The sequence below is a fragment of the Populus nigra genome, chromosome 6 (genome assembly GCF_951802175.1).
Source record: "Populus nigra chromosome 6, ddPopNigr1.1, whole genome shotgun sequence".
NCBI classification, from domain to species: Eukaryota; Viridiplantae; Streptophyta; class Magnoliopsida; order Malpighiales; family Salicaceae; genus Populus; species Populus nigra.
The window spans coordinates 24,504-1,116,799 of record NC_084857.1 but is presented as its reverse complement, the minus strand read 5'-3'; the positions used below and the strand labels follow the sequence as shown (position 1 = coordinate 1,116,799).

At 35.5% G+C, this 1,092,296-nt stretch overlaps 171 protein-coding genes, 13 long non-coding RNA genes, 1 other non-coding gene and 12 pseudogenes across 286 annotated transcripts in view; 90 read left to right on the top strand and 107 right to left on the bottom strand.

Annotated features, from left to right (window-relative positions):
* Positions 1-1,674: 1,674 nt before the first annotated feature.
* On the top strand, positions 1,675-4,607 carry LOC133696883 (trihelix transcription factor PTL-like). The gene is made up of 2 exons (XM_062119176.1): positions 1,675-2,364; positions 3,103-4,607. Exons 1-2 carry the CDS (start codon positions 1,886-1,888, stop codon positions 4,349-4,351), a joined length of 1,728 nt encoding a protein of 575 aa, XP_061975160.1. The 5' UTR covers positions 1,675-1,885; the 3' UTR covers positions 4,352-4,607.
* Positions 4,608-7,497: 2,890 nt separating this feature from the next.
* On the top strand, positions 7,498-8,107 carry LOC133696450 (cytochrome P450 77A4-like; annotated as a pseudogene).
* A 917-nt stretch (positions 8,108-9,024) lies between these two features.
* LOC133696031 (RING-H2 finger protein ATL38-like) lies at positions 9,025-12,557 on the bottom strand. The gene is made up of 3 exons (XM_062118046.1): positions 11,988-12,557; positions 11,267-11,364; positions 9,025-9,722 (listed from the first exon to the last, which is right to left on the bottom strand). The coding sequence occupies exons 1-3, from the start codon at positions 12,144-12,146 to the stop codon at positions 9,296-9,298; spliced, it is 684 nt and encodes a 227-aa protein (XP_061974030.1). The 5' UTR covers positions 12,147-12,557; the 3' UTR covers positions 9,025-9,295.
* Positions 12,558-20,009: 7,452 nt separating this feature from the next.
* On the bottom strand, positions 20,010-20,939 carry LOC133696021 (uncharacterized). Its single transcript, XM_062118029.1, has one exon. The coding sequence runs from the start codon at positions 20,815-20,817 to the stop codon at positions 20,242-20,244; it is 576 nt and encodes a 191-aa protein (XP_061974013.1). The 5' UTR covers positions 20,818-20,939; the 3' UTR covers positions 20,010-20,241.
* Positions 20,940-25,085: 4,146 nt separating this feature from the next.
* On the top strand, positions 25,086-26,027 carry LOC133696448 (beta-D-glucosyl crocetin beta-1,6-glucosyltransferase-like). Its single transcript, XM_062118636.1, has 2 exons — positions 25,086-25,278; positions 25,513-26,027. The coding sequence occupies exons 1-2, from the start codon at positions 25,086-25,088 to the stop codon at positions 26,025-26,027; spliced, it is 708 nt and encodes a 235-aa protein (XP_061974620.1).
* Positions 26,028-27,071: 1,044 nt separating this feature from the next.
* LOC133697946 (uncharacterized) lies at positions 27,072-28,319 on the bottom strand. Its single transcript, XM_062120783.1, has 4 exons — positions 27,858-28,319; positions 27,638-27,748; positions 27,475-27,555; positions 27,072-27,348 (listed from the first exon to the last, which is right to left on the bottom strand). The coding sequence occupies exons 1-4, from the start codon at positions 28,065-28,067 to the stop codon at positions 27,274-27,276; spliced, it is 477 nt and encodes a 158-aa protein (XP_061976767.1). The 5' UTR covers positions 28,068-28,319; the 3' UTR covers positions 27,072-27,273.
* Positions 28,320-29,765: 1,446 nt separating this feature from the next.
* Positions 29,766-34,787, top strand: LOC133696176 (uncharacterized). Its single transcript, XM_062118281.1, has 3 exons — positions 29,766-32,525; positions 33,486-33,796; positions 34,077-34,787. The coding sequence occupies exons 1-3, from the start codon at positions 30,238-30,240 to the stop codon at positions 34,460-34,462; spliced, it is 2,985 nt and encodes a 994-aa protein (XP_061974265.1). The 5' UTR covers positions 29,766-30,237; the 3' UTR covers positions 34,463-34,787.
* An 869-nt stretch (positions 34,788-35,656) lies between these two features.
* On the bottom strand, positions 35,657-44,041 carry LOC133696446 (pleiotropic drug resistance protein 2-like; annotated as a pseudogene).
* Positions 44,042-46,321: 2,280 nt separating this feature from the next.
* On the bottom strand, positions 46,322-51,264 carry LOC133696954 (uncharacterized). The gene is made up of 4 exons (XM_062119253.1): positions 49,796-51,264; positions 48,156-49,478; positions 47,144-47,258; positions 46,322-46,817 (listed from the first exon to the last, which is right to left on the bottom strand). Exons 1-4 carry the CDS (start codon positions 50,447-50,449, stop codon positions 46,582-46,584), a joined length of 2,328 nt encoding a protein of 775 aa, XP_061975237.1. The 5' UTR covers positions 50,450-51,264; the 3' UTR covers positions 46,322-46,581.
* Positions 51,265-53,539: 2,275 nt separating this feature from the next.
* On the bottom strand, positions 53,540-57,133 carry LOC133696168 (uncharacterized). 3 transcript variants are annotated; one of them, XR_009842632.1, is made up of 3 exons: positions 55,488-57,047; positions 55,106-55,317; positions 53,540-54,941 (listed from the first exon to the last, which is right to left on the bottom strand). It is a non-coding gene; the product is annotated as an uncharacterized LOC133696168 (long non-coding RNA). The 3 variants fall into 3 exon arrangements; XR_009842631.1 differs by having other exon boundaries at positions 54,434-55,317; positions 55,488-56,648; positions 56,801-57,048; XR_009842630.1 differs by having other exon boundaries at positions 54,434-55,317; positions 55,488-57,133.
* A 1,506-nt stretch (positions 57,134-58,639) lies between these two features.
* Positions 58,640-63,186, top strand: LOC133697549 (neutral/alkaline invertase 3, chloroplastic-like). 2 transcript variants are annotated; one of them, XM_062120179.1, is made up of 7 exons: positions 58,640-58,818; positions 59,483-60,329; positions 60,443-60,611; positions 60,708-60,919; positions 61,401-61,894; positions 61,980-62,028; positions 62,488-63,186. In XM_062120179.1, the coding sequence occupies exons 2-7, from the start codon at positions 59,580-59,582 to the stop codon at positions 62,812-62,814; spliced, it is 2,001 nt and encodes a 666-aa protein (XP_061976163.1). In that variant the 5' UTR covers positions 58,640-58,818; positions 59,483-59,579; the 3' UTR covers positions 62,815-63,186. The 2 variants fall into 2 exon arrangements, with proteins under 2 accessions (XP_061976163.1, XP_061976164.1); XM_062120180.1 differs by having other exon boundaries at positions 59,471-60,329.
* Positions 63,187-65,312: 2,126 nt separating this feature from the next.
* On the top strand, positions 65,313-67,948 carry LOC133696931 (serine/threonine-protein kinase D6PKL1-like). Of its 2 annotated transcripts, XM_062119230.1 has the most exons (3): positions 65,313-65,617; positions 65,699-65,957; positions 67,045-67,948. In XM_062119230.1, the coding sequence occupies exons 1-3, from the start codon at positions 65,383-65,385 to the stop codon at positions 67,838-67,840; spliced, it is 1,290 nt and encodes a 429-aa protein (XP_061975214.1). In that variant the 5' UTR covers positions 65,313-65,382; the 3' UTR covers positions 67,841-67,948. The 2 variants fall into 2 exon arrangements, with proteins under 2 accessions (XP_061975214.1, XP_061975213.1); XM_062119229.1 differs by having other exon boundaries at positions 65,313-65,957.
* A 3,405-nt stretch (positions 67,949-71,353) lies between these two features.
* LOC133696442 (histidine-containing phosphotransfer protein 2-like) lies at positions 71,354-72,885 on the top strand. Its single transcript, XM_062118632.1, has 6 exons — positions 71,354-71,425; positions 71,507-71,637; positions 71,756-71,824; positions 72,152-72,223; positions 72,339-72,411; positions 72,533-72,885. The coding sequence occupies exons 1-6, from the start codon at positions 71,354-71,356 to the stop codon at positions 72,572-72,574; spliced, it is 459 nt and encodes a 152-aa protein (XP_061974616.1). The 3' UTR covers positions 72,575-72,885.
* Positions 72,886-74,379: 1,494 nt separating this feature from the next.
* Positions 74,380-76,786, bottom strand: LOC133697029 (large ribosomal subunit protein P2A-like). Its single transcript, XM_062119346.1, has 4 exons — positions 76,375-76,786; positions 76,178-76,287; positions 74,866-75,083; positions 74,380-74,623 (listed from the first exon to the last, which is right to left on the bottom strand). The coding sequence occupies exons 2-4, from the start codon at positions 76,263-76,265 to the stop codon at positions 74,597-74,599; spliced, it is 333 nt and encodes a 110-aa protein (XP_061975330.1). The 5' UTR covers positions 76,266-76,287; positions 76,375-76,786; the 3' UTR covers positions 74,380-74,596.
* Positions 76,787-79,569: 2,783 nt separating this feature from the next.
* Positions 79,570-81,251, bottom strand: LOC133697846 (copper transport protein ATX1). The gene is made up of 3 exons (XM_062120655.1): positions 81,093-81,251; positions 80,458-80,533; positions 79,570-79,932 (listed from the first exon to the last, which is right to left on the bottom strand). Exons 1-3 carry the CDS (start codon positions 81,099-81,101, stop codon positions 79,760-79,762), a joined length of 258 nt encoding a protein of 85 aa, XP_061976639.1. The 5' UTR covers positions 81,102-81,251; the 3' UTR covers positions 79,570-79,759.
* Positions 81,252-86,829: 5,578 nt separating this feature from the next.
* LOC133696595 (cytochrome P450 94C1-like) lies at positions 86,830-88,544 on the bottom strand. Its single transcript, XM_062118818.1, has one exon. The coding sequence runs from the start codon at positions 88,391-88,393 to the stop codon at positions 86,894-86,896; it is 1,500 nt and encodes a 499-aa protein (XP_061974802.1). The 5' UTR covers positions 88,394-88,544; the 3' UTR covers positions 86,830-86,893.
* A 7,520-nt stretch (positions 88,545-96,064) lies between these two features.
* On the top strand, positions 96,065-98,335 carry LOC133696886 (GDSL esterase/lipase At5g03610-like). The gene is made up of 5 exons (XM_062119177.1): positions 96,065-96,284; positions 96,421-96,594; positions 97,204-97,475; positions 97,581-97,893; positions 97,990-98,335. The coding sequence occupies exons 1-5, from the start codon at positions 96,089-96,091 to the stop codon at positions 98,178-98,180; spliced, it is 1,146 nt and encodes a 381-aa protein (XP_061975161.1). The 5' UTR covers positions 96,065-96,088; the 3' UTR covers positions 98,181-98,335.
* A 2,871-nt stretch (positions 98,336-101,206) lies between these two features.
* On the top strand, positions 101,207-102,587 carry LOC133696000 (lignin-forming anionic peroxidase-like). The gene is made up of 4 exons (XM_062117996.1): positions 101,207-101,515; positions 101,616-101,807; positions 101,898-102,063; positions 102,164-102,587. The coding sequence occupies exons 1-4, from the start codon at positions 101,309-101,311 to the stop codon at positions 102,547-102,549; spliced, it is 951 nt and encodes a 316-aa protein (XP_061973980.1). The 5' UTR covers positions 101,207-101,308; the 3' UTR covers positions 102,550-102,587.
* Positions 102,588-104,667: 2,080 nt separating this feature from the next.
* Positions 104,668-106,212, top strand: LOC133695755 (lignin-forming anionic peroxidase-like). The gene is made up of 4 exons (XM_062117696.1): positions 104,668-104,993; positions 105,090-105,281; positions 105,372-105,537; positions 105,639-106,212. Exons 1-4 carry the CDS (start codon positions 104,787-104,789, stop codon positions 106,022-106,024), a joined length of 951 nt encoding a protein of 316 aa, XP_061973680.1. The 5' UTR covers positions 104,668-104,786; the 3' UTR covers positions 106,025-106,212.
* Positions 106,213-108,167: 1,955 nt separating this feature from the next.
* LOC133695863 (lignin-forming anionic peroxidase-like) lies at positions 108,168-109,655 on the top strand. The gene is made up of 4 exons (XM_062117831.1): positions 108,168-108,486; positions 108,579-108,770; positions 108,881-109,046; positions 109,144-109,655. Exons 1-4 carry the CDS (start codon positions 108,280-108,282, stop codon positions 109,527-109,529), a joined length of 951 nt encoding a protein of 316 aa, XP_061973815.1. The 5' UTR covers positions 108,168-108,279; the 3' UTR covers positions 109,530-109,655.
* Positions 109,656-111,036: 1,381 nt separating this feature from the next.
* On the bottom strand, positions 111,037-112,743 carry LOC133696441 (GDSL esterase/lipase At5g03610-like). Its single transcript, XM_062118631.1, has 5 exons — positions 112,680-112,743; positions 112,375-112,548; positions 111,735-112,003; positions 111,321-111,633; positions 111,037-111,227 (listed from the first exon to the last, which is right to left on the bottom strand). The coding sequence occupies exons 1-5, from the start codon at positions 112,741-112,743 to the stop codon at positions 111,037-111,039; spliced, it is 1,011 nt and encodes a 336-aa protein (XP_061974615.1).
* An 853-nt stretch (positions 112,744-113,596) lies between these two features.
* Positions 113,597-115,496, bottom strand: LOC133697965 (GDSL esterase/lipase At5g03610-like). Of its 2 annotated transcripts, none has more exons than XM_062120808.1 (4): positions 115,116-115,496; positions 114,816-115,007; positions 114,454-114,728; positions 113,597-114,248 (listed from the first exon to the last, which is right to left on the bottom strand). In XM_062120808.1, the coding sequence occupies exons 1-4, from the start codon at positions 115,183-115,185 to the stop codon at positions 113,733-113,735; spliced, it is 1,053 nt and encodes a 350-aa protein (XP_061976792.1). In that variant the 5' UTR covers positions 115,186-115,496; the 3' UTR covers positions 113,597-113,732. The 2 variants fall into 2 exon arrangements, with proteins under 2 accessions (XP_061976792.1, XP_061976793.1); XM_062120809.1 differs by having other exon boundaries at positions 114,816-114,998.
* A 2,316-nt stretch (positions 115,497-117,812) lies between these two features.
* LOC133697381 (protein SUPPRESSOR OF K(+) TRANSPORT GROWTH DEFECT 1-like) lies at positions 117,813-121,423 on the top strand. Of its 3 annotated transcripts, none has more exons than XM_062119870.1 (9): positions 117,813-117,967; positions 118,173-118,897; positions 119,024-119,129; positions 119,534-119,732; positions 119,845-119,913; positions 120,018-120,092; positions 120,191-120,289; positions 120,465-120,620; positions 120,945-121,423. In XM_062119870.1, the coding sequence occupies exons 2-9, from the start codon at positions 118,420-118,422 to the stop codon at positions 121,068-121,070; spliced, it is 1,308 nt and encodes a 435-aa protein (XP_061975854.1). In that variant the 5' UTR covers positions 117,813-117,967; positions 118,173-118,419; the 3' UTR covers positions 121,071-121,423. The 3 variants fall into 3 exon arrangements, with proteins under 3 accessions (XP_061975854.1, XP_061975856.1, XP_061975855.1); XM_062119872.1 differs by having other exon boundaries at positions 117,837-117,967; positions 118,351-118,897; XM_062119871.1 differs by lacking the exon at positions 117,813-117,967 and having other exon boundaries at positions 117,977-118,897.
* Positions 121,424-121,560: 137 nt separating this feature from the next.
* Positions 121,561-124,062, bottom strand: LOC133697382 (organelle RRM domain-containing protein 1, chloroplastic-like). 2 transcript variants are annotated; one of them, XM_062119873.1, is made up of 9 exons: positions 123,505-124,060; positions 123,311-123,408; positions 122,972-123,209; positions 122,790-122,887; positions 122,646-122,711; positions 122,331-122,420; positions 122,094-122,162; positions 121,909-122,015; positions 121,561-121,816 (listed from the first exon to the last, which is right to left on the bottom strand). In XM_062119873.1, exons 1-9 carry the CDS (start codon positions 123,822-123,824, stop codon positions 121,730-121,732), a joined length of 1,173 nt encoding a protein of 390 aa, XP_061975857.1. In that variant the 5' UTR covers positions 123,825-124,060; the 3' UTR covers positions 121,561-121,729. The 2 variants fall into 2 exon arrangements, with proteins under 2 accessions (XP_061975857.1, XP_061975858.1); XM_062119874.1 differs by lacking the exon at positions 122,331-122,420 and having other exon boundaries at positions 123,505-124,062.
* Positions 124,063-124,725: 663 nt separating this feature from the next.
* On the bottom strand, positions 124,726-128,932 carry LOC133696531 (uncharacterized). Of its 3 annotated transcripts, none has more exons than XM_062118744.1 (14): positions 128,301-128,932; positions 127,660-127,771; positions 127,338-127,450; positions 127,141-127,263; positions 126,822-126,994; positions 126,648-126,723; positions 126,245-126,331; positions 125,942-126,022; positions 125,820-125,852; positions 125,627-125,680; positions 125,485-125,526; positions 125,165-125,243; positions 125,009-125,079; positions 124,726-124,926 (listed from the first exon to the last, which is right to left on the bottom strand). In XM_062118744.1, the coding sequence occupies exons 1-14, from the start codon at positions 128,490-128,492 to the stop codon at positions 124,828-124,830; spliced, it is 1,335 nt and encodes a 444-aa protein (XP_061974728.1). In that variant the 5' UTR covers positions 128,493-128,932; the 3' UTR covers positions 124,726-124,827. The 3 variants fall into 3 exon arrangements, 2 of the variants coding, with proteins under 2 accessions (XP_061974728.1, XP_061974730.1); XM_062118746.1 differs by having other exon boundaries at positions 128,548-128,931; XR_009842694.1 differs by lacking the exons at positions 124,726-124,926; positions 125,009-125,079 and having other exon boundaries at positions 125,327-125,526.
* A 1,018-nt stretch (positions 128,933-129,950) lies between these two features.
* Positions 129,951-133,304, bottom strand: LOC133696285 (nifU-like protein 4, mitochondrial). The gene is made up of 6 exons (XM_062118435.1): positions 132,983-133,304; positions 132,434-132,595; positions 132,168-132,343; positions 131,508-131,611; positions 131,293-131,404; positions 129,951-130,309 (listed from the first exon to the last, which is right to left on the bottom strand). Exons 1-6 carry the CDS (start codon positions 133,197-133,199, stop codon positions 130,241-130,243), a joined length of 840 nt encoding a protein of 279 aa, XP_061974419.1. The 5' UTR covers positions 133,200-133,304; the 3' UTR covers positions 129,951-130,240.
* Positions 133,305-134,038: 734 nt separating this feature from the next.
* On the top strand, positions 134,039-139,655 carry LOC133697162 (uncharacterized). Of its 3 annotated transcripts, none has more exons than XM_062119563.1 (6): positions 134,039-134,565; positions 135,706-136,414; positions 137,267-137,636; positions 138,269-138,678; positions 138,777-138,989; positions 139,125-139,655. In XM_062119563.1, exons 1-4 carry the CDS (start codon positions 134,316-134,318, stop codon positions 138,317-138,319), a joined length of 1,380 nt encoding a protein of 459 aa, XP_061975547.1. In that variant the 5' UTR covers positions 134,039-134,315; the 3' UTR covers positions 138,320-138,678; positions 138,777-138,989; positions 139,125-139,655. The 3 variants fall into 3 exon arrangements, with proteins under 3 accessions (XP_061975547.1, XP_061975546.1, XP_061975545.1); XM_062119562.1 differs by having other exon boundaries at positions 138,777-139,001; XM_062119561.1 differs by lacking the exon at positions 139,125-139,655 and having other exon boundaries at positions 138,777-139,032.
* A 1,953-nt stretch (positions 139,656-141,608) lies between these two features.
* Positions 141,609-143,874, top strand: LOC133696944 (uncharacterized). Its single transcript, XR_009842772.1, has 2 exons — positions 141,609-142,796; positions 142,881-143,874. It is a non-coding gene; the product is annotated as an uncharacterized LOC133696944 (long non-coding RNA).
* Positions 143,875-146,475: 2,601 nt separating this feature from the next.
* Positions 146,476-149,261, top strand: LOC133695918 (uncharacterized). Of its 2 annotated transcripts, XM_062117895.1 has the most exons (5): positions 146,476-146,606; positions 147,216-147,478; positions 147,562-147,773; positions 148,067-148,331; positions 148,825-149,261. In XM_062117895.1, exons 2-5 carry the CDS (start codon positions 147,218-147,220, stop codon positions 149,119-149,121), a joined length of 1,035 nt encoding a protein of 344 aa, XP_061973879.1. In that variant the 5' UTR covers positions 146,476-146,606; positions 147,216-147,217; the 3' UTR covers positions 149,122-149,261. The 2 variants fall into 2 exon arrangements, with proteins under 2 accessions (XP_061973879.1, XP_061973878.1); XM_062117894.1 differs by having other exon boundaries at positions 146,536-147,478.
* Positions 149,262-153,999: 4,738 nt separating this feature from the next.
* On the top strand, positions 154,000-156,631 carry LOC133697431 (uncharacterized). 2 transcript variants are annotated; one of them, XM_062119969.1, is made up of 6 exons: positions 154,000-154,057; positions 154,131-154,298; positions 154,826-155,088; positions 155,208-155,419; positions 155,692-155,956; positions 156,195-156,631. In XM_062119969.1, exons 2-6 carry the CDS (start codon positions 154,175-154,177, stop codon positions 156,489-156,491), a joined length of 1,161 nt encoding a protein of 386 aa, XP_061975953.1. In that variant the 5' UTR covers positions 154,000-154,057; positions 154,131-154,174; the 3' UTR covers positions 156,492-156,631. The 2 variants fall into 2 exon arrangements, with proteins under 2 accessions (XP_061975953.1, XP_061975952.1); XM_062119968.1 differs by lacking the exon at positions 154,000-154,057 and having other exon boundaries at positions 154,118-154,298.
* Positions 156,632-156,912: 281 nt separating this feature from the next.
* On the bottom strand, positions 156,913-161,467 carry LOC133697429 (diphosphomevalonate decarboxylase MVD2, peroxisomal-like). Its single transcript, XM_062119967.1, has 10 exons — positions 161,110-161,467; positions 160,198-160,396; positions 160,010-160,073; positions 159,422-159,485; positions 159,240-159,320; positions 159,006-159,092; positions 158,529-158,686; positions 158,357-158,405; positions 157,610-157,734; positions 156,913-157,490 (listed from the first exon to the last, which is right to left on the bottom strand). The coding sequence occupies exons 1-10, from the start codon at positions 161,317-161,319 to the stop codon at positions 157,277-157,279; spliced, it is 1,251 nt and encodes a 416-aa protein (XP_061975951.1). The 5' UTR covers positions 161,320-161,467; the 3' UTR covers positions 156,913-157,276.
* Positions 161,468-164,240: 2,773 nt separating this feature from the next.
* Positions 164,241-171,019, bottom strand: LOC133697985 (uncharacterized). The gene is made up of 12 exons (XM_062120830.1): positions 170,575-171,019; positions 170,127-170,191; positions 169,918-170,023; positions 169,386-169,457; positions 169,202-169,261; positions 168,966-169,095; positions 168,701-168,885; positions 168,391-168,575; positions 167,632-167,759; positions 166,618-166,883; positions 165,640-165,883; positions 164,241-165,175 (listed from the first exon to the last, which is right to left on the bottom strand). The coding sequence occupies exons 1-12, from the start codon at positions 170,962-170,964 to the stop codon at positions 164,400-164,402; spliced, it is 2,607 nt and encodes an 868-aa protein (XP_061976814.1). The 5' UTR covers positions 170,965-171,019; the 3' UTR covers positions 164,241-164,399.
* A 2,112-nt stretch (positions 171,020-173,131) lies between these two features.
* On the bottom strand, positions 173,132-174,148 carry LOC133695628 (germin-like protein subfamily 3 member 2). Its single transcript, XM_062117540.1, has one exon. It carries the CDS (start codon positions 174,065-174,067, stop codon positions 173,417-173,419), a length of 651 nt encoding a protein of 216 aa, XP_061973524.1. The 5' UTR covers positions 174,068-174,148; the 3' UTR covers positions 173,132-173,416.
* Positions 174,149-181,900: 7,752 nt separating this feature from the next.
* Positions 181,901-183,485, bottom strand: LOC133697378 (germin-like protein subfamily 3 member 2). The gene has a single exon (XM_062119866.1). It carries the CDS (start codon positions 182,814-182,816, stop codon positions 182,184-182,186), a length of 633 nt encoding a protein of 210 aa, XP_061975850.1. The 5' UTR covers positions 182,817-183,485; the 3' UTR covers positions 181,901-182,183.
* A 138-nt stretch (positions 183,486-183,623) lies between these two features.
* LOC133697377 (ACT domain-containing protein ACR12-like) lies at positions 183,624-188,206 on the bottom strand. Of its 4 annotated transcripts, none has more exons than XM_062119862.1 (11): positions 187,933-188,206; positions 187,422-187,479; positions 186,477-186,599; positions 185,963-186,013; positions 185,775-185,869; positions 185,580-185,664; positions 185,359-185,418; positions 184,610-184,665; positions 184,379-184,484; positions 184,203-184,271; positions 183,624-183,927 (listed from the first exon to the last, which is right to left on the bottom strand). In XM_062119862.1, exons 1-11 carry the CDS (start codon positions 188,115-188,117, stop codon positions 183,865-183,867), a joined length of 951 nt encoding a protein of 316 aa, XP_061975846.1. In that variant the 5' UTR covers positions 188,118-188,206; the 3' UTR covers positions 183,624-183,864. The 4 variants fall into 4 exon arrangements, with proteins under 4 accessions (XP_061975846.1, XP_061975847.1, XP_061975848.1 ...); XM_062119863.1 differs by having other exon boundaries at positions 186,477-186,587; XM_062119864.1 differs by lacking the exon at positions 185,963-186,013 and having other exon boundaries at positions 187,933-188,204.
* A 3,512-nt stretch (positions 188,207-191,718) lies between these two features.
* Positions 191,719-201,876, top strand: LOC133696172 (uncharacterized). 4 transcript variants are annotated; one of them, XM_062118274.1, is made up of 16 exons: positions 191,719-191,874; positions 192,604-193,100; positions 193,378-193,621; positions 194,431-194,708; positions 195,308-195,475; positions 195,664-196,437; positions 196,575-196,669; positions 197,502-197,564; positions 197,645-197,733; positions 197,850-197,912; positions 198,629-199,294; positions 199,757-199,831; positions 200,042-200,112; positions 200,234-200,291; positions 200,571-200,790; positions 200,982-201,876. In XM_062118274.1, the coding sequence occupies exons 2-16, from the start codon at positions 192,688-192,690 to the stop codon at positions 201,626-201,628; spliced, it is 3,924 nt and encodes a 1,307-aa protein (XP_061974258.1). In that variant the 5' UTR covers positions 191,719-191,874; positions 192,604-192,687; the 3' UTR covers positions 201,629-201,876. The 4 variants fall into 4 exon arrangements, with proteins under 4 accessions (XP_061974258.1, XP_061974255.1, XP_061974257.1 ...); XM_062118271.1 differs by having other exon boundaries at positions 199,757-199,837; XM_062118273.1 differs by having other exon boundaries at positions 191,729-191,874; positions 192,658-193,100; positions 199,757-199,837.
* LOC133696173 (uncharacterized) lies at positions 201,814-205,263 on the bottom strand. Of its 2 annotated transcripts, none has more exons than XM_062118275.1 (5): positions 204,875-205,257; positions 204,219-204,351; positions 203,660-203,904; positions 202,755-202,926; positions 201,814-202,231 (listed from the first exon to the last, which is right to left on the bottom strand). In XM_062118275.1, the coding sequence occupies exons 1-5, from the start codon at positions 204,988-204,990 to the stop codon at positions 202,004-202,006; spliced, it is 894 nt and encodes a 297-aa protein (XP_061974259.1). In that variant the 5' UTR covers positions 204,991-205,257; the 3' UTR covers positions 201,814-202,003. The 2 variants fall into 2 exon arrangements, with proteins under 2 accessions (XP_061974259.1, XP_061974260.1); XM_062118276.1 differs by lacking the exon at positions 201,814-202,231 and adding an exon at positions 202,440-202,648 and having other exon boundaries at positions 204,875-205,263.
* A 2,327-nt stretch (positions 205,264-207,590) lies between these two features.
* Positions 207,591-209,530, top strand: LOC133696201 (uncharacterized). The gene is made up of 2 exons (XM_062118311.1): positions 207,591-208,334; positions 209,065-209,530. Exons 1-2 carry the CDS (start codon positions 207,791-207,793, stop codon positions 209,322-209,324), a joined length of 804 nt encoding a protein of 267 aa, XP_061974295.1. The 5' UTR covers positions 207,591-207,790; the 3' UTR covers positions 209,325-209,530.
* An 853-nt stretch (positions 209,531-210,383) lies between these two features.
* Positions 210,384-211,901, bottom strand: LOC133696635 (iron-sulfur assembly protein IscA-like 1, mitochondrial). 2 transcript variants are annotated; one of them, XM_062118875.1, is made up of 3 exons: positions 211,637-211,901; positions 211,233-211,350; positions 210,384-210,784 (listed from the first exon to the last, which is right to left on the bottom strand). In XM_062118875.1, exons 1-3 carry the CDS (start codon positions 211,809-211,811, stop codon positions 210,679-210,681), a joined length of 399 nt encoding a protein of 132 aa, XP_061974859.1. In that variant the 5' UTR covers positions 211,812-211,901; the 3' UTR covers positions 210,384-210,678. The 2 variants fall into 2 exon arrangements, with proteins under 2 accessions (XP_061974859.1, XP_061974858.1); XM_062118874.1 differs by having other exon boundaries at positions 211,610-211,899.
* Positions 211,902-214,176: 2,275 nt separating this feature from the next.
* LOC133697944 (argininosuccinate synthase, chloroplastic-like) lies at positions 214,177-218,206 on the bottom strand. The gene is made up of 10 exons (XM_062120782.1): positions 217,904-218,206; positions 217,749-217,807; positions 217,568-217,649; positions 216,947-217,076; positions 216,411-216,459; positions 216,077-216,259; positions 215,682-215,756; positions 215,411-215,596; positions 214,978-215,066; positions 214,177-214,875 (listed from the first exon to the last, which is right to left on the bottom strand). Exons 1-10 carry the CDS (start codon positions 217,968-217,970, stop codon positions 214,323-214,325), a joined length of 1,473 nt encoding a protein of 490 aa, XP_061976766.1. The 5' UTR covers positions 217,971-218,206; the 3' UTR covers positions 214,177-214,322.
* A 3,137-nt stretch (positions 218,207-221,343) lies between these two features.
* On the top strand, positions 221,344-223,295 carry LOC133697489 (ferredoxin, root R-B1-like). 2 transcript variants are annotated; one of them, XM_062120076.1, is made up of 2 exons: positions 221,344-221,635; positions 222,600-223,295. In XM_062120076.1, exon 2 carries the CDS (start codon positions 222,613-222,615, stop codon positions 223,078-223,080), a length of 468 nt encoding a protein of 155 aa, XP_061976060.1. In that variant the 5' UTR covers positions 221,344-221,635; positions 222,600-222,612; the 3' UTR covers positions 223,081-223,295. The 2 variants fall into 2 exon arrangements, with proteins under 2 accessions (XP_061976060.1, XP_061976059.1); XM_062120075.1 differs by having other exon boundaries at positions 221,361-221,635; positions 222,605-223,295.
* Positions 223,296-223,759: 464 nt separating this feature from the next.
* On the bottom strand, positions 223,760-225,438 carry LOC133697491 (replication protein A 14 kDa subunit B-like). The gene is made up of 3 exons (XM_062120079.1): positions 224,625-225,438; positions 224,184-224,459; positions 223,760-224,068 (listed from the first exon to the last, which is right to left on the bottom strand). The coding sequence occupies exons 2-3, from the start codon at positions 224,437-224,439 to the stop codon at positions 224,004-224,006; spliced, it is 321 nt and encodes a 106-aa protein (XP_061976063.1). The 5' UTR covers positions 224,440-224,459; positions 224,625-225,438; the 3' UTR covers positions 223,760-224,003.
* Positions 225,439-225,582: 144 nt separating this feature from the next.
* Positions 225,583-227,322, bottom strand: LOC133697490 (small ribosomal subunit protein eS25-like). The gene is made up of 4 exons (XM_062120077.1): positions 227,178-227,322; positions 226,995-227,069; positions 226,660-226,794; positions 225,583-225,871 (listed from the first exon to the last, which is right to left on the bottom strand). The coding sequence occupies exons 1-4, from the start codon at positions 227,178-227,180 to the stop codon at positions 225,758-225,760; spliced, it is 327 nt and encodes a 108-aa protein (XP_061976061.1). The 5' UTR covers positions 227,181-227,322; the 3' UTR covers positions 225,583-225,757.
* Positions 226,041-226,116, bottom strand: LOC133698074 (small nucleolar RNA R12). The gene has a single exon (XR_009842998.1). It is a non-coding gene; the product is annotated as a small nucleolar RNA R12 (small nucleolar RNA).
* Positions 227,323-231,619: 4,297 nt separating the features above from the next.
* On the top strand, positions 231,620-233,186 carry LOC133697907 (uncharacterized). Its single transcript, XM_062120733.1, has 2 exons — positions 231,620-231,815; positions 232,714-233,186. The coding sequence occupies exons 1-2, from the start codon at positions 231,710-231,712 to the stop codon at positions 233,067-233,069; spliced, it is 462 nt and encodes a 153-aa protein (XP_061976717.1). The 5' UTR covers positions 231,620-231,709; the 3' UTR covers positions 233,070-233,186.
* A 228-nt stretch (positions 233,187-233,414) lies between these two features.
* Positions 233,415-235,543, bottom strand: LOC133697908 (ribonuclease H2 subunit A-like; annotated as a pseudogene).
* A 543-nt stretch (positions 235,544-236,086) lies between these two features.
* Positions 236,087-237,093, bottom strand: LOC133697909 (uncharacterized). The gene is made up of 2 exons (XR_009842952.1): positions 236,279-237,093; positions 236,087-236,163 (listed from the first exon to the last, which is right to left on the bottom strand). It is a non-coding gene; the product is annotated as an uncharacterized LOC133697909 (long non-coding RNA).
* A 314-nt stretch (positions 237,094-237,407) lies between these two features.
* On the bottom strand, positions 237,408-239,556 carry LOC133697905 (uncharacterized). Its single transcript, XM_062120732.1, has 3 exons — positions 238,635-239,556; positions 238,171-238,325; positions 237,408-237,921 (listed from the first exon to the last, which is right to left on the bottom strand). Exons 1-3 carry the CDS (start codon positions 239,185-239,187, stop codon positions 237,667-237,669), a joined length of 963 nt encoding a protein of 320 aa, XP_061976716.1. The 5' UTR covers positions 239,188-239,556; the 3' UTR covers positions 237,408-237,666.
* A 4,815-nt stretch (positions 239,557-244,371) lies between these two features.
* Positions 244,372-247,698, bottom strand: LOC133696997 (vesicle-associated membrane protein 727-like). 4 transcript variants are annotated; one of them, XM_062119311.1, is made up of 7 exons: positions 247,541-247,683; positions 247,382-247,419; positions 246,714-246,932; positions 246,427-246,622; positions 246,219-246,339; positions 245,090-245,152; positions 244,372-245,003 (listed from the first exon to the last, which is right to left on the bottom strand). In XM_062119311.1, exons 3-7 carry the CDS (start codon positions 246,904-246,906, stop codon positions 244,860-244,862), a joined length of 717 nt encoding a protein of 238 aa, XP_061975295.1. In that variant the 5' UTR covers positions 246,907-246,932; positions 247,382-247,419; positions 247,541-247,683; the 3' UTR covers positions 244,372-244,859. The 4 variants fall into 4 exon arrangements, with proteins under 4 accessions (XP_061975295.1, XP_061975296.1, XP_061975294.1 ...); XM_062119312.1 differs by having other exon boundaries at positions 247,507-247,675; XM_062119310.1 differs by lacking the exon at positions 247,382-247,419 and having other exon boundaries at positions 247,541-247,698.
* An 820-nt stretch (positions 247,699-248,518) lies between these two features.
* LOC133696999 (uncharacterized protein At2g38710-like) lies at positions 248,519-252,555 on the bottom strand. Its single transcript, XM_062119314.1, has 5 exons — positions 252,173-252,555; positions 250,852-250,971; positions 250,198-250,312; positions 249,373-249,466; positions 248,519-249,067 (listed from the first exon to the last, which is right to left on the bottom strand). The coding sequence occupies exons 1-5, from the start codon at positions 252,274-252,276 to the stop codon at positions 248,862-248,864; spliced, it is 639 nt and encodes a 212-aa protein (XP_061975298.1). The 5' UTR covers positions 252,277-252,555; the 3' UTR covers positions 248,519-248,861.
* Positions 252,556-254,813: 2,258 nt separating this feature from the next.
* Positions 254,814-256,924, bottom strand: LOC133696475 (UPF0496 protein At3g19330). Its single transcript, XM_062118666.1, has 2 exons — positions 256,544-256,924; positions 254,814-256,453 (listed from the first exon to the last, which is right to left on the bottom strand). Exons 1-2 carry the CDS (start codon positions 256,641-256,643, stop codon positions 255,393-255,395), a joined length of 1,161 nt encoding a protein of 386 aa, XP_061974650.1. The 5' UTR covers positions 256,644-256,924; the 3' UTR covers positions 254,814-255,392.
* A 493-nt stretch (positions 256,925-257,417) lies between these two features.
* On the bottom strand, positions 257,418-260,028 carry LOC133696099 (uncharacterized). Its single transcript, XM_062118142.1, has 4 exons — positions 259,871-260,028; positions 259,682-259,771; positions 258,272-258,539; positions 257,418-257,866 (listed from the first exon to the last, which is right to left on the bottom strand). Exons 1-4 carry the CDS (start codon positions 259,911-259,913, stop codon positions 257,575-257,577), a joined length of 693 nt encoding a protein of 230 aa, XP_061974126.1. The 5' UTR covers positions 259,914-260,028; the 3' UTR covers positions 257,418-257,574.
* A 2,211-nt stretch (positions 260,029-262,239) lies between these two features.
* On the top strand, positions 262,240-263,913 carry LOC133696386 (uncharacterized protein At2g27730, mitochondrial-like). Its single transcript, XM_062118567.1, has 3 exons — positions 262,240-262,458; positions 263,024-263,107; positions 263,674-263,913. Exons 1-3 carry the CDS (start codon positions 262,312-262,314, stop codon positions 263,698-263,700), a joined length of 258 nt encoding a protein of 85 aa, XP_061974551.1. The 5' UTR covers positions 262,240-262,311; the 3' UTR covers positions 263,701-263,913.
* A 365-nt stretch (positions 263,914-264,278) lies between these two features.
* On the bottom strand, positions 264,279-264,992 carry LOC133696384 (germin-like protein 9-3). Its single transcript, XM_062118564.1, has one exon. It carries the CDS (start codon positions 264,990-264,992, stop codon positions 264,279-264,281), a length of 714 nt encoding a protein of 237 aa, XP_061974548.1.
* Positions 264,993-265,059: 67 nt separating this feature from the next.
* LOC133696385 (germin-like protein 9-3) lies at positions 265,060-266,171 on the top strand. Its single transcript, XM_062118565.1, has one exon. It carries the CDS (start codon positions 265,474-265,476, stop codon positions 266,092-266,094), a length of 621 nt encoding a protein of 206 aa, XP_061974549.1. The 5' UTR covers positions 265,060-265,473; the 3' UTR covers positions 266,095-266,171.
* An 840-nt stretch (positions 266,172-267,011) lies between these two features.
* Positions 267,012-267,772, bottom strand: LOC133696102 (germin-like protein 9-3). Its single transcript, XM_062118145.1, has one exon. It carries the CDS (start codon positions 267,770-267,772, stop codon positions 267,161-267,163), a length of 612 nt encoding a protein of 203 aa, XP_061974129.1. The 3' UTR covers positions 267,012-267,160.
* Positions 267,773-271,147: 3,375 nt separating this feature from the next.
* On the top strand, positions 271,148-272,812 carry LOC133696260 (transcription factor SRM1-like). Its single transcript, XM_062118399.1, has 2 exons — positions 271,148-271,619; positions 272,339-272,812. The coding sequence occupies exons 1-2, from the start codon at positions 271,207-271,209 to the stop codon at positions 272,631-272,633; spliced, it is 708 nt and encodes a 235-aa protein (XP_061974383.1). The 5' UTR covers positions 271,148-271,206; the 3' UTR covers positions 272,634-272,812.
* A 7,511-nt stretch (positions 272,813-280,323) lies between these two features.
* On the top strand, positions 280,324-284,516 carry LOC133696867 (cationic amino acid transporter 6, chloroplastic-like). The gene is made up of 5 exons (XM_062119154.1): positions 280,324-280,937; positions 281,015-281,234; positions 281,334-281,682; positions 281,795-282,029; positions 283,689-284,516. Exons 1-5 carry the CDS (start codon positions 280,553-280,555, stop codon positions 284,258-284,260), a joined length of 1,761 nt encoding a protein of 586 aa, XP_061975138.1. The 5' UTR covers positions 280,324-280,552; the 3' UTR covers positions 284,261-284,516.
* Positions 284,517-288,248: 3,732 nt separating this feature from the next.
* Positions 288,249-290,198, top strand: LOC133695619 (pentatricopeptide repeat-containing protein At5g04780, mitochondrial). The gene has a single exon (XM_062117526.1). It carries the CDS (start codon positions 288,353-288,355, stop codon positions 289,982-289,984), a length of 1,632 nt encoding a protein of 543 aa, XP_061973510.1. The 5' UTR covers positions 288,249-288,352; the 3' UTR covers positions 289,985-290,198.
* A 783-nt stretch (positions 290,199-290,981) lies between these two features.
* Positions 290,982-292,611, top strand: LOC133695739 (small ribosomal subunit protein eS17w-like). Of its 3 annotated transcripts, none has more exons than XM_062117673.1 (2): positions 290,982-291,117; positions 291,984-292,611. In XM_062117673.1, exon 2 carries the CDS (start codon positions 292,006-292,008, stop codon positions 292,432-292,434), a length of 429 nt encoding a protein of 142 aa, XP_061973657.1. In that variant the 5' UTR covers positions 290,982-291,117; positions 291,984-292,005; the 3' UTR covers positions 292,435-292,611. The 3 variants fall into 3 exon arrangements, with proteins under 3 accessions (XP_061973657.1, XP_061973658.1, XP_061973659.1); XM_062117674.1 differs by having other exon boundaries at positions 290,990-291,117; positions 291,987-292,611; XM_062117675.1 differs by having other exon boundaries at positions 291,033-291,117; positions 291,962-292,611.
* A 628-nt stretch (positions 292,612-293,239) lies between these two features.
* On the top strand, positions 293,240-301,354 carry LOC133697990 (pentatricopeptide repeat-containing protein At5g04810, chloroplastic-like). 4 transcript variants are annotated; one of them, XM_062120837.1, is made up of 10 exons: positions 293,240-294,189; positions 294,575-294,702; positions 295,140-295,280; positions 295,668-295,754; positions 296,275-296,428; positions 297,414-297,473; positions 298,496-298,924; positions 299,525-299,820; positions 299,999-300,128; positions 300,247-300,297. In XM_062120837.1, exons 1-10 carry the CDS (start codon positions 293,314-293,316, stop codon positions 300,268-300,270), a joined length of 2,325 nt encoding a protein of 774 aa, XP_061976821.1. In that variant the 5' UTR covers positions 293,240-293,313; the 3' UTR covers positions 300,271-300,297. The 4 variants fall into 4 exon arrangements, with proteins under 4 accessions (XP_061976821.1, XP_061976819.1, XP_061976820.1 ...); XM_062120834.1 differs by lacking the exon at positions 300,247-300,297 and adding an exon at positions 300,599-301,354 and having other exon boundaries at positions 293,244-294,189; XM_062120835.1 differs by lacking the exons at positions 295,668-295,754; positions 300,247-300,297 and adding an exon at positions 300,599-301,354 and having other exon boundaries at positions 293,243-294,189.
* Positions 301,355-309,351: 7,997 nt separating this feature from the next.
* Positions 309,352-310,269, top strand: LOC133697842 (transcription repressor OFP13-like). Its single transcript, XM_062120648.1, has one exon. It carries the CDS (start codon positions 309,482-309,484, stop codon positions 310,112-310,114), a length of 633 nt encoding a protein of 210 aa, XP_061976632.1. The 5' UTR covers positions 309,352-309,481; the 3' UTR covers positions 310,115-310,269.
* A 735-nt stretch (positions 310,270-311,004) lies between these two features.
* LOC133695631 (uncharacterized) lies at positions 311,005-313,169 on the bottom strand. Its single transcript, XR_009842507.1, has 2 exons — positions 311,984-313,169; positions 311,005-311,853 (listed from the first exon to the last, which is right to left on the bottom strand). It is a non-coding gene; the product is annotated as an uncharacterized LOC133695631 (long non-coding RNA).
* Positions 313,170-314,839: 1,670 nt separating this feature from the next.
* Positions 314,840-318,127, top strand: LOC133695876 (protein SMAX1-LIKE 3-like). 2 transcript variants are annotated; one of them, XM_062117843.1, is made up of 3 exons: positions 314,840-316,291; positions 316,388-316,643; positions 316,743-318,127. In XM_062117843.1, the coding sequence occupies exons 1-3, from the start codon at positions 315,099-315,101 to the stop codon at positions 317,856-317,858; spliced, it is 2,565 nt and encodes an 854-aa protein (XP_061973827.1). In that variant the 5' UTR covers positions 314,840-315,098; the 3' UTR covers positions 317,859-318,127. The 2 variants fall into 2 exon arrangements, with proteins under 2 accessions (XP_061973827.1, XP_061973828.1); XM_062117844.1 differs by having other exon boundaries at positions 314,843-316,291; positions 316,746-318,127.
* Positions 318,128-323,017: 4,890 nt separating this feature from the next.
* On the bottom strand, positions 323,018-325,478 carry LOC133697062 (uncharacterized). Its single transcript, XM_062119401.1, has 7 exons — positions 325,322-325,478; positions 325,102-325,201; positions 324,470-324,553; positions 324,068-324,107; positions 323,664-323,732; positions 323,460-323,569; positions 323,018-323,367 (listed from the first exon to the last, which is right to left on the bottom strand). The coding sequence occupies exons 1-7, from the start codon at positions 325,344-325,346 to the stop codon at positions 323,232-323,234; spliced, it is 564 nt and encodes a 187-aa protein (XP_061975385.1). The 5' UTR covers positions 325,347-325,478; the 3' UTR covers positions 323,018-323,231.
* Positions 325,479-326,131: 653 nt separating this feature from the next.
* Positions 326,132-333,254, bottom strand: LOC133697061 (exocyst complex component EXO70A1-like). Its single transcript, XM_062119400.1, has 12 exons — positions 332,857-333,254; positions 332,153-332,248; positions 331,439-331,644; positions 330,558-330,800; positions 329,896-330,034; positions 329,612-329,824; positions 328,885-329,090; positions 328,088-328,288; positions 327,899-327,998; positions 327,292-327,404; positions 327,063-327,209; positions 326,132-326,556 (listed from the first exon to the last, which is right to left on the bottom strand). Exons 1-12 carry the CDS (start codon positions 333,016-333,018, stop codon positions 326,439-326,441), a joined length of 1,944 nt encoding a protein of 647 aa, XP_061975384.1. The 5' UTR covers positions 333,019-333,254; the 3' UTR covers positions 326,132-326,438.
* Positions 333,255-340,133: 6,879 nt separating this feature from the next.
* Positions 340,134-342,528, top strand: LOC133696705 (nudix hydrolase 26, chloroplastic-like). Its single transcript, XM_062118970.1, has 6 exons — positions 340,134-340,398; positions 340,476-340,526; positions 340,913-341,005; positions 341,767-341,861; positions 342,082-342,196; positions 342,301-342,528. Exons 1-6 carry the CDS (start codon positions 340,147-340,149, stop codon positions 342,364-342,366), a joined length of 672 nt encoding a protein of 223 aa, XP_061974954.1. The 5' UTR covers positions 340,134-340,146; the 3' UTR covers positions 342,367-342,528.
* Positions 342,529-345,306: 2,778 nt separating this feature from the next.
* LOC133696069 (probable galacturonosyltransferase-like 4) lies at positions 345,307-346,353 on the bottom strand. The gene has a single exon (XM_062118103.1). The coding sequence runs from the start codon at positions 346,351-346,353 to the stop codon at positions 345,307-345,309; it is 1,047 nt and encodes a 348-aa protein (XP_061974087.1).
* Positions 346,354-347,841: 1,488 nt separating this feature from the next.
* Positions 347,842-350,405, bottom strand: LOC133696430 (uncharacterized; annotated as a pseudogene).
* Positions 350,406-350,446: 41 nt separating this feature from the next.
* LOC133696089 (uricase-2 isozyme 2) lies at positions 350,447-353,292 on the bottom strand. Its single transcript, XM_062118127.1, has 8 exons — positions 352,966-353,292; positions 352,298-352,390; positions 351,949-352,024; positions 351,612-351,721; positions 351,413-351,504; positions 351,063-351,236; positions 350,889-350,979; positions 350,447-350,742 (listed from the first exon to the last, which is right to left on the bottom strand). Exons 1-8 carry the CDS (start codon positions 353,170-353,172, stop codon positions 350,659-350,661), a joined length of 927 nt encoding a protein of 308 aa, XP_061974111.1. The 5' UTR covers positions 353,173-353,292; the 3' UTR covers positions 350,447-350,658.
* A 2,679-nt stretch (positions 353,293-355,971) lies between these two features.
* Positions 355,972-358,937, top strand: LOC133697193 (vacuolar protein sorting-associated protein 60.1-like). Its single transcript, XM_062119604.1, has 7 exons — positions 355,972-356,177; positions 356,314-356,465; positions 356,949-357,042; positions 357,561-357,632; positions 357,763-357,874; positions 358,118-358,275; positions 358,640-358,937. Exons 1-7 carry the CDS (start codon positions 356,109-356,111, stop codon positions 358,691-358,693), a joined length of 711 nt encoding a protein of 236 aa, XP_061975588.1. The 5' UTR covers positions 355,972-356,108; the 3' UTR covers positions 358,694-358,937.
* Positions 358,910-363,498, bottom strand: LOC133697191 (basic leucine zipper 6-like). 3 transcript variants are annotated; one of them, XR_009842835.1, is made up of 5 exons: positions 361,748-363,242; positions 360,643-360,718; positions 360,050-360,176; positions 359,644-359,913; positions 358,910-359,400 (listed from the first exon to the last, which is right to left on the bottom strand). XR_009842835.1 is itself a non-coding variant. In XM_062119602.1 (5 exons), the coding sequence occupies exons 2-5, from the start codon at positions 362,269-362,271 to the stop codon at positions 359,756-359,758; spliced, it is 885 nt and encodes a 294-aa protein (XP_061975586.1). In that variant the 5' UTR covers positions 362,272-362,422; positions 363,261-363,498; the 3' UTR covers positions 359,471-359,755. The 3 variants fall into 3 exon arrangements, 2 of the variants coding, with proteins under 2 accessions (XP_061975586.1, XP_061975587.1); XM_062119602.1 differs by lacking the exon at positions 358,910-359,400 and adding an exon at positions 363,261-363,498 and having other exon boundaries at positions 359,471-359,913; positions 361,748-362,422; XM_062119603.1 differs by lacking the exon at positions 358,910-359,400 and having other exon boundaries at positions 359,471-359,913; positions 361,748-362,422; positions 362,794-363,242.
* A 5,003-nt stretch (positions 363,499-368,501) lies between these two features.
* Positions 368,502-372,195, bottom strand: LOC133697483 (glycosyltransferase BC10-like). 3 transcript variants are annotated; one of them, XM_062120069.1, is made up of 2 exons: positions 370,561-372,193; positions 368,502-368,815 (listed from the first exon to the last, which is right to left on the bottom strand). In XM_062120069.1, exon 1 carries the CDS (start codon positions 371,611-371,613, stop codon positions 370,582-370,584), a length of 1,032 nt encoding a protein of 343 aa, XP_061976053.1. In that variant the 5' UTR covers positions 371,614-372,193; the 3' UTR covers positions 368,502-368,815; positions 370,561-370,581. The 3 variants fall into 3 exon arrangements, with proteins under 3 accessions (XP_061976053.1, XP_061976052.1, XP_061976054.1); XM_062120068.1 differs by having other exon boundaries at positions 370,566-372,188; XM_062120070.1 differs by lacking the exon at positions 368,502-368,815 and adding an exon at positions 369,088-369,488 and having other exon boundaries at positions 370,566-372,195.
* Positions 372,196-374,007: 1,812 nt separating this feature from the next.
* LOC133696427 (pentatricopeptide repeat-containing protein At2g26790, mitochondrial-like) lies at positions 374,008-376,994 on the top strand (annotated as a pseudogene).
* Positions 376,995-381,383: 4,389 nt separating this feature from the next.
* On the top strand, positions 381,384-384,585 carry LOC133696142 (dnaJ protein homolog). The gene is made up of 7 exons (XM_062118207.1): positions 381,384-381,558; positions 381,852-382,021; positions 382,504-382,678; positions 382,765-382,906; positions 383,018-383,294; positions 383,384-383,582; positions 384,034-384,585. Exons 2-7 carry the CDS (start codon positions 381,872-381,874, stop codon positions 384,357-384,359), a joined length of 1,269 nt encoding a protein of 422 aa, XP_061974191.1. The 5' UTR covers positions 381,384-381,558; positions 381,852-381,871; the 3' UTR covers positions 384,360-384,585.
* A 1,928-nt stretch (positions 384,586-386,513) lies between these two features.
* LOC133695957 (putative RING-H2 finger protein ATL71) lies at positions 386,514-387,536 on the top strand. The gene has a single exon (XM_062117944.1). It carries the CDS (start codon positions 386,804-386,806, stop codon positions 387,263-387,265), a length of 462 nt encoding a protein of 153 aa, XP_061973928.1. The 5' UTR covers positions 386,514-386,803; the 3' UTR covers positions 387,266-387,536.
* A 2,801-nt stretch (positions 387,537-390,337) lies between these two features.
* Positions 390,338-391,395, top strand: LOC133696084 (RING-H2 finger protein ATL70-like). Its single transcript, XM_062118121.1, has one exon. It carries the CDS (start codon positions 390,751-390,753, stop codon positions 391,246-391,248), a length of 498 nt encoding a protein of 165 aa, XP_061974105.1. The 5' UTR covers positions 390,338-390,750; the 3' UTR covers positions 391,249-391,395.
* Positions 391,396-395,241: 3,846 nt separating this feature from the next.
* On the top strand, positions 395,242-395,739 carry LOC133696422 (putative RING-H2 finger protein ATL71). The gene has a single exon (XM_062118611.1). The coding sequence runs from the start codon at positions 395,242-395,244 to the stop codon at positions 395,737-395,739; it is 498 nt and encodes a 165-aa protein (XP_061974595.1).
* A 791-nt stretch (positions 395,740-396,530) lies between these two features.
* On the bottom strand, positions 396,531-398,049 carry LOC133695729 (cucumber peeling cupredoxin-like). The gene is made up of 2 exons (XM_062117662.1): positions 397,633-398,049; positions 396,531-397,427 (listed from the first exon to the last, which is right to left on the bottom strand). Exons 1-2 carry the CDS (start codon positions 397,811-397,813, stop codon positions 396,964-396,966), a joined length of 645 nt encoding a protein of 214 aa, XP_061973646.1. The 5' UTR covers positions 397,814-398,049; the 3' UTR covers positions 396,531-396,963.
* Positions 398,050-399,059: 1,010 nt separating this feature from the next.
* LOC133696419 (uncharacterized protein At3g28850-like) lies at positions 399,060-400,746 on the top strand. The gene has a single exon (XM_062118608.1). It carries the CDS (start codon positions 399,318-399,320, stop codon positions 400,449-400,451), a length of 1,134 nt encoding a protein of 377 aa, XP_061974592.1. The 5' UTR covers positions 399,060-399,317; the 3' UTR covers positions 400,452-400,746.
* A 111-nt stretch (positions 400,747-400,857) lies between these two features.
* Positions 400,858-402,955, bottom strand: LOC133696418 (uncharacterized; annotated as a pseudogene).
* A 578-nt stretch (positions 402,956-403,533) lies between these two features.
* On the top strand, positions 403,534-407,147 carry LOC133696600 (uncharacterized). Its single transcript, XM_062118824.1, has 10 exons — positions 403,534-403,932; positions 404,032-404,182; positions 404,401-404,461; positions 404,554-404,686; positions 404,849-404,972; positions 405,081-405,137; positions 405,251-405,347; positions 405,731-405,938; positions 406,421-406,481; positions 406,757-407,147. The coding sequence occupies exons 1-10, from the start codon at positions 403,775-403,777 to the stop codon at positions 406,817-406,819; spliced, it is 1,113 nt and encodes a 370-aa protein (XP_061974808.1). The 5' UTR covers positions 403,534-403,774; the 3' UTR covers positions 406,820-407,147.
* Positions 407,148-408,017: 870 nt separating this feature from the next.
* Positions 408,018-409,972, bottom strand: LOC133697238 (uncharacterized). The gene is made up of 3 exons (XR_009842846.1): positions 409,773-409,972; positions 408,777-408,856; positions 408,018-408,184 (listed from the first exon to the last, which is right to left on the bottom strand). It is a non-coding gene; the product is annotated as an uncharacterized LOC133697238 (long non-coding RNA).
* A 418-nt stretch (positions 409,973-410,390) lies between these two features.
* LOC133697237 (uncharacterized) lies at positions 410,391-414,784 on the bottom strand. 2 transcript variants are annotated; one of them, XM_062119680.1, is made up of 5 exons: positions 413,866-414,001; positions 412,992-413,106; positions 412,586-412,741; positions 411,833-412,504; positions 410,391-411,694 (listed from the first exon to the last, which is right to left on the bottom strand). In XM_062119680.1, exons 4-5 carry the CDS (start codon positions 412,487-412,489, stop codon positions 410,657-410,659), a joined length of 1,695 nt encoding a protein of 564 aa, XP_061975664.1. In that variant the 5' UTR covers positions 412,490-412,504; positions 412,586-412,741; positions 412,992-413,106; positions 413,866-414,001; the 3' UTR covers positions 410,391-410,656. The 2 variants fall into 2 exon arrangements, with proteins under 2 accessions (XP_061975664.1, XP_061975663.1); XM_062119679.1 differs by lacking the exon at positions 412,992-413,106 and having other exon boundaries at positions 413,866-414,784.
* Positions 414,785-420,100: 5,316 nt separating this feature from the next.
* On the bottom strand, positions 420,101-421,752 carry LOC133696845 (uncharacterized). Of its 2 annotated transcripts, none has more exons than XM_062119127.1 (5): positions 421,221-421,752; positions 421,066-421,147; positions 420,894-420,960; positions 420,543-420,713; positions 420,101-420,448 (listed from the first exon to the last, which is right to left on the bottom strand). In XM_062119127.1, the coding sequence occupies exons 1-5, from the start codon at positions 421,438-421,440 to the stop codon at positions 420,218-420,220; spliced, it is 771 nt and encodes a 256-aa protein (XP_061975111.1). In that variant the 5' UTR covers positions 421,441-421,752; the 3' UTR covers positions 420,101-420,217. The 2 variants fall into 2 exon arrangements, with proteins under 2 accessions (XP_061975111.1, XP_061975110.1); XM_062119126.1 differs by having other exon boundaries at positions 420,528-420,713; positions 421,221-421,734.
* Positions 421,753-422,750: 998 nt separating this feature from the next.
* Positions 422,751-424,274, bottom strand: LOC133696859 (uncharacterized). Its single transcript, XM_062119145.1, has 6 exons — positions 423,914-424,274; positions 423,761-423,842; positions 423,606-423,672; positions 423,351-423,521; positions 423,197-423,257; positions 422,751-423,101 (listed from the first exon to the last, which is right to left on the bottom strand). Exons 1-6 carry the CDS (start codon positions 424,170-424,172, stop codon positions 422,929-422,931), a joined length of 813 nt encoding a protein of 270 aa, XP_061975129.1. The 5' UTR covers positions 424,173-424,274; the 3' UTR covers positions 422,751-422,928.
* A 5,623-nt stretch (positions 424,275-429,897) lies between these two features.
* LOC133697970 (uncharacterized) lies at positions 429,898-431,438 on the bottom strand. The gene is made up of 6 exons (XM_062120814.1): positions 431,054-431,438; positions 430,901-430,982; positions 430,746-430,812; positions 430,491-430,661; positions 430,335-430,395; positions 429,898-430,239 (listed from the first exon to the last, which is right to left on the bottom strand). Exons 1-6 carry the CDS (start codon positions 431,319-431,321, stop codon positions 430,058-430,060), a joined length of 831 nt encoding a protein of 276 aa, XP_061976798.1. The 5' UTR covers positions 431,322-431,438; the 3' UTR covers positions 429,898-430,057.
* Positions 431,439-439,597: 8,159 nt separating this feature from the next.
* On the bottom strand, positions 439,598-441,886 carry LOC133696472 (uncharacterized protein At2g39795, mitochondrial-like). The gene is made up of 4 exons (XM_062118664.1): positions 441,619-441,886; positions 440,730-441,067; positions 440,003-440,278; positions 439,598-439,878 (listed from the first exon to the last, which is right to left on the bottom strand). The coding sequence occupies exons 1-3, from the start codon at positions 441,787-441,789 to the stop codon at positions 440,098-440,100; spliced, it is 690 nt and encodes a 229-aa protein (XP_061974648.1). The 5' UTR covers positions 441,790-441,886; the 3' UTR covers positions 439,598-439,878; positions 440,003-440,097.
* Positions 441,887-442,285: 399 nt separating this feature from the next.
* On the top strand, positions 442,286-444,642 carry LOC133697260 (uncharacterized). The gene is made up of 4 exons (XM_062119721.1): positions 442,286-442,444; positions 442,547-442,823; positions 443,440-443,690; positions 444,075-444,642. Exons 2-4 carry the CDS (start codon positions 442,565-442,567, stop codon positions 444,432-444,434), a joined length of 870 nt encoding a protein of 289 aa, XP_061975705.1. The 5' UTR covers positions 442,286-442,444; positions 442,547-442,564; the 3' UTR covers positions 444,435-444,642.
* A 351-nt stretch (positions 444,643-444,993) lies between these two features.
* Positions 444,994-451,909, bottom strand: LOC133697259 (nuclear pore complex protein NUP1-like). Of its 2 annotated transcripts, none has more exons than XM_062119719.1 (9): positions 451,480-451,909; positions 451,059-451,105; positions 450,150-450,268; positions 449,691-449,883; positions 449,097-449,399; positions 448,923-449,015; positions 448,163-448,834; positions 447,360-447,898; positions 444,994-447,039 (listed from the first exon to the last, which is right to left on the bottom strand). In XM_062119719.1, exons 1-9 carry the CDS (start codon positions 451,778-451,780, stop codon positions 445,416-445,418), a joined length of 3,891 nt encoding a protein of 1,296 aa, XP_061975703.1. In that variant the 5' UTR covers positions 451,781-451,909; the 3' UTR covers positions 444,994-445,415. The 2 variants fall into 2 exon arrangements, with proteins under 2 accessions (XP_061975703.1, XP_061975704.1); XM_062119720.1 differs by having other exon boundaries at positions 450,150-450,265.
* Positions 451,910-453,621: 1,712 nt separating this feature from the next.
* LOC133696968 (calcium-dependent protein kinase 1-like) lies at positions 453,622-458,420 on the bottom strand. The gene is made up of 7 exons (XM_062119277.1): positions 456,744-458,420; positions 456,309-456,452; positions 456,060-456,212; positions 455,371-455,486; positions 455,013-455,180; positions 454,458-454,682; positions 453,622-454,036 (listed from the first exon to the last, which is right to left on the bottom strand). Exons 1-7 carry the CDS (start codon positions 457,552-457,554, stop codon positions 453,914-453,916), a joined length of 1,740 nt encoding a protein of 579 aa, XP_061975261.1. The 5' UTR covers positions 457,555-458,420; the 3' UTR covers positions 453,622-453,913.
* Positions 458,421-461,351: 2,931 nt separating this feature from the next.
* Positions 461,352-466,331, bottom strand: LOC133697122 (fasciclin-like arabinogalactan protein 17). 2 transcript variants are annotated; one of them, XM_062119495.1, is made up of 3 exons: positions 464,664-466,331; positions 462,488-462,608; positions 461,352-461,776 (listed from the first exon to the last, which is right to left on the bottom strand). In XM_062119495.1, exons 1-2 carry the CDS (start codon positions 465,967-465,969, stop codon positions 462,535-462,537), a joined length of 1,380 nt encoding a protein of 459 aa, XP_061975479.1. In that variant the 5' UTR covers positions 465,970-466,331; the 3' UTR covers positions 461,352-461,776; positions 462,488-462,534. The 2 variants fall into 2 exon arrangements, with proteins under 2 accessions (XP_061975479.1, XP_061975477.1); XM_062119493.1 differs by having other exon boundaries at positions 461,352-461,825; positions 464,664-466,327.
* Positions 466,332-467,135: 804 nt separating this feature from the next.
* LOC133696396 (ABC transporter I family member 6, chloroplastic-like) lies at positions 467,136-469,402 on the top strand. Of its 7 annotated transcripts, none has more exons than XM_062118579.1 (5): positions 467,136-467,577; positions 467,686-467,716; positions 467,854-468,047; positions 468,132-468,247; positions 468,469-468,536. In XM_062118579.1, the coding sequence occupies exons 1-4, from the start codon at positions 467,251-467,253 to the stop codon at positions 468,225-468,227; spliced, it is 648 nt and encodes a 215-aa protein (XP_061974563.1). In that variant the 5' UTR covers positions 467,136-467,250; the 3' UTR covers positions 468,228-468,247; positions 468,469-468,536. The 7 variants fall into 7 exon arrangements, with proteins under 7 accessions (XP_061974563.1, XP_061974568.1, XP_061974566.1 ...); XM_062118584.1 differs by having other exon boundaries at positions 467,686-467,736; positions 467,860-467,880; XM_062118582.1 differs by lacking the exons at positions 468,132-468,247; positions 468,469-468,536 and adding an exon at positions 468,942-469,402 and having other exon boundaries at positions 467,854-467,880.
* A 2,001-nt stretch (positions 469,403-471,403) lies between these two features.
* On the top strand, positions 471,404-485,009 carry LOC133696268 (ubiquitin C-terminal hydrolase 12-like). 3 transcript variants are annotated; one of them, XM_062118412.1, is made up of 32 exons: positions 471,404-471,576; positions 471,779-471,845; positions 472,087-472,231; positions 472,349-472,506; positions 473,839-474,104; positions 474,227-474,445; positions 474,540-474,648; positions 474,742-474,857; positions 475,204-475,302; positions 475,487-475,596; positions 475,771-475,845; positions 476,209-476,287; positions 476,372-476,518; positions 476,618-476,698; positions 476,858-476,977; positions 477,732-477,854; positions 478,273-478,350; positions 478,463-478,551; positions 478,626-478,734; positions 478,875-478,943; positions 479,044-479,154; positions 480,324-480,379; positions 480,469-480,646; positions 480,737-480,838; positions 480,925-480,996; positions 481,202-481,267; positions 482,977-483,042; positions 483,558-483,644; positions 483,807-483,923; positions 484,099-484,173; positions 484,267-484,353; positions 484,550-485,009. In XM_062118412.1, exons 1-32 carry the CDS (start codon positions 471,547-471,549, stop codon positions 484,589-484,591), a joined length of 3,348 nt encoding a protein of 1,115 aa, XP_061974396.1. In that variant the 5' UTR covers positions 471,404-471,546; the 3' UTR covers positions 484,592-485,009. The 3 variants fall into 3 exon arrangements, with proteins under 3 accessions (XP_061974396.1, XP_061974397.1, XP_061974395.1); XM_062118413.1 differs by having other exon boundaries at positions 472,084-472,231; positions 483,810-483,923; XM_062118411.1 differs by having other exon boundaries at positions 472,084-472,231.
* A 2,279-nt stretch (positions 485,010-487,288) lies between these two features.
* Positions 487,289-488,396, top strand: LOC133695852 (uncharacterized). The gene is made up of 2 exons (XM_062117815.1): positions 487,289-487,774; positions 487,866-488,396. The coding sequence occupies exons 1-2, from the start codon at positions 487,442-487,444 to the stop codon at positions 488,343-488,345; spliced, it is 813 nt and encodes a 270-aa protein (XP_061973799.1). The 5' UTR covers positions 487,289-487,441; the 3' UTR covers positions 488,346-488,396.
* A 586-nt stretch (positions 488,397-488,982) lies between these two features.
* Positions 488,983-490,262, top strand: LOC133696805 (steroid 5-alpha-reductase DET2-like). Its single transcript, XM_062119084.1, has 2 exons — positions 488,983-489,442; positions 489,545-490,262. Exons 1-2 carry the CDS (start codon positions 489,122-489,124, stop codon positions 490,013-490,015), a joined length of 792 nt encoding a protein of 263 aa, XP_061975068.1. The 5' UTR covers positions 488,983-489,121; the 3' UTR covers positions 490,016-490,262.
* Positions 490,263-490,898: 636 nt separating this feature from the next.
* Positions 490,899-492,218, top strand: LOC133696804 (steroid 5-alpha-reductase DET2-like). The gene is made up of 2 exons (XM_062119082.1): positions 490,899-491,515; positions 491,619-492,218. The coding sequence occupies exons 1-2, from the start codon at positions 491,186-491,188 to the stop codon at positions 492,087-492,089; spliced, it is 801 nt and encodes a 266-aa protein (XP_061975066.1). The 5' UTR covers positions 490,899-491,185; the 3' UTR covers positions 492,090-492,218.
* Positions 492,219-493,395: 1,177 nt separating this feature from the next.
* Positions 493,396-494,608, bottom strand: LOC133696345 (small ribosomal subunit protein eS28x). The gene is made up of 2 exons (XM_062118517.1): positions 494,484-494,608; positions 493,396-493,824 (listed from the first exon to the last, which is right to left on the bottom strand). The coding sequence occupies exon 2, from the start codon at positions 493,821-493,823 to the stop codon at positions 493,626-493,628; it is 198 nt and encodes a 65-aa protein (XP_061974501.1). The 5' UTR covers position 493,824; positions 494,484-494,608; the 3' UTR covers positions 493,396-493,625.
* Positions 494,609-495,576: 968 nt separating this feature from the next.
* LOC133696910 (inactive protein RESTRICTED TEV MOVEMENT 2-like) lies at positions 495,577-497,114 on the top strand. The gene is made up of 2 exons (XM_062119206.1): positions 495,577-495,972; positions 496,149-497,114. The coding sequence occupies exons 1-2, from the start codon at positions 495,858-495,860 to the stop codon at positions 497,024-497,026; spliced, it is 993 nt and encodes a 330-aa protein (XP_061975190.1). The 5' UTR covers positions 495,577-495,857; the 3' UTR covers positions 497,027-497,114.
* A 2,788-nt stretch (positions 497,115-499,902) lies between these two features.
* On the top strand, positions 499,903-501,110 carry LOC133696918 (uncharacterized). The gene is made up of 2 exons (XM_062119215.1): positions 499,903-500,051; positions 500,215-501,110. Exons 1-2 carry the CDS (start codon positions 499,952-499,954, stop codon positions 501,018-501,020), a joined length of 906 nt encoding a protein of 301 aa, XP_061975199.1. The 5' UTR covers positions 499,903-499,951; the 3' UTR covers positions 501,021-501,110.
* A 38-nt stretch (positions 501,111-501,148) lies between these two features.
* Positions 501,149-502,991, top strand: LOC133696417 (uncharacterized). The gene is made up of 3 exons (XM_062118607.1): positions 501,149-501,220; positions 502,019-502,280; positions 502,365-502,991. Exons 1-3 carry the CDS (start codon positions 501,149-501,151, stop codon positions 502,616-502,618), a joined length of 588 nt encoding a protein of 195 aa, XP_061974591.1. The 3' UTR covers positions 502,619-502,991.
* A 2,535-nt stretch (positions 502,992-505,526) lies between these two features.
* On the top strand, positions 505,527-506,677 carry LOC133696414 (uncharacterized; annotated as a pseudogene).
* Positions 506,678-507,666: 989 nt separating this feature from the next.
* On the top strand, positions 507,667-516,865 carry LOC133697924 (DExH-box ATP-dependent RNA helicase DExH3-like). Of its 2 annotated transcripts, XM_062120752.1 has the most exons (19): positions 507,667-508,064; positions 508,323-508,477; positions 508,596-508,683; positions 508,784-509,020; positions 509,195-509,290; positions 509,615-509,803; positions 509,935-510,094; positions 510,186-510,316; positions 510,911-511,081; positions 511,537-511,809; positions 512,301-512,495; positions 512,943-513,146; positions 513,797-513,866; positions 513,979-514,127; positions 514,311-514,619; positions 514,709-514,768; positions 515,109-515,261; positions 515,348-515,458; positions 516,111-516,865. In XM_062120752.1, exons 1-19 carry the CDS (start codon positions 507,822-507,824, stop codon positions 516,579-516,581), a joined length of 3,465 nt encoding a protein of 1,154 aa, XP_061976736.1. In that variant the 5' UTR covers positions 507,667-507,821; the 3' UTR covers positions 516,582-516,865. The 2 variants fall into 2 exon arrangements, with proteins under 2 accessions (XP_061976736.1, XP_061976737.1); XM_062120753.1 differs by lacking the exon at positions 507,667-508,064 and having other exon boundaries at positions 508,389-508,504.
* A 1,662-nt stretch (positions 516,866-518,527) lies between these two features.
* On the bottom strand, positions 518,528-520,193 carry LOC133697925 (phospholipid-transporting ATPase 1-like). Its single transcript, XM_062120755.1, has 2 exons — positions 519,406-520,193; positions 518,528-519,291 (listed from the first exon to the last, which is right to left on the bottom strand). Exons 1-2 carry the CDS (start codon positions 519,623-519,625, stop codon positions 518,915-518,917), a joined length of 597 nt encoding a protein of 198 aa, XP_061976739.1. The 5' UTR covers positions 519,626-520,193; the 3' UTR covers positions 518,528-518,914.
* Positions 520,194-520,425: 232 nt separating this feature from the next.
* On the bottom strand, positions 520,426-526,564 carry LOC133696092 (phospholipid-transporting ATPase 1-like). 3 transcript variants are annotated; one of them, XM_062118131.1, is made up of 8 exons: positions 526,331-526,564; positions 524,454-526,135; positions 524,034-524,343; positions 522,812-523,520; positions 522,607-522,730; positions 522,256-522,475; positions 521,060-521,518; positions 520,426-520,952 (listed from the first exon to the last, which is right to left on the bottom strand). In XM_062118131.1, the coding sequence occupies exons 2-8, from the start codon at positions 526,096-526,098 to the stop codon at positions 520,733-520,735; spliced, it is 3,687 nt and encodes a 1,228-aa protein (XP_061974115.1). In that variant the 5' UTR covers positions 526,099-526,135; positions 526,331-526,564; the 3' UTR covers positions 520,426-520,732. The 3 variants fall into 3 exon arrangements, with proteins under 3 accessions (XP_061974115.1, XP_061974116.1, XP_061974114.1); XM_062118132.1 differs by having other exon boundaries at positions 524,454-525,567; positions 526,331-526,563; XM_062118130.1 differs by having other exon boundaries at positions 524,454-526,564.
* A 6,270-nt stretch (positions 526,565-532,834) lies between these two features.
* Positions 532,835-536,869, bottom strand: LOC133697155 (vacuolar protein sorting-associated protein 36-like). Its single transcript, XM_062119552.1, has 9 exons — positions 536,158-536,869; positions 535,270-535,473; positions 534,995-535,088; positions 534,816-534,873; positions 534,595-534,664; positions 534,032-534,167; positions 533,847-533,931; positions 533,336-533,425; positions 532,835-533,219 (listed from the first exon to the last, which is right to left on the bottom strand). Exons 1-8 carry the CDS (start codon positions 536,803-536,805, stop codon positions 533,380-533,382), a joined length of 1,341 nt encoding a protein of 446 aa, XP_061975536.1. The 5' UTR covers positions 536,806-536,869; the 3' UTR covers positions 532,835-533,219; positions 533,336-533,379.
* A 181-nt stretch (positions 536,870-537,050) lies between these two features.
* Positions 537,051-541,481, top strand: LOC133697154 (uncharacterized). The gene is made up of 8 exons (XM_062119551.1): positions 537,051-537,282; positions 537,404-538,216; positions 538,562-538,668; positions 538,751-538,827; positions 538,923-538,992; positions 539,464-539,548; positions 539,635-539,697; positions 540,521-541,481. The coding sequence occupies exons 1-8, from the start codon at positions 537,208-537,210 to the stop codon at positions 541,214-541,216; spliced, it is 1,986 nt and encodes a 661-aa protein (XP_061975535.1). The 5' UTR covers positions 537,051-537,207; the 3' UTR covers positions 541,217-541,481.
* A 599-nt stretch (positions 541,482-542,080) lies between these two features.
* On the bottom strand, positions 542,081-543,913 carry LOC133696412 (disease resistance protein RPM1-like). Its single transcript, XM_062118603.1, has 3 exons — positions 543,101-543,913; positions 542,672-543,015; positions 542,081-542,585 (listed from the first exon to the last, which is right to left on the bottom strand). The coding sequence occupies exons 1-3, from the start codon at positions 543,911-543,913 to the stop codon at positions 542,081-542,083; spliced, it is 1,662 nt and encodes a 553-aa protein (XP_061974587.1).
* Positions 543,914-549,477: 5,564 nt separating this feature from the next.
* LOC133696849 (NADH--cytochrome b5 reductase 1-like) lies at positions 549,478-552,260 on the bottom strand. Of its 2 annotated transcripts, XM_062119132.1 has the most exons (9): positions 552,029-552,257; positions 551,802-551,943; positions 551,363-551,453; positions 551,195-551,272; positions 550,910-550,990; positions 550,710-550,799; positions 550,122-550,187; positions 549,909-549,995; positions 549,478-549,788 (listed from the first exon to the last, which is right to left on the bottom strand). In XM_062119132.1, the coding sequence occupies exons 1-9, from the start codon at positions 552,141-552,143 to the stop codon at positions 549,696-549,698; spliced, it is 843 nt and encodes a 280-aa protein (XP_061975116.1). In that variant the 5' UTR covers positions 552,144-552,257; the 3' UTR covers positions 549,478-549,695. The 2 variants fall into 2 exon arrangements, with proteins under 2 accessions (XP_061975116.1, XP_061975117.1); XM_062119133.1 differs by lacking the exon at positions 550,910-550,990 and having other exon boundaries at positions 552,029-552,260.
* Positions 552,261-560,138: 7,878 nt separating this feature from the next.
* On the bottom strand, positions 560,139-562,888 carry LOC133696834 (NADH--cytochrome b5 reductase 1-like). Of its 2 annotated transcripts, none has more exons than XM_062119115.1 (9): positions 562,659-562,888; positions 562,501-562,573; positions 561,989-562,079; positions 561,801-561,878; positions 561,515-561,604; positions 561,315-561,404; positions 560,714-560,779; positions 560,510-560,596; positions 560,139-560,393 (listed from the first exon to the last, which is right to left on the bottom strand). In XM_062119115.1, the coding sequence occupies exons 1-9, from the start codon at positions 562,771-562,773 to the stop codon at positions 560,301-560,303; spliced, it is 783 nt and encodes a 260-aa protein (XP_061975099.1). In that variant the 5' UTR covers positions 562,774-562,888; the 3' UTR covers positions 560,139-560,300. The 2 variants fall into 2 exon arrangements, with proteins under 2 accessions (XP_061975099.1, XP_061975098.1); XM_062119114.1 differs by having other exon boundaries at positions 562,432-562,573; positions 562,659-562,885.
* An 891-nt stretch (positions 562,889-563,779) lies between these two features.
* On the bottom strand, positions 563,780-564,933 carry LOC133697559 (uncharacterized). The gene is made up of 2 exons (XR_009842895.1): positions 564,608-564,933; positions 563,780-564,510 (listed from the first exon to the last, which is right to left on the bottom strand). It is a non-coding gene; the product is annotated as an uncharacterized LOC133697559 (long non-coding RNA).
* Positions 564,934-565,751: 818 nt separating this feature from the next.
* LOC133697558 (DNA gyrase subunit A, chloroplastic/mitochondrial) lies at positions 565,752-576,921 on the bottom strand. The gene is made up of 27 exons (XM_062120196.1): positions 576,400-576,921; positions 576,237-576,306; positions 576,080-576,145; positions 575,867-575,968; positions 575,421-575,465; positions 575,227-575,325; positions 575,000-575,086; positions 573,430-573,500; positions 573,227-573,335; positions 573,075-573,137; positions 572,657-572,722; positions 572,473-572,561; positions 571,228-571,276; positions 570,953-571,039; positions 570,554-570,647; positions 569,784-569,854; positions 569,589-569,678; positions 569,215-569,340; positions 568,933-569,090; positions 568,721-568,802; positions 568,475-568,639; positions 568,282-568,383; positions 567,389-567,525; positions 567,143-567,260; positions 566,982-567,036; positions 566,775-566,874; positions 565,752-566,286 (listed from the first exon to the last, which is right to left on the bottom strand). The coding sequence occupies exons 1-27, from the start codon at positions 576,816-576,818 to the stop codon at positions 566,160-566,162; spliced, it is 2,847 nt and encodes a 948-aa protein (XP_061976180.1). The 5' UTR covers positions 576,819-576,921; the 3' UTR covers positions 565,752-566,159.
* A 1,039-nt stretch (positions 576,922-577,960) lies between these two features.
* On the top strand, positions 577,961-582,771 carry LOC133695655 (uncharacterized). The gene is made up of 8 exons (XM_062117569.1): positions 577,961-578,719; positions 578,942-579,115; positions 579,223-579,321; positions 579,508-579,615; positions 580,114-580,245; positions 580,899-581,036; positions 581,513-581,746; positions 582,196-582,771. The coding sequence occupies exons 1-8, from the start codon at positions 578,222-578,224 to the stop codon at positions 582,592-582,594; spliced, it is 1,782 nt and encodes a 593-aa protein (XP_061973553.1). The 5' UTR covers positions 577,961-578,221; the 3' UTR covers positions 582,595-582,771.
* A 1,074-nt stretch (positions 582,772-583,845) lies between these two features.
* Positions 583,846-588,523, top strand: LOC133695656 (ethylene-responsive transcription factor WRI1-like). Of its 2 annotated transcripts, XM_062117571.1 has the most exons (7): positions 583,846-584,369; positions 584,464-584,546; positions 584,715-584,723; positions 584,842-584,930; positions 585,311-585,435; positions 585,530-585,606; positions 587,610-588,523. In XM_062117571.1, the coding sequence occupies exons 1-7, from the start codon at positions 584,170-584,172 to the stop codon at positions 588,278-588,280; spliced, it is 1,254 nt and encodes a 417-aa protein (XP_061973555.1). In that variant the 5' UTR covers positions 583,846-584,169; the 3' UTR covers positions 588,281-588,523. The 2 variants fall into 2 exon arrangements, with proteins under 2 accessions (XP_061973555.1, XP_061973556.1); XM_062117572.1 differs by lacking the exon at positions 584,715-584,723.
* Positions 588,524-589,024: 501 nt separating this feature from the next.
* On the top strand, positions 589,025-589,888 carry LOC133696408 (protein FAR1-RELATED SEQUENCE 3-like; annotated as a pseudogene).
* Positions 589,889-593,298: 3,410 nt separating this feature from the next.
* Positions 593,299-596,394, bottom strand: LOC133696653 (calcium and calcium/calmodulin-dependent serine/threonine-protein kinase-like). Of its 3 annotated transcripts, none has more exons than XR_009842712.1 (8): positions 595,453-596,394; positions 595,276-595,330; positions 595,062-595,172; positions 594,740-594,972; positions 594,354-594,561; positions 594,200-594,259; positions 593,581-594,112; positions 593,299-593,506 (listed from the first exon to the last, which is right to left on the bottom strand). XR_009842712.1 is itself a non-coding variant. In XM_062118899.1 (7 exons), the coding sequence occupies exons 1-7, from the start codon at positions 596,172-596,174 to the stop codon at positions 593,936-593,938; spliced, it is 1,566 nt and encodes a 521-aa protein (XP_061974883.1). In that variant the 5' UTR covers positions 596,175-596,394; the 3' UTR covers positions 593,299-593,935. The 3 variants fall into 3 exon arrangements, 1 of the variants encoding a protein (XP_061974883.1); XR_009842711.1 differs by having other exon boundaries at positions 593,630-594,112; XM_062118899.1 differs by having other exon boundaries at positions 593,299-594,112.
* Positions 596,395-599,358: 2,964 nt separating this feature from the next.
* On the bottom strand, positions 599,359-603,748 carry LOC133697998 (ETHYLENE INSENSITIVE 3-like 1 protein). 2 transcript variants are annotated; one of them, XM_062120851.1, is made up of 2 exons: positions 603,536-603,748; positions 599,359-602,048 (listed from the first exon to the last, which is right to left on the bottom strand). In XM_062120851.1, the coding sequence occupies exon 2, from the start codon at positions 601,867-601,869 to the stop codon at positions 599,890-599,892; it is 1,980 nt and encodes a 659-aa protein (XP_061976835.1). In that variant the 5' UTR covers positions 601,870-602,048; positions 603,536-603,748; the 3' UTR covers positions 599,359-599,889. The 2 variants fall into 2 exon arrangements, with proteins under 2 accessions (XP_061976835.1, XP_061976836.1); XM_062120852.1 differs by lacking the exon at positions 603,536-603,748 and adding an exon at positions 602,560-602,710.
* A 9,497-nt stretch (positions 603,749-613,245) lies between these two features.
* Positions 613,246-615,270, top strand: LOC133697562 (putative pectinesterase/pectinesterase inhibitor 24). The gene is made up of 2 exons (XM_062120202.1): positions 613,246-614,334; positions 614,454-615,270. The coding sequence occupies exons 1-2, from the start codon at positions 613,302-613,304 to the stop codon at positions 615,128-615,130; spliced, it is 1,710 nt and encodes a 569-aa protein (XP_061976186.1). The 5' UTR covers positions 613,246-613,301; the 3' UTR covers positions 615,131-615,270.
* A 40-nt stretch (positions 615,271-615,310) lies between these two features.
* LOC133697561 (probable pectinesterase/pectinesterase inhibitor 25) lies at positions 615,311-619,598 on the bottom strand. Its single transcript, XM_062120201.1, has 3 exons — positions 618,776-619,598; positions 616,242-616,599; positions 615,311-616,154 (listed from the first exon to the last, which is right to left on the bottom strand). The coding sequence occupies exons 1-3, from the start codon at positions 619,433-619,435 to the stop codon at positions 615,448-615,450; spliced, it is 1,725 nt and encodes a 574-aa protein (XP_061976185.1). The 5' UTR covers positions 619,436-619,598; the 3' UTR covers positions 615,311-615,447.
* Positions 619,599-620,884: 1,286 nt separating this feature from the next.
* Positions 620,885-622,084, bottom strand: LOC133697564 (uncharacterized). Its single transcript, XR_009842896.1, has 2 exons — positions 621,252-622,084; positions 620,885-621,160 (listed from the first exon to the last, which is right to left on the bottom strand). It is a non-coding gene; the product is annotated as an uncharacterized LOC133697564 (long non-coding RNA).
* Positions 622,085-622,664: 580 nt separating this feature from the next.
* Positions 622,665-627,385, bottom strand: LOC133697563 (type I inositol polyphosphate 5-phosphatase 10-like). 3 transcript variants are annotated; one of them, XM_062120204.1, is made up of 11 exons: positions 627,254-627,385; positions 626,555-626,637; positions 626,269-626,344; positions 625,588-625,672; positions 625,346-625,450; positions 624,682-625,210; positions 624,358-624,551; positions 624,147-624,255; positions 623,645-623,793; positions 623,315-623,562; positions 622,665-623,226 (listed from the first exon to the last, which is right to left on the bottom strand). In XM_062120204.1, the coding sequence occupies exons 2-10, from the start codon at positions 626,585-626,587 to the stop codon at positions 623,361-623,363; spliced, it is 1,482 nt and encodes a 493-aa protein (XP_061976188.1). In that variant the 5' UTR covers positions 626,588-626,637; positions 627,254-627,385; the 3' UTR covers positions 622,665-623,226; positions 623,315-623,360. The 3 variants fall into 3 exon arrangements, with proteins under 3 accessions (XP_061976188.1, XP_061976189.1, XP_061976187.1); XM_062120205.1 differs by lacking the exon at positions 627,254-627,385 and adding an exon at positions 627,003-627,188 and having other exon boundaries at positions 624,147-624,222; XM_062120203.1 differs by lacking the exon at positions 627,254-627,385 and adding an exon at positions 627,003-627,187.
* Positions 627,386-632,241: 4,856 nt separating this feature from the next.
* LOC133697450 (SUN domain-containing protein 1-like) lies at positions 632,242-635,876 on the bottom strand. Its single transcript, XM_062120000.1, has 2 exons — positions 634,619-635,876; positions 632,242-632,854 (listed from the first exon to the last, which is right to left on the bottom strand). Exons 1-2 carry the CDS (start codon positions 635,678-635,680, stop codon positions 632,549-632,551), a joined length of 1,368 nt encoding a protein of 455 aa, XP_061975984.1. The 5' UTR covers positions 635,681-635,876; the 3' UTR covers positions 632,242-632,548.
* Positions 635,877-642,547: 6,671 nt separating this feature from the next.
* On the top strand, positions 642,548-643,999 carry LOC133697996 (tRNAse Z TRZ4, mitochondrial-like; annotated as a pseudogene).
* Positions 644,000-645,933: 1,934 nt separating this feature from the next.
* LOC133696443 (ABSCISIC ACID-INSENSITIVE 5-like protein 2) lies at positions 645,934-649,209 on the top strand. Its single transcript, XM_062118633.1, has 3 exons — positions 645,934-646,081; positions 647,025-648,035; positions 648,875-649,209. The coding sequence occupies exons 2-3, from the start codon at positions 647,151-647,153 to the stop codon at positions 648,953-648,955; spliced, it is 966 nt and encodes a 321-aa protein (XP_061974617.1). The 5' UTR covers positions 645,934-646,081; positions 647,025-647,150; the 3' UTR covers positions 648,956-649,209.
* Positions 649,210-650,548: 1,339 nt separating this feature from the next.
* On the bottom strand, positions 650,549-652,497 carry LOC133695900 (polygalacturonase-like). The gene is made up of 4 exons (XM_062117873.1): positions 651,897-652,497; positions 651,375-651,664; positions 651,051-651,279; positions 650,549-650,939 (listed from the first exon to the last, which is right to left on the bottom strand). Exons 1-4 carry the CDS (start codon positions 652,338-652,340, stop codon positions 650,721-650,723), a joined length of 1,182 nt encoding a protein of 393 aa, XP_061973857.1. The 5' UTR covers positions 652,341-652,497; the 3' UTR covers positions 650,549-650,720.
* A 4,407-nt stretch (positions 652,498-656,904) lies between these two features.
* Positions 656,905-660,627, top strand: LOC133695982 (ABSCISIC ACID-INSENSITIVE 5-like protein 2). Of its 2 annotated transcripts, none has more exons than XM_062117977.1 (3): positions 656,905-657,084; positions 658,118-659,016; positions 660,298-660,627. In XM_062117977.1, exons 2-3 carry the CDS (start codon positions 658,132-658,134, stop codon positions 660,376-660,378), a joined length of 966 nt encoding a protein of 321 aa, XP_061973961.1. In that variant the 5' UTR covers positions 656,905-657,084; positions 658,118-658,131; the 3' UTR covers positions 660,379-660,627. The 2 variants fall into 2 exon arrangements, with proteins under 2 accessions (XP_061973961.1, XP_061973960.1); XM_062117976.1 differs by having other exon boundaries at positions 656,906-657,084; positions 658,006-659,016.
* A 5,595-nt stretch (positions 660,628-666,222) lies between these two features.
* Positions 666,223-667,059, top strand: LOC133696402 (GDSL esterase/lipase At5g03610-like). The gene is made up of 3 exons (XM_062118590.1): positions 666,223-666,357; positions 666,464-666,776; positions 666,875-667,059. Exons 1-3 carry the CDS (start codon positions 666,223-666,225, stop codon positions 667,057-667,059), a joined length of 633 nt encoding a protein of 210 aa, XP_061974574.1.
* Positions 667,060-667,879: 820 nt separating this feature from the next.
* Positions 667,880-689,093, bottom strand: LOC133695805 (uncharacterized). Its single transcript, XR_009842549.1, has 3 exons — positions 689,007-689,093; positions 688,746-688,903; positions 667,880-668,082 (listed from the first exon to the last, which is right to left on the bottom strand). It is a non-coding gene; the product is annotated as an uncharacterized LOC133695805 (long non-coding RNA).
* Positions 669,473-670,528, top strand: LOC133695803 (mitochondrial protein pet191 homolog). The gene is made up of 3 exons (XM_062117748.1): positions 669,473-669,882; positions 670,066-670,169; positions 670,270-670,528. Exons 2-3 carry the CDS (start codon positions 670,080-670,082, stop codon positions 670,411-670,413), a joined length of 234 nt encoding a protein of 77 aa, XP_061973732.1. The 5' UTR covers positions 669,473-669,882; positions 670,066-670,079; the 3' UTR covers positions 670,414-670,528.
* LOC133695931 (uncharacterized) lies at positions 683,949-684,604 on the bottom strand. Its single transcript, XM_062117910.1, has one exon. The coding sequence runs from the start codon at positions 684,442-684,444 to the stop codon at positions 684,118-684,120; it is 327 nt and encodes a 108-aa protein (XP_061973894.1). The 5' UTR covers positions 684,445-684,604; the 3' UTR covers positions 683,949-684,117.
* Positions 689,094-691,361: 2,268 nt separating the features above from the next.
* On the bottom strand, positions 691,362-694,763 carry LOC133695802 (ACT domain-containing protein ACR11-like). 2 transcript variants are annotated; one of them, XM_062117746.1, is made up of 10 exons: positions 694,410-694,763; positions 693,707-693,764; positions 693,486-693,611; positions 693,209-693,303; positions 692,891-692,975; positions 692,729-692,785; positions 692,377-692,432; positions 692,014-692,173; positions 691,815-691,883; positions 691,362-691,717 (listed from the first exon to the last, which is right to left on the bottom strand). In XM_062117746.1, the coding sequence occupies exons 1-10, from the start codon at positions 694,532-694,534 to the stop codon at positions 691,655-691,657; spliced, it is 894 nt and encodes a 297-aa protein (XP_061973730.1). In that variant the 5' UTR covers positions 694,535-694,763; the 3' UTR covers positions 691,362-691,654. The 2 variants fall into 2 exon arrangements, with proteins under 2 accessions (XP_061973730.1, XP_061973731.1); XM_062117747.1 differs by having other exon boundaries at positions 692,014-692,119; positions 694,410-694,756.
* Positions 694,764-695,636: 873 nt separating this feature from the next.
* Positions 695,637-703,899, bottom strand: LOC133695804 (uncharacterized). Its single transcript, XM_062117749.1, has 4 exons — positions 703,704-703,899; positions 697,929-698,009; positions 697,724-697,828; positions 695,637-695,955 (listed from the first exon to the last, which is right to left on the bottom strand). The coding sequence occupies exons 2-4, from the start codon at positions 697,995-697,997 to the stop codon at positions 695,914-695,916; spliced, it is 216 nt and encodes a 71-aa protein (XP_061973733.1). The 5' UTR covers positions 697,998-698,009; positions 703,704-703,899; the 3' UTR covers positions 695,637-695,913.
* An 896-nt stretch (positions 703,900-704,795) lies between these two features.
* LOC133695801 (tyrosine--tRNA ligase 1, cytoplasmic-like) lies at positions 704,796-708,129 on the bottom strand. The gene is made up of 10 exons (XM_062117745.1): positions 707,862-708,129; positions 707,608-707,758; positions 706,960-707,249; positions 706,777-706,873; positions 706,273-706,378; positions 706,096-706,178; positions 705,789-705,934; positions 705,549-705,654; positions 705,217-705,276; positions 704,796-705,063 (listed from the first exon to the last, which is right to left on the bottom strand). Exons 1-10 carry the CDS (start codon positions 707,954-707,956, stop codon positions 705,043-705,045), a joined length of 1,155 nt encoding a protein of 384 aa, XP_061973729.1. The 5' UTR covers positions 707,957-708,129; the 3' UTR covers positions 704,796-705,042.
* A 3,899-nt stretch (positions 708,130-712,028) lies between these two features.
* LOC133696800 (vacuolar cation/proton exchanger 3-like) lies at positions 712,029-716,841 on the bottom strand. Of its 4 annotated transcripts, none has more exons than XM_062119077.1 (12): positions 716,485-716,841; positions 715,850-716,116; positions 715,639-715,706; positions 715,500-715,528; positions 715,174-715,370; positions 714,846-715,058; positions 714,147-714,281; positions 713,451-713,567; positions 713,242-713,295; positions 712,956-713,072; positions 712,604-712,697; positions 712,029-712,461 (listed from the first exon to the last, which is right to left on the bottom strand). In XM_062119077.1, the coding sequence occupies exons 1-12, from the start codon at positions 716,485-716,487 to the stop codon at positions 712,445-712,447; spliced, it is 1,311 nt and encodes a 436-aa protein (XP_061975061.1). In that variant the 5' UTR covers positions 716,488-716,841; the 3' UTR covers positions 712,029-712,444. The 4 variants fall into 4 exon arrangements, with proteins under 4 accessions (XP_061975061.1, XP_061975064.1, XP_061975062.1 ...); XM_062119080.1 differs by having other exon boundaries at positions 712,029-712,455; XM_062119078.1 differs by having other exon boundaries at positions 716,620-716,841.
* A 3,421-nt stretch (positions 716,842-720,262) lies between these two features.
* LOC133696801 (mitogen-activated protein kinase kinase 5-like) lies at positions 720,263-721,674 on the bottom strand. The gene has a single exon (XM_062119081.1). It carries the CDS (start codon positions 721,562-721,564, stop codon positions 720,506-720,508), a length of 1,059 nt encoding a protein of 352 aa, XP_061975065.1. The 5' UTR covers positions 721,565-721,674; the 3' UTR covers positions 720,263-720,505.
* Positions 721,675-724,770: 3,096 nt separating this feature from the next.
* On the bottom strand, positions 724,771-728,408 carry LOC133697022 (uncharacterized). 3 transcript variants are annotated; one of them, XR_009842798.1, is made up of 3 exons: positions 728,069-728,408; positions 725,307-725,752; positions 724,771-725,054 (listed from the first exon to the last, which is right to left on the bottom strand). XR_009842798.1 is itself a non-coding variant. In XM_062119339.1 (2 exons), exons 1-2 carry the CDS (start codon positions 728,221-728,223, stop codon positions 725,417-725,419), a joined length of 423 nt encoding a protein of 140 aa, XP_061975323.1. In that variant the 5' UTR covers positions 728,224-728,408; the 3' UTR covers positions 724,771-725,416. The 3 variants fall into 3 exon arrangements, 1 of the variants encoding a protein (XP_061975323.1); XR_009842797.1 differs by having other exon boundaries at positions 728,137-728,408; XM_062119339.1 differs by having other exon boundaries at positions 724,771-725,752; positions 728,137-728,408.
* A 940-nt stretch (positions 728,409-729,348) lies between these two features.
* Positions 729,349-731,882, top strand: LOC133696398 ((R)-mandelonitrile lyase-like; annotated as a pseudogene).
* Positions 731,883-733,708: 1,826 nt separating this feature from the next.
* On the top strand, positions 733,709-743,797 carry LOC133696191 (D-3-phosphoglycerate dehydrogenase 2, chloroplastic-like). The gene is made up of 4 exons (XM_062118298.1): positions 733,709-734,448; positions 742,027-742,403; positions 742,508-742,618; positions 742,716-743,797. Exons 1-4 carry the CDS (start codon positions 733,806-733,808, stop codon positions 743,481-743,483), a joined length of 1,899 nt encoding a protein of 632 aa, XP_061974282.1. The 5' UTR covers positions 733,709-733,805; the 3' UTR covers positions 743,484-743,797.
* A 1,054-nt stretch (positions 743,798-744,851) lies between these two features.
* On the top strand, positions 744,852-749,348 carry LOC133697249 (uncharacterized). The gene is made up of 9 exons (XM_062119702.1): positions 744,852-745,141; positions 745,283-745,462; positions 745,549-745,624; positions 746,355-746,481; positions 746,654-746,768; positions 747,128-747,219; positions 747,318-747,387; positions 747,526-747,608; positions 747,998-749,348. The coding sequence occupies exons 1-9, from the start codon at positions 744,977-744,979 to the stop codon at positions 748,092-748,094; spliced, it is 1,005 nt and encodes a 334-aa protein (XP_061975686.1). The 5' UTR covers positions 744,852-744,976; the 3' UTR covers positions 748,095-749,348.
* A 4,112-nt stretch (positions 749,349-753,460) lies between these two features.
* LOC133696394 (pentatricopeptide repeat-containing protein At5g12100, mitochondrial) lies at positions 753,461-755,937 on the top strand (the record flags this gene model as incomplete). Its single annotated transcript, XM_062118574.1, has 1 exon — positions 753,461-755,937. A coding segment is annotated over exon 1 (2,436 nt), but the record flags the coding sequence as incomplete, so codon positions are not given.
* A 1-nt stretch (position 755,938) lies between these two features.
* Positions 755,939-758,239, top strand: LOC133696194 (uncharacterized). The gene is made up of 2 exons (XR_009842635.1): positions 755,939-757,630; positions 757,951-758,239. It is a non-coding gene; the product is annotated as an uncharacterized LOC133696194 (long non-coding RNA).
* A 79-nt stretch (positions 758,240-758,318) lies between these two features.
* LOC133696193 (exocyst complex component EXO84B-like) lies at positions 758,319-764,625 on the bottom strand. Its single transcript, XM_062118300.1, has 7 exons — positions 764,246-764,625; positions 764,035-764,132; positions 762,584-763,643; positions 761,566-762,081; positions 760,080-760,268; positions 759,859-759,995; positions 758,319-758,808 (listed from the first exon to the last, which is right to left on the bottom strand). Exons 1-7 carry the CDS (start codon positions 764,390-764,392, stop codon positions 758,646-758,648), a joined length of 2,310 nt encoding a protein of 769 aa, XP_061974284.1. The 5' UTR covers positions 764,393-764,625; the 3' UTR covers positions 758,319-758,645.
* Positions 764,626-766,695: 2,070 nt separating this feature from the next.
* Positions 766,696-768,669, bottom strand: LOC133695814 (ATP synthase subunit epsilon, mitochondrial-like). The gene is made up of 2 exons (XM_062117765.1): positions 768,376-768,669; positions 766,696-767,028 (listed from the first exon to the last, which is right to left on the bottom strand). The coding sequence occupies exons 1-2, from the start codon at positions 768,557-768,559 to the stop codon at positions 767,000-767,002; spliced, it is 213 nt and encodes a 70-aa protein (XP_061973749.1). The 5' UTR covers positions 768,560-768,669; the 3' UTR covers positions 766,696-766,999.
* Positions 768,670-769,193: 524 nt separating this feature from the next.
* Positions 769,194-771,798, top strand: LOC133697433 (uncharacterized). Its single transcript, XM_062119971.1, has 7 exons — positions 769,194-769,592; positions 769,680-769,745; positions 769,870-770,006; positions 770,111-770,148; positions 770,239-770,284; positions 770,819-770,983; positions 771,393-771,798. The coding sequence occupies exons 1-7, from the start codon at positions 769,297-769,299 to the stop codon at positions 771,566-771,568; spliced, it is 924 nt and encodes a 307-aa protein (XP_061975955.1). The 5' UTR covers positions 769,194-769,296; the 3' UTR covers positions 771,569-771,798.
* A 489-nt stretch (positions 771,799-772,287) lies between these two features.
* LOC133697432 (glutamyl-tRNA reductase-binding protein, chloroplastic) lies at positions 772,288-775,581 on the top strand. The gene is made up of 5 exons (XM_062119970.1): positions 772,288-772,964; positions 773,049-773,129; positions 774,483-774,587; positions 774,730-774,879; positions 775,190-775,581. Exons 1-5 carry the CDS (start codon positions 772,572-772,574, stop codon positions 775,427-775,429), a joined length of 969 nt encoding a protein of 322 aa, XP_061975954.1. The 5' UTR covers positions 772,288-772,571; the 3' UTR covers positions 775,430-775,581.
* A 551-nt stretch (positions 775,582-776,132) lies between these two features.
* Positions 776,133-777,053, bottom strand: LOC133696389 (uncharacterized). Its single transcript, XM_062118570.1, has one exon. It carries the CDS (start codon positions 777,051-777,053, stop codon positions 776,133-776,135), a length of 921 nt encoding a protein of 306 aa, XP_061974554.1.
* Positions 777,054-781,142: 4,089 nt separating this feature from the next.
* Positions 781,143-782,039, top strand: LOC133696388 (scopoletin glucosyltransferase-like). The gene is made up of 3 exons (XM_062118569.1): positions 781,143-781,395; positions 781,482-781,642; positions 781,728-782,039. Exons 1-3 carry the CDS (start codon positions 781,143-781,145, stop codon positions 782,037-782,039), a joined length of 726 nt encoding a protein of 241 aa, XP_061974553.1.
* Positions 782,040-783,029: 990 nt separating this feature from the next.
* LOC133695750 (exocyst complex component EXO70A1-like) lies at positions 783,030-785,908 on the bottom strand. The gene has a single exon (XM_062117695.1). It carries the CDS (start codon positions 785,307-785,309, stop codon positions 783,306-783,308), a length of 2,004 nt encoding a protein of 667 aa, XP_061973679.1. The 5' UTR covers positions 785,310-785,908; the 3' UTR covers positions 783,030-783,305.
* A 5,470-nt stretch (positions 785,909-791,378) lies between these two features.
* Positions 791,379-795,187, top strand: LOC133697120 (protein MANNAN SYNTHESIS-RELATED 2). Its single transcript, XM_062119490.1, has 6 exons — positions 791,379-791,774; positions 792,568-792,715; positions 792,852-792,919; positions 793,055-793,140; positions 793,820-794,399; positions 794,488-795,187. The coding sequence occupies exons 1-6, from the start codon at positions 791,673-791,675 to the stop codon at positions 794,764-794,766; spliced, it is 1,263 nt and encodes a 420-aa protein (XP_061975474.1). The 5' UTR covers positions 791,379-791,672; the 3' UTR covers positions 794,767-795,187.
* Positions 794,945-812,060, bottom strand: LOC133697119 (calcium-transporting ATPase 9, plasma membrane-type-like). Of its 6 annotated transcripts, XR_009842818.1 has the most exons (35): positions 811,254-812,060; positions 810,517-810,633; positions 810,394-810,433; positions 809,515-809,630; positions 809,294-809,425; positions 809,117-809,206; positions 808,852-808,921; positions 808,418-808,488; positions 808,238-808,321; positions 808,073-808,150; positions 807,924-807,995; positions 807,621-807,704; positions 807,446-807,528; positions 807,252-807,360; positions 807,124-807,179; positions 806,983-807,025; positions 806,794-806,877; positions 806,564-806,701; positions 806,305-806,370; positions 806,102-806,200; positions 805,513-805,623; positions 805,057-805,224; positions 804,602-804,661; positions 803,867-804,031; positions 803,649-803,765; positions 802,854-802,952; positions 801,054-801,191; positions 800,436-800,536; positions 799,378-799,423; positions 799,125-799,259; positions 798,842-798,949; positions 798,666-798,757; positions 798,142-798,348; positions 797,616-797,699; positions 794,945-796,628 (listed from the first exon to the last, which is right to left on the bottom strand). XR_009842818.1 is itself a non-coding variant. In XM_062119486.1 (34 exons), exons 2-34 carry the CDS (start codon positions 811,437-811,439, stop codon positions 798,243-798,245), a joined length of 3,264 nt encoding a protein of 1,087 aa, XP_061975470.1. In that variant the 5' UTR covers positions 811,440-811,785; positions 811,879-812,060; the 3' UTR covers positions 797,876-798,242. The 6 variants fall into 6 exon arrangements, 5 of the variants coding, with proteins under 5 accessions (XP_061975470.1, XP_061975471.1, XP_061975468.1 ...); XM_062119486.1 differs by lacking the exons at positions 794,945-796,628; positions 797,616-797,699 and having other exon boundaries at positions 797,876-798,348; positions 811,254-811,785; positions 811,879-812,060; XM_062119487.1 differs by lacking the exons at positions 794,945-796,628; positions 797,616-797,699 and having other exon boundaries at positions 797,876-798,348; positions 811,254-811,615; positions 811,879-812,060.
* Positions 795,429-796,938, top strand: LOC133697121 (LOB domain-containing protein 24-like). 2 transcript variants are annotated; one of them, XM_062119492.1, is made up of 3 exons: positions 795,429-795,655; positions 796,019-796,149; positions 796,524-796,938. In XM_062119492.1, the coding sequence occupies exons 1-3, from the start codon at positions 795,637-795,639 to the stop codon at positions 796,845-796,847; spliced, it is 474 nt and encodes a 157-aa protein (XP_061975476.1). In that variant the 5' UTR covers positions 795,429-795,636; the 3' UTR covers positions 796,848-796,938. The 2 variants fall into 2 exon arrangements, with proteins under 2 accessions (XP_061975476.1, XP_061975475.1); XM_062119491.1 differs by having other exon boundaries at positions 795,976-796,149.
* A 6,315-nt stretch (positions 812,061-818,375) lies between the features above and the next one.
* Positions 818,376-819,773, bottom strand: LOC133695864 (uncharacterized). Its single transcript, XR_009842562.1, has 2 exons — positions 819,102-819,773; positions 818,376-818,905 (listed from the first exon to the last, which is right to left on the bottom strand). It is a non-coding gene; the product is annotated as an uncharacterized LOC133695864 (long non-coding RNA).
* A 773-nt stretch (positions 819,774-820,546) lies between these two features.
* On the bottom strand, positions 820,547-822,653 carry LOC133697938 (large ribosomal subunit protein uL30w). Of its 2 annotated transcripts, none has more exons than XM_062120773.1 (7): positions 822,494-822,653; positions 821,937-822,118; positions 821,735-821,832; positions 821,592-821,649; positions 821,246-821,325; positions 821,059-821,161; positions 820,547-820,969 (listed from the first exon to the last, which is right to left on the bottom strand). In XM_062120773.1, exons 2-7 carry the CDS (start codon positions 822,114-822,116, stop codon positions 820,754-820,756), a joined length of 735 nt encoding a protein of 244 aa, XP_061976757.1. In that variant the 5' UTR covers positions 822,117-822,118; positions 822,494-822,653; the 3' UTR covers positions 820,547-820,753. The 2 variants fall into 2 exon arrangements, with proteins under 2 accessions (XP_061976757.1, XP_061976758.1); XM_062120774.1 differs by having other exon boundaries at positions 821,937-822,149; positions 822,494-822,648.
* Positions 822,654-824,866: 2,213 nt separating this feature from the next.
* Positions 824,867-828,135, bottom strand: LOC133696383 (probable LRR receptor-like serine/threonine-protein kinase At3g47570). Its single transcript, XM_062118563.1, has 5 exons — positions 827,921-828,135; positions 827,602-827,798; positions 826,705-827,507; positions 825,845-825,994; positions 824,867-825,001 (listed from the first exon to the last, which is right to left on the bottom strand). Exons 1-5 carry the CDS (start codon positions 828,133-828,135, stop codon positions 824,867-824,869), a joined length of 1,500 nt encoding a protein of 499 aa, XP_061974547.1.
* A 2,283-nt stretch (positions 828,136-830,418) lies between these two features.
* Positions 830,419-835,229, bottom strand: LOC133696082 (metal tolerance protein C4). Its single transcript, XM_062118119.1, has 13 exons — positions 834,709-835,229; positions 834,578-834,632; positions 834,048-834,180; positions 833,870-833,925; positions 833,411-833,525; positions 833,216-833,273; positions 832,991-833,109; positions 831,977-832,096; positions 831,753-831,854; positions 831,591-831,663; positions 831,310-831,377; positions 830,828-830,888; positions 830,419-830,749 (listed from the first exon to the last, which is right to left on the bottom strand). The coding sequence occupies exons 1-13, from the start codon at positions 835,001-835,003 to the stop codon at positions 830,625-830,627; spliced, it is 1,380 nt and encodes a 459-aa protein (XP_061974103.1). The 5' UTR covers positions 835,004-835,229; the 3' UTR covers positions 830,419-830,624.
* A 2,399-nt stretch (positions 835,230-837,628) lies between these two features.
* LOC133696873 (mannosyl-oligosaccharide 1,2-alpha-mannosidase MNS1-like) lies at positions 837,629-842,878 on the bottom strand. Its single transcript, XM_062119160.1, has 14 exons — positions 842,556-842,878; positions 842,383-842,430; positions 842,107-842,274; positions 841,670-841,782; positions 841,474-841,539; positions 841,157-841,328; positions 840,909-840,998; positions 840,470-840,594; positions 840,281-840,346; positions 839,680-839,788; positions 839,460-839,558; positions 839,000-839,080; positions 838,751-838,921; positions 837,629-838,222 (listed from the first exon to the last, which is right to left on the bottom strand). The coding sequence occupies exons 1-14, from the start codon at positions 842,715-842,717 to the stop codon at positions 837,983-837,985; spliced, it is 1,710 nt and encodes a 569-aa protein (XP_061975144.1). The 5' UTR covers positions 842,718-842,878; the 3' UTR covers positions 837,629-837,982.
* A 7,656-nt stretch (positions 842,879-850,534) lies between these two features.
* LOC133697672 (large ribosomal subunit protein eL42) lies at positions 850,535-853,027 on the top strand. The gene is made up of 4 exons (XM_062120392.1): positions 850,535-850,693; positions 852,315-852,494; positions 852,667-852,741; positions 852,831-853,027. Exons 1-4 carry the CDS (start codon positions 850,691-850,693, stop codon positions 852,888-852,890), a joined length of 318 nt encoding a protein of 105 aa, XP_061976376.1. The 5' UTR covers positions 850,535-850,690; the 3' UTR covers positions 852,891-853,027.
* Positions 853,028-853,751: 724 nt separating this feature from the next.
* On the top strand, positions 853,752-857,161 carry LOC133697671 (GATA transcription factor 28). The gene is made up of 7 exons (XM_062120391.1): positions 853,752-854,335; positions 854,669-854,764; positions 854,859-854,992; positions 855,164-855,295; positions 855,776-855,881; positions 856,605-856,679; positions 856,784-857,161. Exons 1-7 carry the CDS (start codon positions 854,009-854,011, stop codon positions 856,835-856,837), a joined length of 924 nt encoding a protein of 307 aa, XP_061976375.1. The 5' UTR covers positions 853,752-854,008; the 3' UTR covers positions 856,838-857,161.
* Positions 857,162-858,128: 967 nt separating this feature from the next.
* LOC133695843 (KH domain-containing protein HEN4) lies at positions 858,129-862,333 on the bottom strand. 2 transcript variants are annotated; one of them, XR_009842560.1, is made up of 8 exons: positions 861,629-862,333; positions 860,847-861,224; positions 860,149-860,400; positions 859,223-859,609; positions 859,022-859,098; positions 858,797-858,940; positions 858,580-858,691; positions 858,467-858,484 (listed from the first exon to the last, which is right to left on the bottom strand). XR_009842560.1 is itself a non-coding variant. In XM_062117807.1 (7 exons), exons 1-7 carry the CDS (start codon positions 862,205-862,207, stop codon positions 858,341-858,343), a joined length of 1,929 nt encoding a protein of 642 aa, XP_061973791.1. In that variant the 5' UTR covers positions 862,208-862,326; the 3' UTR covers positions 858,129-858,340. The 2 variants fall into 2 exon arrangements, 1 of the variants encoding a protein (XP_061973791.1); XM_062117807.1 differs by lacking the exon at positions 858,797-858,940 and having other exon boundaries at positions 858,129-858,484; positions 861,629-862,326.
* A 2,613-nt stretch (positions 862,334-864,946) lies between these two features.
* LOC133696316 (B-box zinc finger protein 32-like) lies at positions 864,947-866,244 on the top strand. The gene has a single exon (XM_062118479.1). The coding sequence runs from the start codon at positions 865,300-865,302 to the stop codon at positions 866,047-866,049; it is 750 nt and encodes a 249-aa protein (XP_061974463.1). The 5' UTR covers positions 864,947-865,299; the 3' UTR covers positions 866,050-866,244.
* A 1,513-nt stretch (positions 866,245-867,757) lies between these two features.
* On the bottom strand, positions 867,758-870,194 carry LOC133697008 (beta-glucuronosyltransferase GlcAT14B-like; annotated as a pseudogene).
* Positions 870,195-874,566: 4,372 nt separating this feature from the next.
* On the top strand, positions 874,567-880,327 carry LOC133697635 (uncharacterized membrane protein At1g16860-like). Of its 2 annotated transcripts, none has more exons than XM_062120331.1 (5): positions 874,567-874,931; positions 876,236-877,209; positions 877,936-878,091; positions 878,591-878,802; positions 879,731-880,327. In XM_062120331.1, the coding sequence occupies exons 2-5, from the start codon at positions 876,313-876,315 to the stop codon at positions 879,921-879,923; spliced, it is 1,458 nt and encodes a 485-aa protein (XP_061976315.1). In that variant the 5' UTR covers positions 874,567-874,931; positions 876,236-876,312; the 3' UTR covers positions 879,924-880,327. The 2 variants fall into 2 exon arrangements, with proteins under 2 accessions (XP_061976315.1, XP_061976316.1); XM_062120332.1 differs by lacking the exon at positions 874,567-874,931 and adding an exon at positions 874,939-875,520.
* A 1,472-nt stretch (positions 880,328-881,799) lies between these two features.
* LOC133697587 (kelch repeat-containing protein At3g27220) lies at positions 881,800-885,951 on the top strand. Its single transcript, XM_062120237.1, has 7 exons — positions 881,800-882,224; positions 882,493-882,660; positions 882,768-882,997; positions 883,298-883,468; positions 883,680-883,785; positions 884,256-884,462; positions 885,552-885,951. The coding sequence occupies exons 1-7, from the start codon at positions 882,003-882,005 to the stop codon at positions 885,720-885,722; spliced, it is 1,275 nt and encodes a 424-aa protein (XP_061976221.1). The 5' UTR covers positions 881,800-882,002; the 3' UTR covers positions 885,723-885,951.
* A 729-nt stretch (positions 885,952-886,680) lies between these two features.
* Positions 886,681-890,164, bottom strand: LOC133695896 (F-box/kelch-repeat protein At1g51550). Its single transcript, XM_062117865.1, has 2 exons — positions 889,071-890,164; positions 886,681-887,865 (listed from the first exon to the last, which is right to left on the bottom strand). Exons 1-2 carry the CDS (start codon positions 889,507-889,509, stop codon positions 886,880-886,882), a joined length of 1,425 nt encoding a protein of 474 aa, XP_061973849.1. The 5' UTR covers positions 889,510-890,164; the 3' UTR covers positions 886,681-886,879.
* Positions 890,165-890,884: 720 nt separating this feature from the next.
* On the bottom strand, positions 890,885-895,610 carry LOC133696277 (uncharacterized). Its single transcript, XM_062118428.1, has 9 exons — positions 895,167-895,610; positions 894,259-894,468; positions 894,026-894,128; positions 893,593-893,672; positions 893,429-893,506; positions 892,905-892,996; positions 892,324-892,435; positions 891,465-891,590; positions 890,885-891,375 (listed from the first exon to the last, which is right to left on the bottom strand). Exons 1-9 carry the CDS (start codon positions 895,419-895,421, stop codon positions 891,259-891,261), a joined length of 1,173 nt encoding a protein of 390 aa, XP_061974412.1. The 5' UTR covers positions 895,422-895,610; the 3' UTR covers positions 890,885-891,258.
* A 634-nt stretch (positions 895,611-896,244) lies between these two features.
* Positions 896,245-900,534, bottom strand: LOC133697632 (uncharacterized membrane protein At1g16860-like). 4 transcript variants are annotated; one of them, XM_062120323.1, is made up of 6 exons: positions 900,268-900,531; positions 899,957-900,157; positions 898,049-899,009; positions 897,576-897,731; positions 896,997-897,208; positions 896,245-896,758 (listed from the first exon to the last, which is right to left on the bottom strand). In XM_062120323.1, the coding sequence occupies exons 3-6, from the start codon at positions 898,934-898,936 to the stop codon at positions 896,566-896,568; spliced, it is 1,449 nt and encodes a 482-aa protein (XP_061976307.1). In that variant the 5' UTR covers positions 898,937-899,009; positions 899,957-900,157; positions 900,268-900,531; the 3' UTR covers positions 896,245-896,565. The 4 variants fall into 4 exon arrangements, with proteins under 4 accessions (XP_061976307.1, XP_061976306.1, XP_061976310.1 ...); XM_062120322.1 differs by having other exon boundaries at positions 900,275-900,531; XM_062120326.1 differs by lacking the exon at positions 897,576-897,731 and having other exon boundaries at positions 900,275-900,534.
* Positions 900,535-902,180: 1,646 nt separating this feature from the next.
* On the bottom strand, positions 902,181-907,060 carry LOC133697468 (uncharacterized membrane protein At1g16860-like). Of its 2 annotated transcripts, XM_062120031.1 has the most exons (6): positions 906,983-907,060; positions 906,664-906,867; positions 904,604-905,564; positions 904,146-904,301; positions 902,951-903,162; positions 902,181-902,633 (listed from the first exon to the last, which is right to left on the bottom strand). In XM_062120031.1, the coding sequence occupies exons 3-6, from the start codon at positions 905,489-905,491 to the stop codon at positions 902,441-902,443; spliced, it is 1,449 nt and encodes a 482-aa protein (XP_061976015.1). In that variant the 5' UTR covers positions 905,492-905,564; positions 906,664-906,867; positions 906,983-907,060; the 3' UTR covers positions 902,181-902,440. The 2 variants fall into 2 exon arrangements, with proteins under 2 accessions (XP_061976015.1, XP_061976014.1); XM_062120030.1 differs by lacking the exon at positions 906,983-907,060 and having other exon boundaries at positions 906,664-906,924.
* A 644-nt stretch (positions 907,061-907,704) lies between these two features.
* Positions 907,705-908,779, top strand: LOC133695704 (uncharacterized). The gene is made up of 2 exons (XM_062117632.1): positions 907,705-908,260; positions 908,377-908,779. Exons 1-2 carry the CDS (start codon positions 908,007-908,009, stop codon positions 908,582-908,584), a joined length of 462 nt encoding a protein of 153 aa, XP_061973616.1. The 5' UTR covers positions 907,705-908,006; the 3' UTR covers positions 908,585-908,779.
* A 3,085-nt stretch (positions 908,780-911,864) lies between these two features.
* Positions 911,865-913,601, top strand: LOC133695831 (uncharacterized). 2 transcript variants are annotated; one of them, XM_062117789.1, is made up of 3 exons: positions 911,865-912,392; positions 913,063-913,163; positions 913,293-913,601. In XM_062117789.1, the coding sequence occupies exons 1-2, from the start codon at positions 911,990-911,992 to the stop codon at positions 913,161-913,163; spliced, it is 504 nt and encodes a 167-aa protein (XP_061973773.1). In that variant the 5' UTR covers positions 911,865-911,989; the 3' UTR covers positions 913,293-913,601. The 2 variants fall into 2 exon arrangements, with proteins under 2 accessions (XP_061973773.1, XP_061973772.1); XM_062117788.1 differs by having other exon boundaries at positions 913,063-913,192.
* Positions 913,602-917,087: 3,486 nt separating this feature from the next.
* On the bottom strand, positions 917,088-920,737 carry LOC133695830 (uncharacterized). 4 transcript variants are annotated; one of them, XM_062117786.1, is made up of 9 exons: positions 920,535-920,733; positions 919,937-919,976; positions 919,651-919,807; positions 919,438-919,523; positions 919,108-919,254; positions 918,264-918,366; positions 918,054-918,166; positions 917,661-917,783; positions 917,088-917,403 (listed from the first exon to the last, which is right to left on the bottom strand). In XM_062117786.1, exons 2-8 carry the CDS (start codon positions 919,943-919,945, stop codon positions 917,691-917,693), a joined length of 708 nt encoding a protein of 235 aa, XP_061973770.1. In that variant the 5' UTR covers positions 919,946-919,976; positions 920,535-920,733; the 3' UTR covers positions 917,088-917,403; positions 917,661-917,690. The 4 variants fall into 4 exon arrangements, with proteins under 4 accessions (XP_061973770.1, XP_061973768.1, XP_061973769.1 ...); XM_062117784.1 differs by having other exon boundaries at positions 919,651-919,976; XM_062117785.1 differs by lacking the exon at positions 919,937-919,976 and having other exon boundaries at positions 919,651-919,936.
* A 2,360-nt stretch (positions 920,738-923,097) lies between these two features.
* LOC133697609 (uncharacterized) lies at positions 923,098-924,468 on the top strand. The gene is made up of 2 exons (XR_009842898.1): positions 923,098-923,236; positions 923,956-924,468. It is a non-coding gene; the product is annotated as an uncharacterized LOC133697609 (long non-coding RNA).
* Positions 924,429-930,423, bottom strand: LOC133697608 (mediator of RNA polymerase II transcription subunit 8). Of its 2 annotated transcripts, none has more exons than XM_062120283.1 (12): positions 930,171-930,423; positions 929,785-929,909; positions 929,532-929,656; positions 929,267-929,450; positions 928,941-929,048; positions 928,774-928,838; positions 927,994-928,281; positions 927,349-927,405; positions 926,416-926,625; positions 925,655-925,708; positions 925,210-925,270; positions 924,429-924,904 (listed from the first exon to the last, which is right to left on the bottom strand). In XM_062120283.1, the coding sequence occupies exons 1-12, from the start codon at positions 930,380-930,382 to the stop codon at positions 924,711-924,713; spliced, it is 1,683 nt and encodes a 560-aa protein (XP_061976267.1). In that variant the 5' UTR covers positions 930,383-930,423; the 3' UTR covers positions 924,429-924,710. The 2 variants fall into 2 exon arrangements, with proteins under 2 accessions (XP_061976267.1, XP_061976268.1); XM_062120284.1 differs by having other exon boundaries at positions 926,416-926,607.
* A 751-nt stretch (positions 930,424-931,174) lies between these two features.
* LOC133697892 (7-dehydrocholesterol reductase) lies at positions 931,175-935,945 on the top strand. The gene is made up of 13 exons (XM_062120715.1): positions 931,175-931,407; positions 931,866-932,088; positions 932,251-932,306; positions 932,536-932,638; positions 932,734-932,799; positions 933,166-933,279; positions 933,817-933,943; positions 934,121-934,221; positions 934,705-934,830; positions 934,918-934,982; positions 935,151-935,232; positions 935,315-935,397; positions 935,628-935,945. The coding sequence occupies exons 1-13, from the start codon at positions 931,316-931,318 to the stop codon at positions 935,692-935,694; spliced, it is 1,305 nt and encodes a 434-aa protein (XP_061976699.1). The 5' UTR covers positions 931,175-931,315; the 3' UTR covers positions 935,695-935,945.
* A 1,053-nt stretch (positions 935,946-936,998) lies between these two features.
* On the top strand, positions 936,999-939,599 carry LOC133695734 (uncharacterized). Of its 2 annotated transcripts, XR_009842522.1 has the most exons (4): positions 936,999-937,120; positions 937,266-939,006; positions 939,102-939,202; positions 939,268-939,599. It is a non-coding gene; the product is annotated as an uncharacterized LOC133695734 (long non-coding RNA). The 2 variants fall into 2 exon arrangements; XR_009842521.1 differs by having other exon boundaries at positions 937,266-939,202.
* Positions 939,600-940,864: 1,265 nt separating this feature from the next.
* On the top strand, positions 940,865-942,469 carry LOC133695733 (uncharacterized). The gene is made up of 3 exons (XM_062117667.1): positions 940,865-941,011; positions 941,146-941,329; positions 942,039-942,469. The coding sequence occupies exons 2-3, from the start codon at positions 941,176-941,178 to the stop codon at positions 942,302-942,304; spliced, it is 420 nt and encodes a 139-aa protein (XP_061973651.1). The 5' UTR covers positions 940,865-941,011; positions 941,146-941,175; the 3' UTR covers positions 942,305-942,469.
* An 834-nt stretch (positions 942,470-943,303) lies between these two features.
* LOC133697190 (V-type proton ATPase catalytic subunit A) lies at positions 943,304-950,435 on the bottom strand. The gene is made up of 20 exons (XM_062119601.1): positions 950,127-950,435; positions 949,320-949,446; positions 949,055-949,110; positions 948,912-948,968; positions 948,592-948,703; positions 948,459-948,496; positions 948,221-948,322; positions 947,849-947,905; positions 947,685-947,756; positions 947,492-947,593; positions 947,338-947,400; positions 947,124-947,256; positions 946,454-946,560; positions 945,764-945,958; positions 945,180-945,266; positions 944,925-945,029; positions 944,342-944,439; positions 944,151-944,229; positions 943,829-943,917; positions 943,304-943,725 (listed from the first exon to the last, which is right to left on the bottom strand). The coding sequence occupies exons 1-20, from the start codon at positions 950,202-950,204 to the stop codon at positions 943,611-943,613; spliced, it is 1,872 nt and encodes a 623-aa protein (XP_061975585.1). The 5' UTR covers positions 950,205-950,435; the 3' UTR covers positions 943,304-943,610.
* Positions 950,436-954,467: 4,032 nt separating this feature from the next.
* On the top strand, positions 954,468-958,180 carry LOC133697028 (probable mitochondrial adenine nucleotide transporter BTL1; annotated as a pseudogene).
* Positions 958,181-958,594: 414 nt separating this feature from the next.
* Positions 958,595-971,176, top strand: LOC133696623 (helicase SEN1). 5 transcript variants are annotated; one of them, XM_062118858.1, is made up of 23 exons: positions 958,600-958,858; positions 958,969-959,353; positions 959,778-959,894; positions 959,990-960,069; positions 960,310-960,456; positions 960,566-960,714; positions 960,813-960,943; positions 961,084-961,206; positions 961,299-961,372; positions 961,973-962,557; positions 962,679-962,790; positions 962,884-963,021; positions 963,536-963,686; positions 963,771-963,865; positions 964,059-964,332; positions 964,436-965,655; positions 965,820-966,222; positions 966,314-967,242; positions 967,347-967,412; positions 967,493-967,618; positions 968,491-968,735; positions 968,828-969,987; positions 970,446-971,176. In XM_062118858.1, exons 1-23 carry the CDS (start codon positions 958,737-958,739, stop codon positions 970,454-970,456), a joined length of 6,843 nt encoding a protein of 2,280 aa, XP_061974842.1. In that variant the 5' UTR covers positions 958,600-958,736; the 3' UTR covers positions 970,457-971,176. The 5 variants fall into 5 exon arrangements, with proteins under 5 accessions (XP_061974845.1, XP_061974844.1, XP_061974842.1 ...); XM_062118857.1 differs by having other exon boundaries at positions 963,536-963,865; XM_062118860.1 differs by lacking the exon at positions 970,446-971,176 and having other exon boundaries at positions 958,596-958,858; positions 963,536-963,865; positions 968,973-969,215.
* A 4,716-nt stretch (positions 971,177-975,892) lies between these two features.
* On the top strand, positions 975,893-976,892 carry LOC133697917 (protein SMALL AUXIN UP-REGULATED RNA 9-like). Its single transcript, XM_062120743.1, has one exon. It carries the CDS (start codon positions 975,960-975,962, stop codon positions 976,515-976,517), a length of 558 nt encoding a protein of 185 aa, XP_061976727.1. The 5' UTR covers positions 975,893-975,959; the 3' UTR covers positions 976,518-976,892.
* A 7,783-nt stretch (positions 976,893-984,675) lies between these two features.
* Positions 984,676-985,222, bottom strand: LOC133696315 (auxin-responsive protein SAUR22-like). The gene has a single exon (XM_062118478.1). It carries the CDS (start codon positions 985,145-985,147, stop codon positions 984,677-984,679), a length of 471 nt encoding a protein of 156 aa, XP_061974462.1. The 5' UTR covers positions 985,148-985,222; the 3' UTR covers position 984,676.
* Positions 985,223-987,263: 2,041 nt separating this feature from the next.
* On the top strand, positions 987,264-988,733 carry LOC133696065 (uncharacterized). Its single transcript, XR_009842600.1, has 2 exons — positions 987,264-987,730; positions 988,264-988,733. It is a non-coding gene; the product is annotated as an uncharacterized LOC133696065 (long non-coding RNA).
* On the bottom strand, positions 988,418-991,052 carry LOC133696063 (F-box protein At5g07610-like). The gene is made up of 2 exons (XM_062118093.1): positions 989,995-991,052; positions 988,418-989,853 (listed from the first exon to the last, which is right to left on the bottom strand). Exons 1-2 carry the CDS (start codon positions 990,019-990,021, stop codon positions 988,660-988,662), a joined length of 1,221 nt encoding a protein of 406 aa, XP_061974077.1. The 5' UTR covers positions 990,022-991,052; the 3' UTR covers positions 988,418-988,659.
* A 150-nt stretch (positions 991,053-991,202) lies between these two features.
* On the bottom strand, positions 991,203-992,089 carry LOC133696064 (uncharacterized). The gene has a single exon (XM_062118094.1). The coding sequence runs from the start codon at positions 991,904-991,906 to the stop codon at positions 991,460-991,462; it is 447 nt and encodes a 148-aa protein (XP_061974078.1). The 5' UTR covers positions 991,907-992,089; the 3' UTR covers positions 991,203-991,459.
* An 853-nt stretch (positions 992,090-992,942) lies between these two features.
* On the bottom strand, positions 992,943-998,588 carry LOC133696928 (pyrophosphate-energized membrane proton pump 2). 2 transcript variants are annotated; one of them, XM_062119227.1, is made up of 16 exons: positions 998,427-998,585; positions 998,290-998,331; positions 997,562-997,913; positions 997,093-997,296; positions 996,824-996,975; positions 996,576-996,723; positions 996,369-996,501; positions 996,051-996,223; positions 995,668-995,788; positions 995,156-995,343; positions 994,546-994,983; positions 994,287-994,451; positions 994,043-994,198; positions 993,852-993,963; positions 993,540-993,759; positions 992,943-993,361 (listed from the first exon to the last, which is right to left on the bottom strand). In XM_062119227.1, exons 3-16 carry the CDS (start codon positions 997,658-997,660, stop codon positions 993,262-993,264), a joined length of 2,409 nt encoding a protein of 802 aa, XP_061975211.1. In that variant the 5' UTR covers positions 997,661-997,913; positions 998,290-998,331; positions 998,427-998,585; the 3' UTR covers positions 992,943-993,261. The 2 variants fall into 2 exon arrangements, with proteins under 2 accessions (XP_061975211.1, XP_061975210.1); XM_062119226.1 differs by lacking the exon at positions 998,290-998,331 and having other exon boundaries at positions 998,427-998,588.
* Positions 998,589-1,006,369: 7,781 nt separating this feature from the next.
* LOC133696376 (WD repeat-containing protein 26 homolog) lies at positions 1,006,370-1,007,510 on the bottom strand. The gene is made up of 3 exons (XM_062118553.1): positions 1,007,487-1,007,510; positions 1,006,805-1,007,431; positions 1,006,370-1,006,528 (listed from the first exon to the last, which is right to left on the bottom strand). The coding sequence occupies exons 1-3, from the start codon at positions 1,007,508-1,007,510 to the stop codon at positions 1,006,370-1,006,372; spliced, it is 810 nt and encodes a 269-aa protein (XP_061974537.1).
* Positions 1,007,511-1,010,928: 3,418 nt separating this feature from the next.
* LOC133697477 (ABC transporter F family member 4-like) lies at positions 1,010,929-1,014,936 on the top strand. Of its 4 annotated transcripts, none has more exons than XM_062120052.1 (3): positions 1,010,929-1,011,138; positions 1,011,614-1,013,849; positions 1,014,523-1,014,936. In XM_062120052.1, the coding sequence occupies exon 2, from the start codon at positions 1,011,631-1,011,633 to the stop codon at positions 1,013,815-1,013,817; it is 2,187 nt and encodes a 728-aa protein (XP_061976036.1). In that variant the 5' UTR covers positions 1,010,929-1,011,138; positions 1,011,614-1,011,630; the 3' UTR covers positions 1,013,818-1,013,849; positions 1,014,523-1,014,936. The 4 variants fall into 4 exon arrangements, with proteins under 4 accessions (XP_061976036.1, XP_061976038.1, XP_061976037.1 ...); XM_062120054.1 differs by having other exon boundaries at positions 1,014,512-1,014,936; XM_062120053.1 differs by having other exon boundaries at positions 1,014,447-1,014,936.
* Positions 1,014,937-1,015,079: 143 nt separating this feature from the next.
* Positions 1,015,080-1,019,931, bottom strand: LOC133697478 (phytochrome-associated serine/threonine-protein phosphatase-like). The gene is made up of 10 exons (XM_062120055.1): positions 1,019,596-1,019,931; positions 1,019,094-1,019,240; positions 1,018,881-1,018,948; positions 1,018,422-1,018,479; positions 1,016,989-1,017,099; positions 1,016,788-1,016,838; positions 1,016,466-1,016,609; positions 1,016,280-1,016,375; positions 1,016,125-1,016,196; positions 1,015,080-1,015,506 (listed from the first exon to the last, which is right to left on the bottom strand). The coding sequence occupies exons 1-10, from the start codon at positions 1,019,674-1,019,676 to the stop codon at positions 1,015,423-1,015,425; spliced, it is 912 nt and encodes a 303-aa protein (XP_061976039.1). The 5' UTR covers positions 1,019,677-1,019,931; the 3' UTR covers positions 1,015,080-1,015,422.
* Positions 1,019,932-1,021,543: 1,612 nt separating this feature from the next.
* On the top strand, positions 1,021,544-1,023,547 carry LOC133696682 (mitochondrial intermembrane space import and assembly protein 40 homolog). The gene is made up of 4 exons (XM_062118933.1): positions 1,021,544-1,021,759; positions 1,022,622-1,022,653; positions 1,022,732-1,022,857; positions 1,023,135-1,023,547. Exons 1-4 carry the CDS (start codon positions 1,021,663-1,021,665, stop codon positions 1,023,315-1,023,317), a joined length of 438 nt encoding a protein of 145 aa, XP_061974917.1. The 5' UTR covers positions 1,021,544-1,021,662; the 3' UTR covers positions 1,023,318-1,023,547.
* Positions 1,023,548-1,024,920: 1,373 nt separating this feature from the next.
* On the bottom strand, positions 1,024,921-1,032,379 carry LOC133698026 (serine hydroxymethyltransferase 1, mitochondrial-like). Its single transcript, XM_062120885.1, has 16 exons — positions 1,032,141-1,032,379; positions 1,031,944-1,031,994; positions 1,031,775-1,031,861; positions 1,031,539-1,031,660; positions 1,031,369-1,031,445; positions 1,031,000-1,031,124; positions 1,030,347-1,030,439; positions 1,029,576-1,029,668; positions 1,029,263-1,029,460; positions 1,029,069-1,029,173; positions 1,028,145-1,028,210; positions 1,027,907-1,027,984; positions 1,027,595-1,027,706; positions 1,027,403-1,027,513; positions 1,025,372-1,025,540; positions 1,024,921-1,025,131 (listed from the first exon to the last, which is right to left on the bottom strand). The coding sequence occupies exons 1-15, from the start codon at positions 1,032,237-1,032,239 to the stop codon at positions 1,025,395-1,025,397; spliced, it is 1,563 nt and encodes a 520-aa protein (XP_061976869.1). The 5' UTR covers positions 1,032,240-1,032,379; the 3' UTR covers positions 1,024,921-1,025,131; positions 1,025,372-1,025,394.
* Positions 1,032,380-1,034,935: 2,556 nt separating this feature from the next.
* Positions 1,034,936-1,037,817, top strand: LOC133697663 (uncharacterized). Its single transcript, XM_062120377.1, has 6 exons — positions 1,034,936-1,035,515; positions 1,035,645-1,035,764; positions 1,036,089-1,036,266; positions 1,036,688-1,036,785; positions 1,037,217-1,037,278; positions 1,037,434-1,037,817. Exons 1-6 carry the CDS (start codon positions 1,035,015-1,035,017, stop codon positions 1,037,555-1,037,557), a joined length of 1,083 nt encoding a protein of 360 aa, XP_061976361.1. The 5' UTR covers positions 1,034,936-1,035,014; the 3' UTR covers positions 1,037,558-1,037,817.
* Positions 1,037,818-1,039,020: 1,203 nt separating this feature from the next.
* Positions 1,039,021-1,041,945, bottom strand: LOC133697662 (pyruvate kinase, cytosolic isozyme). Of its 4 annotated transcripts, none has more exons than XM_062120375.1 (5): positions 1,041,645-1,041,945; positions 1,041,427-1,041,558; positions 1,041,076-1,041,364; positions 1,040,249-1,040,710; positions 1,039,021-1,040,037 (listed from the first exon to the last, which is right to left on the bottom strand). In XM_062120375.1, exons 3-5 carry the CDS (start codon positions 1,041,337-1,041,339, stop codon positions 1,039,225-1,039,227), a joined length of 1,539 nt encoding a protein of 512 aa, XP_061976359.1. In that variant the 5' UTR covers positions 1,041,340-1,041,364; positions 1,041,427-1,041,558; positions 1,041,645-1,041,945; the 3' UTR covers positions 1,039,021-1,039,224. The 4 variants fall into 4 exon arrangements, with proteins under 4 accessions (XP_061976359.1, XP_061976360.1, XP_061976357.1 ...); XM_062120376.1 differs by having other exon boundaries at positions 1,041,427-1,041,496; XM_062120373.1 differs by having other exon boundaries at positions 1,041,076-1,041,558.
* Positions 1,041,946-1,044,867: 2,922 nt separating this feature from the next.
* LOC133696709 (transcription elongation factor SPT4 homolog 2-like) lies at positions 1,044,868-1,047,823 on the bottom strand. 2 transcript variants are annotated; one of them, XM_062118974.1, is made up of 5 exons: positions 1,047,442-1,047,823; positions 1,047,244-1,047,335; positions 1,047,047-1,047,102; positions 1,046,028-1,046,085; positions 1,044,868-1,045,067 (listed from the first exon to the last, which is right to left on the bottom strand). In XM_062118974.1, exons 1-5 carry the CDS (start codon positions 1,047,700-1,047,702, stop codon positions 1,045,001-1,045,003), a joined length of 534 nt encoding a protein of 177 aa, XP_061974958.1. In that variant the 5' UTR covers positions 1,047,703-1,047,823; the 3' UTR covers positions 1,044,868-1,045,000. The 2 variants fall into 2 exon arrangements, with proteins under 2 accessions (XP_061974958.1, XP_061974959.1); XM_062118975.1 differs by having other exon boundaries at positions 1,046,028-1,046,089; positions 1,047,442-1,047,802.
* A 5,357-nt stretch (positions 1,047,824-1,053,180) lies between these two features.
* On the top strand, positions 1,053,181-1,057,035 carry LOC133697174 (alpha-galactosidase 1). Its single transcript, XM_062119575.1, has 15 exons — positions 1,053,181-1,053,616; positions 1,054,311-1,054,369; positions 1,054,564-1,054,620; positions 1,054,723-1,054,757; positions 1,054,910-1,055,013; positions 1,055,111-1,055,186; positions 1,055,293-1,055,351; positions 1,055,471-1,055,536; positions 1,055,630-1,055,713; positions 1,055,800-1,055,864; positions 1,055,968-1,056,050; positions 1,056,142-1,056,232; positions 1,056,343-1,056,392; positions 1,056,488-1,056,628; positions 1,056,773-1,057,035. The coding sequence occupies exons 1-15, from the start codon at positions 1,053,399-1,053,401 to the stop codon at positions 1,056,863-1,056,865; spliced, it is 1,281 nt and encodes a 426-aa protein (XP_061975559.1). The 5' UTR covers positions 1,053,181-1,053,398; the 3' UTR covers positions 1,056,866-1,057,035.
* A 580-nt stretch (positions 1,057,036-1,057,615) lies between these two features.
* Positions 1,057,616-1,059,821, top strand: LOC133697175 (uncharacterized). Its single transcript, XM_062119576.1, has 6 exons — positions 1,057,616-1,057,969; positions 1,058,050-1,058,305; positions 1,058,393-1,058,452; positions 1,058,877-1,058,998; positions 1,059,098-1,059,169; positions 1,059,268-1,059,821. Exons 1-6 carry the CDS (start codon positions 1,057,647-1,057,649, stop codon positions 1,059,368-1,059,370), a joined length of 936 nt encoding a protein of 311 aa, XP_061975560.1. The 5' UTR covers positions 1,057,616-1,057,646; the 3' UTR covers positions 1,059,371-1,059,821.
* A 3,975-nt stretch (positions 1,059,822-1,063,796) lies between these two features.
* Positions 1,063,797-1,073,013, top strand: LOC133697495 (katanin p80 WD40 repeat-containing subunit B1 homolog KTN80.4-like). 4 transcript variants are annotated; one of them, XM_062120089.1, is made up of 18 exons: positions 1,063,797-1,064,440; positions 1,064,534-1,064,690; positions 1,064,949-1,065,079; positions 1,065,180-1,065,297; positions 1,065,423-1,065,649; positions 1,066,206-1,066,308; positions 1,066,850-1,066,920; positions 1,067,031-1,067,105; positions 1,067,199-1,067,430; positions 1,067,591-1,068,106; positions 1,069,763-1,069,822; positions 1,069,901-1,070,022; positions 1,070,911-1,071,045; positions 1,071,711-1,071,785; positions 1,071,903-1,072,015; positions 1,072,183-1,072,299; positions 1,072,385-1,072,453; positions 1,072,553-1,073,013. In XM_062120089.1, exons 2-18 carry the CDS (start codon positions 1,064,663-1,064,665, stop codon positions 1,072,614-1,072,616), a joined length of 2,256 nt encoding a protein of 751 aa, XP_061976073.1. In that variant the 5' UTR covers positions 1,063,797-1,064,440; positions 1,064,534-1,064,662; the 3' UTR covers positions 1,072,617-1,073,013. The 4 variants fall into 4 exon arrangements, with proteins under 4 accessions (XP_061976073.1, XP_061976072.1, XP_061976074.1 ...); XM_062120088.1 differs by having other exon boundaries at positions 1,063,798-1,064,387; positions 1,070,905-1,071,045; XM_062120090.1 differs by having other exon boundaries at positions 1,063,798-1,064,440; positions 1,070,920-1,071,045.
* Positions 1,073,014-1,077,235: 4,222 nt separating this feature from the next.
* LOC133696375 (ferredoxin-thioredoxin reductase subunit A2, chloroplastic-like) lies at positions 1,077,236-1,077,790 on the bottom strand. The gene has a single exon (XM_062118552.1). The coding sequence runs from the start codon at positions 1,077,788-1,077,790 to the stop codon at positions 1,077,236-1,077,238; it is 555 nt and encodes a 184-aa protein (XP_061974536.1).
* A 9,039-nt stretch (positions 1,077,791-1,086,829) lies between these two features.
* Positions 1,086,830-1,092,296, bottom strand: part of LOC133696553 (sphingoid long-chain bases kinase 1) — a 7,813-nt gene continuing 2,346 nt past the window's right edge. For both annotated transcript variants that reach the window (XM_062118770.1, XM_062118771.1), the window contains exons 7-10: positions 1,090,911-1,091,057; positions 1,089,897-1,089,996; positions 1,088,020-1,088,960; positions 1,086,830-1,087,374 (exon numbers count right to left, since the gene is read on the bottom strand). In XM_062118770.1, coding sequence (XP_061974754.1) covers positions 1,087,225-1,087,374; positions 1,088,020-1,088,960; positions 1,089,897-1,089,996; positions 1,090,911-1,091,057 — 1,338 coding nt within the window. In that variant the 3' untranslated portion in view covers positions 1,086,830-1,087,224. The remainder of the gene's footprint in view (positions 1,087,375-1,088,019; positions 1,088,961-1,089,896; positions 1,089,997-1,090,910; positions 1,091,058-1,092,296) is intronic.

Here is a 1,092,296-nt window from a genome sequence, read left to right as displayed (position 1 = left end):
ATTATTATTTTTAAAAGAAACCGTGTCTTCATCATATAAAATATGAGTATTAAATAAAAATAGCATAACATTTCAAATTCAATATAATTATTTTTATTTTGTTTTAATATTAGATTATGTATTAAAATTAGAGTAAAACATTAAGGCTAGTTTTGATTTTATCTTAATTACCCTATTTCCATGTCGCAACCTCTCTCTCTCTCTCTCTCTATATATATATATATATATATATATATATATATATATATATATATATATTCATTATGCATTGTAATATAAATACCCCGTTAACATGTATTTAATTAGTAACGAGACTAAAAAAGATTATTGGATTTATACAAAAGCAGAAGGCGTATATAAAGTCTAAAATTTTCCCTCAACAATAAAGAATAATTAATTTGAAGGTTACACTTTTCTTTTAATTAATTCCAATTTTTTAAGATATATATATATATATATATATATATATATTAACTAGTTGCAATTTTTATTGTGTGGTTATACCGAGGAAGGAATTAAAAGGTTCACATCATGCCCTCCTCATGGCAGGAACTTTCTGCATGCTGCTCGTATCTCTCTACCTTTGCTTGGATCCTCTTCATATATATGGTCACTGGTCAGTGACGCAAGATTCTAAGTGTGTGTTGAGGTGTGGTGGGCAAGCATGAAAAAAGAACATACCTTTCTCTTTCTCTTCCTCCCAAGACATTCATACAATTTCTTTTTACTGCTTCTTAATCAATATCACAATGCACCATGCACTGCCAAAATTTCTAGTTCCATACACAGCTAGCATTTCATTTCAGATATATATTAATTGCGGCAATAAAAGTTTTGAATGAAAATATATATAATATTTTATTCTTAATGTATGTTTAATATTATATATAATGATGATACGAGAAAAAACTAAATAATATAAAATACTAGCGTTTTCTAAACGCGGTCATATATTAGATGCTTTGTATACAGAATTTACTCATGATTAAATAAATTAAATAATATAAAACATTATCATTATCTACACAACAATTATTAAATACTTTATAGATGGCATTAACAAACATAGCCTAAATTCAAGTTAAACTTTCTCACTCCGGTATGGTTAAATCTAAAGAGTGTTGACTTTTGAATCAATAACTTAACCAATGATGACGAACAAGAGAGATTGACCCACCACTAAACTTGCAAAGATTGGAATGTGTGAATCTACTATACTATACTATACTATACTATACTATATATATTTATAAGTTTAATTATTAAAGTAGTATTTACAAAAAAAATCTTTTTTATAACCTTAATTTTTTAGATAATTCAAACCCAAAATATAAGTTAGTAGTAGCAAGCAAAATATAAGTTAGTACCCGAACCAACAGTCGGAGGGTTGAGCCAGCAAGCCATATGGCTTCTTCTAGGGCACCAAACTGATGATCATGTTAAGGACAGGAAGCAAAATGGTCGGTCAAAAGGTCAAATCCAAAACACTGTACACGCGTCATCTGATCAGAGCTCGAATAGTGGGTTATCATCCTCGTGTAATTCTTTGACATTTGTCACAATCTAGTTGGTCCATACACATTACGTAATGTTCTCCTTCTCTTTCTAGATAGAAAGACAGGGAGAAAGAGAAAGATTAATGAAGTAGCAGTGTTTCAACAAAAAAAAAAAAAAAACAAATGAAGTAGCAGTGATGAAAAGGTGCGGTAGACTCGGATCCTGTCTCCCCAAGAACAAAGTTCCAAATTTATCCATTCATCTAGCTTTATAATTTTAAGCCCCCCAACAAAAGAGAAAAAAAATCTCTCTTTCTCCTTTTCTTTCTCTGTCTGTAAGATTTTCTTGGTTTCAAAACCTAGGGGGAGGGTTGTAGAAGTAGCAGGAAATGAGTGAACACCACCACCAGTACGGACTGCCAGATCTCCGGCAACTGGTGGCCGGAAGAGCTCATTTTCAAGGAACCCAGCAAGGTAACGAGCCATTCTTTGTTCAAAGTAGGAATCTTGTACCACAAACACACCACTTTGAGTCCATTATGGTTGGTCATGAAGCAATGTTGCCTAGTGGTTTAGTCAAGCTTGGCGGGCGTCATCATGATCATTATTGCACCAATGCCACTAATATTATTACTAATAATACTATAACTAGTGCTACAATTGGGACTAGCAGTTCAGCTGGTGCTGGTACACTATACGGAGTAGAAATGGAAAATGCTACTGCTGCTGGGTGGATTGGAAATGATGGAGGCAATAATAGTAGATGGCCAAGACAAGAGACTCTTACACTTCTTGAGATCAGATCTAGGCTCGATTCCAGGTTCAAGGAGGCTAATCAAAAAGGTCCATTATGGGATGAGGTTTCTAGGTACTATGCTTTCTTTTTTTCATGCCATATAAATTCTACCGAATCCTTTTGTGTAATATCCTTTTCCTTTTAGTATTTCTTATTCTAGCTAGCTACTTCTTGCATTGCGCGCTGATACTGGATTAGGAAACCCTAATTTGGTTTTGTCATGAAGTGAACAATATGGATTTTTTCTTTCTTTTCTTTTCATTGTGTCAAGGGCTCAAGCTTAATTTGAATCAATTTGAATTGCTTATTTGATATTATCTTCTCTTGAGATCATTTTGTGATTTCCTTTTAATGGCCATTTACTGGTTTTTGATATCATAATCTCTTTCCTAATTAAGTTTCTGTTATGAACTTCCTGGGAGCAATTGGGGTATTGGAAGTGCTAGCTAGCTAATCTCTTCTTCTTCTTCTTCTTCCCCCTCCTCCTCCTTTGAGAGAGGTAGAAATAACTAGTTAATGAAGTTAAAGAGAGACAAGATCATAACTTAGTTGGTGGGATCTTCATTAATTACATGCCAAGAAGAATGTTTTTGACTATTTAATGCTTTAATTACTAAAAAATGATGGTCAATAAACTAATTAATAAGGATTTGTTTTTGTGTGATAGTATTATTAGTATAGACAGACACGAAATTTCTACCTAGGTTTTTCTTTACTTCGAAATTTGTACTTGTCTGCCTGTTTTTACATATAATACTGTTTCTTATTCTAGTAGTAATATTGAGTCACTTTGACTTTGCTGATAATCAGGATCATGGCCGAGGAACATGGGTATCAGAGAAGTGGCAAGAAATGTAGAGAGAAGTTTGAGAACTTGTACAAGTACTACAAGAAGACCAAGGAAGGTAAAGCTGGGAGACAAGATGGGAAGCACTACAGGTTCTTTAGACAGCTTGAAGCCCTTTATGGAGAACCCAGCAACCAAGCTCCAGCCTCGGAAACCCATTTTGCAAACAACACTCTTCTTTATCAAACTCCATTGAGCAACACCATCAACCAAGAAAGTCAAGAAACATTTCAAGAAAACAAGCATAGTGAAAGTCTGAGTTTCTCCAACACGTCTGAATTTGAGACTTCCTCGTCAGAAAACAATGATGATGACCTTTCAGCTATTGCTTACAACATGATGAACCGATCAACGGAAAAGCAGAAAGGGGTAAATGAGAGTCAAAGTCTTGCAGGGCCTAAAAAGAGTTGGAGAACAAAAGTTGAGGACTTTGTGGACTCACAGATGAGGAAGTTGATGGAGAAACAAGATGCCTGGATGGAGAAAATGTTGAAGACCATTGAAGATAGAGAGTATGAGAGAATGTGTAGAGAGGAAGAGTGGACAAAGCAAGAGTTGGCTCGGTTCGATCGGGAACATGAATTTTGGGCTAAAGAGAGAGCATGGATTGAATCTAGAGATACTGCATTAATGGAAGCCTTGAAGAAACATGCAGAGAAAGGATCGGGACTGTCATCGTCAGTTGAGCATATTGCAGTAGCAACTCAAAGGCACAACAACAACCAGGACAGCACTAGTGCTAAAAAGATTCAGAAAGACAAGTTCAACAACATTATATGGACCGAGCCCGAGATTCTAAGCTTCATACAGCTCAGGACTTCCATGGAATCAAGATTTCAAGAAAGTGGGTATTCGAATGAAGGACTTTGGGAAGAGATAGCAGAAGAAATGGCTAGTTTAGGCTATGATAGGAGTGTGGACGAGTGCAAGGAGAAATGGGAAAGCATGAATATCTACCTTAACATGACAACAGAGTCTAACAAGAAGCGGAAAGATCAGGATTTAAGGACCAACGATTATTTTCAGCTGCTTGAATCCTATAATGGCATGAATTCATCACCTTCTAATTCTTATTTGGGTACTCAAGTGAATGATAACAGCTGCTTTCAGGTTCAAATAAATGAAGGAGATCAGCAGCAGCATTTGTGGAATACTAACAAGTTTGACTTGAAGCTCAACAAGGAGAAGAACCAGCAAGTTTGGCACAAGTAATTAATAATTAATTAGATGATATTTTCAGTTGTTTTTCTTTAATTAGTTCTATAGATGTCAATTAACTTGTTAATCATGAGACTTAAGGTGGTAGCTATTGCCATATTGTGTGACATTTGGGGATGAGAGGTTGTTCATTTGTGTAAGTAAGAACTGACTAGGGAGTTTATTAGACCATGAAATCCATGTCTTTCGTGGCCAGAACATAAAGGCCTGAGGGTTTTTACTAAAAACAAAATAGATGGTTTTTTTTATATGGTTTTTTATTTTCTTGTTAATCATTTATTTTAATTTATTTAGGTTCTTAGCTTAGAAACTTGATTATAATTTCTTTTTAATTTCAAAAATGTTTGTATTTGAAAAAATATTAAATTAATATTTTTTTAATATATTAATATTAAAAAACTAGTCGATACTTATTAATAAAAAGTATTTGTTAACAGTAAAAAACTAAAAAGTTTTATGAAAGTTGAATGTCAAATTGTTTAAGGGAAGTTATGGACAGAACCTCCATGAGAATGATCTCATCATGGCCTGGTTTAGTAATAATTGACTGCTCAAGCTAACCTCCAAATTTTTTCGCTCTTTCATGGATTAATTAACGAGGACAAAAAAAAAATACAATATTAACTTAAAAAAAAATATTTTTTATTATTAAAGAACACATTTTCAACTTATTTTTATTCAAAATACTTAAAGAACACTCTAAAAACTTTGTTAAACTAATTTATAGCTTTCAAAAATACCAAAAATAAAAAAATATAAAATCCAAAATCAACTCAAAATAAAAAATTTTGTCAAGACAAAATCTTGTTTCTAAGTGTCTTCAAGGTAAAAAAAACCACTTAATCTTAACCTCCTAGTCATAAGGAATCTTTTGACACAAAAATCAAGCTTTTTGGTTGCCAAAATTTTCCTCAATGCAACTTTTTTTTAAGTCGGAATCCAACGATCCCCTCTATCTCGTCCACTAAAAAAAAAGAAAAATAAATTTTGATATCAAAATGTATTGTTTTAAAATTATAGGGACCAATTAAAACTAGATAATTTAAAAAGATAGAGGATTAAAATGAACTTTTCAAGTAAATTACCGACTTACCACCTATTTTACATGCTTTTATCACTTTAATTAGTCCATCTCTTTCAACTCAATCCTCACTCCTAAAAAAATATGTAATTTGACTCTAATTTAGGTTCAATTATATAAAAGAAAAGTTTAGAAATTAAATTGAATTATTTTAAAAAAAAGTCTATATTACAATCCATTGTGAGATGATAAATAGTAAAAAAAAAATAACTATAATGTTTTCTCTACCTGCTTTAATTTTTGTCAATTATATAATATATTAGTTTTATATTTTTAGGACTAATTTTTTTTTTTTACATATGTTTAGGTCTGAAATTAATTTTGCTCTTTTAAGGCAAAGAACATGAAATCTTTTTATTTTTGTTTTTTTAACTCACGAGAGATTGAATCAGTAGAAATTTATATTCATTTATTATATATCAGAAGTCAGAACAAGTACTATCTCCTAGGGTCGATGGCGTTGATCTGCCAAACCTTTACCAAGGGGAAAAAGAAAGAAAGAAAGCCTCCATGCTGTCCTTCACTGTTAATTGTGGGGAAAAAAGGCACATCCATGCCTTATCGATGAAAGTTATTAAAATTATATTGTTTTACTATTTTTTAAAAGTTAAATAGGATCGTGGGTTAATTCATAGACTTACCCGGTTTAATTTAATATTCAGCTCAGATCAAAATCAGCAAATAAAAAGATTTAATAATATTGCTTCAAATTAATGATGTTTAAAATTGTGTTACAGATCATTTCATGCAATGAAAACAGTATGTGGGACAATAATAAAAAAAAAAGCTTGGACATCAAAACAACCATCGTCAATGAACCTTCATCTCTCAAACCTTGTAATTTGATAAGACATGCAAACCTCCCATCCTTTCACCTAAACAGGACCTCAAGAAAATCCCAGGGTTGCCCTAGCTAGTGATGGATCAATCGACAATGATAAAAGAAAAGAACAAGTGACTGATTCCGCCATGAATTTAAAAGAGCACAGCTACTCAACTCGGTTCCTGTTCCTTGTCAAGAAGAGAGTGAAGAATTAAGGTTTGCAATGCTGGGATCTTGCCTGCCTACCAGCCCAATGAACTAAAATCGAGTATCAACTGTTCATGAAAAAACCTAACTTTACGCTTTGTATATCTACCCTATGCTATGCGATGCATACTATATATGATCATGCAAATGTCTCGTACGATATCTTGTAAGAGCTCGTGTAGTGGAATTGGATATCGATCTTCCCCCATCTCTAGACCCCACCTCTGAGGTCTGGGCCAAAAGTAGTGTGCAATCGCCTCGCCCATTATTACCCAAAGGCTCTTCTTCGGGAGCCTCAAAACTAGTTTTGACCTATCAATTATTATTATTTTAACATAATATCATAAGATTAAAGCACCGATAAATTCCCAGAAAACATATAGATTCATTTTTTACTTTTCTTATTTAATTTAAATTCTTTATAATCATCTTAACATGAGGCATCGTAGTTATTAACCCTCGAGATTGGAGAATTGCCAAAAAAAAAAAAAAGTGGACTATTTAAACCCATACGGAACCATCATTTTGTTTTGTATTTATTATTTAATTCGTGTGTTTTCTAATATGATGTAAAATATTTTTAATTAAAATATATTAAATTAATTTTTTTAGATTTTTTTTATTTTAACATCACCGTATTAAAATTATAAAAAAATATTTAAAAAAACATTAATTTAACAAAAACACCCATATAAATTAAAATATTTCCTAATCACCAAGAAAGCAACTAACTACTCTAAATTCCGTGGGCCTATAGGGCCTACTTTTTTCGGCCTTTCACTCCCAGCTAAATTGTGCTCCTCTCCGCCATGAACAAAAATAAAATAAATTAAAATGATTATCACCTATTATTTTTTTTCTTTTATTGACTTGGAACCATTGGCATACTTTATTATTATTATTTTCCAGTTATTCCCTCCATTGATTTTTTTTTTACTTTATAATTAGAATGTAAAAAATATTTTAAGATCAGTTTGATATATTGAGACTAAGTTTATGTTTTAAGACCAGATTATTCATATAGAATTTATGAGAATTTTTATTTTTCAAGGAAGGAAATCATCTCCAAGTAATGAAGAGCTTGTCACTCTTTGCTCAGAGTTCCTCAACGGCGGGACTGACACTACCGGTGAAATAAAATCAACTGCTGGTGACCGAAAAGTGGACGAGAAAGATGTAGAAAAAACGATGAGCATTTACATGCAGTAGGTGAAAGAATTGCCACGTAAACACCCTCCTACATATTTTGTACTAGCTCATGCAGAATTACCGAGCATACAACAATGGCAGGATATGATGATTTACCAATTAATGCAAATGTTGAATTCTACTCTCATGGAATAGGAGAGAATACAAAAGTTTGAACCAATCCCGAAAAATACAACCCTGATCGGTTCATGTCTGGCAGAGAGGATGCCGATACCACAGGAGTGACTGGGGTGAGATGCCTTTTGGTGTAGGAAGGAGGGTATATATGCCCTGGTCTATGGCTGGCCACTGTGCATCTTCACCTAATGATGGCAAAGAATGGTTCAAGAATTTGCCTATCCAACTTATAGCAAGTTGGATATCTGTGAAGTTGGAGTTTACAGTGGTTATGAAGAACAGCCTCAGAGCTATGGTCAAGCCTAGGGCTTAAGCTGTGACAGGTTAATTATATAATTGATTTCCTGCTTAAAAACGTTGGGGATTTATATAATTTGTTATGTTTGTATATGCTTACTGTTCTTTTTCATTGGTTGATTGATATTGGTGACTGTTGACATCATTCTTTTTTAATTTTATTGCCTCTTAGGCCAATACTTGGAAGTGAATCCGTTTACATGGGAAATTTAAGAATGGGAGTGCTTCCTCAATGTACTTTCTTTATATCTTCTCCCTGTCATGCCTATCCGATGGGCACTGAGATCTTTTGTTAGGTTAATGGAAACCAAAATAGTCACTTTCTAATCAGCATAATCATGATTTGTGATAAATGACACGAAAAGACATCAATTTCTCATTTTAAAAGGGATAATGGGGAGGGGGGCTTACCTTATCTTTCACCTTTCTGTCTTTTGTTGCCATTTAAAGGTTAACCCTACAGAAATATCTATGCATAGAAAGAATCTCATGAAGTACCTCCAAGGGTTGGTCCAGAAGGGCCTCCAAATCCAATTACGATGCTTCCTCTAATGATAACTCAATTAACAGTTTCACTTTTGTTTCACAAGGAGACAGAGAAGTACAGAACACAGAATGTGACTGTGATGCGTACCTTGAAGAAAACTACTGGCAAGACATAAATCTGGATAGAAAGGTACCAATAAGCAAGATCAGGTGATGCAGTCAAATCTATATCCTTGGCAGCAAATGAGCTGCGTAGTTGCTTTATACGAATGTGGGCATGTTAAAATACCTAAAGCAGAAGACATGTTGAGCATATCAGAATTGCATGCCCCACAAGAGTTGCATCATGTGCAGAATCCAATAAAAGAAACATCAGGCAGAAACGATGGGTTATCCATGTGTGTGTGTCTGTGTGCACATACACTGCTACACTAACACTGACAAGGATAGAGGAAAGTAAGAACTGCTATTGCATTGAACTATTCTTGATCAGATTCTAGTTTACAACTGAAACTAACAAAACTGCCAAGAACTCAACCATGTTGACGGGAAAATGAAAAGGAAGTGACTTGTGGAATATTTAGAGCAACGAACTTTCTGGGAGTTGTTCCAACGGCTTATGAATTCCAGCTTCTTTCACTCTAAATACTCATATTTGGACTCTCTGATATTGGAAATCCTAATGAATGCAGCTTAAAATTTGACTCTTCTGAAGGATTTAGGGATTTGACGGGCTTTCTACATGCTTGTCTCCTGTGTCTTTTGCAATCTGATTACTCTCGGTTAAGGGGGGTGAATTCTCCCCACATGCTTCATCACCATCAGATGCACAAAGATTATCTTGAATGGTGTCCATCCCATGGCTGTCGTCTGATCTTTGTGAAATCCCATGCCCAGTCAACAAATAGTTACAAGAATGGGAATCAAAGGTCTCTGTGCCATATTGAGAACGGATAGCTGAACTGAACAAGGGTTGCATCGCGCACTTCTTCTCGGGAAATTCACGCAATGATATTCGACACATGGGACAAGTGGAATGCTGTTGCAACCACATGTCTATGCAGGTCACATGGAAGGAGTGCCCACAGTAGGGGAGAATACGCAATATATCTTTGCCATGGTATTCTGCAAGGCAAACTGTGCACCTGCCACAGACAACAACCACAACTTGTTAACAGAAAAGTGTGAAATAGCAGGATACTACAAAACTGGCATGATGAACAAAACAAATCCCCAAGGACAGCGTCAACTAATATGCTGGCAGAGGACATGAACATGGTGCATTCAAAACCTAGCTGTAATCTGTCATGACGATCCAATTCCACGTCAACGAGAAGCAGGTTGTATAGCATGTAACCAAAAATATAACAAAAATAAAGTTAAAATTAAAGTAAAAATGAGCCAGTTAAAAATAATTCTGAAGAAAGACAGGCATATATCTGTGGGGATTTCAGCAACAAAAAAAAGAAAAAGAGAGGATAAAGCACCAGAAGTATGAGCTAGAATGTGTACAAAAGGTTCAGAAACTGAATCCGTTATGAAAGTTCTATAAAGGAGCAGTGTCACAAACTCAAAAGTATATTCATTTTTCTCGAAACTTTTTCTTAGCATCACACAACTAGGATTAACAAAAAGATGGCTTATGACTGGAGAAAAAATAACCATGAGAGAAGGTTTGGTTGTTTAGGAGTTGAAGCTTCATTTATGGGTGCACAGATACAAGCAGCTGCATGCCTTTTCAATTCAAATGAATGAAATTATTGGCACCCAAATTGAACTGATGAATTGTACTCGAAAAAGAAAGAGGAAAAGAAGGCAAGTTTGGGTCCTCCAAAACTGGAACAGAGTAAATCTTTTATTTCAGCAAATCTTTCAAATTTTATCAAGGTCAAGGCAGATTGGATTCCAAACAGGTCAGGGTTGCTTCCATCAATACTCAAATGAAGAAGCCAGCCCTTTTGAATACAGCTGAAACATTTTTTGTCAAGGGGTGAAAAAACAACCAAGAGCATCCATGGTCCAACTCCACTTAATTAGTAAAGCAACCAGACAATCATATTGGCAGCCCCAACTCAAATTCAATGTGCCTTGTAGTAACCTTTTCAATAGTTATTGACCAATCAATCAAGCTTAAGAAGACAGCATCTAAGTTAGAAGTATGGAAAACCGCAAGATGGCTAAATGAAGAATTTTTTGCACAAAGCAAAATTTGGCCCAGTCACATCAGTCCAAACATTTAGCTATAAAAGGTCTCAGAAAACCTCTCAGTCAAACAAAAAATGTAATTAAGAAAATCAAAATCACATAATGAGAAATAGATCCCAGCCCCAAACTCTGCTTACTCTAATCTAATATGAAGATAGCCAAAACTAGATCAAAGTCTCTATCAGAAGAGAACTAAAGTCAAGTCTTAATTCATAATTCATGGCATGAGAAATTATCAATCTTCACACCTCCCCATCCGGCTCTTCACCCCTTTCAAAATTTAAAAGTACAAATAGATGAAACCTTCCAAGTCAAAAGGCTTTTTAACACAATCATTGGCACTGCACATTCTTCATTGTTATGACAACTTAAGCTGATACCGGTCCAAAGACTATAAAAGTTATCTATATCATACAAAATCATTACATAAAACCCAATATAGAAAACACTAATAAGGAATTATAGCAGGGAAAGAAGAACATACTGAGCATCTTCTGAAGCCGAGAAAAGCTTATCGTTGTACTTCCTGGTTGGAAAGCTAGCTATAACTACAGGCTCAAGACCATGTACACCTCGTTCCAACTGTAACACGTGTCGAAGAATAACAGTCAAGCTCCAAGACAGTGACAATTACCCCATGAAACAAAACTCTTCAGCATACAAAAAAGTGAAGATTCCATTTTTTAACAAAAAAATTGAGACTTTTTCCTCCTTCACAATAAATATGGATCAGCATCACACATTAGTGTCCACTATGCCGGTTCCAATTTTTGCTAAAGACAATTAATTTGGTGATTTGCTTTCTATGTCCGCAATTAACATATCCAAATTTGAACAAACACAAGAAACTAAACCCAATTGAGAACCAAAAAAAAACTTAGAAGCTAAAATCCAACCAGCCCCACTAATACAATTACAAAACCAAAATCCATAAAAACCCACATTAATTTCCACAAAACTAAATGAATAATCATAAATATCCAAAAGGAAAAAGGAAAAGAAATTAAACCCAATTAAGAGATAAAAAATAAAAAATAAAATCCAAATAAACTTGCTCCACTCATACACTTCAAAAACCAAATACCAAAAACCAACTTCGATTTCAAAAACAAAAGAAAAAAAAAACATAGAAAACACATTATAACAATCAACTAAATATAGAAACAGTGCTGAAAACCAATGGAAAGACAAGGAGAGATGCTTACCATGCTAAGATCAGATCTGGAAGCAATACGAAAAGATCGTCTTGATGCATTTAACTGAATCCGAGCACAAATAAGACGAGTGCAAACAAAAACTATAAACATAGTGCTTACAGAAAATCCAATCACTGTCATTACCAAATTTATCCCTGAAGCCATCATTTTTAGACGTAAAGGTCCAATCTTTTTCACTCAATAATATTCAAGAACTCAAAATCAATAAGACCCTTTAATTTTCTCAATCCGTTTACACGATCCATGATCTAATTCTACACTTAGAGAAACAGCAAGTAATAAAGGTCCCGTCTTGAGACAGCAAATAGGAGTGGGAGTTTACAGTGTGATGATACATGTCTCTTCCTCTCTTTCTATGAAACGTGTAAGGAAATAAGAGAGGTAGTTATAAGAGAAGAAGCAGAAAAGTAACTGTCTGTTTTATTGTTGAAGTGAGTGAAAAGGAATCTCTTTTAGTGAGAGAAGATGAGCTCATGTTTGGTGTCGAGAGAGAGGGGAGGGCAGGGGAGGTGGGGAAAGTTCAAGGGAAGAGATTTATGGAAGATTACGGGATCTAATCATATCTATGTATGGATCGCGCGTGTGTGAATTTTTTTTTTAAAAACTCAGATGGGGATCGATTTTTTAAAAGAAAAACAATATACACACAAAAACAAATTGTTATTTTTTTTAATTTTTCAAGTGATGAATTAATATTTTTATTTTATTTTATTTTATTTTATTTTATTAATATATGTACTTTTGAACCAAATCATACGTAACGGCTACCCTCACTATTATGCTAAAGTGATGGTGTTGTTTATTTTTATGTTATTTTATTTTGAACTAATTGATTTTTTTTAATAATAGTATTTATGAAAGGTATAGTTTTTTTTTTATCATGAAAATGAGGTGATTTAAAACATGTGCGTTGAGAATAAGTAATTCATCACCATTTATCAAAACTTTTATGAAAAAAAAAGCCTATATATATAATTTTACAAATTGATATCTCAATCCGCAAAAATAAAATAAAATTATCACTCCCCTTGGAAATGCTCTTTTTATTATTGAGATTTTTCTCATAGCTCTTTTGTTTATTTAGGGTAGATATTTTTAATAATTAAGATATGTTATTAGGTCATTTTTTTATGGATTTAAAAGTATATCTTAGAATAAATTAATTTTTTAACGTTGATTTTAAGATTTAAACTTAGAAAAGAAATCTAGAGAAGAAGCATACTCCTAATTACAATAGCATCATAGAATGAAATTATATCTTCTTTTTTCAATTTCTATTTTTTCTAGGAAAAGAAGGTTTTTGCTATCCCTTTCTCCTTTACACAAGATATAAACAGGAGGAAATATATATGTCATAATAATTGACAAAGAGTCTTCCAAAGAAGAGGGACATGGTTACCCAGCAAAGGAAGGATATCTTATGCGAGGAGACATCATTACCTAACAAAGGAACAGTGAGGTCTTGGATTGGATGTTGTGGCAGTGTGTTTAATTTCTCAAGTCAACAACTGCTGGAGCTTGCTACGAAAATCTGCGAAAGGAACAAAGATCAATCAATTTATTTATTCATTTTTTGGTCGAGAAACCTTCAGATATATGCTTAATGCATAACAGGAACAACAAAAATCATCTGGGCTGTTCTTGCTCTCTGATGACAAAAGGGGCCGGGGGAATTAATAATATATAATTTACTCTCCAATCTATATTTCAATTAAAAAAGATATATATATATATATATATATATATATATATATATATATGCATGTAAGTATATCCATTACAATGACGTACACCAAGATATTTCATGTCAAGTTGCCAATTGATGAGGAAAAAGAACAGAAATTATTTTCCATTTTCATTCTCAAGATATTTCATGTCAAAGTTGCCAGTACTCTACAAAAGCTCCCATGTCAAAACCCTCCTCTCATCCACGTAAAAGATGGTGGAAATCTTGCTATACATGACAAGGAGTGATGGTAAGATCGTCGAGTTATTCGGATTTTTTCTTTTGGAGTCGAGTGGTTGGAAATATTAAATTAAATATCTGATCTTTTAAAATCAAGGCTAGCTAGGGTGAAACTAATTTGTGGGAATGGCGTGATATCCTGGTTGATGAAGTCAAGAGGCCATTTGGATAGAGATGTGTGGCATGAAAGAGACCATCTGCATAGGTTATGGCATTGGCTAGCTAGCCAGAGGGCTTTCAACAACCAAAAATCAAAGTCAAAAGAGAAAAATACAAACACACAAACACAAGTCCGAGTGGTTTGATTTCATGGTAATTTCATGTGCATGGTTAACTACCATTTTGATAGTGATTCCTAAACAATAAAACAATTATAACTTAAGCATCATGGAGAGGAGGAAAGGAAACTGAGATATAATTATTAAGTCAAGGATTTGTTCTGTTTTCTTGGAAGAAAGTACGTAGCAATATTCACACTTGTTATTGTTATTGGTGAAGATAATACTAGGTAGAATAGCTTTCAAGCAAACAAGGTATTAAAGTCAAAATTGTTATAAAATAATATAAATTAAATCTTAAATTTTATTTAATTATTTAAGTTTATGGATTGAGATAATTTTTTAACATAGTTTTAGAGATTTATTGATCGAATGATCATAAGTTCGAATTAAAAAATAATATAAATCATATTTTAAAATCTTACCTAATATTTTAATCATTTTGGGTTGAAATGATTATTTGACATATACTGTATAAAAAAAATCAAAAGTTCATTGATGTGAAAAAGAAAATTTGTTGATGGCAAGAAGGTTAACCGTCATAGTTTAAATTTTACTTCAGATTGTGAGTAAAATTTTCGCTTATTTGATAGCCTTGTTATAGCTAGATAGTATTAATCAGATCAACTTGTCGGATCGGATTAGGTTTTATAAAGTTATTTTTTAAATTTATTTTTATAACAGTTTAGAACAAGATGTTGGTAAAAAGCACAATGGATCAAGAGGTTTCTTTTCCTTTGTTTTTCCTCCATTGATTTTGATCTTAATAAACTAAAATTTAACGGGCCCAAAAATCCCCTAAAAAAATCTCAATGGACTCGAGATGCCACGCTCGAGCCTAGCTATTACCAAGGTGCATGGGCTCGGGCATCATAACCCGAGACTATGTTGGGTGGATGCCCAATATCGGGTGTGCTGGACATGCACCCCAACAGCCACATAGATCCAGGCTACCACACCCTAGCCCAGCTATTACCAAGGAGCATAGGCTCGAGCATGATAGCATGAGCCCAGGTTAGGCGCACATCCAATGTTGGGTGTGCTGCATGTGCACCCCAACACCCACTTGGTAGCCTAAGCCTAACGTGTTTGGGTATGAACAGTGCGTATAAATCTATTTTTCACATTTAATAGGCTCTGATACCTTGTTCGAATCCAATACTCATTTGAGAATTTTTCTAGAACCCCACGTGAGTCCCTTGATATTTTACATTGATCTAATACGTATTATTTTGAGTAAAATATAACTCAAAATATTACAAGGATGAAATCACACTTTAGCCCCTCTTCTCCATAAAAAGACAAAACTCATAAGTTATAAATATCTCTTGAATTCTTTAAACTCAAGGTTCACAAATCTCTTCACTCTTAATCTTTTTAGTATGTATATTTTCAGAGTTTATCTATGATCTATAATATCATTGAACTTTCTCTCTTTAAAAAAAATATTTAGTTAAGTATCTAAGAGTCTTTAAATCTACAAAAAAAATCTTTTGTAGCTATCAGCCACCTTGACTTATTTGACATCATCAACTACTAGCGACCAACGACCTAAGCTTTTTATATTAAGTCACCGGACGGATACTTTAAAAAAGGATAATAGATAAAATTACTTGAATTAAAAGATAAACTAATTATCCGTTATTTAAACTTTATTCTTAAACTACTTGGATATTTTAGAATTTTATCGGATTTTATAATATGAAATTGAAATGCTCATATATGTGTGTGTGATTTTTTAGTATCAAAGATCGTCCTATGAGACTAGCTATAAACACACGTAAAGTTACCCCAAGCTTCTGTAGATTTTAGATTGAGATTGAGATTATGAATCGAACAAATTTTTAACTTCACCTTTGCAAGTTGATCAAACTTGAGACCAATGGTACAAAAGGTGGTGATGGGAAAAAATATGTTAGTGAGATTCCTTTTCCATGTCAAGATTAAGAGTGGGTTTTGGTTTGGTAGTGCAGCGGCTTACTTTGCCCCTCATAATTTCTCTTACTTTTTTACTTTAATCTTTACATTTCATTTATTTATTTTAATTCAATCGTGATTGTATTGATTAATTCCTCTTTTTTTCGTTTTAGTATTTGTCTAGTTTTATATTTTAAGTTGATAGTTTATAGCTTGTAACATAGTTATTACATTTGATATAATTCATTAAATTGATTCGGAATTTAACTTAACTAGTCTATCTTTTTATAATATTATTATACTTTTTAAGAGTTCTCAATTCTATATAAAAAATATTTTGTAGCTACTACTCATTTTAATTTACTAAATATCATTAATTACTAGTTATCTAGAATTTTTATATCAAATCACTGAATATTTTTTATTGAAAAAAATTAATCAAATTATTTAAACTAAAAAATAAACTGATTATTCACTACTAGATGCTAGAATCCAACAAATTTTAAGTATTTTATACGTGATATTGTACAGATTTTCAGGATTTAAATTATGACCTTCAGGGATAAAAGGCAAGTGTTACCTTCATGGATCAGAGCACAAAATTATCCTTTCAGGAATAGAATCTTCAGGGAATATTTTTTAAATTGCTCAAAAGAAGCCTGGATAAAGAAAAATAACCCACATAAACTGTGACAAATTAATGATAAGCATGGAGCTCCACCAGCAAAAGCATCTTGTTTCCATGGAGCTACCTGCCCTGGGTCGTAGATGCCTAGGTGGTCTTTTCGGACATGTGGTTAAATGAGAAAGACAACCAAAATAAAAAGATCATTACCATGACTTGGATTTGAGAGATAGTGCCATTGCAATTTCCTTGATAGCTAGCTAGGTACCCATAAGTACAAGTTGGTGCCTGTCCCCATATATATATATATATATATATATATATATATATATATATATATATGATGATGATGATGATGATGATCCATGTCTGTCTGGTAAGTCATTAGCAAGATTATTAGATTACAAATATTATGGTTAAAAAGCTCAGAGTCAAGTTGTCAACTTCACCTTTGCAACTTGTTCAGACCACTGATACAAAAAGGTGGTGATGGGGAAAAAAATATGTTAGGGAGATTCTTTTTCCATGTCAAGGCACTAAGAGTGGGTTTTACTAAAAAAAAATTAAATAAAATATTATTATTTTAATAAAAATATTTTACTTGAATTAACTTAATAACTCGTAAGTGATCCAAATTCATGAGTTATTGTACTACGTCTGACATGTATGGTTTATACAGGAAAAAAAAACTCTAGAGAAAAGCTCTGGACTTAATTACTTGATTGCTTTATTATTTATTTTTCAAGTTTATCTTATGGGTTAATAATTGTTTTTCATGGATGAAAGTCCCGATTTTGGACTCACAGTGGAGGGCATACACTAGCGGTTTGATTACATGATTTGGGTTAAGATAACAAAACAAATTAAGAAAAATTACAAAAAAAAAAAAGAGAAAATAAATTAAATGATTGTCCTTCACTTGTCAAACTGTTAATTAATCCTGTTTTGAGAGATTTTTGATAACCCATTTATAATCTCAATTATCAGCTAGTTTTTCTCCGAAAAGTTTGTTTATTAAATAAAATTATCCTCTAAGTTCATGGCGGGGCTGAATAATAATACGCACTCATGAATAAATGAGCCCACTTTGATCGTGGATTAGTGTCAATGGAGGCATTGAGCCCACTAACGACTTTGATGTTTTCGTAGAAAGCTGTGCACACATGACTACTTCTACTTGTGGCATCATTGCACAATATATATATATATATATATATATATATATATATATATATATATATATATATATATATATTTCCCACAATTTTTTAATTTTAATTTTATTTGTTCTTGCTTCAAATACGTGCACAAAGTGGCTATAAATATCTCATAAAGTGCTAGTCATGTTCATGGAAGGAGTAACGGAGAGGAGAAGCTAATGATTCCAGCTTTTGCTTGGTACTTCTGCGGATCATTTTCTTCTGCTGAGAAAAACCCCAGGCGTGGTGGGCCTACGGAAATTAATGGGGTAACCTTGGTGCTGAGCTCTGCTTCGGGAGCTCATAAAGGTTTCCTCTTCGAGTCAATTTGTATTCAACATCGAGCACCGTGTGGAAAGGGCAGAAGCATCGAGCTCGGCGAAGTCTATTGACTCTTTGTTAATAATCCTTTCATCTTTTAGATTAATAATCGTCATTATGGTATATAATTAAAATATATATATATATATATATATATATATATATATATATATATATTATTTTTGAGTTGATCATGTTATTAAAATCCCGATCAAATGTACTTGGATTTCACCGGATATTCAATTCTTGTCCGAATCTGAATCACGATTTTTTTAGATTACCGGTTGTGCATGCGTATACCACGTAACCTTGCTGGTGTAGTTTTAAGGAAGCAACGCCGCCGAACTCGTCGGCCTGAGCTCAATGATAATTGAAGATAACCCTTCCATTTTCTAATCTCCTCGTGTTCAGGTGTGAGCTGGATTCAAAGAGAAATCTTCTCCTTTTGTCTTAATTCCATTTTGTGGTGGGGAAGGGGCTTGGCGGGGACCTCATCTATCCTATCCACAGCATGATTGTGAAGTTGTATTCTTGCTAACATTATTTAACTCCTAATCATCTTAACCAATCAAGGGATCAGGACGTTACTGGATTCTAAGTCAACCCTGTAACAATATTATTTTTGTGGTTTTTTTTTTAACAAAACAATGTTATTTTAAATAAAAATTTAAATAGAAATTAAAACAATTTTTATTTTTAATTTTTTTTTAAAGCTCAACATCTTATCTAGATTTAACCAAATCAATCGAGTTGCAATTTCACACATCGTGATGTCATGTTAGGTTTTTTTTCAAATTAATTTAGAGAACAACTTAAATTAGACTTCAAATTAGTCCACCTAACTAAAATAAGTTTAATATCTATACTTTACTTTTCTAGTTAATTTATAAATTAAAAAAATCACTTTATGTTAATAATAAAAAGGGTTTAGCATTTCTCGTCCAACTTTTATCCATTTTGCTTTGTTTAATTTACTCTGTTAATTAAATAAACTCAAAAACAGTATTTTGTTAAAACGAACGTTAGTTTTTTAGACAACCGTGTAATTTCAAGCTGAGACACATAACGGCTCGCTTTCCTTGGGCTTCCAATCATTGTTTTTGGTCCATAGCCCAACCATTCTTGGACCACCATGTCCTTGCTGTTGCTCTGTCGGGCTCAGCGTTCATTACAGGTTGTCCGTTTATTTCCTTACACGCCTTGTCAACCTTCTTCAGTCATGAATATATACCACAGTTTTTGTTTTTATTATTTTTAATTCTTAATTTATAAAGACTTAGTTTTTTTTAATAATTTTTAATTACTGCCTTGAGGTAAAAGAGATGAAAAAAAAATAAAAATAGTTAAAACAATAAAAAAATAAATTTATCGTGTATTTATTGTTTTGAAATATATTAATTTATTTTTCCAAAAAAATTTTATTTCATGTTTTTATTTATTTAATAAAAGATGTTTCTGTTTTTATTATTTTATTTTTTAATTCCAAAATAGTAACCAAAATCGAGTCTTAAACCAACTATATAAATTACTACATTTAGTATATTCATAAAATTTATTTCTCTAGTGTTATATTAAGTGAGAATGATTGGAGTGCGATAAAAAAAACTAATACCATCTCTCATAAATATGCAAGAATTTCTCAATCTAGTCGGGACACCAACTAGGTCTATGAATTTTGTTTCATGGATAATAAACCCTAAAAAATAATATAAAAAACCCCCTTATTATTGGCAAAGATTTCACAGTACACGAAATTTCTACAAGGCAGCAAATTGTGTAATTATTTCTACTATTTACAGCTATACATCGAGTAATTAATGAAATAACAAAATAATTTTATATCTTTAAACAAACTGTTTGCTGTTTACCCAAAAAAGAGAAGAAAAAGCAAATTGTTTGTTTTCAAACCTTGCAACAAAAATAGACTAGTAATAATCTATTTGATTTTTCCATCGTCACCAGATGTGCCACCACCCTTGTCAGTGCCACCTTGGCCACCACCGCCAGGAATCACCGTGCGAACCTTGAACCTCTCAAGCCTTAATGGCGATTCACCTCCATTTCTTGAAGGTATTCTTGGCGAGCCAACACTCAAGCTTCTCTGCAATGCCCTAGTCTTGACTTGACCAGGCTTTTCTATGGACAAATTAATGTTACCCCTTTTCTTGAACACCCCCAAAAATTCATCATGTAACTCCGGGAATAATTTCTTGAAAACTTCCCTTCTTCGAATAAAAAGTTCTCTAAAAAATTCTAGCAACATTAGCAACCTTGAATCAATCGAATCCCATGCCTTGTCTTGTTTTCTATGATAATGATCACTTATGTCGCCGTATTTTTGCTGGTACAGACCACTTTCCAATAATGACATAGTATCATATATCCCAAAAAATGGAGAATCATTTGAGCTTGATGCCATGGAGTTACTTGTGTCACACCTAGGATAACCATATTGATAAACATCCTCTTCGTGATGCGCCGGAGAAGCGTCACGAGAATTGTCCTCGGACATTACCTTAATGTTAGAAGGCTTTAAAATAACAAGATTAATAAGATTGAGCTAGATTGTGTAATGTTTGATGTTGATGAGAGCTTGTGAGAGATTGCTTTGATTTCTGATGAATGGCTAGTTAGGCCTTGTTCGTGTTTATATATATATATATATATATATATATATATATATAGAGAGAGAGAGAGAGAGAGAGAGAGAGAGAGAGAGAGGAGGGAGGCATGCTTGTTCAGCAATCAAGAATGAAAATATCAGATTTTGAAAGTTAGGACTTTGTCAAGTTGATTAATATACGCCGTGTTGACTATTTCTTCTCTCAGATAATTCTAGATACAGTGACTATGAACTAGGAAATCAAGTTCTGACAGCTAAATCTTGACCATAGTTCCAAAAGAAAATACCTGGTCAGCTATATATATTGTGAAGGGATTTTTCTAGGGTAGATTCATTAAGCGGACATGATTGGGCTGTATGGTTATATGGTAATTGGACCATCTGTCACGATAGCCTTTCATGGTTTCTTGAAGAAGTGGTCACTTGCAAGCAATATTGTCTTGGTCAATGGATTTGGTTTAGCTTGTATCATTGGGCATTCTTCACGTTTTGTTGACATTAAACGGCGGTGGTGATTGATGATGAACTGACACTTTCGATGATGGCTCAAGTCGGATTTAACCCAAAGGCAGCCTCTGAGAATTTTTGTGAATGCAGAAATCCTGATGGCAGATGGTTTGTCTAAAACTCGACCACAGAAGACTCGATCTTTTAGTATGAAAACCGTTGTTAAAGTTATTAAAAATCAATTTGGGTTATGAATTTAACATGTAAACCTAAATCAATTCAAAATAATATTGTTATAAAAAAAATTAAAATAATTAACAAAGTTATACTAAATCAACTTTTACCTAATTTAATTTAAAATTCATTCAAAGGAGAAAAATAAGATGAAAACTTTGTTGACAGATAAGAGAGGCTAGAACTGCATCATCGTTGAATTAAAATGGTGATCAAGACTTTTACTTTCACTAAAACTATTGAGAAAGAGAACCTGGGCATGTTGGGAATGAACAAAGAAGCTTCTTCTCTTTTTTTTTAGCAATGATGGGGACCATCGGCATCTCAGTATGTTCTTCGGTCATCCTTTTTCCATAGCTATAGATTATACTTGCTATCTTTTATTTTCTTGCTGTAATAATAATAATAATAATTAATTCTTAGGAAGCTTACACGAAAGAAAACGAGGAAAAAGGAAATTAAAATAATATATATATATATATATATATATATATAATGGAATTCAAGATGCTGAAGTTATTAAACCAAACTTCGGCCCAGGTCTCTTTGAACAAACCCTTGTTATAGGCTGTGTGTATATATAAAAAATTATTCTATAATTGATCTCGTTGATGTACATGGTGACTTGTAATTTAATAAATCCGGTCAAAATTAAAATAAATTTTTAAAAAATAAAAATAATATTATTTTATTAAAAAATAATATTAATAAGATCAATTAAAATTAACATATTTCAATATATTATACCAAATTAGATTTAATAATTATGTCATGTAGGCAAAATAATTCTGCAATTTATATAAGTAAGACCAGAACCTTGTTAGAAATTCTATTGTGAATATTTTTTATTTAATTATCACATCAATTTTCTGCGCATGTAGGCAAAAATATATTTGATGGGGGTCTATTTTAAATTTCTGAGTTTTAAATAATTTTTTATTCAACGATGATATGTGTCTTAAAGTTTGTGTGAATTGTCCAGTAATTCAAGGACCGAAAATAATCACATGTTTGATAAAAAAAATTAAACGTGTTTTTTTTTAAACATAGAAAACGTTGGAATAATTTTTTTTGGTACACAGAAGGCTTCCCTTATACACTGAATAAACCGGGAATATTTGTGAAACTTCACTATGAACAATAATTTTTTTTTAATTCAACTTTTTTTCCTTATATTTTTATTATTGTTTTTTTTTTCAATTTCATAATTATTCTTCTCAGTTACATCCATGAATTTTTTTAATAATCACCTAAATTATCTTTGAACTAAACAAATCAATTATATCGTATTAAAAAAACTTTCACACAATTTAATTTTAAACTCACGATATATAAGGAGTCGAGTCAAAATACTTTTTAAATTAATTTTATCTTTTTGTTCTTGAATTTTTCTTACAGGTCAACCAAATTACTTTAAACAGTCAAGTTAATTTGGTCACATCTAAACAATGTTAGGCCACGAATTAAATCATGGGTTTTTATGATTGACTTATTTGAGTCGAGTTTAAAAACAATATCAAATAATAATTTACAACCTAGATATTTTTTTTGTTATATTTAGTTGTTTTTTTGTTTTGTTTCACCATATAGTGAAACATGTCAATTAACTAGTATCTAACTAATTAATTGGATAACAAGAAAAAATAGTGTTTCAAAAGATCAAAAACCCATTCATTCTCTTGACAACCACTACATGTGAAGTCGACATCAAGCTAATTTATTAATTAACTCAATAAACCTGTACTTAATAATTTTTATTAATCCTTGCATAGGCATAGTTAATTATGAAGCATTATTTATCTTGTATATCACTATAATTTATACTTACACGGAATCTATTTTCAATTAAAAAAATGCTATTTATATCAAATTAAAGAAATTTAAATCTGAGTCTTGATTTTTAAATCTGAATCTTGATAATATTCTTTTTTTTTTAATTATCGTGGGTGTCCGGGCCAGCTTGCGCGTACCTCGACTAATCCCACGGGCCCTGAAGTTAACGACCATGTAAGCCTCCAGTGGCCATCATATGAGTAACCACAGGGTTCGAACCTGAAACCATAAATGGAGCAAATTTCTTGATCTCAAGCTCTTACCACTAGGCTACCACCTATATCTTTATCATCCTTTTATGGGGTTGTGGCCACAGAGCCAGTCCAAAAAGTCGTACAAACTACATCAATCACTTGTCAGGGATCAGGCCACAAGGGAATGCCCAAGGGCCAGATTTGAAATCAAGTTCATGGCCTTGCCAGTTTATTTTCGTGGGCTTTCTTTTGTGCTTTTGCTTCTCCTTCAATGTCTGGGCTTGCTCTTGCTCTCGCTTTCTTTCTTACAGCCTCACCAACCTTCTCCACCACCACATCTCTTATTATCCTTGCAATGTCCTCACTTTCGAAGCCTCCATTGTTGTTCCTGATCACCTCCATAGCCACACCAACACTCTCTACTAATGGCTGGTTGGAGCCCATACGCATATATAGCTACCATTATACAGCTGGTATATAATTCAATGAAAATGCTGGAGTTGGTGCCTATAACTGAACAAAATCACAGACAGACAAGTCTGATTTTAAAGCTTTTAAAATGTTAAAGAAACTAGGGCTTGCTATTTCTAGAGCCTCCGTGAGGGTTTCCATGAGATGGGGCGGTAGGCCTTTTGCGGTGCGGTAATGAGCAAGGAGATTCAAAGTTGGAAGGTGGAGTTCAATAAATTTGATTGCAACTTGAATATTCTAGACATTATTTAGGCCTCAAGAATTCGAGGTTTATAGGCATGGAACCAAATTATACGTGGAAGTTTCTCTCTGGATTTTTATTGGCTAGCTCTGGGAAAGGAGATACGTGACCATGAGCTAACTTTGAAACAAACATGGAAAAATTTAGAAATTAATTTAATAAAACAATGGTGACAAGTTGAGGGACTGAATTTAAAGGTTCTTAAGCAAGAACTAACTTATAATTCATTTCAAAACCTAAGGAGATTCTTGACAAGAAGGAACTTTCATAGAAAAATTTATACATATATTTGATTATTTTTTAAAACCTTCCAACGCGTTGCTGACATTAGATGATTAATTTGGGTATGCATAAACAAAATCACAGATAAGAAGGTGCCATAGGCGCCCAGAGGCTTATTAGCAAAATCAAGAAAGAGCACAAGCCTATAACTAATAATATATTGATGGATGCCCCAAAAAGGAGAGCTATTCGGGTTCTAATGTTTCCATGGTTAGCATATAGTCACTCACATCCCACATGGATGTAGCCAAGAAGCTTTCGAAGAGAAACTTTCATATTTATCTTTGTTCCACACCTGCTAACCTTGCCATATATATCAAAGAAAACCTATTGGAAGAAGAAAAGTACTTCTCTTCAATACATTTCTTGCACAACTTCATCTTCCATCATTGCCTGACCTTCCTCCTCATTACCACACAACCAAAGGCCTGCCGAAGCATCTCCTGGGAAACTTGATGCAAGCATTTGATAAGGCAAGCAGTAGCTTCTCCAACATTTTGACAACATTAAAGCCAGATTTGCTTATTTGTGATTTCTTTCAGCCATGGGCTCCTGCGCTGGCTTTATCACTGAATATTCCAACCATTCAGTTTGTGATTAGTGGCAATGAGTCAAATTCTGTTGCAGTTCATGCCCTCAAGAACTCAGGTAATCAGTCTGATCACGACAGTCTACTATTCAAGATTCTGCAAAAGATTTTCCGATAGTTAAAGACTGAATTCTTCAACACTTGGAACAATCCTCTAGCACAATGCTGGTCCGGAGTTCGGAAGAGATTGAAGGTAGATGCTTAGATGATCTCTCTGCTGTAGCCATGAAGAAGATTGTGCTTGTTAAAGGCCCTAGCTAGTTATCAAGAAGGTGAAAAAACTGAAATCACAGAATGGCTTAACAAGAAAGACACATCTTCAGTCATTTTTGTTTCATTTGGCACTGAAAATTATTTGTCAAAGGAGGAAAGAGAAGAGCTGGCACTTGGACTACTGCTTAGCGAAGTAAACTTTATATGGGTCCTAAGGTTTGCTCAAGGAGAGAAAATTAGTGCAAAAGAAGCATTGCCTGAGGGTTTCTTTGATATGGTTGGAGAAAGGGGACTGATAGTTGAGGAATGGGCTCCACAGAAGAGAATTTCGAGTCATCCTGGCATTGGTGGATTTCTGAGTCACTGTGGTTGGAATTCTGTGTTGGAGAGCATGAGATTTGGTGATCCAATAATAGCTATGCCTTTGTATATTGATCAACCTTTGAATGCTGAGTTTCTAGTGGAGGTAGGAGCTGGTTTGGAAATCAAGCGAGACAAGAACGGTATGCTTCAAAGACAAGAGGCACCAAAAGTGATCAAAGATGCGGTGGAGGAGAAAACAGGACAACATTTGAGAAGGAAAACCGGAGAGTAATTGCATAATAGCCTAGCCTGATTCGTATCCTGTTAGCTTTTTTTTAAAAATATATTGAAATAATATTTATTTATTTTTATTTTTTAAAATTTATTTTTAATATTAGTATATAAAAAAATAAAAAAAATTTAAACTTTTTTTAAAATACAAAAACAAAAAATCTAAGAAATAAAAAATACCACCACAGAGATGAGGAGGTAGTCAATGAGTTGTTGCAAATTTGTGGCGGATAACCCACAATCCTGTTTAGTTGGTCCAACTTTGTGGGGTAATAATTTTTCCATATTTGCTAATATATTTATTATGGCTGCAATCAAACTTAAATAAATTAAGGAAGATGCTGTTATTGCTGTTCTTGATTTGAAATTAGTTAATAAAACTCCCCTCTCTCTGCTATCTGGTTACTTTCCTCTAGCCTTCTTATCATACCTTTTACGAGAATATGTATCATTAAATTATTAGATTAACTAAAGTCAATTATTTTATTAGAATAATATTATTTTAAAAAAAATAAATCCTTAATGTTGATATATTTAGACTTAGAATGAGTTTAACCAGGTAAATTATATTCTCAGGTCAATTAGGATTTACTATATTAATATTTGATTTGATTCATCTGAAAATCTAGTCCGAATAAAGCTTTAATTCTTGAATTTTTTGGATTTTTTGAAATAATTCATCACATCAAACCAAGTTTAAAAACTATTCTTGGGTTTTTTGTAATATCCTGCCATAGACCAGAATACCGTGTTAGGGAAGATTTGGCAATCTTTTCCTTCTTCAAATTTGTGAAGAAGCAGGCAAGAGGTTTTGTGAAGGTTAATGCCACAAAAGCAATTACCATACCACAAAACCAGACCTGTTCCTTCTCTTTTTCTGACAATCAACAGAAGTAGTATACAGTTTATGGATTTGATCCTTCGAACAAGTGGTAAAATGTTTATGATCTGGGTACTGAATTTTGTCATTATATAATTTGTTTTATCGTTAGATTTTTGACCTCTCCAGATAATCTAAATTTAACTCGGTTAATATTCAGAACAGTTGAGAAAAAATAATCACATTATGAGAAGAAATCATGCCTACATGATTTTAGCACAGGGATTGTTTTCGGCCATTAACATGAACCAAGTTAAATTCAATAAAGAGACACAACATTATTGAATGAATAATGTTCCCCCAAAAAAAAAAGTTTATTGAGTTTAACACAATATCAGAGAGCTTGATTATACAAGGCAGAGATATCTCAGCGTATGGACTCCATGATCTTGTTCAGCTCTTCCAGCTTCTTCATCCTCTGTTTTTCACTCTCAGTCAGCAGCTGACAAGAAGGTAACAGTGAGAAAGAAGGAATAAAAGAAAAGAACTCAAAACTCAAAACTCAAAAGGTTTGGAGACAAGAGTACAAGTCCTGAGTACCGGTGGAAATTAAATTCTGAAACAATACCTCCATTAATGTGGCTACTAGCTGAGCCTTTTCTCTGTTCTTTTCGTTGAATGCTTCCAGGGCTTCTTTGTATTCTTTCTCCTGTTAGCAATCAGAACAAATTTAGATACCTTGTCCAGGAAGAAGAAAGCATGCAAAACATGGGAGCAACTGTTGCTTGCACCTTCTTCTGGCAGCTCTGGCCTAGAGGTTTCAACTCTTTATTTGCCATATCAATCTTCTTACGTGTAATTGCAACGTCTTTTCTCAAAGGGTCAGCCAGCACTTCAAGTTCCTGATCATACAAAAAAATAGGGCATAAAATGCTTGAGCATCAACTAAATTTGTTGCTTGTTATTCAAGCAGCACAGTTGCAGCATTTTCTTCCCTCATAACTAACTTACTTCCCAAATGTGTGTCAAGCGTCTTGTTTCTTCTTCGGCACGGCCTAATTGAAGTTCGACTTTCTCCCTCACCTCCATCTTCTTTCTCTCAATCTCTTCCTCTCTAGCTTGAAACTTGGATATGTCCAGCCTTGGAATCTCCTCTTCTTCATTGATCTCTTCTGTCGATAGCCTCCCACTGCCGCCAATATTACTTCCCATGTTTTTCATCTTTCACCACAGACTCAAACTACTCTAGAGTTTCTATGTTTGGCAGCGAAGTTCCACAAAACTCTAAAATGCTTAACATTCTTTTGTATCATCTCTCCTCGTGTTGGTCTCTTGCTTTTGCTTCAAACCTCCACGATCAAACTTGCTTCCTTTTCACTACATTCCTGAGAAAGCAAGAGCAAATGTCCCAAAATGCTCCCCAAGACTACTTGCTTCCTGTTGAAAAGATTTCAAAAAAAGCAAAGACAAGACATCCAAAGAATGGGAATTACTTACTTTATTCTAAGAGAATCAATCACCTATTTCCAAGTTTCACTAATTAGGATGCTAGCTTTCTTGTAACCCTAATGCTTGCTAGGTCAACGGCAAACTCTCCTTAAAAAAGGTGCTTTGCTGGGCAACGATAATGGAACTAAGGATCTCTACGGTCCTGTCTTTCTTCAGTATCTAGTAGTTAAGCAGTCAAATCCCAATAGAGAAACCAATATTTTTTCCTAGGCAGGTTAGTGATTGCCTAACAGAACAATGTTGAGGCGCACACAATGTATCTGCATGTGTAGGGATAAAAAAAAAGGAGAAGTTTGCACATAAAACTTTGCTTGAATGGAAAGGAACGGTCTCATGTGACTTCACATGGTTTTGCGGATTTTATGGTGTCTGTGTCTGTATCTGTATCTTACTGTCCCTCTTCTTTTCTGTTTATTTTGACGAAGCGTGTTTGGTATTCAAGTTGCGAGCAATTATTTTTTCAAATATTTTTTAATATAATATGTTAAAATAATTTAAAAGCACAAAATATATATAATAATAATAAAATATTAATGAAATATTTTTTTTTTTAAAAATAACATTCATAATTAAAAAACAGGTTGTGTTTTTTTTTTCCCTCTCTGTTATTTCACTTTCCTTTTATAGCCTCCCATCCCATCCTTTACCAGGCAGGGTCAGATCATCACCATTACATGTTCTTTTCAGCTGGTTAAGCCACGGGAGCACAATTTACTTTAAGCATAGCTTTTAAACTTAACTTCGAGGTGAATCCATGATATGTGCTGACTCACTAATGAGTTAGTGCTGTTTTTTTTTTAAAAAATATTTTTTAAAAATTTAATTTTTAAATTTTTTTATATTATTTTGATTCACTAATAATTTTTAAAAAATATTAAAAATATTATTTTAATACATTCCTAATTATTTATTTATTTATTTATTTATTTATTTATTTATGGTTTACATATATATTAATTGTTTTTTGTAAGAGGAAAACAGATGAGACCAAAGTGGTAATTGAAAGCCACGATTGCGTGATATGTTGGGTCAAAGTATTAAATAAAAGCTCGTGAAAAATAAATATTAAGAACCTGTTTTTGCTCGTGAAAATCTTTTAATTCCAAGATTAGGTAATTGAAATTCAAACCAAATCTATTAAAACCAATTAATTTTTTATCAGCATTTTCTTATAATAAAATAAAATAAAATAATTTTTTTAAAATAAAAAAAGTATTGTAAAACTATATTAAAAATAAATTTATTTTATATTTCCATTCTATTTTTTAAACAAAAAATTTTCGTTTATATACATGTATATATAAATTAATAATTAAAATAATAATCAAGTAATTAATTACTTTAATTATTCACTAACCCCACAAGGGACCAGGTAAAGGCAAGAGTGTTATTAAACAACGAAAAAATAAAAATAAATCCAGTAGACACTAGTGCAAAAAATTCAACACACATGTCCTTCAATCTTCTCTTTACCTAAACCTAAAAAAAACCGAGCTATTTCTCTATACATGACATGAAAAATTTAGAGAAGCAACACAGAATTTGATCAAAAATAGTCAAGAAATCAATCGTGGGTTTCTTTATTTTCAACAACAAAGAAAGGTTTGATCATTTTTCTTTGATCTCTCAATCATAGAAATCGAATTCCTCTCTGGATTTTTCTTTGACTGGTGTTTTCAATAGTTTTGGAGTGTTGCTAGCATAAATCTGCAGAAATACTTTACTGGGTTCTGTCTATTCCAGGGTTTGACTTTTTAAATTGCTTAGAGATTGAATTTTGGTGATTTATTGTGTTATGATAGATTCTATATGATCAAAAGCTTAAGGCTTTATATAGATATAGATAGCGGATTTGCTTTTTATCTCTTAGTAATTAAGAAAGATGCAGTCTAGGAAGCCTGAAGATTACATCGCACAGTCTCCATCTGCAAAGACACGTAATCAACATAGAACTGAAGTTGGACATGAGTCTCATCCTGCTCCTCGCCGTCACGCAGTGGATCGGTCTCCACGCGTGCAGCAGCGAAGGAGTTTAAGCCCTCGTAGGAAGGTTGAGGGTACTAGAAAGGTAGTTCATGGGGAGGGAAGGAGCAGCTCGACCGAAAGAAGGGACTCTAGTTGGCATTTGGGTGCAGGTAGGACTGAAAAAGTCCGGTCTGGTTCCCCACAGTACGCCCAAGAGCGTAAAAAGCCTCGTTTTGATGAGGGGGTTGTGCATAGGAAATACAGGCAAGTTGAGGAACATGTTGATGGTAAAAGTAATAGATTGAAGCGAGGCTATGGATATGATCATCATGCTGCATCTTCTAGAGCGAGTAAAGAGAAGGATTATCGTGATAACAGGGGCGTGGGTATTGATGGGCATGGCATGATGGGGCAGAAATCAGTGCCTGAGGAAGATGGTATGATAAGAGGGTCATATCGGGTGCCTCGAGATTTGGTTCCCAACTCAAATTATGGAGATACTGGATCACATATACAGTCAATGTCTCGGAATATGGATATTGGCCACTTTGATGATGAAGAACTTCAATTTCGAGAGACTATACCATCAGATAAGATTCAGGCCAGGAGATTTTACGAAGAAGGGGAAAAACCTATGTTTCATTCAAGATATGTTCCGTACACCAGGATGTCAGCTCCTCACTCTAAGGATTTGGAAAGCGCTCCTCGATATAAAGATTTTGCTGGTTCATCTTCTGGATTCTCAAGGAGTGAGTTTCCAGGTTCTTATAGAGAAGGCATGCCCTTAGCTGCTTCAGATGAATATCCAAGAAGCAGCATAAAACTCACAGAACCTACGAATTTTAACACATATAGGGAAAGGTCAGTTATGGACATAAGAGACTATGAGGCTAGTAAGAGAATTATGACAAGTTATCCGCAGGGTGCCTATAATCCTGAAAGGCCCTCGCATGATCATTACTTCTACTCCAAATCACAAGAAATTGTGGATGACAATCATGCATATCCATCTGACGATGTACACAGAATGATGTCTCCACCTTCTCCATTGAACTATGAGCATGCTCAAACAGATTTTGAGCATAGAGAATTTTCAAGAATGAGTATGCACCATGTTAGAGACAGGACTGATCACACTGATGGTTCCTTTATAAACGTGAGAAGGAGCACTGTATTTGACCATCCCACAATACAAAGGCAAGCACCCATGGAGAACCTTGATACAGGCAGAATACAAAACACATCAAAGCACAATGTGGAATATTTGGGTTCAGCATATACTCAAGTTGATCGTGGACAGGGAGAGTTACAAGATAATAGGAGATCTCATTCGGGTGTCACACAGGATCGCCAAGTCCCACATTTGAGACCAAATTATGGGTTTGGAAGAGATGCAGGTCCACAGTTTCAAAAGGAAATATTGCATGATCCTCCTATGCCAATATATGACATGGAAATGAAGAGATTTGCTGCCCAGAGGCAAAGAATGAGGGGAGAGCTTGCCTCGTATGAGCCACCAGATAAAGCATTCAACCGAAACTATGTAATGGAGGAAGAAATAAATAGGCATGACAGAAAGTACATTGTGGAGGAAGATATAAATAGGCATGATACAAGAAATATTGTGTCAAACAAAAGGAATTTACCTCAAGAATTTGAAGATCTTTACGAAAGTGGTGAGGAATGGGTAGATGAAGATACAGGTGCTTTACATGTGTCCAGGACTCGGAGGTTTGACCAGAGTGCATATAGAAATGCTAAAAGGACATACGATAGAGATAATTTTGGAGATTCTGCATCTGAAGACTGGTTGTCTTCTCAAGATTCCTCGGTGCATGCACAAAGGGATTTGATTAGAGATTATAAACCTGGTGCTAAATATATGAAGGGTCATCCGAGATCTGGTCCTTTAAGTTGGTATAACTCACACCAGACTGATAAAAAAAGTGTTCATAGACAGCATAGGATTTGGAAAAGAAATGATGATTATGGCAATGATGCAAATATAAATGATGATGACCAGCCAGAAGATTGGGTAAATCTTGGGGAGGCTGAACCACGTGAGGGCTCTGAGGAATTCAAGCAACTGGTGGATGAAGCCTTCTTACTGTTTTCAAAAAGATTAAATTTGAACACAGCAGTTCGAAGAAGATACAAGGAACAAGGAAAAGCTGGTAGTTTGTTCTGCATCGTATGTGGCAAAAGGTCTGTTTTCTTTTCTGTGATATGCATTTTTAAAGTGGAGAGCATTTCCATAATTTGATTCAGGAGTTTCCTAGTTTGTCCTACAGCGGGAATCAGGTGAGTTTGGCTTAACCCAAAAGACATGTTTTTTAGTTATTTCTGTGATATGTTACTATTACTTGCTGGGAATCCTTATGGTTTTTCAGTTATTTCTGTGTTATGTTACTATTACTTGCTGGGTAATCCTTATGTAAATGTTATTACTTGGTGAGAGGTGATTGGTCAGAGTAATTCTTTCAGTGAAAGTCACATAAATGATTGTTGTGTGCATGTTGATGGACTAAGAGTGATCAAGAATTACAAGTTCTGTTTGACAATTTTTTCTCTCTCTTAAGCTGTTGTTTGACATGGCATTTAAATGCCAAAAAAATTGGCAATATAATAACTATTAGCAAATGTTTATAATGTGTAACTGGATGGCACTACGCTGCTGGAAGCAGAAGAAGAATTCCGCTGGAGGTATGTTGTGTGTGGCTATTCTAGAAGAAGAAGGGGGTGCTATAGTTATGGATGTATCAGAAAGGGAAGATTGAGTTAGTTAGCTGGTCCAATTGGTCGGAGAAAAGGGGCTAACTGTTTTGCAGATTTTGTACTGCTTGGGGACATGTTAATTCTGTTTAATTGTAAGGCACTAGCACTTTATTTCTCAAAGAATGCCGATGTGATATTTGCTTGTTCACCTTGCATATGTTTTCGGTAGGCATGGGGTATTGTGAAGGACTTCATTTTCTTTCCATAAAAAGAAGCTTATTCTGTGCAACTTATAGAAATTGGCTTATGAAACATTAATATTCGTTCATGTTAATTTCTTTACTATACTTGTTGATGGATGTTATGCTTGTCCATCAAGTTCCTTTTGGCATTGTTGAAATATAGTGTGCACCCCACTGCTGTATGTTTACATGCCTGTACTTTTAACAGCTCATCAAAGGAGTTCATGGCTGCTCAAAACCTGGTACAGCATGCGTTTATGTCCCACAAGATTGGGCTGAGAGCGCAACACTTGGGTCTTCACAAGGCAATATGTGTTTTGATGGGATGGAATAGTTCTGTGCCTTGTGACGCAATAACATGTGCTCCTGAGATCTTGCCTGATGAAGAAGCTTTTGCTCAGAAAGAGGATTTGATGCTCTGGCCTCCACTTGTTGTCATCCACAACATTTCTATGTCAAACAACAACCCAGAACAACAGAAGGTCATACCTATTGAAGGGGTTGAGGCTTTTCTGAGAGGTAAGTCCCAATTTATTTGATTAGTTACTGAATTCAGTTGTGCTAAAATCAAATTTGAGTGGGGATGGATGTAAAGAACATCTTTCTAATGCTGATGAAGAAAAGATTGGTTTAAATTCAATTAGCCTTTGAACATACAAGGAAGAAGAACAGCATATATTTCATGTTTTAAATTTTTTCTGCACTATTTGAAGCAGCTGTATATTTAGGATTGCCAGCCTAACATTCTGTTTCACTTCTACTAATTCACTGCATCCCTGGGCTCTTTGCATAATGATAGGTAAAGGTATTGTTGGGGGTAAAATCAAGGTATGCCTAGGAAAACCTGCTGACCAAAGTGTTATGTTGGTAAAGTTTTTGGGAACTTTTACGGGACTCGGAAATGCAGAGAAGCTTCACAAATATTTTGCAGAGAAGAAACACGGGAGAGAAGAATTTGAGCATAACACATCCAACAACATTAACAACAGCAATAGTTTGGAAGAAGAAACTCAAGGAGGCCAGTTGGAGGAGCACCTACTATACGGGTACCTGGGAATTGCTGAGGACTTGGACAGGCTTGATTTTAATACGAAGAAGAGGATTCTAATAAAGAGCAAGAAGGAAATTCAAGAGCTGGCAAATGCTCCTGTTAAAACTGATGATAAGTCGCTGAATAATAGCTGATGACAAATATTGACTTAAAACATGGTGAAGCAATTCCAAGTTCCTTCAGGAGGAATCTTCTGTGAAAATGTTTCTCCATCATTATTTCTAGTCTATTGGTAGTGCAATACTACCTTAAGCAATGTGTGCATCTTAAGATTTGGAATATCTTTGTTGTGAAGACAGAAAATTATGTGCAAAAGTTATCCACCTTTATCTGTAGTCTATTGGTAGTCCAACACTAATTTTAATCTATCAATACAGATCTAGACTTGGAACATCTTTGTTATGTAACTCTTTCCTTAATCAGATATTACCTAATGGAATTCCATACCGTGTTTGACAATTCAATCTCTTACAGAAAATTTGCTATAATTTGTGGAGTATGAAATGCGTTGGAGTAGAACCGTTCCTTTTCTAAAAAAAGAGAGAAGATTAGGGCCTGCTCAGTTGCGGAAGACTCATTCTTGAGTGCATCTTTAAGTTCTGTGTCTTTTCCTGTCTTATCTTCTCACTCTGTTGTTCCTTTGGCAGCAAATAACCTTACACATTACATCATATCCAACAAAGTTGGACTGAGCTTGGATAGCTTGATTCGTGTTTCTTTCTTTATCTTTTTGCTGATTTATATGAAAGTGGAGTATATACAGGTCTAGGGCTACCACAACTAACTCACCACTACACCACTACTTCAAGGATTAGTCGTGTCAGATCATGCCAGTACAATTTGAGCCAAGTAGGCTCTGCCCTTTTTACCACACGAAGGAGAGAGAGTGGCTATCCGATGGTAGGAGTTGCACCCATGACTTGGAATGCCACGGGTTCACTGCTTAACCCCGCTCCTAAACCCTTCGGTGGTACACATTTGTTTAGGATGAACGTGACAGTGTGACATGAACTGTATTTCAGAAATTTACGAGTAAATCTATAAATCATCATATCAATACAAGTCGATCAATTTTTATTAAAATAATGTTTTTTTTAAGTTAACCTAAATTGAATAAAAATAAATATAATTGGGTGAATAAAAAAAATATAATTGAGTTAAATCTATTTTACCAGAGTTTAATTTAAAACCCAATTTAGATTAAACTTCGAATTACAGAATTTAGAATTTTTAGATCAACCGATTGGCCAGGATAAATTTAATAACTTTGGTTTTCACTGCCTTCCAAATGTCAGAAAGAAAATAAGAAGTTTTGAAACACAAGATGGTAGAAGAAAATTGCTGAAGCTTGTAAATAAACAGTAAAATTCTTGTTCTGCATTCAATGAAAATACAAGACATGAAGAAATAAAAAATTAAAGGGAGGCAAGCGAGTTAGCAAGCCACTGATAAATTTGTCCAGATTTCAGACACGACAGATTCTGCAAGATTCTTTCGAGACTCTCTCTCCTATCTTCTTTGGAAGTTGAGGTACTTGATTCCGTAGGCAAAGGTGAACAAGAAGAGTAAGACAAAACCGATATGGGCAGCTGCAACGGCTCCGAGGAAGTCATATTCAAATCCTATGTTGCCTCAAGAAGCACATTTACTGGGGTTGGACTGTCTTCCGGTACCTCGATTAGTTTTTTGAGGTTGCCCACCTGATAGGTTGGCCATAGATTGTCCAAGAGACTGGAGAAGCCCAGTAGTACCACCTCCACCAGATAGGAATATGCCGCAAACTAGAGTTGTCAGGTTTCAGTTTTTTTTTTTTACAATATCCTAGATAGGCATTAGGAACTACGTAAAAATTCGTCGGTAAAACACTGTTCTGGGGACGAGGACGCCAGACAACAGGTGGCAGCAATTTGGTGGCCAAGAGTGAGAGCGACAAGCATCATCCCGTAAAGAGTGAAGTACATGAAGGCAGTGAATATGAAGAAATAGAACCACAAGAAGTTCTTAATTTCCCATGAGAACTCAATCTTCACGTAGAGCAATATACTGTAGATCACAGTTTGGATTGCAACATAAATTCCCTCTATGGCAACCTGTAAGGCACAAGATAGGATCGGTTATCCATTTATAAACGTTTTCTGGTGTCCGCAAAAATTACACCAAAGTTTTAGCTTATTTTACCTGAGCAAATGCACAAGGCAGTTTGGAGTACATTCCAGCTGCTCTTTCACGGTAGAAGACTGTTATTTCTATCGACACGATTGACATCAGGAAGTGTTGGTGGCTCCGAGGAAAATGCCAGAAGAATACATTGCTCCAAGCAAATTGAACAGGTCTTGTTACTTGTGTCTGTTGACAAGAGTTTGCAAGTGCTTAAGATGGATTCAAATATTAACATTGACAGAAATCACATTCCTAGTGCTTATCCATTGAAAACATGGCTCCATTTTCCCAAAAGAAAAATTCGGTCTATACCTTCAGAAACTGTGCAGAATACAACAACCTGACTAGCTAACGGCAAGTTTATGATGTTCTTTCAATAAGCTTTTACTTTTATTTTCCAAAAATCTCTATAAGGTTTTGAAAAATCATTTTGTTGCTTGTCATCAATGAGAATTAACAGTAAGAAGAGAATCAAATATTACACAACTTACATCTTTCGCCCTTGGTTCCAGAAAATAAGTCCAAATATAAGACCAATAGCCACTGTCATGAACAATCGCATGGCATTATATCGTTGGTTCTTCCAGTAAGACCATTTCTGTTTCAAGAAGCATGCCTTGCATTGAGTAAAGAAATCCTGCGAGTATTGTGTTGGAAAGTAAAGTTCCTCAGATCCTGTTACTGGAGTGCTTAGTTTTTCAATTAGTTCCTGATTTGACCTGTTTCAGAAAGGAAATAAACTATAAGCAATGGTCATAGTTGAGAACTAATTTAAGGAACATTGAAAGGGAGAATAAGGGAAAAAAACAAAGAGGCAGAGATTGACAGGAAAGCATGAGTTAGTAGTACGAGATTCTTACCGGTAGAGTTTAGATTTTGCATATATTTCTGCGAAGTCTACATTAAGTTGAGCTTCAACTGCAGTTGAACTGATTTCCAGCATCCATGTAGCAGTATTATAACCATCTTTGATCTTAGGAACCTCTGGTACAGCCTGAAAGATGTTGTAGATATTAAATACTGGAAAACTTGTAAAAGATTTTAGCATTTGAGAAGCAATACTCACTTCAAAGTTCAAAGTATTCTATGAGCTTGTGAGACTCGCGACCAAGGGGTCCTGCATAAGTGACCTGTCCTCCTCTCTTCATCAGTAATAGCTGCAGAAGATAAAGTGACAAAAATAAACATGAAGCGTCGTTGCTTCAAAAAAAACCAGCAGAATCAGTATATTGAATGACCAAAACATATGACAAATTGAAATAACTCATCAAAAGCTTCGAAAATATCTATGCTTGGTTGGTGAACAGTACAGACTACAGTTCGGCCTGTATCTACTGTAACTGTACGCATAACAATTGCGGAAGCTCTAGCATCAAGGCCTGATGTTGGCTCGTCCATGAAGATGATGGATGGATTAGCAACCAATTCTACTGCTATAGTGAATCACTTTCTCTGCTCAGTCGACAAACCATCTATTCCGGGAAGTCCTACCATAGATTCCTTAGTAGGTTCAGCTCAACCAAATCCATGACTTCCTCAACAAACATCTGTAGCACAAAAGATGAAAACCTGCTGATCAATATTTATGGAGGATGCAGAAATAGCCATATGCATCAGAACTAAAGCAAATAGCTAATACTATGGAATGAAATGCAATTTTCATGAAGAAAAAATACCTTTCTTGTATCCTCTTTAATTTCCTTGGCGAGACGCAACAAAGCGGAGTACAGGAGGGATTCATAGACGGTTACATACGGAGAATGGATATCATTCTGCTCACAGTAACCGCTAACCCGAGCAAAAGTTTCTTGCTTCTATGGATAACCAGAAATGCTGATACTTCCTTCAATGTACCCTCCAGTTTTCCGACCAGCAAGAACATCCATCAAAGTTGTCTTCCCAGCACCACTAACAAGTTACACCAACCAATGCTGTTAGAACACCGGGCCTGAAAACACCACTAACATCACGTAACAGCTGGAGGCAATCCTCTTCAATTCCTTGCATTTTCATTTCCTGATAAATAGAAAACCTAGATTTCATTATTATCAACAAAAAGTTCACAATCTACTTGAATGATGAACTTCTCAATAAAAATTAAACGGACATCTCATCAATGATCTTTCATGATCTTTATATTTTCTGTTGTAAGTGATAGTACAAAATAGATTAGAGATATACTTACCATAGGCACATCAACATAGTAATTCACATGATTAAATGCAAGTGACAAGGGCTGGAAGGGCAACACCATTCCTCGTTGCTTAGGCGCTTGCTCTGCAACTGCAAATGATAAGCACAAAAATGATCAAGATAGCAGTTTTGCCACACTGATTGAATAGAAATCTTTCTTGAACATGATCATGTAGAAGTTATGCATTGATAGTAAACTTATGAGTCAGCTATATGGTCTTGAGTAGTGGAGATCAAGAAAAAAAAATTATTGGTGACATGGGATGAAGAGAAACAGCAGGTTTCTTTGCAGAAAGCTGTTGAAGTACAGTACAGTCTAGTTATTAAGTTTTATTGTTAAGAAGTGAACCTTTAGAGAATTGGGCAGCAGATGCTGTAGTCATTTCTAAGGCCTTTGCTGTTTGCTTTCCAGTTGAGGATGATTTCTTCGTAGTCTCATCCTCTTCCAGAATAATGGATTTAGAATCTCCCAGAGCTGCATTATTTCAAAAAATTTATTAAAGTCAATATTAAGCTTACGTAGCCAAAATAGATCAGTATCAGAGTTGATGGCTTACGATCCAAATAAGTCAGTGCTGCTACAAAAAGGACATTAAAAACCAGAGCAAATCCTCGAAGTACCCCAATCGAAATCCAATACCAATATCATTCCATGAACATGCCTCTCATTTTCAGAAGAACCTTTCCAACAGTGGGCTCAGAAAATGCTTTGTCATGATTTGGCTGCAGCAAGGAAAGACCACTTTAGTTCAGATAACAAGAAAATAAGGCACCATGGAACAATAAATTCATTATCAAACATTGTTAAGAAGTCTTACCACACTCCATCTTTCGTCGAGAAACTCTTTGAAGACTATGGCTTTCTGTCCATGCATCATGGGAGAAATATGGTAGCCCCAGATCATCCAGGGTCCAATATTATCTGCAAAATGATGTGTAATTTTTTTTTCATGTATGTCATAAATCTAAGCGTATGCAACTACTAGAAATAGAAAATGTACAGAGACTTACTTCCTTCAGCAGTAAGATACAGAAGTGTAATTAGCAAAAGGAAAAATCATTGTCCTTTGGAAACGATGAATCCAACGAGGACAAAAACTACCAGCAGTGTAAAGGTGCCAAGGGTGCTTGACACAACTTCTGTTCTTCCAACAGCAGCAATGAAATGGAAGAGCAACAGAGCCATCTGATGCAAACTGTAGAAAGCTAGAAATTGTTTGAAAAACCTTAACATTTGAAAATATGTGTTAATGAACATGACCAACACATTAAAACAGCTCAGTTACACATCCAAAATTATTGAAAGACAGTAGTCCATGCACGTACCTGCTAGCAGCAGGAGCTAAGCCAATGGTGTAATATGTGAGCAAGATCCATATCCCAGACTCCAACAAGGAGGCAGGGATCCTCAGCAGATATATTGGTAATGCAAAAGCCCATGCTGGATAGAACTTGAAATCCCCTTGTTTGAAAAATACAGGAAGCCGAGTCATAGTCATCGCCATCTCTGCCATCCCATTAAACATAACATTAATGAGACTAAAGAACAGTGCACCATAATATTTTCTTCCTTCTTGAGCAGTGCCAACTGTCATTTCAGTTCTTAAGAACACTGTCATGGCAATGAGTGCCATGATAGTGATCTGGGTTGTCTTGAATATATAGGCAAAAGAGTTGCGCTTCATTAATAATCACTCTCTCAAAAGCATGCCTTGTAGAGTTCCTTATTGGAGATTCCATACTCATCTTTCACTAGTGCAGCAGGATGGGCTGTAGATTTATCATAGGGAATTCGAAGTTTTTCGGAGACTTTTTGGCCTGTGTAGAAAGACTTGAAACAATTCACCAACTCAAGTGTCGATACATATCGATAAGGTCCGTTCCTTTTGCTCCAGTACTGCTCTTTCTTTGATGTTACCTCTTGCAAGAAATCTGCAACTCCTTTTCTTTCTGGGCACTTGAAACCAACACTTTCGAATAACTCAAGTACATCCTCACGTGGACCTTGGTACACAATCTGACCTTCTGAGAGTAAAATTGTCACGACATCATTTCCAAAAAGGATCAGAAGAAATAAACCCTTGAGTTAAGATTTATATTTTGGTTATGTATAATTATGTTATTTAACTTTGATTTTGAATTCATTGGATGTTAGAGTTTTGAAAATTTTGTTTTGAATTTGATTGATGAATTGATTAGAATATTATAATTTAATTGTTATGGATAATAGTTTATTTAATTGATTTGAAAAATTTTGAGTAAGGATGATATTTTTGAATTATAATTTGTTTAAATGATGAATTTGAGTTAACAATTTAGATATGTCAATAGGTGATCTATGGAAAAATCTAGATTTAAGGTTCAAGATGATAAAATTTCAGTTTGATCTCTCAATTTATGAGAACTACAGTTTAGTCCCTTAACTTTTAAAAAATTATAGCTTGGTCCCTAAAGCAAATTTCGAGATTCTAGACAGAATTGAGGATGAATTATAAGCAAAATTCCAACATAGTTATGAATTTATGACATTTTCAGTTTGGTCCTCCATTTAATAAAATTACAATTTAACCCCTAAAAACCTGATAAAATATCATATTGATCCCTCGCTATAATTTGTATTAACTATTGTATTAAGATAATCAATTTATATTATGAAATTAGTTATGTTATGTGAAGAAATTTGTTTTGTTTCTATAGGTGAAAAAGTTTGTATGCCTATATGGGATGATTTTTTGCTACAAGTTGATGACTCTCCCGACTAACTAAGATTCAAATATGATGTTCATAAAGACTAACACTATCCTCTCAATTATTCGTAAAAAATAAAATTACATCTAGGGACCAACTTGTAATTTTTATCATATTTTCAGGGTTCAAATTGTAATTTTATCAAATTGGAGGACCAAAGTGAAAATATCATAAACTCATAACTACACTAAAATTTTGCCCACAATTCATCCTAAATTCTGTCCAGAATATTGAAATCTACTTCAGGGATTAGATTGTGATTTTTCCAAAGTTCAGGGACTGAAGTGTAATTTTCACAAATTGAGGGACTAAGCTGAAATTTCATCATCTTCAACCTTAAACCCAGATTTTCCCATAGATCACCTACTGATCTACCAAAATCTCTAACTCAAATTCATTATTTAAATAAACCATAACTCAAAATCATCATCCTTACTAAAATCTTCAAAAATCAACTAAATAAACCATTACCTATAATAATTAACCCATAATATTCCAATTAATTTATTAATTAAATTCAAAACAAAACAAAATCTTTAAAACCCTAATCCTCAACAAATTCAAAATCAAAACTAAATAACATAATTATACATAATCAATGTTAATCTTACCTTAGGGCTTTATTTCTTCTAATCATTTTCTCTTTACTTGGTCTTTCCTTCTCCTCTTCTTCATTCTTTCCCACTCACGGTTTCCTCTCTCAAAAATTCAGATTATTTATTTATATTTATCAAGTTATTTATTCAATTACCACAATACCCCTCATTCATTTACATCTATTTTCTAGGTCTCCAAGGACATTGTTGACTCTTCCTATCAACTCTTTCTCTGTTATATTAAAATATTACAAAAATAATGTGATAAAAAAGGTCATACGTTTCGGGTGCAGGTTGCAAAAGAGAAATTATCATGGTAACATCCAGGATACGAACCATTTGCCTCATAAATTTGACAATTTGGAAAGTGGTTGAACTGTCCAGATCAGTTGATATTTCTTCCATGAAAAGAGCTTTTGCTGGTCCAGCCAACATCTCTCCTGTAGTAACACGCTTCTTTTGTCCGCCGGATATAACTCTTCTCATATCATCATCACCCACCATAATATCAGCACAGATATCTAGTCCAAGAATCTGTTGCAGTAACCTTATAAAGCTCCAGATTCCTGAACTATATAGTAAATGGTAGAGACAGTAACTGCAAGTGAAGTTAACAAACCTTGAGAACATATTCTGTAACTAGACTTCCTGGCCTGCGATAGCTGTCGCCTTCGTCATGAATGCATCTATCTCAGGATCTGGTTTTATTCCTGCTTCCTTTTCTCTCATTCACAACTCTGCCAACAATTCGTATCTAGCCCCGACTCCCAAACAGCGCGCCCTGAAAAAACCAACGTCTCTCTGTCTGTCATCTCGCCGTGATGAAGATCATGCTGGCTTACATAAGCACATGTTCTCTGAGGAACGAACTCGTGAAATTCATGTCCACAGTCGGTGACTTTTCCTGATACCTGAACAGAAAGTTACACGTGACTAAGCCAGAATTCTGGACTTAAATCTTACATTGATAGTTCATCCAGAATTGCTAACACAAGTAAGAGACTATAAGTGGAAGCAGAAACACAGCCTGAGCTCCTTATCCCTCTTCCCTGAAAGTGCCTGCAGCAATGTAGTTTTGCCTGATCCTGGAGGTCCTAGAAGCAGGGTCATTCTGAGGAAACACGAAATAACATAAACAGAATGAATGATCTACAAAGTTCAGGCAAGCTTTATGAAGATTCAATTAGTCCAAACTATTTCAATACAGATTCATTATAGAGAGAACCAACATGAATCTGCTAGTAACAAATAAACAGTAATACTGTGAAATCACATAGATGTACCTCATTGGTTTAACGATTCCGCTGGTTGGGCCAAGAACAAAGATTATTTTACATGTTTATTTTACAATTAATGTTCAATCGGTAGATTTAATTAAATAAAATGCAGTAAGTGCACATATAGCATAATGAATTCACTCTTCACTCTTCACTCTTCAGACCTTTTTTCTGCATGCTCTACATTATTAGAATCAAATAAGTTGTCTGCGGAAATAATTAAAATGACAGGAGGAACCACCTCTATTTTGTTCACGGCAACATTCACCAGAGTTGGAAGTGCCATGGTTCCAACATATGCATCTCCTTCAACCGACAAATGCTCGAACCGGACTTCAATCCTAGGAGCGTCAATTCCCACCCTGTTTAAACAAGTCAAGGTTTTCAACAAAAGAGAAATTATTTATACTGGAAATATCATAAACAAGAGTAACCATTGAGGAAGAAAGAGCCTGACCTATCAGTCCTTTCCCTCACCCTACGAAGAAATAGCTCATTATCCTCTTCAGCAATCACAGGTAGGCAGTCTCTCGATTGCAGCCCATCTAAGCTCCTCCTCATCTTCCTCTCTCCCACTCTTTTGAAACACGTCTCCTTGATTGACCCACACCTCGTGAATACTCGCTGAGGCCCAGTTCCTTTTACTCGCTGATGATAAACTCCTCATGCTCGGTGACCTTGTGCTCAGTGACCTCGTTGACCTTGCAAGGTTATGGCTGCCAGCAAAAGCCTCAGCCATGGTTTAAAATCTGTACTCTCAAGCTATTACAAAACAGCAAGATTCCTTTGAACTATACCAACTTTGTTAGGGTGCAAGAAGAACTTGCAAGGAGGACTTAAACATATGAAATTTTCAAGACTAGGCAAATCCTGAAGCAAACCACTTGAACAATGCTTCGGTTATATTTGGAGTTGATGAGCATGTAAAAAAAGGGTGATGATGGGTTGATTTCAGAAGGCATGGTTTGTATAGGTGAAGAAGATCACAGGAAAGGCAAGATAGTGACAGAAAAGAGTATGAGGGAGTTACAAGAAAGCTGAAAGATTTTGCACAAAAGGTATCCGCAATTTTGTCAAGTAACACAAGGATGGGATTATTACACATTTTTCTATTCTATGTCTTTGTATCCTAGGAAATCAAGACAGATTCCTGGTCTTCTGACAGCAATGATATGTACCTTTGCTTGTCGTTGAGTCCCATGACTGGAAACTTGGTGCCCTCTTAGCTGACAACTAGAATTCCAAAGGGATTGGCATATCCTCCAACTCTTCAATCACTTATTATTAAAGTTTCTCTTATCAAATTTATTTATCTAAATCCCAGTCATTAGCATTAATACAAAGCAGGAATCTACCTATAACTGGTGAAGGATATGAGCAGCAAACTCCAATATCAACCCTTTTTTGTTGTCTTTCAGGAAACCTACAAACAGAAACCCCATTTTCTCACTTTGACACCCAAACTAAGAATCTAAGACACCTGCATTGGGTACTTGGCAACATCAAAAATAAAATAAAAATGCCTGCCCTGAAGACTCCTTGCTTGTCATTGTGGCAAAGGATAAGGACATCATGAGCCAAGCATCAAATTATGTAAACTCATGATCATCATGATAAAATTAAGACCTGGCTGGTGTATAAGAATTGACGATTAAAGAGACAAAACAAAAGCTATTGGACAGTCCTGGTTCTTGGCCTAACCAGCATGGAACATGATGTAAAATGAACATGCATGAACGCAAATCTTTGTCGATCGTATGACAAGAAATCAACCCCTCATAGGCGACAAGCAGCTCGTCCACTAACCTCGGACTTGAAAGAGTTTTTTTATTTATTTTTTACAATTAATGTATCCTAGCTAGCTAGATTTCATACATTGAACATATGTTCAATCGGTCTGTTTTTGTGAAATTATGGGTTTCATAAAAAAATTATTTTTCATGCCCTTTACTTTAAAAATTGCGCTTAAAACTCTTCAAATTCTAATTTCAAACCTCTAAAAATATTCCCTTTTGAAACTCTGGTTAGTCATCCAAATGTTTAATCTATCTCATGACCAATTCCATTGTTTACCCTAATACCTAGATAGCCCTAACGTATGGCCCAAAAATTGACACAATATAGACTCAGGTATTGGACGTATTGGTAGAAGTAGACGGTGATTTTTAAAAAAAATTGTGAAACTGGAAAAGGAAAACACAAGCAGATGATTTGTGCAAGGCAAAAACATCATTATAAGGCCTGTGAAAACACTCACATGATAGGCTTTCAGGACACTAACATGGACCGTTGGCTACAAGGTCCATCAAAAAGCACAGTGACTCCACTGGTTCTTCAAAACAGTGTTCCATTTTCATTTTGATCTTTTGTTTTTTTGCTTCCAAGTACCTCAAGTTTATCTCACAACATATCATGAGTAGAACCAACTACGATCCACGTTATGTCCCGGTAAGCTCCAGCCAATATCAGATTACAGCAAATGGTCGCGATCAGGGTGGTACGAACTCCAAGAAACGTTGAACAAACCATAAAAGGGGTCATGATGATTCACCTAACCAGAGCCCATTCTTCGACGAACGTAAGGCTAATATCCCTGTGTGCTGTCTACGCGACAACAGCACCAGGGATCGCAATTCAAGCCTTGACCATAAGTCCATAACTCGTGTACACTAGCTTACTTGCCGGGACCAAAGTAGAAACTTGAAACGAAAAAAGTCAGGTGTTGACAAAAAGGGACCTTTTCTCCATGTGTGACCTTTTATGTTTCTCAGGTTCAATGGACCTTTTCTCCATGTGTGACCTTTTATGTTTCTCAGGTTCAATGTCGCAAGCATAAACAGAGAGCTAAGCAAACCAGAGACCAGAAAACATCCTCAAAGTATCATAGTGATCAATATGGGAAGAGAGACTAACCTGGCTAAATTGTGAATAAAAAATGTATCCATGGAGCATGGAGAAATCAGGGTAATGAAAAATGAACATTTCTTGACCAATATGCCAAAGATATGAGATTCGCCAGTAAGGTAAAAAACATTTCCTGTAAATTTCTCTCTTTTTTTTTGAATTTTTTCCAAGGACATCAACCAAATTCCCTTGTAAAAACATTTGGCGTGAGGTTTACAGATACAGAATGTACATTCAATCAAAATCTATACAAAATTACAATACTTAGGGTTGTCCTCCAAAGGCATCAAAAACAGCAATGGGGCTGCAGTCCTTCCCGTAGTAATTATTGGTTCAACTCAATTAGTAGTAGCAACAGGAATAGCCATTTACCAATCAATCACACAATTGGGTGACAGCAACATCAGTTGAACTGGCAACAAGAGCAGCTTCAGCAATTTTAAGTGCCATTGCAGCTTTATAGGTTGCCAAATCTGCATTCTTCATGAGCAACTGAGCCCTTCTACGCTTGAGGATGGCAGCTTCCAAAGATCTCTTCACTGAGTTTTCAGCTTCTTCGATTTTATGCATGGCATTAGATCCTTCCAAAGCATCTTGTTCAGCAGCCATTGCTGTTCAGCAATAGAATTACAGATGATAAAATGTTAATTTATGATAAATGACAGTGAAGTGGGAAGCAAACCATACAGTGTAGAGACTGAACAAAAATAATTATAATATACAACTAACAAACAAAAGAATAAACCTGAGAACCAGACTACAGTAATGGCCAGGACAAGAATCAGTAAAATACATCACTAGAAAATAACTTTTTTATTCAAATTCCTGGGTATCATTTGGTATGAAAATTCTCAACACATGCATACTTGACTAAGAAATAGAGTAAGTTTAGAGATGCGTTGACTACATAAAAAAAATTCTAGAAGAGAGATCTTACCTGGCAATAGACTTGGTTGTTTGCCTCTTCCAAATTGACTGGGAGGTCGTTTGAATGACCTTCTCTTACGCAGAACAGGTTTTGGAATCACTGGGGTTTTCTTAGCTTGATGCCCCTGGTAGCAAGGACCATCAATTTTGATCAGATCAGCCAATATAGACCATTACCAGACACAATTAGCATGCATGTAAAACAATAAATGCTGCAGGAGAGAAGAATGAGAAAGTGAACAGGAACTGACATGGAATTTAAAGTTCCATCTAAATGACATGAAAAACAACTAGCAAGAACGTCATGCTAATTTTACATCAACACACCGGGAAATTAACTTTTCACAACAAGCAGGTGGTTCAGGTTCTTGTAGCCACGTCAAAGTTGATGGGTAGTTAATTGTAAGAAGGCAGAAAATGTGTCACAACATTATCTTAATTGAAATAATTTATTTTCCATTCCTTTCAATTTTTTTCACCCAAATGATGAATACTATAGCTAAATGAATATCTTTCCAGCCTATTAGCAAGGCAATTGATGCCATAGTTGTGGCAAAGGGTTATTTGAAATAAAAGCTGGGTGCTTTTGCAGGTCAATGTTTTCTTACTATGGTTATTATGATGGAAAATTTTCACAAAGTTGCATTTTTTGCAACTCCATAATCAGTTGAAATCAAAAGCAAATATTAGCAATACAAAAAATTCACTGAATAGTATTGAAAATTCTATAGCCATGCCAAGCTAACCCCTCAAATGGCTAAAACATGATTCACCGATGCAAAAAAAGTCAAGGAAAATTAATAATTATGTGTGTATGTTGTGTGAGAGAGAGAGAGACAGATAATGACAAGGTAGGTTCATGAATTTTTTTGAAACTCCTCAATCTGTACTTGATGCAAAATTTACTTTAAAGATGTTACTGAGAAGTGAAATGATAGGATATTCAATTCAAACTGCAGATATCAAAGGCTACTGTTATTCAATTCCAACTGCAGATAGGTGAGACATAACAAAACATTTACCTGGAAAACTCGGAGCAACGGTGAACATTTCTGTTTCCGTTTTTTCATCCAGTAACTGTACACAGCTTCAGCCACTTCCCTCCTACCAAAATCCTTACAGTATTTTGCTGCTGCATTCTCATCAGTGAAGTCATCTGGATTGCAGTAATATGACTTCTCAAGAGCATCAATCAATAACTCAAAGTTATCCTCTGAAAGATGATCAGATTCTGCTAAAAAGTCATTATTATACTTCTTAAGCCATTCCTCATCTTCAGAATCCATGTCATAACTTGCAGTGCTCCTCGCCAAAGCTCTAGCTACCTCGTCATTTTTAGAAGAGATGTAAGCATACGGTCTTAAAAAGGGAGCACCACCACCATTCTCATAACCTAACACTTCTCGTACTCCAGGCACAGAAATGACCTTGGAAACAGAAGCCGGAACATTGCAATCAGAGCATTCCTTGTACAATTCCTTGAAAATGAACCAGTCCTGTCGGTTAGGGAATTCTAGCTTCCAATTGTCATCCCCAGTCCAAATTATATCATGAGTGAAACGGTTGGAAGCACAAGTCCTCATACTTTTCTGTGCCAGATGGGTGTATCGGGTTAACCCATCTTTCTTCACCACGAGCACCCACTCCCTTGAACCAGTGAATTCAAACATGACAGTGGCCCCTTCTATCCTGTAACATCTGTCTGATTCGGAAACCAGTATATTTGCAGAGCAGCTAGACATATTCATGTCCTTCTTCACTCCAACTGCAGCAGAATTCATCTCTTTGATGTTTGCTGCAGGGCTGCTTCGAATTGACCTTCTAAGTTTGTTCTTAGACACAACAGAAGAGAAAGGTATACCTTTTCTTCTACTACTAATCAAATCAGAAACCAAAGCACCACTAGCTTTGTGCAGGCCAGCTATGGCAGAATTTCTAGGTCTCCCTCTCCTGAGTGAGCTCCTTCTTTTCTGAATACCACGGGAATTTAATCCATTTCTGTACTGGGTGCTTCGACCAGCTAACTTGGAAGCTCTAACAGATGGATGTACAACTGCCTTACTCCCAGAATTATCAATTTCAGGCACAGCTGTAATTTTCAGAGCAAAATCTGTTTTCATGGTCGTGCATGATTGATCTACTTTACTTCCGCTCATCATTACATCATCATCCTCATCCAACGAGTTATTTACAGGTATGGGAGACAGAAATTTAAACCTAACAAACAAACTGAGATGCATGTGCACAAAACACGAAGGAATTGAAGAAAAATCCACAGAAAACATTGGCAGAAGCTGCCTGGTCCCAAAAAACTTGCAAATTCCAATTCTATCAGCGGAAAGATCCTGAAAGAAAAATTTAGAAAGGGAGAGGGGGTGAGAGCAATGTCAGGTAAGTATATATCATTCAAATTTAAAATACCGATCAAATCCTAAATTCAAAAACTTTCTTTTAACAACAAACTAAGCTAAAAGTCACTTATATTAAGCCGGATAGAATGAGCAGAGAGATTTGACACTTTCTCCTTCAAATGGTGGACATAACCGCACAAAAGACAGCCGTTATATAAAAAGAACCAACACTCACCCGCATATATATAAAAAGAAACAACTATACAACTTGGGCAGAATACGGCCATTATATAAAATGAACCAACACTTACCCGCGCAAAATGAAGTCCATTCGAGGCAAAAACACTGCTGATTGGCTCCGACAAGAGAAAATCAGCAAGTTCAGAGAGGCTCAAATTGACCCTCTTAATATACCTCAAAACCGAACTCAAAAAACAAGACAACCCATTACTACTACTAGAACTAAAATCCTCAACTAAAACAACAAGCTCAGGAGTACACACAAGACTCCCCGAACTCTCATCATCCAGACTCCTTCGCTGCCTACGTGAAAACTGAATCCCAAACTTCTTATCCTCCGAATCTTCACTCTTTTCACCACCAAGTCTCTTCCTTTTCCTCCTATAAACAATCCCAAACTTCTTCTCACTCTTAACCCTCTTAATTCTCTTAGGCGCTGCAATGGCAATAACAACACCAAGATCTTTCTTCAGTTTATCGTCATGGGCCCACCCACTATTCTCCTTGTACTTCAGATCACTATTTTTATTTTGATTCTTCGTCTGATAGTTGTTGTCGTTCTTGATTATAGTGTGGTACCACTCGTCGCCATCATTGCTTCTCCTGAGCTTGCCATCACCAGATTCCTGCCATAAACGCCGCCCAGACCTCAACACCCGAGCCCCATCAACTCCCTTAATTACCCCAAACACCCTCGTCGTCCTCCGCAACCCCACCGACGGCATTCTCGCCGTTCGGCCCCCGTTCAGACCTACCCTAGTCTCGATCTTCTCGCTCCTCAACTCACGGAGTAACCCCGAGTCCACTCACCACCGATTCACAAAATTCACTCAGTACTCTACTGGTAAAAAAAAAAAGTTTCGGTTCTCCTTGCGACAAGGTTCACGGTCCGGATAAAGAGGAGAAAGGAGCAGAAACGTCCATGGGGCCGCTCTACTCGCTCAGATCTAAGAACAATCGACTCACTGTGGTCCAAAAGAAACTGGGTTAACTCAGACTTGACTCGGAATCAGACCCCCACACGTAAGTAGCAGACAGTATGGTCTCAAAAACAAACAACATCGTACCCCAAAATTAAAATTAAACAAAAAAACTGATTCAGATTCACAAAACATAAAAAGCCCACAAACAACCCCAAAAAAAATTCTAAAAATTTCGGAGAAAACAAGAAGAAATCTTGTAAACAAAAGATGAGGGGTCTCTTTACAAAGAGAGAAGAAAAGAAGGGTTTTCTGTAAAGAGATTGAATCTTTCTTGAAAATAAAAGAGACTCACGTAAATCCTGTTGTTTTGTTGCGGTTATTGATGGTGGTGTTTGCTTGAGGGAGAGAGAGAGGGCATTTGTGTGTGTTTCTTTCTATCTCCTGGTGGGGGCTGGCTAGGGTTTATGACTGAGAAAGAAAGAAACATGAGGGAGGGAACCAACTCACCGACTTATCACTGCCGTTGGATTGAGAGATGGATGGTCGAGATTTGTTTTAAGGATCCGGATTGTTTGGTTCGAACCATTCGATGGGTTCCGGGATTTAGAGAGAGAAGAGGAGTTTTATAGCGGAGATGATATTTTGGGATTCATGATGAAATGACTTGAATGTCCTTGATGTTGTGGATGGTTTGAGAGGGAAATGAAAAAATTCATAGTCATTAGACGTCTGTGAAGAGGGTTACGCATTTAGCAATTGAAATTAAAATTGCTTTAAAAAAATTTAAATTTTTTATTTTAAATTAATTTTTTTATATTTTTATATCATTTTAATGCATTAATATTAAAAATAAAACAAAATTTATTTTAATATATTTTCAAATCAATAATATTTTAAAAACAACCATTTCCACAATACCAAACAAGCTTTCAATTTACATTATTTTTTATATTAATATGATTGAATTTAATCAAACTAGATTATTAAAAAATTTAAATAGAAATTAGATTTTTTTTATTCAAGTTAAAATTTAATTTGGAGTAGTGTTAGATTTTAGATTGTAAATTGTTTGGGTCAACTTTTCTAATCAAGGCAGCTAAGAAATGGAGTTTTCAAAGGGTGAGAGGTCAATTATGACGAGAAATACTTCCATGAATTTGAAAGTTAAAAAGAACAGGGTGGGAAAAATAGAGAAAATTACCTAACTATTTTATAATTTAGTTGTATTTATATTTACTTTTCATGTTTTTAAAAATTATAATTTATATCCTAGATTTTACTACATGTATTGTTTATATATTAAATTATTAATATAAACTATAATTTTTCAAATCCCAAAAAGAATGATTAAAAGAGTAATTTTTCCTAAAGAACATGAAATAGGAAAATACACGTTTTGAACACACGGTGCACAGCTTTTAGTAAAACAGACGCTAGATAATGATGAAGGGAGTGTAAGAGCGAGTGAAGGGGTAAATAGTAATTTTGAGTTTAAAAGCAATATAACTCTACCAACCATACGATGAAATGAACCCACCCCGAGCTTCTTTGTGAACATCGCCGAGCATTTCTAATATTTTTTTTATTTTTAAATTATTTTAATATATTAATATTAAATATAAGTTTTAAAAAATAAAAACCATTATTTAAGTATATTTTTAAATAAAAAAACACTTTAAAATAACAGCCTCTCGAGCCCGTAAAGGAAGTCAGTCCTTGCAAATTTGGACAGCTTTTAAGATTATCCTTGAGATCAAACTTGTCAACCAGATAATTAAATTATAGTAGTCAAAAGCTAACAGTACAGGAGTAGCAGTGGCATCCTTTTGTTGGTGCTTTTTCATGGGAGAAAAGGATCATGTAATGATTTATGTTTGGTTGTGGAACAGTAAATTGTTGTCTTAAACGAAACGATAACGAAGAAAATGATTTGTGCCACTTACAAAAACATACAGATCATGATGAACTGTAGTGAGTAAAATTAAGAGGAGCAGACTGTGCAGAAGTGATGGATTTGTGATGCTCTTGAGGAAGGTGCCGAGCCGCTGCCAATGTCGCCGTCACGGGGAAACTTGCGGCAGTGACTTACGGAGCACCACTTCCACCCTAAAATATGGCTAGTGGTTTGACGAGAGCAACAGAGCAATGAGCATGACATTAGTCATCAAGCATTAACTAATCTTAATCGCCTAATCTAATCTTCTCCAACAATTTATTAAAGCAACACAACAACGTTGATTTCTTCTCCACCATTTGACTGTTTATTTCTGCTTTACAATTTGTATTTAAAAGTAATTTTTTAATTGTTCTTCTTCGCAGAAAAAACTACCAAATTAATATTTTTTAAAAAAATTTATATATTAATATAAAAAAAAATATTTATAAAAATTGAAAATGACCATTGAACAACATTATGCACCCGGTAACAAACAGACAAAGGTTCTTATACTATTTTAATCTTAATATCATCTATATAAGTTATATTTCTTGTCATCGTTAAGATTCGACAAGTATCATGTTCATGTAGCATAAAATTTTCAATGAGATATATATTTTGATCCTTGATAGTTTTTTTTTAAAAAAAAAAAACTATTTACTTGCAAAAAAACCCTTAAATAAAAGTATTGTTATCACCATATTTTACAATAAATATATTTAATTCCTAAATTAACTTCTGACAATCAAATCATAAACTAGATCAAAATTAGTGAGGCAATTTTAAATGGGTGGATGATTTGATAGTTGTCTACATGACATGCTTCTCCTTTTTTATTCTTTTACTATATGGACCCGACCATGCAGACTACCCAGCCACAGCCACAACAGTCTTAACAATTCTCCCTCCTTTCTCCTTTTGATGAACACAATGGACCAAGACAAATCAAGGCGGTGTGGACCATGCGGTGAGAATTTTCAAAAAACTGAAGAGAAGGGTATCTAAATTCCCTCCCATGCTTCCCTCAGAATCCAATACAGATTTATTTATTTTCTAGTTGAAAAAGAAACAAGAATCTAACACACAATGGAGAAGGTTAAATTTGCACTGCATATGATGATTTTTCTCTCTTTTTGCTTGATTCAACCTACCTTAAAGGTTTGTTGGCACATCAGTGTCTCGCCTCCAAAGGGTCAAAATTGGCCCTAAACCAAAAAGGTTTACTTCATCTAAGGATCTAGGTAAATTCAATATACTGAGATGCAAAAAAATGTTAAGACAGTGAATAAGAAATGCATGAGATTTGTAAACAGCACAAAATCTATAATATAAGAAACATTTTCACCCTAAATTACAGCCTACTGGTTTGACACAAAGTCATCAAGCATTAGCTAATCTTAATTGTGTAATCTAATCTTCACCAGCAACCTATTTAAACAACACAACTATGTTGATTTCTTTTCCAGCATGTAATATAAGTGTTTGTTTTTGTGTTATAATCTGTTTTTTAAAGTATTTTTCATTTAAAAACGCATTAAATTAATGACATTTATTTGTAATGTAAGCTTTTACGCATCCCTTTATTTGATTTATTTAAAAGGATTTTATACCATTCTTATCTTAATATCATCCATGTAAGTTATATTTTTGTCATTATTAAAAATTGACAAGTATCACGTTCATGTAGCATAAAATTTACATTGATATACATTTTGATCCTTGATAGTTTTTAAATTTTTTTATTTATTTACAAAAATCCTTAATTACAAGTATTTTTATCATCATATTTTACAGTAAATATAATATAATTCCTAAATTATTTTTTAACAAATAAATCCTTACATATCAAATTATAAACTAGATCAAAATTAGTCTAGCAATTTTAAATGGGTGGATGATTTAGTAGTTGTCTACATGACATGCTTCTCCTTTTTGACAAAGCTTCTACTATATGGACCCAACCATACAAATTACCCAGCCACAACCACAACAGTCTAGACAATTCTCCCTCTTTTCTCCTTTTGATGAACATAATGGACCAAGACACATCAAGGTGGTGTGGACCATGCGGTGAGAATTTTCAAAAAACTGAAGAGAAGGGTATCTAAATTCCCTCCCATGCTTCCCTCAGAATCCAATACAGATTTATTTATTTTCTAGTTGAAAAAGAAACAAGAATCTAACACACAATGGAGAAGGTTAAATTTGCACTGCATATGATGATTTTTCTCTCTTTTTGCTTGATTCAACCTACCTTAAAGGTTTGTTGGCACATCAGTGTCTCGCCTCCAAAGGGTCAAAATTGGCCCTAAACCAAAAAGGTTGACTTCATCTAAGGATTTAGGGAAATTCAATGTACTGAGATGCAAAAAATGTTAAGGCAGTGAATAAGAAATGTATAAGATCTGTAAACAGCACAAAATCTATAATATACGAAACATATTGCATTTACTCATTTTACCTCGATGCAAATTGCAAGGGAAAGAAAGACTAGGGCTTGTTAAGAGACTTGGACTCTTTACCTTGGTGCTGTGGAAAGAAAGACCAAGACTTGGACTTGTTAGCTGCAAATTGATGTGTGCATGCCAAATTGCAGTAACCTCCCAATAGCATTGCACCGGCAAGAAAATTGCCACTATGGATCCACGCCAGTGAGATTGCCCGGTGTACACGCTAGAGCAGAAATACTTCGAAATCCGCATTTTGCTCTTCCAAGAATTTGCATAATGCTGCTCTGTGTTTTCTCAACAAATCAAATATTTGGATTCAGTTCAATATTGATCAAGGAATTTCCCTTGAACAAGAATCTACAGTGATTAAGTCAATAAAGTTTTAAGTATGAGCTTATATCTGCTGGTATCACATAGCTAATTGCAACAGAAGATAGAGTATCCGTCAACTTACCCAGCGCAAGAAGTTGACGGGGATGAGAGGCCATGTAAAGTGAAAGCACTCGCCGAGTCTAATGGGCACATACGACCCATTTCATTATTGCAGATGAAAGCTAATGACATCATCAACGAAATAAAATCATGAGCTTCCTCCAGATATTTCCAACTACAACAGGCAGCACTCCAGCTTGATCAGCTATAATTGTCTCAAAAATCTGAATGAGTGAGGTGATATTTTGATCGCCCTGTAAATAATAAATAAGCCTTGTACTCCCAAGTCCTAACCAAATCATTGGCTTATATTCATAACCATCCATAATGAAATCAGAGGGCATTTAGTTCTACATTATACCTAATATCTGGCCTTCCAGTGATGGTTCGTGAACATGGCACCCATCTTGATGAAATAAGCTCAAGTATGCAAATCTAAGAACTATGTCCTGAGTCTTAACATGCTAAATGTAGGACACGACACCCAATAACCATCAACTGTCATGAACATAAGCAAGAAAGAAGAGCATGAACTATTTTAGGATATTCAAGCGCCACAGTCAGCAGTAGTGGTCCTGCACGTACATGTGCTACTAAAAGCAGAATGAAACGACTCGGACCTTTTTCTCTTCCCCTGTACCAAGTTGAAAAGCACGGAGCAAGACTGAGATAGAACCCAAATTGTTCTTTAACACGAGCAAAGACCTTGATCAAGGATTCCCCCTTTCAGACCACTCCATCAACGACACTGCAACAAAGAAATCACTTCCAACTTGACAGAACATCAATTTTAGAAGCTTTCTTAACTTACATTAAACACCCATTTGTCAACTCCAAAGCGTAGCTTAGATCCCAGGTAGTTCTGACCTATCCCCCAAGCATTTTTCATGCTATAACTTATTTTCCGATCAATCAAAACTTAACCACAAAATTCACTGTAACATCCACAATAATCCAACCCTTTATGAAAACTAAGCTCCTATGCCATTCGGTATCATCCACGACACCTTATCAAACAAATCGACAAGCTCACAACTTTAACAAACCCAAATCCAGAATTACAATCAAATTCAAGAAACCAAACACATGCATCGAACTTGACATAGATTTTCGCTGACAGCATTGAAGCTGGTAGAAATCAAGATATACATGCCTTACACCATCCAAGATAAAAAAAACATCACTGTGTCATCAATTTTTCCAAAAAATAAATCAGATTATCTTGATACTTCAAGTTTCAACATCAACCCACATTGAATTTCACACAATCTTAAAAAAACAGATAAGAACATAAGGTAGTAATAAAATTACTAAACAACTGTAAAAAAGTCTAACCTTGAGCTGCCCAATTGGAAAAATCCTGCATATGGGAATTCAAAATGCAGGAGAAAGAGTCTGTTTTGGCTTAGCTTCTGATGTTTGAAGGTCAAGAAGCAGCAATCCATTTAAGCAATGAAGAAAGGTTTGAGGTTTGACAACTTTTTTTAAGGTGAAGACGAGTTCTATGAAGAGGAAGAGGGAAGCAATAATCTGTAGAGAGAGGAGAGAGGCTTCGACTTTCGATTATGAAGTTTATTGTTATTCCATGAATTGCGTTTCAACGGCATTTTTTAAAATTAATTTTTTTACATTTTAATTATTTTAATGTATTGAAGTTGAAAATAATTTTTAAAAATAATATAAAAATTATTATTTTGATATATTTATAAAAAAATTATTTTAAAAAATAAATATTATTATACTTCTCCACATCCATGTAATCCATTTTTATTTTTTAATAATTTTTATTTTTTTATGATTAAATATTTGAGTTTTGAAACAATTCATATTAATTTTTTCTTAAACCCGATCTAAGTGATAATTCAAATTAAGATATAGGTTATAAATTGAATAGGCTTGCCTGACTTTAATCAATTTAAATCAAAACGCTTTTAAAGATTTTTTTAAAAAAATCTAACAATTATTTTTTAAAAAAAATATAAAATTAAATTGGTTTTCTTTATGAAGTTAACTTTCATATAATTTAATTTAAATAAAATAAATTCAAACAGTCATTGAATTAACAAGCCTAGAGTTCCATAAAAATTATTTAGAAAAGTATTAATGGATTACACTCTTGATTCAATTTATAAGATAAAAATATTCAAATTGTTTATTAAAAATAAATAAACGATTCATTAATTAAAAAAGTGTCGATGCCATTGCCAGCTTGTAGTTGCAAACTTGCAATAGCATGTCTGGACTGTTTACAGGCCACATTAATGAAACTCGCTTACCAACATGCATGCAATAATAATGATATTTAAACAGCTCGTAATGTTTTTCTTATTCAATTTATTTTTTCAAGGGGTTTTCTCAGGGCAAATAATAATAATAATAATAATAATAATAATAATAATAATAATGCAGTGGGCTTGTGAAGGCCTGGATTGGCTAGTCAACAGTCCACCAACAAGCCTGTAACCATGGTATTTTTGTTTGGACCGCATGAAGATTTTGACTGCACGCGCGGAGGGAATGCTGGTGGCAGGACAAATGACGAGAACCAGGCATTCGCCCTCAACCATATTTCTCAAACTCTGAAAAAATCTGGTTCATTGGATCTATTAATCATTAAAAATCTAATTGAATTTTAATATTTTTATAATTTAATTTAAAATTCAATCCCAGTTCATTTCCAAACTGTCCAAATATTAACTTACATATCTAAAATTCGAACCCGGCTCTTATAATAACATATACAACAAATAAAGTTGAAAGAAAAAAAATAATACAATTTAAAAAAAAATATATGTCTCTATTTTTTTCTCAACACGGCGTGTACTTTTCTTCTCCCTAATAATAATGACATCTACAAAAATAGAAATAGAAGGAAGCTGGCCATGGTTATTTTAAATTAATATGATTATAATATTTTTAAGGTTAAAAAGTGATAAGATAATATTTATAATTGATTTCTCGAGGATTTTTCTTTTCCTCTAAGGAAATAAAAAATTTAAATTAATTATCCTCAATTACTATAATTAAAAAATGATATAATTTATACAGTTAAAATAATTCATAATCAGTTGCTTCAATTGTTGATTCTTAAAATAACGAGGAAAAAAAATCTGAAAATTAACTAACTAAATAACGGACAAAAAAGAAACGTAGGTTGAAGAACTATATAAGATTTTCTCAGCCGTGCTCAAGTTTACACAAACAACATAGACGTTAAACAACCACACAAAGGATTTGACAGTGATTGCTTCTCTCTCTTGTTTCACTTTTAAGCCAAAAGAGAGATATTGCGATATCAAAAAGCAGAAAACTCTCGTGCAACTAATTTATTCATTAGCTACAATTTTTTATTGGTAAGCGCTTGTTTGATAATTGTCTGTGCATGTTCTGCTATCTGGGTTTGTATCGTTGCCTTGTTCTCTTACTTGTTTTTGTATTTCTTGATCATAAACTGCTAAAAAGGCGAAGACCCATTAAAGTTCAAGCTTGTTTTTGTGGTTGTTGAGATTGATTACGTTTAAATATTGATCATTTTGCATGAATTTTGATTCAAGTTTGAATCTTTATATGAGTTTTGTGGAGATGGTATTGTTTGAGTTATGGGTGAGGTAGAATTTTTTTTTGGTGGATTTTAGAGAGGTTCATTGTGATTTTTTATTTATTATTATTATTGTAATGGACAAATGGAATGCTTGAAAGGACTCCCTTTTTTAATTTACATGGTTGGTTCCTTAGAAAACTTGGGGAAGAAACAAGATAATGAAACTTTCCTCGGATCACTATGTCTGGGTTTCAAAATGAAAAAAAGAAAAAGAAAAAGAATATTAAGCCGAGCTTGGTTTAAGTTTGTAGGATACTTTTTGCTATTGAGGATAAGGTACTGATGCCATGTAAAGTTCAAGTCTTTTCCTTTGTATGATGCATGTGTTTTAAGATTTTGATGCTAGTAAATTGACGATGGCTGAAATGATAACTATTGCATCACCGGAACACTTTCCAACTTAGTTTTTTATCCAGGTATCTCGAGTCAAAGCTGGGTTCTGAGACTCATCCTGATCAAAGGGATTTTAGGTCCAGTGAAGATTATTAATTTTATTTGATAAGCATATTGTTGATGGCAACTACAGAGGCAATCCTGCAAGTTCTGTCTGGGGCTGGTCCTTGCGTTTTTAGCTCTGACCCTTGTTTTCGCAGTTCAGATTTGACATTCTCTTCTAAACTCCACATAAAACGTGTAAAGAAAAGGTCCTCAAGGTGTATGAAAATGTTCAAGTGTTCGAATGTTCTGCAGAATGGTATAGGAAACCACTGGTTTAAGGGATTAGGTGATAGAGATCTGTCTGTGAATGCAACGATCAACAGATTGCAGTTTCTGAGGTGCAAAGGCCCTCAGGCAGAAAGAGTTAGTGGTGCAACTGAAGGAGGAAATGGAACATGGTTTGTAGATGGTGCAAATACATTAAACCTGAATGGGGTGGCGTCTGGTGAACACACTGACTGTTTTGGAGCTTGGGATGCTCAGCAGTTGACACGGGAAAAGGAGGGTTTTGCATCTAAAGGTGCCCTAAACCAGGAAAAGGAGAGTTTGGCAACTAATGGTGCGGTAGGAACAGGTAGAGATGCCTCTCCCAAGGTCAGTGTAGATCCTATTGAGGAAGAAGCATGGGAGCTGCTGCGGAATTCTATGGTTTATTATTGTGGCAGTCCTATTGGAACGATTGCTGCCAATGATCCTACCAGTTCTAGCGTGTTAAATTATGACCAGGTCTTCATTAGAGACTTCATACCTTCTGGCATTGCTTTTCTTTTGAAGGGAGAATATGATATTGTCCGGAACTTCCTCCTTCATACACTTCAGTTGCAGGTAATTTAATCATTGATTGTGCTAGCCCTTTTTTTTGCTGTGGGAAGCAGTCATTTTAAGAACTTCCTTTTTTGTTTGTTATCTGATTTTCTATAATGACTCCTTTATTGCAGAGTTGGGAGAAAACAATGGACTGTCACAGTCCTGGACAGGGATTGATGCCTGCTAGTTTCAAGGTGCGCACGGTTCGTTTGGATGGTGATGATGATTTTGCAACAGAGGAGGTATTGGATCCTGACTTTGGAGAGGCAGCAATTGGCCGTGTTGCACCAGTTGATTCTGGTAAATTAAATTTCTCACCATCGATTTTCCATTGAAGATCAGGTGTTTGATTGCTGACATTGCTGAAATTTTCTTATGTTATCATGCCAATATTAGGATTATGGTGGATTATTTTATTACGTGCATATGGGAAATGCTCTGGTGACCTCTCACTTCAGGAGAGGATCGATGTGCAGACTGGAATTAAGATGATTCTGAGGCTATGTCTTGCTGATGGTTTTGATATGTTTCCAACATTGTTGGTGACAGATGGTTCTTGCATGATAGATCGCCGTATGGGAATTCACGGGCACCCTCTAGAAATCCAGGTAATCAATTGTTGAGTGGTTTTCAGATCGTTTAGAAGAGTTTTTTTATGTTAAAATAGCCAGTAATCCATGGAGCAAGGGAGGTTCAATGAAAGAAGGGTCCCTGTGGGAAATTTGGATGTTGCCCATTTTTTTGTCAGGTGACTGTACAAATAGATGTCTTGAACCAATTCTGAAATTATGGAATCAGGATATGTTGACAAAATCAGGAGTAAGAGTTTGTAGGATTTAGTTGGTTGAAACCACTCTTTGGTAAGGCTGTTGGCTTAAATGCTTTTCCGGCAGTGGTTTCAAAGTTCATAAGATGAATTAACTATATCTTCTTGAGTGGTTGAAGGTGCTTGGTTTTCAGTTGAATAGATTAACAATCACCTAGTTCTAATTCTGCCAAGATTTGCTTGTATCAGACTGATGAGGATGCTGAGTCTTGGGAGTGGTTTTCCCAATCTAATTTCTGATATGATGTATTTTTCTCTTGTAGGCACTCTTTTATTCCGCCTTACTTTGTGCAAGGGAGATGCTTGCTCCAGAAGATGGATCGGCTGATCTCATCCGAGCTTTGAACAATCGTCTAGTGGCTCTTTCATTCCATATCAGAGAGTATTATTGGATTGATTTAAGAAAACTAAATGAGATTTACCGTTACAAGACCGAAGAGTACTCATATGATGCAGTCAATAAGTTCAACATTTACCCAGATCAGGTTTCTCCCTGGTTGGTGGAATGGATGCCCAACCAAGGAGGCTATCTTATTGGAAACTTGCAACCAGCTCATATGGATTTCCGATTCTTTTCTCTTGGAAATATATGGTCCATTGTTAGTGGTCTTGCAACAAGAGATCAGTCAAATGCGATATTGGATTTCATTGAAGCCAAGTGGTCTGATTTGATAGCAGACATGCCATTGAAGATCTGTTATCCTGCTCTTGAAGGTCAGGAGTGGCAGATTATCACTGGAAGTGATCCTAAGAACACGTAATGCCGCTACCTTACTAAAATTGATCTCATTTTTCACTTTCTTTCTATTTCTTCGAGTCATGAGTTGTTCTGTTTGATGCAGGCCTTGGTCCTATCACAATGCTGGTTCCTGGCCAACTCTTCTCTGGCAGGTTAGTGATGGTAGTGTAGTTTGTTAATCTTTTTACTGGTGAACATTTTAGTGAAAAGTAACAAATAATTAGAGAAGAAAACAAACTCGGTAAAAAGACAGAAATAAGCGACACCATTGGTAGTTTGAGTTTTGGTACACTAGTCATGCTGGTATGGAGTCATAAGAATGCTCGATTGATACTCCTATCTGATATAGTATTTGTCTGTGGGTCATTTGTTAGGCACATAACAGTTTCATACCCTTATCTGTTAGTAATGTCCCTCTGGATGACCATTACCATTGTTTGTCCATTATGTTTGCTCTTTTCTTTTCTTCAGAGTCCATTTTACATGCTTGGTTCTTTACAAGTTGCGAAGGGGTTTTGATAGCTATATGAATAAACAGGCCAGCTGAATGTTATGGCATTGGTTAGTAGAACTAGGACATATAATTTTAACATGTATAATACTCCTTTCAGCTGACAGCTGCATGCATAAAGATGAATAGACCAGAAATTGCTGCAAGAGCGGTCGAGATTGCTGAGAAACGCATAGCACGTGACAAATGGCCTGAATATTATGACACCAAAAAAGCAAGGTTCATTGGAAAACAAGCACATCTGTTCCAGACATGGTCAATTGCTGGGTACCTTGTGGCTAAGCTCTTGCTTGCAGACCCAAGTGCAGCCCGGATGCTCGTGATGGATGAGGATCCTGAGCTTGTCAGCACCTTCTCCTGCATGATCAGTACTAACCCAAGGAGAAAGCGTGGACAGAAGAATTCGAAAAAGACATTCATGGTGTAAATTACTGAGCTGTCTCTACGGAACTACAGAACCAGGGCACTTGTTCTCTTGATTCGAGAACTAATTATCAAAGTGCCTATTGGTACCTATAATGAATTGGTTTACAAAGTATAATACAAGTAATCAAACATCTTCTAATTCATTTGGACGAACAAGGTGAAATTTCAATCCCACCTTATTTTATGTACCGTAGTATTGATCTAGTAAAAATCATGTAAATAAATATGGAGCTATAGGATAATACTTGAAACCCTTGATGTGGATGGGACTTTGGTGATTGAATTTGCTTGTAACTTTTACATCATTTCTGTTTTCTTGAGAAACTGTAAGAGAAACAGATGCATATATTGAAGTTAATTAACTTTTACACTAGTTAATTATGTTCAGATGATCTAGGGCAAGGTGTGTCATCCTCTCATAAAATTGTTAAGCAAGCATTACATATATTGTAAGGTATTCTGCTAATCCTACTGGAACTGACTTGTGGAATACTTGTAATGTTAAAACTTTCCAATTTGCTGGAGATGGAGCTTTATTGCCTTATGCAAATATCACTGTGCAATGGATACAGGTTGGAAATGAACATTTAAATGCATGATATGTAGTTCAGCTTCTCTAGATCCCGAAAGATGACAATTGACAAATGCCCTTATCAGTACTGTCTGGACTCTGTCAACTAGGGTTTTTCAAATAGGGTTTTTTCTGCTTGTATTTGAGAACGTAATGCAAACTGTGTTTTTTAAAATTTGAATTTTTTTTATTTGTTTAAAATAAAAATAAAATTATATTTTCAAATCTTTTTGATGTGTTGATGTTAAAAATAATTTTAAAAAAATAAAAAAAAATATTATTTTAATACATTTATAAGTGAAATCATTTTGAACCGTTATTACTTTCACTATCTCACCCTTCAACTGTGTTTCAACAGGAGACCATGAGGAAGAGCAAGCTATTTGATTTAGTCTCTGTGTCAACATGTTCTAATTTGTCTTCATTAGTGGGATAATTTTTCAACTGCTGTCATTTTTCTTTAGGCCACAGGATTACCTGCTTACATTCCACCTCTTAGCTCAATTTTATGCAAACCAGAAAAAGAAAAGGTCGCGTGAAGCCATCAATGCTTGCTGGTCAGACTACGATTTTGTTAGCGAGCCGATTTGTGTCTTCATCGTCCATTAAGCAGTAAAAAGTGTCATTGTTACAGGCTCATTATATTGTCAACCACGTCCAAAGTACCTGAAGCAGGAGGAGCCTGCTTGAGCATCATATTTTCCACCTCTGTTGAAGCAATGATAAGGGCTAACATTGAATTTTGACTCTCCATAATGTGGTGAAAGATTATATAGGGTGGGCAAGGACTAAAGAAACAGTTCTTTCTACTGTAAATAATGCTCTTGAATTGTAGATCCCACAATTTTTTTTTTCTGGGAGAAAAACAAATGGGGACAAAAGGCTAAAAAAAGAAAATTCAACTAGAAGGGAGATCAACTTTACTGGATTCAAAGGAGCTTTTTGGTTTCTCTTGGCCTCATGTCCTACAGCTAAACAAGGAGGAGGCCTGATTTAGTTGGCAATTATGGTAGGAATCATTATAACTCAAGAATGTAATTACTCCAACAACAGTGTAAAAGAGTAAAAAGTTATTACTAAACAATTCATTGGCCTCTCTTTTGCTTTGATTAAATACATAATGCTTAGTGTATTCCAATAAATTTTGCAAATTGTAAAAATTTTAACCAAAAAAGATTGTTTTTTTTTAATTAACGTGGGTGTCCGAGTTAGCTTGCGCGTGCCTCGACTATCTCATGGGTTCTGAAGTTAACGACCATGCAAACCTCTAGTGACCATCATATTAACAACAATAAGATTCAAACATAAAATCACATGAGAATAAATCTCTTAATCTCAAACTCTTATCACTGAAAAAAATTATTTTTCAATCCAAGAACTATCCTAAACCAGATAATAACCAAATACAATGTTGTCTTGGCCTTTTGTTTTTTTAGCAAGAATTTATCTTCATGGTTTAAAATATAGTTATAAAACCTTATCTTAACAGGTTAATATGATAGTCCATGACTTAACTTGCTTGATTTTAAATTTTATTTTGAATTATTTTTTTATTAAAATAATATTTTTTTTATTTTAATATATATATATATATATATATATATCAAATTGATCAATAAAATTGTAAACAAATTAGTTTAATCTATTGTCCGAGTCTCGGCTAAATCAACCCTGTTCTTATAATGATGATTTAAACATGCCAACAACATATATAAATAAATTAATGCCATGTTAGCGATCTCAATACATTGGAATTATTTTTTAAGCACATAAACTAAGGTTAATGGAATATAAAAAATTATTTAAGCTGAATTTGGAATCCAGCTATAGTACCCTACATGGGACCCATCCCTCTCTAAAGAAGTCACGTGGCCCAAACCCATTTTTCCGGCCCATACTTCCCTCCTTCATTCCCTTCAAAACCTCAACTCTCTCTCTCTCCACACCCTCATTCCCAAACCCCAGTTGTCTGATCCACTTCCAACCACCATTCTCTCCATGACCACCACGGCGGCCTCCACCATGGAACCAAGCGCGGAAGATCTAACCGATGATCTTGATAATCTTAGTTTCACTTCCACCACCACTGCTGTTGAGACAAGACACAGCACAAGTTCAGGGTCCGAAACCACATGGACTACCTCAACCTCGAGCCTCATGTCAAACTCCTGCAAGCCCCATCATCCACCCCAATGTGATGAGTGCTGGCATGCAATTCAACGTGAAAACTGCGGTAACTCACCCTTAACCCTAGCTGATTTACGCTTTGTCCACAAATTAGGAAGTGGTGACATAGGGAGTGTGTATCTTGTAGTGCTCAAGGAAGGCAATGAGTGTCTTTTTGCTGCCAAAGTCATGGACAAAAAAGAAATGGCTACTAGGAACAAAGACAGTAGGGCTAGAATCGAGAGGGAGATATTGGAAATGTTGGAGCACCCATTTTTGCCTCCATTGTATGCCACACTGGACTCACCTAGGTGGTCCTGTTTGCTAACGGAGTTTTGTCCTGGTGGTGACCTCCATGTCCTCCGGCAAAGGCAGCCGGATAGACGTTTCGATGAAGCTGCCGCCCGGTATGTATGAGCAATGCATGCATGTATACATCCACTTAATATCATACCATGTTCGTGTTCGGCAGGCAAGGGAAATAATTTGAGTAGTTGCATTTGGCGAAAAAGACACAAAATCCGTGCATGATGAGAAATGATGGATAATCATAGTGGGGTTAAGTTTACTAATTGTATAAACCGTTGATTGCCTGTAGGGTCAGTGGGTAAATCCATGTGACATTCGGGTGCAGCCATTGATGTTGTGTGGACCATGGAACTTTTGGTGCGTGTCCCGTGCACTAGATCATAATAGAAGGCATGGCATTCATGAATTCATAAAAAGAAGTAAAAATTAGATCTCCCTTAATCCATGGCATGTTCCAGCTCATCATTTTTCTGGTTCTTGTCTAGTCAGAGAGTCCCAAGATATCATTTCAAGAATCAAATTCAGCTTTCCCCCCCATATCTTGCTTTAACTTTTCCTTTTTTAATATAATACCTTCATCCGAGTTTTCTATTTTATTATTATTGCTGTTGTTTTTAATCATTAAATCAGATTAACTTTTTATTTTTGTCTTAAGTTTGGTTAAAATAAAATAGACAGATACCAAAAAAATACAAAAAACATTTGAATAAAAAATCAACATTAAATAAATTTTCTGAAATAATTTTAGAGTGAGCATATAAAATATTAAAAACAAAAATTTATATTTCAAAATAGTAATTAAACGTACAATTATAATATTATTAATGATATCATTACTTAATAAAAAGCTTCAGTAAATATTTAGTTTAATAATTTTATTTTATTTTTATTTGAATTTAGAGTCTTTTAAAAGATATGGGTGATGTGATATATATTATAATATTATTTATAAAAATATTTTACATCTTGAAAACAACAAAAATATAATTGATTTTTTTATAATTAATACATAAGGAGGTTGAGAGAACTATCCGTTTTCTCTATCTCTCTTTTTTTTAATTAAAAAGAATATATAATTACTTGTGCATTCTCGTAACATGATATATAATAGTGATAATCTTTATAATTAGTTGTAGAATACTTGTATATATCATTAATTAATTAACTAATTTTTGTTGCTTTAAGGTTTTATGCATCAGAAGTTGTGGCTGCGCTTGAATACCTACACATGATGGGAATCGTCTATCGTGATCTCAAGCCTGAAAATGTTCTTATAAGATCAGACGGTCACATAATGCTTACAGATTTTGATCTCTCCTTAAAAGATGACAACTCAACATCAACCGCTCAGATTATTTCTGATCAAAACCCATCAATCACATCATCGACAAGTGATTACCCCTCTGATACATCTCAGTTTGCCACATCATCGTGCATTCTGCCCAATTGCATTGTGCCAGCTGTCTCTTGCCTCCAGCCAAGTAGAAAACGCAAGAAGAAATTCAATCAACGGGGGACCCTCGAGATTGTAGCGGAGCCAATAGACGTCCGGTCCATGTCATTCGTTGGGACCCACGAGTACCTGGCACCTGAGATTGTATCCGGCGAGGGACACGGCAGTGCCGTGGATTGGTGGACCTTAGGCATATTCATATTTGAAATGTTCTATGGTGTCACGCCGTTTAAAGGGACGGACCACGAGTTAACCCTGGCTAATGTCGTGGCTCGAGCCCTTGAGTTCCCCAAGGAACCATCGGTCCCAGTCTTCGCCAAGGATTTGATCACACAACTTCTCATCAAGGATCCTACAAGACGACTGGGCTCTACAATGGGAGCTACTGCGATTAAGCATCATCAATTTTTTGAAGAGATAAATTGGGCATTGTTAAGGTGTAAAACTCCACCTTATATCCCTCAGCCATTCACTTATAAAAACTTCATTGCCACCAATCATGGGAGCAATTCTATAGAACATTATTAGTAAGAGGATATTTTATTTTATTTTATTTTCATTTTTATTAGGGGAGAAAAGATGTGAAGAAGGAGCCGAATTTGATTAAATGGAAATATATTTCAGGTCTCCTAGAAATGTAATTGTTCTTCAAATTGTTTATATGAAAACTTTTGAGGAAAGCATGCCTTGGATACATGAAAGATGATTATTTGAAAAAAATAATGTCATTCTAATCTCTTGAGAAATTCAGGTCAGCCTTATGGACTTGTAATCCAAATCTTGTATCGGGTCATCATTAGAATAAGTTCTAGAGTGTATTATAATTAAGGTTCTATTTAAAATATTTTTTATATATATTAAAATAATATCTTTTTATTTTTAAAATTTATTTTTTAATATCAATATATTAAAATCGTGTAATAGCTAGCAAGTTATTTAGTATGGCAATGCATATGGAGTGAATGTCTTTAGATCTTGTTTGTTTTTGTGTTTTAAAAGTATTTTTAAAAAGATTAATTTTTTTAAAATTAATATTTTTTAGTGTTTTTAAATCATCTCAATGCGCTGATATAAAAAATATTTTTTAGAAAATAATAAAAAAATTATTTTAATATATTTTTAAGTAAATTATATTTTAAAAAACAACCACAATTATATTTCCAAACAACCCTCAAATTTGGGTTTTGTATTTCCTCATGCAAAAACAAATCACACCATGTGCATTGTTTTGATTACGTTAGGAAGAGGAGTAGTAGCAGTTCATTGAAATTAATCATCGGTGTTTGGTTTATTTATCTATTTTATCATACAGAGGTATATTAAGTTGGGTTTTTTATATCTAGTTTATTATGTAAAATGATATGACAAATGTACTATTTATTTATTTATTATTATAGTAATTTGAAGTTATTAAACTTGATTTGTTTTATAAATTGACTCGGTAAATTTAAAGTGATGTTGTTTAAGTTGTCTGGAATTAATTCTTTACTATAATTAAATTTAATTTTAATGTTATATTTGAATTCAATTGATAAATAAATTAATATTTATAAAAAATTTAAAATTTTATTCATTTTATTTTTTATATTGATATAATTTTTTTTCATTTTTTTTTCTTTAAATGTCTATAAAAAAAGAGATAAGTGGAAAGGTATTTTGAAAAAACTAGTTTTAACATTGAATCTTATTTATTTGGAATTGTAAATTAGAGAAGTTGACCTTTTATTTATTTTTATAATATTTTTTTAAATAAAATTAAAATGATATTATTTTATTTTTTTAAAATCAAATCAGATCTCACTTGTTTTTTACCTGATTATGGGTTGTCCCAGGTCTACTCCCACCCTATCTAATTTAAAAAAACATGTTAGACTAGATCCTAGGTTAAAGAATTAATACTTAGCTGGATTTAATAATACTATAAAAACTATTTTTGGAGGATAACTTTGCTTTAAAAGGACATTTTATTTGTAAGTTTTATTACAGCTGGACGCACGCTTAGAAAGAAACACCGTCTACGATTGGGCTTGGATTGGCGGCTCGTATAACTGAGGTAATAATGGGCCGCGCAGGCCCGTGCTTTTAGCTCTACATGGAAATGGCAATATTTAACTATGGTCCTCATATTTGTCGAAACTCTCATTCATAGTCTCTATTTTATTAGGTTATTTTTATACCATTGGTTGAACGAGAAAACTTGAATTTGATGAGTTTTGATCCCACATCGCTTGAAAATAGTCATTCCAATTGATTGATGATGTCTTAATTTATTTATATATTTAATTAGAAATTTCTTATTTACACACACACACACAATAAAGGATAAAAAACAATGGATTGATATGAACATGCAGTACTTGACTTTTATTGACTCATTTTTCAAAATTAATTTTCATTTATTATAATTACCATCATATTCATTCTTTTCCTCGTAGAAGACTTTTACATCTCTTAACTCTTTTCATTTTTTATTTTTATTTTACTATATTGATTGAATGAGAAATCTTCAACATATTTTTAATAAAAAGACGAAATAAATAATCTCTAATCTCATATTGCTAGGAAATAGTTATTTCAAATTATTTGTCTTGTAACGATAGATATATGATGGTGGACCAAATGCATTACTTGAAAACAATTATCTTTATTAACTCATTTTTCAATATTAAATTCCTTTGATTACAATTACCCCAAATCCATCAATTCATTTTTTTTTCACTTCAAATGATTTGATCATGCCTCTTCTTTAACTCTTTTTCTTTATATATAATTATTTTTATACATACTAGTTAAGTGATTTTTACTATATAATAAACGATAAAATTAAAAAGTTTTGATCCCGCATCGCTCAGAAACAATTTATTTCAAATGATTGATCATGTTTTAATTATTTTTTTAATTAGAAGTTATTTGTATATTTATAATAAATGATTAAAGATGAGTTTTGTCTTTAAAATAGTTATTATCGTTATCGACAGTTATTATTATTATTGACTCATTTTTTATAATTGATTTTCAATAATCGATTCAGTGGATAATTTTTAACTAATTTATAATAAACAACAATATTAATGAGTTTTGATCACGCATTGCTCGGAAACGGTTTATTCCAAATGATTTTATAATTTTAAAATAATATTCCATATTTTAGTTTATAATTTATACTAACCCTTAATAAATAAATGTTCTTAATTGCCATTTTCCTCTTTTCTAATGCAGTAAAAAAGCCTTATTTGTATATTTATAATAAACGATAAAAGATGAGTTTTGTTTTCAAAATAGTTATTATCGTTATCAACAGTTATTATTGTTATTAAATCATTTTTAAAATAGATTTTCAATTATCGGTTGAGTGAATAATTTTTAACTTATTCATAATAAACGACAATATTAATAAGTTTGGATCAGGCATTGCTTGGAAACGGTTTATTCCAAATAATTTTAAAATAATATTCCGTATTTTAGTTTATACTTTATAACAACCCTTAATAAATTAATGTTCTTAATTGCCATTTTCCTCTTTTCTATCAGTAAAAAAAGCCTATAATTAAGAAGTATTATCAATTCTTTTTACTAACAAAAACCACTTCCATTTAAAGCAACAAACCCTTTTCCATTGCTAATTAATTGCTGCAGTAATTGAAAGTAGATTGATTATACATGTCAAGAGCACCCTAATCCTTTGACACAAAAATCATCACACGCCCAATCCTTTGCTATTTCTTGCCAAATATGCAGATATGTCTTGCTTCATTTCAGATTTTGAGCGAGTCCATAACGCCTGTTTTGCCAGCACAGAAACACGCGAGAAAGTTCCACCACTTTTTGTCTTTGCCTTAACCATGGTTTTTTTTCACGTTATACAGCTCTGTCTTTATCTCTAAAATTGCATGCAAACTCAGACACAGTTACTCCTTGAACTACCTATATAAACCCCACTTATGTTACCTTTCATGCACCGCTCCTCGCTAAGATTCTCTCTCTCTCTCTCTCAATTTCTCTTTGTTGTTCTTTTGTGGGGCTAGCTTCTTCTCTTCAGCAATGACAGGCTTGGCAGCTCTTGAAGCTCTCACTGAGAAGCTGTACGACTTCATTCAGTCCATGGAAGATGATGTCTGTTTTTTTGTCTTCTTGGTACATTTTTATGTGTTTTTGATTGTCATTATGTTTATCAATTATCTTCTTTGCTTGCAGGGACTTGTGGACCATCATTTCAAAGATTGTTACAACTTGAAGGAGGCCAATGGACCCTTCCTGTTTATTGAGCTTCTTCCTACTTACATATCTGATTCTGAAACCACCTTAGAGGAGATGACTACCGAATTGTACGTTTGAATCTTATGCACATGCATGCAATGATTGTTCTTTCAGTTTATCTAAATGAGGTCTTTTTTTGTGTTTTATTACTGATTACAATTTTCTTTCTTCTTAATTTTCTTACAGGGATCAGCCTCTTGTGGACTTCAAACATCTCGAACAACTATGCATCAAGCTAAAAGGAGGGACCTCATGGTGATATAATTTATTCCATATCAATCCATTTATTGATTAGATCTAGCTTGCGTTGCATTAATTAATCATTATGAAACATGTTTAAGAATTTTTTGATTCCTTAATTTGTTTTTATCTGTTAGAAACAATCGTCTCAGCGTGCTTTGCGTGAAATGATTGAATTGCCTAATGAAAATTTTGATAGATAGTTGATTTGAATACCTTTAATAGAACTACCTAGCTTATGCATTTAGTGGTGCTGGGTCGGTTGTGTTCACTCATGGCTAATAACAGTCATCATGCTTATCATAATTATTTAGACTCGCTCTGTTCAATTTGGTGTTGCAGCCTTGGTGCGTGCCGGGTGGCGACTTCTTGTGGCGAATTTCGTCAGGCTGTTATTGCCAGAAACAAGGATGAGTATGAAATCATTAAAATTATGCTCCTAATGCAGTTTTTATTTGAAATTGCAATAGATATTAGTTACCATATCTGTCAGCCACTCACTTGTTGTTGTGCATTATCTGATTTGTAGCTGCCTCCTGGGGTTGGAGGTGATCAAAGGTGATTTTTTCATTCTGCATAATAAATTGGAGGCTTTCCTTGAGGTAACAGATATGATATTAGTTTGAGTTTGTGGATTTCCAGCACTATATTCGACGTAGAAAGTTATCAGTGACTTTTTGTATTAGTAATGGTTGTTGTTCCTCTGGGATTTCTCTGATGCAGCTGGAGAGGAGGATTGTGACCAATGACTACCAAGGTTGCTGAAAAGCACAATCTGGTGATTTTTCTGTTCTGCTATGATCTGCGGACCGTGTTTCCGAGTTTTCAATAATGAAAGCTGAAACTTAGTTTGCAGTCTGTTTAGAACTTGTCAGATTTCATTTCTAGTCCTGTTTGAACTTTCAGTTGTTGTTTGATGTCATGTATGTTTCCCTGGAATTATTGTGGGCATCTTTCTCTACCCTACGGGGGGAGTCCTGGAGCCACCGGTAATTTGCAGCGAACCTCTATGTTTCTCCTTCATTTGCTGTTCTGAACAAAGAAAATGGGAAGATTTATTATCTCCTCTAGTGGTTTTTATCATGTGGTTGTTTGGATTGTTTGTTGTCTTTTGGCTGCCAGAAGTTTATTCACTGGGGGTAATAGTTTAATGTAATGTTAAAAACTGGTTATCATGTTTAGGACAGATCAAGCAATGGTTTGAGAGCGAGCACCATCTCCTAAAGTTGTCATCCTGCTAGCCTTAACAGGATAGACAAAACCTTTATTTTGTCATCTTCTGGCAACCTACTCGTGTTTCTATGAAGAAAGACTGGACACACGAGAGGGATTTCTCACCTTACTTTCATTTTCCCGAAACTCTTCTGTGCCAAAACCATGGAGAATTGTCCCAGGTATAGTAGCAGCTCCTAGCCAGAACAAATCTCAAGTCGTTACAATTAGACCTATTCCGCCATTGATCTTGTCATGGCAATTAGACCTCGTAACAATTATCATTAAGCTTACCATGGCAGTTAGAACTTATTACCACAAGCTGTCAATTTGTTTAAGATCTGAAACTTTTCTAATCCATTTAGAACATGAAAAAAGAAAGAAAAAAAAAGGTGGCAGTCCGAAGAACATCTGAACACTTTAATTTGGACACTGAAGAACGCTGGGCGATAGACTAGGCTAACTCACTGCCATGGTTTAAGATTTTGGCTCCATTGGAACTGTGTATTTAGTTATTTGGGAGGGGAGAGGAGGAGAGAAAGAACGCATGCAATGGGGATTGGATTCTGTTTGGCGGAGGTTTGAAAATCTATGAAAGGACATCTAAGACCATAGAAGAATTCAACAAGGTCCATTACAGCTACCACTAAGACCTTTCAAAAACCTACACTGGTTTCTGACCAGATTAGACTGTTCAAAGTAATCATTTTTTTTTTGTTACAGGCTGTTCAAGTAATCTGATTCATACAGAACACAACTAAGACCTTTCAAAAACTTACACAGGTTTCTGGCCAGATTAGACTGTTCAAAGTAATCTGAATCATACAGAACACGATGCACCCTGAAACTCTAAACAATATCAGGGACCGATGAATGTTTCAACTCACAGTAATGAACAATTACAGGACCGCTGGTCAGTTTAAGTTTTGCCATGAGCTTGAAAGAAAGGTAAAATAAAAGGAGCTTATGCCGCAGAAAGATACAAAGCCGCATGTTCATAGTGATTAATAAAAAGTTGGCAGAAGATCATAGTGATTAATAAAAAGTTCGCAGAAGATCATAGTGATTAGACAACATAGCATTTAAAGAGCAATGCATTTGCTGCCCCGAAAAGGTAATCAAGTGGTGCCTTGTTATAGTTCATTGAATATTCTGAAAATCAAGAGTTGATTACTGGTATATGCCATCATTCTCATGAACAGGTATCGTCCTAAATTATATTTTGGTGCTGCCATTTTATGATTGTCGTGGGACGGGACCAACAGCATCTCTCGAAACAATCCAAAAAGAGATCAGATTGATAAATTTTCACAGGAGTTCTGCCATTTTTGTGTGAACTATAGCCGTTCATTTCATGCTATACCTCAACCGAAATTTTAATCTTTGATAAAAAGATCACGAACAAAAGGAAAAATATCACTATCCACAGTTAAAATCTCAGATTTTTCTAGCACACCTAGGGTTTTCTAGTCTCAAAAAAAGAAAATACTCGTAACCTGCATCCTGCAGAAGTAATGTTCTAAAGCTGTACTACAGCTGATCTGAAGAATAAAGTTTTTCTGATATCATAGTTCCTCAATCAAAGAGACTGAAGCCCAGATCCTGCAAGGAATGAAACATAAGGAACATCAGTGCATTAGCAATTAAATAATATTTGCATGCATAACAATAACCAGATGATCTACATGATGACCCGACTAGACATGAATGCACGAATAGAAAGGAGGTCCCAGATCAAAAGAATTGAAAATAGAGAAGTGGGATAAAAAAAATATATTCAGCAAAACAATTAGCTAGCTACTTGTAAATCTAGTAATCCGGCCTTAAGAAAGATGTTGACTTACATCATCTGTATCCTCTTTCTCTTCTACCTTCTCCTCTTTTGTCTCACCAGCAGCAGGAGCAGCAGCGCCATCAGCTGGAGCAGCCGCTGCAACAGCTTCGCCACCACCACAAGGCACAGAAGCTAATTTCTCCCTTCCAGCAGCAATAAGCTCAGTTATATCCTTATCCTTAACTTGAGACAAGAGTAGCTCAATCTTATCATCAGCTTCAGCACCAACTGCAAACCATACTTCAAAGCATTCAAAACCTCAAAAAGCCGAATTATTTCCATAAACGTCCAATTTGTCCTGAGTTTTGGCTTTTGTGACTGAAAATTCACATTTTGATTTTCCTTTCAAGAGAAAAGAGAAAGAATTCAGTTTTGACATACTACATAAAATTAATTAAAGAGATACATCCAATCCAAAAACAATCCAAAAAGAAAGGATTTAAATTAAGAAAAATGAGATTCAAGATACAAGTACAACAAAAAAGTTTAGGAAGAAAAAAGAAAGGTATTTTCGAGTGATATAATGTTTTTTCACTTGAAAATATATTAAAATAATTTTTTATATATATTTTTAAAATTTTTATATTAGCTCAACAAAATTACTAGGATTACATTAAAAATTATTAGTTTGATATATTTTTATATATAAAAAATATTTTTAAAATACAAAAACAAAATGAAGAAAGTATAAGGTAATTAATCCGCTACACAACCCAGATTAAGATTCAATTCAGAGTAGAACACAAGCATACAAATCAGTCCTATTGACCTAAATCAAGTTTCTTCGGACGGCACAATCCCCGTACCCCTTATGTCAAAACCCAAAAGCCACAAAACATACATTACTTTCAGAGCCTAAATGCCTTACAGTTAGATATATTCAAAGCACAAATCAGGAAAAAAAAAGAAAGAAAGATGAACCAACAACACAACCCGTTTTTATGCCTAATTTAGTAGACAAATCAACAAGCACGCATCCAATCTAAACTTTTCAAGCCATAACATACAACATCAACAAACAACTCATCAACAATATAGCATATCACATACAACATTGTGAAAAAAACTAGCTAATCCCCTGTTTTTGATCCCAAACAGGAAGAAAAAAAACTAATTTATAATGGGTTTTTAATTTTCTGGTCATTCTTTTATTCCCCGGAATAATATCATCCAAACTGAACACAAGATTAATTTTTTAAAAATCCCAAGATTTCTTATTAATTACTTGCCTTTCAAGATTTCTTCTTTAAAAAAAAACAAGAAAACAAAGATTTCATCTTTCAAGCCAAAAATGAAAAATATAAACAATAAAGAGCATATACCAGAGGCAAGAATCTTCTTGATATCTTCAGCAGAAGGGCTATTGTTGCCACCCAAAACAGCCAACAAGAAAGCAGCAACAGTCTTCATTGTTTATTTCTTTCTTTTTCCTCTAAATTTCAACAAAAGCAAACAAATTAGAGTATGATACAATAAGGGCTTGCCGTATTGCAAAGAAAAAGGCAGAGAAAGATTTTACCTTTGAGGGTTTTTTCTTTGATCTTCAGAGAAAGAAGAAAACCGTGTGAAAGTTAGGGTTTTGATGGGGTGTTAATAGAGTCAGGGTTAGGGTTTTATGATGCCTGGTTAGTCGTTTAAAGTAACTTCCTTTGCACGTTTTCCGCTATGCACAAGGACATGGGTTTTTTTTTTTAATCTTTAACAATGGTTTTTTATTTTTTAAAAAACATAATCAATGGAATAATTTGTGTCATTAATGCTAATTTTAATTACCAAATATTATTCTTGAATTCCCTTTTCAAGCATATATCTCATGACATTGAAAAAGGATTATATTTTGAATAAATGAATCTCATAAATTAAATTATTAAACTTTTTATGAAAATAAATAGTAGAAAAAAGTCGAAATAAATTATTTTATTGCATATGAATCTAATTTATTAATCATTTGTAGTTAAAGTAAATTTGAATAAAATTACAGTTAAACCTTTATAAATCAATATCCATAATAATAGTATGAAAACTTTTTAATTAATTGAGATATCATTTAAACTTTAAATTTAAGTTGATATAAAATAAAAATATTATTTAATCGAGATTACTAATTTATTGAATATCAATAAAAAAAACTAAAGGGAAGGCAATTTCACTACACACGCACACACATTTTTTTATTCATTACAACAATAAAACAACTGTTTTGCTCTTTCTAAAAATATCAACATTATTTTTGTTATAGAGTTATTTTGATATGGCTTATATTAAAAATTTATTTAGAAATATAATTATTATTTTTACAAGTAAAACAAATAAATTAATTACACTTGCAAGATGGGGCCGGCTTCACATTTGTTCCATGAGTTTCTTCTCCAATCCATGCTCCTAGTTTCTTCCCATAAGTACATTAATTTGGCTTAGATACATGCAATGATGCATCAAAATCAAATAATGCTTGATCGATCACATTCTTCGTTGACCTCTCAACCAGCGATATGATGATCTGCCCAAGTGATGTCCTTTCGAACTTCCTTGTTGTCTCCTTTCCTTGAGAAATCCTTGCAGGACGATGTAACAGAGATTCAGCAGCGATTTATTCAAACGTCAGAAGTTAAACACCACAACACTGACATTCCTCTTCACCTCCACCTTCTTTCTCGCGTCTCTTGAGTTTTTATCTTCCAAGCTTTTGAACAGCCTGCGTTTTCTTGTAAGAACAAAAAAGATCTGTGGAGTTGTGTGTGATATTTGGGGAAGACAAGCTACAGGCTGCAGCCATATAGAATTTGCAATTCCAGAGACTAAAAGGAGTTCAAAAGCGTTCATTTTACTAGTCCTAGCCCAGATATGACCTCTAAACGGGTCAAGCATACAAATCATTTTGAGTACTTTCGTGACTTCGGGATCCAGAGAAGAATACGTGAATATAATATAGTCATGCAAGAAAAATGAGATTTTCTATATATCTCTATATACTTTACCCGCAAATCGTCACAGTTTAGGTGTTTTTTTTCAACAAAAAAAAATAATTGTATACACAAACTTTTTTGGCATGTTTTTATAGTTAAAAAAAATTCTAAATAAAAATAAAATAATTTATATGTACATGTAATTAAATAAATCAATCACTATGTATGTTAATAAATGAACAAAATAAACGATAAATGATAATTAAAATAAAAAATCGAGATACATATATATATATATAATCTCGCAAGGCGGGATACTTATCCGATTATGTTAGCTACATTTGTTTATTAATATATTTTTATTTAATCAAAAGATAATATAAATAGACACACATTAATTAATTTAATAAAATAAAAGAGAATAATATTATACAAGCATGTACATATTAAAAATATTATCTGCAAATAAATTTTTTCTCCTCTAAAAAAAAAATTCATCTATACAAAAGATAAAAAAAAAAACTATAAATGAATAAGAAAAACCTTTTAAAAAATAAAATGCATAACCAAAAAATAATCATTACTCAAAAGAGACTCCATAAACAAAAAAAAAAGATATATTAATATGAATACAAATAAAATAAAAATTTTAAAAATATATATATAAAAAACATAAAAAAAAATTTAGAAAAAACACAGAAAAGGTCAGCACTATTGAGCTTGGCAAGCTAGGTTAGCCCAACCTGCTTGACCCATTTCTTCAAGGCTTGCACGCAAGCCTGCCTCGGGTGATTGAATCCTTATTTTTCTTTTGGCTACATTTAGGGTAAGTGACAATTTTTTTTTAAAAATAAAATTAGACGGTGCGTCGTTTGATGCTACCTAAATTCCCACCGTGTTGGTCAGGAAATCAGGCTTCAACTTTTTTGACCCAAAAACCCATGTTCGACTTAAAACACTTAAAAAACACCTTAAGAACCATAGTTTTCAGACCCGGCTCGATCCAAGGCCTGGGTCAATTTTTTTTAAAATCAAAACGACGCCGTTTTAGTAAAAAAAAATCAACGGGTTGCAACCTGATTTTGCCGGGTCACACCGGGTTTTCCCTTCCTCTATTTTTTCTTCAACCTGACCTGGCTCCAGCCCGGGATGACCGGGTCCCGAGTCGACCCGCCGGGTCAGGTCGAGTTTCAAAACTATGTTAAGAACCGTGATAAGCTTATTTCATGGCTTAAAAAAAAGAAATCAACATGAAATCAAAATTCAAACTAAGCTCATATATGTTTTTTTAAGGCAAAAAATACATCTAATATAAACTCCTCCTCATCAAATGAAACCATATAATATAAATATCAACTATTTTGATGACCTAAATCATTATCAATGGAATTTTTCTCTCTATTGCTAGAGTTCAACGATTTCTCTCTTTTCTTTCTAGCCAAGGATTGAAAAATAACAGAAAAAAAAATTATACCAAAATCAAACTTAAAAAATTTTGAGAAACCAAAATCATATAATTTAGTTATTTTTAAATTTCAGGGACCAAAGTGTATTTGTTGCCAAGACTTATAGCGTGCCACTCATGTTTGGCGCCTTTTCATTTCAATCCCTCTTCTTTCAACACCATTTTTTATTTCTAAGAAATCACAATCAATTAGCCTTTAATTAGAACTAAATTGCCAAAAAAAAAACCTTCAATTAAGATTAAATCGCTAAAAAAAAATTTAAGGCCCAAAACAAATTTTCGACAAGTACATAGTGCAACACATTGCAATCCATGGTGATTTGTGTGTGCGTAAAAAATGCCATGCGTTTTAAGTTATAGCATAATAATGATAATACATATAACCATATGAATGTACCAGAGAGATTATTATAGCTTACATCCAAGTAAAATCATGCTGGATATCCACAATCCACATCATGATCATAGAAAGCTCAACAAACTATAACCCAGTAGAACACAGTTCCACATAGTAAATATTGGTATTATCAACATTATGCAGCAGCCACGGTTTCTGCAGGCTTTGCGGGTTCAGCTGGTGCCTCTGCTTCCCAGAAGGCAGTCTTCTTCCCGGTCTTAGAGACGGTCTGAAGAACAGCATCTGGCTGCACGTTTCCTTTCACTGTGACTTTTTGCTCCTTCAAATCAATGTCATATGATTCCACACCTGAAGATGCTCACAGAAGAAACACTCTATTATCATCAAATTACAAAAAATATGAACCAAAGGTCTAAATATGAAAATAGCATTCGCTCATGGAATTTTAAGCCAGATTTGATTAATATTTCAAAAATCTACCTTTCATCTTTTTTTCTTTATTTGTTGATGAAGAGTAAAGAAGTGCATTGCTTTCTAATGTACAATTAGTAAATATCCTATTCTTCACAAATTGCAGATGCTCCGAAACCTCATCATACCAAACTGCTAACTAACCTACTCGCAAAGGTGCAAAATTCTGTAACCAATCTTTGCCCTAGTTCATTATCAAATAGACCATGAACACGATGTACACCTTGCCCTAAAATTCCTGGAACAGTACCTTAGCATCAAGGACTAAGATTGACAACCCAGCAAAGCCCATCCAAAATGTTTGGCCATTTCAATTGTTTGTGTGTGTGTGTTGGGAGAAAGACAGCACGGTCAACAAAGCTCCAGAGACTAAAAAGATCAAAAGCAAGGGCAAGAACAAACCTTCCATTTTGCCCAAAACCCTTTTCACAGCCCCAACACAGCCTTCACATGACATACCAACCTTGAGGACAACAGTCTGAAATCAAGCAAAATTGAAAATCATTACACATTCAAAAATCAGCAACAATCATAATGTCAACAAATCAAGAAGAGGGAAGGCAGCAAAAACCAAGACAAGCTCAAAAACAGGTGAAGACTTCAGTTAACATCCGAGCCTAGATAAATTTCTAACTCGTAACAATAACACAAAAAGAAAAAAAGCCACTTTTGTATCCCTTTCATCCTACAATTTTCATTCAACTATATCCAGAAATGATTCAAAACCACAGTTCCAGGTTCCCCAACAACAAAGCAGCAATCTTTCTCCCTCAAAAACTAGGTTCACAAAATTAAATTTTACACCTTTACCAACTTTTTTAACCATAACAGAATTCACTTAAATCCTCAAACAAAACAAAATGAACACAAACCCAATAACCCTAGAAAAGATTCAAACTTGAAATTCAACATGGCAATCCAAAATCAATCAAAGACTCATAAACATCCCATCACAAGTCAAAAAAACAAGTAAATAATACAATAAAAACACAGACTTTGCCATAAAAGATGAATCAAGAAATAAGAATGTTTGGTACCTGAGACATGATTATGGTATTACTGCTGTAATAAACAGAACAAAAAACAAGGAATCAAGAAGACAGAGAGAAGATTTTAAGTTTGTTCTTGATTATGCATTCTTCGAAGGCGTGAATTTATAGAATTTTTTTATGTGTGCGATGAATTCTTTTTTGTGTGGGTCCCGGCAACTATTTTTTTTAATGTCTATTTTGCTTCAAATTATCTACTTATGCCTAATTCCCCAATCAATTTTGATGTAATTTCTTACTTAAAGAGTTTTTTTTTTTTTTTTTTTAAGTTAGTCAACAGAAAATTATTTCTGTTAGATTAAAGAATTTATAAATATATTTTTTATGAACTCACAACCTAACCTAACTTAGATGCAAACAATGTTTTAAATTTTATTTTGTCTTAATATTATTTCAATAAAAAAAATTAACATTCGTGTTGTTCCTTTTACCAATTTGCGCTGATGTTGTGATGGTTTCTGTCCACAAAGAAAAAGGAGTTAGTTCAGTTAAATAGTTTTCTATATTTTTTATTTAATGTTTTGAATTTTTTTTTTGTTATAGAAGTTAAAATAATTTATTTTATATACAAAAATCAATCTCACATCAGTTTTAGTCAGACATATATATTTTAAATAATTTTTTCAAACCACAATTTAAAATATATTTTAAATCTAAGATTCTTCCATGGGTAGTATTAATATTTATTTATATTGTTTCTGAATCTAAGATTTTTGTGGAGGCACAGTTTTGATTCGGTAGCTGAACAAACTTTAGAAGAAGGCCATGTCTTTTTGTTGAGATATGGTATGGATTCCCTTTCAAGTTAAGGCAGTACAGACTCGTACCGCACATATTGATAGTACACCCATCCCCTCTTGCAGTACCAAATTCCAATCACCACCTCCATCTCCTCTTAATCCCGCGTTTAATCTTCCTACAATGCTGTTAAGCTCCGCATTATCAACGGCTTAATCTTTTTTTAGCCCGAACCCAACTTCAATTGAGTTTTAAATTATACTAGGCAAGACTTCACTTATATCTTTTTAATTGTTTTTTAAAATAATCTTAAAATAATGTTATTTTGAATTTATTAGGATTAATCTCACGAGGAAAGCCTTTTGTTTAGGCTGTCTATTTCCATGCCAAACTCGGACTCTTAACTGAGATGGGTAAAGCTCCGGGCACTATAGTTAGGAAGCATTTAAAAAGAGTTAATTACTGCTCATTAACTCAGGAGATAATATTTTTTTTTTGTTGAAATAAAATGTGTTTTTGTAATATACAGTGTTCCTTTTTTAGCGCATGATAAAATATTTTAGATAATTTTCGGTACTTAGGTTTTTTCTTTCTTGGAAATTGTAATAAATTAGGAGTTTAATATCAAAATGAATTTTTAGAAGAGAGTTTGATTCAAGGTAAATATTAAAAAACTAGTCGTAAAACCTGATTTGATTTTGACTCGGGACAAGAATCAAATCTAAAAAGCATTGTTTTGACAAAATAAAAAGTTAATGAATTAAGAGTTAGGTTTTGACGGGTTAGATATACATCAATTGAATCACGAATCATCTTAAATTTTGACTAAATCAACTGAATTTTTTTTCTTGTCAATTCGAACTAATACATTTCCTAAGTTGACTAGGCTTCAGATCCGACGAAGCAAGGCCGGGTTTTACAAGAGTGTTGAAAAATACATAGGATCTTGAGCTACACGTTAAAACATTTAACCCGATCTTCAACCACGCATTAGTAAATTACTTAAATTAATGAAGAAGGTGGCGTCCTCCATGATACATGGATGCATCACTCGATCGAGGAGTTGACCCTGTGGAGCCAGTATTATTCTGGGGAGGGGGAACAAAAACACTGCTGTAAACATGATAGATTGCAGGAATCGTCAAAATTCCACGCGAAGTGATTATTATTCTATGAATCATGACTCCATTGAAAAAGAAAAGAAGGAACTAATAACGGATAAGAACATGATGGGCGTGTCTGTATATACATAGTCTTCTTTTTTTTGTTGAAAAAACCATCTAAAAAAAAAAAAAAAAACCATTGCACTTGCATCACACTGCAATAAATATACGACACCTTGAGAGGGATCGTTGAGAATATGGTTGCCTGATGGTAAACTACAATGCTATTAAACCCATCTTCGCCGGAGAGGTCGACTCATGATATATGATATAATATATATTATTTTTTAAAAAAACATGGATGAAATTTATTCATTAGTCAATTGGTTAGATTTAGATGGCCTCAAAAATTAACTTGTAATTTGATTAAAACATATTATTTTAGATTTACTCAAATTAAAACGTTAAATCCATGATCCAAACCTTGAACTACCAAGTTTAATAACCTTGATAAATTATGAATCTGTATTAGTTAAAGTATCGAATAACCAATTCAATTCTAAATCTTAAGTTATTAGATGAGCTTTCAAGATATAATTTATATTATTTTTTATGTTTTATATATTTATCTTGGATCCTTGTACTAATACATATGCAACACTCTAATATTTTATGATTTGAGATTTGATTGCTAAGTAAATCTGTATGAATTTTATTTTTTTTAATCTTTGTTCTTACTGTATGCTATGCTATGCTATGCTCATTCTTTCAATCTCATTTTTCCAATCGGTACAGAGGCAGGATTATCCTCCTCTCCTCAATGCCCCTGCTATCATGTACTTTAGTCACTAAATGGGCCTCCATCACACGAAAGATTTCAGGTGCTCTGCTGCAGCTTCAGTTGCTGAATTTACCCACTTCTTGAGGCTCCAGCGAAGGTAGACAGGGCTTCTTCTTTTTTTTTTTTTTTTTTTAATATTGATATTAAAAATAATTTTAAAAAATAAAAAATATTAATTTAATATATTTCTGAATAAATAATATTTTAAAAATTAACCATTAATCGACAAGTAAAGTGAATTCGTTCATCCCTTGTGGTCCTATTATCCTACATGTACAAAAACACACGTGTCAGCTTATGACCACTGTATATAATGCTGTCTGCTGTACACAGTGGGAAACCTTATTGCTTAGGTATTTTCATTCGTTCAAAAGGATGTCTCGAGAATTCTTGTACAAGCCGGCCCGGTTTGAGTGACCCGCTCACTTGGCATCTGACTCAAACTAGGCCAGTGAGAATTTTTTTAATTAATTTCCAATAATAAAAGAAATAATATTGAAGATTTTGTTTGGCTAACTTTGAGAAATAAGAAAAGAAATGAACATAAATAATAAGATGAACCAAGCAAGGTATTTATTACAATATTGGAGAATCTAGAAAGCAACACTTTTCACAACACACACTTTAAATAAAATAATTTTTTTAATTTTTAATTAATAAGCACGCGCGCATACATACATACGTATGTGTATATATATATATATATATATATATATATATATATTGATTTTCTATTTCCTTAAAATCTTTCCAAGAAAAGCAGAAAAAATCTCACAGACAACGCAATGCACCAATCTTTTCTTTAGATTGTAGACCATGTATATATACTTGTGGAGAATTTCTAGCTACTTTTGCAATACGTACATCTCTCATTTAATATCTTTTCCTTTTTTTTGCCAATTATTATTTTCTAGGAGTTATGGAAATTAGAGGTGTCCAGGACGGATTGTCCACACTTCTCAGCCTTTTGTTGTCAGAAATAAATTTCCAGCCTAATAATGCAGCAGAAAGAGCAAATTACACTTTACACTTGCAGATCGATGCCTGGCAACTGGATGTGGGCTCTGCTCTATAAAATTCACAATTATATTGCAACTACCATTCTTCCAGCTAGCTAACTCGTACTAAACTCCAGACTGCCATAAATGTTTGATCCCATGTGCAAAATATGGGGTTTAGAAACATCTCCGGTGAACAAAAAGCAAACTTATTTAACCCACCGAGTAGAACGAGTTTAACCAGATCGTTTTCCACCCGATTTAATTTAGAACTCAGACTCTAGATTTTGATACAAATATATTCATCGTTTTTTTACTTTTTAACCAAAGCATTAATGGTGTATGTCAACAGATTTTTGGGATAGATTCTTCTAAAGCATTTCTCCATTTGTCCAAGGCAAGGCCAGGCAGAGGACTGTAAACACATGATTTGGGTGTGTACCTCGTATAGCATTTTTGAATTTTTATCCCTTCATTCATTTGAAGAAGACCTTTCTACTGCCATCTCAAGGAGATCTTTGCTAGCATGATTTTTTCTCTTCATTCGCCGTGACTTTTACAAGAGATTTGCTCACATTTTCTTCAAATAATTTGTTGTTTGAGTTTAACTGTGGAAGTTCAGCTGGGAATCTGGCTTCTTTCTAGTCAGGTATGTTCTTGTTCACCTCTGGCAAGAGATCATACTCTCTTACTCCTTTCATTTTTATTCCTGATTATTATTAGTCGAATGTTCCTTCGCTGGCACAAGAGATGGGTAAGGCTTTGAATGGTATCAGACCGAAGCTAAGGTGCTCTTGACTGCTACCCTACAATTGAAAATTAAATGGAGTATGTGATATGATCCCGAGATTTGCTGCCGTATAGCTTTTGATCTAGTAAAAACACATGGATATTACACGCGAGTTATGCTTATCTTACTGAGTATTTTTACTTATTTCACTCATCATATTGATTATTAGATTTATGAGATTTAATAATAAAGTACTAATGATTGTTATTCTATCTATAAGTATAATTATATGTACTTCAATGTTAATTTGGGTTCAGATGAATATATATGAAACTCTACCTGTAGAGCTAATTAGGTACCAACTTGCCTGAACAATTAAGATCGATGGTGTTAGTGTTATTGATTAACAATACTTAATTTATGGGATTAATGTTTCATTAAATTTATATGTGTTTATGGTAGTGATCTATATGTAAGTATCTTCATTACCCTCCTAGATTAGCTACCTAGATTTGATTTAATTTTCCAATAGTTTATTTACCTTTTTCAAAAAGAAAAACTAGATACACATGCACTGGTGGATTAGTCAGGGTATATATATTGTTGCTGAATTTGTACCCAGTTGATATATATTTGCCTAATTGATGGAGGGATTGGTTTTAAGAGTTAAAGCTCCTGGCTTGATGATGGAGTTGAGCTTGTGGGTGGTGGGTTAAAAAAGAAGAAGAAGAGAAAATTATAAGAAGTTGTCGATGGTTTGATTTTCTTTTAGAAGATAAACTATTTGATGTTTTCTGGGTTAAAATTTGGTTATATGAACTCTTCTATTAGTTTGGATGCAAAGAAAATAAAATGAAAAAAATGAAAATTTATTAGATTATGAACTGTTATTTGAGGGTCAAAATTAAAATAATTAGGGATATAAGTATATATATATTGAATATTCAGAGCCATTTCTCCTTGATGATAGTTATTTTTTATGATAACATGATTGATTGATTACCATAAAATGGCATGTAACCATATATAATATTTTATTTTATTTTATTTTTAAAAAATCGAAATATCAATGTTCGGATGCATTTTTGTTGTATTACTTATGAGAGAGATTCATTACGGAATGTTTGCCTTTTCTCAGTAGAGGTCAATATTCTAGGTAATTTTACAGGTTAAATGGTCGCTGTCATTCTTCTTCACTCCACCAACATACCTACACGGACATGCCATTTTAACACATCCACATGTGACTCTGCACCTCTTACTTGCACATATCTCCCAATGTCCCCATGTCTGAACCACGCAATGTGGCATAAAATGGCACCCATGAATCATACCATACATTGATAATAAAAAAAATACAAAAAAAAACATACAAAATATCATGCTGCAATGACCCTTTCTCTAATTTCTGCCTGAAGCCCACCACTTAGCATTGCAGTTAGGCCGGAATTGAACCGGGGTGAAACCTCCGGTGGTACAATTTTAATGTCAAACCTACGCACTACAGAAAGAGCTACAATTTTCATCTCCACAAGTGACATTTCCTTCCCCAAGCAAACTCTAATCCCGGCCTGGAAAACTGGGCACTTGAATGGACTAATTGGGCAAAATGTTCCATTTTCAAGCCACCTTTCTGGCCTAAATTCCATACAATCTATGCCCCAAATCCTTTCCATTCGACCCATTGCATAAGGATGGTAAGTCACCCGAGTCCCCCTCCTAACAAGAGTCCCATCAGGCAAGACATCATCTTCCATGGCAAATTTTGAGTCAAATTGCACTGGCGGGTATAATCTCAGGCTTTCATTAACAACCGCGTGGAGATAATGCATTTCCCTTATTTGTTCATAGCTTGCAGATTCTTGATTTGATGCCAGGACTCGGTTTGACTCCTCTCTGATCTTGGACACAACATTTGGGTGGCTTGCTAGCAGCCAGAAGAGTGTTGTCAGGGCTGAGGCCATTGTGTCACGGCCTGCCAAAATAAAGCTTGTCACGATGTCTCTCAAGTATCGATCATCGGTAATGCAAGCCATGAATCTTGATAGAAGATCTTGATTTGTAGAGAAACCTAACTTCCTTTTCTGCATGATGACCTCATCAGCAAGAATGTTGACAACCTCAATAGCTTCCTTGAGATTCTTCTCTGTGCCTATGTTGAAATACCTTTTGATCTTCCAAACTAACGGCAATGTTGCCATAGCCCTCTCTGCTGACAACTTCGATGCAAGATCGAAGGACTCAGCGAAAACAGAAATCGGCAATGATGATTCAAGACAACCGGGGTCTAACCCGAAAGAAAATTTACAAATGTTATCGAACGAAAATCGTCTGAAAACATCTTGTAAATCTATTAGGCCACCATCTGTACTCTTAGCAGCTGATGTCAACAGAGGGAGAAGGCGGCACTTGATCTCAGTGTTGACAATCTCAAATGCATAGTTTCGAATCGAGACGCTTGCAAGCTCTAGACTAGCCATTTTTCTTTGAAACAGCCACAAATCTCCATCTACATTGAAAATACCTTTACCTAGAAAATCACCAAGGATCGTAGAAAAGGGCCTGCCTTTTGGGTAGTTTTCGAATTTTGTTTTCAGAATGTACTCAACATTGTCAGGATTTGCAGTGATTGTGTTGCCAAGCACATGAATGTGAATCGTTTGTCTGGGAGAATTTTGGAGAAGGTGAGTGTACCAATCACAGATATTCTTGAACTCTCTTGACCATCCTGATAAGAGGTAATTAGTGCAAATTTCACAGTTGCAGCACCGGAATTTTGATCTTAGAAGATACAGCAGCACAAAGGTTACAAAGAAGGGGATGGTGAGAAAGAAAAAGGAATACCAAAGAGTAGCCTGCAAAGAATCTTTAGACTCCATTAATGTGGGAAGCTTACACCTCTAGTGGAAAAGAAGAAAAGAAATAGTGCTAGGCTGGTAGACTACTGGATGCCCTTTAATTTATAGGACTATCCCAACTCTGTGTAATTCATAACATCATTTTATCTTGTTCTTACATAATATTTATTAATTTCACAATATACCCCCAATTTTTATTTTTATTTTTATTTTTATTTTGGTCCCAGAAAATAATTTTTCTTGGGAGTTTCATGGAAATCACAGATTGCGATGGCTTTAAATTTGAAAGCAACTAAAGCATGATCTTTTCATCACTTGACCTTTTTCAAAATCATGCATGAACCAATTACAGCCTTAAAAGAAGCAAGCATTTTTAAGATAGAAATTGCCTGTTCAATTATCAAGAAACAGGCTATTTTATATATTGCTATGAATTGATGGTATCCATATTAATTTATATATAGGAAATTGGATTAATTTATTTGATGAATTATGTGAATTTTATTATTGTTTTTTCAAACAGATTAATTACCTAATTCATGCATTTTCCATATTCCCATTTTATTTAAAAAATGCCTTCATTTGACGACTAAAGATCATTCGAAGCTGATTTTTAAGATTTAAGACAAGATTTTATGACTTACAATAAGTAGAGAGACGATCAAAAAGTAATTGATAATTAGCATGATAGGTGGATCGCATTATCAATGATAAAGACTAAATTAGTCGTGGTTGCAGAGCTATTCTGATTTTTTTTATTATTATTATTTTTGTAAGTGGGTCATTTTAAAACTCATTAATTACTATTTCACTATCTCTTTTATATCATTCAAATCGTAATCTATCTTTAAATTTCTTGATATAATTAGAAATATAATATATAATATTCCATTTTCACATCACAATATATATATATATATAACTAATTTTGTATTCGTGTCATTAATAAAAAAACTAAGATAACACCATTATGTAACATGTTTCTTTTTTTATTTTTATTTTTATTTCAAAACAATAGCCAAATATTATCTAAGAGAATATTTTGGATATGTTTTTAGATAAATTATTCTATTATTCCAACAACATTGTTGGAAAAACATAGCAAATTTACCCATGATCTTTCTATTTTGAACATTTATATTCAATTATATCTCTCATCTCCAACATTTTCATAGATTCCAATAAGGCAAAAATATAACAAACAAAGACAATTCAATTTGCTTAATTATAAACCTAAATTTAACAGATTTAAAAATCTTAAAGGTCAACATCCTAAAAAAAACACCATGAGCTTAACATAGAGGAAGATCTCGGCTCTTATGAGCTCAATTTAGAGAAAAAGCTCAACGCCATAAGCTTAGTCTAAGAAAAGAGCTCAGCCTAAAATAAAAGCATAGTTCTCATGAGCTCACTCTTGGAGGAGAGCCCAATGTAATGGGCTCAACCTAGAGAAAAAACTCAACCCTTATGAGTTCAAACTAAGAAAAGATCTCAGTCCCCATGGGCTTAATCTTGGAGGAGAGCCTAATGCCTTGGGTCTAGCCTTAGAAAAGAGCTCGACATTTGAGAGTTCTCTATCTATCATAGGGGACCTTTTTATTGACTTGATGCATTTTGGATGATACTTTCCCTACACTCTTAGGTGTATAAAAGTTTTCTAAAGGCCTGCTATATTTTCATTAACATTAAGTTTTGTAAGGGATAGTGTATTAAAGTCTTGTAAAAGCCTGCCATATTTCCATCAACATGAATGTTAAGTAAGGAATAATATATAAAGAATCTCTTAAGAGCCTACTATATTTTCATCGCATTAATGTTTGTATAATGGATACTTATCTCTTATTAGAACTATCATAACACAGTCTAGCCCCTCATTTCCATGAAAGAACAAGACTCATGGGTTATAAATGCCCCATCAATTCTTTATACTTTAGGTTCACAATTTTCATTCCCTACTACATACATGTTTTCAGAGCATCTTTCTCTAAAATATCATTACATTCTCTCTATAAAAAGATATTTACTTAAACATTTAAGAGTCCCTAAATTTACCAAAAGAGATTTTTTGTAGGTATCGACCATCAACCACTTTGGCCTATCAGGCACCAGGTATCGGCAACCAGCTATCTTGGCTAGAGAAAATAGATCAGATTACTAGAATCAAGAGATTTGCTGATTATCCAACACATAAGGTTTGCTTCTATTTTACTTGAATTTTTTAGGACCTCGTCACTTGCCAACTATACAGATCTTCATGTCTTTAAATACCCATGAAATCTTGCTATCACATGTCATAAAATTTTTCTTTAATACTAAAAAAATATAACAAGGAACTTCTATTCATACCTTTATTCTTTTCATGTTATTAAACTCTATTAATCAAGCTATAATTTATAAATTTAGGACCCGCCATAGTTCTAATTTTATATCAAATTAGATTAGAGTTAATTTGGTCAAACCTGATTGACTAAGCGAGTCAATTCATAACTAAATCAATCCAATTAAAACCCTAATCAAACTCGATTTTAACTATTTTTTTTCTTAAAAAGATCTTAAGATGATATTTTTTTATTAATTCAGGTTGACCCGACCAATCTATTACCTGACCCTTAAACTGAATCATGAGCGTAGCATGGTTTTATAATTGTGTGTTATTCACACTATCACATGTCATATATAAAAATTGGATGATAGACTCTTTTCACATGAAAGAAAGAAAATCATGAATCATTGTAAAACAAATTCTTACCAATAACTTGAAATTATTAAACACGATACCTGAATTTTATATTTTATCGATGAGCTATTTTATTAGTATTTAGACACTAATTTTGTCGGTAAGACTTTTACTAACAAGATCATGGGCGGTTGGAAAAATTATCGTTCGTTAGTATTTTTGTTTGTATTTACTAATATTTTGATGGTATCACATGTCTAGTACTATTGCAAGTGTTATATGTTTTTGAATTGAACAAACACAATTTTAATAATTTTTTATATTTTTATATAAAGAACATTATTAAAAAGGTGTTCATAAAATATAAATGTCATTCCTTTGAAATTTAAAAACAAAAAAGATTTTCAATTACATTACCAACAACCGTTCCGACCGAAATGATAATATTTTATAATGCAATAAATTGCACATGTGAGATAGCACCGTCCACATTTGGAGTCTTCGAAGTTTGGAACCACAAACTTTAGAGTACATATATATATATATATATATATATGTATGTATAGCTCGAATATATCGCCTGGGATGAAGATGAAAGTCGGTTGGCCACTTGGCAAAATGTTTTGCATACGTCATTGTATGTGTAACGCTGCATAAACAAACACTCAACACCCATGTGCATGCTTGTTCTGTGTGTGGGGAAGTTTTGTAAGTGCCATAGTTGTCTAGTCAGTTCGGATAACTAGGTTATTGGATTTGGATTGAGTTTGACTCATTTAATATATATGAGTTAACTCATTAATATCAAATTCAATTTAAAATTTAATTTAAGTTATTGCTTCGGGCTTGTTTAATAACTATGTTAATTGCGTTGGATCCATCATCCGTGAGTCTTTTTGTCCTCCTACGTACCCTGAGGTTTGTGTAGTTTTGTCTCTGTATTTCTTTTATCTAAAATGTTGCTTCCTCCTGTTTAATCGTTTTTGCTCTTCTATCCGTTACCGTCAAAGACAACTTAAATTCCGTTCCACCTGCCTCTGAAAGCCGATATCATATGATGGCCATACTTGTGATGGGATGGATGGCGTTTCAATATTGTCCATTGACGGAAATTAAGGTTAAGCAGGGGGCTGCGATTAGGATAATAAAGAGCAGGGACGATATTGCACCACTAGCTTGGTGATGTAATTAAGTTAATTTATTCTACTATGTTAGTCATGGTCAAGAACTTCACATCATTTGCAAAAGCAAAAATGCTTTCGGCAAGGTAATTTTTTTTGTTTTTTCAAGAACTACTTCTGGTAACGCAATTGGTTTGTCAACTATATATATGCATTCTAGTGTAATTTTCTGAAAGCAGATTTTTTAGCATTCGGTTGGAACAGTCATCGAATAAATACGCTCATCTTGGAAGATGGAAGAGATGCACAGACACTTGATTGTAGGAAAACCATTCATTACACATGAATCTCTGATCTGTTCTTGATTTGCTAATTGTCAACAGCACATCCTATGTTCAGGCAGGATGTTTTGACACAAAAAATTCCTGATTGGGAGATAATTTATTTTTGCAGAGGGAGTATATATACAGTGGGTTACGCAGCCTCAATCATGATAGCGACAAGGATGGCTCCTCTAGAACGCTTGAAATTGAGATTGTCGTCTGGACAAGCACAGGACATCGGAATGATAGCACATACTGGGAAATAGGGTTATTTGTACGAGCGACTTCGTCGAGATTGGCTGCTCAAGAGTTGAGGGGAGAATCATTAATGTCATTTTCACCATGACAGGATGCAGAAGAAGGGTGGATTTCTCGTAAGTAGTTTCGTTATTTGAAGGTCCAGTTTCGCAGCAACTTCGATTACACGCTGCGTTAAATGTAGGCGTGAACTGTTTATTTTAGCTGCAGAGGTGAGAAGGGGGTCGAGGGTACGGAGGTCCCCTTGGTGCAGGGAAAATATCGAAGTCGTTTAAAAGTCGCTGTACAGGCCAGTTCATAGGCATCAGCAACTAAAACGTACGATAGAAAGAAATAGCCTGGAGAAAATAATTAAATCAAGCTTTTCAGTGGAAATGGTACCTTCTGGTGAGATGTGTGCAATTTTTCAGAAGATTAACTAACCCTTTCTTTTTTATTTTCCCCCTTTAGCGAATGAATTGCGGAAACCATGAGATTCGATTTTTGGCTCTCTGGATAGAGTGCTGCTGTTGTGATCTTATTGCCGTTCATGGGATTCGGATGTTTTTTAAATATTTTTTATTTAGAAATATATTAAAATAATATAGTTTTTACTTTTTAAAAATTATTTTTAATATCACCCCATCAAAATATTTAAAAACACAAAGAAATATTAATTTAAAATTAAATATAAAATAAAATAAATTTAAATTTTTTCAAAAATATTTTTGAAATACAAAAACAAACAAACAAACCTTTTAATACGTGATCTAACGATGATTTCATCATGTTTGAACAGTGCTTTTCTCATAGTAAGTTCTCCAAATAACAAGTAAGTGGGCATTTAATCTTACGAATGTAGCTAAATAGCAATCAATATTTTGGGATTATATTTCCTTAAATTTTGCAGCGGTCCACATGTGGGGAATCATTAGTTGTTATGGTGGATGGCTAATTGGAGCTCGCCTCCTCAAAGGCTCATTGAGTTTTTACCCCCTTAAATGCGCTGCCAGTTGGGGCAATATTATTTCTTAAAGAAATAATATTGATTGTTTATTGTATTCCTTTTCTTCTCTCGATTGCTTACCAGCAAGTTGTTTTTATTTTATTTGTTTTTATTTTAATGTAAAGACAAGTTTTCCTTGCACAGTACTCCATGAATTTAGTTGATGGGTATCATTTAAAAATAATATAAAAACGGTCCCACCCAGACACAACATATCTATGGTTCAATCAAATCACAAAAACAAACGGGTAGCAACTTTGATGCCCGCAAGCCACTCATTCGTTAACGAACACTTTCTTGTCATGACATGTATTTAATATTGTGGTAATTTTTGTGGTTGTAGTTTAAAAAAATTATTTTATAAAAATTATTTTTATTTGAGGTTAGTTTAATATTTATATATGTTTGGTTAAAATTGTAGCTGAATTTGGAATTGAACAATAAATAGTTTAATGTATTTGATTAAAAAATTATTTTTCAAATTAAGGTTATATCATGAAATAAATAATACTTTATATAAAATATTTTTTATTGTTCAATTAAACTATCTACAATTCCATCACGTATAAAATACATCCGACAAGGACTACAGTTTCCTTAGTTTTTAAGATTGCGATTAAATTCTGCAAATGTTATGTCATCAATTAATAATAAAAAATTTATTTTATTTTTTTTATTAGGCCTGACCTGATTCAATGCATTTAGCTTTGGACCGAACTCGGTCCGGCCGGAATCATGCATCACTGTTCACGTGAATAGTGGATGCATGCTCCACTGTTCACGTGAACAGTGCAGCATGGTTCGGCATTTTTATCCGCGCAAAGCAGCTCCTAGCTACTTTCCCTCCCCCTGCGTTTCAAACGCAAAAACACTGTGAAATCCATAAACAGTAAATTATGTTTTTTCCTTTATCAAACAGGTTGTATCTATATTTTAAATAAAATACAGGCACAATCTCATTACCAAACACTTTCTTGTCATGAACAATTATTTTGCATGCAACCAAAACCTATGAAATAGTAATCCAAGACCTCTTATTGATTATCTGGGTCATCATGTCACTATTTAAGCTATTAGATTAACTCATCAATCTCAAAATATGTTTTTTTTAAAATAAAAAGTCTTAAAAAAATCAAAATGACTTATTAATTTGTAGACAATAATTTAAAAAAATTACATAGAATTAATATGAAATGTTTTATCTAAAATATTTGACATGATCAGATATTAAATGAACATTATACAGATTTCATAGTTGATACACCAAACTTATCCAGATTAATGCTATCCTTATCACATACAATTGATTAGGACGGATAAAAATAAAATAACTGGAGTTAATCAAGCTGTTCTAGTTAAGAAGTGACAATGACTATCCCACTTTCACTAAATAATAATAATAAAAAATCCTCTATTGAACAAATTAATATAAAAAACAAAAAACCAATATGAACATTTATAATAGTTTTGAAACCCGCCCGGGACCCGGTTAACCCGAGGCTGAAACCGAACTAGGTTAATGAAAAAAATAAGAAAAATCATAATCTGATGTGATCCGGCCGACCCGGCAAAACCCAGTTGCAATTCATTAACTTCTATTTTTATTTTTATTTTTACTAAAATAACTTCATTTTTATTTTTTAAAATCCAGAACCTCAATCTTCGACCGGACACATGTTTAAAAACTGTGATATTTATGACTTGTTGGAAAACTAAAATCGGAGAAAGAAGGTGATTCGGTGACACCTTGGCTTCTGAGCTTGTGTATCTTACCAAAGCAGACTGGAACTCTTGGATGCCACGAAAATCCTAGGAAATCGCTTTGGCCTCATCAATACTGTTACATCGTCCAAATAATGACACATGGTATAGAGGCCGGGTCGTTAGATTTGAGCGCCAATGTTGATTTTTCTTATTGTTTTATATATATAGTTGGCCAATTAATTGAAAGACCGAAATATATAATTTGAGAAAACAAATAACAAAAAGCTATGTCCGCATGCTTTACAAGAGCGTTGTCTCAAGTGCAAAACTAAACTCTCTGCTCACAAAATTAATATATAGCTTTTGCAAGATTTATATATCAATTCGTTCATCAAATATATATATAGAACTAATTTAATTTAAATTAATCAACCACTAATAATAATAATAATAACAATACTTTTTATTTAAGATATATTGTAAATTCTTTTTGTTAGCTAATTAATTAGTTATCTCCATGTAAAGGAAATAGAATTAATTAATAGTGAGTTCATCTCGTTGTCTCATTGATTTTAATTAAAAGATCTATATATATATGCATGGTAAACTAAGATTTCATCTCGTCGAATAGGAATGTTAGATTAAAGAATGTTGGAGCCAAGCTTACTTTCTTTTCTCAAATGGCGGCTCCACAAATTAACCCTATATATAAGGACGACCAGAATCACTCCACATAAATTTCTTTCTTTCTTTCTTTCCTTCCTTGTTTTTGTTTTTCCGATGGAGGGAAAAGGAATTTTCCTGGTTGTTTTGCTTCTTTTTTCCCTCGTTGCTATTTCCACAGGTTAGACGATCGACTAATTCTCTTCTTCTTCTTCTTCTTCTATTTTCCTCTGTTAGTTTTCACGAGTCTTGAATTAACACATAACCAGTGCTTTCTGATGATAATTAACCATTCATTGTTTTCTTTGGTATTTCAGCTCAAATTTGTGCCGACGGCTCTCCAAAACTATTTGTTTTTGGAGACTCCTATGTTGATACTGGAAATTGGCCGAAGAATGTCAGGGGTCCATGGAAAGAACCTTTTGGCAAAACATTTCCCGGCAAACCAACTGGTCGAGCCTCCGATGGTTGTGTCCTGACTGACCATATAGGTGCTTAATGACTTTTCTCTCTTATGCTAATTTTCCTTGTTTTCTCCTTTTATTTTTCTTTAGAACTGAGAGAATATAAAATTATATTTAATTAAACCCAGCTTAATTTGACAAGTCAATCTGAAAATTATCTCGGTCAAGTTTATTTTATTTTTAAACTACAGAGAGCTGGCTGGGTGTTCAAATCTTGATGACCTGACTTCCGTGAAAATTCAAGTGAAACTTTGTTAAATCAATTCTAATGATTTCTTTTTAAATTTTTATTCAAAACATTGTTTTTTCTTAATTTTTTTTTTTTGCATCATTTCAGTTAAACAAGTTCTTTTTAAACTTCTGCAATCTCAAACAACATTGTTTTTTTTAAAAAAAAGTTTTCTGTTTTTTTGCATCATTTCATTTAAAAAAATCTCAAACAACTTGTTTTTGGGACATGCCTGGTTGATCCACCGATTTCAAGGTTGAGCGGCCAACCAGCTGCAACTCGACTGGGTTAGATAACTATGTATGGAAGTGTGGTTTTTCTAATACAATTATAAGATTTCAGTTATTAAATAATATTAACACATTTTTTCTCTTTTACTTTCATGAACTATATATATATATACGCAGCTTCGTTTCTGGGAATAGAATCACCTACACCTTATCAACTGAAAGATGCATCAAAAAATATTCAGCAAGGATTAAACTTTGCATATGGAGGCAGTGGTGTTTTCCCTTCAACATGGGCGAAATACAGCCTTTCAGTCCAGATCGATCAATTTGAACAGCTACTCGATGAAAATGAATATAGTCAATGTGACCTTGATAATTCAGTTGCTCTGGTTTCTACTGGAGGCAATGACTATTCATTGTATTCTGCGGCCAAAAAAGGTTCCAACGATGTGAGTAGTTCTTAATTACCCTAAATAAACTAAGTTTTACAAGTATTTTTTACGTTGAATATGTAGCTTTTTAACTTGTATTTTTTGCATTTTTTTACGTGACAGGGACTGCCTGCTTTCACTGAAGGACTTGTTCACCAGCTTGCTGCAGACTTACAACGTATTGCTCACCTTGGAGTGAAAAAAATTGTAGTGGCAACATTACCACTTCTAGGATGCTTGCCTGGACACATAATTCCACCAAATTCATATCAGAATTGCGATGAAGAATCCAACAAAAACGCCATGATTCACAACCAGCTATTGCAGAAAGCAGTAGAAAAGTTGAAAACTGATGATGGAAACAAATGCACATTTGTAATTCTTGATCTCTATAACGCTATGGTTTCTGCAATTGACCAATTCAGACAGAATGCAGGTAATTTTTGTTCATGATTTTTCAACCGCTTTTTTTTTTTTTTCATGCAACTCAAGTTAATGTTTGATTAACCTTTCTTCTTCCTACTTGTCACAGCAAATTCTGAGTACAAGAACCCCTTGCAGCCATGTTGCTCCAAGATTGTTGATTACATGTGCTCAGTGGAAGGAGTATGCACGAATCCCGAGTCATCTTTCTTTTTTGATCTGGGACACCCTTCGGACAATGGCTGGAATGCTATTTTTTCATTTCTGAAAGGTTCTCTTCACAAAGATCTAAAAGTTTGAGGATGGTTCCTTATATTTGCATACATTATATATAGTCCATCTGCGGTTTCATCCCTTATGATGGTATTCAATTTAAAAAATTGTCTTCCTTGTAATATTATTTCATACACTTAAATTATATAGTTGATTGAGAATAACTAAGAATATTGTTTAAACTTTCATGTCCAAGCAATTAGTATTTCTGAAGCTCCAAGAGATTACGCGGGAGATCATCACCTTGGATTTGTGATGAGATGACGCTTCTTGTACTTTAATAATATTAAATAGAATAAGTTAACAAAGTATAAATAGACAGATGGTGAGGTGTTATGATCCTAGAGTTTTCTCTTTAATTTAATTTAATCAGACTATGAATTAAAGAAAATTAGAAGATATAATACTCGAAAATAGTCAAACTCAAAATTCAAATCAAGTTGTGTTTCTTTACCCTTATTTTGTTTGGGAGTACAAATAAAAATTTGCTAAAATTTAAATTTTATTAGCAAAATATCTTCTGAATTAAAAATTATTCTGCCAATCTTTAGCTTTAAAAAAGCTAACATTCGAGTTGTCAGAGTGTAACCTGTCACTGAACATGAAATATTGAGCTTGTCTTACTATGGATATTTAGAAGCGTGGTTGTTATTATTTTTCAAATAATTTTTTATATTAAAATATGTTAAAATAATATTTTTTTTTTAAAAAATTATTTTTAAAATCAATATTTTAAAATAATTTAAAACATATAAAAAAAATTTAATTTTTTACAAAAAAAAATTAATTTTTTTTTTTAAAATACAGTTTGAAAGTGAAATATAAAACTCCCAGGACCTTCAAAGAAAGCAGGTAGTTCGACTTGCTGTGGTTGAATCCTTCTTCCAAGCTTCACTGTCCTGCCATTTGTATGTGTTTTCAGAGTGAAAAACCGATGTTTTTATCACAGAAAAAGTTTAGCTAATTAAGGTTGCAGAGTGGTTAACAATGGCTGTTGGAATTGATAGACGATTGATCAAGACGGAAAAGAATGCACGGGGGCTTGTTCCTTTAAGTTCAAGATAACATTAATAAACAAGGAGCACAAAAATAATAAGTTAAAGATCTAGTTTATTGTGACTGGATCTTCTCTTGAATCTAAATTTATTTTATTAATTTAATAATATATCTGCTTGATGATTTATATAATCTGTCTGTAAATCATTCATGGAGGACGATTAGGCACGTTAATGAAGATTTGGCTGCGTAGAAACTATGAAGTGAAATAATGAACACTTTCATTAATGATCACACTTTCTTGTCGTGAACAATTTTTTTTGCCTGCAACCAAAAACTATGAAATAGTAATCCAAGACCTAGTCTGGGATTAGTATGTTAGAGGATCTAGGTTACGAGGTTAATATTTTTAGTTACCAAGATCATTTAGATCAATTTTGTTTGGAAATATTTTTTTTTAGAAAAGATAAATCAACTTTAGATAAAAATCTTGATACAGTATTTTGAAATTACACCGCTTTCGTCTAAGTTTGATTGAATAAATATCCCAATCAAATTGAAATTGTTATAATTACAAGATGTGAAGGATCATCCCACATTTCTTAAGTAAAAAAAGTCCTCCATTGAATAAATATGTAAAAAAAAGACAACAAGAATATTTATGATTTGTTGAAAAATTAAAATTATCTTAAATAGAAAAAGTCCTCCATTGAATAAATATATATATATATATATAAAAGACAACAAGAATATTTATGATTTGTTGAAAAATTAAAATTAAAATTAGAGAAAGATGGTGATTTGTTGACATCTTGGTTTCTGACCTTGTGTATCTTAGCAAAGCTGTTTTTTTATGTTCATAATTCTTCACGTAAGATGGAACTCTTTTGACTTGGATGCCACTAGAAGAACCCTAGCTAGGTCCAAACAATGACCAGGTGAAGAGATTGGGTCATTGGGTTTGTTGGGTTTCCTAGTTAGTGGGCCAACAGTGAATTGTTGGGCAATTACTGATATTGTTAAATAAAAATATTCTGTACTTTAAATTAATTTTTATAAACTCTAATTAAATGGTATCTAGTACTAGTAGTCTATATTTGTACATATGGAAAAGATATGTTTAAATTTATTTTTAGTATTATCCACTTTATTATTATTAAATTTTATGCTAAAATAAATAAATAAAATACAAGAAAATTCAAAGTTGTATATCTTAATTTAGCTCCCACTAAAACACAGACCTTAATCACTATATTACTACGTTAAATACAGGTTTAACCTTAACAGCAAATAATTGCTCTACAAAATCTAAAAGCTAACTTTTTTTTTATCGTACTGCTAGTACGTACGAGAAACAGCGAAACTAGTTACTGATGAATTGGTCTTACTTGGGCTAATAAGGATGAGAGAGACCTAAATTGATGACTTTAGAAGACTCTTTCAAAATTAGAAAGCCTCGTACAGAGATCATTCTGAACACACCCAGCCTTGAGAATTTATGGGTTTACTTTATGATGCTCATGGCATTTTTCTCAACAAAAAGCTATGAAGGAGTAAACAAAAAAGAGGATGCTTGGTTCTTTTCCCCCGCCATTAGGGAGAAATTTCCAGGCATTTGTTAGAAAGAGCACTCTTTTTTCTTGCAAAAATATGGACAAATCATAAAAATTATCCTTAAATCATCAGATGGAGAAATTAAGATTATGGCTTTGCGGCTCTTGTCATAATTGTCCTCTTGCATATTAAAACGAAAATAAATATTTATGCCGCCTTGAGAAATCATGTAAGAAAATGATTTGATGACAACTTGGCTTAATTTGACAGCACATATATAGTAACTTACCAAAATTATTTATTTAATTAAATCATAGTCTAGAGTTGAAACTCTCAACGACATGCAGACATCAAAATTGGACCATGACAATACATACACGTTGTGTCGTGGCATAGGTTTTACCCGGACAAACCTTAGTATAATGTGCATGATCATGCTCTATAAATGGATGAGTTCCCTTGTATTCTTCTCCATCTTTCAATCTTAAGTCTAAGTCTCTCAATCCTAACATCTTGTGTTAAACTACACTAGCAGGATTAGCTAGATATTTTGTGTGTGTAAGAACTACTTAGTGTTGCAATCGAGGTTGAGAATACACGAAGAAATGGCAGTGAAAGTGGCAGCAGCTTTCATTTTTATGCTGTTTTTCTTGAGCACAGCATGCCAAGCAAAACTCTCCTCTGCATTTTACCACAAGTCGTGTCCTAATGCAGAAAGTGCTATCCGAACTGCCATCAGAACTGCAATTGCGAGAGAACGGAGGATGGCGGCGTCTCTCATTCGCCTGCACTTTCATGATTGCTTCGTGCAGGTATTTTGGAAACTATATATGGCAGCCATTGTTCCAGTCTAGTATTTAACTTTGATCTAGAAATTTACTCCATGACTTATTCCTTTTTTTTTTTTTTCAGGGATGTGATGCCTCGATCTTGTTAGACGAAACATCCTCTATCAAGAGTGAAAAGACTGCAGGAGCCAACAGGAACTCTGCCAGAGGCTATGAAGTCATAGATAAAGCAAAATCTGAAGTAGAGAAGATATGTCCTGGAGTGGTTTCTTGCGCGGATATCATTGCTGTGGCAGCAAGAGACGCATCTGCTTATGTGAGTATATAATCAATCCACCTCTTTATCTTTGTTTGCATTTCAAGTTACAAATTCAAGATCGTTAATTAGTTTTAAAAAATGTGGCAGGTGGGTGGTCCATCTTGGGCAGTGAAGCTTGGAAGAAGAGATTCAACTACAGCAAGTCCAACTTTAGCCATCACAGAACTACCTGCCTTCTCTGACGACCTGGGGAGGCTTATTTCTCGCTTCCAGCAGAAAGGCCTTACTGCAAGGGACATGGTTGCTTTGTCAGGTTGGAACTTGTAACCAACACACATAAGAAGCCTTAGTTATCATTATCATGATGATGAATATTAATTCCTGATGCTAAAATCATTCATTTTGTGATGCAGGTTCGCATAGTCTAGGACAGGCCCAATGCTTTACATTCCGTGATAGGATACACAGTGACAATAATATCGATGCTGGGTTCGCTAGCACTCGCAAGAGGCGTTGTCCACTTGTTGGTAGCAACTCAACTTTGGCTCCACTCGATTTGGTCACACCCAATTCTTTTGACAACAATTACTTCAAGAACTTGATGCAAAAGAAGGGTCTCCTTCAGTCAGATCAAGAACTTTTCAGTGGAGGCTCCACAGACAGCATTGTCTCAGAATACAGCAGGAATCCTGCGAAATTCAGCTCTGATTTTGCATCTGCCATGATCAAAATGGGAGACATCAGTCCACTCACTGGATCAGCCGGGCAGATAAGGAGGATTTGCAGTGCTGTCAACTAGTTTTTCTTTTTCTTGAAATCATTCGCTTAATAAAGTGTGCAGAGGCATGTCCTAATTATTTTATCAATTGTTCATTCTTCAAATTTGTCAAGTATAACTTAATAATAAAGAAAATTCGTTTCTTTGCTTATCATTAATTTTCGTCTTTTGACGGTCTTCATCATACCCTCTCATCTGGATCCTAGCTAGCTAGTACTCCTCAGGCCTTTGGCCTTTAATCACTGGAATTGATTGTTCAAGAACAAGAGAAACAAAAGATGGAAGAACGCGCATAGCTAGATTATTTTTGCCTTTCAATTTTAATGACGGGTCTCAGAGTATTCCACTTGGGTCCCCCTTGAACATGCATGCATGGCCCAATCAACCTTTACCTTCGAATTTCTGCCTTCAATCATGAAAATGAGTACCTTTTTGTCTTCATTATTTGTTTCAAATTTTAATGATGGTTTTTTATTGGGTAATATTTGCTAGATGGGGATGAATTATACCCCATGATTTTTTTTTATAGCGAGACCAAATTTTCAAGGAATTGAAAAAGTCATTGTCTGAATTATACAAATTTCCTAATCAGGTCTTTACTATAATCTATTAAATTGTTGTTAATGTTTATTTTAAATAGGTACATGACATCCTTATTATCACGAGACTCGCAATATTTATAAAATTGAAAAATATGAAAGAAAATTGAAAATTTTAAAATAAAACAAAAAAGGAAATGAAAACTTAAGATGTAAATATTATTATGGGAGGAAAGATCTCCGTTCAATTTTTGAAAATTTTTATAGATGGTTTCAATTTTTTTAGATGTTTCAATTTCTTACATTTTTTAAAAATTTATTTTTTTAATTCCATGTTTAAGAGATGTTTTTGCTTGAAAAGGGACAAAAAAAGATACGAATGTACAAGAACATGTGATAGTGAATTTTTTTTTAAAAAAGAATACATAGTAAAATATACCCACATTATCCCTATATACATAGTAATATATTAATTAAACTAAGATTTAATTAAAATTGAAGAGAGAAGAAATCAAAACACAAAACAATTATATATAAATTCAATCAATATTTAAAACAAACAAAAAAAAATTGACAATTAAAAGAAGGGAGCATTAATAAATAAACATTCCAATACTTGTAAGCATGAATAAAGAGACACAAGGCCGGGGTAGAGACGGAGAATACCAGTTCCCATGAGATGAATTCATTAGGAAAATGGTTAAGATATCACTTTCGAGAAATGACTTTTCTCCTTTGTATTTTTTGTGGTAAAAAGGCAAGAAATCAATTAAATATCTAACTTTTCTAATTAGGATCGATCACTGGCGCCAACATTTCATGTAGCTGCTGTGTAAAATCAGTTCTGATGACCAATGGCTGCGAAAGCTGTACACGCTGAAAATTCTGCCATTCTTGTAGTGAGCTAGTACAATAAGAGGGAAACTACTCAGTGAAGAATTGTTAGCACCTGGAGCTAGCGAGGATAGAGGGCTCAAGACCCACGACCTCTAGAGTCACTGGTCACTACTATTCTTTATAAAAATCCCTTTTTCAAATGTCATTTCTTTCAAAACACGTAACCTAAGAGAGTTGTTAACACACCTAACCTTGAGAAAAATCTTGGGTTTACTTATTCTCTTGGCATTTTGCTGACCAAACCCTATGAAAGAGCAATCCGAGGAGGCTGCTTGGAATTCTCTTGAAAGAAATTAATTAGTTGCTTGTAGCTATGGTTATATATCTACTTAAAGCAATCATTAGATGCCGGAAAAACTAAGGATATATAGGCATTGTGTTCTCTTGTCAACATTAATGTCGTTACGCTTATTAAGACAATATAAATATTTATGCCGCCTTGAAACTATTTCAGAGTAAGAAAATGACATGAAGGGAACTTGGCTTTTGACATACATATAGTAACTTAACGGATTTTTTATTTATTTATTTATATCATAGTCTAGACTCTTAAAGACATGCAGACATCAAAATTGAACCATGATTTACACGTTATCCCACATAGTTTTTACTGAAACAAATCTTAGTTAATTAATGAGCTTAATTAATCATGCATCCTCTATAAATGGATGAATTCCCATATGCATTCTACACCATCTTCTATCTTAAATCTCTCCATTCTAGCATCTTGTGTTAAAGTACACTAGCAAAATATTTAGCTAGACATTTTGTGTGTGTAAGAACTCCTTAGTGTTGCAATCGAGGTTGAGAAAACACGAAGAAATGGCAGTGAAAGTGGCAGCAGCTTTCATTTTTATGCTGTTTTTCTTGAGCACAGCATGCCAAGCAAAACTCTCCTCTGCATTTTACCACAAGTCGTGTCCTAAAGCAGAAAGTGCTATCCGAACTGCCATCAGAACTGCAATTGCGAGAGAACGGAGGATGGCGGCGTCTCTCATTCGCCTGCACTTTCATGATTGCTTCGTGCAGGTATTTTGGAAACTATATATGGCAGCCCTTGTTCCAGTCTAGTATTTAACTTTGATCCAGCAATTTACTTCATGAATTATTCCTTCTTTTTTTCAGGGCTGCGATGCCTCGATCTTGTTAGACGAAACATCCTCTATCAAGAGTGAAAAGACTGCAGGAGCCAACAGGAACTCTGCCAGAGGCTATGAAGTCATAGATAAAGCAAAATCTGAAGTAGAGAAGATATGTCCTGGAGTGGTATCTTGTGCGGATATCATTGCTGTGGCAGCAAGAGACGCATCTGCTTATGTGAGTATATAATCAATCCACCTCTTTATCTTTGTTTGCATTTCAAGTTACAAATTCAAGATTGTTAATTAGTTTTAAAAAATGTGGCAGGTGGGTGGTCCATCTTGGGCAGTGAAGCTTGGAAGAAGAGATTCAACTACAGCAAGTCCAACTTTAGCCATCAAAGAACTACCTGCCTTCTTTGACGACCTGGGGAGGCTTATTTCTCGCTTCCAGCAGAAAGGCCTTAGTGCAAGGGACATGGTTGCATTGTCAGGTTGGCACCTGTAACCGACATAAGATGCCTTTGATATGAATACCTTAACGTATCTTGATTACTAAATTCCTGATGCTAAATATATTCGTTTTCGGGTGCAGGTTCTCATACGTTAGGACAAGCTCAATGCTTTACATTCCGTGACAGGATTTACAATGCTAGCAATATCGATGCTGGATTCGCTAGCACTCGCAAGAGACGTTGTCCCCGTACTGGTGGCCAGGCAAATTTGGCTCCACTCGATTTAGTCACACCCAATTCTTTTGACAACAATTACTTCAAGAATTTGATGCGAAACAAGGGTCTCCTTCAATCAGATCAAGTTCTTTTCAATGGTGGGTCCACGGACAGCATTGTCTCAGAATACAGCAGGAATCCTGCGAAATTCAGCTCTGATTTTGCATCTGCCATGATCAAAATGGGAGACATCCGTCCACTCACTGGATCAGCCGGGCAGATAAGGAGGATTTGCAGTGCTGTCAACTAGTTTTTCCCTTTTTGCTTGAATTGTTTTTTTCGAGTGTGCAGGCGCCCCCAACTAGTTTCGATTGGAGGCCTGGTTGTTGTTGTCGTCGTCGTCAAGTGTGCATATGCATGTGTGATTTGTTTTTCTCGAATTGTCAAGTATAATAATTAAAGTGTGCAGAGGCAGGCACGTCTTAATTATTTTATCAATTGTTCATTCTTCAAATTTGTCAAGTATAACTTAATAATAAAGAAAATTCGTTTCTTTGCTTATCATTAATTTTCGTCTTTTGACGGTCTTCATCATACCCTCTCATCTGGATCCTAGCTAGCTAGTACTCCTCAGGCCTTTGGCCTTCAATCAGTGGAATTGATTATTCAAGAACAAGAGAAATAAAAGATTGAAGAACGCGTATAGCTAGATTATTTTTGCCTTTCAATTTTAATGACGGGTCTCTGAGTATTCCACTTGGGTCCCCCTTGAACATGCATGCATGGCCCAATTAACCCTTACCTTTGAATTTCTGCCTTCAATCATGAAAATGAGTACCTTTGTCTTCATTTTTTGTTTCAAATTTTAATGATGTTTTTTTTATTGGGTAATATTTGATAGATGGGGATGAATTATACCCTATGATTTATTTTTTATAGTGAGACCAAATTTTCAAGGTAGTGAAAAAGTCATTGTCTGACTTTACTATAATCTATTAAATTGTTGTTGATGTTTATTTTAAATAGATAAATGACATCCTTATCATCACGACTCACAATATTCATAAAATTGGAAAATATGAAAGAAAAGTGAAATTAAAAAAAAAACTTAATTAAGATGTAAATCATATTTTGGGAGGAAAGATCTCCGTTCAATTTTTGAAAATTTTTATAGGTTGTTTTAATTTTTTTTGAGATGTTTCAATTTTTTATGTTTTTTTAAAAAATAAATTTTATTTTTTTAATTCGGTTTTTAAGAGATGTTTTTGCTTGAAAAGGAAAAAAAAAACATATCTACAAGAACATGTGATAGTGATTTTTTTTTAAATACATAGTAAAATATACCCACATTATCCCTATATACATAGTAAAATATTAATTAAACTAAGATTTGAAATTGAAAAGATAAGAAATCAAAACATGCATTAATAAATAAACATTCGAATACCTGTAAGCATGAATAAAGAAACATAAGGCCGCCGGGGTAGAGACGGAGTACCAGTTCCCATGAGATGCATTGATTAGGAAAATGGTTAAGAAATCACTTTCGACAAAGGACTTTTCTCGTTTGTTTTTTTGTGGTAAAAAGGCAAGAAATCAATTAAATATCTAACTTTTCTAATGAGGATCACTGGCGCCACCATTTCATGTAGCTGCGCGCTGTGTAAAATCAGTTCTGATGACCAATGGCTGCGAAAGCTATACACGCTGAAAATTCTGCCATTCTTGTAGTGAGCTAGTATAATAAGAGGGAAACTACTCAGTGAAGAATTGTTAGCACCTGGAGCTAGCGATCGAGGATAGAGGGCTCAAGACTCACGACCTCTAGACTCACTGCTATTCTTTATAAAAAAATCCCTTTTCAAATGCCACTTCTTTCAAAACAAGTAACCTAAGAGAGTTCTTAGCACACCTATGACCTAACCTTGAGAAAAATCATGGGTTTACTTATTCTCTCTTGGCATTTTGCTGACCAAACCCTACGAAAGAACAATCCGAGGAGGCTGCTTGGAATTCTCTTGAAAGAAATTAATTAGTTGCTTGTAGCTATGGTTATATATCTACTTAAAGCAATCATTAGATGCCGGAAAAACTAAGGATATATAGGCATTGTGTTCTCTTGTCAACATTAATGTCGTTACGCTTATTAAGACAATATAAATATTTATGCCGCCTTGAAAATTAATTCATAGTAAGAAATAAATGACTCGAAGGGAACTTGGCTTTTGACAATACATATAGTAACTTAACGGAATTTTTATTTATTTATTTATATCATAGTCTAGACTCTTAAAGACATGCAGACATCAAAATTGAACCATGATTTACACGTTATCCCAAATGCATAGTTTTTAATGAAACAAATCTTAATTAATTAATGAGCTTAATTAATCATGCATCCTCTATAAATGGATGAGTTCCCATATGCATTCTACACCATCTTCTATCTTAACTCTCTCCATTCTAGCATCTTGTGTTAAAGTACACTAGCAAAATATTTAGCTAGACATTTTGTGTGTGTAAGAACTCCTTAGTGTGCAATCGAGGTTGAGAAAACACGAAGAAATGGCCGTGAAAGTGGCAGCAGCTTTCATTTTTATGTTGTTTCTCTTGAGCACAGCTTGCCAAGCAAAACTCTCCTCTGCATTTTACGATAAGTCATGTCCTAAAGCCGAAAGTACTATCCGAACTGCCATCAGAACTGCAATTGCGAGAGAACGGAGGATGGCGGCGTCTCTCATTCGTCTACACTTCAATGATTGCTTCGTTCAGGTACTGTTGCAACTTGCAGCAATTGTTCTACTCTATCTATTAACTCTGAGCAAGCACGTATTCTTCATGAATTATATTCCTCGTTTTTTCAGGGTTGTGATGCCTCAATTTTATTAGACGAAACCTCCTCTATTCAGAGTGAAAAGACCGCAGGAGCCAATAATAACTCTGTTAGAGGTTATGAAGTCATAGATAAAGCAAAATCTAAAGTAGAGAAGATATGTCCTGGAGTTGTATCTTGTGCAGATATCATTGCTGTGGCCGCAAGAGATGCGTCTGCTTATGTGAGTGTGTGTGGATGTGTAAATAATTAATTCATCTCTTTATTTTTGTTAGTGTTTCAAGTTACCAAATCATTATATCTAATCTATGATTACTCTAATAAATATCACAGGTGGGTGGTCCGTCTTGGGCAGTGAAGCTTGGAAGAAGAGATTCAACCACTGCAAGTCGAACTTTAGCCAACGCAGAACTACCTGCTTTCTTTGACAGGCTAGACAGACTTATATCTCGCTTCCAAAAGAAAGGCCTTAGTGCAAGGGACATGGTTGCATTGTCAGGTTGGCACCTGTAACCGACATTGCCTTTGATAAGAATACCTTAACGTATCTTGAATACTAAATTCCTGATGCTAAATATATTAGTTTTCGGGTGCAGGTTCTCATACGTTAGGACAAGCTCAATGCTTTACATTCCGTGACAGGATTTACAATGCTAGCAATATCGATGCTGGATTCGCTAGCACTCGCAAGAGACGTTGTCCCCGTGCTGGTGGCCAGGCAAATTTGGCTCCGCTCGATTTAGTCACACCCAATTCTTTTGACAACAATTACTTCAAGAATTTGATGCGAAACAAGGGCCTCCTTCAATCAGATCAAGTTCTTTTCAATGGAGGGTCCACGGACAGCATTGTCTCAGAATACAGCAGGAATCCTGCGAAATTCAGCTCTGATTTTGCATCTGCCATGATCAAAATGGGAAACATCCGTCCACTCACTGGATCAGCCGGGCAGATAAGGAGGATTTGCAGTGCTGTCAACTAGTTTTTCCCTTTTTGCTTGAAATGTTTTTGTCAAGTGTGCAGGCGCCCCCAACTAGTTTCGATTGGAGGCCTGGTTGTTGTCGTCGTCGTCGTCAAGTGTGCATATAAATGCATGTGTGATTTGTTTTTCTCGAATTGTCAATTCTTTTATGTTTTGAAGATTGAAGTAATAAAGAAGGAAAATTCTTCATTTCCCATCTTATTTTATCTGTTTACGTTTCCTTGACTTGAGTTATTTTGTTCCTTTTTTAAGTATACATTAAAAAGGATAATTTACAAAGCCATATAAATCCAGAACCATTAAGATTGGCGGCAGGAAACCAAAAAGCATGGTTACAATACCTAATTAATTCATCCCTGATACACTCCAAGGCTCCGGTCATGGATTGGATAAATCAACTCACAGGTTAGCTCAACTTTTGATTTTTTTAATAATACTTGACACGATGTTATTTTAGTTTTTAAAAAAATAGTTCAACGTGAAACCTGGTCAAATCCAGACTCTTGGTAAACGATTCAACCAGGTTTTATAACTATGAAACAAAAAACAAACAAGAGTAACAATACAATTAGCTCGCTAATGAACACAGGATTCAAAGCGCATAAACTCTGCGTAGCTTCAAGGAGATGGGGTTATGCTTTTTGTAAGCAAAACCATGGCTCGAATTGGGACCATACTCTTAACTTCTACATTGAAGAGTAATCACATAAGCACATATAAAGGCAAACACTGGCTGATTGTTCAAGAATCTTGGCTAATATACACCGAGAAGGCATGCCTTACATCACTCAACAGATTAATATGTTCAGTACCTGCAGCCTCTACAATTGACTAACTCAATCTTTACAGACATTGATTAGTTTCTTGTCTCAAGTTATCACCTAATTTTGTTATTTATCAATCAATCTTTTGCGCAACAAATCTAAAGGTCAATACTTTTTTGCAATTTTGCCAAAAAACCAACGATTTTATCAAGGCTCCATCCTTCCCTTTTCCTTCTTCTCTGCCTTTTGTGTCCAAAACTTAATACTAATAAAAAAAAATGTTTTCTGATGTTTCCACAGCATCTGGCCTGTCATACTGTTGTCAAATTAAGATGTTAAATTATGCAGTCATTATTATACAGCATCACACATTATCACATTTTTAAGGAATCAATTCACTTACATAATTGTCAGACATGACTCAGGGACTAATTTATTAAAGGGCTTGAATCATTGATCATTAGGTCAATTCACTTATTCTTTTTAATATTACCGAGGTGCAAGATGCGTCATCTCATCCCAAATCCATCATGATTATCCGCCGTAATCTCTCGGGACTTCAGAAATATACTAATTGCATGTACGTGAAAGTTTAAACAATGATCTTAATTATTCTCAATCAAGATATTATAAGGAGGACAATTTTTTAAATTGAATACAATCACAAGGCATGAAACTGAATATGGACTGTATATAATGTAAGACTTTGTAGTTGAATTAACGTCAAATATAAGGAACAATCCTCAAGCTCTTAGATCATTGTTAAGAGAACCTTGCAGAAATGAATAAATTGCATTCCAGCCATTGTCCGAAGGGTGTGCCAGATCGAAAAAGAAAGATGACTTGGGATTCGAGCACAGTCCTTCCGCTGAGCATATGTGCTCAACAGTCTTCGAGCAACATGGCTGCAATGGGTTCTTGTGCTCGGTATTTGCTGTGACAAGGAGAAAGAAGAAAGGTTAATCAATGATTAACTTGAGATGCATATAAAAAAAATTGTGGTTGAAAAAACATGAACAGAAATTACCTGCATCCTGTCTGAATTGGTCAATAGCAGAAACCATAGCGTTATAGAGATCAAGAATTACAAACGTGCTTTTGTTTCCATCATCAGTGTTCAATTTTCCCACTGCTTTCTGCAATACCTGGTTGTGAATCTTGGAGTTTTTGTTGGATTCTTCATCGCACTTCTGATATGAATTTGGTGGAATTATGTGGAGAGGCAAGCATCCTATAACTGGTAATGTTGCTACAACAACCTTTTTCACTCCTAGACGATTAATACGTTGTAGGTCTGCAGCGAGCTGGTTGACAAGTCCTTCAGTGAAAGCAGGCAGTCCCTATCATGTAAAAAAATGCAAAAAATACAAGTTAAAAAGCTAAATATTCATCGTAAAAAATACTTGTAAAACTATGTTTATTCAGGGTAAGAACTACTCACATCGTTGGAACCTTTTTTGGCTGCAGAATAGAATGAATAGTCATTGATTCCAGTAGAAACCAGAGCAACTGAACTATCAAGGTCACATTGACTGCATACATTTTCTTTGAGTAGCTGTTCAAACTGATCGATCTGGACTGTCAGGCTGTCTTTCGCCCATGTGGGGAAAACACCACTGCCTCCATATGCAAAGTTTAATCCTTGTTGAATACTTTTTGATGTATCTCTCAGTTGATAAGGGGTAGGTGATTCTATTCCCAGAAATGATGCTGCACACATGTATATTTCATGAATGCAAATGAGGAAAAAAATATGTTAATATGATTTAATAACTAGGTGACATATTATAATTGTAATAGGAAAACAGATTCCATATGACCCTACCTCTCAGGTAATAAAGTGGTCGAGTTAACCCTTAATCAACCCGATTCTATCTCAAAACAACATTGTTTAAGCTGTTCTATAAATTTCTTACACCGATAATGATCTTTATCGTATTTAGGTTATAGGTTGGTCGATTTAACCCCCCTACAGGCTAGTCCTGGTTTGATACATTTGGTTTTGTACTCTCTACATTCTACAAATAAAAAGAAAAATTAAAGAAAGAAGAAAGGAGCACATGAGAAAAGTCATTAAGCACCTATATGGTCAGTAAGGACACGACCATCGGAGGCTCGACCATTTGGTTTACCAGGAAATGTTTTGCCAAAAGGTTCTTTCCATGGACCCCTGACATTCTTTGGCCAATTTCCAGTATCAACATAGGAGTCTCCAAAAACAAAGAGTTTTGGAGAGCCCTTGGGACAATTTTGAGCTGAAATACCAAAGAAAAACAATGAATGATTGATTATCAGAAATCACTAATTATGTGTTAATTCAAGACTCAAAACTAATACAGGGAAATATAATGTAAGTATTTTGAGATAAATTAATCGGTCGTCTAACCTGTAGAAATATCAGCGACGGATAAAAGAAGCAAACCAACCAAGAAGATTCCTTTCCCTTCCATTGGAAAAACAAAGACAAGGAGAGAAAGAGCTTTATAAAATTGCAGTTATGGCGGAGTAGTTTTAGAGAACAATCATTCTTGTGTAGGGTTTCCCTCCGGGACTCTTGCATGGAAGATTTGAAGGTTGATGAGTTTGTAGCTGGATCACTCCAGCTATTAGACAATTAGGCACACTCTAAATTTGGTTCTTTTTGTCTTTTTTTGTGGAAACATCTTGTCAGAATGTTGTGGTTTCCTGTCATTGCCACTTAAAAACTGGTGTGCTTGCATGAATTTCATCACCAAATGAGGATTAATCTCTATCCTGTAGTGCCAACCTGGAAATCTGGTTTGTTTACCCTCTTAGCTGATAAATTATCAACGGGGACAGCTTCTTTGAGGTAATAATACAACTGGTTTGGAAGTAAAATATTTGTAAAGTTGAAAATTCTCTATTGCCATCCATGCAAGTGATTGTTTTTTAATGAAATCGTTCTTAGTTGTACTTTTGATTGTTGCATGTGATGTGGTATAAATTTTAATCTTAATTATATAAGGAATTGATAATAAATTTTTTATGGTTTAGGAGTGTTTTTATCAATTAATGAAAACCTTATAGAATTAGAAATCATCTATATGCTAAAACCAAGACATATCGTCTATAAATATATGTCTAGGCTTATTTTTTAGCGTGTCAAAGTGCGAAGTGCTACAATGATGGATCATATTTAAGATCTGGGTTTGAAAGTTCTCAAAATGTATTGATTCTATAACTATAGTATATGTGTGTGGGTGTGGATGTGTATCATTTAGTATATAAAGAAAATTGTGTGGCATCTAAATTAATCTGTAATTATAAAGGAGGAAAGAAATCTGAGAAAATAAATTATTAGGATATAAAGGAAAGGACAAATCACCTTCCTAGTAGCTAGATGATCTGATCAACAATCAAATCTTACAATATAATTTTCTTCTTATTATTATAATTTTATCCTAATCATCTGAAGATCCTAATAGAGTCGATGAAGTGAAGATTTCAGAGACGAATAGACTTGATGCCAACCATTCTGTGCAGGATGTACCATGTCCCAGAAGACAGACAACTCCGGCTTCTCGCATACCACATACGTCTTTGCCCCATTCTTGTCAACGTTTCCACATGAGTAGTTGCTTGTCACGCCCACACAACATGGCATAAGAAAACTCCTCAACTTCAAGTTTCCTGCAAGGCGTGCGGTATTCAATTTGGACATGAATGCAGTATACAGATCCAGTGTTTCGTACATGTGTTTTCCGCTCTCATTGTTCATCCTTTGTATTGCTTGCTGCAATTTCTGGTTGTGAAACTTGGAGGCAGTGTTCCAACTTTCACTGCAATTCTGATATGAAGAGAAGGCTGTCAATATCGGCAGGCATCCAAGAGGCTGCAATGCTGTTACTGCTATTTTTCGCACTCCGAAACCATGTATTCTTTTCAGGTTGGCAGAAAGCTGGTTGATTAGTGATGTTGTGAAGGCTGGCAAATCCTACAATATGATAACAAGATACTGTTTTCTTATATAGTTCTCTCAGAGTTATCATCCTGATTTTATTTTAACTGATTAAACAGCTGGTTAATAGATCATAAGTTGATGCTAAGAATAAATTAAAGATTGCGATTATGTTGTATTGCAGCAGATTACCTACCCTACCTCCGCAAGCTCCAAACAAAAGGTAGTTTACCAAACTCACCTGAAAGTTGCCATTTCTTTGAATATAAGCAGTGTAGTCATTGCCTGCTAGGGACACCAGGACAATGGAAGAATTAAGGTCTTGTTTAGTGTAAACTTTTTCTTCAAGCAGTTGTTGAAAGAAATCAATTTGGGTAGCCATATTTGGTGCATTGATGAATGTATCAAAGACTCCAGTTCCTCCAAATGCAAAGTTCATCCCAAATTGTAGACCAGATTTTTCTACAGTTTTTCTCCATGTGTAAGGGACTGGAGATGTTATACCAAGAAATGAAGCTGCAAACCATGAATTCCAAATATAAATTTACACTCATGTCACTCATCTAGGATTGAGAATTAATTCACTATAAAAAAAATGCCTACCTATGTAATCTGTCAAGACACGACCATCAGAGAATCTACCAGCTGGTTTACCAGGAAAAGTGAATCCATAAGGCTCTTTCCAGGAAGCTGCAAATTTCTCCCAGTTCCCGGTATCTGCATAGGAATCCCCAAATACAAAAAGCTTCACTGATCCATTGTCATGGTGTCCACTCACAAGACCTTCTGCAACAACTAAAGCCAATGGATTATAAGCTTATAATTAACAAAGCATGATTTTAAACAAAGAGGAAGAAAAAATAATCCCATCTATAAATTGCAAAAAAAATGTACTAATATAACCTGAAAACATTATGTAAGAGAAACAGAATAGGGCAAGCAAGAAGAGGATGAAGTGAACTTGTTTCTCCATTGAAGAGCAAGCAGTTGTTGAAGTATAAATGGAGTATGGGAGTGTATATATAATATATATGAAGGGAAATGGAGGAGATCAAAGTCACATTAATTTAAGGCATTTCTCTCTGCATAATTGACATGTGGAGTGTTCTATCTGGTTTCTGGCAAGTATAAACCAAGCTAAGCAAATGTTTGGTTGAACTAATTCATCAGTACTCTAAGAACCAAGTAAGGAAATTATGGACACTTTCTGTGAAAGGTTAGGATACCAGAGTCAAGACTATAGCTTTCTTTTCCTTTTGATCTTTCCTTTGTTGGTGGTGTATGCTAGCGTCTATCAATGAACATTTCCATTCAAAAGTTAAAATAAATTATATAATTTTTTAATATTTTTTTAAATAAAAATTATTTATACTTAAAACTTGGATTTACATCTTCTTAATTAACTATTCTTATGTTCAACAATAAATGAGCATTTATGGCATCATATAAGGTCTACGTGGCTTAATTTGCTTCTCTTGATGCTATAGGGTTCTTGTTATAGTTCTCTTGAGAGGCTAGAAATTGTTTGGTCTGAGCAAATTGGATGAATACATGAAATATTAAGAAATGTTCATCTTCGAAGGAAGTGAGGGGAGAACTTTTCCACCCTTGAGGGGATAAAATTTAGTAATTAGGGGCAAATGAGAATAGTTTTTACATTTTAAGGATCAATTTGCAAGTATTTTTTAAAATACTCAAGTCACCCATTCACACCCAAGTCTCCAGTCCCACCCCTGGAGTCTTCTAGTTACTTCCATGCGTTTTGTTTCTTCGGAGCTAAGTCATCTACAAGTATCGATTTTGAAGTATTGACAACCAGAGAAAAAAAAAAGTGAGATGTATCTTTTTTTAATTTTATTTACCAAAAAAGGGGGGGGGGGGGGGGGAGCTAATTCACACAAACAAATATATAGAGTGAGACTAGATTATTAATTTGCGATACCATACAGAACCGGTCAAATTTTTCTTGTACATAGAGGGAAGGTTAAAATGTTGCTAATATTTTTTTAAAAAAGAAAAAAATTTAAATCCTATGAGGATTAATCTGATATAACTCAATTAAATATACAGATTTAAAAGTAATTTATATAACTCGTAAAAATATAGTTTAACTAAAAAAAATTTAAGATGAAATCTTTTTTTATACTAAAATAACAACATATTAAAATAAATTGTGAAGCCTAATTATCAAACAAATCGATGTTGAAAAATGAAATTAAAAAGAAATCAATTAAAACATGACTTAAAAAAATAACCTGAGTTAATTAGTTAAGTCCGCAACCTGAGTCATAAGAGACTAAGATAATCTCATGGAAAGTAAATTAATTAAAAAAAGAGCATAAAAACAACCTGAGTTGATCCTCTAAACCTATGACCAGGATCATCAGACTAAGATAACCTTATAGAAAAAAAATTAAAAAACAACATAATATAACCCGATTTAACCTGAGTTAACATACCAAATTCACAACTTTGGTCATAAGATTGACATAATCTTATAGAGAGCTAATCAAAACAAATTATAAAATTCAATTCTCAATCACTCATGTTGGACCCAATATTTAATGATAAAATTTATAAAAATTTTAATTAAAAAATGAGCCAAGTGAACCCGGATTAACCCGTTAAACACTATTTTTGGATCATGAAGTCGAGATAACCTAATAAAAAAATAAAAATAAATCATGAAACCTTATTCCTAATTAAACACAAAATTAAATGATGAAATTCGAGGAAAAAAGTCAATTAAAAAAATTTAGTTAATTGAGTTAACCTATCAAACTTGCGATCTAAGTTATGAGATAGGGACAACCCGATAAAAAAAAAAAACTCAATGTTGAAGGACTCATAACTCAGATCATGAGACCATGATAATTTCTTAAAAAAAAATAAAAACAACACAATTTAACCGTGGTTAAAATATCAAAATCAACAACCCTGATTAGAAGACCGAGATATCCCCATAAAAAAAAAATTTAATAGATTATAAAGCTTAATTCTTAATCGATCCAGTGTTGAATAATGAAATTGGACAAAAAATCAATTAAAAATAAGACACAAAAACAACCCGAGTTTACTCGATGAACCCTTTAAGCATTATTCCCGAGTAATGAGACCGAAATAACATAATAGAAAGTAAATAAAATAAATCATGAAATTTAATTTAATCAGATATTAAAGGATGAAACTGAAAAAAAAAATTAATTAAAAAAAATCCTAGTTAATTAGGTTAACCCATCAAATTGGGTTAACCTGCTAAATTTATAATCCGTATTATAAAAATATGATAATTCAATAAAAAATAAATCTAATATATTTAAAAGTAAAGTTAAAAAAATATATTGATTGAAAAAAAAACACTATTTCAATAATAACATTATAGTAAAATTTTTCTCTAATTAATGATAAACAAACCACTTTTTTCACAAGAAATAAAAGAAAATATAATTTAAGAAAAATTAATGCATTTATATATCATTTAATTATTTTGAAAAAAAAACAAACAATAAAAAAAACATCTCTACTTTCTTGAAATAAATAATATCTAATTACTATTTTTTTTTTTGCTAGCTTTATAGTATTTTGCTTTCTGTATTTGAAAGCGACAGAACGATTTCATTTTAATTGGTCGGCTTTGCTTATCTATCTCTTAATCAACACAGATAATAAACAGAGAGAGACAGATGACAAAATAAAAAAAATGTTTACTTGACTACTAACAATAATCATCTCTTGATCAAAGCCTCAAGTTTCAGGTCTGTTAATGGGTTTTCTATTTCTTGTCTGTTCATTCTCTCTGGTTGATATTTAATTGCAAAGTTTGAGTCTTTTTAATGTAAACTGTATTGGGTTGGTGGAAACTTTTAAAAAGAATTGTATATCTCAAAACTACTGTAAAGGCTGAAACTTTGAGTGTTGGGGTTTTGAGATTTGATTGAATTATAGTGTTTTTTTTTTCAGGTTTTTTGCGTCCAAGTATTGGGATTTTAGATTCTGATAGAATTAGAGGGATGTTTGATGTTTTGCTTGTTTGTAAAGATGTTGTCCTTACCTTTCATTGGATCAAGTACTAGTTTTGATGTTGTGCTGGATATAGGAGATATTGAGGCTTAAGTTTAAGTATCATTGATTTGTGTAGGAGTGATTTTTTGGTGGGGAGTGGTGAAAGGATTATATATTATATGGTATTTTTAGTTTCGAGAACAAAATGTACTGCAATTTTATGGAGCATGGTATAGAGTACGCAAAACAGGCAGTTAAGGAGGACGATACTGGAAACTATAGTAAAGCTCTTCAACTTTATATGAATGCGTTGGAGTACTTTCAAGCACAATTGAAGTATGAGAAGAATCAACAGATTGAGAAAACAATTAGGGAAAGATGTTTGGGATATCTGAAGAGGGCGGAGGAGATTCGAGCTGTTCTTGATAATGGTGGGAGTGTGCCTGCCTCAAATGGTGATGCGTCGGTTGCTGCACAGCCAAAGACTAGTCCAAAACCAAAGGATGGAGGTGGGAAGGACAAGGAGGATCCGGAGAAAGCGAAGCTTAAGGCAGGGCTTGATTCTGTTATCATCAGGGAGAAGCCAAATGTGAAATGGAGTGATGTGGCAGGTCTTGAGAATGCCAAACTGGCGTTGCAAGAGGCTGTCATATTGCCTGTTAAGTTCCCACAGTTTTTCACTGGTTAGTTTCTTGGTTGTAATGCTCACAAAAGTGTTCTGCTTCCAATGTTATGATATTTTCTTGGGTAAAGATTCTATGTTTGACAATATTTGATGTCTGGATGTTATTCGTCTGTCACTCATTCAGGGAAGAGAAAACCATGGAGGGCTTTTTTGTTATATGGTCCACCTGGAACAGGGAAGTCATACTTGGCAAAGGCTGTTGCAACAGAAGCTGACTCAACTTTCTTCAGGTAATATATAAACCAAGATATCGTTACTGCCCAGATTACTAGCTGATGAAAGTTTCTTAAAAGACTATACACACATTGCATCCAGTGAGTGTTTGAACTTTGAATGCGTAAACAATATTAAAGTTTATCCTTATTCTCTGTTTTGATGGTCAATATATATAGATAGGTAGTCTTTGCAATTGCAAGCAATGGTCAATAATCGTTATCCAAGAAATTTGTAAAATGCTTGTGCAATGCTTGTGCATCAGGCAGGACCTTGAGCAAATGCAAATTCTACTCTTTTGTTAGATTTCAGTTTTATAAATCATAATTAAATCCCAATAACCTGGGCAGAATCTATGCCTTTCATGCTCTCTTTTGCTGATCAAAGTTGGTGACAACTCCCACATGCTGTCTTTATGCAGTGTCTCTTCCTCGGACCTGGTTTCCAAATGGATGGGTGAAAGTGAGAAGCTAGTTTCAAATCTTTTCCAATTGGCTCGTGATAGTGCACCTTCCATCATTTTCGTTGACGAAATAGATTCACTGTGTGGCCAAAGGGGTGAAGGTAATGAGAGTGAAGCATCTCGGCGCATCAAAACAGAACTTCTTGTACAGATGCAGGTACTTTGTGTTCACTGTATATGGATAAAGAACAGTGTCCTAATCTGCATTTCCACATAAACTGATAAGAGCACTGTCATAATCTTAAACTGAGGTTCTTGTCCCATTTCAGGGTGTAGGGAGTGATGATCACAAAGTTCTTGTTCTTGCAGCCACAAATACTCCCTATGCACTGGATCAGGTTAGAAAAACATCAGATTTTAAACTTCCTTGATTATGGACAGAAATATATCTATTTTCATCAGAATTACGTAGTTGGTAATGCTAATGCAAAATAAACCACAGGCTATCCGACGGCGTTTTGACAAGAGAATATACATTCCTCTCCCAGATTTGAAGGCAAGGCAACACATGTTTAAGGTATTGCCCATCAGAACTATTGTAGCCTGTTTTTTGACTTGTTGAAACATGTTCGTGTGATTCATGAAATTAACTTCCTCCTGTATGTCGACAAGCAGGTGCATCTTGGTGATACCCCTCACAATTTAACTGAAAGTGATTTTGAGAAGTTGGCTCAAAAAACAGAAGGATTTTCTGGTTCAGATATTTCAGTTTGTGTAAGTGTCAAGTTTACATCAGCCTCTGCCATATTTCAACTCCTATTCGTATATCCAATTTGAGCAAAATGTTTGAAAAGTTTTTTTTTTTTTTTTTTACATTTTCTTTTGTGAAAATTTAAAATAGTCAGGAGTTGCCTCTTTTTAAACTTGGTCCTGACATTCTCATTGATAGGTCAAAGATGTACTCTTTGAACCTGTTCGTAAAATCCAGGATGCTGAATATTTCATGAAGTCCTCTGATGGCATGTGGGTTCCTTGTGAACCAAAACAACGAGGAGCTGTCAAGACCACATTACAAGAACTTGATGCACAAGACCTTGCTTCAAAGGTATGGATTGAATAAAACACTATTACAGAGAGTTCAACCTGAAAACCATTCCCAGAAAATAGCACAACTATCGCTTCTGTGGTTGTACCTAGGAGACACTGTTAGAAATCTATAAGAGGAGAAATATTGTTCATTTTTGTTCTTATTTCGGGAACGTTCAACAAGAGGAACTGAGAGACATGTTATCATGATTCATGATTATACTCCCCCCTCTAGAATGGCTGGTTTCACGGGAAATTCAACTTAGTTTGTGACTTCTAGCTGCATGCTTCCTCTTCGGTGACAAACAATGACAACATATATTTGAAATCGATGACTTTGCAGGTCCTTCTGCCACCCATTACAAGAGCAGATTTTGATAAAGTGCTTGCACGGCAGAAGCCAACAGTTAGTAAAGCTGATCTCGAGGTGCATGAGAGATTCACGAAGGAGTTTGGAGAGGAGGGCTGATGACCTTAATTAAGTGGAAGCAAGTCTTTGATTAATCGATAAACACATGTTATACATGGTGCAAATTACCCATCTCTGGTGGCTCATGTTGGGAAAACCATGTCCCTTGTAGGCTTATGAAGTCTAGTGTTTCCTTTCTGCTCTCCCCAATTAGTTGGGCAATATTTTGAAAAAGAAAAAATGGGGCTACAAGGCGAACCAGACAGAATGACAGATCAATGTATGCAATGGTAGATGGTAAATGTATATACAATATTAGCATTATTTGCTATCCTCAACCCTTGATTTCGTGCATGTGTAAGTGCCTGTTTGGGAACATGCGCGATTTGGAAATACAAGTTGCTTTGCAGTTATGCCCTTGTTCCCAACAGGCCATAAGGCTATGGAAAAGCATGAGTATGACTACTTAATTCATTTCTTACGACTGTCTACAATGGCACAGCTAAGTACTCCGGCTTGCACAAAAAAAATAAAATGAAAACATATGCAGTAAAAATCAATGTAGTGACGACATGTTTATTATTTAATTACAAGTTTACAACGACAAGAATGACGAAATGACTATTGGTTTTGTGAACTGCGAATTCAATGAAAATGATACAGGTGACTGGCGAGCACAATAATTCACCACACATGGGTTGAGGCCTCCCCCCTCTATCTCATGCTGCTTGTCTTGGTCGACCCCTGCTGTATCTTGGTGGGTTGCTTTTGGCAACATCAACAACAATCATCCAGCCATTGATGATCTGCAAGTTGGGTTGCCAGAATGTAGGTCAGCCTTACCGCTTGGACAGTTAAAACTGAAATGAAGTGAAACAAGGACTCGTTTTACACATACCTTGCCATTCATCTCCTTGAGTGCTGAACTTGCAGCCTCCTCTGTGGTGTACTCTACAAATGCATAACCTTTGGACCTCTTTGAAATCTTGTCCATTATTATTTTAACTGTCAGGAATACACCGCCATTATTTTAAAGACTATTGCAACAAATACATGTCAACAAACAAAAAAGGCAAAGCATACCTTCAACAAGCTCACCAAAGCCCTCAAAGGCTGCACGCAAGGTTTTCTCAGACGTATAAAATGACAGACCTGCTCAAAATACAGATCGCCAAGCAATTAAATAAATGACAAAGCTAGCTAAATCAGGCATATGTGTATTATCCAAAAACTTGCGCTATCTAGCAGGTAGTATTTTACAAACAAAAAGCAAGAGCTGGAGAGCATATCATCAGAACTTGATTTAAAGATGCAACATACCAGTTATAAAAAGTTTTTTTGTTCTAACAGGAGTTATTTGACTAGCTTCTGAAGAATCTGATGGATTTGCAGAATTGATGAGGCTATCACCTGGAAACTACATGTTGTTAACATTACGGAAGAACCATTTGCCACGGAATAAAATTCTCCATCACATTAAACTTTGAAAATTGACAATTGACTTTTCTGAAACCTCAAATAACAGTATCATAACTTAATATCCAGCAGCAAATCCTGATGCTAATTTCATAAAACTTGATCGATGATTGCATATATACCACCAGCAATCCTAGTGCCAACAAGAAAGGGACACACCTCCATAATCCTTGTTTTCCGACTCAAAATCCTTATCTGGCAGAACAGATAAAACACCAGGAACACCTAAAAACAAGGAGGTGTGTGTCATTAAACAGAACAATAAAAGCAAACAAAATTTCACTTGAAAGGGAATTAACTAACCAGCTAGCTCCTGTGCACATTCCTCGTCAAGTTCACAACAGAACCCAAAATTCGATTGCCATGAAACATGATATATACACATTTGAGCATCCTTCTCACTGCAAAAGAAATCAACCTGTCACTTCCATAGCATGTAATAAATAGCAAGAAGATTGCATTCTCTCTCAAAAATTAACACTTACTATCCCATGACCTTGGTTAGTATTTGAGCATAATAATCAACCATTTGAGCCTTTGTAACAACTCCAACTCCTGGCTTATCAATTCTAACCAGCCAATGTTTCGTATTCCCAGAAGGGAACAACAACTTGCTTCCAATTTGTGGATTTGATAATGTACTCAACTTGACACCTGAACTATAATCTTTTTCCACAGAATTATAATCTGGGTCAGGCCTAACTGATAAAACCCCAGGCAACCCTACATCACACACATCCACAACAATTCAGAAACCTCTCAAAATCTACCATATGAGTATCATAATTCTCTACATATTTGGAGCCAAAAGAGAAGAACCTTACTGGCAAGTTCAAGGGAAGCATCTTCATCAATATCACAACAAAAGCCGAAATGAGTATCACAAGAAGCATCGTATATACACATTTGAGCATCTATTTCACTGCTCAAAACCAATAAAGCAACAGGTTTTAGGCCAAAAAACAACAAATACTAAAATGGGTCATCTATAAAAGCACAAAGGAACCAACCCACCAACCTGCCTAATGCTCTCTCTAGAGTCTTGACATAATAATCAATTATTTCTGGTTTTGAATTGACTCCCTTTGGAGGACTTTCCATTAGAACTATCCAGTGGTTGTTAGTTTTAGTTGAAGTTAAAGGTGTAGATGTTGATGTTGTTGTTGCTTTTGTTGATAGAGAAACACAAGAAATGAGAGAAGAAGATAAAGATTGGGTTTTTATGTGGTTCTTGTTCTTTTTAGGGTTGTAAAGTTTGAAAATTGAAGCTTTAATTGGGAGTTTTTTGGAAATGGAAGCGAGAGTGGTGGTGCATAATGAAGGTGAGAGTGTTTCCATGGCAGCCTCTAAGGTTTCATTACAGAACAGACCAAGCTCCTCTGACTATTGTTGTTTGCTGTTCAATGTCGTTGTAGCAGACGAGCAGTAGCAGAATCTCTATCTGTATTTTTTTCTTTCTAGGCGCTTTAGATGAATGATGGTCGTTGATTTGTCTCTGGTCGTTTTTAGGAGAATGTCAAGCAACGAGTCGTTCAGCTTTCATGAGCGAGAGAAGTTGATTTGCAAGTCATTGATGTCCATCTACGGACTGGGTTTGCTGCTACCCGTGCCACTAATTTTAATTCAAAATTAATATTTACGATGAATTTTGGATACTAAAATCTAACCAGATTTGGTTATGGATATTCTTCAGTTATCTATAACTTAAATTTGATATGAACTTAAATTCATATCCAGAAATTACAATTATATATAAAATTTAATATAAATGTATTTTTGTTTTAAGATCATTATTGATTTTCAAGTGAGTTTCAAGTAGGGTAGAATAATATCAATATCTAACTTTAAAACCTAACTGTTTACCTTTATACTCATATCTAGAAATTACAGTTATACATAAAGTTTGATATAAATATAATTTCATCAAACTTCAAGATCATCATTAATTTTCGAGTCGAGTTTCGAGTAGAATAACATTTATATACATTATTTTTTACCTTTAAATTTCATATGATAGTAGTTCTTGTACCAAGGTTATCACTTCTGGTTCGAATCTGAAGAAAGTTTAGGAATGAGATTTTCATCCTGAGATCTAGTTCGAGGATGACCAAAACTTCATGTCAATGAACAGTTTAGCATTTGTTTTAGGTTATCAGTAAATTTCCCGAAGTGCAGAGGTAGGAACATTGGAAATGTTCTCACGGAGACGAACGGAGCAAATTTTCACCAGGGAAGTTGCTTTAGGCAAAAAGTAATTGCATTAAACATGATGTAAGGGATATCTGGATATGTACATCATCTGGCCGTGAAGAATAAATGAAGTATCTTGTTCGGTACTCAGTTAACTTTCACCTAAAAGTGGTGCTTCAATTTCTTCCTCCGGGTCATGGCCCGACATATCGGCCGGCTTAAGCAGGCAAGCAAAGCATAAAGAAATCATCTGAGACAACAGAATAGTTCATGGTTAATTTGGGAGAAAAGGAGAAGAAGGGCGAGAAAGGTGAAGTTGTGCAAGGCCTTACCATGCTTACAGAAGCAACTATGATGCTGAAACCTTTACAGTTGAAAGGTGCATCACTAGAGAGGAACCATGCTGAAACAACAATTCATCAATGAGAAAGCAAAATTGAATGCTTGTTGTGGTAACCAAAGAAAGGATGTAAACACCGGCAACTCACAAGTCAATGGACTCATTGCAAGTGGGGATAATAAACTTGCTATAGATTGGACACCGGCAATAAATCCCTGCACTTTTCCCTGAAATAAACCAGTACTAGAACTTGTGAACAACGGAGACACGGATCATTCACAAATATGCAGACATTTGATAGCAGGTGTACATTTTATGAATGCATAGTTGGGCTCGTAGTGCTGACTCTAGCTTGAGCATTAAGAAAAGATGCTTCTTCCACCAGCGGAAGATGGGAAGTTTGTTCATAGGAAAGGATTAAGGGTGGAAAAAACTAAACATTCATGTTAGACTGCTGGTTTTGCAAACCTGATTCACTGAGCTTGATCCTTTAGAAATAACAGAATAAGTCTGCACGTCAAGAAATTCAGAACATAAAACAATGATTATTCAATGATGAATCCGGAAACCCTTTCTACCTGAGGTTCTAAAGTGGGATCATAATACTTACAGCAGGCTTCACGAGGACATAAATGGCTCCAAATGCGGCACTCAAGTATGGCACCTGCATCAGGCAATGAGAAATGTTTAAAGAACTTTGCATGCTTGTTTAAATAAAGCAATTTGGTGGAGGATTGGTTCAGGATTGAACTTCTTTTTTTCCATGTCATGTGAAGTTTAACTCTTAGGAATTAGGTATATACCCAAGATGCCCACGCCAAGCCATAAAGCAAACCCTGTTCAGAGAAAAAGCGCCTGTTATAATTTTCATTCTCTTTTCAGCATGTGAATTGGTTGCTAGGATGAGTTGGGAGTGGCAACTTACATAAGCTATTGATGCAAGTAAGGCTAGACATAATATCACTCCCTCTCCAACCAATGGACTGAGAAGAGGAAGCACCAAAATCTAGAAGCCAGCCACAAAACAAACATGCGTTATGCAAAAGAATTTTTCAAGTTCATTGACATTCCATAGAGAGCCTATGATGAGCTGAGAGCGAAGAGTAGATGAACCATATATAAACGTTTGATTTACATGTTGCCACTTTCCAAAGAAAGAAGCCCGCAATTTTCGTTGTTTAAGCACAGTTGTAAATGAAACCGCAGAAAGATTATCTCCACATCGCACCTGAGAAAAGATTGCACCAATTCCTACTGCTGACAGAATTTCCGAATATTGATTCTTGTTAAAACCAAACACTGCCTTCAGATAGAACTGCATAGGAAGGTGACAAGCAATCAGGGGATCTAAATAAACAGAGAACGGAGTAGATAGGCACCACAAAAGAAAATTACAAGTAGCCTTATGAGCAATTAGCCCACTGGTGCTATTAAATTAAGGTTGGTCCTCGGTTTCATAATGAGTACGCATTTTTCCATGCATAATTCATATGTTCAAAGATGTATTTTCCCATGATTTTTTTTTATCGCTTGCAGGTTAGCAAGTTGCGAATTCAATACCCTTGTTTTCCAAGGGTTTAATTTCTCTGATAATCAAGATTGAAATTAGGATTGACATGCAAGGAACTTACTAGTAAAACTGAGCTGATGCCAGACATTCCCAACTCATAGAAGAAGGAAACGAATGAAATGACTTTCAGTGTAGGACTGGAAAAAAAACAAAGGCAAGAGAATGTTACATTACTCAAAAAAACAAAAATAAAATAGCAGTACAAAATCAATGGATGTATTTGAAGAGTAAGTACCTTCTAAACACTACAACTGCTGCATATCTCATTGATTCATATCTTTTGCGAGTGACGTTTATTATCTTAGTCAAGAAGGTTGAATCTCGCTCCCTCTTATCAACCCGTTCAACTGTCTCAACTAGAAAGAAATACATATAAACTGAACCAAAGATCAAGAGAGCAATTGAAACCTGAAACAAAAAGCTTAATCTTATCAAATACTGGATGGTTACTAGTGTGTATATATATAAAAAAGTAAATAATAAAAACAAACTCGACAGAGGAGCATGACGAAACCATGCAGCTAGTGCTTGAAAAACTCACATATCCTACTTACCACAAAGATGTATTTCTCAGGGAGAAAACGTGCCAGAAGATTGCCTACGACATGAGAAGCAGAAAAGAAACCAGTGATCCAACTAAATGCTGTAGCCCTGTTTTCTTCTTTGATAATATCTGCCTATCAAAGGGATAAAAATGTGATGCCCCAGTATCCGTAACCATGACATTTTATTGATGGTCGATAACCCTTACCGCATAAGCAACAGCAATGCAGAAAATACTCCCTTGACTTAAAATAAATGAAATTGTCCGAAGCACATAGTACACATACACAGCATCCCTAGATTGGTTACAGGCAAGTACGGCTGAAACAATAGAACAAGCAAATAGAAAAGAAAATTAAAAATCTGCAGTATAATTTTGATTGCAGTGTGTATGTGTGAACTTTCAAATAAGCTAAGACCGCTGTTGCTTCGCTGTATATCCATAACAATGAATTAAGAATTAAAAGCAGGGTGTAAAAGACTTCCATAAATCCTAGCCTCTGACCAGAAAAGCTCAATATGGAACATACCAAAAGGGAACATGGATGTTGATACAGTAATGAGGAGAAGCGTTTTACGCCCATACTCATCTGCAAGCTGGCCTAGGAGTGGTATTACCACCATTTTGAAAATTCCCACCACCTACAAGCAAAAAGAATCATCACTTGCTTGATGAATTTAGATCTTGTTTCGTGATCCTCAGAATCAGTTTTAGTGCTAGGTGAAAACTACACACCGCAAATTTCTTCACCCGAGTTCTAATCACTCAAATACCAAGCCGTTTTAGCATTAATGATACACAAAATCATGATCATGCCCTGATTGGCTTAAAAGATTACGTTGGAAATGCAAACCAAAAAAAGAAACTCATAAATTTGCAAATCCTTAAAATTCGTGAATGAATCTACCTAGTATCCCTACGTGAATAATTCACTCCTTCCTCAAAAACCTTTGATTTTTCCAAAAAATGAAAATTGGGAAATTGGCAGTTCCCACAAACCCAGATAGCAAAGTATCTTAAGTTACAAAAATTAGTGCTTAATCAACTCAAAGCCCTAAAACACATAAAAGAATTAGAAAATTCAACGAACCCCATTTCCATTTCCTTGCAAACCAAACAAATTATAATTAAAAAAAAACAGTAAGCAAAGCAAGAATTTCCTATGTTTACCGTTTGTTGGAGACCACTGATATAAATAACCTCAGAGCAAGTAGTTTGACCAGGACATAAAGCAGAAGTGAGAACATCAACAAGAACAGAAACAGTCATTTCCTCAGCGATCCAATGAAAAAATAGTGGCAATAACAAGTGTACTAAAGGCCTAAGCTCTTTGAACCCAACTAGACAATTCTTAAACACCATTACTAATATTTCAAGAACTAAGCACTTTTCTTGCAAGAAACAAAAGAAATACTACCAGAAGTGGTGGGATGGATAATTGATGTCAGATCAGTGTTGGAGATCAAAGAAAGTGGAAGTTGACAATGATGTTTTTGACTTATGGTAGAGAAAAGGGATTAGTCCTCGTGGTATTTATGGGGTGACAAACGCAGTAAAGCAGGGGTTCTTGTGCTAACAACAAGAATTCTCGTGCTGGATTAAGGTTGTCGTGTGTTAAGGGCTAGTTTGCTTGTGATTGACGATGGAGTGCTGGTGTGGTGATATGACCATAGATCAGCCAACCTGACCCTTACTAGGCATTTGGCCTTGAAATATATTCATAAATTTATGAGAATTTTTTTTTCCATGTTATTTGATAGGGGAAAAAATCTTCCTTTAGGAGGGGAAGATCCAATATATAGCAGTGACTATTTTCACTCTTTAGAGTCATTGAACATTTATGTATTGAATCAATCATTATTAAAAAAAAAACTATATACTCAAAAAAAATATAGATAACATTCTTGAAATAGAAAAGTATAAAACAATGAAGACGGACCTTTATTATAAATCTACGAGATAAATCTATTATTATATTTTTTTTTATCTTTTTAATTAAACAAATATATTTTCATCTATTTTACATATATTTTTCATGTCTTGTAATAATGAACAAAAATAACCTTGTATATAAATTGACGATGATTGTGCTAAAAAAAGGACACCAATGAAGCATGATTCATGATAGGTTACTTCCTGGTCCCCTTGTAATCTATAAGGGTTAGGGGCTTTAATGAAGTTGACAGTTCAGTGTTGTGTGTATTAGAATAATTTTAGTTTGAGTCAACCCATTTTTATATTCATAAGCCAAATGCTCAAGCACGATAAAGCATCTTAGCTTTTTTGTTTTTGTCCTGGATAGTTCTTTGTTTTCTTTTATCCATTGTCCAGGAAAAGGAAGAAGGCAACCACAGCCTATTATGCTGCTGGCAAACATGGTTTGCTCGTCGTTACTTGTTTACGGTTTCTTGATTCTCATGTTATCATATTATCCAAGAGTTAATACATCAATAATTTGTTGCCTTGAGGGGAAGAGTCTGTTCCAGCCTCAGATTTTATTTTAGAGGTCAAAATATCCCGGTAGTTGGTGGTGAAGCATCACTCCTTAGTTGGCTGATGGCATATAATTTGTCTTTAGATGAGCAAGTCGCTTCACCGATTGAGTAGCTTATCGTCTTGAAGTTGAGTTGTTATTGCAATCAAACAATGAACAGGAGCAGATGGAGTTTTTCCACCAGGCCCTTATAGACAGACTCGAGAACAAGCCAGAAACAATTAGCTTAGCTAACATGACCAGCAAGCAATTCAAACCATCCCTCAACTGCTTTATGCAATAAATTTATTGATATCAATGGTAGTGGAAAATTGAAAGAATAGGAGTAGAGTACAAAAATCTTTGCATTGTTACAGAAGCACAAATTGAATGACAGAAACAAGAGTGGGTAGTGAACAGTTCCGCAAGATGTACAAGGCTCATACAGCTCTCACGTTCTTTACTCTTGCGCTATAATTATATTTAGTTTACATGAAAACAAAACATAAACTCTACCGATATCGAGTTAATTTGAACCCATGAACTTAATTTGCTCCTGTACAGAAGCATGCTAGAAGTTCTCTTGGATCGCCACGTGTACAACCATGTTATGAGAGGAAAAAAATGGGGGCTTCGACTACTCCATCTGACTGGTCAATGCTGCTTCATCATCTTCAGCATCTAATTCTTGTTCCACACCTTTCACCTGCATGCATAAGATTTTCTTGAGTAAATATAACAGGAATGCAGAGAGGAGCCAAGATGTGATTCCCACTTGTAAGTTTTCCTAGCAATAATAGCCAGGTAATTAAAAAATGATGTTAAGCAAACTCATGGGCAATGGCAATGTAAAGTAATAAAGCAATGGAGGTGGCAACAGTGGGATGAATATGGAACTCAAGAGCTTAACAAGCAAGGAAGCTAGCAGTTTGGAAGCACAGAGATTAAGGAGGACATGCACAAATGTGTATACATATGTTCCTGTATAGAGAGAGACTGGAAGAAGAAGAATCCCTTAGCTGCCAATCTAATGTTTCTCTTAATTTCCAAGACCCATTTAATCCCTTGAGTTCTAGACATTAGAAATAGTAGTACTTTCATCTTAATCCCTTGAGTTCTAGACATTAGAAATTGTAGCACTTTCATCTTTCTAAATGTATTTTTTTTAAAGACAAGACACGTTAATTACTTGTCAGCATGCACTTTAGAGCACAATAATATATCCAGATCACATCAGAAATAATAGCATCAACAAAATTTGTACTTAACACAGGAGAACACAGTTAGTGACCTGCAACACCAAATATCTTCAAGAACTAGTCAAGAATCGATTTATGCCATGGTCTTTTTCTATTATCCTAAAGCTTTATAATCAAGTTTTAATGCTCCTGCCAAACGAGCATTAGCCTGCTGGTAAGTGCTATTAACTTTTGAAAATACGCAATTTGTCATTGCACTAATTCTCAATGGGCTTCGTTCTTAATTACTGTCCCTACATGCTTAAGTTAATGTGTAGTAAACTCACAGACACAAATTACAGACATACAGACCAAAGTGAATTACTATTTGGCTGGTGGTGGATTTCCATATACCAAATTTTGAACTTTAGTGCAGAACCCTCTACAATGTCAGACAAAAGGTGTAATTTTGCATAGTTTAGAAATCTCAAAGATGATTTTCACTTTTTACCTCTGGTACATAATGCATCAGCATATTCTCTATTCCAGATTTCAAAGTGACAGATGAGCTCGGACAGCCACTGCATGCTCCTTGCATTTTCAATTTGACTATTCCAGTTTCCCTGTAGAGGGCAAACATACAGATTTCAATTAATGATAAGTAACAAAATAGATTGTTCATTCAATATTCTATGAACATGTTTAACCAAGAGAAGAGAAACCTACTCATCAAAACCCCGATACTCAATATCTCCACCATCGTCCTGCACTGCTGGTCGAATACGAGTCTCCAACAGCTCTTTAATCATTGCAACAGTTTCTGAGTCATCCTGCATTAGCAGGAGTTGATATTATCACATTGAGTGCTTAATGCTCTATTGAAATTAGTTTAAGATGATTAGAGAATAACCAATAAAATCCTCCAAAATCTCAGTTCTCTCTCCAGTGATAACCTAAACTATATTCAGCTATTTTACAGTAATCAACATCAGCAAATATCTGTTGAACTTCACAGCAGAAGAGTACAAAAGGGATGAAAAGCACCGTTCAATTACTCATAACTCTGATATTTGGGATGGGGGTGGCAAAAAACTGAATAACATAATACATCGATGTCGATAGAACCTCTTATATCAAACATCTGGATTTTCTCAACAGATACAAACCAGCACTACTCCTGAGCTAAACTCATTAAAAAGCGAATTGAGAGAGGGGGGAGTAGAAAAGTGAACATGAGTACACCTTTACTATAAGTTAATGCCCAAGGAGAACTTTAAATGCATAAGTACATGCCAAGGACCACCCAATATGAAATGCAAGCATAATCCTAAGAAGCAAGCTTCATTTTTTGTGTACAGCTGAAAAATCAGTAAACTAAAGATATACCTCACTAATAGCCGTGTCCTTCGCTGCAGCAGTTTGTGAGTCTAGAAACAATGGTTCTCCAGAAGAATAGAAGTCCATGATAGCTGCAAATATTTCAGGCTTTAGGAATTCCCAAGAAGCATCATCTGACTTAGTTATGGTGATAAAATCAGGTCCAAAGAAAACTCGATTGATACCTGTGAAAAAACAATACAGGGTATAGGTTAAAAAATTATAAACAATCATAGCATTACGTTTACCCAAGAACAAAACCAATTCAATCTTACCATCGATTCCATAAATAGCTTTAGCCAATGGAGAATTCATAGCTGAACGTGCATTTGGGAAATCCGCACTTCCTACATCCATCACCGGCTTCCCAGGATAAAACATAAGGGATGATGGATTTGGTGTGGATTGAGTTTGTATAAACATAGTCCTCCTTTGCCCTGTGCAAACCATCACACCTCAGCTTACTGAACTTCACCAATCTTTGATCAACACAGAATTAAAAAAACACTGTAACCTCTAAAGTTCATATCTTTACAGCATACCCCATAATTCTTATGTAAAATCAATAATCTAAGTGTTGTTATTTCGCAATAACTGCAACTAACTAAGCTAACTAACCAATAAAATACATATATTAATTCAATTCCTTCCTTAACTCGCCAAATCTCTAACAAACCATTTTATTACCACATTACAACAACATTATTAAAAAAAAAAAGACCCTTTACATATCTTAAAACAAATATTAACATAAAACATAAAAACTCAAACCACAAGGTAAAAATAACATAAAATAACAATAATTTCAATCATAATAGAACAACCTGTCAAAACGGTCAATTTCTCAGGATGCAAAGAAGAAGCCAACGTTTTCGAATCAGGGAAAGCACCACCGCTGCTGTGCCAAAACGCTGTCGTTGCTGATGAAACATGTATAAAGCGGCGAGGAGTCAAACGACATGTAGTGTTGATTTCTCTGCAAAGTCCGAAACTTTTTTGGTTTGATAGAGCTCGCGATATTAATCTGCCAAAACCCTTCATTATTTCTCTCTTGTAGGTTCGCTTTGAATGTGAAATGGATGCAAGAGATGCAAAGCTTCGAGCTTTTTAGTGGTGATGGTGTATTCGTAATAAAGTCGAGGAGTAAGGGTAGGTAAATTGAAAGCAGGTAAGGATCAGCAGCTTTGGCGGCAGGGGATTGGGTGGTTTTGGACCGTCGATTTTGAGATTATATATTGAAAATTTGGAGGTGTGGTTTGATCCTTATGTTTATTGAAATCTACTATTTTAGTCCCTTTGGATCAACATCTTTCTAGTGGTGCACTAGAAATCTACTAATTTAATTTCTTATGAGATTTTTTTTAAGAAAATATGTTATTTTTGTAAGTGGGGTTTTAATGGAAAATAGTTGAAAATAGTTAAATAACATTTTTCAATAAAAATTATTTATTTTTATGGTGACCCATATTCTCTCGGTCCTTGAATTGAATATAATAACTACATTATTAGCTGAAAATTTAGTTCATTTTTTCCCCAATGCAATGGATACAATGAAACTAAAATTGTGTTTTACTTTAAATAAAATTTTAAATATATCTGGTTAATTAATATATACAATACTTTTATATAAATTCCATTAATTTTTTTAAAAAAAACCTTAACTAATAAAAAAAATATAATTTATAAAAAAAATGTTTTTTTAAATCACTATCACAAAAACAGCAAGTACAATATCAAGCATTGTTATTTTCAAACTCGAAGCCAAACAGAACCCAATCAGATGAAGCATAACAGGTAACAAATATAAATAAAAACATGTAAACGCACGCAACGTAAAATTCTCTTCACCGATATCTAAACGCCACGTGTGACCCACAACATAACGTCGCTTGCACAAAAATCACACGCAATCGTCAAACCCTATCATCTATCTCTCTTTCTCGATCAAAAATTCTGTCCAAAAATATTCCCCAAAACACAAACCCTAACACTAACACTAACACACATGAAATCAAGTGATTCCCAAACAAAACCTAATAGATTCCCAATCGAACCCTAATTTGATGATTCTGACAATCCAATCACCCAAACTCTAACAATTGTTACGTATCTCTCTCTCTCTCTCTCACTCACTTTTTGGGTCTATTTGTTGTTGTCATGGAGGGCTCTGTGGCGGTGGATGATCTCGGAGCCCCCGAGTCATGGGAGGTGGCTGATTTGGACGAGACGATGAGTCGTTTGTTGCTTAATAAAGACTCTAAACAGCAAAAGCAACAGCCTCAAGACCAGCTCGCGCGCTCGGGTTCGGGTTCTCTCGGTCCGGGTGAGAAAGTAACCGATGATGTTATCAATCAGGTTGATCAGTTTCTTCGTGAGGCCTTGCAAAACCCTCGCGAACGGCTCTCAAGTGAGTTTTTTTTTTTCTAATTTTGATTAACATGTGTTAATTGTTTCATACGTTAGTTATGTATGAGAGCTGTGTGAGATTTTCCTTTTTGTTTATGCATGTTAACGGGTAGAGTAGCGAGTGATTTAGCTAAATTAGGTGGTGATTTAGTTGTAGTTGGTTTTTAATGGATGGGGTGGTGTTGATTTTGCTGGGTATTTCTTGAGTGATGGTGTTTTTTACTGGTTGTAACGTGGTTAATGTGTGAATTTCACTTGTGGATGATTATGGGTGAGATGGAAATTGTATGTCGTACCTTTGAAGAGAGCAATGCTTCTAGAGGTATGATGATGGCGGGGATATAAGAATGGGAAGATATTCTACTACAAAGCTTGGAGACGTTTGTGCTTAGAATTTTTCAGGTAGTTTTAGTCAGATTGCTTGAGAGAGGAGATTTGGGTGGATGATTTTCTTAATAATCAAACTGACTTGTAGGAAAGATTTATGAGTATTTGCAATGGAAAGCAAGTAAACTGGACTCAATAAAAGAAGTCTTGGTTTTGACTTGGTAAGAGTGTATTTAGCAGTGTGGTTGCTGTTGATTTTCAAATAACTTTTCATGCTGAAATGCATGCAATGATGTTTTTTCATTTTAAAAAAATTATTTTTGACATCAGCCCATCAAAACGATCTAAAACATACAAAACATATTAAATTTTAGCAAAAAAAAAAATTTGAATTCTAAGAAGGGGCGTGGCTGACCTACGGACTGCTTTTTTTTGGTCTGTGTGTTTGTGTATTTATTTATTTATTTATTTTTGGTCTGTTGTTGTTGTTGCCGTCCTGTTTTTATTTTGAGAGGGAGGGGTGCAGAGGAGATGGGCTGGGGTTTTCAGTAGAATGTTAAGTTGGTTTCAGCCCAAATTTGGGGCCTGCAGTTTGAATTGGGTTTTATCAGGAATTTAGATTTTTTTAGATGCAGTTGATAATGATCTTATGAGTTCCCAGTTTCTCTTTTTGCAAAAATCAGTATTATGAGAACTGTAGGGATGACCTGCTAGTTATCATCATTCACATTGTTTTTGTTTTCTTTATGTGATTTAAGTATTTTATATATCCTGCTTTTTCATACAAGTAAATTCATGTATATCTTCTATTCAGTTTTGCGGATGGAACAAGATGTAGAAAAGTTTATCCGTGATCCAAACCAACAACAATTAGAATTTCAGCAGTTGCCTACTTCATATTTAAGGCTAGCAGCACATCGTGTGGCACAGCATTACTCACTGCAATCAATGGTTTTGTTAGACAATAGTTTACCTGATGGCTCTGGTTCCAGAATTATTGTCCGCAAAACTTCTGACTGTAGCCTTCCCTTGATTCGCCTGGCTGACATCCCCTTGAGTTTGCCATCGGAAGATGGTGATGTTATTAAGGTTGCAATTAAGCAGAGACCACAGAAACGCTCTCAAATTGCCAACAATTCAAATTCAAATTCCACGAAGTCAAATAGTTCCAAAAGTGTGGAGGAAAGAAAAGAGGAGTACAACAGGGCACGTGCACGGATATTTAACTCTAGCAGTTCCAGCAGTGGTTCTACTGGGAAACCAGAAGGTGAACCAAGATTGCAGGATGGTTCCCAGCATGGTTCATTTGGCATATCAAAGTCAGAAGAGAAATCTGCTCCAGCGATTTCTGATTTAAATTCTGGGCGGGGTTTAATTGAATCATCCACAAGCAGCGGTAGATCAGCTAGGACTAGGATGGAGAAGGAGCCAATTGGTAGGTACAGACCAAACAACAGAGTTGCCATTTTTCGGGACCGTGAGGTTGAGCGTAAGGACCCCGACTTTGATCGAAGCTATGACAGGTATTCTGTCCTTGCTTTTCTTCTGCCATCTCTCTTAGTTTGCTTTATTTAGTCGGGATAAGTTCCCAAATCCTGTTCTATTCCTTTTAGTGTGGCATTTTTTAATCTTCTTCTTTGGCAAGGAATCTGTCACCTCACCTGTTACTTTGTTTGCTTGAGGCCCTGGGTTCGTGTCCACCACTTTCTTTCTGCAAGTCTGGTTGTTAAACTTCATAGGTAAACCTAAATGAGAAAAGGAAGGAATGTGAAGAAAAAAAAGGGTAAAAATTAATAATAAAGACCATTTGAACATAGAAAATTGATGAGAAATAGGTACATGTCCAAAGAGGGTAAAACAATGCTGCAAATTGTGCCAGAAATTTGACAGTGGATTAGTTTCACCAACAAAGTTAATCGGTATTGCACTTATTTAGATGTGCCATCTCTTCACTAATTTTGGCTTTATAACTTCTGTGGTAGGTTGAATTTTCCTTTTCTTTTCCATGTTTAAATGCTCAGTGCCCGTGGATTGTTTTCTGTGTGCTGTATGATGGGAGTTTCACCCTTTGCAATGTTTTGATAGAATTAGTGGCTTGTGGCCAATTAAAATGAGGATAGCTAGCTAATCCAACTGTGGTACTGTAAATGAGAGCAAGGGATACCTAATAGCATATACATTTTTAGCATTAAGTGTGTTTATATCCCTTATAGCTCAAGTCAGTAACCTGAGTGCCCACAGTTGGAGGTTGGAAATGACTGTGTCTGGTCTGAAAACGAATTTATTGTTCTTGCGATGTTGATTAGCTTACTACAGCAATGAACTTGATCTGTCTTTGTTGAGTAGAGCAAAATTATGATGAAATGTTCTTGCAGGTATATGCAAAGATTTGATCCTGGTTTTGGATTCAATGGGGGAGGACCTTATGCCATTCAGCCCATGTACACTCCTGCACTGAATTACAACACTGAATTTCCACAACTTGGGTCCACCCACAGGCCTCAGATATCTACAGAACACCAACCTCGGGCTCACCCTCAACATGTACCAGGACCCTGGGTTGCACCATCAACCCCTGCAGGGATTGGATATGGTCATCCTGATACCCATATACCACCATTTAATCCGAATCATGTTGGTGCACGTTCTGCATCTGCCATTTATCTGCATTCCTCTCAGTATCCATGTCAACACCCAGGAATGCCTTTTATCCATCCCCATGAACATGTTCAGCCTTTTTCACAGGTGTGCCAGTTAGGGTGGCTTTATTTTCCTGCTATTAATTGAAGTAATCTTTTCTTTTTTCTATGAAAGGTGTTTTTCAGTACAATAGTAGGAGGAATATTTATCATCAAACTTGTAAGATATTTCTCAAGTTTGATGATCTTAGGCTCCCTACATTCAACTTTCTACTCATTGATAGTATTTTCAAGAGAAATTACAGCGTGATGCTAGGTCACTACTTGAAACTGTGGGCCAACCATGGCTATTTTAAAAAAAAAGATTTTTTTATTAAGAGGAGAGAAACTATTTTGTTTCTTGATATGGCTAGATATACGTCCCTCACAATTGGTTGGTCAGTGATGGACCAGGTTCACCTAATAATTTCCCTATTTTCCATTACTTGTGATATTTCTGATCATCCTGTTTGACCAAAAAGATGCCTACTGCAACTTATGCAGGGTGCCTGAAATATCCTCTCTTCCCTCCCAAAGAGAGAAAGTGGGGGAAGTTTGTATCATTAATGATAAATATGTCTCAAAAAGTAAAAATGGTTTGGTGACTTGCATTGAATGCGATTAGTGCAGCTTCTGTTTTCAATTGTTTGATTTTGGTTATGGTATTGACTTCCTTTTACCATTTATGTGCTTGTACAGTCTCATCAACAGCAACCTGATGCAAGTTTTGGTTTAGCCCGGCCCCGTTGAGGGGCTTGGGCCATGCCTGCACCCTGCCAGCCAGAACTTTAGTTTGAAATATTGATGAGCTGATACAGCTGCTCATCATATCTGAATTGGCAGGAGTGCAGGCATAGAGAACCGAGCTGGATTGGAGCGGGCAATACTTCTCATGAACATCCCAGTGATCCATTCCACCAGTCTCGGTTTTGCTTGAGGGTTCTTCCATGTGGTGAAGGATGAAGAAGCTCAAGGGCTTGGCAGATCAACTAGTATTACTGGACAGGAGCTCTGTTTTGAGCTCTGTTTTGTCACTGATGATGATGAAGAATCAAATTAGGAAGAAAATTGGTCGGAGTTGTGGATGTGCGCGCCCAGTCTAATTGAAGGTACATCCCTTTGTCACGTTGCTCATGTTGTTTATCTTTTAGACTTGTCTACATCTTTTAATATAAGATAAATTAATTTGCTTTCCTCTTCCCTACAGACCATAAGGGCCAAAGGGGATGTGCTTGAAGGACATTTCTATCAGAGTTGGCATGTTTTTGGCTTGTCGCGGCTTGCCCCCTTAGAGAACTCTGATTACGCCTGACTGTGCTGTACACTTGACTTGCAGGAATAATGAAGCAATTCGCTTCATGTATTATAGGAACAGATCTTTTTGAACTGTAACAGCATCTTTGATTGCTAACTATGATGGGTGAAGTTACTTGTAATCTATTCCTGCTTCCTTGCATGTTTTATTCTCGTGTACCAAAAATTTACACTCGTTCTGGATGTATTTGATTGTTTGCCCAGCAATCTTATATGCTTCTACCATGCCGGAAATGTGCAGGCACTGATGCACCCATCAGAATGTGGAAGATTGTAAGCTTGTTGATCGACTATTCTCCCATTCAAAATTTTATGCGCACTGATCATGGCACGTGTGCTTAGCCACCCTCGGGGACGGGGAAAGATGGTGACAGTTTTGTAGACCATTAATGCAGCTGTTCATCTGTTGCGATCTGGTCTTTCTTTGCGAACCAAGCGCACCCTTGATCGGTAGGATTCACCATGCTTGAATCTTGTGGAGTGTGGATTGTCAGGATCGCAAATGCCTGGCTGCCATAGTTCGGACTGTCCGCAGCTGTGGTCTTCTAATGGTTGGATGAAAAAAAAGGACCTAAGCCAACGAGTAGCATCTATTTCTCCTCTCCTCTCTCGTCTGAAGGGGTCTTCCTTTGGAGCCTTTTCTCCGTAACCACCACCCATGAATGACCACGCTGGTAATAGTTTGTCTCGCCGTTTAAAATAACGGTCGTTAACGTAACAAGTGTATTTAATGGATGTGGTGTTTTTAATCAATGATTATTGGACTTGCCTAGTAACCTCTTAAAAGTGCTTTGCACTGGTCAAGTGTATTTTTTTTTCAAATTGTTTTAAAAATTAACCTAGTTAAATGTGTATCTGATTCAACTAGTTAAACACGAGTGAAATACGACTAGATAAACAATATCATTTGAGTTTTTTAAATAAAAAAAAACTAAAATAATCTCATGATCCAGTGACTCGGGCTATTAGCCTGTTTGATAACTATGCATTTAATGGATTTGGATCAACTTATTATTATTCTTATTATTATTATTATAAGAGCTAGTTATATAATGGCAAGGATTCATCTATAAAATTGATTTTTTAAAAGTTTTTGTATTAGGATTTAGGTTTTCATATTTTCACTTTTTTTTAATAGTTATGTTATGACATGTTTATAGCAAATCTGTTAGAAACAGAGTATATTAGTTTTATTTTTATTTTATACTTTTATAAATTACATTTTACATCTGTTATTATATAAACTACAAGATGAAAAGTGTAATTCATAAAAGTAATGTGAAAAGTGAAATTCATATCAAATTATAGAAAAGTTTTTGTAATATTTTTTTTTCTCTTTATTGTTTTGAGTGGAGAGATTAAGGTTGTTTTTGTAATTACAATTTAATTACAGGTTTAAAAGAAGTTATAAATGATAGCTTTTTCTTAAGTAAGATTCAGCTTTCAAGAGATAGTTTTTAGTGGAGGAGTCATATAAAACCATACAATAAACGCTAATAGATTGAAAGTGTGTTTGATTTGTAATAATAGTAGTTTTTTAAAGTGTTTTTTTTGTTTGAAAATACATAAAAATAATATTTTTTTTTTGTTTTAAAAAATTTATTTTTGATATCAGTATTTCAAAACAAATGAAAAAACATTAAAAACTAATTTTAAAACAAAAAAAATCAAAATTTTTAAAAACAACATTTGTACAGTAAAAACGAACACTTTCTTAGCATGCATGATGTCCCAACCACAGGACGTGACTGTGTTTTGGCGCCGCACAGGACGTGACTGTGTTTTGGCGCCGCACAGGACGTCGAAAAAAAGAACAAGATGTGGACAAGGGGACAGACATATATGGCCAAAGCTAGACAGTTAAGCCGCAAAACATTAGACATGCCATTTAAGAAACTCAACAGATAATTGCTTTCCTTCTGCTTCTGCCAGCTTGCTGTCACATGAATCTCGAAACCTTCCTTCCCTACTTCAGCTGCCTCCCGTGCTCACCCTCAGACCACACCCCTTAGTCTCTCCGTACTAAAAACACCCTTTTCTCATCTTGTTCCCTAAGCATCATCAGCTTTTCTTCCCGATCCTCATAAATTCTCATGTATCGAGATTAAATTCCTTTCTAAATTTAATTTCAAGTAATTAATGTCTATTTGCATCAATGTCGTTCACGAGAAACCTCGACAGGAGTTAGGTGATCCATCTACTTCAGCTGATGTATTCACGAGAAATTTCCCTCGAATCTTCGTTGTTTCTAAACCAGGGATACTAATACAGGCCAACACATGTAGATTTAAACACCTCTTCTTATAAGTTGCTTCCACTGGTACACAAATTTCACTTTTTCGTGCATCATGTTTACCAGACACATTCCTTTTACGTGCGTTGCTGTAACAAAATCCACAAGACCCTCTTTCTTTTGAATATGCCAGTGAAGATCCCATGAGCTATAGACGGTTAAAGACACACGTATAAAAGTTATTCTACGTGGAAAAGGCAGGCATGAGGGCTTTGCAGATGGGTGTCTGCTGTTTTGGGTGAACCATGCTGTCTTCAAATCCCTTGTTTTGTCTTGAGTAACCCCCCGTGGTATGTGTATGTGTATATATACATGTACACTTCTGGAATGATACGTATAATCATCCCTCTGATCTCTTGTATGCTCCTAATCTTAGATTCTTTTCCTAATAAGGCATACAGGTAGGTTTATCAAGTAGGCTTCTAGGTAAACGAATTAAATTCCCAACTCCTTGTCTCATAACAATTTGTATATAGTTTGGGCACCATCTTTGCTAATAATCTGTGTTTTTGCAATATTTTCAGGTGTAATAGCAGGTGTTCAAGATGGAAAAGCTAAACTCGCAGCTATACTTGCAGAACTGTTATATAATCCAACAGAATGAGATGCTAAGGAAGAAAGCTCAGCGGCTAAACCAAGAGAATCAGGCACTGTTGTCAGAGCTGAAGCAGAAACTCTCCAAGGCAAGCTCCAGTTCTACAACAAATCCCGTTAATTCTGACAAGCCCTGATTCGTGGATGTCTTAATTCAGTAATGCCCCCTCCCTTTTCTCCCCCTTTGTTCGTTGTGTGCAGAGCATGGAGTGCCTAGTTACATGTTGAAACTCTAGCCAGTCTTTATTTTTAGAGGAAAAAATGTGCTTGTGAAGATATATTTGATGATTGATATATGAAATCTTCTGGTCTCTCTTTTACACCAAAGTTGTGTCTAGGGTGAGCCTAAACACACAGCTTAATCTACCTGCAGCTTCTTGTCTATGCTTGAAAAGCTATGATAGGATACCTTGAAATACTTTTTGTACGTAATGTCTATATATCTTCCTTTGCGCATATCTCTCTCTTACACTGCAAGCAAAAAAGAGAGAGATTGATAACAAGTCCTGCTGCATTTCAGACCATTAGTTTTCTCCATGCTTTTCCATAAAATCTGGGTGTACTCCAGGAGCCATGTCAGTAGATACCGCAGATACAGAAGATTCCAAAATAAATCTTAAAATTTCTGTCAACAAAACTGATTGCAGAAAAGAAGCGCTAGAAACAGAAGAAGATAATGTAATAAAATAAAAATCTGCCAACTAAATTATACCAAGAAAAGACTGCCGAATAGCAAGCTTGATAGCCCCTTTTAGCAACTTTATAATGAGCCGGGTGTCCAACAATCTGTTTCATCGCCTGAAACTTGGTCAGTGCATCAGCTCCCTGAACTCAATATACAGCATTATATCATTCAATTGATGCATCATTATGATCTTGAATCGAAGTCAGATCGATGATAAAAAAAAAAAAAAAACCAACACACTTGCTATTGTGGCAGATTGATGATCTTGCACTTTTGCACCAAAGGAGAGCAGCTATCTAAATAGTTAGCCCATGAAAGTTCCATAACAAGAAAACCAGATGGTAGTGCCATGCTGCAATTTTCAATTTTTCCTTTCCTCACAGTACTAACTGGAATCTAAAGTTTCTTCTTGATATATGGTATAGAATTCAGCTTTTATTATCAAGGCCTTCTCCTATTATGGCTGCATAGCAAAGGAGCTACAGAATGTTTAAAGTTCAAGCACCGCAATGCTTTTTATCAAGTCCCCACATTATCTACTCAATAGATACATCAGATTCGTGTCATCAAGTGATTATAGCAAAACAAAAGGAGATACCTGCATAAGCAGAGGATTATGAACAGCCTATGAAGAAGATTAATGATGAAATGTGGTGCATATATATGGTTCAAGATGAATGGTGATTGTTTTATTCTTAACAAAGGTCTTTTTTACTTCAACAAGCTTGTGTGGAAAACGAACCATCGCTACTCCTCACAATGACATGTTCCTACTCTTCATTCTCATGAAGCAAGTCAAATCCAGCACCAATCAACCACTGCAACTCCACTTGCTCCGTACGTTAGCCATTGGATTTCATTTCCTTATAGAGTCAGAGCTAATCAACAACTCGATCACGTCTTCTTCTTCTTCTTCTTCCATGACATTAAAATGGAATGCGTGAGAGTGCAATGTGCGTCCTGTGCTGTTCATTCAACAGGGTTTTCGAGAATCCTTCAAGGGTGAGTGTCTCAGAGTCTACAACTATGTTCAGGAGTTTGCTGGCACGTTTCTACATTAGGTTGAATCAAACATGCAGGGCCTAGCTTATGCATATTGTAGAAGCCGCTCATTGGGTTGAATTCAATCGCCTCATCCTGATATCTGTCTCAGAGCTGTGACTTTTCCATGTATAGGTTCTAAAATGGTACATTATTGAGGGGGATGACCACCTACCAGCCTGTTGCATTGTTTTAAAGAAGAACCATTAAAAAAAAAAAACCCAACTAATGCTTCGTTATTTAGGCTTCTATACTTGTGATTGAAGGACAAGATTTTGATTATTGATGAGCAATTATTTTTGGTTGTTGGAGCAGGTCTATTTTGTTGAAAATTCACTACCCCAACTGAAACCTCCTTATCTGAGGGAGGAAGAGCCCCTCTTACATTTATTCTACAGCAACTTATTGTCTTCCACTCTGTTTTTGGATATGTTTTTTAAATAATTATGTGGTTATAAAAAAAAACATATGTGAAGTTCATCTTAAAATACAATAAAAACTTAAATTTATTTATTTATTTTTAAAGCTACTACATCATCACAAAGACACTGTTTATTTTTGTAGTTGAATTATATTTTTGAAATAAATTACTTATTTTTTTAATTTAAATAATTCTTTTATATTATTAATATCAAAAATAAATTTTAATAAACAAAAATTATTATTATAATATATTACCAAACAAAAAAATATTTTTTTAAAAAACCCAACTATTATCTAAAACAAGCAAAAATTTTGATATCTCACACCGGCCAAGTACATATACTCTGTTGGGTAGTGCGGTAAAAAATTACTTTTCAAAAATTTTAAAAGGTTTTTTTTTGTTGAATTAGTATGTTTTTGATGTTTTTAAATTATTTTAATATATTTATTTTTAAATTAATTTTTTAAAAATAAAAAAATATTATTAACATATTCTTTTAAATAAAAATTAATTTAAAAATAACAACAATCATACTTTCAAATAATATTCTGGTAATAAAAATGAAAAGTCATCGTCTTGACTTTTAAGATTCTTGTTGAAAAAATACATAAGAGTAGTCGGTGGGAAGAAAGTGTGGGCCCGCAACACAGACGGTACCTTTTTTGTTCTTTTTCTACGTCAGCTTTGAAATTTGAATGACAGAGATGGCTCACCTTCAGTTAAGTGACAGCAGTACCATCAGGATGAATTATTGTATATACTAGTTACGGGTCAATTTTTTTTACATAAAAAATATTAAAAAATTTAAAATTTAAAAATATTAGGTTTTTTTACAAAATTATACCCAAAATTCTTGGATATAGTTGTAACATCTAACCTAAAAATAATATTTATAATATTAATAATAACATTAAACTTGCATGATCCAAGTTTAAGCAGGTTTGGCTGCAATACCAGATCTAATAGCATGGAATGTAGATCTGGCTGCAAGGTCATGTCATAAAAGTGTGATAATTAAATAAATTAATTAAAAAAATAAAGGAAAAAAAACCATCAGAAAGAAAAAAAACAGATGAGAAAAAAGAAAAAAAACTGAATCAATTGGGTTAACTCGCTAAATCAGGTTAACTCATCAAACCTGGGATTCATGTCATGAAAATGTAATAACTAAATAAAAAAAATTAATATTAATGAACTAAATTTTTTTAAAAAAAGTTAATTTAAAAGGAAAAAGTAAGAAGAAAAATACCTACATAGAAAAAAACTAATGAAAAAAAAGAAAAAGATTAAAACTAAAGACATAAGCTTTTTCATTGTGGATTGCATCGTGCTATTCAAAGTAAAAGACTTAAAAAGAAAAAGGAAAAGGAAAAAAAAACAAAAGCATACGCCACGGGTTATTTTTTTTTCTTGCATAAAAAATATAAAAAAATACTAAAATTTAAGAGTGTTAGGTCTTTTTACAAAAATATACCCAAAAGCTTTGGGTCTAGCTGTAACGCTTAACCTAAGAATACTATTTATAATATTAATAATAACATTAAACTTGCATGACTTAAGTTTAAGTAAGTCTGACTGCAACACCGAACCCTAGAGCATTGGATGTGGGTTTGGCTATAAGGTTGTGTCATAAAAGTGTGATAATTAAATAGATTAATTAAAAAGAAAAAAACAAAGGAAAAAACCAATAGGAAGAAAAAAAAACTAATAAAAAAAAAGAAACAAAATCTGAATTAACTGGGTTAACCCTTTAAACCAGGTTAACCCGTTAAACATGAGATTCGCATCATGAAAGTCTGATAACTAAATAGTAAAAAATAATTGATGGGTTTACCCAAAATTAACTGGGTAAACTCGTCAAATCAAGTTAACCCGTCAAGTTCGGGATATGTGTCATGAAAATCTGATAATTAAATATAAAGAAATTTAACATTAACAAACTAAACTAAATGAAAAAATTAATTAAAACAAATCTGGGTGAACTCGTCAAATCAGACTAACCCATTAAACCCGGGATAAAAAAAATTCACTAAAAAAAACAAAAAAAATTAACAAAAAATTTAACGTTTCATTTAATTTTTAGTATATATTATAATATAATATAATAATAATAATTATAACATAATAATTATAATAATATAATATATTAAAAATGAGAAAGTGAAAGACGTGGGAAAACTACCTTTTAGAGTATTACTTAATCATGTTTCTTTATGCTTTCTTTTTTTGTTATATAAAAAAAATCAAATCTTCAGTTTATAAAAAAAAAATTAGAATTTAGTTAATTAATCTAGATTAGATTAATCAAATCATGTGTTAATTTATTGTATTATTTGAGTTTGATTAGATTAATTATTAATATGATTAAAAACTAAATCCATTATAAATTAAATTTTAAACCAACAAGTTATTAAGTTGATCAACAAATAAGTTTAATAATTATACTCAAAACTTTTTAATTAGAGAATAATATTAATACTAATTAAATTACAACTCCTTGACTCGTTTATATTTATTAACCATGTGTGTGTGCGCGCGCGTGTTCTTCCGCTTAGAAAATGTTTTTTCTTTTTCTTTTTCAATCGACCAACCGTTGCTTGCAAACTGCCAAATCGATGGCGTAAATAAAAACAGAACATAGCCTTTCTTGATTGATTCAGTAGAACTTCATTTCAGGTTCTTGCAGGTTCTCTCCTCTCTTTCTCTCCCACACACAAAACAGACATGGACTGCGTTGTTTTGCTTCCTGTTCTTCATAAGTAACCACTTAAGTTTATTGGTGTGGTATCTCCACTTCGAAATTTATAAATATTCAGTAACGTTTTTGCTTGACAAAGCAAATAGATGCCAATTTTTTTGTTCCGTTTAGTATTTGGATGATCTTTGCAATGACCGACTCATTTCTTCAATCTATTCTGGAAGCAGATAATATTTGTTCGACTTGTTTTAAGCTGAGCATGCCCTTTTCTTTTCTTTTGAAGCAGTGAAATTAATGGTCCGGATATGATTCTTAGAATTTCTTGTATTTCTCAGAAATTTATAATCATAGCCTTTCTTGATTGATTCAAACCTGATTTTCTCTGTGTTATATGATCTCTGTTAATGTTGGTAAAATGTGACAAACTTTTTTGTGGATTTGATCTTTGAAAAATGAAAAATCTTGGGGATAAATTATGGAAGTTCATCGTCAATTTTGTAACAATCGAATTTCTCTGGGCTGTCATCAGCGTGACTAAATTTTTCTCTGGTTTTTAAGTACAGTCTCTGGGTTTTTTTCTTCTTCTAATCTTTGCAGGGATGCAGAAGGAAATTAAAGCAGCTTTGCTTTTTGGGTTGGTGGTATGGGTATATCAGGCAACCAACCCTCCGCCTCCAAAGATTTGCGGTGCCCCAGGCGGCCCTCCTATTACAGCACCTAGAATAAAATTGAGGGATGGAAGGTATTTGGCCTACAAGGAGCATGGTGTCTCTAGAGAAACTGCCAAATATAAGATCATATATGTTCATGGCTTTGCCTCTATGAGACATAATACAATGAGCGTGGAAAAACTCTCTCCGGTATTCCAATATTTCTAAATCTTTGTGTTTAGCCCTTTTAAAGTTCCATTAGTCAAGAGATTGTATCATTTTTTGTTTGTCAGGAAGTTGTTGAGGAGCTGGGATTCCACCTTGTGTCCTTCGACCGGCCGGGTTATGGAGAAAGTGATCCACATCCAAAGCGAACTCCGGAGAGTATAGCTTTAGATATAGAAGAGCTTGCGGATCATTTAGAATTTGGATCCAGATTTTATGTGATGGGGTTTTCTATGGGAGGTCAAGTGATCTGGGGCTGCCTCAAGTACATCCCTCACAGGTGAGACTGTTTTCTTGCTGTTATGACGACAATTGTGCTTCTCTGGAGGATGTTCTGCCTGCTGTTTAAGATCTGGGATAAAGCATGAACATCATCCAAAAATTCAAAAATATATCAGAAGTGAGAAAATAAAGCATGCTATCTAAAATAATGACGAGTTCTTTTATTGGAGCATCAAGAATCTGCTGGATAATTTGTGCCCAACATAAACAATTGGTGGCTTTTTCTGCTTTGGCTCGTATCATTGTTTGGAGTTATTATATGTTTTAAGCTCGGTGCCCATGGTGCTGCAGGCTAGCAGGAGCAACACTAATTGCGCCTGTTGTCAACTACTGGTGGCCTGGCTTTCCTGCCAACTTATCAACAGAAGCCTACTACCTACAGCTACCTCAGGACCAGTGGACATTGCGTGTTGCTCACCATGCTCCATGGCTCACCTATTGGTGGAACACTCAGAAATGGTTTCCTGCATCGGCAGTTGCAGCCCGTAAACCTGAAGTTTTCTCCCGTCAGGATTTAGAACTCCTTTCCATGGTTACAGATGGAAGAATGAACATGGTACTTCGTTTTCTTTCTCTCTTTCCACATTACAAGGAAATGAACCATAAATCAAGTTTATCCTGACATATTTTGTGTCTCTGAAACTGGAGGCAAGAAGAAGATATTGCTAGTGAGAAAGTTATCATCGCATACACAATTTTTGCAGTGTACATAGAACCAGTCCGAGAGGCTTTGATCTTTTAACCAGGAGAGAACAGTAACTGGCCGGAATTCCAGTTATACAGGGGCTGCCTTAGAACCTTTTGTTTTTTGGAACTGGCTTGTGGAAAGATAAGACACTGCAGAACTTCCAATTTTCCTTTTGATATATTAGAAGCAGAAGAGTTTTTCGAACCAGAAGTTCTGGAGATCCAGTTAGAAATTGATTTAGATCAACAAATGATATTTGACTCTACTCTAAGAAATATTATTGGTCACATGCTACTTGATCCTTAGAAGTGCTTATGAATCTTCCCGCCTGATTTGGAATCTCTCCTTTCATTTTATGCAGCCACAAACAATGCAGCAAGGAAAATTTGAAACCATACATCGAGACATGATGATTGGGTTTGGGAAGTGGGAATTCGATCCCATGGATCTTGAAAATCCCTTTCCTGACAATGAAGGCTCGGTTCATCTATGGCAGGGTGATGAAGATAAGATGGTGCCTGTTAGCTTGCAACGATATATTGCCCAAAGACTTCCCTGGATAAACTACCATGAGATATCTGGCTCTGGACACATGTTCCCTTACATCCCAGAGACATGCGAAGCGATTATAAAGGCTCTTTTGCAGGAAAAAAACTAGCCCTCCTTCGAGCTTAGTTGGCGTCAGCATTTGTTTGCCTTTCTTCATAGGTTCATGGCACTGCATGTATCCTTGTTCTATTCTTAGTTTCAAACAATATTGCAAATAGATTGGATTACGACCCTAGTTCTATTCTCAAAGTTTGCTACCAGGGTTCACAGTTTTAACCGAACCCATATCCGCCCAAACAGATATTTCATGGATAGTTATTGATCGCTGCGGCAGGTTTGGATAAAACCCTAAAGGACAAAGTTAGGTTTCGGGCAAGTAATGAATACTACTCTACCCGACTTGAAACCTAACCCATACCCGACTCAAAATTTTATTGTATATTATATATATTTATGTCCGCATAGTTGATGAAAATATCATTCTTGTTATTAACTATTGTTCGGATAATAAATTTCAAAATGAATTCTCAAAATCAAATCGGATCGGGTTTATATCTCGACAATCTAGGATATGGTGACGTTCAGCAAGAACTGTGTCAGGCTGCTTCAGTAGAACTTTCCATGTTTTCAAGCATGTTCTTGTTTTTCATGAGCTAGCACTAATATTTATTTCGTTTATATGATCTTGCAGCAATAATCTTTCGTTTTCTTTTATCATAACAAGCAAAGCCACAAAATATCCAGAACCACTATCAACAGAACTCTATTAGCATAAGGTACATAAAGTGAAGGCATCAACATCTTCTTTCATGATTTCCAAAAAAGCCTCACAAACCAAAATACCAGTCTTTGAACTTTAAGATAAGATAGATAAATTATAAAAAAAACGTACTATTGCCTCTGGTGCTCTCACCATTGCTGCTACTGGACTGGTGGGCACATGGCTACTCCTCCTTTTGAATAAGTCATAGTGGTTTTTGTTGCCTTCTACGTTTTTATTGTTTGCTCACTCTACTACTGTCTCTTACTCATGTGGCTTGATTTTGTTGGGAGGGGTTTAGCTGGGAAGCAGAGAGAGCAAGAGATCGGAAGCCATAGAGATTGAGATACAAAGAGATTTAGAGAGAGAGAGAGAGAGAGAGAGAGAGAGAGAGAGATCTCGGGGGTTGAGAAGAAAGGAAACTTTAATATTTAGGCGTTTGGCATTGAGGTTGCGGCACCTCAGCCGCAAATATTAACGTTTGGTTAAGTTAAAAATCGAGTTTGGTTTTGGTGGGACCCACTTAAATTGCGGGTACAGCCACGGTTTAACAAAAGCAGAATTTACATGCTTCTGAGTGGATTAATTCAGCTGTTCAACTGTTCACGTGAACAGCTAGGAGGTGGAGAGAGAATTATAACAGAAGAAAAAAATACACCTGCAGTTATTATTAGCTTAACTAATGATAAAGGAAAGAATTAGAAGTAGTATGGCTGTAGTATGAGCCGGAAGCAGCATGAACTAAGGGAAACAAAGCTTGCCTTTGCGTTATTGTACTGGGTTTTTGCTTTAGAAGCCAGACTAATAAAGAAAAGCTCTTTCCTAATTGCTGCTATGCTTCTAACTATGAACGATAATTAAGTCGGGGTTTTTGAGAAACAAGGAGGTGCAGACTTCGCAGTACAGGAGAAACTAGAGAGAGAGACCTGCTTCTGCTTCCTAAAACAACGTGATACTATAGCAGAGTAAAGCCAAGCTGCAAGAACAGGACAACAACGAGTTCTGTGGAGGTGCTCAGTTGCAGAGGAGCCACTGTCACAGGTTGAATTAATGCCATGAAAGAGCTCACTGGGAAGGTCTAATTGGCAACCAGCAAGGTTGGATTGTTCAGGGAATGCAGGGATTGTTGTTGGTGGTGATGGGTTCGATTTGGGCAAACCCAAAAGGAGAAGAGGAAAGAGAGCGAGTAATAAAAGGAAAGTTATGTTGTTTAGGGACAATTCACTCTACACACACAAGTGAACAGTGTATAATAAATTAATTCACTGTTCATATAAATAATTAAAAATTTTAATTTTTTAATTTTTAATTGAGTTTTATTTGAAAAACCAGTATTTAAATTATTCAATATCACTATATAAATTAGATAGAGATCACTTAATGACGTAATATTTGAAGAATTTGATCGCAATCTCAATTTTGTTTTTGATTATATTTTATTTAATGTTGTTGCACGCTTAAAAAACCAAAAAAACTATAGTCCTTGTTGGATGTATTTCATACGTAATGGAATTCTAGATAGTTTAATGGAACAATAAAAAACATTTTATATAAAATATTATTTATTTCATGATATAATAACAATAATTAAATATATAATATTTAAATTAAAAACCATCAATATTAATATATATTTTTTAAAATTATTTTATAACCTCAATTTCAAAAACTTTATTAACCAAACGCATTAAATTACTTTTTGTTCGACCTCAATTTCAACCACAGTTTTAACCAAACATACATAAATATCAAATCAACCTCAACTAAAAATACTTTTTATAAAACAACTTTTTTTAAACCACAACCACAACAGCTACCACAATACCAAACACACTACCCTGGGCCGCCCAGAAAACATGGCAGACGTTCAAGAAGCCGTTGGCTCGCCCGGAATGGCAGGAATGAAACCGCCCTACCACCTCCTGCTGCTAGAAAGCGAAGGAGCGAAGTAAGGGCCGTGAATCTGTGTGTTGCTGCTTATTCATCAGAATGTGGCTGGAATTGAAGTGCGTTTCAGATGTTCCGTTCCTGCCTCATCGTCTTTGTCTACTGATTGCTGGGATTAAGCCCCCGCATAACTTTGCGCTCAGTTTTTTTTATGATTGAGTTTTTTTGGTTATATTTTTTCGCTTTTTTCAGTTCTTTATGGCCCACAAAAATTTGGCAATACACTGGGCCAAAGCCCAAGTGTTTTTGGCAGATTGGGCATATTTGGGCCCAAAATTACATAAAGGGGGTCCAAAGGTAAAGACCGGGACCCAACTTTGGTATGAAGATAATCACAAATCAGTGCTCTTGATTTGTCAAAACTTTCAATTTGGTTTCTATAGTTTAGTTTATTCAATTCGAGTTTAAAGACATTTAAAACACAGGTTTTAAACCCAATCGGAGGTCAAGTTTCAGGTTGACATGCCCCATAAAAGAGTCCAACGATGATGTGGTCGAAGCAGCAAATGAAAGGCATGCTTTGTATGAAATCTCCGAGCCCGCATTATAGGGTAAGTCATCTCCAAGAAACATGCAGTCGAAGAGCAAAGCCATCGGTTCTATCCTCAGCATTTCATTTCGTTTATATGTTGCGTCAAATTAGCGATGAAATACAATAAACCGTGTCAACTGTCAAGCCCTGATTTCTGACGAAAACAAGCACAGCTTTTGATCCGAGACTTGAAAAAGCCTAATTACTTTCTTATCGTTTATATGTAGCGTCAATATTAGTGATGAAATACAAGAAACTTTGTCAGGCCTGCTTCGGTAGAACTTTCCAGGGTCTCGTGCGTGTTCTTGTTTTTCATAAGCTAGTACTATTATTCATGTCTTCCTCCGAAGTTTATTCATATTTACCTTCTCTGTGTGGAGTTTAGGAATAGGACACCTTATCTTCTTAAACATGAACAGATTGGAAAGTTGCGTTTAGTAGATATAGACTCCACTGTTTTAGTTTCTGTAAGTATTTTTTATTTTTGCTGCAACGCTTAAATGCTTGCTTCATTTTCTGCTAAAACAGAGGGTATATATGTTTAATCCTTCCAATTTGCAAGTTGATTTCGACCATCTCTGATTTAGTTTCCTTCTGTAAATCATGCATCTACGAGGGTAGTCTTTCTTCATTGCTAGTGTCTCCAAACCCTTGTTTTAGATCGGCTTTTCTCGATGTTGCCTTCGATAATGTTGATACGTTTACAGCCTATTCAATGAAACAAATTTGTGTTGGATTTGATATAATGTAAAACCAGAAAATCTAGCTGCGTTAGAGATTAATTTAATCTGGTTAATGTCAGTAACAAATGACATGATACAACTCCCATTTTACTAGGGTTGCTCAAGAAGGTTGCGGTGGTCTTGTTTCTTGGGTTGGTGGTATGGGCATATCAGGCCACCCAACCACCACCCCAGAAGACTAGTGGTTCCCCAGGTGGCCCTCCCATTACAGCATCAAGAATTAAACCGAGGGATGGTAGGCATTGCCTACAAGGAGCATGGTGTTTCTAGAGAAAATACATTGACCATACATTATGATTTTTCTTTGTTCATGTACGCTAGGAAGGAAAAGAACAACCAATTGTTAGCCACTCCCTTTGGGTTTTTGATGGGGCAGTTGATGTTGGTCGAAGTCAAAGCTAATTAATGTTTTTTTATATTTTTCAAAGAGGTGTTTCACATTTATGTTTTTTATTTTTATGTTTCGTAAAACTATTTTTATCTTGAAATTAATATTTTGTATTATTTTTTTATAGTTTTAATATGCTAATATTAAAAATTAATAAAAAAATCTAAGAAAAATTATTTTAATATATTTTCAAATAAAAAAATTATTTTGAATAACATTATTATCAAATGAAATCACTTGTTTAAATATTGTAGAAAAGTCTAAATCATGTTTTTTTCTATAATTATTTAACATCCTTGATAAATAATAAGATTGATTCGATAATTTGTTGATATAAAATAAAATGGATGCCATGTTTTTTTTATTTATTATTTTGGATATTTATTCAGTTAAATTTGATTAATTTAAGGATTTAATATAAGACTTGATTAATCTAGTTAAATTTAATTAAGAGATAATTACAATGAATTTTTAAAAAACTTTTATGGAGAGCAATGTTGTTTTATTTTTATTTTTTCAAAATAACATTGTTGGAGTTGCTTTTTAAAATAGTATGTGATGATTCTTTTTATATTTGGGAAACATCTTTTTTTTATAATTTCCATCCGTGAACATGAGGTTTGAAGAAATGGTGGGGAGATCACAAGTCAGAGGGGTCTTTTTCAAACACAAGAAGTACGTACGTTTATCTTGAAGCTGGTCGAAATATTTTACTATTTATCTTTAGCTAACACTTTTCTTACCTTAGATACCCTTTGATCATTATCTACCAAGTGAAAATTTGACTATAAGATGTGGTGGAAGTCAGCAAGAAACTGCAGTAGCTGCTCCAAAAGAAGAAACTTTTCATTTTATTTTCTGGCAGGTTCCCTCTCCCTCGCGCACACAGTTACTGGGGAGGCTGTTAATTTCTCAGGTTCTTGTTATGTCTCCCTCTCAAGTTTCTTGATGTTTTTTACTCTCACAAGTATGAAGTATTAGCTACATTTGCAATGTAGAGTTTGAATGGATGGATATCTTATTTTGTTGAAACAATAGAGATAAGAAATGTAGTAGGAAGATACTTTACTGTTTTTATTTCTCTTATCGGTTTCATCTTTGAACGCTTGCTTAATTCTCTGCTAGAAACGGATAATATGATTCCAAGATGAGTATGACTGTTTCTTAATTTCCAAGATCTTTGGAGTAATACATATTTCCCATAAATTTATGAAGAGTCTTTCATGACTGAGAGTGTGTTTTGGTCTTTGTTAATGTTGATAATTAGCCTGTTAAATGAAACAGATTTTTGGTTGATATGTTGTAAAACAAAATAATTTAGCTGTGTTTGAGAATAATTTGTAACAATCAGATTAATCTGGGTCGATTATTGTCAGTATCAAGTTGATGAAATTTTCTCCAAGTTCATGGCCCGGCTTGTGAAAAAACTCTCATTTTTCCTAGGGATGCTCAAGGAGGTTACTGTGATCTTATTTCTTGGGTTGGCGGTATGGGCATATCAGGCCACCCAGCCACCACCTCCAAAGATTTGTGGAACCCTGGGTGGCCCTCCCATTACAGCGCCTAGAATGAAGCTGAGGGATGGGAGGCATTTGTCCTACAAGGAGCATGGCGTCTCTAAAGAAACTGCCAAAGCTAAGATCATACTTGTTCATGGTTTTGCCTCTACGAAACATGATATAATGAGTATGACAGAACCCGTTCTGGTAATTTATTTCTAAATTTATGTTTTAATGGAACTCCTTAAGGTTTCACTGGTCAAGAGATTGTATTTGTTGATGGAGAAATCTAACTTTTACCCCTCATTTTATGTGATGATTTTCAGGATGTTGTTGAGGAGCTGCGGTTGTACTTTGTGTCCTTTGATCGGCCAGGTTACGGAGAAAGCGATCCAGATCCCAGGCGAACTCCTAAAAGTTTAGCTTTAGATATAGAAGAGCTTGCTGATCATTTAGGACTGGGATATAAATTTTATGTGATGGGATTCTCCATGGGAGGCCAAGTGGTTTGGGGCTGCCTCAAGTACATCCCTCATAGGTGAGACTGTTTTACTTGCAAATCTGGTAAATTTGCTACATTGGGGATCTTCTGCCAACTTTCAGAATGCGGATGTTGCATCAAAAAATACAGTAATTTCAAAAAAGAACTCAATTGAAAGAAAGTAAAGCATGCTATGAAAAATAATTGTCAATGTTCTTAAGTGTATTCTAGTATCAGGAATCTGCTTGAGATTTGTTTGTGATATGTTGCCTCACAGTTCTGTCTGGTATTATTTTTTGCTTCAAATCATGTGCTCTTGTTTCTTCCAGGCTATCAGGAGCGACACTAATTGCTCCTGTTGTCAACTATTGGTGGCCTGGCTTTCCTGCGAACTTATCGGCAGAAGCATACTACCGACAGATACGACAGGATCATTGGGCATTATATGTTGCTCACCATACTCCATGGCTCACGTACTGGTGGAACACTCAGAAATGGTTTCCTGCATCAGCTGCTATATCCATGAAGCCTGATATTTTATCCCGCCAGGATTTAGAACTCCTACCCCTGATCGCAGAGAAGAGAAACAACAGGGTACTTCATTTTCTTGTTACTCTCTTTTTTTCATTACAAGGAAATGAATCACAAACCATGAGTATCTTAATAAATTCTGTCTGAAAGTGGAGGCGAAAAAAAGATATTCCATCATCTCATGCATAATCTTGCCATAGTCTGATAGGCTTTGTTTTTCATCCACGAATGGATAGTAACGTGCCAAAATTCTTATAAACCCTATCTCATTTGGAATTTTGTACCCTCTCTTTTTATGCAGCCACAAGCAACGCTGCAAGGAGTGTTTGAATCCTTACATCGAGACCTGATGATTGGATTTGGGAAGTGGGAATTTGATCCTATGGATCTTGAGAATCCTTTTCCTAACAATGAAGGCTCAGTTCATCTATGGCAGGGTGATGAAGATATAATGGTGCCTTCTAGCTTGCAGCGATATATTGCCCAAAGACTTCCATGGATTAACTACCATGAGGTTCCTGGTGCTGGACATTTATTCACCGCAATCCCACAGAACTTCGGACAGATTTTAAAGGTTCCTTTTCTGGGAAGGGATTGATCCTATTTGTTGTAGGGCTAGGTGGGTGAACAGTGCATCCCTGATTATGTTCAAACATTTTGTGTGTCTTTCTGCTGTACAAACCATGTGTCTGCAACTGAGATTTGGTCACGTTGCAAAAATGTTCTATTTCGACACTACATTTCACAGCTTAGCATTAGCTGGTTAGCGTTTCCATTAGATAGTCCAATGATGAAGTGGCTTAAGCTGCGAATGCGAGGCAGATCAGCTTTGGAATATCTAACACCACAGTATAGCCGAAAAAACCCAGCATGATAGCATGCCCGGCAAGCTAAAGAAAACAGAATCAAGAACAAACATAACAGGTAAATCAATAATTTATTGAATCTTTGGAGCCTTCAAGGGGAATTGTGTCGGGAATGCCAGCACACTGGCAAAAAATGAAGATAAATAACAAACATAACAGGTAAACCAAGAATTTATTGATTTATGACAGAAACTGATACAAAATGTCGGAAACATCATAAAAACTATGTAAGGCTAACAGCTGAAAGAACCTTAGAAGGAGCAACGGACAGATTATTCATTGTTGAGACCGATAACTTAAATGGACTGAAATATAAAATAAATTACAAATGCAAGGCAAAAAGCAGCATTAACTGCAAATTTGCGAGGAACAGTTGAGAGAATCACTTCACAGTAACCCTTAATTACTGCAAACAATCATCACAGTGGAAACACTTCAGGCTCACAGAAGTGTCCAACTCTGGTCAACAAGACTAAAAAGTACAGAAGTGCAAGAAAAGTTAAATGTGCTCCTAAGTTCATTTGGGCAGCCCAGTTTCAGGATGGAGAAGAGCCTGGCTTTCATCAGAGAGCAAAACAGGACCTCTACCAGGTTTCGTACAGATGAAATAACTGACATCTCCTTTGCTTCTCTGGGCATTCTTAATTTCTGGAGGTGGTGACAAAGCTTCCACATCCTTCATATCTTCAATCCCAGCATCTTTTAGTATGGACTTATCACCTATAACATAACTGAGGAAAAAAAGTTTGATTATTTGAAAACTGATTGATGGGGTTGTATAAATCATGCATAGCCTCCAAAACATTGCACCAAAATCCTTTTGTGACCTTGACATTGGAAGACAATATACCTGTTCAAATCAGCATCGGAACTTGGAGGGAAGTAAAAAAGCAGCTTCTGCAATAACTGGGTAGCAGCCTTTCTATTATGTGCAATCAGAACTGCATTGGGCCCAGCATCAAACGTATAAGCTACCTGTCAAGGAAATCTCATCATTAGCCAACCATTACACATTTGCAAACTGTGACAATTAGCTGGCAGGACCAGTAGGATTCTAACTATCATTTTGTTTCTTTTTTCTTTTATTTTTTATTTTTTATTTTAGGAAAATCAACAACAAAAGAAAGTGGTTGCAAGCATTAAAACAATGTTATGATAAGTCATTACGGATAGGTAAAATAGCACAAGCCACAAGTGAAAAGAAGCTTCATATTTGATGTGATGAAGTGATACATTTTCAGTTACAAAACCCAATACCAAATAAATTATCTCATGATATTTCAGCAACAGCAGGAAAGTATATCTGTACTTGAGGAACCACACAAGATCAGCTAATATTACAGAACACGTTTGCAAAAAGAACAAATGAAAACTAATTACTATAATTAGACAATTGAGAGGGCAATTTTATTATGTTATCATCCTTAAATCACCTATACAATCATCCGTGCCCCAAGCTTGACCATCATCTATGATCAAATTTTTGAAAAATAACGATGGTAATGCCATCACATTCTATCTGGAACTTGCTTCTAAGTTAAGCTCCTAGAATGTGGTGTATATAAACAAACAAAAAAGATAGCAAAAAAAAACAAACCTGAGGTGTTTCTTCTGAGCGATTCCATTTTTCAACACAGCTGATTATCCTGAAATATAGTCACTACATTAAAACTAAACTATATGTCTGGTGAAGGGCTCAACAGGCAAATAAATAAATAATTGATGAAGCTTAAATTTTCATGTCACATAAATCGAGAAACTTTGCTTGCCTGTGAGATGTATCATTCATGTAGAATATTGGGGGACATGTATCCAAGCAGACTGCATGGAACTGATTGCTATCTGCACAGGTTAATTGTGCAAAAGATCCAAAATCACGATTCTTTATGGCTTCTTCCATTTGTTTAATGCGTTTTGGTACAACTTCCTATTTAGTCCAAAACAGAAAGGAGATATTACCAAAAGTTAAATAAATTTCAAACAATTTCAGAATGCATTGATCAGAAGACAGCTAAAAAGGGAAAAGAGAGGATTAAATTTCATAGAAAATCTAAATCTAAACAGCAAGGAAAGGCAGTGTGCAAATCACAAAGCATGGTTATCATCCAGAATAGATTCAGAATAGGGCTCCAGCTCCATTTATGTCTAAAAATCTCAACTGCTAAGAGCACTTTTTGCAATTGAAGAAAGACAACTGCTTAAGAAGAGAAGTTGCAAGAAATTGAATTAAGGGCATTGAAAAGCACCTTAGCTCTGTGTTGCAAAAGCAAGCTAGTTTCAACACTGTCCCGCATTCCTGTGGTGCTACTTGTTTCTTTCTGCCGTGAACTTACCTGGAGAACAAAATCACAACTCTGTTTACTAAAACAACAGGACAAAGAAAAATCAAATTTATTTTCAGGACAGCTATCCCCAGAGTCCAGAGGTAACTCAAACTAAATTCAGACTAACAAGTTCTAAATAAGGGAAAAAACACATACCACAGCGATAATAATAACAAGTTCATCCCAGTGCTTTTCGTCTACAAGTTGAACAGCAAGGCTATCACTTCCATCCTCAGCCTTGTCATATTAAAAAACAATGCATCATAATTAATTGCTCAAAATGGGACAGAGCAATCTAATCAGAAGGCTCCATGGATAAACCTCAAAATCAAACTTACTTTTCCCATGATCCACTTCACAAATCCACCAAATAAACTGCGACAGGCACTGCCAGAACCTTGCCTGAAAAACAAAGCTTACAAAATATCAAACATTGCAAGAACCTTTCCAAGAAACAATGTTCGTAAAATATCAAATGTTAATAGCAACTAGCATGCTTGAATCACTCATATCTGAAAAGCCTTGACAGATTAAATTAAATATATAGCTCGGCTATAAAATAAGTAGAGACAGCACCCAATAAACCAACTTATCAATTACTTAAAGACAGCTCCCTATAAACCAACTTCTCAATTACTTAAAGATATCATTGTTATCAAATACTATCATTGATGTAAGCCAAGAACGAGCAATTAGGTATCAGCAAAGATGCATCTAGCCAGAATTCAAAATAATAAATATTTGTTGGTGGTGACAGCAGTATGAGGATATAGTGGAATAAATGAAACATGTAAATAGCAGCTGCATATGAAGAATAAAATTCTAGGGGAAAAAATGTTTCATGCTACTCAAAATTATTGACGTAAAGACAAAAAAAAAACATAAAACCAAGCACTTAAAATTATGCATATGCTATTAAGGTATACCTTGCAATAGCAGAAAGTTCACTATTGTCTTCTTTTGCATTCATCAGCTTTGCAAGGGCAAAAACTACATAAGAAGATAAAACCAGATGATGTCATGATGAATAAATTCTTCCAGTCCCATACAAGATTGCAATTGATAGGGGGGGGGGTGTTGAACATAGCAAGGAAAATTCGGGGAAAATGTTTACCAAGACAAGCAAAGCCAGCTGCAGAGGAAGCCAGTCCAGCAGCAGTAGGGAAATTGTTGTATGAAGCAACATGCACATGCAATTTCTCCCAATCCTTCTTTGCAATCTTGATACCCTTCTCTTCATCCTCAACATCACAAGCCTGGGCACGAATTTCCCTTAAACAATTTTGGTACCTGCCTCCAGAAAGGGAAATCTCCTACGCTAACCAGCAAAAACCAAATGTGCCATGAGTCAGCAGTGAGGTAGAGAATTTCAACACGAACCCAGCAACCATTTACATATTGCTTAGCAACAAAGAACCATAACTAGCAAATTGTCTCATTTACAGGGAAATTGAAATGCAATTAAATTTTATCCAATCTAGATCCATGTCTTCCTTTTCAATATCAAATCTTGTATCTGGTCTCAATCAATTTTTTCCTTTCCTCTCATTTTCTCAACAACCAAATAGGATGCAATGAAAAACACATCAAAGTTTTCCCTGATGATAAACCACAGGATTCTCAACACAACAAGTTAGCCCTCTTCCTCCCTTATGCTCATCATCCTTGATATAAGTACATGCACAAGTACATCACTACAACAACGCTACCACATGACTTTATGAACTACGTAAGCTGACATGCAATTCCAAAATCTGTTTAAACAGTACGGTTTCAAATAAAGAAATTCTCTGCTATGTTGACGTCCAATTCCGAAAAGGAAAGAGTTTAAGAGAACAAAATCTGACTGTAAAGCTTAATCCAGTAAATTCCCTTCTTTCCAGGTCCCAAATAACCATTAAACATACAAAACAAAGAGAACCCACAAAAATTCACTATCTAAATGAATCATTAAACCCACTGAAATCCCATTTCAAGAACTTCCACAGCAACCAAATTGAAACAGAAAAATGAGAAAAAAGACTACCTTTCCATTGAGCCACATCCGATCCTGGTCAAAACTAGGACTAACAGCAACAGTTGTGGTTGTACAAAGATGAGCCGGATCAAGAGTGACACTTATGCTATCATTAACAGGCAAAATCAAGGTCTCATCTCTCTTGCCCCAGTACTTTATCACAGCTATATTTGTTGGTGTCTGTGCAGTCACCATCCTCACCCATGGTTTCCCTGCCATTGATAATAATCCTCAAAAAGCTTCAAACTTTATTGAAAAAAGGCACCAGAACAGAGATCTGAGGATCAGAGGAGAGGAGGGAAGTCTGCAATATAAATAAGAGAAGAGCCAGTTAAGAAGCAGAAAATGGTGGCTTATTTGGCCTGTGTTCATGTTTGGACTTTGGACTTTCCAAGGTGTCATGCTTATTCAGAACTAATTATAAATTAGTCCCTGTAATTTTAGGATATTGATTTATTAGCCTTGTAGTTTCATGATTTATTATTAAATCGTCATATTTTAAAATCTGCTTGTCCTTTTGTCAATTGAATGTTCTCTTTCTATTTAGTTTAATTTATTTTTTTCTGAAAATAGAGAGAGAGAGAGAGAGAGAGAGAAGAAGAAGAAGAAGAAGGTGAGATAGAAAATTCTGATGAGAAAAAACGTGTTTTGGCAAAAAAAAAAAAACATGCTGCATTTAAGATAGTTAAGTTAGTCAATAGACTGTTTAGTTGTTTTTAATAGTATAAGGACTAATTGGTTATTTATGATAAACTATAGAGGCTAAATTGTAAAAGAGCTGGTGCATTAAAAATAGATTCTAGTATTTGTTTTTCCAGAAAGTCTTTATCTTTGAGTGATGAATTAGCAAATTAGGCTTTTATCATGTGCTATGTTGAAGATGATGAAAAACAATATTTTTTTTTAATTTTAAAAATAAAAAATTCATCTAACGATATGAAAATGTCAATTTCTCATTTTTTTTATTACCCTCTCCACTAGGGATATAAGAAATACAAAGATATTTAGCTGAAAAAATAAAAAATAAATCTATGAATAATCCAAATCTTAGTATAAAAGCTTGTTGATTATATCGATTGACCTGTTTGCCATGTTTTTGTATATATAAAGAAGGAAATTCATTAAATTAAGCACCCAAATTGGACCCAGATGCCGTGCAATTTCCACTGGTATTGTCAATAAATAAATAAATAAATAAATAGTGTGGTGAGGTTGGTGAAGGTTATAAATTTTTATTTAATTCAGATAGTCATGGAATTGTCACTAATCTTTGCATAATTTAATATTTTTCCTCCTGCTGTTGTTGCTTGGAATTTACGATTTTTTAATTCTTGTCTGATGCTTGCTTTCTGTTGCTTTGTGAAACTGAACAATTGGAAAGTGGGCTGGTAGAGGTGATTTCAGTGTTTAAATGGTTCATTTCTCTCTTTCTTTCTTCTGCCATGAATATAATTAATTAATTAATCTCTCTAGCAATTGATATACATATATTCAATTTTTATTGACCCTGGTAAAAAAAATAAATTATTAATTATTATTTTTATTATTATTAAACTTGACTTGAAATCAACTCAATACAAAATTTAAATCATAGATGGAAGGAGTTAACTCGAATAAACCTAAAAAATTTTAAAACTATCTTTTTTAATTTTTTTGAAAAAACAATAGAGAGATGTTTTTAGTAAATTTTAATTTGAATGATGAGTTAATCTAGTTTTCTTATCATCAAATTAATAAAAAAAATCTATAGATTTGATAAAATATAAAAAAAAAATTAAAATGTTGCTAGTTTGTTTAGGAGTGTGGTTACGGTTATTTTTTCAATTGTTTTTAATGCTAAAATATATTAAAATAATTTTTTTTATTTTTTAAAAATTATTTTTGAGATAGTCTATCAAAACAATTCAAAATATATAAAAATAATATTTTTTAATAAAAAATTGAATTTTATAAAAACATGATTACAGTCACATCTCCCAACGCTTTCAGAATTCCTGTGAAGAAATTAGATAAACTGAATAATTGCAGCCAAAACATTAGGCCACACCTTGAATAGGCATATTCAAATTTCAAAAGTCTTCCATATCCACTGCTACATTATCTCCAAGTCAAAGATGCGGCAAAGCTATAACAGCCCAGCACTCCAATATTGACTTACAATGTTGCTTATGTATATCGGTAACTGACCAAGACTTTATTCAACAACAAAAAAAAAATTATGGCTCCGTGTGTTTTGTGCTACTTAAATAGACAATTACCATGCGTTTGTTCTGTCTTATATAATGTTTTTTAAAATTAGCTTTTATTTTAAAATATATTAAAATCATATATTTTTATTTTTTTTAATTTTTAATATCAAGTCAAAATAATTAAAAAATACATAATAAATTCAATTTGATGTTTTTTCAATGAAATAAACTCAAAAACAGAAATTATAACACTTTCAAACACCGAATATTCTACTCCTTTGAAGACTTTCACCCTAAACACAAATGAAAATCCCAAGTCTTATTTATAGTTATCTGTCTAATTTAATAGGTTAATCTGAAAAATTTATCACTCGAAGTCTAAGTTAGATATGGTTTTAATTTGAATATAAAAAATATTGACTCGATAAAATTTAATTAACTCAATCAAGGTTTTAATGATATGATTAAACTAACCAAACTTAATCTAAATAGAACTAAGTGAACTCTAATAACTTTTTTAAAAACAGAGCAAACCCATGTTTTCTTGTTAAAAATAATTAAAACAGGTTAACCCCATAACCTATAAATTGACTCAAAGATCTTAACTCTTTTCCATACTAGTCCCTTGATCAATCTAACAACCATATTCTTAACTATTAATTGTCAAGTGAGTTAATGGTGTAGATTCATTAATGTTAGTTTGTTGATGGAAAATTTTGGTCAAGCTGTTCCGAGATGATGAACCCAACCTGAAATTTTAGGTGTCGGGCAAGATGAAAGCTTTGACTAGATCATGAGCTTGCAAAGGTTAATGTACAAAACAGAATTAGTGGACATCTGATGGAAGTGGAGCTAGATTTATAAGAAAAACTCCAATAACATGTGTTGTCAGCATGTCATACCAACAGAAAATATTGAGGGAAAGAAGAAAAACAAGCAAGCTGCTTTCTGGGAAAGTTAGACAGTTATCATTTTTTTTCTTTGATTGTTTTGGGACCATCAGTTCAACAGCCTGAAACATGAGGAAAATTTCGCATTGCATCACTCAGCTTGATCCTTTTTTGATTGTTACAAGATACAAATACATTGTCAACACTCCTATAATAATTCCTAATCAGAATCTGGATCGACATCCACAATATCAGGGAGAGAATCAGTTGATTGATTATCATCTTCAATAGCAAATGTCGTACCTTTCTGAGCACTTAAGGTTGTTGTGTTTCCATCTTTGGTGGCAAGCCCGTCACTTTCACCTGCCACAACGGCTTGCACTGATGCCATTTCAGTATCCCTGGAATTTAATGCATCATCTTTCGAAGCAAAACTTGTCAAGTCCACGGTGGTAACATTTGGATCACCAGTAATGGTAGGAATGGAGGCACCTTTGGAAGATTCCTGATGCTGCTCCATGGATTCTTGCAATTGCTGTGAGTCAACCATTGTTTCATCACCACACCTTATCTCTATGTCTGCACTAGCAGCTGCTGGCTCGTGCCCATTTCTCCGAGGACTTTTTGCACCTGATGAACCAGCCACGGGAATATTTTCTCCCTGTTGAACCCTTGGAGTTTCAGAAGGCCTTTCAGTGTCCATACTTTTACCCACTGGAGCCTCTGTTTCCTTGCTACTATCCAGCCAACTCTTATACAAATCATCATCTGAATCAGAAAGGCCATGTCCTGTGTCCTGCACGCCACTTGAAAATGGGTTACTGTGCTTCTGGGCAACAGAGTATATATTCTCTGGGAATCTGTGGTTAACTTCATTGAAGGAGCTCGCAGAGGGAAAATCAGCCAGCGGAAGTGCCCGGGGGTGTATAAGCACCTCCAAGGCTAGGAGTGCGTAGGCACAAAATTCAGATACTTTTGTTCCAATTTCTTGCCTGCCTACAAAAATCCAACATCCAACAAGATTAGCAACAGGTTATAAGCAAACCATAAGCATTTGTGAAAAATTAGCTAGGTTATCAGCAAGTGGGCTTTGTGATATTATCATGGTCTAAAGCATTAAATTGGGTTACAACTATGAAGGAACCAAAAAGACCAATCAAAATTATCCATAAAACAATGCTGCCATTGGGGCTTCTATCTAGAAACAAGAAGAAAAAGGTTGGAGCAGAACTCCGTGTATAGGGAAAGGGGGGAAGGTAGGGGCTTAGAGTAAAAAAATGACAGAGCAGTCATAGCACTTAATACAGCTAGTTTATCTTGAAATAAACTAAGCACTAAATAATAAACATATCACTTGAAAAAATAATTGAGGATCACAGCTATTCCATGAAGTCATCCTCAAATGCTGTTCACAGGATGATGGGAAAAAATTAAATTTCTATAAATTTGACAGGACTTACCTCTACGGAAAAGCTCAAGAGCAGGAGCTAAATGTGGGGGCCGTACACGAGAAGGAGAAAGGAGAGATGCCAAAAGTGCATGTAATGCTGCTAACTGTAAATCTGAGCATGTTAGGGTTGATTCATAGGGCAAGAAAGTTTTGCTTTCATCACTAAGCCATCCTTCTTTACAGGATTCTGTTGCAATAGTTATCAAAAGATTATCAACTTTTGAACGCCAAGACTCAGATCTCAAACCGCCACCCTGTCAAAAATTATTATAAATCTTTAGCACACCAATTAAGTCGACAACAGAAAGAAGCAGCCAAAAGCTAAATAAATGATTGTGGAAGCAAAGAAAAAATGCACATGATGGATACTTTTGGCTTTTCATAGTACATTGTAGAAAGGATATTGAAGATGCGCCTTATAACTCCAATATTACAAGAACATTTTATTTTGAGAGGGTACATCTTTCTACCATTAAAATGTGGGAGCAGTAATTTTCACTCACATCCATCAACCAACTCATTGCAAAAGGGTGTTTGGATGACAATTTTATATATTCTGGATAGTGATAATTTGACTCAAAGAACAGAGTACAAAGGGATTAGATATGGGTGGATATCTTAAAACCCATTTACTTAAATCTATGACAATTTTTTTAAGTCAGTGATTTAAGAGGACATTAAAGAGAAAATTGTGAGCTTGAGAAAATAATACTGAGAAATAAAAGGATTCGTTATAATCAAACTTAGTGCAAACATACCCATGACATTAAATGTAACACTTTGATGGTTAATGTATTTGGTAAGGGTTGACAAAAGCTAAACAGGTGAGCACCCATTATTGGCAAAAAGATTCGTAGACACTCAATCTATTTTGACCCTATCCCATGCTAAACCATTTTGCAATCCAAGAAAGGTTGGACTAAAGCACAAAAAGTCAGCAGCTTGGTAGAATATTAAGCACTCATCAAACAACATGCAATAACCATACCACAGTTAGAAGAGTTTCCAATGCCCCGAGTGCAGCTATCTTCACAGAAATTGCTGTTGGATGGTTCTTGGATGTTTCCACCTCCAAACCAATTCTGTCATGGAGCTGTTCAAGAGATCCAGTCGCACCATGCTTTCTCTTTCTGTGGAAAGGTGGCAGCAAAAGTTCGGATTTTGCATTTGCATGAAAAGATGTACCATCAACGATGGGATTTAAATCATGAAGAGAGCAGTTGACAACTTCTTGTGCAAGATATATCGCTATTCCTGATCAGAATATGACTGGAAGTTAGCAGCGGCACCACAAGTATTTCGATGAGAAACACTGGGTCTTTTAGAAAAGAGTTAATGGCTCAATGCATGAACAAAAGCTACTCAAAATGGAAATCCAGGGTCAAATGCTCACAAAATTTTTCATATGAAAATAGTGAAGCATGTTATATGCAGAGGGGGCAGGTTAACCATCCAACATCTTAATATGGAAACTTGAGAGAGCTTTCACAGAGACACTTTCAAGGCACACTTCCACACCGTTCTCTCTCCCTTGCTCTTCTTTTCTGTGAGCAACACATTTACACACATCGAGATGGGGGGGGTCATGCACACTCACACTCTTAAAGGGCCCTGGGCTTTTGTTTATGAAATATGGCCATAAAAAGGGGTGGAGAAAAGCACACATGCTCGAGTACAAGAGAACCTACCAACATATTTCCAAATGCACCAAATGGAATCAAAGAGAGAAGGATTTCCTACTGAATCTTATATTTTATCACATTATATGACAAGAAAATATCATAATATTGTTTCTTGTTCTGCCTTTCTTTCAAGAATCTGAAAGATTTTCCTGGTACTCTTAAGGACAATCAGTCCTGAACTTCAACCATATTTGACCATTGATGTATGATTTATTAGATTCTTTTAAATTGAAAATAACAACAAAATCTATATAGTTAACAACATAACAGATATATATCAGACAGGAAAGAGACAAATACTCTTAAAAATTGCTACATACCAATACCCATGGACATCAACAACAACTTTGTGATGGAGTAGACTTTTATCCTTAACTCTGGTAACTCACATCTCTTAAAATATTCTTTAACAAGCCTCACAATATATGCAGCATGTGGCAATAGTTGACTGCAAAATGGAAATAACATTATGTGAGATGGTGAATATCAATAATAACCAAGATTGATAATGAAAAGAACACTGTCAGCATTTACAGGTTCAGGGAATGGAAAATCACATTCTACATTTAGAAGACAGAAACCAAAATAACAGCAGGCATAATTAGTAGCACAGTGCACCACATAAAGTTCTGGAAAGTGCCAGAGTTTACACATGCATCCAACTAAATAGGACCCTGTTTTGGGTACTTAAAGCGATTGGATGGAAAGAACAAAGCAATGGACAGGAACCTTTTCCCCGACTTGTTCCATCAAATTAACAAGGCAAAACCTCCAAAAACTTTTTCTTCTTTTAAAGCTGTTGTCTTTAATTACTGCTCCGGATACTTAAGCAATGTGCTTCTTCAAGTTCAGGAACCATTTGGTCTTGAAAGTTGCAACTCAACGTAGTCACAGTCTAATCGAAGTGAACTACTTTTTTATACCTTCTCAAACCCAAAAGTCCAGAATTTCCCTACAACTTGCCCACAAAGAACAGTAGATAGGTTTGCCAAATCTGTTGTGATATAAACACAATTGTAGACCCGTTACAAAATACAGCACGGTTCCTCCAATTAGTGATGAGAAAATACTTTGTTTACCTGCGAATCCCCTTTATGACTGAAGCAAGAAGTTCCAAAGCATACGAGTGCAGAACTGGAAGTTCAGAGCAAATGAACTCTTGTTCTGCTAAAATCACAAAGGATGATGTGGTTGGTGACAATGAGCCATTGACCATCAGCACTCTCTCAACAAGGGCCAGTAATGAGCGAACAGGCACTGAAACCTGTTAATCAAACATACAAGATTGATTTATTTCCATACCCAGTTTCAGATTTAATTAAGCAACAATTAAGAATTCCTCTTATGATTAAAAATATGTCATAACAGTCATCAAGCACACAACAGTACCTGGACAGGATATGAATTTGTAAGCATTTCACAACAGCTAAGCATGAACATAGAGACACTACACAGCTTGGATCTCTTTCTTTCCTTGTCTGAGGTATCCTCTAACAACTTTTGACCCCATAAAGAAGGTGGAGGAACTTCTCCTGGCGGAATCAATAATCTAACAGCTTCATCCCATTTTGTTTCTGCAACATGTGCAAGCACATTTTCCACTTACCATCACTGAGACCAGCAAAAGCTCAACCAAGAAGGCATTAGCACATACCTTCCTCTAGACCGGTGAAGATTTCAGTTAGGTAACCATTTACCAATAACAGAACCTTCCTCATTGCTGAAATCCAGCTATCTTCATCTCCCTTTGATTTGGGAAGCAATGCTAGGCAATGAGCTAGCTTCTGGATGATGAAAATTAAACAGAATTTATTATGTTCATGTCCATGCCCTGATCTGCTTATCTTATCAGATCCCAGGGACAGTTAGAGAAAGGAAGGAAGGAGATACCTTCATCAAATTTACACTGAATTTTCCTGAAAATATTTTTGATGTAATAGCAGCTTCAACCTACAAAAGTACTGACATCATTATATCACAACACTTTATCCTGCCAGAAAAATATGTTTTTGCAATTGCTATCCAGTTAAAAATGCTACCTGGCTATCCCAGGATGGAGAATTATGGAACTTACACTTTCATGATGACGCTGAAGCGTAGCAGGAAAGGAAGATATAACAGTGCATAACAGATGAATTGCTCCTTCCTGCACACCTCTCACAATGAGGTTCGTATATGAAAATTCAAGTCAGAAAAAGAAGACTGCAAAATAAATCAACAGACAGCATCAATCCTAGAGATGGATCATGATCGTGACAGAGTGCTAAAATGCAACTTATAAGGTATCCATCAACAAACCCTAACCATAGATTGAGACTGATTTCATCCTCAAACTGAAACTAGAAAGTGAAGGGGATACTGCTTTGTAAGAGATCAAAATCAATCTCTTCAACTATCATAGATCGTGAGCGTGAGCAGATTGGGGTTTTGAAGAAAAATAAAGACACAGGTCTCAACAGAAAGGCATCAAATTATGTTGGAGGAAGGGAAAATGCCCTGGCAGCGGAAAGAATTGGACACCATTGACCAAAAAAAAATAAAACTAAAATAAATTAGCTTTCAGGAAAGCAAAACTTGTTGTGTGATGAATTAAAAACCCAGCTCACCAATACAGCCTCTGAACTATCCTCATTCAACAGCTTTAAAACAGGTTGAATGACTTTTCCAGCAAGTGAAGTCCCCTCCTTTTTCACATTTGGAAATCCCGCCAACCTATTTCATCAAAGACAATACCTTCACAGTTTATAACAATAACAATAGGTGGCACAAACTAAATCAAGTCCAGACCTCTCAAAAAGGGCTTAAAGTTTTTTACCTTGTGATCAAATCCGATATCGAGGTACAAGCAGCCACCTTCACAAACTGAGAATCCCCTCGTGACTGTTTAAAATATAAACATAACAATTCCAACATCAAATTAAAAGTTCCAAGCACAACCAAGTCTTTCTTTAAGAACAAGACTGATTTTACAAAAACCTTCCCCAATACCACATCCTGAAGTGGATTAGGAGCACCCACCAACAGCATCCACTCATACAATGGATGAAATTCCAAGGACATGCTTTTGCGAAGAATCTTTCAGTAAAATTAGCATCGAAAAAACTAAATTAAAAGCTCCAAACTGTAAAGGCTGAACTAAAGATCATTTCTTTGACATTCAAACAAGTATCATGTTCTTTCATTTCTCAAAATATTAAATAAAAAAAAACCAGAAACCCCATTTCAAAATTACCAACTTTAGTTCAAAATTCTTCTTGCAATACCTGAATATGCGTCAACATTTTATCAAACCAAGCAGCATAAGACCCCAGAAACCGGTCGGCATTACACTCTTGACACGTCACCCCCAACAAGCAAATTCCAGCCCAGCATTTATCTGGTGTGGTGGTGGTTTTACTGATAAGAGACAACAAGCGAGTGACCCAATCATTGACGGAGGACTTCCACCGTTCGATTTGTTTGTTGTTATCAGTGATTGAAGGCTCTGATAAGAGTTTGTGAGACTGAATGCAGGAGATAATACGGGAGAGTTTTGATGGAGAATCAAATGGGATTTTATCGTCGGGGACATCTTCTTTTAGAAGCGTACGGATCATACGAGGTTTTAATCCGACGTCGTACATGTCCTTAATCACAGTTTCTGAAGTCGCCATTTTCGAATGAAGCAAAGAGAAGACGAGAGGGGGTTAGGGTTTAAGGATTTTGGTTTTCATAGGGACGGAATTTAAGGGGGGGAAATTGTACAAAGTGGGCTTGAATTCTGGGCTGATATCATGGGCTACTTGGCTGACTAATAGGCACAATAATATAGGGCCTTGTGGTATAAAATATAAAACTTCATCGTTGCCGTATGGGGACAAGAACATGTTATCTTGTATTTACTGTTTAAAAAATTATATAAAATCCATTTCAAAACTATCTTATAAATATATTTATTTTATATTTATATTGTTTTTTCAATAAATATATTTTATTTATATTATTTAGGTAGGTTGTCAGATCCAAGGCGTCTGAGTCTGGTATGACTACCATGAAAATATAACTTTAAAGAATACAATTGAAAAGAAATAAGATGGCGTGACTTGTTAAAAAACTAAAAACCAAAAAAATAAACAAAACCTCCTCTCTTTTATTTTGTTCAGAAGGCCTCTTTTGAATAATATTGATTTTTTTTGTTATATGTTTAATTTTCGTAGAGGTTTTCCTAATTCATCTATGGTTTTGTTTTTATTTTTTATATAAATAAACTATGTTTTTAAAAATAAAAAATATTTATTTTTAGATGATATTTTTAATATGTGTAGCCTTACATGTTATTCTTTTTTTTTTCTTATTCAATCAATTTAATGTTCTATTTTTCAAGATTAAATATTTTGATCTACATATGTCTCTTGATTTTTCAAGTTTTGTTTTTAAGTGTCTCTTGATTTTTCAAGTTTTGTTTTTAAGTGTTATTAATAATTTTTTATTTATTTATTGATACACATAATTCTTAGTTTATTTAATTACATGTGTTGCATAAATTTTTTAATTTATTATATTTTTAGAATGAAACATATTAAAAAAACATGTATATATAATTTTTTATGACCCGCAGGTAGCCAGTGATCTTCTTCTATACAGGGGGAGGAGGAGGATAAATGCCTTTAACTAGTCTTTTGACGTTGAAAAACACCACCATTTATGTGCACGCATGTATATGACCTTCACGCCGGCTTGTCAAGGGTAACCAGCCCTTTCAACCACCAAATCTGAAGCATTGGATATAGTGTTTGGTAAAAAAGTGCTGAGACAAAAGGAAAATCCAAAGTTTAAATTACTACTCACACTGTTCTTAGTCTTCACAAGGATAACTGACGTTAATCTGGTGAAATAAGTTCGAACAAAAGCACTTAGACGGGAACAGTACGTTGCTGGAATTTTCCATGAGATTTTAACCTGAAAGTATGAAAACTTCTACTGTGGCAAGTGGTGAATTGCTGCATGGAATGTTAGTTGCAGAATCTGTATTGGCTATGCAGAAGTCTTGGACTGGATGGGGTCAGGAGCTGATGCAAGATATGGATCTGCTGTAACTGGAATGCGTGTATAGCCTAACAAATATATCCATGAATCAATAGACAAGTCCAATCGTAAGAAGAGGCCTAAACATTGTAGATACATAAACTTGATGGACAAGCTCATAAATTTTCTATACGAACAGATGGATCAAATTTGACTTTGCTAGCTTACTCTGTAAAGATCTCTAAAATCAATCCTGGAAGATAATGTTTCATCAATTTTCATTATTTTCTCGTTAAATTTTGACCTTTTGGCTGAATTTCAGATTTTGTGCTATTTTCCCATCTTATTATTTTCTTTTCCTGTAAAGGTCTTTCAGCAATAAAATTATGAATAAAATTCTTTTATCGAGACTTCTTTTTTTAATTCTATAGTTCTTATTCTTAGAAGCCAGCATGGATATATAATTCTTGATAACACCATGCACGGTATATTACTTGGGGTAAGCATCCAACGGAGGACCACATCAGTAGAGTCGGATTCAGCCATGATACTCCTTCCAAACATATATTCTCTCAACGCTTTCATAATAGCTATTAGTTTCAGTGAAGTCTTTTATCCCACAAGGTATCGAACACTGAACATGAATATTTTGTTTAAACTAATTAAGCCTTATGATACACTTGCTAAAATAGATTATCTGTAATCGTTGTTTTGTCCTTAATAGCGTATGGTATTTGTTCTTTAATAGTTATAATACAGCTTTAAGTGACGTTTAGTGGAATTAAACTTAACCGGCACTGTGAACTGACATAACGCTTCAGTAAATTTTGCAATACAGATGATCCATTAAAGCATTCATCAATTGCATTATTACAAGGCTGCTTCGGCGCGATCCACCAGAAACAACAACTTGGAACAGAAACCAAGCTACTAAACTTGATTCTGCTAATACAGCTTAAAACTTTGGACTTGCAAATACTTGCATTCAAATATAGCAATAGAGTCTGCTACAATCCCTTTATTTAATGTTTAAATTACCACTCACATGGTCTCGATCGATCGTCGGCAGGTTGATTGGCAGAAACTTATTGCTTTGATCAGCTAATTAAGGCCAGCTTCAGCCTTTCCACACAAATGTAACTTTCCCCTCACCTTGGAGATGTCCTCCGCACTCAATCCATAAACCTTCGCGAAAAGTTCTTCCTTCACTTCACATCCAAATGCCGCAGTTGGAAACATCGACTTTCCAGGATTTTCGCTGTTATAGATGCCCAGGAGTGTTCCTTGTATTTCTCCAATATTCTTATGGAAGTGCACTAGGCCCCTTGGAATTACAATCACGTCACCCTGTTCAATCACCTTAGCAAAAACTTTTTGCTGTGAATCAACAAACCCTGAATAAAATGTCCCCTCCAGCACACATACAGCCTCTGTTGCTCTTGGATGCGCATGAGGCAAAGCGAAACCACCAACTTCAAAATCAGCACGAGCAAGTGAAACACCTTGAGTTCTTAGTCCTGGAAAGTTGTTTACATTGACAGAAAGTACTGCTTGCCCTGTTTCGCTGAAATTTCCCGTAGAATTTAAACCGGAAAATATGAAATCTTCTACGGTGACAAGTGATGGATTCTTGCATGGGATGTAGGTTTCAGAATCTGTAACGGCTATGCAGTAGTCTTGGACCGGGTCAGGGTCAGAAGCCACAAAGCCAATGAAGAGAATGACAAACAAGATTCTCACCATTAAGGCCATCGTTTGGAGTCCTGCTTTCTTTTTCTTGGATTAGAAGCAAAAGTAGACTTTGATCTGTCGAATGCTCCTTAAATACTAGTATAGCTCTAGCGGTGCAACAGTACCCTGAACAACGTACCTCTATAGTTAATACATGTTTTAACCCTCGTGATTAATTTTGGGATTATTTAATTAATTAGTTTCCATGCATGCATCATAGCGACCAGCCTACATATAAGTTAAATTACAGCTTGCAAATCTTCTGGTTACCTGATATTTTATTTTTTGAATTGTTCGAGAGAGATATTATGTGAATTTCTAAATAGCAGGTCCAAGGCAGGCTGGCCGTTGGATTTTTTAATTAGATTAGAGTTTAGTGTAAACAAATCCAACCAACATGATTGCCTGTGGATAGTTTTTTTTATTATTATTAAATTAGAGCATGTGAAACACTTGAGTTTTTAGAAGGTTGTTCACATCGAGAGTAATGAATGCCAGCCCTGTTTCGCTGAAATTTCCCCAAGAAATATGAAATCTTCTACTGTCACAAGTGATGAATTCTTGCACGGGATGTGTTGGAATTTTTTAAAAATTAAACGTGGCTAACGGTTACATTTGAAATCAAATTTAAGGTGGGTTAAACTTAAGGTTGTTAAAAATGTTTTTTTAACTAGGCATGAAAAATATAATGTAAACTCGGATGGTAAAATTACAAGAAAATTTTTTAAACTAATTATATATTTATAATTCCAGTTAAAATATTAAATTATATTAAAATCTGATAAAGAGTGTCAACAACATTATAATCAATGAGTGATCTAAATAAAATGAGAGTGATAGATAATATGAATCAAGAAGTTAATGACATGAAGAAATAAAATATTTCATAATAAAATTTCTCAATACAAGGGGGATCACTGAATGGTAGGAAGCAAAGAGAAAATTTAGAAGCAGATAAAAACATAATGACTCCACACACTTTTCCATTTACATTAGCAGGTATAAATACAAGATTGAAAGGCTTGAGTTAAGCCTGAAATTCTGTTATTCTATAACTAACTACAAGCTATGAATTGTGAGCTGTACATGATTCAAACATTCAAATTAAACTTGAAGGAGTTGATTCTGTTGGATGAGGATTTTATGGAAGAGCTAATGACTTTCCTTATATGCCCCCGCAAGATGGAGGTACCGTCAGTAACACCAATCTTGGATCTTAAGGTTTGAAAACGGCGGCGTGGGAGAGGCTTCGTGAGTAAGTCTGCAAGCTAGTCTAAAGTATGAACATGATTGACAGTAATGCGACCTTACTGGACAAGATCAAGAACAAAAAGGAGATCGATTTCAATATGTTTCATGCGAGTGTGTTGTACTGGATTTAAGCTGAAGTGAGTTGCACCAATATTATCACAAAAAACTTGGGGAGGATGTTGTAGATGTAGGCCAAGTTCTGTGATTAAGGAGTGAAGCCACACTGTTTCAGAAGTGGTAGCAGCTAATGCTCGAAATTCAGCTTCTATAGAGGAATGGGATACAGCTCTTTGTTTGCGTGCAGACCAAAAAATTGGATTGGAGCCTAGAAAGGTGATAAATGCAGTTGTGGAGGCCCTTGTATCAGTGTTGGCAGCCCAGTCCGCATCAACAAAAGGGTGTAGGGTGAAGGGGTTGTTCTGTTGAATAAGAATCCCATGGAACATTGTTTGCTTGAGATACCTGAGGATTCGTTTCGCTGTAGTCCAATGACACATTGTTGGTTTGTGCATGAATTGGGAAAGCGGATTCACTGCAAAGGCAATGTCAGGTCTAGTCAGGCCAAGATATTGCAGTGCCCCAATAACTCTTCTATTCTCTGTGCTGTCGGCAGGGATTGAACCATCTGTTAAAACAAGTGGAGTGCTGGTTGACATTGGAGTGTGAATGTCTTTGGCCATATCCATGGAAGTTTTAGAGAGTAAATCTCGTATGTACTTGTGTTGTGAAAGGAAGAGGCCATTGGTTGTAGGAATAACTTCAATGCCAAGAAAAAAATATGGAGATGTCCCATGTCTTTAATAGAGAAGGTGTGACTAAGTTTGTTGATGATGCCAGCTACAAATGTGAAGGCATTTCCTGTGATAATAATGTCATCAACGTACACAAGACAATAGCATAGAACACTGTTAGAGGCATAGATGAGTAAAGAAGTGTTCGTAGCTGAGTGAACGAATCCAAACTGCAAAAGAGCATCCCAGAGAGCTTTGTACCACTGGCGGGGTGTTTGTTTCAGTCCATAAATTCTTTTCTTCAGTTTACAAACATAGTCAGGCTTTGATGTATCTTTGAAGCCTGGAGGTTGATGCATAAACACTGTTTCTTCAAGACTTCCATGAAGAAAAGCATTATTAATGTCAAGTTGCCGAAGTGACCAACCATTCATGGCATCAATAGAGAGGATTAAGTGAATTGTTGTTGGTTTGACAACTGGACTGAATGTCTGGGAATAATCAAGGCATTGTTTTTGGTGGAAGCCTTTAGTAACTAGACGAGCTTTGTATCGGCTGATGGTTCCATCAGAGTTTCTTTTCGTTCGAAAGACAAATTTGCAGCCTATAAGATTTGGACTGTCTGCAGGAGGGACAAGTTCCCAAGTTGCATGATTAAATAATGCAATGATTTTTTCAGACATGACATTGTGCCAAAGTGGATTTTTAAGGGCTTGATTGACACATGTTGGTTCAGCTGATTCATGTAATGGATGTGTGGTAGTGGTGTGAAGTTGTTTGGGAACAAAGATGTTGTTCATAGACCGAGTAGTCATGGTATGTTGCCTTTGAGATACAACAGGAGCTGGAATAGTTACCTGAACCGGTGAGACTGTTGTTGTAGTGTCTGAATTCAAGGTAGGGAGAGAGAGCTCTTCTTGAGGGGCGGTAGAGACTGGTGCTAAAGGAACTTGGTTGGCTGGTGTTACAATCTGCGGCAGTGGTGCAGAGAGAATAGGAGCGACAAGTATGGAAGACTCGGAAATGGACTGGTTTATGATGTTCTTCAGAGGATAAACATGTTCATCAAACGTGACATGATATGAGACATATAAACATTGAGTAGGTAAGTGTAAGCAAAGATAGGCACGCTGTGTAGTGGAATAACCAAGAAACACACAGGGGACAAATTTTAGCTGGAACTTATGTGTGTGGTAAGGTTTTAACGAGGGAAAACATAAGCAACCAAATGATCTGAGTTTGAGATAATTTGGAGCTTCTTTGAACAGAGTTTGAAAAGGGGAGCTGTGATGAAGAATAGGAAAAGGCAACCGATTAATTAGATAGGTTGCCGTTGGAAAAGCATAAGACCAAAAATAGAAAGGAAGATTGGCGTGACTGAGAAATGTTTTGCCTGTTTCAACTATGTGCCTATGGCGACGCTCTGAAACACCATTATGTTGAGGAGTGTGTGGAGCTATGGTGTAGGCTGATGCCGTGAAGAGTAAGAAATGGTTGAAGGGCGATAAATTCTCTGTCATTATCAGAGTAGAGATTTTTGATATTAGCATTAAACTGATTTTGAATCATTTTATGAAATTAATGAAAAATGATTTTAACATCAGATTTGTTACGAAGTGGAAAAAACCAAAAATATTTCGTGAAGTGATCAATGAAGATCACGTAATATTTATAACCTTGAATGTTGGTTTGTGGTGATGGTCCCCAAACATCGGTATATATTAAATCAAAAGGAGCAGAACTAGTGAGGCCATGTTTATGAAAAGGCAAGCAATGGGATTTATTGATAGAATAGGAATCACAAACATGAGATATAGAGGAATTGCTGGAAACTGGAAGAGAGAAGGAGGTGATCATTCTGGCCATAACTTTGGAAGAAGGATGGCCTAGGCGCTGATGCCAGCCATTTATTGATGTGCTTTCATGGACCATTGCAATAGGAGTTGAGGCACGGAGATGAGGTAGAGGATAAACACCATTCTCACACGGGCCTTGAAAAAAAATCTTTCTCGTCCTCTGATCTTTGATAAGAAAACAAGTAGGATGAAATTCAAGAAACACATTGTTGTGTTTGGTAAAATGATGGATTGAAATCAAATTTTAGTTGATGATTGGAACACAAAGAGTGTCTTAAATTTGAAAAGTGTGTTTAGGAAAAGGAAGAGTAATAGAACCTGAGTGGGTTATTTTCAGACCTGAACCATCTCCAATGAGCATTTCATCTGTGCCATCATATTCAGAATGTAAGTGCAAATTATATTTCTTGAGAGGTGATGTTATGGGATGCTACATAGTTAATGAGCCGGTGTTGATCTGGACTGGGAGAAGTAGTGGTGCAGTTAGTTGTAGCCTTCCTGGTGTGCAACTGAGGACAACATTTGGCAACATGGCCAAATTAATCACAATATTGGCATTTGGGGGTATATTTTTTATGTCTGAAATAGCGGGGTTGAGATTTGGAATCATATTTATGTGTGGCTGTATTCAGAGATGACCATGGTTGTTGTTTTTTTAAAACGAAGATCCTTACGCTGAGTGCTGTGTGCTGTGACAACCAGGGAAGGAGGATTAATGTCCAAGTGTTTGAGATAAGACTCATGACCTATAAGAAGGTCATGAAGTTCTTCAAACGATATAGAAGACTCGCGGGTACGAATAGGGGCTACCATTTCTCTGTATTCAGGACCTAAGCCATTGAGAACATAGAGAGTAATGTCATCATCAGAGAGAGGGGCATCAATAAGAGCAAGTTCATCTGCAATAGACTTGACAGAATAGAGGAATTATGTGACTGTGTGTGTACCACGCTGAATAAGAGTGAGATCCTCTTTGAGTTGCATAATTCATGTTCTAGAACGACGAGCATAAAGCTTGGTCAGTTTTTTCCAGGCTTGAAAGGATGTTTTGAAAGCGGCTATGAAAGGTATCACAGAATCAGACACCGAAGTGAGGATAGCATTCAAAATTAATTTGTCTTGTCGAAACCAGTGAGTATAAGCAACAGTAAGTGTTGCATCAGGATTCGTGGATGAAGGGCATGTGAGTGTACCATTGATATAACCATATAAGTTGTAGCCGAGAAGGAGTGACTCAAATTATGCATGCCAAGAGGATAATTTGTTGGTGTGAGTCGGGTAGTGATATGCTGGGTAGCGTTAATAGCAACAGGGAAAGGAGTTGAGGTGGCCATTTGCAGAAGCGTAAAAAAAATCAAAGGAAAACTCGTTGGAGAAAAGAGAGCTCTGATACCATAGAGAGAAAATTAAGAAGCAGATAAAAATGTAATGACTCCACACACTTTTCCATTTGCATTAGCAGGTATAAATACAAGATTAAAAGGCTTGAGTTAAGCCTAAAATTCTGCTATTCTATAATCGACTACAAGCTATGAATTGTGAGCTACCTGGTGACAACTTGGTTATTCCCATCACAGCAAATCCTAATGGATCCTTTTTAGGTTGCAAGTTAATGAGCCCCTGAACAATGTCTAATACGCTAGAACAAATTTAAATTAAAAATAATTACTCAACATTAAATAAATAAATAAAACAGTATAATAAAAACAAAACTCTTTTATGTGGCCTGAATCTTCGATTTTCGCATATTCTTAGCAGATTTCAGTCTTGATTTCAAACACTTTGTTCTCCCTCGTCTGGATGAATTACTGGGTCTACCATATATGGTTGGAAATATTGAGATGTCTAGTTTTCAGCCCAACTTGAATCGCAGCAAAATTCCACCTGTAGCTTCAGATATGTCCAAACAGTACACGAAGGTCTAGTTTTACAGATTCGACATGATTCATTTGGTAACTTTGACCATCTGAAATAATATGTTCTCAAACTCCATTTAACCTGAAAATTTACCACAATATAGTTTCATTTCTCTAGTGTTTCCCTGTAAGATTTCAGGTCGATCCAATATACAGTTTGAGAGATATATCCGATATCGCAAAACTAGTTAGCAGACATTTTAAGGCCAAATTTAGATCTAACTTGGTTCATATCATAAATTTAATAAACTCGCTAAATCATACTGATTTTACACGAGTTAAATTTAATTTTATTAATTTTGAAGTTTTTAATCTGATTTTATGCATTATATACATATTTACTCATATATATTTTTCGAGTAAACTCGCGAGCACTCACTTTAAAATTAAAACTGAGGAGAAATTTGAAGTCTTCTACAGTGACAGTGATGAATTCTTGTCTTGCTCGTGGGATGATGGTTGCAGAGTCGTGTTCAGAAGTCTCGGACTGGGTCAGGGTCAGAAGCCAAAATGACAAACAAGATTCTCATCATTAAGGCCATTTCTTGTCGTCCTTCCTTCTTCTTCTTCTTCTTCTTCTTCTTCTTCTTCTTGGATCAGAAGCAAGAGTAGGGTTCCAAGGACTTTCATCTATCGAATGAGTACTCCTTAAGCAGTACAGCTTCCACAGTGCCCAAAATGTACCTCAATATTTAATTCACGAGCAGATGGCACAAAACCATGTGATTTTTGAGGAAATTTGGACCACCTGGCCCATAATTATCGCTTTGATTTCTTGGAACTCCTTCTTGGTCAACACTATTTGTCTTTTCTACTGGTAAGCATGGACAGGTGCGTGATGCATCAACAGAACACAAATAATCAATATTACTTTCCATGTTCGATCCTTTGAAATGTAATCTCAAAGATATTAAACTAATAAAAAAATTAACAAATCACGTGTATTGTTAAGATCGATGTGGAAAATCTTTTCAGGATCTTGTTTTTCTGATAGATATTTTCTAGTTAAAATCGAGATTATATTTTATTTATTAAGAAGATATTTTATATCAATTTGATATATCCATCAGAGTTGATTCTTTTAAATGCTAGTTGGAAAACTTGAATTAAAAAAATAATGCAAACCATCACACTAATCTCATGAATTGTTTTATAATTAATACGCTACTTCAAAAATTAACAACCACCTTACCTTAGATACTAATGAATATCAATTAAAAATTATAGTTTAACTAATCAGGTTCTGAGTTTATTTTTTAAAGATTATTAATTCGAGTTTTATAAATTTTAGGGTCACTAAGACTTACATGATTATTAATATCAAAATCTATAAAATTAATCGAGATACACATAATTTAACCTAGATATTCACTTCAATCTGAAAAAATAAAAAAAAACAAGCTGGCATATCCAAGCCCTCAACCTTTCTCAGTTCTAACACGGAGACAACCTCTGCCGCTCGTGGACGCGAATGAGGCTTATTGACACCACCAACTTAAAGTTCAGCACGGCCAAGTGAAGTACCTTGTGTTTTAGGCCCGGACGGTTGTTCACTTAGACAGGAAAGGTTGCTAGGAATATTTTCCATGAGATTTGAACCCGGAAAATATCAAATCTTCTACCATGGCAAGTGATGGATTACTGCACGGGAGTGGAAAAAAACAAACCAGAACATAAAATGACAAGGTTTAACCTCCAATCTAGCATTTAACTCATCGCAGTTAACCTTTGTCACCATGTAAATAGATCATCATTGATAGAAAATTACTATGGAAACACATTTGAAATTTTTTATCATTGAACAACTTATCTTAGATAGAATATATATATATATATATATAGAATGATAACTATTTTTTTATTACATAACCAGCTACTAGAACCTCTAAAAAATATTTAGAATTTCTATTTATTATAAAATTAAATGACAACTATTTTTATATATTTTTACTTTTTTTTACACGTGACCTCATCTCGGTGTCCACATGCGACATGAACAAGTCTTTGCCCCCTACTCATTGAACTGGATTCGCAACTTTTCATGACAAGCAAGTTTGTTTGATTCAAAAGGGAAGCATCATTAGTTGGCTATCATAAAGGTGGGATGAGATGTGCCAAGAGGCTTTGATTTGATTCATTATGGAAATTAATTAAAACGTAGATCTAAAGATACAACGTTAATCAATTCTTCAACTAGTTTAGTTTATGTATAATCTCTGAGGATCCGCCAAAATTATTTCTACCAATCATTTCGATTCTTAATGTTGTGAAGTTTGAGAGCCCTGCTTGATCAGATCGAAAAAGGAACTACTGGTTTCAACATTACATGTTTTTTCTTAATCCGTTGAACCTAAGATCGAGCAACAGCTAGCCTTCAGTCTTTCTAACACGAAAGAAACTTTTTCCTCACCTTGGAGATGTCCTTGCCCTTCAACCCAAAAGCCTTCTCCAAAAGCTCTTCCTTGATTCCACATCCGAATACCGCAGTAGGAATCTTCATCGATCCAGGATTTTCGCTATTAAAACTGCCCACAATAGTTGCTGGTTTATCTCCAACATTCATCTGGAAGTGTACCAGACCCTTTGGAAACACCATGACCTCACCTTTTTCAAGCACTTTAGCAAAAACTTTGTTCTGCGTGTCGACAAATCCTGAATAAATCTTCCCCTCAAGCACATACGCAACCTCTGTTGCTCTTGGATGGAAATGAGGCACATTGACACCACCAGCTTCAAAATCTGCACGAACAAGTGACATGCCTAGTGTGTTTAGGCCCGGGAAGTTATTCACGTTGACAGGAATCGATGCTAGCCCCGTTTCACTGAATTTTCCATGAGATTTGATCCCAGAAAATATGAAATCCTCTACTGTGGCATCCGATGAGTTCTTGCAGGGGATGTTGGTTGCAGAATCAGTATTGGCTAAGCAGAAGTCACGAACTGGATCGGGATCAGAAGCCAAGGACACATAACCTTGAAGGAGAACGGCAAATAAGACTGCCACCATTAAGGCCATTGCTTATATGTTTTACAGCACTCTTTTCTCTTGGATCAGGAGAAGAAATAGTGTTTGAAGGACTTCAAAGATGGCCTTCACACAATAGAACAGTAAGCAAAATGTACTATACTTGCTACTGTTGAAGACTGAAAACCAAGTATAATATCACTGGTAGAGAATGAGTATTTGCTTGTTCACGTACATAATGGTGTGGATCCACACCTTTGCTTTACAACGAAGTCTGATTGATTGCTAAGGGAAAGAGTACCTAGTTGGCTATCATAAAGAGTGTTTACTTTTGGCTCTTTTTTTTAGGGTTAAATTGGTTAAAGATGAGATGATGAGCTGTTCTAAGGGGCTTAGATTCATTACGGGAAACGTATATCCAAAGACACAACATGACTCCATTCTTCCACTAATCCCTGTGCTGTGCTCCAGCTGCTACATTAAGAAGAAAAAAAAAGTTAATAAAGCCCCACATTACCCGCAATCCTATGCATGTCTTTACCAGGATCTCGGTCTAGAGAACACGCTGTCTTGAACAACAAATCAAGGTCATTAAACCCGGTCTAACCTAAAACTCAGATCATAAATGGATCAGTTAAACTAAACAGTATCTTCTCAAGGTTGGAACAATATCTTTTTTTATCCTCCCACGTGGTTTAATGGTTAATGGGTCACCCAGCCCATCAACCCCGGGTTATTGGTTTTAGATCGACTCGCCGACCCTTGGATCAAACGCTCAAGCCATTTGCGTGCATCTGCATCTGACACAGAATGCTTCTTCCAGAAATATAGAAAGGAGCAAAACAACGAGAGCATGAATTATTGGTTTCAACATTCCATGTTTTTTCTTTCGTAATTGGCTTGATCCCATTTTCCGGGTCGACAATAGCAGGGTTACAAGCATCTTTTCAGAACATCCCAGCTTGCAGTTATGGAACATGATCACATAATATCTTGAAACATACAATTCACAGGTACAAGAAACATGAGCTCAAAGGCGATGTGGTACGAGAAACGTTAAATTGGGTCTACAATCGAGAATGGCGGTTAACCTCTGGTACTAATAACTATCAATATCTGTTTCAGGCCTCCGAAGGTAGTAACGCAAACAGTTCACTAGGACCTGCAGATTCAAAAAAAAAAAGTGAATAAAGTGGTAGACATCATATGAAATTGAAAGTAAACTATGCTTGGGATCTTAAATTAATCTAGCTTTGTAAAGATACAGCATGTTCTTGTACAGATCTAGAAGATGAGCTCATATATTAATTAATTGTAGGATTCACTTTACAACTGTAGGAAAACAGGGAAAGAGAATTCGGAATCTATACATAGACCAAGAAAATGTTGTTTACTCCATAATTATCAAACAACCATTGTTGGAACCCAACTAATTACCTGAGACAGGGAGCTGGTCAATGCTGCCCCTCTGTAGCTGACATGAAATTTGTCTTTGGCAACTAGTCCCTGTGAGATGACAAAGATAAGTTAATTAGAAGAGAATGCAAAACTAAGATTCACCTGATGGTGTGTGTGGCCTCAGGTTGGGGAGAGCGAGTGAGTAAGAGAGAGACCTCTGTATCAATCTCTGCAGATTCGACATCAATATTGACATCAGCAATGATTTTGATTATTTCTACAAGTAATCCAGGTCGATCTGCTGTCTCGATGCAGAGCAAGCTGATTAAAAAAAAAAACTCTCAATTTAATCTGTCCCAAATGGTAGGTTATTAAAGATGAAAATTAAAAGAAGCACATATAACTTGTGAATTAGAATACTAATAAACGTTAAAACAGAAGCAAACCTCCTCTTAGGTCCGTCTTCTTTGACATGCACATGAGTTGTAATATCAACATCAAGCTGCCATAAAGGAAATTGTGAATATAAATTCAAATTTTGTAAAGTCTACTGTAGCACATGCAAGGCATCTACTAATCTAAGAACAGATCTTCACCAAAAAAAACTTGATTTAGATGCTAATGGTGGAGATTCAACAGAATATATACTTCAATCAATGCAATAACCAAACCTGACAGAAGCAAATACACCATATTAATCAATTAAAATAAGAGAAGCGTCTGTACAACATAACTTAATAGCATGCCAACTGCAATCAGAGAGCATAAAGACCCTACAGTTCGATAGCTGAACGGCAATTGAACTTTGCTAGGATATAGTTCAGGGCACACCACAACAGTTACTCAATATGTGGACAAATTATAAATGTCAAAGCAAACAGGTACACAAACCGGAAGCTTCATGCTTCAGTTGGCTCTCCATGACAAAATTTAATAATATTTAGTATATATATGCACCAAATAAAACAATATTAGTGTGTGTGATTGATTTAGCACATGTGCGCAACTGATCTTGTTGCAATGGCAGACAGGCCTCTGTGATGCAAATATCCAAAATATAGAAGATCAGATGAGGATAAAACAAACCAAATCAATCTGACAACAAGTTCATTAAGCTAAAAATAAGCTTTCATGACATCCTGCTCTCAATTATAATGACACGCGCACGCACACAAAGAGACTGGTATAGAAGCACCTTTTTCTCTGGAGCTTTTATTCCAAAAGCCTCACCCATAGCAAGTCGCTCACTAGATTCCTAGCGAGAAGGCAAACAAAGAATAATATATCACCATGAGAAATGTAAAGAAAATATAACAGAAATATCTCTAATATCTACCCACAAAAGGCCAAAAAAAAAGAAAGAAAAGATGAGGAAGAAGAAAGTGATAGACCAGGGTATCAATTCAGCATACATACTGGATGGTACTTCAAAAGATTGTTGATGATGGTAAGTCGAATTCTCTCTAGCATATCAGGATCTTCAACCTTGCGACCAGTGTCCCTGGCATAGCCAAGATCAATCTCTAAATGCTAAGACTTCCAGTAAAACATTAACACAGGGTAATATCTGATCCAAGTACAGGGCCAAAATATATTTAAAAGAAAACTCACAATCGTGTAATGAAAAACTTAGTTTGTTTGACTGGTCCATCAGTGAGAACAGTTCCCTTTGCCACATCCAATCCCAAATGTTTCAGGGCATTCATCTGTCCCATGACAGAACAAAACAAGTTACAAAACCTCCAAATATTTTCAAGCAGCACATCTGATATTAGATGAAGGCAAATGCATATTTTTACTTCTTGAAAATAGCAGTCATATGCAGGCATTTGGAGGTACCCCTGATGGTCCTAAATACACGAGACTAACGTTAAGCAGTGGCTTTGGCTCAATAATCATCAAAGCAATTGGAGCATCTCTGCTTGTTGAATTCTGATATACAATAACTATTTTCAATATATATGAAGATTACACTGCCTCAGAAGCAAGTCCCTTCTGGCATTTCAAGGAAATTGAGCTAAGAGGTTGCTTCTGGGCCGCCTCATCTTCAAAAAAATTCACCCTTCAAGGCGATAACTCCCATCTCATGTATAATAATAAGAAAACTGAAAGATCATTTACATGACACCTTTACAGCCCATCCTCACATGAAAGACAATCAAAAGGCCAACTATGTGATGGTGGTGGGTTTGGGATTAGAGGAGGGCTAATCATCTTCCGTGTAGCCTGCACTTTCATTTTGGTGTTGGCAGTGTTGGGACTAAAAAGATTCAAGACCAAAGAGGACAGAGTCAGTTAAAAAAACTACTTCACCGTATCAATAAGAGCTCCAAGACGATCTCCAAAGCTGAGTTGCACAATTGTTGCATCAGAATCTGAATCTTGATCTATCAGAACTACTGGCATGGGAACTGAATCAGCATCCTGCTCAGATTTCTGAAATTACTGTTAACTTGTAAATTTCACAGCAAATTCTAAAGCCACTTGTGAGCTATTGCATACATTTCTGCTACCGATTATTAACATATGTAAGTCAACTTCTCAGTTCCAAATGTTTCATTCACACACACACACACACACAAGCATGAAAAATCTGATATTGAACTCTATCTACAGCAAGGTCCGAGTGATGAAGAGTTCAATTGGACACTCAAAACTCACAGAAACAATATACTTGAGTTGAAAATACCAAAACCAAAACTCCTGGTTTTGATGAATTGCAGAAACTATTATTAGTCCATGCTTATAAATTTCATCAAATAAAGACCAGGATTAAAAAATTAACCCCCAAGACCAGTAATAACTCAACCTGCAAAACCATGTAAAAATGCCTTTATCGAACTTCTTTTGTGAACCCCGTGGACGAAAACCACCAAGCTAGCAAAACAGTACATAGAGGGAATAGACATCAATATCCCCTAACCGAATCAGAATTTTTCCAATCAGAGAAAAAAATCCAGAAAATCATGACTGCGGTGAGAATTATCAACATTATTTTCACTTTCACCTACAGGAACATTGACCACACAAGACATTTATCACAATAAATTCCACTTGCAGGAACTGTTTCCTTCAACAATTAATCAATCCTATAAACAACATATATGTATGTATCAAATACAATCCTGCTTACATGATGACAATGCTATACTAATTACCCTACTTAGATTCATTCAATAATATCTCAGGGCAATCAACAATAAAATAGATAAAACTACATTCCACGCACGAGATGGCAGGAGGAAAAAAGTAGCTGACCAGTGAGGTTGAACTTGCCGATGCATTCAAATCATTGACCGAAGCATATAAAATGTTCCTGCACAACACTCAATCATCGATAAGCAACGAGAAACACAAATTTCCGATCAGCTAAAAAACAACTTAAAAGATTATCGTATTTTCATGAGTTTAAAAAAAACGCAGAAACGCAGATAAAGAAAGGGAGTAACAGATTGATAACTGAGTCTTTGATATTTATATCTAAATTTATTAGAGTGGAAAAATAGCACAAAAAAACTAAGAAAAATATCCACTGTCGCTTGCTTTCAATTTTTAATTTCTATAAACATAAAAAAAAAACTCCAAACTGCATATTAAAAAAAATCTCAATGTTTCTCGGTAAACAAACAGACCGCTAGAATCAGTATTAAAAAATAATAAAAAACGACGAGAAAAAAATGAAGCTAACAGGAAGTAACAGATTCTCGGAAACCAGTGTCGGTGTATCCAAACAGGGAATACGAGAGAATCGGAGACTTTTTGAGCTTACTTTTTCCTCGAGGAACCGATTACTCCAATTCCAAGCTCGGAAAATTTGTTACGAATCGGAGAGAAAGTGAAAGCGGACCGCTCATGAGGAGAAATGATTAGAGGAGTCGAATTGAAATCTTTAGATCCATGGGGAATTTGAGAGGGTGAAGAAGAAGAAGAGAGGAGACTGTTAGCGAAGGCCATGGAAATAGTTAGAGAGAGAGAGAGAGAGAGATCGTTTTTTTTTTCCCGTATTTGTTATGGCTTATGAGTTATGAGTGTCTGTTGATGATTGCGAGGGGGTTTTTATTTGCAGGAAGAGGAAGGTGAGTGAGGGTGGCGTCAGTTTGGTGGGGCCCATGAGTGGTACGCCAAGTAGGATTGCGCGTGTAATGGGGTAAGCCAAGATATTAGGGGAAACTTCAGTTTCGCACCCTTACATGTAATAACTTTCAATTTCAACCCTTATTTATTAAATTTTTAATTTATTTGTTTTTGCTTTTGCTTTTGATTTTATGTTATTGAGTAGACTTGTCGGGCAACCTAACCTTAATAAACATACTTAGAATGACTAATGAAAATTCTATTTTAGATTTTTTATATATATAAAAAGTTACTTATTTTATAATGTTTGATAGAGTCAACTAGAATATATGAATAACTTGGATAGTAGTCACTTAACATAAATATTTTAAGAGCATGTAAGATATATTTATTAATTATACATTATAAAATGAAAATTGCTTCATATTAATAAAAGATCCTAAATACAAAATAAAAATTATTTAAAATTCTACTTATCAAATATACATAAAAAATATTAAATATTTTAAAAGTTTCTATTTATAATTTTATGGAATACTCCAGTCACCTTGAGTCGGTCGTATAAGAACATTTCAAACACGAGTCAAGACAGAAAAAAAATGGAAAAGTTGCGAGTGGAACTGGAATTTTTGGAATTACCTGCTGTAAGGGTGATTTAAGTTTTTAAATACAAGGGTATAAGTGGAATTTTAAGGAATATATAGGGGCAAAAACAAGTTTACCGAAGATATTATTTTGTTTTGGGCGGCTGATGTAGTGTGGACTCTTGTCTGTGTGACGGTGTGAATAACCGTTGACGATGAGGAGACCAGGATTTCACAAATCAATGGTATCATCAAACGGACGTCAAGATTTGCTGTTTACTACGCGGATGAAATGGTTACGGGTAGATAAAATACCATATTGGATGATTAACAATTTAACATATTTATTTTCATGCATGTTCTAGATTAAAAAAGTCAACGAGTATATTAGAATGAAAATGTGTTTGTATTCGTGGGAAAAATTTATGGTGCGTGATAATACAAGGACGAGAGGAAATAAAATTCAAGATGTCCTTAAAATCATAAAAATATTTTAATTTATAATTTTCTTTTTTTTTTCTTATTTTTATCTTTATCTCTTTATTAAAAATAAACCAAATTGATTAAAATTCAAGAAATAGCTGGTTTGATATTATAACATCAGTTATTTTTTAAAGTGTTTTTTATTTTAAAATACATTGAAGTAATATTTTTTTATTTTATGAAATTTATTATTGACATCAGTATGTCAAAATAATAAAACATCAAAAATATTAATCTGAAACAAAAAATAATAATTTTTTTTTAAATATTTTAAAATGTAAAAATAAAGATGATCAACGGTTGTAATCAATCAAAGTATCAATAACTTTAAAAGTTAGAACATGCAAAGATAACCTGTACAATACCATCCCAGAAAAGTCAAAAACAAAGGTTAGTGATGGTATGTTGGAGGTGTTGTACAGAGTTCATTGCTTTGTTTTTCTTCTTCAATAAATCTCATTTTCTCTTTTCATCGAGGTAGTGTGGAGAGAAACCCATAAAAATATTAAAATGATATTTTTATATATTATTTTAAAAATATTAAATTGATAGTTTTTTAAAATATTTGAAGCTAGTTTTAAAGGTATATCCAGTGAGAGAGGCTGGTAAAGAGCTAAAAATAAAAAACTAATTTTTTTAGTTTTCTTTCCTTGATTTGATAGCTTCAGGTGAATAACTAAAATGATTTTCCGATAAAAAAATAGTTATTATTAAATATTTATCAAAATAGACAAAAACATTAAAATATGCCATTTTAAAAAAATTCTTTCATTTCCATGACCTTTCTCAATGTTTTTCTTAAAAAACAAAAAAATTAATATTAAATATATCAAAATATAAATGGATTGTTAGGATAGCCTTTTCTTTTCCCGTTGGAATGCTCGTAAAAAAAACATATTTATACTATTTAAAAAGTTGTATTAACAATTCAATTTTTTCTAGATAGATTTGTCATCTAGATGCTAAATACCAAAGTAGTAAAAAAAAACACACTAATAACAGCAGCCAAAAAGTACCTTTTACCATTAAAAAATAATAGAAAAGTGTAAAAAAGTGCATTACCAAGTATACTCGTGTTAATTTGTACGGAAAAGAAATTATTATTTTTTAAAAAGAATTTTAAGAATGTGTCTTCTATGTCGGTCCAATAAATCATAACAGGTAAGAATGAAGAATTTATCTATCCAAGTACCTTTTAGGTATGCTGACTGCTAAATTAGTTTCGGATAACTCTTGGTTCAAATATATGGACCACGTCCAAGGTTAAAAAATAGTTTTAATAACTTTGAAAAAATTTATTATAAGTCATACTGCAATTTATTTGTTTTGAAATTAAAAACTCATCGACTCATTTGAATAAAAAAAATTAAACAGAAAACCATGATAAATGAATGGTGAAAATTGATCATTGTCTTGATGTAGAAATCCTTGTAATATATAAACACAGAAAAAATTATATAGAAAAAATTATACAAAAGTCCGCAAAGAATTCACACACACTAATGGGCATTATATTTCCAAGATCAATATTTTTTTTTATCTAAAAAAAAAATAACGTGAAAAATAGAAAAAAACACGGCTACATGGAAAGTTGTTACGGTCAGAACGACACTTTATTAGAATGGAAAATATCATTCTTTAAAGTAAATTCACCTTTCTTGTAATAGGATGAAATTTAAATTCTTAAAAGATTTAGATTTCTAACAATAATAGTAGTAGTAGTAGTTTTATACTCGCCTTTATCCCCACATTTAAATTATCATTATTTAAATATATATTTATATATTAGAAAAAAACTGACCAATACCGCAGCTCAATGCGGCAAATTTTCCAGCGTCAATCTGAATATAAACATATGCAATATCAAAGACTAGCTTATAAGCTCTCCCCGCACACTCTCTACCAAAATTTCCAAGACTTGCATGGTTTCCTTTCATTTTCTCTGTTCAAGTTCCAAGAAACCACCTCATTGGGGTACAAGTGAAACGAGCAGCCCTTCCCGTAAACTCAACCTCTCATCCCATCACAAATCCCAAAAGACATCGCCCACAAAAGCTCAAAGTATTAGATTCATGAGGGGGTGGTGGTTTCAATGTTATAATCTGTTATTTATTATTAATAAATATTAAATTGATGTATTTTTAAGTATATTTAAATAAATTTAATATAATGTTAAAAATAAAAAAATATATTTTTTAAAAACAACGTACAGCGCAAACATACCGATCATCCCACGTGTCACAAACAAACAAAAAGAAAAAAAAAGTGAGTGAAAATAGTACTCTCTCTCTCAAGGACAACAACTCCTTTCCTTCCCCTTCCCTCCTCTCTTCCCCTATATATTAGCACGTTCGCAGGGCCCACCAATACAAAACAAAAAAAAAAACCCCTGATAAACGGCCCTGATATAAGCGGCACCGTTTTCCTTTATATCCCCAAATCAAGCACGCCAATCCCTAAATTTTTTATGCGGGACCCTCACCATTCCTCTCTCCGAAAAAAATCCCTCCTGTCCTGCTTATCTCTCTACAATTCGATCTCTCACGTAATCCAATTACCCTTCAATGGCGGTACGTCGCGACTGCGTTTCGCCACCTCATTACCTGCGTGTAGTTTAATTATCTTGTTTATTGCACATTTCTTGTTTGAATTTCTTATTTTTCTTTCAAGAACCCTAATTCTGGTTTGCTTGAATTGGGGTTTTTTTGTTACAAGAGTTTGTTTTATACCTACCAGTGATTGAACGAATGTGAATTTGATTAATTTGATGTTATTAGTTGAAATTTGAAATTTGGTTTTAATTTGATGAATCACAGTGTTTGGCGTGTTTAATTGGTGATTAGAGGCTTAATTATGAGTGTCATTGATTTTCGAGCTACTAGCGTACTTAATTACTCTAGAATATTGGGTTTTTGTGGCATTGATTTTCTTGTAAAGTTTAAAACTGTGAAAGCTAGTTCCTTTTTCTAACTGGGGTTTAGCGTGTAAGTGGTAAAATGGTGAAGAATTTTACGCACTGAACATGTTTAGCTTCAGCTCTAGTTGAAATTATTATTTTTTTGTAATTTTAATTTTGGGAATTACAAACAAGCGATTGGTGGTTTTTTGTTAATGTCTTTTTTATCTTTTCTTTGAAATTAAATTTTAATGTGCTATTGAATGAAGAAACTTTTTAAACGGGCTTTGACTTATTGAAGTTCATTGGCATTGTAGATTCGACAGCTGGTTTATAATTTTGGTGGTAATTTGTGATTTTGTCAAGCCATTCTTGATTTTTCATTGTTGAATGTCTGCTTTAGAGATAGTTGCTGGCCTTGGTGAAATAAGCAGCTGAGGAAGAAGTTTTTTTGTAGAGATGAGCTGGTTTTTGTGGGTTTGAGAACATGTCTGGAAATGCGGGTTATAAGCTGAGTTCGGCTAGTCCGGAGGAATTGGGTTTTACAGGTAGCTATTCTAATGGGCAGAGGGGGAGTTATCCTAGTGGCAGTTTTGATAGGTCTGGAAGTTTCAGTGAGAGTCGGATGTTCAGTTCTGGGGCAAGCACACCCCGGTCTTCTGCTTCACCAGCAAGGAGTATGGCCCCACTTGCTCCATATCTGTCGTTGGATCCAGTTACAATGGGGGATCAAACATATACTCGAACGGGTGAGTTAAGGAGGGCTTTTGGGATATCTCTAGGGAGTGCTACAGAAGATAATTCTTTCGGAGCTGCTCATTCAAAGCCCCCCCATGCAGTGGATGCAGAGGAACTGAAGCGGATCAAAGCTGATGTATATGATGACAATCAGAAGGCCAGGTAATTAATTGTCTTTAAAATTGTTGTTGATGGATGGATTTCTCATCGTTGGCCTTCTGTATCCTTTCTTCTATTTAAATTTTTCTACAGTGGAGTATCTGTCATGCATATGAAGTTATTTCCATGTGATGGAAGATGATCTTTTATGATTGTCACCGGGTTTGGAGACTGGGCCGAAAGTTTTTCTTGTCTTTTTTTAATTAAAAATAGGATGTAATGACTTGTCATAGGAGCATTTTTTTCTCTGCTGAAGACGAAACAAATTTTTTTGTACCAGGAATAGAATAAAAATGTGGAATGGATACTTGATAAGATGTCACAAATTCTCAGAAGAATTAAATTCAAAGAATCAACAACGAAATGAGATGCCAATGAATGAAAGATCAGTTGGTTCAAACTTTTTGAAGGTAGGAACACAGATTCATCGAAGCCCTTCAGACCTTGGGACTCAAAGATTAGAGGACAGGACTAAGACTCCTGTTTTGAATAAGCGAGTTCGCTCTTCTGTAGCAGAATCAAGGGTTTGTGCACAAATACCTCCTTTAGATTTGTTCTTTATACCTGTTTCATGTTTCAGTTATGATCTTGTGAATGTTACATTATTCTGTTTATAATCCAAAAGTGTTTGTATCAACATGCTTATAAGAAGGGGTGTTCTCATCTTTGTACCTGCTTAAAGATATATTCCTATATATTGAATTCCTTGAGTTCTTTCTAAGCTATAAAGTGATGTGTTATTAGTATGCGAGAAAAATGAGGCAGTCACATATTCATTTACTCTAAGGGGTGTTTAGAACCAAGGAACCAGTTCAGTCTTGTTCTGAATTTAGTTTGGACTATAGTTATTTGATTTCTTTTTTCATGAAGATTTTTTCTGCATCAGAATTTCTTTTTCTGCTGTGCATGCATGATGTGTGGGTTTACAATAATGGAGAATAATGGTTAGACACAACAGCAAGGAGAAAGTAGCAGTAGAGGTTCTTGAAGATTTTAAATTCCTATAAATAACCAAATAGCCCTTCACAATATACATCTGCCCCTGGTTGAAAACTCATGATAAGCAGATTGTTGAATTGTTATGGAGGTCCCCATTTCCTCTTAAGATTAACATGGTAGCGTGCTTTAATTTGCTTCATCTTTCTGTAAATTTCTACAATGTTCAATGGGTATGTTTACTCTCTTGAGACATTAAAGTTCTAATACTGCCTTGATTGTTGTTGTTTCCCATTGTTGTGTGAATATCTGTTGTTTAGTAAAGGCACCGATATTACCTCATTAATTGTATTAATTAAGTATGCTTGTTTTCCTCTTTCCTCTCTGAAATCTCTAGGCTGATGGCCGAAGCAATACAGTTCCGAGGCAGCCTTTGGTCATGGGAAAAGACAGAGAAATACACAGGGATGGTGGTGAAGTTTCTGATCTTGCTGAAGAAAAGGTCCGTAGGCTACCTGCTGGAGGGGAAGGGTGGGACAGAAAGATGAAAAAGAAACGTTCTGTTGGTCCTGTTTTTACCAGAACTATAGACAGTGATGGGGAAATTAAACGAGTGGTGCATCATAAGTTTAATAATGAACCTGGTCTGCAGTCTTACGATGCCCAAGGCTTCAGGTAATTTCTTCATTAATTATGTACCATTTGTTTGTAGACGGGAATGCTTTACATGTCCAACTTAACAATGCAAATTAGTTAGTTCTGTATAGTATTATTAATATGACTTCCAAGTTTTGCGAGTAATTTCCAATATTGGCCTTCCATATTCCTTGGTAAATGGCCTTGTCCCAGATGATAGTAAGATACTCTTTCAAGAATGAACTGACCCACTTGAGCTGAAAACTGAAACTTGTAATTATGCAAGCTAAAGGGCTGAAGGTGTAATTATCTCTTGTAGATGTCCTCAATGGCCAATGGCCATCTTGTGTACAGAGTGGGATCATTTGCTCATTCTACTTTACTTGCATCAAAGTAGTGGAGGTCCAGTTCCACCTTTCGCTACCAAACAAAATTTACATTTTTTTTCCCAATTGAATTGGAAACATAATGAGCTTGGGTCTTGCATGATCTAAAAGTTAATTCTTATTTTTTACTGTGTTATTCCTTCTATTGTATTTACTGTATTGACTCTTTGTGAAATCATGAGGTGTTACGCTTTCTGTTTTGTTTGCACATGTCAAAGAATACTTGGTACGATCATGAAAGTCCTCTTGCAGGTCAGGATCTTTTATTGGGATTAGTGGCATCAACAAGGCAGATGGCATTTCAGCATCTGCTAGTTCAAATGCCCGTGCCATTTCCAAAGAATCAGAAAAAGTTTCTTTGACAAGGGATTTTGCTGCTGGCGTGAATAAGGAGCGGCTTGTAGTGAAAGCAAACAATAAGTATGTGGTGATTGACTGATTAATTCACTTTTTAAGTTCAACCATGCTGCTTTTTGGTACATAATAACTTGCATATACTAGGTTATGATGTAATGGTGATGCAAATCCATTTAATTTGTTCAATGTTTCAGTATGTAAGCTCAATGTTCATTTTCTGTGTGTGATGTATCTGTAACCATGCTATTCAGGGTAAATATTCTGGAGGACAATAATCATACAGTGAGCCCAAGTCCAGTCACAAAAGGAAAGGCTTCCAGGACACCTCGAACCGGCTCAGTAATGGCAGCAAATGTATCTCCTAATATTTCTCGTGCGCCTGGGGCCCTTGATGGCTGGGAACAAACACCAGGTATAACCAAAGGCAATTCTGTTGGGGGGCCTAATAATCGCAAGCGTCCCCTGCCTACAGGGTCATCATCTCCCCCAATGGCTCAATGGGTTGGTCAGAGACCGCAAAAAATCTCTCGTACCAGAAGGGTGAATGTAGTGTCTCCGGTCTCTAACCACGATGAAGGGCAGATGTCATCAGAAAGAGGACATATTTCTGAATTTTCCACTCGAGTGAGTTCTGCTGGGATCAATGGGACACCTCTTGCCAAGGATGTGGTTAATGGAACCAAACAAGTTAGAGTGAAACATGAAAATGTTTCATCTCCATCAAGATTATCTGAAAGCGAAGAATCTGGTGCTGGTGAAAATCATGAGGGTAAGCCAAAGGAGAAGGGAACAGGTAGTGGTGCTGTAGAGGAGAGATCCCTGAATCAGAATGTTGTTCCTTCTCTGTTGCTTACAAAGAAGAATAAAATGCTCAATAGGGAAGGCACTGGTGATGGCGTGCGGAGACAAGGAAGGACTGGTCGGGGTGCATCATCTTCTAGGATTAGCATTTCTCCAATGAGGGAGAATCCAGCCTCAGCCAAACCACTTAGAAGTACAAAGCCCATATCAGACAAGAGCGGAAGGTGGCGAATGTTTTTTTCTTAATTAGTTTTTTTTTTAAATGGGAAGAAATGACATGTTTATACCTGTGTGTACTAATTATTACTATTTTCCAACTAAGTTAAAGCATTGATACATTTGAATCTATTTACTAGTTCAGCAAGACAGGCCGTCCTCCTCTTAAGAAAATAGCAGATCGCAAGGCCTTAGCTCGTCTTGGGCAAACACCAATAAGTGGTTCCCCAGATTCCACAGGTACGCTCTCAAAACCTTATCTTTAAGTTTCTTACAGACTGTAGATTCCCTTGGAGCTATATTACTTTAGTGTGGCTGTAACAACTAGATAATGTACAAAAAATTGATGATTGCTTGCAAGTATTTAGCTTTACAGCAAATCTGGTAAAATTAATTTTCTTTCCCACTCTTTGGTTCTTTTTTGTTACCACTTAATTCTCATCATGTAATATGAGAAGAACACCTGCTTTTACCATGCACATGGCTTTGATGGCAAAAGTTAACATTGACTTTGGTGGCAAAGCACATTGATGTGCTGTTCTGAATATGATATTTGAAGGTCTCATTATGATTTTGTGAAATATCTAAGAAAGTTTTATGACAACTAGGTTTGAACACACATTCTTAAGGCACAAACAAATGAAGAGAATTGAGAATACACTCAAGGCAAAAATGGGAGAAATGCAAATACAGTGGTTTGATTTCCCTTTTAAGTTAGCATTTGTTACGTGATAGGCATTGATGCCTTGGGCTCACCACACTCATGTTCATCTGATTTTTAGTGGGCCTTGTATCTCTTAAATCCCAATTCAACAGAATAACCTGGTTGGTTTAGAGAGCAAAAATTGAAGACTTCCAAATTCTGTAGCCCGTTGATTTGATTTTCCATAAATATGAAAACAACAATCTATCTAGTTTTATGCTGTTTGGATTTCTCAAATGATGAAAGTTGTCAAGATTATTATAAGCTTAGTGAAGAAGAAGCCTTATTTCCATATCTTTTAATTTATTGTCGTTTGCTAGATTTCTTTGTAATCACTGGTTTTTTCATTTTTTTTGTTTGATTTTTAAGGCGAATCAGATGATGATCGGGAAGAACTCTTAGCTGCTGCAATTTTTTCTTGCAATGCCAGCTGTAGGCACTTTGACCTTATGCCTTTTGTTTCCTTCTGCCAGCTTTATATGGGCATTCTTCACAAACTTTTGCTTTTGCAGATCTTTCCTGTTCTGGTTCTTTCTGGAAGAAAATGGAGCCAGTTTTTGCTCCCGTCTGCTCTGAGGATTCATCCTTCTTGAAACAAAATGTAATTGCTACAATCTGCTGCCAGAAAGATGATCTTAGTTCTGCTTTGAGTTATATTGATCATTTGAAAAAACTAACCTTTTGTTTTTCTGTTTTCTCATCTATGTTCGGGGTCAGTTGAAATCTACTGAGGATCTTCAGAAGAGATTATCTGAGATGTTTGGTCGTAGCAATAATTCGGTAATCTAAGAGTGGTTATATTATTTCTTGTCAGCATACATATGACAAGTGTTGCAAACATGTGTTTGTTCTCTCGCTTCCATTTTAACCTTGCATTTTTTTATTTGCACATAAGATGACAATTGTAATATTGCCTTTGACTCGTGGTACCTAATATTTCAAGTATCTGTTAAATGTAAAATCCATCCTTGACTACAGTTTACACGACTAGGATGGTGCACCAGCAGAGGTTGTTGTGTTTTTTTATTTTTTGAAATCCCTGAGATGCTTCACTGCAAGCAATGATAACAGCGAATTTCAACTCTTCCGAGAGAAACGAAACCTATTGCAGAATACTACTGGATTCATTACTTTAATGGAAGGATGCTGCAATTTATTTAATGTTTTCCACTCCCAACTGCGAGATATTTTTAATAAAAATCCTTGTGTTTGACAACTTGAAGCTAATACGATTTCTCTGATATACAAGTTCCATTGTTTTCAAGAACACAATTCATTTTCGTTATAATTTATGATGTGTTCTTATACTGTTTGTTTATGCCATTGAGTCTGTCCATGAACCACTAGCAACTTATTTATTTGTGGCACCAATTCCCAGTGTGTATGCACGATAATGTTAAGGGAAAAAAGAGAGAATAAAAGAGAATGATAGAGTCTTAATCCTTTCTGCAGTTTACTGTTCCTCATCCGGCACTAAATCCATCTTGTTTCTTCAGGGTGATCTTGTGCTTGAAGAAGATATTCCATCTCAGCTTGTTCATGAAGAAAGTGAGGAAAACTTGCAGGAACAGGATCAGCCAAAAAATTTGATGAGGACTTCAGATTTGGTAAATCCAGATCAGGACAGTAGTGCTTTATGTGGAGGCACAAGAAGAAGGAACAATGTTACTCCACTGTACCAAAGAGTGCTGTCTGCTCTGATTGTAGAAGATGAGTCTGAAGAATTTGCCGAAAACAGTGGAGGGAGGAATATTTCTTTTCAATATACTAGAGATAATTCTCCTGGTGATAGTTACCTCCCTATTGATTTTGAGCCTGGGAGCACAAATGGCATTGATTTTAATTATGAATCCATGTTGAGTTTTCAAAGTCAGAAGCAATCTTCTCTTGATGGTTTTTCTTGTAATGGAAGCACTACTATTAATGGGATCAGTGGTTTTCACAAAAATTCCTATAATGATTATTCACTGCAAGGAAGTAATGGATTTATGCACTTGAAAACTGGAATGTTCCCTGGGCTTTCCGAGAATAATGATGAGAAACCAGCTATACATTCAAATGCCCTTGGCATTGCCGCCTATGATTGCCAATACGAGGAACTCGACCTGGAGGATAAACTCTTGATGGAGCTGCAGAGTGTTGGTCTATATCCAGAAACAGTGGTAAGTTCTATTTCACAAGTCTTTGTCTATTCCTTGAAATTATAATGTAATTCAAAAGGTCTGAATGCTTGGTATTTTGAGCATGCAAAAATGCACCAAAAAGAATGAAATAAAATAATATGTCCTGGTACACGGTACTCTCAGAAAATCAATGTTAGAAGTCTTTGAATATGATGTCCCCCTTCTGAGAACAATGTATGTTCTCTCCAGCCAAATGAACCACATCAGACAGGAAGGAAATAGCTCTACTTGTTAATAAATCCTGATCATTTTCAGATTAGCCATATGCTCTGTCATTTAATGAGTCTTTGCTAAATAGATTCTTTATGTATTTGCCAAATATCCCCATATCCCTTTATGAACATGTATGCACACAGACATCACTAAGCTTGTTTTAGGGTCAAACACCCCCCCCCCCCAACCCCACCCCGGGGTCCTAAACACGCTGGTGCTTTCTTGCAGCCTGATTTAGCAGATGGAGAGGATGAAGTAATCAATCAAGATATCATTGAACTTCAAAAGAAACTTCATCAAGCAGTTAAGGTTCTTAAATTCTTTTTCCTTTTAAGCGTATCAATTTCCTGAAAATGTTAATTTGACACTTTTTCTAAGCATTTTCTTATAAACTTCTTAAATATAAAAGCAATTGCATTTTTTCACTCATTTCTTTACTGCCACATTATGTTTTTCATATGCTGCTAGGGTATGAATTTTTTTGAGTGTGTACAATTTTTATCATTTGTATAGGTTGGTAAGAAGGAGGAATACTTGGACAAAACAACTAAAGCAATCAAGGAAGGAAGGGAAACACAAGGATGGTAAGATACTCTTTTTTATATCTTATTATGTTAGGCTTTCAACTTCCCAGAATGCACATCAACCGTTGAAATCATTTCGTTGGATTTTACTGATTATGAGTATTGTGTTGTTGATTTGCAGGCCCCTTGAGCAGGTTGCAATGGACAGGCTTGTTGAATTGGCTTACAGAAAGCTGCTGGTATGTTGTTTATCTCCCTTGCAGAATTCACATGTTTGATTGGCAAATGATATAATATAGCTGCCAGTGTATAGTTTAGTCCCTTTTCTTTTCTTTAGTTATCTGTTGATTCTTTTATTTTTACCATGTATCTTATGTTTGTTCCTCCTTAATTGAAACTGATTCCTATTTTAAAGTCTTGCTGGTGGTTCCATGCTCGCAATTTTATTTTTGTCTGTGTGTTTCTGAATTTACCATGATGCATGGCCCATTTGACATCCCCTTGACTAACTTTGACAGGCTACTACTAGAGGAAATAGTGCTTCAAAATTTGGGGTCCCTAAGGTTTCAAAACAAGTTGCCTTGGCTTTTACAAAGAGGACTCTTGCTAAATGTAGAAAATTTGAAGATACAGGCAAAAGTTGTTTCTGTGAGCCCCCCTTTCGAGATGTCATTTTTGCTGCCCCTCGTGCAAATGTTGCAGAGTCCACAAGTTGCATTCAGGATCCAGGGGGATCAGGTTTGCCATTTTTCTGCACGCATCATTAGTGATGTAGTTTTATGATGTTTCGCCATATTTGCTTCAGTAAAAGGCGGCCTTGGATCAATGAATGATGCAGAATCCTGTTCAAAAGGATTTGCCAGCCCTTAAATTTAATATAGTAACTTTCCACCCTTTTGACTAAACGGGTTTGCTCTTTTTTTTTCCAGGCTCTGTACCTGGTAGAGTTGAGAGGCACGATCTTTCCAATGATAAATTTGGCAGGGGTGCATTAGTTGACCAGGATTTTGCCAGGAATGGACCAATATTGAACAGAGGGAAGAAGAAGGAATTGCTGCTTGATGATGTTGGTGGTAATGCTTTATTGAAAGCCACATCATCTCTTGGTAATACTCTGCTGGGTGGAGCCAAGGGAAAGAGAAGTGAGAGAGAAAGGGACAAAGATGTTTTAGCCAGAAATTCTGTAACCAAAGCTGGTCGCGCCTCTCAGAGCAATATCAAGGGTGACCGTAAAACAAAATCAAAGCCCAAGCAGAAGATTGCTCAGCTATCAACTTCTGGAGATGGAATTATCAACAAGTTCAAAGAAACAGGTAGCAATAAGAAAAGGGAAGCTGGAGCAACATCCAATGGTTCAAATCCTGTAGATTCAACTAAAGAAAGCAGGGGAACAACACGCATTGCTGAGTTCCAAGGATTAGACCCTATAGAACTACACGATGGCAATGATTTTGGTGACACTCAGGATCTGAATAGCTTGTTTGATGGGTTGCCAGAAAATGACTTGGTGGGTGAAATACTGCTCGACGACCTGCCCCTTCAAATTCCCATGGACGACCTCTCTATGATTCTATAAAAGATAGTACAGTGTAAATTTCCCAAGATTAAGATAAAATGACTGTGCCCTTTGCCTGGAACCAACCTGCTAATATAATTTATGTCAGGCGAATTCGCACTTGTAATTATGGTCATTCTTTTTGTATACTTCAGTGGGGTAGTCTAAAGGAAAATATGGAAAGAAATTTTGTTTTTTTAAGACAATTTATCCTGTAATAAATTATTCTATATAGCCTTGGTTTATTTGAGATTCATCATTAATGCAAATATCCAGTCAGACTCGAGTTTTTACATGAAAATACAACTGGGCCTGCTGCAGGATCGATCACAGTCGTTGGATGCATCAACGAGGTTTTCATTAAGTTGTTCACACATGATTTGTTAGGACTTGGAATCAAGCCTCCCTCGATGAAAGATGGAGACAATCTGAGCATATGTCCTGCTTAGTTAGCCTTTCTTCACCATGTGAAACGGGGATGAGCTGTTCTATGATTCGAGTGACAAATGCTACATTTGGAAGATTAAGACCCCTGTGATACTCCTCTGCATCAAACTCTGCTTTGCTTATTGTCCTCTTGTAATTTTCTGTAGCAAATCTTGGATGACCCCTAGCAACTGCCACCTGCAATTTTCCATGAACACCTATTAGTCGAGCTTAGGATAACACAATCCCTGACCCGATTTAGTGGTTTGCACCAAGCAAGTGAAACAATATTGCCGGTTAGTATTCAAGTTGAAACAGTGTTACATACTAGCCTTACTCATGGCAAACATGGTTCTCAATTCATGAATTATTATCTAACCAATTGATGCAAGTGTCCAAAATAGAGTTTGGAGGAAGCCAAGCAAATCGTAACTTTCTACCAGTTACATTGAAGAAATAGCCAAAAAGAAATGCTTTTCATATAATCAACTGGTCATTAACAGGCTAGTGTTTTCCCTAGGCGTCTCTATCTTCATTTTTCAATTACATACAGTTGAGCATGTACATCCTTCCTTTCATAGCTTGCTGGTACCGAGATGCTTACAATTGTGCCACCTTCAACAGGGTAAACATATTATACACCTCTTCATAATTTCAAGGGTGAGAAGTTCAGTGAAAGGAATATGATTAGAAAAGAAACACAAACAAGGGAGAAGCTTACCCAATGTCTTTCTGGCAGCTTGAAAAGCCAAAATCTCCACTCTGTCAATGGCTCCCCATCCACTTTAACAGATATGTTGGTCCAGTTGGTGTGATGAAATTCTACTTTGTCCACCCCATATGCCAGTCCATTCCCTACAGCTTTGACAAATGCTTCTTTCAGACACCAGTATCTACAGAAAAGTATTGATCTTCTTGTTAAGCATGTTTGACTCCTTCCTTTTAACTTGAATAATTAGCATGTACAAAACTGCATCTCAATTTATTAATTGCATTGATAATTACTGGTGCTACTGTTAATAACAAAAGCACCAAAAGTAAAGCCTTAATGAGCAATTAAGCAACACAGAGAAGAAACTTCATGAAGTTTGCTGAGAAGGGAAATTATATCGGTAACTTATATTCTATACCCTGTTATGAAAGTCTCCCCGTTTCACAAAAGATTAGTTCAGATAGATATGATGACGATAAATAAACTTATAATCTGTAAAGCCTAATTTGATAGACAAGGTTCCTTTGTAACAATGGAAGAATTAACACATGGTTAATATGCTAATATCAACTTGATACATAAAGCTGATATTAGTATAGTAACCATTCATTTTATGGTTGACAAAAGAGAGAAATTAATGTTTTAGACTGCAAGCAATTGGAGTGTCAGTGTTGCAAAATTCCTGTTCTTGTCACTGTATTTCTCAATCCTCTGTGCAACCAAATGGACTGTAATCAAGTTTCTAGAGTTTTGGGCTGCTCAAACCATTCATTAGTTCAGTATTGGGTGATTCTCTTGTAATTGTTGACTTCAATATTATATGACAACTGAGCTTAAGAAATAAAATGCGGTAAAAATAGATCAAAGCAGTATCAAGTTCTTAAATGTCTACAAGGAGATAAGCATAAGCATACCTGTAAAAATCCACCAAAATCTCATCAGAGGTTCCAGTATTGATTATATTATCCCATTCCAAACTTGAAAAGTATGAAGAAAAGTTTTCAATAAATTCTGGAACCGACTCTTTCTCGGGTTTGATACAACAAACAACATCCACCCCCACAAGGCACAGAGGTTCAGATGCTATTGCCACATAGTCACCGTGGTGGGATACATTGAAATTAAAATTGGGAAACTCCACGCCTACTTTACTACATTCCTGAGAACAATGGACAATTTGCAAAACATGGTTATAATTCTGGAAGTGCATTTAGAGGAGAGCAAAGGAACAAGACTCGTGACACGGAAAGAAATGCATAAATATTATACTAAGCTGTCGTCAACATAGAGACAAAAAGAAATAGAAGGTTTACATTAGTGTATTCCATTTATGAAACTCCACGATAGATTAGAATGAACATCTCTCTCTCTCTTTTTCTTATTTAATCAAAAAATTATGCATGATCCTCAAAAAATCACCAGATTGGAGTTAAGAAACAATAACAACATTATGATCTTTGGTCATACTCATACCAGATAGGGTTTCCCTTCGAATGTGCGTTTTATGACAATCTGATTGTATGGAATTCCTAAAACTTCATGTATAAGTGCATATTGAAGCAACCGGCTCACAAGCGCCTGTTTTCTATCTCCCATCCTTAAAAACCTTATGAAAGTAGAGATGCATTAAAAAGGTTAAGTAATCCCTTATAACTTATAAGCAACTCAAACATTAATCATCTTTATTGATTGAAAAATCTATACAACCACACGTATCTATCTATCTATCTATCTATATATCTTTTCAAACCAAAATTTCCAAGATTTTGACAAATGGGTTTCAGAAATAAAATGATGTCTTGGTATTTATAGCTTAAGAATTTATTTTCTTCCTGCAAATTTTCTCAGCAACAAAAAATAAAAAGATCATCAATCCACAATTCTTTATCTATCATCAAAGCTCAATTATCTCCTGCCAGGTTCAACATTGATAAGATAATTCACCCTTTCAACTACTGACAAACGCAAAAGATCACTACTTTGAAGCCTCTTTAATAACCTTTCTCGTTCTATAAAATCTAAAATCAAAGACGGGATAACCCCAACAAACCAAACCAAGAAAGAAAGACATTACAATCTTCTTGAAAATACATTAGTAAAAAAGAGAGTTTCTTGAAATAACAAAATACCTGGTGATAGAAGAACGTTCATGCTGAGGAAGAGCAGAGAGAGCTGAGGAGAAGTCATGGGGAGTTGGGTTCCACTTTGATGTGTCCACCAACCATCTTTTTACTCCTTTCTCCATTATTATTATTACCACAGCACAGGAGACAGGGCAACTCTACTTTTGTTTTAGCTCTCTCAGTACTCTCGTACAGTATTTTTCGTTAAAAGCTACGAAGCAGGGTTTTTTTTCAAAGCTGTAAGAGGAGAGGAAGGGTGGCCGGCAAATTTTTTTATGGGTTTGTACAGGCTGGTTAATGACGAAAGCTTTGGAATTTCGGCTCAGACCGGTACATGCCGGTCTAAAATAAAACCCGATTCGATGGGATATGCAGCTGGGGTGGGCTGTGATGCTCGTGATGTCCGTCCCGTCCCGTCGTCGCTATTTTTATATAAACAGTTTTAAAATTATTTTGAATGAACTAAAGTAAACAATAATTTTTAGCAATAATTGCAAAAAAAAAAACTTGTGTTTTTATTTTTTTGTTGCATTTTAAAAAATTACACTTTATTTTTTGATATTTTTATACTATATATTAGGATAATTTTATTTTTAAATTATTTTTTAAGCGTTTATCTAACACGGGATGTAAAGTATAATTTACAACTGAAAAATAAAAACAAAATTAAATTACAAGAGGTTAATTTTGTAATTATCCTTAACTTTTATTATGCATGGTATGTTAAATATATTATATATAAAAAAAACAAATTTGAAATTCACAAAGATATGGTCATGGAGAAATTTGACTTGACATTACTTGAACCAAATAATTATTATTTTATCAAGGTATTAATAGTGGTAAAAAAATTTATAAAATTTAGATTGAAAACAATGTTTTTAAGACCTAACTTAGAGGATTAGTCGTAAACTAGCAACTCAAAGCCTGTTTTGATGAGGTTTTATGTCAAATCAATTTATTTTATGAAAACAATATTATTTTTTATTTTTTAAAAAATCAAAACCCAGGTCAAGCCCACTTACCTGCTGGATGATCCACACATTCACAATTTAATGTAGTTGAGAATTAAATTGACAAACAAATCTGTCGAAGTTGTGTGGTTTGAGCATGAGCATGGTGCAATTTCTAGACTACCTGGGTGGCCAAACAAGACTCTACGAGGAACATGTCACCTTCATGTCGACTTTGCCCATACGTTATCTTCAGTTTTTTTATTGCATAGTTTAGGGCAAAACTTGTGATGTTTTTCGGAGTTTGTTGTCCTAACCACTGTTTTTATCCTCCATCACACCCAATTTCAGCTATAAAATGCTGAGCAAGGAAAATAGGAAGATGTCGATCCTTCAATTACTGAAATGAAGTACGTGAGGCTTCATAAGTGCAGGCTCGATCAGGATGACTTGCTGTTCCCTTCGTCGGAACCCGGTGATCGGAGGGGAACAATATGTGACCAAGAAGGTGGCCAGAAGATACATGAGGTGACGGCGAGATTCGTGGAAGCTATGCAGAGGGTCATCGTGGCCGGGGATCAATGGCAGAAAAAGAAACAACCAGCTAATGGCAGTGGCAATGGTGGTGACCAGATCAAGAAGTTTGATGGGACAAGCAACACAGGGATAAGTGGGTCTAATTGAATGAAATTCAAGAACTTGTACCTTTATTTTTATTCTTATTAAATGTTCTTAATATGATATTTCCAAAGGATAAAAGGGAATAATACCCTTATCATCCCAATAACTGCAAGAAATTCTATTTTATTTTCTTTATTTGCTTGCCTTTTCAATAAATAATAGGTTGAGGATGATTTATTTATGGTAAATATTTCTCACAATATAGAGTGTGAATTAAACCCATGTTTAAATTGAAAGTGCGATGTTGATGCAAGTTTTTTCTTTTGATTAATATATAAAATAGATTTACAATAAATTCTTTTAAAATTGAATATTCATATGTTAAAGATATTCCAAAAATACTTGCAATAGAATGAATAAATGCATCAGGTTAAATTAAAAAATAAAAAGATTTATACAAGTTTTTGTCACCACTTTATAAAAATATCATTAGGAATGCTTGTGACCCAATTGGTGAAATAGTTGTAAAACAGAAATACACACTTTAAGGACTAAGTAACAATGCTTTAAATATATAGAGGACTAATTTGTCATTTCTTGATAAAAAAATATTTATCCAATTTATTTGTTTTACCTGGTAAAAGTTTTATTTTAAAGTAATTTTTATTTAAAAATATATTAAAATAGTATTTTTTTTATTTTTTAAATTTATTTTTAATATCATAATTAAAATATATAAAAAAAATAACAAAAATAACAAAACGTTCAACGAGAACACTAAAAAGACACTTAAGAGAGTATTTAAAAGTGTGGTAATAATTGTTTTTTAAAATATTTTTTACTTAAAAATACATTAAAATAATATTTTTTATTTTTTAAAAATTATATTTGATACCACAATTAAAAAAAAAATCAATTGACAACACTAAAGAAACATTTAGGGGTGTTTAAAAATGTGACAGCGATTGTTTTTCAAAGTATTTTTCACTAAAAAAAATATTAAAAAAATATTTTTTTTATATTATCATATACAGCACAAAAAATAAATTTAAAATAAAAATAAATAAATTATTTGAAAAATAATTTTAAAATAAAAAAATAAAAAATCTAAGAAAATATCTTATGAACCGTGATCAGTCCTTTTACTTTTAGTTCTGGACCGAAGAAACTGCACTGCAATTTCTCTTTTCACTAAAAACATTATATCTTTTACCTTTACCTGCCTTTCTTGATATCTTCTCCCTCAAGATCCTTCCCCGGACCCTAAAAGCAACAAAGAATCCATTGAATGCCACTCAATTCTTGATTTCATTTTCATGTTTTCTCCTCAATCTTGCAGAACCAAAAGATGGGTGTAGGTATATCAGTCTTGCTGGGGTTAAAAGCAACAGTGTTGTTCCTCATCTTTGTATCTCTTCAAAATCTTGATTTCACTTTATCGTCATTACCATTCTTGTATGCCTCATTAGTATCATTACTGGTATCACTAGCTTCTCATCCATCAATCAATCTCCCTATGCTTTTATCCAAAAACCCAGATGGGACTTTTCCTATTTGGTCTCTTATAATTTTTAGTCCGTACTTGTATTTTGTTAGATTATTTTCATTTCTACGTAGGTTTACTAGTGGTGAAGAGCCTTATAGTGAGATTTGTGAGGGTGTTTATGTTGGTGGTTGGCCTTATTCAGTTGATAAGTTGCCACCTGGTAATCCTGCTATTATAGATTGTACTTGTGAGTTTCCAAGAAAGGAAGAGTTTAAAGGGCATTCTTATTTGTGTCTTCCAACTTGGGATACCAGGGCACCTCAGCCTGGAGAGATTGAATCTGCTGTCAAGTGGGCTTGCAGAAAAAGAGCTCAGAACAGGCCTGTTTTCATTCACTGTGCTTATGGTATGATTTGATTGTCAAGACCTGTCCTTTTCTTATATATATTACATGGGGGGGGGGGGTTGCTATTAGACAGTTTTTCTGCATTTTGTGTTGTTAATTTTGTATTTTGATTGACTGTAATTGTTTGATTTTGCTGTGCTGAAATCCCTTTTTTGCGAATCATTTGATGCTTGCAGTCTGTTCTTTCATATCATAGTAGTGGTTTACTTGCAAATTGTTTTATCTAGGTAAAGGTAATCAGTAGTGAAGTGTTAGCATTTTTGTGATTGCATAGATATATGCAGAGCTTCAGGTGTGACCTTTACCCGTCTAATTTGCTAGTCGCTTGTTTTAGTTCCAAGCCAAGGCTGTGTGGTTATCTGAAGAGATTTTCATATCATAGTACTATGTAGTATGTAAGACATTCCTTCCTGTGGTATCATGATTCATGAACAACCTTGTAACAAAATAGATCCTGGTTATCAAAAGTGAAGAAAATAAATGAAAAATTCATCATTTTTTGATATCGATCAATGATTTGTAGGATTATAGTTAATGTAAGTTGTTATTAGAAATTTTGGAATGCATTGCGGTCTCATCATACGATGGCTTCATCACTACTTAGGGGCATGAGATATTGATACTTTCTTATTCTGTTCATCTGATGGCCTTATTATTTTCCTTGAAGCATCCCATTTTTGGTTTATCTATTTGCATTTGTAGCACAACTAATAGCTTATCGTCCCTTTAGGTCATGGAAGAAGTGTTGCTGTGATGTCCGCACTGTTGGTGGCCCTGGGCGTGGTGGAAGACTGGAAAAAGGCTGAGCAGTTCATAAGAGAAAGACGACCTTGTATTTCAATGAACTCTGTGCATTATAATGCCTTGGAAGAATGGTCAAAGCACCGGTTATCCAATCCTAAGGGAAATGAAGTGAACACAAGTTCTGCCATTCTGTCAACTGCGTCTGGACGCTCACGATATGATAGGCCAAAAAACAGAAGTGATTAACATGCATCATTAACGCGCTGCAGACTATTATTCCATGTAGCACACATGTGGCTTATAACACTGTTATTCCTTTTCCCGTGTGATTAACTTATTAAAATCTAGCTGTGTGGTACTGTTTGGATATCAAAATGTGATCTGTGGACATAATTGTTTGTGTTGTTGACTTGCTACATCAACTGTGAATGAGCGTTGAATTTGAAACTGAATAGGGGGGTCTTGAACTACAAAGTGTAGACATTTTCAATCTTGATGCTTGCTGGTGCTATTAGCGAAAAATTATGATTTCCAATTACGTTTTTGATATTTTGATGTCAGAGTCAATTTCCCATTTTATTTCCCCGTGTTTTGTAATGCATAACGGCATATTTGAAAGTACTGTGCTGCTTTTCTGCTTTTGCCCGCCCCAGGTTTGGAACTGGCGGGCTGCTGGTGGCAGTTTTGGCTTGGGAGGGTTATCCGAGGTCGAAAATCTTTTAGTTCAATGTCACGTTTGCCAGCATAATGAAAATAGGTTTAGATATTCCAATAACTTTCAGTCCCTTAATGTGTTAGCCGCCTCATCTGATAGTGTAATTAACAATGTAGGTACTGAAATATAGCCGTTTGCAACCACCTAACCCAAGAAGAGCCTACTGACAGTTCTGCAGTGGTGGCATAGCAGGCAGTAGTCATGTTAACTAAGTTTCAGGAACTATAGCTATAATAAGCTTAGTCAAAATCTTCGAACGAGCCAAAGTACAACCGCCAGAAAAAGCTTTAAACAACTATTGAAACTTGGCTGTTTCCTCTCTTCAGCATTTCCTGGCCATGAAGCCTCCCATCTCCAGTGTGAATTTTAATCAGATCCAAGTATCACATTGCACTGATTCAACCTGACTTCCACACCCGCACACAAGAAAATGGCTCGAGGAGTTAATTCTAACGTGTATTCCTTGCACCATTCACAGCAGAGATATAGGCTATTCAGCAAGATTTACACCCAAACATGAGTGGTTTGAAACCAAACAGACATTTTAGGTGCCTGGGATTTCATGACAAAAAATAACTGCACCAGGCATGTTTCACAACAATGAAATTGTTCAATATACGATCAAAATAATCGACAAAGAAGAGTACACCATTTCTCTTATGTCAAACGAAGAATTTTCAAACTGCTATAGATACAAAAAATTAGAAGATCTACACCGTTGAACTCAACATACAAGAGATAATCCTCATAGTGTACACTACAAATTATCCAGTATCCATCTAAAATGAGAAAAAGGAATGCTGATTACGTAAATTTGATTGCTTTGGTATCGTTGTCACCGGTACAGTCTGATGTTATTATTTGTTCATGCACCTGAAATTGTTCTTAACTACCACCACCTTTAGCGGTTGTTGAACTACTTCTTGTCATAAACGACTCTCCACAACCACACTGCCCTTTGGAGTTGGGATTGATGAAAATGAACTCAGATCTGCACAGGTTACAAATAAAAGATACCCATTCAATACAGGCAAAAACAACAAATCAAAAGGATTGAATCATCATTCTTTCGAGAGATGGGGGATCGGGGCAGGGTGGGGTGCCATGATTTTTCCTCCAGCACTCAAATCTGAAATTAATTGGCTCAAAAACAACAATGCAAGCCTAAAAATAAACCACATCCTCAAATGCATCAACATGGGGACATTTGATGTCAGCTACAAAATTCAACTGCCAACTGCCTTCACAAATGGAGCTAATTTGCGCCATATTAGGGGGGAAATCACGATATACACAACGGAAATTCAAGCTAAGAATTCCGAAAAGGGGACAAATGCTAAGAATTCCGAAAAGGGGACAAATCATGGGCAACATATACTCTAATGTATGTATTACTACTATACATGCAAAGAAATTCAACCTCAGAAATTAACCTTTACCTGAGCTTGTCATCAACAAAATCCATCTTGGTTCCAATAACATGCATCAGCGCCTTTGGGTCAATCAATATCTTCACCCCTTTATCTTCAACTAATTCATCAAATTTCCCTTTCTCATCTGCACATTTCAATCAAAACACACAAAAATTAACAAACTTTCCTTCAAACCCAAAAAAGAAACCATTTCCCAGAATCCAAATTAATCACAAACCAACATTTCCAAACCCCAAAAAAACCTAACTTCTCAAATCAAACCCAAAAAAATCTCAAACTTTATAATTATCCGATCAAATCCCATCAAACCAAAACTCAAAAGTTTCAATCTTTATAATTTTAATGAACCAATGAAACAAAAATTGAGGGTTTTATAGCAGAACCTGCATAATTAAGAGTGTATGACAAACCATTGCAGCCGCGAGCTTTGACGCCGAGGCGGAGAAAAGGGCGTTTGCGCTGCTGCAAGAGGTCCCGGATTCTGGTAGCGGCGGCGTCCGTCAAGCTTAGAACTTGTTTTCGGGCTGACGAACCTACCGCCTCCGCTGCTGCTGCGAAAAGTTTGGATGCTCTGGAAGCTGCCATTTTTCAGTGCTCTCCCTGTTTTTCTCTATTGGAAAAATCTGAAAAGTTGAGGCGTGTAAGGATCAAAATTTGATTTTGCATATTTTGTTGGATTTTGGGAATATATAGTTTTTTATGTAATAAATTATATTTAAAAATTTTAGAATATTAATTAACAAAAACTAAAAAAAAATATAAGGTTGGCCGTAGATTAAATGAGCAGTAAATCTACTGTACAGTTTTTTTTTATTTTTCTTCTTTCATCTTTTTATGCTTTAATTATATAAAATTAAACATTAAATTAAAATACAAAGAAAATATATGGCTTATAGTAAATATAAAATAATTTTTATTTTGATAAAAAACTTTATTAATCTTTTTTATCTTTAAACGAGAGAATGGAGAGAAAATTGTTATAAAACTATGAAATAAAGACAAAATAGTTGATTGTTGTGTTATTGATAATAAAATGATTAAATTTGATTTTAAAAGATTCCATTTAACAAGAAGATTTCAATAATTATAATTTTTTTTAAGGCATGATATGTTGCGCCGCTCAAGCTTGAACATTTGTTCTCACTTATTTTTTTTAAAACAAAGTCTTCAACATTGGATTTTTAATTAAAAAAAAGTAATTTTTTTTAATTTTATCATTTAATAATAGATTAATTTTGAATTGATTTTTATTTTATATATAATTAAAATAAAAAAATATATTATTAAACTTATTGAAATCCACAAATATTATTAAATTTTTATTTTATATATAATTAAAATAATAAAATAATTATAAAATAACTAATCCTTCTAAATTCATCTGGTTCAGTTTATTTCGACTTTGAATTAATATATATAAAAGCTTAACACTTTGGTAAAATGAAAAAAAAAAAAAAAAACCTTTTGTGTACAAATATATTCTTTAGCCTTAGCTTTAAAAACTCAATTACTTGATTTTTCTTTTTAGAAAGAAATTATTAAAATTAAAATAAACAATCATTTTTTTATCATCTTGACTTCATGCATAATGACAGGCGGAAAATTAGCGAATTTGAATTCTTTTTATTATTTAAGATTTCTTAGATTTTCGTTTTTATTGAAATAATTCAGAACAGGATGAATAATTTTTTTTCTCCACAAGAAAACCAACTTTAAATTCCCCAAACAGGGAAATTCGAAAATTATTTTGAATAAATAAATAAAGAAATTATTTTCTTTTTTGGACTCCTAATTACAGTCGGATTTCCTAATTCTACAAGGGTTAATTAAAATCACTCTTTCAAGCATTTATACAATTCAACAGCACATTGTGTTTCTTTGAATCTCTTACTTATTTATTTATTATAAACAAGCAGCTCGCTACGTTTTTTCTTTGTTATCTCTGCAAGAAATCACGAACTAATCCACGATGACAACACTCAAAGAGAACAAGGCACCGCCCGTAAAGAACAAGTCTTATGAGGAGAGGAAGCAAACCCTAAAGAAGAAAGCAAGTGAGCTTGCAACATTGTGCGACGTTCCTGTTTGCCTAGTCTGTGTTAATCCTGATGGCTCCACTGAAACATGGCCAGAAGAAGAGGAGAGGGTTGTTGATGTTCTCATGGCTTACAAAGCCCAAACAACATTAAAGAATGAAAGCAAGGTGAGAAGGGCACGGAGAAGGTTGTCGACAAGGCACCTCATGTTTTTGAAACTTGGGACACAAGGTTTGAGTACTTACCTGAGGAGTCTTTGGTGGATGTTTTGAAAATCTTGGATAGGCAGTTGCAGGTTGTGAATCGAGTTGTTGAGAAGGAGCAGATTGGGACGAAGAGAAAAATTTTGCAGGATGGAAGGAGGAGCAAAATGGTGCATGATGTTAATGATGATGGGTCTCAAAAAGCTGGTCTAATCACAAAAATTTTTCTTGATTCGGTTGGCTTGAACCTGACCAATTCATATACAGGAAACTACAGTGATATCAACAGTTTCTCGGGTAGAAATTCGGAGGGCAACAGTGATTTTGAGAAACCAGTGGATTTGGAGTTGCGTTTGTGATGAGATGGATGAAATTGGGGTTAAGTATAGAAACCTTGACAGCATCCATGCCGCATCCACAGTCAATGTTGTGGATTTTCTAGGCTAGGGTTTTTCTTCTTCTTTGAATGCCTTTCTATTTCTCCGTGTAATCTAAGTTTTATATTTTACAAGGAACGCACAATTCTCTTTCTAATAATGTATTGCCACATGCACAAGAATCCGATAACTCGTTTTCCAAACATGAATTACCTGCATCTTCACCAACACCATGTGAATGGCTGAAATTTTCATCCTAAACTTATCACCCTTCACATTGCCAGATCCACATCCCAAGTACCCTGCTTGTCAAACATGTGCAAGAGAATACATATAAGAGAAGTGGAGTGTATGAACCCCAAAACTTTTATATAAGAAAGTCAACATAAAAACTAATCCATCAACATGATTGCCTAAAGTACTGAAACAGCAGAATGAACCGGGATGACACTAGAACGGTCGACCACAAGAGCAATCATGTTAGATGCCCTTCTCTAGCATTGCCCTAACCCTCATTGGAAGACCATAGAGCCGAATGAATCCAGCAGCATCAGCCTGATCATATATCTGCCCACTCTCAAAGGAGGATATGTCTTCTCTATACAGGCTTTTGGGGCTTGTCCGGCTAACTACTGATACGGATCCTTTGTACAACTTAAGTCTGACTGAACCAGTTGTTGTCTCTGTGATCTTCTCCATAAATGCATCCATGGATTCACGCAGTGGGTCAAACCACCTGCCTGCATACACTAGCTCAGCATACTTGAGAGCAAGTGAATCTTTAACTTGCATTGTTTCTCGATCTAGTGTTAATGACTCCAGCTCACGTACAGCAGTGAAGAGAATGGTGCCTCCAGGAGTTTCGTATACTCCACGACTTTTCATACCAACAAGTCGGTTCTCAACCATGTCAATTCGGCCAATACCATGTTTCCCACCAATCTCATTGAGGCAGGAAAGCAGAGAAGCTGGGGAAAGCTTCTCCCCATTTACTGAAACAGGAAGGCCAGCCACTATCCCAATTTCTACATATCTAAAAGAATCAAGCACGTGGGGAAAAATGCAAACTTTGGGTTATAACTTGATCAATGCTGCTCTCAGATTAGTTGAACTGAGAATTTAACAAGGGACTCACTCAGGTTTCTCAGGTGCAGCTTCTGGACTAGTGGACATCATGTACATATCTTCCTTTGGCTCATTAGCAGGGTCTTCCAGAATGTCACCCTCGAGAGAGAGAAGCAGATAATATTTAGAAAACAAATTAACAACCGAATGACCAATTAAAGAATTTAAGCAGATAGTATTCAAACAAACATAGTGCATGTATATCTACAAAATTATAAGGTTTCAAGGTGTCTGCTAAGCATGAAAATCAGCAGACAAAGAAAATGAACAAGTGTGGGGAGGAAAAAAATTCGAGCTGACAGCAAAAGTAATCTTAATTGTGACTTTAAAATCAGCAAGTTGTTTTCTACCTCAACAAGCTTAACACATGACTTTCTGAATTAATATTATTTAACAACAACTTCAATTTTTCCTTGAAAGCAGTTTGAAGAATGAATACTAACCTCATGGCTCAGGTGCCACAAGTTCCTGTCCCTGCTATATATGGATTTTTTTGTCACTGGGACGGGTACGTTGTGCTTCTTAGCATATTCAATGGCATCTTCTCTTCCTGTGATATCCCATTCCCGCCAAGGAGCCACAACATTTAGTTCAGGATTTAGTGCAAAGAAGGTGAGCTCAAAGCGAACCTGAATAGATAAAAAGGCCAAAAAAGTTAACACTTGAAGGAAATGCACTAGTGTTGGTTAAGTTGGATTTATTTGTGAGGCATGCCTGATCATTTCCTTTTCCAGTGCATCCATGAGCAACAGCATCGGCTCCAACTTCTTTAGCAACATCTACCATGGCCTGTCACAGCATGATGTAATTAAAAATATGATGCTGAGTCACTGACATACTACAAGTGTCATGATGCAATGCACATTCTAGATAACAAAGAACAGAAAGTAGAGAAACACTCCACAAAACTGTGGGTATCTATACTTAATTAGATAACAGAAATTGCTTCTCTGAAACAATAAATTTGAAGTCAGAAGATGATAAAAGATCAGAAAAAGGCAAAACACACATTATTATCATGCATTACTGATGACTCAGTGTTTATGTTAATGTTTGGGGAAAAAAATCTACAACAAGGCAACCATGAAGCTCTTTGAGGAATAGCCAACCTTTGCAATAACAGGGCGTGCCATTGACGTCCCCAATAAGTATTTCCGCTCATAGATGGCACCTGCTCGCAAGCAAGGAAAAATGAAATCTCTCACAAATTCCTCCTGCAAGTCCTTCACCACTAACTGACAAGCACCACTAGCCTTAGCCTTTTGTTCCAAGCCTTCCAATTCCCCTACTCCCTAAAAAATGAAAAATCTATATCAAGCACATGTATAAATATGGGTACCATAATTGATAAAACCAGACAAAATGATTCGAAGGAGAAATAGTCGATATTCTTAAACAAATCAAATATTATGAATTTAATAATTTTTTCTACTATTTACAAACCTGACCAACATCAGCAGTGAAGCAAACAACCTCGCAACCATAATTCTCCCTGAAAGCACAAAATAATTGAAAAATCTATAACATGGGATGCTGGCAAAAAAAAAATTGTTTCAAAAGAAAAGGGCAGGCTAAAACACTGAGAAGCCGCAATGCATAAAGACATGAAGCAAAATAAACAAAGAGTAATTCTGCTAGTAAGAAGAAATGTGCCACCCACCCTATGGCATACAGATGACCTAGCAACAACATTCCCTACTATCTGGTTGAGCAAACTGTGCATCTTTTCGCCAACCCCAGATTAAACTACCAGGATGTCCCAAAAGCATGTGTCTTAATATGATCACACACGCATAAACAGCGCACACGTGCGTTTCCTTTGTACTTATTCTAAACACTATCATATGGAGCTAGTATAAAACTTCCATCCACGTTCCAAATTTTCCTAATTAAACAAAAACAGAAGCTTAAGGCTCATGAGCCATGAGCATCAATTAGTTAGAAAAGCTTAGTTATCAAACATAAAGCAAGAGGCATACCGTAGCCATGGGACAATAACTGAGGTGTCTAAGCCACCACTATAGGCTAAAACAACCTTGTTTAATTTTCCTCTTAGTCCTTTAGTCTTTGTAGCTTCAACTTTATCACTGGATGCTACTACTTGAATCCCTGCATATCAAGCTAGAATAAAACTACTGGATAAATAAATTACTACTACTTTTCTAGTGAAATGTATTGCATACATGATAAAACAGTTACAAAGATTAAAAAATGAAAAATAAAGGAACTCTAATTCAAAAACATAAAAAGTTCATATTTGGCCCCCATTAAAACTAAACTATCCACGTTAGCATCTACACTAATTTGGTTGCTTTAAGATACATAAGAGCAGAATCTTGAAAAAACTAAAAGACTTATCAAGATTCAACTATTGATTGCATTCCTGTCCAGTGTAAGAAAAGAAAAACATTGAAGAAATAAATCGCAATAAATTTTTCTAGTAAAACTTAGCATATACAAAACTCTACAATTTTAAAGAAAACCCGTTAAGAAGATTGAAAATTTAGAAATGATATTGAATTCCCATTCCAAATAGAACCAAATAACTTTAACTCGTCAAACATGACAAAAACCCAAAAAAAATAGCAATTAAACCTCACCTTTATTGCAATGAACTCGAAGAGCATTCCCTCTATTGCTCACAACTGCATCACCCTGAAGCTCACTCTTTCTAGCCCCCAACTGCAAACAAAGAGAGTATCAGAAACAAAAAGAACCCATCAATGCAAAAACTAAAAAGAGAAATCAACCAAACATAACACTTCAAAAGAAATGCTATACCTCTTGAAACAAAGCTGACTTCTTTGCAAAAGATACATTGTTACTACACAGAAACAAATCTGGCATACAATATCCAATCGTGTATATTAGTTTAAAGAAAATCACTCCAGTGTGTCAAAATCATCACAGAGACAGAAAAGGTGGGGAGTTCGTACCTCTCTTAGGGACATGAACAGAGAGATTGAGGGATGAAGATGATGATACTGCCTTCAACTGAGCCATCTCTTACTGACCCTTTATTTTTTGATGGGTTTATGACAACTCTCTATATCTCTCTCGCTCTCTGCTGCTGCAGCAGCCTTTTGCGTGTCTTGTGCTGTATGTGAAGACAAAACCTGTTTTGTTCAAAGTTTAGGGTTTTAAAAAAGCAGGGTAAATAGTAGTGCAAGAATCCGCACCCGCACCCGGTTGCTGACCGCCGACACCTTATGCGTTGATGGAGGGAAAATGGAATCTTGGACCTCTTAAAAAATTATTTGCTGCCTATTATGGGAGAAATCATTGCATTCTTACGAACCTTTTTTTTTTTTTTTTTGCCCTTTCATCCATGTTTTTCCATAAAATTTGAATTCAATTTGAAACGTTCATCTAATAGCATTTTTTGAGAGAATGATGGATAGTGTTTTTTAAGGTATTTTTATTAAAAAAATATTAAAATAATTTGAAGTTAGGAAAAAATTAGAAAATTTTAAATGTATAGTTATACTGTAATGTAATGCTAAGTCATCCCTAAGGTAATTTTTTATATATAACTTTAGTTTATTCGAGTGTTTGAAATTAATAATATTATAATAATCTTAACTATAAAATCTTAATTAATTTGATAGGTTGATCTACCCCTGAATTGGTTTAAGTTTACAAACAAATAATAAAATGATTAGCTCAATTGACCCGACCTTGTTAAAAACTCAAGTCAACTCAAAATAAAATATGAGTAAAAAACTCGTTAATTTTTTAAAAAATTATAAATTTTAGGTCAAACTCGTTGACTCTTCTGATTTATAACTTGAACCTTGTCTCGGGTCATATCTCAAATCAGGTTTTTAAATTATGATAATAATTATTTGTATTTATACATTGGCTTGGGTCAACCCATGTTGACCCTCATAACCTGTGACCCTGAGTCAGGTATTAAAATTACGATAATAATAACTCTTATCTTTACATTGATTCATGATCGGGACCTTACCTCAGGTTGATCCTCAAATCAAGTTTTTAAGTTATGATAATAATTATTTTTATTTAAGTTGACTTGGGTCAACTTGGGTTCATTCTCCTAATATACGATCCGAGCCTTACCCTAGATCGACCCTTGAATCGAGTTTTAAAATTACTATAATAACCACTTGTTTTTACGTTGACCTAGTCAATGGTCAACCAAACTCGTGACTTAGGCCTTACCCCACGTCGACTCAAAATCAGATTTTTAAACTATGACAATAATTTTTTTTATTCTCGCGCCAACTCGAGTCACCTCGACTAGTGGCTTGGGCCTCGACCACTGATCCAGGCTTTGTCCTCGACCAACCCCCGAATTAGATTTTAAAATTATGATAATAATTATTTTTATTTTTACATGTATTAGTTGGAAATTTTTGGAATTGGATGTTTCTTACAAAGATATTCTATGAATAAAAAATTAAAAAAATATATTGTATTTTAAGACACGTGACTCTTCACCTCTTGTTTTGAAAGTATAAAAAATCACTTCAAAATTATCTTAGAGATAGATTTATTTTCATGTCTCTGTCTTTTCAACAAACTACATTTTTATCTTCGTTGTATTTGTCTTTTCTATTTTATGACAGTAATCAAACACTATCTAAGAATTCTAAAATTAGGTTGACCACCTTTGGTATGGATAGACCTTTTGAAACACTAAAATTCCAAGCAATTTGGGCTGGACAAGGATGACTTTTAGAAAATAACTAAATATTTGACTCTCGCTTTACTACAAGTAAGATATTTTTTTTTAACAAAAAATTTTGCCCCATTGGCTTTTCCAAAAAATTTTTTATACTTAAAAAATTTTAAGCGAGAATCAAAAAGTTTATACATACATGTAATCAGATAAATTGAGAACTACGTGTGTTGATAAACGAAAAAAACATAAATGACAACTCAAAAAGTAAAATTGAAAAAATTGAGAGATACATGTAAATAAATATATTTAATATTACAAGACAAGATATTTACTCAGTTGTGCATGTTATATTTTTTAAAAAAAGTAATTTTTTTATCCAATCAAATTATAACATAAACATACGCCAAACATTAAATTGATTTAATAAAATAAAAGGAAAAAACATTTAATGCAAGGCTATGCATATTATAAATATTTTTTAAAAATATTTTTTATTTTAAAAAATAAAGTTCATTTGTAAAAAAGAAAAAAAATATACATTAATAAAAAAACCTCTTAATAAAAATTAAATCCATAAAAAAATAAACGGTTGCACAAACAAAATAAAATAAAGAAGAAATATTAATTTAAAAAATAAAAAAAGAACCATTAATTAAAAAAATAAAAAGAGAAGAAAAGGTCAGATGATATTAGGCTTAATAAGTCAAGCCTGCCAGTCTAACCCATTTGTTAAGGCCTATACAAACTAGGCCCTTGTTTTTTTTTACATATGGGGCTGGTCTTAATTTTTTTTATATAAAAAAACTAGATTATGCGTTGTCTGATTTTATCTAGATTCCAACCACTACAATGGTTAGAAAATTGAAGCATAATATATTTTTTTATCTAAAAACATGTTTTTTAACCCCCTTTCGACCTAAAACACCTTAAGAACCGTGACAAATTTATATATGGCTTAAAAAAAAATCCAAAAAAATAAAAAAATAAAAAATTTGATAACTTCTTTCTCATCTCTCAACTAGAAGCTCTAGAATAATAAAAAATAAACTTTTGTTCCAAAATTATTTAAAATATTGAGGCACATAAATTGTATAATGTGCGTTAACTTTTAACTTCAAGGATCAAAGTGTATATTTTATGAAATTTATAGCACGTCACCCATATTTGACTTTTTTTTTTTTTAGCTCCTTGTCTTTCAACTCCATTATTTCATAAAAAATCAAAATTAACCGGTACTTAACAATGATTAAATTGCCAAAGCAAAATTTGAGGGTAAAATTTAAAAAAAAATAAAAAGCTTTTGCATGGTCCATCTGTAATAATACATGAAGGGATGATCAATGTATTTCTACATAGTAAAAAAAAAGTACGATTTTTAGATTTATACTTTATGGTAAAAAAGAAAAAGAAGAAGAAGAGGAGAATCCAACAATCCGGCCTTTTAAAATAGGCAGTGTGCAGAGACGCAAGACTAGCAAGGAAGGTTGGGCTAAAATATTCAATATAGATGAGCCCAACACCGGTTGCTCTGGCCCTTCGTCTGGAGCCAGGAGGGCGCAAGAGAGAGAGGGAAACAAGTTCGCATTGTTTTACTCTTACCTTCATGCATATCTATAAAAAAAAAAGATGGAAATAAATTAAAGAGAAAAAAAAAAGTTTTTCATTTTTAGGCACATCAAGATCAAGAAAAGATTAAAAAAAGAGAGAGGGGAAGACCCATGATAGGGACCTATCCTTACCTACTCTACATTTCTGTTTTTATTATCTTGCGAAATTCCAGAGACCATGAGAGAATCCTACCCATATTCACTGTACCTGTAAGATGCAGTCCATCTAATAATAATGTCTCCCAAGAGTCACTCTCTCACCCGCACACAAATCTCAACTTACTATAAAACACTTCACATGTTTTTACACACGCCATCCTTTGTCTGAGTTTGGCAGGGCACCCTCCTCTTTTCTGGTCCCCTTGAACTTTCCGCCCTTAAACTTCTTTCTAGGTCTCATCGGTCAATTTTTCCTTGTAAGATCTCTTGCCTTTTGCTCTTCTTTACGAGGTGTCTTTATCTTCTTTTGTTTTTGTTTTTGTTTTTGTTGTATCTCTGATCTGTTATTGTCAGCTTTTTATATGTTCCCTTTTGATCTTGATATGATATGTAGAAGTTTCTTCGTTTCCTTTTTTACTGTTGTTGTTTGGTAAAATTCTGTATCTTGGATCCAGGGAACTTTATTTTTTCTTGTTTCGAATCGAAAAACGCAGTGAAAAACATGGTAATAATCTGTTTTAAGTCAGCCTAGTATGAGCAAATCTACTGGGGTGGTTTTGGGTTTTGTGTTGTGGATGACAAAATCTGCTGTCTTTAAAGTGGATGAAATCTTGTTATCATCGATTGTAGAAAAAGATTTTCTGAATTGCCTGTAATTTGTGGTCACGGCTAAATATTGTGGAATTATTCTGATGGCCAAGAATCAATTGTCTCTAATACAGCTTGTGAAGAGCACGATTCCTTTAAAAGTAAAAAAAACCATCGATTTTGCCTGGCTTGATGGTTTGAAGGGAATTATTTTCACTTTAAGCTCAAGGGTCTTTTATTTGCTCTTGAGTATGTTTCTTGCTGAGTAGACCTATTGATTAGTCATGAGTGTTTACCATATAGTTCTCCCTGGAACTATTTTCTCCGTGATCTAGAAATGGTGATAGTATCACCTTCATCAAAAAGATTTTCTTCGGGACATTCCCTTGTACTGCCCTTTTACGGTGTAGCAGCTATAGATCATTTATCTGACCGCACCTTTTACTGTTCGGACATTTTTTTACTCATGAATCAATGATAGAATCACATTGGATTCTCTCGTTTACCTTGGCAAGTATTGTGTCTATTTCCTGCAAGAATTACGTATTTGAAACCTGCGATGAGACTATTAAAGGAAAGAAAGCTATGCTTGACAGTAACTGATTATCCACTAAATTTTCTTAATTGCCCTAGTGCAGGTGGAAATATGTCAACCGCGAGACTTCCCACAACATGTATGATCAGAAGCGCACCCCCAAGTAAAGTTGCAAGCCCAAGCAGATCATGTGCCTTGATCAAGAGCCCGGGTGCTTTGGGTTCTGCAATGAGCGTATCTAAAGCATTTGGCCTGAAGTCTTCGTCCTTCAAAGTATCTGCAATGGCAGTTTACAAAGTGAAACTAATCATGCCAGATGGATGCGAGCACGAATTTGACGCCCCTGATGATACTTACATCCTTGATTCAGCTGAAAATGCAGGAGTGGAGCTCCCATACTCGTGCAGGGCCGGAGCCTGTTCTACTTGTGCTGGTATGATGGTTTCAGGATCCGTGGACCAATCAGATGGTTCATTCCTCGATGAAAAGCAGATGGAGAAGGGATACGTCCTTACATGCATCTCATATCCAACTTCGGACTCTGTGATCCACACACACAAGGAGGAAGACCTGTATTGAGCAGTGTAATGAGCATGCCTTGTTGCGCTTATCAAATAATGCAAGAACCTGCATTCATGGTAGATTGAGCTGGGGACTTCATTATCTGCCATTTTTACTACCTGGTTTGCTGTTTGTGTGTGTACTGTTATTTTTTGGACATGATCTCTAGTATCCCATGTCTTGAAAGCTTCATTTCAGTCAACTTGTGCTCAATGCGAATTGATTTTGGGTTTCATGCGGGTAATTATCAATGGACATCTACTCTAGATCACAAGGAAACCCGCCTATGCTTGATTTTTTTTTCAGGTGAGGCAATAAACAGGGACCATCCACAGGGGGAGCAAATGAACGTTTACTTTCAAATTCTTTTGCCATGAATGCATAGATACATCTAACAGAGTACAATGGCATTCAATTCAAGAATGATGATTACTGACATTTTTGAATTAATGTCACTCCCTAAAGGATCATCGCAGTAAATTGAACATCTGAGCGCCAAAACCTTATTGAGTTGGGAGGAGGATCCAATACTTGACCACTTCATGTACTGATTGGAATAATTAGAATATAAAAATTTGCCATATGAAAGTGATCTACATGTAATTAATATTCTAATTAGCATCTCTCATGGGAATTCCAGTAATCCAGCCCTTTCCTCTTTGAATCTTGATAGCAAAATAAATAATCACACAAGCCAAACAAAAAGACTGGACTAATGCCAAGTTCACTTAATTTAATATAAAAGAGTCAGCTTGCATTATCAGAACAGACAACATGAACCACCATGAGCAAATGTAGTTTCAGGCTAATACATGCCATGACACTCAAGATAGTTTTTTTTTTTAATCACAAACCCACATTAATCCTGGTCTAAATTATTACAACTTTCAATAGAAACAAACCATTGCTTGCCCACTAGTAAGCTGGCACAATGCAACTCCCTAAAGAAATAAAGCTTTGAATTCTCCATTTGCAAGTTTGCACAATTGATTGTATGAAGCAGCATCTGCAAAAAAAAAAAAAATTGTTCTTAATCCTTAAATGATGCAAACCCGGGCTACGATTCAATCGCTAACAGCAAAGAGACCAAGAAAGATTGGTCAGTGAATATAAAGTCGTACCAAACGCGTCGCCGAAGTTGGTCCATGTTTCGGCATGGACTGACTGATTGCCATCAGCAATACCAATTACTTCAACAAATTTCAAAGGAGCGATAACAGGCAACCCTTTTATAATCAACTGATGTTCATCAGTAGATTTTGCAGTCGTGTCTGCACCATCAGATTGAATGACTTGAACCACAGCTCGAACCCTTTTCCCAATGTACAGAGGCAATGACTCCCCGTTGACAAAAATCGAAGGGCTCGATGTATCCATGTTCTGATATGTAAAGATAACTAACAAACAACCCAGTTACTAATTTCCGAGGAAAATCACAACAGCAACATGTGGATCGACGAAGCTAAAACTAAACTGTTGAGAGATAAAATTGATCTTCAAAGGCGAGAGAAAAGAAACAATGAAAAAGAAATGAATCTTTCGAATGAAGTAAAGAGACTTACCTAGAAGATCGTAAACAAGCGAATGGATGATTCTGTGTCTGCGGAACAACGCGTAAATGAGAAGGAAATTTGTATGTAAAGAGTTCTTGAAAGAATAAAGGGCGGGAAATCTGACAGAATTTAGGCGGGAGTCTTTTAACTTCCAACTTTTAAGAAGTCTGACGGACAGATGACGGATTAGATCTCTTACGGGTGCCAATTGATTTTGAATTTTAAAGGTATAAACCCAGTCTATCTATCTGATGAATTTCGATAAATTCAAGACTTAAAAATTAAATTAGGCTGCATTTTTAAAATTTAATCAAATTCAGTTCTCAGTAACTTAGAACAAACCCAGTTCAAACATTAAAATACACTTTTAAAAAATATTAATTTAATGTTTTTTAAAATAATAAATAATTTTTAAAGCATCTAAATTCAAAAATAATATATTTTTTATTTTTTAAAAATTATTTTTAATGTTAATATATCAAAATATCTAAAATAATCAAAAAAATATTAATTTAATATAAAAAATAAATAAAAAAATTTCAAATTTTTTCAAAAACACTAAAACAATCAATCCAAATGTTTTTGATAAAATGCACTGCACGGTTAGAACATTAAAATACACTTTAAAAAAATATTAATTTAATGTTTTTTAAAATAAAAAATAATTTTAAAAGCATCTAAATTCAAAAGTAATGCCAAACACCCCATACCAAAACAAACAGGGATCCAGCTCGAAAGGCTTTAGATAAAGTTCCAAAACTACTCCGCAGGCAAGGCATGCAATCATTTCCCAATATCAAGTTGTTGTTTAAAAATATAAAGAACAGGGATCCTAAACCTGTATAATTCCGAATTTAGGTCTAAACTGGAAAAAGATTGGATCCTAAAAATATAATGTTAAGGCCCTCGAATTGGAGAACATAAAAAGATCCTGTTTAAGGTCTAAACTTGAAAAAGAGAACCCATATCAGTAAAAGTATTGGTAAAGTACGAGAATTTAAGCATGAAATTAAGTTCTGCAATGTAAGAAATAAACATATCAAAACTTCATTCCCAACATAACTGGTAGAGAGAAATGATAACGAAACAAAAATGGAACTAGCTTCCTCTCTATACTATGGAGAATGTCAAGATTCTGTCTCTTAGGTGTTGGTAGCCCTAGTGTAGATCTGTTGGCTGGCATGTGAAGAGACCATTCTAATAGATCCTCTGGCCATTAAATCCTTGATTGCTTTGCGTGCAAGAGAGCCACTAATCTGAAATTCAGTTATAAAACAAACCTGTCAATAAAACCAGTGCCTAGAGGATAAAAAATGATGACACCAAGATCATCACAATTTAGTGGAAGGATAAAAAATAAAGAAAGAAGAGCATCCTGGCTCAAGAGGCAGGAATCTAGATCATTTTGAAATGAAGGCACGCATGATGGATCAGAAGTGGCTGGTTATGATATCACATTGAATTATCAACGGGAATCCATCTTATTCATTTCATCTGCCATCATGCTCAACCGTCATTCAATAAAAGGACACAGAAAAGAAATATAATTGAAGAAACAAAATTAGAAGCAGAGCATAATTCAATGTCCGTAAGTCCCAGAATGAGACGTTGATGAATAATCTCAGGCTAATCTTCTTAATTTTCCCTTCAAAGAAAAGTGTTGCAGGTGAAAATAAAACTTCAATTGTAGGATGTTTTGTGTGCCAGAAGACAAGGAATTCAACAAAAGATTATATAACTTCACAATATCCTAATTGGTATCCGCATTTTGATGTTAACCTAGCCTTCGCGAAACACAAGAAAACATCAAATCAAAAGCTTTTTGGAGCAAGATGTGCCTCTTATGAAATGCACCAATCTATCTCAGCACAATAGAACCTCAATGGTAGCAGATCCAAATTAAATAAGTAATTTCCAAGAACAACAAAAGATTCATTCTCAATCAAAAAAAGCCTATAATAAAAACACAGAGCATAAAGGCTAATGCGAATAATTAAGACTAACAGCATGTGAGAAAAGTAGTGAAGGGCAAAAAGGAACACACCCTCAATCTGTCAGACAAGACAGAAGGAGTGATAAGCTTATACTTTGGAGCTTCAGAAAGTAGCTTATCGTATGTAGCTTGATCAAACAAAACCATGTTGTTCACCTTCTCCTTTTGCTTTCCCTTGCTCCATTTCTGCACATAAAACCCCAGCAAATAAGAACAAGAAAAAACACTACGCCAGCTATGTCATTAACACCGAATCACCAGTATCAAAATTCCCTAGAAAAGTCTTCTCTTTTTTTCTCATGTGCAATAACACCAACAAAAGAAAATCATTCAAGGCTTAAAACACTAAATAACCAAAAAAAAAAGGAGCCTGTGATTTGTTGTACCTTCTTCTTCTGCTTGCCACCCCCGGATTTTGCTGGCTTTGAAGACGGAGGAGGAGCCTTCTCCTTCTTTGGTGCCTACAAAAAAAACCCACAGATCAATGAATGAAAACATTATAAACTACCGTTTCGAATCCTGGAAAATTTAAAGGAATAGTGAAAGGATAGTGGTTTGGACATTGTTACCATGTTGAGAGATCAGAGATTAAATCTCTAGGGTTTCGAAGTCACAGATTAAGAGCAACTAGGACTTAGCGAAACGAAGATTTTCGGCTTCCAGAGAGTATTTATACGTGTGAGTTGCTAGGGTTTTTGGGTGTGTTTGGTTACTTGTTTTGGTACATTCTTGATCTAGGTTGGACACGTAGAAGGCAGTCTCAGTGGGCTTCATTCAGATTGGACTCAAGGGGTATTGGGCCTGAAAACCTCATTTATTTGGGTTATTTAAAACAAATGATTTTTTTTATTGTCAATGTTGTTTAATATTTGATAAAAAAAAAGCTGTTGATGGAATTATGATGAAAAGAGTTTTTTGCACTAGACCAAAGTAGAAGGACTGGATCCTACGGCGGACAATTTATTAATTTTTTATTTTTAATTTAAATCGATCCAATATTTGAATTACCTTATAGAATTGACGTGGGTTTGATAGATAAAATCGTTTCTTGTCTTTCTCAAAATATTTTAGATTATATTATTTTAATCCTGTATATATTTATAATTATTAAATATGATTTGTTTTGTTTGATTGATCTGAAAAACTTATTATTTAAAATTTAATTTGATTAGATTTTAATTTAAATTAGAAAAATATATTGATTCTATATAGCTGATCCAACCTCATCCAATCATCACCAATAATTTATATATACAAAATTATATTGTTTTAATAAAATATAATTGATATAGGTGGACCTGTTTCATCAATGATTAACCCACCAATACTATGATTTTGTTTGTTTTTGTGTTTTAAAAGTGTTTTTAAAAAAGTTTGATTTTTTTTATTTTTTCTTTACTTCAAATTAATATTTTTTTTGGTGTTTTTAGATAATTTTTATGCACTGGTGTCAAAATTAATTTTTTTTTAAAAAAATTATTTTAATATATTTTTAAGTAAAAAGTACTTTGAAAAATAATTGCAATCACATTTTTAAATATGCTCTAAGTGTGCACATTGCTTCTTTCATTCTCCAAAAACGAACTGATTATTAAAAACTTTATTGATACAAGGCCATGTTTGTTTCCTGGAATTTATTTTCCGGGAAATCACTTTCCAAACTTTCCTTTGTTTGTGTTGCTACTATGAAAGTTGGTCAACGGAAAACACTTTCCGGTCAACGAAAAACACTTTCCGGTCAACGAAAAATACTTTCCGGTCAACGGAAAACATTTTCCAGTCAAAGAAAAATTTGGTTTGGTTTCCAGGAAAGTATTTTCTCTTTTGACTGTGTTTGTTTTCCGGGAAACCACTTTCTAAACTTTCTTGTGTTTGTTTGCCATTAGAAAAGTTGGACAACGGAAAACACTTTCCAGTCATAGGAAAATTTGGCTTGGTTTTCAGGAAAGTGTTTTCCTGAAAAATTTGGGCGGAAAACACTTTCCGGAAGTTGTGAAAAAATTAGAAATATCCTTATTTGCTAATTATATCAAATTTGATCCTCAAACTTTTGATTGCTATATATAATTTGTTTTGAATATTTATTTTTCAATTTCATCTCTTAAAATTTAATTTTTATATTAATTTTGGTCTTTATTTTTATAATTGCTATTTGCTTTTTCCTTATCATTTTTTATTTAAATTTTTTATCTGTCAAATTTGGTCCTCGTTCTTTTGATTTTTACTTACTTTATTTGAAATAATTTATGAAATGTTAATTATTATTATTTTAATTTCTTCACCTTTCATTTTTTTTAATTTTTTAGATTTGATCTCTATTATTTTGATTATTATTTATTTTATTTGAGATAATTTATGAAATTATTTTTTTTTCAATTTCATTCTTATTCAACTTTTTAATTTGTAAGATTTGTTTCTCATTATTTTAATAAACTTGAAAAAATAAAACATTAATAAGTTATTTTCCAGCTCATTTTCCATAACATAACCAAACACTGAAAAATATTTTCCAACTTATTTTTCATTACATTACCAAACATCAAAAAATACTTTCCTGAAATTCACTTTTCCAAGAATTTATTTTCCAAAAGGAAACTACTTTCCTGCAAACAAACGGGGTCCAAGAATTAGTTTGAAAGACATCAAATCTAAAGAGAAATTGAACTTTATTGTATTATTCGAGGAGTTGTTTGAAGTAATGGTAAATATTGTTTTTTAAAATATATTTTGATTGAAAATATATTAAAATAATATATTATTATTATTATTTTTAAAAGTTTATTTTTGATTTTAACATATAAAAACGAGTTAAAAACATAAAAAATAATAATTATTTAAAGTAAAAAAAAAGAAAGAAAGAAGCAAACAGTGCCAAGAAAAAAAAGGCTTTAATAATTGGAAATTGGGTGTGGCACATCAGTTCCTGATGGCTGAAACTACCATGATAATACCATGTACCAATCGAAAGCAAAGAAGAAGAAGAAGAAGAAGAAGAAGAAGAATAAACCTCATCTCCACCACCATCTAGTGGCCTGGAAAGATAACCATGGTGAGACAAGGCAAGTCTCTGTCTGAAAGATTCGAGATTCGATCCCTATAACTCATGCCCCCTCGGGTTTGGTTTGGTTTAGTGATAAAAAATAAAACAAGGTTTAACGTTATCGTTTTAGAAGTATTTGGAAATATAATAAAAATTATAGTTTAAAGGTTTTTTTATTTATTTTTAATATCAAAACGATTTATATATATAAAACTAGCTTTGATACCCGCGCGATGCCGCGGGTCATTTTTTTTGCATAAAAAATATTTAAAAAAATTAAAATTTAAAAATCTTGGGTTTTTCTGAAAAGTTATACCCAAGAATCTTGGGTTTGGTTACAACACCTAACCTAAGAGTAATATTTATAATATTAATAATAAAATTAAACTTGCATGATCCAAGTTTAAGTGAGTCTGACTGTAACACCGGACCCAAGAATACTGAATGTGGGTCTGGTTATAAGGTCGTGTCATAAAAGTGTGATAATTAAATAGATTAATTAAAAAAAACAAAGAAAAAAAATTAACAGGAAGGAAAAAACTAATGAAAAAAAAGAAAAAAAACATTGAATTAATTAAGTCAACCTTTTAAACCAGGTTATCCCGTAAAACCTGGGATTTGCGTCATGAAAGTTTGATAACTAAATAGAAAAAAAAATGACTGGTTTACCTAGAATTAACCGGGTTAACCCATCAAACCAAGTTAACCCGTCAAGCCTAGGATACATGTCATGAAAGTATGAAAGTCTGATAATTAAATAGAAAGAAAATTAACTTTAACAAACTAAACTAAATGAAAAAAATAACTCGTCAAATCAGGTTAACCCATTAAACCCGAGATTCGTATCATGAAAATCTGTTAACTAAATAAAAAAAAATTTAACATTAACAAACTAAATCAAACAAAAAAAATTCATTAAAAAAAATAAAAAGAAAAAACAAAAGAAAAAAACAGTTATATAATATAATACAATATAATAATAATTATAATTATAATTATAATGAAAAAACATGGGGAAATTTTTTTTTAAAAAAAAGTGGGGAAAGCTAAAGCTAAAGCTAAATTCTCAACCAACTCAATATTGAAAAAATAAATTTAACAAAGATAATTAAAAAAAAAAAACATGTGGGGGAAATACTGTAGCCAAACAAAAACCATGTAAGGGAAACACTGTAGTAATCCATAGTAAAAAACCGACAAAGACTATCTTAAAAAAAAAAAGAAGTCAATTTTAGGTAAAAGAAATGAAAAAAAAAATACACAAAAAAGGAAACAAAAGCGAAAAAAAAACACGTGGGGAAAGCTACAGTGTTTTAAAGAAAAAGACAAAAAAACTAAATTTTCAACCGGCTCAATAGTAAAAAAATAAAATCAACAAAAATAATTCTGAAAAAAACAAAACAAAACAAAACAAAACATGTAAAAAATGACAATTTTGGAAAAAAAAATAATAAAAATAAAAAAAAACATATGGGGAAAGCTAAAGCTAGATTATCAGCCAGCTTAATATTGAAAAAATAAATTCGATAAATATAATTTTTTTAAAAAATATATGGGGAAACACTGCAGCAAAACAAAAACTATGTAGGGGGAACACTGTAGCAATCCATATTGTTTTTTTTTTAAAAACTACAAAGCTAAATTCTCAACCAACTTAATATAAAAAAAATAAAATCTACAAAGACCATTTAAAAAAAAAAAATTAAAAAATCATAAAAAAAAATATATGAGAATATTATAGCAATCCACAATGTTTTAAAGAAAAAAACTACATAGTTAAATTTTCAACCAGCTCAATATTTAAAAAAATTAGCAAAGATGATTTTGAAAAAAAAAATTTAAAAAAAAAGAAAAAAAAAAGAAGAAGAAATCAATTTTGGGTAAAAAAAAAGCAAAAAAAAAAAAAAAAAGTAAAAAAAAAAAACTGCTACAGTGAATATCCCACGCGTTTTAGAGTTCTTTAATTATTCCTTTCTTGCATGACGAGGTGTCTACTTTAGAAGAGAGACTGAAGTGTCAAAGGGAGGTTTCGGAGAAGCTATAGCTCTACAAGCACCTTTCATGCAGTACAAGGGGAAGATGGGATTGCTCCTTGGACTCCTCGTGATCACCAGCTTATGCCTGTCTGCATCTTCAACACCACTCGACGATAAGCCCTTCTTTCCAGGTATCCTTCTTCCGAGGAGAACAGAGTTTATATAGAGCCTGTGTTGATTGCCTAAATTTTTTATTAGTAGCCTTCAAGAAAGAAGAAACTTCTTGAGTCGCTGTTTTTGTTTTTTCGTTCGAGTAGAGAGCTAGTAAATTAAGGGCTCCAAGACGAGCCGGAAAACGCCGGAGTCCATGAAAGATGATGCTTGAGCGGGTGGGTTTGAGGAGAGATACGAGCACCAATTATTAATTTCCTGGCTAATAATACTTGGTCGTTTGTTTATAGGAAAGGTGTTTTTTTTTTCTTAATTATTTTGGAAAATTAGCCAATAAAAAAACATAAATAATGAAGAGGAGAAAGGGTGGATGGTTATATATTGCAATTTTAATTAAATTATTTTGGAGTTCATTGTTCATTACCGTTTGTGTAGTATGAATGTTTCAAGTCTCACCTCTGTAAGATTAAAAAACGATGTCTACATGACAATGTCATGATTAGCAAACGATGAATAAGAAGCTTGTAATCTTTTTTGCTAGCCACGTATAAGTTGGGACGAGTTAATTTAGATCAACTCACTCAATGTGGACTTTTTTTATTTGCCAAGGGAGGAACTTTGAATATGGCATGGCAAGAATTTTGCCCTTCCATCTGATCGGTGCCCTGCTGCTAAATTCCTGTCCCCCACCTATATAAACGGGCTCCTCCTGCATGCATGAGAGGAACCTCCTGCAAAATTCTTTAACGAAAATGGTACCCACAGTAAAGTCTGAGTCTAAGATCTAAGGGATTCTGATAGTTTTACTACCATTGACTTGACGTGGAAGTTTGAGCTTTATAATTCATAGTTTTATTCGTTAATCAATCCCTTGATTTTTTGTTTGCACTGAGAAAGACTAAACAGCATCCAGGACAGATCCTTTGCAGGAGAATAATCTGGGAGCTGCAGGCACACATGAACATGGCATCGGTAGCATTGACGATGATTCTAGTGAAAGAAGTGGCATAGTACACAGCAGCAAATTTGCACATGGCGGCTCAGCTCATGGAGGTGCACATGGAGGTGCACGTGGTGGCGGAGCAACTGGGGCAGCTGACAATGCAAATGGTGGTGGCGAAGCACAAGGAGGTGGAGCAGTCGTCCCGATAGTCATAGCAGGTGCTGCAGCTAATCACCGACCAAACAACCACCACAATGCTGGCAGCCGCCAAGTGAACTGCATAGTGCCTCCATTGATTACAACCACCTTTGTTTCTCTCATTGTACATTAAGCCAAGTGTAGATTGATCCATTACGCTAAAAGAAATGGTATTTGTCACACAGTTTCGGGCTGTGTTTGTAGCCTGCCTTGCTGTAATATACAAGTCTGTGTTTGTGCAGTTTGTACATCATGTAAAGTCAATGTGTTTGCAATTAGCTCGTGTAGCAATCACACCCAAGTGTGCGTGCTCAAGGGCTAGAAACATCCAGCACCGTCAGAGTCCGAGTGTAAATAGCCTGTTTCTCACCTAACCCTGAGGTAGTCCTGGATAGTTGAATGGAAACAGACCTCACCTCTGCATTTAAAGAAAACAGTTGATATGCACGACTAAAAAAAGGCAATCTCTGAAGGCCTCTTTTTAAACATTCCCATGATATTTCTACGTTAAAATTCATCCTTAGCCAGCAGGCTACATTCTAGAATCTGCATGCTTTATACTCAGTTAAATTAAACTTCTGTAAGAGATGCATGCTGGGATAGTTCTTCGATTCATTGATATGTGTAGGTATGGAATAAAACAGCAACCAAACTCCATTGCTAGAAATTAGTAAGTTGCTCAAGTTTACGAGCATGGAAAAACTTGCAGCGGCTTTTACCACTAGATTCAGTTCCTCACTTTTCCTCTTGGACGTTGTGACACCAAAACTGCTTGATTTTAGTTGCCGCTTCCGACTGCTACTACTAGAACCATCTTCCACTAATTTATCCGATTCCCTGCTTAAAAATAAAAAGAAAAATGTAGCCAAGTATGACACATTCAATAGCTTTACCCTTTTCTTCTTGTGGAATGGATTGCAAAGAAAACAGGAAAATGAAGTATTGGTAAATTCCACACAGCTCAGACTGCAAATGGCACCCATGAAAATACAAGAATTAATCCTGCTTTCTACAAACTGGACCATATTCATGTGCGAGTAACATGGAGTGCACCCTTCAAAGGCAACTGACTAAAGTTTTGTGCCTGTTTTGGCATCTCATGCAAAAGAGAAAAAAGAAGCAAGGAATTGTGAAGCAACATTTATTTTGAAGTGGGTCCGTCAAACTTTTATACTAGCAGGTTACACGTCTGGCTATAAACCTCAGACTCTCCTCCAGTCCAAGGATGAACAAGGCCCCAATAATCATAGATCATTCAAATTGACCTCACCCCTAAAACATTCCCTGGATGCAGTTATGACTGAACAAAGAAGTGATATTGCCACATTCAACTTCTGGTTTCTTTTAGTATCATGACCACCAAACAAATGCCCATCTCATTAAAAAAAGCTGAGATAAGTTAGTTCCTGTCTTCGGTTTTAGAGTTACATAGCACCTCACATCACGCAGCACAATGATGCAGCTGCAGAAGAAGGGTATTACTATGGGGAAGTAAAGAAAGGACCGATAATTGACCCAAGACATCAACCATGTTCTTGGAATAGGGTGTGCATGTACCCCAACTGAAGTGGACCAGTGTTGGGAACCCAAATACTGAGTGTTCGTGTTCGTGTTTGTTCCAACCAAGCTTTAGTTTCAGGATGTGCACACAACAATAAAACTAGATTCAACAGACCAACAGATAAAATTTAGAGGGTGAAGGTTATATTGCACATCAACAAGATGAATAGGCAATGCTAACCTCCAGGGTATCCAGATCCAAAATTCCTAGCCATGTTTTAAGCTGTTTCATCAAGTACCCATCCTCACAAGGCCCAATCTCTTGTAACCTACTTGGTTGAACGAAAGATAAACATATTGGCAAGAACAAATTAAGGGAATCAAATGGGTGGGAAATCACTACCTTTGCAACAATACTTGCTCCACTCACAACTGGATAAAGACTACCAGCATTCTTTACAACAACAAAGTTGACAAAAGGAAAACTTTCAGACAGTTTTATTCTATATATCTCAGGATCTCCCACTGTATCCACATAAACCTGAAACCCAATCATGTGAACGTGTAAGCATTTTAACTTCTATTGCAGCATTATTTAATGATAGTGATGCCAAAGCAAGTCAAAGAGCAGATAAACAAGGTTGACACAGCATCATATGTTTTATCCAAGATCTTATGCACATGAGTTCTAAGGAATAGAGGAAATTATCTATTTAACTGACACATCTTATTAGATGTTAAGGTTTAGTTGAGAAGAGTGAGATACAATGAGTTTGGATAAACATGCTTTTAGGGAAAAACCCGCCTCTTCTAAGTCAGAAAAAGTCTTACCTCGGTTAAAAGAACTCCCATGTTTAGCACCCTATTCACAAGGCCACTAGCAGAATCATGTGATATCTCAGTTAGGTTTATCTTATTCCTAGAGAGAGAAGATAAGAAAAACATTTAGATACCAAAAAGTCAAAGAATACCAGAAGAAATCTAATTACATTAGCTACTTACTTCTTAAGCATTTTAGCCGAGAGCTCCCTCGGATCAATAACATCAACAGCCCATCCAATTGATTCATTAGCCTTTAGATTTTCAAAATCACTCCTCCCTTTTCTCTTATTTTAAAGTCTTTGAATCGACAAGCAACAAAACAACAAAATGGCATCATCGTTTTTTTTTCAAAAAAACATTACATATTTGAACCCATGTATTGAAAGGGCACAAGTAGCTTATAATTGACATTGTTGATAAAAAAAATAATTCCAAACTCTCGAAATAAAAGCTAAAATGCAATCCTTCTTTTAACTTCAATTCAACATTATGCAACCCAAATTCCATTCAGCATCGCATACCATTTTTCAAGCTCTGATAAAAATCTAAATAAAAACTATTCCATTATTCAAGCTCTAGTCTACATAATTGAGGGGTACAAGCAGCTAATGATAGCCATTGTTGATAAAGATCCAAACTTTCAAATATAAAGATGAAGCAAATAATATTATTAAACATGGCACATTTTACAAAAATTCTATTAACCATCACATACCATCATTCTAGCTCCAGTTCAAAAGGAAATTTGAACTAATTAAACAAAAAAAAAAGACAAGACCTTTACAAGAAACTAGACAAAACCCAGATCAAAATTAAGTTAAAGAAATCAAAACCTGCAAAGCTGAGGGTAGAGAGAGTCTTCTCATATGAGCGAGCACAGTACAAGCATCCGTACACCATAGGTCCTGAAACAAGACAAACAATTAACCCCACCAAAAAAAGACTTCAAGAGAATCAAATGAAAACAAGAAAAGAAAACCCAGAAAGGAATTGTAAAGAAATGTGAAGCAAAACAAGTACGAGCAATAAAGTGCCAAGAACTGGAACACGACCAGCTTCATCTATACCCATAATCCAAGGCTTTGAGCCCACTCGGGGAGAGTTGATTCAGACCCCATTATGTATAGAGAAAGTCTTTTAGCCGCCACTAGAAGTAAACCCCTTCCCTTTCTCCGTGCGAATCTGTAGATAGACAATGGCGTTTGGCTCCCGCCAGAAATGAGTGAGAGGATTTTTCAGTCTTGGGCTAGGACTTGGGTCTCAAAAATGAAAAGATAGTTAGGATAATGTTTCTTCTTCTTCTTTTTTTTAGAACGGAGGCTAATTTCATCTTTTAGAGAAGACCGGTTAACATTTTCACTTGCAACCATTTATTAAACCCGGCTACCATGGTAGGTTGATCTGGTGAATTTTAATTATGGGTTTGAATGATATATTTTAATTTAAATTAATTTTGATATTTAACTAACTAAATTTAGATAATTTAATGATATGGTTTGTGATGCACTTAATTTTACAAAACTCGATCAAATCAAAATCAATAAGTTTTTTTTAATAAAATAATACTATTTTGAAAAATAAATAAATTAGCCCAGATTAACGAGAGGGGAAAAGAATCCCACAAGTTCTTCATCAAAGATATAGAAATACCTCTTGCTGTTCACATCATATCAAGTCACACCATTTTTTATTTCGAAACACATAAGAGATTAAGCAGGAGAAGTATGGCATTCACAAATTACAATTACCCTTCCTTCTACCCTTTAAAAGACAACAAACAATCAACCTTCACCTCACCAAAATCAAACCAGATATCGGTATTTGGAAGTCAGTTTGATCATAGACTTAACCAAGTCTCTTCCATAAACATGAAATTCCACCTCACTGAATAAGTTCTCAAAGGGATAGATGAACTCTGCAAACGAGGTGTTTTACAGACCATGGCCACGGGTAATCGATGAGGTGAAACAATTCTGATTCGACAGGTTTGAGAAGCAAGAAGTATGCCAATGAGTCCATCGGTGAAATGAATCTTGACTGTAATGTGTTTTCTGCTAAGTAATCTTTCTAGCATTCCATGAGAAACACCATGCTTTATGAGCCAAGCCTGGGGTCCAAGCGAAGTATGCCAAATAACATCAACCAAAAATGAAACTACAAGTCCTGCAAGTCTTTTGTCCGCTGTGATTCATCAAACTCCCAATTACTTCTCAATCCTTAACGGGACAAGGTTCCATTGCTTAAAAATAACAGTTTCGAAATGGCACCACTGGCCGCACAAGCCATAAAACAAATACCTTTTGCTTCAGCTATATAAGAGCACACGACTTCTTTTTTATCTCCATGAACATTAAGAAAAAACCAGCATTCCACTCTACGTACCATATCAATGTAGCTACTTCTGCACCCTACTCAATAATCCTGCGAAGCATGGAGGCCACGAGTTTTTCCTCTTTGCACCTTGTAATCAAATCCAGGTACTGCATGGCTTCTCGAGGGAGAAGACCTTCAATAAAAAAGCTGAACAAGTGCGAGTGAGTCCCTTGCATCACATCAATACATTGCTCCAATACCCTCAATTGCTGTTCTTTTCCCAGTTCCAGAGCCTCCATCAATGGTAATACATCTCGCTCCTCCTCCTGGAAGTGCTCTTTGCTATGTTCCTATCAGCACAATGGAATACTTCAAATTATTCAAGATATATACAGAGCTCAAGACACCTTATTCAAAAAAGGGACACGAGAAAAATCTCATACAGACACGGATACACATTATAACAGCCTAAGTAGCCCTGTAGCACTGATGAAACCAAGGAAGTTGTGGCAGTAAATTTGGCTTGCACTGCACTGCATAGATGGGCCAATTTTCTGAGAATCTTAAAGCCAGACATTAAAAAGTGATGGCAGTTATACCAGCAATGATTTGAGCCGAGTGGAAAGGTTTCGAAGAGCCTCTCGGTAGTCATTGCTCCCAGTGTCTAGAACTCCAATTGATTTCATGTCTTCTCTGATTCCATTCATGATGGGTAGGTCCCTTCCATGCTCCTCATTTGCAGCTTTACACAGCCCTGCATCATCACATTCAATTTGCAGATCATAAGCTTATTGCTGGTTCAATGATAAAGGATATACTCCGAAACAGCTTGCACGTCAATCAAGATTAAATTATTTTTTGGATGATTTTAAAAAGAATCCTATAATTATAAATTGTATAAAGAAAAATATAATAAAATTTCTGTCTCAAGAAAAAACTAAATTCTTTTTTCGAACACCCCGCATAAATACATTATATTAAAAAAAAATCAATAAATTCTCGACACTGGTGAACATATCTCATTGACCATGTGTACGGACTTAACTTGAACACGAGACCTTACCTCTCTCAGCCGTTTCGAGAAGTGGAAAAACCACACGCTCCTCCATCTGCGCGTGCTCAACCATGACCTCTAGCAACTGCGAATAACTCTTCCCAAACTTCCTCACCTCCATCCTCGCACTCCCCATAGTCGGATCACCATTCCTCCTCCCACCACGTGTCACCAAATCCTCACTCCACCACACCATCCTCTCCAAATGCCACACCACACTCCTATGTTGCGTCGCCACCATTTTAACCACCAACGCCACCGTTTCAATTCCCTCTTCCACCTTCACCATCAACGGCGGTTGCGGCAACTTCACATCAATGAACCGAACCATCATCTCTCGGGGACCCGAAACTGTTTCGGGCCCGAATTGGACCACTGGAATCGGGTCATTAGTGGGTGTAAATTGAAGCGCTCTAGTCTTGTAAAGAAGAGCAAGATGAAGGTAGAGAGTGAAAGAACTGGTGGGGTCACCGTATAATTGGACGGCCGGGGTTGATTTGATGAAATCACAAGGAGCTAACTCTGCCATTGATTGCTTTGAACTAGTAAAACAATTTCCCATCGTTACTTTCTCAAGGTTTTCTCAAGAAAACACAAATGGGGACTCAAATTTGGTTTATTTTTTGTGGGTTTTGTCAGTAACAAAGAGAGAAGAGTGGCGTGCAAGAAAAAGGGATCAAGTTAAACAGAGTAAAGTGATGGGTTGGTTAGAAAAAACAAGAAAGAGTTGAAGAGTAAAGTAGTTGAGGATGAAGGCAAGAACAAACTGAAAGTGACATTAAGAGAAGGATTTTTGGTTAAAGAAAGGCTCTCTCTCACTCTCCGTGTAGAAGCAAGAAAAGGATGCAGAGGGAGGCTTGGAGGGGAGGGTTTTCCCTCTCTTTTTTAGCAGAGTTTGGTGCGTTTGTCTCCTCTATCTTTTTGATTTGTTGTAATTTGGTCACTTTGTTAGTATTTTCTTTTATCATATATATATATATATTTTTTATCATGAACAGATATGATTCTTCTCTTATTCTATTACAAGTGTTTTTCGACAATAATTAACATAACCGTGGGATTTGATGATTATAAAATATTGAATATCAAACTAATATAAAATCGAAAACTAGGGGACTAAATAAATAAACGTTTTCCCTGAGTGGTTTGCTGGCTTTGATTCCCATGGTGTGTGGGTTTCTGACAAATTACATGAACAGCGATGTTACTAATAATTTTTCGTTGTCCTTTCGATTGGATTAAGAAATAGGAATTAAGAATGGTCGGCAGGAAGGTGACGGCAGGAAAGGGAAATTAGTGTTGGGGAATCTTCAATGGAGATTTGGATTCTACCTTTCGTTCATGAATTTACTGCAAAAATGGAAACTCCGACGTAAATAAAGTAATTGATTTTCAACTGTATTCATAATCAATTGATTACCCAATTCAAACTACATCAACCCTGAACCCCATCCGAACTGTTTTTGTTTTTCCTAAGCAATTATCTATGCAATCAAAACACACTCTTTTTTAAAGGGGATTTCATGTTTCATATTCTGATGGAGATTATTTTTTATTTAAAAATATATCAATAATATTTTTAAAATAAACATATTTTTAAAAAATATAAAAAAGGGAGCCGCCAACTCCCAAACAGGTTCTATTTTTAAAAAATAAACATATTTTTAAAATAAGTTGGGAACCCAATTGATAAAAAATACAAATAAAAATAAACTGGGACCCAATGGAGAAATGAGTAACAATGTAACATGCTGGGGACTAGTCGCCTTGAAGGAACTAGCCCAGTCATGAATTCAGTTACTTACTGCAGCCATGCAAGTGGAAAACTTTAGAAAACTTAAGAACATGATAATTTTGATAAGAAAACAAAGCTGCAGCAATAATACAGGATCTGAATCCTAAAGAGTTAAACATGTAGCTACTCCAATGCTATCGAGCTTGTAAATGCCACCCACATGGTGCGTGCTGGTCCAAATTTGAAGAGATAAAAAATAAATCCATGTTTTATTCTTGATGTTTTCGAAGAGATTTAAAACAAATGCAAGAATTGTCTTCGCCGTATGATCCAAAACTAGATGGGTTTTGAGGGAGATTTTGCTCCCATGGATTGATCACTGGCCCAAGATGTGGTCCTCTACAGTCGAAGGGTTTAATATTTTCATGAATGGATAATGGAAGTAGACCTAATTGACTGTATTTATGGTTATGGTTGCTGGCAGAGGCATAAAAAACCAGTCCATCACCATCACCATCACCATCACTTAATGCCATGGTTTGAAAGAATTGCTACGATTTGTGGTTTATCTAATTTTGTCTGCATTTTCTACAAGGTATTTTTACCCTGGAATCACTACCTTGTACAGTGATGATAGTGCTTAGTTGGCTCTGGAGTCTCAATGATTTTCTTCAAGTATTTTGAAAATATTGTCAAAATAAAAATGATGTTTTCTTGCATTGTTTTAACCCTTAATTAACACTATCAAAAAGACATATCGAAAATCATTAATTTAATGTTTTCTTAGGATAAAAACAATCTTTATTGCATCATCAAACACATACTTAGGATGTAAGGAATACATAGATATAAAACAGTAACCAAGAGTGATTGTTAGCTATAAAGGTAATTATGGTAATGTAATAGTTAAAATGCAGGAATTGGTGGTGTGAAATGCTACAAAACAAAAAAACACAGATATTGGTAATACACTAACATTGCAGGTAGTGGACCAATGGGCTCAACAAGGAAAGAAACTGAAACCGTTTTCCATCTCAAAACTAGTTTTGCTGGTTTTTTTCCAGTGTAAATGTTTGTGTTAACATTAAAAATCAATAATGTAACTACGATTTCTTGTCCTTTTGCACGTGTTTTGTCCCTTCTAGCAAAGGATTTGGCTCTCATGCGTTAAGTAACCCCTTCTGTGCCTATAAGAAACACTCCTTTGCCTGTTAGTGATTCCATCCTTCTTCATTTCCTTCTTGTTTTTATCAACTTTCTTGCGATTTTAGCTATGGAAGGCAATGGTTTCTCTAGCCTGAAAGACTTGTCGAAGTCCCCATCACACCCAAGACCAGACCTCGTGAGGTCTCAATCCATACCAGCAACATGGGGTTATGTAATTTTTTCGAACACCAACGAAACCACCAATATTGATGATGGTTTTTCTGACCTTTCTCTTGAAGAGGGTTCTTTATCCTCCATCAACTCTCTAGATGCAACATTACCGTATTCATCTTCCCCGCCACCATCTTGTTTGACTAGTCTTTCTGACGTGATGAGTGAAGCTACCTTTGATCAGAAAGAGGAGATCATGAATGTGGATGCAAGAAAGTACGTGGCTTTTGGGAATTCAACTAAGATAAAGGGATTGTTTCCTCCACCAATCTCTTGCCTGAGATTGTTTAACAAAGGTATGCCTTGTAGGTACCTCAATTATAATGAAGAAAATGACAGTTTTGAGCTTGAGGAGATAAAAATCCCCCAAGGAGACATTTTGCGTGCTAACCGCTCAGGTGGGCGTTTGAGACTAACCCTTGTGGTTTCCGATGATGAAAGCTCTGACATTGAAGAGGAAGAAGAGATCATGGAGGAGGAAGAGACCAGCGGCACTGTTGAATAGGCCTTTGTTGTTCTCTGTGTTCTTGTTTTTTCATGGTTGGTGTTAACTTTTTTCTTAGCAGACTCGCCTGCTGTTGTTGTTATTGTTAACCTTTTGCAGGTTATGTTGTCGTTGCCTAGCGCGAGTGTGGCATCTGTTTAGTTTCCTTTCTCTTTTTCCCAACAACTTTTTTTTTTTTTTTTTTTATGTGGGTCAAGAAAGAGTCGTTCTTGTGTTGTGCAACTCAAAATTGTCATGGTAGTTAAATTTCAAAAAAATAAAAATAATAAAAACCGTGAGCACTTTCTCTCCCATATTTTGTTTCAAATGAATTAGATGTAAATTAATTAACATCTAATCCCGCTAATTATTTTCTAGAAGCAAAGCAAAAACATGAAAATGGATGAAAGAATATATATATATATATATATATATATATATATATATATATATATATATATATATATATATATAAAGCATTAAAAATATGTAGAAACTTTAAAATCATGAACTCCTTCGCGCCTTTTTTAGAGTTTATTTGGTAGTATGGTAACGGTTGCTTTTCAAATAACTTTTCATGCCGAAATGCATACCAATAAATTTTTTTATTTTTAAAAAATTATTTTTGACATAAGTATATCAAAACAATTCAAAACATACAAATCATATTAAATTTTAACAAAAAAAAAATAAAATTTTTAAGAACACCATTTGCACCACGTTTCCAAATGGTTTCTTAGTCAATGGAGTTAGTTGATACGGTTAATTCATTTTGAATTACTTTAAAATTTTGAATTACTTTAAAAATACATCATGTATGATTTTTTATTGATTAATGTTTCAGAGACCTGATCCTTGTTGATACAGCTGTTTTGTTTTTAGTTACTTAATTTGCTATCATGTTATTTATCAAAAACTAATTTTTGATAAATATAAATATATCATCAAGTCATTATTAGTTAATTAATAGTGAAATAGGAGTTTATGATTTATTTTATTTTATTCTTGAGAATGCAAATAGGAGTTTATTGTCTCGTAATTAAATAATGAAAGGAGTTTTCGATCAATTTCAGGTTTTAATTAAGTAATCATGTTTAATTAGGTATATTTTTTGGATTTAATAACCTAGTGTTGGCGATGATTAATTAATTTATAGTCAACGTAAATTACTAAAGAAAATGATGGGGAATTACAAGACCATAGTGATGTCAAAGAAAGAATGGATAATTGCTTCTTAATTAAATATGCATATTCTACAATTATGGTAGGTCTAATTTGCTTATCTATACTAAGCAAAGGCACTCGTTACCAATTGAAGCAGGCAGTCCTGTAACGCAAATCTTTACCTTCCGTGAACGAAAAATTTTCCATCTTCGGCCTGTTAACCAGAGCACACCTCTACTCACATGGGAAATATGATAGCCGATGTTATTAAGGTTCCGTTTGGGAACGCGGCTGCGGCTGTGTTCTCAAAAAATTTGAATTTTTTTTTGTTAAAATTTAATATGATTTGTATGTTTTGGATCGTTTTGATGTGCTGATGTCAAAAATAATTTTTTAAAAATGAAAAAACATCGTTGGCATGTATTTTGGCACGAAAAGTTATTTGAAAAGCATGCACAATCACACTGCCAAACACGCTCTAAATCAGCATGTCGCCTCAGGTTCCGCCTTCAAAAAAAAAATTAAATGGAAATCAACCCGGTCAACTATAACTCGATTAAACCCTATTTGACTTTTTTTTCTTAAATAAATTCAAATCAATATCATTTAAAACAACATCGTATAGCATTAACCTCAATCAACCTGTACAACCCTTAATCCCTGAATTTTGGTCAGGATTATAGAACAAACCGAGTTTAATTACTTTAATGCTAGCTATATCCTAGGTTTGGTCGTAAAGCACAGGTATCGAAAGGACGGCGTCGCTTCTTTCACATCCTGCCGATTCATAAGATATCCGATGACGAGTGCGTGCCTATAACATGGCCCATTATTCTTCAATTTGGCAGGCATCATGCTATAAGTTTAAGTCCAATTATGTGCTGCTTGAGTGCCTTCAGTAAGGGCATGGCATCATCAAGAAAAGAAGAAGTTAAAGTTCCTGTACTCTTCATGACTCATTTCTTATTGGGCTGTAATGTCGTGTATGAAAGGGAATTCAGAGATTTATTTCACCTGTATATATATACACATGCAGTAAAATTTAATGTAAGATAACAGACCCGTACGATGCAATTCCCTCTACATATTATTATATCACCGAAGGCTGACTTGCTCATCGGAGGAGCTGATAGCTGATCGGATCCTAACCATCAATCAGGCCTTGCGCTTGGTTGGAGGTTACCAGAGGGTTCACGCCTCCTTATGCTGATCAACATCTAGCGCTCGTTGTGGGGATTCTGATGAAAAGCCAAAGCAAGAACCACTAGAACAAGTCAAGCAGCCGCAGTGGGTTTACGACAAACCAAAACCCTGCTCGGCCTTCAGTAGTGGCGGGGGAAGAGGGAATAGAAGATTTAGAATTGAGTATGGGTAATAAGAAGAGCTCCTCAATATTTCTTTGTACAACAAATTATAAAAGCTATAAAAGCAACTGCAAATGCTACTACAATAACCATCTTGCTACCCCAGCAGTCTAACATTTGAAACCTCCACAAATGGTCATCCACACGATCACAATCACTATAAGGACTGCTCCTCCCACGAGTAACTTCACTTTCAGATTCTGAAGCCACATCTTCCGTCGCAATTCCCTTCCTTGCCTCTGGAAGCTGTCAGCCTGCATTATAACATACAAGGACACAAGCACATTGTTACAAGGTCCCCCAAAATTGCTTTCAGAACTAACCAAGGAATAGCATGTACCTGGAACGAGAGGTTCTCTGTTTTATCTACCAAAAGTTCAATCCTCTCTCCACGGTCCAAAACCTGAAATTCATTGAATTAGGCACCGTATTCAACAAAAACTTGTTAGTCACTTAGCTGCTTGACTAAAGATGAAATTTAAACAATCTTAGTTTACTGCACAGAATATAAATCAACTAGCTTTGTATAAGAGTGGTTTAACTTGTTCCAGGTGATGAACAAACTTAACCAACTCCAAACCACTCAACTTGCAGACATGAAATTATCAATCGCATAATAGTAGCAACTGCAGTTGTCAATCTTAGCCACTGTTGCATGTCAACTATAAAAGTGGTCTCCAATACTTCATTATACAATGTAATTGATGCTTACAAACATAAAATTCTACATCCACAAACATCAAACCAGATCTTTTTTCCAGGTAAAATTACTGATCTCCAGGTAATGAACCTATGCTTGAATTTCAAGGTGAAAATGACACTATTGAGAAGATGCCTATTTTGATCTCTAAGTAGATTTAACAAGTGAATTCATTGCATGCTCAGCCCCATAAAGTAATAACATGATACGGTGTGTTAAAACATTGGAGAAATGATGGTTCAACTCTAATTAGGCCTTCTCAATAGTCACCAATTGCCAATCCATCTATGACTAGAGAAGTGCTGATGATAGTTATCCTATGCGGAGATAACATGCCATGATCCTCAATGGCTTGCACTAAGAAATGGCTTTCCTAAAGTGGATTAGATTGAGTGGAATAATATCAAGATGATTATCAGACAGGTTCACTTCACTCTTGACATTCTATCAAATAAGCAGTCAATACACATACACCTTGATGCCAAGAATCAACCGAATAGCAAGCAAATAGAGTAACACAAAGCAATTTTACACCTTCCACGTCCCCTCCCACCACCAAACAAAAGGAAGAGAAGAAAACCACATCCATACAAATACACAAGTAGTATATGCAAAAGAAATCAGACTCAACAGTATCCATTCATGCATAAATCTCCATCTTATTATGATGCTGAGAAAATACAGAACAGAAAGTATATTTTGTATTTGAATGCTAAACATGAACCGGTTTATCACCAACATTACTTTCAACAAAACATGAAACATGTACCTTATCAATGTTGTCCATCATAATCCCCTTGACCTCCGTTATCTGAGCCTTTAACTTGGAGAGCTTACTGATCTCTTCTGGGTGGTTCACGCAGTACTGCATATGCTCCTTGAGTCTTGGCCTGTTACACGAAAACAGAATATCAAAAATTAATGAAACATGCAACAACAGAAAACTTAAAATTTGAAATACACAGTACCATACACACCCAAATTCTCTGTCAAGATTGTAGGCAATGCTAAATCGGTCTTCAAACAAGTCATCATCGTCGTCGTCATCAGCTAGTGGGTGTGCCTCATTTTTAATACTGGCACCATACCGCTGATTAAAATCATCCTTCACTCGCTCAAGAAACACAAAAGACACACCCCTCCCAAGTGATTCATCAGCAACAACGAGAAAAACTGCACACCCAACACAAAAATCTTTAGCACACATTTCCCTATGGCAAGAACCTAAACTCTACATCAACGGCCACCAAGAACAAAACAATACCAAATCCATTATCAATGAGGAAGTTAAATGTGTGCCCGTCACTAGAGTACGTGTACTTGCTGCTATTTGAAGGAAGCTTCTGCAAACACTGAACAGCAATGGTACTAAAGTTCCCCGAATAAGATGTGTGCTCTGCTAGCACCACATTTCCCTTTGCCACAAAACTATATATCAAGCCTTTCTGACTACTCATCTCTCAAAATTATACCTTTAAAGTATCTATAAAATCAGACAACATTCAAACCTCAGCAACAAAACACAAAATTCTTATCAAGATTACAAATAGTTAAAAAAAAAAAACAGTTCACAAATTATTCTATTATTATAGATTAACCATAAAATTCATGCAACAAACATATCTAGTTGGCCACAAATACAGCTCCAACAGTCAGCAAAACCTCAGATTTAAAACGGAAACGTCAAATTCACATATGCAAACAAGTATCCATCTAATCTTAAGTGAAACCTACCTAATAGAAACATCAGTGTACAGAATTCATCCCTAACCCTGTGTTTGGCTACTAGAAAGGAAAAAAAAAAAAAAACGAGACAAGCGAAGAAACCGAAGGAATTCATTATCCAACAACCAAAACTTCGAAACCCATGTTTGGATTTTTCATTTAAAGAAGACAAAGAGTAAAATCACGCATTAACCACAAATTTTCTACCCGATTTTTCCTAGATTTTCTCAGCAACCAAACAGAATCTGTAAAAGAAGTAAGATTCTAGGTATTAGTTACAACACTAGACAGTTTGATTCAGTTTAAACGACAGGTTTTGAAAATCTACTTACTGATCTAATTAATTAGAGAGAGGAAGAGAAAGACCTGGAGTTTGCCGGGAGTGCAAGAATTTGTCACTTGAGCAACGTGGTGGAGAGGCGATGGTGTTTTTTGTTTGTTTGTTATTGTTGTTGTCGCTGTTATAGATTTATAAGTCTTGTGTAATTTTAAGAATTTATTCTTCAGAACTAAGAGTATGGAAAGGGTCAGCTTTATTTTAGTCCCTTTAATTTATAAATGTTCCATGGTAAAGTTCTGATCATGGTTATTAAGTCCTGCTTAGCTGGCTAATTGACCCGGTAAACTTGGAATCCGAAATTTGATTCTAAACCGGTTTATTAAACTCTGACTTGGTTAAATCCAAGTAAAATATTGAAGCTGATTAAATTAATTAACATGCCCTCCAACAACTAAATGGATTATAAAAATAGAATATCAATCCAACTCAATTTCAGTGGAAGGCTTAATTATTCTTTAAAATATTTTTATTTAAAAATATATTGAGATAATATTTTTTTTATTTTTATAATTTATTCCCAAGCCAAAATAATTTGAAAATACTAAGTAAATATTAATTTGAAGAAAAAAAAATTCAAATCTCTTCCAATGGCTGTTGTTGGCAAAGTATCATGGACCGCTAAGGGTTTTTTCTGTGCATCTTCTCCTACCCGTCCAATGAAGCTGAGGTTTTTTTTAGCCGATGGATCACTGGTTTGACTCGTGAAGCTTGGTTTTACAACTATAATGAAAATTTTTGAAGCTGATTAAATTAATTACTTAAAATGCCCTCCAACAACGTCCATGTATTTATATTCCATGATATTTCAGCACCAGCTCGTTTCAAATCCCTATCCGTATCCTTCTTGTTCGAATTCCCTTGTGATGCATTCAAACAAACACACCCAACAGTTTTCCCTGCTTAATTCTGATGGGAAATGCCATTCCACCCAGCCTAACTTCCTGTTATTGGAAATATTCTGCAGTAGCATCATAAAGCTTTGCTTTCCTTGAAAGGCGCACTCATAAACTAAACACGAAGAATTATAATTATAAAAATTGCCTGCTAGTAATGCCTTCTGCATGCAAGCAAAAGATAAAAAGAACAACATGGTAAATAAAAACAAAGGGATAGATTCAAGTTCTGATACAGCTTTACCAGAGAAGCTGCCCAACTTGTGAATGTCCTGTAATGAGCCACAGGAACTGAGCTCATCACCATGAATTTGAAGAAACCAAGGCCAGTTCATAACAATTACTGAAGAAGAAATGCTGGTGGAACAAGAACAAACTTATTCCACCCTTAATGATTCTTTTCTTTCAGGCCAAACCAGCCTTTTCTTTTTAGTAAAAGGCTTATTTGGATGAGTCAATAGTTGCCGGGCTTCACCCCATTAATAGCCGGGGCTGCACCCCTGGTTGCCCTGACATAGGAGACATAATCACTGTAGGTCAAAGTAAATAATGTGCTCTGGTAACGAGTCACTCGTATAGACTTTCGAAGTGACTCAGTAATGTGGCCACTGTAGCCAGCTTTGCGCATCAGTGAATCAATTGCCTCCTCTTTTGTCCAGCCTGAAACCAAAGTGGCAAAATATAATCAGGCCTTTAGACACAAAAAACATTTGTCGGTGGGTGCCAAGGCTCCGTAGGAATTAAATACGAAAAAATCTCCCATTCTATAACTAAATCTGCATGTCCTGGCTAAATTACCAGCATTAAATAAGAACACAAATGGCTAGGGTCACTATAATTGTCAGGGGATTAAGCTCCCCCATCCTCCGGAACTCTTTCTCCGATTGGGTTGAGTTGTTTGCTTCCGATAACAAAAAAAAAAGCTCAATCAAGTTAACTTAACATGCAATAAACAATGAATTTACCTTCATGGGCAGCCACTTCAGGCAAATAAGTGGCACTTCGCCTTACATTGTTATTAGGATCGGTAAACTCAATAATCAAACCATGTGTCCCAACCTGCAACCCAGACTAACATAATAAGTTGGGAAGGCAAGAAAATTGAACAGGGTAACTAGATTCTGTTAAAGGTAAAACTTGAAAGCATTTGAACAGAGAATCGCAGACAGGTTTACATTGATACAGTTAGTTTCTTCAGCACCAAGTATAAGGATTACTCGGTTAAAATTCATATGACTATTCAAACATTGCAACAGCAACACTGCTGATCAGTCCTCTCGACTTGAGGAGATGGGCCATAATGTGTATTATGAGCATCCAAACATGTTGTAGGCACTGGGGAAGCACTTTTCAGTGTAACTTTCAATGTTAGCTTCTATAACTTTGATTGATTTTGCAAAATCCTAATAAAAATTTGAAAAAGAGCCCCACAACAATGTATCTTTGGAAACTTATTTAAGGGAAATGGCTTGTTTGATAATCAATGATGGAGCATGCCATAATGAAGTTATAATTGAAATCTAGCAGCTGCCTAACTTTTTGTTTAGTCTGTCTTCTAATTTTGTAAATCTAAGGAGATACCTATCAACAAACCTTAGAGGTTCAGCAATTTAGATCAAAGTTCCAGAGTGTTAGAATTTTATTTTATTTTCAATTAAAAACTTTCTGACCACATGAAATGGAAAACATAACTGAGAACAATGCTATCCACAATAAAACTTGGTAGTTTAGCTGTTAGAAAACATCTTCACCCCAAAGTTCCAAGAGCTTAAACAAGTTAAAGCACACACCTCCCAATCAAGATAATTGTTGGCAGTTTCATAATTAGTCAGAATGGAAACTGTGCATTCCAGAGTAGGCAATTCTTTAGCTTGTATAGGAGGGAATCTGCGGTCCCTCAAAGCACTGCAAGACAGTAAAAATGAAATGTAGGAAGCCTCATAAGTATGTCATACCAGACCAAAGTCGCACCAACAGGAAACAGATTGACAAGAGATTTAAATATAACACGAGAAGGCATTTGTTACAAATCATTTTGTAATTTCGAATGAATAAAAGCAAGGTTGCAGGAACAAACCTTATAGAAATCTATTTAGATGGTTGATTCATCTCCTAATTTTTTTTCTTTGGGGTGAGGGGGCATGGGAAGAAACCTTGACTTACTGACACTTGACAGTCCAAAAGGAAAAGAGGGAAAATATTTGTTTTCCTCTGTACATGAACCCAAATCCATTTTTCACACGCTCTTGGACTAGAATGTGATTCAAGCAATTCCTAGCAATGGCAACTATAAGGATAAGCAAGGTTTGACAATTCATCAAAGGAACAAAGTGGCGATGGGCACAGAGGGTTATATGCTTTTTTTTACATGAAGGAGGAAGGAGGATCCATAATTCAACAGAATTATATATATCAGCAACATAATTGGATATAAACAGCAAAACCTTGTTAAAGCATAGTCCCGGAATCCATTAACCAAGTATCGAGCTTCCAAAGTCCCAATGCATCCACGTAAACGAGGCTCACCTCCATTGACAACTTTCTTCCAAGTGACAAACAATGGGCTGAAAACAGAATATTACCATGTCAAATATGACAGTGCCCAACATGGTTCTGGTGTGCATAACTGACAACAAATAAATCTAAGACAGCATTACAGAAACTTTTTTTATCACTTTTATGAATATGACACCTCTCAATAATTACAAAAACTTATCAAAAAATCATCTAAGACAGCATTCTCAACAAGTACAAACTTGTTAAAGATTATCCAACACCGAATTCCCATTAAGTAAAAAACTTCCTAAAAATCACTACTTCTATGGCACCTGACAAAGACGTGCCGAGTGTTCAGACAAACTATGACATGCCATCATTACGCAATAATGGTAAAGGCTGAGAGATTATTCAAGCTGTAAACACAGCATAACAACCAACAAATCTCAAAAGTTGATCTGTCAACATTCACCCAATCCATGCAAATAAGCAGAATGCAGACTTGAAACCTCAATTATCTTGGTAAATAAATGTAAAATAGTCACAACACAGTTGAAAAACAGCAATCTTGAAACATCAAAAAACTGAAGAGAGAATATAAAAATGCAAAGGAGCAAAGGTGCAGTTATATAAAATAAAAAATATATATCAACTGAACTCCACTAGACAATAGTTTGATACAGCTAGCTACGTGGAAGGTAGAATTTCAGCATTAAAAAAAAGAAGCCCTCTTCCACTGTATCTCCCAAGCATAAACAGAAAAATTTTAGCAACCTTGAAATTTGAATCTACATTTCACAAAAAAAAAAAAAACCTTCTATAACATAGAACCAGAATTTTCTTAAGATATAGCACTTCTGTAAGCTGTTTGATAGCAAAAATAATGAAAAACAAATCGCGTGATTTCAATGAACTAATCATAAAATCTACGCATGCATAGCACCATCTATGACAAGTACAGAGGAGGAAAAGAAAAATAACAACTCAAAAAGCAAAACTTCGCAATATCAACAAATCCAGCAAGCAAACAAAAACCCAATAAAACCTTCAAAACACAAACAGAATCCCACAAAATCAAGCAGCGTTTCCACTCAATCCAATCCCCAAAAAAGGCCCTGTTTGCTTCTGAAAGAAAATCCAAAAACGACACTAAAAAGTAAACCAGCAGGAACAAAACAATCCAAATTCAAGAACCCATTTAAATGCATTCACAAATACATGTATAAATTGATTAAAAGAGTGAAAAAGTTGGGCACAGAGAGGGATTACTGTTGACCCTCGTCAAAAGCAGCAGGAGGAGCATCATCAGAGTTGTAGTGAGCAACAAGAGTATCGAAACAGTACACAGCCATTTCCCTGTTTGCCGCCACCATGGTTTCTTCTTTCTTTTCTACCTTCCAACAATTCACCAACTCTCTCTCTCTCGCTCTCTCTCTCCAAGTAACCAAAGAGAGACAAAGAAATGATCTTTGATGGGTTAATACAAATAAATGAACGAAACAGGAAGACCCTTTTGGTCCCCTGTTGTAATGATTCAGAGAGAGAGAGAAGGATAGAACTAAAGGGATCTCTAATGGTTTTCTTTCTTCCTCGTATGGTGTTGTAGCAGAAGCAATCTCCTGTCTTGGAGTCTTAACATGAAAATAAAAGTTTTATTATAAAAAATAATAAAAATTATCAAATTTTACTCTTTTTTCTTTTCCATAACTGCCCATCCTTTCTCTCTTAAATTACCGAGGAATGATTGCTGTGTCGGTGTCGTTTCTGTTTTTTGTTGGAGGGTGTGATAGTGCCACCCATAACTTGCCAAGTGGAAACTCTTATTACTTAGTCTTCTTCCCCCTTATTTTTACTTTTGGATAGCAACGAAGTATTGCTTAATTGCTTTTTGGATAATTATGAATTATTATGTATTGTCTTAATTTTTTTGAATTGAGATTAAAGAAAAAGAAAATCTCGTATTAAAAAAACATAAAAAAATAGCAAGTGATGGACAATTGATCAAATGCGTTTTATATTAAAAATAAAAAATAAATTCAAATGCTTCTTTTGAGCGAAGAATTTCTTGTTACCATTGCCATCCAGGGGTTAAAGAGAATTGGCTTGATGGTGATTTTATGCAATTAGATGCATGGCTCGAGGACAACAACTGCCTAACCAGCAAATTCTTGCATAGAATAATACAAAATGATCATCCTTTTCTTTGCGTGACGTGAAACTTGGTCTACTTAAGGTCTAAAATAATCACAATCATGAAAGATACCCTAATCCAAATGCATTGTTCATCACGGATCTTGCCTTGTGTAGGAGGGAGATTGCTTGATCCAACAAGTTAGGGCAAATAAATAACAATGGGTGGAGTCGTTCTCCAACTATGATTCCCACATAAAGTCCAAAAGTTCCTTTTTTTACTTTCTTTTGGACAACAATGGAGAATTTTACCCGTCCCCATCTTTTCCCTGGGACACTGGCCATCGAAGACCGAGTAAAGGACTGGTTTATAAGTTTTCAAACATGAAGAACCAAGTTTTAACCGCACACAAATCCAGGGACTTGAAAATAATTCACTTAAGTGAAGGGGAAAAAAAAAGTCATCTGTTTAAGGAAGAGGCATCAAGGAACATCTTTTGAGCAGGTCCACTAGAAAGGCAGATTTGTGTATTGGGTTCCAACTACGCGCACAGACAAACATCTCTGCTCCCCAAACTTTCAAAGTGGAGAATAGACATGCCTAAATGGAGCACTGCCATGCTCACCGGAGGAGATTCCATAGCATGACAGTTTTCCCCTTCCCTTTAGGATTTTACATGAGAGATTTCTTCGAGAGCTAATCAATCTCAGACAATAACCACCACTTCAAATCTTTACTTGAGGGTTACATCAGAAACGTCGGAAATCTCTCGTCAGATATTAAGAATGATAGCACTTACAAATGAAAAGGAATGTTCTGGCCAAGTCAGTCACGCTTCCTCCTCTGAATTTCCTCCTATCATCAGAATCCAGAATCACAAGAATGGTGCTAGTTACTAGGATGATAAATCCTTCCCTGTTAATACAGTGAATGAAAGAAAAGGTATACCATGCCTCAAATTGCCAACCAATAGATAAAAGATAGAATGACCAACACCGTGAAAACCAAGCAGAAACGGAAAGCAAACACCAGTTAATACACTATTTCAACTACTACTCGAGGCAGAAGCATTGGGTCGACGGAGCACAGAAATTTGGATACACCTAGCATCCCCGTTTCAATGGATCTGGGGATGTGGATGCATCCCAACGGCCTCAATCATAATAACAACATCCTCACCACGAAGAAATGCACGAGGGAGAAAAGGCTAGACGATGCTGTATAATTTAAACAAAACAGTTTTCTCATACGCTAGCAGAAGAATATATGCTAAGAACTGCTTTTGAAATAAATCAGTCGGCTGCTGGGATGTGTACCCAGGCATTCTCTTCGTTTACACTTGCAAGTATTTAACACATTTCCATTTAAGGAATAAAAAACGAAAAAACATTGGGAAGTAGCATGAACAATAAAGTAGTGGATTCAAACGCCACAGGAAAAGGGCTACATGTTACCAGAGTGTCCCGCATCAAACTGCCACATCTTTCTCAAGACTCAACGACGTTATTTAAAGGAGAGGATTCAAACATCAAATAGAGTGTCTATGTACATGTGCGAGCTCAGCATTAGAAAAACTGGTTGGAAATAAAAAAAATACCACCTTGGCTTGTATGCACCAAAGCAATAAATAAGAGCAGAAAGCATTGAAAACATCTCTTACAAAATGATTAAAAGAACAAGGAAGAAACAAAGAGAAAAGGAAATGAAATAGCCATACTGCTCCACAAAAACTATTTAAACAGCTATTCTCATCAAAATTATCCATGAAACATAACAAAATTGCCCAGGTAAAATCATCTTCTAGTATTTCAAATTGAATTGATGATATTGGGGATAACATCCATTTTGTATACAGTAAACACATACATTATGAAAGTGCTGTACCTTCCACATTGACCTCTTATGTACTGGGTACTGGTAGCTTTCATCAACGAATTGAAGCGACAAGGGAGATGTCTATCCTAAAACTATCCAAAAATATTCTAGAAAATATCACAGATACGCATCTGACCTGAAGAGAAAATCATATTTAACTGGGAAGTGAATATCATACACCTCTAGAAAGTTAACAAATCAGCTTTTATTAATCAAAGATATATAATGTGGCAGGAAAGATGAAATGAAAGAACAAACCAGGTGTAGTGGCTCAAAACAGATCATGCGAAGATACCTCCAATAAAAAAGGGTCTGGGAACTGATTGCATTTTTCGGTATACAAAGTGCCATGATTTCCCTGATGCTCATTGTTAAAAGCGGGTAAAGGGCAATGTTTCATAATCAGAGTTGGAAAGATGTTAATACAGAGCAATGAAGTTAGTCTATAGGAAGTAAATGCGACTCAAAACAGGTCATCAGTTGTTAGGAAGTAGAAATTTGATGGCGATGGATCTCGTGAAGAAGCAGACCTCTGGCCCTATTGACAGCATTAAAACAAAGGCATATATGCTCCTCGAGATCCTTGAGCTGTTCAATGAAATTGAGATGGTTCTTTTTAAGCTGTTTCAAAACCTCTGAAATGGGATGCAAGTCCTTACCGCCCTCCAATCCAATCTCAATAAGATGCTTATCACACTCGACAGCATCATACAAACGAGCAACACGCCGTTCAAGGGTAGCAAGTTGATTGTTCAGCACATATGTACCCCTAGAAGCAGAATCAAGTTGCTCGACACGGGCAAGCTCTTTCTTAGTCAAGCGGCGAGGGAGACACGGCAGTGTGCATATCGGGGTGGCAGCAATGGCAACAAATGCATGACTTGCGATTCCCACAGCAGATACTACAACAGCAACAACAGAGCCAATGACGCAAAGGGCAGAGCCAAAAGTGGCTCGGCGAACTAGGTGGATTCTAGAGCGTGACTTGCGGATTCGCCGTTCTAGTTGCTGCTTCAGTTGCGAAAAGCACTGCTGCATTTCATTAAAGTTATGCGACTCGGGGCAAGGGAAAGGGTTGTCAACGCCATCAAATTGGAGAAAGACATCAAAAGCACAATCGCATTGTGATTGAGACAGGGATTCTGAGTCAGTAGGAATAACATCCAGAAGTTTATGAAGAGGACCATAAAGAGCACGGGCACGATAAACACTCCGTTGTAGAAGAATGCAGAGTTGGCTAGTGTTTTCGCTGTTGACAAAGTAGGTGGTTACAAGTCGAGTGAGAGTGTTAGGCTTGGCGTCACGAAGAGCTTCTTCCACACATTCTCGATTTGGTTGAAGAACTTGAGTCATAAGCAAGCGGTTAGCATCCTCCTCATTGTAATTATCACGAATTTCTTCAATTTGAGCTTCGTCATAATGAATCCTGGACCACATCTCGTTATAGGAATTGGTCTGGACAGCGATGGTGTATTCTCGAGTGAGGTTAACAGTAGGGGATGGCTGTGTGCTTGATCTTGGTGTTCCATCCGCAGAGTTCCCAGCTGATTACAAACAGAATTGGATTCATTCAGACATTTACACAAACACGTTAAAGCCATCACAAATTCTGACTTCGAACAAGCCAATCTGACCTTGCGAAGCCGGAGGGCAGTTATAATCACCGTTGTTTGGAGGTGGTGAGTGTGTTGTGGATGCTGCTGAAGATGTTTTGAGAGAGAGGCACTGCATCATCTCGATCTGGATGAGTTGTGTACGGTCAAAGTTCCAACTCCAAGCATGGACAATGGATGATTATCTTCTTCTAGGCTTGTTGATGGCTAGTGATGATATCGGAATTGCCCAAGTTGAACCAACGATCAATTTCAGTACGAAAGGAGATGGACAGAAGAAAGAGTTTTTTATAAGCAACCCACGCCGCTATCTCTTGCGCCTGAATAAAGGGACGGTGGCTGCTCCCGTTGCTGTTCCTTGCTCATCCAAAGTTGAAAGATGGCAACCTTTTGACCAAGGAAGACTTCACTTTGTCACTATAAATAAATTAAAGTCCGCTTTCCCTCTACAGTTTTAATATCTCGTTATTACCCTTGTAGTTTCCATAAAGTTCTAATGTTACCCCTCACCCTTATAAGATACACGGGGATTTGAATGGAAAAAAGAGAGAGAAGTGTATATATATGTATATATGAAAAAAAAAATCTAAATAATACAGCTATTTGCTAGTTATTTATCAAAATTACTTTCAAAAAAACCAAAGAGATTTGATATGGAAAATTTTCAATTATTAGGATTGACGTTATACCAGCCATATATGCTTCGCTTCTGTCTCTGTTGTAGTTTACTATCAATTATTTTTTTCATTTAAAAAACATTTTTTAAAAAATTAAAATTTCTTTTTTTCTTTATTTTATTTTTATATATATTGTTTAAATATATTGACATAAAAAATAATTTTTTTAAAAAATATTATTTAAATACATTTCCAAACAAAAAAAAAACTTCAAAAAATACTAATCAAAGCAGATAAATTGCCCCATCTCACATAATAACACCATTTTAAATCTTACATGAAGTTTACATCAGAAATGCTGGTTTCCATTTCTGCAATACAGCCATCTATCATGAACTATCAGAAATGATAAAACTTCCAAATGAATAAGAATATTTAGTCCGAGCCAGAGTTGTGTCTTCTGCGCTCCTTGTCTTTCTTGTGTTTCTTCTCATCAGAATCGCGAGAGTGGTGTTTCTCGTGCCTATCATGCTTTCCACGTTTTTTCTCCTTCTCGTATTTCTTCTCCTCGTGCCTCCTCTTCTTTCGGCTGCTTTTGTCCTCCTCAGGTTTATCTTCTTCGGAGTTTCCTGCTGGTGGATCAGGCATAGCCACCTTAACTGGCTCAGGTGAAGCCTCCTTGCTAATAGATGGAAGAGTACTTGGGTCTTCCCAGGCCCGAGGTGCCCTGCAGCAGGAAGTTCAAATCAAACATAAAAAATGATGAAAAAGAAATGAAGAGCAGTTTAATATAATGCTACATGCTGGCACAACAACCTCGATAAACCTACAGGCTAGATGGAAATATCAGAATATTGCGTGTATAAGCATCACTCAGATACAGTATTATGTCCAGCTGCTGGCCTTTAGTGCACCCAGGAGTGAATAGAACTAGAATACCATGCGAGTTTAGAGTATCCTACCACATAAGCATGGCCAAACAATTCTACAAGTGCACCAAATAAAAAAAAGCAACACCATATGATACATGGCATTGAATCTTGATGCATAAATATGTTATAAGCCCAGGTAGAATCACACACATATGTTGAACATAGCAATTATACGACACATGTCATTAGTGACTTAATACCTTGAGAAACCAAGACCATCAACCCGTGCTGCATCTGCATGCCCAGCCCCCAAGTCCTCTGCCGTAGAACCTCGCTTAACAAGTTCTGTATACTCATGTTTATCAAGACGATTTCCTTGAGGTCGGCCAGATCGCTTTGGAGCTAAGCCAAGAGCCTCCCTCATGGACCGCTCTTCCTCTTCCTTGATTCTTTGTATCTCTTCTTTCAAGGCATCTTCATTTGAACTCCCAGATTTTTTATCCCTGGCATACCAATGTAAATCCTTCCCTGTAGAAAAAATGAATGAAAGAAAAGGTTGAAAAATTCTTAATGATAGCATTCCTCAAATTGCCAAGCAATGGATAAAAGATACCACGAATAACACTCTGAAAACTAAACAGATACAGAAAGAGAAACATCAGTTAATCAACTATTTTGACTATAACTTATATACTGAGAACTGCTCAAGGCAGAGCCATTAGGTCCAGAAATTCCAGAAATTTGATTATACCTAGCACCCACTTTTAAATGAATCAAGGAACGTGGATGCATAAAATGGCAAAACAACCAGAATCATGATAACAGTGTCCTTGATGGATCTTTTCAACACACTCCACTGAGCAATGTATCAGGGGAAGAAAAGGCTGGACAAACCTGTATAATCTAAGAAAAAAGATTCCCTCACAGGATACATAACAGCACAAGCCAAAATTACTTTGCAAGCAATCAGTTAGCTGATGAGATGTATCCCTAGAAAGTACTTTTTTATCCATTTACACTTGTGACTGTTTTACACTAAATCTCCAATTACAAAATGTTATGAAGCGGTGTGGATGAATAAGCAGTAAATTTGAACATCAAAGAGTATAAAAAAGAAGCGCTGCATTACTGAAGTATCCCATACAAGACCACCTCTAAACAAAAGAAGAAAGGAGCCCGCAAACTGCGTTCTCTCGAATTTTGAATATTTTTTTTTTGCTAAAAATTATTTTTTTTCGTGTTTTTAAATTGTTTTGATATAATGATATTAAAACTAATTTTTAAAAAATAAAAAAATATTATTTTAATGTATTTTGAGCAAAAAAACACTTTCAAAAGAATCGATACCGCAATCTATTGAAAATCCACCACAGTCATGAGCAAACCACCAACGCAACAGCATAAAAAATCTAAACATGGTTGTTACATCTCTCTTTATATCATAAAACAAGCCATAAACAAATCCGGCAGAAGAGTCGTACACTAAAATTTCATTTACAAGTTCCAATAAACAAAAAAAAAATCCCGTTTTTCACGAAACAATGAAATTCTCCGCAACCCATTCCCCCTTCACCATCCATTCAACCAAAAACACAAAAATCAGACAATAAGTAAGAGCAGAAGCCACCAAAAACACGACAATTCAAGGGGAAAAAAAGAAAAGAATTTACCTTTCTGCCATCTACCAACAGGAGCTTTAATACTGTGACCAAGATAATTCTCTCTGTGCTTATCTGCCTTAACATCATCCCAACTAAATTCTGCAAACAAAAACCAAAAATAAAATTATTTTAACACCGGAAATTAACATAGCCAATCGAACCCTAATTCAATCACGTATGTAGAGAGAGGAAGCTTACGATCTCGTCCGCCGCGAACGCCTCCTCTGGTTGGATGATACATGGTTTTTTTATCGTTTCTTTAATGGATGGAGTTGAAGCTGGAAGCAGAAGAAGGGATCGAGACGATTTTCTGTGCTTATCAATGGATGCTTCTGCAATTATTTATCTCGCTGGTGAAACAGATGTCGTCCATTTATTAAACGACATGTCGTCATTTTAATGAAATGCTTGACTTCGGCTTAATGACTTTTTTTTTTTCCTTTGAGGCTGGAATACACTGAAGCCGTGCTCATGGTTTTAGATCCCGTTTTGGTTGCGATAAAACTGATTTTTTATTAAATTTAAAACATTTTTTATTTTAATTTATTTTAGTGTTTTTAGATACTTTTTAATTTTTAAAATGTTGATATATTAAAAAATATGATTTAATATATTTTAAAAAATAATATTTATTATTTTTAAATATATTTTTAATGTGACATGATATGTTATGTGTAGTTTTAAAATTATGAGATTATAAAATAAACTAATTTTTTAAAAAAAATAAAATAAAATTATTTAAATAAAAAAATTAAACAAATTAATGATTGAGTTTTGACAAGTATATACCAAAATTGTTTTGATTAACCCGAATTTTTAACAAGTTTACTTAAATTTCATGTCAATATACTAGTTCGGTTTGTGTTATAAAACAATAATGCCATAAAAAAAAACTCAAAATTAATTTTAAACGATGCTCGTAGTTTTAACGTATCAAGTTTCAAGTTAATTTTTAAGATAAATAAATAGAAGGACTCGCCAACTTTGTGTAATATGGTGCCATGAAATGTTTTTAGACCGGCACTAGTTCATGCTGCAGGAATAGAATTTTTATTTTTATTTTTATTTTCCTTTCTTTTGTCCCACAACCAATCAAAATTTTATAAAATGCCATAGTAAATGGCTAGTGATTTATTTTACAGGTTAATAGTGAAATGAATAATAAATTAAGAGCTAATGAGAATAATTAGTTGTTTTGTGTATTTGTTCTCAGATTTTTCAATGCTTCGTGTTAATTTGTTCTTACTATTTTAAATATATAAAACAAAAAGAGAGAGAGGGGGAAAAGAACGAGAAAGGTTCAGTGGAGATGAGGAGATGGACAGCTCTCTGTCCATTTAAAAGACGCCGGTCGGACTTGAAGGTCTAGTTGCTGTGGTCAATTGTGTAATTTGTTCTGTTCTTGTTTTGGGTTTGATCTTCTATGTACACGCCTGTCACCCCCGTGGTGCCTTACCTGCTCCTGGGCTTGCAGGATGTCCAGCGGGCCGTGAGGAATAGTCGTGGTGCGCGCAAGCTGGCCCGAACACCACACGTAAATCAAAAAAAAAAAAGACGCCTGAAATCGAGACTGTTTTTATAGATAGCATGGTACCAAGGGGACTTGATAAGTTTTTCCAGGCAGTTTCGGATATTAGGTCGGGGGGGTAGAAATTTTTTTATTAAGGGAGATAAAAGTTAAAGTTTACCTAGTTTTAGAAAAAAAAAATTACTCAAGGAAAAGTCAGGGGAAAAAATTGCAGGTCGGGTCCTTGCCGCCCCTGCCTTCGTTAAATTTTATCTGGGTTAATTTGGTTTCTCGAAACCCAATCCGAGTTTAATTTTAATTTTAAATAAAATAAAATAAAATTTAATTTGATAAATATTAATTGATTTAGTCAAAACTTAGTTTGATTTTATCTTTTAAAATAATTTATAAAGAGCTGTATTTAGAAAATATCAAAAATGAAAGGAACAAGAAAATATGATCAATCCATATAATATAAACACAGTCATACTCTGCATTGACAATCTAGCATTTTCTATATGATGATGTAAAAAACAAAAAAACACTAATTTGTTTCTCAATCACTCAAAAGAAATGCTAATATTCTCTCAACAAATATATCTCTCAATTCATCACAAACAATTTTGGCACATTAATTTGTTTCTCAACTTCTCAATAAATATGTTTTTTTAATGCAATAACAATTTTATTAATTGTTTATATAAACAATATTTAATTGTCACGTTCATGTAAAAAAAATCGAGATCATAAAATTATATATAATTTATAATTCTTGTTTTGAGCCTAAATTCACTCAAAAAAATATATCTCATGGATGAATTCTATCTCTCTATTTATATATTTTTAATAAAATATGTTTTTATTTTTTATTATTTCTATTTTTACCTTGAGATTGAAACTAAACTCTGGAAAAGAATACTCCTAATATTTATTTTCTTTGTTTAACAAATGAAGAATCTATGGCCCAACTATTTAACTGGGCCGAAGCACCTTACCCTTGGGCTTCATCTATCAAACGACGTGTCAACTGCCAGAAGGTTCTAGTTCTAGAGGTAGTAGTAGCTCAGCGTAAGTTTTCCGTTTCCGTGTCAAGAAAGAAAAGTTTCAAAGGTAAGCAAAGAGCCCACAAAACATGGCAACAAGATCCGCACTGAGCCGACTCAGCTTAATCACTATTCGCTCGATGAAGTCAACTCGTGGAGCTACTCGCTACTTCAGTGATGGCAAAGGTCGAGTTCTGAGCGAAGAGGAACGCGCTGCTGAAAACGTTTATATTCAGGCCTGGCCTCTTATCTCACCTTTCCCCATCTCGCTACCTCTCTCTTATTGCTATTATATTCTGCTTGGTTGCTGAGAAAGTGTAGGGAAATGAAAGAAATGTTCTGTCGTTTTTGTTTGAGCTTCTGTTTGTTTGTTGAGAAAGTGTAGGAAAATGAAAGAAATCGCTGCTCATAACTTTGGTGATCGATTGAGCTTAAGAAATGTTTTGTCGTTTTTGTTTTAGCTTCTGTTCGTTTGCTGAGAAGGTGTAGGAAAATGATAGATATGGGAAAAATATCAGAGTATTGTGAGTTAAGTTAAATGATACAGAAGTTATTTACATCTTTGTCATCGTGTTTTTTTCTTTGGTAGCTGAGAAAGTGTAGGAAAATGAAAACGAAAGGAAAAGATAAAAGAAAATTAAATTATTTTATGAGTTAGATTTAGGGTTTGCTTAAACTAATCACAAGTTTGCAATCAAATCGAGCTTGATGATTGAAGTACCAGTCGATTTGATTTCTGCGATAGATGATTGTATGGTGATTTTTTATTTTATTTTTTTCGGTGTGTCTGTGGGTTTGTAGAAAATGGAGAGGGAAAGGTTGGAGAAACTGAAGCGAAAGCAGGAGAAGGAGAAGGCAGAGAAAGAGAAACAGGGTGCTGACAAGGTAATTTAAATTTTGTAGCTTGATGATGTTTGTTCCTCATTTTTAGGTCAGAATGATCGAAACATTGCTCCCATTACAATATTTGGGCCGTTATGTTCGATTGTTGTTTAAGCTTTTGATTAGAGGTGCAGTTTTTTGTCAATGGAATGGAGCAAGAAGATGTGGCTGGTTTACTTATGTGTTTCAAAATCAAAATTCCCTATTATCACCAATTTTGATGTTTAAAGTAATAACTAATTACTGCTTGAATGATTTAAATATTAGTTGAGTAATTGAATCTAAGTACATAGATTCCCTGTTATGAGTTCAATTCCCAACTTCATTTCGTTGATGTTTCATGTCACCGATTGCCAAATGTTAGCAAATGTATACCTTTTTCCTCTCCTCTTTGACATATGTTTTGAGTTTTGAAGAATGAGCACCTAAGCATATGAATCGTAAAATGGTGGTGCGGCATTGATCTCCTAAATTACCGTTGCAGATTTCTACCTTATTTATTTGTTTGGTTATTCAAGTCTGACTTTGAAGATTAAGTTTAATCGACTTCAATTGTGTCTTTTTTTCAGAGAATTGAAGGGAGCGAGAAAGCCTGATGGGGGATCATCTGCACCAGATAACGATGATCTTGCTGTGGTGATAGGCATGTAAAATAATGACTCTCTAGGGAGATGTAGTGGTTGCACAGAGTTGTATTTGGAATACTTTTGAACAGTTATAAACATAACCATGTTCTTCTATGTAGCTCTGCATCTGTTGATAGTTTTCCTATCCTAACTTTGAATGATCTTGATCCAGAGTTCGTTTTATCTCTTCTTGTTGATGCTCTGGATGATTTCATGTGGCAATTCCTGTTGCTTCACCAAAAACCAGCTGACCTACCCGCCGCCAATTTTCTCCACGACCATTGATTTCTGATTATTTCTCTGATTTGACCAACTGGATTCATTTTTTCTTTCCTTCAAAGATCATGAAAAAATCCGAAGGCATTACAATACAGCAACGAGCTTAAAATGATTATCACTCTTAACAGAAGGGTATAAATTAGCTCTTATTGAAAATTCACGACTTTGATGTACGAACAAACATTAGTCGACTCTCTGAGCCAAGAGAATAATTATTGATTGCCTGGAATACAAAAGTGCAGGCCTTTTTTGAGCTATCTAGGCTTAGTTCAGGGCTTGCCAAAGCCGGACTTGATCTTTTGAATGGTATAAACATCGGTCTTGAATGCTTTGGCAAGAATTCCATCATCAATTCCTGTTGAAAAGACAGCCAACGGCACAGAAACTGTTCCGGCATTTGCACTACCAAAAGAAGAAATCGCAACAGCTGGTTCTTTGGTTGGGTTGGACTGATAGTGTACCAGACCCTTTGGGAAAATGAACATATCTCCAACTTGGAGTTTTTGGGTGTAAAGCACGTTCTTGGTGTCAATAAATCCAACATCCAAGCTACCATACACAAGGAACAAGAGCTCGGCAGCTCGAGGGTGGGTATGAGGAGGGTTGAGACTACCTGCGGGGTATTGAAGCACAGCATATGACACACTCTGCCCGTTAAGAGCTGGGAACTCATTCATGGTAGCTTTTGTTAAAGTGAAGTTTTGAGGAAATTTGGCAAGAACCCCACGCATTCCTGTGTAGGTGAAGAACTTTCCATCAATGATAGTGTTAGTTGGTGCGACGAAATCTGAAAGGATATCAGGATCACTTGCGAAGACCATATTGACTGCACTGACTAAGGAAAGTAAGGATAGAGAAAGGGAAACTGGTTTGAGAGAGTTCATGGCTATGTTTGATAAGCTGCAAGCTCTCAATAGTCGAATGCCGAGCTTTCGAGTTAGTGATTCAGTTTTGTGCTGACAGGATTTAGTTGTCTGGATCATTGTATGGCAATGCCTTTATAGCTTCTTTAAGGTTGAAAAACATTGTCTTCTTGCTAGAAAGTGCTGAAATTTTCCATGTTTGTTTCATGTTTTCACCGAAGAAATCAAGCATATCCCTCCATAGGACTGCTCGACAGACAGCTAGCTAGGAAATCGACTCTTCTGCGATTTTCAGGGCAGATTCTGTACCAGAAGACCTTATCGAAAAGGGTCTTTTAATCTCTTTCACCTTCACTTCATAGTAGGTATATACTGACGCAGGACATCTTTACAACCTGGCTGATGATGGCTCAATGCCTTGATGACAACTTGAATTTTAGGCATATCCTGTATTCGTGTGGATTTGATGCGAAAGAAATATAAATTGACAATGCCAAGGAATTCCATCTCGAGCAAGGCCTGCAAAACAAGTATAAATGGGCACCTTGTTGAAGGCACTATGGCGTAGCAGGTTGTAGTTGGATCATTAAGGATTATTTTAATGGCTTCAAACACTATTAACCAAGGCTTCATCTTGATATTAGTCCTAATCTTCGCCTGTTTCCAAATAGCAATATCTGGAGATGCAGATATAATCTCTGATTTTATAGTGCCACCAAATGTCACGAAAGTTGATGGCAAGTTGTTCACTTTTACTGCTTTACGGTCTCTTGTCGGGGCTAAACCACCAACATCTTTCACTGCCTCAAAAGTAAGCATGGCGGAGTTTCCAGCTCTCAATGGACAAAGTGTTTCTTATGCATTTCTACAGTATCCAGCAGGCACGTTGAACCCTCCTCACACTCATCCTCGGTCAGCTGAGCTGCTGTTTCTTGTCGATGGTTGCCTTGAAGTGGGATTTGTTGACACAGCTAACAAGCTTTTCACACAGACACTCGAAGCTGGGGACATGTTTGTGTTTCCAAAGGGACTTGTTCACTACCAGTATAATAACGATCCTAAGAATCTGGCTGTAGCAGTGTCCTCCTTTGGTAGTGCAAGTGCCGGAACCGTGTCAATTCCAAGCACTCTGTTCACAACTGGCGTTGATAGTGGGATTTTGGCAAAGGCTTTCAAGACTGATGTTGCTACCATAGAAAAAATCAAGGCAGGTTTCGCCTAAAGCAGGGAGATGGAGCTCTAACATAACCATGAATCCCAGTTTTTTCCGTCTTATTTATGTACTGAATAAGTGGTGATCACAGCTCAATGAAGGAATTTGTGGTGATTTTACTTTCATTTAGTGCATTTCTTCGTTTTATCTCATGTCAAAAACCTGGTTTCCATGGTAAACTGATACGGAACAATGAAAAAAAATTGAAGAAAAAAAAAAGCTTCATAGAAAAAAGTTCAAAATTAAAAGTAAAGAGAAGAAAAAGGCTATGAAGAAAAGAAAATTTAGAAAAAGAAAAGTTCCGTAATTCTTTTTAATTAAAAAAAATATATAAATAAAATAACTCTAAAACATAATATAAATTAGTTATTTAACTCAACCTATCAATTAAATCTATTTAATATAAATAACTCAAATAAACATAATAAAATAATGAAATGAATCTAAATAAACTCGGTTTCCCAACCAAAACATGATAGGTTGAGCCATATTATATCGTTTTTTTCAATTAAAAAAATTTAACATAAATAACTTAAATAAATAAAATAAAATAATAAAATAAACCTAAATATTTACCAGAATACCATAATGCAATTACATTTAGCCTTACGTAACAGCAAGATCATTCCTCTTTGGTTACTTCTTGAATGATTTTTTTTTTTTGTGATTCATTTTAAGGGTTAATTAAGCATTGTTATCTACAAATCATTGATAAACTTTTATTTCATAAAAGTAGTACTATTTTATATTGATTTTCCTAGTTTTCAAATAATATCATAAATTTTATTTTAAAAAATTATTAAAAGTTTAAATTTAACATGATTAAAACGTTTGAATGTATATTTGAGCACAACTCATCTAAAAAAACGCAAAATGGTCACTTCTGATATCTAGATAAAGAGTAGGATTGAAGTTGAAGCCACCACTTCTTTGAAATAAAATCACCATATAATTTGTTTTATTAAACAAGATTCATTCTTTCTTTGCTGAAACTCAAATGAAAAGGGTAAAAGACAATCAGGTAGAACAAGTGATTAAAACTACATATGCCGAGAATAGCAAAACCAGGATCATGTTAGGCCTTCACTGCAAGACCTGCTCTGAGCTTCTGGATAGTCGCAACATCAGTTTTAAAAGCCTTGGCCAGGATATTATCATCAATGCCAGTAGCAAACACAGTTGTGGGCACAGATACAGTGCCAGCATTTGCACTGCCGAAGGCAGAGATAGCTGTGGCAGGGTTCTTGGAATCGGCATTAGACTGATAGTGCACGAGTCCCTTGGGGAACACAAACATGTCACCGAGTTGAAGAGTCTGAGTAAAAAGTTTATTGGTGGTGTCGACGAAGCCCACCTCAAGGCTTCCGTCGACAACGAAAAGGAGCTCGGCAGAACGCGGATGGATGTGAGGTGGGTTGATTGTGCCGACCGGGTACTCGAGGACAGCGAAGGAAACACTCTGGCCATTAAGAGCTGGGAACTCTGCCATGCCAGCTTTTGTCACCTTGAAGTTTGGTGGATAGTCGCTATCGAAGAAGCCTCTAAGGGAGGTAAAGGTGAAGAAATCCCCATCAATCTTTGTTAGATTTGCCGGGCTCACAAAGTCTGTGATGATATCAGGATCACTTGCTGTGACCATAGCAATGAATGTCACAAAAAGAACTGCATTTATCAAGCTCGAGGCCATGTCAGTGCTTGTATTTCCTTCCAGCAAATTGAGGACCTAGCAGAATGGATGATTTTTGCTTTCTGTGCTGAATGCCGATCGATACCACTGCATCAGGCACTTATACTGGTGCCCTTGAACATTGTTTGGCATGCATTAACAATGTCAATTGCTGGCTTGATGGCCAGCTGTGATTGATGAGGTTCTCTAGGTTTCTCTGCCCTGCTTCAACAGGAACCAAGGCAACAGGACAGCTTAAACATGCAATTACAAGGTCTCAAGTTTACAAGCGTAGAATTTTAGTATTCATCTTGAAACAATGACATTGTAGTTTCCAACAGTACCAGCTGTCTCCTAGGCCTGCACCTTATAGTTTTTAGTCCTCCCTTAATTTACCATTCCATGAACATTATTATATCAAAAATTTATTTTAAAAAATAAAAAAACACTATTTTAATATATTTCTGAAAACAAATACTTAGAAAAATATTTATTATTACAATACCAAACACCATCATAGAATAGCAGCCAACCATATTTTAAACTACAATTAGCCGTGTAAAAAGTACTTAAATGAAAGGATGTTTGATAGCATGATAGTGGTTGCTTTTTAAAGTGTTTTTTTATTTGGAAATATATCAAAATAATATTTTATTATTATTTTTAAAAAGTTATTTTTGACAAAAAAAAAATCAAAAAAATCTAAAAACATAAAAAAAAATTAAAATTAAAAAAAATTAAAAATTTTAAAAATACTATTAAAACACAAAAATACATGATTCCTTAGCCGTGCAGAAAGACGGGCTGTAAATCACACTTATGCACGAAGAATTATTCAAACACAACCTCGGACTTTTGAGCACATCAATATCGACAGTGATATGTTGAAGAAACATGTAATATCAATAGTTGCGATTCTTCCAATAAAAATCATGTCATTCTTCCAATAAGTGAGCCTCGTAAGAAAACAAAATCTTAGTAGTTGAAATTTTCTTTTCTTTTCTTTTAAAGTGATAATATTAGAAATAAATTTAAAAAAATAAAAAATATATATTATTTCTAATAACAACATCAAACGGGCTCAAAATATACAACAAAATTAATTTTCCAAATATAAAGTTTAAAATCCACATGTTATTAAACAGATTTGAGGATTAGCTGGAAAAATAGGTTTGAGTTATTAAGTCAATGATGTAATTCATAGGTATTAGATCAATACAACTTAATTATTTTTATTAAAATATTGTTATTTAAAAAAAAAATTGGTCTAGTTTAGACGAGTCCATCGAATTATATATTAACTAGATTTTATTATCTTAGTTTTCCTTCAAATTATTTGAAAATTTAACTCAAATTAAACTTCAAAACACAGAATTTTTAATTGAACTAAATTGAGTTTACAAACAATTGTATGCTACTACTCTGGCCGCTCTCGGTCAAAAAAATATTATAGTCCATCATCCATATCCAAATACAAGTCTAGAAGCCGAATTTATCCCAGTGATAATAATAAAAATATCTGACGTGGCAAAATAAGGCTATCCAAAACTCTGTCTTTGGGCGGCTTTCGAACCAAGATTACAAGTGGGAGACACGTGCCAAGCACCCATTTCGCCACGTGGATAGAGAGCTTGAAATGCACAACAAGACTAAAACTGGCAGTTTGAAAAGGAAAGGAGAAAAGCTTTGGCGGGGCACGGCTTGTTAATGTTAATTATTCTAAAGTGACAGCTGCTACACCAAGAGGCACCAGACGTCAACCTCCGACCGACAGGGCGGTGACCACTTGCCGACACTGCCATAAAGATGATCACACCTCCTCCATCTGGTAAGCCGTGATCCATTTTCACCTGAATTCCATGATGGTTGCCCATGGCCTCTGACAAAAGACAAGCAGGCAGTAGCTTTATCTTTATTAACAGTGAGATAAATATCGGGTGGTGGCCTGTGGGCGTTCAATTGCCAAAGATTGAAGACTTTTATATATATATATATATATATATATATATATATATATATATTGTGGCTCGCAGCGTAGTACATACAATAAATTAATACATTAAATTAGAATATTAAAAGTCATTTACTAAATCATTTAAAAGATTAATTTAATTCTTATTGATATATAATCTAATTTAGTCTCAATTGATATATAAACTAGTCAAATAATAATCGGAAAAAAAACACCAGTAATCCTATTCTAAAATCATAATCAATTATTTTGAAATCATGGCTTGCATTTGATTGAATAAGATTAAGTATAGCAGAGGACAAGGGGAAATAATGAGAACTTAGAATTCGTAAAAAAAATTATAGATCATGGTAGAAAACATCTTCTTTATAGTTTTTTCTTTTGTTTTTTACTGACTGATTTAAATATCCATGTGCTTATCACTCCTCCTGTGTTTACAGTACCGTGATGGAACGTACTATGGTGATATTCTTGGTTTCATGATTGAAAAACTATTTCTTGCATAGATTTTTAAAAAAAAACAATATGGTTTATATTCTAGGAAATAACTCTATTATTATATGAATAATTTATTTAATTAAATCAAAATCATATATATATATATATATATATATATCAATTCACTACTAAATTAAGTTGTATGATTTTCAGTGCCATTTTTGTAAATTGTTATTAGTTTTTAAAATTATTTAAATTATATCAATTCTGTTGCGACTGTCAATTAGCACATATAAATTAATTTAAATAAATAGAGTACAAAAACAATAGTTACTCTATTTTAATCTTATCCCAGTTAAGCTAAAGGCTGTCAACAATAAAATGGCTGTAATTAATCAAATTCCATTAAACAAAGAATAAAATTAATTACAGTGAGGCAATTATTTTTGGCTTGCGCAACGTTAGCCAGCCATATATTTCGCAGCCAGTTAATTACACTAATTATGCTTGATTAACAAAATGTTTGCTGAACTGCTAAATATGTGTATTTATTTATTAGCGTGATACACCATATTAATAAATAAGCTTTAAATTACTCGAGATTAAGCGACTGAGCATATATAATTCTTAGCTTTATTCTAAAATAATATTTTTATTTTTTCGATTATAAGTTTGTTATGTAAATTTTAAAATACAGTTGTTTTTAACAAAAATTGAAAAAAGGATTGATTTTAAAGCTGGCCGACTAAATCTTATCATTTAACTAGTTTAATATTTATCCAGCTCAGTTTAAATTAGGTTTTCTTTTTAAAAATAAATTATTTCTTTTTTAAGAAAAAAAAAAAGAGAAGAGAAAAGGAAGACATCCTAATTCAAGTAAAACACGAAGAAACGAAAAAAGGGGAACCAATAAAATAAAAAACGTGTTGAATTCAAAGAAGAGGTGAGCTGTACAAGAGTCCAAAACCCTTTGCCATCCGCACTATAAACCAACATCATCTCAATTCTCCCACCAAACCCCCATCCGAAACCCAAAAAAATAAATATGCATCAAGACTTTAACTTCCAAACTCGGTGCTTGACTCAGCCGCCTCATGCCACAGCCGCCACCCGATGGACTCGCGAGGAAGACAAGGTTTTTGAACAGGCTCTAACTATTTTCCCTGAGAATTTGCCAGATCGGTGGCAGAGCATTGCAAACCATATCAGAAAATCAGCGTGGGAAGTGAAAGAACATTATGATATCTTGGTTCACGACGTTCTTGCAATAGATTCGGGCCGTGTTGAATTGCCAACTTATAGGGATGATGAATCTGTGAGTTGGGAATCCGCCGCCGCCGGCGACGGCGGGATGGTCGCTGCGGGTGCGCCGCCGTCTGGTCAGATTTGTTTTGGTGGCAAAGCAAAGCAAGATACGGAACGGAAGAAAGGCACTCCATGGACTGAGGATGAACACAAGTGAGTTTGTGTGTGATAGATTTTGAATCTTGTTCATAATTTTCTTAAAGTTTGAATTTTTGTATATAATTTGTTTCGGAATTTAACAAGTGTGAGTTATTATCCAACATCTTCTGCAAATTTTTGTGTTTTGAAGCAAATATCTATATCGGTAATCTGAGTATTTGTTGATGATGGGCTGCAAAATCTTGTGCGGTAGATGAGTCTACGAAGGGTAAATGCTGGCTGTCAAAGTGTATTACTTTGAAGATGCAATTTTTTAAGCTCATTGTGTATAGTTGTATAGCTGTTATGGAAACCTTAGATCAAGGGTAGTAGACAGGAAGTTTTGCATAGAGTTAGCAGTAGGAAGTGCCACGAGACCCCTTCTGGGATAGAAAAGGGAAAAACCCCAGAGAGCTCTGTTCCGGGCAAGAGTGAATTGTGAGGGGTTGGATGAACGAATGTTGTCAGTCGATTTTTTATTTACATATAAGCTAAAAATTCAAATTATAAAGTGTTATATGTTTAAAGGTTTAAACTATCATCTTTTGGTTTTTGAATTTTGGCAATTGACTCTCCAATGGAATTGTTTCAAGCTGTTTTTGATAGTATTAAGTTGAGGATAACTTCTGCGAAAAAGATTCAGATAATAAAATGTTATATGTTTGAAGATTTAAACTTTCATCTTCTGATTTTTGAATTTCTTTGCAATTGGGACTCTAATGGAATTGTTGCAGGCTGTTTTTGGTTGGATTGAGTAAATTTGGCAAGGGTGATTGGAGGAGCATCTCAAGGAATGTGGTCATTACCAGAACACCAACACAAGTAGCTAGCCATGCACAGAAGTACTTCCTCCGCCAGAATTCGGTGAAGAAAGAGAGGAAGAGATCTAGCATTCATGACATTACCTCAGTGGATAACAACACTGTTGGTCCTTCAGCTGATGATTATTGGAACTCTCCGCCTGGCCCTCCAGCTAATCAAGACGGGCCACCGGGTTTGGGTTATCAAAACTTTAGATTTCAAATGTAAAAATGGTTAATTAGTGTAAACATCATTGTACTACTCGCGTCTCTCATTCAATCAAATCTGTTATTGTTTAGGTTATTGGTGTTTCGTCGCTATAGTCGATTGGTGTTCATTTTAGCTGTAGGCAGATGCTGTATAAACATAAATTGAGAGTTATTAAAATTTTCTGTTCCTATTGTCAATCGTGCCTTTGATTGTGGTGGTGGCAAAAGTGCAGAGCCAGGAAGCTCGCAATAACCATGCCTCTAAAATCAGTTGGCCGGAGGGTTTCATGGACTCCATTGACCGTCCACAATTAATTTTCCGATCACTGTGGATCACAGGGAGCATTGATTAAAGGTTGCCAAAGTCCGGAATGGAATGCCAACAAATAGCCGAATTGGCTTGGCTATGTTCTTTTTACCGGTAAGTGGTTTGAGGAAGCCAAGCAGGCAATGAACTGGCCAGGCAGTCAAATAGAAAAGGATCCTCCTTGTCTTGCCATGGATTCGAACTGAAAGTCCCGGATTCGCAGCTCAAGGGGAACGAGTCCTCAGCCACTCTAGGAGTTAACTTTCAGTTCCCGGATTCGCAGCTCAAGAGGAACGAGTCCTCGGCCACTCTAGGAGTTAACTGGAAAGTGTCGTTGCCCAGATTCCTTTCCCTGTCACAACTAGAACTACAGTTGAATTTATCACATAAATTGCCTGTACAAATATAGATGGCAAATGATTCAACAATCCAACTCTTCGCCGTCGGTCCCAGAATCAAGCATGATAACTGTTTAATATTGCATTTGAATTTATTTTATTTTAAATTAATATTTTTAGATATTTCGATCGTTAATTTTAAAAATAATTTTTTAAAAAATTAAAAAAATAATATTTTAATATATTTTTAAATAAAAATCACCACAAAAAATTCGATCAAAACGGTAACTCCATCTATTTCTTTCTCAAAACCCGTATATCATCATTCCCACTGCAAAAATCACAGGACTGATCATCACCATCGACGCACTGAAATGACCCAAGTGTCCACCTGGGTTCGGCTATCCAGACAGCAGGACCCGACACAGGTCTGCACAAACCGTACGGACCGAAGGGACTAGACAACTCGCGGGTTTCAGTAATAGCCTGGCAGTCCAAAACCCAGTCGGTTTGAGCATGAGCTCGAGCCCAGTAATAACATTTGAGATTTCCGTCTCGTTCTAACTGGACAGCCAGGAATCTGACAATAGGACGATGAGAATTGCGGAATATCCGAATATCTACTGGGGTTTTCCCCACCTGGTACATGCCCCGAAACTTATTGGGTTCGAAACGGGCAAGGATTGAACATTGTCCTTGAACAACCTCTGCTTTAGTTTCTAGTGCTGTGTTTCCAGCACGATTGCTGCTTTTGCATCTTTGAACTCTGCCGTATAAGCCATTGGAATCATCTCTCCTTGGCGCATGGAGTAGACACCATTGGACGGAACCGAGAGACATGTTAGAAGTGAAATTCTTATTCTCAACGATGATATTTGAGGGAAAGACGAAACTTTGCAAGATAACTTGTGGTTTTTGTGGTAATTGTAGGTTTCAGGAGCCGAGGAGAATAACTCTTGCGGCCACCACCTTGTTGGCACGTTGCTGTTTGCCAGAACGTCGTCCCTTGTGGACCAGGTATTACAACATGGTAAAATTGATTTTTTAAGATAGATTTGAAGTGATTTTTTATCTTTTAAAACTTAAAAAATAAAGAGATTTGTATGCATCTCTTTTATCTAAGATAAAAACTAAACTCTGTCCAGGAATTATTAACAAAAACTAAAATAGATAATGCTTTTATTAATCATCACTTTATGGTGAAAAAAAAATTGTTTTTTTTTAAAAAAATTATGTTTGTTTATCTTTTAATATTTGATATATTAGAAATTAGATTCATAATTTATTATGATTTGTTTCTTCTAAAATCATCTTAATCTCATGACTCGTGTTGTAAATTTATCAGATAAACATAGTTAATTTCAGTTTTTTTAATTAGTATTCATTTTTTATTTCATCCTTTAATATATGATTTATCGAGAATTGAGTTTTTATTTGTTTTTATAAGGTTATGGTGATCTCATAACTTGATAATAAATTCGGCAGGTCGATTCAATATGTTATTGTCTCGGAATTTAAAAAAATAATAGTCTTGAATTTTTTTAATCATATTATATTTTTACTAATTATATAAATTGTTTTTAAACTTATTAAGTAAACCAGGTCAAATTAAATCAATCTCCATGCAATATAATCTTCTTACTGGAAAAATATTTATAGCATCTAAATATTATTAGTTTTTTTTTACATCCAACATTACGCAATCTAGGAAACTATTACGAAGGGAGTTGGGTTTGATATTGCATGTCAAGAGAGATGCCTTTGATGGGCCGTTCATGTCTATGCTAGGCCCTCTCCTTTCGCAGTCTACTTTTTCCCGTCTTGATGTGGGTTGTGTTGGGTTAGGCCTTCTTGCTGTTACCTCCTCGTCTTGTTGCTAACCAGAACCAAGGGGCTGTCAATGACAAAAGAATGGACCAATGCCTACAATTTGGGATGTCACGGAGCTGCAATTGCCACCATTTGATTCCACTTTCAGTTTTTTTTTTTTGGAATAACATGGATGTTTGAGTCAACTTGTGTGTGCTTCGACTAATCTTACGAGCTCTAAAGTTAACGACCATATCAGCCTCCAGTGACCCTGAAACTTGTAGGACTTGAACTGCTGACCTCTAGAAAACAAACCGTTGTTTTAAGTACGTCTTATGAATCTCTTTATGGTCTATCCCGCTAACCGAGATAAAATATAATCATCTTAATATCTCAAGAATACAAAGATAGATACAGAGAAGCACTTCTTCCTGTTTTTTTCTTCTAAACACCGCTGCTGGGTGTTTGATATAATTTTAAAATAAATTTATGTTATTTTAAAGTACAAATACAGGATATATCATTTCGTCTGCATTTTAATTATATATTTTAGATAATAACCAAACACCACAACAACAAGGACAATACAATAATTTTAACCTAGGTCATGGAATTACTTACAGAACACATTGCCATGAAGAAAAACACATTACTTCGTTCTATACACCTGGAGGCAGCACATTGCTCCTGGTTCTCAAGTGCCGGTGAAATAATTTCTGGCTGCCTGACATTAATTATTTGACCCTACCATACTCTAACAATTATTAGGAAGGAGCTTTTAAAAACGTTGTGGTCGGGAAAAGGCCCATGTCTTTACGTGCCTTGACTGAGCGACCATCATACAATGAGGCGTAGTTATAATTGGTTTGATAATCTCATGCTTCGGACGAGCTTATGTGCTCCTACGACAAGTCGACAACAAGGAAATATTTCACTCACGTACAGCACAGGGCCATGCTCTACCTTGGCTCCCCTCCCCACTGATGAGAGTATGGAACAATATACGATCAAAAATAAATGGAAAAGGGTGTGGTTATTTTATTTATAGCCAATTGTTTTTTATTTTTTTGAAACCAGGAGTAAATAAAATAAAATAAAATAAAGAATGACGTCTCTAGCAACTCCATTCGATGTAGAGTTTGATTTAAAAAATCAGTGATCATGATTTTCTGAAGTACAACATGACGGTTTGGGAAGTACATTGTTTGTTGTACAACTCAAGACCGTTATTATTAAATAAGACATGATATGATAGCCCAGATTAAGACTGGTTGATCCATTCCTCACTTGCACCATGTTTATTTTTAGATTTTAAAAATATTTTTAAAAATTTTAAATTTTATTTATTTATTTTAAATTAATATTTTTTTTAGTATTTTTAAATTATTTTGATGTGCTGATAACAAAAATAATTTTTAAAAAATAAAAAAAATTATTTTGATGCAATTTCAAGTAAAAAATACTTTAAAAAGTAACAACAACCACATTATTAGACAAGCTCTTAGAATTGGCCCGGTTTCATTTTGTGAGTCAACCCGTGGCTATGTTAAAAATTGGTTATTTTTTTTAAAAAATATTTTTTAATTTATTTAAAAAAAAAACTAATTGATGTAGATTAAAGAACCTTCTTCTCGACCATAGCCTTGTACCCATAATAACCGTGTTCTAGATCCATTGGATCATTTAATTATTTTTACCTTGTTTAAATGTGTTTTAAAAATATATATATATATTTTTTAAAAATATCATGTTAATAATTTTTTGATGACTTTTTATGTGTTGATTTCAATAATAAAAATCTATTTTAGTATTTTTTTTTTTAAAAAAAGAAACACCGTATAACACAGAGTCACATGCACTTGGTTTAGGTTGCCAATGTGTCCATCTGCATCCTTGAGGCTCAACACATGGCAGAAGGCGTGGCACGAGCTTGCACCTAAAGAACAAGGTCAGTTTAAATATGGTCACTCTGATCGACACTTAAAAGTCACAACTTGGTGGCGTTGCCACATGACAATGCCCAAGCATGGCATCTTGGGCCGAACATTACATGGCAGTACATGCGTGTCCCATGTGACCTTAGTTGGAGGCCGCTGTAATGGCAAAAATAACCTCCTTTATCAAGACAGGTGTCCCCCCCCGCGCGTCTGCTCTTGACGAGGCTGGTGTCAAGTTGCCATCTTCTCGTGTGGCTGCAACCATGCTGTTCTCTCCTAGTTCTTGCTCGAATCCCCTGGTTGGAGCCTGACAGCGGTCATGAACTAGCCTTTGAAAAGGGCTTGAACTCCGATTTCCAGCAAGAGAGGAAGGACGGTGTGGGTGCGAACAGAAGCATCGGGGGCCTGAAAAACGTGATTCTGTGGGAACCTGATGTGGACCCGGATCTTAGAAAACTGTGCTGATTGGTCACGAACTGATAAGATCGTGCCCATGCTAGAGCCACTGCATAGGTGCAGGGCTATCCCATTTCCTCACAGCCCTGACAATCGTGGCACAGTGGATCGCAGTTGATTTGGATAGAAATAGCAGAGGAAGGTCACAACTCACACACACTTGATTAACGATTTGCAGCAGTTAAAATCCTTCTAGCTATTTCACGGTGGGAGGTGATTTTTAGAAAATATCTTTTATTTAAAAAGATAAAAGATTCAAATATAAAACTCTCAAATCTGAACAATTTTCTTCTCAAATAATATGCATGGATTGGTTCAATTTTCATATAAAAAATCAAGACATTCTTACTACGACTTTCAATTTTGAAACAAAACTTTCATGGATTGGTTCTTTAATTTTTTTTTTCTCTCTTTGCATCAATATCCATATTTTAATAAGAAGAAAAAAAAAACCTTCCACTGATGATTCTTGCCTCCACGCCCAGGTTTAGGTCCATGCCAACAAGCAAGCCACCGATCTCCTTTTCTGCCCCAAATCCATGCTTATCTTCGAAAGATTTGCCTTTTCATTCTCCACACGTGTCATTGTGGGTTTTAAGCTTGGTGGAAAGTTAATTGCCTTTTAGGGGGCCACGTACCCTCAACGGCCAGGGACCCAGCGGCACCAGTGGCCACCATTTGGCTCAGTGACCCCGTCCTGGTTCGAATGTAACGTCTCGAGATTCCTCTGCCAAGTGGGTGTTGGTTTTCCGGGCCGTTTCAAATGGCTCAGGGAGGGCACGTTACAAAATTCAAAGGTCAAGATTGATTCGTCATGCACATTTATGGTGGTGTTCATCCTCGGTAGCAAAGGTGAAATCATTATTTTAATTTAAAAAGACATCGTTTTTTGTGTTTAATTAAAAATAAAATAAAACAATGTCTTGTGATTAAAAAAACTTGATCAGGTCTCCCGTATTTTTAACCAAATCAATTGGGAACCATTGTTCAAAGTCAACCCAGCCTGAAACAGGGCTTGAGTTGAGGAGCTTTCATTTCGATTTGTATGGTCGGGGACTGGATTTCATAGCTATAAAACTATAATAAAAAGTGAGCTTTTTTTTTTAATTTAATTTATACATAATTTATCTGTCTACAATTTTATCATGAAAAACTTGAGTCTCGGAGCATAAAAACTGTTCCAGCTGCATTAAACTGATGAAAAACACGTCTAGTTCCTCAACAAGAATTAAATATAAAAACGAAATTACCAGATGAACAAGGGAAGAAATTGTATATCTCAACGTGGGTAAGCTAAGCACCCATGGCTTAGATTGACAAAGAATGATACGTGACAAGTAGGTGTTTTCAACTTGGAATTTTTTTAAATTTATCAAATTAAAAGTTTTTTTTTTAATTTTTATTTTAATGGGTTGATATTAAAAATTTTAAAAAATAATATATTAAAAAAAACCTGCACCACAATCCCCTTTCCTGAAAGTAGCACTTGGGAAGATTTATTAGAATTTGTCAGATTTCATCATCATCATCACCATGAGGGTGATTCGATACAAAGTGTCATTAATGGTGATAGATAAAAGGCAAGGCTAGGGCACCTAGTTTAGACGTTTCTAGCACCGACCCCCTCCCTCGTCAGCCCCTTGTTTTCTCCTCTTCCCGTTCTCGCCACCAAGTTGTTTGCACTTTGCAGTGCATTATTTAAAACCCATCTCAGATCTACTTCGACTCTAATTTTAAACTATATCAAACACAGGTTCACTTTACAGTAAGATATCAAAACATTTCAAGAACACAAAAATAACAACTCCATGGAAGAAATACAAGAACAAAAGAGTTATTTAGTGGATCTATGATATGAAATTTGTTTCGATGGGTTTTTTTGGACCACAATGAATAATAATACCTTTCTTGAATCCAGCACGAGATCAACCACCAATTTTGCTTCATTCAGCGTACTGAATAAAGGGAATTAACTCTTCGAGATTGTGAGCCTCGTTACTTGACAAGAGCTACAACTACAAGCATGGTTTTTGCCCAGCCAGAGGCGTCGTTAGGTGGTGTGATCAATCGTGCACCACCGCCAAGGTGTTTGCTCATACTGCATTATCTCTCGTAAGCCACGTGTCTTGTTTAATGACACGGCAAACCGCGTGCTTAACCGCGTTACCGAACGGATACCCAGGAACTATTTGTTTTTATGTTCTTGATAAAGTTTAATTTTTTCCATGTATTTTTTATTTTAAAAAAATCAGTTTAAAAATCAACCAATAACATGAAAATCTACGCTTCTTGAAAGCAACTTTAAAAAATCGAGTATGCGCTATTAAATTATATCTTTTAATGAATATATTATTTTTTTTAACATGTTAACTCCTTGAATTAATATTAAATGTCCAACTAATCAGATTTTAAATTTATTTTTTAATAATCATAATTTTAAATTAATGTAGAGTTACTTGAAATTTACATAGTTATTGACTTTAAAATCTATGCTCGAAAACCCATATTATTAAAAATAATAATAAATAACTGTGAAATTAATATATTTTCAACGATCTTGGCATGAAAATATTAAATTAAAACGTATGAACCTTTTTTCACACATGCTAAACCATTCTTGATCGATTCTTGAACATAACATTAATGCCTCTAAAGTTTAAATCGTAATTAACAAAGGGGGTATACACACGCTACCAAGCGGCGCTAAGCCATGCCAAATCTACCTCTACCAAAAACCAATCGAATCAACAACCACTCGAGATCAAATCCTCCTTTACTCATCAATGTTCACGTCTACACATACCAAATTCAATCCAAAAACATCCACGCAACAATGCCATAGCATTAGCTATATGAATCCTTTTCTAAGAATAACCATGGTCAAAGCAGCCAGCAGGATAGTGGACATTATAATACAAAGCAAAGGGAAGAGAAATTGATTGACACACACAAACACAAAGTGGCCCTTTTATTCACCTTCCGTTGTCAGTCCAAGCCCTTTATAAGTCCCACTCATCCCCTCTTCACTCCCCACACAGAAGCTAGAGAAAGAGATATAAGATTGATTAAAAGAGGTCTTTTTTTTTTGTCAATGGAGAGCAGTCATGGTTCCTCTTTCTCTAGCTTGAATTCTTACATTCAGGCCCTGGCTCAGACCCCAGCTCGTTTTGCTAGGCGGGCTGGTTCAGTCTCAACTTCTTATGAAGAAATGAGCAGGGTCAAGGCCAGGTCTGGTTCTGACATGCAAAGAACTCTTCGTTGGTATGACCTTGTTGGGTTTGGCATCGGTGGTATGGTTGGTGCTGGTGTTTTTGTCACCACTGGCCGTGCCAGCCGTGTATGCGCTGGCCCATCAGTTATTATCTCTTATGCCATTGCTGGTCTCTGTGCTCTCCTCTCCGCCTTTTGTTACACCGAGTTTGCCGTCGACATGCCCGTCGCTGGCGGTGCTTTCAGTTATCTCCGTGTCACTTTTGGTAAGTAACAACCACTAGTGTGCTGCCGTTGCACAATTGGCAAAAATGCTTACTGGATTTTCCTTGTTTCTTGACAGGTGAGTTTGCAGCGTTTTTAACCGGTGCAAATCTTATAATGGATTATGTCATGTCAAACGCCGCTGTTGCTAGAAGCTTCACTGCCTATCTAGGCTCAGCAATTGGCATTTCCACATCAAAATGGAGAGTTGTTGTCCATGTACTCCCAGATGGCTTCAATGAAATTGATATTTTTGCAGTCCTTGTTGTCTTAGCTATTACTCTCATCATCTGCTACAGGTACCATAAAAAAAAATCGTTTCCTTATAATATTCACAGTATTCACGATCAGACCAGCTTTCGCATGCTAAATATGACCAGCTTGTTCTTGGTTGACAGCACAAGAGAGAGTTCAGTGGTGAACATGGTGTTAACAGCCTTACACATATTGTTCATTGGGTTTGTGATACTAATGGGATTCTGGAAAGGAGATTGGAAAAACTTTACAGAGCCAGCAGACCCAAAGAACCCATCTGGGTTTTTCCCATTCGGAGCTCCTGGTGTGTTCAATGGAGCAGCAATGGTGTATCTGAGTTATATTGGATACGACGCTGTTTCTACTCTAGCTGAAGAAGTCCATAACCCAGTTAAGGATATCCCTATCGGAGTTTCAGGCTCTGTTATAATTGTCACCGTTCTCTATTGCCTCATGTCCGCTTCCATGTCCATGCTCCTCCCTTATGATATGGTAATGATTAATTAATCAATCAATTATAATGATAATTAATTTAATGCCACTGCAAATTACTTGGAAAATGACTGAAAGTTTCTTGCTATTGGGTGCGGTGGTGACCATGTAGATTGATGCAGACGCACCATTCTCAGCAGCATTTAGAGGGAAATCAGACGGCTGGAAATGGGTGTCTAACGTGATAGGGATAGGGGCCAGCTTTGGGATCCTTACGTCATTATTAGTTGCAATGCTGGGACAAGCTAGATACATGTGTGTTATCGGACGGTCCAATGTTGTCCCTGCTTGGTTTGCCAGGGTCCACCCAAAGACATCAACGCCCGTTAATGCTTCCGCGTTTCTTGGTACGTGTTTTTATCATGTGGTTGCTTGTTTTTTTCTTGAAAATTATCACCTGCACGCATGAAGAAATGTTTTGTCATGGCTTTTTTTGTTTTTGTTTTTAATAATGAAATATTTGTGTGTGCTCTGTAACGTGGATAGTCTTGGCTTTATCCTCGATGTTCTGGAATTTGTTCTTGATAGGTTGTTGGGTGATGGGGCCTACTTGAACCGTTTCAGTTTTGCAGGTCGTGATGCATTTATGTTCTTGATTAATGTTGTTGCCTCTCATTCCTAGTAAATGGAGCATTAATTACTAGCCGTTTTGCCTTCTTTTTGTGACCAAGACCAGATCGGATTCTAGAACTGACCTGAAAACGGATCTGGATCATCGAATTATCGAGTCCATTTATGAATCTCCAGACTAGTACGAATTAATTATTTTATGACAACGGCATTTTCTCCTCTTCTTATTTTTTTAATTTTAACTGGAGTTGACAAGGTTGGATTTGGTTTGCGAGTTAATATCTTGAAACCTGGTCCAAGTCAAGATCCCGATGGTGGGTTTCTGAGTCAACCAGCAAAGTTAGGCCACTGAGACTAAGATACAACCATATGGCTTTTAGAGAAATGGTATAGGAATGGCCCTTCGGATGTCATGTGTAACCTGTAACTGGGAAGGGATTTAATCTTGTCGAGAGAATTAGAATTGCTAGTTTTTTGTTTTTCCTTTGCCCCGCAGGAATTGTGTAGTCATTACCCAACAAGCAATGCATTTGCTGCGAGGCCATGCATGAAGAATTATTGGTTCCTGTGGGATGGATTAATTTAAGTTCACGAGATAGAATATAAATTTAGTGAGCGCAACCTTCACTTTGTACAAGGTACAGATATGCTGAAAATTAACATTATTTGGTTGTTTGATAGCGCAAGCGCATGTAAGCTTGGACAAATGTTATGCCCTGTAAATTATTGAGGCAGGGTACGTCCAAAAGTGTCCCTAATAGGAAACCCTTACGAGGAACTCGTGCTTTGTCTCATTGTATTTTGGACCCTCTGAGCTGGACCATCACCTTGCCAAATTGGTATGCCTTTGCTTTGTAGAAAGTGAGTGAACATTTTACTATTAGATTCTTCAAATTGGTCTTTCTTGGTCCCTTTTCTCCTGTTCACGTGACTGGTTGAGTGTTTGGTGATGTGTAGTTTGCATCAATTAGTTAATTACTAGTTCTAGAAGTAGGATTTGTTGTTTAGTTAAGAAATACTAAAAGCTTTCTTGAAGACAGCAAATCTTTTTCAAAAGATGGCTGAATTTATATAAACAGATTAGGCGGGACTGGCATGCGTCTCTGAAAAGAAGTGGGAGATGTGGATGAATTAGGAGGAGAGCACATGCCAGGCATATTGATATCTAGTGGAAACTGCTAGATGCGGCAACATTTCAGCAGCATTTGATTATGTATACTTCTACTAAGATGGATATAAAAATAAGGGTTTTCGAGCTTCAAAGATACAGTACTAAACTGTAAAGAAACCAGTAAAGAAAACTATGATATATCCGAGACATGTGCTAGGAATTTATTGAGTGACATTGACACTTGCTCACAAGGTTGAGTTTGTTAACCTGTTGTGATCAATTTTTAACACATCATCTTTAATATGTGTTGTGATTTCTTTTTCAGGAATCTTCACTGCAGCAATTGCTCTTTTCACTGATTTAAATGTCCTCCTCAATCTCGTATCAATCGGCACACTATTTGTCTTCTACATGGTGGCTAATGCTGTGGTTTACAGACGTTACGTAGCCATAGGGACGACTAATCCATGGCCTACATTAGCCTTCCTGTGCTCATTTTCCTTGACCTCTATCCTATTCACTCTCATTTGGCACTTCATGCCACAAGGCAAGGGAAAAGCCTTTATGCTCGGTGCTTGCGCGGTGATAGCGATTGCAATAATACAGCTCTTTCATTGCTTGGTGCCACAAGCAAGAAAGCCTGAATTTTGGGGTGTTCCATTGATGCCATGGATACCGTGTGTATCTATCTTCTTGAACATATTCTTGTTGGGGTCTCTTGGTGGTCCATCCTATGTGCGGTTCGTCTTCTTTTCAGCTCTTGCTGTGCTTGTATATGTTCTGTACAGTGTCCATGCTAGCTTCGATGCTGAAGCAGAAGGCTCTTTCGGTCAAAAGAATGGTGGGATTTTGAAGGAATCAGGAGAGAGTGATCAGGACCCTAGTTTCAAAGTGTAAAAATTTATCCTTCTCATTTACCTTTTCCTTGGTAGTGACCTCTACTTTTTGAGTGGTTGATGGATACCAAAGGAAGGCATGGAATGGAAGGAATTTTGCAGGAGTGGCTGCTTGTATAGTTGGTGAAGGGAGGTAGACTTGAAATTAGGCTGTGTGATCCTTTGTACATCAGCTCATGTGATCCATCAACTACTATTAAATTTGCTTGTTCGACTTGAACAGTTGATGAATGAGAGCAGCGTAGCATAGAAAAGAAGTCATTTCCATTGTGTTTTTACCACAGTAATTAATCCTGGCCGATGATGGAGCCATGATGAGTTCCTTCTGGTTAATTTGGATCGATTGGACTCAATTAAAAGGTTAAAATGACATCAATTTGAATCTGTTTTCCAAAATAAAGGTCAATTTGGGTGAATTAGAGAATATATTGGTTTCTTCTTGAATCGACTTAAATCGAGTTTGATATTAACCATGGATTTTACACCTTTCTTTGGATTTATTTTGATAATTCGAATGGAAAAAAAGGGGGGGATTTTGACGGTGAATAAAAAAATGGGATTTTGTTGAAATGTACTCCGGGAATGATGATCTTCATATTCAAATTGGATTAAAGAAATGGGGTTTGAGAATAAATCAAAAGTGAGAAAAGTTCGATATGATGTCACTTTGAAAAGGAAAAGATGCTTTTGCATAATTTCATGATTATTGAAGCTGATTGCCTAATTAAATACAAATTGACAAATAACAAGAGATTTCTTTAACAAGCTACACCGGATAGAGCTAGAATCATAGTGTAGATGGTTGATAGAAAAGAACAATTTCCCCGATGTCTTGTCACTCCTTTCTTAAAGCTCCATTAACCAACCTGCAATGAAAACTTAGGCTAGGGCAAATCATGTCGATTGCAAGGTCGATACGAGTGGAGTGGTCTTGCCTAATCATGAAGTTCATTTTCCACTTTCTTTTGACTATGACAATAACCGATGCAATTAAGATATAAGTTAGATTGCACTTGAGGGCCTAGCTGCTGTGGTCAACCGTGTGACTTGTTCCGCCCCCGTTCCGGGTTCGACCCTCTATGTGCACGCCTGTCACCCCCGCGGTGCCTAACCTGCCCCTGGGCTTGCAGGATGTCCAGTGAGCCGTGGGGAATAGTCGTGGTGCGCGCAAGCTGGCCCGGACACCCCACGTGAATCAAAAAAAAAAAAAAAAAAAAAGATATAAGTTAGATTTTTTTTTTATTTTTTTTTTTTTAAAAAAGATATAAGTTAGATTAATTTGAAGGGTTGCTTAATTGGTTAGATTTTAAAATTGTTTGGGAACGCGGTGTAAATTATGTTTCTAAAACATTTAATTTTTGTTTTTTTGTTAAAATTTAATATGATTTGTATGTTTTGGATCGTTTTGATGTGCTAATGTAAAAAATAATTTTTTAAAAATAAAAAATATTATTTACATGCATTTCAGTACGAAAAGTTATTTGAAAAGTACCTGCTACCACACTGCCGAACATACAAGTTTGATTTTTATTGATTATAAGTTTGAGTCTTTTTAGAGTCACTAAAAGCTCACATGATTGTTAACTTCAGGCCCATAAAATTAATCAAAACGAACACTAAATTCACAAGTGAAATGCTCTTCAAAGATATTCTTCCATTAATGGTTTTTGATAATGACTTTTTATTATTACAACCACCGATTTTAACGAATTTAGAATAATTTATACACACACACCTTTTAAGATACGTATATTTTGTATATCCCTATCTCGGCAGTCAAATAAGATCTCTATCTTTTATATATTTGTCAGTTCTTTTACAAAACACCACCCAGAAGCTATGAATTTATCTATGCATTATTAATTGTAAAAAAGGAAGAAAATCATCCAGCAAGAGCAGAAGGCCATTGCCTTGAGACAAAATAGACATGGAAACAAAGAATCATGGGCCAACCACTGGTTCCATTTAACTTCCATATCCTAATTGAATCTTTCATGTCTAGTGCAGGGGTCAATCTGCACCTGTTTCTTCGTGTTCATTCACAAAGTTTTGGACCTCACCGTGTCCATTGGGAGGGGAACAGGGGCCTCCGTCGGCGTCTTAGGAGCTACTACACTCAGACCTGTTATCCCATCACCGTGCCTTTAATGAACCACGCTTCAGAATTCCTACCCTAAAAATTAAAGTGAGAAAAATGACGTTGTCCTTCTGTTCTTAATAAGGGTATAACTCTATTCTGATTCTCCTCCATATATACCTGAACTGTACTGTAACGAAAAAGTTTGTCAATCTTGTCTCTTCTCACTTTGATTTTTTACTAGAATATAACTGGAAGGACTCAGCGAGTCAGTCAAGGCTGGTCCTCGAGTAAAAAATAAAAGAAAAGGAAATTAAAAATGTGATTCGGTTAAAAACTTGGATTAACTCATTAAAATTTAATAAAAAAACTTCTAGATTTTTTTTAATTTTATTTTGTTTTTATCAAAACTACACAAATTTTTATATTTTTAAAAAATATATGGTAATTTGTGTTAACTCTTCTAACGCAGGATATAAATTTTATACAAAGTCAAACCAACCCTGAATCAAGTTTATGGTGAGATGGTTTGACTAATTGCAAAATCTGATTTTCTCCTCAGATTTTTTCTGGTCAATATCGGATAAGATTTATGCTCCATGAGCATCTTGAAAAACTAGGGCAGAGGATGCCTCCAACGAGAAGTGGGTAGCAAATGGTGGTTTCCACTAAATGGATTCTATGCAGAAAAAAGGTGAAAAGGGAAATGAGAAGACCAATCCAAAAATAATTCAAGTGATCGTTGTAGTGCTCATATTCTTTAACTTTATGCACAGATTCAGCCTCTCTCTCTCTCTCTTTTCCAGAAAATAAAACAGATCCTTGAAAAAACTGGTTTAATGTTTACATGTGGATCCTGTTTGATTTTAAGCCAGATATTTACTCTAAAGTTTTGTATGTCGATCGTTTTAGATATTGTTTGGAAATGTAGTGCTGATTATTTTTTAAATATTTTTTAATTAAAATCAAAATTTAAAATGAAACATCATCTCTACATGAGCTAAAATTACATACTATTTGTTGTTTTTTTTTTTTTTTAATAAAATCCAAAGGGAAAAAACGTAGCAAAACCTGACCACACTTTTCCCAAAGCATTGTGGTGTTATCACTGTCCCAGCCACACAAAAAGCACGAGATACCTGCCACCGCAAACTGGTAGTATGAAAGGCACAGCTCGGTAAAGCAAGGCATAGGAAAGAGATGATGGGGCGAGGATAAATGATGCGGCTGGCTGGCTGGCTGGCTGGAATATCTCTTGTTTGGCCCCTTGCTAGTGGCTTTCAGTTTAGATTGCGGTGATGATTCTGTGAAAAGACATCCCCTTCCAGAAGATAAAGCAGCTTAACTGATGATTTTTGTAAGTGGGGAGTTGAAAAATTAAAGCCGGTGAGAGCCTTGGTCATGTAATTTTCAGTGTAAGAACACGAGGGTCCACAAGATTTGTGCCTTTGTGAATCTGCAGATTTTTGCCTTCTTTTGTACCTCTCCTGCTTGATTTTACATGCCAGGAGGATGACAATCTGGGTCTGTCCTCACTCATGTCACAGTCTCCATCATCATCATCATCATCATGGGGAGCTTTTTGAACCAGCTAACATCAACTTGCTACCTACAATGACATGCAATTCCATGTCAACGAGATTCTTTTCACACATTATTTCATCTACTTTCTTGATAATGAAAATCCTTATTTTTATATTTTAAAAACATTTTAATTTTTTTATTGATATTTTTAAATTATTTTGATTTACAGTATCAAAAATAATTTTTAAAAATTAAAATAATATTATTTTAATATATTTTTAAATAAAAAATACTTTAAAAAACAATCGTAACTATATTTTCAAATAACCGAGTTTCATTCAAATTCCTTGCAATTGTCCATAACAATTATAATTGAAGCACATTTTAAAAGGCCTTAAGGCCTATTCAAGCACTATCTGCCTTTCCTTGCCAAGACTTGAGAAAACAAGTCTGTCCCCAAGAAAGAAATGAACAAACATCCCTCGCTAGGACATGAATACATTTAGGATCTTTTGCAACAAGAAGAGATTCAGTGAAAATTTTATTGTTTATCGTAAACACTTCTGTTCCTTAGGTAACGCTACCAAAAAACCTGAAATTATAACTCAACAAGACTTTTTCTTTGACGCCACCAAAGTATTAAAGTTGCATCCTTTACTACAATTCTGTGCAAAAAATCGAGAACCCATTACAGGGAAGGCCTGCCATGGACAAGTGATTCGATTGGGGTTAGAAACAGATACCTTAACATCAAATATGTTGATGAATATGTACTCGAAATGTGGTCTAATTCGTCGTGCTTGTAAGGTGTTTGATGAAATACCTGAGAGAAGTATGGTTTCATGGAATATAATGATCGGTACTTGTGTACAGAATGGAGAGGAGGAAAAGGCTATCGACATTTTCTTGGAAATGCAAAGAGAAGGAAGCCCATGCAGTGAATTCACGGTTTCTAGTGTTGTTTGTGCTTGTGCTGCTAAAGGTGACGTCTTTTTCTGTAGGCAGTTGCATGCTTTTGCTATCAAGGCTGTAGTGGATGCTGATGTTTTTGTGGGTACTGCATTGATTGATGTTTATGCAAAATGTGGGTCGATTGAAGATGCAAGTTGTGTTTTTGAAGGGATGCCTGAGAGGAATGATGTTACGTGGAGTTCAATAGTGGCAGGGTTTGTGCAAAATGAGCTTTATGAAGAGGGCTTGGTGTTGTTTGCTAGAGGGAAGGAAATGGGGCTTGAAAATAATCAGTTTATGATATCATCCATTATTAGGGCTTGTGCAGGGTTGGCAGCTTTGATTGAAGGGAGGCAGGTGCATGCTATTGTTTGTAGAACTGGTTTTGGTCCGAATAATTTTGTTGCTTCCGCTCTTGTAGACATGTATGCCAAATGTGGTAGCATAGAAGAGGCTTATGTTGTGTTTTGTAATATAGAGAGAAAGAATGTTGTCTTGTGGAATGCTATAATTTCCGGGCTTGCTAAACATGCTTGCTCTTCGGAAGTAATGAATTTATTCGAGGAAATGCAGCAGACGGGTATGCAGCCGGATGAAGTGACTTATGTTGCAGTATTATCCGCATGTGTTCATGTAGGTTTGGTGGACAAGGGACGAAGCTATTTCGACCTTATGACAAGAGAGCACAACGTGTCACCAAATGTCCTTCATTATTCATGCATGGTTGATATTCTTGGCAGGGGAGGACTGGTTCATGAAGCTCATGAGTTGATGACGAAAATGCCATTTGCTGCTACTGCTTCAATGTGGGGATCACTTTTGGCCTCTTGCAGGATTCATGGGAATCTTGAATTAGCTGAGATTGCAGCTAAGAACTTGTTCGAGATGGAACCTGACCGTGGAGGAAACTATGTTCTACTAGCAAACACATACGCTGCTAGTAAAAAGTGGGAGGAAGCTGCAAAAGCAAGAAAGTCCCTCAAAGGGAGTGAGATCTTGAAGGAGAGGGGCAAGAGTTGGATCGAAATTAAGGACAAAGTTCACACTTTTATGGCTGGCGAGAGAACCCATCCCAGAATAACTGATATATATTTAGAGTTGAATAACTTGCTAGAAGAGATGACTAAACTAGTTAATAAAGCTGAGACTGACTTTGACCTTCATGATCTCTAAGATAGCTGAAAGCAAGAACTTCTGAGCCACCACGTCCAGAAGCTAGCTCTTGCATTCGGGATTGCCATTCTTTTCTGAAGCTTGTTTCTAGAATTACTAAATTATATTTTAGTGGCATGCAAATAAAAACTAAATCTTTTAATTTTATAAAATGTAATATTAATGCACCAAAAAGGTAATAAATTTGTCCACTAGATTGCTAGGTTGTGTTTTATTACTGTCCCGGGATAAAAAAGACAAATAATAAAAATAAAAATAAAAATTGTTTTTGAAGACATATTCTATGAATTTTTTTAAAAAATATAGAAATTCATTCTAAAATTATTATATAGGTAAATTTATTTTTATGTTTTCTTCTCTCCAACTAAATAAGTTTATATTTTTATTATATTTGTTTTTCTGCATTAAAACACTAACTAAACATGACTTTAATAATACAAAACTCTGTAACTTTATTTATATTATACCTTTAAATACGGAAACAAAAATTTTAAGGGCCAACAATTGGTTTCACCTTAGCTTAACAAGCTAAATCTCTCTTTTTTTTAGGGTTAATTTGCATCAAATTTATTAATCTTGATTCTAAACCTGAATCAATCCAAAATTATATAATTTTAAAATTAAAAAAATAAAAAATATTATTTTAAAAAAATCAAATCAAGTTTTTATCATGTCACTTAAAACTTGTGATAAACTTACATTTCTAACTAGATTTTATATTAATAAATTACCGTATTAATCTACTAGATAGATTTGGCAAGACGAGGTTTAATAACATGATCTGCACCTGTTTTATCCATATCCATTAACAAAAATTTCACTCACCTCGTCAGAAGATTGATTCTATTAAAACAAAATTGTAAAGGAAAAAAAAAAAACAAAATAACGATTGAAGTAAGGGAAAAACGTAGTGGGCTTCTTATTCCCCCGCCCAAAAAACGTGATGGGCCTTCTATTTCATACACCTAAAAATGGACCCAGTAGAGCGGCCCGTTAAGTTGTTAACAAAATAGTGGCTGGCAGGCGCAAACCCTAGACTGCTTATATACCTGAAGAAGACTCTCTTCCTCCTTCCCATAACGCCGCAGCAGTACCTCGGTATTCGTCATCGGGGCTCTCCTTGCATCTTGAAGGTAACTTTCACTTATTTCTTGCTTCGTGTTTCCTTAGTCACAAACTATATCTCGTGAGAGAGAGAGAAACCTTCAGTATGTTTTAGTTTGTGGGATATCTGTTTAGTTAATCAATTTTTTGAAAAAAATTTTTGGTTTTTGTTGCTTTTGTGTGTGTTTGATCTGTTTGGTTGCTAAGACAATGTGGGATAAGGGTATTGTTTTTCGGTTTCTTTTTCTGCTTTGGATATGTAGTTTCTTAGTAATGGGACTGCAAAGCTGTTCTTAATATTACTCTTTGCTGAAGAAGTTTTTTTAGTAATTGATTTGTTTGCTGAGAAAGTATGAGATCTGGAACAAGTTTTATTGATTACCTTACTCATTTGAATGAATAAAGAATCCTAATACTTAAGATTTTTTTTCTTGAAAATTATTGTTGTTTTGATGGTGGGAAGCTTTTGAAGTTTTGATATATTGTCTGTAATTTGATGTTTGGTTTACACTGGTTGTGGATTTTATTTCCCATTTCCCATTTTTTTTGGTTAGAATAGTTCCGACCACTATCAAAACAGTATCACTGTGGGTTCCCAGCTCTTTTGAAACTGGAAAACAGGATGTTTTATCTGACGTGCCCCATAATTTGAATAGAATATCTTTTATTTTGTCATTCATGGTCTTTGAGGAGCTTTTGTGGAACTCCTCTCCTCAATGAATGATTTGAATTTAAGATTATAGCATTGACAATTCAAGCAGTCCTCTTGTAGCTCCATTGCATTTTGTCTTTAGATCATTAAGAAATGTAGTTTCTCATCTTTTGCTTTTATGTTTCCTTAAAAGGAAATGACAATCACCATAACAGTTTCAGTTACTCTTACTTCTCTTTGCAGCAGCAGCAGCTTATTAGCTAAGATGGGTCGCGTTCGTACCAAGACAGTGAAGAAGTCTTCACGCCAGGTCATTGAGAGGTACTACTCTAAAATGACCTTGGATTTCCACACCAACAAGAAGATCTTGGAAGAGGTTGCTATCATCCCCTCGAAGCGTCTCCGCAACAAGATTGCTGGGTTCTCTACCCATCTAATGAAGCGTATTCAGAAGGGACCAGTTCGTGGCATCTCACTGAAACTACAAGAGGAAGAGCGGGAGCGTCGCATGGATTTTGTACCTGAGGAGTCTGCCATTAAGATCCATGAGATTAAGGTTGACAAGGAGACCATTGACATGCTTGCTGCTCTTGGGATGTCAGATGTTCCTGGACTTGTTGAAGTCGAGCCTCAGCCTATGCTTCCCACTCAGGGATTCGGTAGAGGAGGTGGTGCTAGGAGGTTCTTGAGTTAAATTAACCTCCATAGGATGTTCGAGTGCAAGAACTTTAAATATCTTGTCTTGTCTTTTTTTAGTGCTCGCTTTCAGTCTGTTATGGATATTACCCTCAGTGGGTATTGGTACTTGATTGTTAAAAACTGGAGATTTAGTTGATTTTGCTGTTAAAGAATGATATTTTTAGTTGATTTATACCTGTCTTGTAATTCCATTTTTGTCATGTGCTGAAGTATGTGAACACCTTGCATTTCAATTTTATTAGGCATCATTACTCAGGAGAAAGTGTGATTTTTTCTTCCCTGGGCTTCATCAAGCATGCTGTAGAACCCCCCATGTTAAATGGTGACTCGCATGCTATTGTTCAATACAAGCTTGTGCCGCTGCAGAATGATTTGTCTTTTCATGAGCAAGAATTCCTAATACCAGTGGGTGGATGCTTGCAATGTGCAGAGTGCCCAAGGCTTTGATTCATCCCCTATATTTTATCACGAGTGAATCGTCTAAAGGTCAAAGGTGTATATGCTACACAGACAATGCTCCACTAAGAATTGAGCACTTCCATTAGGTGAAAGGTTGCCAAGGCAAGTTTCCAGTCAATGAACTCCATGCGCCATACCAAATCAGTTTTTTAGGCACTGTTTAGGCGAAAATAGTGAAGGGAGTGTCTAGATCTTTATTCTATCTTAAAACCGTAATTAAATATTTTTTTTATCTGGAAAAATAATTAAAAACTATATTATATTCTATATATATATTTTTTAAAGTTTCTAGCCCATGTACAGGCCTATTTCTAGAATACTTACTCTAAGCGCATATAAAGAGAATAAGTACCCAAAGTTTCAAAAACAACCACTGCTACCCCACCATTTCCTCAGTCTCAACAGTAAACAGATAATGGATATTTCGCCACTCTCCACCACCCCACGCTTCCCTCATTCACCCACTCCCTTCTCCTCCATCGCCACCACAACCATTTCTTTCTCCCTCAAACCAACACCTCCACCACCACCAGAACCCACCAATTCTTCCTCTATTCGCCGTCCCAAATCACTCACTCCAGCACCCTCCACCAGCTCCACCCCAACCCCAACCACCCCTAAATTCCCCAAGAACCCTCTCAAAACCCTCCTCAACCCCTCCAAACCCTCAGTAACAAGCACCACCACCACCAACCCTCTTTCTCTCTCCACCAAACTCCGCCTCTCCAGCAAACTCTCGCCCCCGCCTCCTCCACCACCACCGCCGCCGCCGCCGCTTGAAATACTTCAAACCCCAGAAGCTGAAACCCAAGAAAAGACTCAAAAGATAGAAAATGAAGCCCCCAGAATTGAATTCTACCAAAATGGGAAGATCTTTATAGGAAATTTACCAAACTGGATAAAAAAACATGAACTTTCTGAATTCTTCAGTCAATTCGGGCCTATAAAGAATGTAATTTTGATCCAGAGTCATAATGAGACTGAAAGGAATGCGGGGTTTGGGTTTATTATCTATGATGGTCCAAAAGCAGGGAAGTCTGCAATGAAAGCTGAGGAATTTGATGGAATGGAGTTTCATGGGAGGGTTTTGACTGTGAAATTGGATGATGGGAGAAGATTGAAAGCGAAAGCAGAGGAGAGAAAGAATTGGGTTTATGGAGAGGATGGAAAAGATTATAGGTCTAAATGGCATGAAGAAAGAGAAGGGTCTACAAAGGCTTTTCGGAAGGTTTTAGACACGCAACCGGAGAATTGGCAGGCAGTTGTTAGTGCTTTCGAAAGGATTAAGAAGGTAAAAGGTGCCAGACATTCTTCTTGTTAGACTTGTATTTTTTTTTTTTTAAAGTTGATTAAGCAGATAAAATGTGTGACCTATAAGAATTATGTCTTCAAAGAGTAGGAAGCGATGGATTCCCTGATTATTCTTTGTTTGACAACACATTTATAACCATGACTTGTGCAGATTATAGTAACCAGGGTCTCAGTTGAGAAACATTAACTTTTAAGGGAATGATTTATGCTCAATGGCTTAATTCATAATGCATTTGACTTCTATAATGATGGAAAATGCTGCATAATCATATCATGCGTGACCTTTTATATTTAAGAAAGTTATAATAGCTTTTACTTGGTCATTTATAATGTTTGTTTCCTCTTTTTTCACATCATTTTATTAGCCTTCTAGAAGGGAGTTTGGATTAATGGTGGGGTACTATGCAAGGCGAGGGGATATGCATCGTGCACGACAAACTTTTGAGAGCATGCGAGCAAGGGGAATAGATCCCAGCTCACATGTCTATACGAGGTAAAATTTCTGATAAAACATCTTTAGTATTGCTTCTGTGTGATTTAAGTTGAATTAACTTCTTCATGAGCTTCTTCATCTGTTGAAATACTGGTCATCCATCCAAATTGTATTGGATGCATACATGTTATGTGAACAATGTGTCTGGATGCAAATTATATTTTAGGAAGCAAACCTTCTGAGAAAGATTTCACTCTGAGTTATTCAAACAAGATTGTAGGACTTTCAGCTTTGAATATTGTACATTATTTATGTGTTTATTCTTTATTCACGTTGTTATTCATTTTTCTGGTAAATTGGCAATGTCTGTTGAAGGCTGCTTCCCAAGTGTAATCTATGTTCAATTAACAGGAACTTGGTTCCTCGTAGTTTTTGAGGATAATAGTTATGTATTTTAATTTTCTTCTTTTGGCATTAAAGTTATTTATTTCATGCAGCCTTATTCACGCTTATGCAGTTGGTAGAGACATGGAAGAAGCACTGTCTTGTGTTAGGAAAATGAATGAAGAGGGCATTGAAATGAGTCTGGTGACTTATAGCATAGTTGTCGGAGGATTTGCCAAATTCGGCAATGCTGAGTAAGTAAATATTACCTTTAGTACCTTTTTTCTTGAAGAATGTATCTGTTTCATTAACTTTGCTCTTGGAAAGTATCCTTGTATATGCCAGAGTAATATATCTGCCAGTTCTGAAGCCTCTTTTTTTTTTTTCCAACTTGTTTTTATGCTTTTGTTTTTTTTGTGTTTTTATTTCTTATTCACGTAGTGGTTTATTCTTTGAACTAAATTATTTGTAGTTTTTTATGACTTGATCAACATGTAAAAGCTTTGATGACATATACTTTAAACTTCAGCATTGTAACTCGTTCCTGTCCTTACTTTCTATATTGCAAAACATTGCAACTTTGGTTTTTGTTTCAGAAGTTCCTCTCTGTGCTAATAATAACTTAAAAGTTGATTTTGAAGAGCTGCAGATTGCTGGTTTAAGAAGGCCAAAGAGAGGCATACGAATTTGAATGCATACATTTATGGAAACATTATATACGCTTATTGGTCAGTATTAAGTTTCGAATTCAAGTCTATGTTAATTTTCTTCTTGTTATATTTATACTTATAAATATGGATTGCTTCAATATGCTGACGAGTTCAATGGCTATAAATATGAGGTCAAATACATATGTTCTAGCTTTTCAAGTCTACTTGTACTCTATATGTATGTACTCATATAACCAGTAGTTATTTTAGGGCTATTGTTGGTGAATTTGTCAAGTCTCCCACTCCCAAGTGCAATTATTGGGGTCCAAGTCTTTGGGGTGCCAACTTTATTAAATTATTGAAGATTAAGACCATATAAGGACCCTTTGTCAGTTGCATCATTTGTGGGCAAAGGCCTTTGGTATGTGTTGAATGGATCCTTGAAGGATATGCTTATTGAACTAGGTTGCATGCTAAAATTTGTATCTGCCATCTTTTGTCTACACATTATACTTTACACTCTGTTAAAATCTTTTCCAAGTTTATGAGGTGCTTACATAAATTCACAATAGCTTCACTCCTCATCTATTAATTACAGTCAGGCATGCAATATGGATCGAGCTGAAGCTCTGGTGAGAGAGATGGAAGAAGAAGGTATAGATGCTCCTCTTGACATATATCATACCATGATGGATGGTTACACTATGATTGGAAATGAAGAAAAATGTCTTATTGTATTCAAAAGGCTTAAGGTAACAAGATGATATGTCATAGAGTTTATCCTGTGAAGTGATTACTTGTGTGCTTCAGTTTTGTAAGTTTTATTTGCGTTGGGGATATGTTCTGTGTCTTTTAGCTTCATTGATCCGTAAAGCATAATTGTCAAGTTTTGCAACTGTTTCATGTAAAAAGTGTTAAAAAAACTTCTTAGAAAGAATCTAATATCTAGTTGTTAAGCACCTCTATATGTAAAAAAATCTATAATTTTCAGATAAATCTAGCTTGTGTATAACTTAATAAGCAATTTGTTTCATGATTCATGCTTCCAAATGTTGAATAATCTAAAATTTTTAGTCTGCATCGGGCTTAATGTTTTCTGATCAAGTTTTGTTTGCCATGTTACATATCGTGCAAATTCTTCAATGGGCTCTCCTTTATAAGTGTCTTTAAGATGCACGTGAAAGGTTTAATAAGATGTGAACTTTGTTACCAAGAGAGCAACAAATAAATGATAGTGGAAAAACATTTTTGTGAAAGTAAAGCATCAAGTCTTCCTATGTTCCATGGTTTGATTGGTGAGAATATGGAACACTTCACAAATGTTTAGAGATGTGTACATACATGTGCATGTATGCTTGTATGGACTGACCTGAGGAAATCGCAAAGGAGTGTGTCAATTTTTAAGATTCTGTTGACTACTTATTGAAGCAAGAAATTGAACTTAGGTCAAATTTCTGGCAAAATACCTTGTTGAAGACTACTTTAATTATGTGTGTATGTGTGTGTGTGTGTGTGTGTCAAGTAAAGGTGCCAGAGGACACAATCCAGGAAGTAGCAAAATCCATATAGGGTTAATGCCTGATCAGTGGTTGATGTTTAAATAATGTTTGATAACATGTAATTGCAAAGCTTCAACTTTGCCTTTAATACTCTGCCATGAAGAATTTACATGAATTGTGGTATATTCATATCTTATTTATAGTCCCATCATACTAAATTGCTATATGCATGCTGTAGGAATGTGGATTTGCTCCTTCAGTGATCACCTATGGATGTCTCATCAATATGTACACCAAGGTAAGCCTTTTGTCATTTCACATTTTTGCTCTAAAATTTTTGCATCTTTATTGTATTTTGAAGCTCCCTTGCACACGAGCCTAGTGAAGCAATCTGACACCAAAATGCTTGGAATTTAAGGAAAGGGCAGCCCTAACTCAAGATAGTACCATTTAAACATTCTGGACAAAACTTGTGGAGCTAAGTATGTCATTGCTCAAATCAAATTGAATTATAATTCATTGCACAAAGGATAATATAAAAAACATAAATTGGAAGAATGAACTCAGATATTTGAGTCCATGAAAAGTAAAAAGCTGTGGTAAGTTATAAAAGAGATCTTTTAGATGCCTGCATTCATTTGTTTTCACCTTCTCTTGGAGTTGTGTCCTGAAAGAGTGGGACATGGAGACAGTTTTCTGAGTGGACTGGAAAGGTGATCATGTTGGAGGATTACAGGTGAATTTGTTTGTTGACAGAGCTTATGGATTCAGTGCTAAGAAAGCTGGGATCCAGTCCATTTGAATGTCTAAATGCTCTCATAGAGTTGGGCATCAGGTGGTCTTCCAGCAACATAATTTTTCTTTTTTGAATATACTAGAAGAGCAATCATGAAGGAGGATGCAGGGGAATTTGTGTGTTGTGACGGCTTATGACTTTAGTGCTAAGGCTGCAATCGAGTTCAATTGAATTGGAATCTTCTGAAAGTTTGACATCAGGTGTCCTTCCTGCAAGCTAATTTGAGGTTCAGAAAGATTGAGAGAAGGTTGAGAATTTTAGAAGAGGGACGCTAGCAGAGTTTTCTTAGTTGAGGATTTTGACCATTCATGTTTTGTTGTGCTCTGCTGTTCAAACTTTCTTAATCTTTGTGCTTTATGAAAGTACAGTGTGTCTTCTTCAATATTATTCATTGAATATTGCTGTTCGAGTTCTGTATTTTGTTGCATGTATGGTTGCTCCTCACTCATGCTTTGTAGTTAAGTTGTATCTCTAGTCTTCTGTTTAATTGACGATCAAACATCATATCCAAACCTTCTTTTCAGATTGGTAAAGTTTCTAAAGCCCTGGAGGTTAGCAAAATGATGAAATCTGTTGGCATAAAGCATAACATGAAGACATATTCCATGTTGATCAACGGGTTCTTGAAGTTAAAAGATTGGACCAATGCATTTGCAGTTTTCGAAGATGTTATCAAAGATGGTTTGAAACCTGATGTTGTCCTCTATAATAACATTATCAAAGCTTTCTGTGGAATGGGAAATATGGATCGTGCCATCCATATGGTGAAGGAAATGCAGAAGGAAAGATGTAAGCCTACTTCACGCACATTTATGCCCATTATACATGGATTTGCAAGAGCTGGAGAAATGAGGAGGGCCCTAGAAATTTTTGATATGATGAGGCGGAGTGGGTGCATCCCAACTGTGCATACCTTCAATGCTTTGGTTCTTGGCCTTGTTGAGAAGCGCAAGGTAAACTATGCATATGATGTAATGTAGTGTTGGAACCTGGTCAGACCAGATTCCAACTTTGACAAATAGACCAGGTTGTGAAAAGAACTTTTTTGTTGAAGTCATGGTGTGTGCTGTATAACTAATTTAGCATGGACTTTTTTCAACGTTGTTGGATTTGTTAGGAAAGGAGTAGTTGTCTACAGCATTGCTGAAGTGTCTGAAAGACTTCCTAAATATGCGTCCTTCACCTTCAGCGTTCATAGTAAATCTCGAAAGTCTGCTTGCATGAACAACATTGTGATGAGTAATTTACTATATCTATTTATGGGAGTTATTAAGACTCTTACACCCCCATATATTTGGTTGAAAAATTTGAACCTCTCTTCCAGTTTTCTGAACCATTGTTCCCATCATATCCCTCAGTTATTTGATCGACTTAAGTCACTTCTTGAGATGCTTAGTGAAGTTCCATTTTGGTATATGTGGAATAATATCAGCAGTTTTGAAAATTGAATTATGTTTATCCTTTGGTGAATGTTGTCTTCTCTGGAAGCCTATATTCAGTAATGTCCTCTCATCTTGTTTGACACAACTATATTTATCTTGTGTATCTTGTAGATGGAGAAGGCTGTTGAAATATTGGATGAGATGGCACTGGCAGGTGTAAGTCCAGATGAACACACATACACGACAATCATGCATGGTTATGCAGCATTAGGTGATACTGGAAAGGCCTTCGAGTATTTTACCAAAATGAGAAATGAAGGACTACAGCTTGATGTATTTACATACGAGGCACTGCTCAAGGCGTGTTGCAAGTCAGGCAGGATGCAAAGTGCTTTAGCAGTTACTCGAGAAATGAATGCTCAAAAGATTCCAAGAAACACCTTTGTCTATAACATACTAATTGATGGGTAGGAATTATTGTCTATTACTCTAAAATTTGTGTCCTGAGAAGACTTATAACCTCTTTAATATTATTGCAATTAATGTATTCTCAGAAACTCCTCTAATCTCCCCCTATTTCTTCCGGTCAGATATGTTGTCCACATCTGTTTCCAATAACTTGATTCAATTATTTTCCTGATGTAGATGGGCTCGAAGAGGTGATATTTGGGAGGCTGCTGACCTTATGCAGCAAATGAATCAAGAAGGGGTTCAACCTGATATTCATACCTATACATCTTTTATAAATGCTTGTTGCAAGGCTGGAGATATGCTGGTATGCTTTGCTGATCAGTCATTAGTCAGTTTGTTATTTACACAGCTAGTAAAGAGCACACTGAATGCATTCTGAACTTGAATGGTGATAACAAGCATTTCATTCTAAATTTCTGTAGCTCTTGCACAGAGAACCTGATTAACATGAGCTCATAGGATTTCATCTGCAGGTGAAAATAATTTCATCTTTTTTTCTTTAGGTGTTTATTCAGCAAATCAGTGCTTCATTTCTTACTTGGGTATGGATTATAGGATGGATTTTTTTTATTTCTAGTTATCAGAACAATTTTGACGGAAATATGTGTAAAATACTTGTCATCGGAAGTTTTGTTTCAGTTTACTCGAAGGCATTATAAGTTAGTGCATCTTTTCCTTTTAAGTTAGTGCATCTTTTCCTTTTAATGCATAATAGGATGAGTTTTTTTTTTCCGTGGCATTCGTCATATGATTTGAATAATCCATATTTTCCAGAGAGCAACAAAAACAATGGAAGAAATGGAAGCTGCAGGGGTGAAGCCAAATGTGAAAACCTACACCACGTTGATTCATGGGTGGGCAAATGCTTCTCTTCCAGAAAGGGCTTTGAGCTGCTTCGAAGAGTTGAAGTTGGCCGGATTAAAGCCTGATAAAGCTGTGTACCATTGCTTAATGACATCATTGCTGTCAAGGGCTACTGTTGCTGAAGCATACATTTACTCGGGGATACTGTCCATTTGTAGAGAGATGATAGAGTTTGAGTTGACTGTAGATATGGGGACTGCAGTTTACTGGTCCAAGTGTTTACGCAAGATTGAAAGAATAGGTGGAGAGCTTACACAGACCTTGCAGAAGACCTTCCCTCCTGATTGGAACGCACATCATTCTCTCGAGGCTAACCACGAATCAGATATCAATGATGAACCAAGCATTCAGGGTGATAATGACATGTTTTTGGCTGGTGTGAATGATGGAGATAGCGATGATGAGGATGATGATCATCATGACAGCAAGGGTTTTAACCAAAGACTCTGGGTTTAAACCAGGTTAGGAGTCTGGAGTCGAAGCTTGAATCAAATATGATAAAAACTCGAGAGGGTTAGTTTCTCAAGAAATTTTTAACTTCTACCAGCTTCAATTCTCACTTAGCAACATTATCTTTGCCTTCATCAATATTATAGTCGAATGAAAATCAAGATTCAAATTAATTTAACCTTTTTTATATATATATAAAAAATCTTTTCATTAAAACCTTCACTGTTCTTATCCCTCTCAGTTGTTATATCCCTTTATTTCTTTGATGTTGTCATCAAATAGCATCTTTAAATATGTGCAAATATCCACGCTCTAGGTGATGTCAAGATTGTCCTGTACTCGAGCTACCATCCCATTATTTTTTTGATTTATCATATTTTTTGAACTATTAAAATACATTGAAAAAAACCACATAAATAATTTTTTATATAAAAAAAATATTTGATTCGCAGTGAAGCACATGTAACATAGCTAGTTTCTATTGGAAATATATATTTTTTTAATTAATTAATTTAAAATTATTTTTGTTTATTCTTACCTTTTGGTTATAGTAAAATATTTCATTAACTTTAGATATAAAACTGAGATTTACAAAAGTAGAATGAAAATGAAATATAGCAGGCTTAACTGAAACAAATCAAAGATTTTGGATGAAATTAAAAAATATATATATATATAAACCCCAAGAGGCAAATTGAGATTTACCTTCTTTTTATTGAATAGATATAATTAAGGATATTCTTGTTTATTAATTAATGATAGCATTAATAATGCTATATAATATATATATGATAGCCATTTACACAAGGGGGTATTTATTATCTATATTGTTTGTTTTCTAAATTACAACGGCTATTCAATGTTTCCACTCTGTACGTCTTTATTAAAACGGATCGATTGCATTGCAATCTGTATATGATTCTTCTTGACATTTGTTAAAATACAGTTCAACAACTTTAATTTCTTTTCTGTAATTTTGTCTCATTTCCCCATGCTTTAATTAATTAGAGCTTCAACTTCAAAAATTGAATCTAAATTTATTTATTTTATAAAAAAAACTCTCAGTAAGTACTTGAAAATTCAATTTAATTTTTTTGAATACAAGCATGAAATTGGGTTTACTACAAATAAGTTCTTCCTTGCCATAACACCAAAATATGCTAAATCTTGCAAAATTCCCTCATGAAAAATCAACATCAATTTGTCATCCGTTTCATTACATTTTGTCCATTAGCTATTACCTGAAACCATTACCACCTTTGTAAAAAAAAAGAGAAGAGAAGAGAAGAAGCTTTACAACCATACAAGTCAGTGTACTCTAAAACCATGTCCTCTCTAACCTTGTATAAATATGCTTGCTTCTTTCCTATCAAGTCATCAGAATTTACAATGATCTCACATAACCATAAACCACACAGTTTATGGCAATATGCTTGCCGAAATGAAGAAAAACATGGTGTGACCAAGAAGGGTGGTCGTGGCAATGATAACATCGGATCACTTATAAATCAATATTTCCGTCAAGAATCCCATAAATCTCTTGATCTTAATTATCCAATGTTAGAACCAGGCCCACCTTCTCGACCTTGTTTCGAATGGCATGACTTTTTCCATGAAGAGGTAAAGCAGCATGGTGTTTTCTTAATTTTATGAACTGATTTTTATTATATATTGCTAATTTTTTGCACTTTCCTTTTCTTATTCTCAGTTTGATTAATTCTTGTCCAGAAAAGAAGTTTTATTTTTCTATTTAGAGCTTGTTTGTTTACGCGTTTTTCTCTATGTATTTTAATATAAAAAATATCATTTCGATTGTTTTTTATTCAAACCGCCGCGCAAAAAAAAACATAAATAAAAGGGTTAAGAGTTATGCATTATATATATATATATATATATATATATATATATATATATATATATATATCGATTCTGATCTTACTTATTTATTGAAGATCGGAGTGAGATGTGAGGAGAAGGAAAGAAATGGAAGATGCTTTCCCATAATGGCACAAGAAGGAAAGAGTCCAAATCTTGATTTGAGCCTCAGACTCTCACTGCCAGGATTGCAGCACCAACAGGATGGAGCATCAAAACGAGTTGGGATTTCATCAAGCCAACGTTCATGTATGATAATAGACATGAACTCAATGAACAGAACCGACATAACCAAGGTACCTTCACTGGTTTTGATGGGCTGTGCACGTTGCCTCATTTATGTCATGGTGTCTGAGGTAGATCCCAAATGTCCAAAATGCAAGAGAACCGTTTTGGTTGATGTGTTTCGTCACAGGCCAGCAAAGAAACCAAGGAGGTGTTAGTGTATACAAATGCAAGCTATCCGGCTGTATATGCTTTTGAGTTGGATTTTGTAGTGGGGGAGGCATAGTGCCATCTTTTGTTTTTTGCAGCTTTAGGGTTGGTGGGGTTAATTTTAAGTTTGCGTTGTTGTGCTCTCCATATTTCCTTTAAGAGAAAATAATAATAATAATTAAGAATCCTTCGTGTTATCCCAAAAGCGTGAATGATTAGCATTGATGGCTAGTTGGTGTTCTTAGATTAGTTTTTGTATATAAAAAAATCTGAAATTAATTCTACTCTTTTTGGGTGTGATTAAAAAAAGCCCATCCACCACCTTCAATCGATTTAAGGATATATTAGAATTTCTCTGAAACTCTTGTAGCAAGGAAAGATCACACCACTTATTGATGGTAAGCTAGCATAATTGTACTTAGTCCAAGATTTAACCTAGTTTAGAGCTAATTTGCTTTTTAGATCAACCCGTATATATCATAAAATGAAATTATTTCGAGTAAAAATTAAAAAAAACGATGGTAATATTACTAGTTGAAGTCATAGAGTTTGTGGTGGAAGATTATAAAGTATAATTATTCTCATTAACAAGTTACCAAATTAATTAGACATATGTTCTCAAAAAAAAAAAAAAAACTATATCCAAAGCTATATTAGTTAATTAGTCCCATCTTATTGATTCTGGTTTACGTACGTATAAGAATCTTCTCAATCACATCTCTTGTTTATCCAGAGCTCCTCATGAATTGGAGAAATCTTCACCAGTTTTTCATAAAATTAATAATATGAAGATTTCTCAAAAAATGAATTATTTTATCGCACAAGTCAAGCCCTTTAAACAGGAATTACATTAATAGATATGCATGGATAAGAGAAGTCAATTGAATAATGTATAATTAAAACTTTGGATAATGGATAAAATAATGTTTTAGTTTAAACATAATTTGAGCATTTTCCTTCCTCATATTTCCCTATGTGAAATGTTTTTGGGACTTAGAAATAATTTAAGAATTATGTTCTTAGCACACAAAACGAATGAAACTTCAGTCAAGATAAGATAGACGGGGACAATTCTAATCCCCTTGAATATAGAACGGTTCTCAATTTAAAGAAGTTCAAGACCTAGCATGCTATTTGGCAATGTTTTGGAGTTGGTATTTTGTTGTGGGAAATAAAACCCGGCTCGGCTCGACTCCAAGAGTTATCAAATTAGTTTATCAGACTAGTTTGGGTTTAATAACTATGTAATTTAATTTTATATTTCTATACCTTTGTCATCCTGGGTATTTATATTTAAATTTTCATGAATTCCGTGCACAAAATGTTATGTTAATAATAAAAAAAATTACTGAATGATCTAATTTGGAAAAATATTGATTTTTTTTATAAAAAAAATCTAAATTGCTCTATAAGAAGAATCTTAACAATTTGTATGCACTAAGCACAAAGTAAATTGTCTACTCTAAATAGACGTCCCTAATATCAAAATTATGAAGAGTCAAAACAGCATGTAAACAAATCTATTAACCAGTAGGAGAATCTTAACAAGGGGAAGGCTCATGGGCTTGAGCCCACCAACGCTGGTCCAGCAACACTCGGTTCCTCCCAAATATACAAATCTCCCAACCTAAAAAACTGCACGAGTCGATCTCTCTTTCCTCTGTTTTACGGCATGGATAAAATTCTGGAATTCAAACAGTAAAATATCTAATATTTATTAATGAAAAAAATAAAATACCAAAATCAATTTTATTTATTTTTATTCAATGTATATATTTTAACTGATTGTCGTGTTTCGGAGACATGTCCAGCTAGCTCAGATATTTTAATTATCCCACTTGGTTTTCAAACACAAAACTAGCTGATGAACAAAGAAGGGGAAGGAAAAAAAAAGAAGAACATTCTTCTCAACAAATGCTTTCCCTTGTGTTCTTGGCAGGTGGCACACAAACAGAGCACAACTGAATCTGGACAAGAGTACGTACATTGTATCATTATTGTATGATTAAGTTCAATATTCCACATTTTAAAAAAAAGTGCATTAATTGAAGGTGTTGGAACATTAATTGCAATTAATGAATTAATTAATTAATCACTTTTGCATCTCATGATAATTAAGTTTAAAGGAGTTCCATGCATGGATATTATCGTTACCATATCTTATCATGTTCCATGCAAGACAATTCAAAGAAGTGATATTAAAGACAACTTGGTACTTGGCTGGTTCGAATTGTATTTAGATTGATTTTTTAAAAATATTTAAATGATTTTATTTTAAATTAATCTAAGTTAATATGTTCAACAAGCCTAACACTATAATTACTGATTCTTGCACTTAATTCCATCCGCCCACCAAGATAGCCTCTTGACTACTCTTCCATGTTCTTTCCATTAATGCCTAGCTTCATTAATTTGTATCAAACACAAAAGCTACATATTATCATATTAGTGTGTCGTGCAAAAATACATCACATCAACATTGACTTAAGATAAAACCATAATAGATTGCACTTTCTCGAAGTGGTATTGTATAGTATGTTTGTTTTTTTTTTAAAAAAAAATAATATTTTTTTTGTTTTAATTTATTTTTTTGATAGTTTCTGATCGTTTTTATATTATGATATCAAAAATAAATTTTTTAAAATTTTAAAAATCATTTTCAATATATTTATAAGTAAATTTTTTTTTTTAAAATAATCATTACCATAATACCAAATAAATTTGTAATCAATGGCCATTGTGCTCTAGAAACCCTAAAATACAATTGCTTCATTTCTTTTTTCGAACATTTATTTTGAGACGTTTGAAGATGGTGGTACGAAATTAATCACAAGTTAACAGAATTTGATGGCATCTAATACTTGATTTAGGTATAGTTCGAATGCTTGCAAGGGCATTTCATTGACATTAGTGTTTTTTCGCATCAAATCAGAGTGATTTGACAATAAAAAACACTGTTCTTCTTTCACTAATGTTACTAATATATATCTTAAATTATTCCCAAGCTCCGTACGTTATAAAAAAAAATTCATAACCAAATTCTTGAAATCGCCATACATTTTTATTAAATAAAAAAATAAACATGATATATATATATATATATCTCCCACTTTTCGATGGAAAACATTACTAGTAAGAAAAAATACATATAAATCATTGAATTAATGATTAAGCTTATTGTTAATTATGATTTAATGACTCCTGATTATTTTAAGAATTTTCTTTCATTGTTTTTTTAGTATTTTTATTGCCTCGTAAACAAATGTTTTTTTGGGAAATATATAGTTTAAGGAGTGCATATTAGCATTACATTCTTCTTTATTATTATTATTATTAATTAGCTGGTAACCGTATTAGATGTCCATCTTAATTAATGCATTTTCTAATATATCATGCACGACGTGCAACGTTATGAGGGTCCACAAATACATAGGACCCAATGTTTCACAATCTTCTTAATTATCAGACTAAACACACTTCACAGATTTTATTTATTTAATAAAAAAATCATGAGGGTCAACGTAGCATGTGTTTTCCACATAGATAGATGCCTGCCCAAAGCCAATAATGAATCGGTAGATAGGAGACAAACCAGTTCATCTACAACCTCCTCCTCCTCCTCCTCCTCCTCCTCCTCCTCCTGAACTGATCACAATAATAATAACTACGCACCCACTGATCTACTGATTCCAGCACGAACCATTCAAATCGCACGAGCAAGAGATTGTTTTTTTTTCTACGCACCCAATGACCACGTAGGGTTTTTGTTCTTCCATAACTAGGTAACATATCCTTCTTCGACACCACCAAACTCTCTGTGATTGTCTGATCGGTAAATTAGTTACATGAATGTTCTTCATGATTTTTTAAAGAACAAAATAATATCGTTTTAATAAAAAAAAAAAATAACCCATCATGACATATAAGTTGACACGATATATAATCCAAAAACCTATCGTTTAAACAACAACATGCCTTTTCTTTCCATGAAAGAGAAGTATGGTGCCTCCAAAGTGACCCCAAATGGCAAGCCAATTTTGATCTGGTCGATGGTACGGCTCTATTCAACTTAGGGTTTGTGAGGTCATTCTAAAATTGAATATTTCAGCACATATCTATATGAAACTCCAAGGATGGCCTTGGATGAAAATTAAACACCGTAAATATTGCTGACCATAAAGTGGCCCAATCGTCAACAAAGGGTCTGATTCTTGAAGTGTGTTCAGAGCCATTATTAACAGACAGACGTCGAATAGGGGAAGACAATGAAAAAGAAATATAGTTTAAATGAAGATAGAATTATAAAAAAGTCACATGAATTTTGCCTCTGGTTTGCATTTTTTCTAATATTTCAGCCGTAGAAAAAACATATGTTCGTTTAAAGAAATGAAGATAGAAATCTAAAATGATTTTTTCTAGAAAATATAATCTTAAATTCCCTAGTGTGCCTCATTAAACCGTTCTTTTTTTTTAAAAAAAAAATCACATGAATTTTGCCTCATTTATTTTTTCAATCCCATTAATTTCTCCTTTTTCCCAAACGAAGTTCTTGAATTTCCTAATGTATTTTGTCTCTTTCAATTACTGTAATAATTAAAAACAGGTTCCTCGACATAGTATATGATTACCATCACGTGGTTCACGGCGAGAGAACTACCAAGCTTACTTCCTCATTTACGAAATATATCGTGCCTAATTAGGGCTTTCTCATCCAAGTAAATTTTATTCAATCCAGTTTGGCCTCGATTGGGTGAAGTGGAAATTGTGTTTTTTTAAAATTTATATATCTTTTTAAAATTATTTTTTATATTTTTAGATCATTTTGATTTATTAATCTCAAAAATAATTTTTAAAAAATAAAAAATATTATTTTAATGTATTTCTAAATAAAAAAGTACTTTTAATCACAACCACTAGTATAATCTCGAATAAACCCTTTGTCTGCTGAGAGACTCTAACTCTCTTCATAATTTGTTTAGCTAAAACAATCTTCTTTAATTTCTTGAATAATTGGTACTTTAAGTGTCAATTTCAATTCGAGTTTGAAGAAAGAGCTTGTGAAGAACAATATTTTCTTTCACAGCCCTCTAGCATGAGTATGAATAATCAATTTAAAGCTATGGTACGAGAAATAGTATAAAAAAGTTATTATCGATACGCAATATTGAGAATTATTCTAACTATTTTTTTCAAAAAGTCATTTCATTAATTTAGGATAAGAGTTTAAAGTGTTTTTTCAAGAACACTTGGGATGCGTGTTTGTTTTTAAGATTCAATTTGCATTTTTAAATGTTTTTTAAATTATATTTTACTTGAAAAAACATTTAATTGATTTATTTTTAAGTGTTCTTTTGATGATTTTAATGTACTAATATCAAAAATTATAAAATATAAAAAATATCATTTTAATATATTTATAATTAAAAAACACTTTTGCTACACCGCGTTATCAAATATACACCTTCTTGAATTAAAAAAATAAGCATAACACTTTTAATTAAAGTTATTAAATCTAGCTCGATCTAAAATTTAAGTTATAAGTTAGCTCAGATTTACATGAATTAATTTAAGATCTCGGGTTGATCTATAAAGCTAAAAATGAGTTTTATAACAATTCTTTCTATAGAAAGTTAACAAGAGCTTGGAAGAGATGGGTTATGAAAGGGCTAGTAAAATTATGGGACAGAAAAACATCAACAAAACAATTCACGGGAGCTCCATTTATTATAGGAAGCTTTTGAACGTAAAAAAAAGTTGTGTTATGTTTAGTTGCTATGAGGAGAGACATTTAATATCACATTCAATTATGCAACTCAGAATTTAATACTCACATGATCACAGGCCCTACCTGTCCCATTTCCTTTTCATCCTCCCCTACTCCTCTTCGCATCTTCTTTAAATACAACTCTCACAACTTCCTCTGATCACATTAATAGCAAACCAAAAAGGCCATAGACATTCATTGATCGCGAGACACCATTTAAGCCTATACATCATCTCTTTCTAGTGTTTGAGACCAAGAGAGCAAGAAAAATGAAGATACCAACACTCTTCAGGGGCAAAGAAACAGAGCATGCATGGCAAAAATGGCCTTCATGCAAGCACCCAAAGACTCTTTCTTTCAGGGCTGGAGATGATGTTATCAAGACTGTAAACTCAGTCTTCTTTGATCCTTCTGAAGGGGTTGAAACACCAGAGTCATGGTTCACTGACTCGTCAGAAACTACGAGCTTCTCAACTGAGTCGGAGGACTATGACGGGGAGTCATTGGAGGTTGTTGTGCGTGGGGTGAGATCAGAAAGGTTGTTTTTTGAGCCTGGTGACACAAACTCAATACTAGAAGAGGCAAAAACAGGAGGGTTTCCATTCAAAGAAAGTGTAGAGCTAGCAATGGAGTCTGAAAACCCATATGTTGATTTTAGAAGGTCAATGGAGGAGATGGTGGAGTCTCATGGACTTAAAGATTGGGATTGTTTAGAGGAGTTATTGGGGTGGTATTTGAAGGTCAATGGGAAGAAGAATCATGGGTATATAGTTGGGGCATTTGTCGATCTACTTTGTGGGATTGCAGCTGCTCCTTGTTCTGATTCTACCTCTTCCTCTTCATCTCCTCTATGTTCATTGAAAGGGCATAATGAGATTGATGAGGAAGAAGGGATGGTATAGTCTTAGCTTTCATGATTCCAGTTTTGCTTATATTAGTAGGATTTAAGAAAAACAAAATGAGATTAGAGCTTCTTTTCGTGTACATTAATTACTATGATGATTATGAAATCTCTCCCCTTCTTGAAAATGGCAAGAAATATTAGAATTAATTTGAAGGTTCTGCCTCTTGTTCTCCGCCTGTGAATCTCCAGCTAGGTTCAAGGAGAATCGTTGAAAGAATGTGAGATTATTGTTGCAAATGAACCGTGACTACACAATCTAGATGGCTAATCTAACGTTTAATGCAGACATCGGGTGATAGAATGATCTTCTTTAATAGATGTTCTGCTGTAGAAGCTGCTCAACGTCTGGTCTGAATTCTGGTAATCTGACCTGTTAAAAGAAGCCACCTAAAATGGCGTGTTTGACCGAACATATATCAGTCTACGAAATTAGCTAAACTGCATTGCAAATGCGAGCTATCGATTTCCTCAAGAACTGTTAGCTAAACCTACACGCAATGCATTGATATCATCAACCAGATTTAACCCACTGTCTAAACAGTATATGAAACTGCAGTGGAACGTTTAATAGATTTGTTCATATACCACTTTCACATGTCCACATTTAAAAAGAAGTTATATAGAAGGTCAGAGGTTGTTTTCATCTTTTTGAATGCACACGTTACGTTGCTCCATTTTTTTTTATTTCATCAAAAAAGGGTAAAAAAAGAAACGCAAGGAGTTGTCATGGAAATTGATAGAAATACAAGTGACTTCAGATAAAAAAGAAAAAAGCCGTGTCCTTGTAAGAGACTCGTCTCGAATATATTCTGTGGTTTCCTCTTCCCCTGTTCATAGCGAAGGCAATCTCAAATCTTGGGTTACCATATAAGATTGGACACAGTGAAGTGGAGAACCCATCGAAAATTTTCCACTGTTGTTTCAATAAACAAGAATCCCTTGTGATATAAACAAGAATGACAGAAAAAATGGATACAGTGAAGATAGAAGAGACATGCCTCCTTGTATTTAAAGTACAGTCAAATACGTTTTTGTCTCTTTCGTAAATGTTTCACCTCTTCTTTTTTACTAAAGACACTAATCAAACACAACCTTATATATTATCAAATTGAGAACTTTATGTAAACAAGAATCATGAGTTCTACTACTTTGTATGACTGACAGCATGACCATCCAAATTCCACTTGAAGACACTGAAAGCTGTAGCTCTGAAAACGTAGAGGTTTATACAAAGTAGAACAAGCGATTAATTAGCTGCTGCACTTTAGCAAGAACTGCTGAATTAGTATCATCTGCTTCAAGCGAATTCCAAGACATTTTTGTAAAGCTAAAGTCCATGTAAGCATCCTCAGATCTGCTGATTCAACTCTTAATTAAAACAAGTATCATTGTGTATGGAAAACAACTCTAAATTCCTCCCTCCCTCCATCTTCATAGTCATTAAAGATCACCAGCTTATGATATGATTGACCTCTCATGATAGAACCTTAACATATCAATATGGCGGCAACTACATCCTCTTGTCCCTGAAAACTTTAGCTTTACTCCTAACTGATCTGCAATCTGCCTTGCTGCATTCCTCTGATTGTCTAAACTACCGATTTCATCATTCCCTTTTCAGATTAGACCAGGGAGGCTATAATATTTTCCTTCTTTTGTTACTCTAGATGGAAATTTCCTGTGATGTAAGGCTTCTTAGAAATTCCCATGTCTTCAATACAATGAAACGCCAAATTCCTAAATAAGTAAAAGCAACTTCAGAGTTCAGACCATCTTAACAAGCCTAAAATGACAAAATTATGCAACACAAGTAAGTTGTTCCTTAACTCCTATCAATAATCATTATGGAAATCGCTCAAGGAAGCACCTTATTGAAACATCAAGTTCCACAGCCAACATCAAGTGCAGAGATCGCTGTCCTCTAATGCAAAGTTCCCTGGCACTTCCTCAGACTCTTCTTAAATTTTGATGAAGATATTGTTGCATTGGGCATCCTTCACTGACATATATGAATTCCCCCAATGCAACCATATCTTATTCAAAATTATGATCCCTCTTGTGATTTATCCACGACAATCTCAAGTGAGCAGCCAAATTGCATGTAAGAATTCACCTTATACATCTTCATCACTTGTGAAATTTGAATTCTGGGACGTATCAGAGGAACAATTATGCTGGCATCACTGCCACAGGCAGCACCCAGTTTCTCAATTCAGTTTATAGGCAACCAGACATTTGAATCGTGTGTACATGCAACCCTAAACTGCAAATGAAGAACACATAAACAAGCCAATCTCATGTGCATATAAACATGTGACAGTTCCATAAAAAAAATAAAAAAAATCACGCAAACAGCCAAACGAACACTACATTATAACCGAAACCCTTCTTTTAAAGGGAAACACAAGAACCATACAAATTGAAACATGATAACGAGACGCGAAGAACATAACAAAAAAGCATTCAAAAACATCATTCTTCAGCAGATATATTTGACACTTAACAGCATGCATTTCAGGCAGGTGCAGATTACTACTGCATACGTGTCCATGAATTGATAAAGAAAGATAGAAAAACAACTAGAAAGATAAAGAAAAATCATCACAGTATATTCCGTGTCTAGAACTTGGACATGATTCCAACCTCAACTAGTAATAACTAGCTGATCCATTATAAAACCGAGTCCATAGATTAAACTAATTAAATTTTAATCGATTCAATAATCCAATAAAAAAGTATATTTGGGTTGTTCTAACCTGTTTTTTTTCAACTTGATCTGCTCAGTAAACATATCAATTCCAGCCCATTTAGGACATACTATTTGTTTACCTCCACTATTTTGCAAGGAATTCAATGTTTCAAGCCCACAGTCAAAATAGCAAAATCGAATGCAGGAACATGTTCATCAGACAAATAATAAAAAGAAACAAACTCTGACACTAATTCAATCCAAGAAATCAAACCCGTGTTAGTTCAGACAAATTCACAAAAGATACAACCCAAAAAAGTCACAAATTTTGGAGATCAGTAGCTATGGTTTTGAAATCTGTGAGACAGAGAGGACCAGATACTGACATGGTTTTGCTGGATACCAACTATCTGTGGCAATTTTTACGTCTCGATCCCTGATATTTACGAGTCTTATCAATTTAGTCCCTATTTTCTAAAATCCCCTTAAATATTTAATGTTTATTCCGGTACTTGAGATATGTAAAACGGAAAAAAGATATTTTATGCAATCTTACGCATGCAATGAAACCTGCTCATCAAGACAGTTAAATCATGGAGAATAATCTATTGTTAAATCCTTGAATTGCATATATTTTTTTACCGCATTCCCTTGATAAGAGTTTTAGGGGGGTTTCTGAAAAGTATTCTTAGTTTTGAGGTAAGTTGAACTTCTTTACTTCTTTCACGTTGTCACCAACATGTCACCGGCTTGTCGTTTGAGTTTATCCTGACAATTTTGTTTGACTAGTTGACCGTTTTGCCGTTTCTTTTCAGACAGACGGGGTCTAACTCAAGTCACTAATATATTTTGTTTGTATCTACTATGCTAGCCTTGCTAGGCCTAGACTGTGTTTAGAGCCTTCCATGCATCAGCTCTGGTTCTGCCTATGTGCATTTTTATCCTGTGCTAGCTTCAAGTAGGAACTACGATGACTAATTAAGCAATGCATCAACAACAAGAACATGGGATTGATAGAAGCAAGCTATTAGCTGTAAGTCTGCATGCAGATGAAACATTCTGTCAGCCAAGGATTTCCTATTCAAGTGACAATTAGCTAGGTAGGAGCTTGGCAGGGGAAAGAGCTATAGCTGATCAAGAGACGTGCAATACTGCAATGTGATATCTAGTGCAAGTCTGATCCAGGGAAAACTCAAACGAGTACTCTAATGCTATATATTGTGGAAAATAGAGTGGAATTTTCTGATGACCATGTCCAATTCTGTGAGAGTGGTGGGATTCCAACAAGCATGATTAATGTTCTATGTATCAATATTATATAAGCATGAGACTGTAACAACAGTACTACTCCAGCATCCCAGAAAAGAAGATAATTGGAGATTAGCTAATTATTGAAGGGCTCCTATAGGGTCATGGGCTAAATCAAAAACTTGATTTGAGTTGAAGGCCCTCATCAAAGCCAACTTTATGGCCGGGGAGGGGGGTAAAGAATGTTTTTTACATAGATTTCATACAATATCTGTTCAAGGAAAATAGAAGTTTGTGGCCATCCATTACGCAATCATCAAAGGCATTATTCCTCTTCTTTGATAAGAGAGCAAAGTAAAGCACTACTACAGTTCCCAATTCCCTTCAAACAGACAGGCAGTCCTCTCTTCTTTACTTCAGCTTCTTGGTATTGGTGGATTTGCCTTTCCTTTTCTTTGCCCTTTCTCTTTTTTCCTTTTCTTTTTTTCATTATCTACTTTTGAGCTTATTCTTCCAACCTTTAATAACTTATATAGTACATAATGCATCAGTCATTATATATATATGATTTAACAAAGTGATTATTCCATTCATAGTCCTTAAAGCTTAGTGCTTTGCAAAATGTTGATATAATTTATAGCTCCCACAATATAGAGACACCAACCTTTTTTTTTTTAATCCACTAACCTTTATATGATGAGAGAAAGAGAAAGTTGGATATCACATGCAAAGCACTTTCACATACAAAGACTAAAATCTTGCCTCACTAGCAAGAAAAGCACAATCCCATAGCCCATAATATCTACACTTAATTGCCACACCTCTTCCCTCACAAGCAAAATATAAACCAGCAGATAGCTGCTTCTTCATATATATTGGTAGCTTGACTGTGAGTTTACATAAGAAATTCCTTACTTCTACTTCTCTTGTTATCCACACATGAAGCCTAAACCTCTTTGAACGATCATCTAGTTTTCCTTCATCTAGTTAGATATCTTTGAAACTTCTTATCATTATATAAGTGAACATTCAAAACTAGAGAAAAATGAGGGCTGGAATTTGCAGTGTACAGCAGGCTCTTACTCCCGAGGCTGTTAGTTTGGTGAAACAAGCAGTTGGTCTTGCTAGGCGGCGAGGCCATGCTCAAGTCACTCCTCTTCATGTAGCAAGCACAATGCTTGCTTCCTCTACTGGTCTTCTCAGAAGGGCTTGCCTTCAATCCCACTCTCATCCTCTTCAATGCAAAGCTCTGGAGCTCTGCTTCAATGTGGCGCTTAATCGCCTCCCTGCGTCCACTTCTAGTGCCCTATTAGGCCCTCACTCCTCTTACCCTTCCCTCTCCAATGCCTTGGTTGCGGCCTTTAAGCGTGCTCAGGCTCACCAACGGCGAGGGTCCATCGAAAACCAGCAACAGCCCATTTTAGCTTTGAAAATTGAGATAGAACAGCTCATTATCTCTATCCTAGATGATCCTAGTGTTAGTAGAGTCATGAGGGAGGCTGGTTTCTCTAGTACTCAAGTGAAAAACAAGGTAGAACAAACTGTTTCTTTGGATATTTGTCCTCAAAGTTCTCTTACTGTCACCTGTCAGCCCAAAGAAATCATCAAACCTCAAGTTCTTAGCGCTAGTGTGTCTCAATCTCTACCTTTCAGTCAGTTTGGAATCATACACAGCAAACCATTAGATCAAGTAAGGAATGATGATGTAATGAGTGTCTTAAACACATTGGTGGGAAAAAAAAGAAACACTATCATCACAGGAGAGTGCCTGGCTACTGCTGAGAGCGTAGTTAGGGGAGTGATGGACAAGTTTGAGAGAGGGGAGGTTTCTGGGGATTTGAGGTCTGTGAGGTTCAAAAACTTTCCTCTTTTCTCTTTCAGAAGTCTTTCCAAAGAGGACCTTGAACAGAAGCTTCTGGAGCTTAGGTGTATTGTGAAGAGCTATATAAGCACGGGGGTGGTTTTATATCTGGGTGATCTCAAATGGATAGCTGATTTTTGGTCAAGCTATGGTGAGCAAAGGAGAAGCTACTACTGCACTGTAGATCACATAGTCTTGGAGCTCAAAAGATTAGTTCATGGATTCAGTGAAACGGGAAGGTTGTGGCTTATGGGGATCGCTACTTTCCAAACTTACATGAAGTGTAAAGCAGGCCACCCTTCTCTAGAGACTATGTGGGAACTTAATCCTGTAACAATTCCAGTTGGGAGCCTGAACCTAAGTCTCAAACTCGATAGGTAAGTCCTTAAATTTTAATTAAAGTGCTATTTCAAGCTCATCTGTTTATCGTATCCCCATTAGTACTAATCTTTCTGTTCTTTACTTTCTTTCAGTGATTCACAATCTCATCAATCCAGAAGCAAGGCATCTTTGAATGGGTCCAGTTGGCCACTGCTTGAATCTAGAGTTGATAACCACTCAACTTGCCGGACAGATTACTCTGTCAACTTCAATAAAGAAGCTCAAAGCCTAGTAGGTAGGACCCATAACAAGGAATCCACTTCTAGCGTTACTATTTCCAACAATTCAAGCTTGCCCTTATGGCTCCAGCAGTGCAAAGAAACTGAAAGAAATACGACCAATGACCAGGTGCTTATTTTACATGAACTTCAAAGTTTATAATGAATCTTGGCTACATCAATAGTACTTCAATTAAATTAACACTCCTTGCACTTGGAACTTGTTTAGCAGGAATATCTATGCAATAAAGGGATTTCTCTTTTTGATTCAGTCCACAAACAGTCCTATCCTCAGAAAACCATCAAATTTGCTTCGTCTCTTCCTTCAACGAATTCATTCTCCTCGCAAGAGCGCAACACCGATTCACAACAGACACACCTAAGTTGGCCAGTGATTTTTGAACATAAACAGTTTGAAAAAGAGAACCAGATTTGGATTTCAGAATGCAGCAATGAAGGTTATGAAAGCAGTTTGAGAAATGTTCCCAAACCCGACCTTTTGTCAAATCCCAACTCTAGTCCAAATTCAGCTTCTTCAAGTGAGGCAATGGATGATATTGAGGGTGTCCAAAGCTTCAAGGAGTTCAATGACTACAGCTGGAAGAATCTACGTAGTGGCTTGGAGAAGAAGGTTCCATGGCAGAAGGATATCATTCCTGAAATTGCAACCACTATCCTTGAGTGCAGGTCTGGAATGAGGAAAAGGAAAGGAAAGTTGAATCACATAGAAGACAAAGCAGAAACTTGGCTGTTTTTCTTAGGTGTTGATTTTGAAGGTAAAGAAAAGATTGCAAGGGAGCTAGCTAGACTAGTTTTTGGCTCTCAAAGCAACTTTGTATCGATTGGTTTGAGCAATTTCTCCTCATCAAGAGCTGATTCTATCGAAGAATCCAAAAACAAGAGGGCAAGAGATGAGTTGGGTTGCAGTTATCTTGAGAGACTTGGCCTAGCTTTGAATGAAAATCCTCATCGCGTGTTCTTCATGGAAGATGTGGATCAAGTTGACAACTGTTCTCAAAAGGGTATCAAGCAAGCAATTGAAAATGGAAATGTAACACTTCCTGATGGTGAAAAAGTCCCTCTTAAGGATGCCATTATTATTTTCAGCTGTGAAAGCTTCTGTTCGGTGTCCAGAGCATGTTCTCCTCCAAGAAGGCAAAAAACCGGGGACAATCATGAAGACAAGGAAGATGAGGATGTCATGGAGGAGAAAAGTCTAGTTCTTTCACTTGACCTGAATATTTCCTTTGGCGATAATGGAGATGATCAATGTTCACTTGCAGAATATGGGATTTTAGAATCTGTGGATAGGCAGGTTGTTTTCAAAATTCAAGAATTAAGTTAGGGGGGGTATATCTGTTAGATATTTAATATTGAAGGACCTTTCTTTCTTTTCTTTTCTTTTTTTTTTTGGTTTTTTTTTGGATTTATGTGCGGAGAGAGAGATTAAACTAACAAAGGGGAAAAAGAAAAATTCTTTTCTGATCTTACATGGAGGGGGGGAGTTGACAGGATTTAGGCACTTAGCTAAGTAAGGCTTTGCTGTATATTTATGTCTTTTTATTTCTTAACTTGATGTTACATACTGCAAATCTAATCATGGTTTTCCTCCAAGATTTCATTTCTTTGCACAAGTTAGGCAATCTTCCATGCAAGTTTATATTCTATATCATCTCAAATTGCCTTTATACTGATCTTATAGTTCCAGCAATGATAAACATGGTGATTAAGGGCTCATTTGTGGTGAAATTGCGATTCAAGTAAAAAAAATAATGCTTTTTTAGCTTGAAACGCAGACACAAACACTAAGACTTAACTAGTGATAAAAAATTTTTTGTTGAAAATCGAAAGGTTAGATTCATAACTTCAAGGTTATGCAAAGGAGTGGCTACTTTGGAAGAGAAACAAGGAAGAAAAAAAAATCTTCCATGGGAAACAACTATTAAAAAGTGAACACTATACTTTATGACTAGTGGGCAAGTGTTCGCTTTATTACTATATTTGTTTGGTAGGTTTATTAAAACTCAACATTCTAGTCTTTGAGAAGTGTAAGGAGGGAATGATCATCAACCAAAAAGAGGATCAGCACAAAAACAAGAAGCATCTAATCTTTAGACCATAAAGAAGTTTTCACTTTAGAATCCCAAAAAGGAAGATCGTTTTTTTAAGACTTTATGGGACCATGTTTGAAGAATTTGTTTTATATATATATATATATATATATATATATATATATATAGATGATGATAATTATATTAATTAACAAGCTATATACCTGAAGAACAAATCATGGGACCTTGCCAGCTCCTCACCATTCAAATGTAAACTTTTATCTTTCCTTTTCTCTAGTTCTAACATATCCAGCCATGTAGCTGGCTGATTAATCTAAAATTGTTTTGAGTTTATTCTGCTGAATATATCACGCATGCTATATATGTAGCAACTGGTAACTAGCTTGAAAGGAGTGGTCCAAGCCACCCTATCAGGTGGTATAAGCACCAAAAGAGGAGGAATGTAGCTAGGTTTAGATTTTGGTTCTTGCATGTTGTTCTTGAAGATTTTGTTCAAACTTCAGAGGTATCATTTTGTTAACGAAAAGAGGAATAAGCTTCATCTTTCAGAAAGCTCTATACCTTCCTCTACTTGTAAGAAACCAAAAGACTCATAAATACAAGCTCTTTACACCTCCCCAGAGAATCTTAGCATGAGTACGAACTAACCTTGACTAAACTACAAAAAGTAGTGAGCCTATGCTTTCCATTCTTTTGTAAGCTTTAGAACATAAAATCAAACAAGGAAAGCAATGGCTTAAGTATTCCAAAATGTGAAACTCACCCTGCTTTACTCATCTCCAACTGTCATGTTCTTACTTGAGTAAGACAAAAGAAGCGAGGAGAACAAAGGGAAAAGGAAAAAAGAAAAGGAATACCCGGCAAAAAGATCAGAAAATTTTAATATTATCTCATGTAACCAATAACAAAATTTTCTTACACCATGGGTTTGGTCTAAGAGATAAGTACACTTCACAGCATTATGATAGTAATTAGGTTGGAACCAATCCTTATTCAACAGCAGCCCCTTAAATTTTTAAGAACTGCTCCACTTAGTTGATGATAATGGGTAGCCTTTGTCACTTGAAGACAAGACCTCGAGCTTTGTTCCCATTAAGGGATAAATGGTTAAAAGATTTGAGCAAGAAGTCATGAGAATGAATGATAGCAATTTCCATGAATGATTGATGTAACCAAGAAGTCTTATGGGATGTTATCCAATTCCACGAAAAGCTTGTGTGACTTGCCGGGAGATTGTACCCTTGAGTCCATGACCAGCAGAGACATGGTTATAAACAACGGCTAGGCCGGTGGGTCAATAATATAGACCCGTCCATCCAAAATCTAGTTCAGACCAAGTTTTATTTCAAAACAACACCTTTTATATTATTTTTATTAAAAAAAAGTTAACTCATCGACTAGTGATTTAATCTAGCCAACCTACGACTCGAAACTTAACTGGTTCTTATAGCCATGCTTATAAGCTCCACACACATCCTAATTCTTCCTCTTTTTCCTTTGAATTTCTGTTAATCTTTAAAGAAACATATCTAGACATGTTTTTGATTGCTCTTATCGTGTTTGCACACTTATAATTAACAATATATCATACCCCAGAAGACTTTTGAGAACAATAACAAACATCTTTCAGAAAATGTTGATTTTCTGGTCTCTTTTCTTCCTGAGGGGATGGTTTTTTCTTGCATATTCTTCGTGACCTTTTCGTCAATCGTTTCAGACACCCTTAATCCACTACAATTCATGTTTATCCGACATGCAGAAAACATTCTCTTGGACAAAATAGTCAGATGATGATCAGCTAAAACTTAGTCAGCTGTTTTCCAAACTCACTTTTAGTCTACTTCAGTGGCTGCCGCAATTCAAATTCTGGGCTTTCTAGCAGCTGTTGCTTGGTTTAGTGACAGAATCCTTTGACCTTTTTAGCGTCTAACTAAATACCCATTTAAGCACTAATATAAATATTAATGAGTTGTTAACAAGACAGTGATATTCTTCAAGGTCCTAGCTAATCTATGTATTAATGTTAATCAACCTAAGTCAAATATCAAGTTCAACAACATTTAGGTCTTGATCAGTGTATCATTAATCACAAGGTTGTTACTACTTGCTAGCTTGTTTTATGTTCATGGGTATGATGAGGTGGGGCAGAACTGCATGATCTTAATTTGTTTCATATTTTTCTTCAAGTTAATTTCATGGTAACACAAGATAATAAATGAAAAATAAAATTATTAAACTCATGAATTAAGCTTAGTCAATGACTCAATCCTTTAGTCATAATTTAAATAGGTTAATCCAACTTAATCTAAAATAATATTATTTTCAAAAGAAAATTTATAAAAACAATTAAATTAAATTTTAAATAAATTGACCGATTAGTAATTTAATCTATCAAGTCGAATAAGGCATGTCATATTAACTTTCGGGTCTTGGATCAACTGAACTAATTACCCCGATTTAATAATAATGTCCAAAAGGTTTTTTTATTTTGTGAGATGAATATTTATACTAGCCGTTATCCTTGTATAATCTTAGAACATGAACGGAAAATCATCACAAGTGATAAAAAGGAATGGGAAAAGGAAATACAAAAGCATGAACCCACTGGATGTATTCTTTTTAGGGTCATTAGGGCATAAAGTATTCAAAATGCACACTCTTTTCAAAGGCATTACTTCTCACATCTTTTATCTTTCATATACTGCAATAGCAGTGTCTCATCGAGGACAGCTTCCACGCCTCAAGCTTTTGATTTTGAGGGAGGGAGTGGAGCCCTTTGCCGAAAAAGAATGGCATGGAGACAAAGTTTCCACACCTTAATACTTTTGCAGTCTTTGGAAAAAGAAAGGTAGCTAGCTAAAATGGCTGTTCTTATTTAAGGTCACCATGTACATAAAGCTCCTTCTTTCTCATGTAAGAGAGTTTTGCATGAAAGTAAGGGAATTCTTGGATCTGAAACTCCAATTACTAGTGTATAATTGAACTCCGACAAAGAAAAAAGCTTTATCATAGAATCACCCATCTTTCACTCTCTCCATAACTGATGCATCTATGCCTGAAGAACCCTATAGTCTTGGATCCTTCACTCATCATTCTCACATGATAATGGGGAGAGAGAGAGAGCAACTAGGCTTTAGGCTTATTGTGGGGTTATAAATAAATCTCAAAGGCAAAGCAGCATGGAAAGACCAGTCAAAAAGAGGCTCCGGCGTGAAATTTAACGAGAGAATGTTAGATATGGTTTTGGATATTCGATATGTTTTTTCGCTTTCAATCATTGTTCGATTTTGTCTTTGAGAATCTTGGAGAGATATATAGACCATAGCTTTCAATCATTATGGACAAGATTGATCGATCCTAGTTCTGTTGTTTTTATAGCTTTCTTGGCTATTTAGAATTTATTTTTTAGTTAGATTTTAGATTACAGGGTTTTAATCTGAAGAGTTAGAGTTTCAAGAGTACATAAGAGTTTTTTCTATTTTTTTTCTATTTTTTTTAAACTTTAAAGCTTGAGAATTCTAGTGCTGTATAACATGGCATTTGCACGTTATATTAAAGGAAAAAATAAACATTTATAAAGCAGCAGCTATGAACAGGAAAAAAACACATCTACAGTCTAGCACATCGAGATTCAACAAAAAGAAGAACAACTGGAAATGACGATATATATGGCAATCAAGGTTAAAGCCTAAAATTAAGGTCCTCTCTTCTTCACACAAGACATGATGAGAGAATTTTACTGGAAAATAGTTGATGGTTTAGGAGACAAGCACACATCCAATGACTTCAACCTCTTGACTATAAATGTTGTGAGAGGAGGTCAATTGATGTTAAAGGGGTGGATCTCATGCTTGATCAGTCTCATCTCTCTGTCGATCCATCACTGATATCTAAGCAAAAACTTGAAAGGTTAACTGTGTGGTTTGCGCAGGTATGCTTGTAATCAATTTATTTCTGGTAAACTGCAATCAATGTGATCATAAGCAAACAACATAACTTCCTCCCATACTTCACCTCCTTCCTTTTTCCCTCTCTGTTATTGTGGCTGCCTAGCCCTGTTATGAGTCGATGCCCAGTAAGCTAACATTCGGCTAATTTGTCTACCGCTGCTATCACCACTCGTGCTTATTTGTGAGTATGAGAAATATTATTTTTCAAAATATTTTTTTTTTAAAAATATATTAAAATAATATTTTTTTTATTTTTGAAACTTTATATTCGACATCAAAACAATAAAAAAATATTAGATTGAAGTTTAAAAAAGAAATTAAGAAATTCTAAAAAATGCAGTTGTATTGCAATGCCAAACTAATATAAAGTAGGAAATGTAAACTTCATTGAGAGAAATCATATGTAAATGAAATATGCACAGTGATTACAAAGCTTGTTCCCTCCAATAATTACCTGGACACAGCTTTCTGCAACAAGAAAATGGAGCTTGAACGTAAAGCTGCTAAACATTATACATTACTTGAATACAAACTTGTAATTGCTGATTATTACTCGTAATACTAATTTAAAGCAGAACGGCCAGCAATATATGGCTTGCTGATGTGATTAAGCGACAAATACAACACCAATACAGGCATGAACACGAATTAAGCAGAAGAAAAGCACGACATATCTTTTTGATTCTAAGAGTAATTTTACATGGTTGGGTCCTTCCCGAACCCCATCATAGCATGAGTTGCAAGCATTGATCCCCTGCGAAGTGTTTCCATAAAGCGGCCAGCCATTGGAAACTTGATTGTTTCTCTATTTCTTAGAGGCTTCTTGTCCCACCTGTATAAAATTAATGCAGAATTGAACATAAGCATAACTATACTGTAGGTCAAGATGACGGAGAATTCTACATGGGCATCTGTAGAGCATACCAATCTTCGTGGCGAACAACCTTCCCATCCTCCACATATAGCTTAATGAGTGATATCATGTCTATACTTCTTCCTAGGAACTTATAGTTCTGCTTGTTGTCAATTAATATCTAAAGCAAATGTACACGTAAAGCTTCAAAAATCTGTACCAATAACCAAACCTTGAAAAAATAGTGAAAAGAAATTGCAGAAGAAGTTTTGAACCTCTTGCTTTTTCGGTGACATTGCTTTTTCTTTCACGCTGTATTCAACAATTCTTGATTCGCTAAATATCTGAAAAACAATTAACATTTTTTTTCCAATTCAATACATGATCAACAGTAGCATTGAAACAATGATCACTAGTAATTCCAAACATGAAACCATCAAACAAGATATGCATGTCCCTTGAAATTTAGACATAATGATAAGAGCAAAATCCAAGAGGGGGAGAGAGCTTAGGAAATCATGACGCGTCTCCAGAAAAATCAGAAAGTTAAATTGAAATTCTCTTCAGGCCCCTTTAAATATTCTCTTGAGAGATCAACACATATAAGCATAAACGAATTGAATAAAATACTTGATATGTTGAAAGAAGAAGATTATTACCAGCACCGAAAATAAAGTACCTTAGAAAGTGAATAGAATGCTGACTTGATCTGCTTCACCCTGTGGAATCATAAAATCAGAAACTGCAAAGGCACTCATTCCCATAACATTCTCTGGCTAAAACAAGCAAAAAAATACTGATTCTAATTAAAGCCTACCAAAAAGAGATCAATGGAACAACAAAACTCTGTTCACTGTGAAAAGTTATAAATGTTCACTCCATGAAAAATGCTAACAATTTTGAATAGCTCTTTCATATAGCAGCATATACAAACTACATCTCTACATGTAATTACAACAGAACTCCGCTTATCAATCCAGTTTTGTAATCCAAACAGTGCTCTGTGATGCAGTGTGTTTTAAGTTTAAAAATCAGGTTCACTTTACTAGCAAAACATTTCGAGGCAACAATATTTACATACCCATGAGCACACATGAGTGGATCTTCAAAGGAAGCATTTGAAGCATAGATTTCAAAGTCGCGAGGTGTGGCACAAGATCCATATCTGAAACAATCAATTAAAGAACCTCGATGAACATCTTGAAGTGATCAATAAAGAGTCAGTCTTGATGACCAAGAACAGAATTTCACTATCATCTGAACACCCATCATCATGGAAAGCAGGAATTTCCCTTTCATTCTATTTCCATTTAAACATCACAGATTTTTTTTTCCTTTTTTTTTTTTTGATTATCGTGGGTGTCCGGGCCAGCTTGCGCGCACCTCGACTAATCCCACGGGCCCTGAAGTTAACGACCATGTAAGCCTCCAGTGGCCATCATATGAGCAGCCATAGGGTTTGAACCTGAAACCTAAGAGGGAGCAAAACCCCTTAGTCCCAAGCTCTTACCACTAGTTTTTTTTTCCTTTTTAGTTTTACAGGTAGAGGCATCCTCAGGACAGCTTTCGCAGACTGAGACTTCGTCCACTTCTTTGGTTAAATTTAATGGCAATGATTTCAAACAAAAACAATTGATTCATGACTTTATCTAACCGAAGTAGCATTAAAAACAGATAGAATCAAAAGCAAAGTAAAGAAAAGAAAGTACTCACAAGTTGAGAATATGAGGTATTATATCATCAGAAACAGGTTTTCCTGGCTTGCACTCACATGACTCCTTGCTGCTACATTCCCTTGTCTCGTCTTCCTTATCTTCAAAACCCACAAATATTTTTCAAAGCCAGTGATCAACAGTCACAAAAGAAACATTTAAAAGAAAACCACAAGACCAAATCAAACATGAAAAAACAACGATATTTTACATTTACATACCCTTTGGTGAAATATTATTCTCCATGGCAATTTTCTTAGAAACCAAACAAGAATTGATGATCGAAAGAGAAGGACTTTTTCTAAGAGCCAGAGAACACAAGAGAAGGCAAATAACGGTATTTCAAGAAGGTCAGTCATGGCTAGATTTTGCGTCACGTGGCAAAAGCTGGTCCATTTGGTTTTCTGTTTTTGGCGGCAGGTTGATTTTTTTTTTTTTTTTTGGAGGCGAGGATGTTTGGACCCAATCAGACACATGCTGTCTCCCTTGATATCCTGAATAGTGTAATTAGCCTTGGCCCATTTTGATTAAATGAGAAATTATTTTCTTAGTTTAGACTTTATTATTTTTGGTGACAAATACTTGATTTTATATATATGTATAAAGATATCATTCTTGGTGTCAAGAGCAAAGGATGGGGAATGAATTTTGGTGTACTAAACCATAGTATTGTATCAACACAACACACCTAGAATCACTTAATGTTGAAGCTTATTCATTCCTCTTCTAACAGCTTATTCATTCACTTAATGTAATAAATGAGTTGTTTGAACATGTGATTGGTGGAGGTAGGTTGGGCTCTTTTGTTTTTGGGATAACACACTTGTCTATGCGTATTTTGTATTCTCTCAGCTCTCTCTTCAAGTGGGAGCGCGTTGTTCATATAATATAGCCGAAGTAACCGTCTAGAATTAGGAATGGTGGGTAATGATGATCTTGCTGGAGAAAAGAAATATGAGGCCATGGCAGGGCAATCCATCTCCACCACAATATATACCACAAAACTGAAAAACATATATATGGTCTGCATCTTTGGGAAATTGAAAAAAGCCGATCTATAGCATCAATACAAAGAAACTCTTGGCCAATAGCACAAGCTACGGCAAAAAAGTCTTTAATTCTGTTAAAATCAAATAGGAAGAATACATTTATTCACAGCCTTTACAAATGGTACATAGATGCACAAGACCCCCCCTCTCACAATATCATCATCCGAACTAAGGCACTGTCACTCCTACAATGGGGGAGGAACCTAACTACTAAGCATTCCAAAGAAAGTTTGTTGCGTGAGCTACTAGATCGTGAGCATGTGCCCACTTTTCAAGAGAGCATCAAAACTTACCGCCTGGGTTCATTCAAGGTCTTCCCCTCAAAAAATTCACCCAGCATTCTTTCCAGATCCTCAGCTGTGTATCTAATGTACTTCTGAGGATTCTTCCCACTCTCAACTAGGGGCCTGCAACAAAATGAGGGAAATTATACAAATAGAAGACCACGGTACAATTAAATATGTGGGTTTGCACAATCTTTATTGTAGTGGCAGCACCAGAACCTAGGTTTTACAACATTCAGAATTGAAAAGGGGAAAGACGATGTCAAGATGGAGCAGAATTCCACATCATCTTTCCCCTTGGATTAGGTTTCAAGCTTTTTTCTACCATGATCTAGATAGTTTGGAGCAGAAACTGAAATGAGCTTCCGGGTTGAAAAAAAGAAAAAAGACACAAAAATGCAAAAATTATAACAACTCCCCGTCCCTTACCATCACAAATGAGCCTGCCCGATATAAAATCTGAACATTGATGTACATATTTTACTATTTTCAGATCAAGTTTAAACTAATGCATGTGCCCCATTCTCTTGCAAAAACCACATTACAAAAGATAAATGTTTTTTTCAAATCTACAAGAATATTAAGAAGCATATGTATCTGTGGGGCAAGGATAATGGGACAGAACATACCCAAAGCGTTTTATAAAGGATCTGTAAGCAGGCAACAAGACTTCAGCAACAGCAAGCCTTAGTGACTCTCGCAACTCAGTGTCAGGAACAGTCCACTGAGATTGTTTTTGGTGAAGCTCCTCAAATTGTACATTGAAAGTCTTGAACCTGAACATATAACATGCTTCTCCATCCAGGTCAGAAAAGTTTGTGAATATGAAAATGAAAAGATAATGTGAATTGATTTGACCTGTCTTTAATCAACCCTCTTGAAGCTCCACTGCCACTTCCTCCCTCACCAGGTACTGCAGAACCTCCTCCCCCGGATGAGGTAAGCCCTTGCGTAGAGAGACATTGAAGAATCTGAAAATCCAATATTTAGTAAGGTGAAATCCAGTTACTTTACTCTATAGATCTTTTCATTGTATTAATAGAACAGAATAAATAAAAGGCAAGTCCTCTCAACAAATCTATTTTTCTTTCTAGTAAGAAAATACACATCTCTTTGTTCTATTTTTTTTTTTCCCTCTTTGTTCTATTTTTTACCACTGACAAAAGTTCCATTTTTGTCAACTTTTCTTTCATATGCCTTGGGTATTAGAATTTATCACAACTGCCTATACCTGTATCTTCTTGTTATATTTCATTCATGTTGAAAACAACTTGACTAGCAAACACATATTTTCTAGTAGATTTAGTCCACAAGGCTTCCGGCACCTTGAGAGCATCTTGAGGGCACCTTTCACCTTCAGCTACCTCAAATGTCTAAAATATCGAGACTATATGATATCAATAAAAGCTAACTAAGAGTATGGTTGTTATCTGGCAGTTCATTTAATTGGCAAACAAAACAGCACCTTTGACCAACCAGTCCTTTTGTATTGGTTTGCATGTTGCTGCACAACCCTTCTATGCCTTTGAACCCAGTCATCCCCTAATAAGTCCTTGGCTTCTGATCTGAAAACAAAATATTACACGCTGAAACTTGGCCACGAGGAGAACTAGTAATGTTTTAAGAACTCTGAGAAAAATTAAGCACGACAAACCTGCGCACAGATCTGACCATGTAGTGAATATTGTTCATGAGAAATAAGTGAGTCAGAGCTGGATCTCTATACTGCTTAGATTTCCCATCCAGATTGGTTTGAAGAGCCTGCATTATTCGCATTGTTACATTTGCTAACTGTGAATTTGTTTCGCCACTGCTTTCAAATTCTTGGAAGAGTTGCTTCAAGGTTGTTTGATAGCTGTAGAGATTTAATACACCGTTTACAGGTAAATAATGCGAACATATCCAATGTCAAATCCAGCAGCATGGGAATATTTTATTAAAAAAGAAATGTTAAAAAAAGGGCCAGAAGGGTTTTAGAGAATAGAACTAAGTTGCTCAATGTCAATAGGTGAGCGAAGAATATTTTGGCCAACCACTCTGACTAAAGAAAGTACACCCCAATTATAAAACTAATGTCGTTATTTGGCTATGCTATGCTGGAGGGATTCATCAGTCTTTGGGTTCAATGCTATTGTTAACTTGTAAAGTTTAAACTTTTTGGCTCTACCCTCCCCAGTAGTAGGTCTTTCACAGCGAGATCCGTTTTTACAGTAACGGTATTTAATTATCCCCTCAATTATCTATTTCTATTTATAGAGAATTCATGTGCTTGGGAGTCCCTGATGATTAAATAAACCAAGATTTGACCGTGATTTTAGAGAGCTTGACGATCATTAGCATGGCTGCATCATATAGCTTCAAGTTGGAAAACAACACTGCACTGAAAGTGAACAAATGGAACCAGCTAAATGATGGAACTAGAAGATCGAAAGTATGGTCAGCTGAACTTACTCAAAGAGAAACTTCACGTAGTTAATCACATAACTAGTCAAAGGATGGACAGTCCCATCCAAAACAGCAGTTTTTGTGGCATCTTTTTCAACTGCTTCTTCAAAATCACCAAAGGTTTCTTGAGCTGTCTGGGCAAGCCTTTTTGTCAAACCAAACATGGATTCCCTAATTTCATTACAAGCTTTACCACCAAAAACTCCCTCAACCTGCAAAAGAATTAGCAGTCAATAAACATTGCACAGTATATTTACAATACTGCCCTATTTCTCAACAATATTACTAACCCTGATTGCAACTCATGCTTAAACATCTATTCTGGCATCCAAGTGGAATATGAAATTTATCATATATTTTATAGATTTCGCATCCACAAAATTATCATAAATCGGTAGCATAAATAGACCAAATTGGTGTCAGATGGAGATATGTGTTTAGATGTTTGATTCAATTGTGTACTAAAAAGTCACCACGTGGAAAACCTGGAAAAAAGGATCTAAGACTTGGTACCGGTGTAAATAGGCTCCTATTTTCCTTCAGCAAAGAAAGAATATGAATCGAACTCAGTCAAAAGAAAGGAGGGGAACAAAGCAAGAAAGAGCTAATATACAAATGAATATTGCAATTTCTGCTATACATATTGGTTTCTTATTTCATTCATATAAAACTGAACAAATTTACAGGAAGTAAACAGAATGCATTCCTCGTATACATGTCACACTAACCATACCTCTGAATGTAGTTCTCGCATTATCTCATACATGTCCAGAAGCACAAATAACTTCTCAGGTGACCTTTTGCTTCTGGCAATTGCATCCCCAAAACTAAGAAGCATGGAGACGCTACTAGTAGTACATTCAGCAAAGCATTGATCAAGGAGAGTATCAAACCCTTCAAATATTTGATCACAGACTCTTCTTTCTCCAACAAACAGGATTTTAACCTGCACAAAACATAATTAGATACTAGGAAGTACAACATAAATACAAGTATGCAAGTCCACAAATTCCTTACAGCAATGCGCATGAAATGAATCCAATTCCCAATCTTGGCTTCCAACACCTCCCATTGCATCCTTTGGACATCCTCTTTGCTCAGCTTTTCAACCCCCAACTTGCGAAGGCTTTCCTCCAATACTGAAGAACGGGTATCCCTGAATGAAAACAAAGAAGTTGTCAATTTGATACCATGTCTTCCTATTTAAACTATAAAGTCAAATAAGGTTGCATAAGGCAGTAACTGCTAGCTGATATTGACAAGGCTTGGGAATCATGCAGTACCATAGAATCATGGAAAGAAACTGTAATTTTCTATAAGCTCACATGTCTTCAGCTAGGCAAAATTAGAAGTTCTTCTAGTTAGATTTCATGCAGAATACTCCAAGGTAAAAAAAAATAAAAAACCTGAATTAACATCTACCTTAGACTAGAACCAATCTGGTTTCTAAAAGCACAGAAATTGCCTTTTATATTGGGCTGGGCCATTTAGACATTTTATTCCAAGAAAGCACTAAAGTTGTAAGAAAAAACCAATGTTGTATTGAAGCTTTGTAAAATTGACTTAGCTGAAGTAAACAACTACATGGATGGACAAAAAAAAATCATGGAGGTCAAAATAGCTCAGAGTGCAAATAATATTACAAGTCACAGAACTCGTCAAAAGACAAAGCTCTTTACCTGTAAATTCTAAGTAACTGCTGTTGGTTCCCAGCTTGAACCATTTGCAGGGCTAAATCATGCAACAAAGGTAGAATCCTTGGAGGTATGAGAGTAAGATGTTTGAAACCACCAATTTCTGAAGTACTGTTTTGGTGCTCATGATGATTATTTTTGCCACTAAATGGGTTTCCAGGTGATTCTGAAGATGGCCGCATTGATTCAGGGAGGCACTCAAAGAGACGATCAGTTTCCACGGGCTTGCTGGAATTTAGAAAATAAAAACAAACAAGCTAGTGAGATGAACAAAGCTAAGTTGCATGACCAGACAAAGTGCATACATAGGTCATTAACAACCACTTCCTATCCAGAATCACTAGAGAGATCAATATCAAGCGTGCATCGTATATAAATTCCAAAAACAAAATAGACAGATGATGAGAGTTCATGAGAAGTAAACAGAGTCCAGCTTGATTGTTGTTTAATGAAATGAAAGCTTACCTTCATAATAATTAAAGTAGCCATCATATAGAAAAAAGGGACAATCGTGCTGCAAATACTGAAAAGCCTGTCCTAAATGATATCCCCAAAGGTTAATCTATACATGCTCATAAGCTAGCAAAACATAAGTTTATGCTGCAAGATAAGGAAGTTGAAGCAAGCACATGGGACCAGCTTCCATCTAACACCATAAAGAAATGTTAAATATCATAGATAACTATCAGTTGACACTTGAAGCTTATTATTAGATAACTATCAGTTGACACTTGACACATAGAGAAATGTTAAATATCATCAGTGTATAATAGAAGCACCAAATGGTTAGAAAAGCAGAAGAATTAGCAATAACCAGTTAGAACTAACTGGCATGCAACATGAAAAGCATCACTTGGACAACATACCTGTACAATGCCAAAAGCTGCTTAAACTCATCTTCTAGCTTTGAAATAGCCTTAGCAAGTAAGGTATTTGCATTATTGATGACTGCATCGCTGCTCTTAAAGCCTTTGTTGCCACTAAAGAAACGAATGTTGCTTCGTAGTTGATTAATTGCTTCTAGATAACTTTCTAGGTCCTCATGCGGTCCCTTTAGTATTTTAGCCTCTGCCTAAATATTGAAGTGATGATGATATCAACAGTCACGTGCAAGAAATGTGCATCCAAAGAGTAAAAGATTTCAAACATCAAAATCGATGCATCATCAAAGAAAAGGAAGTACTTGAGAAAAGACATAACCCATTAAATTTCAGACAAGGCATCAAGTTTTCACCTTGAGAAATTAAAAAAGTTAAGGCAGCAAAACAAAAAAAAACAACCTATGGGTATGTCGAAGGAAGTTTTAGAATGGCAACTAATTCCGTTATGCTGATTAAAGAAGACCTAGAATCCTATTTTTGAGACAAAACAGACCTTAGTCTAGCAATTGAATGGGAAAGCACAAAAACACTTTGATCAAGCTAGTCTCAATGGGTGAGTCAGCTATAAGCAAAAGAAGACATCATGAAAAAATCAAAACATACTCTAAAACAGGGAAAGTAACGGCACTAACAATCAAATATATAGTGATTTACAAATAGAACAAGAAAGCAAAATTTGTAGTAATACATGAAACCAACCTGCCGAGAAGCATCAAACTGTGTCAATATAACCTCTGCAGCCTTTAGTGTCTTGTCAATATTCTCATGAGCTTTCCTTATCGCATGCGTTCTAATCTACAAAGTCCAGATTAAGCACAGCCAAATTCAACAAAAACAATCTAAACCCAACATTTTAACAAAGAAAACCAATCGAATCAATATAATTTAATTGCCTCCAATTACTAGTCAATTCATCCATCTGGAATTCTTCAACAGTGATTATTTTAATACTCAAGATCCAAATTCCCTCAACTAAACAGCAGATCATAAATCAATACCCAGCAAGGATAACCAGTCAATTCAATTACAAATAAAAAATAAACACTGGCAACCAGGATCCAATCAAGAATCGTATAATTTTCTCTTCTGAATCACCCAACTAACCATTTATCTCATCTGGGTTCTACAACCTACGATGAAAAAAACCGTCAAATCTTTCAGCTTTCCTCCACTTCCTCACAAACCAAACAACAAACAGCACATCAACAGCAAACAGAAAACAGCAAGAACAAGTCAAAGCAATTAGAAAACCAAACTAAACACCAACAACTAGTATCAATTATCTCATATGGGTTCTTCAGTTTGCCACCAAAAAAACCCCAAAGTCCCAATCTTTTTCCATCATTTTCTCAAGAACCAAACAAAACTCAACCCAACAAAAAAAAAATTCCGCATCTACTTACCTGAGTAGGACGCATAGCAGTCTCAAGAACTGAAAGACGACTATCAAAGGAACCCAGAATTGTAACAACATTATCAGTTATAGTTTGGCTTTTTTGAAGTGCTTCTCTCATCTTTGCTGCTCTTTCACCGAGTGAATCCATGCCTGAAACTGCCACGATCATATTTTCTTTCTTTCTTTCTTTTGAAGAAAATAGAGAAAACCCACAAATAAAATTCTAGAAAAAACCTAAAAAGATTAGTTCTTGCTGAAGTTTGAATTAATGGAGACGTTATGGGACCAGATCAAAGCAGAGCAGACCAACCAGGGCAGTGCCAGTTTTTTTTTTCTGAAGAAATTTATTTTCTTTGCTTTTGGTTGGTCTTTTACTTTGACAGGTTGTACACTTTGGCCTTCCAATATTTTTTCAATTTTCTGCCCTACCACCCACCACTATGATCCTTATTCACTAAGCTAAATTCATGTCAGAAAAATAGTATTATTTTTAGAGGATATATATGATGAAAATTAAAATGATGGAAAACATAATTGGTGTGATGATTTGGTTAAAATAAATAATTATCAGGACAGTTTTCCCTCAAATTGCCTTCATAATGTTTAGTTGAAAGTTGAAATAATTAAATGTTTGTAAAATATAGCTTACTAGGTCAACTTGAAATTTGTATGATTGACTTGGTTAATTTGAAAAACTTATCAGGTTAATTTATGATATGATTGATATAATTTAAATTTTATTTATTTTTAAAAAATTCAAAACCATATTATTTTATTTAAAAAAATTGAAGTAACACTTTGCACATGTTAACTAATTTAATTCATGATTTTAATTTTGGATTAAATTGGGTTTAATAGCTTTGGTAAGATTTGAATTTTAATAATTATAGTTTTGTAAACAAAAGTATTTTTATTATGTAGCCAAAAATCTATTGGAATTTCTATTGAACAAAAAATAAAAAATATATATATAAAAGCACATGACTTTTGCTAATTTTATTAGAAAATACATAGGATTAATTTTACTAATAAAATTTAAGCACGCTATCAACATTACAATTTAAAAAATTTTAATCTTCAAACTTAATTTGAAAGCTGAATGTTATTACTCAATCTTTAATGTACAAATCTAATTAAAAAATAAATGATTTGAAAAATAAATTTTAATCTTGAAACCTTTGCTAGTTTTGATATATCTATGCTTCTTGAAATCAACGACGAACAAATAAGAAAACAGAGAGAATTAACCGCAAGGCATGAAAAATCTAAAATCTTATTACATTTTTATTTTATTATAATTTTACATGAGAAAGAAGCTAGTAATGTATAATCTAGGGAGCTGAACATGTTCATTCCCGAGGCAAACATATTTGATGATCATATGTGAATCGAGAGCCGTGTCTCTCATTTTCCTCGGATCCCTCCTTCCCAAATTCTTTCTTCTCGTACCCTTCAACATTATTTTCATCACCCGGAGCCGGAGGAACAAAATAAAATAAAATAAACATTGATTATTTTTCCTTTCATCCCATGAATATAGTTAAAGACATGTACATGTGTTTGCATATAAGTATAAATCATTAGATTAGTAGAGTTCATTATCGAATTTTAAATCGATCTTAGTGGAGTTTTTTCTTGTTATTTTTCATTTTTCATGAATACCCAATGCATGCAATTATTAATTCAGCGGACTCGTCAATTTATGTACATCAACCACTTTTATTGAATGAACATTAAATTAAATTAAATTATTCAAATCATCTAATAATTCATGGTACCAGCATTTTTTAATGATTCTACTAATCGTTAATCACCTTTAATAATTAATTAAAGCAAGATGGTGTGAATTCGGCTCCCCAATACATTGATACAGTTCGATGAATGATTCAATTAATGAGAAATTAAACCTTGAAAGACCCATCTCATTAATTATAATCTATCAAAATTTAATGCGCTCGTTCTATACACAAAATTAAGTCAACTAACATGGTATCCACGATGCGCTATTCTCCCATAATTAATTGATTAAGGTAACCCATTAGGGTTTAATTTAGAGTTGTAAACTTGTAATTAAATCATGTTGTTCTAAAAAATATTTAGGTTATAGCGAATGTATAAATATAGAAGAGATATAAATGTACATAATTAAAGAAATAAAGATAAAAACATAAATAAATCTCTTGTGATATTTTTAAAATAAATTTTTATAATTTTACGAAAGGAATTATCTCTTCTATTTTGCGAAGGAAACAAAACATTGCCTTAAATGAGACTATAGTCTATATAATGGTGAAAGATCCCACAATTATTAAATGCAAATCCTTCTTTGAAAATGACTAATTAGGCAGTTCCAAGTCTAGTGCTAAACTACAAAAAGTGTAATTACTAGATAGGCCCAAAATAGAAAAGTGCCAGCAAGAAATAAATTAAAATAAAATAAAAATCTAAATACAGCCAAAATACGTATAATTTTTGTAAAAACAAAAAAAAAAGATTTCGTAACTTACCATATTTGTCTTTGTCCATAACTTGACGATTAAGGAACACCCCAGTTCCTCTGGGCAACACACCACTTCCCTTCGAGAATGGTTTGTTAGAACGAGGGAGGAAAACCCCCGTGCCTTCTGATTTTCTATAAACAAGCATGGCGTTTCTGCTTTTGTAACCCTAATTATCAGACCATTAGTGAAAAGCCTTTAATCAATTTGTAAATTTCATAAAAAGGAAACAAGAGATAATGTTGAGAGGATGGATCATAAGGATATACTTCAGTTTGATTATGAGTTGGTGTCATGATCTTTGAATCGTATGTGTTAAAGGGTCCAGATACAACTTCAAATCCATGGTTCCAGCATGGATGGTAGCCATGGTTAACACTTGGAACTCTTGTGCCAATAGGGCTTTCGACATTTGGCTTGAAACCACCCAAAGCGTCACATAGCTGCAGTTATATATATGGCAATGACAACTTAGGTTAGCTAGCACATGTAATATCTGTCAACATGTCACTAACAACAAAATTGACTCACGTGAAAAATCCTCAGCATTACCTTAGGGATTTCCCGGAAAATGATATATTCAGGGCAAGGAAAATTAATACTGTATAACATTACCTTAGGGATCAAGAAAACAAAGGAAAAGAACTTAAAGCCATAATCAAACAAGAAAATCTGTCGATTAAAGTGATTAAAGAGAGTGGTCGTAGTGGCAGTACATGTGAGAATGAATCTAGACAAGAGCTAACATGGAAACATCAAAAAAATAAAGGGGAAAAAAAACATGAAAAGATACATAGAACAAGGCATGGAGAGATTGAGAAATTGACCTGAATTTCTGGTGCAACATTGGCAGAAGATTTTAAGGTGGGATGATCACGAACAAGAAGATTCTTGTCGTTGTTCTTAACCTTGCTAGCATTTGTTGTCGATATAATTTCAAGAAAAACATCAGAAGGCAGCCATGACTCTCCATCTTCAAGGTTTGGAGGAAAGTCCGCCATGCTAATCGGTATCCTGGCTGTAAGGGCTGGGAAAATAAAGGACTTGATTCTTGGGAAGAATCAAATATTGAAGAAGAGGAGAGAGAGAGGTGGCTTGCAAGGGTAGAAGAGGTGTCAAGGAGAGGCGTAACCGCCAATTGGTTGCATGAAATGAAGGGTGATCAGTGGCATCTTGGTAATGGAAAAGGGATCTCTATCTCTCTATTTATATTTAGGGGTGACAGTATCTTAAAAAGGCAATGTGATTCCATTGAATTCCAGGGTGAGTGACTCGTGCTCACTCATTGCCAAAAACTCTAAAAATCGTGGGAGTTTTATTGTAGCTCAAGAAACATGTTTGACGTGGATCGCTATAGTAAAATTATCATGTTGTCTTTGAATGGAAAAAATAAAGTCTCGAGGGTGAGAATGTTTTGGTCTTTTTTACTATACTATTGATCATTAAATGATTTTATGGTGATTTTTATGTTTTTTTAAAAAAATATAGTACAGTAAAAATAATTTTTTACCTCGAAAATTAATAAAATTTAGAACAGTTGGTCATGAATTTTCTTGACTTTTCATAAGCTTCTTAACAATAAATATATTTATTCACCTCCAAAATCAAAAAATTATTAAGCTGTTGGATAAGAGTTTTTTTAAGGTTTTTAAATATTCATGTACAATGAAAATGCATCTTTAACCTTAAAAAAGATAAAGAAATAATAAGCTTTGTATTTGGGGTATTTTTGTGCCTTCACGTGAGTATTTTGTGTAATTGTCAAGGTCATGGGAGGCATTTTGGTATTTTCATATTGTTTTTGAATTTTTAAATGAGAAAAGTTGCTGACGGGTGTTGAACACGCGCCAATAAATGGATAGCATCTGTGTCATTCAGGCAGCATGTATGACACCAGGCCAAAATTGGCCTTCCGTTGTCTCTATAGATATGCACCACCGTATTCTCTTCTATATAGAGTGGCGTGTAGCAGCTTCAGTGGTCAAATTGTCACCGGTGATCGTTTGATTTTTTGTCTCTTTCTCTCCTAACAGGTAATGTACAACATTGTCCTTTTTATTTTGTGCTTTTTAACTTTACTAGTCTTCTTTCTCTTAATTTCTTATTTTGTTCCCTTTCCATTTATAAAAGTTTTTTTTCTTTTCAATTACAATTTATCATTTTTTTTATGTCCTCATTTTTTTAATTTCTTATTTTTTTTTTATCAATTTAGTTCTTCAATTGCAATTTCTCATATGTTTTGTTTTTCAATCCGGTTCTTTTTTTTTTTGCTTGGCACTTTTGTTGAAGTTTTTCTAGTTTTTAATTTCATCCTTCAATCAATTTTTTGTTGTTTTATTTTTCTCAGTTTGACCCTCATTCTTTTAATTTGTTTTTTTTTTATTAAAGCTATTTTCAATTCAATTTAACCCTCCAGTTGAAAATTCATATCCCTCATTAATTTTTTTTCACCATTATTTTTGTGTAATTGATTTTTTTTCTAGTTTCATCTTTTGACATTTAATTTGTTAAGGATTCGGCTTCATACGATCTTATTATTCTTTGTTAGTTTTTTAAATATTTATTTTGTGATTATCTTTAAGTTTTTTATGGGTTTATTTCGGTCTCAAGATATAGGTCATAGGTTTTGTATGTCTTTTTTTAATATAAGTTTTTTTTTAGTTATTTTGTTTCTGTTTGATTTTTAAAGATATTATTCTATTTCATCTATAGTTTTTTTTATACAAATGAAGTTTATTTTTTAAATAAAAAATATTTATTTTTAAATAATTCTGATGTGTTTGGCCTTAGATAATATTTTTATGACATGAGTTTATTCGGTTAGTTTTATTTGTATTTATCTTTTAAGTCATGAGTTTTTTAGGGTGTGAATTTACCCTTTATTTATTTAAATGAATAAATTCAGTAAACACAATCGAGTAAATGTCTTATTTTATGTGATTGGATATATTGATCTGCATTCATATCTCAATTTTTTTTCTTGGTTATTGTTAGTGATTTTTTTATTTACATAAATGGTTATTAATTTATTTAATTAGATGCTTGCATAGATTTTTTTAATTTACACTTTGATTTTTTTTTGTAAAAAAAATATTAAAACAACCCTGATATTTTTTTTAAAAAATTACAACCCATAGAGTTAAATGACTAGTTAAATTCTATAGCTTGTCATGATTTTTGCTGAATTAAGACATTGATAAAACAAATTAGTTGAAAATATTTTTAAGATAAGTAATTGAGGATCTTACATTTAAATATTTTATAGCATTGATTTTAGGGCCGTAATGTTTGTTATTTTTTTCTCTCTTTTTTGGCGGCATCTCAAATTAACTATATTGTAAAAGGCATGGTGTGCATTATTCATTACACTACTATATATATATATATATATAAACAAATCATTATGAATTGCCATAATAATTCCTTTTGCCCTTATAATTTTTTATCAACTACACCTAATTTATTGGCTTATAGTGATGATCAATTAAAGCAAATTTATTGAGGAAAAACAAAGATTTAAAAACAAAGCACCAAAATAAAAAAGGTAGAGAAAATGGATGATTGTTTCAAACTTAAAGTCAATATTCGAAAAACAAATTATGAATATACAGATTAATATGAAGAATATATAATTTAATATACTAATGAATAAACTAAAAAAATAAAATCTCGCAATTGAATAAAAAAATAGATATATAACATGGTATAACTTTCTATTCACCATGAGTTGTTTTAAGGGATTTTTTTCATAATGGACATGGTATTTTTGGACTAGGATTACACAACAAATAAATATATTTTAATCAATTTTTATTATAGGACAGTATAAAGCCATAAACTCTTATAGTTCATGTGTTTGATATCATGGGTGTAAAGTAATTTTTAATTAAAAATGAATTAAAATAATATTTTTTATATTTTATTTTATTTTAATATCAATATATTAAAATTAAAAAAATTTTAAAAAAGGAAAGAATTGCAGTGACCAAAAATAATTTATTTTAATTTTTATACAATTAAGATTTGAAAAATAATTATATGTAGGATATAGTGCAGAAAAAAAATTATTTAATTACCAAATATTTTTTTATAATTGGAAAAATAACATAAATTACCATAAAAATAAACACATCCTTTAATTAAAGATACGGAAGAAGATCGAAACAAGTGATTTGAACATTCTTGCTATCATTTCCTGGCACTTGGTTTTATTACTTTTTATACTTATATGTTACTTTTTATTTATTTATTTATTATCTAAAATATCTGTTTCATATATTTGTGTATGTAAAAGTATAGATATTGTATATATCATCGAGAAATTATCTGCAAGTTATTAGTGGCTCCATCATACTCAATTAGATATCATCAAAAATTTCCAGAATTTAAAATAAAAATATTGATATAAGTTAATTATTATCCAAGTTAATTCAATAATTAAGGCATTTTATAGACCATCTCATATTTGATAACCTTGGTGGCAATTGTTTTTATTAAATTAATATATTTTTTATTTTTTTAAATTATTTACTAGGATCGATCATTCTCTTGTTTTATAGCCCGAGTTTTTTTTTATTAAAAATTTGTTTATTTGTTTATTTTTAAATATTTTTAAAAAGTTAAAAGTTTTTTATTTTTTATTTTAAATTAAATTTTTTTTTAGTTTAAGTTTGTTTTGATACATTTTAAAAATAAATTTTAAAAAATAAAAAATATTATTTTAAATAACCATTGCCGCATTAATAAATATACTCTAAATCGGATTTTAAAATTATATTTATAATCATCAACCGAAAAACATGGAAGCCCGAGAAATGGCCATTTGCCGTTCTGTTTTCTATTATCCCACACTTCTTCGTCGTCCTCTCCAGCATCAGGTTCTCTATACATCCACTTGTCGCTTCCCAGATTACCCTTCTAAGTTCTCTAAATCTAGTAAGCTGCCACTCCTTCATCGAAGCCCGAGACCTCGCTGTACATCATCAATGGAATCACCTTCTGAAGGTTACAGAAAAAATGTTGGCATTTGCCTGATCAATCCATCAAAGAAGGTTGGTTAAGTGAAAATTTAGCTATAATTCTTTACATGCTTATGACTTTATAATCTTATTGTGTGTGGACTCTGTAGATTTTTGCTGCTTCAAGGTTGGATTTACCTGATGCTTGGCAAATGCCACAGGTAAATTCAGAATTGCTTTTTGTTTAATGGGTTTTATTTAGTTTTTGAAACCCATGTATAGTTTGATAAGTTTTCTTTGAAAATAAAGATGGCCCAGTTGTTTTTTCTTTTAATCTATTGAAGATTGTAGAGTTATGTCTATTACAGTGTTAAGGATTATTTAATATTAGTTAACTATGTTGTACAAATTAATGCTGACAGGAGTCTTATGTTAGTGATTTGTCATGTTAGTTCGAAAGTTGAAGCTGTCTATATTATTGTAATGATTAGTGAAAGATTTTATTTTGTGGTACAATAATGTATATGAAGTTAGTTTTTTTTTCCCTTCAGAATTTTCTTTGTGGATGCAGGTTGTTAATGGTGTTTTGTGTGACTGTGTGAAATAGGGTGGTATTGATGAGAGTGAAGATCCGAAAGTTGCAGCTGTCAGGGAACTAAAAGAAGAAACAGGGGTTAGCTCGGCGGAAGTCCTTGCTGAGGTTTGGCTTTTTATGTCCTTTTTTATTTCCCTGTTTTTTGGTCTTTAAGCCTTGAGGAATTGATTAGCTTATCTTAAGCAAATCTTTGGAGGAGAAAATGTAGTCCTTCTTTGAAAGTTGAAACTAATAAAAACTATTGAAATTTACCGACTTTTTGTCTGATTTACGCTGGCTTTGAGATTTCTAAAGTTTTTTTTTTTATTGTTAGCCAACATGTTAGGTTTAAACTTGTTATCTTCCATGGCACTACTGATTTGTTTGAGTAAAACTTCAGCCTGGTGTCTTATGGTTGTTCACGTGCTGTACACTGCACAGATATGCAATCATCAGTAGCAAGATCTAGTGAGAAAAACATTCCCACCCAAGTATTATTCAGCCATGTTGTCAATGCCTCTGAATGAGGGGGGTCTGATTCATGAAAGTGGACGTGGATTTAGTTATCGTGAATGCTTAGTCTCAATCTGGATTCTTGATTATAATGTGCACTCTAGTGATTTGCTTTGTAAATTGTTATACCATGGGATAGCCTTGTAAGAATTGATGGCCACGGTTCGAGATCTATGCAATTTGTATTTGTTTCTCACATTAGCTGTCACTGCAGATCGATCAACCATGCCTTTGTTGGAGCTAATATACTTCCTGTTTTCAGCCTTTGCATCCATTCCCGACTCTGCATGTTTCTGTTCAAATTACTTAGGGAGTGGCTACTGTTTCTTGTTGAGCATTCAGTGGTAGGTTTACTAACTTGATTGAATTTTCAGACGCCTTCTTGGTTGACATATGACTTCCCACCAGAAGTCAGGGAAAAACTTAAACATCAATGGGGATCTGACTGGAAAGGTCAAGCACAGAAGTGGTGAGCAAATAAATAGCCCACATTTAGTAAGAATAATTCTACACTGCCTAGGCCATTGTGGTCTCTGACACGTCTGAACCAATCAAACCTTGGCCAAGAACTTTTAGTCGACATTGTTACAGCTGTAATTTTTGTTGCCAAAAGTGACCAACAACCCAGTTTATTTCCTGGCTCTTTCTACATCCAGATTAATCACATTTTCGCAACTGCAAACAAACAGGTTTCTCCTTAGATTCACTGGGAATGAGGAAGAGATCAATCTATTGGGTGATGGCACAGAAAAACCTGAGTTTGGCGAGTGGTCGTGGATGTCACCAGAACAAATAATTGACATGGTAGATGTTACTGTCTTGCTATTTCTTATATGTACTAATCAGTTAAATTCGGTATTCTGATTTTGTTATTGATCGGTTCCTTTTCACCTCTCATTTTCATGCAGGTGGTGGATTTCAAGAAACCTGTATACGAGGAAGTTTTGGCAGTTTTTGCACCCTATTTCCAATGAATTCATGTTCAAGTATCAACTTTTGCTTATCTTATACATGGTGTCCCACTTGACTAAATGAGCTAGCATTATTTGAATTATTCCTCTTGGATGCGTATCCAATTCGGTGCTGATCGATACTCCTTGTGATTAATTGGAAAATAAAAGCTGGCATTGATTTGATTGCGGTTGTTGATGTGATAAAAAAAAAATTCAACTTCAGTCCAAAGGATGTTAGGCATTTGAATTAAATTTGCTGGTTGGGGCCCATATATATATATATATATATATATATATATATATATATATATTATTAATGTGGGTGTCCGGGTCAGCTTGCGCGTACCTCGACTAATCTCACGGGCCCTGAAATTAACGACCATGTAAGTTTCTAATGACTATCGTATAGTAACTACAAAACTTGAATCTAAAACTATAAAAAGATAAATTTTTTAATTCTAAACTTTTATGACTAGACTATTTACTAGCAATCCATCTACTAGATGGTTGTTGAGGCTCATATTGATATAGGTTATGGTTTTACGTTAATCATGCTCTTACTGAGTTGGGAATATCAGAAACTTCAAGAAACTTCAAGCAAAGTAGGATTCCATTTCCCTTTGCAATGCATGGAATCAATAAGATTTGTCTATGATATTCTTGCTCTCTGCTTTTGCAATGCTTTTTACCGGAGAAATGACACCCTTTCAAGTTTAAAAGAGCAAAGGATGCTTCCATCAAATTCACATTCCTTCCTTCTGTTACCCTACTTTCCAAGGATAGAACAACACAAGTTAACCAATTGTTCATATGCATATACTGTCTCCCCAAGTCCCCTCTTAAGCAACCATCCACAGCTGTTCCTTCTTTTGTTCTTCAATGTTTTTGCCAGAAAAATGCAGAAAAATGACAACTACTTTCAGTCCTTTGGAATTTGCCAGAGGCTCTTCAACTTCTTCATGAACAACCTTATTGTTTGTCCCCTTAAGCGCATCACTTTAGGCCATGCCGACCCAGTGCCTCGTAGCTCAACTGAGGTATCTGTAGATGACTCTTTGAGGAATGGAGTGGGCGAACAAGAAGTACCCTTGATCCTTAAAACAACAAATGGAGAAGAAAAGCTGCACCATCAGGGTCAAGAAAGGTCAAAAGATACTGGTTCAGGATCTGAAATTCAGGTTCACTTCAAGCAAACCGAAGAAGAATTGGAACATTGGACGCCTGTCGACAAACTTGGGTTTTCGGCCCATGAATCAACAAAAGTTAGCCAGAGAACTGATGATGGTGATCAGCCGAAAATGAAGAACGGTGAGAGCATTCCCATCTCTTTATCAGGAAAGGGTCAGCTCCCTGATGACAAGCTAGCTATACAGAAAAGGAAGAAAGTCACTGAGCCACCCCATGACAAGGAAGAGCTTCCCCTAGTTCAAGTGAATGGTGCTGCTAATGGTATGACTGCTCGAGGGAAAACCCAACAACAGACAGAGCCGAATATGAGCACCATGGCTCGAGAAAAAGGTCCAAAAAAGCTTGACAGCATACAGGACAGCAAGGAGGAAGATAGAGCTAGGAAAGGTAAGGACATAATCAGTGAAAATTTGACACCAGCAAGAGAGGAGCCCGAAGAGGTGCTCCCAAGGCATCTCATAAGCGTGGCCGCAAATATCAATGAGAAATCAGATGCATTCATCCGAAGAAAAAAAGAAGCCTGGAACCAATAAAAACCCTAATCTTTTCACGGGTGAACCAGTTCGAGGTGAATTTGCACCATGTTGTTTATAGATTCATTAAAGTTCATAAGCCAGTTCCTCTTAAGTGTAATGATTTTATTTTAACATGTTGCTTTGTTAGAATAATGTTTGGTTAAACATATTAGGAATAGCAGTTATATCTTTTAATATTCATATTTTATTTATTATTTATTAAAAAATATATATATTTATAAAATATTCATTAATTTTCAAGTATCCATAAAATATTATACATATACACACGCTGTCATATTGTATTAAAAAAATTTAATTATTTTACATATATATCTATACAATATAAATATATATTTCAAATTAAATTTAAATAAGTTTGATAATCTTCATATTATGTTTATTATCCTTCAAGTAAAATAATTATATAAAAAATACTTATTCATTCGGGTCAAGTTGATTTGGTATCAATCTGATTCAAATTAAATTGTTGTTTTTTACTCAGTTTTATCATAAATTTTATTAAAATTTAGTGTATTTAATATTATAATATAAGATATTTTTCAATTAAAAATATATTAAATAATATTTTTTATTTTTAACATGCATTGTCTTGTTTAATTCAATGCACGAAAAAAGTCAGCGATTCCCCAAATCCAAGATTAAGACAACACATTGCAATGACAAGCATAGTCGATCTACTAATTTATATTGAGCAGAGGAGATCGTAAAATTTCTACAACAGAAGGGCTGGGTTTCACAAGTTGTAAAAAAAATCTAAAGAATAAATGAAACTAAACTGGATTGAGAAATAAATATGTAGTATTTAGAAAGTTGTTTAGAGGGACACAGAAAATTTTGCACAGCCTCCATCATCGTGTGATTGTCCATTTCACAAGGAACTCAAGATCTTGCCTCAAGCTATATGCAATGGAATCAATTGATGAAGATAGCTTCAAGAGTCCATGCTGGTAAGCAGTAGTAGAGTCAAAACATTCAAACCCTTATGGATTCTCTTTTCCGCCTCTTACAACAGAGCTTTCGTCAGGGTTTTTCGTCGGACGATCTCGACAGAAAAGTGAAAAATGTCTGTATTTCTAATGTTTTTGAAAGTAAAATAAAAGAGGATACGAAAGAACGGGAAGAAAAAAAATATTTTTTACAAACTCTTTTAAAACTTTGGTTTGTCAGCCATTAATGTCTCCTTCTTGCTCTCCTAAACCACCAATCCCTTCCTTTTCCAAAAGTGTCTCCATCCTCATTCTTCAAGAACATGCAACGATGAGCGATAAAGATCATATGGAGCCCAAAGATGATCCACAATGCAAGGTTTCCTCGAGTCAAGCCGTAACCAAGGTTTCCCTTTCCCACTCCAATGAAGCAAACTAATAGGTCCTGGGTGCAGACTTCTACACTTTCCTTCCATGTTGTCACCCCCTAACCCATGCTGGTTCCATCGATGATCAACCCCTTTTATGTTCCCAGCCAAAACCAATAGAAATGGCGGCAATGAACCCAAGTGGTAGATTCTCTTCTGCTTTTGCACTGTCATCCACCCTTCAATCTTTTGTGTAAGCTGTACTTGCCTCCACTTTTCCACATCCACAACCATAACTCCAGTGTTAAAATAACAAGGCCTTCTTCCATGAAAAGTCCTGGCCAAAACAGGATCGAGCCAAAATAGGTTGGAGAAATAGTAGGTGAAATTTGCATGACAATATTCCGGAGCTGCCAAAACCCTGTCCTCTAAATCAACCTCCCACAATTTTGCAATATCATCAACAAGAAGAAGATCAGAGTCAAGATAAATAACACGTTTAACGTCGGATGGGATAATGTCAGCAAGGTAAATTCTAGCATAGTTTAAAGGTTGGTCCAGGGATTGACGGATGGATTTAGAGATCTTTCCGCGAACACGGCTGGAGTCAAACCGGTAAAATTTGAAGTTAAGGTAAGGGAAGGTGGATTTGATGCTAGAGAAGACCTCACGGTCAAAACGTGCCCAGAGAAAATGGAACTCCATGTTTTCAGGGCAAGTAGAATGTCGAAGGATAGAGAAAATAGCAGCCATGGTGCCTCTAAGGTAATTGGCATCAAGAGTCATGACAATGTGGATTCTAAGTGGCCCACAGGAATCCCCATTACGAAAAGCTGGAGCCTCTCTGAAGACAGGGACATCAGCGGATGGTTTTCGGATAACACCGAGGTGGATTCCCCCAGAAGAGGAGGGTAATGATGATACTGTGTTGGCTACGATGATGAAAGACAGGAGGCCAAGGGGGAGAATAAAGGTGCAGGAGGCCATCCTGTCCTGAACCGGGGAAGGTGGGTTTTGGGAAAATCAAGGGTTGGTGGTGTTCAGGGGAGAAGAGCAGCAGCTGCCATTGTTGGGGCTGGTTAAGATAAGGTTTGAAAGAAACAAATATTGATGATTGATAGACAACAGGGAAGGAGAGGATGGTGAGAATTGTGAGGAAGAGAAGATTCCTCGGAGGGAAGGATGCTGTTGTGTTCTTTTTTTGTAATAAACCAAATGCAAGACCTCCTAGAGCTTGTAAAAGATTTCTATGTGTTGCCATTTAGGAAATTAGGAAGTGATTTTCCCCTCTCCTTTTTCCCTTCCTATATATCCTCCTCGTTTTTTGCCTATTTCATTGCAAAACAGTAAGGCGACACAAACAGAAATATTATACCGAAAAATCTTCTAAATACCATCACATTAGATGTAATGATTTTATAAATCACATCAATTTGTATGTCCAGATTTTTCCTTCCAAAAAATACATGCTAGGGTTGTTAGAGAAGAAAATATTATATACTGTCGAGGCCATTGAGGTTGGTTACATGCCTGAACCAATCTAACCTTGGCTAAGAACTTTTGGTGCTAATGACCTGGTTTGATTTTCCTGGCTCATTCTACATCCAGATCAATCACATTTTGCTGCTGCAAAAACACAAGTTTCTCCTTAAACTCACAGGGAATGAAAAGGAGATTGGTCTGTTGGGTGTTGACACAGCTTCATTACAGCAGGAAAATGGATTAACATATCTGAAAGCACGAAAAAAAGTAAAAGAAAAGGAAAACAGCAAGCTTTTCAAGAGAAATCTGACAAATAATGACAGATATAATAGGAGAACACGATTAGAATAGATATTCCTAAATGGGACTAAGCCAAAGCTTTTTATGCAGACAATGCTGCTAAAATGATACCTGCTGAAAATATGATACTCTGAACCATGCTATTGAAGCTAGAGTTCTCTGAAGAATATTGTAAAACAGGCTTTTTCCCCTCTAAATCTTGTGAAAAGAACCTGGAAATTCTTTAAAGAGTTGAAGGGAAGTTCTTTACTGCAAGTTCCAATGGGCACATTCAAATTTTGTTAGCCAATCATCCAGCTGTCTTCCTGAATTACAGAGATCAAGCATTTGCTTCCAGATAGTTTAGTGCTATAAAAAAATTCTACTCCCATGAACTTCCTGACATAGTAGGCACTTGGGATCATTTCTTCCCCAACAGATTTTCCTATCCTTAATGGAAGCTCATGAAACAATATACAAAGCTGTGTCTCGGAATGTAGAGAGGTTCCACAGTGTAATTTAAATTGTTCTGCTCATAGATTATCAACTCTAAGCACTATACTGTTTCCAGCTACCATGCTCAACAACAGAAGCAACCCAGCAGATGCTTAAAACCCTAAAACTTTATTCTCGAATATATTTGCATAATTCCTCTGCATAATGACAGAATCATTTGAAAATAAACAAGAATGCATCGGAACGGAAGTGGTGCAGATGTTCAAACATCTATCAGACTTGCGAAATACACGATCTCCCATCATTTACAAAGATGTTGTACCGTATTGAGACATGATTAGTAAATGATAACACTTTCACAGCCAATCCACACCATCTATGAACTCCATGGACAAAAAGAAGCAGAACTCTCAAATCATCCGATCAATTAGATTTTCTATTACATCTGTGACAACACCTGCAACAATCCGAGGAGAAAACCTTCTAATCATGTCTTCCCTTGCTCGCCTTCCCCTTATATTAGCTTCCTCAACATTAGTTATTACGTTCCTCGTTAAAAGTTGTAGCTTATCAATAGAGGTTTCAGCCCAAAGATGCCCTTCAAATGGCCCTTCTATAACTTAACTCATTCTATCCACTGGCAATGGATAGCTATTCTCCTCTGTCAAATACTCTGTTGATCCAGACCAATTCGTCGTGATAACTTTCAAAGACATCGACATGGCCTCAACCAGATGCTTCAACCAGACTTCCCCTCTTGAAGGAAGAACAAATGCATGGGCAGCCTTATACATTATTGGCAAATCAACCTGAGCTATACGAGTATCAATCACATAAATAGGAGCAATCCCATGAATTCTAGAAAACTCTTTCAAATATGCTTTCAACAATACATCCCATCCTTTCCTATACTCCCACTTAAACAACTCCGTCTTCGAATCCGAATCCTTCTTTCTTGAACCTAAAACCAAATTCCCTATTGATCCAAAGGCTCACACTTTAAAGGATCAAAGAACTCAGCATCAACAGCCTGAACAACTTTAACAACCTTAGATGGATCAACCCACTTTTCACAAATGTAGAGACACGAAAATCAGTAGGAACACAAACACAATCCATTCTGCAACATCTGTTAACATGCTCAGCATTAACTCTATCAGTCTCAAACATGGTTCTACCAATAACAAAGTTGAGATTTTTGTAACCAGTTGGTGGACAAGGCATGGTTTGAAACAATGGTGGGTACCAAGCACCAGGTTCACTATGACATATCACAATAGTCTCATTTACTCTACGTTCAGTTTGATAAAGGTTAATGACCAAGTTCTAAAACTCCAAAGATTCTAAATCACCATGCTGCTCAATTCTCAGCTTAAACTTGTCCCTTTTCATGTTTTCATTAAGAACTAAAATATAAGAACGGGCTTCTGAGCTATACCCGCCACCTGAAAGAAAAGGTGCCATCCATAAAACACAGTGAGAGGGCAAGGAAATGTGATTTGGTAAATGGGTTTTGGTTTGAATAAAGAAACCTTAAGTGTTACTTGAAATAAGTAGGGTTTGATTTTGATGTGAGTGTTGATTTTAGATGTGAAGCAGTGTCTTGTCTTGGTGAAACTTAATGAGATTGCTAAAAAGAGGATTAGGACTGATGAACAGTAGGGTTTGAACTTTGAAGGGTTTTGGTCTTGTTGTGTTGTTTTCAAGGGAATCCATGGTAGTTGACTAATGTGAAATTTAGAGCTCTAAAAAGTAAAAACTATGTTTGTGTGTATTTCAGAGGAACTTAGCTAAATGTAAATCACTCTTATGCTCTCTTTATTCAATAGAAAGTGGTTTTTTAAAAGTTATTTTTAAAAGTTTGTTGTGTTTTTCTATTAAAAGTGAGTTAATAAAAAATATTTTTTAACCTAAAAAAATTGAATTAATTTTCAAAGAAAGTATTCTTTTTTTTAATTTAGGCGGATATACTTTTCAAAATCGGTGAGAAAATCAAAAATATATTATTATTTGTTAATTATATCAAATTTAATTCTTAATCTTTTTATTTTTATATTTTTTTTTTGATTTTTTTTTCAATTTTATTCTTTAGAATTTGATTTAATTTAAATTGTAAGCAACTTTAATCCTCGTTTTTTTATGGTTATTTGTTTTTATCTTATCATTTTTTTTATTTAAAATTTTTTATCTATCATATTTGATTCCAATTTTTTTATTGTTATTTATTTTATTTAAAATAATTTATGAAATTAAATTTATTTATTTTTAATTTCATTATCTTTTAATTTTTTTATTTATCATATTTGATCTTTATTCTTTTAATTATTATTTATTTTATTTGAAATAATTTATAAAATTAGATTTTTTTAATTTCATCATTCTTCAATTTTTTTAATTTATTAAATTTAATTCTTATTTTTTTAATAATTTTTTTAAAAAAATTAAAATATTAATTATTTTTCAATTTATTTTTCATGACATAGTAAAACACTAAAAAATATTTTTTAATTACTTTTCATAAGAATAATTAACCTTTTATAAAAACTATTTTTTAAAAAAAAAACTTATTTTCCGGCTAATAAACAGCCAGCAGTAATGTCATGTTGCTTTGGAAATAACATGGCATCCAAAGAACATTTGTTGGTGTTCACAAATAATTGGGCGCTACTGGAGGATTTGTTTCAAAGGGGCTGTCCAATTTGAGAGGTATGTGTCCCACACATACTGGTGGGTGCTAGAATGTGGGAGCCCCCCGCAGCCTCCCACGGCTTTGTCAATGTCTTTAGATCCTGAGCACAGATTACGCTTGAAAAGGGGCGCATTTCAGCAATTGGAATGTGTTAAGCTAAAGCAAAATCTCCTGTACCACAAGATATTAACATAATCATTAAGGGTACATTACATTACATGTCACGTATCTTAAAATGGATTTTAGTTCCCAAAGTTTATTCTTCTTCTTTTCTTTTTTTTTTGGTTCAGGTTATACACATTATTTTGGAAATACAGAAACTGAACAGCTTTTGATGCAGGCAGAAAGACACTGGCCAGGGTATCAGTACGTATGTTGAAAAGCTTCTACATCTTTGACCAGAAGCGGCTCAAGCTTGCTTCTATTGAACCATGTGGCTCGTCGGTAGGTAGAAAAACATCATCATTAAACTGCAGGATTCATCATGGACATCATTGTTGTTAGTTTTGATTATTCAGCGAACAAATTTATCTTTAAGTTCAAAATGACATGATTTTCATGCTGTAAGAAACTCAAACATGATATACTCCAATCATCAAGGAACCTAGAGTTCTACCTTCACAATGGTGTTTTCCTTGCTTGATATGTTAACCGGTAGGAAATGGATATTTGGCATTTTTAGTTGGATGGATGATATGTCAGGAAATCTGCACAGATCGCAATATAAGAAGCTATTCATGTCGACGAGTGTGTCGATAATGAGTTTGAATGTGATTAAGAAGAGAGGGACCTGTTGAGTACAGCCTTTGCCATTTGAAAAAGAGTCCTTTGAACAGATGCACTGTATACGCCTCCCTTAGGAGGACCAAAGAAAGTGTTGGCCAAAGATTTTTTCACATCCAAATATCTCTCTGTAAAGTATAGTGGGTTCTTGGGGATGCTAGATGCAGATTCATAGGAATACCTGCGTAGACAGTATTATCTCAGAAATATGCCTGATTTGACGCTCAAAAGGTCAACATACTATTACTTAACTGTAACCAAATAGAGCGAAGGGGTCTGTCAAGAACATTTATCATCCATCGACATATACCAGCAATTCTCCTAGATCAAATTATTAAAAAAATTGGAAAAACTTGCCTCCACAATGCAGTGACTTCTGTTGCCAGCATCCTCTCTCGAGTTTCAGGCAGAGCTGTATACTGATCCCTAATAAACCCTTCAAAACCAGACTGTTCGTAGCATAAACACCAAAAGGACATCAAATAAACGGTTTTTTCTCAGCTTTGAAGAAATTCTGAGTGCTCATTCAGAAAAGATCAAATAGAGGTTACTTTACCATGGTTGTCTTCAGCACAGACAATCCTTCTATACCAGAAGTCAGCTTTAGAACACCAGACTTCTGTACTGTTACCTCAGCTGTATGCTTCTCAGATCCAAGTTTGAAACCTTCAGAAGAGTAGAATTAATAACTCAATTCAAACCAATACATATTTCTTTAAGTTCCCAAAAATCAGAGGATCTTGAAATGAAAAGGGAGGAGGGAATTATATCCGTGAAGATATGTCAACTGTCAAGATGCATTCCATTTTGATTGTTTTCTGAGAAGTTTAGAAATGATGTCCTTGCTTTCATAAATTCACAATAATGTTCTAACCTAGAGGCTCTGGAATTACCATGTTCGTGTGGCTGCCCATTTATGTGCACACGCTCCCACGGCTTCTCCACTATCTTTACAATAGCAGTAGTTACCTACAAAATGTTCAAAAGAGAAGAAGAGGTCTGCATTAATCAAATAACTAAACATCATTACAATACAAAACCATGAGAAAGGATTCATGCATGAGAATTAAATATAAGAAGCTGTTCCAGGTTCATCCTCTAACTGTATAGAACAAAACCAAGCTCTTAAGAACAAGACTTGAGAAATCAAGTTTAGGAGCCTTCAAATGCTAATGGCCTAACTCAGCAGTTCCTTATCCCCGTGTTTTCAACAGTAACAATCTCAATTGCAAAAGTAATTACCTGCTTGTAAAATGATGTAAAGTGCCTAGCAAGCAGAATCGCAAAGTTCTCTGCCGAAAGCTGTTCTGAACATTCCTTTGCTTTCACATATACCTGCGTTACAGGTAACCTTTAAAATGATTACAACTAAACTTCAATTGCTGTTTGATAAACAAGAACTGCCAGTAATATCACAAGAAAAGCTTTCATAACACGTCTCCTGATTTATAACGATGATTTTACACACAAAGTAACCATCGCTTTGAGAAGCTAAAAAGAGTTTCCTACACTAGATCATAGAGCCATAACAAAGCATTATTGCTTCATAAATCACAATCCAAATTTAGATGCTCAAATATCATAAATCATATCACTAACCTAAGTAATTCCATGCATCCTTACCACTTAAATCAGGCATAAGAACACATGCATCTTGAAGGGATCCATTCCCTAACTCAAATCAAGCCATCCAAGCCTTTAACAAAATCCTTAAAAACCCAAAAACAAGAAACAAAAATAGAAAAAAAAAAAAGTTGCTGACTTGATGACAAAAGAAAAGGACATCTTACACAAAGAGGCAAACTAGGTTAACTAGCTAACAATCAAGATGAAGTTACTTATCTTTACATCACTGATAAACCAAAGAACAAGTCTGAATCTAAAAAGAAATTCAGGGTGAGAAGATGTACAGTGTTTTTCATGGTATCAGTGGCAACGATATCAGAGTTATCATCACGAACATAGGAGTTGACACAATCAGATAACAGGATGATGCTAACACCCCATTCCACCATGGAATGAATATGATCTGATTTGTTCCTCCAAACTCTTGCAACTCTCACTCTAGCTTTGCCATGTCTCTGCTCGAAATTGAACCCATCTAACTCGTTGGCCATGACTCGGAGCTTGATATTCTGGAAGGTTTTGGGGCAAAAGAGGGCTCACCGTTATATAGGTGAAGATGCGAAATGATGGACAGTGGTTCTCTGTTACTGCGGGCTGGCAAACGATGTTTTCTTGTACAATCGTATTTTAAAAGAATAGTTTATTTTAATTTTAAACTAAATATTTTTAAATTGTTTTAATATATTAATATCAAAAATAAATTTTAAAAAATATTATTTAAATATATTTTAAAATAAAAAAATATTTTAAAAAATAACTTTTATCAAATTTAGACCGGTGGTCGTGTACGCAAGGGTCAAGGATCTATACTGATTTGTGTTAAAGTAAAAATAAAAATAAAAATCCAACTAATTCCATCGAAAATATTAGTTGATCAAGTGATTTATAGTTAATCCACCATAATCCAATCTAAAAATCACCATTAACATGTTGATTTTTATTTTTGTTTATCAATTATTTTAATTTATTTTTTTAAATCAATTTCAATATACAAGTTAAGTTTTAAAATTATAATTATAAAATCTAACTCAAAAATTAAAACACACACAATTTAAGTAAAGTTTTAAAATTATAATTATAAAATCTAACTCAAAAACTGATCACCTGAGCACAATTTGAATGAGATGATTTATAAAATAACAAGTCAGCTTAAATTATATTTTTTTAATAAATAATTTAAACAATATTATTTTATTAAAAAATAAAATAAAACAAAACAATTCAAATTAAAATTAAGCTTGAGCTAGGATTTGTTTTGACGGATCATCAGAATGACCTGTCAAGTTAGACTAAATTTTATAATTATTCTTAAAACAGTAATTATTTTATACTGCAACGTGATTAGTGAATTTTTCAAATTAATCATATACTAACTTAAAAGGTTAGGGCTAAAATAGAAAAACTCTTCGAACGATAGATTTGGTGAAGTGTAGGATGAAACAGAACAAGTGGGGCCCAACACCCTGAAAAGGATAATTCATTGTTTGATCATCGACCTGACTAAAGGTTAATATCAAATAAATTAAAAAAATTAGTAAATGGAAAAGTCAATAAAATGATTAAGAATTGATTCTTCTTTTTCGGGGACGTATTAATATAGTTTTAAGAATGTATTCAAATGTTTTTGTATTTTAAAAGTTATTTTAAAAAAATAAATTTTTTATTTTTTCTTTACCTCAAATTAATTTTTTTTTTTTTTGTGTTTGTGAATTATTTTAAAGTGTTAATATTAAAAATAAATTTTAAATAATAAAAAATATCATTTTAATTGTTTTTAAATAAAAATATTTAAAAAAATAAAACAACGGACCGAAACTAACTGTTTAAAAACCGGTTAGGTGAATTCTATCATCTATGTGCTGAGACGGCGGCGAGAATGCGACCGTGGCAACATTATCAGATGCTGTCATCATCTTCTGTGCATTTTTTTTTAATTTATTTATTTAATTAATTCTTTGTGTTTCTGGGCGGATGTAGACGACTTGAACAATCTAGGTGTCATGACTTCATTCCTTATCAAAGTTGTTAAACTTATCTTCCTTTTACGTCTGTACCACGGTTTGGGTGAGGTCACTATAATTGATTCATTTAATTTAAAGCTTTTTAAAAAATATATAAAAAAATCATTAAAATAATATAATTTTTAATTTTTTTAAAATCAATTCTTATTCTGGTCGGTTCTATGTTAATCCATAAATTATCCAAGTTATATTAGAAGTATGCTTAGATATGCGGTAAATTTTGTTTTTTTTTCTTTAAAATGATTAAAATATATTGATTAACCAAGCCAGACGATAGCCAAACTGAACCCGACCTCATAAACATGGTCTACGTTCCATCACTTCGAAACCCCGACTCGGGTTACAAGCCCACGTCACCGAGCTCAGCTGGAAAGCTGCTTTCAGGATTAGGTATATAAACTTAAAATATTATTCCTTTCTTTCCGATGTGGGATGTTCCTCTCTTACGTGTTCATAGGGAAAGCTTGAATGAGCAAAATCTTTCGATGGAGAATTTTGCACTAGGTAAACAAGAAGAGAAAGTACATCATGAAAATCACTACGAGTAAAGTCCCAGGATTTGTTTCCAGGGCACACAAGGAAACAAGTTTTTGTTTTTTGTTGTTTAAACAGTAATAATAATCTAAGAAATTCTAAATGAATATACATTTGAATAGAATAGAATAAAAAATTAAATTTATAAAAAAATTATTTAAATTAAATGTATTATATAAATCTAAATATATTAAATGTGGTATATTAATTAAATATAATAGAAATGTATTAGATATGTAATATAAATATTATATGAATGTTTGTGAAAATAATACATGTGTAATTATACACAGATAGAATTTAGGTAGTGCGTATCAACATTAAAAGAAAAAAATATATAGCTAAATGATAAAAAAAAATATTATTGAGAAAATATAATAATAATAATTTTCAAATAAAATTTATATTCTTTATTCAACGGGAATTTTACAGTTATAAAATATACTACTCTTCTATATTATTATTTTTTTCATTGAACACTATTAAAATAATTAATTAACTTGGACTGATAAAATTTCTTGAAAAAAAGACTTTTTTTAAAATAATTGTATTTGTACCATTTAGTCCAAGGAAGATTAATAAAAATAAAGCTGCCTAGTCAGCATGACATGGCACATCACCATTGGACAATTAACCAACTCAACCAATCAAATAATGCCACATCAAAAACCAAACAGAACCCAAATTCATGTTACCCATCCCTTCTGCAAACTCAAAGAAGCTTCCTTTTAACCGAGTAAAAGTAAAATAGAACAAAGGTGACAAAATCTTTATTTCTTAAAAAACAAGAAAAACTCTGTCTCTTCCAATTCTTCTCTTTGTTCTCTTTCAAGAACTTGATCAGCAATTTTTTTTTGTTGTTTCCTGTAAAGATGAGGAGAGTTTTTGGTGCTAAAAAAGATAAAGAACCACCACCTTCAATCCAAGATGCATCAGAGAAGGTAATATATCTTTCTTTCTTTCTTTTTCTTGAATTCTTTGTTCGAGTAAGCTAGAAAGTTTTGAACTTGAATTTATAATACTGGTTTGTTGTTAGATTTCTGATATGGGTTTTTAATTTGATGATAAAAACATTAGATAAATAAAAGAGGTGATACAGTAGATGAGAAGATCAAGAAGCTAGATGCAGAACTTGCTAGATACAAAGAACAGATTAAAAAGACAAGACCTGGACCTGCTCAAGAGGCTGTGAAAGCTAGAGCTATGAGGATTCTTAAGCAAAAGAGAATGTAAGAATTGAAAGTTCTCTCCTTTTGTTTTTTAATGTGATTCTGGTAGTAAAAGGGTTTGTGGGTTTTGAATTTTTTTTATTGAAATAACTGGGTTTGGTTTGTTTCTTACACTAGATTTGATCATGTTTATTGGGTTGTGATCACAATGCTGAAACAAACCCTGAAGGTTTTGGATTGTTTTTTAGAACTTGAGCTTCAATTTTGCATTTGAAGCACCAAACTGGTAGATCTAGCTGCCTGTGTAGGTTGTTTTTGAGATTGTGGCGCAGTTGTCATTTAAAGTGTTTTTTATTTAGAAATATATTAAAATAATATTTTTTTTATTTTTGAAATCGGCACATCAATCTAAATACATAAAAAATTAATTTTTAGCAGAAAAAAATTCAAGATTCAAGGGAACGCGGTGACTGCATTCCTAAACATGCTCTTGATGTTAGGGTGACGCCATGCAGCTTGATATATTGTCAATTGCCTGGACAGGTATGAAGGACAGCGTGACATGCTCTATAACCAGACGTACAACCTTGATCAAGTTGCATTTGCTTCTGAAGGAATTAAAGATGCTCAACAAACTGTATGTTCCACAGCATCAATATAGTTTTAAAAATGTTTGTTTAAAAAAGGGGCCTCAAAGCATCTGATAGTTCGACTGAATTGCAAAAAGTAGTAGACAGCATTTAAGGTTTAAGTATTTTTTGTACATGCAAATATGCAATAGATAAGGCATTTCTGTTTAGTAATTATTCACATGTCATCTGTGAAGATTCGTGTTGTACCAGATCAATTTATGGTTGCATTGGGGATGGGATGCTCACCTTGATATATTTGTTTGTCGTGGAAGCACCCAATGGGGCATGGGTCAAGCTGGTTGAGCGATATCTGTAATCCTCATGAGCAGTAGGGGATGAAACGTCTGCTATTAGGAGGGACTGCTTCAAAACATCGTGTAGTATGTTTTGTTTCGCTCATTCAGCATGCATAGCCATTTAGTCTAAAGATGAAATATATAACCATGGGGCACCTTAAGGGAACCAGTTTCAAAAAAATTGACTTAACTTCTTTCACATATTAGTTTTTTGGTGTTCTTCTCAGATGTCAGCTTTGAAATCCGCCAACAAGGAATTGAAAGGAATGATGAAAACTGTGAAGATTCAAGATATTGATGTACGTAATCTCTTTTGATTCCAAGCCCCTCCTCCTCTCCTGTCCTATCTTTTTGGCTTTTCTATTGAGGTCTCCAAGGAATAATGATGATAAGCATTTTAACCCTTTTTCTTATTTTTTGTCTCTGCAGAACTTGCAAGATGAGATGATGGACTTGATGGATGTGAGCAATGAAATTCAAGAGACCTTGGGCAGAAGCTATAATGTGCCAGATGATATTGATGAGGAAGAACTCATGGGTGGTAAGCATAAGATCATTCTAAGGTTCAATATTGGTTTATTTTTGGACAAAAAGAAATACTTTCCGCCCCGATGCTTGAGAAACAAGTTCTTTAATAACGCATAGCATCTTCAGTAGGAGCACTCTTTGTCGAAAATATTTCCCTGCTGTAATTTGAAACAGGCATTCATGCACTGGTTTCACAAAAATACAAAACCCATCTGTTATTTATACTTTATAATAGTTCTATTAATTTTGAATGCAGAACTTGATGCTCTGGAAGCAGACATGGGAATGGAAACTGAATCTGATGGGGTGCCTTCTTATCTGCAACCTGATAAGGAATCTGATCTTGATGCAGAACTGAACTTGCCTTCAGCGCCCACAGGACAAGGAGCACCAGCTAGCAGATACAATGCCCAGGTATTAATAGTACGGTGAAATATTCTTTTTTTGTAGAATCGCTTTAGTTAGTGTTACGAGAGGGTAATTAAGTAACATTGCTGCTTATACTCTTATCATTTATTGTTATTTGCTGTTGACTGGGAAGAAGCATTTCTCTAATTAATGGAACAAAATACTAATTAACCTATAAAAAATGGAAAGTAATACACTTTATACACCCGTGTAGCAGCTTAAGCGAACAGCCAGCTTGTTTCCTACTACCTAACACTCGGATCATTTGAGATTCTGAAATACAAAGTTAGATATGCTGTACCTGTATTTGCAATGTCTTGCCTAATGTTCCCGGCCTAATGCATCTTCTTTAAACTTCTATTCTTGACAGGCTGAGGATGAACTGGGCTTACCTGCTGTCCCTCGGGCTTCTCTTCGTGGTTAGACAGTTTTTTTACGTGATCCTTGTGAAAGTAATTTGAAGAGCTGGATGCCAAACCCCGTAAACATGTTGCTGATTTACATGATTTAATTGGTGTTTGGAGGGGCTAGGCTTTATTCCATGCAATGATTTATTTTTTCTTTGAATAAGTACTGTGAATACATTTTGTGAAAAAGGATGCCCCTGAACAGTTTGGCAACTGGATTCTACACGGATAGATGTGTAAATGAAGTTAAACTTTCCTTCCTCCTGGTTCATTTGTGCATTCTAATATGGATAGCAGATATACATGTTTGACTTGAGAAAATTCAAGAATTGCTTTTACTAATCCTCAGCAATGGCTGCATTTGTTGTTTCCTGGTTCTAAAAATCTATCCTTGGTTTTGCTAGGCAATAGAAAGCAATGATCAATCTAAATGTATACACCCTAATTGGAGTAAGCATACCAAGTCACGAACTTCTGGCTCCAGGTTTTTCTTTCGTGGTCATCTTGTCCAGTGCCTACAACACTATATCCTTAGTTTGAAAAGGATCGATCTGTCAAGCCACAACAGTGTCCAGAAGAAATAAGCCTCTGCTGCATCAGCCAGCATCAACGAGGCGGTGAAAAAGCACAACATTATGACACATCTAAATGCCGCTTTAAATCCATTGCTTTCCAAAAGCTGAGCATTCTAATGATTCGTAGCAGCACCCATCCAACCCAATGCCTGTGTAGATGTATTTTTTTTAGAAGAGACGAGGCAAGATTTTAGGTTTAGCTGATAACCGAAAATGAGCTTCTAGAAAAATAGGAATTTTACTTTAATGATCAAGCAATCACATGGATGCAAAGATAATTATGGAGAAACGATGATGCACTCCCTTTATACAAGTCAGTTCATTGGCAGTTCAAGTGCTGGCAAGATATATAAACACTTGAGTTGAGCCCTGGAGGTGCAAGGTAACCCTACCAATATATGTCATGATACGGAAAGGCTGCTTTCTTTTTTCACAAAATGCAAGGCTGGCGAGTAGAAAACCACAGGGATGTATTGTCGAAAGCATGGATAAGGTCTTCTTCTATTAGTTAAGATTAAGCCTCGCCATCTGCCATGTAACTTCTGATCTAGCTGCCTCTGGAGAGAGACTTGATCTGGAATATGTTCTGAACTTATTATTTGTGGAACTACCTAACTTGTTTTTCAATCTCTCAGCTTCCTTCTTCAAAGTCTTATGTTGAGCTGCAGCGAAATGGATGGAAGCATAGAGTTAAGTGCCAGGAAAACTTAAGTATGTTTTTCATTTTGAAAGAACTTTAAAATCCTCACAAGATTGTATTTGCGATGAATAAATGTATCAGAGAGGTGAAAAACTCACCATCCACGATTAATTTTTCCTGCCGCAGTCTGGCCACCTGCTGCTTTAATGTGTTGTTTTCCAGGGACAAGGCAGCACGTTTCTGAAGCATTGAAGCAACCTTGAACGCCAACTCTGACTCCAAAGTCTGCAGAGTGTTATACAGCCACGAAGTTTTTTGATTTGCTGAACAAGTCTTAACAAAATGAAAACTATAAAATTGAAAATGTTTTGCTGATAGTATATCTATAGGATATAATTGAAGACTCGAATGCATTGCCAACTGAGTATCAAAGATGAGAACAGATCCAAGAATTACATTTTCTTGATTCTCAGAACTTAAAAAAAGAGGAAGAATGAAAGAAATCAGATTGTGTAAGCATTTTAATCATAGACAATCTATTTTATATTCTTAAAACAGTGAAGTACTTCGAATTAACAAATGGGGGTCATGCTGAGTATATGGATACCCAATTGTATAAATTATTTGACACTTTAAACATCTCATTGACCCAAGTGATGCACTGCATAGAGGATAACATCGCTGTTTGCTATCCCTGAAAAGAGAACAGAGATTAAAGAAGGACAGAATCTCATCTCTCAAAGGAATTTACCTGCAGAACATTAACAGTTCTTTCAAGTTCAGCAATATACTGGAGTTTGCGAACTCTTGAGCGCTGCCCAGATTGCCTATAAAGAAAGCCATCAAAACCAGTTAGATTGTCTCCTTGTGTTGCTAAACAATGATGAGAAAAGATGCATCAGAAAATATGAAGTTTCAAATTGAACAATTTGATTAGAAGTGAGGATTTCCCAATTTTAATCCTAAGTACGACATAATTGCAAATATCACCAAACTGTATGTACAATAGTAGACTTTCCATTATATCCTTCTCATTAAAACCTAGGTGTTTGCTTCAATTTTCAGTGCCAACCAGCACCTACAGGCTAGAGTCATAATGTTCCCTCTGCAAGCATGTAGTAAAAAGGAGCACGTTTCTCAGCAACAGTAAGACAACCCTCGGGTGGGAAATCTAATAGTTGTGCTTCAGCCAAAGTTTGTCTAGGGACATACATTTGTAAGGAAGGAATATTAGTGAGGGACAGCTCTAACCAAAGGAGGTCATCTTGGAAGACCATAGTGGTTTATGGCGCATCTCTTAACAGAAGTTTAAATATTACTCTGGATCAATACACTAGACAGAACCTCTTACACCCACAAGACAACTGTTCACAAACATGATCAAGACAAGCTTCAGAGAACCTTTTCAACCTCTGACTGTGAAGAGGGAAAAAGGTCCAGGATATAAAGGGGATGATGCATCACAATCTGCAAGGTAACAGAACTACAAAATACTTGAGCTAGCAAAGTTGATACGTGGGTACTAAAGCTTGGCCCTGTCCTTTCAAGTATAGGTGAAGATTGATTCAGATTCCAGATTGATTAAAATAAATGTTGAAGTAAGATGGACATTAACATAAAACTGACAATCATCACCAACATATCAGGGTCCTGCTGATAACCATAATAAGTTTACAAGAAATAATGCATAAAAAAGCTGAGAAACAGCCAAAACTAAAAAATATGAGAAACAGAACAACAAAATATAATTATAGCCTCTGAGATTGCTTAGAAATTGATGTGATACGAAGAGTTACTACAGTTATCTTGAATACAAAATAAGCCAGCAATCAAACAAGAGAGTTTCAGATTCTAACCGTTTCACAGTGCTCGTCTCGCCATTGAGCTCCCCAGCCGAACCACATGCATTCCCCATTGAATCCAAGGGAGTATTCCCCCAGATGCACAAGCTGCCGTCTACATACTGCAGAGGATTCTGAAACGCATACTCCGATAGTGCTGAAGCTATGGCATTCTCAGAAAAGGTCACATTCCCTCTTCGCCTAGGAGAATTAGGACCATACATTGACGCTGACTCCAGCCCACTACAAGTTTCACCCCCACCTGAGGCAGCTTCATTGTTATAAGGACTCAAACCCGAAAACGAATCCACAATACCTTCCAAGAGGGTGACTGAATCACTGGCTGACCGGCGAAGACAGGTCCCCCTGGAATCTGCATCTTCATCACTTAACAAATCATCAAGCCATGCCGGCTTCTCCCCCAAAATTGAACCTTGGGAGGGAGATCTATGGTGTTGTGGGTAGGAGTCATGAACTGGTCGAGAAACCAGGGGCTTCTGAAATGGGCAGCGAGGAGGAAGGAGAGATTGCCTTGACATGGTGAAAAACACTAACAGGGTTTGTTCAAGCTTCAATTTTCACAGATATCCCATTCTTAGGCTGCTGTAGGTGCCTCTTATGGAAAGAAAACAACACAACATGTTCCTCCATTCAGCAACTTTAGTGTCATGTCTCTTACAGCATCCTAACCTACCGTATTGGTAGAAAACTTTACAATAAGAAAAGGATTTATAGAGCTTCTAAAAGGAATCTTTAAAAAACAGAGAAAGAAGAGACATGCAGGATCCAAGATCGGCCAAAAAGCAAAGTGCTTTGCAATACAAATTTCAAATAAAATTCCCACGAGAACAAAAAAGCTAAATTCTTCGTTTTCTACCCATTCATTGTTCAAAACAACCACCAAACTTGTATTGCCAAACGCCAGCCCAATGCCATAATAATAACAGAAATAAATAAATGGCGAGTATCAATGGCTTACTACAAAAGGAGACTTATAACTTACAACACAGATTCCCTTAAATGAGAAATCAACAGTAAATGCCATTAAATGATTTCATTACCTTCACCATTGAATACAGGATTTGACTACAAATGTTTGTTTCCTTTTCTTTTCTTTTCTTTTCTTTTTTCGTCTCATATCACCCTCAAAGAATCAAAATCCTTATAGATAGTAAAGAATTTTCCTTTCAACATATCATCCAAAACGATAAGAGACATAAGACCCATCATTGCATTTTCTCTATTTCACTCACAGTCGGAACCAAACACAAGGCTAGGAAAACCCCATAACCATAAATAATCAGTCTACTGGAATTAAAAGTTTCTTGAAAGAAAAAAAAAACAATACAACAGTGGAGTAAAAGATTCAAACTTTACTAAATCAAAACACAGAAAAGATAATAAAAAAAAAACAAGCTAACACAAAAAGAATCAAAAGGGAAAATAAAAACCCAGAAACAAAATCAAAATTTCATAAGAAAATGAAATAAAGAACAAAAAAGCCACAAGGTTTGAAACTTGGGATCACCTTTTGTACTAGCTGTTAAAAATATCTTCACCAACACAGACGGAAACAGAGAGAAAGGTGAAGGAATAGTCAAGCAGGTAAGGAACCCTTAATAAAAACCTTGCCAAAAACAAAAAAGGCAAAAACCTACCCTACACTACACTACAGTACACAAGAAGAGTAGCTCTCTACTTCTTCCCTCAGTCCCATTTGCTGCTCTTTGTGGGATACAGCAAGATAGGAGAGTACGGGTTGTGGGTCCTCTGCTTTGGTTGGTCATGTCAGCCCTTCACTTTTCTTTTATAGCATTTACTGCTAACTATTTTTTACTTTAAAAAAATAGAATTAATATTTTTCTTTTTTTACATTACTACATTAAAATTATATAAAAATAATAATTTAAAAAAACTTTAAAAAAATTGAGAATAAAAACAAACTGACTCTATTTACTAAAACAAAATATACAAGTGTTTATAACATTATTACTTTATATGAATTTATTTTTCAGACAAAGTTAATAATAAATATGAGAGCAAACAAAATTATAAATCAGAATAATAAACAGTATTATAAAATCTGGATTCAACTGGTAAAATTATCAAAATGGTTTGAGTTGACATTGTCATAAACTTAAAAATACAAACTGATTCGTGACCAGTTCAAAATTTATTATTTAAAAAATAGATCAAAACAACAACCTTCAGAAAAAGAAGAAAGACTATTACGGACTCTTGACTTTTTTTTAAAAAAAAAAAATACTAACTAAAGTTGATATTTTTAACTATCCACCTGATCTTACCTAGAATGCATTTCTAAAAATATGTTTGGTATTATGATAGCTGTTATGGTTGTGGTTTGAAAAAAATTATTTTATAAAAAATACTTTTAGTTGAGGCTGGTTTGAAAAAATAGATGTTTGATTAAAACTGTGGTTGAAATTGAGGTTGAAGAAAATATAGTTTAATGTTTTTTTATTAAAAAAGCTTTTGAAATTGAGATTATAAAATAATTTTTAAAAATATATATTAATATTTATGCTTTTTAATTTAAATATTGTGGATTTAACTATTGCTATTATATTATGAAATAAATAATACTTTATATAAAATATTTTTTATTATTCCATGAAACCATTTATAATTCCATTACGTACGAAATACATCCGACAAAAACTACAATTTCCATAATATTTTTAGCATCTAGTAAAATTAGATAAAATATTATTATGTATAAAATTCACTCTAAACTAGTTTTTTTAAAAAAAATTAACACACTACTTCAAAAAAAAAATCACGCAGACATGTGAACAGTGCAATTCTCTTGCACTGTTCACATAAAAAGTGTACACTATACAATGTTCATGTTAACTGCACCGTTCATTTAAGAGTGTAATTAACATAAACAGTGAAAAAAAGTAAGAAATCGTTGCTTTTCTTTTACTGTGTTTCTAACGCAGGAATTAAGTGGGGTCCAGTGAACAGTATATTAATTTTTTCCTTAACTAAACGGCTACAAACTGCGTTTTAAATAAAACACAGTCGCAGCCGCAGAGCCAAACCGGCTCTAAGGTGGGTTTAGATAATTTTGTTAGACACCATTCTCGACGTAAACCATGTTTTTAAAAAATTTAATTTTTTATTATTTTATTAAAAAATAATTTTTTTATGTGTTTTGAATCATTTTAATACGCTGATCTTTTTTTGTTTAAATTATTTTTAAGCAATGAAAAAATATTATTTTGATGCATTTCGGCATAAAAAGCATTTTGAAAAGCAACTGCAACCACACTTCAGAACAAGCAGTTGTAAACAAGAAAAAGGCATGAATAGTCACGTACAACAAGATTTAGTCCAGTTAAGAAGTGTGGTCCAAACATAGATCGGTAAAAATTAAATTTATTTATTTAAAATTAATATTATTTTTATATTTTTTATTATTTTGATGTATTAATATTAAAAATAAATTTTAAAAAATAAAAGAATATATATTATCTTTGTATATTTATAAACTAAAAATATTTTTAAAATAAACTACTACTATATTTTCAATCTCCAAGTTAATGGAGTTAAGTTAAAGACAGAAACAAAAATATATTTGTGGTTATTTCAATGCTCAGTAAATTAAACTATGAGCCGTAAAATCCAACCAGAAAATAAATATACAGTCGGTGTATGAAGAATAAATCAAGAATATTATCCAGCTAAAAAATATTTTTTTATAATGGCATTTATAAAGATTTTAATTTTGCACGATAATCATCAAATTAGTTGAGAAAATATCAAATTCACGTGCACTAGGAATTCACAAACGACATGAACATGCGCGCGTGTGTGTATGTATGCATGTATGTATATGGATGTATATATCTATATGTATATGTATGTATATATCACTAGTAATTGTTTTTCTTTAGAGTGTTGTAGAAATTTTAGAATTATTTTTGTTAGGAAGAATAATAAATATTTTTAAAAAATACTTTCGAAAATATTTTTTATGTCGTGTTTTTACCCCATTTGACCGTGGTTTAACGTGACTGGTAGGTAACCGAATCCATTTCTCATCCTGCGACGCACGTGGAAAATCTTATGTTGCCGTCACTGACACTGCTCAAAACAAATCGCCGAGGAACACAATATCTCGGCTCCTCGCCACAGGGAATCCTAGAAGTAGTAGGAGAATATCAATGCTGCTTTAGTAAATGTTTTAATTTTTCACCAACTTTAATATATATATATATATATATATATATATTATTTTTTAATATTATTATATTAAAATAATTCAAAGCAAAAACAATCCAGATTGAAAAGGGCATATGCAATCATATATGATTGGAAACTTTCACCTACTTGCCCGATTACTCCACGGCTACTTACCACTTGTGTTCTTGATTGATGGATTTTAGTATACAGTGTTTTTTTTAAAAAAATTTAATTTTAATTTTTTATATCTTGTTAATATAAAAAATAAATTTTTAAAAGGTTATATAAATATTATTTTAATATAAGTATTTAAAAAAATAACGGGGACACAGTATCATCAAATTCTCGTTGAATTTTTGACGCAGGAGATCATGATCTCTCACTTGTTACGAGGTAACAAGAAAGTTGTTATGTCTTGTTGTTGAACAAGTGTTGTTGTTTGGTGAGTGAGATGAGACAACTTGTCAGGTTGATGTGATTATTTTGTTAATCAATGCAAACTATGCTTAAAGGATTGTTTATTTCTAAGATTTTCCATGTTTATTGGCAATCAGCTCCAAACGACAAGGACATGCATTATCATACAGATACAGTCAGCAAGACAACAAATTAATTAGCGCATTTAGCAAGATATTTAACAAGCCGGGACTCCCATTTTTTCCAACGCACGTAGTTTTTTTTTTAAAAAAAAAACTTGATGTATAAATTAATTATATAAAAAACTAAAAAAATAACAATTAAAAAAATATAAATATAAATATAAATATAAATAAATAAATTAGAGAGTAAGAAATTTTTTTTGATTGGAAGGTTAAATAAAAAAAAATCTAACAAAAAAATTAAAAAAATCAAATGAATAGGAACCAAATTATATATATATATATCATAAACTTAATTTGAAAGGTGTAGTTGAAAATATAAAATTTTTTACAAAAAAAACTAAAAAAAAAAAAAAGTTTGGAGTTGAAATATCTACAATACAAATAATCAACCTATTTTTTTTTAGAGAAATAGAACAAAAGGTTTGACCAATAACAAATCGCTCGGTATGCATCATAGTGGGAGGAAGAGATCTTGACAATATTTCTAATAACATGGCATAAGAGTATTTCATGTCATAACATATTCCAACAACATTTTAAAATTAAATAATATCGTATAATTTAAAAAGATAAAGTATCTACGATTAAACTGTAATTATATAAATAAAAAACTAAATAAGAAGACAAAAGGTCCTAAACCTACTGTTTAGTTTTTTTTAATCAAAAGTTATTGCTGCTAATTTACTTTACATGAACAACCGAGAAGACAATTATGCTCCTCTTCGGCTCTTCGTCATTGTTAAAAAAAAAATACAATTCTTTTCTTTAATGATTAATGTATCACGTGAAAGAATAAAAATACCCTAAAAATAAAGGTGGGTGGTTTTTTTTGGGAAGGATAAAAATATTATATTTACTATTCTATGGAATAGTTAACCGGGGATTAGTGCATAGTGTTTTTGCCTTCATTTTAGGTTTTTTTTACATGCCAAAGAGTACAATAACCAGAAAGAAATTCATTAACATAGCTGGAAATTCATCGGCATTTAGCAAGGAACTTCGCCCAGAGTGACAAATAATGGCTTGATGCCCTCTTAACTTTTAAAACTTTGCGCTAACTTGGCCCAAATCTAGAATATTAAAAGAAACTAAAAGGGCTCATGATGCAATGACAAGAAGCTTTGTGCCAGGGAGTCCCAGTTTTCATGGAGGATGATGCCAAGATAACATCATTTTTACGTGCCTCAGAGTGGGAATGAATGGCCATTACAGGATCAAAGCTGAGGAGCTTTGTGCCAGGGAGTCCCAGTTTTCATGGAGGATGATGCCACGATAACATCATTTTTACGTGCCTCAGAGTGGGATTGAATGGCCATTACAGGATCAAAGCTGAGGAGCTTTGTGCCAGGGAGTCCCAGTTTTCATGGAGTATGATGCCAAGCTAACATCATTTTTAGTTGCCTCAGATAACATCAAAGCCGAGGACGGAACCATAACCCATCAATTTAGTAAACATCAAGAACAAGATCATCAAGCCTGGGCTCTGAGACCATTGAAGCTGTAGTGCCATGGCACAAATCTGACCCAAGATATAGCCCTCCAAGTAGCATGGGCTCGACTTGCAATTTTCTGTACCTTTAGCTCGCTATCTTCCCTTGTTTTTGTTTTTCTAGCCCGTCAATCTTTCGTCACACAAGAAAAAGTAACTCCAGACTCATCATCCCTTACGTACCATTTCGATGGTTTTCAGCAATATAATACTCGAACAAGTGACATGCTTTTAATTCACAAGAAAACAAGAGGCTAAACACAGTTTTTGTTTCAGGTAACAGTTGATAACATCTGGCCATCCAGACGCACAACAGAATGAGAGGGGCTTCATTTCTCAGCCATGGCCGTGTGCATGCAATAACTTCCACACTCTGAGTTTGTTCTTACATTCGTTTGACATTGTGTTTGATTACATTTTCAAAATATACTTGATTTGAAAATTATAATCCCTAAAGAGAAGGTATAGCTGGAAGGAACAATGGGAGATCTCGAATTTCTTTTCTATAGGAAAAAGAGAGGCATTTGGCCTTTGCTCCACTCTTTATGCTCTAAAGTCTCACCCTCCCTTCACTTTTGTACTTAAAATATACAAAAGCAAAAGTGTTATACTATATTATATACAACAAGGCATTATGATTCAACTTTCTATACAAACAACTTTGAAAAAAACTTTTACACTGGGCTGGGTCTGATTCCCTTCCCACCAACACAATTCTTTCTCCTCCTCTCTACACCACACTTGCAAATGTCCAAAGAAAGTCCAAAGATTCCTTCAATCAATCTGCGAAAAAATATTTTCAGAAACAAGATCACGTGAGCAGCTAGCATGATACACCGAAGAATTTTACATTAAATCATTAGTCAAAGAGACCATAACGCAGTGAGCTCTTGAGTCTATGGTTTTGTCCTAATTCAAACATGTTAGAGCTGCACTGCACTCTGCAAGTGACCATGCCGACAAAATCTTGTCATGGCTCAAGACACGGCCTTGGGAAAATGTAAACACAAGACTGTTTTCCCCACGGAACCAAAAGGTCAAAAAAGGGATCCCTCGAAAGAAAAAAGGAAGAGCTGTTCTGCAATTTCTAAAATGGAGATCTTGGCATTGGCAAACATCTCGAACAACTTCATTTACAACAACAATGTTGTATGAAAACAAAGCATTCAAGTTCTGAATGCATTCACAACAAAAAAGATGCTGGCTTTAAAAGAGAGTTTGAATACATTCTTTCAAGAAAGAAGAGACGGATAATGATTTTATGTATCTTGAAAGAACATAAAATCATTTCAAAACTATCCCATAAATGTTTTTTGAACAAAACAAATTTCTATCATTTTTGTCACAGGATATTAACCACACACGACCCAACCTAAGTTTGCTTCAACCTTCACGTAATTACACCAAAGTTCAGGTACTAGAACGGCCTTCTTTGTCCTTGAGAATTTAAATCTGCCTTAAATACCAATGGAAAGAAAAATTAAAAGTGACCAAAAATCGTAATTTCATTACAGGACCACAAAGAAAATGTGCCCTCTAAAGTCTAAACTAAGACCCCCACAAATTAAATGTGTAATCAATTCTCTTCTTGAATTAGCACTCTTCAACCATAATCCTTCTCTCTTTGCATTAACTATAATGATTCGTTATTATAGGCTAATTGCACCTTGGTCAGCACTTGCATCAAAATTGCTAACCAATACTATAACGTGTCCCTCCTGGAATCAACACCTCTCTACAGCTCTAAATAAATAAATATATTCAAAGAATTAAAAGCAAGTATAGTATTAAAGGGTGTTTGGGGTGTGATAGTAATATTAGCACATCAAAATGATATAAAAATACTAAAAAAATTAATTTAAAGCAAAAAAAATTTAAATTTTAACGAAAAACATGTTAAAATTCACTCCCAATAGCCCCTAAGTTGCATTTCATAAGCTAATGACTAAAACATTAGTATTTTATAATCCCAAAAAAAAACAAACCATTTTATAACCACCACGGCAATAATCAATTAGTTCTAAAAAATAAACAAAAGATATAAATGCATTATAATTTTCAATTAGTGGGGAAAATATGGTAACAAATCACATTTTCTAGTACAATAAAAAACCTAAAAAAAAAGTTGACCTGAACCTGAACCTGAACTTAAGGCATGCTTATTTTTACATTTTAAAAAAAATTATTTTTTTTAAAATTAAATTATTTTTTAATGTTTTCAAATTATTTTTCCATGATAATATAAAAAATAAATTTTAAAACATAAAAAAATATTATTTTTATATATTTTCAATCAATATACACTTTCACATGAACATTTGAAAAACAACAAATGATACCACACAGGCTCACCTAAAGTGCTTTTTCAGTTTTTCCAACACAAGCAATTCCCACCGCACATTCAATGGTATGACCAAAAACAACTAGAATTCTAGCCAAAGTCTAAAAGCAGAAAAGAATACAATACCCATAGCAAGTGACGATGCGGTAGCTAAAGTGATCAACAATTCTGTATTGCTTTACTTTACCTTACCTTTGCTCACTTGTTTTCAATCCTTGAAAATCACATCATCTGCCATTTCCATCAATGGTTGCAAGCAATCAGGAGCAAATTTCCGGGCAAAAAAATAAGAATAACTTGAGTTGGACTGCCTCAATCCATGCACCAGATTTGGTGAAACCTCTTCTGCTTGATACAAATGCGGGTGCCCATCAAAGCAGTCAGTCCAATTAACATTTGTTAATGTGTAGTGACTGCACCCTCTTGGATTCTTCATTGATAAAAGTGTAGGAAAGTAGTGTTCTTCTGGGTAACAAGACTCTGTATTCAAGCAAGGAAGCTTAAATTTCCTCCATAACTTTCTATCCTTGAGTACAAGCAAAGCATGCCTTTTTGCCAGCACAAAAAACTGAGACCCAACTCTAAATTTCTCATATGGGATTTCAGGCAACATAATGTTTTCCCCTCTAGCATTGTATCTATCCGGCAAGTTTGGATCTTCGGAGAGAATCTCAATGAAGCTTTGATGACGAGATTGAGTAGTGAAAGTTTTCAAAATGTTGTGCCCGAAAAGGGTATCGTGCATGTATTGAAATGAATGGAGAGGGACACAGTGTTGAGAAACAAGAGCAAAATAAAGGTTGAGAGGATCATCAAGAATGGCTCTGGCAAGAAGCCTTTTTTCTGCTAAGATTAGAGAAGGAGAGCCCCTTTCTGTTTTCTTGCCAGGAATGAACCGATTCTTGAAAATCCCATCTGGGTTTGAGACTTTACTAAATGGATCAGCGTGTACATAGATGTTGTAAAGATTGTTGTAGCCTTCGAAGAAACGTTCCCATAAAGGAGCAAAAGAGAGATCAGAGTTTGTAAGGAAAAGAAAGGCAATTTTAGGAGTGGGATTATTGGTGGCTAGGGAGGGGATGGTTTTACAAGGCTTGAGGGCTTTCTTGAAGAGAGTAGGATCATCAAGTTCGTAAGAAAGAGCGTTTTGAAGAGGAACAAGGATTTGAGGGGTGAAGAGGTAGATGAGGGAAAAGGAAAGCAAGAGTGAAAAGGAGTAGAGAATTGGAGATGACAACATGGTATGTTTTTGTGTGTGATTTAGCTTCCAGATTGGTTAACAAGGATTGTGTTTGTGTGGATGCTATCCTTTTGTCTTGCTTGAAAACATTGAAGACAGTAGAAGATGGGGTTAAAGACTTCGAGCCTTGAAGTCTTGAGAGGAGGGAATAAAGATAAGGCTAAAATATGTTGAAAGTAAAAAAAACAAACAAATGGGAAGAGATTACAGTTGGTGTTCGTTGCTTGAAGTGGATTGGTTGAGCGCTGGCATCATGATTTCATGAGGTGTACTGAAACACAAGGGTAGAAAATAAAAGCCCATTTGGACAGCAAGAGGAGAAGGTTGATGCTAGAATTTTGAGACCAGTAGGGGGACAGGAGATGAGAAGATGCTAGATATTCATCAAAGTACAGATTTTTTTTTTAGGGTTGAGGGAGGAAGGGAAGGAGAGAAAGGGAAAGCGAGGAATGGGTGCCTGGGGGACAGTGAAAGAGATGGGAAAGCTGTATAGTTAGCAGGGACTGCTTCACTCTTTTAAAATGCTGTGGAGTCATTTCCTGGGGAAGTGTTCCTTTTCTTTTAAATGGAGAGTTTTATATATGAGAAAAAGTAGTTCCAAGATTCCCTTGTTCGAGGGACTGAGGCCTGAGAGGCTCTGCCATCATCGCCAGGACATCTTGAATGGACTGGAGTATCGTAGCTAGATGATGGGCTTGAAACAACAGTCCATTTCAAACTCCCAAAGGAGACAGTATCCCCGACAATGGGTGTGAAATTGTGAATTGAAGTGTAATTACTGCGTGCTTTGAAGGGAAAGTTAAAAGGATAAGGGAAAGGTCGGCAGGACACTAGCCGAAAGTCACGACAAATTGGAAGGAAAATGGCCCCCCGAAAAGACAACGAAGAGATGAGAAAGTTTATTAATTTCTAAAAAAATATATTAAAATAATATTTTTTTATAATAATACATTAAAATAATCTAAATATATATAAGAAAATAGATAACTATAAATTTTTTTTATAATTTCATCTAAATTTTCACTTTCTTTCCATACTTTCATAAATTACATTTTTTTTCGTTTTGTAGATTACATGTTTAGTATCAATTTACTCCCTCAACAATGCATTTTATTTTAATTTTTTGATTGATATACAATGTAAAGTTAATTTATAAAAGCACATATGAAAAATGAAATTTAGATCAAGCTATTGGAGAGTTTATGTAATTATCCCTAAAAAAAATAACTAAAGGTTAAAAAATAAAAATTATTATTATTATTAAAGTCATATTAACATGTTAATTTAGAAAACCTCCCGGTCAAATTATTTATTTGACCTAAATTTAAAATCAAGTTGTACCGAAGTTGTTCTAATATGATCTAATTAATTTGGATAATGTAAATGCATTCCAAGAATGAAGTAAAAGTAAAACAAGGATAAAATTAATAAAAAATAAAAGAAATTAAAATTAAAATAAGAAAAAACCCTCCTCATTTACATGAATGACAAAATCTCTCTTAGCTAACTTTATAATTATAAAAAATTATAATGAGAAATTAAAAATATCTCTTCATCTTTTTTTTTTTCACTTTGAGGGTATTTTCATATTTTTAATATGCATTTTAATTGTTTATTATTTTTTATATCCGTGTAGATATCAAATTGTCCCCCAATTTAAATTATAACAAGAAAAAAATCTAAAAAATACAAAATTAATTTGTTTCAAAAGATATTTTGATTATTTTAATATGCACTCAACATAAAAAATATTTATTTAAATAATTTGAAAATAATAAATAGACCATCAATATCCTTAAAGTAATTATAATGTATTTTAGGCTGGAAGGGTAAAAGAGGCACTGCACTGCTCAAGTGGACAGCAAAAAAAATCTCCACAGCTACAGTGTTTTCCAAAAATCATTTAGATCTTTTTAATAATTAATGAGTGTTTTCCAAAAATCATTTAGATCTTTTTAATAATTAATGATAATAAGGTATAATTAAGCAAACATAAAAATCTTTTTTTTACTGCAAAGCCCAGATATGCATTATCACAGGGCCTAGTGCGGGCCTCAACTTTTTTGTACAGTGGGCTAATTTTAAGAAACTCATCAATTTATCAGCCTCCACTCCTCCACTGAAACCAACTGTACCGTAACAAGCTGTTAAAATCGTGAGTTAACTCGTAAAATTACTGTAACCTTTGCAAATGTTGTCTCTGGCAGGGTTCTGTAAGGGTTTTGCTATCTCCCTCTCTCCCACCCTACCTCTCACCGCAAGACAAGGCTACATCTTTGCTTGTTCAACAGTTAACCTCAATACAAGTCAATTAAGCTAGCTTTCTTTTTTTCTATCTTTTTGTTTGAAAGAAGTTATCTTGACTTCTTTTTTCAAGATTTTTTGTATCAATGACTTGTATTTTCCACGTGGGTGTCGTCGATAAAGCTTATTTTTTGTAGAAATCATGTAAAGAATGTTACTTTGGTTAGATTCTTCACAGTTTCAGCCCTGGCTCCATTGAATCCTCACTTTGTCAAGCTCTGTCACAGAAGAGCAAACAGTAAAAACCCATCACCAAAACCACTTAACTACTAGCCATTCCTTAGAGGTAGACAGAGTCAAGGTTGTTGAAGCTTTGAACTGTTTGAGAAAAAAACCCTTTGCTGCTTTTTCATTGTTCAAGGAGTTAAAAGAAAGGGGTTTTCTCACAATGTTTATTCACAAGTTTCCATTGTTAGAATCTTGTGTCGTCGGGGTATGGATAGGAAATTGGATTCTGTATTGCTGGAACTTATTAGGAAAGGGAGAGGTTTGGAATTTGAAATTGTGGATTTTTTTCTGAGCTCTGGTTGACGGGGTTGAGAGTGAGCGTTGAAGTCTTCTCGTTCGAGTGTCGGATGAATTGGTTAAGGTTTATGTTAAGGTTGGGATGTTTGACGAGGCTATTGATGTTCCTTTTCAAAATAGTAAGGTCCGTGGATTCGTTCCACGGATATGGTCATGTTACTTTCTCACGAACCTGTTGATTGAGTGTAGGAGAGTGGAGATGGTTGTCGCTACTTATCAGCATTTACAGAGCATTGATTCGAGCCCAAATGATTATACATATACCCTTGCTATAGAGGCATTTTTTTGCGAGAGGCAGTTCGGAGGAAGCGGTTGATGTCTTTTGGGAGATACAGGAACATGGAGTGACTCCAAATGCTTTTGCTCACACAACATATATTGAAGGTCTTTGCACGCATCAGGGGTCAGATCCAGGCTGCAAGATGCTCCAGGGATTGACAAGAGTGAAGATTCCAATAGACGTTTATGTCTATACAGCTGTGATTTGTGGCTTCTGTAATGAAAAGAAATTGAAAAGGCAGAGAGTGTCTTGCTTGACATGGAAAAACAAGGCTTTGTAACAGATGTGTATATCTATGGTGCATTGATGTACGGAATTTCCAAGGCCAGGGATTTACATAAAATGCTGTCTCTTCATGGTGAAATGGAGTAAAAAAGCATCAAAACAAACTGTGTGATTCTGAGCTCAATTCTTCAAGGATTGCTTTGTATGGTTGAGGCTTCTGAAACGGTGAGTCAATTTAATAGATTCAAGGAGACGGGAATAAAACTTGACGAAGCTTGCTATAATATAGTCATGAATGCTTTGTGCAAACTGGGAGAAATGGACGGAGCTGTGGCATTGCTCATTGAGATGAAGGGTAGGCGGTCGATTCCTGATATTGTCAGCTACACAACTTTGATTCACGGTTACTGCCTTGAAGGTAAACTTAATGATGCCTTAAGTTTATTTCATGAAATGAAAATGAATGGACGTAAGCCTGATGTTGTTACTTATAACGTTCTAGTTGGTGGATTTTCTAGAAACGGCGTTGTACAAAAGGTGTGTAGCCTTTTGAATGACATGGAGAATTGGGGTTTGAAACCTAACACTGTCACACACAATACAATCATTGAAGGCTTATGTATAGGGGGTATGGTGGAGGATGCTGAAGCTTTTTTTGATAATCTGGAAGAGAAGTGCTTGGGAAATTACAGTGCCATGGTCAGTGGTTACTGTGAGGCAAACCATACAGACAAGGCCTTCAACTATTTGTCAGGCTGTCCAATCAAGGATTTGTAGTGAACACAGATTCCTGCTTAAAACTACTCTGTAATCTCTGCAAAAAAAGATGTTAAAAAGATGATATCGAGAAAGCTCTCTTCTTGTTCAACACAATGTTGGCCATGGATGTAAGTCCTAGCAAAATCATGTATAGTAAAGTATAGGCATGTTTTGCCATGCAGGAGAAATGGGAAAGGCCCAGTATGTTTTTGATGTTGCGATCACCAGAGGGATAACTCTTGATTTGTTTACTTACACACTGATGATAAATAGTTATTGCAGGGAAAATCATTTGAGGGAGGCCTGTGATCTTTTGAACGATATGAAGAAAAGAGGGATTGAACCTGATGCTGTCACATATACTGTTTTTATTGATGGTTGTTCAAAAATAAAGGACACTTTAGCTTTTTGGAGAGATATGAAGGAGGGATGTGGATGTAGAGCCTGATGTCATTTGTCACACTGTTCTGATTGACAAGCACTTTAAAATGAACAACATTCAGGATGCTGCGAGCCTTTTTAAAGAACATGTTGATAGAGTACTGAAACCCGATACCATGACATACACAGCTCTTTTGTCTGGATACTGTAAAACGAATAACATTCAGGTTGCTACAAGCCTTTTCAAACAAATTAATGATTGTGCTCTGGAACCTGATAATGTGGCTTACACAGCTCTTTTATCTGGATACTGTAGTATGGGAGGTATAGATATGGCTACAACCCTTGTTAACGGAATGAAAGATAAGAGGATACAGCCAGATGGCCATGCAAAGTCCGCTACACGTCATCTGATTACCAGAAAACTGAAGTTTCAGTGACGAGCATCTTGGCAGCTGTCGGTGGACAGATTAACCAACTCTGTGTCCCGTACAGTGTTCCTGATGCAAATTCTGGAGACCAAAGTGGCAGCACTCTAGTCCAAGGCAAACAGAAGTCCGGAATATTTGACAGCAATCAAGCTAGTTCGTAAAGAAGTATATTTTATGAAGCTACAATTCCAATGGTACACGTTAATAAGAAGGAAGAAGTTACAACCCATAACTGAAGAATAAATGAAGATAATCTTACAATTCCAAGTGACAGGAAAAGTTAATTGTAACTGTCATTGTTTTTATCTTAGTTGGTTATTATCAAGTAAATAACTGTATTATATATTTCTATTTAATGTGGAAGTTCATAGTTTTTGATGTGATTCCAAAATGAGAGTGATTCTCTTGAGTAGTGTGAGGCTATTTGTTTTCTTTTCTTTGTAATCTTTAATTTTCTGTAATAAAATATCAGTTTTCTTTTTTTTTGTCAATTCTTTCTTCGGTTATCTTTTTTACTGGAACCAAAATTAGTGAATTTGGTTCTGTCAAGACATCATTCGGCATTAGTTCCAAGGTACATTTTTTTTATTTATCACCAACCGTAAAAGTTACTGGTTTTCTTTTGTGTGTTTTTTTTTAATGAATATAGATATAAATGTTGAAAGAAATGTAGATTTCTTAAACAATGCATAAACATAAAATTAAAAAGGAAAATTCTACCGAATGCATTTGACCAAAACAAAGTTCCTGGTTTTCTCCATGAACCCTGCGGGAAAAAAAAGGTTGGTTTCCACTGATGTGAAATTTCAATTTTTGAATTTGTTGCTCAACAATTTGCACAAACATGCAGATTTGAACCCAAGAGAGGTATATTGTAAAGGGTGGCTTTGTTTGGGATTTAGGTGTGATTGTTATTGATTTATGGATATTCTGATGATTGAGGAATTGAAACGAGGTGAGGTGGAGAGAGGAGGAGTTGTGTTTAGTCTCTGCTTTAAGCAGGATAGTGAGAGTGGTAGTGGGTACTGTGTTGTACATAGAGGGTTTTTGTTGGAGCAGGAGCTTGAGCTTTATTTCACATGCTCGACTTTGCTTTATAATGGAACAAGGCACAGGCCAGGTTTTGCTGGTGTGATAGGACCCACGAGCTAACGTTACGTGCTATGTTCATTATGTTTCTTCCCCTCTAGTTTTATTTGGCATGCGTTTTTCTCTGAAATTTTGCGAGATGTGGCATGTGCAAATAATGTGCAGGTTGGATTTTCACTTTGTGTGGTAATTGTTCTTGTTTGAGGGGTTTGAATTTTTTTAACCTTTGTTTATGCATGTTATAGGCCTGTGGATGAATTTGTCTTATTTGCTATATATTTTCAAGTGAATCAGGTTGTTGTAAAATCTGTCTGTGTGGTTTGAGCTAAGAAGAACTTGTAATGAGCGACTGTACATGTAATAATATGTAGAAAAAGGGAATGGGAAAGCTTCGAAGTCAGGTTTTGTTGCTGCCATTTATATAGAAGGACCCTGGCATTAATACAAAAATCAGCTCCTGGATTCGTTTTTAATTATTTTTTTGGGATAAAGGAAGAATTTGTTTCTTTTAACCTTATGTAAATTTTATTTTATTTAAGCAAACTTTAATAACATAAGAGATGTTTTTTTTTCCATGATTTGTTGTAGAGCAAAAACTCAAGTAGAACTTTAAATGGGACAGTATTCATGATAAGTGCCGTGTTTTGGAGTTATATTCGTATTGAATAGTTTTCCTTGTATTTTGCTGTAGCTCTAAACCATTTGTGATCATGGTTCATCAAACTTGGATAGGTATGTCTTGCCTGCTCTGATTTTTGCCAGCCAATCGGTGCCCTTTTAATTTCTAGTCCATTAAAAACTTAATACCACTGATGCTTGTGAAATGCACTGAGATATTGGCTTCAATTTGATGAAAGCCACACAAACCCAAAACTTATATGATTATTCTACAAGGTCAAGGTGTGTCTTGACTCTTAGCTGCTCAGCTCTTTTGCACGGTTATTTGGGCCTTGCTTAGTTATCCAGTTCATCAAGTGAAGTCTAGACCATACAAACATAGTAGTGTTTGGTTTTGAGGGAAGAGGGGACAAGTAAGAGGAAGTGAAGAGACAACAATGTAATTTTCCTTTGGTGTGGTGTTGAATGTAGAATGTTATTTTTGTTCTGTGAATATATGGGAAGCACCACGTAGTTTACATGGAGTCAAAATTTTGATTGTTGTGATTCTGATGCTTCATATGTTCTTGTTATGAAGAGAATGGATCACATCATCGAACTACATATGTTTAATGTTTACTGGAAAGCCATCTGGGGTTGCAGCACAACCATTGTGTATGTTATCTGGTCAGTACCCTAGCTGAACTTAACATTGTTGTTGTGCTTTGGCAATTCTTCATCTTTTCTGAATTGTTCTTTTTAAATGTAGATGCAACATAAACAGATGGTACCTGATCCTGGATATGCTTATATGAGGTTAATCCTACCAAGAATACCTCTAGCATCTTCTCAGTGCCTGGTGTTCTTTTGTCAAGGTTTCTGATATTGTTTGAGCTCACTTTCACTGCAATTTAGTTTAAAAAGTTCATGAATTTGCTGGTGTGAATTGTAGTTGCCTTGCGTGGATGTTAAACTTCATGCAACCTAGCACAAAAGATTTGGTAGGCAACATCCTCCATTTCCTCTAAATTTATATATAATCAATGAAAATGTTTCATACATCATGAATCTTCTGAGACATTTGTGTAACAACATTGCGTATCCAGAATAAGTCACCAGCTGTTGATTGTAATCGCAGGCTGTTCAGGAATATTTTCATAAAAGCTAGTGGTATCAATATGAACATGAATGATCTCCTTTTGAAGGCCAGCAGTTATGCAGGATCTGATGCCTTTTGATGATGGCATTATAGTAGCTGTCACAGAGTGGATCGATGATACGATCCGAGTCTTGAATCAGGATCTGTGGGAAGTTGGATGCGGGCTGATACTAGTGTGGTCTCTGCTTTTCACAAGTTGCTAGTCAGGCAGCTCCTCCGAGACTTTCCTATCCGCAGCCCCGCTACTCTACCAACCAAAGATTTTGGGGAGCAATTAAGTAGGAACAGCAGCTGCTCAATCTCTCGTGGATCATTTGAGAGGGAGCAGTGTCAGGATCACCACGTATATTGAAGGCCAGCCAAATTGCCATTTAGTTCGACAAGATCCTTTCTTATTGCCCCTGTTCTTAACTTCGTTTTCTTATGTAAAGTGAAAAATAAGGCAGAAGAAACTTGATTCTTTGAAAACTGAATTGCAAAGGTAATGACAAAATTCAAGAAACCTGAGCGCATCATGATCAATCAAATGATGGTGCATTTCTGGGGAGAATATGGCTTGGTTTGCTCATGTTCCATGTCTTTGTGCAAGGCAAAGGACTGTGGATGAGCTGTATATAGATGGAAGGCTTGAACTTTTCACTTGGACATTGTATTAACAGTTATCTGAAATTTACCCCATGACTGGATGTTGTTCAATCATTTTGTTTATCCATCACCGAGCTAGAATTCTACCAGCAGCAGGGGTGGAACTAGGTATAGCGTTAATGGTGCCATGACACCCCTCGAGCTTTGAGAAAGTTTATGGTTTAGTCCTAAACTTTTGAATTTTCTTCATCTAGACCCTTAAAATTAAGACTTGTTTCTTCGGAAGTACAGAAAAAATCACGTCTTGGCTCTATAGTCTTTCACTTTCACGTTTAAAGTTCTAAGTCTGCCTTTGACCACCGGTGGCCAAAATGATTTTCTTTTCTCCACCCTTCTGGTGTCCATCGTCTGAAATTCAAAAGCCTTTGACACTTAACTATTAAGGAAGCCTCACTAAAGCTTGGATTTTTGAATCTCAGTTAGCATGAATTCACATTAGTTATTACTATCCTAAATTACTTCCTGTAGTGGGGAATATTTGCTCATAGTGAATTCACAATTTTTGATTTTTTAATTTCAACAGACACAAAATCAAACGTGTATTTGATTGTTTGAGTGGGTGAAATGTTTGTTTTTTCAGTCAAAGTGCTTTTCAAGTTTTTTTTACGTACAAAAACATCAAATTATTTTTTTTATAATATTAACGTGATCATATTAATATTAAAAGAATATTTTAATTAAAAAATATTTCTACCGTATTATCAAAAACACACTAAAATATCAATAGATATTCTAAATCACTCTTGTCTCCGACCATGGGAAGAAGTGACTAGAGTCCAAACAACTGTGTCGTTTCAAACGATGTCAATGACAATAATCAATCACACATGTATTTTTTCTTTAAATGGGAATCTGCATATACAGTGCATGTGTTTTCCTCCTTTTTTTTTTAATCAATTAGACCAAAAAAAAAAAAACCTTGAAAAATCTATTCAAACCTTGAGAAATTTTTTTTTTATTTTTAATCAACTCTCATAAATAAAATATTTATCCTATAAAAAAACTACTTCTCTCTCATTTTTTCCCTCTCATGAATTCATCTATGTATTCCAAATTTGACCCATTATAGGAGGCCCTTGACAAGGTCAATGGGAGAACAAAACATTGAAGAAGACCACTAAAAGGATCCTTTCCTCCCATTTCCCACACTTTGCCAGGAAACACCCTCCACATTTGATTACATCTTCCTTCTTGTTTTTTTTTTCTTTCTCCTTTTTCTTTTTAATTTCAATTCTTTATAAAAAATATTTTCTAGGTGGCAATCATCACAAGATATGGACCAAATCAATGGCCCAGATTCACCCTAGAACCCAAAAAGCCTTCAAGAGAATTCTAGATCCTTCTCTTTCCACCTCTAAAACCCCAAAACCAAAAATAGGAACTCCTCTAATAAAAATAAAATCTGCCCACCATCTAGCCCTCCAAACAATCAAATCTCCACCGTCCATTCCTTCTTTCCTTTAAGTACACAGATCTGAATTCTCTTCAATCCCTCTCTCTGTCTCGCCGTCTGTCTTGTGGCTCTCCGTGACCCTATAATCTAACCCTCTGTACGTTAATTTTTGTTGGAAAAGTTTGAATCTTTATATTCCTTAGCGTTTCTTGATCTTGATTTTGCGTCTGGGTCTTTTTTATCTCGTAAAGATCAAATCTTTAGTGTTTTTAGCTTCTTGACCTTGTTTTTGCATCTGGGTACTCTTTATTTTTCTAATATACTTGATCTTTATAGTATCATTAGATTCTTGATCGTGATTTTAATTCTGGGTACTTGTTATTTCTTCAAAAAAGTTCAGATTTTCATTTTTTTTATGATTATTGATCTTGAAGGGTTTTGTTTGTGCAGGATTTAAATTGATATAAAAAATGTTTGGGAGAGCACCAAAGAAAAGCGACAATACCAAGTACTATGAAATTCTTGGAGTCTCAAAGAGTGCTTCACAAGATGATTTAAAAAAGGCTTACAGGAAAGCAGCTATCAAGAACCATCCTGATAAGGGTGGTGATCCTGAAAAGGTTTATCTTTTAATCCTGATGAACTATCCTGTTTAACTGGCATGTGTTGATCTTGACTTGATGATTTATGTGGGTGGTTTTTGGTTCTGTTGATTTGAGTCTTAATTTGGACAAATTGATAACAGATCTGCTCTGCTTTAGTGGGTCGTTATGATTGTAAATAATGCTTATAGGTTCTAGTTTGTTTTATGGTATCTTGCTCTTGGGCTTGTAAACGCCTGATAGTGGCCCTGTTTGATTTATAGTTAATAGCTTAGATAACATGGAGTAGGAATTTGTTTTCCGCATCAAAATATTTTGGTGTATGATTTGTCATTAACTTTTCTACTTAAAGAATGAGACTTGTATAGTGAAATTCTCGTGAAGCAAAAACAAGTCATGCATACAAGGGAGTGCTGTTATTTGATTATTCTTTGAAGTCATTGTAATTGGAGTTTTTTTTTTAAAAAAATATATATATGGGGTTTCTGTGTGCCTTGCAGTTCAAGGAGTTGGCCCAAGCATACGAGGTTCTGAGTGACCCAGAGAAACGTGAGATATATGATCAATATGGAGAGGATGCCCTCAAGGAAGGAATGGGCGGTGGTGGCGGAGGCGGCGCCCATGATCCATTTGATATCTTTCAATCCTTTTTTGGTGGTGGCAATCCATTTGGTGGTAAGTTTTCTGACCACTAAATATTTTGGTTTATCAGAGCATGCCACTTTTTGATCACATTGACATAAAAAAATTCTATTATTCAGGAGGTGGTAGCAGCAGAGGCCGAAGGCAAAGGAGGGGTGAGGATGTGATCCACCCTCTTAAAGTATCCTTGGAAGATATTTACAATGGCACATCCAAGAAGCTGTCTCTTTCACGCAATGTAATCTGCTCCAAGTGCAAGGGGTTAGTGTCTACTGAAAACTGTGCTGCATCTTGTGGCATGCTGATTTTATATTTTATTTTATTAATTTATTTCTTTGCAACTGACCGGTTATTTCATTTGAAACTATGCAGTAAAGGTTCCAAGTCTGGTGCATCATTGAAATGTTCTGGTTGCCAAGGTTCTGGAATGAAGGTCTCTATAAGACACCTTGGTCCCTCTATGATCCAGCAAATGCAGCATCCTTGCAATGATTGTAAGGGCACTGGTGAGGCAATTAATGACAAGGACCGTTGCCCTCAATGCAAGGGTGAGAAGGTGGTCCAAGAGAAAAAAGTTTTGGAAGTAGTTGTTGAGAAGGGCATGCAAAATGCACAGAGGATTACTTTCCCTGGAGAGGCGGATGAAGCTGTAATTTGAGCTGGATGCTTTTTTTGAGCTTGGCATTTTGATTTTTATCTTTTAATTGCATTCTCATTTGTTTGTGTTGTTATTTGCAGCCCGACACCGTTACAGGGGACATTGTTTTTGTCCTACAACAAAAGGAGCACCCTAAGTTTAAGAGAAAGGGTGATGACCTATTTGTCGAGCACACCCTCTCTCTTGCAGAGGCACTCTGTGGCTTCCAGTTCATTTTGACCCATTTGGATGGAAGGCAGCTCCTGATAAAATCTCAACCTGGGGAAGTAGTCAAACCTGGTAAGTGCCTTGATACTCCCATGTTCTTCTCTTTGTTGTTAGCACTAGACTTCTCAATCGAGAAGTGATTGATTGACTATTTTTGAGCTTTACTGAATTTTTTTTTTCTAGCACAAGACAGTTCTTTTGTTTAAAATGGTACATCCCTTTTTTCTCTCGTGTTCTTGCATCGATGTCTTTCTAACTTAGTACTTGGATTTTCTGTGTGTCAAGATCCTGGGCATTTGTGTGGATTATTTAATTAGGGAACTGTACTGGCTATAGAGTGCTGTAGGGCTAATTCTATTTTTATTATTCATTTGTAAATTTTAAGATCGTAGTTGTTGTGTGGTCTGGTTCGATCATAAGGTAGTGGTTATCTCAAGTTAACGATTTTGTTCCTCAAGAAGTTGCTTAAGGTGGCAGGCAATTCTTAATAGCTGGTAATTTATGGTTCTCCTATTTGTCCCAGATCAATTCAAGGCTATAAATGATGAAGGAATGCCAATGTACCAGAGGCCATTCATGAGGGGTAAACTGTACATTCATTTCACTGTTGATTTCCCAGACTCCCTGTCCCTTGATCAGTGCAAGGCCTTGGAGACCGTGCTTCCTCCACGAACCTCAGCTGAGCTCACTGACATGGAGCTTGATGAATGTGAGGAAACTACTTTACATGATGTGAACATTGAGGAGGAGATGAGGAGGAAGCAACAACAACAGGCCCAAGAAGCATATGATGAAGATGATGATATGCATGGTGGTGGTGGCCAGAGGGTGCAATGTGCTCAGCAATAATCAATGAGCAGGGGATGATTGTGAATCGAAGAGAGCTGAATGGGATCAAGATGAACTGATGTGGGTTTGACAATTATTTAAGTAATAAGATTCTCAACATTGTGATAGGAGAGATAGACTTCTAGTTTCTTGTATGGAGATTTCACCTATGTTTGCAGACTCTGGCAATTACTTAGTATTTGAACCTTTGAGAGATCTCCAAGAACAGTACCTTGGTGTTTTTTCCTGTGCAACTCTTACTAGAATTTTGGATTTATAGTTTGCCATATTAGCTGCTTCTTTCTGGGTCGAGCACAAGTTGCTGAATGTCACTTTGAAGTTATGGTCAGGACTAGTAATCCTACGACGTATCGCCACAGGGTACCCTGGTGGGTAACCTTGTGCCCCTAAGGAATGTTTCCTTTGGTCTGGCTTTGCAATTTGGCAATGTTGATGTTAGTATTGTGAAGCTGTTGTTATGCAACATCCTGATTGAAATTACTGCTTTCAAGCCTGAGGGTCTGCAGCCCATAATTATGAGCGCATATTTCAAGAACCTCAACTTCCATCATTGAACAATCTGACAATCTTTTATGATTTCTTGCAATTAACTTGGAAATGCTAGAAGAACCTCAAATTTCTAGAAAAAGGGCAGAATTTATTGCTCTTACAAGAGGCTACATTCAATTTAATTTCATCGTCTCTGTTTGTCAAATGAAAAATGCTTGAATTTGGAACCCAACTTGAAATTTATCAGAAAAAAGGAAAATGTTCGAAAGAAATTCATTCATGTGACAGGAAGTGACAAACGTAGAAAATTCAGGTAGTAACTCCCAAGAACTGTCACATGTGCACACACATAATTTGATCAGACGAGAACGGGGAGAATGCTTCAGGAAACAAAACCAGCTCTACTGCACATGGGGATCCCCCTCAGGTACTGTCAGCGGGCAAGTTCTATCCAAGTAAGGTAGAGCTGATGAGTATTACCCTGGTTCCCCTAAACCCCTGTTGACCTCTACCAAATCCCTCTGCATTCGCTGACAATCTTCTTGTGTTGTGCATATTTCAATGTCTATTTTCTTTTACAATTGCTGTGTGTGCATGTGTATGTATCTATCTGTATTTATTGACGAGAAATTTATTTTTAAAATTATATTTAGTTAGTGTTTGAGGATAAAAAAACATAAAATAAATAAATACATGTTTTTGCTGAAAGAACAAAGATAAATACATAAAATAAATCCGTATTCAATCCCCGTGTCCCCATTACCTTGTTAATTAACAAGACGATAATGTTGAGTGTAAATCTATTTACTACTTGAAATTACTTTCTTATTCATTAATTACATAAGACAGATTTTTAAAATGTTTTTTATCTAGAAAATCATTAAAATAATTTTTTTTATTTTTAACATCAAGATAATAAAAAGCACTAAAAAAATTAATTTGACTTAAAAAAAAAAAATTAAAAAACGCAATGACAAACAATCCCTCATTTATTTATTTGCAATGAAAGCTGAAACTGTCACAAACAAGTTGAGGGTTTTTGTTTCGTGCCAATCTTTTATAGTAGAGTAAAGGATAAAAAACACTGAGAAATTATTTTTCTTGCGAGAAAACTTTTTCCCAACTAACACTACAGAGTTTTAATTCTAGCATGTTAAATTAAATATTATTCATTTGTATTATTAATTTTAGTTAATTGTTTTTTTGCAAAAAAAACAGATAAAATAATCATAATAATAAAACTAAAGTTAACTATATGAAAAAAATTAAGGGCTAGCAACGTTGCTGTTTTTTTTTCTTCCATGTTAAGACAAGTTTGTCTCAAGTTACGTGGGTTTTACTGCACAACTAGTCAAATTATATTAGTTTAAAATTATTTTTTTAGTTGTGCTTCTTTCAAAAATATTTTTTTCACTACATTGATGTGTGAATATATATATATATATATATATATATATATATATATATATATATATATATATATATATATATATATATAGATTAAATCTACTTCCTTCAATTAACCATTTATATTCATGAAAATTATGCAACATGTCCTTAATTAACTAATGGAGGCCAATCCTTTTGAGTTGACAATTCATTGAGTATTAGAATACAAGCAAGTTGCATCATTTTTTTTAACAAGATGATGATTTGAGGCTCCAATCCTTCTCTCTTGTGCTCCATCATGTCTATCTTCCTTGCTTGAAATTTGAAAAACTATGCTGCCTGCTGCCTCCAAGCCACTGCATACAGCTGCAAACAACTCCAAGCCAACCCATTAAACAAATCTTTAATCTCTTCATGTATGATCTCTTTCAAGCCCTCACTTCCTTCCATTCCGCTTCAAGACAAAAGCACTTCAGCTAACCCTGTAAGTATTTCAAGAAGATGAATATCCTATAGAGTCATCCACACCAACATTTGGAGGGTTTGCTCTCACTTTTGGGATATCAATGGGTGTACTTTCAGCAATAGCAATTGCTATTCTTGCTTATTATTTTTGCACCAGGAAACCATTACCTGCAGGCCATTCTAATCATGATGGTTCCTTGTCCATAGATGATCAAGACTCGGTCATTATAGAAATAGGCCTGGATGAAGCCACTCTCAATACCTATCCAAAGCTGCTTTATTCTGAAGCAAAGGAAAAGCTTGAAAAGGGTGATGATTCGGTAGCTGCTTTCTGTTGCTCGATTTGCTTGGCAGACTATAAAGATAGTGACTTGCTGCGGCTGTTGCCTGACTGTGATCATCTTTTCCATGCACAGTGCATTGATCCATGGTTGAAGTTGCATACTACTTGCCCAATGTGTCGAAACTCACCTGTACGAATCCCAAGCAATGTCACCGAAACAGCTTCCAGGGAACCCCGGAGGGTGTTCTTTGATCCATGGTTTGTACAGTTTATGCACTGAAAGTACTTTGTACTCAAATTTGTGATGATTGTAGAGCTTTTGTTAGCATCCTTGTAATTTCACGAAGTTTTGTAGCTAATTACAGCTCTATATTTTAACTGAGATGATTTATATCTTAATGTTGTAGAAAACAAAAGCCATTGTCAACCAGTTACTGCTCTTTGTTCAGTTGAGATTAGACAATCACACGATTGAAATTTGTGATTCTGACTATCTGACATGCTGTCCTGAATATTATACATTTAATTTCCAACCAATTACTGCCCTTTTTAGATGAATGATGTTGACCCAGTCAAATGACAAGTAGCTCTTCCAAGTCCTATTCGTTGAGCACACGCACCTTGCCCATGTTCTTGCCACCTGCCTTTTCTCTGCTGCCACTCTCTTTGCAAGATGTGTATATTTGGTAATTGACAATACCAAAGTTGTTCATTGAATCACATGAGTATTGAGGAGAGTTTCTATCCATTCCTCCATTTAACTCCTTCGGAACTCATTAGTCTGTTCATCTCTTTCAGAACTGGACTGAGAGTGCTGATGTTTCTTTCAGTCAGTCTTGGTTCGAGACAATTTTAAGGACACAGAAATCCGTGACCCTTTTTTTTGCTATTGTATGTAAAATGTCTATGTTGTTCCATCCATGTTGATAGGGTGCGCCTGTACCCTATATGCCCACAGAAGTGGTTTAGTTGTTCATTTTTCACCCATGAGAATTCCTTCCTGCCCCAAAATGAGTAGAATTAGCTACAGCATTTTTCATAAACCTCAACTTCTTCAGTTATTGACCAAGTGACTTCTTTCATAGGGCTTCTTATTTGCATTTCACTTGGAAAGATTCAAAGAACACTTTCTAGGAAGACATCTATTGTTCTCACAGGAGGCTTCTTTCAAGTCAATTTGACAATCTTTATTTCACAATAATTTATAGTCTTTCTGAGATCCCAAGTTGCAATTTGTGTGGTAAAGGATATATAGCTTGTGCCTGGTGCCATGAAAGACACGTAAACTATTGACAATTAAATAACTTGGAAACTCGAATTGAAACAATCTCCAGGTAGTTACTCAGAACTCAGACCTTGCATATCTACAAATTCACAGCCCCACTTCTCCATCCCTCCTATCCACAGTTGAATAGTTCAGGAAGCATGAACAGCTCCCCTGAGCACAGTCATCAGTCAAGTTTATGTGGTATAGGATGTGCCATGGTAATTTCTTTTGGCGTCCTACTTTTGATCATTATCATAATTTTTGCCTCATATATCTGCACCCATGGCATACAAGATCCTTCCAGACTCACCCCTAGCAACGAAGGCAGCTCCATTACTGACCAAGGCTCCGTTGCAATTAATCCCAGCCTTGATGAAGCCACTCTTGCAAGCTACCCTAAGTTGCTATATTCACAAGAAAAGTCTCAACAAAAGGTCAATCATTCACTAGATTCTTGCTGTTCTATATGCTCGGGGGACTATATAGACAGTGATGTGTTAAGGTTATTGCCTCATTGTGGTCATACTTTTCATCTTAATTGTGTGGACTGTTGGTTAAGGCTGAATCATACATGCCCGATATGCCGGAACTTGCCTGTGCCTACTTTCTCGATTCCTCTTGCTGAAGTGGCACCATTGGCTGCGTACAGATATTGATTTCAAAGATTGAATGTATTTCTTTTCCCTTTTTGAAAGGGCAGGCTCCTAGTGTTTGCAGACCTGTATTTGCGTAGAGTGGAATGGCATGGAATCCATAGGAGTTTCATGTTAGGATTTCTCGAACGAAATAGAGTTATCAACAACTGATTTTTTAGCAATCATGAATGAATTTTAGACATTAAAATGACATGAGATATAATGCTATTCTATAATTCAAACTTCAATGAGCTCATATTTTGCTTGTTCTTATGTGATGTTAGAAGGAAAGCTATATCTGCCCGTACGTAAGCTTTTTCATCTAATAATCCTGTAGAGGCTTTTTCGGTTTTGACTGTTACTCAGGCTAGCTTTTGCTCACCGAGACTAAGTCCCGTAGAGGCTGATCGGCAAAGATAACAAATTAGTCAAGAGCATTAATCAAGGAAATGTAGGTTGTGTACCTAGCTAGTAATCAACCTTCAAGCTGGCCACCAAAAGATGTTTAGCGTCATGATGTTCACTCAAATGAGTGGAAGTGAGGTCTTGGGTTCAATTCCTATGCGTTGAGCACACCTTGTCGCTTATAGAGGCCCTCTGCAGGTTAAAAGTCTATATTGACTAATCTGGATAGCCGGAAGCTTCTTATAAATTCCAACCAGGGAAGTTCAAGTCCTATGCGTTGAGCACGCCTTGTCGCTCACAGAGGCACTCTGCATGCTAAAGTCTACGTTGACTCATCTGGATGGCAGGAAGCTCCTCATAAATTCCAACCAGGGAAAGTGACCAAACCAGGCAAGTGTCATTACACTTCTGTGGTTTCTTTGTTGTAAGAACTAGACTTGCTAGAGAGAATTTAATCCATTGATGAACTGGTACTGCTTTGGACTATTTCTGAGATCTTTATGGGAAAAAAAACAAACATATCGCTTCCAGCCATTGTTCTAGCATGAGAAAGACAAACAGAAATGCCCTTGTTTTCAAAATAGCTAAGAGCTTTTCGTTTTGTTGTTCTGCATTGAACTCTTCCTGACTAAGTTTTTAATTTTTCTGTGGCGAAATCCTGAACTTTTGAGAGGATACCAAATGTAGCATGGAATTTGGGAACAGTATACTCAAGTGGGACTTTTGATTTGTGTTGTTATGTGGTTTAGTTTGATCATAAGTTAAAAATAATAAAAAATAAGTGATGTTCTTATTCATTGTCCCTCTTGCTAAGAACTGGTTACTATGGTTTTTTGTTTGCTCATGTGGCAATTCCCATGTTACTAGAACTGGACTAACAACAATGTTGTTCCAGTCAATTTTGGTTTGACATTGCTAATGACACGAAGTTCTTACAATCAACATCCACACGGGGACGAAACACGAATTCAGCACATCTTATCCTACTCTGGCCTTGATGGTTTAGGGTTACTCTGCCCAAAAAAGGAAAAAGACCAGCAGAAAGAAATTTTCTCCTGTCCCAAAATCTGTGGAAGACTAGAAAGTTTCTTATGAGCCACACTGCCTGAAATTTGACCTTTCGCTACCAATTCACTTGGGAAGACTCAAGAACCTCAAATTTCTAAGAAAAAACGGCAGTATTTATTGCTCTCACAAGATCTTTGTTTGTCAAATAAACAATGCTTATATTCACATTGAAATAGTGACAGAAACGTTGACAAATGCCAGGTAATAACTCCACAACTTCAGAATTACCGAGCAATTTCCAGGTAGTAAGTACCTCCTAAGATTGTCAGAGCTTACTTGTCTTTCTTTTTCTCTCTAACTCTCCATTCCTCTCTCCTTTCCCATATCTCCCTCTATACATACTTAATCCTATAGATCAAACCCTAAACACAGCTGAATAGTTCAAGAAACATGGACAACTCCACAGAATACAGTGGCTCCTCAGGTATTAATGGATATGCATATGCTATCGGAATGTCTTCAGGTGTCCTATTTTTGATCATAAGCATAACTCTGGCCGCATATTTCTGCACCTATGGAGTAGATTCTCCCACACACACAGGTACAAACCAAGGCGACTCCATCACTGACCATGACTCCATTGTGATGGAACTCGGTCTCGACGAAGCCACTCTTGCAAGCTACCCCAAGTTGCTCTATTCAAAAGCGAGGTTAGAACCCAGGGGTAATGATTTACTACCCTCTTGCTGCTCTATATGCTTAGGGGACTATAAGGATAGTGACATGCTAAGGTTGTTGCCTGATTGTGGCCATGTTTTTCATCTCAAATGTGTGGACTATTGGTTAAGGCTGCATCCTACATGTCCGATTTGCCGGAACTCTCCTATGCCAACTCCTTTGTCGACTCCTCTTGCTGAAGTGGCACCATTGGCAGTGAGCAGATATTGATTCGAGAGATTGCATGTTAGTTTTTCCAATTTCTTGTGGGGTCAATCTGAGGTTTTCTAGTGTTTTTAGACATATTTTGTGCCGATATTAAAGTAGTGTAATTCTCTACAGTATAACAGAGATTTTAACATGCATGATGTTTCTGGCAATCATTTAGCGATTTAATTTAGACAGTCAAATCGAATGTGGAACATATGACAATTCTCATATCAGCTCATATTTTGCTTCATGTTATGTGACATCGATGGCCGCCAAATGAAACTAGCAAGGTTTGAAGGAAACCCAAAAGATCAAGGGTTTCCTAAGAATGATAGACAAATTAACTAAAAGCCTAGGATCGCTGGTGAGATTTTCTAAAAATTTAATTAGCCTTTGGAATAGGAATTTTGAGTTTGATAATAAGTTAATTAATTGGTCTTAGTAATCTCCTCCATTTTTCCTAGATAAAGTAATTAATAGCGTTGTTCATAACTAGTAAGTAAAAGATCATCTATAATGGAGGTGAGGACTTTTTGATGCTTGAATAAGTAATTTTTTAGAAAGATAAAATACAAGAATATTCTAAAGAGATACTCTAAAAATATATATGCAATAGATAATTAAAATTGTGAACTTTTATTCTGTAAGTTTCATGATGTATTTATAGCTTATGAGTTTTGTATTTTTATAAAAAAAAAGGTCTTGAGTGTAATCCTACCCTAATAGCATTTAATGAGAGATAAATATCCCTAATATCTATATTAATGTTTAATGAAAATATGATGGGTTCTTGGAGAACTTTTATACACCTATGAAAGTGTAGAGAGATCAGAGTTTAAAATGTCAAATATAGTTAATCATATGAAGATTTAATTCTTCCCCAAGATTAGATCTAAGGGAGGTTAGTCATTACCCTGGTTATGCCAAGAGAGGATGGTCGTTACCTTGATTTTGACTAATTGCTAATTCCAAATGTCTTGAGTCTAGCATATTTGTTAGGCCCACGTTATCTTGAACTTGACAGATTGTCAAGTCCAAGTGCATTGGGTCTGACATGTTTGGCAGACCCACTTTCTTCTAGACTTGGCTGACTAACTCGTCCATGTTATTTTAGACCTGGCTGGCTGTTAAGCTCAAAAAGCATTCGGGTTTGATTGGCGTCAAACCCAACGTTCCCAGAGCTTAGCACACTACCAAACTCAATCATGTCTGGGTCTAGCCAAACTCAGCATGCCCGAGGTTTGACATATTGTCAAGCTCTCATTTGAGGCATGCTCATTCCTTTAGATATGTTTAAAAAATAAGGATCATAAGAGTTATTTAAACCCATTAAAAATAAATTTATCAATTAGGATTGAGTTTTATAGTCACTAATAAAATAAAATATCTTTCAATGCTTAAATAAATACCGGTAACGAGGAATGAAATTACATAGACTGTGTTGTGCATGTTTCCTAAGAAGATGCATGATTAGAGGTAGGAGAAAAAAAAGAGTTTGAGAAATAGACACCAAAATCAAGGGTGCATTTGTTTCTCGAAAAGTGGTTTTCGAGAAACTACTTTCCAAACTTTTCTATGTTTGTTTGCCATTAGAAAAGTTGATCAACGAAAAACACTTTCCGGTCAATGGAAAACACTTTCCAGTCAAATGAAAATTTAACTTGATTTTCAAGAAAGTGTTTTTCTTTTATTTTGGATGGAAAATACTTTCCGGAAGTTGTAAAAAATTTAGAAATGCCATATTATTTGTTGATTGTATCAAATTTGGTTTTCAAACTTTTGATTGCTATATATATTTTGTTTTGAATATTTGTTTTTCAATTTCATCCCTTAGAATTTAATTTTTATATTAACTTTGGTCCTCATTTTTATAATTGTTATTTGCTTTCCCTTATCATTTTTTAATCGAAATTTTTTATTTATCAAATTTGATCCTTATTCTTTTGATTGTTACTTATTTTATTTGAAATAATTTATGAAATGTTAATTATTATTATTTTAATTTCTTCATCTTTCAATTTTTTTATTTTTTAGATTTGATCTCTATTATTTTAATTATTATTTATTTTATTTGAGATAATTTATGAAATTATATTTTTTTTTCAATTTCATTCTCATTGAACTTTTTAATTTGTAAGAGTTGTTCCTCATTATTTTAATAAACTTGAAAAAAATAAAATATTAATAAGTTATTTTCTAGTTTTTTTCCATGACAATCAAATACTGAAAAGTATTTTTTAATTTATTTTTTATTACACTACTAAATATTAAAAAATAAATTATATTTCAGTAAATAAATAGGTTGAAATAAAAAAGGGGTAGAGACTGGAAGGCACTGCTTGGGCGGCTAGCCTAGGGGCAATTATTTCAGGAATTAGTTTGGTGGCAACACTGTTGATCTCGAAAAAGAAATTATTGGTTGGCCGTGCTCTCGAAAAAGCATGTCCGAACACGGCTCCAAGACATAATTATGATAAAGGGGCCACTCAACATTTATTAATATAGAGTATTCATAAAAGTAAAAGTAAGTGGGGGGAACGGACCTATGATCACTGTATGCTCGAGAGGGCGACCTACGGTGTGCCTATGATCCTTTGTTTGAGCTTGCTCGGACTAGCTGGGTTTATCTTCGAGGTCGTGACAGTTTCGAGGGCAGGTAACCCTATCCGAATACCGGCATCGGACGACGAACCTATCAGGTCCTGGGCTGTTATTTGCATGGCCACTGCCTCATGTCTCGTACTTGTTTTTCTTTTTTTTAATTATAGACGTTTGAACAGTTTACATGAATTAATCCTTCAATATATTAAGATTAACAACTATGTAATTTTTTAATCATCCTATAAAATTTATGATACTTAAACTAATACTATTTTAAAAAATAAATCTAGAATAATCTAATTAATTAAATTACATTCCACATGATTCTTCTATGTCTCCTCGTACTTGTTCCAAGGCTAAGTAAGATAGGATATTACCCGAGCCCGCTCACATGGGGATCGAAAGTCCAAGACTTGCCAGGAGGCTGGTGTTCGCACAGAAAATAAAATAATTAAACAAGTATATTCTTGAATAAATAAACAAATTAATGGGTGAAGATAAGATCGACCAGCATCTTTCAGTTCATTTCAAGGTAATAAATACTTCAAGATTTCTATATATACAATTAATCCCTACCAAACCCCACCATATATACTGTGGGAATTTATATTGAAAACTTCGGAATGATTGGAATTGCACGTTTTTAAGCAGGACTACAAGTAATTATCTCTTAAAGTCTACTCCCAAGTACTATATATTCTTTACATAACCATGATTTAGATCGATGCTTGAATCTCAAATGAATAAACAAGAGATTTGAAATCCATCAAGAGAGTTACTTATCTAAACAATATATTATCTAATTATAAGGTACAGCTATGATATTAACTGATCGATTGATATAACTGTGATATATCAAGTAGATGAGAGCATACTGATTTATTGTAAATTAATTAATTAAAACGAGAATATTAGAAAAGCATTTAAAATATTTAATTCTTATTTATCATAGTTTTTTTTTATCAAAAGATTATTAATTATAACTCTTTATGTAAAAATAAAAATAAAAATAAAATGTTAGTATTAAATAAGAAAAAAATTGAGAAATATATTTATCTTCCACGAGCATGAAATATTTTACTAAAATCTTATTGCAAAAAACAGCTACCCCCCTCACAAGCAAGTCGCGTCTAATCCTTAACAAGCACATGGTTTTCGTCCCTCAATCTTGCTCTCTCCATTATATATATATATATATATATATATATATATATATATATATATATATATATATATCTTGCTTGAGGTTTGGAAAACCACACAGCCTGTTCCTTGCTTCCTCTCCTCTCATTACATACCGCTGCACAAGTGCAAGCAAATCCAAACCAACCGTTGAAAAGATCATCGACTTGTTTATATATAATCTTTCAAGCACCCCCACGTCCAGCTAGCCCAGAAATCATTTCAAGAAAGATGAATAGCAGTCGTCCTGTAGAGCACTCATCAGCAACAGTTTTTGGTGGGTTTGCTCTCATTTTTGGAATATCCATAGGTGTTGTTTCAGCAATAGCAATAGTCATTCTTGTTTACTATTTCTGCACACGGAAACCAATACCAAATGACCCTTCTATGGATGATGGCTCCTCATCTGATGGCGATCCTGTTACTATTAAAATAGGCCTGGATGCGGCCACTCTTGATACCTATCCAAAGCTGCTTTATTCTGAAGCAAAGGAAAAGCTTGAAAAGGGTGATGATTCGGTCGCTGCTTCCAATTGCTCAATTTGCTTGGCAGACTATACAGATAGTGACTTGCTGCGGCTGTTGCCTGAGTGTAATCACCTTTTCCATTCACAGTGCATTGATCCATGGTTCAAGCTGCATACTACTTGCCCCGTATGTCGAAACTCGCCTTCCAGGCCACCTCAGCGAGAATTCTTTGGTACATGGTTTCTACGGTTTGTGCATTAAGAGGTTTTGCTGGAAAACTTATTCTGACTGCAGAAATTTTCTTAAGACCTTTGTAATTGTGCGAACTACAAAGTTTTGCAGCTAATAAAGCCAAGTATTGTAAAAAAACACAATCCATCAGATGCAAGGATGCAGCCGAAATGCCATGGAAATTAGACCATGATTCATTTGCGCATAACACAGTACTCGAAATTAGATCTTCAACACATGATTCTGATCGGCAGTTGTTCATTATTTTGTCCTGAATGCAAATATATTTATACATTATCAACCAATTACGCGGCAGAGGTTAAACAATGACTTAGATTGTGACTTGTGACTCTGATTTTTTGTCCTGAAATGAACACTGAGATATAATTTTCAACCAAGTACTGTTCGTTGGTTGAAAGATCCCTCATATGAGATCCACCACATGATGTATGATTAAAATAAGGACAATAACGTGGTGATCTAGTTCCATTCTAGTGAAGTTGATACAATTCATAGATTTGAATATTAAAATTGCTGGCCCTTGGAAGCATGAAGGATACCTCTACTAGGAAAAAGTCAATTAATGCAGGAGTATTTTACAAGCATGTTGCAGCATAGAATCAAATTGTTATTTTTAAACTCGAGTGCTTGGCAACTAGGATCCTGACTTGATTACCGTCATAATTAATGAGTTAATTAACATATATATAGTCAAATTTTGAGCACATTCCCAATTTGACATTAAAAATATTGGCAACTTGTGCTCGTGAGTTGCGTTGATCGACAAGTCCACCAGGTTTTATCAATTTAAAATTTAGATGTTGAGATATTAATTGCTCAACTAGCATGCACAAACAACATCCCTTACAAAATGCGGAAGCCACTAGCCTGAGTTACAACATGAACCTGTGAGTCTGTGTGGTTCCATGGGACTACTACGAGGGACCAGTGGTTGCGACACATTAGTCCACCCACCTTGCGATGGTCCAGGTGATGAACTAGCTGCCATACACCTTTAATATGTGGAAGATATGTGCTCGAATCTCATACAAACCATTTGATTAATCACATGTTTCAGCAATGTCAAGGAGATTATGAGTCCATCCTGGGATAGGATTTGTTAGCTTCCACAGAGAGTCTTGATTTAGAGCTTCAAGAATCCGCTCTAGGAATCTAAAATGAAGAAGATTTTCCACTCTCAATCTTTTTAATAAATAAAAAGATGTTAGGTTAAATGAAGGAGACACCAAAGAATCAAAGTAACACAAACAACGTCCCTAAACATAACGCACAAGCCAATCCAACAACCGTTACACCAGAATTAGCACGCAATCCCTTTCTTCTTCCAGCGTTACGAGCTATTGGACTGTTGTTAGGTACAGAAGGTTGTGATACATCAGTCCACCCAGCTTGAGATGATCCAGGTGCTGGATATGGACTCAAGGTTGGAGGCGAAGAAGGCGGTAGCGACGGCAAGGGTGACGGGGCTGGTGAATGCCCTGCAGAATAGTAAAACTTGTGGACCACAACCGAAAATCTTAGGCCTAGATCACAGTAATTCGAGATGTTGCAAATGTAGTAATTTACACCTTCATGAATTAATATAGCCAATGCTGGACTTCTTGTAAGGATCCTTATTGGATTAAGAGCAGTGCAGCTCTCGTAGTCTAGCTTTGGCACTTGTATCGCATTGAAGAACTCGTATTCAAAGTCAAAAACTGCATCCAAGAAAATTAACTAAAAATGATAAATGTTCCTTAAACAATGATCATCCATCATCGATTCCTAATAGAAAAAAAAAACACTGGAAAATGTATTTTACGTGTTGCGCGGATGGGAACGAGAAATCATCACACGAATCTGACTCGCCGAAACAATTTTAATTTGATGGATGCAATGGACATAAGTGTTAGTGAGACATACCTAAGACATCACCGATATAGAAAGTATGAGAGGAGGACCAGTTGTAGTAAAAACCAGGATGTGGTGGGATGGACCAGACAGAGCCTCCCACTGTGTACCTTAAACCAGAAGTGGCATCAAATGTTGCAATAATGGCTTGTGCAAACAGTATTGCAATGCAAGGATGTCTTTGCAGAGCCATTGAGGGAGATGGAAGGTTTGTGCTCCAGTACCGTTACAGAGCAGTGAGGAATTTGGAGGAGGTAGAGAGGAAGATGTCTGAAGGTGGTGGGAGATATTACCATATTCAAGGCTGTGTAACTGACCAAAGGACTAATAATAGCTGCTTGGAGCCCAATCAAGAAATATATGGAAACAAAATCCGCCCTTTTCACAATTTCTCAAGCCCAAAAAATCCCATTACTTCAACGATATTCATCATTTTGTATTTTATTTACTTGTGATTGACGATTAATTTATTATGGGTTTTTGTTTTTTTTTTGTTTTTATACTTCGTGTCTCACCTTTGTTAAATCTGGTTTATTCAGATGATTTAAATACAGCATTCTTTATTTGTGTAAAACTCCATGAAAAAAGGTTATTTTCCATAAAAAAATAATAATAATAATTCCTTTTTAGGGTTTTTTCTTTTCTTAAGCGGTGGGCATGAAATAAGAGGGCCTAGCTCAGTACAATGAGATATCACAAGCTGGAATGGGCCCATCTGCAAAAACATGGCTAGCAACCCATCAAACCCCCATTAAAGGGCTCCAAACAACTTGTTGAATATTTAACTTTTTTTTATATATTCTTCGAAAACTTTTGTTATTTCCGTTCATAAAACACCTTTTAAAAAAAAATGAAAAATTCTAATTTTAAGAATATCTCTTCTTAAATCACTAATAAATACATTTCAACCCTTATGAGATTTATAAGTGTTTTCCATTCAACTATTAATATTTCTTGAGAACTATATTTTTTGAGATATCTTTTTATATTAATTTTATTTATAGTTATTAAACTTATTAATGGATTAATTAGAAAAACACGTGTCGGTTTGAGTTTTAATTTGAATAAAAAATGATATTAACTTAGTCGAACCTAACTAGTCAACATCAAAGAAATAATAATAAAAAATTGATGTTATTTTTATATATAAAAAAAATAATTAACTTGGCCACCCAATAACTCAAATTTGTTTTATTTCAAGTCTAATAACTACGATCTTATCCTTTACCTCTTGCACCTTGTAATTTCACTTCGAAAAAGGAAGGTGGGAAAGGCACACAAAGCATGATGAATATACTCAAGAAAAGGCCGAAGGCCAGCAAAGAAGTAGGCCCATGACATGGATTATGACCGTTACCCTGTGGAAATCATCACCCCACCAAGCTTCATCACGTGGAGATACACACATCACTCACTGATATAGATAGGTTGCAGATACTCTACTTCTAGTCTCACCTCATAGAATCCCTCCCCTTTTGTCCCCGCACAACCTTTTTTTTTTTTTTTTTTGAATTTTTAAAGTCATAAACAGCTTGATAGCCGTTGAGGCTGAAAACCCTCTCTTCCATCTCTATCAAAGGGAACCAGAAGGAGAGAAATTTTCTCTATCCTTGATCATTTTCGAATCTTCTTGTACACATCTTTATCTACTTCTCCGTATCAAATTTTGAATACCCAAATTTGAAGGAGCTGAAAAGATGAAAGGAGTGATGAAAGGGAAGTTGATGAAGAAGCTCAAGTCAATCAAGCCAATTGGGTACTTGAAGGAAACCAGAGTTCTTCAAGTGAATGCAGCAGATGGGTTCATTGAGACGTTCATAAAGAAGCCGATTCTCAAAGCTCAAGCTGAAACCCCAGAGGTGATGGTATGCAAAGAAGTGGAGCAAGAAAAGGTTAAAGATAGCAGCTTTGTTGTTAATCAAGAATCAGATGTTATTGATGTAAATGAGCTTATGAGAGATCTTGAAGAGGAGGAGGAGGAAATGGAGGCCGATGATGATAAGGAAAATGTTAGGCCAGTAGTGAAGGCAAGAGTGGATCTTTTTGGGGTTAAAGATAAGGAGGAGTCAAAAGGGTCTAATTTTAGGCAATCCCCGTTGTCAGAGATTGATATCTCATCTTTCCGGCGACCGGATTTGAATTCTGGGAGCCTTTTTGACCCGAATTTGTTGTCTGCCTTTGAAGAAGCAGTGAAAGAGCATATGAGAGTGAGTGAAGAGGAGAGACGAGCAAGAATTGAGAAAGAGAATCTTGAAAGAATGAGAGAAGAACCAGAGAAGAATTTTGAAAACCAGGAAGAAGAACCACCATTGAAGGCTCGTCGAATTGAGGAAGGTGATGATATTGACCCTATATTAGGCTTCCCAGAGATGTGTCCACCAGGTGGTAGTGACTCAGTAATTCTCTACACAACATCACTTAGAGGGATCAGAAAAACTTTTGAGGATTGTAACAGCATTCGCTTTCTCTTAGAGAGTTTTCGGGTACTATTTTTCGAAAGGGATGTGTCAATGCACATGGAGTTCAAGGAGGAGTTATGGAGGGTTTTGGATGGCAGGGTGAACCCTCCAAGGCTTTTCATTAAGGGGAGATATATAGGTGGAGCTGAGGAGGTTTTGGCTTTGCATGAACAAGGTAGGTTTAGAGTGCTCTTTGAAGGGATTCCAATTGATATATTCATTGGTTCACCATGTGAAGGATGTGCTGGATTTAGGTTTGTGCTTTGTTTCCATTGCAATGGCAGCCATAAGGTTGTTGCAGAAAATGGGTTGTCAAGTACCTGCCAGGATTGTAATGAGAATGGGCTGATAATCTGTCCGCTTTGCTGTTGAAGATAAATTGTATTGGAGTTGTCCCTTGTTACTTGAAATTCTTTTTCTTTCCAGCCTTGCTTGTTTGGAGGGTGCTGTCATCATTACAAGGATTCCTTCCCATTCCTTTTTGTAATGCCTGGAGTAGAATATAGAACCAGCCTTTTCCATGATCGCTATGTAAAATTCATAAAGAATAAGCATGCTATACCTTTCTAGGAAGCTTTATATTCATTTTCAATGTAGCCATTCTTTGTGAAACTTTGGTATCTTTATGAATCACTGTAGCAGCAACAGAGCCATTTTTCTGTAATAAGCATAGAAGTTGAGAGTTTCTTTCTCACCCCATTTTCAAGCATCAAAAGTCAAAATCAACCGTCGAGAAAAGCATCCCCATTAATTAACATTTTGATAAAGTAGCCAAGACTTTTGATATCTAAACCGCAATTAACAAGTGCTCAATGATACAGGAGAATGAAACTGGTATCAAGATAGATATCTCCACCTGACTTTCAGTTGAGAATTTTGAATTTAGTTTCTGCTTCGTAGCAGCCAATGCAAACACTACAACCATAAGGAAAACAGGCTCAGCAATTTTATATATATCCTCAAGCAACACATCTGCTTTCCCATGCAGCAAGAAAGCCACCTGCCGATGCCCAGAGTAGAGTTCTTGGCAGAATCGCCGTACCATATTTTCCACTATAGCGTTGTCCCCCTCGTCTGCTGAAATGTGTTGATTGCAGAAAACACCACTAGTTGCCCCTTCTTCCTTAAGAGTGACACTGCTTTAACGCTCTTTAATCTTGCCAGCCTCCAAGTCCAGTTGATCATGTGTTGGCTCAAGAATCCTTGCATATACATGCTCCAAGGGAAATATCTCTGTTAATAATGCTGAAGCAAGGGATATAAGCAGAGAAGGTCGGGAAGACACTGAACCATTCCGAGCCAAAGCTAACTAAATGCACTGAAGCAAAAGACTGGTCGTGCAATCATGACCAGAATTATTTAAGTCTCTACTTTTAGAAATAAAACCTTGTCCCACAGACTATCCTATTTTCCGCAGAAACCCTTAGGGTGGAAAGAATCAACAATCCCTGATCACTTGGTGGAGATCTATTCGATGCTCTCAGAACACCAGCTGCAGCCATGACAATAGCAAATGGAACATAGTCTGTCTTTGAAGTGTCTAAAGTCTCTTAAGCAAATATTTGCAACTTCTCCTGCGAACATGATTTGATGAAACCAGATATCACCCATTCAGCCAAATGTAAAATCGTGAGTCCATCTTCCTTTCCCCAAATCCCCAGCAATGCATTCAAAATTCTAACATGATGAACAAACAGAAGAACATAGAGCATACCCAATACCTGCAAGAACATCTGGAATGACCCTGCCAAAGGGACTAACCAATCTGTACTCATCTTCCAACAACCTACAGAGCAACTCCAAGCAGACTGTTTTAGACAAAAGAAAAGGCACCTAGTAGCAGTACACTTTCAGAGAGAAACTCGGGGCTCTTCTTAGAACCAAATTCAATAGCTAAAAGATGAGACAGTGACACCACAGCCGAATCAATGAGTACAGAAGAGGCCAGAGGGTCTTAAGGACTTTCTGACCCAGATATAAAGAGTCCGGAGAACGAGAGGATATGCTTCATGGGGAATCACGAGGTTTGTAGAGGACAAAATTGAAAATAGGAGCTTCGCTTGGGGGGTCAGCAACATGAAGGGATGTGCGAGCATCAAGAAGAAATTTCAAAGACAGAAAGTTATGGGACTCGAATGATTGGTGTTGAAGGCAGTCTCTGAGCTCAGCCCATGATTGAATGATGGCACAGCTAGATGAAGTAGAAAATTGGTCTGCAGAAGTGTCGCTACTACTACCACTAGTGCTCCCCAGCCATTCTCAAGGATAAGAGTATTGGCCTGTCTAGCCATCTTACTATTCCGAACTGCAAAAACCAGTTATGTAACTCTTCTTCAGATGCAAAAAAACAAAAACCAACACCCAGCAGTGTATAAGCATAACCTATATCCATTAAAACCTGTTTAAGAAATGTGAAAAAGGCCAGAAAATGTTCTAGTTAGCTATATTCAAGATTATTTAAAAACCAAGCTCTAAAATATAACTATCATCAAAATTCAACACCGAGGTGAAACAATCCCAATAGGATGAGTTATCAGTTAGCTTCCAAAATTAAATTTAAAGAGCAAGAACCATTTAGGATCACACGTGTGTGAAAAAGAAATGATCTTTAAACAACATGGACATGTCTATAATCCATCAAAATATTTGCTTCAAAGTCAAAAACATAACCAGCAAAGAATGTATGTGAAAAAGAAATGAACTTTAAACAAATCCATGTTCAGAATCCATCAAGATCACTGCTTTCAAGTTAACTGAACAAAATATGAAGGATATAAGAAGAAGAACAAGGAAAACCCATCTTGGAAAAAGTAGGGAAAAGAAGAAAAATGGTGGTTCTTAATGGGAGAAACGAATGCTCAAAAGCTTTTCAAAGACAAAATTAGCGTTACTTATTAATAAATTTTTTTATAGATTCATGACTTATTCGTGAATAATTAATATATATATATATATATATATATATATATATATAGACACACACTAGTTATTATTAAAAAAATTTATATATTCATTAGTAAAAAACAGCTTAAATTATTAAATTAAATTAATTTTTAAATATAATATTAAAATTTTAATAACCAAATAATTATAAATTCAAATTTATCACTGATTAAAAAAGATTAAACAAAAAAAAAAAACCCAAATAATATCCAACCATAAACCTAATAATATGAATCTCAAATCAGACGAAATACAATAAAAAAAAATTACAAACATGCTAAAGATTAATAATTTACTATTTATTTATTTTAATTATCATTCAAATAACACGATTTTATCAAAATAATTTTTATTTAAAAAAACAACTATTAAAAAAAAAACACTAATTCAATTCTGTATAAATTTGAGTTAAATTACCATACCTACACAAAAACCCATTAATTATCTTCCTTTTGTCTTTATAATAAGAAATTAGATTTCAAGTTCAAGAGCACGAAGCTCTACTGTTGTAAGAGACTGGTTGTTGCCTTAAAATGCAGGAATCTTCAAACAATCCAATTCCGAATGAAGCGAAAACATCATGTGAAAAATAGAGTGATGTCTTCTCTTAACGGCTCAATCTGCAATTTCATTCCATCCCATTATGGCTCAGAGGCCTACATAGAGTAAGCCAGCCCATTAAGATATCCCAAACTATAAAATTTAATTTGGCTCACGCTGTTGAAGGAGTAGTGTACGGCCATAGGACGCTGATGATAGTATATAACTCTTCCCCAGTATTTTTGCTCTCTCAAATGAGTTGTTATCGTCTCCAAAACATCCTCACCGCGCTCCCTGCTTGCATAAACATCACTTGCAACCCGCAACCCTGCTACCTCACATTTACCTCTCCCCCATCAAATAATTCCAGGTTTTGTTTTCTTACAAATGCAATGTGAAGAAGTGCCCACCTTGTTCAGTTCTTACATTCGTTGTACACGTTGGTTTTATTTTATTAATTTTTTTGCAGGGTTTTGTGTTGCGGTTATAGCTCCAAGAATCAAGTGAAAAAAATGGAGGCGGGTCATCATGATCTTTCAAAGGTTACAGTGGTTGGTGATCCTCAGTTACTCCAAAGGAAAATCGATGCAGTTTGTTTGGCTGGTCCTGCTAAATTCCAGGTATTTCATTTCTTTTATTATCATAATTTTTGGGCTCTTTTTATTGATTTTTGAGTTAATAAAGAACCCTTTTTCTCCTTTTCTTGATTTTGTTTATTGGAATCAAAAGATTTTTTTCTTTTAAGTGATATAATGATAATTTATATTTGTCTCTTAATGGATGACAAGGACAAAGTCTTTTAGTGATTTTTTGTTGTTGTTGATGTTATATATGCAAGGTGATAGCAGATTTTGATGGAACATTAACCAACTACTTCGTGAACGGTCGTCGAGGGCAAAGTATTTTACTGTCTTAATTATGGTTCTGTTTGTGCAGTTGAAGATCTGTAATGAATTTGGACTTTTGAGTTTCTTGTGATGGCAATGTGTAGGCAGTCACGGAATTTTGAAGCAGGGGAACGCGGAGTATGATGACAAGAGGCAGGCATTGTATGAGTACTATCATCCATTAGAATTCTCCCCAACAATTCCAATTGAAGAGAAAACTAAGCTCATGGAAGAGTGGTATGTCACTCTATTTATTGTGTCCCAGCTATTTTGGCTTACCGTTACTAATACGATGATTTGACAAATTTGCTATTTTGGTTTATAAGCACCTAAATGATTTATAGTGTTTTGATTTTAGTTGTAGTTTGGGAAACTGAAGTAATAGTTTTTCTAATGCAGGTGGGGGAAAACCCATAATCTTCTGATTGAGGGAGGCCTCACATATGATGCAATCAAGGAGTCTGTTTCTAGCTCAGCAATTGCTTTCAGGGATGGTGTGGTTGAACTTTTTGAGTTTTTGGAGGTAAAATTTTGTTATTTCGAGATAAGGTTTTGAGCTTTGTCTTTTCTAAATAGGGGTATTCATGTCAAGTTGTATATCACCAAATTTGCTTGTGTTTGTAATTCACAGGAAAGAGACATTCCAGTTCTCATATTCTCTGCGGGGCTTGCAGATATCATAGAGGAGGTTAGTTTACAATATATGTTTTTCTGGTGATTCTGTACTATAACCAAGTGCCTTAACTAACTGATTTCTATGGTACCTTTCGCCGCACTTGCTTCTTCTTTTCACTGTGTCAGGTCCTGAGACAGAAAGTCCATAGATCTTTTAAGAATGTTAAGATTGTTTCAAACCGAATGGTATTTGATAATGATGGTTGCCTCATTTCTTTCAAAGGTATCATTTTCTTTCTGGCTTACATGACCACTGTTTCAACATATGTTTTTGGCCTCTCCACATAATGGTACCTAGCAGAAATATCACTTTACCTTGGAGTCAATGGCAGTAATCTGTCTTTTTCCAATTAAGAATAATCTATCTTTTTCCAATTAAGTGAATGGTCTATGCTTCTAGGGTTAGTGCCCAGTTTTTATAAAGGCAAGGACCTCAACTTCATGCCATGTTCTCTTTTGCTTACTAGTGCCTTTGTCATATCAAACCTAAAAAGGTTACATGCTTCTTTCTTTGTTTTGTTTTTTTTAGAATTTTGAAATGATGTTGCCTATTTGTTCTTCTGTATGTTAGAATGATCCTGTTTCTGGTGTGCTATTTCATTGCAGGGAAGTTGATCCATAGTCTAAATAAAAATGAGCATGCTCTTGAGATGGCTGCTCCTGTTCATGAACATTTCGGTGATGGTGATGGTCCGATCAATGACAATGCTTCTGTAAAGAAGAGAACCAATGTCCTGCTCCTTGGTGATCACCTGGGAGACTTGGGGATGTCTGATGGATTAGACTATGAGACTCGAATTTCTGCAGGTTTCCTGTGAGTGTGTAAAATTGCTTGATCTTTACCTGATCATTTCTACCATACACCCCCCCCCCCCCCAAAAGTTTTCACCAATCTTGGCTGAATTCTGCTTCCCAAAGGGTTTAATGTTTTGTTACCCGTTTACATTGGGCATTTGGGCACTGTATTGTTAATGGAAGTTGTGTGAGACGAGCTATGGACTTCCAATATTGCTTGCCATAATATGGAATGATTACCAGAGGGAAATTTAACAGGGATATTTTCTTGGTTTGTTTGTGTTTTTGAATGTTTGTGAGATGCAATGTTAAATGTCTTAGGCTTATAACCAAGAGGTTTCAGGTTTGAAACATGAGTAGTCACCGCATGTGAAGATATTAAAGTGTAGAACTATTTGAAAACTTCTCTTTCCAGAACCATCTTTGAGTAGGAATAATTGCATTTTTGTATACTAAACAATGGGTTCATTAGTTTCTCAATCATCTGAACTGCTTTTTCAGGAATGACAACATTGAGAACAATCTCAGTAACTACCGCAAAGCCTTTGATGTGGTTTATCTGGTGAGTTGATGTCTTTGTTATCTTTGTCCTTTATTTTTCTAGAGTGGTCTTGCCAAGCCACCCTTGACCCTACCCAAGGTCCGCATGAAGCTTGGGTTGAACTCCTATAATCAGGAGAAGCTTGCATGAGGGACAATTACTTCTGATAAGAGACCGGGGCATTCATTTTGTGTTTCTTTAAGGGTGAGAGTGATGCAGAGAGAGAATTTATGTGAAAAACTACACCCTCATTTATGCTGCTACTTCAAATTATGACTTAAGTTCATTTCTTGCAGAATGATGCACCTATGTGGGGAGTAGTCAAGCTTGTTTCTCAGATGTGCTCAATGGTCAACTGAAGTTGTTTGCGTTCTACATCAATAAAATACTTCAGCTCATCTCAGGCTTTGATCAAGTGGAGATGTGAACTAGACTTAACCTTAACCCGTGATTTTCAATCCTCTGAAAGTGTCATCCATGAGAAATTTATGGGATATCATTTCCCAGGGCAAGGATGCTGTCAGAAGATGCTCATTATTTTGCTAGAATAGTCAGGATTCAAGACAAAGTATTTGTAGCTCATTTGGTCCGAAAGCAATTAGATCTTGTGTGATGCTAAGAATGTGATGCTAAGAATCTATGTATTCAAGGCTCATAAGTATTTATGCCATCCTTTATTTAAACCAAGTTAATCTTCTCCTGTATCATGCTTATGCCAAACATTCATTTCTCTCTTGTTTCTTTGCTATGTTTTCTTTTCGAATGGATCTCATTCCTCCAAATAGTTTACTTAGAAACCTCCCGTCCATTTTGAATATATCCATACTACGCTTTCTCATCTTGAATCTTGTAGTTTCCTCAAAATCCAATGGAGAGCAAGTGAATTGCAGGTGCAAGAGAATAGAATCAAACGACTGTTATTTGAAGGTCAGCAGGTTCAGTTTCCATTAACTGAAATAAATGAAGCTGCATGCATGTAGTGGTTAAACGAGACATGAACCTATGCGCGGGAATTGTTATCAAGGACCAAAGCTGCAACCCCTTTTTTGTTTCCACTGCATTCATCGAGATTTGTAAAGAAATTTGACTGTCAATCTTCTGGCACGCCAATTTAACAGAGAGATAAATACTCCATCCTTTCAAGTTCCCAAAGGCACTATATAAGCACCACCCTTCTCTTGATTTGTATCATCTGAGAAATATTGCAAACGAAGATCTTTCATTGTTTAAAAGTTATTGGTGTGCTGCAAGGACAAGATGTCTGGAAACGACAAATCATCTGGTATTACTGGTGGTGCTGGTGCAGCTAAAGCCCCTGGTAGTGGTTCTACTGGTTCTGTCTCTGGCTTTGACTCAGGAGCAACAAAAGATGGGACCATGAAAGCTCCCGGTCAAGATGTTCGCATTTCCAGGGAGGGTTTTGAGAAAAACTGTCACGACCTGATCCCCGGATCCATGACCGGCACATAGGCAAGGTTCCCCTCCAAGGTTCCATACCTATGCGAACCCAAACTTACACACAAACTTATCCTAACTCAATCAGAGTTCAACGCAGCATTAACAACAAAATCAACTTCATAATATAATTGAATTGTCTTAATACAAAAGTTTATAAAAGTTCAGAGTTTTGGAGCACTAACTAGACATAAAGGAAATGTACAAATTACTACCAAAAGAGCAGGTTCTGAAGGTCCAACAAAATGACCTGCTATCAAGCTATAAGCCTGAAAAGGATAAATAATGAGATGGTGAGTTCAACAACTCAGTGAGTAGATAACGTTCAATATACACACACGAGGTAATACAACAATGAGAAATATATATACAAGTATGGATTTAGGTTCTTATGGAAGTGTTCTCAAATTGGCCATAACAAGAAGATCATATGGTAAAACTCGTCAGAAAATCAAAATGCAATGAGCATGAGGCTCCGTACTGTGGGATGATCAGTCCACACAGGTTGGTGACTCCCCCGACCAACTAGGGTTCAGATACGATGTGCACAAAGACTAACACTACCCTGTTAGCATGGGTATTCTGACTGACATACCATAGGTTCATAATCATAATCTAACAAACATATTCATATCTCAAAACTCAACTCATGACATCAATCAAATGAGGAGCTATCAATTCAGAAGTCAATTCAAAATATATGTTGGTTCATATCAAGAATTCAGATTCAATAATTGATCATGCTTTATCAAAACAAGGATAATAATTAACATATATATTATCAAGAAGCATGATCCAATTCATATTAGCAAATCAAATATTTATAATATTTCTCATGCATATGGAAAATTATCCACTCACCTGACTCAAAAGCAACAAAACTCAAAGCTGATATCGAAGAAAATCCTACTGACGTCCCGCCGGTAGAATATCAGGATTATCTGAATATAAAGGAGACATATTTAAGAATGACTCAAAAGAATATATATAACCTATTTAATACACTTATCTAAGGGTGTATTCCATAACCCTATATATTTTTGAACTAACTAGTTATCTTTCCTAAAAACCCAACGTTTAACGGTTTTCCCGAAATCTAATCCATAATAAAACAATTAATAAAATTGGTAATAATTCACTAAATAATCCTCAATTATTCATCAAACCAATCTGAAAAAGATAATAGTACAGCTAGGGACTAATCTGGAATTTATCATATTTTTAAGGGTCAAATTGCAACTTTTGTCAAATTGGAGGACCAAACTAAAATTTATCATAAATCCATGAATATACTGAAATTATGTCCATAATTCATCCTCATTTCTGTCCAGATCATCTCATTATACTCCAGGGACCATTCTGGAATTTTACCAAATTTTAGGATCAAATTGTAATTTTTGTCAAATTGGAGGACCAAATTGAAAGTGTTAAATTCTCTTATCTATACAGTAATTCTGTCCATAATTCATATGTTATTCTGTTCAGAATCTTGGAATAGGCTCCAGGGACCATTCTGCAAATTTTCCAAAGTTTGGGGACTAAACTGTAATTTTCCAAAATTGAGGGACCAAATTGAATTTTCGTCATCTTCAACCTCCAACCCAGAATTTTCACAGAAACCTACTGTTCTCCACTGATTTTTAACTCAACATTCACCATTCAAACAAAACTATAACTCAAAATTATCACAATCTTCCATAATCAACTAAATCATCAATTAACCACAACAATCAACCCCTAACATTCAATTTAATTCATCAATTAAACTCAAAACACAAATTTCATAACCCTAACATTTATCAAAACCGAAATTAAAGCTAAAGAAAACATATTATATACATTAAAGCATAATCTTACCCCTTTTTATTTATTTCCTCCAACTCCTTTCCTTTTTCCCTTATTTTCCCCTCTTTTCTCTTCTTCTTCTTCTTCCTCTTTCTCCCTTCTCTCTCCCGTCAGTTTTTTACTCTAAATTTTCAGATCTCTTGTTTTTTTTTTTTTTCTATTTATATATATTATGTATTTATACAATTACTACAATACCCTTCATTTAATTATTCCTACATCTTAAGCCTTCAAGGGCTTTATTGTATTTTCCTACTTATTTATTCAAAACATCACAAAAACCCTGCTGGATATTTTCGTGACTTGCAAAAGAAGTGAAAGAAGATGGAGAATCTGAAGTCGAAGAATAAATAACATGTTGCTTTTTTTATTTGTCATTTTAATGCCAACGAAATTTAAAATGCTGCCCTAGCAGCCCTTATTTTAGTGCCTATTTTTCTCTCTTCACAGTTCATTATAAGCATTTTAAGTCTATTTGCAGCAATTATCAATTCTATATAACTTTAATAAAATAACTGTAAAGAAATCAACTTCATGGTATTCTTAAAGAACGATGGCTTCCACCGTAATTAAAGACAACATGTACATGTGAAGTACAGGTGAGATAAAATAATGAAGCTGTATGCGACATTATGCATGGAAATTACTATAGGGAGTTGGTTATTATCCGTCGTAAAAAAAGGAAGATAGTTACATTCCTGGTCCGAAAACTACATTTGGAATATACAAAGAACCTCGAAAACAAATCACTAGATGGCTGTGTCAGCCTAATTATTTCCTAAAAAACCATATATTGCAGAGGGGAGGGGGCTAGAGTAATCAAATTTAGAGAAGATTGTAGGAACTCAACTCTATTGGGGGTATTAAACATGAGAACAGCCGATGCAGCTGGTGTATCAGCAAACAGTTACATCTCTTGATGAATTTTCATCTACGGGTAGCGTTAGCTGGGTGTAGTGGAACTCAATTTGAAGTCGATGGTGAAGGGGTGTTGATGCCATCAAACCCTTCTTGATATCAGCCTGCAATTCCCTTAAAGGGATTGCAGCCAAGAAACTCTTGATATATTCCTTGCATGACTCCTTTCCTTTACACACAATCTCTTCTTCCATCGGAGTCTTTTCTCCCTCATTTGGAATTGATGGCAGATTCCTATCAGCTGGAGTTTTTTCCTTGGAGCTGCTTGGTTGCACTTTGTTGCCGACAGTTTTTTCATCTGATCCTTTAGTTTCCTTTGGTAGTTTCTGGATTGTCGTATCTTTGTCAAATTTTAGGACATAGGCTTGATTGCATCCCTCATAAAGCCTCTCTCCCAGTGTGTCAATGATATAGTAGGCATCCCGTTCAACCTTGAGGACAAAAAAGTGGTCATTCCAACTTACAACGTAGACCAAAGGGTCAGAATTGTTAGACCAGTCTGACCCATGATGACTAATCTCCTGCCAAATACTGTCAAAGGACATTGCGCCATGAAGGAAGTCAAAATCTCCTTCTAGGCCTTCTGGATGGAAGAATCCAATGAAGGACTTTTCTGGGACAACTGAAAGAGGACAAATTTTAGCTTGAAGAATTGTCTCAAGGTCAAAGTGCTTGTCGGGAAATCGTTGTCTATAGTCCTCTTTCTCACAGAGATTTCTCCACTCTAAAGATCCATCTCTGATCAAGCAGTCGAATTCAGACTTGATTGGCACTTCATATCGGTTAGACTGCAACCAATTAGCAATGAAAGCAACCAGTGCCGTACAGGCACTTTGACCAGCAGCTCGCTCACTCCTCTGATCAATTGAAGCGAAAAAGACCTGTGCTTGGAGCTTCATGTGCCTGTCACGGCTTATTACTTCTTTTGTCTCCCAGCTGCCTACAGTAAAATTGTCATCCCCAAATTCGGTGAATGATGATCTACTAGTAGTCGAACCTTCTTCCGATTTATTCCACTGCCAGAACAAAAGTGGTCTTAGAATGAAGTTGAACTCGTATAAATTATTAAGAGGCATAAAGCCGAAGCCAGAAGCCAAATAAAAAAAGAAAAAAGAAAAGAGAAGGAAGAAAGATAGCAAAGGGTTGATATGTACCCCAAAACTGGACTCATCAGAGGAGCTAAGCTGCCTGCGATCAAAATCAATGTCGTCACCACCCTCTTCTCCACAATCCTTTTTCAAGAGAGGCTCGCCTTTAGATTTAGGCTTAGGGGATATAAAGCTCAGTTTTCTTTTCCTCCAAGCTAAGATTCCAAGTTTTGAACTCTGTTTCGAAGATTGTTCATGGTCTGATGCAGTTGGGTATTCGACATACAAAGATCCCATATCCGGCTTACAATGGTTATAGTATATCCAACTCTCATCTTCACCATTAGTTATAGAAATTGAATGAAATGATCCTCCAGCCTTGTTTGCATGCGCCAATGTTTCATAATTGAATGACAGCTGAGCACTAGGATCCCCGTTGCTCTCCTCTGATTCCCCCTCAGCATCATCATCGAGTGAATCTGTATCAAATGGGTAGTTGTCCTCATGATCTTCGATTCTGATACAGCACCTATCATTACTGTTCTCTTTGTGACAAGCCTTTTTTCTCACTTGGAGGCTTTTCACTTTTCTCAAACCTGCTTTAAGAACAGAAAGTTCATCTCTCCTTGGTGATAGAGTTTCAAGAGATGAGGGAGATGATGGGGCAGTCTCTATCACTCTCTGCACTGCTTGTAGAGGTTCTCGAATAGTTTTCAATTCCATCAACCTGAGAGACAACTGCATTATATTGGAACTAGTGTCAGAAATGAAACAGACATGAACTTTCGTTGTAGAACATATTGAAAGGAATGGACTTACATGAAGCAAGGGAGTGCCCTCAACGGTGCCATTGTGAACTGTTAAAGGAACAGCAATTTCAGCTTCTTTCTCCTTAGCTGTTGAAGCATATTCCGAGAGGTTTAATGTAGCGGTTCCAACTAAAAGAACCTTACTCCTTGGCCCTTGGTTCAAGCCCTGAACCATTAAAAACAAGGTTTTCTTATAATCAAAATCAGTACAAGACTTTTCAATATATCATTCTACTGCCTAATATCCAGGAGTAAAATTGAACAGTTCCAAGAAAGAAAGGCAAAATGAAAATTTCAGCATTATATGGTTAATTCACAACCAGTAATATGAAAACACATTATTAATCAAGAGAAGCAAATAAATCCTCAGTAGATATGTATTTCAAATATTACATCATGTTAAAAAATATACATACCCATGTGAGATTTAGGTCACTGTCAAATAAACAACTGGACAAAGTAGCTTAAGGATCCAGAGCATAAACAAAACAAGTTGAGAAAATCCTCCAGGAATATGCCACTTTACATGATCTGGCATGATAATAACATCCACCATGTGTGAAGCCAATCACTTCAAAATAGTCACCACACATATAAACCAAAAAAGAAAGCCACATAAGACTTGAATTGAAAGCTACAGGTACTCAAAAAGAACCCCCGAGGATTTAGCTTATTGACCCAGTAAACTACACCAATTCTTCTGCATAAGCATATTCTTATACATATTGCAAACTTTGATATAACAATTTAAAACAAATACAATTCATGTGAAAAATTCATTATATGATGACTGGAATAAGAGTCATTAGAAGTTAAATAACACACCCAAAAAAAAAAAAAGGAACACCTCCATTGTTATCCTGTATAATATCCAATTTCCTGGAACAAAGGAGAAATCCATAAATTCTTCATTAGCTATAGTTTTTCCCCTCAAGTATTCATCTTTATAGAAGTTCAAAAGCAAGGAAAAAAAATTCAATAAGGCAATCTGACTCTAGAAATCCAAAAAAATCATGTATTGACCAAAATTGTGACTGCTATAAAGCAAGGAAAAAAAATTCAATAAGGCAATCTGACTCTAGACATCCAAAAAAATCATGTATTGACCAAAATTGTGACTGCTATAACATGCCATAATTAAGAGAGAGAGGAGATAGTTAAATGTCAAAGCACATGTCCATTCTGTTATCCAAAGTCAACCCTTCTGGGAAACAAAATAATTAATTTCAAAATTCAACAATCCATGAACAGATAATCAGTAAATGCAAAAGAGGAGAAAAGGAAATTTACACTGAAAACTGCAAAGGCAATTTCCCAAGGAAGAAAGACACCATCTTTATTTCCAGAAAGATTACACACACTTCTAAACTCTTCATTCCATTGAAACCCATCACCTTCGAACCCTCCTTCCTCGGTAAAATTCCGCTTTACAGACCTCCTAAAAGCAATACCCTTCTGACCTTTCCACTTTATCTCAACCACCAAGCCCTTCCTGCTCTCATCACTGTTTTGCTCTTCATCTTGTACCAAATCTAGGCCTTGCAGTTTGTGAACGATCAATTTGGCCTCAAATTTTCTCGATGACAGAGGTGGCCATGGTGGCCACCTCATCATCTTCACCACCATCTCTGACTTAAAAGATAGAAACTTCTCTTTCCTAGAACAGAAAAGAGTGAAACTTTATCGAGAATGAGAAATTTGAAGTGATCTTGTGATCTAAGAGATATAAAGAGAATTTTAAGATACGGCTTTTGGAGATTATGGTAAAGATGGCAACAAATTCAGTGAAAGAGACTCAAATAGAAATGACAAGATAGATTATCTTCACTTTCCTGTATTTCAGAGGAAAGGAAAATCTGGGTGTGATTTTGACTTGGATTTTCTTGTTAGATCATACGATTTGGTAGAGATTGTCTCGGAATTCAAGGGTACAAGAATTCAAAGGAACATTTAATCATGATAAGAAGAAAGGAGTGGCCTTTAACATCAAAAATTGAAGAAAAAAAAGAGAGGAAGAAGTGGGTTTGGTGAGAATATGAATATGGAAAATGGGGTGTGAAGGATTTTGAAATCTAAAAGGGAAGAGATCGAAGAAGAGAGGAGACTTGGTGAAGAGTAGGGGGTGTTTTTTTTTGTTAATATATGGTTGGAATATGCCGTTGGTTATTTGGAGTTTGAAGGATATACAAAATCCAGTTAAGACTTGAGAGAGAGAGAGAGAGAGAGAGAGACCGGTAAATGAATATAAAAGGGCATAAAAATAAACCTCAGAACTAACGTCTTGATGTTACTATCGTGTTATTAAAAAAAATTATTTATTTATTTTTTAAATATTATTTATTTATTTTAATATATTATTATCAAAATGAATTTTAAAAAATAAAAAAAATATTATTTTAATATATTTTTAAATAAAAAATATTTTAAAAAACAATATCTACATCACTTCTAAATAAATCCAAAATAACCTTGCCTTACATATATCAAGTTTGTGTTAAAAAATATGTTATTATGAATTTTAAAAAAAATAATTTATTTTTAATTCTTATTATTATGTTTTTTTTTCTATTAAAAAGAATAGCTTTTCTTTTTTATTTTTCTATTTATTATTATTATTATTTGTTGTTAAGGTCTCGTGATATAGCCACCCATGCAAGGATGTTAGAGTCCAACGCGACTCACAAACAAAAAAAAAACAATTTTGGGCAGCAAAATATGAACGAAATCTGTGAATTAGTAAATTTGATAGCATTTTTTTTTTTTTTGTCATTTTTGCATGGTGTGTCCCCACTACAATCGTGCCATTCGTATATTCAAGGTTTCAAGTTTAAGAATTAAATCGTAATTAACCATTGCATAGTGTCTATTTATTCTCTATTAATCATGTTTATTTTTATATTTTAAAAATATTTTTTAAAAAAATTAATATTTTTATTTTTTTACTTTAAATTAATATTTATTTTATATTTTCAGATAATTTTCATGTGCTAATATTAAAAATAATTTTTAAAAAATAAAAAATATTATTTAAATATATTTTTAAATAAAAAACACTTTAAAAAACAATTATAATTATACTTCCAAACACGCGAAAAAAATAATTGAACGATGCCCTTTACCGGAGGTATTCCTGCATAATCAGTTTTGTTTTGTTTTCCTGTATTTTTCTTATGGGAAGAAAGTGAATAAAAAATGATCAGAAGAGTGTTCGTTTCCCATTTGATCACGACGGATGATCAGTGATCTAATCTTAAATTAATATATATTCTGCTTAATTCTCCCTGATGTGATCATCTTGATAACACTTTAGTGTTTGTCAATTATGTGTCCTTCTCCCCTCTAAATTTGTGTGGCCACTAACAAAAGCAAAACCTCAAAGGTCAAACTCTTTTTTCTTTTTTTATTTATTATATGTTAAAAATGGTGTAAATTAATTCTCTGATATATATATATATATAAAAACGATGGTTAACAAGCATTAGCCAGCAAGATTCTTAGGATTAGTGATTGTTTACCCGCTTATGATAGGGTTTCCCAGATTAGGAAAATAAATTAATTGATTAAAAATTACCCCAATTATTTATATAATTTGCCTGAACACAACACCGTGTTAAACCTATTTAAATTGCTTTTTGAATTTTTATTTTTATTATTATTTTTCTTACCAACCTTTCATGGCTAATCAGGAGGTGAACGTGGGATAAGGCATCGAGAGTATTCATAGAATGTTTAGAAGTGTGTTTATGGTTATTTTTTATAGTATTTTTTATTTGAAAATCTATTAAAATAATATTTTTATTATTTTTTAAAAATTATTTTTGATATCAATTCATAAAAATATTATAAAAACACCAAAAAATATTAATTAAAGCAAAATAAATAAAATTTAAATTTTTTCAGAATACTTTTAAAACACAAAAACAAACAGAATATTAAGCAAGCAAGAATATACTGAATTAACTACTCAAGCTTTACCCAATTCAAACTTAATCTGATTGAATTTTAAATATTTATTATATAAATTTAAATGCTATAATTTATAATTATTTGATATAAAGTTAGATGTGAATATTTTAGATTTTAAATCTTTGTATTTATTTTTGAGTTTCGGGTTAGGTATACAAGTATAGAGTTTTATCTGCGGTAGGCTCTGACCTAACGCACGCACCTGGTTTCTTTCCCTTTTTCCTTTTTTTTGAAAAAAAACAACAAAAAAAAAACTTTATTGAATGATATTATGAGTTTGTCTATAGTGGAATTAGGTCTTGCAGAGGGCAATGCAGCCTAATATTAGACACGTAAGCAAGCCATCATTGTCTAGATTGTGGCCAGAAATAAATAAATAAATAAAAGATTGCGGTCAGAAATAAATAAATAAATAAAAAGCTACTGTCTAAATTCTTGAAGAATATAACATGTATTTTTTTATCTAAATAAAATACGGTTGTTTTTTAAATAATTTTTTATATTAAAATATATATTAATCATATTTTTTTAATTTTTAAAAATATTTTTAATTTTAACACATCAAAACAATTCAAAACATACAAACCATATTAAATTTTAATAAAAAATTTTAATCTAAATTCTTGCCATTATTTTATGCACCTTGGCCTAAAAAACAAGGCTATTTTAATCTAGGTCACATCAGTTATTTGACGAGGAGAAAAAATTACATGTTCTGCTGCTATATTCTCTCTCTCTCTCTTTTTTTATCTGATTTTTGCTTTTGTATATTTTTTTTAATGGACCGTGCTTTTTCCTTGTGTTTTTTTGCTGGGTCGCGTTCCCTTCCGTCCATTTATGTTATTTCCTGTGTCACGTGTCAAGTTTTAATACGCTAAATCACAAAAAAATAAAATGTCAAGATCAAGAAAAGAGACTAAAAAATTATATATATATATATATATATATATATATATATATATATATATATATATATATATAACAGAATCAAGTTAATGTGAAATCAAACAAGGTTGTTGGTTTGGTTTTCTCAAGGCTGTCCATTTTCTAGCAGACACTTTGTTGTTATGTTTGTAACAAGTTGAAAAGATCGACCTGGATTGAACAATGTTTTTAAAGAATTATAATGATATTATTTGAATAAAAAAAACTTAAAGAAAACTGTAATATAAGCAATTCTTGAGGGCATCTAAGGAAGATCTCCACGTTGTCATCCGAGCGCTTTCCTCCGGAGGAGAGTAACGTGATCGCGAGGGCAGACTAGACAGACCAAAGAAAAGAATTCTTGCAAAACCTGCTTTTTAACTGCTTTCAGCTGGATAAAAAGATAACCATCTCGGAAAACGTGGAGGAATATCTTCTTGGAAAGTACAACTACAACCTTAACCTTAACAGCTCCCTGTCGTTCAGTGAATCAAAGGTGAGCGCCCTCTGGACCACTCGTGTTCGTGGTGTCGTAGAATCATCTCTGGTATAGTTTTTAAATATAGCCCGATTTAAAATTTAGGTCTTGGATTTTGACTAGTTGCCTCAATTTTAACTGGGTTTTTCAGGTTAATTTTTTTTTAAAAAAATTAAAATAATATTATTTTAATAAAAACAAGTTAACGGGTTGCAACTAGGTTTTTGATGGAGTTTTGCTGGACCAACCTGATTTTGTCTTTTCTTTTTTTTTAAACCCGACCTGGTTTCAGCCCCGGGTTCCTAATCGACCTCCCGGTTCAAGCCGGATTTCAAAACTATAATCTCTTGATCTCTAGCTTGCTCCTTGCAGCACTTGTTGTTAAACCTAACTTGTTTAATTTAAAAAATCAAATACTCTAGAACCCATCTAGATTGATCGCATGATGGTTAGTCTGGGAAATTTCTGATCAAATCTAGACTAAATTTTAAATTGTATAAGATAAAATATTAACCCGGTAAAACTTAGTTAATTCAATTGGATTTTTAGTAAAATGATTGACCCAACGAAATCTTGTTCAAACTTGATTAGATTAACTCTAAGAAATTTTCAAGAGAACAAAATGATGTTTTGATAAAATTGATTTATCAAAATACACATAGATTAATTCAAAGATTGAGACCCTTTTTCAAATCAGTTCTACATAGAATCTAATAAATGTGATACGTGCTAGCTAGCATGTATAATCTAAACGTATGTTTGCATTTATGGCCCTAAACAAGACATGGAAGTTGATGATCCATGCTCTTTTGTCTTGCCTTTCCATTCCCTTTTAGATATAAATAAATCGAATAAAAACTATAAACTATAAGAACCGCAGAACTTGCATTTCATGATGATTGATAGCCACGACCGATCACTTCCTTATAGGAAATAACAAATAAAATAAAAAAATAAAAAAACCAAAGGGGAAACATATCAAGATTAAATGTTACATCTTGGAATCAAAGGAGAAACTCATTTGAACCACAAGTAATTTAGTATTGCTATTATTATTATTTTTTTTATATCAAAATTAAATAAAAACAGAGACCGACGCACTACATGGTTATCATATCATCTTTATTTATGACTGGTGATGGTGCATGCAACACACTTGTAAACTGGGCCCACATCCCCATCAAACATCAAAGTCAACTAAGAAACTAGCATAGTGGGCTTTCGAAAATCGACCACTTCACCGTTATTGCTATCATCAACAACAGGAAAAACACTTTTCCCTACAGTTCATGGAAAGCACAGCAGGATTAAAGCGTCTGCAGCATCATGTTCTTTGCTGAGAAGGTCTTGAAAAGAATTCAAGGGTCACGATCTCTTGTAGCCTCACATCACTTGAATCATACACTGTCCATTACTAAAAGTCTGAGCTAGTTATGATTAATCTATGCATGTGTGTATAACTCGTGGTTATGGTTTGATACCACGTCCAGGTTGATCTTGGATCGAGCCATCATGTTAATCTCGATCAATTCTATACACATAAGAAAAATAACCTGAAAAACATATTCAAGCTACTCGAGAAAAGGAAATCATTTAGTGATAAGATTCAGGGCTGAGTGTTCTCTATTCTTGAAATAGTATAGAGAAAAAATAAAACTAAGGGCTCTGTTTAATCCTGCGATGGTTTTTGATATACATTTCTCAAAAACACTATAAATAAGTAAATGCTAATTAAATTAATAAATAAAAAACTTGTAAGCCAGGAAAAAAGAAAGGATTAAAACAAAACATAGAGGTTTCTGGGAAATTTTAATTAAATAAAAAAAATTAAAAGGGAAAGAAAGGGTTGATAACAGATTTAACATCGCATCCTCCGTATCTATATTCTATCATAAATAAACTTTACAAAGCATAGGCCTGAGTCCAGCCCACCTTGAAACTGGGTTCATCAGCTTTGTATTATCGTTAATCATGACACGGCCCATCGGGCTTGAATTCGGTCTTAAAATATACAACGATTACCAACCCTTTTTTATTACCTAATAACTAGATTAAAGTCATTAAAATCACGGTTTTAAGGTTTGATCCAGGATTTCTCATATCATTTTTTATAATTAATTAACCTGATTTGAGTTTAAGACTTGAGAGTATAGCATAATTAATTGATAATCTATATAAAAGGAAATACAAAAATAGACAAACTCAAATATTTGTTAGACTTTCGTGGGCACAAATAAGGAAACATTTCCATAGTACACAAAAGAAATCATCTGTTCATGACTTTCCCAGAAGCTGGGAACTGTCAATGATGTTGGAGTAGAAATCCCAGTCAGGATGGATAGCTGCTATAGCAGACTGTCCAAAAGGGTGTTCCTTCACATATGCAGGGACATCTGCTGCTCTTGCCAGGCCATCCAAGTACAGTCGGAGCTCACCATTTGGACCTAAAGTAGCATCATCCAGTTGGTCCGGCTTGTATTCGGTGGGAAATATTGCCGTGCAAGGCTAAAAGGAAAAACAGATAAATGAGATTTGAATCAAGTTGAGCAATTTAAACAATTGATTTTGAAGTTCTGGCTATTACAGGATTTAGAAGTGCCTTGTAAGGTTTATCATCAATCAGTAATGTGTTTGATGGAGAATATTGCCCTTTTCTCCATGGAAGATTAGAGGTCTCGTTGTCCCATAGTTTCTTCAACTCCTTGAAAAAGATTGGCTTGTTCTTGTTTTCCTTGGTGCTGAACCCAGAATCAGTGCAATTATCTTGGTCCTAAAAAGTGAGCACGTATATTAGACAACAAGGAACAACTTGAGTTGTAGTTTTCTGGGACAGGTGCGACAGATACATAAGAGATAGAGACAAAGACTCTTCTGTCCGTCCGAAACGATAACCAAATGCTATCTTAATACACAGTAGATTCATTGCATAAGCACGAATTTGGCTTCCTACCCAGACAAATAAGAGTCTGCCTTTGAGTTCTCCTATCACACAATCAAGGGCAGTTTCCAAGTTGGTCCTGTTTCTCATGTTCAGAGCAGAAAAATGAGTGAATTTCTGAATAATATTGATAGCATCTAGCAAGGAAATTAGACATAAATCGGGAAGATGCAACTCTACCAACCTTCTGGCAGAAGACCAGATTCCAACATCAAACCTTTCAAGGCAAAATCTCACAAACTCTTCACAGAATGGCCTCTTGTAAACTGAGAGAGACGATCGTTAAACAAGAGTAAGTAAAAACCTTGGTAGCAAAAGTAGTGTAACCTGAAAACTTACCGAAAAAGCTTCCACTGGCAGCATCAGGAGGACGATTATCTGGGATATTGGCCCTGTTTTTGTGAAACACCCTGTCACACAGTACCCCAGCTAGATCAAGTACAAGAAGTTTCTTGCCTCCATCTGGACCAAGGCTTAGCTTCTCTAGTTCAATGTCATTCCCATCTAGGCCATCCACATCTTCTTCATGACAATTTAGGTCATCCCTATTGCCGGCCATCTTGACTGTGTGGTGAGTCTGAAATTTCAAAGTTTAGTTTGACCTTTTAAGCAAAGTGGTAGCTGGCAAGGCAGGCGTCGGATCATGTGTTTGAAGGTTACTAATTATTAATTAGTTAATACTAGTGCCCTTGAACTTCTGCTGATTAATCACAAAGGAATAATTAATACTGTGGGCTTGCTCAAAATTAAGGCACGCTGGTTAAGAAACATTAATTATATTGTCTCGGCCGGGTCAAAAAGTATACTGGAAAGGTTAGAAAAATAGTTGCAGATACAGAAATATTTTGTGGAAAACATGAACTCTGCTTCATGGAGAAGTTAACGTAAAGGAAAAGTAAGAGTCTGAGCCAAACATTGGTTCTCGAAGAGGCAAAAACCCTGCCTTTTAGTTGAATGTTGAATGTTTTAACTTTTTATGGATTATAACTTTTTTTCCACCAATAAGCTTGTAGTTGAATGTTGTTGTTGTTCTTGTAAAATTCGTTGTCTTGGTAAATTAACAAAAAAAAACAATTATGGTGTCTAGAAAGTAAGTACGAGTGATCAATGGCTACTTTTTGAATATATTTTTTTTTCAAGAAAAAGATGGATAATGAAAGAAAAAAACAATTTTAGGACCCATAAAAAATAAAGAAATATCTTTATCTAAAATAAAAAGATATTTCTTTAATTTTCTCTCTTTTATATCCCTTTCCTTTCTATCCCTCTCTTGGAAAAGCAAGTGTGAAAGTTCTCAAAACTTAATTAAGAAGCAGAGATTTATTTCCTTTACTTGTAATTGCAGAAGGGGTTGATCAAAGCAATCCATTGGAAATTTTATCTGATTAGTTATTTAGTTTTTTCTTTTTAAATAAATTAATGGTTATATATCGATAAAGTTATATTTTCTTTTGTTATTCATGTTATGGAATTAACAGTGTAAGAATTTATTAATTAGTAGGCTTTTCTCACTGTTATCGAATATATATAATGATCATTTGTTGTCTTAATTATGTAGACAAAAATAATTTCCTTTTAAAAAAGAGTTTTTTTTAAAAAAAATTTATTTTCCAGCAAATAAACAGAAAGAATTCTTATTATTTTAATGATTTTAAAGGAAAAATAATTAAAACTAAATTAATCTTCGTTTTTACCCTTTTTTGTTTAGTAGTATTTCCTTCAAATTACCGGAAAACCCCAAAACGTTGTCGGATATCTCAGAACAAAGTCCTTAATGCATGTTGTTTAAGTTTTTAAGAAAAAAATTGCTACTGCTAGGATTTACAAGTGGATCGATCAAGAAAATTTAAACATCGAACGAACAGGAGGTCTGCCAAATTCTATAATTAATTAAACATATATAATCTTTAACAAAATATGAAACATATATGGATTAAGGCAACAGAATTACTGTAGGTTTGTTCAACACCAAACAACATAAAAATAAGCAACAGCATATATAAAATATAAAAACATCTCCATTGTTATTCTTTGAAAATTATCCTTGCTAGTTCACGATCGGTTCCTTGCTATGGCGTCGAACAATCTTGGAGTAAAAATCCCAGTCAGGGTGCAAGGGAGTGATTGCAGGCTTCCCAAAAGGATGGTCCTTCACATAGGATGGAACATCTTTAGCATCAGCCAGGCCTTCCAAGAAGACCCGAAGATCACCCTCAGGACCTAATCCAAATTGAATCAGTAACTATATAATTAGTATGGTTAATAATAAATATCGATCAATCCTATAAGAACAGATGGTACGCAGCAGGACTTACCTAAAGCAGAATCAGTAGCACAGTCCACCGTGTATTCGTCAGGAAAAATCGCGGTGTGGGACTACAAAAATGGACAAGCAGGACAGAATCATCGAAGTCAACAAATTAACAAACTGTTTTAATTTAAGTAAGAGGTGATGGTTAGTTTTATTACAGGATTTAGAAGAGACTTGTAGGGGTCATTATCAATCAGCAAAGTGTTCAAAGAAGTATCTTGCCCCTTGCACCATGAAAGAGCAGAGAGCTCCTTAAATTGCTTAAGAAAGATGGGCTTCTTCTTGTTCTCCAAGGTTTTGAACCCTGAATCAGTACATCTGTCTTGGTCCTGAAAAAGGACATCATTAATAAGACAGGAATGATCCCTGAAAAAAGATTGTAAGATAAAGCAAGAAAGGTAACCCATACTTACCCAAGCAAATAACAGCTTGGACCTGAAACCTCTCATAACACCATCAAGAGCATCATTCATGTACCATCTGTTTCAGACGGCAGGAAGAAACATGGTTAGGACAGGACATCATCCAACATAAAAGGTTACTGAAAAGTAGATAGGTTTTTACTCACTCTCTAGCAGAAGACCAGATTCCAACCTCGAATCTTTCGAAGCAGAATTTCACAAAATCATCGCAGAATGGCCTCTTGTAAACTGATCAGAAGAGAATATACCTAGTAAGAACAAAAAAAGAAAAAACTCTGCAGATTGATTAAAACATTCACCTTTAAAGCTTCCATACGCGGCATCAGGACGGCGGTTTGTCTGAACGTTACCGGAACCGCGTCTAATGCAGACCCTGTGACATAGCAGCCCGCCAAGGCAAAGGACGAGGAGTTTCTTTTTCGGAACTTCAAGGCTTAGTTTTTCCAGTGAAAGATCATCAGGCAAATCTCCCTTATCTTCTTCGTTGTCCTTACTGTCATCATCGTTGTTTACTGACTTGAGCTTCAGGCTACTGTCTGTGCTCTTTCCTTCAGCCATCTTAACCTTAATGTGGTGAGTTTTGATGATGTACAAGATTGAGATTAGGATTAAGATGATGTTGTAGTGGGGTGCTTGTGGTTGGGTTACTTGGGTGTATATATATACATTGAATTAGGTTGCAACTTTTGAAAACACTCCCTGGCTAACATTTAATAAATAGTAACGGGCTTTTATTACACTGTTGGGACTTTCATTTTCAACAAAGATTACTTGATTCCCAGGTCTAAATTCAAAGCATGGGAATGTTGATTTTTTGTATTATTTTTTTTGAGAGAGAATATTAATTTCGATGTTTCCAATATATATTTCGATGAATCCATGATTAATGATTCTTAACAAGTTTAATTTTAGCCTCAAAATTAATCGTACTAGTTTCCAATACATATCTGTCTGTCTGTCTTTGAAGTGCAACTACTTGCTGTTTACACAGTCTCAAACCAACCACACGAGGATAGAGAACACTCAATTGCTTAAGCCATGAAAGTTCGTGTCCCCAGGTGGATTCAAAATATATATATCTGAAATAATGAAATACATTTTTTATATGTTACCTTGCATGGTTTTTTATTATTTTCCCGTGCAATTGCTAAATCGAAGCAATTTCCCCGTCATGCGTGCATGTTCATCTAAATCTTCTTGAACTTAAGATGAGTGTTTGGTTTGAATTGCAAAGCTAAAGAATGCAGAATTCATTTTAAAAAATTCTGAAAAAAAGTACTGATATAGTCTTTGTTCAGACCATATAACGATAAAAATCATGAAGTGATTTCTAGTTCTCGTTTCATAGCTTTTTTTTTTTCAAGTCTATAGATTAGACTTTTCCTTCACCAATAAGCTTCTAGTGCTTTATGCATTATCAAGTAATGCTCTAAAAGACGTGAAGAAAGTACTGTAATTTTTCCCATGTCTTTTAACTTTCCTTATAATTATATTATTATAATCATTATTATATTATATTATATTATAACATATACTAAAAAGAGTGTTTTTTTTCATTTTTAATTTTTTTTTCTTTCAATGAATTTTTTTTAAATTTAATTTGTTAATGTTAAATTTTTTTTATTTAGTTGTCAGGTTTCACGAGTTAACCTGATTTTTTTAAAAAAAATTTTCGTTTAGTTTAGTTCGTTAATGTTAAATTTCTTTCTATTTAATTATCAGAATTTCATGACACTTATCCCAAGCTTGACAGGTTAACCCTAGGGGTGTTCACGGTTCGGTTCGGTTCGGTTTAGACTAAAAAAACCAACCGAACCGAATTTTACTATTTTGGAGAAATATTAACCGAACCGGACCGGAAACAGGTTCAAACCGAGCCGGTCCGGTTCGGTTAAATCCGGTTTTTTTTGAAAAAAACCGGGAAACCTAATCCCTTCATGAAATCCGGTTTATAAAAACAAACTTTACTGCTTCAGCAAAAGTGAAAATGCCAAGGTTCAAACAAGACAGAGCTCCAATCAACTGCACTTCTGCAATTTTTGTAAGTGAAGCATTACATTCAATAAAACCTACTGATCAAAGTGGTGTTGTTCAAAGCTTCAGATTTCGAAACTTCACTTCTATCTCCAAATTAAAACTACAACAGTCACTTTGTGTTCATATAAGCTGGAGCTATCAAAGATTCAGATCATGATTCAGACAAATGTTACTAGTGAAGTACAAGTGATGCCTCTTAATTTCTAAGGCTAGCAAGTGCATGGTTCATAGAAGATGGTTAGACCACATTGAAGAAGATTGAAACTAAACCCATATTTCAAGACACCAACAAAATGCAAGGGAGCAGGACTAACGCACACCAAAACATAGCCTAGAAATTTACAGTGATACACTTATCAATGGAGGAGCCTTGTTGTTCTGCTGCAAGCCTGCAAGTGAAGAGAGAAGCCTGAGGTTTTCTTCGGGAGATACAGAAGGGAGAAGAGGAAGGATGCAAATTGAAGGAAGAGAGTTAAGAGACACCGAGACAGATACGGAAGGGAGAAGAGGAAGGATGAAAATTGAAGGTGAAGGAAGGGCATCAGTGAAGAGACAGATGTGGAAGGGAGAAGACGATAAATCATCTTTGGCTCTTTGCTTTTTGGTGTGGGCGGCGGCTTTTCAGTTCAGAATTGAATTAGGGTTAGGCATACTGAGTTACTGTGGTATTTATATTACCGGTTCGGTTCACTGGTTTAAGTGGTCAAACCGGAACCGAACCGAACCGGCCAAATTTTATGGTTTTAAAATCGGTTTAATCGGTTTTCTATCTCGGTTCGGTTTTCTTGGTTTTTTCGGTTAATCAGTTTTTTTGAACACCCCTAGTTAACCCAGTTAATTCTGATAAACCCGTTAAATTTTTTTTTATTTAGTTATCAAACTTTCATGATGCAAATCTCAGGTTTGACGGGTTAACCTGGTTTGAAGGGTTAACACAGTTAATTCAGATTTTTTTTCTTCCTATTGGTTTTTTTCTTTTTAATTAATCTATTTAATTATCATATTTTTATGACACGACCTTATAGCCAGACCTATATCCAATGCTCTTGAGTCCGGTGTTGTAGCCAGACTCACTTAAACTTAAGTCATGTAAGAAGTTTCTTGCTTCCATCTGGACCAAGGCTTAGCTTCTCTAGTTCAATGTCATTCCCATTTAGGCCATCCACATCTTCTTCATGACAATTTAGGTCATCCCTATTGCCAGCCATCTTGACTGTGTGGTGAGTCTGAAATTTCAAAGTTTAGTTTGACCTTTTAAGCAAAGTGGTAGCTGGCAAGGCAGGCGTCGGATCATGTGTTTAAAGGTTACTAATTATTAATTGATTAATACTAGTGCCCTTGAACTTCTGCTGATTAATCACAAAGGATTAATTAATACTTTGGGCTTGCTCAAAATTAAGGCACGCTGGTTAAGAAACATTAATTATATTGTCTCGGCCAGGTCAAAAAGTATATCGGAAAGGTTAGAAAAATAGTTGCAGATACAGAAATATTTTGTGGAAAACATGAACTCTGCTTCATGGAGAAGTAAACGTAAAGGAAAAGTAAGAGTCCGAGCCAAACATTGGTTCTCAAAAAGGCAAAAACCTTTTCATCATCTAACTTGACTTAGGATTTTAATTAAACAGAAAGAGAATTGATCTACCAGCGAACTGATTAAAATTAAGCTGAAAATTGGTTTGATATTTTTTAAAAAAGAAAAATTCAAAACAATGTCATTTGTTAAAAAACTTCTTACAATAATAGTATTTTAAATTAATCCAGCTCAATCCATAATTCGGATCTTAAATCCTATCATAGTTTTAGATAAGTTTAATAACTTTAATGATAGAATCCCACTAAACTAATGAGAGATAACGCTAACCTTGCTCATGAATTCTGTCATGAATTCTTTGTCATGCCAATTAAATCGAGAATCCTTGAAAATAAAATAGCATGAATTGAAAATAAAAGGTAATTTGAACTCGCTTGGAAACGCGGACCAACCCGTGTTTTAAAAAAAAATCATTTTTTTTTGTTAAAAATTAATTTTTTATATATGTTTTAAATCATTTTTATGTGTTAATCTCAAAAATAATTTTTTAAAAATAAAAAAATATTATTTTAATATATTTGAGTATGAAAAGCAATTCGAAAAGCAACCGTAACCATATTTTCAAACATATCTTTAAAATTGATCCGAATTAATTGACTTAACTAAAACATAAATCAAATTATAAATGATAGCTTGAATTGATCAAGTTAGATTTAATTAATGAATCGACCCGCAACTCGAGATATAAACCAAATTGTACGTGGGTTGATCCAGGGTGATAGATAGATAGTGTTAGTCTTGAATCAGTGTTCGCAAGTTGTTTGTGATGCCTAATTAAAAGTGACCGTACGTCCTTCGTTAAGACTTAAGATTCCGTCGAAAGTACTCTTAAAACAAATTAAAAGAGATCGAAGACAAGAACTAGTGAGTGTGTGCCTTTGCCGAGACAAGATTTCGTCACCTTTGGTAAAAGCATGTAATGCTCACAAATTATGAAGTGATTTCTAGTTCTCGTTTCATAGCTTTTTTTTCCACCAATAAGCTTGTAGTTGAATGTTGTTGTTGTTCTTGTAAAATTCGTTGTCTTGGTAAATTAAAAAAAAAAAAACAATTATGGTGTCTAGAAAGTAAGTACGAGTGATCAATGGCTACTTTTTGAATATATTTTTTTTTTCAAGAAAAAGATGGATAATGAAAGAAAAAAACAATTTTAGGACCCGTAAAAAATAAAGAAATATCTTTATCTAAAATAAAAAGATATTTCTTTTATTTTCTCTCTTTTATATCCCTTTCCTTTCTATCCCTCTCTTGGAAAAGCAAGTGTGAAAGTTCTCAAAACTTAATTAAGAAGCAGAGATTTATTTCCTTTACTTGTAAAAGCAGAAGGGGTTGATCAAAGCAATCCATTGGAAATTTTATCTGATTAGTTATTTAGTTTTTTCCTTTAAAAGAAATTAATGGTTATATATATATATTGATTAAGTTAATTATATTTTCTTTTGTTATTGTTATGGAATTAATAGTGTAAGAATTTATTAATTAGTAGGCTTTTCTCACTGTTATCGAATATAATCATTTGTTGTCTTAATTACGAAGACAAGGGCAAAGGACATAATTTACCCTAAAGGTTATCTAACAAAATAAGTTTCCAATGAAACCATCAAGTTCAGCTCAACCTCATTAATTTTTTAATTTTTTATATATTTATTTATTTTTAAAAAAATTGATGAATGAAAAAATATTTTCTAATGAAAAAAAAATTAACTTAGTTTTCACGAAATTATTTTCTTTTTATTTTAAATGGAAAACACTTTTTAAAAATTATAAAAAAATTAAAAATATCATATTATTTACTGATTATAACAAATTTGATCCTCAAACTTTTAATTGCTATATATTTTATTTTGAATCTCTTTTTTTTTTCAATTTCATCCTCTAGAATTTGATTTTTATATTAACTCTAGTCCTTATTTTTATGATTGTTATTTGTTTTTTTCTTATTATTATTTTAATTGAAATTTTTTATCTATCAAATTTGGTCCTTATTCTTTTTATTGTTACTTATTTTATTTGAAATAATTTATGAAATTATTATTATTATTATTTTAATTTCATCATCTTTCAAATTTTTTTTCTATTAGATTTGATCTCCATTATTTTGATTGTTATTTATTTTATTTGAGATAATTTATGAAATTATATTTTTTTTTCAATTTCATTCTAATTCAACTTTTTAATTTGCAAGATTTGTTTCTCATTATTTTAATAAACTTGAAAAAAATATTATTAATTTATTTTCTAACTTATTTTTCATAATATAGCCAAATACTGAAAAATATTTTTCAATTTATTTTTCATGAAACTATCAAATATAAAAAAATAATTCATTTTTTATAGATCTACTTTTTAAAGAAATCACTTTTCAAAAAAAACTATTTTCTAGCAAACAAATGAGAACTAAAATTTAATGAAAAAATTCTTGTCATTTTAATGTTTTTAAAAGGAAAAATAATTAAAACTAAATTAATCTTCGTTTTTACCCTTTTTTGTTTAGTAGTATTTCCTTCAATTACCGGAAAAACCCAAAACGTTGTCGGATATCTCAGAACAAAGTCCTTAATGCATGTTGTTTAAGTTTTTAAGAAAAAAATTGCTACTGCTAGGATTTACAAGTGGATCGATCAAGAAAATTTAAACATCGAACAGGAGGTCTGCCAAATTCTATAATTAATTAAACATAATCTTTAACACAATACAAACATATGGATTAAGGCAACAGAATTACTGTAGGTTTGTTCAACACCAAACAACATGAAAATAAGCAACAGCATATATAAAATACAAGAACATCTCCATCGTTCTTTTTTGTAAATTATCCTTGCTTGTTCACGATCGGTTCCTTGCTATGGCGTCGAACAATCTTGGAGTAAAAATCCCAGTCAGGGTGCAAGGGAGTGATTGCAGGCTTCCCAAAAGGATGGTCGTTCACATAGGATGGAACATCTTTAGCATCAGCCAGGCCTTCCAAGTAGACCCGAAGATCACCCTCAGGACCTAATCCAAATTAAATCAGTAACTATATAATTAGTATGGTTAATAATATATATGAATCAATCCTATAAGAACAGATGGTACGCAGCAGGACTTACCTAAAGCAGAATCATTAACACAGTCCACCGTGTATTCGTCAGGAAAAATCGCGGTGTGGGACTGCAAAAATGGACAATCAGAACAGAATCATCAAAGTCAACAAATTAACTAAGTACTGTGATAGTTAAGTAAGAGGTGATGGTTAGTTTTATTACAGGATTTAGAAGAGACTTGTAGGGTTCATTATCAATCAGCAAAGTGTTCAAAGAAGTTTCTTGCCCCTTGCACCATGAAAGCGCAGAGAGCTGCTTAAATTGCTTAAGAAAGATGGGCTTCTTCTTGTTCTCCAAGGTTTTGAACCCTGAATCAGTACATCTGTCTTGGTCCTGAAAAAGGACATCATTAATAAGACAGGAATGATCCCTGATAAAAGATTGTACGATAACGCAAGAAAGGTAACCCATACTTACCCAAGCAAATAACAGCTTGGACCTGAAACCTCTCATAACACCATCAAGAGCATCATTCATGTACCATCTGTTTCAGACAGCAGGAAGAAACATGGTTAGGACAGGACATCATCCAACATAAAAGGTTACTGAAAAGTAGATAGGTTTTTACTCACTCTCTAGCAGAAGACCAGATTCCAACCTCGAATCTTTCGAAGCAGAATTTCACAAAATCATCGCAGAATGGCCTCTTGTAAACTGATCAGAAGAGAATATACCTAGTAAGAACAAAAAAAGAAAAAACTCTGCAGATTGATTAAAACATTCACCTTTAAAGCTTCCATACGCGGCATCAGGACGGCGGTTTGTCTGAACGTAATCGTAACTGGGACCGCGTTTACGGCAGACCCTGTGACATAGCAGCCCGCCAAGGCAAAGGATGAGGAGTTTCTTTTTCGGAACTTTAAGGCTTGGTTTTTCCAGTGAAAGATCATCAGGCAAATCTCCCTTATCTTCTTCGTTGTCCTTACTGTCATCATCGTGGATTACTGACTTGAGCTTCAGGCTACTGTGATCTGTGCTCTTTCCTTCAGCCATCTTAACCTTAATGTGGTGAGTTTTGATTATGTACAAGATTGAGATTAGGATTAAGATGATGTTGTAGTGGTGGGATACTCGTGGTTGGGTGTGTGTGTGTGTGTGTGTGTGTGTGTGTGTGTGTGTGTGTGTGTGTGTGTATATATATATATATATAGTTGAATTAGGTTGCAACTTTTGAAAACACTCCCTGGCTAACATTTAATAGTAACGGGCTTTTATTACACTGTTGGGACTTTCATTTTCAACAAAGATTACTTGATTCCCAAGTCTAAATTCAAAGCATGCATGGGAATGTTGATTTTTTGTATTATTATTATTTTTGATAGAGAATATTAATTTCGATGTTTCCAATATATATTTTGATGAATCCATGATTAATGATTCTTAACCAAGTTTAATTTTAACCTTAAAATTAATCGTACTAGTTTCCAATACATGTCTGTAGACTGTCTGTCTGTCTGTCTTTGAAGTGCAACTACTTCCTGTTCACACAGTCTCAAATCACACGAGGCTAGAGAACACTCAGTTGCTTAAGCCATGAAAGTTCGTGTTGTAGGGAATTCTGACCGGTGATGTACAGATATTTGCTCATAGGAGGTAAAGTACACTGACACAATATTTAACGTGGTTCGGTAAACCGCCTACATCTACGGGAGAAGCCATTGCATTATATAGGGAGAGAACAAGATTTACAACAATAGAGAAGAAGGAATCATCCCCTCTTTGACAACTCTCAACCTCACTCTATTTCTCTCTTTTCAGTGCTGCAATGGCAGCTACTGCTGGCTGCCTTAGCAACCCACTCTCTCTTACATCTCTCACATCTTTAGCTCTACTCTCTTCTCTTAACTCTCTCATTTTGCTCTATAATGTATGCCTCTATTTATAGGCATCCATGGTGCTGCTCCACTTGTTCTTTTGTCAATAATGGTGGCCACCAACTCCAGCTCATTTTCAACAATGGTGGCTGCCAACCTTTGACATTCCGGAAGGGCTGCTGCATTTATCAATGGACGGTGCCGTCCATTAATGGTTGCTGCACATTAATGGCAACCAACCCAACAATCACCCCCTTTGCCATTTATGTGGGCAATTGTCCTCTTGCTTCTTTAGCACATGCTTGCATTCTGCAACTCTTCCAAGCTTACCATTCCGAGAGCGTTTGTGGCTAAGTTTACAGATACTTGCCAAACCTCTCAATCACCAGAGTCACTCAAGCACCCCTTTGCTCACTTTAAAGGATCACTTCAACCAGATGGTTTGTCACATCTCATCTGAAGAGTGTTAACGCTTGTCTCTGGAACAACATCCCCCTTCAAGCATATCAATCATGCTTGGCCCGGAATGATTTATCAAGCCTTACACCAAGGCTTACAACACCCCCTCAAACGAATATTCCCAAGTGCGATAGTCATTGAGTATTTTAATGTGATCTCGAGCTCATTACTCTTCCAAGAGTCTACTCATCCCGGAGTTGCGTCTGCCCTTTGTTCCTCCCTAGAAACCACGCCTTACTTCTTCGTGAGTCTCCAGCTCTTAGTCTCAAGAGTCCAGGTAGCTCTTCACCTTTAACCATGGGGACAACCCATTAAAGGTTGATCCATCTCTATCTTCATACTCTGAGTATTACAATGTCATTACTGAGCTCACCACCTTGACAAGAGTCAACTTGTTCTCGGAACCTGCGCATGCCCTCTGCTTCTTCATAGCAGTCACGTCTTAATGCTCCACAAGTTATCCACTTATTGTCCAAGGAAAATGTCTTCTAGCTCATTGATCTTTAGCATGAGGGCGATATCCATGAAAGTCAATCCTGCATTTATCTCCATACTCATCATAGCTTCTTCATTAGCTATACACCTGTCCACTTATACCAGCCATCACATTGGCTCTAGGGCATTCTGTAATTGAGCTCCTATCATGGCCCTCACACCTTCTCTATGGTGTCTCCGCCTGTTGTCATGAGACGGTCTGAACTTGGACTCATATCATGGTCCTCTCACCTTCTCCTGATGTGTCTCCGCCTGTCATCATGAGACGGTTTGAACTTGGACTCATATCCCAGTCCTCACACCTTCTGTCTGAGGTGTCTCCACCTGTTGTAATGAGACGGTCTGAACTTGAACTCATATCCTGGTCCTCACACCTTCTGTTTGAAGTGTCTCCACCTGTCGTCATGAGACGGTCTGAACTTGAACTCATATCCTGGTCCTCACACCTTCTGTTTGAGGTGTCTCCACCTGTCGTCATGAGACGGTCTAAACTTGGACTCATATCCTGGTCCTCCCACCTTCTCCTGAGGTGTCTCCGTCTGTCGTCATGAGATGGTTTGAACATGGACTATATCATGGTCCTCATACCTTCCATCCGAGGTGTCTCCGTCTGTTGTCATGAGACGGTCTGAATTTGGGCTCGTTTCATGACCCACACACCTTTTTGTCTGAGGTGTCTCTGTTCGTCGTCATGCGGCGGTTTGTACTTGGGCTCCTTTCATGGCCCACACACCTTCTCTCTGAGGTGTCTCCGCTTGTTGTCATGCGGCGGTTTGTACTTGGGCTCGTTTCATGGCCCACGCACCTTCTTGCCTGAGGTTTCTCTGTCTGTCATGAAGCGGTCACATCCTCCTTCATCGGGGATGTCTCCAGTGACTCTAAGATTCTCTACCACCATGTGGACTTGGGAGAGATCACTGCACTATTCACATAGAAAAAGAGAGTTGTGGTGCACTCTTCACAATCCTCTATCTCATTTTCTATGTTTGGAGCTTATGTGCCTCTCTGTTTGATAGCTTCACCTACACCAACTCTCTTTGGTGTCTTCGCCTTTCATCATAGGCGGTCGCACCCCCTTAATTTGGTGCTTCTGCAACAGCTCATCTTTCCATCCTTGCATGCATTAGAAAGATCCTCGCTTGTTGCCTTTATCAAGAGCACAAAAGACTTCCTGTTGTACAACTTTTTCACACAGTCTCTGCTCTAAGCTTCATCTGGGAACTCTTCTTCTCCTTGCATCTGTTGTCTCATTATAGTACCTCGTTGGATCCTTCAGGTACTCCTGCACAATCTGCGTGTGCTCTCGTGCAATTTTTGTTCTCCAGATTTCTCCCTATTCTTTGCTTTTTATGTTTGACAGCAGCTCATCTTGTCACAACATTTATCCAAGTCAAAATAGGGTGTCAATCTTTATCCCCTTGCTGTATTTCTCTTCTATTATCAGGGTCTTCATCAATTCTCCCTTCGAGAAATTACAGTCACCAAATCTAACTTCTTTGAAGAAATCACCACTCCATCATATCCTTGAACATACGGAACCCAACTATTCCTTTATGCCGTCATCTTGCTAGTCCTCAACAGTTTCATTACAAACTGTTACATATACAAAAATAGTACTGTGTGGATGATCCTTCAACTAAGCAAGTTCCCAGGAAAGATTTGGAGGGGTCACACTGGTCCCGCTTAAAACCCAATCTCCTAGACAGAACTTCTTAGAACGTATCTATCCACCGTACTACCTTTTTGTATATACAACCATTTGCTAGCTTTGTTGCGGCTTTCCTTTACAAGTGATTAAGGGTATCTTGGATTTATACCTAATTTCTCAACATCTAGCGAGACTACCAGTTCTTAGATTCGTCAAGATTGGTCTTCATCAATTTCCACTCTCCACCTCAAATCGTCCACATGATCGGATGTCCAGAGTATCCTAATTTTGCCTTGCTCAAGGCAATTAAAATTTCTCCACTTAGCAGTTCAACACATGTAATTGGGTAAACATGTGCACCTTCTTCTTCTTCATCTCCATCGACCACCATGATGCCCTTCAGATGCCTCCTAATCGAGTAATCTCTTTTGTTAATTCACCACCGCTTTTTTGGTCTCAAATCTCAACGATCGGACCATACCATTGCATCCGGAACAATCAAATTAGCTGGAAACAAGTCTGAAATCATCCAAATAGCATTTCAGACGGCTAAGATTTGATCAAAACAATTCTGGCCTGATGAACGACTCAGATTCAATCTCAGATCCAGTTGCACATAAGATCAGCTACGCTGGATCCTATCCCTCGGCTCGCGGCTCGGCTCCAACTCAGCTCGGCTCCATTCGACTCGGCTCAACTCAACTCGGCTCGCGGTTGATGATGTGGCAGATGGTCCCATTGTGCTGACGTGGCTGCTGACTGAGCGCCGACATGGCATGCTACTGTACATGTTGATGCCACAATTACATCAGGATGATGTCATCCCTGGCATGTCTACTGTACATGCTGACATCACAATCGCGTCATGCTGACGTCATCTTTATCCGGGTTAGTCACATAGGTCGGGTCAACTAGTATTCCGGTCGGGTCAACCCATCGGGGCGAAGAAGACGCGTGGCGCTCGTTTTAGACGTCCGATTTCGACGCTGTTTTTACCAGTGGCTTCGTCTCTTCCTCCTCTACACAATGGTATGGTCAAAACACAATTTTGACAACTTTTATTTTTGAGCAAAAATCAAACACCACTTCAAACCATATGCTCTGATACCAATTGTAAGGACTAGGGACACCACTTATCTCCACATTGGTATGATATTGTCCACTTTAAGCCTAAGCCCTCATGATATTGTCCACTTTGGTCGTATACCCAACACGTGTCCCTAAGTGGATTCAAAATATATATATCTGGAATAATGAAATACATTTTTTATATGTCACCTTGCATGCTTTTTATTATTTTCCCGTGCAATTGCTAAATCGAAGCAATTTCCCCATCATGTGTGTTCATCTAAATCTTCTTGAAGATGAGTGTTTGGTTTGAATTGCAAAGCTAAAGAATGCAGAGTTCATTTTAAAAAATTCTAAAAAACAAAGTACTGATCATATAGTCTTTGTTGAGACCATATAACGGTAAAAATCATAAAGTGATTTCTAGTTCTCGTTGCATAGCTTTTTGTCAAGTCTATAGATTAGACTTTTTCCTTCACCAATAAGCTTCTAGTGCTTCATGCATGATATTCTTGTAAAATTTGTTCCACCAAGAACTTTGCCACCTTTGGTAAAGCATGGTGGCAAAGTAAACATCCTATCTCTGTTTTTTTTTTTTTTTTTGTTAATGCAGCCAGCTGTGGGATTGGCTGTGCTGACAAACAAGCTCTACTTGTAGAAAAAAGAGAGGTTGATCATCCTCCAATAAAGAAATCCCAGAAAAATTGATTTGATTTATTAGTTATTATTTTTTCAGGGAGATGGTTATTGATGCACTTATATTTTCTTTTGTTATTTATGGAATTAATAGTAAGCGTTTATTTAGTATGATTTTCTTATTGTTATCAAATATAATCCTTAATTTGTTGTCTTAATGTAAAAACAAGGGCAAAAGACATATATTTTCCCCGAATTCTCAACTAGGTTCTCTCACAAAAATAGGTTTCCATTTGGATCTCCTACCTATCACAGCTACAATCATTAAAATTAACGAAAAAATCATTGTAATTTTAAGTGGATTTTTATTTTATATATCCTTTCTGTCCCATTTATTTATTATCATGAGACAATATCCAATATTAAATGTAGTTTTACTAAGATTTAATAAATGATAACTTGCTTTCATTTCACTATTGGATTTTCATTTTCAATAAAGATTATTTCATTCCCAAGTCTAAATTTATAGCATGGAACTGTTGATTTTTTTTAGAAAGAATATTTTCGGCATTCCAATTAATTCATATTTCGACTTTTGAGTTTCCAGAGCATCATGAATCCACGATTAATTATTCTGAACAAGTTTCTTTTGGCTTTCATCGGCTAAACCTATTTACTGAATACATAGCCAAGAATCCTATTGGTATTCTCCCTTTAAATGCAGAGCCTCAAAACTAATCACACTATGTTTGTGGAGGAGAAACCCCTTGGATGGGCTCTTGAAATATTCTTCTATCCATGTCTGTTTGTTAACTCCGACTCCGGCAAGTTAGTGCATGTGCAACTACATCCTACGCACACAAAACCTCAAACCACACATGGCTCGGCAAACACGAGATGATATGTCCACGCGCTATTAAGAGTTTATAAAATAAATATACTTAATAATGTTATAATTGTGAACTAGCACTAGATAAGTAATAGAAACAAAAGCTATGATGGAACAAATATTTCATGACGAAAAAAAAAAGTTGTGTTAGTGATCAAAAATTTAGAAACTGAACAAAATGATTTGTAGCAATCCACAGTGTTTTGTGAGGAAAGATACAGTGTTTTTGCCATATTATTTAGCTTTTCTGTTAATAAAAAGCAAAAAAAATTACAAAGTTAAATTCTCTACCAACTTAATATTAAAAAAAATCAACAAAGATAATTTTGGAAGGAAAAAAACCCATGAGTAAAAACGTTGTAGCAATTGACAATATTTTATGAGGAAAACTACAGTGCTTTTTCTAATAAAATAAAATAAAAAACCATACTGTAGCAATCTACAGTGTTTTGTGAGAAAAACTACAACGCTTTCCCCATATGATTTAGCTTTATTGTAATTATAATTCCTAACCAACTCAATATTTTAAAAAAAATCAACAAAGATAATTTTGGAAAAAATCATAAAAAAATCATATGAAAAAACACTGCTACAATTTATAGTATTTTAAAGAAAAAAATTACAAAGATAAATTCTTAATCAGTTAAATATTAAAAAAAATTGACATAGATAATTTTAGAAAAAAAAACACAGAAAAGGGGGAAAAATCATGTTAGAAACACTGTAACAATTCATAATGTTTTGTGATGAAAGCTACAATACTTCCCCACACAATTTAGCCTTATTTGTAATTGTAATTTTGAAACAGCTTAATATTAAAAGAATAAAATTGACAAAATGAATTTTAAAAAAATTATAAGAAAAAAAACCATGTGGAGAGCCATTGTAGCAATCCACAATGTTTTGTAAGGAAAGTTACAGTGCTTTCCCCACATGATTAAGCTTTATTACAAAGTTAAATTCTAACCAGCTTAATATTAAAAAAATAAAATCGACGAAGATAATTTTAGAAAAAAATATTATAAAAAATAAAAACACAAAAGAAATTGAAAAAAAACCATGCGAGAAAAAACTGTATCAATTCATAGTGTTTTGTGAGGAAAAACTTGTATTTACTTGTAATTGCAATTCTTAATAAGCTTAATATTTAAAAAATAAAATTAACAGATAATTTTAGAAAAACATAACAAAACAGGAAAAAACTATATGGGAAAAAAACATTTTAACAATCCACAGTAATCTACGAGGAAAGTTACAGGGCTTTCCTCACATATTGTAACTGTAATTTTTAACCAGCTAAATATTAAAAAAAAAAATAAAAAAAGATAATTTCGAAGAAAATAAAAAAAAAAAAAAACTATGTGAAGAAACACTGTAGCAATCGACAATGTTTTTTTTTAAAAAATTACCAAACTAAATTCTCAATAAACTCAATATTAAAAAAAAAATCGACAAATATAATTTTAAAAAATAAAATAAATAGAAAAACTATGTAGAAAAACACCGCAGAAATCCACAGTATTTTAAAGAAAAAAAATTACAAAGTAAAATTTTTAACCAACTCAATATTTAAAAAGTAAAATCAACAAAAATAATTTTAAAAAAAAATAAAGAAAAGTTGAAAAAAAAAGAAATGTAATTTTGGAAAAAGAAAAAAGGGGAAAGTTGAAAAAAAAAGCAAAAAAAAAAAACATTATGGATTATTGTTGTCATCCACAATATTTTTGAGTGTGAAGAAACAATAATTTCTCCATACCCAAATCATAAAAAAAAAACACTATACAGAAAAACACTGTAGTAATTAATAATATTTTAAAGAAAAAAAATTATCAAATTAAATTCTCAATCAGTTCGATATTAAAAAAATTTGATAAATATAATTTTAAAAAATTAAAAAAAATAGAAAAACTATGTGCAAAAACACCACAGAAATCCACAGTATTTTAAATAAAAAAAATTACAAAATAAAATTTTTAACTAGCTCAATATTTAGAAAGTAAAATCAACAAAAAAAATTTTGAAAAAAAAATAAATGAAAAAAAAAAAAAGTTGAAAAAAAAAGAGGGGGAAAATGAACAAAATGCAAAAAAAAACAAATAATTCCTTGCTTAAGCCATGAAAGTTCCTGTCCCCAGAGGATTCAAAGAATATCTGGATCATTTCCTGTCCCAAGTGGATTCAAAGAATATCTGGATCATCGTTCTTTCTTTTTTTTGAAGATTTTTGTTTAGTTAGAGTTACAAAGCTAAAGAATACAGAGTTCAATATAAAAATTTCCATCAGCTTTGATTTTGAAATGGCAAAGTGCAACATGTTATAAGATACGAAACAGGAGGGCAGTGTTAAAGTGGGAGGTATACATAGTAATAAGCTACTCGAGCAATTTGAGCCCAGAATCTTTGTCTTCTACTTCACACCAAACAATCTTCCTCTAGACACGAAGAAATTTATGAAGAAAACATTTGATCAAGCTGCAAAAGCACTTAAAAATAAGCATGTCCGAGAAGAATGTTGCCCATCTTTGCCCATGTAATGAATCACCTAATAGAGAAAGAAAACAGTTCAAACATGAAAATGTCATCTCCATGACAAAACAGCTATGATACTTTTACTTCAAGACAGAAACAGAACTATGACGCTGAAGAGTTTAGACAACACGGCTCACCAGCTAGTAATCAAGCAGATATGCCATCAACTTGGTAGCAGTCTAGCATTTTCGCTTGCAGATAAATCATTTTACGAAACCCCCTTATGACAATATTAAGAACTCTTAGCTGGCTTATTTTCATTGATGTACATGCCCACTGTTTTAAACCAACGCATAAGACTCCGGTGCTCCTTCACATACAACCATGCCTGAAGGAAATTAAACAGCTTCTCATCCACACCTCGTTCTTCAATAAAACCGTGGAATGCATCTCTCATCCTTTCATCAAGTTCCCTGTCAATGAGGGACCAATTTGTCAAAGTGTACAATCAAATCAATTAAATCGAAGTTATTCCAAGGAAATGAAGGGGAAAAAAAACAAATAGAATGGTTTCAGTTGCAGCATCCTAGTACATGCTAATGCAAGCCAATGGAAAGTACTTATCCCAAGGGAAAGGGAGTAGACAGAAGTTCCTCTAATCAGTTACATTATCCACATATCAACGAAGTTGATTCCCTTTTAAGCATCATATGCCTCATTGTTTTCCGATAGTTTAAATCAGAATATTGAGAAAGAGGGCAAACAGAAGTTCCTCTAATCAGTCACATCATCCACATATAAATAAGAAGTTGATTCTCTTTTAATCATCATATGCCTCATTGTTTTCCGATACTTTAACACACATTATTACTGAAAAACTTTTGAATGATCGACCAGTAAAGAGAAACAAGAACAGAAACTTACGCAAACTGCGGGCCACTGTATGTAGCTGTAACCTCAAGAAAATCAGCACTGTCAAGCTTTGGCCTCAAAGAAACAGAGTGAACTCCCAGTGCATCTGGATAAAGTCCACATAGAAAATGCAGAGATTTATCTTGTCCAGGCTTCGAGACATCCACATGAAGGAACAACTGATTCATGTCCTCGTCATTTTCATCGTCCTCCCCACCACCAGGTACAGCATACGCCATCCTCATTACAGAGAGTTTAATTTCCTCATTCCCATAGGTGCGAGTCAAAACTGGACCATTCCCATCCAAAGCACCTTTTACTATTGAAAACTCAGATGGAGGGTTCATTTTCTACAACAAATTCAATTTCAATCAATCAAATTAGCCAATAAAAACTCTATCACACACACTTTCACATATTTATACACATAAAACCCAATTCAATACACAACAACAAACATAACTCTAATCCGACAAACAAACATACAAGCATGTATGTGGAGACCGACACAAGCAGCTTTCTAAATTCCCTGAATTCACAAACTCCGCTCCATAAAAACAGACATGCAAGCTTGTACATAGATATAAACAACCTCAAAAACTTCAAACATTGAGGAAAAAGGTGACTTCAGCTCCTTAAATTGCCTAAAGTCACAAACTTTACTCAACAAAAACTCACAATCAAAACAAAAATAGCCAAAAATCATTATAAAAAAAAACAAGGATGGGTTTACCATTTTTAATCCAAAAAAGTAGTCAGACTAACATGTGCCACCATTTCTCTATCTAAAACCCTAAACCCTTTGTGGGGTTCCATTCAGAGCAATAACAAAAAAAGGGTTTTACTTTTTAAATAAAAATACCCAAAAAGGTTATTTTAAGTAAAGATTGTGTTTACTTACAGGAGGAGGGTTCATCTTGGAGACTTCAACATAGTGTTCTTTCAGATACCGAAGCAACAGTGTGTCCACAGAGGCGGATTTGCTTGTTGGTGGTGATGACAAGCATCTCTTACTTGCTATCATACTCCATGGCTGCCTCACGGTAGCTTCTCTTAACACTCTCTTCCACATTTTTCTTTCACTTCCTTTCAAATCAGAGCAAATCTCAAAGCTTTGTATTTCCTTGCGTAGAACAAAACGAAGAGAAAAGGAAGAAAGAACGAGGATTGTAACCCGACCACTTTTACCTATTTTTGCTTAGATAGTGGGCTTGTGAGGATTCAATTAGAGAGGGGAATTTAGTCCAGCCCAGTAGATAAGCGATCTTATTTTGCCTAAAAAGGCAATTTTATTCAGCATGGCCCAGCCCGTTGGATCTATCTGGGATCCTATCAACTCGGGACTTAGCCCATGATGCTAAGTTAAGAAAAAATCAAGTGGAATTATTACATGTTAGATTCGCAACCCTGTCGAGACTTATTTTAGGGATCGTTTTTTATTCTTTTTAATTAAAAAATAATTAAAACAAGATCGTTTTAATTTAATCAAGCTCGATTCTATAAGGACCCAAACCCGACTCGACCACTGACACCTAACATGGAGGCATCCCTAGATATAATAGGGCTTAAGCTCAATAGGCCACGGCCCGTAAAGAAAACTTGGTGTCTTTTTCAAGGGCTAGCATCAACTGTCACTAGTTGGCTCCCAATCCTGTGTCTCTCCGGTCACTCATAAATCGATCCTTGAAAAGAAGAGAAAGAAGCAGAGCAAAGTACAGTAAACTAAGGTATTATGTTACGATACAACGTTATTTCACTGAAAAAAGATGTATTAAACAGTTGCTAATTTGTGTGTTTTTGTGTCTCTGTTTGGATTTTGCTATGCACAGAGAGAGAATCTTGAAAGAATGAAACGGCAGCCACCGCCGGCGTACGGGGATGGGAGTATGAATCCATATGGAGGAGGGAGTGGACAGAGAATGAGAGGAAATACAGGGACAATGAGTAATAGTTATGGAGGAGGAGGAGGAAGGCAAGAGGGGTATTCTAATGTGGAGGCAGAGCAGCATCCTGGGTTTAAATCTTCGAAAGCTGAAGGGCAGTGGCAGTGGGAAAGAGAGTCGCGGAATGTTCACAATCAATTGCCGCCTCATGGTTTCAGTGAAGGCGAGTGAATTTTTTGTTTTTTCATGCTGTTCTTGTGTTTGATTGATGATTAAAGTATATGAGTGAATGTAATGTCTTGGTTAGAAGTTAAGGTTGTTCTGGGTTTTGTCAAGGTTGTGAATTTTTTTGAGTGGAAGATGAAGGGAAGGTGTGAATTTCTTGACAGTACAGGAATTAATGTTAAGCTATTGGAGGTATCAAATTATGGTCAAAGTTGTTAATGTTAAGAATTGAAAAGTGAAGGAATTGGTATGTGGAACTGGTGAAAGTGTCTTGTGTTTGTCCGTTTGAAGTGGTTGATGCCGTGACCCTCTCGGGTGTAGCATGGTTGATCAAAGAAAGCTATGAACTTTTTGACAATGCAAGCTGCGTTGATGTGTTAGGATTAATACTAACCTATCGAAGTTTGGATATTGGTCTGGTGGCGCACTGAAGCTTTTAAGGTTTAGAATCAGAAAGTGGAGACTGATAGTTGTATGTAATTTGAATGCTACATGCGTGAACAAGCTTTTGGTTGCATGCTTAATAACCATGGGAATTTTGTTTGTTTCTTGGAGAAAAAGAATGCAGTGTTTGGTTTTATGAATGGCTGTTCATATTTGTATTTTTTTTCCAGGTCAAGGGGGTAACGGAGCAAGATCTTACTACCATGGACCGCCACCTGATCCCAAAAGTGGTTTAGAAAACCAATCCAATAAGGAAGCTAGTAGAATCCAGCCTCGTGAACAAGATATGGAACTTGGATTTGAGGACAATTCATTGCCAATGTCTTTTGAAGGTCTTGAAAGGAAGTTCTTTGATGAAGTAATGAAATTGGCAAAGGAGCAAAGTGATGCAGAGGATGTGGAAAATGCTAGGCATAGGGAGGTGAGGCTTGCTATGAAGCAAATTTCTCGATTATTTGGTCTTGCTTTTCCCTTGTGACTATGACCGTTACAGATTTTAAATCTAGGCCGTTGAAGGGAGGAATTTCTCTGATATTTTTAGCTTGAATGACGCTTGCATGACTGCAGAAATTGAATTGTTATTTAAGCAAAGTAATTTATAAAGAGCTTATTGTTGGCTAGCATGCTATAAACTTTTCACTTTCTTGTTATGAACGGTTTTGAAATCTTTCCTCTTCCCTTTGCTTTCTAACTAATCGGTACCTGATAACTTTTGCTTTCATTGTATTTCTTGCTCAACCTATACAAGTTTTTTTTTATTATAGATTAGCTGAATGATAACCATTCAATGTGTTTGCTGCTTCAGAAAATAATTGAGATCAATACCAGATACCAGGAGAAACTTTCTGCACTTCGAGTTCAACAAGCCAATAGAAGAGAAGAGTTTCTTCATAAGGAATCACAAGCTCGATTAAGTCAGTACCAGCAATCGAGCATGGGCCACTACCCAAACACAGGTTTGCAGGATACCCGTGGCTATAGTGTTGCAGCTGCTGCAGGATCCACTGGTGGCGGAGAAACACATCGGGGTCATGCCAGTAGTCAGTTTGAGTCCAACCGCGAACGACCTCAGTATGGTGCAGGTGGAAGAGCTCAAGGAAATGAGGGTAGGGTTCCTTACCCCGAGGGCCGTGTTTACAATAATGCTGGAACCAGATATTACTAGTGATCAAACTTGAGCTCTTCGCTAGGTTGGTTACATCTGTTAAAAACAAAATGAGTTCAATTCTGATCGTCCCCTTTTTCTTCTCTTCTGTTACTAAATCTTGTTGCTGCATTGATTTTTGTTTAGTAATGTAGGATTGCTAATCTCCCTACTTCAAAGGGATTTATAGTGCTTTGCATTTTGTGCTTGTCGTTTTACACCACCAAAATCCCTGCCTGCCACTAATTTTATTTGCATCATTTTTTAGACTTGTTGGCTCCAATACCTGAATCTTTCATTATACATCAAAGCAAGATTTGATTTTTCTTAAGATAATTTTTAAACGAATTTCTAAGTTCTTAATAGAACAAAAGGTGCTCCATCCATTCTTTATTGAGATAGTACCTTGAAAACCTTAAAATCCATAGATCACAGCTAGCACTTTAGGGGTTGAATGGTTAGTGCTGGCCTGCTTGTCTGACTGAACCCGCGTGTTGGAAGGAAAAAATTTAATCGTGTTCACTAATAAACAAAGCAAGTGAGGTTATCAGAAAACATATTAAGAGAAATAAAACCATGGTTATTGTTAATACCTGATGCTCAGAACCAGAGAAGACACTTTCTTAAACAAATTGATATGATTCTCTGTTTATGTTACATGTGACAGAGTACAGCGAAAATGGTGGTGACAAGCAAATTTACCCTACTATAATCCTATGAGCTACCTCTAGTAGTAGTGCATTCTAAAATTTCTTAGGGTGGTTTGCTAAGAAGACGGTACAAAATTGCTACATAAGCCCACCTTCCTACCGACCAAATCCGTCCTGACAAACAAGAAGACTATATAAGTAAAGCAGAATCAGGCACATCTCCGGAGCCTGAAAAGGTAGGTTTACCTTTGTATAACTGAACGATTGGTGGGCAACCTAGGAAACAGCAAATCATGCTGTGTATCTCTCATCAAATCGAACAAAGAAACCAAACTTCAGCCCTGTGGTGTCTTCACCGCTTGCGCTGTGTTTTTTTTACTCTGAAAATTTTTCTACCAGACTTGTCACCACCACCTGCACCAAATGAGAAGCTTCCTCCAGCATTAAACTCCTGACTACCAGAAGCCTGAAAAGCTAGGTTCTGTGGCGCAGCCAGATTTGGTTGGCTTTCAAATTGAAAGGGATTTGCACCTGATGAACCTGTCAAAGTAAACTGATTCCCTCCTGGCGGAGTAGAAAAACCAAATAAAGGGCCAGGGGCAGCAGCAGGTTGTTGGAAAAATGCGGGAACTGAAGGGGTGGTTGCCTGAACTGTGTCCTCTGCCATGCTGTCCTCCATGCTCATTTGGTCATTATTACCAGATGGAGATGAACCAGACCTGAAGCCAGGATTTGGGTTGCCAAACACAGGCTGTGATGGAGTAGTGGATGCAGGTGAACTGAAGGGGAAAGCAGGACCAGATGAGACACTGGGGGCAAACCCCACGGATGCACTGCTGCTTGTAACAACATTAGAGGTTGCTCCAAAGGCAAACGGAGTCGAGGAAGAAGAGGATGTTGAAAATCCCATAGATTTTGGGGCCTGCCAGTTGGAACCAAAGACAGTAGATGCAGGGCTCGCGATGGAGCTAACAGAGATGGACTCTGAAGAGGTAGTAGAAGAGGTAAGTCCAAAAGAAGCACCAGAACTGAACAGTTTAGATGTAGAAGAAGAGCCAAATGTGGGACTGCCAGAAGAAAAGGCTGAACTCCCAGTCAAAGCAAAAGGAGTTGATGCAGGTGAACTAAATTGCATCGGCATGGTCTGTGTTGCAGTTCCCATACCAGTTCCAGCAGCAGAAACCTGAGCACTGCTAGCACTAAAAGGATTAAAACCCTGAGATTGATTAGTAGCAGCTGAAGTTGAGCTCCCAGCATTCAAGGTAAAAGGACCACTTCCTGTGCTTGTAAATGCAGAAGATGTAGCATTCAAAACGCTGCTTCCTGAGCTCGTAACTGCAGGGAATGTACCACCAAAAAAACTATTTCCTTTGCTGGTAGCTGCAGGGGTCTTGCCAAAAATATTATTGCCTGTGTTTGTAATTCCAGAACATGTACCACCAAAAACACTGCCAGCTCCACTAGTTGGGTTGCCAAAGCCTGGTTCTTTTGTTTTTGCTTCTGTTGTTTCATCAGTAGTAGATGGCACTGTTGAGGCTGAAGTTGATGGGACAGACCCAAATTTGGAAATAGGTGTAGCCGTCAAGGAAGGTGCTGATGCTGAAATAGGTAAGTTGCTATTCCCATCAAAGTTTGCCATTGTAAATGCAGTGGTAGGGGCATTAATACTGCCACAAGCAACACTGTTGGCAAAGACGCTGGATGAATTTTGACCAGTAAAGTTACTTGACAGTAGAGGTGGGCTGGGAGAGGAATATGAAGATGGGGTAGAAGCAAGAGATCCATTATTTAGACTTGAACCATTGGAGGTGATGCCAAATGAGAACAGGCTTCCAGTCGATGAAGTTGAAGTAGAAGGCACATTTTCAGGTGCCCTGAAAGAACCCTCATCCTTCAAACTGCTCTTATCTTCAGTTTTATCTAGTCCAGGGTCTCTGGTCACCAACTCAGTAGCACCAGTAGCAACAGACATAAAGCTGCACAATAGGCAAGTGAAAAAAGTTGATAGCCAGTAAAAATAAAGATCAGGGAAACTTCAATGTCATGAAGTTTCACAAGAAATGCAAATGCATGGTTGACATGGTGAAGGGGAAAAAAAAATGAGAACTGAAACCAATCAAGATAACATCAATTTGGTGAGCCCGGTTACAGCCAAGGTTGATTTTTTTATGGGTTACAACATCTATGAACCCACAATTTCTGCATTTAGCATGACAGCATATATACATTGACCTCACACTTTTCAGAAGTCATGACAGCAAAAACCATGCGAAAATACTAGCACATGTCCACTGACCTGAACCCCTCTGGTTTGGCATCTGATGACAGACCCAGCTTTGGGAAAGATGGGTCACTCAGGACTGGGGAAGAAAATGCAAATGGTGCAACTTTATCACCAGTTTTATTGCTGAAATGGAATGTTTGGGAGGTGCCATTCGGTTCCTTCGGCAAAGCAACCTTCTCCCTGGAGCTAAATATTTGAGGGGAAGCATTCGAGTAGTTTGGTTGGGCACCTTCATCAGATATTGAAGCTAACTTCTGGTTTACTACAGCCTCCTTATCAGTCATGGCAGGCAATGGTGTCGCTAGAGATGTAAAGCTGATGCTCTTTTCAGCAATCACAGACCCATCAATCCCTGCATTTTTTTGGTTGAGTGTAGAAGTTGATGGGGAGTTGACTTCAGAAAGAGCTGGAGACTTCTCCAATACAATAGCTTCAGCACCAATGGTTTTTCTTTCAACCAATTCAGAACCAATCTTTTCTCGCCCTTCAGCCAACATACCAGACACAGTCCGATTCCGGTAGTCATCATCATCATCAAACTCCAGAAAATCCTATGAAAGTGAAATAAAAGTAACAAGGAAGTTATGTAGAGCTCTGCACTTGAATGTCATGAATAATCAATTTGCCAATACATGTATGAGATAAAGTTAAAGTTGAATGGTGCAAAAAAGTTAGATGAAAAAAGTACTTTGATGAAAAAAAGATGAGATGATTCCAGATGATGAATGAAGAAAATATAGAAGTGAGTAAACTAAGGAGATGAGTAAGATCCAACTTAGGAGTAAATATCAAATATAACAAGATGCAACACGAACCTCATGTGCGCTCATCTGGAAAGCCCTTTTCTTCTGTTGAGGGGACTGGACAATCGTGCTCGTCACAAGAAAAGCTGTTGTTTTGACTCCAGCCACATCATTCTTCATTGAACTTGTGGCGCCCATACCATTTACTGCGGAGGCTGACTTGTCATAAGGAAGAATGGATTTGCTTGGACCATTTTCTTCAATTTTGTCTTTCATTTTAAACACGGACTCTCGTGCATCAGGTAGCGAGGTGTTGGGCTTAGCATCCAACTTGTTATTATCATTAACAATTTCTAGCAACTTTGAAGAATCAACATCCTCCAGGCTTCTAAGAGCTTGTCCCCGTAGCATGGATGGTGACAACCTGGCAGGAGACCTCTCCCTCGATGAGACCAACACATCAAGCTGCTGCAATATCTTTGATGCCATCTCACTGGACTTGGAGGGAACAGGGGTAAAAGTGGTACCATGGACATTGCTATTCGCATTATCCTTCAATGGTTCGCCCGCTAAAACTGGCTTCTCTGTTGAGGTTAGCCTTTGAGCAGCATTAGAAACCATACCATTTCCACGAATAGAAAGAGTACCAGACATAGGCAGAAGGTTAGATTTCTGACGAATTCTACGTATTGGACCGACAGATCCCATATCATTATCCAGGACAGAACTCCTCCTCTTTGTAGCCTGAAAAAGAAATAAACTAATCCAGTTACATAATGCTCAATGGAATTCTAAAAGTAGACATGATTTCAATTGATTTCAGCACTCATACCCCTTGTTTGGATCCAGAAAATCCATTGTTCTCCCATGCGTTCTGAAACGAAGATGATGGTCCAGCAAAAGCATCACTTGCCGTTCTTGCACCCTGGAAAATGAGAGAAATGTGTAAACAAACAAAATATAAATCACAATTTCAAACAGAAACAGATTTTCATATCATACCGACCTGGAGGCCAGTAGTTGCATGAACTCTGGAATATGGTGTTCGAGTCATACTGTATATAGCAAATCTACCTCGGGATCTTGGTGTCACAAAACCATTCTCAGGAAACTCAGCATGGCCAGAAGAACGTGGCGCAATTGAAATCATTGGTGATTTCGGAGTAAATGTATGGTTGGTCAGAACTGTTGGATTTTCCCTTAATGCCTGACTCTGTGATTCTAGCATTGATGGCGATACTTTTAAAGGCCTACTACGCATGTAAGATTTTGCTAGCTCTGTAGGGGAACCAACATCCTCCTCAAGGACCTGGAGACATTATAGCCACTAAATGTGAAACATGTGTAGGTTTGCATATGCACATAAATGCATGAATTCACACATCGTGTTGTTGCCCACCCTTATATTCTCCATTAAACAAGAGAATCACACCAACCCATATTTCTATGAGTCGTGGTGCAAAGCCACTAAGTTTGAAAAAAGAGCCACAGTGCAAAGCCATGGAACTATGTGCATGTGCGGGTGTGCATATAACACACAAATGCATGTGTGCACACGTGGGCAGAAAAAAGTAAGATGAAGCATGTTAAATTCCCCTACACTTGAGCTGACAATAGGTGTTGAATTAAAGCGGCCATCAAACCCATTATTAACAGGGGTAGTCAATAACTCCTTTTTGCCTTGAGAGACCATAGCTTTTGAAGCAATCGCTTCAGATTTCTTCTCTTCATGTCCAGTAGGAAAATCAACAGTCTTAGATTGCAGCAGGGCAGTCAATCGATCAATTTCAGACCTGTGGGAAAATTAAAAAAGAAAAATTTATGTCTTGCATCACCACATCATCCTTCTAAACGATTATTATCCTCGGTAATGTTATTACAAATAATATGAAAAGAAAATTCCTTGTGAAAGATTTTAACATACAGAATGACTGAGGAATTATGACAATACAAAAAAATATAAAGGTGAAGAAAGCTTCCACCAAGCATGCTGTGGAAGTTACAATATATACATTCAACTAATTTGAAGCTGCTAGAATTTGATCCTACAGTAACTTGCCTGGTAAAAGTCTTCTGCTTTAGAATTACTTCAAGTTCAGTAACCCCATCCATATCAGAACCATCACTTGGACCACTGCATCCATTGGTGGTTGCTCTATGTGTTTCAAAAAGATCCTTCTAGGAGAATTTTTCAAACAGCACAAACATATGAATCAAATTTGCACTGGGTAAATCATATTGTAAATATATATTAACCACGAGTGCAAACATATGTAGATATTGCAAATTCATCCATGAAAATAGATGAAAGTGAAGTTTTCATAACCCATAGTAGAGCATATACATTTCATTTACTCTTTGATCCATTAGAAAATTTCTAGATAACTGATTCTACATTCACAAGGAAAGAAAAGGAATACACAATTAACCACGCCCATTTCTCCCCCGTCGCTCCTCTCTTTAATCCTGCAAATTTCATGCCTAGTAATATTGTGTACCTGAAACAGTAACGGTACTTGAAAAAAGATACAACAAGTTTACCTTTTTAACTAGTTAAAGTCTCAAAGTGCACTACATCAGTTCTAAGAATCCCCTTGATCCCTTGTGTCAGCACACACACACATATATAAAGCAGAGCAGCAAAGGCATCCACAACATGCAATAACCTTATAATAAATTTATATCTACTGTATAATGAAAAGGCAGGCATGTATTCTCTCTTCATAGCTATTTCTGCAACCACCAACCCGGCCAGGATTATCAACCAATAGGGAAATCTATAATAACCACTGAACTTCGAGATTTGAACTTATTCCCTCAACTAGCAATAGACATTCTTCCCAAACCCTCACTTCCAACAACACAACCCAAAGCCATTGATAATAAAAATTAACTGTATAACCAATTAACAATCAATAGAAGGAAAAACCGAAAAGAAGCAAAGAACAAGACAAGAAATCAGACTTACTGTGGAAAAGGCTCCTTTTTGCTTATCCATTACTCCCCGGTTTTCCTCTGTTTAAAAAAAAAATTAAAACAAATTCTCTCCTTCACAGACGTTAACTACAAATTTCAATTCACTAACTAAAATATAGTTAAGTAAGGTTAAACATCATCAACAAAAAAAAATCCACTCTAACAAACAAACCCTGACCCAGTAGAGAAACCCTAATTTTCAGTTCTACTGGTCCAAAATCCCTAATTCCCAAATTTCACCATATCAAAAACTTAATTACACCAATTCCACAAAAAGAATCGAACAAAAAGACAATAAATCTCCCCTAGTTGAACTACTAAGCACTTAACTCCTCAGGAGAAGACAATAGCAAAAAGAGAGCATCAATTTTTCAACAAAAAGAGAACATTTTCACACTCGGAAGAAACACAACCTGTCCCCCGCTCCGTCTCCGGCGGCTGAGATGGAGGAGCCACCACCGGAGGCGCAGGCAGTCGTTTACGAAAGACAGAAGCGAAAAGCCTTTGGGCACCAGAAGCAATGAGTCTCTGAGCCGGATCCACTAATTTCGACAACCAACCATTACCACTCCCACTAGGGTTTCGAATTGCCGTCGCAGGACGATCATAAGGCGTCGTTTGCGTACTCCTTCGAAACGGCCTTTTTGGAAACTTCCCATAACCTCCTCCGTCTTCATACGGCCTCTCATTTCTTTCCCGAGTCACCGCCGCCATGTGAAAACCAAGAAATTAGGGTTACGGTGTAGAGAGAGACAAAAAGAGAGCGTGTGTTTTATTGTAGAGAGAGAAAAAAAAGGAGCTAAGATGATATAATTAGGGTTTTTATTTATTTGTTGAAAAGGGAGAAAGGAAAACAATATATCCGTGTGTTTATATACACAGTTACGCGCACAGTTATTTTGTGGTGGTATTTTACTATTTTAGGTCAACTACTCAAAGAAGTTATCAAACCGGTCTAGAGGGCTGATCAGTACTTTAATTTTAAAACTCGAATAAAAAAATCTAAATAAATAATGAAACCAAGTTAACTTATCAAAATTTTTAAAAATTAAAATGTTTTGATTTTTTTAAAAAAAGTTTTTTTTTTACTTTAGATTTTAACCTGTGTTCATATTGCTTGGATTGCAAGTCAACTTAGACTTTTTAGTAGCTCAACCTGAATTAATTCTTTTTTTTTTTAATTTAACAAGGATCATTTTAGGTTTTGGGTTATTTAGATGTTGAGTCAACTTGTTGAGCCGGAAAAAAAAAATTGAATAATAAAATTTAAAAATAAAAAGTTGATTTGATTTTTTACATAGCCAACATGTAATCTACTAAAAAAAAAAGGACAAGAAAGAAAAAAAAAATAATTTTGGGCTGAATCGCCACACGCACATTACCTAAAAAAAAGGAACGTCGAGACAAATTAAATGACACGGCAGAATCGTGATTACAACCATCAGAGTTAGCCACACGTGCTACTAAAAGACAACGATGTATCAACAACTTTTTCATTTTTTTGTTATTTATACAAAACTAAAAATGTCCTTAGAACTAAACAATAATAATAAACAAACAATTAAGAAATTATAATGTTCTTAATACAAAAATATAGCAATTTTATAGTTTTTATCAAATATGAAAATACAAAAATGTTCTTGTGCACAAGGAATTGAATTATTTTATTAAAGAATTATATTAATAATTTTATTATGCATTAAAAAACACAGTTACTAAAATAACCTTATATAATTCTTAAAAAACATTTATATCATGGTAAAAAAATCTTCACACCCTCAAATAAAAAAAAAAACAAAACCAAAAACAATATAATAATTATAGTAATGAATAATTTTGGAACAGAATAATATCACTGGGGGGTTAAGTTTTTTTTTTTTTGGGGGGATAATGCTACTAGAATCGAGGAGGTAGTGAAGAAGTGCAACTTGGAAGCGTTCGCGCACTGGAATAATATTCAGAATATATTTTATAATTGAGTCATTAAGTCAAAAACTAGCATTGCTTATACTTAAATAAAAGCCAACCTTTAAATCAGTTTAAACAGGTTAATTCAAATTAAATTGAATTAATTTAAAATGATATTATTTTAATTTAAAATAAAATTAAAATATCAATTTAAAAGAAGAATATTTTTTAAAATTAAATCAAGTTTTGATTAAATCATCTAAATAACTTCCACCCATTATTTTTTTTAAACCTTGAACAGGCCTAGACAGGCTAATAACACTGCCCCTGAAAATGTAATTTTGGCACCAGGAATGGAAGAATCATAATGAAAGATAAAAATTAAAATGGCATTTTAATTTCGTGTTTGGAATACTAATTACGAACCAAAATGAAATTAAAAATTTAATATCTATGTTTTATGATAAACAAAAAAATAACAATCGAAAAAATAGCCTCATCAATAAGAGTGAAAATGGTTTTAAGCTAAGATCTAAGCTGGCATGTTGATTCAAGTTAATAATTTTTCTAAAAAGAAAGTCAAATCGACGTTGAAAAATCAACAATTTTGACTAGATCAAACTAGTCAGATTGACTTCTAAAACCCATAAAGAAAGAAATTAATGCATTTCTAAGGACACCAAAATGTTTTGCCAGCATATTTGGGTTCTGGAGACATAACCACAAAGGAGCATACAAGGTTTCTTTCCACCTCAAAACTATTATAAAGATTGTAAGGTAGATACCACCCATAATGGAGAACTCAAATGAACAATGAGTGTACAGAGTGAGGCCTGCCTGCTTCTCACAGCGGAGCAGCTAATGCTCTTTACTGTACAACCTTAGTCCCTCAAAAGAACAAACAAAGAATTAAACAGAACCTCGCCATTGCGTCTGCAACTATAGTTTGAGGGCTTCTCTAAACTTAATGCTGAAACTATGCTCCAGGCCCTTCCTAGCAGGACTAGCTACATTTCCCTTCTGCATCATGGCCACAAATTCATTGTAATCTATGCGTCCATCCTGCAAAATTTACACGCCATCGATGATTACAAGCTCAGCATGCAATATAGTTTGGAAAATAGACATCATAGAATACTTTATATGCGACGTATATGCAGTATAAGATGCAACGTAGGAGCATCTTTATCACAAAATCCAAATAGCATATCCGCTCTGCCATTCGAAATGTCTCCAAACCAAGAAAGAAAACTAATCCGAGTGGAAACATGAGCGGACCAAGTTGTATTCACATTAAGTTTATATAGGACCATGAATGCCTCTGCAAATCAATCATCAACGATCCAGCAACCTACAGACGTTGCAATCAGGCATTCACCAATGAGGTCTTTCACCCCTTTCCATCATTTTTCTTGTCAACATCTCTTTCCATCCTTAGTTCAGTTCAAATTGAATATTATAAAAGAGATGAAAAGATTCTTACATTGTCCTGATCAACTTCTCTGATCATTTCTTCCAAGCGAACATCCTCCCATCCAAACTCCTCGCAAGCTTTTTGAAGTTCATCTGGAGTAATGTAGCCGCTTCCATCCTTGTCAAAGTACGAGAAAGCTGCAAATAGATGGTCATCTCTCTCAATTTTGTTTAAATGAAGTGTTGCAGCAATGAACTCCCCGTAATCAATTGTGCCACTATTGTCTACATCAGCCTGCAATTTAAGAATACACAATAGATTAAACAGTTTTAGAATATAAAATATCTTCCATCCTTTAGAAATTTGTGCGATTCACAATAATAATCTAACTCTTCTACAAACAATGAAGCACACCAAATCTAGACCTAAATCATGTGAAAGGGATGAAATAAGTTATAGCAGTATTTTTTTTCTCGGGTTGACAGTATAAAGTTCATAGTTATTATCCTGAAAAACTTCAAGTTCACATTCAGAATATTCCCCTTCGTATGCTCATTTCCTGTCAATACAAAGTAGTTATTTTCCTGGATCAAAGATTGAATCAGGACTTCATTCGATACTCACTGCTTGCATGAGATCATAAATTTCAGATTCCTTAAGATTAGCTCCAAATCTTTTTAATCCAGCCTTGAGTTCTTCAAAAGTGATATGACCACTGCCATCAGTGTCTATCATCTTGAACATCTCCTTAAGGCCAGCTATTTCTTCTTCGGATAGAGTCTCTGCAATGACCTGAAAGAGGAAAAAGAAAATCCATCATTCTCTATTCTTAGAAACTTATAGTTTAAATTCCTGAACAAGAATGTTGAAACATCTGAAAAGAGTTATTTCAATTCAAGATATTAAGCACTTCCCAGCTATCTTTTATTCAAATGCTTCAAGGTTCATTAATACATCATTTCTTGCACATCCGGAGACTTACTCTAAGAGCCATTTTCTTGAACTTGTTCATTGCAGAAAATTGCTTCAGGCGACTTAATACAGCAGAATCCAGAGGCTTGTCAGGAGCTACACCATCTTCTTGCACCCAAGGGTGGCCTGCAAGGAGTTTGGTCCACAAATCAGTGTTGAAAAAAAATCCTACATGGATAACAAATGATTAGGTCTTCAATTTTTAACTGAGTTTTTTTTTTCTTTATATTAAATGAAACGAGAAACAGAAACCATTCAATTCTTGTTCAGTAAGAGGTTTGGTACTTATTTTTAACTATTGCAATCTTTTCTTGTTTCTGTCCTTAACTCTCTTGCTTGATAATAAGACTCTATCAGCACTGTGGATAACTAGGGGAGATGAGGCTGAATGACTCTTAACCACCACATCAAGGATTCATAATTTTAATAATCTCATGGAAATATCAATCACATCAGTACAATTTCTGTCGAGGATTTAATGAAGTACAACCTTTCTGAATGCAGACTTCTCCTTCATTCAAAAGACATGAAACCTATGTATAGGGACTGCCACATGTCATGCACTAAAGCTCAGAGCTATCAATTTTTTTATTGGGTAAACTTTGGCAGTCCAGTATTTCATTTCTTTTTCATTCAAGCAATGATCAAAAGTAGTAATCGGTAGTTCACGATGTAAGAAAAAGAATAATCAGGACTCACACAGAACTTCATGTGCAGTTAAGCGCCTTCTGGGATCTCGAATAAGCATTCTCCTCACTAAATCCTTAGCGCTTTCAGAGATACTAGGCCAAGGGTCTGATGAAAAGTCAAGATCACCATGGAGTACCTGTTCAAATATCCCCTCCTCGTTCTCTAGATAACCGTGACAAGCAAAAAAATTAAGTTAAATTTAAATCACATTTAGAAAATATGTGGGAATAAGAAGCTAGCAAATGACAAAATCCTTACCAGCCCAAAAGGGAGGCACTCCACTTAACAGAATGTAAACGATGACCCCAGCACTCCAAACATCTGCTTCAGGACCATAACGCTTTTTCAGAACCTCTGGAGCGACATAGTATGGACTTCCAACCACATCGCTAAATCTCTCTCCTGGAATTAGAACCGTCAATTTTTCAACTGAACTCTTTAGATGATCAATGATGAGGTCAAGTTTTTCATGAACATTTTTATATGATAATGGAGACGAAGCTATTGGCTGAATATTCCAGATATAACATTTTCTGGTATGTGTGTTATTTAAGGGCTTGTGATATACTTAGTGATTAGACATATGATTATAGAAATTAACCAGAAAGTTGTCAATTAAAACAAAAGGATGGTAGTGAAAGTACCACAAGATCTATTCCAGTAGCAATTGTAATTACAAAGATAAGACCATACCTGGCTTGAAGAATATTGACAAACCAAAGTCAATTGTTTTTAGAAGTGAGTCCTCTTTTTCGTTGACAAACAAAAAGTTCTCTGGTTTAAGATCTCGATGCATCACACCCAGTGAATGACAAGCTTCAACCACTCCAACTATAGTTCGAGTAAGCTTAGCTGCCTTTCTTTCAGTATAATGCCCCCGCTGAATAATCCTATCAAAGAGTTCACCACCAGCACATAACTCCATAACAACATGAACCGCCATCGCATCCTCATAGGCCCCTTTAATAGATATAACATTTGGGTGGCCAGCCAAATGGTGCATTATCTGAATTTCCCTTCTCACATCCTCCACATCCTCATCAGTTAACAGCTTCCTCTTAGCAATCGATTTGCATGCGAATTCTTTCTTTGTTGCTTTCTCTACACACAGAAATGTTGTCCCAAATTGGCCTTGTCCTAGTTTCTTTCCCAGACTATAGAACTCCTTTAAATTACCAGCTTGGGTTGTCAGAACATACTCGGTCCTAAGCCCAGCACTAGATACCCTTTTCACTTGGAGGGGTTTCTTAGGTTTTGCAGGCTCTTCTGATTTTACCGGTTTCTCTGGTTCTTCAGGTTTCGGCATGGTCATTTGTTCTGGGGGTTTGCTTTGAACTGGCAAAGGGGATTCAAGTTCTCTAGATGCAGCCTCGTGCTCATGGACAGACTCCCCATTGGTCTGAGACACCGAATCATCTGGCGATCGGTTCCGCCACATTGCAGCGGATACAGATTGGAAAAACCCATTTCTGGAAATGCTCGGTCCTACACAAGTATTACCCATCTATCCTGCACTCAATCACTTCTAAGTTCTAACCACTCCCACTGATTTCAACACCAAGATCTAATCCTATTGACCATACCAATACAGCACAGATGTTTTAAACTTCAAAATACTAAACAATATGCCCCCTCAAAAATACCCAAATGAATGCTTGAACAGCAGCAGCTTATGAAAAAAGATGTAGTAGCAAAGTTGAAGCAGCTATCACCACAAATTCTTGAAATTCTCTGCTTATAAAACATTTATCAAATTGCAAATACAAGATGATTGACCTTCATTCAACAAATCACAGTGAAGATTGGAACTTTTCAACAAAATACAACAAATAAAGAATTCCTCAAGCAGTCAAGCCTTCTCGATCAATGACTAAATCCACTACTAATACAACAACAAACCCTATACTTATTAGATCAGATAATAGTTATTAACAAGGAAACAGCTCAAGATTCAACAACCCAAAAACAGAAATCAACGAGACAAACTCGACCCTTATAAAGGAAGTGGGTCAATAAACAGAAAGTTAAGATCTTGACCAGAGTTAAGCATAGTAATTGTTTTACCAGGTATATTGGCTGGGAAAGAAGACAGAAAAGGAGGCATGATAAAGAATTATGACTTTGTTTTTGGTGGGCTAGAATCCCTTTGTGTTTGGTTCGTGCAAAAGTCTTGCCTTTTGTTTACGGGTAGAATTTCTGGCATGGTATCTAAGCGGAATATAATAAGCAGACAGGTTCGGGGGTTGCTGTTGTGTTGTGTTGTGTTGTGTTGGGTTGTGTTCGAAGTTAGGACCATCAGCTAAAATCACGTAGTTTTTGGTAGCGGATTTTCCAATCCCAACCATTGCGGTTGATCTTTTTCGACTGAGGTTTTGTCGGGCTCCCGCTTCAACTTCTTCTTTTATTTATTTAATAATTACCATACAAGGCTTGGGATGTGGTCAGATTCAGGATTTGAGTTGTGGGTTGGTAGTCATATTTTAAATTAATTTTTTTACTTAAAAAGACTTCATTTAAAATAAAAATAAAAAAATTTCTTTGAAGTAGATTAGCCAAGTTTTGCTTAGATTTAGTTAAAATCATACCATGGATTAATCTATCACCTTATCTTAATTTAACCATATCAATTTTTAATTCAGTTTAATTTAAACTAGATTTTAGCCAGCAATTCACTAGCTTAACCAACTAAACTAATTCGAACTTGATAACCATGATTTTGATCGGGATGAGATTTTTCCTTTTCTCTTTGTTTGAGAATGAGTGTGTTGTTTTTCTCTATCTGGGTTTGCAAGGCTATAACTTTGACTAATTGGGTGTATGGTGCATCAAAAAAAACCTCAACAAGATCGTCGTGTGAAGGAATGTGACTAGCCTTTTCTCAACTGGTTTCCAATCTAGAGATGTAATTGTTGATGAAAGAATTGAATTGAGATTGCTGGATATGTTTGAGACCCATTGGGTTAAGAACATAGGCTGGGGATCTAGTTGAAAAGAAATATACATATTGGATACTGATTTGAGACTATCCCTTCCCCCTCTTGCTTTATTTTGCAATTTGCAAGGTTGAATTGTGGGCAAGAACAACTTGAATTTGTACATCTCGACTCAAAGAACTCAACTTTAAGGCCATGGTCGTTGAAGAAATAATGGCCATGGTGCCACCACGATACATTGTTTTTTCATGGCTACAACTTTCATGGCTCTATCCTTCTACAGATGGAAGAAGTTATAAAAAACAAGATGCTGGTTGACCCAACTAACTTGAATCAGACTAGATCTTATAACCATGTGTCGAGAGTTCTTCATCAAGAGAAGAAAAGAAAAAGGTTTTGGAATCATGGAGCTTGGGCTTTTCGTGTTTCTTTTGATGTCGTGCTCATCTTAGGAATGTCCGCAGTTATACAATCAAGGTTAGTATACAAGATGAAAGGATAGTGTAGTAATTGTTATTTTTTAAAATATATCTTTTTAAAAAGATATTAAAAAAAAAAATTCTTAAAATTTAATAAAATTTTATGTTGAACGCATTTCCAGGCAGTCTTGAACACAGCCACTGAAAACTGAGTGAATGCCAGGGCAGCTGACTTGCTAGGAATCAACAACGAATACATGGAAGAAACACCAACAATGCTGAAAAAGGTTTTGTGGCAAGAAGCTGCTAAAATTGAAGGATGAAAATAGCAAGGAGGCTGGTGGGCGGAACCAAACACCAATACAACACTAAAACCAAAGAAGGTTGACTCGTGACTGGAAGACCGGTTTTATTTTTAATTTATAATGAATATTGACCTAGTCAAACCTCGACGACCGTTGTCCTTCAACAAAATAAAACCTTGAGATATTTGATCCAAAATGAAGCCGGAGAAGCACTCAAATCGCAAGAAGGAATCGGCAAGTGCTGTTAACGTTCACTGTAAACTTCGCATGTTCTTGACCGAGCCTTTCTCCATGCCATGAGCAGGGTTTGATAATCATGCCTTTCTTCACCCGAACCATAAATACTCAATTCATTTTCTCTCGTGTTTCTACAATTATAGACTTAATTTCAAAACTAATCTAAAAAAAAGTAAATTCATGAGTAGGGTTTATTTATTTTTACAAACAGAAGAGTGTTTTGTTTCCTTCATTTTAACCAAGTTAAATTTAGATTGAATTTAGCCTAATTAACCATGTACTGATGAAGTATATTTTATATAATTCAATTAAAATTTTAATTCCAGGCAGTCTGGGTCCCAGAATTTACTAGTCAACCTATTAAATCAATTTAGATGTAAGAAGCTGGATTTAAAATAACAAAAGGGCAAGTTGAAAACCCAAACACAAGAAGAAAATCCTTCATAATTTCTCATACTACCGTACAAAATACCTCACACTCATAAATTACTCTACAGAAAGTTATCAAAGGCTATAAGACATCAAAATACAGCCAGCACAGTGTGCAGGTTTCATTCAAATCGAATAACTACCTCTGCATGCGCCCTTCAAATCAAATCAAATCAATTACCACAGCATTCAGATTCTATCCTGTCATTTTCCACTTGTTTTCCTCTCCTCTATTAGATGCTTGAAATTGTTTTTTTTTTTTAACATATTAAAATATTTTTTAAAAATTTTCAATTTATTTTGGACAGGACACATCAAAACAACACAAAAAAAAATAAAAAAATTAATTCAAAGAAAAAAAAATTACTTCCAAAATTTTAATGAAAAGCAGTTAACTTTAATTTCAAACTGGGTCATGAGCTGAGGCCTCGCATCCTGTGGGACGCAGCTTGCCAAATTTGCCACCTAGCCCATCGGACTACTTTAAGGCATGGTCCCACATCACAAGTGACATTGAAGTAAGCCGAAAAGCTTCTTATTCGGACCCATGTTAGAAAACTGACGGGAACATTGACTTTGAGGACAGTTTTGCATAGAGATAGAAAGGAAAAAATAAACTATCCCTACCAGTACACTTATTTTTCTTGTTTAAATCAGTTTTGAAAATATTTATCAATTTCAGCCTGATTCAGAAATCAATTTAAAAATAAATTAATACCTATTTAATTTAAAAATCGATAAAAGATATTATATTGACCCATTAAATCAGTTTTGGAAGTAGGAAATTGTTGAAAAGGGTTAAACAAAGCAGCTCAAGAGGGATGATATTATATTGGGAGAGGAATGGGCTCCTGGATCATACAAAGCAATGCCCTTCGGCCGAAGAAAGCATCAATGCTAACTCACCTCGAGACGAAGAGAGATCATGAGCTTTAACTGAAGTGCTTCGAAAGAAATGTAAACAAAAAGAGAAAGAAATTGCACAAAAATTAATTACAATTTTCCTTCCTCTGATTGTACACGAGCACAAAGAAAATACTTTATTTTATTACCCCCACATATTTCTGCCTACTCTCTTTATTGCAGTGGGAAGCCCACCCACATAATATCCTTACCTTCCATGGCTTTCTCCTTCCCACCAACCAACAGTGAAGAGCTCAGCACCACCATATCTGACACGCATAAAAAATACAAGAAAAAAAGAAAGAAAAAAAAAATCCTGGGCATTCTTAATGGTATCTGAAACTTAAGACAGCGACCCTTCCCTTCTATGCAATCATCGAATTTGAGCAACACAAAAATATCAAGTACATAATCATCACACCATAATCCAAATGCTTTTCCTTACTAATCCCACCTTTTCATCTCTTGGTTGTAGGCTTCCCCTGTGAAAAACTAGAACCCTGTTCGCAGAGAAGAAAATTCAGATACAACATGATCTCAGTAGCTCACCTGCATCAAGCCACGCAACACTGTAATGAGCATAAACAATTTCACAGTCAAGCTTCAATTCTTAGGCTGAGATTCCTTTTCCCTTGAGGTGAAAGCTATATTTATTTGTATTGAAAGTAAATTATGACCCTTTTCAGGTTTAGGACAAGAAACAAGTTGCATGGCTGGTAGACATAAATAATCCCATGCATTTGTTGACATGGAAGCTCAAACAAAAAATAGGTTAAAAGTCGATTGTCAAGAGAATAGACTTTAATACTCCACGATTTTATTTTTCCAGAATGGTAATTTACCATTGTTGCAGTCATCAAGTTTTTTTACTTTTGTAACAAGTCATTGTGCTTTTTGTCAGTGTCTAGGAGGTGAAGGATGGAAGCAAGGCACTAGATTCTGCTGGGGGGTTGACCTCAACATCACATGCTGTCAGCTTGGAATGAGTCTAGATCATGGAGAAATGAGGATCAAATATAAAATGATTTTAAACACATGGAATAGCCCTACATATGTGACGAGACCTAAACTAATGGTTGCTATGTGATTTTCACTGGTTGTTAGATTGCTGAAATATGTTGATGCAGATTAAGAAACCCTAAACAAGGAACAATGACATCAAACTTAATTTCACAGATGGATTTGAAGTAGAATCAGAATAAGAACTTCACCTTTATCCTTCTTTGAAGTTTTCCTTTTGGTACAAGGGAGTCTTTATTTACTGGCATGTGGTGAAATGTGAATCTTGTCCAAATGTCCCAAGCATCCGGCAAGCCACTTCAAGCAACCTCCCTGCCAAATATTATAAAGTATTAAGCACCAACGATTCATACAGATCGACTGAAAGCTACATGCTAACTTCGATTGGTTCGCGAAAGCAACCCCTCAACAATAACATAAGGGCTAAACTAATATCCTTGATTAACATCAGCATGCGTTTGTATTAACACTCCTGTCACACATAATTAACAATACTAAACTCGAAAGAGGCACTTCCATGGAGGAATATCATTAATAATTTCATATATTTTCACTGTCATGGCATTTCCTCCATGCAGGCAGCAAGTAGCAAGCCTCATATGGGGGATCTGTGAATTAATTGCAGTTCATTCTGACAGCTAGAAATGTAACAGTAGAAACCGGAATATAAAGATCTGATCTTCGATAAAATACAAGAAGTCAAAGAATCGTGTGGCTAACAACTCAATGCTTTGAAATAAATAATGGATCTTCCAGTCTGCACAATATCGACAGGATACCCCAACTATACTAAAGAAGGTCCCATTACTATTGGCTGTATTCTATATGCTGAAATAGCATCCCAATATATATTTTTAAAGCAAATGACAAGGCATGCAAATTAAGATCATAGACATAAATCAGCAAGAACACCCTGTTTTTTTTGGCTTGGAAGAAGTATTTGAGTCAGCATTGTGAAAAAAATAAAAAAAGAAGGAAGAAATCTGATTATGGTTGGAGTTGTGCAGTAAGTGCCCATTTATTGAAAATCATGTTTTTGCTGCGGTGCAGTTTATGGCTGCACCATGATACCAAACAAAGCTTAATTTCATTCCCTCTGTAAATTAGTCACTCCGTTCTAAAATAGTATGCCGACACTGCCTTCATATGCAGCTTGGCCAACTATAGCCCATTTCATGAAAGCGTAGAAAAATATTTTTCCCTATATTCTAATGACATCTTCTCCCCTGTAGGGTCATGGTTGCTTCAGCTTGGTTCAGAGCCCCTTCCCAGAGAAAAATACGACGAATTCTTTAGGTGAAATAGAGCAGAATATGAGAGCAGGTAAGGCAACAACTCACTTTTTTCATGTATAATCTTATTCTTACTAAGCTATCTAATAGGTTCAGAAGTTGACTTAACAACATCTTCATAAACAAATCAAGTTACCTAATTGTAAACTTGATGATAACATAATGAAATATGATCATGGTAGTTGCTAGGCATTGTCCTAAGAGATTAAGAGAGGAGGATGGCTTACCTCCCTCCCACATTTACAAATAAAAAATGCAAGTATTTTCTGTTTTTTGCATGCTCATGATGATAACAAAATAATCCCAAAATTTAACTACATCAACTTTTTATCTGAGTTTTTTTCTAAAAAAAAACCCTAAAATAATATTGTTTTAATAAAAAAATCAAGTTTTTTAAAATTCTAAGTTAACGGGTGATAAGTTAACCTCTAGATCTTATGACACTTATTTTTATAACCATAATTAACAACAAAAGGTAGAATAAACTCAAAAACCCCACAAATCTCATATCAGGAAAATAAATAAATAAATGCAATGTACTGTCACAGACCTAACCACCCCTCCAAGAACTAAAGACCCAACAAAGATATACCAGGTAAAAGACAACTATGCCACTCTGACCAACTCTGACCCACCGACACTCACAATACTAACACCTCACCCAAAAGCCAAAACCTCCACGTACTAGCCGAACTCACCACCGAAACATTTTTTAACAAAACAGAAATATCGACCAACATTAAAATTAAAATCAACCCCAGAAAAGGCCAGGAAAATAGAACAACATGGGCTCTAGCAATGCAGGCAGTTTCAATAGGATATACAGGGAAAAAAAAAAACCCCTTTACCCTACCAGCAAAATTAACCACCGAAACATTGAAAACCGAAATATCGGCCCGTATTGAAATCAACCAGACAATTACTGAGAAAACAGTGCAACAGAGCAAACAAATTCAAAACAGCACGCCACCTAGTAAAAATGCCCTCTAAGTTCCGGCCATATTCACCGCCGAAACATTTAAACCAAAACCGATACCGGAAACTAACAATGCAAGAAAAATTCAATGGAACATACCTCTCCTTTGTGGCTTAACAGCAACCTTAACGCTCTTAATTTCCTTTTTGGTCTCCGATTTCTCCTTCTCCTCTAATGGAAACAAAACCCCATCAATCCCTTGAACCGAAATTCTCCCATCTGTGTAAATATCAGGATCAAACAAATAAGCAGAATTTTCAGGGTGTCCAAATTTCACAGACCCGTCAGCTTCTTCTGCCAAAACCTTGTGTGGCAATCTTAATGTATCATAAGAAATTTTCCCAAATCTTCTAACAGCATTGTACATGCTTTCTTCAGTTTGATACTCAGGTATAACATGGTAATAGATTATCTGCTCTGGTGCTCCCGGTTCACTCAACTGGTCCGTTGTAAGCTTAGCCATTGCTTCATCATTTGGGGCTAAAACTGTTAGCACATACCCTTCAGAGACCAATCTTCCCATTTCAGTTGCTAATGATGTTAGATTCACAAGAATATCAGCCATTTCATTGTATCCTCCATATAAAAGAAGGGTTTCAATGAAATCTTTAACTTGTTTTTCTCCATTGAAATGGTGATGAGGTCCACCTGGACCAGGAGCTGGAGCTGGGGCAAGAGATGGGCCGGGCGCCATTGCATCATAGATTGGTAGCACAGGGGCTGAACCGGGTTTTGCTGGTGGTGCTGGTTTCTTCAACCTGTGTGTTCTTGGATCAACCTCTGGTGCTCCTTCTGGTTTCACAGCTGAGATTGATTGCAAACTCCTGCGATTGTTGAAATCCTGCTGAACAGATCGTGGGATTAGCAACCTTTCTATCCCATGAATCACTCCATCTGGCCTCTCCACTGCATTCACCTGAATGATTTTCGCCGAATCTATTAACTTCTCGCCGGATTCCTGACTGCTGAGTTTGACTCTATCGCGGCACAAAGTGCTGTGATGTTGAAGAGAAGAGTTATGGCTAGGATTGATTCTGTTGGGTACAATGTGGTAAAGTAAAAGAGTCTGGAGAGACTTGAGATTGCCAGGCTCAAGCAAGAACCTCTTGAATTCAGGATCAAGATCGCGTTCAAGAGCTTCGTTCTTAGGAGCAAAGATGGTGATATTGTGTTTACCAACGGCATCTTCAAGGGTTTGTAAAAGAAGTGCTTTTTCAACGAGTTCAGCTAGTTCTGTATAATGGGAGTCGAGAAGGGCTACAAGAACGGAGTTTGAGTTGATTTGGCCTGAATAAGTGCCATTACTATGGTTTTCTTGCAATGCAGAAAAAGAAAACCCCAGATGGAAAGTAGAGACAAGAAGACATGTGAAGAAAATGTTGAAAGAAGATAGTGCGATGGCCATGGCCAATGAAGAGGATCAAAAGGAAAGAATTGGTTTCTTGTAGAGGTGATGGTGGGACGGATATATAAAACTAAAACCAACTAGAATTAGTAGAAAGGGTTGGTTTTGTTTGCTTCAAAGGCCAGTCTTTCTTGATTTCTTTTCATCTCCTCTCTTTGCTTCCTTTTCATCTCTCTTGGGTTGGGGTTGGGTTGTGTTTTATACAGTTCTTTAATTAAGTTGTGGTGTTGTTTTATACAGTTCTTTAATTAAGGTACACAGAACGATGGGCTAATGATAATGTGAGAGGACAGTGACGCCATGTGTTTTTTTTGCTGTGGTTTGGTTTGGGACTACCTTCTGCTTTGGTTGGGTTAAAAAAAAAAGAAAGATGGAACAGTTCTTTCTTTTTTGTTGCCGGCATCTCAAATTTTTCCCTCGCAAGCAAGCTAGCAAAGCAGAATTGGGCTCGGGAAAGTGATTTGGCGCTTCAAAATGATAGTTATAATACCTGGCTGGATCGTGAATCACCATGGTTTAAGACTTGAGTTTCGCCCAAGGAATTAACCAGATTTTTTTTTAAAAAAAAAAATTCTTTGCTGGTGTCGTTTTTTTCAATATATATATAAACTTAAGGCAACGTGTTCTCTTAATTAAAAAATGAAGTTTTTTTTTAATCATATGTTTCTAGAAAGAGATTAAAATAAAAGGTGGAAATTATGAGCAGAGAAGAGTGGTTTTTGTGTTTTCGTCATATCGGTTTCTAGAACGAAATTGTTTTTTCACGATATATATTTTTTCTTGGACAATAACACCATCTTCTATTTGGTGCTTCCCGTATTAATTATAGTGAAGAAGTATTGATGATGTTTGAGACGAGTTTAGCTAGATTATTAGTTAATTTAATTTGATTAAATTAAATTCAACCCGAATTAGCTTTGAATTAACCTGTCTTGACTGGGTTTAACAACCATATATAATTATATATACATATGTATAACCCACCAATCAAAAGATGGGTAACCTTTAAAGATGCTTCCCAGGATTTAGATTTGATGATTATACATTCGATATATTAATCTCCGCGATGCAACGTGGCCTTTTATAATAAGCCAATAGCCCGGCCTCATTGGGCCGTGTAGGATGTAGTAAAGAAATGCTTAATAGGCCCGTTCCGACAATACCCCACGTTCGCAAATCCAAACCCATCCGACAATAAACTTCAGCAGCATCTCCTCCTCCTGTCCTGTGTCTTCAACGATCACTGTAACGATTTTTTTACTTCTTCGCTCCAAAAAGAGAATGGCTTTACACTCCACTCTCTCCTCTCCTTCTCCAACTTTACAGCCACCACCACTCTTTTCTTCGACTCATTCACTCAAGTCTCGAGCTCTGCTCCTCAATTTGAACTCATTTACAAATTCTGCCACTCGCTCTCTCCGCCTCCTCTCCACCCGCCGTCTCTCTCCGGTTACAGCGGCAGTCTCTGCTGCAGAAACCACACGCTCCACTGGAACCGATTCAGGGGAGAAAAAACCGTTGTTCGAAGTCAAGGACTTGACCGCTGTGATTGCTGAGTCGAAACAGGAGATTCCTAAAGGCGTAAACGTTCTGGTTTATGAAGGCGAGGTTAGTTAATAATAATAATAATAATAATAATAATAATTAATGATTTATTTTATAAAGAAATGAAATTCAGTTAATTAATCATGTGGGTGTTTTTTAATTTTTGAATAGGTTCACGCTATTGTGGGAAAAAATGGGTCTGGTAAGAGCACATTTTCAAAGGTTAGTACTTTATGTTAGTGTTAATCCTGATTAATAGAATTAAGGATTTAATTGTGTTAGTTTTAATGGGTTTTGTTAATTTTTGTACGTTACTCGTTGTCCATCCGGGTTATGAAGTAACAGGAGGGAGTGTCGTGTTTAAAGGTGAGAACTTGCTTGATATGGAGCCAAAAGAAAGGTCACTTGCTGGGCTTTTTATGAGTTTTCAGTCACCAGTTGAGATTCCTGGTGCTAACAATATTGATTTTCTTAATGTGGCTTATAATGCACGGAGACGGAAACTTGGTCTGCCTGAACTTGGACCTATTTGGGTATAAATACGAGATTTTTTGCTGCTCTAATTGAATGATTGTATTTACAGTTTGTTTCAGTGATATTTTGTTTTGTTGCTGCAGTTCTATGCTTATTTGTTTCCAAAACTTGAGCTTGTGAACATGAAGAGTGATTTTCTCAATAGAAATGTGAATGGAGCGGTGGTGAAAGAAAGTTGAATGAGATTTCACAACTTGCCGCAAGTTCTGACTTGTCTTGATGTTTCTAAGTTTTTTTGTTAGAAACAAATTGGAATGTATCATTATTTTGAAACTAATTGCTAAATGCTCTTCATTTCTTTTCTTTTTAGAATAGATTAGTCAGAATTAACTAACAGCCTTTGCCTAGTGAAAGAGAAAATAAAGCAAAAATCTTCGAACGAGCTAGTATTAGTTAATGAAGCTTAATTCGATCTTGCAGATCCATTTCTGGCAAGAAGGATTATGATGTAATTTCTCTTAATGAAGAGGCTTCTCGTTTTTACAAAATCTGCAGACCCTGCTATCGAATGAAGAGGCTTCTCTTGTGTTTCCTGATCTCTAGGTTTTAGATTGATTTACACAGTGTTATAGAGTAGCTACAACTTAAAAAAAAAAAAACCATGCCTGTTTCCTGTCATTTACCAATGAATTACATGGCTGGCGCTGCTTTGAAGGATCGTTTCTTTTTCTCCGGTTCTTTAGAATTTTTCAACTCTTGGACATTTCATTCAGTTTATGCATATTTAAAAGTCTGCAGACATCCTATTTAGCCAAAGAAAGTGTGCATTCATCTCCATGTTGATCAAACTGTAATTCCATCGAGCAAGATTCTGATCACTTGTGCTTTATTTGTGCTCTTTGGCATTGATTTGTGGTATTGGTTTTACCATTCTAAGCCAATCTCAGTCACAGATTTAGGTCCACTCCATCAGTTACCACAGTTCACAATGTCTGGCTGTGTTATTGCTCTAATCCCAGTCTATCAGCCCAGACCAACTGGTTCTCATGCTGTGCAACACTATCTGTTCGGAACAGACAACTGCTAGCTTCAACAGTAAGAACTGCAAGAGACAGGAGAGATTAAGAGTCTGTCTTGTACGAAAATCAAACATCAAAAGTATGTTGGGTCATGATTTGCCACGAGTTCTGGTTGAGGGATGTGGTTCTTAGTACTCGCGTCTCGGCACCTTGAGATAATCTCCATGGATAAATGTCTATGCTTTACTATGTTCTTGTTAATATCTTGGACTGGGTTGTTTTCCTTGAGATATTATCTTTGTAGATGATATATTGTTAAAGCCGTGGGTTTTGGGTGAGCATCAGACTAGTTGCAAACCGTTTATATTCATCCATGGGGGAGATTTTTAAACTAATATGCATCTAAAGCATTCGATTGATTATGTTGTAATTTTACCGGCAATCTTTTTTCTGTGGAATTAAAATTAAAATAATCCACCATTAATCCCTTCACTCACAGTTGTCTAGTAATTTATTGAAACCTTTCTTCCTTCTGAAATGTGTTTGAATATATAGCATTCAATATCCATAAATTCATAAAAAAAAAGCCTTGGAAATTTTTAATATAAATACAAAAAACAGTGCATGTAAATAAAAACATGGTAAGTTAGATTTTTAGTGAATTATTGGAAAATTATTCTTTTACACTAATAATCAAGTGGTTTTTTTTTACTTCAAATTTACCATTACAATGTTCATTTTTGATAGTCTCAAATTTAACATTAAAATACACTTTAACACGAAGAAAAAAAATCCATCCTAATATAAACTTTTAACTTTAATTAATTATTATACTATACAATAACAATGTTGTACATCTGGTATTTTATTTTGAATATTTCTTAAAAAAAACTTCAATCAAGGTTATTAATGTTACTCGAATGAATGTTTTAGAATAGATAATAACATTATTGCAATCATTATGGTAAAACTGGACAAACTTGACGGGTAAATTAAAAACTTGGTTTATTTGTGGTTTAGGTTGATTTAAATTGAAAAAAATAAATAAAAAAACTTAGTTAATTCAATAACTCAGGTTAATTTACTAAATTAAATGAAAATTCTATCTTTAATTTATTTAATATTTTATTTTGATAAAAAATTATTGTTTTAATTATTATTAATTATTTTGAGTCAACTTTATGTAATTTGAATTTTATTTTTTATCAATCTTGAATCCGGTTTTACAATTATAATTATTAAAAAATATTTATTTTTTTTACTCTCATGAGTATATTGGTGTTTACAACAATAATAATATATTAAAATAATATATATTTTTTATTTTTTAAAAATTATTCCTTATATTAGTATATTAAAATAATTTATAAATTTCATAGAAATTGATAGAAGGGAAAAGCGCTACCTGCCCCCGAATACACATCAGTAATAATGGGGTGCGCAAAACCGGTTCGGTTCGGTTTTTAACTAAAAAACTAACCAAAATCAAATTTAAAAAAACTTAAAAATTCAAACCGAAACCGGTTCGAACCGACCGGTTTCGGTTCGGTTCGGTTCGGTTTTTTTAATTGAAAAACCGGAAAACCTGTCTCTCTGAAGTCGGGACCTTTCTAGCCCCCTCGTCACCTAGTGGTTCCTCCATTTTTAAGCTAAACAAGCTCAATTAACCACCACAACAACAAGACATCCTACTGTAAGAATGATCGAACTTAATTTATATAAAAAAAACTAGAAATTTACATGCTAAAAGTGAAGAGAAGATAAAGCGAAACATGTATCCTTGGATTCAAATGATAGCGCTTAGATCCAGAAACAAATGCAACTTCCTTAGCAAAACTCCAAGCTTCCTCTCCTCTCTGTGGATTCAAGTGGGAGGAATGTCCAAAACGAAACAAGTAGATCTAGCTAGTGAAGGAATTGCAGCCGCAGCGTTTCAAAAACATGGAGTGGAGTGGAGTGCTTTACAAACCCCCCATAACAAATGACGAATGCCTTCCTGCTGTGGTCCTGTAGATGAAGATGGATTGATTTCGTTACAGATGTGAAATTGTGAATTGTGAGTTGAGAGAGCGGCTCAGGAGCAAGGAGAAGGACGGCTAGGGTTAAGAAAGATAACGCGTTTTTTTTTGTATTTATACTATAGTACCCCTTAAACCGAACCGGTTCGGTTCGGTTGGGGTTTTTCCGGTTTCAGGTTTCTGAAACCGAAACCGAACCGAACCGAAAATTTTTACAAAAATTTTAATCGGTTTAATCGGTTTTTTTTTTTGATTCGGTTTTTTTGGTTATTTTTTTCTCGGTTTTCTCGGTTTAATCGGTTTTTCGGTTTTTTTCTCACCTCTAAGTAATATTACTATTTGTTATAATAACAAAATCCAAGACTGCCCTTCTCTCGAATCAGAACAGTAAACCCCTCTTCCCCTCTCCCTTTTTCTACACCAATCTTCCTTCCTCTCAGTTCTCCCCCCCCCCTCTCAAATTCTCACTTTGCACTTCTCTCCGATTCCTCGATCGGACGGTCACCAATCATCTTCCACTCATGACTCTCATGACTCCTCCTCCGTTAGACGTAACTATTAAATCTCCCACTATCTTACCATTATTTTTTCTCCTTATCTTTTTCACTTCAATTTCAATTTTGAATCAGCAGGGGTTTTTCTCAATTTTGTTAATTTAAGTGTTTGATTTCTAATCCTTGTTGCCCGTGGTTAGTTCTCTAGGGTTTCGATTAACAGATCCAAAGCTCTCACATTGACTTTTGTTTTCTGTAGCAACAAGAAGACGATGAGATGTTGGTCCCGCACACTGAGTTTACTGAAGGACCTCAGCCTATGGAAGGTGCACTTGATTTTCTGTTTGGTTCCTGAGAAAGTTGACATCTTTTCATTGTTTTGTATGCGTTTTACCGAGTAATGTGGCGGTAAAGGTCGTATCTTTTTTAGGATTGAAGTATGATCTTAATGCATGATTTGTTTTTTGTGCGCGGATAATCGGGTTTTTGTTTGTGAATTATGGAAATTTATTTTGGATTTGTTTAGTTATGACTTTTATTATGATCGCGGTTAATTGTTTGTAGTAGCACAAGCAGAAACAGCGACGGCAGTTGATGCACAGTCAGTGGATGATCCACCATCAGCTAGGTTTACATGGACAATTGATAATTTTTCGAGGTTTAATACTAAGAAGCTTTACTCCGATGTTTTTGTTGTTGGAGGCTACAAGTGGTACGTGGATCTTTTTTTCTTCTGTTTTTTGGATAAAATGATCTCTTCTTCTTATTTGTGATGTTTAGTGCCTATTTTTTATTATTTAATGGAAGTTCTGTGTGATTGTGGTGGCAGGCGGATACTGGTTTTTCCAAAGGGGAACAATGTGGATCATTTATCCATGTATTTAGATGTTGCAGATTCAACTAATTTGCCATATGGGTGGAGTCGATATGCGCAGTTTAGCTTGACTGTCATCAATCAACTTCACCAAAAATATTCAATTCGGAAAGGTATTGTCCCGCTACTGGTGCACTTGAACTGTCCTTTTCTCCTTTGAAATTCTTTATTAATATCCTGGCGTTAAGGGTATCTTGACTGTTCCACACAACCTTCGTTGGTGCATGTTTTTGCGTAATCACACAATACTATTTTTCCTTTTCTAAACTGGTGTCATCAATGGAACATAACCTGTTATCAGTATTGTGACAGACAAATCAGTTTGCTCCTAAGTTATCTTTATATAAGACATCATTCAATTAATGTTCTGCTTTTAATGTTTTCTTTTCACTATTTTGCTGTGGTTCTTGTGGATGTAGTCCTCTCGGATCATTGGTGAACTTTATCTGATATCAAATTACTTGTCTACAAATGAGCTGTACTTGTATCAAATCTGTGTCTGATATTGTTAGCTCCGCACACATGTCTTGTATGATAGTGTTTTAGGTTCATTTGGAATGACATCTGGAAGTCTTGAACATTAGATATGTTGGTGGAAAATATGAGAGGGCTGCTTGTACTAAATTTGGTCTATGTGATTAACTTGAACTAAAAATGCTTAATTTAGGATATTACCAGTATAAAAAGGAATATAATTGCTGCTTGCAGGGGGCATTTTGTGTGTTTTAACTAATGCGCACAAGATAGGACGCATTGCTTGTTGACATTGACAAAATGGCTAATAGCTATGTTATAGGTTGGAATCCTGATCATTTCATGTTTAAATGTCCAAAAATAGGGCTTTCAATGATATTTACCCTCCCACCATAATGAACTTCATTGGGAATGTAACAGGCAATGACCTATCAAATAACATTGTTTGCTAGTTAATGTAAGCTAGTCATCCAGTGTTACTTATGTGGTGTCTACCAAAGTCTTGTAAGTACCTGCTTGGATATGTTGAAATTTGAAATGCTTCAAAAGTACTTTTCAGTATCCAAATTTGTTAGATATGGTTGTGCCAGCTATATTGAAGCATGTTTTCTTCATAAATAAGGGAGGTAAAGAGATTGAGACATGTATCAAGTAGAAGACATGTTGCTTGGTGTCTGTAAACATGAACCTTGGATTATCTTGACATTGGAACGGTGATTGATTGGTCAAACGTGCTTAATATGCTGTTCAGAAGAAACATGGCATTTTGTAGTTTCCTTGGAATTGGTAAAGGATGTAAAAGTGCTGGGTTAGGTGCAGTCTAAATGTAACCTGGTATATGGAAACAGGAGATGCACCTTGTAACAGCATGAAGAAATTCATTATTGATTGCTGGTCCTAAAACAAATGGACATAAGTGCATATTTCCTTGGGACATAGGTGGTCATGATGGTCCTCTGTTTCTTTGTCAGACACGCAGCACCAGTTCAATGCACGTGAGAGTGATTGGGGCTTCACTTCATTTATGCCACTTGGGGAATTGTATGACCCTGGGAGAGGTTATCTTGTAAATGACTCATGCATAGTTGAAGCTGATGTTGCTGTTCGTAGGGTTATTGATTACTGGTCACATGATTCAAAAAAGGAGACCGGTTATGTCGGTCTCAAGAACCAAGGAGCTACATGCTACATGAACTCTCTCCTTCAAACGCTGTATCATATTCCTTATTTTAGAAAGGTTAGTGTATTCCACTTTCCATAGTTGAACTATTGAAATTACAAAGAGGGATTTCTTCTTCTTCTTAAAAAAAAACTATTGAAATTATGCACAAGCCCCATTACATGAAATGTTAATTGCAGGCTGTATATCATATGCCAACAACTGAGAATGATATCCCATCAGGGAGCATTCCACTGGCGTTGCAGAGTTTGTTTTATAAACTTCAATACAGTGACACTAGTGTAGCAACAAAAGAGTTGACAAAGTCTTTCGGCTGGGATACATATGACTCTTTCATGCAGCATGATGTCCAAGAACTTAATAGGGTTCTTTCTGAAAAGCTTGAAGATAAAATGAAGGTATGGGGGCTATATAGTCTTAGAATTTTTTTGTTCATTCCTAAAATGTATGAAGGATTATTGAAGTCGCATTCCTTTTTAATTACTGGTTCAGGGAACTGTCGTGGAGGGCACTATACAACAGTTATTTGAAGGGCACCATATGAATTATATTGAATGCATCAATGTTGACTATAAGTCGACAAGAAAGGAGTCATTTTATGGTACAGATTTTTGTTACAGAGGATAATAGTAATTTATCTGAGATTCATCTTGTGGACCTAACAGAATATTTTTATATATATATATAATCATAGATCTTCAGCTTGATGTCAAAGGCTGTCGAGATGTTTATGCTTCTTTTGATAAGTACGTGGAGGTGGAACGTCTTGAGGGTGACAATAAGTATCATGCTGAACAACATGGATTGCAGGTGAGATGCTTTTTAAACTCTTGAACTTTGAGCTTTTGTATGTTTTAACTTGTTTGTAAATGCATTTAAATAAAAATGCTACATTTTAGTTTTTAGTACATAAAGGTTCGAATAAGCTGTTATTTGGCATGTATGGCTTGTTTACTTGCCGCCACAAGTGTTTTTGGTTTTTTTTTTTTATTTGTCATTTCCATTTGTTCCTTCCAAAATGGATAACCAATTGATTGACTAGTCCATCTCTTCCTACATTTTTTTTTTAAACTGCTTTGCAAATGCCTTTTTAGTTTTTGCTGGGTTTGCTCTTTGACAGATGTTTTCTGATACGCTCACCTTTGGATGTTTTCAGGATGCTAGGAAGGGTGTCCTATTCATTGACTTCCCCCCTGTTCTCCAACTTCAACTTAAAAGGTTTGAGTATGATTTTATGCGGGATACGATGGTGAAGGTTAGTAATTAACTAGAATTATTTTCTTTTATGGGCTGCACATGGTTGGCTTGTGTTGGTTCATCACCCCATTTGTCTTCAATATGTACACCAAGGGAAATGTTCTCTTATTGTTTGATACTCTTTTTATGGGTTTAACTAGATGATTGTAGATAGTGCTTCACCTATTTACTTATTTCTGCAGATAAATGATCGCTATGAGTTCCCTTTGCAACTTGATCTGGATAGAGAGAATGGCAAATATTTATCACCTGAGGCCGACTGCAGTGTCCGCAATCTCTACACCCTTCACAGGTATCAACTTTCCCATGCTATCTGGCTGCATTTATTATTGTATGGCTTGAATGACAAGATGGAACCCTTACCTTGCTGCTGATATCTTCTTTATTGATGAAATGTTTTCATACAATTTGGTTAACGACATCAGTCATTATTTTTTAATCTTTCTTTTGTTTTCTTTTTTGGCAGTGTTTTGGTTCACAGTGGCGGCGTGCATGGTGGACACTACTATGCTTATATCAGACCAACTCTATCAGATCAGTGGTAGGCATTCTATATATATATATATCCTTGCTTTTATTATTATTTTTTAAAATTATCAAGTCTGGAAGGAAATGAGAGTCTCTTAGGCTGCTCCCCCCTGCTGTATTTCATACCATCTTCATTTTGTTGAATGAAACTGCATTAGTTAGTATATGTCCTTTTCTCAAGATCGACTCCACTGCCATTTCATCTCACTGGCATGCTTTAATTTGGATTTTCATGCATATTGTTTTAGAGCATATTCTCAAGTAGCTTCTTTGCCTTGTTTTCATGAGTTTTACTGATTGGTATTTGCAATGAATCATATATTTTGGTTTGTTTGGTTGTGTCCCTCATCTCATAATTTAAAAATTTGGCATGCAGGTTCAAATTTGATGATGAGCGGGTAACCAAAGAGGATGTGAAAAGGGCATTAGAGGAGCAGTATGGTGGTGAGGAAGAGGTAAGATTTTTCATTATATTTGCTAGTTTTTGTTTACTTCCAGTTCATTTGAATAATCTGTGTCCCCTGTTTTTTATCCAACAGTTACCACAGACAAATCCTGGCTTTAACAACTCTCCCTTCAAGTTTACAAAATACTCGAATGCTTATATGCTTGTGTATATACGTGAAAGTGACAAGGAAAAAGTAATCTGTAACGTGGATGAGAAGGATATTGCAGAGCACCTCAGGGTGAGATGTTGATTAAATTTTTTATCTAATAAATTTGTGTTTTCATGTCCTGCTTTACAAACAATGTTATTGTTGTGCACTGCAAATATTTCATTTCAGATAAGACTGAAGAAAGAACAGGAAGAGAAAGAGCAAAAGAGAAAGGAAAAAGCTGAGGCCCACTTGTACACTATCATAAAGGTTACATCTTTCTCTCTCTCTCTCTCTCAAACTCACACGTGCCTATTGCCCAGATGCATTCACAAATTAAATGATGTTGTTATTTAATGTTACTGGTATATCATAGGATCTAGATTTCTTTGAAAATCAATTACTGATGCAGTTATTCTATGCCTTTAGGTTGCACGTAGTGAGGATCTACTTGAACAGATTGGCAAAGATGTATATTTTGATCTCGTGGATCATGACAAAGTTCGTAGTTTCCGTATCCAGAAACAAATAACCTTTAACCTTTTCAAGGTACTCCATTTTTCTTTGTTAATCTATTATTTGGAAACCGTGGCTTGATTTTCATGTTTGCAGCCACTTTTGTTGATGCCTTGTCTCTCAATTTTTTAACGTATTGACAAAGTGTACACAAGTGAGGGCTCAAACATGCTGACAGTTGCACCAAAGGTGTTATTGTCTGGCATATTATTAAATCAAGCATACAAGTGAGCGCTCAAACATGCTGATGGTTGCCCAAAGGTGCTATCATCTGGAATATTTTTAAATTTACAAGCATATAACAAAGTGCGTTGGTTCCTTCTAGGGAGCAGTCACTTCATAAAGCACACATTTTTCATTATTTTCCCTCCCATGATCCTGTTTCAAATTGAGTGATATTTGGATGATGGTCTGCCATGTGCATCAATGTTCAACAGCGAGGATATCAACTTTGATTCTGTAATGGAGCACCCATCCTAAAAGTTGAAGCCAGCACAGTGCATGTACACTATATCCTATACAGGGCCATACCAATTCCAAGTTTCATAATTAACCAATATCTGGCCCTAAGTATTAGTAACTCTTTCTTGGATCTTCTTCTTTGTGAGAGTCTTCCTATCAATTTTATGGTACAAAAGGTTCTTGGTATCTTATTTTCCATTGTTTTGTTAGTAAAATTCTAATGAAGACTATGAATACTGATTGCATATTTTCTTGAAACGTTTGTCATTGGCAGTTGCATTCATTTGGGTCTTTCTAACTGATGGTATTCTAATTCTTTTCACAGGAAGAAGTTGCTAAAGAATTTGGTATTCCAGTGCAATTTCAACGTTTTTGGCTGTGGGCAAAACGACAAAATCATACATACCGTCCAAATCGGCCACTGACTCCTCAGGAGGAAGCACAATCTGTAAGTAAATATTGATTCTCTGTGTTGCTTGGTCATTGCTAAAGATGCTATTGTGCTATTGTATACATGTTGATTCTCAGGATAATTATGCATACAGACATGTTAATATAGATGTTGCCCCTCCATTAACAAGAACTTTTGTGTTACACCAGAGATATGGAAAATTGAATCTTAGGTCCCTCTCAAATGTCCAAATTCATTATGTTGTTTTGTTTCTTTTGTTCCTAAATGAGAATCCCAGATACCAAATGACCAGACCAAACTGAACCTACAGTCCTATAAACTTTGATTGTTCTGTAGAAGTTTATCTGCTTCTGAGTGGTTCAGACCCATAAATATTTAAATGTGTGCTCATAGTAGTATTAGCGTTAGGGGGCACTTGTCTGTTTTATTGTCATAATGACTGGAGGCATTGTAGGTTGGACAATTGAGAGAGGTTTCTAATAAGGCAAATAATGCAGAGCTGAAGTTGTTTCTGGAAGTAGAAGTTGGGCAGGTTTGTTATATACTTTTATCATATTCCATTGATTCCTTTTTAATGCTTTTTTAGGTGTATGGTGATTTTATTATTTGATCTCTTTCTATAACTGATCTCTCTAATAATCCAGGATTCACGACCTGTTCCTCCACCTGAGAAGACTAAAGAAGATATCCTTCTTTTCTTTAAACTTTATGATCCATCAAAAGAGGAACTCCGGTATTCCCACTTACAATTCACTGTAGTTAGGAATCACATGCACGATTACTGTTGCTGAACATCTTTGATGACAGGTATGTTGGGAGGCTGTTTGTGAAGGGTAGTGGTAAACCATTGGATATCCTGACAAAATTAAATGAAATGGCTGGCTTTGCTCCTGACCAGGAGATTGAACTTTATGAGGTTAGTCTTCCACATTCAGTGTGAAGTTTAACTCTATTCTGTTTGCAGCGTTTAAGGCATAAATTCTGTTTGCAGCATCTGTGTAAGGCATCAAATATTTAGTTTCAGCAAATAACTTACCATTCTGTTTTTGTTTTCAGGAAATAAAATTTGAACCTAATGTCATGTGTGAACACATTGACAAGAGGCTCACTTTTCGTTCTAGTCAGGTACATAAAATCAACTTCTAAATGCGAAGCTCTTATGATTAATTTCTTTAGCAAATTACTTTGTCTTCAATTTGGTATTCACTCCTGGTTACTTTTGCAGCTTGAAGATGGAGATATTGTTTGTTTTCAGAAACCCCCTCAAATGGGAAGCAATGAACAGTGCCGCTACCCTGATGTGCCTTCATTCCTTGAGTATATGCACAATCGCCAGGTATGCCATGGTTTGATAAGAGAGAATTTTCCATGCTGTTTGACAGTACATTTTGCTGTTCAAAACTTGATTTCTGTACTACCATGACTTGGTAGTTTTCATTCTGCTTGCTGGCTGCTTGGCATGTGGTGTAATGGCACATTTTCAAACCATAGTTGTCAGACTTGGCACGAAAAGAGGCCGGGTAACTGGTTCTACCAGGCAGGTCTGCAATTTCCCTTTTTTTGCCAGTAAAAGGAATGCAAAAAAAAGAAGATTTGAGCAGTTATTCTGCAACATGAAATTTTAAGAATTAAAAAGAATGGAAATAGTAAAGAATCTTGTTTCAAAAGTATCTGACAATATTCTTGTTTTGATCCCCCCCTCTATTTGTTTCTTGCAAGATCTGTAATTGAATAAAAACCAAAAATTACAAGATTTTTTGGACTATAGGTCCGCTTCAATGCACGGAGAACACATTATTGAAGGCTAGTGGACGGTCACAATCAAGAAGAATGAAATTCCAAAACCATTAACAATAACAGTTTTAGGAGTTGTATACAGCGTCAGCAAAGAATCTGAATGAAGAAGACCTAAATTGGCATAGAAAACCTAACTCGACTAGATGCAGTGATGAGAAATCAAATGGAGATGAACTTGAATGCTCAACCAAGTTAGTGTTGGTATCCATCTAATTCCACCGTCTATCTTATATTATAACATAAAAACAGACAATGGGTCGATGATGTGAGCTGAAATGTAGTGATAAAGAATTAGTTTGTTTCCAGAGCTCACTTTCCCCTGGGTTCACTTTTATATGGGAAGGAAAATGATGCCATTTAGTTCTAATTTTTGGGGTTTTGTTTTGTTTTTTTTACTTTATCTTATCCAGTTTTATGGTTGATCATGCCAGGTCTTGACCTGGTTTCACTGGGATACCTGGTCTGGGTCGCTAAAAACCCTGCCAGGTCACCTGGGTTTTTGGGGTGAATGTCTTGGACAGTTAAAATGGAAACCCAGATGGGTCCATGGCTCGAGTCTCTGGGTTCCAGAACCATTCGTCCTGGCTGGGTTTGACAACAATGCTCAAACTACGTTATCATGAGCTGCCATCTCTTAGATATATTAATACTACCATTTTTGCATATTTTGTATTCCACTACATAGGTTTTATTTTTCCTGATCTGTAGGTTGTTCGATTTCGATCTTTGGAGAAATCAAAAGAGGATGAATTTTGTCTTGAGCTGTAAGTGAATTTATAATTTGTTATCCTGGAACTGAACTAATTGGTTGAAGTCTTTATTTTGTGTTTGCTTATACTCTTAACTATTTCAGATCAAAGCTCCACACTTATGATGATGTTGTGGAAAGAGTAGCTCACCATCTTGGCTTGGATGACCCATCCAAAATTAGGCTTACATCCCATAACTGTTACTCCCAGCAACCTAAACCCCAACCCATCAAGTACCGGGGAGTGGATCATTTATCTGATATGCTGGTGCACTACAATCAGGTATACCATAGAAGTGCAGATCTCTACCGATTCTTTTGTTTTTCTGTTCAGATAGCTGAAGTGAATTTGTATGTTTGTCTTGCTTGATAGACATCTGATATTCTATACTATGAAGTATTGGACATCCCTCTTCCAGAACTGCAAGGCCTTAAAACATTAAAGGTTGCATTTCATCATGCTACCAAGGATGAGGTAAATAATCACAACTCATTGTTTTTTTATGCAAATAATATGCATATTTTAAGTTTTGTGCTTCAAGGAATCTCTTATGTTCACAGGTAGTGATTCATACCATCAGATTGCCAAAACAGAGCACTGTAGGTGATGTCATCAATGACCTTAAGACAAAGGTAAATAATCACAACTCTTTCAGGACAGAGGAAGTTTTTAATCCGCCTCTTGTTTATACCTTTTTTTGCATGGTTTATTTTGTAACTCATGCGGAGGTTGCGCCAACTGATGTGAATACCAATCACTTTCCCAATTGCGTCCTTCCCTCCTTGTGCTCTTTCTTTCTGGACAAAGGAATTCACCACGTGCCTTGTTATGGAATAGGTGGAGCTGTCTCATCCCAGTGCTGAACTTAGATTGCTTGAGGTTTTCTATCACAAGATCTACAAGGTATCACCTGTTTTGTAATGGTTGTTTACTTTGAAAAATATCAATTACATAGATTAGTTGTTGCCTTTCGAAGTAAGGGTCTTGTGATTTGTTATGCTTATTTCCCTTTGTTTTTTCACTTAGAAATGCGAACTCTGTTCTAAATGGATGAAATGTTTTGAATCATTAATCGTTGCAAGTAATGTAGTGATTGAATTATATGGAATTGTTTACATTATAGGTAAATAGTTTTTTGCAAACTCAATTGTTTTTATATCAGAATTGAATTACTTGAGTTTGAGAGTGCTTGCATCACATGCTCACATATACTAGGGCTATGTTTGTTTCCTGGAAAGTGGTTTCCGGGAAATCACTTTGCAAACTTTCCTGTGTTTGTTTGCTATTAGGAAAGTTGGTCAACGGAAAACACTTTTCAGTCAAAAGAAAATTTGGCCTGGTTTCTAGGAAAGTGTTTTCCTGAAAAATTTGGGTGGAAAACACTTTACGGAAGTTGTGAAAAATTTAGAAATGTCATATTATTTGCTGATTATATCAAATTTAGTCCTTAAACTTTTAATTGCTATATATATTTTGTTTTGAATATTTATTTTTCAATTTCATCTTTTAAAATTTAATTTTTATATTAACTTTGGTTCTCATTTTTATAATTGTTATTTGCTTTTCCCTTATCATTTTTTTATTAAAATTTTTTATCTATCAAATTTGATCCTCATTCTTTTGATTGTTACTTATTTTATTTGAAATAATTTATGAAATGTTAATTATTATTATTTTAATTTCTTCATCTTTCATTTTTTTTTATTTTTTAGATTTGATTTCTAGTATTTTGATTATTATTTATTTTATTTGAGATAATTTATGAAATTATATTTTTTTTAAATTTCATTCTCATTCAACTTTTTAATTTGTAAGATTTGTTCCTCATTATTTTAATAAACTTGAGAAAAATAAAACATTAATAAGTTATTTTCCAGCTTATTTTCTATGACATAACCAGATACTGGAAAGTGTTTTTCAATTTATTTTCCATTACACTACCAAACATCAGAAAATAATTCACTTTCTTGGAATTCACTTTATTGGAATTCACTTTCTAAAAGAAAACTACTTTCCAGCAAACAAACGGGGCCTAGAATATGTTTTCACATGTCATGGGTGGTAAAAATGATGCACATAAAACAAATAATTTGATGAAAAACCTGCAATAGCTTACATAAAGTACAGTTATGGTAGAGTCTAATAAAACAAACAGATGACATTCTGGAAAACATTTATTGATTAGAACCAAATATCTAATGGACTAATGAGATATGGGGGTATACATGTAAAATGATTAAACCTCAAGTTTTATATGGGATGTTAGTACCACGAAGGATTTCATTTCATAACGTGTAGACCTTAAATTTACACCTTTAAGTTTATACAGCCAAACACTTAACAGCTCTTTAAAATTTAGAATATTGTCGGAGATGTCCTGAAATGTTTTCCCCAAGAGTATGAATTTGTTCAGATTTATGCTAAATCTAAAAGACGACCTGCCATGAACATATTCATCAATAATACACAGGATCTGTCTTTATATTTGTAGCTCCTAGGAATTTGAATTGATGCTTTTTACAAATGGGCGTGCATGATCTCTTAACCTGTTATGTCAACTTTTGCCTCTTTGTTGTCTTGTTTATTCTAAGTATGCAACCTCATCTTTTCAGATCTTTCCACATAATGAAAAAATCGAGAACATTAATGATCAATACTGGACACTACGTGCAGAGGAGGTAAGCCTATCTCAGTGTGGATGAAATTGAAACATAATTATCTGTAAGCTAGATGCATTGCGGAACTGGATCTGAGTACATTATTGCTGACCATTCAGTTTGACATGGAATTATGAATTGCTTAAGCCTGCATCCCACTCTTCTCTCTTGACAGGCATCAATATGCACACTAGTCCATAGATGCTTGAATTCGAACTTTTTTCAAATGCTCTATAGACTAGTCCCTAACTTAAGAAATATCTAATTCATGTTCCACCTTATATATTGCTCAAGCTTCCAAGTAACCTTGGAATAGAATGGCAGCGATAGGAAAAATGATCTCTTGTTTGTCAAATATGATGGGAAAAAATTTCATTAAAGTGGAGAAAGTCTTTCAGACCTTTTTTCTCAGTTCTCATGTTTTGAACTAATTTTCTCCCTGTTCAGTATTTGTACTTGTTTGCATATTCCTTGATATATTTTGTTGATGGATGTTTCCATTAATGATGCATCTATTTTGTGAAACATTGCCTCAGATACCTGAAGAAGAGAAAAACCTTGGTCCTCATGATCGTTTGATTCATGTATATCATTTCATGAAAGACACAACTCAAAACCAGGTGGTAAGTACATTTAAATTTTATTTCAACTGCATTTTGTTTGGCACTTGCTTTAATTGGCTCCTCCCCTATGGCAGTTATTAATTACTTTCATGTTTTGTTTTTCAAGGTATCTATGTTTCTGCCATATCTTTTTCAATGCTTGTTTGTGTTTTATATTAACAGCAGGTTCAGAATTTTGGAGAACCATTTTTCCTGGTCATTCATGAGGGCGAGGCTTTAGCTGACGTCAAAATGCGTGTACAGAGAAAATTGCAGGTTCCCGATGAAGAATTTTCAAAGGTATTATTTAATTACAGAAGTAATCATTGATGCACTATATATGGCAGGCCATCTGCACTTTTCACATTTCATTGCATTTCCATGGTTGAGACAGTATTTCACCAGATTAGTTTTCTGGAGATGCAAGCTTTTGTTTCTTTATTTGTAATTTTTTTTGGTCTTTTTTTGTGTGCAGTGGAAGTTTGCATTTTTGTCACTAGGTCGCCCCGAGTACCTTCAAGACTCAGACATTGTGTCCAATCGTTTTCAGGTCCCCCACTCTCACATGCCTGCCATTTTTCATGGGCACTGACGTGACAACTTTTCTTATTATTTTATGCTTTACATTTTCTGTTTGGTTCAGAGAAGGGACATTTATGGTGCCTGGGAGCAGTATCTTGGACTCGAGCATTCTGACAATGCTCCCAAAAGGTCATATGCTGCTAATCAGGTATTTACTTGTCTTGTAATTTGCAGTAAGCATTAAGCTTATAGCCAAGGTTATTGGGGGAACTAAAAAATGATAGTAGGAATTATAATGGCAGATGATGATTTAAGAACCACCAATAAAATGCACTGCATGCACTCTGATGATAATGAATTTCGTTCCTCAAAAGCGTTGTTCTGACCTTATCTTCAATTTGCAGAATCGTCATACATTTGAGAAGCCGGTAAAAATCTACAATTAGGAAGCAATGAGGAAGTAACACGAGTGCATCAAGTGACTTTAATACCCTGTTTGCATACAAAATGAGCAAACAAGGAAGAAGCAGGCTTTCAAGAAGTGCAAATCAGTGGGTTTTGATAGAAGTGTAATTCTTTCATGCAGGGAGAGGGTAAACTTATGCCTAAGAACTTCGTTCCCTCAATAGTTTTGACCTCTCTCTTGCACTCGGCTTTCGGGTGTAGTAGATGACATTTGATCCTTAAATCCATTGTAATTTAGTACATAAGATTTTGATATGGGGGATGTATAGAGGGTATAGGTGTGTGTTCTTAAGTTATTGTCTTTCCTTTCGCAATCATCCCTTTGTGGAATTCCCTAGATGTATTAGAGAATCATTTGAGTCTCCTTTCGAGGCACATGTATAATTTGTTGTTTGTTTACTTGTTCTTGGCTTCCCTGTATTTCTGCAAATGAAACACCAATTCCCTTCAAACCGATCCTCACTTTCCTCTTTAGTCTTCCTCTTTCTCTGTCTCCGACCCGAGGTTAACACCTTCAGCCAGGTCGGCCAAAATGGAATCAGCCTGGATCAAATTAGAGCTGCCACACTTTCCTTGTGTCATTCCTCCTACATGTATGATGTGCAACCGACAAATTACTTTCTTATGGAAGGGTTGCATGCAAACAGCCAAATAATTGCTGGCTCTTGTCTGCCACTTGAATGGTAAGCAATCGACATCGAATAAGGATCTATGTGATTTTGGCACGTGTGGCTAGGTCTGGTGGCTTTGGTGTTGATTGCCTCCCGCTCAACCTTGTTTAAAGCATTGGTATAAACAGCAGCAACCTCAACTGGCCCCGGCTCCAGAGATTGTATTTGTTTCTGAACGGTCGACATGTTGTAAGGGCGGCTTTTACGACAGATTTTCCTTTCGGATTAGTTTTAAACAAAAGTTAGACATTTGTTTCGAACTCGAACATGAGAGGAATTATGTGAAAACAATGTTTAAATTGATACATGCTTTTAGTGTGCAGACTAGTCTGGTTTCACATCGAAGTGTTTGGGTAACATATGCGATTGAGATTGAAAGTGAATCTCCATGCCATCATCTCAACCATTTGTCGGTGGACTAGAGTTGTTAATGTAGTGTTATAGTTGTTATACCTCATTTGAGTTCTTATCCTATCCAGGATCCAGGTTGATGGATCAATCAGCAAGTCATTTTGCTAATATTAAAACAATATTATTTTGGATATTAATCTTAAAAAAAATTTCTTGGATTTGACCTGGCTAGGTTGTGTTTTGCCGAGTTAATATTTGAAACAGTTCAAAATGAAATACAATTCAATTCAGGTTCTAGGTCGATGATGAATCACCACCACCAAGTTGATCCACATACAGAGTGGTCTTAATCAAGTTCTGGATCAATTCGGCATGATCCAATTTAGCTAGGAAGCTCAATGGACTTTTAATGGCCTAATTGCTCCTTGAACTTGAAATTCCAATTTATGCCATTCATTCACAGCAGCAAGTCTCGTAGTCAAACGGTAAAGGTTGCGAATTGGATGGGTGATCCAATCTCTTTTTTTTTTTTTTGTTTTTTGAACGTTAACTTCATTTTTTTTCATAATTAGGGAAATGAAGTTTATGGATTGGACAAGAGCAAATATTAATTTGAGTATTCTAACCATGAAAGTCTCAGTGTCCTTGCTTTGGCGGTCGGTTCGGCTCGATGTTGACAGTGCATCGCCATCACATCAAAAGCTTCGTTTACATTCAAGAGGCAACATTTCAAGACACATAAACAGTGAGAGAGAGAGAGAGAGAGAGAAAGGATATTGGCCACGGCATCCATGTTTTCCATACACATAAATATACGTAACAAATTAATTACAACGATATCTTGCTTACATTTTTAAGTTTTTTTTTTATTATTATTCACGTGGGGTGTCCGGACCAGCTTGCGCGCATCACGACTATTCCCCACGGCCCACTGGACATCCTGCAAGCTCAGGGGCAGGTTAGGCACCGCAGAGGTGACAGGCGTGCACAGTGGGTCGAACCTGGGACGGGGACGGAACAAGTCACACGATTGACCACAGCAGCTAGGCCCTCAAGTGCACATTTTTAAGTTTTGAATTGACAGGACAATGTTCCAAGTTGCGTGTAAATAAGAATAAATCTTGCACTTGAGAGCCTAGCTGCTGTGGTCAACCGTGTGATTTGTTCCGCCCCTGTCCCGGGTTCGACCCTCTATGTGCACGCCTGACACCCCCGCAGTGCCTAACCTGCCCCTGGGCTTGCAGGATGTCCAGTGGGCCGTGGGGAATAGTCGTGATGTGCACAAGCTGGCCCGGACACCCCACGTGAATAATAATAATAAAAAAAGAATAAATCTTGAGGCATCTATATTGTCATACACATAAATATACCTAGCAAATCACCAAGATAACTCTCAAATAGTTTGAAAATTTTAAATCGATAAAGAATAACGTTCTAAGTTGTGTATAAATATAAATGAATTTTAAATCGATAAAGAACAATGCTCTAAGCTGCGTATAAATATGAATGAATTTTTATAAATTGTATATAGAGGTTCTTAAGACATTCTATACCATTCAAATCATCGTTATAATTTACAGGCACTACTAATGACGGTGTTAGAAAGCCTAAAAGTGTTCAGGTCAAACTTGGCCTTTAAAAGCTTGTGGTAATCAAATACACTCTGCCACCTCTATGATTGCTTTCCTGCCAGCTGCACAGATGAAGTTCACACACAGGTTGCCTATTCAATGAAAACTCCTCCATTTCTATAAGAAGCTGAAAATCTTGAGTCAGGTAAAGAAATCAAGGGGCTAAAGCAAGTTAGCAATGGCATCCATGTTGTCTAGATTAATTATCTTTCCTACACCACCTTCTATGATCGTTCCAGTCATGTCTGTGGTTAGTCTGGTAGCAATAGCAGGTCTTGGTGTTTCTGAAATCTTAGGAAAGCATTTACAGTACTCAAAATTCTGGAACTTGAATTCTGCAAAATCTTCAAGAAAGCAGATACAACTCTCCAGCAGAACTGGCATGCTTGTACTTTATGTGCCAGCTTTCCTTTCTGGTGTTGCTTCTTTTGTGCTCTATCCAAATCATGATCTCAGGTTGTTCCTGGTTAAAGCAACCCTTACCATACATTTCTTCAAGAGGGTCATTGAGGTAAGACATCTGTGATCATGAAACTCTTAAATAGTTTGCTTGGAACTTGGGTTGCTAACTGGTTTTGAACTTGTTCTATCATGTTATGCAGGTGCTGTGTGTTCACAAATATAGTACTAGTGGGGTGGTTCTTGATTCTGCAATTCTTATAAGTTCAAGATATTTCTCAGCTACTTCAACCATGATATATGGTCAGTATCTAACACAAGGGTTTCCTGAGCCACAGCTGGACTTGAAGTATCCAGGGATTTTGCTGTTCATGTTGGGAACCTTCGGCAACTTCTACCACCACCAAGTTCTTGCCTCTTTGAGAACAAATGATGACAAAGAATACAAGATTCCAAAGGGTGGTTTATTTGACCTGGTGATCTGCCCTCACTATCTCTTTGAGGTGTTGGGGTCTATAGGGATATTTTTCATTTCTCAAACACTGTATTCCTTTTGCTTCACTTTAGGCACTATTGTTTACTTGATTGGAAGGAGTTACGCTACTAGGAGATGGTACCTTTCCAAGTTTGAAGATTTTCCCAAGGATGTCAAGGCTCTTATTCCTTTTGTATTTGAACGTTAACTTCATTTTTTTCGTAATTAAGGAAATGATTCATATCCTTTTTACTCTTAATCAACTTTCAAAGTCCCAATATTTGAATGATTTGCTGGTGCTAATTATGAAATAACGTCTAAGACTTGCTCTCGTGACTTTGTAAGAGATTGCCTTGCTTGAATTCCTAGGATTGTTTAATTTAATTAACCAGCAAAACACAAGATTGCTTTACCAGTTTTTTTAATTATCGAACATAGAAATGGATTTGTCAAAAGGGTCACGAAGGATGTCATTTGTGTAAGTTGTGTTCTATAAAAATAAATAATAATAATAAAAAAACCCTAAAGGAAGCCATGCCACTTCTGCAAGTGTCAACCGTGATAGTGCCCTTTGTGATGCCTCAAGATACTACTTGTTTCTTGCTCAATCTCATGTAGTCAGCTTCCAAATTAAATTTGGCATAAGGCCCATTTCTTCCTGTAGTCTTGAGATTTAACTGATCTTCAAAAAAAGGTCATTAAATCATTCCATGTGGCTCCATGCCAAGCCAGACAGAATTCCATGTACCTTGTTAACCGCTTGTTTCCTTGGTCTACATTTCTAGACTTTTGGAAGTTTAATGCCAAAAAACCCTTACGTGTCCGCTTCTTCTTCACAAGCACAAGAAACTGCACGGTCTCCTGCTCAAGATCACATGGTTTTAAGGGCCTTTCTCTGTTTAAATACAAGGCATCCATCCGTCTATCCACCCACCTCTTAGCTAAAGTTGCTAGATATTGCAGAGAAAACGGAAGTGAAGAAACATGTTGCCGATCGCGAGACTTTTCTTTCCACCTCCTTTCTTTATCAAAGCAATGTCAGTGATTTGTGTTGTGTCATTAGGAAATGTTGGGCTCTCAGAGATTAGGGGAAAGCACATGCAATACTCCAAATTCTTGAATATTGGTGAAAAGAAGCCCATCGAAAAAAAGATTCAAGTCTCTAGTAGAACTGGCATGCTCATTGCTTACACACCAGCATTTCTTGCCGGCGCTGCTTCGTTCGGGCTCTTCCCAAATGAGGATCTCAGGTTTTTGTTGGTCAAATCAACTCTAACCTTCCATTTCTTCAAAAGAATACTTGAGGTAATTGATCTCCCCCAACCCTCTCTCTCTGTCTCTAGCAATTTGGCAGTCTAGTAAAGAAGATAAGCCATGAAGTAACCAGAAAATGTTTTTGTTCACCAGGTGCTATTCGTTCACAGATACAGTGGAGGGATGGAAGTTGAGTCTTTGATTCCTATCACTCTTAGTTATTTCACATCCTCTGTGTTTGTCATCTATGCTCAACACCTAGCACAAGGACTCCCAGAGCCAGCTATTGATTTGATGTATCCAGGGCTTTTGTTGTTTCTAATAGGAATTAGCGGTAACTTCTACCACCATTGTCTCCTTTCCAAGCTGAGAAGCAAGGATGACAAAGAATACAAGGTCCCCAAGGAAGGCTTATTTGACCTCGTGATTTGCCCTCACTATCTGTTTGAGATTCTTGGGTTTTTGGGGATCTCTCTCATAGCTCAAACATTGTATGCCTTTTCCTTCTTCGTTGGAACAACTCTTTACCTGATGGGAAGGAGTTATGTCACGAGGAGATGGTACCTTTCACAGTTCAAAGATTTTCCCAAGGATGTAAAGGCTCTCATCCCTTCTGCATTTTAAACCTGTACAGAGACGAAAAACAAATTTGATGACTTTCCCAAGGATATCAACACAATCATTCCTTGCTTTCTTTTGAATGTTCCAAACATAGAATTGGAGTCATCAACATGTTTCACTCTGGAAATATGGCTCTGTGCTCCGTATCAAAAGGGTCACAAACCACGACTGTAAACCTCCATCCGGGGTCTGGCATTAGGTTTTTGTAATAACTCGCAGTTATTTAATGGACTCGGTCATCTATTATTTATTTATTTATTTATTTTTATTAAAAAAAAATATGTTGATTATCAAGTTTAGCCAAATAAACTAAGTTATAAATTAATCCATCAATTAATCAACTTTTTTTAAAATTAATATTTTTTTGGTTTAAATTAAAATCTAATCTGGATAAAATTCTAAATTGTGGATTTTCATGGTAAAAAAACATATATATTTTTTAGTTTAAGATTTAATTAATTAATATTATAATTTTTCATTATCATTGTCTTGAAGAAATTGGAAAAGTTAGCTTTCGCCTAATTAAAATCTTTTTTTTTTTTGGTCAATTGAGACTTTTGCTTTCCCAATGAAGTTTTAGCCAACGAAGACCCTTTTTATTGCCCTATACAGGTTTTCTTCTAATTCTGTTTATAACTTTATTGTTATTATTATTATTATTGACAATTGATTTACTTGTTAATTATATAGATTTGTTTCCATATGTTCCTCACTATATTTCTACTTATAACTTATAAAAGATTGCCTATATTCATTCCAATTAATTAATTAATTTATTTATTAATTTTTCTACACAACAATGATTATATATGCTTTCATGTACAATATTCTAATTTCATAGACTAGATACATTCCTTCCTTCTACATTTTTTTTTTGCTAGAAATATTTGCCCTATTAAGATTTTGTATTGTAAATATTTCTATGCAGAAGTGATTTACTTTCTTAGCTTAGAATAATATATTTACTGCCTTATCTTTCAGCATCACACTTGTATGCATTGCCTTTCAATAAAAAATATGAGCCTTCCCTAGTCTAGATCGTCGAATGTTTAGTGCCAAAGAGTCCTTGCTAAAGTGTTCGGTTCTTCTTCAACAGCATAGCAAACTAGGGCATTGCTCTGTTTAAAGCAAGCCCGTCCACCTTCCTCAAAATTGCAGAGAAAACTGAAGTGGATGCAAATGGAGTCCATGTTGCTGAAACTCTTATTTCCATCTCCTTTCCTTATCAAAGCAATGTCTGCGGTTCCTGTTGCGACATTAGGATATGTTGGGCTATCAGAGGTAAGAGGAAAGCACATGCAATACTCCAAATTCTTGAATATTGGTGAAAAGAAGCCCATCGAGAAGACGATTCAAGTCTCTAGTAGAACTGGCATGCTTATTGCTTACACACCAGCATTTCTTGCCGGCACTGCTTCGTTCGGGCTCTTCCCAAATGATGATCTCAGGTTTTTGTTAGTCAAATCCACTCTAACCTTCCATTTCTTCAAAAGAATACTTGAGGTAATTGATCTCCCTCCTCTCTCTCTCTCTGTCACTAGCAATTTGGCAGCCTATTGAAGAAGATAAACCATGAAGTAACCAAGAAAATGTTTTTGTTCACCAGGTGCTTTTTGTTCACAGATACAGTGGAGGGATGGAAGTTGAGTCTTTGATTCCTATCACTCTTAGTTATTTCACATCCTCTGTGTTTGTCATCTATGCTCAACACCTAGCACAAGGACTCCCAGAGCCAGCTATTGATTTGATGTATCCAGGGCTTTTGTTGTTTCTAATAGGAATTAGCGGTAACTTCTACCATCATTGTCTCCTTTCCAAGCTGAGAAGCAAGGATGACAAAGAATACAAGGTCCCCAAGGGAGGCTTATTTGACCTCGTGATTTGCCCGCACTATCTGTTTGAGATTCTTGGGATCTTGGGGATCTCTCTCACAGCTCAAACATTGTATGCCTTTTCTTTCTTTGTTGGAACAACTCTTTACCTGTCAGGGAGGAGTTATTCCACTAGAAGATGGTACCTTTCACAGTTCAAAGATTTTCCCAAGGATGCAAAGGCTCTCATTCCTTTAGTATTTTGAACATGTAAAGGTTTAGAAGGAGAAGGGAGAAATTAGAATGAAAAATAAGAAATCAAAATATATTTTAATTTCTGTACTGTATTTGGAATGATATTAAAAAATTAAAATTAAAATGAAGTTTGAAGTTTATATTTTTTTCTTAAGATGAAAAGAATTAAGATTATAAAAAATATTCTACAACCGTGATAGAGTGATTTTAGCGATAGGAATACAAGTACATTAACAATAAAAGAAATGAATTATATAATTGTATTTAATTTATTCTTAAAAAAATGTTGTGTTTTCAATCGATTCTTCAGTCAGATTTTCACTATTAAAATTATATACGACCAAGTTGGATTTTATACATCCAAAATGCCTTATAATAATTTTTTCAAGGAAATGCCATTTTTTTTTTTTTACAAAACTTGTAAGAATATTAAATCTCAGCTTATTAAATCCTAATTGGATTCCCAGTTCGCCCTCTCTTACTCTATCTAGAGTTTCATTTGCACTCTCATCAAGCCATTGCTTCTCATTCTCATCAATCCATTACATCTAACCAAACAATACCTAATAACAGAAACCGAGCTACAACATATGTTTATACAAGTGTGCAGTTATCCTGCAATCTGTCTTTTATTCCATCTAGTCCCCCTCAGCAAACATTGATACAGAGACGGAGACTTTATGACAAAAGAAAGGCATTCCAACGTTAATGGTGTAACTATTAGATTGCGATTGCTTGCCGGGCATTCCAACACTAACAGTGGTAACTGCATGACAATCTCATGCTTGCTGTGCCTTGCACAGCAATAAGGTGCAACCACTTGGCAACCTCAGTTTTACCAGAACCCCAGTCCTTTATTTGGGGTAAAAACCTCCTGATTTAGCTCCCAAAAAATGTAAGTTCTGAATCAAGTACCAAATGGGCGAGATAACCACACATAAAATGGCAGTGGGATTATATCAACACCATGAACGATTTTCCCAAAAAAGCATACAAGAATGCAAGGTATAACCCTTGTGAATTGACAATACCTGCACAGGTAAAACTAGAGTGTACAAATGGAAAAGGACTTTCAATCATTGCGTAAATGCAATTCCAGATTACTGGAATCATAAACAAAGAAAGCCAAATCCATTTTTATAGGCATTTCAGTTGGAACGTTTGGCAACAAGGTCCATAGTAAAATCAGAGAACGTGGGGGGGGGCACCAGCTACAAATTTGCTACAAGAAAACCATACATGGAAGGTGGAACTCCCATATCCCAAAATCAGGACTTTTATGCTGAGATAACAGGTATCGAATTGAACACAGCAAGAGATTATAAGTTGCAGAAAACTTAATTTTAACAAGACTTGCAGGTTTGAACTGAACTTAAGACATTCAAAGCATTCTTACATATGACTCATAAATCTGGAATCCCAGTCTTGATAATCAAACTGTAAGCAAAAACAATGAGCACTCGCTAGCTAGTACAGAACAAAACAGTCCTGATTGACTACCAGCAAAACTAGGATGAGAATCTTGTACCAAAACAGTATGATGCCCATTAACGGAGTCTCCTAGCTTCTCTCTCAGACTCAAGCAATGTAAGAATGTCACCTTCTCTAACTGGTCCCTTGACGTTCCTCATTATGAAACGGTTCTGGTCATCAATAAACTTGACTCTAACCTGAGTAACCTGTCCTCGAGATCCAGTCCTTCCCATAATTTTCACCACCACAGCATGCTTAATTTGACTATCCATTCTACACAAAAACAAAACACAAGACAAACTCAGTCTCATCCAGTCAAAGCTTACATGTGGCTTAAATAGCCATCACCAAATCTCCAATTCAAATTGCTATAAAACAAAGAAAACCAACTTGAGAAAACTCATCAGAGAAAAACGAGGATCAGATAGAAAATGTTATCAACTTATAGTAACAACTGATACCAAAACCTAAGAAGCAAGAACTAACATACAATACATAATAACAGAAGCCAATCAAATCATAAAAGAAGGTAAATTTGCAAAACATAGAATTATCAATTCCAATAACTAAAATAAACAGAACCCACTTGAGAAAAACTACATAAAGAAAACACACTTGACAAAAAACCAGAATCACATAATAAAATTCTAAACTTGAAGCACAAAACAGAACAAGAATAACAAAGACCAAACTTTACACGCAAAGACTAACACACTCTACTTTAACAAACAAGTCAATGGAACCCGAAAATGGGTTTAATCAGAAACACAAAGTCCCTAACCCATTAGCCAAAGAAACTAAGAATCAGATCAAACTCTAAACATAAAAACGAAGAGCCAAAACTACAAAGACCAAACTTTACAAGCTAAGCTAAACATGTACAGTATTAAAACAATAATCAAAGATATAAAAGAAGCTAAGGTTTACGATACCTGAAAGAGCTACGGATGCAGAGAGAGAGCACGTGGCTGCTGCTGGGTTCTCACACTCACAGCAATGAGAGAAACAAAAACCCTAGAGAGACAAAGATGTTATACGGGGGTCTTTATATATAGAGATGAGGGCATAATTGTCATTTAAATATCATTCAGCCCAAAGACCACACTGATCCCCCGATTCTCAATTAGATCTCCAAACAAAAATAATTCCCAACTGGGTCCTCCATCTATAAGACATTACTTAATCAACCCTCTTATTACTTTTTTTCCTTTAAAATCATAAAAAACATATAAAGAGAAAATTTTAAGTATTTATAAAGTGATTCTCATATAATTTTAAAGTTGTATTTGGTTAATATTTTAGGTTAGAAAACATAGAAATGTATTCAGTTGAAGAGATGAAAATAAAGATTTTTAATAACTATTTATTTGAGAAAATTTTATAATAAATTTATATTCTTTTGAAACAGAAGTTATTGAAGAAAATGTTTTCTCGAATCTACTGTTCTAGTTTCTTTTTTTCTTTTTTTAATTGTAACCATAGTTGTTAAACAGTTAATTTTAAGATACATTATGAAGAATTTGTTCTGTGAAGAGAGTTGTTGCTTGCTCGAAATTGATCTTCAGTACTTATCCAATTGTGGCAAGGGCTACGAGATTCTCTTCACAGGAAGGACCTGCTACCACAAGCTCATGTAGATAGAGGCAGCCAGATACAATCTCCTGGTGAGCACTTCTGTTTATCAGGCACCGATTCTTCCACTAACATTCTTTAGTCGAGACCCACTTTTTTTTATTGTGCTGATTCTGTCTTCAGGTTTCCATTTTTGTCCGTAAGAATATTCAGTAGAACATTCATCCTTGGGCAGTACTTACAAATTTCTGTAAAAGCAAGCATTGGTCTGAGGTCTTCGAGTTTCCTTGTTTTGTAGATTTTGTTACCTGCATTTCTTTGCCTCCCCGTCATTTTTATTCCTGGCCTGTCTCTTGACTTGTCAGAAAAGTCTTTGCATATTGCTAATGACAGTAACTTGAGCTTTCTGTCAAGCTTAGATCCGAAAGGGTCAAAAGGTACGGCAGAATTCCTTACCAAAAGAAAACTCAGAGCAGAAATGTCTCTAACCTCAAGAAATCAACCTAGCTTGGTCTAATTGTCAAGATTTTGAGTACTGGGCAAACAAAGAACTTCAGCTTTATTTATTAAGCAGGTTATGCCTCATACATGATCATGGGATACTTGAAAATCTCATAAAACAGCAGAAACTAAATCAATCAAGAAAGAATAGTTTCCTTGTTAAGAAAGCCTAAAAGCCAGCCTCTAGCAATTAGCGAAAAGCAAAGAGAAGCTAACGCGAAAGAGGAATCGAAATGGCTAATAGGACACGCATTGGGGGATCTGCTACTATCCAGTATGAGGATTTTCAGCCCAAGTATGAATGGAAGGAAGAAGAGGGGGCAAGTGTTCTGCTTATTCATCTTCCTGGTGAGCTCTACCATTTATTTTTAGGCTTTATAACTCGTTCCGAACGATTGCTTGCGATTAACTTCACAATGTTCTAAATCTGTCAGAATTAGGATGTGTGGAAGTTTTGAAGATGATGTTAAAGAGACATCATTTTTTTTTTTATTATTATTACAATTTCTTTCCTGATTTTGTAGACTTTCTTAAGGATCAGTTGAAAATCACTTACGTGTGTTCGTCCCGCATCGTCCGAGTTACTGGACAAAAACCAATTGCTTACAAACGATTCGATCAAACTTTTCCTGCTCCAGAAAATTGTGAGGTGAATAAAATTCAAGGCATGTTCCAGAATGGAATTCTTTTCATTACAATTCCTAAAGCAACCAACAGACAACCTCACTCTGAAGAAGAAAAGGTGACCAAAGAGGCTTCTCTGCCTTCAAAAGACGCCTTAGCAGAGAATCCTATGACTTCTCAAGTCTCTCAAAAACCTGCAATGGAGGAAAAGGCTCAGAAGGTTGTGGAGAACACTGCAAGCTTTGCTAGCCCTCAAGAAGCCTTGAAAGATCAAAAGTCTCAAAAGGGGAAAGCAGAAGCCCCACCAAAAGTTGCTTCAACAACTGATACCATGAAGCAGAAAGATGAAAGCAGAAAGATGCCAGCAGAACCAGTTAAGGAGAAGACTTTGTTTGAACAAGAGGAAAGCATAAAAAAAACAACAGAATCTCTGACAACTGAAAGTGATGAAGGCTGCAAGAAAAGGAAAGAATCACTGTTGACTAGTGAAAATGCTCCCCTTAAAACCTTGGAGAAAGACAAAGAAAAGAGTGCTAAATTTGCTGCTGCTGGTACCGAGGAGAAGTCGAAGCAGGATTTCAATATTGCAGGCAAAGTCAAGGACGTGAAGAATGTAGCAGCAACTTCTGCAAAGAAGACCATGAAAGGACTTGGCACCATGGAGATAAGTGAAGAAAGGCAATCAATGGTGTATATGGGTGTGGCAGTCCTAGCGGTTGTAGCACTTGGAGCTTTCATAGCTTACAGCTATCGATCACCTGGAACTTCCAAAGACTAATTAATTCTTACAATTTCATGCACTAAGTTGTATACGTATTTGTATTTTACTACTATAATAATAATCTGACCTCAAATAATTATATAAATCATTACCTCCACTAATTTTTTGTTTGCTCTTTCAAACCCTTAATCATAAACTGAGAATGTTTTCATGTAGGGAATTCCGACCGGTGATGTACTGATATTTGCTCATAGGAGGTAAAGCACACTGACACAATATTTAACATGGTTCGGCAAACCTCCTACATCCACGGGAGAAGTCATTGCATTATATAGGAAGAGAACAAGATTTACAACAATAGAGGAGGAGGAATCATCCCCTCTTTGGCAACTCTCAACCTCACTCTATTTCTCTCTTTTCAGTGCTGCAATGGCAGCAACTACTGGCTGCCTTGGCAGCCCACTCTCTCCTACATCTCTCACATCTTTGGCTCTACTTTCCTTCTCTTTACTCTCTCATTTTGCTCTCTAATGTATGCCTCTATTTATAGGCATCTATGATGTTGCTCCACTTGTTCTTTTGTCAATAATGGTGGCTGCCAAACTTACCAAACTTTGACATTAGATAATGGTTGTTGGCTGCCACCAACAACCCACCATTGCAGCCATCTTCTTTGACAATGACAGCCACATAATTGGCAATATTCCAACATTTTACCCTGCCAAAGGCAGATAGGACATCCACAATTATATGAACAATGAACAGTGTAATCACAGCGGTCCAAGGAGAGAATCCCTCATTTGTTTGTGAAGTACAATAAAATCATAGCCTAATCATGCATGACGAAAAGGTTAAAGCTCATTTGAAGGAGACCAACAAAGAAATTTTTTGAAAAATATTCAAAAATAAATAACATCATTTTATATAAAAGTTTTGAAAAATATTCATTAAAATCAACCTAGGTAAATCTTACTAGGGCTTGACTGGATTATCCGAGACAAGGAGTGTGTTTGGTATTGCGGTAGCTTTTGTGATTGTGGTTTGAAAAAAGTTGTTTTATAAAAAGTACTTTTAGTTGAGGTTGGTTTGAAAAAATAGGTGTTTGGTTAAGACTGTGGTTGAAATTGAGGTTGAAGAAAAAATAGTTTAATGTGTTTGGTTAAAAAAATGTTTTTCAAATTGAGGTTATAAAATAATATATATATATATATATATATATATATATATATATATATATATATATATATATTAATACTAATGATTTTTAATGCAATAACATAATTGGAATTGCGACCAAATTTCACAAATGCTACATCATTATAAAATATCCTTCTAATTTATGTAGTGTTATTAAATAATATTAAATACTAGTTTTTCGAGTAAAACATAATTTTTTTAAAAAAAATCAACAATTTCATTATGTACAAAATTCATTCGACAATAACTACAATTATCATGATTTCTCCTGCGTGCAATCAAATTAAGTAAAATATTATCAGAAATAAAATTGAAATTACAGTACGAATAAATTTAATTTACGTTAAATTAATTATATATATATATATATATATCACGTGAACAATACGAGTGCAATTAATTAACTGTACTAGTTTTTCAGGAAATAAAAAACTTTGTGCACTAGTTTTTTTTTTTTAAAAAAAAAACTAACTGTTCACGTGAACAGTACGATGAATTAAAATTCACTCGCATTGTTCAATTAGTGAACAGTGCGCAATGGAGCATGGCTCCACTGTTCAATGAACAGTGGAGCATGGGTCAGCAGCATGAGAAGTAGCATTTTGCTGCTTCTCAAAACCTACGGTGCAGCCTCAAATATCAGTAGGTCCTACCAGCAAAACACCCTACTTTTCTTTAATCAAACACTAAATAATGTGGCTGCGGATAAACCTCACTCACAACCACACTACCAACCACACTGCCAAAGTGCCATAAGGATTAGCGTGCCAGTTACCGTATCAAATTTCAAAATGATGTGAAGCTCATAACTTATAGACAGGATGAGGTTGGATTATCTGAGTTTAGAATAGAGTATTTATGAGCCTATTTTTTTTTTCATAAGCCTAGTCCAACTGAATACCCTCCAAGGATAAATCCTTAAATTTCTATAATTCAAGTGCATGTAATAGTTATATAAGTGCAGTAAAAACATGTTAATAAAGAAAAAAAATGATTTGACAAATTTATTCTTGAAATTTCAGGTAATTATTTCTTTTCTTGTATTTCTTAAAAAAATATATTCATTGTCAATGTTCAAGTTGAGGCAACCTTTGAAGAAAAAAAAATTAATTCAATACCATTGAATCACTTATTTCACACAAGAAATTCAATTTCATTAATGATTTTTTTTAATTATTTTTCATGATAATATTCTTTCAAAATTAGTTTGACACAAATGATTTTATATGTTCCCAGTACTTGCTATTACCCTTTGATTTCGAGGCCAAAATATTGAAACACACAAGAAGCACACATAACTATTAAATGAATTTTGTAAAATATTGGAGTTCATGATTGGTACAATTATGGTGATAATACTGAGTAATGGGCAACAGATTGAGGATGCAATTGCTTAATCTTGAACTTTTGACACTTAATTGAAATTTGCATATAGTTGGGGGATTTATTTGTTGTTATGAAAATACGATTACTTTCAAATGGGGAAGGTGCCTAGCTATCCCTTCTTTTTTTTTTTTTTTATTGAAATATTTTTATAATTCATGGAAAACCTTGTACGTATATGTTCAAAAACTTTATGGAAAGCCTACAGGCCAAGGAGAGAATCCGTGTCCTAATTCCTTTTGTATATAGGAAGTAGAGGGACCAAAGTTAGAATCGACTCCAAGTCAAGAAAACCCAAAACATATGTATATATATAGATAGATAGATCAACTGTGACAACAGATATATTCATTGATAGAGAACAGTTGTGCTACGAGTAGATTAATTAGTTGGTAAATTGTTATGGGAATACGTCAACCCCCTCGATCGCGATCCCTTTTCGTACCGAAAACGGAAAGGATAGAGGAAGATGAAGCTCTTATATTGCGTGTTCATCTAGCTGGTAGGTTAAGAATATTTCTTGTTTTGTATTAAACCAGATTTTCCTATGGTATACAATTTGATTTTTGATCATGAACATTTCTCATTTAAACTGTGGAGTTATTATTATTATTATTTTACAATATTTTGTAAGCTTATTTTTTGGTAACCTATGCACTATGCAGGTTTCTCTGAGAAGGATATAGATTGTAGGATAATTGCACCATCACATTATATCAGAGTATGTAGTGATCCTGCACTGAAAAACTGGCACTTCAATACACTTTTTGAGAGCATTCCAGAGAAATTCGACCTCACTGAAGCAAAAACCAAGTTTGATGATGGAATTTTCACCATCAAAGTTCCAAAAGTAGTTTCTGAAGAAATGAGTGCTGGTGCTAGGGCATTAGAGGCCACGGCAAGACAAGAGGCTCCTAGCCTGCAAGAAAGTGATGCAAGCAAGTCAGGGTCTCAAAAAAGTGAAGATGTTGCTGCAAATCAACAAGCTCGGACAACCAATGTAGATAAAGAAATATTTACAGAAGCCAAAGATGTTGAACGTGTAATTAAAGGCATGAATGGACGAGTGTCTCAAAAGGGTCAAGATCATCAAATCCCTTCCAAAGCTAATTTTCCATTATTGTTTACCAGAAATATGGAAATAGATGGTCAAAGCACTGTAGGGCAAGTTGGTGATCGGAATGCCATTGAAAAGGATAGGGAGAAGAGTGCTGAAAGCGTTGATCAAGAGAAAGAAGGGGAAGGAAAGGATATGGAGAGGAGAGCTGAGAGTGTTGATCAAGAAAAGGAAGGGGAAGCAAAGGATACGGAGAATGCAACTTCTTCTTCCAGCAAGTCAGCGAACGACAATGTAACAACGGTTGTGACCGAAAGGCGATATATAGTAGAGAAATACACCATAATCTCATTGATTATGGCAATTGGAGCTTATGTATTCTATAACATCCATGGCCAATCTAGAAAGAAATAACCTGTAAAATGAATATGAATATGTCTGCACATCAGCAATAAATATTGGATCAATCCAACAAGAATAACAATAACTACTTAGTTTGATTCACTAACCTTTTTATATCTGCACTATTCTTGTACATAAGCATGCAACATGACTTGCTTGGTACTGGCCACCGCACCTATGAGGCAGTTAAATTTACACTGTATTTGAAGCAGGTCTCATCTGTAGTTTTATATACTTCCACTTCTTAACGGCTGAGATAAACTATGGCTACAATTTTCTTATCCATGAATAAACAATGAGCTAGACTGCTAGACACCATGCTTCAATTGGTCTTGGGACCGTGTTTTAACTTCTCAAAGTCTTACACCATTCTTAATATATTTGTATTTTTAACCAAACATGTTTTTATCTTTTTTTATATTTATACCTTCTGTTTTACGACACTAATGAATTCCCAACAAAAACAAGAATAGCTATGAAATAATGGTGGCTGTTCCGTATCCCTTAAATATATACATTAGCCTTGTACATGTAATAGTACGAGACAGTCTAGAATAAAGTATAGCTAGCTAGCTAGAATTCTCTTGTATGTTAATATGCCTAGTCTCTCCGATCAACTAAAAGAAGTTTGTAAGCCTCACAAAAAGCATGACTGGCTCTTACTCTACCATGCCATGGAAAGACAGACAGACCAAAGAAAGAATCCCTCCTTTTTTATATGTACGTAGTAAGTTATACCTCGTAAAGTCCAAGAGGCTATTAAAAGCCATTAAAATAAGCCAAGCAAACAAGAAAGAATATCCTGACTACCTATAAAACCAGAAACCGAACCTGCAATCTTAAACATTGTCACATAGGTGTGTGTGTGTCTATATATATATTCCAAGAGGCTATTAAAAGCCATTAAAATAAGCAAAGCAAACAAGAAAGAATATTCTGACTACCTATAAAACCAGAAACCGAACCTGCAACCTTAAACACTGTCACATAGGTGTGTGTGTGTCTAGCAGGCCACGACAAGCCAAGAGGTTGCTAGCCTTCAAGAAACTAGAGACGAGCAGAAGGCTCAAAATAATGGAGAGACTGCAAAATCTGCTGATGACAGAGAAACTACTGCAGGGCTAGGTAGCGGTAGTGTTCAACCAGAGGCCAACAAGAATGAACAACATCCGAAGGAAAAGATGTGGCTACAGCCAGAACCTGTGTCGGAGGATGTTAAGTGGGAATTGAAGGAAGAAGAAAGCTCATTTTTTCTACTTATTCATCTTCTTAGTGAGTTAGACAGTTTATTTTAGGTTTTATTATAGCTGAAGCTTAGGTTAGTTAAACAGGATCCCCTTTTTTTGTTTTTTGCAGATTTCCAGGAGGACCAAGTGAAGATTATTCCCTTGTCTTCATCCCATGCCATTCAAGTTCATGCAGAGCGATCACTTGTTAGTAATAGAAGGAGAAGGTTCAATCGAGATTTTCATGTTCCAGAAAATCGTGTTGTGAATAAAATGCAGGCTAGGTTCCAAGTTGGAGTTTTCATCATTGAAGTTCCAAAAGCAACCACCAGACAACCTTGCCCTGAAGCTACCGAGACAAGGCTCCAATCCCTCCAAACTTAGCTGCCTCTTCAAGCGTTGGTGGAGAAAAAGGTAAGCCAGATTCACAGGAGGGTATAGAAGAAGCTGCAAGCAGGGAGCCTTCAAGGGTCCGGAGCGTCATAATAGTGAAAAGGCCAAACCACCGAATGAAGTTGGACCCTTGAAGTAATCGATGAGGAATCAGAAGTGAGATTCTGAAGCTCCAAGCCCTCTAAAAGACACAAGCAAACCAATAGCTCAAAAGGGTGAAGACGAAGCTCTTCGATTCAAAAAGCTACTTCTTCATTGGAAATACATAATAAGGAATATATATTATCCTAATAAAGCAAGGGATGTGGAGAAATTATCGCTGTTAAGATTAAAAATAATAATAATCTTTATTCACGTGTTTTCATGTGATCATGCCTTGCTCCTTTAGATTGGATCATGGCTGCAGATGTGATAGTTGTGGATTTATATATCTACTTCTAATAATAAATTGTTTAAAAGAAACAAAGTTTAAAAGCTCCCTTCTTTTAATAACGGTTTTCTGACCAGGTCTTAACCCCGATCACCGGTCCGGATTTTATAACTAAACATGTATAAATAACAGTACAAAACAGTTAATATTTTTCTTTTTTGCTAAATCATATAAAAACCAGTTTCATATCCATGACAGAAGCTCTAGTTACGTCTCCCTCTCAGCTTATGCCTTCTGCTTCTGACAACAATGAACTTTCCCTTAATCCAATAATGACATATGGTCCCTGTTGCAGCGATAATTAATGATCGTGATATGTTGTTTACTGTTAGAATTTTGTTGGAGGTATTTAGATTATCGGCGTAACCCAGTTCATCCACATGATGTTGAGAGTGGACGAGTATATATCTGGAAGACAAAAACCCGCTACCTTTCCATGTTGCAATGATGTTCGGTTCAAATCGATGAAAGTTGGGTCAATTTTAGCAGTGGATGATTTTGAAAAGCGGGAGGACTGCTGCGTTCTTTCCTCGTGCAAACATCTTAAAGCAATGTCTAGACAAAAATCGGAGCTGCCCTTTGACATAGACGAAAGCAAAAATAAAGAAAAATTGAAGCTGAATAGTGTTTTCACTCAAAAAAGAGAACACAACAGAAAATCCAAAATTATAAACGGAAGAAGTAAAGCAAACCGAAAGAAAAAGCAATGGAGATCATGAATGGAAGCAGAGTAATGCCATCGAAGGCATTCATGTCTGAATAACTGATACTCAAAACAGCAAGCATTTCTTAAGCAGCAGGTAGCATATAAAAATTAGGAATCTGGAAAAAAAAAAAAAAAAAACAGATATACCTCAATTATAGTAGAGATTGAAGGCTCGCAAAACATAATTGATAGTTATCATGACATCCAAAAAAAGGAATTGAAGGCAAATACGATAAGATGATAGAAATCTGCTAAAACTATATATAATTGCACTACATGATCTGATGGGAATTCCTTACAGTTTACATAAAAGATTCGTGTTGATTGACCAAGGAAAAGACGAGCACCCAACGAATGATAAATCGAACACGACAGATATAAAGAAAAACTTCAAGCAATACTGGGAGTCGACAAAGTGGACAGGTCTGGTTCTGAACAAGCCATTCTTTAAGGCAACCTGAATGGAAAACATGCTTGCACAAAGACATGGCCTGGCAATCCTCTCCCTCCTGGAAATCCTCCAGGCATATCACGCACCCATTATTTCTTGATGTCACTATCCTTTCATCATCGCTTTGAACACGAGTTAGATGCAATATCAGTAATGAAATTGTAGCAAGTTGTCGTCTTCTAGCTTCCTCTACTCTTTCAAGATCATGAGGATGTTGATCTTCAAACTGTGGACTTTGAGTTACTTCTCCTCTCTCAAGATCACGAAGATGTTGATCTTTTTCACGATACCAATGCACACAAATTGGGACAACTGCAAGACTAAAGACAACCGCTACAAACACAATAAGGATGGACACGGAAAGAACGAGATCTAGCATGGATATGGAGTATGAAACTGATTTTTCTATAGTGCTATATGTATAGAGAGAGAGAGAGGGTTAGGGTTACTATCCACGGAAAGTCTTCTTTTTTCCTCCTAATACCAGGAAACTACGTTGTCTGTTCTATGCATGTATATTTTCTGAATCTTTCTCCTTAACGGCTTAGGAAACAATCCATGCAATTAGGAAACTTCACTTTAGCGGCCCTAAGTTTATAATGATTTTCAATGTCATCCTGAAATTAATCATTCTCTATCTTACAATGTTATTCTGACATGCAATTAATGTTAATGTTAGTCAACGGCTCTCTTTAATTCATACAGATTACTACAAGAATCAGTCTTAGAATAATCTTCAAAAGTTTTCAATGATTGACTAATTATTGCATAAATGAAGATTAATTAGTTTGAATTATTGATTATTTTTTTGGGAATAATTACAAAAAAGCTATTGTGCATTACAAAATAAATCAAGGGATTCCATACCTTTTTGTCATAGCTCTAAGCAATGACAACCTTAGGAGCCTCTAAGGTGCGTATACACTTGAAAAAAAATCAAAAGAAAAATTGAAAATAAAATAAAATGATAATACATTGTTAAAGGTCTCATACCGTAGTGGCCAGGGAGGAAGGCAAAGGAATAATGCTAGATTTTGATGGGATTTTTATGTTTCTGCAGGCTAATTACAGCAATCTTGAATTTACTTGAGTGAATTTTTTTTTTCAGAGTTCAATGGAAAGACTAAATGTCAAAGAAACAAAAGAAACCTTCCTTCGTTTGTGAAGAAGGCTATGCCTTATAATGGCAAAGGGATAGTTAAACCAATTCACAAAAGCAAAAGCAACCAAATGGTCTTGATGTTAAAAAAAACTCAGAACCAACTTGCAATACATAAATACAAACAGGAACATACTAACCAAATACAGATTAATGGCAAAATTTCCTCCGTCTTCAAGAGGTGGATACAGTGGTTATTGGTCTGGTGGATACAATCCTTTCCATGGCCGCCAGCCTATACGCAGCATCACCTCTCAAAATCTTCAATCCAATTTTCAGCCTAAAACAGAATGGAAGGAAGAAGATGCAGCTCTAGTTTTACTTATACATCTTCTTGTTAACCTTCCGATTATCTAGGCTAATCCCCTTTTTTGCTTTCAAATTCAGCTTTATATTTTCATGCAGGCTTCGTTCAAGCATATAATGTATGCCCACCTTTCCTTTATCTTGAGAAGGTGTCAATTTGAGGTTCACTATGCAGGTTTCTTGAAAGAGCATGTAAGAATCTTGACAGCCGATAAGTCATATCAGAGTTCATGGAGAGCGTATGCTCACAAATAAGATACGCAGTCGCTTTAATACAGGTTACAACATTCTAAAAATTGTAACCTGAGCCAAATGAAATCGGAGTGTTCTGGTGGGATTCTAACCATCAGGATTCCGAGAATCATTCCTGCTGTACAAAGAACTGGTCCTAGAGAATCAGAGGCTGAAATAAGCCAGGAGGGTCCTAGGCCTCAAGACACAACATCCTTTGTCAGAAAAGAAACAGAAGGGAAAGTTGTAGAAGCTCTAAGCCCTCGAAAGGCCGCCAGCGAATCGGTATCTCAAAAGGGTCATGATGAATCTCCTCAAAAAGCTAATTTACTGTCTTATACCACAAAAGAATTATATGCCAAGAGTGCAGGGCTAGATGGTGAAAAAGTTGATCAAAATGTCACCGAAAAGAATGAAGCATACGGGAAGCTATCGAAGAGAAAGTAATTGAAAAGGTTTTGGTGAAAGAAGACGAGAAAGGTGAGGAATCAAAGGCTGCTGAAAGTATTGTCCTACAGAAGAAGGAAGAGGAGGGGAAGAGTGAGGGAGCAGCTAGTGATGATACAGGGAAGTATAACAAGGATATTTCCAAGGAATTTATAAAGAACATGGAAAATGGAAGGGCTTCTGCTAACAAGTCTGATAATGATGTGGAGATGGTGAATGTGATGAATATTTATGTTGGAGCGTTAGTGATCATGGCGCTCGGTGCACACTTGTATACCATCTTTAGCTCATCTGAGAAAATTCTAGGGTTAAACTGGTAATTTTTTAATAATTATGAATTTAAGTTTTTGTTATTAAAGATTTATATAATTATTAATTTTAAAACTTGTAAAATTAATTGAGTTATATATAAACTATTTAGACACCTACATTAATAAATAAATAAAAATTCAAGACTAGGCTTTCAACAACAAATTATATCATTGTTATTAAAACATACTCAACATGCCATTCAAGACTTTATTTGAGATTAATTTTAAATTAAATTAGATAAAATTTAATTTGATATAAATTTATTAATTTAATAAATTAATCTATAATTTAATTAAAATTCAATTTGATTAAAAAAAGATTTTGTTTTAATTTTTTTAAAATAATATTATTTTAAATTAAATAGAATTAAATTTAAATTGAAACATCAAAATGCTATAATCATAATATGTCAATATCAATAATAAATTTGAAAATTTTTAATTGCTTGATTCCTTAATTTTCAAACTTGGAATCAGCATAAGTAATAGAGTGATTTATTTTTCTGAGTACATATAAAGATGTAGGATTGTGTTTTTATGATCGATCAGAGAGAGATGATTTAATTATTTTTTTAACATATAAACTGATCTAAAAATATTCTTTAATTTAAAAATTAAAATTAAAAAGAAGAATTCAAAACCTGATAATTTTAGAACAACAGTGCTTAGTTTTGGATTTGAGGACCCAATTGAAACCATAGGTGTGTTTGGGACTATACTTGCAATTTTATTAATTATATACCAGTCCAACATGTCTTTGACATTTATCAATTGGGTCCATTCATCAATTTTTATTAATTTTTTCATTAAATGTTTTCCAAAACAGTTGTTTTGACATCATAAATACATGCAGATGAGACGGAAAGCATGTACAAAAATCGACCAGAGGACCAGATTGAAATAATATTGTTTTTGATACTCAATAGAGAGCATGTATATATTATAGGTACTAAATTGAAGTATCGGAAAATTAAAAGCCATGCCCTTCTTCCACTAAACTCCCTAGCTAGCCAGTATCTCCCCCCCTCTCTGCCTCTTCTTCTCTCTAGTGGACTGGTGATTTATAGGGTACCGTCAAATGCTTTGTCTTGCATTTGAATCTTTGATAATACTCAGAAAGCAATGAGTTTGCTTTGTTGTTGTCATTTAGAATATGCAAAATTCAAAGCTAATACTAAGAAGTTTCCTTCTGGGATCTTGCTGCACCTCCACCAAGAAGTCAGTTTCCAATACCATCTTCAGCAATAAAAAAAACAACCCTTTATTTGGTTTGCCTTTTTTTCTCCTGAATTCTAATGAAACCAGCTTTTTAGTCGCCAAAAGGCGTGGTTTTTGCGGGTATGCAGTAGAGCAGTTCTCTGATGATGAGTATGAGTGTGATTTTGAAAGCCACAAGGTCTGTTTTCTTTTGTATATCATTCTATTTATTATTTTATGAATGTAAAGTTTTGATTTTTGGTGTAAAAGATTGGGATTTGAATGCGTAAATGGTGATAAATTAACTAGAAATGAAAAGGGCTGTGAATATTTTTACTGATTGTGGAATGAATGTGATGGTTTTAATGCTTTGTGCGAGAGTTAGTGGCGATTGATTTTACTGTGAAGAAGTTAGGAAATTTGGTGGTCTAAGATGGGGTTTTGTTATTAATTTTAGGCTTCTTCGTCGGTGGCCAATGTTGATGAATGGAAATGGAAACTCAGTTTGCTATTGCGTAGTGAAACAGACCAAGAGATTGTTTCTAAAGATAGAAAAGACAGGAGGGACTATGAGCAGATATCAAATCTTACTAGAAGAATGGGACTTTATAGGTAATGAGGGCTGGCCTTACGTTTGTTGTAAGTACTTTTGTTTTGTGTAACCATTATTGATTGAGATTTTGAAATGATATATCGAAGCCTAATACTATGTGGTTTGTTGTTTTATTAGTGAACTGTATGGAAAAGTGGTGGTTGCAAGCAAGGTTCCTCTACCTAACTACAGGTCTGATTTGGATGATAAGCGGCCACAAAGGGAGGTAATGATATGTAAAGCTCTTCGAATGCATTTGTATGGATGCTAGTTCTAGATATTTTGTCAGTTTGGCAGGTTGAAATTTTAGTTTTTCATTCATGCAGGTGGTTATCCCACTAAGTTTGCAAAGGAGGGTTGAGGGTTTACTTCAGGAGCATCTTGATAGAGCTCAATTAAAGGCTGAAAATGTTGGTGGTAGTGCAGATGATGCCAAGTCCATCAATCAGACTGGAGATATAAGTTTAGATGAGAATAAGGATTCTTTCCTAGACCGTTCTGTGATGGAAAGGGTTCTTCAGAGGAGGAGTTTGCGGATGCGTAACATGCAAAGAGCTTGGCAGGCATGATTCTCATTTTCTCTTGTTATTATTATCTGTCTCTGTTAAGATTCATTGGCAAGATGTCCATAGCATTTTAAGCAGCTAAACAATAGTGCATGTTTGTAGGGGCGGGGATGATAAAAACTATGTGTCTCATTCTGATTATGTTCTGTATTTATTTTCTTTGGTTCACAGGAATCACCTGAGGGCAGAAAAATGATGGACTTCAGGAAATCTCTACCAGCTTTCAAGGAAAAGGAGAGGTTACTCCAAGCAATAGCAAAGAATCAGGTCTGAATATATGACTCATTGGCTCATTTCCAGCTAATATCTCAAAGATTGTGCAATGTTGGTTAAAAAAATCCTTTCCATTGCTTTTGTTTTGGAGAACTTTCTGGTTGTTCCTCTCTTGATCTCCATAGGTTTGATTTCTTCATTCAATTTGTCAATATTTGTTTTCATTTAACCTTTGTTCAGTTTGTCTTTAATTTTTGCACTTGTTTATCGAATGGCTCAGCCATCAAGCAGAAAAGGAAACTTTTGATGGTTATGAAATATGAATAGAAGATGTCTACCTTCCTTAAATTTATTCTTAATGAGATGTCTTATTGGAAGGTCATAGTAATATCTGGAGAGACTGGATGCGGTAAAACCACTCAACTCCCTCAATATATTCTGGAGTCGGAAATAGAATCTGGGCGTGGAGCATTCTGTAGCATAATTTGCACTCAGCCTCGAAGAATATCTGCTATGTCTGTTGCAGATAGAGTGTCTGCAGAGAGAGGAGAGCCTCTTGGTGAAGCAGTGAGCATTCTTTCCCTTAATCATTAACATATGGCACACTCATAGATTAGATTTGTTAATGCGAAAGTCTTTTTTTTCAATTGAAAACTTTTTTATTCTTGCTGCTATACCACAACAGATTTTTTTGTTAGGTTGGTTATAAAGTTCGACTAGAGGGTGTGAAAGGAAAAAACACCCATCTGCTTTTTTGTACCAGTGGAATTTTACTCCGACGCCTGTTAAGTGACCACAACTTGAACGGCATAACCCATGTTTTTGTTGATGAAATTCATGAGCGAGGCATGAATGAAGGTAACTTCCTTGTAAGTTTAGCTCATTGGCTATCCTTCATAAAAGGCTGTCCTTCCTTCTTCTTTTCTGTCTTACATTTTATCTGTAACAGACTTCCTATTGATTGTGCTCAAGGATCTTCTTCCACGTCGTCAAGACTTGAGATTGATTTTAATGAGTGCTACTTTGAATGCGGAACTCTTTTCCAATTATTTTGGAGGAGCACCTGCTATTCATATTCCGGTGAGCTATAACCTGAATTTGTTCTCAATATACACTTATTTATTGGTTATTAAAGTGTCCTGGTGTTGATGGAGTAGTAATATGTGAGCATCAATTGTTTAAACAAACAGTTTCATTTTTTTCCCAGTATCCCCTGGTTTTGAATCAGAAATTGTAATTTAAGCTGGCTCTTCACTCTGTCTTCAAGTGATTCTAGCTATGTTGGTTTTGGAGATTAGTTTTTAACACCAAAAATTGCATGAGAGAAATATGCAGTGTGTAACTGCATACCATGAAATAGGGCTTGTGCATGAAAGCAGAAGAGCTTTAACACCATACTTACAGCTGGTAAACTTGAGAAAACATCAGAAGAGCTTTAAAACCGTACTTACAGCTGGTAAACTTGAGAAAACATGCATTTGCATGTTAAAGATTCCATTATAACATTGCAGATGTTTCAATTTTGATGAAGCCCATCCAAAAGCATAGCATCCTCTAATGAGGGCACATGGTTTCTAAATTGTTGCTTCTGGTTATTCAGAACTGAAATATCTCAATGCTCTAGAGATATAGATTGCACCATGAGGTACTCAAACCATTCATGTATTTTATCAGGGCTTTACATATCCAGTGAGGACACAATTTTTAGAAGATGTACTAGAATTGACTGGATATAAGTTGACTTCTTTCAATCAAATTGATGATTATGGCCAAGAGAAAATGTGGAAAACACAGAGGCAGCTGGTACCGCGGAAAAGGAAAAACCAGATCACCACTCTTGTTGAGGTATGGCTACTCTATATGTAGGACTTGTCATTTATTATTATTATTATTATTATTCTTCGTTTTTTTTTTCTTTTTTGAGACTTAAAACATGAAGTAAAATTTCCAAAATTCCTCAGTTTTTCACATGCTAATAGCTTATTGGATGATTTGTGTGAGACTATTGCTGAATATCTTCCACTTCCTGCCCCTTCCTTTCATTCTGTTTCGTTTTCTGGCCTTGGTGATTGTTGATTTCAGAATCAACTTTGCATCTCAGTTGAACATTGTGGAATATAAGGACATTTTTAGGGCCTTAAACACTTTGTCATGGAGAAACTGTTGTGCTGTTCAATTTGGTCTTGGTATTACCCTTCAAAAGAAAAACATCATCCGATCTTTTCTTCATAACTCTCTCTCTACAGCACATGCAAATTCTAATTTATTTGGAAATTGTGGTTCTTCTTGTTGGTGGACAGGATGCTCTTAATAAATCAAGTTTTGAGAATTATAGTTCCAGAGCACGTGACTCTCTGGCATGCTGGATGCCTGATTGCATAGGATTTAACCTTATTGAAGCAGTTTTGTGCCATATATGTCGGAAGGAAAGACCAGGTGCTGTCTTAGTGTTCATGACTGGTTGGGAGGATATTAGCTCTTTGAGGGATCAACTTAAAGCTCATCCTCTTCTTGGTGATCCTAACAGAGTTCTGCTTGTAACTTGCCATGGTTCTATGGCAACCTCTGAACAGGTAATCTTATAATTTTTATGTTAAATCTTATAAGGTTATTTGAATGGAAATGCAATTCTAAAAGCCTCCCCCTGTTCTGGTCGAGGTTAGACATATCTGGATACTAGAATAAGTGGTAATTTCCACTTGGAAGGGAGCATTTCTCTTCCCTGAGTCTAACTCATCGAGCAAGCAACTTATGCAGATCTGACACTTTGAGGCACCTTTACTAGTTAAAGAAAATATTGGTGCAGTGGACCATGCCAGCGAGCAGAAGGGGTTATAATCCATGATGTTGTAGGATACTTCGCACTTGTGCCCATTAATAATTAGCATCTACCATATGCAATTGTAACATCCATTAACCTTCCAGGTTAGACTATAACAGTAGGTGGTTTAATAACAACAGTGAAGGTGAGGATGCTACAGTGTTGTAGAGCATGTTCTGCATGTCATTTGGTGTATTGCTTTCATGTCATATTTCTTATCATCTTCTCCTTCACTCTATGCAGAAACTGATATTTGAGAAACCTCCTCCTAATGTACGTAAAGTAGTTCTTGCAACAAACATGGCAGAGGCAAGTATTACAATCAATGATATAGTTTTTGTTGTGGATTGTGGGAAAGCAAAAGAGACCACTTACGATGCTTTAAACAATACGCCCTGCCTGCTACCTTCTTGGATATCAAAAGCATCTGCACGACAAGTAAGCTTGCTTTGGCATCATTTGGATTTGTTATTTCAGGTTTATTGCTAAGTTGCATTCTTCAAACTGTAAAAGGGAATAAACTTTTATGCAATTCTCTTTTCATTTAACATTCATGCTTTGACTGTTTCTGAGATCATTGACATATAAAGATCTCCATACTTGATCACCATTTTTTCTTAGTGTGTATGGAATGCCTGTCTATATGGTATTGGCAGAATTCTTTCTACAAGAAACATAATTGGTCATGCTTAAGGGTTCGTGCAACCTCAGATGCTTTCACCAATGTTTAAGATACACTGTTGACACATGTTATAATGCCTAACTGGAGTGATATGATTTTATTGGAATCTGTTACAGTCTTCTGTGCTTCATCTTGATCTATGCCTTTTTCTTGGTCTCTTTCCATATATGAAATGTTCTTCTTCGGCTATGCCTGTGTTGCAGAGAAAGGGTAGGGCTGGCCGAGTGCAGCCAGGCGAATGTTACCACCTATACCCAAGATGTGTATATGAAGCTTTTGCTGAATATCAACTTCCTGAACTTTTGAGGACTCCCCTGAACTCTCTTTGCTTGCAAATAAAGAGTTTGCAGGTTGGAAGCATAGGGGAATTCTTGTCAGCTGCTCTCCAGCCACCAGAATCATTGGCTGTAAGTGTTGCCATAGAACAAATTTTTAGTTCCATGTTAACCAATGAATGTTGGCCTATATTTCTGCTTTGAAACTTTATCGAGCCAATCTTTAATGGTTAGAATGAACTTCAAGCAAAGGGGGTCTACCAAGGGAGACCTCTTACAACTGATGACAGCAGCATCTCCCTATAGAGGATGTCGTACTGCAATTGATTAATTATTGCTCACTTTCAATTTCCTCAACAACATTTGCTTACCCAACCTATTTGAGGGTAATTGTGACCAGCTGCTTTTTCACCTTAAAAAATCTCATGTGTAAATTGTACACTACCTGGTTTCTGTTCCTACAATCATTGCAGAAGTTGTTTAGTGGTATCTGTCTATGATTGTTGTAGAAAGTAATCCATTAACTAGAACATATGTAAATCATTAGTGAAATTATACATGGGAAAAATGGACGAGCATTGCTTTCCTTTTATATTTATATCATCCATGTTCTTTCATGCATAAATTAATGAATACAAACTGCAAAAGAGCATGCAATCTGCATGCATATCTTAAGGGCTTCCACTTTTCCATCTTGTAATTTTATAAGTTTCAATGATGCAATAATTTCCTACCTCATTTCTTAGTCTATTGCACAAATCAACAAGTTAAATGGATGACAGGTTCAAAATGCCATTGGTTTTCTGAAGATGATTGGAGCATTGGATGAGAAGGAGAATCTGACAAATCTTGGTCAGTTTGCTAATTCTTACAGATGAGAAGAACTCTACTATTTATATTCTAGTTCTTAGTAATGTTGTTTTTTTCTCGTTATTAAACTCCCTCTGCTTTTTTTGTCAACCAGGGAAGTATTTGACAATGCTTCCAGTAGATCCCAAGCTGGGTAAAATGTTAATAATGGGTGCTATCTTTCATTGCTTTGATCCTGTGTTAACAATAGTGTCCGGGCTCAGTGTCAGGGATCCTTTCCTTCTGCCACAGGACAAAAAGGATGTAAGTACAGTGCATTAAGTATGTTCTTTGGCTATGTTGAATCTTGTTATTGATTGATGTACCTTTGAAGCTGTATAAATCAGCATTTGGAGCATTTTCCTGTACATTTGAGTTTTATGCTTCCAAATCTAGATTTCCTGCTTTGGCTTTATTTTCAGCTGAACTATTCTATCTTTGGTTTAGTTAGCTGGGACAGCAAAATCTAGATTTTCTGCAAAAGACTACAGTGATCATATGGCTCTTGTCCGTGCATATGAAGGATGGAAAGAAGCTGAAAGAGAAGGGTCAGCGTATGAGTATTGCTGGAGAAATTTCCTATCTGCACAAACTTTGCAGGCCATCCATTCTCTGAGGAAGCAGTTTAACTTCATTTTAAAAGATACCGGCTTGGTAGAAGAAGATGCAAGCAACAACAACAAATTAAGTCACAACCAATCATTGGTTCGTGCAATTATATGCTCTGGCCTCTATCCTGGAATTGCATCAGTGGTGGTAATGTCCCCCTGCTTCAAATGCACATCCTGTGTTTCATCATGAAATTTGGTAGTTGACACACTTTGCTCTTTCTTCTTCACATGCAGCATAGAGAAACATCCATGTCTTTCAAAACAATGGACGATGGCCAAGTTTTTCTATATGCTGTAAGTGAAAAACTGAAACTTTTTCGCTTAACTAGACCTTTTTAACTTATGGTTATTATGCATGATTTGATGCCTAAATTCTGAATTTGAGTTATCTAGCTCGAAGGCTAACTTTGCTATAATCTCAGTTGTCTGTTTGTGTGTGTTCTTTACTGTTAACTGAGTAGTTCTTGAAACGTGAAAGGTATGAAATTAGAAAAATTGTAGATCCTTGCCCAGGCTCTATATATGCATGGATGTTTATGTGTGCATGCTATTTCTTGCCTTCTTGTCATCATGTTATAAAAGTTTCTGATATTCTCCCTAATAATATTTGATAATGATGATGGTTCTGCTTCAGAATTCTGTGAATGCACGTTATGAAACAATTCCTTATCCATGGCTGGTCTTTGGTGAAAAAGTAAAGGTCAACACAGTTTTCATACGTGATTCCACTGGTGTATCTGATTCAATACTGATCCTTTTTGGTGGTGCCCTTGCTTGTGGGGTACAGGTAATTCTTTACCCTTTCAATAGATATTTATGGTACTTATTGCCTGTTGAACTTGCAGTTATAATCAATAATTCTCTCGTGTTCAGGCTGGACATCTGAAAATGTTGGATGGATATATTGATTTCTTCATGGATCATAATTTGGCAGAGTGCTTCTTGAAGCTTAAAGAAGAACTTGATAAGCTCCTTCAGAAGAAGGTGAGGTGGAAAAGATTATCACTATAAAGAAAGTAAATTTGTGTTCCACCAGTCAACTAGTCATGCATAATCCGATTTTCTTATCTCCTGAGGTTCCACCTTTCATTACTAAAACAAAACACATCTCTAAGTTCTATGCTAGTTAAATGATTGATATTATCAAGCTATTAGAGTTTATGCTCATGCAGAAGTTACTGAACATGCATCATCTATATGTTCTCTTAAATCTTTTGGCCACATTTTCCCCTTTTAGATTTTACCAATCCAGGACGCAGTAATGTAGTTGCACTTTTCCTAGTGTTTAGAACCATCTTAAAAAAACTTCAAGCAACTATTTTCGCTGAGAGTCCCAAAAACTGTACTTGTCAGGAGTTGTTGGGAGAATGGTTGTTTTCAGATGTTGCAGTACTCTTTATTTTGTTGCTGTGTTAATGAGCATATCTCTTTGGTGTGATGATATTGTTTTGGTAAATTTTTCAAGTTATTACAGAACTCTCTTGGGTATATGTAGAGTAACTCTGAGAAAGTATTGTGCTGTGATTTGACATATCCAATATATAAATATTGTTGTGGGTTTAACCTATATGCCGGATACCTGAAAGGTTGTATTTAATCTGTTCCATTGAGTGATACTGAGTTTGATATGATGCAGCTTCAAGATCCTAACCTTGACATACTCAAGGAAGGAAAATACCTCATGCTTGCTGTTCAAGAGCTGGTATCAGGAGATCAATGTGAAGGAAGATTTGTATTTGGTCGCGAAAGCAGGAAGCCTAAGATAATTAATGATAATGACAGATTTACAAAAGATGGAGCAAATCCGAAAAGTTTGCTACAAACACTACTGATGAGATCTGGACACTCCCCCCCAAAATACAAGACAAAGCACCTTAAGACAAATGAGTTTAGGGCACTGGTCGAATTCAAGGGAATGCAGTTTGTTGGGAAACCCAAGAGAAACAAGCAACTAGCAGAGGGGGATGCTGCTATTGAGGCACTGGCCTGGTTAACTCACACTTCCAACTACAATCAAAACGAGCATGACGATTCCCAACCTGATGTCACTGACAACATGCTGAAACTTCTCGGAAAACGTCGTAGATCAAAGCGTCACTCTGGTTGACGATGGATTCTGCTGAATGCAGATTTCTTTATGGCTGTCCAGCAACTAAGAGAAAGAGAAGCATCAAACATACAATCATTCTTGAATTTAGTGAATGGAAAAATAATTTCCCCATGGACCAGAAATATAAAATATATAGGTGCGGCCAGGGAGGTTATTGAGTCTCCCATTAGATTTTTTAGTATTTCATTTGCGGGTTAGAGGAATGAATGACTGAAATATCTATGAGATAATATAATTTCTAGCCAAGATATAAATCAAACAAGGCGAGAGTGGTCTCTACACATCAGGAAATGTTGTAAAATTTGTTGGCAATTCTCAAGTGTTTTATGTTCTTGAGAGCCCATTGATAATGCCAGTTTTCCAAGGATGAAAAGGAAGGGGAAAAAAATATTCAGTCTCGTTGCAATTTTTTTAAAAAAGATTTTTTTAAAAAAATTGCATGTATAAACAAGAGCGTGATTTTTTTATTTTTTATTTTTTGCTTTAGCTTTTGAGTTTTGTCCTCACTCTGTCCGGATACAGTTACTTGCCAACTATAAAAGGCTTAAAACCTTGCACTTACAAAGCTCCTCTACCAAACCAGTGGCCATTTGTTGTGCTTCTCCTCACTTCCCGTCTTCTTCCTCCTCCTCCTTCTCCTCTTCTCAAGATCTCTTCTTTTTCCTCTCAATTCACTCCACTTCTCTCCCCTTCACACATTTTCTTGACCGTTCCTTCCCGCCAAAACTCAACAAAAAGAACTAATGCTAGAAACAGTAATGGCACTAACATGAGCATTGCTTATTTGAAGTATCGAGTAGTTGTGAAGGCACACAATTCTTCGTCTGTAAATAGCAGGGAGCCCATGTTTCCTCTTTACAATGTCTTAATCACTGGTTCAACAAAAGTTTCTTTCTTTTCTTTCTTCTCTAGTTAATGGTTTTTTTTTTCGAATTAAGGTCCCAATTAATCAAGTTAATGATTCTCTACTTCTTTCACAATCAAGTTCATTCTAAGTAAATCCGACTTGCAATGGTCTTAGTGGGGATATTTGATGTTAAGTTTATATGATTAATAGCCTGTTGTGCTAAATAACCCTCTTGACCCAAAGGCTTGAAATCGTGGGACTTGACATTTTGAGTTGATATATTGAAAGAATATGAAGCTTGCAATTGATGTATCAAGTTGCTTGTATTTACTGTTGTTGACTGCAATCTTTGACAGCTGAACGGGTGGAGCCTGCTGTTCAGAGCCTGAGAGAAGAATTTTAGGGACAAGGTTTGTGGTGAATTCAATATTCACTCCTAATCTTTCTCAACAAATGCAGGCACAGACATGAGGATAAGAAAGATGTCTCTGGCTTGGGAGTGGTTTTACTTAAAATCATTGATGGAAGGCCAGAGGTGACCGAAACTGAAGTCACCGTCTTAAAAGATCTGGTTGGTACTGATACCTCTGCATCTGCACTACGCCTCCACTATTCCTAGATTTGTAATGTCTGAAAACTAATTCTATCAATTTACTGATGATTCTTGTACAGCTACAAGCAAGCATGACGGTTGACGATGTAGCTTGAAGGAATATTGTTGATCCAGCAGTTCACAAGGAGTGTTCAGATGAATCTCTGAAGATGGTGATGGAGATATGTATTCGATGTCTTTCCAGTGAATCATCTGATAGACCATCAGTTGAGGATGTGCTTTGGAACTTGCAATTTGCACCCCAAGTTCAGGAACCGTCATGCAAAGGAGATTTTCAGAACAAGCAAGAACCGAATGTCTCATGTTCATAACTGTAAACTTCATGTATTTCCAAGAATTTGATGACCAACGTAGTCTTCATGTACAAGTCTGATTTCCCATGTATGGCATACAGTCATCTGCACTTTCGAAGTCCAATCTTGTGCCACGTTTGTACTGCCACAGACCAGAATATAGTTCATGCTGATTGTGAGAGATTGCAAATGTTTGTAGTTTCAGAAATTGATCCCATGAATTATATTTATATTACATGATATTTCATTACATTAAAAAAGAAACCCGTTCAAGAATATCAAGGGAAGAAACAATTGAAATTTCGAAGTTCAGATGAAATCCTTTCATGTTAAAATTTGTGTACATCTAGCGTTCTATTGTACTCCAGCCGGCTCCTCTTTGATGTAGCTCCTGAGCTGTTAAGCATGGCCTTGGTCTCACAACCGCAATATACTGCAACTCCAATTGCCCAAGCAGTATTCTTGAGCTCACAACCACGAAGAAGAATGTTTGAGGGCCCAAGTGACAGTCTTTTCCCCTCAATTTCTATGTTTGCCTGAAATCCATTTATGTTTCTATTTGGTCTCTCACGCTTGATCAACCCATTAAACATTTCCTTTTCAGGAATTTTTCAGGAATCTTTGAAAGGGTCTCTAGCTTTGCATACCGAGTCTTCAAATTCGACTCTCCGTCCAAATTTACAGTCTGCACGTAAGCAACCCCAGTTGGCTCACTAGTTGAGAGGAGTACCGTATCACAAGGAAGAGTTTCATTTTTCTGGATCCTGATTATCTCACCAACCTGGATATCCTTCCATTTCTTTGGTCGAAACTGATCATCAACTAAAACACAAGCTAATCTATTATTCTCAACTCTATCTGACCCATGTCTCCTCCAATCCTCATAAGCATCCTTGACTGCTGTGACTGACAGAACAAATGCAAGTGGCATGATGGAAGCTCCCCGGCCGAATACTGCCAGTTGAGGAAGCTGATTAAGCACAGCAATGATAAGAAAATATATGTATGCTACTCTATGAAACTGTCGAAACAAATTCCTTGGAAGAAATGAAAAGACTGGATATTTACTAGTTCGAATCGAAGTACCAGCAAACTCATATCTCTCATTATTCTTTACAGGATCATTCAAGTAAACCAATCTAGCATCATCATCACCAATCTCTTTCTGTGACAAACCTGACATTTCTAAATCACCCCCTCTTGATCCATTGCTCACTTCCCTAACTGAATTCCCTACTTTCCATTGATTCAATGAGATTTCACCCTCAAATGGGTTTTGAGAATCCATCAAAGGAAATGTATCTGGGGGCTATAAAGATTGAGTCTTGATAGATTAATCAAAACAAATATATCATGGCAAATCTTGGGCATGTAGTGGTTTTAGTGATTGAATCAGCAAGACCACTTAGAGACCATGATCTAGATATCATGAAATGCCTAAAGATACAAACTTTTGAAACAATATCCATATCACGCCCACTAAAATGGGAGCAATTTGGGCTTTCGAGGGACCTCAAAGTTTCCAGCTTTCATTAAAAAACCAACCAACATCTTGCCTTCTTACATATACTTCTCTCTGTTTCTCAACACAAGTAAAAACAGATTTCTGGATACTGTATCACTGTCAAATTTAGAGCCACCGAAAGGCCTCCGTGTTGATAAAACAAGAGAAGATTTCCAAGACTCGCATCCAAAATCTTGAAATCTAACAGAATTGTGCTTCTTGCAAGTAATGATATTGGTGAAAGAAGAAGAGGGTGGAAGGGAAAGAGAAAAGGAGGAAATCTTGGTTGGTGATGATGAAATAAAGACGTGGGGGTTGAGCAGGGTGAAAACACACCGCTTTCTTCATTAAAATTCCATTTAAGGGTAATATGGTGAAATTGTGATCCAACTTTGCTTATTTATATTACCTGGTTTAATTAATTGAAGATGCTTCAGATGGATGTCACCATCTCACTGTGCTGGGTCCATTAACACTGATTTTAAGGTAAGCTCTGGATATTATAATAAATAAGTACATATTTTATGTCAAAACCTGTAAAAACATTTTTAATTTTAACTAATTCATCCAAAATAAATATCACCTTTGCATGAATATCAAAGGAAGAAATAAATCAAATTCTTCCATGGGAAAATTCTTGTACAAGTGTTGAACTTCTTTATTCCTGTTCTAAAAAATATGTTAATTTACACTAATAATTTCATGTGATTCAACATTGTATAAACAAAGTACCTAAGCATTACAACCTGTTATGTATCCTTCGGATAGCAAACAATGAAAATCCGGGAACTCAATAGCACCAATGCTCTCAAGATACCTAAAGAAAGTGATTTTTCTTACAAAAACAAAAATGTATGATGATGTACAAGGAACCAAGATTACCGCCGATCATCATCTCCGAGGAGGCGGCTCCAGGATGAGATTCATTTCTACTTCTACAGCCATGTCTCTTTGATGGTCGAACTTCTCGACTTCTCTTGCAATCTGAAGGTCATCAGGAGTGAAGTGTTGATAGAGTACTTTCACAACAAAACGAGGAAGGAGTGCTGCTATAATTATACCAAGCAAGCACACCCAGAATGACGCCTCCCCCATGATGTGGAAGATGGCCCTGTCAAATTACATTGCAGTTGGAAGCATTAGTCAATCCATTTGTGAACATAACTGGGGAAGAAATAGCGCAAGTAACACATGTATGTGAAAGAGAAGAGGGCATACCAGTAACCAACAAACATAGGAAAAGCATCGAGGATCATGACACAAATGAAAGTTGCAACAATAGATCCCCAAATAACTGCGTGAAAGATCCAGTTCCATCTGATAATGTCCATGGCCAGGTGCAAATTAACCAGAATAACCACCGCGAGTGTCCAAAGGTCTCCGATACTTGGCACATCAATGGTGCTCGCCCAATATGCAAAGATAGGGACAAAAAAGACAACCAGGCTTTGCCACACGGTGTCCAACATTTTTAGCCAAAACAACTTTCTGTTGTATGCCTCTTGTCTTTGTCCAGCTCCATAAAGCTGAGGATACTTTAGGAGATTCCTTCTACTTAGGTCCTTGTCGAGAATAGCCACAACAATGGTAGGCAGTGAGGTGTAAATTATAGAATATAACATGCTGCTCCACTCATTGATTGCAGTCGTCAAAGTGAAACAAGCAAAGAGCGCATACCTGCACAGAGTGCACAAAAGAACATTAAATCCCTTGTTATCATGGACTGCAGGGTGACATAAACTTCAGTTACAGCAAGGACTACATAGAATGTCGTTACAAAAACACCACAATGCTTGTTTGAGCCCTACATATCTACCACAGAAGAGATCTAGGGATCAAAAGGTTCATCTAGTTTTAACCACTCAGCTTCAGATTCATTTAAGAGTGCCTTTCACAAACTAATCTGAGTGATGGAAATTCTAAGATTATATAGCAGAAATCTACGGAAGGAACTTTTTTACCCATTTCAAAGAAGGAAAAGAGGATGGAAGGGAGTTTATTTGCTTCTACAAGATCTTTTATATTGTGCCCAATCCCGAAGTTAGTTCTATACATATGACCAGCAACGAGAGAAAAAAATGCAATAGCTAAATGATGAGGTGCAATAACGGTCAGCCATAAACTTTGTGTTTGTGGGTGGAACCCCCAGGAAGGATTAGAACGGCATTTCAGAAATAAAACTATAAGAGAAAAAATCCACAAATATAATTTAGGTGTTAACTCAATTGTAGATAAGCAGAGAATAGTTCGTTTCTTCATAAAGAATCACAACGCTCATGAAGTAGTTTAGGTTCGCGCGAAGAATTAATTGATTCAACCTGCTAACAGTGCCCAACAAATTTTACCAGCTAAACTACAGGAGAGCTTTGCATATGAAAAATGATCAAAACATAATCAAAGGAAGAATCACTCACCAAAATAAAACGAAAACAAACACCGCATTCCTGTAAAAATTGTATAGTATCATGTAGCCCATCCGCTGGTAGTTCCAGTGTCCATGGACTAGTAAAAGTGGAACCAAGAATCTGAATTGCCCCATTGCAAAATCTGATGCCATTACAGCTTGCCGACCCTCTTGCCCACTGATGCCAACTCCCACATCAGCCATTTGGATCATTGAGACATCATTAGCACCTGAAAGTTTCAGAAGATTTTTCCAATGTCAGCCTCAAACACCAACAAGAAAACAGACAAAATGAATTCCTGGGCTCCCAGAGTTTGCTCTTTGGAAGCATAAGATATTTATCTAAAATTAAGAGAAATACCATCTCCAATGGAGAGTGTCATTTCAGAAGTCCTCTTCTTCACAAGCGCCACAATTCCAGCTTTCTGCAATGGAGCCACGCGGCAACAAAGGACCACAGAACATGTACTAGCCAATTGGAAGAGCTAAAGCCAACAATAAGTAAGCTACATCAGCGAACAGCAACTTTGATATGGAATAGAGAAGGTGAATTTGTAAGTAATTACCTGTTCTTCGAGTTCATTATCAAGTATATAAACAAGGCTGGTACCATCGATAATAAGGGCCACTGAGCCTCTAGCAGCTTCAGAACTTGTTCCAGTGCTATCTGATGTTTCGGAAATAGCCCTCAGCTTCTTGGACATGACCAAGGCATCTTCTAAACATCTCCTACAAGACTCCCTTGAGTTGCTATTGATTATAATCTGAGTCATTTTGTTCGTTAGAAGCTTTGAGGAGTAGCCAATTGAAATGGCAGTTTCTTGCTTGTCCCCTGTCAAAACCCATACTTTAATTCCTGCTGTCCTCAAAGATTCTATGGCTTCTGGCACCCCTTGCTGCAGTTTATCTTCAATAGCAGACGCACCAAGTATTGTGAGGTTCCTTTCAACATTGCTAGCAACCTTACGAAGCAAAGCAGCCCTGCCAACTACAGCTGTGCTAGCTGCCTCAAAAGAGAAGTGCCAGTCCTCGAATTCTGAGTCACTCAAGTCACGCATCCCAATGACAAGTGTTCTCAAACCCAGTGTGGAGTAAGTGTGAAGATGGCCTTCAGTTGCACGTACTACCTTCGTATTCAAAGATCTATCTATCACACTAAACATGGATGTATCGGCACCTTTCACAAAGACTCTCACAGTACTGTCAGGGCACCCCAGTATAACTGACATCCTCTTCCGGTCACTATCAAACTCATGCAAACCGAATACATTGAACCTGCAAGGCTCATATGGGAAATATTAAAAAACAGCTTTCCAGGAAGGAAACTCAAAGTTACAACAACAATCAGTGGAGCAAGTGATCAACTGTAGCTGCTCCAAGTACTGCCACCACTATTCAGTTCACTTTCGTCTGTCTATTATGATTCATATAATCCAAAGTAGAGATAAAAAAGAAACCGTAGTCACCTATATTTCAGAAAGCAACTCCTTATCGAAAGAATTTTAGAAAATAAAAATTTATCATCCAAATAAGTAAAAACTTTTTAAATGACTATCATCCTCTACCAAAAAGCTGAAGGTAGCATAGGCTTCTAAAATGGATAGAAATAGAAATATCACTGCATCCTGTCTTTTAAATGCTTTGCAATGCAATTATCTTCCATGCAGTGGTAGCTTTAGCAGCAGTTCTCATCAATGAAGTGGCTGTAGAGTGATGGGCAGTCATAATACAAGAATGGCAATGAAACAAGGGGGGAAAACAGAGAATGAAAAGCAATGAAAAATGTACCTTTGCCTCTCTCCGTGGATATCAACAATTATATGGCCAGAAGTTCGTTCTATGAGCATAAATCCATATGCTGCAGCAGCATAAGCCAGTGCCTGTTCATCTGGAGACTCCCCTTGGTAATCCATCAACTTTGCAGTAGGGTCAGACTTGTCGTCGACAATAAGAGGCACAATTGTGTTGCAAGCTGCCAATGCAAGGAAGAAATCATGAACGTGTTTGACTTCTTCTGTATCCCTTCCACTTTTTGATAATTCTAAAAGCTGAGGATCAACCTTCACCGACATTTTCGGCCTCACATTCCTCCCCTCCACTGATAACAAGCAAAGCACACAAAACACATAGAACAGAGAGTTAGTTTGCGCAAAACAAATAAAAAAGTTCAGACTTGAAAACACATGGTTAATAACAAAAGTTCAGTACCTTTAACAGAATATCTAACTTGCTGGTTTTGTGTGCTGATCTTCCCATCACTGTAATCTATACCCCATGCGCTTGCACATTGAAATTCCATCTTGTTCTCAGTGAGAGTACCAGTTTTATCAGAGAAAACATACTTTATCTGACCTAAATCCTCATTTATATTCAGCGCCCGACATTGAAATCTTGAATTCGAAGCCTCGTCATACATTTGTGTATCTCGAATCATTAAGTAAGCCTGTCCAACCCGGATAAGCTCCATAGAAATGTACAAAGAAATAGGGATCATGATCTGGAACACAATAACTGACATGAGGAACGTAAAAAGCATCTCTGCCACCCATCCATAATAATTATAGTTCTCTGGCTCTCTGTCGCTGAAATCTTTTCTTCTATAAAAGGGCATGGTGTCTAACTCATCACGGTGGCGCCTCAACCACACAGCAGCAGAGACGGAGACAACAGTACACAAAGCAATAAGAAACACAGAGAGTACAATGATCTCTGAGTTCATACGTGACTCAAGCCAGCTCCTCTTTGACGGGGCTCCTGAGCTGTTAAGCATTGCCTTGGTCTCACGACCACAATACACTGCAACTCCAATAGCCCAGACAGTATTTTTGAGCTCGCAGCCACGAAGAATAATATTGGAGGGCCCAAGTGACAATCGTTTCCCATCAACGTCCATATTTGCCTGAAATCCGTATATGTTTCTATTGGGTTTTTCACACTTGATCAGCCCACTAATCTTTTCCTTTTCCGTAATCTTTGAGAGGGTATCTTGCTTTGCATACCTGGTCTTCAAATTCGACTCTCCATCCAAATTTATGGTCTGCACATAGGCGACCCCAGTTGAATCACTAGTCGAGAGCAGCACCATATCACAAGGAAGAGTGTCATTTGCCTGAATCTTGATTATCTCACCAACCTGAATGTCCTTCCATTTCTTTTGTTGAAACTGGTCATTGACCAAAACCCATGCCAATCTATTGTTTTCAATTCTATCTGACATATGCCTTCTCCAGTCTTCATAAGCATCTTTAACTGCTGTAACCAGCAGCACAAATGCAAGAGGCAAAATGGAAGCTCCCCTGCCGAAAACTGCAAGCTGGGGGAGCTGGTTGAGCACAGCAATAATAAGGAAGTATATATATGCAACTCTATGAAATTGCTCGAACAAATTTCGAGGTATGAAGGAAATGATAGAATATTTCGAAGTTCGAATTGAATTCCCAGCAAACTCAAACCTCTCATTTGACTTTGCAGGATCATCTAAGTAAACCAACCTAGCATCTTCATCACTAATTTCTTTCTGGGATGCACTAAACATCTCTGAATCACCCCCTCTAGACCCCAACCTCACAGGTCTTGATCCTAAATCACGAAAACTCCCTGTTCTAACTGAATTCCCACGCGAAGCCCTTGATGGATTTGAAGAAAGACTTCTTGACGCAGATTTAAAAGAAATTTCACAACTTGATGAGCTTTCAATTGGGTTTGAAGAATCCATCCCAGAAGCAAAACTAGGATTGTCAAGATTGACTTTGACTACACTATTAGATAAAACTGGTAAACTAGGCAAATCCTTGGCGCTACTTGGTGTTCTTGGTGATGGGATCAATAAAGGCCTAGGCCTCTCTGTGACCATGATCTAGAGCTAAAACAACTCTCCACCGACAGAAGACCTGGCAGTAATCTCTCTTAATAAAAAAATCACAGCAAAAACATAGAACAACAACAGCAATTGCAGCAGCAGCAGCAAAGGTTTGACTTTTAAGCAAAACCCAGAAACTAAAACAGCTTAAGCTACAAAAAGACTCAGTTTTTCTTTACAAAATGTACAGAAAACCACAAATTCAACAGACACGGAGGAAAATCACCTGTACTATGAGCTCTCTTTACACTTTGAAACCGCAAGCACTTGTTTCTCATGCAAAACTAAAGCAAAACCAATGAAAAGTACAGGGAGAAAAGAACCGAGAGGCTTGAAAATGATTGCAGCAAAGTTGGGTTGGTGCAGAAGTAATGGTGGTTGCAGAAGCGAGTTGCAGGGACACGGAGAAATGTACTAAGTCAGGGGCATTGTTAAAGAGACGACGGGGTTTGCAAGAAAGGAGGAAATAGGCAGTAATAAAAGGCGGCAAAAAAAAATTGTCAGATTAAGGAACATCAAAATCAAAATGTAGAAAGAAAATTTTTTTTATTTCGATAGTATTTAATAAAAGCCATTACTATAAATCATGATGGTTTTCTGATAATGTGTTGAAAAAATTAATTTTCATATACAAAAACAGTTTTAACTACAAAGTTATAAGGTAGTATTTTAAAAAATACATAAAGTCTTACGGTATCCGTCATTGTAGATATAATTAAAAGAATTATATTGTGAATTATATATAATAGTATAGTAGCAATTTTGTTATTTGAGAATAATTTTGGTTACTCTGGTTTTTAAGTAATTTTATGTTTTCAAAAGTATCTATTGGTTATTAAAGGAAGACTAGGGTTGCTTTTATCTTTTCAATTTTCTCAAAACAATATAAATATTTACTTGCCCCCCAAGTTCAAGAAAAAATGAACAGCTAGGCAAGGGTTTTTAGTTTTTTTTTTTTTTTCAATACTGTTAAAGGATCTTTTAACCCTTTAATTTAGGAAAAAAAATAAGGAAATATTACAGGGGTGATTTCATCTTTTCATGTTGTTATTTTCAAGTAATAGCTCGCACATGGAATGCATTTGTCATCTTATGATGACGCGTGTAATATATTCACGGGATCAAATATGTTGTTTTACTGTGTTATTGAAAATGTCATCTTGTTTTTTTTTTTCATGGTAGATTTTTTATCTGGTTTCATCCTTCAATGTTTGATTTGTAATTGAATTTCATGATTTTTTTAATTTGTCATGCTTTCGATTTGATGATACTCGTCACGAGGTTTAAGAGTTTGTAAGATTAAAGATTCTCTTTTTTCATTTTCTTTTACGGTTCTATCATCCTACTTTTTTTTTTTCAAAAAAGATTAGTCTTGTGATTGTTTTTATTTTTTTTCTTTTGATTTATCTCAGTCTCATGACTTAAACTATAAGATTTCCAAAGATGTTTTTAACAAGTTTTTTTTTAAAAAAAATATTTTGTTTTGTATTTGATTTTTGAATGTTTTTTTTCTTATATACGATGAGCTTTGTTTTATAAAAAAGACTAACTATTTTAAATAATATTTGTGATACATCTAACCCTGCATAATATTTTTATTTTATTTTATTAACACAATTTCATAAGTGTTTGTATCATCTTTTAATAAACAAATTTGATTGGCACAAAAAGATAAAAGTTTTATTTTACGAGATTAAATGTCCCGATATACATTTATTTTTTGTTTTTTTTTAGTTTTTTTTTTCGTTGTGGTCAACAATTTTTATTTGTTTATTTAAATTGATGATTATAGATTTATTTTACTAGATGTTTAAATAAGCTTTTCAATATACCATTTGAAATTTTTATATTAAAATAATATGTCTAACCATTTTTTTTTTAAAGTAGTCATGGTCGATGGCAAATCACAAGTAAAATATGTAGTTAGAAGTAGATGGTGTTCTGTTAGTCTCTTGCATAACTAAAACGTGAGGTGGAATTACAATTGTTGTTCAAAATCTGTTAAGTTACTCCTCAGAACAGAAAATAAAAATATATTTAATAAAAAAGGATATAAAATAAATCAATTTCTAAAAAGATCCAAAATAAATTATTATATTTTAAAAATAAAAATAACATGGAAACATGCTCCTTTTATTCTCATTATATATTCTCGTTTTTTTTTTTAATTTCAAGACAATAATTAAATATTAATTTAAAAATCAACACACAGCTAGCTATCAATACATATGAGATCGATATAGAATTGTATTCCTGTGATTAAAAAAAAAAAAAATAACAACAACGAAGATTATCTTCGCAGTTTGTACGAACATATGCACGAGAAGTGTGAGAAACGTACACCATTTTAACTGTTATGCCATATTCTCGATTGAGTCCCCCGAGAAACAATTTTCCCAATTCATTCCTTCATCTAATTCTAATTTATCCAATCATTCAGATTCGAACTAAATTCATGACCGTAACTAGCCACGTGGGGGGTTAATATGGGTAGCATTTAATTACAGAGAGGATCCAATTGGATAATTTGTTTGTTGGAGGACTAAACAGAAACTGGGATAGTAGCTGACCGACTTTTTTGTCCTTTCCCGTGTTTTCAAAAATATTCTAGAGGGTCTGGTAGTAAAAATGATGACGTGGAGATATTCCGTCAATAAATTAATTCACAGATCCATCTACACGTCTGGCGTGTTTCAGAGTTCTGAGTCTGGATTTAGTTATTTTTTAAAATATTATTGATTTAAAGTTATGTTAAAATAATATATTTTTAATTTTTATAAATTATTTTTAATGTTAATACATCAAAATAATTTAAAAATATCAAAAAATATTAATTTAAATTAAATAAAAAAATTTCAAATTTTTTTAAAATAATTTTAAAATAAAAAAACAAATATGATCATCTAGGTGGTGTTTTTTTGCGGTCGGACCATGAATTTTGATCATAAATCATATCCAAATTGTATGTTTATCCAATACGATTTAATTATCTTGCTTTCATAATGGTTGCAACAACTACACCAGGCCACGCCTGCTCCCTTTAATGGCTGACATGCTTCTATTCTTTATTGCTCTTTTTTTTATAAGAAAAAAAAATGATTTCACTGTGTTGATTGAACGAAAGCAAATCCGATCCCTCGCTGACCACAACACAACCACCACCACCCCCACCCCGACCACCACCTCCTATGGAGGACCAGACTCCATGACCACAGCAAATTCACCACCTTTTCTTTTCTTTAATCACAAGAAATTTGTACTGAAAAATGAGATTCCCTTGAAGATATTTTTTTAAATCGTATGCTTTACGCCTAGCTCAAGATGACAACAAAGACTAACAGGCAAACGGCCTAATCTATCAATAATTATAAAACGAATCAACCTAATTTCATTAAAAATAACATTCTTTTATTGGTATCTTTTATTTAAATTAAACTGAATCTTACTCTTTGCCTGTGATTAAACCTCCAAAACCGTTAACCCTTATTTAATTTGATATATGACATAATCTTGACTTTTTGATGAATAATTTTCTTTTTAATATTGAGGTAATAATTATTTTTAATATTATTTATATAAAAAAATAATAATTTTTTTTAAAAATAAATTTATAACTCCGCAAAACCACCCATCATTTACTTAATCCTTGGGATTGGTAACACTGCCTCAAGACGTGATGGAACGAAGCATCAGTCCCTGTCTCTATCAAATTGAAATAAAAGCGGCTCAAAGTCTTCCCTCCACCCCAATTTAACCTAGCAGCTTGGCCTCCTTTCATATAGTGTGTTTTGCAATGTGATTGCGGGTATTTTTTAAATAATTTTTTATATTAAAATATATGTTAATAATTTTTTTTATTTTTTAAAAATTATTTTTTATATTAGTATATCAAAACGATCTAAAAAATATAAATTATATTTAATTTTAATAAAAAACATTTTAAATTTTTTAGTAACGCAGCCGCAGTCGCAGCCGCTTCCCAAATGTTCAAATAATTAATTATTGTGGCCCCACTCTCGGGGAGGATTTCAAATTCGCCAAATAAGTAGTTTGGAACATTCTGGACGAAAGATTTAAATAAAAAAACATCATATTTAACGGGTGATGTGATTGTAAGATTTGATTTGACTTTACAGCAAACCATAGCCAATTGTATTTGTCTTAGAAAAAGAAACTCGTCATCCTGGCGTTATACTTTTATCAGGTTAATTGCATGATAAAAAGGATTACTGCAAGAAAAAAAAAAGGGAAGAAAAAGAAAGAAAAAAGGTATGTAATCTGATGATTTTGCCATCGGGGGTAACCTGATTCCGATGAATTTCGTCAGATTAGGCAAATACAGGTGTCAGAAATTTTTATTTTTAAAATCTAATTGATGTTATTTTGAAAAAAATAATAAATCTGAGTTAATAAATTTGGATTTGAGACGATCGATAATTGTAGTAAGCGAGTACAGTGAAAGGATCAGCTACAGCGAAGATGGACAGATGTTCATCAAAGAACGAGATCTCGGTTGCACAAGGCCCTGCCGGCACTCTTCCAAGTGGGATACCGCAATTTTCAGTAGAAATCGCAAACACAAATTCGCAAGTACCCATTGCTAATATCCATCTCAACTGTAAGGAATTCAGCTCCGCCACCCTTGTTAACCCTGAGATATTCAAGCGCAGTACTGCCGTGGATGACTGTCTGGTCAACGACGGAAGAGCACTAGCTCCCGGTGCAGCACTCTCCTTCAAATACGCCAACATGCACCAAGCAATACCCTCTTACAGTTCTCTCAGCCACTTGTTAAATCATCCGTACTTAATTTCAGCATTGTTGCTAGCTAGTGATCAGGCACCACTCTCTTCCTTTCAATCTATTCGAGCGATTTAGGCAAGCACAACCATCTTTTTATTTATTTATCTCTTTAATTTCATAATGAGTTAATAATAATCCATAAATTCTATGTGTTTAAATTGCCTTTTATTTTGAAATATTTTAAAATAATATACATTTTTTATTTTTTAAATTTTATTTTTCATATCAAATATCAAAACAATCTAAAAATATATAAAAAATATTTTAAAGCATAAAAAAATCAATTTTTTTTAAAAACAATTTTCTATATATCACATGAACAAACAGTCTCATGGAAATTCCTTCTATATATATGAATTGATGCATTAACTCCCTTGAGTTTGAGTTTGAGACGATAATGGTAGCTGTCTATTTAGGTGCAGGTGCAGTGATCAATATCACGAATTTTAGAGGATATCACAAAATACAAATTCACAAGTACCCATTGCTAATTAATATCCATCTGATCACCCGTAAAGAATTCAGTTCTGCCATCCTTCAATATTCAAGCGCAGTACTGCCGTGGATGACTGTCTGGTCAACGACGGAAGAGCACTATCTCCTGGTGCAGCACTCTCCTTCCAATACGCCAACACCAAGCAATACCCTCTTTCAGTTGACCCAGCCACATGTTAGTTTTATGCGTTTTCAGCACTGTTGCTAGTCAAGCACTACTCCTTGCTTCTTTTCAATAATTCCCTCTTTAACGTCATCAAAAGTTAATAGCCAGGCAATAAAGACATACATGTCCAAAATTCACGTGCGCAATACTTTCACTGATTTCCCTTTAATTCATGCTTAATTCCCAAGACAGAATAGCTTTCCTTGTGGATGCTGATCAATGGTGAGTACAATTAACAGCTCAAACTGATGCAAGAATGCTATGCTATGCTATTTACATGATGATAAAATCACTGTACGTAATACTTTCAGTATTCTTTCGAAGGCAACTTTCTCTTTTCAACTTTCCTCGCAATTCCTTCCCTTTGCCGTCGTGAATTTCTGAGGTTTAACAACATTTTCCCATCCCTCAACTATCACAAGGACTCAGTTGTTTGATCGAGACTTCCGTAATGGGGTCTTAACGACATCGTTTTCCACTTCTTATGGACAGGCACCTACTGTTACAATCAGTTGAAGGGACCTTATTCGATCGGCTAGTGAAGAATTAGAGTTATAACGATAGAAGTGCAGTGGATGGCTGAGCTAGAGCTAGCTTTGTCAGTATCATTCCATCTATCACACAGAAGAGAGTGACGGGACAAGATTGGACAAACCTGGGTCGGGGTCGGTATCACTATCAGGCTGAAAGTTCCAGCCATTGCAGAATAGGCCCATTGAAGATTTTTAGATTGCTCTCTTTGAGCACAGAGAAAGTTGAGGATGAAATCTACAATCAAGTCGTGGAGGGAAAATATTTTGAGATGCTGGTTGGTCGAAAGAAGATTGCATCTATGTCCTTCTCAAAGCAATATCCAGCTTCATTAATCCTTGTTTAATTAAGAATAAAATTAGGATACTGCCTCAACTTCACTACCCTCTAACCTATAATGTAATTAGGATAAAATATTGTGAGAAGTTAATTTCTATAATTTTTATTTAAAAAAATGCAAATCAGCAATGCAAAATAGAGAAAGCAAGATGATCATGAGTAAGATCCAATGAGAAATTAATGTCGAGTTTATTAAAGATATAGACACAAAAAAATATTTCATCACACAAGCACATGATTTTATTTTTAAAAGCTCAATTTAAGCAGGAGGCAAATAAGAAATATACATGCTCGTATGAAAAATTCATGAGGGCTTTATTAAAATCAAGTTGATTTTTATAATTGAAATAAAATCTTACGAATTAAAGAAAAAAAAAAGTTTCTTGGAGTCATTACTGGCAAAAACACCAAATCCTAATTTCTCTCAGGACATAGTCCTAAATTGGATAGATGAATAAAGCATGATGCTCCTTGCAGTTATGTATTTACTTGATCCATAAATTACAAAGATCACTCTTACACAAAATATTGAATTACAAAATATTGAATTTCCTTGTATTTACCGTCCCAGAAATTAAGAGTATCATCTCCAAAAGTAACACCAACAAAGTTGTCATTCATTTGTTTGATTTAGGTTAACTTGATCGTGTGTTAGAAACCATGTCTCTGTGCTGCAGCAGCTACCTTGCGATCATCACGTCGCAATGCCACCTTGAAGCCTGGCCTATCAAGGTTTGATTGGCATTTGATGGCTGATTGAGTGAAATGGGAAAGCAATTCTCTGCATTAATAGACACTGCCATGTTAGAACCAATAGACATGAGGATGAATGGCTTAGAATACGAGAATACAAACTGAAAATCAAGTACATGATGAGTTTTGAAAACCCAATCTTACATTGTCATGCTGTGTACTGGTTTCAGATTTCTGAGCAGAAACAGCTACCAACTTTTTATCCACAGAGAATAAATCCCATGATCCTTGACCCTGTAAAGCACACGAGGTGATACAGTATTAAATGAGTGATTTCAACTAAATCGAATGATACATGAGGACAAGAAGGTTTTGTTTGTACAGGTTTCCATAAACAACTCATAGAGGAAAACACAAGGTATGGACCTCCACTGTTCATCCTTGAAGGAATTCAAAACAGCAGCTGTAGCCATCAAAGTTTCGTATATCTAAGAAATGGAGAGGTAAAAGCTTCCAGGGTCCAAAAGGAAAGGCTAGAGTTAATGACCTAGTTAGATAGGAGGATGTTTTGTTGCTTTTGACTTTGTAGAAAGCATCCCGGAGAAGGGCAAGGGGGAGGGCAGGGGTTTTGAGAGATTCTCCTCGTGTGCCCAATCATTAGCCATAAATAATATATATAAAATACAACCAAATTTGTTCTGAATTATCAGCTTACATGTGTATATCATCAGAATTGATTTCAGGAAAGAGGTTAATGAAAAAGCGAAATCCATCAGGGCTTATATCCCTGCATAGCAATCCTGCCAATAATTTTCAATGATGAAGTTAAAAATCAACTATATTATCTCAAACTCAACTATATTATCAAATTCTTTGGAAGAAAATTACAAAGAAATGCACCTTTGCTCTCAGCACTTAGAAGATGCTCCTTGGCCATAGCTGGAGCAATACCCAATGTCATGGCAGCATCACTAGCAGTTATTCCAGACCGCAGGGCTTCAGGCTTTGATACAAGGTTTTTGATTCTTGCAAAAACCTAAAATTGACCAGAATAGTTACACATGGTGATGTCCTATGAAGTACTTCTTATTTAGAAATTTCAGCACATACTAATAAAGGACTACCATGACAGTCTAGAAATCATTAAACCAATCTGGACATAATTTTGTTCATTCCAATTTATATTCCCTTTAGATATCCCCCTTACAAACACTTTTGGCTCTCAGCACCTCTTTGTTAGCAAGTCTTATGATATGAATTAGCTAACAATCATATTCAGTTTACACAACTTTTGCAAATTCCATGCATTTCCAAACAATATACAGGACAAGCGACTAAAAAAGTAACAAATGCAACTGCAAAATGAGCCTCAAGTTCATCTTGTTAATTCCAATCCAAATATATATATTATATTAAAGCATAATTGTTATAGGATTCCTTAAAATGAACGTAAAAGAGATCACCTCCTCATCACTATGGGACTTATTCTGGATGACCTTCACTCCACTATCAAATTTCCGAAGCATTACTGGACTGCGAAACAAAGTACAATCTTATAAATGACTTGAAAGTCACAAAGATAATCTAATGATACATGAGCGTAGAAATTAATTAGTCTCCATCCTTTTGATCTCAAAACAAACAACCATAGTGTCATATTAGTTGAAGATAGTATCATACATACACATCAAACTTCTCCCAAAGAGAACATGCTTGCAACAAATCCTCAGGTGAGATCAATTCTACATAGAACATTTACAAAAAAATAAAAATAAAAATAAAAATAATCAGTGAGAGCTGCTAAAAGTTATTCATTGAAGTACCAGTCAGTAAAACAAGGAATGCTTATGACAACAAACAAACCTGTTCCCCGAGCACGATTGAAGAGGCAATAGATATCTATAAGATTGATCATTCCTCCAGCTTTCTCTAGCGGAATTCTGACAAAATCTGCCAACTAAGTAACAACAAATAAAAAATTGAGATTCTCTTCTTTAAGGGAAGAAAATTGAGTAAAACAGGATATATTTAACATGAGAAATATAAGATCCATCTAAATTTCTCTTATCAATGGATTAAGCCACAAGCCATGAGAAACACATACAGAGTCAACGAAACAGGTGGCAAATGAAACAGACCTGACGGGACAGTTGTTGATGATACATGGCACCTGCAGATTCTTTTGTTACTGGGGATATGATACCAACACTCAGCAGCCAATCTTGCATCTCTTCTTTGGAACCCATTTCCTCATCATTCCCAGAACTACCTTGAGAGCTCGATCCAGACAAAAGCTTCTGCCTCATCTTCTCTGCTAGGATGACCATTTCTTTGGCCTTTCTCTGTAGATTTTAAACACCACTGGTCATTAAGCAGCAGCCAAAACCAGAGTGACAAAACAATAACAATTTAACTCAACACATCATACACAAGGCAAAACCTAACCAATGCAGTCCTGTTACAAAGCCAAACATTCAGTTAATTCACTTCTCACATAATATAAGCAATGCAACAACCCATGTGTATAATAGCTCAAGTCAAGGTACTCCAACTACTTCGTTACTTTATTGCTAAACAGCCAGATAAAAAAACACTAAAGATCTCCCACAAGCTATTAACCTTTTGAAAAAGGAAAAAAAAAAAAAAACAGAGTGATGAAGCAATATCAATTTGGCTTAACACAATAGACACCAGTCAAAACCAAAAGTATCGCTTTCATTTCTTACATAGTCTAACAAATGCAAGAGCATATCCTTAGAGTAGACTTATTTTCCATTAATCGATTCCTAGATAACCCAATAATTACAACTAAACAATTCCTACAAGCTATTCTTGGAAACAACAGAAGACAAACAACTATGAAAGAATTCAAGTTCATCCTCAGCATACAAAAGCCCCATGTACGCATTGTTTATATCAAGCAATTAAAAAAAACTAATCCATTAATCTATAATCAGACAACTCAATAACTACAATTAAAAGTAAACATCTTCTATATGCAATAAACTTTCGAAAGCAACAATTACCATAAGAGCATTCAAGTCATGAAAAGCCTCTTGCAAGCTCTTATCAGTACTTTCCCACATCTCCTGCTCTTTCCTCAATATCCCAGACACACCCACCAGCCTCACTGACCCATCACTCGAGTATAACCCACCACCCGAAACTGACCCAGAAGCCGGAACAGACCCCGAACTTGACCCACCGCCACTATCATTACCAATCTCCCAAGCCCTTCCTCTCCAACAATCCCAAAACTTTGTCAAAAACCCATCAATATCTCCCTTCCCTCTGATCACTAAAGTCACCACAACACTCCTTGAATGCATAGAAACTTGAAACCGGATCCGGGGTGAGTGAAACATTGACTTGATCGACTTTTTTGGTGAAAATATATGAGTTACAGAACTCAAAGGGATTGATATTGGACTTGAACTGTCTGTCGTAGCATTAGAGGGAAGCCAAAGGAGGCGGTGTGTGGTGAGGATTCCAAGGCCTGATTTTAATGCAGGGAAGTCAAGTGAATTGATGGTGGTTGTCGCGGTGGTGGTGGGTTCGGTTTCAAGGTCTAAAGGTGAGAGGAGGTGGCATTCTACTTCGGCTTGGTGGAGGACTGGACGGCCACTGCTGGTCACGGAGGCTGGTTCGAAAAAACTGGTGGTCGCGGTGGACATTCTTGTGGATGTTGTGTCGTTTGACAAGTTGTGTCTGTTTTTTAAGTCTAGTTCGTTAAGATTTAGTACAAGTTAATTTTAAGAGTTAATTAATTTATTGACATGAATTTATTTAGTCCCTATAGTATGAAGGATAGCTCAAAATGTGGCCCATCAAGGGTCATCATTATAAATGTTTCATGATTTATGAAAGATGGGGGAAACATTAATAACCTTTAAAGATTGGGGATTGGAATACTGAATTTAGGACTGATTTGTAGTTATGCTTTTTGTCTATAAGACAAAAAAAAGCTGGTACCCTGGAAACACAAGCCCGCCTTCCTTCTGTTAAAGCTTAAACCCTAATACCCTCTGTCTTCTTGCTTACTGCATTGTGTAAAGTAGCAGTCTTGATGCTTAAAGATGGAACCTTTCTTCAATTCCCGTCGTCCTAGACATCACAAACAAAAGGGCAACACTGCTCCTTATAATCAACAGGTACTTTACCCTTCTCTCTCTCACTCACTGTCTCTGATAATTTTGTATGTTAAAGGGTTTTTCTTTGTTCTAATTTTGAACTGTTTTTGGTTTTTTCTTTCTTGTTTGTTGGATTTATCAGGGATTTTCAGCAAATCCTTCTTTAACAAATTCAATGCAACCTCAGCTGGGTTTAGTCAATCCTCAAATCCCAATTCCTTTTAATAACTCAAATACCCATTTAAGAAATGGACAAGCCATGCCTAATATGCCACCTTTAATCAATCAACAGCATGGTTTAGTGAGTGGACCTAATGATCTGGCTATCCTTCAGTTACAAAATCAGGTCAACAAGTTGAATGCTTTAAAGATGTTGATGAATCAAGTAAATCAATTGCAAGGAGAGCTGTTTGGTCCTGGTTTCTCCAATTTGCCTCAACAAATCAATCAAAATATGGGTTTGTTGCAAAATCCAATGCAGAATATGATGAACCCTGTTATGCCTATGCAAATGCCAATGACTTCTCAAGTTGGTTCCTTTAATGTCCCTTCCAGTAGTCACCAAGTGGTAGGTGCTCAAAGTCCAAACTTTTTTGTAAATCAACAAGTTAAGCCGAACCAGCCAAACTTTGTAATGCCGACAACTGGTGCAAATGGATCGAAACAATTGTCTTTTGAAAATCAGCAAATGCAAGGGAACTTGTCTGCAACACAGAAAAATCAGAACTTTGTAATGCCTGCGGTGGGTACAAATGGGTCAAATTCATTGCATGTTGCAACTCAGCAAGTGGAAGGGATCTCGCCAGCATCACAACAAAGTGAGAAATTTGTAATGCCTACAATGGCTGCAAATGGACCAAAGCCTTTGCCAGCTGCAACTCAGCAAGTGCAAGGGAACCCATTTACATCTCAGCAAAGTCAGAACTTGCAACCCTCTGCTTACAATAGGTGGCAGGTAACTACATTTCAGCTGTGATTAAAAGCCGCCATTGTTGTGTACTTGTTGTTTTTAACTTGGATGATTTCTTTCTGAGCTCATTGCAAACGTTTTCCATGCTTTAGTACCACTCATGTAGCCCCCATGTTTTCTAAGTTGCTTCACTACCTTATTATTTGAGGTCAACTCCCTTACAATTTAATTGTTTGGCTTTTCTTGTATATGGCATCTTCTTCCAAATCTTTTTATGGTTTTGTCCATACGTTTTCTTCTTTTTTTCTTACCTCTCCAAAATGCTTATTGTGCATTCCCAAACAATTGCTTTCCAAGATGGTGAAGTTCAGTGTTTTGTTCTTGATGTAGGGCAATCCTGCTAAAAATGGCCAGGGTAGTACTCCAAATTCCAAACAAGGAATCTTTTCTGGAAAAAACTTCAAAAATAATCCAAAGAGAGAGCAATCACAATCAGGGTGTGTTGGAAATTTTGTTCTAAGTACTTCTACTACTATATAGAGCAGTGCCTCGTAACCATCTGAAATTCATTTTCTGCAGACATCAGAAATCCGAGTTCCATCGCATGGATAATGGAAAGAGAAAGCTTGGGTTTTCTAATAAACACGGTGGAAAAGGTTTGTGATTGTAGACCTTGCTACAAGATTACCTCTTCTTCATGTGTCTTGATGGAGATAGTTGGTTTAAACTTTGTGCTCTAAAAATGTCATAGGGAAAGGCAATGAGAGGGCAGCAAAATTTGGTCGCTCTGATCCTTCAAACCAAGTTACGGAACAGAAAAGGTAATTTTTGCTGATCTATCCCTTAAACATTACTGATCAATTTGAGAAAGAGTTATGTTTGGCTGATCTCATATTGTGATTCAAGCTAGCAGGTGGGTGGGGTGTTGATTTAGAGTAGGCTGCTTGTTTGGCCTCCTCTGTTCAAGAGTTCACACTCAAATTGATTGCAGGGTGACTTGAAATATGAAATTGGGCTATCTTTGCTTTAGCTTGTTTGGACAATTGTATCTGTGAATGAGAAGTAATAAATAGTCACAGCATTCTGTCAAATAAAAAAGTAAAAACTGCATTTTGCATTTATGCCTTTTCTCTGAAGTTGCTTAGTTCACCCCAAGATTGTATACTGCACCTCATTCTTATGATGTATTATCTGCCTCTTTCGCTTGCTCAACATCCACTTTTGCAACACTAATTTCTGCATGGAATTTTTTTGCTTGTTTGTTCAACTCTGTACATTTGTAAACCTAGCAGAACTCATATATACACGGAACAAGAAATCAAACAATGGCGTGAATCACGCAGGAAGCACTTCCCAACAAAAACCAACATAGAGAAGGTTCGATCATGTTCTGTACCATTCTGCTGCATGAATTTAATTATTATCTAACATAATTGAGTTGATCATGAACTTGACACTTGCAGAAGCAGACTGAAAAGCTAATAGACTCTGGGGTCGTTGATAAAGAGGCCAACTTTCGTCGCGAGGTACACTATTTTTCATTGTTTCTATTGTATTGTATATTTGGCTCATAACCTTGAAGACAAGACCTTTATCTCATGCTTTCAACACCAGTGCCACTTGACAAGACCTTGTTTGTATAATATGTTCTTCTAAATGGACGATCATGTTTCTCTGGCTAAGCATATATGTCAGTGAAAAATGGCATTCTGCCATGTTACATTTTATTCCACAGCATCGGTTTCTTCCCTGTCTGAAATTATAGCCTTTTACAGAATTTTCTCTCACCTTTTGGTTTTGGTAATTAATATTTTTGAAATGTTTGGCTGTCTATCTGTCATGTAGAACAATAAATGTAGTCTATTGTCTAGCTTACGTTCTCATGGAAAGTGATCTTTAACTGTCATGTAGGTGCTAAATGCTTTGCCAAGAAAATTGGATGATAAGTTGGTGTGAAGAGTTAAATTGGAGTGGTTAGGAGAAAACTAAGGCTGTCACTTGGTTATACTGTTGATAATAATATCTAGGGTGCCCATAATTGCAATGGACAGAAACTGGTGTTTAAACTGATGATTATATCATTCATCAGTAGAAATCTCATTTTATAATAGGGGTGAAAGAGAGGAAGAATGGTTTTCTATAGTTATTTGGATTAAAAATCTACTTAATGCCAGTAATAATTGGGAAAATTTCACAATATGCTTATCAAAAGTATGCATTTCGTTTATATTATGAAAGGATTGGTTGGTTTTCACAAGGTGATGCAAATCTATATCAAGGAACTATTGAAAATTCTTGAACTACAACATGCTTCAACATTTGGTAATTTCTTGGAAATGTTTCATGCAGCAACTCAAGGAGATTTTGGCAAAGCAGGCTGAGCTAGGAGTTGAAGTTGCTGAAATACCACCAGAATACATGTTAGATTCGGAGAAGTTAGGAGTTGAAGTTGCAGAAACACCACTGAGCTATCTGTTAGATTCAGAGAAGCTAGGAGTTGAAGCTGCAGAAATACGACCGCACCATCTGTTAGATTCAGAGAAACAAGAGCATGGAAGGGAAGATAACAGAAGGTCCTTGACTAAGAAGGGGAGATTCTGGAACAAGCATGATAGAAGAGGAAGATATAAGAGAAAAGGTCGGTCAGACATGCAGCTTGGATTAGAAAACGAGGATAGGAAGCCAACACTGTTGGAGAAGCTTCTTTGTGCAGATATAAAGAGGGATAAGCACCGGTTGTTGCAGGTTTTTAGGTTCATGGTGGCGAACTCTTTCTTCAAGGATTGGTCAGATAAGCCTTTGAAGTTTCCTTCGGTAGTGGTTAAAGAAGATGGTTGCAAGGATGAGCCACAGGAAGAAAAACCTTCACTTGTTGGGGAAGAAGAGTCTGAAGTTCCGAACAATACAACAGTTGAAGATTTTGGTGATAGAGATGATGGCGACGAACATGATGCTCAAGTGGAGCCAGGGAATGGTTCTGTCATGGGAAAATGTGATATTGTTGACGAAGTTTATAGGGTTGAAGAAGGAGAAATCATTGACTAAGATTGCAAACAAACCCCGTGTCTGCAACTTATGTTGAAGTGCCCAAGCATTACAATCCGTTCACTCTTATTAATTATATTCAGTTTTGCATTAAAGTTTGTCAACAAATGGATTGGAGTCATGAAGAGAATGAAAATTTGGAATGGTATGGATGGATTATGGAAGCCATTCAGATTGAATAGGTACAACCAGAGCGCCAGATTTTGGCCAGACATTTATCTTTAAAACCTTTGCTCTACGTAAAAGTTCTCTCTTTCGTTTTAAAGTTTATTGGATCATGAAATCATCTCCCTTCAAATGCTTAACAGCCCAAGATTTGCATGGATCATCGTAGACCATCCATAAAATTCTTGGATTAACTGAAAAGAAATGGCATTAATTAATTCTCTTAAGTTCTTTTGCATTAGATTCATGACGAGCTCACATAATTTTTCGTAGTACATTACTAGCTGATCCTCGCATATTAACAACACATGCACATACAGACATTTCATAAATTCTACATGCCAGTGTTCTTACACTTGAAACAGATTGACCAAATCACAAACTCGAAAAAGGTTTTACTGAAGAGGTGCTCTAGTCTCCCCTGAAACATTAAAAAGACACATCTACCGTGTTCCATCCAGCTGATGCTGACCATAACTTCTCGCCAACTTTTTAGCAGGGCTGACTTTGCATTGCTCTAAGGTTGATTGGCAGTCTGAAGTCCGTGCAACATGTACATATCCCAAGCAACAACATACATGTAGAAATATAAAAAGTTATGCTAATATTATTAATTAACTTGGTACCGTTTTAAAGATGTAAAATCTAAAGGGATGCAGCATGCCTGTAATCTCATAAATGTTAGCTCATTTTGATTCATCATCCAAATGCTCCATAAGATCCTTCACCATTGGGATCATAAGTAGCATCATATCGGAGAATCGGTATGTGCCTCACTATCTCGGATTCTTGCCGTGACAATCTTTGAGTGAACTCATTTGTCATCCCTGCGGACGATAAATCTTTGAGATATCTCAAGTTTTGATTTCCAGAGGGCACCTTATTCAGTTTTGGGCAGGGTCCCATTTCTAGCCTTTTAAGAAGTGGCAATGCTCCTTCGTTAATTAACATTTCATTCAGATTGCTCAAGCCTGCAAGAGACAGAAACTTGAGTTTCTGAAACCCTCCTCCTTCAAAATGCATCTTCTCTCCGTTGTATGCCCATGCAAGTGCAAGATATTTTAGATTGGGCAGAGCTTGAAGGACTTCAATGGAATCATCCATGAAGTTTGTAAAACTCAAACTCAGTTCAGCCAGATTGTGTAGTTTGGGAATCCAACTAGGAGACTTTGCAGCTGAAGAGGAGGAGAAGATATTGATTGGACTTCAAGAATTTCATTCCTGGGATTGATGGAAAAAACAAGTAGCGACCGCAGGTGAGTCATCTTCTCTAATGCAGTGCATAGATACCTTCCATGTTCTCTTTTCAAATTGATGACCCCCAATTTCCTCATCTTCGTCGACACTTGTAGGCCATCATTGATCAAGCTTAAATCACGATCCACTTTAATTATAAACAACGTTTGCAAGAACTCCAAATGCTTAATGCTGCCATGTATCTTCAATGCCCGAGTCTTTCTATCATCAGCCAAAAGATGTCGCAATTCAGGGAACGTACTGATCTCAACTGGCAACTCTTCCACGAAAGAATTTCTCAAATCCAAGGACTCCAGGTCATGAAGCTTTCTTATTGATCTTGGAGGTTTTGCTGCTCTGGTATCTCTTAAGTTTAAATATCTTTTTGGGAAGGCGGTCTATTGGACAGTTATCAAAATCTAATGTAGTCAAAAGCTTAAATTTTGCAAATATTACTGACATTGTGGCCTTCTGCAGCTTTACTTCGTTACAAGCTATAACAGAGCGAGTTTGAGACTTGGTGATACTATTTGGAGTGTTGCTTCCTCTGTTGCTTATGGAGAGATGTCGCGCTATGCCTTCGAAGGTTGAGAAACTACTGGAAACATGGCAGAGACTCGGCTCCTTTGACTTGGAAAGAATGACATCATGTACCAAATCATGAACACGACATGTTTTGAGAGTTCCTTTCAAACTAACTTTATCCACTTGAACCAAACTTCGACGAATGAGTTCAATGAAGTATTCTTCTCCAACCTCCTCTAGTGTCATGCCTGGTTTTTCTTGTACAAAACCCCCAGCTACCCATAGTTGAATTATGCTTCCAAGTTTAATGGGAAAATCCTCAGGACACAAGCCAAAATATAAGAAACAAGATTGGAGATGGTAAGGCAGATCACCGTAGCTGGAAGATAGAATGTTAGTGACATTATCAATATATGGGTCACTCACCATTGCAGAACCACCAAGGCCTCTAAGAGCTTTTTTCCATTCAAGAACGGTCTTTTCTTTGGTAGCTAGAAGTCCACTAACAGCCACAATTGCTAGTGGCGGTAATCCTCCACATCTTCTAACAATGTCGCGTGACAATCCCTCCAGATCTTTTGGACATTGCCCTTTAAACTCAAACCTGAATGCTTTGTTGCAGAAGAGTTCCCATGCCCCCTTCTGAGTTGAAGGTTCTATACGATAGACATGAACCAATGAAGATCCTCTACTAAAATTAGCAACATCCTCATTTCTTGTTGTAGCCAATATTCTACTGCCATTATCATGATCTAACAACGCATGCTCCATGTTCCCCAAAATCCAATTTCCCATACATCGTCAAATACAACCAAATATCGTTCTTGTCGTAAATATTCTCTAATCTCCTTGATCAACAACTCCTCGTCCATTGTAACAACTCTATCAGGAAAAGGCTCATTCTTCGCTTCATAGAATCTCTTCAGGATATTCCTTAGTACGTAGCTCCCTCGTATCATATGATTGAGACACGGTGATCCAAGAATGGTAGTACGTAGCTCCCTCGTATCATATGATTGAGACACGGTGATCCAAGAATGGTACCGGAATTGCTCTTTCACCCTGTGGTTGTCATGTACTTTCTTGGCCAGAGTGGTTTTTCCCACACCAACCACTGCGATCACTATCCTTTGATAAACTCCACTTACTAAGTGAGAATGTTTAAAATCTGCCACGCTAATTTGGTGGTGACTGCACTTGTATTTATATACATCCAGTATGTAACGTATTACATGAGAAAGGAAGGTAACGTTATACATTATTGTGAGCAAGAGGAAAGGAAGGAATTAGATATGATTGTGCTGTGATTAGGGCTGTGTATATATGGAAAGGCTTTGATTAAGGCTGATGATCTTCAACACCCCCCTGCAAGCTGATCGTCGGGTTGGAACCGATGTTAAGCTTGGACCGGAAAAATTGAAAGAGAGCTTTAGGCACACTTTTGGTGAAGATATCAGCTACTTGTAAGTGAGAAGGAACATATTGTGTGCGAAGCTTGTCGGCAAGAACAAGTTCGCGAAGAAAATGATAATCTAACTCAACATGTTTGGCCCTCTTGTGAGAAACAGGGTTGGAGCTTAAGAAAATGGCACTTTTGTTGTCACATAAAAGAAGAGGCCGCTGTGGAAGAGAAACTTTCAGATCACGAAGGAGATGTGTGAGCCAAAACAATTCTGCAGCAGTGAGAGCAAGTGCACGATATTCAGATTCACAACTTGAACGAGACACAGTAGGTTGCTTCTTGGCACTCCAGGAAACCAAATTGTTACCAAGGTAAATAGAATAACCAGAGGTGGAGCGACGAGTGTCAGGACATCCGGCCCAGTCGGCATCAGAATAAGCAACTAGAGTAGTAGGAGTGGCAGAGGGGCGGAAGGTGAGACCAAAATGCAGAGTCCCTTTGACATAACGAAGAATGTGTTTTACTGCAAGAAAGTGGTCATTAGTTGGAGAATGTAAAAACTGACTGACAGAGTTGACAGCATGAGCAATGTCAGGACGCGAGATGGTCAAATATTGAAGGGCCCCAACAAGAGATCGATAAAGAGTAGGATCCGAAAACATAGAACCATCAGAAGATAAGTGCTGAGAAACAACCATGGGGGTATGAACAGGCTTGCTATCAAGTAACTGAGCACGAGTGAGAATGTCACGAGCATATTTTAGTTGACTAATAAAGAGACCATCAGTTGTGGATGTAGCTTCAAGACCAAGGAAGTAACTCATAGAACCCAAATCCTTAGTAGCGAATTCAGAATGAAGCTTACAAGTAAAACTGTGAAGAAGAGATGAGTTGTTGCCTGTAATAATGATGTCATCAACATAAAGAAGCAAATAAATAATGTCAGATTTCCTGTGAAAGACAAAGAGTGATGTGTCGGCACGACTGCAATAAAAGCCGAGTTGAGTGAGGAAAGAGCTGAAACGCTGAAACCAAGCACGAGGTGCTTGTTTGAGTCCATAAAGTGCTTTCTTCAATTGACAAACATGATTAGGGAAGCGAGGATCAATGTACCCAGGAGGTTGTTCCATGTAAACCTGTTCAGTAAGATGACCATTGAGGAATGCATTCTTGACATCAAGTTGACGAAGAGGCCATTTGTTTGTCACAGCTAGAGATAGGACAACACGGACAGTGGTAGCCTTTATAACCGGGCTGAAAGTGTCGGTGTAGTCAAGACCAGGTATTTGTGTATAGCCTTTAGCAACAAGGCGAGCTTTAAGACGATCGATGGAACCATCAGGCAAATATTTGGTCTGAAACACCCATTTAGAACCCACAATGTTGGTGTCGGCTAGTCAAGGGACCAAATTCCAAGTGTGATTCTTAGCAGCAGATTTGAATCCTTTTGGTTCAACAGATGCCAAAAGAGCTAAGAGAAGACCAGAGGATCCCAAAAAAGCAAGATTTACCGGGTGCCGAGTTTTAAAAATTCCAGCTTTGGCTCGTGTAAGCATAGGATGAGAACTCATATGAGAGACAGCAACTGGAAGAGGAGGAGCCGGTTCAATGGGTTCAAGGGAAGTTGAACTGGGGTCCGAGTGCTGCAGAGAAGAACCTGCAATAGAATCGTCCATCTGCATAGGCTCATTCACAGGATCAGTACAAAGAATACATGAGTTAGATCCGGACTGTGTAATATGCGGGGAATGTGGCGTTGGGGAAGAAGCAGGCATGTTTTGATAGGGAGGGGTTGGTTCCAAAAAATTGGAAAATTGAAGGGAAGACATGGATTGAGCCTGAGAGGTATCTAGAGAGGGAAAGTAATTTTCATCAAATTGAGCATGTCGAGTGATATATATTCTAGATGTAGAAGGGTCAAGGCAACAGAACCCTTTATAAGAAGTGTTGTAGCCCATAAAAATGCAAGGAATACTTCGAGGGGAAAATTTATTTGGCATATAATCACGTAAACACGGATATACACGACAACCAAAGGGATGAAAATTCTCATAATTGGGAGGAGAACCATATAGAAGTTCAAAGGGGGACTTACCTTCGAGAAGTGGTGCGGGCAATCGGTTGATGATGTAAGCTGCAGTGCTAAAGGCATCAACCCAGAAGCGAGGAGAAGTGTGAGAATGGAAAAGAAGGGCCAAACCAGTTTCAGTCACATGACGATGTTTTCTTTCAGCTCGACCATTTTGAGCAGGAGTATATGGGCAAGATAGCTGATGATGAATACCCGAGGTACGAAGGTGAGTTTTGAAGCAATTGCTTGTAAATTCTGCACCACCGTCACTTTGAAAAAATTTTATGCGAGAAGAATATTGATTTTCAACAAATTTTTGAAATTGAATAAATGTATCATAGAAGTCAGATTTCAATTTCAAAGGATAAAGCCAAGTAAAGCGAGAATAATCATCAATAAACAAAACATAATAGTTATGGCCCAAATTAGATTTTACAGGTGAAGGACCCCATATGTCACAGTGAATTAGATCTAACACATTTGATGACTTGTGTTCATTACGAGTATAAGGCAAGCGATGATTTTTTGCAAGTTGACATGTGTCACTTAATTTAGGAGATGGCAGTAAAGAGGTGAGATGAAGTTGTCCTTTTTTATTTAATAAAGCAAGAATAGAATGATTCACAAGTCCAAGGCGTGCATGCCATAAATCATATGAAGCATGAAGAGATTTATTTTTAAGGACAGAAATAAATGCAGAATTGCCGCGCTCTAGCACATATAAGCCTCCATCACGTCTACCGGTTGCCACCACCTTTCCCGTTAGGCAATTTTGAACAGTGAAAAAATTATTAGCAAAAGTAACTGATAAAGGAAAATCATTTGTGAGTTTACTGATGGACAAAAGATTTTTAGTAAGGTGAGGAACAACCAAAACATCTAATAATTTAAGATCTGGGGAATGGGAAATATTGCCTGTGTGAGTAATGGGTAGGGACGCACCATTCCCTACAATTACACATTCCTTACCCGTGTAAGCTGTGGACTGCTCCAATGTGGAATTATTTGGAGTCATGTGAGTTGAAGCCCCTGTATCCAAAAGCCAATCAGATTCAGCAAGGAATGCTGTGGATTCATGCCGGTCATAGCGCTGCTTACAGCGATCAGCATAATGTCCCTCCAGGCGGCAGATCTGGCAGCGTGGTGGACGGCGACCTTGGTTGGTGTGAGTACGGCTCTGTCCAGAATGAGAAGAGTTGCTACTGGACCCGTATCCACGACCACGATTTTGGCGAAAGGAGCTGCTTCCACGATGAGAAGAGCTTCTGTTGGCAGTGAATGCTGCAATTGGAGGCGCTACAGTCTCCAGAGATTTTTGAAAAATTTCAAAACTCTCAGCTTTAGAGACGAGATCAGAGAAACAGGGGAGAAGAGCTTGTGCCATATGGGCAGTTGAGAAAGTGGAGAAATCTGGCCCGAGACCACGAAGAAACCAGTGAACTTTGTCGGTTTCATCAACTAGGCGACCGATTGCATGAAGCTGATCGCATAAAACCTTGAATGCACGGGCATAGACAGTGACTGGACGGGTGCCACGCTTCATCAATTGAAGGTCATCTTTGAGACGAATCTCACGAGCCTTGGAGCAGTGGCTGAAGGTGCTTTCCAAGGCTGTCCAGACCTCATGGGATGTGGAGAGGCCGACAGCTTCAGCCATTGCTTCCTCTGTGAGAGAGGAGAGGAGAAGGCTGAGGAGGCGCTGGTCAATTGCTTTCCATGCTAGGTAACTGTTGTTTGGTGTCTGAGAGGTGGGAGGATCAAATGGTGGTGGCGGCACAAGGGTGCCATCCACATGACCCAGCAGACCTTGGCTGTCAAGAAGAGGAAGAAGCTGACTCTTCCATAGAAGATAATTGGAGGAGGAGAGCTTGATTGTAACCATGTGAATCATGGTGTTGAAAGGAAGAAGAGTGGGAGAAGAATCGGATGAACTGGAGGCCATTTGGATCGTGGGATGTTAATCCAATGAAAGCTCTGATACCATGAGAATGTTTAAAATCTGCCACGCTAATTTGGTGGTGACTGCACTTGTATTTATATACATCCAGTATGTAACGTATTACATGAGAAAGGAAGGTAACGTTATACATTATTGTGAGCAAGAGGAAAGGAAGGAATTAGATATGATTGTGCTGTGATTAGGGCTGTGTATATATGGAAAGGCTTTGATTAAGGCTGATGATCTTCAACACTAAGTAGCTTATCAATTCATCTCCTGGAGACTCAATCCCAACAAGCTCAGCTTCTTCAGTGAAAAGAGAACTCAATCGAGACTGATGCATTAATCCTCTTCTCGCGTTGCTGCTCCTACTTAATGCTCTTTGATTTGAAAGTGATGTTTGATATCTTCAATCTCTGAAGCTATCTCACGACGCAAATTGAATGTTTTAATCAAAGAAGCAATTCTACGTAGGAGTCGACATCGATGATCAGGATGTCTTGCCACATGAAACACGTAATCATTGATGACATATCGTCAATGTGATGAGTTCTTCTCTTATTTGGTTCACCAATATACTTTCACGCCCTCCCCGACGCATTCTTTCTCAGATTTTGAATCTGCATCTTTCAGGAGAGCACGGATGACTTCCAATTCATCTTTGACATCTACCTATTCATCATTCACACCTTTCAATAGTTTCACTTCTTTCGCTAGCAATGCAAGCAATTTATCAACAACAAGGCTCACTGCCGACTCTTGCCATTTTCTTTACTGTGTGTTCTTACCCCACCATTCCATCCTTTCTTGATACCATCCTTATTTGCACCACAATTTTGAATTGCATTTTTATAATTTTTCATTGATTTAAAAATCTAATTAATGCCCAAGGGCTAGCTGGTTAAGTTATGAGTGCTACAAAATGGGTTAATGCAAAGGATATATCTAGCAAAACATAGAAACCAAGAGCTCTAATGTTACAAAAAAATCAAGCACGAGGATAGGTTTACGCTGACAAATTCTTGAATAAGTGGCAATTAACAGGTGACAAACCCTAGTTGGTGCCAAATTGCATTGCAAATCTTCTTGATGATACGAGAAAGCTAGAGAAAATACATATACAGAAATACGTAATGATCCATTAGAACTCAAATTGCATGGAGGATGTGTACCCAAGTGCATTAAGATGAGCTGCCATGGCCTTGTTCATGCCCGGTGGCCCGCACCTCAATATCTGTAATTTGAAGAATATTTGATAGTTGTAGCTCTATTAGAGAATTATTTTCATCCAAGAGACATAATCTTACTATAAATAAATATATAAAAAAATAGAGATAATTAAAAAAAGAATGACCTGGATGTCAGGGGCAGGAGGTGGGCAGTGGCTTTGAATCATTTCTTTGGATACATGACCACCACCACCGGTCCATGCTTCAGGAGGCTGCCAAAAATATTGGAAGAGTATAATGACAATCGTTGTTAGGTGAATATATATATATATATATATATATATATATATATATATATATATATATATATATATATATATACATGCATGCAAACCCACCTTGCTGAGGACGTAATAAACTTTGAAACGATCGGGGAATTTGCGAGCGAAGTCATCTAGGTCTTCCTGCACAAAATCCAAAAATTCAACATTTCAAACCTTACCTAGATTTATTTATAGACAGATTTATACATGTTATTAAAATTCAGTTTGTTTTAGCATTTTAAAATTACTTTTTAAAAAATTTAATTTTTTTTCTTTGCTTTAAATTAATATTTTTTGATATTTTTAGATTATTTTAATGTGCTGATATCAAAAATAATTTTTAAAAAATAAAAAAAATTATTTTAATATATTTTTAAATAAAATAATATTTTAAAAAACAACTACACTCTCAAACAAGATATAAACTCGTTCTAGATAGACAAGTTAGCCTACCATCTGGCTGGATAAATTTAAAAAAGAAAAACAAGTTGAAATTGAACTAATAAAATTGATGGATCGATCAATTCACAGTAATCAATGAAAACATGATTTGATTATATATACACACACACATACACACGAGATGCTATATTTATGGATCCAAATAACACAATTGAAATTGTTTAAACCGTCACCCGAACCAAAGTGAAATGCAAGAGATACCTTGAGAAGAATATCTTCAAATGTGGTATTGGCATAAATAAGATGCACAATGGTTTTGTCTTTCGGGTTCTCTAATATGGCTCTGGTAAGCTGCATCCAGGAAACAACAGTAATTCTTTTATATCAGTAAAACTAAATTAATTTCACTCAAACAAGAAATTTGCCCAAGATCTTTCAAAGGTCATCGATCACGCATGGACCTGGAACATTGGGGTGATGCCACTACCTCCGGCGATCATCCCGAACGCCCGAACTTGGCCGGGTTTGTATTTGAACCGGCCCTTAAAAGCATAGAAACACACCAAAAAAAAAATCAGTTTAATTGCTAAAACAAGTTAATAATATTGTTGGCTGCAATATTAATATTTTTTATGGCAAATTGCTTAAGAACTTAATCATTAATTTGTTAACATTCTTCAAGATTTCTTCACGTCGAATGAATAATAAGAATCGGTGTAGAAAAATGAGGGTATATATGCACGCACCTGAGGTCCCTTTACTGCTAGATAGTCCCCTTCACGCATCTCCCTGAAATGGTGTGACATCCTTCCTTGTGGATACATCTACTTGGAGAAATCACGAATTAAATCACGCAGTAGTGTGTCTATATATATAGCTAAAAAGATTTGGATATGGATGGAGGGAATATTTACTTTCACAACTAGCTCAAAGTAGCCAACTTGAGAATCCAGAGTAATAGGTGTATATGGTCTTGTAACTTCTTGACCTTCACTGTCCTTTCCCCTACCCAACAAAAAAAAAAAAAAAAAACATGTAATATTAATTAGAAAAAATCACAATGAACATCTCATAGTTTAACTTATTTTATATTTATTATCCAGGTTTTTAAAAATTATAGTTTGTATCATAAATTTCATTATTCCCGTAATAGCTTATATCTTAAATAATTCTATAGTTTAGTCTGTTTTACAGTTACTAAGGATATTGTAAAGTTTAAGAACACGAAGAATGGATATAAAAACAACTTAACTATAGGATATTCAGCGTAATTTTCCCAAAAAATTGATGATCCATCCATCCGTAAGTTGATAATATATGTGGAAAAGGACAGAGTTAAGGGATATTTTGAACCTGCAGACAACATGCGTTCCAACAGGAAGACCCAACACTGATTTGGGTGTAGGAAGAGAAAATCTAAACCTCGCAACATCAGGGCTAATTTGTGTCTTCTTGATTAGCTTGAGTTCTTTGAATTTCTGAGGGTCTAAGCAGCCTGAAAGCAAGAAAAAACAACGTTAGCATCCATGACAAACACAAAACATGGCCTAAAACATGAACCAGGAGGTGCAAGACCACACCTCTGGGTTTTCTGCTGACAAAATAATAAGAAGAAGCTGCAGCGATGGCGACTGAAAATATAGCAATGAGAACACCAAGAACATCAGCAGTACTGGGCATTGGAATGAAATCCATTGGTTGGATAAAGGCTATTTATTTGATGGCACATTCAGCGTTTTGGTAACAAATATATATAAGCAAGCAAGGGCCAACTTATGCTTTGCTTGCTCTTCTCACCTTTCTCGTACCCTTCCTTGATTTAATCACTGGTTACCATTGCCAAGGAGAAGGAATAAAGGAAAGAGCATAAAGGGTTTAAAAAAGAATATATTATAAATAGAAATTAAAGCCATACCGATCTAGATTAAAAATAAAATATTTTTAATTTTAATTAAAAATATATATTTTTTAATTTTTAACATAAATACATTAAAACCATAAGAAAATAAAATAATAAACATAGATTTAATATTTTTTCAGACGATGCTTCCCATGTTTTGAAAACGGACACATTAATCATAAGAGGTACTGTAACTTAACTGGTTATGTTCTAAATTTGCTATCTAGAAATCACTTGTTCGAGTTCTAGAAATCTCAAGGCAACTAGAGACTTATATGATTATCAACTTTAAGGCTCGTGAGATTAGTCGAGGTGCACGCAAGCTGATCCGGACACCCACAATAATTAAAAAAAAAAAGGGACACATTACATCTTTAGAATTTGATTAACCAAAAGGTGGAGCATAAAACGTGAAAAGAACATAAGAGGTGGGTGGGGTCAAAAGGATAAAAGATTATGGGCAAGGCTCCCATTGCTCTGTGGATGGAGTGCTAGAAACCAAAATTGAATATTGAGGGAGCTCAAGGACGGTCATGAGGGCCCTAAAGGGAGGCAAGAGTGACAAAAGGTGGGAGCATTTACGAGAAACTTGTCCTAGTAAGGCATCGGCTATGAAACAAGGTGTGAGTGCCCTTGTGTATAAGAAGATATGAAACAAGGTGGATTTTGAGTATGGGATTAATTTGCCCTTGTGTATTAATTAACTTCCTAAGAAGAAAGAAATGGGTTTTTAGAAGTTTTATATTCAAAGAAATATTGGATTTTTAAGAAAATAAAGAAGTTTTATATTCTGTGTAATTTGAGAATTTTCCTAGTACAGAATTGTTTAGAATTTTAGATCCTAGGAAATTCATCTGCCCTCCATATATACCTTCTAAAGATTATATTAAATTAGCTGCGGTGTTTGATCAAAGGTCAAGAATCAAAATCAAATTAAATTATTATTTACCTTCTCCCATCTTGCTTCTAAAGATTGATAGCCTAAGGATGCAATAGTAGAGTTCATAATTGGTAAATCAGTGTAATAGTATTGAAAAGATTCGAGTATGATATAAAGATTAAATGAAGCTAGTGTACTGATCACAAATCTAAGGTTCCCTTGAACGGCCCATTGACAATGGCAATCCAACTGCTGCTTTTGTAAGGAGTTATGACTTTGCATCAGAAACCGTACGTACGTATTTATCAGTTGGAAATTGATTTTTTTTTTAGAAAAAAAAAACAATTACATATAACTAACAGCAGCATAAATTACAGTGTTTTAAAACCTAGACCGGCCCGGCAGGTCGACTTGAAACCCGGCCAATCTAGGCATGGGACCGGTCCGGATAGAGACAAAAATCCACTTGAGAATTGACCCGGAAAAACCCTATCGATCCGACGGGTCGATCCAGGACCTGGTCTACCCGGTCAAACCCTGGTGAGACCCAGGCCACAAACAGAGAAACTAAAGATTTGGAAGCAGAGATTTGAGGTTTAGGTTTGTTAGGATTTTTTAAAATAGTTAGTGGTGATGTGAGCAGAAAAAATTAATGTGTTGATTTAATAAAAGTGAATATAGTGTTAATTTAAAATTTATGTTGTTGGATGTTTTATTTTAAATATTTTAGAATTTATATTTTATTTATGTTTTGGATATTGAATTAAATTTATGTTGTTGGTTTATAATTTAAATTTAGTTTATGTAAGTGTTGCATTGTAACTAGTTATGTGTTTTTTTATAAGTGTTTTTTTTTAGTTGATCCGGGTCAGCTCGAGTCAATCTATCTGATCCGTAATCCGATCACTTAATCAGGTTGATAACGGATCACATTTTTAAACTATGCTTGAAAGTAGAGAATCGTGATCCAATGATGCTACCAAATAATCAATTAATGAAAAATCAAAGGAATATTTGCACCTGAAATTTCATATGAGCAATCATTGAAAGCCCAAAGCGTGCATTAATTGTTTGCAAGATTATTTTATTTTCTTATCATTTGAGCAATCGTGAAAGCCAAAAGCGTCTGTTTTCAAAACATGAGAAGCACCGTTTGAAAAAAAATATTAAATCGGTATTTATTATTTTATTTTCTTATAGTTTTAATATATGTATGTTAAATTTTTTTAAAAAAATAATATATTTTTCATTAAAAAGTAGTAGCAGATTCATCTTTTTATGGTTTAAATAGTGCAGATAGATTCGGGTAAAAAATATAATAAAACTTTGATAAAATAAACATGAATATCATCATGTCCATCCATCTTGTGTATTTCGTACCGTCGAACCAATCTAGTTGAATTTTAACATTCTTAGCAACTTTAACGCTAAAATTCATATTTCTCTCCATGGAACATAAACACCTTAAAATTGTTATGAATATTTAGGATGGAAACAAATATGGAGTTAGCTTAGAGGCTTGAAATATTATCTTTAAGGTGTTTATTTGTCTCACACGGAGACAACGCCTTCAGGATACAACTAAACCCTCTAAACCTCTAAAAAAATAAGAAGATAAGACCAAGAAAAAAATATATGTTTTTATTGTATATCTTTTCTATATGGTAACATGCTTTTATAAACTTGAAACATAACGATAAAATACTATGACTGTTCATCAAATAATATGACTATTGACGAAACACTATGATTGTTGATAAAACAATATGATTGTTCATCAAACAGTATGACTATTTATGAAACAATATAACTGTTCATATTAAGTTTCAAGTTCCAAATGTTATCTTTTGATATTATAAATATCTATGTAATAGCATTAGGAAGCCAAATATGAGAGTTTGTCTACCATGGCTTAATTTACTACACAATATAAAATCACACTTAGAAACATTAGGAGGGTATTTCTTTTCAATGAGGGATATATATCTTTTTCTTCTTTATCTATTTACAAACTATACCAACAATACTGCTTTAAATAACAATACTTTTATTAATATAATTTATATTTGATTATTGGCTCGTGATGTTGGGGTTTGAATATAATTTCTTTTTACAAACAAACCTAGCATGAGGATAGGTTTCTGCTGACAAATGGCAACTAACAGGTGACAAACCCTAGTTTGTGCCAAATTGCACTGCAAATCTTCTTGATGATACGAGAAAGCTAGAGAAAATACTGTTGAAATAATGAAGATCAAATACAAAAAGAAGGCTAGAATTCTGAATAATCTTTATATTATGAGTGTATAGTCTTAACCTAAATACAAATAAAGTATATATAGGTTAAACTGAAAGTACTATTCCACCCTTACTAAATAAGACTACATAAATATTATTTAACATGTCCCCTCAAACTCACGATGCAGCAGCTACAAGCATCGAGAGTTTGCCAACCAGAAAACAAAAACGAGAGATGGAATGCGCCTTGGTAAAGAAATCTGCAATCTGCGAGGAAGAAGGAACAAAAGGCAAAGCAATGGTGCCATGCATGAGATGATGACAAGTAAGATGACAATCAATCTCAATGTGCTTAGTTCGCTCATGAAAAACCGAGTTGTGAGCAATCTGAATAGAACTCTGGTTGTCACAATACAAAGGAGTAGGATGAGAAAAGAAAACTCTCATATCAGCAAGTAACCAACGTAACCAAACAATCTCTTTGGTAGTAGATGTCATGGCACGATATTCTGCTTCGGTGGATGATTGAGAAACAATAGATTGTTTCTTACTCTTCCAAGAAATAAGAGAATCACCTAAAAAGATACAGAACCCAGTAACAGACTTGCGATCTGTGGGATCACTACCATGATCAGCATCAGAGTATGCACGCGACTCCAAGAAAGAGGTGGATGAAAGTAAAAGACTCTGAAAAACTGTACCCCGAAGATATCGCAAAATACGAAGAACAGCTGCCCAGTGAACAGTAGTAGGAGAAGCAACAAACTGACTAACAAGATGAACATCATATGCAATATCTGGACGAGTAATGGTGAGTTACACCAAACTCCCAACAATAATGCGGTATAAAGTAGGATCTATCAAAGGTAAACTATCAGAAGAAAAGTACCCCGCGTTGACCTCAATAGGAGTATTTACAGTCTTGTTATCAGTAAGTCTAGGCCGCTCAAGAATATCTGCAACATATTTTGACTGAGAAAGAAGGTAACTTCTAGGTGAGTATGCTACCTCAATACCCAGGAAATATCGAAGATAACCCAAATCCTTCATTTCAAATCGTCTAGCCAACTCTGTTTTTAAGATTAAAATACCATCAATGTCATCAACATATAAAGACAGAATGATACGACCTGTAGCAGTGCACTTAATAAAAAAGCAGAATCATGACTGCTAAAAACAAAGCCAAGAGACGAGATCACAATAGAGAATTTCTCAAACCAAGCACGAGGTGCTTGTTTGAGACCATATAATGCTTTCTTAAGCTTATAAACATATCCAGAGTCATGTGAAATACCAGGAGGGAGTGCCATATAAACTTCTTCTTGAAGATCTCCATTCAAGAAAGCATTTTTAACATCAAGCTGAGAAATATGCCACTGACGAATCGAAGCTACGACAATAAGAGTAAGAATAGTAGTCATTTTTTACAGCCAGGGCAAATGTCTCCTCATAGTCCATACCATACTGTTGAGAGTATCCTTTTGCAACCAGCCTAGCTTTGTATCGCTTAATAGACCCATCAAAATTAGTCTTGATCTTATACACCCAACGACAACCAACAACACTCTTATCAGGAGGTAGAGGAACCAGATCCCAAGTATTTGTCTTATACAAAGCAGAAAGTTCCTCATCCATAGCTTTCTGCCAAAGCGGATCAAGAATTGCCTCTTTATAGGAAGAGGGCTCAAAGAGACAATAAATAAAAGCTAAAAAGGAAGTAAATGATGAAGAATAACAAGAATAAGTAAAATTTGGTAGTTTTGTGGACTTACGAATATAAATGGACTAACGTGGAGGTGGATCCACAATCTTAGATGAAGCTTGAGGGGTTGTGGATAAGAATCGAGCTTCAGGTGTGCCAAAGGGTAAAGTACCAGTACCTGCAAAGTTATGAGTGCAAATTGATCGAACATAGGGAGAGGTATCATTACCAGAATCCTCAGAAAATGGATCTATATGAATAAGATTAGTTTTAGTCAAATTATAAATAGTGGATGGAATAGAAAAAAAAGGTATATGTTCAAGGAAGACAACATGGCGAGACACATAAAGTTTCTGAGTTATTGGATCATAACAACAATACCCTTTTTCACCTTCACCATAACCCAGAAACACACAAATAGCGGATCGAGAGGATAGCTTACTACGTTCTACATGAGAACGAAGAACGAAACAAGTATAACCAAAGACTCCAAATGATGAATAATCAGGGACATAACCATATAACTTTTCAAAAGAAGATAAACCCGAACTATGAGAAGATGGAATCGTATTAATCAAACTTACAACAGTAAGAACAGCTTCTCCCCAAAACTCACTAGGAACAAAAACAGATAACAAGAGAGAACGAGTAGTTTCGATAATGTGCCTATGTTTTCTTTCAGCAACACCGTTTTGCTCAGGAGTATCTGTACATGAAGTTTGGTGGATGGTTCCATCTAAGGCAAGCAATTGGCAAAATTTTTTAGAGGTGTATTCCTCACCCAAATCACACCTAAAGCATTTGATCATAGCAGAATGTTGAGTTTTGATAAGAGCTCGAAAAGCTGCATATATCTCAAAGAATTCAGAACAATGTTTCATTAAATAAACCCAACAATAACGAGTATGATTATCAATAAAAGAGATATAATATCGAGACCCTCCTTTTGTGGCAACAGGAGAAGGTCCCCATACATCAGAATGAACCAAATCAAATAATGAAGAAGAAACATAAATACTTCGATTAAAAGGTAAAGCGAAAAATTTTGTCAGTTTATATCCACTACAATCAGAAATTTCACAAGCTTTTAAATTTCCTAAAGCTCCTGTGGATGCCAAAAATCCCAAACGAGAAGACGAAACATGACCTAGATGGGAATGCCATAAATAAAAACTAGAAGATGAAAGACTCAAACGAAAAGAAGACAAATCAACAGTAGTAGTAGCAGCAGCAATAGCAGCAATTGACACTTTTAACTCATCCAAAATATATAGTCCATTCTCCCTACGACCTGTCCTAATCAGCTTCTAAGACTGCAGATCCTGTACACAACAAAAAGAACCAGAAAACATAACTAAATAATCACCAGAATCACATATTTGACCAACAGACGCAAGATTTAATTTGAGTTTTGGAATAAGATAAACATTAGGGAGAGACAAGTGAGGTGTAATAACAGAACCAACACCTTCTAAGAGCATAGGAGTGCCATCAGCAGTCATAACAGGAATGGAGGATAAATGGGACACAGAGGTAAAAGATGAAGAATCTGGAGACATATGATAGGAAGCACCAAAATCCAAAACCCATTCAGAGTGTGACATACCTGAGGAACTATGAGGCAACTGACCTATGGAAGAAGAAGCGGACATTGCTTGTGGTTGCAAGGAGAGAAACTTCTGAAATTGCTTAGCCAAAGTATTAGGATCGGTAATAGAGCCTGGGGAAGCTACTGTTGCGGTATTATGGTGTGGTGGTTTATAACCCTAAGGTGGTCTATGAGCATTAGATTGTGATTGGCTGCCAGACTTCCAAGCTTGATTCTGATATCTCAACTTAGGACACTGAGCCTTCCAATGACCTTTCTGCTTACAGAAACTGCACTCATCGAAGCCAACCCTTGTGTAGGACTTATTCTGATGATTAGAGAATGACTTAGAAGGTACTGCTAGTACCGAAGGATTTGAAGCAAAAAGGATTCCCTTTTCAGAATAAGATTGAAGACGTATTTCTTCAGCCAATAACTCACTGACAACAGATTCAATAGAAGGCAGTGGAGAACGATGTAGAATTGAACCTCTAAATCCTTTGAAATCACTATGAAGTGTTGTTAAAAATTGTATCAATCGTTGCTGCTCTCTACGCTCAATATAGGCACCACATGCCTTTAATTCTACCGATTTTGTAAGAGCTAATTGATCCCAAAGATCTGTCATGGCAGAATAGAACTCCTGAATACTCATATTCTTCTGGTGAAGAGCTCGTATGTCATTCTCTAACTGATACTGTTTTGCTAAATTTGATTGCGTGAATAACCGTTGCAGATGATCATAAACCTTCTTTGTTGTCTCATACTTCACCAACTGTGCACCTATAGAATGCTTAACAGAATTGTTGATCCAAGTAATGATCTTTGCATTGTTTGCTTCCCATGCATCTATCAAAGCAATATCTCATTCTTCAGTATTCTTAGGTACCACATAAGTTCCACTGACATATCCCCACATCTTCTTATCCTTAAGAAAATTTCTCATTACATAGCTCCAATACGAATAGTTCTTCCCATCCAACCTCACACTCACAGACTGAAGCGAATCATCTCTTTCAGTAGCTATAATCAACAATCACATAGAACCAGAATGAAAAAGCAACGAAAAACAAAATACCAAATTGCAGTAACTGAACAGAGATTGCAGAAACTAAACAAATATCTTCTCAAAATTATACGATTACTCCAAAACACAAAACAAATTTGCAAAAACTGAACACAAAACCAAATTGCAAAAGTTGAAGGGAAGACGAAATACCAAAATAACTGGAGAAACTAACGAAATACCAAATTTTGCCAAAGCAAAAGACAAAATCTCACTACAAAGTTGGATCCGTGAAATTGTGTTCGGAATTAAGCCTCGTTCCATAAAACCAGCTTTGATACCATGTTGAAATAATTGAGATCAAATACAAAAAGGAGGCTGGAATTCTGAATAATTTGTACATTATGAGTGCATAGTCTTAACATAAATACAAATAAAGTATATATAGGTTAAACTGAAAGTACTATTCTACCCTTACTAAATAAGACTACATAAATATTATTTAACAAATACATATTCAGAAATATATAATGATAAATTAGAACTCATATTGCATGGAGGATGTGTATCCAAGTGCATTAAGATGAGCTGTCATGGCCTCGTTCATGCCCGGTGGCCCGCACCTCAATATCTGTAATTTGAAGAATATTTGATAGTTGTAGCTCAATTAGAGAATTATTTTCATCCAAGAGACATAATCTTGCTATAAATAAATATATAAAAAATAGAGATAATAAAAAAAAAGACCCGGATATCAGGGGCAGGAGGTGGGCAATGGCTTTGAATCATTTCTTTGGATACATGACCACCACCACCGGTCCATGCTTCAGGAGGCTGCCAAAAATATTGGAAGAGTATAATGACAATCAATGCCTAGAAAATAGCAATGACAATATATAGTTGTTAGGTGAGAGAGTGTGTGTGCGCGCGCGCGCGCGCATGCAAACCCACCTTGCTGAGGACATAATAAACCTTGAAACGATCGGGGAATTTGCGAGCGAAGTCATCTAGGTCTTCCTGCACAAAATCCAAAAATTCAACATTTCAAACATTACCTAGATTTATTTATAGACAGGTTTATGCATGTTATTTTAAATTCAGTTTGTTTTTGTATTTTAAAATTACTTTTTAAAAAATTTAAAATTTATTAATTTTTTTCTTTACTTTAAATTAATATTTTTTTGATATTTTCAAATTATTTTAATGCGGTGATATAAAAAATAATTTTTTTTAAATAAAAAATATTAATTTTATATATTTTTAAATAAAAAAACACTTTGAAAAGTAACCACAACTACACTCTCAAACAACACATAAACTCGTTCTAGATAGACAAGTTAGCCTACCATCTGGCCTGGATAAATTTAAAAAAAAAAACAAGTTGAAATTGAACTAATAAACTTGATGGATCAATCAATTCACAATATCCAATGAAAACATGATTTGATTATATATATACACACACACACGAGATGCTGTATTTATGGATCCAAATAACTCAATTGAAATTGTTTAACCCGTCACCCGAACCAAAGTGAAATGCAAGAGATACCTTGAGAAGAATATCTTCAAATGTGGTATTGGCATAAATAAGATGCACAATGGTTTTGTCTTTCGGGTTCTCTAATATGGCTCTGGTAAGCTGCATCCAGGAAACAACAGTAATTCTTTTATATCAGTAAAACTAAATTAATTTCACTCAAACAAGGAATTTGCCCAAGATCTTTCAAAGGTCATCGATCACGCATGGACCTGGAACATTGGGGTGATGCCACTACCTCCGGCGATCATCCCGAACGCCCGAACTTGGCCGGGTTTGTAATTGAACGGGACCTTAAAAGCCTACCAACACAAACAAAAAGAAATTAGTTTAAGAGTTCAAACAAATTAATAATATCGTTGGCTACAATATTGATATTTTTGTTGGGAAATTGTTTAAGAACTTAATCATTAATTTGTTAACATTCTTCAAGATTTCTTCACGTCGAATGAATAATAAGTAATCGGTGTAGAAAAATGAGGGTATATATGCACGCACCTGAGGTCCCTTTACTGCTAGGTAGTCCCCTTCACGCATCTCACTGAAATGGTGTGACATCCTTCCTTCTGGATACATCTACTTGGAGAAATCACGAGTTAAATCACGCATTAGTGTGTGTGTGTGTGTGTGTGTGTGTCTATATATATAGCTAAAAAGATTTGGATTTGGATGGAGGGAATATTTACTTTCACAACTAGTTCAAAGTAACCAACTTGAGAATCCAAAGTGATAGGTGTATATGATCTTATAACTTCTTGACCTTCACTGTCCTTTCCCCTGCTCAACAAAATTTAACATGTAATTTTATTTAGAAAAAAAATAAATTGCACCATCCTATTGTTTAGCTATTTTTATATTTATTATCAGTGCTTTTAAAAATTATAGTTTACATCCTAAACTTTGTTATTCATATAGTAGTTTGTATCGTAAATCATCTTATAGTTTAGTCTGTTTTACAATTACTAAGAACGTAAACTATAAAGTTTGAGAGCACGAAGAATGGATATAAAAACAACTAAACTATAGGATTTTCAGTTTTCAGCGTAATTTTCCCAAAAAATTGATGATCCATCCATCCGTAAATTGATAATATATATGGAAAATGACGGAGTTGAGGGACATTTTGAACCTGCAAAGAACATAAGTTACAGCAGGAAGACCCAACACTGATTTGGGTGTAGGAAGAGAAAATCTAAACCTCGCAACATCAGGGCTAATTTGTGTCTTCTTGATTAGCTTGAATTCTTTGAATTTCTGAGGGTCTAAGCAGCCTGAAAGCAAGAAAAAACAACGTTAGCATCCATGACAAACACAAAACATGGCCTAAAACATGAACCAGGAGGTGCAAGACCACACCTTTGGGTTTTCTGCTGACAAAATAATAAGAAGAAGCTGCAGCGATGGCGACTGAAAATATAGCAATGAGAACACCAAGAACATCAGCAGTACTGGGCATTGGAATGAAATCCATTGGTTGGATAAAGGCTATTTATTTGATGGCACATTCAGCGTTTTGGTAACAAATATATATACAAGTAAGCAAGGGCCACCTTATGCTTTGCTTGCTCTTCTTATCCTATCTCGTACCCTTCCTTGATTTAATCACTTGTTACCATTGCCGAGGAGAAGGAATAAAGGAAAGAGTACAAGGGGTGAAAAAGAATATATTATAAATAGAAATTAAAGCCATGAAAAAAGAAAAAGAAGAGATTCTTTTGGTTTGTGTTTTTTTTTAAATTTGGTAGAGACAAGATTTATTGTTTCCCTGGATTTCATTAAAGGACATAAATGTGTTTGATTAGAGAAATAAAAATAGAAATATAAAATAAATATATTTTTAGAATAATTTTAAAATGAATTTTTCTCTTTTCTATTTTGTCACGGTACTCTTTTTTTTTTTTCGAAACAATAATCAAATTATCTTAGATTCTATGGTGTTTTATCTAGTCTAGGAAGGCATCAATAACATAACATTACTTCATTTATAGATAAAAACTTTTAAAAAAATATGATGTTTTTTTTATTGAATTTTTTTTTCTTACTTTGCAAATTTAGATGAACAAAATAGAAGATAATACTATATATATAAAAAAAAAAACTAATGGAGGAGATTGATGTTTGATTAAAAGCTAGTGATAAAAATTGTATTTATTTTTAAACATGTTAAGTTAACTAGATTATATTTAGTCAATTTTTATACAAATTAATTTTAAATTTAGATTAGATAAAAAGTCGGGTTAGAAGATTTCAAGATTAACCTATTCAATCAAGTTTAATAATAATATTAAATAATTCTTGTAATTTAAATATATTTTTATATTAATTTTTTTTTAATTCGATGCAACATATAAACTATAGGATATACATAAAACATCACACGAAGAAAATTATATAAGCGATGGAATCTTTGTGAGTTATCATGTATGTATCTTGACATGCCATTATTGAATGGAAAACAAGCATCAATAAACAAAAAATGGGCAATCAGACTTGTATTTTTATCATGTATGTCTTCTTCACGGGTTATGAACTCATTATGAAATCAAAGAGAGAGGGAATTAAATAAGAAATCTGTGCTTTGCTTAAATGGATCGAATAGACTGAAAAGAAGAGAGGAGGAGTGCTTGACTAGCAACAGTGCTGAAACCGCATAAAACTAAAAAAAATTCTACGGATGACTTAACATGTGGAAGGGGGTATTGCTTGGTGTTGGCGTATGCTGCACCGGGAGCTAGTGCTCTTCCGTCGTTGACCAGGCAGTCATCCACGGCAATGCGCCTGAATGTCTCAGGGCTAACAAGGATGGCAGAGCTGAAGTCTTTACAGTTGAGATGGATATCAGCAATGGGTACTTGTGGATATGTGTTTGTGATCTGCACTAAATATTGTGATATCCCATTGGCTTTTGTTAAGGAAAATGCCCAGGAAACATGGTAATTCAATTAATCCGTTGATTATATTAGGTAAAGGAAAAGGTAAAACGCTTAAAAAAGAAGAAAACCTTGAAAGAAGTCGTCCCCTCGTGCAACATTACCTTCATGAGAAGAAAGCAAGAGCAGACCAGTCATGAATGAATGAGACCACAAAAAGAACTGAGCTTCTCATCTTGAATGTGCTAACAACGTAGGCAAGAACTGAGCTAAAACTTGATCATGAGATGGATACTCCTGGAGATGTCGCAAGCACGTATACGGTATGTGATTGGGGCCTTGAAAAAAGAAATCTCATCATTCTGGGGTTTCCAATTTTGTTAGCATTATAAGCAATATTACTATAGAAAATCTAGGAATTCATAATCAACTTACCCTGACTCTGGTGAAATTCGTCAGATTTGATAAATATGGGTGTCCGAAATCTTCCAAGCCCAAGCACGAATAGCGGACGGGGGAGGTCATGCTTGAATGGAGACTGTGCATCGGATTTTTTGCCATATAGAGTTTGATGACCTGAGTGTTTTGGAAATGTGAAAGGAAGATATTTTTTTGAAGTGTTTTTTATTTTAAAATATATTAAAATAATATATTTTTTATATTATCATATCAAAACGAATCAAAAATATAAAAATAATAAATTTTAAAACAATAAAAAAATCAAAAGTTTTGAAATGCAAATAGTTGGACTGCAGCTGCAAACATCCCTAATCGGCGTTTAAATTCAAACTAGCATTGGCTATATCCAAAGTAAAAGAAACTGAGTTTTTTTATATATATAAATATCAATGTTATTATTAATAGGGTTTTTTATAGAATGATTTTTTTTTTTGGGATTTGGGAACACATTCCAAACTAGATTTAGATTATGTTAACTTAATCTATCAAGGTCCATTAAATATAGATAGTGGCGTTTGAATCTATTTTGAAAATAATCAAAGGAAATAGGTTCAAAACCCAACTCAATATTCACCATCTTTGGTGTCCAACATCTGTGTTTTAAAAGTGAGTATCGAGCGAGGTCCAGGTTTAGAACCCTAATCAATGATCTAGGACTTAATAGTCTATTACCTCCAACAACGAATATGTTTAGGGAAAGTTTTAGCATTAATTTAAAACATAAAAAGATACATTTTACAATAAAATTGAAAGCATCTTAGGGTGATTTCTATCTTCTTTTTTTCCCCATAAACAGCTCCTTACCTACTTACTAGAAATCTCAAAAAAACCACTCATGACTATTCTGCTCTTAGACAAGGTATTAATCATAAATTAAAAAATCTGTTATTTCAAAAAGACGTCAAAATACCTGTAAACTAGACTTTTGATGAAATTTCGTCGAGAGTGATTGGGGACACCTCAGGCTTCCCCTCCTCCGATTTCTTCATCATTTACAAGGGCCTTGTTGAAGCGAAAGACCGAAGTTTCTGGTTTGAAGCAGCCTACAACTTTATTCAACTTTTATGTTATAGCGAATAATTTCATACTCAAGTATTCCATTAAGTTTCAAGCAGTCATGTAGTACTAATATCATGAATTCTTCGAGTAAAATGTTCAGAAATTCTTGGATGAAATTTCAACAGGGCTTAAGGCCCAACATGAGCCAGACAGCCAGTTTCCACTTTCCACTGCTATCAACATGGAGCCAAATAAATGATATGAACAGAATTTTTTGATATGATAAAGGTCTCATAAGGCTGCACATCAAGGGTGTGCTCCAGCTATGATCTTCAGAGGTTTAAATCAGTGATCCAAAAAGTTAGCAATGATCAAGCTAACAAGCTAGCACCAACACTGTCTAACCCACATTACCTTTTGTACTCTAATAATTAACAGCGGAAAGCCAACTAAGTTTTCATGGTAGCACGAGGAAGATTAACCCAAGATCCAATTGCACATGACATATACAAGTGATCCCAAGAATTTGTTATAATGATGCCTCGGATAGGAGTTCAGGCACGGGTGCCGATTCCTCTAATTCAGGATCTGCGGCGGAGATCAAGGAAGCTGACTGAATCTTGCCAGCATGCTCCAGCCGCATCAAAATAACACCCCTGGAGAGAGATGAGAGAGGGAGAGAATGAATTTGACAGCAAACATTAACAAAATTACCATACAAGATTAGCCAAGTGGCCAAGAACCATTTATAGGATTAACTTAGATCAGTTTTCAGTTATCATATTTCAACCTTTAAATCATAAACATTATCCCTCAAAATTCAACCAAGGCACTTCGGTATTTTGTAGCTGAAAGCAAAATGGATAGTTTTCACATCCAGAATTTGTTGCAAACCTGCCTAGCAAGAACCTATAGAGCATATCAATTCTGGACCATCAACAATCAACTCCCTAACCAAAGGTGGTAAGAGACGAGATAATTTATTTTGGTTTCTTTTGGAAGAGAAATTCCTGAAGCAATGCAAATTTGATGTTTACAGGTGCATGGAAGAATATATTCCACTAGATCACATGGATAGACCCAGTCATTGTTGCTGTCAACAAATGAGCTTAGAAAATACTTCGGTATAAACAACTATACATACCTTGCAAAACGGGATTGTATTGAAATATCCCTAACTTTAATTCGATTGACAGTGCCACTTTGGCTTACAAGAACCACTTGCTCATCACTTTCCCCATCTTCTATAACAGAGAAAAAGAAGGGAGAAAATTAGCACAAAGATAAGAAAGAGCAAGCATAATCAATAGTATTATAAAAGCATCTACCCCAAACCACTATATAACAATACCTGTCAATGAAAAACCAACTGCAAAGACAGCTGCCAAGTGATCTTCCTCAAAGAACTTTAAGAAAAAACAGAGCAGAGGAAATGTCAAGCAGTAGAACAACTCTACAAGGCAACATTAAATGCTGCTAAAAGTTAAAACAATAGTATAACAGTCATGATACCTTATAACCAATTAGTCCAACTCTGTTCAAATGTGATTGCTTGAAGCTACCGAGGGGAACCCGCTTTCCATGACCACTCTCAGACACAAACAACAACCACGGACCAGTGCCCTTGTTGCTGTTGTGAAAAGACAATGAGAATCTTTGAAGTTGCAAAGAATTAAACATTCCACAATGTGAACCTCTTGCAAATACATAACATGGTGTTTTATTAGATGCTACACAAAGCAAACTCAGAGCAATTACTTATTCTCAGAATCTTTTGACGCCACCTCCAAGCCTTTCTGCAGGGAAGCTGGTATTATGTCCATGCTTGCTATCTTGTCACCTTCTCTTAGCCTCATGGCCACCCCACCCCTTGTATTTCTACCTAGAGCTCGAATCTGGGTTCAGAAAAATGGAGTCCAATTGGATAATAATATGACTTTGGTTAAAAGGAAAAAACTTCATACTGCAACAGATCGTGCAACAGCTCATAGCTTGAGGTTCATTGCTATGTATTGGTAAAGATCAAACAAGCAAAGCCATAGACTAGTCCTTCACAGAAAGTTAATGCATCTTAATGAGCTGGAAGCAACTTACTCAAGTAAGCCATGATCCGAACAACTTATGGTTTGCTTGGCAATAAAAAGCTTCATCACACATAAACCATTTGTACAAGAAAATTTATGAAACATTAATCTGGAAACTTGTTCTTGTGCATGCTCAAATGTACACAATTTTGACGCTACAGAGTGGATAGAAATGTCACTACAATGATTAGCAATATCAGTAATGACCATGCTAGATAATATAATAAAAATATGAATCTGAAACCGGTCTCAATTCATCTCAATATCAGAGGAAAAAAGTCATGTCAGCATAGAATAAATCATTTCACAACACTATCGGTTCTCAATCATTTTCAAGCCCTTTCTACTCCCACCTGCTTTCTGTAATTCTTCAAACTAATTTCTCCAATGGTGTACTATACTTCTGGAGTTGCCTTTGGCAACAAATGGAAGGAAAGAGAAAGAGGATGAAATATAGTGAAGGAGAAACATGTTCTTTCTTTGCCAGTATCAAGAGCTACAAGGGTGTGGTTCAAATGGCTTGAACATCATTAATTATAAGAGGAAGAAAAGCATAAGATAACTTACATTCTCACAGGAAGTGAGGATGACCATTCCTTTTTGTGAAGCCATGGCCACAAGATCACCATTTGTGCAACAGCGGACCCATTTTAGTTCATCGCCAGGAACCTGGCGGGTTAACATTTGAAATTTAAGAACATACTTTCATCAGGGAATTGGATGAAACTTGAATGCTAGAGCAGAATAGAATAGGACAAACCAACTGAATTGCTATGATTCCAGTTGAACGTATGGCTGAGAAAGTGTTCAAAGATACTTTCTTGATGTAGCCATTGACAGTAAGCATCAGTAGAAATTGATCTTCCACAAACTCGCTCACAGGAATAATGGAAGTTATTCTTTCACCATCAGATAAAGATAAGAACTGTCTCCAACAGGAAAGGGATACAAACTTGAGATGCTAGAGAATTCCATTAATAAGCAAAGGAGAAAAAACAGTTATTACCTGGATCAGTGGTGTGCCAGCAGCAGCCCTGGTGCATTCAGGGATTTTATATGCAGGAGCCGAGTATACTATTCCCTGATCACTGCAGATGCAACATGTCAAGTGTGCTCCAACCAATTATTATGACAGAACTTTTTTCTAATCCATTCAAGACACGGATCTATAGATTGTTGGAGCCTAATAAATAACAAAAGTACAAAGCAGAGCAGTACCTGAAATATAGCACACGGTCATGTGCATGACAGACAATGAAGTCAGACATTGCATCACTATCTCTCAACTTCCCAACAGATTTACCAATTGTTCCACGATTTTGAAGATTAAACGTGTTAGGCTTCATCCGCTTAACATAGCCCTTTTCACTAATTGCCTGAAAATTATATGAGAAGAAATTCTAGTCCAGCAAAAGAAAAAAAAATGCATAGATGGAAGGATATAAGCATAACAACCAGATATTAGTCACAAAGCCATCAGAAATTAGCAAAGCCAATTACCAGGAGCATTTCTTCATTTGGAATAACATCTATATCTTCAAGCTGACCACTATCAGAGTCCTCCAACATTGAACGCCTTGGATTGGAGAACTTATTTTTAAGCTCGACTGCTTCTTGTTCAATCAACTGGGAAAAAAAAATAGGATGAGGGAATTGGAGGATGAATCAGCGCCAAACATAGTGAATGGGGTCAAAATCAATGTTTTCACCATTGTTCTAACCCATAAAAAATGACTCAAAAACTACAACTGGCAAGAAAGCAAAAGCAAATAACCTTGTATAAACAAAAACAATGCATCTAAAACATTTCAGCTCACTTGCAAGAATCTCTAAAAGAAAAGGAAACAAACATAATTTACTGGAGTTTTTGTTACCTGCAATATATTTCCCCTGCTTGACAGTAGTTCCTCTAGCTTAGTTATTTGTTCCATCAATGATTTACTTTCTTCAACAAACTTTTTCGCCTGCACAATCAGAATTATATCTGCTTCACATGATACTGTTTGCAGAATTGTACCAGTATGGAATCTCATAGATAAACAAAATATAACCAAAGGCACAATAGTCACCTCAAGAAGGGTAAGCCTTCTTAGGCTTATGTCCAAAATAGCTTCAGCTTGTTTCTCAGACAGACTGAATTCTGCAATCCAGAATATGAAAAACAATAAGCTAAATGGACTAAAGTTTCTTCAAGCCAATAAAAGGCATGGATACCAGCAATTATCAAAAAGTCTAGAAAGCTTGTGCCCTAAGGTTAATAGAGACTCAGTACAGGTTAGAAACTTGGAAAGAAAAATATGCAAAGAATTTAAAAACTGGAGTTACTTAATTATGCTACCAAGATTCCTTGTACCATTATGCATGCAGTCATGTGTATCCCTAAATATATTCAGTATTCAAAACTGCTGTTTGTTTTAGGCTTTTAGCTTATTTTCATGGTTAGAAAATAAGCAAAATCCATGTAACTGAACATCTTCATTCTCGTTTTTTTTTTTTTTTGACAGAATAAGGGTTCCAAAAGCCTTTATCCCATTCATCTTTTTTTTTCTGGATTGCCAAAAAAAAGCCCAAGAAAAGTCCACATTATAGACAGACTAACACTCTCCACAAATGCAAGCATGTACCAGTGCTGTGAGGGGTCAATTTTAGATCAGTAGGAATGACAAGCATGATCTAAATCACACATTGAATTCAAGATAGAGAGAAAAGTAGCAAACATTTACAAGCACCAGAAATAATGAACTTGTTTGTATATGTGTGAACAAAGGACCAAACAACACCACAAAAATCAGAATTAATTGCATCAGCAAGATACATATAAAAAGCAAAGGCAACTTACCATTCCTTAGATCAGTGGATGCAATTGCATTGCTTGAAGCTTTTCTAATTATATCAACCACTCTATCCAAATTATCAAGCCCTGCCATGACGCCCTTAGAGCCCAGACAACAGCCATCAGTCAATAAAAAAAAGGAAATTTCACAAAATGAGCGGGCATCTCATGCAAGTGGTCAACCTACTCACTTTCTTTAATGCTGCTATCATATGAAAAAAGAGCCAAACTCAACTTATAAGGATTGGAAAAGTTTGGACCGAGCACACATGCATGCCTGGTTATACATGTGTGCACAAATGGAGGACAAATCAGGACATAGAGAGAGGAATAGGGTTGGAATAGCATGTTACAGCCAAAAGGCCTTTTATTTTGTCCAGTAAACTAAGAATTACCTTAACATACCTCGACAATATGTCTTCTCTTCTGTGCTTCAGAAAGCTTGAACATGGCACGCCGTTCTACAACAGAGCATCTGAAGTCTAAGAATGCCTGGTAAATGAAAAAAAGATGAAAAACTCTTCAGTTTCCAGACATTCTATGATGTCAACAATATTTTAGATTACAGAAAGAAATTTCAGAAAACAAAAAAATAGCTTTAGAAAAAATTAAAATAATGTGTTCTAATTTAAGAACAAATTGCTAAGGAATTTTGAATAAAACAATGTTTAAGTAGTCACCTGAAGCAACTCTTTCAGACCCATCTGTTTAGGTTGTCCATCAAGAATACTGTGACACAGCAAGTGATGCAAAATGCATTGATACACGACATTAGGCAAGAAAATTTATCAAATAAAAAGTTTAAGGAGAATAGTAAATTAGGCTAGAATATATGTGATATTACAGAAGTACAAAATCTTCAACAAGAGATGATGTAAGAATATATTACTGCTAAAACCATTCAAGAATTGCATCACAATACACCAAACAATATAGACATCTCTTGAAAATGTAATCCAACAGGTGTTTTGATAAATTTCAGAATTGTTTCAATATGCCATTTAAATTTCAGAAAATAATGTCCCCACAGTGAATCAGGGATAATTTCTTTTCTCCTTATATATTTTTTTCACATGGCAAAAATAATGGGAGTTTGAGTTTTGCACACAAGAGTGCAATTATAGTAATGGGTTTGTTATATTCACAGATATCACCAGCAGAATCTTCCACAACTCCATGCAAAAGGGTTATAAAGGTTAATACCCATGTCATGGTCATATGGATCATTTACTTGCACATGCATATAGCAAAATGAGAAAAGGAATGGGCTTGCGTGCAACAACTAACAAGAGGGGAAGTAACAGTAGAAAAAAAATGTGTTCACAACTTTCCTTTTGGTTTGTCTCCAAATACAGTTGCCAGGTCATCATCTTCAGAATCCTTCTAATACAGCATGAGATCATATGCCTACCATGCTGGTTTAAAAATTATGTTAATATTTCAGCCATAAGAGTGTAAGAATTCCAACCTGTTTGTTGATTATGTTACTCTAAAAGGTCCTATTTAATGGCATTTTTGTGTTTTTCTTTGCCTAATCATGTTTTTAATTTGTAATCTTTCAATATAGCCTTATTCTCCAGTTGGTTTAGAACTTCCATGGGCCCTAAATTAGAAAGTTTTCTGAAGTTATAGCTGCTTCTCATCATTTCATATCATGTCTGCCACTATAACATCACCATCCAAATGACAAGTTTTTTCATCAACTACAGAATAATGAACCATAAAATAGATTAACACGAGTAAAACTTCCGAAAGGGAGGGAAAAGAAAGCATGTAGTGCATAAAGGTTAAACATTTAAAACTGAAATAATTCACAAACCACAAAGTGAAAAGCAATATCAGATCTGCTAAATCAAAGCTAACTGCAGCAAAAAAACTGAATCTTGACTTTCTATTTAGATTCTGGATTCTAATATACTACTTACCCAACCATGTTGCAGCTAAAACTAGACTGAAGAGGAGTAAGACGATAGAGATTATTTAACACAATTGACGGATCTGCCCCCCGTTTCAGCTGTGTAGAGAAACAAAATAAATTAGTCAAAACATGAGCAACAGATGAATGTGGTCTGTGAGTTTACTTTACTGCAAAAACTGAGTTTCTCATACCTCAATGACTATACGCATGCCAGAACGATCACTTTCATCACGGATATCACTAATGCCATCCAAATTCTGCAGAAAGAATGGAAATAAAAAATTTGGTTACAACAACAAGACTTACACTTGTGATATGAATGATAAATTGGATCACTTTTGGCCAGTGAAAATCAACTTCCATCCTCCATGATCATATGTTATGAGATCATATTGGTTTTTAGAACTCATTAAGAGTTATACAGACTTATAATTGAAGCTGCAGTTGTTAATCATTGATTGTTGAATAGAAAGCAAGGAAATAAAGATGTCCACTATAAACCAAGCTAGACAAACACTTGTTATGCATTAAAAAGAGAAGGATAAATTATTATTATATACAGATATCAACTTGGTAAACCTCTTATATTACATTCTTTTCCGACAATACCTTATCCTCCACAAGTTCAGCAATTTTTTCCACCAGCGATGCTTTGTTGGTTTGATAAGGAATCTGTTTCAGTGGGAAAACATTAGACAAGTCTTGAAAATTTGAAAACAAGTATGTTCGACCAGTACCAGCAACAAACCAAAATATATAACCTCTTTTATGATAACAGCGTTTCTCTTTGTTTTCGAGTCAAGCAATTCAACATCTGTTTTTCCTCTGACTACGATACGTCCTTGCCCAGATCGATATGCGTCTAAGATCCTTAATCAAATATACAGATATCAAAATTCATAAATAAGCATAAATCACCTTGCTTAATTGGAGGAAGTAAACGTGAAATAAAAATTTAACATACCCTTGATTTCCCATGATAATTCCTCCAGTTGGAAAGTCAGGTCCAGGCATGTATTCTAACAACTCTTGCAGCTGTGGTGAAAAATGCAATACATAAGAAAACCTTCTGTGTCTCTGATGAGGATATAAGATATATGTGTGTACACACACAAATGCAAAGGAACCATAAAACTCTAGGATGATAAGCTTCATCATTACATGTGTGTCCAAAGGAGGTAAGAGAAGCAAAAATAAATAAATTCAGCAAGGCATAAATTTCCTTTGGCACTCTAATCATATGTCATATATCATATATACTTATAAATAGTGCAGTAAGTTGAAAAAAAAATGAGGATAAAAGAGGGCTTGTATTCAGTTGTATTCCCCATATACCCTATGTTCAAATTGTTTTAATTGGTCCATGTGTAAAAATAATTAAATTATTACTAAAGCCCAATTAGGAAAGGTAATCAAGTAAAAAAAATTAAATCCTTACCTATTCAATAAAGTCCAATTAGGAAAAGTAATTAATATCCTATCAAAAAAAGGAAAAGAAATTAAAGAGTGTATAATATGAATTTTGACGTTAAAGTTAAATATTTAAAGTTAAAAAAATTGGGTGGTAGAGCTTATAGTAATGGAAAGAACAATGAAATTAATTTTGGTATACTTTAAGATTGTTTATTTTTTAAAGTTAACAAAATTGTGTGGAAGAGCCTATAGTAATGAAAAGAGCAATGAAACTAATTTTGGTATACTTTGAGATTGTTTATTATTTCTAAAAATATTGAATAATGTTGCTAACAAAACTATATAGCTATGTATCATCATTTTAAGCAAAAATATTCTCTGATTTTGTAAAGTTCAAAAACATTTCTAATAAAAACATTATTAGTAATTAAATATTAAATTTATTATGTTGTAAAAATTTAGGTATTTTTTCCTTTAGCACATAAGCAAATAAATATATTTTGAGAAAATAAAGTGAATTATGTGCAAAGCACATACCATAAAAGCTAGTTCTTCAAAATATCCCGACGCTTTTTTGAAAAAAAAATTCTGGACTTTAAAACCTCAACTTGTTTACAATTTGGATGGCAAACAGATATTTGTATGTCATGCTTAGGGCAAGATGATAGAGAAACAGGACTCCTTGACATTACCTTTGATACATACCATCTGAAGTCTTGTTACTTTGATTAGTGCAAGTTAGCTTTAATGCATCCTAAACAAGCGCTTTTGAAGGGCTGGTCAACTAAGGGAATTGGGTTGACTCAATTCTTGAATGAAATGATAAAACCATGAATGAGAATCATTTTTATTTTAAAAATCAGAGGATTATACAACTAGGAAACACTAAAAAATTCTTTTTGGCAAAAGACTATTCCTTAACAAGTATGAAGTAGGAAGGCTGCCTTCATTGTCCATCAAATCCTACCAAAATATTTTAGACATGAACTGCACACAGAACCAGTAAATAACATGAAAAATGACAGACAAAGATATCATTGGATTTCACAAGAAAATAATTTCCAAGTGTTCCTAAGAAGTCTCAACTATCAAACCAAAAGGCTGAGGTTTAGAGCACTTACAGTGGCTTCTGGGTTGTGAATTAGGGCACATAACACATCCACCAGCTCTCCAAGATTATGAGGAGGAATTTTGGTTGCCATGCCAACCTGAAGAGCATGAAAGGATGTTACTTTGAGTTACTTAGCTGCAAAAACATATGCTAAGAGGATGAGAAAGAAGATGGAAAGCAAGAGCAACTACAGAAATCACTTTTTAGGGAAAATAAAAAGAAAAGCATTAAAATTACCGCAATCCCAGAAGAACCATTCAACAATAAAGTTGGAAGCCGAGTAGGAAAAAGTGAAGGTTCCTTTTGGGAATTGTCAAAGTTAGGGACAAAATCAACCTGCAAGAAATGCAATATAATGACTCAACACAATGTTGGGGACAAATTAAAACATGGAAACCATGTAAAAACATACAATAGAGAATAGCACTTACTGTATCTTGTTCGAGATCAGCCAAAAAAACTGCCTCTGTAAGTCCCTGCAAGAATTGTACACAAAATCAACTGCCTATACTTCAAGGCCATTGTTTCTTTAAGCATATAAACAAGAATATAGGAAATAATGAACAATAAGATTGTACCGCCAGTGAGTGCAAGCAACTAGAACAAGCACATGAGAATAATGTACCAAAAATGTATGTTTTGACCTCAGGATAAGACAATTGAACTGATGTAGTACATAATAAAATAAGAAGATGAGGCAGCGTATTAAAAGCTCAGATGTAACAAAAGTCTTGAGGACACCAAGTGAAATACAAGACATTGCGTGCATGAGTACACTTAAACATCAGACACAGATGAAACATGTCAAACTTCCTAACACAAATAAATATACATTGAGGTACATTTGCTAAAATGAAAATTAAGTCTTAAAACATACATCCAGCCTGCACTCTGTATAACGCATGGCGGCAGGAGGATCTGCATCAACCGAACCAAAATTCCCATGCCCTTGAATAAGAGGGCATCTCAGTGAGAAATCCTGAATAATAAAACCAATTGTAACTAGATAATTTCAAGTGATTAGGAGATAAACGGGCAGTTTCAGCAATCAAAACGCAAAGCAAATAGCAAAAAAAAAATCCCATTTTACCTGCGCCATTCGAACTAGTGCATCATAGACAGCAGTATCTCCATGGGGATGAAACTTGCCCAAAACCTAGAAAAAAAAATGAAACCCAAAACAAAATAATCAGATAATAAGTATCATTGGTTATAACAATTATTGAGAGCTTTATTCAACAACTAACCTCACCAACAACTCTAGCACATTTTTTAAACGGCTTTTTCGAAGAAAGCCCCAATTCATGCATTGCAAATCTATAAATTCAAAGGAAAAAACAAAAAAATTAAAAATTAAAAACCAACACCCGAAAATAACAAAACAAAGGAAAAGACAAAAGGGGGTCTCACAGAATCCTCCGGTGAACTGGTTTTAGCCCATCTCTAACATCGGGCAAGGCTCTACCAAGCAAAACAGACATAGCATAAGCCATATAGGCCTCAGTAGCCTCTTTATGAAGCTCCGTTTGAACAACCCGCCCATTTCCACCGCCTGGACTACCCCCATTCGGATCCTTCACTAACAGGCTCCCATTCTCACTATCATCAATTGGGGGTTCCTCACGGCGGCGAGATTGAACAACGGGACGGATGCGGGGGGAGGAGGAGAAGAAGCGGAGGTCGGAGACGGAGCGGTGGTGGAGGAAAGAGAAGTAACGGCGGGAAGGAGGAGGGAGACGGTGGAGAAGAGAGGAGAGACGGAGAGTGGAGGGGAGAGACATGGGGTTGCAAGAATTAGGGTTTAATCTTGTAAGAGAAGAGGGGTTCATGCCATGGAAGAAGAGGAAAGATTGGGAAAAGAAATGAAGGGTTTGGGTTTTTTTGGGGCTTTTTTTAGGGTTTAAGGATGTTTTTGTCTCTCCGAATGCGTTGGGGATTGTGCAAAGTTGTCTTTTTGTTGGGTTCTTGCGCGCCAAGTTGTTTTTGGATATTAGATTGTTTTAGTCCCTGATTTTGTAATGTGATTGTAACTTGGTTCCTTAGCTTTAAACGTTTACAAATTAGTATATGTTAGTAATGTTTTGGAGATTAATCTAGTAAAAGTATATTTTAATTAAAAATACATTAAAATATTTTTTTTAACTTTTTATGTAATTACATTAAAATAATTTAAAAACACTCAAAAATATATTAAATTAATATATTACTATTCATAACCTTATCTCTTTGAAAAATACCAAGTCCAGGCCTACATATCTTTGAAATATAATTATAATACCACATTTGGAGTTGATATGGAAAAAGACTAGGATAACATGCGGGGAGGATTGACTTAAAAGAATTTAAAAGATTAAAATTTTATTGTTTTTGTAAAAAAATCAATAAATCAAAAGTCAGGTTTTTATCTGAGTTTTTAACCTGGCCAGCCAAATTCTTTTATTTTTTTTATTTTTTCTTTAATTCACGAGTTAACTCATTAAGTTAGTTCAAGTTTTATAACCATATTATAACTTAACTCAAGTTGACCAAGTATAATCCTATTGATCTAGCAAATTAATTTATCATCATGTTGAAACTTAATTTAAAATAAATTTAGTATAAAATAATTTTAATTTAAAAAATTATTAAAATAATATTTTAATTGATACAAGCATCAACTTGAGTATGTCTGTTCAGGATTGTGGTTACGGTTCAAAGTGCTTTTCATTTAAAAATGTATTAAAATAATTTTTTTATTTTTTAAAAATTATTTTTTAGATTAGCATATCAAAATAATCATAAAAATACAAAGAATAATTAATTTTTAATTAAAAAAATTATTTTTTTAAAAAATACAAATTAAACCGTGTTTTTAAACGGTAGTTGCAAAAAGGTATATTTTTCATGTTCGTTGAATTTTGTTTTTTCTTAAAAAAAAAAAAAAGCAATGGCAAAATTGTTTTTTACACAAACACATCGATTCAAAGCGACCCCGGACAACACAAGACCAAACCCAACAGCCAACTCACTTTCTGCAAATATACCACAAGAACTTTTTGTCTTAACACAGACGTCCTCATATCCCCATCATTATCAACGAACATACCTCGAAAACACACACACACACAGAACACTATCCTCTTCACTTGATTCAATCTTATCTTACATTGGAAAGTAAGAAACTTTGTTGCCCATTTCACTTGTTTAATTCTTTTTTTTCAATTCACAGCAATTGTTAAAGAATCAAGAAAGAATGGCAATGGCAGCCTTCAAATCCACATCAAGAAGGGCAACAACAACAACAAGTGCAGCAACATCAGATAAAGAAACTTCAACAAAGCAGCACGCTTTACCAAGAAAAACAGTACCCTCAAGAAGATCAAGGAGTGTGAGTGCAGTCTCAAGATCCCATCTTGTTGATACTTGTTCAACAACAAGAACAACAGCAGAAGGAACAGCAACAGGGTCCACAGATTTCTTGATTAAAAGAGACAACCCGCTTTACTGGAGCAATGTTTCTCCACCTGGTAAAGAAGTCAGTGAAGTTGTGGCTGACAAGGAAGAGTCTAAGAGTGCACCCACAAAGCCGAATGCTGTTTGTGATAGTAGGAGAGGGAGATCCGTGTCAAGAAAGGCTGATGCTGGAAGAAACGTTTCTGGGATTGGTAGGAGTTTGTCTAGGGGTCCTGTTTCTAGAGGGAGGTCTGTGTCTCGGCCTCCTGGCTCTGGAGGCCATTTCGTGAATTCCGAGGTTTGGCTTTTGTTTTTCTGGAAAGCTTTTTTCTTTTCATTTTCAATTCATGAATAGCAAAGAAATGTTAGTTATTTACTCTGAAAGACTGGTTTCTTACTGATTCAATTCTGGAATTCAGTAGGATTTTGAAATTATTTGTTGTGAAAGGTTGGTTTTTATTGATTGAATTCGAGAGTAGCAAAGCATGTTTTGTTTATTGTTGGTTGTTGTTCTTGACAGAGTGATGCTGAACAAGAAGGGAGTTCGTTGATGAAATATATAAATGGGAGTGGTGGTTTGAGTGATGTGTCAAATGCTGGGAGAAATAGTGATTTAGCGAGAAGGAGTTATGATAGTAAATTTGAGAAGATGAGAAGTTCGCCCATGCGATCAGATGGATCTGCTGCAGATTTGGTATTGTCTCACGAAATGCTTTTATGTTTTTGGCATTGATAAATATGACTTGAATGAAGCTGTTTAGTTAAATGATATTTCCTGTTTTGTTTGTTTTTTCTTTCTAGCCTTCTTTGCCTTTTAGGAGCTGGGAAGATGGAGGTTTGGGAAGCTCATTTTCAGAAGCTGAAGAGAGAACTATCAAAGCAGTCTGTGAACAAATGCAGGTGAGATCTGAATGTTGTCATGTTTAATTGGTTTGGACATGAGTGATTTGGAGTTATTTATGTGTTAGTGTTCTAAATGGTTAATGCATGAGATTGTATGCAGACTTTTTATGTGAATGGTTCTGAAACATCAATGGATAAGATGCATGATCCTAATGTAATTTTGGTTATGACCTCATGTTGCAGTCATTCCAAGGGGATAATTTGGGAGATGGCACCTCTAGTCGAATATATGAAACTGTTCGGTCTGAAGTTAGACGTGCCATTGCTGACATCCAAAATGACTTAGAAAGTGTAAGTTCCCATGGTTCATGGGTGATAAATGTTTAGTTCTTATATGATTTCAGTTGTGCTGCTTTCATGCAGGATGTCCTTCCAAAAACAATTCTTTGATGTCTATTATAATGCTTTACTAGTTATGAATGCTTGACTTAAGTTTTGCCAACAAGTGTTGGCACACACTTATTTCAAGAGACCTTAGTTACCTGACCTGCTAACCTGGAACATGACATATTGCCTTGACTCTTTGGTCAGTAAGTTGGATATTTGATGCAAGGATGTTAAATTTCAGGAGCATCTGCTGGATTTTATGGTTCCATTGTTTTTCTTTTCTGGGAAAATGTGTTATAGGCTGTGTTCACTCTACCATGTCTTCTTTTTCTGTGCCTACATGGCTGTAGTCACCTGCTCTAATTGCTGGTTGGACATTTGATTGCAGTCTTCATATTTTATTGCTTGCTTCCATGTTTTATGCTTGTTCATGATTCACTCTGAACTTTGTTTTGAGTTCAGACTATCCGAAGGAGTAACACTACCGCTATTGCAATGGCCAACGTGACCGATATTCCTCCTGATCTAGTCAACCCAAGTGCAGTTGAATTAGTTTTGGACATCAGAAGAGAATATGCCAATAAGCTTGAGCAGGTAAGTTTTACTCACTTTCAGCTGAGATTGTGATTGAAAAGTCAGATTAACCATAGGCTTGCTTTCAGCTGAGATTGTGATTGAAAAGTCAGATTAACCATAGGCTTGCTTTCAGCTGAGATTGTGATTGAAAAGTTAGATTAACCATAGGAAATCATTATAAAGTTGCTAACCTTTGACATTTGCTCGATTTGAGCTGGTGTGTGTCAGATTCTGGTTTCAAATTAAGTTAGGGGAAACTTGACATGCATAGTTGATGCTTGTGTTTACAATGTGCTTCGTACCCACTGTAATACTGAGTGGAGTAAGGTTTTCTTCGAAGAAAATCTATGATTGTTTTGACTTGATGAAACTTATGTAGAGATGAATTTAAAAATGGTTGATGCATGTTTTCTACTTATTCTGCCACTTGATGAACACTTAAAAGCTCAAGAGAGGAGGGATGGGATTGGGGTAGGTTCTAGATTCAAATGTTAGAATTGACAATGACAGGAGGGGGTGGGGGTTGCTCTTGTTTCCTAGTTTTGATAAATAGGCACCGAGATCCATAATTTCTGTGATGTCATGTTTGTGGTGCTTTATGCTTATTCATTTCTCTTCTATAATTTAGTTGGATCAGACACCTGCAAATCAGATCTCTTTTTAACTTGCAGTCCCATGAACGGGCAAGGAAGCTTCGAGCAGACCTGGCTGTCGAGGAGCACCGTGGTTTAGAGCTTAGTAGAATCTTGAAGGAAGTGCTTCCACATCCCAGGACATCAAATGTGCAGAAACCCCGTGCTGGAAGAAAGGTACATCCTTTTTGTATTTTCACGTGTGCGGCTTTCATGCAAGTATATCTACATTAGATACATTAAAAAACACATTTAGTATTGATGTAGAACAGAAGGAGAAAACAGTTGAATATGTTTAGTTAGGGACAATATCCCACACACTCAGTCAATATCCTTCTGAATCCAAGTTTACATGTTCCGCATATGGTTGATATTCTAAAATATGGAACTTGATTATCCATGCTTTCAAGTAAAGAGACTAATTTTAATTTCTATCTTATCTGGTTATGATCTCTCTTGCTCTCTCCCCCTCCCCCTGAAGATCGTTGGCTTAGAGAGGTGGTTTTGATAATGATTTAAGCCATGTTTTTACTTTTCTGTTCATTCACATTAAGGTTCAGCCTCCACATGCTTAGCAGTTGGGAAGTTTCAATGTCATTAGCATATAGATGAGTGTTTTAACTGTTTTTTTGTTTGTGCTGCTCCGATGACAGTCCAGCATTGAAAGAAGGAAGGTGTCAAAACGATTAACAGATGAAGCCATGGCTTATTTTGATGAATGTGTGTCGCTGTCAACATTTGATAGCTCTGACTTCTCATCGCCAGAGGATCCACCAATAAGCTTTGTTGGTGTTTCTTCCCCTGTTGGTGATTGTGCATCCTTTTCCCAAGCAAGTTCTAACGCCGCAGCAAACTGCTATCCCAACAGTTTCACTACCAATAAACAGGTTTTTGCCTCTCAACATTCATATCTGTTATTTTTATTCTGAATAAATGTAGTTGGCTGAATCGGTGATTTATTTTCAAAAGATGCTGATGCCATCTCATTTTAAACTTAATTCCTTTTCTTCATGGAGGTGTTTGTTCTTCATGTCCTGCTCTTTGCTTTGTTTGTTTTATTTTTACTTCTAGAAAGAAAAAAAAAACCTGTAAGACAACGAGGCTGAAGTGGTAAAGGAGTATATAAGCACCCACATACATCGTGCACGTTATGTTAGAGGAACAAGAGTAGAATCATCCTGCCTTGCCTTTGTTTTCTGGTTTTTTTTCCCCTTCTAGAAAGGAAGGTTCAAGACAGTGAGGTTGAATATAAGCGTTCAGACACTCCATGCAATGTTATGTTGGAGAAACAAAAGTAGAATCTTAGCCTAGTAATAAATTATGTTAATGCTTTCAGGAATTGGTTAGTGCACATAGCCACAGTGCATCAGTGTTGTCAGCCACTGGAAGCAGCAAGGAGCCTACTCTAGATGAAGTCATTCTAAACAGCTCAGAAACACCATACAGTCAGAGGTTTCAGTTTTCTTTTGCACGCAAGCCAAATGATTCCATCGAAGTTCAGCAAGATATTAGGAAGTACGTCAAAAGCTTTGAGAAAGACATGGAAAAAACTGGCGTCAATTCAAAGATTTTAAGATCAAATCACTTCGATCTGGATGAATATAATTCGCAGGCCTCGAGGCAAAACTTTTTATTTGACACAGTGTTCCTTAATAACAGAATTCAGTCGGGTAGTATGCTACCATGTGATGGAGGCATGGGAGTTTCATTTTCGCCTTTTGCTGCCGTAATCTAAATGATGTGTTTAGATTCTTACAAATTCATTCTGACCATCTGGAATGTGGAGAACTTTTGTAAGCAATAGGGTTATAGTCTTTCAGACATGTGATTTATGTAGAAGGGCTGAGAGCCTGAGACCTCTAATTAGGGTCCCTAAACAAGCGTGTTGTATGAAAAAGGGTTCCTTCAAGCACGTTCTGCAGTTGCCTGTAAGCTCGTATTGTGATTTTAAGCATGCATGTTAAAAAAAAAGGGCCACCAGGTGGAGCATGTAATATTTGCATCATTTAATCTCATCCATCAAAATGATATTATATATAAAAATAAATCAAAAAAATTAAAAAAAATATATCACGAGTCGGGAATTTTTAAACTTAGTTAACTTGATTCAGCCCATATTTTACATACCATTTGTTTTGTATTTGATAACATGAATTGATTATTTATTTTTATTTTATTTAGATATATTTGGACTTTAAAATTGTATTTTCTATTAGATTTATTTAATATAATAAAACAGGAGCTTGTTTATTAGAGAAGGGGATAATTAAGATTTAATAATGATACAAGGTGTGAAAATTAGTGAAGCGACAAAAACAATAAAATTATTTCAATCTCAAAACAAGCTGAATGCTATGAATAAGAAAAGAGTGATGAAATTGGTAATTTTATAACAGATTTCATATTTTTTTTTCCCAGGTTGCCGTGTTCTTTCCAATGATAAAGAAAAAGAAAAAGAAAAAAAGAAAAACAACGATATAGGAACTGGCAATGATTTCTATTTATGCCTGCGTGCCATGGAGCGTGGACCGTGCGATCTTTGTTCCCTTGTCATGGTTCGTGTCCCAGTGGTTCTGTAGTAACAAGAACAAATACCAGGGGCATGAATTCAACTTTGACACCTCTGCGGAAATGTCCTCACTCACACGTCCCTTGTTATGGAGCGAGACACAGAAAGCTCACCAAAGTAACTGACACACAAAGCCAACCCATCAGCAGCAACAAAAACCAGTAAAAATCAAAATAAAAATGCAAATCACTGACATATCTCTTTCTTTAGCCCCTGCAGTCATTTTTATATTGAACAAGGAGATGGTTAGTTGTGGGAGAGAAGGAGAGATTCTCTCAAAAACAAACTTACTGTAGAGGCAGAAAATTTCTTATTGGTAGCATGGCTGCACGTATTAGCCAAGTGTTAGGCCTCAGATTTAACTCAAGGTTAAGTAACCCAGCTCAAAAATCCTTAACCCCGTGTTGGGTTATAAAGTTAACCCCCAAGAAACATGCTCTAGTCAATTGGCCTCTCCTCTCCTCTCCTCTCCTCCCCTGTCTTGGTTTTGCGTGTTATTTTATTACCTCTCACCTCCGCTTCTTCCCTTTCCACTGTCTCTCCTTGTTTTGGTAAACCACTTTTGGTTGCCAAAATACACTCCTTCCAATTCCCAAAGTCACAAAATCTCAACTGGAGTAGGAAAACAAGGGAGACCTCACGGGTTAATTAATATAGCATAGACCCATCTTTTTTCCTCTGACAACTCTTGCTTGCATTCCATCATATTTTGTGCTCTCACGTTGCCAAAAGAAGAAGTAAATGAAGAGGTCTTCATCTTGCTCCTCCTCCTCCTCCTCCTCATCTTCTTCTTCTTGTGTTGCCTCTGAAAGCATTCACAAACCAAAGGCCAAACGCATTAGAAAGAATCAAAAGAGCAATCAAGGCAAATCCCAGAATGCTGCTGCTAATAACAGTCATAACTCTGGCAAAAGAAGTTCCATTTATAGAGGAGTCACCAGGTACCAAAACCTTGCTCAAGTGTGATTTTTTTTCCGTTCCTGTGGGGTTTCAAATTTGCATGTGTGACATTGTTCGTTGATTGATCAAGAACAGACATAGATGGACAGGAAGGTTTGAAGCTCATCTTTGGGATAAGAGTTCATGGAACAGCATTCAAAACAAGAAGGGAAAACAAGGTGAATTTTGCTTAATTAATTAAAGATTAACGAAAACCAAGGAGATCTACAATCTTTTTTTATATATTTTTAATTATATATTTTTAATCCATCTTCTTACATGTTCTGACCATGTTTTAATCTTTAAAATCATCCCTGTCACTGCAACTTTCACATTCTGCTGCTTAGTTTATTTGGGTAAGCACTCCACCTTAATGATCTCAATCTATTTTTTTTATATATAATAATAAGAATTCCTTTTCATTTCCTTAAAACAAAATAAAGATTATGGGTCCTGATTGTGTGTAACACGTAGGTGCCTATGATAATGAGGAGGCAGCCGCACACACCTATGATCTTGCTGCCCTGAAGTACTGGGGGTCAGAGACAACCTTGAATTTTCCGGTAACCTCACATTGTTTCTTTGACTTCTTTTCAAGCTTTGACCATTATCAACATCCATGTACTTTCTTTTGGTGTTTTCTTTGAAATCGCCAAGTCACATTTTAAATTATTACATGGATCCGGCGCACGCATGTGGGCCATAACTTTCAAACTGTGTGTTTCGGATTTTGGTAGCTATGCGGTTATAATTTGAAATGAAAAGATTAATTTTTTCTTATAAATTATAGTTTTTTCTTAATTAAGTTGTAGTTTTTAGTGGTATAGATGTAAAATTTTACGTTTAATCAATAAAACTAAACGGGATTAAAGGTGTGATTGGAGCAAAACACGATTTCAAAGCCTATTTTGAATATTAATTGGTGATGATGATGATGATGCAGATAGAAACATACACAAAAGAGATCGAAGAGATGCAAAAGGTGACTAAAGAAGAGTACTTGGCATCTCTTAGACGGCAAAGCAGTGGATTCTCTAGAGGAGTCTCCAAATACCGTGGGGTGGCTAGGTAAATGCCGCCTTTCTCTTCCACTTTATTTCACTACTTGATTTTTGGGCATTGGTTATAATCAAAATGACTGGCCTGGCTTGAAACTTGACAGGCATCATCATAATGGCCGATGGGAAGCTAGAATTGGACGAGTTTATGGGAATAAGTATCTCTACCTTGGAACTTACAGTACGCTCCTCTCCCTCATTTTACTGTGACCATGGAAACTATACCTTCTTAGCATGAGATAGTAACGATTTGCTGTTTTTCTTGGATATGGAGAATATTGCATGAATGTATGTGTACTTTAGGAAGAATACAACTTGGCTTTTGACTTTGTTTTTTTCTCCAAAGTTTTCCCAGATTGGAAAATTTGGTTTGAGATTTGACTGCAAAAATTATTATTATTATTTTTTATTTATCTCGACTCAAATTGACAAGCTCTAGCGATCTTGAAGAAACTTTTAGAAAGACGGATTTCTTTTGGATGAGTCGAATGGGGGAGTCCCGTTTTGGATTTGCATTAGAAGCAGGGTAGGAGGGGCAACTTTTATGCTGGCTAGATGCCAAATTCAAAGCTGTCAGTGTGAGTCCACTCAAGCTAACGTGGCACAAACCCTTTTCTCATGCTGTCAAAATGGCAGGTTCTGTGATAAAAATGTTTGTGAGGGACTAAATTGGAAACAAACTTTAAGGTTAGATGTCTTTGAACTGTTTTTCAGTTTACAGTAGGAGCACCTGCAAATGCGCCAGTGCCCAGGATTAGATTACCGTTTTAGATGCTAAAAAGGATTAGAATTTTAGATCACCATGCCACTCCGATTACTAAATTAGTATAAGATGTGACGCCCACAATTCAATTTCCATCAGTAGGTCCGGTGACACGCCCTTCCCATGACAAAAAAGGGCGTGGGCGTGTCAGTTTTGTCAAAAACCCTAGATCTTAATCTTTTTGCTTGCAAAAGCCTGGGGCATTCCATCGCTAGTGCAGGGACCAATGCTAGGGTTCATCAAGAAAATTGTGGGGTGCATCCTTAGGCTTGAACATATACTGCAGGGTAAGGCTAATATGCCCACAAATTAGGCATTAACTAGCCACCTTAGTGGCCCTTGTTAATGGTGTCGGCCTCTGGTGACCCCCATGGCAGGCCTAGATTGCTTATTAACTAGGAGAAACGGCAGTCGAAGGCGGATTGATGGTGGCGGCCTTAAAGTCAGAACAATTTCATTTTGTCTCTTTGCATTAGAAGGGAATACATGGCCACATGGGTGAGGTAGCTTTCACACCATTTTTGGTGCAAGAGTTGGGGTAAACTATTTCTTGCCCTTATAGATTCAGAGACTTTCCACTCTGGTCCTTGTAGTTTAAGATCACTCAGTTTTAATCTTTGTAGTTTCCAAGGATTTCCAATGCGGTCCCTGGAAGTTAAATAGCCAGCACAAGCTAAAATCACTCTAGGCCCTCCTTTTTGAATTCTCTTACTGGGATCTGTGAATTTTTGTGGGATGTTATTGACATGCATGGGAGTGTGGAAGGAAAAGAAGGGGGAGATGGGCATTTTGTTAGGTTTAGGTAGATACATCATGGCTATATGCCAAGGTTTGAACTCTTTCAAAACTGCAAGATTAAAATTGGGAAATTCAAACTACAAGGGCTGAAATGGAATGCTGACAAATCTATAAGGGCTAAAATAAACTTTTCCCTTGGTAGTAACCAAAAAAGCATCACCAGAAAGAGGATCGATCACCTAGAGAACCCCATCAAAAAATTTTCAAAAAGAGAAAAAGGCTAGGTGGTGTGGAGCATTACATGCTTGGAAATGGACAATCTTTTTGGTTGAAGAACTTTGAAGTACGGCTGATTCTTGATGCTGCACTTGTCTAAGTAGCGAGGTCTTCTTCAGAGACTAGCTAGGGCACGATCAAGGGAACCATCTCGGTTAGCTGTGTTGCTTGGTATATTTTTTTAGTACTTCAAAAGTGAGATTTGAATGCAATTATTAATTAAAATACTATGCAGCAAGCATGTGAATTCCCAATCTAGCTTTATTATTTAAAGCAACCAACCTCGATTTATTCTGTATCATAAAGCTACTTTTCTTCTCGCATATCCTTAATTTATTGATTGCTTGATTAATTAATTCACTAATCAGATTTTGTTTGTCTACTTTTTGTTTGTTAATTCCGTAAAGATACACAAGAAGAGGCAGCGGCAGCGTATGATATGGCGGCGATACAGTATAGAGGAGCAAATGCAGTGACCAATTTTGATGTTAGCAATTACATAGAACGGTTGAGGAAGAAAGGCATCCCTATAGACCGAATCCTCCAAGAACAACAACTTCTTAACAACTCGGTAGATTCCAGCGTGGAAGTGGAAGTTGAACAACCAACACCACCACCACAACAACAAGAGGAACAAGAACAAAAGATAGTCTCGTCGTCTTCGCAACTTCAATGTTCACAGCTAAATTCAAGCTTGGATGGCACGCCTCCTATGGTAATTATGGACACTATTGAAGAGCACGAGCTAGCATGGAGCTTTTGTATGGATTCAGGATTGAGCCTCACAATGCCTGATCTTCCTCTCGAAAATTCCTGCGAGTTACCGGACTTGTTCGATCATACAGGGTTTGAGGACAACATTGACTTGATATTCGATGCATGTTGCTATGGAAAGGAGGCCAATCCTGCTGGCTACACATTCGAAGATAATAGCACAGGAGGAGTTGAAGAGGTTGGTGTTACAAGGAGCATTGACGAGGAAAGTGAAAGTGGGAAGGACAGGTTGTCGTCTGATTCTGTCTCAAATTCTCCAACCAGTTCAACAACCACCTCTGTTTCTTGTAACTATTCTGTTTGAGTGTTTCTTGGACTTCCAAGGCCGGGGATTGTTAAGGTTTGTTTAGATTTTGTTTTGTTGGGTTCTGTTGTGGGTGGATGGATGGATGGATGGATGGGGAGAAAAAAAGAAGAAGAAGAGGATCAAAATATCCTTGGTTTTTCATTTTTCATGTTTGTTTTCTCTTAATTACTTTAAAAGAAAATATGAGTTAAAAAGTGAAAAAAAAAAGTTTCAATAATATTTTTTCCATCTTCGATTTTCTGAGCTGATTTTTCTCTTTGTAAACTTCAGGGAGGAATATGGCTGGTCTCTCTGTTAAAGTATAGCTACTCACTGAAAATACTCTAAATAACATTCTAAAATCTCTCAGTAATTACTCCTTTAAAAATTCCTGGTAATTTCTTGCTATTTTTCTAATACACCACAATCCCGAAAAGAAATTCCATGACATATAATTTTCTATATCAATTAAAATTCAACAAAATCTTCACCTTCTAGTAATTACTTGAACAATTTCACGAGCATCTATCCACCTAGATTAGCCTAGTGAAAAGGGCAAGATGAGATTCAAACAAAGATCTTTATTCTGAGATCCTCATCATCTAAATGACTTGAATTTATCAAATAAGATAAACGAAAATTATTCTTATGGACAAAAAATGATAAGCCCATGGTCCTGGATCGGGCTCTAAGCAAACCACCCAAAATCCATACTTGTAGTGGTTGGGGTAGGAAATTTGTAAATAGTTAAGGAGGAAAAGGATGAGAATGATCGAGTGGCTTCAAGCTATGTATAATGCTCGCACACAGTGGGCACCAGTTTATTTTCGTAACACCTTCTTTGCTGCCCTTTCTTCAAATCATGGCATCAGCTCCTTCTTTGATGGGTTTGTGAATCAACAGACCACAATACCTTTGTTCTTTAAACAGTATGAACTTGCGCTCGAACATTCTCTGTAAAAGGAAATAGAAGCAGCCTACGATACAATTTGCACCGCTCCTGTACTTAGGACGCCATCGCCAATGGAACAACAGGCTGCAAATATTTATACCAAGGAAGTATTCGCAAAGTTTCAGGAAGAACTAGTTGAAGCTTTTGTATATACAGCAAATAAGCTTGAGCGAGATGGGATGGCCACCAAGTACAGGGTTGCAAAATATTAGCATAATGACAGGGCATACATAGTGACGTTGAGAACATCTGAGATGCAAGCAAGTTGTAGCTGCCAGATGTTTGAATATTGTGACGTTCTTTGCAGACATATATTGACTGTCTTCACTGTAACAAACGTTCTTACCCTTCCGTCCCATTACATATTGAAGCGATGGACAAGGAATGCAAAAACTTGGATTGGGTCAGAGGAACAGAGTGCAGATTCACAAGGTCTTGATACTCTGACCTCTCGCTTTAACAATCTGTGCCATGAAGCTATTAAATATGTAGAGGAAGGTGCAATTGCCATTGAGACTTGCAATGCAGCGACAAGTAATTTAAAAGAGGGTGGAAAAAAGATTGCTTCTGTGAAGAAAAGCGTTGTTAAAGTCACACCTCCTAGCTCGCATGGTAGTGGAAATAGTCAAGAAGAAAACAACAAGAAAACCCCGTCACTACTCCTCGTGAAATGATCCCGTCATTGTGGCCTTGGCAGAATGCTATGCCACCTCGGTTTAATCTTAATGATGGGTCCATGACTTGGGTCATTGAAAATAAGACTTTGACACCACTGTTGAAGTGGCTCCCATCAACTTGAAGGTATTCTCGTCTTCTCTTTTAATGAGCTCTTGACTTTTGTAAACTTAACCATTACATTGTTTTTCAGAATTTCTCTCTAGCCATCTTTATTTGCTTGAAATTGATGCCAATTGTGTTATTTGGAAGCACCCCACCCGCTTCTTCTGCACAAGGCTTGCATATTATTTCACAGTTGTAGCTATGTCCAATGAAGTTTTAACTGTTATCTAGTTCATTTTGCTCCCGCATATGCTCTCAAATTAACTAACCACGGTGTGATGCATTCATTTTTATTATTTTAGCATTTTCAATTTTATTTGTGCATGCTATAACCTACCAATTATCTCAATGGTCACTGCTCTCTTTGCAAGATTATGGTAAAAATCCATCAGGGGAGACAGAGGTATAGTTCAGGTTAACCAAGGTCACACTGCAGCCTATGTTGAGATCCATGGCCTACATTAGCCAGCATCTCTCAACTCCGGCTAATCGAGTTGCTGTCATGAATCTGAAGGTACAAAACCAGATTGTATTATAATTGTTTGTGAAAACTTGGTAAAACAGTAAGGCTAAATACTGTGTCAGATTGTATTTTTTTAGTACTCCCTCAAAATTCTTGATATTATGGTCTGCATAGATTCATTTGATACACGCATTTCTTTTGTATAAAATCAGTTTCACACTTCTCTGATTAAAAAAATTGTATAACAAAAATACATGTGAGCTCAAGCTGCTAGCAGCATCCTCTATAGAAAATCTCTTTGATATGCTATATGCGGCACAACTTTGACACGGGCTTTCTCTCTTTGGTTGCTTCTCCTTTCGATGAACCATCATGTTAATTTTTCATTTCACGTAACATCTCAAATGAGTAGTATTGCATCATCTGGTCACTTGAAAGTTTTAGTCTTTTGTTTGTCCTACAAACCACTTGGAAAAGCTGAGACAGACAATTATGCATGCAAGGCTTGATTTTTTTTCTTTTCTTTTCAACTCATTATTGTTTTGCTTATTTTTTCCAGCTCCAGGATACCAAGACAGCAACTGGAGAAACAGGGGTAATATTTCAGGTTTATAGAGATACACTTGGTTCCATTTTGACATCAATGTCATGCACTCGTGACCAGCTATGAGAACTGTAAGCGTATTCATATGGATTCTAAGATTTTGTTACTCATTGAATAATTAGCAAGATCTTTTGACGTGTTTTTGAAAATGTCTTTTCAATGTGGCGTGAAGAAATAATGTGTGGTGACATGCATGTCTGTAATCCCTGCAGGTTTTTTGCAGCAGCTTCATTCTACTTTGTCTCTGTAAGCAAGAGTTGTATAATCTGTTAGAATTCCTTTGGGTGAGCTGAGCCCGAAATAGATCCAGGCTTCCAGCTGCAACGGGAGAGCTAGCAGGAGTGGATGCGTGCTCTTTCTGGTCTGGTAACCATTTGATCATATTTTATTTTCCCACACGGGCAGCCCGCCAACAATGTACATTGCTACACAAATCACTATCACGATACTGATGAAAAGGGCATATTAGAACACACGAGGCTTGTAGCTCAGTGGCCTTGGCAGGCTTTGTCCTGTCTGAGTGTCCTGGTTCGAGCTCTCGTATGTACCCAGCACTTGAGGGTTTAACTGTTGTGGTTAATTCGTGTGACTTGTTCCGTTCCCGTTCCAGGTTCGACTCTCTATGTATACACCTGTCACCCCCGCGGTGCCTTACCTGCTCCTGGGCTTGCAGAATGTCCAGCGGACCGTGAGGAATAGCCGTGGTGTGCGTAAGCTGGCCCGGACACCCCATGTAAATCAAAAAAAAAAAAGGGCATATTAGAACACGATACTGATGAAAAGGGCATATTCGAAGATCACGATGCTGATTACTGGGGCATGTGAAGTGGAGACTAGTCATTGTTGGAACATTAAGGAGACAATAGTACTGATTCCTGCATGAGAAGCTCCTTAAGTCACAATTCAATTTCAGTTCATACTGTTCAGGTCTTGCCCACTTCACCGCTCGCACTTGCCACCAAATGCTGGCTCATGCCTGAAGTGCGAACTTGTTTGTTTTTGTGGTTTTTAAAAGTGTATTTGTTTTAAAAAATATTAAATTATTTTTTTTAATTATTTTAATATGCTAATATAAAAAAAATCTAAAAAAAATCATTATAATATATATTTAAACGAGAAGTATTTTTAAAAACTATTTAAAAAAATTATTATGCATCACACTATCAAAACAAATAATAAAACTAGAAGTAAAAACTGATAATAATTGTATAATAGATGTTATAGCTAAAGTAGAACTTTTTTTTTTTTGTTGCTAATCTGGAACCTCATTCAAATTGTGTTTTTATTTTAAATCATTTTATACATTAATTCAATTTAATTTAGGTGATTCAATAATTAACTTATGATTCATTTACTTGATTAAATCTAAGTGATTTCTAAGTCATGTCAACTTTAATAATTTTTTATTTTATTTTTATTCAAAATAATGTTATGCTGTAATTGATCACATAGTGATTAAGGGAGAAACAAAACCATCTAATCACTAATTTGTTTATAAATTCTCTTTTTCTAAAAAAAAAACTGTTAATTTTAATTAATCACTACAAAAACTTTTATATATATATATATATATATATATATATATATATATATATTTGTGTTTACCAAGCATTCCTTAGATTAAGCTTCATGGATTGATTGTTATCCTTGATGAAGTCACGATATTTCACTACCACTGATCAATCCGTAGTTCCCGCACAATTTCATAAGGTCTGTCATGCTTTAGTCACATTGAACAGAAGGGTAATCGATTGAATAGCTTTTCTTTGCCATTCATCAGAGTTGATTGGCAAATAAGAAATCTTGTTGTCGTCCTGATATAATATTGCATGATATTTTACACCCTTGTGATCCCCTTCTCTTGATTGAACTGTCTCCTTGAATGTAACATGTTGCAAATGCTAATTTTTCTTTTTTTCACCCCAGAAGGCGAGCTGAGGCAACAAAATCCAGGTGCATGAGAAGCAACATTGATCTTAGAAGCTATGGGTGCCAATATGGGAGACTACGTGGAGGATTTGGAGGCCACAGAAGCTGAAGAGTTAAGCTGGCTGGATGTAACAATCACCAGCGATCAAGTGAATCATGATGTACAAAATACCGATGATTCCAACGAGAGTACTGACAACAGAAGCAGCGATCTCACGAAAGGTCTTGATGGGGATGATGATTTGTATTAACCCACTTATTTTGTCATAGGATAGCAAATTGTAGAGTCCATATAATTGCCTGGAATCTATTTTGAAACTAGTTTCATTCATGTAGCAAGAATTGCTAAATCAAGGGAATTATCTTGATTACGTTGAATGGAAATATAGAATTTTGGATCTTGCACGATTTCATTTTGTGCTAAGAATTTGTGTAAATTTTACAAAGCTACATAGTGGATGGGCACAAATTCATCTGCAAGTTCAAAACCACTGTAGCTTCCAACTCCGATTATGCCTATTTTCAAAAAAAAAATTGGTGAGCCAAATGCAAGATTATAGGAGAAGATTAGCAGGTGAGTTGAGCCTGACCATATGGATACATGATGGAACATTACTAAGATCTCCTGAAAAGCTGTACCTGAATTAACAGCTGCATCTTGTTTTTCTGTTTATGAAGTGAAACCTATTCAAGCATCAAGCATGGTTATGTTCCCTGATATCTATACTTTTACTGGTTTAGTATCCATCAGACTGAGAAAGTTCCAACTTCAACAGCAAATTAAGAAACAAAATTTCTTTTACCTCATTTAGTCACCATCTCTATTGCCTGAATAGCATTAGCTAAAAGAAAGACTTTAAAAAAACAAAAGGCATATCTGGAAAGATGGTAGTGAAAAAAAAAACATAGCTGGAAAGATGGTAGTGAAGGCAGAAAGTGGGAAAATTACTGTTGCCGAAGAGATGAGAGGACTGCATCCTGAAGCGAACTGTCCCTTTTCATTGCAGCTTTGAACTCATCAAAGGTGACTTTTCCATCACTGTTGGCATCCATCCTATCAAATATCTCGTCCAATTTCCCCGGTTCTGCTATATCTGCTGGAAGGCAGTCCTCGGGCAAAGCCTGCTCGAAAAACATTCTATATGTCATCTAATCTTGGAAGCAGTTTAAACTTTTCAAGTTATAAAAATTGTTAGGGAAGCAGCTTACTCTGAGCATGGATGCTACTTCTTCCTTCGTGATGCACCCGGATCGGTCTGTATCATACATCTGTTGACCGAAAAGCAAAAGAAAATTTCAGCTTAGCTGGACAGGTTACTTCTTGATGTTGCAAGTTGGAGGGGAATCAGGGAAGAGAGCATACCTGGAAGCACAGACGGAGAGCATCATCCCCTTGAGAGTTCCTGAGGCTGGAGAAACCACAAAGAATCTCCCTCATGTCAACTGTTCCATCACGGTTGTTGTCAAATAGATCGAAGATGCGGGGTGCCATAGGGATCAGTAACGACATGTTCATTGCTTTCAGCACCTCCTCGAATTCGGATAGAGTAGCATTATCACCTTTTGCACACCTGCACATATATATTCCCCCCTTAGAATATGAAAAAATTGATAATAGAGCAATCAAACTCTGGCCAGCTTGATGCTAAAGCTTCTTTATGCAATTTATCACGGTCAAATGCTGATAAACCTAAAACTCTACGCAAACTGAACTAAAACTTCGGGGCATGAAATAGTTTGAGTACTAACAATTTGGAAAAATGTAGTCTGAGTTTCTCAATTTCATCCTCCTTGAGGTCATGTGATCCTAGTAAAGATTTCAACTTTTTGGTTCTTAAGAAAATTGTGCTACTCCACACACTGGCTATTGCTGCTGCTCGGAATTTGCGACGGGCATTGAAACTCTGCAGCCTTGAGACAATCTCGGGGTCCATTTGTTCCTCTTTTGCAGAATCCCCTATAACCCAAGGATGATTTAGAACCTGTCACCACATGCAGTACGTTTTTTTAGAGGAGGCTCTCGATAATAATAGGAAAAGACCAAATAAGTTAAGGCTTTGGGAATCTGTACATCTTGAGCACTCGGTCTCCTTTCGGGATCAACTTGCAGGAGATCAGCGATCAGTTGTTTTGCTGATGAAGTAATGTTCTTCCACGTCTTCTCATAGAAAGTGAAATCACCCTGCATAGCAAAGCATTTGCCTTTCAGAACCATGGAATTAGGATAAACTGAACAGTGAAGAAAATGATCTAGCTTTGGTAGAGGCAAGAAAATATCGACATACAGCCAGTATCACTTGTTGTTTCTGCTTGTTGGACTGAGCAATGAAAGGCGGGTACCTGGAATATCGAAGGAAAAAAACAAAAAAAACTAAGAACTTGAACCGAAAATCGGGATCTTGATCGTTGACTTTTGGCAACAAATGATAGGCTACAATTTGAGACACGAGAAATTAACTCACCCTGAGAGCAGGATATACAAGATTACTCCCAAAGACCACATATCAGTTTTAGAGCTAATTCTGCCTTGAGAAAGAGCTTCTGGTGAGACATAATCAATGGAACCAAACAACCCAACAACTGGATCGGTGAACTCTTCTACAGAACTCAATCCAAAGTCCATAATCTTCAAAGTAGAATCATCGTTTTCATTCAAGAAAAGACAGTTCTCTGGCTTCAAGTCTCTATGAACAATATTTGCCCTGTGAAGAGCTCCCAGTCCTTCTGCAATCTGCCTAACCACAGCTGCTGCTTCACTCTCAGAGTACCTGTCTCGAGCGACAATCCTGTCAAACAGCTCTCCACCAGAACAAAGCTCCAACACAAGATGCACCCCATTTTGATCCTCATAAACATCATAGAGGTCAATCACATTCGGATGCGGCGATACATTTTCTACTATCTTTCTCATAACCAATATTTCATTTGTAAGTAAGGCATCAGATACTGAAACCTGCCTCCATGTTGGGAATTTGAAAGAAGCAACGCTTCTCTCACCATCTCCGCGAGATCTCGGAATTCCTGATGGAGTTGACGGGCCTAATCTTTTCAATGTCTTGATGGCCACCTGCCTCCTATCTCCACTTGTCTTCAGTATACCTCTCCTGACAACTGAGAACCCACCTCTTCCTAGAATGTCTGAAACTTCATATTCATCTAAAAGTTTTCTTGTTTCCTGTCCCATGAAGACAATTTCCCGGAAACAAACTACCAAACACACAACAGAAATGGAATCTTGAAGACTTAAAACTTTCAGAAAAAAAAAAAACAAATAATGGGAAGAACTAGGCAGGTTGTTTTCAATTATAAGGGAGAGAAGAGACAGAAAAGATTGACATCAGCTTGAGAAGACTTTTTGCATTAGTTTATGGATGAAATTCATATGGAAACAAGAGAATAAATTATAAGAGATGGGAGCTGAAGAAAAACAGACAAACAGGCAAGGTCAACTAAACCTTAATTATTAGTCTAGTGAGCTTCCTTGTCCATCTTCAAAATTCTTTATCTTAAAACTCAAAACTTAAGCTTTGTTCATCTCTCTACACCAAAGGTGTTTGTTACTATAATCTTTTTTTTTTCAATGGTTAAGATATTCTCTCATCAACTTGTACGTAAACAGATATTAAATTTTATCTTTAAAAGATTTTAATAGAAAAATAATAGTATTGAGATTTGAACTCGGAAGATCAAAATACAGAACAAACCTTTTATCTAATCCAATTTACCACTTAGATTTTCTCTAAATTTTTAGAAGAAACTTTATAATACCTGTATATCATCTTAAATTTATATAATTATATTCTTAATATTTTAGTATGGTATTCATTTAAAATATACAAATGATGATATTTAGATAGGTAGGTAGGTTAGTTAATTTAGATTGATACAAATCAGTCCAGAACAGTTGAAAAAAAATTAAAAAATTAAACTAAATTTTAACCAAGCCACATAAATATGAAACAAGTGAAGATAAGATAACATTTTAAAAAAAAAAAACCTTGCCCAGGCCAGAGATCAGGTGGCAGGTTAACTTGGTTTTAATAGGTGTGCATGCGAAGTGATAGTCTTACAAGAACCTTTGTGGGTTCTAAAACTTTAACAGGTTCATGAGCTTGGAGCTGGAGGTGCCAGGTCAACCCTGGAAACCAACAGAGTCTAACTGGGCCGAGCTAGAATCCTCTGCAAAAACTATCAACATGGGCTTGTTAGGATAGATGGTCCAGGTCCTCGAGGCTATAAGGCCTAGAGACATGTCAATGGAATTAAGAAAGGTGCTTAAGGCTTAAATAGGATATTATACCTACTAATTAATTTGATTATCTCCTCTAATCTGGCCTTTTGGTAAGGTTTAAACGTATTTGGGTTGGTGTTACTCTTAACCTAAATATGGGGCTGTGTTAAATTTTGTTTCCTATTGAATATTTCTAGGCCTGTTACTTGATTGCTGGAATCTATTCACCATCTCTTACAAAAATACAAAAAAAAAATCACATTCAGATGTTAAGTTATGGGATTAATTGACATTCACATGTAATTAAATTTACTCTACTCCTCGAGTTAATTATTTTTCTGGATATCATATCAAAGTTTAATCTTAAAAAAACCCCATAAATATAAAGTTATTGGATTAACTCGAATTAATTATTTGTCTGATTCCAAAAAACACTTAATTAGGTGTTGATCTGATTAGGTTGATTGATTGATCGGGTCAACAAAATCATAGATAAACTCATTAAATATACAGGTTTTAACTGGTTCAATATTCTTTTCAATTAATTTAAGATTTGGTCACTAGTTTCCAAATCAATCCGCCGAATATTAACAACTACGCTTAATAAAGGTAAGGGAAAAAAACAGCGGCGGCAGCAGAACTCAGGACAATAAATATTATTGCAAACTTAATTTCCTTAAGGTGGGGGCTAATGGTGACAAGGAATCATTAGAATTTGCATTGAATTTGACCAGGTGAATAATACAATGGTTGGATGGTGACAAATTATATGACTCGACGAATATTTATTGTAATAATTGTTTGGAGCATCTAAAAGTTTAATGTTCTGACATAAGTTTCTTTTTTATGTCTGAAAATATATTATAAATGAGCTATGAAAAAAAGAAAAGAACAGTCAGGAAAAGAATAACTGGGGGAATCTTAGTCCCTTCTAGATATTGTAGAGTCCGAGTCTTTGCAAGAAGAAAACGCGGGCAAGCATCTTGCGTGCATGAATATATACATACATACACCTAACGTAGAGAGAGGAATCAAAGTGGGAAAAATGGGAACAAAACATGGGGTTGAAAGAGAGGATGCAGGAAGTGGAAAAGGACTTCCTTCGATGACAAATATGCTAACTTCAAAACCTGCCTGCCTAACTTTGTATGATCTTTTCGTGTTCATAGAGAACATTATATAATTGTTCTCTGGATTTTCTTTCCTTTCAAATCAGATTCTTGGTTGTTCCCCCCGTTATTCTCCCCATGCCTGACCCAAAGCACGGGATTAATTTGATATTTTCCGTCCTTGTACCAGTTTGGTAACGTAGTGCACTGTGATTTCACCTGCGTTTTGCCGGTAAAAACACCAAAAACTATGCGGTGCATCGGTTTGCTAAATTATATTTTTAGTTTTAAAAATAGAAAATTCTAAGTTCTAACCCTCCGAAATTCTTTTTCACACGTCTAATATTCATCGTACATGAATTTTACTCATTTCATGTCTCCACCAGGACACCCTAGCCTCAAATCCTGGACAGGGAGGATGGGATTCAGGGATGAGAGAAAGCTTAGCTCCATGGTAAAGACTTTGAACCCAGCTCAATCATATCCTAGGACTGAATTCGAGTTAAAATCCAAGTCAATTTTAAATGATGTCAAGCCAAACCTGTCAGATCATCGCTGCTTAAAACAAAAAAGGAAGGCATGTGTTCAATGTGCAAAAGAATCTTTTCATCAAGTTTTTTGACCCTGGACATAAAAGCATGCTAGTGCTTGGAACTCTTGAGATGCGACAAGAAGAGTCCATGATTGATGTAAGATACAGATGCCAGCTTTTGAGTGCTGCTAGACAGCTAGAGGACCACATCTTTCTTGTAACTTCAACTAAATCCAACAACTGTTCCTGGACTCCACCACTACTTACTTTCTCCATGCCCTCTGTGCGAGGGTGTGTTGTGCGCACAGGAAAGGAGGCAATTCTGTTCAAAGTGCCTTTTGAAAAACTGGTCGGGTGCATTGAACAAGCAGAGAAAGTGGGGGCATTATAAGGTCCCTTCTGATTCAACTCAACACACAAAAATAAGAAAAAACAAGGAATAAATAGATCAAGCAAGGAATGTAGGGATTTTGCACTAACACAAAAGACAGCATAATGTATGAAAGCACCATATATTGATGTATGTGTACATATACTTGACTACATGCCGATATGAACTTTTCAACAGCAGTACAGAATATGGGTTTGGTCCTTGCCAGTTCATACATATACTTGACTACATGCCGATATGAACTTTTCAACAGCAGTACAGAATATGGGTTTGGTCCTTGCCAGTTCATACATATACTTGACTACATGCCGATATGAACTTTTCAACAGCAGTACAGAATATGGGTTTGGTCCTTGCCAGTTCATTATTGGCCCTTCTTCAATACTGCACAGAAAGCAACCTAGAAATCCTAGACTTAGCAAGATAAAGAAGCAGAACAGAAACTCAGAAGTTCACAAATGTCTTAAACATCTACATATAAGAACATATTAAACTACTAAGACTAGTAAGGAAGAAGTTTCTGCGCTATGAAGCAGAAACTGTGTTGATGATGGCCTTCTTCCCAGAATGTTAGCTGTTTCCCCTTCTAGGATAGTGCAGAACCAGGGAGAGCAGCAAGGTATTTTGCATCTTTCGTTAGACATACCACATGCCAACATCCTGCTTTTGAATCAGATCCATGGAATAATCAACTGGTGGACTGGGGAACGGAGAGCCAAATCTGAAGTCAGTAATATTGTCATTGGCATTGGTATCAAATGCAGAATCAAATGCCTTGCAGTGATCGAACTGATTTTCAGTTGATGAGAAAACAGGATTGTTCACTGGCATGCTGGTTGCTTCAGTGATGTTGTTTCCCACCATAGCCCCTTGGCCATAGAAGCTATCATCCAGCTGAAATTGGAATTTCTGTTGTTGCTGTTGATTTTGACCACCAATAATATTAGCATTCCTATGACCCAGCTGAAACTGGAATTTCTGTTGCTGCTGTGGATTTTGGTCCCCCATAAAATTCACATTCCTGGGGTTCAGCTGAAATTGAAATTTCTGCTCTTGCAGTTGCTGCTGATTTTGATCTCCAATAACATTGGCACTCCCAGGATTTATGTTCTTGTCTCGCTGAAGATTGGTATCATAGAAAGACATAAGATCAGAAATCGTTTTTTGCCCATCTTCTGAAAGTCTAAGTCCTGAAACATTAAATGAAGGAGTCTGGTTTGGAGCAGCCGCCTTAGTTTGGGGAAATGGGAGAGAAAACACAGCTGGTTTGTCATTGTTAATTTGGAAATTAGACAATCCAAGTCCCTGAGAAGTGTTGGTGCGGTATAGGCAATTCATTTGGTGATTATTTCTTGCAGTGATGTCAAGAAACCCAAGTCCGGAATCGTTGTAGGGGCATTGAGGATGCTCGCACCTATACACCTTTTGATCAACCAACATGTGTGGCTCGCCAGCAGGCTGCTTCCTTTTCTGAATGAAATCCATGCTTGTTTCAACAAGCTCTCCCTTAATTTGTGGAGCTGCTGGCGGCATCATAAATCTATCTCTTGGTCCAGCTGCCGTTTCCATGTTGAAAAGACTGACATCAAGTCGCTTACAATCCTCTACTTCAACATTGGGTTCATCATCCACTCCTTCAACATCATAATCACTGGAGTCGCTGATGACACACGAACCACTTCCACCAGCAGACACAGGAGGGCAGCTATCTGGATATAATTTTCGGGACAGTGTTTCTTCCTGATTAATTATTGCCAGCCAAGTGGCACTCTCCTTGGCAGTCATCTTATCCTGCAAACATTTAGACTGGCGAACAAGCTTGCGAATCTTGGCAATATCAGGAGAAATGTGCTTAATCACTGCTGTCAGAACACTGACTTTCCAAGCCTTCTTCAGATCATGGGGCTTCTTGTATGGAGGAGGACCCTGATCCTTGGGCAAACCCAGTTGAGGCCACCATTCCTCGTTCGCAGTGGGCCACCATGGGGGGGCAACACCTTTCTCCAGTGGGAAACGCCTCTGGGGTGGATCACAGTGCTGCATCAGGGCTGACAGAAGCGATCCAAGAGTTGTATCCTGAAGTTCCTGCAAGGTGTGAGGTGTGGATGCTGCTGGACCACAATCTTCACTCTTTCCAGGGATTGAATGGTCTGCCTGATACTTGGAGATAGCAGCAGGGCCATTCCGATCAAACCTTACTTTTTCCTTCCACCATCCCCGGAGATTGTCAGATGCTCCACTCACCGGCTTTCCCTTCTCAGGAATGATCCCATACACAAAACCCTGAGCTTTGCAAACTTCCATCATTTTCAGCATATATTTCAGGATACCATCTTGTGCTCGTGACATCTTCTTCCTCCGTGCTTGCTCCTGAGACTGACGATGTTTTGCATGATCAACAACTTCCGTATTCTTACCCTGCTCTTTAAGTCGCCTAAGCAACATTCTGTCTCTCCACATCCTCCTCTCAAGCTCATCCACATCCATCTCTTCATCGCTGTAATCCTCCTCGATTGTTGCCCCCGGTTCGCGCTCTGGAACCGCATCCATTTCTCCAGGAGGAGCCGAGAAAAAGTCCAGATTGTTGCAAAATCCCATTTCTTCAAAGATTCCCATTTCAGCACACACCACAGCCAGATCCGTTTAATAATATAGAAGATTGAGCTCTGTTAAGATATGCTCCACCTCTCTTACAATATCAATCTCCACACACAACTATCGCTTAGAAGTTCACCTATTCTTATTCTTTGGAATTCAGTGCATGTGATGCACAAAAGGCAGCCACAGCTAAGCTCCTGCAAGCCAAATAAATGCACTTAAATATTTAGTGAAAGTTTCCCCAAATCTCTTACAGTAGGTCATGTACAATGAATCATTAAACTCTAATTTAATGTAAAACAAAGAGAGCACGGAATAGCATAAACGTCATATATTAGACTAACAATTAATTATCAAACAAACAAAAACAGAGTAACTGCTTTAGAAGCTCGACAAAGTGTATCTCCACCGACATACAAATATAATCACAGGTCCATTAAGGCTCTCTTTAGCTGGACATTTGTGAAACAAACAAACAAACAAACAAACAAACAAATAAATATGCAAACATATCATAAAGTAAGCTTTATGATTAATAGTATCAAAATCAGTTACGATTTGAAACAAATGAACTTGATTCTCTCATGTCAGTGAGAAAAATTAATTCCAGGGATATTCAAATAAAAACTGCACAATTGTCTCAACCTGGTGGTAAATCAATATCACCGAGAAGCAGACAACATAAATTCAAATCCTAAATGAAAATACCACGGATCCAAGCCTCCACTCGGACACTTCAACAGGGTGTCCAGGCGGTGGGCTGTGTCTTCACATGCCCGGCAATTAGTCTTAATTCCAGCTAAGCATGCCTGTATTACCATAAAACAAACTAATAGTACTAAAATGAAATTAGATACAATATCTCAAAACCCCATTTTACTTGTCACAATATCAAGAAAACAATAAGTTTTTGAATTAAATGTTAGCAACCAGCAACTACAGAATAAACAGGAGGGTACCATCTTCACAAATGATCATCGTAATATAGGAGCAAAACTTTTAGAGGGCCAAAACTATAATACATTCATAAACCTCAGATCTACCTGTAACTGGATTATGTTACATCACTAACAACAAAGATTAAGGAGAAAATGATTCTCTACCAAAAAAAGAAGAGGGAGAGAGAGAGAGAGAGAATCATTATTTTGTAGCTTATTAAACAAACAATTCCAGCAAAAACTGCTTGTTATGTAAGCAGAGAAAAAGGAAAGAAAGAAAGAAACTCACTTTTTCAATAATAACAACACTGTAAGTCTGTAACAAAGTCTGATGTCAGTTCTTTTAAGATAATTTTCAAGCCTTTTATAACACAGACAAGCATAAGAAGTCTCCTAGAGCCATCTTTCCTTAAAAACTAAGCAGTGAAAGGACACAACGTACCATGAATTAGCAGGGAACCAAAAGGGTTATCATCATGATTCATGAAAAGACACAAAAGAATCACCAGAACTTCCTTTTTGTGCGTGACATAAATGATGATTAATTAATAACAAGATATTGATTAACATCAACAATTAATAAAGCATTTACAAAATCCCAGGACAGTACATTTAATAAGCACAAAAGATCAAGCAACATAACAACACTTAATCATGAAAGACATGGTTTAATACAAAATTTAAGAAATGGGATCCAGTAGATTTATTGATAAATAAAGAAACGATGACAAAGATTGAATCTTTACCAAGTTAATGAGTTATGGCTTTGTAAGAGCTGCTGCAGCCATTGAAGAGATTAACAAAGTTTCTCCCTTTTTACCTTTCTGGGGTTAAGAAGAAGAAGAAGAAGCTCTCCTCTCCTCTCCTCTCCTCTCCTCTTCTGCTTACAGTTTAGACATAGAGTGGGGGGGGGGGGGGGGGGGTGGAGACTTTAAGGTTTGTTTTTTGTTTTAAATTTTTCTACTGATACTGTCCCATGAGAGTAATAGGAGAAAAATATAAAGAGGGAGAGAGAAAGGTGGCAATTTGTCTGAAGGAGGGACAGATATGGAAATAGTGGTTTTTTGGGGGGTAATTTGGGGTGGGTGAATTTATAGATAACCATGGTTAGGATGGGTTTTAACCGTGGTGGTGGTTGGAATTTTGGATAATTTGGAGTTTGGAAAGAGTTTGCTATATGGGGAATTTCTTGTGTGGGGTTATTCACACTCAAAGTATGGTGCTCTATGGCTATGTTGTGAGGTGGACCACTGGGTCCTGTGTGGATGAGAAAAAAAGGGTTCGGTGAGGGATGGGGACAAGAGAAGTTAGGCATTTTTGTTGAAAAAAATTCTTTTTTTTTTCTTTTTTAATCTCCTTTTGTGCTAAAAAATAATTGGGTGTCATTTGGAAATTTTGGAATTTCTAACAATATATTTTAGAATTACCTTTTGTAGCTTATTAAATTGCATATTTAGATTCTATTCTACCTTTATTTATATATATATATATATATATATATATATATATATATAGCACGTATTTGTATCGTTTTAATAGTTTATAAGATAAAGTTAGCTTGAAGATATAATTCTTTATTAAAGAAAGGTCGGGTAATGTTTAATTTGTAAATAGTATCAAAACCCAAAGTCTTTCTTCTGGAGAAAATATTTCTTTATAAATGGTACAAAATAATGTTTTTGAAAATAATAGAAAATTTTTAAATATTTCTTAAATAGGATAATATCAATTTTCTTAAATAGGATTAACCAACAAGAGTTATTAAATTACTCAAAATTAAGAGATTTAAATCTATATTTAAATAAAAGTTTGAAAGTGGGATTTAACTACACGAACTATATAGAGTTGACAAGATTTTTTAGGTGGGATTTAGCTGTATTCTTTAAAATTTCCTTTCTTGTCGAACTTAATATATTTCATATATAGATCGTACTTTGTTTTTACATGAAAAAAAACATATATTAGCAATAACTCAATTTTTCATGGGATCTATCAATATATCATTAGTTTGAAAAAATATTTTTTCATTAAACAATCTAAACGTGTTTAACTTTATAAATAGTATCGAAATCTTTCTTCCTTGGAAAATACTTATTTTAAGTAAATTTTTATAAATGATATAAAATCATTTGTGAAAACAATAGAACTATTTTATAAGAAAATTGATGAAAAAATAGTTGCCTTTTCTTTCGCAGTGAAAATCTTTTGATTTTTTTAAATGACGAAAAACGATTTGATGGTGAAATGATAATTTCTTCTACTTGTATAACTCATAACTAGCTATGTGACTTGTACTTCATTACAAGTTACAAGTTAGATAAAAAAAAATTAAAAAAAAAAAGATGTTAAGTCGATGTGAGTGTGTTTTGAAGAAAAGAAAAAAGTTGTCAATCCATGTTAACTCATTAAGCCCATGACCTTGATTATTTGACTAAAAGAAACAAATATATAAAAAAAAAACTCAAAACTCAATCCTTAACAAACTCAATATTAAAGGATGAAATTTTAAAAAAAATCAAAATCTAACATACAAGAGGATAAAAGAAATAACAATTATAATCTAAAAAATGACCTGAGCCTGCTCGGGTCAACCCATCAAACCGACAGGTCAAGTTATAAAATTGAGATAACCCAATAGAAATGAAAATAGAGAAAACCATGAAACTTAGTTTTTTAAAAAACCAGTGTTGAATTATGAGATGGGAAAAAAAACAAGGCTGAAAGAAAAAGTTGATGCCACCCTTATTATCTTATAAAACTCATGTCCCGGGCGATTTCATTAGAAACACCGAATATATAAAAAAAAAACCACAAAGATCAATTATCGACAAATTAAATATTGAAAAATTAAATTAAAAAAAACCAATAACACAAAAGGACCCGAAGAAAAAAAATAACTAAAAGGAAAAAAAAATCCACCCAGATTAACCTGTCAAATCCATATATCATGTGGTGGGATCAGGATAACCCTATATAAAGAAAAACAAAGAAAACCATGAAGTTTAATTTTCTAGAAAATCAACGCATAGTAACGAGATCAAAAAAGAAAATAAGTCCATAAAAAAAGTAGGGGATCTTTGTTAGCTTATAAAACTTGGGACCTAGGTCATTTAATTAGAAGCATTAAACCTGGAAAGACCATGAAGCTCAAACCTTAAAAAAATCAAATGTTAATTGATGAAATTGAAAAAAATATTCAATCATAAAAAAAAAAATATAAAATAGCAATCGAAGGATCATTTAAAAAAATACAAAACAATGGATAATTTTGGATCAAATAGTTGGATTGAAAAGAAAAATCAATTTTGCAAAAGAGTTAAAAAGAAGAAACCACCTGAAAAATAAGGATTAAACCTAAAAAAATAACAAACAGGATATTTTGATTGAATGACAACATTAAAAACAATTGAAAGTTTATAAAATAGATAAGAAAAAAAATAAAGACCAAATTTGAAAAGGAAAAAACAAAGATTTTAAGTTGAATGATGAAATTTAAAAACAAAACAAAACAAAAACATATAAAAGTGTCAAGGACAAAAATAACAAATCAAAAAAATAAAGATTAATACTCGATTATCTCCAACAGATCACCATGAAGTTTTAATTGTCAAATGTAAGTTTCAAGAAAGGAGAGAGAAAAGAAAAAAAAAGAGCTTCGACTGAAATACATTCAGAAACACCAAACACGTGCTAATGATAAAAAAAAGACATCGTGAAGAATCTAATGACATGATATAAGATAATTTTTCATCGTCGAAAAACATTGTACAAGCCATTGAAACGTGGTGGAACCCTTCCACGTGCATGCTTCTAATAATTTTAAAATTTTAATAATTTTTAATTAATACAAAATACCATTTTACAATTTTTACTCCTCTAATAATCTGGCTATAACGTAAAGCCAACGTAAAGACCCGGAAATGCAGGCCAACGTAAAGACCCGGAAATGCAGGCTACTGAAACCCCCTTGTAAGAAAAAACATGACAGTGAATGGATGGAACAGATGGTGTGAGTGACTACACAATATGTTTTCTGGAACAATTAAAAAACGCACGGCAGTTAGCAGATTCGGGACGGCGCCTGAACGTGCGTAAATGGAAGCCTTGCTTCGTGGAAAGAGGTCAATCTCATTTATTTAGTATTTTAACTAATTAATTACATTTACTTATTTTCATGTTTTTTTTTTTTACCAGATTCCATTTTACCTTTTTTTATCCCTTTCCCTTTTCTAGTTTCATGAACGTAGCTATAAAACTTGTACGGGGTGAGGTAATAAAAATATAATAATATTTTATTTTTAAAATAAATTAAATTGAGTTTTGTAACGCTTTTGTGTTGCCCAAGATTCCAAATCAGTCACGCCTTCTATGTAAATTAAGTTGATCCCTCCGCCTTCTAAATTTGTGTTTTGTTTGTGACCTTCTAGTTCTTTTTTTCTAAATTAATTTACTGTCTACTGATTTTTCCTCGATGCAATCACAAGAAAGGTTTTCTTGCCTGTGATGTGTAAATTCATTCCCATTTTGCATTAAAAAGGATAAAAAAATTAAAAAAGTTCATTAAATTTAATATTATAATTTTTATAATATCATATCAATCCGCTTAACCTGCAATCATGATTATATTTTATAATTATAGTTTTAATCTCGATCGATCGATATACAAAAACTACTTCATCGATAACTTCTGATTATTTGAAAAGGAAAAAAAATCATCACAAGACTTTCTAAAAAGTAATTTCCATTCCTTAATTACATGTAACATCTGTAATTAAGAAGAACATGATCAAGATATTAAAACAAAAAAGGAAAAGGGTAATCAATGAAGCTCATCGATCATATCACATGTGAATTTTATTTTAATTTAACTCCTCAATCAATTCTGCATGATCAAGAGTATTCTTTCCCTTCTCGATGCTCTAAATTCTCATACCAACCGGGCCAGGGCAGGAAAATAAGCAAATAACTATGAAATTTATTTATCTTTTTAGTATGATACTCAATATTACATGCCGTTTCTCAATTTATTTAATCTTCCCATGCGGAATGCCCATGTGATTAAGAAATTAAAAATATTATCGTATATACATAAATAATAAAAAAGAAATCAAATTAAAGATCCAATGAAATGGGGTGCAGTTGCACATCACTGCTGAACTGGTGACGCAGTGGTTCACTGTATCTATGTTCCTCTTGTAAGGTGGCCCTTTCCTGCTTTAATTTTCAGTTTTATTCCTTTAATTTGTTCATCCAATGTAATAAAATGTATTTTTAATTAATGTTCTTGCATGAATAATGAATGCCGTGTCTAATGGCTTTTCAAGCATGTATTCAAGACCAGTCGACAGTACTGTCTCGGGCAGGCATCTTGTAATGATACTATATTGCAATGTATCAAGCAAGTCTTGTTCTGTGGGTGTAAGAGTGACAAGTAATGCAAGAGTTTGTAAGAGCATTTTTAATTATGATTTGCTGGATCCATATATACTTCTCTTCCAATGGTGGCAATGCATTCATGGACAGTCAACCATGTTAACACGGATAAATAAATGTTTTTTTTAAATAATAATAATAATAATATCTGGCTATTGATTTGAGGTGAAGATAATAAAAATAAAAAATATATATATATCTCTCATGGATTTGACATCTTAAAAACATAAAAAATCAATTAAAAATCATTCTAAAAATAGATTTGTGTTTTTATTTCCCTAACCGAACACATTTATATTCCTATCATTTTTGTATTTTATTTTCCGAGATAATAATCTAGCAATTTCTAAATATTTTTTATTTCAAAAAAGAAAGAAAGGGAGAGGGGAAGGTGGTGGTGGTTATTACATTGAGTTTTGAGAAAGGGGGCATGAGCTTGATGATTATTATTAACCTCATGTTGGTTTTGTTTGTTTATTATTATGATTTTTAACGTAAAATATTAATGTTAAAAATAATCATCTCTCTACACCTTTAGACGTGTAAAAATATTTTAAGAACCTATTATATTTTCATCAACATTAATATTATGTAAGAGATATTTGTTCCTCATTAATATTGCGTGGGAAATATTTATCTTTTATTAATGACATTACCAAGAAGAAATGACACTTCAACCATTCCATTTAAGTAACAAGATAAGTTTTAGGAGCTATATATATTCTCTAAATCACATAAGTAAATGATTTATAATTTTTATTGTCGAAGCATTTATATTTTAATTATGAAAGTATTTATAATACAAATACAAGAACAAACATTCTTGTTCTTATAATTTAGAGCTTATTCTTTTATTCATTATATTTTTTTAATTAAAAATCACTTATTTCATTACTTGAGAGTCATTAAACCCTATTAAAATTAACTTTTTTTTCATAGGTATTAGTTATTTTATCATCTTCTACTTTTTGAGCTTTGAGAAATAAAATACTGGCATAAATATATAATTATCAACTGTACAAATTAACACTCCTAAACTTTTTTCTTTCTTGAGCATTTTAAATTCCGTAGCATCATCAATTACTATTCCTCACTCGATTCAAATGAATTTAGACAGAAACCATACCCTACATTCTTTTTTTTTTAAAAAAATGTATTATTCAGTAAAATTGCTAGCATTGGTTAGAATGCCAAGCAAGTCATAAGAAAATATGGCTTCGTGTCCCCCTGCACATAATTCTTTTGTGGAACGGTCACGTTTCACCGTGGAATGAAAATAAACCTTGAAACTTCAAACATGTACATGGGTGGTGAAGAATAATATAAATTATATTTTAAGATTTAATTTAATAATTTAAATTATTGAATTGATAACAAAAAAAAATAAAAATTTAGATTTTTTTATTTTAATATCAATATATTAAAATTATTAAAAAAACACCAGAAACACATCAATTTAGTTTTTTTTAAAAAAATTAGAAATAGAAGTTCCTGTATTTCCAATTAACTTGTAATTATTGCACCGGCAAAGCTCCAAAGCCAATTACTGTGAAAATCATTTAAAACGTAACCTTTTTGTTTTTTTGTAAACTTTTATCTAACAAAAATAGAAATCTGCCATCAACGTCATTTGAGTGCTCCCTTGTTTCTTTTCTGTGTTAATTTCCTCAACAGTAAAAAGCAAAGAAAAGAAAGGAGCAGTAGCAGCCGCCACACAGGTGGAGAAACCAGCTGCCTCCATGTAAAAAACCCCACCTAAACATCCCTCTCAGAACTTGACACGTATCACATCAAGTAGGTCTCACCTTGTCTTAAAAATGGTGGAGGCCATGTCACCTCCTCGAATAAAATGATTCAATCTAGTGGCAGCCAACCCTTTCAACCTTTCCCTGTCCCCTCGCGAGTTTTGGACTCTCTCTCTCTCTCTCTCTCTCTCTCTCTCTCTCTTCTTAGAATTATCCTCTGCAATCTCTGCTAAATAAAGGACGTGAGGATATTTTGGCACTGGTTGGCTTTGGGGATTGGAACTCGTATTTCAAGCAAAGTTCATGACAGTGATGGGACTTTTGGGGGTCTTTTTATACTTCCATGTGAATAATATAATATATTTGCATGCCACCCGTAGAAATTAATTCCACAATTCTAAAATCTGGACCGGCAGCCTGATAGGCCAATATAGATAATGTTCGTCGTTCAACTATATTTTTTTTAAAAAATAATTTATAGATAACACACTAATTTGCAAATAAACCATTAATTTACACGTCAATATAGATCATGATTGATGTTTCTGTTCAACGACAATTATACAAAAGTCGTATAACACTTTGTTTGGGTATAAAACGGGGAGGGAACAAGACGGGAAGAGTGAAAGAAAGAGGAAAGGGAAGGCGACGAAAGGTGTAGGAATGAACTGGAGATGATGTTTGCACGCAGTGATAGAAGTTTTTTTTTTAAAAAAAATTATTTAAAATTATATATTATTTAAAAAATTATTTTTGATAATAATACATTTTAAAAACATAAAAAGATTAATTTTAAAAATAAAAAAATTTAAATTCGTATAAAATATCATTTGAAACATAATTTCAAATCGAACCATACTGTCATTAGTGGAAACAGTAAGAAATTAAAAGGAAAAGATTCTCAAAAATAAAATTAAACATCTCTAGTTTAGAAAAGGAATTGTTTTTATCAATGATAAAATCTTAAATTAATAAGTTAAGTAATTTTTTCATACCTTCTCAAACGTAGTAGTGTAAATATCTGTGGTCGATATGCTTCCATGACAATCAAGCAGCAACTTGTACATTACTATATATGTCATGGTGGCCAATGACTATCACCAACACCCACCATGCTCTAATTGATTTTTTTTTAAATAAATTCTAATTCAAGATTCATTTTATACCCCCAAGAAATATTTTGTAGTTATATATGATCACATAAAATAATAAATAAACATAAATTCCACAATCAAAGAGGAACGATTATTAATTCCTTTTCATTTTAAGAAAATGAGGTGACTTGTAATTAATTTTTTTTAATTTTTTTGGTAATTTTAGATTATTTTGCGATAATATGTAGTGTGATATCACGATAAATTATCTAAAAAATATTGTTTTACTTACGAGTTGGAGTCACGTAATGAGTTTTGTTCTCAAAAAGACACTCCCACGAAGTAACCCTTGGACCGTAAAGCGGATAATATGTCTACAACAATGCTGGCCAAAAAAATTGTCTGCTTGAAAGAAACAGGAAAATATGGAAAGCTCACTAGGTTGGACGATCGAACTTGGTTGAATAATAAATTCCATGGAGAGGTATCTGCCAATATACAACACCAAACTATTAATTGATACTTAATTTGTTTTAGTGGCAATTAATAAGGTGTTTTCTAGCTAGGAGAAGAGTAAATTCCCTCCTCGTCGACGAGAGAGAGTCTCAATACCCCTTTTCTTCTTTATAGAGGATATGCACACCCACCCCTCCACGTACCCTTCACGTTTGACAGGAGGGGGAGGTAGTATCCAGTAAGAGCCTGATTCTGATTGTTTTTATTTATATTTAAAAAAAAATAATTAAAGATTTTGATTTTTTAAAATTTTTTTCATATTATTTAATACATTAATATTAAAAATAATTTTTACGGCGTAACATTCAGGCCACAGGAGATCACGATTAATTCAGGGCTTCTAGAAATGACACCTTATACTGAAAGTTCCGTATCCTTAATTTCTTGGTGTGCCAGCGCCATACTTGCAGTCGCCATCATACTGTTTGATAAGAGTTGACTTTTAATTATTATTATTATTATTATTTTTATTATTATAATGTTGTAACGGTGGTTGATCGTTCAGCTAGCGCCATTAAACAAATATTTTCCACAGTAATACGGGAAAAATATATAAATAAATAAAATTAGCGATAAACCCTCTGAAAATTATTTCATATGTAGCAGCCTGGGATGGGAAGCCACAAACTGCTTCATAGGAGTTGGCTTTTAATTTTTTTTTAAATAATTTATGGGTGTAATATAATAATAGCCTTTTTATTTATTTAAGATAATGGTAGCTAGCCGTTTAAATTGGGAGAACATTTTTCTTTGAGCCACGGATAACTTTTTTCTTTCTCTTTCTTGGACTCCAATAAGCCCATAAGCAATGCAGGCCTTTGGGCTAGTTTTTTTTTTTTTTTTTATATATATATACATATTATTCAATCTAGTTGTAGTCTAATGAATTAATTACTCGCTTCAGATTGAATTTCAAATTATATTGAGTGAGAAAAATTTTAATTGACCAACAACATGGTTAAAATCTAATATATTTTTTTCAAAATAATATAATTTTAGTTTTTTTAAAAAAATTTATAAAACAATACTGTTTTTTAATTGATCAGATTAACTTATTTAATGGTTTTAGCCTAAGACAAATTTAATAACTTACTCTATCTACGATCAGCCACCATCTAGCCTTTATTATTATTATTATTATTATTATTATTATGTTTTTTAAAGGGTCATGGAATTCATTTTGCTCATCAGATTATGCCTGGATTTGGTTTGAAAAGTTGAACTTTCAAATGGGATAGTAGATCACTCTATTGCTCAAGAAATTAGTTTAAGTGTCCTGGAATGGAATGCTTCAAACCTTTTTATACTAGTTGACTTTTCTTTAATTATTCGTTGATACAATCAAGTTGGTGATTAATAAAGGTAAATCACCTTTAAAATGTTTGGATTATTATTTAAAATTATTTTTTTTTTAAAAAAAAGTAGACCATGGTTCTGTGATGTTTGAGCAATAGCTCCAAGGAGAAAAAGAAGTGCTGTCATTGCATTAGACAGGCTAGTACATGGCAACAACTACACCAGAAAGCATTACGAGCACAGCTCGCCATGCTTCGACATGGGAAGCACTCCCAACATTTTCAAATTTGAAAAAATTCTTTGCCTTCCCCTTGTGCTTGCACGTACAGAGATGCCACCTCCTTTTGGTAACATATAAAAGCCTCTTCCACCCACCATTATTCCTTGCATCATAAACAGCACAACAGCAACAACAAAGAGTGCTCAGCATGTCTTCTCTCAAAGCCTACGGAAAACTTGACGAGGCTGAGCAAGCACGGCTCGAGGCTCGTCGAAGAACCCGGAAAAGAATCACCATCATAAGCCTTTCTTCAATACTTCTTGTTGCCATTGTTGTTGCTGCTGTGGTGGGGACTCACGCTTCTAGTGGAAACTCAAAGAAGGGTGGAGCTGATAAGTCACTTTCTACATCAGTGAAAGCTGTTTGTGATGTCACATTGTACAAGGATTCTTGTTACAATAGCCTTGCTCCTGTGGCTAAACCAGACCAGCTTCAACCTGAGGAGCTTTTCAAATTGGCAATCCAAGTGGCCAAGAATGAATTATCAAAAGCTTCTCAGCATTTCTCCAAGGATGGAGGGGTGCTTTACAATGGTGTCAAGGATAATATGACAATTACAGCCTTGGAAAATTGCCAAGAACTTTTGAGTTTGGCATTGGACCATCTTGATAACTCATTGGAAGCGGGTCATGGTGTCAATGTGATTGATATTGTGGATGATCTAAGAAGTTGGCTAAGTACTTCGGGTACTTGCTATCAAACATGCATTGATGGCCTTTCGGAGACGAAATTAGAGGCTACTGCTCATGATTATCTCAAGAATTCAAGTGAATTGACTAGCAATAGCTTGGCAATTATCACTTGGATTTCCAAGGTTGCAAGCTCAGTGAACATCCATAGGCGCTTAATGAATTACGAAGACCAAGAGATGCCAAAGTGGCTGCATCCAGAAGATCGTAAACTACTTCAAAGTTCAGATTTGAAGAAGAAGGCTGATGTTGTTGTGGCTAAAGATGGGTCTGGAAAGTACAAAAGAATCAGCGATGCCCTAAAAAATGTTCCTGAAAAAAGCAAGAAGAGGTATGTGATCTATGTGAAGAAAGGAATTTATTTCGAAAATGTTCGTGTCGAGAAGAAGCAATGGAATGTCATGATGATTGGTGATGGAATGAAGGAAACAATTGTATCGGCAAGCCTGAACGTTGTGGATGGAACTCCTACATTCTCAACTGCAACATTTGGTAAGTTCAGGACTAATCCTCCAATATGGTTGCATGCTAACCAAAGTTTAGCTACGGGGATAGAGGTTAGAAACTTAGAATTAACTAAATGGCTGATACTCATTTTCCTTTTTCTGCAGCTGTGTTTGGGAAGGGATTCATTGCTAGAGATATGGGTTTCCGTAACACAGCTGGTGCAATCAAGCATCAGGCAGTTGCCTTGATGTCAAATGCTGATATGTCGGCCTTTTACAGATGCAGCATGGATGCTTTTCAGGACACTCTCTACGCACACGCCAATCGGCAATTCTACCGCGAATGCAACATATATGGAACAGTTGATTTCATCTTTGGAAATTCAGCTGTTGTCATCCAAAGCAGCAGCATACTACCCAGGAAACCTATGCAAGGCCAACAGAACACCATCACTGCACAAGGCAAGATTGACCCTAATCAAAATACTGGAATTTCAATTCAGAACTGTACCATTTGGCCTTACGGCGACTTGAGCTCTGTCAAAACTTTCCTTGGCCGTCCTTGGAAGAATTACTCAACAACTGTATTCATGCGTTCTATGATGGGGAGCTTGATCGACCCTGCTGGATGGTTGCCATGGACAGGAAATACAGCACCTCCTACCATTTTCTATTCTGAATTTGAGAATTTCGGGCCTGGTGCTTCAACAAAGAACAGAGTTAAATGGAAGGGCTTGAAAACCATCACCAATAAACAAGCTAGTAAATTTACAGTGAAGGCATTCATACATGGAGAAGAGTGGCTCACAGGCACTGGTATTAGCTACAAACCTGGTCTCTGACTGTGATACATTTTGCAGAGAACGCTTCCTTTTTTGTGTTCCTTTCATGTTTTTGTTTCCTTTATGTTGTTTTCCTACACCAATTTATTTTATCCTTTTCACATGACACGTTGATTCATTGAAACTTGAGTTTGGAACAATTCTAGAGTCTCAAGCGATGAAATTTCTTGGCAAGATAAGTTGCTGCTAAATACATTTTATTTTATTAATTTGATCATAAAATCCTCACAATCTGTCTTATCGCTGAATTACAAGAAATCCAGGATGTGTCAACTAAGAATGAATAAAATTGTGAAGCAATAAGCCCCTATTTATAATCAAACTAGTCCTCCAGAGAAGGGAACGTCAGTGTAAGGCAACCAAGTATCCCCCATTGTGAAATTGTAGACGGTAAAATTCACAGCTTGTGTAGCATTCATCAGATTAAAACCAGGCCATTGCACTCTCCTGCTAGTGTTTGCACCAGGCCCATAATTCTGAAACTCACCATAGTAAATGGTGTCTAATCCAACAGTTCCGTTCCATTCTAGCCATCCAACCGGCTGAATCAGTTCTCCGATGTACGATTGCATGATTACAGTTCTAGAGTACTCCTTCCAAGGTCGCCCCAAAAAGTTCAAAGTCAAGTTACTGTCCGTCGAGTTCCTGTCCATAGCCAAATCAGGTGCAGCTTCAATCGTGCAATTGTGAATGGAGATGCCAGTATTTTGGTTTGGATCAGTACGACCTTGCGCAGTGAAGGCATTCTTCTGGTTAAGCATTGGCTTGCGAGCATATAAATTGCAGTTCTGAAAAACAGCGGCAGCATTTCCGAAAATGAAATCTACAGTTCCGTATACATCACATTCCCTGTAGAATTGCCTCAAGGAATGCACATAAAGAGTATCCTGATAGGCTTCAAAGCTGCACCGATAAAATGTGGAGAGGTCAGCATTGTTCCTCAGAGCTACTGCTTGGTGCTTCTCAGGGCCTGCCGTGTTCCTGAACGTAATGTCTATTCCAACAAATCGCTCCCCAGAAACAGCTGCAGCATAAAATCGAGACTCGTCAGGATTTTAAACATCAGTAAAAACTCACCCCTTAGTTATAAACTCAGTGGTCATTGGCTTACCGAAAGTCGAAGAATTAAAGGTTGTCCAGCCATCAATGACACTATGGTTTCCCGTTATGACGGTCCGATTTATTCCTTCTCCAATCAGCACTATATTCTTCTTATTTTTAGGAACAACAACATACTCCTCATAAATCCCTTCTCTAACAAATATTACGAAGTAGCCACCTTCAGGTTTTGAGTTATTTGGAGCAAAGGCAATGGCATCTCCAATGGTTGTGAAGTTGTCAGTACCGTAAGGGCTAACAATCACCGTATCATTTATAAGAATCCCATCGTCCCCCGCATCATCAGAAAGGATGCGTTCTCCCCTGTGGCAATTGCGAGATTCATGGCAGGACGATGTTTTCCTTAAAGCCTGCAAATCATTGATTAAGATTTCTTCATCCAACTTTTTAGTTATAAACTATTGAATGTAATTTATAAACGGGTCTGCCATGCTATAATAACTATTTGAAGAGTTTTGACTTTGAGAAAACTCAAGCACACAAAGATTTATCAATTGCAGACACAAACATGTGACATCCTCTGGCATAGCGTGCTTGTGCTCTGAAATGATTGACCAAACATGTGAAGTAAACCTTTTTCTCTCCTGCCATCATACATGGCACACCGACACTAAAATTTTATTTTTTTTGTTTACACTCGTTATTAATTCTAACTAATTTATTATTGTTAAAGATAACAAATATTAAATTTAATGCGGATCTAAGTCCGCCGATCCAGGTCGAATTTCTTTTCAAACAGTTCTGAACATTGTTAGCCAAACTTGAGTGACATGACAAGGTTACGAATTCAATCGAATCAACTCTAGGATTTTCAATATTTTTTTTTATCTCAAACAATCCTGTTTGCTCAAGTTCCGCACCGAGACGCAATGAATTTAGCCCTGAAACTGGTCATCTGACAATGGATAAGGCATGCATGACAGTATATCCTCTAGCATTAGATCCCGTCTGCAACTGCAATATTAATTGCAAATTTTTGTCACATCGTTTGTAATTTATTTCTAGCAGGCAGCATCGGATGCCCTCTAGCACCACTTGTGATCTAAAGATGTTGCAATAACCAGTAGCTTAAAAGGTTTAAAGAAATCAGAAATGCTCTTAACAATGTGTCTAAGTATATGACATGAGAATTTTTAGTTTTTTACTTTTGGAGGATTCGAGAGGCCCCAGAGAATATCAACAATTTCAATCGTATTCAATCACTTCAACTGCGAGCTTGGTAGATGAATTGCCGAACTTCAAATGGTCAAGTCAACATTATACCTACGCATCCCATACCAAGTGGACTCAATTTTGATTTTAACAGAGCAACTTGTGCTAACACAGACAGCTGGAGCAGTTCAGCATTGCATTGGCCAATTTGCTGTGTGTGACGTTAGTCGTAAAGTGATTACTGGCTCTAGTTTTCAGATTCGGTACAGTATTTTTATATATATTATATGATCGAGCATGGTTAAGTCAATAGAATTATTAAAAATCTGGTTGGAATAATATTTTAAGGAGAACCCCGAGTTATGGATTCTAAATTTATTGATTCAGTACTGTCGTCAGGAAAGTGTGCTGGCCATTTTCCTAGTTTAGACAAACTTATCTCACCAGATCCACCTAGCCCCACATGAGGATGGGCTGACCTGTTCTTTAACTCAGTTCTATCAAGTCACTCGAGCAAGCAATGTTTGTTCAGATCTTTAACTCTGTTCTCGAGTGATATTCATTGAATCAAACTTTAGAGTCCAGGTTATGCTCAATTGTCCACGGAATTGAGCATATGATTTTCTTCTTCTTTTTTTCCCTTCCATGAAGAAAATCAAAGCACTTCTGGTAATACAGACCTATGATTTTACTTTTTTTTTTTAGATTAATGTGAGTATTCGGATCAACTTGTACACATCTCAACTAATTTTACGAGCTCTGAAATTAACGATTATATATGACTCTAATGACCCTGAGATTTATGAGACTCGAACTAATGATTTCTAGAAAGCAAATTCATGATCTAACCAGTTGAATTACATTTCTTTTATGGTTTTACTTTTAAAATTATCCTTTGATAAATTTTAAGGATTTGTTTTTTTTTTTATTATAAAAAAATTGACTTTTCTTTTAGTATTTTTTTATAATCTTAACTCGTTAACATTAAAAACTAAAAATTACATAAAAAATTACTTTTAAAAATCACCACGCCCTTGCTCTTTAGGGCCACCTAAACCATAGAGTAGACGTGGACTGTTTCTTGGTCGAGGTGCACATGCGTTGAATCTTCACCTAGGTAAAGGCACTAGTATTTATAGCCCAGTCTAGAAAGGTGTGAGGCTCCATGGCCGAAGCTAAGTCTTCTTTGTTCCTTTTTTATAATAGCCTAAGCTAAGCTTAGCTCTAATGAGATTTCATAGACTTGAACCTAACCCATGTAGGCCAATACCCTTGTTTACAATTAATCACATAAATCTACCATAAACAATTGCTAATTAACACGAGGAAGCATTAAACTTTAGAGGAAAACACAAAAATTGAAATCCATGGTACCTTGATAAGAGTCTCAAGCGGTTCACGAACCCCCCTTGTCACGGTTCCTTGAGGAGACCCTTTTCTCCTCTTGTTCTTCTTCAAATTCTTCTCCAACGAATGTGTGACCAGAGCTAGAGACACACTGTACAATTGAGTAACATTGGAGAGAGGCACGGACAGAGCACCGGCAATGCTACTCTTGGACTGAACCAGCCCATCATAGCAAGTTTGTTGATTGGTCACTACCCCACTGAGCAGACTCGTGACTCTCTCAACCAACACATCACTCATTGACTCGGCTGCTACCAGCTCGCTAGATATGGTCTCAAAGTAGTCCACATTGAGTTCCATGAACTCATGGCAATCCTGCAACGCACCAAACTCTTCATGGGTCATTTTGGAAAGTTGTTTTTCGTGTGTTAAGTGATAGTCGATGACTTTAGACAGTCTTTTTGCTTGTTTAAGGCATTGTTTGACTGAAAACTTGCTGTACTCGTAAGGGTTGGAAGATGAAGGAAAGGTTGTCAAGATTGAACGGCAAAGCTTAGGATAAAGGGTTGATTTGCATGCATTGGAAGGTGAATTTGGCGGTGGTGGAGATTGAGAGGAGATCAACAAAGGTGAAAAGATCGAAAGAAAGGCAAAGAGGAGAATGAAGAATGATGATGGGCGTTGCATTTTTTTTCTTTTTTGTATGGTTTCTACAACGTACGTGTTTGCATATGAAGATTTTTGGGCTTTATATAGAGAAGGAAAACGCGTAATAATTATTGGAGGTATGGGGAGGGAGGTGTCGGCTTGTGAAGTTAGTCAAGAAGTGTGTTCACTCTGGGTTAGGGAGGTGGAACCTTTTGGCGTTAGGGTTCGGAACTTGCAAGGAATTGAAGGCAGTACTTACTGTCTTCATTTTTATGAAATAATAATTTGTGTGAAGTAAAAAAAGGAGGGTGAGAAGTTATTAAGGTTTAATTTGCTTGTTTAATTTTATCATAAGATGTGTTTATATCAGTCACAAATTTAAAAATATTTTAGTTAATTAATATATATTATAGTTTGACATACGCGCGTGCGTACGTACAACATAAAAAAAATTTAAAATCTTGATTAAAAAAATTGTAATTTATAATTAACATACTAATATATATATTATTGAAAACTCTCTTAAAATATTAATTAAAAAAATATAATTTATATTTTTTTAAAAAAATTATTTTCTCATAAATTAAGATATATTAAAAGATACAATAACATATGAGGAAAATGCTCCTATACAATTAAGGACGCGATTAATGAGCCATTAACCAAATTTCTTTTTAATTATTCTATTTTCATTTTTTGTATATATATCTGAATAATTATACGCATCCTTGTCCCGTGTCCACACTAGCTATGCGTACTTATCTGGGCAAGGTGTTATTTAGTAATTCAACTCTAGATTTTTATTTTAAATTAATGGCATGCATGCAATCATGCAAGTCGGTCCAAGATATAAATAATTGGACTCACAAATCATATAGTTTGGAACTCTCTTATTACAAGACATGAATGATTGAATCTTTGCATGAAAATCGTATACTTGATAAGAAATTATCACATGGATTTAATTAGCCTTGGACTAAATCAATAAACACAAATATATATATATATATATTTCTTATGAAGTAACGCTTGCATATGGCACTTCTTAATTGAAATTATATTAAAGTATTATTCTCTTAAGATTTTTTATTTTTGATATTCTCAAATTAAAATTATAAAAAATAAAAATGATGTTTTTTAAATAAAAAACAACTCTTTTTTTACCGAATAAATATCATAGTCACAGTGTGGTGTGGCGTCAGAACCAGAGGCTGAAATAAAGGTTGTCCTGTCAAGAGAGTTATTGAGTTGTGGGCTTTTCTCTGACTCTACACAGAGAGAAATGGAGAGTGATGGCTTCAATCAATGAATCAGGTAACTGTGACGCCATCTTTCATACGTACAGGTATTCTCCCCCGCCACCACAAATCATTGTCTCAGGCAGGCACCGTTTAGCAACTCGGCAGCAACAAATATTATTTTATATATTTTTGTTCGGCACATCACGTTACAAAATGAGCACTCAGCCTTCTTTAAAACTTGACTAAGTTAAATCCAAAACACTGAAAACATAATCTTGCATTCTATGATTCATAAATTGTTTGTCCCACCTAAACCAATGAAGAGAAAAACACATGGCTGGCTAGCTGGCTAGCTTGAACACTCCACAGGAGGCTGGTAGAAAATCAACTAATTCAAACCAAAAAAAATTAATAAAAAGACAAACAAATTAAACCAATTGCAAACATTTCTTGCTAGCTAGCAAAATCTTGAAGCTTCCTTTCCCACTCCCTACGAAATCATCCCTTCACTCGAGGCTTGGACCTGGCACGCGAACATGTCTTAGTCAATTATTTCAAGGTTATTCTCAAGAGGGCACATTAAAAATGTAGCAGTGAAGCTGATAAATGGTTACTTGTTCTGTGTGGGATTAGGACCGCTAGGAGGTATTCTTCTAAGGCTGGCGGCTACAGTCTGTGTTGTGTTCGGCATGCTTTCTTTTGACTCTGAATTCACGAGAACTTGAGAGCTTGGTGACTTGGTTGAAGCCAAAGAGGAAGCTGGCAGATCCCTTGCATGAGCTAAATTAACCCCAGTTGAAAGAAGCATTGCTAGAGCTATTATTGCATAGATAATAGCAGACAATGATTTGAAGCAGCTAGGTTTCATTGCTTTCTTAACTCACAAGATGTCTTCTATGTAGTGAAAGTAGGGCTTGTGCTAGCCAAGATCACTTTGTAATGACTTATATATTGAGAGAAACAGAACATGTAAGGGAGATTATCTCCATATCTTTGTTTTTGCTTTCTTACTAGAAAGTTTATCTCTTCTTTAAATTCAAATTTGGTGTGGGAGTCATGTGATGAATCTTTGACTATTCTGCTTCCAAGTTCCAAAGCTAAACCTAAACCCTGCAGATTTGGTTAGTGAGATTGTTAATATAATTTACCAGTCATGTGATGATCAGTCATGTGATCAAATAGTATGATGATTGGCTGGCTTAGCTTAGGATTCTACTAAAGTGATTTGACAATGGCCTTAATGACACATTTACATTGGTGATGACGTGATTATCCTTATAAACAATTAGCATGGAAGGTGATATCTGCAGAAGAACAGAAATCAGTTTGAAAGCCTGAGGGCTATGTAACTAGAATAATCAGGAGGCTAATCACATTGACTGATTACAGTATTATCAACTGGGAATTAGAAAGATAGCTTTGCAATCTTTGTTTTCATCTGCTTCTACTTTATTAATATTATTTGCACATGGTAGGCAAACTTTAGAGTTCTAGTCATTGCTTTGAGAAGTTAACACTGGTCCAACTTGGATCAGGATGAGCTGGTTTGCAGTACAGAAATAGAGACTCACCTGGTCTGGTTTTTTCCAGTATAAACTCACAGGTCCAGGCTCCAGAGCCAAGTTCATCTCACTACCTTCCTTTTATTACACGTTTTATATGGGAGACATTGTCAGAAAAGTACATGATAATTCAAACTATAGTTCATTAACTCACATCATTTGTATAACTCCTCTGCCCTTTCAAATTTTTTAAAGATTGCGTTTGGTTAGTATTTCAGGGTATATAATAAACGAATACATAAGAAATAGAAATATATTTAGTTGAAGAGTAAAATAAATATTTTGAAATGAGTTTCTATACTTTTAAAACATAAAGTGCTGAAGTATAAGGAGATATGTCTTTTATATCTTTATTATTTCTGTTTCTAACAGTAACCAAACGCAACCTAATGGAATCCAAATCTAAGAGGGAATCAGCAGCAGAAAAATGACTTAGCACGACAGCAAAGAGAGAACACGGTGATCAAATCGAAGTAAAAGCTTGCAGAATGGTGGTTTCTGACGCTTTAAAATTGAAAAGTCCTAACTCCCAAGTTATACAATCTGTAAAAAATGCTAGCACTTCCTTGATCAGGCAAGATAATAGACAAAGTTTTTGAATATAAAATGGACCAGACCAAGAAATTATCAATCACAAGAACGACTCACCTAACATGTTTATTATATCCATGCCTTCATCTCATCTCTGACAAAAACAAAAAGAATAAGCCTTACTCCTCAAGCATAAAACATGTTATTTCCACAGCAAACTTCGCATTCTCTGGCATAATTTTTACTCCTGAAAAACTACAGTAGAATACGCTTCCTAGGTGCTTCGACTATGATAATTTTAGGACAGTTCTTGAAGAATCATATCCACAGAGAAAGCTTCTCGCACCTCACCAATTGCAGAAAGCTCTGTACAGCTTGCACAACTACAATATTTTACTGCAAGAATATCATGCTTTCAATCTAAAAATTTGGATATAAACGGCAAAATTTAGTTGTCTCTTCTGTCTTCTAGCAGCTACGTCAGTTTATCGGAAACCTGGCCGGAAAAAAAAAAACAGTTAGGCAACATAGTATGGAGAGGTCATGATAAAAACAAATGAAGTTATAGCTGTTGGACAACTCACTATTATGAATCAAAACAATCATCAGCACTGTACACGAACTCGAATACTATTTTCTTGTTAGAGGCAGGTGCTCTTCACTTGCAACTTTCATGTTAAAGCCTGATAATGCCTTTCTTAATCCACCATTAGAAACTTGTACGTCTACTATGAATGTTGCGCATACTGGCCGGTGGTCAGAAAACCTGGACTCTCCGCGTACATAAGATAGTTGATGTATCCCACCTCCATGCCAAAGTATTCTATCACACCTGCAATTTTTTTAAGCTATTCAACTTATTTGTAAAAGTTTTTAATTTCAGTGATATAGGTGTAGTTTTTAACTAAATATACCACGCTGGAGTTCTTCTTTTTTTTTGTGTTTCAATAGTCTCTCCAGCGTAAATGTCCGAGTTGTAGGAGTATTTGTATGTTGGTGCGAAGTAGATCTTTCCCTCTTTCCATCCTCCGAACACTCGCCCTGCTTCCCTCTCAATTTTCAGCTGTCAGAACATGGACCGAATTCAGTTTGAGTATGCAGGAAAAAGATAGGAACTGAAACTAGGTACACCTCCATCGAGAGAATAAATACTGTGGCTGTTAATACAAACAAACATTCCTTGTGGTCATTGAATAATAATGAACACTTCTTTAAGTTCCATATAACATTCTTGCAATCCACCCATAGTCAATGTTTGAGATAATCTCGGTTTTTGTTATTTTAACCCTTGGCGAGATTCGCAGAAAAAGATAAGGAAAAGATTTATTCTACAGAGCTGCAGGGAACAAAATGGATGATGCCGTTTTCACATCGCTCCAAGTTCAGAGTTATTCTATTCAAGTTCAAAGAAGGTACCTGATCTTTGTCAAAAAGTGCATCCCAGTTATACTGCTCCAGAAGCTTTCGAGTCTCGGAATAGCTCAAAGCTATCCTGTAATTCAAGTCCCCCAACCATATTACCCGACTAGGGACATCAAAACAGGTTTTAGTGTCAAGGCATTAAATTAAGAAAGATTTTTCAAAGACAGAATTAGACTATTTGTTTAGTGATTTCAGAGATGCTTACTCATGATCCATAATTTTCTCAGGCGCTCGAATATATGGAGATTTGCAAATTCTTGAAAATTGTGTGTTCTTAAGTATCTCTATGACATCCAAATTTCTCCTAAGTTCATCTCCTTCTTTCTCTCCTGACGCCAAGTGACTGCAAACGAAGCAGAAACTTGTCTGATGGAAAGACATGCTAACAGATATACACCCCTGCAACCAGAGAATTAAGTAATTAACAATAATTTCAAATGAGTAAGGTCTATAATTCTGTCTTGATTTTCAAACATGAATCGTGAACAGCTTATGCTCATAAACAATGCATGTCTACGTCTCAAATTACCTTGTTCCCAAGACAGCCTAAGATCCCACGGCCAACGTTAGAGATTCTCAAATGGCTAACATGTTGCACAAGTTCCTTCCTTACCCAAACAGTAACAAATATTCCGACCATTTGTTTCCCTGTTACAAGGCTGTACTTCATCTGGTTGGCGCTAGCTGGAGAGGAAATTTCTGTAGATACATAATTGCTAAGTCCATCTTCATCCTCTTCAGAAGAACAGTAATCCTCAGTCATATTTGCTGGTGGGGGACAAACACAGCAATCCTTGCTATACTTCCTTTCCAATATGGGAGAGCAATTGCAAGTCTTCAGCCTCCGTCCACTCTCAGTCCTGAAAGACTTACAGACCTTTTTAAGAGAAGGTTTTTGGAAGCGAAGTGAGCTGCAAAGGGGTGATTTTGATCCTCTTGAAGCCACACTATATGATCTATTCAGTGATTGATTGATTAAAGCCAGCCATTTTGCGGCAGGTTCATTGTCTTCTGCCACAAGCACATTTCCAGCATTCAATGGAACAATTTCCTGAAAACTGACAATTCAAAAAAGAAACAAAATGAAGAGCAAATCAGCATGCCTCATCGCACTGAAAGAATTTAATATATTGGTATATAACCATTAAAAATAAAATACAAGGATACAGCAGGAAAAGAGGGAGAGAGCATACCCTAAGACATATATATCTGATTCATCATGAACCTGAAGAATATCATCTAGGTTGAGGTCACTGTGAGGAGATTTCCCTCCGACATTCCATGTTGCTACGAAAACTCTATGAAGGGAGAAGTTTTGACCAGAAACTATTAGATTTTTCATATAAGCAGATATATTGAGATTAAAAACAGGACGAAAAAAATATCGAAACTAGGAAATTTAAGAGAAACAGAAGAAAATCCATCTTATGCTTACCTAAATGACTGGGTTTGACTTCTTGGCATTGGAGAGCTTAATTGGTGAGACAAGAGAGACTTGAGCGATGGATCAGAATGTGGTTCTGCAATTGGAAAGAAGAAGATAGGATTTTTAATGAAAAACAAAGCAAAACTTTAAAATTGTAATCTAAATTGAGGACACAAAGCAATTCGCGCAGGAAAAACTTCCTCCGAAGGAATATCATCTGTGGTAGCAGAGAAATCCAAGCATTTCTCAAAGTACACCCACTCGATTCAAAGATAGCAAGTACTTATAAGGAAGAAAGGAAGGAAAAGAAATACCATCCACCTGGGGTGATAGACAGAGAAAAGATATACCGTTCTTGATTCCTTTTCTCCATTGGAAGAAGTTTACAACGAAAATGTTCTCAATTTTGGAGCAAATTGCAAAGATGCTCTCGCCATTGACAACACTTCTACTTTTCCTATCTATGCCTTTCCAACCCTTCATCTTTACATTTTGGACCAGTTTTTTACTTGCCATAGAAGGCAAAAAAAACAGATGAAAATTGTTCGATTTGTGGAAAAAAGAAGATTGAATGGAATCTGATGAAAAGAAAATTATCTCTCTATGAATCTTCCGTTTCAAAAAAACCAAAAAAGAGTGATTTCTTCACACATGAAGATAGAAACAAATCACTGGTGATTCATTACTCACCAGACGAATCAAATGAAACCTTCTCTGCCTTCCTCCCCTTTTCCTCCTTCTGCAAGAAAAATCTTCGAAGAAAAGACTGCAAAAACACAGCAGTAAATGGCTATAGATCGAAAGACTGAACAAGTAATGTATTCTACGTGATCAAAAGCAGTAATGAATGCAATAGCCCCGTGATGGTCACCTGTTCAGTTCCTTAGGACTATGGATCAAAGAAAGGTTGAAAAAAGAGCAGAAACGGAGTAGCAGGAAAGACGAAGATTAAGCGAACAAATAAACCTAGATTTACCTTCTTGTTCTGGTCTTGATTCCTCAGTGTCATGTCTGAAACTGCTCTATTTTCATCAATGACAATGGCCCCAAATCAAAAACCTTCAAAAATAGAGAAAATTCAGTGATTGCATCAGAGTCCATCGCTCGGAAATTCCATAGGAATATTGGGGAAAAACAAGGAAGGGAAGGTTTAAGAGTGACATCGACATAAATCATATCGCAATTAAATAAGGTAATAAATCAAGAGGCCATAAAAAAAAATCAAAGAATATCAATCCATGAACAATCAACCATGCCAATCAATGAACTTATCATTAAAGAATGATCAAAAGAAGGTTCGGAACCAAAAATTCCAGTGTCCATCTTTTCAACCAAGAAACATTCAACGTTCAACAATGCCAGTTGAGTTGATCCAAAACACAGTCAAAAAGAAGAAATGAATTTCAGCCATGAACTCCATTTACCAGAAAACAAGGATCACAGTAGCATCACATCCATGAAAAGATAGGTGATGGAGAGAATCAAAGACATAAATAAGGGCTGCAACCCCATCAAGGAAAGTTGACAGCCCAGATGGGGTTTTCTCGAAAAAGTCAACTTTCTAAGCAAATGCATCTCAGCCAATGAAAACACATAGAAAACTGAGCCAACGCAAGAAAATGCAAGTAGCCAAGGAAAAGAAAAATAAAAATACTTGAAAAGAAAGTAAAAGAACCTGAATATTCTGTTCTAGAACTGAGGAAGGACTGTTGTCTATCTGTAACAAGCAATTAAAAAAGACCCTCTTTACCAACGCAACTGGTGATATTGAAGTTAACGAAAGGTGCGTCTCTGTTTCTATGATTGATGTACGTGCAAAGATCTGACTTGGGTTTTCTCCTTTTCTTAAAAAAAAAAAATTACGGTGTTTAAGTTGCAGTTGTGAGTAAAAAAAATCACATCTTAGAAATGATAAAAAATGTTTTTCATCCTCTCTCTCTCTCTCTCTCTCTCTCTCTTTTTTTCTCGTGTGAGTAAACTGTTCTGTCTTCGCGTATCAAAATCCTGAGTTACATCTTAGATACATTGTTTATGTTCAAACTGGGTTAATAATAAAACAACAGTTGGCTTTTGTTAATACAATTCAGTTTCTTTCTGCCATTGATTTAATCAATTATTTTATGGTTTTGTCGAGAAAATAAAAGCGCAAAAGGAAACAGTCAAGAGTGGGGATCGAATCTTAAATGTCCTTTCAAGAACTTGTTCGTCGTCGAAGGAAGGATTCTGATGGTTTGTTTTCTTGGAAAGGAAATGGGAAAGTGGACCCCCACGTGTATGTGGCCTGCAAAGCAAATATCAGGAGTCATAGAGATGGAAGGAGAGAGATTGTTTTGTGGGGGAAAAGGAGGTAATGGTTTCCTGGCAGTTTTAAAAGTTGAGAGGGAGTGGGTCTTTGCCATCTACTACGACGACTATCAGTCTACAGACAGCATGGATTTCCAGAAAACTCACTTTTGGCCCACTTGAACTTCATTTAATTTCTCTTTGTCGAGAGGATGGTGTTTGAATGCATGGGTTAAGGTGAAGAATCCCTCCCTCCTACATTCCTTCCCCCCTGCTTATCTTCGGTAAGCTAACCCCCCGCTTCTGAAAACCCCGTCTTTTTTCCTGCAAGTTTTGACCTAGCTCACAGCTAGGGAGTTATCTCCATGTAATTTAATCTTGATGTTCAATTACAATGATAATAAACGTGTCAAGGGAAAAAAATAGTAAGGAAAATCATCACATGGCAATTGCTCCAAGAATCAAAGTTAGTATTATGATTTAGTTGAAGAATAAAATGAGTTAACTTGGATTAATTAAAATAAATTACCTTGTTTTAATTTTTAAAAATCAAATTAAATTTTAATTAAATCATCACCGAATTTAATTAAATCAACTTCCACTTGTTTTTTAACTTGATTGTTACTTAGATCTCGATCGGGTTGATCAATGGAACAGCTCCACGAGTTTAATAACATTGCTGAGAATTATCCATCTGAGAAACATTGAAGTAATGATTGAGTCAAAATTCCAAGCATACTTGAATTATTAGTCAAATTCAAAGCCTTTAACCCTAAAACCCTGCTTACGGGGGAGCGTAAATACAAGATTATACATTGCCGATCATAGCATAGCCAGCATATTAAAAGATATATCATATATATAGAGTGGGCATCACTTGTGAGGACCCAGATGCATGGTCCCAGAGACTAGTTTAATGTTTGGAAGATTTGTAAATAGTAGCTATTGTTTTTTGGTGAAGTAAGTAGCTAGCTAGGTAGCATGCAGACACCAAATTCCTGCAATACTTGCATCCATGGAAAAGTACAGGATCCCTAGAATAGAGGAAGAATGGTTGGTTTCAATGGGGGCAAAGGGCCAAAGAGAGCCCCTGCTCCCACAGACAACATGTTTAGGGTTTCTATTTTTGTGCTTCAAAAATCTCATCCATTTCTCAATGAGTTTTGTGTAAATCAAAGACCATGCATCCGAGTCTTGTTTTGTTCGATGTTTACCGAGAGGGACACTCCTTACACAAAATTAGACGTGTAGTTCGAGCATCCCAGGAAACCACCTCGAATCTACTGCCCTTGCTTAGTTTGCCTCGAACAATAATAAATTTTAGTATTTCTTGACTTTCAAGGTATGGAGGGGGTGTTTCACTTGCCATGCATGTATCTTGATCTTCCCTTTCCTTAATTTGTTGTGTAAATTACTTTTTTTTTTCTAAAATATTTTCAGTTTTCTCTTATATTCAGAAACGTATAAGAAAACTTTGATGATCAATCAAGGTTATTTTATCATCAAAGAAAAAATTATAATCTTATTAAAACAAGGGAAAATAACTTGCTGCTTATGAATCTATCTTGTAGGCTCAGCTACAACTAATTATTTCTTGGATTTTCCATTTTAAAAAGTTTTTTTTATATAAATTAAAATTTTATACTAGTGTTCCCGAATATAACAAATTAAATAGACTAATACACATAGATATGTTTAGTTGAAAAATAAAAAATATAAAAGTTTGTATTATTTATTCTCACTATCTCTATCTCTTTTGTTCTACTTTAAAGAAGTGACTAGCTATTACCATACACTCCATGAAAATGAAATAGACACAAGAAGAAAAAAATAGAATGCAGAGAAAATGAAATAATTATTTTCTTATTACCTATACTTATCAAATCTCATGCAACTTTGTTCAGGTTAATTTCATTAACAGAGGACAAAAACGTGGGAAAATCACTTTTTTTTTTAGAAAAATAATTTTAAAACACAGTCTATTTTACATATATATATATAAAAAAAAAGCAAATTTAAGATGAGCATTTTTAGTATTTTTAAACCAGTTTTTCATATGAATTTCATTTTAAAAATGTTCCAAGAAACCGCCACACAGCAAGGTGGAAATCACGTTTCATTTATGTAGAAAATGTATACATGTATAACTGGAAAATCGAGAAGGAAAGAATCATAGCATAAATACAATATATTATATTTATACAATTATGGGTCAATCACGGTATGAAAGGGAAGGGAGGATGGCTAAGAATTAGGAGGAGATTCTATTAATTAGAGCACATATGTAGCTTGGATCGGAAGAATGTGAAGAGTAGCTTTGAAATGAGGCTTTTCTACTCATCACTCATTCAGGTACCTCTTAACTCTATGTGAATTTAAAATAGCTTTATATTTTATTAGTACCGCACCTCATCAAAAATCTCTTATCCATTGCTAAATTGACTAAAGACTTTTCTTTTCTGGTCATATTTACTGGTTTTTTTTTTTTTTTATTCAGAACAAGATCACAAGAACAGTAATGACAATAAAAAGATGTGATGACAATTTTTATGTACTAAAGCGAGGCAATGTTGCTTTCATTTATGTCCTAAATAAATCCATCTTTATGGCGTTGTATGATGTATGGCATATGCGTTTGGTCATGTTAATCACTCTATTATTTATTTCTTGAATAAAAAAGGACACTTATCTCTTATTTTTATTTTGCCCAATCTTGGTATTTATACTACGTGTTAAATTGCTAAAAGTCATAATCTTTCGTTTTCTACTAATAATACTAGATTCACCTTTATTTTAGAACTTTCTTCACTGCGATGTCTGGGCCCAGATCCTATTAAATCAAAAATAGGTTTTACTTATTACGTGATATTTTTCAATGAACACTCTCGTTTTACATGGCTCTAATATCATGTAAAAAACAAATTCAACCCAAAAGTTTAAGCTATTAGGTTAGATTTTAAAATATGATTTATATTATTCTCTAACACATCCCCTCAAGTGAAAGTCATTTGAGCTGGAAATTTATCAAATAAATTTCAAATAAATAGGAATGGACTCTAATATCATGAAAATATTATGAGAAACCACCACACATCGAAGTGGAGAGATCATTTATATAGAAAATGTATACATGTATAGCTGAATAATTGAGAAGGAAAGAATCACAACATAAATACAATATATTACATTCCTATAATTATGGATCAGCCACTATATGGAAGGGAGGATGGCTAAGAATGAGGAGGAGATTCTGAACAATCCTCAGCACATTTCATATATATATATATATATATATATATATATATATATATATATATATATTATCAATGTTCATGCAAAAATAATATTAATCGGCTTCAAAAAATTAGTTATAAGTTACGTTGGAAAGATAAAAGCAAATAGCAGTAGGGAGAAAATATATTAACATGTCCCAAAAAATTTACTATGTTCACTTTAAATAATAATGATTCCTATTTTTTGCAGAAATAATTTTTCTAAGAATTGACAAAAAGTTTTATCTGAGAGTCTCTTCTCCTCCTCTTGAGAGAATACGTTCCTTTATATATATATATATATATATATATATATATATATACTTGTCTATTACTGTTAATAACATCTGACAATGAAAAGTCAGAATATAAATATAACTCCTTGTTTTTACTCCTTATATTACCTTATTACTATAAATAATATGAATATAAATTGAGTCAACCAAATCCATTTTTTCCCTTCAAGTTAACCCACAATAAGGGTCTTTTTTTTTAATCAAATACATAGTGTAACGCTAACGTTACCTGCTCCACACCGAAGTGTCGTTCGTGCTGTTTTCTTCAGAACGTGTCAAGATTCTCGGGGCACAAACATGGTATATTGCTTTTGCAGGCCCCTCTTTTATAGAATTTTGGGTATTTAAACCCTAAAATAATCAGGAAATTCATTCTTCAGTCCTTTATTGCCATATTAATTTGGGGCATGGCTACTTGGGCAGAAATAATTCAAGGATTAAATGTTCCATTCTAGGCATGGTCTGTTCCTCCATAAATTGGCCACGAAAATAGAATTCAGGGCAAGCTGGACTTAGGCAATGGAACGCACCCATTTAAGCCCAAGGGCTAACCTCCTATTACTCATGGGTATAAAACTCAACCCAGCCTTCAATGTCTAGCATACAAGATTATCCGAACTCAACCGAGCCAGAGCCTAGCATAGATCAGATTTTACTTTGAACCCAGCTTTAAAAAAAACACACAAGCAAGCAAACAAAAACACACACTTGAAACAACTTCATTCTTAAATAAAATAAAATAAAATAAAAAGATGATTAGAAGTGAAGAAAAAGATGCCTTCATTGTCTAGCATACAAGATTATCCGAGAAATTCAAAGAAAATACACATCCATTTACGATTTGAAGATCTCTTAGTTTAATTTTCTGGGTTTTCACCATTTTGATCAACGGTTCATAAAATGCTGACCAATTTGACAATACTAATACAGGTAGAAACATAGAACTGGACAATGCTAACACACAAATAGAGAGAGACCTATGGAACACGATGAGTGGTAAGACCAAGCACACACATTATCTATGTCTAGGTACTTGGAAGCTACAAAGAAAAAATAATTGATCGTAAATCTAAGCAAAGAATTTCAAAAGGATAAACAGTTACAGCGGGACCAGATGCATCAAGGCTGCACTGCAGTCATTGAAGAAGGATCAGGTTCATAACCATGTACCCTCAAGCGATAAATGCAGGTAAGTGAGGGGCTTCCATGGTTAGATGTGAAGTCCAGTCTCACTGTGTCAACAAGTCCAGAGGCTGTATTGTCCAATACATTGAAGGTCTGTGCGTTACTTTTCTCGAGGTCATAAGTAAACTCTGTTAAAAGAAGCATCTTCTCTTCATCGTCTGCTGTATGAAGATTGCGGTTCTGCAGCCACCCAGACACCCGGCAGTCCTTAGGAGCAGTTGACCTGTCATAAGCCACACTCTGTCCATGAAAAAACAACAAGAGTCAGTTGGAACCCAAGATATATTGAGAAAAAACACAGATAAAGAATGCTACTATTAGTGAAAAAGAGAGTGTTTGGATTGCTGCCTTGACTACATTCTACTAACCCCTGTTGTGCTAACTGACAACTTTTACAGATTTATCACCACCATAACCATAACAAGCACATATCATCAACTTGGAACTACAAGCATCTCCACAACCATCACCACCCATACCGCCATTACTGCGGTATGAAATCCTTAATCTCCAAACATCCCCTTCATGCTATATTTTTTCACACTTAATAGTTTTCAAATACATCACCATCATACAACTGATTAGGAACTAATAACATCAATTCTAAACTTTTACCATAACAAACTTTGAGATGCCCCTGGGAATACACAAAGGAGAATAGGATTGCAGAACTTTAAAGTGTTTCGTGCGAGAAGAGTGTTTCACATTTAAACAGCCAAGTGGTGTATAACAAATTTCCATAAAGGAGGGAAATGGTCAAATTCCAATTTAACAGAAACAGAACATTGAAAAAAGTAAAGACCAAAACCAAAATCAAATAAAAGTCTCCCAGTATTCACCACAAGACCAAGTTTCACTCATCTAACCCTTTTCCAATAAAGTCCAAAAGACATCAGAACTAAGGATAACATGCATTGCTCACCAAAATTTCAACAGAATCTTACAAAGCAAAAATTGCCAAATCCACAAAAATTTGGGTCCCAATTTCATTTTCAATACAAAGCATCAATGCTCTATGTATAACCACTGCTGGGAGGTTACATGAGGAGGCTCTCTCGAAGAGGTGCCTCCAAGTTTCTTATAAGTGAAGGACAGAATAGATTTTGTATGCAAAAAAGAGGCTAATGGAAAAGCTTGCACGGATCAAAACTCAACAGGTTAAAGTGGCTAGAGTGGGGACTTTGGTGACAAGAGTATCATATTGGAGATTTTTTGATGCAGAAATAAGAAGATGCATAAGGAGAATTAGCTTAGTATCATTCCAGGACAACAATGTTTGATTTCTAAACAGTTAACACACAACAAGATTGTTCTTCACTTAGCACAGTAGTAGTTTTATTGGAATTTGAATAGGACGGATGAAGATACCTAGACCAAATTTGTTTTGATAACTTGCTCGTGATCATTCTTTTATATTATTCATTCTCCCTTGGTTTTAACAACCATGTAACACTTCTTTCTCCAACCTCTCAGTTGATCATCTTTAGTTGACACTGAGAAATCAAATCGATACAGAATACTCCCTGTCATTCAATCTTCACTTTCCAAAAGACTCATCATTCACCTAATCATCCTTATCTTGTACTTGTAATCCCAGAGTCTTGCCCGTAGTCACTAAGAAAAAGCATCCGAGAAATATTTTCACACAGTATGGGAACTATATAACTATTGCAGCATCACATTTGAGGTATAGGATTGAAACCCTAAAGATGTATAGGTTAGGGCCATGTCTTTTGGAATATTTGTACAACACTAATTCATCTTACTACTAAATTTGAAATCATGGAAGTTTTAAGAACACTAAACTTTGACAAAGTAAATAAAATGAACGAAAAGTCATCTTCACAGCTTAAGCTTACTACTAAATTTGAAATCATGGAAATTTTAAGAACACTAAACTTTGACCAAGTACATAAAATGAACGAAAAGTCACCTTCACAGCTTAAACACCATACTAACTAACTCTGCAATGTGAATAAGCACAGAATGAAATGAAGATAGTACCTTAGCAACGTGTTCCAGCGTAACAGCTTCAGGAACAATAGCACCTCGCAGCTTAATCTGGACAAACCCACTACTTCCCTTCAAAGCAAAGCACTTCCCAGGCTCCCCAAAACTTGGTTTTAGCATCTCATCAGCATTTGGATGAACCCCTCTGCCCTTCAAGAACCAGTTAACCCCTCTCCCAGCCATATAGGGATCAGAATGCTTCACAACCATTCCACCACTAGTTGCCAGCGCATAGTCCACCCTCCCAAGCCCATCAGCCGCATGCTTCTCAATCTCTTTCTGCACTATCTCCCTCGCATACACCATTATATCATCCAAACTCACATCACTCCCATCAAATTCCCCACCCTTTGCCTTCTTAAACTGCTCATAGAACTTCTCAAAATCCTCCTTCGACAACCAATCACCAGCTTTCAACTCTCCAATTTTCTTTTCCAACCCTTCACTTCTCTCCACTAATTTCCTCAACTCCTTCTCCAAGATCACACCTTTATCATCAATCTTCTTACTCATTTCCCTTCTTAACCCACCGACTTCACTCTCGATCTTCTTATCAACAACTTCCACTTGAACCTGGATCATTTTCACCGCGGTTTTCACCATTGACTCCATTTCCGCTATCCTCCCATCAAATTCAGATAACCCCATTTGTGTCCCCACACTAGCACTTTCAATACCCCCTGATTTCACAGCCAATTTCCTAACCATCTGCACTAACCCTGCCAAAACAAGCAAAAGCACAAAATTCTTAGTAAACACACTCACCACCTTCATCCACCGCGGTTTCTCCACCTTCCTCGCCCTCCGCGGCGAAATTGTTGAGCTCGTCTTCTTCACTTGAAGATCTTTCACGGTCCTCTCCAGAATCGAGTGATGACTTAGATCCCTGCTCGCAGCGGCGGTGACTTTGGATTTTCCGCCGCCGCCGTTGATTTGTTGTTCACTCGGCACTACTAATTCGATGTTGTTGCTTGGTGATTTCTTGTCGGAAACCACTACCGGTCTCCGCCTTGCGGACCCTGGATTCGCCGTGATCGACACCGTTGAAGCCGACATTTTGAAGTAATTAGGGTTTTTAATCGAAGAGAGTTGAAGAAAGATACCCTAATTGGATCGAATTGGGAATTGTACGAACTGCAAGAGAGAGGGGGAGAGATTTTGGAGGGATGTTAAATTGAAATAGAAACAAACCGCAAACTCTTCAGCTGGGGATTTATTTTTGTTGTTGGGAAGGTTCGTTTGAAACGACGTTGTTTTCATGTACAGTAAATCAAGCGACGGTGTGTCGTATAAATTGGGTTACCCAACGAGGTTACGAGGGTGTTTGAATGCGAGGTAACTTGTGTTTTTTAAGTAAAAAACATGTTTTTATAGTTTTTAGAGGTATGGTGTATACTTAAAAGGTATTGTACATTTGATAAAAAGCCACCATACCTCTAAACCAAACAAGCCCTATAACAACCATGTTTCATTTAGAAAAGTCAATTTCAACCGACCCTAAATTAACGTGACTCAAAATAAATAAATAACTTTAAAATTTAAAAAATATTATATTTATATTAAATTAAATATATATTAAATAATTTTAAATTATAAATTTAGATAAAAGGTGAGATTGAGTTATCTTTGTTTAAGGATAATGTAGTCTTTTCACCGTGATATAAATATCTTTTAATGATTGTACATGGTTATTTTGATAATTGTATTTTTTTATTCACAATAAATTTATCAATCTAACCCTTAAATAAATAATCTAATATCTTGTGCACAATGATGTTCTTGTATTTTTATATTTGATAAAACAATAAAATTACTGCATTATCTTTGCCATTCAATTTTTTTAGTTTTGGCTTCAAGGGCTTGGTTATAATCTAATCATAATTTATTTGATATTATTGTTTAGTCCTAAGAATATTTTCGGTTTTGTACAAAAAAACAAAGAAGTCGATGATATGTGTCTCGCGTGTGTCAGCCACCTTGCTACCTTTTGACAACGTGTGTGACTAGTTTCGATAGATGTAACCATGATTTCACCGCATTATTTGATTTGTCTCCTCGTCCTCTTCCTCTTCGGGGTGGCCCATGTATATTGGTTCCTAGTGGTTTGACAAAACAAAGTGTTTTTCTTTTATTTATTTAATTTTATTCTCTTTCTTTTTCAAATTATGTGTTGTCCAAACAAAAAATCATATCAGTCCTTCAAATTATTTTTTCTTTTGATTCAATACCTCTTCTCTTCTTTTATCTGCAATTGTTTCATTTACATTAATGATTTCTAATTGAATTTTATTTTCAATTTCATCCCTGGTTATTTGATTTTTTTAATTTGTTTTCAAATATGGTCTTAGTTCTTTTAATTGTTATTTGTTTTGAATAGTTTTCTTGATTGATTTTTTTTTCAATTCCACCCATAAATATTTTATTTCATTCCCCCCCCCCCCTAAACATCCCCCCCCCCCCTTAAACATTTAATCTCATTTAATTTTTATGTTGAATCTAGTCACAATTCTTTTAATTGCTATTTTTTTTGTATTGATTTTTTTTTCTCAATTTCATCCCTCAATATTTGTTTGATTAAGAATCTTGCTTCTTTGTTTTTTCAAGGTTGCCTCCAATAAGGTCACCCCGTAATTTGGTCAATAAATCTAAAGGATTAGTCCAAGTTGACTCCTGTTTTTTTAAAAGTATTTTTTTGAATATATTTTTTGCTAATATTTTTTTTCACTTTCTTATTTATAGGATCATCCCAATTTTATTTTCTAGGTCGTGTGTGTTGATTTGTTGACCTGGGTTGGCTACCGAGTTCGCTCGAGGCTTTTTTTATTATCTTTTATTTACAAGTTTTTAAATTTATATTTTAAAATTGGCTTACAATAAACTTCTTGATGGGACCCAAATCTAAGATTTTATAGGTTGTGAGTTTTTTAAAATTTGACCATGTTCAAGATGTTTGCCCGGGTTTGCTTGGTGTTTACAGATATTTTCAATTTCACCCCTGTGATTTTTTTAATCTTTAAAATTTGATTCTTATTCTTTTAAGATATTTATTTTATTTGAGATTTGTTTTTTCATAAAATAACATCCTCTTTGAGTTTTTTTTTCTATCAAGTTTTTTCCTCATTATCTTTTTTGCTTTTTCAAGTTTTTTCTATTAATATTTTTCTACTGATCTCACTCTTTAAAATCAAATTGACTGAAAATTGTGCTTCTTAATTGAATCTGGATAAAAAACTTCACAGGATGCATTTTTAGAGATTCAACCAAGTTTGAGAGATTTGTTGGGTTTACCTGTTTTTTGTTTTTTTTAATTTGATGTTTTCTTATTTTTTATCATTTTTTTTTACTTTTGTTTTGTTTGATTTTACTAGGTTAGCCCATAATAATTTTTATTTTATTTTACATCTTGTAACTTTTTTTAATTTATAAATAATCTATCATATTACAAATGATTTTTAATTTCAACTCCATATAATATTTTTAATCTTTTAAATTTGATCATAATTATTTTAATTATATATTTTTTTGTTTGAGATAAACTTTTTTAAAATTTATTCCTCGGTGGGTTTTTTCCTGTTATATTTTAGCTCTATTTTTTTACTGTTTCTTTTTCTTTACAAGTTTTTTTATTAATAGTTTTTTCAATGATTATATCCTTCAAAATTAAATCAGATGATATTTAAGCTTTTTGATTGAATTTAAATTTATAATTTTAAAAGTTGCGAGTTTTTTAGATTATACTAAGTTTAGGACATTCATTTGAATTTTTTTGTTTTTTTTTAAACTTATGTTTTTTTTTTAAATTTATCTTTTTTTTCTGATTTTTCTTTAGTTAGGGCAGTTTTGAATTGTTTAATAATTCAAATAAACTCGGGTGTAAATTTTTTTTTACTTAAATTATTATTTCAACCAATTACTTGAAACTTGATTTATTTTTAACCTATATAATATTTTTACAAAAAAAAAAAAATTAGCTTGGCCCGCTACGACCCGTAGACAGCATATCTAGTTTCATTCATCTCGTTAGCAACCCTCTGTTAGTTTCTTGCTCTCCAGCCGAACTGTTAAGCCTTAAAACGAGGAGCAAAAGCAGACTCAGAGAGAGACAGAGAGGCCAAAAGGGTGTCTCTTTTTCCACTGAAAACGTTGCTAAAACTTTCAAGTTTAACCAGTCCAGAGCTGAGGGAAGTGAGAGCAGCCACGAGCCCAAGAAGAAGAAGTTGAGGCAAAACAATGCAATGGTGATGTAGTCAACACCACGGCTTATGTTCAGGTATTTTTTTTCTTTTTCCTTTTGTTTTCAAAGGTTCTCTTTTATGGAGGAATACAATACTTGTGGTTTTTTTTGTGATCATTGTGTTTTTTTTTTGTTTTCTTGATTAGATTTTGGGGACTGGAATGGATACTCATGATACATTGCCTTCAGTTTTGCTCTTTCTTGACAACCAAAGGTTTATATTTAATGATGGAGTGGTAATCGTTAATGGGTTGGTGCTGTAATTTGATGTTAAAGAGAGCGACTTTTTGAAGGTGTGATGTTGCTTTTAATGATTGTGATGTTGGGGTTTGCAGGGATTGCAAAGATTTTGTGCCGAGCATAAAATTAAGCTATCAAATGTTTGTGGTATTTAAGAATGTTCAGTTTTGGTGAAATTCAATTGCTTTGGTTTTGGTGGGATTATTGATGTTGTGGATTTAAATTTAAATTGATTATGTATCTCTCTCGTGTCTGCACGGAGACAACAGGTGGACTTCCAGGTTTATGTTTTTTAAACTTTTGGTAGATAAGCTATATATTGTGTTATAGGCTTAAATTCTCTTTTAATTGCAAGTCTTGACAAACAAGAAATTAGTAGTTCAATATGATAAGAAGTCTTAATCATTAATATTAGGGTGTTCAAGCAATGGTTGTTGCATAAAAGCGGCTTAATTACTAAGATTTTATCCTATCTCTTGGGCTTGCTTCTGACTTTGGCTGGCGTGGGAGAAGGAATGTCTGTAAGTATCATCAAATTCTCTTTACATACACCTGCTTTCTTTGCCATAGTTTGTTCTCTAATGAATTGGGAAATGTAGAGGAAGTTGATCGTAATCGTAGTTTATTTTGTTTCCAAGGTCAGTCTATGGGGTCCTTCAGATCTTAAGTTTATGAATTGCATGAAATTAGGGGAAAATTCAACAAAGAAAAAGCTGATGCTCTTGGTCTCACAGTCAAGGAAAAGTATAGAATACTGCAACGTGGAGACTCTGTTAAGTCAGATTTGTTAGATATTATGGCGAGTTCAAAATCAGCATAATGAGAATGCAAATATCATATTTTTCTCCCCTAATGTTTAGTGTTTTATACCTATTTGATGCTTAAATGTACTCATTATTTTTATATTTCGATTCAGGATGTAAATGGAAGTGTTAAGGGCAAAATAAAGTTAATTGGGCAATTATGAACAGTTTCGACACTGCTTTGTAATCTGGGCATAACTCTCTCATATGAGCTTTGATTGAGATGATTCAAAATGCTATGGAACCCTAAGAAAAAGCTCTACAACTTTCATGTTTTGAGTTTTGAGAGATACGGATTATTGAGCCAAATCATGTGCTTTGAGTATTGAATGTTCTTCGGTGTCTATTTTCATGATTGTCTCATTTAATTACCAGGAAGCCTACTTGTTTATTATTTGTTGCAATTTATTGCTAAGTTAGATATCAAATCCAAATTGTTTGATCTCTCTAATTTATGAAGCAACTAAGGTTTAATGATTCGCTGCTTCAGAAATTAATAAGTCCTAGGAGAGTATTTGACTAAATTGAATGCAACAACTTGTGCTTGTATTGTTTAGCTTCATTAATCTCTCTAATTCTTAAGGCTGCTACTAAATTAAATTTTTAGCGCTTGTCTTGAGTTGTTTAGTAGTTAGAGTTAATTAAATTGTTTGTTTTCTAATTAATTGCAACTAAGGAGAGATAGGAAAATAGTTCCAATGGTGAATGTTAAAAGTATGAATTCATATATATATGCATCGATGATCAACTGTAAAATACCCGATGGTGGATGCTAACTTGGACCAAGGTTTATTCTTTTGATTGATTTTGATATTTTAATTTGAGTTGTTTTCTTAAAATTATTTTTGTTATGCTCGAAGTCCCCATCTTTGTTCATGTTGCACAAAAATAGGTTAGATAATTTATGTGGGAACGATCCTTACTCGTACTACTATATATATTTTTAAGAGTCTAGGTTTTGTTTTTTGTGACTTGCGACAGCACACCACAGCATTACAAGAAAAAACTTTAAGGCCCTCTTATATGTTTTTCTATGTATGAAATTTGCTACGTGTTATGATTTAACATATGGATTTGTTGTCTCATTGTTTAGGTACACCCAAGTGATGTATTTGGTCCTTCAATTCCTGGTCCTATTGTTTTTATTGTTGACTGCCCAACAGAATCTCATGCACGAGTTCTATTATCCTCGGAGTCTCTTAATGGTTATTATTCAAACTTATCTGGTAATCCACCACTGAGCACCAAGGTTGTAAATTGTATCATTCATTTAACTCCTGCTTCTGCTGTAAGCAGTCCCAGTTATGAGAAATGGATTCAGAAATTATATTCAGCTCAGCATGTCATGGCTGGCCATGCAATGTGAGTACCTTCCTTGACACTTCTTTGAAAGGTTTTTCCATGCCCCTAGACTGTTTGGTGATTGCTTTTGGGTACACTTGTTATTTGCAGGAAATTCCAATCCTAAAATCTAGTGCAAGAATTGCTGCACAACTTAATTATTTGTGTCCCCAGTTTTTTCCAACTCTTGCTTGTTTGTCCCTTCATTACCATAATAATGAAATGCAGCCCTCTCCTGCTTCAAGTGAGTTTTGCTCACTCTTAGAGAAAGGTTTTGGGACTCTCAGGAGTTTGTTGTCATTCTTAAAAAAAATTGGGGCTGACCAAGAAATCAATTTCTTTTGTTATACAGGATCCTGTTTCAAAGCTTTCTCAAAGCATATTTGCTGAAAATCTCCTGAAGGTATAAAAACCTTTACCTTTCCACCTTACTTTTCCAACTTAAGTTTATCTATTATCTTTGTCCAATAAGTGCCTTCTTTTTTAAACCATGTCTTAAGATTTCCCTGCAATAACATTTTCTGAAAATGCTAAACAAAATTCACTTGACACGAGAGCCATGAGTTTAGAGAGTGTATAAAACCAAGCAATATAGTACTTTCAGCTTTTCTTTTCCTGTGTGTACTATGAAGCACTTATCTTAAAAAAAAAGTTTTGTGAACCTGTCTCGTCCAACTTTTCAGGTTTATTTCTTTGTTCTGTAGCTAGGGTATTAACTACAATTATTTCTTCATTAATGCAACAAAATAGATTTTCAACTTATACAATAGACTCCTTGGGTCCTTCCTTTTAATAACAGTGTTTCTTGCTAACATATTTTCATAGTTCAATTTACGTCCTCATGCTCATCTTGGATTGGACAAATCCAATGTTCCAAGTCTCATAGCCCCTTCAGATGTCATCAATGAGTTGCTCCTAGATATTCCTGAGATTGTAGATGCTGCCTAGCATGTCAACAAGTTCTGGAAAGAGCCTAGAGAAACAAAAGAGGATACAACTTTCATTCAAGATGCTAAAGTTGGGTTCGAAGACCAAACATTTGATGGGAACACTCTCCCTACATGTTTGGAAAATGTACAGAGAGATGACTTATAGATTGTTCTTCTAGGAACTGGTTCATCCCAACCTTCTAAGCATCGAAATGTTAGTTCCATATATTTAAATCATTTCTTGAAGGGAGATCACTGCTAGATTGTGGGGAAGGCACCATAGCACAACTGAAAAGAAGGCAGCGTCAGAAATTCTAGTAAATACAGCTTGTATCGTTATGATAAGCCAATTTTTATTCTTCTAACATTATGATTGTTGTCTTTTGAGTACAGATATGGGAAGGAGGGTGCTGACAATGCTGTGAGAAATCTGACATGTGTTTGGATCTCTCATATTCAAGCTGATCATCATGCTGGGTTCGTAAGAATACTTGCTTTGCAGCAAGATTTGTTAAGAAGCAAGATTTGTTAAGGGGAGTTCCACTTGAACCCATGCTGGTTATAGGGCCAATGCAGCTTAAGCGATTTCTTGATGAATATCAAAGACTTGAAGATCTAAATATGCAGTTCCTTAACTGTAGAGACACCATGGTTGCTTCATGGAATTCTTTTGAGGGTGATACCGAGGGCATAAACAATAAAGCTACAAATAATTCCGGGTTGACTTCATTTTCTGAAGAAAGCTTTTCTCAGGGCTGCTCAAAAAGATAGAAACTGAACGAGCCTGTTGGCAATGTTGTGGCTTATTCTTTACTGAAGAGCTTGAAGAAAGTTCTCGGTGAAGCAGGGCTGGAGAAACTAATCAGTTCTCCAGTTGTGCACTGTCCTGAGGCATTTGGTGTTGTCTTGAAAGCAGAGAGAGAAACAACAGTGCTGAAAAAGTGATACCAGGATGGAAGCTTGTGTACTCTGGTGACACTAGGCCATGCCTGGAGCTGATAGAAGCAGTTCATGGAGCAACAATTCTTGTACACGAGGCAAGTACCTGTGGCCCCATAATTTACGAATGAACACATAATAAGCCAGGGTTCTTCATGGCTTAAATTTTAGCATGCTTTCCATGTGATTGTGGTGACATATACATGGTTGCCTTTCAAAATCCTTTTTTATTTTACAAATGAAGAAAATAAGACTATGAAACCTTTGTGGCTCCTTTTCAGCTTTCGGTTAATGGCTTTCTTTGTGCATTAGGTAGCTATTCAGCTTAAGGAGATTGCATGAGCATCAGACCCACCACATCTATGATCTTCTATTTTAGAACTTTTAGTGTTAGCTCATGTATTATTCGGATCATTTTGACGCTCATAGTGATAATTTTTGCTCATCTTTGCTAAACTTCAATTGAAGCTCACAGACTTGGTAAAGAAAGTCAGAAACACTGCATGATTAATTAACAGGATTGATTTTGATTTCCAGGCAACTTTTGAGGATGGGATGCGAAGGGAGGCTGTAGCAAGAAACCACAGCACAACTAATGTAGGAGGCCACAGGAGCGGGAGATTCTGCTGATGCATGCCGCCTTGTTCTCACTCGCTTCAGCCTAAGATACCCCAAAATCCCATCACTTGATGAGATTAGCATTCAGAAAACTTGCATTGCTTTTGACCTTGTGGGTATCAACATAGCAGATTTGCCTGTGCTCCCAAATGTTCTTCCATACCTCAAATTGCTTTTCAAAAAGGAGATGACAACAGATATATCATATGATGTTACTGATGCAACTCCATAGTCACTGTCTTTTGCTTATAAAATCAGAGTTCTATCAAAATTATATATGATTTTTGTTTCGTCCAAGTTCTTAGAAGGCAAAATGACTATTAGCCATATCTTTATCGCAGTTCGCAAGGGAAAACACTGCTTTCTTTGAAGAAAAAAAAGGGTCCCCGTGGTGGTGTGTTGAGGTGTAGCTAAAAATATGTTTTATTCCAAATATAATTTTAAAAATATTTAGTTATATCCTCTTAAAATTCTAAATATTGATTATAAAAAAATTAAAATTTATAATTTCTTAAAAAACTTGTATTTTTAAATCATAACACGATGCCAAAATTACACTAAATACAAATACAACAAGAGGGATAATTCACTACACAGTGCCACGCATGGCACAGACAAAACACGGTGAAGCAGAGAACTTCAAAACCAAACATGAAACTGCACAACAAATCTCAGCTAACATGGTGATCAACTTTTTGTCTCGATCAAGTCCCTAAAGTTTCAATAATTCTCGAATGAGTTGTGCATCTAAACTTTTCACAATTTCTTAACGGAAATACCAATAAATCATCTACAAAAATGACATAGTTCTTAAGTGTGAGGACGGAATCCGTTAACAAACATGGGTGATGGGATTCAACTGGAAATTTCATGAATATTGAAGCCTGATTGAGACAAAAAAAAATGATAGGAAACTCAATGGAGAACCTCTATAGAGTTGGGGGACTTGTTTGAATTTTTTACATCTAGATATTAGAGTGCCACGTGCCAACAGAGGGTTAAATTGTCTTAGAAAAACCGCAGCGAGGGAGAGAGCGGAGAGAATATTATTATGATCCAAAAACTTCCAGACTTTACAGTAGAGGACAAAACTCTCTTTGGTTTGGAGTTTTTTTTGGGTCGTGAAAAGCCTGCCTTAGTAATTTTTTATTTTTTAGGTTATGTTCTTCTGAGGTCATACCTTTTGTTTCTTCATGAGCTCTTCTTTTTCTATGTTCCAACACTTTATAAATGCTATCATATTTGTCAAAATTATGTGTTCAGCTAAATTTTATTTTATTTTATTCTTGAATTATTTTGATGTGATGTCAAAAATAATTATTAAAAATAAAAAATATTTTTTTGATGCAATTCCTAGTAAAAAATATTTTAAAAATAATCACCATCATACTTTTAAACACCGTCTAAATCCAGCCTGACTCGGGATCTAGTTTAAAGCTCAATTAATAGGTTCAACTATTAATCTAGGTTAATATAAAATAATATCGTTTTAATATTTAAATAAAATAAAATAAAATGATATTATTTTAAAATGAATTAAAAAAAGTCAAACACGGTTTTCACATGATCGTAAGTTACTCCACCAGGTTTAATTAAGTCAATTTCTATCATGTTTGATTTAAAATCTAATTTGAATTAGATAACATTATATGAATTATCAAATTAACTTGTCAAATTAAACTAAATTTAACAATACTAGTAGTTATAACCAATTATGAAAGAGAAAATTTTTTCAAAATAAAAGAGTTTCCTAGCAATATTAGTGGAATTCGCATGACTTTCTATTTAATATAGACTATAAGAAAATCTTTTAAATTTGAACTCATTTATATTAAAACATGTTATTAATTATTAATCATATTTCTTTGAAAATCTGTGTTTCATAACATTTTAAAAAATTATACATACAATTACTTCTCCTGAAATTGATGATAGGTAAGATCTTACTTAAGTATGAAATTATTTTATTAGACAAGTGAATGGTATTCTTGGAATGCACATCAAAATTATTTTTTTCTCTTTAATTAAAAAGTATATCATTCATGTTAAAATCATTAAATTCATCAAAAACTAAAAAGTGCCACTTGTCTTATAGAAGCAAATGAGTGGGATTTCCCATGATAATCACATGAGGTCTCCCCTATGTTACTGATTTCCATATACTAAAAAAAACTAAAAATTGGACCAATTAATCAACACTTTAGTTTTAATTTTGGACATTTTAAGATATTTGAGTTCTCTCTCCCCTTTCTCTCTCTAATCGTGAATGCACAATAATATTTTTATCTGAAATCAACAACAGCAACAAAAATTCCCTTCTTTGATATCACTTCACTGTTTCTTGGATCACAAAGTAAGTCCCTTTTGTTGCTTCCATTTTCTTTACTTCACTTTGTTGATATATAACACAAAAAATGAAAAATCCCGTCTTTTATAGCACTTCTCATTTCAAAGTAGTTGTTTTTCACTTGCATTTGTGGGATTCTTTTTTGTTTCTTTTTCCGGTTTAAGAGGACTTTGATTTCATACTTTATGTAAATATTTCAAAGATTGTTTTTTTTTTCTTTCGAGAATTGGATTATGTTTCATGCAAAAGTTTTAAACCTAGTAATCCGGGGTTATTGAAAAGTTGTGATTATGTGGATTATTTTGTTATTTGGGATTTGGGTTTTAAGGTTTTTGGTCAATGAAGGTTAAAGCTTTGAGCTTTTGCATTTGCATGTAAAAGATTATAGCTCTATTGCTCTCTGTTTGTATGTTGTTTCACTTGGCTTTGATCACTCTATTGGTTTCAAAGTGCTGTGTTAGACACAGTGATACATATTTTGACTAGCTCATTTCAGTGCATTTTGGATTCTAGTGGATTGGCTGCTCTAATTTATTTGGTAGGGTTTATTGGTTTTTAGTTTTTAACTATGGTAATGGTTTGAGGTGAATCTTCTTGTTATCTTCTCTTCCAGTAGTAGTATGTGTTTTCCTAGCTCTATTTTATTTTTTTAAAAAATTTGTTCTCCTAATCAAGGGATTTATGCTGCGTCTTTGTTTGTGGGGCTTTTTTGCATCTTGCTTGTATACTCAATTACTTTGATTTTGTTAACCATGCTGAATGGAGGTCATTGATTTAGTTTTTGGAGATAAATTATTTTTGGATGTTTTAGTTCTGGTCTTGCATAGTATATATAAAAACCTTGAAACTCTATTCATATTTTCTTCAAATCATAGTTTCTTTGGCAGTTTGAAGAGTGTAATCTGATAATCTTATGCTGTATTTCTAAATTGTTGACTCTGCTTTCCAGGTTCTGATTGTGGGGTGAGTTTGAAGATTGGATCAGTGTGGTTCATAGACAAGCTTAGGGTTTAGAAAGTTTTTGTGTTAAGGGTTTTTAGTTTTAGATTTTGAATGTTTAGGTGAAGGTTGTTGAATGGGGACGCAGACAATGGGATCTCAAGGTGATGGCAGTAGTCATCATATGCAATCTCAGTTCCAGCCATTGGTGCGGCAAAACTCAATGTACAGTCTTACTCTTGACGAGGTTCAAAATCAGCTGGGTGACTTGGGGAAACCCCTAAGCAGCATGAATCTTGATGAACTTCTAAAAAACGTGTGGACAATGGAGGCTGCCCAGACTACAGCTTTGGAAGTGGAGGGCACACCATTCGCCAATCAAACTGCTCTGCAACGCCAGGCAAGCCTATCGTTAACTAGTGCTCTGAGCAAGAAGACAGTTGATGAGGTTTGGAAAGACATCCAACAAAGCAAACATGATGAGGAGATGAAGTCTAAGGAGCGGCAGCCTGCTTTTGGAGAGATGACGTTGGAGGATTTCTTGGTAAAAGCAGGAGTTGTAGCTGAAGCATCCGTGGACAAGAAAGATGGTGGTTCTGTTGTTTTGGTTGATACAAATGCAGCACAACAGTTTCTGCAACAAAGTCAATGGGTGCAATACCCACCACAACCACAGTATCAACATCCACAACAAAGCATGATGGGGGTTTATATGCCAGGTCAGCCTATGCCACAGCCACTTCACATGGGTGCTGGTTCTATGATGGATGTTTCATACCCTGAAAACCAGGTGCCGGTACCTCCAACCTTGATGGGGACTTTATCAGATACACAGACACCAGCAAGAAAAAGAGGTGTGCCAAATATGTTTGAGAAAACAGTTGAGAGGAGGCAGAAGAGGATGATAAAGAACCGTGAATCTGCCGCCCGTTCACGAGCACGGAAGCAGGCTTACACAAACGAGCTGGAGAACAAAGTTTCTCGGCTGGAAGAGGAAAATGGAAGGCTGAGGAAACAAAGGGTGAGGATTTCTTTTCATTTACCCCTCCGATGCAACCTTTCTATTGGATATATTGATAACATGTGTGTCTGTTTTAGTTTCCTTTTCTCCTTCCTCCTCCCCCTTGATTTTAATGAATGATGTTCATGCTTGCTTTGTTGATCAAGGGTTTGTTTAGGAGTGTAGTAGAACTTGTTTTTCAAAGCATTTTTTCATTTGAAAATATATCAAAATAATATATATTTTTTTTAAAATTATTTCTTACATTAGTACATCAAAATAATCCAAAAACATAAAAAATTAATTTGAAGCTAAAAAATTTTCAAAAGCTTGGTTGGAGCGCAATGCCAAATAGAGCTCCAGACAAAAGGTTTAATTGAATCAGTCAATCAGAGACATGCAAATGGAACTTAAATCAGTTTGATAAATTGTAAATCAGTTATAAATTGTCGGATAGCTATATGTGATTGAGAAGTGAAGATCAATCTAACTAGTTTCATTTTAGAGGCATGTAAGACATTGTGAAGATTGCCCCCTCATAGGTGGTCGGGAAAGAAAATTAGATGATGAGTATTAGTTACTTTCTAAAACTTTAGATTCAAGTAGAATAAAATAAAGGGATTCTTGATGAATGAGCTTCTTGTTTATGTTGATGTTGTTGTGGAGCAAAAGGTTATGCTTCGTTTTCTTGTGGTGATAATTATGTATTGTTGGTATCACTTTGTATGTACACAATCACTTCATTGAGTACAAGAATATCATCTCTTGTCACTGAATGTGAGACATTTGTTGGTTGAATACATTTTCCTCTCCTTCTTATCGTTAATTACTTTTTTGATTTGTTGCCCTTTAATTTACAGGAGCTTGAGAATATGTTGCCATGTATCCCTCTCCCTGAACCCAAGTATCAGCTTCGCAGAACAACATCAGCCCCATTCTAGCAAATGAAACGACAGTGTTGAAGTTTTGTAGATACAATGCATTTCTGGTTTGAGCTCATAATTTACTCTTTGACCTCTTAAGAAGCAGCTGTTTGTCACGGTTACTGCTGTGAGTTTGCTTCTCATCATCATGAGTTTTTTCTTGTATCTATTCTGTGAAAAGTTAGCTAGAAATTTCCATTTGTAATTTTCAATGTCCGAGTGTCCTAAGATTTTTCAAAAGAATGGCCAATATATTTTTCTAGCTTCTTTCAGCCTGACATGCCTACTTCATCTTTTGAGTTTTGGTACACAATTGTCAAGTATTCCTAACATTCTTTCATCAAGTGTTTTATGCTGAGAGTGAGGGACACTGCTTATTCCTGCAGAAGAGCAAAAGATTGTGCTTGTATATATTGTTTATCTCATCCATGCTATCTGGCGGTAAAAAAAGGACACAAACCAGCAAATGCACTGCACAGTTTGAGAAACCTGCAGCAGGGTGCAAGGGGGCAGATTTTAGTGGTTTTTGTGCTGGATCAGATAGTTGTCTTATAAATATGCAATGTCTAGTGCCTATGATTGTAGCTAAACTCACCAGTCTGAATCAATCCCTGTTGCCGAAAATGCTACGTTAACTTCAGTGAAAATGGTTGACAATTGGATGCCGATTGCATATCCAACGGTGTATTGCTTTTGACTGCCAACTATTGTTTAACCACCGTGTTGTTGCTTACTTCTAAGGAAACTAAGTAGCAAGTCAATTGGCATCGTAACTAGTAACACGGGTCAGATTCTACCAAATCTCAATGCCAAAATACCCAGTATTCCGATGATGAATAAGTAAATAAATAATGGCGACCATCATACCATATACAGCAGAAGGCATAATTAATCAAGAGGAAGCATATTATGATATGGTAATTCTGAATACTAGATTCTCAAATCCGTTCGTAGCTTTGTAGCAAAGCAATAACTCAAACCACTTCAACACAAGTACAAAACCAGTGGCAGCAGCATCATGTAGTGGGGAAATTCTCTAGTCAGCTTCAGGTTCCTCTAGATCAGCATAGAGCGCACCATATTCACCTTCTAGCAATGCAGTCACACATTTTGTGTCTTTACTGTGACAGACGAAATGTAGCAAAATCGCACTATCGTAAGGAAGAATTTTATCAAACTAAATGCTTAAGTGACAAGTGTATTTAGTCTCACGTCATCACCCATGGCTCGAATCCTAGTCGTGGAACCTAGCCTCTTGCTGCACTTCTCAACTGAATTTGTCATTGCAAGAGTTCAACAAGAAGCAAAATTGGAGAAAAGATTTATGGAATTCTGATTGGTCTCGGCTATCTGCTTGGAGGCAGTCCTCACTCTCACAGATTAATCACATCATGCTTGACTATAGCAGCGACGCATGATATTAAGGACTGACCACTGTGGATTATTGGTTGCCAATCCCAAGCCTGGAGAGTTCATGTCCATACTAACAGTTAAGTCGAATGCAGCATGCGTGTAAAAACAGCTCAAAATGAAACCCAATCCGGATCAAATTTTAGGTTACTAGTTCGACCTACTGGATTTGATTTATCATAAATAAGAACCGAGAGAAGGGTCTTTACGAATTACAAACTCGAACAATCTTTTCCCACCATATATACTCATCAAGGCCGGGCTCCAAGAAACACCACAGGCCGAGTAGTAAACTACCTAATAGCTTGCATGACATAATCATGCAGCAGCATCACAGTCAGTTTTTAATTTTTTTTTTTCTAGGACTACTTTACTAAAGGCAACTATTGGGCTGGATGACACCTGAAGTTGTTCCATCAGCATTGTTACAAGATGCGCCAGCTGGTTGATTCTTGTAAGTGAGCTTCACATCCTCCATTTTGATCCCAGTGCACGGGAACTTTTTACTACAGTCAAATCTCACTGCAACCTGTGTTGCTGATGTTCCATGTATGTCTTGGTAAATCACATCACTAATCTTAACCCCAGAAGCCTGTTCAATACAAATCATAAAGCACATTTTAGCAAATAAAAGTAGTCCATGTTAACCAGACTAGACCCAAATTAGCTCAATTACAAGAATAAACACATAGGGTCAACCTGCCTGGCCAGGGCAATTTATGTTGTCAGGGCAGTAGTTCTGGTCAATAACAATGGGATTCTGAACATTGGTCATGGCAGCGTGCTGGAAAAGTACATTCCTAACAAAACCACTGCTAGGCCTCCCCCAAGACTTGATCCTCAACCCATTTTGAGTGCCAATAAATGTAATCGTTTTAGCAGTCACATTTTGCACTCCAGGCTCATTAAGGTCCTTGCCTAAACTTCCAATGCTGCAGGAAGAAACCACACATTTAAGCCCCACATCATAGCATCATCACATATTAACAGCACTGTATATAATTAATTAATGATTTAATTTCATTACCTGATTCCGTGTCCAGGGCCACACACAACATTTTCAATCCACAAGTTAGTCGTGCCGGCACCGATTGAGACACAATCGTCGCCGGTTCCAATCTTGGAGCTCAAGATTGTGATGTTGCTCGATAATTGAACATGAATGCCGTCTGTGTTTGGACTGTTCCCGGAAGCCGTAATCCTAACCCCTTGAATCTTCACGCTGTTGCAACAATTGATAACAATGTGGAACATTTGGCTATTCAATGAAGTTAATCCACTGATCACTACGTTGTTTGAATTGGAAAAGCGTAGTGTCTGCACATGCACACAAATGAACTTCAATTGGAATAGACATTAATTAACGCATTTAATTAATCTGCTTGTAACATAATTAAGGCTCTAATTAACTACAATATTTGACTTTGATGCTCTTAATAATTAATTCTTGCGATAATTAGGGCTTAAGTGAATGATCAAGGCAGCAATATGGTGTAAAGTACTTTTCTTGAAACAAATTAAAGAGTGGTCACAATGGTGAACGTCATACCGTGGCACCACTTGGGCAGTTCTTGCCAGATCGCTTGCAATCCCACAAACCAGAGCCATGTCCATCTAGAACCCCACCAGAAACCGTAAGACCATCAACATTCTGAAAGAGAATCCAGTTTCCAGCATTACCAATAATCCGATAATCGGTCGGAGCTAGAAGTGTGCCATCTATACGTACAACGATCGCTTTGTTCTTGCATGGACCCTTAAACTCTACATTTTGTAGAAAGAACCTGCCTGGCGGGACATAAATGGTAGATGGGCTAATGGAGCCACATGCTTGTGCCCAAGCAGCAAGAAAGGATGTGGTCGAGTCAGTTCTACCATCTGGCTTCGCCCCATAACTCAGGACATTGTGTTGTTCTGCAATTGCTAAATATGAGGTAAAGACCATGACAAGAAGGGCAAGAAGAACACAAGAGCTTAACGTATAATGTGCCATTTTCTGCTTGATAAAAGGACCGTTTGACTTGTTCAAGTTCAGAGATAGATCAGAAAGAGTTGGAGGATTTTGAGAGTGGTGGTAATGGTGATGGAGGTGAAGGGGTTTGAGGGTGCATTTATAGGGTTAAATTGGATTGCAAGAACAAAAAAGCAAAGCTAGCTGCGCCGAAATTTGAGACGGGGATCAGTTTGGCTTTTTCATGATGCATGATTCTTCTGTACTTGAAAATTTCTTTACTGAAATGACCTTGCTTGCAGCTTCGATGGCTTGCATTTATGGTTAATACACACTTTGCTACCATGGGAAGCGCCTCCATGGATTATGTTATCCAATTAGATTAATTAATTAATTAATTAATTTTAAGTAAAAGTATTCACATTGAATCTTCGTAATATATGATCCATGTTAATTACATCTATACTTTATATAGCTATTATCCGAATGTATGTATACTTTTTGTCATCCAATTTTTCTTCAATAAATGATGAAGACAAGTATGTCTTGCTATATATATATATATATTCTCCAAACTGTTTTGTTCATTTATTATCTTCAATTCTAAATTCTTCCCTCGACTAGTATTCATTAATGTTATTAAACTTAATCTAGCTAAATAGATGAATCATCAACTTAATTGAAGTAAATTATTTTTAAAATCTAGTGAACATTGACTTGGATAACTTTACATGTCAATTTTGACATAGTTAAATGTTTAACTTTAAAAATTAAAAAATTAAAATGATATGTTTTAATTTTTGTTTTTTAAATCTTGATTTGAATTAACTTGAATCAAATCAGATTAACTTCTTCTAACCCGTGATTTGAGTATTGAACTCGATTAGATTTAATAACTTTAATGTTTTACAATAAACTAATTTCTTCGCGGTCCTTCCTAAATTCTCAATCCTATATATTAATTTGAATTTGAATAAGGTATGCTTAGAAGACCAAGCAAAAAGGTCGTTAGTTAGTTAAAGCTAGCTTTGTGTTTCTTACAAGGTAGTTTGTTCAAGTTCAAGAATTACGTTTGCATACAATATTCAGTTCATGAGGTTAATTATAGCATTTCTTGTATACATTTATGTTATGAACAAAGTAATTTACGTGCTAAGGTTGCTTGGAGTGGAAGCTAGTTTGATTTCAAAGGTTGGTTAAAATCAAGAAACAGAAATTAAGGGCTTCATCCTAAACGTGAGAAGCAAATTAAATAAACATCAAGAGCCATGGCCGCCGCCGCCGCCCCCTTGGCTCTTTCGTGGACTATGTTATGTTACGACCAGCCATCTCTTTGCTTCAAGAGCACCGATCGATCAACGCCGCCTCAAGTTTTGTTATATGTTAATTATTTTTTCTTTTCATGTCTTAACCCTCATCATCAGGGGCAGGGTTAGATTAATTTTACAAATTTAAGCAACCTTTATAGATCTTGTATTGAAATTGGAAAGGGGACTTTCGAATTTGAAACTTCAAAAAGGCACGTCATGATTTGAAAGATAGTTATTAAACTAGGTTTGATGAATTCTTCAGTAATTTATCGAAATGCATGAAGCTTAGCTAAGGTTTGGTGTTTCTGAACCATTTTAAATATTAAATTGGCTAAACTCGGGTGATTTAAAAAATCAAATCTCGATTTGGTTAACCTATTAAATAAGACATGACAATGTTAATTCTAAGATTTTTTTTATTTTTTAATTCAAAACAATATTATTTTAATTTTTTTAAAATAACAATGTTTTGGAACATGCTTGAATTAGATTTTTAACTTGAAAGTTAACCTAATAAATCCGGGTCAAAACTATATACAGTGAGGAAGTCCTCGGTTTTATTGTTTCTTATTAGACCATGAATTACACAATGTGAATAATCCACCTCTCTTCTAATTACGTGGCAGGTAACAACTGCTGCTAAAGGATTACGTGAGGACTGGTAACAGTTTTTTCTGTTTTGGCTCGGAGTTAAACTGCTGCTATTAGTGTAAATTAATTAATTTGCAGTTTCCATGGCAGCACCTCAACGAACGAGTTCATAACTAGAACTTGGACACACACACACACACACACACAAAAGAAGATTTAAGAAAGCAACTGCATGCCTGCCTGGCCCATGTTCCCAACAGTCTCGAACACAAACAGCAGAGGCAAAATGGATGTTCTTGGACTGTGAAAGATGCGCATGAAATCATCATCTTGTGTTCTTGGAAATTAATATCAATATTAGATAAACTATCTGCTACACGAAGATCGTGTTGTTATATTAACTGTTACAGTCACTTGATATATACTCAAATCTCAACTTTCATCCCCTCGTCGGGATGATGGTATAATGTTTGATGGTGTAATAATATTTGTTTTTCAAAATTTTTTATTTTAAAAAATAATAGGAGTCACCTGGAGCTAACCCCAAATCCATCTTGGTAGTAATTTTGTTCGCATTCTAGAACGTAAAAATGACCATCTTTTTACCGCAATTTGCAAGGGAAAAACACTGTTTCCGGGAGGGAATAAAAAAAAAAAAAAAAAAACTGGAACTCCTTATTTGATCCTTGGATTGACCTGGAAAGAAAATATGGGTTGTTAGTTTGTTGAATCAATAAATAAGTTATCAAGTGAATATTTTTATATTTTTATTAAAATAACATTATTTTTATCTTTTTTTAACAATATATTAATCATATTGAGTTGAAATTAAATTAATGAAAATTTAAATAAATCAATTAGATTTAACTATACCGATATATGATTTAATTTAATTAAAAGCTTAGCCTAGATTAAATTCTAGATTTTGAGTTTTTCCATCCATTGAAGACCATTTGCATTGGGGGATTTGAAGATTTTGAATTTTTTTAGCTTTAAAAATAATATTTTTTTTATTATTTTAATATTTTAATATTAAAAATTAAAAATATTATTTTAATATAGATTTTTAAAAAACATTTTAAAAGGATGATTTCAAATAAGTTATAAGCCTCGTTTATCAAATATAGTTTTTGTCCTCAAAAAATGTTGCATGATGATAAAAATTTATAGATTTGTATAACAGATCTCGAGTTTGAGTTAAAATATATATTTTTTATAAGAACCTGAAATAATTAGGATTTTATTCTCCCACTTAGATCATAAAATACACTTTCTGAAAATTAAGTTTTCTTGAATTAAAAGAAAAAAAGAGAAAGTATAGTCGTGGTGTTGCTGTCAAATGATGTCCTAAAATGAGATGCACTAAATGCATACGTGCAAAAAGGCCAGGTGGGGCACCAAAAGGGCTAACTCTCTAGATAGTGCCACGCATGGCTCAGATAAAACAAGTTGAAGCAGGGAACTTCAAAACCAGACATGAAACAGTACCCAAATTTCAATTAAGTCATTTGATTAATTTTCCTGTCTCGATTAAGCTCCCATGTCTTCAAGAATTCTTAATCAAGTCCCCCCTCCACCTAGACTCTTCACAGGTTCTTAATTAAAACAGAATCCATCTACAGATACCTCGACGATGGTATTCAATTGGGGGTTTTATGAATCTTTGGGTACCTGATCGAGACAAAAAAAAGGATTGGAAATTCGATTGAATATCTCTATATATTTGAGGGACTTAAATGAAATTGGGCGCCCATAGAGGGTAAATTGTTAGAAAATCCGCAGAGGGGAAGAGAAAAGGAAAGAATATTAACATGATCCAACAAGTTCCAGAGTATGCAGTAGAGGACAAATCTCTCTTTAGCCTGGAGGTTTTTCTGGGCCCATGGAAAGCCTGCCTTGGCCAAATCTTGACCTTTTAGGTTCTGTTCTTGTGAGGTCACTCCTTTTGCTTCTTCATGAGCTCTTCTTTTACCATGTCAATGCTCCCATGTTTGCAGACAATTGCAAAGACTGCAGAATCCTGGGATTTTGCTGCTTTTTTCACTGGCTTTGTTAATGGAGAGAATCTTTATATTCTTAAAATAAAAAAATATAAGGAGATATATTCCTGCTGTTTTCTTCTTTTCTATCCCAAAAATAATAACCATATTAAATATAATAAACTATAATTCTTTAAATACATGTGAGTTTTATAATATTTATATCAAAACTAAGTGACAATATATACTTAAATAGAGTTATATTGGATCACTAAGAATTAACATAAATACAACCGATTACATCAAAATTTTTATATGATTTTTTAGAAATTATAAGAGTATTAATATTGCCTGGCTCGGCTCGGGTTAATTGGATCATGTCTCTGTCTATTGGGTTAATAATCTAACCCATATTTTTTACTAAATCACTCAAGTTTTTTTTTTTATTTTTATTTTTTTTCAATTCAGATACCGGCAGCCCTGAATTTGTTAGGTTCTAGATGGAACCGCTCCGAGGCTGGTCTGGATTTTGCAAGTATAGATAAAAGGCAAAGAAATGGGCCAATGGGGCCTGCAAAATCGAAACCAATTAAATAATAAACTAAAAAAGTGCCACGTGGCTCATTGAAGCGAATAAGTGGGGTTGGGTTTCACAGATTACCATATAAGCCCTCTCCCATGATACCATTTTCCTTGATATTTTTTATAAAACAATAACAAAATTTGACCAATTAATCGACCCCTTATTTTTATTTTTTGACATTTGTAGATTTAGAGTTCTCTCTCTCTTCTTTCTCTCTCTAATTGTAAAAGCAAAATAAACAGCTGATTTTCACCTGAATCATCAACAGCAACGCAATAAAATCACTTCTTTTCTGTCACTCCACTCTCTCTTGGATCACAAAAGTACGTACCTTTTTTTTTTTTTTTATTTCATTCTCTTAACTGCACTTTATTGATGTATGACACAAAAATGAAAAACCCCTTCTTTTATAGCACTTCCAATTTGGAAGTTGTTGTTTTTTACACTTACATTTGTGTGATTTTTTTTGGTTTTTGAGTTTGGTTTAAGAGGGATTTTGATTTTATGTAAATACCTGCAAGATTTTTTTTTTTCTTTTTTGTTAGAATTGATTTGAGTTTCATGCAAAAGCTCCAGACTTTTTAATCTGGGATTATTGAAATGTTGAGATTATGGATTAATTTGTGATTTGTGATTTAGGTTTCAAGGTTCTTGGTCAATCAAGGCTAAAGCTTTGAGATTTTGCATTTGCATGTATAAGATTACAGCTTTAAAGCTCTCTGTTTGTATGTTGTTTCACTTTGTTTTGATCAGTATATTGGTTTCAAAGTGTACAGTTATACATATTTTGTCTAGCTCATTTCAGTCCATTTTGGATTCTATTGGATTGGCTGCTCTAATTTATTTGTTAGGTTTTTTATTTTGTTTTTAATGACGGTAATGGTTTGAGGTGAATCTTCTTGTATTTTTTTCTCTTCCAGTAGTAGTCTGTGTTTTCCTTGTTCTATTTTTTCTTAAGATTTTGTTCTCATAATCAAGGGATTTAAGCTGCATATTTGTTTGTTGGCCATTTTTGTAACTTGTTCTTTTATTTTGTTAAGTATGCTGAATGAAGGTTATTGTCTTAGGTTTTCGTGAAAATTAATCTTGGATATTTTAGTTCTGGTCTTGCATGGTATAGACTCTATTCTTAATTTCTTCAAATTAGAGTTTTTTTGGCGGTCTGGGGAATGTAATCTAAAATCTTGTTCGGTAAAGGATTCATTTATAGGTTACATTTCTGAATTGGTAACTTGGTTTTTCAGGTCAGACCGTGGGGTGAGTTTGAAGATCGGATCACTGTGGTTTTTAGACAAGCTTGGGGTTAACATAGTTGTCATGTTAAGGGTTTTTAATTCTTAGATTTGGAATGTTTAGGTGAAGGTTGTTGAATGGGAATGCAGACAAAGGGATCTCAAGGTGATGGTAGTAGTCATTTTAAACAATCTCAGCTCCAGCCATTGGCACGGCAAAACTCAATGTACAGTCTCACTCTCGATGAGGTTCAGAATCAGTTGGGTGACTTGGGGAAACCTCTCAGCAGCATGAATCTCGACGAACTTCTGAAAAACGTGTGGACAGTGGAGGCTACCCAGACTATGGGTTTGGAAGTGGAGGGCACACCATTTGCCAATCAAACTGCTTTGCAGCGTCAGGCAAGCTTATCGTTAACCAGTGATCTGAGTAAGAAGACAGTTGATGAGGTTTGGAAAGACATCCAACAAAGCAAAAATGACAGGGGGATAAAGTCTAGGGAGCGGCAGCCTACTTTTGGAGAGATGACTTTGGAGGATTTCTTGGTAAAAGCAGGAGTTGTAGATGAAGGATCCATGGACAAGAAAGATGGTGGTTCCATTGGTGGGGTTGATACAAATGCAGCACAACAGTTTCAGCAACAAGGTCAATGGTTGCAATACCCACCACAACCACAGTATCAGCAGCCACAACAAAGCATGATGGGGGTTTATATGCCAGGTCAGTCTACACTGCAGCCACTTCACATGGGGGCTGGTTCTATGATGGATGTTTCATACTCAGAGAACCAGGTTGCCTTACCTCCACCTCTGATGGGGACATTATCAGATACACAGGCACCAGCAAGGAAAAGAGGTGTGCCGGATATGATTGAGAAGACAGTTGAGAGGAGGCAGAAGAGGATGATAAAGAACCGAGAATCTGCTGCCCGTTCACGAGCGCGGAAGCAAGCTTACACAAATGAGCTGGAGAATAAAATATCTCGGCTGGAAGAGGAAAATGAAAGGCTGAGGAAACTAAGGGTGGGGTTTTCTTTTCAGTTATTCCTCTGGTTCAACTACCTTTCTATTGGATATATTGATAATATGTGCTGAACTGTCTGTTTTAGTTTAGTTTCCTTTTCTCCCTCCTCCCTTGAATTTAAGGAATGAAGGATGTTCATACTTGCTTTGTGATTAAGAAAGAAGGTGTAATTGAATCAGAGATAGGATAGTTTAAAGAAGCCCTTGTTTGATTTTCTTTTGCAGTGATTTTCAGTAATCATGCAACTGAAATTTAGATCAGTCTGATATGCTGTCATTTGACAGTTTATCAGGTAGCTATATTCCTACTGCAAACCAAACATAATTGTCTTTCAGAAATGAAGATCATTTTGACTAGTTTTATGATAGTTTTTTCCTTGAAAATCCAATGACATTCGTAGGCATGACAAGACATTTTGAAGATTGTCTCCTCTTAGGTGGTTGGGGAAGAAAACTAGGCGATGACTATTAATCACTACATGAAACTTTAGATTCATGTGGGTATTAGAAAGCTTCCTGTCTCCATTTTTTCTTTAGTTTTGTCAGAAAAATTAAAGAATAAATAAAAGGATTCTTGATGAATATGCTTGTTGTTTATTTCATGAGATATTATTGCTCTTGTTCCTCTATCCCCAATTTGATGCGCAATTTGCATGTTGGTCCTTGTTGTTGTGAGATCTGCAAGCACCCCCTAGTTATTATTGCCAGTTCAATGGTTGTAGCAAAATCATTATCCCAAAACTCTAAAGACTACCACAGCCATGCATTTCCACCTCAAAACTGCTCTCATTTAGTTTCCTTCAACAATTTCCAGCAATCAAAATCAAATTTACCACATTTCTTGACTAACCAAAACAGCTCAGAATCATGATTCGTAGACTGTTGCTTCTACCACCAAATCATATTATCCTTAATTATATTTTTCTCTTGGAAACATAATATACAAATTAATAAGGTGAACTCCATATATCATAACAAAAGAAGAAGGTGCTTTCTTGCTGTTGAATTTGTTGCGTGGGCAAAAGGCTATGCTTCTTTTACTTGTGGTGATAATGATGTTTGTTGGCATCGGTTTATATGTACACAATCACTTCCTTGAGTATAAGAATATCATCTTCTTGGTGTTTATTGGCCTATATGATGATGGTAAAGCATGTCTATCTTGTCACTGAATACAAGACATTTGTGTATTAAGTACATTTTCCCCTCATTCTTATTGTTAATTGCTAATTTGTATATTAATTTTTATCTTATTTTGATCTGTTGTCCTTTAACTTGCAGGAGCTGGAGAATATGTTGCCATGTGTCCCTCTCCCTGAGCCCAAATATCAGCTTCGCAGAACAACATCAGCCCCATTCTAGCAAATGAAGTTTTGTAGATACGAAGAATTTCTGGTTTGTGCTCATAATTTACTCTTAGAAGCATGTCACATTCACTGCTGTGAGTTTGCTTCTCATCATCATCAGTTTTTTTTCTTTCTTGTATCTATTCTGTGAAAAGTTGAGTTAGAAATTTTCGTATGTAATTTTCACTGTTGGTGTGTCCTGGGATTTTTCCCATGCTAGCTAGTTCTTTTTCGTATGGTCAATATATTTTTCTAGCTTCTTTCAGCCTGACATTCCTCACTTCATATTTCGATTTTAGTACAATTGTCAAGTATAGATTACATCTTTCATCATGTGTTTTGTGCTGAGAGTGAGTTCTCTTTGTGCAAAAGAGACACTGGTTATTCCTACAGAGAAGCAAAAGATTGTGCTTGTATATATTGTTTGTCAACTGTGCAATCCGGCACTAGCAATCACTGAGATATACTAGCAAAATAATTGCCCAGTTTGAGAAAACTGCAGGATGCAGCAGGGTGCAATTGGCCAGTCTAGGTAGCTAATTTGCACATAGCGATGCATAATGAGGGCTATTTAAAGGAAATAGTATATGATTTTCAGTAGTTCCTAACACACATTACAAAAAAAAAAGCACATGTAAAAATGTGTTTGATGGAAGAGAGTGAGTCTCCGAGACAACAGTTTTGAAATGAATATCTACATTTTCAAAACATGAATTACAAGGAGATAAGTCCTCGCTATTTCTGTTGTCTTTTTTCTTTTATTCCGAGAGACAGTAATTAAAAACTAATATCTGCAAATTACATGTCTCGTTTGTGGTCTGAAGTATCTAGGCTAGTTCCAGCTTGTCGTAGGGTAACTTCTGTATTTCAAGGAGTGAACTGTGAAGACTCCATTCTCCTAGCCTGGAAATGGTGAACACTCTTATCGTGGTCAAGATTTAATAACTATGACCAGCTTACGCGTTTCTCTTTTCTCAGCTTAAACTAAGGAAAGAAAGCCATTCTTTGCGATTCTCTATTCCATTGTATATATTCAACCATCGCAATTATATACAGTAATGATTGGAAAATACGATGAGCAACTGCCTTTATTTCATCAGTGGTTGCTTTGCCCCAACCAAAACACCACATGAAAAACCTAGACTGCTAAACCATTTCTCCTTTAATCAGACAATAATAACTTTTAAGGAATGGCTGAACGAAATAAGGAGCAAAAGCCGGATCTTCGAACTTAAGACAGATAAAACCTACTTCCTTCAGTACGGGAAAGAGTTGCTCTTTCTGCTTTAGGTGCAGCCAGTAACGGGGCTTAGCAGTAAGATTAGGAATGGGCCTATGCGCAGGGAGAATCCGCTGGGAGAAAGAAATCGTCTTGAGGTAGAGGGGTAAGTTACCGACAGTCTCAATCCTCAAAGGAACTGTGACTGGTCACGCCTGCCATATCGAAAGTAAACCTGATCGCGAACTCCCACTTCCTTCCAAAAACTTTCTTTTATATATTTCGCGTCATTAACCAGGACGGGAGCCTCAGGTTGCGTGTAGACTCTCTTGGTTGACCGACAGAAGATGCGAAGTTCCTATCCTTTATCTAATACTCGAAACCTTAACACCAATGATTGATAGTCTATCTTTTTTCCAAAGGCTTTCGCGTCTCTCTAAAATCACAGTCAAATCTTGATTTATTTATTAAAGTAAGGAGCACATGAAGCTATGATTTCAGTAATTACATGCACCTCCTTTTTTTTTTTAAGTTGAAAGAAAGGGGCGTCCAGGACATCTTGTAAGTGAACTTAGATACTGTTTATTTAAGAGGTTGTGTCTACGTTTTATTTGAAACACAGATGGAAAAATAAAACATAGATGGAACTTGTTTGGTAAAAATATATATAGTTTATTGTTCATGAATCCAGTATTATTGTGTATTTTTACATTTGAAACGCAGGGAAAAGAAAAACAAGTTACTGCTACTTCTTGTGCGGATAGTTCACTAAACTGTGTAGTATGGCTATACAGTTCACGTGAACAATGGAGATATTCTTCACTGTTCCGGCCGGACCGGATCTTGTTCAAAACTCAAAATGCATTGAACCGGGTCCGACCCAGTAAAATAAAAATAAAAATTATTTTTTATTTTTTAATTGTGTTTTATTCAAAAAATTAGTGTTTAACATTATTAAATGACACTATATAAATTAGACGGAGATCGCTTGATGACGTAATATTTATAGAATTTGATAGCAATCCCAATTTTCTTCATGATTATATTTTACCTGATGTTGTTGCGCGCTTAAGAAACAAAAAAAACTTTAGTCCTTGTCGGATGTATTTCATACGTGATGGAATTGTAGATAGTTTAATGGAATAATAAAAATATTTTATATAAAATATTATTTATTTTATATAACAATAGTTAAATCTATAATATTTAAATTAAAAACCATCGATATTAATATATATTTTTTAAAATTATTTTATAACCTCAATTTCAAAAGTATTTTTAACCAAACACATTAAACTACTTTTTGTTCAATCTTAATTTCAACCATAATTTTAACCAAACATACATAAATATTAAATTAACCTCAACTAAAAATATTTTTTATAAAATAATATTTTTAAACTATAATCACAAAATCTATAACAGTACCAAACTTGAAATACAGCTAGGAACTTAAGCGTACCAGGTCCCCAGGGAAATCCGACTCTTCCAGGGGGGGTGGGACTCGTCGGGTCAGCACTGAGGGAGGCCTCCTGCACAGAGGTGAGCTCTTGAGCAACTTGATTAGATGAAGATGTTGCTTCATCTAATCTGGCTCCCCAAGCAGGAGTCCCAGTGTTTGAGTTTTTCCTATTGTAACTTTAAGCGATCTGAAAGGACCATCTAAGATCTGCGGTAATTTGTTAACACACCAATCTATTGCCTCATTAACACAGAGGAAAGACTTTCCACCCTGCCGGTCCAGCAGAGGGATCGGGGGAACTTCTGGGGCTCATTTTCCTTCTTTGCTATCGAGCCCCTGCAATTACAGGAAATCCCTCATCGATACCTAAACCTAAAGTAAAGGAGCAATCCCTACTGGAATGAATCCGTATCGGCGCCTAATCCGAGAAGGGTCCCTGCTGGTGAGGGAGGAGTAGTTAAATCCACGGTCTCTGGCAGCAACTAGTCTCAAACGGAAGGAGTTGTCTTGAAAGATTCCAAACCAAAGGGCGATGGCCATCCAAAGCCCTTTCCCTTTTAGCCTAAGCCATCGTTCACTTTTTGTGGATGGAGTGCCCGCCACCCTTTAATCTCTCACAATAAGGGGCTGCCCCGAGCACTACTTTATTTGTTCAAATCAATCCCCTCTTCGCTACTGACTTGGTTTCTTCCACTGAGGATGTTGGATTCCTAAATTCAATCATTTACCCTTCGCCCGCTAACTCTTAGAAAGAAACTAAACCCATGCAGTCATATTCAAGACTAAGGATCCCTGTTTTAGAACATAATTTCCCGGGCGATGAAGTCAGCCCAGCCTTTCGGGTTCAAGGAGATTGGAGGAATTACTAATTTATGTCTGGCCGCAGGAAGAGCCAACTGGTCTCTCAATCCAGAACAACCCTTCTATCAGTAACCCTAGCAAGGGAAGCCTAAACAAAGCGTCACATCTGGCTTGGGAGGGGTTGTCCTCTAAAGTCTAAACCCATACCTGAGTGGTCATCTTATTGGTGTACTCCGCAAGGAAATGAAGCCTTCAGAGACGATGTCAAAAAACTTTGATTGTAAATGCAATAACTCTTGTACTGATATCAATACCATGCCAAAAAAAAAAAAACAACATATTCAACCTTGTTACATTTGAAAACTAGTTGGTCCCATTTTTTTGTTTATCTTGTTTTTGTGCTCGGAAAGGTTTGAAGGTCATCAGCACTCCAATGAACTCAACCACATTCAGGATGAAGAAAACAGTCTGGTCCCCTGCATTTTAACATCGTCTGTCAAGCTCTAGGACATCAAAAGGTTAGGTTGATTCATAGCGATGGGAAAATTGTAGAATATTCTATCTGGAAGGGATGCAGCATTTTGGCGCTTTTGTGCCCAAGATAATTTGCAATGAATGTTAAAGAAAACGAGTCAGTTTTGGTACAATCTAAGGAAAATAAATGGTATATAATCAATAGAAAAACTTACAGCGAACCACCTCCAGCAGGACCGACCGCTTTGAAAAGAGACACTGCTGTCATAGCAACGCCATTAGCAGCTCCTCTTTGGTTTCGATCCTGTAGTTTAAAAAGTTTAAGACAATTTGTTGAATAAGATTATAAGCTTATTAACCATAAAGCATAAATGAAGCAAGGAAGTGGCAATGAGTAAATCAAGAAGTGGCAATGAATAAACAAGCAAGTTGCAATTGACACCTGGTCATACAAAAATAATAATCAGGGTCAAAAAAGGGCAACAACAGCTGAATGTTTTTCATCCAAATAGATCAATCCAACTAATTTGTTGAAGATTTTCAAACTACATGTGCACTTACAGAAAGAAAACTCTTGATTGTAGATGCTAAACTGATCACCACGCTGAGGCCGAGCCCTTATAACATGGCTATAAAAGGGTAACTTGCCAATAGTGGTATGGATATAACCTGCATTTAACGAAAGATTGTTACAAGAGAATAGGTGGAAGCAGAGTGTATGCATAGTGAGTTTCCACTGTAAATATGTGAATATGGTAACCGTGAGTATTATATCAAGTTTCAGTAAGAATTTATTTTATTTGGAATTTTTTTATGATTATAGAATTGAAAAGTCATCAAACACAATTCTGAATGTTATAGATACCTGTGATTTCCAGAACTTCACCATCATCCCCAGTTGTGTAGCCCAGCCCTCCAAGTTTTCTAAGGCTTTCAGCCCATAATGAGAATATCTACTAGAAAAAAAAAATCAAATATAGTCACACTTGTAAATAGAGACAATGCACAAGTGAGTGCATAAAATAAAGCTGCTTCTACAGGAATGAATCTGTCAGTAGTCCTGGCTTCTGTGATTAAGGTAGCAGTGAAGAGTAATAGCTTAATAGGAATGAGATACGAGATATACCTCAGAGTAAGCCATGTCATGAAGTGAGAAAACACAATAGACAATGCTGGAGGACATCGAAGGCCAATTCTTTAAGAGGCTTTCCTTGGAAGATGGTTTCCTTTCTGTATCATCTGTTGCAGCTTCAAAGCATCATAAGAATCAAGATATTAACACGATTTGAAATAAAGATAAAAAATATATATAGTTTTAATTAAAACCCCTTCATCGCTCCTTTTTTGATGAAAAGTTTTGATTAGGATAGAGGACACTTGAGAACAGAAGGATCACAAAATAAACAATTCTAGGATGATTGTAAAATGACCGTTAAGTTATTTTTATACCAACTGAGTTAATTAATTAATCTTGATACTAATTAATTTATAATTGACTCTGGTTTTGTTGTTTGAAGGGGTAAGCTATTTCTGAGTGAATTATATTTAATGTTTTATTTCAGCTTCTATATTTTAAAATTCATAGTTAATTTCCAAGAGTTCCCGTCCGTAATGATATCAAACTGAATGTCCTTTTTTTTTCTTCTTCTGAAAAGCTTTCCGTATTTCTACAGCTCCATCCACTTCTCACCAACCTCCCAGCTAGCTAGGGGGTAAATAAACCGCAACCCCAAGTTGGCATTTTAGGACACAGATCATGCATGAAACTAACTAATGCAAGCAGTCAAGTTTTTAACGGGCAATGACATAAAACCACCACATTCTGACCAGATGTTTACAAAATAAGGAACCAAATTTAGAGTGTGCCTAATTGTCTGATAGCTGGAGTGATCCATCTAGCTGGAATGATCGATCGATTTGAACAACTACTCAAAGAAAATGTATATAGTCAACGTGACCTTGATAATTCAGTTGCTCTGGTTTCTACTGGAGCCAATGACTATCCATTCTATTTTACGGCCAAGAAAGGTTCAAGAGATGTGAGTAGTTCTTACCCTAAATAAAGAAAGTTTTACAAGTACTTTTTTACGTTGAACATGTAGCTTTTTAACTTGTATTTTTTGCAATTTTCATTTTATATGATAGGGATTGCCTGCTTTCACTGAAGGACTTGTGAACCAGCTTGCTGCAGACCTACAACGTATTAATCTTCTAGGAATGAAAAAAGTTGTAGCAGCAACACTACCGCTTCTAGGATGCTCGCCTATACACATAATTCCACCAAGTACGTATCAGAATTGCGATGAAGAATACAACAAAAACGCCAAGATTCACAATCAGCTATTGCAGAAAGCAGTGGAGAAATTGAACACTGATGATGGAAACAAAAGCACATTTGTAATTCTTGATCTCTATAACGCTATGGTTTCTGCTATTGACCAATTCAGACAGAATGCAGGTAATCTCTGTTCATGTTTTTTTTAACCAAACTTGTTTTTTTATTTATTTAACTCAGGTTAATGTTTATGTAACCTTTCTTCTTTCTACTTGTCACAGCAAACACTGCGTGCAAGAACCCACTGCAGCCATGGTGCTCGAAGACTGTTGAGTACATATGCCAGCGGAAGGACTATGCTCGAGTCCCAAGTCATCTTTCTTTTTTGATCTGGCACACCCTTCGGACAATGGCGCCTGGAATGCTATTTATTCATTTCTGCAAGGTTCTCTTAACAAAGATCTGAAAGTTTGAGGATGGTTCCTTATATTTGCATACATTATGTGCAGTCCATCTCCGGTTTCATCCCTTGTGATTGTATTCAATTTAAGAAATTTGTCTTCCTTCTGAATCTTTGCAAGAAGAAAGAAACAAGATCAATATCTTTACAATCCAAATTTAATCTGATTAATTTTTTTTTATATAAAATTATTTCAATGAAAATAATTGAGTCAGAATTTATCGCAAATCGACTTAATTATGATCAAGGATCCAACCCCTTTTTATATATCAGTCCTCGAGTGCTTATGTCCACACTACCATGGAAGTAAAATCCAAATGCAATTGAATCTTTTACATTAAAGAAAACATAAAGAATGTGTGCTTAAAATCACGAAAACATTGAGTAAAATGTTTTAACCATTCTATAGTTATAGTTATTATTTAATACCCACAAAATGATGCGAGAATGAGATGAATATATAAAATAAATATGATTTTTGTGATTATTTTGGAATGAATTTTGTAATTTCGAAATAGAGAGGCATGTTCCTATTTCAAATAAAATACTATCTAAATGCCACCAAAGTATTCACAACTATGCTTCAAATACAACTCTCTGTTTTTTTTCTGGAAAAGATTAATACGCATAAGAAAAGAAAGTAATATACACGAATACGAGGGGCATGCCCCAAGTAAACAAGACAAAGAACAAACCGAAACAGACAAGAAACAAGAGAGTAAAAATCTGACAGAGAGGACTTGGAAGCAAACATGAACACGTACGCTGCTTGGACCCAGCAACAAACCATATCCAAGCAGCGAGGCAAATTAACAAAAACAACTAGCTAAGAGAGAGGCCTTGGAGGCGAGAAGATTACTGCTCCTGTGTGTTCCATATCTGGCGAATGGAGTCTGGGATAGTGCGCTTGTTGATGTTGTTCAAGTGAAGCCCGAATGAGATGAATAATGTCTGCACTTACTTCTTCCTGGTGAGGGTGGGAGATGCTGCTGAAAATTCTGTTGTTCCTTTCAAACCAGAGGAAATAAACTGTGGCGGAGAGAATAAAGCTTGCTAGAATGTGTGTTGCTTCAATACAGCTCATTTCAATACTTGTAGGAAAATTGTACCATCAAGTGCTTGTCAAAAAAAGAACGCAGAATTAAAAACTTCTTGGCATGCACGATATTTGATGATAGGTGTTCTTGTTTGATCGAGAGGGTTACGAGTCTGTTGAAATTAATCATACAATTATGATTTTAAAATGTTTATTATAGCCATTAAAAAACTTACGGATATGGAAGAGTCTGGATAAAAAAATTAATTATGCATGAAAAAAGATGCATCATCTATAACATACTCTAGTATAATTAAGTCCTTACATTTAATTAAATCTTTTAATTGGACCCAAAATAATTCTTAAACGTAATTAAATTTTAATTTGGCTCATAATTAAATCAAATTGATTTATTAAAAATTTAATTACATTCTCAGGCATAATTTTTGTATAAATTCATTTAATAATTATTTAATTTGATCTTGAATTTGCATTGTTTCTCCATTCTTAGGCACAATGGAGTACAATTAGTTTCCTAACTTCGTCTGAAATTGCAGCTTGATCTTGTGCAGATGAAATCTTCTGCGGCCTCCTTTCTCAATATCACCAGTCTTTATTTTATTCTCGGGTCAACCTCCTTTTCCATATAAAAACGAGCTCACCAAGTCAATATGGGTCAAACCATGCTAACCGGGTAAAAAATAAATTTCAGACTGTTTCGAGTTAAAATCATTTTTACAGGGCAATACTGGTCAAACCATGTTGACTAGAATAAAAAATGAGTTTTGAGATCAATTCAGAAGTGAGCTTGCGGTCCGCAAGCTTCAGATACACCGGATTACCATGCTCCCGTCCTCACCATAGCAAATCTCAGGAACTCTCTCTTCTATTGCTGACGATTCTTTCTCTTCTTAGATCTCACAACTCTAGGTACATCAAGCCACCGGACCACCACATAAAGACTCATATCCACTCGAAAGCAAACCCCAGGTAGGTTTAGGAGTTTTATCAAAACCATAGTAGTAGAATCCAAGATGGGATTTTTTTGGGTTTTTAATTTGAAGGGTTGATGTTTAAATTTTATTTTTTAAAAATCGAAACAGTATTTGTTTTAAGAAAAATAATTTTTTAAAATATCAACAGGTTAAGTATTGGGTTTTGAGGGTTAATTTGTATTTTTAACTGCCGGTAAATTTTTTTCTTTCTATTTTTTCTTCCTGCTACATATACCAGATTGGTTGAGTTTCAAGTCTACTCACCACACTGATCAAGAACTATGATGGTCGGTTGAGTTCCAACTCGGACCCACCGCGCTGTATGATCAAAGCATATCTCAAATTCTTCAGTTGTTATGTCTCGCAAAAACTAATTTGTCAAACTAATCCAAAACCACAAACCCTTCCATTTGAATCGTTTATATGTATTAGTCAGCAATTTTCTAATCTCACCAATCAAGACAAAAAAAAAAAAAAAAGCATTTACAAAGGGGAATTTGGACAATTACAAAGGGATTCGTCATCTCTGATCAAGGGATTAAATTAAAACCTATAGCAAAATAGGGACTAAATCATAATTCACTAAACTATGGAGGACATAAACGTGATTCAATCTTCACAACAAGAAGCGAAGCTCTAAATATTTTCCAGAACCGGAGAAATTTTCTCCTCCTATCCGATCATTTTCCTGTCGTTAATCACCGGTGGAAATCGCCAAGGTTTAGCTTAGAAAAGTCTCTCCCTCTCTTTCTTTTCTACCTGGGTTTCTACGATCGTGAACCTCAGGCATCACTTGAGGTAGAGAAAGCTCCAAGAATTATGAATTTGTTGCCTGGCTTAAAGTCTCTTAGTTAATACCCTTAACCTGTTTGACAAAATGCCCCAATGAAACTATTTTTAATAATATTTGCTAAGAATTGATACTTTTAAGCTTAAACACAAACGCACAAAAGGGCTCTAAAAAATCTTGTTATTTTTTAGGCACTTATCTTCGGATGTTTTTAGGAGGAGAGGAACTGTCAAAGTCTTGCAAGGGGCTTGCACTGGAACTGGTCAAGTGTCTCAGTGAATCCGATTGTATTAAGGTTCTGCATTCTTTACCAAAATGATGTTTTTATTTTTAAAGGTCTCTCATTGGTGAAATACAGTCTTGTTGAGATTTATGTTTGTGCTTTACATATGTAGATTGAGAATCGACCATATAAAGAATGTGCAGGAGAGAAGTGCCCTTCCATACCAAGTGAGTGTGTGGGACTTAGAGAAACTTATTTCAATTGCAAGAGAGGCCAGGCATGTTCTTGTTTTTGTCTTCTCTTTAATTCCATTTGATTTCTTTCTGTTTTCTTGTTTGTGGGCCTTTCAAGCATTCCTTACTTTTATCGAGACGATTTTTAAGTTTTCTTTGTGCTCTGATTGCAATGAGTTATAATTTGATTCTGAGCTATGTTGCATTGAGTTATGGGTTCTGTTTTCACATATTTTTGAACTCAAAAGTTCTAGCATTACAGTACAATTAAAGTATCAGTAGAAGATTTTGTTGATTAGAGTATAGAAGATCTGAGTAAAGTAAACAGCAGGTGTCGAGTTCAAATGGTGATGGTAAAATCATGGTGGTTCTGTATATAGTTATCAAACCCGGCTAGGCTTAGTAAGGCGACTTGGTGACTCAATGAACTGGGACTTGCCAAGACCAGGTTTGTTTTTGATTGTTCGGAGAGTTAACTTGATCAAACTTTGGTCAACCCTGATCTTAGGACTCTGATTGTCGAGGAGGCAAGTTTTTGAGCCATGCTAGAAAATGACCAGATTCATGATCATATACTCGACGAAGATTATAATTTAATCTCCTCAGGGGAAATGTAGAAAACAGTTTCCACATTAATCTGCATATAGCTATCACACTGGTCGCACTTAGATGGTTACATTTTTTGTAAGGTGCTAGAGAGATGGTCTAGGATGAAACTTGAAGCCAAAATTTATTTCCTTTATATGCTTTTTACGAGAGAAATACCCTGCTTGACTGGTGTTAATAATCACATGCTGTGTCTGGAAATTTGATCAATATGAACCTAGAATGAGGATTAATGAAACAGTTTTTAATTTGTCAATCAAGCTCTTACATCTTAATTATAATATTAAAGAAAGGTTTAGCTAGATGGTACGCTAATTAGGTGGTTACAACACCATAATACTGGCTGTCCAATAAAGATACTGGTCATAATACTGAGGAAATTTGGAATTTATGACGTCCAAGATTAAATTAATCAAATTAAATGGGGGTAATGCTTAAGATTCATACGAATGATTTTATACAGGAATAAAATTAAAAGAACTGTCTCTGACTCTCTGTTGTCTACCATGAATTTTTCTGGGCAACAATCACCATGAATTTCGGGGACCAGTTCTCATCCAAGAATTACTTGCAGGCCTCAGAAAAACACAATTGTATTTACACTAGAAAACCATAAATACTTTGAGGAAGCTGGTCAGGAACGAAGTGTAGCAGAGATCAGAAAATCTCGATAATGTTGTCAGATTCCAAACTGTGATTCGCTCTACACAGGAAAACAAATGCATTCAGTAAGCAAAACATGTAATTTAATAGCACAACAAGGAGCAGTGTAAGCAATGCAACAAAAAAAAGATAGTTTTAAAATTAAAAACAGTTTCCTCGGTAAAAACAACTTATTTGTTAAAATCATAGGTATAAGTTCCGGCTGAACAAGTCACAGATTGGCACGATCAACCCTTGGATAAATGGGTTAAATAGATGTATTGGATTATTATTTTTTAACTCGTCCACAATAGGTGTATTGAGTGTGTTTTTTTTTTTAATTAGTCCAAAATAATGTGGATTTGAAAGTTAAAAAAAAGTTATTTTGAAAAAAAAAATTAAAAAAATTATTAACCAGGTCTTACCTAACTTTTAATGGGGTTGCTTGAAATTGGCTTCATCAACTCCTTAAACACCTTAAAAAAACTCGATTTGAGTCAGATTTCAGGTCGTTAGGTTTACGAGGCAACTCATTATATTAATTACTTAGCTTAAAACATGTTACTCATGCCCAAATCAACAGAATGGTTATGATTATAGCACATCTTTCAAAGTCTGAAAGAAGTACCTGCTGGAAATAATTATCTGATCAGGCTTTCAAAGTCTTCCATCAACCTTGCACGTTATTAAAATTTCCATCTTTTTTCCTAGAAGAAAAAGATTTCATATTATTTGTGGTTTTGTTTTTCAATTCTTGAAAATAAGAAAAAATTGTTTATTCTGAATGTTTTTAATTTTAAAAAATAAAATTGATATAATCCTTGAGATTGACTATCCTTATACCTTCAAAAAATTCACCAGTTCTTATATTCTTTAAAATATAAAATAGTAATGAAACGATACCAAATAGTTACAAATTTAGTAATGTATATTTATAATAATGGAGTCTTATTGGAAATAAATAATTTTAATTACTTAACCTTTGAAAGAAGGAAAAACACTAGAAGCAGAAATAAATATCGTAGAAGTTTGTTTTTTTTGTGGTTTCATGTTCAAGCTCTGTGGTTGCTCATATGATGGCCACTGGAAGCTTGCATGGTCGTTAACTTCAGGACCCGTGAAATTAGTCGAGATGCGCGTAAGCTGGCCCGGACACACACGTTAAACTAAAAAAAAAATATGGTATTGTAAATGAAGTGGAAGATGCTAGTAAGCCAGTGAAATTACAATACACTAGGAGCACCACGACATATCCAAGTTAAAACTTAAGAACGAAATTCGGCAAAGATTAAGAGCAATCTCGTCCAAGCAATTGCACAGAAAACTACCATGGAGATTTACTTGGAGTCATAAAGGTGATTTGCTCGATGTACAAGGTATTCTTCGGTGAAAACGTAGAGGGATTAAAATATGATATATGTGTGTGGACACCCACACTACCGAAAGAACAAATGAGAGCGCTGCCATTGCGTACGGTGGTTCAAGTTTTGCCTTTGAGCCGTTACAACTTTGCCATGTAATTGCAGGGACTCTGATTGCCTCTGCAAGGCAGAGTACAATTTATAAAAAAACTAAAATAGTTGCGGATTTTACGGTTCATCCAATTCCAAGCACAAAACTATCATAGATTGTGATAGTGTCATGAGTTTTTTTTTGTCCATTATTATTTTTTTGTTACTCGATTTCTTTCCTAGTTGATCCTTCCAAACTTGGTTTTTTCAAGGTTTGGATCGATGATTTATACCGATTTACTTTGCATTGATTTTTCATCATGTTCAACGAAGGTTTTTTTCATTAAATTAATATACACAATATGAAAAATTCATGTTCAATTTTCCATGTTGGTGAGTACGCGAGCATGATAATTTGATGCACATGAAGCTTGCAAATCGTTGGATCACTTTTAAATTGATCCCAAAACTTATTTTTTATCACAGTCGACATGGCTTAATTAGAATTGACCTGATGAGCTCGTTTTTCATTCTGGATCCTGTGAGCTAGTTTTTTATGGAAAAAGATGGTTGACCCGAGAAAAATATATTTTTTAATTTTAAATTTTTTCTTATTTTTTTTAGATTATTATGAATAAAAAAAGAAATAAAATAACATGCAATAAAATTTTGGAGAATTCAAAATTGGGTCATTACATAGGTAAAGAAAAAGTAATAGCTAAAGTAATTTTTTTCACACCTTAGCAACAAAATGTGTTCTTCCACCCATGATTCACAACGATACATGGTCCTCAAACAACATGGTCCTGTATGGACAGCTAATTTATTTGTCAATGATTCACCTTTCATGTTGTCACCTTAAATGTGTTCTTCCAGATTCATCACATTCAGACCCAGTTGTTATCGATCTTTGAATTATGTGAAATTATATATATATATATATATATATATATATATATATATATATATATATATATATTTTTCTTTGAATTTGTCTAGCTATCAATTTTTTACTCGGTCAACCAAGATACGAACTCATTCATACATGAAGCCTTGTTGAACATATAAAGCCATCGACCTTGATCAGAAGTTTATTCAACATTTTTTCATAATACCAGTATTTTTTTAGTGTAAGATCAAGCATACAAATGCATGGCCCTACAACATGATTTTCTGTCTATATATAGGCAGGAGTGGGAAATCAGTCAATAATTTCCATCTTTGATCTTGCTTTCCTGTTTTCTGAACATCTTATCATGATCTACAACATTAATCACTACATGTCATCAAGCTTAACGTCATCCTCAATTATATCTAGCATGTCATTTTTTAGGAGAACATGCTTGTTAGGATGATTTTTTTTAGTAACTAAATGCTGTTAACACAGCATGATATTGCTTGCAAAAGCTTGCCAAAAATGCAATTCCTTCCTCCTGAGGTACGTACATCTATTTGCTTAGATAGTGCACTGACCTTATGATGAAAATTCAAGAAGAGAGAGATAGGTTAGGAAAATTCCTAAAAGGTGTTTGATATTTTTCTTATTGTTTGTTCTTGTTGAAACTTCAATATATCTGGGCTATTTATAGCCTCTAGTATAGCTTAACCAGAGCTATGATCGCTGAAGAATATATAATGAAGAAAATCTTAATCTATATTAAAAAACAATCAGAACTCATATCCTCGTCATCTTCAGTTTCTAATCCTGTCAGCTTCTGTCTCTACCGTAACTTTGAAAATCATTGGTTGTCATCACCTTACTGCGACATTTTGCCATGCCAAAAGAAAAAACATGTTTACTGGTTAATAGTCACTGGACTCAAAACAATCCCTGATGGGGAAGACTCTGTGAATCCGGATTTTGAGGCCATGCTCTAATTTGTAAGATAATGGGCCGTGCCACTGCTAGAATCCTCAATCAACATACATGAAATATGAATACGCCCAAACATGTCACAAAAATAAGCCCATAGAGGGAAAAACCCTAAGGGGCTTTCACTAAAGCGACCGACAGTATCCATGCGGGACAGGTGAAAAAGAACTGCCAAAGCATTCCATGTTCATGGACTAAAAGGTTGAAATGAACGGCCAAGATCATTGTTTCCCCAAAGAGATGCCTTGATCTGGCGGTGAACGACTAAAGTAGCTAGGGTTGGAATTTGGCAACACAACATGGGTAAAGAAAAAGATAGTTTTAAAATTAAAAACAGTTTACTCGGTAAACACAACTTATTTGTTAAAATCATAGGTATAAGTTCCGGCTGAACAAGTCACAGATTGTCACGATCAACCCTGGGATAAATGCGTTAAATAGGTGTACTGGATTTTTTTTTTTTAATTCATCTCCAATTGGTGTATTTGTTGGTCTTATCTACGGTTCAAGATAGATCTCTCTTTATAAAAGAGTATCTATCTTATCGGGTTAAATCATAACCGTTCTAAATTCTAAACAATAGGTGTGTTCTATCATATAGTTTTACACCTCACATGTCATTAAAGTCTACATCTAAAAAAAAAAAGATTGTAAAAGAGTTTTTGATATTTTGGCCACACCTTAATGGACAATCAGAAACTGGTTATGATATCCATTTTGCATTTTAAAACATGAGAAAGATGTAATTTTTGTTTTTATGAAGATATACCTAGAAAAATTTTAGGATTTGACCGTATACATGAAAAAAAATATTTTTTTTGTTTTTTGAAAGGAGAAATTAATTTAAAATAATAAATATTTTTTTGGAAATATTTTGGAAAAAACCGGGTATTTTAATACCGGATTTATATTTTACAATGTAAATATACAATACGATATTGTGCAAAATTGATAGGGAAATTTTGAGAAAATCACAATTTTTTTTACAGGATTTTTTTGAATTTTGAATTTTGAATTTTGAATTTTATTATTTTTTGTTTTTTAATAATAATATAATATTATAATATATATTATATTATAAATAAATTTTATATTAAATATATATGGGTCGGGCCGACCCAAGAAAGATGGGGCCAATATCAGCCCAAAAGGGATTGGGCCGATCTCCGCCCAACATATTTTTCTCTCCCTCTCCTTTTGATCTGGGCCAACACCGGCCCGGTCCAAAGTTTACTGCATGAACAGTGAACATGAATTATAATTCACACCACCTGTTCATGCGTGAACAGTAAGACGTGAATTATAATTCATGTTTATTGTTCACGCTGTGAACAGAGAATGAAGAAGAAGAGAGTTGTGACCGCTATTGCTGAATGGAGGTGTTTAGGTGGCGGCTTACAGTGGAAATGGTGGTGGTCAGACCGATAATGAGAGTGGTGGGCGACTAAAGAGGCAGCGGTGAGAGAGAGAAGGAACAGAGGGTAGAGTTGGCTGGGGATGAAAAAACTAGGGAGAGGCTGATTTTTTGCCGATTTTGGACCTAATTTTCTTCCTTCTCAGGCCATGAAATCCACCCCTATTTATAGGGAGTGGAAGAAGGTAATCTTGTCTTCACATGGAAAACATTTCAGCCCTTGATTCGGGTGGTAATGATCCCAATCGTTGGTTCAAAGTAAGCACCATAAACTATCAAATCTAACAGTTGAAGGCTGTCTGAGTTGGCTACTTTAGGCCGGAGCTGGGGCCATTTTGATGATAATATGCTCGAACGGACCATACTCGGGGATGGAGGAATGTTAGGTGACTAATTTGGTTCATGTGTTGTCAATTTTGGTGGACATATGAGACATTAAATGCACCTTAAAAGTAACCCCTAGGCAGCTTTTTCAGCAAAATAATGAAAAAGATAATGACCAATACCAGAGTTTCAAAGTTCAATTCAATCCTCCACCTTTAAATTTGATTTAATTGCACCCCTAATTGATCCTATACTTTTGATTTAGTGCAATGTAGTCCTTGCCGAGCTTGAATATGAACATCGCATTTACGCGTTGTTTGCACTATGGTCTTTGGTCTCGGATTTATGTAATTTAACCCCTAATTGACCATTAAACTTTCAATTTCTTCAATTTCACCCCGGGTTTTCTCAATTAAGCTTCTATAGGTTGACGCTTTTTTCAGATTGGTCATTGGCTGTGATTTTTGTCAATTTGACCTCTAATTGACCCAAAAACTATAATTTTCTTCCAATTTGACTCCTAATTTCACTTGTGAAAACTCGAATCAATAACAATAAGAGACGTGTTGCTTGTGATTAAAAAAAAGATGGGGCCAATGGCATGCAGTCCATGCCCGTGTATATATATATATATATATATATATATATATATATATATATATATATATAGAGAGAGAGAGAGAGAGAGAGAGAGAGAGACCCTGGTTCTTGGGCTTTTATTTCTTAATTAAGCCAATCGAATCAAAACAGAACAATATTGAGATAAGCTGAAACGTGCACACACACTAGCTATATATACCCTCTTCTTCCTCCTATTATATTTATATATTTTTGAAATAAAAGACTCGGGTTCTTCCTTATTTATCAAGCCAATATATTGAGACGAGATGAATCATGCACACTTGAAGCTAATAAAAGTATATATAATCTTCTTTTTTTGTATTTTATTTATATATAAAAAAAGCTTGGTCCTTTTTTAATGATCTTTCTAAAGTTTTTTAAATAAAATTATTTTATTAAGAGTGGGTGGATTATGTTTAATAGCACGGTGGTTCAAGTTTGCTTTTTGAGCCGTTACAACTTTTTCTTCCATGTAATTGCAGGGACTCTGATTGCTATAGAATCTGATTTTGCAAGGCACAGTACAAAGATTTGTATTCTATCTTCGAATACATTGCAATTTTCTCTTCTTCTTTTTTAATGATATGTTTAATTTTATATTTATCGTCACTGTAAAACTATAGCTAGAGGATCTAGAAATCACTCAGTTTGGCCCGGTAGATCAATTAGGTGACATCTTAATCTGGAGTTCGGTCAAGAGATAACCTGTTCTTTCTTCTTTTTTATTTGCTTGCTTTTTACAAAAATAATATTGTTTTAGATTTTAAAAAAATGAAGCAAAACCTTTAAAATCATATTGTTTTTTATTTTAAAAAATCAAAACTTTGATTAACTCATTCAACCCAGTTTATAAGATCATATTATCTATCGAATCTGACCTTATAATTATATGTGAAAATGTAAAACTCGATAATTATGAATCTCCTAAAAAACATAATGCAGAGAATTAAAGAAATACCACGTGATGTATCAATAAAAAAGAAGAAGCAATGCTTCTGATTAAAAGATTAAAAAAGGAGCAAACCTTGTATGTTTTTAAAGCCTACTATAGCTACTATCGTGCATTGATAATTTCCAAAACGCTAAAACCGTGTTTTTAGCATTTTTAGTCCCTTAAAGTCTTTTTTCCTATTTGTTTTTAATTTTAATCCCTCTTTTATAAGGGCTTTACATTTTAGTCCGAAACTTGATTTTCTTCATGAATGGTCTCCGGATATGAGAGAAAAGAGGAAAAGGAGAGAGAGTTATTGAATTATGATGGAGAGGAGAGAAAGTTTATAAACGTTTATTTTTTGGTGATGAGACTCATTATTTTTGGTGTTATTGGGTTCTAATTGATCAAAAAAGTTTCATTTAGGTTTTTCTTTTCATTTATCTTGCCTAAAAAATTAGATTTAGTTGTGGAATTTATTTTTGAATCGAATTAGTTTTTGTTTTTAACCATTTAAATTTTGACTTAATACCAAAAATGAATTTCTTGAATTCCCTATTATGTTCATAGGGTCTTTTGGCTAAGAAAATGGGTTTGTACCCCTAGAAAACGGTTGTCTAATTTTTTGATCACTTGAAGGCTCGAATCAATAAAAATAAGCGACATGTTGCAATTAAAAAAAAAGATGGGGCCAGTGGCATGCAGTCCTCTCTCTCTCTCTCTCTATATATATATATATATATATATATATATATATATATATATATATATATATATATATATATATATATATAGAGACCCTGGTTCTTGGGCTTTTATTTTTTGCCAAATTATTTTCCAGTTGCACTCAAATTATACAGGAAAATTAAGCAGGAATCAATATTCAGTAAATTAATTCTAATTAAATTCCTATATAAAAAGTAAGAAAATGTAAAAAAAAAACGACAATTAATGTTTTATTTATTTATTGATATTCAACAAATTTAAATTCTATCCCTTATTTCTTAAACCAAGCCAATCAAAATAGAATAATATTGAGATAAGCTGAAATATACATGCACACTAGCTATATATACGTACCCTCTTCTTCCTCCTATTATATTTATATATTTTTGAAATAAAAAACTTGGGTTTTTCCTTATTTATCAAGCCAATATTCTAACCAAAATATAATATTGAGACGAGTTGAACCATGCACACTTGAAACTAATAAGAGTATATATAATCTTCTTTTTTTTGTATTATATTTTTGAAATAAAAGACTCCGGTTCTTTTTTAATGATTTTTTTTTAAAATAAGAATATATATTTTGTGAATTTGTTAAGAGTTTGTGATCGAGTTTTTTTAACTACAAAACAACATATTGTTTTATTTTCTCAGTATCATATAATATATGATATATAATGTTTACTTTATGATTAATAATAACGCGATTAATAAAATTTAGCGGGTCTTTGTTAATTAGTAAGAAAAAAAGATTAGTAAACGGATAATTCCAAGACTAAATGTTTCAAATCAAATGTTGATAATGATTAATGATTTATTTATAGATAATTAAAAGCCAATTTAAACTCTATCCCTTTGTTTGTTTCTTATGCCAATCCAATCAAAACGGAGATAGACAGGCTGAACCATGTACACTATATATACCCTCTTCTTCCTATTATATTTATATATTTTAAAAGAAAAAAACTTGGATTCTTCCTTAATAAGCACAAATTAACTGATCGTGAATTTACAGGATGTACGTGACAAGGCGGCTGTCCATGTATCAGAAAGATCGGTCAGCTCTTTCACTGCCTCCCCCAGATGGTCCGGATACCGGTATCTTGGTCATTCAAGATATTGAAAACGATTTTAAACACTGTTTTGGGTTTACATGCCCTATTTTTGGATCCTGTCTGTCGTTTAACATCACTACAGGCTTGCCACTCCCGCAAAACACCGTACTGGAAGCATGTAATATGAATACCTGGAGCTATATTCAGCCCATCCCAGTTATAAACAAGCCATTATCCGCTGGTGTTTACTACATCCTAAATTCGGGTTTTGGATGCCATAGAGGGTAGGCAAATTTCTTTCTTTTTATTAAGGCACATATATATAATTATGATAAGGGTATGCAGCTTACGTTATTTCTATTTGAACTCAGGAGGCTAGGAAGGCATCGAACCTATTCTAACCCCTTGAGCTAGCTTATGTATAGAATCTTGTTTTTGTCTTAAATATTGAATCATGATGGGTTTGATTAGTTATTCAGAAAATATAAACAAGTCATTAATTTGGCTTAATTAATTCTGTAGGCTTGCTTACACATCTTGTGGGGCGAAGACCGAGTATAAGTTCTGTTTTTGCTGCGAAGATTTTCACGAAGTTGGACCAAAACCATTAGATGCTTCCAATAAATATCAACAGTTCTACATTACAAGAGGGGGCTCTGGTTTTCGGTTCAAGTCTCTTGCCTCGGATGGTCATGCTCCTGAATGCTTACAAAGCCTTCACCGTATGTCTTCTGAAATAAAGAGGAGTAATTTCCAGTTAGATGATGTTTCTGGCCTTGACCATTCGCTGCGAGGATGCCTTCCGGAACTCGACTTCCCTTTGTCTCGTGGGAGTTCTGATGCTGTTGTAGTTGGTAAATGGTATTGCCCTTTCATGTTTATCAAGGAAAACAACGTGGCATTGAAAAATCAGGTGACAATGTCAAGGTTCTATGAAATGACTCTTAAACAACAATGGGTCAGGATTTTCTCTTGCAGCAATTGTAATGATAATAGTACCGCGGGTGATTCTATTGCATTTGATGTAGATGTTGAAACTGAAGTGGTTTATGTCTTTGGGATGGAAAATTGTCAAAATGCAAAGGTCATTGATAGGATAAAATGGTTTGAGGGGTTAGACAAGGAGGGAGAAGCAGCACCATCCGTTGGTTTGGACAGAGTAATCATTGAGAAGATCATTAGGGATCAAGAAAGCTTCGGTTGGGTTAGAGGGAAAGACAAGGTGAAGGGAGTGGAGAGATTTGAAGGCGAAGCAGAGGAATGGAAGGAATTTGGGTGCTATATGTTGGTGGAGAGGTATATACTGAGGAGACGTGATAAAACACTGGTTCTGACCTGGGAATTCCGGCACGCTCACCGGATTAGATGCAAATGGGAATGATTTTTCTATTATTCTTGACATGGAATTTCTTGTAACGGTGGAAGTTTTGTTTTGTTCTCATTGATTGCATACCAAGAAAACAACTGAATCTTGGGGACAAGAACTTTGTTGAATTGATGCCTTAGCTGCTGATGTGGAGTTTGTTGATGTGGAAGCTGATATAAGTTTTAGGTTTAATAAAACACTTGTTGTTTTGAATTTGTCTAAGTTCTGTTAGGATTGACATAATCCTCTTTATTTAGTCATTATCTTTCTTTTAATTCTGTTACATAACAGTAGCAGATTGTGCTGCTTGTTACTTGCATTTAAGCTTTTCTTTTGTTGTTTAAATAAGCACTGATATGATCAATAATAAAGGTGTGAAGTTTTCAGAAAAAGTGTGATAATTGATCCTTTGCATTTTATTATGTTAAAATCCAACAAACTTGCAGGCAGCAGGCACAAACTAGAAAGCAGAGATCATAAAATCTCGATAATGTTGTCAGATTCCAAACTGTGATTCGCTCTACAGAGGAAAACAAATGTATTCAGTAAGCAAAACATGTAATTAAAAGCACAACAAGGAGCGGTGTAAGCAATGCAACTAAAAAAAGATAGTTTTAAAATTAAAAATAGTTTACTCGGTAAAAACAACTTATCCGTTAGTTATAAGTTCCGGCTGCACAAGTCACAGATTGGCATGATCAACCCGTGGGTAAATGGGTTAAATAGGTGTATTGGGTTTTCTTAATTCGTCCAAAATTGAGGCCCGCAAGACTTGAAAAAAGGCCCAAGATCTTGGTGGTCTCTCTCAAGTTTTAAAGGTCACCATGGCCTACTTTTGACTCGAAAATTGTAACATGCTGATATGCAAGTTCACTTGACCAGTACTAGATGCCACAGCTAGATAGAGTTTTTGCCTTAAAAGCTAAGAGGACTTGCGTGATGGAGCCCGAAGCGGTGACAGCATCCCGCACTATCTGTTTTCATGGAGGACATTTTATCATCATTTATAGAGCAATGCTAACAATGGCAGCTTTCGGGTCATTGATTTAATCTCTATTCGTGTACTTACTCTTCATGAAATGAAATCCGCGCGGTCAATCATTATTAATGTTTATCATATGTATGCTTGAATATTTAGCACTAACAGAGAATAGAAACATCAACGTAACCAAGCTCTGTGTAGTTTTAGCACATTCTTGAGACCTTTTTAATTATGATCTATAATGGAAATGGAGGCCCAGAAGGTTTCAATGGGTGGCCCATATACATGCTTGCATATGATAATGGCGTTTGAGTGATATGGAAACCATGCTCTGTATAGTTTACACCAAGGCCGGAGAGTGTTTTGAAAATGACCCTGAGACCATGAGAAGAAGAAAAAATGAGATTTTTGAAATAGAAAATCCTAAGATAATGGCAACAACATGACTTGAAATGTAGACGTCACTAACAGCGTAGTTTTCGACCATGGCGATCAGCAACTATTCCCCAGAAAACAGATGTTAGAGCTCTCCCAAGCATAAACGAGGACCCTTTACACATGTATAGAACGTTTTTGTGAAGAACATTTCATCAGTAATCATACATAATGCTCTCCAACGCAAGTCTAAAACAAGGAAAACAAGCTCACTGACATATCCAGTATAGTAGCCAATATCTTTCTCTAGCTCTGCAATACCAAAATCTGTAATATACAGATAGACAGGTACAATTCATAAATGCCCTGTTCATTTCAGGGCCATTTGGAAAGAAAGAATCATGAAACCCCAGTTAGCATTAAACAGATGGATTGCACAACATGTACGAACACTCACCATGAAATAAAGGAATGGAAATAGAGTTCATATTGGAAGTGCTACGAGAAAAAAAAAAGACATCACAGTTAATCTCAAATAACGTTGTACGAATGATGCGAGATGCCAAAAAAACTGAAGCAAAGGCAGGCCAATTAGCAGATGTAGTGAAGTCGAAATGCCACTTAATATTTCAGCTACAAACCAAAACATGCAAATGCATCTCTCTCTATAGGTACAAAAGCATCCATACAAACAAAGAGCATATGATAATTGATTTACTTTAATTTACGTTAGGAATTTGAGAATGTCCCCATTTTTCACCTTGACAAGCTGCTGTATGTCAAAACTCAGGTTTCTTTCAGGATCAAAATGATTTGAGATGAGCACTTACCAGTAGAAGCACAATAATCCGTATTGAAACAATATCACGAAATGGGAATCATCCTTGCACCTGAGCAATAACTCTCACAGTAATTATTCCTCTTCAACAATGCCTCTACGGACGCTTCTGCAGGTTTTTTTTTTTTTTGTTCTTAACAAGCACTTGATGGTACAAATTTGTTATACAAGTATTGAAATAAGTTATATATTGAAGCTATATACCATGCCGGGCTGTGTTTGCTAAAGTTGTGAATAGCTTTGGTAGCGTTTAGATCCTATTTTGAAATAGAAAAGATGGGAACAATAAGAACTTGTCTCCCAGTGCAGAATTCTGTCTAAAATGATCCCAAAGACAAATTTCTCTGTCTGTCTCATTATTACTGTGGGATACATCATTTTGTAAATGTTAAAATAATAATTATAAATATAGAATGGTTAAAGCACTTCTCTCAATTTTTTCATAATGCTAAGCACACATTCTCTGTGATTTTCTTAGAATGTAAGCACAGATTCAATTACATTTGGATTTTAGTCCGAATACAAGAATCGGGTTTCATATATAACTATATAAGCTTTAAATATTAGAACAATTAAAATATGCTCAATATTCCCCATGGTGTGAAAACCAGTTGACCACATCAACATCCTTTCCGGCTGCTGGAGGTATGCCTTCCATCACCTTCTCTTGGCCCTTTGGATAATAAATTCCAGTCCTCTCATGTGGAACCCAACCATTGCTATCAGTCTCTCCCATGTGGCTCTTATTGTTCCTCACTTCCTCGGCATCCACCTTCATTGTCTCACGTATTGTGTCAGCAGAACTTTTCTTGTGGTAGGTTTTTCGAATCATTGGCCTATATATGTTTTCACAAATAAATAGTGATATTGATCTATAAGAAACAGACCAAAACATTAATGATCTAGCCATAAGTTATAGCTAAATACAAACACTTACTTTTTCAAGAAGATTATTACATGGATCTGATTTATGATCGACTCAAGCTATCAAACCAGCCGGTTCAATATACATTACAAGCTTTGAAGGAAAAAAAAAGGAAAGAAAGAAAGCTGGAAGCCTTACTTGAAATTCATGGTGTGTGCACCTCTAGCAAATGTCCCAGAAGACATCTCTCTGTCTTTGCCAAGCTCCAAACAGTGTGGATGGTTCGTGCATCATATATAAGGCATAGGAACATTATATATTCAAAGCAAGAAGGCATGGGGGTGTTATCCATATCTCTCATTTCTATGGAGATTTTGTTTGGGACCATTTCACATACGTCATTGTCTGTTTCAACTGCTAAGCATCTAGATATCGAAAGAGATGGCTGTTCCTCAAGCAATCATTCATGATCAGTTGGCCTTGTATCCATAGCGTACAATTTCATAATCAATAGTTTATTTTTTACTGGAAAAAAAACACTACGAGTAGACCAATCATATAATTGGATTGAATGTGAAATAAAAGAAAATCTCACAAAATTATTCCAAATCAGAACACTATCATGTCCAATGAAGCCATCATGCAAGCTTTACCCATGCCTGAAAGATTGGTAGCTTTTGGGGACCATTTTTATCCACATATGGCTGCTTGGTCTTTCATCATCTATCCTGGCCCGCACCAATAAAGAATACCACCTTCCGGCTCTTCTGACCAAACCCATTGACAGGTCGTGACAATCTGAACCCCACTTGGTTCGTACACAAATATCGTGGCAACAAGGATAATTTGTCATAACCATATTTACAAGAACATTTGGGCCGTGACCTGGTCCAAGGATTAGGGTTTTAAGTTAGGCTGAGTCGGCAAGTTTGTAAATTGACCCACGGGGTTTATTGTATTTTTCAATAAAACGATATTGTTTTGAACAAATTTATTTAAGAAAAAAAACTAATAAATTAAAAACTAAAATGATAATTTTTTGAACAAAAATTAAAAGAAAATAGTTAAACGAATCCCACCCTAGTTTTAATTAGGTCATTCAAGTCGTGGGCTAACCTGTCAAGTCATCAAAATTTAACTAAGTTAACTCCCCAAACAATTCAAATACAAACCCGGCCTTACCAGGTCCCAGTTCATTAAATTACCAAGTCATCTTAGAGCGTGTTTGGAAACACGGTACAAATCGTATTTCTTTAAATTTTAATTTTTTTTGTTATTTTTTTTATTTTCTCAAGTAGTTTTGATGTGCTGATATTAAAATAATTTTTAAAAAATAAAAAAAAATTATTTTAGTGCATTTCTAAACGAAAAATATTTTGAACCGCAATCATTACCATAATTCTAAGCCGGGATTGATAACTATATACAAAACAACCATGATTTTATTGTTGGGTCTTAGACTTGCCAAAGAAAAGCAATGCCTTCCCTACATTGCTCTATGACCTTGCTAGTCAACAACCAGGCTGATGGCATAACTACCCTAATCTGTAGTGGTTGAGCGGATATATAGGTTCAAACCGAATCAAACCAAATTAATTCAGTAGACATTTCGGTTTATTCAGTTCAGCTAAACTGTTCATGGGAATCCAAGGTATCAGTTACTTCTTCACAACAAAGGTGATCCATGGCGTCGCGGCTAGGCTTTGCTTTATATGTTCTTGTAACTGAACTGCCATCTGCTTTCAGTGATCTTCGCAATAAGATTCCCATACATATATTTTTTTCCTTAAAGAGACAGTGACACTGTGGTAAGACTAATGATTCATTGTCCATAGTTTAAGTGCGACCAGTGTGATAGCTATACGCAGATTAATGTGACAACTGTTTTCTACATTTCCCCTGTGGAGATTAAATTATAATCTTCGTCGAATATATGATCATGAATCTGGTCATTTTCTAGCATGGCTCAAAAACTTGCCTCCTCGGTCTGGGAGCGCTGCCATTGCGTACGGTGGTTCAAGTTTTGTTTTTTGAGCCGTTACAAGTTTTTTTGCCCTGTATTGCAGGGATTCTAATTGCTACAAAATCTGACTTTGCAAGGCAAATTACAAAGTAAAAAGATTTGTATTCTTCTATCTTAAAATATATTGCACTTTCCTTCCTTTTCTTCTTTTTTAATGATATGTTTAATTTTATGTTTGTTGTCACTGTAAAACTATAGCTAGAGGATCTAGATTTCACTTAGCTTGGCCCGATACGTAGATCAATTAAGTGACCTGTTAATCCGGAGTTCGGTCAAGAGACGACATGTTTTTTCTCCTTTTTATTTTCTTGCTTTTTTACAAAAATAATATTGTTTTAGTTTTTTTTTTTAAAAAAGCAAAACCTCTAAAACCATATTGTTTTTTATTTTAAAAAATCAAAACTTTGATTAACCCATTTAACTCAATTCATGAGATCATATTATATATTGAATCTGACCTTATAGTATATCAGAGTACAATTTATAAAAAACTAAAATAGTTATGGATTTTATGGTTTATCTAAGCATAAAATTATCATGGATTGTGATAGTCATGAGTTTTTTTTATTCATTTTTTTTGTTACTTAATTTCTTTTCAATTTGATCTTCCAAACCTAGTTTTTCCAAGGTTTGGATCGATGATTTGTCCATATTAACTTTGCACTAATTTTTCATGATGTTCAAAAAAGGTTATTTTCATTAAATTGAAATACACGGCTTGGAAAAGGGGTCAAAATGGGTTTGTACCCCTAGAAAACGGTTGTCTAATTTTTCGATCACTTGTGAAGGCTCAAATCAATAACAATAGGCGACGTGTAGCTATAAAAAAAAAAGATGGGGCAATGGCATGCAGTCCATATATATATATATATATATATATATATATAAAGAGAGAGAAAGAGGCCCTGGTTAGTTCTTGGGCTTTCTCAAAAATAAATTATACAGGAAAATTAAGCAGGAAGCCAATATTCAGGAAATTAATTCCAACTAAATTTCTATATAAAAAGTAAGAAAATATCAAAAAAAAAACCGCAATTAATGTTTTATTTATTTATTGATAATCAACAAATTTAAATTATATCCCTTATTTCTTAATTAAATCAATCCAATTAAAACATAATAATATTGAGATAAGCTGAAACATACACGCACACTAGCTATATATACCCTCTTCTTCCTCCTATTATATTTATATATTTTTGAAATAAAAGACTCGGATTCTTCTTTATTTATCAAGCCAATATATATTCTAACCAAAATATAATATTGAGGCGAGTTGAACCATGCACACTTGAAGCTAATAAGAGTATATATAATCTTTTTTTTTTGTATTATATTTATATATATAACTTGTTCTTTTTTTAATGATCTTTCTATTTTTTTTAAATAAAAATATTTTGTGAGTTAATTTGTGATCAATGTTTTCTTAACTATAAAACAGCATATTGTTTTATTTTCTCAGTATAATATAATATATGATATATATATATATATATAATGTTTAATATATGTTAATTAGTAAAAAAGAAAGATTAGTAAACGGATAATTCCAAGACTAAAGGTTTCAAATGATTAATGATTTATTTATAGATAATCAAAAGCCAATTTAAACTCTATCCCTTTGTTTGTTTCTTATGCCAATCCAATCAAAATGAAGATAGACAGGTTGAACCATGTACACTATATATATATATACCCTCTTCTTCCTATTATATTTATATATTTAAAAAGAAAAAAAAACTTGGATTCTTCCTTAATGCTTTTTCTAATATTTCTTCTTCTTCTTGTTTTTTATTTTGAAATAAGCACAAATTAACTGATCGTGAATTTACAGGATGTACGTGACAAGGCGGCTGTATATGTATCAGAAAGATCGGTCAGCTATTTCGACTGTCTATATATATATATATAATTTATTATTATTATCATTATTATTATTATAATTAAGAATATGCAGCTAGCTTACGTTATTTTTATTTGCACTCAGGAGGCTAAGAAGGCATCGAACCTAGTCTAACCCCCTGGGGTTATGTATAGAATTTTGTTTTTGTCTTAACGACAAAATCTAAGCCAAGTTAAGGTACCGAGGCACAACCAATAGCAAATGCCTCCAGGCTGACAAAGTAAAACTAAAAGTTGAAATCATTACTACTTCACAGGTTATTAATCAACATCTAAATTTGATAACTCTTCCAAGAAGATGCAACCTAAAAGCAATCATCAATAAAGACTAGCCAAGTAGACTAAATCTTCATCACTGACAACAAAATACACGAGGAACAAAATAAAAACTGGACTTAAACAACAAAAAAGAATATTATACCTCATGAGCAATGTGCATTCTCCCAGAAGGTTCAAAACCATCATCATAGCAAATGGGTAGTGGTTTTTTTCTCAAGAAGATTACGTAGTTCATCTTCTTGAATACATTCTTCACCAACGCTTCTTACAAATTGAAACCTTTCCTCTAAACTTAACAATCTGGAAATCAAAGCCCATCAACAAAATCCAAAAAAGATCAGAACTTTACACAAACCAGTTAAAATTTTCATCAGAAGAAAAGATATAGAGAGAAAATAATTACTGGGGTGTAGTGGGATTTGATGAGGATGAAGCTGAAGGGGTGACAGTGAGGGATTGCATCTCACAGAGAAAAAAAAAAGAAAAAAAAGGGGGCGGCTGCTGATGTGAAGAAATGGAGGGGGGAGGGGGGGGGGGGGGGGGTGTGTCGCACCCGACATCGCGGCGGCCCACAAATAATTCTCTTGAATTATGGAAAAAGAACAGATTTCTGGTATCTGGTTCTTTTAGGAAAAAAGTCTTGTTTGAGGAGTCGCCACCTAGTATTATGGTCACTAGGAACCCTAACTGGTCATCAGAGATTCTATGGCTCGGGATTGGTTACGTAAAAGAGAAGATATTATCACCCCTTAAACGTTCTGCCTGAGGCAGACTGCATTGTCGGTTTTGTCTTAAATTGCTAAATATTTATTAGTTTATGCTATGATGATTTGTTTATAGTATTCCTGACTCTGACGCCAGTGAATATTCGAGCTCGAATAATTCCAACTCTGGCGTTGGTAAAAATTCGTAACTACAAAAAAATTAGATCAATATATTTTTTATTCCTTGTTCTAGCACCAATGAATAAATAAATAAAAATAAATGTATTTTTATGCATGCACATATTTTTTTTATTTTTCTAGCTAAATAAAATAAAATACAATGAATAAAAATAATATAAATTTAAACCGGTATTTATTCCTGACTCTAGCGTCAATGAATAAACCAATAAATTTTTATTATTTTTTTCATGCATACATATTTTTTTTATTTTTTTCTACCTTTATTACTTTTCTGTTTTTTTTTTATTTTTTTATTTTTTGGGCTGGGCTGGACCCAGCCAGCCCGGCCCGGCTACTAGCCCAAGCCAGTGGCCCGACTGGGCAAAAGAAGAAGAAGCACGCGTGAAGTAAATTCACGCGTGCATGAATAGTGTGAAGGTAATTTAATTACCTTCACACTGCATTTGAAAGACTTATTGAATGCAGAGGATGGAAACTTACCTGTGCAGCGAAGAACGGTGCCGAAGACAATGGCGCAGTGGCTGTTCTATTTTGTTTCCCGGTGTAGCTCCACTATCTTTTGGATTGTTTTTTTTCTGCAGGCGCGCTTCTCTGTTTTTCTTTCCTTCTATGTTTTCCTTTTTCCCCTTTGAGATTGTGTTTGGGAAGGAATCATTCATGATCAGTTGGCCTTGTATCCATAGCGTACAATTTCATAATCAATAGTTTATTTTTTACTGGAAAAAAAACACTACGAGTAGACCAATCATATAATTGGATTGAATGTGAAATAAAAGAAAATCTCACAAAATTATTCCAAATCAGAACACTATCATGTCCAATGAAGCCATCATGCAAGCTTTACCCATGCCTGAAAGATTGGTAGCTTTTGGGGACCATTTTTATCCGCATGTGGCTGCTTGGTCTGTCATCATCTATCCTGGCCCGCACCAATAAAGATTACCACCTTCCGGCTCTTCGGACCAAACCCATTGACAGGTCGTGACAATCTGAACCCCACTTTGTTCGGACGCAAATATCGTTGCATCAAGGATAAGTTCACATAACCATATTTTCCAGAACATTTGGGTCGTGACCCGGTCCAAGGATAGGGTTGTAGGGGGGGGGGGGGTGAGTCGATCCACAAGTTTGTAAATTGACCCAGGGTTTACTGTACTTTTTAATGAAACAATATTGTTTTGAATAATTTTTTTTTAAAAAAACAGATAAATTAAAAACTAAAATGATAAATTTTTGAACAAAAATTAAAATAAAATAGATCTAAGATTGGATTGGTCAAAGTTTGATCAAATTAACTCCCTGAATAATTTAAAAACAAACCCAGCCCTGGTAGGTGTTCATTAAATCACCAAGTCACCTTGCTAAGTCTAGCACGGATTGATAATTATATACAAAACCATCATGATTTTATTGTTGAATACCTTGCTTGTTTTTGCATTTCAAAAACATTTAAAAAAAATTAAAAATTTTTTATTTTTTTTACTTCAAATTAATATTTTTTTTAGTATTTTAAAATCATTTTAATGTGTTAATATCAAAAATTATTTTAAAAAAATAAAAAAAATATTATTTTAAAATATTTTCAAACAAAAAATACTTTAAAAAACAATCACTACCACACTTTTAAACACTCACTTTCACTTGCAAAAGAAAAGCAATGCCTTCCCTACATTGCTCTATGACCTTGCTAATCAACAACCAGGCTGATTGCATAACTTACCCAAATCTGTAGTAGTTGAGTAGATATAGGTTCAAACCGAATCAAACCAACTTAATTCAGTACAGACATTTCGGTTTATTCAGTTCAGCTAAACTGTTCATGGGAATCCAAGGTATCAGTTACTTCTTCACAATAAAAATAATCCATGGCGTCGCGCCAGGCTTTGCTTTATATGTTCTTGTAACTGAATTGCCATCTGCTTTCAGTGATCTTTGCAACAAAATTCCCATACATACATTTTTTTCCTTATAGAGACAGTGACACTGTGGTAAGACTAATGATTCATTGTCCATAGTTTAAGTGCGACCAGTGTGATAGCTATATGCAGATTAATGTGAAAACTGTTCTCTACAATTCCCCCGTGGAGATTAAATTATAATCTTCGTCGAGTATGTGATCATGAATCTGGTCATTTTCCAGCATGGCTCAAAAACTTGCCTCCTCGGTCGATGGTCGCCTCAAGAAATATCGCAAACTGTTAGCAAGAACCTGCCAAAGTTGATAAAGCAACACGTTCATAACGAGAACACGAGGGTAGCGTCAACGACAGACTAGTTGGTAGGTTTTAAGCTTCGATATTTCTTACCAGTTGAAGAGGCTTGCTGATGGCTTTACCCTTGTAGCTGACATGAAATTTTGCCTTGGCCAACAACCCCTAGATGCCAAAGTAAGCAATATCAGTGTGGTTGTAATGCTAAGGCTTATTTGTGTTGCGAAATACGAGAAAGATACAGAGGAAAGGAATGGAAATCCAGAGGTGCAGATGTATGCAGATAAATAATCACCTCAGTGTCAAATTCTCCTGATTCAACAGCAATATTAATGTCAGTGACAGCCTTTACAAGATCCACCAACAATCCTGGGCGATCAGCTGCCTCCACAAAAAGCAAGCTGCCACAGAAATACAGTCGACCCTTTAGCAATTGCTGTTTCACACGCTGAACACTAAAAACAGAAAGTATTGTTCTTTAAGGAGACAAGTGTTTTCCAACTTGTACAAAGCAATCCATAATAAAAACTTGAAAGGATTTTCAGGAGCATAGTTGTGAGAAAAATGTGTATTTACATAGTTATTGGTGCAGTAATAGGGGTTTTCAGGATGGAAAAAGCCCCGTCATATCTCAATAAGAAATCAAAGCAGAAGTTACCTTCGGTCAGGACTATCTTCTTTGACTTTTACACGCGTTGCTATATCCACATCAACCTGAGGAATTGCAGAATAACAGAAATTTTGAGCTATGATTTATAGTTTAGGGCTTAAATCTTCTCTAAATAATTCATAGACGAATCGTTTAACGTTCATCCCTAATGGCATCAGTTTCTTCATGAGGAAACAGAAAGTTGAGGACAAGGGTAAATACAATTACAAATAGCATCTGTGCCACGAAGCTATGACACCCTTTCCCCAAGTCTTGGAGTTTGCCGGACAATATTTTACTATAGAGTAAAGCCAACTTCAGAAGTTAATAACATATTAAGATGGAATGAACAAAGTGAAACCTGTTTCGGTGGCTCTACTCCAAAGGCAATCCCCATTGCTAACTGAGAACTTGATTCCTGTTTGACAGTCATTAAGTTAAGCATACAAGGAGATGCGCATCTCACAAGAGTAATTCTTTAAAGATACTTAAAGAGAAGAAATGGACATCAAAAAATGATTACCGGGTGATACTGAAGCAAATTGTTTATGATTGTCAAACGAATGGCCTCAAGCAGTTCTGGGTCATCAACTTTTCGACCAGTACTACTAAAGAAAAGCTCATAGCAAGGGGCAGTCAGATTTGCTGTTAAAAAGTTATTGCAATAACAGAATCATATGGCTCATTGAACAAAAACAATACAAAGTCAGAAACTTGTTTGCATGATCCATGGATTTGATCCTGACGAATATCAAGTTAAGCATATAAAAGAGAACATATTGATAAAAAAAAAATTCTTCTTTTGTAAGCAAGTGAACATAACATATAGGATGTAACTTACGCTTTAGTGATGGAAAATGTGTTGTGCTTCCCAGAAGAATCCAAAAAGACATTAGCCTTAACAACATTCAGCCCTAGGTTTTTAAGCGCGTTCATCTGTAAGGCATTTAATCATAGTTTGCTCACAATAGTCTGTGTATGCTAACCAGAAGGCAATGATGAGTAATTCAGAACTAAAAGTTTCATAATCAGAAAAATCTGAAGATCCTAAACAAATATGTCAACAGCAAAAGAAAGACAAATCTCATGACTATCTCAGCAAGTATATGACTCCATACCGTATCCAGAAGAGCACCAAGGCGATCTCCGAAGGTTACCTCCACCACGGTCGCATCTGGATCTGCGTCTTGGTCAATTATAACTTTGGGAGTTGGAATTGCATTAGTGTCATTTTGACTTCCATCCTGTTTAAAACACCATTTCATCAATTCAGGAAACAAAGTAATTCACTAGTTCTTATGCTCTAAAATCCCATAAAACAGCAAGAGCTGCTCCACACCTCAATGGTTGGAGCCGATGAAGCTCCTGGAATGATTATTGTCCTGGAAGATGGCAATCTGGCAACAATCATGTATATAATTAGGAGAAAGTACCGAGACAACGAAGGATGATGAAGTAAAGATGTATTTTTATACAAAATCATGACAACGTTTAGCAGCTATCTTTGTAGCTGATGAGTTCTTATTCAGCTATTCCTTTTACCATTCTATTGATAGCAAAAGGTTTAGCAACTAATCCAAGTTAATGAGCCATTAGGAGAATGATACAAGAAGTGAAATTGTGTAATGAGTAGTAATTTTCAAGTGTGGAGGTTTTGTTAGAAACATGAAAAGGGCAAATCTAGCTGCCATTGTTATTAGTAACAGGGGATTCAGGAGATGGCTCTGGCCATTCCTTAAACCACTAGAAAAATTAAAGAGCTTGACATGGAGAGAAAATTATCCAACAAAACTGAAGGAAATCAGTCACATTTAAATGGGTTGTTGCTGTTTTCAACACTCAAGTTCTTAATCAAATCCAACAGAACCATAGAGATAATCCTAAGATCTTTGTTCACAAAAGATTGAAACTTGAGCGTTCAAGCTGAAGCAGTCAAATTCAGAGTCACAGATTATAAACAAGTAATATATATATATATATTACCCAAAACTTTATTACAAGAAAACTTAAAAAGAGGAAACAATGTCTGAAAGTAGGCATACCTTCTTCTTTCCTTGCATAAATAAGGAAGTTGTGTAGGAGCCAAGCCAAAACACAAGGGATTTTCAACAACTTTAACATTATTAAACTGAAATGCAAGATTGGCAAAAGCCAAGGACACAGCCATTTCGATCCTTCTATATCTCTCTTTCTTTCAAGAACAAAAAAAATGTCTTCCCAGCAACAACTATAGACGAGAAACCAAAGAAAAACAAGAGCCCAAATGAAAGAACATCGCTAATTCCAAGAAAGACAGAGAGGATTTGAGAAGGAAGGAGGAGTTCAGAAGTTTTGTAATATCAGCCATGAGAAGGAAAATGAACATATAATATAAATCCTATCCCTTTATCTTTCTCTCTGTGTTTTTTTCTTGCAATTTATCTCTAACGTCCATTCCTCATCTGATCTTCATTTCTTTGTTTTTATTTGTTTTTATTTTTTTTTACTTGTACTGTATTATTTCTTTTTATTCATGGATAAATGAACTTTATATTCAGTTCAAGAAAAAAAGAATAAAGGTACGTGGTACTTTCTTTTTATCCTCGACTGGGGCCATGGGAACAGTCTAACAATAGAGACATTCTTGGTTAACATAGCTATCCGAGTCTCCATCAAAGAACTCTTTCTTACCCAGAAAAGCAAACAAAAAGATAATTTAAGAGTACTTTTTTCTTATCTGTGTTAACCAAGCAACTGGTAGTTTAGAATTTCTTGCAAGATATCTTCACTTGGACGCCCTTCTTTTGGGGGTTTCTTGGAGTTAAGAGGAGCTGAAATCTGCACCGTTTATGTGTTGCCAAGTGTGAAATAAATATATGGATATAATTGAAAATGGAAGATAGCACTCTATAGTTCCTTAAATTATTGAAATTCTTTGGGATTTTACCTTATTTGGCAGCAAGCATGACTTTACCTAGTATTGACTACTTATCCAACTTTAGCTGGTTTGGAATCTAACTATAGTAGAATCCAATGCTTATTATGTGCTGTCTACTCTAGCATGGGCCACGGCCAATGTCATCCTCAATCACTGGAATATCAAGCCAAAATGCTGTGAAATGATTGGATTGGTAACGTAAAATGGGTTCTTACAAAGGATTCCACTAAGCTAAATTCTTTATAACGCAGATCAAAATCAATCATCAAACTTGCTCACTTCTAGTATTTTAGAAGAGCATGACCATAGTTCAAAATGACATAAACAGGGCACAATCCAAGCAACTGACGTGTCGTTCTAATCAATGATATTCTCTTTCTCAAAAAAAAAATGATTTTCTCATCATACATGTCTCAGTAGTCAGTAAGAACTTGGAAAAGCAAACCCAAAAACAAAAAGAAAAGGGATCTACATGATCATTATCCAGCAATCACCTAAGCAACAAAATCCCTTGAGTACAAGGTAGGGTGTGTTTCTACTGCTATGGGAAAGGTAAAGCTAAGAAGGCAATCATCTTCTATATCCAGGTTCCATCCTGCAGGAAGGGTCATTCAAGCAGTCCCATGCACTTAATAACCTTTGTTTCCTCGAATTCTAGCTCTCATGTCCACCTGAAAAAAACATGAGATATGACATGTCAATAAAGGGGAATGTTTGTCTACATTTAACGGATACAAAAAATTTTCCATTCATGATAATTTTATGGGATATTCTTCTTAATGCTTTTATCCATCTAAAAGATATCTTAGAATTAGTAATTGATAATAATCACAGAAGCTTTATTCTTCTTCATTAAATCATTTGGTAATACAATAAACCACACACAGCATATAGGCACATAAATGTATGCACAAGTGTTGAGGCATGGTCATGTACATATTGACATAGAACTTAGAATTGCAGTTGGAAACTCAATTCAAGTTAGAAGTTGAAATTGCCCTTTAACACTTAATAAAGACGGAAAAAGAATATAACTTTCAGATTTAACCCACCAACTGGCAAATGCAGAAATTAATGAGAACTAATTGGTTTTTACAATCTTGTCTAGCAATCTCTCACTATAAACCAAGGATGAAAATTAGTAATAATTTCATAATGTGTATAATTTTACTTCACTTGGTTGATGAACAAACAAGAGAAGTGTTATCGAAAATTCATATAAACTCTCGTATGATATAGTTATATACATAGTTTTGAAACCCGACTCAGTGGTCGACATGGTCTAATAATCGGGTCACATGTCAGATGGGTTGACCCGGATCAACCCAAAAAAAATTTAAAAATCAAATAACCCATCAAACAACTCTCCTGCACTCTCCATGTTCCCACTCTTCGCATAAGCAGAAATCAACTCCGTCCAAGAAATCACATCCCTATTGGACATTTCATCAAACACTTTTCACCCACACTTCAAAAACCCATATTTTATATACATATCAATCATAGAATTCCCAACATGCAAATCCTCACCAAACCCCCCAACCAAAATCGTTTGCCCATGAATTTGCCGTCCCAAACCCACATCCTTTTTAGCACCACAAGCCTTAAAAAGAGCAGTAAATGTAAAAAAAACAGGCACAACACCTTTTCTCATCAAACTATAAAAATCAATTGATTCATTTAACCTTTCCTCAATCAAATAACCTCTGATACACTTGTCGAGGCAGGGGTTGTCCAGGCTCGATGAATTGAAGGGAGCGAGTACGGTTCACTACGAGAGGCTGCCAATAAAGGTAGAGCCCATTGACAGAGGGGACATCGTGTTTGGGGTAGAAATGTATTACGGGCACAGGAGCTATGGATTGAAATTGCTTTTCTTTAATTAGGTTCTCTCTGTCTACAATTCTGCAGCGTTCACGACCATGTATATATATATAAAAAAAGGTCGGGTCTCAGCCGGGTTTGTCCGGGTTCCAAATTAACCGGGTTTCGCCGGGCCAACTCCTAGACGGGTTTTTACTTAGATCCGGGCCGGTCCCAGGCCCGGGTCGACCCGGACCACCAGGCCGGTCCGGGTTTCAAAACTATAGTTATTTACAATCAATTATCTTCACAATTAACCACAATAAACCATCACCATTTGAACTCAACACCTGCTGTTTACTTTACTCAGATCTTCTATACTCTAATCAACAAAATCTTCTACTGATACTTTAATTGTACTGTAATGCTAGAACTTTTGAGTTAAGGAATATGTGAAAACAGAACCCATAACTCAATGCAACATTGCTCAGAATCAAATTATAACTCATTGCAATGAGAGCATAAAGAAACTTAAAAATCATCTCGGAAAAAGTAAGGAATAATTGAAAAGCCCACAAACAAGAAAACAGAAAGAAATCAAATGGAATTAAAGAGAAGACAAAAACAAGAACATGCCTGGCCTCTTTTGCAATTGAAATAAGTTTCTCTAAGTCCCACACACTCACTTGGTATTGAAGGGCTCTTCTCTCCTGCGCATTCTTTATATGGTCGATTCTCAATCTACATGTATAAAGCACAAACATAAATCTCAACAAGACTGAATTTCACCAATGAGAGACCTTTAAAAATAAAAACATCATTTTGGTAAAGAATGCAGAACCTTGATGCAATCGGATTCACTGAGACACTTGACCAGTTCCAGTGCAAGCCCCTTGCAAGTCTTTGACATTTCCTCTCCTCCAAAGAACATCCAAAGATAAATGCTTAAAAAATAACAAGATTTTTTAGAACCCTTTTGTGCGTTTGTGTTTAAGCTAAAAGGTACCAATTCTTAGCAAAGATTATTAACAATAGTTTCATTGGGGCATTTTTTCAAACAGGTTGTTGCAAGGTAAATTTTGAGAGAACCAATCAGCAGGAATTCTAAATGATGAACTAAGGGTGCAGGGGCCTTCACACGTAGCATAAGAATATAGAGAGGAGTAGAGGCATGGAGAGGACTGAGGGAAAGAAGAGATAGAGAGAAGGAGCAAAAGAGAAACACACTGATTGTATTGTATTTTTGCATACCCCTCTGGTTACATGCAATGCCATAATTATAGGAGTGTGTATTCTAGAATCTGTTACAACAGTCACACACAACTTCTTGTAACAGTAACAATAACAGAATTGAAACACAAGGCTGATGCTGACAATTAATTTCCTATTTAATTAAACGGTGCGTATAATTGAAGATATTGAAACGATGGCGTTTCGTTTACTGACTTTTAGTTTAAACTAAAGTTCCCGCTACGGTGTGTTTTGGCTCGCAACAATACCTTCCCCTTTAAAAATTTCCTTGTCCTCAAGGAATAACTGCGGGTACCTCATGAGAAGGTCATCTGCAAACTCCCAGGTAGCTTCGTATGGTGATAGGGTCTTCCAGTGAACTAGAACTTGTGTTGCTGTCTGATTTTTACGTTTGACCATCCTCCTGTCAAGAATGGCGTGAGGTTGCAACTCTGGGTCTAGCTTGTGGGCAGGTAAGTTGTCGTACACTATCTTATTTCCTGTATGTTGTTTTAATTGCGAGACATGAAACACTGGGTGTATGGCGCTTGAACTGGGAAGGCTCAGTTTGTAAGCAACTGCCCCTATGCGTTCAATTACGCGGTATGGACCATAGTATTTGGCGGATAACTTTTGTGAACCCCTCATGCTCACCGTTTGTTGCCTGTAAGGCTGCAATTTCAAGTATACCCAGTCACCTATCTTAAAGATGCGCTCACTGCGCTTCTTGTTTGCTAGTTGGGTCATGCGATGTTGAGCCATTTTGAGATTGTCCCTAATAGTCTTCAGCCTGTCTTCCCTTTTTGTTAGTTGTCTGTCAACAGCTTCTACGTTAGAATCCTTAGGTAGGTAAGGGATGTGGACTGGAGGATTCTGACCATATAGAACTTCAAATGGTGTAGTTTTGATGGCCGAATGATAGCTTGTATTATACCACCATTCGACTAAGGGTAGCCATTGACACCATTGATCGGGAGTCTCGCTTGTCATGCACCTCAAATATTGCTCTAAGCACCTGTTCACCACTTCTGTCTGTCCGTCTGTTTGTGGATGATAGGCTGTTGAGTGCAATAGTTGAACGCCTTGGTAGGTGAATAAATCCTTCCAGAATCTGCTTAAAAACACTGGGTCTCTATCACTTACTATTGAAGCAGGTAAGCCGTGTAGTTTGTAGTTATTACTCATGAAAGCCTCTGCCACCGATGCAGCTGTATAGGGATGGGATAATGCGATGAAATGGGCATATTTACTGAACCTATCCACCACAACCAAAATGACGTTCCTTCCCTTAGAGTTGGGTAAGCCTTCAACAAAATCCATGCTGATGTCCACGAAAGGTGCTTGGGGTATGGGAAGAGGTTGAAGCAGGCCAGGTGTTTTCACGTTCTCACCTTTGCTTTTCTGGCAGGTGTGACATTCTCGCATATATGCTCTTACATGTTTTTGTTGTTTCCTCCAGTAGAACAGTGAACCCACCCGTTTGGCAGTGACAGTGACACCAGAGTGTCCCCCTATGGCAGAGTCATGGTAGATGGAGATTAGTTTACCCTGTAACCTAGAATTATTGCCAACTACCAGCTTCCCCTTTCGGTATAGGTGGTCATTCAGCCAAGTATACTTCAAGTGCAAACTAGGATCTGTAGTTAGGTCGCTGATGATCTTTAGCAGAGCAGTGTCTGTCGCCCAGGACGCCTTCACCTCATCTAACAAATTGGTTGAAACGGTGGACAATGTAAGGGCAAACAACTCCCTGTGGGTACATCTAGAGAGAGCATCAGCAGCAATATTTTCTTTTCCCTTCCTATATTCGATGTCATAATCAAAGCCTAAAAGTTTGGCTAACCAAATATGTTGGGATGGGAAAGAAACCTTTTGTGCCAGCAGATACTTGAGGCTTACATGATCTGTTCTGATTGTGAAGTGTCTGCCCCATAGGTAGTGTCTCCACTTGGTGACTGCATGTAAAATGGCTAGCATTTCTTTTTCGTAAGTTGATAATGCTTGTTGTTGTGGTCCCAATGCTTTGCTGATGAATGAAATAGGGTGCCCTTCCTGCATGAGTACAGCCCCTATACCTGATCCTGAGGCGTCTGTTTCCACCACAAAAGGTTTGTTAAGGTTAGGCAGGGAGAGAACCGGCGGTTGAGTCATGGCCTGTTTTAAGTTGCTAAAGGCACTGGTGGCGTCTTCCTTCCAGTCGAATGCATCCTTTTTTAATAGCTGAGTGAGTGGCTTGCTAATGGCCCCATAGTTTTTGACAAATTTTCTATAGTAACCCGTAAGACCCAGAAATCCCCGTAGCTGCCTAACATTTCGGGGTTCTGGCCAGTTGGTGATGGCTTGAATTTTCTTAGGATCAATAGCTACCCCCTCCTTAGAAATAACATGCCCTAGGTACTCCACCTGAGGAATGCCAAATGCACATTTGTTGCGCTTAGCTTCCAATTGGTGCCCCTTCAGCAATTCAAACACAGTGTGCAGGTGTTCTAGGTGCTCAGTCATTGTCTGACTATATATCAAAATATCGTCAAAAAATACTAACACAAACTTCCTTAGATGCTTGCGAAATACTTCATTCATCAAACTCTGAAAGGTGGCTGGTGCGTTGGTTAGCCCGAATGGCATCACCAAGAATTCATAATGGCCGTTGTGGGTGCGGAATGCTGTTTTGAACACATCATGGGGGGTCATTCTAATCTGGTGATAACCAGATCGTAAATCCACTTTTGAAAATATTGTGGCACCCACCAACTCTTCTAGCAACTCCTCTACTAGCGGTATAGGAAACTTGTCTTTGATGGTGAGATGATTAAGAGCTCTGTAGTCAACACAGAGTCGCCAGGATCCATCCTTTTTCTTAACCAGGACAACAGGAGAAGCAAACGGGCTGCTGCTTTGTTGAATGATCCCAGACTCAAGCATTTCCTCCACCATCTTCTCCAATATGTCCTTTTGTACTCCAGAATATCTGTATGGTCTGAGATTGATTGCTTGTGCACCTTCTTTCATAGGAATAGCGTGGTCATGGGCCCTGATGGGAGGCAATCCTTCAGGTTCTTTGAATATTTCCTTGTAATGAGTAATTAATTCTTCCAGAGCCACTTTTTCCTTCTGATTACTTATGGGTGATTGGGACATAAGCCTTGCATCCTTGTGTGTAACTTCACTAGTTGTGAAACAACAGAGACTCATACCTGATAGTTGAGCTGAGTTAACCATCAGGCTGTTCAGTTGTGCTAGTTCAATGGTTTGTACCTTGGTGCAGTCGGTGCCTTTGAGGACTATATCTTGACTTTGCCACTTGAAGGACATCCACAGATCCTTGTAGTTAGACGTAACATTACCCAGCGTTGCTAGCCATTGTATGCCTAGAACCATGTCACAGTTGATTAAATCAACAATGAATACGTCTGCCACAAAATGTACTCCCTGCATTCGCCAGCTGAAGTTCCTGCACATTGCAGAGCAGTGCATAGTACCCCCATTCGCTGTTTCGACTACCAAGGTCCTGATGGGGTGGGTTAGACACTGTAGTTTATTAGCAAATACGCTGTTGAGAAAGTTGTGTGTGCTGCCAGAATCGATCAAGATGTATAGGGGATGTTTATCCACTTTTCCTGCTACTCTTAATGTGTGGCAACCCATTGTACCCTCCAAGGCGTTGAGAGAAATATGGGGTGTAAGTAGGTCCTGCTCCCTAACCTCTGTTTCATCTTCAATTTCCACAATGTCCTCATCATCTTCGAGTATACATAGAGAGTACAGACGTTTATTCCTGCAGCGGTGACCTGGCACAAATCGCTCGTCACACCAGAAACATAGCCCCTTAGCCCTTCTTTCCTCTAGGTCTCGTGGCCGGATAGTTCTGGTTGGTTTGTGTGTAGGGGTGGGTAATATGCCTTGTTGTGGTGGTCTGAAGGTGGTAATATTTGGAGTTACTGTTTGTCTTGAATAGGGCATAGGAATGTTTTGTTTAAAGGAAACGGAGGAGGGTATGCTTTGGGAAGTGTATTTGGGGAGTGTTTGATGAGATTGTGGTTGTGATCTTCTATAAGATAAGGTGTTATCTTGCAGTCTGGCAAGATTGTAAGCTTGTCTAAGGGCTTTAGGATCAAACATTTTGACAGGGTTTTTGATTTCAATTTCTAGTCCTCCGATGAAGAATACCATAGCTTGTCTTTCACTGATATCAGCCTTGTTCCACAGTACATCAAAATCTTGAATATATGTCTCCAGGCTGCCAGTTTGCCTCAGTTCCATCAGCTCTTCAAGAGGGTCTTGGTGGCCCCCAAACCGTCCACACATAGCCTCAGTATACTCTTCCCAGGTAACCACTCTACCTCTAATACTCTTTGTGAAGTTCTGATGCCAGTAGAGAGCCATTCCATCTAGATAGAAGGAGGCCAACTTTACCTTCTCTGTCTCTTTAATTTCTTCCATGTCAAAATATTGATTGCACTTATACAACCATTTGTGAACATCTTCCCCATCAAAACAGGGAAAATCTCTTCGAGGTTTGTGTACCTTGTAGGAGTGTAACCCTTCTTCGCCAGAGTAGCCCTCGTTCGAAGTAGAACCCCCATGGGGAAGGTCCTGGTGATTCTGAATGGGACTACGCTCCAGAGTACCCGTCTGCATCCTCTGTAGGAGTGTGGACTGTTGATAAGCGATTCCACTGATAAGTTCCTTGAGTTCTTCGATCTTATTATCTTGAGTCGCCTTGGTAGCGTGTAGTAGTTGTCCATAGGTTTCCAGTTGTGTTAAGACTTGTGCATGGCGTGCTGATTGTTCCTTGTTGGCAACTTCAAATGAGTCTTCTAATTTCTTAAGATCTTGGGACCTCGTTTCTGGTGGCATGATTGAGGTCTGAAGATCAGAGGCTCTGATACCACTTGTTGCAAGGTAAATTTTGAGAGAACCAATCAGCAGGAATTCTAAATGATGAACTAAGGGTGCAGGGGCCTTCACACGTAGCATAAGAATATAGAGAGGAGTAGAGGCATGGAGAGGACTGAGGGAAAGAAGAGATAGAGAGAAGGAGCAGAAGAGAAACACACTGATTGTATTGTATTTTTGCATACCCCTCTGGTTACATGCAATGCCATAATTATAGGAGTGTGTATTCTAGAATCTGTTACAACAATCACACGCAACTTCTTGTAACAGTAACAATAACAGAATTGAAACACAAGGCTGATGCTGACAATTAATTTCCTATTTAATTAAACGGTGCGTATAATTGAAGATATTGAAACGATGGCGTTTCGTTTACTGACTTTTAGTTTAAACTAAAGTTCCCGCTACGGTGCGTTTTGGCTCGCAACACAGGTTAACTAAGAAACTTTAAGCGAAGCACAAATTCATAATTTTTGGAGCTTTCTCTACCTCAAGTGATGCTTGAGGTTTACGATCGTAGATACCCAGGTAGAAAAAGAAGGGAGGGAGAGACTTTTCTAAGCTAAACCTTGGCGATTTCCACCGGTGATTAACGACACGAAAATGATCGGATAGAAGGAGAAAAGTTCTCCGGTTCTGGGAAATATTTAGTGCTTCGCTTCTTGTTGTGAAGTTGAATCACGTTTATGTCCTCCATAGTTTAGTAAATTATGATTTAGTCCCTATTTTGCTATAGGTTTTAATTTAGTCCCTTGATCAGAGTTGACAAATCCCTTTGTAATTATCCAAATTCCCCTTTTTAAATGCTTTTTTTTTCTTTTTTGTCTTGATCGGTGAGATTAGAAAATGGATGGCTAATGCATATAAACGATTCAAATGGAAGGGTTTGTGGTTTTGGATTAGTTTGACAAATTAGTTTTTGCGAGACATAACAACTGAAGAATTTGAGAAATGCTTTGATCATACAGCGCGGTGAGCCCGAGTTGGAACTCAACCGACCATCATAGTTCTTGATCAGTGTGGTGAGTAGACTTGAAACTCAACCAATCTAGTGTCTGTAGCAGGAAGAAAAAATAGAAAGGCAGTCAAAAATCCAAGTTAGTTCACCCATTAATATGATCAAAACCCAATACTTAACCTGTTTATTTTTTTCAAAACAATACCTTTTCTAAGTACAATACTGTTTTGATTTTTTTTTAAAGAAAAAAAGAGATAAACCCTACTGAAAACCCCAACTTGGATTTTACTCATTTCTGCCCAACACCACGTCCTGAATTGCAAGGAAAGACTTGAAAAAGTTTCGGCTAGATGGGTCAGAAAGGGATTCCATGAAGAAATTTAGTTTACCACTATGGTTTTGATAAAACTCCCAAACCTACCCAGTGCGTCTCGATTGCAAATTTCCAACCTTTTTTTGCACATTTCGTGAAAATTTAGAAAAAAATAATATTTTTATATTTTAAATTATTTTAATATGTTAATATTAAAAATAATTTTTAAAAAATATATATATATTATTTTAATATATTTCCAAATAAAAAATAACTATTATTCTCGAGTGTAAATAAAAGGGAGAAACACGAGTCAAAAAGCAAAGCTATTTATTGTCGAGATTGGGCGATGGCTTGCACACCACAGAAACAAGGTTTTCTGATGAATACAAATACAATGTTGGCACTAGGTCGTGATTGGTTACAACTTTCAAAATCTAAAACATAACCCCAAAACATTAACAAGATTCTTTATCAAATAAGTATTTAGCAATATTTAGATGTATTGGAAGTACAACTCCAAGTTCGGCATTGATGGGAATCACATTCTCTTCCTCGTCACCTTGTTACCCTATAACCCTGCAGCATATTGGAACACCAAAACATCAGAGTTTCACATAGGGAAAAAACGACCACGTGGCATGCACAATGTACTTTCTTCCTTCTTTTTTTCCCTTCACTGGGTTGTGACTGTTTTGCTGGAAAATAACAATGAAGAACAAGTACACAAACCTTGACTCGTTTCAACAGATCCTTTGCCTTGGGATCTTTGCTAAAATGATCACGTACAGGCTGCAAATAAATGTGGCGGTATTGAATTAGCTTGCTGACTAGTTAGGATAGAGTAATTTCTAGTAATAATACAGCATCAACTAACTGGTTATCTTTCAGATTGTCTCCTCTAGTTTGAGGAAAATAACACTAAGAGTCCAAAATGACATGATAGAGAGGAAGACAAGACATAAATCTGACTTGAAAGTTCTGGTCAAGAACAATATATAAAAGAGTTGTCTTCCATGTGAATCCACTTTTTTCCCATGCAAGTTCCCGCAATGAGAGCTTACCTGAAGTATCATATTTAATGCTTTTGCGAGAGCTGGTTTCAGGTCACCCGGATGTAATCCGCCACTTTCATAGTCAGAGACAAGTTCTTCAAAGCTTTCGTAGATCCTTCATTGATAAGATAAACCGATGATGGAAAATTATTGCCATATTCATTGAAATAAAAGAGTGGAGCACAGACAACAAATTCAAGAAAACAAAAACAAGCAGGAAAGAAGCAATATGAAGGTAATAGAACTTACTTCTCTCCACCATTTTCTGGATTGCGTTCCACCTTGAACTTATTGAACCACGGGAAAACAATGTGTTTAATGTATTCCAGACAAGGATTTCCTTCAACAATTTGTGGGGGGCAGTATGCCTTCTTTATCTTAGTTTTTACCTCTACCTATGAAACAGATGATAAAAAGAATAAAAAACCAAGGCATTGAAAGTTAAAGTTAAATATGCACTGCTGCAGCATGCTGGGTATCTATATATTTTCAGGCATGTAAATTCCCCAACATAGCAACCTTTTTAAAATTCTCCATGTCTAAAACCACAACACACCTCTTCATCCTCCATGAAGATGGAAGAAGATGGATCACTTTTAGACATCTTTTCTTGCCCTTGCTGTAAACCAGGTAGCATGTCTGCATTCATGAAAAGCAGGGTCGAAAAGTACTTCATTTAAGAAACTAAACAATAGCATCATACAATTTTTGAATAAAGGAATCAGGAGCATACGATGAGATAAAATGATAGGCTTATTTTTCCTCTTGATATCATCACAGTATTCTCTTGCAAGGACATTTACTTTCCGTTGATCCATGCCCAATTGACAAATGTCAGCCTGTTGGTACAAAACCATTGTAGATAACAGCTAAAGAATGTGATGCAGTAATTCAAAGAGAAAGGTAACCTAAAAACATTATTCATAATAAATCATCCTTCTAGTCACATATCTAGTGAGTTTTTTATAGTGTTGGATGCTGCCACAGAATTATACAAGCATGATGCTTAATAGAAAAACATTCATGAGAGTATATTTTACTTGTTTTACATGCATAAATGTCATTTGAAAGTGGTTTTTGGAGAATTTTGTACAAAAAGAACAGAAGTTGGTTGAAAAATTACAACTATAAGCACAAGTACCTGAAGAAAAAAATGTCAGCACACACGCACAGATCTGATGAATTTGTTCAAAAATTCAAATTCAGATTTACAACTACAAGTTGCCTATAGAATCACCTTGAGGAAAAATATGTCTGCACATTGCATGCATGGATAGAAAATCTGGGCTGCTGTTAACTCATCCTGCTCACTACGTCCCATGATTTGAACACATCTAAGGACCAAAATGCAATCTTTTATTAGTTGCCTATAGAATCACATAATATGTAAGCATCCAGTTTTCAAGCTCTAACACATTACCTCATTATCCTAGGAAGCTTGTTCCTGCGGGCTATATCCATAACTAGAGGCCAGTACTCATGAGCTCTGGAGTTAATTTCATCCGAAGACCACAGGAATTCAACCTTATCTCCATCAATATCCATCCCAACTGCCTTCCATATCTCGATAAGATATTCCCCCACAGTTTTAATTTTCTTCAAGTCTCCTCCCATTTTGTTATTAAGCTGTGCAAACCAATCAGCAATCCAAATTTTCATTTTGCAACCAGCTTTAGTCAGTTTGTTGACATTTATTGTCTTCATGACTCCCTGTTCAACAACAGCAAAAGTATAAATAATAAAACCAGACTTAACAAAAGCTCTAAACATAAGCTGCCCAACTACGATATCAAACCTTAACGACAAAATCTATGCCAAGTTAAGGTACCGAGGCACAATTAATAGCAAATGCCTCCAGGCTTACAAAGTAAAACTAAAAATTGAAATCAATACTACTTCACAGGTTATTAATCACATCTAAATTTGATAACTCTTCCAAAAAGATGTAACCTTAAAGCCTCAGAATCATCAATAAAGACTAACCAAGTAGACTAAATTTTCATCACTAACAACAAAATACACGAGGAACAAAATAAAAACTGGACTGAAACAACAAAAAAGAATATACCTGAGCAATGTGCATTCTCCCAGAAGGTTCAAAACCATCATAGCAAATGGGTAGTGGTTTTTTCTCGAGAAGATTACGTAGTTCATCTTCTTGGATACATTCTTCACCAACGCTTCTCACAAGTTGAAACCTTTCCTCTAAACTTAACAACCTGGAAATCAAAACCCATCAACAAAATCCAAAAAAGATCAGAACTTTACACAAACCAATTAAACTTTTCATCAGAAGAAAAGATATAGAGAGAAAATAATTACTGCGGTGTAGTGGGATTTGATGAGGATGAAGCTGAAGGGGTGACAGTGAGGGATTGCATCTCTTCAGATGGAGGGGTTTGGTCATTCTCTTCCATTGTTGCTGCTGATGTGAAGAAATGGAAAGGTCTTGTCTTTTTTAGTTAACAGAGAAAATAAAAGGGGGCGGCTTGAGATTGAGAATCTTGCTGGTTTCAGATGAAAAAGCCCTAGACCTACTCCTTGTCTAAATCCAGCTAGGAGATAGAAGACCATTTATTTAGTTCTATTTTCCTTTTCTTTTCTTCTTCTTCTTCAAAAAAAATTTGATTCTATAAATCATGAGCCAAAGCCCAAGCTTATCCATCACATTAGCCGGGCCTAAATTGGGTTGGAGCTAAGCTGGTCAAAGTAAGAGCTTTATTTTTTAGGTAGCTTATAATGAAGAAAATAAATTTTTTTAAAAAAATAGTTAAATAAATTTAGATACATGTTTGATAAAAATTATAATTAAATTTTATGTGCAGTAAAAAAACATATATAAAATATTTGGTAATTGTGTTTGGAAGTGTGGTTGAGGTTGTTTTTTAAAGTGTTTTTTACTTAAAAATACATCAGAATAATATTTTTTTATTTTTAAAAAATTATTTTTGATATCAGCACATGAAAATGATATGAACATACCAAAAAAATATTAATTTGAAGCAAATAAAAAAATTTATTTTTTTTAAAAAACGCTTTTGAAACATAAAAACAAACAGGGTTTAAGGAAGTTTTATGAAACTCAATTAAAAAATATGTAAAAAATACTGCACAAAAATTACGTTTCAAACTCAATTTTTTAGTGGATCCTGCAACATAAAACACAGTTTTCTTTATTATCAAAGATGTTGCTGCGTTTGTTTCACCGTTAATGTTTTCCACAAACACAGCCTAAAACAAAAAAAGGCATCATGCATGGTTGGTATTATGTTTTAAAAATATTAAATTGATATTTTTTTGTGTTTTTTTTATAATTTTAATATGTTGATTTTATAAATAAAATAAAATATTAAAAAAAAATATTTTAAAACATTTCTAAATAAAAAAAAACATTCTGCATCACAATATCACATATGCACTAAGTCAAAATCATTTAAGTTAATAATTTGTTGTACAAAAAGAAATAATGATCATAGTTTTATACCATTTTCATATAATGTGTATCAGGTTCTCCCAAAAAAAAAATTGATTAAATGAATGCCATTTGTAAATTTTTACTCAAAGATTGGCAGTTGGGTTTAAAAAAATGATCTTAGTTTTATACCATTTTCATATAATAAGTTCTTTGATATTCAATGTGATTTATAATTTTATGAAATAATGTGAATCAGGTTCTCCCAGAAAAAAAAAATTGATTGAATGAATGCCATTTGTAGGATAAGAGTTCTGGTAGGATGAGAAAATATATTATTTTCCAGGTCAATATCTAGCAAAATTATGTTTTTATTAGTTATTTTCCTCATCATTTTTAACAATTAATCATTTTCTTGGTTTTATTTTTTTAGTTGAGGTGTGCGTAAACTGACCCGGATATCCACATTAAACTAAAAAAAAAACCATGGTAAAAGGCTAGGACCTACGAAAACAAATTAATGAATTAATGGGGCAATAAATTTCCTAACTCTATTCTATATGAGTGTTTTTTACATTTCTCACACGCTTATATGGTAAATTTTGAGAAGGGAATCCTTCATCATTATGGAGGAAATGAGTGCTCTGTATAGTTATGAGGTGAGTCTCTTCAATGATTTGTTTGTTTTGTGATCTCTGCTAGTTGTTATTTTTTGCATTGAATTGGTGTCATCTTTCTTTGGAGAAACAATACTTGTAATCAATGCATGGGAGTTTTAACGTTTATATAATATGAGGCTCATCCATTTATGTGTTGAACTTGTCTTTGATTGATGTTTTGTCCCTTCGGATTTCATGTGTAAATCATATACCCAAACTAGTCCTGTTTAGATAGATAGATATCTATTGCTGTTTTTGGACTGTTTTTCCATGTTTTTCCAAGGCATAACATTAGGGTTCTAATCTTTTTAAGTGTTCATTTCTTGACATTGTCTTTGTTTAAAATATGTTCATTTCATGCTAAAGTGCCTGCTATGATTATTTGGCAGAGCATGGATGACCTGAAACATAAGCTATTCTACACAAATCTTGAATTGCAAAAAATGAAAGTGAAGGCAGATGTGACTATGAGAAAGCATAAGGATATTGTGCAGCATTTGCTCAATCTTTTAGCAAATGCTTACAAAGAAAGAGATGAAGCAAGAGATTAGTTGCAGAAATTGATTTACAAGTCAATGTCTTAGATCACCCGATCAGATTCTTGCTCAAGTCCAACCTGAAAGCCCCATCTTAAACATGCATCCGAAAGCAATCCTTGGCGAATCGAAATCCAATTGTGAAGCATACAATCACCTGTCACATTGTTCATCTTCTGTGGACTCCTTTGATGCCGCGGCAACTCCTGATTTCCCAAACAAGAACATGGTAGGATCGAGCAATATGGGGTTATTGAATCAGCCTTTAGTTCAAGAACAACACAATGGGTCAAAATTCACTGGTTTAGCCTCTTCATGAGTGAACAATATTGAGAATGTCAGGGGCAATGCAGCTGTTGATTATCTTGCTCAGGGAAAGGTTCCTCCTTAGAAAGGGAAACTCTTGCAAGCTGGGATGGATGCCACTTCAATCACTTCCTGTAACGGGGACCACTTCCTCAGTGGTAAAATCCACCTCCCCATCAGAGACCTAGCAATATTTTCCCAGATTCTACCATAGGAGACATGACTGCATATGTTAATCATCAGAAGCCAGATGCAAATCCAATTTCTGCTGTTTTTCGGACGTCAAATTCATCATCATCATCAAACAAAATGAATCATCATCCACTACAGTTCATGTCAAATTCTATAAGAGCTCCTTCGGGTTCAGGATTGATCAATGCGCGGGTGCCAACTTAATCAACTTGCACAAACACTCAAAGCCTACTTCACAAGCGACAAAGGTTGAAGTGAAATTATGAAATTTTGCCTAGTTCTTATTACTATCTAATTTTAACGGTCCAATATATGATTTCCATTCCTAGTTTCAGAAATCAAAATGACATGCCTATTTAATTTGTGTTTGCTTCACTTTCTCTGCTTGCACGACTATGAATGATAGGTACGAAACCCCTCCTGTCCATTGCCCTCAAGCCAGCCAAAACCTCCCTGTCCTACTGAGAACCGACACAAAATGAATTTTTGTTCGTGTTTCTAAGGCTATACCAGAACAAAATTATTTCAAACCTGCATAAATGAATCTCTAATATGCTCACATGCACAGTTATTTTTTTCTTATTAACAAACAACGAGGAAATTAATACATTATGAACATAAAGGATAAAAACCTGCAGGCTCGGACAAACACGAAATCATAGTTGACATGCTTTGTCCAAAATGGCTGGTACTTGGCAATGGCAGTGGCGAGCCATGCTTTTGAATCTCCATTAGTGAGAACAACTGCAGCATTATGAATCTTCTCCTCGCTAATTTTAGTGTTATAGCCTAGCCTCATAAATGGCATGACTTGTCCAGTGCCTGCGGAATAAAATGTGATAAACAGTCCCCAAGTCAATGTATATATCAGCAAAAAACTACAACACAAATGTTTTTTTTTAACCTTATCACTTCATCTTTCAACGCCACGTGTTTCCTGCTGATTTATATAATTTTTTTTTTCTAATATAGCTATCACACCTACAAGCAGGGAGAATACTTTATAGTTACTGAGAGTGGAAGAACCAACATGTAAACTGAAGAGGAAAGAGCAAGGGAAGAAACCTTGAAGGAGGAAATGAAACTTAATGCCACTCGTCTTATGTTCCTTGCCATTTTGCACGAAAATATTCTAAGAGGTGCTAGGGCTGCCTGTTGGTTTTTTTAAGAATAGTTCGAGCATACGTAAATCTGTTAACATCCAATTAGAAATTTTATTTTACAAATATAAACGGATATCAGTGAGCAGGACTAGGCATTTGGCAGCTAATATCAACTGGCATCAAGCAAGAGTTAACAAAGCTTCTAAAGCTCAGTTATTTTTATCCAAAATCTGAGGAAAAAAGAAGGATAATGAATGCAGAAGCGCTTATCAGATTAATGATTAGCCAGAAATGAATCTCAGAATATCCATTAACAAGGATCAAAACCACTATATTACAGTTTTTGTCATATAGGTGAAGGCAGAAAAGGTTACAACGGTTCCACCATCTATATATTGCTCTCTGCTGTGGAGAAAGCATAGCCCAACTAAGAGAAAAATAACATCAAGACAAAATAAATTAACTCAAGATTGGCTAACAGGATTCCCAAAATTCTGTGCAGAAATGTGGGATGTAGTTGCCAAAGAATGGGAATGGCAAAAACATAAACTAAAGCCCAGTTCTCCTTGATTGCTAACTGGATATGTGAAAGCCTAGGAACTTTCCAGCTTCACGCAGGAGGTATTTGTATTGAGCAGCCGCAAGCTTTCTGGGCAATATCTTGCTCAAAACCAATGCCATCCGGATCAATGGATCTCTAGTTATTGTCTGTACCTAGAACCAAACCAGCAAATAATAAGTTATGCTGTTTTGAAAAAGAAAAAAAAAACCTTCATATAATATCAGGAAAAACTACCAATTTCAAGCACAATTTCTCAAAATCTTCTGAACAATATCCAAAGTTTAAGCAACTTACCCTTATCATGGTCAACATGTACAAAGAAACTTGCTGCGACTATGAGGTAGCATAGAATAAGCATGAAACCCTTGAAATAGTTTGATGTTCCATCCTGGATATAAGCAAAAAATAATGGGCTCGAAATAAGCATCTAGAAGCAACCACACAAAGATAAGGAAAAAAATCAATCCAATTAGCATATGAAGTTGTTCGCGCAAAAGGATGGTCTGGTGTATCAAGGAAAATTTGCTTCAGAGAAACAGGTGGTTTAATGTAAATAGCACCAGCAATTTGGCACTATGGATATTGGAAAACCTAAGAAAATGTGACACAGAAGTATCCAAGTCAGCTAAAAAGACAAGTCATGAACCTGCAACATAAATGCCACCACTAGCACAGAGATGAAGAGCGTAGCAGTTTCAAAGAGTTGAAAATTCAAGTCCATTGGTTGTCCCATACACCATCCAACAACAACGCAGAAGGGAATCTACAGGTATCAACAAAACAAAAGTCATTAGCCAGCTTATGTCAACCTATAAATATTACCTATAGCCATCTGACTATTGAATGTGACCAGATAGAAAATTTCCAGGAGAAAGAAATCAAGGTTGGTCATGATTAGACAAAGGATATCCAGTACAACTTTCATAACCTACCACAAACATTGAAATCTGTGTAGACGATCCAATTGCAACTCCAATTGTGATGTCCTAAACAAAATTCAAGTCAATCAAGCACATAAAGGAGATTGCGTTATGTGTAGGAGTACAACATGTTTGAAAATAGAAGATGGTATTGTCAGAATAAATATCTTTTGAACAGGAAATGTAACACTAGCAGCATAAGAATCATCATTTGAACTAACAAGCTTATCCTTCATGGCGAACATGATTGCACTTGCATGCTCAGCAGCATTTCCAACAATTGGAAGCAGAATGACACTGATAAAAGCCACAGGCATGTTCAATGAGTCAGATGCTCCCTGAAAAGAAAGCACCAATGCCATTAACCAAGTGCGAATAAGCAATAGATACAGCATTAGTTTCTACCCTGGATCCACTACTCTTAAGAAAAGTGAAAACTTCAATTTCGAGCATTTGCTTGAATGAAGAATATATGTTTCCTAAGATTCCCACAATACTAGAAAAGAAAACAGCACTTTGGTTTGATCATGTGCAAGGAAAGCTTAAGAAAAAGCAACACAGGATTCGAGTAGGGCCAGCTAGAAAACAATAGAAGAGTACAGATAAAAACAATTGAACAAAATACTCCTCCAGATAGAGCAGATTGGCAAAAAAAAACAATTCATGTGTAAGTTGAGTGCATTGTAACTTTTGCATCTGGTGTCTTGAGGAAATAGAAAACGCACACACATATATATATAGCAAGACCAACATATAGCCCTGTTAATTTGAATTCATATAGACATCCTCTATCAGAGTAGATTTAACTTGTTTCCTTTATTAATTAGATTTTTGGAAGGTTAATGGGATTTGAAAGGTATAGTTGTCAAAGAAACACAAGTAAAAAGGTAAAAATTTCATTGAAATGAATGTTTTACCTGTATGGCATCGACAAGGTACCCCGACAATATAGAAATCCACAGAGTCAAAATTGCAAGCCAGCCAATTGTTTCCCATTGAGTTATTTCAGGTGCCTCTTCATCATCAGAATCTTCTTGATCATTTACTCCTCCCTGTAACAATAAAGCGTACTGATGAATTCAATTACTAGATGCATTGCAGGTTTAAGCTTAATTATGTCTGAAAGAAATGGAATTTTATTCTTTATGCTATGACATTCTTTGTTCATCATACATCAACAGACATTTTATGGGGAAAAGACCTTAACCATTAAAGAACAAAACACCCTTAAAGGAAAACTACTGAAGTAGAATGAGCTGACAGTTATGCATCTATCACAACCCACAAAGACACTACTCAATAGCATGATTGTAAAATTTCAACTTTGTTCATAAACAAAAAATGACAGCACAATGAAATTGGAAAAAGTTATGGACTGCTACAGCATTTATATGCATGTGCGGGCGTGCCTTTTCTATGTACCATTGAAATCTTATGAAATTGCTTCTTTGGAATATGGATGTAAATAGATGATATACAAGCAGTTAACATGCAAGGAAATGATAGCAATCTATGCATGCCTGTTCATGCTTTTAACAAGAAACATAAAAAATTTAGAAAGCTAACCCATTAAGAAACTTGTAAAGCATATAGTGTGAAATAATGAAAAAGCCAACCTCGTCAACAAGGCTGTAGAGATTAGGCTGACTTTTAAGTTGAAAGAAAAGGTAGCTTCCATAAGCTATAAGCATTATACAGCTGCTAAATCTTGAAAGGGCCAACTCTGACTTGCCAAAATGAACCTCTGTGCGTGTGAAGTGAAGTACAGCGGGAAACATTATCCCCATCACAGCCATCAATAACAATCCAGAATTCACCAGAGCAGCTGCCTGTTTCAACAGTAATTCCACTGTGACTCACCAGGTGGCATGAACAAAAAAAAAAAAGAGTCCACACTTTGTCCAACGTCCGAAACAATAATTCTATAAGATTATGGTAGTCTACCTTGTTGAAAACCTGAACCTTCTGGTGATTGGCAATCCCACCAGAGAAGAAAGCACATCCAAGAACCAAGAGCATATTCGACAAGATCGAGCCCAACAAAGATTGTTGAACAACCCTTATCATCCCACTTTTCAATGCATAGATTGATATTATCATCTCTGTTGCATTCCCGAATGTTGCATTTAAAAGCCCACCAACTGCATATCCCACATAGGAAATAGCAATAAGAGGTCAAATGAAACGGATATGAAACATTATTTAGAATTTTCTCAGTGAATATTCAACTCTCACTGAAAACCAAACAATACATCCAGTATTGGATTTACCTGTTGGTCCCGTGTAGAAAGCAAGCTGCCTGCAACACAATGATTGGGGAAATGACGTCATGTATTGGCGTTAAACCAAGCGATAAAAGAAGCAGAAAATTAATCCAACACTACAGTTCATCTCACATGGGATACTTACTCGGTTACATAACCCAAACGCTCAGCCAAAGGCGTGATACCCAGCATGCTGAGCAAGAAGACCAATCCCTATAAATCAGAATACATTAACCATCAAACACATTTGCAAAATCTCAGGCATGGTAGTGCAATTGTTTCAAGCATTTCACAATTCTCCAATAATCAATGATAAAACACTACACTGCTTTGGAACCAAGCACGGTAACACTCACATGCTTTCCAGTAAGATAGTGAAGCAGTATTGCTAAGGGACCAAAAGGAAGCAGCATATTAATCTTGGCTTTAATTAGAACAATGTATATACTTCTAAGAGGACCCATTTGTATTCTCTTTAAAATCCATGACTTGGACATATCAACATGTGAGGCAATACTATTTCCCTCAGAATCAAAAGGGTGCACTTTCTTTCCTGTTGCTGATGCACTAAAAGGGATCTCCTCATCAGATTCAACTTCTACTTTCTCCTCCATGGGCATCATCTGCAGTAAACAAACAACTAATGATCAAAGGCTTACAAGATCAAACTCAAGTCCATCAAAACCTATTAAGTAAGGATTGAAATGAAACAAAAAGGGATTGGTTTCTAACTTTCTATTGGTATGCAAAAACCCAGAACGATACTTGCTCATTCACAGCAATATATATGAGACAACATCCCAAAGTTTCAATCTTTTTGTTTAAAGTTGCAACTTTTCAAACTTTGTACTAGTAAAGGCTCCTTTAAAAAAAAGTCAATTCAGAAAATGAGAAATTAGATCGTCAAGTCTACAAGCAGTCCAACCAAACACGAAATGAAAGACTAACTGTAATCAAACAAAGAGAGGGGGCGAGGGAGGAAGTTAATTACCATTGAGCGATGGATATATTTTTTTTTTATGAAATCTATCAAGAGGGCCTGTAGATCTCCACTTGTTGTTGCAATGGGAAGTTAGATAGAAACAAGACAAGACTGAAGACTCTTTGGTGGGACCCGGATACTTACATGGGATAAGTTTAGTTTAGTTAAGTTTTATGCTGTTTCTTCTTCTGCTGATGCTTCCTTGCTGTTGTTGCTGTTGTTTGATATTAAAAACCTGTCTTTGAATCTCTTTCTTGCTTCTCGTCTGGCTTGAATCTTGATTAGAACTATTATGACTTTTGGTGCCTGTAAAGATGGGAACTTGAAGATGATTTGATGATTGGGTTCTTAGTGGCCGGCATGAGGAAGTTTCCTAGAAGTAGCGCCTGTCACTTCTTGTTTTAAAAATTTTCTTGGGACAATCAAGAATTGGTCCCAAAATTTATCACCTTTTCCTTAATTGGGTACCCAATGTATCCATAAATCCCTAACTTGATCCTTAGTTCCATCAACCAAAATTCCTAAAGTTTTCTATAGATTGGGTCTCAATTGATAAAAATATAAGTCCAGTATCTAATTGAGAAAGTATTTATAAATTAGGAACTGATATGAGGTTACCCAAACTTGTTTCTTTGCTTTGAATTTTTAGCAGCAGTGAAATGGTAACACGTTTGGGTAATGTGGATTGGACGGGCCAGACATTGACCCTAGTACCTGTCTAGATTTTTTGGGATTTATGTCCGAAAAGATCTTTGGTAAATGGCTGGCAAGTGATAGCATGACACTGCACAACAATAACAATAAGAGCAAAATCATTGAATTATTACAACCTATGACTATAACAAAATTAATTGAAAAAAAACATAAAAAATTTAAATTATCTGGGAAAAAATTATTTTTTCAAAGAAAAATCTCCTGCAAAAACGTATCAGAACCTATGACTCACACTGTTCTTCAAAACAAGAACTCAATGGAGCAAGAGGAATGATCAGGTATTGCAGAGGTAAAAGTTAGAAATTGACTGAACAATTGGAACCAGCTGGAACCTGTGTTTGATCCATTCTTCCCACAGAAAATGCAGGCTGTTTTAGTTTGTGCGGTGCCATGCTATCACTTGCTCTCGTAGCAGCTACAATGGATATGATTGGCCAATCATTTCATCTTCGTGGACACATAATAAAGCAATGTGTACGCACTTGAGAACTTAACTAACCACACACGTTTTTTCCAAGGTTGAATCCATAAACTCCATGCCTGCACGCGAGGAATTCAAAGATGGACCGGCTTATGAGTGGAGATTGGTCCAGATCTTTCTGCTGGCAATGTGTTCCTACGCTGGTAGCTTTTCATTCTCTTCAACGCAACAACCCAATAGCCTCGCAAGATTTCTATGTCGCAGTTTGGCAATTAAGATAACTTCATTCTTAAGTTCCTTTAGCAATTTCTTGATAGCCACTTGCTTTCCATCTGCTGATTCACCCTGAAAATAAATGTAAAATGCTTGAAGTTTAAGACTTTAAGGTTTTAGCCAGGCTGAATTATTTACCTTTCTTCTTTCCATTTACTTGCCCTTTGCCGTTGATGAAGCCACGTGATAGTCTTAAAAATATACATAAACCTCAAGTTAGGGCAAGGTACATGTTACAAATCAGGCCGGTTAACCTTAAAAAAAGAATTATTAAAAATATCAAAACAACATTAACCGAATCAACTATCCTTTATTTATTATAAAATCTGGCCCAGATGAAATTTTAGCTCGTCCTGGATCAGGTTGAACAACCATAATTACTGTTACTAGTAATGGAAAGGTGGTCCTGGGCTCCTGGCCCTTCAATCGAATCCAATAGCTCCAGCGTAATCGTTCCTGCTTCCTAGGCCTACTGACTTCTCAAATGTTGTAGCTACTCTTCAGCCCATGAGCCTTTAGATGTGAATTTCTTGTTTTGAACTGGCTTTTATTGGATTCTTAGATGATTTGGAGAATGGAGAGCTTAAAGCATTCCCACTTCCAATACTAATCATACTAATCAAAATGCACTGGGCACTTGTAAGATAAAAGAAAAATCCCAATAAAGCAACCTTACTAAACCTTACAATTTGTAAACAGGGATCCGAAAAGCCTAGAGAATACATGCAATTTACCCCTTTTCATTGAAAATTGTCCATCGGAACACGCTCTGATACACAGATTCATACACCAAAAGCTACCCGTGTATGCACATGTCAGGTCGACAGATTTATACTCGCACAAGTGACCCCGAAGTTGTGATAATTTTGATGCTTCTATGTGCAAGTTCCTTTAGATATCAGTGACATTTTGTAGAGTGGATTAATAAGAACCCATGTCAAATCCAAATGACATGCAAAAAGACTACGCAGTAACCAGCAGGCCGCCACCACACGCCCCCTCTCTGTGTGTGACTGTGGCCTGCAGTGGTCCTCCGGGATGATGTTGAAAAGGTAACCATAATAACTCCAACCCCTGTATGCATGCAAACATTTGCATTCATTTTTTTTAGATTTACTTCGGACGCCGGCTGCTGCCATGTGAACCATTAGTAAACCTGACATGATGAATTCTTAACGAGTTATGATTTGCAGCAACATAATACTTTAAAGCTCATAATAGCATTTGCAAACCCTTAGCCCCACATCCAAAAACACAGGCAGCTATTTTAACCATGTTTAGGAGACCAAATACAAGCCAACACAGCAAAACTGTCCAGTCATCTCCAAAGAAAGCAAAATTTCAAACACAACAAATATTACGAGATGGATGGAACCATTTGGGTAACCGGGCAAACGAAATGGTGTCTTTTGACCATTTACAGAAAGCTAGATCATGAATCAATTAGATTGGATTAGTTACTAAATAAACACTGCCAACTAATTATAAAACACCCCCCTACAACTTCATTATAGGAAATAATGAAATTTTGAATGCTGGTTTCCAAAATAATGACACTAATCTAACGAAATTACCCATTATTAAATGCATCTTAGAATGAGTGATCATGTAAACTTTCATACCTGAACAAGATTTTGGAGAGTTGTATTAGCAGAAAGGGGAAAGAAGGGTAAAATCACAAGATTGATACTCACATGGGGAATCGAAAAGGACCAAACACATGGTACCCTAGTATGGCCATAACAAACATGTTCTGTTTTACTTCTTCATTATTAGCTTAAAGCTTCTTCCACATTCAGATCATGCTCCAGTAGTTTCATTTAGACAGATTGCTGTCAAACACAATACACATAAGACTCTGGGTTTCCATGCTGGATTCATAACCAACCATGCCACCACAAACACCAACATACAGGTACAAAAGGAAAAGGATATTTGCATTGCAGTGGGATATCTATAAAGATAATGGTGTTAAATAGAAAGAGAGATTCATGCACTAATACTACAAAAGCAGAAACAAAAACCTAATGTCATGTACTCATACAGTTTGAGTATCTAGCAGCTTCAGAATGAATCTTAAACATAAATACATCCACCTAAAACTGTAAACCAGAAATGGGAAAAAACTCAGCACTGACAAAAATCCCACCTTTTTCCATAACCAAATCTCCAAACTCTAAATCTTTTCCAAGTACTATCAAAACTCAAGAATAACCACTCACTCAAAAAACATTGAATTGCTAGTATGATTTGATTAAAACTCATAAACGTAAAAAACCCCATATTCTCATTTTCCCTCTACAAATCAAAATCCAACTCATCATATCAAAACTTGCCAAAAACTGTAACAAAATAATACTAGCAACAACAAAAACAATTAAAAAAAAATGTTATCTGTCATCATCATGATATCATCATAGGCATCTTAATCTAATTTAATCAGAACTAAAGGTGCTGTGACATTTTCTCATTTCCACCTAAAGTAAAAAATCCGAACCCACCATATCAAAACTTACAAAAAACCCCCAAAAAAAAGAAAAAAAAAGAAATTCACATTAATATCATAAACAACAACAACAATAACCCACAACAATTCAATTCAAAAACTACAACAACTACCCACTAAGGAATTGGCCTAGGTGGAGGAGGCAACATCAAACTGTGAGTACCATTACCACCACTACCCTCTCCAGCTCTTCTCACAATAAACGGATGCTGCAGCAACTGATTGGCAGTAAACCTCCTCGCCGGCTCCCTCTGCAAACAACAAGCAATAAAATCCCTAAACTCCCTGGACGCAGTAGCCGGTGCTTCCGGTGGCTGTGACATGCAAATTGCACACATTAAGCTTGCCCAGTCACCTTGTCTCCCTACCCCAAATGGAAATCTCCCCAAATAGAACTCCAAAATGCTAACCCCTAAACTCCATATATCCCCTGCATACCCATCATACATTCCTTTATTCAAATCAGTATTTATCCTTTCTGGGCTCATGTAAGCAATTGTGCCCACTGAGCTATTGCAAGGATCCATTGTCTGTGCTAATATTCTACTAACCCCAAAATCAGCTATCTTAACATTGTTTTTAGAGTTAATTAAGAGATTACTGGGCTTAATATCTCTGTGCACAATTTTCCTTTTATGCAAGTATGCGATGCCGTTTAATATCTGTCGTGCCACGTCGGATAGATATCCCTCGTGGTTTATGTGGGTCCCTTCTAACGAACCGCCGTCCATGAACTCTAGAAGGACCTGGATCTCACCGTTGTGATCGAACATGTCGTGGCATTTAACGACGTTAGGGTGGTTAACGTCGCGAAGGATCTCGATCTCACGGCAGATCGAGTTCCGTACGGAGTCTTCGTGGTTTCCGTAGATGACTTTCAGAGCGTAGAGGCGGCTCGTTGGACGGTGGACGACTTTGTAGACGGTGCCTCCGCTGCCGCTTCCGATTCGGTTGATTCGATCGAGTTCAGAGAAACTGAGTTGAGCACGAGCTGAGGAGGAGGATGAGGAGTTTGAGCCGCCGGAGTTGGGTGGAAGAGGGAGGGGTACGGCGAGCTGAGGGTCACGTTGAGGGAGAGGTAATTTTAGGTCAGGGCGGCGACGCGGTCTGCTGCTGTTGGTGTGACGATTGGTGGAGGGAAGGGGTTGTGGTGGTGGTGGTTGAACTGGTTTCATGACTCGGTGAGTTGAATGGAATCGGACGAGATGACGATTTTTGATAGAGAGAAGAGAAACGGGAAGGAAAAGGTGAATCCTTTGGTGTGTGAGAGGGAGAGAGGGAGAGAGGGGGAGGGATTTGTGAAGGAGGGAAGGAATCGGGATTTTAAAGGGAGGGTCGTGTCACGCGCTTTTAAGGAGAGTGGGAGGCAAGAGCCAATGAGAGTTAAGAGGGGTCCAGCGAGGAAGGATCGAAGTAAGGGCGGAAGTACCGTAAATGTGGGTGAGGGATAGGGTTTTATATACCGTTTGTACCTTGCAGCGCTTATTTTTTAAAATGGTTATTATTTAAAAAATTAAATTAAATTTATCAAAATTTATTTTTAATAATGATATGAAAAATATATATATATATATATACATATATAATATTTTTAAAAAAATTAATTTTTTTAAAATACAAAAACAAGCGGTCTCTTAATTAGGTATTGGTGAAGGCATTAGGTGTCTCATGGAAATTTTAACTCTTTTGGGAAGTTTTAACCCGAATATAAAAGAGTTTTTTTCAAAAAAACATTGATATTATTTATAATCATAATTATTAAACTTACACGGTAAACTTGTTACATTGAGTTTAATTTTAATTGGGTTTTAATTTAAACTAATTTTTATATTAATTAAATTAAATTTAAATAATTTTGTAAATTAATTTTTTATTTGATTGACCCATTAAACATATCACATCATCAACGCTAAAAATTATTTATAAAATGCACATTAAAACAATATTATTTTAAATAGTGTTAGTAGATTCAGGTTGATCTAGAAAATGAAATTTAAAATCTAGTTAAACTCAAGTAGTTTTTTCTTCATAACTATAATTATAATTATAAATAACTAAAGTAAACAGCAAGAATGAGTAGGGCTGAATTAATCAATCACGTAGCTTAATATTAAATTATATAGAGAGGTGTTGGGAGGTCAATTTTCTTGATACTTGTTCCCGTCAATGAAAAATGGATTAATTTTATATCACAAAACAATGGATTGGGATTGAGACGATGGTATGTGGATTCTTGATTAAAAACAAATTAGAAAAATTAATAACTGGTTATAACCCTTTATCGTTCTTGATTAAATAAATAAATAAGTATCTATTTTTTTCCCCTTGGAGTTGAAATTTCATCTCCATGGCAGAGTACTCCAAGGTACGAGTGTTGAACGAGTAAAACTTCCTTGTAGTCAAAACAGGGCACATATAATTTTATTCTGAGGAGATTTCATGGAAATTATCTGTTTAGAAAAAAATAAAAGAAGGAAGGAATTGAATTAACATTATTCAAACCTACCAATACCACCAGAAAATTCAACCCTAAAAATAGATTGAAAATTAAAATTGGTGTTCTAATTTTTTTTCTTTAAAATATAATGATTATAGTTATAAAATTAGATTAACCTGACAGGGTAATTAAAATTTTAGTTATCTTAATTTTTTTTTTAAAAAAATAATTTGGCTCGTGACCTGATCGATTTAGCAAAACCCAATCTAATCCCAATTAAAAACTTTATTTGATTTTTTATAAAAACAATGTTATTTAAATAACTAAAAAAATAAATTAATTCGCAAGATAAAACGTGGGTCATATTAATAACTATAAAAACAAAAACACGCAGAAAAATTAGAAAGAAAGACCAAACAAGATCATTGGTGTTTTTTTTTTTATTATTATTTTATCGTGTTTAGGTTACTCAGGTAAGCAAGGATTAATGATTCTGACCATGTCAAGTTAGACAAGCAGGTCAATACAGATGACTACACGTTCTCTAAAATTCGTCAAAATTAATGCATGGTTTCTATTCTCTCTCCTGTTATGTAAAACTCACGTTTACATGACTTCTAGCGTTACACGTGATGACATTCTGGGTTCTGCATGGGATGGTTCTTAAGCATGGAGTACCAATTCTATCCCTTTGGTCATGTAATAAACATTATTTTGATTTGATATATTTTTGAGTAAATAATATTTTGAAAAGTAACTACAATCATATTTTTAAACACGATTATTAGTTAAAAAATTAATCAAAAGGTTACTTTCTGTAATCCAGTTTAAGACTTGAATCTTGATAGCCATATTATCTCCTTAAATAACTATACAGATGAAAATATAGTTATTAAATTCGATTCGGTTTAGTATGTTTGATTTAGTTATCAAATTTAATTTGATTTGGCATATTCAATCTAGTGATCAGATGATTCAAAATCAGCTATAAGTGAATATTATTTTAAATATTTTAGACATTGACCTTGATAAATTTGAACGCCTGTAAATGTTAATAAATACCTCAGTTCATCTGATCAAATTCGAGTCATTTTTATCAATGTCATCTCTAAGAAATTGAAAAAAATAAAATAAAATGATATCACTCAGGGAGAAATGGTAACTCAAATTTACTCAGTAACCCAGTCATTGACATAACAACCCAACAATCCGGACAAAATGGGCCGGACTCTATGCTGGTCTGATTACTATGATAATTGCTGATTAGTTGTTAATTATCAGCAACATGCTTCTAATCAAAGGTTAAGTAACACTAACTACCCTTTACACGGCACTTCACTTCACTTGTATGATCTATGCATTCATCGTCTCGGATTTTTGAAACTGTTTGAGAATGAAGGTTATCTTTTTGCAGCCATAACTACTATATATATATATATATATATATATATATATATATATCCATGTACCTCTCAAGATCGCCCAACTTTTTTCTTTGAGACATGTTAGCCCCACAAGCCAAAGACACAAACCCTATCAATCACCTTTAAATCCGGGGTCCGTATAAGAAATGACAGAAGTAACCATGATTACATTTCGACCTTGTAAAAAGGGGAATCCTTCAACAAGTTCCACTGAATCTAGGTCCATCCCATGCCCATGCATGGTTGGCACTGGCAATGGTCGCCAAAAGATATTGCTCAGCCAACCAGGAACAGGTTGTGAATAGTTGCAAAAGATCCCAGTTCATAGCTCATCTGATAGCAGCAACCTACATATAGGCTTATAGCAAGTGTATTCATAGCAAAACACTAAAATTGAAAGCCATATCTGTTGCCTATAAAATTGAGTACCAACCAACATGATCCCTTAGAATACAGAAGTTTTTCTTGCCTTAGACAACCACCCATCACACAGCCACCTCAACACTAACTATAATGTAGGTTTTGTTAATGCGATGCAAATGTATTTTTGTAAGAATATGTTTTGTATCAATTTGATACTTTTTAATAAACACCGGTGAAATGCATTACTAAACACAAAAAAGCTCTAGTTAAACATTCCACTTGTTTTAGTGCCTGCTTTTGTGGTGTAACGCGTGTTCCCAAACAAACCTTGGCACCATAACTTAAATAAGAAATAACAAAACCAAACCAAACCAAACCTTGAACTTGACAACATCTTTATGTCTTTGGGTCCCACAGGCTTTCACATATCTGTGCCACTGGCTGCAATAATATCAACTCTTTAGAGTTCAGAAAGCAATTCACAGTTTCACACGCACATGCTGTCCACAAACACGCGCGCACACAGAGGTCATCTATTGAAAGTTTCAAGTTTCTTAAAACACTGCTTGGCACAATGCAATAGAGATGGTGGCAATTAAAGGACAGGTTCATGAAGAAATGCAGTTGAAAAAATGCATCAGTTTGACCTTCAACTGAAAAGAAAAGTCGATGATTATTTATGAAAAACTTAACCTGATTCAATAGAGTACAGGTATTACACTGCCATGTTGGATGGTCACCTATCGATTCCGGACCACTCATGGATGTCATGGGTGAAGTTTGGGCAGATATGCCTTCGGAACTCACGGAAGTACTTGAGCCTTCAGCACGTCCAACATTTCCTTCGATAGAAGTGACACTATCTGAAGACTTGGAACCACACCACAAGTCATCGTGTAATCTCCTTTCAGCAGCCATGGCGCAGCAGCTTCTATTGGGCTGAGCGCAGCCTTAATATTGTTGTCACCACCTACACGTTTAGGACCTGATGGCAAGAGAGTATCACGTCGTGCTCTGTTCTCTGCGGCAGCCAAAGCAGATGGGCGGGGTTGACGGGAGAACCCACCCAACCCTCTCCCGGGAAGACCAAATCCTTGCCCGGTTCCAGTTATTCCTTTAGCCATCAGTTCCTCACATTCCTACAGAAACACACAGATTGTATTACACCACAACAAAAATGTCTATTCTAATATACAGTTAGCAGCAACAAGGATGAACAAAGCAGCCGGCTGTTTGATTAAGGATTCCACTTTAACAAGATGCAAGAAGAAAAGCATGTGCTTAGTGGTGAATCATCATATGGCAGAGACTTGTAATAATTGGTAACATGATTTGGAATGCAAGTAAATGGGCATAAACAAACTCCATGCGAGGGTAGCAGAAATGGAATCTCTTTAGTCATTCACAAAACTGCAATATGTCATAGCACCAAACTTTAAAAGTGGCTTGATTAAATCAATTGAAATAAAAATAAGTAACAGGAAGAAAAAGGCTAGCAAATGATCCAAAGCATCCATGACATCCAGAAAATCCAAAATATAGGAACATCAAAATTTGATTTATCTTTGTTTTTCATCATCATCTGAATGGGAGGTTTGACAAGTTTAACCTTCAACAAACAAGGTGAAAATCATGAGTTGAATATAATACATGGCATCACCCGCGCAATCACCTTTCTTATCCCCAAATTGATAATGGATGTGCCTTTACATCTAAGAACGAATTATGCACTCATATTTTTTCTACAATGTTATTTCTGGAAGTTCCTTATCCATAAGAACACCAATATCTTAGATATAGATTCCAGCTATATTGAAGAGAGAGAGAGAAAAAAAATACAAGAACTAAAGATTTTGGTACTTTTCAGCTTTCCTTCTTCATAGGAGGCGCAAGTCCACAGACAGTTACTTCGCAAGGATGTGTTCATTGTTTCCCTTTTCTTTTTTTTCCTGTTTGAATAACCTTGCCAGTGGAATGGACATCCATGCTCAAGTAGAAGAGATCTTTCTTCTCCAATAATTTAGATACTTTAACCATTACAAATACAGGGCGCTTATACAAATCCCAATCTAAATTATTGTCCCATACCTAAAATTACATTCCACGTGATGAACAGCCATCTATTAGAGACGCATGAGTTTCTTGTCATGATCTAATTCAAGGAAAAAAAAACACTTCACTTGTGCTTTGATATGACCAATTACAGAATCGAAACCATTGCCAGTATAACAAGTTCCTAACGTTCTACTGTAATTTATCATTATCAGCGCCTATTCATCAGTATGCAATTCTAATTTCTAGCTATAAAATAGTGCACATCAGAAGATCAGAGCAAGGCTGAAGCTAAAATTCGTGATTTCTCAGGCTTTGTGTCACTGCGTTTCTAATTTGGCAAGTGTGGCTTTAATTCAACCGGTTAGTTGTTATTTAAGTATATGATCACACAACAATAACATAATACCTGTCATTTATTATACCATGCTTGAACATCCAATCCAAAAACTTATGCTAATGGATTGAGAGGTCACACACAATATAAAGCCATACCAAGATTCAAACGACAATCATGAGATCCCCAATGAACTTTGCATCATTGCAATACTCAAGTAATAATCAAGAAAACAATTAGAACCAGCACATGCACCCGAGCTTGATACACAGCAACAGTTGGATTGCCAAGTACCGTGTAATCATCACACTAATAAGGACGAATAATCAACAATTAGGAAAACAAATCAATTCTACAGTTCACGGTGCAAAAGGCCAGACCTTTGTTTTGAGTTTCTCAAATCACCATTTCTTTCCCTCGTGTTAGTAATGGGTGTTTCTAAGATAACAGGCCAGTGTTTATAACAAACTCACTCCCTTTTTTGCAACTTCAGTCCTAAAAGTTCTTTATACTTGAGGAAATCATTGTCTTGCATATGGATTACAACCACGTTTAAAAAGGCAAGTTTTTAGATATTTTGCACATTTCAACTTTCTTCCTGGACAGGAGATACGAGTTAAACATCTTGGAAGGCTGATTACTAACACAGATATGTTCATTGTTCTATTTACACACTCTAAGCCTCTAACTCAAAATTGAAAAACTTCAAAAGCATTTTAACCAGACCAATTATGCAATTGAAACTACATTTTGACGTGGAACAAAATATGGAATTACTAAGGACTTTGCAATCATTGCACTACTAAACAGCAATCAGCAATTAGCGAAAAATGTCAACATAATGTTGAGTGAGAATTCAAGACCAAGACAAGAAAATTAATTTCCTTTCTAATTTCATCAAGAATGTTGTAAAAATCAGAATTACGAGGGCCACTCGTTATTTGCCCTCCTCAATCTCAAATTGACCTCTGCACCTCCTCCTATATTCAACCCCATTAGAGCTGGGTTTACAGACCAAGTATTTAGACCAGAAAACATAAAAAGATTGAATTTTTACTAAACTGACCAGAATTCAGACAGGACTTTGACTTTCCATTTGCGTTTTTTCATGATGGGTTGTACTTGTTTTGCTACCTTCTCGAGAACTTTCTTTGCATCTTCTTCTTCAACCTTTTTCAGGGGTTTGATTTCCCATACTTTGTTGAGGTCATTAAGATCCATATCTCTGTGTGTGATTGTGCTTTGAAGTCTGGTTCAATAGAAAGGTAAGTGTTTTTGGTGCTAGTAGTGACGAGAGAGAGCCAATGAGAGTTGGGTTTTTGTAAAGGTTAAGTCTTGGGCTTCAAGTTAGCAACTTTCTGTCAATTATCAGCCACAGCCATGGGCGAGGGAAAGCAGTGGAAGGAGACGTCTTGATTATATGTGAAATACCTAAAACAGTCCTGGTCTTAGCCTAGTTCAAAATTCTACTTCGAGGCATAAGTTAGTAAAGCAATAAAAAGGAAAATTTTGATTATGAGTGAAGAGGACATTAGCAATTTAAATACCCAATATTAAGCATTTTGAAGTTTTAATTAATTTTTTTTGGCAAATACACCCCTGCTTCACTTTTATAATCTTGAGAAAATAAAAGAAAAACATTGATGTTGGTCTATATATTTTTAAAGTATTTTTTTTTATTTTTAAATTTTAGCATTATTCTTGATCACATGATTTGTTAATAGTTAAAAAAACTCGGTATAAATAACATTCAACTCGATCAACATATTAAAACTTAAATAATATTAAATTTAACTTAAAAGATATTTAAAGAATATCATTTCAGTTTGTTTATTTTATTTAAAATAATAAAATAACAAAATTTTAAATTGATTTATATCTATTCAAATTAAATCGTTTAACTTATGATGCCTTGAATCGATGATGAACTATTCTAAATCTTATAATTATACTTGTGATTAAGCGTAAGGAGTAAATAGTTCCTCAAAGAAACACAAGCTAAAATTAACTTACCAAAAATTCCAATCACTAATGATAGTTATATCCAATCAATTTTCTTAATCAAATTGAAACCCACATGATCAACATCATACAAGATTGCTTAAAATACACCTAACCGTACACAATCATAATACAAAAAACACCATAACCTTCTCCTCTTAACTGAATCACACTGCCTTTCTCCCTAGTTCTCATTCTCCCTCTCTTTCTCTCTCGTTCAAGAAAGGCCAAAAAAACCCTCTATCATCCAAGAAACACCACGAAAACAAAAAAATAGAGAAACCCTTTTGTTTTTTCTTGGTATACATTGTGTTCTTGGTGCCTTTTTTTGTTCACCTGTATCACATGCAAGACCAGTCCCTCAAACAGGTCAGTTCCTACGTTACTTGCTATAAATCTCCTTTGTTTCTTTATCAGTGGCTGAAACTAATAGAAATCTTGATTATTTTCTTGTTTGGTTTCTGGTAAAATGCAAGAAAACAAGATAACAAATGGTTGGAATTGTAGAAAGTTTGATTCCTTTCGCTTATTTTTCTCGGAAACCGAACAGAGGCCTTGCTTTCTTTGTTAAGCTGTAATGTAAGCAGTGAATCTTTTTTAGTATAAAGCTTCTTCTTCTGCTTATGTTTCTTGGAAAAGAAATTGTGGATTTTGTTGTGTTCATTGTTTGTTTCAATGTTTCTGTATTTCAATCCTCAATTCAAGAACATATGGTTGGCTGCTGATACAATGCTAGAAAATTGCTTGAAATTTTAGCATTAATTGCAATGATACATTGATTACATGTGTTTAATCTATCACATTATGCGTAATTAATGATCAGAATTTTCTATTTCTGTCATTGACTTGATTTATGTTCACATTATGCGTAATTAATGATCATTAGACCAATTAATGATCAGAATTTTAGAATTTTCTATTTCTGTCATTAGACCTTGAAATGGAGGTCTAATACTGCCTTTTGGTGCTTGTTGAATGTCTTCACAGATCCAAATTATTTCAAGTTTGTGTTAAATGCCACTGAATTTCCATCAGAGGACCACTATGATTAAATTGTTGTTGGAGAAGGCACCACTGGTTGCCCATTGGCAGCAACAGTGTCACAGTCGTATAGAGTTCTTTTACTTGAACGTGGTGGCGTTCCTTTAGGAAAATCCAATTTGATGAGACAAGATGGCTTCTTGTCAACACTAAATGATGTGAATACCTTCGATTCACCTGCCCAAGCCTTCACATAAGCGGATGGTGTCCCTAATGCAAGATTCTTGGTGGCAGCAGTGCCATAAATGCTGGATTTTATAGCCGAGCTGGCCAAGCCTTCTTTCGGGAATCAGGTGTGGATCGGGACCTCAATGTTGTGAATCAGTCCTATGAATGGGTTGAGAAGGCAATTGTGTTTAGGCCAGACCTTAGGAACTGGCAATCCGCCGTTAGAGATGGACTTTTGGAGGCTGGGATTGAACCATTTACCGGTTTCAATCTAGAGCATGTGATTGGCACAAAGATTGGCGGCTCAACCTTTGACAGTTCGGGGAGGAGACACAGCGCTGCTGATCTTCTTAACTATGCAAATGCAGTCAATATTCAAGTTGCTGTTTATGCAAGTGTGGAAAGAATCCTGCTGGCATCCACTTCTCAATATCCAAGGTCTCGGGTGTCAGCTATTGGAGTGGTTTATCGTGATAAGAGAGGATGATATCACCATGCGATGGTGCGTGATCAAAAAGGTGAAGTGATGCTATCTGCTGGTGCCAGTGGGAGTCCACAGCTACTTCTTTTAAGTGGCATTCGCCCAAGGTCTTACCTTTCATCTATGGGGATTCCAGTGGCTTACCATCTTCCATATGTGGGCCAATACCTCTATGATAATCCTCGCAACGGGATCTCAATTGTGACTCCAACGCCACTGGAGCATTCACTGATTCAGGTGGTTGGTATTTCTGAGGTGGGAGCTTATCTTGAAGCAGCTTCAACAGTTATCCCCTTTGCATCCCCTGCCCGAGGTGTTTTTATTAGGACACCTTCATCACCTTTATATCTCACAGTGGCCACCCTTATCGAGGAAATTGTTGGGCTGCTCTCAATTGGGTCACTAAGGCTGGTTTCCACAGATGTCAGAGTGAATCCAATTGTGCGCGTCAATTACTTCTCCAATCCTGCGGGTGTAGAAATGTGTGTGAATGGCACACGCAAGATTTGGGATGTGCTGAGGAGTAGATCTATGTAAGCTTCATGTTCTGGGAATATGGAGCTCGAAATTTCCAGTTTGTGGCGCCTGCAATGCCTAACCATTCTCATTTTATTCAGATTGCTGACTTTTGTCACCAGACTGTTAGCACCATATGGCATTACTATGGGGGATGTGTTGTGGGAAAGGTGGTTGATCGTGATTACCATCTAATTGGTGTTGGTGCACTTCGAGTTGTTGATGGCTCGACATTGACCGTGTCGCCAGGGACCAATCCCCAGGCCACTCTAATGAAGCTTGGGAGGTAATTGTTTGCTTTTATCACTGTCCTCAGTAGTTACCTTCGGGTGTTAGTGAAAGAAACTCTTTATTTTGGTTTATTCTGACATATATCTTGGGCTAAAGATAATCAGGGAGAGAGGATGACATTTTATTGATTCATTTTCCTGAGCTGAGAGAACTCTAGCATGCTGAGCAGCCAGTTTCTGTCTCTGTGATCTACCGGGTTTTCTTTTTAGCTATGAAATCCCTGTAGATACAATGGATATTATTACTAAACCAGCCATCGCACGGTGTGGAGGAGGTTTTTGTACTTTTTCATGTAAATCATAGTGTAATATATAGAATTATCTGTTTGTAGCTGGTCTAGTTCTTGACTGAACTCTTCAATAAAAGAAATGTTGATTGGCAACTGATCGAGCTGTGGAAATTAACATGAGCAATGAACTAGTCCCCTTGAAGATATAACCAAAGGTTTGGAAAACATTTCACCACAATCTCTTCAGACCGAGACAGCAAAAGCCTCCCAGACAACGATCTTTTACTGTGCAATATCCATGAAGGAGAATATTGCAAGTAGTGATGTTCTTACATTAAATTTGTTTTAAAATTATCTCACAAACAAAATTATTTTAATGTTTTCATCTTCGTTTCTTCAGACAAATATATTTATATTTTTCTATATACAGTTTTTCTATTCTGAAATACTAAATCAAAAACATGTTTTTAAGCTCAAATTGCAAATCGAATATTGGAGTACAAAAAACGTTTTGATATATAATTAAGAGTTAAATTCATAAAAAAACCTCAAACCGAAAATAAAGTAGAATGTAAGTAATTCACGAACAAGGTTAATAGAAAAGAATTAGGTTAATGGCTCTATGATTTAAAGATAGGGTTTAATATCCTTGTCATGAAGAATTTTGGTTCAGGATCTCCCACCCTCATCAAACTATAAACAAAGGCACAACAACCTTCATGATTATCGCTTCAAATTCTTGAGTAACATCTTCTCTTTTTCATTATTAAATTAGGTTCAAGACTTTGAAGATATAAAATAATCAAGACTAATTCTAATTCTGATGCGCTTTTTTTTCTCTCTCCTGCAAAGTAAAAGCCATGGATGAAATCATGAGGGAGGGAGGGAGGACCCCATGAGAGAGAGGTACAAAGGGCAAGTGATGGAACAAGAGTGGGTGAGGAGGAGGAGCATCCAGACCACATGCCTGAAGCTATGGCTTGAGTGATTCTGAATTAAGATGACCCGGGATCTAACAAGCCACGAATTGTTGACCCGAACTTATAATTTAAAATAGTGATTAAAAAAAACAGTGATATGGTATGTATCAATCAATCATATTCTTAATAAACATGAGAAATTAAATAAAATTATTTTTCTGGGATAGAGGGAATATATATATATATATATATATATATATATATATATATATATATATATATATATAATTAAATCCCTCATGCAGGTGGGACCGCTCTTATGCCTTGAAATTAAATTCCTTCGCTTGTCATTATGATCTTGGAATGGAAATCTATTACATTTCACTTGGTGAAGCAATTAACTATTGTGATAAATATTTAATAAAAAGGGGAGGGATGGATGGATGGATCTACCTCGAAGGTGGATGGATTATGGTGTGATTCTCTGTTTCTCTATCATTCATTCATAACAAGGTTAAAATAATAACACATTTTGAGGTTTATCCAGGTGTTAAAATCATGACATAGTTTAATTTAATTTTTAAAGTGTTTTTTAAAATATTTTTTTATCTTAAAAACCATATATTAAAATTAAAAAATTAAAAAAATATATTTTTAATTGAAAATACTTTTACAAAATCAATTTATTCCGGAAGTTTATTTAGGTGTTGAAATAGATTTTGTCCCATAAATTGCTATCTTGGGAGAAAAGATTTTAAGGAAAAGAAAATCATAATCATCTATATATTTACGTACCTTCTTAATTAATTAAGCTGAGAATTTAAGAGCTGCCGGCTTCCTATATCTTATTAATGATTCACACCTCCTCCTCTCCTCAACATCAAGGGTACAATTATGACTTGAAATCAATCCATTTAGAAGCTTTTCCCTTTAAATAAATTAAAATGTAATATTAATGGAAGAGGTGGATGGATTTTCACAGAGAAACAAAAGGGTCCCATGGCATGAACAAGCAGCCACACCTTCCAATTTAAGCCATCTAACTCAATAAAAAAAAATCCCCTAATTGGGATTCAAAATCTCTATTAAAAGAAGTGAAAAACTTCTCAGCAATAGCACACAATCCCTCTCAAACACAAAAATCCCCACCACCATTATGGCTTCTTCCACCACCAAACCAATCTTCACTCCTCCATCCACCACATTAACCTCCTCCTCCTCCTCTTCACAACCGCCAACAAGATCTTCTCTTCTTTCCTTCCTCCGTAACACCGCCTCCACACCGATCTCCCTAAAGCTCTCTCATTCCCATCCTTCTTTTCGTTCCTTGTCCATCAAGAAGGCAACAAAAACAATAGAATCAGCCGAAACATCACCAGTGTCCAAGGTTGGAGGGAAAGACACGATCAACTCTCAAGAAACAAAACCAACAATCCTGGTCTCCGAGAAACTTGGAGAAGCTGGTCTTGAACTCTTACGTAACTTCGGTGATGTAGACTGTTCTTATGATCTCTCACAAGAAGATCTGTGCAAGAAAATCGCATCATGTGATGCCCTGATTGTTAGAAGTGGTACTAAGGTCACTCGACAGGTTTTTGAGGCTGCAAAAGGGAAGTTGAAGGTTGTAGGAAGGGTTGGTGTTGGCATTGACAACGTAGATCTACAAGCTGCCACAGAATTTGGTTGCTTGGTGGTCAATGCACCTACTGCTAACACTGTTGCCGCTGCTGAACATGGGATCGCCTTGCTTGCTTCCATGGCTAGAAATGTTGCGCAGGCTGACGCCTCCATGAAAGCTGGTACGGTACATATCATTCTTTTTCCCAATTTTTGTTAATTATATTCACTATGTTATTTCAGAATTATAGCCTTAAATATCATAGAACAGTAATGCTGTCGATCGCCAAACAATTTTACTAGTCAAGTAATAAGAATACTAGCTATATAAGCGAGTGTTGCGTACTAAATATTTTAGAATTCCTTAAATAAATCTGAACAAACTAGTAAATTTGAAAATAATATAATATATATATATATATATATATATATATATAATCTAAATAAATCAGGAAATTCAAAAGTGAAAATTAAGGAGAAATAACAAAATTAGCCCGATGAATATTTTTCAAATTTAATTTGAAGATCTTTTCAACATGGATACTTATAACAAACTAACTCTCTTAAAGAACTGGAACAGCAAAAGCTTAGAAAAGATAATCTCATCACCTTAAATGTACAATCCATTTCTATTCTTTAACGTATAGCTATATCTCATAGTTCATAAGAATTAGCTACGACAAATATGTTGGGTCATTCAAGCAATGAAACACACACAAATTTACGTGGTTCGGCAACTTGCCTACTCCACGGAGCTACTGGTTTGTATTAATCAAGCTTAGAAACAATACAAACAACAAAACAAGGAGGAGGAGAAAATTCTTCTCAACTCAACTCAACTCTCCCTAGCTCTCTCTCTGTGTTTCTCTCTTGTTCTCAATCTGTTCTCTCTTCTATACGTCTCTCATATCAGCTCTCAATAGCACCCTCTATTTATAATCAAGACATTCTTCTTTAGTCAAATATGGTAGCCACCATTTTCAATGGTAGGCAACCTACCATGCCTAACTTTGCAGCCATGTTTGACAGCAGTCATGCTTGACATGACTGCCACCATCACCAGCTTGTGTCCACACTTAACAATCTCCCACTTGGACACAAATGGTGCTAGATCTGTCCTTTAATCTCTGAGACCAACTGAAGCTTTACACAGCTTCAGTTTATCAAGAGTAACTCCTTTGGTTAACATGTCAGCTGGATTCTTGCTTCCGCAGATCTTTTCTAGCATTAGTTGCTCCTCGTCTAGCAATTGTCGGATGAAGTGATATTTGATCTGAATATGCTTCGTCCTGGAGTGAAATGCTGGATTCTTGGCAAGGAAGATTGCACTCTGACTATCGCTGTACAAAGTACCCTTTTCATTCATCTTGCCCAATTCTTTCAAGAAACTCTGTAGCTATACTATCTCTTTTGCAGATTCTGAAACTGCAACATATTCAGCTTCGGTTGTTGAAAGAGCGACGATCTTTTGTAAAGTCGAACTCTAGGAAACAGCAGTCCCTCCTAGAGTATATACATATCCTGTAGTGCTCTTTCTGCTATCAACATCTCCTGCTAGATCAGCGTCTACAAAACCTTCAAGTTTCAAACCACCAGCTGTGAAAGTAAGACATGTCTCTGATGAACCTTTTAAGTATCTCATGATCCATTTCACCGCCTCCCAATGTTGCTTTCCAGGATTGCTCATATATCGGCTTACAACTCCCACTGCATGGGCAATGTCTGGTCTGGTACAGACCATAGCATACATCAAAGAGCCGATAGCTGAGGCGTATGGAATCTTATCCATGTATCCACTTTCTAGCTCAGTTTTTGGTGACTGGTCTTTGCTGAGCTTGAAATGATTCCCCAGAGGTGTACTTACTGGTTTAGCATTATCCATACTAAACCTGCTGAGAACCTTCTTGACATACTCTGTTTGTGAAAGCTTTAGTATGCCTTTGTCTTGATCTCTGATGATTCTCATGCCAAGTATTTGTTTAGCAGCTCCCAGATCCTTCATTTCAAACTGTTTTGACAATTGTTGTTTCAGCTTGTCAATCTCCTCAATGTTGGATCCTGCAATCAACATATCATCCACATATAATAGTAGAATGATGTAGGAGTTGTCAAAATGTTTGACATAGCAACAGTGATCAGCCTGGCATCTTGTGTATCCCGAACTACACATGAAGTTGTCAAACTTCTTGTACCACTGTCTTGGAGCTTGCTTCAAACCGTATAAGCTTTTCTTTAGCTTGCAGACTTGGTTCTCCTTTCCTGGTATTTCAAACCCCTCTGGTTGTTGCATGTAAATGTCTTCCTCCAATTCTCCATGAAGAAAAGCTGTTTTTACATCTAATTGTTCAAGATGTAAATTCTCTGTTGCTACTATCCCCAGAACAACTCTGATTGTTGTGAGCTTCACAACTGGAGAAAATATCTCAGAGTAGTCAATCCCTTTCTTTTGTTGAAACCCTTTTACAACAAGTCTTGCCTTGAACCGTTTGCTTCCATCATGCTCAGTCTTTACTCTGTAGACCCACTTGTTTTGCAAAGCCTTCTTTCCTTCAGGTAGTGTGGTCAGCTCCCAGGTCTTGTTCTTCAGCAACGAACTCATCTCATCCTTCATGGCTAACTCCCACTTGCTTGAGTTTCCATCTTGTAAGGATTCTTCATAACTTAGCGGCTCACCACCATCTGTCAATAAAATATAATTCAGTAGAAGTGTGAACCGTTGTGGGGGCTTTATAGTCCTTGAAGACCTGCGAACATAAACAATTGGTTCACTTGGCTCTGCATCGTCTTGTGTAGTGGTGGGTACGGATGTGCTTGAATCTTCTTGTAAAGACTCTTGAGTTGTGTTCTGCTCAGTAACATCGGGAAGGCCTTCTAACCTTATGAATTCAGATTTTTGTGGACTTGTATATGAATCAGTCATATCTGTTTCTGCACTTGATCTGTCTTTGTACAAAACTTTCTCATTGAAGATCACGTTCCTGCTTCTGATAATCTTTCTGTTCTGATCATCCCAGAACCGAAATCCAAATTCTTCATCTCCATAGCCAATGAAGAAACATTTCTTGGATTTGGCATCTAGCTTGTTACGAGCATCAGAATCTATATGCACATAGAAAACACACCCAAAGACCTTTAAATGAGAGAGTTGTACCTCTTTTCCTCTCCATACTTCCTCGGGCAATCTGAACTCCAAAGGAACTGATGGTCCACGGTTGATCAAGTAAACTGCAGTATGAACTGCGTCAGCCCAGAATGTTTGAGGTAGCCCTGAATGCAACCTCATGCTTCTAGCTCGTTCATTGATGGTCCGGTTCATTCTTTCAGCAATGCCATTCTGTTGTGGTGTGCCTGGAATGGTCTTTTCCATTCTGATACCATTAACAGCACAATACTCCTTGAAACCTCCATCAATGTATTCTCCTCCATTATCAGATCTTAAGCATTTCAACTTCAAACCTGATTCATTCTCAACCATAGCCTTCCACTTCTTGAATGTTTCGAACACATCAGATTTATGTTTCAGAAAGTAGACCCATACCTTTCTGCTGAAATCATCAATGAAAGTTACGTAATACCGAGAACCTCCAAGAGATGCCACTGGAGAAGGTCCCCATAAATCTGTGTGCACCAGTTCTAGCTTTCTTGGTCTTAAGGCCCTGCCAACCTTTAAGAAACTGAGCTTCTTCTGTTTTCCAAGAACACAGCTTTCACAAATGTCTAGATCGACATTTTTAAGCTCTGGCAGTTTTCCCTTCGACTGAAGTATCTTCATCCCCTTTTGACTCATATGGCCGAGTCTACAGTGCCATAGCTGCGCTTGATTTTCTACTTCAGTAGAGGCAATAATATCTTCACATCTTGTGGTCATATACAGGGTGCCGGTTTTCTTTCCACGAGCCAAAACCATTGCTCCCTTTGATACCTTCCACATACCTCCAGAAAAAAGGATTGAATGACCACTCTCATCAAGTTGTCCGACTGAGATCAACTTCTTCTTTAGTCCAGGAACATGCCTTACATTTTGCAAGTTCCATGTAGATCCATTCATTGTCTTAATCTGCACTTCTCCTATACCCACAATCTTCATTGGTTGTCCATCGGCCAGATAGACTACACCGTGATCTCCAGCAACATAGTTTTGCATCATCTCATGGTGTGGTGTACAGTGGAATGAAGCACCAGAATCAAGAATCCAATCATCAATTGGACTTTGTACAGCAAGAATCAAAGCGTCTTGCACCTCATCTGTGGTAGCGTTTGCAGAGTCAGCTTCAGGTTTTTTCGGTTTTGTGCAATTCCTCATGAAATGACCAGGTTTGCCACAATTCCAACATTCAACCTGCTTTCTGGGTCCGGACTTGCTTTTACTTCTGTATCTTGATTTGGATCTGCCTCTAGATAAGCCTCTATCCTGTCTCCTCCCTCGAGTGTTAATGTTGAGAGCTGATCCTGAACTTGAACTTTCACCTGAGTCTTTCCTTCGCACTTCTTCAGCTAAAATCAAGTCTCGGATGTCATCATATTTCAGTTTGGATTTTCCAGCTGAGTTGCTCACGGCTGTCCTCATACCTTCCCAACTGCTTGGAAATGAAGCTAGCAAAATGAGTGCATGAATCTCATCATCAAACTCAATCTCTACAGATGACAATTGATTTGTGATGGTATTAAAGTTGTTGAGATGTTGTGTGACGGAGGTGCCTTCTGTCATTTTCAGGTTGAACAACTTCTTCATCAAGTGCACTTTATTGTTTGCCGAGGGCTTCTCATACATCTCAGACAAAGCTTCCATTAGTCTTGCAGTGGATCTTTCTTTTGTAACATTGTGCGCAACTCTTCTTGATAAGGATAGCCGGATAATACCCAAAACTTGTCTATCAAGAAGCAACCAATCTTCTTCTGGCATATTTTCTGGTTTGCTCCCCAACAGAGGAAGATGAAGTTTCTTCCCATATAAATAGTCTTCAATTTACATTTTCCAATATCCAAAATCTGATCCATCAAATTTTTCAATTCCTGCAGCCTTTATTTCATCTGCCATTTTTACTGTATCTCCGATTTGAATTTGTCAAATCTGACCTTACAGATGTGTCCGGAACGGCAAAAAATATTGGAAACGACACTGAGATCACCCCAATCGGACTTCGGATGGCTCAGATCTTAACAGTCAAAGTTTTGGATCAACGGACGGTGCAGATGAAGCCGCGTGTCAGTCCAGAATAGCGTCTGCGAAGCACTGGATCAAAACCCACTTGTGATGACGTGTCAAGATGATGTGGCATCCACGTAGACCACCCGGGACCCACTTTGCTGACGTGGCAAATACACGCGCGATTCTTTGCTGGCGTGGCGGTGTCTGACGTGGCTGCTGACTGGGTGGATGACGTGGCGGTTGACTGCTGAGGTGTCAGGTGACGTGGCGGTTGACTGCACGGTTTGCTTGCGTGGCGGATGACGTGGCGGGTCAACCCGGTTCAGATGCAGGTATCCGGGTAGAGACGACGCGTGGAGAGCGTGCTGCGCGTGGGCGCGCGTAGGCAGTGGCTTCGTCGGCGCGTGACGGCACGTGCGGGCATGCAGGACGTCGGTTCTTCGCTGGGGTTTCACCAGTGAATTCGTCTCCTCTTGCTCCACACGATGGTATGTTCAAAAACACGTTTTGAGAACTTTGATTTTTGAGTTTGGATCAAACACCCTCTTTTTTAAGAACAAGCTCTGATACCAGTTGTTGGGTCATTCAAGCAATGAAACACACACAAATTTACGTGGTTCGGCAACTTGCCTACTCCACGGAGCTACTGGTTTGTATTAATCAAGCTTAGAAACAATACAAACAACAAAACAAGGAGGAGGAGAAAATTCTTCTCAACTCAACTCAACTCTCCCTAGCTCTCTCTCTGTGTTTCTCTCTTGTTCTCAATCTGTTCTCTCTTCTATACGTCTCTCATATCAGCTCTCAATAGCACCCTCTATTTATAATCAAGACATTCTTCTTTAGTCAAATATGGTAGCCACCATTTTCAATGGTAGGCAACCTACCATGCCTAACTTTGCAGCCATGTTTGACAGCAGTCATGCTTGACATGACTGCCACCATCACCAGCTTGTGTCCACACTTAACAAAATATACAAATGACTGATCAAATCACTTACATCATTTATTTTGTCTTTATATATATATATATATATATATATATATATATACACACACACACACACACGAGATGACATGCCCGCGCGCTGTCGCAGGCTTATAAAATAAATGTATTTGATAGTGTTATAATTGTGAACCAGCGCTAGATAAGTAATAGAAATTAAAGGCATGATGGAGCAAATATTTCATGACGAAAAAAAAATTGCGTTGGTGATCCAAAACTTAGAGACCGAACAAAATGATTTGTAGTAATTTACAGTGTTTTGTGAGGAAAGATACAGTGTTTTCGCCACATGATTTAGCTTTTCAGTTAATAAAAAGAAAAAAAATTACAAAGCTAAATTCTCTACCAATTTAATATTAAAAAAAACCAACAAAGATAATTTTGGAAGGAAAAAAACCCAAGAGAAAAAACATTGTAGCAATTGACAATGTTTTGTGAGGAAAACTATAACGCTTTTCCCAATAAAATAAAAGAAAAAAACATTTAGAGAAATATTGTAGCAATCCACAGTGTTTTGTGAGAAAAACTACAACTCTTTCCTCATATGATTTAGTTTTATTGTAATTATAATTCTTAACCAACTCAATATTAAAAAAAATCGACAAAGATAATTTTGAAAAAAATCATAAAAAAATCACATGGAAAAACATCACAACAATTCACAGTGTTTTAAAGAAAAAAATTACAAAGCAAAAATTTTAACCAGGTCAATATTTAAAAGGTAAAATGAACAAAAATAATTTTGAAAAAAAATAAATGAAAAAATAAGAAAGTTGAACAAAAAAATTTGAAAATTTTGAAAAAAAAGAAAGGGAAAAGTTTTTTTTTTAAAAAAAAGAGAAGAATCACTGTAGATTACTGTTGTAATCCACAGTGTTTTGTGTGTGGAAAAACAGTAAATTCCCCACACGGTTTAGTTATATGTATAATATATATATTATTTCAATATTTGCTCATGTGGGTGGTTGGGTCTTGAATTTATTATGCACATGTGATTTGTTGGTTTCCAAGAGGAAAAGGAAAAATATCACTGGTAGTCCAAGTACAATCATTTTTTATTTTTATTATTATTATTTCTATGATTTAGTGATTAAGGTAAATCGAAGTTAGGTTTTTTATATAAGATTATAATGAATTATTAATCTTGTGATTCACTGTCTGAGTACTGTGGAGATTCAAAATAAATCAAATTGAAGTTAATCTAATGATCACTTGATCAAAATATAATATAATTTTTTTAAAAAAATTAAAATAATATCATTTTAATTGAGAAAAAAGTAACATATCCAATTTTCATAGTAAATATTTCCGTTTTACACAGTTATGAATAAATGAATTCCTTGGTATTTTTTTACACACATCAACAATATAATTTCCTTTCTATAAAAGCCTTTTCTATATATATATATATATATATATATATATAGTAGGATATAAAAAAACAACTATGTTAAATGAAAATATTTATTATGGGAATTGAAGATGCTACAAGAAAATCTTAAAATGATAATGTTTTGGCGTTAACATACGATGACAATTAGGATGAGAATTATGATTAACATAAGAAGAAGTTGGCTAAAGAAATCAATGCAATTGTACGTACAGGGCAATGGCAGAGAAATAAGTATGTTGGTGTTTCTCTGGTTGGGAAGACATTGGCGGTGATGGGGTTTGGGAAAGTTGGGTCTGAAGTGGCAAGACGTGCAAAAGGTTTGGGAATGGAAGTTATTACCCATGACCCATATGCCCCAGCTGACAGGGCCCGTGCCACTGGGGTAGAGGTGGTGTCCTTTGATCAGGCCATCTCCACCGCTGATTTCATCTCTCTTCATATGCCACTTACTCCTGCAACCAAAAAGGTATTCAATGATTACTCTTTTGCGAAGGTGAAGAGGGGAGTCCGAATCATTAATGTTGCTAGAGGTGGGGTTATCGATGAAGATGCTTTAGTCAGGGCTCTTGATAGTGGAAAAGTTGCTCAGGTTTGTCCAATGGTGGCCAGTGATCCTTCCTTGTAAATTTGTCAATTTTGCTTTAAATTCTGGACATTGTTTGATGTGCTTATGTACACCATTAACTCCAACAGGCAGCACTGGATGTTTTCACCGAGGAACCTCCTCCAAAAGATAGCAAATTAGTGCAACATGAGAGAGTCACTGTCACACCTCATCTCGGAGCCAGCACAAAGGAAGCACAGGTATGATAGTGTACTAGCAGTACTCAATGATGATTCTTATATATCTTGCAATCTGTAGCAGACATTGAATCTTATGATCGCATGTCATATTTTTCAGGAAGGTGTAGCTATCGAAATAGCAGAAGCTGTCGTCGGAGCCTTGAAAGGGGAACTTGCTGCGACTGCTGTGAATGCTCCTATGGTTCCTGCCGAGGTTTTGTCAGAATTAGCTCCTTATGTTGTGCTAGTTGAGAGGCTCGGTAGGCTAGCGGTGCAACTAGTGGCTGGAGGTAGTGGAATCAAGTCAGCGAAGGTGGTTTATAAATCAGCTCGAGACCCAGATGACTTGGACACGAGACTTCTCCGAGCCATGATAACGAAAGGCATCATTGAACCAATATCAGACTCATTTATCAACCTTGTCAATGCAGACTTCACCGCCAAGAAAAAAGGCCTCCGCATTAGCGAGGAACGTGTGGTTGTTGACGCATCCCCTGAGCTCCCAATTTTCTCAATCCAGGTACAACTATCCAATGTGGATTCTAAATTTGGAAGTGCCGTTTCAGGAGGAGGAGACATAAGCATTGAGGGTAAAGTGAAAAACGGTATACCTCATTTGACACGGGTAGGATCATTCAGCGTTGATGTGAGCCTGGAAGGAAATCTCATCCTGTGTAGGCAGGTTGATCAGCCTGGCATGATTGGCCAGGTTGGAAACATACTTGGTGAGCAAAATGTAAATGTGAGCTTCATGAGCGTGGGGAGAACTGCTCGGAGGAGAAATGCCATTATGGCAATTGGAGTGGATGAAGAACCCAACCTGGAATCTCTGAAAAAAATCGGTGAAGTACCCGCCATCGAAGAGTTTGTGTTCCTCAAGCTATAGAGAAATCTAATAAAAGTGCAATGTCAGTAATCCAAAGTGGTATTGGTTTCCTAAAGCAGTCGTGAATTCGGAACAAAATAAAAACTGGTTGCCATAAAAGGGCAATCACCTCTGCCTCTCCATGTTGCGACCATCTATAGCAGTATGCAAGCATCTTAGCAGTGTTGTTATTTTTGCCCCTTAAGGGGAGAAGTATTTTTGAACTTTTTTTGACTGTTTCTGTTGTTGGTACTAGGAATTGCATATTTATTTTGTTTGTTTTCTACAAACTGTGCTAATTCTAGTCAATTCTGCTTGGGGAGCTGCTTCTTTCCTTTCCTTTTCCCGAAGTTTTCAGCGCAGGAAAACTAGGTTAATATTTCCTCTGTTTGCCCAACATGCAGCAGTAAAGATGAAAATCAAGCCTCACCAACAAGCTAGGAAATAAAAGTTCTTATAATTCTCTTAGCAATGCATTGCCTGATGCCTAGTTGTTGCGGTGAGTTCGAGCTACTAAATTACTAATCTTGATCCCGTAATAAATGCCTGTAACCGACCGGAAAACAATCATCTACGCATCCAACCACAGGTTGCGTAGGTGATAAAGCAACATCAATAAACGTACTCAATAGGATCTGTAAGTTCTTAATCATAAATGAAATAACTATACATCCAATGTGTTTTAGTCACAAGAGAAGCATACACACTGTCACAACTCCCAACAGGCTGCATAAGCATGATCAAGCACCACTCTGTATATAGATAAGATACATTTTAGAAAGAGAAAAAAAACTGTAGTGTGCTCTTTTTGCGTGTATACCCGTCTGCGTCTGCGTCTGCGTCTGAGAGAGCTGACATGCGAATTCATCATCAGGGTTATATTGTCCCCTTCAAGCAGGATCCTCCCTGAAGAATCAAGATACAATTTAATTCATATCATGGCATTATATATGAAGAGTGATGAAGTTAATGGAGTGCGCAATACACATGAAGGTGGTGAGAATGATTTTTTTGAATTAATTTTTAGCAATGTTTTTGTTTAATATTAAATTAGTACTAAAAAATTAATTTAAAACAAAATAAAATAATTTCTTAAAAAAATATTGCTAAAACACAAAAACAACCGATTTTTATTCACTAAACTAAAAATTCGCTAGGTTAATTTTTATAAAATTTCAATACCAATATTTCTACAATGGACACTCAGTGGCCAAATTTGGTCTCTGAGTGTGGCAAAAACGTGGCGGGGAGTTTTAACTTTTTAAGAAAATAAGAAAAACATGCTAAAAGAAAGCTGTCACAAAAGGAAATTAAAAAAAGGGCCTAAATAGGAAGGGCACAATCTACAAATAAATAAACATTCAGGGCATTTAACGAAATATAACTTTACATATATACGCGCATTACTGAAAGCGACCGCACGTTTATTTACCTCCTCCCACCGCCCGCGTTCCTTCGCTCTCCGTCACTGGTGGCTCTAGGGTTTTTATCGAGCACCACCACCACCAACTAACATGGCGGGAACAGGAATCCACCCATACCACCAGCAATGGCCGCCAGCACAAGCTCCTCCACCACCACCCTCCTCCGCCCCAGGCGCTCCTCCTCCTCCCGTCCATCACGCTCCACCTCCCGTCCTCGTCGATAACTCCAATCGCGGCCCTCCCACTCACGATGAGGTAATGCAGACCAAACTACCAATCAATTGATTTTAATCCTGGTCTTTCTTTTTCCGAGTCTCAATTGGTAAATTTTTGTGCCCTAGAAAATAAAATTGGGGAAAACAAAACTGACCTGAGCTTACGATGTCGTTTTGTTAGGTTCGAACAATATTTATAACGGGATTCCCTGACGATGTGAAGGAGAGAGAATTGCAGAATTTGCTGAGATGGTTGCCTGGTTATGAGGCTTCACAAGTTAATTATAAAGGAGAGAAAGCTATGGGTTTTGCTCTGTTTTCGTGTGCCCAGCATGCTATTGCTGCTAAAGATGCTCTCCAGGTCAATAGTCTCAAAATATTATTTGATTTCTTGATTTTTTATTGTTTCTGCTGTTGAAGTTTTTTTATTTCTTTTTGGATTTTTAGGACATGGTTTTTGATGCGGATACTAAGTCTGTGTTGCATACAGAGATGGCTAAGAAGAATCTCTTTGTTAAAAGAGGTGAGGTTCTGATACAGCTTGAGTTGATATTTATTGTTCTGTTTGTTTCGTGGTCAAAGAATTTGAAACTTGAAAAGTTTTAAAAAAGTTTTCAATTCATGAAAAGCTTTAGTATCGTGATACTTCTGGGTCTTGGATTGGACTTAGAAAGGTATCTGTGATTTGCTACTGTAGTTTGTTTTCATAAAGTCTGAACTAAGATTAGAACGGTGATGTGTTCTTGGCTTAATTTATAAAAGAAGAGTGGGCTTGTGGCACATTGATACACTTGCAATGCTATGGGGAGCTGGGATTTGGATGAGTCCTAGCTGGAACCTCATAAATGTCCTTGGGGAATGGAATTGTGGAACTAACTTAATGAAATTTTCTTTGTAACTGCTTAAAACTGTCATTTCCATTAGGATGCTTGATTGGTGGATTTTAAACCCTGGGCTTTGACTTCCAGATGAATGGATCATGGATAACTTCCTTGATCTGCAGTGTCTTCAATAGTCATGTAATGACAGTACGTGCACATATCAAAACATGCATACAGTGGTGAAACCTGGGAAAAGCTTGAATTGGAGGTTTTAGTTATGCCTGTAATCAGCATCACTGTGTCCTATTTTTTTGTATTTAAATTTTTTGATTGCTGGTTGTTGGTTTGCATCATGTTGATGAGTTGAATTTGATAATGTCTCAACATTGCTGTAGGTTTGTTATGTATTGCTGATATTTTGTTAATCTACAGGAATAGTTGCTGATTCTAATGCTTATGATCAAAGCAAACGTTTGCGAACTGGTGGTGATTATTCCCACACTACTTATACTAGTCCATCTCCATTTCACCCTCCTCCTCCTGTTTGGGGACCACATGGGTAAGAATTTCTCTTTCTAGTGAATGTTGAGTTTGTAAATTGTGTTGGAGTGAACAAACTTTATACGGAAGCTAGTGTTGTTGTGTTTCATAAATCATGTAGATTCAGTTAGCATTATGGTGTTTCTTTTAAAAGGATATGTTCTATTGTTAACATTGCATGCTTGCTTTAGGTACATGACTCCAGCTCCACCCCCATATGATCCATATGGAGGTTATCCTGTTCCTCAAGTACCAATGCCTCCGCCTGCTCCTATCCCAGCTCCTAGCAGCTATGTGCCAGTTCAGGTGATGCCCGCATGTGGCATTTCTCATCTTGTGTGCTTATTTACACAAAATGGTTGATCATATTTCATTCAAGATACGTATCATTCTTAATTTCCAACTGAATGCTATTCCTTAAAATACTTTACTCCATCTGATCAAACAACTTTTTCTCAGCAATCCTTTGTGTTACTAAAGGTGTAATGCATATACCTATTTCAATTCTAATTCACCAGAAACTCATGGATTTAGGGTATTCCACATTAGAAATCTCAGGTTTCCATGGTAGAATGAATAAGAAAATTGTAGTCAAATTCCTTGATTAATGATTGAATGTTTACTAAGTTGTTTGTTTTTGTTTTTTCCCTTGATAATTAATGTAGAATACAAAAGATAACCCTCCTTGCAATACTCTATTTATTGGCAATCTTGGAGAGAATATCAATGAGGATGAATTGAGGGGTCTATTCAGCGTGTAAGAGTGTCTTCTCTTGGCCAGTTTTCTGAGTTACATTTAAAGAGCCCTATTTTGTGAAGAATCATTTGGTTTGTTTTATACCTTTGTGCATGCAGGCAACCTGGTTTTAAGCAAATGAAGGTTCTGAGACAAGAAAGGCATACTGTTTGCTTTATTGAGTTTGAAGTAAGTCACCTGCTATTCATCAATGCAGATGTTCTCTGACCTTGAATTATTATTATTATTATTATTATTATTATTATTATTATGGGAATGCTTCAGTTATTTCTATAAATGCTTAAAGTTTGTTGTGAATCTTTGCAGGATGTGAACAGTGCAACAAATGTGCACCATACTTTGCAGGGTGCTGTTATTCCGAGTTCTGGATCTGTTGGAATGCGGATACAATATCCTTTTAGATTTGTTGGCCTTTATATTTTATCCACTCTGCCTTTTCTCATATTCTATCTATGTATTCTCAAATTAAAACATGTATTTATGTCTCAAACATTACATTTCAAGTGATCTAAACATTTGGTTCAGCATGTCATAGATGTGGTGGCTCAAAAAGTTCTCTTGATACTCTCTCATGCATTAACTTTGTGCTAAGCCATATATAATTGTTCTGTAAAATGAAACAACAACTGAAGTCATTATGATATTGTTGTGGATTCTATCAAGGGAAGTTATTAATAATGAGTAATGGGGCTACATCTGATTATGTATTTTGCTTGTTAGTTTTCTTTGTTACTTTCATAATTCAGTAATGTACCTGTTTTTCTTGACTTCAACATACGTATTCAAAGAACCCATTTGGGAAAAGGAAGGATGGGATCCACCATGTTGCTTCTCCTAGTGCCAATGGAGCTCCACCACCAATTACCTATCAGTAGCTTGAAGGGGATGTACTCTGATCTTTTGCTCCGAGAAATTCATGATAGGATGCATCTTGCAGCTGTTGCATGCATCCATTTCATCATCAATATCGGCATTAGCATCCCTTCTCATCGTGAATGAATGCACGTACTGCTATCATGAACACACCATTTGCTCATGTTATACTATTTTTGTCCAGGACATGCATTTGTCAGCAGCATGTGTTGTTGCGTGGATAACTTAATAGTTCTGATATGTTTACCGCTTGTAGCAAGTGTTGCATGACAGCTGTTTTTTGGATTTGTGTGCTTTTCATATTCTGTTCATATCTGCATCTATATTAGGTACGCTTATCTCTGTAGACATCTTGTGTACGAAGTTACCCACACTAGGTTCAGTTATATCACATTATTTGACATGACATCCAGAGGAAATTCAGTGTACATTTCATGGCACCAGTTTAACAAGACCATTCACACTATATGAATCATGTATTATTTCACATGGCATTCAAAGGAAATTAAGAGATACATTTTATTACACGAGCTCAACAAGGCAAGATCATGTATTCTTAAACATTTTCATTACACGAGTTTAACCAGGAAAATGCACACCATCAATCATGTATTCTTAACCATTACCACTAACATTTTGACTACTACCTCTGACGGTGTTTGTAAGTGAATATTCCACCCATCAGCTTGAGCAAAACATATTCAATGATTTAGCTTGAGCAAAACATATTCAATGATTTAGCATCTAGGTTATACAAAGCATAATAATGTGAAGAGTGTAGGGAAATACATGCCCTTGTGATTTATATGCAGGATTGTACAAACTACAAAATGACAAGCTTCCAGTCATCTGAGGATGTCAAGTGCCTGCAGCTGTTTTTAATGAGGTAATTTTACTTGTTTCGGGAAGAGTGGTGGGTAAATATGGTCTGGATGTGAAATTGACAGCTTTTGAAGAGATTGTCTTTTGGATTATTTCAACTGAAGGGAACTTGAGAGATGTAAGGGTGGAGCTTGAGAATGCAATGACATGGAAACTCTTTCAGCTCACTTCAGACTGCGTGCATTCCATAATTATGCCAGTGCTTGTGTTGAATTTTTTGAGTCATCCTTGATGGAATTTTTTTGGGCGATTAAATAGATTGGTATAGGGAAAATGTTGGTCTGAGAAGAGAAGAGATATATACCAAAGTACACTAGTTATTTTTTATTGGTGTTCTACTGCTTGGAGTTTTAATGGCTGCCTTGATTTCTCAACCTTCGTTCACATAATCCTTCACTTGACCTTTTTGATGGTACTATAACGGTTTTTTGATGTGTTAATGTAGTCCTGGTCTTCGTGTCTGTATCTGTTTCGACCTTGCAGCTTGTGTGATTTGTGCGTTAGCTCAAGCTTATAAAGAAAGGCTCAGCGATGAATAGGGCAGATAATTGGCATATAGATTATGACAAATTGTTGAGATGGTGATCTTTGATTTACTTGTGCGTCCATTTTAGTTTAGGGAAAACCATTACTCTGAACTTGATCTAATTGCTTCTTGGATCGAATGGGTGAGGATGGTTCATCAAATTAGATCATCTCACTATCTCAGTGTGTAAGACATAAAGAGTCACTTCTTGGGATTTTCATGACGTGTAAAATCGCTGGAAGGCAGATCAAAATGCAAACCTTTCTAGTTTCAGCTTCAAGGAAAAGGGAACTCTTTTTATGAACGCAGAAAGAAATGTTTAATCTTTCAAGTGCCGATGCACCAGGCAAAAGATTCTTGAAAACTTGAAAGACAAATGTTACGCATCCTCCGGTTGAAGTAACTGGACTGATTCATTGCTTGCTCTCTAATGTGGAAGCAGAAAAATGAGAATTTTATCTTTCAAACACGCATTCAATATTGCTTGTGTCAAGGTGATTATGGCCGTTTGAATTTGTGAATCGTAAACAATTTATTCACCGTGAGGCGGGCACCGAGAGTTGATGGGTCGATGATCTTAGGTCAAATCAAGCACGCCTGACGCGTGGGCTCTTACAAACTTGGTGTTTGATATAAAATGAAAGGGATGTTTTGCCTGAGCTGCTGACTAAAAATGAGGCATTGGATCCATTATTTAGGGTGGGTTGGGTCTGTTTGGAGCAGCACAGAAGACGTCAACTGGATTGCAGATTAAAGCCGTTGATGTGTCTTTGGTGGCTCTGGGATGGAACTGAAAAAGGAGGAGCCTTGCAGAAGACCTCCAATGAGAGATGTTGTCAAGCAACTAGTAAAAAGAAATGACAGCGTCAGAGGAAAACGCGGCTGAAGTTTTGTAGGTTCTTAAATAAATTAATATCCTTAATACTGTAAAAATCTATTAATTAATCAAGATGTTATTTAATCAATATATTATTTATGATTGAGTGATGTAGAATTTTGAAAAAAAAAACATTTTATTAAAATATAGTTGTTAAAAATGGATTGATTTTATAATTTGTCCATTCAAAGCATAGTCTAGATCATGTTTTTTTCTAAACAAAAACTGTGGAGATATTTACCCGAGTATTCCAATGAATTAATTTATAATTTAATTGGCATGGGTCCTTTTAAAAAATATATAGATATTTATCTGATAAAACCCGAGTAATTCAATAAATTAATCTATAATTCAACTGTAGATTGTCTATGGAAGGCTTGAAACCTTGTGTGAGGTCCGCGTTCGAATCCGATATTTATATGGCAACATTCAAATCTGATATATATATATATATATATATATATATATATATATATATATATATATATATATATTACAATGACAAATATACTAAAAGTCATGGAAGATTCATTGTTGTCTCCTTCACGTTTTCATATTCATCACTGCAGTGTGGTGATCATTTTGCTATTCTCATAAAAAATATATATATTTTTGGAGCAGGGTATTTTGATATTTTTCACAGAATTTGTTAGTTATTACTTATTTGTTTTGGGTATTTTTGTACATACAATATTTTCATAAATAACAAAATAACCAAAATATCTCTATAAGAAAAAAAAATTAAGTGATGTGGGGTATCCATGTATTCTTCCTTTTTTATACATAGTAGAATTACACATATATTTTTGGATGCAAGACTTTTAATTCATTGTTTCCACGGATATTTTGGTATTTTAACCTTGGATTTATTATTGATTGTAAGTTTGGTTGAGGATAGTTACGTAATTTACTATTAAAATAATAATTTTTTATTTCAAAAGCTCTGCATACGTCATGCATTTTCGACGATAGTTTTCAGTTGTCAAAAATGATCGTTTGCCGTCTTAGATTATTGCTTATCGTCTCATCTTCCATTATAAGCGGCGCACGTGCTCCAAAATTGGTTGGTGTATCATTGGCGACTTTGTTTTTTCCTTCATTCATTTCTCTCTTACCTCCATAAATACACTATGGTCTTTTTTTCTTTGGTTATTTCAAATTCAAACCATTGAGTTTTGATTGTTGTTTTTTAGTTATTTTCTCTTTGTTAAAGTTTTATTTGTTTTTAATTTAATATTTGGTTCTTAAAATTATTTCAAATTATATGTGTTTTTTTAGTCTTTGTTAAAGTTTCATTTGTTTTTAATTCAATTTAATATATATATATATATATATATAAGGAATTTCAACTCGATCTTTTTACTTTAAATTTCTTAATTTTTTTCTTTGCTTCTTTATCAAACTTTTTATGGCTTGCAATTTGATCATTCAAGACAAGTTTCTTTTCTCAATAATAGTAGTTATTTTAATTTGGTCCATTTGCTTTTGATTTCATATTGTTTTTCTTGGCTCTTTTGTCAATATTTTTATAGTTTTCAATTCTATCATTTAAATCAAGTTCATGTTTTTTTATTTTTTCAATGATAATAATAGTGGTGGTGGTAATAGTAATAGTAATAATAATAATTGTAATGATAATCATGGTAATATTATTAATAATGATGATGCTAATAATAATAATAATAATTGTAATATTAGTTATAACAATAATATTAATAATGATAATGGTGATGGTAATTTTAAAAACAAACAATGAAAATGATAACATTATCAATGGTGATAACAATAACAACATTAATTAAATTAGTAATGATAATGATGATGATGATAATATTATTATTAATGATAGTTGTGACAATAATAATAACACTAGTCATGATAATAATAATAAATAACAATAACAATAGTTGTTGTGGTGTTGTGGCAGTAATAATATTGTTGTTGCTACTGCTACTATTACAAATAACAACAACAACAATAATATATAGAAGAGAAAAAAATGAAGAAGAATAGTAATATAAATAAAAATATTAATAATAGTTATTGTGATGATAATGATAATGACAATAATAATAATAATAATAATAATAATAATAATAGTATTGATTGTTAACAACAACATGGAAGAGAAGAAGATGAGGAAGAATGGTGATAATAATAAAAATATCAATGATAGTTATTATGATGATAATGATAATGATAAAAGTAATAGCAGCAGCAGTAACAACAACAACAATAATAAAAGTGGTGTTGATTGTTAATAATAATAATAACATATGAGAGAAGAATATGAAGAAGAATAGTGATAATAATAAAAATATAAATAATAGTTGTGATGATAATGATAATGACAATGACAATAATAATAATAGTAATAGAGCAGCAGCAGCAGCAGCAACAATAATAATAGTAATGATTATTATTAAAATAATAACAATATTAAATTGAAATGATAATACTATGATTAATAATAATAATGTTATCAATAATTATGGTGTTGATAATAATAGTAATAGCAGTAGTAGTAGTGGAAATAATGACAGTGATTATAACAATAACAACAATAATAATGATATTACTTATTAAGAATAATATGTTATATGATATTGATCTTTATTTTTTGAATTGTAATTTTTAAAATTCTTTTTATATGATTAAGATTTTATTTTTTAATTTTATCTTTTAATATTTTTTTTAAATTGAACTTTGTAATTTTTTTAAATTGAATATTTTAAGTTTAATGATTTAGGTAACGAGTTTTTAAAAAATTAATATATATATATATATTAAAAAATTTATAATTCTTTTTATTTTTATTAGGTTACTTCAATTATATAATTTAGAACGGAAGTTTAACTAGATATCCTATATTGATTTAGTTTTAATTAATGTTTTTATGTATTTATCATAAATAATTTTTATATTTTTTAATTTATTTTTAGTGCTTTAACACTTTTTTTTCGTTCAAAAAATTATTTTTTAATTTATTTTCGGTGCTTTAACAATGCTTTTTTGTTCAAAAAATTGTGCAGCAGAGAAGCGCGGTTACGGAGTGGAGTGCGTGCGTGTGTGTATAAAAGGGCTAGCTTCGAAGAAAACACGAAGGAAGACATTTGAGAGAGAGATGGCAAGGCGCCTTTCCAAGTTACAGTACCGTCCTCTTACTTCCTCGAGCAAGCTTTCGTTTATCCCCTTCTCCACCACTGTCTCTGCCGAAAACCCGCAAAACTCCACCACCGCCGATGGCCAAGACCACCTCATTAACGACCAAATCCACAACCTTCGTGTCCTCCTTCAACAAGGCCGCAACGAAACTGCTTATAACTTCACCAAATCTCTCATTCTCTCTAACCCATCTTCATTTTCCTCACCTTCTCACCTTCTCTCTTTTTTCACTTCTTCTTGTGATGATGCTTCTTTAAACCTTACTCTCTCCGAAATGTTGCTCTCTGTTTGTTCTGAGTCCAAGATGCACAGTCAAGTTTCAGAACTGTACGATTTCATGAGGCAAGAGGGGCGGCTTCCTTCGTTTGGTTATGTGAGGATGATTGTTGAATCTTTGGTGGAATCCAAGAAATTTGATAACGTTCTTGATTTGTTTAAGGAGATGGTGGGCTTGGGTTTTAGACCTGACAAGCTTGTTTATGGGAGAGCAATGCTAGCCGCGGTGAAATTGGGGGATTTGAAGCTTGCTATGGAGTTGTTTGAGACTATGAAAAGGAGGAAAGTTGTTCCTAATGTGTTTGTTTACAATGTTTTGATTGGTGGGTTGTGTAAGGAGAAGAGGATAAGGGATGCGGAGAAGCTGTTTGGTGAAATGTCTGTGAGGAATTTGGTGCCAAATAGGGTGACTTTTAATACGCTTATTGATGGATATTGTAAGGCAGGGGAGGTGGATGTGGCGATTGGCTTGAGAGAAAGGATGAAAAAGGAGAAGGTGGAGCCGAGTATTATTACTTTTAACTCGTTGCTTAGTGGCCTTTGTAAGGCACGGAGAATCGAGGAGGCGAGGTGTATGTTGAACGAGATAAAATGCAATGGTTTTGTGCCTGATGGGTTTACTTACAGCATAATTTTTGATGGACTATTGAAGTCGGATGACGGGGCAGGAACTGCTTTGGATTTGTACCGGGAGGCAATTGGGAAGGGAGTCAAGATTGATAATTACACTTGTAGTATTCTGTTGAATGGATTGTGTAAAGAAGGGAAAGTTGAAAAGGCAGAGGAGGTGTTGAAGTCCCTCGTGGAACACGGGCTCGTTCCAGGTGAGGTGATATATAACACTATTGTGAATGGCTATTGCCAAATAGGCGACATGGATAGAGCCATTTTGACTATTGAGCAAATGGAAAGTCGTGGGTTGAGACCAAATTGTATTGCTTTTAATTCTGTGATTGATAAGTTTTGTGAAATGCAGATGATAGATAAGGCTGAGGAATGGGTGAAGAAGATGGTGGGGAAGGGAATAGCCCCAAGCGTGGAGACATATAATATCCTTATTGATGGCTATGGAAGGCTGTGTGTTTTTTCTAGGTGCTTCCAGATTCTTGAAGAAATGGAGGAAAATGGGGAAAAGCCGAATGTTATAAGCTACGGCTCTCTCATAAATTGTTTATGCAAGGATGGGAAAATTCTTGAGGCAGAAATGGTCCTCAGGGATATGGTAGGCAGAGGGGTCTTGCCTAATGCAAATATATATAATATGCTTATTGATGGTAGTTGTACAGTGGGGAAGTTGAGAGAGGCTTTGAGATTCTTTGATGAGATGTCGAAAAATGGGATAGGCGCAACGATTGTAACATACAATTCCCTCATTAAAGGGCTATGCAAAATGGGAAAGTTAAAGGAAGCTGAAGAGATGTTTTGCCTAATTACTAGTACGGGTCACTGTCCTGATGTGATCACATACAACTCCTTAATCTCAGGGTACTCAAATGCTGGAAACTCGCAGAAATGTCTTGAGCTATATGAAACTATGAAGAAGTTAGGCTTAAAACCTACTATAAATACATTTCATCCCCTAATCAGCGGGTGTAGCAAGGAAGGGATAAAGCTCAAAGAGACACTGTTTAATGAAATGTTGCAGATGAATTTGTCCCCAGATCGAGTTGTGTACAATGCTATGATTCACTGTTATCAAGAGATTGGGCATGTTCAAAAGGCATTTTCTTTGCAAAAAGAGATGGTAGACATGGGAATTCGTCCTGATAACAAGACCTATAATAGTTTGATTCTGGGCCACTTAAAAGAGGGGAAGTTGTCGGAAACAAAGGATCTTGTTGATGACATGAAGGCTAAAGGATTAATCCCTGAAGCTGATACCTATAGCTTGCTGATACAGGGACATTGTGACCTGAAGGATTTTAATGGAGCATATGTTTGGTATAGAGAAATGCTTGAGAACGGTTTCCTTCCTAATGTCTGCATCTGCAATGAGCTATCCACTGGCCTTAGAAAGGAAGGGAGGTTGCAAGAGGCCCAGAGCATCTGCTCTGAAATGATTGCTAATGGAATGGATAATTTGGACACTAATGAGGACCTCTGTGATGTTGCCTCTGGTGAGTAACTTCCCTCCTTTCCTTTTCATTCACTGGCTGACTTTTCTCTTTTTTTCATATATTGTGGTCTTTGGGCTGGATTGCCACAATACTTTGCGGTTATTATTGCTTTTTATAGGTTATCTGAATTGTTTTCGTTACTTTTCCATTTTTTTGGGGTGTGGTCTTCAGTTTTTGCACCAGTTGTGTCATGATATCATTAGATATGGTGTTTGCTATGGGGAAACAGCCATTTTTCGCCTACAAATATCAGCTTTTCTTCTTGGTATACCCGTTCCTATGTGGTCGAGTTCTTATGACACTGCATTTTTATCATTCTTTCTTTGCCTCCTATGATTGGACGGTGATGGTTTTTTCTGGGTCTAGACTATGTTTCTCATGTGTGCAGTGCTGCAATGTGATCAGTGCATCTCCATTCTTTTCTTTTCTGTCCTTTTTCCTCTGCTTTCCATTCTATTTGTTTCCTAGCATGTTCATTTTGCTCTTTTCAGGGGCTGTTAATTTTTTTATACATTCTCTCTTCATCGTATTGCAGGCTTGCTGTGCAGTGCTGGCTACTTTCCCAGTGCTGCTTCACTGATTTAACATGTTTGTGTTTCAATCAATTGGTTCTTTGACAAATAGTTTATGGTTGTGACACAGGAGTGCTGAATTTTCATCTCTTTACTGGATGTTAAAATAATCTTATCCTAGGTGGTTTTCAAGTTCAGAATGTAATCTTTATATATTGTCCAACGATGCATGCATTGGAGTTTTCTAAGTAAAGTTATGTGTGTTTTAGTTTTTAAGCTTTCTAAGTGCTTGTTTGTGTTTCTAATGAGCCAAAAACATGTGATAATTATTATTTGTCTAGTTTTTTATCACAGTTTTAATTATGTCATCTTGGTGTTTTCCTAGACTTGAAGGGTTGTTCCAGGTATATAAAGTTGAATCAGATAATGTATTTGGATTTTTTAGCAAAATCTGAATTGAGAGTCTTTTGACTTGGCCTTTTGCACAATATCAAGTTTTGTATTTCCTTTGTGAGTGGTGGATTTATTCCTTGACTCTATATCTCTAAAGTGGTGGTTTGATCTTGTTCTTTAAGTGGTGAGTTTGTTATTCGTTTCTATATCTTTTTTGTTTTGTATCTTAGAGTAGTGAACGAAAATTATCATTTGTGTGAGTGACCTGCAATTTTATGATTTTCATACCTTCACGGTATCTGGTTGTGTCATCTAATCATTTTCATACGTCTCTGCTGTGGTTGGGTGCCAACTTGAGTTTCATGGTGTGTTTGGTCATCACAGATGATTGTTTCGATCTTTTGTGTGTTGTATAGGCTGGCTTGCCAATTTTTTAGTTCTTGCTTCGCTATTTTTCGTTTCCAGCTGCTCTGTTGTGAAATGCAAAGCTTTTTTGGGCATGGGCATTTATTTTCTCATGATGAGTTTGGATTAGTCTGCACCAACATGCACTAATCATGGATCTTTGCTTATGATTTTTACCGGGTAGGCTCAGCAGAGAACAGTTGATAATTTTATCAAGAAGGATAGAAAATGAAAATCCTCACTGACAAGAACGGTGATGCACTGAATAGCTATACTAGAAACAAGCTACATCAAGGCCCAGGTGTGCGTGCAGGCTGTGGGAAAACAAGAATCACTCTGCAGCAACGATTTTCCCAGCTTTGATGGTGTTCTTGTGGATGCTGAGGTATGTCAAGCTCTCAGCCGTTTCAAATTTTAACGATTATGATTACCAGTGCAATGTTTTATTCTCACTCTAGAGTTTGCTTTGCAAGATACCCACCTCAATACAAAACACCATGTAGCCTAAAGCGTTCACCAGCTAGACCAGCACAACTACTACAAAATAAAGAAGCAAAGGAACTATTTGAGAATCCAACTAACCTTTTACTTAGACTACCAAAGTCTACTATGTTCTCACCACTACGTGCATGTGCATCACCAGCCCTTTCCTCCTGTATCTTGTTAATACACTAATTTCACTTTAATTCTGGTCTAAATTGGTAGGGTGATGCACATAACCATGGATGTGAAGGGCAGTGAGTGAGTTTTTCGGAAGCTTTGTAAGAGGGTACAGTCTGAGATCTCAGTCTTCTAGCATTGTCGCTGCCTAACAACTTCGTCCTGTGTGATGGAAGAAGAGAGCAATCTCCATAGAAAGGAGCTTGGGAAGATGGGCCCACAACCCCTTACTATACAGGCACTTCAATCTTTTTAATCAAGTCTTTTGTGTTTCTTTGGCATTAGCAATTTTGAATCACAAAGCATTAATGAAGGACGCAAGTTAAGCCATAAACTTACTTCATCATGTTAGAATTGAAATGATCAAATGCTTCTCGAACCAGAAAAAAGAAGTAGATGAAAACCTTGAGGAGTTGAAGACAAGAGATATTCACTCGAAGAAAGAAACCGAGGCATCAACAACATGTTAGTTACACCATGAGTTTTCAAAAGAATAATGAATACAACAAATGCAGATTCATGATTGAAAACATGTACAGACTCAAATGCTTTTGAACTCCCAGCTTTCATACAAACCTCATCCTATAATAGGGAAAGAAGGGTCGACCACTAAAGTTGGGAAGGAGAAGAAAAAAATGAAGAACGGGGACGGCAGAAATAGAAACGAAAAGAAAATGGGAGGGGGTCCGCTAATCCATTACAGAAACTGTTCAATCTCTAATATACAGGAGGGGTGTGCCTTACGAACTTCCATGAGATCTGACCGATGAAATTGATTGTGCTGAGACAGAGGCTGTTGGGCTGTTAACTTCTCTATCCCCATCGATGGCTTTTGGTTTTCCACTCAATCTTTCCATTGCATCTTGGCAAATCTCATTAAACCATTCATCTTCTGGCAGCACCCTGACAAAAAAAACGAAATCTCACCTCCAGAAAAGCCAAGTGTTTTCATATGAAATGATTAAAACACAAATGAAGGCACGCATGCTGGCTATTTTCCTGCGCACTTAACAGCTTATTTGAACGCGTTTTACCCCAAAGACACGAGTTTGCAGCACATGGCATATAATTAATGCATAATAGAATGGACTTTGTTTACCCTTATAAATTACGCGCCTAAGACTTGCAATCTGTCTGCTTCTTGCAGCTGATTTTACTTGACTTTCTTTCTAATTTCAAAAGTAGAAAGTCAATTGCTTAGCAACTCATGGGCCACGACACAAAGGCTGACATCCAGACAAGGATATTGCAAGTTGTATCTAACACCATGATCTTACTGCTTCTGCTAATCCTCAGCAAAAGCCTCCCAGGAAATGTAGTAATGATAAAAAGATTCAAAACTACATACCAAGTTATATACTTACTTCCTAACAAAAATAAAACAACATAACCAGCTAAGGGTCTTGGGGATAACTACAAGCCTAATAATCTAGACCTCCCAATCTTCAAAATTCCCAATAACATATGCAATAACCATCATAAGTCAAAGTTGTTTCACACCTAGTTTTCATCTCGTCAAAGTCCACTATGTTAACAAAACTTGGTGTAGTGCATAATATTCAAAAAAAAAAAAAAATGAGGGAAGAAAAGGAGAAGGAAATGCATTCCAAGACAATATAAGTTTTACCAAACACAACATGTACATCAAGAAATAAACATGTTCCTAAGCATTTTTAACACAAGTAAAGGAGTTGAACACTTGTTGACAAACACAACTAAAGAGTTAAAATAGATTCACATGAATCTATCGTGCAGTCGTAGGAAACTGGTTCCCCCAATAATTTGCGCATCCCATCTACCATGTAATAAATGAATTCTCGATTTCAGAAGAGTTCATAAACTAGAATATAAACTTACCCTAGCTTTGGTTATGTTTATGCATACTTTCTGATTATGTTGAGAATATGTAATGAAACTGCTGCCAGTCAAAGACCAAAAAATAAACTAGTTTACCTATCTGGATCCATCCCTGTTGCAGAGAGTACTGCCACAGCTTTTGAAATGATTTCATTGACAACTCGATGCAAATTTCGTGACAAGTAGCGTCCTTGGGAAGCAAAGCACATGACAAACTTCATGTCCAAATAAAACTGCATGTTTACAAACAAATAAGTATATCAATGACCCAATTCATGACATATAACTATAAATGAAATGATTTCAGAGTTACATGCCTGATGTAGACCAAGAGGGCCTAAAGGCCTCGGGCCTTCCTCGATGTCATCCCAAAAACTTTGATCTTCCGAAAGCCATAAAATGACTGTTTCTGTGAGTCTCATCAATAGCAATGTAGCAAATCTTTCCCTTCCTACAAACATCTCTGCTGCTATAGCAGCCATGCCGTTCAGTTTTACAAAAAGCTCCTGAATTGGTAGCATAGTGACAAGAAAGTGTAAGAACTTGGACTGAAAGTTCCAAAACAGAAAAGTACATCAAATCCAAGAACAGATTTTATGAATGATGAGCATGTTTAATGCAAAATGTTGACAATGGATATCTAAGATCACTACAAACAATTACAGTTCACAAGCCTTTCCCATCTATCAAAAGCTCAAGTCATGTCATTCCCATGTGCCAAATCCAATCTCACTGAAAACTTAGCCAGCTTACAGTTTTTCCTAATCTGGTTACAGTTTTACACAAATGAGCTTCCAACTAGTTGTTCAATACCCAATTTTCCCCAAAAAATTTCAAACTTAAACAGTTAAACCAGATCAAGTAGGAGGAGGATAAGTAAGAACCTTAATCAGGTAGATAAAGACTTAAAAACCTTATTTGGGTAGATAAAGACCTACCACAATCAATTAGGTGATTGTAGCTGATATTCCTGAATGCAACACCTAGGACAATGCATTAATTACATGAATGGAAAACTTGTTTGAGTCGATAGAGGAATGAAGCTACCACCTAAATGATAGGCTTACTAGTTGAAAATCAGGTGCGGTGTCTTGCAGCATAAGAACAAAAAGAGATGAGTGGGGGTGAGAATGAGCAGCCTTGGAAGAGCTGTAAAAAAGAGGCAATGAGAACACTCTGTGAATGGTGAGAGAAACCTCTTAGAATGAAGGGTGATGAGCTGTTTATAGGTGGTGTGGCATGAAGTTCAATAAACAGAGGTCCCTAGGATGTGGTATGGCCAGAAATAAGTTGTTTATTTCACTGTTGCTAAAATGCTCCTGAGCAAAGTTAAGGAAACAGATGCTCTCCAAAGAGTGAAACACCTTAGATTCTAATCAAGGGAGCCTTAACAAGACGCCTGAGAGTTTCTTTATTGACATGACCTTCCAATTCATTGTTGCCAAATGCTCCTGGGCAAAGTTAAGGAAACAGATGCTCTCCAAAGAGTGAAACAGCTTAGATTCTAATCAAGGGAGCCTTAACAAGACACCTGAGAGTTTCTGTCAACATGACCTTCCAAAACAAATAGCATAGGTTTCCCGAGTCAACATTCTTGCAGGGAATAGAAGCAAACATAGAACAGTGCTGCACATGCCACTCAAAATGCATTCATTTCTTAGATTTCTTGTCCACCTTAAACCATAGTACTTGAAAAAATTAAGAACTCTAGATGGATTCTTCATCATCTTTTCCCAGCCCTAAATTATACTAACCATATATATATATATATATATAAGGCATCATTAATTTAAGAAATAATACCTGGTATATTGGGGATGGAAACCAATCCACTTCATCTGCATTTCCAACCATGTTTATATACATTTCTGCAGAAAGATGGCTATCACCATCTTCTGTAAAAATGAGATCCAGTGCATGTTGTCGACAGAAAGTATCTTTTAATCTATCAACTGAATTCACAAGCCGCTTCCTCCATTCTCGTTGCTCAGGATGACGGTTCTGCCTATCTAAGGGTCTTCTACGTGGATCATCCTTGTGATTAGTCTGATTCATAGGTGCAAGTTTCATGGCTGCACGTGGCAGTAGTTCATCTGCTAATAATGAAGCATTTGCCAGCAATGCAATTTGCTGGGCTTCGGTCTCAGCCATTCGCACAATTTTATTTCCAGAACCTTCAAAGTTTGCTTCTTCTTCCATCGAACCTGGTAAAGCTTTGATCAGCATGTTCACATATGAGTTAAATACTTGGAACAAACCTTCCAGTGTTTGGCCTCCCAACTGCATGCTTAAGAGTGGTCCTACATCCTCAAAAAAGTCCTACATGTTCAAGTTGTGCAATAACGCAATTTAGTGAAAGAATTAACCACCTACCAAAAGTTCAAAGAAGAAACAATTAAAAAATCAACCCTTGAACAACTGTGAGAACAAACAACATGTGCTCAGATGATCATATAGAAGAGTAGTGATTCAAAAACATTCAAGACATTTGAAGAGTAGGTAAACCAACTGTAAGAGAGAATTCAAGAAAATATTCAAAAACATTCAAGACATTTGAAGAGTGGGTAAACCAACTGTAAAAGAGAATTCACGAGAATATATCCAGCAGTAAGCTCAAAGGCAGGAAAACAATATATGAGTTAGTGCATGTGCCATGTAAGGGCTATACTACGGTAAGAAAATAACCTGAGACCAAATGAACAACAAAGTGGCAATTAAAAGGAGCAAGTAGAAAGGACTAGTTCATGAATTGATGTTTGAAAAGAGAGAAGATATGTATAATGTTACAGTTTATCAGATATCAAAGGGGAAGAGTGTTTACCTGGACCATTAAATTGAAGCGATGGGCGCTGCTTGTAAGTTTATGTTGAAATACTGCTGCGTTGCCAAGAGATGTAACAGAAGACCTGCCAGACTGTCGAGTACTGGTTGGAGGATAAGTAAGTACCCAGTCATCAGCAGCAGCCAAAGCAGCAGTGCTCTCTTCAATTCGTTTTATATTAGCATTTAAGGCCTGTTCAACACTAGGCCTAAAGAGTTTTATGAGCACAGGACAGAGTGCCAAGCCACGAGCTTCCAACAGAGAGCAATGACCTAAAGCTATTTGAACACACTCTGCTGCAGCTCTTAAACCTCCAGCAGCTGCTGATGATGCCAATGCGTGTCTTTGAACAAGAACAGCAAAGGCCTCTGTTTGCTTGGTAGCCCACATCACAAGCTCAGACCTATATTCTCGTTCCTTGCCAAAAATAGCCAAAGAATCGCTAGCAGCTTGAGCGATAGCAGAAAACACTATCTGCGACAGTGCAGCAGTATACGCTCCTCCATATGAGGTGCTTGACGGGCGTAGGCTTTGCATATTATACTGATATCTTTGGAGGTGTGCATTGAGGAGCAAACTATGAGCTCGAGCCCCATCCCCAAGCTTTTTAAGTGCTGATATAGCCGCACGAAGTTCACTACTGCGAGTAGAAGGTTGGCAAGCAGCTTCAGCAAGCTGATCAGCCAATTTTTGCCTGCGTTCAGTAATGGCCATCTCCAGAGACCTAAGTATACCAGGGCTCAATGATTCTGTTTCTTTCGCTTCAGCAGCTACACGATCTCCTTCATCAAGTGCTGCCAGAGCTTCATCCACTCTCCTCTCAGCTAACAAAACATCAAGCATATCAGGGAACTCAACTGACCATTTCTCCAAATCAGATGGTTCTCTATCTTCAACATTCGATAACAACTCATTTACCATAGACCCTTCAGATGCTTTTAATGACAAAGAATCAATATTAACTCCCTCCGCTAAACCATGAATCAAAGTTGCTTGAGTGGACAACAGGTTTCTTATAGATGAAAGCTCCCCTTCCAAATCCGATATCTCCTTCGATGTCCTGTCAACGATAAGCAAAAAGAACCCACCCCTTCAAAATCACACTACAGACACAAAACATACGCCTTCCCAGTATAGAATACCTAACAGCTTCTTAATCACATTAAGACACAGTTTTAAACCACAAATTCAATCACAGCTTTCTACAACAGCTTCCCACAAACCACGAAATTAACAAATTTTACACCACGGGATGCAATCACACTACATAGACACATTTCCAGTGATAAAATCGCAATTCAATAATCTTCACATCCAGATTAACAAATCACAGCAACAAAAATTTTCAAGCTAGCTACAAATTACTTAATTTTAAACCACAAATTCAATCATGACTTCCTAAACACCAAGAAAACTAGCGAAATTTTCCACAACGCGAAGAACTAATTTACCTTATAAACGCAGCATAATTAGCGTAAACACTTTTCCGCATTTCTTCAGCAGATGTTCTCTTTAAATCCAAAAGATACGAACACAACAGCCTTATTTCCTGTTCATCACAACCAAACACACATTTATCATCGTCAAAATCTAAAAAGAACTAGTGGTCTACTCTATCCGTTCTAGAAATTGAAAAAAGAAAAAGACTGCTAGTTAACGAACCTTCTCGTTGAGAGAGCATTTGGACTGAATATAAGAATCGGCGTCGAATCTATCGGACTTGAACACGTTGAGTCCGTCCTCGAGCTTCGTGCCGTTCTCCTTCACCGACGTCCCTCGCGAACGACTACTCGTCTTCGCTGAAGCCATTGTTTATGAAGATGCGATCAAGAATCCGGTAACGGTGGGTACAGATGGCTGATGAGGAGAAATTAAGAAGTGGATCTGGGGGTAAACGTGGAGTTAAGCAATCATTGGTGGTGCCGTAGAAGAAGAGGATGGAGGAGGAGAGAGGTTGGCAGAGAGGGAGAGAGAGAGAGAGGGGAGAAAGGAGGATTTGTTTAGAGGAAACAGCACAGCAGACGGCTGTGTGTTTTTCTTCTTCTTCTTTTCCGTTTTTTTTATGTCACTGTAAAAATTTAGAGAGAGAGCAGACTGGATTTGACTGCGACTATTCTTTGTTTGAACTTTAAAGTGATCTTGACCAGGGCGGTAAATTGGCTAATAAGGTAAGTAACTGACATTTGGTATACCAAAAAGGGTAACTAATACTAATAGGGTAAATTTCATTTCCGGGTAAAAAACTTGAATCTTGAATTTATGAAATTGTTTTTCTGTATATAAAGAGTACCATTCATCATTGATATTAAACTTAATCCCGGTATAAAGTCATGGTTATAAATTAAATGGGTTAATCCACTTTAGCTATGTTATTATTTATTATTTTGTTGTTTTACAAAATTCTTTTTATTTTTATTATTATTTTAATAATGTTTTTAGTTGAAGGAGGTTAGCTTTATAATTCTCTCCAGGAGGGAAGTGACGTGTGACGTCTAACAATGTTATAAGTAGAAGACACCTGTCAATTTCTCATGTAATAGATAATTAGAATCGAATATTATTCTTGGCAATTAATCCAAGCATTAACCATCCTGGCAATCATTTAGTGAATGATTATTTCTTCTTCTTCTTCTTCTCATCTCCTCAAAACGAAAATGGGATGGCAGTTTCGTCATTGGATAAGATCAACAGCCTCTAAAAGAAATGATTGGAGAAGATCTAGCTGGCCTTTCCCAGTCAATACATAACTTTATCAACCGAGGAGATGATACCGGATCAGATTAATAGGGGGGAGGCGTGCAAGGAAGGACGGCATATTTTATTTATTTTTCTGGCTGTCTGGACTGTTGTACACTTTAGTGGTTCAGCTGCGCCATGCGCACAAACCATACAGTAAATTTAATAATTTAGAAGAATAAAAAGAAGGAGGTAGTGCCCAGTTGGTGAAGGAACTGTAGCGGGCACCAAAACCATATCTGGAAGGGACCTTCTTGGTGGGGAGAGGATGATGGGTTTGGTCTGCCATTTTCAGTGGTTGCAACGGAATTTTATTTTCATAGCACATTAATTATTAACTATACCAAAACATAGTTAATTTTACAGGTTTTTAGAGTTTTGGTTAGCTCAGCCAAACTTAATCTCTAAACTTGACAAGATCAATTATTGAGTATTTATTTTATAAAAAGAACAAAATAACTTTATTTCAATAAAAATAATTGAGCTATATCAACCACTTGATCAACAGGTTGATCCAATAATCAAACAATATAGATTTTTTCCCGAGTCAAATCCTTAATTAAATCAGATAATTATACCCTCTTTGGATCGAGGTTCAAAAATTTATGAATGTATAGTGACAAGTCTAGAATTTGCTTCCATATGTGCTCAGTGATATTGAGTACAGTGATTTTCAAAAAAAAATAATTATTGAAAATATATTAAAATGATATATATCAACAAATCAAAACCATAAAAAATACCTAAAAACATAAATTTAATATTTTCTTAATCAAACAAACAGCAATTTAAAAAACAGGTTGAACCATCAAGGACCCTCGAAAAATCACCTATTATCTGACTATTAATTAATGTTTCCTGCCGGATAATACATTAATGCAAGGTTTTAATAAAAGAAAGAGGGTTCTCATACCTTTGGATCCCAGACAAATCACATTCCGGGCCTTTTACTGAGCCTGTGAACACTTCCACACCTGGCCTTGTCCACTGCGTGGACCGTGAAGCCAGTACACGTTACTCATGACTGGATTCTTGGGTGAAGTTTGGCTTTGCTTTAAATATCAGAGACTTGCCATTTACCAGTTAATAATGAACATTAACCCTAACTTGTACTAGAGCTGAAATTAACATGACAAGGGCTCTTACAGTGTCCCTCAACAGAATGCAACGGGTAACATCCATTTAAACACCATTCCTCATCTTCAAATCGGGATACTCCCTTTATGTCCTGACATTGGCTATGTCTACCAGGAAAAAAAACAAGGATGCATCCTCTCATGATGGCACAGGGCATCCCACTTGACACAAGTGGCAAAACTATTTCCCAGCAGTGGAATAGAATGCTAACCATGATTTGTTAATCAAAACAGTAACTGTTCTGGCAAAAGCTGTAGTTGACATTGTTAACTTACTCTGCGGGGAAGTTTGGCCGTTACAACTTCAAAACACAGGATTGTTCCACATAGATCCTCAAAGAAAGGTAAATGATGCAGTATAGTCAAAAGAGTAGATAGCACCGGTTACATTTATTACAATTTCAGTACCAGGCCAAATCCAAAGTCTTGTCTGAAATTGTGCCCTTACATACCTAACGAATTCCAATCTACCAGACAGACAAATAGAAGAAAGTTCATCGCGGAAGATCCTCCAATGGGCATTTAAGGGATCAAGCTCCTCAACTCATTCAGTCCCAGAATCCGAACGAACAACTGTTAATAAAGAACCAGAATAATATTTAATCAGAATGCACCGTTGAGAGCTGATGTAACAGAAAAGTAGTGATGGGAATAGGTTAAAAATGCAAGGTAATGTGTAGAAGTATATACACATGGAGGGCCAAAAAGGGAGAAGACCATAACAACTCTCTCTCTCTCTCTCTCTCAAAGAAGGTACGCCCATGACACCATTATTAATTAGACCACTAAGTTGTCAGATGAGTATATAATTATAAACAGGTGAATGAGTAAACAACTATAATGAGGATTAAATCCTTCAGAGAAACAAACAATACATCATTTTTGCAACACTATTTTTCTCTTTTCCAAGTCAAAGAAAGCCACATCAAAAGTGCAAGAATGTTACTTTCTGGGTACCAAACGGTTCATAAGAACATCCGAAACAATTCAATAAATGGTGTATAACAAAAATAGCTGGTCATAGAGATTGCCTCTCCCTACTAAAGTAACGAAATAAACACTAGTTTAAACAATCCATTCCATATAGGAGACCTGAACAAATCAAAAGAGATTTGCAGCATTTCTAAAATCATCAGCCAAATTTCAGTCTCCAAGCTCCTTCATCCAATTTATAAGCAACTTAATATCACTACCACAGCCTAAGTCAAAATTACTTAGATAGTAAAGACTGCACTGAACCCAGCCCCTGAAACAGCTAGCTTATTCACACCATAACAAAAATAACAACCTTTTTTCCAAGGCATGGATGAAAGTAAGATTCTTCCAAACCCTTCTAATGATCCGGTTCATCAATAGACATGCAATCAATCCCACCAAAACTGAAACCAGTAGGAAAACATTCTATACCGCAAGCCCTGAAACTGAGGTCATTGAAATGCTTAATGCTCAAACATGGAGAGTTCTAGCATAGATTAAATCTACTCTTTTTTCACAGCCCTTTAATCCTTCAAAACTTAGAACATACCACAGCACCCCTCTTCGAATCTAATACCTCAGCGGACCTAAGACCAAAGCACCACATCCACCACGCACTAAAGGCTCCTCACAGTTCTTATAAACAAGATCAAACGTCATAAAACAAGAAACAAGAAATTGGATCTCAATCTTTACCCCAAACTTCTATCCTGACAGAATTTTTAGAGAAAAACAATCCATTCAGCCTATAACTTCTTCATCATCATTCAAATGGCGATTAACAATGATCACAAACTTATACAAAACCAAATCAGATTCAATGAAATCAGGAGAAACAAACATCATTGGCACAGAATCCAAAAACCCCAGATCTAAAAACGAGATAAAAGGGACAGCTTTATACAAGGAGAGAATTAGAAAGAAAAGGGAAGAGTAGAATCTTACCGGGTTTCTGAGGATTTCCATCGACAAACTTGGTAACAGCAAAATGAACCTTTTCCCTGGAAAGAGCTTCAGTCTTGTATGGTTCTTTGAGACAGTTTCTGACAAGATTAGCACAGATGTTGGAATATGTTATGTAGGTCATGCCGGCGGCCCTCCAAAACGGCGCTGCTGCATTCGACGCCATCGCTTTTACTCTCTTCTTCTCGTCTCTTCGGTTTCTCTGTCAAGAGATGATACCATAACTTTACTTGCTGTTCTTTGTGCTGACCTAGTTTCTCTTGTGGGCTTAGTTTTGGCCCAAATAAATCTCTTATCCCAAAAGCTAATTGTAAGGTCAATTTGACAGAATTAGAGGGCGTTTTGAAGTATAGTTATTTTTAAAATAATTTTTTTGTATTAAAATATATTAAAAAAAATTTTATTTAAAAAATTTTTTATTTAATATTAATAAATTAAAACAATTTAAAATATATAAATTATATTAAATTTTAATAAAATAATTAAATTTTTTAAAAACACGATTTATACGATTTATACTGTATTTTCAAATATATTTTTAATATACTAGAAGGATTAAATTTAACACCAACCATTTTTTTAACTAGCAAGCTAAAAGCTTAGGAGTAAAAATCAACCTGGAATAATGTCCGGTTGAAAAGATCTATTGGATCAATTTTTTTAAAAAAAATAAATAACTATTTTTTTTAAATAAACAAGCAAATCAACAAGTCAACCCGGTATTTTTACAGGATCAGACGAGTTTTTTCCATCCTTTTCTTTTGTTTTTTCTTCAGCATAGACTGGTCTTAGCCCCGGATTAAACATGTCTCAGATTAACCCGCTGGTCCGGTCCGGGTTTTACAACAGTGGCTATAAGCCCCTTCAAAAACCCACCAATCTTTCTGCGTCTCGGTGAGCAAGATGAAGGCAACAGCTTTACACAATCTCCTCTCCTCACCACCTCCAAAAATCAACCATCTCCTCCCCCCTCACCAACACCAACTGCCACATGCTAGCTTCACAATCTCCAAGGGTCCACTGTTCTCCTTCTTTTCTTCTAGTGGTGCAATCAGAGCCGTTGAGAGAAGACGCTTGTCATCCATCTGGGATGAGAAGCCATATGAGTTACTAGAAGAAGATGTTGTCACATTTCTTGACCCACCTAAGGAGCTTATCCCTCTTGACCCTGACACTTACAATCCAGCTGCTTACCTCTGGTTAGTTTCAGTGAAAGCCTTGTCATTTACTTTACCAGCAACCTGTTGCTGCAGCCCACTGACTGATGATTTGATTTTGAATCACAGGAGTAAAATTGAAGATATACCAGAAGAAAGGCGTCTTAGATTGCTGTCTCTGATAAAACAACCTAGGTAGTGTTTCTACTTGTGTTTTTAATTTTTCAAGTTTAAGAGTTTGATGTTTACTATAAAGGGTTGCAGTCAAGTTTGGATTTTTTCACGGATTTGGTTTGAATGGGAATTAATTTATGTGTAGGCTAATATCAAGATCTTGGGAGATAGCTGGCATGAGATATGAGGATGCTAAGTTAGCAAAGAAATGTGGGTCTGACTTGCTGTGTTGTGAAGATGGTGAATTGTCAGTTGAGTTTTATAGTTGTAGAAGTAATGGAGGTAAATTATTTGAATTGTTGGTTTTGGTTACGTAGGTGTGTGTGGAGTGTGAACTGTGAAGTTTTGGTGATAATGTGATTTTAATGTGGAATGTTGTGAACTAGGTGGTTTGGATGTTTCTTGGATGAAATCGTTCAAGATGGTGAGATCTAACGTGCTTTTATTTTTATAATTTGTTCCCTTTTGCATGTGATGAGATGTCTATGATTGGTGCATTTTTTTTACGTCTCAGGTTATTTTCCGTTGCGATAATGGGGAGGTTTATGGGAGATTCATTGGTAAGTTCAGCTGCATTTTTTTCGTTGTGATACCGTATTTTACACTGTAAAGAACAAGGCTTCAATTATTTGTCTGTATTTGTTTATGTGTTTATTGGATGTGAGTTTGTAGAGGACTGGAGGGGAGGGGTAGGGATGGGAGTAAGGCAGAAAAAAATGGAAAGATGCTGTGAAAAATAGCAGAAGCAAAGTTTTCAGTATTTGAAAATTTGGTTTCCCCATCCACAGACAGATTCATATTTAACTTAAAGGCTTGGGGCGGGTGGAGGTGGTTGTAGAAGAGTTGAATCTATTAAGTGATGTGCATGACAGATAATGATTTGTTTCTAAGTTGTTTGAGACTTGATCAGTTGCCTCAAAAATTGATTCTTTTTTATAAAATCTGTAATGGATATTCTTAAAAAATCTTGCTTTTAGTTTCTGGCTTTAAAAGCACTCAATTGTCCCTTTGTATAGTATATATATTTGATGAACTATGAAGATGGTTAGCTCAGACCTAATCTTAGTTAACTGATAACAATAATGCTTGAACAGGTGGATCAGTGCTGGCTCAAATCACAAAAACCTTTAGTCCATTGTATTTTAAGGTCGTGGAGCAGAAGGAAGTAATGTCTACAGAGCAGCCCTGTGATTTAGCATATGAATTTGGAGATGGGCACTTGGATCTCTGTAATTATCCACGACGCTTTCCAATACCAGGTGGGATTTATCTAAGAATTGTACTAGTGCAAAGGATTTATAGTTTCTGATGACTATTTTTCTAATTGAAATGTGAAAAAGTTGGTAGAGTTTCTCCTCACCATCACTGTTTTGACGTCATATGGCCCTGATTTGCATTTGCATCTAACAATTTCATGCCAGTGGACACAGGACTCTGTGATAGTTATCTATAAATAATGTTACTCTCACCCTTGCTGAAATTTGATCTCATTTGTGCCAATGGAAGCAACCATAAGATTACCTGAAAAATAAAATTCAATAGACATGATTTATGAAAAAATTATTTACAGCTCTATTTGATGATATAATGTGTATAGTTCTATTTAACATTCCCTCCTTTTCCGCATAATGTTTGGACTAGTCTTAAAGAGTGTCTTTACTTTTGCAGAAAAACACCCGTACCCTTTCGATGATCAGGTTGTCATATATATTCGTCATGTTGGACCTGGGGTGCTAGTGGGGCAAGCATGGCAAGAAGGGAAGGAATTACAGCAAGTTCCTCAGAAGTTATGTGATGAGATTTTGATGGTTAACGATTATGCACCACCCAGAGAATATCCATAAAAATTGTGTTTATTTCCTTAACTTAGTTGATCAAGAGCAGCTGATCAGATCTTGAGCCCTCAAGTAGAATAACTAGAAACAATCCATGACAAGCTTTTGAAATGGTCATGGAAGAAGAAAAGAAGTGTAGTTTCTGTAATGCTCGTCTAGTTCTGTTACAGAATCTTGAAGCTGGCTTCTGTCATCTATGAATTGTAATATCAAAGGGAGAAAGAGGAGTTTTATGTGTATGCTATGCTGTTGATAAGTAGCCTGGAGTACGGCGCCATGTAGATGCAGTGCGCATACAGAATTCCAAGCTTCACTACCATATCTTTCTTTTCTTACCACGGATTCAACATTTTATTATTCTCAAAGGAAAAAAAAAACAGCAAGTTTTAATTTTTTGAGACAAGCCATTGCTGAAATTCTTGTGTGAATCGAAAATTCAAAACAGGGAAGTGCCCATCTGTCTACTGAAACGTTATTTCTTTATTTCAACTTCATGTAACGTTTGAAGGGGGAAAAGTTTAAGACAACACAGCAAAATCTCAAGTGATGATTTTGCTGAGGTCAGGCTAATTTCTTCATGTTGTTGGAAGAGAACATGTGCAGCAAGATTATTAAATTTGAGTTGGATGGATTGATTCAGATCTATTAAAAAGATGTTATTTTATTATTATTTTAAAATAAAACTAGATTTAATTCGTCAATTAGATCGCTCCGAATCAATTCGGTGAGGGTGAAATCCCAGATCATGTCGAGTTTCCACCTTGTGTAATGTATCGGACATAACAAGGGCATTTTGCAATTTTACAAATACTGGGGTGGTGAATGTAAAAAGAAACTATCCTTCCCATTTCTCACTTTGAGGGCTCTTTATCAACGTCATCCATGTCTTCTGTTCTGGTTTCTCAAAAGACTGTTACTCCTATCAGTCCATTGTTTGGCCATCAAGATTTTTACACAAAAATTAGTTCTTGAATTCCTAAACCCAAGTTGTCCTCTCTCTCACAAGTCACAAATGCATCTCCAAACCCAATCTCTCACCACTAACTTACCTCTCCCTTCTCTCTTTCTCCCAAAACCAACAACAACAAAGCCCCACCAATTCACACCTCTAAAGCAGCAAAAACCATTTCCCCAATTCTCCTTAAAATGCTCTCTTTCAACTGTATCAGCGGAGCCACCTACTCATGTTGTTGGATCCTCAAATGATAAGCCCTTTCCTGCTGAAATTTCAAGAACCATCATGGAGTTATCTTCAGCTGGCACTCTTTCTACTTTGACCCCAGATGGCTGGCCTTTGAGTGTTGGTGTTAGGTTTGCTGTTGATGATGATGGCACTCCTATTTTGTGCTTGAGTGATTCTCATAGACAGTTTTCTGTTGATAGAAGGTCTAGTCTTCATGTTCAGGTAATTCAATTCAATCCATTGATTCTTCATAATGGAAAAGGATATAATCTTTATGTATTAAACATGTTTGATTGTTGGAATTAGTTAGAGCAATCTGGAATGAGGACACCTCAGTGCACAATTCAAGGAAGCCTTGACAAGCCTGAGGACACAAAGCTTTTGAAGGTAATTTTTTTATTCTTTTCATTTTTATTGGTTGCTTGTAGTGATTTTTGTTGCATAAGCACTGTGGGTTTAGCTGGTTTTAGCAGTTTGTGGTAGGACATTACACTAAAATGAAGACTTTGAAGTAAATTTGATTGCTGGTTTTGGAAAGATTGGTAAAATTTTGTCAATGGAACAAGGATTGTCTGTTACTAATGGAACACCATTGACTATTAACGTATGGTTTGTGGAAGTAATCGAGATTAATGGAAGTGTTTTCAGCAAGCTATATTCTTCTTGTTTCTGGAATAAAAAATATGTAGTTATAAGTTGAGAATCCCTCTAGTTGAATCATTGATTAAATAGAAGTTGCAATGGGAGTATATTTAGAACCCATCCGGATCACTGCCATCTTCCCACTGCAAGTTGCGGTTATCCTGTTGGAACTATTTTGGACTGGAGGGGATGCTAATCAAGCTGCTTTAGCAGCTAAGATTGAGTAGCAAAAAAGCGATCAAGTTAATAGTTTGGGCTTGATATGAGGTGGGGAGATTGATTTTTACTCAAATGGAGAACCTGGACATGATGTGTAGTAGTCCTATCCCCATGGTTGCTAATTCAATTGAATATGTTTTCATCTTTATCTATCTGCTCCTCAATGCTGCCTAGAGCAGGATTTTTTGCACTCTGTAGAAATGGTGCTTTCTGGGTTTGGGGAAAATGGGTTTGCCATAACTGGGGCAGATTAATTTGCTGCATGTCTTTCTTGGATGTTAGTACGAGTGTGGTTAAGCTCAAACATAGCAAAGTAGCTGTTAGGTTTTGATGTGTCCTAGATGCACATGATGTCCAGGTAACTAAATGTGTGCTTTATTGTTCATGCTACAATTGCTTAGCTCCAAAATGTTTAGTGGGAACCCACCTTCTTTCTATAAATTGAGATTCAACCATCTTTTTTTTGACCTAATTTGATTGAATTCCTAGTTTCACCTTGATTTGAGAGGGAATACTGATTGTTTCTCAAATGGAAAACCTGAACCTGATTTGTAGTCCTACCCTGGTTACTGTTGCCACGGAGGAAGTCTGATTTTTCTCATCATCTCATTGAACTTGGCTCCAACATGCCTGGTGGCTTTTAAGGACTGGGCAAAATGGGTCACACAATAGGTAATTTAGGCTGATTAAATTGCTGCACTTAGGTCTCCTATGGAACATAAGCATGGCTAAGCACCTCACAGCATGGAAGCTAGCAGATTTTGGTCCTTATCAACATGATGTCTACTTAACTGAACACATGCTTTATTTTTCTCTGTTTATGGTTGTGCTATGATCTCTTTGTCCGTAACTTTTACTGGAATTTGCCTTTCTTTTCAGCGGGCTCATTCAATGTGGAAAAAGAGATTTGGAGAAGAAGTTAAGGATGAACTTATTTATGTTGTGGCCATGGAGCGGGTACTTCAAATGGAAGACTTCATGGAGGTATGATGGGATTTTTCTTGCTGATTGGCTGTGTTGTTATGTAATTCTTGCCGAATACTGGTTTCTTTGCTCTGTCTTTTGAAGGTAATTGCTTTTGGCTTATATAATTTTAGGAAAATATTGATCTCTTTACCTATTTCAGGATGGTGTATGGGTCTCATCTTCTGATTATAAAAATGCTAGCCCTGATCCACTCCGAGACTTTGCAGAAGCATTTGCCAATGAGATCAATGACAAGAACATGGAAGATGTTAGCCGCTTTTGCAATGTATATGTTGATTTGGACTTCCAGGTTTGCTGCCAACAGAACTCTTATCATCTTCATTGCTATTGGCAGTTTATCTGCACAATTGCTTACTTGAGAGAAAGCAAATGTACCTTGAATTTTTTACACGCACCTGCAATTTATCCCAGGTTGCATGATATAAAACTAGATATAAATAAAAAGAATAAAACCTTTTTGGGGCAAATGCATTTTGATGATACAAAAAAAAATCGGTGCAAAAATCGTGCCTGCTTCATCCCTGTTCCAACGTATTGAGGTTTTACTAAGGTTTGTTTTTATTAGATTACTTGTTCTTAATTTCCAATTGGCTTGACAGGTGTCAGAAGCGAAAATGATATGGGTTGATAGGCTAGGCTTTGACATGCGTCTTTGGTCTCCTCAGAAAGGCACGTTTGATGTCCGAATTCCTTTCCCAAGAGAAGTGACTGATGTGAAGGGTGCCAAGTCCTCATTCAATGGTATGTCACAGCTTGCTTGGGAGGTGGAAAAAAACTATCAGACGCTGAACTTTAAGAAGGTGCAACAATTAAAGCAGATAACACACAAGGGATTGTAACAAGTTAATTTTTCATAATTTTTGTGAGATACTATGATAGGAGGCCCTTAATGACAATTCTTTGCTGAGTTTTTATTGTCCATACTTTTGATGGTTCAAGATTGACCCATCCATTCAGACAAATTTGTTGAAATTACGAATTTGATTGGCAAGTGTTCATGTGCTGCATCATATCTATTTTAGTTGTTCTAAAGCATGCACAAATTCTTAAACTCAAAATGCACTTGATGATCTCTCTGTGTTACACATGATTGTTTCTTGTTTCTTTTATCCTCTATGATCTCTTTCGTAGACCCATCCTCTTTTGTCTATGCATAAAAGTTATGGTCCCAACCATCCATGCTCTGTACTCTTGCTATATACAGAGCCTGAACTGTTGAAAGGAATGCATTTGTTACTATCCATTGAAAATATACGTTTCAGACTGTTACTGTTGCATGATGCAGCCATTCTCATCTAGCAACACTTCTTACAATCCAAGGTAAGAAAAATCCTGGTCCTTGTAATATAGGAACAAACAAGAAGAGACAAAGGGCACCGGCTGGCTAATTGGAAACATCAATGAGAGCTTTAAAAGAACGATCCGCAAGATCTTGGAATGGGTATTGAATCAACATGTCTCCTCAGATGTAAAGAAGTAGGAACAAAAACAAAATACAAAAGTCAATGAAAGAGTAACCCTTTCGCAAAATCTAAAGAAAAACTAGAATTCAACTTGAAGTTTATGAGGACCTAAACTGTACCCAACTCCCAACTCCATAACTACTCTCTCCCCCTCACTCTGCTTACATTCATAGTAGAACACAGTAAAAACCACAGAGACAAAGAGCTTGGATAGGCAGAAGAGAACTGTTGCTACAAACCTAAAAGCAAACTGAGCGAAGGGACCAAGCTCATCATCATCATCATCATCATTTGCTGTAACATAGAGCAGAACATAGATTGGGACAACAAGTGCAGTTAAAATGAACATAAGGAGAAACCCTTGAATTTTTCTTCCTCTGATAAGTTTTTCTGATCTTTTCAGTCCCTTTGTTCCGCAAGAATCATTTTCCAAAACTGAGATCACAAGTGCAAGAGTCCAACTTGCATCAAGATAAAGGTAAAAAAGGGCAGCCAGAATTGTCAAAAACCAACCCCACAGATAAATAGCATAACTGTTAGGATCAAGCAGGCTGACCAATTTGATCAAGACTATGGCTAAAACAGCATAAGTCAAAGTAAAAAGAGAAACACATAGCCAAGTGATCAATGGTTTCTTCCAGGCATAATGGATAGACGAAATCAGATCATTCAGCCCCATATTTTTACCAAGATAGCTAGAAGCTGATGCATGAATCGTTAGCATAATTCCGAAGAAGCATACAAAGAAAAAAGCAGCAAAAAAAGCAAGTTCAAGCCCTATAAGAGTTCTTACATCTTTTTGGCCAAGAGGAGAATTCTTCTCATAGCTATCCTCAACCCTTTCAATTAAAAAGCCTGCTAAAAGATAGTGAAGCAGGCCAATAAGAGAGAAAGGAAAGAGTATGGTAAGCATGACTTGGAGCATGAACTTCCCATTTCTTGCTAATATTGTAATGGCTTCCCTCAAGATTCCAATCACATTCAATGGAGTTGCAACCATGGCTGCTGGTCTAGGAGATCTCAGTGGGGTAGAAAGCAATGGGATTTGAGACTACTGGTTTTGTGGCAAGGTTTCAACTGAATTCACTTGTACAGATATGCAGTTCTATCATTCTAAACGGACACTATATAAGACAGAAAAAGTCTTCAACAAATATTTGCAGTGTTTTAATGTGTTATTAGGGGGTTGCCCCCATCAGTCAAGATCCGAATGCAAACATGAAATTTCGTACGGCAAGCACAAAGTTAATAATGAAATATAATACTACTTCAAAATAAAACTGTCCAAGGAAGAAATAGTTGAAGATTTAGTTTATATCATAGTCTGCTAAACTCATCTAATAGGTTTACTTGAAAATCCTATTATCCAATACCTAGATTGAGTTTTAAATTAAATAAAAAATAGATATTAAACCAATAAAATCTTATTAACCAAGCATGGTTATTAGCTATCCGGTAAAATCCAGTCCAAAACGGACTACGTAAACCAATAAAAATGGTTAATCCGATTTTGAATTGATTCGGTGGCCTGCAAATCAACTGAATAATCCAATTATTTAGATTATTTTTCGAATCAGATGTGGTACCAGTACCAAGTAGTAGCAGGTTTGACAGCCATGGTTTTGAAAGAAGCAAGGAATAGAAAATTGACATGTTAATATCTTCTTCATATGACGATGACGATTGCAATGCCTTGTTGTTCTCACCTCCCTTGGACATCACCACTTTTTATGTATCAGAGTGCAGCAGCATTACATATAAGCCTACCTTGATCAACGGACTATGCGAGGACATTCGTTATAGAGGGAGGTTGATCTGGGGATAATTCTTCCACGTATTCATCATCACCTTTGCTGAATCAACCACTTTACTAACTAGTATCTTTTGATCTATTCATATTTTCATTAATTAATTGTAAGTGGCAAGACCAAAATATTTAGGTATAGACCATAGTTATAAATTCTAGTCCGGTCTAAAGGTCGACCCAAGACTTGGTGGATCTAGTTTCTAAACCTGGTTTGATTTGGTCAAGTTAACTTACGATATAAACAAAATTTAATTTAATTTTTTTAAAAAAAAATTCATAACAATATTATTTTATTTTTTTAATAAATAAAAATAAATTAATTCAAATTAAAAGAAAAAAATTGTATCGTATAACAAGATGGGTTTAATAACTTTTTTTCAAAAACTAGGATGCACTTCTAAGCTATATCAAGATGGTCGAATAATAACCATTAAGTAGGTGGCTCAGTGATAATAATTTATGATTAAGAGGTTTGTTTTCCCTGTAATTTTAAGTTCGAGCCATATAATTGTTAATATTGATGATTACTGGAGGCTTACCTGGTCATTAATTTTAGAATTCATGAAGATTAATTGAAGTGCACATAAACTAACAACGACACCTCACATTAAAATATATATATATTTTATTTCACCTTAATTTAGGATAGAAGAATATGCCCTAGTTATTTCGCCCTAATACATTATCTTATGCTCACTGTTATATCCAAATTTGGTGCATGACATTAGGCCAAGCTCATTGAGAAAAACCACTGTAGTGTGGATCATAAGCTAATGAAAGAAAAAGAAAAGAAAAGAAAAGGCTCAAATCACATGTTTAAGATAACTCACTCGTGCAAATTGAAGACATGGTTGTAGAGTTGCTTCATTGTTCTATCTGGTTTCCTTTCATATTCAAGGAGACTATTCAAGACAATGCACATTATGAATCATGTTTGGCATGGTTCCAATCCATGCATATAATCCTAATGTATTAATGTAAGTCTACGCTTTGTCCTTTTTGTTACTTTGTTCTTAATGAATTGAAGCTTGGAAAAGGTAGCAATTACTGATGATAAATTAATTATTTTTTTAATAAACTGCAAGCATCTCTATTAGTACAACACTGTTTGGTATTACGGTAGTTATTACTAAACGGCCACAACCACCACTACTTTTGCACAAACTCAACTCTTTTGCAATCATTTTTAGGCCTCTCGGTTCATTTCTCCCTGTACTTGTCTTTGGTTTTGCTTGAGAAACAAGTGTTGAGAGTTTTCAGAGTGTAAAGAGAGCTCATAGTACAGGTGATTTTCCTCCAAGTCTGTTGAATTTGTAGTCTTTTTGTAGCTTAAGCTGTTTTAGTTTCTGGGTTTTGGTTGAAAGTCAAATCTTTGCTGCTGCTGCTGCTCTATGTTTTTGCTGTGATTTTTGATTGAGAGAGATTATTACCAGGTCTTATGTTGGTGGAGAGGTGCTTTAGCTCAAGATAATGGCCACAGAGAGGCCTTTATTGATCCCACCACCAAGAACTCAACTTTGTAGAGCCCAGGATTTGCCTAGTTTACCTGTTTTATCTAGTAGTGTAGTAAATGTCAGTCTTGATAATCCAATTGGGAGCTCATCAAGTAGCTAGTGGAGTTTCTTTTAAATCCGCGTCAATAAATCTTTCTTCAAATCCTTCGCGTGGGAATTCAGTTACAGCAGGGAGTTTTCGTGATTTAGACCTGTGAGGTTGCGGTCTAGACGGGGGGGTGGTGGTGGTGATTCAGATATGTTAATTGGGTGCATCCCTGAAAGAAATTAGTGATGAAGATACGTTTTTAACAATGAATTGGGCGATTAGTACTAGACAGACTTAGCAGCAAATACTTTAATGGTCTTTACTTGTGGCTTTGGGCTGAAACTGATGAGAGACTCTAATGGTCTCTTGTTTCAATGTATTTATAGGCACTGACATTTTGTTTTAGGACCAATCCCAATTCCCAATTAATCTATCTTCATTCATTACACAAATCAATTATTAATATCTGCTTGCATTAAAAAAAGAAGAAGAAGGAATTTGCAGTCTTTTACATCTGGCATGATGGTAAATTTATTTGTTTCTATGTTATCGTTTAATATTGGATTTCATTTTGGGTAATTTTTTTTTTATCAAAGCACAGACTTAGATATAAATATATAATATATCTAAAATCCAATAAAAAAAGAATTTAGCTTTAATATTTTAAAACTATCCTAACAATATTTCACATGATTGAGAATTTTGCTATAAAGTAAATATTTTGATGATTATTTTAAAACTTGCCTCAATCCTTGTTAATTGAAATGCATAATTCTACATCAAGCTGAGTTTTAACAAAAATAAAAGTAAATAAATTTGATATGATCGGGTCGAAACCCTGGTCAACCCATGAAAAATCCATTTAATATTTTTTCTTTTTATTTTTTAAAATGATATTATTTTTATTTTTTTATAAAATAAAATATTAAATTAACCTAAATCAATCTATATAACCCATGACTTGCCACAGGAGTTTCAAAACTATGGTTTTGATTTAACACTCAACAGTCAAGTATTTCGATCACCATCAATCCATCTCCAGCTTTGCCCCTCCTGTCAAGAAACTAGGCAGCCCTGGCATCAAATTTGCTCCCATTGGACTGACCAACATGTTCAGTACTGGTGGCACAATTCAAGAAGAGCTGTCTTTTGATTCTGAAGAAGTTGAGACTTGTGTTAAAGATGGAGGGAATTTCTTATCCTCCTCAAATTCATGTCCAATCAGGTGCTTGTTGAATGGGGCAGAGGCTGGTTTTGAGTGGATGGATGCATGGAGAGTATTCTCCATTTAATTGCTTCATGGAATCTGAAGGATACCTTGAAAGTACCGTGTAAGGATTCATCAATAAATAAATTTTACATTAATGCACGTCTAACTATTCTCCAATCAAAGATTAATCATTCTTTGTATGTTGGATTAATGAGATATCAAGAGCCATGTCAATGGTTTATTTTAATCATATAAATACAATCCCATTTACATGTACTAATTCTTCACATATCCATGGAAAAGATTAGGGGAATTGAGTTGCAGATTTCAGAATTATAGATTTGCTCAATCATGGTTAGCTTCAGTACACCACCTCCTGTAGTGATTTTCCCATACATGGCTCAAGGGCACACTCGATTTTCTCAAAGGAACGAGCTTCCCGTAGCCTAAAAGTAACCACCATTACCACCCCTGCAAATGCTCCGTTCATCCTTTCCAAAACCTCTACCTACCCGACAATCTCTTTGTCCATGATCCCTTTTCCAAGAGTTCAGGGATTTCCAGAAGGGTGTGGAAATACTAACCATCTTCCTTCTCCGGATCTCTCTTTCCCTTTTTACTATGCCGCCAAACAACTCAGACGACCTTTTGGAGATGTTCTTAAAGAGATGTGTAATTCTGATAGCAGTACTCCCATTTGTGTTACTTCGGACATGTTCTTACCTTGGACACATGATTCATGTCGCATGTTCAATATTCCTAGGATTGTCTGTGGTGGGATGGGTGTGTTGCCTGTAGTTATTGCAAGAGTGTCTCACTACATGTTCCATGCCTGCCTAGTTTGTCTAATTCTGAGCCTATAAATTTAGCTTCAGTTCCATTTCCAATACACAAAAATGACTCCCCTGGCTCAGTTAGGCCCGGTGATGATAACAATCCAATGCGGGCAATTCTGGCAGAGCTTTTACAGGCAAATCATAGCAGCTGGGGTACGTTGGTTAACAGTTTCGAAGAGCTGGAAGAGGACCAAGTTGCGGCCTTCGAATCTCTACATCAGAGAGAGGCCAAAGCATGGCTTCAGTTCCATCTCCATTGCACAAAAATGATTTCCCTAGATTGTCCAGCCACTTCTACTTCTTGGTCACATTAAACAAGATTTGATGAATTCAGGGCCCCACAATGATCAAAAGCAATATAGCCCGCACATCAAGTGGCTGGAGCATGAAATGGAAGAGGTGGTTCCAGGTAATGTGATCTATGTAGCATTTGGTTCCCAATCATATATGACAGACGTTCAGATGGAGGAGATTGCTCTTGGGTTGGAGAAGGCAGGGCAACCGTTCATTTGGGTGGTCAGGTCAAGTACATGGATCCCACCAGTTGGATGGAAGAAAAGGATCAGGGAAAGAGGGCTTGGTCGTACATGATTGGGTGGACCAGAGGCGTATCCTAGCACACCCAGCAAATGGTGGGTTCTTAACTCACTGTGGATGGAAGTCAGTGTCGGAGGGCTTGTCAACGGATGGAAGCAGAGCAAGGATTGAACGCTCGGTATATGGCAAAGGGGCTAAAAGCAGGGCTCATAGTCCCTCGAGAACGTGATGCAAACACCATGTGACGTGCGATGCTGTGAAGAAGCCGGGCTCATAGTCCCTCGAGAACGTGATACAAACACAATGTGACGTGCGATGCTGTGAAGGAGTTAATGCAGAGGCAGAAGGCCAGGGAAAGGGCCCAAGAGTTTGGGAGAAAGGCAAGGCAAGCTGTGGAGAAAGGTGGATCATCTGATCAGAAATTGGATCAACTAATTCAACGCCTCGTTCTAAGACAAGAGAATTCCAGGACTTTATAATTTAGTTTATTGGTCCTTTTCTAAGGGTTTGTTTGGCTGTGCATTTTAACCTGTGTTTCACTAAATTTTGAATTTTTTTTTTTTGCTAAAATTGAGTAGGGTTTATACTTTTTGGATCGTTTTGATGTGCTGATGTTAAAAATAATTTTTAAAAAATAAAAAAAATCATTGACATGTATTTCGGCACAAAAAGTTATTTAAAAAGCAACCGCTATCACATTACCAAACACACTTTAAATAGCGCATCAACACACAGTTTTATAGTTGTAGATTGAGTCCAGACTGGACTCGAATCATTAAATTATTAGGTCAATTTACATTGAATTGAATCAATTATTTTTTAAAAACATATTTCATTTTTTTTTTTTAGATAATTTTTTTTTAAAGTTCACCTGCTCAAATTTAAATCACAAAAAAATATGATTTTTTCATATCAACTTGTCAACTATTAAAAAGTTTCTACAAGTCAAAGTTTATAGAAATTAATATTATAATAATCTATTAAAATTAAGACTATAAACCACATTGAAATAATGATCTGTGATTTTGTAATCGTTACCCCTCCATTCCATCGTCATCATTCTTAACCAGAAAGTTACAAACAGCAAGAATACAACTTCCCCACCAAACTGTATCGGTACAAGCCGATACAAGCAAACTTCATCTTTCAATTGCAACTTGCCAGAGGACCTCAACCACCAAGCGATGTGTTTTCATTTGGCAGATGAACAAACATACACAAGACAGGAGCTAGAATTTCTAGGAGAAATTAAAAAGGAAGAAGAAGAAGCTAGCCAGTAGATAACTGAGAGAAGAGGCAACTGTAAGAACCTTGCACGCTTTATACAGCCATTAGTGTCAAGCGAAAGTTATCTGTCACGATGTCTTTTATTTTACCAATCAAACGGTTGTGTTTGGTGCTGCCAGACTTGTTTAGCTTTGGCTGAAAGAGAGAGCTGAGCATGGCTTCCAAACCTTGTGTAGTGTATTTCACATGTCTGCTGGGACTAGCATCAGTTTCAGCCTGGAATCCATAGTCCTGCAAGTAGCTCCTGTAAACAGGTACATAAGCCTGGACAACAATTTTACACATCTTCAGCCTTAAGTCTTCGCAGGGAACAACCCAATTGGATTGCTTCTGGTACATGTGATCAAACTCCTCATTGAATGACTTCAGTCTCTTCTTGACCAAATCCCCCACAATTCCCCTCTCTTGGCTAAGAGAAGCAAATATTTTTCCCCAGCTTTCTCTCAGGTAAAGAGTCATGTAATAGTCCCTGTACTGTTCATGAGCTTTCAACCAAGAATCTCCCATCAAACCTCCAAGATTTGTCCCTTTCAAGCTGCAAAAATGACAATGGTTATTCATCATGAAAAGGTAGGACAGTGTGAGATCATAGTGGGCTTTTGACCATGCATCCAAGTTTAGACCAATCTGCTTTATTATGTAATAAATCTGGTTGGTAACGAGTTCCTCTTGGCACTTCTCTTGTTTCCAACTCTGTTGAATTGTCAGAATCTGAGTCAATAGTGGCCTATAATCATCCCCTAGTAGATGATTACAGTAATCGGTTACAAAGCTTACTAGCCTTGGAACACTGCCATCTAAAGGAGGTGAGATTCGCCTTTGCAGCTCCACTTGGATCGGAAGTTCCCAGAAAATCTCACAAGCTCCATTAACAACTCCCTTGAGGAGATCCCTAGTCATAGTCTGGATTTCAAAGCATGCTGACCCTCCAAAAAGTCTGTTGAAATCCACTCTCAGATTGTCTAACGTCGCAAAAATGTCCAGTAGCTTCATGAGCTTGACTGGATCATTCTTACACTCTGTAATCTTCTTTCCAAAGCGGAGGAAAGAAAGAATTCCAGATTGTGTAACGATTTTTGCGAAGCAATCCATCCAAACTTCTGGTCCATTCTTCTCAAACACATTACTGCAAAGCTTATATTCAGTTTCAAAAACTTGCTTTACAGCCAACTGCAAATGCTTGCACCATTGATCAACGTAACACTCAACATCTTGCACATCATCAAATTCGTTGAATGACTGGTTGAGGTAATCCAAGTCAAGAGCTTGAAAACTTCTCATGGTATTCAGACACCGAACTTCAACATAAGTCGAAATGCATTTCTCAAGCCTATTATCTGCATCTAGCCTCTCAACAATAGCCTGAAGCTTCTGTATAACAGCCACTGGCAGAGGAGATGGAGCAATGGAGGCTTGATTTCTAATAGAAGATGAGAAAGAATCCAAAACACCACAAATGCGGTTCTCCACAAGAATCTGCTTGAATTCAATTTCAAGTTTGTGCAATGCAGCACAGAGAATCCCCCCACCGAGCCGAGCATGTTTGTCAGTGGCTTGCAACTCTTGCAGGATGCTCAATGACTTGTTGACGTTCGAGATGTAAAGATCATCATGAACTGCATTATCTTCCAGGAACTCAAGAATAGCCTCCAGCCACTGAATTGCTAGCCTGCAGTTGTCAGCCAGAAATTTCAATGATTCCTCAAGCTGTTTCACCATTAGCAGGTAAGTTGAAAGATCAGAACACGGGTGAGACAATAGTGACTTCTGGAGCTCTTGAATGATATCATACACCTTTAGCACCGCTGCGGCAGGGCCAATGGCACGATCAATATGCTCTCTAATTGCAACAAATGTGCACTTTTTCCTGGGGACATGTCTAACAGCGGCTTCCAGAGATGGTAATCTTTGTTTCATCCCCTCCAATCTTTGGCCTGTACTGTCAAAAGCAGAGGCAAGAGCTCTTGAATTCTCTATACTGGTCTTCAACACTATCCTGGAAGCTACAAGATTGTCAATGCCATCTACTTGAGACATTGCCAAATCAAGCCCTAGCCCTCAAATTCCCGGTGAAATGACTCAACTACTATTTCATGTGGTCTTTAAATACTACACTGCATTGTCAAGATTCAACAAATTGTCCAAAAGGATTCTCTCTTAGTTTCTTCTCTGTCACTCATTTTACTTTTTCTTCACCAAACTCACCAAATCAGGTAAAAAAAAAAAAAAACACAAGACTAGCCATATTCAAACCAAACCTCACTTGCAAAACAAACATCTCTCAAGAAACCCCAACAACCACGTAATGCAGAATCAATAGACTAACATGGACTTCCAGAATTCAAAAACAGAAAAATAACCCCACTTGAACTTTAAAAACAGCAACTGAAGTATCACTTTTGGACATCAACCTCAAAATACCAATATGACAGGAACTGAAGTTTCTACTTTCTATCAACAACTAAACAACCAAGCAAAAATAAAAAAAAACTTACCTGTTTAGGATCTCCATTGACGACGTCAAGATATGCAAAGAAGGAATTGCAGAAGATCAAAAGTATTGCGCATATCAAATTTCTTTCTTCTATTGTATTTTGATGCATCAAAAAATCTTGAGAGTTAAGAGAGAGGACATGTGCTCTTTGCTTGTGTTCCAAAAATTATTTGTTTTGATAAATTTTAGGTGGCTTTTTTGCGACAAAAAAGACAAAGAAATCGAGAAAACAAGCACCTCAGGTCTTTTGGAGGACTATAAATTCTGCATTTCAATGCCCCCCCCCCCCCAACATCGTATTTTGTTTGTTCATCACAGCTCAACAACCTTGTTTAAACATCCTAGTCTGATCTACTATTAGTCTTTTTTGGGATCATGACATGGTAAAATTGAAAGAAATCCCATGAAAATATATTAAAAAACCAATACATACAACTCAAAAAAATTAAAAAAAAAAAAAAAGACGTAAGGGAAGGTGTAGTGTCCCTTGGAACTTTCAAGTTTCCATGTCTCTAGTGCCAAACAGTTGCCATTGGCGCTTGCCAAGCTTACTTGATTTTTTCTACACGTATACATCACTTTTTCCGTTACAAGTATTTGTTTTCGTGCAACTGCAAGCTTCTTCTCTTCTGTGTGTGTATGTTCGTAGAGCTAGTACTTAAAAATTTATTTATTTTCCTAGCGGTGCTTTCCAATAAAACCCTACTGTTTCCCAACGTTTGAATATTCTGTTCTTCTTGTAGTTGTCTCTCTGTTTTCCTCTGCTATGGCAACTCGAATGATCTTGCTGATCCACCGTTTGACATTAGCAGACAGGAGGGTTTAGAAAAATAATTTGATATGTCCAATGGGAACTTTAGTGTCGGAGGATTTCCGTTTCTTTCTGATGTTCCGACCAATGTCACCTTTGCTCCCCTTTCTGTCTACTTGCAAATTCTCGGATGCTCCACTTTCCCTGCTTCGATGAAGAGACTAAGACTGACCAGCATGTTTCACAGTAGTGGCACAGTCTGGGTCCTATCTAGAAAGATGAAGGAAGGGAATTTCTTATCCTACTCGGATGTATCTCCAAACAAGTGTTCCTTGAATGAGGTAGTTTCGAGTGGGTGGATAATGGCAAAGTGACCCTTGATTTGAATCTCCCCAGTTCATTTTCGATAAAAAAATTTATATATATAAAAAAATCCTTGAAATTAACTCCTTCAAGTCAAGCAGCGCAGGGCGGTTGAGCTACCGGGCCACTAAGGCTGGACCGGGTAAATATCCAAAATAATCTTTAAAGAATTGGAGTAAGTTTCTGGTTTAGCATGCCATTGGGTTCTCCCGCACATGGACATGTTTGATAAAAATGGTGGTTTGTGAGGGCTAATATGGATAATGCCTGCTCTGTTTAGAATTCACAGAGCCCATGATCCTGCTGCAATGGCATCTCGAGCATCCAGATCTTGACTGTTAAAAGAGATGCGACATTTGCCCACGAAACCATGGGTTATGAGGTGGCTGACCCAATACTGATGGACCCCTGATACCTTTTCCAATCTTGTTTGGATTATAAATGGGCCCTCCTCTTCACATGTAAATTGTCAGACCAATTATTTATTTAGTGATTGAATTATAAATCGGCCCTTCTCTGTTTATAAAGCAATTCTTTTTTCAATAAATTAACACATCAAAACAATTTTAAAAAAAATAAAATTTTAAACAGTAAAAATATATTTGTTAAAAATACTATTTGAAACACAGTTTCACTCTTCAACATGAACGTGCATGATTGTTTTCAAAATCACAAGCAATGTTTCTCCACGGTATTTATACTTGAATAAAAAAAATTATAGTGTAACATAAGGAAGTGTTTGTTTCTTGAAAAGTGATTTCTAAAAAATTAATTTTTAAATTTTTCTATAATTATTTGTTATTAGAAAAGTTAGTCAGCAGAAAATACTTTTTAGTCAATTAAAAACGCTTTTCAGTCAAATAAAAATTTAACTTGATTTCCAGAAAAAATATTTTTCTTTTATTTTGAATGGAAAACATTTTTTTAAAAGTTGTGAAAAATTAAAAATGTTATATTATTTGTTGATTATATCAAATTTGATCATCAAACTTTTGATTGCTATATATATATATATATTTTGTTTTGAATATATTTTTTTCAATTCCATCCCTTAGAATTTGATTTTTTTATTAACTTTGGTCATCATTTTTATAATTGTTATTTGCCTTTTCCTTATCATTTTTTTATTGAAATTTTTTATCAATCAAATTTGATCCTCATTCTTTTGATTGTTACTTATTTTATTTGAAATAATTTATGAAATCATAATTATTATTATTTTAATTTCTTTATCTTTCAATTTTTTTTGTTGGATTTGATCTCTATTATTTTGATTATTTTTTATTTTATTTGAGATAATTTATGAAAATATTTTTTTTTCAATTTCATCCTCACTCAATTTTTTAATTTATAAGATCTGTTCCTCATTATTTCAGAAAGTGTTTTTTAATTTATTTTTTTAATTTAATTTAATTTAATTAAAAAATAATATATTTTTAAAAAAAACAATTTAATCATAATGATCAGGTTGTTTCGGTTTTAGTAATCTTAAAAAGAGGTTTTGACCCGTCATTGATAGATAGGGTCTAACTGTGTAAAAAAAAAAAAAAAACTCATGCAGCGGGAGATCTTTGATGGAGAAGTCTTGTGAATTACTCTTGAAAGTCCATGAAGAGATAAAGTGTCACGTGGAAGTTTTTTTTTTGTACCTGCCACCCTTCTTTTCCAAGCAAAATGCTATGATTTTCTGAATTTACTTGGTTTTTATATGTGTGTATATATATATATATATATATATATATATATATATAAAACAGTGATGCATGGACCACTCTTTAATTATTACAAAAATAATATTTCATCCTAATAAATGCTAAGAGGGCCAGACTTGACACGATGGGTAGACGAACAAGATTATCTAAAATGGTTTTTTTTAGAATTATATAGAGAAAAACTACGGTCGATTTTGTGATGCTAGCTTAAGGTTTTCTTTTTCTTTTTCCCTTCCTGGTTAAAGCTTTAGAATTTATTTATTTATTTTTAATTATGAGTACAGTATCTCCAATAATCATTCAACATTTTAAAATTAATAACTATTTAAATCTTTAATGACTCTAAAATTTATAGTACTAATAACTTCTATAATATAAACCCAATCAATTAAATTATATGCCTTCAAATTTTTAAGAATTAGTTATAACTAGTCTTACGTCTTATTTGTTTTTATATATTAAAAGTGTTTTAAAAAAAATTTAAATTTTTTTATTTTTTTCTTTGCTCTAAATTAACATATATTTTTAATATTTTTAAATTATTTTGATACATTAATATCAAAAATAATTTTTTAAAAATAAAACAATATAATTTTGATATATTTTTAACTAAAAAAACAAACAATTTGGAAAATGATACAGCACTCTAAAAGCTCTTGAATATAATAATATTAGGACTGTGGAATCATTGACCAACAACACGTGGAGGAGGTTGAACAATCGCGTTCTCTCCGCACCTAGATTTTTACTGCATCTCCTTCCTTTTTAATAAAATACTCGCCGATTAATATAACGACGGCGACACTATCAACTCTTAATTAATGGATATGTATTCTTAAGAATTTCAAGTAGTCGTTTATCTTGTTACCGTTTCAATATAAAAAAACAAGTTGGAGGTTCTTGAGATGAGAAGGACTTTTTTATTTTTATTTTATTTTGGAACGATAAGATTCAAGACTATATTATAAAAATATATTCACTTTTATATAGTTTCTGGTTGTTTTTTCAACTAAACACACGTTCTTCACTGATAAATGAATCTTTAACATGGTGAAATTTCCTCTCTTTCTGAAAAAAATCATAGAATAAAACGGTTATGTTTCTAAAAAATCATGGAGTATAGTCAATAAATACAGCTGACCCAGCAATTGTCTGTCTCTGTGTGTCTTTATCAGATTGAGTCGCTTTTATATCTCTACTTTCCATGGATCACGCCTGTTTCTGGAGGGTGGCGGTTGCAGATTTAAGGCGATAATTGTTGCATTAATTCTCGGATTTGTTTGTATTAATGCCTTGAATCCGGGACATATCTTTCCCATGAACCCTTTTTTCCCTTTTTCTTTTGGTTCTTGGCAGAGTAATCCCACGCATTAACATTTATCCAACAAAATTCTTCTTCGATCCACGTGGCATATCTTTCCCAGGTTATACACTTCAATGACTTGACTTGTATTTGATTTTCTCGTAGCTATAAAATACAGTCCAATCCGGTGGTTCATCCGATCCGGACCGAGGCTTGAGTTTCAGATCAACAGGCTTGTCTGAATTAGCTATGAGTGGAGCGAGAGTACTGATTCATGCGAGCAAAATCAAATTACTCAAGGGAGTTACTTTATATCTAGCAGTATTTTTCTTGTTTTAATGAATAAATTATTTATGAATTTAATTTGTGTACGAAAATTGAAATCAATTTCCAATCAAGTTTTAAGAATTCGATTTCATTGAAATTCCTGTCAAGTGGATGATAATAATATAAATAAATAAAAATAAAAAGGTTCAGTGTCCCCATCCAGTACCCAGATAGACCATAGAGATAGGGGTGGGAAGAAATAAGAAAGAGGTAAAGTAAGTATGCCTATGAACACCACCTTCCAAAAGAGAAGAGGGGAAGAGGCAATGATTTCACTCATAATGACACCACCTGCACCCTGTTTATGACTGGAAAAGACAGCCATCCATGCATTAAATTCAGTTAATTGAGATACAAACATTATTATATGTATTTATTTATAACTTTAATAAAGTTTTATACTTGGGAAATTGATTATGAGCATATTAAAATTGCAAATATGCGGGATACCATCCGATTATCGGGCCAGGATTGTTTTGAGAAATTACTTAATATCCTGGAAAAATTGTACTGGGAATTAATATAAAGTTTTCATGAATTATGATATAGACAGCAAACTTTAAATCAAACCAAATCAATATTAATACTAGCTGTTAATTAGATTTAATCAAACTTATGAGTTGTAGTTCTTTCATAAGTAACATTTCAAAACATAATATCTTTACAAGTTTATTAATCACTGTTTATATTAATTATAAAATAATAATTGACTGGAGTAATCAAGAGTCTTCTAACAATTACTTTTAAAATTAAATTTTATTTAAAAATATATTAAAACAATATTCAAAAAGTAATGAAGAAAAACAAAGCCCCCTTTAGTATTGTATTTTAATTAGAAATGGGGTAAAATTTAATTTTTTTTATTTAACATTGATTTTTTATATATTTTTAAGTTATTTTGATGCATTTATATAAAAATAATTTTTTAAAAATAAAAAAATACTATTTTAATATATTTCTAAATAAAAAAAATCCATTAAAAATTAACAACTAACACAATCCCAATCTACCTTTTGCTTTTAGAAACCACTTAAATCTCTAGAACACAGAAATGGCAGTTTAGTTTAATATAATTAAATACTTGCAAAGCATTTTAGGCAGCCCATCATTTTCTTAGCAAAAGTGTCGGTGAGAGAGTATATGTAGACTACACTTCTGTTCTGTTGTGTTGTATACTCTCTCTCTCTTTCTCTATAGATAGACACATGAATGGTGAGAGAGGGTGAGAGGGAAGTGTCTTCGTATATGTTGTGTACCTGCTCCGTCTCTTTCTATCTTTCAGCCTTTTGTCTCCACCTTCTCATTTACACCACCTGCACCAAATAAGCTCTTAAATTAAAAACACACAAACCCCATAATTACCAGGCCTTAGAAAAAGGAACTTGTTCACTCGTGTCAACTAATACCTCTCTTTCTTCACATTAACAGCACCCAGAGAGAGATAGAGAGAATGGGTGTGGATTTGAGACAGGTGGTTGCTGGGGTGCTGACTCTAACTATGTTTGTAATGCTTGGTAACATGATCAAGAGAGACCATTTTGATTCTGTCGAGGTAAATCCCTTTTAGCCCCCCTTCATAATTCTCCATGGTACTTTGTTTCATGTGTGTATGTGATCTTTTGTTCATTCAAGTTTCAATTTTTGTCCCATTTGAAGCTGTGTTTCTTGATGGGGTTTTAGTACGGGTTTAGATCTTTAAGCCCTTTTGATGGTTCACTTCATTTCCCACCTTGCATTTTCTTTCTGAAGTTACAGGCTTTATGGGGTTTCATTTGATATCAGTGCCTCTTGTAGTTTAGTGAAATAAGATCTGCATGTTCTTGGCCCAAATGCTGTGGTTTTGTGTTGATTGTAGTTCATTTTTTCCTTCCTTGTCAAATTCTCATTAGCCTCCGGATGCTGATTCATTCATTCCTTGTTCTTCTGTTGAATTTGTGTAGGATCTTTAAGGTATTGTAACTGTTATATTAATCTGTTTAATCCGTGACTTCTTTCTTATTTTCAATTTTTCATTCCTTCATATTGAGATTAACTTAAGCTGATGTATTAACATTATTGCTCTTTTGGGCTACTGATGATATAGAAGAAGCAAAGGGATTGAATTTATTTTTTTCTTCTAATTGTTTAGGCTCTCGAAACTTTCCTCATGTTTGAGGTTTCAATTTTGTTCTTTACGACCATCTCTTGGGGCAAAGTTAATAATTATAGGGTTTGATAATTTCCACTTCATACTTGAGCCATTGTCTATTTTCTTACTCTGTGACGGAACCTGTCATCCAATCATCATTTACCGTGGATCTATATATGATTCTCCTTTTCATACTTTTGTCTTTTGTTTTGTAAAGGGGAAATTTCCAGGAGCTAGGGACGTCGAGTTTGATAGTGAGAAGGTTTCAGAGCAGGGTCTTGTGACATTTTCGAAAAAGAGTACAAATGGGCCATGGGTGGAGGGTGGCCTAGAGCTAAAACCATGTTGGAAAGAGTCAAATTTTGGTAGGTTTACTTGTGAACTTGAAAGTTGCTGAGAATTTTATGTGGTATTTATTCCTATAAGTGCGCTCACTGATATACTACATAATCTTGTACAATGTTTCCTTCTACTTCTCATGAATTCTCACCATTTTAACAGATGATGTAGAGTCGAAAGGGTTTGTCACTTTCTCATTAACTAATGGTCCTGAGTACCATGTCTCACAGGTATCTTAAGTAGCCATTTGAATCTTCTTTTCAATTGCAGAAGGACTCTGCCTTCATCGATGAAACATCTGCTTTCCATTCTTGTTCTACTCCTTTAAATATTTATACCTCTTTGCCGGTGATTGCGCTCTCCAGATTGCTGATGCAGTTGTAGTAGCAAGATATATTGGAGCAACTCTTGTACTTCCTGACATTAGGGGGAACAAACCAGGAGATGAAAGGTTTGCAGCATGTCACTTTCATGAGAATCACCTTTTTTTTTTTTTTTTTTGCAACGAACATAAAAAATTAATGTTGCTGGCCCTTTTTCTGCCATTGGATTTGTTTGAGATGATCCGGATGGTAAATTCCTGAAGAAGTATCTAGCTTTGCTATTTTGTTTTTCTCTATTTTATTTTTATACGCTGGGGTAATGTTTCCTTTGCAAATAAGTTTTTTCCTGTTACTAATTCAACCACAACTATAGAACTTTCTTTCTCTCTTTTCTTTCCTTTCTTTCCTAGATCATTTGCTATCTCCAATGGAACAATAATGGAAATGGCAACTTCACCGATCTCTTTTAGGGGAAATGTTCTACGAATTTAGTAATTAAACCTTCCTATTATTTGCATTTGGAAACTTATATGTGAAATAGTTCCCAGTTTCATATTTATCTAATTATATTCATTTTCAAAGCTTGATGCCTTATTGTAAACCTCCCAAGGCATGTACGGTCCGACTTTGCTTCACTGCCCAACTGAATTGGCTAGTTTTTTCAAAATGTTACTGTTGAGTGTTGGTTTGCTTCAAATAAAGGACCGTAAAATTGTGATCTCTGAAGAAGTTTCCAAAATATGATCAGGTAGTGAATTAATTTCATTGAGCTTTTGGGTGCATGCTAAAAAAATTGACATTTTACAGGAAGTTTGAAGAAATATATGATGTTGAAAAATTTGTTAAAAGCCTAGTCGGGGTAGTCAAAGTAGTTAAAGGTCTGCCTGAGGATGTATCAATTCGAGATTTTGCTGTTGTCAAGGTCCCTAATCGAGTTTCAGAGGATCACATTGCTGAGCAAATTGAACCAGTCTTTAGAACAAATAGCAACATAAGACTGGCTACATTCTTCCCTTCAGTAAATATGAGAAAGACCACAAAAACAAGTGCCAGTGATCCAGTTGCATGTTTGGCAATGTTTGGAACTTTAGAGTTGCAGCCAGAGGTTAATGAAGTGGTTGACTCCATGATTGAGCGACTAAGAACATTGAGTCGCAAATCTGATGGGCGATTTATTGCTGTTGACTTGAGAGTTGAGATATTGGACAAGAAAGGTTGCCATGGAAGCAGTGCAACTGGAACAAAGAGTTGTTTTAGTGCACAGGAGATTGCCATATTTTTGAGGAAGATTGGATTTGGCAAGGATACCACAATCTACCTCACTCAGCCAAGATGGGATGAAAGCCTTGATGTTCTGAAAGATATATTCCCAAAAACTTATACAAAGGTTAGGCATTTTTCATTGGTTTCCCCTTTCTAATGTTTTCTCCTTCCAGTTAGTCTAAACCATTCTTTCCCTCTGAAAACTTTTGCAGGAAAGCATATTGCCTGCAGATAAGAAGGCAAAATTCCTTGAATCTGAAGATTCAGAGTTTGAGAAGGTTATTGACTTCTACATGTGTTCTCAAAGTGATGTCTTTGTACCAGCCATCTCAGGCCTCTTCTATGCCAACGTAGCTGGTAAGAGAATAGCATCCGGTAAGACTCAAATACTTGTTCCGGCCGACATTCCTGGCACCTCTTCCTCTGTTACCAACCATTTCTCCCCCTATATCTCCAAGAAGAACCACATGGCACATTCCTGTTTTTGCTAGTAATCAATACCAAAAACCCTGAAGAGAGCACAATGCAGCTTTTGTTTTAGTCTTCAATAATAGTTCTTACTTTCTCCATTGCTTCAGTCAAGCCTTTCTAGTAAGCAGATGAACATTTGAGTTACATCATCCGCACTTCTATTTAGGAGTGAAAGCACCCCAAAACAGAAGTTTACTGTTTTCATATGATTTTTTAAAGATGGTTCTATATAAATAGGACAGGTAGTTTTGTGAGTTATGTTCAAGAATTTGTTTGATGTTTTGTAAAACTTTGAAGTATAAGTTGTTTATTGTAAAATCAGTTTGCATTTTATGAGGTGGTTTTGTAATTGTTTGAATGATGTTCTAGGCTTGGACTGTAAGCTTAGGTTTGTGTAACATAAGTTGGAAGATGAAAGAAAGACAGGCCAGGTTTACTCCATTGATTTTGTTCCATATGCAAAGCTGGAAAAATCCCATTGAAGGCTTCAGAATCGGAGAACATGAACATTTATGGATTTCTTTTTTCTTTTTTCTTTGGTTGATGAACATTTTTGGATCATATCTACTACCCTTTTCTAATCTGGGCTTTCGTAGGGACAAGAAGGCAGCCGCCAACAATCTACATTTGTGGGGGCTAATTGCTAATTGGTCTGAGGTTTACCAAAAAAATGATTGACCTAATCAAGGGTCAGTACCAAAATTAATACTATGAATTAATCTAAGAAATTTTGTTTATTTCTTTTTTCTTTTTTCTTTGGTTGATGAACATTTTTGGATCATATCTACTACCCTTTTCTAATCTGGGCTTTCGTAGGGACAAGAAGGCAGCCGCCAACAATCTACATTTGTGGGGGCTAATTGCTAATTGGTCTGAGGTTTACCAAAAAAATGATTGACCTAATCAAGGGTCAGTACCAAAATTAATACTATGAATTAATCTAAGAAATTTTGTTTAGCTAGCAGCAAAATCGAACAGCTGAACCAGTAAAGGAAGCTATCAAATGAAGATAATGAAAAACTGATTTAAGGAATTCTGCTCATGATTAACAAAGTTTCCTTATTTTTTCACAGTATTTTGGAAAAGGTAGTAGCCGTTGAGCTCTTTCCTAGCCTAGAACTCTAAGCCATCAACAAAACCCACTATATACAGGCATTACAAACAAAATCTTTGCAAGAATCATTCAAAAAGATTCAGACCCTTTTTTCTGAAACAAAATATTCTAACAGATCTTACAGAATCCAACAATGTCCAATTCAACAAGATGTGCAGCTTGCAGATTTTTGAGAAGAAGATGCCGTCAAGATTGTGTCTTGGCTCCATATTTTCCTCCAACCAATCCCCAGAGATTTGCTAATGTCCATAAAGTCTTTGGTGCCAGCAAGATTACTGAATTGCTAAAGGTATTTATATACAAATCTCCACTCATCAACTCATTCATGATCAATCCAACCATGCCAACACTCAAATAATTTCATCAACCAAGAGTATATCTTAGTTAAATTTCTTTTCCGTCACAACGAAGCATCCATTCACCATTTCTTTTAGTTAAAAACGCTATTCATTCTAAAACTTTCAACCATGCTTAACTAGCGCATCTGACGTGACATCAAACAATCTAATAATCTAATATTATCTAGGAAACTCATTGGTGATGAGTATTTTATGATTCATAGCGCTATTTGTATTTTAAATCTTTAGTGACGATTAATAAATAATATTGATTGCGATATGGTGTGCTCACTCTCTTGTAATCTTGGATTGGTGTGGAATGCAGCAACTTCCGGTGCATTTACGTTATGATGCAGCAGAGTGCATGTCAATTGAGGCAGCATCGCGTGCAAGAGACCCAGTTTATGGATGTGTTGGAGTCATATCTCAGCTGCAACAACAAATAATTGATGTTCAATCTGAGTTGGTGAAGATAAAGGGTGAATTAGCAGTTCACAATGCTCAGCAACAACTACAACTAGAAGATGGAGAGAAGGCTAGTGAGCAGCAACAAGATGAACTTTTATGGCTCGGTTCGACTCAACATGACCCTTTGAATTTGGATCAACTGCTAATCCAAGCAAATGATTACCATAAATCCCACTTTTAGTGACTTTCATTTAGGAGTAATCAAGTTGGTCTCCATGATTTATATGTTCATTGCTGGTTTCTAGTGCATTTTCAGTTTTCTTGCGTAATTACCAATGATTATGTTGGAGGGGACGAGAGAAATGATATGGCTGCCGAGTACGGACTCATTTGTACTAGTCCTGCTCTTAACTCGTTATTGTTCCGGTTCAATCTACTCCATTGGACGTTGTTTTCAGTTGTTCTAACAAGTACATGATTTTACCAAAATCCCTTTCTTTTCAGCCATTGATTTATACAATCCACTTGCAGACCCCACTCATCCAAAGTCTGCGATTTTTCACGCAGTGACCTCAGAAGAATCCTCAAGCAAAACAAGCAGGTTACTTCTTTTTTAGTGTGTTCACGCCTAGCCAAGGAAAAAGATATTTACTCTTGGGTTTCAAATTAAACTAAAGAAAATACTAGCGATCAAAGCTAGCTAGGTCAACATCAGAGGATGAAACAATGCTGTTTTAATTAAAACAATCTACAAACTGACCTAACAACCCAAACCCTTGCCCATTTACGAGTCAATCCCCATTACATGTCTAACAATTATGCTCCTGCAATCAGTCCAGTGTGTGTAATCTGACCGTGTTGTCGTGTCCCATAATTACTAGTTTACACACAGAAACATTGAAACAGATGGCAGTGGGAAAAAACAAATACGCATAAATATTCAATATAGAAATCCATCATAAATATTCAGGAGTGAACTCGTGAAATCATCATTCTTTGTAGGACTCACCATCAATGAGAAAGGAAAGCGCCGAGGTCTGTCGATCATGGTGTTCCATCTAGGCTTAACTTTGCCCGATATTCCTTTCCAGGGCTTGGAAAGTACATAGAAAAAATACACACACTTTAGGCATTCAATTCAATTGCAAGAAAGAGGAACAAAACCTAATCAATGTACGCTCCGAAATTCCAATTTATTAATACCATTACCTCTTGCTAGCGTAACTGAGAATTTTATGGTGAATAACTAATGACATTAAATAAAATTCATGACACATAAAAATATCTTTCCATTCTTTTTTCAGAATGAATTACATAATGGAACCGATAAAATATCACTAGTTACTCTTTAATCACAATAAAATTACACTTTAAGCGCAATGAAATGACACATCTATCTAGTACAAGAAGTTTCAAAATGAAAAGGGCAAATCTACTTGTTTGTATTCTTAATTTACAATTTAAGTAATCGGCGAGGATATAACACGACTTAATTGTTTACAGTTGTTTAACACACTATTGAAGAATCTTCTTACCATATTGATGGTGAGGTTAGAGATACACATTCAGTTGTGAACAAGAAGCATCAGTGCCCTGTGTCAGGTTATCAGTTTAATGCATGCCTTCATTAAGACATCTATGCATTCCGAGCAGTTCTTGATCGTCGAAATGGCTTTCTAAAGTGCTTGGATAGTGGAGTCTTTGGTACTGGAAGGAGTTTTCCAACCGCAGCAAGAGGCCAGCTGTAAAAAAGCAGGCAGCAGTGGTCGGGATGGGAAGTAATGATTTCACACAGTAATACAGCATATGCCTTCAAAAAACACTACTTGCAAAGCCTTCAAAACATTCTTATGACTTGCCAAGAATAACAGTAGTGATAAAAAGAAGACGACCCAAGCAACCAAGTTCACCCCATCTAATTAAATGAAAAAGGTGCCAGAAAGCATTCAACCAAGACGCGTAAGCAAAACAAGGTGGATTCAAGGTACACCCATGCATGACTTAAGTTGACAGGATGCAAAATATATCTTATCCTACAAAAACTGGTGACTGAACTAACCTGACAATGCCAATGGCAACGCATATAAGCCATTGTTTCCAATTGAGTCTCACAGTTGTGGTAAAGTCTCCAGTGAATTCAATGAGGATTATCTGTAAAGCAATTGGCAATAGCGCTGTCACTTCCCAGTACACCGATAATGAAAGCCAAAAGAAAACACAGCGGCGGCTGCTCACCTGAAGGATGACGGTGAATCCAACTATTCCCATAAACAAGCGGTTTTTTGTTACTCCTTTAAAGACATTTATTTGATCTGGCTTTCGAGCATTGAACTCATTGAAAACCTGTAAGTTCGATAGTTAGTGAATGTAAGCCTTGCATCTTGAAAAGACAAAAATAACTTCTTCGCAAGCAGTATAATTGGGAATGATAATGGTATCGTTTTCATTTTCCACTCAACAGACTTAACGAGACTCAAGAATACAGCAAATGGTACTTGTAGTCAAGTGGAAAACTTACTTGACAGAGAACAAATGCATTGAATATCATTGTATTCTTCACAATTGTAGCATGTTTCCTGTCGTCCTGATTCAAATTGAGAATACTCAAGCCCCGGAAGTTGAGCACAAGGAGAACAGCAACTTGATATAGAGCCTGAAATTGATGAAAAAGAATAACAGGTCATGAATAAGCCATGGAGCTACATTAGTACTCAGCCCGTAGTACTCTCAATATGTCATCAGGCAAACTGAGCATTTCAGAGAAGAAATACCTGTACGAGCAAGTTCCTCCACATGATGTTTGTTATGAGAGGTTCCCTAAAAGAGCAAGCAGAAGATCATTTATTCAGATCATCATCCATCAATTCAGAAAGATTAGCAAATACATTGAAAACCATTATGCAACTTCTACAACCACAATATGCAAGAGAATCCCCAGACCATACTTCTTGGACAAGTAAAATGACAAAGAAACAAAGGATTACGCCTGAAAACTGCGTTTCAGTATCATCCTGTGTATCCTTACTTTCCATGAGTAGGTGCAAAGGTTATTTTAAATTTCAATGTAGTTAAATTCAACAAGTACTCTACTCTATCAGGACATGATGCTTGCAGAGTAGAGCAGAAATCATTTAATATCTTGAATCCACAACCTAGGAAAACCTGGTATATCCTGAGCTCTTCACAACCATTTAAATTCAACAAGTTGGCAACACAATTCTATACAATACAGAGTATAGAATAGATTACTCAACAAGTTCTCAACTTGACAAAGCATTGCATAGTTATCTACAAAGACAGAAATATGGCAGCAAAATATCTATGAAGTACACAGGCCATTTTCATCAGAATAGAATAGTTTAACGCACGTGCACCAAAAGAAAAAGGAAAACTAAAATTGATCTACATTGGATGGACTACAAAAGTGAAAACCTCACAACTTTGTCACAACCAAAAGCAAGATTCTACATTTTTTCTTGGAATCAGAATTCAGAAGGCATAAAGAAGACCTAAAATTTTGTTGGATCTCAGACTGTAACATTTGGAAGTTCCTCATTGTTAAGCAAACTGTAAACTCCCACAATTTGCCATCATTGATGATCAAAATAAAAGCAACCTCAATTCCCCTTCTTCTAAACAGGAAATGATCAAACAAAAATCTACCCTCAAAACTTACCACCAAAGCAAGGCCAAGGGTCAACATTAAGTTACATTAAGCATCAAAATGCCACAGTACACAGAACAGGCAATTTAAGAGTCACATTAACTGTAGCTTGCATTTGTAGATTTATGTCTACCATAACATAATTGGCTAAGCCATACTACAAACCTTCGACCAACTGGTGTCCTATGCATAAGGTGATCTGTTGGTGGTTCTGTAGCCAATGCAAGTGCCCCGAGAGTGTCCATGATAAGATTGACCCATAGAAGCTGAGCAACAAAAGTGAACAAGAATTAAAATGTTTGTTCATCATGAGAAGGAATCTAGTTCTGCATCAAGGGAAATTTCCAAATTCAGGTATAATATCAATCCATTGAAATATTATTTTTCAGGCTATATATACCAAAACAAGTTATAAAATAATTGTCAGTTCCTTCTTTCTAGATAGGACCCAGATAAAACAAAATTGACTAAAACCATGTTCAATATAAATTCAAGTTCTTTTCTCTCAAATGCACTTCAATATGCTAGAAATCAACTATTCTACCAATAAGCACGCACAAAACCAAAGGTTTGGTCTGTCTTCTACATTGATAACAAGATGCTATAATTAAACCAGTATATTGGCAAATTTGGACAATTCATGAAAAAATTATATAATTTTGCAATGGTCAGACCTGCAGTAATGAATTTGTATTGTGCTCCTTATACTGAACACATGGACTGTGCAGTACGGTAAGATTAAATTGATCAAGTGAAAGAAATACATGAGTGAGAGAGAGAGACCTGCACTGTATTTAGAGGAACATCACCAGAAGAGACCGCAGCAACAACATTGATCACTAAAGCTCCAACATTAACAGTAAGCTGGAATTGGATAAATTTCTGAATGTTGGCATACACAGAACGCCCCCAACGAACAACCTACACATGAAAGAAGGAAAAGGTAATTTCTACACACAAAACATGACAAGAGGGAAAAACTAGAGAGAGAAGGTCTGAAAGAGAGATAAGAAAGAGAATGGGTTGCCAGAGTCATAACTTCTCCAGTCACCATTAGATTGTGCTCAAATTCAGATACGTTGTGCGCCTTACCCTACTCTACAACCTCACTATCCGGATTTGGTTTATCTGGTGTCGTTTGAGAGATACAGCCGTTGCGAGATTTCTAGGAAAACTAGGTTTGGGGCAGACATAGCCGCCAGCTTGGTTTGCCTAGTTTTCACCGTTGAATCAACTTCATATTTCTTAGAAAGGTTTGACTAGATGTCCTCTTTATTCTGAATGATGGAGATCAAATTTCAGCATTCTTGGAAATAATTTTACTACCGTTGAAACCCTTAAATACCACCACCAACACTTTTTTGATACACCTCAACCACCACAAAAAACCCTCCCCCAACCACCTATACTATTCTAAAGAACCGGTCTACCGGTTCTGCAACTTTCAAGAATCGATCAACCAATTTCTGGGTTTTGATTTCTTGGGTTTGTATTTCAATCACCTGTCAACCGGTTATGGGTTTTCTGGAAACTGGTCGACCGGTTAACCTATTGTTTTTCTAGGCAACCTGTTTTTGCTCTTTCGAGCTTCTTTTAGCTTTTGCTTCCTTTTCCTGTTGCTTTTGGTAATTCTGACCTGGGTAACAAGCCATTGTACTTCTTGGGGCATACTCCTCGTACTTTTGTACAATTTTTTCCCTTTAATACAATTGCTTTTATAAAAAAAAAGAGACTATTTAATGTAACTTAAAGGGACAACGAAAAAGAAAAGCCCAGGCTAGAACTTGATTCTAAGAATTGAGAAGTTGCCATGAAATTGAAGAGTTCTTCCTAGGTGGTCCATGTGTAATGATTATGACCATACATTACGTGAATGTTATCCAGGAAGGTAAAAGACGTAACTAAAGAAATAGAGCTACGAATACCTTTATCATCTATCACACCCGCAACAACTATTTCAAAAGGAAGAAAACAAATGTTTATGAAGAAAATCCAAACAATAAGCTAAAATGGCATAGAAGCTAGTTAATGGCAACATATTAATGTGATGGATGTGGGAGTACAAGCGCTCCAAGATCAAGAAGGCTTACAGGTCTAAATGCTTTGCAACATATAGTAAGAAGCCAAAAGGAATGGAAGTTGCATGTTTGCAACTTCCAACCAATAAGTATGATTATTGAAGTGCAAGGCATTCAGATTCAATCTAAAAGAAATGCTAGGTAGAAAGATAATGTTTTCTTCCAAAACAAAAATACATTGTAACCCTATGTAAAAGGTCTGCATGTCTATGCATTGCACACGTGCAACATATTCCATGATAGCAAGAAACCAAAAGGAATAAAACTTGCAAATATACAACTTCCAACTGATAAATATGTATATTGAAGTGCAAAGCATCGAGATTCACTGTAAAAGTAAAAGAAAAGTGAAACAGAAAGAAGGGGATTTTTTCTGTAGAAAGATAACTTCAAAACTCCCCTCTCCCACCCAATTCCCACCCCCCACCCCTTCCAAAAAAAAAAAAAAAACCTTGAGACAGGTACACATAATTTTCTCATGTAAACAAGTCAAGGATTCTCTAACCTTTACAACTGAAGAAAAATTATCATCCAAGATAACAATATCCGAGCTCTCTTTTGCAACTTCAGTCCCTTGAATGCCCATAGAAAGGCCTATATCAGCCTATAATATAGAAAGGTAAAGGTGCAATCAAATGAAAAGGAAGCATTAAACAAATTGGAAAGTAGAGCATAAAGTTGTTGGGTATAAGACCATGATGTAGTACAAAAGGCATTGAAAGGAAAAGAAACAGCTTTAATCTCCAGAAAGTTTTTATTGCCACCCAGACACATAATGCATAAAATCACTTAACATGCAAGACATTCAAGCTCGTTAGCTTTTTTGCAGGCTATAATATGGGAAGACTTTTCCCTTAGAACTAGAATGATTACTGGCATGAAATCTATCTCTATACAAAACATGCAAGTTGCACAGACACTCATTTATTCCTGCCTTCAAAAGGTTTCCAGAACATGTTGAAGAAAGCAAGTGTCACACCTACTATAAATCAATCTTTTAGATATAATAGAACTACGTGGTATGATTAATAATCTGCTATGATATTTGCTACAGTTATATTAATGATACCTTTCTACTAGTCTGCAATGGACACAAAAAAAACTAATATCCATTCATCTAGGCATTAGAAAGTTAATATGTGGGTGTGAAACTAGAGGTCCAGATCCAAATTCTAGGTACATGAGATGTAAACAAAATACCTTGCAATTTTTAGGTGCAGGAGTTGTAAACTCTACCAGATGTATCCAGAAATTTTGGACATATGAAACCACATGTAAAACAGAAACAAGGATGACAAACCTCATGAAGTGCGGGAGCATCATTTGTGCCATCTCCGGTCACAGCTACAACTTCCCCTCCCTTACGAAGGGCTTGCACAAGTAAAAGCTTGTCATTGGGAGATGACCTCCCCATCACCTATACATCATTACTCCTAAGTTAAACATTTTTTTCATACTAAAAAAACCAAACCAGCTAACTCAATCTCCAAAGGTAATTTCATGCTGTTCGGAACAAACCGTTATTTTCTTGGCAATTATTTCTCTTTCTTTTTCTGAATATGCACGGAATACTTTTCCTTCAATGATATTAGGCTCTGTAGCATCAGCACCAGAACTGAGAATCCCACACTCCAAAGCTATTGCTTTTGCTGTCTGGATATTGTCTCCAGTAACCATTCGTACCTATGATTTCACAAACACATTAATCATAATGTGCCATGGATGAGATAGATTTTACACGCAAACAGATTTCATACAGGTATAAGAAATGCTAAACATAGAGCAACAAATGCTCTTGTCATAGTATGGGCTTTCAAAATTCCAAGAGGGGCATGTTGCTAAGGCAATGCACTAGTCTTGCTTTGTCTTGTTGCATCTCCTAATTAGGAATATGCAAGGATCTTTCAGGATAACCATTTACATTCCAGTTGCTTTGAGATAAAATAGTTCTTGTAGCTTCACCAGGTGTTCTACAATATTGTATATAGGTGATTGTAGTTGCAGATATGCAAAGAGATGGGAGAGCTCTGTAACTTCTTTCTTTGTGGTGGTTTATAGGAGGATATTCCTTTGTTTTCTTCTCTTACATTTTTTGTTAATAATGCTCTTTTCCTGTATAAAAAAAGTCACTTTTATTGACCATTGTACATAACAAACTCCAGTCTTTAAAACATCATCCCTTGATACATATGATGGAATGAACATTTTTATAAGGTAAAAATTAAAAGTTGATATCTGAAAGTAATAAACAACCTTTACACCAGCTGCTGTGCATACTCTAACTGCATCTTTTACACCTGGGCGGCAAGGATCCTGCACACAAATGCATTAGTTAATAGAAAGTAAAGCATAAACACTGCTTGAAAGTTGACACTTATGGACAGGCCAAGGGAAACTTGGGTTAATTTGCATGTCATTAAAATGAAAGAATAAAACTTTTGGCAGTTCAATCAAAGCATGAAACTGATTCGTTCTACGTGCAGTCAAAACCAAAAGAGTTCACATCCTAGCAGTGCAAAGATGATTGATGAGGCTCTTGTATATGTGAGGTGGATGGAGAAAAATAACATCTAGCATATGAAACTTATCTACACTGATAACAACTTTACATGATGGCCGACATATCAATCATGGAGAGAGAGAGAGAGAGAGAGAGAGAGAGAGTGCCACATAATCCAAAAGAGAAAAAGAGGTGTGAAAATGTACACCTTAATGCCGACAATAGCAAGCAAAACAAGTTCATCTTCAGGCAAAACCCATCTATCCAAGCTCTCTACATCAGTAGGAACTTTGTCCAAATCATATGGTCTATATGCAATAGCAACACAGCGCAAGCTGCAGGCAGCCATGTCATCAATAGAGGCCTTGAAAAAATCCTGCAGAGGGATTTACAAGAGGAATCATTATCCAAAAAAAATACAGACAAATGTTAAGAGATTCTAAATTACTTTCTTAACCTATGCATGGTCAAATGGTCAAATGATGACTTATACTGAGTGTTTCATGCAACTAACTCAAACTATTTGCATTGTTAATTTAGCAAACACTGGCCCACAAATTGTAAACTTCAGATAGAGTCAAAATTGTAAATTAAATAGCAATTTATACTTTCTATAAAACATGTGGAAATCATCTTTGAAACGACTTCAGAAAAACAACACTACCATATCTTTATCAATGGATTGCAGTGAACCATTTGAATCAAGATATCTGGTACAAGAGGCAAGAACCATCTCAGCTGCTCCTTTCCAATGTATGTGAACTTTAGAATCAGTCTGCCAAAATCAAATAATTAATGAAAGTTTATCAGAATATGGCAGCTCATATATTACTTAATAGTGCACAAGTTCAGTGAACACAAATGAGAGATGTTGCACTCAAAAAGTGTGCAAGAAGCTTATGGCATGCTTCAGGGATAGAGATCATAAAATATGGTCTAGCTAGCAAACAACACTAGTCCTGATGTGGTTATAGAGCACTGACAATCCTCAAATTACATCCTCACAGCTGAGCTTTTATTGAACTTACTTTATCATTTGTAAGTGAGTAGAGATCACTGGACAAATATTGCTTTCGCAATAGGCAAATCAATGGCAATATTTTCCATGCAACAGATGCCAAAAAAGCAAATCAACAGCAATATTTTCAATGCAACAAATGCAAAATGTAAGTGAAATTATTATGAATGATGCTAGACACCAGATGAACTTGTGACCTCCAAGGTCAGGGGCAAAGTTAGAATGAAGAGACTACCGTTTGTACAGCAACACCACCTTGCTTTTTCTCAGAATTGAAAGGGAAAACATGCAGGATTTTGGACTCTGATCTAAGAGCATCAAACTTCATCCCCAACTGAAAACAAAATTACAAAATACAAATACATAGATGGTAAGTGCAATTTACTTGACAAAGAAATATACTTGATATAGAAGGTGGAATATGGTTGGAGGTTGTACCTTGACTGCCCAAGAGAGAATAGCTTTTTCAGTTGGAGATCCAGAAATCTCTACATCTCCACCATCCTGCAAAAATGAATGCCGTCAACAACAGATTTCATTCTTTTAAAGGCAATCATGCTCCCAGAGTAATCCACAATATCCAACAAAAAAAGGGTTTCAAACAAGAAGTTAGGAAATCATAAATATGATGATTAGGTAAAGAGAACATGAGAGAAGAATCACAAAATCAAAGAACAAAAGAAAAAGAGACTGCTACCTTGGGAACAAACACATTGCCGGTGGTGTTCTGTGCAATACCCTCACACAACAAAGAGCTAACTTCTGAGTGCAATTTTAAGGGGTTATCTGGAGGGTTTATCTTCTGTTTCCCAATGTAAGCCTCAACTACAGTCATCTGTAAAATGAAAAATCCACAAGTAAAAATCAAGCACGGAAAGTGGCATGCCTGCTTCTGTAAGTAATCATGCTTCCTACTGTGAAAGCCACCTGATTTAATGTCAATGTTCCAGTCTTGTCACTGCAAATTGTTGTTGAAGAGCCCATAGTTTCACATGCTGAAAGCCTACGAACCTGAATATCCATGCTGTTAGATAATGATGTTTCATAAACTAGAATGCAAATCAAAGGAAATTACAGAAGAAAATGACTTTGGGTAAAATAGAGAAAGATACTTGCCAAGGCTTTATCTGCCATCATTTTCCGCATTGAATATGCCAGACTGCAAAGCAATAGAGTAAAAAATACAATAAAGTTGGATATGAGATAGTGATTGCTAGATCAGTATGCATCAATATTATAGAGATGACTTTTACTTACGTCAAGGTAACAGCCAATGGAAGTCCCTCGGGAACAGCAACAACCACAATTGTAACCTAAATGGTTATACATTTAGTCAGGAAATCACATAAAACATAAGCATAAGCAAATCCAGGGACTTCACTTACTGCAACGGTAAGGATCTTTATCACTCCGTCTATTGCTTTGCTGACCTTTGTCTCTCCTTTGATAAACTGGACAGTTCCATCTGGATTTTTTGTATTTCCAGTAAAGTATCTAACAAATTTAATGAGATTGTAGATGGTAAGTTGGTGCACAAACAATATAACAATCAGTAATTGAATAATAACATGTACCCTACCGGCCCAAAAGGACAGCAAGCACAGAAAGAGCTACAGCAAGCCCAACAATGCCAATAAAAGTTGCAAGTCCATTCAATCGTACCTAACAGTCATTAAAAAGATAACCTTAAAGCTGCATCAAGTCACATTTATTGACATTAGCTACAGTTGAAGTCATGAGAATTGAGATGAAACCTGCAAGGGAGTCTCTTCACCAGTATCCTCTGAGACGCTTGCCATCAACAACCCCCATTCAGTATTGATCCCAACACCAGTTACCTGAAAATGGCCAAGAAGAAATGAATCTACAAGGTAGCATATTTGAATAACAAATACTAGATTATTTTGAAAATAAAAGGAAATGCTGCTGTTAATTACATGACCAACATAAAAAGGAAAGGGAGACATGCTTTATAAAAATAACTGAGAATCATCCTGATCATAATAAACAGAGAACAGGATGTATAACTGCACAGAAAGTATAACTGCAGTTTTTACCAGCATAGTGCCGAAACCATCTGCTACTTTACAACCAGACATCAAAAAGGGAGCCTTCTGATTCTTGTGAACCTACAATAGAGAACGAACTTGAAAATAATAGATTTCAACTATCAAGAATTTCAGAACTAGATGTTTAGCAAACTCACAATCTTGCTTTCACCAGTCATGCTAGATTCATCTATGGCAAGAGAATGGCCGGTAATCAAGAGTCCATCAGCTGGAACCTAAGTAAAACACCTCAATATTTGTATAGTTAATTTAAAAGATTTAAATGCATCGTAAAAAATAAATTCTTCAGAAATAAACCTCACCTGATCACCTATTTTAAGAGGTACAACATCACCAACAACAATATCAAATATTGACATTTTCATCGTTCTTCCACCCCTCATAACCTGCACAGGTTCAGATGTTTCCCTTTCTTTAGATACAAAACATTGGAAGATCAAAAAATAAGCAGTCATATATTTTCATATCACAATAATACACACCTCTAACTGTATGTTTTGCTTTTCCTGATTTAAATTTTGAAACTGCAGAGATTGACGGTAATCGCTAACAGCTAGTAATAAACAGAGAAAAAAAATGGTTACAAAAAATAATCACTGCTTGGAAAAAAAACCAGCACATGGAGTTGAATGAGTAAATCCAATAGAAGTTTTTCCAGCTATGATGGACAGAGCAGTTCAGCAGTGAAGAACAGGACAAGAAGATTATAGCAACATCATTTACAATTCATTTGGATCTCAAGGGGGTGAAAGAGAACAAAATATGAAGTCTTTGGCATAACCATTCCACAGACATGTAACCATATGGATGCCAACATACTAAATCTTGTAATCATAAGCACCCAAACTTTCTTATGTAGCTACCTTCTGCTAGCAACTATATGAACCTTATATTGGAAGAAGATTGAATTCGATACCTGTAACAATTATGACAAGAATAACAGCAAAAGAGATGCTCGCCCCATCATACCATCCACGTGACAAACCCTATGAGGAACGAAAAGTGTGAACAAGATATTAATATAAACAGGAAAAGGTCTGAAATAGAGCATTAAGGAGAGGAAGATCTACCCCCATAATGCACTGTGCACATACCCAAAGTAGTTAAAGATACAGACCTCATATATATGGCTTAGGCAAGCTAAAACAAAAAAAACAGATTTAAATAAGAACCAAGCACACCTCTGTCTTGATTCCCAGTCCCAATGATGCAATGGCAGCTACAATCAAAATGATGAGGGTTAAATCTTGCCAAGCTTCCCACAGGAATCTCTGCAATACAAAGCGCACTGTAAGCAAACTATCTTTAATTCTGAAAAGAAAGAAATAAGAAAAAAAAATCAAAACCACATAACAAACCAAAAAACTGCGTCCTTTTTTCTGCGGATATCTATTTGTTCCAAATGCATTCCTACGCTTTATCAAATCATTCTCATCTCCAGTAATACCAGTCACAAGATTGGTTTTCAGCATATTTGACAACCCTTTGGCCTGATCGAGGAAGAGATAACACACAATGTAAACAAGTTTACATGGTAAAATGGTGTAAAATAAGGAAAGCCTGTTTGCAATTGACTTACACCGCCATATTGTTGCAGAGAAGAAAAATTATGATCCCTGGTCATTGAAGCAAGCTGCTCCAGTCCAATTGCATAATCACCAGTAGCAGTTGGAGGTGTAGCTGAGGGACCCAGCACTTGAGAAGCAGAAAATAAGTTAACACGGATAATCTATTTGAGTGGGAAAAAAACAGCCCTGAAACTCTCAAACAGCAGACTACAACAAGTACAAGAAAAACTTTGTAAGAATATTTTACTCGGTGGTTATGTTAGTTATCCAGTCTTTAATATCATGTACTGGGGTCAACTGCAAATAATTCCTTCCTCCATTATATTAGTTATTTCCAAATTTTATTTGAGAGATTGTGACAATAATTCCTCTCTTCACTACTTCAATCAACATCCTTTTTGACCAAACAATCCCCTTCACTCAAATACTCAAACTAACTTGTGCAGTGTTTAACTTTCAAGGAATGCATTACTCTTATCCGGTCCTAGCATATACTCGGATATATCCATCTTAATAGTTTGATTCAAGCTTCTTTCTGGGCATGTTGCTTCTTCACTGCCCAGCACTCGCCATCACAGTAAATAGTTGACTTCAATGCAATGTTAGAGAAGTTATTCTTTAGTGAAATGAGGGCTATAAGCACAGATAGCCATAGATCCCCGGCCAAATATCTTTAACTAAACCACTTGATTTTTACTTTTACAGAATATATTATCTTCCTTACTGTTCCGCTTCCTTTGTCAAAAAATCCTAGGTTAGAGAGAAGGGATAAAGAGGCCTTAAACAAATCAAATTCAGAACCTCCACGAAAAAACTCATTTCAAACATCAAAGTCAGATTAAAAGCTTTTAAAGAAGATAGTAAAAGGATAGTATTAGAGGGTGACATACCAATTTGCTGTTCCCCTGCCAACCGAAAGAGTAATGCCGCCTGAAACAACAAATATTCAGTGATCAGGAAATATTACTGTCTCAAGTTCCTGATGAAATGCTTGATAACGTTAGAAAAATTACCCTTACGACTTGTGCATGGGATCTGATCATCCTTCTTCTTTTCTCTTTCTCGTCTTCTCTTTTCAAGTCCAAGGTGTACCGAAAACGCCGGCAAGCATTCAACACAAACGCTGCTTGCTGTGAAAGACAAAATCAACATTAGTCATAACCCAAGAAATGAAAAATACAAAAGTAAACCTGCACCAACAATTTCTAAACCTCCGATGCACTCAGCATGTAGAACTAAAACAAAACCAACAAAGAAAATGAAATTCAACATCAACTCTGAACCCTGATAGTAAGAAAGCCACCATTGAATAACTTTATGCTTTGAGCCTGCATTATAATCACCAAGAGACAAATTTGTCTCTGCGTGATAATAAAGGCAAGTAGAAATCATATAGCATAGCATCTTATCATCTTCTTCTTCTTCTTTTCTTAAGAAACAAGATTTTATATCATATAACATCGCATCGCATCATCTTCTCCTTTTTCTTAAGAAAGAAGATTCTACCACCTCCAATACAAACGAAGCTCAAAACACCAAATGCATTCATCTTTCTTATACCAATACAACACCAGCATTGTCAGCTATTTGCTCCATTTTCAAACCACTTAACAAAATAAAAATAAAAATGAAAAACACTCGCACGCCTGCAGACAGTGCCGGATTATTATTATTATAATTAAGTTGATGTTATTATAACTAAGAATAATGATGAAATAATAATAATAATAACAACAACAACAACAATTACCCTCCATTGGCGAAGAATCTCGATAGGAGCGTTCTTGGTCTGAGCAATATCAAAAGGATCAGATTCATCAATCAAATCATGATCATCATGTTCAAACTCCTTAGTAGGTCTCGCCTCCAAGTCATCCTGTTCCCTGGGGGATGCTGAAGAAGGCAACAGTCCATTAGACGAACAACTGCTACTCATGATTCCTCCTGTTCCTTCTCCTTTATCCTCTTCAGCTCTCTTCTTCTATTTTATATTTTGTTACGTAAAATAATTAAAAGAAATATAAAGAATTTGTAATTCTAATGTCGCAGCATGGAGAGATGGCACTTAAAAATCCCGGTGGCTGTCACGGCGGGAAGAAGAGAGGCCACCAGCTCCAAAAAGTAAACGCCAAGCAACAACCCAACACACAAGTACAGTAGAGTCATTTACAAATAAAAAATAAAACAGAAACATAAGAGAAAGAGAGGAGAGGCGAGAGAATGGTGGGACGATTGGGTGGTTTGCGCGGCAATGTCGGAGGCGTTAGTTACGGAGGAAGTTACTGCTAGGGGTTTTTTGATTAGAAATAGGAAAAATACAACGATAATACGCTATATGAATAATAATAAAAAATAGAATGATTAGGTTATGTTACCGTGATTGGCGGAGATCGAACGGTGGTGGCGGCGAAAAGGAGCAAATCGGAAGGTTTTAGGAATTTATTGACACTTCACAAGGAGTGTGTGAGGGTAGAGAGAGAGAGAGATGGAGAGAGAATTTTTGTTGGGAAGCTTCCTGGCACCTTCCCGCGCAATGACATGCTCCCGGAATACTTCTGTAAACTACTTGCGCGTCCCATGCATAAATAGAAATTGACTGGTATATTGGTGCGCGAGGGTAAATATTTTTTTTTAAAGTAAAAATATATTATGGATATGGAGAATTTTTTAATAGTATTATTAAGTTTGTTAATTTTAAAAAAATTTGACTCAATTGTTTGTTTAACTCAAATTTTTAATTAAATTATATGAGAAATAATTTAATTTAAATCGATTGATTTTATAAATTTAAATACAACATTAATAATCGATAAAATATGATTTAGGTTTTAAAAAAACTTTAAAATCAATAATTTTTTTAAAATAAATTATTGAGGCATTGACTGATTAAATCGATCTCGTCCCCTTGACCTAGGTCATGGATTTTATTGGATTTGATAACTTTTTATATTTTTTATTTAATTATATGATAAAAACAGATACTCACGAAATTGAACATTAACTTAAAAATAAACATTTGTTTTAGATAATTATCCCTATAAAGCAAATAAAAATCAATAATACAGCTCATTTCTCGACCAATCTAATATTAAATGATGAAATTGAAAAGTAATAAATTATAAACAATTAAAAGATAAAAAAACAAAATATATATCACATTAATGGGTAAACTTGTCAAGCCTGTGAATTGAGTAAGTCATGCTAGTATGCTAAACCTGTGAACTAAGTTATGGATTTTATTGGGATTATATTTTTTCTTTTAATTTATTTTTTATTTAACTACATAATAAAAAAAATAAATGATTATGAAATCAAACACCAACTCGGTACCGAGATTTTTTTTTAGATTATGATAACCTCATAAAAGAAAAAATAAAACCAATTATGAAACTGAATTCCCAATTAACCAAGTATCCAAAGATGAAAAAAAAACTAATTTAAAAATGTTAAACTTGTCAAACCCGCAAACAAAACCAATTAGCTAAACATGTGAATAGGTCCGTGTACTTTATAGAGTTTAATAACATTTTTTTTCTGAAACTATTTTTTAGCTATATGAGAAAAAAACAGATGATAAAAAAATCAAGTTCAATTAAAAAAAAGCACCCCGCCAAACTTGTAAACTATGGCAACCCGGATTACCCTAACAAACTCGTAAGTCATGTTAACCTTGTAAAAAGGTAAAATAAAAAGAAACAAATTATAAAACCAAATTCTCAACTATCCTCGTATTAAGAAGATGAAATTGACAAAAACAAATTTGAAAAAAAAATCATAACAAAAATTCTAAAACACAAAGAAAAAAAAAAGAAAGCAAACATTGCGAGTTACTATTGTCATTTGTAGTACAATGTGTGTGGGTGAACAATGGTTTCCTCGTACCCTTTAATTCTTGTTACTCTATAAAGTTTACTAACATGACTTTTTCTAAAATTATTTTTTTTATTTACATGAGAAAAAAATAAACTATAAAAAAAGTTAAGTTCAATTAAAAGAAAATGAAAAAAGAAAGAAAGAAAATCCACCAAACTCGAAAAACCTAGGTTGTCTTGGCAACCTGGAAACCACGTTAACCTTATATAAAGAAAAAAATAAAAATAAGTAAATTATAAAGTTAAATTCTTAACAATCTCAATTTTAAAAATGAAATTGACAAAAATAGATTTGAAAAAAAAATATAACAAAAATTCAAAAAAAATAGAAGCAAACCACCGTTGATTACTATTATAATGTACGATGCAATGAGTGTTGGGCGAACGGTAATTTCCCCCATATTTTTTAATTTTTATTACTTCATAATGTTTAATAACATGTTTTTTTTTCTCTAAAACTAATTTTTTAACAATATGAGAAAAAAATAGACTATAAAAAAATCAAGTTCAATTAAAAAACCCCCTACCAAATCTATAAATTGGGGTAACTTGGATTAGCTTGATAAACTCACAAACCACACTAATCTTATAGAAAGACAGGATAAAAAATAAAAAAATTACAAAGCTAAATTCTTAACCGTCTCAATATTAAAAAATAAAATTAACAAAAATAATTAAAAAAAATCATAATAAAAAACAAAAATAAAATGAAAAAAAAACCACATGTTAAAAAAACAACAACGTGAAGAAACATTGTAGCAATCCACGGTGTTTTGTGAGAAAAGTTACAGTATTTTCCCCGCATTATTGTCATTTAGCTTTTCGTGTAATACTTGACCTCTAATTTTGATTTAGTCCCTCTAGTTTTAATTATTCTAATAAAATATATAAAGTTGTACATGTTATGTTGTGTTGTGTTGTGTTTGTTGAATGGTGAGTGCTAAATTGCTATTTTGTTAACTTCAGCTTTTTAATATGTTTTTTATATTATTTGTGCTTGAAAATATGTCAAATTAATGTTTTAAAAATATTTTTAATAAATTAATATTAAAAATAAAATAAAAATTATTTTAATATATTTTTAATCAACATGATGATCTCATCCTCGAATTTCCCGGGAACCAGCCCATAAAAAGGCATGGATCACTAAGGTCACTAGATTAATCCACGGTTAATCATTGTTATTTAAACAACAACATTTCACTTGTTTTATTTAGTATTGATTTAGCCAGGTTTAAACTAGACTAGACTAGACTAGACTAGACTGTGTCAATCAAATTATTATTAATTAAAGACTTGATCAGATCAATTCGTTTTAAAGCTAAGAAGGTGGTTGGATCAGATTTCCATGCCAACCCATGAAATTAAGTTTAACAATTGCACTCATCGTGATGTTTAATGCCTAATATCTACTTGTCCTCTTGATTCCAGACCAGAGACTACAGCTCAGAGATTAAACGTGTTCAACATGCTAGCCAATAGCCCGAGAGAAATGTTTTCCAACTCGTGATGCATGAGTTCATCAACTACAGTTGGTGTCTTTGATGGTGTAGCATGACAGTCATCTGGCGTGACGTGTACTTTCATATGCAATAATCTGTGAGAGTTGATAAGGTCGTAAAAGTGAGTGTTTCCCCCCCCCCCATCGACAGAGCTTAAACTTCGAGCCAGGCTGGCAATCAATTTTGATATTAATACTCGTTTAAAACCTGATTAGAGATTTTAGTCTCGGCATAGAAAATATACTGGCCTGGATGCGTCATATACAGGATTCAAAATTTAAAAAGGTTCTGTAAATATTTGGATAAATATATAAATAAGAAACAAATATATATTATGTACATTCTTATGAACTTCTGGGGTCAAGAATGTGTTTTACCTTTTATTTATTTATTTATTTATAATCGCGGCCGGAGTACAAACAAGTGGTGAACTCATTTTCATCGTGGAAATAAAAAAAAAGGTGAAAAGATTGAAAGAGGTTGACTAAAAAACAAAAAGAAAGACAAAAAATCATTTTCTCACTGGGCACCGAACATGACAATAAATACAAAGAAGAAAACGTGCGCGGACCGATCGTGGTTGACTTGTCGCTTCGCATGGATGTCGATCGAGATATCGCTAGTGGATTCATTGATCCCACTTTTTAACATAGAGGGTGGATTGTTCGTCGTTTCAGAATAGAAAATAAAAAAGATACTTTATTTATTTTTAGTGCTTGTTCATTAATATGATAACAAGAGTGGTTTTTAATTAAAAATTTATTTGAGTTATTTTTTTATTTAACATCAATGCATTAAAATTACTGAAAAGTACTTAGAATTGGTGTTGTTTTGTGCAGAAGAGATTACTCTAAAAAGTAAGTTAAATCATATTACCAAATAGAGTACTGGCCACCGATGCATGTAAAAAAAAAAAAAAAAGCCACGTCTTGCCTTGTTGGACAAGGATGTAGATCTGGACCCCTTATTTTTTATTCCCCTCCTTTTCCAAGAACAAGAAAAATAATGCAAGAAAGAAGCTCGGAGGGGATGCACGTACGGCTGTATTGAAATAGCCCTTCAACAGAAGGGTTGGACTGAACAAAATGACGACGTTTGAACGAGTTAAAAAGGAGTTTGTCGTCGTATAGTTAGCTTTAGATCCTATCAGGAAGGTTTTTAGTTTTCCACTGTAATGAAAATACCTAAAACATATTTGTTATGGTAGTCTTCGGGTTCGCTTAGTTAATTTTGAATCCGAGTTAAATAAAAAATACTTTAGAAAATCAAGTTAATTATAAAAACAAAATTTATTTTTAAGAGGTCCTGTTAATTTGGTACCACCATCTAATAATTTTTTTTGAAAATCTCTAAATCTTTTAAGTTTGAATTTATTTTTTAATATTTTTAGATTATTTTAATATATTAATAATAAAAATATTATTTTAATATATTTTTAAACAAAAATATATTTTAAAAAATAATATATACATCTCTGTTAATTGCTATGCTTTTCATCCCGAAACAATTAACACTGTACAACATGGAGTCCGTCGGATCAACATCAAGATTTGGACGCCGTAACCTTAAGAATAGGACAGGACATGAGTGTTAATCAAGTTATAAATTCACTGGACGCTGATGTGTAGCAAAAGATAAGAAATCTTTGAATCACATTTTTTCTTTACTATAGACAAATTTATAGATTTTGGATATAAAGTTCTATAATAAAGGTAACACACAAAAGATATGAGATAATTTAAATCAAATAAAATATGGAAGTCTAAATAAAAATAAATTTAAAACTAGAAAGGAAAAAAAACATCATTCAACCCTAATATACCTTTTAGTTACTAATAGGGTTAGGCTATTCTTTTACTAGACTTAAAAATAAATTGTTGAGAATATAAAATTTTTTAGAATACTATTATCAAATACTCGGGTTTCAAATTAAACCGTATTAAAATTTATTTAAAATAAATAATTTAATTTAAAGAGTTTATAAATAAATTAAATGACCGATAAAAAAGCAAGACTTGTAGAATATTATAGTAAAATTTAAATTAGATTCATCAAAATTCATTTTTTTTATTCATAGATGTCATTTGACGCGTTTAGTTTTTTTGTTTTTTTTTTTTGAACTTCAATTTGTCGACATAGATCGCGCATCGAGTATCCATTGATTGGAAGCAAAACACCAAAACTCATATAGCTAGAGAGGTTCACAACGACTTGTAGGTCAATGACGTGCAAGTCGATGGGAAATTTCCTCCATCGACGAAATGTCAAGGGGTTAGGTGGCATCGACATCCACCAACTATCTCACAATAAAAAATCTACATGTAAATCCAACAATCATATCGGTGGATTGATCTTGATATCTTAGGATATATCTAAACATGCCAAGAATTCTCAACCTAGATTGAGACTTCTTTGAATGAATCCTCAGACCTCGAGTGGTTTCAAGCTCGGAACCCACGTTTCCTGCACGATATCCAAACACGCTCGATCGAATGAGCTGGTTTTCATGCGCTCCTGCAAGTATCCCTGTGTACTTCATATTTCGGTGCTTCTCTGACGTCCCAACTTGGAAAGTGCGCAGGTTTCCAACAAATGTCATTTTTTTTAAAAAAAATTATTTTTGATATAGAAACTTAAAAAAATATAAAAATATAAAAAAAACAAATTTAAATTAAAAAAAACAAATTTTAATAAAATATAATTTGAACCACGTTCATAAACGAGTTAAAATGAAATCCTCCCGACCTATTTTTATCCATTGCAAGTGTGTTTACATGGAGCCTAGTAGAAGGTGGAAACATAGCCCTAATTACAAGACAGATTAGAGTTACACACGCGGACAGATCTAAAAAAGAGATCTAGCTAGTTTAAAACATCAGTGAATATTTCAAGGAAATGAAAAGGGGGAGATTATAGTTCTTTGTAAATTAAAGACATCCGAACATGCAGTGTTTTGACTATGAGTAGTAACTTAACTGAGATTAGTGTTTTTCTTCGATTAATTAAAAAGTTCGAATTCCAACCTAGATTTTGTATAAAAATAGAAAAACATGCAGTATTTTCTGTACAAGAAGTGACACTGTGTGCTAAAATCAAAGGGATGGATCAAGCCACAAAGCAAGTGGTTAAGGTAAAGCAACTGGTGCTGGTCTCTACCAATTCTGATAAAACAAGATTTGCGTCTCTCTCACTCCCATGAATTGCTAAAAATTCCCCCAACATGTTTAGTTTTGTTGAATGGTTTTGCAAAGATGTAAAACATACATACCAATTTGATTTTGGTTATATTTTAATGTCATTAATTTCTATTGTGAAATGATAAAAAATCATCTAAAAATCTCCCTAAAAATATATTTTCATCTCTTTTATATCGTTTTTTTTAAAACATTAAGGATACGTACACAACCTCAATCACGTTACTTTAGTTATCAAGAGTGAATGATCTCGTACTAATTACCATCATGGATCAAAACTTCACTACCTAGGGAAGAAACCGAATGATCTCAAAGGACTCGTCCATTATCAGTACTCCTAAAGCACACAGCCAGAGGCTCCCGACGTGCATGTACAGACCAAACCTGTAGACACAATCCTAATTAACATGTGGAGCAGTTTGATGCTATTGCAGGCAAGCATAATTCACAAGCCCCTAAAGCTATCCACACAGGTTGATGCTATCTGGCAGCCACATGACCACGCAAGCTATGAACCCAAAAGATATGCCAGCATATCAAATCGCAGTCACAATTCGGGTGGCAAACCCTCTTTGACGTCCACCGATCAAGACACGTGTAAACAAAGAAATATAGCCGATGATACAATTCCCTGCAGCAAAGTCCCACAGGATTTTGCCATTGGGTGATGGATGATGGCTGCCATTGCTAGTGGAAATGGTCACCAAAGAGACAACTACTTGGCCCATAAGCACGAGGAATGACTCCCTAACCTCTACAACCGAAGCATTATCCGAGCTCTCTTCTGCAACTCCATTCCTTTGAATGCCCATATATAGAAAGGCCTACTTCAGCCTATAACACAGAAAGGTAAAAGTGAAGTCAATTAATTGACAAGGAGGCAATAAACAAATTGGAAAGTAGAGAAGATAAAAGTTTTTGCGTACAAGACTATGATGCAGCACAAAAGGCACAGAAAGGAAAAGAATCAGCTTTAATCTCGATAAAGTTTTTATTGCCACCCAGACACATAAAGCATAAAATCACTTACCATGCAAGACATTCAAGCTCCTTAGCTTTTTCTTTGGCTATAATATGGGGAGACCTTTCCCTAGGAACTAGAGCGATTGCTGGCATGAAGTCTATCTCTATACAGAACATGCAAGTTGCACAGACACAACATTTATTCCTGCCTTCAAAGGTTTCCAGAACATGTTAAAGAAAGCAAGCATCACACCCACATATAAATCGCAGGAGAGGTGCTACGAAAGACGAAAATGTTAAAGAAAGCAAGCATCACACCCACATATAAATCGCAGGAGAGGTGCTACGAAAGACGAAAATGTTAAAGAAAGCAAGCATCACACTTGAACAAAAATGAAGAATAGAACTGGTGATTTTAAGACTTTTTAGCACGAGTGCTGTTTGCTACGAGAGACGAAAAACAACACAGAAAAAGGAAGGCTAAAAAAACATACAAAATGGGAAGGTATTGCAGCATCAACTCTAAGTCATCCAGCTTCCTTGTCGATGGCGACAACGGCTATAATCCATTCGATGAACAGCTGCTGCTCATTATCCTTTCTTCTTCTTACCTGCATTTGATCGACAGAGGGAAAGAAAGAAAGAAACTGGGAAGGCGCGCCTGACTTGTGTTCAATGAGCTTTTAAAAACTGTGAGCGTGTATGATTTGATTTAGCGAGGACTTGTTTTATCATTACTTTTCAGATTGTTTTGTTTTTTTTAATGAAAAAAATATCAAATTAATAACTTTTTATGCTAATGTTATATATATAAAAAATAACAACTCAAGTATACCTTTATTTTAACTATTTTACATTTAAAACATGTTTAAAATTATAATAACAAGGTTCAAAATAATTTTTATTTAAAAATATATTAAAATAATTTTTTTTATTTTTTAAAAATTATTTTTAAATCGGCATATTATAAAAACAAATTAATAAAAAAATAAAATAAAATTTAAAAAAACATGATTTCAACACGTTACCAAACTAACTCTTAATCCCCGAGACATTTTCAATTCCTATGAAACTGAACAAGAGCCGGGTGATTACATTTCCAGAGAATTTCGTAGGGGAACGGTTACGTTTAGGTTGAAGGCCCTTCCCCTGCACATCGTTTTAGCTTCTGTTGATTGTTTTTGTTTATATGAGCTGAAAATACTTTGATCCTGCCTTGTAGAGATTTTGGGGCCCTTAGCCCCATACTGAACTCAATGTACGATTTTTGTAATCGGCTATTTTTCATCAATCCAAGGTACAAGCACATAAACATCCTTCCTTGTGCGCCTCGACAATGGATTGCAGTAAACTTCTGGGCGAGGGGGAGGAAGAAGACTTGAAAACACTCACGATATGAGTTTCCTATCTTGAGACGGCAGAAAATTCAAAGCTCATGGCATTTTGATCCAGAGAACATTGAAAAAATTTATGGTTCCTACAGTTCCCAAGCAAATATGATAAATATGGAGATTAGAGGAAAAAATACCCCAGCATCTTGAGACATGAGAAAACTTGCTAACAATTTTCGAAGTTGAGTAAAATTCCCAAGACAAAATAGAGGAATAATCAAACATCATGACAAATCGACACTTAATTGTTTCCATAGCAAAATGAAAATTTAAAACTCAGATTCCCTCTGGCACGTCAAACAACTAAATAACAAAAACCTGCCAAGGCCTAATTCATTCTCCTGATAAGCTCATTAATGTAGTTCTCACGGTTTCCAGCATCTCCTCCTTCAACATAGTGATTCCTCTTCTTTTTCAGACCACCCAATGGAGCCTTGAGCTGGAATGGCCACAAGAAGTTATTTGCCTCCTTAAAATGAGGTCCAACAGTCATTATCTCATGAATGAGATCTTCCACGCAGATAATGCCGTGCTTGCCTAGACCCTGTGATGACATCATGGCATGTTAGCAAAAAGATACAGCAAATGCTACCCATCCTCAAGCAGGCACCGTGCACGCAAAAAGATACAAACCTGTTCAATGATCGAGTTGTCAGTCAAAGGAATTCTCTGCTGGTTCAACTTCCCAAAGCCTCTCTTGTAGATCAATTCCCTCACGCTCTTCAAGTTGGGATACCTAAAATCCGAAAAAAAAAGGCATGGGTACGTGGAAAGCAATGATCCATTTGTAAAATCAAAATTGCAGAGCAAAGATGCATACCCAAAGGTCACATAAGGTTCAACCCTGTGAAGCATATTCACGGTTGCCTTGTTTACTTTGAGGAAGACACCATTGAAGATCTGACAGAAAAAGATAGCATGAGTTTAAATTTAAACAAGCAGCATAATGAGTTCATAAGGGTCTCTAAATGGATAGTGCCTCGTAACTAATAATGATCAAAAAAGCTATATTCTACTCATAAAAAAAAACCTTGAAACTGATTAAATTGTCACTCTAGCTACAGCCTACATGAGAAATGTAATGTGTTCACTAAATTATGGCTAGCTGATACAGCATAACATGACATAGCTAGCTAGTTGCAATCAGTTAAAGGTTAAAAGGGTACCTGTCTCAAACGCAAAAGCTGCAAGATACTCCTGGTCTTGGGGTGCATGGCATTGATACTGAAAGCAAAATTCTTATGTATTTATTAAAAACATCACATAAGCAGTCAAACATAACAAAAACTAACAAAAAAGAGCAACATACCCCCGGATGCGAATAATAAACAAGAGCTTAGCCTCAGGGTCAACATAAAATCCACCCTTCAACCTTGCCTCACGCTTCCATTGTACAAGTTGCTTTTCCTAAAAACTCCCCAAAAAACATTGCATTCAAGAACCTAGCCTTGAATTGAAAAAAATAAAAAAAAAGTGAGAGATGTAATTCAAAATAGGATAACAAAGCATACCTGCTCCTGGTACTCCTTTGCATATAGCTTAGCTCGGTTGAAAATGAGCTTTCTGTTCTCAGCATTCTTTTTCTTAGTAGCAGCAAGCTCCTGCTTCTTAGCCAATGCCCACTCCTCCTCTCTCTTCTGCTTCTTCAAGACAGACTCTGGAACCGCTACCTTAGTTGCCTCTTCGCCCATCTCTAAGCAGATTTAACAACCTCCCAATTAACACTGACCCTCAAAATTATCAAGTATCAATAACTAATTTTCCATTTCAAACCTAATCCTAAGCAGAACCAAAAGGAATCTAAATTTTCAACAAAATAAAAAATCAGCTAAAAACACAATAATAATTACTCTGCCCCCTTCATTATTCACTAATAACACAAAAATTAACCCTAAATATATTAAAACACACACACACACACACACACACAACTAATCCCTATTTAATCCATTTTTGCGAAAATACATCACCAAAAATCAGCCTGCAGAAATAAGAATGGATCGCGAGATAGAGAAATGAAAGTTATACGATAAGTGGAGAATCGAGTGTAAGATCCGAGATGACTCACCGAGTTAAGGATGTGTCTCGTCTCCGCTCTGCTCGTGCTGTGGAGGATCCGAGAGAAGGGGCTAGGGTTTTTAAGGAGAAAATATATAGCAGGAGGCTGAGAGTGGTAGGTATACTCTTTTAGGGTTTTGAGGTTACTTTGATTTTTGGATCTGACGGTTGTGAAGGGATTTTAGAGCGAGAAGTGATCTTGGTCGTTAATATACGGGAAAATAATTTAGTGGGGTTATATGGGACTCTGAGAAGGCCCAGCTGGATTATTAGGGCTTTTGCCTCTTTCAATCTTTGACATTTGCTATCGGGCTTTGGCCCTTTTAGTATTATTTTTTCTTAAATAAAGCTTGTAAAGAATCTATTTATTTATTGGAAAGTATTTTTTTTTAAAAGTAAATTTCAGGAAATTAAATTATTTTTTTATGATTAGTAATGTAATAGAAAATAATTTAAAAAATATTTTTCATTGTTTGGTTATATAATGGAAAATGAGCTGGAAAATAACTTATTAATATTTTATTTTTCTCAAGTTTATTAAAATAATAAGGAACAAATCTTACAAATTAAAAATTTAATGAGAATAAAATTAAAAAAATATATATATAATTTCATAAATTATCTCAAATAAAATAAATAATAATCAAAATAATAAAGATCAAATCTAAAAAAAAAATGAAAGATGAAGAAATTAAAATAATAATAATTAACATTTCATAAATTATTTCAAATAAAATAAATAACAATCAAAAGAATGAGGACCAAATTTGATAAATAAAAAATTTTAATAAAAAAAAATGTTAAGGGAAAAACAAATAACAATTATAAAAATAAGGACCAAAGTTAATATAAAAATTAAATTTTAAGAGATGAAATTGAAAAATAAATATTCAAAACAAAATATATATAGCAATCAAAAGTTTGAGGACCAAATTTGATATAATAAGCAAATAATATGATATTTTTAAATTTTTCACAACTTCTAGAAAGTGTTTTCCGTCCAAATTTTCCAAGAAAACACTTTTCTAAAAACCAAGTCAAATTTTTCTTTAACTGTAAAGTGTTTTTTGTTGACCAACTTTTCTAATAACAAATAAATAAAAGAAAGTTTGAAAAATAATTTTTCAAAAAATAAATTTCGAGAAACGAACATGGCAAAAGAAGATTTTCTCATTCTCTACCATTTTTTGTACACACACGGTTAAGATATGGGAATAAGAGTTATGCAAACACATGGACTTTTCAAATAACGATAAATATTAAAAAAACATATATGAGCTTTTTGAACATCGATATTTATAATTGGGTCCTATATATATTAAGATAATGATTTAATAAATCGTAATTTTGTAACATTATTATTAAATATAATAGTTAAATTGTATAAAATGATGTGTATAAGTATCTTAACATATTCGTCTTATCACTCGACATTTCTCTTCTCTGCGCATATTCTATGCGATAAAAATGACTTCTTTTTTTTTGTTGGAAGAAGAGTTATTTCCACGCAATGCACCATTGACTGTGCACGAATTGCGTGTGAATATATATATATACTTGAGAGATGAGATGTCTGTGACTCCGCGTGATACTACTTATAGGTAGTGCTTTTTGTATCTTGAGAATTTATGGTCTTAATTGGTTATTTGAGACGTTGGCTTGCTGTGAATTAAAACTTGATCCCCGACAAGAGATAACTGGAAGCTGAGAACTTGAGATAGCAAGGGAGTTCTTAAGATCTCCGAGAATCCATGGAAGTGAAGAGTGGTTAATCTGATGATTTGCAACTCGAAACTTCTTTTCTTTTCTTTTTTTTTTTAAAAAAGAATCAGAAAGGTCTTGTAAATATGCTACAAGAGGACTGCTACAATTTAGAAAGGCAAATTAATGCATGATCATTACACAGGACATGAGCCCTGCAAATCACAAATTAATGCATATTATTATTTATTTCAATCAGGGAGAGGCAAACATATGATCGCTTTCACACAGCTAAACTACAAGAGCCACACTTGAATATAACATCTGGATATGGTAGCTTGTTTACGATTGCTGGGGGAGACGAAAGATCACTGAACAGGAACAAGAACCAATCGCCTGGAGCAAACGACGCAGGAGAATTTCCTCTTGTTTCTGTGGGAGATTGGGATGAAACAAAAGTATAGATGAGAATCATAGTCCATAGCCATCACTGGCCCTCCACAGCACGGGCATGCTGATCCTGCCCCTTGTTGCTTTATCAACTTGTCTCGGACATCAAATATTTGCATGGCTCCCATTTTGATTTCAAACAGACTCTGCCTTCCCTCCAGTCCCTTCTAGCCTGAATTAATTTCCTCTATTCAAGTTTTCCCGTGTCTATATAGTATATATGCATACAAGATCAGTGATTCCCATGAAGTTTCGATTCAACTTTGCGTGTCCGTTTCCAAGACCTAGCTAGCTGTTGCCAGGCAACTTCCTGGTAGTTCCGAGGAGTAATGGATTGACCGCCGAAGATGCCCAGGTGAGTTCCCATCTGCAAAAGGAAGTCATAGGAAGGTGAGCGGGGCAACGCTTTTTCAGACCTTGACTCGTCTCGTAAGGAAGCTGCATCTTAGCTTCACTTGTAAGGGAAACTCTTCAATTTAGTCCCTAGCCGATATATCTTCTCAATCGGGTCTCAGGTCTATAAAATTTAATAATTTCGTGTCAACCCTCAGACATTTCACACAATTCTCAATCTCAATTTCTCAGCAACTTTTGTCAGTTTTCTTCAAAAATACACCGTTTCAATGCACAGAGAACATTGTATAGGAAGTATGAACACAAATTAAGGGAAGAAAACGGTCGAGACGTGGGAAACTTTCAGGATATAATTGATAAATATTTAGGTGTGGCGTGCAATTAAAAATGGATATATAAATTAGGGACTAAATTGGGTTTCTTATTATAAGGTGGGACCCCTCTAAATCAAACAGTGTTATTAGAGCATTCAACTAAATATATAGGTTGATTGTTTTTTTAACATGTGATGACACTATATATGTGGCTTGATTATTCACGTAGTCTACAAAAGCTTGAATTGAAAAATATTTAGAATATTTTATCAACCAATTTGGCATCAGGACGCACTGATTAAAAAAAAAAAAGAGGATAAAATATACAAGAATGTATCCTTAATTTCGACAAATTAAAGAGCTAGAATTGATAATTTTATTAGCATAATAATTACTGAAAATATAAAACCAGTACTCTAGTGTTCAACAATTAATGACAACTGAATGCCTCTATTCTACTAATTAAGTACTCACTATCCACTTAATTATTCTTGATAAATATACATTTAGCTAATTAGTTGATCCCTCAACCAACAAATTACCCTGAGCTCGTCGTCGTCCGGTGACAGTGGCTCAACCCCGACACCCGTCGAATGGATTGCAACCTCTATGCCACGGATTGGCTTCCTTCGGTTCACACCGAGGATCCTTTTTTGGATCACATAAGATGCTACCATCACCTTCCACCATAGCTGGATAACCCACGAATGGAGAAGGGTGATGAGACTTCACTGCTCCTGCTGCTGTCTCCTCTACTAGTAGCGCTCTTGCACCAGAAGTGCTGATCACCAGCAAGAAGAGCATGCAAAGCCACAAGATAATCGTGACAAAGTCTTTGGACGCGGCCATTGTTAAAAATTGAAAGCGAGATATATAGGCAGGTAGCTAGTACATGCAATAATTTTATATATAAAAGTACAAATTCTTTCTCAAAATATTGATTCAATACAAGTATTCTTTAAATTTAAAAAATATTCATAACTAGGCTACAACGATTTTGAATTTATCCAAATCAATTTTAACACACTCAGTTCATAGAGCCGGGCTGGATTTTATAATTGTCCTACATCGGTTATGGGTTGTGTCTTTAGGCTTCAGCTTTATACTTTATGCTCCAACACTCAATTCATATCTTGCTGATGTCCATGGATTGTGAAAATATAAGCCATCACGATCCAATACAATATGAATCTGGGCTAGAATCCTTGGTGGGATGCTAGCTTGCTTGGCCTGGTCAAGGCTGGCCCGATATTAAAGAAAAAGAAGGAAGGGAAGCTCAAGGCAGAAAGTTTCAGGTGGAAGAAGAAGAATGATTGCAAATGTTCTTCTGATTCCAGCCAGGAAATTTTGCACACGGAAAGAGACACGAAACAGGAAAAACGATAAGATTCAAGTACATTACAGCAAGGGAAAGAGGTAGTGCTAGTTGGCAATCCTTGTGAAGATATTCCAGTGCACAAGCAACATCGACTGCAATGTTTAGTCTCTCAAGAAGATTTAAGCTTCTCGGTGCCTCGTTCTCCTCATCTGTTCTGGGAGTTGGATGTAGCAACTTCTCTAGGCTGCCATTGACCATGAACTCATAAATCAAAGCTTTGAAGTCGTTACCATGGTAATCAACACCAGAACATGCTGTCAGTATCTTGACGAGGTTGCGATGCCTGATGTTTCTCAAGGCCTGACACTCCGCTACAAAAATCTTGGAAGCTCCAAGTCGGAGAAGGTTGAGCACCTTGATGGCAACAGTTGTTCCTACCTCATCAACAATTCCTTTATACACAGACCCAAATTTGCCGTTTCCAATCAAATGGGCTGAAGAAAACCCACTAGTAGCAGTGAGGAGACTTCGGTAACAAACTTTTGGAAGCAAATTTTCTGAATTCTTCAAGCGAGGTGTCTTGTTTTTCATTCTTAACCAGAAAAAATACAGGACAGACAACAGGAAAGTTGCTCCCAGCAGCCCACAGACAGCAGCGATTATTATCTTCAGCTTCATCGTCAATCTCCCTTCATTGGACTTGTTGAATTTGCAAGGTGGCAACTGTTTTTCAGGCACGCCCCCACAAAGCCTACTGTTCCCTTCCACTGAAACCGCACAAGCATTCTTGAAGGCACCTTGTAGTGGCATCTCACCATCGAAATCATTGAAAGACAGATCATTCAAGTACTGCACGTCAAGCTGCTCGAGAAATTTTGGGATTTGGCCTGATAAATTGTTGAGAGAAAGATTTAACTTCCGAATGCCTTTCAAAGAACTCAAAGATGAAGGCAATTTCCGACAGTAAGTTTTCCCGCATGCATCGGATTTCCAACGTCAAGCAGCTGCCAAGACTTCCAGGAATTTCACCAGATAACATGTTATTAGACACATCAGATGCACCTAATTTCCCCAAAATTTTAACTTCTTCTGGAAAGGAACCATTCAAGTTGTTGTGAGATAAATTCAGCAAAATGGATAAGGTTGATAGACTGAAAAGTTCTTTGGGTATAGTGCCACTCAGATTGTTTTGAGAAAGATCCAATCCAAGCAAATTTCTGCATAAGCCTAAACTTGAGGGGACGCCACCCTGGATATTATTTTGTCCCAAATACAACGAAGTTAAATTTCTTCAGATTACCAAGAAAGAATGGAATGTTTCCTGAAAATCTGTATCCTGACAACAATAATTTGGCTCTCCCACAGCTCCATTCTTTCCAGGTTGACAAGATTCTCTATCCCATTTAGGATGCTTCCAGATATTCTGTTTCCATCTAGAAGAAAAATTCTAAGCCAAGTGAAGTTCCCAATAAATGCTAACAATATCCCGTCAAAATTGTTATCATTTAGAGCCATGATCTCTAAGTCAGTAGTGTTCAGCAAAGACTGCAAAAAGCTCAGATCACCAGTTCTCCCACTTCCAAGATGGCTGGAGGTTAAGCTTAAGAAATTCAGCCTATTCAACTTTTCCAAAGTAGGTACCGATCAAGTAAGGTTGTTTAGACCGAGTCCAAGGTATTCCAGATTTGTTGCTTTGGATATTGTAGAAGGAATAAAGCCAGTAAATTGGTTAGAACTAAGGGCAAGACTTTGCAGATTAGGAAGTGTGATGCCTAAGTTTAAGGGAGGAGTGCCTTCAAGTTGATTGTCTGACATGCGTAAATTTCTGATAGAAGAGAGATTGAAGATCGAAGGAGGGATTGTACCTGACAACCTATTACCATCGAGTGCAATATGTGAGAGATTTTCCAGTTTGCCAAGAGCATCGGGGATACTGCCACCAATATAATTTGGGGTCGCAGAAAATTTCTGGAGAGAAATGTGAGAGGGATGCCCCCTGTTAGATTATTGGCATGAATGAACAATAATTCAAGCTTTGACAAGCTACCAAACTCAACGGGAATTTTCCCTACCAGCACGTTCCAACCAACATCAATTTCGATGAGATTGGAGCAGAAGGAAGTGTTGGTAGGAATTTCCCCTCCAAGCAAATTTTTGTTTAGATACAGGTATTTCAGCCTTGACAAATGGCCTAACTCAGGAGGGATCTCTTGGCTGAGGCTATGTTCAAATATATCTATTAGTCTCAAGAAGTCAAATTCCCAATATGAGGTGATATGGACCTTGCTAATTTATTGGACTGTAGGTCCAACACAGTGTCTCTTTGATGTCGGCGACTGCAAAAAACACCATGCCATTGGCATAAATGCATGGACCTATTCCACGAGCTCAAAACACCAAGAGGGTCATTGGTTATATGGGTCTTGAAGTCAAGCAGAGCTAGTCGATCAGCCTCGTTCTTGGCAATCCAAGAGCTAGCTTCAGCAGAAAAGAAAGGAGCCCACAAGCCAAGGAAAGAGAAGTGCAGAATAGCAAATAGGCCAAAGAATGACCAGAATAATCTTAAAGAGTATGAGGAAAATTCCCATTTGAGTATGAGAAGTATTCAACATAGAGTTCTTGGTGATCAGAAGGAATTTGGAACTCTTATGAAAAGAGATGTTACAGCTATTCACTTCAGAGAGGAACTTGCGGCTTCTGCAAACTCGAGCGCATTTATACGAGAGCATTGATGGCATAAGGTAGCAAAATTATGCAGACTTTGAACGCTCATCTAACCATCTATGTTGATAGCGACAGAAGAGAGACTTTTGTTTAAAAAGTTCGATTGCTTCTCCACTAGGTCACTGAAAACTGAATTATTTGCTTTTCCGAGTAGGATATTATGCAGTTCAAAAGTCATCGAAATGCTTGTCGAGGGGCCTATTTGCCATGGTTTGAGCAATGCTGTACCTTCTCCTTTGCAGCTCCATAGAACCGTGAATCAAGAATCCCAGTTTGTTAGATCAGAATGGAAGAACAAAAAAAAAAGATTGCAAAGGGACATCATGATCCTGAAAAGATAAAACAACATCAACACCTAATAAAATTACAAGAAATGGTTTTGTAGCCTCTTCGTTTCAAGTCTCTTAGAAACTGTTTTTGAAAATTTCACTAGCCATACTTAGCCTCTTGTTCTCAGTTGTTAGTTCTACTGTTATTCAAGAAGTGGCTGCAACAATGCTAAACGAGCAATAGGGGGAAGAGATTGATTGGATTCAACTCTTGTGAAAAGAGAGCAGCCATTCATGACTTCAACGGGGACATGTTCCATCAGCAAACTCGAGCACATACTGGTTTACGAGCATCAATAGCATCTGTCCCCCTTCCATTGCTGAGAAAATTTCTAAAGAAACATTAAAAGGTGTTGTACCCTTCTTATCTAACATGAATCTTTTCTTGCAAAAAACAAAGAAAGGAAGGGATTTGTGCATTGGACTGTAGATTTTCCCAACTCATCGGACACTAAGTAGACCTGGAATATCCAGAAACCACTTGCTCAGTGGGAGAAGTCCAAATTTACCTGCCCTGCTTGGCTATCCAACGTAGGATAATAATCTTGATTTTGACAGAAAAAGACCTTGCATTTATTTTCATTTCATGCACAGGGGCAGCTGATTCTAATACTAAGAAAACCAAATTCATCGTTTCTCTAGCATGTTGCTATTTCCCATTCAATGCACATGTTCAAAGTTCGATGAAAATGCGCCATGCCTCTATTTTGGAATTCTTCTCAATACCATGTAAATTACTATAATGTGACAATCTCTGAAGAGCCCTTCATATTTTAAAGGATTTGCAATATTGATATAAACATTGCCAGAGTAGGCTGGCTCAGTGTAATACACAGCGAGCCTAACATCTAACTTCTCTTGTTACAATCATCCCCCGCATATAAAAAAAAGAAAAGGAAAAGGAAAAGGAAAGGAATAATAGACAACACTCATGAATGAAAAAAAATGTGGTCATGGGTTTGGGCCACTTGGATTGTGTGCCTCAATATCAACGTGCCGAATACCGGGAACAAGCTCTTGGATCTCCTTTTCAAGCCTATCAACTTCACTTCCTAGAGCAGTTACCACTTCCTCACCTGTGAAGCGAGAACCCAGTTGTCAAAAAAAGATGCAAGTAGAACTAAATAAAATTGTTGGCTTGTCAAAGGGCACACCATAGTTTGACATGATCTTGAGCAATGCAGCGTCATCCTTCTCCTTTGCAGCTTCGCGAAACTGTGCATCATCAATTCTAGTTTGTTAGATAGGCAAGCAGTCATTTTGTTAAGTGAATGAAATAGCAAGAATGAAAGAAAAAGTCATTGCAGAGTGGCATAGTGATCCTCAGTGGCAGCACTGAAGATAATTAAGTTAAAACACTTGAGAGAAACAGATTGATGCAAACAACTACTAAAACAACAACGAAAATATTCTCAAAATTATAAAGTTCACCTGACAGATAACAACTAAAATAATTTGGCAAGTTGGAAATTCATGCATGACACAATAATCGTGCAAATGAAGAAGCTTGCACAGAGATCACTTGCTAAGGATGAAAGGAATGTAAGGTTAGTTTCTAACTTATGTGTAAAAACATTTCAAAGAAATTACAGATTACTCGCAAAAGATGAAAAATTACAAATAAATATCATTTAACCTGTCTGGACCACTCTCCACGTCCAGTCCTACTCAGATAATTCTGCACAACCACTACTCCATTGAAATCTGTTGCATATATACAGCAGACATCAGACTATATTGATATCCCAGTAATAAGATTATAAAAACAAATGTTCACAGTCCTATGTTCATACATATTTGTCACATCTATAACACATTAATCATAATCATCCCAATAGGAAAATGCCAAAGGATATACTGAAATTATGAATGCAATTTAGGAGAACCAGAAAAGAAGAAAGCACTGCAAGAAATTACCTATTTCTGCCTTAAATCTGAAAAATCCCGGTCCAATCACCTCACTTTTGCAATCGTATAGTGCATCCACAACCTAGAGAAAAACTGATTACTAGTTAAAAACTTGTGAACATATGATCAACAAACATATAATTGAAGCAAAATATCATAATAGTATTATACCGGATCATTTTTTAAGAAGTGAAGGACCTTCTCCACATCATGGTCATCCATTGCTCTACCAATCAAAGCATGCCGATTCCTCTGGATAAGAAATATGGCTACCTACAGAAATAATTCACAAAGTATATTAACCTACTGACACAATTTACTTGAGAATGGCAGTATGATATTCTTGCACATATAAATTTAAGCCAGTAAAAAAGTGACAGATGTGATGTACTTACCATCCCAAGCAAGTTGCCAACTATAATAGACCCTATAGGATCATAAATTGCATTCCCTGTGGTATTGACCGCAACTAATGATGCTGCAGCAATAGCAAGTCCAGTCACCGCAGCACCATCCTGCATTTTTTAGAGCATTTGTCAAGGGAGATAGGCAATCACATGCACAACATTATTAGCAAATCAACTCCATGCTATACAAGAATCCTAGTTCAGAGAGGCACTGAACTGTTCTTATACCTTATATTAAGTGACTAGGACTTGCTAGCACTCTTAAAGGCAGCCACAATGAGCTAAAATAGGGTCACCTTCTTCAAAGCCTGAACAGGGCCTCGTGTGTGATATACACAGTGTTGAATAATAAATAGATATAAAAGCAATAGCACATACAGGGTATTAGCGACTTGAAACTGTGAAATCATGTAAAATAGGGGAAAGCAATCTTGCGCCTTGAAGACAACATCATTATGTTCACTTCTTTTCTTTATTCTATTTTCATTTCCTTTAAGCTCTACAAGGGATGTGGATTGCTTTGTTTACCGTAAACTGCACCAGACTCTAAGCAGAATGATAAAGGGATTCTGAGAACAAAATCTTCTTATCTCTGATTTGCAGAAATAGAAGTGATATCAGGTGAAGTGTATTGGAATAATTATATAATTTCCTTAGTGATTTTCTTTTCTTTTAATTTAAGAATCCTTTATGTTATTTGGATTTCTAGTATTCGTGTGACAACCAGTAGTCATGAGACTGTTTTATTTCTATCAATCAATTCAGACCTGACAGGTTTTTCTACAAACCTTAAAAGCTTATTTCTTCTTTCAACCTCAATTTTCTTCAAGTTTTAGCCATCATTTCTGCTTATTGCAGTTTATCTTCCACTCAACAGATGCATAATGCGCTTATCAACTTCCCCATATCTGTGGTTCAACGTTGTTTCTTACATAGATCTTACAAGGTTATTGTCTAATATTACAAGCTTCAACAAGGGGTAAGGGTCCTCGCTGAAATTACCTCTGTCATGACTGCAACAGATGTGGGGTCATGACCACGCCAGATATAGTCTCTAACTGTCATTCCTTCTGCAGCTGCACCTTTCTTAACAGCTTGTATGGCAACAATAAGAGAAGCACCTAAAGCAAAAGCATATTTATTTAAAGATAGAAAGACAATGAGGAGAAGTTTAATTGTATCTAAAGATCAGTTAATCAATCAATCGTAAAGATATAAAACTTGTACCTTCAATGATAAATGAGCCACCAATGACCAAAGCTGCATACTGAATGTTTCCTGGCGGCTGAAGAAAGAATGCAAGTCAATAAACCTTAATTACAATTACCAATAAAATTGTTGAAAACCAGGAGAAGGAAATAAAACCCATATTTGGGAAGTTTTATAACAAAATCACCATTACCAATTCACTAGGTTTCTTACATGTGCAGTCCATAAATTCTGGATTCCATTAACAATTGTAGCACCAGAGCCAAGGCAAAAAATACCAACGGCTGATATGAGGGACCAAACAAATCTTTCCTTGGAGTAACCATAACTGTGCAAGATAAAAACAATCGATTTCATCAGGAAAGAGAATCAACAACCCTATCGATCCAGCACGTGGATATATGTGTATGCATGTGTAATTCCTAAGCAGCTAAACCAAGCCAATAGCTATTCTACATACAAAATCCCAAATCAAGGGATGAATAGGTCCACAAAGAGTTTTCATGCATTTGCAGAAAAAGCAGCAACTCCTTTGTTTGAGATGGGAAAGCATCCAAGAAAAGCCTGTCTTCAGATGTCAGGCGTGCTTAAAAATTTAAAAAAAAAAAACAAAAAAGAAGAGTGCAATTAAGCCATTACAAATGATGGCAAAGATTGGTAATAGAGACTCACGGATGAAGAGCATCAGGTGCACGCCTAGAGCTACTCAGACCATAAGCGAGAAGCGCCTACAATGTCAACATGAATTAGTATCTCTGCATTCAATAATCAGTAGATTGAGTTAAAACATAAAGTAAGACAGCAAAAAACAAGTGCTTCACTCTGACATGGTGACAAAAAACAGAAGTACCTGGTTTGCAAAATCTGCTATTGAATGCACAACTTCAGCCAACATAACATGACTGTTGGTTGAAAACCAAACCCCAAACTTGAGAGAAAAGACAAGAAAATTGCACCATAATGCTGTCGTGACTGCTCGTTGACTGCCAAAAAAACAAAAGAATTGGATACAACTTGCAGGCAAGCATCAAAGAAAACAGTTGGCGATATAAAACTTGGAACAGAAATTGCCAGATAATAAACATAGTGTGGCTCATGGGTGTACTTTTGCCTCCCAAAATGTTTGATTTCTTTGAATTCATTTCTCTTTCCATGTATTGATTACAAAAATCTAACAATTATGACCCATAAGGCTGCTTCTCTAAACCATTATTTGATATAATCTTCCCAATTCCAAAATTAATCCATTCACCTTACTGAATATAAAGTTAACATCACTTTGCAACATGAAATGCCATGAACTATTTATCATAACCTAAAAAAGAAGCCCCCGGCCTCCCTTTTCCCTAGAAACAAACAATGCATAAAAAGAACAAGTACCTATGTTGATCACTTATTTCTATCCTCTTTACTGGTTTAGCTCTCGTGAAAAAACCTGCAAAAACACAAACACATATTCAGTATGGTGAATGGATCATTCTTTCATGTTTAAAACAGCAAAAGAAACCTACCACGATGAGCTAAGTAGCTATAACTTGAATTCTGATCATTCTGGTTACCATACAAAGAAACCAACCCCAAAAAAGCAAACCTTTTTGAGCTCTTAGAGGCAAAAAACTCACAAGACTGGGTATAAGAACTATAGGCAAAGCTTTGATTTTGAGCGGTGAAATTGGGCTCTAAAAAAGTGGTATTGCCATTACTATCATGGGTCAATAAAAACAACAAGTCCCTGTTGCATAAAATGGAGGGGTTGCGCTTTTGTGAGTGATAAAGGCGAGACAAGAAACGATATGATGTTTGCATTAAAACAAGCTAAATGGGTTCTTCTTTCTTACAAAAGTTTTTATTTTCATGGACAAAAAGGACACAATTTATTCAAATTTAGGGGTTTTGGAGAGAAAATTGAAATGGGATTTTTTGAAAGGAAGAGAGTGAGAAATTAAAGATTCTTCCTTTGCCGAAAAGTATATGCTCTCTTCTGAGCAGACAAACACACTCCCTCTCTCTTTGCTTCTACAGAGAGGGAAGTTAGAACTGAGTGGGAGATTAAAACCCAGAGACTTGTGGGCCTTTAGGGCAGCTTGGGACCTTGATTGATGGGCTTAAGCCTATAAGATTTTCAACTATCACCGCAATTCATATTATTATTTTTTTAAAAAAAGTTTCTTTTTCTCTCATTATTTTTTTTTATAATAAGAGTCTGTTTAAATTATATCAATGATTATAGTTTAAAGTATTTTTTATTTAAAAATATATTAAAATAATATTTTTAAAAAACCAGGAAATTAAAATAATATGAAAATATAAAAATAATAATAATTTTTAACAAAAAAAAAATTAAAAAAAACATAATTTGAAATGCATTTCCACCAAAAACTGCTCTCTTCCTTAAATCCTTCTGCTTTATTGCTCATTACTTGTCATAATGTCGAGCTTCCCCCCATTAGATATTGTCACCAACATACTCTGCAGCCTTCCTGTGAAGTCTTTGGTTCGGCTCAAAAGGGTGTCAAAGTCATGGCATTCCCTTATTGATGGCCCATGTTTTATCAACCTCCATCTCGCTTGCTCTGTTGCAACAAACAATCTCTTGCCCTAAATAATCAAGATCCAATCCTCATTCACAAGGGTGGGTGGGTTACTTAGATTTTGCCTCTCTTCATCATAATGATGGTGCCCGAGCACAAAAACTAGATACTCGTCCATCGAAATATGCTCGTAAATGTGGTTCTTGCAATGGTTTGTTTGCCTTGCATAAAAAAGATACAAAAGAGTTTGTTTTTTTTGGAAACCATCAACCCGTAAGTTTTACGGTGCTCCTTTCTCTACGATGAAGCTATCTCGTAGTGATCTAAGGACACTCCAGTTTGATGATTGTAGCAATGACTACGAGGTAGTAATGATAAGAAGAAACAACTCTAAAGAATGTTCGGATTTTGTTATTTACATCTTGGAAACAATTAATAGTACCATTGATATAGATATTAGGAAAAGCAGTTGAGTCCTTTTTAATGGTGCTATACATTGTCTAAAAAAAAAAAAGGCAAGGGCACTCTCCTTGTTTTCGATCTTCGGATCGAGGAATCTTATGAGCTGTCTCTTCTGATTTCATCAGCACATGGAACTGATGATAGGAGGAAACTGCTGATATTGGATGGATGTTTATGTGTGGATTCTTTTGGCAAGCAAGAAGGAGGCTATTATAATGTTAAGTGTTATGAAAGAATATAAAGTGAATGAGTCTTGGGTTTAAGAGATGAAGGAGCATCATCCGAACCATGTGTATGAGAATCGGATATAGCCAAAGAACAGGATTACTCAGCTTGAGACACAACCTCCAGTGTGTTCTTCCTGTTAGAATCTGCCTTCTCGTCTTGGCTTTTGCTTTCTGTTCTTTCTGCCACTTCCTTTCCAAGAATTTGACTTTGCCTAGAGAAATTTTGGGAAATAGAAAATGTTCAAGCAAGCAATTTCCTCTTGTAATACAAGTACATGCCCCCTCACATCTTAAAACCAGAAAGAACTCCACTCATTGTTAGTGTAATCCATCTACAGAGTAGACCTTATCTACTTTTTCCTAGAATTATACTTATTGTTGCATTATATTTCCAGACCTGGAGATTTCCCCTGTATATATCAGTCAAGTAAAGAAAAAAGACAAGGCTCTGTTTACAAAATCCTCTGTTTCACAATACTCTGCCTCAAAACAGAGCCAATACATACAGAGACAGAACAGAGGCATCAAAACCATTCTTCTTATAGCTTCCTATCTACCCTCTATTCAATATTTGGTTTTTCATTTCTTTTTTCCATTAATAAGAGGAATGTGAAGCCTCCCATTAGATATCATCATCAACATTCTCTGCTTCCTCCCTGCCAAGACTTTGGCTCACTTCAAATGTGTATGAGATAGTCCACATATTATCGACCTCCATCTTGCTCACTCTATTGAAACAAATATGTTGGAAACCTTTCTTTCCTATACGATTTCTGCGTCCAGCTATGATAACATTAGTGCTAATGTTGGATCATAGGTCACAACATATTGGATGGATTGAGCAGCTGTTGAACATGCTGGAGGAGATGGATTGGAGGACAAAAGATTTCATAAAATTTAAGTGCAATCTAATTGGTTTAGAATTATTTAAACTTCCTTCGCTTTTTGAAGAACAAAATTGGTTTAGTATTTGCTAGTTCTGTTTAGCCTAATGCGTGATCAAGCATTGCTTCATTGGCTCTCTGCATGCAACCAACTTCTGATTTTTTAATCGACAACAAATTTCTTGACATCTTTCAGACTTCAAAAAAAAGTAAAATGCATACGATTAGACCTTGCTTAACATCAGGTTACTTAACTGGACCTACAAATTGTTTCTTCATAAGCAGAATTATGAGCTTCAATCAGCAAATCTCCAGCAACACAGAAAATTTAAGAAAAATAAAATTTGGGTCTAGCATTGTATTGAACAAAATTATCATACACTCAAAGAGGACGTTGAGCTAATTAGGGTTGAAAAATGAGCTTTTCCTATAAACATAACTGTAGGCAATAAACTATTTTCTATGTTACACATCCATCATTGTGTTCATCCTAGCCATAAAGTACAACAATTTCAATCACACTGGAATGGAGATAAACTGTGGAACCACTCTATTTCCTAATTTGAACAGCACTCCAAGGGCACTGCAATCTAATTTAATAACTATGAACTCTCTGGCTTGTCTTCTGATGTAAGCCTCAAATCATTGTGTGGATTCATCAACATAGACAGCAAATCAATCTTAATGATCACCAAAAAGACCTTCTTTCCTGCCATGCGTCCGACCTGTTTGTATATTTTTTGATTGTCCAACATGTTCTTCGTCATGTCGTGTGACAATTCTTAGAGGGTGGGCTTCTGTGTTGAAAACCCACTCATCTAGTGAGATGACTGAAGATGGAGAGAAAAGAAGATACAAATACTTAAGAGTCTCTGCCAAAAAGAAGCTCTGCATCTTATCATCTTTGACACCAGTATTTACCTGAGAGTACCAGCAGTAAGCACATATAATCAGTAGCCGCATGGGGAGAAACAGAAAGAATATCAGTTTTTATGTTGTGTTTTTTCCTCTCCAAAATATAAGAATAAATAAATACTGTACTGAAAAGACAGACTGTAATCTTATAGGGGCCATTGTAGGTGCATTGGTGAAATATCATAGGCTACAACATTAGAATCCAAGTTTAAAACTCGAGAGCAGATGTTTCAGACAAAAGTACCACAAGGATATTTAGGTACTTGCAGAAGAACCAAGGACTCTTCTCTTCAAATTAGCATTTGACATTAAAAAAGCCTCCCAATTACTAGCAAAATAATTGTCTTCAACTCAAAGAGAATAGATCAACTTAGTTAATGGCAAGTCCTATATGATATCTCAAGACCAAATATTTGAAAAGGATTCTGTTCTGACAGAAAATATGGTTTTCTTTAAAAGATTAACCCAGAGCAAGAGCACACAAAATGCAAACAAAAGATACAATGTGGTTTAGTGGGTCAGAATGCTTCTTACATCCTTTAGTCCAACAAAGCCTGTTTCAATGCGTGAGTTCTTTTCAAATGCTTGAAATATATCCCAACCCCACTCTCGATAAGTCCTGTTGCCCGTAAAACGCCACAGGTAAAAGAGTGATTCAACAGTTTCTGGTCTCAATACGTTCCAAGATGTACCCACACTCATGTCCTGAAAATGTCATGTGTGCAAAAACCATCAGATGGAAATAATTGGTTGCGTACTTGGAGGACAGCTAGGATGACTAACCTCCCCAGGATTAAAAAAATAATTCTCCCCAGCCAATTTTGTGGGCGTTGATTGGTAGAAGTTGTAACAGGTCCAAGCAAGCTGCATAAGGCAGAAGGAATGCATCAATAGCTAAATATTAGTAGCTTACAAAAGGGTGACCTTAGGAGTACTGAATTAGATTGTGGAATCCTAACAAATGACCAAAGCGTAATCTAAGGACTACCGAATTAGTTCAACAAAAAGCCTTATCAGGGGCATGCATATGACCACATTAACTGACAAAATCAACATTTGACCCAGAAAGAAAATAGGCAGGTGACGTATAAATGCAATAGAACTTGCTAATCTAACAAAAATAGAAAAAAAAGTGTTGAAAAATTTTGTTGGAAACTGTCTTGTGAATATACCTTGGCATAAAGGATCACTAACTACAACATGCAACATTTTTAAGTATTGATTTCAAAGATGGTACAAATACCTCTTCAGCAAGTGATAAGATTTTCTGAGAGTCAGCAGGCCCGTAACCAGATGATCCTAAAGCCAACATTCCTGGAGCAAAGCATGCTAATTCATCCATCTGCATATTAAAAGAGAGAAAGCAGGCAACCAAAATCAAACTATTAATTCTTTTCATGCCTAAATGAAGATTAAAGTGGTGTGACATATTATCATCTATGACTATGAAAACCAAATAGTACCTTGTCTGTCAGTGAGCCTCCATGCTTCTCACAAATGTATGTGAAAGACGATGGTGTTGTCTTCCGAACCAAGCTTAAGAGACCTTTCATTGATTTCTCCCACATTTCTCTGCTTCCAATATTCCACGTGCAATTTTTCCATCAGGAAGAAATTCAATAAACAATGCTGAATACGTAATTCATTTCATTAAATATTGGAGAGAGAGAGAGAGAGAGAGAGTCCGTGCACATTAAAAAAAGAATTGTGAACTTAACATCACCCTTTTCTGTACTTGACACATACTATTTGTTCCCTTTGAAGAGTACATTTTGGACCTCACTGTACTTTGAAAAAACATGTATCCCATTTTACAGAGGCAAGAAGGATGGAAATATCAAACCCAAGAAGTCAACAAGTCTAACTGAATTTGAGGTGACAGAAGAAGTGGAACTTTTCCCTTTTCCTGAAAGCTGCAACGTAACATTTCTTTTTCTACAATTATTCAGGAGTTCAGGTTCCTAAGGAATCTAAATTCAGGAAGAATATTGTTTCTTCATTTTCAAACAAGTAAAACAAGCTGTTTTTTATGAAAGAGAAATACATGACAACAAAATCTCTCACCTATAATTTCTCACAGCTGAAGTTCTGTTCCCTTGAATCCAAACTTTGAGCAAATATTCATAAAAACTGCAAACAGATTTTCAGTTAACAGTTGCATTCAATTATTTTGGCAGTGTCACTTAGATGACAAAATCTGAAGCCCAATCATCAATATATGGAATTAATATCTAAGTCTTCAAAGATCAATACCTGTCACCCATTGCCCCAAAAGTTATGGTCGAGTATGATCCAATTCCTCTATCAGGACTAATATAGATTGGAAGCAAACCATCATCAGGGAAAGTTTTATTAAGCTCTGCTATAACTTTCTCTGCCTGAAAAATTAAATCTCAGGCAAATCAATAACTTGCCAACAAATTAACCATCACCAATGTTTATTTAAGCCAATAAATTAGACACGCAGAAATTAAACAGCTCAAATGCTTCTTTAGTTTAAAACTAAACCCAGGTATTTATGCTTTTCTCGAAAAACAAATCATGCCCAGTTTAACTTTGAGGACAAATAAAGTTAATGATAAGCATCATTTTGCAAAATGCAAGATGCCATACATCAACTCAGCAACTTCAACAAAGTAATGCATAAAACATTTGAAAGTAAATATGCATGGAGACACATGGGAGAAGATACCTTCAGCTGATACTTCAGGTCTCCCGTCCTTTGAGAAAGAGCAATGAATTCAAGCTGCTCCGTGCCAGCATCAGCAAGAATATTGCCACCCTACAATAAAGAGGGGGAAAAAATATATTTGCAAGCATTCAGATAATAATCATCTAAACGAGTTAAAAGCTCTCCAACACAGCTTTTACACCCATGAGACAGTTATGTCTGGATAAGGAGACACTGGTTGAATACATATAATAGGTTTTAAAACTTACACCAGTCCATCCTGGGTTACGTGTATTTCCATGTGCCAAGTTAATGGTGTTGTAAGGAATTCCAGTAGGCGTATTCCATGCAGGTAGCAATCTATCAGCAATGTCCCTGGCCTTTTCAAGGAAGACTTTGTCCCCTGAAAGATCATGTGCACTAAGCAGTCCACCTACAACTCTGGACTCAATTTAAAACGGCAGGATATATCAGCAAGATAATCAATCGCTGATATGTAACTAATCTAACAGAAAATTTGAAACACGTCATTGCTGTCATAGTCATTTACTAGATTAAAAACAACTATTAAACCTGGTAACGCAACCTTATGGTTGTCTCAAACACGCTAGCGGAATAATCCTTGTTAAAATCTAGTGAGTTTGCGACCCACCTACAAACAATGGAGCAGTTGTATTAGAAATGGTCATATACCTAACTATTATTGCTGGCTATGAGAAAAACAAAAACAAACAATAATATATTAGTGTAAGAGGAAATATGCACATGCAAATAAAACCCACTCTCTAGCTCTTTGGAACTGCTCATCTAAACCCATGATAAATAAAGTGTCAAGAGCATCTATTAGGGTTGCTCCAATACCACCAAAGCTGTCAACACCTTTCTTCGATTGCGGCTGTTGGGAAAAGGAAAAAAGAATTAACATAATGAGCATGTATAAATACAATTTTAAAGAAACCCATTCAAATTCACTCTTTTTAAAGGGAATTCTCCAAAAGAAGTCCAAACAAATTAGGCATAATCCACAGATCACTCTTTTTTTAAGGGAATTCTCCAGAAGAAGTCCAAACAAGTTAGGCATAATCCACAGTCAAGCATGCAAAACCCATACAAAACACATCCGACTTAGTACAAAGCATACCTACCAAACAAAACATAAAATCAACACAACAAGATAAACACGACATTGCTCAACAAAAGAAACAGAATTTATCAATACTTGAAGTTCATCATGGCCCCACGCGTATTTTTCATAAGAACTCCAAGCATGGATCATAGCTTCTTTCACTTTCTGTCTTCTCTCGACGTCAATAGGTTCGTCAGGAAAATCCTTATTGTCACTAACCAACTTAACAGCATCTCCATCACCACTATTTAACTCCTCCAACTTCACCGGAAAAAAAAAAGTAACGAACTCGCCATCAAAACATTGAAAAAAATCAAAACTTTTCAATCAAAAACAACATAAAATCACAAATCCTTTCTGAGTTTTTACCATATTTTTTAACTGATTCAGTTCCTCACTTAATATTGAAATTTCCACCTGCAAAAATATTAAAACCCATGATTTTCCTTCTGTTCATGTCACATTTTGTCAGCAGCCAAACAAATAAATAAAACACAAACTAAGTGAAGAATTGAACGAGTTCTTTTCCTTTTCTTGTTTACCTCATGTTCTCTAACGAGAGTCTGACGATCCCAGACGAAGAGAGAGGCGCAAACAAAAACAATGAGAAGTAGAGCCAAACGTTTGGGTCTTTTGAGATAATACGATGGATTGCAATACCTCCATTTGCTTGACGACGACGAGGAGGATCTACTCCTCGCCATTGCTAAGATCTCAGTCAAAAGCTCGGACCTTCTGAAATTGCAGGGTGATCTGAGAAGAAATGGTGGAAATGAAACGTTACGAGATGGTTTTCCCTCTTGTTTTGGTTCCTCGCGGGATGCAAGAGGAGACTTGGGTTCGGTTTTTGAAAAAAACAAGGAGAGTGGACATGGAAACTGTCTTAATCGTTGGTGACGTGTCCTTGTTATTTATTTGATAATCGTTGGTGACGTCGTTGGTGACGTGTCCTTGTTATTTATTTATTTTACTTTTTTTTTTTTACGTGGGGTGTCCGGGCCAACTTGCGCACACCACGACTATTCCCCACGGCCCACTGGACATCCTGCAAGCCCAGGGGCAGGTTAGGCACCGCGGAGGTGACAGGCGTGCACATAGAGGGTCGAACCCGGGACGGGGGCGGAAGAAGTCACACGGTTGACCACAGCAGCTAGGCTCTCAAGTGCTTTATTTTACTTTTCTTACAATGGATTGTGCATGGGTGTGTCATGTGTATGCTTATTTTATTTTTAGATATTTTAAAAAAATATTAAATTGAGATGTTTTTAATATTGTTTTATAGTTTTAATGTGTTAATATAAAAAATATATATTAATATATTTTTAAATAAAATATATTTTTAAAAAATATATTACACTACATTATCAAATATAATATGAAGAATAATAATAGATTTTGGGCACATAAGATTAAGACCTTATTTGGTATAAATTTTATACAAAAATTTAATTTGTATTTTGAATTTTAATTAAAATAAAATTTATAATTATTTTTATAAAAATTAACTTTTATCTTAAATCAAAAGTTTATTGCATAATTAAGTAGAAAATTTTATTTAAATTTTTAACTCTTAACTTGCAATTTGAGTTATTCTTATTGAATATGTTTCTAACTTAAAGTTATTTTAATTCGTTTTTTGTTATAAATTATTAATAAATAATCAGTTTTAAGTTTCAACTCAAGATCAAAAATTATAACAAAGACTAAACGGTGTGAGAAAATCACGATCAAGAGATTTTTTATATGGATTGTAATAGTAGTTTTATTTTTAATTTCTCATCTTTTTGTGATATTTTTTTTGGATTTTTTTTCTTCCCTAACGAATGGGTGGCGCCCGTTCCATTAAAAAGACACGTGCAACGCTTCCCGGTGGCCAAATCTAGCCATTCGCCATCTTACTAGATGCGCAGCCGTGCTCTATTCCACATGGTAAGGCGCATGTAGATAGATAATGGTTTGATTGTCATCAATAATTGATTGTCTGTGTTTTTTTTTTTATTTTTTTCATCTCATGATAACTAAAGTGCATAATTATCCTATTTATTTGTTGTTTGTCAAATCATGCATATTTATTATACCCAAGTACTTTGAGCGCATGTTTAACAACCATGTCAGACTTAAATGCCTAAGTTAAAAAATTTAAAATTTTTTAAAAGCATGATTAGACTATAAAAAAAAATGTTAGCTTATTCAAACAGGATTTTTCATTCATATGCAGTAGAACTTAACTACAAGCTCTTTTTTGTTTATGCAGCTTATTTTATAAATTTATTATATTCAAACAAGAAATAATGGGGGGGGGAGTTATAAGTGATTTATTTCAAGTTTTCAAAAATTAACTACACTTTTTATATGCATCATGGATGTGTTAATTTTATGTTTCCATTAAAGTGCTTGACAGCTTTATAAAGGGTTTATGCTTTTTTAAAATTTGAGATGTTGTTACATGATCTAATTGTCAAATGCAATGAGAGTTTATTCTACATTATAACTATTAGTATATATGAAAATTTAAAATATATGATCACAAGAAAAAACTTCTGAACTTCTGAATTGATATATTATGTTATATGAAAATAAAATATTGTATATGTAGAAGACTTATTATCTTTTTGACTATCTTAATTTGTGCAATTTTGTAAATGATTTCTTCACTAAAATTAGAGATTAATAAAAAAAAAACTAGTGAATTTAACGGATGTTGTCACACGTGTGCGGTGTCGCGGCGATCGTCCACCCTCACTCAATGGGTGTGTGTATCTATCTGACAAATATGGGGAGACAAGGAATTCTTGTCTTTTTATCAGTGGAAAAAATAGAATGGGAGTCGCCACCTAGTATTCTGGTCACTAGGAACCCTAACTGGTCTCAGAGATCAGGTACGGAGACTGGTTGCGTAAATGTAAGGTATTAGCACCCCAAATACGCCCTACCTAAGGTAAGCTGCATTGTTTTATTATCTGATAAAAATCTAAGGTCTTGTCATATTTTTTAATTATTGGTCCGTTTATGGTTCAAGAAAAGCCCTCCTCAGTAGGGAGGTTCTTATCTCATGAGGTAAAGGCTAACCGTTCTAATGTCTATAAAAGAAAACTATCTTTTTAATATCAGAAGTACATTTTACATATAAATTCATAATCCCTGATATTAAGAAAACAAAATATTTTTTTTTGGAATTTTTGAAATATTGGCTAAGTTCTCGTGACTTTAATAAACTGGTTGTTAAAGCCAAAATGCATGCTAAAATATTTTTTTTTGAAGCTTTCTTTGTTGTATGAAATTATGATGTAATTTTTTCTTTGAGAGACTTGGCCGTATGCATGAAAACAAAAATATTTTTTTCAAAGTTTTTGACGAAAACGGGTATTTTAATACCGGATTTGAATCTTTACGATATAAAAATACATATCGATATTAATCATCATGGCGTAAAAAATACACAGGAAAATTGTAAAATTCCAAAAAATATTTTTAAATTTTTCTTTTTTAAAAAAAATTGAGCCGGACCTGGCCCAACCATTTTGGGTTGGGCCTGACCCGACCCATATATTGTGGGCTGGACTCAGCTCAACTGCGTGGGTTGGGCTGATGTTCCAGCCTATAACCAATGAAAGGGCTGGTTACTATGCTGCACAGAGTAACCAGCCTGTAGAACGTGAATTGCTCACGTTCTGCATGCAAATGAAGATGAGTAACTAAAAAAGGACAGGGGAGGGGAGAAAGTTACCTGGACCGGTGGCGATGTTGGCGACTACTGGCGGCAGCAGGGGTGGCGGGCCGACGGTGGCTAGTGGTGGTCGTTCTAGGTGGTAGGCGGTGATTCTTCTACGGTTGTTCTTCTTCCCTTGGTGCAGAGACACAGTGATCGTGCTGGAGGAGCAGACGATGGCTTCGCTAATGAAGATGGTGGTCTCCCTTCCTTTGCGCTTTGCTTCCTCTCTGTCACTGCTCTCTCTTGTTCTTTCTCCTTCTCTGTTTTGTTTTGGTTTCTCCTCTGTTGCTGCTGGTGGCAGCGTTGATGGTGGCGGAATGAAGGTGCTGGATGGTGGTGGCCGAAGGCCACAGTGGAGAGAGAGGAGCAGTTGCTGGGAACCCGAAAAGGATGATTTTGTTTTCTAACTTTAGACCCGAAAATCCCCCCTATGTTTCTGCTTCTTTGTACACCTCCCCTGTCTCCTTTCTCAAATTTGTTCCTCTTACCTGTCTTCAAAATCTTCTTCCCCACCCCCAATTTGTTTTCCTTCTCTATTCAGTTTCGTTTCTTCCCTCTCTGTCACTGCTCTGCTCCTCTCTTCTTCCCCCCTTCTCTTCCTTTTTTCTTTTATTTTGCCCGAGCTTCACTCCTCTCAAAAACAAACTCCCCTTCTCTGTTTTCTGTTCGTCTGTAAACCCCTTGTCTTCTTTCTCAAATCGTTCCTCCCTTCTCTATTTTTTTTCTTCTTCTTCCCTCTTTGTTATGTTCGGTTTCCCCCCCCTCTCTCTCACATTCGTCCCCTGTTCCTTCTCCAACATTTTTAGCCCCCCCTTTGGGTTCCTCCCCTCTGGTTTTTATAGGCAAGCAGAGAGAGAGTCCCCGCTGCCTTGTTCCATCATACATGGCACAGAGGGAAACAGGGTTACCTTACCTCTGCAAGGTAAGGTGGTCAGCTGTTTATAGGGCATGATGCCCCTTTCTTAGCAGGGTATGGTTGTGTGGGTATGGGTTTTGGCAGGGTTTTATGCAAGTGGGAGGGAGAGAAAGTGAGCGGGAAAAAGATTTTTAAAAATCCTTTTCTCCCCTGTCTCTGCATTTGCGGGGGAGAAAAACTGCACAGTGTCGTTCAAAACAGCACCGGGCAGTTCATTTTTTCTTTTTTATCTTTAAAGAAAAGGAAAATGAATTTGGGAGTGACCCAAAAATGGGTTATGACAGATGTGTGTGGTTAATGTCCATGAATAGAAGAAAGAAATATAGAAAAATAAAAATATATTTTGTTAAAAAGACAAGGATAAAAATACAAAATAAATATGTTTTTATAACAATTATAAGCTAATTCCTATATTAAAAAAAACGCATGGACCTGGCATGGTTGTTAGACATAAGCATCGTGGGTTTAGAATGCTATTAGACCCAAGAGCGTGGGTCTAACTTTTTTTATTAACAATACATCAGAAGTCCACAAGGAATTACTAGTTAGATATCCTATAATCATTCAACGTATTTATACGTGTATTTTGATCATGGACAAAACCATTATCTTTGTCTAGCTCGTAAAAATTATGCAAAACCTAGGCATCATACCCAGGGCAGTTAGGTTTATAATGACTATCAGACCCACACGCCTTAGATCTGGCTCTAGTTCCAGACCCAAGGCGCTTGGGTCATGCCAAATCCAATATATTTGGGTATGCAAAAGAGTTGTGTGGAGATTTAAAAGTTAATCCACTTGATCAGGTTTAATAACACTATTAAAATATTCTTTATATTTTTTTAAAAAATTTGATATTGACTCGTTGCGGAGCGCGGACCAATAAACTAGTTATAATTTAAAGTCATATCAAGTCAAATTATAGAGGTATTGAAAGGAAATGATGTTTTTATATATAAATGACATGATTGTAAATTTTGCAAATTTTTTATTGTAGTTGTGACAAAATTATAATTTTGGTTTTTTTAGAAAACAACTTTATCTTGTATTTTATTTCTTTTTATATTTGATATTTTTATTATTTTACACTTTGCTTGTTTATCACTATTTTTTTATCACACTTTTTTGGAAAAAAAATATTTGTTTTTTTACATTTTGAATATTTATCACTTTACACGTGACCTATTTATACAATTTTTATTGTTCTTATCGTTATTCTTTTGTATTTTGATTTTTTAATTTTTTTCTTACATGTTTTTTTTTAAAAAAACCAATATTAAACAAAGACCAATAAAATATTGTTTCATAGTAGCAATTGTAATATTATTTTATTATTTTACATTGAAAGCCGTTATTCTACAAAAACAAAACAGCAGTAGCAACAGCAACAACAACATAATAATAATAATACTTTGCAAGGAATTAGAAATTTAAGTTGTCCAAGCCCCATATTTCAAACAGAACAGGGATTTGAAAGGAACTGCACTCATTTTTTTCGTTTATCTTCCCATTGTCTCCAATAACAAAAGCTTAATAAATAAAAAAATTGAGTTTTTTTACTGCAAGTTTTCATGGTGAATGAGTGGATGGTGGGTATCTCCACCCAATAATTATACACACATCTAATTAAATAAATCAATAATTATATATATAAATAAATAAATTATTATTAATGATATCTAAAAATAAAATTTGAAAAACTAAAAAACAGATGTAAATTAATATATTTAATATCAAAATATAATATATTTATCCGGTTGTGTTTGCTAAATTTATTTATTCAAATATTTTTTATTTCAGCAAATGCTAATAGAAATATAGACAGAAATTAAACTGATAAAATAAAATAAAAGGAACAAAAACATCATGCAAGGTTGCACATATTAGAAATATTATCCGAGAATATATTTTTCTTACTTTCAAAAATAAAGTTCATCCATACAAGAGATAAAAAAAAATATAGATGCATAAGAAAAAACTTCAAATTTAAATGCATAACAAAAAAAATAATCATCATTTAAAAGAGACTTTCCAAACAAAACAAAAAAGAAAAGGAGTATTAATTTAAATATAAATTTAAAATTTTTAGAGAAAAAACCATGAAAAATAATAATTGATTTTAAAAAAACAAAAAAAAACAAAAAGCAGGCGTTACTGAGTCTAACAAGCCAAACCAATCTACTTGGCCTATTTTTCAAGGCCCATAAGCGGGCTTGCCTTAGCAGGCCAACGAGACTGAGCCCTTTTTTTTGCAACTAGGACGAACGACATGTCATTTACTTCATTAAAAAAAAATAATCAGATAACACATCATCTAATTAGCCCATATTCCAACCATTATGGTAACCAAAAAATCATGGCTTCAGTTTTTTTACCCAAAAAAACCATTTCAACCCATTTTTTATCCAAAACACATATAAAATACCGTATGTCCATATGAACCGTCATAAACCCATATACAACCTAAAAAACCCAAAACCCCCTAAAAACCGAAATCGACTCGAATCCAAAAATCAATCTTGAGCTCAATTCTGTTTTCTCACGATCTTTAAAGGTGGAAAACACCTAGTATGAACTTCTCTTATTATATAGAATCATTTTACACAAATATCACTCGTTTTGGTGTCCTAAATTGGTGTCAGCGATACTTTTCTTTTTTTACCATTGGAATTAGGTGACCTCTTTGTCTGCTCTCTCAAACAGATACTAGAAAATAACAAAGAATGAACTTTTATATTAAAATAAAAATGGAAAAATATTGAGATCCTAGAATTATATAATATGGGTGATTTTTAAAGTTTAAGTATCAAAATACAACTTTTATGAAATTTATGGCATGCTATTTATGTTTGATGCCTCTTTTTATTCTAGTTGTTTTTTTTTTCAATCCTATATTTTCATAGGAAATCAAAATCAATTGACTTTTAATTATAGCTAAATCAACAAAAAAAACATTTGAGTATCAAATTAAAAAAAACATAAAAATTTGCATAATCTAACATGTAAGAGGATGAACAATAAAACTTTACATAATAAAAAAAACTGATGCCTTTTAAAACAGTACTTAATAAAATGCAACAATGCTACCCATGGCGTTTTTTCTTGTTATTGAAAAATAAAAAACAAAAAACAAAGAGCTTGCTTTAATTCCTTCCTTGCTAACTCTTGTCATTTCCATGACACATTGTTTCGGTTCTTCAAGGATAAATAAATAAATAAATACAATGCTCCAAGATCATACCATATAATAGTAGGTGGATAGTCCAATTTAACAAAACCCAGAAAGCATCCTTGCAATTCCTTGATGTTTTACTACAGCTTCCATCTTGTCACACTAGACATGGCTAATATAAATTATCTCCAAGAACCTTTTTCAAATAAAAAAAATAAAAATAAAAACATTTCCCTGATCTATAATTCCAGAAGATCAACATCATAATCAAGATATAAATTATTTTATCTAAAAAAATGTAAATAACTAAGGTTGAAATAACAGTATCGATTGATAGATTACAATTTTTTTTTCCAGGTCATCAATGCAATGCATGCAATAACAAGTGATTAAATAATCTTAATTGCTCATGTTAGTGTCTTATAGCAAAAATATAAATATAAAAAATACATAAGAATGTTTTATTAAAGATATAAATGTAAAATAATTTTATATTTAAAATAAATCTAAAATAATTTTTTATAATTTCAAAAGATAAAATACCAAACACTTCCAAACAATATACATTATATAATACATGCAAGCTCGTCGGAGGCCCAACAAGCCTATAAATGGACCAAAAGTGGGCTTTATTATCACCCAGTACCTGGATTCGCAATTCCCGTTCCAGATTATATGACCGCTTCTGGGTCAAATACAGGACCCGAATTCACTTAAGTGCACAACCAAACAAGACCTCTTAAACCCTAACCCTAGGTCAAAAGCTTTTACTATAAAGCGAGCTCATCACGCGATCGCAGCTCTTTTTGTTTAGGCTTTGTTTGGAACAGCAGCAGCAGGAGGTAGGACAGAGAGCTGTCTCACCCCGTCGTTAACAATGGTATCGTTTGTCTCTCTCTGTCTGTCAATAGTTTATTTCTCTTTCTTGTTTTTAGTCGTAAGATCTGTTTGGTCCCTGAGAAAACATGGGAAATGGAAGTATTCTTCTGAATGGATAGTTCTAAAGGATTACTTCAACTAAGAACTACGTCGGGGTTGTTGGTTTTAGATGTTTTCAGGATCAATCAGCTTGGTTACCTTGAAAATGTTAGCATTCAAAACTTTTAGCACTGACTATGGGGTTAAGTTTAGCTCAACAGGATTTTTAGCCAAAAAAGGACTTGCTTGTCTTTGAGTTTTGGTCCAAGGACTGGTGGGATTATAGGGTAGTGATGGTATATTTGGAATAAGAATAGGTGATGATAGATGGGGTTTGATTTAATTGGTAGTACAGTGAGTATGAATTGAATTGGATGTTTATCTTATTGATTTGTAGAAACCGAAGATGGCTTTGAAAGATGTATATAGAAGAGATACAAATAGGAGATAGGGTAAAAAAGGACTGCTAGGTAGGTTTTTGGTGATCTTAACTTACCATAATGTACCTTTTTTTTGTTGATATAATTGATAATTCTTATTTTGTTTACTTGTGTATTGTTTTCATCTCTTCCAAAATTTTGTATGAAAGAATAATGTAAAATTCCTATATACGACAATTGGTTTAATGTATTAGTTTGAGCCACTTGGTCCGAGCCACTTGGTCCTGGGAACAGGTATTGCATTTAATTGTAAGATCAAAACTATTGGCTTGATATTTTGTGATTTTCTTTACTTGTTTACCTTGAAAGTAATGCTAGTGTCAAGGATGTCAGTGTTGAGATTTTGAGCTTAAGCGTAGCTCAAAAGGAACTTAGCTAAATGACACGTGGTCTTCTTTGTTGGCTGGCAGTGAGATTTGTTGGTGCAAGTTAAAAGGGATTTGAAATAACAATATGAGATTGTAAAGGGGTTTTGATTATCTAGTTGAATTCAATGTTTAATGGATCTGTAGACTTAAGATTTTATTAAAAAATAAGTGACAAGAGTACGAATATAGCTGCGGTACAGAAACTCAGGTGTTTTAATCTCTCAACCAGGTTTGGAATCGATGTTGAACCTGTTTTCTTGTCAAAATTTGATTTTTTTTGCTTCAACTTATTATTTTTTAGTGTTTTTAGATCATTTTGATGTGCTGATGTCAAAAACAATTTTTTTTTTTTAAAAAAAATTATTTTGATGCATTTCCAATTGAAAAACCCTTTGAAAATCAACCTGTACCACACTCCCAAACACCCTTTTTTGTGCAGTGCTTTATTTCATCAAACTGTGGTTGCCAGCCAAATGAAGTGATTGTCTTTTTGTTTGGCTGTATAGTGTTTTATTGCCTTAAGTAACTTGTCAACCAATGAGTATAACAATTGATTTAGCTGAACCTGTTTCCTGCTTTATAATTTCTATTGTATTTTTAATCTAATAGAAGTGACTATTGTTTTATTTTTAGATTTTTAATTTTTTTATGCGCTTGAGAAATTTTATGTTATTGTGCTATGTGAGAAGAGTAGGATTGTTTGGTTTTGCTGGTGGGAAGATGAGAACTAAAAGTAGGATGGTAGTTTGTTGATTTTGTAGCTTTTCTATTGTAGGTGAACGTTCCCAAGACAAAGAAGACTTATTGCAAGAACAAGGAGTGCAAAAAGCACACTTTGCACAAGGTTACACAGTACAAGAAGGGGAAGGATAGCCTAGCTGCTCAAGGAAAGCGCCGTTATGATCGCAAACAGTCAGGTTATGGAGGTCAGACCAAGCCTGTATTCCACAAGAAGGTAATTTACAATTGTGTATTTTCGTGTGTATTGACATTCTAAATAAAAACTGAATTTACATGTGACTGTTACCTGAAACTAATCTGTAGCTTCATTTTGTCCATATGATTTCATTAAAAAGTGAGTTTTGAGGTCTTGTCTGTTTTTAAATTGGTGGTTTGTCCGTTAATAGGCTAAAACGACCAAGAAGATTGTCTTGAGGTTGCAATGCCAGAGTTGCAAGCACGTGTCCCAGCACCCCATCAAGGTTGATTTTCTCAGTACCATTCCACTTGTTTAATTCTCTGAGCAACCCCTCTTTGCTAAAATTATTTTGATTGTTATTGTTTTCTGCAGAGGTGCAAGCACTTTGAGATTGGTGGAGATAAGAAGGGCAAGGGGACATCACTGTTTTAGATGCAGCCCTCCTTTTGTCTTCATGCTTCTTTACATTACCTTGCATGTTACAACTCGAAACAATGGATGAATGATTTGTTTAGCTTGGTTTGTTCAAGTTTTGGTGACCATTTATCCTATCGGTTATATTTTTAGCATATTCCAATTTAAATCTCCTCCTTTTTCTGGATGATCTGCTTTCAGAATTGTTAAGAACCATCTGCGAATTGCAGAGATAGCCTGCATGATGGCAAAAGCTGATGTTACCGCATGTTATTTGCAATTGCAAGGCAATAACGGAATACAGATTTCGGTATTAAAGCAACTGAAATCTTGCATTGGCGAATCCCCTCAATGCCATAGATGACGTGAGTGTGATCGTGTGAGCAAATTCATCCAAATCCTCATGCGAGGGCATCATCTGCCTAGTTGACGTGACAGTTGATTTAAAATTTTTAACTAACTGTTGTTTTGTTTATTTTTGGAAAAATTAAACTAGATCCACCGATCAAAACATAAAAATTTTGAATCGACTTGTCGGCAGCTTATTAAGGTTTAATATTCCCTGCCAAGGAAAAAAAAACTTAAGAAAGGGTAATAACTTATTTTGCAGAATTCGATCTGAAATGTTTTCTTTTAAAAAAGACAAAAAAGGATAATTAGTATCAATTGCAGGATGGCCAGTAAAATTGATTTATATTTTCAAAGTTATTCTTAAGTAAGTCGGCATTTTGCTTTACTCAAAATTGAGATTTTGAACTCTTAATTTATTTATTTTAACTTCTATAGTGTTTTTAATTTTTTTTTTTTTGAAATAATGTTTTAGTAACAGATGTTTTCAAAACATAACCTTTTGAATTATATAAATTCAAAATTAAAAGTAAAACTATTCATAAATAAATCATTGTTGGTCTCTCTCTCGCTCTCTCCGTTCGTTGATTTTCAAAAACCCCGATCGTCATCCTACGGTCACAAATCTCCATCTGATCTCCTATCAAAATCCATTTCAAAGCCTCGAAACTCTGGATTTGAATTGAAATCCGATAAGAACCCATTAATTTTTTTTTTTATGATAATTACAAATAATTCACTCAAAAATATCAGATTTTGATGTACAGAATTACCGAGGGAGGAGAGTTATGATGGATGGCATCAATGGAAGCAACAATTCTGCAAGGATGCAAACGGGCACAGAAGCTCAAAACCCATCGATGCAAATGCATTATGATCATCATCAAAATCATCAGAATGGGATTCAAATGATGAGTAATGCTAATGGGATGATCATGAACAATGGAGATAATGATCAAGATCATAATGGCGTGGTGAACGGTGGTGGTGGTGACGATGATCGTGGGGGGACCATGATGGTGGCGGCTGATAATCATGGAAAAGACAATGGAGATCAACTAACTCTTACATTTCAGGGTCAAGTTTATGTTTTCGACTCTGTTTCACCTGGAAAAGTGAGTTCTTCAATTTGCGTTAAGTTTGCTTCCTTTTCATGCTCAGAGCATTAGTTATTGAGACTGATTAATGGGTTTTCATTGATGTTTTGTATGTTTATTTCTAAAGTAAAGTTCGAATTTTTTTTGTGCTTATTTTTAGTCCTTTTTGTGTTAATTTTGCTTCAGTATTGCATGTTTTGAAGCATTAATGTTTGTGCCTGGTTGAAAAATGAACTATAGTTTGAAGCTTGGAAACAATAAATAATGCATTCTCTATTAATTCTATTTTATTCTTATTATTAGGAGAATGTTTGTAACTGTTTTTTTTTTTTTTGAAATAATGTTGTGCAGGTTCAAGCTGTGCTCTTGCTGTTGGGAGGCCGGGAAGTGCCTGCTGCAAGCACACCTACTGTTCCAATTACAACACATCATAATAGTAATAATAGGGTATGGTGCTTGATTTTAGTTATCTAGTGGGTTAATTATGTATTTACTAGCTTCTGATGTTTTGTTAACGGATTAGTACTGAATTACACATCAGGGGCTGTCAAGTACTCCCCAAAGGTTTAGTGTTCCTCAAAGATTAGCGTCTTTGATTAGATTTCGAGAAAAGCGAAAAGAACGGAACTTTGACAAGAAAATTCGATATACTGTCCGTAAAGAGGTAGCACTTAGGTATGAAATTTGCTGCTTCATAACTATTGTTTCTCATCCTTGTTTTATTCTTCTGTCTGATTGTTTCTCATTTATATGATAATTTGTGTGAGCAATGGGATTCTGATGCTTTATTAGAAACATCAGAGCCTTGGTCTTTTCTCTTGCTAACTTATGCTGTTGGTATTGTAGAATGCAACGGAATAAAGGCCAGTTCACCTCTTCAAAGCCCAATCATGATGACTCTGCATCGGCAGCTACTAGCTGGGGTTCAAATGAGAGCGGGGGCTCCGATAGCAATGGATCCCAACATCAAGAGGCCGTGTGAGTGTTTTATCCTTGCTACTTGTGATTTTCATGGGAAAATATCACGAATTCAATATCTTCTTAACATTGCTGTATAGTAGTGTTCTGTGCACCTAGTAGCTGAGGGTAACTTTAGAAGTAGTAACCCTCAAAAGAGATCTCAAGTTCTGAGAAATGGAATGGTAACTTTCTGATGAAAAGTGACACACATGAATAGAATGAAACACATGAAACTAGAGACTAATAAGAGAAAGGCATAGAGAATAGATGATAATCACTCTAGAAAGAAATGTGCATATTCAAGGATGTTTTTAACAAATAAATCTGGCAGAGGAAACATTGGGTGATAACCACCTGCATTTCACTTGCTGCAATAATGCTCTTCTCCATGTGCATCATGTTCTCGCATAACATTGCTATCTGTCTGCTTGTACATGATGATTTTATTCTGTTCAATAAACTAATATATTGATTTCAATGTTTCCCTAATTTTGTTAGTTGTCGGCATTGTGGGATCAGTGAGAAGTCTACACCAATGATGCGGCGTGGACCTGAAGGACCAAGGACACTTTGTAATGCATGCGGACTTATGTGGGCAAATAAGGTGAATATCAGGGCTGTCTTTGTACATGTTTATGATGGAAAAAATATTGGTAAATGATCTTTGCTTTTGAAATATAAGTTTGCTGGTATAAAAACAGAAAATATAGGATTATTATTATTATTATTATTATTATTATTATTTTCTATGGAGATTCATTCCTTAAGCTAGTTCCAGAAGTTTGAGGGTGATCCTTTTGTTTTGTTTTTTTCCCAAATGATGAAAGGCAAAGTAATTTCCAGTTGCCTGGGTTCATTAAATGCAGAATGAGAACATACCCAAGCTTCAACTTTATTTGGATTACAATTTACGAGATGCAAAAGAAATAATCTGTAAAGATTAAGAGAATCCTCCTTATTGACACGACCAATCACATTAATAACAACAATGGCTCTTACTGCTTTTGGTATAACATCCACTTGAATGTTTAGGTTAGATCCAAGTAAGCATATAGTTCAGTTAAAATTGGGGAAGGACATAACTTTAGTTGATATCAAGGAAACAGTGTGCACACATAGTGAAACCATCATGGCATCCATTGAATTCTTACTATTGTCAGGCTGGCATCTTTCTGATTTTTCCCACAAGTTCGTCTTTCTCTCTTACACATGCACCCATTTAATTTTTAGAACATACAAGGGAATATGATTTCTGAGCAGCTTAAATTTGCATATTACATGGTTTTGTCCATTAACTAGCACCTTCTTTAAACCTCTAAAACCGCAGGGAACTTTGAGGGACCTCTCCAAGGCAGCTCACCATACTGGACCCAGCTCTTCTTCCATGAACAGCAATGGCATGGTGAAAAAATATGGCTTTCCATATAAGAATCTATAAAATTTACGCCTTTTATCCCAGCTTAACCTTTTCTTTTGTTTTCCTGCTTTTTGTTTGCATATTTGCAGGATGGAAATACTGATGGCAACCAAAGAGTCGCATGGAACAATGACTTCTCATGAAAGCCATTTATGGCTAGGGCTATAGTTTATAGGAACACAAGGGAATTGAAGTGCTCATCTTGGTTGTTTTCATTAGACGAGTTGTCAAGAGTCAGAGCACTTGCCTTTCGAGTTGCATGCTTCCTTGTTCTTTCTCCGAAAGATGATTTAGTACGTTTTGCTGTGCTCAGTTTCGAACATCTTTTTTCCCGTCTGTATAATCGATGTAGGCTTCCTTTTCTAACAAGTTAAAAAAAGGAATTATTTATGTCTATTGACTCTATGTAGTCGACAAGGACCTTGTGATTGGCTCCGCGCTTAAATCAACAGAACTGTCTACAAATATCCTCGATCGTTTGTGCTTGAAATAATCTCATAATTCTACTATTATGTAATTAAATAACTGTCCAAGGAACATTAAAGCAGTTATAGTTCAGTTGGGAGAGCGTCGGGCTGAATTTTTGGAGGTCGCGTGTTCTGTCCACGCTCCCCGCATTTTCACCTCCATTTTTTGTTTTCTTTCTGTGACCCGCCCCCCCCACTATATATATATATATATATATATATATATATAGAGAGAGAGAGAGAGCAACATTATCCTTTAATTCTTCTATAAAATAGTTAAAGATCACCCAATATTATATTGTTGAAAAAGAATATAATCAGGTTGAACTCTTAGTAACATGGTTTTCACCATGTTTTCAAAAAAGTTTAATTTTTTTTTTGTTAAAATTTAATATAATTTATATATTTTAAATCGTTTTGATGTCAAAATTATTAAAAATAAAAAAATTATTGATATGCATTTCAGCACAAAAAGTTGTTTGAAAAACAACCGCTACCATACTGCCAAACATATTCTTAGTATATAGCATTGCATTTTAAAAATACTTTTAATTTTTTTTTAAAATTAATATTTTTTTGATATTTTTATATTATTTAATATAGGAATGTCAAAAATAATTTTTTAAAAATAAATTAAAAAATTATTTTAGTATATTCCATCACTATACTCTCATTCACTATCTAAGTGCTAGCAGTGCACTCTCATACAGTATCTAGTTCTATAATTGCACCCGTGTTTCTCGCCAACAAAAACACCAAAAATGATGCTTTTGCTGCGGTGCAATACATTGCCAAACAGTGCCTAAAGGAGAAAGGTTTGAATCACGTGCTCTTGGCATTTTCTTTAACATCCTGTCCAGAAAAAAAATGTACGTCCAAAGTTTCAGTCCAGCTCGCAATAAGGAGTGGAAGCAAGGGAGCTAGTCTATGTAGAAGGAAAAAAGAAGCCAAGCCGCGCATCAAAAACTAGTAGAAACTCGATTTTATTTACACTGAGGAATGAGTTGCTGTCATCATGTCAAGGTAGGACACCAAAGCCCCGAAATGGTACAGCATACTAAGCTTAAATAAAAGCAAGAGTGCAACTACAACATGGTATATACATATTGTTTTTGTCGAAAATCAAATGCATATCTCTTGCCTAGTTTTATACAAATCACCACTTGCCTAAGTAGATGGTCAATGAATTGTCTGTCCATAAAGAATAAAGGCATGGATTAGGCTCTGTGCAGCACGCATTTGATCTGATGTTCCAGACACTACCACCACACCTTCGGTTGCCCCGGGCTTCGGGTCGTGAATGAGAACATTTGCACCTGAAATCTGAAAGAAAATTGCCAAGTCCAACATTAGAAAATGCTAGCAGATCATTGTATTGATGTTAAAATTAGTAGCGCCAAACCAATACATAAACCCACCTGTCTGATCTGAGTCAAATTACTATTACTCTCTCCATATACATGAGTCAGCAGTTTTTGAGGAATGATAACCTCAACAGATGTGCCAGCCATACTCGGTGCTAGATTTCCACTGCACAAAATAGAAAAGAAGAAAATGATTAATGGCTCCGTTATTACAATAAAGATAATTTTTCTTGCCTCTACTTTTAACTTTGCTTGTCAAATGTCAACTTACACAATGCAAAAACATATGGCAACTTTATGAATTTGCAGATAATCACATGAGTCAGCAAAATGCTTCCTCTCTAGCCATGTTTTTTAATGACTTTTAATCACAAGGCTCTACAAGTGTTTGGTGCCACTTGGCTGCTTCACCTCACTGTATTCAGCAGCCGGAGCATTAAGCAGTTAAGCTCAATATGCGCGGAAGTTATTCAAATCAACAGCATAAAAGCAGTACCTTGCAGGATGCCCATTTCTTGCAACCGAGCCAGAACCTAGATCAGCACCTCCCCTAAGGTTCCCATTGCTAAATGGCTGGGAGGGAAAGGAAAAGAAAATGAAAACCAAAGAGAATAACAATAGAGTTTGAATCCACTACAAGATCAATAAATGAAGTTCAAGTCAAACATCAGGCTATTTGGAAGCAGAAGCCACCAACCTGAGCAGTCCATGATCTTGGAGAACTTTCAAATGGAGGACCATGTCCTGGTCTATCGCTACCATACGAATAGGGAGCCCGGTCCAAATTTGGTGGACCACTGCGATCCATACCATATGAAAATGGAGGCTGGTGATCTAAGGGGTGGGAGGGAATAGCAGAACGATCCATGCCTTGGAAAGGTCCAACAGGAGAAGGGTAAGGACCTGGAGAGGTAGGATTAGGTCTTGGCCTAAACTGAGGGGGATGCATTTCTGGAAATGGGGGTGGTGGATAGGGCAAGGGAGCAGTGTTTGAGAATGGTGGCTTCACTGGAAATATAGTGTCCCGAAGTCTGCTTGTTATTTGAAATAGAGCATCCCGTACAGCTTGCAAGCTGCCAAGAACCTGCAAAAAAGCAACTCTTCAGAATTCTGAAACAGACTCGTGTAGAAACAATACATAGAAGGATATAAGGTAAAATTGATAACATAGGACCCTGTCATATCAGAATCATAAAGAGACTGATTTTAATATGCCATCAAAACAAGAAGTCAAGGCGAACAACCAATCCCTTCAACTGGTATGATTTCAATATCAGTTGCAAACTTGCAAGATAGAGGCATGCTATTTTAGGCATTCCTTGTGCTAGTGTGGACTTTATTCCCTTGAACAACCATCTATCTAAAAGAATTTAGAATTAGTTCTGAATGGTAGAAATTTATGCTCTCAATTCAGAAACAGCTAAAAATTAAAAGGAACATTTTTGTTAACATGGAACAAGCTATACAAGATTACTGTAGCCTAACTGGCGCAAAACCACTTGTTTCAAGGGCAAGGCCTAGGTTCAATCAGGGTACATGGAGCATTGTAGGTTTATTTAATAAGAGGAGGAAGATTTTATTCTGAGAGAAAAGAGAGAGGAGATAATAAGGCATGCTAATTACCTGAACTACTTCTTCAGTTTGAGAACCATACTTTGAAGCTTGCTCCTTTGGAAATATGCATATACTAGCACCAGTAACATGTCTCATTTCATTTATGATTTTGCCTCCTTTACCCAACAGAACACCTATCTGTTGTGGATGCACAAGAAGCCGAGCAACAATTCTGGCACCACGCTCAAATCCAATCTCTGCAATTCTGGATTGCACACGAATAACAGCATCCTGAGCAGGAGAATGTCTTTGTTCTGAATTCTGAAAGCGGTCAAACCACTTAAATCGTTAGGAAACCAGAGAATTGGCACATCCCACAAATCTACATAAGGTTCTTATGCTAACAAAACACCCAAATGCCAAAGGTACAATGGCCCTACCCACTTCCCCATGATATGTGACCCACCCAGCAAAAGCGATGGAATATCTATATGAAAAGACTTAGAAGACTATCCTTAACTATAAAGGAACTCTGAATTCCTAAGGGAGATGAAGAGTTTGATATCAGGTTGATCATAACACTGCATTTATCCAAGATATTCTGCTACGAAACACCATTCATTCAGAGGTCATGATAGCAAAAGTCATAATATGATATCATTGTTTGAGTTGAAGAAAGGTCCAAGTCCTAATGACCAATATGCAAGAACAGTTAAGCTCTCCAGACTAATAAAATAGTACAAGTCAAGACAGTAAAATCCCCATGCCTCTCTTGCAGATATGACAACCACACGTTCATCTGAATCAGATACACCTTCAGCAATTTTGATAGATGCACCCGTCTCATTTTGCAAAGCCCGTACTACAGAGCCACCTTTCCCTATCAAACTGCCAACTTTATCAGCCTGGCATAACAGCCTAAATACAACGTCCTCTTCAAAATTAGGAGAATACCCTCTTGGATGATAGTCTGCAGCATGATTACCAGGTCCATAACCCCACTGATGCAAGTCACCTTGTGCAGGCATAGCATTTCCATGGAATCCCGCTGCACCAAAATTGGCGGTTTCTGCTCTCGGGCTATCTTGAATACAACTCGAAACAGACAATAGTGCTTTCTTAACAGCTGAAAAACTTCCAGTAATCTGCAGAGCAGAACTACACTCAGAAATAGTAGACACAACTACAATATCTTGAATTAAAGTACTGCAAGTCACAGAAACTAACAACAAACCCCATGTATAGAATGATAATGGTTGATTACCAAACAATTACTGCATGATATATACTTTGCTAAACTCATAAAGCATGACATTTATGGATTGAACTAAAAGAATCACCAAGTAATTCCAAACTTGATTTCAATGCATTAAATCATTCATTCATTGATTATCAAACTATCATTGCAAGAATTTAACATTATTGACCTCATAAAGCAAGACATTAACGGAACTACAGCCAATTAATATGTAAAGCGCAAAACTTTACCAGTAAATTACATATCAATTGTTGCAAGACCAAAACTTTATTCAAACTCAAAATTACTTACCAGAATCAATTCATCACCAGGAGAAGCACAAGCAGGAATTTGCTCGCGATTCGAAACCCTAACTTGCGCTCCACTCTCCACTCTAATTTTCTCCAAAACCTTTGAGAAACTCCCTCCCTGATTACTACCACCACTACCAATCAGAACCTTACACGTCACCACCACAGCTTCGCTCAACTCCTCCTCACTATCCCCTTTCACTATCTTCTCAAAAACCCTAACCACCGCTTTCTTCACTGGACCCCACCCCTCCTCTTCACCGCCACCACCACCACCACCAGAACTGCACTCTCCGTCATTGGCATCTTCTTTGTTGTGATCGGAGGTGGCGTTGTTGGAGTCGTCTGATTTGGGGACCTTGCCACTGTTCAGGGTAATGAGGATTATGCGGTCTTCGCAATAGGGAATGTGAGGGTCGTCAAGGAGGCGGATTTTGGCGCCGGTGAGAGATTGGATATGACGGACGGTGGAGCCGCCTTTGCCGATGACGGCGCCGGTTTTTAGTGACGGGCAGAGGATCCGGATTTGTGTGGGTTCGGTTTGGGAGCGTTTGGTGGGAGTTATTGGAGGAGTGTCCATGTTGCAGCGCCTCACTGACTGTGCACAGGGAGTCAGCTAAGCAGCACAGGTTGGGTCCTTTTTAGAATTTTAGGGAATTTATATGCTTGATGTAAATAAATAACGTCTTCTTGGTTCTAAATTATAATTTATTGAATTCTAAAAAATGAAAATAAAATAAAAAATTATGGCCCCAGCTGCATACTTTATAGTTATACTTACAATAAATGCCAGAACATGATCATAAAAACCAATTCCGGGTAAGAAAAGGGTAAGAAAAGGGTAAGAACCGGTCACTAATTAAGGAGATGGACTTGGTCAACCTCTCAAATTAAAGTCAGCAAGTCAACTGGATCTTTGATCAATTCGGTCACGTATTTTCTTTTATTTTTTCAAACTCGAACAGAACTAGATATCAAGTTGCTTGGATTCCAGATAGATCTGTCCGTTCGGTTTATGTCTTACAACATTTCATCGTACGCCTGCTAGTAAGTAATTATCATGGGCTTGTTCATTGATCTAGGACAGTGAATTCAAAAGCCCAGGTATAAATATCTGTGCATGCATGTATTCTTGCATGAAAGAGGAAGAAGAAGAAGAAGAAGAAGAAGTGGCCTGCTGCATTATTAAAAGACACCTTTTCATGATCATGGGCTTAAAAGACTTAATTTCCAACATCCGAGACATTTGATCATTTAGAAATACGAGGAGGCTAGCTAATTAACCCATGAAGGATAGCAGCGGCGTTCCACTCTCATTTTAACTTGCAGCAATATTGCTAATTTCATAGGGAAAATACGGTTGCTACAAGATATATTCTTGCATCAAGAATGTATTTAATTAAAAATACAATTGTTGAAGAAGCTAAATATAAAAGAACAGAAATTAATTATTTGACGAACTTAATTTTATTTTATATAATTAGATAGAAAAACAAAAACTAACACGACATCAAAATGATCTCTGAAACCAGGACACACAAGCATCAAACTACCTCGTTGATTTGTTTGAACTCGAAGAAAAACTTAATTTAATCTGAAAAAAGATCCAGAATTGTTTTAATTTTGTGCTTTTTTAAAAATCTTTATGTACTAATATAGGTTTAATAACTATAATATTCTCTCTCGAGGCATTGGAACACAAATCTCAAATTAATTCGAGTGAGATAGACGCTCCTTCTGCTGGACGGGTTCATGTGCAGCCATTATAGCAAACCAACACCGCCGAGCAAAAATATCAATCTCGTAAGATCCGTTATGGCATGATCTTCTTTCTACAAGCACGAAACAGCCATGGAATGGATCATGTGGCTCCCATTGCCCCTTCCCCATCAATCATTAATCACGCCATGCCTAGTACCTAGCCATGATTGAAAGAAAAACACACAAAAACAGCCCATGTCATCAACTGGGTCCCATACAAAATCATTCCAATCACGCTACTCCTGTGGCTTGTGATAATGATAAAACAGCACAACCACCGTTGGTGGCACCAGTGCGTGGCACCCTATCACCCTCCACTCCTAACCTCATGTATTCTTGCCAGGTGGACGATCGTTGTTTTTTTAAGAGTTTTGAGTTGTGGGGATGGCATCTCTCTCCTGTGGAGCCATCTGTGTGGCTGAGAACAGAACCATATTGCTATATCATCGGCGTGGGTCGTGCCACTTAGCCAAATGTCACGTTCCATTTTGAATTCTCAGCTTGGAAAATTAAAAGCACGGGAGAGGGAGGAATCCATCGCATGACCTTGATCTGCCTGCTAATTAATGACCACATTTTTGGTAGAATAATAACAAATTATGGATGGTACAAACTGGCGATGCGTGGCGGATGGCCAAGGGGCAAAAGAGGACCAAGAGTACAAATCTACAAGAGATGAGGAAAGTGTTGTCATGTTACGGGACACATGAAAAAAGAGGGGTCGAATCGAGTGACGAAGACGTCTTCAAATTTCGACACGTGTTGGTCTCCCACAGTCGGTTTTCAAATTCTTGGCTGAGAAGAATTGTGGATGCGTGACTCAGAAATAAGAAATTAATTAAATAATCCCCACGCCATTCGCCGGTCGTTGAAAGCAGCAGATATTTTCGAAGACTCGACCGCACATATATTGTTAAAAAAGAAAGGCGACCTGTCGCAGTCATTTATGCCGATGCCCTTGTGTTTTTGGCAAATTATTCTCAGGTAGCACACTGATTCTTGTGCTCTTGGCGGTTTTCCCATGATCTCCGATCCCTTGCTTTACGTAATTAATCATGTTTTCCATTCAAACCCTAATGATGATTTCCATGCCTTCTCATCCACCCCCAGCAATCACCATATCTGTGAAAGGGGCAGGGGCAGGATGGGTATGTGGCGTCTTCCCCCCCTCGGCAGTCACAAGATATGTATAAAAGCACGTCGTCTATGAGAAACTTAAACGTTTTTTTTTGTTTTTTTCTTTTAATCAAGTATTATTATGACAATAGTTTTTAATTGAAAAATAAGTTAATGATAAAATCGAAATAAAATACAATTGATAATTCTCCATCAATACAATAGTGTTTTTGTTGAAAAATCATTTCTCACTTTGACTATCGTACCTTCACATAATTGAAATACCAAATGGGGGTTTTAAGAGATATTAATATAATTAGTCAAGAATAAAGGACGAAAATGCAAAGAAAGAAAAACAAAAGATTTTGATCAGCATGCTTCGAGGGAAACGAGGTTCTCTAACATGTGGACAAAAGTGAAAGAAACGTAGTAGTAGTAGTAGTAGACTAGTAGTAACATGACACCACCACCACCACCATATATAGCCAGCCACCTCTACACTTCCTTTCTCCTCTCCTTCATTTCTACACACACAATATCCCACCACCCATCCCATCACCGCCCTTTTTTAGCCTATATCTTTCAGCCCCCGCCCCCACCACCTCTCCCTCTCTTTAAATTACCACCAACCACTTTCTTCACTGCCGCCTCGCCCTCTCTCTCTCTCTCTCCCCTTATTTATCTCTTCAAATCTTTAAAGAGACTTTCACAACTTCGCTCAAGCTTTCTTGATTTGTAATATTTTATTGCTCTGACGTTGATTAAAGCGTGAAAGCTGGTGATCATAAAGAATCAATGGCTGTTAAGGTTTGCGAGCTTTGCAAAAGAGAAGCTGGTGTCTACTGCGATTCAGATGCTGCGTATCTTTGTTTTGACTGTGATTCCAACGTCCATAATGCTAACTTCCTTGTTGCTCGCCATGTTCGCCGTGTAATCTGCTCCGGTTGCGGTTCTATCACAGGAAATCCATTCTCCGGCGACACCCCATCTCTTAGCCGTGTCACCTGTTTCTCTTGCTCGCCAGGAAACAAAGAACTGGACTCCATCTCCTGCTCCTCCTCTAGCACTTTATCCTCCGCTTGCATTTCAAGCACCGAAACGACGCGCTTTGAGAACACAAGGAAAGGGGTCAAGACCACGTCATCTTCCAGCTCAGTGAAGAATATTCCGGGGAGATCCTTGAGGGATAGGTTGAAGAGATCGAGGAATCTGAGGTCAGAGGGTGTTTTCGTGAATTGGTGCAAAAGGCTGGGGCTCAATGGTAATTTGGTGGTACAGAGAGCCACTCGGGCGATGGCGCTGTGTTTTGGGAGATTGGCTTTGCCGTTCAGAGTGAGCTTAGCGGCGTCGTTTTGGTTCGGGCTCAGGTTATGTGGGGACAAGTCGGTTACGACGTGGGAGAATCTGAGGAGATTAGAGGAGGTGTCTGGGGTTCCCAATAAGCTGATCGTTACCGTTGAAATGAAGATAGAACGGGCGTTGCGAAGCAAGAGACTGCAGCTGCAGAAAGAAATGGAAGAAGGGTGGGCTGAGTGCTCTGTGTGACGGAGCCGTACGTGCGAGCAGACCGCGGAGTGTCATGTGTAAGAAGTTCACGCGCGCGCGTGTGGAGATTAGGAAATTTCAATGTTTTTGTAGTAGTTTTTATGTGTTAACGACTTAAGATGAACGTACATTAAGAAATTTGTCTCAGAAATCAAAAGAGATGTTGAGATAAGAAGAACGACTTGTTTTTAGTTATTCTATTCTCTTTATCTGCTGGCATTTTCCTACTGTTGCTGTTTCTGGATATAGAAAACTACGGAGATAGGAAGGGAAGATAAATGGAATACATTTCATGTTCTTGAAACTATAAAAATATATCCTTAACCAAATACATTAAATAAAAAACACGATGACTTTATAATTGCATAACAAATACTCCGGCTCCGGCTCCGGCTCCGGCTCATGAAGATGTTAAGCACACAACATGGGCTGGCTCTATCCATTGTCAATAATAATAAATAAAATATATCCTGGAATGGAGGAAGGATCTCTCAACAAAATGTTAATTTTTGCCGGTGTGCATTAATTTCATGATTGACCCTTAATTTCTGTAATTTAAAATAATCTCCTTCAAAATAGTGTTTCCAGCAAAGTGCAGTGGGTTTCAGTTGAGTTTTTTTTTATGCTGGTGGTCTGGCAAACCTTCCTCCTGGCTTGCTAATGATGATGGCGTCCGTCTCGAGAGCTTTTTAGTCCATTTTTATAATAATATTCTCGTGCAAATATCATGATTGAGGCCAAGATTCAACAAAATAATATCCATACGTACCATTAAAACATGGGTGGTTCCCATTCGATCTCAACCTCCCACCACAAGCACCACCTTTATCAGTCAAATTAAATATTGACTTGCAGTTCTGAATATTCTAACCAAAAAAATCTCCTGCTTCGTCTACGATTTAAATTCATTCTGGCCACATTCGGCTTTCGATATTACAAAAATTTTGTTAAATTTGATATCGATAACATTTATATTTAATTTGATACACAACATGATGATGAATTCTTGGTCGCACAGATTCAAGAGAAAGGATCAATGATCAGAACAGGGAAAGGCTTGAAGATGGATGGATTATATATGGGTTGGGATGTTGAGAGGAGGTGGCGAGGGAAAGGTGGGTGTGGAATGTGGATGTGGTTTAAAGAATGCAAGAATCCGATGGAGGGAGCGAAAGAGAGGAGTGCTGCTTTGATGCTCCAGCACAGCTCTAGGATATTTGATTCTTGTTGATGATCACCAGGGCCACTAGCTTATCTTAACCACAAGTTCCCCTTCTCTGACAGCCACCATCCTATATTCATAATTGCATGAATATTGTACTGAAAAGTACACATGATAACTAGAGCCTGGTTAGCATCCTCATCTTAGCAGTTGTTGTTGAGTCCGGTTCGGCTATACAGATTCATCTTATTATTTGTTCAACTGATATTTATTCAGGTCGGTTTTCAAATTAAATTAGATGGTAGTTGAATACAGTTCAACTTAGATAACTTTATTAAAATATGTTTGATTTTTTTATTTTTTTAAAAAAAAGTCTTAAAGATATTCTTTTATATTGATGAAAATCAACTAGAATTAACCATCCAATCCACGAACCTGTTCAAGTTTAATATTGTTTTATTCTAATCATACTTTTGATATGTGCCCAAGTGGAATGGAATCATCATCACACATGATATTCAGTTCCCAATTTTGAAAAATGAAATAGAAGAATAGAAATAATTATGCTTTGTAAGAATTCTTTCAAGATATAAAGAAAAAAATATTGGAAGCCCAAAAGGGGCCTCTATGCCAAGTTGCTAACATATACAGAGGGGAACTCGTTTGCTCTTGGCTGTAATATATGGGCAGTATATACATATATGCATCTGGAGTGCAATTAGCAAAGGACTCGTATGGCTATGAAGCTTGATTTAACCTATATTTTTCGATTGAAAAACAGATTATCTACACATGCATGCATGCTTGGTTCCTATGACTAGTTCTCATCAATTTCTCTTCACTGCCAATCTCAGACAATAAGAACCCTAACTTGATGCCATAAGACCCAGCTGGCTTGACATCATCGATATTGTTACCCCAATCCGAACACAAAACCTCCCCTGCAGGCTTTGAAGCCTCTGTACTCGTATTCATAGTACCTTGGTCTCAGCACCATTTCCCAGGCACCATTCCATTAATTAGGTTTAAGACGTTCTCATCAATCACGTCTAGTGCAGCGGCATCTTCTTTAAATGGCCTCGCAAATGCTGCACCACTATTTAGCATTTTGTCATAGAGTGACTCGTCATCCGTACAACTTTCCAAAGTTTTGAACCTTAAAGCATTGTTTACTGTTGTATTTTGGAAGAACTCAGGAGAGTTGCATATATAGGACAGATCAGTGGAGATTGGATTCAAGTGGGGGTGCTGTGTTGCTCAGGTACATTAGGGGAAGGTTGTCCCATCCCTGGACACAATACTAGATCCATGAAAGCTCTTGAATGAATCAGCCAGGGAGAACCTGTAAGGCAAGCAAGCATTTACAACAAGTGATGGCTCTAAGATATGCCCTTTGAACTGTGAAGGAAACTGACCTCCAAAGATCTCGAAGCATCAGGTGTTGTTGGAGTCTCAACAGCATAATAAAGGTAGCTAGCTACTCTTTCGAAGGTATAAGCTGGGGTCTACAACAATTTGGTTAATCTTGTGCATCCTGCACCATATCCAGACTTGACACTAAAAACTCAAGAATAGGTCATAAATGCTCTGAGAATGGGGAACTTAAAGTACCCTTTAGTGTGTTCTACATTGCAAAAATGCAAGGAATTGGACTGATCTAGACATTAGATTAGGCCACCCTAGTATCATGTTAGCACACCTTTGATGAGTAATTAGAGTGTTATTCAGATAGAACTGCGGTGTTAGGTGTGTTTGAGTGTTTTTTTGGTGGAATTTATAGAAAAAATAATAAAAATATGTATTTTTTTTATTTTAGTAAGGTGTGGTTTATATTTTAAAAGGATTGTAACTAAAAAAAAAACCAACCACACTTCTATCCTAGACACTAAAACGTGTTTGAATACGCGGTGTAATCCGCGTTTCGCGTGAAAAACACAAAAAATGATGCTTAAAAAGATCCTAATTAGGTTACCTTTAGCTTCTGCATTCTATAAAAGAAAGAGTTTGCAGGATGAAAAATGGCTAGTGCTTGCTCTATTCTCGCAGTGTCATTAGTATAGTTGATGAGGTTGAGATCTCTTGGCAACGAAGCGAAGGCATGGAGGAGATCTGCATAGAAAGAGCTGTTAATCAATTCCATGGCAATTGCATCGCAAAGCTAAATTGATAGAAAATGGAAGTAGCGTTTACCATCTTGACTCACTTAAGGATAGTCTGAGGAACTTAAATTGGTGAACCAATCCCAACCTGTACTTAGCTTAAGAAGCAACGCAGCAGCATTAATTATGGCAGCAAGAGCAGATGATCCCATTTGGTTAATAGCATGACCTTTTCCAACAACATTAACATTTCCAAATGCTTGAAACGAACTTTCAGATTGAACCGATCGAAACGACCAAGTCTGCCGTTTCATAATCTGATGAATCAGCATCAAGTTGCAGTAGATATTGGTTCCTTACATGAGAAATCGCTTTCAATAGCCTTATCATTCTCTTCCCATCTCCACTAGTACCACATATCCAATAAGCAAGAACAAGAGGATAGTCCTGCCCTTTTGAAGGAAGTTGGAACAATCACTGGAAACTGAAAATCTTCACTTGCTGTAACAGAAGGGCGATCGTGAATCCATGACTTTGACAAGGCTATCAATAGCAATAGACTCGATCGTTGCAAAAGCAAGAATCCATATATAGAAGATAACCTGAATTCCCTGAAGAAATTTTTGATGTCCTCATTTGATCATCAGCGGCTCAGTCTCAACCTCAACTTCACAGATTAATTAAGGTTTTATAAAAACAGAATCGGAAATCAGTGATGAAGAATTACGGGATGGTACAAACAGGATTGTGGGAGAACAATATATAGGAGATGAGAAGAGGAGAAAATGCAGGTGCTGTAAGAGCTTGAGAACCTAAAAAGGGTCTGAAGATTTGTGAAGTTGTTGAACTAGTACTGCTGAACTTGAGCTTAAAGAAAAGTAAACAAAGAGATTATTCAAAGGGAGATTAATTCCTTCAAAAACAAGGAAGCAAGATTGTCCATGGTGACAGCAGGCCTTTTAGAAAAAAGACCTTGAGGTGGGTGGTGAATCTTTTCAAAGGAAAAAAGACCAGGGAGAAAAAAGAAGAAAGAAAGTAGGATTTCTTGGAGTACAGAAAAAACTCTGGAGAAATTAATGTAAATGGAACACATTGTTCATTCCATTCAAGTAATTAATTAACCCTAATATTTTCCCTTGAAATTTCCATTCTAAAATTAATTAGTTTGTGGAACAATATCAATGAGATATTATTTGAAAAATTATTTTGGAATAAATATTTTGAGGCAGACAATATTATTATTATGTTTGATTAGTGAATATATTTGTTTGAAGGAACAAAAATATGGATATAAAATAAATTTGTTAAGATAATTTTTGAATGTCTTTGAATTAAAAAAAATAAATATATATATATATCTTTATTATTATTGTTTTTTTTTATCTCGAGATAATATAAAAAAAGCTACTTAATGATTTTGAGACGTGAACCAAACCTCTTCATGACCCTCATAACATGAATGTCGTGTTTTAGTAAATTTTTATTATTTAATCTGATATTCTTTTTTCTTCCAATATTCACATATAAGCAATAGGCGGCAAGAAGGAATATCAACCATCATTTTTTAAGCCGTGCGAGTTGAGCGTGAGGATGGAAATGAAGAGATTTCTTTCCTGGAGATTAATAAATTCAAAAGTCTGGCATTATATAATTATTATACGTTGTGTGTATATATATATATATATATATACTTAATTTATTTTTAATATTTATATAATATTAGATTAATGTATCTTGAGCAAACATAAAGTTCATAATACAAAAATATTTTATAAAAAAAATTATAAAATTATTATAATTATAGGATTTATATTGTATTAAAACATTATTTCTAAAATGTTATTGATAGATATTCTTTTAAATAGTTGATGTTTATTAGAGCCGTAGAGACTGACACATTTTATATTTTTTTTATGAAAAAAAACAGTTATTTTCATAAGCTGAAGTATAAAAAATATGTAGAACTAATATATAGGTGTTTGTTATAAAATATGTACACTAAACTGACCCGCGTGAGAATTTTATATTGAGAAATCACCTTTGTACATAGTAAAAACTCATATGACGGTTGTGAAAGTGATCATTAGACTTGAGAACACTAAGTTATCTTATATAGAGAATGTTAATTTGATCTTGTTACATGGTATCTTAATCGAGGTAACAAAATGATAGGCATTGAGTATAACATGAATTGTATGAAAATACTTAAGTAACCAGGAAATAATTTATCATCTTGGGTGAATTAGAAAAAATATTTTATCTGCTCTCAAATAATATTGACTGAGAAATCATTTGCTAAAATTGAATGAAATTTGAAAAGAGTTCCAAATCTTATTCAAACGATTAATAATTATTATGTAGAGAATAAACATGATTTAACATAACAAACATACTCTATGCTTTAATGTTAAATCATAATATTATTGATGAAAAGATATTAATTACACTAAGAAATCGGTTATTGAAAGATTCATTCAAATCACTAATGACTTTTCTAATATTTTAGGGATCATAACATATTGCTATGCAATGCATATGATCTTTAAATATAAATTAATCAATTGTTAAATTGATAATAGATTTAATTATTTAATTAGAATTAGAATTTATATTTGAGTCAGCATATTAGAAATCTAATGAGCCACACACATTAAGAACCATTAGTCAGGAATTAAACTGTGATGATTTAATTAAGTATGACTTGATTAAAATATATTTTAGAAATTAAAAATTAGAATATAAATAATATAATGATTATATTTCTAGATTTAGAAAAATCAAGTAAGGATTTTATTGAGTTTATTTCTAAAATTGCCCTGAATTAATATATAGATATTGTTTAGGGAGCAAATTGATATGTTGCTAGTTTATAGGTTTTTTCAGATTTTTATATAAATAAAAGCCATGCCTCTTATTTTTTAGAGGTTGTCTATAAGATATAAAAACCATGTAAGTCATGAAATAGAGAGCTAACACTTGAGGCATAACAATCTCTTTTTTATAAATAGGGATTTAAGAGATTTTTTACTGGTGGTTCGTGTAAATTATCGTTGGACAATTAAACGACCTGTAGTTTATAACAAATCAGATCTTTAAATAATAAATTTCTGAATAATTTTAGATATATCTAACTTGATCTTAGAAACTCTTATATAATTTTATTTTATTGTTTTAGTTCAAAACTAACAAAAATACTATACCATCCAGATAAAAAAAAAAAAAAAACTGGGCACATGAGCAAGTACTCAGTCTAGAAAACATTTTAAAACAAGGAGAAGTATAGAATACCCTCAAATTCCCGATGACATACCTCACAGGTATTTTTGTACGAGTTCTGTCACCTGCCGCAAAATAATGAACAACGGCGTACTGTCTCACAGTATTAGCTAGCAGCAACATCCCGCCACTCCACAGCAGTCGCGCACACACGTGCCAAAAGCAAAAGACAATTAAGTACCAGCAGTGGTTATTGATGATGCTGGATCGTATCCTTAAACAGTAACATAAAACCAAGGAAGTAGATGAACACTCTGACTAACTGCAAAGTTACAGACACCGCTACCAGCTACACCCCATCAATGAATTCTTCCCATGTTAATCCTATTCACACGCACAAGAAATTAAGGTCTCTATATATCATGAGCAACCGTCTTCCCAGTCAATTTGTGGATAATTAATCTATCACAGCGCAATCTAATAATGGGATGGAATTGCGCTTCTGCTCGTAGGAAAACTAAAATACCATCATTATGTCATTTCTAATTTATTAATCATTGGCTAACATAATTTATAAAAGAGAACAAAACCCCATTTTAATGTCTCAGGGCTGTGTAGGACTGTATTTGCGGTTGTGGTTCAAAATGTTTTTCGCTTGAAAATACATTAAAATAATATTTTTTTATTTTCAAAAATTATTTTTAAGATCAGCACATCAAAACAATTCAAAATTATAAAAGAATTAATTTTTAGTAAAAAATTATTTTTTTTAAAATTTTTTAGAAACACGGCTCGGATTATGTTTCCAAACAATTTCTTAATTAGAAAAATGTTGGCGGTTGGAGACTGGAATTACAAGTTACATGGATTAATTAAATAAATATATTATTTTAATAATATTTTTTAAAATGGATCTGAATGAGACCCGTAAAATATAAAATATTAGTGGTTGTTATAATGCTATGAAATTGATTGATGTTAATCGTTACCCTCCTCCTCTCTTTACAAAGAAGAAGAAGAAGAAGAAGAAAGTAAAAGAACTGTTTTGTGGATGTAGACAGAAGTAGTTATCAAAACATCATAGATTTAGACAAGAGTTTGAAAAGGAAGAGGTCCTTAACATCATCACCAAAATGTGGTGATTACGACCGGCTGAGAAGGCAATCTTAAGGAAGGAAAACTTCTATTCTAAGAAAACTTAATTATATCATCATATTTTGTCACTTTCCATTTTAACAATTTGAGCTTTGTTCATGAAAACAGAAAGCGAAACACAACACATTGAAGTCATGTCTGTGATTTGTCATGAGAGACAACCACCCACCCACCCTGTATATATAATATGTGCTTGCTTTTTTTCCAACGCCACCACAAGTAACTAACCCGTTGGACATTTGTGGTGCCGTCCGGCTGGACCTGCTCTTAGGCTATCCAAACTTAAAAAATCATTTGATTTTCTTTGCTAAAGCCTCTGCAAGAGCAATTTGAGAAAACCTACTATTTGTAACTTTTTTAAAAATAAATTGTTTTTTCATACCGTGAACTATTACGTAAAAACTATCGTAATATTAAACACATTATACTGATTACACAAAATGATTAATAACAACATTAATCTCCCAAAAATCTTGTGGGGATTTTCTTTGTTGATGCTTCATGCGTCCTTATCCATGTATCAATTGCCTGGGCATCCCATAATGGTTGTAAATTAATACATGGGTTTTGTGTTTTAGGACAAGGTTGAGCACCGTTTCGTTATTTTTTGAAAATTATTTTTAAAGGTTACCTTTAAGACTTCACTCATCATCCGGACCCTATCTGGTCACTTCCATGACCCATCAACGGGAGAAAGGTATGCGGGTTTTGTTTGTTTGAGCTACTAAACTAGTACTGGTAGTTTTATTATTGTTTAATTACCTAAATTTTTATCTGGGATTAGTATATTCTTGTTTGACATCAATGGCAGTGTAAAAAAATATTTAGCTTTAAAATAATATTAATAACAATATTTTTTCCTATGAAGAGGTTTTTTGTAGGCTGTCGCCGGACGAGACAACTCACCAAGTGTTTGCGGGCCTTGCGTCTCTCTCAAGTGACACTCTCACACGCACAAAAGGAAAGAAAAGGAGAGATTTTTAGAGAGAGAAACAGAGAGTGAGAGGCCCTTTTACTTTTTAGAGAGAGAGAGGGGGCACAAACTCATTGAGTTGTTTAGTGGGATACATTTTGAGAGAGAAGTCACTTTTTAGAGAGAGAGAGAGATAGAGAGACAGGTATTGGTTAGTACTAGGAGTACTATTTCAATTGTTTTTTGTCTTTTAATTCGTCCATGTTGTTGCAGTTGTTGTCGTCTTCTCCTGAATTTCTTCAGATTTCAACAACAACTCTGTCCGCTGTCTGTTCAGGTATGAGTTAGAGAGAAAAATGTTTTCTTTCTCCCCTTTATCCCTCCCCTCCCTCTTTCAGTTATCTCAAAACACCAGAAAAAGGATGAGTCTTTTCTTAGTCTGTTTTCTTGATTTGAGCTATAAAGTTAATTCCTTTGATTGATTTTGATATTTTAAGTATGCAGGATGCTCTTTTTTTTTTCTCTCTTTTGTTCTTTGTTTGTGTTGACTCCTAGATTTGCCATTTTTTTGTTTATACATAGTGAAGTCTCACTCTAAGTTAAGCCCTAACCTTTTGAAATCTGTATTTGTATGTTTAGATCTCTATAGTTTTGGTGCTTTTTGCTCAGAATGGCAGTATTGGAATGCTTTATTTCTTAGATTTGGCCCGTGTGTTCTAATTCCTTGGGTGTTTTGTGCTTTTCTTACTTGGGATGGAAGGTTAGGTATCTCGCTTTTGGGGTACAAGGAATTTTAGTTTGCTATGTGCTTGCATTGGTTGAAAAAACTGCTGCAAACAGAAGAATACAGGACTTTGACCTCAGCTGTTAAACGTTATGCATTGGGTTCCTTGTTTCAGAATTCTTGATCTTATCTTTAATCTTGGGTATGCTTGAAATACTGATTTTGTAACACTTAATTCCGTGATTTGGATGATGGATTTTGGTTCTATACGTAAAATGTCAGAAAGGTTTACGATTAGACTTTCTATGTGTTTTGATTCATAAATCTCTTCTAAGAAAATAATATATATAGAGAAAATTTACAATTGTGCCTTTTTCATTATTTTGAGCTTCTTAAGATCTTCCATGATGTTAAGATACGAGAATGCTGTTTGAGTGGTGAACTTGGAAGCATATTAGGACCTCAGTCTTAAGAATCTCTCTCTCTCTCTCTCTCTCTCTCTTTTTGGGGGGGGGGGGGTGGTTGGGGTGGGGGTTCTGATGAGGTATCCCCTTTTGGTTTAATGCTCAAGGCGGATCCTCAAGAGCATGAAAATGGCAGCATGTTTGCGATTTACTGAGACTGAAAATTTGGATAGTTTTCATGGGCTCTCGTGATACTTTTTGGTGATTTGATTTTGGGCCACTTTCATTGTGTTTTGGTCCTTTTGGATCTGTCATATTTAGTACCTTTACTTGAGATGGGTGAACCAATTGGCCTTCATTTGTTGGACATTTAATTGGTGCTCTTTATCATGCTACATTGGTTTTGTGAATTAAATCTTTATTTCATTGGTTATTAATAGCCCTGAAGAATGCTCCAATACTTGTTTATTTCCAAAGAATTCATCTAAATGCTAACATGTTTTTTCTTCTCAGGAGGGCTTTGACCGTTGATCACTCTACATAGTAGCATTTGTTGCACGGAACCTCCTGTGGTATCCTGAAGTAGCTAGATGGGTTCTCGGTTCCCATCTCATCAACTCAGCAATGGCCTTTATGTATCAGGTCGGCCAGAACAGCCTAAGGAAAGGGCTCCAACAATGAGCTCAGTGGCCATGCCATATACTGGTGGTGATATTAAAAAGTCCGGGGAGTTGGGGAAAATGTTTGATATTCCTGTGGATGGCTCAAAGTCTAGGAAATCTGGACCTATAACCGGCGCTCCTTCAAGGACTGGATCATTTGGAGGTGCCGCTTCACATTCAGGACCAGTTATGCCTAATGCAGCTGCCCGGGCTGCTTATACTACATCAGGTGCCATGTCTTCTGGAGGAACTGGTTCAGCTTCATTAAAAAAATCAAATTCTGGACCCCTAAATAAACATGGAGAGCCAGTAAAGAAGTTATCTGGCCCTCAGTCAGGTGGAGTGACACCTTCTGGCCGCCAAAACTCTGGTCCCATTCCACCTGTTCTTCCTACTACTGGTCTGATTACATCTGGTCCTATATCTTCAGGCCCTTTGAATTCATCTGGGGCACCTCGGAAGGTATCTGGTCCCTTAGAATCTATGGGTTCAATGAAAATTCCAGGCTCAGCTATTATTCATAACCAGGCCGTGACTGTTCTTAGCCAAGATGATGACTTTTCCTTCAGAAAGACCTTCCCAAAGCTAATCTTGTGGTCATTGATTCTACTTTTTTTAATGGGTTTCATTGCCGGTGGTTTTATCCTTGCAGCAGTCCATAATGCCATTCTCTTAATCGTTGTTGTGGTTCTTTTTGGCGCTGTTACTTCATTGTTCGTATGGAATACCTGTTTTGGGAGAAAAGCTATCATGGCTTACATTGCTCGGTACCCAGATGCTGAGCTACGAAATGCCAAAAATGGGCAATTTGTGAAGATCTCTGGGGTATATATTTTCTTTTCTAAAATTTATTTCTGTATGTCAAGCTTGTCACTGTCTTGGTGAATTTATTTTATCAAGGGTTTTTTCCTCACTGTACTTGTTTGTAAGTTGCAATGCAGATTTCAACATACCATTAATTATCACTAATGTATTCAAAATGTAATGAAGAGATTGTGTTAGTTCTATGAATAGGATTTGAAAACGAAAGCTAATCTTCCTTCAAAATAAATTCAGAACCAAAATTAGATAAATAAAATGGCAGCGGGCAGTAATTGGAAGTGAAAATATAACTCTGTTTTAGCTTTATTTAAAGCTGAACTTCCAGCATCTGTGTTTGTGTGCGCATTCATGCGTGCACTCATATTGTATAATCACTAGCAGTGTATCATTAACTGCTCAGCCACCTTTGCATTGGTTTATAAGCTATGGATCTGTGTACCACGGTGCATGCTAGATCTTGTATACCTACATCTTATAAATTGTCATGAATCCATATTGGAAGAAAGATATTGTTCTGGGAGGATTGGGCAGATGAAGGTTAATGCATCTTATAAACGGATCTGTTGTTTTTAATAAACGGATCTGTTGTTTTTAATTGATGGGGATGTGATTTCTTTACAATGCATGTCTTCCAATACATTGAAGGCACTGTTTATGCTGTTTTAGTCATTGATTTCACTTGTTTAAACTCTAGTAATTCATATAAACTGCTATATTTTATTTTTGAAGGTGGTCACCTGTGGTAATGTGCCCCTGGAGTCATCCTTCCAAAGAATTCCTAGATGTGTATATACCTCCACAAGTTTGTACGAGTACAGAGGATGGGATTCAAAAGCAGCCAACCCAACTCATCGTCGTTTCAGTTGGGGACTCAGATCATTAGAAGTGAGTGATTGAAATGTTGATTAGATAAATTTCAATGGATTATAGTGTTTGTAAGTATTTTGCATATATTAGGTTTCTGGAAGAATTTTATCAACAATCAGTATTTACTGGAAAGAGATACTTCTGTCATTTTAAATTTCATGAAGACCTGGGAAATATCTTAAACGCTTCGCCCCATGTGTATAGATGAATTTGTGATTGCTACATATTGTCTCTACTTGGGGAGCTAGTTACCATGAATGCTATCTATAGTTTTCAATTTTCTGGGCAGTGTCTTACCCTCTCATTGTTGTCAATAACATCTTTTCTGCTATTCATGTTCAGTTGTTTTGTTTGTTTTATTTTGGTTCCTTGGACTGCTTGTTATAAATGCCAAGTTGATGAAAGGTGCCCATTCATGTCATTGTCAACAGAACGATGTGCCCATTGATTATAAATAATTATTGGGTTTTGAGTGTTTTCCTTTCTTAATGGAAGTTCTGCAAAACCTATTTGACAGAGGCGTGCTGTTGACTTCTACATTTCTGATTTTCAATCTGGATTGAGAGCATTGGTTAAAACTGGCTACGGAGCGAGGGTGACTCCTTATGTTGATGACTCCCTTGTCATTGATGTCAACCCGGGTACTGAAGAGTTGTCTCCAGAGTTCATCAAATGGTTGGGAGAAAGAAATCTTTCAAGCGATGATCGTATAATGCGAATGAAAGAAGGGTAAATGCTTTCTTTTGTTGATAATGTTGCTTTCATCATAGCTTTTGGTCTACGCAAATTTATGTGCCAGTACAAAACTGTCTGTTTTTTGTTTTTCCTCTTTACCTTTGTAATAATGATCTTCTGGGACACACCTAGTCGCATTTAAGAATATGTTTTCTTCTTAGACTGCTTGTGAAATTAGGAGGGGAAGAGAGAAATGCAATCTGAGAGGCGAAGGAAGGCATTTCTCTCACTTGCTTGGATTTATAAGGAGAGGAGTGGGAGTTAAATGATCTTTTGTTTGGTTAGAAGAGGGGAGGGGAGCTGATTATTATAACTTGCAAGGTACATTATACCCTTGAACAGTTATCTATAAAAGTACATACTAGGGCTTTACAGTCAAAAAATCGTAGTTATTGTTTTACCCTCAATCATAGATGATAGCTATTTCATGTGTATAAAAGCAAATGCCTGGACCAGAAGTGATTCAAGACATTTATATTCTGTATCATTCAGGTCTTAATATTCAGCAAAGAGAAGATTATCGATTATGGTGTAAAACTCAATTGGTATAAACTCACAACAAGAAACAAAGAAATATGATGTTTTTTCTTTCTGTATTTGTGACTTCGTTGGGTAACAACAATCAGGCCTTCCTTTTCTTCTTTTTTTTCCGGAGTGGTCAGTCGGGTACACAGTCTTATTGTGTTATGGTGGTCGAGTTGGATTAGCTGAACCTGTTTATAATAGGTCCATAAAATTGCCTTCTGGCCCACGTTTGTTTCTTGGCAAGCTGAACAAGTTTATTTGATTTGGATTGGTAATTTTCTTGTCTCCAGAACATCACATATTCTAGCTTTATTTTCTGTTACTATATTAGTTGCTATCTTTAACGCCTTTGATGAGTTGCACGCAAACTTAGAATAACTGCAAATGCTTTGTGTAGGTATATCAAAGAAGGAAGCACAGTTAGTGTTATGGGAGTTGTTCAAAGGAATGAAAATGTACTTATGATTGTCCCTCCCCCTGAGCCTATCACGAGTGGGTGCCAGTGGACCAAATGTATCTTTCCGGCTAGCCTCGAGGGTATGGTTTTGAGATGCGAAGACACTTCAAAGAATGATGTCATACCTGTGTAATATCATGTGCTGTAGGCTCACTTTGCTATTCCCTTTTTCTTTTTCCCTATATAAATATCTATATCGATAGTGGTGGAAGTGATATGGTGCTGGCACTGATGATTACTGGTGATGGAGATAGGCAGGCAGTGTATTCTTCTTCTTCAAATTCACTTGGTGTATAGTTCAAGTGTTTGGTGCCATCTTTTATTTTATTTTATTTTTCATTTTTTTAACCTAGGGCTTGAAGGTTGTGATATGGGGGGGGGGGGGGGTGGCGGCTATGATATTGTAGAGAATTTTACATGTACGGGGGGATTGAGATTATGTAAAAAAGAAAGAAAAATGTTGTGAGATATCAGTATGTCGTCTCAAAGCAGAGATTACTTTGTCGTGAATCATATCAATGGAGCTTGTTGATGACACTTTTCGAGCAGTTTAATGTTTACAAATCCTAGTCTTGGATAATTTGCATGTATAATACAAGATGTTTTTTAATAAGTATATTTTTTTGTTCGGAAATATATTGAAATGATTATTTTCAGTGTTTTTTAATTTTTGTTTTGAGATGAATTGTTGATTTGGGGCTAAACTCAAGTTAGGTTAGGGGAAAAAACCCAGATTTATTTTAACAACTTTGCCTTGGTTTTAGAATTTATTTTTTTTTTAAAAAAAAACATGGATTGAACGGCAACTTAAGTCTTGGACTGGATCAGTCATTTCTTGTAACTATGTGTACTTCTCAATTGTGTCCCAATTTTATCAATTAGGCTCAACATGTTTTCCAGGGTTCTAAACCGAGTCCTTTCATCAATTTTTTGCTAATGTTTTCCTTTATAAAATGCACATGCAATGAAACAGCATCATTTTGAAGATAATTTGACCAAAAAAGTTGATGAACAATGATAGATGGACCTAGTTGAGAACTGTCTGAAACATTCGGGACCAAATTAAGTTGAGGTTGCCCTGTGATCTTCTTTTAACACTTTTGTTTTTGGATAGGAAGTGTTTGGGTGGGAGGTGTGTTAGTTTTTTTATTAAGATATCATCTTTTTAAAGCACACATCATATTTTTTAAAAATAAAAAATACATGCTTAGTAAAAAATGTAGAGTTTTTTTAAAAAACTACTACATTTCCCACCCAAACACGCTCGACCAACAAGCACTTCTATAAAAAGCACGTTAAGGGAGTGCAACCATGCCAGTGCTTGAAAGAGTTGAGGGCAGGCCTATTCCCTGCAACCGGGGAAGGCTTCTGAGGTTTTTTTACTGTATTCTATAGATGTCTTGATTGCTCCACAGAAATGCAGTAATTTTTTATATATAAAATTTCATAAATTATTGTTGAACATGTACATGATTTCCAATGTCTGATTTTTCTCATGTCATCTTCATCTTCCTGGTCACTCAAACCAAGATCAGCAAGCAACTCTTCTAGTGGAATAGAAGGCATCTTCCCCATAAGTAGCCATAGAAGCTATCTCTGAAGGCTGATAGTCTCTCTCATGATAGAGTGGTATATTGAACCTCATGTCAGGGTTCTCCTCCAGATCCCTCGCATTGTTCGTACTCTGAATTCATCTTCTCTTGGTCAAATCTACCTTAGGAGTCACCAACTTCCATGTTGAGGGACCTCAGCTTCCAAGAACGAGGCTTCCCGCATTTCTCTGCCCCTTCTCTTCGTAGCTCCTTTATTAAAATTGCTTTTGGAAGGAATAAGCCCTCGTGCTTATCCATTTCAGCATCATTACAAACAATTAGACCAATAGCATTAGCATGATGTTGATATATTGTTGAGGGTAACAAGTGTGAGAGGAGCCTAATTGAAACCATCACAAAAGATAGAAGACATAATTGTAGTTTTCCCTTTTTAATTTTCTTTTCTTCCTTCCTTGCACTCTCACTTAAAAAACCAAATATAAAAAGGAACCGACATTCGGATACCTATCCGAATCTGTCCTTGTCTCTCAAGATCTCTGCTGTCTTGAGAAAGATCTTCATACAATCTCTACACCCATAATTTCCCTCTTCACCTTCTCCGTTAAGCTTATTATCCACTAGAGCTATATGTATGTGCACATATAAATATACAGAGGGCGATGGTAAGGTCATCAGGGAAGCAAAAATCAACAAAACTGGTGATACTTTGTGTGGTTTTATTAGGGTTTGGCCTGATTGCTGATTATCTGTGGGCTTCTTCTCCACATTTCGCTTCTTCTTCTTATTTATCCAATTGGGTTCCTGCTGATAATTCTCAATCCAATGTAATTATTCCAAAACAAGAACCGCATCATGTTGACACTAAACCCCCAAAAATAAAGGTACAATCTTTTTTGCTTTATTTACACTTTTAGCACTGCCCATTTAAGTTTCTTGCAGTTGAATGTGGGAAAAAGTTGAATGCTTTTTTGTTTATTGCTGTTGTTATGTATAGGTGGAAGCTGATAAAGCTACAAGCTTTTTGGTTCAATTTAGATTTATAATGTAACCCATTTAAGTAATCTCCATTTACTTTGTGTTTATAGTGAAATTTCGGGTGTTTAGGAAAGAATTACGAATAGTTGTTTGTTTGTTTATATATGTGTGTAGGCAGATGGTGTCCATGATCGATCCTTATCGGCTACATTTGCTGATTTGCCTGCACCGGAACTGAAATGGGAGAAAATGGCTAATGCACCTGTGCCTCGTCTAGATGGGGCTGCGATACAGATTAAGGATCTTCTATACGTTTTTGCTGGATATGGAACGATTGATCTTGTGAGAAACCTTTTCTAGCTCTTGTACTATTTTTATTCTCTATGGTTTGACTTTATGTGTATGTGTTTCGCTAATTTTTTTAAGTGCCAATCTCTTGGGATTAACAGGTGCATTCACATGTTGATATTTACAATTTTACGGATAATACATGGGGACGGAGATTTGATATGCCTAAAGAAATGGCTCATTCACATTTGGGAATGGTCACAGATGGGAGATACATTTATGTTGTTACTGGACAATATGGCCCACAATGCAGAGGACCTACAGCTCGTAATTTTGTGCTAGATACGAAGACAAAGCAATGGCAGGACTTGCCACCTTTACCAGTTCCTAGGTATGTGCCTGTGTCAAAATAGTTTAAAATGAACTTAAAATAGGATGCAAGAACATCAGCTGCAACAGCAGTATTTGATTGTTTTTTAATTTTGCTTTGAGAAACTGATTGCCTTGTGCTGTTTGCATAGTCATCTGCCTTATCTCTGTGGTTCTTATTCTGAATTGAAATGCTATGTGTCAGTGTTGGCATTGTGCTGTTTAAATATTTGAACTTTGAAGCCAAAATTAGTTCATGCTCTGTATTTTTTTATTCTGCACTTTGATAAAGAGATTTGAACTTTAATGTAATAACACTCAGATATGCACCAGCAACTCAACTTTGGAGAGGTAGACTCCATGTGATGGGTGGCAGCAAGGAAAATCGGCACACTCCAGCATTAGAGCATTGGAGTCTTGCTGTAAAGGATGGGAAAGCATTGGAAAAGGAATGGAGGCCTGAAATACCCATTCCTCGTGGAGGACCTCATCGGTTTGTGGCCAATCCTAGTCTTATTATTTCATCATTTAGCTATCTTGTTTGATTTGAAATGAATTCTCAATAGGCTATTACAGTTTCACAAATAAAACATTTTATCATTGATAGTGTTGTTGCCAAACCAAATGGTCACAGTGAAATGACCATAGGGGAAATAGCTCATGATCGAAACTTCTACATGTTATAATTTTTTGTGTTTATGCAGCGCTTGTGTCGTGGTTAGTGATCGACTGCTCATTATTGGTGGTCAGGAAGGTGATTTTGTGGCCAAGCCTGGATCACCTATTTTCAAATGCTCTCGTAGGAATGAGGTATACTGATTAATATTATTTTTATCGATAATCGTATTTGACAGCTTTTATAGACTGCATCAACATTTTCTACCCACGCTTTAAGTGGCCCCCTAGAGCTTTTCTGAGTTTTTTGGGTTGCATTTGATAAGAAGAAAATAAGAGTCAAACATCATTATTCTGTCATTTTTACATGAAATCAAATATAGTATGAAACAGAAAATAAAAACATGATACTGTTTATCTTTGATCTGATAACTATCCTGTATTATAAAGCTTTACAAGTGTGTTTCAACTATGCTTGATCTCCTTTATTTGAATAACTAACCCCGAGACCTAATGTTTAGATTTTGTAAATAACTTATAAGGTCTATTTATCACAGAAAAAGTACCACAGTTATGTTGTAACTTGGAGAAATTTGTCTTCACTTCCCCTTCTCTCTTTCTCTCTGCTTTTATTTAATGGTCTTGTCTCATTTTTGTTGCTTCAGATAGTATATGATGAGGTCCACATGCTGGATGATGAGATGAAGTGGAAACCATTACCTCCTATGCCGAAGCCTGATTCTCATATTGAATTTGCTTGGGCGATTGTTAATAATTCCATTGTTATTGCTGGAGGCACCACAGAAAAACACCCTACAACTAAAAAGATGGTCCTGGTTGGTGAAGTTTTCCGGTTCAACTTAGACACACTGGTATGAGTTTTATGTTTCTTATGTGCTTCCAAACTAGTTTGGCATCAAGGCACGATTCTTGTTATTTTATGTGCTCCCAAACATAATTTACATAACCCAACATATTTCTACACATCACAGCACCTGCAATTTGCACACACAGCCCTAGGCATAATCTGGGATGGGTTTTGTATGTTATCTTACATATCTCTATATATCACGTATAAAATGCTTGTGCATACACACAAGGATGCACACGGGCATTTCTTGTCTGGTTGCTGCCATTGGAAGGTTATTGGCTTACTGCTGTCTAGTTGCTCTCATCTGCCAATTTTGAACATTTTTTAAAACATTGGATTGAAATTCTCCAAAGATTTGATGACCTGTTAAGACCAAGGTATGCATTTTCTATTTCTTAAATCTTATGCTTTATCCCTTTTCCCTTGTGGAAGACTTTGTACAAGAATAGTCCAATAATTAGTTGAGATTTTTTTGAGCTGACAGTCAAGAAACTTTAGATTTAATTTATAGTTAAAATGTAGAGATTGGTTTGGTTAATCATAGCATAGTACTATGCTTGGAAGTGAATTTGTTAAGACAGCTGAACATTTTCAGAATACCTCAAAAGTATTGTCATAGTGGTTGTGGTTTTTCTGTTATTCTTGTGACCTCAGAAGGAAGTGAGAGATTTCTCCCCTTGTTTCATTATTCTGGCCACTGTTAGCTGAACCTGACTGGCCTATCAAGCTTTCTTGACCAAGAATAGGAATGAATTAGTATTGGTTCTGTTGAACACCAAAACCTAGAAGTGATAAGAACCTGATCAATTTCACCATTAGTTGTGTGGCAGTTTCTACCACGCCATGTGCTTATGTCTCCCAAAACTCCATTAGAAGTTTGCCAGATTTGATGTTAATGCCTGTTCCAGAACCTGACGAGCTCGATTCTTATCAGTGCAGCCCAATAATACACGATAGTGAATAACTAGTTTCACTCTTTTTTTTTTGTTGCATTAAAACTGTCACCTCTTTTCTTTTTAATCCACAGAAGATCAATTTCTGTTACAATGGATGGTATTATATAATTTTTGTAATTCATACATGTCTGCAGACATGGTCAGTAATCGGAAAACTTCCATATCGTGTCAAAACTACTCTGGTTGGGTTCTGGAATGGATGGTTGTACTTCACATCAGGACAGCGAGATAGAGGACCAGATGATCCAGCACCAAAAAAAGTCATTGCAGATATGTGGAGAACCAAACTGATATTGAACTCATGACCGATATATCTGTTTCTTCTTTGCTAGGATAGCCATTCCCATCAAGTCAAATATTTATCTGTACCATTCTTTTACCCCATTTTTTTGTATTTTGTTTTAGTCAACATTTTTTTTGTTCCCAATGTGCTGTATCACCTTGAGACTATACTTTACTGTAATATGGAAAGTGCATATTAGATTTTATATCCTGGAAAAACAATAAAAATGTGTGCTCTCAACAATTCTGTTCTGTTGTTATTCTCCATAGAAATTGCCATGAGCTTGCCAATCCCACCTTTGGCTTGAAAATTTTCGTGAATGCAAGCATTTGATGATCGTGCACGTTGCTGTTTTCAACTGTCCTAAATGCGAGTCTTTGAAGATGTGAGATTGAAGCAAGGTTGTTTTCAATAAGTAAAGCGTTGATGATTAAGATATATCACGAGGGTTAGCAGTTAGCAGTTAGCAGTTAGCAGTTAGCAGTTAGCAAAAGTGATGAAGACTTGGCATGGTGTATGGGGAGGTACTGGTTTAAGACTTCATTTAACATGATTTTTGAACTATAATTCTTGACTTGAAATTATAATTTAAAAGTTGTTTTTCATAAATAACTTATGATAAAAATAAGTTATGACGACTTTAAGTTAGAATTGTATTTAGTAAAAATGATTTAAAATGGGTTTTTTAAAGAATAAATGTAGTATAAGTTAAAATTTAAAAATCTTAACTTTTAATTAAATCAAGATTTGGCTTAATTTTGTAACAAGCTTTTGATTTAAGTAACCAAATATATTTATTACTTTTTTTGGTAAAAAAAAAATAGTCAATTTATAAAAATCATATCAAATATAACCCTAGACCTGTTCTTTGATAGCTTGCAAGTTTACAGCTCTAGTTTGTCAACAGAACATGGGATTTCTTTCTGAAGAAACTTAAAGAGGCTCTTTTCGGCCGCCAGATGGTATGGCCTGAAACAATCAGTCCCAAGGCAGAGACTTTATTTAGATCATTTTCTTGGTCCTTAAGATTTGTCTAAAATATAGAAATTGTCTAGCATTATTCATATTTCTTCATGAAACATGTACAAAGCAAATAATAATTGAGCTACGTGAGAGGCTATCATGTATAGGACTAAGCATAGTGAGGGATCATTCTGAAAATACTGTTGTTGTGGTAACTTAGCACCTTACTATATCTGTTTCCAGCTCCAATTTGACCAGAAAGAGCTCCCCATCAAACCTCAACCCATATGCTTCGGCAGGCTGAAGTAAGCCATCCACCATTCCACCAAAAACGTACAAGCGACACCCTGAATGATCCGCACAGGCTCGATGGAATGATCTGCGGTAGGGTTTATAACCCTTTGCCTTGAGCATTTTCCACATATTATTTGCCTGCAATCCCCTTGAGTTTAATGGAGATTGCGCTTTATTTGATGGGATCTTACTAACATCCAATACCCAAAAATCATCCTTCCTGTGCCGCTGTGAATCTTCACCTCCATAGATTAGCAGCCGACCTCCCAAAATCAGTGTGGCTGAGTGGCCGACTCGTGGGAGGGAGACTCCTGCAGGTATGTCTTGCAAATTATAGAGAATCTGTATCCACTTGAGTTCAACCTCAGACACTTGCAAGAGCCAGACATCATGCAGCACATCATACCCTGAACCTCTTCCTCCAAATAGAACAATTCCTGTTCCTTCGATGCATGTTAATGTGTGTCCTGAACGAGCTGGAGGTGATGGATGAGTCACCAGCTCCCTCCATGTTCCAGAACAGAAATTTTCTGAAAGTTCTAGAATCCAAGTGTCTGCCATTCTAAGGCCGTACAATCCAATCCCTCCATGGATGACCATTGTACTTTTATCAATGCAGCAAGCAGCATGAGCCCCACGGGGAGGTGGTGCTATGGATCTCACATCAAGCAGCCTCCATGACAATGTTATACCAAGGTTCTCACTGAGCACTACTTTCCCCACCCATGTATCATTTTGACGAATCCCACGATCATTAATTCCTCCAAAGAGCACCAGATAATCGCCAATGACGATGCATGTATGCCCAAATCTCCCGTTTGGAATTCCTGAATTAACTTTCTGCCACTTCAGCATCCTTTGAAAATCATTACCTATGTATGCTACCCATGTATCATCGAGATCTCGCCCTGTGAAGAAGACCAACATAGCAAAACAAGAAATGCTTATACACCAAACCACTTTGACATAAACAGGTAAAAAACTAAATGCAGAACTGCTTCAGAACAATGGAGAGAATGCCAGCCCTTCTTATCGGTGGTGATTGTTCAATTATTGTCCATTTTCACTGGTATAATTTCCCATGGGGCTTGCGGAAAATGAATCAATCATCCTTCCACTATATAATTATAGCTCAAGCGGCTAATAAATCCTGCATTATATCAACAAAGAGGCATTGATGGGATTCGTTTTTCATTTCACTGTGCAGAAGGCGGAAACGGATGCTCAGATGGATTTGCCTCTGAAATCTACACCTTCACTGGTTGCAAGTACTTTAAGTTCAAAGATGATACTAATTGTCCTACATCAGGACTCTTCTCATGGAAATAAAGATGTTCTACTGAAAGTTTATGCTTCTGATTGCTAGTTCTTTTAAATTTTACCTGGATGGGGCATGCTCTTAATTGTCCCACTGGAAAAGTAGCAGCAACAAAACATTGTTGAATAAGAATATGATTGCTGCAATACAGTATCCGAGTTGCTAAACTTCAAGGAGGGCACTCTACAAGAGGTGGGGCAATTGCATTCGCAGCAAGCCACCAAGGAACTAAACATATTATCGCTTTACAGTATCTTAAATGTTAAGATCTTGATGCCAAATTAAGCAGAGGAGCCTGCTGTAGGCTATAATGCGGAACAGACAAATGTACTTAGATTTGAAAAAAAACAAATGCTACTATTTCATAATGTAGAGGAATAGATTGAACTGTTGCCAACCAGAAATTTAAGATGCATGATTTAACTGTCGCCATCTCATACTCATACCCACCTACCTCAACTCACACAACTTATGCTCAATTTCAAACTTACTAATACATTGAAGCCATGACCATGAAGCAAGAAGATTCTCAAGCCATGGAAACCCTAATCCGTGGTTAGTTGAATCAGGAACACTAAACAACTGAAAGGAAAAACTAAGGATCTGACATGAACCAATACAAACATTCCTTTAGCATCCTTAACCAGCAAATCAAACAGTGAAGCATTACATACACACATGGGCACATTTAAGACACAGAATGATTAAAAAAAAGAGACAAAGAAACTACCATTCAAATCAAAGAACATACGGTTTATGAATCATAACAACTAATCAAAGAAAAGATAGACTAACCTCCTTCACAGCCACCACCAAACAAGACCAGGCAATCAGATACAAAGTCAAGACAGTGAGAAGCCCTGGGAGTTGGGAGCATCAATTCACTATCTGGGTCGGACAGTTTATGGCAAGAAACTGAGTCAAGCTGAGACACCTGCTTGTATAGCCTCATCCATGGCAGCTGCTGATTGTTTTTGGTATTGATAGAAGACTTGAGGGCATCCACTGATGTGGACCCCCACTCCCTCCTGCATATGGACTCCCACAGTGTATCAGAACTTGTTAAGGACCTGAACCTTTTGCAAGTCCTGGCAAAGGAGATGAGTGAATCTATAGGAAGCAGAAGCAAGATTGTGAAGAGATGGTCTTGAGCTAGCTTAACAATTGGCGACGACGATCCAATGTTGCTGCTGGTAGTACTAGTGCTTGTCTCAGCCATGAAGAAAGTAGTCATTCTTGTTGTTTTGTAAGATAGCACTCACCTATGACTTCTAAGATGTAAGGCTATGGAGCTACGTGGGATTGTGTTGGGCAGAGGGTAGGGAGAAACAAAACACACTTCTGAAATGGTCTGGTTTCATTGTGTTGCTCATGTCATGTACATGGAAGAAAGGTAAATTCTAAGAGTTGAAAAGAGATGGAAAAGGAGAGATTGTACATAGAAGGATAGATGAGGAGAGGCCATATCTTTTGTCTGCTACCTACACTCTCTAGTGTTCCTTGCTGTGTCATTTGAAGACAAGGAAGCCAAAAGGCAAGCAGAGACCTTCGTCTATTTGTTTCATCTTTTACCCTTTCTTTCCCCCCTGAATTTACAGCGAGCCAGAAGGGGTCAATATGGAAAGTGGGATATCCTTTGATTTCAAATGAACATAGAGAAGTTCAAAGTTGGGAGATATTTTGCATGATGGTACAGGGTCCAAGCGCTGAAGATCCTTTTCTCAGTGTCAATATGCAGTTATACACCAGATTTTTGGTTTCTTTTTCAGTCAACTCTTCTATTTTTTTGTTGTACAATTGAACTCTGAAAGATAGCCCTTGTGGAGAAAAGTTGTCAACTGAAGATGTGAGAAATTAACTGCTTTTTTCTGAGTGATTTTGCCCTTTAAAACACAGAAAGATAGTGCTAGTAGAGAAACTGGAGAGACTTCCAAGATTTGAACTTGTATTTTACCTTTAGTTTTTAGGGAAACCAAGCACTGATGTATTTCATACTTCTCAATTGAGTCTCGACGCAAAACTTTTATCAATCGAGTCCCAAATGTTTCAATTAGGTCCTCTGTCCAAGTCCGATAATTGTTCCATCAAATTTTATTCCACATAAAGCCGTTTTATTGCGCAGAATACATCACCATATATTTGATTGATAGAATGGCCCATTGAAAAGTATGTGAGACATTAGGGTTCCACGTGTCATGATTGAAACCGTTGGATACACAATTAACATCACAAAAACACCAAATGAAACACTTGTATCACCTTCTATTGGTGGGCAAAACCCATGAATGAAACATCCAACAAAAAATATCCTACTGGCCCATTTGGTCCACGCCAAGTTGTTGATTAGATGTCTTCCTTCTTGCTTTTTTGTAATTTTCCTAACAGGGCCGAAACAATGCCAAGGATTATAACATTTTTGGAACTTGGTTGAGGTAAGACTAAACCTAGTTGCATACAATTATCATGAGATTCCATCTTGAATTGCAATATCACCTTTACACCTTTCAGTTTGATCACAAAATGTTGAAAGCATTTTACAATACATTTTCTCAAACAGAAAATGTAGGTCCAAACCTATTTTTCAAAGCCAATAAAGACAGCCATGCATGTTCTGGGAAGCTAAATTGATGGTTAAATTTGTCATGTAGTAGGGCTTGTGTCGTACATGAGTTTTGAATACCAATGACAAGCAATACAAATCAAGCATTTGCAAGGAAGTGTGCTTGCTACCAAAATCTTCAGCGTTATCTAGATAGATACCTGTGTATAAATAATAGTCCATCTATAACATGTCCTAAGAGTTTTTAGGTTACATGAAGATTAAAGGGGAAAACGGGGGGGGGGGGGGGGGGGGGAACTGATGGGGTTATTTAGATGTGAAGAAGGACACAAACTCGGTTTCATGTGGTTACCTTGCTTCACGCTCAATCAAAAAGGAAGGAAAGAAAAAAGAAAGAAAGGTTGCATAATAAGTAGCCCAATTTTATTTCTGCAAACTGTGCACTTGGCCTTTATCTATTATTTTCCAAAGAGCAGCCTTGGCTTCCTCTAGAGTTTCAACAGCATGCCCATCTTCAAATGATAGCCTCTGTATGTTGAACTACAAAAGAATAGAACGTTCTCTATAATCACCAGCATAAACACATCACCAAATACAGGCTTGAAAATGTTGTTGGATGAAAGGATTACCTGAGCCCCTTGACGGACCCGAATATCAGTTCCTTTACTGTCTATTGATATGAAGGCAGCATCATCTACCTCCGTGTCAGAGGATAAGAGCTCTTTAAGCAGTTTTGAGAAAATTGCATTTAGTTCCTGTAGCAAATGCAAACCCCAATACAATGAAGCCCACAAAGTACATGCTGGCAGATATTATCATCGTAGGGAAAAATGCAAGAAGATTAGCACTAGACCCCCTATAGACTCACAGTCAGAAGTTCATGTGATTGTGTTGTATGACTTTTTGTTAAAAGAAGAATTATTACCATGCCAGGGGGCACATGAGATCCAAGAGAGTGGAAAGTTAAAAGACCACCAAGTTAACAATAGTTACAAACACTCACCAGAACAAAAGGCAACAATCATGAAGTGCCGAGCTAATTTTTGACACATTCAAACTTGACTGGATTCATTTGTAACCCTCAAATATTGTGTTCAACATTGGCCTATTTATACCTAAAAGCATGATTTTCCCGTTTCACCATTCCCTTCTTCTGAAACATTAACAGCTGTAAATGTAATACATTGGACTAAATGTCATGAGGTACTAAGCTTATATCAGACTGAATATTCTCAGATGAAACACAAAAGTAGAATGATACCATCAGCCTGTCTCCTTAACATAATGCAGAAAATCAAACTAATCAGTATTAACAATTTAGCATCCTTGATTGGATAACACCCAAAAGAAAGTCTCAAATGAGCTTGTAAGACCACAGAGAATAATATATATATATAAATAGAGAAACACAACAACAGAATCAGTGACAACTTCCATACATATACGCACATCTTCTCTATTGAAATTACCAAGGGTTTTCAAGATCACCTTGAGATTTTGCTCCCCTCCATCAACTGCAATCTTATCAGGCTGAAGGGCCTCATATTCCTTGACATCAACCCAAGCAACAGTGCCAAAGCCTCCAATAAAATATATGTCACTGGAAAAAAAGTGAGATCTTTAGACATCTGACTTTTCATCTTTAGCAATAAAAATGAGCTCGGAACATAAGCTCGTGGACTCCAAGCTAATTATGCACCACTAACAACAAATTTACTGACATGTTTATAAGATGTAAATAGTATATTAGAATGCCAATACATTCACAAGTTTTGTGAAGTTAAATCCTTTGTTAAATTTTAGGTCCTTGCTCATTCAAAAAAATATCTCAAAAACAGAGCACACCAATATTCAACTTCTTTATAGTTGCTGTGCTCCACAGGCCACAAAACCAATGAGCATGCAAAACACCGCAATGGTTTGCTGCCCATGTTAAATCCATCTAACAAGAAGGGCTACAGAAAAGTAGAATTTGGAACTAATTTTATAATTAAAATTTAGCGCAGCTAATCTAAGCAGCTAAAAGCTTAAAGGACATCTAACTAAACCACAATGTGCTGGATACAAACCTTATGTTTTGCAACCTGAAATAGTAGAAATTCCCCCATTGCTGGGTAGGCCCTTGTTGATGTTTTGCAATGTACTGCTTATGAGCCCATTCCTGGCAAACATGAACAGATATTATACTCAACAAAGAGAAAAAAAGATACTCTAGAGCAGAAACACCAAAACAAAAGTGAAGAGCAGATGCATATTTCTGACAAAAATTAGTGCTGATTCTTTAGAGAAAATTCTGTTTGTCTCAACAAAACAACCCGTTGACAGTTAGGTTCCAACAAAGAGTAGTCTCCAATATTAAACAGTAGAAAGGCGACGGTAGGAATACCAGAAGAATGCAACACTCAATAGAAACTAACGTTAATGTCAAAAGAGATCCATATAGACACTACTAAAACTGAAAACTGATCATGCTGCATGTACCCTCGCGTTGTGCATCTTGAAAGAAAGGAAATCAAGAAATCTACCCTTCAAGGGCATATAGCAAAACCGTACTTTATAAACAGCAGAGAGAGAGAGAGCAGGGGGGAATTACCTGTTGGTGTTCTGGGAGAGGAAAAACATCTCCAAAGATTGTTACCCTTGCATTTGATAAGCCACTCCACCCAGGAATCTATGAAACCTAACTGTCAATAAAGTTCATAAATGGAGAACAAAAACCACCCAAGATATTTCTAGAGTTAAAGAGCAAGTGCTAACCTGCACAACAAGTGTGCATCTGGGGTCAGCTAGCAAATTCCTTGTGTGGATGGCCAATGGTGAAAATGAAAAAATAGGATCTACAGATTGAGAAAACAAAATGATTAAATGAGTCAAATCATTTGCAAACATCTGTGCACACTAGGAAGATCGTTCTTAAATGTTCAAATGATTGTCCAGAATCAAGAGTATTGGATCAAATTCTAGCCCAATTCGATAAAAAAACACTTTAATAGGATTCTTAAAATGTGTTAGATCTTTTTAGCCAAACTAACTATACCATTTAGAGGTAATCAGGAAGAAATATTTATATGTATAATTCATATAGCAAGTTGAATTGCATTATATCATATAACCTTATACCGCTGTATCTTGAGAAACAAAGAAAAACAAAAAACTATATGTATCAATCAACTATGAAAATTTGACTTACGCCCCATTGGATCTGGTGCAAAATCCACCAAGGAACCAAATGGATATCCTTCTCGTCGATGGTGCATTCGAGACATTACAGTGCACAGATGAGCAAATCTAGCCTGAATTACAAAGAAACACAAGTTCAGAACTAAGAATAAACATAAGTTCAGAACCATTATATCAAAGACATAAAATTAGACAATTCCAGGCAATGACTAGGTTCTGAAGAAATAAAAGAATGGCCATTACCTGCTCCATCAAATTGCGGACTGCCAAGGCTGGTCGAGGTAAGCCATGAGCCGATGTAGCACTCTGCACTCCACCAGAAATTGGTGTTCTAAAAAGCCCAGCTCTGGTTCCCCCACCGGTTCCGCTTCCATGTGGTACAATCAGAGGTGTTTCCACCTTCAATATGTTCTCTGCATCCTTTTCACTACTTTCACTTTGCTCTATGTTATCCTTCATAACACGAGATAAGCCATCACTACTTAGCCAAAGTAGCCATTTGATACATCCAGTTATTGTCTAACTCATTAAAAAGAAAAGGTTCCAAAACATCATATAGGCATGCGAACACAACTCTGATCAAAGAAAACAGACATCCCAAAACCCATGTTATCTCATTGTTATCTACAGTAATTGGAGAAACTGACCATTGGTTTCATCCCCCAGATTCCCTAACAGCCTTTAACAACTTATTATGATCAATGAATGATAAGAACAATTACAACATTAAAACAACAAAACAAAACTATATTTGACAGGATTGCGTATTCCTAGTTAGTAGTATAAGAAATTGTGAAATTCTCAAGCTCAAACTGGCCTTAGCAGCTCTTCAACTCAGTTTCCACAACTTCCTTACCACCAAATATCACCTCAACATATCACAAACCTCAAGGTGAAGAGCAAAGTTGTTCTCTGTTCCACAACATCTTCGAAAAATTCTTAAGCTAATTTATTTTCAATCTCAAGAGTAAAAATCCTAGCTTTCCAAATCCACTTGGAGGATAGAAATCATCAAACTCTCTAACATAAAATTCAACATTAACTATTTCATTTAACCTTGCAAAAACTATAAAATCAAAGCCAAAATACACAAAAGATTCATATAAACAAGGAATAAAGCACTTTGTCTCTGAGTGCAAAGAAAAAACTACCTGAGGCAAGGAGAGAATGTCATCGGAAAAAAAGCCTAACCCATTATTAGTAAACGGCCCCTGATCGTCAGCATCACCTGAAACATCACGTGCTAAAGCTTGAAGACGAAGGGAAGAGAAGTGGGGAGTTTCGGCAAATTTGAGAGACCCGGTTGGCTTAGTGTTGTATAATTTGAATGAAGAAGAAGGGATGTTATTGAGAATTGGGTATGTCTCTGAGTTAGTCATAAAGACTGTTCTTGAAAGAGATTCCATTGAAACACGGAAAGGCTGAAAAAAGAAGGGTTTTAAGACAGAGAAGAGAAGGCGAGGAAAAGAAAGAGAGAAAAGGTGACAGACACAGGAGATTTTGTGAACAAAAGATGACCCAATCAGGTATACTGCAGGAGGCTAGGCGTGAGATTTTCCTAATGATACTTCTTTGTGTTGTTACTTTATTAGCATTAAGGTTAATAAAGGAGAATATCTAAAAATAAAGATTATATCTTTTGTGGTAATTGGGTATGCAATGGCTCTTTTCTTTATTTTATTCTAATAGTTTTTATCTAATTGTAAAACTCTTTAATTTAGGTTTAGATATTATTAAAAAAATATATAATTGACCAACTAAAATCAAATTCTTTTTCGATGTTTTGAGTGAGGGTGAAGCCAACTACTTGGTTGGCCGCACACTGAAACAAGCCCCTAGTTTATTTACTTAATAATTCGCTAAAAAAACAAGTTTAACCTAGGGATCATGTTTGTAATAGCTCTTTTAAAGATGATTTAAAATCTGCTGGACTCCCATTGAAGGAAAAAAAAAAAAGCTTGCGGCCTATGGTAACTGCTATCACTTTTCTTTCTTTTTCTTTCTTTCCTTTTTAGCATCTGAAATTTTGACAGCAAAAGTGAAGCCCAACTAGTTTCCATTTTCAGTTTTTGGAGAATTCCAAGTCTTGTGCTCAACTATTATTTTATTTGGATGCATTTTATAAATTATTTCCAATGTTCTTTGAAAAAAAGCACTCAACTTGGAGCAATACAATGCAGGTGATATTTTGAGATTTTTCATGTTTAAAATTAACGGTACAAGTTTCAATAACCAAGAAGCTTGCTTGCGATGAGTCCCGTATTTTGAAGAAACAACCATGGTGTATAACCAGTCTTCTGTACATAGCTTTATGAAAGCTAATGTTCTTAAAGAATTGGAAAAGAAATCTCAGAAATCTATACAGCATAGTTCAGATGGCAAATTAAAGAAGAAAACTAAAAGCACAATCACATCTTCGACCATCAGTACCTGGGAACTACAAAAAGCAGCAACGTTGCATGACTAACTTGGTATTAATAGAGGAAACGTGGTAATATGTGGTTCGGGATAAGTAGAGAAGTTTTTGGTCTGGACACTGCTAAGTGCTAACTATACAGGTATCACATCAACATCTGATGTATCTTCATGTCTCAAAACAATACCGTCAAGGCTAGCTGGAAAGATGCATCTGGGCCATTGCCATCCAGTTGCCAATGGCTCCGGAGGCGGGACTATCATAAGCACATTTTCATTTCTCTGAACAATTCCCATCACGCTAACAGTGCTGCCTTCTTTGATGTACCTGCAATAGCCATGGTTGCAGTTTCATCAAATCAATATTTCTAAAATACCTAAAAACATTTTGATGGCTATAGATTCTCAACTAATAAAAATCTTGATGGATGCGTTGCTATGATATGGCATATAAAAAATTGCTATGATAAACATCTAAAAAGCTTTCTGGTTCAAGCTCTCCCACCTATGGGTATGTAGTGGGATAAAACACTTTGGTGATCTAATTATTAAAGAAGAGACCTTACCCTTCTTTCAATCTCATTAGACGCTCATCACCCGAAAGATTTCTCTTTCCCAGCCACCTGACAAACTCTGGAGACAGGTTTTTATTTCCAGGGTTAATATCAACAACAAAGGACTCATCAACAAAAGGGGTTACCCTCGTGCCACTGCCAGTTTTGATCAATGCTCTTAAACCAGATTGGAAATCAGAGATGTAGAAATCAACAACATGTGTCTGCAAAACAAATAAACAAAAAATGTATATAAAACTTTGAGATAAAAGGTAAGGCCACTTGCTACAAATGAAGGCATCCATTGATCGTTGCAAATTTTTTAAAAAGAAAAGGGAATGTGGTGAAAGAGGACAGAGGAAGGGGGCTTTGGTCAGTGAGAGGAATGACAGTTTCAAAGGGGCACACATCCAGATGTTTGCATAAGAACAGTGTAGCCAACTTGCAGGAAGCTAGAGTTTGTGTGAAAATCTTTACTTGTTTGAGGGAATAGTCTCTTCAATGCTAAATGCTGTAAAGAGGCCTATTCAAAATTTCCAAGGAAACAAAAAAGCAGCACAGCCGAACAAAAACACAAAGCCATCTTCTCACCTCTGATGATCTCAGTCCCCATGTAAAATGGCGGTGATTAGGGTTGGCTGGTTTTGAACCCCATGCACGATACTCATATAATCTTGTAGAGGTATAGACACATCTAGGAACTCTTTGGAATGAAGACTCCAAAGGGACATTGCCACAGGTAACCACCTTCAGCGATTACAAGACAGTAAAATGCTTATCAATTTCAAGTATGAATGAGGAAAAAAAAAAACAATTCAAATATGATTGATTTCCACTTGAGAAATACCATACATGCCTTTAAGACACAAATATTAGAAAGGACAATGAACGACAATTAAAGGATTGTTGACTTCAGGAGTAGAGAAGGGAGAAAGAAGACTCAGGGCAATCAGTGGAAACTGGCAAGAATGTAGATCTCAATCTACATTGAATGCAAAAATAGCATAAAGATATCACACACATCCGCATAAAAAAAATGAACAATGAAAGCATCCAGTACATACCCCAGAAACTTTCACATATTGTCCATTTTTTGCAGTTCTGAGATCAGTATCAGGATAACGGGCAATGAACTCTATGATAGATCTACTTCCCCGACACATGTTCCAAACAACTAATGCAGCAACTATGACAAAAAGAACTGCAACAACAACGAGGAGGATGGCGTTGTGAACAGCTCCAAGAATAAAACCACCAGCAAGCAATCCCATCACAAAAATCAGTATCACCAACCATACTACTGTTTTTGGGAAGTTCTTCCTCACAGAATAGTCATCATCCTGACTTAAAGTAGTCACAGCTGGGTTGTTACCAATGGAGGAGCTGTTTAATTTCATTGAACCTGTGGATTCCAAGGGACCAGATACTTTCCGAGGAGCACCGGAAGAATTTAATGGTCCTGAAGAAATAGGTCCAGATGTTATGAGACCGGTTGCTGGCAGGGCTGATGGAATAGATCCAGAATTTTGTCGTGTTACTCCACCAGATTGAGGGCCAGAGGACTTCTTTATGGGTTCCCCATGTTTATTTAGTGGTCCAGAACTCGATTTCTTTAGTGAAGCTGAACCAGGCAAGCCTCCAGAGGGTACAGGACCCGATGTGGTATAGCCAGCACGAGGAGCAGCATTTGACATCATTGAACCTGAATGTGAAGCAGCCCCTGCAAAAGATCCAGTCCTTGAAGGAGGCCCAGTTATTGGCCCAGATTTCCTAGACTTGGAGCCTTCCGAAGGGATAAACATTTTCCCCAGCTCTCCTGATTTCTTAATATCCCCACCTGTATAAGGCATGGCAGCTGAGCTCATTGTTGGAGCCTTTTCTTTTGGCTGCTCAGGTCGACCAGATACAACAAGGCCATTGCCAAGTCGGTGAGACGGGTATCTGGAACCCATGAAGCTTCTTTAATAAAACCCAATAAATCACAAGATGAGCTAGAAAATTGCTGATATGATTCTCAATGTCCCGCTGAAATTTCAAAAAATAATAATAATAAAGCCCTTAGTTCTTTATCAACCACCAAAACAAGCATCACAACCAGCATAAACTTAAAACCTTGTTTGCAATGAGATAAGAATTTAATTTAAGTATTTGCACTGGCAAGTGAAAAAAAAAAAGTGACAATGCAACAAGACTAAATTCCTTTCAATCCATGCTAGGTATGAATCTGTTCCTGAGTGCATTTCCACGACAATAAAAGATGCATGAGAAAAATCATGTATTGTATATGATTCTCCAATAGGCATGGAAATTGTACTCCTATTGTGATTTATAAATCAAATATTAACTGGTATGTTCATCAATTTTACAGCGCACAATACTGTTAAGCTCATCAGCAAAAGGTTCCAAATAATAACAAATTTAGAATGCACTCTCCTACACGGTTTTTTGGTTTGATGGCGTAGCTCATGAAATCTTGGTCTTGTTCCATTTCTTTCCATACCCTCGTGAAAATTCCGAAACATCGTTTCTTGTTTGGCTGAAAATAGTACAAGCAATGATAACAAGAAGAATACCCGGATCTTAAAGGCGGATAAAAGCAGTAAAACATGATACTCTATCCTACATGTCCACATCGCAGAATCCCGATGCTCAAAACATGTATGGAAAGAGCTTCAATCCTATACAACAAGTCAACCCTGGATTCACAAACGGGTAAAAACACTCCAAATTGTTAATCTTTCTTAATAATTCCTCCAAGAAGTTTCAGACAATTAGTATAAATCTAAAGTTGTCCACTTCATGGAAACATTAAGAAATACTAATTTCAACATCTTCAACCAGCCAAGGAGGCCAAAAGACACAGAACAAAAGTATCAATCTTTAAGAACTCAACACAGTCAAAGAAAAGCAGTAAAAGGAAATGGCAAAATGGTAAGAGAAAAGACAGTAGTGTTAACTGTTATGGTAAATACCTGGGGGAAGAAAATGGGAGTGTGGAGGATTTCAAAGAAAAACAGCTGTTGCAGTCAATAGTAGTAGCAGTGGCTGTAGCTGTACAAGCAGCACTGACTGAGATCCCATCTCAGTACAAGTCATCATCTTTCTAGAAATCTCTGTTTTTTCTCTCTTCCTCTCTCCTGAAGGATCAGCAACAACTGGTGGGTGGTCTCTACCTGCAGAAGAAGCAGAAGGGGGTGAAAAAAACCCACCAAATTATAACAGAGAATGGAGTAAGAACGAATTTTTTATTATTAATTATTAGTATTAGTAGCTGAAAACAAACCTCTCACCTTCTTTCCTTGTCTTTCTTGTTTACTTTCTTTTCCTTTATTCTCAAGTCTCTCTCCCTCTCTTCCTCTCTCTCTCTCTCTCTGTGGGAGTAGAAACTAGAAGGGTAAGTAGAGCGGCTGTCCCTGTTAATGTTGTTTGGCAATGGGGATTATTGTATTGGTTATGTTGTTGATGGGCAAAAAGAAGGTTACCTCTCTAAGGACTTCGGAGAGGGAAAAGTTAAGTTGTTGCCCTCCTCTGTGTGCATCAAGATCGCGATTGGTTGTCCTAACTATACTTTCAAATTGTTGTCCTAGTAATACATCAAGGTTGCTTTGGTTTTAGAATAACAATTCAAATATATAAAATAAATATTTTTTTTTAAATAGTTTTGGAGTGAGACAGGAAATATTGCCCGGGAATCATTAAAATTTCTAATTAATCTCCACTTAAAGATGGTTTTTTTAGAGGGACACAAGAGATATCTTCTTTCTATATTTATTCTCTGTATCTTTTTTATTTTGTAACAATAATCAAATAAGAATCATAAATATATATATATATATATATATATATATATATATATAATGTTTTTTTAACAATTCTAGAGTGAGATATCAAACATGTTTTTTTTTTTTATTTTGATGTCCATATTTTTTTATCTCGAGATAATAATTAAATATTATCTTTAAATCATTAAAATTTATAATTAATCTTTATTTTCATATATTAATGATGGATTTCTTAAAGCCAGACAAGAGACACTGTTTTTTTTTTTTTTTCATTGCTTATACTTTTTTTTATCTCGTGGCAATAATTAGATAAAAATATAAAATAATTATGATTTTTTTAACAGTTTTGGAATGAGACACCGGACATGTCTTTCTATCTCCATTATCTTTGTCTATTTTTATCTTGAAGACAATAATCAAGTATTATTATACAAGAATTATTTAAATTTCTAATTAATCTCCGCTTTTACAATTTAAGGATGATTTTTTTAGAGTGGGATAAGAAATACATTTTCTGATGTTGTCTCTATTATTATTATTTTAATCTCTTTACAATAATCAAATAAGAATCATTGAAGTTCTTCAATTTGTGTTTTAATGACAGAATAATTGTAAGCAATTGAAAGGTTATCATATGACATGGAGATACGTGATATATTTGACGTGGCACAACATTTTCAAATGAACTTACTTGTTCATTACTCTTTTATTTTTATCCATTATTTAATAATTTTGATTCTTATAAATCATTTAAAATTATTTTTATTAACATTTTTTTTCATAAAACAGTAATTGTTGGATAGACTCTCGAGCGATGCTAATCTTAGCAATGTATTTATTTAGATTCACTTTCCAACAAAATCTTATGGATTTCATTAATAAATCTCATGACTTTATTAATTGATATTTTCAAAATATATTGTTTTAAAAAGAGAAGATAACGTTCCATAATATCAGCATGGTTCTCATAATCCAGAATGATACGAGTGGCGAATACTTTAAAAACCATGAACCAATTCACCTGTGTGTAAGGTTGAATGAGAACCTGTTCTTTCTTTTTTTGAGAACCAATTCTTGTACCCTGTAATAAATTCTGACTTGACTGATTAATTCCTTAAAAACCATTGCTGGCGAGTCCAGAGCTGAAAGGCCTAAAAACAATGTTGTTCAGAATTTGATGCCTATCGATAGGCTTATGGCATGTACAAATTTGATCAATCGTTTGCATTTTCTAGCACAAGTTCTTCAGGAGAAAGTCAAAATTAAACGTTCAAGCAAGCTCAAGCCCCGTTTCCTCCAAATATCTGGCTTTTGATCAATCGTTTGCTTTTCCCTTGAAATCAACCCCAGTCAACATTTCAGTTTTGGACAATATAGATGGAAAAAATCTTAATTTTACATCATGGATCTTCACTTGTAAGGTAATAAATATCGTTGCTAGTAAGATCAGAAAAAATACATCAATCTCAACTTCACGGTACATCAATCATCAGTGGGAGGTCATCACAAAAAGAAAAAAGAATGGAGGTTGGCTTTTTTTCTTATAGTACTGAGAGCCGATGTCCTGAAAGAATTGGAAAGAAATCTATACACCGTGTAGGAGGGGAAATCGACAAAGAAAAATAAAAACACAAAACACATCTTGGAAATCAAGTTCGATCTGGATACTGTTAACTACACAGGTATCACATCATCATTTGATGTGTCTTCACATCTCAAAACAATACCATCAAGGCTAGCTGGAAAGATGCATCTAGGCCATTGCCATCCAGTTGCCAATGGCTCCGGTGGTGCGACTATCATAAGCACATTGTCATTTCTCTGAACAATCCCCATCACGCTAACAGTGCTGCCTTCTTTGATGTACCTGCAAAGGCCATGTATGCAGTTTCATAAAATCAATATTTCAAAAATACCTAAAAACAGTTCAAATATAGATCTCGTCTAATAAAAATCACTATGGATGCCTTACTTCGACATGGGAGCTATAAATACCTAAAACCAGTTCAATGACTATAGATCCTCATCTAATAAAAATCACTATGGGTGCCTTACTTCGACAGGGGAGCTATAAAAAATTGCTATGGTAAACATCTAACATGTTTTCTGGTTCAAGCTCCCATCCAAGGGAATGTAGTGAAATAAAATACTTGATGATCTAATTCTTCAAGGAGAGATCCCTACCCTTCTTTCAGTCTCATTAACCGCTCATCACCTGAAAGATTTTTCTTTCCCAGCCACCTGACAAACTCTGGAGACAAGTCTTTCTTTTCAGGGTTAATATCAGCAACCAATGAATCATCAACAAAAGGGGTTATCCTCGTGCCATTGCCAGTCTTAACCAATGCTCTCAAACCAGATTGGAAATCAGAGATGTAGAAGTCAACAACATGCCTCTGCAAAACAAAACATACAAAAAATATATTGTGTTAAAACTTTGAGATTTGAGGTAAGATCACTTGTTCAATATGGAAACACCCACGCATCATTGCGAATTTCAAAAACTAGCATGGAATGTAGAGAAATAGGAAAGGGAAGATGATGCAGCAGAAAATCAAATAAGAAGGGCAAGTGGATCATCCTCTATATTCTTTCCTAGTATAAGAGATCCTAGCAATGATTTTCATTAGTCCTATTTAGAAAAGAATATTAAATTGATCGTGACTCCTATTTCTTAACGTAACCTACCATGAATGATAGGGAGTGATTGTTATGAACAAGAGAATACGAAGAAGGCTGGAAAGAGTGCAACAAGAAGCAACAGCAGCAAGTGCACTAATGGAATCACACTTGGAATGTTAGTTTGGAAGTTATAATAACTGTCAGTTAGTAGTCGTAATCAGTTAGGATTAGTTAGTGGAGTAAAGAATGGCAATTCATTGTATATAAAGAGAATTGTACGAGACTTCAAAGGTAACAATGAGAATTGTTGAATTTTGTAGACTGTCCGCTATTCTCTTTCCCTCTCTATTTTCTCTTCCTCTCTGTTCTTTCTTAATCTGCTATTCTTCTTCTCTCTCTTTTCTTTCTATGCTCTCTTCAAATTCTTCTTAATCATTAGTTTGTTAAGGGCAAGCCTTAACACTGATTAAGAGTTTTGGGGTTTTTGAGAGCCGTCAATGTTTTGAATAACTATTTGCTGCTGGTTTCTGCACCAGAAAGGGGGTTGGTCAGTGAGAAAAGAATAACAGTTTCAGAAAGGCACATGTCCAGATATTTGGAAAAGTACAGTTAGCAAACTTGCAGGAAGGTAGTGTTTTTGTGAATTTGTTCAGGGGAACTACTCTTCAACACCAAATGTTCAAAAGAGATATACAAAAATGTTTGCACAAAAAAAAATGCATCACGGGCAATTTAAAATACACAGCCATCATCTCACCTCAGATGATCTCAACCCCCATGTAAAGTGGTGATGGCTAGGGTTGGCAGGTTTTGAACCCCATGCACGGTACTCATACAATCTTGTAGATGTATAGACACATCTGGGAACTCTTTGGAATGAAGACTCCAAAGGGACATTACCACAAGTAACCACCTTCAGCAATAACAAGACAGCAAACATTCTGATTAATGACAAGTAATTATACATAAGAAGAAAAGAAAAACAGTTCAAATATGATTGGTTCCACATACCATACGTCTTTAAGAAACAGATATTGGAAAGGATAAGGCGGTCATTAAGGCATTACTGGATTCAAGTGTGAAAGAGGGAGAAAAAAGATGCTGGGCAATTAGTGGGAATCAACCAGAATGTAGGTCCCAATCTACACTGAATGTAAAAGTAGCACACAGATACTAACCATACACAAAAAAAAAATGAAAGCATCCAGTACATACCCCAGAAACTTTCACATATTGCCCATTTTTTGCAGTTCTGAGATCAGCATCAGGATATCGAGCGGTGAACTCTACAATATATCTTCTCCCCCCACACATATTCCAAACAACTAAAGCAGCAACTATGACAAAAAGAACCACAACGACAACAAGGAGGATGGCATTGTGAACAGCTCCAAGAATAAAACCACCAGCAAGCAATCCCATCACAAAAATCAGTATCACCAACCATACTACAGTTTTTGGGAAGTTCTTCCTCACAGAATAGTCATCATCCTGACTTAAAGTAGTCACAGCTGGGTTGTTACTAATGGAGGAGCTATTTAATTTCATTGAACCTGTGGATTCCAGAGGACCAGATACTTTCCGAGGAGCACCGGAAGAATTTAATGGTCCTGAAGAAATAGGTCCAGATGTTATGAGACCGGTTGCTGGCAGGGCTGATGGAATAGATCCAGAATTTTGTCGCGTTACTCCACCAGATTGAGGGCCAGAGGACTTCTTTATGGGTTCCCCGTGTTTATTTAGTGGTCCAGAACTTGATTTCTTTAGCGAGGCTGAACCAGGCAAGCCTCCAGAGGATAAAGGACCCGATGTGGTATAGCCAGCACGAGAAGCAGCATTTGACATCATTGACCCTGAATGTGAAGCAGCCCCTGCAAAAGATCCAGTCCTTGAAGGAGGCCCAGTTATTGGCCCAGATTTCCTAGACTTAGAGCCTTCCGTAGGGATAAACATTTTCCCTAGCTCTCCTGATTTCTTAATATCCCCACCTGTATAAGGCATGGCAGCTGAGCTCATTGTTGGAGCCTTTTCTTTTGGCTGCTCAGGTCGACCGGATACGACAAGGCCATTGCCAAGTCGATGAGATGGGTATCTGGAACCCATCAAGCTTCTCTAATAAAACCCAATAAAGCACACGATGAACTAGTAAATTGTCGATATGACCCTCAAAGTCCCACTGAAATTAAAAACGAAGCAGAAAAGTGATGAAGCGGTTACTCCTTTCTCAACCATTCAAATTAGTCATCATAACCAAGCACAAGAGAAGAATATTATTCCAATATTTGCACTGATAAATGAAATAAAGAAAACAAAAACAAGAAGACTGTACTGCACATTTATGCTAGGTATGAATCTATTGCTGAGTGCATTTCCAATACAATGTAGCAATCAGTGAAGATGCAAAAGAAAATTTGTGAATTTTATATGATTCTCAAAGAGGCACCCAAACACTACCTTTATAAATCAATAGGTTCGCTATTAACTACTAATTTCATCAAATCTACATCATTCTCCAACAAACACACTGTTGTTAAGTTCATCAACAACTCTTGTAAGAGGTTATAAATAATAAGAAAATTAAAATGCACTACTCTCCTTTACAGTTTTTTGGTTTGATTGGTATTTCATGAAATCATCTCCTTGTTTTTTTTTTTCACCATCATCACTGAGGTCCCTCATAAAAATTAACAATTCAGTAGCTATAATGATGTCTAGAAAAAATATCCAGCAGTAAAACATGACACTCTATTTTTAACTGCAAGCAATTCAGAACATTTCCCTACATCAACCCACATTGTAGAAATTCAGTAACTTCTAAACGAAAATTCATGCATCCAGACACACGATGCAACTTCAACACTTAAAAATCCATTTGCTTTTTGGGTGATCAAAACATGAAAAAGAAAATAACTTGAATCCTTGATGACAATCGAGTCTGATTCATTACATAGAGCACATAAAAAAGATCCAGATTATTAATCTCTCAAGGATCCAAATCTAAAGTTGTCAAAACAAATAGAATTCATTCCCAACAAACAAAACAAATATAACAGCAACATTTTATAAAAACAAAATCCCATATCCCAAAATCAGGAAATAAAAAATACCCCTATCAATATCGTCAATAAACCAACAAAAAACTGCAAAAGATCTAAACTTTATAGAGAGAAACATCAAATTTAAGAGTTCAATAGGGAGAAACAATGCAGTAATAAGGGGAAAAGAAGATTAATGGGAAAATGGGTAGAAAAGACATAAGTGTTCATGATAAATACCTGAGAGAAGAAAGTGGGAATGTGAAGGATTTGAATGGAAAAAAAGTTGTTGCAGTTAATAGCAGAAGTAGTGGCAGTAGCTAGGTAAGCAGCACTGGTTGTGAGATCCCATCTCAGTAGAAGTCACCATCTCTCTAAAAATCTCTGCTCTCTCTCTCTCTCTCTCTCTTCAAAGAGCAGCAACAACTGGTGGGTTGTCTCTACCTGCAAGAGAAGAGGAAAAAAGACCCCACCGAATTAAGAGAGAGAAATGGAGAAAGAAATGAATCTTTTACTGTTGATTAATAATATTATTAGTAGCTGAAAACAAACCTCTCACCTTCTCTCGTTTACTACTACTATTTTATCTGTTTTCTTTCTCAAGTCTCTCTCTCTCTCCCCCTCTGTAGTGTCTCTGGTACAGCTAATTTTCCCTTGTCTATTCATCTCCTTTTATTTTACTTCTTTGGCCCACCTGATATCCTTGAGCAATTTTTTATTAATTTATGTGACTTTTAGTTGTGATAATAAAATCTTATTATCAATAATGCTAATCTAATTGCATATTGTTTTAGATTTTTTGAAGGCTCTCGTGCATTCAAAAACTTGTTAAAGTTAACAACTTTACTCGTTTTATTTTAAAATTAGCATTGCTTTGTTTTCATTCTTTTCTTTTTGTGTAATGTAGAGAGGAAATGGCATGATTTTTGTGTTGAAAAAACTATTATACGTTGAAATAATGGTGGACCTACTACAACAACATGACAAAACCAACACTACATCCATAACCATGGTGAAAAAGAAACTAGCTAGACATGCATACATTTCTTTTTTCCTTTTTTGCACTCGTCAATCTGATCCCTACCTTATGCATTGAGCATAACACACATGGGAGATTTTTATTTAGTGTGTGTGTGTGTGAATAGATTCGTGTAGAAAACAAGGAATTTCTTTTGGAGGAAAAGCAAGAAGTTCCCGTTTTATGTGGTAGATTGGTCGAGAACTTCAAGCCCGCTAATTATAGCCCATGCCAGCTAGTAGTTTTGATGGGCTGTCTAAAAGAAAATCCCACTTTTTGGATCAAGCCAGTCTCAGAGCCTTAGGCCTTTTTGTTCTGGCCCTGTAGTCAATCACTAATCACCAGAAAGCAATGCAGCAGCAGCAGGCCACCCTGCCACATAGCCACCTGCATGTCGTCGGAGGAAGCCACATCATAAGCTCTTCTAGCTCAAGCCACAAACGTGTCAGAGCCTTAGATACCTAAAACAGTAGTATAACTCTGGCCCCATTCAACAATATTTATCTACCTCCTTCATGCATCTTTATTTGAAGTACCAAGCCCTGCTGATTCAAACTTTGATTCTATGGATAGGCTTAGGAGATGTACTATCTCGATTATTTTTTTGCTCTTCATGATGTCTGACATTGCTCATGCTCAACAGGGCCCCGTAGAGAATGCACAGAGACCAAATATTTTTTCTAAGATATTTGGGAGCTTGTTTACATTCTCAGCAAATTCTCCAGCAACTACTAGTGCTAGTACTGGTACAAGTTTCTGGGAAAACGTCAAAACCCTGTTCAATCAAGCTCAAGCCTCTATCTTTCCTCCAAATCTTGAGTAAGTTATTTAATCTCTCAAGTTGTTACATCAATCCATTTTCTTTTGACAATATATAATTTCCAAATGGTTTAATATTATATATGATTTGTTCATTTTTTTGGCTGGGATTATAGTTTTAGATGGAGTGATGAGGCTGTGGGTCATGGAGGTGGTACTGGAACTGGAGAGAAAATGAAAGAAGGTGCTGCGAAGAGTGTGGAGAAGGGCAAAGCAACAGTGGAGAATTCAGCAAGAACAGCTGCAAGAGTAGCAAGTGAAACTGTGCAAAAGATAAAGGAGAAGGTCAAGAGAAGCCTGTCTGATCACAAGACAGGGACATAGACTCATGATGAGCTTTGATCAATCTACCTGGGCTCATCGCGACTACTTTTCCTGCCTGTATATATACAAATCCTCTTTCATTGCATTTACATACGATGCATCTACGTTTCATTTTTAGATATTGCGTTGTGCTATGGATTCTAGTTTGTGATCCAATATTGATTGATGAATTTCATTTCTTTCCAGTTAGCAGAATTAGTGTTTTGGATAATTTTTCATGATCAAAATACATGAATCCCAGGCTTTAAGGTAATGTTAAACACCAAGGTAAACCGGTCTGGGTGAGATGATATGGATATGGCTAATAGGAGGTCAGGATTTTTTAAATTAAAATTAATTTATTTTTATTTTATTTACAATTATTTCAGTTTCAGAGTTTTAATTCGTGGGCTTAAAAGAATTATTTTTTTGATGAGCGAGCGAGGATAAATATGAAAATTAGATCTAGCATGTAGATATTATTAAAAAAAGAAAAGCTTAATCCAGGATATTCAATTTTTCTTTTCTTTTGTTTTTTCGGTAAAAAAGAATAGCTTATTAATTTTTTCTATCTTGATTATTTTTCTGCATCTGGTGCTTGGAAGATGCCTCCCGAAGTCCTTGTGATTGAAAGTCAACAAAACAATAGAATATAAGCTTATTCTTTAGACAAATAATAGAGTCCATCAAACCGAGAAAGAGTGTTAGGGATTTTAATCTCTTACACGAAATAAAAATATATATTAAATCTCCTTAAAAAAATTATTGTGCATGGAGATATAAATTACTATATATTACCCTTTTAGCTTAAAAGTACCATCTATTTAAAATAAACAACTATTTCATGTACATGATTTATATAAATAAATCAAATTATTAATTTATTTATTAACATGATAGATCTCGCAATTATTGTTACTAGTTATTGGTAATTGCGCTACACTGTTGATCTGTATCATTTTTCCAGTAAAATATTTCAGCATTGCAGACATGTTTTAGTTTTGACCAACTAAATAAGTTGGTTTTATTTGAATCATATTGAAAAAAAAAATACAATAATGACAAACAAAAAAATATACACGTGCACGCGCGCGTGCGCGCACATATATATATAAAAACAATCAATAAGGATAAAAAATAAAACAATAGTTGTTAACTTTGATTAAAAGGTGAAATTAAAAAAAAACTTTTATAAAAGAATTTAAAAAAAAAAACTTATAATAATAAGGATCAAATTGAAAATATCAACACATGATCAAAACAACTTTAACATGTTGAAATTTTCACTTGATTTTTCACATAAAAAATTTGTAAATATAAATTGAAAATTTTATTCACTTATCAAGTTAAATAAATCACTAATCATTATGTAAATAAATAAAAAAAGTAATCAGTTATAAATAAAAACATAAATGAAAAAATTAAGATACAATGTAGACAAAAACATTTAACATTGCAACACATATCATTTACGTGGTTGTGTCTAGTGAATTTGTTTATAAAGATCAATTTGCAATAGAGATTGACACATTCATAAAAATTATCGAACAAAATAAAAGTAAAATAAAAAATACTATACAAGCACATATTAAAAATATTAAAAAAAAATAATTTATATAAAATATACAAAACAAATTACAGATGAATCATACTAACTTCTAAAAAAACTAAACAGGTATAATTAAAAAATAATATCTATTAAAAAAAGGCTAAAAATCATAGAGATGGGGTATTGATTAAAATTTAAAAATTACTTGAAAAAACACGTATAAAAAATCCATTAATATAAAAAAAATTGATAAAAGAAGGAATGAGGCCAGACGTTGTTAGGCCTAACAAGTGAAGCCCAACGTCTGGCCTAATCAAGAAAAGGCCCAACCCATGTGCGTGAGCCTTTGTTTTGTTTTAAATAATAATGAGGTAGATGATGCATTTCTTTGAAAAGAAATAGACATTCCGTTGTTTGAAAAATTTAAAATCCGGCTATTAGCTTGGCTAGAAAAATAAGGTTATTTGTTTTTTGACTCAAAAATCTATTTTGATCCAAAACACATAGAAAACACTCCAAGAATCTTGTTAAACTAATTCATAGTCTAAAAAAACACAAAAAACCGGTCCAAAATCCTAAATCAACCCGAAACAAAAAATATTCCCATACTTAGATATATATTTTTTAGGTTTTTTCAAGGCAAAAGAACACCTAATCATAACCCCCTTTATCAGATTGAACTATTTAACATGAAAATTGATAATTTTTGGCAGCCTAAATCTTTCCAACATCAATTTTTTTTCTCTAGGTCAGAATTTGAAAACACACTCTCTTTCCTGAAAAATAAAATAAAATTTAATATCAAAATATATGTTTTGAAAATTACAGGTCTTGCTAACAAATAGCTTACAAGAATAAGAAATGTAGATGAACTTTTTAAACCAATTACATATTTACTAACTATAAATACATATATTTTTATTTTAGTGCTCTATCTTTCAACTCAATCTTTACCCTAAAAAAACATGCAATTGAACTCTAATTTGGGCTAAAAAAGGATTAATCATGTAAAAGAAAAGTTTAAGGATTAAAATGAAAATTTTAAAACAAATGCATTACTCTAATCCATGATAATACGTGAGATGGTGAGCATGAATTGGATGAACAGTAATGCCTTTTAGAGTTATACTGTAATTAAGCAGAAGACATCATGAGTCTGAATCTGAGTTTTTCAATAGAAGTGAAGGACCAAAATCCTTGTTGGTGTATAAAAAAATAAATACACAAAGCTTGACAAAACCCAAGATTCAATATAGGCATACTACATTTTCACCCTTATAGTTTCACCAATATTCCATATTTACCTCTAATTTTCAAAAGTCCCGAAATTATCCTTACATTTCTCATATAGCTCCTATTTTCCCTGTAAAATCCCTGCACATGCTAATATTTCGCCAAATATACATGGAAGAACAGTCTTTAATCAATATTCCAAAATTATCCTTATATTTATCGGAAACTTCTATTTTTTCCCATCAAATCCCTACATATGTTAATAATAGTTCACAAAAAATTGAGAATATAAAAGGAAAAAAAATCAAAAACCAAATTGGGAACACAAGCTATTCAATAATCAAGGGGACCATTGAAACCTTGTGGAAACTAAATAAAAGGGTCATTGAGAAATTTCAAAATATACACACATAAGTGAAACGCGGATTAATTTTACAGGACCAAAATGAAGTTTAGCAGAACAGAAACGTGTCACTATCCGAGAAAATACCGACAAAAACTCCCCATCTCCATCGGCATCCATATATGTCCAGTCCACCCCCTCCCTTCTCTCCCTCTCTCTCTCCGGTACTTTATCCATAACCAAAATCTTACAAGACAATTTCTTGCCTATTACCGAAAACACAGGAAATAAAACGACCTCGATGGCTCGCTCTCTCTCTGTTTCTCTCACAAAAACATACTACCTAACATCGTCACCATCACCAACGAGATGTTCTTCTCGTTTACTTACTCTCAGAGCCCAATCAAACGTTCCCAACAGGAACAACCAATCAGAATCTGATGATTCTTCTTCTTCATCATCCACGGACCCTTTGCTTAGAAAGCTAGAAGATGCAATCCATGGGATCATTGTGCGCCGTGCTGCGCCTGATTGGCTCCCTTTCTTGCCTGGATCTTCTTATTGGGTCCCACCTCCTAGATCTGCATCTGGCTCTCTTGGGATTGCTCACCTTGTTGAGAAATTGGCTAATCCTTTGTCTGATGAGGAGTCCCTTTCTACCTCTACTGTTAGAGGATGGCCCTCCTCTGATTATTTTGTTAAAGGTAATTTCTTTTCTTTTTTTTTTCTCATATAAGGTTTTGTGATGTGGGTTTTGTTCAAAATTATCGATTGCTCAGTTGGTTGTGGTTAGTTTGGTTATGGGTGTATGCAAAATTGAGTCCTTTTATGTTAAATTGATTGAATTATTGTTTGTTGTTGCTTACTGGAGATGGTTTTACCCATCAAATATGAGATAATGCTACTGTGGCTTTATGTTGGATCTGGATGATTGTGTTTTGTGGGAAATGAGTGCTTTTAAAATTTCTTTTGTTTCCTTGTTAAAATGATTGCCAAGTTTCAGAGGAGATGCAGAAGAAGAAATTTTGATATTTCGAGTGTTTCACTTCTAAATCTGATATTTTGGTAATGTGAAAGGTTCTGGGTTACTTTAGATGTTGTCGATTTACACTGCTTTGAAAATGAGCATCTTTTCTTGCATTCCCTTTGCATATATCGAGGAAGCTATATAGATATTTGGGAAAAAAATGAATTCATGTTATCTTTGAATCATCTATAAAGTCAACCTGGTTCCTTGTCAATTGGGGCATTTCTCATAATAAAGTCAGTAAAACTGATGTATTTGGATTACTACTGTACTAGGTTTTGCAGAAGAATAATTTTTGTTTATGTGCTCCATTGCCGATTACACTATTGTTTTTTCTCTAATTACAGGTGCATCTTCACAACTGGTGGAGGTAAAGTTGAATTCAAAGAAAGTAGAGGCAGATACTACCACAAGTAACACGTCTCAATCTGAGGATGAGGAAGGATAGGTCATATTCCTTAGAAAATTAGCTTCGGGGCAAGTTTATTTATTGTTGAACAAACAAGCCTTTTCACAAACTAAAATGGGAATTTTCAAATCTTGTTGCTTTTATTGACTGCTTATTTGCTATGTGTAGGCTTATCCAAACATGTGAATTTCATGTAGAATCAAGAAAAGAGAACCAAGCGAAACTCCAACTGAATCACAATTTGATCAACTAGAGCTGTTCGGATGTGACTTGGTGAAGTAGCAATAAGTTTAGTTATTCCTGAATGAATTATGCCTAGAACTTTATTATTCACAAATGTATTTTGTAGTCAATAACATTACTTACAATTATGTTGTTTGTGATGCCCTTTCTATTTTGCTGGATATGTTTTTTTTTAGTTCAATTGCATGCTTTTGTACATATGTTTTAAGCTAATAATACGGTGATCTTACTCTCCCTCTCCCTCTCACTCTCACTCTCTAGATTTAATGTATTACTAGCTAATTTTGGCACTTTACTGCTAATATTGAATTTCTTTTTATTTATTACCTGTACATGGACAAGAAGAAAAAGGTGTAATCAAGCAATCAAACAGCTAGCATTCACTTATTCCCTCTCTCCTCTCCCACTTGGTTTCTGATTGTTGTGCTTATGCTTCATGTTTTGTGGATATCTCTTTACTTCATGGTCCTGGCAATTCTTGGTGTCTCTGCTATCGAAGACTGCTTGGTATACCAGTACTGTGGCTTCTCAACCAAATGCTCATGCTTCATGAGGTCTTTGTAGTTGCTCTCAATCCCTATGTGCCGTTGGAGGTGCTAGAGCTGCTGTCATACTGCCCCCTGTCTTTGTCACTTATACTTCAAAATCTTTATATCTTTATTGTCACTCAAACTTCAAATTTTTGTATCATTATTTATGGCAGTGCTAATATGGATGCTCTTTGATATTTGATTCAAGAAAAATGTGATTCAAATCCTGTGAGTGCTTGTTTATTGGATATGGATATGCTATTGACTGAATATGGTAATGGATCTTTATTGCTATGTCCGTGATGATATTTCATTAATGACATTTTATCACTTGATGTAATTTCAATGACTTGCGTGCCATATGGTTGGGTCTGCAGCTGCAGCTCATTTTTCCTCTCAGTGCTGTTGTTTTTGGTGCAGTGAAGGTTCTTTGTGTTCTGTGATGGTTGGATGTCTCCGGATATGTCCAGTGCTGCAACGCTGTTTCTACCGTGCTTTGTTTCAGATTGGTTGATTACGGGTTGGATTGTTATCCCTCTATTGCAGCAAGGATGTGCTATCCATGACCTTATTATTGACATCTATTATTATGGGTTTGAAATAGGCTACTGATGTGGAGAAATTTAACACGACATGGTCTTCTCTTGTTGCTGCTAAGGAAAAAAGATGTGATGATCTTGCCGCTGAAAATAAAATTTTGAAGAATGCAATATCGACAATTAAGAGCTGAGGTAAAATCACTCCTGAAACATTTTTTTTATGCGAAATATAGTTACCAAACTCATAATAAATACTGAAGTATTTGTTAATTAGAAAAGGAATAATTAAGTACCATACATATATAATGTATATGTTAATAATGCATGCCTGCATTATTATAAATATTTTTGTTTCTGACAATCTTTTCATGTTTATAATGTGGTAAAATGTTGATGAAAGGACGAGACTAACATATGTTCATGTTGCATCAAAGCACTGCTAATCTTAATGTCATACTGTTTGGGAATGGCCTAGCAGTTGCTTTGGTACCGGCACTTGCACCAAATACTTTGTGCTGCTGCAATAGCATCTATGGAACCAAACTCGATCAATCAAACCCTTTAGCCAATACTGGGGGTGGTTCAATGCTCACGGCATTCCTCCATTTAATTATATGCTGCCCCATCACGACTTTTTCAATAACATCAACCCAACATGTCCAACAACTGGTGGTGTTGTAGCAGGAGCTGGAGCTGACAATAGGATGTAGTGGCATTGGCATCTGCTGCTGCTGGCAGGGTTGTTGTATTTAGTTTTATTGCTTTAGCAGTTTTCACTGATTTTCAGTCTTTGAAATTTTTCACATGACATGAACCTCAACTAGTAACTGGTTGTGTTTTATATGATTACAACTTATATTAATTCTTACTTCTTAGTATTTAGTATGATATTTGACGATCAAAGGATTCTCCAGTTCTAGTCATTCTCATTCGAGTTCTGATTAAGTTGTCTTGAAGTTCTTCCATTGCAAAGCACAAATATATATATACTAGCTGTTTATTTTATGGTAAATTAGGTTCTGATGAAGAAGGCAATTATGTACAATCACCAACAGAGCAGCAAATCCCACGGGTGCAATTAATTAAGCTTTCATATTAATTCCAATTGCTTAATTTTCATCATCCATGATATTGCGTCTCTTTGCCAACGTTTATCATCACATGCTGCTGCTGCTCTTATGATCATCCAATGCAATTTGAATTTTTCTTGTTTTTTGATAGAAAAAACATAGACAAGACAAGATACTAGCTCTCTTCTTTTCAACAAGAATCAAAAGGGTTTCTCAACATGAAATGCTTTGGCCAGCCTCGATGCTTTTTTCTATATGAAATGTGTAAATAGCAAAAGATGGCACCTCCAACTTTTTTCATGGCCGCAAGCAAAGCTTTTTCTATCAACAACATATATTGCTCGTGGCAGCATTGTAGGCCTCATTGTGGACCTGCTCAGCTTAATGCAGAAGTTTCATGTACAATTAGTGAACTTGAAACATAAATTGATTATAACATATACATATAGCGATTCTCAAGGAAACAAGATCCAATACTTGTTAATCGTTAAACCGGAGGCTTTCTAGTAAAAACCTCCAATTTTTATTAAGCTCTGCCCTCGGAAACAATGAGAGGGTAGACTGAAAGAATTACTACAATCCCTTTTAAATCTTATTACTGTTTGAAATATGGGGCTGGGGACAACTTAAATTTCTATTTCTTTATGAGATAATTTTTATGATGTTATGGAATAACGGCTTTCAACAAGCATCATGGACAACCCAGTCCATATAAATGGTCCATGCCCTCTTTTGCAGTCACCAACTTGGAGCAAGCATTGACTTCAGCTGTGACACAGGAAAAGAAGGAAGAAATTAAAAGACAAGTTAAATTTAGTATCATCCTTGTTGCTAACAGCAGCATGTAGCATCATGTTGGCTCGTTCCAGCAGAGTCGATTCCCCACATGCACCTAAACTCGTACCCTTTCCTCTTCAAGGCCAGGCGCCATTTGCAGGTATAACCCTTACCAGGCCTCTTGCCATCGGGAATCAGACCAGAATGCAAGGCATCTTTTCAGAGTGTACACAGTTGTGTTTCTAATACTACTGGATTGCTTCAAGCTTCAATCGCTTCATACTTCAGTATATGGCAACGTTATTGGAGGTTGTTGCTCAACTTATTATGGAGCCCACAACCATTGCTAGCTGTAATCTATCCTAGGGATCCCCACTTTCCTAAGAAAGTCCATAGACATTGTCTTATGCAGAGAAAAATTAGGAGAGTCGACTGCATCTCAAAGAGTTGGATCAATGCTGCTGATGGGAATTTCTAAATGGATGCTTCTTCTCAAAGTCGGCAGACAACAGCTGATATGTTAGTGAAAACTAGCACAGTACTGGTACTTCAAAACCATGTTATTCCGAAGTTCAAAGGTTTTTCTATTTTTCTGGTGAAAGTTCTGAAGTTTATGTTTTTACAGTGCAATAATCCTCATCGCCATTCCGTTAATTAGCTGTGGGTTTTCACAGTTCGATTATGTACATAGCAATATTGTTATACTACTAAACTCAAAACTGTAAGCTCTCTTCCTGCTAAGTTCACGCATTCTCTATGGACAAACAAGAGTAAGCATAACCTTGCTGACAAAACATATGAAAATGTTTTTGTAAATCAATAAATTTTAACATATAAAACTCAAGAAGCTGATGATCGAGTACACAACAAGAGTCAAAACGCATACATGTATAGAAATATACAAGACAAACCACACCTTTTGTGGTTGTGTAGTTTGATTGAGAAAAGATCATCTTCGGGCATGGGTTTCTAAAAATTCAAATGCCAAGTTAAAAAATGAGATACAACACAGAATTGTAAGACCTTGAAACAGTAGTATGAAAAATTTCAACATACACGCTATGGAGTGATGCATAAATTCATGCAGACCAGATCAACACCAGGCACAGGATAGCAAGACCTGAAAAAAAAATTGAGCAATTCAAGAAAAGAGCTCCATTGATGCATAAATTCGCATCGCAGCTGTGCATTAGTGTAAGCATCCAAGATTAACAATGGTCTGGTAACAATACTAAAAAAGTACAAAAAGGAATATGTAGACATTTATTCTTAGATCAAATCTATAATCAAGATATTTGATCTTTACAGCAAGGAAGATGACCAAGCAATTGAAAAAGTGATCGGCATAAAAAGCAAATAGAAGTTGAAATTACTTACAGAGTACACAGAAGTCAAGAGAATTCAAGACTAATAAAGACCCAACATTCTTAGCTCCGAGACATGACTGGCTCCAAGTTCAGGGACATCCTTGCTAGCTTCTCTGTCTTCCACCACATATTCCTAACATTATGAAAGGTCCCAATGTCATGAAACTTGCCGATAGGCAAATTAAAACATAGAGAAAATCACAGGGTCCAGAAATACAAAGTACAAAAAATCCACAAATATATAATTACCCAAAAATATTTTCCACCGGGGAAAAACACTTGAAGAAAATGAACCACTAAAATATAACTATGAAGAATTTTTAGCAACTGTTTTCTAGTTAAATTCTACCTTATAGCAGCTAGTTTTAGAAACTCTAAATGCTTTAAGGATGAGATACCAAACCTTTGTAAGTTCTTGTTTGGCAAGAACATGATAGTGGCGCTCATTGATCCTTTGTCCACATATTATAGCAATGAAGAAACCATAGAGCAAACCCACCAAAACAATCGCTAAAACTACATAAAAATAATGAAGTAAAAATCAGCAATAACAAGAGAGAGCATAAAATTCTCACGAAAATGGTTCTTGACCTGAAGATGCCACCAGTCATACCAGCCATAGTATAGAATCCATAGGGATGCTCTTCATAGCCAAACATTTCCCTTAGTTCCTCCCCATAGAACTTGTACACCAGCACACCCAAGAATGCAACAATCTGTTCAGAACATCAATTTATTAATTTTTTAAGAAAGAAAAACAAATCTAATGATAAAACAAAATTTGGCCAGTTATCTCATCAAATCAATCCCTTATGTGCAGTAGGTAAACGCACACGGGAAACTAAGCTGCTATGAAAATGGATCCTTTAAAGTGTTTCAAACAAAAAGGGAAGAGAATAAAGTTTACCAGCTCATATTTACCCTCCATATCTGTTCATATTGTTCTTCGGTAGAATATCAATGCAAATTTCCAAACAAAGACAACCTTGGGTCAACTATGCAAGAGTGCGCATGCAATCACACACATAATTATGCATGCGAATGTGTGAGTACAAATGCATATTTTTTTTTTATCAGCTAGGATTCTTTTCATCAAACCTACTTATGTCTTCTTGGTTTCACACCAACAAATATTTCAATTTCGATAGCTGCAGTGACATTCAGTACCAAACCCCACTAAAGAAACGAACAAATAATAATGACAGCTGCATGGAAAGCATTTCCATAGGGCATTGGTAATACTGCCAACAATTTCAGAGAGCACTTTGTAGTGTATGCTATCGCAGAACATCATGTCAATTATAGCCAGACATACTTTTCAATTAGTTACCTACTCCAAAATATACAAGAAGAAAAAAAGGAAGAAACTTACTGATAAAACCCACAACAGTGATATGTAATCAACATCCATATTATATTACCAAATTAAATTAATATGAAAAGAATGGTGGCCGTACCAGCTGAACTACTACAAAAATAAATGCATGGTCCCTAGCAACAAGGAACTGAAATTTCAATCTCAACCACCATCGATCAGCTGGGACATTTGCCCGCAATACAAACATTGCTCTGCATTCTGTACAGTGAGCAAATGCAAAGCCCTCCTGAAAATGAATTCGAAGAATTATCATTGAATAAAGACATAAACTTACCATTATCACATGCATACATGTACTCAATGCAAGAAAGATCTAAAGGTTCAATATGATTTTCCCAAGTCTCAAAGTTCCACGCTCATCACTCTGCAAATGAGGAAACATGGATGCCAGAGAGAAACGAACATTTACCTTAGTTGATCTCCAATTATCAAGACATGACCTATGGACATACTTCTGAGTGCCTTTGCAATGACATGGTGCAATCAAGTCTTCCCCTGAAATGAATTAGCACAGGCTTCAGCTGCATTAATATAAAAAGAAAAACCAATTTACAGTCACACCTCACACACATAATAATTAAGAAATGAAAAAAGCGTGCCCAGCACAGTAAATAGGTAACACCTTCATTATCCAGGCATATACGGCACTGTGGATGGTCTGGATTCACCAGATGGCAAGTTTCATCAATCTGAATACTCTCTAAATCATCAACATGAATTTCACAATCCCTTCCTAAAGATTTAATTTCAAGAGAGGACGGTGATTCTTCTTCTGAGTGCTGCGAAATGTTAGAATGGGATAAGATCGGTTCACTTTCTGAAATATCTTCCTTGCGACTATCATTTGATACCAATTGCATTGCGAATAATATTGGATCAGGATCGAATTTTCAACGTCATTGCCATACCTGCAACATGCACAGAACATCTCAGCAGAAACTACGCAGCCTGCAAGCAAATTAAAAACCGGATAAGGTTACATAACACAACATCATGCGATAAATGCCAAGTCAATGATGACAAGGAAGACAGTCATCAACATCAAATATCCAAATCTCATGGTATACACAGCAAGAAAATAATCTTATACTAAAAAAGAACCCTATCCAAACTTTCCATCAACACACATTAAAAGTGCATATATACAACAAAATTTTAATCAAATCTCTAAACATATATTCTAGACAATTAATTGCTCATAATTTTTCATTCTGCAAAAAAGTGCTGTATAGCAGACAGTGAGCTAAAGATTATACACGCAAAAAACATCATGTAGTTTTCATTAGACCAATGGATTGCAGATTGCAGAAAAAGGTTGAAGTTAGCTCAAATTTTGCACATACTCACAGAAATGAATAAATTCAGTAATAATTCAACACCAAATGATCAACCTTTACGCTATCAAGACAAAAAGATTTCAATCTTTACACAAAAATCATTCGTAAAACAATAGAAGACATAGAATTTTGAAAAAAAAAAGAGAGAGAATGCAAAGATGGGTCTTACCTGATATTTAGAAAAACATATCTGCATTCATTTGAGAGTTTGAAAAGATTAGAGATCTTTTTGTTTTTAGGGTTTTCTTGTATATTGTCAAGTCAGCGCTGAGAGAAACAGAGAGAGAGAGAGAGAGAGAGAGAGGCAGAGAGTAGGAAAAAAAGTAATAAAAAACATGGAAGACAAGACCGTAAGCTTTGAACTTAACAAAATTATAGTTTGATAAAAACAGGTACTTGAATCATTATTAGCCTCTCGTGATTATTAGCTATGATAAAGTTACAGCATTCTTTTGCAATGGTGCATGACATGAGGCCAATTGCTAGAGTCCATGTCATCGAAAGAACCAGGGTGTGTTTACGTGCTGTGCTGTAATTGGTCTGTGATGTGTGTTTCATGTAGGGAAAGAGTTTGTTCGTTGACAAAAACAAGGAAGAAACCTCCCCCAGAGAGAGGAATTTGGAGGGACACGATTTATGTTTATCTGACTAAGTTCTGGATCTAATATTTTACATCATTCAATTCAACAACTAAATAAAAAAATCTATTCGAATATGTCCTTTCGCTTTGTTTTTATTAATACTTGTCACTTTAATAAATTAACAAAAACGATTAAATATTCCATTTAAATTTTATCTTTTATGGGCAGTGATAAAAAAAACCCAGCAATGCCCGGGTCTAGCGATAACCAGCCGACTCAAGACCTAATTGATTTGGTTTTAAAATAATAAAAGAAAAAATTGACTTAATCTAAACCGTTCAAAATTCTAATTTGATCCATAACTTGAGTAGAATACTGTAAAGATCTTATTGGTTTTATTTTTTTTAAAAAAATATTGATGAAAATAACATTATTTTTATCCATTAAAAAAAAAAGGTTTTTTGAGGTTTCCCTCCTGATCTATGATCTATGATCTAATTTTTTTTTTAAAATTGATTATAAATTAAATTTTAAAAATATGATAAATTTTAGTATTTATATTAAATTACCGATCATGCCTTTTTTTTTCCAATGGAGGTGTTACTATCTTTATTTTTTTTCATATTTAAACAGAGAATTAATGAAAATTTTACCATTTATAAACAGTATTTAAATCCCAGAAGCTTAAATATTTTTTTCTTAATTGAGTCCTTGGTATATTGATTTTCTCAACTGCATTCCCTCTCTAAAGGCATCATATTTTTTTTAAAAAAAATGTTAAATTCTCTTCAAAATCACATATTTTATCAAAGAAAACATTATATTGTTTTCTAAATATAGCATTATCATTCACAATTTTGTTTTTCATTTCAAACAATAGTGCAATTTTAGATACTCTTCTACTTCCCTCTCTGTTTTTTTTTTTAAAAAAAAAACTTTAAATGCTCCAAAAGTCCATGCCATTAAAAAGAAATAATGAATAAAAATTCCTCCATTTAATATGATTAAATGAAAAAGATGTAGGTGTGTTTGGAAATAGCTTATATTTTTAAAGTATATTTTATTTGGAAATGTATTAAAATAATTTTTATTTATTTTTTAAAAATTATTTTTAATATCAAACAATTAAAAACATACAATTTTTTTTTAAAAAAAAAATCGAAGATTTGCGAAGGTACAGTTTAATTGCAGCACCAAATACTTTTTTAATGGCTTGGCTTGCGAGATGAGTTTATCAATAAAAAAAATACAATAATGAAGTTAATGTAAGTTAGAGAGAGAGAGAGAGAGAGAGAGAGAGAGAGAGAGAGAGAGAGAGAGAGAGAACTTAATTGCCAGCAGGAATGCTTAACTTCTTAGGATCCTCTCGTGTTTTTCTTTTCTTAATCTTATGTTTTTATTCACTAAAATAAATGCCACTTGTTCTGTAAATCAGGTTATGAGTTGATAGGTTTCAGATTGGGTAGACCGGCATGAGTTGACTCAAGACAATTCGAAACCATGTTGTTTTAAGGTTTTTTTTTTTTTTTGAAAAAATTTAATGTCATCGTTTTGAAATATCTTAAAATAAAAACCATATCGAGTTTCATGTAGATTTTAATTGTATCAAACAGATTGAGCAGCCATTGAAAGAGCTATTAATGGTAGCTCCTCCATGCACCACTGACGATAAAGCATATAACAGCAAGCTAGATACGGTCTGGAACTCTGGATAGACCCCCGTACGTTTGAAACTGCGGTATCGATGAAAAGCAACCAGCATTAATGGTGCTTTTGATTTTAAACCGCTGTTTAGAACGCGATATTTACCACCCGTAAAACCCTCAATTAAGATTTAAGGAGGGTAGGTTTAGCTGACAAGTTAACCCAGGAGGCCTAGACCGTTAGGTCTGTCTATACTTTCTATCTGCATCTCAAACAAAAACTCCCGGGAAAGTACATCTAACAGATTCTTCGTTAATCTTTTTAAGGACTCGGAGATAGAGAGGTGGGGAGGAAGAAGTCGAGAGATTAACTCTTCATTTATGGGGTGTGATTATGATTCTCCATCATCTTCACCACCATCACCTCTTCCCATAAGCATTGGAGCTGGAAATCACAAGTACAATTTCTCCTGCTCCCCCTCTCCTTCACCGCCCTTTTCCCCTCCTCTTTCTAGCCACACATCTTCTGAAAACCTCCATCCCTTGCTTCAAAAGCTGGCTAGTCCTAAACGGGTGCCTTCAGCATTTTCGTTGGATCGGCCGGATCCTGATGCGCTGGATTCTAAGAGTTCTTGCCTTGAAGACTTGTGAGCATATTTCTTGGTTCATCTAATCTGACAATCTCCCAATCTACTTGCTAAATAAATATATTTTACTTAATTCAAGCATATACAACTGCCTTTAACTTCATTTCTGCTGCTAATCTTTTTTATTTTTATTTTTTTTTTCTTGCTTCATTCTTTCGTAGTGCTATCTTGCACGACATTCAAAGAAATGAATCTCTCTCTGTTTCCTCATTCATTTTGGGATAACCTAAACTTGCACCGTACTTTATAGAAACAATAACAAAAAGAAAAGGAAATTCATGTCGAATCGACCCTGCACACCCCCATTAGATTTGGTCGAGCTTCCCTGGACCTTTTTGAGTTTTGACTGGTAGGTTTTTTCCCTTTCCTTTCGGTTTAAATACATGGACCAACCAGTCAAAAGCAGGAAAATGTGAACCAAAGACAGTGGAATCTGCCCATTCTTGACTGTCAGGAAAATTGCAACGGTAATTCAACCGTAGGCAACATTACCAATATAATATATACTATTTTTGCCTCCCAATGAAGTCCAATCAGCATCTCATGATTTAGATTAATACAGCTCACCAAGAGTAGAAGAAATTCAGGATAGAGGAGGATGGAACATGATATTTTTCCCATCATGGGAAAGGAGGAAAAGAGGGATCTCTGACTATATTTTAGTTCAAGAAAGCCGGGGGGGTGTTGTTTGCAACTAATTTACTCTCTATTCAATGCAGGCTAGAATGGTTTGTGCAGAGATGCTGTGGCTTCTGTTCCAAGCTTGTTTAAGCCCATCTTCACATTCCTACAACCTCTTCTTCTCCACCGTTGTCCCGAAGAACCAGATGCAATTATTTCTATTAACTGCATTCGAAACCCTGAAGCACCATTTTACTGAGCAAAACAGGTGCATAGATACAGTTATAACAAAAATTCTCATAGAAACCAGCCCCGAGCCACAGCTTTTTTCTTCTCTATTCTCAACTTACATATCACAACGAACAAGAGACGGGCTATATGGTGTCAACCTTAGCTCTCTCATTTTCAGTCTTGTGCAATGGCAGTACATAGTTTGACGGTTGTGACTTTCATTCAAACATGTAATATTAACACGACTCTCGAATCCCATGGAAGAGAGAATTGACCATCATGGCAAGATGGTTAAATTTAGAGTGCCGGACAGAGTGCTGTAAATATAAAAGCGGACTGGTTTGGTTGTGCAATAAAATACAATCACCATTGATGTGAAACATTGACTAGATAGACAGCGTAACACAGCTTTCTAACAGCAGAACTCAACTGGTAAATGAACTCTTTAAGATACGTGCTCTATCAACTAATGAAACAATAAGACACACTGAATACACACCATAATTACCAATGGATACACATGCTTTCAACATAAATTTTGATAACCATTGCCTCATTGGCATGTATGCAAGATATTTCATCAGGAAAAAGAAATGATGAATATTACAGTGCTATTTCATGGTTACTGCTGATTTTGCTGTCTCTGTTGAGCAAAATTGGGATGGTTCTGAGATGCATTCTGAAGCGCTGCCATGCTTGACTGTAAATTCTGAGCATTTGGTTGCATATTACCAAACGCACCTTGAGAGCCAAGCTGCTGCTGCTGCTGCTGTATGGGCATCATACCACCAGGATTGGATACTCCCATATTATACACTGCAAGCAAAGGCCGCAAAATGAACTTTAGCCTCATGTATTAAGATTCTAATAAACACAAGACAAGCACAATTGCTTCTTTTTTTTCTGTGTGCGCGTGCCAAAATGAACACAATGCAGCCACTGCCCTGCATGGGACTGATAAGGAAAGCAGAAGAGAACTCCCCATTCCAACAAGGGAGAAAAAACAAAATGATAAAAGGGATGAATTACAGAAGAAAGAAAGAAAAAGAGCAGAAAATAACTGCAAGTTCATTAACCAAGCATGACTGTAAGGTGAAAAAAAATACAGAACAGGTTCATACTCTGATCATTAAGAACCGTGGAAGCAAGACTCCTCTGGGGATTGTTACCAGCTAATCCAAACTGTGTAGTGAATTCAACAAGAAGAAATAAATTGTAACATCATCTAACTTTCTATTATTCAGTACAGAAATGAATGACCCATTTGACCCATCATTTAAAAGCAAATCATAAATATCAAACTACATGCACATGCAGTTAACATGAAGATGGTGCTGGAACATCTGTCTGGCACCAAATCAAGCCCCCCGTTTATGACTTCAGGTCACCATGTTATTAGTTGTATCATATCTGATGAGAGATATTGGGTAAACTCTGGTGGACTAGGAACCCAAGATGCACTAATGAAATTTAGAAGCCAATCTTCCCTCCTTTCCCCTCTCCACGTTTCCCTTTAAGCAAAAGGAAACAGAAAATATAAATTTGCAAAGCACACAGAAAGCTTACCTGCATTCGTGACACAGGTGGCTGTGATGACATCGTGGAAGACATGTTTGGAATCTGAGGCAAACAAAACATCACAAGTTTAAGATGGATCAAAAGGGGAAGTGATCTTAAAAAGATAAATAACTCAATTAAAAAGAGAGAAAAGAAACACGATACAAAAATCTGGCACGTACAAACAAAACATTCATTATGCATTTATGAGCAGAAGAATGGCCATGCATCTTAAAAGACATAAAGCAGTTTAAAAGATAGACAAAATAAGGGTAGTAAGAAATACAAACATGCACGCAAGAAAATTATGAAGGTGTACTCAAGTTGATAAACAAAAAAGCAATAAAAGTGAAATAATGAAATTGAGGTCTCATTGAAATACTGCAATTCAGCAGTGCAGGACACCAGTGACCTCAAAGAAGGATCCAGTATTTAAACTCTTAGAATCAATATCAACTACATATATTCGTAACAAATACAATTAAATTACATGTACATTCATAGTCAATTATTGGTACCAGCTATAGAGAGAAAGACTAGCATCCATTTTTTTTTTTTAAAAGAACAATTATATGTCTATAGATATCACAAGAGTAGCTTTGATAGCAAGATAGGGTAAAGCTAAATGAAATCAAATGACACCACAAACTGAAATCGAATGGTGTTTTCTAATACTGGTACATGTCATAGCATGTGTAATATGCAACCTGATCACTTAACAAGAAATATAGATGGATTGCACAAGACTAGAAATAATCAACATATCTGACCATCTGGGTGTTTTGTGCTCCCTGACCAGTATTGAACAATGAAGTATTAGCAGCGCTAGAAAACTGGCTTAAATGACGATTTAACTGACTTCCTTGATTGAGTTGGCTTTGACCCATGCCATGCTGAACATGTCCAGAGGATAGCTGCCTACTCTGAAATTGCTGGTGGCCCATTGGCTGAGAATACTGCATCTGATGTTGCCCATGTAACTGGTGAGACATTAAATTTAGCCAAGAAATTATTTCTAAAATAAGAAAAAGTAAAGCATAGAACAAATGCACATAAAACTCCCTTTTTGCACTGGTCAAGCAACTTTCATATCAGTGTATTAAAATCAATAAAGTTGACACACAACTGAGATCTATGTAGCTTGCTCTCTGATAATATTTTATCACCCCAAACTTTCACAAAACCCTCTTGATTGTAACACAGAAGGAAAGCAAACGTACAGGAGAAAGCTTAAAATTGAAATTTCAGAGACATACATCTCTCTAGTAGCATATTAGAATTTCTGATCACGAGGAACAACTTCAAGAGTGATGCCCATGAGCCCAAAATGTGAATTATATTTCTTAGATATAATTCACACAACTTGAGAGTGAAACACATAGAGCCAGACTTGAGAAATTGGTAGAGATGCAAGAGGCTTTTGCAATGAAATAACAAACTATGTGTATTGAGAGTAGGTGAGGTGGCTTATGTTTGTCTCTTAACATTTTTCACTTCGCAAAACCTGCATTCTTGTTAGCTTAACCTGTACTTTGTAGATAGAAGAAAACCAAATGCCAAAATGAAAGTTTAAGACAAAAGGCTTGAAAGGCACATAAACGTTCGGACATACGCTGTAAGGGGAGAAGAAACAGATAAAGAAAACAATCAAAACATGGTGGGCCAAATTAGCAATGATGACAAAGAAGCTAATATAAGGTTACCGGCTGAAACTTCTGCTGACCATGGCTCTGTAAATCATGCATCTGTGACATTTGGTTCTGCACAACAAAAAATTGTTAGATAAGTAGTGCGACTCGTATTGGTATGAAAATATAATTATCAAAAATAATTTGTGTCACTGGCTAATAACTCAAAGATATGATCTAAGAGAACTAGTAATAAGAATGATAATTATAAGGAAATGGACAGAAAACATACTGGGACCAAATCTTCAAAGAAGTTGGACAACAGATATATAGTAGTTCTAGGCAGTGAAACAGAAAGTTCAGTTCAATTAAAGTATTTTGTTGCCTCCACAAAGTTTCAGAAAAGCTACAAAAATGCAAGGATTCATTTTGATTCAACTCAAAACTAAAGATGATCTTTTACCCAATAATGATTCTTAGACATACATAGAGACACGGGCAGATTTCGAAGGGTATAAGAATATGAATCTTCTAAACTTTGAGACATGATTTCTTCATGAAAATTTAAAAATTCAAAGGTTGTGTCTGCATTTGAAAAATGCCATAAATGTTATGGTTTCATACACACAAAACACAAAGAAATAGAATTTGATTGTTAAGTCAGCCAATCATAAAAGATGAGATGACGAGAAAATTTCAAGAATCAGAAAAAACCAACACCTGTCCCAAAGCTTGCAAAGAAGATTGCCTCAGCTGTTGCTGAGCAAGCATCTGATGCTGAGGTAACTGCATCTGATGCTGAGGTAACTGCATCATCTTTTGCCTTTGCTGCTGCTGTTGCTGCTGTTGAACTTGTTGCTGAGGAGAAGGTGTGTTCATCATGTTCGTACCAGACCGAGGTGAATTGGCATATGGCAGTGGGGATGGTGTTGTGTGGTCAAATGAAGTAGCACTCGTGGCAGCAGAAGGAGATGCAGCTGATCTTCCATGAAGTGGTGTTCCAGTTGGCTGCAACAATACAAGTTCAGGAGATAAAAAATGGTACAACTTCAAATCCAAAAAGAAAAATCATATGAGCTCTCATACAATCGGGGCAACAGATCAAGGTTCTACTTCTTTCATCACAAAAGAATTTATGGTAAATAAAATTCATTTGATAGGATTGCTTTCCTAAAATTTGCTTAAAAACACCTATTTGGCTACTTAATTCCAATTTCACTTTCACATTGATGCATCCACAAGTCTACATCATACATTTCCAAACATCTCATATAACCATCCATCGAATAACCAAGAGTTTCAGTGAGATGGTAACAATTGGGACACAACAACCAAGCAAAGAGTGACCTTCCACCCCATAAAAAAATTCGGGCATGTCTACAACACAACCGACCACAAAAAATATGTTTGCACAGCTAAATAAAAAGGCAAGATGTACAAAAATGCATACATATATATAGAATTAAGAATGTGCCTTTAAGAAAGAACCATTGATTTAACCTGTAACAAAGACCCTTGGTTATTGATGCTATTTGAAATTGGCGGAGTATTCTTCATATACATCCCTGTAAGAGAATGTTCTCAGAGTCTCCTCCACAGCATTATTTTATCTCCAATATAAATTATAAGGAACAGCCACTTTTGCACACAAAGTGATGATTTAATACCAGAAGAATCAGAGAAGCTATGCATTCCATCGGACACAGCCAGCACATCCACCAAATGCACTGGAAGTGCAGATGTCATCTGTCTCTGGTCTCCAGTTACTCGTAGGCCTGCAAGCATTTAATGCAAATGATGGATGATAAGTTTCTCTGTAAGTACAAGAGTACAAATATGCTCTAGCCAAAAACAAGGAACAAGAGCTACTGAGAAATATGTGCATGAATACTCTCCAAGTACAAGAGTGCAAAATTTAAATGCTCAAGGAAAAAATGAGGAACAAGAGCTACAGACAAATATGTGCATGGATATTGGCAGTTGAGATTGTAACCTTCACCACCATTTACAGCAGCTCGGAGCAAGTTCTCTTGTTCTAGAATCTTAGCAGCCTGGGCCTTGTCCAAAGTTGGAAGAGTCGTGGGCCCTTGGCGGGTGCCAAACTGATATGCTTTACGAGTATCTGCTAATACTTTTTCAGCACCTTCACAGGCTGCTGCAATCATATCTATTCTAGCCTGCAAAATTAGAGAGCTATAAATCCCTGAATACAAAGAATCGATGATGATATACTGTATGCTGAATGAACTCTAACCCACCTTTAACTTCTCGATTTGTGAGGATATTGGCAAGCTTTGCATCCCCTGAAGCAAGTGCTCTCTCTTAGAATTGTCATCCATTTCCATCTCTGGCAGTAGTTTTGAGGATAACATAACTGGTAGTACTATACCACAGGATCAAAAACAAAGTTTTTCATGTTAAATTAAGCAATATATGCCATTTAATTCAACAAGGTTACTCGGCACAACCAAAAACCAAGCAAGAAAAGGAGAACTTCGTTACTGGTCATACTTGTAGCATTTTCAGCATTAACATTCTTTGGATGCACAACAAAAGCCTTCGAAACCTTCTTAATCTCATCCACAATGCTGAAAAGTTCAAGGTTCACCATGGAATACTGCCCCAAAATATCTTGCCTGGTGCACAGCACACAAGCATGCTCATTTTAACAAACTATAAATTTCAATGACTAATTAGAAAAATCAACACATTCTAATCAATGACCCATTTTCTCTCACTTGCAAACCTTTACTAATAAATTCCCATATTTTACCCATCAAACAATTCTCTAGACTGAAAAGCCGAAGCTTTGCCACAACCAAAACTATTAAATCAATAAACAAGGAAACCCATATAAAAAAAAGAGTAAATAAATAAAATGAGAAAGAATACGAGACCATTTAGGGGTGGTGTTGGTGCGAGCATAGGCGTCAAAGTCTTCAAGGATGCGAGTGAGGGCTTTGAAGAGGCTGATTGCTCGAGTCTTTACAGACTCCAAATTGAGCTGTTGTTGCACTGCGTGGTTCAGTCTCTCTGGCACCACCATCTGTTGTTGCTGTTGATTCTGAAGCTGTGATTGGTCTTGCATCACCCCTTCAATTGCTGCCATTCTTTCTTTCTTTCTTTCTGGCTTAGATGGCTTGGTGTTCTTTATTTATAACAAGAAGAAAGGAAGTGAACTTTGTTTATGGGCTTTAAAAAGTTTCCACCTTTGGGTTTATTTTATCAATTAATAGGCTCAAAGTTTTGAACTTTAAACCTAAACCAAATGGGTCTACAGACTCTAGACCCGACCCGAAAGGTGGAGGAGAGTGCATCCGTATCCACCTCTATTGAAATCAAAATCCGTCATATCTCTCTCTCTCTCAATATTTAAATTTAATTTTTTAGAGTGGCTTAAGATCCATTTGAAAATATGATAGTTTTTTTTTATGTTTTTTAAAAATATAATTATTAAAAAAATATTAATTAATATTTTTTTAAAAAAATATTTTTTTAATATATTTTTAAATAAATAATACTTAAAAAAACACTACTTATCAGAAAATTTTTCAAAATTATTATTATAAATAAAATTTGCTAGATTTTTTATAGGATGTTTGATGTGATAAATTTTTTTTTAAAAATGTTACTTACTTAAAGATATATTAAAATAATATTTTATTTATTTTTTAAAATTTATTTTTCACATTATCAAAAACACTAAAAATAATAATGTAAAATAAATTTTAATAAAAATTAATCAATCACTTAAAAATTATATTTATTTTAAAAAAATAAATTTTAATTAAAATAAATTCAAACTCAATGCTAAACACCTCATTTTAATAAAATTCTCAACCACCTTGCTGGCTGCCGTATGGCACATAACATGCACCGCTGGCAAGCCAAGATTTTTTTTAACTGCCAATCAGGAAGGCAGAGTCTTTTCCCAAGGGAGGCAAAATTAGGCAAATAGTCACTCTCCTCTCTTTCATCACAAGTCACAAGTATCCTTGTATTCGGAGACCCACTAGTTTCAGTTCAGTCGAGTTCAGACAGAATGGCAGAAACGAAGACTGTGCATTCGCCGCTGGTTACTTATTTTTCAATGCTTTCACTTCTCACTCTCTGCCCTCCTTTTGTTATTCTACTGTAAGCCCTTTTCCTTTGCTTCTTCTACATTTGAATCTGATAATACTTGGTTTCTTTGCTCTTTTTTTTGTATCGGTTATTGTTTGGAAAAGAAAGCACCGTAGATATACTAAATGAACCTGCTATCTTTTAAAAACTTTGTCTGGGCTGTTTTAGATCTTAGCACTTCAGATTATTGCTTGTCAAAGTCCGATTCTTTTTGGATGCTAAGTTTATTAGCCTGCTTAACAAATCTCTAGATCGCTGCTTTTTTTCTTGCAAAATTTAGAGAAAACATCATTTTTACTACTGCAGTATTAAAAGCTATAGATCTTGATATGTCTCGAGATGATAATCTTTTGATTTTTTTGGCGTTGTGTCATTTTGATTAGTGTATTGGAAAATGCATGGAAGAAAAGGGGGGATGGGTTCATTGATATAATGGGGTTCATAAAATTTGAATCTTCTACCCAATGCAGATGGTATACAATGGTACATGCTGATGGGTCAGTTTGTCAAACTTGGGATTACTTGAAGCAACATGGCTTGCAAGGATTTATAAACATTTGGCCAAGGCCTACTGCAATTGCCTGGAAAATTATTGCTTGTTATGCAGCATTTGAGGCTGCACTGCAGCTTCTTTTACCTGGAAAAAAGGTCGAGGGTCCAATCTCTCCTGAAGGAAACCGACCTGTTTACAAGGTACTTTTCACATGATATGTCTTTATCAAACTTCTATGCTATTTTTTTTGTTGTTTGATTATAACAGTGGAAGATTGGAAACAAATGCTTATGCTACTTCATACATACCGCATAGCTTTTACATGGCACCAGAAATGAGCTTTCTTTCTGTGGTTATTGCAGGCAAATGGTGTGGCAGCATATGTGGTGACTTTAGTTACCTATCTTAGCCTTTGGTGGTGAGAGCTTCTCCATTAACTTCCTTGTACTTAAGCATTCCCGATAAGCTTACAGTCATATATAGAAGGGTTATGATTAGCAAAAGATTCTTTTAGATTCTATCATAGTAGTTGTTTCACTTTAGGTTGTGGAATGTAAGACATGCTGCTTCTGATTGGTAATGATTCATTTCAGCTGGTGACAAATGCTTATGGAGCGTACCTAATACTTTTCCTGTTTATTCTTTAGGTTTGGTATATTCAACCCCTCGATTGTTTATGATAATTTGGGAGAAATATTTTCTGCTCTCATTTTTGGAAGCTTAGTCTTCTGTGTTTTCTTATACATAAAGGTAAGGATTTCTAATCAGCAATCTTTCCCACTTTGCATTTATTTTGCTGTAACTCTTTCTGGTTTTATTTATTTATTTATTTTTCAATCTGGAAGGGTCATTTGGCTCCATCATCTACTGATTCTGGATCATCTGGGAACATGATAATTGACTTCTATTGGGTGAGTTCAGATCTCTATGATATCTTCATTTTGCTCGCGTGACTATTGTTATTTGTCCATTAAGCAACCTCATTGATAGGGGAAAGGGGAGACTGAGCCAGATATATAACCAAGAGGAAGAAGCTTAAATTAGAGACCCACCAATCCTTTTGCTAGGATCTAACTCGAATTTAAGCTTCTTTCCAAATTTGTGAACTGTTCCTAAAAGTTTCCTAGACTACATCTGAAGTTTTTTGTAAAACAATGAATTAAATTATCGTTTTGCCTTTCCACTTCATATGTTTCTTTTTTCATCAACTCAAATTCCTATATGGCATTCTTGTAGTCTAGGCCTTGCTCTTATAGATTTCTCTTCTTCTGTTGCAGGGTTTGGAGCTGTATCCTCGAATAGGAAAGAACTTCGACATCAAAGTTTTCACAAACTGCAGATTTGGGATGATGTCTTGGGCTGTTCTGGCATTAACCTATTGCATTAAGCAGGTAAAAGATGTTTCTTTTCAGAACAATACTCATCTTGTAAGCTTGGGATAGTGTACATGCTGGTTGTAAGAGTTAATCAAATTCTATAGTGACACCCTCTGTTTGTTGGCTGATAAAAACATCTTTTTTTGTGTGTATCAAGTCATGATTAAAAGTTATTTTGACATTATTTGCCTTCAATGTGCTGTTCAAATCCACTTTCCCAGATAAATTGACTACCTAGCAACCCATGAAGGAATTGTGTATAAGTAATATATTATGCCACGTGGTACCAGTGCTATATGTCAACAATACGCGGTTGTCATTTCATTATTTAGGTGGCCTCAGAGGCTATGATCACAAACATGTTTGTACCATGTTATTTTCGAACTTAGTTTCACATGTACTCTTTCTCATTACTGAAGGTTGCTTTTACCTTATATGTGCATATGTGCAATATGAGTAATTCAACTCATTAGTTGTGAGTTTCCAATTCATGTTTTGCATGTATAATTACACGAATACTAATCTTAATCTGCTTTTTGGGTATTCTATCAGTATGAGCAGAATGGGAAAGTAGCTGACTCCATGCTTGTAAATACAATATTGATGCTGGTGTACGTCACAAAGTTTTTTTGGTGGGAAGCTGGTTACTGGAACACAATGGACATTGCACATGATCGAGGTTTGCTTCTCCATATGTTTGATTTGCAATTTGTCATCAATGAGATTACCATTGATTTTCTTTCGAGAAAATACTAGCATTTGTTCTGTCAAAGTAGCTTATAATTTTTTTCCTCCAAAAATCTCTTATTCTAATGGTTACTTTCCTTGTGCTTTTTCCTATGATGGGACTTGGCAGCTGGATTTTATATTTGCTGGGGATGCTTGGTATGGGTTCCATCTGTGTATACTTCTCCCGGCATGTACCTTGTAAACCATCCCGTGAACCTTGGACTTCAGGTGTTGTACTATTTTCATCTATTTGATTTCCAATTCAATTGCCCTTTTATAGCCATTCTCTTTTGTCCTAATGTTTTACATTATTTGTCTTGAATTTGAGTTAAGTTTGTTAGGTAAAAACTTGGAGATGAAATTAAATTAGTGAAAGTTATTAATTTATTGTCCTTTTGCTCTTGGTAAATATATTAAAATGTGGCCAAATAATTTAGATAGTGATGATTTTGGGTTGGCAAATTTAGTTGAGTTCCTCTGTTCCCCAAGAAAAAAGTGTTGTGATTTGAATTTCAGGCCAAAAGTCAAAAGATAAAAGCACCAATCAATTTACAATTTTAGAGCTACCTTAAGGCAAGATTCAAATCCAGTTAGATCAGCATAAACGCTTGATTGCTATGAGTCTTGAAGGCAAAAAAAAAAACAAAAAAAAAACTAAAGCTGTTTATCCCTTGATATACTTATTATAACCATATCCTCCTATTTGTCCAGCTTGCACTCTATATACTAGCAGCAGGCATTCTCTCCATATATGTCAATTATGATTGTGACAGGCAAAGGCAAGAATTTCGCAGAACAAATGGCAAATGTTTGGTCTGGGGAAGGGCTCCATCAAAGGTGATCTGGTGATCTATCCTTTATATTTACATGATCTATAATTTTCAACCCGGAGAAAGGGTCATAATACATTCTGATTTTTAACAGATTGTGGCCTCATACACTACAACATCTGGGCAAACAAAGATAAGCCTCCTTTTGACATCGGGATGGTAAGTTTTGCTGGACACGCCATGAATATGAGTTAATATCAAAAACATGAAGCTGTATAATACAGTTGTGTCAAGATAGTTACTGCCATTCTCTGTTGAGATGTGTAATTTCTTGTATTAATATTTGAGCTGGGGAAAGTTTGATAGCCTTTATCCTGGATTTTGCAGGTGGGGATTATCTCGTCATTTCCATTATGTACCTGAAATACTGGCTGCTTTTTTCTGGACTGTCCCGGCTCTTTTTAATCATGTAAGCATTTGTATATAGGAGTAATTTCTCAAATCATGAAGTCCTGTGGACACACCGCTGATATCTTTGTTTGCTTTTGCAGTTCTTACCCTATTTCTATGTGATATTTCTGACCATCCTTCTGTTTGACCGAGCTAAAAGGGATGATGATCGATGTCGGTCCAAGTAAGCACAGATTTCTAAACTTGTGTGCAAGCACATGCTCATAACCTCAATGATTTTACTTTCTTGAAGCGAAAAGCTTTTATGTTCCTACTCAGGTGGCCTCCACAGAATTGCCAAACATTTTTTTAAAAAATGCGATCTGTGCTTGTGAGCACATATCATCAGACCCGCTGTATGCTTTTTCTAAATTAGTTAGGATGATTAAAATTTTGACGATCTCCTGCTTGCAGGTATGGGAAGTACTGGAAGTTGTACTGTGAGAAGGTTCGTTACAGGATTGTTCCTGGAATCTACTAAGACATCACTCAATGAATGGACTGGTTTACCTGTTTATATCTGCTGGTGAACTCAAGAATGCAATGTGCTTATTAGCATCCCTTGAATTGTATAACTCTTGTCAAGTGCTTTTCAGGTGCTTTGATGTTTGGACAGGATGTAAATTTTGCTGGTCAATGTACAATGTATTTTCAGTTCCCATTTTCCATTGCTCCTCTTTCTGGGAGTTAAAAATAGAGGATCGCATTCTGAGGGGACCTCTTAACTTCTAATATGCTTTCGGTTTAGGATCCATGGAAACTAGTATGGTGATAATATTTCTTTTCATGAGTGATTAAAATGATTGGGTAGGTAGCCATCGATTCTTTGAAAGTGGTTGAAATATCACCACTATGACATGACTATGCCTTGGCTTGGTGACGTTAAATAATCAACATCTCAAATCATTTGGCAATTTCTTTTTCTCTGAGACGAGGGTTTGAAAGATTGCTATTGTATTCGAGAATCTATTGATCTAATACATGATTCATACCTTAAAAAAAAAAGTCGCTTTCCAAAATCCAAATAAAGTACGGGACTTGTGAATCTCTCTCACGTCATCTTAAAGACAGTTTCATTTGAGAAAGACTTGCAAGACAAAGAATGGCAGAAGCAAAGACTGTGCATTCACTGTTGGTTTACTTTGGTTATTTTAATGTAAGGCTTCTCCTCTTCACATCACAAATCTTAAAATAGTTTTCTTTTCTTCCACTGGCTGGCATATTTTTCAACCTTTTTTAAAGAAAAGAAGGGCCACGGATACTTCATCTTTCCAAATTTTAATGCATCTCCCTTACTGTTACTTGTGAACGTGTGATTCTTGAATCAATTGGTCTGCCTAAGAAATCTCAGGATCATTGCCTTATGGTTTTCAGCAACATTTAGAGAGGTCAGGCCTTTTGGATTGATAATTGCCTGGTGATGATTGAATGGGATATGTAATAGAGCAGGGACTGTGCACTTACCATTAGTGGCATGTTTCGATGTTCCAAGTTTTCTTTCAGTACTTACTTGGTTCTACCTTTTCGTTTTCATGATTTTTGTACTATGTTTGTTTCAACAAAGGGTAAAATCCTCTGAAGATGTCTTTGTGTATTCACTGCTGCAGTGCAAATAGATTTTGACGAGCTCCATGCTGATAATAAAATTATATAAAAAATAGAATGTTCTACCTAATAATGCAGATGATATACAATGGTACATGCTGAAGGGGAAGTTTCCCAAACTTGGGATTATTTGAAGCAACACGGGTTGCAGGGGTTAATAAACATCCGGCCAAGCCCCCACTGCTAATGCCTGGAAAATAATTGCTTGTTTTGTAGCATTTGATGCTGCACTTCAGCCTCTTTTACCTGGAAAAACGGTTGAGGGTCCTATTTCTCCCGAAGGGAACCGACCCGTTTACAAGGTACTGTTCACATGATATTGTCTTTATCAAAATCCTTTTTTGCCATTTCTTTTGTAGTTAGATTGCAGCCGTCAAAAGAAATGAAGAAAAAAAGGTTTGTGTTGTACATGACTCAAGTCATGAGCTTTGTTTCTGTGATTTGCAGCATACATGGTGACATTGGTTGCATATCTTAGCCTTTGGTGGTGAGAACTTTCTCTGTGACATTCTTATGTTTGCACTCCATCTAGTTTGACACCCGCTCATCGGAAGGCTTGTGGTTGGTAAAAAGTTACTTTAGATCCAGCAAAGCAGTGTACACGGTGACATTCTGCTTCTGATGGTAAAAAAAAAAAAAAATCAATTTAGCCCAAGTGACACATGATTGTAAAGTGTAACTAATACTCTCCTGTGTTTATTTCAGGTTTGGTATATTCAACCCTGCAGTTGTCTATGATCATTTGGGTGAAATATTTTCTGCTCTCATTCTTGCAAGCTTTAACTTCTGTTTTTTCTTATACGTAAAACTAAGAATTTATAACTAGGCAACTTGTTTGCGTTCTCATTTATTTTGCTATACCTCTTACCAAAATGTTTTCGTGTCTGCAAGGGTCATTTGGCGCCATCATCTACTGATTCTGGTTCATCTGGGAACATAATAATCGACTTATATTGGGGGAGTTCAGAACTTTAACGTTATCTTCATTTTACTCATGTGATTATTGTTGCTGTTTGTCATTAAGCAATCTAAATGATAGGGGAATAGGGAGATTGAGCCAGGTATATAACTAAGAGGAACGAGCTTAAATCAGAAAAAAAGCAATCCTTTGGCCAGGATCTAACTCAAATTTAAGCTTCTTCTTTTGAAATCTGTGAACCAAGCTGAAAAGTTTTTTCAATACTTTGGACATCTGATGGTTTTGATAAACAATAAATTGAAGTACTATCATTTTGCCTTTCCTTTTTTCACATGTCTCCTCTTCTATTTCAGGGTGTGGAGCTGTATCCTCGAATTGGAAAAAATCTTGGCATCAAAGTTTTCACAAACTGCAGATTTGGGATGATGGCTTGTGCCATTCTGGCATTAACCTATTGCATTAAGCAGGTAAATGCTGGTAGTCATTTCCTGGTGAGAATTAACAATACTTGTCTTGTAAACATACTGAATCTAAGATGATACAAGCTATTCAGTGAGAGGTTAAAAACCCTTGTTTGTTTGGCTGATAAAGGCATCACTTAGCCCATGCAGAACTAGCCCTACATGTCAACAATGCCATCTGTTCATCATTTCATCATTTAGGTACCCCTGCAATATGTTATTTTCCAACTTAGTTCCACTCGTGGTCTTCCTCATCTCCGAGGTTTTTTTTACCTTGTACCTGCAACACGTGTAATTCCACTTGGATTTTTTTACAAGTTTTACATGTATACGATCGCAAGATTACGAGCCTTCAAATCCAGTTCTTTTGTATTGTATCATTATGAGCAGAATGGGGAAGTAGCTGATTCCTTGCTTATACACACAATATTGGTGCTATTGCACATCACAAAGTTTTAGTTGGGAAGATGGGTACATGAGTGCCATGGACATTGCTCATGATCGAGGTTTATCTATTCTACTTGCGTATATTTTCCAATTGTCCTTTTAATTTTGAGTTGCAAGTTGTCATCAACTGGATTGCTATCGATTATCTATGAAGAAAAATACTAGCCTTGATGCTGTAAAAGGGGTTATCATTTTCTCCAAGAATCCCTTTTTTTTTTCCATGCGTAACATCTTATGCTTACTACTTTTGGATTCGGCCGCTGGAATTTATCTTTCTTGGGGCTTCTTGGTATGGCTTCCATGTGTCTATAGTTCTCCTGGCATGTACCTTGTTAACCATCCTGTGAACCTCGGAATTCAGGTATATCATCCTAGTCCTGCGAGTCTTGAAGAAAAATCATTTTACCTAATGCCCTTTATCACTTGAGTTATTAACCATCTCCCTCCTGTTTTCAGGCATTGTCTGCTTATATATCCCTTACGATTGTGACAGGCAAAAGCAAGAATTTCGCAGAGCTAATGGCAAGTGTTTGATTTGGGGAAAGGCTCCATCAAAGGTGATGTGATGTTATCCCTCTCCTATCAACACGATTGTAATTATTAACCATCATACTTCGATTAGGTTTGGGAGCGGGGGGTTTAGCACGGAGGAGAAGATTGGTAGGGCAATTTAGCTTTCTGGGCAGCAAGTTGAAAGGGAAATGACTCCGCTTTATGAGACACTGATGCGCTGCAAATATGACCGTACATGAAGAAAGCACGGCAGCTGGTTATATGAATTTTCTGCATGTAGCTCGTTGGGCTCTAGGAGAACAAATGAGATATCAGAATGATGCTGTTGGTTTTGGTTTGGGAAGCGGTGCCACTGCAACAGCTGATTTTGTGGTTATTGTTGTAATTTTAAAAAAATTATTTTATAAAAATTATTTTTAGTTAAAGCTAATTTGATATTTATGTATATTTAGTTAAAATTATAGTTAAAATTAAGGTTGAATAAAAAGTAATTTAATATATTTGGTTAATAATACTTTTAAAATTGAGGTTATAAAATAATTTTAAAAAATATATATTAATATTTATGATTTTTAATTTAAATATTGTAAATTTAACTATTATTATTATATCATAAAATAAATAATATTTCATATAAAATATTTTTCATTGTTCCATTAAACTATCTACAATTTCATAACGTATGAAATATATCTGACAAGGACTACAGCTTTTTTGGTTTTTTAAGTGCGCGACAACAACAAGTAAAATATAATTAGGAACAAAATTGGAATTGTGATCAAATTCTGCAAATACTACATCATCAAACGATCTCTGTCTAATTTACGTAGTGTCATTGAATAATGTTAAACACTAATTTTTTGAATAAAACACAATTAAAAAATTAAAAATAAATTTTATTTTTAATTTTACTGAGTCGGACCTGGTCCAATGCATATTGAGCTTTGGACCAAACCCGGTCCGGCTGGAACTGGTCTGACCAGAATAGTGTAGCGTGCTACACTATTTACTGAACAGTGCAATTAGCCAGAATTCCTTGCTTTTCTTTCCCTGCGTTTCGGACGCAAAAATAATGTGGAAACCATGCATAGTAAATCTCGTTTTCATCTTTACCAAACGGCTTAAATCTATGGTTTAATTAAAACGCAACCATAGCCGTGTAAATAAACGGGCTCGTAGTGTGTTATTGATTGTTTATTAAAATATTTTGTGTGTTAATATTTAAAAAAATTAAAAATTATTATTTTAATATATTTTTAAATAAAAAATACTTTAAAATTAAAATAATACACTGGTAACATTATCTACATCTCATATGATCAAACCTGTAAGTTGAGGTGTATAATGTAAATGTATTGTTCAGTTGAATTCCAAATGTTATTTAAGCGAGCTAACCCAGAGAGTTCAATTACTTTTTGTATTTATAATAATATTTTTTATTTATAAATATATTAGAATAATATTTTTTTATTTTTTAAAAATTATTTTTGATATCAATACATTAAAATAATATAAAAATATTTAAAAAATATTAATTTAAAATTAAAAAAAAAAAATTATTTAAAAAGACTTTTAAAATATAAAAACAAAATTTTGATGGAACTGGCAATGGCATCAGTAGTTTCTCTTATCTTCAAGTCTTAATCGCTAAATAAAGAAAACAAGTGACGAGCCATCTCCCAAACCTGGGTCGGTCCATGTATTCAAAGGCCCACAAATGTAAACACCAACTACAAGTCGGTTACTTATAGGAGTCCTTCCACTCCTGTGGAGCTGTGACGTCTTGTCGGCTGGTTAGCGGAAGAGAGAATTCCCATCGCCTGAACGGGAACGGATTGAGCTAATATTATCAGGTACTTGTTTGTTAGGGTTTACTTCCACGAATCAATCTGATCTGATCTGATCTGATCTCTTCGCTCGATACTTTAAATCTATCTTTGTAGCCTAAATTAATACCTTTCTGGGCTTCTTATCAATGTTGAAACAGAGGAGGAGAAGAAGATCGATCGATTAATCAATGTCTGGTTATGAGAATGTTGTGGGTGGGAAATTGAAGCTGAAGGGGAAAGCTTTGGATGTGAAAGCTGGCAGCCTTAAGAAGAAGAAGAAGAAACATGTTAAGAAACAAGTCGATTCTTCTGATCTCGTCATCCATAATGAGCTTTCTACTGGTTTGGGTTTCTTCCTTTTTTTCTAAAAATCCCCTCTTTATTAATTTCTTGTTTGTAAGCTGTTAGTCTTTGGATTCTTGTTGGAGGCTGGGATTAGTTTCGTTTCTGGGGTTGAATCTGGGTGGTCACTCCCATTCGTAGAAAATGCACCTCGGTTGTTTTTTGTTGTTGTGCTTGTGCCGTGCTTTCTGTGTGAACTTCCAAGCCTGCCGTGCTGCTGTTTTCTTCTTCGTCTTTATCTATGTTTATAAAATTTAATACAGATTTTTGAAGGAAACACTGTCATCGTGTGTCCTGATAGAACTCAATTAAACCAAAGTTTAGGGTGATTGGCAGCCTTCGAAATCAATGGTTGCTGAATAACCTCGTGTACTATTTCTACTTCTTGTTCTCAGGGCATTTTTCTACTTCGTGGTTATCATCATGTCTCCGGAGAATGACAGAAATTAGGAAGCACAATCATTTTGGTTTTATTTCACACACATCATCCAGAGAAATATCTTGATTGCTGGCTTGATTTCTTTGTTTTTGGGTTCTGGTAATCTTTGATTTAATTGAATTGCTGAAATATCCCAATAATAGAGCAGTCTCTGTGAAAAAGACGTTGTGTTGCTCCTTATAACCTTTTCATGTAATTCGTGTTCTGTTATATTTTACTGCTCCACTTTAATTTCGGAGGATCATCGATTAATGTTGGTATTTGGTATAGGCCAAAGCATAGAAGAACCAACTGATGATCCTAATGAGGAAGATATTAATGATGAAGGCAAAACGAGCGAGGAAGGAAAGGCTGCTTCTTACATTGATCATCTCACACCTGCAGAGAGACGATACATTGAGCAGAGAGAGAGAATTGATGTTCATAGGATGGCGAAGGAAGCTGATAAATCTCACCGTGACAGGATTCAAGATTTCAACCAATATTTGGCCAACATGAGTGAGCACTATGACATTCCTAAAGTTGGCCCTGGCTAAAAGATCCATCTTCTTCGTTGTAATTTAAAATTTAGTGTTGTGGCAAACATGTGGTTTTATGTTTCCCAAGATTTCTATATTTACCTTTCTCCACTCAGTTTTTCCTCGCATTACTCTCAAGGTACTCCATTATGTTTATGAAATTTGCTGGTTGTGCTGTTGACAGTCTTCTATCTAAGGTAAGCTGCCTGAGTCTGTTAAGTGTTGCCCGTGCCAAATTATCATGGCCAGTGTTGTCATCAATACGATGGGTTAAAGGAAGGAAGGAAGAAGAAAAGCTCAAACTGAACATGGATACCGAGTCCTCCAGTCATCCGAGCATAAAGGGGGATTTGATTGGTCCGCAGAACTCTTGTTGATTGGGTATTGGGTTCAGGGGAAACCTATCCAGCCTGCATATCTTTTAGGAGTTCTTTCTAAGTGTAAGTTTTTGTAGGAAACTAGTGCTTGCCGATTAAGGAACAACAGCAATCCTAATTCAAGTAATCGGTTCTTTTAAGAGCCTGTGCCATCGACCGTGCTCATCGTATTCCATAGTGCTGCTTCTACTTTCCTGGCGCGCCATCATTTGCTTTAAAAGCACTCATTCAAGCAAAACAAGCCTTGTGTAATCTGCATGTTAATGAAGAATTTTCAGGTCGATAGTTGTCCTAAATATGTATTGGCCTCACAATCCCGTGCAACATGGCTGTGATGAGAAGGCTTGCATATTAGGTCACAAATTTTATTCTCTTCCCGTTTCTTTTTCTTAATGAATCCAATAAAATAAAAAAAAAAAAGACTAATAGGATGCAATCCTGTGCCTCGTAAGATTTTTCACCGGTGTCACTCTCTCTCAATGAGATGACAATTGACCTGTCCTAAACACATCATAGTCAAAACCTTGTGCACGAGTCTTCCCATGCCCAAGACAGAGCTTTCGTGTCACAAGTATATTAGAAGAGTAGTGAGAGCATACAACGGAGGTTCACATAAAAATTTTAAAAAAACCAGTTCCTCTTCGGAATGATAAGATTCTTTAACTTGTGATAAGATAAATCATGGGATTTGACACTGCCTGAATACAAACCTTATTGCATAAATACACAAGGAACAGTTTAGTCTTTTACTGCCCAGAACAACTCCAATTTGAATAAACAAATTACACAGTAGCTATCACAACCCAAAAGGCTACATGCACCGCAAAGTGGCGTTAACGAATTTACCAACACTGATTCTTCAGACAAACAAATACAATAGTTCAAGTGCTGTTGGTCTCATGCCGCCACACACACTCCTTGGATAACCAAAATTTGGAGCACCTAAATCATCGAGTCTCATCCTCCAAGGCGCGGAAACCAGCAGTCAAATCCTCATGCAACTTGCTGAATTTTTCCACGAGAACTGCTTCCCCTTCTGCGGGATCCTCAAACTTTTGAGACCTGCAACATCGACATATGACAATATCAGAAGGTAATCCTAGTGGATTTCTGTATAGCATTGCTTTTCACTAGGGGATTCTTGCCAGAAGTACATAATACTTACACTAGACGATAGAAGAGATCTCCCAACCGATGTTTGATAAGGCTGTATGATATCTTCTGACCATCCATGCCAGCACCTCTCTCAACAGCCTGTATGTTGAATTGCAAACTTGTTCATCAAAGATCCAGAACAAACCATATTACACCCACTACAGGTTGTGAGCAGGTGTGTGAGTTTTAATATCAGACCTACAATTATTGACTACTGAAACTTGAAGTATAACAAAAGAGAAGAAGAATGCCCAGACTCCTCTCACAGCAAGCAAACTTGCAAATACTTAACAGTAAACGATAGAATACCAGAGGGGAGGGGGATAATTTACCTGGTTGGCCAAATTACAGAAATGAATGATGTTGCGCATCATCCAAACAGACTTGTAGAAAGGACAGAACTTGTCATATCTACCAGCCAAACAAACACACATTCAAAGATGAGGATTGCAGAACTATGATAAATCTTAATTACTCAAAATGAAAGATAGAGAAAAGATCAATTAACGAGGCTGGGGCATACGGAGTAAATGCATTCTGAGCAAGATAGTCCTCCCTCAAAAGTTTCGCAGTCTCCAGGGTGATCTTATCTGTTTCAGCTAAAGCGTCCTTTCCAACAAGCTGCAATAATCCAGAAAGTCATGGTTATTCAATCTCAAGCAGACAAGAAACCAAATAAACTTTCATCCTCATAACTTGTCACATGGCAAAACCAAGATAGTAAGGATGATGTGCTGTTACATATTTGCCTCAAAGTAAGGGTGAAATAGAGACCAAATAACAGTGCCACTACAGTGAAACTCTACATGATACCATGGAGATCTACAGTATCATAACCGCCAATTGTGACCAATCTCCACCAAACATCTTTTATGCCAAATTAAGATTTGCAAATCAACCAATTTAGAAGGGCAAGAGAAGACATGGAGTACTCGTACAATTAAGGTTCGGCAGCAAAGGTAACACTGAAACAACACCCCCACCATATAGTTCACAGAATTCATCCATATATTTCATCAACAGTTCCAGGTAAATCACATATTTTATAGTTCTTGGAGCTAAGAAAACCAGAAGAGAAGAAAATTTTGAAGGAAAAAAAAACATACTTGGACAATTTCATTCAAGTCATCTTCTCTTTGGAGCACTTCCCGTGCCTTTGTCCTGATGTTGATAAAATCTGGATCAAATCGCTCATAAAATGACTCCAAAGCCTGACAACAAAAGAGGGACAACCTAAATAAATATGAACAGGTTCCATAGAATATAGGATGCGATGAATGAAATATCCAATAAGCATCCAAATAATTATAATTTCAAAAGAAAAACAAAGGGAAAAGTTTGTAGAAAAATTGCAAACCTACCCCTGAGTACTTAGAGTAGGAAATAAGCCAGTTTACAGAAGGAAAATGTTTCCTTTGTGCAAGTTTCTTGTCCAAGCCCCAGAAGACCTGCAAAAGTACAAATGAATAACCTCATTTTAATATAAATAAATAAATAAAGCTTGGGAGAAAAAATCCAAAATGGCATCAAGATGGAACGTATCATTTTTGAGACTATAAATTACATGTGCTTGGACTTCAAATTTAACCTGGATCACTGAAGCAGAATCATTTTTGGGCCTAGGCTATGCTTTCCAGCTTGTTGATCAGTAATTCAGCCATGCTCAAGTTGGCTTGATTAATTAAACATATCTTTCTATGGTTTTTCCTTTCAATTTTGAAATTTCTGTTTCTTGTCTTACTGTTTATCAGGCAACCTAAGAAAAATTATTTGCCTACTGCAACAAGTTATTTCAAGCTTTTCACAAAAAAAAAATTAAATAAAAAATTTTAGGTCTTGGAAGAATGCTAAGAAAAAAACTATACTGAACTCTCTGTTTTCTCAGCAATCTATGGTGTGCTAATTGCTTCTAGTATGAAAGATGGTGAACATAGTTTGTAATTACCTGGACAATGCTGAGGGTAGCAGATGTAACAGGATCTGAGAAATCTCCTCCAGGTGGGGAAACTGCACCAACAATTGTGACACTACCCGTACGCTCTGGCGAACCAAGGCATTTTACTTTACCAGCACGTTCATAAAAGGAGGCCAAACGTGCTGCCAGATAAGCAGGGTATCCACTATCAGCAGGCATTTCTGCCTGCAAACATAATTAAGAAATATGCAATTAGAGTTTATCAGAGAAGGATAAAAACAAATTTCAAAATATGCATGAAAGAATTAGCATAATAGATCATAGTTCTCACTTCTAAGCTACTTCATTTGTCTAATAAATAACAACATACAAAGAATCAATCATGAGAATAGTATATCCTTGATCCAATATCAACAGTAACAGCTGATGATATTGCCAATCACTTGTGGAAGCCAGCACCTAATAAGATGTTGGAACCAACCATTAAGTATTAACTTTATCCAGCTTCGACAAATCTAGCTAACAAAAACATAGTTATTTTTTGCATTAAAGGTTGCAAATGATATGCAAGTTAAGGTAACATGGACAAATGGCATGTTAGCTACAAATGATACAGACCACACAGAAGCACCAGCTAACACTGCAATATATCAGACGCTAACATATGAAGCATTCAAAAATTCTTCCAAGGCATTGAGATAAATGTTGGTAGAGGCTCACCAGCCGTCCAGAAATTTCACGCAATGCCTCTGCCCAACGGGATGTTGAATCTGCCATCATGCTCACATTGTAGCCCATATCTCTGAAGTATTCAGCTATAGTGATTCCTGAGAACAACATATCCACACACAAGTTGAAGAAAATCAACACAAGGCATTCGATAAGACAGAACATCACCAACAACAAATGAATAGTACATAGAATTTTAAAATTCATGCAAATCAGGCACAAACATGAAACTTCTAGCATAAGCAATAATTTACAAGTTCGAGTTTTTTTCTTCAGTCCACTGCACATGTGGTCTAAATGGCCTAAAGTCTGCAGCCGGCAGGTGTAATGGTAGGGTGTGGATTGTATTGCCCAAATTGCAACCATTTATTTCTCGGAATATTATATGTGCTTCATAAGAGAGCTGCTGCTTCTCTGACAAAGGACCTGTGACAGTAATCTGATATCTTAAAAATTACCATCTTTTTCTTGAATTACAAACGGTTACTAACATCCACTGATGCATGTGTTCAAAACACATCAGCTCTTAACTAACCAACTGCATTGAATTCTCTCGTAACGCTAACAAGAAAGAATAGGCACAAGGGTTGAAGATAAAAGAGATTACTCTTCATAGCATCCTCTACTCTGTTTAATATTTACATAAAAGAGATAGTGTTACCTGTGTAAATTGATGCCTCACGAGCAGCGACAGGCATGTTAGAGGTGTTCGCTACAAGGGTTGTACGCTTCATGACAGATTCTTCACGGCCATCAGGCAAAGTCATGGTCAATTGTGGAAAATCCATGAGCACCTGAGCAATCGATTACCCTAGATAAAAAAATCTTAAAAACCATAAAACAGGATTGACGAATAAAGTGAGAGATATGTATACCTCTGCCATTTCATTTCCTCTTTCTCCACAACCCACATACACAACAGTATCAGAGTTAGAGTACTGCACAAACAAACATAAGCAATGAATCAACCAAACTACCCCATCATCACAACCATCAGAGTAAGTTCCATGAGGAATTGACAAGCTTCACCTTGGAAAGAGCTTGACTAATGACAGTCTTCCCACAACCAAATGCACCAGGTATGGCACAAGTTCCACCAAGAACTGAGGGGAAAAGGGCATCAAGGACACGCTGAAACAAAACAGAGTCATTGGGAACTCAAATTACTAAAAGAGATAGAAATAGATGAAAAAACCAATGCGTTTAGAATGTAGGCAAATACCTGCCCAGTAAGCAAAGGGGTATCAGCAGCAAGCTTTGATGCAACTGGTCTTGGAGAACGTACTGGCCAAGTCTGCATGTAGAAGAATGGTGGGATTTGAAAAATTTTCTAGATCAGGATGCAAGCATTTCAATTCATCTAGAGTTTGGCTACAAGTTACAAACCTGAAGCATGGTAAATTGCTTTTTGACACCCTGGAACTCAAGCTCTAGCACAGTGTCCTACAAAAGCAGAAGTCAGTGTACAGATCTATGTATGAAATGTCAATGTGCAGTTTAGAAGTCATAGAAAATTCATATAAATATAAATCTCAACTAAATGGCAACTATAACCCAGGAGACTAGAGAATGATCCAAATGCCATTTGCATGCAGTTTATGTTTCCCAAATTCATCATTCAGAAACTCCGTATCAAAGTGTTATGTAACATGCAAGCACTGCGCTATATGATATGCATCATACAAGGAAAAAAAAAGGAATGCAGATGTGTTCTTGTGTAATTATCATTTTAATGAGGCAAAGAAGAGAGAGACAAACCTTCAATGAATATTGACCAGGAGGTGCAATGAAAGTGATTTTCCCCATAGCATCAGGAGGGAGCGCAACATGATGCTGCATTAGAGTGTTCTCAAATACAGTCTGCATTGGAAAATATCCACACAAAATCCTATGTTAAACTTAATGCAAAAATAAATAAATAATAAAGAAATAAAGATGTCCAAACCACACATTTCTAAAGAGTTCAACAAACAAAAGGTTCAAATAAAGAACTTACAGCATACAAGTCTCCACCAGTCACGAGATCTCCCTCACCTGCCAACGTTAAGCATAACTGGAGTTAGTGGAATTCTACATAAGAAATTGAAGGAACAATTATTGTCATTTGTCAACAAAGTTCCAGCAGTCACCTATTTTTTTAGGCTGAAATTCCCAAAGTGTGTCTTTGTCAAGTGCTGGGACGGAGACACCACGAGGAATATAGACATCACCAGATATTCTTGCAATGGTTTTCAGAGGCCTCTATTTTGATGAGAAAACATAGGTGAATGGTTAACCACTATAAATTTCGAGAGAGAAACCAAAGCACAAACTTTGTTTCTTTCTTTTTGATAAAGCGAGAGCAAAGAATAAACTTAGAAGGCTTTTGAAAAAGGTTTCTGATTAACAGAACAAAATGTAATTCTAATTACTAAATCAGAATTTGACAATAAGGCAAGCACTGTCAAACCTGAATTCCATCAAAAATATTCCCCAATATTCCTGGTCCAAGCTCCACAGATAAAGGCTGTAAGATCAACATACAATTAATGAACTGATGCAGTCACAATACCATTCAGAAAAAAACATGACAATACATGATAGTGAGATCACCTTGTGTGTCCGAAGTACAGGGTCGTTCACCATCAGACCAGCAGTTTCCTCATACACTGACAACAGAGAGAACAAAAACATTCATTTCCATTCCAGGCACCTCAGTAAATATAAAGAAAAATGTTTCTTTCCTTTTAAAAAATAGGGATCTAGGAGCTAGCAGAGCAGATACACAGTATTAAATGATGAAACCGCTCAAAAAATGAGAAGGATGATGCATGAAATACAGTATTCTAACTATCAAGAACTCGCATTAGTAAATAACCTTGGATTGTAGCAGAATGTCCTTCCAAACGAATAATTTCACCAATTAGATTGTCATGCCCAACACGGACCAGCTCATACATAGCTGCACCAGCCATGCCATCGGCAACCACGACTGGTCCTGATACCTGTCCAAACCACATCAAGTTAGTCAGACAAAACCAGGAAAATGCGTTGAGCCTAGAAAACAGCATCGAATTTAGATTGAAATCATGAAAGACAGAAGTTGAACTAACAATCATGCATCACAATCAGTTGCTCACGTCCTAGAAATATAGCAATTAAATCTTATCTGTGCAAATGAGCCAACCAACGCACAAATACGAACCGAACAAATCAGATCTTATTTTTAAACATTTGTTATCTGCATAAACATTTTTCATCGAGTTCAAGCAATAACAAGAAACAAACATCAGTTAGTTCAATATTCATCAAGCTAAATCCAAGCTAAAAAAAGCATAAAAGCACACAGAACTGAAACGCTAACAACCACTTCACAGTTCCTCAAATCTCTACCTTTATAATTAACACCATCAACTAGGCTAACAAGATCTCTAGAAAATCAATAATCACTCGAGTTTACGTATCTCAACGGATCACAACCTTTAAAAAACAGATCTAGCGGCTCGAAATTCAACTACGAAATCAATTTTACATAAATCCAAAAACTCGATCTGATCGCAGTAAATCAACAGAAACAGGTCATCAGATAAGTTCAATCAAAACCAGAACAAAAATTCGATCTATGTAATTACTTGAGATTAATAATTAATTGAGAAAAAAGAAAAAGAAAAGAAAAGGAATCTACCTTGCGAACGTAACCATACTCGCTCTCCTTCTCAGAATCTTCAAATGTAGTCAATCGAGCTCCGTACACCGACGGCATTTTCTCTCAGAGATTAACTGAAATTCTATACAAAGGAGTGTGGAGGATCTAAGAATCAATTAAAACCCTAAGGTTACTATCGAATTAGAAATTACAATTAATTAATTTCGCAGATGCAAGTGACAGAGGAGGGAAACGGAGGAGGTGGGATTTCATTGATTGATTTTTATGGAGGGAGGGAGAGGAAAGGGGCCATGTCAGCGAAAGGGAAGGTAGGTAATGATCTGCTGCTTTTGCAGTACCGTAATGCTATAGTTCTGCCTATCTAGTAACTTGCCATGTCAGCGTGGACGTTCGCCCGGAATGAAGGCGGCTCTATAATAATTCTTACCTTTTGTTTTATTTTGATTTTATTTATTTATTTATTTATTCCAAAGTGGTCTAGGAGAGGAGATCGCATCACATGGGTTTAAAAAAAAATCAGAAAGATGATAGTCTTTTTCGATGAGTGAAAATAATGGTAATTTTATTATTTAGTGGTTATTAACTTGAAGACATGAACTTAAGTCTCTACTCTTGAGAGTTGACGCCTGTAAAAGTAAAATATAGAGGAAAATAATGATTGATATTGTGTTTTGGAAGTACTTTAAAAAAAAAATTTAATTTTTTTATTTTAAATTAATATTTTTTTAATATTTTCAAATTATTTTAATGTGTTGATGTCAAAATTAATTTTTTTAAAATAAAATAAAATATTATTTTGATGTGTTTTGAAATGAAAAGTATTTTAAAAAATAATTATTATTATATTTCCAAATACGATAGGTAACTATTTCTTTTAATTTAAAATTAATGATTAATTTTAAAATGAAAAACTTTAAAATATTCAATCATCAATACTTAATAAAATGAATAAGTAAAGTTAGAGAGTAATGCAAAGTTATTCATGATGTTATTAGATTGAAATATTTTTTTAATATAATATTAATTTTTTATTAATTAAATAATTATAAATTTGAATCTTATCATTTTATTATTTTTAATTAAATTAGAAAAATAAGTGTAAGTTAGTTGTGAGTTTTTACAAGTTTGAGGCGCGGAAAAATTTTATCCGAAGATATGATATAAAAATGATATGAATTTATTTTTATGATCCTATTTGAATATTTAAAAAAAAATATTGAAGTAATTTTTTAACAATGGCAATTAAAATGTCATGAAAAAAAAATTGCAGGGATAATCGATTAAATAAGTCTAAAAAGAGTTTATCTTTACATGCAAAAATTCAACTGTTGAGCACAGAAAAGGGTTGTGATGAGTAAATAAGTGAAACAACAATTTTTTTTCCTGTGTGTGATTTATGAAATGTTGAAATTTGAGGAGGGGTTGATTGCTACTGCAGCGTGGATTAACCGAATGCGACGAAACCTTAGTGGCACCCAACAAAGTAAAGATAAGGTGGAAACTTCCAGGCCATTTCATGGCATGGATGAGTGGACAAAACCATCCCTAGTCAAAAGCCAAGATGACTGCGACACGTATAATTTAATTTGTCATTGTCTACATCATTACCATGTAATATATATATACACATCATAGTTTTTAATCTCGAACCTAGGCAAGGTGGTCAGATTGGTTAATCTCAATTAATTTAATTTTTTATTTTATAAAAAATAAAAATACTAAGATATTAATAAATTTCGACCGAATGTTTCTTGAGCTGAACAGGTAATAGATTGATTTTAACTTTTAACTGGGTCACATTAAATTAATTTTTTTTATTTTTATTAAAACCCGATGCATCGTAGGTCCCAGACCACGAGTCAACTACTCCCATGTATCATTCGCTCGCATTTTTGGATTGGGGAAAGGGGCATTTACCCTTTTTCAGATATTCTTGAATTGAAAGACTTTGTATAGGTTAGGTCGGACTGGATATAAATTTTAGTCGGACTTCGTGCTGGAGTGAATTTTGCCATCCCATCCCTCAAGGCGATCGATCGACTTCACAGCATGCATGCATGCATGGAGCATTTGCGACCCTAAAACCTGAAATGGATTTTAAAATGTAATCATGTCAGAAATCAAATTTTAACTCATGCTACGACGTTTATCAAACTGCGTTTAGTTGAAGTTGTGTGTATATATCCCATGCATGCATGTTGACATGGATAAATCTTGCATCCCTCGAGTAATTCGTGCTAAGAAGTTCATGAGCTGCATTATTGATGTAATCCACACATGACGTACGAGGAAGACCCATTTGTGCCATAAATAGCCGCGTCACCTGGAGAGCACCCCCTTGGAGGCCAGCCCAAACAAGACCATCTTTCTCGCTAGCTCCTTGCTTGTGGAGAGTACTCTAGTTTTTAATTAATTTATTTTTTTGAGAAAAAAGAGTTACTAGCATGAAGTGAAAATAAAGAAGTTGTTATAATTTAATTAATTCAGAGACAAATTAAGAAAAAAAATTCACCTTTAATTGCGGAGAAAAACGTTGAACAAGAACCGTGGCATATTGTTCTGGGGTGTATGAATGCGGCTTGCAGGGTATAATTGTGACATGAAGTAATTATCATTATAATCATTGCCAACCCTTCCTACTGAATATGTGCATCTATTTAGGTAATTGGCAGCAGGATTTTTGTCCCTTAACATCCCACCAATACGGTCAACTATATATAGCTTGGTGATTCAGCACAGCCGTTGATCCATGGTAAGTTCAAGCCCTAAAAAAGGCTGGAATGTTGTGCACAGAGAAGGAATAAAGAACTTGTAATTAACTCAGGCAAGCAATAAGTTCTCTCTCCCTTCAATCTCTTCTATTTCTCCCACATTTTCCAGTAACCTTAACAAAAAGGCTGGAATTAATTCCGATATGCACAGTGATAGTAAACCACAGTTCCGCTTACAAATCCTATCAACGCCCTCCCTATTTCACTCCTCCAAACTTCCCCGTGATATTATTGCTATCTACTATCATCTCCACTATGTCGGTTAATCGATCATCCTCTTGCTTGTGTTTCCTGGCTAGTGATGCCCACCACTACCCGACATAACAGGATCACCAGGAGTAGCTTGCGTTCAAATAACTAGCTATCCCAGTAAAAAAAATTTAAAAGATATATTTTATATAATATTTTAATATATTTTTCAAATTAAATATATTTGGACTTAAAACCTACACATGTCATATTTTTTTATGTTTAATTTTTATCAAATAAAATATAAGTGATAGGATTTGAACTTATAACTGTTTGATTAACAAAATTCTAATGTCATACCAAATAATCTTTTCAATCTAAAAACTTAAAAAAATATGGGAGACCTCAATATATAATTTATATAATTATCTAACATGACCAACTTTATTTTCTCTTTTGCTTCGAGTCTTGTTGATCAAACAGTCATAAGTCAACACCTTTTCTTTTTATTTTTTCTTTTTTCCTTTCTTATGTATGTATGCATGGGCGTGTTGTTTATTTTTAAAGAATTTTCTTAATTTTTAATTTAAAAATCAAATATGTATAAAAAAAATTGTTTGAAGAAAAATCTTAATCTAAAAATAAAACATGTATAAAAATGTTTTTATCCCAAAATACAAATAGATAGGTAGGTTTTCAAGCTTGATGATGTAAACAACGGGAAAATGTGGAAATATGATGTAAAAATAAAATATGTACAAGATTTAATTTGATGTCAACCAGGCTAAACAACAGTTGGACATCCTCGTATGTTTGAGGCCAGCATTTTTTCTTCCATCCTTCACTCTTCTTACACAGTTCCTTCAGTTTTATCCTTTTCTGCGGATTCACATGGAAAGCTGTCAAAATTAAGTTCGAAAATATGAAAACAAAAAGGGGATCTGTTTTAGGAATTACTGAAGGTAAAGGTCCCTTTCCTGTGATCCAACGCATTAAAATTCAACTGTTGAGCACAGAAAAAGGTTGTCATCAGTAAATAAGTGAAACAACAATATTTCTTATACTTTAAATTATTTTTTTATAATGTTTTTTTATTATTTTAACGTGTTTATGTAAAAAAAATAAATATTTAAAAATAAAATAAATATTATTTTAATATATTTTTAAATAAAAAATACTTTTAAGAGATATTACTATTATTGTACAAATTTTAGTTTATTCTTACATGATGGGACAACTTACGTGTTTTTTTTTTCGGTCTAATAAATGCTACATGGTAGGAATAATTAGATCATGAATACAATGATGAAACTCTTCGTGGGCCACTAATTTCCATGAAATAACAAAACTGTTTTTCTAGTAGTCCGTAGTTGAAGTAAATTCACCGCAAGAACTCACAGGTTCACTTTCTGCTCTGGTAGGGTCTCAGTTTCAGACAACAGACTCCCAAAAAGGAAATGACCCAAAATGAGCATTTCAAAAACCCTGAAAAGGTGGGAGTAGTGAGCTAAAAGAGCCCTAGAAACCCATGAAAGACATGCTCTAATCTCTTTCCTTCTTCTCCCCAAAACAATAGAAGCAAACGAACAAAAAAAACTCTACCGAAAGGAAAGGAAAGGGAAAATATCTGTTCAAATCCGTCCATGTCCCAAAAGTCCCACTCTCAGGTATGTCCTTTTCTTTCCTTTGTCTCTCTCTGTTTTCCTCGAATCTTTGAATAGCGACTAATATCATAGCTGCATTACCATCTACAAAAATATTGTACTCCCCAAAGAGAAAAAGGAAAAAGAAAGAAAAGAAATTTTGACGATGGATTTTGAAACTGAATCGCAGAAGAAAAAGAGCGGGGTTTTTGGAGACGTGTACGGTGGGATTACAATGGTGCTTCCCAAGGAGATAGATGATCCTATTTCTCTACCTTCTCCTCCTTCTCTTGCTCCTCCTTTTGAGCTACGATTTCTTCTTCCTGATCTCAAGCTTGCTGTTAGAGTATGTGCCTCCTTTTCATCATCATCATGAGCTTTTCATTCCCTTTTTAAATTAAATTATTTTTCTTTTCTTCTTTTATTTTCTCCTCGAGTTGAGACTAAAAGTAGTGGGGAAAAGGAAAGTTATGCAGAAAATAAATGAACTTCGGATGGAATATTCTGAATTTTGCTTTTATTCTCTCTCTTTAACAAAGAAAACCCAGTTCCTTTTAAACTCGGAATTTAAGTAAATCTCTTACCTTTTTTTATCCAATTCAGCGAGTGGAATGGATTGTTCCTGTTTTGCGGGTTTTTTTTAATTTTTTAAAAAATTATTTTGAATTGAATTTCATGTAAAAACTCAGGATTTCACGAAGACCAGAGAAGTCAGTGAGTTCCTCAGTGGGGCCTTAGCTGGGGCTATGACCAAAGCTGTACTTGCTCCTTTAGAAACCATCAGGTTGGTATTTCCTCTGTTTCTTCTTATTTCTATAGCACTTTTGTTATTGTTTTTATATAACCAGACGTGTCGGTTAGCACCTTACTTCAGTAGAACGCTATTGTTAGTTTCTATTGAAGTCAGTGCAAAGTGAGTTTGAGGTCAGTCATTGAAGTATAGCTCTTCTTGTAACATTTGAAATTGAAGCTTAATGATCGGAGGTCTGAAACTTTAGAAATTTGGTCGCATGAACTAATGTACGTTATTAATTTTGAGATTTCAGAACTCTTACCAATTTTGCTAGCATAAATCAGCATTTGTAAACCAAGTCATGCTGAGATGTCGAGACCTTTCAAAGTTTTACTTTTGCATGCTAACTATTTTTGAAATGTTTGATTTGCTGATAACTATTTCATACTGCCTTGACCAGTAACTCATGAAAACCCTCCTGATTTGTTACTTGTGAGATATGCAGAACAAGAATGGTGGTTGGTGTTGGATCCGAAAACATTCCTGGTAGTTTCTTAGAGATAATTGAGCAGCAGGGTTGGCAAGGACTGTCGGCAGGAAATGCAATCAATATGCTTCGTATAATTCCCACTCAGTGATGGGACACCAAATCGGAAACATTGGTTACGCGTGCGTATAATTATAGACGATGAAGGATAGCCCAAACTATTGAGAAATTGGGCTTTAGCTTATGTTTTTGAGTTTAATTTATATGAACTTTTAGTTAAGGTTTACAAATTTGGTTTTATTTGTTGGATTGGGTTTAATTATTGTTGGATATTTTATTTAAATGGGCCATAAGCCCAATTGCTTATTCTAGTTAGGGTTTTAGTATAAATACCCTATTTTTTTAAATGTTAGGGGGAATTGATGATTAATGAAAATTTGCAGATTTTGCATCTCCCTACTCTCCTCTCTTCTTTTCTTTGGCTTTCTTCTTCTCCTCTTTTTCCTCTAAGCTTCTTTCTTTTTCCGGCTTTAATTCTTTTGCTTGTTGTCCCGCGTCACTCAGGCAATTGAGCTAGGAACATTCGAGTGTGTCAAGCGAGCAATGACATCAGCACAAGAGAAATGGAGTCAGAGTGAATGTCCAAGGGTGCAACTTGGTCCTGTTAGTTTGAACTTCTCTCTCTCCAGTTGCTGCTGCTGGTGCTGCTGTTGGAATTGTTAGCACACTTGCATGCCATCCTCTTGAAGTCTTGAAGGTATTTTGCATTATAAGGCATTGCTCTTGATACCAAAATTGGAAATTCAGTTCGAATTTCATTAAGCATTAAGCCGCTATCTGCTGTTTTACTCATATTCACTAGGATGATATGTGTTTTACTTCATACCCCTCCTAGGATCCTGCTTTGACTTGGACTATATGGTGTATTGGTATACCATTATGCTTTGTTTTAATTAATGGAAATTAGATGTGATAGTGGGTCACAACCTTTTCCTTCTACAGTTTTGAGTTTGAAGATCTTTGAGAGCCGAGACACCAAGCACACAGCTTTGTTTATCTCTATTTTCTAGTTGAAGCCGATTGTAACACTTGTATTTCATACAGGATAGATTGACTGTAAGCCGTGATATATACCCTAATTTAAGCATTGCCATCAGTAAGATTTACAAGGATGGAGGGATTAGAGCCTTTTATGCTGGCATTTCACCTACACTGATGGGCATGCTTCCATACAGTACATGCTACTATTTCATGTACGAGACGATGAAGACATCTTATTGTGAAGCAAAGAATAAAAAGTCCCTAAACCGTCCAGAGATGCTCCTAATTGGAGCTTTTGCAGGTGAGAAAACAAGTTTATTTCAAATTCACTTTTATTTTCCACAATAATTTTAGAGAAAAGGGTTGCCTGCTTCATATCTCACAGGGAAAGTGTGGAGATCTCTCGTAAAATTGCAATTACAGGGCTACTAGAGCCTAAATGATTAGATAGACATGTTCTAAGTGGTTGGTGTTGGTATCTCGTCTTTTCTATTAGCCGATTGGTAATCAATTTACGTTTTGGATGCCTAGGTTTTACTGCTAGCACCCTTAGCTTTCCATTAGAGGTGGCGAGGAAACGACTAATGGTGGGAGCTCTGCAGGGTAAATGTCCACCCCACATGGCAGCAGCCCTCTCAGAAGTAATTAGGGAGGAGGGGCTAAGGGGACTTTACAGAGGGTGGGGTGCAAGCTGTTTAAAAGTGATGCCTTCCTCTGGCATCACTTGGATGTTTTATGAAGCTTGGAAAGATGTACTGCTTGTTGAGAAACGGCTTTTATAACAGCTTTGGCAAAAAAATCCAGCATCATGTTCCTTCGGAGGCAAATGTTGGGATCGTTTTATCATAAAGATAAGGAGGAAGGTGGCTCCTAGCCTGCTGGTGAATGTTCCGGGACCCATTGTTGAATTGAATTACACATGTTTATGGATAATCATCGTTATAGGATTGGGCTATCCTTTTTCTGTAATGCCCATTTCGATTTCTGACCGAAGCTAAAATTTATCAGCCGAGCTTCAAAAAGGAAAAAATGTGGCCTCTCGTAATCTTTGATATGTACCAAACAGGTTCTTGATCTTGATGTCATGAGTTAACAAAATTCTGTTTTCCGCATCCCAGATTACATTTTTGTCACTGATGATTCTCATTACTGATAAATTTTGTTGCATTATTCAATCCAAAAGGGAGGGATTGGTATGTGCTTTAAAACTGAAGTTTATCTATCTTTCAGAAAATACAATTCACATGGCTTTTCACTCATTACAACCTCTGCGTATTCTATTCAAATCCTATGAAAGACTGCAAGAAAATAAATCAGAAAGAGTTTATTATTACAAGCGGAAGATGGTTTCTTAGTAGTACTTGGTAACGTGTATTTAGTTTGGAAAAGATATGTTTTAAAAAAATTATAAATTTTTCTTAACTAAGATGGGTCATACTCTAAAGGTGATACGGTGACGTTTTCATTTCCCAGAGGGATAAGCCAAGCCGCAGTTGAAAAAGAAAATCACGCAGAAGCTACGGTGTCGTTTAACGGGTCTCCCTCTTGGCGCTTTGATTGTGTTCCTGTGCTTCTTCCCTCGCTTCCTATAAATAGAGCGAACTTCCCATTTCCCTCCTTTCTGCAGCGGGCACTAACCTTTTCAATCCCCCCCCCCCCCAAAACCCTAATCTTCCACAATTATAAGAAGAAAAACCCTAGAAATCTTAACCCTTCTTTTCCTTCTGTTTTGATCGATTCTTTAACAAGTAAATAAACAAGGAAATGGCGAAGAGGGAAGTATTATTAGATAGATGGAGAACCATCGAGGAAGAAGAAGAACTTCACGCCAACGATGGCGATAATCCAGTCATACGACGCCGTCTTCACCTCCTCAAAGAACAATGGTCTCTCTCTCTCTCTCTCTTATTTTCTCCCCTCAATATCTCTATGCTTTTATTACTATATTCTTATTGTTAAATTAGGTTTATTTTTATTTTTTATTTCTTAATTATAGGTTTTCAGACACATTTAAGTACTTGATTAGTTTGCCCAGAGAAGAACATATATGGTGTGGAGATTTTGATTTGATGGGCCCACTTTTAGAGACATTTTACAATTACTACAAAGATGACCGGCCGGACTCTCCTCTCCGGCTTCTGTGGAAGAGGATGTCTGGCGAAATGCGGCATTGCATCCAGTGTGTATCTCAGCATCATCACGCTCAAGAGATGTATGACAAGGAGTACGAGACGAGTTCTATTGGACCACTTCTTGAGGTGTTAAGGAGTATTGATGAGGAAAGGGTGACTCAGCATCTGAGAGAGATTAATGATAGATTGAAGAAGCAGGAGTATGATCATTTGCGTGATAATGTTGATGTTGTTAGTCTCATGTATGAGGTATTATTGTTATTATGGACTAGTGTGTTTGTTTCTGTTTTAGTTTTCACTTAATCTTTAATGTTCATTACCTTTTGATGACGTGTATGAAAGATGCCAATACAGAGTTTGACTATGCTTCAAGCATTGCATATAAGTAAGCAAATTTATAGTTGGTGTACTAATAGGAGTGCTCTCAAAATTATTTGAGAATAATAACTACTTAATTGGAAAAAAAATGGAGTATTTGTGATCGTTTCAGATATCTAGTATCCAAATTGTATATTATGGTTTGCTGGGTTCTAGGTAGAACAGGGGAGAAGAGTTGTGTGTTTCTTCTTTGAAAATGCTCTTTGATTTCTTTTCCAACCAACATTTTCTAATCTTTTCTTTTTGGAATGGTGATTGCATGCTTTTGTGCTTTTTGCTGTTTACTGAATCACAGGTCTTGATGTTTCCTGTCTTACTGGACGATCAATCTTTGCTATCTGAATTTGAATTATTCATTGAAGCAGTCGATAATATGCATGAACTGGCTTTATCTGGACATCAACAGTTTCCGGTATTTTGTTGGCCGAGTCTGCCCAGACACAGTTCCGTTGCTTTCTTTATCTCTGTCTTTCTTTCCCTTCTCATAGATTACATCTGATTTGTCAGGGTGTTTATGCGTTGCTTTTTCTGAATAGAAGAGTACGCACTGTTGGTAGACGTTTAGCACGATCTATGGAGAAATTGAGGTACTGTTAAATTGAATGACATGTACAATCTAATTGGAATTTTTACTTGCGTGAAAGGATTACAATCATTGGTGTACCACATTATATGATCTATAAGTCATGAATGAAGCACTATTGTCAGCTTGCAGATTGTGGCCATCCTTACTGCAAAAATGCTACCTTCTAGTCATGTCAACATCAGTTGGGGATGCAGGGTTCACTATATATTCTTTCTGATTAATATATCCTGTTTCTGTATAGGGGAGCAACAGATTTGGAACCTTTGCAGCCTTTACTGAAAAAATTCATTGGGTTTTTAGAGACAGAAATACTACCATCAACTTCTAAGACTTCGAGGCCAAGAGCACAGATGGAGCGCCTATCCATATGGCTTGGAATCACATCATTGTATGAAGCGGTGACTATAATCTTAACCTTAAACTACTATTTCAACTCTCTTTTTTCTGTCTCTTTTCCACTCTCCCAATGATGATACTTACACTTCTGTTTTATGAAGACTTGAGTTCCTAGAACCTCCAGCTTTTGAAGAAGGCATACTGGAGTGCTATCCCATTTTTTTTGATATTGTGCTCAACCATATCAGTGGCGATTCAGCCGAATTCTCTCATGCAGTGAGCTGTTTGAAAGAACTCTTCAAAATGCTTGGTAAGGCAGGAAGTACCTCTTCTTCTGTGTTCTTTTATTTTGTTATTATTTTTAGATTTCAATTAGTATTGATTTAATGATTCTTTGTTTCTCTTAAGGTTGCAAGCTCTGGCTGAGGTCTACGTTGTCTCCAAGTGTGATGCGTAACACATTACTGGGCCAGTGTTTCCATACTCGAAATGAGAAAATCCATAAAGACATTTTAGATCTTTTTCCACCTTTTCTGCAGGCATGTCTGGACACCATCCTGCCATCTTCTTTACCCTGGGCCCTTCATCAATGATTCTTTATCCCTCTTGTCATTTATACAATTAATTGTGCCATGTATTTTTCTTGACATTACTGATGTGCAGAAGTTTATCTGTCCAGTCCCTTGAGGCTTTGCAAGATGGGGAACATGAAAAGCAACGAAGGCACTTCCTTTATTTCCTACTCCATCAAGTTCCCGTGAGCAGCAACTTCAATGTTCTTACAAGAAAACTTGCATGCAAGGTTTTTATCACTTCTATATTTCCATTTTAAGTTTCTGTTGTGGATAGTTATGCTGTTTATCTCATTAATGCTATCACTAATTGCCGTTTCAGATAGCCCTTCTTATCGTACACCGAGGCTACAAGATGAACCCACCATGCCCCCCTTATGAATGTGCTCATATGTGGTATGTAGTGTTGAATCCTCTGTATTTGACGATGGTCATAAATTGGAAGCTCTTTTGCCTTATTGATAATTTTTTTATATTTTTCCTACAATTAATATTCAGGGATTTTACCAGGGAATTAGGGGTTGAAGATATGGCGTGGCTTAAGTTAGGACTTGCCTTTTAAGTCTGGCTAGAAATGTTTTAGAAAAAGAGATAGTAGGTATGGGGAGAGATTTTCATGTGAGAAATCATATGCTGTCAAAGATGGAGGTTCTTGGAAGACAATATATTTTTTTTTGAAGCATTATTCACTGTGCTGTTTTACATCTATTTTTAGAACTCGGGGATTTACACTTTCCATTTTCCTTATAAAAAGGAGCAAAGAAGAAAATTCATACATTTTTTTGAATTGTCTGCTTCTCTTTGGCATCTCTTCGTCACCTAAAATTCCTGCTTGTGTGAAGTTTGAAGGCTCCTAATGTAATGTTATAAAGATTTAGAATTTGAAAAAGATGGTTGGGGGTTTTCACTTATGCATGCTTTAATATAATCTGATTGAATGACTGCTCTTAAGAGGAATCAATGTGCATGAATCACTTACAGCAATCGTTTTAACAGGGGCCCTTCACTTGTGGCTACTCTGAAGGATTCATCACTTCATAGTGCTCTCCGGCAACCTGCATTTGATCTTATACATATTATTTTAGTTTCTGATGCTGCTGCCTTGCTAAGTACAATGTGGAGTAACCACACAATTATTGATGCTGATACAAACATTTGTCTTGAGCTGAATGATGATGTTAAAGATGAAGATAGGCTTCCATTTGTTATTGACGTCGAAGATACGGATGGTATATGTTGGAGTGAATTCAGTGCACAGAGCAAGATCGCTTCTGAAGAGCACAGAGGATGGATGTGCATTCCCATGCTATGGATTGATGTTTTAGTTGATATGGACCCATCAGTCCTTCCATTGTCATTTTCGAAGGCTGTTTTCTGGGCTCGATCTCATTTGACAATGGTAGAACCTGAAACCAGTGTGCAAACAGTTAGAACCTGGCTTTCAACTTCAGCCACAGAAATCTCCACTTCATTTGGGTGGAAGGTTCCGACAGGTTTTGATGATGGTGGGGTTGGAAAGGAGTCGAAAAACTCTATCAAAGTGTCAGTGATGCATCTTCCTTTAATAAGAACATTCAACAGGTATTGGGCAATACTTTATCTTACTGTTAGTTTATGTCTTCATGCTATAGCAATGCATGTTATAGGTGTATACTAGACTTATTAGTCCATTCTTGGTTGATGACTCTGGATGCTTCCTCAGGTTAACCACACACTTTTTAACTCTAATGAGGCTAGGGGAATTACGCAAGCAATGGACTTGGGAGCCAAGCATGGCAGAGAGTTTGATCCTTTCACTTTTGGATTCTAATGATGTATGCAATGATCATTTATCATAGTGGTCAACATCAAGTGAGTGATTGGTCTTCTGTGAGTATCTGCGCATAATCTTTTGTTGCTTGATGCAGGATGTGAGACAATTTGGCAAATGCATCTTGGAGCAGGTCTCAAGCACACAGGGTCTTGCATGTGGTTTGAAGTTTCTTTGCTCCAGCGGTTGTTCTTTGGCAGCCATGTTTTTAGGCTTGAGACATGCTTTGAAAGTGGTGAGTGGTCACTGATAACATTTCTTTTGTGTAAGTCATTTGAAAGTGCTAATGTTTTGTTTCTTTTTTATTCTCCTTCCATTTTCATAATTTTATAAAGCCAGTATTGTGCCAAGGACTTGTATCTAATTTCAGCCAGATCAAATATATAAAATTTATTCCTGTACACACTCACTAGTTTAAATGGATTAATGCATGCTTTTCAAGGTTCTAAGTGGTCCCTTTCTTTTTTTCATCCTTGGTGCTCCCTCTAAGCAATGGTCTTTTTGACTGTGTTCTCAATAATTGGCTTGAAAAGGCTGCTGGCTTTGTGACAGTTATTTTGTACAAAACGGGTCTGATATTCTGTTAACAGCAAATGACTGTAAACTCAAGTACCTTTGTGTAGTCCATTCCACGACTTACCTACTGCTAATTTGGTCTCTATGTTCTTTCATATATCATTTTTTTCATGCTTCTATGGCTTAACCAGATTCTTTTTAGTGCTTTGTTTAATAATTTTGCACTTCTACAGGTTCAACTGGATTCTGTTGTATCGAAGTTTCAGACTTTACAACATTTTTTCTTTGTTCTATGCAAACTAATTAAAGAAGGGGATTTACATAAACCAGATTTGCCACAAAATTCATCTGATGACTCAAAGATCAGAAAGTACTCTTCCCAAGGTGGATTTCTGACACATCCGTTCTTTGATTCTTCTTCTTCAAACATTGATGGACATTCATTAAATGTTGACTTGAAATTGCAAGAGAAATTTTGCTACTTACTATCAAGAATTGCGTGGCCATCAATTCGGATGTTCTTGGTAGAAGGAAAGGCATTTATTGATTACAGTCTTTGTCAGGTATTACACAACTTGACATTAATGAATGTTTCTATTTAGCCTCTCTCTGTGTGGCTGGATGTGTGTGGTGTGTCAATGTTCACACTACTTTCTTGTAGATAATTAGCTGATGTTCTTGTAGATATCAAATCAGCTCTGCCATTTAACTGACAAGTGACATTGAGTAGGCATTCTTTATCTCTTCTTGTTTCAGATGACATGTGTCCGTGTGCTTGAGATCCTCCCTGTAGTTTTCGAGAGACTTTTCCAACCTTTGTTTAAACATGCATGGGATAATGGAAAGATGGTGGAAAATCCATCCAACTTTGGATGGCTTTATGATCTGATGGATTGGGGAAAGTCATCGCTTAAAGTTGTAGCTGTCTACTGGAAGCGAACGGTAATTTATCTACTGAATCTGCTTAAAGGCTTTTGCAGTAATGCTTCTGAGTTGACTGTCAGGGCCATTGAAAAACTTATTTCATGTGGTGAGCTTTTTTATTTATGCACATATTGCTTTCTTTTTCATGCTGTTGATTATTTTTCATTTTGCTTCATTTTCTTTTGATGTTTTATGTCTTCTTTATACAGATAATATAAGCATTGATCAATTGACAGAACAAGTATCGCACCTTCGGGTTGCATTATCCAAGGAAGTGTCTTTTGATAATGTAATGATCACTTCAAAACCAAAAGCTCCAGATGTGCTTCCTGTTCCTGTAGAGGATGCTGATGTTCAAATTCTAGACTCAGTATCAGTGAGTGATAAGAGAAATAAAAGTGACGTGATTGTAGTTTCAGATGATGAAGCTGAAAAACAAATTTCACCTGTTAAAGTGGCTGCTTCCACAAGTGACTCATGTCAAATAAGTTTGGATAGCAAGAAAATTGCTCCTGCTGATAGAAGTGTTTCACAAACTGATACTGAAAATAAGGGATCTAGAAATGATACCTCAAGGGATCTACTGGATGACCCCCAACAAAAAGATGCATTAGACATTACCAGTCTCACTTCTCAGAAGCTGGATTCTGATAAATTAAGAGGCAAACAACCTACTCATCTCAAATCAAAAGGTGGATCTAAAAGCAGTAAAAATGTTCCTCTTTCATCCCAATGTAGAATTGATCTAAAGAATCCTGAATCTGTCAGCTCAAAAAGCTCGAATGAAGCTGGCAACAGCATGATTTCTGAAACAAGAGATTCAATACTGAAGGAGTTAGTGCGTGACACTGGTGCTAATCCACCAGAGGCTGCAGTAAAATATGTGAGGCAGCAGCAGTTTAATCTGACAAAGTTAACTGCCACTGTTCCTAAACGACAAGTTATCCAACTTAAAACACCTGCTGGAAATAGATTTGGAAATTTACAGAGACTGGAGGCTGGAGTTAAAAGATTCAAGCCTCCTAGACTTGATGACTGGTATAGACCCATTTTGGAAATAGATTACTTTGCTATAGTGGGATTAGCATCTGCAAGAAAAGATGAGAATCGGACTGTTAGTAGATTAAAGGAGGTTCCTGTGTGTTTCCAATCACCAGAACAGTACGTTGACATTTTCCGGCCACTTGTTTTGGAGGAGTTTAAAGCACAGTTGTGTAGTTCCTTTTTGGAGATGTCTTCATGGGAGGAGATGTATTATGGCAGTCTATCCGTGTTGTCTGTTGAAAGGATTGATGACTTTCATCTTGTCCGGTTTGTCCATGATGAAAGTGATTCTACATCATCTAGAAGCTTTTCTGATAATGACCTTCTTTTGCTAACTAAAGAAGCTCCAGAAAATGCATCCCATGATGTTCATATGGTTGGAAAGGTATTTTACCTCTCTAGCATTCTGTGAATGACGTGTTGGTGTCATGTACATATCATGAATTTCTTGTCTGCTGAATACAGATGTAGATTTGTAATATCTTGGCATGTTTATAAGTTTTAAGTTATATGTCTATATTATGCTAAAGCAACCTGTTTGATTCTCAGGTGGAGAGGCGCGAAAGAGAGAATAAAAGAAGGTCAAGTATACTCCTCATCAGGTTCTATTTTCTAAATGGTTCTTTGCGTTTAAATCAAGCTAGGAGGCAACTTGTCGATCGTAGCAAATGGCATGCAAGTCGCATCATGAGCATTACACCTCAACTTAGAGAATTTCAGGCTCTATCATCAATAAAGGACGTTCCCATCCTTTCAGCTATCTTAAAACCTGTCAATGATTCTCTTGGTAATAATGAATCGAGAGAACTAGGTCTGAGTAATCTTTCTCAGCCCTTGCAGCAGACACTGAAGTCATCTTTTAATGACAGCCAACTGCAAGCTATAAGTGTCGCGATTGGATCAACTATTTTGAAGAAAGATTTTGATCTGTCTCTAATACAGGGTCCTCCAGGTTTGTATTTCAACATGGCTTAATTGATAGTGGATCTAACCCCTTTTATTTTTGTTTCTAATATGTTTTTTTTTTCTTTCTTTTTGAATAGGGACTGGGAAGACCAGAACCATAGTGGCCATTGTCAGTGGCTTGCTTGCTTCACTACAAGGAACAAAGGATACAAAAAATTCTCTAAACGGACATTTGAAACAAGGTAATGGTTTGTCCATAACTTCAAGGCCAAAGATTAACCAGTCTGTTGCAATTGCCAGGGCTTGGCAGGATGCAGCGTTGGCTAGGCAGTTAAACAAGGATGTGGAAAGAAATGAAAAGTCTGTGGAAAGTTCTTTTAGGAGAAGGGTGCTAATCTGTGCCCAATCAAATGCTGCTGTTGATGAGTTGGTGTCAAGAATTTCCAGTCAAGGACTTTATGGCAATGATGGGAAAATGTACAAGCCATATCTTGTAAGGGTTGGCAATGCAAAAACGGTTCATCCAAATTCACTTCCATTCTTTATCGATACACTTGTTGATAATCGTCTTGCTGAAGAGAGGATGCATTTGAGTGATTCTAAGAAAGATTCAGGTATAGGCTCTTCTGCAGCATTGCGTTCTAATCTGGAAAAGTTAGTTGATTGCATTAGGTTCTATGAGGCTAAGCGGGCTAACTTGAAGGATGGAAATTTGGACCTCAAAAATTCTTTGGAAGATGAATTGCATAAAGAGGATGAAACAAAGCAAATGTCAGATTCTGAATTAGAGATCACACTAAAGAAATTATATGAAGAAAAGAAACAACTTTTTAAAGATCTTAGTGCTGCTCAGGTGCAAGAGAAGAAAACTAGTGAAGAAATCAGAGCAATGAAACATAAGCTGCGGAAGTTGATATTAAAGGATGCTGAAATAGTGGTAACGACATTAAGTGGATGTGGTGGAGATCTCTATGTAGTTTGTTCTGAATCTATGTCAAATTATAAATTTGCTTGTCCATCTGAACATACCCTATTTGATGCAGTTGTGATTGATGAAGCAGCTCAGGTAAAAATCATTATGCTCATAGTTTGTTTTTTTAAAGTTACCCATTTTATCTGCATAACATTCCTTTCATTGCTTCATTTTTAAACTTTCTTCATCTCTTGCAGGCACTGGAACCTGCTACTTTGATTCCTCTTCAACTTTTAAAGTCAAATGGGACAAAGTGCATTATGGTAAGGACTGTGTGCTCCGTTATTTTCAAGGCATCTTGTATATTTTAGTAGTTATACTTATGTTGTCATTTTTATGCAAGGTTGGTGATCCGAAGCAGCTTCCTGCAACAGTTCTCTCTAATGTTGCAAGCAAGTTTCTTTATGAATGTAGCATGTTTGAGCGTCTACAAAGGGCTGGTCACCCAGTAACCATGCTTACCAAACAGGTGAGCCTGGATTTTTCCCCTTAAAACTTGACTTAAATTCTACTGTGTTTGCTATATCTAATGATATGGTTAAATGCTTGAAACCATTAACGAGAACTGACTTTTGGGCTGTTGGATGTTAACTGTCAAAATATTCACGTGTGCTTTGGAAAGCTGTGAAATAGGAATATTGGGCTCGTTTCTTTTTTCCAATGTTTTTTTTTAAAAAAAAGGTACGGCAGCAACCACAGATTTATTATCACACGGGATGCTGGGTGTTTACAGGAAATATTTTGGTCTGTCTGCTTTGTTTTATTGCATTATCATCTGCTACAAGTACAACAACAACAAGAAATTATTAAATGTTTCTAGGATATGCAGTTCATAAAATTTTCTTCTGGCTGATTGCATGTTTTTTTTGGTTGAATGTTAAGTAATAGTAAAGCTAGTTGGTAAATCTGCCATGAATGTTTGGGTTAAATACACTGAGTTAAAGAAATGTTCACCTCAAGGCAACTGTTGTGGGATGGAATAGTTTTTATAGCCTTTTTATGATGCAGTAATGCTTTAGGGACCTGCAAAAGGCTATGCTTAGCTGATATGAACATTTCCTCACATCTTGACTTTTGTTTCTTTTCTTTCATCGGATGGTATCATGTTTCTTGATGTACTCTCTTATTTTGTGTATTTTCCTGTTTCTGTTTAATTTTCTCGTCCAGTACTTGTTGCATAAACTTTATGCTTGACTAAAGGTATGCATTCTTTTGGAAATCAACTGCAGTCAGGGTAGTTTGGTGAAAATGTTGGCAGTTTATGGGGCTATAAAATAATACAAGACTTTGATGAAAATTTGACGATAATTGTACTGTTTTTGCCAACTTCTACTGTTTCAGTATAGGATGCACCCAGAGATTTGCCGGTTTCCCTCCTTGCACTTTTATGATAGCAAGTTGATGAATGGAGAGAAAATGTCAAACAAATCAGCATCATTTCATGAGATTGAGGTTCTTGGCCCTTATTTATTCTATGACATTATGGACGGCCAGGAGCTTCGCGGTAAAAATTCTGGTGCATCGTCCCTTTATAATGAACGTGAGGCTGAAGCTGCAGTTGAACTACTACGATTTTTCAAAAGGAGGTATTCATTTCTTTTCCAGAGAAAGCACTACCACATCCTCCTTCATTTCAGTTCTTTGTTCATGAATAATATAATTTAAATACCTTATTTAGGTACTCATCCGAGTTTGTTGGTGGTAGAATTGGCATCATAACTCCATACAAATGCCAGCTCTCACTTCTGCGCTCTCGTTTTTCTAGTGCATTTGGATCATCTGTTGTCGCTGATATGGAGTTCAATACTGTTGATGGCTTTCAGGGCCGAGAGGTTGATATACTGATACTTTCCACTGTTAGAGCAGCTGATTCAAATTCTTCTATGAATGGGTTGAGCTCCAGCAGTATTGGGTTTGTCGCTGATGTAAGACGGATGAATGTTGCCCTGACAAGAGCCAAGCTCTCCCTTTGGATTTTGGGTAATGCGAGGACCTTGCAGACGAACTGGAACTGGGCAGCTCTAGTAAAGGATGCTAAAGAGAGAAACTTGGTCATCTCAGCAAAACAGCCATATGAATCCTTGTTCGAAACAGCTCCTAGGGATACTTGCAGGAGAGAGAGTATTAATAATCATTCAAGACAGTCAAAGCATGTTGAAAATTTTAGAGGCAGCGGCAAACTAGGCAAACAAAATGAACAGAAAGTGTACAGGGATAAAAGCTCTACTCGTTCCGTTACTCGATGCGATGGTACTGTTGCTGGAGATGGTAAGGATTTTTATGTACAGAGTAGCAAAAGAAAACCCAGAGAGGAACATGATCTTCCAGGGAAAATGGATCTTCCGAAAAATTTCAAGTATATAATTCCAGGGGAATCTGTTACTGGTGATGAAAGCAAGGGCAAAGACAGAAGTCAGAAGAAACTTGGCTCTGGTAAGAAGAAAGATAAATGTGCAAATTCGAAGAGTACTAGGGAGCATTCTGAACTTGAACTGGGTGATGGCCACAAAAATTTGAAATTGAGCATGTTGAGGGGACCAAAGAAATCTATTGAAGGTAAGAGAAGCCAGAAGAATTTGGACAGTTCTACATCCTCAGCTGAAGGCAGCCTCAAAAGTAAGGAGGTCAATGACGGTAGAGATCCTAATCCTGTAGGTGCTTCTTTAGATTTAATTACAAAGAGGAAACAACAACGTGAAGCTGTTGAGGCCATTCTAAACTCATCTCTCATTTCCTCCAAGAAGTCAGAACCATCAACGAAATCTATGTCTTCCAAAAGGCCTCCTTCTCCAACCTCAGCTGTAAGTGGTGGAATCAGACCACCCAAGACAAGAAAAGGTAAACTTCTCTGCTTTTTTTCTGTAATAAGCACTGGAAATCTGTCCCAACCTCCCCTGTTTCAGTATGAGTGACACCATCAACTTGAAACATGTTCTTAGGGGTGTAAGAAAATGCAATTCCACCATAGATATTTTGAACCTTTTTTTTTTTTTTTCAAATTCACCCCCATTTCTTTTAATAAGGGGTGATGATTTTAAATGACAGGTTTTTACTGATGGTTATATGAGAAAAACTGCTAATCCTATACTGGATGTATTTTCAGACAATCTAAAAGAGAAACCTGGATACTTTGTGTAAGTGGTGATGTTGTCGGATATCACTTTAAAATACTTGGCTGAAACCAACCCAAAGCCATTTTCTACATGATGTTTGCCTGAAAAGCTTGTTTGAGGTAGCTTCTTGTGTGCAGATGTTTGATATTTCCTCATCTGCCATTCTTATTTTGCTTCTGGCAGGTCCACAGTAACCTGAAAAAGGTTTATTGCAAAATCAGAGCCATCAGCACCGCAGTAAAAGTGAAAATCTTTGTGATCCCAGTATGGTATGGTGAAGTTGAATTCCATTTTTGAGATTTTAGCGAAAGCCTATTTTATCATCCCTGTAATTTTTTGGAAGCTACAAAGAAGATAGAGGGGCAGTTCTAGTAAAAAGTGAAGAAACCCTACTTGATCTGGAATGTCTTGTAAACCATGGATTGGATAAGTTAGGTTTACGTCTTGTGGTTCAATGTTGCAGACCCCCAGGGCAATACAGCATTGGTCTTGAAAATATAGAAATAATACTAGCGTGACTGATCACTGTAGATAAGTTTGATATATGGTTCATCACTGCATGCCCTTGCAAGTTGTTTTTTTCCGGGCGAGTTTTGTCTAGAAGATCTAGTTCATAGTGCCTCTCTGATGATACCTTGTTCTGAGCGACCAAAACCCTGTGTACATATTGGTTCTTGTAAATACTTGTGACTTCAGCAATGCCTAGCGTGAAAGCTCAGATTTCTTGCAAGTTTTGCTCTTGGTCCTGCATGTCGATCACCCTAAATAAATGGATGCAAAATTATCATGTTTTTTCCCAGCAAGTGAAGATGTTGGGGATCTGGAATTTGTTTGGTGTAACCATTCTGCAAATATTCCAGTCAATGTATTGCTTTGATGTTTGATGCAATTAAACGTCTTAGAAATTGTGTTTATTTGCAAGATTTATTGCTGTTGCTTCAAAGTAAAAAGCAGGAGGATATGTCATTGCCGGATTTGTTCAAGATCCACGAGCATAGCTTTCGGCCCGTCCTGTTTGTTTCATAGATCCCTGTTCTTTCCTTGTCGTTTATGTTGCTTTTTTATGCATTAAAATGCTCGTTCTCGTAGATTTGATCTTGTATGTTAGCTGACAACACTGTACTGTGGAAGGCATATGCAACCTTCGTCGATGCCTTTACAAAGCACCGTGAGCATACGGTCACTGGATCTATCAAAGCTGTGACAGACCATGAACGAGAAAAAGGGATGATTTGAATATGACGGTAAGATATCTCGCCTTAGATTTTGTTGCCTTCGGGGCAACCCGCATACAGTAATAACACGAGGCATCTGGTCAAATGCAAGATTTCACGTGTAGTACCCTTGCAGAAGACGTACAGCTCCTCCCATGCTCTCTACATTCCCTTCCCTTCCCTTCCCTTCCCTTCATGTCTCCACCAACCAGAGAGAGGATTGGCGGTCTCACCAACATTTCTTAATTCGCACCTGCCCCTCCGGCCACAAGAGAGTTGTTGGTAAGATGGTGGTGTTCGGTTAAGCTATTGAATTTGAACAAAACAATTAATTAATTAATTTCTCTAAAATTTTTATCAAATTTAAATCCACAACCCGCAACATTGAGACATTATAAGGTATGATACCGGCGTTGTAAAGGGATTACAAGAGGAGCCGAGGTCAGGAGAGGCTGGTGTACAAGTTGCATTAGGGAACGTCCATGTAGATGGTGTTAAGCAACATGCAGATGCAATTCCAGATAGTGTAAAGCTAATTAATGAGAAATATAAGTAATACAACACTAGCCAGCGAGTGAAGGCACATGCATGAAATTAAGACCACACACATATGACAATACATACATACATATATATATATATATATATATATATATATATATATAGCAGTGGAGCTTTTTACCCCCCTTTTATTTTCTTCTATATATATAAAAGAGGCCCACTTGCCGAGCTAGCTACACATCTAGATCTCAACCGATTATTCCATTCTTGCTCCATAATTCTAGCTAGCTACTTGTAGAATATGATTGTACACTAACAGTTTCTTGGACCTGCACACAGCGTTAAATTAGTTTGGATATTGCAATTGAAGTTGTTTGACTTGTTCCACAAGTACGTAGAAATCGAGGAAAAAAAAAACGTTGAAGTAAACTACATGGTAAATTTATATGCAGTAAAATAACACATATTTTATGGGGTAAATACATGTATTATGTCATGCATATCTATCTATCTTAGTGCTGAAGTAATTAATATTCATGATCCCCGGCCAAAGAAACATGAGCATGTGATGTTCATATATATGATCTAGCTAGCTGCTCATTTGGCATGTGACCCCCCAGTACCTTCTTTCTTCTTCTTCTTCTTTTATCGAACATGTAAAAAACACATACTCGATGTATCCATTGATCGATCTAGCTATTATGCAAGTCCTGATTGGTGGTCCTCTCTCTCTCTCTCTCTCTCTCTATATATATATATATATATATATATATATTAGCTAGTACGTAACCCTTGCTATGCGTTATTTTTTCATCTCGGGGTGGGGAAAACTAAACCCTCAGTCAGTCAGTTGGCCTGTGCCTTGTGTATATTACTATATTATGATCCCCACATGCCCATGCTTAACTAAGAGATGAAATCATGCAGTATATATGGATACAAAATAATTATTTGCAATATTTGATGGGGCAGTGCATTCATGAATGAATGATTGGAAAGGGCAAATATTGATGATTGGATTTATACGCACCGCATGCACGCCTCTCCTGCTGTCCTGCAGTCGTAGTGTGTGCTGAGTTAGAGTTGCAAATAATTAAAGGCCGAAAAGGAGTTGTTTGGGTCAGGCATGGCTTGCAATATTGTTGCAGTCCTCTATCTTCATGTCCAGAAACCGCCCTCCCTCCCTCCGCTTGCATTATTTGCCGCATGCAGCGCCATAACGAGCCTAATCATTAAATATTGATGAGTTTGTATCGTTGAATATATATATACGTCGACCCCATTATTCGCTCAATCATTTGTTACCTCCTGCAGCTGCTGCTCCATCCGGCCTTCAGTTTCATTATTTTGGCAGCAACCATCTCGAGGAACGTCCTCACACCGTCCCATGCATGCCTTAATTTGTATCACCACCTTCTTTAATTATTTTCCTAGTTGAATCCCATGCATGCATGCATACCCCTTGTGCTTGCATGCATGTATCCCACACACACACACACACACACACACACACACACACACACACACACACACACACACACACACACACACACACACATACTAGCTAGGATCCCTGATCACATATTATATATAATTAATGTATCATCTTAAATCCTCGCTTGCTTAATCTTAAATCCATGATGGAATAAAACTCGATCGATCGTACATGCATGATCATTTATTATTTGGTAATTGATACTGATCAGTACCCATCAACATTTCCCCGATCGATCCAGTTGAATATTGGATATATATTGTAAATAGCTACACTTCTATCTAGCTATCTGTTCCTTTTCAATATATGGTTGCACGTCGTCTAGCTACAGTACCGTACCTGCCATGCGTTGCATGCGTTAATTTTCCACATCGAATATATCCTCTGATTTGCCAACCATGTGATTGTATATTGATTTCATCAATTTGATCTAATAATAATAATCAGTGATCTTGACCATCATCAATTAGGCAAAAACAATGGATATTTCTCTTGCAGATATCTAATTAATTTGAGTACTCTTGGGCGAAGGCCATGCATGCGCATGTGATGAGGAAGATTAACTACTATAAATCTCATCTCCAGGACATGCTGCTTCATGGCTCCTGACGAGCCAAGCACCACTCATTAACTCTCTTAATTAATCAAGCTCTTCCATGTGGATTCATATCAATAAACAAAAAAATATTAATATTTTAATACAATAAAACAAATTAACCCCGTACCCAACTCCAATAAGAGAGTACGATTTATGCAGTTTCTTTGACCATTGACCGAATAATAATCACCCCATTATCTATATCTATTTATTTAGTCGTCAAATTGGGCCCAAGGAATCCACATTCCATTTCCTTATTTGCTCCACATCCTCCCTCCCTCCCTCTAACCCAGCTATATATATATATATATATATATATATATATATATATATCAAGAATGTGTGAACGGAGACGTACCCGAAGTTGACCTCATCAATTAATTAAACTTCATTAATTCTAACGAAGATTTCGAAGCATACACAGGTCGTTTTTTTTTAAAAAATAAAAATTAGCACAGCGAAAGACAAGGACTTTATTAAAATAGCACAATTGAAAACTTATTCATAAAAATAGTACGGTTAATTGAGAATATATGCGATTAATTGTGAATTAAAAGACTCGAAAAATATATATCTATCATTGTAATTTTAAAATCTCCATGAAACTATGCTACTTTTACAAATAAATTTTCAGTTTTGCTATCAGCTGAGATTTTTAAGAAACCCTAATTAATTAACCATTTATGCTAATCTCACAAGAGACTCCTTGCATTGTCCTGTTTCTATGTCCGAAATAATTGTGGTATTATGTGTGTGTGTGTGTGTGTACATATACATATATATATATATACATGCCCGCGCGCGCTTACTTTATCCATGTAAAATTAAACTATTTTTAACACGCAAGACCATGCATCTCAGACAAACTGGACCACCAGCCACCATTCTCATCTCGCAGTATATGATTTCTTCATTTCCCAAAATTAACACCATCTATGTATTCAATCAAAGACCAAAAAGGAAATCATTGGAATCCAATGTAGGAGAGGGGTGCCCTTTTTCTGGGTGTGCAGAGAATGTATGATGTATACATTAATTAATTATATAGTAGGTGCGCATAGCCGTTTTCTTTTAGTCTCTTGAAGGAGATTATTTTCGATAGGAAGAAAGTGAGAAAAAATCCAGGGAAAAAGAAAAGGTTTTAGAGGATCATTCGAACATTTCACGTACAAAACTAGAAAAGGCTGTTCCTGTGTGTGCCAATAGCAATTCCTAGCTTATTTATTATTGTATCCTCTTGATCGGTAACCATAATAAAATAATGAGCATTTCACATGATTGATGCCATCTTCCACGATCTTCAAGGCAGCCCCAAATCCAATAAACAGATACAAAATTGTTTCTGTTGACAACATTTAATAAAAGTTCTTTCTATTTGCCGATACCCAATAGGAAATCAACCAAGTTGATAGCATTAATGCACATTTATATGAAAAGTTAGATGCTTGTGTGCTAGCAATGTTGAGGCAGGCTGCTTCAGAAACAAATTAATTGCAATAAATAATACATACCCACAATGTATTTTTTTGATTTATTTATTAGAGAGGAGCTTATAGTTAGGTTGAATTGGTTAAAATTTAAATGGAAGAAAGTGGAAAGTAATCATCTGGGTCTTGGGGGATTAAACAAAGAGAGAGTAAAAAGTGTAGCTGCTTTGATTGATTCTTGAGTGAGACAGTTGCACTTACTAACCGACGTCCCTAACTCCAATGATTTATCATATTTAATTACTGCATATATGGGAATTAAATACTCTGCAAAATCATTACATCAAGCATCTATATATATGTATATATGGCTTCTTTAAACACCACCACCACCACCCACCACTTGTGACATATTCCCTCTAGCAAACACTAACAAAGAAAATTATTATCTCTCTCTCTCTCATGGATCATCCAAAGAAGTCTAACAAGATCAGCGACATTGTTCGGCTTCAGCAGATCCTTAAGAAGTGGAGAAAGGCAGCAAATGCACCCAAAAACATCAGCAGCAGCAGCAACAACAACACCAGCAGCAGCAGCAGCAATGCCAGCAAGAGCATCAAGTTCTTAAAGAGAACACTCTCCTTCACAGATTTGTCATCGTCAGCAGCAGCGTCCTCAAATGATGCTGTTCCCAAAGGGTACCTTGCTGTTTGTGTTGGCAAGGAGTTGAAGAGGTATATCATCCCTACAGAGTACTTGGGTCACCAAGCCTTTGGAATTCTATTGCGAGAGGCAGAAGAGGAGTTTGGGTTTCAACAAGAGGGAGTGTTAAAGATACCATGTGAAGTTCCTGTGTTTGAGAAGATCTTGAAGGTAGTTGAAGAGAAGAAAGATGTTTACTTGTTGCATGAGTTAGGGCCTGTTAATGCAGAGTCGACGGCCAAGGAGATGATTGGTTGTTACTCACAATCACCAGATTGTGAGCTAACACCTTCTCATCATCCACAAATGTGTAGATGATCAACAACATTTACACAGGATCACCGAAGACCCGTCCTTTTTCTCTTCTTAGAGGCTACTTGCTTTAATTTGCTTTCTTTTTGAGAGAGGAGATTCCAGCTACAAGGAATACAGTTAGAGAGGAGTATCAATTTCTAATTAGGATCAAATAATTAAGCTGGTAGATTTATATTATATATGTTGATCAAAATTAAGATAAAATATATATATATATAGCTGTTAATTACTGGCTATATATATATATATATATATTCGGATAGCAGTATAAATGTGATGATAATACAAAGTAGTATATATGCATCGATCGTACTTGTAACTACGTACGTACCATGTATTTAATTTAGAGCAAAGTATTTTGGATTTTTATGACTTCAATTTGATTTTTTGGTGTTTGCATATATATATATATATATATATATATATATATATATATATCCACGCACGTACGTAGCACACTCACACTCTGGTCATTTTCTGTATTAATTAATTGGTCATTTTGCAGATTACTTGCTATATTTGGAACATGCATGCCAATTTACAATTATGGTTACTACTGGCTAGCTAGTAATTAGTGATGGTTAAACAGCTTGGATTATTTATTAATGTACATATACATATATATATATATAGGTGTCATTTGGATATATGCTAGTAATGAAATTAAGCAATCCGCTATTTATTGAGGTTATGGAAAGAATTAATTGGATGATATTAATTTTCAATTTTAATTACAATATATTTTGAATAGTTTAGTACTATTGAAATGAGATTTAAGATTTTTTATTTCAATTTCAACTTTGTGTCCTTGAGATTATTAATTCTAAAATTGTGAACAAGGAAATAAAGGCTTGGAACGTAAGAAGCTAGCTAGTCAATTAATATTAGAGGATTTAAACATGGGCTACGTACCCGTAGAGTACGTACCAGACGAACTAAGCTTGGTCACGAAGAAATTAAATGGTAATCAACAACAACAACGTGCAACAACATGCTTCATTGGAGAATATTGAAATAGTACTGGATTGGAGCTCAGTTGAGTTACACCAATATTGTCATAATAGACGTCTACTACAAGGTTAATTGGATACAAGAACACAAAGTTCTGATATATACAAGTGAACAGACCCTGCATAGTTCAGCGACAGTACTGGCGACAACTGATCAGCGATATTAATTCAGCTGCAAGCAACTATATATATATATATTTATTTATTTTTTTTAAGCAAAAAGCCCCAACTTTTTTATAAAAAAAGAAAAAGAAGAGGGTAAGAGTTCAACCGATGCATTGCTAGTAGTGCAAAACTTAGAAATGGAAATTAAATTTTTTGTCATGTTGGGGACACAAAGAACATTATTAAGGGTAAATTTGGAGTTTAGAGAGGAAAAGGTGGTACGTAGAATCGGCCGTGTGTGTGATGGAGAGAGTTGTACCATCTCTAATCATCATAACATCATCAAATCCTTTGTAGGGTGAATGAAGAGATAATTGTTCAAGTCTGCCGTGACATGATGAGAATTATTAGATGGTGCAGATGCCAAGGTTAGACCTGGCGTTATTGACAGCAACAATATTGGCTTGGGGTTGCCAAGAGGTTGTCGAATTATTAGATGGTGAAGATCCCAAGGTGGATGATGGAACTGGAATCACCTGAAAAGAAGGACATTTCTTGGATGTGTATCCCTGAATGCCACAAATTTAATAGAACCCTTAAAATGGTCGTGGAGGAGTGCGGTTGTTGTGATATTGAGGTCTTGGATTGGGAAGCAGGGGAGGACGTCCATTGTTGGTATTTGGGAAACGCCAATTCATTCCACCAGCCAGAGAGGAATAAGAGGGATGCCAGTAAGAGTTGACGCCAAGTATGATTGGTTCTTTGTGTTGGATTTGTAGTAATTGGAAGATGTGCTGCTTCTACATTTATGGGTGCTGAAGTAGATGCTTCGAAAGAGAGTAGCTTCTCGTGAAGCTCATCAAAGGAAATGGATGTGTCACGAGCTTCAACCGCTCGAACAAGTTCTTTGCAGTCATTTCCCAGTCCATCCAATATCTTGTCTGTGAGATCTTCGTCATCCATTAGTGCACCTCGTAGAGCCGGTTCATCAGCACGGACTTTGACATAATGAAGATACTCAGTTGTGGTCATATATAGTGCCTTTCGACAGATTCTTTAATTGATTTTTAACTTGTTTGATGCGCCCACAAGAAGGTTTGGATGCCTATTGGCAAGAATTGTCCATACTTCTTGATTGAGAAGTTCATGCTCGTGCGATGAAGGATATAATGGTAGGAGACCAGAGAGAGCCAATCAAGGCGATGACGAATCCAAAATTTGTGAGAAGGATTTGTCGTGGTAATGTTGTTGACGGTTATGGTTTTTGGTAGACAAGGTGTGGATCCATCAATATATCCTAAAAGATCATATCCAATTATGAGAGTTTCCATGAGATGTAGTTGGTAGAGATGAGTTTGAGAAGTGCTTGAGCAAAGATATTGATGGTGATGAAGGGAGGACCTCATTGACAATTCTGGAAATTTCACTTTCTTTCTTATTTTGAAATTAGGTTACAGACTCTTTCTCTTATAGAGAAGCTTTACAAGATGACTATGAAAACAGCAAGTAATTAAAGAATCCCTACAAATCAGGATACAATGAATTAGGATCAGTTACGGAATAATTCCTATATTGGACTCTACAGCTCATGCTAATATTAATTCCTAAACTGTACAGCTCACGCTAACATTCCCCCTCAAGTTGGTGCAAAGATATCTTCGATGCCCAACTTGCTAAGTGAGTCCTGAAACACTTTGTTTGAGACGGCCTTTGTGAGCACATCCGCAAGTTGACCTTCTGATCTAACAAAAGGAAAGCATATCACTCCTTCTTCCAGATTTTGTTTGATGAAATGTCGATCTATCTCGATGTGTTTCGTTCGGTCATGCTGAATTGGATTTTGAGAAATTGCAATTGCGGCTTTATTGTCGCAATATAGATTCATCCTTGACTTGGGAGTAAATCCAATCTCGGAGAGTAATCTTCTAATCCAAAGGAGTTCGCAAAGACCTTTAGCCATTCCTCTGAACTCTGCCTCCGCGCTTGACAAAGCAACTACCTTCTGTTTTTTACTTCTCCAGGTCACCAAATTTCCCCCAACAAATGTAAAATATCCGGATGTAGATTTTCTATCAAACACATTTCCTGCCCAATCAGCATCTGTGTACCCTTCAACCTTCAAATGATCGTTCTTGGAGAACATAAGCCCTCTCCCCGGAGCGGACTTTAGGTACTGTAGTATTCGACTAACTGCGTCCATGTGATCCTTGCTAGGGCAATGCATGAATTGGCTAACCAAGCTGACAGCGTACGAAATATCTGGACGAGTATGAGATAAGTAGATTAATTTACCTACCAATCGTTGATACCTTTCTTTGTCAGCTGGTTCTTGATCGGGATACACTCCAAGCTTTTGATTCTGAACTGTTGGAGTGTCTGCCGGCTTGCAGTCAAGCATTCCTACCTCAGTCAGTAGATCTAATACATATTTTCTCTGTGAGAGAAAAATTCCCCGTTTTGATCTAGCCACTTCGATCCCTAAGAAGTATTTCAGTCCGCCCAAGTCCTTCATTTCGAATTCATCGGAAAGCTGCTTTTGTAATCTTTTAATTTCTTCCTCATCATCTCCTGTAATGATCATGTCATCTACATAAATTATCAGGACAGTTACCTTTCCTCGTTGCCTCTTAAGGAAGAGGGTATGGTCCGAGTTGCTCTGCTGAAACCCATACTTTCTCATAGCCACGCTAAATCGGCCAAACCATGCACGTGGAGACTGCTTTAGCCCATATAACGCTCGTTGTAATCTGCATACGGTTCCAAGTGTGTTTGAATTATATCCTGGTGGAATATCCATATATACCTCCTCTTCCAGGTCTCCGTGAAGGAAGGCATTTTTCACGTCAAATTGGTGCAATGGCCAATCTAAATTTGCAGCTATGGATAACAATACTCTGACTGTGTTAAGTTTTGCAACCGGTGAAAATGTCTCCTGATAATCTATCCCGTAAGTCTGTGTGTACCCCTTTGCTACCAGCCTTGCCTTGTGTCGCTCAATTGACCCGTCTGCCTTATATTTGGTTGAAAATACCCATTTACACCCAACCGTTCTCTTCCCTTGCGGTAATGTGACAATTTCCCATGTTTGGTTCTTCTCTAGGGCTGTCATTTCTTCTTGAATTGCTTGGGACCATTTGGGGTCTGCTAGTGCTTCATGAATTCCCAAAGGAATATGGCCAGAGGACAACTTATATGCAAAGGCTTTGAGAGGCATTGGCAGCCTTTGTGTGGAGACATAATTTGAGACGGGATACTTTGCTTTTTTTCCCTCCGTATCTGGTGAGTACCGTGATGGAGGCCTGCCTCTGTTCTGCCTGAAAGGTAAGTGATAACTATTTGAAGAATTCAAAATATTTCCAGTAGGGGTTGTATGAGAAATTACCTCAGGATCATCCTCATGCAAAGGATTGTCATTGTCAGGTACTAGAAGAGAGGGGGATTTACTGATACTGTCGGATGCCATGCTTTCTGTCCCTTCATCATCTTCATCTATTATGATCACATTCTCTGCATTTTCAGTAGTTCCGATGGGAGTTCCCTCAGTATTCTCAGCAGCGTCAGTCACGGTGGAAGTCATGACCACCGTTTCAATAGCTCCAGTAACCTCATTATTCTTAGCATCTCCAATAGCTCCAGTACCCTCATTATTCTCAACATCTCCAATAGCTCCAGTAACCTCATTAACCTCAACATTCTCAACATCTCCAATAGTCCACCACTTCTCATCTTCATTCCGTATTTCCCCCTGGAGAGGAGAAGAGAAAGCCGTGAACGGATAGAAGTATTCTGATTCTAGAAAGGTAACATCCATTGTAATGTAGAGTCGTTTTGTCTTAGGATCATAGCAGCGGAATCCCTTTTTATTTGAGCCATACCCCAAAAAAATACACCGAACGGCACATGGTTCAAGCTTTGTTCGTAGGTGTTTGTGTATATGAACAAATGCTACACAACCAAACACTCTTGGTGGAAGTAACAAGATGGATGGTAGAGTAACATATTGTGATAATGCCTGTAGTGGGGTCTTGAAGTCCAAGGCTTTGGACGGCATTCTGTTCAGTAAATATACAGCGGTAGTAATACTATCACTCCAATATCTACCCGGCACCTGTGCTCCAAATAATAATGCCCGTGCTGTTTCTAAGATATGTCGGTTTTTTCGTTCTGCCACTCCGTTTTGTTGTGGAGTCTGACTACAGGACATTTCATGCAAAATCCCTTTCGTTCGAAAAAATTCTACGAAGTTATGATTCACATACTCCCCCCCATTATCCGATCGAAGGATCTGAATATTTGCTGAAAATTGAGTATGAACCATAGCTTCAAACATACAAAACACATCAAACACTTCATCTTTACGCTTCAATAAATATAACCATGTCATTCTAGTACAATCATCCACAAATGTTACAAACCAGCGTATGCCGGAAACAGTGGTAATTGGTGACGGACCCCATACATCAGAGTGAACCAGGGCAAAAGGAGTATCACTTTTATTCAAGCTAATCGGAAAGGATACACGATGACTCTTGGCAAGAATGCAAGTTTCACATTTAAATTCTGCATAATTCAAATTCAAAAACAATTCTGGAAACAAGTACTTCATATAGCTAAAAGATGGATGTCCCAACCGATAATGCCAAAGCCAAATCTGATTTTCTTTTGTCAGTAGTGATCGTCTCACGGTGTTGACATTGCCGATGTTGAAGTCATCCACGTAGTATAACCCCTCTCTTTTAGTACCACGCCCAATGATCTCCTTCGTGAGGATATCCTGAAAAAGGCAGAATTTTGGATACATTAGCACAACACAATTTAGGTCTTCGGTGACTTGGCTCACCGATAACAATTTATTTGAAAGAGAAGGCACAAGTAACGTGTTGGTCAATAATAGAGAGGTTGATATGTGCACGGTTCCAGCCCCTGTGACAGGGTAGACCACCCCATTGGCATTAGAGATACCCGTTCTCCTCGGTTCTGTGGTGTTTGAAAAATCATCTGAACAATATGTCATGTGGTCCGTTGCACCAGAGTCCACAATCCAGTCATTTTTAGATTCTGTGCTACCTTGGTCGTTGGGCAGACTGGTGGCAGCTTCTCCGGATTCAACCAACGGTGCTAATGATAGTTGGGGTTTAGTATTTGCCAATGATGCTTGGCCTGTGTCCCCAGATGAGGTTCTCTGTTTCCTTGTCTTCAATTCACTCCACCAATCGGGATAACCATGCAATTTAAAGCATGTCTCCCGTGTATGTTTCATATTTCCACAATGGGAACACCCACTGCCTTCACTCTCCACCTGTCCTTTAGGCCTTGCTAAGTGATGCAAGTTACGCCCTGCTGTCGGCGCCATCCCTGCTCTGTTTATTTGAAGTGTTTGCTGTCGTGGTAAATAAGTTTTCCCCCCTCTAGAAACCATTGCTGCAGCAGTAGAATTTCCGTTATTAGTAAGCATGACAGTCTGCCTAATTGCTTCCCTCCTGACATAGGCATAGGCTTGTTCAACAGTTGGGAAGGGTTTCAATTGGAGTACATCACTCCGTATATTGTCAAGCCTATCGTCCAGCCCATCTAAGAAAGTATACACTCGATTCTCTTGCAGTAGATCATTGAATCGTTGTATATCAGCAGCACATTCCATAGGATTAGGTCTACGGAAATCAATTTCCCTCCATAAACCTTGAAGGCAATTGTAATAAGTTTCTATGGATTCTCCTGATTGTTTCATCATTGTTACTCGCCGCTTTAAATCATATACTTGAGAAGTATCAGATCCATCAAAATAAGTGGTGGCGATCGAGTCCCATACCTGTTTGGCAGTGGAGAATCGAATAAAATTGCCTATGAGAGAAGGATCCATTGAGTTAATTAGCCATCCTTTCACAATCGAGTTTTCTGTTCTCCATCTCCTGAAGTGGGGATCATTCAGTTCTGGTTGGGGAAGATCTCCATTTATGTATCCCAATTTGTCTTTTCCGGAGATATACATCTCCACAATTTGGGACCACAAGGCATAGTTGGTACCATCAAGTTTGATACCAATTGATGCAGCCGTAGTGTCATAGATAACCGATGGGGTCTGGGTCTGGGTCTGGTTTTGGGTTACAATCTGAGCCATTCTCGTCGTGAGATCATCAAGAGTTGCCACCGTATTTTGCTGTTCTTGTTCTGTCATTTCAGTTGGTGTTTCCATTCTGTATTTCACCCTTACGCCTTCTGTCAGATTTTTGAGTAGCAAAGAATGAACCTTTGCTCTGATACCATGACAATTCTGGGAATTTCACTTTCTTTCTTATTTTGAAATTAGGTTACAGACTCTTTCTCTTATAGAGAAGCTTTACAAGATGACTATGAAAACGGCAAGTAATTAAAGAATCCCTACAAATCAGGATACAATGAATTAGGATCAGTTACGGAATAATTCCTATATTGGACTCTACAGCTCATGCTAATATTAATTCCTAAACTGTACAGCTCACGCTAACACTCATTGGCGTGAGGAGTTTCGAGTTGGATTGGGTGTTCATATTGATGTTTATATATAGCCAAGAGGGAATAGGGAAGAAGACAAGAAAAAAGAAGAAAGAATCAATAAGAGATCAGTAGAATAATGCTCTGATACCCATGATAGAATGATGTTACAGGAGGAGAATATAATGTTTCTTTCTCGTTCATTAATCAGAAAAGATTATATATATATATATATATATATATATATATATATATATATATATATATATATATATTCATTCGTTATAGAATTTATATAACCAACTCATATCTAGCTAGAGAGTTGCAATTATACGTAAATAAGGGATTTTCCAAAGTTGCCTCAGCTAATCAGGCCATGCGATCGTGAATTTGGCTGTTCCATGTTTGTCTTTGGGCTCTTGCCACTTCCACCTGACGCCCGTAGCGGCACATTAATCAATTAAATGTTCGTGCAAGAGACAATATATATCATTGGTTTTCACGGAGATATTTGCTGTCGACCAATTACATGAACATATAGATATATTGATCACGCATGCAGATTTTACCTTTGATTCAAGACGATGTGTTGCTCCTCTTGATCCTGCTCTTGGAAGAAGCCTTGTCCCTTTGTAATCTCCAGCATCTTAGCAGTATTTCCTCAAAGTCTTCCTCTTCGCATGGAATATGTAGCCCAGTACCTTGACTGTCATAACCAAATTCCTCAGCAACTTTATCCATCAAACCCACAAATTCTGGCGTTGACAAACAACTCAATGGAATCACAAACCTCCGTTGCTCTGCCCCCACGTACACCGCTAGAAAACCTCTTGGCACCTTTTCAGGAGCACTCGCCCCTTTGGCGACCAGTTTGCCGCCTGTCGAGAATTTTGATCCGACTAGCAAAGATTCCTTGGGGTTCTCTCTGTAATATTGAGGAGCCCAGTACCATAGCCATAGTTGGAGAATTTTCTTTGGCCTGGTGGCAATGTGAACCATCTTTCGAAGGTTTGTGGTTGATTGAGATTTCTTGCATACAATATCCATGGTGGATTAATAATTGATTATAAACTCAATGCAAGAAGATTTTGCATGTATGCTGAGAATACACACACACACACACACACACACACACACACACATTCAATCGATCATCACGTACGAATGATTAAATTATATATGTGCATTAAGAATAATACAATTAATTAAGTTTCTGAAAACAAAAACAAATTAATAATAATAATAATAATAATAATAATTAAATAATAATAATAATTAAAGTGTTGCAAAAACGTTAGAAGAAAAGAATCGTGATAGTGGACATTGATTTGTGAAAACATGCATGGTACTGGCTCCTTGATTTGAGCCAAGAATTGATCAGTTTGGAAATTAAAAACTGTTTTTTTTTCTCTCCTGCAAGAGAAGGAACAAATGAATGACCTTCACTTGCAGAGGTGAAGTTTGGTTGATTTGTATGGTACCAGGTGTTATATATATATATATATATATATATATATATATATATAGAGAGAGAGAGAGAGAGAGAGAGAGAGAGAGGCTGTATAGAGTCGAAGGAACGATCGATGTGGTGAAAGAATCTGAAAATCCAAAAGCATTAATGTATGTTCCACCACGCGCCTATTTTAAAAGCTTCCTCGGTTATGGCGGAATCTCCTCCATTTTCGACTGCTCAACCGCGCGCCTCTCTATAGAATTTTCTATATATGATAGAGGACACTGGACACGTACGCGCACATACAGATTGGAGTTTTTGTGGCATGCAAATGTTGATCTTCTCTCTGGCAAATCAATACAAAGTGCACAATTAGTCCGTCTGTTTCTTGAAATATTAATTAAGAGCCTAAACATATATATTCTCTAATTAGATAGATATATATATATGATCATGTCATTTGAAGAATATTAATTGTTAAATAAATTATAGTTAAGAAGAGAGTCAGTGAATAATAACAAATAATCTTAATTTCTTGTTGAACAGGAAGCATGTTGCAACATTCACATGCAAAGAAATAACAGTTTTAAAGCTTCATTCAAGAATCAAAAGAAATCTCACATGTGTGTGTGTGTGTGTGTGTGTGTGTGAGAGAGAAAAAGGAGTACTCATTTTGTACTGTTGCACGCTTATGGCCTCCTCCTTGGACCGGACACGGAGGTGTTATCCCCAAATAAGAAATGACGGACGGGCCTCTCATGTAGGCTGATCATAATGGGCTTTTCGTACAGCCCAATACTGGCAGTCCAGTTTCTGCTAAGGACGACATGTTTGGGCCTGGTCGTTCATTCACCCCCTCCATAATATCAAACTCATTGATGAAGAAGACAAGACTCGTGTCGTCTTCTTCTTCTTCTTCATCTTATGTTTTTTGTCTTCCATAACATCGTGGGTGAATGGTTAGGTAGAACCCAAAGAAATGCCCAGGAATCTCAAGTCACTGCCCCAATTAAATAAGAGAATTCTTTCTTTTCTTTTCTTTTCCTCCCAAAGATTAATTTAAGCAATTTCATATATAAATGTTCATTGGACCACTACTAAAGCTAAGGAAGGACCTGTTGTTGATCTATAAAAACAGGCTGCGAGAGCTAGGCAATATAAGAATTAGGCCTTGGTAGCATCGGGCACATTATTAATTAATGTGAGGAATTAAATATCCTAAGAAAACATTAATAATAAAGCACGGTAAGAAAAAAACATCATGGGATACATATATCTCTTAATTATATTCAAGGAAAGAGATTACAATCCTGAATATACCTCGTAATATCTAACTAACATGTGCATATATAGATAATGATTTTGTCATATGGTACGTACTGACCACTATTCATAGAAAGAAAGCAGCATACATGACCTTTTTCCCACTTAATTCGATCGCTTTTGTATGTAGATGATTTCAACGCTTTCCATTTAATATATATAAATCCATCAATCAAGGACTATACACGCAAGGACTGATATTTATTGATTGGGTCCTTTTCTGAAATTGATTTCTGAAGTGGGTTTTGATCCACGCAAGGACTTTCCTGCTTCTTCTGGTCACCGTGATTTCCGTACACCTCTTCTAAAAGCTACGGCTTAGACTATCCAAAATGTTTCAAACAACAGTTTATGATCATCTGTGTTGATTGATTGGGTGCAGCAACATCCCCATCATCATAGTTGCTTAAACACACCAAACCATCAAATACAAGAACTCGTTGCTGTCTATCAAAGAACACCATTGTTTAGACAAACACCTGCAACAACATGGGAGATAGATCTGGATGTCTAAGACTAGAGAGGGTTTTAGTTATGATATCAGAGCTAGACAATATTACTTTGGGTTTGGTTTTGAGAATCCTTTAATGACAACCGACACCCGGCGTTAGATAAAAGCTCCAACTAAAAAAATGCTAAGTGCAAAAACCCATAAAATTCTTGCTGCTAATGATATTTCAAGCATCTCTAGATGTTTCCAAGACCTAATGTCTCTCTCTTCAACTACTCGTTTCTTGAAATCAATTTTCTTATTTGTGCAAGAAACAAGAAATATCTCGCAGTTGATGGGGAAAGGCTAATCAAGTCCTCTTAATTAGATTTCGTTGCAAGAAATCAAAGATTGGGTTTGCTTTGTAAGTAATTAAATCCTCTCCTTTTCTCTAAGTCATCCTGCTAAAGCCCAGATGCTTCTAACATTGTTCATGAATTTTTAATTTATGAGATTGGTATTGTTAAAATTATTTATTTCTTTAATTTTTTTATAATAAATATTTTTAAAAATATCTAAATTTTAATATATTTCATATAAATATCTTAGTTATAAGATATATTAAGTGTTTACATGGTATAAAATATCATGTAGGCTCGATTAAACTCGATCCAGGAATTACCCATAAAGTAAAATATGTAATGTCTAAGTTAATAAATTAAATCACATGAAGGTGCTATATATTAATGTAAGTTTTACTCTGTATTGATCAGTAATTGATAATATCTCTACATGGCTTTGTTAAATATTGATGTAAATTAATTAATAGGAAAACATGCAGTTTCCTAGTGGGCTAGGAAAACGCACCAGCCGCTGTAGGTTTGTTTCGTAATTTAAATTGATTTTTATTTATTTATTCATCATAATTGTATCTCTCTTTTGTGGTGGATGTTGCAGGCCTGCCAAATTCGATGCATTTGTGGGGCTTTCATGGTCTTACCGCCGGCCGTATTGATCACTATAAAATGGAGACCTGTGGATTTCACACTTTTTTTGTCGCACATTGATGATATATATGTATATTTATACAGAGCAACAGAGCAATCACACGTGAAAGAAAGCTTCTACTGTTTATTATTTGCCATAAATGGAACAATAGCGACAAGAAACTCCAGAAAGTGGAAGAACATGGGATGAAAACAGTCAATTACTAAAGATCAAATCAAAAGTCGATTAATCTCAGTGCGTGTGCGTGCGTGCGTGTGTAGCATATCAAATCAAGTAATGAAACTAGCTAGCTAGCTTGTAATTAGACTTATTTAGTAGTCGTTTATGAAAGTGATTAAAGACAAATCAAAAGTAACAAAGAGTATTGGTATATGGATGGACTCCCTCCCATGAATGCCATAATCCCATACCTTCTTCAATCTTGTTTATTTGATGTAAAATACTTCGAAGCTTGCTCCATTTTCCGTCTTTAAGGTTGTAGGAGATGAATGTGCCTGGAATATGCAGCCACATGGATGATTCATCTTCTCCTACTTGTGATCTGTCAGCTAGATGTAGTATAGAGAACAAGTAACGATGGATGTCCTGCACATTGTTCCTCACCATTGATGGAAAGGAAGACGCTATTCTAGAAAGATCAACACGGTACCTCACCGACCAGCCTGAATAGTCACTCTCCATCCTCATCACATCAAAGCAAGTAGTTATAGGACCATATATCTCAATGAGACATAGATGCCCTCCCGATTCACCGAAATATCCCAATCTCCTCTCTGACCGCCCCTCAGGGATTGGAGGCATTGGCATTGTGAGCATACGCTCTTGTTCAATATCAAATCGAAGTGCCAAGGCTCCTCTGCTAATCCAATGCAATGCACGGTTCAGAAAGACACCTCTATTGAATAACAAAACATGGGAAAAAAATTGATAACTTCCTGAGACTCTCCATGATCCTATGGCTGAATCATATATCTTAATCGCTTTGGAGTCACATACGCATATGATTTTGTAATGGGGTGATATGGTAGGATCATATGCTATGTTAATGCCAAACACAATCTTGCATCCAGGTTTAGGCAGTTGGTGATATTGCTTAGTGGTGGGTTTACAGATGTAGTACTTCCTATCATCTTCATGGCATCGAAAACTGCTGCATAGAAGAAGGCCATTGCAGGAATGTTGTATACAAACACCTTGATCATCTTCAATGAAACAAAGAGATGGCTCAGGAGCAGCATCATCCTGTCCTTCACATGTAATGAACTCAAGTTTCGAGTACTGTTCAAGAAACAAGAATTTTTGTAAGAAGAAACCAGAGACATGATGTTGTGGGTTTCTACGCGAGTAATTGGATATGAATATAGGATCTGAGATGAGATGGTTCCACGATCTGCACACGCATTTGGATATCAACAAGGACTTCAAGGGTAGTCGATGAAGTATTTCGATCATGATATCCTTTTCATCCATGATCATTATTGCCCGCCCTGTTCTTCCAGATGGCCCAGAAGACAGGTTTCGATCCATTGAAATGTTTTGCTGCAAGAACATGGATCAGATATCGGCGTGCGAGGCTAAAATAACATAAGCTGATAAGAACTGGAAATTGGGCATGGATCAAGAGAAGTAAATTGAGGAGTCAAATTCAGCTGGAACAGATTGAAGTAGATCAACACATACCTGTTTTCTCCCTAGACAGTCTCCCATATGTAATAAGAATGCTTCGGGGCACACGTGTTGATTGATAAAAGTCAAGTCTTGCAAGTAGTTTCGAGGAAATTAATGTTAGAATCGACTGAGTTGTTTTCCTTTCGGTCCCGGCAAACAAGCTTCCTAGTCATTTCCTGGTTCTTACATACATCTGTTATATAAATTTCTAAAGCCAAATTTAGGTGCAATTGACAAGCTACCTAACATTGGATTATGTTGCATACAAGCCCATAGAGAAAAGCTTTTTGCTGAGTTGTGTAGTTAAAACAAAAAAAAAATTGTTCTATAGCTTACGCACAGGGCAATGGTCCATTATGGGAAATTACGATGAAACTAGCAAGCCCCTTCTAGAGATTTGCTCTAAATTAAAGATTCTATCAGGCGGCAAGACTATTGCTATTGGAGAACACGTCCAAAAATAAAATAGCAGAAACACGACCTTGGATTTTCCAACCTAGAAAAATGTAGTTGCAAAATTCAGATTCCATGTAAAGTTCCTGTCTTTTGTCTATCATGAAAACTCTGATGGAAATTATATGCGGGCTGAAACTGCACATGGATTACATGAAAAGCTAAGAGAGGAATCACGTTACAGGGATTAAACTAGCTGCCAATTTACTCAGGCATGGGCAACTTCTTCATCAGTACATCTTAGGGACAGCTGAAACAATCAAAACATTGGCCACTAGAGAGCATGTCTTCTGCGTCCAAACTCTCTGCAGCCAAACTGACGCCATACGCAGCTGCCTCTGCAGGATATTTATTGCTCAAAGGTTTTGACACTCGCAAAATAAACTCCTCCCCTCATTTCATACGATATCAACCAAACCAATACCCAATCATTGTTAAGGACAGCTACTCCTGTATTGAGCTTCACTGAATTCTGGGGCAGTGGTTTCCAGCAGCAAACTCTTGGTCCCAAGATATAGAGATACCATTAGCAAATGAAACAGGTTATATGACTACCCATACTAGGTATATGTCCATTGTAAAACGGAAAACAATCATAGAAAACGAGCATGGCATATTTTATCACTGCTCCTCCTCTGCTCGAATATACAAAGACTAAAAAATTGATCTTCACCCCAAAACAAATTCAAGAAACGAACCTTGCACAGCCACATATATAGCAGCATCCATAATTACCATCAGAAACAAACAATTTAAGCAGGGCTCAATAAAACCAAAATTCCAACATGCAACCCTCCTGTTTAACTTTGTAGCAAAAACAATAGTCCAACGAAGAAAAAAGAAAAGGTAAATCACAAATTACAAAAGACTACAACTGCAAGCTCAAATATAAAAAAATTCAACACCAAAATTCTCTTTTTCCCTCACAGAAATAGAGTAGAAACAGCCCTTGTACTATCAATACAACAGAAATTCATTCATTCAATAAATAAAATTGATAAATACTAGTACTGAGTAGAAATGATCAAGAAGAAGAAGAGGGAGGTTTAGTGACAGTCCTAACAGCATTCCAAATCTGAGCAATACCCCCAACAACATGAGGCCAAACAGTCTCAACACCTCTAAAAGCAGAAGCAGAAGCAACCCCAATAGCAAAAGTCTCAGCATAGCCAGGCTTTAAGTCCAACTTCATATCAACAACAGCCACTCTTGTGTTAACCGCGTCAATCTTTCTGGAAGCCTCACCCACCAGGTTGTCCTTCCTGCCCCTGCTGTTAGAAGCTATGACCCTAAAAAGCACATTTTGGAGATCTTCGATGACCTTGATGGATGCTTCTTGAGAGTCAAGGCCTTGAGATTGGTAATGGGATATCAGCTCTTGTGGAGTTGGAGGCTTTTTCTTTGTGCCTTTGATGCTGTTGTTGTCTTTTGATGGGGTAATATTTGGTGTTGCTGGTTGTTCCATTTTCATCGAGTTCTTTATCTTTTGTTTGGGATTTTGAAGAGTGGAGAAAACCTTTTCCTTGTCTTCCTCTTATCCTTGCTTAGATGATGTGATAAAACCCTAAAATTGAGTGTTTTTGTTTTTTTGGAAAGGCCAGGGATAAGGAATGGTGGTTCTTTTCATTTTTTGGAAAGGACCGACAGAGGAGAGAACGAATATATAAATATATATTATTGGGTTTCGGGCTTTGTGGAGAGGTGATTGGATCAGAGCTTAGATTGAACTGATCCAAGGCCCGTGCTGTATTGATTAGCTGGTAAAAATTGGGGGCCCTGAAGTAAATTAAACGAGGGGAAAACAGATTTACTGAGGATTTTTTTTACAGAGTTTTATTTACAGGAGAAAAAAAAAACGTAGGTGGCCTTCGATTTTGAAGTAGGACGAGCTTCTCTGAAAAATTAAATATTTTAAACCTAGAAATTTTATTATATATTTCTATTTTCTTATTTAGTACTAGCATGTTTTTCTATTTGCAGAGGATTACTCTCTTATTTCTTATTTTCATATTCAGTATTATTATGATCTGAATCGTGCCAGCCACCAGCATGCATGATGGATGAGTGATCAACTTAGCTCCAAAACACGTACAGAATAAAAACGACCGCATAAATTTGAATTTGAGGGTATAATTATATACTAAACTATCATGATTGCATTGGTAATAGAGAAAAAGAAGAGGTCTCCTCCTGTTTTAAGAACAGATCTTGAAGGAGGTAAGAGGCCATATAATCTGTCTCAGACTCCATTAACGTTGCGTGTTTTGTCTTCAACCAAAGAACTCAACAGTAATTCCCGTGACGAAGGCCCTCCCCAAGTGTGATTTCCGTGTTTCGATTTGCAAGCATTGAATACAAATTAATAATAGAGTCTAGAACCAATCTTTAATTGGAACCGCATCTGCACTGCGCCCTACCTGTCATCCAATCAACAACCACCCACAATGGCTCCTCCCACTCTCAGGTAAGAAGGCTGCAGGGCAACAATTCGCCCTTCCCAAGAACACTAGTGAAAAATCCTTAATTAGCAGTTAATGATCATCTGTATATATGGACGTGAGTACCCTAATCAAACCAAAAAAAACAAATTGTCGTATTTACTTGGAGCTTAAAACGTGCACTCTCTGCTAACATATCTCACCTCTTATTCAGAAGGTTAAGAAACAGGAAAAAGAATCCATTGTCGCTAATCACGAGGGCACCCTTGATATACATCATCAGTGTATTTGCAAAAAATATCTAACCACTCCATGGTGATGGCTGCTGCTAGGTGCTTGCTGCATTTGTATATTCTCCTGATTAAACCGCAAAAGATATCAACAACTCTCACAGAAACACTGGTGCCATCACAAGCGTTATTGTCGCCAACATTTTTATGAGGACATGGATTGAAGGTCCAGCAGTATCTTTGAATGGGTCACCCACACTGCAAATGCAAAACAAATGCCACAATTTAATTATAATTAACTCACTGGATTCAGAAATAAAAACCCCAACCAGTGATTTCTATCCATCGCTTTACTTATTCCCGACTCTTGAATAATTTGGGAAAGAGAAGGTTTCCCAGTCTTCAGACAAGATCAGACAATGATAGCAATACTTACGTATCTCCAGTAACTGCTGCTTTATGACAGTCACTCCCTTTGCCTCCATATGCACCTGTCTCGATGTACTTCTTTGCATTATCCCATGCACCACCTGCCGTGTTCAGGAAAAGAGCCATGAGAATACCAGAAACTGTTGCAAACATCAGCATGGCAGCAACAACTTTAGCCCCTAGTAGAGATTGTCCTGTGTAGTACCCCAGGATACGAAACACAACACCTGCAAACAATACGAATGTCAAGCAAACTTCACTAAATCCTCAGAAGAGATCAATGAAAGAAACAAAATCAAATGGCAAGCAGTTAACCTACCAACAACCATAGGAGATATAATAGCCAAGGCACCAGGTTTTATCATCTCTCTCAGAGATGCAGATGCAACGATAGCAACACAGCGACCATAATCTGGTTTCTCCTTGTAGTCCTGTCACAAGCATTTTAAAAGAACATCATAACAGCACCAAAGCATAATAGAAGAAACTAGAGCAGGAACATATACTCACCATGATACCTGGCCTCTCAATAAATTGCCTTCTTACTTCTTTAACAACCTCCTGAGCAGTTCGGCCTACTGCGGAGCAGGCCCATGCACTGAATAAGAAAATAAGCATTGAACCCAATAACCCACCAACAAAAACTTCTGGAATGGCAATATCAACCTGACAGTCAAATGAAAGTGCAAAGCTAATATTCAGAGTTGAAACATGAAGACAGAACATGGTAAAATGCAAGTGCAAATAGGTTTACCTGTGTGAAAGGTTCACGAGCAAATGTAGCAACCTCGTCCATATAGGCACTAAACAGAAGGAAGGATGCCAGGGCTGCAGATCCAATGGCAAATCCTTTGGTTGTAGCTTTTGTAGTGTTCCCAACAGCATCGAGAACATCAGTAATCTCCCGAACACTTTCGGGCTGCATGTCATGTATTTTTATACAATGATTATTCAAATGAAGAATGTCATTGCTTGATTGACAATTTTCAATGAAGACGATGATCAAGAGTTACCTGCTGACTCATTTCTACAATTCCACCAGCATTGTCAGCAATAGGGCCAAACATATCCATAGTAAGCACATAGGCAGCAGTGCTGAGCATTCCCATTGTGGCCACAGCTGTACCAAACAGCCCACCAGTTGGATTTCCAGCCTCATCCACCAGTCCTGAGGTGTTACCCAGCCAAAAAGCTGAAATTATAGATACACTAATGACAAGAACAGGAAGAGCTGTTGCTTCAAGGCCCAGACTAACTCCTGCAATTATGTTAGTCCCATGACCGGTGGAGCTAGCAAGAGCCAATGCACGTACAGGCCCATGCTTGTAGTCAGTATAGTACTTGGTGATCCAGACAAAAAAATAAGCTGTGATGATTCCAACCAATCCACACAATGCAAAGTGAATCCATGCTGAAGGTGCTTGTTCTGTATAAAGCATCCAATAGGTAGACTGCAAAGTAGCATATGCAATGCACGAAACACAAGCAAAATCATATCACATAACTCACACAGAGATCAAAAACAGAAAGTGCAGGCTTTCAGTGCTTGATGAAATACTATCAAAAGCAGATTAATAGTTAAGTAGAACGCGGCCACATCTAATTTTAAAGATTTATCTTTACCGCAACAAATGTAAGAACTGCCAGAAATATTGTAATAGAGTATCCTTTCTGAAGGATTGCCATTGGGTCCTCCATGGGAGACTTCGCACTAGAATCACGAGTACCCCTAATTGAAAGAATTCCAACGGAAGATATGACAAGGTCAAATGAATGAACAACAAGAGGAAACAAGATGAAGCCAGATGGATCTGCACAAAAAATGAATGTGAGTTACAAAAGAACTGTAATGGCTTGACTTAAACAAAAAGCATAAATGAATTCCAGAGTAAGTAAAGCCTCGCAAAATTAGGCATGTCATCACACAACAAAGGCTTTGATAACGCAAGTATGCTCTCTTAATGCGGATATAAAACCCAGTTAGCTGAGCATGTGACTAAAACCCTCAGAATCATTTAACCATATCACCAATGAAAACATTATGAGTTTCATACTTCTGTAAATTTCATTCCTGGACAAAACCAGTGACATGCTTGTGAAGAAACTGTAAGAATTTCATTTGTAGAGATACTTGCCCTCAATTTTGCAACGTTGCGCCATGGTTCCCCCAAGTATCATGGCACTGATTATTTCAGCTGCAATACTTTCAAAAAGATCAGCACCTCGAGCAGCACAATCACCCACATTGTCTCCAACCTTTCATGCAACAATTTATCAGTTACAGAAGAAGTTTGGACTGATACACAGTATACAGCATGACCCAAGAAAACAGAATGTAGTCAAGGAAAAACCGTATAAATCATTAACAAGAAGATATTTATGTAGTACTTATTATTAATTTGAGCTTTCACGCACGCTTTGCCCAAATTATATACATTAAGTTGAAAGCCAAAACCAAGCAGCAGAGCTAACACATACTTCTTCAAATAAGGAAGCTACAAAATTTAAGGGTATTTACCAAATCTGCAATCACTGCAGGATTCCTAGGATCATCCTCAGGTATTCCCTGCTCCACTTTTCCAACAAGATCAGCCCCAACATCTGCAGCTTTTGTGAATATTCCACCACCCAACTGAGCAAACAGTGCGACAAATGAAGCTCCAAATCCATATCCCACGAGAAGAAGAGGCACTGGGAGAGAACAACATGAAACATTTCCAACTTAGTTATGAGACAACAGCAAACTTCAGTTTTCACAAAAACATTTAAAAAGGTGAAATTGCTTCCATTTGCTAAAGTCATAGCAATTACTTAGGAAGAAGGTATCGTTACATACAATCAGTGACTTTCATTGAACCAGGGGAATCCACACCCAACCAAACATAAAATGTAGCATAAAGGATGGCTATGCCAATCACAGCCATGCCAACCACCACCAATGCAGAGAAACCACCAGCACGAACAGCTATCTGCATAATATATTTTCCAGTCAAGACACAAATCAACAATCAATCAGAAGACAATGGATTGTAAAAGGAACAACCTGCAATGCCTCTCTAGCTGACCGTCTTGCAGCACTAGAAACTCTAACATTTGCACGTACCGATACCCACATCCCAACATAACCTGCAACACCTGAACACAAAGCCCCCAAAAGGAATGCAGCGACAGTGATATATGCAGATGTTGACCTGTACCAGAAGGATATAACCACAAAAACTGGTCACTTGTCACCATGTGACAAAAACATGGAACTAACACCTCACAACAAACTTTGACATGTGTAATCACCTTCCAAGGCCAGAAGATTCTTGTTGAGGTGTTGTACTGCGGAACAGATATATACAGAGGATCACCAGCGCCAGTAACAGCGCCATCTTAGAAATAGTACTATACTGGGTCCTAAAGAAGCCTTCTGCTCCATCACGTATTGCATCTGATATCTAGAAAACAAGTTAATGATATCAAGACATGAAGCCAATACATAAAAACGAGAAACACTGACTATATGCACACAGTGGAATTGACATTTCTAGCTAAATTCAAGAGAGATGATATACCTGAACCATTTCAGGAGGTCCCTCATCCTTTGAGAGTACCCATTTGGTAAGATATATAGATAAGATGAAGCTGAAGATACAAACTGTGAAGACAAACACAATGATTGGAGATGTACGTGCTCCAATGTAAAAGATCCCTCCAAAACCCAATAGCAGAAGTATAAATAGAACACGAACATTTATCCGCTTAAACACTCGAAAAATCTGCACAAAAAACAGTTAATTTAGTACAAGCATCAAAATTATGTAAAGAAAAGCAATATTGCTCTACTAAGGATTTAAATTTAAAAGAATCATAAATCATCACAGCGCAAAATAACTGAAAAATCCTCTTCGAAAAAAGTAGGCCACACCCAAATAGATATTAATGAATGCTCACATGGACACGCATATTTATGCTATATAATCCCCTCACAACAAAACAATAACAATTGTCATCAAATAAGAGATTGAGCATTAGGCTTCTCACCAATGGATTATAGGGTTTGCTTCGCATGTTGGGGAAAATCCTTGGCCTTTCTTGGTAAGGCCCCAAATTACCAGTCTCAACATCGTCATCGATCATCATTTTATGAGATGAATTTACCCTTCGAGCTACAGGAAAATGGATGTCCTCACTGCCTTGGGGCAAGTCGCCCCCTGAACCAGGACGCTGAATCTTGAAGGATAGGTTGGTCTAAAAGCTCAAATGATCACCCCCTGAGCAGCACTTGACTTTGTAAAATCAAAGGACTCCTGACCTTTTTAATCCTCTAAATTAATTAATTCGGTAACTAAAAGCTCCTTCCCAGCTGGCAGCCCTTCAACACCAAATCAACTTCCTGGAGAAAAAAATTACGAATGATACCACGCAGTGCAGTTTCCACATTCCACATTATATCCTCTAAAAAAAACCGAAGGCATAAGAGTAAGCTTATAGGGAAATCACTCAAAAGTGCGATGCATGCGGCAATTTTGTGAATTAGAACATGAAATGAAAACAGCACTGATCAAATCCAATCCTTTCCTATGATCATAAATTAGATTAGATTAGGGCACAAAATAACAACGAGAGTGAGTGAGATTAAGGTTAAGGTTAAGGTTAAGAATGGGTTTAGCATTTTAACATGCAAAACTAAAAATTCTAGGTAAGATCTGAACCCAAAAAAAAAAGTCTTTGGCATTTGGTGAGTGGACTTTTCAAAAAGATCTACTTACAATTTCCGCAACATAATTAAAACTCCGAGCACAGGCGCTGCACTGCGTTTCGATCTCGGACAGAGAGAGAGATCTATTTATTTAAGTACAATAAAGAAAGAAGACAAGGATGGAGCAGAAAGGACAGAGTACGGTACCGTTTTAAGGAAAGGTAACTGCCATTAACGGAAGCCTTCGATTTTCTATAGCTTCTGTATTTCGTCTCTCTGCGAGTTAAAGCAGACTTTTCTCTTCTTTCGCCAACAAAGAGAGGGATGAACAGAAAACTACTGCATATATATAATATAATATACTCTTTTCTCTTCCTACTTTCTATACAGTAAGAGGGTATTTGAAAGTAAGTTTTAAAATGTTTTTTTATTTAAATTTGATTTTTTTTTGTTTTGGATTAATATTTTTTAGTTTTTTTATTTTTTTATATATTTATATTAAAAATAATTTTTTAAAAAATATATTATATTTAAAATATTTTCAAATAAAAAATATTTTAAAACATTATCATTATATTCATCTCCCTCTAATGAGAGAGAGAGAGAGAGAGAATTTGAATAGAAAGAGAGATCCTCTCATTTTCAACTTTCTTTTTTCCTTTTTAATTATAAAGAACTTATTTGTCACCCAACTATACATAAATCTCGACTAGGTCCCTAGACAAAAACAATTTTCAATTAGACCCAACCCATCACTAGTTAATTACTATCATTGAAATCTATGACAAAAACTACTTCTTGTTATTAAGACAATAAGTCCTTACTTTTTATGATTTTAAAGGAAAATATTTAATATGAGGGTTAATTGGGTAACTTAAAATATAAGGATCCACCTGGAAATGTTTTTGTTTGGGATCTAATTGAGAATCAAGTGATAGTTGGGGGATCAACATCTTCTTTTTTTCTTTTTCTTTTTTACTTTCCATGAGATTGGTATATTAATTAAAAGAAAATTTCGGTGGTTGATTATTAAAGTTGAAATAATGATGCTGATGGCATATTCTGCTTCGTCATCTGACCAATGGCAGTCTGCAACGTGGGCATCTCAATAACACGTGGATATAGCTACTTCTCAAAGTAAAACATATCGTTTTCTCTATTTACTGAAAATAATACTAATGATAAAAAAAAAATCTTACTTGTTGTATTTGTGCACTCTTGTTTTACTTATTTCAAAAGGAAAAAACAAGAAGAAATAAATTAATGTTAAATATTAAGATATCTTAACTATTTTTTTATTTATGATAGGCTGATAGCTACTATTTTTATTTATTTTTTATTATTTTAAAATAATTTTTATTTTTCATGAAATCAAGAATTATTTGTTAACATCAACAACTCAATCAGATAACTATATCAACAATAAAAAACTAAAAATAAATTCCAATAATCTATATACAGTCATTAAAGAACAGAAAAGGTTAAAATATTAAAAAAATTCAAAAATCAATATACAATCATTAAATAACAGAAAATTAAAAAATCTCAACAATCTATATACAATCATTAAAGAATATAAAAATTAAAACAAATTTCAATAACATTTATATAATTATTAACAGCAGAAAAATTAAAAAAGAATTAAAAAATTCCAATCAACATTTATACAATTATTTATAAAAGAATTACAAAATTTACATTAACATTTATACAGTTGTTAATAACATAAAAAAATAAAAATAAAATTCTCAATAATATCTATACTATTATTAATAACAGAAAAAACATGAAAAAACATGAAAAAAATAATACCTTAATGTTAAGTTTTCTAGAGCCTAAAAAGAGAAAAAAATTCAAACAAATCATTAAATAAAAAGAGAATAAAAAGAAAAGACATACATGCACGCGAAGAAAAAGAGAAAAGAAGAGAAGAGAAGAGAATGGGTTTAGGAGAGAGAGGGAGAGAGAGAGAGAGAGGAGGAGAGAAGTTGCAGAGAAAAAGGGAAGAAGAGATGTGCTCGTTTGTTTTGATTTTAAAGATTCTGGTCTTTTAATTTAGGATTTTTATACCAAAAATTTTTCTGACGGTAAATTAAATATTAATATTTTTAATTTTTCTGTTTATGTATATGTCTGTAAAGTTTAGTTGAAATCTATAATTTAATCAAAAAATTTCAGAAACATGCCAAATATTATTGACATTTTTATTGTCGGAAAATCAAAAATTAATATTTTAATTTTTCCGTTGGTGTACTGTCTGTAAAGTCTTGTTGGAATTTTCAATTTAATAAAACAATTTCAGAAACCCGCCACGTATCATCGATGTCTTTATTGATGGTAAATTAAATATTAATATTTTGATTTTTTTCATTGGTGTATCCTTCTGTAAAGTCTAATTAAATTTTTTATTTAATAAAAATTTTCATAAACACGCCAAGTATTACATATGTCTTTACTGTCAGAAAATTAAAAATTAATATTTTAATTTGTTCATCCATGTATTCATCTGTAAAGTCTAATTGAAATTTAGTCCGTAAATGATTCCGTTTATAAAAAACAGTAACAAACAATGCAAGTGAAAAGTGTAGAATACCTTGGCTCTTGAGAAAATATCGATATACCTTAACCATCAGTGATCTCATATATACTAAACAATAAACAAGTGAGAAGTGAATAATACATTAGCTCTTGGAAAAATACCGACATACATTAACCTTCAGTGATTTTGTTTATACTGAACAGTAATAAACAGTGCAAGTGAGAAGTAAAGAGTCTTAGCTCTCAAAAAAATACTGACAGGCATTAATTGTCGGTGATCCTGCATGCGTTGAACACAATGAATAGTGTCAGAAAAAAAGATAACAAATCCAATTATATTACAAAAAAAAATTAAATGGTGTAGGGAAATAATTGTAGATCAAGAGAACTTTTATTATGGATTGTAATAGTAGTTTCACTTTTAATTTCTTATTTTTTCATGAGACATTTATTTGGCTTTCTTTTTCTTCTCATCCATTGCTTCTTCTCTGCAACTTTAGCGCGTTAGGTCAGGCTTGGTTGCCGCAGCCACACTAAACCCACATACGTCATGGGTCTGACAACCATTCAAGACCCAAGAGCCTTGGGTATGACAACCATTCTAGGCTTAGATGCCCTAGGTCTAACAACCACGCTAGTCCTAAGCTACTAGGATCTGACAACCATGTTTGGGTCTGACATGCTTGCCACACCCAAGCGTGGGTTTGCTTGACCTGCACTTGGATTAAAAAAATTTAAATTTTTTAAAAACATGATTGGACTGCAAAAACAAACATTGCCTCATTCAAACAGGATTTTTCATTCATATGCAATAGAACTTAACAGCAAAATCCTTCTTGTTTGTGCAACTTGTTTTATAAATTTGTTATATTTGAAGAGGAAATAATGGAAAAAGAATATTGAGTTCTACGTGATTTATTTCAAGTTTTCAAAAATAAACTTTTCTTTTATGTGTGCATTGTGGATGGAAATATGTATGATGAAACTAAACACTTATAGTCCAGTATTGTTAAAAAAAAATTATAAAATATTGTTGTCGTTAGTGAAAAATCACAAAGGACCACCCATTAAATAACTGTTTTTTTCATTGAGTTTAATATATATATATATATATATATATATATATATATATATATATATTTCAATATGAATATATGATTTGAATTTTTAGATCTAAAATGTTAAATTAGATTTTGTAATGATTTATTGTTTATAAACAATTTTTGAACTTGAATTTCTTTTTAGGATATAGTTTAATGTTTTTTCTTATAAAAAATTAAAAAAAATACAAGTCTCAATATTTTAATTATCATATGCCAGACTTGGGTTTGGCATGACCGCCAGACCTAAGATGTTTAAAATATTCTCTGTACTTCTAGTATTTTTTTATATTTTTAAAAAATTATTATTAACTCGCTTCGGAGCGCGGGACAATATACTAGTAATATACTAGCCAGTAGTAGTGGCAGCCGTAAAAGAGGGTACGGGAGGAAGAATAAAACGGAGATGGATAGGAATAGGATGGATGTAATATTTGTTTTGATTCCTTCAATCCCTCTGAAAACAAACTGGTTGCTTCTCTCTATTTGTAATCTCTGCTTGCGTAGCTCAATCAAAAATCAAACAGGTTTGTGATCGGAAATGGTCTATAATATAATAGAAGCCCCCCTTTACTTTACTAGCTGCTTGTATAACGAATTCATGAGTAAATAAAAGGACTACAAGTTGCAAGAGCAACGGGGGAGGGGTTATCTTTTTACTGGGATGCATTCGGGATTGAAATGATGCTTAAAGAGAAAATGATCACTTCAAGTTTTAGTAGAGCTACACTAGGCGTCAGCAGAGCCCACGCCCCCATGTAAGGACACCTAGCGCTTGGGCTGACCTGACCTTGTGCTGGGTCAAACTCGATCGCCACATGGCACTGGGGCTGATTGCCCTTGCGTTGGGCAGCCCCGAGCCCTATGTTGTTACCCAATTTTTGACCCATCTTTTTGATGAAATTTTTGGAAAATCACAAAATAGCAAAAAAACAACGAAAATCCAAAAAAATATGTTTTTTTATATATTTGTATCGTTTTTAGCATTTTCAACATCGTCTAAAAAAGAATTTAAATTTTCAAAGGTTTTTGGAACGCATTCGATTTTTCACGCGTCATTTTTAAAATCATTGATTTTCCTCACTGAGTCGACGTTGATATTGCTCGTTTTAAAAAAAATATAAAAAAACAAGAAAAATCAAAATTTACAAAGAAAGAAAGTTGAGGGACCAATTTTGAGGGCCAAACAACATTTTACCTATAAATATAGGTCCAAAACTCAAAAGAAAGGGGGGGGGGATTTTGAGATTTGAGGGGAGAGGCAACTGAAACCCTAAAAGCTTAGCTTTTTCTCTCCCTCACCGAAAGAGGCAGCCGCCAGCCTCCTCCCGGGATTTTTTTTCCCTTCTTCCTCTACCCCAGCCGGCTTGCCAACAACCACAGACGCCTCTAACATCCTTCACCCATCTCCACCAGCCGCTCACCACAAGACCGTTCCCCCTGTTCCTCTTCTTCCCTCTCAGCCTTTCCCTTCCTCTCGGCCACAAACAAAACCAAACCATCACCTCCCTCAGCCTTTTCCCAACGGCTGCTCCTTCTCCCTTAAACCAGCCACTCGAAGATCCCACTCCATCGTCCCTCTCCACCGCCAGAAGTCCTAGCCTGCCTCAACGCCGGCCATAGCAGAAAGAGAGGAGAAAGGAGCCGAAGCTTGAGGTGGTCTCTTCACCTTGCTTAATCCTCTGCCTGCCTCATCGCCAGCCGAAGAAGAAAGAAGGGTCGGCGATCTACCCAGTTAGCCACTGTTTCGATGGTGCAGAAGGTGTTCCTTGTAAATTCCAGATTGTTTTGGGGTTATTATTGTAATTTTTGTTTTAGTTTGTTTTGAAATTGTATTTTGTATTGTGGATGTAAGAAAAAAAAGAAAAGAAAAGAAAGAGAAAATAATAATAGAAAAAGAGATGTGTGTGTGTTTGTGTATTTTTTATGTATGTTATTGAATCAAAAGAAAAAAAATGAATTTAATATTTTAATTTATATGCACAAATATCTAAAGGACAGATAAAATCATGTTGTATTTTCCATGAAAATGTAGAACATGTATCTACATATATTTTGGGAACTAATAACTGATTTATCAAAGCCTTAGAATTGGGCTAAAATTTTATATTTAAAATCACTTCAAGTCCACAAAGCTTGAAAGTGAATGTGTAGTTTGTATTTTGTTTATGAATGTTTTTTTATGATAAAATTGCAAGAATAAAGAAGAATTTAATATTTTAATTTTATCACGGTAAAAAGGATTGTGAACTTACATGTAAGTCGTATTTCTAATACCTGATGAAAGAACAAAATTTTTATAACTTCTTTAACACATCAAAGCCATGAAGCAGCTTACCTTAGGTAGGGTGCGTTCGGGGTGCTAATACCTTCCCTAACCACAACCAGTCCCTTACCCATGAATCTCTGACAAGACCAGTACATCTGGTTCCCTAGTAGCCCGCAATCAATTACTAGGTGGCGACTCCAATAAATGAATCATAAGCAAACGAGAAACGAAAAATCGACAGCCCGATGCCGCACGAATTTTCTGACGTGGGACACCCTAGGTGGCGCCGGGGCTGGCTTCCCTTGCCTTGGGCGGGAGCCAAGCTCATGCCCTCACATGAGGATACCTGGCACTTGGTTGCCTACTCTTTTGAGGGGCAGACCCCCGCGCCATATGGTGGTGGGGCTGGCTTGCCCTATTCCCAAGGTTAAGGGTCAAACCCGACATGGCGCAGGAGCAAAAAATAATAATATTTTTTTAGTATCAATACTTTCAATGATAATAAACATAATAGTCTTTGTACCCCTAAATAATATTTTATTTTGATATTAATAGTTTGAACTGCACTAAAAATAAATATTATTACTTTCAATTATAATAAAAATAAAAATATTTTTACCAGAAATAATAAAACCTTTTATATTAATGCTTTGAATTATAATAGAAATAGTAATATTTATAACACAAATAATAGTGTTAATATTAATACCTTCAACTATAATAAAAATGATAATATTTATGGCACAAATAATAATACTAATAATAATAATAATGACTTTTAATTTTATTCTTCAAATCAACTATATGGTTTTTCTTGGGTGGTAATAACATGTTGGACCTAGACGCATCCACGCCAAACCTCAAGTTGGGTATGGATGTATTCGCGCCCAACTACATGTGTATTAATATAATAACGTGTATTATAAATATTATTTTTTCTTTTATAATTCAAAGTGTTCATATAAAAAATATTATTATTTGTATTATAAATATTATTTTAATTAATAATATGAATATTAAAAAATATTATTTTTTATATTATAAATTTTTACAATATTTTTTATAAAAATAAAAAATTAACCCACCACATGAGTAACTCACTAATTTTTATCTTTTTATTTAAATAATATTATTTTTCCACTTTTAGATATCATGAACATTTTTTTTAATCTATTTACTATCACTGTAATTGTTTCATTTGATGAAAACAAACCCGTTGAAAATTAATGCCCACCAAAAACAAGAAAGGAACAATGGTTGGAAACGATCCCTCTATTTCCACAATTATCACGAGAACCATCAAGCCGCGATACTCACGCTATGACCACACGGTCATCATTCATCAACCAAGCTTTAGTTCTTGTCTAGTTAAGTGTTTCAGGAAACAGACGAACGATCCCCTGAAACAGATCCTGTTCAAGTAAGGTCGTGGCTGGTACTCTTCCTCCACAGTTTATTAGCTTGTTTACTCCTTCGTTTGTTTCCGATGTGGGATTCTTGTAATGCTGCGTACCAGGGTATATTTGTCCAGAAGAAGAAAGTTTGCGCGCCTTGTGCCTCTCAAAGTCCTGATAAAATCCAAAGGAGAGTGCAGTGAAAGTACTAGGATACCCCCTGAGCCGCTGCGTTGTTATTGCGGTAGTATTTGTTAATTTTATACGGACAACTAGTAGGAGGCTTCTTTGGAGTGTAATGGTCTAAGAGTTTCAAGCTTTTACAGGTTTTCCATAACACTTTATGCTTGGCAGTAGCCATACTGATGACATTAGAGTTGCCCTATTTGCATAATTAGATCTTGAATTGGCCAAAAATTGTCTTCGGTTGTGACCATTGAGCTATTGGCCATTGGATATGTACTCCTTAAGCAGCTGTGAGCTGAGCCTGGTAAGTTAACTTTGTACTGAAGAACAGATAAAAGAAAGTGCGTATGGATATTGCAGCGTCTTTGCCACAGGAAACATTGGACTTCAATAAGGTGCTAGTCAATGATGATGAATGGTAACTACAGGCACAAGAGTAATGCTAAACATTATTATTACTTGATCCATGGTAAACTACAAAGCAAAGCAAGGCAAATACGCTGAGACCGAGACAGGCTTCACACACACACAATTAAGCACTGATCAGTAATCTACTTCAAAAGAACTTTAGCTACTTGGCTAGCTATAGCTGTTGAGAGTTTGCTTCAATTTCCTTGATTAAAACCCATCCCTTTCATATCCCTGAAGCTTCAACTTCCGTGACTAGGATGGAAGACCCCATATAACAATTTTATGATCATCACTAGCAGAAGCCAGCATGTGAATATTTGTCGGGTTCCAGCTCACGCAGTTCACAGTTCCTGTATGAATTGATTGCAGTTGCATGATTGGAATCCTTTGGCCTCTATGCCATATGAACACCTGCAATTAATATCACACGGATCAATCATCAATCCCAAGCTATCTTAACAAATGATCGAGACAAAACATGATCATAGGTTGTCTATTCCAAGTAGTATTCGCCCTGTGTTAATTCATGGATAACACCACAACAAACTAAACAACAAAAGGTATAGTTTAGATAATTAGAACAGTGTTTCAAGTAATTTTCTATTAATCTTCAGTAGCATCGTTTCTCATGGAAGAGAACCTCAAATATTTTAACTCAGATTTATTACAGAAAATCACAGTACGTACCCGAGAATCCTCACTCCCACTCGCAATAAATGTTTCTTCTAATCCACCAAGACAAGATCTGATGATAAATCGTGTGCTTATTCGACCTTCATATCTGCTGATGAGGCCCTCATAACCTTTTAGAAGACTCCAAAAATGGATTCCTCGGTTTAGCAGATTAACGAGAAGGACTTTGTTGTCATTCGATAATGAGAAGGAAGTAATCACACCCTCTTGCGGAAGCAGTCTCAAAATTTTTTTCTTTTCCCTGTCAATCACTGCTATCGAGCTATCTTCGTATATGCTTAAGATTCTAGTTCCATCATTAGTTATGGCCATTTCCGACATCCTGAGTGCATAGTCTTTCCAAGAATCCAGCTCCGCTCCTTCCAAATCCAACAGGATAATGCTCTGGTCAGTCGTACCAGCAAGTATAAACCCAACAGGACACCATGCACAGGAAATAAAACCAAAATCAGTTCTCTCATAAACATGGAGCAACCGTCCCGAATTGGCTTCCCATCGTTTGATAACCTCTCCTTCGCCACAAGTAAGTAACTGGTCATCATCAGGGCTCCATGAAACTGTCAAAACTGGTTTCTCATGACCAAGTATATGCCCAAATCTCACTTCACCGCCATCTGTAACCTGAATGAGGAATTAAGAAGAAGAATATATGATGGATCATGTAGCGGGAGATGACCATGTAGATCATCTTCAACGGCATACTTACCTTACGCTAAATGTCCATGTGCTATGCAAATCAAGGAAAGCATAATATTGTTGAGAAGAAGCATAAAAAGATTAAAGAAACATTAATATTACCTCCCATATGATTGCTGATTTATCCTTGGACGCTGATGCCAAATACTTTCCGTTATGTGAAAATTGCAGAAACCAGACTTCATCAACGTGCATGTGCAGAATCTGTCCAATTATCATAAACATAAAGGATTCATACAGCAATTTCACAGAAATGTGCAGCATATTCATGGTAGGCGGGATCGATGCTACGAGACGCGGTAACAATGATTACAAAAGCAGCGAAATATTTTATATACCATAAAACTTTTAATGTTGAAATATAGTGATGATTTGAACACTGTGAATCTGTATGTTTGGTGAGAGAAAGATATGCAAGGCCATTGGATTATGAAAAGAGCAACAACAACTTACGATTACATAAGGCTGATGTTCAAGATTACACTAACAGTAATACTCGTTTAAGAACATCAGCCTTGGTGTAATAATTTCCATTATAAGCTTTGGTTTTTATCATAAAAAATCAAAAAACATTTCAATCTAAAAGTTTGATTTTTTTTTCATTAATTAGAATTGGATGATGAGATTTTAACTTGTAATCACTTAATTAATAAGATTCTGATATTATATTAAAAATTCTTTTCAATTTAAAAATTTAAAGTGTTAAGTAAAGTTTCAATTCTCTAACAGAAACAATTACATAAATCTAAATTTCTTTGAAGGCCAATCAGATAGTACCCAAAAAAACAGATATGTATAGGACAGAAAGGAATTAAAAAAGGGGACCATCAGCCCTGAAGACATCTAAGTTCTAACCTGCTTTGCTTGACAAGGAAGCCGGCTCATTCCACACTTATGATCCGAGTACAAAGAGACATTTCTATCTGAAATATTGTGATACAGGCAGCTTAATCGTCGCAGACTAATAGCCTCCTCAATAATACTTTCTAACCTTGTTGGATGAATCATGAGTGACGGAGGAAGAAAGTTATGTAGTTTCTCTAGAATCTCTGGCCTTGACTCAATGTTTAGATCCTCTGGAGGAGAGATGGTACAGGAAGCAAGTTCTTGAACACGGTTAGAATTTATATCAAGAGGCGCAATTTTTTTCCTTAGAGTATTTAAGGAATCAAGAATATGATCGTCCCTCAGAAATTCGAGGAACTGCTGCTCCCATATCAAGAATGATGCCTGAGAAGTCAGGGTTGATTTGTCCAGAAGACTGATCGCATGCAACGTTTCCACACTTTGATCCCAGTTTCCAGCCAACACTTGGTTCTTGAACGAGCTAATCTCTTGTGATTGCAATGGTATTCCTGATTGGTTCTCCAAAAGGGTTCCAATCTCCTCATAACCAAGCGAGTACAATGCCCTTGTTATGATTCTGACAAATTCAGTTCTTTTGACGACTCCTTTTGAGCCAACTGTCTCCACAAGCTGAGCCATGTCGTCCAAAGAGAAAGACGAGTTTTCCAAGAAGCCTTTCCACTCTCCCAGAAACCACGTGTGATCTGTAAAGAAAGATGAACCGAAGATTGAGAATTGTATCATCTTAAAAAAGGCATATCAAACAAAAGAAATGTACTAAAAAGGAAAGAAATATGGATGAGCCAAGACAGCAATCACGTACAGTCGTTGAGATTGGCGAAGAAAGTTAAAGAAAGGAGCAAGGAAATCTTGGGGGGGAGGATCTTTAATTTGCAACAACATTGAGAGTGTTGCCAGTAATGATTTGGATTAGCAAGTTAGTGAGGCATTAAAGCAGTAGCAGCATTTGTAAAAAAGAGAGCAAAGAACTTGAAGGCAGAGAGCAAATTAAGCATCCAAAGAAAGACCACAAATTGATGAAAACAGCAAGGAAAATACAATTAAAAAGAGAGAAAGATTACCTAGAGAGGGAGAGAGAGCGTTTTCCAAAATCTAATGGAGACGGAAAGGAAGAAGAGACAACATTGCGTAGAAACAAAGAGGAGGAGGAGACAAAGGCAACACCCAAAGTTACAGCTGAGAGGGCTGGCTCTCTCTCCCTCTCTCTCTCTCTCAGCTAATTCTTTTACTTTAATATGGATGCGATATCTGTTTTGATTCCTCCAGTCCTGCTTAAAACAGACGACTGCTTGCTGCTCTCTATCTGAAATCTCGGTTTGCGTTGCTCAATCAAAAATCAAGCAGTGTCTCGTCTTTCTGGAGGGAGGGAGGTACGTACGTATGCAGTAGCTACTAGCTAGGCTATAACTAACTAACTAACTAACTAACTAACTAACTAACAGAAGCCATTTGTTTATGCTGATCACATCTCTAATTAAATGCAATAGGATCGATGCACCGCATCACACACACACCTCTAAATTTAAAAGAAAAATATTAATGCATTGTTTGGGGGGTTGATTAGGGATATTTTTTATCGGCTTTGCCTTTTTTTTAAAAAAATAATAAAAAATAAAAATAAAATTGAAAGGCATTCATTCACCCATTTAAAGACTCTAACTTAACTCGAACAGGATTAGGATTATCTGCTGCTATCTCTTCTCGGATCATTAATTCCTTTCATCTGTCTAGTGTTTTCTAAATCTCTTCTCCTTTCATGGGAATTAATCCGACCTTGAAAAATCATATATATTAGGTAATTTCGGAGTTAAATTCACCTTCACATGAGAAGAAGAGTACAGCTTCGAATTGATTGAAAAAAAATATTCATCTTCTGCTTTTATCCATATATAATTGTCTTCTGATTTCATCTCCAAATTCTCATCCTCCAGTTCAACAAATCCTCCACGCAAACTTTGTTGTCGTGGTAAAACAAAACTAGCTTGAAGACATAAAGCAACATTTGTTTTAGTTTCACCTCTCAGCTTTAACATATATATATTTGTTTTAAGGATTTCTTTGTTGAACGTATGTTTTCTTTCCTTTTTTTTTTTAATATAACGTGGGTGTCCGGGCCAGTTTGTGTGTACCTCGACTAATCCCACGAGCCCTGAAGTTAACGACCATGTAAGCCTTCAGTGGCCATCATATGAGTAACCACAGGGCTCGAATCTAAGACCACAGAAAGAACAAATCTCTTGATCCCAAACTCTTACCATTGAACCACCACCTAGATGATTAATGATGTGTTATTTAATATATTGATTTATCAAAGGCTTGAACTGGTTTTTTTGAAGTAAGAAAGAAAGAAAAAACAGTTTTAGAAATAAGACGATTTAAGAAAGGGCCAGGCTGAAACCCAATAACAAGAAAGTTATGTGGGCCGGTCCTGGTAGACCCATAAAAAGGAAAGGCCTAGCCCAAGGAAAGCATTTGAAAGACAGACAGGCCGACAAAATCAAATTGGGAGCGACCGGCTTCTTATTTAAGGTTGTTTATTTGTGGCTTTGGAATTTGGATTTGGGTTTGGGCGTGTCTTAAATCCAAAACTGTCGTCTCTCTCTCTCTTCTCGGCTCTATGCTACATTTATATCTCCTGGAAGCAGAAAACCTCCATTCTCTGTCCCTCTTTACTTCCAGAGAAAGACTAGGGGAGAAGAAGCTATCTATAGCTATTCTGAGACTTCTTTCTTCATCAATTAATTAGATTCTCTGTTATCAATCAGGTATGCACAATTCTACTCGAAAATAAATCCCCCCCCCCCCCCCAGATCGATTCGAGTTGTAGTTGCCGATTATTCTATCTTTGCTTGTCTTGTTTCACGAGATTTACTCGCTTCAAGTCTTTGCCTTTAACTGTTTTCTCTTAAGTTGATTTATCACTAGATTAGATCTATTTTGTCAGTATTATCAACAAATCTGATTTTTGTTTATGTTTAGTGAATTAATATGTTGTCGTAATAATAATAATAATAATAATAATAATAATAATAATAATAATAATCTGATTTGTTTTGATTTGTTCTGTTATAATATTAATCCTATTAGGACGGTTACCCCTTTATCATGCTTCTGTTGTGTGATACAAGTAATTAAAAAATTGAGAATTAATTATTGTTATTGTTATGCCCTTAAGTGCATTTGTCTTCTTTGAACAAGCTGTCTATCTGTACCATTACTAAAACATTTATTTCATAACAGACTAACAAACTGCTGCAATGGGAAAGAAGCAAAAGGAGGATGCTAGTGGCGCACCCTCAAAGGCTAAGGCTGGCAATAAAGATGCAAAGAAGGAAAAACTATCAGTCACTGCCATGTTGGCTAGCATGGACCAGAAACATGACAAACCTAAGAAGGGTTCTTCGTCAACCGTAACGTCTAGCAAGCCCAAGCCAAAGTCAGCTCCTTCGTACACCGATGGAATTGATCTTCCTCCGTCTGATGATGAAGAAGAGCCGAATGGCTTGGAAGAAGAGCAGCAGCAGAATGATCCAAACAAGAGACCCAGTCAGCGGAGGTCTGAATTGAAGCCCCTTGATGTAGCCATATCGGATAAAGAATTAAAAAAACGTGAAAAGAAGGAAGTTCTTGCTGCCCATGCCATCGAGCATGCGAGGCGGGAGGCCCTTAAAGATGACCATGATGCTTTCACGGTTGTCATTGGAAGCCGGGCTTCTGTCCTTGATGGGGAAGATGAAGGTGATGCAAATGTCAAAGATATAACAATAGAGAATTTTTCTGTCTCAGCTCGGGGGAAAGAACTGCTTAAAAATGCATCTGTGAAGATAGCACATGGACGGAGATATGGTTTGGTTGGGCCCAATGGAATGGGCAAGTCTACACTATTGAAGCTCCTTGCTTGGAGAAAGATTCCCGTGCCAAAGAATATTGATGTGCTTTTGGTTGAACAGGAGGTCATTGGTGATGATAAAACAGCTTTACAAGCAGTTGTTTCAGCTAATGAAGAACTTGTCAAACTCCGAGAAGAAGTTGCCTCCCTGCAGAAATCTGACGGCCCTGCTGAGGGTGAAAACAATGGTGATGATTATGATGAAGATGATGCTGGAGAGAGGCTTGCTGAATTGTATGAGAAATTGCAGTTGATGGGATCAGATGCTGCTGAATCACAGGCATCAAAGATTCTTGCTGGGTTGGGTTTCACCAAGGATATGCAGGGCCGTCCAACTAGGTCTTTTAGTGGTGGCTGGAGGATGAGAATTTCACTGGCAAGGGCACTTTTTGTGCAGCCTACTCTTTTATTGCTTGATGAGCCAACCAACCATCTTGACTTGAGGGCTGTTCTCTGGTTGGAGGAGTATCTGTGCCGGTGGAAGAAAACTTTGGTTGTTGTCTCCCATGACCGAGATTTCCTCAACACAGTTTGCAATGACATCATTCATCTACATGATCAGAAACTCGACTCCTATCGTGGAAATTTTGATGACTTTGAAGTTGGGTATGAGCAGAGGCGGAAGGAGACAAACAAGAAGTTTGAGATTTATGACAAGCAGATGAAAGCTGCCAAGAGGAGTGGGAATCGGGTGCAGCAGGAAAAGGTCAAGGATCGAGCAAAGTTTGCTGCAGCCAAGGAAGCAGGAAAGAATAAGGGCAAGGCAAAGGTTGATGAGGATCAAGCCCCACCCGAAGCTCCAAGGAAGTGGAGAGATTACAGCGTTGAGTTCCACTTTCCTGAACCTACTGAGCTTACACCACCACTCTTGCAGCTCATTGAAGTGAGCTTTAGTTATCCAAATCGGGAGGATTTCAAGTTGTCAAATGTTGATGTGGGCATTGACATGGGGACCCGTGTTGCTATTGTTGGACCCAACGGAGCTGGCAAATCCACTCTCCTAAATCTTCTTGCAGGTGATTTGGTACCAACCGAAGGTGAAGTGAGGCGGAGTCAGAAGTTGAGGATTGGAAGGTACTCGCAGCACTTTGTGGATCTTCTTACAATGGATGAAACACCTGTACAATACCTTCTTCGTCTCCATCCAGACCAAGAGGGGCTTAGCAAACAGGAGGCTGTTCGGGGGAAGCTTGGCAAATTTGGACTTCCCAGTCATAATCATCTTACCCCTATTGCAAAATTATCAGGTGGGCAGAAAGCCCGAGTTGTCTTCACATCAATATCAATGTCAAAGCCCCATATCCTACTTTTGGACGAACCCACAAACCACTTGGATATGCAAAGTATTGATGCCTTGGCTGATGCGCTTGATGAATTTACTGGTGGGGTAGTCCTGGTCAGTCACGACTCTAGATTGATATCACGTGTCTGTGAGGATGAAGAGAAGAGTGAAATTTGGGTGGTGGAAGATGGAACTGTGACTGCTTTTCCGGGGACATTTGAAGAGTACAAAGAGGAGCTACAAAAAGAAATTAAGGCTGAGGTTGATGATTAAGGTTGCAGTTACAATACTTATTCTTTGCATCGGTAAGTTAATTGAGATTTTGCTGGCAGCTGCTGCATTTGTATTGGCTAGTACTATAAATGCATCTTTCATCATTTTAGTTTGATTGCTTGTGTGGCAGAGATGTAGGGAATAAAAGTGCTATCCCTACCTACATTTTTTGGAATGCGAATGAAACTAATTTGTTTTAGCGTTTTTCTCGTTTGTTTTAGCGATTTTCTCATCAGTGTCTGCTTTTTATTTATACGCCATTACAATAAGCTTTCATTGGTCAACGCTGCCCGTGCATGATGGGAATGATGAGCTGAACTGGTATTTTGATTTCAATTTTCTTTGAACTATTACTTCTCTTTGGTTGTTCCTGGCTTCTTTTTTGCCTCACTCTCGCATCTTTCCTTTAAATCCCTCCTTTATGGTGATCGATAAAAACTTGAAATGATTCTAGTTTGCAGTTTAGGGTTTAATTTGAAGCTTGTTGCCTCTTCTTTTGTGATGAAAACTTGCTAGTGACATGCTTTCTTGACCACTGGATATTGAGATACGCAGTCCACATTTCTATGTTGACATGTTTTGCTGACTAAGTTCCTTACTTCACAACATATTTCATATATCTAATCCAGCTCGCAAGACATTCAAACTCATCCTTTTTGGAGTTTTGCAATATTCCCATTTAAATCTCCTCAAGGTCCTAATCAGGGTGAAGGAGCTAGCTCAGGAATGATGTCTTCAACATGAACTGCATGGGAATGTAGAAACTTGATCTGCATCCCAATAATCGAGCATCGCTTATGGAAAGCGCTGAACAACAGCTTGCCCACAGAATTAACTTGGCAAATAGAAGAATTCAGCATGCAGGATGTAGTTCATGCGGAGATCACAAGTAAAAACAGAGACCACCATCCAGCGATCGCTCGAGAGTGTGCAGCTTCTGGTTTTCTAGTCTTCTAGGCATGAAATTGAAAATGAACTCTCTCAGCGTTTCCTATGACGGTTCCTGCAGCTTGGTAGCAATTTTCCATTTCCCATGCTCACAGGTGTTGTAATAGTTGCTCCCGGCCGAGCTCAGATGGCCAAGCTTGATGATACAATAACAAAGGTTAATCACCTGCACATCATAATCGCTTTTCCCCCCCTTCACAAGTCATAAATTTCCATGGAAATCTCAATTTAGTAAATTTTGAAAAAAATTGCCTCTTCATCTCGAATCCAGTTAGCGTGTAGAAATCCAAAATAGTTGAAAGAAGCTTTGGGAATTAAAATAAACAGTTACTAAAAATTAATGTAGTAAAAAGGCAGACTGATACACAATGGGATTCAACGGGCATCAACAATGAACATCTTGGAATAAAGACACGCTATCTAACAAATAACCCAAGTATAAATTAGAAAACTCTAATACACAGGCAACAGATCCCAAATGAAGCCTTGAGTGAATGGGATGGAAGAGCTCCACCCCAAGCACAATGAATGGGTCCATCTGCAAGCATGCACGCAATGACGTATTCTTCACTCCTCCACGTTAAATGTCTTTCGCAATAAGCAGCAACAGTGCTTCGGCAACTTTACTTGTAGTGCAGCAAATGTTTCCCTCCGATTTTACAAGAAATATGGAACGCCTGTCCTGGGTCCTCTCATATGGTTGTTCTCCTCCGTTTCTGTAAAAAACTTCACTTCCCTCTCCTATGAAATGACACAAAAAATGAACACGGATGAACAACATGAATTTCACAAACAGAAAACTAAGGGTACAGATGGGGATGATTAAGGAATTTTCCCATTGAAAAAAGTACAAGGACATATCCAGTAGTTTCAGATTCATAATAATGTAAGCTGAAAAACAAGGGTTCTGAAACGGTGCTGGGTTTGAAAACATGAAGTTGCAGCAGTGCAGAACAGCAACTTCATAACTGAGCAATGACCTTTCTAAGCATGTGCATAAATCACCACATTTAATTAAAAAGGTACAAAGAACACAATTAAATGAAATATCATTTATCATTGAATAGAAAGGAAGTAAAAGCACTTAAGCTCTTTTATTCTCACTTGTCTATACAATCAAAGTGTTTCCCATAAAGATATTATTAGTTTCAAGGGCACTAACTAATACGCCATAATACTCAGGATAGGCACAATTCTATAAACTCTGCAATAAAATTGTGGTGTTTTTAGTATATAATCAAGCTATGAAAGATAAACAAGGACAAACAACACGACAAAATTACAACAGCATTTATTATTAGCATGCGTCCCTTGATCCCACATAAGAACATAGGCAGTATACAAGTCTCCAATACTCACCATATTCTCATTGAAGCTCAATATAGAAGCTACATTTCCACAGCGATAACAGTAATTTGGTGCAGACCAGACCTGCAAATTTTACAGACCAGGAAAATTACCAAACTGCTCAGATAAGTCTGACAACATGAATTTAAGAGGTTCAGAGTCTTTACAGTGACTAAGCCTTTATCTTGAAACATGTACTTGAGACCTTCTTGTACAAGTTGGTGTGCTCGACAAACCAAATCAAGATTGTTAATGTAATTGAACTATGAAAAAAAGAAAACTAACTGTCAGATCAATATGACATTTGTTTCCAGTGAATGGGACATGTTCCTATTAGAGGTCAGGTTCATTACCTCAGAAGTGACCCTGGACCCAAAAAGCCAACCTGCTCCTCGGGGACTAACTGCCCATGTCTCAATATCTTCAGGATCACTCCACATGAGATCACAGAATGGTCCTTCATGTGGAATTTCACAGTTCCGTTCAATTACTCTTATCTGCCATATAATAGGGAAAATGCAAGATTTTGTATCAGAACTACCCATGAGAACAAAGCAGCAGGAACCTTTATAGACCAACATGTCATGCGACCAATGGAGACTCTCTCTCTCCATATTGTGTATTGCTGAAATGCACAATTCTTCAGCTAAACAAATACAGGGAAAAGAAAAACACCTGATCGATAGTTCGGATGTCAGGAGAAAGACCACCATGGACGCAAAGCACCTAGAGGATAAAAAACAACATCAAGTGTAACAGGTATTGAAGCAGATGCAAATACAGAGCCATCTACATAAATGAACAGAGATTTAGAGAGGAAAAGGCTGCGGTATTCAAAGAGCAAGAAATGGGCCGCAGTAGGGGGGTTGCACTTACAGTGCCATCTATAATCGCTGAGAGTGTCAGATAATCAAAAACATCAGTACAATACCGCCAGGCATTGGCATTTCCATACTTCCTCTGGCACTCATCATAGAAACCGTATACCTGGCAGAAAAAGAAAGTTATACCTTACAACATAGATTTATAATCCAAAGGGAAATTTTCAAGAAAGCAGGATATCCATCTTGAAAAAATGAGATCATTTGGATTGAAACCCTAGAATTTACACATTTATTTTCATTGTAGCAGTTCTAAAACTTAAGATCGGGGCTGGATCAGGGGAGATCTGATTTTTACACACACACACACAACTGTAAAATGATTTTATTATTTTAATGATGCCATCCAGAACTAGCTGAACTGGAGTTCTCCCAAACTTGTTATCAGATTTGACCATACTCGAGGACATGGCTTAAAAACCAAGTAAACTTGAAACCAGGACTGGGGAAATAACCTACAACATTTCAGACTCATGTTCTCACAGTTCCTGTATCTGTTAAGTATTAAAAACCTCACCAAGAAATGATCCAGCTATTAAACCAGCACACAAGAATGAATATATACATGAGAACCTTGAACCTAAGTTTGGATGAATTAGTTACCAAAACATTAGCATCTACGAGCAAAATGTGAGCAACCAAAATATGCATGAATTACAGTTTTCCTCATAATTTAACCAAAATAAACCAACCTAAGCGGATTGCCTTGAAACTAAAGTCATCTTAGCAGCCTAACAAACATATTTGGAACCTGAACAACATCCTAAATTTCCAGATTAGCTCTTGCTTGAGAAAAGTACATCTAATTGCTTCAATATATCACCAGCCCAAGAACATTATTTAACACAATTTTTATCACCATCACTTAATATAGGAAAAATCTAGATTCATCTTTAACAAACAACTTCCAAAAACCAAATCATAGTTCTGCACCTGAAAAGTTTTAAATGCTTCCATTAACTAAAAGGAATTCCAAATCAACCATGCTCTACAATGTCCAACAGCAGCATGGCGATCCCTCTATCCCAAATTGACAGTCCACTTTCCCGTCTTGGGCAATCCATTATCATACTTGACTAGTTTAAAGGGTGCACTAACAGAATTAAATGAACCCTAAGGCCTAAATTACCATCTTGTTACCATAGACTAGTTTGAATGGAAGTGTAGTTCTGGAAGAATGTACTTTCCTTCTCACCCAATAACATTTGGTTATTCCAGTATTAAATTACACTTATAGGGACAATTCTTTGAGCATCCATCAAGCCAAAAGAGCACAGCCATTCATAACTTAACTCTCCTAGGGGAAACCAGCAGCTTTGACAGAGAATAGTGGAGAGAACATATCACTCTTGCACATGTTATAAATCATCATGGTGATTGTGTTAAGCTACGCAATAAATAATGATTATGGTCCAGCTTAAACCATACCTGAGTTAGTTGCCTGCTTTCATGATTTCCACGCAAAAGTGTAATATTAGCTGGGTATCTACAAACACAACCAAAAGATATAGAAAACAGCAAAATTAACTAGACTCGTCAAAAACATAAGCAAGAAATCTAAGATGCATGCATTATAAAACTTAGCATGTGAATGCTATACCAGCTGGACATAGCCTGACCAGCTTCTGATCTTCAGAATTTGAGCTGCTGAAGTGACCAGGTAACAACTTATACAGGATTTCAAGTTGCCAGGTTAACAAAAACCAAGATGACAAATTCCCATATAGCCTCTGGAGGTCTTGTGAGAATTTGGTCCAATCTAATGGAAGCAATACTTTTTCTTGCAAAGCTAGGTAAAGTAGTTGGCGGGGGGAGATACAGGTAGAATCACATAATGGTATATCAACATAGCAAGAACAATGAATGAAGGCATGAAAAGAACTGTACCTTGCTTTGAGAAGCAAAAGAATAGTGAACACTTCAAGACTATTATAACCTCGATCAACAAAATCGCCCTACAAAAGCATCAGGAATGTTGAAGTGGACTCAGATTAAACATAACAAAAAAACAGGTAAAAGAAGCAATGATATGGGGCGAGAGCTTTGGAAAAAAGGAAAAAGGGCAAGATTTATCGTGTAGTGAGTATATAAGTTGATTACCATAAAAATGTAATTAGTCTCAGGTACATGACCCCCGGTCTGAAAAAGTTTCATAAGATCATGAAACTGGCCATGAATATCACCGCAGACAGTGACAGGGCTGTTAACAGGCTGCACATTGGACTCCTCGATGAGGATCTCTTTTACCTGAGTATAAAAAAAAGAAATAGTAATATTAAATTTCCAACTATTGTTATATCCAGTAAAAGGAAACTGAATTCGATTAAATAACCATAAAAAAGCAAAGAGTAGTATCAATAGCAGGAAGGGGTTGGCATTGAAAATAAATGAAATAGAAAATGGAGGTGCTGACAGCATTAGAAGACAAAACAGGAGTAGTTGGGTTGGAACAAAGCGAATCAATCAAGAAGGGTATAAACCCTAATTCAATTCCATTAGATACTAAAAGCATCGATGTATAAGCATATTAGGAAGAAAGAAAGAACCAGGGAAAGATATATTATTATAGAGAGTAATAGTAGGAGGAGCATGAAGAAATTACGTATTCGCAGAGAAGCTGAAGATCGTCTTCCAACAGGTGCTGTCCTTCTTTCACCTTCGCTATCCATTTATCCAAATCCATCTCTTCTGGTGATCACGATGATGCTGATTTTACCCTTCTCCTCTCTCTCTCTCTATCTCTATCTCTATCTCTCTCTCTCCTTCTAATAATTCAATCAATGCACCAATAATAAACCCTAAACCAGAAGAAGAAGAGAGCGAGCCCAGCAGCAGCAAAAGCAAAAAGAAAAAAGAAAAAACTATCCTAAAAGGGGGTGGTCTTTGAATACAAATAGCATAGATCTGCTTCGTCTGCTACAAATACAGTTTTGATTTGGTTTGTGCGATATTTTTTATATTCTTTTTCTTTTCTTTTTTAATTTTATTTATTTATTTTTGACAAAATACAGGTAATAGTGGTACGGTATAATATACGTATGCCGTAAAAGTACATGGCGGACGCTTTTTCTTAATTAATTCAATTTCTTTTCATTGCCGGAAATATTTCTTTTGTTTTCTTAAAAAAACAAAAAAATGAATACAACTCTTTCTACCAACAAAAATCTCATCATGAACTTGCAAATAAGTTGATTTTTCTCTAGACTTAAGGTATTGTATGATTATTATTTAAGACATAAGAGATAAATATAATAAGAATATAAATATATTTGATTGAAAAAAATATAAATATAAATATAAAATAAATTTATTTTAAAGATATTTTCAACCGCCGTATAAAATATTTGTACTTGGTGAGAGTCTTTGTTCTTTCTCCCAGCCTGCACAAAACAAAACTAATTTTAGATTTTAAGATTGGTCTCTTGAAAACTTTACACACACACGCACACGCACACCTACTACACTTAAACCACTATGTAACCTCAGCTATTTTAAGAAAAAGTTATTCATATTTTTCTTTTAAGAAAAATTATATTCTACAATTTTTTTAGCTTTTTATTAATTTATCTTTTAATATTTTTTTTATTTTTTTATTGATTTCATATATATATATATATATATTTACTTTATATGAGAATATTTTCATCTTAAATAAATATCTCAGCATTTTATTGATATTAAATTTAAAAAATACCTAATTCAATTGAATTCTTTTTAGCTTTTTACTTTTTAATTTCATCATTTGATATTTTATTGATTTTGAATCTATATTCATAGTTATTTTAGTTTGTTTTTTTTATAAAGTTACTACAATCTTAAATAAAATATTTTAATATTTGGTTAGTATTCATTTTGAGGGTGTCTAATTTTATTATTATATTATCAAGTAAAAAATTATTAAATTTAATGGAGTCCATAATCTCAATTACGAGTTTGACGGATTAAGTTTTAAAACCTCAAGTTGACCAAATATGATTTGGTTTGTAGGCTTAGCGTGTTAGGTTGCGAAACTCGAGTCGATTCAATACATCGTTGTTTTGATATTGAAATAAAAAATACATCAACTTATTTTTTTAAAAAATCATACCATGTTTTTTATTAATCATTTAGGTTTTTGGGGACTCACCAAGTTGTTTGGATTATATCTCAGTCATGTCATGAAAATTTTCACATAAGTTAATTTTAAATTCAAGTTAGATAAAAATTTGAATTAAAAAAAAATAAAATTAAATAAAATTTAATGGTAATTTTTTCAAATTTTTTTTCATCCAAGTATATACGTGCGATAGCTTAGGACATTCGCACACTTTTTTTTTTAGCACATCAAAACAAAACTTTGCATTAATTAAATATCAAAATCACTCCTTTAAAATAAATAAATTAGGCTGGTTGGGCCAGGCTATGAAGAAGAAGAAAATGAGCTGGGACATAAAATAAAATAAAATTCGACTAGCAGCTAGGCCCAATCTAAAACGAGTAGGAAGGGCCCAATTAATATTAACATGTCTGTCCATCTGGCGGCTCTTTTTTCCTCGTCTCCAATTTTCCATGAAGCTGCTGCTGCTGCTGGCGTTTTCTTCATCATTATAATTTATAATTAAATAATATCGGTTATTCATTCATAATTTATAGCAAGAAAATAAAAGAAAAGGGCAAAGGAAAATTAAACATGGGTCAAGCTCAAAGCGAGGTGGCACCAAGCGATACAGCAGATCAAATGGAACCCCATTTTTCTTCATCTCCTTCGATGGAATCTCTTCTTGCTGGTATGCTACCTGCCTGCCTACCTATTCCTTTCTCTCTCTTTCTCTAAACCTTACGCCATATTTATTTGTTTTATTATGTGAAATTGGTCTTTACCCATATGTTGTTCGTGGAAATGCTCACAACGTGCTATTTGATCGAATTCAACCTTGCTTACAACTGGAATCTTTGTTATACTATTCCCCTCTTCCATTGTAGCAAACTGATTTCTGACCATGGATTATCATTATAATAATGGTTATTGATTGAATACTAGTTTGATGTTGAATTAGATATCTAGCAGTGTAGAAAATTCTCAAGTTCGCTAGTGCCCTGCTTCTGAATCCCAAATCTATTATCAGAATCTTTTATTCTCTTCTAATATAAACTATCAAAGGAGGGTGCGGCCTATTTTATCTACAACAGCTACCGCATTCATCAGTCATTATGTAGGTGTCTGTCAGCTACTTTGATTGCCCCAGATTTCTTTGTATCTAAGCAGGAGCAGTGGACCAATGATGCCAAAAAAGAAGTGATCAGTAGAAAGCCTGCAATATTGGGGTTCCTTTTCTATGATTTTGTACCACCCTTTTACACCGCTTAGCTGCCCTTAATTTCCCAAGTTAAGTTGAGACCATGTCTGTGTCTAGTTCCCATATAAACATAAAGTAATATTCAGCTCCAATTTCATTTTATCCATGCACTGGACTAAAATTTAAAGGTTAAGACTTGAGAGATCCCTATTAGTTATATTAGAACATTGAACCCATTTTTGTGTTCGTTCGTTCGTTCTTCTTCTTCTTCTTAATAAAGTTTCTTCTTTCATCCGAGAAAATAAATATTTGAAATTGATGCAACACAATTTGCTGGTTCTTGCTTTTACAGAAGCTGTAGCATATGGAAATGATGAGAATGAGGTTAGTCCGCTCCAGATATACATGGAATTCGATTCGTCATTTAATTCTAGCTAATTGAGTTCAACTTGGATTTTTCAGTCTCTTGAAGCTAAGGCTCAGAAAGCATTAGAATGCCCATGTATAGCTGATTTACGCAACGGCCCATGTGGAGTTCAGTTTTCAGAATCATTCTTGTGTTTTCTCAAAAGTACTTCAGAGGAAAAGGTAATTGTAATGAACTGCCACTGATTGCAACCTTTTAAGCAAGGTATATCTATTGTATGTGAACTTTTTTTTATCTATTCAGGTATGGGATTTTATTTATCTCCACTTTCTTTCCTTTTCCTTTTTGTTCATCGTATTCAATTTCATATGCCATTGCAAGTAAGTGCATGTTAATATTCTATCCCTGGGACATTGCCGGTGACATGGAAATGAATTTGTAGACGTTCTATAAAGTGTCAGAAACTTTTGAGGAAGTTTTTTTTTCCCTTTTGCACAGGGCTCGGATTGTGTGCATCCATTTGTGGCTTTGCAGAATTGCATCAAAGCTAACCCCAACGCTTTTTCTAAGGACATTTTAGAAGAAGCTGAAGAGAAGAAAGAGGAGGAGCCAGCACAGGAATACAAAATTATTCCTCCCATATGGTCTAGAGAATCTCAGAGTCCGAAGTCCAAGCTTTAGGAGACTGAAAACTCACTTTTTTCCGGCTCCTGAGTTCTTACTCGCAGGAGTTACTATTTTATCAAATAAAAAAATCGATCATTGAAATTCCATTTTTGATGACTATGAATGTACTAATGGAACTATACATTGTTGGCTGCACATCATGAAATCCATCGATGCTCAACCTCACACGACACGAGCAAGATGCTCTTACTGTTCCTTGAATGAATGCCTTAATTGTCATGTAATCACGTTAACCTCTTTTCTCTATGGTTTAGAAAATGGCATTTGCTGAAATTTCACATTAATTTGTTGTGCAAATTAACACATACACACTCTTCATCGATATACATTACACATGAACCTTCATCCTGTATTTAGGATTGAGAGAAAATTACTTTACATTTCTTACTCGTATATCTTGTTAGCCAATTACATGGATGATTATAAGGTAAATGGAAACAGAGGTTACTGATCTAAATTAAGAGAGAGTCAAGCCCATAAGTCTGTGATGTCAGTCCTGGGTACTGGGGGTGGCCTTTCAAAACCATCAAATCGCACATGTTAAGTTACCTGTTTACACATTTATGGTATTTACATAATTAATTGATATTGAAGATTGAACATGAACTTATTCATCAAATTAATATTTGTTATCTAAATTATATCTTAGTATGAGCAGCTTGGTGCAAAATACACTATATGAACTTTACGTGGAAATATACAAAAACAACAAACGCTATCCGGATTAAGATTTTTTCATGTTATATATATATATATGATTATCATGTTCATTAAATCTAAATCATCAAATTTAAATTGGAAGAAAATGAATAACTATATGATAAAAATAATAATATTTTCTCATTATTGTTTTATTTTTTTCCCATATAATTCAGATTATTAAACTCAAAATCAATGGTTAGATTTGAATCATGTTCCTAAAAGAACATGAAAAGATCCAAATCCAACGATATCCCAGGTCGGAAGCTCCTTTAAAGAAAGTTTGATGTCTCAACATGTGCTGGCTCCCAAGTTAACAATTGCATTCCGGCGAGGTTTGAGGTGGTACCGTTGTCATCAGGGTGATGCTTCGGGGTACTAGATTTTTCACCCCTCTAGCAATATACTTGTTTAGCTTTATTTCTGGCAAGCCAGCATTCCATCTTTTGAGTTCAATTCCATCGTCAAGTATGCATTCATTAATTCTTTCATCAAGTGTTTTGTAATCTTCTTCTGTAAATGATAATTCTGTTTGGGAAACGAGAGATTTTGCCTTATTATACTTTCTTTGTCAAAGTGGAAGCTGCTATCATCAGAATCAGCAAAAGATAAGCAACCATTTCTTCTCCATCAGCGAAACGCACTTCACAGTTTGAGGAACCTGTGCGAGGGTGCAATTGCCCGGGTTCGTTGGTTGTCGAGCTGGATTAGCTACTTGTATATTCCCAAATTTAGAGCTCAGTCCAAGTTTTTCTAGAACAGTTGAACTAAGGGAACAAAAAAGGTCCAGGCAGTAGAAACTCGAAAGCCTGTGGCATCGGTTCCTTATCCTAGGTTTTCTGTTCTCCATCCTTTTGCACTGCAGAAGTGCCCTGGATTGGCAATAAAGTCGTTTGAATATACGAAGACGAAATATCTTTATTGCTTCCTCAGCACTGGTAGCTGTGTGTGCATATATACATCTAATGAAGATACAGATCAAGGTTTGCTGGATTAACAGGTAACAAAAGCACTAAAATTCGCATCTGCATCCTTGATACATTATCCACGAGTTATGCCATCTCCATACAACTCCATTGAGTAGAAAAACTCTTCTGAAATCTGCTTACCTACTCCACAAAATTGAAGAAGAAGCACACAAGATAACATATGGAATAACCAAATACAAGACAGTAAAAAAGACAACCTACATATGCACTGAATGTTAAATTTTCGTCCAGGCGACTCAATTTATTTCAAAGTTAAAACTTAATCTTTGAGCACTGTCTAGCCAAAAAGACAGAAATTAAAGCAGCTTTTAACCCTCCAGAATTCAGCCTGTCTCCAGTTGTACTAAAGTTATAATATACCTTATGTAGAGATAATTTCTTGCTCAATTCTTGTACTTCATGGTTTCCTTTTCAAATCCAATTGTTGGGAATTGCTTAGCGTACTCTTCCACGTCACGACGGAGTTTTGAAATCTCAGATTGAAAGTGAGGAGCAGACTGCGTTGCCAAGAAATCCTTCAACTTCGTCCCTGGTTCACAAAAATTAGTGGCAATTAGTGATGCCAGTGTCTGTTAGTTAATATAACATGTAGATAATTGGATTGGTTATATGTGATATTATATTATTAAATTTATATAGATATATATTTATTATTAATAAAGATTTAATTTACTTTTAATATTTATATAATATTAGATTTATAAATCTAAATCATACTTTTAAAATTCGGCTCGGCCAGGCTGGCCGAGTTTATGAAAAAATAGAGGTAGTTAAAAACCCGGCTAACTTAACGGGTTGACCCAATGACCTGGTTGACCCAGCAAGACCCGGTTAAAAACGCGGCTGCAACCCGTTGATTATTTTTTATTTTTTACCAAAACGATGTCGTTTTGATTTTTAAAAAAATGTGGTTGACTCGGTCAAAACCCGTGACCTGGGCCTTGGGTCGGGTCAACCATCGAGCTGGGTTTAAAAACATTGATCTAAAGTAATGATAAAGTCTATGTGACAAAAATGCTTTGCAAAAAGAATTATAAAACTGTTATAATTATGAGATTCTTAGAACATCAAAATATTATTTCTAAAATATTCTTAATCGATGCTCTCTTAAATACTTAAAATTTATTAGAGCTGTAAATATTGATATATATTATATTCTTTCATTTATAAAATGAATGAACTGTTCTCATAAGTCGAGGTATAAAAGATACTTAAAACTAATATGTGAGTGTTTGTCATAAAATATATATACACTAAACTAACCCGTATAAGAATTTCATATGAAGAGATCACATATATCTATGAAAAGGCTCGTGTAACGATTGTATAAGTGATATTTAGACTTGAAATCACTAAGTTATCTTATATCAGAAAATGTTATATCTTGATCCTATTATATGTTATCTCAATCGAGGTAATAAATGAATAGATAATAGGTATAACATAAACTATATGAAGATACTTGAGTGATAAAAAGAAGATTCATGACCTTAGATGAATTAGAAAAAATATATATCTATTCTCAAATAGTATTAACTAAGAAATTCTTGAGTAAGATGGAATAAGATTTTTTAAAAAAATTGAATCTTATTCAAACGATTAATGACTATTATGTAGAGAACATACATGATTTAACATGACATATATATTCCATACTTTAATGTTAAATAAGAATATTATTGATGAAAGGATAGTAATTATATTGAAAAACCGGCAACTAAAAAGTTAAGTCAAACCATCAATGACTTTTTTAATATTTAAGGGATTATGATAATTGCTAGATAATACATCTAATCTTTAAATATAAATTAATTAATTGTTAAATTGATAATAAATTAAATTATTTAATTCTATTTAATTAAAATTAAAATTTATATTTAGACCAATATATTAGGAACCTAGTGAGTCACATACATTAAGAATTATTAGTCAGAAATTAATTAAACTATGATGATTTAATTAAATATAACTTGATTAAAATATACTTTAGAAATTAAAGATTAGAATATAATTAATACAATGATTATATTTTTAGACTTAAAAAAATCAAATAAGAACTTGATTGACTTAATTTCTAAAATTGCCCTGTATTAATATATAGATATTATTCAGACAACAAATTGATTTTTTTTAATTTATAGAGTTTTGTTAAAAAAAATTTATAAATAATAAACTAATTTTTATGAGGTTATTATATAAAAAAAATTATATAAGTTATAAAATAAAAGGTTAGCTTTATTCAAAACCCAATAATAATTTTATTTTATTGTTTTTTACTGTGTATGATATTCAGAACCGATCAATTAGATGGCCAAGAATTACCATGAGCAGTAACGAGATGTAAAGAAGCTTTGGGAGAATGCAACAAAGATATATTGGAGAGGCACAAACCTTTGGTTTCAGCCTTGATCTTCACTGCCAACTTCACAGCGGCATCAAAGAAATCTGCCACCTTAGCAAAATCCTCTTCAACGAATCCCCTAGAAGTAAGAGCCGGCGTTCCTGAAGTGCAATTGTGTTTATCAAGAAAAGTCGCTGTAAATAAAATCAAAGCAGATTGTCATGTCAAGTAAAGGCCCTTACCCATCCTGATGCCACCGGGAACCATGGCAGACACATCTCCAGGAACAGTGTTTTTGTTTGCAGCAATGTGAACAGATTCAAGCACCTTTTCAACTCTGGAGCCATCTATACCCTGCACAAAACAAATTTTCGGGAAAAAAGAGATGAAAAGAGAAGGAAGCACCGTTTTTCATGTTTAAAACTCAAATAAATCCACGACTAATGGCCTATTGGCGCAGGTAGTTTCGTCTTAATACACTTTTTACCACTTGGGCTAATTCACCAGGAACTTCTTTCAAGTGGTCAAACAAGATAGATTAAACATCCTCGTACCTTGTTCTTCAAATTCACCAAAACTAAATGGTTCTCAGTTCCTCCAGAAACAAGTTCGTAGCCTTTCTCAACTAAACTCTGCAAAATCAGTAACGTCCCAAGCAATTAAAATACTGAAGTTAACCTGTTAGACCTACAGTCTGATGAGAAAAAGGCTAAATAATTCAAAATTTCCATTTGTTTGAGTGAGAGAAAGTTGGTATATGCCGTCTTTTTGCCATGTCTCATAATCTGATACCTGGGCAAATTTTGCACAATTACTTAGAACTTGCGCTTGATACGCTTTGTACTCTACAGTTGTAGCCTGCATGTATAGAGTAAGGATATATTAGAATAGCTTTTAAATAGAAATGAAAAGGTACTAATAAATTACCTGCTGTGACAATCGCTTCAAGGGAGTAGAAAAGAGCCGCAGTAAGCATAGACCTTGGCTTTCTTTATCCCTCCCTCCCTCTCTATTTCTTCTTCGTTATTTTTGGTAAAACAAGGGGCCAGAAGCCCAGAAAACAAACTTAGCACACGACAAAAATGTGGGGTAACAGAGACCTACAATCTTTATCAAGCAAAACACCTAGCTCATCTAGAGGAGAATCTAGGAGACTTGGTCTCACGCCACCGCCAATACTGGCTAATTAAAGCATTTGCACAATGGTTCCCTTCGCAGAAAATATGCTCTTGGTGGCATAGACCTTAGTTTTAACATTATAAAAATTAGGAAGGGCCATAGTGAAAAATCATTTTCCTCCAGACTACTTCTTACATCTGCCTAGTTGTATTGTACCAACTAGTATCAAAAACTTTGAAAACCTGCTTAGTGCTTACTGTTCACCTCAGAGGCCAACAGCCTACAAGCATAATTCATCACCTCATCAAGGTGCATCCTCCCTTATACTTGTCAATATTAAAGAATGCTTGATATCCTATAAGCTTCAAGAAAATTAATGGCCTACATAGGGATATATAAGAGTGCTGAATTCAGTCGATTGGGCACTGCAACTTTTTCTAACATGTAAAGCATTCCAGGAGGATTTTGGGGTGAGTGAGGGATTTAATTTAACTGAACGTGCAGGTCACCAAAACGGAACCTAAGAGAAATGGGTGACTATTATTTCACCAGGAAGGAATTTAGAACTGATGGGAACTATCTTAGAAGTACAGTGACCTGTTTCAAAGCAACTGCTAAACCAGCAATTGTGTGGTTGTGTGGACCACCTTGAAGCCCAGGAAAGACAGCTTGATTGATTTTGTCCTCGTAGTCATAAAACACCTTTAGGAAGAGGGCAAAAGACATCTTAGTTCCACTTCAAAGACACGAAAATGTAATCATGAAGTGTGATTTTTCAGTTAGTGTCTCACTTCTTTCCCTTGTTTGTTAACCTCTTTTAACCCCTTCCTGAAGAAAATCATTGCCCCACGTGGCCCGCGAAGTGACTTGTGAGTTGTGGTAGTCACTATATCTGCATACTCAAAAGGTGACGGGATGACATCAGCTGCAACCAATCCACTAATGTGTGCCATATCTGCCAACAGTGTAGCTTTTTGTTTGTCGCAAACCTGTTAGAGATCAACATGGTCTTAAATCCTACAAACCACCAAATGAGCTTACAACTGAAGAAACTCTGATCCATAAATTTTTTTACTGTATTGGTATTAATCTAAAGGATGTTACCTTGCGAATGCGTGCATAATCATATAGTCGTGCGTAAGCACTAGCACCAGCTACTATTAATTTTGGTCTGAAAAGAGTGGCACTTTTCTCCAGCTGAAATATCATAATTTTCACATCAGACATTCATTCCGTGTCACCTAGATAGATATACGCATGGATAAAATACATGCAATCAAATATGTACGTAGGGGGGAAAAGGTCTTAGTGATGCATAAAATAGTTCTGCATTGCTTGTTTTATATACACATGAAATCTTCATATTTATTTGATATATATCACAGCTGTTTGCAAAGACTGGTTCCAAGATTTTCTATGCATGTGGGGTTCAGAAACGGAGAAAAGTTTTAATCCGACGACACCATCTAGAAGCAGGAAACAGAGATCAATAAAGTCTACCCTGATTATTTCAATTTCAGGATAGATTTTTGTGAAGCTGAAAGACAATCTTCACAGCTAAAGCATATTTAACTATTAGAAAAAAGAACATGATCATGGATTCATCATGTCTAGTGGTAGATGGTACCTATCATTCTGACTTCTAACTTATATCAACAAGCATACGTCATAACATTATTGAGTTGAGTAGAGTAGAGAAAACAACGATGCTTCGAAGCCCCCTAAAAATAACCATTACTGGGAAATTATAATAAGATATATATCCAGTTTAGAATGAGGTTGGACAACAATGTTCTGTTTACTTTCAACAACAACTTCTAGTCTTCCATGATTTTCTACAAAAAATCAGTATATAACAAAGAGAGAATAAGGTACCTGATCATAGTCAATATAGCCAGTGCTCTCATTCAATCTGTATGGCATTGTCTCAAAAAATATTGATACTGCAGATATTTTTTTGGTGTCTGTCTGCAAAATAGGAAAAGAAACAATGATATTGTTGTCCTTTTAATTAACCAGAAACGTGGCCCTGATAAATTCAGTTCAGTGGAATCAATCGCCGTGTATTTGTTAGCTATCATGCCGAGTATGCATTGATACATATAGACTATATGATCTGTTAAAGAAGAGCTCAAAATCTAAACCCAGCAAAGCAAGCAACAAGAATGACCACTTGAACTCCCATTTAATATTATTCTTGGAAATGAAAGAGAAAATTACAAAATTCTTTCTTTCTCTTTCCTTTTCTTCATAGTTAAATCAAACCATCTGGAAGAAAGATGGGAATAAAATGTGAATAAATTTCCCGTTTAATTGCATAGCACTGGCAGAATGCATTTCTGCTGCTAAGTTGGGGCTGGCTTCCATCTATGGAAAAGCGCAGTCAAGATGCAAGAGGATCTAAATTATAAAAGGTTCAATCATCCAAAAATACAAGCTTAAATAGGAAATTTACAATATAATAACAGGGGAACATGCTTTTGGATAAGAAAAGTGAAAAGGGAAGAAAAGAAAGAACATCGAAGCACCTGATAGCCATGAGAAAGATGGCCTCCATGAGGAAGATCAAGTGCCATGATTCTTTCATGAGGCTTTAACAATGCAGTGTAGACTTGAAAATTAGCTGGAGATCCAGATAGAGATTGCACGTTCACTGCAGCCAGCATAAAAGGGAATGCATTCACAAAAGCTCGATCATAAGAGAGAAAAAAGGGGGAAAGGGAGGTGAAATTAAGTAGATAAAATTTCATACAAGACGAAGTATTGATTCGGCAAAAATCAACTCGGCTCAACCAGAACGTACGGGCTAGTAAAAATAAATATATGAAAAGAAAACAGAAAGCATTAGCTAGTTTTAAGTTTCGCGCAATGATCGTGCATAAAGCAGTTGTATGTACCTCCCCATTTAGCAGGATCCAGGCGAAATGCTTCCAGAGCACGCTTCTGACATAAGGATTCTGCCATGTCAATATACCTGGAAAGATAAGAAAGTAAAGAGCAAATTAAAAAGAAAATATCGAGATGATCATGAGCAGATCAGAGATAGGATAATCAGGAATTGACGTACTCGTTTCCACCATAGTATCTTGCACCAGGGTATCCTTCACTGTACTTGTTGGTCATGACAGAACCCACAGCTTGCATCACTGATACCGAAGTGAAGTTCTCTGAGGGTATAAGCTCAAGCCCCTTTTTCACACAATTATTTTACAAGATATATACTCACGATTAAAATAAACATTGATTCATAAAAATAAAATCATGTTAATTATTGAGTTTAGTTTTATGTAGCAAGTGAGGTACCTTCCATTGCCTAGCTTTCTCGAGCTCAATAATATCAGCAACCTGAGGGTCAACAGCCTCTAAGGGTGCATTCAGCTGCTTTGGCCACTGTTGCAATTAAATATGAACAGCTTAATTAACTCATAATAATTAAAAGATATATATAACCATACGTAAGAGGTAATCTTACGCTGACACCAGGTTTCTCCTTCTCATATACAGCTTCGTTTGGCAAAGAAGACTGCAAAAAACAGAACCAAACATTTCAATTTTCTTTTGATCAGCTACACTAAACTAAATTAAGTGGACCGTTTCGTTGCCTGTTCGGTTCTTAATTAATTTTAGGAAAGAATCGTAAACTAGAAGAGGAGGAGGCAGAAAGAGAACCATGTAATAGAGGGAGGTGGCTTTGAAGAGACCAGGGCGAAGGGGCTTGTCAAAGGAAGAGGAGAGACGGCGAAGGGCCATGGTCATTGCCACTGCCATTTCTGGTTCTTTAGTTAATGAATGTGAAGCTAGCAAGTGATTTCTTTTTCTTTGGAGTTTTGATGTTCCTCTGTGTCCTCTCCTCTCCTCTCCTCTCCCCTCCCCTCCCCTTGGTGACGTGGTTCGTTATTATTAACAAAAGAGACATTCTTCTGTTATCACTTATCACTTCATCGTCACTTGTTCACCTCGTGTGTGTCTCAAATCTCAACCCCTATCCATGCCATTCGCTCCCTTCTAATGGACCCCACTTACCCCTCTCTGATTTATTTATTTATTTATTCATGTAATATTAACAATAGTAATAAATAAAATAAAATAAATCCTCATGAAACTAATAACTCATCAAATACTTGAAATTAAATTATTAAATTATAGAAGAAAACAAATGAAGTGCAAGTACCTAGTCGTGTACCAACCCAGCACCATGGATTTCTATTTTTATTTTAGAGTTGTTTAAAAAATTTGTACAATTTTCTTCTTCATTTTTTTTTTAATTTAACCCAAGCAATGCACGGGGCTTTATTGTTATAAGGGTAATAGTTGTTTTTTAAGTGTTTTTTTATTTAAAAATACATTAAAATAATATATATTTTTTATTTTTTAAAACTTATTTTTAATATCAACCTATTAAAATGATATAAAAATTAACACTCTCAACAAATTAATTTAAATAAAAAATTATTTCTTCTTAAAAATATTCTTACATTCAAAAAAACAAATAACACCTTAATTATTAATAAAGGAAACTTAGAGTAACAGTGCAGAATAAATAAACAACAACATATATGGATGTATGGTATTCATGTTAATGTTATTATGCTTCGAGGTGCAAATTTTTAGGGCTACCTAGGAAAAAACCAAGTCACAAAGCTTTAATTAATTTGAGAATATCAATTATACCAAGCTGAAATAATTAAGATCACTTAATTCAGGAAATAAATGACCGCGTCCAAAAGCACCGCATGCAGATTATCTAACCGCTATATATATATATATATATATATATATATATATATATATATATATATATATGCCCTTCAAGTAATTAAACTGTATATCATGGTATATTATTTATTTAACCATGCATCATAATAAACCCGGCCGCCCTAGCTCGTCACAGGCTGACGACTCATGTTTATCTCATGTGTTTAATTTATAGTAATTGATCATAAGTTGAAAAGAAATTGATCATGTGATTAAGTTTATGCAGTGTATACGTGATCAGTAGGGTGTATACGTGATCAGTAGGGTGCAAGAAAAAAAGAAAAAGAAAAATTCAGCTCATAAAGTAAATGCAAATGTGTAAGAGAATTGCTGCATCCCAACACCAAAAATTTAATTGCTTGCAATGTTTGTAATATCTAAATTTTATTTTAAAATATTTATTAATCAATTTTATAAGATCAAATATATCTTTTAAACCGCTGATATTTTACAAGAAGATACTAGACACATGAAACTAGATCTTGATAAATTTTCATACCAAATAGAGTTTGAGAATATATTGTTTCATAGGGTTAAAGTTACTAGAAAAATCTTGTCAACTCTATCAGACTAAACATTTATATACTATTTGGGATATATTTAAAGTTACATGTGAAATTTTGTTGTGATTCAAGTTGCGCTGAAAACTAGACTTTTCAAGATTCATAACTATATATAGTAGGCTCAATAATTCATCCAAACGATAGAAAACAATGTATTTGAAGTCATGACTGAAAATCTACTAAGAATATACGAAAATTAAATATTCGAGCTACAATGAGAAATTTGGCACAAATACTTTGTTTTTATTATCCTATTTTTTTATTTAATATTGAATAATTTTTTTTAATTTGGGTTTATTGTCATTAAACATTATTTAGGGGTTTATTTTATTATTAATTTTATGATGGTTGGTTACTAATTTAGACCCATTAGCTTGCAATCTAAAATTAATGGGTCTATTAGAGTTAGTTATAAGAAATTATATTATGTTCCTTAGCTAAAAATTTCAGCAACAAGTTGGAGAATAAATATGAGTTTTTTTATTTATTTGTTTGTGGTAAAACAACATTTTTTTACAAGGATAAAAATCACAAACCAATTTATCAAAAATTAACTAGTTTTGTGTCATCATTCACATATTTAGAGTTCTTAGATAGTCATTTTTGGATCAAGTTTTTTTTCAATACATTTAGTTTTTGAATACATGGTTACTTTTGAAAGTTTGAATCAAGGTTTTATCAAATTTAATTTTTAATTTTTCAAGTTATTATCTATCTCGCTAGAGGTTGTTTGACTATATAATCAATAGGTTTGCCTCACTAATTTTCAAAGAAAGATTTCTCTTTTTTGCTGGACAGACATCAAATATATTATATAAACAAAGGAATATATAAATTATGAACTCCATCTACATAAACATTCACTAATTCAGTGTTGATAATGGAATGAAAAGACCTTGTTAAATTAAATTCAAGAAAATTACATAAGTGATCTTGTATCTCTATCAATTTTCATTTTATTTCTTACTGAAATATAAATTTTATCTGAAGAGAGAAACGATGTGAAAAATATATATAACGAGATAAAAAAGCCCAAAGGAAGTGAGTAATAGAGCGAGCAGTGCAGCCCATTGCGACAGAAGCGCGTGAGAGCCATTGGGTCCATGGCCTACGCCTTCCTTTGCTGTCTGCTCTGATTATTAAAACCCACAAACCAAACAGAAACCCACACTGCCCGGAATCACCTCCATCCCCCTCGGTCTTGCATCTTTCCTTCGCTTATGTTATGGCTTTCCTTGCCACTGCCACTGCCACTGCCACTGCTTCCTCTTCCTGTTCTCAACGCCTAGGAAGTCCCAAACTACCCCATCCCTTGCCTTCTATCTCTAGGCGCACGCCTTCTTTTCCTCTCGTTTCGTTTCCAAACTCTATATCTCTGCACGCACAAAGGGCCGGAGCAAGAGTAGTTGGTGTTGTGGCGGCCGCTGCTGCTGATGGGAAGAGCAGTTCCAATGCAATCCAAAAGGACAAGAATGGTAAAAAGGAAGAGGAGGAAGAAGAGACGATAGAGGTGGAGGAGGAATTGCCTTGGATTCAAGAGAAAGCTTTGGACCTGGTAGAATTCACAGGGTCTGTCACCCAAGCAATTCCAGGTCCCAGAGTGGGCCAGAGCTCCTTGCCTTGGATTCTCGCTCTTCCTCTCGCTTATGCTGGCATTACTTTCGTTATTGCCTTTGTTAAGACCGTCAAGAAGTTTGGGTCTCCCAGATACAAGCGCAAGAAACTGGTTGCTTCCTTTTTTTTCTTTGTTGTTGTTCTTCTTTTTTTTTGCATTTTCCTAGCAATAATTCCTTATTTTACTACTTATGAGGTGCTTATGATTATTCCAATTTTGACCATACTTATTTCATTTCAGGTCAACAAAAATGCTATGCTGTGCAAATCCATTGATGAATTGTTTCAGAAAGGAGGAGGAGGAGAAGTAGGAGCAGATGCATCCCAACAACATGCAGCTCTCGAAGGAATGGAAAAAAGGGTGTGACTCACATAACCCACAACTTAAAAGTTTTATTCATGGATCATACTTTAACTGCCAAAAAGTTTACATTTGTAATGAGCTCAGGTTTTCATTGCATTTGCATTTGAAAGTGATATAGTTTCGTTGTTTAAAGCCATGGAAATGTCTTATCTTGAATTAACTTGGTCCAATTTGAAGGGTTTTTTTTTTCTCCAATAGAATTTTTGTTCTAGCTAGAGGTCTGTCTGCTGATGGTTCATTCTTTATCCTCTACCATAATAATTTGGTGCATCTTCTCCACTATCATTTTGGTTTTGATGGCAATTGCTAATTCATATCCAGACAGGTTTTACCATGGTGGATATTGTGCGCAAGTACATTCGTTATGCTTTGAATGAGAAACCATTTAATCCGGAACTAGTTGCCAACTTAATCCAGCTCAGGAAAGCTTCGATGTTGGATGACTCCCAGGTTGCTGAAATTTTGAATGATATCTCAAGACGAATTGTTCGGGAGAAAGGTAGTTCTTTATGGCATCACTTATTCATCCTGGAAATTCTTTAGGTCGAACATCGAATTATGACCCCTGTTCTGCTCTTGATTTCATTTGTAAGGATCTTCGAGTTCATTCGGTAGTTGCTCGCTTGAGGCTTGATTGAGTACAAGGATATAAAAACATGTTAAGCATGCTGAAATGTTAATAAGAGCTGTTCATGTTTCGACTTCTTTACTCTCCACAATTGGTTCTGGGTTCTTTCAATTTTTATTTGAGTGTGAAGGGGTTGTTGGAGTAGGAGATGGGGGTGGGATTGTAATGTGCATGTTGTGTCCAAAGATATAGGTAGTTTTTACCAATTATCCTAAAAAGGAACAAAGAAAATGATAGTTAGGTTAAAAAGACCTAATTTTCAGTGCTCTGATTTTGTTTTCTGTGCTTTCAGGCCCAGTTGTCATGAATATGTCAGGGTATTCTGAAAAGGGATTTAAGAGAAAACTTGCAGTGCAGGCCCTTTTTGGCAAGGTCTTCTATTTGTCTGAGGTGAGCGGTTGAACAGTTAGCTGTTAATAGCTTTCGCTAGCTTATATTTTTATTTCAGATTTCATCGTGTTGTTTTTCTTACTTATAGAAGGACACAGCTGTTTTCCTTTTTTCTTCTCCATCTTTACTGCTTTTTTGAATTATTGCATCTAATCTGCCGAACTTTTAGAAGTGATTCATGAGATCATGGAAATAACATAATTCATATTACCTTAGTTGCCTCAAGACATTCATTTGCTTGTGGCTCTTGGATTGTCAGCACTGATTAGTTCATTCCAGCCCCCAATAAGAGAGATGGATCTGTTGAAATGAACTCTATCGGTTGCCTCAAGAGCTTTATTGTACTTGAAACTAAGAGATGGAATTGTTTTTATTTGGCTGCTAACTAAATTTATTGAACTGGCTGTGTTTTTGTTTTGCTTTTGGACCAGCTGCCAGAGTTCTGTTCAAGGGACAGCTCCTTAGTCGTGAAGGAAATCTTTGGGGTTGCAGAGTATGCTTTTCATTCACGAACTTTTACTATCCATTTGATTATTTTGTAGAAAGTTGAAAATGATGGGAAGAGTTGTATTTGAGCATTTCCATTATCCATGGTCTGTTCATTGTGAAAACAAATGAACACTAACAGCTTTTTTTCGTTCTTAACAGTGAAGATGCTGACAAACTTCGTTTGCACACTCTTTCTGAAGCTGGTGATATGGATTCACTTGAGAAGATGGTTGATGGTTCAGATTCAGAAGATTCCAACGAGGGAACATCGAATGCTCCTTGAGTTGCATGAGCAGACATAGAGAGTTAGTTGCAGAGAGAAGTAAAATTCTGGGAAGTATAAGAGGGGATTTGCATTAGTTAAGTAGTTGTAACCAAGATTGTCAATGTATTAGTGGTTTTACTTGATTATCATGTAAACCAAATTTTGATGGCACAAAAAATCCTTGTTTTCGTTGAAAAGTGCAGTTGATATTGTGCAGGAGGTTGTTGCAGACAAAATTTTATGCGGTTGAAATATGGATGGAGTATTGATTGATGAAATCTGAATCATTATGATTCTGAACCTTAGTCATGGTTTGTTTTTGCGGGAGAACTAGAGCAATTCCGCCATCAATGAGAAGCTATCTCTTTCTCTGACTGTGGTATAAGACAATGGGCTGATTATCGTTGGTTTTCTTTGTTTATTTTTTTCCCAATGAAAAAGCCATTTGCAGTTACTAGAAGCTATAAGATGGGATGATGCTTATAATTCTGAGGAAAACGAGTGCAAGTTCATAGAACAGGTAATGCTTCGCAGTTGAGAATGCACGATGTGTCAGAAATCATCGATCAAGGGAGAACATTCTGCCACCTGGTTATGCTGTGCATCCTTAGACCGCGCTTATCTTTTATTAGCTGTGTCTCTGAGGACAAGTGATAGAACGCCATTCTTCTTCTCTTCTTTTGGTTCATTAGAGGCTCTCGATGCCTGGAAATACTCAACATAGTAATTCATTTTCTTTTCTCCATTTTTATCCTTTTTATTCTGGCAAGAGCTAGTCGTCACAAGTGTATGAAGGGGCGCGGCGCTGCTTGTTATTTTATATACTAAGCCACCATCAGCAAATAAAAACCCGATCAAGAAAGGCTCGCCTGGTAGACGGTGATCAAGAATTAGGATGCCCCCCTCGTCCAGGCATGAACCTAACTCGAGGAATGCAGACCTGCCATTCTCCTATTAGAAGAACAAACACTACTTCATTTCCTAATCAGTTTCTAAGGCCTCAGGCATCAACTTAATTATTGGAGGATCATCCACCCAACCAGAAGAAGTTGTTTTGCAGCTACTTAAACTACCTTGTACATCTTCAATCAACTCCAATTTAACTCTGCAAAGGGCCACATCGTCCTTTTTTAGTTTTACGTCTTCAACAAAATTCAATAGTCAAAGGAGGATTCCACTTTGATCCAAAATTGGCTGGAAGAGCCAGCGTGGAGAACAATACCAAATGCCGGGCATGAGCTTAAGTGGTATTCTTTTGCCTTTCCTTCTTGCACATTACATGATAGTTGCTGTGTAAACGAATTAAAAAGCCTTACCTCGGTGGTGTAACTGTCTTTATTAGTGGTGAAGTCATTTAGTGTGGCGCGGTAACCAAAGGACTTGGGATGTCATTTCCGAATTCTGCTGGAAGATGTGTTAATCGCTTCCTCCAAATCATAATCTTGAGCATGTACTGCTCAACAATAAGCAACGGGGTAGTCTTTATAAGAAAGTTGAAGGGCTCTGCTTCTTATTTTATATATGCTATACCAACCTAATCTAAACGGAGATAAGAGTACCGCCTAACATGACTCAGGCAAGATAAAAGGAAATAATCCAATTCTCCAATAACCGTTCACACGAAGCATGAGCATAAGAGATACTATGTCTGGCCATGTCTAAGGCACTTTGTTGCACACACCTGCTCATTTCACTATGCATATTTTAATAACAGAGGCAGCTCCAATGCGATGAAGTGCAACAACCGCATCACCAGGCTTGCACAACCCCCTCGCTGTTGCTGACTTGAGAGCAGCTTCCAAAATCACCTCTGTAGATTCTGCATCTGTGGCCTTGGCTGATCCTTCTGCCAAAAGGGGAATCAAGCCCCTATATATCAGACTATGCCTTGCAGGGGTCTCATCACTACATGCCCAGTCAAATGAATCAGTAGTCAGTACGGGAACAACCACGGAAAGGATTGGGACAGCTGGCCGGTACTTGGCAACCAATTTGGCTGTGGTCCCGCCACGTGTCAACACCACAATGAGCTTTGCTTTGGCCTTGTTAGCAGTACGTACAGCCGAGGATGCGAGACTCTCCAATGGGCTCATAGGAAGTGGAATTGATCTTATCATATCCTTGAAGATGGCACCATAGTCAAGGGAGGATTCCGCTTCAATACAAATTCGACGCATTATCTTGACTGCAAGCTCTGGATAGGCCCCGGCTGCACTCTCTCCGCTGAGCATAACACAGTCAGTGCCATCGAGGACAGCATTAGCAACATCAGTTGCTTCCGCACGGGTTGGCCTAGGAGACTTGATCATAGACTCGAGCATCTGAGTAGCAGTTACAACAGGCTTGCCAACAAGATTGCACTTGTATATCATCATCTTTTGTGCTAGGAAAATCTTCTCAACTGGAATCTCCATTCCAAGATCACCACGAGCAACCATGAAAGAGTCAGTCTCACGCAAGATCTCATCGAAGTTAATTACTCCCTCCTGGTTCTCAACCTAACAAAACCAAAGGAATCAAATTATTTATTATTTGATTGAAATAAGAAAAAAAAAACAAGAAGCATGATAAAGAAACGATTATATCAGCTAATATCCTGGACATGGAGATGCTGAGATGCAGTTGTGGGAATATAAGCTCGATGATGCCTCCCGCACATGCATGCGCTCTGTTATGAACTCAAACAGAATACAAAAGAGGGCATTATACCTTTGACATTAACTGTATGTGCTTGGCATGGGGCCCAAGAACCTTGCGCACATGAACAAGGTCGGAACCCTTGCGTACAAAAGAAAGGGCAATCATATCAATGTTGTTGGGAACACCCCATTCCAAAATGTCTTCCTCATCCTTCTCTGTCAGTGTGGGAAGATCCACAACAACGCCAGGAAGATTAACATTTTTTCTCTCGCCAAGCACTGCAGTGTTCTCACAACGGCACCTGACAGTTCCAGCCTGGGGATCACAAGATAAGACAGTGAGGGTGATGGTGCCATCTGCACACAATATGGTATTCCCAGGCTTGACATCCACAGGCAGTTTTTTGTAGCTCATGGAGATCGTGTCTGTGTCACCCTTGATGCTGTAATCAGTAGTGATGGTGATTTCCTGACCTTCCTTCAGCTGAATAGGTTTTCCATCTTTCAGGAAACCGGTACGAATCTCAGGTCCCTAAGACAAAAGGTTATGGAGGTACATAAACAAGTGTTTGCGAGTACAAAGAAGAAGAAAGACAGGACAAATAAGTGCTCTGCTTAATTAGGTGCAAATGCTTCATTATCTGTCCAAAAAAAGGGACTTGGATATCGATCTCATCAAGAGAGAAACTGATGTGATTGTAGATGCCTAAATGACAAGGAAAAATGCATCATCAACAGCGTATAATACAGATTAGAAAGGCAGGCAGAGAGTGGTAGATGGATGGATGGAAGAATTACGGTGATTAAGATTAGCAGTAATAAAATAAAAATAAAAATTGAGGTTAATAGTAGGAGTAATTAATGGGGAGAGTGAGAGATGGAAAAAAGAGCAGAGACCTTGGTATCGAGCATGACAGCAGAGAGGATGTTGGTGTTTTGCATAGCAATCCTGAGATTGTTCAAGGTCTCCTGGTGGTACTCGTGGGTGCCATGGGAGAAATTGAAGCGAGCAACGTTCATGCCAGCTCTGAGAAGCTTCTCGAGCATGGGGACGGATCGAGAAGCAGGTCCCAGAGTGCAAACGATCTTAGTCTTGGGGACACGCCCCTCTTCATCATCCAGGTGCTCCTTTAGGAGTCCTTCTATGTCTATGTTGGCCATTTGATTTTTATTTTTACTTTAATTTCTGCCACAAAAACAAATTAATATTTGTATATTTCTATCATAAAAAAAAAGACATGTATCTACCTATCTATCCATGTATGCAAGTAGATCAATTATCATCCATTCATTCGGTGTTTGAAACCGGCAGATCCAACTGAAGAAGAAGAAGAAGAAGAAGAAGAAGAGATGATTGATTGATTGAGCTTCAACAACTTACTGTGAGAGAACAAGAAGGAAATTAATTAATTATGAATATGAAATCAGAAGAAGAAGGAAAGGACAAGAAATGGCGGTAAGTTTACCCAATTCAAGTGCTGGGGGTAGCTGCTGCTGCTGCTGCCCGTTTCGTTTACCCAATTCAAGTGCTGGGGGTAGCTGCTGCTGCTGCTGCCCGTTTCGTTTACCCAATTCAAGTGCTGGGGGTAGCTGCTGCTGCTGCTGCCCGTTTCTTCTCCTGTCTCTGTCCCTCTCTATAGTCTATATGTTATCATGTAAGTATTTGCTTATAAAAATCTAAAATCCGAAACGGTGGTTGCTCTGTCTCTCTCTAATCTCTATTATTCTAGTGGTTATGAAATGACGCTTGTTGCTGCTTGTGCTTGCACGCGTGCTGCTGACGCACAAGAAGCACAACTGAACCACCTGAAACACGAGAGACTTCAGTTTTTACAGTCAGATCTTTGAACATTTAATTTAAATTAATTTTTCTTCTTCTTTATTTTTATCCAATGAAGACATGCATATCAGCATATACCATTACCACGCAACGGAACATTCCACATTCCCCCTTTTATTCCTTCCTCTTCATTTACTGGACTATTATTTTTCTTTTATTTTCTTTTTTCTTGGTACATTTAAAAAAAAAAAAAAAACCCTACAGAACAGTCCTACACCGCAGTCTAGTACACGAAAGATGATGGATCAGCGATTCATGAATTATTTTCGGACTCTAAAATTTTTGTAGTGAAATAATATAGCTTAGAGATTATAAAATATGCTTAACTCACGGGTAACAATTGTTTTCTACAATATTCTTGGATAGTAAAATAGAATGATATAAGAAAAGAAGAAAGAGGAAAAAATACATGGAAAAAAAAAATCTTGGAAACACATTAAAACTAGCAATACTAATATTATTAAAAAAAATTTAACAAGATAAATTCAATAATATCAAAAAATATCATTCAAATATTTCAAGATTTGTTTTTCTTTAAACGACTTGTATAACTCACTCTAATTATCATTAAAAATAATATTTTTAATGTTTATAAATTTATTTCATCAAAAATTTTCTAACAACAATAATAATATCGTTATGAGAATTTTATCGTGTTTTGAAAGTTTTTTCTTTTATTTTCTTTTTAATTTATGAAGAGAGATTGAGAGAGAACAAAAATAAATAAAGAAATCACCAACATCATTGTCGGAGAGATTTTTACTAGACAAATTCAATGGCACAATGATTAGAGTAAACCACCCAAGCCATTCAAAAACAAGTGATTTCTAATATTTTTGGACAGCTCATGTACAGTACAGTTATAATTGGTAACCTTTCCTGGTGCTTTTGATTATCTCCTCGAAAACATGAAGCAAAGCAAACATCCACGTGGTAGATTTTGATTTGGGTGAAGATATTAATCATCTTGGAAGGGGTTTAGGCATTCACGAGATCACATGCTCGCATGCGACATATTTTTTCTCATTGGTTTTTTTCTTTTTAAAATTATTTTTATATTTTTTTTAATATTAAATTGATAAATAATTTAACTTTATAATTTTTTTTTCTTTTTATTAACTAAAAAGTTAAATCATGTGACGAAAACACTATACTTTTTCTCATAAAATATGATAAATTGCTACAAATTATTTTATTCAGTCTCTAAGTTTTTGATCACCAACATAATCTTTTTTTATCATGAAATATTTGTTTTATCATATCTTTAATTTTTATTATTTATCTAATGCTGGTTTACAATTATAATATTATTAAGTATATTTATTTTATAAATTCACGGACGAAAACTATAGCGTTTTTTCCAATTAAATAAAATAAAAAGCCATTTAGAACAATATTGTAACAATCCACAGTGTTTTGTGAGAAAAACTACAACGCTTTCCTCATATGATTTAATTTTATTGTAATTATAATTCTTAACCAACTCAATATTAAAAAAAAAATCGACAAAGATAATTTTAGAAAAAATCATAAAAAAATCACATGGAAAAACACTACAACAATTCACAGTGTTTTAAAGAAAAAAATTATAAAGCTAAATTCTTAATCAGCTCAATATATTAAAAAAAAAACATCAACAGAGACAATTTAAAAAAAAAACACCAAAAAAAAGAAAAAAAATCATGTTGGAAACACTGTAGTAATTCACAGTGTTTTGTGATGAAAGCTACAGTGCTTTCCTACATGATTTAACCTTATTTGTAATGACTTGTAATTATAATTTCCAAACAACTCAATATTAAAAAAATAAAATGAAAAAAGATAATTTGAAAAAAATTATAAAAAAAAAACATACGGAGAGACATTGTAGCAGTCCACAATGTTTTATAAGCAAAGCTACAATATTTTCCCCACATGATTAAGCTTTATTACAAAGTTAAATTCTAACCAACTCAATATTAAAAAAAAAATCGACGAAGATAATTTTGGAAAAAAATATCACAAAAAAAAAAAACACAAAAGAAACTGGAAGAAAACTATGTGAGGAAAAACTGTATCAATCCATAGTGTTTTGTGAGAAAAAACTTGTATTTACTTGTAATTGCAATTCCTAACCAGCTTAATATTTAAAAAATAAACTTGACAAAGATAATTTTAGAAAAAAACATTATAAAAACAGAAAAAAAACCATGTGGAAAAAAACATTGTAGCAATCAACAGTAATTTTCAAAAAACATTACAGTGCTTTCCTAACATATTGTAACTGTAATTTTTAACCAGCTCAATATTAAAAAATAAAATAAAAAAGATAATTTTGAAGAGAAAAAAACCATGCAGAGAAACACTGTAGCAATCAACAATGTTTTAAAGAAAAAAATTACAAAACCAAATTCTCAATCAGCTCAATATGGAAAAAAAAATCGACAAATATAATTTTTTTAAAAAAATAAAAAAACTATGTGGAAAAACATCACAACAATTCACGATATTTTAAAGAAAAAAAATTATATAACAAAAATTTTAACCAGATCGATATTTAAAAGGTAAAATCAACAAAAATTATTTTGGAAAAAAAAATAAATGAAAAAAAAATAGGAAACTTGAAAAAAAATTTTGAAAAAAAAACAAAAAAAAAGAAAAAAGTTAACAAAAAAAAACCGGGAGAAGAATCACTGTGGATTACTGTTGTAATCCACAGTTAAATATGTGTGGGGGGAACAGTTCTGAACAAAATCTCTCGAAATCCATTTTTCCCTCACACCAAACTATCACTCCATCAGCAGTGCTGAGCGCTTTTCGTCAGGGAAAAAAAAAGGAAGAAGAAGAAAAGAGGGTCCCAAACAGCAGCATCAGTGAAAAAACAATGAGACTATTAGCAACTAAGAAAGCAGTGTAACACTTGTGCAAGAAGTCTTATGGATCTAAGAACTAACACAAAAAGTTCTTTGTCTGAGATATTACAGTGTGATAAGCAGGTTAACTTCAGTTGGTCATTTTTTTATACACGTTTTGGTGGAATGTAGGGCACACGCTCATCTTCACATAAATTCTGCAAGGAGGCCAGTATAAGGGTTAGTCCAGATGGAGCGGAACATAAAAATCAGATATAAACAAATCATTGGGTGCAGCATACACCCACTAGCACAGGTAACGATTTTACAGTGGTGCTACATTCCAGTCTCGATGTGCACATCATGCAAGAAGATCCATAGCATTCCAGCTAAAAAGAGGAAAAGAATTCAAAGATAGAAGTTTCTGTGGTAAATTCTCTTCTTCAGCTATAAAGTATTGGCGGCACTAAAGGTGAATCTTTGACCTATATCTCAGCGTAACTCACAAAAATCCTATGACCGATCCAATGGATATAGTGAAAAGTCTATTTTTTCTTTCATAATCCCAGTTGGGGGAATGAATGCATCATCAGCTTTTACCTTCAGGTAGCACGAGAAACAAAAATACTGCCAGATACAACTTTCAACTAAGAAGATGAAGAGGAAAGAATGAAAGTTCAGCTGCTCATTGTCTGGGAAAATACAATTAAACATGCACCAGATGGCATGACTAGTAAAATATAGGATTAAATGGTGCAAGCAGCATGCTTTCAAATTGGCACAAAGCTTAGCCATGATAGAGCATACAGTGAACCCTTTTACAAATTTCAACCTCCAAACATATATACAAAATGAACTCCCAAACATGCATACAATGTGAGAGGTCTCAATGAAGTTTTGCACATTCCAGCAACTAAGAGTGGCGAGTGGTAATATTTCACACTGACATAAAACACTTTTTATAACTAACATAGTATCAACACAGAAATTTTCCACAAACAGCCAATGTGGGTGGATAAATTGAGCACGTCATTAGCATGCAAATGTAGCACGAAGTTTATGGTACTTTATCTTAACTGGAAACAGTTACTGTTGATTAACTAAGATGCAAAATTGATGTGTATATTTATCAAGCTTAAACAAAGCATCTATAATGTACTTGGTATGATGAATTATACCTGTAAGTCCTCTGGAAGTGCCTCTGAAACAGCAAGTGTATAACAACCAGGTACAAATCTTCCTGAAACAGGTTTAAGAGAATCAAGCAAAAAGAACCAATTTTCTAATAACATATTCAAATCTAGAACAGTAGATGGACAAAAATAAAAAAGAATCTACAGAATCTAAGGAGAAATATATTGAGGTACTAAAGTATCAATGACAATATTGCGTGTCAAACCATCCCTTGGAAAGAACATGAATTGCGTGCATAGGCATGCTTCTACATCTAGATACCTGATCAATCTAATCCTAGTAATGGAATGCCCGCAAAATGTCCATGGTGATGAGGGAAGATCAATTAGGAGAATTTTAAAAGCAGAAAAGGAAATGAATTGGACTATAGTTAGTATCAACTGAACAATGTTCAGAATATCAAAATTCCCAAAATCCTTCACTTGTATGAATATGCAGAACCTGTTGCACCACTAAAGACACTTCAACTAATAGTTTATCTGTGCCACACCTTGACACAAGTGGTGTTTGATAAGGAGCCTTAACCATCCTAACAACTCTCAAACCACACCAACTGAATTGCCCTTCATTAAATAAAAAAAGCTTCACCCCACACTCAATATGTGTTGGAATCAACGTGTGAATACCATAGGAAAGGAGCATCATGACAACTTACGCCTAGAGAAAAGATTTCTTGTGATAATTATTCAAATGAGCTAGTGAATCAGATTGTGACTAAAGAGAGAATCACCCTCGAATCTCCTTGCATGGTTTTAACTTTCTACCATCTAAGCAACTAACTTTATAACATCTACGCAAGTCTGGAAGAATACTACTTGGCCTCAATCCTATAACTATTCAGAATTATGTCCTTGGAAGGTTGGAAACAGCTCCGAAAATTCACATAAGCTAACACAACAAACAAGTAAAAAAAGAAAAGAAAAGAAAAAACTGGGGATCGGAAAGTATCTGAAAGCAGAAACAAAAACGAAGAAAGAGAGTCGGAGATTGTTGTTTAACATACCAATTCTCAACCAGCGAGCAGCCCAGCTTCTACTCGGATCCATAACAGAAATTATCCTGCAATAATGTTAGAAAAAGTAAGGCATGAAATAGGATGAGAAGAGAAGAAATTACAAAAATAGAGAAAAATAATTATTGGAAGAAGGAATTGTTGTTGAGATAATAGAAAAGGAAGAGAAAGGAGGATGCTTAGCCTACCCGGTAAAGTTAGGAGTTGTGCAATCAACGACACGCTCATGATCTTCGTCCATCTTAAAAAAGGGACAATTCTCGCATCCCGACTCTCTGAACTGCACATTTTTATTTTTAATATTTTACCGATAAATAATAAGTCCAGAACCCTAATGAGCAACAATCTGTACAAAGAAGGAGAAGAGCGAAAAAGAAGAAGAGAACCTGGTCGTAAGTTTTGACAAGGCGGCAACGAAGACAAGCTCTGAGCTCATGTCCAAAGCTCGTCGGGATTTGGGCTGCTGCACTTCCCATTCTATTCTTCTCTGCTTCTCTGGTGTGAGTTGTGACTAGAGAGGGGAGAAAGAACGAAAAAAGAAAAGAAATAAAAAGACAGTTGCGGGGATAAGAAGACGAAACATGTCGTCCATCAAAACGCAAAAGACACGTCGTCCATCTTCTAAAGCCTGCGTCGCACCTATGCATTACTGCTCTTTAATTCATTTTGGGTCTGCAATTCAATCGGCCTGGATTCGAAAGCCCGCTTCAGCACTTGACTGGTGCCAACCCCCAGACCACAGAGGATCCGCTGATAATCAAAGTGTGCGAGCCCTTTGGGGGTGATGCGAAGGTAAGGGTTCTTTTGCAAGGAAATAAAGATGACAGTGGATTTTTGCAAATAAGAAAATAAGGATGATTATGGATATTCACACATAGATTTTTATTTTATTAACAGTCATACTCTATCTATCAAGTTTTATCTGATTCAGATATTCATTATCTATTAAATAATATTTATCATTTGAAATGAATTAAAATTATAATATATATTTGAAGTATATATACAAATATGAAATTGCTGGATTATAAATAACATACAATCATACATTCTATGTCAATATTAGAGCATGTGTAAATTATATTAAGTTCTAAGAAATATAAATATTCTACGTGTGTGTATCTCAAGATGAATTTGGAATAAAAAATTACTACCTGTCTTTAATAAAAAAAAATGTATTTTTTTTAGGGGTAACCTTGCAAATAAAAAAAAAATACTCTCTGGTAAGTTTCTTTTTTTAATTTCTATCATTATAGATTAGTGTTCAGGGGTGTTATTGTAATTATTATATGTTAAATATCATTTAAAAAATTGTTGGCGCGTGCATTGCATATATTAGTATGTGGATGGCTTTCAAGCTATTAAAAGGATACGTATGGAGCTATCCAGCCACCAAATAATGCCTTCTGAAAGATCACAACACTCTATACATGATGGTATGACGTGTTTTTTTAAAGTTCACAGCGGTTGTCGTTGGCGATCTTTTTTTTTATTTTTCTTCTATCTCTCCTACTCGAGTCTTGCACTGCCCCTACAAAATTTAAAGACAACCCCTTCAATATTTCTTCATTGATATTCAGTCCATATACTTTTGATTACTTTATTTTATAACAAGCTATAAAATTATAGATGCTTTTTAATTTCATCCCTTTATTGTTTTTTAAATCAATTAAATTACAAATATTTTTTAATTTTATCCCCTGTGATTTTTTTAATCTTTTAAACATGGTCCTTGTTATTTTAATTGTTATTTATGTTGATTGAGATCATTTTTGTTTTCAAAAGTCATTATTCTTAGGCATGTTTACACCATTCTTTTTGTTTTTATCTTCATTCTTTTGTCGCTTGTTTTTTTATTTTATTTTTCTTTACACCTTTTTCTTAAAAAAATAATTATACAAATATTAAAGAGTTAGTATTTTACCGTAGCAATTAGAATATTGTCGCATTTTTCTAGAACATTAAAAACTAACTTGAAATCTTACATATTTTTATTAATACATATAATATTTAGTATGTTTTATTATATGTAAGTATCAACTTTTTATTCGTAGTTATATTCTTGATGCGGTGTCAAAAAAATATGTTAATAATACCCGAACATTAATTATTTTGCACTGGAAAAAAAATTACTTAACCTGCCATTAATGGCTCAAATTGACATATTAACACTTTTTTTTCATTTAATAGCACTGATAATTCTTGATTTATTTAATTAAATATATATATATAAAATTTTTTAATTTATAATAAAAAAATTATTGTGAAAAAATCATTTAAAAAGTTTACATATTTATTTTATATTTTTACAAAACAAAATTATCTTGTTTGGAAATACGATTCAAATAATTAGTTTATATTGTAATACAATAAGAAACATGGCTACAAATATGCAGAGGGGGGAGGGGGGGGGATGTCATCCATCCATTCATATTTGGCGCATTCAAGGTATCTCAAATGGATGTGCTAGCTGGAGAGGCACAAGCAAAAATTTACGGGGAAAACTATATTCAGGAGTTAAAATATTTATAGTTAGATACCCTGAGCTATACTGTGAATTACTATTTTTTTACATAAAAATTATTAAAAAAGCAAAGATCAAAGAACCTTGGGTATGATTTGGCACTTCTTTCCAGCCCCAAGCTATTTGGGTATGAAAAAAGATTTCATATCCAAGTTAATAATGAAAATAATAATAATAATAGTAATAATAATAATTGATTTTACATTTTAAATCAAATCTATGTTTTTTTTTGCGATAATAATAATATTTGTTTTTTGAAATTTAACAATATTAACGAATATAATAATATTAATAATAATATTAAACTTGTCTTACCCAAGTTTTTATAGTTTTTAATTCCTTCAAATAAAATTGATGGTTTTTCTTTGACAGTAATAATATATTTTTTTTCAAATTTATTAATGATAATGATAACAACAACAACAATAATAATAAACTTGCCTAACATAAGTTCTTATAATTTTTAATCTCTTCAAATCAAATTTATGGTTTTTCTTTAATATTAATAATATTTTATTTCAAATTTATTAATGATCGTAGTAATAATAATATTTTTTAATTTTACCATTTAAATCAAATCCATGGTTGTTTTTCAATGTTAATAATATTTTTTTCAAATTTATTAATTATAATAATAATATATATAATGCAAATAATAATATTTTTAATATTAATAATAATATTAAACTTGTTTGACCTAAGTTTAAGTAGGTATGGCTGCAACGCCAGACCTAAGAGTTTTGGTTCTGGCTGCAACGCTAGGAATAAGAGTCTTGGGTCCCTTTTAAACATCAGACTCGCGAACTCTAGGTCTAGCTACAACAGTAGACCCAGGATCTTTGGGTCTGGATGCCAAACCCAAGAGCTGCAGGTCTAAACACCGAACCCTAGAGCCTTAAATCTTGATATCGAATCCAAGTGCCTTGGGCCTGGTGGGGCTGCAAGACCGCAATGACTTGGGTCTGATGCCCCTGCTAGGCCCAGGTAACTTGGATCGGGCACCCCTTTCCAACCCCAAATTACTTGAGTCTGGAAGGGGATGACAAACTCGAGTTAATAACGAAAATAACAACAACAACAATTTATTTTACCCTTCAAATCAAATCAATGTTTTTTTTTATGGCAAAATATTTTTTTCAAATTTAATACTATTAATGAATATAATAATATTTATAATATTAATAATAATATTGAACTTGTCTAACTCAAGTTTTTTTAGTTTTTAATCTTTTTAAATAAAATTTATGGGTCTTCTTTGTTAGTAGTAGTATTTTTTTTCAAATTTATTAATGAGGACGACAACAACAAGAATAATATTAAACTCGTGTGACTTAAGTTCTTATAGTTTTTAATCCATTCAAATAAATTTTATGGTTTTTCTTCAATAATAACAATATTTTTTCCAAATTTATTAATGATGATGATAATAATAATAATAATAATAATAATTTTTAATTTAACCATTCAAATCAAATATATGGTTGTTTTTTTAATATTAATAATATTTTTTTTAAAATTTATTAATTATTATTATAATAATATTATTTATAATAAAAATAATAATATTTATAATACAAATAAGAATATTTTTAGTATTAATATTATTAATACCCACTTACATTGGGCTTGGTTGGGGCGCTGGGCCTAGGCAACCTGGGTCTGGCCGGGGGCAGACCCAACCAATCTTAAATGCAAAATCCTTCACTTGTCCCTTGAATCCAGTAAAATAAAAAAAAAAAATTAAAATAAACAATTCAACGTCACTTGTACTAACCCAACACAGTGACAAGACAACTATATTTGCACAGAACGAAAAGAAACACCAATGAAACCACTGCCATCCTGTGAAAAATCAACCAAAATCAGAAGCTATCACGCAACCAGGTACATCACAGTAAGCCCTGAATTTAACTACCAACACCTCCCCACTAAATAAATCAGGATTATAACATGCCACCAAAAACTCACTGATAATAAACAATCCACAACACACCATGCACACCATGAAAAAATAGCAAAAAGCAAACCACCCAAAACTTATAGCGTGAACCAACCAACTTCTCTCCGATAAGCATTGCTCAAATTATTAGTAAAAACAGTCACAATCCACTGTAAAATACTTATTTCTTTTATTTTTTGTTATAATATGCTGAAGAATTATTTCTATATACTTGTCAAAAATATTAAAAGTTTGTTTAATATATTTTTAAGAATAGAAAATTGACTGAAATTGTATTAATTAATTATAATTAATAAATAATTTTATTAATATAAAATATAATTAACTCTTTAAAGTACACATAAAAAATCAACCAAAATCAGGAGCTATCACGCAACCAGGTACATCGCAGTAAGCCCTGAATCTAACTACCAACCCCTCCGCACTAAATAAATCAGGATTATAACATGCCGCCAAAAACTCACTGATAATAAACAATCCAACAATCCACAACACACCATGAAAAAATAGCAAAAAGCAAACCACCCAAAACTTATTGCTGAGAACCAACCAATTTCTCTCCAATAAGCATTGCTCAAATTCTTAGTAAAATCAGTCATAATCCAATTGCTTAAATTCTTAGTAAAAATTGTCACTGTCCACTGTAAAATACTTATTTCTTTTATTTTTTTGTTATAATATGCTAAAGAATTATTTCTATATACTTGTCAAAAATATTAAAAGTTTGTTTAATATATTTTTAAGAATAGAAAATTGATTGAAATTGTATTAATAATTTTATGAATATAAAATATAATTAACTCTTTAAAGTACACATAAAAAAAAACTATATTTACTCTATTAAAAAAATCATAATACCAATTTGGTTCTCGCATCTACTCTCGGAGATGCTCTTACCTATTACGCTTTAGGATGTGTTTAGTACTGTGGTTGTTGTTGTGGTTGTGGTTTGAAAAAAGTTATTTTATAAAAAGTACTTTTAGTTGAGGTTTGTTTGAAAAAATATATATTTGGTTAAAACTGTGGCTACAATTGAGGTTAGCCAAAATGTAGTTTAATGTGTTTGGTTAATAATGCTTTTAAAATTGAAATTATAAAATATATTTTTTTAAAAATATATTAATATTGATGGTTTTTAATTTAAATATTATAGATTTAACTATTACTATTATATCATGAAATAAATAATACTTTATATAAAATATTTTTTTTGTTCCATTAAACTATCTACAATTTCATCACGTATGAAATACATCCGACAAGAACTGTATTTTTCACAAATTTCTTAAGAGCGCAACAACATCAGGTAAAATATAATCAGAAATAAAATTGAAATTACAATTAAATTTTACAAATACTATATTATCAAGTGATATTCGTCTAATTTATGTAGTGTCATTAAATAATATTTAACACTAATTTTTTTAATAAAATATAATTAAAAAAGTATTTTTTATTTTATTAGATCAGATCTAGTTCAATAGTTTCAAACTGGATTGATCCGATCAGAACAGTAAAGCCATAATCCAGCATGGTCCACTGTTTAAGGAATAAAATCCATTAATGGAATAAAAAGAATAAAACCCATGAACTTACAAGAAGTAGCTCCTAGCTGCTTCTTGAAAACCAGTGACACATCATCGTTATAAGTGCATCCAAAAAAAAACTGATTCTCTTACCCTACCAAACATTAATAGTATGTTCACCCGCAGCCACAACATTAGTCTATCCTGTCACTGGCGACAGACAGACTAGTAGTAGACTATTGATCAACTGCTTGGCTTTCTACTCTCTCTTCCGACTGTACCCACGTTCCCTGCCTAGAGCAGTAAAGCGGCTCATATATAAAACCAGTGAAGATGATGGAGAACTGTGCTAATGGTAGTAGTAACTGTTTACTAGCAGTGTGTCTCCTGTTACTCATCTCCTCTTCTTCATCATCATCCATCAGGGGTAGCCCCGGCGTAACCAGTGTTGATTCGGTTTCAAGAGTAGAAAAAAACAGACTTCCGTCAAACTGGGATAGTAGTAGAAGAAATCTGCTTGCAAATGGTCTTGCCGACACTCCTCCCATGGGGTACGCACCTGCTTCCTACTACTTCACTCCCCTATGTATACCTGTTTACTTGTGTCCTGATCAACCTGTCTCTCTTGCTTCTCTCTCTCTTTTTTATTTGGTAATCTTTCAGTAATTGATTGGGCTTCTGAGGTTGACAGTGCATTTGAACAGTATCAGGATATATACATAGATATCTATTCATGTATAATTGAATTGATTTCCCCCAATCTATTAGTCTTCGATTATTTCGGCACTTACTTTATCCTTCAAATCGTTGGCTGAACACTAGTCTCATCATCATGCATCACTTTCACTCCATCAAACAACTACTCGTACCATGATCAGGCCCCTGCCCAAAGAAAAAAAAACACTAGCCTAATAATTGGGAACCGATTTGGATTTTCTTGTCAAAGCACGTTTTTTTTTTGTTTTTTACAAGTTTCCTTTTGTCGCTGAATTATAGTTATAGGCCTCTCTGTGCGTGCTTGATAATGCTGTTCGAGTTACAATTAAATCGAAGAATATGAAATCAATGCTTTTCGCATTTCTAACGGCACTTGGCCACCATACCAGGTTGCCAATTCCACTAATTGACAATTAGCTATGCTGATATGCTAGTAGTTATTGGTTACCATATAGTTGGTATTTTAATTTTAATTTGTTGTCCTTGGTGATTTTCCACACTCATTTATTGGTTCTCGTCTTGATGTAGATGGAATAGTTGGAATCACTTCAATTGCAAAATTGATGAGAAAATTATCAAAGCGACTGGTGAGGGTGACTTCTTTTGTTCTCCATCTAAATCTAACTGTGCATTATGTTTTTACTTGGTCTAAAAAAGTGATTTTGTCCACATTATCATAAGCTTATACTACTATATAATGCACCGTGCAATTCCTAAAGTCTCAGGAGTCGCTTCCGTGATAACTATATATTCTATCTTGCTTATTTTGTTGACGTTACAGCTGATTTCCTGGTTTCCACCGGCCTGTCTAAACTTGGCTACACATATGTTAACATTGGTATGTGTGTGTTTCAATTACCTTCTTTCTTTCCGTAATCTTTGTCTTTCATGCCTTGCTTGATGTAATAAACCAGCTAACGAGATGATGCATTTATGTTAGACGATTGTTGGGCTGAAATGGCTCGTGATGGCAAGGTATATAAGCATTTGTTTCATCTCTTCTTTTATTTTCATTTTTCTTCAATATAAAAGCTTTTTGCTTGTGAAATATTATAATTAAAAGCATTTATTTTCAACTTGTTAAAGAGTTGTACTGGCTCTAAACTGTATTGAGTTTTGAGTTTCAGGGTAATCTAGTGCCTAAGAAATCAACATTTCCTTCTGGTATTAAAGCCCTGGCAGACTATGTTCACAGCAAAGGTCTTAAATTAGGAATCTACTCAGATGCAGGGTAATGCCTTTCTACCCTGTCCGCTCTAAACAAAAATATATGACATACTCAGAAATAGTATCTTGGTAGATGAATTAGCCCACCACATATCTTGCAGGTATTTTACTTGCAGCAAAACCATGCCTGGCTCACTTGGTCATGAGGAACAAGATGCCAAGAGTTTTGCTTCATGGGTAAACAACTAGAGAACCCTTTTCTTTTCTTTATGTTTAGGAAATCCAACTAAATCTTACACATGTGAAAGACGATCCTATTTGAATCAATTCACTTTGTTTGCAGGGTATTGACTATTTGAAATACGATAACTGTAACAATGATGGTACAAAGCCAACTGTTAGGTGATCCGATCATGTCTTTAGTTACATTACATGGTTAAATGTATTGTGCTTCTGTTGTTTGCTGTTAAATTAACACTTCAGGCTTCCACGTGACAAAAATCTTAATTTCATCTTGGTAGGTACCCTGTAATGACCCGCGCTTTGATGAAAACTGGCCACCCTATATTTTTCTCACTTTGTGAATGGTAACCTGATATATCATGGCTATGGATTTCGTAGCTCATTGTGCAATTTTCACATTTGTCTTGGTTTGACGTCTTTTTTTCCTTGTTTGTCAGGGGAGACATGCATCCTGCAACGTGGGGTGCTAAGGTTGGAAATAGCTGGAGGACAACTAATGATATTTCTGATACATGGGACAGGCAAATCATACTTGAATTAAGTTTGTCTTTGGATTGTAAGGTCCTGGTGTTTAAATACTAAACAAAAACTCTTTGCTCATTGGCAGTATGGTTTCAAGAGCGGACATGAATGAGGTCTATGCAGAGCTTGCAAGGCCTGGTGGTTGGAATGGTTTGTATTTTCTGCTAGTGAGAAAATGTTTTAGAAGCTGAGACATGTTTTAGCAAATTTTGCTTATCTTTGTTTGAGGTCTGTTTTCTCTTTTTTAACATAGATCCTGACATGCTTGAGGTGGGGAATGGAGGGATGACAAAAGATGAGTACACAGTGCACTTCAGTATTTGGGCCATTTCAAAGGTATTCTAGGCAACGTCTTCCTTTCAATATCCTGTTTTACGTGAGCCAATATTCTGGGAGAACTGTTTCAGTGAATTTTAGTTGTATACAGGCTCCCCTTCTTCTTGGTTGTGATGTGAGGAACATGACGAAAGAGACAATGGATATCATTGCCAATAAGGAGGTTATTGCTGTTAATCAAGGTAATCATATTGTCCTCTGCATTTACATGTTCATCTTACACGTCCATGTCTGCATGAATGAAATCCTTATTTCGCTAAATGGCGGTTCCTCTTGACCATTTATGATAAAGATCCACTTGGGGTACAAGCTAAGAAGGTTAGGATGGAAGGTGATCTTGAGGTAAACTTATTGGTCCATATTAGTTATACCATGTTTTACTCAGTGTAGAATCGTTGAGCATAATCTTAGTTACGCCATTTTTTTTGTCTCATCAGATCTGGGCAGGGCCTCTCGCGGGCTATAGGGTAGCTGTTCTACTTGTCAACCGAGGCCCCTGGCGTAATTCTATTTCCGCCCAGTGGGATGACATTGGAATTCCTCTCAACAGTATCGTCAAAGCAAGAGATCTCTGGGAGGTATTTATATAGTAATTTTAACTGTATGTTTTGTCATGTTAATGCCCTGGTTCTGTTGGGTACGAGTGTTTTGTGTTGGGTTAATGGAACTCGTTGAACATTTTGTCTTTCAGGATCTCTAATATTTGGGTATCTCTTATGCAGCACAAGACCTTGAAAACTCATTTTGTAGGGAACCTGACAGCCACTATGGATTCTCATGCATGCAAGATGTACATCTTGAAGCCCATTTCATAGAGTGCAGCTTAGCAGCATCTTTGGCACTGGAATTTCTATGGTTCAATCGGTTTAATTCTATTTTTTGGGTTCACTACAGGGGACTCACCCTCATTTCCAAAAACTATGTTTGCTTCTCCTGATCAAATAGACATGTTTGGTTTTTCAATGAAATAATCATGTTTTGTCAATTATAAGTTATATTGCATTGAGGATCTTTTGTTCAACCTTTGATACGGACTCCTATCTGAGAAGCTCATAGCCATCAGAGCACATTGCAGCTGGCCTTCTCTAAGAGCAGAACATCTTTCCCATGTCATTTTGAGAAGTATAGAAAGCTTAGGCCTGTACCTATGCAGGAATTGAGGATATCGATACGTTTCTCAATCATTGTGCAGCAGCAGGCCTCGAAGGATCAATTAATCAAAGCCAAGTTTCCAAAAAGATCCCTACTACTGTAGTTTTGTTTCTCAAAAAATGTTGAAATATGCACAACTGTTGGGAAATTCCATCCTAGACATATCGGACCGCTTGAAGTTTAACATTTTTTATTTGAACGAATAAATATGTTAATTTCAAATCATCATTCTTAAATCCAAAGACTCTTGACAATGACTGGTGGAAGAGTGCCCGCTCCTATTTCTAATGGGCTAATAAAATTTGGGTCCAATAGAAAACTAGGCTGGGTCCATTATAATGGAAGGAAAGAAAAGAAGCACTAACATTACCGATAAAGATAAAGAATGCTTTGTTACCATTATAAAGAAGGAGAACAGCGGTGGAGTACGAGGAGGAGAGAGAAATGCCCGTGTCTTTGTTGCAGATGCCGGGTATGGGTTTGGGTTTGGGATTGGGTTTGAGGTGGGGATGGGGATGGGGATGGGGATCGCGCCCACATAACATTAACAACAATTGCGATACAACTACCACTATAAAGAAGAAGAAGCTACTGGTTGTCGCTTCTTCGGATGATGGAATTGGAGAAAAGAAGACAAAAAGAGATGATAACGGCGGCTCTTTGGTGCTCTCCGGAACCACAGCGAGAGGACGAAGATTGCTCAAAGTTCGTGAAGATAAAAGGAAACGCGAATACGATCGCCTTCACAACTATCCTGCATGGGCCAAGTAATTAAGTCTCTCCCTCTCCCTCTCCCTCTCAATTAAATTATTATATTACCGATCCATCGCTGGCTACAACATTGCAGAGTTCTTGAAGATGCTTGCAAAAGTGACGAGGAACTCCGTGCCCTTCTTGGTGACAGCATAGGCAACCCGGAACTGATGAGGCAAAGAGTGGAAGACAGAGTGAGGAAGAAAGGCCGCAGTAACTTCCACAAGTCTAAAACGGGTTCTGTAGTTTCCTTCAAAGTCAGCTTCCGAGACTTCAACCCTATTGATTCCTACATTTGGTTTGAGTTTTACGGCTCTCCATCTGATCAGGATGTTGATATTATTGGCACTGTCAGTACTTATTGCTAACCTTCTAATTCTAATCTATAATTTATTTACGTTTAATGAAATATGATCAATTTACTCGCGTCCTTGCAGGTCATTCAATCTTGGTATCTAATGGGACGTTTGGGTGCTTTCAATTCTTCCAATTTGCAGGTATACTATTTGCTGCTCAACGATTAATACATCTTCCATGGATCTATTTTTGTTTCATTTCATCTCATCTCATGTGTGTCCTTGTTATCAAACTTTGTGTTTCTCTTATAGTAATATAACCTTGTCCTTCCTGTTATCATGTCTTGGCATCTACTTGTTGCTTTTACTTGTTTTTAACTCTGCTTGAACTGCTATATCCTTAAGTTATGTCATTTTATTCATGCTTAATGAGCACATTGCAAGATTTTTCACCTATCGATTATTGATTAATGGTTGCAGAACTGTGATTGGATTAACTGTTGTTTTGAGATGCAATTTCTACTTCCCCACTCCCACTTTATCAGATGGATGCAATTAGATAAATGGATAGATTTCTTCTCTGGTTTCTTTCTCAGCCTTAAATGAAATTCAAATTTATTGGCAGTTGGCAAATTCATCAATGGAGTATGATCCACTCTATGATGCAGATAAGGGCTTCAAAGTGATGCCATCATCATTTCATGATATCAGTGATGTTGAGTTTCAGGATAACTGGGGCCGTGTTTGGTACGACTTCTTTGTCTTTTTCTGACAGTGATCATACCATATTTCTTACATAACTGTTACATGTAGAAGATATCTGAAATCTCAAATGCGTTGTAACAGGGTAGATCTTGGTACGTCAGATTTTTTTGCCATCGACGTGCTCCTCAACTGCTTAACTGTATTGAGTTCAGAGTAAGACCGAACATGATGTCTAGTTTACTCGAAATCACCTTGTTCACCAATTCAAACTTCTAACTGGCTTGCTCCTTTTTGTCTTTCCTTTATGGCAGATATTTAGGTATTCAACAAGTAGTTTTTGGGGGTCGCCGAATAGGCGATTGGGAAGAAGGGATGACAAACCCAGAATATGGATACAAGTACTTCAAAGTCTAAAAGCAAACCTTGTTCAAGTCTTTCCCTTGCACACGCAGTTTTCTTTCTCTTACTGGAAAGTCATCATCTAGCATGGCATGAGAGATTATAAGATGAATATAAAGTATGATGGTGGAATTCGAGTTCAAGTTGCAGTTGAAAGATCTCTTAGAAACTGTGAACGAATTTTCTTTTTCTAGATAGTGATTTCGGCTTGTCGGTGTCGTCACCATTCCATGCTCCAAGACCACATCACCTTTAGAAGATCTTTCCAGTTTCCATGGGGAACTGGTAAGGGAACCTTTGATAGCCCGAAAAATGTGATGGGATGGATCTCTTTGACATTTTAGTTTCACTTGGTGCTGCGCATAGAGAGACATGAAAGCACATGTTTCAAATTGAATTGTGAATTATGTCTCGTTGTTTTTTAAAATAGTTTAAATGAGAAGAATGACTAACTTCCATCCTACAAGGTAGAAAATTATATGATTAAACATGCTAACTATTCAAGTAACTTAGCATTATGGGTATTTGGGACTTCTTCCTATTTAGATATGTTAGCGTTGTGTTTTTTTATTATTATTATTGTGATAAAATATTGTTCCTGTAAGTTCCTTAAAACCCAACATGTACATATTTTCTCATTTTACCTTCTAAAATTTGACATCAATGAAAACAGACGCGAGAAAGTGAATTTACTGCGTGGTTTGAAAGCATTTGCCAGAGAGGAGCGTTCTGCCCTTTTTTTCCTCGCTTTTAGCCAGTTTGCTATAAAGCAAAATCTAAAATAGCTTAGGAATAATTAGTTTTAATAGTTTCATTCATTTTTTCTAAGATGTTTGATAGCATGTACCTTTTTGAAGGAGGTAGAGACTCAAGTAGCTTGTAACTAGTATCTGTAAAAGATCTTTGATAGAAGTAGAGATTCTTTAATGCATAAATAAGTATTTTTTTTAGAAAGAGAAAATGCAAGAATATTTTAGAGAGAGTTGTTTTGAATATATATGTGTGTGTGTGCATGCAGTAGAGAATGAAAATTATGAACCTTTGATTTTAAGGTTTTATGGTGTATTTATAGCTTACGAGTCTTGTCTTTTTGTGAAGAGGAAGACTTGAAGTGTAATTTTATCCTGATAACATTTAATGAGGTATAAATATCATTTACATCTATATTAATGTTTGATAGAAATATGACGGATCTCTAGAGAAATTTTATATGCCTAAAATGTGCAAGGAGACTAGGGTCTAAGATGTCAGATATAACCGAGCCCGTGAAAACTGAGCTGTCTCCTAGGCTAGATTCAAGAGAGAAAGATCATCTTTTTGGGCGTGCCTCATGTAGGATTGCCATCCTCTTGGGCATGCTAACGAAGGATGATCATCCTCTTGGGTGTGCCAACGAAGGATAATTGTTACCTTGTATTTGTTGAACTGCTAAGTTCAAGTGTCTTGGGTTTAGCATGTTTGTCAGACTCACGTTACCTTGAATTTGATAAATAATCAAGTCTAAGTACCTTGAGTCTAGCATGCTCGCTAGACCCACATTACCTTATTCTCTAAGGCATGCCATGCGATGATGATCATTCTCTTTGGCGTGTCAAGAGAGGATGTAGTTTTTTTTTTAGGCGTGCTACGTCAGGATGGTCATTCCCTTGGGTGTGCTAAGGGAGGATGATTACTACCTTTGACTTGGCTAACTGTCAAGTTCAAGTGTCTTGGATCTGACATGTTTGCTAGATCCATGTTACCTTGAACTTGGTAAATGGCTAAATTCAAGTATTTTGAGTTTCGCATGTTTGTTATATCTACACTATCTTGGACTTGGTTGATTGCCAAGTCCAAACGCCTTGGGTCTGGCAATCAAACTCATGTTACCTTGGACTTGGCTAAATGCCAAGTCCAAACACTTTGGGTTTGACATTTCGTCAGATCCACATTACCTTATTTATTTGAGTGTGCCAAGAAAGGATTGTCATTTTTTTTGGCATGCTCAAGGGAGGATGCACATTCCCTTGGGCATACTTAGGGTTTGACACACTGCCAAGTCCAATTGTGTCTAGGTCTGGCCAGCGTCAAACCCAGCATTTCTAGGGCTTAACACTCTACCAAACCCATTCACTTCTAAGTCTGGCTAGAGCCCGCGTCTTATTTGGGCATGCCTAAGGGAAATACCAAGTCCTTCCTTGGGCACGCCAAAGGAGATAACCATCCTTTCTTGGGTCTAGCCTAGGGAAAGAGCTCAGTTTTCATGGGCTCAGCTACATCCGACGTCTTGGATCCTAATCTCCCTACACTTTTTAGATGTATAAAATTTCTCTAGGGATCTTTTGTAGGTACTAATCATAAGCTACCTTAGCTTACTAAACACTAAGTATATACTATCAAACATCTTGGCCAAGAAGAAATGAATGAGATTACTAGGACAAATTGATTAACCGATTATCCAACTTGGAAACCCTATTCTTAAATTACTTGGATTTTTTGGGACTTCATCACAAAAGAAAGATTCTTATTCCAGTAGTTAACTTTATACGAGGTATAAGATGGGTTCCACTTCTGCCAACAAGATGAAATGTTATATGATACGAGATGGATTGAGGGGTGAGTTAAGAGTTAATATGTATGTACATGTATCGTATTAAAGCACAAGTTGATCGTAGTCAACTACCTTAAGTCGTCGTGGACCCTGCCATCTATTCAACCCCTGATGCATCATGTAATATGTATGTGAAGCGAGTTGGAATCATAAAGGACCTGAGGATCTTGTGGAAGTGCCTTGCTGATACTTTAAGAATGTGTTTTTGTAGTTGAATTTATTTTTTAAAATGTTTTTTTTACTTTGAAAAATCATTGATGTTTTATTAAATATTTATTAATATTTATCTGTGATTTTGATATGTTGTGCAAAAAAAAAATTTAAATAAAACATTATTTTTATAAATTTTCAATTCAAAAACACTTTTATAAAGTAACTTGCACCATATTATTTAACACACACTTCGTACTCTTTGATCATGGACTTGATTTTGATTATAAATTATTAGTATCATGCCTAAGTTGTTATGAATACTTTTTAATATATATTTTTATTTAATTACATGGCAGTTAAAATATAAATTATAATGATTAAAATATAATTTTTTTATTTTTTTGTGTTCTCGTTCATGTGATTTTTTTTACAATGATATTTTTTTATTAGCAACATAGTTTATTAAATAAAAGCTAATGATGATTAAAGAATTTTTCATAAAAGTACATGACTTGAATTAAAGAGGAAAAAAATATGTCATTTAAATAAAAAAAATCACCTTTTGTATTCACATGTTTTGTTTATTTTACAAAAATATATATTTTTTAAGAAAAATAAATAAAAATTTATTATGATGATTAAAATAATTTTTAATAAAAAGATCATGAAAGTATTATTTTCAGCACTTGTATCAACATATATAAGAACAAAGAATTTGGAAGAATTATATAAATATTTACAATAAAAAATAATAAAATATATATTCTATTCTTATTAAATATTAATTAGCAACTTTTTTTAAAAATGGGCAAGCATGTAGTCCATTCTAATTTTCTTAATAAATAAAATAATATGCTGCAAGCAACGTATCATTTCTCATACAAGTTTTGACTACCTTTAATAACTATAAAATCAAGATCTGAGTTTTTAAATATTCAAACTCAATTCTAAACTTATATTTTATAATAAAAAACTTTAAAATATTTCATGAATCCAAACTTTCATATTTTTTTTATTCAAAAACATGAAAAATAAATCGAATCAAAAGAGCTTTATATTTTCCAATCTACTTTTTTATAACATATCTAAAGAATAAAAGTATCTTTATTGAACTTCTCTTCAAAACAAATATATTGACACCAAACTTAATTTGTTTTTGTAATTAGAAGGTGGCTGAAGAGATCATTCTCTTTTGTCTATTTTTTTGGTGATTGCTCTACTTTTATCAGAGGCGATGAAAATAAGTTTGAAAATTGAAATAAATAGACTTAAAACTACAATGAGCAAATAAAAAAACTGAAAACATTAGAGGCAAAACTGTAAAACACGTTGTTCTAGTATTCTTTATAATTATAATATAATCATAATTATAATATACACGGGCCTACTGACTTTTAAAAGAAAAATGAAAAAAAAGTGAGAAAGGTACGAGAAGGTTAAGTGGAGGCGGGGCATGCTCTGGGCCTTTTGATTTTGATTTGAATTCAGGCAAGGAGGGAGACCTGAATACTAAAGTTGGAGATGGACCCTGGCCCACCACCGGTTGAGCTCGGCGAGGCCTTGTAGCCAGGTGGGTTTACTTGTTTATTTTTTTTGGGTCCCAGCTCCTTTGAGACGACGGGTAATTTTCACACACCCTTTTTTTTCTCTCCTTGTAGTTTGATATTTCGTCATATAGTCTATTTCCCACCCTTTGAGATTAATTTGAATTAGCACGCTTAGAAAGCAATTCACTCCACTTCCAGTCTTTAGTACTTGTTTAAAAAATATCAGAGTTTTTTTTTTTTTTTTTTTATTATCTTGCACAGAGAGAGCGAGAGAGGTACACATCCCTCCTGTGAATGTGAAAGCGCCTCTTCTCCTTTCTCTATTTCTTGCCTCTGGTTGCTACTCTAGGCTGAGTCCCACCCTCTCCTGTTACATTCCATCTCTGTGCGTGGCTTGTGTTTATCATTTTCTTCCCCAGTAACTGCTAAATCTGCAGCATCAGCATTACCATTTCTCGCATAAATAAACACTATTCCTTAATTAGTCTCTTTCTTAATTAATTTCGTTTCATTACCGGTGTTAGTCTTCTACTTAACTACCCCTGCTACTAGTGTGCGGTGGACATTCTGTAACTTTCTCCTCCGCCATAACTCAGTACTCAGTTGATTAGTACGTGATTTTTAATTTTTAATTTGAAGTGCGGAGAAAGAAGCATAGACAAAGACAGGCAGACAAAAAAAAAAAAAAAGGAGGCGAGGCGAGGCGAGGCGGTGCGGTAGCTTTCAACTACTCCAACACAATGTATGTGCTTTCCTCTCCGTCGATCCGACCACTGCTTTGATTTTTTAGCTAACGTACGTATGGCATATGCTTGCAATTTTTTATTATTTTATTTATTGTTTGTATTTTCCTAAACGAGATCCGTTTTTTTCCCCCTTTTCTGTTAGGTTGAAGACGATGATGATGATTTAAACAACTTGCTGAACGTGTAAAGAGAAACAAGTGCTGCGGCATTTGCTCGATTATTAGGGTTTTCTATTCACCCTTCCATTTTTCTCTTCTTAATTCTCAATGCAATGACTACTAAACGCGCCTACAAACTCCGTATCCTCCTCAATTTTGTTTTTGTTTTTGTTTTTACGGCTTCATCTGCTCATTACAATGCTCAAGCTACTCTTTTTTTTTTTTCTTTTGCTTGATCTGCATTTTGCCTTATTCATTTCAGATCTGTCTTTTATAAAATAAATAAATAAATAAATAAATAAACTCCGTTGAATAAACTGTTGCTTAACTGATAATAGTAGTGATTGCTGCTGCTGTTGTTGGCCTTGACCACAATTTCTTTTAAAATTGCTTGAAAAGAGGAATTTGTGGCTCATTCTTCGAGTGTCAATTGCCTCAAGATTGGCAGGAAATCATCCAGGGTTCTTGTGACTGGAGGAGAAGATCACAAGGTTAATCTCTGGGCTATTGGTAAGCCCAATGCTATACTGGTCAGTTCTCGATTCTGTTCGTGATTTTTGTTTGTACCATTTTCTTTCTGGTCTGGTGTCTGATGATTTTCATTCCGTCTAATCCAATATTTTCATGCAGAGTTTGTCCGGACATACAAGCGGGATTGATTCAGTAAGCTTTGATTCTTCAGAAGTCCTAGTAGCTGCTGGAGCTGCAAGCGGTACGGTCAAGCTTTGGGATTTAGAGGAGGCAAAAAGTATGCTTGTGATGTGTCCTCTAAACTCTTACTATACTAGAAATTACTTGTATATTCCTATTGTTTCTTACTAATTATCTTTTCTGTCTGTTAAATTCATCACTTGCCATGTGTTCTGTCTGTAGTTGTTCGCACACTCACTGGTCACAGATCCAATTGCATATCTGTTGACTTTCACCCTTTTGGAGAGTTCTTTGCATCTGGTTCCCTGGACACAAATCTTAAGATATGGGATATTAGAAAGAAGGGCTGTATTCACACATACAAGGGCCACACTCGAGGGGTCAATGCAATCAGATTTACCCCAGATGGTCGCTGGGTTGTATCCGGTGGAGAGGACAATACTGTAAAGGTTATAACTGTTTTCTTTCTCTTGGTGTACATCATGTCTACACCCAGCCACTCACACATATCATGCCAGAAAATACTAAAGGTCCCGTGTCCAGTCCGCGTCACAAGGACCTCACATTGACAGCCTTTACATTTCACACATGGTTTTATGCACTTCTGCTGCCCAGTTTCTTTTCTTTATGTCTTCATATTCAGTGAATAGATGCGTATCAACCTGGTGACTTGAATTTAAGAGAGTTGAGTCAGCCAAATATATTTTGGCCCTGCCCACTGTGCCTGGTGCCAAGGGTCGGAGACTGATACCTGGTGACTTGAATTTAAGAGAGTTGAGTCAGCCAAATATATTTTGGCCCTGCACACTGTGCCTGGTGCCAAGGGTCTGAGACCAGGTTCGGACCCAATTCTCTCTCAAGTCAATGCAACTAATGAATGCATTAGGGTCATATTTAGTGTGTCTACCACTTGTAAGTTCCTTTTACTTGAGATAACCGCACATACAGGTTTCTTTTGTTTGATTCTTTTTTTAACTAACTCTGCAATGTGCACGATTTCAACAGCTGTGGGATTTGACTGCTGGAAAGCTATTGCACGATTTCAAGTGCCATGAGGGTCAGATTCAGTGCATAGATTTTCATCCCCACGAGTTTCTTCTTGCAACAGGTCATTTTATGATTCTATGAAAAGCTACCTGTCTACTGTAATGTTATTTTATTTTTAATCCACGGTTCAACACATGCTGTCTTCTTCATTGCATGTTTTTCCAAGGTGTTGATTTGTGATAGATCTTGGTAATTCTTCCCGCGATAGCATGCATTTTGACACTTACCTTAACATTTTGCTTCTAACAAGTCAAAGAATTTTTTAGTCTTGAATTGATGATTCTATCTTTTATTCCATATCTTATAAAGAATGATTAAACAAAATAGTAAGAAAAACATAAAGTTAAACCTTTTCTATATCTTCATCTTTAGCATTACCACCAGCAGTATTAATTAATTCTGTGTCTATCCGAAACTGAAATTTTGCAAGAAATGAATTAGGTGTATGCATAGGTAAGTGCACCTATTTTTGTATAAAATTATAGGCGCGTGATTATGTTTGTTGGAACCCCATTACTAGGAATCTGTATCTGTGAATAGAAAGTTGCATTTTCCTGGGAAATTCACATCTTTGTGTACCTTAATTTGTTGCCTTTTTGTAGGTTCTGCTGACAGGACAGTAAAATTTTGGGACCTTGAAACCTTTGAGCTAATAGGTTCTGCTGGGCCAGAGGTAATTTTATGCCTTAAGAGATACCTTTTATCTTCAACTTGGGAACATAAATCTTTTCTAGTGCTTTTTCTTATGAGAAAATGCTTTTTGTGGAACCTGTCTCCCTTTAGACAACTGGAGTGCGTTGTTTGACCTTTAATTCTGATGGGAGGACTCTACTCTGTGGATTGCATGAAAGTTTAAAAGTAAGCTCTCTCTCTCAGTATATATATATATATATATATAGAGGTAGTTCTTCAGGTCTACTGGTTTTACTAAATTTGCAACCAACTTTTTAGGTTTTCTCCTGGGAACCAATAGGATGCCCTGATTCTGTGGATGTGGGATGGTCCAAGTTGTCAGATCTCAATGTTCATGAAGGAAAGCTTCTTGGCTGCTCATACAATCAGAGTTGTGTAGGAGTGTGGGTTGTAGATTTAGTAAAGGAAACAAAATCTCTTGAAAGGTTGTCAGATTTTCAAAATTCAGATCACGGGAAGGAGTTTTCTAAAGAATCAAAGGTTTTGCCGAGTAAGCTGTTTTTTGAATCTTTCAATTCTTGGTTCAGTGTTGGTTTTGGCTATTGTATTTTTCTCTTTACTTTATTCTTTAAAAAAATTGGTTTAAAATAATTCCTTAAGCTGGATTGTGACATATGTTCTTCATTCCTGGTTCAACATTCTAATTGAAGCGACGGGAAGTGCACCTGGTACTCCTCAAAGAGCGAGCTTAAACACTGGGTTGAAGGCAACCATTACCGGTCCAATAACAGTTCCTAGCACAGCAGCCCCAAAGAGGAGTTCTATGAAGGTCCATTCAGCTGTTAATGTTCCAATCTTGAACAAGGCAGATGTAATTCCTGTAATTGTCCCCAGAACCAACTCAAGATCAGAGCAAGTTGCTGGCTCCAGAAAAGAAATTGATATTGCCGCAAGGACAATGCCATTTTCTTTGCATTTGAAGACAACTGATTTCCGGAAATTTTCAAATAGCAGAGAGGACATGGACCAGCCAACTACCTCTATCCAGCCTGCTGAGACCACAGGTTGCAAGGCAACAGAACTGATCAGTATCACTGATAGGAATATTTCTCCTGCAGTTAAAGGTTCGATTCATGGACTAACAACTGCTGAACAATCTTTTGGATCTGGAAACTATAAATCAGATTCAACATTGGAGCCACCCACTAGTTATCAGAAAGAAAACTGTAAGTGTTACTAATTAAGAAAAAATTATTTGCCGCTGATTGTCAGTGTCTGTGTATATATGTATGATGCTGTTGTTTTGTGGCTGCTTCATAGTTGCCATTCCGTCATTTAGCTTGTTATCTGTATAGAAATAACTTTTAATAATCAGATAGATCGGAACTCAAGATTTTTCTTGTAAAATTTTAAGTAAGATTGTTGCATTTCAATTCTTAAACCTTTCTTTCATATATTTGATCATTATAAATGCACACTATATGTTTTTAGTCTTTGAGTCCAACAATATCAACTAGCCTCTCCTTTATATAACACAGATATGATGACATTTTAATCAGAGGATTGAAGGGGATGGTTGATTGCTTCTTTAGATGTTATAGGGTTTCAAAAGACAAAAATTAAGGTTTCAAGGTAGGATCCTTGTGTGGATAAGGAATCTGGTCTGATTTGAGTTCCTAAAGTTGCTGATGGCTGTCTTTACTCAGCTGTTTACCTGTTACACATGTTTCATGATTTGATAGGCTGTTGCATTGAGAATTTAGGGTTTCTGCATTCTTTGGGAATGCTTTCGAAACCTTCCTTTTGGCTTAGAAATCTATCAAATCAAAGTGTACTTATGTGGTGAATAGTTGGTTTACAATGGACTTGGAATTGGCTCCCATTATGAACTTGATGGGTAAGGGTATTAAAAAGTACTTAAGCCATCTGGTTTGCTTTCTGTAGGATGGCAGCGACACATTTATTTATAGCTTTAAGTGACTTGCTTTGCCATGGACTGATTTATAAACAACTGCAACTATAAGGTTTACAGATAATATTTTGATAAGGTACAGTTGAAAATGCTATAGAAGAGGCTTCATTTTGATAGTATCTAGGTTGCTAGAAACTGAGAAACTTGTTCCATGAATTTCTAGGTGCAATTGGTGTGTAGTGAGCAAATAATGCTTTACTGGTACTCCACTGAGGTTTTCTGCCGTTGCTTAATTTAGCTTATTTTCAAAGAGATTAAATATGCTTAGATCTATACCCCATATTTCAGATCTATATTCAAGTTACTATGATCAATCATTTTTATTTAAGATGCTTAGAATGACAATGAATCTGACTTTTTATTAAGATGCTTGGAATGACAATGCCGGGAATGCCTTAGTTTTATGAAAAAGGCACCAAGGTTGGTTTAGCTGATCAAAACAGCTCTTGCAACTTTTATATGGCAGCCTAAGCTAGTTAAAATTCATCACCTTTCTCAAAATGGCTGATAATCATGCTAATACATTGCTGTTAGTGATTATGTCAACACTGATATCTGATTCAAGAAGAAACATGGCTTATATAGCTTGAAACAACATTAATAAGAATCCAGTAAGTATCCACCTTTTTGGCTGGTGGAAGGGTGGTTTCATGAAATGGACAGGGATGATGCTGAAAATGAAGAGTGAAATATGGATGTTCGTGCAGTGTTGGTGGAAGAAATCATAGGGCTGTTTACCCATTCAATAGATCATGATTCCCATCGTATTCTCTATGTTTCATTGACTCCATGAGTTGGACTTTGATTTGCTTGGTACATTTGTGGCTTTGGATTGGCATACTTTTCACACTTTTGTCAGTTGAAATGGAATGCGCTGCTCCAATGTTGAAAATATTAATGTTTCTTCCAGGTGAGACTCAAGGACATAAAATAAACAGAGATGCACCGTCCATTGAAAGCCAGAAAGGAGGTATTGCTGTTCCTGATTGCAATACGAGGTTTGTCAATAATGCAAATATGCCTAATCTATTTCACATTAAATGTGTAGGAAGAATGCGTTCACTTATGATAAACTGGGAGAAAAGGGGAAGCTCTCCTAGCTGTGAGGGACCTACTTCTGGCATTTCTGCTGGGACATCATCTGTGGTGAATGTGCTCCCTCTTAATATGGTAGGATTTGATTTCAACTTTTGTACTTGTTCCATTCTCTTTCATAACTTTCTGATCACCTGAAGACATGTGCTACTTTTTTGGGTTTCAGGACTGTATTACATGTTTTCAAGGTGTTATGCAGAACATATCATGTCCAAAAAACATAAAAACGAAAAGGACCTGTTAATTGATTATGTTTGATTCTAGGTCTTTATCTTCCGTACAAAAATGATCTATCATTTTATCTTTGCTTGTATGAATGAAACAATTATTAATTGAAAATTTTCACATCCCTCACCTTGTTCTGTTATGGATGATATCAAATATGAGCTTTTTACGATTCATAATTATTTTTTTCATCAGTACTGTGATCAGAACATCAATTTTACATTTTATGGTGCCAATTCACTATGCACTCAATTTCCTCAAAAAGATGACGTTTTAGTTCAGTGGCACTGCCTATGATCTAACTAGAAATGTTTCTGGTTGGAAAATGGAGGATAAACTGTTCACGTGGAGGGATACAAATTTATTCCAGTTGAGGATACACCTAGTTTACAAACTTTGTAGAGGTATATACGTTTTTTTTGTGTTGCATTTGTCACAATGATGGTTGCACTAAATTGTAGTGGTCTCTCTGGAGGAAGCTTCTCACATGGCATAGAAGGTATAAAAGCATCTAGAACAATAGAGTCCTGACAATCCCGTTCCGGATCTTAATTTTACCTCACCCACCCACACACCACCGCCACTATCACCACACACACACACACACACACGGGGTGTAATTTCTACTCCAGCTCATGTTTTCCAATATATTTTTTATGTGCTTGTTTAAGTCTTCTCATTTCATTCACTTTAAAGATGCTGATTTATACACCTTTTTCATCTGGTAATAAGTTGAAGTTTAAACAGAGAGGACGTGCCCCATCCATCGAAAAGGAAATGGTTTCTGCTAGTGACGAGGATGTTATTGCAGACTTAATGGAACAGCATGATCAATTTGTCAGCTCTATGCAGTCTCGTTCTGCCAAGTTACAGGTGACTTAGCTGGATAAGTGAGTGTGTACGTGTGTGACAAGTGTAGACATATACGTAATATTTTGCCCATTCAAGGGCAGGGGAGAGCAGGTGACAGAAAACATCGGCGTCTTTGTTTTGGCATTTCTTGACATAATTCCACATGAGAGATGGAGATAAATTCATTACCAATAAAGTTACTATGCATGTTTATGAATGCAAGTACCTCAAATTGCAACTGTAATTTGTTTCTGTCCCTAACTGATAAATTGCCTTTTAGCATCTCCATAATTTTTTTTTTTCTTATCATAATGAATCAGAGCACCCTCCCAAATTGCTGGTTATAAGCTCCTATCTGTACTTGCTTTATCCCTTCCAACTGCAAGTTAGTTGTCACAATCTAGTTATTACTTTCTTATTGATATGGTAGAAACGAACAGATGCAATGGTGTAACCTGTTTTCTGCAAGAAATACACAGCATTGACCCAGCAAATTCTTTGGTTTTGGGGCCATCTCTTATCTTTTGTAACATATGAGAACTTAGAAACTGCATGCTACATTTATTCTCCATTTAGCCATCATGTGCCCCCCTTTTATTTTCTCCCTTTTGTACTTCTGTTAACATGTTTGCATCCAGCTAGCTGCCATTGAAAGGTTGGTGAAACTTTTCTATGATTTCCTGTAGGTTGTCCATAGATATTGGGAGAGAAATGATGTAAAGGGGGCCATTGGTGCAATGGAGAAGATGGCTGACCACGCTGTAAGTTCCCTTTTCCCTCCTCTTTTCTCACTGTATTTAATAGGCATATTTGGATACTACAGTTCTTTTAACATTCATTCTTAACCTTTAGTTCTTTCCATATGCTGTAACTCGCAGGTCCATGCTGATGTAATCAGTATTGTGGCAGATAAAATTGACACTGTCACGTTGGATATATGCACATGTCTCCTGCCTCTTCTTACTAACCTGCTTGAAAGTGACATGGATAGGTAGGTTGTGCTTTGTAATACTTGTCAGTTAATCAACTTACAGCTGTTGGTCTGTGTTTTCCATCATAAGAAAATGTAGTTTCCAGTGGGCAGCACCAAGTGTTGGTTATTTTCAAAAGAAAGTGCCAATTGCGAGGATTCATTGCTAAACTATCTTTTGTATTTAGGCACTCAAGCATTTCACTGGACATGCTGCTGAAGCTGGTCAGGACATTTGGTTCAATGATCTATTCGACTCTATCAGCATCAACATCTGTTGGTGTGGATATTGAAGCAGAGCAAAGGTGTGCACCTTTTGTAATGTTTGCAATTGTTTTTTCTATGCACACAACAAAAATTGCTTTGAGACGCTGCTTGTGTGGTTCACAGGTTGGAACGTTGCAATATCTGCTTTGTAGAGCTTGAGAAAGTCAAGCGTTGCCTGCTTACCCTTACAAGGTAGCTTCAATTTTCTTAGCGGGCTTGACAACTGCTGCTTTGATATCCCAATTTATTGTGTCTGGATTCTTTTATTCTACTCTCTGTTTTGTTCAATAGGAAAGGTGGTTCAGTTGCGAAGTACGCCCAGGAGCTAAATCTAGCTCTTCAAGAAGTATCATGACCAAACACCGTTTCTTCTGAGGGGCGACTGTGAATGTTGTTTTTAGCCTACATGGATTGGATTATGATTTCTTTATGGGAGGAGCAGAGTGTGCATTTGTAGGAGTTAAAACTGCTTGCCATACATCGGCTAATACTTCCAAGTTTTCTGCCTTGGTTGGCCCCAGACCTCCATGTACCGCTGATTCTATCTTATTTACTACTGAAACTTGAAAGCTAACATAGGTGTGTATCTCCATCTGCCATCGGTTGCTGCAGTCCTGACAATCTTCAATGTGGAAAAGGATTTACCCACTCAACATGTAGGAAACAGATTGTAACCTTGGCACTGTATCAATTCATTCTTTTTTGAATATCTAGCGAAAGAGGAAATAGAGCAAACTGGTTTTAAGTGTGTACGAATATGTTGCGGCTGCTCGCCGCCTCCGTTACCACCGCTTTTGTTCTCTTTTTTCTTTTCTAACTGAACAGCATGTTCTGTTTCGGCCTTTGTGTACGCGGCTGTTTTGGACTTTATCTACAGCTGGCCTAGCCAGTTGCACGAGTAAAGGCCCTGCCAGGGGCCCAGATGCTCGCATATGGGTGCTGGATCAACATGCCCTGTTACGAAAGCCTAACTTCAGAGGCCTGTTGGACCCAAGCCAGCCAGAACAAAACCAGCAATTAAACAGCGTAAGCTTCAAACTTCAAAGAATCACGCAGCAAGATCAGTAACCGATGCATGCAAATTAAATTAAATTAGAATTAGAATTATTAAGAAAAAAAAATCTAAAAGAGGTCAGATATGTACTGTGTATTATGAGGTATTTTACCGTGGACTTGAACAGTGTACTTATGATTTTTCCCTTGCTCTGGAAAGCTTGATTGTTTTGGAAGGTTATTATTTTTTTTCTTTTTTTTTGGTACCTTTTTTACGTTCCTACCGCGTATTTTATTCCTCTCTTTTTTCTTTTGACTTATTGCACCAGAAACACGGCTTTAACTCCAGACCTCAGAGGGCCTGGATTTGGTCAGGAAAAACAAAAATAACCTAGAACCCTTGATTAGCTTTTGTGGCAAAATAACCAAGAGAGGTTGAGTTGGAGAAGGACCAAAAGCACAGCTTTTACTCCAAGGGCTTCAATCTAGTCAAGAAAAAAAAACCCAGAACCCTTTATTAGCTTTTATAGCAAAATAATTGAGAGAGGCTGAGTTGAAGAAGGAGAGGAAGATGCAGAGACAACCAGACCCTTAGGTTTGGGTTTGGTAGAGACTCAAGAGGGCTTGAATCTCTCTTCCTCTTCTACTTCAACCAGGTGCTATGAGTAAAAAAAAAATTATTTTTCACTATGCATCTTCATCTCCTTCGACCAGGTTCAACTAAAGAGGCTTGAATAAAAGATCAAAAGCCAGGTTGTTTCTTCAGATTTCCATCTTGAAGTCGTTTGATTTTTTTTGTGTTGTTAATTTTAAAGTTTCACCAAGGGTTTCTTCCTTTTTAGGTTTTGAAAATTTACAGTTTTTTTTTCTGTCGTCATCATTATTATTATTATTATTATTATTATTATCTGATTGGTTGATTGATTTGGTTTGGTTCTGTTGTGATTTCGCGTCTTTCGTCCCATGTGGATCTATTTTGCTCGGGCCCTTGGGCTTGACAATCCATTTTGAGAGCTGGTCCAGTTTGGAAACAGCTATTCTGTATAGAGAATTAGAGCTTGATTCATATGGTTCCCATGCATAGATCTTCTGTGCGAGGGATGCAATATGAGTTTCATGCTGGTTTTTTTTTAAAATAAATTCATGAATTTTATTTGGATTTTTACAGGTCTGTTGTCTCTACGTTCTTCTAACTGTGTGGCTATTCTTAATAAAAAAAAATAAAAAATCAAAGGTATAAGAAGCATCATTGCTTAATGTGGTATTGTATAGTAACTTTCATGATTGTGATTTGAAAATAGTTATTTTATGAAAAATATTTTTAGTTAAGATTAATTTAGTATTTATATATGTTGAAATTAATATTGAATAAAAAAATAGTTTAATATGTTTAGTTAAAATTACTTTTCAAATTGAGGTTGAAAAATAATTTTAAAAAATATATATTAATATTGATGTTTTTTAATTTAAATATTATAGATTTAACTACTGTTATTACATCATGAAATAAATAATATTTTATATAAAATATTTTCTATTGTTTTATTAAACTATCTATAATTCCATCACATATGAAATACATTCGACAAAGATTACAATTTTCTTGATTTTTTAAGGACGCAATAATATTAGGTAAAATATTATCAGGAATAAAATTGGAATTGCGATCTCCGTCTAATTTATCATTAGTGTTATTGAATAATGTTAAACAGTAATTTTTTAAATAAAACATAATTAAAAAAAATTATTTTATTTTACTGGGTCGGATAGGTTCATAGTTATGTTTAAAATATATTAAAATAATATTTTTTATTTTATAAAATTTATTTTTGATATTAATATATAAAAATTTAATTTAATTTTTATTTTAAAAAATAACAAAATAACAATAATTTAACCATAATTCATGATCATCATTTATAAAAAGAAAGCTAATAATGACTTGGCATTGGCATATAGAGAAAAGAATCTCTATGATAGTAGAGTATAATAAATTACTTTATCCGGGTACGATCGTAGAGAATGAGAGCTCAATTATTTAATTTCCAAATTAAAAATTGAATTCACTGAAACAAGCGGGAAGTATGTGAAAGTAGATCTTAGCTGCTTATCCTGCGTGACACAGGCCCATGAACAGTAAATGATGTTTTTGTCTTCACCAAATATTTAGATCTTGCGTTTTGTTTCAAACGCAAACACCACCTCGTAAACAAATGGTCTTTCACCGGGATCAAAGCTACCCATGAACTGGGACCCAGGGACCGAGCATAAAGGTCATCTGCTACAAGTCACGATATAAAGTAACCAATCGAGATTAGCCTTCAAAACAATATAGCGGACGGATTGCATGCCCTCAACAAGTTCCTCGTCTTAAAAGTTAAAATGCCAGTAAAATGTAAGAAATTTCACATTACAACAAAAGTTGGAGTAATATTACTGGTAAACAGTAACAAACAGGCAACTGGCCTCTGAAACATGTCTAGTGCTTCGACACCAAATCCAAAACATATGAACAGCCTCCATAAGAATGCTGAAATAAGTCCACAGCTCATTCCATTGAGAAAACTATGTTTTAGCGGATCTTCAATTCAAAGAAAAATGCAAAGCATGAAGATGAAAGAAATGGCAGGGCAGAGGTCTACGAAAGATCCAAAAACCACAGTACAAATATTTAATTGATCTTCAGTTCAATCAGAGCCATACTAGTGATCGTTAATTCTGTCAGAGCTGTACAATAGCAAACAGCTTTTAATTGAAAATTGTCACAAGCTAGAAAAAGCAAATCATCAAATTTGATTTCATGCAATAGAAGAATCAGAACAGCGTATGGCAAGTTTGATGTAACATAATTCTAATTGTCCAAGGAGCACTGAATAATAGATGCTCTGCATTGCATATGTATTATTGCATGGGTATAATATATGACTGCCTCCTTATTATACCAGATGAAGCAAAAACACACATCCTAGTCAGTGTTCCATGATTTCCTGGACTTTCCTTTCTACTCCGTGGTCCTAAAAAATTGGGAATACCCTTCACCATTTCCTATATTCTATCAATTCCCTGCTGTCATTTTCCAAAGATAACCAACCAACATTGAGCATTGAGATCCCACTAGATGGCGAGATACAATAAGGAGCAACCTCAAGATAAACTAACTAGAGGAACAAGACTAGGAACAAGTGCCCAAAGAGAAGTCAGAAACGAAGTGGATTAAACCCTAGCACATCTGCCAACATATTGAAATGCATCTCCAAAAATGAGCGCTTTGTCAGGAAGAGCAACCCTATGGGTCTGTGCAGGAAGGACTGGCCAGGGGAGGATGAATAGGGTAAAATGAAAGGATGGATGTTAACCCATCCATCTAATTGTTTGACTAACTATAGAGGGAAGGATAAAAGGCAATCCTTTGGAATGAATAGAGGGATCCTTCCAAACCTTCCTTGGGTCCTAGCCCTTCTTTCCAAACAAAAGGAACACCCCATCCTTCACTTCTCATCGCTCTCTCTTTATCCACCCCTCCCTCAATGCCCTCCAGCCAAACACACCCTATAAGTTGAGAGTATAAGAGCTCCACCATTTCAAGCGCTAGCTTAAAATTGATCCTAACTACAATCACAGAAGCCTGTATATATAGGCAAAATAGATCAGATGTAGCACTGCAATTGCGAATTTTAAAGAAGAAACGCCCCCTCAAAATAGCAATTAGTTAACAAGCAAAGAAAGGAAATTCCAGATAATAAGATTGTTAAATTGAAAGAAAGAGGAATGATGATGAAGATGACGATTGTGAAGTGATAGCAAGTAAAACTGATTGGATTGAAGAAGAGCATATGTATACACACACCATTCATATTATAACAACAACATACATATTTTATTATGAAAATAAAAGGAAGAGCAAAGAGAGGTATTTTCCTGCCTGACTGCATTGGATGATGATTGATATGTAAGAAGGCAAGGAAATGAGGATAGGATAGTTCAATCAAGGAATTCCAACTCATCCTCTCTGAGATGAGCAAAGAACTTGACTCCTCCTGAATGGACAAACTGAATCTTGTAAGGAAGATTAGCTGAAACTCGCCTCCCCTTCCACAGGTTCACGTACTGCTTCACCTCACCTTCCAATCCACACAGATCCAATTCCTCCGCCACTCGAGGCACGTGGTAAACCTTCACCGGAACCTTCACCCTAACCTTCGCTCCAATCTTCTTCTTCGCTTCCTCTTCCTCATCTTCTGTCACCATGGTTGCGGAATTGTTGGACCGTAAAGCCACCGAGCATGAAACTAGTGTTTTTCTTCTTCCTCTGCTACAAGTACTACTTGCTGCTGCTGTAGAGGAAGATGAAGATGTCGATGCTACTGTGGCAGTGCAAGTAGGAGTAATAATTGAGTAGCAGCAGCAGTTACGCCTTGGAGTTGGTGAAAATAAGGCATTGGATTTGAATTTGAATTTGAATTTGGTGATATCTGTGCAAGGGAAAGCCGAACAGGCTGCGGCGGCTCCCGACGATAACGCCCCACTCGTGCCCATCGCGCTCCGTCTAGTCTAAGAAATGGGCAATCTAGTTCCTTCTCTTGTTTCTATTCTATTTCAATTTTGGAGCACTACCACACATCCAGTCCAGTCGGATATTGTTTGATTTATATATTTTTCGTCCTCAATCCCTACCTATCTATCTATCTATCTATGCCTAATTTCTATCTCCTCTCTTTTACCTCTCGGATTTTTACTACTACTATTTCACATTTTTTTAATTACTGTTACTTATTACCTCTCTATCTCTCTCTCTATCTGATAATACCCCAATTTATTATAATAATAACAAAAAGCGAATGGAGTTCTTCACTACTCCTCCTTCCTCAGTTTCGAAACCAAACTATTCATCTATTTTAGGTGGTGGTTAGTAATAAAAGTTTAAAATTAAAAAATTTAGTTTAAGTGTTTTGGTTGTTTATATGATAATTATTGAAAATTCACTTGATTATTAATTTCAAGATTTATAAAATTAGTCAAGGTACATGCAAGTTAACTCGAACACCTACATTCAACTAAAAAAACTAAACTATTCTATTAATTCACCTAAAGCAGAGAGAGTTTGACATTTTCCTTTTTACTATTAATTTTGTTAATAAACACAGTGAGTAAACTCTTTTAATTATTCTCCAAACTCATTTTCTAAAGGGAAAAAGGTTAAAATAATAATTAAAAAATAAATAAATTGTTGGCCTGTAAAGATAGAAAATGATTCAAACGAAGTATCCACGAAAACGTGGCATGACATCAGTGGGCGCGGAGGGATCAAGAACCAGAGGTGGACTGCCCTCCTCCAATTTTTTATGGATAGCAAGCAGCACGTACGTTGTTGTTATCTCCACGCTTTCATGTTTTGATATTATTTCTTATCATAACAGGCAGGCAGGGATCAACCCCACCACAATTCCCAAATGAATTGACTAGATAGGTGGGCCGTGATGCCTTATGGGCCGGGCTAATTTTTCTAACGAATTAATGTTCAGGAGATGATGAATCAAGTTAATTCGATGAGATATGAGATTAAAATGATACGTAAAAAAGAAATTTTAAAAAAATTGTAAAGATTAAAGTGTAATAATCTAATATCAAATCATAAAATTAAAAAAATATTTTTTTTTAAAGTAATGTTGAAGAAAAAAATTGAGTCAACCCGGATTAACTTAATTAACCCACCACTCATGATATAGAATTTTTTTTAAAAAAAACTAGCATAAAAAACTAAAGTTAATAAAAAAACACTAAAAAAAATTCAAATTAACTTCACTAATATGTACTTGAGATAATTTTATAGAAAAAACAATCGTAAGGTTCAAGAGCCAATAATTTAATGTCAAATAATAAAATTGAATAAAAAATTTATTTTCATAAAAAAAACACAGAAAAATAATTTGAGTCAACTTGGATTAACTTGACCAAACTGTCACTCGGAATATGAGATTGAGATAATCTCATAAAAAAATAAAGGAAAAAACAAAGCTAAAGACCCAATAATCCAATGTTTAATGATGAATTTGAACAAAAAAATTCAATTATTAATAAAGGACCTAAAAATACTTAAATTAAATTGAATTCGAGTTATATGATCAAGATTACTCTATAGAAAAGTAGACAAGCAAAAAATCACGAACTAAAGTTTAATGTTTTGATTGCTATCTGTTATGTTTTTAATGAAAAACTAATGAGATGCTAAATTGAAAAATTAAAATAAGAAAAGGATAAAAAAATAGCAATCAAAATAATGGATCAAAATTAGATAAAACATTAAATGAAATAAAATGTTTATGGAAAAAATAAAAAACAATCAAGAAAATGATAAAAAAAAAATAGCAATCAAAAGAATGAGGATTAAGATTGGATAAAAAAAAATAATGAGGGACAAAATTAAAAAAAATCAAGAAAAGGATAAAACACAAAAAAATAAGCATTCAAAAGAATGAGGACTGAATTGGAAAAAAAACTAGGGATGGAATTGAAAAGAATAATTTTAAAAAACATTAAAATCAAAATAAATAGCAATAAAAAAATAAGAGTCAAAATTAATATAAATACAAATAAGAGAACACAACTGCATCTTTGTTGTGTGCACATGCCCCCACCAACACGAAGAGGAATACACACCGCTCCAAACACCGTCACATACGGTGGAGTTCTGTAACCGTACAGTCTCACACGTGCCGTCTAAAGGGCTTGAGAGTCATCAAGCATTGACGTATTAGCTTTTTTTAAAAAATAATATTTAAAAATTTAAAATTATTAAATAGCTCCTAGACAAACAAAAAAACACAACAATAAAATGTCGTTGGTTAAAGTTTTTTTTTAAAAAATTTTAAGATCAATTATGTCACTTCATTGTTTTAAAAAATGAAAAATAAAAATACCCCTTTGTGCAAGTCTAATGTTTTTTTGTTCTTTTAATGGTATTAGCATAATTTAGTTGTGCAAGAAATATTGAAGAGATAAAAAAAAAAACCACATGGTGAAAGTTATACATTTTTTTGAATTTAAAGACAACAAAATTAGTTTATTGTGCTAAAAATATATATATATATATAAACCAATTTATCCTAAATTAATTTTGTAATGCTCAATAAATTCTCTAGAAAAGACATTTTCATCCTCAAGCTTTGTTAGTTTTTTTTAAAAAGCATAAATATAATTAAAATGTTTCAATGAACATCACAATGATTTACTAATTGCTTTTAGTTTTTTTTAATAAACCAAAAATATACAATTTATTGCTTGATACTTTGGACGCACGCATGCTCATCAAGCCTATCATGAATGTCGGGTCTAACAAAATTAGCCCAGTTTTGATTCTATATACTATTGCTTTTTTCATTGTGTTTGTTTTTTAGATAGTTTTTGTGGTTGTGGTTTTTTAAAAAATAAGTGTAAAAAAAATATGGTTAACTATGATTAGTTGGATTTAAATACGTGTTTGATAAAACTTATGGTTGGAGTTTATGTGTAGCAAAAAATATGTATAAAATGTTTGGTAGAAGTGTGGTTGCGGTTGCTTTTCAAAATGTTTTTTACTTGAAAATGCATTAAAATAATATATATTTTTTAAAAAATTATTTTTGATATCAGCGCATTAAAATGATCTGAAAACACAAAAAAATATATCAATTTGAAGCAAAGAAAAAAATAAAAATTTTCAAATTTTTTTAAAAGTGCTTTTGAAACACAAAAACAAAAACTTAGTTAAAAAAGTATATAAATACTACTTCACAAAAACTGTGTTTCAAACTCAATTTTTTAATAAATCCCACAATATAAAACACAATTTAATTTATGCCTTGTTTTTTTTCCAGGAATTCATTTTCCTGGAAACCATTTCCCCCACTTTTCCATGTTTGGTAAGCCTAAGGAAAATCGATCAAAGGAAACTCAATTCCAGTCAATGGAAAAAATAAAGCTTTAGGCCCGGAAAGTGTTTTCCTTTCTTTATTCTAAGGAAAACACTTTCCTTTTCTTTATCGACAAAAAGTATCCCCTGTCCCAAAAAACAAATCCCTAAACTCTCTTTCTCTCCCAAATAATTTACGCAGATCAATTGCAAGCATCTCTCATTTTTCAGGTAATTTTTTTTTCTCAAATGTCTTTATTTATCTTATGTTTTCATCCTCTTTATTTTTAATCTGTAGTTATCATAATGGCATAAATCTTATGATGCGTTTTTTTCCTTGTTGATCTTGTTAATTTGACTACAACCAATGCTCCCATGCTCTGTGTAAACCGAAACCCATGGGAAGGCAACCCATTCAACCACAACAAACCCAAACCCCTGGGAAAAATCAAACACAGACCCATACACAAACCCATACACAAACACGACAAACTCCATTCTTTCGCCATTGTTGCTATCACAATAAAGAATCACCACTGTTGCTATCACATCAAAGAATCACCATTCTTTCTTTAAGCTGAAGGCGCCCTTCGACCCCATTTCCTTCCCAACCTCTTCGCCATGCAACCCATACATAGAAAACCAAAACCCCTGTATTTTTCCCATAAACCAAACACTGTAAACCCACACACAACAACCCATGCACAACAAACCCAAACCCATTTTCCCCATGCTATGCTATTTTCACAGAAATCGGGTTTGCTGTGTTTTTTTCACAGAAACTAAACATAACAATTTGTTTGGTTTCTGTGAAAAAAACACAGCAAACCCATGCTCTGTTTCTCCTTTTCTTTAATAAAAAATAGATGCTTTCAATTCCCCTCCATCTTTTCATCTTCCTCTCCTTTTCTTCAATTGCTTCTCTTTCAGTAGACTCCCAACCCACCCAATGTGATTTTCCTTCTCTGTTGCTGAGTTGCTGATATGCGTTTCCTGTGTTTTGTGCGTTTCCTGTGCTTTGTGGGCGTGATGTGTGTGCGTTGATGATGATGCACAATGATGTGTGCATTGATGATGAAAGGAGAATTGATTTCGGTAGAAATCTTGACTGTGAAAAGGAATACCCGTTGATGTTGATGATGCTGCACGGTAGGAATTGGTTTGGGGAGAAATAGACAGTGGTTCCTTATTAGTGGTTAAGCTGGGTATTAATTGAAACAAGGCATTAGTGAACGGTTGATGATGCTGCACAATAATTGTTCAAGAATTGATTTGGGTAGAAATATTAGGCAGTGAAATATTATGTGTGTTGATGATGATGATTATACACAGTTATAAAAAATTGAAACGGTTTCGGTAGAAAACTTGAGTCCGTTAATATTTTTATACAAAATTCATTAATAAATTATTGTATTGTTTGTTATGGGATACATAATTCATTATATAATTATTTCCTTTAAAGCATTGTTTGTGTTGGGAATCAGCTTCTTTGCGCATAATTTTGAGCATAATTTATTGTATTGATTATGTAAGTATCTTATATGCTTTTTTAATGTTTATTTCCCTAAATTTTTAGGTTTTGTTAGCAGAAAACTTCACTTTTTTGTTATGGATAGTAAGATTATTCATGCAGCATATATAGGAGCAGTTGTAACCGTGATAGCTACAGGGGTAGCTATTATTGAACAAGAAAGAAATAGAAATTATATACCAAGAGAACCACGTATAAATGCAATTGCTCAACGAAAATTCTATATGGATAGCATTTTGAATCGAGGTGATAGACATTGCGTTGAACATATTCGTATGAAACAAGTTGTCTTATATAAATTGTGTGATGTTCTCACAAGTTATGACTTATTACGATCAACTCAAAATGTCTCTATTAGGGAGCAAGTAATTGTGTTCTTACAAATTATAGGCCAAATCCAAAGATTTCATTTTATTAGTGGTATATACTATAGGTCTGTTGAGACTATTCATCGTTACTTTAGAATTGTTTTAAAAGCAGTTCTTAAGTTATACAAACACCTAATTAAAGACCCAGGCGATACAGTTCCCGTAGAGATAATGAATAATCGAAGATTCTATCCGTATTTTAAGGTATGAGAACAATACCAATATTTTTATACATTAATTAATTACATCTAGAGGAAAAGGTTATAAATTATTTTTTCATGTTTATATAGGATTGTGTGAGAGTAATTGATGGTACCCATGTTCCTACAAATGTTCCTGTTGAGATTCAAGGAAAGTTTCGAGGTCGAAAAGAAGGAACAACATAAAATGTTTTAGCAACTATAACTTTTGATTTGAAGTTTATGCATGTTTTAGCTGGCTGGGAAGGAAGTGCACATGATTCACGGGTTTTAGGTGATGCATTATCAAGACCTAATGCTCTAAAAATTCCAAAAGGTATATAATAAAGTATTTATTATAAGCAATAAACATATAAAATGTTTAATTAGCTAAAGATAGTAATGGGTTTTTTTTCTAATTTGTAGGGAAATATTATCTTGGTGATGCTGGTTACGGTATTCGAAAAGGAGTCATTTCTTCTTTTCGTGGAGTTCGATATCACTTGAACGAGTTTACAAAACATTCACTAGAAAATAAAAAGGAGCTATTTAATCTTTGACACTCTTCTTCGAGAACTACTATTGAGCGAGAGTTTGGTATTTTGAAGAGTCGTTTTAGATTAATTGATGGAAAATCTTTTTGGTCTTATGAAACACAAGTAGATGTTGTGCTTGCATGTTGTATTATTCATAATCACATTATGGGAGTTGATCCAAATAACTTTCTTAGGGAAGAAATATGTTCAGGAAATGAACCAATTAGACGAACAATCAACTTAAGTCAACGGGATGAGAGGGAAGAGAATAGGGAGTGGATAACAAAAAGAGAAATGATTACATCAACCATGTGGAATGATTATAACACTCAAAGAAACTAGTAATTGAGTGTTAATTATATGTGTTTGTTTTTATTATGTCTTGCTTGAGTTTGTATTATCTTTATTATGTATTTGGATTGTTTGTTGACTTTATTATAATTTCTTATGTATTTTATGTATTCTCTTTTAAATATTAACTGTAGTTTTTATATTTAATTTATTAAATCTAAATATTATATGATATATTTTGTATAAATTTGTAACCTTTTTTTTTTTTGTAGAAATGAGTACCACACAGAATGAAAAATGCAAGGGCAAACACTTTACATGATCTAAGCCTATATCTCACATGCTACTTGAGATATTAGCTGAGGAGACACTTAAAGGAAACAAACCTTCTTCCACCTTTAGAGCAGAATCTTTTGTTAAGGTGGCTACAGAAATTAGTTAAAAGTTCAACGTTCAATGTGAGCCTAAGCATGTTGACAATCATATTAAAACTGTGAAAAAATAATGGGGAATAATAACCAAACTTAAAAATAAAAGTGGTTTTGGTTAGGATGATTGTTTGAAGATAATTATAGTTTCGAAAGATGTTTATGATGAAGAAGTGAATGTATGATAAATATTATACTCTTCGTAATTTTTATATTTACTTTTGTTTTCAAAATGATATACAAGGAACTAAAAAATTTCATATTCTAAACTTTATAAACAGACACATCCCAATCATGACAAGTATCTCAAAAAAAAACTTGATATGTACGAGACAATGACAATTGTTGTTGGAAAATATATGGCAATCAGAAATTATGCCAAATCATATGCTGATGTCAACTTGGAAGAGAATACTGAAGAGTAATCAATTTCAATTGAAAATAAAGGGGAATATGAAGAAACTTCAAAAGAAAAAGAGACATCTTTCTCTAGTGTACAAAAGAGGTAACATAGGAAGAGAAATTGCATGTATGAAGATGATAGTGTTGAAAAGTTGTCTAAAAAGATTGGAGATGTAGCATTTGCAATCCAAAGCCTCAGCAAAAATCAACTTGATGTTAATGAGCTATATACAAAAGTGATGAAAATTGAAGGCTTTAATGAGATCACTCTTGGAGATGCATTTGATCACTTGGTCCAACATGAAATGTTGGCAAAGGCATTTATGGTAAAAAATGCTAATTTGAGAAAAATTTGGGTTCAGAATTTTATGAACCAACACAACTACAGGTCTGATTGCTAAGATGATTTCACTATGATAAGAAAGTTTATGTTTGTTATTTGACAAGTATGTTTACTTGTTTAATTCGGTCTAGCATGTTTATATTTGTTAATTTGAACTAATATGTATGAGTATTATATTAAAACTTAATAATTATGCATGACTATAGTTGATGTAAGATATTTATATTTATTTTTTAATGCTTATTTGATATTATAGGGATAATTGCCTATACCCGTAAAAAAAAAAGCAATCTTTATCCAAAAAATCTATCATAATATTTTTGTATTTATTTATCTTTTAAAAAAATCTTCATACCAAAAAACCCAAATATCTAACTCTTACTTGGTTAAAAAAATCTTAATACCATAAATTAATTTGGCTTTCTTCATTAAAAAAAAACATATTTTAAGCTTTTAAAATTGAAAAAAAAATTAATAGGTTTTATTTATGAAAAATTTCACAAGGTTATATCTCTATAATATAATATTATATGACATATATAGTTATATTTTATAAAATAAGCTATATATAAATATAATATATAATTAAAAAATTCATCATTACACTTTTTAGATTTTATTCTTTTATTATAAGTGATTAAATATTTATATTTAATATTTTTCATATATTAGATACATTTGAAAAAACTTTAATTTATTAATAAATTATTTTTCAGTTCATTTTCCATAATTTAACCAAACACTGAAAAGTGTTTTCCAGTTCATTTTCCATTACACTACTAAATATCAAAAAATACTTTCTTAAAATTTATTTTTTCCAGAATTTACTTTTAAATAAAAAACTACTTTCATGTAAATAAACACATTTTTATTATCAAACACTAGTACGTTTGTTTCACCACAAACATAAAAGCTGGACAAGATCCCCAAAAAGGGCTACGGATGGTGAACCGGTCCTAGCACCAACTTCGCTTTAGAGTCTAAACAGAAGTTCTCCTTATAGTTCTCAGAATTCCCAACATATACTAGGAAAAAAAACAATTCAAAGCTGTGCCACTAATCCAAATACTTAGTGAAGATAATATCTAAAAATTTATCATAACAAATAATCAGTATGAGAAAGATAGATTTAAAATTCAAACATAAATAGTAAACTCTCAATTATTTAAACAACATGAGCAGTATTTAAAATTAAAAAAATATAGTATTTAAAATTAAAAATATACATAATTTGAAAATTTTAGGAAAGCAATGACTTCATGGTTTCATCCACTTAGATTACGTTTCTAAGATACATATCTTTGTTTTTTCAAACTTAAAAAAAAATAAATTAGAACCAGCTCGCCTAGGTTTCTAAGATACATATCTCTTTATTTTTTCAAACTTTAAAGAAAGAAATTAGAGCCGGCTCGCCTGGATTAGATCAACCCCTCAACCAGGTTATAACATGTTTTTTTATTTATTGATCTTTCTCTCAACTTGAACCGATCCAATCATCAAGTCAACCTGCCAGACCAGTTTGAATTTAATAACTATGCTTTAAATTTGCCCTTTTTTATTCGGAACACGGAGAGGCACTGCGCACAGAAAGCAATCTGACAAATGGGAGTCGAAAGAGAACCAAATGCTTTACAATATCACAATGACATGAACAATTTCGGTTATAATCACAGAAGAAAGGGAATGGTGTTTTCCAATACAAGAAGCACCTCATGCCAACAAAAGAAAGAGGGCAGCGTATATAGGCAAACTAAAAGGACATAATAAAATAAGCAAGCAGCAACTAATACACATAACCGCACAAAAAATTTACAGGGATCTCAAATGACTCAATGGTGATGATGGGGCTTCAAATGAAAAAAAATAAATAAAAAAAGACGAAAAAAGGGCCACAATTTTTTCTTCTCTGGTTCCAGGATCTATGCATATATCAAAACCACAACTCGCAAAGAGAGTGAAGTCCCCTTTTCTTTCAAAGAAACGTAGAGCGAGGCCTCATGATTGTTACATGGGATGGTTTGGGGACCGGCCAATGAGTCTGCACTGCTCTGGCAGCAAAGAAGATATTACCTGCCCATTAAGTTGAAAGAGCTCACCATCAATTCCACAACCATTGTGTGTGTGCTTCCCCGCTTTTATCTTCACAGATTTTACCTGCAGAAGTTTAAACTAGATGGTGTCAAGACAACTTAATTCATTTATGATGAACCTTGCTGCCTACTAAAACATGCAGCACCCAATGTGTTGCATTTCTTTTATATGCACATGAATGCTTGAAAACACCCGCTACCTCTCTGCATCTCTGAGCAGGATTACCTACATAGTCAGGTCAAATATTGGCACGCAGCCTTTTGATAAAACTCACATGTCGGTTAAAAAAAAACCAAAATTCAGCCGAGCACAGCATGTATGATATAGTTCAAAAAATATTAATCAACTTGATGATTGGTGTTTCAGACACTGCTCTTAAAAGAACAACTTGAATAACAGATCCTATAACAACTCCAAAATAACAACAATGTGAACAAACTGGCAGGGCAGTGTAACACACTGTTCTGATCTCAAATACGAGCATTGGATGAACCCAGCAACAAAGAAAAGCAATGGACAAGCATAGCAACCATAACAAAACAAGATTCAAACTAGAAATTTTTTCAGTCATCTAAAGTCCCTAGGAAATTCAATTAAGATGCCAAAATTCATACTAACATCATTGACAACCATAATGCAATTACCTAGACTCAATTTGCTGCTTCATTTTATGAATGCAAAAGAATCGTTAGGGGTACCTGCTCATACCTTAATATATTCAACATATGGGAGAGAAAGATGTTGACCCATCTGCAATAGCAAGAAAAATCTCAGTAGCCTCAGTCGCCCACTACCATGAACTAAGAGCATATCCATGGTGTTGTCATCATGCTCAGCCCTCGGTGCTACCACCTGAGAACTCTGAACAGTTCTGCAAGCATGGTTGCAAACCATGATACCAAGAAATTGTCCCTTTCTAAATTCCCATTTATCCTCAAACCTAGGAATTACTTCCTTTTTCGTTCCTGGTTCTATATCATCTGATGGCCCTGGCAATTCAATAGGATTTTCAACATCCCAATTAGGTTCAGTATCCCACTTTGGTTCAGCATCCCAAATTGGACCAGGATCAGATAATGTTGAAGATATATCCTCTCTATCATTTGGTGCGGCATTTCCCCAAGAACATCGAGAAGGATCATGTGTAGAAGTCAATCCTGTCCATCCTTTATCGGCCCTCGACTTTGACCTAGTCCTTGGCCAGTTTGGAGTTGTTGACAGTGGTAATTGTGGATGAATAACTTCTGGCTCTGCCATAACATTTGTCCTCCCTGATGACAGGCGTTTTGCTTTTGGATCCAAGCCACGCACATACTCAGATGGTTCAGTGCTAGCACGAGTGCTACTGCAGGTTGTATCCAAGTCCCCTCCAGACATTCGACTTGGAGTCATTATTGAGTCGATACTTGATAAACTAGAGGCTCTGGGTATGCCATCTTTGTTAGATCTCCTCATCACATCAGTGTACAAGTCTGACATGTCAACTATGTCTCTCTCAGCTGACTGTTTTCCATCCCTGTCCTCTCTTGATGCAGGAAGATATTCCACTTCATAGCTGTACTTTGGCAAGCATAAGAACTTGAGAAATCCAGCAACAAAATATCGCAATGGACCAAAGCGTTTCTGATATTTCTCAGAAAGTTCCAACACTACACATGAAATAAGTACAAGTGAATGATAAAAATTTCTATCATGCATATTAAAATTCAAAAAGCATCTCAAGCATCATGTGTCCATTACAGAAACTTTTTGTCCACAGTCTGTAAGGGTCAAAATATTAAATAATACAACAACTGGCAAAAGAAACAAAGATCAGCCAATGGCTCATGCTACTCACTAAATTTAACAGATAACTGGAAAAGTGCAATCCAATCTAGCCTCTAAGTTAGCGGATGGGATCACTTATCCTAGACCTTTTAAAATGTATCCTTTCTTTCCATAACAATTTCTTATCTCTTGGATAGACTCTCACAATAACAAATCAAAATGTTTACTACCTCTTGGATATTATTAGTCCTGAGCACGTACCAAATATGTCTCAAACATCAAAGCACGCACCCAGTATTGTTATTACTACAAACATTAAAACAAAGCTCGTGGACATTTGAACAAAAATAGATGTAAAGGTGTTGTAACACCAGGACTAATAATATCTAATCTTGTTTGCGAGTATAAAGCTCATAAGATTATTTGGTTGTGGCATCAGTAATGATATAAAAAGAACAAAAGGAAAAATACTTATAAACACCGCCAAGAATTTTTTAAAACCCAAAGGAGGTAGCATTTTGTAGATTTTATAAAGTAATCATGAATATATGATCTGTTGCATCAAATCTCATTGAACTGAATTCACAGTGAAAGACCTTTTAACAAATCTTGAGTACCAATTCCCTTTCACTTGTACATCAATTACTTCACATGGATATTTGTTTCCGTGGAACATTTATTTGTACCAAAAACAGTTATGCAAGGTTGATTGGTTTAAGGATCTTGAATTCAATTATGTGGTTCCAAAGGCAATAAGAAGCTAAACCTATAAATTTTCAGTGGTTGTTTGAGGATTAATTGCAACATTGTGAACTCACCATCACTGACAAAGCCATAATATGAGACTGTCATTCCAAAGTGTATAACACCAGAATGTATCCACTCGACAGCAAAAACATCTGTAGCAGTGAGACCCCCCTGAAACCAACAAAAAGTACGTTTATGGTGAGCTCACTAGGCATGCCATGAAGTGGAATTTTCACAAATATAGAAGTTCATAGGAAAGAACTTCATTAGACATCACAATTTCAGACTTAATGCACCCATGCAGACACTCACGTGCATGTGTGCGGCTAATCACAAGTTGCGGAGAAACAATGCATAGGCTTCTGGTTAAAATAATTGGATGAATTCACTATAGAATCAATTACAAAAGTCCAAACAACCTTCCTGTAGTAAATGCAAATTCTCAATAAATCATCTCAAGCACCATTGAGTCGAAAGGAATTTGACTTCCCCTCATTTTTCCTATAGCACATCAGGAACTAATGTGGATCACATGCCATCTGAATCCCAATGTCTTGCCCTGGATGGCATGCTACAGAATGTTCCTGGCCCAGTGTGAATAATCCAGTTCAACTCTCCAGTTTCATGGCTGGGCACAGGAGCCTCGAGAGATGGAAAGAGTATGTTTCTTCATCTTAGATATGCTAATATAGGAAGCATGGGCTCAAAAAATACAGTAGAAAGCAACCAAAATTCAGGACAGTTTTGAGCATTCATTTCTGCTCCCTTTTTTCTTTTCTATTTTCTATTTTTCTTCTAAATTTAACCTACACCACCAAAGCAGTGTCCAAGAAAACACCACCACAATCTTGTGTATAGAATTGCGCTCCCTCAGAAGCCTAGTGCTGCTGTACCCAAAATGTCAAACCTATGCAAGACACTTGACCTACTACTTCCATGCATCAATGAATTCCATACTGAAAAATCATACATGTTAATCAGTCTCAATTTTGACTGAGGATTTACAGAAACAGCATTCATCTATGATAGACTAATCAAAACATTTCCAAACATGATTATCTACACATTTTTATGAAAAAAATTACCTTCACAATAGATATGGCAGCCGAAATTGGATCTCTAACCCCTAGAACAGTCCAAATAAGTGAATTATCTGAACCAGCAGGTATAATTCCAATTGGTATCGAAATCCCTTCTTTCTGGTTATCCCTAATAAGCAGACCATTTAGAACCTGCATGATTACAAAGATCAAATAACTTGTTCAACATGAAGAAACAGACCACCATCAAGAGTATTATGATTCAGTGTGAATACACAATAAATATACAAAGCGCATGCATGCAAGCCATCACATATTGTCATTATGCTCTCATAGAACACCACCCAGATACTCCTTATAAGAGCAATCACATTTTTGCAACAAGTAATTCTGAAGATGTGGTAAAGCATTTGCTAGCAAAATCAATCTTAGCATTTAAGTTGGGCTTTCAGAGAGGGAAGGGGGCATTATTTGTGGGTTTTGATCGCTTGCAAAAGTGCATGCATCTGTGAATGCATGACAGAGATGGAGGCAGGGGCCAAGGAGGGAGACCTGATCTCCTGATCTCCATGGTTGTGTATCCTCCAATCAATGAATAGGTAAATTAGTGTCAGAAATTTGGTGCAACCTGGCAGGGCTGCATAAACAGCAAAAGTCAAGCTAGTGAAGGACTGATTAGTACAGTATAGAATTTCAAATAAATGAAACCATCCTCGTCATGCAAAATTTTCCTCTCCTTTATCCCCAAAAAATCTTACGATTTCTGTGTAATTGTGTATTCTAAGTTCCCTTCACTTCAACAGTGTTTGTATTGCTCACCAATATTTAACAATATTTCTCTGCTCTTCAACTATAGGCATTTTTATCAGCATGCTTGGATGACGATTGATATATAACAGTGAGCAGTCCCATTCTCCAACAAAATAACTAATCTAGACCAGACCTGTCTCTTTAACACGATAAAACATTTTCACATCTACATAGTTATATACAACAAGCTGTCACAACATTTGTTATTATGCATTGCCCTCAATTCTTAAATGCAGCTGATTTTGATGAAAAAACCAAAACCTATGACCAACCTGGCAACTTGAAAACTTCAACAATATAAACTAAGGCCCAAACTATCATTGGAAAAGGTCTGCTTCTTGATGTACAGCACACATGATACAGTTGTTCCCATAAGTATTGGACATGTTTTGATGCAGGACAGCTTTTCCATGAATGATGTAAATCTTTCTCTGTTAACAAGTATTGAATGCAAACTTGACTGCATTCAATAACGCATTCCTATGACAAAGATCCAAACTTATTTACTCTTCCTCTCAAACAAATCTAGTTTCTTTTATCAAATTCTTCATGACTCGCTATTAAATCGAGAAAAGTAACTGTAAAGGTCAATAAATCAAATCCAAGCTAAGAGCATGGCAT

Excerpts from the sequence above, each read along its gene's own strand:
- LOC133695918 (XM_062117895.1), top strand. The coding sequence starts at position 147,218 with ATGCAGAAGGAAATTAAAGCAGCTTTGCTTTTTGGGTTGGTGGTATGG. Across the intron at positions 147,774-148,066 it reads CTCAAGTACATCCCTCACAG|GCTAGCAGGAGCAACACTAA; the intron begins GTGAGACTGTTT and ends ATGGTGCTGCAG. Across the intron at positions 148,332-148,824 it reads CAGATGGAAGAATGAACATG|CCACAAACAATGCAGCAAGG; the intron begins GTACTTCGTTTT and ends CATTTTATGCAG.
- LOC133697562 (XM_062120202.1), top strand. The coding sequence starts at position 613,302 with ATGTCTTCTCTCAAAGCCTACGGAAAACTTGACGAGGCTGAGCAAGCA. Across the intron at positions 614,335-614,453 it reads ATTCTCAACTGCAACATTTG|CTGTGTTTGGGAAGGGATTC; the intron begins GTAAGTTCAGGA and ends CTTTTTCTGCAG.
- LOC133696801 (XM_062119081.1), bottom strand. The coding sequence starts at position 721,564 with ATGAAACCAGTTCAACCACCACCACCACAACCCCTTCCCTCCACCAAT.
- LOC133697175 (XM_062119576.1), top strand. The coding sequence starts at position 1,057,647 with ATGCCCGTGTCTTTGTTGCAGATGCCGGGTATGGGTTTGGGTTTGGGA. Across the intron at positions 1,057,970-1,058,049 it reads AACTATCCTGCATGGGCCAA|AGTTCTTGAAGATGCTTGCA; the intron begins GTAATTAAGTCT and ends ACAACATTGCAG. Across the intron at positions 1,059,170-1,059,267 it reads TTAACTGTATTGAGTTCAGA|ATATTTAGGTATTCAACAAG; the intron begins GTAAGACCGAAC and ends CCTTTATGGCAG.
- LOC133697662 (XM_062120373.1), bottom strand. The coding sequence starts at position 1,041,339 with ATGGCCAACATAGACATAGAAGGACTCCTAAAGGAGCACCTGGATGAT. Across the intron at positions 1,040,711-1,041,075 it reads CTGTCATGCTCGATACCAAG|GGACCTGAGATTCGTACCGG; the intron begins GTCTCTGCTCTT and ends CTTTTGTCTTAG. Across the intron at positions 1,040,038-1,040,248 it reads ACATACAGTTAATGTCAAAG|GTTGAGAACCAGGAGGGAGT; the intron begins GTATAATGCCCT and ends TGGTTTTGTTAG.
- LOC133696531 (XM_062118744.1), bottom strand. The coding sequence starts at position 128,492 with ATGGTGTTTAAGAATTGTCTAGTTGGGTTCAAAGAGCTTAGGCCTTTA. Across the intron at positions 126,995-127,140 it reads CTGAGAAATACATCTTTGTG|GTTTCAATTGCTCTCTTGAT; the intron begins GTAAGTAGGATA and ends TTTTTGTTTCAG. Across the intron at positions 126,332-126,647 it reads GCATCAGCTCAGTTTTACTA|TTCTATCTGAAGGCAGTGTT; the intron begins GTAAGTTCCTTG and ends CTTCCTATGCAG.
- LOC133697431 (XM_062119969.1), top strand. The coding sequence starts at position 154,175 with ATGTGGTGGAAGTCAGCAAGAAACTGCAGTAGCTGCTCCAAAAGAAGA. Across the intron at positions 155,089-155,207 it reads GTATGACAGAACCCGTTCTG|GATGTTGTTGAGGAGCTGCG; the intron begins GTAATTTATTTC and ends GATGATTTTCAG. Across the intron at positions 155,957-156,194 it reads CAGAGAAGAGAAACAACAGG|CCACAAGCAACGCTGCAAGG; the intron begins GTACTTCATTTT and ends CTTTTTATGCAG.
- LOC133695831 (XM_062117789.1), top strand. The coding sequence starts at position 911,990 with ATGGCTCGCTCTCTCTCTGTTTCTCTCACAAAAACATACTACCTAACA. Across the intron at positions 912,393-913,062 it reads CTCTGATTATTTTGTTAAAG|GTGCATCTTCACAACTGGTG; the intron begins GTAATTTCTTTT and ends CTCTAATTACAG.
- LOC133696475 (XM_062118666.1), bottom strand. The coding sequence starts at position 256,643 with ATGATGCAGTGCCTCTCTCTCAAAACATCTTCAGCAGCATCCACAACA. Across the intron at positions 256,454-256,543 it reads CTGCCCTCCGGCTTCGCAAG|CTGGGAACTCTGCGGATGGA; the intron begins GTCAGATTGGCT and ends GTTTGTAATCAG.
- LOC133696849 (XM_062119132.1), bottom strand. The coding sequence starts at position 552,143 with ATGGATTTCATTCCAATGCCCAGTACTGCTGATGTTCTTGGTGTTCTC. Across the intron at positions 551,273-551,362 it reads ACTTTGAGCTAGTTGTGAAA|ATGTATCCACAAGGAAGGAT; the intron begins GTAAATATTCCC and ends TTCTCCAAGTAG. Across the intron at positions 549,789-549,908 it reads CTCCTGCCCCTGACATCCAG|ATATTGAGGTGCGGGCCACC; the intron begins GTCATTCTTTTT and ends TTCAAATTACAG.
- LOC133696999 (XM_062119314.1), bottom strand. The coding sequence starts at position 252,276 with ATGGTGGCGGCAAACAGGGAAATGGCTGTGTACTGTTTCGATACTCTT. Across the intron at positions 250,972-252,172 it reads GCTTTTGACGAGGGTCAACA|CCCATTGTTTGTCACTTGGA; the intron begins GTAATCCCTCTC and ends TTCTGTTTTCAG. Across the intron at positions 249,467-250,197 it reads ACAATTATCTTGATTGGGAG|GTTGGGACACATGGTTTGAT; the intron begins GTGTGTGCTTTA and ends TCTGGGTTGCAG.
- LOC133696805 (XM_062119084.1), top strand. The coding sequence starts at position 489,122 with ATGTTGCCGATCGCGAGACTTTTCTTTCCACCTCCTTTCTTTATCAAA. Across the intron at positions 489,443-489,544 it reads TCTTCAAAAGAATACTTGAG|GTGCTATTCGTTCACAGATA; the intron begins GTAATTGATCTC and ends TTTGTTCACCAG.
- LOC133695655 (XM_062117569.1), top strand. The coding sequence starts at position 578,222 with ATGGCAATGGCAGCCTTCAAATCCACATCAAGAAGGGCAACAACAACA. Across the intron at positions 579,322-579,507 it reads CAGTCTGTGAACAAATGCAG|TCATTCCAAGGGGATAATTT; the intron begins GTGAGATCTGAA and ends CTCATGTTGCAG. Across the intron at positions 579,616-580,113 it reads TCCAAAATGACTTAGAAAGT|ACTATCCGAAGGAGTAACAC; the intron begins GTAAGTTCCCAT and ends TTTTGAGTTCAG.
- LOC133696396 (XM_062118579.1), top strand. The coding sequence starts at position 467,251 with ATGGCTTTACACTCCACTCTCTCCTCTCCTTCTCCAACTTTACAGCCA. Across the intron at positions 467,717-467,853 it reads TGTGGGAAAAAATGGGTCTG|TAACAGGAGGGAGTGTCGTG; the intron begins GTAAGAGCACAT and ends CGGGTTATGAAG. Across the intron at positions 468,048-468,131 it reads CTGAACTTGGACCTATTTGG|TTCTATGCTTATTTGTTTCC; the intron begins GTATAAATACGA and ends TTGTTGCTGCAG.
- LOC133696834 (XM_062119114.1), bottom strand. The coding sequence starts at position 562,773 with ATGGATTTCATTCCAATGCCCAGTACTGCTGATGTTCTTGGTGTTCTC. Across the intron at positions 562,080-562,431 it reads GTAACTTATGTTCTTTGCAG|GGGAAAGGACAGTGAAGGTC; the intron begins GTTCAAAATGTC and ends TTTGTTGAGCAG. Across the intron at positions 561,405-561,514 it reads GCATCACCCCAATGTTCCAG|CTTACCAGAGCCATATTAGA; the intron begins GTCCATGCGTGA and ends TCCTGGATGCAG.
- LOC133696142 (XM_062118207.1), top strand. The coding sequence starts at position 381,872 with ATGTTTGGGAGAGCACCAAAGAAAAGCGACAATACCAAGTACTATGAA. Across the intron at positions 382,679-382,764 it reads TGGTGGCAATCCATTTGGTG|GAGGTGGTAGCAGCAGAGGC; the intron begins GTAAGTTTTCTG and ends TCTATTATTCAG. Across the intron at positions 383,583-384,033 it reads TGGGGAAGTAGTCAAACCTG|ATCAATTCAAGGCTATAAAT; the intron begins GTAAGTGCCTTG and ends TATTTGTCCCAG.
- LOC133696705 (XM_062118970.1), top strand. The coding sequence starts at position 340,147 with ATGGAAGCCCGAGAAATGGCCATTTGCCGTTCTGTTTTCTATTATCCC. Across the intron at positions 341,862-342,081 it reads AAAGGTCAAGCACAGAAGTG|GTTTCTCCTTAGATTCACTG; the intron begins GTGAGCAAATAA and ends GCAAACAAACAG. Across the intron at positions 342,197-342,300 it reads CAGAACAAATAATTGACATG|GTGGTGGATTTCAAGAAACC; the intron begins GTAGATGTTACT and ends ATTTTCATGCAG.
- LOC133696600 (XM_062118824.1), top strand. The coding sequence starts at position 403,775 with ATGATAGTATATAACTCTTCCCCAGTATTTTTGCTCTCTCAAATGAGT. Across the intron at positions 403,933-404,031 it reads CCCCCATCAAATAATTCCAG|GGTTTTGTGTTGCGGTTATA; the intron begins GTTTTGTTTTCT and ends ATTTTTTTGCAG. Across the intron at positions 406,482-406,756 it reads CCTTTGATGTGGTTTATCTG|AATGATGCACCTATGTGGGG; the intron begins GTGAGTTGATGT and ends CATTTCTTGCAG.
- LOC133697563 (XM_062120204.1), bottom strand. The coding sequence starts at position 626,587 with ATGACACTGAGGAATCAAGACCAGAACAAGAAG. Across the intron at positions 625,673-626,268 it reads GGTTTCATTTGATTCGTCTG|AACCACATTCTGATCCATCG; the intron begins GTGAGTAATGAA and ends TTCCAATTGCAG. Across the intron at positions 623,563-623,644 it reads AAAAGAAGAACTCCAGCGTG|GTGTGATAGAATACTTTGGC; the intron begins GTATATTTAGTT and ends AAAAAATTGCAG.
- LOC133696859 (XM_062119145.1), bottom strand. The coding sequence starts at position 424,172 with ATGGCTGAAGGAAAGAGCACAGACAGTAGCCTGAAGCTCAAGTCAGTA. Across the intron at positions 423,673-423,760 it reads ATCTGGTCTTCTGCTAGAGA|ATGGTACATGAATGATGCTC; the intron begins GTGAGTAAAAAC and ends CGTCTGAAACAG. Across the intron at positions 423,102-423,196 it reads TGCTACTGATTCTGCTTTAG|GTCCTGAGGGTGATCTTCGG; the intron begins GTAAGTCCTGCT and ends AATTTGGATTAG.
- LOC133696172 (XM_062118271.1), top strand. The coding sequence starts at position 192,688 with ATGTCTGGAAATGCGGGTTATAAGCTGAGTTCGGCTAGTCCGGAGGAA. Across the intron at positions 196,670-197,501 it reads TGGTTCCCCAGATTCCACAG|GCGAATCAGATGATGATCGG; the intron begins GTACGCTCTCAA and ends TTGATTTTTAAG. Across the intron at positions 197,913-198,628 it reads TTGGTCGTAGCAATAATTCG|GGTGATCTTGTGCTTGAAGA; the intron begins GTAATCTAAGAG and ends TTGTTTCTTCAG.
- LOC133697022 (XM_062119339.1), bottom strand. The coding sequence starts at position 728,223 with ATGGATCTTAATGACCTCAACAAAGTATGGGAAATCAAACCCCTGAAA. Across the intron at positions 725,753-728,136 it reads CAAAGAAAGTTCTCGAGAAG|GAATGTGAGGAACTGATGGC; the intron begins GTAGCAAAACAA and ends GTGTTTCTGTAG.
- LOC133697237 (XM_062119679.1), bottom strand. The coding sequence starts at position 414,201 with ATGGTGGTGAAGATGATGAGGTGGCCACCATGGCCACCTCTGTCATCG. Across the intron at positions 412,742-413,865 it reads TTGCCTTTGCAGTTTTCAGT|GGCTTGAACCAAGGGCCAAG; the intron begins GTAAATTTCCTT and ends TTAATGGTTCAG. Across the intron at positions 412,505-412,585 it reads AGGGCACTCCCTTGCTTCAT|TTGTCTCTCAGGTTGATGGA; the intron begins GTAAGTCCATTC and ends AATATAATGCAG.
- LOC133697119 (XM_062119486.1), bottom strand. The coding sequence starts at position 811,439 with ATGAGTAGCAGTTGTTCGTCTAATGGACTGTTGCCTTCTTCAGCATCC. Across the intron at positions 800,537-801,053 it reads TTCCTCTAAATACAGTGCAG|CTTCTATGGGTCAATCTTAT; the intron begins GTCTCTCTCTCT and ends TTTGTTGCTCAG. Across the intron at positions 798,349-798,665 it reads GTTGCCATTGGCATTGTCAG|CTGGCCTCTTGCTGCGGTTG; the intron begins GTTAGTTCAGTC and ends GCTTTTTTACAG.
- LOC133696092 (XM_062118130.1), bottom strand. The coding sequence starts at position 526,098 with ATGGTCACAGAGAGGCCTAGGCCTTTATTGATCCCATCACCAAGAACA. Across the intron at positions 524,344-524,453 it reads AGTTAGATATTCTGTTAAAG|TGGAGGGGAGGAATGTGAGG; the intron begins GTACTGAACTTT and ends GCTTGTTATCAG. Across the intron at positions 520,953-521,059 it reads CCTATGTTTGTTGGTTACTG|GGCCATCTTCCACATCATGG; the intron begins GTATGCCCTCTT and ends GTAATTTGACAG.
- LOC133696412 (XM_062118603.1), bottom strand. The coding sequence starts at position 543,913 with ATGGAGCATGCGTTGTTAGATCATGATAATGGCAGTAGAATATTGGCT. Across the intron at positions 543,016-543,100 it reads CTGTTATAGCTTGTAACGAA|ACCGCCTTCCCAAAAAGATA; the intron begins GTAAAGCTGCAG and ends ACTGTCCAATAG. Across the intron at positions 542,586-542,671 it reads TTGAAAAGAGAACATGGAAG|TCCAATCAATATCTTCTCCT; the intron begins GTATCTATGCAC and ends AAATTCTTGAAG.
- LOC133697990 (XM_062120834.1), top strand. The coding sequence starts at position 293,314 with ATGGATATTTCGCCACTCTCCACCACCCCACGCTTCCCTCATTCACCC. Across the intron at positions 296,429-297,413 it reads TTGTATTCAAAAGGCTTAAG|GAATGTGGATTTGCTCCTTC; the intron begins GTAACAAGATGA and ends TGCATGCTGTAG. Across the intron at positions 299,821-299,998 it reads TATAACATACTAATTGATGG|ATGGGCTCGAAGAGGTGATA; the intron begins GTAGGAATTATT and ends TTCCTGATGTAG.
- LOC133697478 (XM_062120055.1), bottom strand. The coding sequence starts at position 1,019,676 with ATGGATTTGGATAAATGGATAGCGAAGGTGAAAGAAGGACAGCACCTG. Across the intron at positions 1,016,839-1,016,988 it reads CAGCGATTATAGATGGCACT|GTGCTTTGCGTCCATGGTGG; the intron begins GTAAGTGCAACC and ends TTTATCCTCTAG. Across the intron at positions 1,016,197-1,016,279 it reads AAGATAAAGGCTTAGTCACT|GTCTGGTCTGCACCAAATTA; the intron begins GTAAAGACTCTG and ends TAAAATTTGCAG.
- LOC133696268 (XM_062118411.1), top strand. The coding sequence starts at position 471,547 with ATGACTCTCATGACTCCTCCTCCGTTAGAC. Across the intron at positions 478,351-478,462 it reads TGGAAGTAGAAGTTGGGCAG|GATTCACGACCTGTTCCTCC; the intron begins GTTTGTTATATA and ends CTAATAATCCAG. Across the intron at positions 480,839-480,924 it reads ATCATGCTACCAAGGATGAG|GTAGTGATTCATACCATCAG; the intron begins GTAAATAATCAC and ends TTATGTTCACAG.
- LOC133695628 (XM_062117540.1), bottom strand. The coding sequence starts at position 174,067 with ATGGCCTTAATGGTGAGAATCTTGTTTGTCATTCTCTTCATTGGCTTT.
- LOC133697672 (XM_062120392.1), top strand. Across the intron at positions 852,495-852,666 it reads AGCCTGTATTCCACAAGAAG|GCTAAAACGACCAAGAAGAT; the intron begins GTAATTTACAAT and ends GTCCGTTAATAG. Across the intron at positions 852,742-852,830 it reads TGTCCCAGCACCCCATCAAG|AGGTGCAAGCACTTTGAGAT; the intron begins GTTGATTTTCTC and ends TGTTTTCTGCAG.
- LOC133697174 (XM_062119575.1), top strand. The coding sequence starts at position 1,053,399 with ATGATGGAGAACTGTGCTAATGGTAGTAGTAACTGTTTACTAGCAGTG. Across the intron at positions 1,055,537-1,055,629 it reads TTTTTCTCACTTTGTGAATG|GGGAGACATGCATCCTGCAA; the intron begins GTAACCTGATAT and ends CTTGTTTGTCAG. Across the intron at positions 1,056,233-1,056,342 it reads GGTTATTGCTGTTAATCAAG|ATCCACTTGGGGTACAAGCT; the intron begins GTAATCATATTG and ends TTTATGATAAAG.
- LOC133696021 (XM_062118029.1), bottom strand. The coding sequence starts at position 20,817 with ATGTCCGAGGACAATTCTCGTGACGCTTCTCCGGCGCATCACGAAGAG.
- LOC133697432 (XM_062119970.1), top strand. The coding sequence starts at position 772,572 with ATGCATCTCCAAACCCAATCTCTCACCACTAACTTACCTCTCCCTTCT. Across the intron at positions 773,130-774,482 it reads AGGACACAAAGCTTTTGAAG|CGGGCTCATTCAATGTGGAA; the intron begins GTAATTTTTTTA and ends CTTTCTTTTCAG. Across the intron at positions 774,588-774,729 it reads AAATGGAAGACTTCATGGAG|GATGGTGTATGGGTCTCATC; the intron begins GTATGATGGGAT and ends TACCTATTTCAG.
- LOC133696682 (XM_062118933.1), top strand. The coding sequence starts at position 1,021,663 with ATGGGTCAAGCTCAAAGCGAGGTGGCACCAAGCGATACAGCAGATCAA. Across the intron at positions 1,022,654-1,022,731 it reads ATGGAAATGATGAGAATGAG|TCTCTTGAAGCTAAGGCTCA; the intron begins GTTAGTCCGCTC and ends TGGATTTTTCAG. Across the intron at positions 1,022,858-1,023,134 it reads AAAGTACTTCAGAGGAAAAG|GGCTCGGATTGTGTGCATCC; the intron begins GTAATTGTAATG and ends CCTTTTGCACAG.
- LOC133695852 (XM_062117815.1), top strand. The coding sequence starts at position 487,442 with ATGGCATCCATGTTGTCTAGATTAATTATCTTTCCTACACCACCTTCT. Across the intron at positions 487,775-487,865 it reads TCTTCAAGAGGGTCATTGAG|GTGCTGTGTGTTCACAAATA; the intron begins GTAAGACATCTG and ends CATGTTATGCAG.
- LOC133696472 (XM_062118664.1), bottom strand. The coding sequence starts at position 441,789 with ATGTGGAAGAGAGTGTTAAGAGAAGCTACCGTGAGGCAGCCATGGAGT. Across the intron at positions 441,068-441,618 it reads CCAAGATGAACCCTCCTCCT|AAAATGAACCCTCCATCTGA; the intron begins GTAAGTAAACAC and ends AATTTGTTGTAG. Across the intron at positions 440,279-440,729 it reads TACAGTGGCCCGCAGTTTGC|GGAACTTGATGAAAGGATGA; the intron begins GTAAGTTTCTGT and ends CCTCATTGACAG.
- LOC133696173 (XM_062118275.1), bottom strand. The coding sequence starts at position 204,990 with ATGGAGAAAGGAGTAAAAAGATGGTTGGTGGACACATCAAAGTGGAAC. Across the intron at positions 204,352-204,874 it reads GAACGTTCTTCTATCACCAG|GTTTTTAAGGATGGGAGATA; the intron begins GTATTTTGTTAT and ends TACTTTCATAAG. Across the intron at positions 203,905-204,218 it reads TCGAAGGGAAACCCTATCTG|GAATGTAGTAAAGTAGGCGT; the intron begins GTATGAGTATGA and ends CATTGTTCTCAG.
- LOC133697905 (XM_062120732.1), bottom strand. The coding sequence starts at position 239,187 with ATGGGAAATTGTTTTACTAGTTCAAAGCAATCAATGGCAGAGTTAGCT. Across the intron at positions 238,326-238,634 it reads TCTCGAAACGGCTGAGAGAG|GGCTGTGTAAAGCTGCAAAT; the intron begins GTAAGGTCTCGT and ends GTGATGATGCAG. Across the intron at positions 237,922-238,170 it reads CTCGGCTCAAATCATTGCTG|GAACATAGCAAAGAGCACTT; the intron begins GTATAACTGCCA and ends TTGTGCTGATAG.
- LOC133695619 (XM_062117526.1), top strand. The coding sequence starts at position 288,353 with ATGAATACATTTAGGATCTTTTGCAACAAGAAGAGATTCAGTGAAAAT.
- LOC133695900 (XM_062117873.1), bottom strand. The coding sequence starts at position 652,340 with ATGGCACATTATACGTTAAGCTCTTGTGTTCTTCTTGCCCTTCTTGTC. Across the intron at positions 651,665-651,896 it reads ACTGCCCAAGTGGTGCCACG|ACACTACGCTTTTCCAATTC; the intron begins GTATGACGTTCA and ends GTGCATGTGCAG. Across the intron at positions 650,940-651,050 it reads ACATAAATTGCCCTGGCCAG|GCTTCTGGGGTTAAGATTAG; the intron begins GCAGGTTGACCC and ends TGTATTGAACAG.
- LOC133697490 (XM_062120077.1), bottom strand. Across the intron at positions 226,795-226,994 it reads GTGGCAAGCAGAAGAAGAAG|AAATGGAGCAAGGGAAAGCA; the intron begins GTACAACAAATC and ends TTTTATGTGCAG. Across the intron at positions 225,872-226,659 it reads TCTTGTCTGACAGATTGAGG|ATTAGTGGCTCTCTTGCACG; the intron begins GTGTGTTCCTTT and ends ACTGAATTTCAG.
- LOC133696084 (XM_062118121.1), top strand. The coding sequence starts at position 390,751 with ATGGACAACTCCACAGAATACAGTGGCTCCTCAGGTATTAATGGATAT.
- LOC133696653 (XM_062118899.1), bottom strand. The coding sequence starts at position 596,174 with ATGGGACAGGAAACAAGAAAACTTTTAGATGAATATGAAGTTTCAGAC. Across the intron at positions 594,562-594,739 it reads AGACTACATTTTTCCAAATT|GTGTGCAAAAGGTGATAATG; the intron begins GTTAGTACTCAA and ends ATATATGTGCAG. Across the intron at positions 594,260-594,353 it reads CTCTCCGTCTGTGCTTCCAG|ATGTATGATACAGACCGATC; the intron begins GTATGCTCTCTT and ends TTCGGTCAACAG.
- LOC133696928 (XM_062119226.1), bottom strand. The coding sequence starts at position 997,660 with ATGATGATCGATGACGATGTTGAGACTGGTAATTTGGGGCCTTACCAA. Across the intron at positions 995,789-996,050 it reads CTGCAGTGATTGCAGATTTG|GTTGGAGACAATGTGGGTGA; the intron begins GTAAATACCCTT and ends GTTGCATGAAAG. Across the intron at positions 993,362-993,539 it reads GCAGCAGTTACTGGAGATAC|TGTGGGTGACCCATTCAAAG; the intron begins GTAAGTATTGCT and ends TTGCATTTGCAG.
- LOC133696193 (XM_062118300.1), bottom strand. The coding sequence starts at position 764,392 with ATGGCTTCAGCGAAGACGAGTAGTCGTTCGCGAGGGACGTCGGTGAAG. Across the intron at positions 763,644-764,034 it reads AATTATGCTGCGTTTATAAG|GACATCGAAGGAGATATCGG; the intron begins GTAAATTAGTTC and ends TATCGTTGACAG. Across the intron at positions 758,809-759,858 it reads ACAGGGATGGATCCAGATAG|GGTGCTGCCAGAAGATGAAT; the intron begins GTAAACTAGTTT and ends TTTTTTTGTCAG.
- LOC133697433 (XM_062119971.1), top strand. The coding sequence starts at position 769,297 with ATGAAGGCAACAGCTTTACACAATCTCCTCTCCTCACCACCTCCAAAA. Across the intron at positions 769,593-769,679 it reads AATCCAGCTGCTTACCTCTG|GAGTAAAATTGAAGATATAC; the intron begins GTTAGTTTCAGT and ends TTTGAATCACAG. Across the intron at positions 769,746-769,869 it reads TCTCTGATAAAACAACCTAG|GCTAATATCAAGATCTTGGG; the intron begins GTAGTGTTTCTA and ends ATTTATGTGTAG.
- LOC133696386 (XM_062118567.1), top strand. The coding sequence starts at position 262,312 with ATGGCAACAAGATCCGCACTGAGCCGACTCAGCTTAATCACTATTCGC. Across the intron at positions 262,459-263,023 it reads CTGAAAACGTTTATATTCAG|AAAATGGAGAGGGAAAGGTT; the intron begins GCCTGGCCTCTT and ends GTGGGTTTGTAG. Across the intron at positions 263,108-263,673 it reads AGAAACAGGGTGCTGACAAG|AGAATTGAAGGGAGCGAGAA; the intron begins GTAATTTAAATT and ends TCTTTTTTTCAG.
- LOC133695931 (XM_062117910.1), bottom strand. The coding sequence starts at position 684,444 with ATGGCTAGATCATTAATGTTTTGGTCTGTTTCTTATAGATCAATATCA.
- LOC133695863 (XM_062117831.1), top strand. The coding sequence starts at position 108,280 with ATGGCCGTGAAAGTGGCAGCAGCTTTCATTTTTATGTTGTTTCTCTTG. Across the intron at positions 108,771-108,880 it reads CAAGAGATGCGTCTGCTTAT|GTGGGTGGTCCGTCTTGGGC; the intron begins GTGAGTGTGTGT and ends TAAATATCACAG. Across the intron at positions 109,047-109,143 it reads GGACATGGTTGCATTGTCAG|GTTCTCATACGTTAGGACAA; the intron begins GTTGGCACCTGT and ends TTTCGGGTGCAG.
- LOC133696031 (XM_062118046.1), bottom strand. The coding sequence starts at position 12,146 with ATGATGGCTTCAGGGATAAATTTGGTAATGACAGTGATTGGATTTTCT. Across the intron at positions 11,365-11,987 it reads CCAGATCTGATCTTAGCATG|TTGGAACGAGGTGTACATGG; the intron begins GTAAGCATCTCT and ends CACGTGTTACAG. Across the intron at positions 9,723-11,266 it reads TCGGCTTCAGAAGATGCTCA|GTGCACAGTTTGCCTTGCAG; the intron begins GTATGTTCTTCT and ends TGTCTGTGGCAG.
- LOC133695804 (XM_062117749.1), bottom strand. The coding sequence starts at position 697,997 with ATGTCAAAGACTTGCAAGGGGCTTGCACTGGAACTGGTCAAGTGTCTC. Across the intron at positions 697,829-697,928 it reads GTGAATCCGATTGCATCAAG|ATTGAGAATCGACCATATAA; the intron begins GTTCTGCATTCT and ends TTATACATGTAG. Across the intron at positions 695,956-697,723 it reads TCAATTGCAAAAGAGGCCAG|GTGGACATGAGAGCTAGAAT; the intron begins GCATGTTCTTGT and ends TGTTTTTTTCAG.
- LOC133697587 (XM_062120237.1), top strand. The coding sequence starts at position 882,003 with ATGGTAAGGTCATCAGGGAAGCAAAAATCAACAAAACTGGTGATACTT. Across the intron at positions 882,998-883,297 it reads CCACCTTTACCAGTTCCTAG|ATATGCACCAGCAACTCAAC; the intron begins GTATGTGCCTGT and ends AATAACACTCAG. Across the intron at positions 883,786-884,255 it reads AATGCTCTCGTAGGAATGAG|ATAGTATATGATGAGGTCCA; the intron begins GTATACTGATTA and ends TTGTTGCTTCAG.
- LOC133696063 (XM_062118093.1), bottom strand. The coding sequence starts at position 990,021 with ATGGGAGACTGTCTAGGGAGAAAACAG. Across the intron at positions 989,854-989,994 it reads ACTGTCTAGGGAGAAAACAG|CAAAACATTTCAATGGATCG; the intron begins GTATGTGTTGAT and ends ATGTTCTTGCAG.
- LOC133696635 (XM_062118874.1), bottom strand. The coding sequence starts at position 211,811 with ATGGCAGCTTCCAGAGCATCCAAACTTTTCGCAGCAGCAGCGGAGGCG. Across the intron at positions 211,351-211,609 it reads ATACACTCTTAATTATGCAG|ATGAGAAAGGGAAATTTGAT; the intron begins GTTCTGCTATAA and ends TGAAATGTGCAG. Across the intron at positions 210,785-211,232 it reads TTTGTTGATGACAAGCTCAG|ATCTGAGTTCATTTTCATCA; the intron begins GTAAAGGTTAAT and ends TAACCTGTGCAG.
- LOC133696886 (XM_062119177.1), top strand. The coding sequence starts at position 96,089 with ATGTTGGAGCCAAGCTTACTTTCTTTTCTCAAATGGCGGCTCCACAAA. Across the intron at positions 96,285-96,420 it reads CCTCGTTGCTATTTCCACAG|CTCAAATTTGTGCCGACGGC; the intron begins GTTAGACGATCG and ends TTGGTATTTCAG. Across the intron at positions 96,595-97,203 it reads TGTCCTGACTGACCATATAG|CTTCGTTTCTGGGAATAGAA; the intron begins GTGCTTAATGAC and ends ATATATACGCAG.
- LOC133697842 (XM_062120648.1), top strand. The coding sequence starts at position 309,482 with ATGAAGATACCAACACTCTTCAGGGGCAAAGAAACAGAGCATGCATGG.
- LOC133697155 (XM_062119552.1), bottom strand. The coding sequence starts at position 536,805 with ATGTCCACCGCGACCACCAGTTTTTTCGAACCAGCCTCCGTGACCAGC. Across the intron at positions 534,665-534,815 it reads CTTTGGGAGAAGTTTGATGT|TCCAGTAATGCTTCGGAAAT; the intron begins GTATGTATGATA and ends TTTGTTTCGCAG. Across the intron at positions 533,932-534,031 it reads TCTAAGTGCTGAGAGCAAAG|GATTGCTATGCAGGGATATA; the intron begins GTGCATTTCTTT and ends AATTATTGGCAG.
- LOC133696089 (XM_062118127.1), bottom strand. The coding sequence starts at position 353,172 with ATGGCCAACGAGTTAGATGGGTTCAATTTCGAGCAGAGACATGGCAAA. Across the intron at positions 351,722-351,948 it reads TGGGCAGCCACACGAACATG|GTTTCAAACTTGGATCTGAG; the intron begins GTAATTCCAGAG and ends ACTCTTCTGAAG. Across the intron at positions 351,237-351,412 it reads GAAGTCACTGCATTGTGGAG|GTATTCCTATGAATCTGCAT; the intron begins GCAAGTTTTTCC and ends CTGTCTACGCAG.
- LOC133695896 (XM_062117865.1), bottom strand. The coding sequence starts at position 889,509 with ATGACTACTTTCTTCATGGCTGAGACAAGCACTAGTACTACCAGCAGC. Across the intron at positions 887,866-889,070 it reads TGGTGGTGGCTGTGAAGGAG|GGCGAGATCTCGATGATACA; the intron begins GTTAGTCTATCT and ends TCTTCTTCACAG.
- LOC133696441 (XM_062118631.1), bottom strand. The coding sequence starts at position 112,743 with ATGGAAGGGAAAGGAATCTTCTTGGTTGGTTTGCTTCTTTTATCCGTC. Across the intron at positions 112,004-112,374 it reads TGTCCTTACTGACCATATAG|CATCATTTCTGGGAATAGAA; the intron begins GTGCTTAATGAC and ends ACATGTGTGCAG. Across the intron at positions 111,228-111,320 it reads CCAATTCAGACAGGATGCAG|CAAATACCGAGCACAAGAAC; the intron begins GTAATTTCTGTT and ends TCCTTGTCACAG.
- LOC133695803 (XM_062117748.1), top strand. The coding sequence starts at position 670,080 with ATGTTTTTAGGAGGAGAGGAACTGTCAAAGTCTTGCAAGGGGCTTGCA. Across the intron at positions 670,170-670,269 it reads GTGAATCCGATTGTATTAAG|ATTGAGAATCGACCATATAA; the intron begins GTTCTGCATTCT and ends TTACATATGTAG.
- LOC133697377 (XM_062119862.1), bottom strand. The coding sequence starts at position 188,117 with ATGGCCTTCGCTAACAGTCTCCTCTCTTCTTCTTCTTCACCCTCTCAA. Across the intron at positions 185,870-185,962 it reads ATGACTGCTATTTTCAAGAA|ATGAATGCCCTGAAACATTT; the intron begins GTAAAAATATGC and ends GTCATGGGACAG. Across the intron at positions 183,928-184,202 it reads TGACCAGCTCCCTGTCTCAG|GTCCTAGTGAACTGTTTGCG; the intron begins GTAATTAGTTGG and ends TTGAATCTGCAG.
- LOC133697663 (XM_062120377.1), top strand. The coding sequence starts at position 1,035,015 with ATGGCTTTCCTTGCCACTGCCACTGCCACTGCCACTGCTTCCTCTTCC. Across the intron at positions 1,035,516-1,035,644 it reads GATACAAGCGCAAGAAACTG|GTCAACAAAAATGCTATGCT; the intron begins GTTGCTTCCTTT and ends ATTTCATTTCAG. Across the intron at positions 1,036,786-1,037,216 it reads AGGTCTTCTATTTGTCTGAG|CTGCCAGAGTTCTGTTCAAG; the intron begins GTGAGCGGTTGA and ends CTTTTGGACCAG.
- LOC133697120 (XM_062119490.1), top strand. The coding sequence starts at position 791,673 with ATGGGTGTGGATTTGAGACAGGTGGTTGCTGGGGTGCTGACTCTAACT. Across the intron at positions 791,775-792,567 it reads ACCATTTTGATTCTGTCGAG|GGGAAATTTCCAGGAGCTAG; the intron begins GTAAATCCCTTT and ends TGTTTTGTAAAG. Across the intron at positions 794,400-794,487 it reads TCCCAAAAACTTATACAAAG|GAAAGCATATTGCCTGCAGA; the intron begins GTTAGGCATTTT and ends AAACTTTTGCAG.
- LOC133696285 (XM_062118435.1), bottom strand. The coding sequence starts at position 133,199 with ATGAAGGGTTTTGGCAGATTAATATCGCGAGCTCTATCAAACCAAAAA. Across the intron at positions 131,612-132,167 it reads AGGACACGGCTATTAGTGAG|GATGACTCAGAAACTGTTGC; the intron begins GTATATCTTTAG and ends CTGCTAATGCAG. Across the intron at positions 130,310-131,292 it reads TGATGCATTATGTACCAGAG|GTGAAAGGTGTGGAACAAGA; the intron begins GTAAAAAGTGAA and ends TTATGCATGCAG.
- LOC133697378 (XM_062119866.1), bottom strand. The coding sequence starts at position 182,816 with ATGGCCTTAATGGTGGCAGTCTTATTTGCCGTTCTCCTTCAAGGTTAT.
- LOC133697121 (XM_062119491.1), top strand. The coding sequence starts at position 795,994 with ATGTCCAATTCAACAAGATGTGCAGCTTGCAGATTTTTGAGAAGAAGA. Across the intron at positions 796,150-796,523 it reads AGATTACTGAATTGCTAAAG|CAACTTCCGGTGCATTTACG; the intron begins GTATTTATATAC and ends TGTGGAATGCAG.
- LOC133697907 (XM_062120733.1), top strand. The coding sequence starts at position 231,710 with ATGCAGTACAAGGGGAAGATGGGATTGCTCCTTGGACTCCTCGTGATC. Across the intron at positions 231,816-232,713 it reads CGATAAGCCCTTCTTTCCAG|ATCCTTTGCAGGAGAATAAT; the intron begins GTATCCTTCTTC and ends CATCCAGGACAG.
- LOC133696384 (XM_062118564.1), bottom strand. The coding sequence starts at position 264,992 with ATGATCCAGACAACTAAATCCTGTCAGCACAAAACTGAATCACTAACT.
- LOC133695704 (XM_062117632.1), top strand. The coding sequence starts at position 908,007 with ATGGATAGGCTTAGGAGATGTACTATCTCGATTATTTTTTTGCTCTTC. Across the intron at positions 908,261-908,376 it reads ATCTTTCCTCCAAATCTTGA|TTTTAGATGGAGTGATGAGG; the intron begins GTAAGTTATTTA and ends CTGGGATTATAG.
- LOC133696954 (XM_062119253.1), bottom strand. The coding sequence starts at position 50,449 with ATGCCGTCGGTGGGGTTGCGGAGGACGACGAGGGTGTTTGGGGTAATT. Across the intron at positions 49,479-49,795 it reads ATGGACTTCATTTTGCGCGG|GATCTTTCCGCTGATAGAAT; the intron begins GTAAGTGTTGGT and ends TTTTTCTTTCAG. Across the intron at positions 47,259-48,155 it reads CGTTGCTCCGAGTTTTCCAG|GGGCATCAAGCTAAGAAAAC; the intron begins GTAAATGTTTTG and ends CCTTGCTACCAG.
- LOC133697632 (XM_062120323.1), bottom strand. The coding sequence starts at position 898,936 with ATGGGTTCCAGATACCCGTCTCACCGACTTGGCAATGGCCTTGTTGTA. Across the intron at positions 897,209-897,575 it reads GGGGACTGAGATCATCAGAG|ACACATGTTGTTGATTTCTA; the intron begins GTGAGAAGATGG and ends TTTGTTTTGCAG. Across the intron at positions 896,759-896,996 it reads CTAATGAGATTGAAAGAAGG|GTACATCAAAGAAGGCAGCA; the intron begins GTAAGGTCTCTT and ends TGGCTATTGCAG.
- LOC133697998 (XM_062120851.1), bottom strand. The coding sequence starts at position 601,869 with ATGGGAATCTTTGAAGAAATGGGATTTTGCAACAATCTGGACTTTTTC.
- LOC133696931 (XM_062119229.1), top strand. The coding sequence starts at position 65,383 with ATGACCACCACGGCGGCCTCCACCATGGAACCAAGCGCGGAAGATCTA. Across the intron at positions 65,958-67,044 it reads TTCGATGAAGCTGCCGCCCG|GTTTTATGCATCAGAAGTTG; the intron begins GTATGTATGAGC and ends TGTTGCTTTAAG.
- LOC133695733 (XM_062117667.1), top strand. The coding sequence starts at position 941,176 with ATGTCTGGTTATGAGAATGTTGTGGGTGGGAAATTGAAGCTGAAGGGG. Across the intron at positions 941,330-942,038 it reads CCATAATGAGCTTTCTACTG|GCCAAAGCATAGAAGAACCA; the intron begins GTTTGGGTTTCT and ends TATTTGGTATAG.
- LOC133695801 (XM_062117745.1), bottom strand. The coding sequence starts at position 707,956 with ATGGAAGAGAATGACCAAACCCCTCCATCTGAAGAGATGCAATCCCTC. Across the intron at positions 706,874-706,959 it reads AAGCTTCCTAGGATAATGAG|ATGTGTTCAAATCATGGGAC; the intron begins GTAATGTGTTAG and ends TTTGGTCCTTAG. Across the intron at positions 705,064-705,216 it reads ATCTGTTGAAACGAGTCAAG|GGTTATAGGGTAACAAGGTG; the intron begins GTTTGTGTACTT and ends AATATGCTGCAG.
- LOC133695830 (XM_062117784.1), bottom strand. The coding sequence starts at position 919,888 with ATGCAATTGGTATCAAATGATAGTCGCAAGGAAGATATTTCAGAAAGT. Across the intron at positions 919,255-919,437 it reads ATAATTGGAGATCAACTAAG|GAGGGCTTTGCATTTGCTCA; the intron begins GTAAATGTTCGT and ends ATTCATTTTCAG. Across the intron at positions 917,784-918,053 it reads CCAAACAAGAACTTACAAAG|GAATATGTGGTGGAAGACAG; the intron begins GTTTGGTATCTC and ends TCATAATGTTAG.
- LOC133696997 (XM_062119310.1), bottom strand. The coding sequence starts at position 246,906 with ATGAGTAGTCAGAAAGGCTTGATATATAGTTTTGTGGCAAAGGGAAAT. Across the intron at positions 246,340-246,426 it reads AATCTTGACAGAGAATTTGG|GCCAAGACTCAAGGAGCATA; the intron begins GTGTGTATGGTA and ends TTCGTGTAACAG. Across the intron at positions 245,004-245,089 it reads CAGAGAACCTCTCGTTCCAG|GCTGACAGCTTCCAGAGGCA; the intron begins GTACATGCTATT and ends GTTATAATGCAG.
- LOC133696260 (XM_062118399.1), top strand. The coding sequence starts at position 271,207 with ATGCATCAAGACTTTAACTTCCAAACTCGGTGCTTGACTCAGCCGCCT. Across the intron at positions 271,620-272,338 it reads TGGACTGAGGATGAACACAA|GCTGTTTTTGGTTGGATTGA; the intron begins GTGAGTTTGTGT and ends GAATTGTTGCAG.
- LOC133695656 (XM_062117571.1), top strand. The coding sequence starts at position 584,170 with ATGAAGAGGTCTTCATCTTGCTCCTCCTCCTCCTCCTCCTCATCTTCT. Across the intron at positions 584,370-584,463 it reads ATTTATAGAGGAGTCACCAG|ACATAGATGGACAGGAAGGT; the intron begins GTACCAAAACCT and ends GATCAAGAACAG. Across the intron at positions 585,436-585,529 it reads AAATACCGTGGGGTGGCTAG|GCATCATCATAATGGCCGAT; the intron begins GTAAATGCCGCC and ends GAAACTTGACAG.
- LOC133696968 (XM_062119277.1), bottom strand. The coding sequence starts at position 457,554 with ATGGGTAATACTTGTGTAGGACCGAGCATTTCCAGAAATGGGTTTTTC. Across the intron at positions 456,213-456,308 it reads AGTGCCTCCCTTTTGGGCTG|AGAACGAGGAGGGGATATTT; the intron begins GTAAGGATTTTG and ends ACGGTTATCTAG. Across the intron at positions 455,181-455,370 it reads TCAAGAAAATGGCTCTTAGA|GTCATTGCAGAGACTCTATC; the intron begins GTAAGTCTCCGG and ends TTCCTCTTTCAG.
- LOC133695843 (XM_062117807.1), bottom strand. The coding sequence starts at position 862,207 with ATGGACACTCCTCCAATAACTCCCACCAAACGCTCCCAAACCGAACCC. Across the intron at positions 861,225-861,628 it reads CTGGTGATGAATTGATTCTG|ATTACTGGAAGTTTTTCAGC; the intron begins GTAAGTAATTTT and ends TCTGCTCTGCAG. Across the intron at positions 860,401-860,846 it reads TTGTCATATCTGCAAGAGAG|AATTCAGAACAAAGACATTC; the intron begins GCATGGGGATTT and ends GACCGCTTTCAG.
- LOC133697558 (XM_062120196.1), bottom strand. The coding sequence starts at position 576,818 with ATGAACCCCTCTTCTCTTACAAGATTAAACCCTAATTCTTGCAACCCC. Across the intron at positions 575,466-575,866 it reads ATACAGAGTGCAGGCTGGAT|GGACTTACAGAGGCAGTTTT; the intron begins GTATGTTTTAAG and ends CAATTCTTGCAG. Across the intron at positions 569,341-569,588 it reads GCAGGGGAAATATATTGCAG|TTGATTGAACAAGAAGCAGT; the intron begins GTAACAAAAACT and ends TTTTTTTCCCAG.
- LOC133696385 (XM_062118565.1), top strand. The coding sequence starts at position 265,474 with ATGGCTTCAAACACTATTAACCAAGGCTTCATCTTGATATTAGTCCTA.
- LOC133697671 (XM_062120391.1), top strand. The coding sequence starts at position 854,009 with ATGATGGATGGCATCAATGGAAGCAACAATTCTGCAAGGATGCAAACG. Across the intron at positions 854,765-854,858 it reads ATCATAATAGTAATAATAGG|GGGCTGTCAAGTACTCCCCA; the intron begins GTATGGTGCTTG and ends ATTACACATCAG. Across the intron at positions 856,680-856,783 it reads CCATGAACAGCAATGGCATG|GATGGAAATACTGATGGCAA; the intron begins GTGAAAAAATAT and ends GCATATTTGCAG.
- LOC133697122 (XM_062119495.1), bottom strand. The coding sequence starts at position 465,969 with ATGGCCATCGCACTATCTTCTTTCAACATTTTCTTCACATGTCTTCTT. Across the intron at positions 462,609-464,663 it reads TGTTAAGCCACAAAGGAGAG|GGAGGTTGCTTGAAGTGGCT; the intron begins GTATGTTCCATT and ends AATATTTGGCAG.
- LOC133697260 (XM_062119721.1), top strand. The coding sequence starts at position 442,565 with ATGAAACGGCAGCCACCGCCGGCGTACGGGGATGGGAGTATGAATCCA. Across the intron at positions 442,824-443,439 it reads GCCTCATGGTTTCAGTGAAG|GTCAAGGGGGTAACGGAGCA; the intron begins GCGAGTGAATTT and ends TTTTTTTTCCAG. Across the intron at positions 443,691-444,074 it reads AAAATGCTAGGCATAGGGAG|AAAATAATTGAGATCAATAC; the intron begins GTGAGGCTTGCT and ends TTGCTGCTTCAG.
- LOC133696417 (XM_062118607.1), top strand. The coding sequence starts at position 501,149 with ATGCAACATGACTTGCTTGGTACTGGCCACCGCACCTATGAGGCAGTT. Across the intron at positions 501,221-502,018 it reads TTACACTGTATTTGAAGCAG|GCCACGACAAGCCAAGAGGT; the intron begins GTCTCATCTGTA and ends TGTGTCTAGCAG. Across the intron at positions 502,281-502,364 it reads TCTACTTATTCATCTTCTTA|ATTTCCAGGAGGACCAAGTG; the intron begins GTGAGTTAGACA and ends TGTTTTTTGCAG.
- LOC133696800 (XM_062119077.1), bottom strand. Across the intron at positions 715,707-715,849 it reads ACTATCTTACTGGAAAGCAT|GGATTGGTCTTCTTGCTCAG; the intron begins GTGAGTGTTACC and ends TCTGATTTATAG. Across the intron at positions 715,529-715,638 it reads CGTTTGGGTTATGTAACCGA|GCAGCTTGCTTTCTACACGG; the intron begins GTAAGTATCCCA and ends ATTGTGTTGCAG.
- LOC133697193 (XM_062119604.1), top strand. The coding sequence starts at position 356,109 with ATGAGGAGAGTTTTTGGTGCTAAAAAAGATAAAGAACCACCACCTTCA. Across the intron at positions 357,043-357,560 it reads TTAAAGATGCTCAACAAACT|ATGTCAGCTTTGAAATCCGC; the intron begins GTATGTTCCACA and ends TGTTCTTCTCAG. Across the intron at positions 357,875-358,117 it reads TGAGGAAGAACTCATGGGTG|AACTTGATGCTCTGGAAGCA; the intron begins GTAAGCATAAGA and ends TTTTGAATGCAG.
- LOC133697965 (XM_062120808.1), bottom strand. The coding sequence starts at position 115,185 with ATGGAGAAACAAGTTCACTTCATCCTCTTCTTGCTTGCCCTATTCTGT. Across the intron at positions 115,008-115,115 it reads CTCTTACATAATGTTTTCAG|TTGTTGCAGAAGGTCTTGTG; the intron begins GTTATATTAGTA and ends CATTGGCTTTAG. Across the intron at positions 114,249-114,453 it reads AAAGAAATGGCAACTTTCAG|GATTTGCCAGCCTTCACAAC; the intron begins GTGAGTTTGGTA and ends ATCATATTGTAG.
- LOC133695802 (XM_062117746.1), bottom strand. The coding sequence starts at position 694,534 with ATGGCTGTGTCCTTGGCTTTTGCCAATCTTGCATTTCAGTTTAATAAT. Across the intron at positions 692,786-692,890 it reads ATTTGCTTCAGTATCACCCG|GAATCAAGTTCTCAGTTAGC; the intron begins GTAATCATTTTT and ends ACTGTCAAACAG. Across the intron at positions 692,174-692,376 it reads GAAGATAGTCCTGACCGAAG|TGTTCAGCGTGTGAAACAGC; the intron begins GTAACTTCTGCT and ends TTCTGTTTTTAG.
- LOC133696176 (XM_062118281.1), top strand. The coding sequence starts at position 30,238 with ATGCAGTCTAGGAAGCCTGAAGATTACATCGCACAGTCTCCATCTGCA. Across the intron at positions 32,526-33,485 it reads TGCATCGTATGTGGCAAAAG|CTCATCAAAGGAGTTCATGG; the intron begins GTCTGTTTTCTT and ends TACTTTTAACAG. Across the intron at positions 33,797-34,076 it reads GGTTGAGGCTTTTCTGAGAG|GTAAAGGTATTGTTGGGGGT; the intron begins GTAAGTCCCAAT and ends GCATAATGATAG.
- LOC133696595 (XM_062118818.1), bottom strand. The coding sequence starts at position 88,393 with ATGGAGTCTAAAGATTCTTTGCAGGCTACTCTTTGGTATTCCTTTTTC.
- LOC133697946 (XM_062120783.1), bottom strand. The coding sequence starts at position 28,067 with ATGAAAAACATGGGAAGTAATATTGGCGGCAGTGGGAGGCTATCGACA. Across the intron at positions 27,749-27,857 it reads GCTTGACACACATTTGGGAA|GAACTTGAAGTGCTGGCTGA; the intron begins GTAAGTTAGTTA and ends TTGTATGATCAG. Across the intron at positions 27,349-27,474 it reads TAGTAGCCACATTAATGGAG|CTGCTGACTGAGAGTGAAAA; the intron begins GTATTGTTTCAG and ends CCTTCTTGTCAG.
- LOC133695739 (XM_062117673.1), top strand. The coding sequence starts at position 292,006 with ATGGGTCGCGTTCGTACCAAGACAGTGAAGAAGTCTTCACGCCAGGTC.
- LOC133696910 (XM_062119206.1), top strand. The coding sequence starts at position 495,858 with ATGGCTAATAGGACACGCATTGGGGGATCTGCTACTATCCAGTATGAG. Across the intron at positions 495,973-496,148 it reads TCTGCTTATTCATCTTCCTG|ACTTTCTTAAGGATCAGTTG; the intron begins GTGAGCTCTACC and ends CTGATTTTGTAG.
- LOC133696883 (XM_062119176.1), top strand. The coding sequence starts at position 1,886 with ATGAGTGAACACCACCACCAGTACGGACTGCCAGATCTCCGGCAACTG. Across the intron at positions 2,365-3,102 it reads TTATGGGATGAGGTTTCTAG|GATCATGGCCGAGGAACATG; the intron begins GTACTATGCTTT and ends GCTGATAATCAG.
- LOC133697561 (XM_062120201.1), bottom strand. The coding sequence starts at position 619,435 with ATGCAACGCCCATCATCATTCTTCATTCTCCTCTTTGCCTTTCTTTCG. Across the intron at positions 616,600-618,775 it reads CGCTTGAGACTCTTATCAAG|GCTTTAAGGAAAACATCGTC; the intron begins GTACCATGGATT and ends AATGATTTGCAG. Across the intron at positions 616,155-616,241 it reads CTTTAATTCTTCGACTTTCG|CTGTTTCTGGGGAGCGATTT; the intron begins GTAAGCCAATGA and ends TTTATGCTGCAG.
- LOC133695750 (XM_062117695.1), bottom strand. The coding sequence starts at position 785,309 with ATGTCTCAAGTAGATGGCATTGACAATCTTGTAGCTTCCAGGATAGTG.
- LOC133696623 (XM_062118857.1), top strand. The coding sequence starts at position 958,737 with ATGGCGAAGAGGGAAGTATTATTAGATAGATGGAGAACCATCGAGGAA. Across the intron at positions 961,207-961,298 it reads CAAGAAAACTTGCATGCAAG|ATAGCCCTTCTTATCGTACA; the intron begins GTTTTTATCACT and ends TTGCCGTTTCAG. Across the intron at positions 961,373-961,972 it reads TATGAATGTGCTCATATGTG|GGGCCCTTCACTTGTGGCTA; the intron begins GTATGTAGTGTT and ends TCGTTTTAACAG.
- LOC133696376 (XM_062118553.1), bottom strand. The coding sequence starts at position 1,007,510 with ATGCCGTTGAAGATGATCTACATG. Across the intron at positions 1,007,432-1,007,486 it reads CGTTGAAGATGATCTACATG|GTTACAGATGGCGGTGAAGT; the intron begins GTCATCTCCCGC and ends TTCCTCATTCAG. Across the intron at positions 1,006,529-1,006,804 it reads GTGGGAGTGAGGATTCTCGG|GTGTTCATATGGCATAGAGG; the intron begins GTACGTACTGTG and ends TATTAATTGCAG.
- LOC133697259 (XM_062119719.1), bottom strand. The coding sequence starts at position 451,780 with ATGGCGGCGGTGACTCGGGAAAGAAATGAGAGGCCGTATGAAGACGGA. Across the intron at positions 449,884-450,149 it reads AAGCAGAAGACTTTTACCAG|GTCTGAAATTGATCGATTGA; the intron begins GCAAGTTACTGT and ends ATTTTCCCACAG. Across the intron at positions 448,835-448,922 it reads TTTCTGGATCCAAACAAGGG|GCTACAAAGAGGAGGAGTTC; the intron begins GTATGAGTGCTG and ends TTTCTTTTTCAG.
- LOC133695957 (XM_062117944.1), top strand. The coding sequence starts at position 386,804 with ATGGGTGTACTTTCAGCAATAGCAATTGCTATTCTTGCTTATTATTTT.
- LOC133697635 (XM_062120331.1), top strand. The coding sequence starts at position 876,313 with ATGGGTTCTCGGTTCCCATCTCATCAACTCAGCAATGGCCTTTATGTA. Across the intron at positions 877,210-877,935 it reads AATTTGTGAAGATCTCTGGG|GTGGTCACCTGTGGTAATGT; the intron begins GTATATATTTTC and ends TTATTTTTGAAG. Across the intron at positions 878,092-878,590 it reads GGGGACTCAGATCATTAGAA|AGGCGTGCTGTTGACTTCTA; the intron begins GTGAGTGATTGA and ends CCTATTTGACAG.
- LOC133696442 (XM_062118632.1), top strand. The coding sequence starts at position 71,354 with ATGACAGGCTTGGCAGCTCTTGAAGCTCTCACTGAGAAGCTGTACGAC. Across the intron at positions 71,638-71,755 it reads GAGGAGATGACTACCGAATT|GGATCAGCCTCTTGTGGACT; the intron begins GTACGTTTGAAT and ends ATTTTCTTACAG. Across the intron at positions 72,224-72,338 it reads ATTGCCAGAAACAAGGATGA|CTGCCTCCTGGGGTTGGAGG; the intron begins GTATGAAATCAT and ends TCTGATTTGTAG.
- LOC133696402 (XM_062118590.1), top strand. The coding sequence starts at position 666,223 with ATGATCGATCGATTTGAACAACTACTCAAAGAAAATGTATATAGTCAA. Across the intron at positions 666,358-666,463 it reads CCAAGAAAGGTTCAAGAGAT|GGATTGCCTGCTTTCACTGA; the intron begins GTGAGTAGTTCT and ends TTTATATGATAG. Across the intron at positions 666,777-666,874 it reads CCAATTCAGACAGAATGCAG|CAAACACTGCGTGCAAGAAC; the intron begins GTAATCTCTGTT and ends TACTTGTCACAG.
- LOC133697489 (XM_062120076.1), top strand. The coding sequence starts at position 222,613 with ATGTCAACCGCGAGACTTCCCACAACATGTATGATCAGAAGCGCACCC.
- LOC133697944 (XM_062120782.1), bottom strand. The coding sequence starts at position 217,970 with ATGGCTCAGTTGAAGGCAGTATCATCATCTTCATCCCTCAATCTCTCT. Across the intron at positions 216,260-216,410 it reads TCACTGCTGATGTTGGTCAG|GGAGTAGGGGAATTGGAAGG; the intron begins GTTTGTAAATAG and ends TTCATTTTTTAG. Across the intron at positions 215,067-215,410 it reads TGTGGCACCTGAGCCATGAG|GGTGACATTCTGGAAGACCC; the intron begins GTTAGTATTCAT and ends CTCTCTCTCGAG.
- LOC133697249 (XM_062119702.1), top strand. The coding sequence starts at position 744,977 with ATGGCGGGAACAGGAATCCACCCATACCACCAGCAATGGCCGCCAGCA. Across the intron at positions 746,482-746,653 it reads CCTGTTTGGGGACCACATGG|GTACATGACTCCAGCTCCAC; the intron begins GTAAGAATTTCT and ends TGCTTGCTTTAG. Across the intron at positions 746,769-747,127 it reads GCAGCTATGTGCCAGTTCAG|AATACAAAAGATAACCCTCC; the intron begins GTGATGCCCGCA and ends TAATTAATGTAG.
- LOC133697468 (XM_062120031.1), bottom strand. The coding sequence starts at position 905,491 with ATGGGTTCCAGATACCCATCTCATCGACTTGGCAATGGCCTTGTCGTA. Across the intron at positions 903,163-904,145 it reads GGGGGTTGAGATCATCTGAG|AGGCATGTTGTTGACTTCTA; the intron begins GTGAGATGATGG and ends TTTGTTTTGCAG. Across the intron at positions 902,634-902,950 it reads TTAATGAGACTGAAAGAAGG|GTACATCAAAGAAGGCAGCA; the intron begins GTAGGGATCTCT and ends TGGCCTTTGCAG.
- LOC133696443 (XM_062118633.1), top strand. The coding sequence starts at position 647,151 with ATGGGGACGCAGACAATGGGATCTCAAGGTGATGGCAGTAGTCATCAT. Across the intron at positions 648,036-648,874 it reads GAAGGCTGAGGAAACAAAGG|GAGCTTGAGAATATGTTGCC; the intron begins GTGAGGATTTCT and ends TTTAATTTACAG.
- LOC133697917 (XM_062120743.1), top strand. The coding sequence starts at position 975,960 with ATGGATCATCCAAAGAAGTCTAACAAGATCAGCGACATTGTTCGGCTT.
- LOC133696102 (XM_062118145.1), bottom strand. The coding sequence starts at position 267,772 with ATGGCCTCGAGCTTGATAAATGCAGTTCTTTTTGTGACATTCATTGCT.
- LOC133697191 (XM_062119602.1), bottom strand. The coding sequence starts at position 362,271 with ATGTCAAGGCAATCTCTCCTTCCTCCTCGCTGCCCATTTCAGAAGCCC. Across the intron at positions 360,719-361,747 it reads GAGACGAGCACTGTGAAACG|GCAATCTGGGCAGCGCTCAA; the intron begins GTTAGAATCTGA and ends CTTTCTTTATAG. Across the intron at positions 359,914-360,049 it reads GGAAAAATTAATCGTGGATG|CTCAACATAAGACTTTGAAG; the intron begins GTGAGTTTTTCA and ends ATTTCGCTGCAG.
- LOC133697429 (XM_062119967.1), bottom strand. The coding sequence starts at position 161,319 with ATGGCAGGGAAACCATGGGTGAGGATGGTGACTGCACAGACACCAACA. Across the intron at positions 157,735-158,356 it reads GCTCAGAAGAAACACCTCAG|GTAGCTTATACGTTTGATGC; the intron begins GTTTGTTTTTTT and ends TTTCCTTGACAG. Across the intron at positions 157,491-157,609 it reads TCCGATGCTGATTTGAACAG|TTATGTTATAGGTGATAAGT; the intron begins GTATATTGTCTT and ends TTTTTTCCTCAG.
- LOC133697985 (XM_062120830.1), bottom strand. The coding sequence starts at position 170,964 with ATGGCGACTTCAGAAACTGTGATTAAGGACATGTACGACGTCGGATTA. Across the intron at positions 168,576-168,700 it reads CAAATTCATATCCTGTCCAG|GTTTCAGTGCCTGTTCGCTC; the intron begins GTACTGTTGTGT and ends TTTGATTAACAG. Across the intron at positions 166,884-167,631 it reads GTTGATGTCCATGGGTATTG|GAATAGCGATATATCTTGCA; the intron begins GTATGTAGCAAT and ends TATTCTGATCAG.
- LOC133697029 (XM_062119346.1), bottom strand. The coding sequence starts at position 76,265 with ATGAAGACTGTTGCTGCTTTCTTGTTGGCTGTTTTGGGTGGCAACAAT. Across the intron at positions 75,084-76,177 it reads CAAGAAGATTCTTGCCTCTG|TTGGTGCTGAAGCTGATGAT; the intron begins GTATATGCTCTT and ends TATGGTTTGCAG. Across the intron at positions 74,624-74,865 it reads AGAAAGAGGATACAGATGAT|GATCTGGGCTTCAGTCTCTT; the intron begins GTAAGTCAACAT and ends CATTCCTTGCAG.
- LOC133696867 (XM_062119154.1), top strand. The coding sequence starts at position 280,553 with ATGGAGAGCAGTCATGGTTCCTCTTTCTCTAGCTTGAATTCTTACATT. Across the intron at positions 280,938-281,014 it reads TTATCTCCGTGTCACTTTTG|GTGAGTTTGCAGCGTTTTTA; the intron begins GTAAGTAACAAC and ends GTTTCTTGACAG. Across the intron at positions 281,235-281,333 it reads ACTCTCATCATCTGCTACAG|CACAAGAGAGAGTTCAGTGG; the intron begins GTACCATAAAAA and ends CTTGGTTGACAG.
- LOC133697450 (XM_062120000.1), bottom strand. The coding sequence starts at position 635,680 with ATGTCGGCTTCAACGGTGTCGATCACGGCGAATCCAGGGTCCGCAAGG. Across the intron at positions 632,855-634,618 it reads CGCTGGAACACGTTGCTAAG|AGTGTGGCTTATGACAGGTC; the intron begins GTACTATCTTCA and ends TTTCATGGACAG.
- LOC133697608 (XM_062120283.1), bottom strand. The coding sequence starts at position 930,382 with ATGGCAGCAATTGAAGGGGTGATGCAAGACCAATCACAGCTTCAGAAT. Across the intron at positions 928,839-928,940 it reads TAGCTTCTCTGATTCTTCTG|GGATGTATATGAAGAATACT; the intron begins GTATTAAATCAT and ends ATTCTCTTACAG. Across the intron at positions 925,271-925,654 it reads CACCTGTGTCACGAATGCAG|TTTGGATTAGCTGGTAACAA; the intron begins GTAAGCTTTCTG and ends TTCACTACACAG.
- LOC133695814 (XM_062117765.1), bottom strand. The coding sequence starts at position 768,559 with ATGGCGTCGAATGCAGCAGCGCCGTTTTGGAGGGCCGCCGGCATGACC. Across the intron at positions 767,029-768,375 it reads TGGAAATCCTCAGAAACCCG|TTGTTCGTTCGGATTCTGGG; the intron begins GTAAGATTCTAC and ends CTTTATTAACAG.
- LOC133697925 (XM_062120755.1), bottom strand. The coding sequence starts at position 519,625 with ATGGATTCTCAAAACCCATTTGAGGGTGAAATCTCATTGAATCAATGG. Across the intron at positions 519,292-519,405 it reads TGGTACTTCGATTCGAACTA|TATTCGGCCGGGGAGCTTCC; the intron begins GTAAATATCCAG and ends CTCAACTGGCAG.
- LOC133696918 (XM_062119215.1), top strand. The coding sequence starts at position 499,952 with ATGGGAATACGTCAACCCCCTCGATCGCGATCCCTTTTCGTACCGAAA. Across the intron at positions 500,052-500,214 it reads ATTGCGTGTTCATCTAGCTG|GTTTCTCTGAGAAGGATATA; the intron begins GTAGGTTAAGAA and ends TGCACTATGCAG.
- LOC133695755 (XM_062117696.1), top strand. The coding sequence starts at position 104,787 with ATGGCAGTGAAAGTGGCAGCAGCTTTCATTTTTATGCTGTTTTTCTTG. Across the intron at positions 104,994-105,089 it reads TTCATGATTGCTTCGTGCAG|GGCTGCGATGCCTCGATCTT; the intron begins GTATTTTGGAAA and ends TCTTTTTTTCAG. Across the intron at positions 105,538-105,638 it reads GGACATGGTTGCATTGTCAG|GTTCTCATACGTTAGGACAA; the intron begins GTTGGCACCTGT and ends TTTCGGGTGCAG.
- LOC133696099 (XM_062118142.1), bottom strand. The coding sequence starts at position 259,913 with ATGTATCATCCAACCAGAGGAGGCGTTCGCGGCGGACGAGATC. Across the intron at positions 258,540-259,681 it reads TGTTGGTAGATGGCAGAAAG|GGAAGGATTTACATTGGTAT; the intron begins GTAAATTCTTTT and ends TTTTTTCTACAG. Across the intron at positions 257,867-258,271 it reads GATGGTCTTGGTTTCTCAAG|GGCACCTCGGGCCTGGGAAG; the intron begins GTATTAAGTCAC and ends TTCCTGCTGCAG.
- LOC133697495 (XM_062120088.1), top strand. The coding sequence starts at position 1,064,663 with ATGACTACTAAACGCGCCTACAAACTCC. Across the intron at positions 1,071,046-1,071,710 it reads CTCGTTCTGCCAAGTTACAG|GTTGTCCATAGATATTGGGA; the intron begins GTGACTTAGCTG and ends GATTTCCTGTAG. Across the intron at positions 1,072,016-1,072,182 it reads CTTGAAAGTGACATGGATAG|GCACTCAAGCATTTCACTGG; the intron begins GTAGGTTGTGCT and ends TTTTGTATTTAG.
- LOC133696709 (XM_062118974.1), bottom strand. The coding sequence starts at position 1,047,702 with ATGCATAGGTGCGACGCAGGCTTTAGAAGATGGACGACGTGTCTTTTG. Across the intron at positions 1,047,336-1,047,441 it reads TTGTCAAAACTTACGACCAG|TTCAGAGAGTCGGGATGCGA; the intron begins GTTCTCTTCTTC and ends AAAAATGTGCAG. Across the intron at positions 1,046,086-1,047,046 it reads TGCTCGCTGGTTGAGAATTG|ATTTGTACCTGGTTGTTATA; the intron begins GTATGTTAAACA and ends TGTTTCAGGAAG.
- LOC133697154 (XM_062119551.1), top strand. The coding sequence starts at position 537,208 with ATGGAACCTTTCTTCAATTCCCGTCGTCCTAGACATCACAAACAAAAG. Across the intron at positions 539,549-539,634 it reads CAAAAACCAACATAGAGAAG|AAGCAGACTGAAAAGCTAAT; the intron begins GTTCGATCATGT and ends TGACACTTGCAG. Across the intron at positions 539,698-540,520 it reads AGGCCAACTTTCGTCGCGAG|CAACTCAAGGAGATTTTGGC; the intron begins GTACACTATTTT and ends TGTTTCATGCAG.
- LOC133696064 (XM_062118094.1), bottom strand. The coding sequence starts at position 991,906 with ATGAAAATGGAACAACCAGCAACACCAAATATTACCCCATCAAAAGAC.
- LOC133696388 (XM_062118569.1), top strand. The coding sequence starts at position 781,143 with ATGATCCCTTTTCCAAGAGTTCAGGGATTTCCAGAAGGGTGTGGAAAT. Across the intron at positions 781,396-781,481 it reads GATTGTCTGTGGTGGGATGG|CTTCAGTTCCATTTCCAATA; the intron begins GTGTGTTGCCTG and ends CTATAAATTTAG. Across the intron at positions 781,643-781,727 it reads AAGAGCTGGAAGAGGACCAA|ATTGTCCAGCCACTTCTACT; the intron begins GTTGCGGCCTTC and ends TGATTTCCCTAG.
- LOC133697483 (XM_062120070.1), bottom strand. The coding sequence starts at position 371,613 with ATGTTGTCATCTCCAATTCTCTACTCCTTTTCACTCTTGCTTTCCTTT.
- LOC133696383 (XM_062118563.1), bottom strand. The coding sequence starts at position 828,135 with ATGGCTCTAAATGATAACAATTTTGACGGGATATTGTTAGCATTTATT. Across the intron at positions 827,799-827,920 it reads AAACATTCCATTCTTTCTTG|TGGCACTATACCCAAAGAAC; the intron begins GTAATCTGAAGA and ends AAACAATCTGAG. Across the intron at positions 825,995-826,704 it reads CACTACCTCTTTCCCTTGCT|CTATGGTGGAAGGTGATGGT; the intron begins GTAATGTACTTG and ends TGGGTTATCCAG.
- LOC133696191 (XM_062118298.1), top strand. The coding sequence starts at position 733,806 with ATGGCTTCTTCCACCACCAAACCAATCTTCACTCCTCCATCCACCACA. Across the intron at positions 734,449-742,026 it reads TGACGCCTCCATGAAAGCTG|GGCAATGGCAGAGAAATAAG; the intron begins GTACGGTACATA and ends TTGTACGTACAG. Across the intron at positions 742,619-742,715 it reads CCAGCACAAAGGAAGCACAG|GAAGGTGTAGCTATCGAAAT; the intron begins GTATGATAGTGT and ends CATATTTTTCAG.
- LOC133695982 (XM_062117977.1), top strand. The coding sequence starts at position 658,132 with ATGGGAATGCAGACAAAGGGATCTCAAGGTGATGGTAGTAGTCATTTT. Across the intron at positions 659,017-660,297 it reads AAAGGCTGAGGAAACTAAGG|GAGCTGGAGAATATGTTGCC; the intron begins GTGGGGTTTTCT and ends TTTAACTTGCAG.
- LOC133697382 (XM_062119873.1), bottom strand. The coding sequence starts at position 123,824 with ATGGAAACACTCTCACCTTCATTATGCACCACCACTCTCGCTTCCATT. Across the intron at positions 122,712-122,789 it reads ATGTGCACAGGAGCTAGCTG|GTGTTCCTGGTGTTTTATCT; the intron begins GTTAGTTAATTC and ends CCTTGTTTTTAG. Across the intron at positions 122,163-122,330 it reads AAAAAAACTTTTTATAACTG|GTCTGTCATTTTATACGTCT; the intron begins GTATGTTGCATC and ends TATTTTGAGCAG.
- LOC133696316 (XM_062118479.1), top strand. The coding sequence starts at position 865,300 with ATGGCTGTTAAGGTTTGCGAGCTTTGCAAAAGAGAAGCTGGTGTCTAC.
- LOC133696315 (XM_062118478.1), bottom strand. The coding sequence starts at position 985,147 with ATGGATATTGTATGCAAGAAATCTCAATCAACCACAAACCTTCGAAAG.
- LOC133696422 (XM_062118611.1), top strand. The coding sequence starts at position 395,242 with ATGAATAGCAGTCGTCCTGTAGAGCACTCATCAGCAACAGTTTTTGGT.
- LOC133697892 (XM_062120715.1), top strand. The coding sequence starts at position 931,316 with ATGGCAGAAACGAAGACTGTGCATTCGCCGCTGGTTACTTATTTTTCA. Across the intron at positions 934,831-934,917 it reads GGGGAAGGGCTCCATCAAAG|ATTGTGGCCTCATACACTAC; the intron begins GTGATCTGGTGA and ends GATTTTTAACAG. Across the intron at positions 934,983-935,150 it reads CTCCTTTTGACATCGGGATG|GTGGGGATTATCTCGTCATT; the intron begins GTAAGTTTTGCT and ends TGGATTTTGCAG.
- LOC133697062 (XM_062119401.1), bottom strand. The coding sequence starts at position 325,346 with ATGGAGAATAATATTTCACCAAAGG. Across the intron at positions 325,202-325,321 it reads GAATAATATTTCACCAAAGG|ATAAGGAAGACGAGACAAGG; the intron begins GTATGTAAATGT and ends TGGGTTTTGAAG. Across the intron at positions 324,554-325,101 it reads ATACCTCATATTCTCAACTT|ATATGGATCTTGTGCCACAC; the intron begins GTGAGTACTTTC and ends TGATTGTTTCAG.
- LOC133697061 (XM_062119400.1), bottom strand. The coding sequence starts at position 333,018 with ATGATCGTGGCAGTTTCAGGCATGGATTCACTCGGTGAAAGAGCAGCA. Across the intron at positions 330,801-331,438 it reads CAGCTTTTGGCATTGTACAG|CAAGCCCGTGGAAACTGATC; the intron begins GTATGTTGTCCA and ends TCTAAATTCCAG. Across the intron at positions 330,035-330,557 it reads CAGTTACTTAGAATTTACAG|GGATACCCGTTCTTCAGTAT; the intron begins GTAAAGAGCTTT and ends GTTTTCATTCAG.
- LOC133696201 (XM_062118311.1), top strand. The coding sequence starts at position 207,791 with ATGGGTGTAGGTATATCAGTCTTGCTGGGGTTAAAAGCAACAGTGTTG. Across the intron at positions 208,335-209,064 it reads TTTCATTCACTGTGCTTATG|GTCATGGAAGAAGTGTTGCT; the intron begins GTATGATTTGAT and ends TCGTCCCTTTAG.
- LOC133697491 (XM_062120079.1), bottom strand. The coding sequence starts at position 224,439 with ATGGATACATCGAGCCCTTCGATTTTTGTCAACGGGGAGTCATTGCCT. Across the intron at positions 224,069-224,183 it reads CAACTTCGGCGACGCGTTTG|ATGCTGCTTCATACAATCAA; the intron begins GTACGACTTTAT and ends TTTTTTTTGCAG.
- LOC133697549 (XM_062120179.1), top strand. The coding sequence starts at position 59,580 with ATGGCAACTACAGAGGCAATCCTGCAAGTTCTGTCTGGGGCTGGTCCT. Across the intron at positions 60,612-60,707 it reads TGTTGCACCAGTTGATTCTG|GATTATGGTGGATTATTTTA; the intron begins GTAAATTAAATT and ends TGCCAATATTAG. Across the intron at positions 60,920-61,400 it reads GGCACCCTCTAGAAATCCAG|GCACTCTTTTATTCCGCCTT; the intron begins GTAATCAATTGT and ends TTTCTCTTGTAG.
- LOC133697477 (XM_062120052.1), top strand. The coding sequence starts at position 1,011,631 with ATGGGAAAGAAGCAAAAGGAGGATGCTAGTGGCGCACCCTCAAAGGCT.
- LOC133696069 (XM_062118103.1), bottom strand. The coding sequence starts at position 346,353 with ATGGCCTCCTGCACCTTTATTCTCCCCCTTGGCCTCCTGTCTTTCATC.
- LOC133696000 (XM_062117996.1), top strand. The coding sequence starts at position 101,309 with ATGGCAGTGAAAGTGGCAGCAGCTTTCATTTTTATGCTGTTTTTCTTG. Across the intron at positions 101,516-101,615 it reads TTCATGATTGCTTCGTGCAG|GGATGTGATGCCTCGATCTT; the intron begins GTATTTTGGAAA and ends TTTTTTTTTCAG. Across the intron at positions 102,064-102,163 it reads GGACATGGTTGCTTTGTCAG|GTTCGCATAGTCTAGGACAG; the intron begins GTTGGAACTTGT and ends TTTGTGATGCAG.
- LOC133696804 (XM_062119082.1), top strand. The coding sequence starts at position 491,186 with ATGCAAATGGAGTCCATGTTGCTGAAACTCTTATTTCCATCTCCTTTC. Across the intron at positions 491,516-491,618 it reads TCTTCAAAAGAATACTTGAG|GTGCTTTTTGTTCACAGATA; the intron begins GTAATTGATCTC and ends TTTGTTCACCAG.
- LOC133696389 (XM_062118570.1), bottom strand. The coding sequence starts at position 777,053 with ATGGTTGCAACTCCATTGAATGTGATTGGAATCTTGAGGGAAGCCATT.
- LOC133698026 (XM_062120885.1), bottom strand. The coding sequence starts at position 1,032,239 with ATGGCAGTGGCAATGACCATGGCCCTTCGCCGTCTCTCCTCTTCCTTT. Across the intron at positions 1,027,985-1,028,144 it reads ATTGTGCAAAATTTGCCCAG|AGTTTAGTTGAGAAAGGCTA; the intron begins GTATCAGATTAT and ends CTGATTTTGCAG. Across the intron at positions 1,025,541-1,027,402 it reads GATCAAGGCTGAAACCAAAG|GGACGAAGTTGAAGGATTTC; the intron begins GTTTGTGCCTCT and ends TTTGTGAACCAG.
- LOC133697162 (XM_062119563.1), top strand. The coding sequence starts at position 134,316 with ATGGAGGGCTCTGTGGCGGTGGATGATCTCGGAGCCCCCGAGTCATGG. Across the intron at positions 136,415-137,266 it reads TTTGATCGAAGCTATGACAG|GTATATGCAAAGATTTGATC; the intron begins GTATTCTGTCCT and ends ATGTTCTTGCAG. Across the intron at positions 137,637-138,268 it reads ATGTTCAGCCTTTTTCACAG|TCTCATCAACAGCAACCTGA; the intron begins GTGTGCCAGTTA and ends GTGCTTGTACAG.
- LOC133697924 (XM_062120752.1), top strand. The coding sequence starts at position 507,822 with ATGCAAAATTCAAAGCTAATACTAAGAAGTTTCCTTCTGGGATCTTGC. Across the intron at positions 509,021-509,194 it reads ACATGCAAAGAGCTTGGCAG|GAATCACCTGAGGGCAGAAA; the intron begins GCATGATTCTCA and ends TTTGGTTCACAG. Across the intron at positions 513,147-513,796 it reads AGCCACCAGAATCATTGGCT|GTTCAAAATGCCATTGGTTT; the intron begins GTAAGTGTTGCC and ends AATGGATGACAG.
- LOC133696082 (XM_062118119.1), bottom strand. The coding sequence starts at position 835,003 with ATGCAAACATCATATCGTTTCTTGTCTCGCCTTTATCACTCACAAAAG. Across the intron at positions 833,274-833,410 it reads AGAATTTATGGACTGCACAT|CCGCCAGGAAACATTCAGTA; the intron begins GTAAGAAACCTA and ends TTCTTTCTTCAG. Across the intron at positions 833,110-833,215 it reads TGGCTCATTTATCATTGAAG|GTGCTTCTCTTATTGTTGCC; the intron begins GTACAAGTTTTA and ends CTTTTGCTTTAG.
- LOC133697381 (XM_062119870.1), top strand. The coding sequence starts at position 118,420 with ATGTACTGCAATTTTATGGAGCATGGTATAGAGTACGCAAAACAGGCA. Across the intron at positions 118,898-119,023 it reads GTTCCCACAGTTTTTCACTG|GGAAGAGAAAACCATGGAGG; the intron begins GTTAGTTTCTTG and ends TCACTCATTCAG. Across the intron at positions 120,621-120,944 it reads CACAAGACCTTGCTTCAAAG|GTCCTTCTGCCACCCATTAC; the intron begins GTATGGATTGAA and ends ATGACTTTGCAG.
- LOC133696448 (XM_062118636.1), top strand. The coding sequence starts at position 25,086 with ATGCAAGCATTTGATAAGGCAAGCAGTAGCTTCTCCAACATTTTGACA. Across the intron at positions 25,279-25,512 it reads TCATGCCCTCAAGAACTCAG|AATGGCTTAACAAGAAAGAC; the intron begins GTAATCAGTCTG and ends CTGAAATCACAG.
- LOC133696375 (XM_062118552.1), bottom strand. The coding sequence starts at position 1,077,790 with ATGGGCACGAGTGGGGCGTTATCGTCGGGAGCCGCCGCAGCCTGTTCG.
- LOC133696419 (XM_062118608.1), top strand. The coding sequence starts at position 399,318 with ATGAAAGGAGTGATGAAAGGGAAGTTGATGAAGAAGCTCAAGTCAATC.
- LOC133697970 (XM_062120814.1), bottom strand. The coding sequence starts at position 431,321 with ATGGCTGAAGGAAAGAGCACAGATCACAGTAGCCTGAAGCTCAAGTCA. Across the intron at positions 430,396-430,490 it reads ACAAGTCTCTTCTAAATCCT|TCCCACACCGCGATTTTTCC; the intron begins GTAATAAAACTA and ends CCATTTTTGCAG. Across the intron at positions 430,240-430,334 it reads TGTTAATGATTCTGCTTTAG|GTCCTGAGGGTGATCTTCGG; the intron begins GTAAGTCCTGCT and ends AATTTGGATTAG.
- LOC133697846 (XM_062120655.1), bottom strand. Across the intron at positions 79,933-80,457 it reads GGTTTTGGGCAAAATGGAAG|GTGTGGAATCATATGACATT; the intron begins GTTTGTTCTTGC and ends GAGCATCTTCAG.
- LOC133696845 (XM_062119126.1), bottom strand. The coding sequence starts at position 421,440 with ATGGCCGGCAATAGGGATGACCTAAATTGTCATGAAGAAGATGTGGAT. Across the intron at positions 420,961-421,065 it reads ATCTGGTCTTCTGCCAGAAG|GACCAACTTGGAAACTGCCC; the intron begins GTTGGTAGAGTT and ends CATGAGAAACAG. Across the intron at positions 420,449-420,527 it reads ACAAGGCACTTCTAAATCCT|CCTTGCACGGCAATATTTCC; the intron begins GTAATAGCCAGA and ends TTTTCCTTTTAG.
- LOC133696873 (XM_062119160.1), bottom strand. The coding sequence starts at position 842,717 with ATGGCGAGGAGTAGATCCTCCTCGTCGTCGTCAAGCAAATGGAGGTAT. Across the intron at positions 842,431-842,555 it reads CTCTCGTTAGAGAACATGAG|GTGGAAATTTCAATATTAAG; the intron begins GTAAACAAGAAA and ends ATATTTTTGCAG. Across the intron at positions 838,922-838,999 it reads ATTTTTTTAATCCTGGGGAG|GACATGAGTGTGGGTACATC; the intron begins GTTAGTCATCCT and ends TGACATTTTCAG.
- LOC133697190 (XM_062119601.1), bottom strand. The coding sequence starts at position 950,204 with ATGCCGTCGGTGTACGGAGCTCGATTGACTACATTTGAAGATTCTGAG. Across the intron at positions 948,704-948,911 it reads ATATTTTTGATGGAATTCAG|AGGCCTCTGAAAACCATTGC; the intron begins GTTTGACAGTGC and ends TCATCAAAATAG. Across the intron at positions 947,401-947,491 it reads TTAGTCAAGCTCTTTCCAAG|TACTCTAACTCTGATACTGT; the intron begins GTGAAGCTTGTC and ends TTGTTTGTGCAG.
- LOC133696277 (XM_062118428.1), bottom strand. The coding sequence starts at position 895,421 with ATGGAATCTCTTTCAAGAACAGTCTTTATGACTAACTCAGAGACATAC. Across the intron at positions 893,673-894,025 it reads TGCACCAGATCCAATGGGGC|ATCCTATTTTTTCATTTTCA; the intron begins GTAAGTCAAATT and ends CTCAATCTGTAG. Across the intron at positions 891,591-892,323 it reads GAGGGGAGCAAAATCTCAAG|GAACTAAATGCAATTTTCTC; the intron begins GTGATCTTGAAA and ends CATTTGCTACAG.
- LOC133696345 (XM_062118517.1), bottom strand. The coding sequence starts at position 493,823 with ATGGATAGTCAAATTAAGCATGCTGTGGTGGTGAAAATTATGGGAAGG.
- LOC133695876 (XM_062117843.1), top strand. The coding sequence starts at position 315,099 with ATGAGGGCTGGAATTTGCAGTGTACAGCAGGCTCTTACTCCCGAGGCT. Across the intron at positions 316,292-316,387 it reads CTAAGTCTCAAACTCGATAG|TGATTCACAATCTCATCAAT; the intron begins GTAAGTCCTTAA and ends ACTTTCTTTCAG. Across the intron at positions 316,644-316,742 it reads GAAATACGACCAATGACCAG|CAGGAATATCTATGCAATAA; the intron begins GTGCTTATTTTA and ends GAACTTGTTTAG.
- LOC133697938 (XM_062120773.1), bottom strand. The coding sequence starts at position 822,116 with ATGGGCGAAGAGGCAACTAAGGTAGCGGTTCCAGAGTCTGTCTTGAAG. Across the intron at positions 821,326-821,591 it reads AGCTTTTGCGTTTGAGACAG|ATCTTCAATGGTGTCTTCCT; the intron begins GTACCCTTTTAA and ends TTTTTCTGTCAG. Across the intron at positions 820,970-821,058 it reads ACAACTCGATCATTGAACAG|GGTCTAGGCAAGCACGGCAT; the intron begins GTTTGTATCTTT and ends ATGTCATCACAG.
- LOC133695729 (XM_062117662.1), bottom strand. The coding sequence starts at position 397,813 with ATGGCTCTGCAAAGACATCCTTGCATTGCAATACTGTTTGCACAAGCC. Across the intron at positions 397,428-397,632 it reads CTATATCGGTGATGTCTTAG|TTTTTGACTTTGAATACGAG; the intron begins GTATGTCTCACT and ends TCTTGGATGCAG.